Below are 1,153,433 nucleotides of genomic sequence, written 5' to 3' on the forward strand. Positions count from 1 at the left end.
TTAACATTACACTATCAATATACTTAAAGCTTCACTTGCTAAGTGATGTATACCATTGGAATACACTGCAATTCAGATGTGCTACATCAACTACCTAGCACAAGAGGTTAATGAAATAACTAAACGTCACTAGTAATAAGACAGTCCGTCCAAATTTCAGCATTTTTTCTATCTGAAGCCAAACTGGTAGACACTCTACCTTATATACACATAAAAATATATATATATATATATATATATATATATATATACATACATACATATACATACACACACACACATCTCTGATGCTGTGGGATGTAGAACGAGAGCACGCAAATTCATATTCAGGGCAACCCAGGCATAAATGGTCATTATACAGGAGATCCACAATAATATAGTATTAATAAGAAGTGTTTTGTTTGTTATTTTATTTTATTTCTTCATATCAAGAAAAACATTTGCATTGCAGTATCCACATTCATAAATGAATGCCAATTACAAAATATTTGATCAAACTTTTTTCCCCCTCTAAATATACAAAAGCAGCCCCTCCCTAATTACACAACTAGAAGACTACGAACATATTCCAGCTCAAAGTGTATTTGAGGAGAGTGATTCTTAATAAAAGTTCTAAATCAGAACAAAATTAATCTGCCCAACGGCTCTTCAAAGCAGTGACATCACCTGCCTTCCCCAATAAAGGCACATACAGGGCTTAGGGGGCTAGTCAGGGTTGGTTGCTAGATTTTGCTCTCGTAACAAAATCTGTGACCATATACTCACATGATGAGGACCGCCCCGGAACAATGCAAGGCCGCCCAGCATGTGTGGCACCACCCTGCAATGCAGTCGCAATTTAATTGCAAATGCATCGAATAGAGGGCGACCCCTGCCTAGGCAGGGGCACAGCCGCCATGTTTCCATATGCAGGAAATGCAGGCAACGTCATAGGCCTACATTTTTATATCCCCCCCCCCATAATGCCACGTCGCCGCCCCCAGAAGCCCATCACCTGTCAATCACCGTACGATTACATCCTTCCGAGATGCACTTGCACGGTGTAGGGTTGCGCACACGTACTATGGCCGCTGCACCTGTGCAGACCCTATGGACGTGGCCACTGCATGCGAACGCAGCAGCTGCGTCCATCTCTAAATAAGGCCCTTAGGTCTTTATTCTCCTTCAAAAGTAATTTCAATTGTATTAGAATGTAAAAAAATATATCACTATAACTAAAAGTTTCTTCTTACTTTAGCAAATAAATATTTAACGTATACTTCAATCATAAATATTGCCAATAGCTGCGCAACTTGACACATTTATTTTTAATATTTTTGCTGTATACATTCAGGGGTTATAGAAGCATACTGCTAGTAGATCTAGCATGTTATTACAACCAAATGGTGACTTATTTTAATCACCAGTAATTCAATAGCAATGATATCATGCTAAACCTTAGTACCAGTTAGCTAATACAAACCTTAACTTCATATGTTTTTAAAGATGCATTTAAAGAAACATCTGTTTTTTGTTGATTTTACATAAAGTTCTCTCTTCACAGAGAAATGTGCTTTCAACAGACAAATACAATTAACCGTTCACCACATCCTGTGAATCTAACCATTTGTCCTGGAAACAGACACTATTAAATGTATCTTTGTACGGATCAACAAAAATGAAATTGTGTCCCGTGACACCATGTGAGCCAATCCAAATATTGAATTGCAATAAGCCACCATGACACATTGCAAGGTGTCATTTTCCAGTGAGATTTGACATAAAGTAAAATGGTATGATGGTATGTGGGATTGTACTCTGGTTACACTGTAAATACAAACTAAAGCCTTCATTGTCTCTCATCATTTGTGTGAGATGATGGGCTCTCCTGAAAGAACTTGGAGCTTTCTGGTAGAGTGGCACGGACTTTCCTTTTCTCCTTAAAACGTCCAGAACGAGATATCTTGAGGTTCCGTCTTCCAGTATTTGCTCCATTTGACTTATCTGACTTGGCATCACTATTATATTCAGTGACTCCACTAGGCATTGAATTAGGGGGTTGGTTTTCTCTATGCTCAGCCGAAGAACTTAAAGATCCACTAGTAACTGCCCAAGATCTGTCCTCAGAACCTTCAGAAGCATGATAGACAGAAACCTCCTTAGGCTTTTTGCGAACAGTCAGTGATTTCCACCAGTTGTTGCTGCTATTCTTTCCTGTAGCACTCTCTGCCATGATGGAGTTTCCACAAGTGAGTATGAAGAGGCCCAGTTGCTTTTCTTTTGCCTGCTGCAAAGCCCTGTAATGATGGCAAAGAATATATATTTAAATATATACAAAGATATAAAATTATATTATCTATGGAATAGTTTGAGCAGTGTATTGTTTTTATTCTAATTGTAATGCTATGCAGTCATACTTGGATTCAAATGCATATTAAAGGCACTGACAAATTAGCCAAAAAGTATTCCATGGTGGACCATTATGCAATAGGTAGCATCTATCCTTGTGTATCTATGCCTATTTCCCTACAGATAGTAAGCTTGCGAGCAGGGCCTTCCTACCTCTATGTCTGTCTGTTTTTACCAGTTTTGTTCTATTACTGTTGTTCTAATTGTAAAGCGCAATGGAATATGCTGTGCTATATAAGAAACGTAATAATAATAAATAAATAATAATGCCACATATACTGTAAGCAATTAGTTACGCATGTGTCTAAAAGAGAAGACTTGATAATACACTGATCCCCCACCGGCCCCACACATTCTGACTCTGACTACCAGATTCTCTCAATGATCCCCAAGAACTACTTCTTATAATGGGGGAGACGTATTTAGCATATAGGGGTCTATTCATGAAGCAGTAAAAAGAATGGAGAAGTGAGCCAGTGGAGAAGTTGCCCATGGCAACCAATCAATGTTCAGGTAACATTTATAAAGTGCATTCTATTAAATTATAGGTAGCAGCAGATTGGTTACCATGTGCAACTTCTCCACTGGCTCACTTCTCCACTCTTCATGAACAGACCCCAAAGTACAAGTCAATCAGCTCCTCACTTACATGTTACAGGCTGTGTTTGAAAAATGACAGGAGTGGATTGGTTGGTAGTCTCTCTCTACTTTATCACTTTCCAAGGCCCCAATAAGAGATGCGTGTGACAATGGCCCTCATTTAACATCAGTTGCAGTTTTGCTAAAAACGCAAAACTGCAACAAACTAGAATCGCATGCTGGGGGCTGCCCAGCAAGCAATATGGCCGTCCGCATGTGAAGGGTCATCCTGAGTTGCAATTGCATTTAAAAAATGCAATCACAATGCAGGTATCGGGCTTACCAGTAGCCCCTCTGCATACGCAGCATGGCTGGGTATGCAGTAGCACCGGCACCATGTTTCCCCTCGAAGCGGCCGCTCTCCGTTAAAACAGTCCGGATACTTTTGCGTTGTCCGGACCACTCCCCTCTAGCACTGCGTCATTACCCTCTACTGTCAATCACATAGCAATTGGATCCTTCCAGGAGGCAATCGCTATTGAATGGGCGCGCACGTGTGCTACGTGAAATGCGCAGACGTCCGAAAAACTGCCATCTGCGTTTTTCTATATTTTACAACCAGTGCTGAATCAGGGCCAATGTTTATTAAGTCACAGCATAGGGTTTGAAGTTACATTTCTGAAAAGGTTTACTGAAATGTTCCAGTACTTAAGGGTGGTTGATGTTGCAAAATATCAGTAAAAAATAGGATTGCTAGGAAGTTTTAACCTCAACCACAAAATCCAACACAAAAATTGTTATGCAGGATCATCTTTCATTTTAACAAGAAAAAACAAAACAGAATAATAGACGTAAATATTAATAAAATTCCATACAAATAGCAGTACTCTTTACAGCAGTAATAAAATAAGGCTGTGATTCAACACATATACATAAAGTAAGCAGACTGTATATGAGCTGTACTAGACCATAGGTTCTCAAATTCAGTCCTCATGACTCCAAACAGTTCATTTTCCTGGTCTCCTCACAGAATCACAAGTGAAAATTAATTAGCTCCACGTGTGACACTTAAAATATGTCAGTGACTAATGAATACACCTGAGCACCTGCTAGGTGACCTGGAAGACTTAAACATGTGGATTCCTCAGGTCAGTGTTTGAGAACCACTGCATTAAACAGAAGCCATTGAGGTAGTATAGGCATACCTCCCAACATGACCCTCTCTAGGGGGGACACAATGCTCTGCTCCTGGACTTTCCTCTTAATGTATGATTGACATCACATGTGTTGAACAGGTTAATGGATAAGAAAAATGTTTCACCACAGGTGATGGCAATCATATATTAAAAGGAAAGTCCTGGAGTAGAGCAACCTGTCCCTCCTGGAGAGGGTCATGTTAGGAGGTATGGTATAGGTAGTTTATATATACCTTACAAGTAGGGTTGAGCCACACCGGGCCCTGGTAATGAACGCGGGACATATCCTAAAAAGGTGCATGTCCACGCTCCCTAAAAATAATACAATGTAAAAGAAATAGTAATTGTACATCATTAAATGCGGTGGGGGGGGGGGGGGGGGTATCATGAGTTAATTCAGCACAGGTAACTGCTCTAGTACATCTGCTGGGAAATATGGGAGGCACAGTGCTTGATTGGAGGGCCAAAAGTATGGCGCCAAACGTATTATATGGTGCAAAATGCTACCTATAAAAACACAACTCTTGCCCATTAACATGGCAGACAAATATAAAATCTGATTTCAGTTTAAGCAGCCCTGCCCCATGGTCACGCACGGTCTGCGTGTTAGGTGGAAACATGTGCCTTTGGCATGTATAATCGGAGAGCACAGCTGCTGTAGGGTGTAGTGTAAATTCCCTGAAGGCATACATAGATACAGAGATGGACAGATACATGCACACAAGTTTGGTTTCGGCTATATGCTTGGTTTACTTAGTAACACAATGCTGACGGAGCAACACCCAGCCATGCAAAACAACTGAGCTGTCACCTGAAACAAGGGTTCATTTTTTCTTCTTAAATCAAGCACTGAGATATACAGCAGAGAGCCCTGGACGGTAAGCTCGTTACGTTTTCTGAATAGGACATGCACCGTAATGCCATTCTTCTCAATTATGGACATTCATGAAAAGTTTTTTTTTTGGCCAAGCACTTTACAATTCCTGATGAACATTACTACAAATGTATCAAATGGTAAAAGGCACTGTTGTCAGAGCTGTACCAATGGAAGTGGTACAATAGCTGATGGCAGCAAATCATTGTCGCTCAGCTCCAAAAAAGCCAAGATAAAATTGGGTACATTTCAGCATCCCTTAGAGGTCTATGGTGCTGGAGGTATCCATTATTATTAACCATGTAGCCACTGGAAAAAACCCAGCATCAGGGGTTTAATAAATAACACAGGGCCCCATTTAATGAACAGTCATAATACCAGAGGCATAATGTGTATAGGTTCAGTGATACGAACGAATATGCAGTTGGTAGACAGACTTACTTACCTGGCTGGCGAGGTCCAGAGACATTCTCCTCCTCTGCAGCTAGCCGTTTAATGCTGCCCGTTACGGGCTGCTGAGATGCGCATCCAGTCTGCGCATGTGTATCACAGTTTCACCCTGCGGGGACCTAGCAGTGCCAGGAAAGCTGAGCTGAAGCTGGAAAGGCTGCACTGGGTCCCCTGGGGATTGAATCGCTCTCGCCATCTATTGATGGCGAAAGCGATACAGGGGTAAATAGCTGAATTCTTAGTTTACTGCTGTTTTTTTTAATGCTGAAAAGAGGACATAACTCTATTGGTGATATGCCACGTTCTTAAATGGGGCCCTTCAGATATTAAAATTGGTCTTCAACGATGAATATTGATGTTTTTCACAGAAGTTAAGGTTTGACAAGGAAGTCTCTTATTTTAATATTTAAGATGCATTAAATGTTTGAATAAGAGAAATAGGATTTCCAAAATGAGGATATCAAGTTTCAAAAAGCCTGCACTGTCCTGAGAACAAAGAAGAAAAGAGCCCTAAATATTGTGTACCATAGCAACAGCACTGCTGACCTGCCCACACGGCCTACGGCATGGTCACAATGTCATTGTACTGCATTCTAAGTAACCACATGGAAGACAGATAAACTAGCACCTTGCATAATATCATATCAAACACAGAAAATAATCTGATGCAATGACTTCCACACTTCCGGAACAACAGGCTATATAATGCACCTTAAATCATTATGATTTAGTTAAGACATTTCCCTTTACACAAGGTCATTACATCTAGTGATGTGATAAGGAATATCAGGTAATGGGGCAGATGTATTAACCTGGAGAAGGCATAAGGAAGTGATAAACCAGTGATAAGTGCAAGTTGATAAACACACCGGCCAATCAGATCCAATATGCAAATTGACAGTTAGGAGCTGACTGGCTGGAGTGTTTGTCACCTTGCACTTATCACTTGTTTATCACTTCCTTATGCCTTCACCAGGTTAATACATCTGCCTCAATATTTCTGACTATGTGGTGACATGTTTGGCTTTGCCATTACCTTAGAATTCTGTCTATACTATTTGTTACTTTCGCAGCCTGTATTTAATTTTAAATAAATACAAATGTATATATGCCTAATAAGTATTGTATATGAACTTTGTACAGGTTGAGTATCCCTTATCCAAAATCACACATTTTTGGTTCCCCTACTGAGATAATGACACAAATATATGTATATTATATTAAATATCTATATAATATATCTAGAAAGGAAGGTAGAGGCACTCTCCAGATTTTGTAAATATGCAAAAGGTAATTTATTATAATATACGTTACATAGTCCACTTAAATAGTGTCCTTAATGAATCCTCAAGCGCTTTCGGCCCATGGAGGGCCTTCCTCAGGAGGCTGTGTACAATAAATCCATCAGATCATAAGACCCAACAATAGGTCTACCCAGATATCCAGACCTATTGTTGGGTCTTATGATCTGATGGATTTATTGTACACAGCCTCCTGAGGAAGGCCCTCCATGGGCCGAAAGCGCTTGAGGATTCATTAAGGACACTATTTAAGTGGACTATGTAACGTATATTATAATAAATTACCTTTTGCATATTTACAAAATCTGGAGAGTGCCTCTACCTTCCTTTCTATAATCAGAATGCTTTGCATTTGGAGTGATCACCCCAGTCGTTGTTTCTTCTGAAGATGTGAGTGCGACCATCACTGGAAATATATAATATATCTATATATACACACATAATATATAATATATATGTCATTATCTCAGTAGGGGACCCAAAAATGTGGGATTTTGAATTTTGGATAAGGGGTACTCAACCCTGTATTATATAGGGCAGTACAGATGGTGTAATGGTTAGCATTACTGCCTTACAGCATTGAGGTCATGGGGTTGATTCCCACCATGGCCCTAACTGTGTGGAGTTTGTATATTCTCCCTGTACTTGCGTGGGTTTCCTCCAGCTGCTCCGGTTTCCTCCCACAATCCAAAAATATACTGTTAGGGTACATTAACCCTATATTAACCCTAGTGCAAGTGTGTGCATGTACATGTGGTAGGGAACAGAGTGTAAGCGCCACTGGAGCAGGGACTGATGCGGATGTGAATGGCCAAATATTCTCTGGAAAGCGCAGCGGAATATGTGTGCGCTATACAGTGTCGGACCAGGGCATGAAGGGCCCACCAGGGAAATGCAATCAAAGGGGCCCACTAAGGGGCGTTGCAATCTGCTGGAAGGGGTGTGGCCAAGTGACCAGAGAGGAGTGGCCAGTCATTATAGGCGCCATCTAGCATAGTATATAAAGAAAAAGAGCTCTACCTCGTTGCCCACTTCAAGCTGTTGTGTATGTGCCTGGGTTACACTGGGAGAGAGCAGTAGTATGCGCGCCTGGAATATACCGGGAGAGAGCAGTAGTATATGCGCCTGGAATACACCGGGAGAGAGCAGTAGTACACGCGCCTGGAATACACCGGGAGAGAGCAGTAGTACACGCGCCTGGAATACACCGGGAGAGAGCAGTAGTATACGCGCCTGGAATACACCGGGAGAGAGCAGTAGTATAAGCGCCTGGAATACACCGGGAGAGAGCAGTAGTATACGCGCCTGGAATACACCGGGAGAGACCAGTAGTATACGCGCCTGGGTTACACCGGGAGAGAGCAGTAGTATACGCGCCTGGAATACACCGGGAGAGAGCAGTAGTATACGCGCCTGGGTTACACCGGGAGAGAGCAGTAGTATACGCGCCTGGAATACACTGGGAGAGAGAAGTGGTATATGCACCCCCACAGTGCATTACCTTACACTTGTCTGTGTTGAATTTCATTCTCCATTTTGCCGCCCATGCTTCCAGTTTAGTTAAGTCGTCCTGAAGAGACTCAGCATCCCCCTCCGTATTTATAACCTTACACAATTTGGTGTCGTCTGCGAAAATTGACACCATGCTCTCTAGACCTACTGTTAGGTCATTGATGAAAATGTTGAACAAAAGTGGTCCAAGTACAGACCATTGTGGCACACCACTTAGTACTTTAGTCCAATTTGAAAATGATCCATTGACCACAACATGCTGCTCCCTATTATCTAACCAATTACTAACCCAAGTGCATATTGTGCTCCCTAGCCCTATTTCTTGTAGCTTATAGATAAGACCCATGTGTGGTACAGTATCGAAAGCTTCGGCAAAGTCTAAAAAGATTACATCCACCTCCTTACCCTGATGATCAAGGTTCGCACTTACTGTTTCATAAAAGCCAAGTAAGTTGGTTTGACATGATCTGTCCTTCACAAATCCATGTTGGTTCCTTTTAATGACCTATTTGTTTCAAGGAACTTTTGAATATTGTCCCTTGAAATACCTTCCAATACTTTCCCCACTATAGATGGTCTAACTGGTCTAGAATTACCTGGTCTAGCTTTGCTCCCCTTTTTGAATATCGACACTACCTCCGCTATACGCCAGTCTCTGGGAACCATGGGGGTAATTCCAAGTTGATCGCAGCAGAAATTCTGTTAGCAATTGGGCAAAACCATGTGCACTGCAGGGGAGGCAGATATAACATGTGCAGAGAGAGTTAGATTTGGGTGTGGTGTGTTCAATCTGCAATCTAATTTGCAGTGTAAAAATAAAGCAGCCAGTATTTACCCTGCACAGAAATAAAATAACCCACCCAAATCTAACTCTCTCTGCAAATGTTATATCTGCCTCCCCTGCAGTGCACATGGTTTTGCCCAATTGCTATCAAAAATCCTGCTGCGATCAACTTGGAATTACCCCCCATACCCGATTTAACCGAATCCATGAAGATCAAAAATATATATATATATATATATATATATATACACATATATATATACACACACACATAAATCTATAAAAATAATACACACACATTTATAAAGAAAGAAAATGGATTTGTACACAATTCCTCTTTATACCACATTCATGTACTTAACTTGAGAGCTTGTTGTTATTCAGTTACAATACCCTTTATTAAATAACACATGTTAATATAATGCCATACCCAGGATTCAAACCTATAACCTTACCTGTTGAATTCTAATCAAACACCCTATTCATTAAGCTAATTGTTCCTGCATAAAAACTATGAACACTATATGAAGCTACTGGTACATTGTTTTTTTTTTTTCTTACAATGTACCAGCATTGCAATTGAGCAGATCTATGTAGTGTGCAGCCACACATCCAATCTCTTGCAGCCACACATTACATAGATCTGCTCAGCCGCAATGCTGATCACCCCTTCAAAGTACAAAATAACCTCCAAATAGTTAAAAATTCTCTAGGTTGGAATTATCCAGCTTTCTATGTAAGGGCAGATAGCTCAATGAATAGATTGTCTGACTGCAATGCCACAGGCAATGGGTTCGAATCCCATGTGACTGAATAACAAAGACATCTCAAGATTAGTTCATGAATATTGTGTAGGTATTAGCGACAGAAGGGGTCAGGGTAGGAGACAGGGGCGGTCAGGAGAAGCTGCAAGTGAATGTAATTAAAACAGATAATTGACAAGTGCCACCAACAGCGCCCCCTACCCTGCAGCGCTATGTGCGGTGCCCCCTCCGGACACACCTAGTTACGACCCTGGTGGGGTGTGTTCAAACTGAAATCTAAATTGTAGTGTAAAAATAAAGCAGCCAGTATTTACCATGCACAGAAACAAAAATATCCCACCCAAAACTAACTCTGTCTGAAAATGTTATATCTGCCACACCTGCATACCTCCCAACATGACCCGCTCCAGGAGGGACAGAATGCTCTGCTCCTGGAATTTCCTCTTACTTTAAGATTGCCATCACCTGTGGTGAAACACCTTTCTTATCCATTAACCAGGTGCTGGCAATCATAAATTAAGAGAAAAGTCCAGAAGCAGAGCATTCTGTCCCTCCTGGAGAGGGTCATGTTGGGAGGTATGCACCTGCAGTGCACATGGTTTTGCCCAACTGCTAACAAATTTGCTGCTGCAATCAACTCTGAATTACCCCTCATGTACTAACATTTACATGAATACACAAAATACATATTTTTAATTAAGAATTAGGACTATTCATTACTCAAGCATTATAATATTACAGTTTTAATTTCCAACAACATTTATAGTTTGCAATATGATGTCTTTTAAATGTTAGTTTTGCAAAAGAAGTAATTAGAACTACAGCGTATTTCCCTCGTAGGAGGCCTGGAGCTGTTACCCACCACAGACACAATGGCCCTCATTCTGAGTTGTTCGCTCGCTAGCTGCTTTTAGCAGCATTGCACACGCTAGGCCGCCGCCCTCTGGGAGTGTATCTTAGCTTAGCAGAGTAGTGAACGAAAGATTAGCAGAACTGCTACTAAATAATTCTTTGCAGTTTCTGAGTAGCTCCAGACCTACTCACAGATTGCGATCAGCTCAGTCCGTTCAGTTCCTCGTTTGACGTCACAAACACGCCCTGCGTTCGGCCAGCCACTCCCCCGTTTCTCCAGACACTCACGAGTTTTTCCCTGATACGCCTGCGTTTTTTAGCACACTCCCGGAAAACGCTCAGTTACCTCCCAGAAACGCCCCTTTCCTGTCAATCATTTACCGATCAGCAGTGCGTCTGAAAAGCGTCGTACGAACACCAGCAAAACTGCTAAGTTTTTAAATAACTTAGCACATGCGCGCTGCGTACCATGCGCATTTAGTAGCGAATCGCAGCATAGCGAAAATCGCCCACGAGCGAACAACTCGGAATAACCACCAATATACAAACAAAGCGGTTGTAGCTGCTGGAGTTCCAACACTGTAAGACGCCTGTTTAAAAGCAACACAGCACTAAAATATCTCGTCTGCTTTGCACCAACTTCAGACATCACGTTCCCCACACTCTTATGAGCTCAGTTCACGGACAATTTCAATGCTCAACATGCGCCTATATCGAGTATCCACAGTGCGTGCACTGCAGGGGCCTGAATTTGAAAAAAGGATCTCAAACTGTAACAGGTTTCAGGCCTTCTTGGATGAAAACAATGGCAACCTGGACACCACATGTTTCTCAGACAAAGCATGGTTTCACCTGTCAGGGTACATCAATGTTCTGAATACATACTTCTGAGCCACTGTGGATCTACATGCGATTCATAACATCCGCTGCATATCCTGAAGATTGGAGTGTGTTGCGCATTGCTAGGCACATGCATTATAGGGTGCATCTACATTATCAACGGAGAATACAGATGTACTCGTATTGTGAATTCATCAATGCATTCTGTAATAAGTTGGACTACACTGAGTTACAACTTGGCTACTTCCAGCAATTCAGGGCGACCGGTCATACATGAAGGAGCTCTATGGATGTTGTAACCAGCTTCTTTGAAGATCACATAACCTCCAAAGGATGATGGGCACCAAGGCCTACAGACCTAAGCCCTCCAAAGTTCTTCATAGTGAAGTGAAAGGTCTATGCCATAAACAATGCACAATCCAAGAACTGAAAGAGATCACCTCTGACATAATCAGTCACGCTGAGCTACACGTTTGCAAAGATGGAGCGCCAGGTTGCCATGTGCCTGCAGGAAGGAGGAGGCCACGTTCAGCAGTTGTTGCGATGCTATACGTTGGACATCTCTCAATGTATGTACAGTACTGCCACAATTATGTATGCTTAACCTGCGTACTGTGCCTGAGGTGGACAATTGCCCAAGGCCTACTATGCATGAAACATGGCACCCCTGCATTACTAATGTTTTCCCAAAGCACACAATGTAAAAAAGAGTTTGTGGGACACATTTATATTGTAGGTAGTAGTAGGCCATGACGCATTTAGATAAGGCATTACATTCATCAAATCCCCAATATGACCTGCCTGGATTAATGTGCTGTCTTGTTTGTAATTCATCCTTGCTCTGAGATAGTTCTTTTTATCTATCTGCTCCATACCCCACAAGTCCCACATAATAAATTGAATAATACGTTTGAGAGCCGCTGTTCAAATCGGTTCTTTGCTCTACTGTTGTATTGTACATGAGTAGAGCTGAGATTTTCTGTGCCCATTCCACATGCATACAGTATGGCTTGTGTAAGCAAGCTTCCATTCCATTAAAAAAAAAAAAAAGGAAGAAAAACATATTCAGGCTATGTTCAGATGAGACATTCATTTTACTCCACCACTACATTTGACTATGGCCAGACCTTACATTGGGTGAGATTGGAGTCTCGCTACGCAGCATAAAATTCTAGCCAAATGCAGGTACAGCGACTAGGCCCCGCCCACTTTTATCTATAGCTGATACTAAGGGGTCTATTCATGAAGCAGTGAAAAGTGTGGAGAAGTGAGCCAGTGGAGAAGTTGCCCATGGCAACCAATCAACTGCTCTGTATAATTTTATAGTATGCAAATTATAAATGTTACATCAATGCTGATTGGTTGCCATGGGCAACTTCTCCACTGGCTCACTTCTCCACACTTTTCACTGTTTCCTGAATAGACCCCTAAGCCACATCCTCTCTCACCGTCAGACAGGGACCTGTCCTATATTAACCACTTCTTGCTCTCTGGTGAAAGAGTGCCGAGCTACTATAAAATGTTATTCCAATCACTGTTAAGAACAAAACAGACAACCACTAGAAAGAGGGGCAGGTGTGTTTTGGGATTACCCACTTTGATTGTCAGGTGGGAGAATATTAGTTTCAATAGAAATTAAGCCTTATTTGCATATATTTTCTCAAATATTCTAATTTGGAGCAAAGCCTCAATTTTTTATATAAATTTCTGTAAACTGGTGACTAATACAACAATGATTAAAGTTTACAGTACTTTATAGACGAATGATAAATAGTTGCTAAAGTGTAGCACTAATCATAGAGATTATCTTCCACTGTTGCAAGCAGCCAGTGGAAATCACCTTTGTGAAGGTGCATTCTGTCAAGCTGCCAGCTAACAAATGGCCTGCAATTAAAACATTGCAAACTATTTATTCTTCTCAACAGTCAGATGCAGAGAAACCATAGCATTTTGTATGCAGTTAAATGTAATATTAGAAGTGCAATAAATATATTGTTGTTTTAGGCCATAATATGCCTTCTGCAGCTGTTGCATTTAATGTATGCAGTGCTTGATATCTATTGCAGTAAAATCATACCTAAAGCATTCACAAGGGTATTTATTAAAGTATGAAGAGAGATAACGGAGAGAGAGATAAACTACCAATCAGTTCCTAACTGTCATTTTTCAACAACAGCCTGTAAAAGGACAGTTGGGATCTGATTGGTTGGTAGTTTATCTCTCTCCACTTTATCTTCTTTCTCCATGCTTTGATAAATATTCCAAGATATATTTGATTGTACAGCATACAAATATTTACAATGACTAAAAATACCCCACCAAAAACGTATTTACTATTCTTCTATATATAACTTGTTGATCCCAGTAAAAATAGTAAAAGCAAATGTTTTCCTCAGGTTGGGTACGATATACCAGCAGGTGGGATCCTGAAAATCAGAAGACAGACAGCGGGATCCTCATGGCCAGAATCTTGACACATCCCATTACGTATTTATGCCATACCCCTAATCCCTACCCTAAGTAACCCACTATTCCCGCAGCCTAACCCTAACCTCCCCTACCCCCGCAGCCTAACCCTAACTCCTGTACTTACCTCCAGGATGTGTCGGGATTCTGGCATTCAGCATCTCAGTGTCAGTCTCCTGACAGGCAGGATACCTACTGCTGATATTTTGATGGAATCCCATTTTCCTCCACCCCTTTAAGTAGTTACTACATATAAACATCTAATAGGCCCGATTTAACACATTTTGTATTTGTTATACTTAATTTATAATTATTTTTTCAGTAATATGAGAGACACCTTGAAGCGCGTGTCACTGTTTTATGCTGTGCAATACGCTTGCCAATTCTGCATATGGTAAATAGAAACATATGACTGCTCTACTGTTATACTGCATTGCACATTCGCTTGTGGTTTTTCTATTTGTCTGGCAGAAAAAAACCCCCTCAAATGTCAGTCATTTAGCAATATTAGTGTACATACTTGATTATCCATTTTGCCACGTAACAGGTAGGAAGTTTGTTAATAAAGCACAAAATCAAATCTATCTGTATATAAAATTATCAATATGACAACATAAAAGCCCAGGAGGTATATTAAAGGAATATTTCAACGTACTAAAAGAACTCAAAACAATAAATCTACTAGTATAGAATAAAACAATATAGAAACCTAACCAGGAGGGCCATTTTATATATGTAAATGCATATGGAATGGCTTGATATAAATACTCGGATTAGATGTTACTGTATAAATGTATACATATTAGAGTGCACATAGAATATTTACATATACATTAGGGGCTTCATGTTAAAAAGTTTGGGAAACCCTGCTCTAGAGAAATGTAGAATGTGTAATTTAAATAATCACGTTGAGAAATATTCTAGAATACAGTATTTTTACGAATGAGATGATTTCTAGAAAAAGAGACCAGATTGTAGGCAACATAAGAAAGCCCTTTTATGCAGATCCCTTGACTAATCTCCCAGAAGTTGTGGTATGGACTCATACAGACCGCAATTATTAATCCGTATTGCAACAGATTTGCAATCTGCAGCGCTAATTAGCTTTCTTCATGAGATTTCTGTAAAATCTCCTGCAATAGGCTGCTGCTAGCACATAGCAACAATTCATATTGCTGTTTCTACATAATTTATGAGGACAAAATGCTGGATACAAAGACCCCTTAGAATGTTGGTAGTAGTGGTTATAGTGGTAGTGATGGAGTCAATATTAGTGGTAGTGGTGGTGGATTGGTAATAGTGGTAGTGGTGATAGTACTGTAGAAGAGGTAATGGTGATGGTGGTGGAGTTGGTAGCAGTTATAGTAGTATTGGTGGTGGTGGTAGTAGTAGTGGTGATGGTGGGAGTGGTGATGGAGTTGGTATTAGTTGTAACAGTGATGGTGGAGATGGTAATGGTGATAGTAGTGTTGGTGATAGTGGTGGTGGGTTTGTTAGTAGTGGTAGAGGTGATAGTTGTGGTGCTGGTGGTGGAGTTGGTAGTGGTGATAGTAGTAGTGGTTGGTAGTGGTCATAGTGGTGGTGGAGTTGGCGGTAGTGGTGATAGTAGTGGTAGTATTAGTGGTGTTAGTAGTGATAGTGATGGTGGGGTTGGCAGTGGTGATAGTAGTGGTACTGGTGGTTGAGTTCGTAGTGGTGATAGTGACGGTGGAGTTGGCAGTAGTGGTGATGGAGCTGGTAGTAGTGGTAGTATTAGTGGTGTTAGTGTTGGTAGTGATGATAGTAGTAGTGGTAGCATTAGTGGTGGATTTGATAGTAATTATAGTGGTGGTGTCTGATTTGGTTCCTGCAGAATCCTGGTAGTGAACAAATTCTGCAAATAACCCCAGCATGGAAATAGTCCCACCATATCAATTACCGCAGGAGGCTGATGCTCACCTGTGTGTCAGCAGCACCTCTGCTATTAACTTGTATTTCTCACGGGAGGGAAAGAACACAACAAGAAGTTACAGCCAAAGCACAGCTCAGTCTCCGGTGCAGGCAGCCAGGTGTGTGTCAGGTGTGTACCCGAGTCATAGTCCTCGCTGAGAGGGATGCAGGCGGCGAGGTGTGCCAGGCAGGCAGCAAGCAGGTAGTGTGCAGGAGGCTGGGGGCTGCACAGGTAGCAGCAGCACAGGGGAGGTGGGATCACACGTCACCGGCGAGAGAACCCTGGACCTGCCACCCTCACTTTCTCCAAACTTCTCTCATTGGCCGGAGGCAGCTGCTGGAACGGTTCCCCTGACAGCACAGGAGCCGGGCACTCGGTGATACAGCTGCTGCGTGTACTAGCCGCTGCCACTCTCTCCCTGCCCGTCCGCAGCACCGCCCAGCGCTGTACCCAGGTGAGCTACAGGTGTACTGGCAGAGAGGCGGCGGCACCTGCTGAGCTGTGACTGGCCGCACCAGGTGCCTCCTCCTGGGTGATTGGCTGCAGCCGATGTCAGTCAGGCAGGTAGGTGAGGTAATCTGGCAGCGAGGTTACAAAATGCACAACTCAGCCAGCGGGTCACTCAGATTTCATATTAGTAATTCCTACAAGGCCGGGACACTACAGACAATGCTGCATTCCTGGGGAGAGACAGCTGGCGGGAAAGTGGCACAGTTTACTTTACATTCCCAGCACTGTAACCAATGGGCATGTACATAGTTGCCAGTGATCCAGTCTTTCCAAACCATAAGGAAAACTCTTTACCTTCATGACTTTATTTTCAAAATAGTTTTTAGTCACACTGTTAGATTACAGCCTTACTCCTGGTTATAATAAGACTGCAGGCTATTAAATGATAGTATAGTTTTTGCCCGATGACAACTATCTATCTGCTTATTATAATTGTATTAATACTATTTATTATGTTTTGCATGTGTAGTCCCAAATTGTCATTCATTTACGACTTTGGGGGTCAATTCAATTAGCTGCGGAGTGCAAAGTGCCGCTGCAATGGCGTTTAAATTGGACACGGCACCCAAGCTCGCGCCCTTCACGGGCTCGAATCAGGCCCAATTTGCATAAAATAGTTCGGACCTCTGTGGGGTGGCCAGCAGTTTTGAGCAAATTCGGCCCGCCGTAAAGTGCAGTCCCAGCTGCAATGATTCGCACCTGCGATAATGTCGCAGCTAATTGGATTGACCCCCAATTGCAATACAAGGATAAATGTGTAATACGCAGCAGAACACTGAAGGTAGTCCTGTGCAGCAGCAGCATTACTGGGAATAAGAGGCCTTGGCTCCAACTACATTCCACCTTTCCACACATAGGGGGTAATTCAGAGTTGATCGCAGCAGGAACTTTGTTAGCAGTTGGGCAAAACCATGTGCACTGCAGGGGAGGCAGATATAACATTTGCAAAGAAAGTTATAGGCCCTACACACTGGCCGATTTTTTTGAAAGATATGAACGATCTCGTTCATAAATGAACGAGAACTCGTTCATATCTTTCAGTGTGGAGACTCCAGCGATGAACGATGCGCGGCCCCGCGCTCGTTCATCGCTGGTCTCCCGTCGGCTGTGCATGCAGGCCAATATGGACGATCTCGTCCATATTTGCCTGCACTTCAATGCAGCCGCGTGACGGGGGGAGTGAAGAAACTTCACTCCCCCCGTCACTGCCCCCCCGCCGCCGGGTCGCTCGTCGGCCGTATCCGCCGTCGGGCAGCTCGGCGGCGGGTCGGCCAGTGAGTAGGGCCCCTTAGATTTGGGTGAGTTATTTTGTTTCTGTGCAGGGTAAATACTGGCTGCTTTATTTTTACACTGCAATTTAGATTTCAGTTTGAACACACCCCACCCAAATCTGACTCTCTCTGCACATGTTATATCTGCCCCCCATGCAGTGCACATGGGCCCTCATTCCGAGATGATCGTAGCTGTGCTAAATTTAGCACAGCTACGATCATTCACACTGACATGCGGAAGGACGCCCAACACAGGGCTAGTCCGCCCCGCATGTCAGTGCCGCCCCCCCTCCCCCCCCCCTCGCAGAAGTGCAAAGGCATCGCACAGCGGTGATGCCTTTGCACTTCCAGAGTAGCTCCCAACCAGGGCAGCTTTACCGTGCTCCCCGGCCCGCAGCGGCTGCGTATGATGTTACGCAGCCACTGCGGGCCACTCCCCGCACGGTCCGACCACGCCTGCGTTGGCCGGACCGCGCCCACGAAACGGCGGCCCCCTCCCGATTCCGCCCCCTCCCGCCCAGCGACCGACTCTGCCTGTCAATCAGGCAGAGGCAAATGCAGCCCCGCTATGGCCTTCGGCTGTCTGGCATACGCCGGTGCACTACGGTGCCGGCTCATGCTCAGTGGGTACCCGTTCGCTCGGCTGCGATAAAAAGCAGCGAGCAAATGGGTCAATGTGACCACCATGGTTTTGCCCAGCTGCTAACAAATTTGCTGCTGCGATCAACTCTAAATTAGGCCCATAGTGGCCTGTGTTACAGCACATACAGCAGCATAAAGTCTACAGTCATGACCAGAACACTGATCCAACCTGGAATACTGGTGGTCATCCCGAGTTGATTGCGTGCTGCTGATTTTGCAGCGCAGCGATCAGGTAAAAATACCCTGAAAAACTGCGCATGCGTATGTGCCGCAATGCGCACGTGCGTCGTACAGGTACAAAGAGCATCGTTGCTGTGCAATGGTTCTAGCGAAGAATCCATTCGCACAGGCGATCGCAAGGAGATTGACAGGAAGAGGGCGTTTATGGGTGACAACTGACCGTTTTCTAGGAGTGGTTGGGAAACCGCAGGTGTGTCCAGGTGTTTGCAGGGTTAGTGTCTGACGTCATTTCCGGGACCTCCATCGATGGATTCATCGCACAGGATAAGTAACTACAGGGCTAGTCTTGTTTTGCACAAAATGTTTTTGTACCGCTCGACTGCAAAGGCGTTCGCACACTTGCAAAACGAAAATACACTCCCCCGTGGCCGGCGACAATGCGTTTGCACGGCTGCTAAAAGTAGCTAGCGAGCGATCAACTCGGAATGAGGGCCATTGTTTGTACTGGTCACTGATTACAGCAGCACATAATTTCACATGGGGGAGGTGTGTGCTGGAGGAGGGGGGGGCAACTCATTTCACCCAGCGGTTTAATTAGTGATCTAACTAGATTAGAGTCAGTGATAGCAACACGCGGGGCTGCACATTGCTATCACCATGGGCATACACACGGAGAGATCCGTGCTTAATTTCTAAGTAGTCTAGTCAGATTGCTTAGAATTTAAGCACGGATCTCTCCGTGTGTACCCCCCTTTACTGTCTGTGTCAGGAATAGGGAACACAGCACTAGTGCTGACCTGCTGTGTGCTGGACAGATGCTAAGCTTATACACATACAGTACAGTAAGTGCTCTTGTAGAATCAGCATGTGCTGGCATGTGGGTTCTACAAAAACATCTTCCTGTGTTAGTTTAGGAAATTAAGCATTTGTCAGTGGAATATTGTTGTGTAGCTGGACCTATGACAACATACTGTAGAGGGTATAATTATTAATAGGGTGGTATTTATCAAGGGTATGGATTAGCAGATCTACATGGAAAAGGCCTACAGTGATTAGGTCGACCACTAATGGTCGACAGGGTCAAAAGGGTGACACATGAAAAGGTCAACCTGACAAAAGACACAACACAGCATTTTCAAGTTTTCTTGGACGTCAAAGCATGTGGATCCCCAATTAGGGTACTGCATTCATTTTGCATGGCTCGCTCGCCACACGGTACTATTCCCAATCGTAGTCCTCGTGGATGGTAAAGTATGCAAAAGTGTATTATAATGCTAACCCACCCCCCCCAAAAAAAAGCTGTGTTGACCATATGTGTGTCGACCATTTGAACCTGTCGACCTTTTATACCTGTCGACCATAAGGAGCACTACTGTGGGCATTATATGTAAAGTTGGCAATTGTGTGTGTAGAGGGGGGTGATAATACGGTATATATATTTATTTAGAATTTGATAAAATAATATACAGCTGCGAGGCCATGCCCACTTTTCCAGGAGTGCACGCCCATTGAGAGGGGGGGGGGGCTCAAAAATTCTCGCTTAGGGTGCTAGTAGACCTAGATCCGGCCCTGCATGTGGGCATTATACACAGGTGCAGTCTGTTTATATACACAGAGATGTGTGGAAAAGATAGACGGGGAAGGCACTGCCTCACCTGCCACAGACTTTTCCTCCAGAGTTTTTTTTTTTTAACATCAATAATTTTTATTGAGAAAAAGATAACAGTTTTATGGGGTACAAAAAGAAAAAAGGGGGATAAGCAGTACATCATACAGTATATCAAAGAGGTAAAAAAAAAAGAAGGGTGAGGGAGGGGGGGGGGGGGGGGGGGAGCATCCAGTTAATTCAAAATGCATATACGTCCATAATCTAGATATGAGTCAAGAGAAACATCCAAAGGGAAAGGGGACATGGTACACCCAGCAAGTTTACATGCAGTAGCAGAAATCGTAATAGTTTGGGGCGAGGAGCACAGAGATGTAACAGTAATAACACATAGGGAAACATATATTACAGCACAATAAGGAGGGGCTGTTAAAGAGGAAAAGAGAGGAGACAGGTACGTGTATAAAGCCTAGTGAACACCTGGGTTGAGAAGGGAGTGGTACAGATCTATAGTAATTTTGGGAAAGGATTTCAGGAAACAGACATACCGACTCGTTACTCACTGTCCGGTTGTTCGATTAAACTACAGTGAGAATGATCGCTTGAAGATGGGTTGTGAAAGTGATGGGATCCCTCGCCAACAGTGACAAACTGCTGCCACAGGGACCAATTCCTCCCGGGGGAAGCGATGTTGTTGGGGGGAAGGGGGGGGGGGGGGGGGATATATTCAGTCTCCATAAGGTAGTGGTGATTTGTTTTGTGGATAACTGGTAGTAAAGTGGGGGGCGTGGGTTGTTTCCAGAGCTGGGCCACGTTAGTGCGAGCAGCGATTAAAATGTGGCCGAAGACGTAGAAGAGGGAACAATATGAAATAACGCCAAGGTAGGGTCCGGGGTAAGGTGAGTGTTAAGGACCTTATTGATCAAGCCAAAGACTTCAGACCAATATTTAGTAATACGTGGGCAGGACCAAAATATGTGGAAAATGTGTCCTACAGAGACGCAGAGTCTCCAACATTTATTGCTACAGGAGGGTCAAAATCTGTGTAGTCGGTCGGGGGTCAGATATAATCTGTGGATTATTTTTATGTGCATCTCGGTGTGGTTCAAGCATTGGGACATGGAGTGGGAAGCTAAGAAAATATTTTGCCATTCAGTTGGAGACAGCGCTCTGCCTAAATCTGATTCCCATTTCAATTGTGCGTTAGACTTGGACGGGGAAACAGGAGTAACCAATAGTTTATACCAGAACGTGATGTCACCTCTGTATTTATGTAAGGAAAGACAAGAGAAAAACAGTTGTGAGGTCCTGTCTGCGGACAGCAGGGTATTGGGAACCGATCTCCACCAGTGTGCTACTTGCAAATAGTGGAAGTGTTCGGAAGTGGGCAGGGAGAACTTTAGTTGGAGAGTAGTGAAGGGCAGCAGAAAGAGTCCATCAAGTGTATCACCTAGGCATGATATACCTGCTTGTTTCCATTTAGAAAGGTTCAGGTCGGGTATCATCTTTGTGAGTGTAGTGATGGAGATCTGAGTGATGCAAAAGGATGGGGACTTAAGAGTGGAAGATAAGTTGTCCCAGGTTTTTAGCGTAGCTTGTGTAGATGGGAGCAGGCATGGGAGGGCAGGTCGGAGCATCTTGGGGATACGGAACAGATCTGCAAGATGGAGTGAGTGAGCTCGAGTTTGTTCAAGTTCTACCAAGCCTATCTGGGTATTGACATTAAAGTAGTGTTTAAGGGAGGCTAGAAGAGAGGCTTCCTGATATAGGGAGATGTCAGGTAGACATAAACCTCCTAAAGCTCTTGGTAGAACCATCTTGGAATGTGCTAACGAGGGTGGTTTTGAAGACCAGACATATCAAGACATTATAGAGGAACAGGTCCGGAGGGCCTTCTTAGGAAAATTATATGGTATCGGAACCGGTACATTAATTTGGGTAAGAGAGACATGTTAAATGCGGCCATACTGCCAAGCCAGGAGACCTCGTACGACACCCAGGAGTTCGTTAGGGCTTCTAGAGTCTCTATTAGAGAGGAGAGATTGGAGGCGAAGACATCAGGAGTGTGAGTTGGGATGTTAATACCCAGGTATTTTATTACATGTTTCTGCCAATTATATGGGTAAGAAGATTGGAGGGCTGGCAAGGAGTGGGATAGGTTGATGGGCAAGGCATCTGTCTTCGTGGTGTTGAGCTTGTAGTAGGAAGCGAAGCCATATGCAACTAGAGTAGAATGTAGGAGAGGAAGGGTATGAATTGGATCAGAAATAAAGAGGAGAACATCGTCCGCGAATAGGCTCAATTTGTGTCGGGAGGAACCAAGCTGCATTGCTGGAAATCGGGGATTGTCCCGGATTGAAATGGCTAAGGGTTCAATTGATAAGACAAATATGAGGGGGGAAAGGGGGCAACCCTGTCTGGTACCATTTGTGATTAAAAAGGAGTCATAAAGGAATCCATTGCTGAACACCCGGGCCGTGGGGGAACTATACAGCGCTAAGAGATCAAGATACGATCTTTAAAGTCAAAGCGAAGAAGAACTTCACGCATGTAGTCCCAATTTAGCCTATTGAAGGCCTTCTCAGCATCCAGGGATAGCAAGAGAAGGCCCTGATCATTCGAGAGTGAGTCGATTAAGTTAAAGACTCTGCACGTATTATCAGACGCCTGTCTTCCCGGCACAAAGCCAGTTTGGTGTATCAGAAAATGGAAGAATTTGGTTGATACGTGTTGCAATCAGTTTGGCGTAGAGTTTGACATCACAATTAAGCAATGCTATAGGGCGATAGTTATGAACGAAAGCTGGGTCTTTGCCGGGTTTGGAAGTGACTATACGTGCTTCCAATAGTTCTGATGGGAGGTTGCCTAGACTCGAGAATGTATTGAACAGGGCAGTCAAATGGGGGGAAAGAATGTCATGAAATGTAGTATAAAAATCAGTGATAAACCCATCTGGGCCAGGGGCCTTGTTACGAGTGGATGACTTAATGGCCGCGGAGATTTCGGCAGTAGACCGTGGGGCATTAAGAGTGGATAGTTGTTCTTGGGTGAGAGTGGGAAAAGAAAGGTTATTTAGAAAAGAAGAAATAGAGAGCGGAGTAGGTTGAGGGGTTGAAGGGTCAGTCCGCAAGTTGTAAAGTTTGGCATAATATTGTGCAAATTGGTTTGTTATGTCCTTGGGATTTAAGACCTTTTGCTTTGAAGGAGAGTAGAGAAATTTGATTTTATTTCTAGCCTGTTGGACTCGTAATTTACGGGCCAACATTCTACCAGATTTATTGCCTAATAGATAGAACTTCTGCCTCATCCTATTCAATGCCGCTTGAGTACGAGCAAGAAGTAGTTTTTGGAGGTGACTACGGACAATAGAAATTTCTTTTTTAAGAGTTCTAGAGGGATTGGCTATATTTCTTGATTCGAGATCGGACAATTCATCCTCTAGTTTTGACTGCAATTGAAGGGCTTGTTTTTTGAGGGTGGCGCCAGCTTGGATGGCTGCACCGCGGGTGACCGTTTTAAAGGCACACCAGTGGTTTATAGTGGAGGTGTCCAGGGGGGAATTTGTAACAAGATAAAAGTTGATAGAGTCAAGGATAAGTTTCTTGGACAAGGGGTTATTCAAGAGATGGGGATAGAGGCGCCACTGTCTCAAAGGGTATCGGGTGTCGTGGAGATTCCATTTCCAGAGAACGGGTGCGTGGTCAGACCAATTGATCGGAAGGATCTCAACATCCCTAGTTCTCTGAAGAGACCATTTATTACACAGAATTAGATCTATCCTGGAATAGGAGTTGTGAACTGGGGAGTGGAACATGTATTCCCGACCCGAGGGGTTTCGGGTTCTCCAGATATCGTATAGATCAAATTCTGTGAGCAAATTGCGGAAGGCTAGGGAGGGGCCGGATTGAGCGGACGGGATGGGGTGGGAGGGATGACGGGATTTGTCTAGTTTCGGGTCTAAAACTAATTGTAATCTCCCAGAATAACCAGAGAGCCCTTAAGTGATTTACGTATTGTGAGAAACAATTTACGTAAAAATGGTAGGGAGAAAAAACGGAAAGCGCTGAGTTCCAGGAAATATATGAGACGATGAGAGCCAACAATTCAAAATTAATACAGATTTATTAATATTGTAAATAAAATAAAAATAAAATATGAAAATAAAAACTGCATATAAAACCTATAAACGTATATTATAAATCACCTCTATATACTCCGTATCTTGGCATAAAAATGAGCATAAGTTCATATCATTAGTGAATGAAGAAAAAGTCCATGATTGATATAACCGATAAATGCTTTGCAAATAGCCGGCAAAGAAAGATGTGAAGGTAGTCCCGGATTGTAGCTGACTAGGTATGAACACAGAGCCGCTGGCAATTATATGAGGGACTGTAATCCCAGAGTAGTGTTTGTTTCAAAACACCTGGTTCAAGGTGATTATTTTACCTCTCCTGTGGGTTGGCGATGGGCCGAGCGTCCTCGGCCTGATGTCCTGCAATGCCCACTTGCGCTATGCAGCGTGATGGAGGTTCAGATGATATCCCGGGTGTAGAGGATAAAGCCAGCGTTGTGTTATAGAGCCGCATTCAGCGGTGGTGGGAAGCTTGGAAGCGCTCGTACCGGAGCAAGGCAAATGGTGTATCAGTGGTAACACCGGAGTAGATAGTACCTGAGGTACTATCATTAAGAGAAAAGTCCAGAAGCAGAGTATTGTGTCCCCCCTGGAGAGGGTCATGTTGGGAGACAGCTGTTAGAACCTCTGAACTGGCTTTAAATATCGGCCAGTCATTGGCAGGAGTATACCTTTGACAAAGTCACGTGGAGCGTGACGAAACGCGTTAGGACTCCGCCTCCAGCTCACCTCTACTCCGGTGTTACCACTGATACACCATTTGCCTTGCTCCGGTACGAGCGCTTCCAAGCTTCCCACCACCGCTAAATGCGGCTCTATAACACAACGCTGGCTTTATCCTCTACACCCGGGATATCATCTGAACCTCCATCACGCTGCATAGCGCAAGTGGGCATTGCAGGACATCAGGCCGAGGACGCTCGGCCCATCGCCAACCCACAGGAGAGGTAAAATAATCACCTTGAACCAGGTGTTTTGAAACAAACACTACTCTGGGATTACAGTCCCTCATATAATTGCCAGCGGCTCTGTGTTCATACCTAGTCAGCTACAATCCGGGACTACCTTCACATCTTTCTTTGCCGGCTATTTGCAAAGCATTTATCGGTTATATCAATCATGGACTTTTTCTTCATTCACTAATGATATGAACTTATGCTCATTTTTATGCCAAGATACGGAGTATATAGAGGTGATTTATAATATACGTTTATAGGTTTTATATGCAGTTTTTATTTTCATATTTTATTTTTATTTTATTTACAATATTAATAAATCTGTATTAATTTTGAATTGTTGGCTCTCATCGTCTCATATATTTCCTGGAACTCAGCGCTTTCCGTTTTTTCTCCCTTTCTTTTTTTAAATCATCACTACCACACATAGTGTTTACGGATGCGCAGTCTTCCAGGATAACTTTATATTCACGATTAATAATATTTGTGAATTCACACAAACAAAAATTGTGGGGCGCTTCTTAACAGGGAGTTGTTGCTTTTTACGTAAAAATGGTACCTGATTAGAGTTGGGGGCATATAGGCAAACTAGCGTAGAGGGTTTATCGTCAAGCAGGCCTGTAAGAATCAGGTATCGGCCACTTTTGTCCGAGGTCTGCGAATGAGGGACAAAAGAGACGTGTTTGCTAAATAGGATAGCCACCCCATTGCGTTTAAATGGGCCATTTGCATAGTTTCCTACGGGGAAGTTACTGTTTTTAAAAAGGGGAGGATTAGCAGAGGCAAAATGGTTTCTTGCAGTGCAACAACATCAGCTCTTTGTTGGAGAAAAAAAGAGAGGGCCAATCTACGTTTGTTGGGCGAGTTCAGTCCCTTAACATTAAGAGAAAGAAGGTTCAACATTGGAGGTATATATCAAATATGAGATGAAGGAATCTATGCAGAACACAGTATGAACAAAGTATGAACATGCCAAAAATCAGAATACCACAATAAATGAAGGGTGGATAAGCATCTGGAGCTCGGAGGGGAAAGGGACAAATGGGGGACTGGTGACGAGGGTCTAAATCGGGGGTTGAGGGTACAAAAAAAAAAAAAAGTCCGGTACATTGGACCTGCATGACTACTGCAGGGGAGGGAAAACAAGAATATGGGAAAACAAGAATATGGGAACTTGCAGTAGTATAGAAAAAGATAGGGGGCGGGCTGACGGAACAGACACTGCCACTTCAGTATAGCGTCGAAACAAAATCAAACATGTAGTGTAAGTCCTATAGAAAAATGTAAGTGAGAACATAGGGGACGGATGCACAGGTTTCATCTGGAGATATCACCAAGTTGTAACAGCACCCCTGAACATTAAGACAAACTGGACAGCAGCAAGTAACAGTATAAGACAACAACCATAGAATAACAAGTGAAAGAGTAAACCTGTAACACATAAACCTGGATAGGAACCAAGAAGTTGAATGAACAGCAATAACAGTGTGGGCTTCCTATCGTATTAGAGGGGAAGAGGTCTATAGCCTCGGAGGGCTAGAGAAAATCTGAAAAGACCCAGCACTGCAGCCGCAAGGCTCAGGGATTTCACCAGTCCTGGCTAATGTTAGTAGCGCGGGTTGGTGCAGACGGCTTCCGAACAGAGATGTCCCAGTCCGATAATAATTTGACCCCCGCATCGAGGGAGGAGATGATGTAAGTAGATTCCTCGTAGGTAATTATCAATTTAACAGGGAATCCCCAGCGGTACACGATGTCATGGGACCTGAGGGCGAGGGTAATAGGAGCAAAGGCGCGCCTCTTTGCGATGGTGGCAGCAGAGAAGTCTTGGAATATCTGAAGACCCCCCAGGGTGTCCGAATTTTTGGATTCTCTTGCAGCTCTCATGATGCGTTCCTTAACGGGGAAGAAATGCACACGGAGGAGGGTATCCTTGGGCAGGTCAGAAGAAACGGAACGTGGTCTAGGTGGATGCGGTCTATCAGGAGCCCTGCAGAGTCCGCAGCGGGGAGGAGTTTCTTGAATAGGGCAGTGGCATAAGACTCTAGTTCAGAGATGGTAACCGAATCAGGAATGCCTCTGATCTTGATGTTATTTCGTCGCGATCTGTCCTCCATATCCACCAGCTTAGACTTAAATTGGTCCAGCTCCTGTTGCTGGAGATCATGGGAGGAGATCAGTTCGTTATGGGATGCGACGAGCTCTTCCACTTTCTGTTCCAAGTGGTCAGTCCTGTTCCCTATTGCCACTAACTCGGTCTTGACAAGATCTGGCAGAGGGTTCTCATGGTCAGAGGCGCATCAGATTCACAATCAACTCCAGAGACCAGAGACTGTGAGAGCGGGGGACAGGACACTCGACATCACAGGATCTGCCATAACGGGTGGAGAAGAGACGCCCTGTAGAGGGGAGATTTGGAGGGGTTTCTGGGGGGGGGGGGAGAGGAGATTTTGGGAGGCACTGGATCTTTGTTCTTTTTGGGAGGCATTTCTCGTCAATAGAAACGTAGCTAGATATCAGAGAAGAGATGTACCGACAGAGCCAGGACCAATCAGAGGGTATAAGTGAAACAGGAGAACTCTATCACATTGGCAGTTGGTACATGTTGTTTAATCAAACAAAAGGGGCGGTGGAGGGAGTGAGCAGCACTCACATTGTGGAGATTACCGCTTCAGGGGCCGATATGGCCGTAGGGTGTTTAGCTTGAAAGTGTGGCCAGAGATGGTGGAGAGGTAAATCAGAATATAAAGCAGCACCACAGCAGGGGTGAAGACATCCACCTTGAGGGTAAGGGAGTAAGAGTGGTCAGCACTCTCCGTCTTCCGGGCCTCCGTTAATATATGGGAGATGAAATCAGTATGAGCGGCCGCCGACCCACCCCGAATTCTCCAGAGGGTGGTAGTAAATATGCAGTCTCTGGCAAGGGCAGAGGGACCGCGAGTAGTGGGTCAGAATAGCAGGCACTTGTAACACAAAGGTGGAGGGGGAATTCAGCGGGCACACACCACCACTAGTTTCAGCGGCAGCAGAGTTTGAGGGGAGCAGGCCAGCCCACCACACCAACTATGCGTCCCCAGCTGGTAGGTGTTGTAGCTAAAGTTTGCTGTACTGGAGCTGAGGGAGGCCGCAGGTCAGCCGAGTAGCAAATTGTGCATGCAGCTATGGGGGGCCACAGGAGGGTGAGCGCTCAGGTACACTGGCGGGTTGAGAGGCAGGTGGAAACACTGGGGAACGAAGGCCACAGAGCAAGCCCTGGTGCAGGGCACTTCCAGCTACTCCCAGTTCGGGTGTGCTAAGATGGCCGCCGCTGGGAGCAGAGGCAGTGGACTTCACAGAATAGTTGTAGCTGCAGGAGGCAGAGAAGGCGCCTTCCTTCTCCTGCTGGTGCCCGAGGGTCAGATACAGGTAGGAGATGGCCTGTGAGGGAGTTCAGGTGGCAAGGGAGGCAGCTACGAGTCCCGTTCCGGCCGCGGCCCGGTCCCGGAGCCCGACCCCGGGCAGGCGCCAAACTCGAGGCCCCGGCTTCAGAGCCGGACGAAGGCCTCATGCAGAACTTGGCTGAGAGGGATGCCCGGCAGTATCACAAAGCGGAGGTCTCTGCCCACAGCTGTTGGTAAAGCTGGTAGAGATGGGAAAGCCACAGGAATTAACAGCAGTGACTGGGATTAATCCTATTTTGGCTGGAGCTCTGGTGCTACACATCCGCTCAGAGCAGCGTCCAGGCCACGCCCCCCCTTTCCTCCAGAGTTTTTTATATAAAAATTATTAGAATATAACAAAGAAGATATTTATATTTTTGCCATTTTTCATATACTTTATATAGTCAAAACTCTGGTATATATGTTAGTATGACAGGAAAGGCTCTGCCTCACACCACCACACATCACTGCAGCAAGTGTCATCCCTAGGCACGTCCCTCATGTGCCTAGTGGGAAATTCACCACTGGTCCCTGCCCAAGTGGAGCTTACAATTTATGTTCCCTACCACATGTACACATACATACACACTAGGGTTCATATTTTATTGGAGCCAATTAACCTATCAGTATTATTTTTTGAGTGTAGGAGAGAGATGGTGTTCTTTCCCGCAGGCAAACTCTGAAAACTTCACATTTGCGGAGGTTGCTGAATACTAGGCGGCCCTAATAATGAATAGGCCTCTTAATACATGTGGTGCTGTGCCACAAAGTTGTGCAGTACCGAGCAGTAATACAGAAGGGATAAACATACATTAGTAACAAGCGTGTGGCATTGCCAGGATATATATACATTATTTTCTGCAGCAGGGTCCATTGTGTTTCACAGAGAAACATCAGGGTGTAGAGTGAATCTTGATCCAGAGGCCCCAACAGGCTAAACCTTTAGGCTGTCCCAGGATGCATTGGGGCCTCCTCTATAAACCCCGCCTCCAGGCACTGGAGCTCAGTTTCGAGTTGGTGCCTGCTGCACTGGACAGCCCTGAAAAGCTTTCTAAGAAGACTCTAAGGGCCGCAGCACTGATATGTCCGTGTGACATTCTGTGCTGTGTCTCCATCACCTCCCAAGCGGCGTCGCATACTCCTGCGGCCAGTTCCTGGTTACTTGCGGCAGAGACGCTCCGGCTTTAGGCACACGGATGCAGATGCTCTCCTGGTTCGCGTGGCTACTATGGGGAGGAGGTAAGAGGGTCCCCCAGGCGGGACCCGACATTAAATCGCGTTCCTGTCGCAGTCTAGGAAGATGGACCGCAACGCTGGTGTGGACACTGTCACCGAGCTGGGACCCCACTAGACCGCCAGGGCATAGGAGTACAGGTCGGGTGTACTAACGCCCTTTTCTCTGACGTCCTAGTGGATGCTGGGGACTCCGTAAGGACCATGGGGAATAGCGGCTCCGCAGGAGACTGGGCACAAATAGAAAGCTTTAGTACTACCTGGTGTGCACTGGCTCCTCCCCCTATGACCCTCCTCCAAGCCTCAGTTAGATTTTTGTGCCCGAACGAGAAGGGTGCACACTAGGGGCTCTCCTGAGCTTCTTAGTGAAAGTTTTAGTTTAGGTTTTTTATTTTCAGTGAGACCTGCTGGCAACAGGCTCACTGCATCGAGGGACTAAGGGGAGAAGAAGCGAACTCACCTGCGTGCAGAGTGGATTGGGCTTCTTGGCTACTGGACACCATTAGCTCCAGAGGGACAGCTCACAGGCTCAGTCTTGGAGCTCGGTCCTGGAGCCGCGCCGCCGGCCCCCTTACAGAGCCAGAAGCAAGAAGAGTCCGGCAAATCGGCGGCAGAAGACATCCTGTCTTCCACAAGGTAGCGCACAGCACTGCAGCTGTGCGCCATTGCTTCTCAGCACACTTCACACTCCGGTCACTGAGGGTGCAGGGCGCTAGGGGGGGGCGCCCTGAGCAGCAATAAAAACACCTTGGCTGGCTAAAAATACATCACATATAGCTCCTGGGCTATATGGATGAATTTTAACCCCTGCCAGAATACACAGAAAAACGGGAGATAAGGCCGCCGAGAAGGGGGCGGAGCCTATCTCCTCAGCACACTGGCGCCATTTTCCCTCACAGCTCCGTTGGAGGGAAGCTCCCTGGCTCTCCCCTGCAGTCACTACACTACAGAAAGGGTTAAAAAAGAGAGGGGGGCACTAATTAGGCGCAGTATTAAAAATACAGCAGCTATAAGGGGAAAAACACTTATATAAGGTTATCCCTGTATATATATAGCGCTCTGGTGTGTGCTGGCAAACTCTCCCTCTGTCTCCCCAAAGGGCTAGTGGGGTCCTGTCCTCTATCAGAGCATTCCCTGTGTGTGTGCTGTGTGTCGGTACGTTTGTGTCGACATGTATGAGGAGGAAAATGATGTGGAGACGGAGCAAATTGCCTGTAATAGTGATGTCACCCCCTAGGGGGTCGACACCTGAGTGGATGAACTGTTGGAAGGAATTACGTGACCGTGTCAGCTCTGTATAAAAGACAGTGGTTGACATGAGACAGCCGGCTACTCAGCTTGTGCCTGTCCAGACGTCTCATAGGCCGTCAGGGGCTCTAAAGCGCCCGTTACCTCAGATGGCAGATACAGACGCCGACACGGATACTGACTCCAGTGTCGACGGTGAAGAGACAAATGTGACTTCCAGTAGGGCCACACGTTACATGATTGAGGCAATGAAAAATGCTTTACACATTTCTGATAATACGAGTACCACCAAAAAGGGGTATTATGTTCGGTGAGGAAAAACTGCCTGTAGTTTTCCTGAATCTGAGAAATTAAATGAGGTGTGATGATGCGTGGGTTTCCCCCGATAACAACTGATAATTTCTAAAATGTTATTGGCATTATATCCTTTCCCGCCAGAGGTTAGGGTGCGTTGGGAAACACCCCCTAGGGTGGGTAAAGCGCTCACACACTTGTAAGAACAAGGGCTCTACCCTCTCCTGAGATGGCCGCCCTTAAGGATCCTGCTGATAGAAAGCAGGAGGGTATCCTAAAATGTATTTACACACATACTGGTGTTATACTGCGACCAGCAATCGCCTCAGCCTGGATGTGCAGTGCTGGGTTGGCGTGGTCGGATTCCCTGACTGAAAATATTGATACCCTAGATAGGGACAGTATATTATTGCCTATAGAGCATTTAAAAGATGCATTTCTATATATGCGTGATGCACAGCGGAATATTTGCCGACTGGCATCAAGTGTAAGTTCGTTGTCCATTTCTGCCAGAAGAGGGTTATGGACACGACAGTGGTCAGGTGATGCGGATTCCAAACGGCATTTGGAAGTATTGCCTTATAAAGGGGAGGAGTTATTTGGGGTCGGTCTTTCAGACCTGGTGGCCACGGCAACAGCTGGGAAATCCACGTTTGTACCCCAGGTCGCCTCTCAACATAAGAAGACGCCGTATTATCAGGCGCAGTCCTTTCGTTCCCAGAAGGGCAAGCGGGCAAAAGGTTCCTCATTTCTGCCCGTGACAGTGGGAGAGGAAAAAGGCTGCAGAAATCAGCCAGTTCCCAGGAACAGAAGCCCTCTCCCGCCTCTGCCAAACCCTCAGCATGACGCTGGGGCTTTACAAGCAGACTCAGGCACGGTGGGGGCCCGTCTCAATGAATTTCAGCGCGCAGTGGGCTCACTCGCAAGTAGACCCTTGGATCCTTCAGGTGATATCTCAGGGGTACAAATTGGAATTCGAGACGTCTCCCCCTCGCCGTTTTCCTAAAGTCGGCTTTACCGACGTCTCCCTCTGACTGGGAGGCAGTTTTGGAAGCCATTCACAAGCTGTATTCCCAGCAGGTGATAATCAAGGTACCCCTCCTGCAACAGGGAACGGGGTATTATTCCACACTGTTGTGGTACCGAAGCCGGACGGCTCGGTGAGACCGATTCTAAATCTAAAATCTTTGAACACTTACATACGGAGGTTCAAATTCAAGATGGAGTCACTCAGAGCAGTGATTGCGAACCTGGAAGAAGGGGACTACATGATGTCTCGGGACATCAAGGATGCTTACCTTCATGTCCCAATTTACCCTTCTCACCAAGGGTACCTCAGGTTTGTGGTACAGAACTGTCACTATCCGTTTCAGACGCTGCCGTTTGGATGGTCCACGGCACCCCGGGTCTTTACCAAGGTAACGGCCGAAATGATGATACTCCTTCGAAGGAAGGGAGTTTTAGTTATCCCTTATTTGGACGATCTCCTGATAAGGGTAAGATCCAGAGAACAGTTGGAGGTCGGTGTAGCACTATCTCAGGTAGTGTTGCGGCAGCATGGTTGGATTCTCAATATTCCAAAATCGCAGCTGGTTCCGACGACTCGTCTTCTGTTCCTAGGGATGATCCTGGACACAGTCCAGAAAAAGGTGTTTCTCCCGGAGGAGAAAGCCAGGGAGTTATCCGAACTAGTCAGGAACCTCCTAAAACCGAGCCAAGTCTCAGTGCGTCAATGCACAAGGGTTCTGGAAAAAATGGTGGCTTCCTACGAAGCAATCCCATTCGGCAGATTCCACGCAAGAACTTTCCAGTGGGACCTGCTGGACAAATGGTCCGGGTCGCATCTTCAGATGCATCAGCGGATAACCCTGTCACCAAGGACAAGGGTGTCCCTCCTGTGGTGGTTGCAGAGTGCTCATCTTCTAGAGGGCCGCAGATTCGGCATTCAGGACTGGGTCCTGGTGACCACGGATGCCAGCCTGCGAGGCTGGGGAGCAGTCACACAGGGAAGGAATTTCCAGGGCTTATGGTCAAGCCTGGAGACATCACTTCACATAAATATCCTGAAGCTAAGGGCCATTTACAATGCTCTAAGCTTAGCAAGACCTCTGCTTCAAGGTCAGCCGGTGTTGATCCAGTCGGACAACATCACGGCAGTCACCCACGTAAACAGACAGGGTGGCACAAGAAGCAGGAGGGCAATGGCAGAAGCTGCAAGGATTCTTCGCTGGGCGGAAAATCATGTGATAGCACTGTCAGCAGTGTTCATTCCGGGAATGGACAACTGGGAAGCAGACTTCCTCAGCAGACGCTCTGGTAACACCGTGGGTGTACCGGTCAGTGTATGTGTTCCATCCTCTGCCTCTCATACACAAGGTACTGAGAATTATAAGATGGAGAGGAGTAGGGGCGGAGCTTGGTGCAGCATGGAGTAGGAGCATAGCTTGTAAGCTCCCGCACAAAATCCGTTTTTTACATCCGTTTCTTGCCTGATGCTGCCCACTTAAAAGCAACCCTATTCAAGCCCTATCCGTTGGTGTGTCTCTGGGTTCACTGACACCTGCCCGCAGACCCGTGCTGCCACTGTGGAGAAGTGGACTGCTGCCTGCTGTGCCCCGGCGCTGATCTCAGCGGCCGTCTTACCCGTGTGGAGCGGGACGTCTGCCTGCCTGCCCTACACTCTCTGGCGGCTTACGTCCGACTCACGGCTGCGGTGCCTGGACGTCCTCCCGCTGCCTCCTCCTTCCTTCCTTGTTGCTGGAGCCCCGCTGAGTCCCTGTTCGGTGCGCCTCTGGGGTAGGCGCCGACCTCTGACCTCCCGCCGCGTGGTGCAGCCGGAGAAACATCCTCACCGCTGCTGGGGGACCCATCGCTGCCTGTACTCATCAGCCTGCTCCTTCTCCGTTCTGCCACTGTGGGGGAGTGCTTCCGGACCCGCTGGCCGTGCTTGGCTGCTGTGGCTTAGTGTGACTGTGGTGCATCTGCCTGCTGTGGCTGTGGCTCCGTGCTCCAAGGTAATCTGCTGCATTGTTCCACTGTGCTAATCTGCATGTTACACCTCAGCTGTTAGGATTTGTGCACCTGCCGTAGTTACTGGCAGCATTGGACATAAGCTTATACTATTATCCTGCCTGACCACCCTGCTCAATAATTGCAGAGACTGCATCGGTTTGCCTCACTGCACTGACGCTGGGTCTGTTCACCTCCGCAGACAAGTGTTATAACTGCTGCTCCTCCGTACCTCCCCCCCCCCCCTTTTTATTTATTTTTTATTTTATTTTATTTTATTAATTTATTTTATTTTACCTGGATCCCATTGTACCCTGCACTAGTCCTGTGCCCCGTATTGGCCACCACAATGGGGAAAACAGGAGCGGCTGCTAAACTGCAGAAATATGCAAGGGAATCCTCTTCCTCCCAATCTACTCCCTTGACTGCTCGCAACCCTCCTTCACCGCATTCTGAGTGTGATGATTTGACCCAGTCTGACTCGATGCATTCCACGCAGAAAATAATACAGGCCATTGCTGCCTCTGAACAGCGTGTTTCCGACAAAATTGAGCGTGTTCAGATAGACGTCTCCCTCCTTCGCCAAGATCTCCAAAAGATCCGTGAACGAGTGAGTGAGACAGAACATCGCATCTCAGACTTGGAGGATACTACCTCTCCGCTTAAAAGCAGGGTGGACGACCTATCCACGCAATTGTCATCAGCACATGCTAAATTGTCAGATATAGAAGGCAGGCTTCGGCGGAATAATGTTCGCCTGGTCGGGCTGCCTGAGAGGGCGGAGGGAACGTCACCGGAGAAATTCTTTGAGGACTGGCTGATTAAGGTATTCACACGTGAAGTCTTCAGCCCGCAATTCGCAGTAGAAAGGGCACATCGTCTTCCATCACGTCCTCCTCCACCTGGCGCTCCTGCTCGGACATTTATTGCCCGTCTTCTTCATTTTAAAGATAGGGACACTATACTCCGTCTGGCTCGACTCCAAGGCCCATTACTATTTGACAACCACACGATCTCAGTCTTTCCGGACTTTGCCCTCGAGGTTCAGAAGTCTCGTGCCCAGTTTTCTCTTGTCAAGCGTAAACTCCGGGACCGGAATATCCAGTACTCAATGTTGTTTCCAGCTCGTCTGAGGGTTATATTCAACGATACCACGCATTTCTTCTCCAGTCCGAAAGATGTGGAGGCTTGGCTGGAGCGGAGACCTCCGGCTCCCGAATGAACTTGTATTGGCTCAGGCGATGTTGATTAGTGTTCACTTAAATGTCTTTACTTTTAGGGCAAATATGTGATAATTATCTGTGTGCTGTGTTTTTTGTTTTTTTTTCCTCTCTATTCAGCATCAGGCTGCTACTCTCGCTCTGTTCGATGTGCGGGAGCTCCTTGCTGTAGATAGCTTAGGGATTTAGTCCCATAGTTTTCTAATTGGTTCAGTTCGATCCAATTTAGTTTAGTTTCAGTTTTCGTTAGGGAACAGGTATGCCACTAGGTTGTTTGCTGGCTATACAGGGTGGGTGTGGGATGGGATGTTTAATTGTTGTTGTTGTTTTTTTTTACAACTGGTCATTCTGTCAAGCTGCTGTGGTATTGCTTGTTTTTTCAGGTGTCACATTTGAGGAGTGTTCGGCCTCGGCTCCCCGATGCTGGTCGGGTTTTCTATGTAAGAGGGTGTTGTATTGTGATCTGGTTTGCTATGCTTCATATTTCTCACACACTTTTTTTATGCTTTTTGTTTTTCTCCTTGTACCCATGCCATGTGGTCCACGATATGGGTTCTAGCGCTGAAGTTACGGAGAGAGATGTGATTAGGCTGGTGGGCTGGAATGTCCGAGGTTTAAACGACAAAATTAAGCGCTCACTTGTTTTAAAACAGCTTCAAAAATATCAAGCTGACGTAATATGTCTATCTGAAACTCACTTATGGGGAAGCAAGGTTATGGCCCTTAAGAGACCCTGGGTGGGATGGGCTTATCATTCAACTTTTTCATCCAGCGCCAGAGGGGTCTCGGTTTTGATTAAGAAGTCGGTACATTTTCACTTGGAGGATAGTAGGGTGGACCCTCATGGTCGCTATGTTTTTTTACGGGCTGTTGTACATCACACACTGTATCATATTTTGGCTATATACATCCCCCCTCCTTATAACAGTGAAGTCCTGCGTAAGGCAGCTGACTTTGTTGCTCAATCCCCCGACACACCAGTTATTAGTATGGGTGACTTCAACAATGTCATGGACCTGTCTATAGACCGCTGGAGGGAATCCCGAGACTCTATGTCTCTCCCCTCTGCACCAACCCCCTTTGCGAAGCTTGTCACTGAACTTGGCTGGATGGACATCTGGAGGCTGCGAAATCCGACCATGGCTCATTATTCTTGTCAGTCCGCTGCTCACCACACACTGTCTCGGATAGATTTATGCCTTATTTCCCCGAGTTTGTCGCCCAGCATATCCGACCTAGTATATTTGTCCAGAGGTATATCAGATCACTCTCCAATCTTATTAAAATTATCCACGACACACGATAGGGGCAATAGTCCGTGGAAATTGCATCCATTTTGGTTGAATTTAATGGGAGTAGGGTCTGACCTTATTTCGGAATGGAATGACTTCCTTGGTCACAACCCCCCTGATTCCTGCCCTGTTGTCCGACATGACGCTTTCAAAGCATATATCAGAGGCACCCTTATTAAAAGGATTGCTGGCATTAAGTTGTTTAATAGGAGAGAGGAGGCGAGGCTTGAACAGGCCTGCCGTCATTTGGAGTCTGTATATATAGAGTCACACTCCCAATCGGATCGTGCAGCATGGCTTGATGCACAGAGAGAATGGGCCACCTGTCTCTTTGATAAGTCCAAACGCAGGCTGCTGTTTTCCACTCACGGGCAGTATTTTCAGGCGGAGCTGGGGGGCAGTTACCTGGCCTTTTTGGCCAGGGACGAGTCCCACTCCCGTACTGTTCAATGCATCGTTGGTGGGGATGGCAGTCTCTGTTACTCGGGAAAGGATATAGCTGGGGTTTTTCAAAAATTTTATTCCGAGTTGTATTCTTCTGGGGTCTCCCACTCCGATGACAGGATACAGTCCTACCTCTCGCAGGTGGGCCTGCCTAGTTTGTCACGGGAGGCGCTTGAAATACTCGAGGCTCCTTTCACCCTGGAGGAGGTTGGGCGCGCTGTGTTGTCACTCCCCTCATCTAAGGCACCCGGTGGGGATGGTCTCCCAGTGGAGATATATAAAAAATTTAACTCCCTCTTCTGTCCATATTTACTAGATTTATTTAATACTCTGTCTGAGGCTGGTGAACTTCCACCATCCATGTCTGAGGCCACTATTATAGTATTGCCCAAGCCAGGGAAGAATCCCATGTTTCCCGAATCTTACCGCCCCATCTCATTGCTATCCTCTGACGTTAAAATCCTGGCTAAGATGCTTGCCATTCGTCTAAACTCTGTTATTGGTTCTGTTATTCATCTGGACCAAACGGGATTCATGCCGGGGAGGTCCACTATGCAGAACCTACGTAAATTATTTTACCATTTGCAGGGGGTTGGCTTGCTGGGTTCGGAGGCGGTGGTGGTGTCTCTCGACGCCGCTAAGGCCTTCGACTCGGTCGAATGGTCCTACCTGTGGCAGGTACTTCGCGGGTTTGGCTTTGGCCCCACGTTCATCAAATGGGTTCAGCTGTTGTATTCCTCTCCAGTGGCTCGTGTCTCTGTTAATGGATACACTTCAGCCTCGTTCTCTCTGGCCAGGGGCACGCGCCAAGGCTGTCCGCTGTCCCCAGCCCTGTTTGCGTTGGCCATAGAGCCGTTGGCTTGTATGATACGGGATAATCATAATATTCACGGACTTGTGGCCGGCTCTGCAATAGATAAGGTGGCTCTATACGCCGACGATATGTTACTGTTTCTGAAAGACTCTGATGTCTCTCTCCAGTCTATGCTCCACACAGTTAATGAATTTGGGGAATACTCTGGTTTGCGTATAAACTGGGACAAATCCTCTATTTTTCCCATTTCAGGTCAGATTCCGGAGACAGTGTGTGTGACGCATTCCTTACAATGGACCTTGAAATTTAAATACTTGGGTGTTTGGATCACTGGGCCAGCATCAGAATACGTCAGGTGGAACCTTGATCCTATCACAGCTTTTTTTAAACAAAAAATTCATACATGGAAAGCGCTACCGCTGACGGTACTGGGGCGCATTAACCTCTTCAAGATGTCTATCCAGCCTAAGTACCTGTACGTTTTGCAACACTCCCCCATTTATATACCTAAAAAAATATTTGCCAGTCTTGATAGCTTAATCTCTTCCTTTATCTGGGGTCATAAACCAGCGAGGATAGCCATAAAAACACTTTGTAAATCTAAATCCGCTGGAGGGGCGGGCTTGCCCAACCTTAGGTTGTACTATCTAGCTGCCCAGTTAGCTCACCTCTCTGAGTGGGTCATGGGAACGGGTGGTCCGACCCTACAGGGATACTTGACTGAGTGGGTGGGTCCCCTCTTCACTCCCCTCCTTTTCTTGCTTTCTGGCTCGTCTGTTTCAGGTCTTCCTCCTGTTTTGCGACAAGCTCTTTTAGTCTGGAGACAGGTGCACAGTCTCTATGACTGGTCGGATTTGGAAGTAGACTCACCTTTATGGTTCAATAGCTCCTATGTGGAACTCCAAAAGCTGTCCACAGATAATATATGGGTAAAGAGTGGGGTGGTATCCCTGGGACAATTGTATGTAGATGGCCACCTTAAATCGTTCACGCAACTACAGGCTGATTTTGGGCTCTCGAGAACAACTTTATTCCGATATTTCCAATTGAGGCATGCAATACAGACCCAATTTAAAACTGCCCCTTCCATTTCACCTTCACCGGTTAAACTTATGTTACAACGTTTGCCCTCTACGGGCAAAGTCTCATCACTATACGCATCATTAAATAATAGAGTCCTACCTGCATCTTTAGATCCGCTTAAACTAAGTTGGGAGAATGATGTGGGCCCTTTATCGGAAGAGCAATGGTTACAAATTTTGAGCTCCGCCAGGTCAACCACTCCTTGTGTCAGATATCAACAGGTGCATTTTTTTATCCTACATAGGGTTTACCGTACCCCTCAGTTCCTCCAACGAGCTGGCTTGAGGCCTGATGCTCTATGCCCTAAATGCCGGATGGCAGATACTGGGTTTTGGCATCTGTTATGGGAATGTCCGACAGTCTACAGCTTTTGGACTCGGATGTGGTCTAATATATTGACTACTGACCCATCTCTTCCTCAACTTAACCCCAGGACCTGTCTTTTTGGCTTGGACTTAGAGGAAACCCACTCTCTACTCACATATCAGTATGTCCTATGCCTATCCACGCTTGCCAAAGTTGTTATTGCACGATCTTGGTTTGCGGTGGCCTCTCCCAAGTTGTTGGAATGGAGGGCTCTGGTGGCCTTAGTCATAAAACATGAAAAACATATGTATTTATCCCGTAACTTACTGTCTAAATTTCATTGCAAGTGGGATAGGTGGACTCGGGTATACTCAGATGGAGAACTGATGGAGTCCATTGGCATGCAGAGTGTATAGTTTTTTTTTTGTTTTGTTTTTTGGCCGAGGCCGACGCCTTCTGAAACCTCCCGACACACTCCTATCCCTTAGGGTAATATTTTTTTTTTATACACGTTCCTGCATTTTTATATGTGACCTCTCTCTTGCTCATATCTAATACTGAATTGATGGTGCTATTGTTGGGATGATCCTACCAGGCATTATGATACTTTTTTCTCCTCTCTCACGAATGCTGTAAACTGATATTTGGACGTGTAATCTCGTATAATAACGAGTTGACCAGTATATTGTACTGTTTTGTACGTTGATTGTTCTTTGTATGTTTCTTTTTCTTTTTTTCTTTCACTTCTGTACTTAAATATAATCTTAATAAAAAAAAAACTACATGATTAAAAGATGGAGAGGAGTAAGCACTATATTCGTGGCTCCGGATTGGCCAAGAAGGACTTGGTAACCGGAACTTCAAGAGATGCTCACGGAGGATCCGTGGCCTCTACCTCTAAGAAGGGACCTGCTCCAGCAAGGACCCTGTCTGTTCCAAGACTTACCGCGGCTGCGTTTGACGGCATGGCGGTTGAACGCCGGATCCTGAAGGAAAAAGGCATTCCGGATGAAGTCATCCTTATCCTGATCAAAGCCAGGAAGGATGTAACCGCAAAACATTATCACCGCATTTGGCGAGAATATGTTGCGTGGTGCGATGCCAGTAAGGCCCGACGGAGGAGTTTCAACTGGGTCGATTCCTACATTTCTTGCAAACAGGAGTGTCTATGGGCCTGAAATTGGGGTCCATTAAGGTTCAAATTTCGGCCCTGTCAATTTTCTTCCAAAAAGAACTAGCTTCAGTCCCTGAAGTTCAGACGTTTGTAAAAGGGGTACTGTATATACAGCCTCCTTTTGTGCCTCCAGTGGCACCTTGGGATCTCAATGTAGTTTTTGGGTTCCAAAAGTCACATTGGGTTGAACCACTTAAATCTGTGGAGTTAAAATATCTCACATGGAAGGTGGTCATGCTGTTGGCCCTGGCCTGGGCCAGGCGCGAGTCAGAATTGGCGGCTTTATCCTGTAAAAGCCCTTATCTGATTTTCCACTCGGACAGGGCGGAATTGAGGACTCGTCCTCAGTTTCTCCCTAAGGTGGTTTCAGCGTTTCACCTGAACCAACCTATGGTGGTGCCTGCGGCTACTAGGGACTTGGAGGACTCCAAGTTGCTAGACGTTGTCAGGGCCCTGAAAATTTATGTTTCCAGGACGGCTGGAGTCAGAAAATCTGACTCGCTGTTTATCCTGTATGCACCCAACAAGCTGGGTGCTCCTGCTTCTAAGCAGACTATTGCTCGTTGGATTTGTAGTACAATTCAGCTTGCACATTCTGTGGCAGGCCTGCCACAGCCAAAAATCTGTAAATGCCCACTCCACAAGGGAGGTGGGCTCATCTTGGGAGGCTGCCCGAGGGGTCTCGGCTTTACAACTTTGCCGAGCAGCTACTTGGTCAGGAGCAAATACGTTTGTAAAATTCTACAAATTTGATACCCTGGCTGAGGAGGACCTGGAGTTCTCTCAATTGGTGCTGCAGAGTCATCCGCACTCTCCCGCCCGTTTGGGAGCTTTGGTATAATCCCCATGGTCCTTACGGAGTCCCCAGCATCCACTAGGACGTCAGAGAAAATAAGAATTTACTTACCGATAATTCTATTTCTCGTAGTCCGTAGTGGATGCTGGGCGCCCATCCCAAGTGCGGATTGTCTGCAATACTGGTACATAGTTATTGTTACCAAAAAAAAAATCGGGTTATTGCTGTAGTGAGCCATCTTTTCTAGAGGCTCCTCTGTTATCATGCTGTTAACTGGGTTTAGATCACAAGTTATACGGTGTGATTGGTGTGGCTGGTATGAGTCTTACCCGGGATTCAAAATCCTTCCTTATTGTGTACGCTCGTCCGGGTACAGTATCCTAACTGAGGCTTGGAGGAGGGTCATAGGGGGAGGAGCCAGTGCACACCAGGTAGTACTAAAGCTTTCTATTTGTGCCCAGTCTCCTGCGGAGCCGCTATTCCCCATGGTCCTTACGGAGTCCCCAGCATCCACTACGGACTACGAGAAATAGAATTATCGGTAAGTAAATTCTTATTTTTAATAAGACATCGTAGTCTGCGGTGAGGACCAGCATAGGGGAGCCGGCGCTTGACCTATAGCCCCTCCCCCGGCCCGGGGCGCCATCTACTACAGATTTTCCCACCCTGGAGCTGCCTCACATCTTCTAAGCATAGTTGCAGCTGGTCTCCGGGACTGCAGGGCAAGGGGTCTCCCTTGTAAAGCTGCCTCTATACAGCGCTGTGACTTTACAAACACTTGAGTATTCTACATGTCTTTATACAGACAGCGTTAGTTAAGAAAGAGTGTACCTATTACAGGATCTATTGTACGAGTATTCTGATATATACAGTACCTCCGGTCTAGGACCGAGATGTGTTATATATATATCTGTACATATACTAGTCCAGTGCAGTTTTATTGTCATAATAATTATCTGCATTGCCACAGTGGCATACATAAACCACATCAAGGCGGCACTCAAAGCCGCATGGCTATGATGGAAGTGTCAAAAATCCTTCATTGGTCAGAACGCCATCTGTCAGCAATATCGGCAGTGTTCATTCCGGGCATCCGAAACTGGGAAGCGGACTTCCTCAGTCGCCAGAACCTGCATGCCGGAGAGTGGAGTTTTCATCCGAAAGTCTTTCAACTCCTAGTGGACAAGAGGGGCCTACCAGGTGTAGACCTCATGGCATCTCGACACAATCACAGGGTTCCGGTCTTCGCATCAAGGACCAGGGATCCTCAAGCAGCGTTCGTTGACGCCCTAGCAATTCCATGGAACTTTCGGCTGCCCTACGTGTTCCCTCCAGTGTCACTCCTGCCCAGGGTTCTGCGGAAGTTCAAACAAGAAGGCGGAATACTACTGCTAGACGCTCCAGCGTGGCTCAGACGGCATTGGTTCTCAGACTTGCAGGGTCTATTGACAGAGCGTCCCCTTCACTTCCTTAGCACCCAGACCTCCTCGTACAGGACCCTTGTCTTTATCCGGATCTGGCCAAAGGATTCTCTGAGGCGGTCATCCTGGATTTAGGCCTTCGTCTGGCCTCCATCAAGGTTCACATATTTGCCTTGTCGGTTTGGTTTCAGAGAAAGATTGCGTGTATACCTGACGTTCATACATTCACTCAGGGTGTCTTACGGATTCAGCCTCCCTATGTCCCTCCTGTGGCTCCATGGGAGCTGTCATCCTGAATGCCCTGCAAGAGTCTCCATTTGAACCTCTTGAGTCGGTGGACCTTATATGGCTCACAGCCAAGGTCTTGTTTTTACTGGCTATTGTCTCTGCTAGAAGGGTGTTGGATTTAGGCGCTTCGTCCTATCATCCACCCTTTCTATATTTCATCGTGACCGGGCAGTTCTTAGAACTTGCCCAGGTTATTTACCTAAAGTGTGTCATCTATTCACCTTAACCAAGAGATTGTGGTTCCGGCCTTTATCTCTTCTGATTTGTCCTCCAAAGAGCGGTCTTTGGATGTGGTAAGGGCTCTCCGTATATATGTGGAGAGGACTGCCTCTATCAGGAGGTCAGATTCCCTTTTTGTCTTGTTTGGTTTTCACAAACGTGGCTGTCCTGCGAATAAGCAAACCCTGGCCAGATGGATTAGAATTGTGATTGCACAAGCTTATGTGCAGGCTGCACTCCCAGCTCCCTGTGGAACACAATGTACCCTGCTGCAGAAAAGGAGAGTTATGGTAGACTAACCATGGTTAACTATCTTTCTGCTAGGTACATTGGGTTCCACAAGACGCCCACCCTGACGTACCTAGCTTCTATGGATTTGTATGGCATTAGCAGCTGGTCCCTTCTCCTGTCGTGAGAATGTGGTTCTATGTGACTAACACCTGCCTTCTCGCTTGCCTGCTCCTGCATTTGACTGGTTAACGAAACTAAGCTAAAGGTCCTGGAGGCGGGGTTTATAGAGGAGGCCCCAATGCATCCTGGGACAGCCTAAAGCTTTAGCCTGTTGGTGCCTCTGGATCAAGATCCACTCTACACCCCAATGTTTCCCTGTGGAACCCAATGTACCTCGCAGAAAGAGAGTTAACCATGGTAAGTCTACAATAACTCTCCTTATATGTATATACATATTGTCATAGATAATTGAAGTAAAATGATAGACATTGTTTCATGTTTAAAAAATCTAACTATTTTAGAAAAGGACGGTATCCGGTCCCTAGGTCGACTACACTTAGGTTGACATGCATTAAGTCGACCACTATTGGTCGACATGCATTAGGTCGACGTGTTCTAGGTCGACATGACGAAAGGTCAACATGAGTTTTTCACAATTTTTTTTCATTTTTTAAACATTTTTCATACTTTACGATCCACGTGGACTACAATTGGGAACGGTAACCTGTGCCGAGCGAACCTTGCCCGAAGCTGCGAGAGGACACGGTGCACTAATTGGGGTTCCCGGTCACTCTACGAAGAAAACAACACAATGTAAAAAAAAAACTCATGTCGACCTTACTCATGTCGACCCAATGCTTATGTTGACCTATTTTAGGTGTTCACTTAGTTACTGTCGACCAGTAGTGGTTGACCTAGAAACTGTCAACCTAAGTGTGGTCGACCTTATGAACCACACCTGAAAAGGAGTGTGGAAGTATCAAAACTGATGTGATCTAGGAGTGTGAGAGCAGTGCCGTCGCTCATTGCCAGATTAAGGTCCACATGAGCTGGAGTTGAAATTTATGAAGGGTCTATTGTGTGCCTTGGCAGCAGATGTGGATTTAAACCTCCTGGGGCGGCCCCCTTCCTCAAACAACCCTCAGTGTGCCCCCCACCAATTGTAGCAGACAGGTCCTGCTGCCCCCCAGTCAGTGTATGCTCCCCAATCTACCCATAGCCAATTATAGCAGGTGGATGGTAGTTGTACTAGTGTATTGATTATTATTTATTACCAGTTATTTATTTAGCGCACACATATTCCGCAACGCTTTACAGAGAACATTTGGCCATTCACATCAGTCCCTTCCTCAGTGGAGCTTACAATCTATATTCCCTACCACATATACACATTCACGCGGACGTTAATTTTGTTGGGAGCCAATTAACCTATCAGTATATTTTTGGATTGTGGGAGGAAACCGGAGTACCCGGAGGAAACTCAGGCAAGCATGGGGAGATGTACAATCTCCATACAGTTAGGGCCATGATGGGAATTGAACCCAGGACCTGAGTGTTATGAGGCAGTAATGACTCCTCTCTCTAATGGTGTGTACACACGGTGAGATATTTTCTTACGATTTTGACTATATATTCAAAATCGTAAGAAACGTTAGTGCAGATCGCAAGGTGAAAGTCACCTTGCGATCCCGATTTGATGCCGATGCACGGTCGGCATTGCAAGCCTAGATAGACTGTGCAGGCAAGTCAATTTTGACTATCTCTCTAGAAGAGATAGTCAAAATTGACACTTAGCCAAAATCGCACACATAGTCAGTATCGCAAGCACACTCATTATGTGCTTGCGATGCTGACCTAGCCCCTGTGCATAGTGAGAATCTCACCCTGTGTATGGGCCTTAAGCATCTGACGTCATACACACGTGCGTCATGACTGGTCACACGCACAGTACTGCAGTTGTGGGTACTGACAGCCTGCTGGGAGTATTCAGCCAGCTCAGCTCTCGGACAATTTTGGTGAAGCTTTTGGTCTGCCAGAAATGCCCTTTACACAGCCTTCTCAGCGGCCCCCCTGAGACCAACAGGGCACTAAGCAGCTGCTTTGGTTGCCTTGTGGTAAATCCTCCTCTGCTTGGCAGGATGCGTGACAAGTACTGTGGTGGGGGTGGTCTAAATAGGGGGTGTGGCCTGTTCCATTGGTGTGGCTATCTCCATGGAGGTCATAGTTAGTGCCTACCTTCAACCACTTAATAGAGGAGCAGAGCAACAGATCCATATACACACACATACATACAGTGGATGTCGAGGTGGAAATTTTGAATTGGGAGTATTGGAAATGAAACAGGAGCACTGTTGCGAACACCAAGAAAGGGGGCATGGTCAGTGAAAAAGAGTGTGTCCTTAAAAGTATATGCTTTAGTGTGCCCCCTCCCCTCCTGGTCTGTATGTGCATCATTGTTTCCCCTCCTCTCCTAGCCTGTATATACATTAGTGTGGGTAGAATCTACAGTATATCACCATCGCCTTAAGGACCCGGATGTGACAGGTGAGGGCGGAGGTTGTCTTATGCCATTACAGCATTTTTATTTTTGCTCCAATCTAGGTTTGTTGTAACTTATTTTCAGTTTTTGTGGCTCAATTCTACCTTTGCAGGCTCGCTTCGCTTGCCACTCTTCTAGCGTGGAGCCTCACTTTGATCGCCACAGATTACTATTCCCAATAGATAGTGACGTTGACCCAGTGATTTATGGGAAAGGTCCTCTCGGCAAAGGGGATTTAGGCACTACCCATTAGTGTGCCCCCCCCTCCGCTCTTAGGGTGTGTATGTATTAGTGTGCCCCCTCCCCTATTAATCTATATACGTCAGTGTGCCTCCCCTAGTTTGTGTATGCAGTAGTGTGCTCCCCTCCTAGTCTGTACTGTATGTGCATTATTGTGCTCCCCTCCTCTTATACCCCTTTCAGACTAGCAAACATTTCCCGGGTTATTGCACGTGAACGCACATCAACCCAGGATTTTGCTTAGTCTGAATGGGTCCTAAAGCAATATCCCGGGTCGAGCGTCCTGCTCTCTTCATAGGAGGAGGCAGCGCTTGGAGATGATCATCTCCAAGCGCCGCCTCCGGTAGCGTCAGCGGTGATGTCACCAACCCGGAAATATGCACACATGCACACATTCCCGGGTGCGACCCGGCTATGTAAGTCTGGAAAGGGTTATTAGTCTTTATGTACATTATTGTGTCTTGACTTTAACTATAATTTGTAGTCTGGTCCCTAGGTGTTTACCTGCTCTCATCACTTGGTCCTTTCGGCAGCTCAGCTCCTCCTCCAGTCTCACCCTCTGGCGTCTGGGAATGCAGTGTAATTGGATGCGGAGGTGATCTCTTCGGGCAGCCAAAAATAGCTGCTATAATATGTGGCAGTTGCGGTGCCCATGCAGTGCTTCGAGCACCAGCAGGAAAGGGGAGGAGCTGTGAGAGCGGCACTTCCTCCCCCCTACGGCCGGGCGTCCTCATCATTAGCACTAGGTCTGGGGGGGGAGGAGCTGAGAGTAGAGGGGAGAACTGCTCCTCCCCCTCATGTCACTCAGCACATCAGCACCACTAATAGGCCTTGGGAGGTGTCGCTCGAGAGGAGAGAGTGGTCCCTCCTCCCACTCCGGTCAGGGCTTGAATGTACAGACTAACTGGGGCACTGTGTGGCGATGGGCACAGTGCTGGTGGTGGCATACAAATAGTGTGACTCATTGTAATCCCAGCGTTTATGGGCCCCTAACTGCGGCGGGCTTGTTGCCTATTTTCAATGGGGGGCCTGGAGCTGCAGCTCCATCTGCCTGATTGTTAATCTAGCCCTGCCGTCGCTCAAGTCCTAGGGACGACACCATCTCTTATCTCTGCTTGCAGCCAGTAGCGCTACTGCAGAGCCACTTGAAGATCCTTCAGGCGGGAATCCTGCAGCCTGCGGAGCTGCCTGGAGCGTCCTTAGGAAGTTCCCGGACAAAACTCTACTTCTCTATGCATGACGTTATTACAGCACGGGTGTAGGATTCAGGGCCAGCCCTGTTATTGCGCTGATGTGATCATTATATAATTCAAATAATGTAAATCAACTAAATGAACCTGTTTGTGCACCTTGATGATGCCTTTCCCAATCCTGCTACTGATAAAATCTCATGCACGGGGGCGCCCAGCATAAGGCAAGGCTGTCCAGCATGTGTAGCGATGCCCAGTGATACGATCACATTGCAGAAAGTGGTAAATAGAGGTCAACCCCTGTACACGCAGCTAGGCTGCCACCCATATATCTCCCCTCCCTATGCTGCGTTGCTGCCCACGACCGACCGCGCCTGTCAATCACCTTTCCAGGATGTGATTACATAGTAAAAGACTGAGCATGTGATATGCGAGCGCTGCGCATGCGCAGATGGCTGAAACATGTCCGTTTGTATTTTTTGCTAAATAGTGTCCACCATTGAATAGCCCTCTATGTCCAGATTTTCTTGAACTCCCCATCACTCATTGTCTGCCTAATACTGTATCTTGTTCCCTGTTACCACCTCTATCCTACCTCCCTAGTCGCCTACACCTGCTCCTCTCTCCCCTCCACCCCTCTGCTTCCCCTACCCTCCTCTCCTGTTACCCCACTTTCATTTTACGCTGCCCCACCATGGTCCTACTACGACACCACTCAGCTGAGCCGGCCATAGGCATAGGCAAACTAGGCAATTGCCAAGGGCATTTGATATGCCTAGGGGCATCAGCAGCTTCTGCTGATTAAAATGATATGCAGCATGCCTATATTCTGTATGTAGCATTTCATATGCAGATACAGCCACAGTCTCACACAGTATATAGGCATGCTGCATTTCAGTTTAATCAGCAGAAGCTGCTTGTGCATCCTAGCAGGGCCGAAACTAGGATTTTTGTCACCCGGGGCAAGGTAGTCATTTGACACCCCCCCCCGCAACAAAAAAAAAAAATTTTTTTTACAATAAATAAAAATAATAAAATAAAATAGAAAAAATAAAAAATAAATGAATAAAAATATTATATATATATATATATATATATATATATATCTCTTTCAGAACTTTTTTACCTGAGAAACTGCCTTTTCTAACATATATTTCATATCCAGGAAAAAGTGTCCCCATTTTACACAGTACGACAGGCAAGTGTCCCCATTCCCCATTTTACACATTGCGGCAGACAGGTGTCCCCATTTTACACATTGCGGCAGGAAAAAGTGTCCCCATTTTACACATTGCGGCAGGAAAAAGTGTCCCCATTTTACACATTGCGGCAGGCACAGGTCCCCATTTTACACAGTACGCTGGCAAGTGTCCCCATTTTACACATAGCGGCAGGCACAGGTCCCCATTTTACACAGTACGCTGGCAAGTGTCCCCATTTTACACATTGCGGCAGGCACAGGTCCCCATTTTACACATTGCGGCAGGCACAGGTCCCCATTTTACACAGTACGCTGGCAAGTGTCCCCATTTTACACATAGCGGCAGGCACAGGTCCCCATTTTACACAGTACGCTGGCAAGTGTCCCCATTTTACACATTGCGGCAGACAGGTGTCCCCATTTTACACATTGCGGCAGGAAAAAGTGTCCCCATTTTACACATTGCGGCAGGAAAAAGTGTCCCCATTTTACACATTGCGGCAGGCACAGGTCCCCATTTTACACAGTACACTGGCAAGTGTCCCCATTTTACACATAGCGGCAGGCACAGGTCCCCATTTTACACAGTACGCTGGCAAGTGTCCCTATTTTACACATTGCGGCAGGCACAGGTCCCCATTTTACACAGTACGCTGGCAAGTGTCCCCATTTTACACATTGCGGCAGGCACAGGTCCCCATTTTACACAGTACGCTGGCAAGTGTCCCCATTTTACACATAGCGGCAGGCACAGGTCCCCATTTTACACAGTACGCTGGCAAGTGTCCCCATTTTACACATTGCGGCAGGCACAGGTCCCCATTTTACACAGTACGCTGGCAAGTGTCCCCATTTTACACATAGCGGCAGGCACAGGTCCCCATTTTACACATAGCGGCAGGCACAGGTCCCCATTTTACACAGTACGCTGGCAAGTGTCCCCATTTTACACATTGCGGCAGGCACAGGTCCCCATTTTACACAGTACGCTGGCAAGTGTCCCCATTTTACACATAGCGGCAGGCACAGGTCCCCATTTTACACAGTACGCTGGCAAGTGTCCCCATTTTACACATAGCGGCAGGCACAGGTCCCCATTTTACACATAGCGGCAGGCACAGGTCCCCATTTTACACATAGCGGCAGGCACAGGTCCCCATTTTACACATTGCGGCAGGTGGTGGAGGGAGAGAGAGAGAGAGGAAGGGAGAGGGGCTGACTTACATTTGAAGCGGTTCTCGCCGCTCTTCAGCCGCCTCTCCCTCCTCGTCTGCGCGGCTCCGGGCTCCCCCTTCTCCCTCCTCCGGCGGGGTTTCGTGGAATGACGCGTTTGCGCCGTGACGTCACGACGCAATCGCGTCATTCCGCGAAACCCCGCCCCCCGAGCTGGGCACTCGGGAGAAGGGGTTTTTTAAAAGTAAGTTCCGCGGCGGGTGTTAGGGGGTCTCGGCGCCCCCTCCAATCTGGCGCCCAGGTCGCCTGCCCCCCTAGCCCCCCCCCGAGTTTCGGCCCTGATCCTAGCCACATAGCAATGCAAATAAGATGCATTTCCATTAAAAAAAAAGGTGCCCGACGTTAACATTGATGCAAGATTTGTGAGGACACATCTGTATCCAAGCAGAGGCAGAGGTCACAGTGTTAGTGGAAGTGTGAGTGCTGTGTGCATGTGAGTGGGTTGGTTGTGCAGTAGTGTTCGGAATATGTGTAAGGAGCATTATGTGTGTCATGTAAAAATGCATTAATAATGTGCAACATATGTGTAAAGGGCTACTATGTGTGTCATTATATGTATAAGGGCATTAATAATGTGCGGCATATGTGTAACGGTACTACTGTATGTGTGTCATTATGTATATAGGGGCACTAATAATGTGCTGCAAATGTGTAGGGGGCACTATGTGTGTCATTATGTGTATAAGGGCATTAATAATGTGCGACATATGTGTAAGAGACATTATGTGTAAAAGGGCATTAATAAAGGTTGTGATAATGTATAAGGCGCATTATGTTTATAAGGACATTAATATTTTCTCATATGTGTCGAGGGGCATTACTGTGTGCAATTGTGTATAAATGCATTACTAATGTGTGGCATTATGTGTATTAGGTGCTCTACTATGTGGCGTTGCATATAGAAAGGGCACTACTGTGTCGTCTAATGTTAATAAAGAGCAATAAGGTGTGGTGTAATATGAATAAGGAGCAATTCAGTGTGATGTAATGTGAATAAGGGGATCTACTGAGAGGAGTAACGTTTATAAGTTAAAGTGATTCTACTGTGGGATGTAATATGAATTATGGACACTATCGCAAGATAAAATGTGAATAAAGTTGCAGTACTGTGTGGCGTAATTAGAATTGGGGTTACTATTGTGTGGCCATGCCCCTTCCCAGCAAGAAGATGCCCCTTTTTGGGCTGTGTGTCAAATGTGCGAACTGTTCCTATTTAAAATATAGGGGGTACAAGGACTGCTATGGGTGAGGGGTGATGGTGCTGGGAAAGAGGTGCAAGGTCAGAGGCAGAACCAGCGGTGGTGCTAGGGGGCACCAGCCAAAATCTTGCCTAGGGCATCATATTGGTTAGGGCCGGCTCTGCCACTCAGCCTTGCTCCCTCACTCCTCTCCCTGTCATCTCACCTCACCTCCATCTGCATCACATTGAACTCCCTCCCTGCCCACCTCCTGCAATTTCCCTTCCTAGCTGAGGTAACCACACCATCACTACTCTCTCATTATCCCTGTCCTCCAAGTTAATCTCACCCAGAGGCGTCACCGGGTGTGGTGACACCCGGTGCACACCCCTGATCTCCTGCTACGATAGCAAAAGGGGGCGTGGTCTTACACTTTGGGTGCATGGCTTCACGGGATTCCGGAATCGTCACTCTGGGTTTCCCCCAGAGACAGCCTCCGTGCGCTGTCGGCTCCTCTTCTATGACAGGAGCCGGGTGCTGTAGGAGACTTTCTCACTGCAGCACCTGGCTCCTGTCACTGCGGAGGAGCTGACATTTGGTGTCACCCCACTCCAGGTGTCACACCCGGGTGCGGGCCGCACCCGCCTTGTGACGCCGCTGATCTCACCTCAACACTATAGCAGCCCTGCTAAACTCTCTCCCACAAACTCTCTCGTGCCCTCTGCAGTGTTCGCAAATACGCGTATTTTACCCAGTTCTGTGGTCCGGGGACTCACTTTTCTAAACTGTGTTGGTCCCCGGGGACACGCTCCGCTGAAGCTGGCTGTCTTGTTTAAGCTTCCTGTAATAGAGGACAGAGGCGGAGCCTTACCAGTACGCCATCAAGAGTGCAGAGGGTACCCTAACCTCCCACCCCTAACCCTCCATTTCCCGCAGCCTAAACCTAACCCTCCCCCTTAGTGCCTAACACTTATCCCCCCTCTCTGCAGCCTAACCCCAACCTCCCCAACACCATATCCTACCCCCCCCCCCCCCCCCCCCCGCACGCTAAACCAGTGGCGGCAGTGCATACTTACTTTCAGGATCCTGACAGTATATCGTTGCCGGGATCCTGATCTCCTCGAGATGCCAGCGTTGGTATTCTGGCGGCTGTCAGGATTCCGGCGCCAGTATTACGGCTGCTGGGATCCCGACAGCTGGGATCCTGAACGCATACTTCCGATATGATAACAGCCCAGCAGCATTGTCACCCTCTCACCCCTCCCTCCCCCACAACACTTTTGTAGTGTCTAAATCCAGTCTGGGGCTCCTATTATAGCGGCACCATAAACCCATTACATATATAAAATGTATTATTTAATAATGTTGTCCTGTTTTTTAATCATATAATTGTTAGGTGCTCTACCTGGCGCAATGTGCATAATGTGCTCTGCCTGGCGCAATGTGTATAACGTGCTGTACCTGGTGCAATTTGTGGCGCAATGTGTATAACGTGCTCTGCCTGGTGCAATGTGTATAACGTGCTCTCCTTGGCTCAATGTGTATAGGAGGTTCTACCTGGTGCAATGTGTATAAGCGGCACTACTGTGTGGAGTAATGTGAATTGGTACTATTATGTGACCACACCCCTTCCCCACGAAGCCACGCCCCTAAAAAAATTGCGCACTGTCGCATTTTTCAGTGTGGGTGGGGGAGCACCAATTCTCTTTCTGCCACAAGGGCACCAAAATGTCTAGTTACATCTATAGTGCGGGGTGTCCTGTGTGCTACACAGCCCAGCAGCATCGTCACCCCATCCTCCCCCATGCACAACTTTTGTAGTGTCCAAATCAAGTTTGTGTTTTTATATTTGAATCATTAATAAGACTAATTAATACCTTCATTCCGATGGGACCCAGAAAAGGACAGGTAGGACCCCAATTTTTAAAAGTGAGGGGTCCCTGGGACCCACTTTTTTTTGGTCTCAGCACGATCACTGCCTCTGGAATGCCATATCTGTCTGTAACAAACTGGTCCCCACCCATGACCTATTCACCTCCAACTCCCTGAATCTCTTAGCCATTACAGAAACTTGGGTTCTCCACTTTTACACCACTTCCCCACTGCTCTCTTTGCTGGGAGCCTCACACACACACACACACACACACACACACACACTCACACACTCACACACTCACACACACACATACACACACACACACACACACACACACACACACACACACACACACACCCTGGCAGTCGAATTGGTGGTGGTGTTGAGGTCCTTCTATTCTCCTGATACTCCTATCAGCACATACCTCCAGAACCTTCCCTTACATTCTCTACATTTAAGGTCCATTCTATACCAACCGCCAACCTGTTCACCTTTGAGTAGAGTAGCTGTCATTTACCATCCCCCTGGCAATCTCATCCAGTGCCTCATTTACTTCGCTTCCTGCCTCACTCATTTCCTCCCTTCGCACATTTCCTCCATTATCTTAGGTGATTTGAACATCCCAATTGAGATCCCCACAGAATCCTCTGCCTCTAAACGCCTTAACCTCACATTATAGATTGGTCTCTCCAAGTAGACCTCCTCACCCTACCATATACATGGGCACTCTTGATCTGGTTTTCACTCACATTGTGATATTTCTGACCATCACCTCCTCGCTTTTTTAGCTTATCCCTCTCTGCTTTTCCACCTCTTATTCCTAAGGCTACCATCCACTCCCGCCTCCTCTGCTACTGCTCTCCTTTTGCCTGTTCCCATCTTGCCCACCTCCTCAATATCTCCCTTTCATCAGGCACTGTCCCCTCTGCCTTGATTTTAACACTCCCTCCAACTACCGACCCATCTCTCTCCTCCCTTTTGCCTCCAAACTCCTTACACATATTGCAAACCAAAAAAGTTAGCAGTTGGGCAAAACCATTTTGCACTGCAGGTGGGGTAGATATAACAGAGAGAGTTAGATTTGGGTGGGGTGTGTTCTAACTGAAATCTAAATTGCAGAGTAGAAATTAAGCATCCATTATTTACAATGCACAGAAACAACATAACTCACCTAAATCTAAATCTTTCCTCCCACTCCATGCTTGATATATTTTAGTCTGGTTTCTGTCCTCTCAACTCCACTGAAACTGCCCTCACAAAAGTCTGCAATGATCTCCATGCTGCCAAATCCAAGGCCACTACTCTGCTATTTTCCATGACCTCTCTGCTGTTTTTAACAACGTGGACAACCCTCTCCTCCTGCAAATCCTTCACTCCATTGGTCTACGTGATACTGCCTCTTCCTAGTTGTCCTCCTACCTCTCTGACTGCTTCTCATATGTCTCCTTTCATGACTCCACCTCTCTCCCTAACAGTTGGTGTCCCCCAAAATTCTGTCCTTGGACCTTTTCTTTTCTTTCTCTAAACGTCCTCTTTAGGTTAGCTCATTCGCTCTTTCAACTTCCAATATCATCTCTATACTGATGATATTCAACTCTACCTTTCCTCCCCTGACCTCTCCCCCTCTCTCCTTACTCATATTTGGATATCTCAGTGCTTTCTTAAACTTAATATGTCTAAGACTGAGCTGATCTTCTTCCCACCCTCCCACATAACCTCACCTCCCACAATTTCACTATCTATTGATGGTGCAACTATCTCTTCTAGCCCACAAATACACCGTCTTGGGGTTATCCTTGATTCCTCCCTCTCCTTCAAACCACACATTCCCTAACAAACGTCCCTCTCCACTACAGTCTATTCTCAATGCTGCTGCCCAGCTCATCTTCCTTTCCAAATGTACTACGTCCTCCTTCGTTATCTTACAAGCCCTTCACTGGCTCCCCTTCCGAATCCAATTCAAGCTTCTCACACTCACAAAGCCCTCACCCATTACTCTCCCATTATATTTACATATCTGACCTTATCTCCTTTTACACTCCCACCACCCGCCCTGTTCTCTCCACAAATACATTCTGGCTCTCCTGCCAACTGATTACTTCCTCCCATTCATGCCCTTAAAATTTTTGCGGTGGTGCTCTCTATCTCTGGAATTCTACACCTATCTGTATTAAACTCTCCACTTCTATAAAAAAAACTTTAAATGAGCTCTCAAGACCCACTTTTTCAGAAAATACAGCCATCTCTCATCCTAACCGTCTGTTACATGCTCACTTCTACCCTATCTCTCATCCTAACCCTGTTACATGCTCACTTCTACCCCATCTCTGTTACGCATGTCTGTCTGCCCCTTTGCTTCAGAATGTAAGCTCTCATGAGCAGGACCCTCTCCCCTCATGTGTTTTCCCTCTTTTAGACCATTTTAAACTCCATACTCCCTTCAATGGCACATAGCCCTCGATTTCTGTCACCCTGATGATTATTTCGGTCTCCTGTCCCCTGATGCAGAAATGTTTATATACCATGTTCTTTTCCTACTTTGCCTTGTACTGTAAGTCATTGTTTTTTTTAATCTTGCTTATTGATTATGTACTTTATTAGGCCCTGTGGACACTTGTGCCGCCATATAAATAAAAGATAATAATAATAATGATGATTCGGCGCTTTCTCACCCTGGGAAACACTACAATGTGTGAGGAAATTGGACTGGTGATGTACTGAGGAGCACTGAGGATAAGCGCTTAGTAGATGAGAGTGAGAAGTTTGAATTTCATTCTGAATTGTATAGGACGCAAGTGGAGTGACTGACAGAGAGGGGCAGCAAAGGTAGAGTAAGGAGAGAAGACAATGAGACAGGCATGGGATAGACTGGAGAGATTCAAAGTGGGAGGTAGGAAGGCTAGAAAGAAGAGGATTGTACTATAGTTATCAAGGCAAGTACATGAGAGCATGAATGAGAGTTTAAGTAGTCTCCACGGTGAGGAATGGCCTGATTCTGGAAATATTGTGGAGGTGGAAATGGAAGGACTGTATGTGAGGGTAAAAGGAAAGAACAGAATCAAGGAGGACACCTAGACATTTGACTTGGGAAACAGAGGAGAGTGAGATGTCTACATAGTGAGACAGGGTGGTAACAGAGAGGCCTTGGTGTCCACTGTATCCACAATGAGGCCAAGGAGTATAAGATTTGAGAATTGGCCTTTGTATATAGCCTAGATGAGGTCCTTGATGACTTTGGTAGTTTCAGTGGAATGAAGAGACCTAGGGCCTGATGTAGGTATACATGTGTTGATGCTGCGATGGTTACTGCTCTGAGATGCAAATTGGTATTGCACACAGAGAGATGGAAATTTTGGTGGGAGTTTCAGGGAGGTGAAAGGGGGTAGCTACCCTGACGCAGGCATTTCCCAGCCAGTGACTGCATCTAAGGATGCAGTACTGCTGACACCAGAGGGTATGTTCAGATGGAGAATGTGCGCTTCCATTGAGCTGGTGCAATTGTCAATGGTATGCCCAATGGTACATCTAATACGCACAGCGGCAGATTAACCCCCGAAGCCAGTAGGCATCTCAGTAGGAAAACCATCAGCCACAGCATTAGCATAAAGTCACAGATGTGGCTATATCAATAGATGCAGCCATGACCACTTCTGTATCCACCTTTGAAGCAGGCCCCTAAAATCAGATTGAAGTGGGTCTAGGATTGGGTGGAAAGTAAATGGCAAAGCAGTTGTACCCCACCTACTCAAGAAGCTTGGAGCATAGGGGAAGAGAGATAAGATGGTAGTTAGCAAGGGAAGGGCTAACAAGTGAGGCTTTCTTAAGAATAGGGAGGCCAGGGCTTCCTTGAGGCATGAGGAGAAAGCCCCAGGAGAGAGCTGTTGACCAGGTAGGCAATGTAGGAGTATTCGCTAGAGCAGGGGTGGGGAACCTTTTTTTCTGCCAAAGACCATTTGGATTTATTCAACATCATCTGCGGGCCATTTTTGAAGTGACCTCCTCCCCACTCCCCATTTGCACGCTCTCCTAGGAAAGTAGGCATGCAAATTCTGGCAAATTCTGCTGTTTAGCAGAATTTACAATCCTTTCTGAATCAGGTCCCAAGTTGTGAACGACTCAGAATAAGATTGAGATATACCCCCAAAAAAGGGAAATATGCATCTTCGCTTGTGCTGTAGGCAACACCTCGACCCTCGAAAAGTTTAGAGGTATCCGGTATGTTTTACCGGCAGATAGGATGCCGGCTGTCAGTATACTGACATCTGCATCCCATTTGCTGGAACCCCAGCAGCAAGTCCCCTCGCTGCGCTCACCACACATCAGGACTGGTGCCTCGCTTTGCTCGTCACAGGTTATATTCCCACTTGGTTGGTGGCATGGACCCACCAACCAGGTGGGAATTGGCCGCGGTTGTCAGGATTCTGGGTGTCCGACAACCGGAATATTAATGGCATCCCATTTAAAATTATTGTCCTTAATATCAAAATTGGTGTATATACCAGAGCAGTATCTTGGCATTTCTGGAACTAGGCTGCACACCAGCATGCTGATGGCAGTCTTTTGAAACCTCAGCCCTCAGCCTCCGAGCACTTTGAAAAGAGCCCTGAGCCCAAATCACTAGGCAATTGATAACATGATAGACAAGATCACTCTTTCACTGATACATCTCCCAGCAGCCCTTGCGTCTCCCAGCACTCCCAGAGCCCCCCAGCAGCCCGCTCCCCAGTCGGAAGATGTAGGGGAGACCACTGGGAGCCGTGGAGACCTCCAGACAGGTGAGTATAATTTTTTTTTCAGTTATATTTTTACGCGTCGCAGGGTTTTCAGCGCTGAAAACCCTGTAACCTTTTTTTATTGGATACCACGGCTATCGGGAGCGTGCATACCCGTGGTAATCCAAAACTGAATGCAAGGTTTTTTTTCCTCCCTGAACCTCCCAATTGAATCTGCCCATATCTGTACTTTTTACATCTGCTCCAACTGCACTGCAACATGGCTTTGTCAAGGTGCACAGTTAATTGCCCTTATGTGCTTTACTCCCACCTCAGAATCAGGCCTCTTGCACCTGTTGTTTGTCACTTAACATCCCACCCCCATCTATAAGTTCTCTAAGCCATGTCTCCTGTCACTCTACCTTATAAGCCCTGTTATTGCTGACCTGTGATCTTGTGACTTACTGTATGTATGTGTAGGTGTTAGAATGGTCCCCTATTTATCATAGGCACACAATGCAAACCTAAAAATGGGAGGCAATTAATCCACGTACTGTGAATACATTGTGAACTTTCATTCCCACAGTAAATAGTCATTTATTACATCTATACAAAGGAAACAGTCATCTTCAGCATTATAAACATCGTCAGGGAACTTTGAGCTTAATAGAGCTTAGATATTTATAGTTTACAAGCAGGCATTCTTTTATGTGCAGATTCATGCAAAATGAATTTGCGTAACAAAACTGGAAAATCCAGAACAACAAAGTATCTGTTAAATTAAGTGTTAATGCTTTCGAGTACTTAGGTGCTTATTCTTACTTAAGGTTAAAAACTATTCTTTAAAGCTAGCATAAATCTAGTTATCACAGTTTTATTTTGTAATGGTGCAGCTTTACATCATGGGCATTTGTAAATCTGTATATGAAGGACTATTATCAGTACCTAGAATCTCACTAAATCCATTTGGGGATCAAGCTTTTAGCTTTGCGGCTCTGAACTCTCTGCCATGTACAGTTCGAGAAGCCTCCACTCTAGAATCCTTCAAAAATAGACTCAAGATTTTCCTGTTTGCTCACGCGTTTCATTAATGTCCCTTCTCAAGCTTGTTTTGTATTGTAAAGGCAAATGTAAAGCACTTTGAGTCCTATTTGGAGGAAAGTGCTATATAAATAACATTATTATTATTATTATTATTATTATTATTAATAATAATAATGTATTTATTGTATTGGTATTTACTGTATGATTAGTGATGGAAGGTACTACAGACAAAATATTATATATGCTGCTTGAGGTTTATAGACATGTTAGTAGCAGGGCTCTGTCACAGAGAAGAATGAGGACTGACCAAGTTAAAGCAAGAAGTGACACATGATTTGCACTATGCCTTACAAATTCTTTTCAGCAGCAGGAATTTTTACCCTTTGCTCAAAGGTTGCTTTGATTTGAGTAGAAACAATTGTACCGAAAGGCTGTACCTGAAAGCTATTGTTTGGTAAAGTCAAGCAAAAATGTGATTAATTTAATAGGAATTTGAATAATGAATAACAATGTTAAAAAGCTACCTATAAATTTGAATCCAGTTTTCCTCAACAAAGCAATTAAGATGACAAGCTTGTGTTTGGAGCAAGTATTCAGTAAAGTGGGGGCTCAGTAGACTATTTCAGACAAAGAGGGTAACTAGCCTTTGCATCACAAGTGGTGAACTCCAATCAGAATCCAAAGAATACAGGCAATTGTATAGTTTGTCATAATAAAGGGTAATAGGTGTGTGGATGGCACGCAGAAGCATGTTGAAATGTAGCAGTGGCCCCAGGCTGGGGAGCTAACGGTGAAAGATTAATCAAATCTAGCAAAGTCTGTTCCTGAATACATCATGAAGTACACAGGGATTTTGGACTAAGGTAGTGGTTCCCAAACTTTTTTTGTTCAGGGCACCCTATAGTGTCTCAGACTTTTTTGTGGCACCCCTAGGTAAAGGTGGGGCCAAACTTTGAGAAGGGATGATGACATGGTGACACACATACTACGTCCTGGAGGTGGGGATAGTGACACACTTACATTGTGTCCTGGAAATGGACAGACATGGTGACACATACACACACACACACAAGGTGTGAAGGAGGGGGGAACATAATGACACACTGGTGCCTGTAGTGGGGGACATAGTGACACACACACACACACACACACACACACACACACACACACACACACACACACTGAGCCTGGGGGGAGGGGCATGATGACATACATACATACATACTTTAGCCTGGGAGAGAGTAGGGAGCTGTGTAGTTATTTAACATAAGAAGATGGACTTCCGGTTCTGGCTTCATGGAGTGAGGCAGCTCCAGCTTAAGCTCCTCATCTGCACACCGGAATAAACCTTTTAAAGGCTCCCCACAGCCTCCATTCACCCCATGCACACAATCCCACAATACTATAGTACTAACATGGACCGCTTTGTCACCCCTGCCCAGCAGCCAGGCGCACAGCCTCCACGCCAGGAGAAGCACCACACGGCTGGACACATGGCGTCGGATGCGGGCCCCAATGCTGTCTCTCCAACTTCTAAGAAGTCTGTGGCTGAGGTATCTACAGCCCCCTAGCCGCTGTAACTTATTCTGCTGACTCTCCGGTCACTTATGGGGTAGTTGTGGAAGCGATCAAAACCACTATGACACTGTTATTGTCCCAGGCTGTGAAAGACATCACGCTGCAGCAGCTCACACAGAGAGTCACACAGACTGAAAACCAAATTGGGGTAGCTGTGCATTATATTGAGTAGCTGCAACAATCTGTTCCGAAACTCACATATGAAAACTACCATTTTTGTAACAAGTTAGACGATACTGAAAATCGCTTGCGCAGAAATAATATCAGATCGTTAGGACTGCCTGAGTCACTGAAAGGGGCATCCCTCGCGCACTTTGTTCGTAACACTTTACCAGGCTTGTTAGGAATCGAATAGGACTGCCAGGACTTAATGATAGAAATGTTTCACAGGGATGGCCCACCCCCAGTCCCATACTATACATATTTCAAGATTATTCTGTGGAATTTACCAGGGCTCGTAAGGCGTTCTCACCTCTATGCTCACAAATGGTGTCAGAGGGCCGCAAATTTGGATTATTGTACCTTGCTCGCCTCTGAATCTATGATGGCTCTTCCCATAAAGATATCCAGAATCCTGCTGATGTCAGTGCCTATTTGAAACACCTATCCATGTACACCAATGCTGATATTAGTAATCCCTCCTGAACCTTGTCATACATATAGGTTTACTTTCACTGACACGGCTGCTCAGCATTTTTATTTCTTGCATTATATCCTATCCAGCCCCCTGATGTACATGTATGATGTCTCCCATGTTATTAGGTTTACTATACCTTGTGTGCTGATTCTTAATGTGTTTGAGATGTATCGGTGCTCCCCCAGGAGCTCATGTTTTCCGGTTGTTAATTTATTCTAGTTCACTCTCATACAGTCACTTCTTAGATTTATTATACTAATTACTATATTTGACTTTTCTTCCCTGGAAGTGCAATTATGGGGGGGGGGGGTATTCAGACTTGCAAATTTGCAAGGTGGCCGATTATCAATCAACTGCACATGCGTATGGATAGTGCGCACGCGCGAGGCCAAACTGTGAAAAATCCTTTTTTATCACGAAGGCATACGCAAGTTGATTGACATGAAGCGGACGTTTGTGGGTAGTAACTGGATGTTTTCTGGGAGTGTCAGTAAAAATGCAGGCGTTCCCAAGCGATTTCAGGGAGGGTGTGTGACGTCAGCTCCGGCCCTGAACAGCCTGTTTCTGTCGCACTGTAGGAGTAGCACAGACTGGAAAAAACATTTCATGGTGAGTGAGTTGCAAACGGATTTGCAGCTGACCGTCGTTTGCAAAGCTTTTCGCACAGCGTACGCAGACTTGCACAGGGCGGGTATTCACTCTGTATGGGCGGTAATTATCTGGTCGCAAACCTCTGCAAATTCACAGAGGAGTGTTCAGGTCTGAATTAGGTCCATCATACCATATTTTGTAATAATCATTGCAATAGCACCTCTGCATATTTAACTACTGCTCCATGACGCACCCCTTTTGTCTTGTCTTCCTCCTTGTTGTCCCTCTCCTCCCCCCCCCCTCTTCCCTGCCCCCTATCTTATCCTTGTTATCGTTTTACTTATGTTGTTATGGATGTATTGCTGATGTCTGCATACATGTACATGATTATCCCATATGATGACTGACATACATATTGGCTCTCTGAATGTAGGGGACTGTTCAACATATTTATCAATGACCTAGAAATAGGCCTGGAAAGCACAGTGTCAATCTTTGCAGATGAGACTAAATTGTGTAAGGTAATTAATTTAGAATTGGATGTGGAGTCCTTGCAGAATGATCTATCTAAACTTGAACTCTGGGCGTCTAAATGGAGAATGAGGTTCAATACAGACAAATGCAAGGTTATGCATTTTGGGACTAAAAACAAACTTACATCCTACATATTAAATGGGGAACGCCTAGGGGAAACAGAGTTGGAAAAAGATTTGGGGGTATTCATTGATAATAGGCTTAATAACCATACACAATGTCAAAACGCAGTAAAGAAGGCAAGTAAGGTGCTAGCGTGCATAAAAAGGGGAATTGAGACAAGGGACTCGGATGTAATCATGCCGCTGTATAAGGCATTGGTACATCTGCACCTGAAATATTGTGTTCAGTTTTGGGCACCATTGTATAAAAAAGACATCAGTGAACTCGAAAGTGTTCAAAGGCGAGCTACTAAATTGATTAAAGGCCTGGAGGGACTGGATTATAAGGAAAGACTTACTAGGCTGAATATGTATATACTAGAAAAGAGACGCCTAAGAGGAGATATTATTAATATCTTCAAATATGTAAAGGGACATCACAAAGAGTTATCAGAGGAATTATTTATTAAAAGAACACAGTTTAGGACACGTGGGCACTCGCTGCGACTGGAGGAGAGAAAGTTCCGAACGCAACGGAGGAAAGGGTTCTTCACTGTTAGGGCAATCAGGATGTGGAATTCCCTACCAGGGAAGGTGGTAATGGCGGACTCTGTAATTGGATTTAAAAAAGGATTGGATAAATTTCTGAATGAAAAAGCTATACAAGGTTATAATACTTAAAATATCAACGTGGTTAATCCGGGGGTAACATGAGTTATAGTAGCTAACTAGCCATAAAACATTATTTAGCAAGTATGTAGAATCATCACAACTTAAAACAGGTTGAACACGATGGGCAATTTGCCTCTATTCATCCTCAAATACTATGTAATTCTCCAGCCAAAAGGAGAAAAATTCTCCTTTATTTAAATAAACAACATGTAGATTTGGCCTTTCTCCAGGAGACCCATCTCACCCCTGAGGAAACCCTGAAGCTGGGCATGCTGGGCTGGGTGGTGTTGGCCTCCAGCTCCTACAACTCTAAATCACGGGGTGTACTAACGTACTAACCCCTTAGAGATTTTGAATACCTGTGTAGATCCTGAAGGTAGATATGTAATTGCCTCCGTAAATATCAAGGGCCGCTTCTTTCTTCTTGCGAACATTTATGCCCCAAACGTTTATTCAAATAAATTTTTTTGGTCCTTATTGGCTCTTCTCACACCTCATTTATCGCTTCCCCTAATTCTTTGCGAAGATTTTAACCGTATATCATCAGTGCTTCTTGAAAAAAACCACAGGGCAAATTCACTATCTAACTTGGGCGTCCCTTCCATTGCTGAACACTTGCAGGCTGTCGATGTTTGGAGAGCGCTACACTCGATAGATCAGGAATACACTTGCCTTTCAGAGGCTCCCCACACCCTATCCAGAATTGATTACATCCTAGTTTCTCTTACGTCCTAGAGGATGCTGGGGTCCATTTTAGTACCATGGGGTATAGACTGTTCCGCAGGAGCCTTCGGAACTTTAAGACTTTTCAACAGTGTGAATTGGCTCCTCCCTCTATGCCCCTCCTCCAGACCTCAGTTTAGAAAATGTGCCCAGGAGCCTGGATGCACACTAGTGGAGCTCTACTGAGCTTTGCTGGAAAAAGACTTTCTTAGGCTTTTTATTTTACAGGAAGCTGCTGGCAACAGCTTCCCTGTTTCGTGGGACTTAGGGGAGGGAAGTAGTAACCAACTTCTCAATTAGTTAATGGTTCTGCTTCCGCTGACAGGACACCATTAGCACCTGAAGGGTACTGAACACAGCCCAAGCCTGGCCAGCGTTCACTACCACAGCACTGCCGCCACCCCCTAACAGAGCCAGAAGTCAGAAGGCTGGTGAGTCCTGCAGAGAGGGGATCCTCCGGTCATCGTTGGCGGCATACAGGTACACGCGCAGCGCGCGCCATGTCTCTCTGCACAAGGGTGCAGAGCGAAGGGGGGGGGGGCGCGCTCTGAGGCATGTTTTAAAACCTTACTCTCACTGGCAAAAAGGGTACATACATGTACAGCCGCTGATGTGCCATCCACAGCCAGTATAAATATTACATTGCTGAGGCTGAAGGGTGGGGCTTCTCCTCAGACTTGCCAGAACACTCACTGGGTGCCATTTTCTCCTGCAGAAACTCCAGTGTGAAGCTCCTGAATGCTGTTTCTCCTCATGACAACGATGATATAAGTACAGTGTGTTATAGAAGGGGCAGAGAGTGTTCATTATAATTAGGTCTGTGTGCCTATTATTGGTATATGCGCTGTAAGTGGGTAATATTTCCACAATTCACAATAAGGCGCAGTGTGTGGACTTGCAAAATCACTCTGTGTCTCTCTGACAGACCTTAGTGTGGGTCTGTCCCCAATAGCTCCCCTGTGTGATAGGGGTGTGTGTGTGTGTGTGTGTGTGTGTGTGTGTGTGTGTGTGTGTGTGTGTGTGTGTGTGTGTTGTATTGTGGTGGCCCTTCCCTCTCAGAAGGAGCCGGAGTGGGTGAGAATGTTGCAAAAGAATATGTCAATGCTTGCAAAGAAATTCTCTGAGTCTGAACAACAGACTAAATATTGGAGGCAGTCTGTGGAGGATGCACTGTTTACTGACCCCTCCATATCATCCACTCGGGTCTCATCCAGTTCCCAGAAAAGGTCTCTGGCCCAGATAATGCAAGGGGACACAGACACAGTTTCCGACTCTGATGTCGACACTGGGGATTTGAGAGGGGTAGACCCCAAATTAGCCAAAAGCATACAATGTATGATAGTTGCTATAAAGGAAGTGTTGGAGTTTCCTGAAACAACACTGGTCCCAGAGGAAAAGGATTATTTTAGATTAAATAAAAAGCAGATTGTGACTTTTCCTCCTTCAAAGGATTTGAATGCGTTCTTTGAAGAATCCTGGGCTAACCCTGAGAAGAAATGTACCCTTCCCAGAAGGATACGTGTAGCGTACCCTTTCCCTGAGGGAAGACAGGCACAAATGGAAGACACCCCCAATGATAGACACCTCAGTTTCTCGGCTGTCTAAGAAAATAGTTTTGCCTGCCCCTGGTTCAGCCTCTCTAAAAGATCCAGCTGACCGTAAATTAGAAACAACCCTAAAATCCATATATACGGCTAACGGAACGGTGCTCAGGCCCACCATTGCTTGTGCGTGGGTAGGTAACACTGTGGAAAAATGGTCTGACAACTTGCTTGTTAACATAGACACAGTTGACAGGGATGAAATAGTCCTAACTCTCGACCATATCAAAGATGCTGCAGGTTACTTAGTTGAAGCTATGAAGGATATTGGGTTGCTGAGTTCAAGATCCTCCGCTATGGCGATTTCAGCCCGCAGGGCGCTGTGGATCCGCCAATGGAATGCTGATGCGGCATAAAAAAAGAATATTGAGGCGCTTCCTTACAATGGAGACAAGCCCTCTTTGGAGACAAGCTGGATGCCATGATTTCAACAACTACATAAGACAAGTCAGCATTTCTGCCTTCCGCAGCTGCTGCACCTAGGAAAGGATTTCATTCTCATACGATGCAATCCTTTCGGCCCAACAAGTCCAAAAAGGCAAAGGGTACCCCCTTCTTCGCAGGAAGAGGTCGAGGAAGAGGTAAAAAAAAAAAAAAAAAAAAGCTACAACACCATCAGGCTCGCAGGAGCAGAAGTGTAGAAGTCAACAGCTACTTCTGCTAAAACAGCATGACGCTGGGGCTCCCCTGCGGGAGTACGATCGGGTGGGGGCACGTCTACTGTCTTAAAGCCAGGTCTGGGTACACTCAGATCTGGATCCTTGGGTATTGCAGATGGGATCCGTTCTCTAAGTCGACAGCAACTAGGTCGACAATGTCTAGGTCGACCACTATTGGTCGACAGTAACTAGGTCAACAGGGTGTCTAGGTCGACAGGGTCTTTAGGTCGACATGTTCTAGGTCAAAAGGTCGACATGAGTTTTTCACAATTTTTTTCTTTTTTTGAACCTTTTCATACTTAATGATCCACGTGGACTACGATTTGAACGGTAATCTGTGCCGAGCGAAGCGAGGCACCTTGCCAGAAGCATGGTGAGCGAAACGAGCCATGCGAGGGGACACGGTGCACTAATTGGGGTTCCCGGTCACTCTACGAAGAAAACGACACCAAGAAAACATTAAAAACTCATGTCGACCTTTTGACCTGTCGACCTAGAACATGTCGACCTAAAGACCCTGTCGACCTAGACACCCTGTCGACCTAGTTACTGTCGACCAATAGTGGTTGACCTAGACATTGTCGACCTAGTTACTGTCGACCTTCCTTAACACACCCATTGCAGATAGTATCCCAAGGGTACAAATTGGAATTTCAGGACCTTCCCCCATGCCGATTTTTCAAATCAGCCTTACAAGCTTCTGTTCAGGACAGAGCAAAAGTGCTGAACGCAATACAGAAATGAAGTCAAGACAACGTAATTTCCTTAGTTCCTGTGTCACAACAGGAAAAACGGTTTTATTCAAGCCTGTTTGTAGTGCCAAAATCGGATGGCTCGATCAGACCGATTTTAAACCTAAAGACTCTGAACCTTTATTTGAAAAGGTTCCAATTCAAGATGGAATCCCTGAGAGCGGTGATCTCCAGCTTGGAGGAAAAGGAATTTTCTGGTATCGATGGACATCAAAGATGCTTATTTACATGTTCCCATCTACCCGCCGCATCAGGCATACCTGAGGTTTGCGGTGCAGGACTGCCACTACCAGTTCCAAACATTGCCTTTCGGGCTCTCCATGGCTCCGAGAATATTCACCAAGGTGATGGCGGAGATGATGGTTCTTCTTCGCAAGAAAGGAGTCAAAGTCATCCCATACTTGGACGATCTCCTTCATAAAAGCGAGATCCAGGGAGAAACTAGTGCAGAACATTGCACTTTCCCTGACGGTGCTTCAACAGCACGGTTGGATCATAAACCTTCCAAAATCACAGTTGGAACCTACAATGAGGTTATAATTTCTGGGAATGATATTGGACACGGAAGCACAGAAAGTATTCCTACCGGTGGAAAAGGCTCTGGAGATCCAGAGGATAGTCCAACAAGTTTTAAAACCAGCACGCGTATCAATTCATCAGTGCATCCGCCTGCTGGGGAAGATGGTAGCGCCTGCGAGGCTCTACAATTTGTCCGATTCCAAGCCAGGGTGTTCCAATGGGACCTACTGGACAAGTGGTCCAGATCGCACCTACACATGCACCGGAGGATAATCCTGTCAACAAAAGCTAGTATTTCACTCTTGTGGTGGCTTCAGAGTTCTCACCTCCTGGAGGGACGCAGGTTCGGGATTCAGACTTGGATCCTGGTGACCACAGATGCAAGCCTCCGAGGTTGGGGAGCAGTCACGCAAGGGGAAAGCTTCCAAGGACGATGGTCAAGTCAAGAAGTACTCCTTCACATAAACATTCTGGAATTGAGAGCTGTGTACAACAGCCTTCATCAAGCGTCACCCCTTCTTCAAGGTCATCCCATACAGATCCAGTCAGACAATGTAACGGCAGTAGCTTACATAAACCGCCAGGGTGGAACAAAAAAACAGAGCGGCAATGGCAGAGGTGACAAAGATACTCCTCTGGGCAGAAAAACATGCAAAAGCTCTGTCGGCAATTTTCATTCCGGGAGTGGACAACTGGGAAGCAGACTTCCTCAGCAGACACGATCTCCATCCAGGAGAATGGGGCCTCCACCCAGAAGTCTTTGCAGAGGTAGCAGATCGTTGGGGCGTTCCTCAAGTAGATATGATGGCATCACGTCTCAACAAGAAGTTTCAGAAATATTGTTCCAGGTCGAGAGACCCACAAGCAATAGCAATGGATGCACTGGTGACCCAGTGGGTGTTTCAGTTGGTGTATCTGTTCCCTCCACTTCCACTAATACCAAAAGTTCTGAAGATCATCAGAAGAACAAGGGTTCGAGCAATTCTCATTACTCCAGACTAGCCAAGGAGGGCTTGGTATCCAGATCTTCAGGAGTTATTACTGAAAGATCCTCAGCCTCTTCCTCTTCGCGAGGACCTGCTTCAGCAGGGGCCGTTTGTTTATCAAGACTTACCGCGGCTGCGTTTGACAGCATGGCTGTTAAGCGCCAGATCCTAGCCCGTAAGGGTATTCCCAATGAAGTCATTCCCACACTTATTCTGGCCAGAAAAGGGGTGACGTCCAAATATTACCATCGTATTTGGAGAAAATATGCATCTTGGTGTGAATCCAAGAAGTCTCCTGCGGTGGAGTTTAAATTAGGACGTCATCTCCTATTTCTACAGGCGGGTGTGGATGCTACCTTGAAATTAGGGTGTATCAAGGTCCAAATTTCGGCCTTGTCCATTTTCTTTCAGAAACAGTCTTCCCTTCCTGAGGTCCAGACGTTCGTGAAGGGGGTTCTGCGCATCCAACCTCCCTTTGTGCCTCCTGCGGCGCCATGGGATCTTAATGTGGTGTTGCAGTTCCTTAAATCGGACTGTTTTGAGCCTCTACAAGAGGTAGAGTTGAAGTTTCTCACTTGGAAAGTGGTCATGCTGTTGGCCTTGGCCTCAGGCATATGAGTGTTTGAATTAGGGGCTCTGTCACACAAGAGTCCTTATTTGATTTTTCATGAAGGTAGAGCTGAACTGCGGACGCGTCAGCATTTTCTTCCAAAGGTTGTGTCTTATTTCCATATCAACCAGCCTGTGGTGGTGCCAGTGGCTTCTGACACCTCAGCCGTTTCAAAGTCCTTGGATGTCGTCAGAGCGTTGAGGACTTATGTTGCAAGAACGGCTCGGATAAGGAAAACAGAATCTTTTGTTTGTCCTCTATGACCCCAACAAGATTGCGGGTCATGCTTCTAAGCAGACTATTGCGCGCTGGATCAGAGGTACCATTCAGCACGCTTAATCCACGGCAGGATTGCCATTACCGAGTTCGGTAAAGGCCCACTCTACAAGGAAAGTGGGTTCTTCCTGGGCGGCTGCCCAGGGTGTCTCGGCGTTACAAATTTGCCAAGCAGCTACTTGGTCAGGGGCAAACACGTTTGCTAAGTTTTACAGGTTTGACACCTTGGCTGCTGACGACCTTCAGTTTGGTCAGTCAGTTCTGCAGGAACATTAGCACTTTCCCGCCCATACTGGGAGCTTTGGTACATCCCCATGGTACTAAAATGGACCCCAGCATCCTCTAGGACGTAAGAGAAAATAGGATTTTAATTACCTACCGGTAAATCCTTTTCTCGTAGTCCGTAGAGGATGCTGGGCGCCCGCCCAGTGCTCATTTTTCCTGCAAATTACGTTTTGTCTTTTTACACAGGTTCTCATGTGTTAAGATGTTTTACAGCAGTTGCTGTTACGTTATGCATGCACGTTAGCATGGGTTATGTTAAAGGCCATGGCCCTCATTCCGAGTTGTTCGCTCGGTATTTTTCATCGCATCGCAATGAAAATCCGCTTAGTACGCATGCGCAATGTTCGCACTGCGACTGCGCCAAGTAACTTTGCTATGTAGAAAGTAATTTTACTCACGGCTTTTTCATCGCTCCGGCGATCGTAATGTGATTGACAGGAAATGGGTGTTACTGGGCGGAAACACGGCGTTTCAGGGGCGTGTGGCTGAAAACGCTACCGTTTCCGGAAAAAACGCAGGAGTGGCCGGAGAAACGGTGGGAGTGCCTGGGCGAACGCTGGGTGTGTTTGTGACGTCAACCAGGAACGACAAGCACTGAACTGATCGCACAGGCAGAGTAAGTCTGAAGCTACTCCAAAACTGCTACGAGGTTTGTGATCGCAATTTTGCGATTACTTCGGTCGCACTTTTAAGAAGCTAAGATACACTCCCAGTAGGCGGCGGCTTAGCGTGTGTAACTCTGCTAAATTCGCATTGCGACCGATCAACTCGGAATGAGGGCCCATGTTAGGTGACATGTTTTTGGTATGGTGTGAGCTGGTGTGAATCTCGCCACTAGCTTAATGTAAATTCTTCTCTCGAAGTTGTCCGTCTCCTCGGGCACAGTTCCTATACTGAGGTCTGGAGGAGGGGCATAGAGGGAGGAGCCAGTTAACACTGTTGAAAAGTCTTAAAGTGCCGAAGGCTCCTGCGAAACCGTCTATACCCCATGGTACTAAAATGGACCCCATCCTCTACGGACTACGAGAAAATGATTTACCGGTAGGTAATTAAAATCCTACCATAACGAGGCAATCTCTATTTCAGACCACGCCTTAATTACTGCTATTCTACACATTGCTGATGGAGCTAATTTAGTGAAACTGTGGATATTCCCCTCATACTTACTGATAACCAACCAAATTTAGAAACAGATTGGAGGCATCCTGGGATGATTCTATGAATAATAATTCTGCACATATGCAGTCTGATCCTCTCCTATTCTTGTTGACAGCCAAACCTGTTCTTAGAGGAGACATTATTTCCTATGTCTCCGCTAACAACAAGAAATATGTGAAACAATAGCTGGAATTACAGTGATCTCCGATGGCGGCCTTTCAGAGCTACAAATCCTCCACTTTCCATGCTAAACATCTCTACCTTACTGATAAGGCACATTTTGATGAGCTTGTGGATAAAATGGGTGAAAAGTACCTATTTTCGGTCAATTATCATTTCCATGAATACGGAAACAAAACGTGTAAACTCCTCACTAACCTTCTTAATGGTACCCGCACTCCTATGATGGTTCACCCTTTGCAAACACCACATGGCTCTCTAACAGCTTCAAACACAGAAATAGCTAAGGTGATGCGCCTGTTCTATACTGAACTCTACTCTTCGCCTGTTGCATGCCCCTCTACCCTCCCTAATGATGGCATGTCAGCTATTTTTTGGGATAAACCTTCCTTGTCCTCGAATCTCTTTGGGACTGGCCTCTTCACTTACTGCGCAATTACTATTGAGGAAGTCAGATGTGTAGTAGGACTTCTTAAAGGAGACAAGATCCCAGGGCCTGAGGGCTTTGGTGGCGAGTTTTTAAAAATTATCTTACCACGCATAGATGATTCTTTGGTTTCAGCTCTTAATGCCCTGCTACTTCTAGACTCCCCCCTCCCCCACACTCCCACTTCAACTCTGCCATTTTGAAAGTACTCCTTAAACCCATGATGAGATCTATCTCTCCCAGATTCTATCTCCCCATATCTTTATTAAATCTACAATACAAATTATTGACAACATTTTAGTTGACCGGGTCAAACTTGCCCTCCCTCATGTCATACACTCAGACCAAACGGTATTCATCTTGGATCGCCATTCAGAAGTAAGTGTGAGAAGGGTTATCGATTCATGCGTCTTCACACTGTGCTAGATCTCAAACACATGTAATTTTATCTTTAGACGCTGAGAAAGTTTTTGATCTAGTGGAGTGGAACATTTATTTCAGACCCTCCTCAGGTTTGGCTTCCCTTCCTCATTTATGTCTATCTTGAAATGCCTTTATTTTCCACCCAAATATTTTGTAATGGTGTCTTATCTGCTTCCAGCACCATTGGTAGATGAACAAGACAGGGGTGCCCCCTCTCTCTTTTCTTGTTTGCAATAGCACTTGACCCCTTATATAGAGCTGTTGGGTTGGTACAAAGTGCAACAGTAAATAGGATCTCGTTTCGGGTGCTGCTGGTACCTATAGAGTTGTCCACACTCTTGTTGGCAAATGGTAAATAGGGTTTTTTGGTACCTGCACTCACCAATGCATGTTGTCAAATTTATCAAAAATGTATAATCAGTGTATAATAAACAATTTTACAAGCTAGATTCTTACATATCATATGTTAATTTTAAGTATGGGCTCAGAATGTCCGTATTCCGTGGTGCACAAAGTTTATATCTAGTGCAGTTAATTGGTTTAATACAGTTTGCAGTCTCTTAGGGGTGCAATGTTGACCCTTTGGTCTGGGAATCCCCACTTGATGATGGAATACGGACATTCTGACCCCATACTTAAAATTAACATATGATGTGTAAGAACCTAGCTTGCAATATTGGCCCTCATTCCGAGTTGTTCGCTCGCAAGCTGCTTTTAGCAGCTTTGCACACGCTACGCCGCCGCCTACTGGGAGTGAATCTTAGCATAGTAAAATTGCGAACGAAAGATTCTCAAAATTGTGATTACACACCTCTTAGCAGTTTCTGAGTAGCTTCAAACTTACTCGGCATCTGCGATCAGTTCAGTGCTTGTCGTTCCTGGTTTGACGTCACAAACACACCCAGCGTTCGCCCAGACACTCCTCCGTTTCTTCAGCCACTCCCGCGTTTTTCCCAGAAACGGTAGCGTTTTTTCGCACACACCCATAAAACGCCCAGTTTCCGCCCAGAAACACCCACTTCCTGTCAATCACATTACGATCACCAGAACGAAGAAAAAACCGTGAGTAAAATTCCTAACTGCATAGCAAATTTACTTGGTGCAGTCGCACTGCGGACATTGCGCATGCGCATTCGCGACTAATCGCTCCGTTGCGAAAAAAAAATAACGAGCGAACAACTCTGAATGATCCCCATTGTTCTTTTCATTTGATGTTTATATGTGTTTATAGCATTTTTCTGACCGATACTCAGCATTATGACATTAAAAAAAGTATTAGCAGATGACACAGACACCTGTTTATTATACACTGATTATACATTTTTTATACATTTGACAACATGCATTTGGTGAGTGCAGGTACCAAAAAACCCTATTTACTTGAACCTTTAGCTATAGACTTACGTGCATCAGAGATTTATCGAGGTATTCGGGTAGGTGATGTTGATCTGAAGGTATCCTTATTTGCAAATAACATGCTGATTTTCATTTCGGAACCAGCATCCTCTATTCCTGAAATTATTAAATTAATTTCTTCTTTTGGCACAATAGCTGGCTATCGTATTAACATCTCCCAATCTTAGCTTTCATACCTCTCTGATTCACGCTCAACCTCCCCCTCTCTGACCCCTCTTTTCGCATTGCAGCTGATAAAATCGCCTACTTAAGAGTCCAGCTTACTTCAAATCTTTCTAAACTATGGACCCTATTCAGTAATTTGCAATCCTTTTGATCGCATGCTGGGGGCTGCCCATCGCAGGGCAAGGCCGCCCAGCATGCTACCTGCTGCCTCCAACTGTGACCACACTGAAATTGCGGTCGCACCGCAATTGCAGCGTGATCAAAAAAAGTAGGGTAGCCTACATCTTTCTGATTGGAGCGGCTGCGTGTGACATTACGCAGAATTCCCAATCACTCTCACGCCATGCCCCCCGTTCGGCTGCTGCCGCCCCCATTTCCATGACGACGCCCCTCGCAATGCTCCGGCTTTGCCTAGGAAATGGAGCGTCGCTGCCCCTCAAGTGCCTCTTCCTGACTGAAAGGCAGAGGCGTTCACATTTACTGCGGGTCGCCCTCAAGGAATGCAGGCGCCTGCGCAGGATGGGCCCTGCACATGTGTCCGCATCATCTTAGTAATTTTTGTGGTTGGATCGCTAGTTGCGATCCAACCTGAATGAGGGCCTATATGAGGCTAATTTTTCCCCCATGATCAACAGGATCCGGTCCCTACTAGATAATTGGAAATTCCTCCCCTTATCTATATTGGGTAGAGTCACAGTTACCAAAAATATTATATTCCCCAAATTATTTTATTTAATGCGTATGCTTCCAATAGCTCTTTCCCGAAAAGACATTTTACAGTTACGATCAGCTGTGTCAAGTTTCATCTAACGTTCCCAAAAACCTAAAATAGCCTTGACCAAACTTATGGCCACAAGGGAGTTAGGAGGAGTGGGGTTTCAGGATTTTGCTCTCTATTTACTTTCCATATTTTTTAGATATTGTCTTAATTGGTTGCTGAACAGAGAGCCTATACTGATACCAGGTTAGACAGGACTATTTTATATCCATTTTCACCGGGTGCTCTCTTACACTCTAAGGGGGTCATTCAGATCTGATTGCTGGGCTGCATTTTTAGCTGTCCTGCATTCAGATAGTCGCCGCCTACAAGGGAAGGGTATTTTTGCTGTGCAAGTGTGTGATCGCATGTCTAGCAGAGCTGCTAAAAATCAGTTTGTGCAGTCTCTGCGCAGCCCAGGACTTACTCTTCCAGTGTGATTGATTCCTGCTGATCGGGGCCGGAGCTGACATCTGACACCCGCCCTCAAAATGCTTGAGTCCACCTGCGTTTTTCCGGACACTCGCTGTAATCGGTCAGTTACCACCCACAAACGACCTCTTCCTGTCAATCACCTTGCGAATGCCTGTGCGATTTGCTTTTTCACACCATCCCGTCGCTGGCCAGCAATGCCTGTTGCTGTTGTCTGACGCGCCTGCGCATTGCGGTGCATACGCATGCGCACTTAGGATCTGGTCGCCCACTGTGCGAAAACGCACAGCAACGATCAGATCTGAATGACACCGTAAAATCCTCAGACATCCCTTCTCATGTCATGCAGAATCCACTTTTTCGTGACATCTACAGATCCTGGCTCTCATTAAACAGGAAATTCAAAATATATCCTAACTTCACATATTCCATTATGGGGTAACCTCGCCTTTCCATCTACCCTTGACAATAGGAATTTCCTTACATAAAGAAAGAATGGTTTATCTGGTTCTTCCAAAGTTTTTTTTTAACCTAGGGAGAATATTTACAAATTTTCTGATTTGAGGGTGACATATACTGTAACCTACCCCATACTCACTTCTACATGTATTTGCAGATGAAGCGCTGCTTATCTTCCTTGCATTCGTCATTCCTTGCATTCGTCTTCATCATGTCCGCCCACTGATTATGGGGGTCATTCCGAGTTGATCGTAGCTGTGCTAAATTTAGCACAGCTACGATCAGGCACTCAGACATGCGGGGGAACGCCCAGCACAGGGCTAGTCCGCCCCGCATGTCAGTGGCGCCCCCCCCCCCCCCACCCGCAGAAATGCAAAAGGCGATGCTTTTGCATTGCAGGAGTAACTCCCAGCCAGCGCAGCGCCTGCGGCTGGGCGGCAGAACCCCCTCACTGCCCGGGTCGCAGCGACTGCGTGTTACATCACGCAGCCACCGCGCCCCCCCCCCAACGGTCTGTCCACGCCTGCGTTGGCCGGACCGCGCCGCCGTCCACCGCCCTCCCACCTAGCGACCGCCTCTGCCTGTCAATCAGGCAGAGGCAATCGCTACAATACAACGACCTTCAGCCATCCAGCATGCACCGGCGCATGCGCAGATCCAACCCGATCGCTGCGCTGCGATAAACTGCAGCGAGCGATCGGGTCGGAATGACCCCCATGGTACAATCTGTAATTACACGATGCACTAAGGTACCATACCGAATTAACTATATATATATATATACTTACTCCTCATTGAAGCCCTTACAATGCCTGGCGATGTAAAGTTAGTTCAGCAATGGAAGGTTGACCTGCCGGATATCTCAGATCCATTGACATGGCTTCGGCATTATGATTCCACTATGAAAATCCTCAACTCCTCATGGCTTCAGGAGGTGTAATTCCGCACCCTACAGTGGGAATACATCACCCCTGCTCAGAACACACGCTTCAACCCGTTCAACGCACGCTCCAACCTTCAATATGTTTCTGGAGAATGTCCTAAATGTCACCGACCCTCAGCCTCCTTTTTCCATTGCATTTGGCAGTGTAGAAAAATTAAGCATTTTTGGAATAAGGTGGTGGCATACATTAATACTCTTTTCTCGATTAGGTTGCCCCACACCATCTTGCTTGGCTGGGTGCTAATTTTGAGCCTTGGGATTTACAACCCACTCATAGTTCTATTATTCTGATCCTTACTATGGACCAAATTCAGCATGGAATGCTGCTGTGGCAGCGTTCGCATGCTGAAACCCTGTTAAGTGTGCGCACACGCAATGAAAGCATTTCACTTGTGCGAACGCCTCTGTCTGATTGACAGGCAAAGGCGTTTGCGGGGCGGGAGGGGACGTCGCAGCGGCATTAAAGGGGTTTTGACTCGGCGTTGGGGGGGCATGGTCAGGTCAATGCAGGTGGACAACGCTATGACCCAAAACATGGAGGGTAGCCGCCTTCCTCCGCAGCTAGGTTGCATAGGCAGAGGGCTACCCTAAACATGCAAAAGCTCTTTCTCATATTTGCGGGTTGGCTGGATCCGGCATGCAGGGCGTCCCCCCGCATGTTAGGGTAATGGATCATAGATGTGCGTTTTTTCGCACATCTACGATCCATGCTGAATTAGGCCCTATGTTAGTCACAGTCTCCAAAACGATTATCTGAACCCACTGGATATCAAGGTCCTCTCCCTCTCTAGCAGAGGTTCACAGAAAAATGCTCAAATTTTGATAGGAGATCCACACAACCTAACCTAGAAAGGGTTATATAAATATATAGATATATTTAATAAAATATAATAATTAAATATAATTAAAATATAATTTATAAATATATAGAAAGGTTATAGAAATCCTTTTATAGGAAATGGGGTTTATACCTGGAAAGTTTGGATCATGTATCAAAAACACACGTGTTCAAATTGTTTGACAGTACAGAATGGTTTCTACACAGTCGTTATTGGATTGTTGAAACTATACCTACTTGGCTTAGGGCCTAATTCAGACCTGATTGTAGTAACAAATTTGTTAGCAGATGGGCAAAACCATGTGCACTGCAGGGGGGGCAGATATAACATGTGCAGAGAGAGTTAGATTTGCGTGGGGTATATTGTTTCTGTGCAGGGTAAATACTGGCTGCTTTATTTTTACACTGCAATTTAGTTTTCAGTTTTAACACACCCCACCCAAATCTAACTCTCTCTGCACATGTTATATCTGCCCCCCCCTGCAGTGCACATGGTTTTGTCCATCTGCGCTAACAAATTTACTGCTACAATCAGGTCTGAATTAGGCCCTTAGATCATTAGGTATTTAATTCGCAATCTCATCGTTTATGTTAATACTTAAGCAAAACAAATTTGTGCTTTCCCTCTGTCCCTTCTTCCTCTTGTGCTACCCCCCCCCCGTCTTTGTATACTTATTGCATAACATATTAGTTCACTCTTTATCCTGCTTCTTTTGACTCGTAATAATTGTGCAACACACTTCATATAATAGATATATTGCTCAGTACATCTATATCACCATTCGAACCATTTCAGATTTACCTTGTGTAATTTCATTGTGTTATCTATTGGAATTTTTACTTTTTGAAAATCTTTTATAGTATAATTCCATATCTTTATGCAACTTATGCATTGTTTACATATTCCTCCATCTAAATTGTGATATAGTTGCTTACATATGTGATATATTGTCCATCGCTATTATATGACTCTGTTTACCTTTGCTTAAATATCAAATAAATAGATTTATAAAAACATTTTAAAAAAAGAAGAATATGGGGCTGTACAGGACTTCAGAGACTGTAACACCACGGGAGAAGGATCACATCACAGGGAGTGCAGCATGTACACAGGAGGTGCTGCGAGCCGGCCTTCCCATGGAAACAGAGATCAGAGTGATTATAGTGCAGAATGCTGCTGGCTATGGGTCCTGAGTGGTGGTTCTTCCAATTGCTTCTCCTGTCATTTTTTCATTGCTCTGCAACTGCACTGGGGAGAAAGATGAGGTACGGAAGGGCAATATAGCATCGCTGAGCACAGTCAGAGCCCACCCCCAATCTCCATTTGGTACTCGGACCTTCAGCTCCACCCACAATATGCCTCCACATGCAGGCACTGATCACCAATGCAGTTCATTGGGTGATCAGTGCATCTCCCCCCTTCCTCCTCACATGGATCACACTGACCTCCTGGATGTGCCCACCCTTGTAAATGCGCTGTGGTAACTTAGGGTACCGCGGCACACAGATTGAGAAGTAAGTTAAAGCATGGAAGAAGTGTTGTAAACCCACTATGGGAACAGTTTTATCGGATAGTCAATCCATCAAGCACTAAGGTTAGTGCTGCCCTTGAGAGTTAGTGCTGCCCTCTATGTCATCTACAGTGTTTATAAGGGGGACCAAGAGACTCTGGGGGTCATTCCGACCCGATCCCATGCTGCGCTTCTTCGCAGCGGTGCGATTGGGTCAGAACTGCGCATGCGCAGCAGCTGCATTGCGCAGGTGCGCCTCCAATGAAGAAAGCGGTCGCAGCGGCAACCGCAAGAAGATTGACAGGAGGAAGGCGGATCCAGGCGTCAACTCACCGTTTTCGGAGCGTGGAGATCCGGACGCAGCCACGTCGAGGCGTTTGGAGGGCGGATATCTGACGTCAACTCCGGGACCTGCAACGCTGAAGTGATCGCACAGAGTAAGTAAGTCTTAGCTTAGTCTAGTTCTGCACAAAACTTTTTTGGCATAGCAGGGCTGCACAAGCGATCGCAGCCTTGCTATGCAAAAATACACTCCCCCATAGGCGGCATCTAGTTGATCGCACGGGCTGCAAAAAGTGGCAGCGTGTGATCAATTCGGAATGAGGGCCTCTATACAGACAGCATTTTGAAAAAGGATTAAACCTTCTACTGGCTGAGGGGTTTCACTCCCTCATGACAATGAACAATTCTAAACAACTTAACAATAGAATAACGACACGGACACATGTATTTTGGCAGAAAGTTGTTAGCTATTTATTATTAATCTAAATAACTAGAGAAAACCTGTAATAAAATGAAATTAATATGAATATTAATAAAAAGAGTATGGTGGCCAGAAAAAAGAACGGCTGAAATCCAAACACAAAAAACCCCAAGCTAATTAAATCTAAACCACTCCAAATCTCAAAACATAGGTATCCACTCAACCTTCATCTTGACTACCCACCCTGAAGGGTGATGACGCTGCCCCCTGAAGGGTGGTCCAGCAGATATAACAGTCAACGAAGGACAGTGCACCTAAACAGCACCAAACCGACTAAAAAACTGTGACTAACAACTCCAATACGAGAACCTGCCACTCTTTTCCGCCAACAAATAGCTAACGAGAACATCAACCGCCAACAACCTTAAGCCAAAACAACCAAACCATAGTAAAACTAAAAAAGGGGTGGGAGGGTGGGAAGGAAAATTGAAAGAGACAAGGTACCACACAGAACCAGCCCAATACAACCACTGACACCACCTCTCACTTTCCCTGATTGGCTGTAGACAATCATACCATCCTGATCCACCCCCAGCCCAGGAGGTTTAACTCTCCATTCCAACATTGTCATTCTGTTCTCCTAAACCTCCTACTGGCTGAGGGGTTTCACTCCCTCATGACAATGAACAATTCTAAACAACTTAACAATAGAATAACGACACGGACACATGTATTTTGGCAGAAAGTTGTTAGCTATTTATTATTAATCTAAATAACTAGAGAAAACCTGTAATAAAATGAAATTAATATGAATATTAATAAAAAGAGTATGGTGGCCAGAAAAAAGAATGGCTGAAATCCAAACACAAAAAACCCCAAGCTAATTAAATCTAAACCACTCCAAATCCCAAAACATAGGTATCCACTCAACCTTCATCTTGACTACCCACCCTGAAGGGTGATGACGCTGCCCCCTGAAAGGTGGTCCAGCAGATATAACAGTCAACGAAGGAGAGTGCACCTAAACAGCACCAAAGCGACTAAAAAACTGTGACTAACAACTCCAACACGAGAACCTGCCGCTCTTTTCCGCCAACAGCGAAAGGCTCTTCTTAAAGAGGCTTCGCACCGCCACCATACCCACAACCCAAATGATCCAAAACAGAAAACAGATCCTCCAGGAAAAACACCAATCCTTCCTGCGACAAGTGCACACCATCGGCCCGAAAAAGGTAATCATAACGATACCTGATCCTATCATGGCGCACCACCGTGAGCCAGAACCCACTTCGCCACTGCCGAATTCACCTTTTTTCTGGCCTCATCAATAGGGCGACCATCCGGCACTCCCCGCCAACACAATCTTGGAACTATGAAAGAAAAAACCAATGTACATTGAGGCCAGGCCACGGCAATACTAGCCAAATCCTTTATCATAGAACATCTCAAATCTAGTGATGTCCTCTTACCCAAATCATTACCACCTAGGTGCACCAACAAAACTCCAGGGACACCATGCACCCGAGCCTGACCCAATAGCCTACTTTTAAGGTCCTGCCACAACATTCCGCGCCAGCCAAGCCAACGAATACCACGAGCCCGTGGAAAAAACTGCGCCCCCTTAGATGCCAAAAACCTGGCCGCCCAGTACACGTAGGAGTGACCAACTACCCACACTGTAAAACCATCCTCCTCCCAACCTAAAATGAAGGAAATGAAATAAAAGTAAGTTAGTAAATTAGGCCAAAATGAATGCAAACTTGTAATAAACCTGAAGGATCTGGCAAAAAGAAAAATGTATTTTTGAATACCACGGCCTGGCCGTGCAAACAAGCTTCAAGCCAATCGAAGCGAACATAAAGACACAATGGGAAAGGAATAAAATTAAATGAAAAAGAAAAAAGGCGGAAACCTTAAAGCTCCAAAAGGAAATGGGGAGGGGGGGGGGGAGGGAGGGGGGGTGGGGGGGAACACAGAGAAAACTCAGCTAGAGGTGAAACTTAAAAAGCCTGCAGAGGGACTTTCAATTGGAGTCCAATTAGCCAAATTAGAATAGAATAAACCGAATTCAGTCCGTCAGGTCAGGCAAAAAAGTGAAAAATAACTGCAGACCCCCACTGCCTGCAGCGGCGAGTAGCTAATCCCTGAGTAGGATGAACAAGGGATAACACACGAACATACTGGACGTTAACGTACTTAACAATTAAACAATCAAATCGCAAACAGTTGCAATACCAAAAAACCTATAACACCGGGCGAATATAACGCTTGTAGCTGGAAGACTTCCAACGGCCCAACGATTGGATCTCCCTGACAGAAAAACCGGCCAACCCGGCCGACGTAGCCGATCCGAAACGAATGCGTACCGAAAGCTGCGGGTGAAAGGCCGATGCCGGACAGACAGCGACTCAACATCCACCGAAACTGGTATCTCATCAAAGGCAACCCGTCATAATGCAGCAACCAGGACCCCTTCAATGAGGGCCGAACTGACGCATAGCGGGCCGCCAGAAACACCGGGCAAATGCGATCATCCAAAGACGAGACCAAAGTAAACCATCGCCCTCTACCTAATTGATCCGTCTTAGAGCGACGCAGTCTACACAGCAAGGACATCTCAACCACATCCTCCCGAAGCATGGTCGAATCTTTCCACATCGACGGCGCCACCAACTCTGAAATGCGAAAAGCCCCATGATACGCCATGGACAAAGCTAATTCGAATAACAAAGCCTCAAAACTTGAAGAAGCAACGTCGGCAACCGCTCCAATAACCGCTGGCAAAAGGGCTGCATCAATCGGGCGTCTCCTATCAGGCGGCGGCGCCAACCGCGCCCAACCTTTCAAAGCCTTCGCAAGGAGGAAACTCTTGGTAACATCAGGGAGACCCTTGAGCTTAGCGAAAAATGAAATCCCCGCCAGGTACCGTGACACGACCGCTCTAGACCTACCAGTGACGAAGAGTTGCCAAATAAAAGAAAGCATCAGCCGATGCCCACTCTTACCTTCATGCCCACGTCCGCGAGCAAACTCTTCCCATTCACTCCAAGCCTGACTGTAAGCCTTGAGCGTACTCTGTGCTAATGACCGCATCGCTAATCCCTCCAGGCCGGACCGATCACCTGCTAAACATAATCGGGACAGCGTATCCCAAGAGCATCAGCCTCAGGTGCCAAAACTCGAAATCTCTCCCACTGCCCCCGTGACAAAGCGTCGGCAATTCCATTATCTTCCCCGGGAACATGCAGCGCGCGAAACCAAACATTCCAACGCAAACAAGCCAACACAAGCTGCGCAAGTACCCTCAATACCACGACCGACTTCGCCCTCTGATTGTTAATCGCATGCACCACGCCCAGATTATCGCATCTGAACAAAATGCTGCGATCAGCCAGACGCTCTCCCCACACCTCCAAAGCCACCATAATTGGGAAAAGCTCGAGCAGCAACAGATCCTTAGTGAGACCCTTACTGCTCCATTCTTCAGGCCAAGAAGCCATGCACCAAGACCCGTCGAGGTAGCACCCAAACCCAGAGGAACCTGCCGCGTCGGTAAAAAGCTGTACATCAGCATTGCGAACAACCGGGGTCAACCATATCCGCACCCCATTGAAATCCTCCAAGAAAGCGGCCCAAACAGCCAAATCTCTTTTAATCTCAGAAGACAATCGAATGAAATGATGCGGCCTGGAACACCCCGCCGTTGCCCTTTCCAACTTTTGGCAAAAAACCCTACCCATCGGGATGACCCGACAAGCAAAGTTCTAAAGGCCCAACAAAGATTGAGCCTGCCGAAGCGTGACCTTTCGCAATGCCAAGAACTGCCCGATAACTTCCCGCAGCTTGGCCACCTTGGCCTGAGGAAGGCGACACGAACCTGCCCCCGTATCAATTTCAATACCCAAAAATGATAAGCAAGAAACGGGATCTTCAGTCTTATCTTCAACCACTGGCACTCCGAAATGATAAAAAAGCGATTTGATGCTAAATAACAGCTCACTGCAACGATCGGACTCCGCAGGCCCTACACACAAGAAGTCATCAAGGTAGTGCGCCACCCCGTGACCCCCTGTGGAAGACTCCACGCACCAATGCAAAAAGGTGGAGAACTTTTCGAAATATGAGCAAGAGACGAACATCCCATTGGCAAACACTTGTCAATAAAATACTCCGACCCGATACGAAAACCCATAAAACGAAATGAGTCAGGATGTAAAGGAAGCAACCTAAAAGCCGACTCCACATCAATCTTAGCCATCAGGGCACCCGAACCGTAAGCCCGCACAATACCAAGAGCCTCATCGAACGACTGGTAAACCACCGAACATTGCTCAGGAGGTATCCCATCGTTGACGGATGACCCCGAAGGGTAAGACAGATGCTGAATGAGCCTAAAGGAACCCGGAGTCTTCTTAGGTACCACCCCCACTGGAGAAATAACCAGATCCTCCAGGGGGGACAGCGCAAACGGACCCGCCATTCTGCCCAGACGAACCTCTTTTTCAACTTTCTCACGTAAAACTAACGGAAAAGCGCGAGCTGACTGAAGATTCCTTGAGGCCCGTACTCGCACCTCGCCCGCAACCGGCAAGCGGAAACCAAACTGAAAACCTTTAAACAAAAACTCTGCGGCCTCCTGATCTGGATACCATCTAAGCCACTTGGCCATAGTATCCAACCTGACTGGCGTCGGAGCCCTACTGAGCACCCCCACCGCCGGCGGATTTTCCTGCTCCTGCCTTTCCTGACCTTGGTGCCTGTCGATTCCCTCGAAAACAGTTCGAGGCTGGATGAAATCCACTGCAACGCAAGCGTAAGTGTCGAAAACTACACTTGCGGCCTAACGAGCATGCCGAATTATTATACGCAAAGCATTTCCCTCTCGCTTGCGACTGGCCAAAACCTCGACCTGCCGCCCCCGACTTCCGCCCAGCCGCAGCCTCCGAACCGGCCCCCTGTGCAGAAGGGCCAGCCTGCTGAACATCATCCCCTGTACCCCGGGGCTCCTTCGAATCTTGCGTAGCCCGAGTGACGTCCAGCCACACTTCAACGTCCTTACACCCGAAATCAATTATCTGCAAACAGTCCTGTTTGCGCCGAAACTTCTCATCATATATACGCCATTCCGATCTCTTGGACGTTCGCTGCATGTCGTGAATAAGGTATATGTACCGAATGATGTTCATATGCTCATCCGGTCTATCCTCTAAATAACAGGCGGCAAACACGCAAAAACCAGCCAGACAGTTATCATATGACCGAAATGCGTCGGTCCCAACTCCTCCCTTAGCTCTAGCCGCCTTAAATTCCTTTTTTGCATCCTCCGTCAGCACAAAAACATCTACATACTCACCCTTACTGATCTTCCTTCGGCAGCTATCACGCAGGCCCCTCAACACCGCCGTATAATCGCAGCGCACTACTCCTGGCAGGTTGCGCCGCTTCTTAGCCCTGCGCTCGCTCTCACTCAGCCGCTTGCGCCTCTTCCGACGCTTGCGCTGTACGGCCGCTCTTTTCGCGTACTTAACTGCGCGCTTTTTTGCTCTCGTCGCGCTACTGGTGTCTGACGCGCTTGAAGACAAGGATGAAGAAACGGAAGTACTGCAAGAAACAGTATAGCAGGAGGAGGCCGAGGATAAAGGGATCCGGTCTGAAGATCGACAGTGACTAGGTCGACAATGTTTAGGTCGACCACTTTAGGTCGACAGTCACTAGGTCGACATGGATGGAAGGTCGACAGGGTTTCTAGGTCGACATGTGCTAGGTCGACAGGTCTAAAGGTCGACATGAGTTTTTCAAAAAATTTTTTGGGGGGGGGTTTCATACTTAACGATCCACGTGGACTACAATTGGAACGGTAAAATGTGCCGAGCGAAGCGGTAGCGGAGCGAAGGCACCATGCCCGAAGCATGGCGAGCGAACGCGGTGCACTAATTTGGGATCCCGGTCACTCTACGAAGAAAACAACACAAAAAAAAATTCCTCATGTCGACCTTTAGACATGTCGACCTAGCACATGTCGACCTAGAAACCCTGTCGACCTTCCATCCATGTCGACCTAGTGACTGTCGACCTATAGTGGTCGACCTAAACATTGTCGACCTAGACACGGTCGATAAAACGAACCACACCCGAGGATAAATCCTCCCCCTCGCCAATAGAAGGAATCGACACCTCACCTGACGCCTCAGAATGCGCCGACTCATCCGCCTCTGCTGCGAAAACGTCAAAGTCCTCCTCGTCTTCACCATCCGCGTCACCGTGTCCATCTGAAAAAGAAGACACCACACGGGCCGAAGCCGAGGCCCCAGAAGCAAGCGACCTGGCAGGATCAACGGCATCCCGCATCACACGCCTGCGCGAAACCCCCGCTTGCTGACCGCCCCTTACTGCACCGCGGCCTCCCCAAAATCCTGACAGGCACGCACAATCCGCCCCGCCGATGAACCCGACGGAACGGCCGAAGCCGCGCCGCGCGGTGGAACTCCCGGCAACATCAGGGGACACAGCCGCCACCAGCGGAGCTAAAGCAGCCGCCACTGATGACAGTGCAGATGCTACGTCAACAGCGCCTCCTTGATCCTCCAAAAGATTCCGGCCCCTGCCCGAACAAGCCCTACACTCAGCATACTGCTCACCCTGCCTCCCACCCTGCTGCCTGAGGGGCAGCGCAGAGGACCCCCCATCAATAACATTAGGGACCCGCGCAGGGGGCCTGCGGCCCCTTTCCCTAATCCTAGCTCCGCCCACTGAACACTCCAATCCCCCTGCAGCATGACCACCGCCGCTCGAATGACCCCACCCCCCGCTAAGGCTCCTGGAAGGGGGGGAGGAGAATTGATGGCGGGAGCTTCCAGGTGTCTGCTCCCTGAAGCTCCCCCCAGCAGGAGGTAAAAATTGCCTATTGTGCAGGGAACTCGCGTCCCCGCGCGCCCCTGCACTCAGCGCCGCCCCCCCCCCCCTTCCCCCCGTTCCCGGCCGTGAACAGTCTACGGCTCAGTGGGAAGCGGCAGGGGAGAGTTACAGACTGCAGGCGCTGCTGCGCGCTCCCGTGCGCCTGCAGACACTACCCCCAGGTGGCGCGCACCAGCCTGCGCACTCGCGCACCATGGACAACGGGGGAGGAAGCTGCAGCTCGAGGCTCGGCCGCAGTACCTCCCCGCCCGCTGGCTGCCCGCCCCGCCGCCCACACCTGGCAACCAACTCCGGCACCGGCCGCGGCGGCAGGGCAGAAACAGCATCATCGCCCGTCGCCGCGCGCACACGCCTGCCTAAACAGCCCGCGAGCGGGCAGCAGCGACTTCGGGCTCCATGGAAACCCCGCCGCTGCCGTCCTCTGAACGGTAACGGGCGGGGGAACGGTGGGGACGAGAGGCGGTGGCCATCATAGGACTAATAAATGAAAGCAACTAAAGTAATAACAAGTTGGGAGGGGAGAGGGGTAGTAAGCAGGATGCTATAACCCACAACTAAAAGATGTAAACAGACAACTACACTGCCTGGGAGCACACTAATCTCTTCAACACCACAAAGACACTCACCGGCCTGAAGGCAAATTGTATGCCACATAATAGTGCCCTAGTTCATTTTCTGAACTATAGTAGAGCCTTATTTAATGTTATGCCCCATAGTAGTGCCCTAGTTTCTTTTATGAATCGCAGTAGTGCTTACATTCACCCTATGTCACATTTCAGAGTTGCCAGTACACTTTATGCCGCACAGTACCCCCAATTCACATTATATATAGTGCTCCCCGTTCATATTGTGCCTCATTACAGTGACCCAGTTCATATTACATAACATTAAAATGCAACCCAGTTAATTTTTTACTAAACTACCCTAAGTAGGCCAAGGGGCATACCTAGATATATTGCAGGCCCCAAGAAAAAAGTTTGAAAGGACCCCTACATTCCACCCAGTGGCGAAAAAATGTATGTAACACATGTAACTTTGACAGGAAAGGTGGGCCCCTCTCAGCTCTGGGCCCCATAGCCGCTGCACTGCCTGCACCGAAGGTAGCTATGCCCTTGTATATAACACATGTAACTTTTTTCAGGAAAGGTGGCCCCTCTCAGCTCTGGACCCCATAGCCGCTGCACTGCCTGCAGCTATGGTAGCTACGCCCCTGTATATAACACATGTAACTGTGACAGAGAAGGGGGCCCCTCCCAGCTCTGAGCCCCATAGCAGTTGCACTCCCTGCATCTATGGTAGCTACGCCCCTGTATATAACACATGTTACTGTGACAGGAAAGGTGTCCCCTCTCAGCTCTGGGGCCCATAGCAGCTGCACTCCTTGCACCTATGGTAGCTACGCCCCTGTATATAACACAAGTAACTGTGACAGGGAAGGTGGCCCCTCTCAGCTCTGGGCCCCATAGCAGCTGGGGATGCATTTGATATGCCGGCTGTCGGGATACCGGCGCTCACCATACCGACGCCGGAATCCCGACAGCTGGCATACCGACAACTATTCTCCCTCTTGGGGTATCCATGACACCCCTGGAGGGAGAATAAATAGTGTGGCATGCGTAGCGCACCACCATGCCCGCAGTGCCTGCATGCCGGTGGTCGGGATCCCTGCGCCGGTATGCTGGATGCTGGTATCCCAAGCGCCAGTATAACATACTACACCCAGCAGCTGCACTCCCTGCACCTATGGTAGCTGCACCCTTGTATATAACACATGTAACTGTAACAGGAAAGGTGGCCCCTCTCAGCTCTGGGCCCCATTGCAGCTGCACCTCCTGCACCTATAGTAGCTATGCTCTTGGCAGTTGGGATTGAAGCAATGACATAAAACAAAACAACCTGTTGGGTTTTGGAATTTTATATTTACTTATCATTGCCTGCAGTAAATGTTGGTGGGACAGTGGAAACCATTTGGATGAATTACCCAATCCATATCCCATGGCACTCAAGGTGAGGACGTTCTTAGGTACAAACTACCCCGTGGTAAATATACCCATTAATGTTATTGTGCCTCAGACTGTAAAGGGTGGCAGCAATTTCCTTGTGTAAGCAGATCTGGGGATGACTCACTGCCTGTGCATTCACTTCCAAACAGATTTATGACAGCGTTTCTTGCATGGGAGAGCTAAATCTTGATTTAATAAAATTCCTAAGTGAATTGTCGGCAGCATCCCTTTCATGTCGCCTGCTTCTTCAGACTTCATGCCTCAATACGAGACTGCCAAACCAAGAGGTGTGTTTGTTTTCTATTCAAACATGATCTAGAATCGTAGATGTATAGTAAATATTTCCAGAAACTTTCAGAACTTTATTTAAGGGGATTTATTGAATATCTGAGACCCTCCAGCTTGTTTATGTGGGTTTATTTATTCACTGACCAAACAGTACCCCTTTCTCCTTCCCCACCACCCCTCCTATATAAGAGGTAGTCCTACACTCATCACCTGCATGATCTCCCCCTTCCTCAGATTAAGGGGCTAATTCAGACCTGAATGCTGCTGTGCGTTTTCGCACAGCGGGCGATCATGTCTGAACTACGCATGCGTCGCAGTGCGCATGTGCATGCTAGAGATGCTATCGGCATCTCAGCCCAGCGATCGCCTCTGCCTGATTGACAGGCAGAGGCGTTCGCTGGGTAGGAGGGGGCGGGCTGGCGGCGTTTGGCCGCCATTTTGGGGCCACGCTCCGGGCAACACAAGCGTGCAGGGGACTGGCTGCGGCGGCTGCGCGACATCACACACAGCCGATGCGACAAGTAGGTCCCTGCCAGCGTGCAGGAGCAGCACAGGCAGGGAGTTACAGTACTTGTCAAGTACAAAAGCATTACCGCCATGCGATGCTTTTGTACTTGTGCGGGGGAGGGGGGGAAGGGTCAGGGCCTGACATGCGGGGCGGACTAGCCCCGTGCTGGGCGTCACCCCGCGTGTCAGAGTAAATGACACCTGAGTATTTGGTTTAGGAAGGAGATTGTTGCTTGTAATTGGTTGGGGATTTCCTATTATGTAAATGAGGGTGAGGTCCTGTGTGACCAGACCCATAACTGACAGCTCTGACCTGCCTCAACAGGAGAGGGGAAAAGCATACATTCCTGAAAGTGGAAGGAATGGACACGTATTACCTAAACACAATACTCCATGGAAAACATATATTTCCTGGAGGTCAGGACGCTGGCAGTCACATGATCGACCGCAGCATCCCGGCGTTAAAGATCCCGACATCGGAGGGGGTAAGTATTTCTAAACACCCCCTTATCCCCTAACCCTACCCTACCCTAACCCTCCTGGGGTGTTGGCTTTGGCTAACCCCCCCACGCACACTTCCTAACCTGACCTAGTGCCTAACCTCCCTAGTTACTAACTGTACCTCCCTGGGTCCTAACTGCCACCCCAATACTAACCTGACTGTTGGCAATCCGGTGCCGGTCTCCTGAGGAGTGCTGTCAGGATTCCGGCATCAGTCACATGGATTCCAGCGTCAGTCACATCCCGACAGCCGGATGCTGGATGCATCCCTACTCGATGGTGTTGGAAATACTCATTACAATTTAATCAATTGTGCCAAACATTACAATAGTTGCATTACCCTTTTGTATGACATGAAACAATACATTGGTTCTCATTTACAAATCACACAATGGTCAAGGTGCTCCGCAAAATCCTTTTTGATTGTGTGTGAGCTTTAACTTGTACATGTTTGAATGGAGTGATGGTGCTTCTTTCTAATTACATAATAATAATAATGCACCTTATTTTGCAAAACAGGAAATAGCCTTTTATTTGCAGATTATTATTATTATTATTATTATCATCAATAATACAATTAGCCATATGATTATTATTATTATTATTATTATTATTAATAGAACAAAGCTGTGGCAGCATAGGAGATGCACATTTCCCCTAACTCCCTACCATATAGTCATTATAATCATTTGCCTCAGCATTTCATGTCTGACGGCCTAGTGCTAGCAGATACTGTTTTGCACAGTCCCTAATACACATAGATAGAAATGGGAGATATATAATTGTGGTAGGGATGCTGAAAAATAATCTCAGGCCAACTTTATCATTACTTTTTCTCTATCGTCCTAAGTGGATGCTGGGGTTCCTGAAAGGACCATGGGGAATAGCGGCTCCGCAGGAGACAGGGCACAAAAAAGTAAAGCTTTACTAGGTCAGGTGGTGTGCACTGGCTCCTCCCCCTATGACCCTCCTCCAGACTCCAGTTAGATTTTGTGCCCGAACGAGAAGGGTGCAATCTAGGTGGCTCTCCTAAAGAGCTGCTTAGAGAAAGTTTAGTTTAGGTTTTTTTCTTTACAGTGAGTCCTGCTGGCAACAGGATCACTGCAACGTGGGACTTAGGGGGAAAGTAGTAAACTCACCTGCATGCAGAGTGGATTTGCTGCTTGGCTACTGGACACCATTAGCTCCAGAGGGATCGAACACAGGCCCAGCCGTGGAGTCCGGTCCCGGAGCCGCGCCGCCGACCCCCTTGCAGATGCTGAAGCGTGAAGAGGTCCGGAAACCGGCGGCTGAAGACTCCTCAGTCTTCATAAGGTAGCGCACAGCACTGCAGCTGTGCGCCATTTTCCTCTCAGCACACTTCACTGGGCAGTCACTGAGGGTGCAGAGCGCTGGGGGGGGGCGCTCTGAGAGGCAAATATAAACCTTATACAAGGCTAAAAATACCTCACATATAGCCCATAGGGGCTATATGGAGATATTTAACCCCTGCCTGACTGGAAAAATAGCGGGAGAAGAACCCGCCGAAAAAGGGGCGGGGCCTATCTCCTCAGCACACGGCGCCATTTTCTGTCACAGCTCCGCTGGTCAGAACGGCTCCCAGGTCTCTCCCCTGCACTGCACTACAGAAACAGGGTAAAACAGAGAGGGGGGGCACATTAATGGCTATATATATATATATATATTAAAGCAGCTATAAGGGAGCACTTAATATAAGGATATCCCTTGTATATATAGCGCTTTGTGGTGTGTGCTGGCAGACTCTCCCTCTGTCTCCCCAAAAGGGCTAGTGGGTCCTGTCTTCATTAGAGCATTCCCTGTGAGTTTGCGGTGTGTGTCGGTACGTGGTGTCGACATGTATGAGGACGATATTGGTGTGGAGGCGGAGCAATTGCCAAATATGCAGATGTCACCCCCCAGGGGGTCGACACCAGAATGGATGCCTTTATTTGTGGAATTACGTGATGGTTTATCTTCCCTTAAACAGTCAGTTGAGGACATGAGGCGGCCGGACAATCAATTAATGCCTGTCCAGGCGCCTCAAACACCGTCAGGGGCTGTAAAACGCTCTTTGCCTCAGTCGGTCGACACAGACCCAGACACGGGCACTGATTCCAGTGACGACGGTAGAAATTCAAACGTATTTTCCAGTAGGGCCACACGTTATATGATTTTGGCAATGAAGGAGACGTTACATTTAGCTGATACTACAGATACCGTAAAACAGGGTATTATGTATGGTGTGAAAAAACTACAAACAGTTTTTCCTGAATCAGAAGAATTAAATGACGTGTGTGAGGAAGCGTGGGTTGCTCCTGATAAAAAGTTGATAATTTCAAAAAAGTTATTGGCATTATACCCTTTCCCGCCAGAGGTTAGGGCGCGCTGGGAAACACCCCCTAAGGTGGACAAGGCGCTCACACGCTTATCCAAACAAGTGGCGTTACCCTCTCCTGAGACGGCCGCACTTAAGGATCCATCAGATAGAAAGATGGAAGTTATTCAAAAGAATATATACACACATGCAGGTGTTATACTACGACCAGCTATAGCAACTGCCTGGATGTGCAGTGCTGGAGTAGTTTGGTCAGAATCCCTGATTGAAAATATTGATACCCTAGATAGGGACAATGTTTTACTGTCGTTAGAACAAATAAAGGATGCATTTATCTATATGCGTGATGCACAGAGGGATATTTGCACACTGGCATCTCGGGTGAGTGCTATGTCCATTTCAGCCAGAAGAGCCTTATGGACACGACAGTGGACAGGCGATGCGGATTCAAAACGTCACATGGAGGTTTTGCCGTATAAAGGGGAGGAGTTATTTGGAGTTGGTCTATCAGACTTGGTGGCCACGGCTACTGCCGGGAAATCCATTTTTTTACCTCAAGTCACTCCCCAACAGAGAAAGGCACCGACCTTTCAACCGCAGCCTTTTCGCTCCTACAAAAATAAGAGAGCAAAGGGCTTGTCGTACCTGCCACGAGGCAGAGGAAGAGGGAAGAGACACCAACAGGCAGCTCCTTCCCAGGAACAGAAGCCCTCCCCGGCTCCTGCAAAAACCTCAGCATGACACTGGGGCCTCTCAAGCGGACTCGGGGACAGTGGGGGGCCGTCTCAAAAATTACAGCGCGCAGTGGGCTCACTCGCAGGTAGACCCCTGGATCCTGCAGATAATATCTCAGGGGTACAGGTTGGAATTAGAGACGGATCCTCCTCATCGTTTCCTGAAGTCTGCCTTACCAACCGTCTCTTCCGAAAGGGAGAGGGTGTTGGAAGCCATTCACAAGCTGTACGCTCAGCAGGTGATAGTCAAAGTACCCCTATTACAACAAGGAAAGGGGTATTATTCCACTCTATTTGTGGTACCGAAGCCGGATGGCTCGGTAAGGCCTATTCTAAATCTGAAGTCCTTGAACCTCTACATAAAAAAGTTCAAGTTCAAGATGGAGTCACTCAGAGCAGTGATAGCGAACCTGGAAGAAGGGGACTTTATGGTATCCTTGGACATCAAGGATGCGTATCTACACGTTCCGATTTACCCCGCACACCAGGGGTACCTCAGGTTCATTTTTCAAAACTGTCACTATCAGTTTCAGACGCTGCCGTTCGGATTGTCCACGGCGCCTCGGGTCTTTACCAAGGTAATGGCCGAGATGATGATTCTTCTTCGAAGAAAAGGCGTATTAGTTATCCCATACTTGGACGATCTCCTAATAAGGGCAAGGTCCAGAGAACAGCTGGAGACAGCTTTAGCACTATCTCAAGAGGTGCTAAGACAACACGGGTGGATTCTGAATATTCCAAAATCCCATTTAATCCCGACAACTCGTCTGCTGTTCCTAGGAATGATTCTGGACACGGTTCAGAAAAAGGTTTTCCTTCCAGAGGAAAAAGCCAAGGAGTTATCCGATCTGGTCAGGAACCTCCTAAAACCAGGAAAAGTGTCAGTACATCAATGCACAAGAGTCCTGGGAAAAATGGTGGCTTCTTACGAAGCAATTCCATTCGGCAGATTCCATGCAAGAATATTCCAAAGGGATCTGTTGGACAAATGGTCAGGGTCGCATCTGCAGATGCACCTGCGAATAACCCTGTCACCAAAGACAAGGGTGTCACTTCTGTGGTGGTTGCAGAAGGCTCACCTATTAGAAGGCCGCAGATTCGGCATTCAGGATTGGATCCTGGTGACCACGGACGCCAGCCTGAGAGGCTGGGGAGCAGTCACACAAGGAAGAAACTTCCAGGGAGTATGGACGAGTCTGGAAAAGTCTCTTCACATAAACATTCTGGAACTAAGAGCAATCTACAATGCTCTAAGCCAGGCGGAACTTCTCCTGCAAGGAAAGCCGGTGTTGATTCAGTCGGACAACATCACGGCGGTCGCCCATGTAAACAGGCAGGGCGGCACAAGAAGCAGGAGTGCAATGGCAGAAGCTGCCAAGATTCTTCGCTGGGCGGAGAATCACGTGATAGCACTGTCAGCAGTGTTCATCCCGGGCGTGGACAACTGGGAAGCAGACTTCCTCAGCAGACACGATCTTCATCCGGGAGAGTGGGGTCTACATCCAGAAGTCTTCAACATGTTAATAGACCGTTGGGAAAGACCAATTGTAGACATGATGGCGTCTCGCCTCAACAAGAAACTGGACAAATATTGCGCCAGGTCAAGAGATCCACAGGCAATAGCTGTGGACGCACTGGTAACTCCTTGGGTGTACCAGTCAGTGTATGTGTTTCCTCCTCTGCCGCTCATACCAAAGGTATTGAAGATCATACGGCAAAGAAGAGTAAGAACAATACTAGTGGTTCCGGATTGGCCGAGAAGGACTTGGTATCCGGAACTTCAAGAGATGCTCACGGACGAACCGTGGCCTCTACCTCTGAGAAGGGACCTGCTACAGCAGGGTCCCTGTCTTTTTCAAGACTTACCGCGGCTGCGTTTGACGGCATGGCGGTTGAACGCCAGATCCTAAAAGGGAAAGGCATTCCAGAAGAAGTCATTCCTACCTTGATTAAGGCACGGAAGGAAGTCACCGTGAAACATTATCACCGCATTTGGCGAAAATATGTAGCGTGGTGCGAGGATCGGAGGGTTCCGACGGAGGAATTCCAACTGGGTCGTTTCCTACATTTCCTGCAATCAGGATTATCTATGGGTCTCAAATTGGGATCCATTAAGGTTCAAATTTCGGCCCTGTCAATATTCTTCCAAAAAGAATTGGCCTCTGTCCCTGAGGTCCAGACTTTTGTCAAGGGAGTACTGCATATACAGCCTCCTGTGGTGCCTCCGGTGGCACCGTGGGATCTAAATGTAGTTTTAGATTTCCTCAAATCCCATTGGTTTGAACCATTGAAAAAGGTGGATTTGAAATATCTCACATTGAAAGTGACTATGTTACTAGCCCTGGCCTCTGCCAGGAGAGTATCTGAATTGGCGGCTTTATCTTATAAAAGTCCTTATCTAATCTTCCATTCGGATAGGGCAGAACTGCGGACTCGTCCGCATTTTCTCCCTAAAGTGGTATCAGCATTTCATCTGAACCAACCTATTGTGGTGCCTGCGGCCACTAGCGACTTGGAGGACTCCAAGTTGTTGGACGTTGTCAGAGCCTTAAAAATATACATTGCAAGGACGGCTGGAGTCAGAAAATCTGACTCGCTGTTTATATTGTATGCACCCAACAAGTTGGGCGCACCTGCTTCTAAGCAGTCGATTGCTCGTTGGATTTGTAACACAATTCAACTTGCACATTCTGTGGCAGGCCTGCCACAGCCTAAAACTGTAAAAGCCCACTCCACAAGGAAGGTGGGCTCATCTTGGGCGGCTGCCCGAGGGGTCTCGGCATTACAACTCTGCCGAGCAGCTACGTGGTCGGGGGAGAACACGTTTGTAAAATTTTACAAATTTGATACCCTGGCAAAGGAGGACCTGGAGTTCTCTCATTCGGTGCTGCAGAGTCATCCGCACTCTCCCGCCCGTTTGGGAGCTTTGGTATAATCCCCATGGTCCTTTCAGGAACCCCAGCATCCACTTAGGACGATAGAGAAAATAAGAATTTACTTACCGATAATTCTATTTCTCGGAGTCCGTAGTGGATGCTGGGCGCCCATCCCAAGTGCGGATTATCTGCAATACTTGTACATAGTTATTGTTAACTAATTCGGGTTATTGTTAAGGAGCCATCTTAAGAGGCCCTTTCTGTTGTCATACTGTTAACTGGGTTTAGATCACAAGTTGTACGGTGTGATTGGTGTGGCTGGTATGAGTCTTACCCGGGATTCAAAATGCCTCCCTTATTGTGTATGCTCGTCCGGGCACAGTACCTAACTGGAGTCTGGAGGAGGGTCATAGGGGGAGGAGCCAGTGCACACCACCTGACCTAGTAAAGCTTTACTTTTTTGTGCCCTGTCTCCTGCGGAGCCGCTATTCCCCATGGTCCTTTCAGGAACCCCAGCATCCACTACGGACTCCGAGAAATAGAATTATCGGTAAGTAAATTCTTATTTTTTTTTTTAATTCAATAAATTTTTATTGGATTTTTACCTTTTTGTACAGTTAAACAGTTATATAAAAACAAAAAAAAATAAAAAAAAATAAACAGAGAACAACAACTTTATCATTACTATTACAGGTTGAGTCTCCCTTATCCAAAATGCTTGGGACCAGAGGTATTTTGGATATGGGATTTTTCCGTATTTTGGAATAATTGCATACCATAATGAGATATCATGGTGATGGGACCTAAATATAAGCACAGAATGCATTTATGTTACATATACACCTTATACACACAGCCTGATGGTCATTTTAGCCAATATTTTTTATAACTTTGTGCATTAAACAAAGTGTGTGTACGTTCACACAATTCATTAATGTTTCATATACACCTTATACACACAGCCTGATGGTCATTTAATACAATATTTTTAATAACTTTGTGTATTAAACAAAGTTTGTGTACATTGAGCCATCAAAAAACAAAGGTTTCACTATCTCACTCTCACTCGAAAAAGTCCGTATTTCGGAATATTCCGTATTTCGGAATATTTGGATATGGGATACTTAACCTGTACTATTTTTAGCTAGCTCTTTTAGGGGTTTATTCATGAAGCTGTGAAAAGTGTGGAGAAGTGAGTCAGTAGAGAAGTTGCCCATGGCAACCAATCAGCATTGAAGTAACATTTATAATTTGCATACTATACAATTGTACGGAGCAGCTGATTGGTTGCCATGGGCAACTTCTCTACAGGCTCACTTCTCCACTCTTTTCACTGCTTCATCAATAGACCCCCTAGACATTTCAAAATGTAGAGGCGGGGTTTCTCACATTTCTAAAATCAAAATATTACTCTTAACATGGTCAGATCATGACATTTCCTAATTATTTGGAATGAGTTTCTTCATTTTATCTCTGTGTCATGGATCTTTGAATCTATCTTATCTGAAGCTGAATTTACCCTCAAATCCTCTCAATGAGTCTGATTCTGAGTCAGACAAGAATGAGTACTATAGATGGATCCTTGGGCCTGATACTGAGTTTAACGTACACCTATATGAAGAGTGCATCTTGAGTATCATCTCGCTGCTTGTGCAGTGGTTCAAGTACCCATAAGTATGGGTGATACAGAGTGGGAAGCTCTCCACTCATAGCTATTGTCACTGACCTAGATTGAGGGTGTTGTGAACTCGGGGATTCTTCCGATGGTTGGGAAGAGGAACCACGACTGGGCCGGAACAGGGGTGACCTGATATAGGATTTCCTCATACAGGACTCTGACAGTAGGGTTTGGTGAAATATTGAAGAGCTTTATTGCAGGAAAAGAACAACTCAAAGTCATATAGCATAAAGGGAACTTATGAGAGAATGTCCAGGCCCATTGAAGGGTTAGTGAGCAATGTTAAAGATACTGGTGACTGAAGAAATTGTGAGCGATGTTTAAAAGACACTGATGATTTGAAGAAATTGTAAACGGTGGTTAAAGACACAGATGACTTTAAAGAACTTGTGAATGGAGATTAGGACGCTGGTGATTTGAAGAACTAAGTGCAGTGGTTTAGGACGCTGATGATTTGTAGAACTTGAGAACGGTGACTGAGACGCTGATGATTTGAAGAGCTTAAGTGCAGTGGTTTAAGACGCTGATGATTTGCAGAACTTGAGAACGGTGACTGATACGCTGATGATTTGTAGAACTTGTGAACGGTGACTGAGACGCTGATGATTTGTAGAACTTGAGAACGGTGACTGAGACGCTGATGATTTGAAGAGCTTAAGTGCTGTGGTTTAAGACGCTGATGATTTGTAGAACTTGTGAACGGTGACTGATACGCTGATGATTTGTAGAACTTGTGAACGGTGACTGAGACGCTGATGATTTGAAGAACTTGTGAACGGTGACTGAGACGCTGATGATTTGAAGAACTTAAGTGCAGTGGTTTAAGACGCTGATGATTCGTAGAACTTGAGAACGGTGATTAGGGCCCGCAGCCCACGCTGATTCCTAGGAGCACTGGTGACTGGATCGTAGAGAGACACACCAGCCACTGGGAACGCTGGAACCTGTGCAGCGAACTGGCACCTGGAAGTGCCGGAGACACTGGAGTACAGCTTCAGAGATTCTCGCCGGGAACAAGAGCACTGGCATCCACTTCAGGGGAAAGACGATACTCAGGTGCTGAGGCTCTGTCCAGCGTCTGACTTTGAATCTCCCGCCACCGCTGGATTGGCGGAACAGTCTGATGACGTCTCCTGCCCCCCCGCCCACATGATGCCGGGTGTCATGGCGGCGCCCCTGCCCTGGAGAACCGCCGGGAGCCGCGCCAGCCAGACGCCGGAGCTCGTGGCCCACCGAAGGTGGAGGCCGCAACACAGACCAGCAGGCACGCAGGGGTAAGCGCGGTGAACGCCGCCTCTGGCGTGTGACAGCTATGTTGAAGCTGGAAAGCGCTGCTGTGCATACTCAATACTTTCTGCTATAGGGTGGCTTCAGTCCCCATCCAAAATGGCCACTGTCTGTACTTTTGTGCATGCGCAGTACCAAATTGTCACTGTGATAGAGCGCCATAGTGGGATATGGATACATACAATCACCGAATGGCAGTGACGGATAACCAAATAGGCAGAGTAGACATCGACCTATGGGCCCCGCGCCTATTAAGGGCCCCATGAAAATGAATAAAAATAATATTGATTTGATCTTTTAAGAAAATTACAATCAAGCATTCTTAAATTGCTTCCTAAACATAGAAAAAAAATTCATCAACTTAAGCGAAAACTTTACATTAAAGACTCTAGAGAGAAAATACTGTATTGATGTAATGTACCCATTAACGGGATGTAGTTGGGATCCCGGCGTTCAGGATCCTGCCACTCAGAAAACCGGTGCCGGAATCCTGACAACTGTCAGAATGTCGACGACGGAAACCTGAACTTACCTTCCCCCCAGTCGCCCCGTAAGCCCAACCCTCCCTTCCCGCAGACTAAACATAACCCTCCGCAGCCTAACCCTAACCCTCCCCAGTAACATAGTAATTGAGGTTGAATAGAGGCAATTTGCCCATCGTGTTCAACCCGTATTAAGTTGTGATGATTCTAACATACCGCTACAGTTATGTTTTATGACTAGTTAACTACTATAACTCATATTACCCCCGGATTAACCACGTTAATATTTTAAATATTACAACCTTTGATATCATTTTCATTCAGAAATTTATCCATTCCTTTTTTAAATCCATTTACAGTTTCCACTATTACCACCTTCCCTGGCAGGGAATTCCAAATCCTTATTGCCCTAACAGTGAAGAACCCTTTCCTCCGTTGCGTTCGGAACTTTCTCTCTGAGTGTCGACGTGTCCTAAACTGTGTTCTTTTAATAAATAATTCTTCTGATGTGATACTCTATGTGATGTTCCTTTACATATTTGAAGATATTAATATCTCTTCTTAGGCGCCTCTTTTCTAGTGTATACATATTCAACCTAGTAAGCCTTTCCTCGTAATCCAGTCCCTCTAGGCCTTTAATCAATTTAGTAGCTCACCTTTGAACCCTTTCGAGTTCACCGATGTCTTTTTTTATACAGTGGTGCTCAAAACTGAACACAGTATTCCAGGTGCGGACGTACCAATGCTTTATACAGCGGCAGGATTACATCCGAGTCCCTTGTCTCAATTCCCCGTTTTATGTACGCTTGCACCTTACTTGCCTTTACTGCGCTTTGACATTGTGTATGTTATTAAGTCTATTATCAATGAGTACCCCCAAATCTTTTTCCAACTCTGTTTCCCTAAACCTAACCCCTCTTCCCACAGCCTAAAACACCCCCTCCCCCCCCACCCACCCATGCGCAACCTAAACCTCTCTTACCCCAGCTTAGCCCTCCCTCCACAGCATTGACCTAAACACACACCCTCACGGCTTATCTCTCTGGCAGTCCGGCAGTGTCTCGTTCGGGAACCGGGTGTCGAGATGCCGGTTCCAGGATTGTGATCCCAGTCGGGATTCCAGCGTTGGTATTTCGATGATCCCATTTCACATTATGCCATACACCGTAATGCCCATTGCACATTATGCCACACTGTAATGCCTGTTACACAGTGACACACACCATAATGCCCATTACACAATGACACAAATCATAATGCCCATTTCAGATTATGCCACAAACCATAATGCACATTACACAATATGCCACACCCGTAATGTCCATTACACAAAGACACACACCGTAATGCCCATTACAAACTATGCCCCTACAGTAAGGCTTCTAATTACTTTTATTATTACCTGCTCATTGTCAGAGGCTTCATGCTCATTGCTAAGGGTTCCATGCTCGTTGCCAGGGGTTTCATGCTCTGGGTTCCATGCTTGCTGTCAGCGGTTTCCTGCTCTTTGCTAGGGGTCTCCTGAATGTTGCCTGGGGTCTCCTGCTCGTTGCCAAGGGTTTCATACTCGTCAGGGGTTTCATGGGAGAAGATGCATTTCTGCATCTTCTCCCTGCACCAACGTTCCATGCTCTTCCACGTCAATGACAGATGCTAGATGTCAATATTTTGGAGAACCTTTTTACACAGGGGGCAGGTGGGTGCCACGGCTGCCCCAGCACTCCATAAACACTGCAAGGTAAGTGGGGGCTAGAAACACACTCTGTTCACCCTCACCCCCTAACAACAAAAAATTGATGGCGCAGGTGGGAGGTTCTGGAATGCTGTTCCCAATGACGGCATTTTTTAAAAGAGCCTTTGGAACAGAGTTCCGGACCATTCCATCACAAAAACAGCACTGCAAACCTCCACTGTCTCCGTCTCCAGGGGTGGTTTGTTACTTATGCAGCCACTTGGTCCCAGAGCTAAGCAGTTGCATTTTGTCCCATTTGGCCTCCCGCTTACAAGGCAAAATCAGAAACTATTCCTGCTGCATGGGTCGCACAACAGTAGCCCAGCTTATTTGTGTGGCCAGGACTAGTCTGAAATTAGATGCTAATGAAGAGAAACAAACACTAAGTACAGGTATGGGATGTGTTATATGGAATTCCTGGGACTTACGGTTTGCAGAGTAAAGTATTTTTTTCTTAAAATTTGAAGCACCTGTTCTAAAATCTACTAACGCTGAAACAGAAAATTATCCCCATCTTTCACTACCTCTGGCATTACCCTATGAATGAACTGTTTAACGGCGCTCCTCATAGTACCTGTAGGAAAAATATTTGCAGATCATACAAAGGGCTTAATTCAGTAAGGATCACTTTTGTGATCCTTACTGCATTTTGCCAATGTTCGGGGTCTGTGCATGCGCAGAACTCGATCTGCACATGTGCATAACGGTTCTTGCGATCTATTCTCTAAAATGTGAATGCCTGCGAGTGATTCATTGGGTACGAGAAAATGGGGGCGTGTCGCCCCCGTTTCCCGGGAGTCGTGAGCCCAAGGACTGCGTCGCAAAATTCAATTTGCTTGGACCCGCATGCCTCACTGCGACGGAAAAGCCTGCTGTCGCAGATGAACATCGCGACCGATGATCGCGATGTTCAACTGAGATGCATCGCAAATGCAGGGAGGACGAGGTATGCACATCCTCCTGCATTTTCCATTACATTTTGCAATATAATTTGTATTTGCACATACAGTAGCTATGTCTTTTGTTTGTAATTTATTTATCTTGAGTCTGGAGTTCACACATGTGCACAAAGAAGTCTGCGTCCAGCAGAGTGATCCAAACAGGGGAGGAAGGATCGGAAAGGATCGTGGGGTCATTCAGATGTGATCGCTGTTGTGCGTTTTTGCACAGCGGGCGATCAGGTACTAGCAATGCGTACACGTGTCAGACGGCAACGAAGGGCATCGCTGGTCAGCGACGGGCTGGTGCGAAAAATCTGTTCGCATGGGTGTTCGCAAGGTGATTGACAGGAGGAGGAGGAGGCCGTTTGTGGGTGGTAACTGACCGTTTACTGGGAGTGTACTGAAAAACGCAAGCGTTCCCAAGCGTTTTCAGGGAGTGTGTCTGACGTCAGCTCTGGCTCAGCCTGATGTGATCGCACTGTAGGAGTAAGTCCTGGGCTGCGCATAGACTGCACAAAGTGGATTTTAGCAGCTCGGGGTACACATAGGATCGCACACTTACACGGTGAATATACACTCCCCCATGGAGGCGGTGACTATCTGAACGCAGCCCAGCGATCAGCTCTGAATGACACCCCCCCCCCCCCTTTTTTTTTCTTTAACCCAGACCTCATTCCTGTAGGAAGATCTGTTTTTAAAGGTAAGGAGGAGATACCTCCTGCGTAATCTTTTTAATGAATGGCTGCAATAATTTCTATAAAAGTATGTGAAAATTTAATTGTTCCCCTACTTTGTGGAAATTAAGGGATATAGGGGGTAATTCCAAGTTGATCGCAGCAGGAATTTTTTAGCAGTTGGGCAAAACCATGTGCACTGCAGGGGAGGCAGATATAACATGTGCAGAGAGAGTTAGATTTGGGTGTAGTGTGTTCAATCTGCAATCTAAATTGCAGTGTAAAAATAAAGCAGCCAGTATTTACCCTGCACAGAAACAATATAACCCACCCAAATCTAACTCTCTCTGCACGTGTTATATCTGCCCTACCCTGCAGTGCACATGGGGGGTCATTCCGAGTTGTTCGCTCGGTAAAAATCTTCGCATCGCAGCGATTTTCCGCTTAATGCGCATGCGCAATGTCCGCACTGCGACTGCGCCAAGTAAATTTGCTATGCAGTTAGGATTTTTACTCACGGCTTTTTCATCGTTCTGGCGATCGTAATGTGATTGACAGGAAATGGGTGTTACTGGGCGGAAACAGGCCGTTTTATGGGCGTGTGGGAAAAAACGCTACCGTTTCCGGAAAAAACGCAGGAGTGGCCGGAGAAACGGGGGAGTGTCTGGGCGAACGCTGGGTGTGTTTGTGACGTCAAACCAGGAACGACAAGCACTGAAATGATCGCAGATGCCGAGTAAGTCTGAAGCTACTCAGAAACTGCTACGAGGTGTGTAATCGCAATATTGCGAGTACATCGTTCGCAATTTTAAGATGCTAAGATTCACTCCCAGTAGGCGGCGGCTTAGCATGAGCAAATCTGCTAAAATCCGCTTGCGAGCGAACAACTCGGAATGACCCCCATGGTTTTGCCCAATTGCTAACAAACTTGCTGCTGCGATCAACTCAGAATTACCCCCATAGACCCCACACTGTGGTATAACAATATGTAACATAATGCAATTTTTACTGGATGTTATATTTCTTTCAAGTCATTTAAATATTGAATAGCAAATAATGGAAAAGTATCCAACTTCATCTCTGCGGTCGCTGCTTTCTGTTTACAGAATGTAATGCAAAACTAGAGGAAGTCAGGCACACACTTGTGTGTACTATGCATGTAAATGACAGGTGTATGTACAGGGCTGGTGCAAGGTCTCTGCACCCTTGGTAAAGCTTGGCTGGGGTGAATTGCATCGTTATACACATAGGCCCTCATTCCGAGTTGTTCGCTCGCTAGCTGCTTTTAGCAGCATTGCACACACTAGGCCGCCGCCCTCTGGGAGTGTATCTTAGCTTAGCAGAATTGCGAACGAAAGATTAGCAGAATTGCGAATAGAAATTTCTTAGCAGTTTCTGAGTAGCTCGAGACTTACTCAGCCATTGCGATCAGTTCAGTCAGTTTCGTTCCTGGTTTGGCGTCACAAACACACCCAGCGTTCGCCCAGACACTCCCCCGTTTCTTCAGACACTCCCGCGTTTTTCCCAGAAACGGCAGCGTTTTTTCGCACACGCCCAGAAAACGGCAAGTTTCCGCCCAGAAACACCCACTTCCTGTCAATCACAGTACGATCACCAGAACGCTGAAAAAACCTTGTTATGCCGTGAGTAAAATACCTAACTTTTGTGTAAAATAACTAAGCGCATGCGCTCTGCGAACCTTGCGCATGCGCAGTAAGTGACTAATCGCAATATAGCGAAAATCGTCAACGAGCGAACAACTCGGAATGACCCCCTGTGTTGGACACTGAGGCCGATTTCACGTTTTTGCTAAGTGCCGGCATATGAGTTCTGGTGGGGATATTTAAATAGGCTATGGGTGATTAGGTAGACAACACTTAGGTCGACAGTCATTAGGTCGACCACTATTGGTCGACATGCAGTAGGTCAACATGGTCAATAGGTCGACATGTACTAGGTCGGCATGAGGTTTTTTACTGTTTTTGGGGTTGTTTTCTTCGTAAAAAGTGACGGGGAACCCCAATTAGTGCACCGTGTTCGCTCGCCATGCTTCGGGCAAGGTACCTTGCTCCGCTACCGCAGCACACGGCACAGGTTACCGTTCCCAATTGTAGTCCACATGGATCGTAAAGTATGAAAAAGTTCAAAAAATTTAAATGTGAAAAACTCATGACCTAGTACATGTCGACCTATTGTCCATGTCGACCTAACGCATGTCGACCAATAGTGGTCAACCTAATGGCTGTCGACCTAAGTGCTGTCGATCTAATGACCGTATTCCATTTAATTGCATGTATACACGTACATATATACACACATACGTATATTTGTATGCGCCTTATAGTGTTCCATCCAGCCATCTGTAAGTTTATTACGGACCTCCCTCCTCCATATGTACTGTTTCGCCCCAGTGCCTGTGTTTTCCCTATTATACCCCTTTCACATCGCAAAAATAACCTGGTATCGACCTGGCATATTGCTTGGTTGACACAGGTCAGTGGGCAATGTGAAAGGGCCCCATGAGAATTCCCGGGTCGCCTGACCCGGTAATTCAACTCAGGTAATAAGAAGGGTTATTCCCGTGTTGAATACCGGGTCAGTGGCAGCGAAAACGGATTCCTGGGTCGATGCGACCCGGGACCCGTTTACTACATAGGGAGAGGCGGCACGGAGATAAGCTCATCTCCCAGCGCCGCCTCCTTCCCCGCCCCTGCTGCCAGCTCCGCCCTCCCCACCGCTATGGCAATCGATTTGGCATATTGCCGGGTCGGAAAGCTAGGGCAGAGGCTCCAACGCCAGATCCCACCCAGGAAGGACCATTTCCAATTCCCTGGTGCGATCCGGCATTGGAGATCTGAAAGGGGTATTATGTTGTTTACAAGTGCAAACCACCCATCATGCTGTAAGAGCTGTACTGTTGGTGGTCCCGCAGAAACCCGAATTGGTTACTTACCTAAAAGTTGTTTCCTTGTTTTCCCTCGTAATTGGCATGGTTCTGACCATGGGGGCGCTCCTAGGGAGCCATAATTACATCCGCCTCCTATGTGCCTTCACTTGAGTTGATGTTACATTTATCAGCATGAAGGAAGCGCTGAGGCACTATGTGATATAGCCTGATAACTGCGGCTGCACCTGATTAGACCCGCGGCTGCCAAAGTAGAAGGCCGCATACCGAGAAACATCCTTCAGTTTTTTGCTAGATGAATTCAGTGGCACTTAAGTTGCCGGCCCTGTGTGTGTATGAAGATGTGTTTTACTGAGGTTAGGATTTGTTCTGTGAGAATAAAGTTCAGTACTCTAAGAAGAGAAGTGATCAATTCAGTGTGTGTGTGTGTGTGTGTGTGTGTGTGTGTGTGTGTGTGTGTGTGTGTGTGTGTATGTTCTTATGTTTATTATGCATATAAATGACAAGTGTTTTAAGACATGAGTGCTATATACTGTATATAAAACACACAAAGACATTACACAGAGATATGTACACGTTTACTGTGTGCAGGGGCATCAGAACATTTATAGGTTGGGGGGTCAAGATAGATCCTCATTTGGCGCCCCTGGGGACGGAGCCAAAGTGGAGGACGAGGTGGTAGAGGAGAGAGAGTGAGAGAGGAGCAAGAGGCAAGAGAGTGTTAGGGTAAAAGAGTGGGATAGGGAGAGAGGGAGTGGAGCAAGCGGGAGAGACACTACTGTACCTGATTACACAGCAGCACAGCCATAGGTATTTCATGGAGACGGGTACTCCCCTGCATTAGGCCACCCCCCCAAACACCCGCTGGGAGTTGGGGGCGGGGGAGTGTTGGCTGGTACCTGCGCTGCATAGAGGTTGTGATGTGCGGTCTTTTAACTGACCGCACATCGCTCCTCCTGTGTACATTGGCCGGCACACAGGATTCAAACATATAACCTGTTGGATTCTAATCAGACACCTTACTCACTGAGCTATTTTATCCTGCATAAAAACTATGAACACTATATGAAGCTACTGGTACTTTGTAAAAAATAATAATCTGCATTGCAGTTGACCAGATCTATGTAGTTTGCAGCCACACATCTAATCTCTTACAGCCACACATTACATAGATCTGCTCAGCTGCAATGCTGATAATTTTTTCACAAAGTACAGGGTAGGCTTCAAATAGTTAGAATTCTCTATCTTAGAATTATCTACCTTTCTATGCAATGGCAGATACTGTGGCTCAATGAATATATTGTCTGACTGCAATGTCACAGGCAATGGGTTCGATTCCTGTATATGTCAGCATCTTGAAATGTAAAAAAGGACAGTAAGAAATCTCAAGTTGAGTTCATGAATGTTATATAGAAATTAGCGACAGAAGGACACCCACAAGTGGGAATAGTCCCTGTTAGTCGGCATGATGACTATCGGTATTGTGAGGGGGCGGGATCCTGGCGTCTATATTGTGAGACCGCCGGTCACATAACTACATCCTATATAAACTTATGTGATACTGTCAACACAGATTTGCTATTACTGAGAGTTTGATTCATATTATCAGTTCTGTTGTAAGGCAGCAACACTAACCACTACAAAACTATGTCGTACTGATGAAAGTAGACAGATGGCTTTTCTACCAGGAAGCTGTATTTCCTTGCCTTTACAATTATTCACATAAAATTATACAATTCTGCCATTGGGGTGAGAGTAGAAGCCAGTTCAGTTTGCTCCTTCAGCATTCAAGTGATGTGGAACATTTTATATACCGGTTTTGCAATGTTTTTAATAACCCTTTAATGCTTATTACTAAGGACAAGTGTGACTAATACTAAGCAGCACATTCCAGACATATTTTAGTAAATATGATCCAATATTGGCAGGAAGGCATGTCTATATATATATTTTATGTGCTGCAGAAGTAATGTTTATAAAACAATGTATGGCTAATAAATTGTCATCTAACTGGTACTGTTTCATCATCATCACCCGGCAGCAAAGTGAACCGCTTATACTGTATTGTTACACTTGCTGATTTGGTTTGCAGATGAGGTTGATACATTAATGGACTAGAACAAGTGTCCAAAATGTATTTGCAGACAGCTAATAATAACTTATTAACCAATTTTAGAATACTTTCAGCTGTCTAACGTGTTTGACAGCTCAGATGTGTCAGCAGCCATTTACTTTTTCTTGTGAAGATTTATATTCTAACCTGTTGGTAATTCTCCAACAACTGATCCTCTATAGATAGGTGACCGGGCCTGTTCAGTTACAATTGTCCCGTCTGTGACGCCACCACACGCTCACGTCCCCACCCATGCAGCACTGGAATGTGGGCAGGGAGTGTTGCTACTGTGCGGAGAATAAAAGGCGAGTCAGTGCACCAGCAGCAGAAATGAGAAATACCATGTCCTTAAGGGCGTAGCATAAGAAACAAGAAATACAAACACTGACGCTGATACCACTTAACCTCTGGAGTCTCGGCTATTTATCCAGTGTGTGATGTAGAAGTACTCTGTACATAACAATCCTGCAATAGTTTCAGCTCTGTAATAGCAAATACATATCTTATATCTATTCAGTGTCATATTGATATTGCTTTAGATTATTTTCTATTATATCAAGGGTAATCTAGAAAATAAGACTGTTTGCCCGTTTCCGCTGTGCAGGACACTCACAGTCCCCAACTCATGGTCCAGCGATCTCTAAGCTGTTTTCTACTTGGATGTTAAAATAAACCCTGCAATACAAAATCTCTCTGCCTGTGAAATGAAGTGTTATGCCATACTTGTATGTGTAGAAAGTGAGACCTGACAAAATGTATAATCAATTATAGCAGGTGTATGGTGATGTGCAACGTGGGGTGGAAACTGTGGAATGTTCAATAATGAATGAACAAATGTGCATGGAAGGCTTTCGAGCATCCACCCTATAGTCCGGACTTTGCTACAAGTGATTTTCACTAAGTTCAAAGAGTTCCTGGGGCTGAAAAGTTTTGGAAATGATGAACCTTGCAGTCAGCAACTGGTTCAATGGACTGGTGGCAGCTGGGTACAAAAGCAGGCGCGCACCTCAGGGGGAGTTTCAGAGTACCTAGACCCCCCCCACCCTCCCAAGCCGCCGATCTATCGAACAGCTGTTTGACAATTTTTTTATTTATTTTTTATACATCGTGGCTGTCACCCCTGGGAGGACGGTGCCGAGCAGGAGATAATGGGGCCGGCATACTGCACTCTCACTTTGGTCTAATGGTTGCTGCGGTTACCGCTCTCCCTTTAAACGTTCCCACCGCCCACTGCGCCCAGCCAGCCAATCCGGGAGGGTTTCCTATGGCACGCTCGGGGTTGCCGGGACAACGAAAAGTCCAGAGAGCCAGTGCGCTGACCAATGGGAGGCGGCGGCTCTGGTCCCGTGGTGCCCCCGGAAGAGTGGCAGAGATGCTTCTGCTGCTGCTGTTCGGGCTGAAAGTGCAGCCGCCTGGCTGGGACTGGTAGGTAGTAGAAGCTTGTGCCTGATATAGGTATAATGCTATATATCTTTATTTGGGGGGCACGCAGAGTCATTACAGGTATATGCAGGTGGGGTTGACTGGAGGAATTCATTAGTTCTATGGGGAGGGGAACTGTCAATAACAAACCTGTATTGGGGTGCACAGAAAGCAATACAGGGGCATGCGACCAATAAAGCTGAAGGGGGGGTGCACACAGAATCAATGGTGTAATCAATTGTTATTTATGTAGCACACACATATTCCGCAGCGCTGTACAGAGAATATTTGGCCATTCACATCAGTCCCTGCCTCAGTTGAGCTTACATTCGCTATCACATGTACACGCACACACATTCAGGCTAGGGAGAGTTTTGTTGGAAGTCAATTAACCTACCAGTATATTTTTGGATTGTGGGAGGAAACCGGAGTACCCAGAGGAAACCCACGCAAGCACGGGGAAAACATACAAACTCCACACAGAGCCAGAGGGCCTTATTCAGGTCGTATCAACCGCATTCTCCCGTGGACGCCGTAGGCAAACGCAGGGGGGAAGTTTTCCAGTTGTCTGTAAACCCCCCCTCCTCTTGGCAAGTAGTTCAAATTATGACAACAACTGCAGTGGTATATAATACGATTAATAGAGCTGCTGCCACATCATGCAGTTTTCATACCCAGTGGTGGCAGCTTCTTCTACCAAGTTTGCTGTGTGTGTGGATCTGATTGATCCTCAATCAGTTCACTGGACCAGAGAGTAGCTACCAGTAAGTAGAGACAGGAGTCTTACAATGACGTGGGAGAATGTGTGATTAGAAAGTGCAGTACTGGGGTTCTATTATGTTTGTGTATTTATTTATTTATTATGGAATGTTTAACATTTTCCTGACCATTTCTTTATATTATTTAAATGTTTGATGCAGCCTATACTAGAGACAATCTATAGTGTTAAATATTAATACTGTTTTCCATACAGTATCCAGTGTATAAAAAGACCAATTTTTACATTAGTGTCCAGGGATGTTAATAGATTCTTCTACTGCTCCCCAGACTCCCACAGTTGCTCCTATGTTCCGTAGAAATGGAGATTGTAGACTTCATTTGGAAACCCCCCTCTAGAAATCCTGCGTTTGCCACTGAAAAGGGGATTCTAAAGCTCATGAAACGTTCTCCCATTAGCTCCAGAATGGGCAGTGCAGAGTGTTCTTAGCACGGACATTAGAATGTCCCTTGGTAGCCAGAAATTCTTAACCCTTGTTTCAACTGTAACTTGCAAATGTATCTTACAACAATGGTTATCTCCTCTTAAGCCTTCTATCGCTTATTTTAGGGAAAAGCTCCTTTTTGTATTCAATATGGACTGGATGGAGGCCTCTCTACACACAGAGGTGCAGGTTGAAAAATGTTTCACCATTTGGGAAAGCTACATAGACTCTCTACCTGCTGCCACTAAGTTCAAACCTGCTTTCGAAGCTGAATGTTATTGTGTAATCCCCAGTACAGATTTGACAGCTTTTGACTTTGCTGTCTCCGTGTGAGTATAATTTCCAGACACTGAGGATATGATCTCTTCCCCTGTCATATTAGTCACTATCTGATTGGTCCTCCGATATGGTTTTAAATCTCCTTGGCTCACTCTCTTTCTTTCTTTCTTTTTTTCTTTCTTTCTTCATTCTAAGCTATTTAAGGTTGTGAGGCCTGACCGTTGTGTCCAGTGTTCAATCGATATGGAACAACAAAAAGGAAGAAGAATGAAAATTGGATGGTGGCTCTGCTCTGTTTTCTCTTGCTATTGGAGGATCCTGTAGTTTCCCTAATGAACATTGAACTCTTCGATTTCCTGTGATGTTTATGACATATTCTCCTATAAATGTACTTTGCAATGATTACCATGCTTGACTTATCTGTTATCTATTCTACTACCATATAATTCTTGTATTTTACCTAATGTTTGTATTAGCATCGTCAATTACTTCAATAAACACAATTTTGACAAAAAATAAATAAAAACAGATTAAAAAATAGTTTGGAGTTCTCTCTATTCAGAGGCATAACTTATTAACTTCAAGGAGCAAGTGCATGATGATGATGGTGACTTGTAGCAAACTAGGCACATACTGTATGTAGAGACAAAAAAAAGCATATAATTAAGAAAAGTAACATAGAAGGCAGTGTGCAGCAGGAAGGAAAAAGCCAATTTGAGATATAAATAAGTAAAAAAGTTCTGTGCTCCTAACCTACTTGTGTAGTACAATTTAAACAGATTCGTAGGGGTAAATTTAGTCTACTTAGTGCCTATTTTAAAATAGCCTCAAATCAACTTAAATAGACCAATTTTGACTCCTGTGTTGTTTTTTTTAAATTCAATAATTATTTATTGGAATTTTAAAATTTTACATTAATAACTTACACAACAACAAAAATCAACAAAAACCGACATAAAGATCAACACACAGACAGCTGCACGTATATATAGAAAATAAAAAATTAAAGTAAAAAAAAAAAAGGCACATAATACAACAGATGGATGAGGATCCGGATAAAGCTATATAACTGCAGAGCACTGGTGACCTGTCCTAATATACCACTTCCATTGTAAGCACATGCACAGCAGATGTAGCACAATATATCGTAAGATAACAGAATACGGCCGGCCGCGGGCTAACCACCTCTAAAATATCCCAAATAGGAGAAATAAATACAGATCTGAGCCCTATTTATCCTTGAAATATAAAGAGCCCATCCACTTTCCCCAAACTGTATGCAATTTTTTTTCCGCTTTCCTAGCCAGAAACACAAATTTTTCATGTGCAATAGTTTCATTGACCAAAGAGATCCATGCCTTAGGTATCGGGGCTTCCCCAGCCAACCACAGCCGAGCTATTCAAACCCTAGCCAGAGCACATAGATTAATGACATAACGCCTCCTGGGCGGATCTAAAGCCTCCTCGTCTATAACCAACAATGCACACGTTACAGGTGTAAGTATGGGAGAGGGGATACCCGTATCAATTATAACCCGTATAACTTCTTTCTAGAACAGCGTCATCCTAGGGCACGACCAAAGCAGATGCCAAAAGTCAGCTCCCAGGCTTCCACACTTAGGGCACCTAGAACTATGAGATACCCAGATATGCGCCAGTCTCACTGGGGTCATGTACACCCTATGCAGTATATACAATTGTACTTGCTGGTATCTAACGGAGGAAGTAGAGATCCGATGGGACCCCAAAGCATTCCTCCATATATCGTCCGACAATGGACCTACATCTGACTCCCATTTACCCCGAAGGGAAGCTAGAGGGTCAGTATGGTGCATCTGGAGTATACGACCATATATCCTAGAAACCAGATGCCCTGATTCCAGTGTCTGCAACATTAATTTGACCGGGGAATCAGTGAGGATTGGAGGGCCATCAGGAAATTGGGCAGCCAAAGCATGTCGCAGTTGAAGGAACCGAAAAAAAACCCTGGGGGAACATTATACTCTGGTTGAAGTTGCTGAAATGATTTAAGCGCCCCATCACTATATAAATGGACCAAAGAGTACACTCCCCATTTTCCCCAGACCTCCCGGACTTGAAGCTGACATAGTTCCGGCAGCCCATAGGCGTTATCTAGTTGGGTATCAGGATCGATACCGTGACCATGCATCACCGAGTGCACCAACTTCCAAATCAAAATGGATTGTTTTATAAGCGGCAGCGTGGACATTTTGACGCTGCCGCAGAGAAGTAGCTGCAGTGGGGAACCACCAGGGTAATCATGGTTCAACATCAGCGAATGCAAAGCCAAGGCATCGAGATCATTAACCCATTCCCAAATATGCGCAATTGCACCGCATAATAATAAAAACGGAAGTCGGGAAGAGCCAAACCCCCCAGTTCCCGTGTCCTGGTGAGGGCATCCAGTCTCAAACGTGCTCGCTTACTAGCCCATATCAGAGAGGAAAGCAACCCATCTATTTGTTTGAAGGTCTTCTGAGGAATATAAACCGGAGACTGCCGTAAAATATATAGAAGTTTGGGCTGGAAAACCATTTTTACCATATTAACTCTCCCTGTGACCGTCAAAGGCAGCTTCCCCCAGGCCTTCACCTTACCGCGAAGGTACGTTATTTGTGGTATAATATTAAGGGAGGAAAAGTTCTGAGGATCATTAGACACCCAAATGCCCAGATATTTGAAGGAGTCAACCCACCGTAATGGGAGAGCAAGCAATGGGGAAGTAGGAATCCCACCCCGGAGTGGGATAATAAAGGATTTCTCCCAATTAATCAGAAGCCCAGAGTATCGCCCGAACTCGTTAATAATTTTCAAAATCCTAGGCATAGGCTCAGCATAGCGATCCACAAACAACAGAACGTCATCGGCATATAACGCCACCCTATCCTTCCGAGTACCCACTTTAAAGCCAGAGATCCCCACGTCCGCCCTCAGGAGGCATGCAAGGGGTTCTATAGCCATAGCAAACAAGGTAGGGGACAATGGGCATCCCTGTCGCGTACCTCTAGATAAAGGAAAGGAGTGAGATACAAAACCATTTACCGCCACTCTGGCTAAAGGAGAGGAGTACATTAATCGAACATATTTAATAAAATTTGGGCCTATACCAAATCTACGCATGATTTCCCACAGGTAATCCCACTCTACAGAGTCATAAGCCTTAGCGGCATCCAATGAGACAACTATAGAGGAGGAGGAGTCTGCGCGGGGAATCTGCAAGTGAGTAAACAGACGTCTAAGATTAATGGAAGTCGATTTATTGGGCATAAATCCAGTCTGATCCGGGTGTATTATATGGGAGATAACTGTATTCAATCTACCCGCCAGTACCTTGGCCAAAATTTTAACGTCAGTGGGCAAAAGGGATATAGGGCGATAGGACTCAACTTTCTTAAGATCCTTGTCAGGCTTAGGAAGGACCACAATTATTGCCTCTGCCATAGATGGAGGAAGAGACTCCTGTGAAAAGATTTGGCTATTGTTACGCACACCAGTGCTAACAGGAGTATACCGGTGTATGAACAGAGAGGGAAGCGAAGCAAACAAACTCACAGACAGTATAACATAACATACACAGGAGGTGATGGAATAACTAATAAACACAAAGTGAACGGAGAAGCCCAAAGGCTCAGGAATTGGGTGTCTCCCTAGTGTCAGGAATGCTCAGATGGAATAGAGCGGACAATGAAGCGAGGTGTAGTGATTTAACATGTGGAGCACCTGAAATGATGTTGCTAAGAGCAACAGAAAAAACCCCAAAGGGTTACCAACGGGTGTGGGAATAAACTCCTTGGTCAGAGATAGAAATATAGACACAAGGAGAGTATCCACAATCCTAACCCCCACTTGCAGGGCACAGGTTCAGCTTACTGCCACTAAACTGACACCTGGACGCCCTGCACAGTGAGGGAGGATTAAGCAAGCAGGTCTGAGAGTACAGCCGCAAACCTGCTGGGTTCACAGAATATCAAAAGAACCCCAGCAGGTCAAACAACTGACTCCAGTCTTACTGCTAGGTCTGGATTGGCAGAATGAAGTACCGAATCCCAAGGCCTATTCGCAGTAAGCAACAAGTAAATACAAAGTCACACAGTACTAGCTAACTCTCTGGAACTGACTAACAAACAAAGATTCAGCAGCATTTGCCTAGCCTGAGAGGATGGTTTATATAGCAGGTGCTGTCCACGCCCCACTCAGACCTCACAGACTGTGAGCACAAAACCAGCGCCGGATTCCCTGCCGTGCACAGAGCCTGTAACCACTACACAGTAAAAACCTGGACCGGAGTATCAGCTGCGCTCAGGTTACTTCGCTAACACTTGCCTCCCGGTTGCCATGGCGACGTAGCAGCACAGAGCAGGAGATCCTAACAGTACCCCCCCTCTGACGAGGGGTCAAAGAACCCCTACCACCGGGTTTATCGGGGAACTGCGAGAAGAAAGAGCGTATCAGTCTGGGGGCATGAAGATCACAACTGCGCACCCACGACCGCTCCTCCGGGCCATACCCCTTCCAGTGCACCAAAAATGACAGCCGACCCCGAACCACCTTGGAGTCAAGAACCCTTTCACCCACAAACTCCCTCTGACCCCATATCAGAAGAGGAGAAGGTCTTCCACTGGAAGAAGGATTACTAACCGCCAGTTTTAAAAGGAAACAATGAAATGTTTTATTGATACCCAATGAACGGGGCAGATCTAACTGAAATGCCACCGGATTGATAACCCTGGTGATCTTATAAGGGCCGATGAACCGGGGGCCTAACTTATGAGATGGCTGTCTCAACTTCAAATTCTTGGTGGACAACCAGACGAAGTCTCCTAATTTGAAGCTGCAGGGTCTTCTCCGCTTATCAAAAACCCTTTTGGTCACTAATGACACAGACACAAGGGCTTTCTTCACTTTCCTCCAAATACCCCTAAGGACCGAAACAACAGAGGAACCACCAGGCGTGGAATCCAGGGGGTCAAAAGAATTGGCCTTAGGATGATGCCCATACACACAAAGGAAGGGAGAGATCCCTGTAGCAGAGTGAGCCGCGTTGTTATAGGCAAACTCCGCCATGGACAGATGAGCAACCCAGTCAGTATGACACTTGGAGACATAACACCTGAGGAACTGCTCCAAGGACTGGTTCACCCTCTCAGTCTGCCCATTAGACTGCGGATGGTAGCCTGACGACAAGCTCACAGAAATCTGGAGATCAGAACAAAATGCCCTCCAGAATTTGGCCACAAACTGGGATCCACGGTCAGAGACCACATCAAGTGGCAACCCGTGGAGGTGCACAACATGCTGCATAAATAACTCAGACAGGCGTCTCGCCGATGGCAACCCAACCAGTGGAACGAAATGCGCCATCTTCGAAAACCTGTCAACGACAACCCAAATGGCTGTCATCCCCGAGGATTTGGGCAAGTCCACCACAAAATCCATGGAAATGTGGGTCCATGGCTTAGACGGAATAGAGAGTGGATGTAATGGGCCGACAGGAACCCCTCTAGGAGTTTTATTTCGGGCACAAACGTCACATGCCCGAACCCACTGATCCACATCCCTAGCCACTGAGGGCCACCACACCGCCCTAGACAGCAACTCCCGAGTTCTGGCAATACCCGGATGCCCTGCCGACCTCTTGGCATGGAATTCCAGGAACACTCGCTGTCTTAACCTAGGAGGCACAAACAAGAGACCTACCGGAAGGTCTGGAGGAGCCTGCTCCTGTGCTCTAAGGACTACTGACAAGAGGTCCTGGGTAATGCCCACTTTAATACATGATGGGGACACAATGGGCAATGGCTCCTCGGTGGTCTCATGAACTGGAGCAAAACTCAGCGAGAGCGCATCAGCCTTGATGTTTTTTGACCCAGGGCGATATGTTATCAAAAAATTAAAGCGAGCAAAAAACAAAGCCCATCGTGCCTGCCTGGCATTGAGCCGCTTCGCTGACTCTAAATATGCCAGATTCTTATGGTCGGTGAGAATTGAGACCACAAACTTAGCCCCCTCAAGCCAGTGTCTCCACTCCCCGAGTGCATCCTTTATAGCCAACAATTCCCGGTTACCCACATCATAATTCATCTCGGCAGACGAAAATTTACGGGAAAAGTAAGCACAGGGATGAAGGCGATTATCAGACACCCCCATCTGAGAGAGCACTGCCCCAATACCTATCTCAGAGGCATCCACTTCTACCACAAAAGGACGCTCTGGATCTGGGTGTCGCAGCACCTTGGCTGAGACAAATGCCCTTTTGAGACTGGCAAAGGCCGCTTTGGCCTCACAAGACCAGTGAGCAACATCCGCCCCTTTCTTAGTGAGTGCCACCAAGGGGGCCACTATAGACGAAAATCCAGCGATAAACCGTCTATAAAAATTCGCAAAGCCCAGAAAACGCTGAAGCGCCTTCAAACTAGTGGGCTGCACCCAATCCAGGACTGCCTGTACCTTAGAACCCTCCATTTGGAAACCTTCTGAGGAGATAATATACCCTAGAAATGCGATTTGCTGGACTTCAAACTCGCACTTCTCCAGCTTCGCCCCAAAGCTGGTGGTCTCTGAGTTTCTGGAGGACTAAGCGTACATGCTTCTGATGTTCCTCCAGGGAATGAGAGAAGATTAGGATGTCATCTAGATAAACAACTAAGAATCTATCCAAATATTCCCTGAGCACATCGTTCATGAATTCCTGGAAGACTGCCGGGGCATTAGAGAGCCCAAAAGGCATCACCAAATATTCATAATGCCCTGAGTGGGTATTAAAGGCAGTCTTCCATTCATCCCCCTCTCTTATTCGGATTAGATTGTAAGCACCGCGTAGGTCAATCTTAGAAAAAATGGTGGCAGTACGAAGCTGGTCAAACAAAACCGAAATGAGGCAGTGGGTACGAGTTTTTAATCGTGATACGGTTCAATTCCCTGAAGTCGATGCAGGGTCGCAACGAACCGTCCTTTTTACCCACGAAGAAGAACCCCGACCCAACTAAGGGATGTGAGGGTCTGATAAATCCCTTAGCCAAGTTCTCCTGAATGTACTCTGCCATAGCCTGAGTCTCGGGACGTGACAGGGAGTACAACCTGCTCTTGGGAAGCTTAGCATCCGGCAACATATCAATGGCACAGTCATAGTGGCGATGGGGAGGTAGTACCTCCGCAACTTTTTTGGAGAACACATCCGCAAAATCTGCATAACATCCTGGCAATCCTGGCAAACTTAGCTGCGAGAGCCTGACCGGAAGGCTCAAGCAACTCCTGAAACAATCACTACCCCAACTAAGAATCTCCCCAGAGACCAAGTCAAATTGAGGGTTATGGGCCCTTAACCAGGGTAACCCCAAAACCAATGGGGCAAAAGAACAGACAGTCACATAAAAAGACAAATTTTTCTGAGTGTGTGGCTCCAATAAACAAAGGAATTTGGCTGGTGCAGGAGGTAATTTTACCCTGGGACAATGGTTCCCCGTTTAACCCACAGATCTCAATCTCTGATGCCAAAGGTTGAGGGAACAGAGTGTTCCAAGGCGAATTGACGGTCCATGAAAACCCCATCGGCCCCACTGTCAACAAAGGACTCAGTCTTGACAGTTTGACCGAGGATCTCCAAAGTCACCGGAATGAGAAAAGTCTTTTTGGGAAATTCTGACTTCTGGCCTGACAGGATATTTCCCATCACCCTCAGGCCCTGAAGTTTTCCGGTTTTTCTGGGCATGATACTACAACATGACCTTTATTCCCACAGTACAAACACAAACCCTGCTGTCTCCTCCACGTCTTCTCACGCGAGGAGAGGCGGGTAGCCCCAATCTGCATAGGCTCCTCTGAATATTCCTCAGAGTCTGAGGTTCCCTTGGGAAAAAAGGAAACTGCGGTCTCCCTTTCAAGCCTACGCTCTCTCAGCCGTCTATCCACCCGGATGGATAACTGCATGAGCTGATCTAAGCTATCAGGCGAGGGATATTGTACCAGTTGGTCCTTTATCTGGTCAGAAAGGCCCCTTCGGTACTAGTTTCTCAGGGCTGGGTCATTCCACTGGGTATCATGAGCCAACCTCCGAAACTCCGTACTATAAACCTCAGCTGGCCGTCGCCCTTGCTTAAGAACCGTAATCTGAGCCTCGGCTGAAGCCATCTTGTCAGGGTCATCATACAAAATGCCCAGTGCCGTAAAAAAAGCATCAACACTTTTAAGCGACGGACAGTCAGGCTGTAACCCATATGCCCAGACCTGTGGGTCTCCTTGTAGCAAGGAAATCACCATGCCCACCCGCTGAATCTCCGACCCAGAAGACTGGAGCCTAAGCCTGAAATATAGCTTACAGCTCTCCTTGAAACAAAAGAACTGCGAGCGATCTCCAGAAAAACGATCCGGGAGATTTACTTTCGGCTCCTTAACCCCTGAACTTGCCGCTGCTGCTGCGGGAGCTCCGCTAGCGGCCTGCGGGGTGTTCATTTTAATGGACATCTCATTAAATTGTCGAGTCAGGACCTGCACCTGATCGACCACCTGTTGCAAAGTATTTTGAGGGGTATGCTCCATATTCCCACAAAATTTCAACAGGAGTATGGCTGCTGAATATGTTACGCACACCAATGCTAACAGGAGTATACCGGTGTATGAACAGAGAGGGAAGCGAAGCAAACGAACTCACAGACAGTATAACATAACATACACAGGAGGTGATGGAATAACTAATAAACACAAAGTGAACGGAGAAGCCCAAAGGCTCAGGAATTGGGTGTCTCCCTAGTGTCAGGAATGCTCAGATGGAATAGAGCGGACAATGAAGCGAGGTGTAGTGATTTAACATGTGGAGCACCTGAAATGATGTTGCTAAGAGCAACAGAAAAAACCCCAAAGGGTTACCAACGGGTGTGGGAATAAACTCCTTGGTCAGAGATAGAAATATAGACACAAGGAGAGTATCCACAATCCTAACCCCCACTTGCAGGGCACAGGTTCAGCTTACTGCCACTAAACTGACACCTGGACGCCCTGCACAGTGAGGGAGGATTAAGCAAGCAGGTCTGAGAGTACAGCCGCAAACCTGCTGGGTTTACAGAATATCAAAAGAACCCCAGCAGGTCAAACAACTGACTCCAGTCTTACTGCTAGGTCCGGATTGGCAGAATGAAGTACCGAATCCCAAGGCCTATTCGCAGTAAGCAACAAGTAAATACAAAGTCACACAGTACTAGCTAACTCTCTGGAACTGACTAACAAACAAAGATAAAGCAGCATTTGCCTAGCCTGAGAGGATGGTTTATATAGCAGGTGCTGTCCACGCCCCACTCAGACCTCACAGACTGTGAGCACAAAACCAGCGCCGGATTCCCTGCCGTGCACAGAGCCTGTAACCACTACACAGTAAAAACCCGGACCGGAGTATCAGCTGCGCTCAGGTTACTTCGCTAACACTTGCCTCCCGGTTGCCATGGCGACGTGGCAGCACAGAGCAGGAGATCCTAACAGCTATATAACTCAAATAAGTGAGGGACGAAGAAATCCAAATGTTGCTTATATACCTCAGAAGGTATGCCATCCGAACCCGAGGCTTTACCACTAGGGGAGGCCTTAACAGCAGCCATAATTTCTTCAGGTGAGATGGGCGCCTCCAACAGGTCGTAAGCTTCACAGGACAAGGTGGGGAAACTAATGGTGTCTAAATATTCGTCCAATTGCGATGAAGTACAGTCCAGTTTGGAACCATACAAACATCTATAATAAGACACAAATTCTGACGCAATCTGTGGAGTCTGTGTCAGAGAAACACCATCCGAGGTTACAATCTCAATCACAACATTAGCTGTTCTATCACCCCGTGCGAGGGAAGCCAGATACGACCCAGGCCTATCACCAGTAGCATAAAAGGCATGGGAAGAGAAGAGGAGTCTATGCTGAGTCTTTTCCATTAAGTAATCCTTCCATGCCCTCTGAGCCGATAGCCAGGCCAGTGTAGAACTGTCCAAAAAATCCCGCAAATACTGTAATTCTGCAGCGACACTCTGGGCCTCCAGCTCAGCCTCCCCACGCCTATAAAAGGACTTCAAATTAGACACCCGTTTAATCAGACTGCCCCTCAGAAACGCCTTGAATGTGTCCCATAGGTTAGAAATAGCTTTTTCGGCATCATTCATTTCAAAGAACTCCTGCCAAGCGGCCACCAGTTCAGAGCCATCCCCCATATGTAGGAGCCAAAACGGATTACATTTCCATACGGCCTGGCCCCTAGAACAGTGGAAATCCAAGGTGAAGGTCAAGGGGGAGTGATTCGATATACCCCTAGTCTCATATCTAATACCACTAACCCGGGGAACCATGTCGCATGAGAGGAGGGCCAGGTCAATCCTAGAGAACGAAGAATGAGAATGAGAGAAACAGGAGTACTGCTTAAGAAACGGGTGCCTCAATCTCCAGGGATCGACCAGGCCCAACCCCGACACCACATCAGCAAAGGTGGATTTCCCAGGATACACAGTAGGTGGAGATACCGAGAACCTGTCCAGCGCCACATCCAACACATTGTTGAAATCCCCCAGGCAAATAACAGATATCCTGGGAAACGAGGCCATAAACCCAGCAGCCTTCTTAAGGACATCAGGAGAGTAAGGGGGAGGCACATATACAGCTAGAAGGAGTACAGGAGCATAAAATAATCTACATTTCAAAAATACATATCTCCCCCAGGGATCCGTTTGTAAAGATTCCAACACAAAGGGGATGGTCCTCCTAATAAGAACCGAAACTCCACGAGAGGCAGAAGTGTGCATGGAATGGTACGCCCATCCCACCCAGGGTCTCTTCAATGAAAGAGTCTTACCACCCACTAAATGAGTTTCCATAAAACAGACAATATCAGCGGCATAATTCCTAATCTGTCGAAGTACCAGGGACCTCTTATTTTATCATTGAGCCCTCTCACATTCCACGACATTACTTTAAGCCCAGCCATAAGACATTGCAGAACGTAATAAGGACCTCACCCCGCAGCCAGCCAATTCTGCCATGCAAGTGTGCAATTATCGGAAACCAGTGCCTAAAAAATACAGCAGCAATCCACATACAGTTAAAACGAAAACTGCCATACATGAAACAATCACAGCCCAGAACATCCCTCTTCCCCCCACCCTGTATACCACCCCCAACATGTAGCATACTTGGATCCCAAAACAAAATGCAAAGTCCTAGAAAATAAAACAAACAAAAATTTGTCGCACCATTAACTAGTGCAGATACACCCTAATCGGGGCCAAGAATATAATGGCTCTTGGGAAAAAAGAGGTAGCTTCCAGCCACCAACCACAACACCCTTGAAAAATGAAGGGTGAACCATAAAGATCCACCCCCCTAGACCTGTACAATACCCAAAATATAACACATATGAATGTTGTAGAACCATAAATCTCAAACCATATATAACCCTCTCCCCCAAAATATAAAAGAGGTGTCAGAGCAGTTGAACAATTAGACAAAGAACATATCTAAACAGATGAGGCAGAGCAGCAGCCCACACGGCCAGACGGAGCGGCAGGCACAGACACCCGCCCGTACAAGCCGCGGCCGGCTGCAGCGGGCGGCGGGGAGAAGCCGAACTTCCGGTTCAAGTGAGAGCGCGAGCCCGCGGCTGCACGCGCGGGCCCAGCGCACAGCAGGGCACCCGCACAAAACGGCTCCGGATCTCACAGGGGACAGTAGCCACCAGTCCAATCCTTCTCCAGGGTGGGGCACCAGGCAATCAGTCAGCCACGGTCCAAACAGCAGACCTAGGGGGGAGATACAGGATGTTTGCAGGATATCTTGGCTGGAGAGCTGCACAATGTAAGTGCTACTCCATGCCCATCCAGGCCACGCCCCGACTCCTGTGTTTTTAACCAAAATAATGTAGTTTATAATAATCGATTTTTAGTTCTATTAGTAAATTGCTGTGATGTGAGGGCAAATTTACTAAGAGTCGATTTTGATTTTCTGGTCAAATCAGGTATTTACAAAGTCAAAATTGACTGAAAATTGACTCAAAAGCAACTGAAAACAGACTTTAGACTACAATAGACCATCAAATAGAGTATTGTTACTTTTCCATAGACTTCTATGCAAATCTCTCATTTAACAGTCGGCTTGAAAATCGACTCAAAATCATTCAGATTAATAGACACATCTGAAACAGGTCCATTTAACTTCTAAAAAATGTGAAATTGTCTGAAACATCATGATGTCTATAAAAGTAGAGATGACAGATGATATGCTAATGTTTTTGCAACTAAGTGATTATTGGTAAATTGCACATGCATATGATTTGTGCTGCGCATGCGCCAAAGTGTATTAACGATGCCGCTTACAGCCTTTACATTCACGCAGACTGATTGACAGTCAATTGTGAGCATTGACGGAGGGGTTGATGGCAAAAAATGCACGCCTGTCGCGGCTGTGTTTGGGACATGTTGCTGGCTGCGCCTGAAAATCTATACTCAAACAGCTCCGGTGTCTCTGTCCAGGCTGCCATGCTGCGTGGCCGTTGATTTACTCAAGCTGATGATTATTGAAGAATATGCGTGTGCTGCAAATATGTACGCAGTTGCTGTGCCTTGCAATGGCTCTGGTGGTTGTCCCTGATCAAAAATCAATCTTTAGTAAATTTACCCATTGATTTCTATTCTAAATGTGGTCAATTCACACTCAAATAGATGTTTAAATCAACTCAAAATCCACTCAAGATCGACTTCATTATACAAATGCTTCTGTGGGGGTGGGTATGGGTGACCGGTTCTTAGGATCCCGCTGGTCATCATACCGACGCCGGGATCCCGGGGATTATAATGCCAGCAGGGGAGATGAGTGCAACGAAGCCGCTTGCGGGTTCAGTGGCGAGCTGCGCTCGCCACAGGTTCTGTTCCCACTCTATGTGGACACACATGAGTGGGAATAATCCCTGTTAGTCTGCATGCCGACTGTCAGGATATTGAAGGGGCAGGATGTAGGCATCGGTATTGTGACCGGCGGTCTCCTGACCGCCGGTCACATAACTACTGTACATGTCCTTCTGTGGTACCTTGGAAAATTGTGTGAGCCCGTTTAAAAATCAAAAGAACAGTGTTTGCAACCTGGAAAGTGTTTTCACGTGTCCTGTACTGGTGAGGTGACAAGAGCTGATTGGACAGAGAGCAAGAGCAAGCAGAGCCTTTTGGGAAGAAGAGAGAGGAGTTGAAGAGAAGCCTTTGAATGAGCTGGACGTGTTAGGAGGAGCAAACCGGGTGGTCACACAGGGTGGTGAAGAGCAGCAGTTGATAGCTAGAGCAGCTTCCTTAAGTGCAAAGAACCAGGAGAGCGGGCATGAGATGTTGTAGCTGGGGACTGGACACTGCCAGGCCTATGCAGAGGCCTATCTTGAGAAGCTGGAAATTGCTGAGACAGGTCCAGAAAGAGCGGATTAACCTGAGAGGTTCAGAGTGAGTAACCAAAGACTTTGTGGTGCAGACTGCAAACAGGTGAGAACTAGACCCATCTGTCTATATGTCACACACTTACTGCTCATGACCGCATGCAGAGAAGGCCTTTAATAGCAAATCCCACACAGTAGCCCAAGCTTGAACACATTTACCAGGACAGCGGTGGTCATTCCGAGTTGTCGCTTGCTAGCAGTTTTTAGCAGCCGTGCAAACGCTATGCCGCCTCCCACTGGGAGTGTATTTTAGCTTAGCAGAAGTGCAAACGAAAAGATCGCAGAGCGGCGGCAAATTTTTTTTGTGCAGTTTTAGAATAGCTCAATACCTACTCAGCGCTTGCGATTACTTCAGACTGTTCAGTTCCTGCTTTGACGTCACAAACGCCCTGCGTTCGCCCAGCCACGCCTGCGTTTTTCCTGGCACGCCTGAGTTTTTTCTAACACTCCCTGAAAACGGTCAGTTGACACCCAGAAACGCCCACTTCATGTCAATCACTCTGCGGCCAGCAGTGCGACTGAAAAGCTTCGCTAGACCCTGTGTAAAACAACATTGTTCGTTGTAATAGTACGTCGCGCGTGCGCATTGCACCACATATGCATGCGCAGAAGTGCCATTTTTTAGCCTCATCGCTGCACAGCGAACGAATGCAGCTAGCGATCAACTTGGAATGACCACCAGAGACATTACTATGAGAGGAACTTGAGAGAAAGACATTGATTTGCTTTAACAAGTAAAGACTGAGTTGTTTCTTCAAGGAATAATTACTACATAGAAAGTTGCATTGTTAGAGATCCTGAGATGCCTTCACTAATTATATTCTTTTTGCAATACTAAAGAACAGGGACATTTCTGCTAATAAAACCCAGGATTAATATTGCTTTACAAGTGCCATTATCCTCATTGCAACACTGTGGCACTGTAGGATCCCCATCACTTGTGCAATAAGAACATTTACACTACAGCCCCATTGCAATACTGTGGCACTGTCAGATTTGAGAGCTTAAACGTGAAATTGTGGTGAAGATTTGGACATTCTTATTAGGGATAGTTAAAAAAGTAGTAATTGCTATTGAAATTATTCTTAATACATTTCTTCATTATCCTCATTATTGTTTTCTTTTCTTGGAATATACATGTAACTGTGATTTGATTGATTGATTGATTGATTGATTGATTGATTGATTGAACCGTTGAAATATTGAATGTTCCAGTGTATTGTAAGCTGTAGTCAAATGTGATTTTCTTGACAGAAAAATGTGAATTTGTGAACCCCTGTAAATGGCGCCCTGGAAGCTGCCCGTACTGTGATTCACCACAATTGAATCTCACCAAAAATTCAAAAATTATACAGATTTGACTCAAAGAATGTGTGGGACTCAAACAATTACAGGCGCTATAATATTAGCAAGATTTATACTTCACAATATGTTCCTCAAATGCATTCCTTTCTACTGGGTCGATAGAGTTCTGCTTTTCTTCAGCAAGGCCTTCCTTCCACTCGTGTAGATGTTACCATGAAAAGAAAGGATTGTATAAATGTGTAATAAAGTTTTTAACAGTACATAAGTTTCTCTTGTTGCTAAACACTTTCAAACAGTGAAGAAGGTGATTGTTTCACCGAAGAGGCGTACCCCAACTCACTTTTCCAAAGAAAAGGTTAAACTCATAAAGGTATCTTTTATCTACCACTATGTTGGACAAACTCACTCTCGTGGTGAACCCTTTTAACCAAGAAAGATGGGCATACCTCACTCACAATAAAAGGAGGCTGCCTCAAACGTATCAAGGTTTCTTTCGCTGATGGTGCCTTCTTCTAACCAAAATGTATTTTCCTCTCATGTAGGTGTCACCATGAAAGAAAAAAAAAGAAAAAAAAAAATATATATATATATGTGTGATATCGTTTTCAACTGCGTATCACTCTTCTTAATTACTATGGACATTCACACATACATCTCCTTCCCTGGGAAAGCGTACCCTGACTCACTTTTCACATAAAAGGTATAAACCTATAAAGGTATCTTTTGTCCACCACTGTATCCAACCAAACAATCTGATGAACTCTTTTCAGTAAAGAAGCATATGCATACCTCACTTACAAAAAAGGAGGCGGGTTCAAACATATAACGGTTTCTTTTCAGGAATATTCTTCTACTTCCTTCAATCAGGGTGCTTTTTTTCTCTCGTGTAGGTATCACCATGGGGAAAAAAATATATATATATGTGTGTGTAGTACTGTTTCTTTTTAACTACACCATATTCTCTCTCATTACTGCATACATTCGTACATAGGGGGATAATAATCACTCTCCAGAGGGGGTGTACCTTGACTCACTATTTATATAGAGGGGAAGCACCTGTAAAGGTATCTTTTTGATCCACCACTGTGTTTAAACAATGCCAAAAGAAAGATAGGCGTACCTCACTCACACAAGACAATGCTGATGAAAGCACATAGAGGTTTCTTTTTATATTTGGTGGATGAATATCAGGCGTACCCTACTCACAGAAGAGGTAGTTATGTGCAAGCTCATCTGGGTTTCTTTAGGAGACTGACCAAGGTAAAAAAAGAGAGAGTTCCTGTCTCCGTATGTGATGTCTCCACCGTGATAGCGGGTTGCTCAGAAAAAAATATTTTCCAATCACAATGGATCCACATGCAAAAAACACGATTTTTATTATTAAAAAAATGCCCCACACAATTGGGGAAATATATACAGCTGCCAGAAACAATTCTTTAAAAACAGAGTCTGAAAAGGATTATAGCAGAGCAAGACTCAAAAACATAAAATGAATCCCCAAAAAAAAAACATACAATAAAATCCGTATACTCAGAAAAAAATTCCTTGAAAGAGTACTTAGTTCATACCTATGTAGTATATTCAAATAGATCCACACTCTCAGCTGGTCAACATGTTTCGGCCTGTAGTAGGCCTTTATCAAGACATGCTGAGAGAGTGAAATGACCTGATATTTATGTGTGGACCCTCCAATCAGCAACTATCAATTGCTGACATCATCATTAGGTGACAGTTTTTTAATTAACAGAACTATTAAACAATATACAAAACTTCAACCACGTATGGCCTTTCTAACGTATTAACAGAGTTGTAAAATATATAACATGAACAATGAGTTGTTTCAAACATTTATATATGAGGCAGGGACGTGCAGTCAGGGGAGGCAGTGCCTCCCCTGTCATTAATGATTAAGTTAATACAAAGAAGATGCATATGACACATATTCTGTGTCATATGTATCTTCTTAATATTATTCTTTACATTGCTCCCCTCTGTATGTGTTTGGGAGGCACCGATCGTGGTGCCTCCCGTTGTCACTGGGGAAAATATGGGGAGCGGGGGGCGGGCACGGGCGGGGACTAGCCATGGGCTGTGAAAGCCCATTGAAAATATATGGGAAAGCGGCACCATTAGAGGTGCCGCTTTCCTACAGGGACGTGCTTTCAACCTATGAAAGCACGTCCCTGTCAGTGAGGCCACAGTGATTGGCCAGCGGATCCGTCACTGGATCCGCTGTCAATCACTGTGTCGGCGACGCTGGCGGAGGAGGTGCGGGCGGCTGGATGCAGCGATGGTGCGGGCAGCGGGATGCGGCGGTGGTGCGGGTGGCGGGTTGCGGCGGCGGTGCGGCGGCGGAAATGTACCTTTATCTGCAGAGTTTGGCAGCGGAGCGGTTCCAGTTTCAAAAATGGCGCCTCAGCGTCATTTTTGAAATTCAAGATGGCCGCCGCGAGCCAATCACGGCTCGCCGCGTCATCGCCCCGCCCCCTCCAGCTGACTTATATAAGTCAGCGCGAGGCGGAGGAGAGTCAGTCCGACGGCGGAGGAGGAGCAGTGAAGAGCTCCTGAAGAAAGAAGACGCTGGAAGTCCTGGCTGGGCGGCGGCTATGCAAAAGAGCTTAGCAGCCGCCGCCCACCAGGTGAAGACGCTGGAAGCCCTGGGGGGGGTGGCGCCCCCCAGGTGAAGACGCCGGAAGCCCTGGGAAGGCGGCGGCTACGCAAAAGAGCTTAAAGGCCGCCGCCCCCAGGTGAAGACCCAGTTTAATAAAGCTTATTTTTGTGTGGTGTTTTATTTTAATATTTTCTTTACAGGTGGACTATAGGTGCCAGCGGGCCCTTTATGTCCGGGCATGCTGGCACTTGTGGTTCTCCAAGTGCCAGCATGCTGGGGCAGGCTTGCTGGGACCTGTAGGCTACCTGTAAAGAACAATATTACTATTCTTTGCAGGTGGACTACAGGTGCCAGCAGGCCCTTTATGTCCGGGCATGCTGGCACTTGTGGTTCTCCAAGTGCCAGCATGCTGGGGCAGGCTTGCTGGGACCTGTAGGCCACCTGTAAAGAACAATATTAACACACAATGAACCCCGCACCCACCGCCACCAGGGGTGCGGGGCATAGCACTGGGCTATCAGCCCAGTGCTGGTTATTGCTCGGGAGGGGGGACCCCATTTTTATTTTTTGGGGTTCCCACTTTCCGAGGAATTCCAACCCTGGGCTGACTGGCTGGGGGGGCAGATTAATGTTATGGCAGGGGGACACCACACTGAGTGTCTCCCCTGCTATGGCATTACTCCCCCTGGCTGGTTCTGCCTAGTGCTGGTTTTACTGATGTGTTGGGGGACCACACTTTTTTTTTTTTTCGGGGGGGGGGGGGGGGGGGGAGGGCTTGTTAGCTGCCAGTGCCTCCCCAACCAGTGACCTCACCGCACGTCACTGATATGAGGTCTCCATGGCAACTGTGGCTCACAAACACCAGTGAATTTCTACTACTTGTGATCCGGATGTATACAGCTGACGACTCCCAGGTTAAAGTGAAGTGGGTGATTAACTTTCCCTGATGTAGCTCATTAGTAAATCTTTTACCCCCAATCCTACATGGAGAGTAGTTCATTAGAGCAAAGAAAGACGGGCCGCGCCGTTGTCATGAGTTGTCATGTTGTTTGAGGTTTCAGCCAATTGCACATGGTTTAGAAAATCTGTTTCAGATGGGTATAGTGTTGTTAGGGCCTAATTCAGATCTGATCGCAGCAGCAAATTTGTTAGCTAATAGGCAAATCCATGGGGTAATTCAGACTGGGATCGCAGTCTGAATTACTATGCGCGGGGTGCACTGCGTATGTGCAGCCAGTGAAATGCAAAAGCATCTCACTGGTGCGATTGCCTCTGCCTGATTGGCAGGCAGAGATGGTCGCGGGGAAGGAGGTGGCGTGCCAGCAGCATTAGAATACCATTGGCGGGGCGCTGTCCAGACAACGGAGTTGTTTCCGGACCATTTGGGGGAGGGCCGCGGCGGCTGGGTGCAGGAGCTGCGCTGGCAGGGAGCTACTGTGCGATGCTTTTGTACCTGTGCGGAGGGGGGGGGGGGGGGGAGGCCTGACATGCGGGGCGGACAAGCCCTGTGCTGGGCGTCCCCCCGCATCTCAGAGTAAATTATCATAGATGTGCTAAATTTAATACATCTACGATCAACTCTGATTACCCCCCCCCCCCCCCCCCCCCACCATGTGCAGTGCAGGTGGGGCTGATGTAACATGTGCAGAGAGAGCTAGATTTGGGTGGTTCAAACTGAAATCTAAATTGCAGTGTAAAAATAAGGCAGCCAGTATTTACCCTGCACAAAAACAAAATAACCCACCCAAATCTAACTCTCTCTGCACATGTTACAATATATCTGCCGCCCCTGCAGTGCACATGGATTTGCCCTTTAGCTAGCAAATTTGCTGCTGCAATCAGGTCTGAATTAGGCCCTTAGTGATTTGTGGTCGATTTTCAAGCTAACTGATAGTAAATAAGCATTTTGAAAAGAAGTCTATTTAAAAGTTCCAATGGTTTGGGCGATGGTCTATTTAAGTCTAAGTCTGTTTAAAGTTGATTTTTAGTAGATTTTCTGTCTAATTTTGCCTTTAGTAAATACCCAAGTTTCAAAATGGACAGAAAAATAGGACCGAAAATTACTTGACAATCAAAATCACCTTTTAGTAAATGTACCCATTAGCAGTGTTGGACTGGCCCACAGGGAAACCCCCGGTGGGCCCCACTGCCTGGGTCCCCACCTGTTCTACTAGGAATCAAGTTCCAGACAGTGCTCTTTAATTATACATATGTTACATTATACTGTATACAGGACTGTGGTGTATTTTCTACAATACATTTATGTTATTAACGTACATTATCATGCATAGGCATGTGCAGCACATTTTAATAGGTGGTGCACCGTCGGAGGGGTGTGTCTAGCACTGCCTTTTGGGCGTGTCTAGCACCATCTATTGATGGTCAACGCAATATAAAATATCCACCCTTGTACCAATCCTAATAAAGCAGATACATTGTCAGATGTTGTGGTGTGCACCAAACAAACACCCCTGATGGCACTCACTGCAATTACACTGCTCCTCAGCCTGGTCTGGCTCCCCCGCTCTTTCCCCAGCAAGCTGCAGCAGCTTACTTACAAGTCACTCACTGACACTGACAGTCGCAGACTAGTACTGCTGCTGCTGGAAAATCGAGTGACGTGTCAATGCTGCTGCGGACTGCCTGCCAGTATTGAATTTGTCTTCCTAAGAGGAACGCTGGCTGCATGGTGCTCCTCATCAGTGGCTGGCATTGGTATAGCATAGAAGGAGAGAGGTGGGCATGTGGCGGGTGTGATGGGTGGGCAGTGGCACCCTTGATTAACCCAGGCGTCTGGTTAGTAATGCAGTCCTGACAGGGTGCAGCGCAGAGGGGACAGTAATCAGCTTGCTTGGCGATCGCTGCATCAGGCATGTGAGATCGGGGTGCCAGACATTAGGGGGTGCCTGTGCGCACCAGGCACCCCCCCTGCGCACACCTATGTTATCATGCATGCACAAGCAGTATTCACTATATATATTTATCAAGGTGCCCAGCCCATGCACTCTCTAATAGATAAAAAAAAAATCCAGTGTGGTGACTGACCACACCCCCTCTGGTTACACCCCTAAACATGGGCCTCCACCACTGTGCCTCCTCGGTGGGCCCTTCATGCCCCAGTCCAACACTGCCCCTTAGTAACTTTGCCTAGCTAGCACTAAGTCCACCACCAGTGATGAAGTAATCTCTGTTAGGGGGAGACCTAACACTGACCTATAATCATGTTCTCATACATAGAGTGTAACTAGGGCTACTCGTCACACCTGTACCTGCCTTACCTAATTAACAGACAAATATTTTTTTATAAGAATGTGTCCAAAATGTTAATTTTTTGTTAATTAGGAAACAAAAATAACAAAAAAGTATTTTACACAATTTAAAAAAGAAAAAACGCTTAGTCTGTGCATGTCTGTTTGTGTGTGTGTAGATAGATAGATAGATAGATAGATAGATAGATAGATAGATAGATAGATAGATAGATAGATAGATAGAGGGTAATTCAGACCTGAAACCAATGTGCATTGCTGGTGCAGCAGATACTGTATAACATTTGCAGAGAAAGTTAGATTTGGTGAGTAATCTCTCTCTGCACATGTTATATCTGCCCCCCATCCCCCCCCCGCAGTGCACATGGTTTTGCCAAACTGCTAACAAATTTGCTGCTATGATCAGGTCTGTATTACCCAGATGGATAAATAGATAGATAGATAGATAGATAGATAGATAGATAGATAGATAGGTAATAGCATGAATGTTTGTTTGTTTTTTAAACTGTTTAAAGCTCCAGTCTTGCAAGAAGATCAGTCACCAGCAGTGGGCGGATGCTCCTGAGGATTCTCCAACTTAGCTGTTGCTGTGTTGTCTGGGGGAGGATGGAAAAGTGGCGACTGAGCAGACTTTAGGACCACAATCTGGGTGACTGCAACTTCCCTGGAGCTCAGGCTGCATGTAGATTGTCTTCTGTAACCTGGCTGGCATGAGGAGTTTAGGGTATGTTTGCCTCAACAATCGGTTCAGCCGGGTGATCCGAGCTTGATGGCTTGAAGCAGCTACTGGCAGGCTCCTCTTACAGTACATGGTCACATCAGATGGTTAATGGTAGCAGTAGGCCTGGGGATGGGGTGGAGTGGGGATGACGACACTGAAGCACTTATCCTCCCATGTGGTGTCTGCTATCCAGGGCCGGCTCCAGGCATGTTCCTTAGCAGCGGTGGCAGAGGGTGCTGAGCTCCTAAGGATGGCTGTCAGCCATCAGGCATCTCAAATATGGCGCTGAATCCTCAGCCCATCACAGCTCGTGGACCGGCAGTGGTGGCTCTTGATTGGCTGCCAGACCGTGAGCTTTGATTGGCTCATGAACCAGCGCCATTATTTGAGATGCCCGCTGCCGCATCCAGCACCCATCCCCCTCCATCCATGTCCGGACACTCGGACAGCATTCTTGCCACTGCTCAGGGGCTCCTCCCTAATGCTGCTCCCATGCCTCTGTGTGCTCTCCTCTTTCTGGCTTCCCTTATAGCGCTCCTGCACTAGCAGATCTCCTGCAGGAGCACCTCAGCCGGCACAGATCTATTACAAGACAGCTATGTGGAGAAATCACATGATCTCTGACATGTCCAGTGTCCACCATTGAGCTAGTTAAAAAACAAAAAGATGAGATGGAGGAGGACAGCTGTGAAAGTTTACAGACGCTCTTACCTCAATGCTCAGGGCTCATTGTCTCTTAGGGATTCAGTTGCATACTGAGAGATGAGACCTGAAACTCCATTGTGAAGTCCCTCACATCAGCATCATCTTAGTACTTTGTAAGTGTTAGGATGCATTTTTTTTTCCTTTTTCTGTTTGAGATTTATATGTACTGTATTTCTGTCCATAATTGTAATAATTTTGTATACTCATACCTTGGATGATTTTGTTTGTATTAAAATATAATTAATTCTAACGTATTCTCCGTGTCTCTTGGTGAATCTGCGAGCCTGTGTGACCCAAGCTACGTACTGTAGTTTAAGTGAGTTCGCAATTAACAAATCTGGATGCAGATAGCTGCAGAGGACTGTCTCGTGTTTTCATTAATGTTCTGGGGTTCCTCTGCTGGTAGCAGTAACTGGGTTTTCATTAACCACACATGCTGAGGTAACAATAAGTCACTGGTGGCGATTGTCAGAATGAGGTATCTCGAGAATTGGCTGGCCGGTCGTAACAGTCAGCCTCAATGACTTTACAAATATCAGCTAGCTAGATTTTAGTTCAGTATAATATACAGTAAAGTTAATATTATGGATCTGAAATATATAAAAACATATATGACAGGCTCTCTTCTGTTAAGAACAGGCTATTTTAATCCTGCAGGAGAAACACATATTAGTATATATATATATATATATATATATATATAACACTAACACATACATATACTTCTATGCATGTTATCACATACATAAACACTAGAACAGTATACATACATACTTTTCATGCAGTAGCAGGCTGTTTATGGGGGTGGGCTAAATACATCATCGGGCCCTGTCCCATCTGGTGAAATACTGTGATTCACGTACCATGGGGGAGTGGCTTGTTGTATTGACCACACCCACTCACTACAGCTAGTGTAGGGGGAAATCAGTCAATTTGGGGTTCTGGGTAGTCACAATCCCTGTGTGCGCCAGTGAGTAACATACAGAACATTTTTGCATATTTCTGATGTGAAGAACAGAGGCAGCATTACCTTCAATCCATACCTCACAGCATGACCCATTCCAGGAGGGACACAATGCTCTGTTCCTGGACTGTCCTCTTCATTTATGATTTCCGTCACCTGTGGTGAAACACCTTTCTTATCAAGTAACTAGTTCAACACAGGTGATGGCAACCATACATTAAGAGGAACTGTATTGTGAAGTGAGAAGATAATGACAAGTAATATATTTATAGGGTACAAAGTCATTGATACATTTTAATATGTTTGCTGTTACAATAAGTGTGAGACCTGGGGGAGATAGGTAGGAAGGCATAGGGAAACTAAAGCCTGGCAGCACCAGTCACAACAAGTACAGGTACCTATGCTTCCAGTGTGTTATGCATTTTGGATGCTTGCGGCCTGGTGAATGACAGAGTACTAGTAAGAAAAATATGAGCATGAGAATTTATTCTAAATAGATTATCTTTTATTTGCAGGTATTGCCTCCAGCTAGGTATAGAAGAATGGAATCAGCAGATGCTGTGACCTTGCAGTCAGGTGATGCTCCCACTCACGCGCCTCTCACGCATAACTGTTTGTTTGAAATACCAATGATTGCTTATGTCAAAACCAAAATAAAGGAGCTGTATTTGTTCATGTTTCTGGCATGAGAAAGGCTAATGACATTATGATTACACAATAACTTAGTATATTATTAGTTGTCTACCCTTACTAGCTTTCTGTGGCTATTTCCAGCATTCATCCATCACAGGCCAGCATGCAGCAGGCTTATGTCTGCTTGCTCAGAAGTGCTTGTGGCTGCCCAGCAGGCAGATTGAGTGCCCATAGATCAGGCATTCCCAACCACGGTCCTCAAGGCACACCAACAGTGCAGGTTTTAGTGATATCCAGGCTTCAGCACAGATGGTTAAATCAAAATAACTGTGCTACTAATTAAGTCACCTGTGCTGAAGCCTGGATATCACTAAAACCTAAACTGTTGGTGTGCCTTGAGGACCGTGGTTGGGAATGCCTGCCATAGATAGTAACCCTCTGGTTCCCATGTGAAGAAATGTGCCACAACCTTGGATGAGACGTTATTTTTTTCCCATGGTCTTACACGTTTGTTGCAGGCATCAAGCTGTTTTATATAATCACGAGGCCGGGTACGCCCATGTTTTTGCTCTCTCCCCATCCCCGGGTCCCCGGCAGGTACAGGCCAGTCACTTGAGAGTCTGCCTGACCTATATATCTTGTTTTCTCTGGGAGCCTCTGAAGAAATTGTTCCTCCCTGGGCAGATGGTGACTTCAGTCATTAGTTAACAATCCACGCAGTAGATCATATGGTCCAGAGGACGGATGTTCCCATCATATAGCAGAGGTTCAACCCAACAAATTACAGTAGCAGAAGATTTGGTGCAGGGCAAAATGATAGCTGCCCTGATCAAGCAATTGTACTTTATTAAATTGTATTTGCTATTTGGCTACCATTTGTATGAGTAATGCGTCTTGTGATGCCCTAATGAAGATTATTGTCCCAAACCTTTTCCTTGTCATTTCTCCACACCCCCAGTATCTCTCCAGCCCCCCCTCCCCCCAGTGTCTCTCAAGCTCCAGCCAATTCCCTTCTGCCTCTCCAGTCCAGTCCCCTAGTGTTTCTTGAGTTCCAGCCCCCGTCTCCCTCCTGCTACATCCCTAGATGCACCTCTTCACACCACGGCACTTCTGCCTTTCAGCAATGTGGCATGGAATGTCACAATAAACTAGAAAAAACATTACTGCACTAGCAGCCTGTGGTGCTGGAATATCAAGTGACAGCTACTCCCCGGACCCCACAGATAAATACATCTAGAAACGCTGCCTGCACCACTGCAGTGATCAGCTTTTCACAAAGCTCCTGGCCGGAAAACACTTTGGAAGTGATGGGTTGAAGGTTGCAGCCAAAAACTGGTTCAATGGACTGGAGGAAGCAGAGGGCAATAAGGGGATACTAAAGCTTGTGGACAGATATGATACATGCTTTAATGAAGACGGTGATTGTGTGGAAGAATAGACAAAGGAACTTTTTTCTTTTTTTGTTAACAGACAAACGGTCTTTACTTTCCGGATTCCCCTCGTACTTTTTGTGTCATCTGTAAGCGATTGAAAACCTTACATTTAGAAACACATTCTCCATGAAACTAGGCTCACTGCCCGGAGTTCATTGCAGAGATTCCTTAGTTCTTTCGGCCATGTGAGAATTAGATGTAGTCAAGATTTATTCCTCTTTGGTCACTCTAGTGTACAATGCACACAGTGAAACTATATTTATCATTAAATCAAACCAGATTCATCTCAATCCACTAAATGTTTCACAATTGAAAAGAAACAGGATTACATACACAGACCTCGACATGCAACTTCATTTTCAAATTATTTTATTGTTTTTACAAGGGAATACCTTATGTTCATCTGAGTCAGCACTAGAATGACAGTCATCTCTGCCTCTTATTTACTTACAAGCTTATTAAATTCTGACATATAAAATCAATTCTAGAGGTTAAAGAAGGATTCCCTCTGCACATATGATATAATTCTTTACCCCATAAGCAGCAAAGCAACGGGGAATCAGGGTCCAGGTTTTTACTTAATTTGTGATCACATTCATCCCAAATTCTTATTTATTATCAAATCTAGCAGTAGCGCACCCCTAGTACATTGCCTCATATAAATCGCTAATTACCATCTCTAGAGACGTGGCTCATTTCTTCTTATTTCTGGTCCAATTAAACAGATCAAGTATTGCCACTTTGTTATATCTCTGTTTTATATTGAAAATGTAAAATGATTTATTACAAAATAATCTTTTTGTTTTATTTATACTGCCATTATTGTATTAGATTGTGTTGATTTTATTAAAATGCACCTATTTAATCTTTGTCAAGTAATGGCTTGTGAGTCAGTTATCTTGGTGACTGAATCGTCCTCTTCTTAGAGATGGAAAATATAACAAATTTCACCTTCCCACTGGATTCATTACACTGGGTTATTTTTAGGGATCAGGTCATTCCAATAAGGTGTAAGCCCTTTTCACACCAAATTCGCACCCTGAATTGCAGTTGCAAAGCAATTGCAAACTCATATTCCATTCTGCCTGTAAAATCACATTTTTTTTCTGGAGAAAAGGTAGGGGAAACGTTTATTTTCATTTAAATGCATTGGGACACCACACAGAACCTCTTCAACACCTCTCCTAAGGAGTAATCCTGCACTTGTTTAAATAGCATAATTTGGCCAAATAGCATCACATGTCAGCTTTCAGGTGAAATTCTCTAAAACGGTCAATAATGGGTTTTTAAACACCTCCAGCGCTTTCCTTATGGCTACTAACAGACTTTTCTATGTCACTTTTTTGGGGTCTGGATGATTCCCCACTTTTTCATGCACTTCACTTTTTGTACAAGTACAGTGAATTGGAATTTCTAATTGGATCTCACGTTTCTCAGGGGCAAGCATTCACGCAATGTATGCAAGTTTAATGATTTCAGTATGCGTCTGCAAATTCGCTCCTAATTGGATTGAGCTCTAATGGGCCCTACACACTGGGCGAGAATACTGAAAGATATGAACGATCTCGTTGATTAATGAACAAGATACCATTCATATCTTTCAGTGTGGAGGCACCAGCGATGAACGATGCGTGGCACCGCGCTCGTTCACCACTGGTGCCCCGTCGCTTGTGTATGCAGGCCAATATGGACGATCTCGTCCATATTTGCCTGCACTGCTATGGAGCTGGGTGACGGAGGGAGTGAAGAAACTTCACTCCCCTCGTCACTGCCCCCCCGCCGCCGGGGCACCCGTCGGCCGTATCCACCGTCGGGCAGCTCGGCTGCGGATTGACAAATGTGTAGGGCCCATTAGAATGTATTTCACTATTGTATCTTTATTTTCTGTTACATGTATCAACTGACAAACCATTTTTGTGAATGTTATAGGAACACATTACAGCACTGAGAATTAGTATCTGCAATTTTTAATCTAATCACAAGATGTATTAAATGTTTTCTATTAGTTTTCACTTAGCTGCAATATCCAGGTTGTTTTTCTATTTCTTTTTGTTCTAATCCACATTTTTTCATTGTTTGTACTCATTTAGGTTTAAACATTGTTTAGTATTAGACAGAATATACAATTACAACTAATAACGTATTTACATAGTGTCAACATCACCATTTACCGTCACAATATGAAGAAACACTGGGGAGCCTGTGCCACAGCATTCCTGACACTATTGGATAGGGACATTGTGGGAGGAAGGATCTTAAGACTTTCGGAAATTATTTGTATTGGTCTTGATGACTACCTCTTCCTGACACTTTCATAAAAAGCTCTACTAGAACATTCAAAATAAACACCAATAAATATTACATTCTTAACATTTAAAATTCTAAATAATATTACATTTATCAACATTATTAAGAAAGTCAGCCATGTATGTGGGGGTATGGACACATAATTGGTGCGTCTCAGGCCACCAAGAAGATGCTATGCTGCCACAAGTGTAGTGTGGCTGCAGGAGCATGACCACAAAATATTGGAAGCAGCTATGTCTCCTTGACTGTCCCTAACATTCAGACAAGCTTGGGTGTTTTGTACTAGCCCCTCTAGAATACCACTGTGCTTTGTACCATCTCCTCTCTCAGCCTCCCCCAACCTGTAGCATACCATTGTGCCTTGTACCAACCTCCCTCTCTCTGTGCCCTTACCCATTGTTTGGATGAATAGTACCAATCTCTTTTCCAAGATGACAGGTATGGGTCAGGTTTCAGTTTAGCACAGAGATTACATTGTCCTTTGATGCTGACACATAGATCAGTAAGAAGCCACAAAGTGGAAAATGGACAAACCTATAGGGAAGGAGGGGATTGGAGGCTAGACTAGCACCTGTAAATTATTGGGCATGCCTACCGTATGATGACCTCGCTGCCGCCAAGATGCACTGGTATTGTGAATTGTTTCAAGTTTCAGGTCTGATATTCTGTTATTACGCCCAGAAATACTTCAGTATTAAAGGAATCGGAAATACTGATGTACAATTTATTCATTGTGGCTGGGAAAATGACAGCAGTGTGACACCCCTGACTAAAGAGAATGTGTCACATGATCAGCACACATCCTACCTTGGGGCAATATCTTCTGCCAGGTGCTTCATATTCTCTAGTATCCCTGAGTGCATGGCAACACTAAAAGTGGCTTTGCTGCTGAGTTTACTACCTCATAGTTTCCATCCTCAGCAGTTTATATAACTGATAATCTCCCCCAACACTTAGCAAACATACTATAAATGTCCCTCTATTATTTCAGGTGTGGATAACCAGCTACTGTACAATTGAGAGTACAACTGTATTGCAGAAATTCTTGAGAAGAAGACACGTTACATACTCAAGTAGCTGTAGCATCAGTGTACAGGGTTTCTGCATTATGTCAAATTATCCAGGGGAGCACACGCAAATAATGGACAGGAAAATGACTTTCAGGCCTGAGAACACTGATAGTTTGTGTTCTTGTTGGTTGTTATTGCCAGATATACATTAGCTAAAACAAATCTTTATTGTATAATTAACTTTGTATCTGTAACTTTACCTCATGTTTCCTTGTTGGACTCTTTAATGTCTTAGGGTTGAAATAATAAAAATTGTTCCAGTTCCTCTTAGTTCATATAGACAATCTATAGGGGTCATCTTAAAGGACATTTCAGGAATTGACCAATATCCACAATCTAATGTGTATAACAACGGCATTTTCTGCTCCAAGCATGAATTCTTTCCATTCCCTGATAAGCTATGACCTAGTACAGCATAGGTCACTTACTCTTTTTGTATCACTTTCACTGGCTAAGGATTGCAAGCAGACACAAGACATGATCTTGTCCCCAGTGCATTGGATGGACCATAGAATTTTAGGCCTTTTTGAAAATATGCTGTTTATATTTTCAAAAGATCTTGGGGCCAAATAATCATGGATAGCTGCTCCCAGGTTGTAACCCATCAAATGGACAGGTCTGCCTTACTGCTTAATTTCCATTTAAATGTATCATGCCAGGGGGTCCAATGACTGTGACACAGGATAGCCCCCACCAGGAATATTCTGGATTCCAATGCTCCCTATACGGAACATCAAGCTTTTTCGTGCACCAATTAATTAACCAGTCAGTGCTCTCACAACATGAAAACTCTAATGTGCAGGAGGATTGGAATGCGACATTCTAGCCTTTACTGACAAAACTATAATACAATTAGGTCTACAGAGAATTAAAAGTTAATTTTTAATATAGAATACATAAGACTGCCCAGACAAGGTTAAAGATATTATTTATCTTCGGTATTCTATAAGATGTTATACAATCAGTATATTTGTTTATGATATACCGGTTTCAATTAATATAATTTCCTAGTGAAAACTAGTGCACCTACCTCTCAGAATTTCTTACATTTATTCTACAGCCAGAACACAAGGTATCAGAAAATGAGTGCTATTTAGTTTCTGTACCGCACAGGTCCAGTAGGTTTACATAAAAATGAAATCTGTCTTTTAAATGACTAATAGTTTAATGTATCTTACTAATAAGTACTGATTCCTAATGCATGAATACTGTTAAATATATTCTATATCTTATAAGTCAGACAATTACATGCATCAGATGTAAACTTCAAAAGTCTACTCCAAATCTAGACTGCATTCTGTGCCCATTATAATAATGTTCTACCCCATAATAAATCTACGTATGTGCTCAGAGGTTGTTGGAAATAGATTTTTGGCCAGCCCCCGCCTTACCCAAGTGCATTAGAACCTATGCCTCCTCCTCTCAGTTACTACTGTTGTTTGATCACACCATCAGCAGCAGGAGAACCAGAGCACTTGGGAGCTTGTAACACATGTCATACGCATGGCATACTGTCTATGGATGTGGTGTGTGATGAATGCTACATCTATATGAGCTTGCCCTTGTCCGATCAATAACACATCTCCAACCTGGGCTGGTCTAGCCTCCATCATAAAAGTTCTCTGTTCCTACTCCCAGTATCAGCAGTTTTAATAATGTGACAACGGGGGTCCTACAGTGAGAGGGGAACCCTTATTGAAGCATTATATGGGGGTGTAATGAAAAGAGAACCCTCTAAATATACACAATTTACTGCAGTGGTTATAAAACCATTGTTTAGATTAGATATACTTATTCATATATGAAAAACACTACTGTTCAAAGCAGTAATTTGAGAAGTAATTTGCAGCTGTTCTCCAAAGTAAGAGGGGGCAATTACAAAATAAACCATGTATTCTAGTAAAAATAGTTCTCTGTGTTTCTCAACATTACTCCGCAGGACCCCTAACAGGTCCCATTTTCAGATCACCTGGAAGGTGCATAATTGTATGACTAATTGTCACATTTTAAAGATAAAAAGGAGACCTGGAAGACTCCTTCTACCTTGACTAGCACCCCATCCACCTGTACAATTCCGTCTTTCTGTTCTGATGAACCCAATTCATGTACCTTACTATGCACTATTCATACATCACAATCAATCACACTGATAAAAACGGAGACTTTAAATATCTGCACATTTATTGAATCATTCAATGGCTTTACCCATCATAAATTACAAGTATTTTAAATCATTTCACAAAACAAACCATCTTCAAAAGCACATTCATACACATGATTTAAAACAAAGAATATAATAAAAAAGAAAACACATAAAACTGTACATTTAGCAGTAAAATTGGTTACAATAAAATCAATTTCAAATTAGTCAACCTCTGCTACTAAAGCCAGAGTATTTAAGGAACTACTTGCCATGATTTTTAAGTATTACATTTTTTTTTATTTCCTAATCAGCAATTTAAAGTTAACGTATGGTTGGGTTGGCTTGTTTAATAAAATAAATATACGGGTTAGAAAAAAAAGCAGAAAGCAGAAAAAATCCTGATCCACATTTAACAAATAACTACCCATCTCCCCACAATTGTGCAACCATGAGGGTACCATGCCCAGGACTTGCAAGGTTCAGAAGTTACATGCCGGATGCCTGTGACAGCAATTTCTTCCAGGCTAACATTCTGGAGAAATCTGAAAGTAAATGTAGGGTGTATTAATTGACTGTGGAGTGGATTGGACAGTGGCACTTGTATTAATGGGGAAGAGTATATTATTTTAAAAATGTATCTCTAAGATTAAGTTCCCCCTTAACCATATAAATGTTTTTGGAAAATATTAAACACAATTGCCCTCATTCCGTGTTGTTCGCTCGCTAGCTGCTTTTAGCAGCATTGCACACGCTAAGCCGCCACCCTCTGGGAGTGTATCTTAGCATAGCAGAATTGCGAACGAAAGATTAGCAGAATTGCGATTAGAAAATTCTTAGCAGTTTCTGAGTAGCTCGAGACTTACTCAGCCATTGCGATCAGTTCAGTCAGTTTCATTCCTGGTTTGACGTCACAAACACACCCAGCGTTCGCCCAGACACTCCCCCGTTTCTCCAGCCACTCCCGCGTTTTTCCCTGAAACGCCTGCGTTTTTCCGCAGACTCCCAGAAAACGGTCAGTTTCCGCCCAGAAACACCCACTTCCTGTCAATCACTCACCGATCAGCAGAACGATGAAAAAACTTTGTTACGCCGTGAGTAAAATACCTAACTTTTGTGTAAAAGAACTAAGCGCATGCGCTATGCGAACCTTGCGCATGCGCAGTAAGCGACTAATCGCAGTATAGCGAAAATCGGCAACGAGCGAACAACTCGGAATGACCCCCAATGTTTTACTATGTAACAAAACACTATGCTAAAATATTATTTAGATTGATTCAACATCATGGAATAAGGAAATGGTAGAGCTTATTTTTGCTTAAACATTTTGGAAGACGGGCTCACTTATGAAAAATATGTACATTTGAGCACCATTAATCTGTACATTATAAATAAACTGCTACTTTTTTTGTTTTGTTTTATTACTAATACTACATTTAAGGTCATCTTCCTACAAAGTAAAATTATGAGTGTATGTTTATTTTTTCTTGAGTTGTGCTCCAAAGTCTATGCAAGTTTAAAAAGAAATCTGTTGAAATAATGCAGGACAGCGATCCTTTGACCCCCATACATCTACAGGCTGATTCACTGTTCTGTCGATCATCGGCGGATTCTGATGATCGACGATTTGTTGGGGAATCTGCAAAATCCTACACTTCCCTGGCTCACCAATTGTGATCATTTTTGGGTCAGAGTCTGCAGATTGAGGACTCCCAACAGGTTGGATTTTCAGATGATCCAACCTAGGCATCGGCAAAATGGGAACTTGCCCAAATACTACCCTGATGTATGTGCCCCATTAGTCGCATGTAAAACAGGTGTGTGGATGAACTTTAGAGTTTCCCTTTAAAGCTTGCTGACCATTAATCAATTCTACTTGTACAGCTCACTTTTTTTTTTTTTCAACATTCCACAGAATTTAAGGAAAATGAATGGACAGAGGGTAGCTGAAGAGACTAATTACATTTAATATGGTAGTACTGGCTGAAACTATTCACAAAATAACAAATCAGTGTTTTATCCACAGATATTTTATTTCTGCGTTATTGACAAGCCCTATAGGGTTTGGCGACGGTCTCCTGAGTGATGTCAGGATTCTGGCGTCGGGCACATGACTGCCGACATCCCAACTGCCGGTATGCGTAAAAAAACACTAATTTTAATATGGAAAAGGTCGCTCCAAGATCACTATAAAGACTGCATATAATACAAGAATGCTGCATCTCTTTAGTATAAGAGATACCACACATATAAAGACATATTTTTGGCCAAGACATATAACAAAGATACCATTTAGTTGTCTGTCATAAAAGGAGGTCATTTGAAGTTCTCCACTTTTGGTATAAATATAAATGTTGTATTGTATTCCTGGAAGAGGTGGATTTCAGATAATGAACTAAAAATAATTTTAAAAGCCTGCACCCGTTGGAATTGCACTTTTAAAGGCAAACAAAAATACCAGTTTATTGGCGCAATTTGGTAAAAACAAACACAAAAAAACACATTTAAAGAAAAACACATTAACAATGTAATATAACAGGCAATATTTGATCCTCAAATTAAATCCCAATATCAATTTAAAACACACACACCCTGCTTACATGGACAATAAAAATGAATAAAAATATTCATGTAATCCTGTCAATCATTTTAAATAAGAAAGTTATCTCGACCTACATGTAGAAGCCTAATTGCGCACAGCACAATAGAAAATGTCAGACTTTTTTTTTATGCATTAAAACTGGATTTCAACTTGTTCTCAGAATATGTGCTTTCTGTAACGAACTGAATATTACTAGTGACATATGTAACTACGGGGGTAATTCAGACCTGAACGCTGGGCAGCGATTTTTGCAGCCTTGCGATCAGATAGTCGTTGCCTACGGGGGGAGTGTATTTTTGCTGTGCAAGTGTGCGATCGCATGTGTAGCAGAGCTGCAAAAACTGATTTTGTGCAGTCTCTGCGCAGCTCAGGACTTAGCCGCTGCGATCACATCAGCCTGTTCAGGACCGGATTTGACGTCAGACACCCTCCCTTCAAACGCTTGGACACGCCTGCGTTTTTACAAACACTCCCTGAAAATGGTCAATTGCCACCCACAAAAGCCCTCTTCCTGTCAATCTCCTTGTGTACACCCGTGCGAATGGGTCTTTCGCACAAACCCGTCGCTGACCGGCGATCTGCTTTGCAGCTGTCCTTCGTGCCTGCACATTGAAATGCATTCGCATGCGCAGTTTGGAACTAATCGCCCGCTGTGCAAAAACGCACAGCAGCGATCAGGTCTGAATGACCCCCTTAAATGGGACCTGCATGTAAATGTTATATATACAAAATAATCAAAATATATAAATAAATGATAATAATCCCTCTATTCTGTGGAACCGTGGAGGTCGTATGCCCCCAGCTCCCGCGGTTCGATATATTCACACCACAATGGTGCTAAAGTCTGTCCTCCCAGACTAACAATGGAAAGAATGTTAAAGTGAACTCAGGGTACTGAATTGCTGTTCCTGGAGAGAACCAGCTACAGCTACAGCACAAGTAGCACAGTTAACAATTATTCAATGTCATTCCTTTTCTTTCACATTTCTTCTGGATTAAAGTCTCCGAGTTCTTTTTTTTTTTTTTTGAGGGGGGGGGGGGGGGGGGGGGGGGCTCAAATGGGAAGCTGGTTTATTGTGCAAATATTAAGTTAACTTTGTTTTCCCCTTTACTAGTCAAGTTATTATTACAAGGCAGTGTCGGGTATTCCATAAGGGTCAGGGAAGTAACAAAACCCCAATTACTCTACAGATCCTTATTTTTCCCTCCAAGAAAATGGCTAACTGCAACAAGACACACATACTTATAAATGTATATTATATACAAACCGTTGCACACATCAACAAAAACAATATCAAATGCATTTTCTTTTAAACTGTAAGAGAAAGTGCTAATGTTTCAGTATTTGTTTAGCAGGGAAGATATATCCGATATATCCAGCAACATGTGTCTCCTTACATTGTACTCAGCAAGCTAACAATGGTTCATTTGAACAATCTTTAAAACTAAGAAAAATATATATAAATGTAAATTAAAAAACCAAGGATTCTATAATTTCTTTAATATCTAAAATTCCTCTACTATCCGAGTGGGTTCGGTTTTACATGGCTCTTTTTGCCAAACTTGTGCAAGTTCGGATTTATACGGAATTATCTTATTGGCTATCCAAAACACGGGAGTGCAGACAGCCAATAAGATGCAGTCTTGAAAGCCGAACATAAACGAGGGAGGGATCTATTTACTAAGCCTTGGACGGAGATAAAGTGGATGGAGATAAAGTACCAGTTAATCAGCTCCTAAATGCCATTTTTCACAGCCTGTAATATGGCAGATAGCAGCTGATTGGCTGGGACTTTAACTACGTCCACTTTATCTCCGTCCAAGGCTTAAATAGACCCCTGAATCTGAGTAAATCCGAACTGCTCATCTGCACTTGATAGCCAGTTTTGTTGATAAAAAAGTAATCATTGGAACAATTACAAATGCCAAGTGTAAATCTGTCAATTATTGCACCAAGGCATTTGGTAAACATGGCTGAAAGCTTGCTGGGACCGGCTGCCTGTGTATGTTATGGCATCTTCAAACCACAATAACAGACTTCAGTGATTTGGCCACTTGGTCCAAGCTCCAAACAGCCACTTGCTTGGCTCTCAATGAAGCTTATTTATAAAACAACAATCTTCCAGAAGAATGTCTATAGCAGCATTTCAGGCTTCACCTGTCATAACAGAACAATAATGTGGTTACCATGCAAGAGTTCCTCCATAGCAACTGAACACAAATTAGAATTTGCCGTCAGGATCATGTAGGACTCTCTGTGCAGCTGTGAGGTCTTGTATTTGATTTGTAATCTTTTTTTCTTAATTTCACACAATCCATGGCAGAAAGCATCTGAAAGCTGCTCTAGACAAACATCTAGAATAAAAATGGCCAACTAGATCCTAAGAGACCCCTAGCAGCTCAGGTTTACCAGATCTCTTACCTGGTGCACAGGTGTATTCATTAGTAAATGACACTTTCAAAGTTCCACAGATGTGTTGGAAAACAACAGCGCCTAGGGTCATTGAAAGGATGGGATAGACATGCAACTTAGGGCCTGATTCAGAGATGTATGCTAATGCCGCCGCAGCTGCTAATGTATGCGCAGTGACTGTATGAAAATATGCAAATTCCCTGCATTTGTAATGAGACGCCCATCTGCGGCTTATACTGTAAATCCCAGCGGCTGGGTACAAATACTCAGCATCAGTCCCAGATCAGTCAATTATCGACGTTCTGAATAGCCCTATAGTCATACAGAATGAGCAAAGGACGCTGTGCGGCATCACAGCCGCGGGCAGAGACATGCCTGAAAACGGTCCCGACACACCTGCGGTTTTGCCACTACTCCCAGTAACCATTCCCAAATCACTGGCTGTAAATCTCTTTGGGAATAAATCTTCGCTGTGACTGCAAGACCTTTGCGGCACATGCACAGTGCGACTTAGATGACTGTCTTGGCCGATGATCGGTTATCTAAATAAAAATTGGATTTGCCTTCTCTGATTCAGGCCCTTAGTCTTACAGAGTTCTCGGAACATAACCATGGAGAGGCCCTGAGTAACTTAATATCGAATTAGACAATAAAAAAAGTCACCATTGTCACAGGCTTATGTTGTCTAACAAAAATATACCAGGAGTACTTTTTATAAGGTATAAACAATAAATATACCAGGAGTACTTTTTATACGGTATAAACAATACTAATCAACTTCAATATTTCTTTAAAGGTGGAAAAAAGGAACTTGGGCTAGTTTTAGAAAAACGAATAATAATTCCAGACACTCTGTAGGATCTACAACCTGAACGTCAGACGTAGAAACTCCAGGGTTCTGCAAACTTTAAATATGGGAAAAATAAATTTAGTAAAATGCACACAGCTCCTGGAATGGATATTTCACACTGTATTTAAAAACGCTATTGTAAATTGCAACAAACTCCTTAAGAATGAAAAGCATAACTGCCCATACCCTCTAGGGTTAGATGCCTGGGACATAATTGTCATGAATATTCAAAAGTTCCAAGGTACTAGGTGTGTTTTGCTGCAGGCAAGCGTCCCAAATGAATCTGGCTGATCAGTTTGTTTGCCTGTAACTGATCCCTTGCAGGCTGGCATTGTGCTGACAGAATTCCACAGCAGAATGCGTAAGATAATGATTTAAGGCAAAACACTGATTTACTAAAGCACATAGCACTCCAGATCCATGTCCCCTACAGTGCAGTCAATTAGGTTACAGTAACTGGGAAAAATACATTTAATCACCAGTTTTATTTTTTCATTTCCTTTAACCCGAGTAAGCACATGGAGGTAGACATAACTACAGCAAGATACATGCTTTAGTAAATCAATCACTCAAGATATGATGCTCTTAATACTGTACCTCACATTTATGGTAAATATTATTTTAAGGCTGCTTACATTACATTTTTGTGCAGTTTTCATGTTTTATTTTTGTTTTATATTTTTATTTTATGGAATGAGGACATTTAGTGTAAACCACTAAATCTAACGGGCAATTATTTTGATATTTTTAAGAAAAAAATGAGGAATTCATTTTTCAATTGAAATTTCTATAAGTTGTTCATTGATGTGGCTCAATTACCCTAATTAGTAAATAAAGACAATGTTTCATATCCATTAATATACACAAGTACATTGTATACAGTCTGCAGTGTATGCAATACTTTCAAAATAGAGATGTGTAACACTATTGTATTTTGCTTTAGTTTGAAACTTTGAATACAAAATATGTTCTCTTTTTTATAGGTTATGATTTTTTTGTTTTTTAAAATATATTGTTAAAGACAAAAAAATGCAAAGAAACAACTTGGCTGGATTATCTTTCTAAATGGCTCTTCTTTTCTAAAGCAGATCGTGTCATATGTCTATGAGACATATGCTACAGCAAACAATTTGGCATGTATAGTCTCTGCAACACAACAGATACTAAAGTCCAGCTCGTGACCTTATTATAAAGATTTCTGTTGCTTTTAGCTGGTTGTCCGAAGCGCTGGATGCAAACCATAATACTTTATTTGATCAGAATAAGACATCTTCATTTTGTATTAAAATCTGCACGATTTGTTTCTGGTGGCGCATGTCATTTAAAGATGTGAGGGCGTTCTCCTCTGGAGGTCGCATCAGTGTTGGTCCAAAGACAATACCAAGGTTCTCTGCGCTCATCAGATTCTCCTTCTCATTCTGTGTAACCCTGGAATAAGCACACAAGTAACTTGAAGGGGGATCTTACCATAAAAAAGTTTAGATTTTTTTTCTAATTATTATATTTGAAACAACATTTTAAAACATTTTGAATGTAGTATTAAACTGTGCCAACTTAATCTACATGATGATTACATCCCAGTCCAGGGCGATACTACAAAATGTTTCTTAGGGTGGTCTTCAGGTTGCCAGAGGATGCCTCCCAGTGACCACCATACCAGCGCCGGAATCCCGACCGCCGGCATGTTTTCTCCCTCTTGGGGGTCCACGACCCCCCCCTGGAGGGAGAATAGATAGCGTAGCGCGCCACCGTGCCCGCAGCGTGGCGAGCACAGAGAGCCTGCAAGGGGCTCATTTGCACTCACACAGCAGTCGGTATGCCGGCGGTCGGGATTCCGGCGCCGGTATGCTGGTTGCCGGGATCCCGACCGCCGACAAACCATACTACACCCGTTTCTTACACAGTCTTATAACAAATATTGTACTGTTATTTTTATGTATGATTTTAGCTCCGCTTTAATAATACGGTGGGGAGTTAATTCTGCTTCCCTAAAGTCAACTGCAAAACGTACAGAAAACATTCATGTAGAATCAGGCACTAGAATTGGAAGAGAAAACTAAATTGCAGCCACCAGCTTCTTTTCTATAGGCAAATTATTGCTGTGATGTAGACTAGTGCGGAACACTGACCACTGTCATTAATCACATGCCTATTTCCCGACAAGTAACAGTATTCCGCAGCCAGACATAATGAAGTATATCTCAGAGCTGCATTCTCACCTAGCAAGAGGTCTATGCATTGCTCAGTGAATAGCTGCTCCTAAATGGTGGCACAGACTTACTTTTTTAGGTGGATCATTAGGAATCGAAGTGTCTCATAATGTGCTGGTGGCAGGAGCATCAGTGATTCATGTACAGCTTCTAATCTCTCATCTGGATTGGATATTTCTGAAATATAAAATGTTTATATTTTATTATTATAGCAGTCATTAATTAGTAGATATTATTTTATCCTACTATAGCAACTAAATTAGTAATTTAGTAGATATTTATTTGTAAAAAAAAAAAAAAGGTCTATAAGCTACTGTACAATGGCTAACGCTTATATGCAATACTGCATCCCCCAATGAAAAGAGTGGGGACTGCAACATCCTGAGATGACCTTGATATCTCCTATTTTTTAGCATTTAGTAAATTGAAAGACATACATGAATCATGTATGAAATGCTTTTTCCACATGCTTTAAAGGTCAATGCAGCTCGATAAATAGACCTCTTGAGGTGGCTGTCATCTGATATTTAAATGCCATCATTTAAACAGACTAACAGAGTCTACTGCCATATATAGCTCCATCCATGAAACGTTAGTAGACTTATTTGCAGTCAGGCTTAATGCAAGGAGTTTGGATAAAAGAGGAATGTTCAACAAAAGGGGTTCACTACGATATGCCGGCGACCAGCATACTGGCGCCGGGAATCCGACCGCCGGCTTACCGACAGTGTGGCGAGCGCAAATGAGCCCCTTGCGGGCTCGCTGCGCTCTCCACGCTACGGGCACGGTGGCGCGCTACGCGCACCACACTATTTTATTCTCCCTCCAGGGGGGTCATGGACCCCCACGAGGGAGAATAAGTGTCGGTATGCCGGCTGTCGGTATCCCGGCGCCGGTATACTGTGCGCCGGGATCCCGTCAGTCGGCATACAGAAGACCACCCATCAAAAGGCTTCACTATTCATGGTCTCCACCGATGGTGGGATTAGTGCTTTACTTTGAAGGCATGAAAACATTGACATAAGACCATCAGATGCCCAGAATCTCTAGTAGGACACAACGGATCAATCAGGGAAGGGGATGGGGCTAAGTAGCGCAATTGGGAGGTGGAGCCAAGAAACAGGCCAATCAGGGAAGAAGTGTGGCTAACTGAGGCAGAGCTAAACATTGTGCCCCCACACCGGCAAATAAAAACCCATATTCGTTCTTTGGGCCTAAATTATGCTTGTACAAAAAAGCCAATGCTCATGCGAGGGAGCAATTATCAGCAAACTGCACATGTGCTGTGATTGCAATGTGCATGCGTCAAGGTGCCGCTGCGATTTCAGTCACAATGAGGATTTCAAGGAGAAGTGTTTGATAGGAAGTGACCGTCTGTATGTGTTAATGGTTGAAAAATGCAAGCATCTGATGCCCCTTTTCAAGGCATGTATCTGCAAGCTCATACATGCAAAAATACGGTGCCTGCGTCGCTACTGCAGTGTCCAGCCTGCATATCCATAGGGCTGTAACACACGTGTCGGTTTCTCCCGGATGGCAAAAAGTTTGCCATCCGGGAGAAACCGGCAGGGTCTTTCACACACAACGGCTTTGAGCCGTGTGTGATGCTGTGCGCATGCGCATCATTACACAGGCTTGGAAAAAAAACGTTGTGTGTGAAAGCTCCCCTTCACACACACGGTTCACTGGCTGCAAAGACGGCACGGCCCCGGCCCGGCAGCCGGACCTTCCAGTGGATAGTTCCGGCTGCAACCCGGCAGCCGGGCCGGGGCCGTGCAGTGTGAAAGGACACTACCCCTCACACTGTTCATTACAATGCCGGCAAGGGAAAAAGCCATCCGGCTTTTTCCCGGCCGGCAAAAGCCGGCTCGTGTGTTTTAGCCCATAAACCAACCCTTAACCTCAATGCTCCATGTTTTTGTGTATAGGCTGTGAATATGTATGCAATTGCGGATGAGTTTGCGATGAGTCCGATGGGTGTCTCTTTTCATTTCTGGGTTGCAGCTTCACTTGCTAACATTAGCAGTTCCACAGCCTAGAGAACCGCACAAACATGAATTAGGCCCTTTGTCCGATGATGCAACTTTTTGCAGTTTTTGTTGCAATTTTTTAGAAAACTGCTAATCTAAGACATATTGTATATTAGTAGCCATCTGCTTACATACAAACTGATGCAACGTATTTACTGTGAAATGCTCTACAAGAAACAAATGCTTACATTTGTCTGATACTTAACATGGAAGGTATCATTACTATGGATGCAAACAAACATGGAGAAATGAAGGGTTTATGTACTAAACCTCGGAGAGAGACAAAGTGGACGGAGATAAAGTGGACCAGTCAATCAGTTTCTAATTGCCATGTTACAGGCTGTGTTTGAAAAATGACAGTTAGGAGCTGATTGGCTGGTACTTTATCTCCGTCCACTTTATCTCTCGGAGGCTTAGTACATAGACCCCTCTGTCCTAGGTGTAGGTTTCAGACAATCTGTTAGTGGTGCACCCATGAGTCAGTAATATACAATCATACTCAAAAAGAGAAAATAAAGAAGACTTTTTGGGGGGCACTTCTTATCGAAAAAAAAATAAAAAATGAAATGGAACTTTTATTCTTATTTGTTAAAATCTTTGGTAAACTGCATGATTGTATAGCTATCTGTAAATATCAAGAAGTATTTGTAAGGTTAAAGACTTTAATAGATATTAATAAAAGTTACATTTTATTTTATTTTTACATATTTCGATAAGTACCACCCAAAAAAGAGTCTTCCTTCTTTTCTTTTGTGTACGAAGGTATCATTCCTAGGCATTGCAAGGCAGAACTCTGCAGATGAACAGATAGAAAACACGGAAGCACTTATCTCTGAGTGATATGTTTGTATGGGGCATGTGAAATGCTGAAATGAAGCTCTGATAAACACAATTTACAGAAGTGGCTAAATGTATAATATCAGAATATGAACTTATTGTATGAGTTTAAACTTTGCATATCATTAATATAACAGATTACGGACTGAGAAATCAGATCACCCGCAACTCATGATATAATTGTCAGGCAGAAAGATAATTGTACTCTTATCTGTGCACGGAACTTTGAGAGAACAATTACTTGACAAGGTCACACATACTGTAGTGTGGAGCAACACAATTAAACTGTAATAATGAACTTAACCTACTTTTACGCTCAGAAGGTGTACACCAGTATGGTCAATTTAAACCACTTTGGTCCTAAAGATGACATTGACCATTACAGTGTGTGGCTGACCTGACCTACCGCACTAATGGAATGGGAGTGCACTGTACATACAATAACATGTGGTTACTAAACAGTGCCACACACGTCACAGACTCATGTTTAAAAAAAAACACAGACTGACCACATTTGTAAATGCATCTAAACACATAACTGCATACAAAAATATAACGTGGTTCATAAACGATCTGGGGATTTTGGATGCAGAGTCAACACCTTGAACTCTTTTTCATGTTCCTCAAACTATTCCTAGACAGAGGCCACTGCCATCAGGGATCACTGATGCATGAAGGGGTGTACTTAGTCTGCAGCAATGCTTAGGTACAGTAGGTATGTGTCAAAGTAACATCTGCATCAGGGGCAAATGCAGAATTCCTAGTGTGGAAGGGTTTCCTTCTATGTGTGCACCTGTGTGTATACAGATATACAGAAAATATATACAGTGTATATATATATATAAATATATATATATATATATATAGAGAGAGAGAGAGAGAGAGAGACACGACAATGTGCAAAAGTTTTAGTCTGGCACTTCTCTGGCAAACAGGATAATACTCAGGTGCCCTCTGTAGATATTTGCAGGCGCCCTCTGTAGATATATGAAAAAAGCACCAGCACTCGGAAAAATTTTCAATAAACTATTGTGATGCAATGTCACAACATACCAATGTTTCGGGGTCCGTGGCCCCGTTACATCTTGACATAGCGTTGGTATGTTGTGACACTGCATTACAACAGCTTATTGAAAAGTTGCTGCTGCTTTTTTATTGTGTGTATATAGCATCAGCCCGATGCATACGCGTGGTACATGGCCGTGTTAAGCGGCAGAATCAGGAGGGCGCTGCTCAGTGAGTGACGTCACTCACTCTCTACACTGCTGCGGCTACCCGTCCGCCCGACACAGGCTGCTCTCCGCAGGGGGCCCCATTACAGGGTAGTTTAACGTGTGAACAGGCGCCACTGCAGACTGTGAGCACATTGGACAGCTGCCGGGTGCCGCAGCTCCAGCGCATTCACCTACGTCTCCTCTCCTGCACCATCAGTCACTGTGGTGTGCTGGGAGAGGAGCCGAATGGGAATAAGGCAGGGTGGAGGCACGGACATTTAAATGTGAACGAGGTAGAGATTGCAGGTACCGGCATCGCAGTGGGGTGATCAAAACGGTGCGACTCCAGAGCAGAGCTGAAAAGCTTACCCCTGCTGATGGACGAAAAAAGATAAGAGAGTATCATTTCTTTCATCCAGCAGCAGGGGTAAGCTATTCAGCTCTGCCCCGGAGATGCACAGTTGTGATTACCCCACTGCGATGACGGCACCTGCAGTCTCTACCTCAGTCACAGATGTGACTGGATGTAGGGGAGCAACTAAGCTGCGTTGTGGGAGGTACTATGCAGGCAATGCTGCAGGGGGCGGGGTGGTATCGGTCCCTGCAGGCACTACTGGCATTAGGCAACCAAAGTGCCTGGTAGGTCACTGGGGGGCCTGCAGCAGAACTGTAGTGATAGTGACACATTGGGCCACCAGGAGATCAGGGCACAGATTCTGTGTCTGTATTGGGAACTGGCCAGAGTTCAACTTCTCCCTGAGCATCAGTGACCCTGATCTTCCTGCCTGGTGGCTGACTGGTTCCTCCTCTGAGACCACCAGCCACTGTACAATATTCAGCCGCGGATCGTCCCTTTGGACTTCCTCCCTCCCCAGATGCCAGCTACCTCCCAGGGTGAGTACATCCTAGTTTTCATTCTAACTCTAAAAATACACAGTTTATCAAATATAGGTCTCATTCAGATTTGTCCCCCCCACCCACCCTTTCCCTCTCCACCCTTCCCTCTCTCTCCCCCCCCTCTTGCTCCCCCCATTTCCCTCTGCACCCTTCCGCCTCTCTCTTTCTCTCCCTCTCCCCCCCTTTCCCTCCACTTTTACCTCTCTTCATCCCACCCTCTCTCTCTTTCTCCTCCCCTTTCCCTCTTCACCCTTCCTCTCTCTCTCTGTCGCCCTCTCCCTGTCCCCCTCTGCCTCTCCCTGTCAGACTTTCCCTGTTACCCTCTCCTTGTCACCCACTGCTTCTCCATCACCCCCTGCTTCTCACCCTCTCTCTCTCTCCCTGTCACCCTCTCTCTCTCCCAATCACCCACAGTCTACTACGAAAATTGTGTGCAAGTTGCATTTATGGCCCACACATCTCACATCCTGTGAGGCCACGCTCCTTGTAGTGGGACCACACCCCCTTTCCGTGAGCGCACGCCTTCGGCACGCACAAATGTACCTCTCACTGTTACTCAACCCTTTCCACTATCAGAATGCCCTCCTGTCATTTTCTTCTGAATCCGTCCTTGAATGTGTGTCAGTGTTATTATCAATAGTTACTGTATGCCATTTATAATAAGAATTTACTCACCGGTAATTCTATTTCTCGTAGTCCGTAGTGGATGCTGGGTACTCCGTAAGGACCATGGGGGTATAGACGGGCTCCGCAGGAGACTGGGCACTCTTAAAAGAAAGATTAGGTACTATATATGGTGTGCACTGGCTCCTCCCTCTATGCCCCTCCTCCAGACCTCAGTTAGGGAAACTGTGCCCGGAAGAGCTGACATTGCTAGGAAAGGATTTGGAATCCAGGGTAAGACTCATACCAGCCACACCAATCACACTGTACAACTCGTGATAACTATACCCAGTTAACAGTATGAACAATAACTGAGCCTCTCTCAACAGATGGCTCATACAATAACCCTTTAGTTAAGCAATAACTATATACATGTATTGCAGAGAGTCCGCACTTGGGACGGGCTCCCAGCATCCACTACGGACTACGAGAAATAGAATTACCGGTGAGTAAATTCTTATTTTCTCTGACGTCCTAGTGGATGCTGGGTACTCCGTAAGGACCATGGGGATTATACCAAAGCTCCCAAACGGGCGGGAGAGTGCGGATGACTCTGCAGCACCGAATGAGCAAACTCAAGGTCCTCCTCAGCCAGGGTATCAAACTTGTAGAATTTTGCAAAAGTGTTTGAACCCGACCAAGTAGCAGCTCGGCAAAGTTGTAAAGCCGAGACCCCTCGGGCAGCCGCCCAAGAAGAGCCCACCTTCCTCGTGGAATGGGCTTTTACTGATTTTGGATGCGGCAGTCCAGCCGCAGAATGTGCAAGCTGAATGGTGCTACAGATCCAGCGAGCAATAGTCTGCTTTGAAGCAGGAGCACCCAGCTTGTTGGGTGCATGCAGGATAAATAGCGAGTCAGTTTTTCTGACTCTAGCCGTCCTGGAAACATAAAGTTTCAGGACCCGGACTACGTCCAGCAACTTGGAATCCTCCAAGTCCCTAGTAGCCGCAGGCACCACAATAGGTTGGTTCAAATGAAACGATGATACCACCTTAGGGAGAAATTGGGGACGAGTCCTCCATTCTGCCCTTTCCATATGGAAGATCAGATATGGGCTTTTACATGACAAAGCCGCCAATTCTGACACACGCCTAGTCCAAGCTAAGGCCAAAAGCATGACCACTTTCCACGTGAGATATTTTAGCTCCACGGTCTTAAGTGGCTCAAACCAGTGGGATGTTAGGAATCCAACACACGTTAAGATCCCAAGGTGCCACTGGAGGCACAAAAGGGGCTGAATATGCGTAACAACGTCCGAACTTCAGGCAGTGAAGCCAGTTCTTTTTGAGAGAAAAAGGGATAGGGCCGAAATCTTGGCCTTTATGGATCCTAATTTTAGGCCCATAGTCACTCCTGACTGTAGGAAGTGCAGGAATCGACCCCCCTGGAATTCCTCTGTAGGGCCTTCCCGGCTACACACCAAGCAACCTATTTTCGCCATATACAGTGAAAAAGTCTTGCTGTCACGTCTTTCCTAGCCTTTATCAGCGTAGGAATAACTGCATCCGGAATGCCCTTTTCCGCTAGGATCCGGCGTTCAACCGCCATGCCGTCCAACGCAGCCGCGGTAAGTCTTGGATCAGACAGGGTCCCTGTTGCAACATGTCCTGACTGAGAGGCAGAGGCCATGGGTCCTCTGAGAGCATTTCTTGCAGTTCCGGGTACCGAGTCCTTCTTGGCCAATCCGGAGCAAAGAATATTGTTCACACTCCTCCGTTTATTACAATTCTCAGCCCTTGGGTCTGAGAGAAAGAGGAGGGAATATATAGACCGACTGGAACACCCACGGTGTTACTAGTGCGACCACAGCTATCGCCTGAGAGTCCCTTGACCCAGCGTAAAACCTTTTTTATCTTTTTATTGAGGTGGGACGCCATGTAGTCCACCTGAGGCAGTTTCCATCAATTTGCAAAACTGCGTGAAGACTTCCTGATGAAGTCACCACTTTCCCGGGTGGAGGTCGTGTCCACTCCCGGAATGAACACTGCTGACAGTGCGCTTACTTGATTCTCCGCCCAGCGAAGAATTCTGGTGGCTTCTACCCTCGCCACCCTGCTCCTTGTGCCGCCCTGGCTGTTTACATGAGCCCCTGCGGTCTGACTGGATCAGAACCGGTTGGTCGCGAAGCAGGAACTCCGCTTGACTTAGGGCGTTGTATATGGCCCTTAGTTCCAGGATATTGATGTGAAGGCAAGTCTGTTGGCTTGACCACAAACCTTGGAATTTTCTTCCCTGTGTAACTGCCCCCCACCCTCGGAGGCTTGCATCCGTGGTCACCAGGACCCAGTCCTGAATGCCGAATCTGCGGCCCTCGAGAAGGTGAGCACTCCGCAGCCACCACAGGAGAGACACCCTGGCCCTGGGGGATAGGGTGATTAACCGATGCATCTGAAGATGTGATCCGGACCACTTGTCCAGTAAGTTCCATTGTCCTTGCATGGAACCAGCCGAAGGGGATGGCCTCGTATGATGCCATCATCCTTCCCAGGACTCGAGTGCAGTGATGCACTGACACCTGTTTTGGTTTTCAATGGATTCCTGACCAGTGTCATGAGCTCCTGAGCTCTCTCTATCGGGAGATAAACCCTCTTCTGGTCTGTGTCTAGGATCATGCCTAGGCGAGGCAGATGAGCTGTAGGAACCAACTGCGACTTTGGAATATATAGAATCCAGTCGTGTTGCCGTTTCACTTCCAGAGAAGGTGATACGCTGTCCAGCAACTGCTCTCTTGATCTCGCTTTTATGAGGAGATCATCCAAGTATGTGATAATAGTGACACCTTGCTTCCGCAGGAGCACCATCATATCCGCCATGGATGGGATAAAAAATACATGGACCTGATGGTTTTACTGGAACCCTACTCTGAACCTAAGGACTCTGCAATCTCCCCGTTTTGTGTTCTCTTCTGGGGGTGGACTATTCCATTCTGGGTAATCCTACGCAGAGCGCCTAAGATGGCTGCCGCACCTGGTACCTTGTGAGGGTGGAATACACAACCCCTGGAGGTTATTACCCAAAATGCTTACACCAACCCTGCATTATGCTTTCTGTCTTTATTGTCTGTGTGGTTTATCTTTTGATGTAATACTTAAATCTTCTGTATTATGTGCATTGTTTGAGTTCTAGTTGGCGCCGCGGATGGCTGCCTCGGTGCTGCTCTGCCAAGCAGCCTTTGTGTTTAGTCCTACGTGTATAATATGTCTAATATGTTGAGTCTATTGTACAGTTGCAATGTGCAGTATCAACTCATACGTGTAATGTGTGTAATGTATGCTATGTTCTTCCCCCTTCGTATGCTATGTATTTCCCCTTCATGTTGCTGCTTGGCGATGCATTGTACCACAAAGAATTCCTAGTGTACGTGAGTACACCTGGCCAATAAAGCTGATTCTGATTACCTTGGTAAAATTGGTAATGACAATCCCGTACCGCAATTCTGAGGTACGCCTGATGAGGTGGATAACTGGGGACACGAATGTATGCATCCCTTATGTCCCGATTAATTTCAGGCATGCAATGACCGCTCTTAGCGATTCCATCTTGAACATGAACCTTTTCAGGTATATGTTCAGGGATTTTAATTCAATATGGGTCTAACCGAACCGTCTGGTTTCGGGATTATAACATGGTCGAATAATAACACCCTCTTGTTGAAGGAGGGGACCCTTGACCACCACCTGTTGAAGATACAATTTACGAATTGCAGTTAACACTGGCTCCCTCTCTTGGGGGGAAGCCCGCCGGGTCCTCGGTGAGGGGGCATCTTCTCACAGTCCAGCCTGTATCCCTGCGATACAATTTCTATTGCCCAGGGATCTAACAGGGAGTGAACCCACTTGTGGCTGAACTTACGAAGGCGTGTCCCCACCGGGCCTAGCTCCGCCTGTGGAGCTCCAGCAACATGCGATGGATTTTTGTAGAGGCCGGGGAGGACTTCTGTTCCTGGGGACTAGCTGTGTTGTACAGCTTCTTTCCTCTGCCCCCGGCTCTGACAAGAAAGGATGCACCTCAGACTTTCTTGTTTCTTTATTCGAAAAGCTGCATTTAATAATGTCGTGCTTTTCTAGGCGGTGCAGGAATATAAGGCAAAATATCAGAATTACCAGCTATAACTGTGGAGACCAGGCCCGAGAACCTTTCTCCACACAATCCTCAGCCTTCCATATGCCTCTTAAGTCGGCATCATCTGTCCAATGTATATTCTACAGGACACGTCAAGCAGAAATCGACATAGCTTTTGTCTCTAGGACCCAGTATACTCATGTCCCTTTGGGCATGCTTTATAATTATATAACTATCACTTAAGACAGCATCTTAAAATATTTATATGCATACTAGGGTCTCAATCTCTGCTGATAAGGTACCTGTCCACGCTGCCACAGCGCTATAAACCCATGCTGACACAATCGCCGGTCTGGGTAGTATACTAGGATGTGCACGCTATCTGCAGGATCCCTGAGAATAGCTAGTGCAAACAGGACACCCAAGGGGAAGATTGTCAACACATCCTGGCCCTAGTGGGGAAAGGATACAGCCTGAGAAATCTCTTGTGGGAAGCTGACGTCTCTTGTCTGGAGATTCCCGCTCTTTTTGCTCATGAGAGGAGGGAAATTTACCTCAGCATTCTTCCCCTTAACATGTGTACTCTCGTGTCAGGGACAGATGAGTCATCAGTGATATGCAAATCATCTTTTATTCCAATAATCATATATTGAATATCTTTTAGCCCTCTTGGCTGTAACTTTGCATTATCGTAGTCGACAGTGGAGTTAAACTCTGTGTCGATACTTTGTTATTTTGGATAGTGAACATAGAGAGACTCTGAAGGACTCTGTGACATAGGGACAGACCAAGGTAGATTTCCTTTCTGTTCCCTAACCTTTTGTGCAATAATTTTACCTCAGCACTTACACATATCCAAACAGGTGTCGGCGTTGTTGACGGAGACACCCTCCCACACACTTATCCGCTCTATCACCTCCTTAGAGGAGCCTTTTACCTCAGACATGTCGACACACGCGTACCGACACACCACACACACAGGGGATGCTCTATTTGAAGACAGTTCCCCCACCAGGCCCTTTGGAGAGACAGAGAGAGAGAGTATGCCAGCACACACCACAGCGCTATATAATACAGGGATGTACACTATACTGAGTGATTTTTCCCCTATAGCAGCTTATATACACAGTTTTGCGCCTAAATTTATGTGCCCCCCCCCTCTCTTTTTTACCCTTTGTGTACCAGGATACTGCAGGGGAGAGCCTGGGGAGCTTCCTTCCAGCTGAGCTGTGAAGAGAAAATGGCGCCGGTGTGCTGAGGAAGAAGGCCCGGCCCCCTCAGCGGCGGGCTTCTGTCCTTTTATGTACTTTAATGGCGGGGGTTAATGCACATATACAGTTTATCAGACTGTATTATGTGCTTTTCGCCAAGTAAGGTAATCTAAATGCTGGCCAGGGCGCCCCCCCCCCCAGCGCCCTGCACCCATCAGTGACCGGAGTGTGTGGTGTTCTAAGGGAGCAATGGCGCACAGCTGTAGTGCTGTGCGCTACCTTAATGAAGACCGGGGTCTTCAGCCGCCGATTTTCAACTTCTCTTCGTTCTTCTGGCTCTGCAAGGGGGACGGCGGCGCGGCTCCGGGACCGGACGACCGAGGACTGGGCCTGTGTTCGATCCCTCTGGAGCTAATGGTGTCCAGTAGCCTTAGAAGCCCAAGCTAGCTGCAAGCAGGTAGGTTCGCTTCTCTCCCCTCAGTCCCACGTAGCAGTGAGTCTGTTGCCAGCAGATCTCACTGAAAATAAAAAATCTAACAAATACTTTCTTTTCTAGGAAGCTCAGGAGAGCCCCTAGGGTGCATCCAGCTCTGGCCGGGCACAGATACTAACTAACTAACTAACTAACTGACTAACTAACTAACTAACTAACTAACTGAGGTCTGGAGGAGGGGCATAGAGGGAGGAGCCAGTGCAAACCAGATATAGTACCTAATCTTTCTTTTAAGAGTGCCCAGTCTCCTGCGGAGCCCGTCTATACCCCCATGGTCCTTACGGAGTACCCAGCATCCACTAGGACGTCAGAGAAAAATTAGTCTAGTTTATAGAGAGCCCTGTCTGAATAATATGTAACCAGCTGTTAAGCATTCTTATTACATTCCAGTCAGTGGCGGTTCTAAGGGTTGGCAACATGTAATGTGTATAAGGGGCTCTACCATGGAATAATGTGTAAAAGGTGCTCTACTGTAGCTTAACATATATAAGGGGTACCACTGTGGTGTAACATGTAACATCTAACAGACACTACTGTGCGGTGTAATGTGAATTGGTACTATTCTGTGGCCATGACCCTTCCCCATGAAACCACGCCTCCATATATTTCACAGAGGGGTGCCAAAATACCAGAAAACTTAGGCTTGGGCCAGCCCTGTATATATATATATATATATATATATATATACCCTGTGTATGTATGTATATATATATATATATATATATATATTTATATTTATACACCATATACGATATATATATATATATATATACACACACACACATACATACACACTCACGTTACATAGAACAATTACATACAAATGCACACATACAGATACATATATACACACACGTACAAACACACACACTCACACAGAGAACATGTACACATACATATAATAACATAGAACATATACACCCACGTAGAACACACACAGACGCACACACAAACACACACTCTGGGGTATATTTACTAACATTCGTAATTCTCCCGATTTGGTGGGAGAATAATCACGAATGACATCGAAAGTGTAAAACTGCAACTTTTTGAATTTGTTACGACGGATTTACTAAGCTGTCGTATTCGGGTTTTTCTTTTGTTCCGATGTCGATGTCATTCGTGGTTTTTTTTTTTTTTTACGGCAGTGATTAGCAAAACACTGCCGACTTTTTAAAAATGAATCTCGGCCGGATCTGTGTGATCCGTGCTGGGGTTCATTTTTTTTTTTAAATTAAACAGTGTAAAATAAAAAAAAAAAATTGCGTGGGGTCCCCCCTCCTAAGCATAACCAGCCTCGGGATCTTTGAGCCGATCCTGGTTGCAGAAATATGGGGAAAAAATTGACAGGGGTTCCCCCATATTTAAGCAACCAGCATCGGGCTCTGCGCCTGGTCCTGGTTCCAAAAATACGGGGGACAAAAAGAGTAGGGGTCCCCCGTATTTTTAAAACCAGCACCGGGCTCCACTAGCTGGACAGATAATGCCACAGCCGGGGGTCACTTTTATATAGTGCCCTGCGGCCGTGGCATCAAAAATCCAACTAGTCACCCCTGGCCGGGGTACCCTGGGGGAGTGGGGACCCCTTCAATCAAGGGGTCCCCCCCCCCCAGCCACCCAAGGGCCAGGGGTGAAGCCCGAGGCTGTCGCCCCCCATCCAATGGGCTGCGGATGGGGGGGCTGATAGCCTTTTGTGATAATGAAAAGATATTGTTTTTAGTAGCAGTACTACAAGGCCCAGCAAGCCTCCCCCGCATGCTGGTACTTGGAGAACCACAAGTACCAGCATGCGGCGGAAAAACGGGCCCGCTGGTACCTGTAGTACTATTACTAAAAAAATACCCAAAAAAAGACAAGACACACACACCGTGAAAGTAAAGATTTATTACATACATGCACACAAACATACATACATACTTACCTTATGTTCACACGCAGGTCGGTCCTCTTCTCCAGTAGAATCCAAGGGGTACCTGTTGAATAAATTCTACTCACCAGATCCAGGGTCCCAGGGTCCTCGGGGCAACCATTTGCAATCCACGTACTTGAATAAAATAACAAAACGGATACCCGAGCCACGAACTGAAAGGGGCCCCATGTTTTCACATGGGACTCCTTTCCCCGAATGCCAGAAACCCACTCTGACTTCTGTCTAAGTGGGTTTCTTCAGCCAATCAGGGAGCGCCACGTTGTAGCACTCTCCTGATCGGCTGTGTGCTCCTGTACTGAGTGACAGGCGGCACACGGCAGTGTTACAATGTAGCGCCTATGCGCGCCATTGTAACCAATGGTGGGAACTTTCTGCTCAGCGGTGACGTCACTTTAGGTCAACCGCAGGGCAGAAAGTTCCCAAGACTAAATTGGTTAGACATTATACCCATTTGAATTGCCTTCACTCCTGAGTCTCTGAGTGTCAGGTTCAAGCTGCTGACCGACGAGGTTCCTTATGCTTGCGAACCAGTTAGATTCTATACACATATGAATCTTCCCCATATTCGAATATCTGAATGTCAGACTCAAGCTGATGATATATGAGGTATGGTCCTCGCTGTATCAATCAAGTCCCATTGAAATATTGAAACGTTGTTCATACATCTTTGAATGACCTTTTATGTGCTGACAATATGTTCTGAAATGAAGAGATTTTACCCCTGATGAAGTCTTGGAACAAGACGAAACGCGTTGGGTTATTTATCTATCTATTATCTGATGTTACCTCCGAATCTACAATAAGGAGAAGGAGGAAATCGTAGTGATATATCTACGCTTTTTCCTCATCACTACAAACTGATTGTTCAAATTGTGCGACAAATGTAAATGTATCAACTCTGTATACTTATGAACATTTGTGTCGGGTTTATATGTTGTTTTAATACATTTTTATGTTAGTATTTGTTATCTGACGTAATTTATCCGGAGAGTACTGTAAGGGTCCGTTTTTAGGTAGGGCGTTGATATAACTCCCTTGGCGCCATCTCCTCTATTTCGTTTCATATTTTCACACATTTAGTTCCTCCTAACAGGGAACTTAGAGGATACAGGCAGCCATATAATTAATTAATTTTAGTGTTTTATTTGAAATAGCGCAGTGGGAGAGTAATTCTTGTCATATATCTATATATATATATATTTTTTATTTTATTTTTTTATTACAGAGAAGGACGGCACTCACAGGAAATAACAGTCACATAAACGCTTTACTCCTGCTTGGTCAATGTTTCAGAAGACCTACCATTCTCCTTCATCAGGACATGATGGTAGGTCCTCTGAAACGTTGACCAACAAGGATTAAAGCATTTGTGTGATTGTTATTTCCTGTGAGTGCCGTCCTTCTCTGTATTTTGTATATTCCCACTGTTCCGGCACCGGGATCAGCTGATGCATGGAGGTGAGAGTGCCGGGCTTACAGACATTATACATATATATATATATATATATATATATATATATATTTATTTATTATGTGCAATTGGACCGGAACTCTTCTCAAACTTGAGCACTCTGAGACTTCTTCAAAAGCAATAAAAAAGTGTATTCACATCACACTGCAACCCAACGTTTTGGGGCTCACTTGCCCCTTTGTCAAGGTGTGTAACGTTCCACACCTTGACAAAGGGGCAGGTGAACCCCGAAACGTTGTGTTGCAGCGTGATGTGAATACACTTTTATTGCTTTGTAGAAGTCTCCGAGTGCCGCTGTTTGTTTCTATTGGGAAGTATATATATATACAATAACTTTGGTCTGTGTCAAGGGGGTTTCTGGGCACTCATCCCCCCACCCCCCTCAGCATGGGCTAGTGTGCATGAATACCAGGACCCAAAGTTTCCTAGCAGCGCATTGTCCACAGCAACACACTGTCTCTCGGCTTGCCTTCCTCCCATAGGCATCCTCGTGCCACCTATTCCCTAAATAAGCAATGCACGCACCCAGCCGTCCACATGACGTAAAAAGAATTGTGATTCATCAGATCAGGCATACCTCTTCCATTGCTCGATATTCCAGTTCTGCTGGTCATGTGCCCGCTGTTGGCACATTCGGCAGTGGACAGGGATCAGCGGCATGGGCACTCTGACTGGTCTGCAGCATGCAGCAAGCTGCGACCTTCTGACCCCTTCCTTTCATAGTCAGCATTACCTTATTTACCAACCTGTGCTACAGTGGCTGTTCTGTAGGATAGCACCAGACTGACTAGATTACGCTACCCACGTGCATCCATGAGCCTTAGACGCCCACGACCCTGTCGCAAGTTCACTGGTTGTCCTTCCTTGGGCCACTTTTGATAGGTACTATCCACTGCATACCTGGAACACCACACAAGACCTGCTATTTTGGAGATGCTCTGACCCTAGCCATCATAATGTGGCCCTTGTCAAAACTTACGCTTGCTCACTTTTCCTGCCTCACTTCACCTGGATGTCAGTGGTTTTAATGTTAGCTAGTATACAGTATATAAGGGCAGATAAGAAACATAATTTGACTGCAGATAAGAGCCACCTGGCCCATCTAGTCTGCCCTTTGTTATCCTTTAGGTAATCTCACCCTTAGATCTTTGTAAGTAGTACAAGACCAAATGTCACGAGGTTTATACCAGACTGTCTGCCAATGTGTTACATCATTTACCAGTGGAAATACTTACTCTTTAATAAATGGATTGTAAATATCACATTAAATGCATGTATACTTACTTGCTGCTTCAATAAATTTAGAATATGAATCATAAGTGATGACTGGAATTGGTAAGTCCCTGAAATACAGCTTCAGTGCCCCAGCAATGATATTTATATCTTGATAGGTTGTACATGAGATGTCAGCCTTGTCACCATCTGCAAAACCAAAAGAGAATTCACAATCAGAAATGATGTCCGTCATCAAAGAATTGTCACCACTGTATGATAGGAACAATAAACATGTCACTTACAGAAATATATCAGATGTGGATAAATAATACCAGAAACTGCAGACAATGTTTGTATTATATTATTGTATTTCATTTTATTAGCACTACAGTACTTCACTAATGGTGGCTCACTGTGAGGGCACATCCACACATACATTAAAGAATAAGGGCCTAATTCAGAGATGGAGGCAGCCACGTGGTCGCTTGCAGCAGCAGCGTCCAACTGGTCTGTGCATTCGCAGATTGGGAACCACTGCGCTAACAAATAGAAATGTCTTTTACTTTTAGGTGCATTTATATGCTCAATTATAGGTTCCGGAGTTGTTTTGTAGTATATTTCATATTTGCAAAGTAAATTATCTGTAGTGCTTAATTATGCAACCTTAGCACTTATAGGAAAACATTTAAGCAGATAAAACAGCTCTAGATGATAATTAAATACACATACAACAGCTTATTGAAAAGTTGCTGCTGCTTTTTTATTGTGTGTATATAGCATCAGCCCGATGCATACGCGTGATACATGGCCGTGTTAAGCGGCAGACTCAGGAGGGCGCTGCTCAGTGAGTGACGTCACTCACTCTCTACACTGCTGCGGCTACCCGTCCGCCCGACACAGGCTGATTAAACAGTACTTCAGTACATTTTAGTATCCTTTTATTAAGTAGGAATTTGAGACTCTAATTACTAGAAAACCAGGGGAATGTAAGGAAAATAATGAGAGCATTTTATTTCTGAAACATACTATCAGGACCACTGCTCCTAGGTGTTTGTTCTTTGGCTCTATGCTAGTGTTGATGCCCTGTGCTACAAACCTGGTGGATTCGAATGGGTGTTAGAGCTGCAATGTCACTAATGCATTGTTTCCCAGGAGCCACAATAATCATGTGTCGGACTATTTGCAATGCTTTCATCTACACTCCCAATAAACAATTAAAATCATTTTTGGAACAAAAGACAGCAGCTGCACCCATCAGGACATTAAACTGCTCTTTTGTTCTGTGAATGCCATTTTTCAATGAATTGGTTCTGTCAACAGGGGATCAGTGAAAACCATTCACACAAGTAGGGTCTGATACAAAACATTCTGCACCTGTTTCTCCTGTGTTGACCATGTGACAACCAAGCTCCTGGTTCACTGTATAACCCAGTCACTGCCAAATGGAAAAGACAAATCCAACCAACATACAACAAGGGTCTAAGCCGATTTCCAAACTTTTTTGAATCACGGCGCCCTAGAATATCAGAATTTTTTTCACGGCACCCCTAGGGCAAAAATGTCTTATTGAGAAATGTAGAAATAAATATTACATTAAGTAGATTGCGTTTATATGTCATCCTTAGGGTCAGTTATGTGGTGAGGGACAAGATTTCCTTCTGTTTGGCCACATATTTTATGACTGGCAGCCACCAGCACTGGTTTTGCCTATTATATTGACCATGAATAATTTGAATTGGTCCTGGACCACCACCCAGGGCACCCCTGCAAGTGTCCCGAGGCACCCCAGGGAGCCACGGCACACAGTTTGGGAACCTCTGGCTCTAAGCAGTGGCGGAACTACCGCCAGTGCAAGCAGTGCCTTGCACTGGGGCCCACCGCTGTCAAGGGGCCCAAAGCATAGGCGCCGATTCCAGCCGCCGCAGCCTCCACAGTGAGTGAATTGAGACGCACTGGGGGCTGCGTCAGCGCTTCCGTACTTTGCAATGTAAAAAACCCCACCAAAAATGGCCACTGCCAAGGCGGAGACAGACGCTAGAAGTCACATTTGACCTCCCCGGCGGCGGACATTTTAAGGTTTTTTTTTCACACTAATGTACGGAAGCGCTGCCGCAGCACCCAGCGCGTCTCAATCCACTGGGGGGGGGGGGGGGGGGGCTGCGGGGGCTAGAATTATACAGCCTGCCCACACAAACCCTCCCGTACTGGAACAGCGGCAAGGAGACCCCTGGCAACTCACAGGGGACCCCCCTGGCAACACACAGGAAACCCCTGGCAACGCACCGGAAACCCTTGGCAACGCGGAGGAGACCCCTGGCAATGCACAGGAAACCCATAGCAAGATGCTGGAGACCCCTGGCAACGCGCATGAAACCCCTGGCAACGCGCATGAAACCCATAGCAACCCGCTGGAGAACCCTTGGCAACACGCATGAAACCAATAGCAACGTGCTGGAGACCCCTGGCAACGCGCATGAAACCCCTGGCAACGCGCATGAAACCCATAGCAACATGCTGGAGACCCCTGGCAACGCGCATGAAACCCCTGGCAATGCGCATGAAACCCATAGCAACGCGCTGGAGAACCCTTGGCAACACGCATGAAACCAATAGCAACGTGCTGGAGTCCCCTGGAAATGCGCATGAAACTCCTGGCAACGCGCAGGTAAAAAATATCTAAACTGGCACTGTGGGGGCATATCTAGCACTGTGGGGGCATATCTGGCACTATGACGGCATATCTGGCACTGCGGGGGCATGTGTATCTGGCAATGTGGGGGCATATCTGACAACGTGGGGGAATATGTGTATCTGGCACTGTGGGGGCAAATCTAGCACTGTGGGGGCATGTGTATTTGGCAATGTGGGGGCATATCTGGCACTGCAGGGGCATATGTGTATCTGGCACTGTGGGGGCATATCTAGCACCGTGGGGGCATATCTGGCACTGTGGGGGCATATGTGTATCTGACACTGTGGGGGCAAATCTAGCACTGTGGGGGCATATCTGCAACATGGCAGAATATGTGTATCTGGCACAGTGGGGGCATATCTAGCACTGTGGGGCATGTGTATTTGGCAATGTGTGGGGCATATCTGACAACGTGGCGGAATATGTGTATCTGCTCTGGCACAGTGGGGGCATATCTAGCACTGTGGGGGCATGTGTATTTGGCAATGTGGGGGCATATCTGGCACTGCAGGGGCATATGTGTATCTGGCACTGTGGGGGCATATCTAGCACCATGGGGGCATATCTGGCACTGTGTGGGCATATGTGTATCTGGCACTGTGGGGGCATATCTAGCACCGTGGGGGCATATCTGGCACTGTGGGGGCATATGTGTATCTGACACTGTGGGGGCAAATCTAGCACTGTGGGGGCATATCTGCAACATGGCAGAATATGTGTATCTGGCACAGTGGGGGCATATCTAGCACTGTGGGGCATGTGTATTTGGCAATGTGTGGGGCATATCTGACAACGTGGCGGAATATGTGTATCTGCTCTGGCACAGTGGGGGCATATCTAGCACTGTGGGGGCATGTGTATTTGGCAATGTGGGGGCATATCTGGCACTGCAGGGGCATATGTGTATCTGGCACTGTGGGGGCATATCTAGCACCATGGGGGCATATCTGGCACTGCACTATTTGGGTCATATGTGCATTACGCCCCCATTTTCAATGGCCACGCCCCATGTGGCCACACCCATTTTTTGCCTTCGGCGCGCGCACACAGCACAACTAACATTTTTTTTCAACTTGCACCACTGTGTGTGTGTGTGTATATATATATATATATATATATATAATGCGGGAGCATGCAACAAATCTCTAATTTGGATTTGGGGGGTGGGGGGTGTACTTGGACGGGATGAGAGGGGGGCCCAAAGCATTTTGTTGCACCTGGGCCCACCGCTTGCTAGTTCTGCCACTGGGTCTAAGGGAACAGAATTATACCCCTTTCACACAGAAAGGCAAATTCCCGGGTGAAAAAGTTCTACTCGGTAATTTGCCGAAAAACACAGGTCCTATTTCTGTGTGAAAGGGTCAACCCGGGTTGAAATTCACAGGACATCGAGCCAGGAATTTACCAGGGTTGGAGACCTGGGAATTTTGACCTGATTTGATCCTTTCACACAGACAAAATACCCGTGTTGATCTGCAAATTACCTAGTAGAAATTCTTGACCCGGTAATTTGCTTGTCTGTGTGAAAGGGGGGTCAGGCAGGGACCGGCAAAACTACCTGGCATTGAAATGCCGGGTAATTGCCGGGACTATCAGACATATCTGTCTGAAAAGGGTATTAGTTGACTATTAGAAGAGTGGTCATAATAGGGCTGACCTAGCATCACATACAGTATATGCAACTTATAGCATGATTTTTGCAGAACACATTTTACGTGTACATTTTAGACACAAATCTGTCCAACTATTGATGACCTCTATCCCCAGTAGGCGGGGTTATCACTGCCATCCATTCCCCTAGTAGGCGGAGTTATCATTGTGCTTAACTGTAATTAGAGCTTACTGGACAGGGGCAAATGCAGACAGGATTTACTGGGAAGGGGGGGGGAGGGGTTCCATACACACACACACACACACACACACACACACACACACACACACACACACACACACACACACACACACACACACGTGTATATATGTGTATATGTATATCCAACAAAAAACAGCACTCAGAGATATTCAGTGTACGAAAGCTGTATCAGGATCAAACGTTTTTGGGGCTACAACTCCTTCATCAGGACCACATTCAGAGTACAGCTTTTCCAAGTTGCATTATTATAGAGTGCCGACAGCCCTTGGAGGAGGGGAGTGCGAACACGAAAGCTGCCGTCTGTAGCCTGCACATGCGCAGATTAACACCCCGGATGCCAGAAGTGGGACGGAAGGGACTTCCTCCGTATCCTGAACAGGAAGTCCGAAATAACAAGGACTTTTTGGACTTTCTCATTTCTTACAGAGACTATTAACAATGCATTCAAGCGTCTTGAATATGCGCCCTTTATCTGCCTAACATTGCCTCACACACATGGTAAACCATGTGTCCCTGATACATCACTTCCTGTTGGTAAACCATGTGTAATTAATCCCTTGCCAATGAGCTAGGTATAAGAAGGAGCCCTGTCCCACTCCTGTACTACCCCGTGATGAAGTCCACAGGACAAAACCCGTTGGGCACTCTCTGAGTTTTCCATTCTCTGAACGATAAGCTATACGTTAGTATTTTCATGTATTTTACATAAATACCCTTGTGCTTTTACTCTGTGACCTTAAGTGGCCTGTTTTTTTTTTTATAAATAAATTACCATAATTATGTATTTCTGCAGCATAGTCTCTGTATACATCTTTGACACCAGTGGTCGCTCTAATTATCCCTTCCTGGCTACTATTTTTGATGTATTTAGGATATCACCCCTGCTTCATATATTTTGGACTGAGAAGATGCCCTATATACATTATCTAGGGAGTGTTATATGAGACATAGGGGCCTATTTACTATACCTTGGATGGAGATAAAGTGGCTGGAGATAAAGTACCAGCCGATTGGCTCCTAACTGTCATTTTTCAAACCCAGCCTGTGATATGGCAGTTAGGAGCTGATTGGCTGGTACTTTACCTCCGTCCACTTTATCTTCATCCAAGGCTTAGTGATTTGTGATAATCGAAATACTGCACCTCTATATCTATCTATCTATCTATCTATCTATCTATCTATCTATCTATCTATCTATCTATCTATCTATCTATCTATCTATCTAATTTATTTCATACCAGACCCATACATACACACACTCCTATATAAATAAAAGTATATAGCACAAGTGTCCTTCATATGGGAGGGCAAAATACGTACATATGGTACAGTCCATAGGAAACAGGTAAGAAATACATGGCATTTGCAAAGTTAATGTCAAGGTATCTGAGAAGACCCATTGGGAAAGAATTATTTTCTTTCCCACTGCGATTGTAGCTAATAAAATATGTTGTTCCAAAAAAGGCTTGGGCTGTTGGAAGGTTGAATATACAAAGAGGGTCCATTCAGGAGAAATATTACTGGATACACCCAAAAAATCTTTAATATATGAATGAATAATGGACAAAAATTGTTTAACCTCTGGGCAGCTCCACATACAGTGGTAGAGATCCGCCTCATAGGGGTCATTCCCAGTTGTTCGCTCGTTATTTTTTTCTCGCAACGGAGCGATTAGTCGCTAATGCGCATGCGCAATGTCCGCAGTGCGACTGCGCCAAGTAAATTTGCTATGCAGTTAGGAATTTTACTCACGGCATTACGAGGTTTTTTCTTCGTTCTGGTGATCGTAATGTGATTGACAGGAAGTGGGTGTTTCTGGGCGGAAACAGGCCGTTTTATGGGTGTGTGTGAAGAAACGCTACCGTTTCTGGGAAAAACGCGGGAGTGGCTGGAGAAACGGAGGAGTGTCTGGGCGAACGCTGGGTGTGTTTGTGACGTCAAACCAGGAACGACAAGCACTGAACTGATCGCACTGGCAGAGTAAGTCTCGAGCTACTCAGAAACTGCACAGAGAAGTCTTTTCGCAATATTGCGAATCTTTCGTTCGCAATTTTACTATGCTAAGATTCACTCCCAGTAGGCGGCGGCTTAGCGTGTGCAAAGCTGCTAAAAGCAGCTTGCGAGCGAACAACTCGGAATGACCCCCCATGTGCGTAACAGGTGGGGAAGATGTAACATGTGCAGAGAGCTTTCGATTTGGGACAATGTGAAAAGGAGGTCCCTCTAATATGGCACAGTATGAACAGGGGGCACTGTAATGTGATATAATATGAAATGGGTACACTGTATTTTATAATGTAAATTGGGGATACTGTGTGGCATAATGTGTACTGACAGCTGTACAATGTGACATAATGTGAACTAGAGCAATACTATGTGGCATAATATTAACTAGAACACTACTATGGTTCAGAAAATTAACTAGGGCACGATTATGAGGAATAAAATTGTATAATAATAATAATAATAATGATAATAATAATAAAAACTGCTGGAGAGGTATCTCTCAAGAATCATTGGGACAGAAACCCTTCAATATGTTGCTACGGGTCCCACAATGTTCTAATTACGACCCTGAGAGTAAGTAATACCCCTTTTCCACTAGCTCTAAAAACACGGGTAAATGCGCAGGGGAGCGCATTTACCAGTGTTTTTTCTAGTGGAAACGGCCCTCCCTGCAAATTCCCGGATCAAGTGATCCGAGAATCCTACCCGGGTAGCTTGCCGGGTTGAACACGTGTTCAACCCGGTAAGCTGTGTAGTGTAAACGGAAGCCGTGTTGATGCGACACAGCTCCCGTTCACAGTGTATGGAAGGGCGGCACTGGGAGATCATGTGATCTCCCAGCGTCGCCCCTGACGCGTCAGCAGCAGCATCACCAACCTGGCAATATGCCGGCAAGTTAAGCTCAGTGTAGAAGGAGGCTCTAGCACGGGTCGCAGCCATGTCAGGCTCCCGGCTGCGACCCGTGCTAGCAAGTGGAAAAGGGGTATAACTGAACACCTAGGCAAACAATGTTGTAATGGTAGGGGTGCAAATACATACACGTTGTTGAATGCAGGGTAAATACTGGCTGATTACGCATGTTTCTATCAAATGCTGGTCAGCTTTATATTTACACTGCAATTTAGATTTGAGTTTGGACACGCTCCTCTCACATCTAAATCTTTCTGCATATTTTACATCTTCCCCACCTGCAGTGCACAGATACTCTTTCCTACTTTAATCCCAAATAAGAATCACACCCTTTATGGCACAGGACATTACCACTCCAAACACCTCTATCATACAAAGCTGTAAGGATCAGCTACAGTATTTAGGTCAGTTTTACAGTGTAACGTAGCATTTCGTATGCAGATACAGGTACGGTCACACACAGAATATAGGCATGCCGCATATTTTAATCAGCAAAAGCTTCTTGTGGGTCCTATTCACATAGCAATGCAAATAAAAAACATTTTTGGCAAAAAAAGACTCCTGACACTAGCGGAGTTGCACAGGGCCTGTCAGCCCACACAAGCCAGGCATCTCCCGCTGTGTGCCGTATTGAGGCAAGATGTATGAGGACACGTCTGTAAGTGCACTTTGCCCAATGTATTGAAAATGCTTCTAAGATGCTTCATATATGACCTCAAGAGACTTTTCCACTTTACTTCTTTCCTTTTCTGGCTAGGTTGGTAACATGATTAGGATGTACTTCTAAAAAGGAAGATCTCCTAGGGAAACCTGAAACGCTTTCCAAACAAGCATCTACATAAATATTTCAGGAAGACATCTTATTGCTACTACAATTGGGATTGATTACAATATCAAAGAGACAATTCAAAGCTTTCAGCTCTAGTGACCAGAGTGCAATACACTCTGTGGAGACGAAACACTATACAGACCTCCCGTCCCCAAACTAGTATTAAAAATTGGGTGTAGTACGGGTGACCGGCGGTCTCCTGACCGCCGGTCACCTTACCGACGCCGGGATCCCGGCAGCATACCGACGCCGGGATCCCGGCGGGGAGGGGCGAGTGCAGCAAGCCCCTTGCGGGCTCGCTGCGCTCGCCACGCTGCAGGCTCGGTGGCGACCTGCGGTCGCCACGGGTTCTATTCCCACTCTATGGGTGTCGTGGACACCCACGAGTGGAAATAGTCCCTGTTGGTCGGCATGCCGACCATCGGGATAGTGAGCCGTCGGGCTCACGGAGGAGGTCATGTGACTGTCGGTCAGCCGACCGGCGGTCACATGACTACCACCCTTAAAAATTATTGCTTAATGTGTAAAAAAAAAAAAAAATCTAATCATAAGGATTGTATGTAGCAACGCAAGACATAATCCCCAAACCGTCCTCTGCTTTATAATATATAAATATCTTTCTGTGTAACGATTTACTTCCATGGACATGACCACTGTGAAACATAGCTGCCAATATAATATGGTACTTGTGTGACGTAGATAAGAACTTCATTCTAATACCACACCAGCAACAGTAGCTCTGTACTGGCACAACTAGCTGATGGAACCAGGCAACTGGCAGCATGGTGTTCCTGCCCCAGGGGAGAGACAGACATGGTGCAGCTATCAATGGATGCAGTGCATGATGGGAGTTGTAGTTTATTGACACGTGTATGGCAAACAGTGATGTCTCTACGGGAACTCTTCACCTACTCAGACTTTGTATTTTGTACTCAGACAGTAACATTTCTTGTACAACAACTAGCTGATATTTTTCTTTAAGAGCCCTTAAACCTTTTAAATGCTCCATAAAGCTGCATGGTGGGGCTGATCCTGAGACGCGTGCAAAGTAGCTGCAGTTGCGGTCAGCCTGATTTACTGCCTCATGCTAATGTTAGATTCCATAGGGATAATGCGATGATCCGTGCGTCTGTAAGCGGTAACCCATGCCATCCATTGATTTTGCTCTGGCCATAGCAACTACCATTAGTAAGTGCACACACACCAGCCCTATGCTATGTGCAAGAGATACGCCAGAGACAGGCTTCCCTTTCCCTGTGCACGGCTCAGAATCGCACAGAGCTTTTGACACACATCTACGAGTTTCCGAACGAATCAGAATAGGACAATCACACACAAAAATGTGTAAATTTGTAACTGCACATGTGCACAGAGTTATATCAATGATTTATGTTAATAGTCTTAAAATGCTAATTGTTTATTGAACACTCTTACTCCCCTGAAAACATAATTTGGTTTGCAAATCCATGTGCTTGCCCTTAACACTGGGAATACAACGGGACTGGGATGGCATGATACATGCACAGCTCTCACACCTTCCAGAGGTATGTGCTAGGTTATGGCACCATATATATGTATGTATTTTGAGAGTCCTTTCCGTGCTATAACTTTAATTTATCACTAATCCCTGCCTTGAAAACGGTGCTTGCGGCACCGAAACATTGGCCGTTATAGGCATATTTTCTATGGATGTAATTTAGTAAAAAATTGCTCTTACTACATCTGCGAGTGCCACAGTCTTTTGTACCTGCTATCAATATAATTACTGAAGGCACCCATCAAAGCATCTCCAGCACCGAGTGACGGTTCTACTCTGCATATATATATATATATATATATACACACACACACACACACACACACACACACACACACACACACACACACACACACACACACACACACACACACACACACACACACACACACACACACACATATACTATATCCTTGAACTGCTGTATGGCCCCATGTGAATTTTTATTCCTTTATGCTACAATACATCCAAGCTAACAGAGCACAGAAAGCTTTCCCCTGGGCCCTCAAACGCTGTTGTTACAGCAGCAGATTTTGGAACAGTTCATACTAATGTATTCTAAATCCATGTGATGCAGACAGTGCACTTGGTAAAGTGCAGAAAAGGATTTGAAAACCTTTAAAACAGAAGAATTTTATAAGATGTTACATAAAAGCAGGTATGTTAAAAATAGGATTTTGGTACTTACCGATAAATCCTTTTCTCCTAGTCCGTAGAGGATGCTGGGGACTCCAAAAGGACCATGGGGTATAGACGGGATCCGCAGGAGCTTGGGCACACTAAAAAGACTTAATCTGGGTGTGAACTGGCTCCTCCCTCTATGCCCCTCCTCCAGACCCCAGTTATAAGAACTGTGCCCAGTAGAGACGGACATTTCAAGGAAAGATTTTTGTTTAAACTAAGGGCTACAAAACTACCAGCCCACACCACAAACATACCGTACAACCGGAGTAACTTTAAACCAGATAACAATATGCATTAACACCAGCAACAAGCTGCAATAAACAATACACAACCTGTGTATAAACCAATTTAACCAGCAAGAAAAACACTGCAAGTAATAGTCCGCACCGGGACGGGCGCACAGCATCCTCTACGGACTAGGAGAAAAGGATTTATCGGTAATTACCAAAATCCTATTTTCTCTTACGTCCTAGAGGATGCTGGGGACTCCAAAAGGACCATGGGGATTATACCAAAGCTCCAGAACGGGTGGGAGAGTGCGGACGACTCTGCAGCACCGACTGAGCAAACGCCAGGTCCTCATCGGCCAGGGTATCAAACTTATAGAACTTAGCAAATGTGTTAGACCCCGACCAAGTAGCCGCTCGGCAAAGTTGTAACGCCAAAACGCCTCGGGCAGCCGCCCAAGATGAGCCCACCTTCCTGGTAGAATGGGCTTTTACTGACTTCGGCACCGGTAGTCCGACCGAAGAGTGAGCCTGCTGGATCGTACTACAAATCCAGCGTGCAATAGTCTGTTTTGAAGCGGGATGACCAATCTTGTTGGCAGCATACAAGACAAACAACGCCTCAGTCTTCCAAGCAACAGCTGTCCTAGAAACGTAGATCTTCAACGCTCTTACAACATCCAGAGATTTTGGAATCGCCACCGCTTCCGTAGCCACCGCAACCACAATAGGTTGGTTAATGTGAAATGAAGAAACCACCTTCGGTAGAAATTGTTGACGAGTCCTCAATTCCGCCCTATCCGAATGAAAAATTAAGTACGGGCTCTTATGAGATAAAGCCGCCAACTCTGACACCCGCCTGGCAGATGCCAGTGCCAAAAGCATAACCACCTTCCAAGTGAGAAACTTCATCTCAACCTTACGCAAAGGTTCAAACCAGGAAGACATGAAAAACCGTAAGACCACATCAAGGTCCCATGGAGCTACAGGAGGTACAAACGGAGGATTGATATGCATTACTCCTTTCATAAAGGTCTGAACCTCTGGGAGGGCAGCTAATTCTTTTTGGAAAAAAATAGACAAAGCCGAAATCTGTACTTTGATGGAACCCAATTTCAGGCCTGCATCTACGCCCGCCTGTAAAAAGTGGAGAAAGCGACCCAAGTGAAAGGCTTCCGCAGGAGCCATTTTAGACTCACACCAGGAAACATACTTCCTCCAAATACGGTGATAATGTTTCGCCGTAACCTCCTTCCTAGCCTTAATGAGAGTTGGAATGACCCTCCCTGGGAATACCCTTACGAGCTAAGATCTGGCGCTCAACCTCCATGCCGTCAAACGCAGCCGCGGTAAGTCAGGAAACACGCATGGACCCTGCAACAACAGATCCTCTCTTAGAGGAAGCGGCCAAGGATCTTCCACCAGTAAGTCCTGAAGATCCGGGTACCAGGCCCTTCTTGGCCAGTCTGGGACGACGAGAATCGCCTAAACCCTTGCACGGCGAATGATCCCCAGTACCTTTGGAATGAGAGGAAGTGGAGGGAACACATACACCGACTGGAACACCCACGGAGACACCAGGGCGTCCACTGCACTGGCTTGGGGGTCCCTTGACCTGGAACAATACCTCGGGAGCTTCTTGTTGAGATGAGACGTCATCATGACGATCAACGGAATTCCCCAGCGTTCTGTCACCTCTGCAAATACCTCTTGGTGAAGAGCCCACTCTCCCGGATGGAGATCGTGTCTGCTGAGGAAATCTGCTTACCAGTTGTCCACCCCCGGTAGGAAGACCGCTGACAGTGCGCTCACGTGTTGTTCCGCCCAGCGAAGGATTTTTGTGGCCTCCGCCATTGCCGCTCTGCTCCTTGTTCCGCCTTGACGGTTTATATGTGCCACCGCTGTGATGTTCTCTGACTGTACAAGGACAGGACGACCCTGAAGAAGGCTTCTTGCTTGTAGCAGGCCATTGTAAATGGCTCTTAACTCGAGAATATTTATGTGGAGACAAGCTTCCTGGAGCGACCATTTTCCCTGGAAGTTTCTTCCTTGGGTGACTGCGCCCCAGCCTCGGAGACTTGCATCTGTTGTCAGAAGTACCCAATCCTGGATACCGAATCGGCGTCCCCCTAGGAGGTGATGACCTTGTAGCCACCACAGGAGAGAAATTCTGGCTCTGGGAGATAAACTTATCTTCCGGTGAATGTGCAGGTGAGACCCGGACCATTTGCTCAGCAAGTCCCACTGACACACCCGGGCGTGAAACCTGCCAACTGGTATGGCTTCGTACGCCGCAACCATCTTCCCCAGAACCCGAGTACAATGATGGATCGACACACTCGTCCACCTCAGAAGTTCCCTAACCATCGTCTGCCGTTCCAGAGCCTTTTCTTCTGGAAGAAATACCTTCTGTAAATCCGTGTCCAGAATCATGCCCAGAAAAGGAAGCAGGGTAGTCAGAATCAACTGGGATTTTGGCAAATTGAGCACCCAACCGTGCTGTCGCAGAACCGACAGTGACAACTCTACACTTCTAAGCAACCGTTCCTTGGACCTCGCCTTTATCAGGAGATCATCCAAGTACGGGATAATTAAAACCCCTTGTTTGCGAAGAAGAACCATCATTTCCGCCATGACTTTGGTGAAAATCCTCGGAGCCGTGGAAAGCCCAAACAGCAACATCTGAAATTGGTAATGAGAATCCTGTATCGCAAACCTGAGAAAAGCATGATGATATATCGGCACATGTAAGTAGGCATCCTTTATGTCGACTGACGTCATAAAATCCCCCCCACTCCAGGCTGGCAATCACCGCTCGAAGGGATTCCATCTTGAACTTGAACACTTTCAAGTATGGATTGAGGGATTTTAGATTTAGAATTGGTCTGACCGAACCATCCGGTTTCGGCACCACAAAGAGGCTCGAGTAGAACCCCTCCCCCCGCTGGGACGAGGGAAAGGGAATAATGACCCTCTGTAGACACAATTTTTGAATTGCTGCTAGCACCACCTCCCTGTCCGGAAGAACTACTGGTAATGCCGAAATGAAGAACCGGTGAGGGGGCATCTCCTGAAACTCCAGTTTGTATCCTTGAGACACGATCTCTAACACCCAAGGATCCAGGTCTGATTGAATCCAGACCTGACTGAATATCCGAAGACGGCCCCCCACCGGTCCGGACTCCCCCAGGGAAGCCCCAGCGTCATGCAGTGGACTTGGTAGCAGCAGGGGAGGACTTTTGGTCCTGTGCGCCTGAGCCTGCAGGTGGTTTCCTTCCCCTTCCTCTACCCTTTGAAGTGCGGAAGGACAAACCTTTTCCACGCCTGTATTTATTGTGACGAAAGGACTGGATTTGCTGATGTGGTGCCTTTTTCTGTTGTGTGGGCACATAAGGAAGAAAAGAGGACTTACCCGCAGTCGCGGTCGAGACCAGGTCCGCCAAGCCGTCCCCAAACAAGACAGTACCTTTGAAGGGTAGTGCTTCCATAGACCTCTTGGAGTCGACATCAGTGTTCCTTTGATGGATCCACAGGGCCCTCCTGGCAGATATCGACATGGCATTGGTTCTTGAACCCAAGAGACAGACATCCCTCGCCGCGTCCTTTAGGTAATCTGCAGCGTCCTTAATATAATGAGAGTTAAAAGGACATTATCTTTGTCAAGGGTATCCATATCACTAGCTAAATTTTCAGCCCATTTAGCAATAGCACTACTCACCCATACCGACGCCACAACGGGTCTGAGCAAAGCCCCCGAATTACCGAAAATGGACTTCAGACACGTCTCCAACTTGCGATCCGCTGGATCTTTGAGAGCTGCCGTGTCAGGAAACGGAAGTGCCACCTTCTTAGACAAACGGGATAGAGCTTTACCAACATTTGGAGATGTCTCCCATTTTTCCCTGTCATCAGAGGGGAACGGATACGCCATGTAAATCCTCTTGGGAATCTGCCATTTCTTATCCGGCGACTCCCAAGCCTTTTCACAAAGAGTATTCATTTCATGAGAGGGGGGAAACTTCACCTCAGGTTTTTTCTCCTTGAAAAAGCAAATCCTTGTTTCCTGTACTGCAGTTTCATCAGAAATGTGTAAAACATCTTTCATAGCCACAATCATGTACTGAATACTCTTAACTAACCGTGGATGTAAAACTGCCTCAGTGAAATCGACCTCGGAATCAGAGTCCGTGTCGGTATCAGTATCTACCACTTGAGTAAATGGCCTCTTATGGGACCCGGATGGGGTCTGCACCTGAGACAAAGCCTCTTCCATGGACTTTTTCCACACCTGCGTCTGTGACTCAGACTTATCTAACCTCTTTGATAAGGAAGCTACATTGGAATTTATCGTATTGAGCAGTGCTAGCAAATCAGGTGTCGGCTGCGTCGACAGTCCCAATTCTAGCCTCGCATCCACACCCTCAATAACCTCCTCTGGTGAATAACATTCAGCCTCAGACATGCCGACACGTAGTACCGACCAGAGGCGGAACTACCGGCAGTGCAGGCAGTTCCCCTGCACTGGGGCCCGCCTCTGTCCAGGGGCCCAAGCATGTAATGAGTCAAACTGACTCATTACATGCCGCTGTGCGCTGCGGGCAACCGCTGCCCGCAGCGCACAGCCGCCCGCAGATGAGAGGAGAGGACCAGCGGCACGGACGTCGGACGGGGAAGGAGGAGGAGGGAGGCGGAGAAGGGAGCCGCAGCAGCGCTTTGATACTGGTGGAGGCGCTGCTGCTGCTGCCCCTCTGCTTCCCTATAGGCTGTCTTCCGAGAACAGCCTATAGGGAAGCAGAGGGGCAGCAGCAGCAGCGCCTCCACCAGTAACAAAGCGCTGCTGCGGCTCTCTCCTTCACCTCCGTCCACCACCTCCTCTGCTGCCCGGGAATCGACGGTCTCTGACGCTGCACCGAGGAACCTGAGGCGGAGAGGGTAAGTATAATTCTTCTTTTCTTTTCTTTCTTTCTTTCTTTCTTTCTTTCTTTCTTTCTTGCTTGTGCCTGCCTGCCGCAATGTGTAAAAAGGGGGGACTACCTGCCGCAATGTGTAAAAAGGGGGGACTACCTGCCGCAATGTGTAAAAAGGGGGGACTGCCTGCCGCAATGTGTAAAAAGGGGGGACTGCCTGCCGCAATGTGTAAAAAGGGGGGACTGCCTGCCGCAATGTGTAAAAAGGGGGGACTGCCTGCCACTATGTGTAAAAAGGGGGAATCAGCCTGCCGCAATGTGTAAAAATGGGGGACTGCCTGCCGCTATGTGTAAAAAGGGGTAATCTGCCCGACGCAATGTGTAAAAATGGGGGACTGCCTGCCGCTATGTGTAAAAAGGGGAATCTGCCTGCCGTAATGTGTAAAAAAGGGGGACTGCCTGCTGCTATGTGTAAAAAGGAGGAATCTGCCTGCCGTAATGTGTAAATATGGGGACGCTGTCTGCCGTAATGTGTAACAAGGGCACGCTGTCTGCCGTAATGTGTAACAAGGGCACGCTGTCTGCCGTAATGTGTAAAAAGGGCACGCTGTCTGCCGTAATGTGTAACAAGGGCACGCGGTCTGCCGTTATGTGTAAAAAGGGTAATCTGCCCGACGCTATGTGTAAAAATGGGGAATCTGCCTGCTGTAATGTGTAAAAAAGGGGGACTGCCTGACGCTATGTGTAAAAATGGGGAATCTGCCTGCTGCTATGTGTAAAAAGGAGGAATCTGCCTGCCGTAATGTGTAAAAATGGGCACGCTGTCTGCCGTAATGTGTAAAAAGGGCACGCTGTCTGCCGTAATGTGTAACAAGGGCACGCGGTCTGCCGTTATGTGTAAAAAGGGCACGCTGTCTGCCGTTATGTGTAAAAAGGACACGCTGTCTGCTGTAATGTGTAAAAAGAGGAATCTGTTCGCTGTAAGGTGTAAAAGGGTCTCTACCTGGTGTAGTGGTGCTACTGTGCGGCGTAATTTGAATAATGGAGACTACTGTGTTGGTATTATTTTGTGGCCACACCCCTTCCCCACGAAGCCACGCCACTATGTATTTTTGCGCGCGCCTACGGCGCGCACTGCCCCTGGGGTGGACTTGGATGGGGGGCCCAAAGCATTTTGTCGCACCTGGGCCCACCGCTTGCTTGTTCCGCCACTGGTACCGACACACCCCAACACACAGAACGTCCCAGCTAGGTGACAGGCCCACAATGAAGCCCAGAGAGAGAACACGGAGGGAGTATGCCAGCTCACACCCCAGCGCCCATATATCGACACAAACGATATATGTACCCAGCGCTGCCTTTGTTAAATTCAAGCACCACACTGCGGCCCCCCTTTGGAAATGCCCCCCGTTACTTTGTAGAGAAGCGTGGAGGTCCCGGCAGCGTCTATCCCTCAGCCGCGTGTAGGGAGAAAATGGCGCCTGTGAGCTGCGGGACGAAGCGGGCTTCGGCCCGCCAATTTCAAAATTGAAAGAAAATGCCGGCGGGGGTCTGTAAAAGGTGCCGAGGCACCTACAATCTCTTTATGCCGCCCTCAACTCCAGTAACATGCCGCCCAGGGCGCCCCCCCCAGCGCCCTGCACCCAGTGAAATACCGTTGGTGATGTGTGTGGGAGCATGGATCACAGCGTTGCCGCTGTGCTGTATCTTTACTGAAGTCTTCTGCCGTCCTGAAGTCTTCTGTTCTTCTCATACTCACCCGACTTCTGACTTCTGGCTTCTGTGAGGGGGCGACGGCGTGGCTCCGGGAACAAGCAGCTAGGCGCACCAAGTGATCGTACCCTCTGGAGCTAATGGTGTCCAGTAGCCTAAGAAGCAGAGCCCTTAACTCAGCAGAAGTAGGTCTGACTTCTCTCCCCTCACTCCCACGCTGCAGGGAGCCTGTAGCCAGCAGGTCTCCCTGAAAATAAAAAACTAACAAAAGTCTTTTTCTAGAGAAACTCAGTAGAGCTCCCCTAGTGTGTATCCAGTCACTCCTGGGCACAAAGTCTAACTGGGGTCTGGAGGAGGGGCATAGAGGGAGGAACCAGTTCACACCCAGATTAAGTCTTTTTAGTGTGCCCAAGCTCCTGCGGATCCCGTCTATACCCCATGGTCCTTTTGGAGTCCCCAGCATCCTCTAGGACGTAAGAGAAATATGTATAACAACAACTATATAAATCACACTACACGGGGTAATGCAGTATTAACAAAACTATTTGTGATTGGAAATATTCACATCATTATATATTACATTAATGTCTCATGCACAGGAGCAGAACAGTCATGTTGTGTTTGCGAGTATACTGCTCGGTAATTCCACTGCCAAGACAATGAAATACATGGCAGGAAACTATATAAGCGACAATGCTACGGACACTGACTGATGTGATTATTTCACTTATGCAGCCGGTTACTAAATTGGTTTCAGTGGTCCTAACAGAACGGTCAAACAGTAGCGAGTCTAATGGCATTGTGGGAATAACTTGTTATGTGACTCTGTACCGATAACTCACCTCGGTCAAAGGACATTTTCACATCTTCAATGTGCTCAGTAAAACCCGAGACTCGGTACAGACCTTCTGACGTTAAGCCTAAGAGAAGAAAATGGAAATCATTTGAACTTACAATGTTGTCCAAGTCAATAACTATCCAAACCTTTCTGTGCAGCAGGATGAGGAGCGTGGTCCCTTCCCTGAGACTGTAACAGTCCTCTTATACAAACCCTGGGCCAGAATACAGGATTCAGAAATGAAAGATTGGGAGTGCACCAGTTACTAAACGTCTATGGAAGGGAGGTGTGGAGTGACGGCAGCATCTGACGGGATGGCACCTGTAGTGCTGTTCACTTTAGGATTAGCAATCTTTAAATAACAGTATTCAGAATGTAACTTGTTAGTAAACAGCTCACACGCTGTAAATCTAATCATTCAGAGTGGAGTCCTCAATGAACTAACCTTTTAAAACTTCAATTTACAGGCTGCTCAGCTTAGAGGGAAGACTGCACTGCACCTGTCCAATCAGGTGACACTTTCTCATATATAGCAATTTGTCTTTGCCACCTATCCAGTACTAATGAATCCCACACTGGTTAGCACCAGGAAGGACATGACCACTGTGCTGTACATTAAATTCTAGGGATACTAAAGTCACTGTTGTGTTCCCTTACCAAATAAAGGCCCCAGACAAATGGTGGGGGGCCATGAGAAACAAGTTGCCTTTTAAAAACATTCTATCTCACATGTAATCTGAATACGAGGGGTGTGCAATAAGGTTCCAGATGTGCAGTATATAGGTAGAATAGACACAATCTGGTTGTGAACTGTAATCTCTGACGAAAATGTCAAGGTATAGAATCGTACATAAGCAGCACTGTACACCGAACAGGTCAGCATGTTCACTTACTTCACAAACTCATTATGGCGCTAAATAGAGGTCAAGGAGCTCCTAGGACGCAGTAACGGACCTCTGATTTACCATTGTGTGGCTTACAGCCGCTCATCACAGAGGCCAGAAAATCTCTGTCCTACGATGAGATTCCCAACCTCTTCCCACTTCCTGAGTGGCAGCAACACGCCTCCATTTTCACAAACAGAGCCTGACACCACCTCCTCCCTGCTACTCAAACGGCATCAGACTGTCAATCACTGGCAGTCTGATGCCGTCCCTTCATCCTGTGCTGCAGGATCTGTTCGCTCATGCGCGGAACGGGTCCTGCGCATGCTACCGATAATTGGTACTTTGCGGCACAGGGTGCAGCTCCAATCACATCTGAATTAGGCCCAGAGTTGTCTCTACACGCAAAGAAAAAACATTACATTTGCACGCCCTGTGTTGTAACATGTTTATTAAGGACAACCATGCCCTTAATCCAATAATCCCATTACTTTTTATGTGTAATGACGGTCATGTTTACCCTGTCCTGCTATAGAGTCAGATGTAGCTGGTGGGGAAATACCACTATGATTTGTTTTAATGTTAACAGTAATGTGGTAGGAGTACAGAATTATAATATTAACACTTTACTTGGACAATCAGTTACTGTGGACCGGTGGATACAGTAAGTCTAATGTACCATATACAGATGTGTCCACATACGATGTGTCCACATACATCTTTGCTCTATCTCGCCATGTATGGCACGGTTTTGCATGCCATAGACTCAGAGATTTAGCCATGCCTTGTGATTTTTCTCAATTTGCTTCTTTAATATGTTACTTTATACATATTCTATTATGGCAAACAAAAATACAAAAATCCATCCACTAGCTACTCGTGAAAACAGCGTAGCCATGTTTTGCATGTTGTGCCAAATTGAGCAAAATAGCAACGATGTAAGTGGACACATCTGTACTAAAGCTGTCAGATATACATACAATTAAGCCAAGTCGGGGACTTGAAATGAAATAAGTTATCAGCGATACATCAATATTTTATTTAGTGTAAAAAAAAGCCGAAATGACTTAAAGTATATAAAGTAGATTTTTGGGATGTCTATTAGAAGAAATGTTAGTTAGTTAGTTAGTTAGTTAGTTAGTTAGTTAATTTAGTTACATAAAAATGAAAAAAAAAAAGCCAGCATTAGCCATGATTAGCACTGATATCTTTAAACTTCTTTATTAAAAACAACATGCAACATGTATACCATGACTATCAGCAAGCACAGAGCTATAACATACAGTAAGAGCATATACAAATCCAGAAGTGCTTGAAATCCGGATCTAATTAAACTATACTATACATCACTGTGATAAGAGGCTGCGTTGTCCAACACTGAAAGGAAAACAGAGGAGCCCAGAAAAATAAGAGCACCAATAACAGTCACAAGTTACACTGTGACTTATGCTGTATATTTACTTCACCCAGCTGTAATTATGGACTTCTCTTGCTATACAGTTTTAAGACTGTTACTAGAGACTATGATAAGCAACTGGTGGAACATATTAATTAATGTCACCGTGATTTACATTATGACCTAATTCTCAGGACTCAAACATGAAGTCATATGGAAACCATTTGTGAAATTAACACTTGTGTGAAGTCTGTGATAAGTGGGAGAGGCTTCAGTTATATAAGTGTTGGGTTAATAAATTAAAGGACCATTTATGTGGAAGTCAAAATTTCTCTTTATTTGCTCCAGTACTACAGATTGGGATGGAAGAGCTTTCCCAGGACCACTGGGGGTGAGGCAGCAGTAGCCACAAAGGCAAACACAGGGGGGGTTTCCGGGCGCCCGGAAGCTCTAGTAATCATATAATACACCAATTACAGTCACTTATAGTCACAGAAAATAAGAATTTACTTACCGATAATTCTATTTCTCATAGTCCGTAGTGGATGCTGGGGACTCCGAAAGGACCATGGGGAATAGCGGCTCCGCAGGAGACTGGGCACAAAGTAAAAGCTTTAGGACTAGCTGGTGTGCACTGGCTCCTCCCCCTATGACCCTCCTCCAAGCCTCAGTTAGGATACTGTGCCCGGACGAGCGTACACAATAAGGAAGGATTTTGAATCCCGGGTAAGACTCATACCAGCCACACCAATCACACCGTACAACTTGTGATCTGAACCCAGTTAACAGCATGATAACAGAAGGAGCCTCTGAAAAGATGGCTCACAACAACAATAACCCGATTTTTGTAACAATAACTATGTACAAGTAATGCAGACAATCCGCACTTGGGATGGGCGCCCAGCATCCACTACGGACTATGAGAAATAGAATTATCGGTAAGTAAATTCTTATTTTCTCTAACGTCCTAGTGGATGCTGGGGACTCCGAAAGGACCATGGGGATTATACCAAAGCTCCCAAACGGGCGGGAGAGTGCGGATGACTCTGCAGCACCGAATGAGAGAACTCCAGGTCCTCCTCAGCAAGGGTATCAAATTTGTAGAATTTAGCAAACGTGTTTGCCCCTGACCAAGTAGCTGCTCGGCAAAGTTGTAAAGCCGAGACCCCTCGGGCAGCCGCCCAAGATGAGCCCACTTTCCGTGTGGAATGGGCTTTTACAGATTTTGGCTGTGGCAGGCCTGCCACAGAATGTGCAAGCTGAATTGTACTACAAATCCAACGAGCAATCGTCTGCTTAGAAGCAGGAGCACCCAGCTTGTTGGGTGCATACAGGATAAACAGCGAGTCAGATTTTCTGACTCCAGCCGTCCTGGAAACATATATTTTCAGGGCCCTGACTACGTCCAGCAACTTGGAATCCTCCAAGTCCCTAGTAGCCGCAGGCACCACAATAGGTTGGTTTAAGTGAAATGCTGAAACCACCTTAGGGAGAAATTGAGGACGAGTCCTCAATTCTGCCCTGTCCGTATGAAAAATTAGGTAAGGGCTTTTATAGGATAAAGCCGCCAATTCTGATACACGCCTGGCTGAAGCCAGGGCTAACAGCATTACCACTTTCCATGTGAGATATTTCAAGTCCACAGTGGTGAGTGGTTCAAACCAATGTGATTTTAGGAATCCCAACACTACATTGAGATCCCAAGGTGCCACTGGAGGCACAAAAGGAGGCTGTATATGCAGTACTCCCTTGACAAACGTCTGAACTTCAGGAACAGAAGCTAGTTCTTTTTGGAAGAATATCGACAGGGCCGAAATTTGAACCTTAATGGACCCTAATTTGAGGCCCATAGACAGTCCTGTTTGCAGGAAATGCAGGAATCGACCCAGTTGAAATTCCTCCGTAGGGGCCTTCCTGGCCTCGCACCACGCAACATATTTACGCCAAATACGGTGATAATGTTGTACGGTTACATCCTTCCTGGCTTTGATCAGGGTAGGGATGACTTCATCCGGAATGCCTTTTTCCTTCAGGATCCGGCGTTCAACCGCCATGCCGTCAAACGCAGCCGCGGTAAGTCTTGGAACAGACATGGTCCCTGCTGGAGCAGGTCCTGTCTTAGAGGTAGAGGCCACGGGTCTTCCGTGAGCATCTCTTGAATTTCCGGGTACCAAGTCCTTCTTGGCCAATCCGGAGCCACGAGTATAGTCTTTACTCCTCTCCTTCTTATGATTCTCAGTACTTTTGGTATGAGAGGAAGAGGAGGGAACACATACACTGACCGGTACACCCACGGTGTTACCAGAGCGTCCACAGCTATTGCCTGAGGGTCCCTTGACCTGGAGCAATATCTGTCCAGTTTTTTGTTGAGGCGAGACGCCATCAAGTCCACCTTTGGTTTTTCCCAACGGTTTACAATCATGTGGAAGACTTCTGGGTGAAGTCCCCACTCCCCCGGGTGAAGATCGTGTCTGCTTCCCAGTTGTCCACTCCCGGAATGAACACTGCTGACAGTGCTATCACATGATTTTCCGCCCAGTTCCGTCATTGCCACTTCCGTCATTGCCACTTCCGTCATTGCCCTCCTGCTTCTTGTGCCGCCCTGTCTGTTTACGTGGGCGACTGCCGTGCTGTTGTCCGACTGGATCAATACTGGCTGACCCTGAAGCAGAGGCCTTGCCTGACTTAGGGCATTGTAAATGGCCCTTAGTTCCAGGATATTTATGTGAAGTGACGTTTCCATGCTTGACCACAAGCCCTGGAAATTTTTTCCCTGTGTGACTGCTCCCCAGCCTCTCAGGCTGGCATCCGTGGTCACCAGGACCCAATCCTGAATGCCGAATCTGCGGCCCTCTAGGAGATGAGCACTCTGTAACCACCACAGGAGAGACACCCTTGTCCTTGGAGACAGGGTTATCCGCTGATGAATTTGAAGATGCGATCCGGACCATTTGTCTAGCAGATCCAACTGAAAAGTTCTTGCGTGGAATCTGCCGAATGGAATCGCTTCGTAAGAAGCCACCATCTTTCCCAGGACCCTTGTGCACTGATGCACTGACACCTGGCCTGGTCTTAGGAGTTTCCTGACTAGGTCGGATAACTCCCTGGCTTTCTCTTCTGGGAGAAACACCTTTTTCTGTACTGTGTCCAGAATCATCCCTAGGAACAGCAGACGTGTCGTCGGAATCAGCTGCGATTTTGGAATATTTAGAATCCATCCGTGCTGTCGTAGTACTATTTGAGATAGTGCTACTCCGACCTCTAACTGTTCTCTGGACCGTGCCCTTATCAGGAGATCGTCCAAGTAAGGGATAATTAAGACACCTTTTCTTCGAAGAAGAATCATCATTTCGGCCATTACCTTGGTAAAGACCCGGGGTGCCGTGGACAATCCAAACGGCAGCGTCTGAAACTGATAGTGACAGTTCTGTACCACAAACCTGAGGTACCCTTGGTGAGAAGGGCAAATTGGGACATGGAGGTAAGCATCCTTGATGTCCAGAGACACCATGTAGTCCCCTTCTTCCAGGTTCGCTATCACTGCTCTGAGTGACTCCATCTTGAACTTGAACCTTTTTATGTAAGTGTTCAAGGCTTTCAGATTTAAAATGGGTCTCACCGAGCCGTCCGGCTTCGGTACCACAAACAGCGTGGAGTAATACCCCTTTCCCTGTTGTAGGAGGGGTACCTTGATTATCACTTGCTGGGAATACAGCTTGTGAATGGCTTCCAATACCGCCTCCCTGTCGGGGTTAGACTTTGGTAAAGCAGACTTCAGGAACCGGCGAGGGGGAGACGTCTCGAATTCCAATTTGTACCACTGAGATACTACCTGCAGGATCCAGGGGTCCACTTGCGAGTGAGCCCACTGCGCGCTGAAATTCTTGAGACGGGCCCCCACCGTGCCTGAGTCCGCTTGTAAGGCCCCAGCGTCATGCTGAGGACTTGGCAGAAGCGGGGGAGGGCTTCTGTTCGTGGGAAGAAGCTGTCTGTTGCAGTCTTTTTCCCCTTCCTCTGCCCCGGGGCAGATATGAGTGGCCTTTTGCCCGCTTGCCCTTATGGGGACGAAAGGACTGAGCCTGAAAAGACGGTATCTTTTTCTGCTGCGAGGTGACTTGGGGTAAAAAGGTGGATTTCCCAGCCGTTGCCGTGGCCACCAGGTCCGATAGACCGCCCCCAAATAACTCCTCCCCTTTATACGGCAATACTTCCATATGCCGTTTGGAATCCGCATCCCCTGACCACTGTCGCGTCCATAATCCTCTTCTGGCAGAAATGGACATCGCACTTACTCTTGATGCCAAAGTGCAAATGTCTCTCTGTGCATCTCGCATATATAGGAATGCATCCTTTAAATACTCTATAGTCAATAATATATTGTCCCTGTCCAGGGTATCAATATTTTCAGTCAGGGAATCCGACCAAGCCACCCCAGCACTGCACATCCAGGCTGAGGCGATTGCTGGTCGCAGTATAACACCAGTATGAGTGTATATACTTTTAAGGATATTTTCCAGCCTCCTATCTGCTGGCTCCTTAAGGGCGGCCGTTTCTGGAGACGGTAACGCCACTTGTTTTGATAAGCGTGTGAGCGCCTTATCCACCCTAGGGGGTGTTTCCCAACGAGCCCTAACCTCTGGTGGGAAGGGATATAGTGCCAATAATTTTTTAGAAATTAGCAGTTTTTTGTCGGGGGTAACCCACGCTTCATCACACACTTCATTCAATTCATCTGATTCAGGAAAAACTACGGGTAGTTTTTTCACACCCCACATAATAGCCCTTTTTGTGGTACTTGCAGTATCAGAGATGTGCAAAACCTCCTTCATTGCCGTGATCATGTAACGTGTGGCCCTACTGGAAAATACGTTTGTTTCTTCACCGTCGACACTGGAGTCAGTGTCTGTGTCTGGGTCCGTGTCGACCCACTGAGGTAACGGGCGTTTAATAGCCCCTGACGGTGTTTGAGACGCCTGGACAGGCACTAACTGAGCTGCCGGCTGTCTCATGTCGTCAACAGTTTTCTGTAACGTGCCGACACTGTCACGTAATTCCTTAATTATGGCCATCCATTCAGGTGTCGACTCCCTAGGGGGTGACATCACCATTATAGGCAATTGCTCCGCCTCCACATCATTTTCCTCCTCATACATGTCGACACACACGTACCGACACCCAGCACACACACAGGGAATGCTCTGATAGAGGACAGGACCCACTTAGCCCCTTGGGGAGACAGAGGGAGAGTTTGCCAGCACACACCAGAGCGCTATATATGTATAGGGACAACCTTACAATAAGTGTCTATCCCTTATAGCTGCTTATATCTGTTATTTTGCCAAATAAGTGCCCCCCTCTCTTTTTTACCCTGTTTCTGTAGTTGCAGGATGCAGGGGAGATTCTGGGAGCCTTCCTACCAGCGGAGCTGTGTGGGAAAAATGGCGCTGTGTGCTGAGGAGATAGGCCCCGCCCCCTTCACGGCGGGCTCTTCTCCCGCTTTTTTCTGGAAAACTGGCAGGGGTTAAATACATCCATATAGCCCAGGAGCTATATGTGATGTATTTTTTGCCAAATAAGGTAAATTCATTGCTTCCCAGGGCGCCCCCCCCCAGCGCCCTGCACCCTCAGTGACCGAAGTGTGAAGTGTGCTGAGAGCAATGGCGCACAGCTGCAGTGCTGTGCGCTACCTTATGAAGACAGGAAAGTCTTCTGCCGCCGATTTATGGACCTCTTCTTGCTTCAGCATCTGTAAGGGGGCCGGCGGCACGGCTCCGGGACCCATCCATGGCTGGGCCTGTGATCGTCCCTCTGGAGCTAATGTCCAGTAGCCTAAGAAGCCCAATCCACTCTGCACGCAGGTGAGTTCGCTTCTTCTCCCCTTAGTCCCTCGATGCAGTGAGCCTGTTGCCAGCAGGTCTCACTGAAAATAAAAAACCTATTTAAACTTTTACTCTAAGCAGCTCAGGAGAGCCACCTAGATTGCACCCTTCTCGTTCGGGCACAAAATCTTAACTGAGGCTTGGAGGAGGGTCATAGGGGGAGGAGCCAGTGCACACCAGCTAGTCCTAAAGCTTTTACTTTGTGCCCAGTCTCCTGCGGAGCCGCTATTCCCCATGGTCCTTTCGGAGTCCCCAGCATCCACTAGGACGTTAGAGAAAATAAGAATTTACTTACCGATAATTCTATTTCTCATAGTCCGTAGTGGATGCTGGGGACTCCGAAAGGACCATGGGGAATAGCGGCTCCGCAGGAGACTGGGCACAAAGTAAAAGCTTTAGGACTAGCTGGTGTGCACTGGCTCCTCCCCCTATGACCCTCCTCCAAGCCTCAGTTAGGATACTGTGCCCGGACGAGCGTACACAATAAGGAAGGATTTTGAATCCCGGGTAAGACTCATACCAGCCACACCAATCACACCGTACAACTTGTGATCTGAACCCAGTTAACAGCATGATAACAGAAGGAGCCTCTGAAAAGATGGCTCACAACAACAATAACCCGATTTTTGTAACAATAACTATGTACAAGTAATGCAGACAATCCGCACTTGGGATGGGCGCCCAGCATCCACTACGGACTATGAGAAATAGAATTATCGGTAAGTAAATTCTTATTTTCTCTAACGTCCTAGTGGATGCTGGGGACTCCGAAAGGACCATGGGGATTATACCAAAGCTCCCAAACGGGCGGGAGAGTGCGGATGACTCTGCAGCACCGAATGAGAGAACTCCAGGTCCTCCTCAGCAAGGGTATCAAATTTGTAGAATTTAGCAAACGTGTTTGCCCCTGACCAAGTAGCTGCTCGGCAAAGTTGTAAAGCCGAGACCCCTCGGGCAGCCGCCCAAGATGAGCCCACTTTCCGTGTGGAATGGGCTTTTACAGATTTTGGCTGTGGCAGGCCTGCCACAGAATGTGCAAGCTGAATTGTACTACAAATCCAACGAGCAATCGTCTGCTTAGAAGCAGGAGCACCCAGCTTGTTGGGTGCATACAGGATAAACAGCGAGTCAGATTTTCTGACTCCAGCCGTCCTGGAAACATATATTTTCAGGGCCCTGACTACGTCCAGCAACTTGGAATCCTCCAAGTCCCTAGTAGCCGCAGGCACCACAATAGGTTGGTTTAAGTGAAATGCTGAAACCACCTTAGGGAGAAATTGAGGACGAGTCCTCAATTCTGCCCTGTCCGTATGAAAAATTAGGTAAGGGCTTTTATAGGATAAAGCCGCCAATTCTGATACACGCCTGGCTGAAGCCAGGGCTAACAGCATTACCACTTTCCATGTGAGATATTTCAAGTCCACAGTGGTGAGTGGTTCAAACCAATGTGATTTTAGGAATCCCAACACTACATTGAGATCCCAAGGTGCCACTGGAGGCACAAAAGGAGGCTGTATATGCAGTACTCCCTTGACAAACGTCTGAACTTCAGGAACAGAAGCTAGTTCTTTTTGGAAGAATATCGACAGGGCCGAAATTTGAACCTTAATGGACCCTAATTTGAGGCCCATAGACAGTCCTGTTTGCAGGAAATGCAGGAATCGACCCAGTTGAAATTCCTCCGTAGGGGCCTTCCTGGCCTCGCACCACGCAACATATTTACGCCAAATACGGTGATAATGTTGTACGGTTACATCCTTCCTGGCTTTGATCAGGGTAGGGATGACTTCATCCGGAATGCCTTTTTCCTTCAGGATCCGGCGTTCAACCGCCATGCCGTCAAACGCAGCCGCGGTAAGTCTTGGAACAGACATGGTCCCTGCTGGAGCAGGTCCTGTCTTAGAGGTAGAGGCCACGGGTCTTCCGTGAGCATCTCTTGAATTTCCGGGTACCAAGTCCTTCTTGGCCAATCCGGAGCCACGAGTATAGTCTTTACTCCTCTCCTTCTTATGATTCTCAGTACTTTTGGTATGAGAGGAAGAGGAGGGAACACATACACTGACCGGTACACCCACGGTGTTACCAGAGCGTCCACAGCTATTGCCTGAGGGTCCCTTGACCTGGAGCAATATCTGTCCAGTTTTTTGTTGAGGCGAGACGCCATCAAGTCCACCTTTGGTTTTTCCCAACGGTTTACAATCATGTGGAAGACTTCTGGGTGAAGTCCCCACTCCCCCGGGTGAAGATCGTGTCTGCTTCCCAGTTGTCCACTCCCGGAATGAACACTGCTGACAGTGCTATCACATGATTTTCCGCCCAGTTCCGTCATTGCCACTTCCGTCATTGCCACTTCCGTCATTGCCCTCCTGCTTCTTGTGCCGCCCTGTCTGTTTACGTGGGCGACTGCCGTGCTGTTGTCCGACTGGATCAATACTGGCTGACCCTGAAGCAGAGGCCTTGCCTGACTTAGGGCATTGTAAATGGCCCTTAGTTCCAGGATATTTATGTGAAGTGACGTTTCCATGCTTGACCACAAGCCCTGGAAATTTTTTCCCTGTGTGACTGCTCCCCAGCCTCTCAGGCTGGCATCCGTGGTCACCAGGACCCAATCCTGAATGCCGAATCTGCGGCCCTCTAGGAGATGAGCACTCTGTAACCACCACAGGAGAGACACCCTTGTCCTTGGAGACAGGGTTATCCGCTGATGAATTTGAAGATGCGATCCGGACCATTTGTCTAGCAGATCCAACTGAAAAGTTCTTGCGTGGAATCTGCCGAATGGAATCGCTTCGTAAGAAGCCACCATCTTTCCCAGGACCCTTGTGCACTGATGCACTGACACCTGGCCTGGTCTTAGGAGTTTCCTGACTAGGTCGGATAACTCCCTGGCTTTCTCTTCTGGGAGAAACACCTTTTTCTGTACTGTGTCCAGAATCATCCCTAGGAACAGCAGACGTGTCGTCGGAATCAGCTGCGATTTTGGAATATTTAGAATCCATCCGTGCTGTCGTAGTACTATTTGAGATAGTGCTACTCCGACCTCTAACTGTTCTCTGGACCGTGCCCTTATCAGGAGATCGTCCAAGTAAGGGATAATTAAGACACCTTTTCTTCGAAGAAGAATCATCATTTCGGCCATTACCTTGGTAAAGACCCGGGGTGCCGTGGACAATCCAAACGGCAGCGTCTGAAACTGATAGTGACAGTTCTGTACCACAAACCTGAGGTACCCTTGGTGAGAAGGGCAAATTGGGACATGGAGGTAAGCATCCTTGATGTCCAGAGACACCATGTAGTCCCCTTCTTCCAGGTTCGCTATCACTGCTCTGAGTGACTCCATCTTGAACTTGAACCTTTTTATGTAAGTGTTCAAGGCTTTCAGATTTAAAATGGGTCTCACCGAGCCGTCCGGCTTCGGTACCACAAACAGCGTGGAGTAATACCCCTTTCCCTGTTGTAGGAGGGGTACCTTGATTATCACTTGCTGGGAATACAGCTTGTGAATGGCTTCCAATACCGCCTCCCTGTCGGGGTTAGACTTTGGTAAAGCAGACTTCAGGAACCGGCGAGGGGGAGACGTCTCGAATTCCAATTTGTACCACTGAGATACTACCTGCAGGATCCAGGGGTCCACTTGCGAGTGAGCCCACTGCGCGCTGAAATTCTTGAGACGGGCCCCCACCGTGCCTGAGTCCGCTTGTAAGGCCCCAGCGTCATGCTGAGGACTTGGCAGAAGCGGGGGAGGGCTTCTGTTCGTGGGAAGAAGCTGTCTGTTGCAGTCTTTTTCCCCTTCCTCTGCCCCGGGGCAGATATGAGTGGCCTTTTGCCCGCTTGCCCTTATGGGGACGAAAGGACTGAGCCTGAAAAGACGGTATCTTTTTCTGCTGCGAGGTGACTTGGGGTAAAAAGGTGGATTTCCCAGCCGTTGCCGTGGCCACCAGGTCCGATAGACCGCCCCCAAATAACTCCTCCCCTTTATACGGCAATACTTCCATATGCCGTTTGGAATCCGCATCCCCTGACCACTGTCGCGTCCATAATCCTCTTCTGGCAGAAATGGACATCGCACTTACTCTTGATGCCAAAGTGCAAATGTCTCTCTGTGCATCTCGCATATATAGGAATGCATCCTTTAAATACTCTATAGTCAATAATATATTGTCCCTGTCCAGGGTATCAATATTTTCAGTCAGGGAATCCGACCAAGCCACCCCAGCACTGCACATCCAGGCTGAGGCGATTGCTGGTCGCAGTATAACACCAGTATGAGTGTATATACTTTTAAGGATATTTTCCAGCCTCCTATCTGCTGGCTCCTTAAGGGCGGCCGTTTCTGGAGACGGTAACGCCACTTGTTTTGATAAGCGTGTGAGCGCCTTATCCACCCTAGGGGGTGTTTCCCAACGAGCCCTAACCTCTGGTGGGAAGGGATATAGTGCCAATAATTTTTTAGAAATTAGCAGTTTTTTGTCGGGGGTAACCCACGCTTCATCACACACTTCATTCAATTCATCTGATTCAGGAAAAACTACGGGTAGTTTTTTCACACCCCACATAATAGCCCTTTTTGTGGTACTTGCAGTATCAGAGATGTGCAAAACCTCCTTCATTGCCGTGATCATGTAACGTGTGGCCCTACTGGAAAATACGTTTGTTTCTTCACCGTCGACACTGGAGTCAGTGTCTGTGTCTGGGTCCGTGTCGACCCACTGAGGTAACGGGCGTTTAATAGCCCCTGACGGTGTTTGAGACGCCTGGACAGGCACTAACTGAGCTGCCGGCTGTCTCATGTCGTCAACAGTTTTCTGTAACGTGCCGACACTGTCACGTAATTCCTTAATTATGGCCATCCATTCAGGTGTCGACTCCCTAGGGGGTGACATCACCATTATAGGCAATTGCTCCGCCTCCACATCATTTTCCTCCTCATACATGTCGACACACACGTACCGACACCCAGCACACACACAGGGAATGCTCTGATAGAGGACAGGACCCACTTAGCCCCTTGGGGAGACAGAGGGAGAGTTTGCCAGCACACACCAGAGCGCTATATATGTATAGGGACAACCTTACAATAAGTGTCTATCCCTTATAGCTGCTTATATCTGTTATTTTGCCAAATAAGTGCCCCCCTCTCTTTTTTACCCTGTTTCTGTAGTTGCAGGATGCAGGGGAGATTCTGGGAGCCTTCCTACCAGCGGAGCTGTGTGGGAAAAATGGCGCTGTGTGCTGAGGAGATAGGCCCCGCCCCCTTCACGGCGGGCTCTTCTCCCGCTTTTTTCTGGAAAACTGGCAGGGGTTAAATACATCCATATAGCCCAGGAGCTATATGTGATGTATTTTTTGCCAAATAAGGTAAATTCATTGCTTCCCAGGGCGCCCCCCCCCAGCGCCCTGCACCCTCAGTGACCGAAGTGTGAAGTGTGCTGAGAGCAATGGCGCACAGCTGCAGTGCTGTGCGCTACCTTATGAAGACAGGAAAGTCTTCTGCCGCCGATTTATGGACCTCTTCTTGCTTCAGCATCTGTAAGGGGGCCGGCGGCACGGCTCCGGGACCCATCCATGGCTGGGCCTGTGATCGTCCCTCTGGAGCTAATGTCCAGTAGCCTAAGAAGCCCAATCCACTCTGCACGCAGGTGAGTTCGCTTCTTCTCCCCTTAGTCCCTCGATGCAGTGAGCCTGTTGCCAGCAGGTCTCACTGAAAATAAAAAACCTATTTAAACTTTTACTCTAAGCAGCTCAGGAGAGCCACCTAGATTGCACCCTTCTCGTTCGGGCACAAAATCTTAACTGAGGCTTGGAGGAGGGTCATAGGGGGAGGAGCCAGTGCACACCAGCTAGTCCTAAAGCTTTTACTTTGTGCCCAGTCTCCTGCGGAGCCGCTATTCCCCATGGTCCTTTCGGAGTCCCCAGCATCCACTAGGACGTTAGAGAAAATAAGAATTTACTTACCGATAATTCTATTTCTCATAGTCCGTAGTGGATGCTGGGGACTCCGAAAGGACCATGGGGAATAGCGGCTCCGCAGGAGACTGGGCACAAAGTAAAAGCTTTAGGACTAGCTGGTGTGCACTGGCTCCTCCCCCTATGACCCTCCTCCAAGCCTCAGTTAGGATACTGTGCCCGGACGAGCGTACACAATAAGGAAGGATTTTGAATCCCGGGTAAGACTCATACCAGCCACACCAATCACACCGTACAACTTGTGATCTGAACCCAGTTAACAGCATGATAACAGAAGGAGCCTCTGAAAAGATGGCTCACAACAACAATAACCCGATTTTTGTAACAATAACTATGTACAAGTAATGCAGACAATCCGCACTTGGGATGGGCGCCCAGCATCCACTACGGACTATGAGAAATAGAATTATCGGTAAGTAAATTCTTATTTTCTCTAACGTCCTAGTGGATGCTGGGGACTCCGAAAGGACCATGGGGATTATACCAAAGCTCCCAAACGGGCGGGAGAGTGCGGATGACTCTGCAGCACCGAATGAGAGAACTCCAGGTCCTCCTCAGCAAGGGTATCAAATTTGTAGAATTTAGCAAACGTGTTTGCCCCTGACCAAGTAGCTGCTCGGCAAAGTTGTAAAGCCGAGACCCCTCGGGCAGCCGCCCAAGATGAGCCCACTTTCCGTGTGGAATGGGCTTTTACAGATTTTGGCTGTGGCAGGCCTGCCACAGAATGTGCAAGCTGAATTGTACTACAAATCCAACGAGCAATCGTCTGCTTAGAAGCAGGAGCACCCAGCTTGTTGGGTGCATACAGGATAAACAGCGAGTCAGATTTTCTGACTCCAGCCGTCCTGGAAACATATATTTTCAGGGCCCTGACTACGTCCAGCAACTTGGAATCCTCCAAGTCCCTAGTAGCCGCAGGCACCACAATAGGTTGGTTTAAGTGAAATGCTGAAACCACCTTAGGGAGAAATTGAGGACGAGTCCTCAATTCTGCCCTGTCCGTATGAAAAATTAGGTAAGGGCTTTTATAGGATAAAGCCGCCAATTCTGATACACGCCTGGCTGAAGCCAGGGCTAACAGCATTACCACTTTCCATGTGAGATATTTCAAGTCCACAGTGGTGAGTGGTTCAAACCAATGTGATTTTAGGAATCCCAACACTACATTGAGATCCCAAGGTGCCACTGGAGGCACAAAAGGAGGCTGTATATGCAGTACTCCCTTGACAAACGTCTGAACTTCAGGAACAGAAGCTAGTTCTTTTTGGAAGAATATCGACAGGGCCGAAATTTGAACCTTAATGGACCCTAATTTGAGGCCCATAGACAGTCCTGTTTGCAGGAAATGCAGGAATCGACCCAGTTGAAATTCCTCCGTAGGGGCCTTCCTGGCCTCGCACCACGCAACATATTTACGCCAAATACGGTGATAATGTTGTACGGTTACATCCTTCCTGGCTTTGATCAGGGTAGGGATGACTTCATCCGGAATGCCTTTTTCCTTCAGGATCCGGCGTTCAACCGCCATGCCGTCAAACGCAGCCGCGGTAAGTCTTGGAACAGACATGGTCCCTGCTGGAGCAGGTCCTGTCTTAGAGGTAGAGGCCACGGGTCTTCCGTGAGCATCTCTTGAATTTCCGGGTACCAAGTCCTTCTTGGCCAATCCGGAGCCACGAGTATAGTCTTTACTCCTCTCCTTCTTATGATTCTCAGTACTTTTGGTATGAGAGGAAGAGGAGGGAACACATACACTGACCGGTACACCCACGGTGTTACCAGAGCGTCCACAGCTATTGCCTGAGGGTCCCTTGACCTGGAGCAATATCTGTCCAGTTTTTTGTTGAGGCGAGACGCCATCAAGTCCACCTTTGGTTTTTCCCAACGGTTTACAATCATGTGGAAGACTTCTGGGTGAAGTCCCCACTCCCCCGGGTGAAGATCGTGTCTGCTTCCCAGTTGTCCACTCCCGGAATGAACACTGCTGACAGTGCTATCACATGATTTTCCGCCCAGTTCCGTCATTGCCACTTCCGTCATTGCCACTTCCGTCATTGCCCTCCTGCTTCTTGTGCCGCCCTGTCTGTTTACGTGGGCGACTGCCGTGCTGTTGTCCGACTGGATCAATACTGGCTGACCCTGAAGCAGAGGCCTTGCCTGACTTAGGGCATTGTAAATGGCCCTTAGTTCCAGGATATTTATGTGAAGTGACGTTTCCATGCTTGACCACAAGCCCTGGAAATTTTTTCCCTGTGTGACTGCTCCCCAGCCTCTCAGGCTGGCATCCGTGGTCACCAGGACCCAATCCTGAATGCCGAATCTGCGGCCCTCTAGGAGATGAGCACTCTGTAACCACCACAGGAGAGACACCCTTGTCCTTGGAGACAGGGTTATCCGCTGATGAATTTGAAGATGCGATCCGGACCATTTGTCTAGCAGATCCAACTGAAAAGTTCTTGCGTGGAATCTGCCGAATGGAATCGCTTCGTAAGAAGCCACCATCTTTCCCAGGACCCTTGTGCACTGATGCACTGACACCTGGCCTGGTCTTAGGAGTTTCCTGACTAGGTCGGATAACTCCCTGGCTTTCTCTTCTGGGAGAAACACCTTTTTCTGTACTGTGTCCAGAATCATCCCTAGGAACAGCAGACGTGTCGTCGGAATCAGCTGCGATTTTGGAATATTTAGAATCCATCCGTGCTGTCGTAGTACTATTTGAGATAGTGCTACTCCGACCTCTAACTGTTCTCTGGACCGTGCCCTTATCAGGAGATCGTCCAAGTAAGGGATAATTAAGACACCTTTTCTTCGAAGAAGAATCATCATTTCGGCCATTACCTTGGTAAAGACCCGGGGTGCCGTGGACAATCCAAACGGCAGCGTCTGAAACTGATAGTGACAGTTCTGTACCACAAACCTGAGGTACCCTTGGTGAGAAGGGCAAATTGGGACATGGAGGTAAGCATCCTTGATGTCCAGAGACACCATGTAGTCCCCTTCTTCCAGGTTCGCTATCACTGCTCTGAGTGACTCCATCTTGAACTTGAACCTTTTTATGTAAGTGTTCAAGGCTTTCAGATTTAAAATGGGTCTCACCGAGCCGTCCGGCTTCGGTACCACAAACAGCGTGGAGTAATACCCCTTTCCCTGTTGTAGGAGGGGTACCTTGATTATCACTTGCTGGGAATACAGCTTGTGAATGGCTTCCAATACCGCCTCCCTGTCGGGGTTAGACTTTGGTAAAGCAGACTTCAGGAACCGGCGAGGGGGAGACGTCTCGAATTCCAATTTGTACCACTGAGATACTACCTGCAGGATCCAGGGGTCCACTTGCGAGTGAGCCCACTGCGCGCTGAAATTCTTGAGACGGGCCCCCACCGTGCCTGAGTCCGCTTGTAAGGCCCCAGCGTCATGCTGAGGACTTGGCAGAAGCGGGGGAGGGCTTCTGTTCGTGGGAAGAAGCTGTCTGTTGCAGTCTTTTTCCCCTTCCTCTGCCCCGGGGCAGATATGAGTGGCCTTTTGCCCGCTTGCCCTTATGGGGACGAAAGGACTGAGCCTGAAAAGACGGTATCTTTTTCTGCTGCGAGGTGACTTGGGGTAAAAAGGTGGATTTCCCAGCCGTTGCCGTGGCCACCAGGTCCGATAGACCGCCCCCAAATAACTCCTCCCCTTTATACGGCAATACTTCCATATGCCGTTTGGAATCCGCATCCCCTGACCACTGTCGCGTCCATAATCCTCTTCTGGCAGAAATGGACATCGCACTTACTCTTGATGCCAAAGTGCAAATGTCTCTCTGTGCATCTCGCATATATAGGAATGCATCCTTTAAATACTCTATAGTCAATAATATATTGTCCCTGTCCAGGGTATCAATATTTTCAGTCAGGGAATCCGACCAAGCCACCCCAGCACTGCACATCCAGGCTGAGGCGATTGCTGGTCGCAGTATAACACCAGTATGAGTGTATATACTTTTAAGGATATTTTCCAGCCTCCTATCTGCTGGCTCCTTAAGGGCGGCCGTTTCTGGAGACGGTAACGCCACTTGTTTTGATAAGCGTGTGAGCGCCTTATCCACCCTAGGGGGTGTTTCCCAACGAGCCCTAACCTCTGGTGGGAAGGGATATAGTGCCAATAATTTTTTAGAAATTAGCAGTTTTTTGTCGGGGGTAACCCACGCTTCATCACACACTTCATTCAATTCATCTGATTCAGGAAAAACTACGGGTAGTTTTTTCACACCCCACATAATAGCCCTTTTTGTGGTACTTGCAGTATCAGAGATGTGCAAAACCTCCTTCATTGCCGTGATCATGTAACGTGTGGCCCTACTGGAAAATACGTTTGTTTCTTCACCGTCGACACTGGAGTCAGTGTCTGTGTCTGGGTCCGTGTCGACCCACTGAGGTAACGGGCGTTTAATAGCCCCTGACGGTGTTTGAGACGCCTGGACAGGCACTAACTGAGCTGCCGGCTGTCTCATGTCGTCAACAGTTTTCTGTAACGTGCCGACACTGTCACGTAATTCCTTAATTATGGCCATCCATTCAGGTGTCGACTCCCTAGGGGGTGACATCACCATTATAGGCAATTGCTCCGCCTCCACATCATTTTCCTCCTCATACATGTCGACACACACGTACCGACACCCAGCACACACACAGGGAATGCTCTGATAGAGGACAGGACCCACTTAGCCCCTTGGGGAGACAGAGGGAGAGTTTGCCAGCACACACCAGAGCGCTATATATGTATAGGGACAACCTTACAATAAGTGTCTATCCCTTATAGCTGCTTATATCTGTTATTTTGCCAAATAAGTGCCCCCCTCTCTTTTTTACCCTGTTTCTGTAGTTGCAGGATGCAGGGGAGATTCTGGGAGCCTTCCTACCAGCGGAGCTGTGTGGGAAAAATGGCGCTGTGTGCTGAGGAGATAGGCCCCGCCCCCTTCACGGCGGGCTCTTCTCCCGCTTTTTTCTGGAAAACTGGCAGGGGTTAAATACATCCATATAGCCCAGGAGCTATATGTGATGTATTTTTTGCCAAATAAGGTAAATTCATTGCTTCCCAGGGCGCCCCCCCCCAGCGCCCTGCACCCTCAGTGACCGAAGTGTGAAGTGTGCTGAGAGCAATGGCGCACAGCTGCAGTGCTGTGCGCTACCTTATGAAGACAGGAAAGTCTTCTGCCGCCGATTTATGGACCTCTTCTTGCTTCAGCATCTGTAAGGGGGCCGGCGGCACGGCTCCGGGACCCATCCATGGCTGGGCCTGTGATCGTCCCTCTGGAGCTAATGTCCAGTAGCCTAAGAAGCCCAATCCACTCTGCACGCAGGTGAGTTCGCTTCTTCTCCCCTTAGTCCCTCGATGCAGTGAGCCTGTTGCCAGCAGGTCTCACTGAAAATAAAAAACCTATTTAAACTTTTACTCTAAGCAGCTCAGGAGAGCCACCTAGATTGCACCCTTCTCGTTCGGGCACAAAATCTTAACTGAGGCTTGGAGGAGGGTCATAGGGGGAGGAGCCAGTGCACACCAGCTAGTCCTAAAGCTTTTACTTTGTGCCCAGTCTCCTGCGGAGCCGCTATTCCCCATGGTCCTTTCGGAGTCCCCAGCATCCACTAGGACGTTAGAGAAAATAAGAATTTACTTACCGATAATTCTATTTCTCATAGTCCGTAGTGGATGCTGGGGACTCCGAAAGGACCATGGGGAATAGCGGCTCCGCAGGAGACTGGGCACAAAGTAAAAGCTTTAGGACTAGCTGGTGTGCACTGGCTCCTCCCCCTATGACCCTCCTCCAAGCCTCAGTTAGGATACTGTGCCCGGACGAGCGTACACAATAAGGAAGGATTTTGAATCCCGGGTAAGACTCATACCAGCCACACCAATCACACCGTACAACTTGTGATCTGAACCCAGTTAACAGCATGATAACAGAAGGAGCCTCTGAAAAGATGGCTCACAACAACAATAACCCGATTTTTGTAACAATAACTATGTACAAGTAATGCAGACAATCCGCACTTGGGATGGGCGCCCAGCATCCACTACGGACTATGAGAAATAGAATTATCGGTAAGTAAATTCTTATTTTCTCTAACGTCCTAGTGGATGCTGGGGACTCCGAAAGGACCATGGGGATTATACCAAAGCTCCCAAACGGGCGGGAGAGTGCGGATGACTCTGCAGCACCGAATGAGAGAACTCCAGGTCCTCCTCAGCCAGGGTATCAAATTTGTAGAATTTAGCAAACGTGTTTGCCCCTGACCAAGTAGCTGCTCGGCAAAGTTGTAAAGCCGAGACCCCTCGGGCAGCCGCCCAAGATGAGCCCACTTTCCGTGTGGAATGGGCTTTTACAGATTTTGGCTGTGGCAGGCCTGCCACAGAATGTGCAAGCTGAATTGTACTACAAATCCAACGAGCAATCGTCTGCTTAGAAGCAGGAGCACCCAGCTTGTTGGGTGCATACAGGATAAACAGCGAGTCAGATTTTCTGACTCCAGCCGTCCTGGAAACATATATTTTCAGGGCCCTGACTACGTCCAGCAACTTGGAATCCTCCAAGTCCCTAGTAGCCGCAGGCACCACAATAGGTTGGTTTAAGTGAAATGCTGAAACCACCTTAGGGAGAAATTGAGGACGAGTCCTCAATTCTGCCCTGTCCGTATGAAAAATTAGGTAAGGGCTTTTATAGGATAAAGCCGCCAATTCTGATACACGCCTGGCTGAAGCCAGGGCTAACAGCATTACCACTTTCCATGTGAGATATTTCAAGTCCACAGTGGTGAGTGGTTCAAACCAATGTGATTTTAGGAATCCCAACACTACATTGAGATCCCAAGGTGCCACTGGAGGCACAAAAGGAGGCTGTATATGCAGTACTCCCTTGACAAACGTCTGAACTTCAGGAACAGAAGCTAGTTCTTTTTGGAAGAATATCGACAGGGCCGAAATTTGAACCTTAATGGACCCTAATTTGAGGCCCATAGACAGTCCTGTTTGCAGGAAATGCAGGAATCGACCCAGTTGAAATTCCTCCGTAGGGGCCTTCCTGGCCTCGCACCACGCAACATATTTACGCCAAATACGGTGATAATGTTGTACGGTTACATCCTTCCTGGCTTTGATCAGCGTAGGGATGACTTCATCCGGAATGCCTTTTTCCTTCAGGATCCGGCGTTCAACCGCCATGCCGTCAAACGCAGCCGCGGTAAGTCTTGGAACAGACATGGTCCCTGCTGGAGCAGGTCCTGTCTTAGAGGTAGAGGCCACGGGTCTTCCGTGAGCATCTCTTGAATTTCCGGGTACCAAGTCCTTCTTGGCCAATCCGGAGCCACGAGTATAGTCTTTACTCCTCTCCTTCTTATGATTCTCAGTACTTTTGGTATGAGAGGAAGAGGAGGGAACACATACACTGACCGGTACACCCACGGTGTTACCAGAGCGTCCACAGCTATTGCCTGAGGGTCCCTTGACCTGGAGCAATATCTGTCCAGTTTTTTGTTGAGGCGAGACGCCATCATGTCCACCTTTGGTTTTTCCCAACGGTTTACAATCATGTGGAAGACTTCTGGGTGAAGTCCCCACTCCCCCGGGTGAAGATCGTGTCTGCTGAGGAAGTCTGCTTCCCAGTTGTCCACTCCCGGAATGAACACTGCTGACAGTGCTATCACATGATTTTCCGCCCAGCGAAGAATCCTTGCCACTTCCGTCATTGCCCTCCTGCTTCTTGTGCCGCCCTGTCTGTTTACGTGGGCGACTGCCGTGATGTTGTCCGACTGGATCAATACTGGCTGACCCTGAAGCAGAGGCCTTGCCTGACTTAGGGCATTGTAAATGGCCCTTAGTTCCAGGATATTTATGTGAAGTGACGTTTCCATGCTTGACCACAAGCCCTGGAAATTTTTTCCCTGTGTGACTGCTCCCCAGCCTCTCAGGCTGGCATCCGTGGTCACCAGGACCCAATCCTGAATGCCGAATCTGCGGCCCTCTAGGAGATGAGCACTCTGTAACCACCACAGGAGAGACACCCTTGTCCTTGGAGACAGGGTTATCCGCTGATGCATTTGAAGATGCGATCCGGACCATTTGTCTAGCAGATCCAACTGAAAAGTTCTTGCGTGGAATCTGCCGAATGGAATCGCTTCGTAAGAAGCCACCATCTTTCCCAGGACCCTTGTGCACTGATGCACTGACACCTGGCCTGGTCTTAGGAGTTTCCTGACTAGGTCAGATAACTCCCTGGCTTTCTCTTCCGGGAGAAACACCTTTTTCTGTACTGTGTCCAGAATCATCCCTAGGAACAGCAGACGTGTCGTCGGAATCAGCTGCGATTTTGGAATATTTAGAATCCATCCGTGCTGTCGTAGTACTATTTGAGATAGTGCTACTCCGACCTCTAACTGTTCTCTGGACCGTGCCCTTATCAGGAGATCGTCCAAGTAAGGGATAATTAAGACGCCTTTTCTTCGAAGAAGAATCATCATTTCGGCCATTACCTTGGTAAAGACCCGGGGTGCCGTGGACAATCCAAACGGCAGCGTCTGAAACTGATAGTGACAGTTCTGTACCACAAACCTGAGGTACCCTTGGTGAGAAGGGCAAATTGGGACATGGAGGTAAGCATCCTTGATGTCCAGAGACACCATGTAGTCCCCTTCTTCCAGGTTCGCTATCACTGCTCTGAGTGACTCAATCTTGAACTTGAACCTTTTTATGTAAGTGTTCAAGGCTTTCAGATTTAAAATGGGTCTCACCGAGTCGTCCGGCTTCGGTACCACAAACAGCGTGGAGTAATACCCCTTTCCCTGTTGTAGGAGGGGTACCTTGATTATCACTTGCTGGGAATACAGCTTGTGAATGGCTTCCAATACCGCCTCCCTGTCGGGGGTAGACGTTGGTAAAGCAGACTTCAGGAACCGGCGAGGGGGAGACGTCTCGAATTCCAATTTGTACCCCTGAGATACTACCTGCAGGATCCAGGGGTCCACTTGCGAGTGAGCCCACTGCGCGCTGAAATTCTTGAGATGGGCCCCCACCGTGCCTGAGTCCGCTTGTAAGGCCCCAGCGTCATGCTGAGGACTTGGCAGAAGCGGGGGAGGGCTTCTGTTCGTGGGAAGAAGCTGTCTGTTGCAGTCTTTTTCCCCTTCCTCTGCCCCGGGGCAGATATGAGTGGCCTTTTGCCCGCTTGCCCTTATGGGGACGAAAGGACTGAGCCTGAAAAGACGGTATCTTTTTCTGCTGCGAGGTGACTTGGGGTAAAAAGGTGGATTTCCCAGCCGTTGCCGTGGCCACCAGGTCCGATAGACCGCCCCCAAATAACTCCTCCCCTTTATACGGCAATACTTCCATATGCCGTTTGGAATCCGCATCCCCTGACCACTGTCGCGTCCATAATCCTCTTCTGGCAGAAATGGACATCGCACTTACTCTTGATGCCAGAGTGCAAATGTCTCTCTGTGCATCTCGCATATATAGGAATGCATCCTTTAAATGCTCTATAGTCAATAATATATTGTCCCTGTCCAGGGTATCAATATTTTCAGTCAGGGAATCCGACCAAGCCACCCCAGCACTGCACATCCAGGCTGAGGCGATTGCTGGTCGCAGTATAACACCAGTATGAGTGTATATACTTTTAAGGATATTTTCCAGCCTCCTATCTGCTGGCTCCTTAAGGGCGGCCGTTTCTGGAGACGGTAACGCCACTTGTTTTGATAAGCGTGTGAGCGCCTTATCCACCCTAGGGGGTGTTTCCCAACGAGCCCTAACCTCTGGTGGGAAGGGATATAGTGCCAATAATTTTTTAGAAATTAGCAGTTTTTTGTCGGGGGTAACCCACGCTTCATCACACACTTCATTCAATTCATCTGATTCAGGAAAAACTACGGGTAGTTTTTTCACACCCCACATAATAGCCCTTTTTGTGGTACTTGCAGTATCAGAGATGTGCAAAACCTCCTTCATTGCCGTGATCATGTAACGTGTGGCCCTACTGGAAAATACGTTTGTTTCTTCACCGTCGACACTGGAGTCAGTGTCTGTGTCTGGGTCCGTGTCGACCCACTGAGGTAACGGGCGTTTAATAGCCCCTGACGGTGTTTGAGACGCCTGGACAGGCACTAACTGAGCTGCCGGCTGTCTCATGTCGTCAACAGTTTTCTGTAACGTGCCGACACTGTCACGTAATTCCTTAATTACGGCCATCCATTCAGGTGTCGACTCCCTAGGGGGTGACATCACCATTATAGGCAATTGCTCCGCCTCCACATCATTTTCCTCCTCATACATGTCGACACACACGTACCGACACCCAGCACACACACAGGGAATGCTCTGATAGAGGACAGGACCCACTTAGCCCCTTGGGGAGACAGAGGGAGAGTTTGCCAGCACACACCAGAGCGCTATATATGTATAGGGACAACCTTACAATAAGTGTCTATCCCTTATAGCTGCTTATATCTGTTATTTTGCCAAATAAGTGCCCCCCTCTCTTTTTTACCCTGTTTCTGTAGTTGCAGGATGCAGGGGAGATTCTGGGAGCCTTCCTACCAGCGGAGCTGTGTGGGAAAAATGGCGCTGTGTGCTGAGGAGATAGGCCCCGCCCCCTTCACGGCGGGCTCTTCTCCCGCTTTTTTCTGGAAAACTGGCAGGGGTTAAATACATCCATATAGCCCAGGAGCTATATGTGATGTATTTTTTGCCAAATAAGGTAAATTCATTGCTTCCCAGGGCGCCCCCCCCCCCAGCGCCCTGCACCCTCAGTGACCGAAGTGTGAAGTGTGCTGAGAGCAATGGCGCACAGCTGCAGTGCTGTGCGCTACCTTATGAAGACAGGAAAGTCTTCTGCCGCCGATTTATGGACCTCTTCTTGCTTCAGCATCTGTAAGGGGGCCGGCGGCGCGGCTCCGGGACCCATCCATGGCTGGGCCTGTGATCGTCCCTCTGGAGCTAATGTCCAGTAGCCTAAGAAGCCCAATCCACTCTGCACGCAGGTGAGTTCGCTTCTTCTCCCCTTAGTCCCTCGATGCAGTGAGCCTGTTGCCAGCAGGTCTCACTGAAAATAAAAAACCTATTTAAACTTTTACTCTAAGCAGCTCAGGAGAGCCACCTAGATTGCACCCTTCTCGTTCGGGCACAAAATCTTAACTGAGGCTTGGAGGAGGGTCATAGGGGGAGGAGCCAGTGCACACCAGCTAGTCCTAAAGCTTTTACTTTGTGCCCAGTCTCCTGCGGAGCCGCTATTCCCCATGGTCCCTTCGGAGTCCCCAGCATCCACTAGGACGTTAGAGAAAGAAGCATGGGTGGTACTGATAGCTCACAGTCAGTACTGCCATTTAGATATCTGCTGTCACAGGGACTGGACCAAATTAATGTCAAATGAAAGTAACATGACGAGCAAGGGAAGAGTAACGTATTGTGTTTGTCTCTGCTCAGTCTTTGCCCCCACCACCTCCCCATTTCCTGTACAGTAGAAATAAAGAGAAGGTAACACTTTACAGCATAACATTTAAAAAAAAACCAACAACATTAGAAAAGCTAAATACATTTCCCAAACCTCTACTTTCAATCTCCTGGATACACATGTCCACAACCATTGGCCTTGGGGTATTGTGCGCTTTCACCAGGGTGGTAAGGTCACAGCTGTAAACTTTCTTGATGCGTTTGAGATCTGGCTGGCAGTCACTGGGCACATACTTGGAACACTGTTTATGTACATTCAGCCCACAGTCTGCAAATTAACAGGACACTTCAATTAGCAAAACAGTAAGCCTGGATTCTAATACAATTGAAGAAAAGAAACCACAAATGTAATAAATGCATTAAATCTAAAGTGAAAACAAGGCTCGCTAGTTCCATCAGTTTTCATTTGTCATTCAAGATTTTTATTGTCAACATTGTACTTCCCTGATATAATTAACAGGATACATGCTCGCAGTCAGAAAACATAATAATGTAGACTACTTTAGGAAGAACAAACACAAAACATTAGTATTGATGCCATGACTACACAGTTATCCTGCACTACTATTGGAGGGTCCAGAAACTCCCACAGAAGCCGCTGCAGGGGTCAGTGACAGCTAGGAATAATAAGATGTGAGTAGAAACAATATTAGTTAATGCCAACAGACCATGACACTAGTTCCAGTTAGTCATTTCATTTTATTTATAGCACTGGCGCGGTCTAGCCATGGTTGCCAAATGTTATAATCTACTGTATTCTGTGCAGCCTTGATGAATGTAGATTAGCTTTTGGCACCTATTGGAGATTGTCACTGACTCATTCCCACTGCTTGCCAACACAGCGCCACCGCCCACCGAAGTCAACCAAGTGAGATTTGTGTGTAGTTAGAAAAGCCATATTCTTCCACAAGAGCAATGACACATACCTTAGCACCGTGGATCCCAAACAAGGGTGCCACGGGTCAGCAGTCCAGACCCAAGTTCAATTATTTGGGCTGGCATCATGTTATGCTGGGCCGCACTCGCATGTTGCATTAGAGAGGGAACACACAGCCATTTACAAAGGTTGCATTGCTTAGTGCGTACCTGCAAACCCCACCATATCCTGCAGTTCCCCACCAATCTACTCCATCACGTGGTTTTCTACACACAACATTGTGGCAGATCTCAATGTAGGTAGGGTCCCCTCTACTAACCTGTGTGCCCCCATCCCCTGACTCTATTCCTCCTCCACTCCCACAATCACGTAGCCTCCAACATTTTTACACATGAAAACAGGTACAAATTAGGAAAGGGACGTTGCCATGGGTAAAAGGGGGCGTGGTCAACTATGTCTACCACCACTTATATGGACAATGGGCCTGATTCTGAATCTTTTGCCAGTTGCACATCTGAGACTATGCTATTGCCGCTACAAAGTCCTTCCAAGGTGTACATGTAATGACGAGACGCCCACTTTCAGCATCTGTAATACCGATTGGTGCGGACACACCATAAAAACCCATAAAAACTTACACCTGCCTTATGAGAGGTAAAGACTCTGTCTGATTATACAGTAGCCTCCTATGTGAATGTTTCTGCATCATGCCCATAACACAGACCATCTCCGTGCATCTGGTGAGCCCCATCCTTGTCACTGCCCAGGAACACCCAATACATCAAAACATTTCTGAGTCCGCGTGTTTAAATCTCAACTCTGACTCTGTGCGCTCCCTATCAGGACACGTGCTGTGGAAGAAACCTATCCACTGGTTTGGACTCAGAATCAGGCCCAATGACCGGTAAACAGAAATTTCCTAGTTGAATAATTTTTGCTGATTATTCCAATAGGAAATCTTTGGCTTTGGGGTTCTGTGAAAAAAAGAGACTCTAGAGCAGGGGTAGCCAACCCTGGTCCTCAAGAGCTACCAACAGTTAATATTTTCAAGGTCTCCTCACAGAATAGCAAGTTAGGTAATTAGCTCCATCTGTGAATCTTTTAATATGTGTCAGTGAGTAATGACTGCACCTGTTGGGTGAGCTGGAAAATATGAACTGTTGGTAGCTCTTGAGGACCAGGGTTAGCTACCACTGCTCTAGAGCACTGTGATTTGAGAAAGTTTAGTAAGCCCTGCCTTAGTGAGTAGAGGAGCCTCTGTAAGGAAGACACATGTCTGATGCATCTAATTCTAATAAGTATTTAAATGGTTTCTTATTTAGATTTCTGTACGGTCCTCAGGTATAAAGTGTGATGCAGCACATTAAAGTCTGGTTATTGGTTCAAAAGGGCATGATGGAGTTGTACATCCAACAGCCCGAGTGAATCCCTAGTTAGTTATTAGTAATTACTTGTAACTGGCTAAAGTACCACACTTCCACTGGAGACGCTTTACCACGCCCCTGTGATGAGGTTTAGCCAAGTCTCCACCTTTAAAGAGTGAAAATATGCCCCCACCGTTTACAATCTAGTTATACCAGCTTCTAATGCCCAATGTGGATGATGCACCATGCAAGTTTACTGAATTCCAATTTCCCCTTGCTGGTTACACTGGGTTCTACTGTTCATACTGGTTATACAGAACTTTAGTGCCCAGTCCTAGGGCTCAATATAAGCTGGCCATTGCACAGAAAGGCCAGGACTCATCAAGGATTTTCTACCAGCCTCCATACTGAATTACCCCGTGTGTTATCATTGTGAAAGACAACACATAAGTATGACAGCATCAGATGTGCTAATCTGGCATTCATCTGACTTCAATTGCTGGACACACCCAAGGTGGCACTAGATAAGCTTCATGGTGGGGCCACACATCCACTTGGTGGCATTTTACAGTAATCTCCCAGAAATCATCTTTCAAAGTAGCCAAGTACAGCATGGCCTTCCTTAACCCAGTCCGGAATGACAGATTAGCTAAGAAATACTAACTTTCTGCAAAAATTTCCTGGAAAAAGGATCATTTAAAGAAAACAGATTGAAGAAATGCACAATAATGTATAGCTGGCAAGCCTGGCACTGCAGCATGAAGCTAACCTGAGCTGACATCCCATTAGAGCTAGTGATCACATCCTATTCAATTGTTTTATGTTGCTTTTCAGCCAAATAAAATGTGTTTCTTTTTACTTTCCCAATACATCTGCAAGTTGATTCAGAATTTGGCTAGAACATGTAAGCTGTCTGTGCTATTTCTGTAAAGTTGTAAGAGGATTTTATAGACAAACCAAAGAGAAACTAAAAAGTTTCACTCCAAGTGGAAATTCCCATGAATCTGTCCAAGTATAAATGGTTAGGCTGGAACAATAAATATTTATTACCTCTCATGGTAGCAACCTAGTGTTGCTGGCTTTATTTCATATGCCTTTAAACATGCAGCATTCTTTTGTAGCAACTGTATTTTTCAGGAGACATGACAAAATGTGCTCAACAAGCCGCAATCGAGGGGAGGCGCAAAACAGGAAAATGTGTCTGTGGTATCAAAAAGCAACGTAATTGGCCATTGGGGTGTTGTTGCTTTTCACTTATGCTTTACGCTCATATGACTCTGCTGCCTGATGCCTCTCTTGCCCCTAGTTTTTCCTCTCCTTCATTTTTTTTTTTTAAAATGTATTATGTAGATGTTTTCTTGTGTCGAACAAATAATAATAAATTGGTGGTGTGACGACATGTAAAACGTTCATTTAAATACCGCATTTTGTAGCTCCACATATTCTCTGTTGTTATTATTATACAGTATGTGCTATAGCTCTATTGTTAACTGTGTTGTCTTATATCTGTAATTTTGTACAGCTATGTACCATTTGTTACTGTACTATGGGGGTCATTCTGAGTTGATCACACGCTAGCTGTTTTTAGCAGCCGTGCAAACGCATAGTCGCCGCCCTTGGGGGAGTGTATTTTCGCTTTGTAAGTGTGCGAACACCTGTGCAGCCGAGCTCTGCAAAAACATGTTGTGCAGTTTCAGAGTAGGTCTGAACTTACTCAGCCCTTGCGATCACTTCAGTCTTTTTGGTGCCGGAATTGACGTCACACACCCGCCCTCCAAACGCCCGGACACGCCTGCGTTTTCCCTACCACTCCCAGAAAACGGTCAGTTGACACCCATAAACGCCCTCTTTCTGTCAATCTTCTTGCGATTGGCTGAGCGTATGGATTCTTCGTTAAATAGCTCCATAGCTCAGCAACGATCCGTACTGTACCCGTACGACGCACATGCGCATTGTGGTGCATACGCATGTGCAGTAGAGACCTGATCGCAGCGCAGCGAAAATCGGCAGCGTGCGATCAACTCGGAATGACCCCTTATATCCTTTGGATGTTTGATTATTTTATTTTTTTGTCACCTACCTTTACAAATAAAGAGATTAAAACAAAGCAGCGTGATTGCTGCCATTGTTATCACCAACTGGCTGGAGTCAGGGGCAGACGCAGTGTCAGCGTTCACTAAAAGATCCGTTCCAAGAATCAGTTTTGTGCCTTTGGTTATCAGCTGCCTGGAGCCAGGAACTAGCACAGTGCCTGTAATCATCAACTGTCCAGATCCAGGGGATGTGATACGTTATATCAGCGTATGGGATGCCGGCTGTCAATATCCCGACAGCGGCATTCCACCCGCCAGAATGCCGGCAGCGGGGCTAGCGCTAAGAGTCCCCATGCAGGCTCGCTGCGCTCATCACACTGCGCTCGCCACAGTATCTAGTCCCACTCTATGGGTGTTGTAAACACCCACGATTGGGAAAAGCCCTGTTGCGCTGGGATTCCGGCTGCCGGCATTGTCGGCTGGTGGGATTCCGGCATCAGTATACTGAACGCTGGGATCTAGACAGCCGGCATTTTAACTACATCCCGATCCTGGAACTAGCACAGTGCCTGTAATCACCAACTGCTCAGAACCAAGAACTAGCACAGTGCCTGTAATCACCAACTGCTCAGAGCCAAGAACTAGCACAGTGCCTGTAATTACCAACTGCTCAGAGCCAGGAACTAGCACAGTTCCTGTAATCACCAACTGCTCAGAGCCAGGAACTAGAACAGTGCCTGTAATCACCAACTGCTCAGAGCCAGGAACTAGCACAGCGCCTGTAATCACCAACTGCTCAGAGCCAGGAACTAGAACAGTGCCTGTAATCACCAACTGCTCAGAGCCAGGAACTAGAACAGTGCATACAGTTTAAAAATGATCCCTCTTAAGACGGCCGCCGCGTCAGAGGAGACTGTTATTAAAGATACTTGAGAAGGCTCTAGTATCTTTAATAACTGTCTCCTCTGACGCGGTGGCTATTTTGGGAGGGACGTTTTCAATAGTTTTTTTTGCTTGAAGTTGTGGAACCGTGGAACAGTCTGCTGCGTCGGCGATGGCTGCGGCAGCTGTAGTGGTGGTGGGGGGGATCCCCCAGGAAACGAGCAGAACCCCTGACAATGAGCAGAACCCATGACAACAAGCAAGTACTGCATTTAATGGTGACAAGGGCATTAATGTGGGGGCATAATATGTTATCAGGACATTACTGTGTGTGGCAGAATGTGGTGATAGGGGCATAACTGTGGGGTCATAGGAATTATATTTTATTTCAGTGCCTGTAATCACCAAGTACCAAGAGCCATGATCAAGCACAGTGCCTGTAATCACCAACTACCAAGAGCCAGGAACTAGCACAGTGCATGTAATCACCAACCACCCAATGCCAGGAACTAGTACAGTGCCTGTAATCAGCAACTGCTCGCCATGAACTAGTACAGTGCCTGTAATCAGCAACTGCTCGGAGCCATGAACTAGCACAGTGCCTGTAATCACCAACTGCCAAGAGCCAGGAACTAGTGCAGTGTCTGTAATCACCAACCACCCTAGAGCCAGGAACTAGCACAGTGCATGTAATCACCAAACACTCAATGTCAGGAAGGAACTAGCACAGTGCCTGTAATCACCAACTACCTAGAGCCAGGAACTAGCACAGTGTCTGTAATCACCAACTGCTCAGAGCCAGGAACTAGCACAGTGCATGTAATCACCAAACACCCAATGTCAGGAAGGAACTAGCACAGTGCCTGTAATCACCAACTACCTAGAGCCAGGAACTAGCACAGTGTCTGTAATCACCAACTGCTCAGAACCAGGAACTAGCACAGTGCATGTAGTTTAAAATTATCCCTCTTAAGATGGCCGCAGCGTCAGAGGAGACAGTTATTAAAGATACTACAGAAGGCTCTAGTATCTTTAATAACTGTCTCCTCTGACACAGTGGCCATTTTGGGAGGGACATTTTCAACAGTTGTTTTTTTGCTTGAAGTTGTGGAACCACGGAACAGTCTGCTGCGTCGGAGATAGCTGCGGCAGCTGTGGTGGCAGGGGGGGGGGGAGGGTACCCCGGCAATGAGCAGAACCCATGACAACAAGCAGGTACTGCATTCAATGGTGACAAGGACATTAATGTGGAGGCATAATATGTTATCAGCGCATTACTGTGTGTGGCAGAATAAGGTGATAGGGGGATAACTGTCGGGGCATAGGAATTGTATTTTATTTCAGTGCCTGTAGTCACCAAGTGCCAAGAGCCATGATCTAGCACAGTGCCTGTAATCACCAACTGCTCAGAACCAGGAACTAGCACAGTGCATGTAGTTTAAAAATGATCCCTCTTAAGATGGCCGCCGCGTCAGAGGAGACAGTTATTAAAGATACTACAGAAGGCTCTAGTATCTTTAATAACTGTCTCCTCTGACATGGTGGCCATTTTGGGAGGGACATTTTCAATAGTTTTTTTTTGCTTGAAGTTGTGGAACCACGGAACAGTCTACTGCGTCGGCGATAGCTGCGGCAGCTGTGGTGGCGGGGGGGGGGGGGGGGGGGGGGGGAGGGAATACCCCGGCAATGAGCAGAACCCATGACAACGAGCAGGCACTGCATTCAATGGTGACAAGGACATTAATGTGGGGGCATAATATGTTATCAGTGCATTACTGTGTGTGGCAGAATATGGTGATAGGGGCATTACTGTTGGGGCATAGGAATTTAATTTTATTTCAGTGCCTGTAATCACCAAGTGCCAAGAGCCATGATCTAGCACAGTGCCTGTAATCACCAACTACCAAGAGCCAGGAACTAGCACAGTGCATGTAAATCACCAGCCACCCAATGCCAGGAACTAGCACAGTGCCTGTAATTACCAACCACCCAGAGCCATGAACTAGCACAATGCCTGTAATCACCAACTGATCAGAGCCAGGAACTAGCACAGTGCCTATAATTACCGACCACCGAGAGCCATGAACTAGCACATTGCATGCAATCTCCAACCACCCAATGCCAGGAAGGAACTAGCTCAGTGCCTGTAATCACCAACCACCTAGAGCCAGGAACTAGCACAGTGCATGTAATCACTCACTGCTCACAGCCAGGAACTAGCACAGTGCATGTAGTTTAAAATTATCCCTCTTAAGATGGCCGCCATGTCAGAGGAGACAGTTATTAAAGATACTAGAGAAGGCTCTAGTATCTTTAATAACTGTCTCCTCTGATGCGGCGGTCATTTTGGGAGGGACATTTTCAATAGTTGTTTTTTTTTTTGCTTGAAGTTGTGGAACCACAGAACAGTCTGCTGCGTCAGCAATAGCTGCGGCAGCAGGGAGAGGGGGATCCCCCGGCAACGAGAAGAACCCATGACAATGAGCAAGTACTGCATTCAATGGAGACAAGGACATTAATGTGGGGCATAATATGTTATCAGGGCATTATGGTGTATGGCAGAATAAGGTGATAGGGGCATAACTGTCGGGGCATAGGAATTGTATTTTATTTCAGTGCCTGTAATCAGTGTCAGGAAGGAACTAGCACAGTGCCTGTAATCACGTGTGTGTGTGTGTGTGTGTGTGTGTGTGTGTGTGTGTGTGTGTGTGTGTGTGTAATATAAGTGTGACTGTGCATGTGTGTAATGTATGTACAGTGTGTGTGTGTGTGTGTGTGTGTGTGTGTGTGTGTGTGTGTGTATCTGTGTGTATCTGTGTGTGTGTGACTGAGCATACTGGGGGTCATTCCGACCAGATCGCACGCTGCACTTCTTCGAAGCCGTGCGATCGGGTTGGAACTGCGCATGCGCCGGCGCATGGCAGTCATCGCTGCTTAGCGATCGCCTCTACCACCCAATGCCAACCACCCAATGCCAAGAAGGAACTAGCACAGTGCCTGTAATAACCAACCACTCAGAGCCAGGAACTAGAACAGTGCATACATGCCAACATTTTGGCTGCAGCTTAGCAGGGTGGCAGGGGAGTGCTGTGACGTGAGGAAGGGGAGGACCGGAGGCGGGATGGTGGCGGGGCGGAGGCAGGACGGGGTAACCGCGGGACCTCCTTTAAGCCACGCCCCCACTCTGTAATGCCGCGATCACCAGCATTATGCTGCAGGAGGTGTGTCATCGAATGTCCGGACCGCCCACTTTACACACTAAGTGTGCGGACGGGCAGGGGCAACCTTAAGAATCGTGAGACTTGCCTGCTCTTCCGGGGGGCTGGGAGGGCCACCCAATTTTCGGGAGCCTCCCGGCCATTCCGGGAGAGTAGGCAAGTATGGCACAGTGCCTGTAATCACCAACTGCTCAGAGCCAGGAACTAGAACAAAGCTTGTACTCACAATCCACCCAATGCCAGTAGTTCTATATAGTGGAAAATAACAAATAGCACAGATATATTGGTGTGCTATATACACCTATACATCTGGTATGCTGCTCTGCTTCTGGGTTTTTGAAACTTATGTTTGTGAATAAACAATGTTTCACTACTGAGATTTCCTGTCTGCCTTTTCATATATCCTGGTGGATGAGAAATCATTACGGGGGAGACTGAGATTATCAGAAGTACACCGTGCCTGGATATATATCTAAGGAGGAAGAATTTGTGAAGTTATCTGGGCTATATCTGCGTTTTTCCAAACACTCCCTGAAAACGGTCAGTTGACACCCAGAAACGCCCCCTTCCTGTCAATCTTCTTGCGGCCGTCAGTGCGAAGAAAAGCTTTGCTAAAACCTGAGCACAACCACAAAGGGCTTTGTACTCGTACGTCGCGCGTGCGCATTGCGGGGCATACGCATGTGCCGAAATGCCATTTTTTCACCTGATCGCTGCGCTGCGATTATCGGCAGCGAGCGATCAACTCGGAATGACCCCCATTGTTTAAAAAACAACAACAACAGTGAAACCTAATGAGGAAAATGAAAACTTTCTTGCACAGTCTGTGCAAACAGAAACATGAGATAGTAATCTGTGCCAAGTTTCATGGAACTTTCAAGAGGCCTTCACAGGTTTGTGAAACTATTCACATAATTTACTACACTATAACTATGGTGCTGTTACCATCAATAATCATTGTTTTTGGAATTGTGACTTGGAGATCAGTAATATAAAAAGTATAGACATAAAAAATATTTGATATATTATAAACATATGGTAAACTTGAGTATCAAGTTGAGTTTCCCACTTCTTTGTTTTAGCAACCATAAAGTAGTTAACCATCAACACATACAGCCACACCACCCACAGTGCTGGAATTTGGAAATGCAATAGTGAAGGCTTATGGTTGCATGAGTGCTAGATTCTGTGTAATGCTGGGTACCAGGGCCGGTTCTAGCCCTTGTGGCGCCCTGGGCGAAAATAGGGGTGTGTCTTCATAAAGGGGTGTGGTCAATGTGCCCCCAGTAGTATTGCCCCCGTTTGTGCACCCAGTAGTATTGCCGCTTTAAAAAAAAAAAAGAATCCTTACCATCACCGCTCCTGATTCCCGACCGCTGCTGCCCTCCGTCTCTGCCCGCTGGCGCCGCTCCTCTGATCTATGGGAGAGACGTCATGACGTCTCTCCCATAGAACCTCATAGACACTAGAGGTCAATCATGACCCCTAGTGTCTAAGTGCTGCTCCCACAGTGTAGTGCGGTGCGCAATGACTGACTTCATCGCGCACCGCACAGCAGTACCGGCATCGGGGGGGGGCACCACCAATAGCGGATCTTGCCACGGCGGCGGCGCCCTCCGGAAGGCGGCGCCCCGGGCAAAAGTACCATGTGCCCGTAGCAAGATCCGCTACTGCTGGGTACACACTATCCAATTATTGAGCAGATCAGCTGAAAATTAGATAGCGTACAGTATATGCACGAGCGTTGGTCAGATCTGTTGTCTAGACCAAATTTACAAGCTCTGAAAAGAAGAGATTTCTCTTTAGTGACCTAAAGTCAGGAACACTGCAAGGATTGAAGCTGCAGTGTAAACTTTCTCCAGTGCAATCTACGGTGAATGCACTGGTGTTAGCAATCACTGGGACAGCGGCTTATGCAGTGATCAGGAATTTTCGAAGCCCCACTGCCACCAATAATGAGCCCACAAGACTGATACATTGGTTATTCATATATCTGCCTCCCAGGGGTGATTATGATCCACAGAATATGGTGAGAGATAAAGTGGGCAGAGATAAAGTACCAGTCAATCAGCTCCTGTCATGTTACAGGCTGTTTGAAAAATGACAGTTAAGATCAAATTGACTGGTATTTTATCTCTGTCCACTTTATCTTTCTCCAAGGCTTAGTACCTAGCCACCTTAGGGGGAGATTTACTAAGCAGTAATAAAAGTGGATTAGTGAGCCAGTGGAGAAGTAGCCCATGGCAACCAATCAGCATTGACGTAACATCTGTAATTTGCTTACTATAAAAGTATACAGAGCAGCTGATTGGTTGCCATGGGCAACTACTCCACTGGCTCACTTCTCCACTTTTATCACTGCTTAGTACATCTCCCCCTCAGTCTGTAAGCTCCAATGGAACAAGCACTGATGGGACTGATTAAATATTCTCTGTACATTGCAACATAATATGGTGCTGCTATATAAATGCTAAAAATAGGACTTTTTTCTTTGTGGTACTTGGAGTGAGGGGTTCCCTATATGTAGGGACGGATTAAGCCAAGGGATGGCCGGGGCACTTAAGACAGGGGGGCCTGGCGGAAGGGGGTAGTATATTTGTGCCTCCCAACATGACCCATTGCAGGAGGGCCAAAATGCTCTCTACCTGGACTGCACCCATTATAGAAATGCCTATGGCTCTCTCCAGGGCCGGTGCTAGGGTGTTCGGCGCCCCCCTGCAAACTATAAAGTTGTGCCCTCCCTCCCATACTTTACAAAGGGACCCCGCAAAGAAGAGGTGTGGTCTCACAATGAAGGGGCATGGCTACACAATAGTGCTCCTAATTCAAATCATGCCACAGTATCTTATTCACATTAAACCGCACATAGTGCCCCTGATTCATATTACACCGCATAGTCGTGTGCATTAATCATGTTACGCTACACAGTAGTACCCTTTATATACTTTACGCCACACAATAGTGCCCTTTATACACATACCACTACACTGTAGTGCGGCGTGCCCCTTATACACATTACGCTACACAGTAGTACCCCTTATACACATTCCCTCTACAGTAGTATCCTTTATACACAATGCCCACAGTAGCAATGCCACTTATACGCATAATGCCCACAGTAGTTGTGCTCCTTACACAAAACGCCCCCAGTAGTTGCGCCCCTTACACCTAATGTTCAAAGTAGTAGTGCTGCTTAGACATATTGCCCACAGTAGCGCTCCTTATACATAACGTTTACAGTAGTAGCGTCACTTATACTTAGAGTGCCCACAATAGTAGCACCGCTTACACACATAATGCCCACAGTAATGCTCCTTATACATAATGCTCACAGTAGTAGTGCAGCTTATACACATAATGCACACAGTAGTAGGGCCCCATATACACATAATGCCCACAGTAATGCTGCTTACACATAAAGCCTACAGTAATGTTGCGTACACATTATGCCACAAAAACACAGCAAGGGCAGATTTAGAAGAAAATTATAGGGAAAATGGGGAGTTTAGTGGTACTAGATACCAGAAAAAGAACATGGTTACAGGGTGCAGGTGGGCATGTTACACTGAGTAGGGGGAAGTTACAGGATGTAGGGGAGGGGTTAGTTACAGGATGTGGGGGTGCAGTTGCAGGTGGGTGCCTTTACAGCATGTGGGGGTGTAGTTGTATGGGGTGCAGGAGTATCACTTCCATGGGTGTCAGTTATAAGGTGCCGCAGTGGGCGTTACAGGATGCAGGGGTAGGACAACCCTCAGCCCAGCACTAACCTCCTCCACCCCCTCCTCTATACTGTAAATTAGTATTTGGTGACTAGTGGTAAGGGGGATTATGTTGCTTACTACTGCGCTGATCAGGAGAGCCAGAGCCAGAGATGCAGTCAGTCACCCGAGTGTGACCTGCGGAGCTTTGTCTTGTGAGAATGAAGCTCAGAGCTCCTCCACTCTACAGGTTGCAGTAAGATAACATGGAGAGTGACTGCGGGCGGGGCTACATACAGCAATTGGGCCAGCTAACTTTATTGCCCAATCTGACAGCATCTCTGGGTCCCCTCCGGCTGAGCTGCGTGCCTGCGACCCCCCACCCACCCACACACCTTAGATCGGCCTGTGCCTGAAGAGTAGAGCCGCGGTTAATACTGATGGTGCCGCTGCCTGTCACACAGCGGTGACCGCAGCAACACTGGACAGAGAAAAGCATGGTAGCAGAGCAGGGAGAGCGCCTCTTCTGGCCGGCGCCTCCCTGCTGTGCATACACTGGCTGAGCGGCTAGCTCGGGGGCTGGCTCTCTCCCCCCTTTTATCTCACCTCTGGTCTGGAATCGGTAGCTCATGAAACCTGTTACTCCTGTGTGTCTCAGCCTACACTGCATATTGTCTTGCTCGCACTCGCCCTCCCCCCCCTTCCCCCTTTCCTTAATCTGACTGTACCTCTAGTGTATGGTTTCTAGGATATTTCTAGATGAGTGCAGCTTTAGACGCTTTAACTTTAGTTCTCCTTCAAAATAGCTTGAGTTGTATTATCCCACTGTATGCATGGCAGAAGATGCTCTCATAATAACCAAGTATAAAAGGAGATTTATGGTAAGAACTACTTTTGTTAAATCTCTTTCTGCGCGGTACACTGGGTTCCTCAGGGATAACATCGGGGTGTAGAGTTGGATCTTGATCCGAGCCACCAACAGGCTAAAAGCTTTGACTGCTCCAGAATGCTTAGCGCCGGCTCCTCTATATCCCCGCCTCCAGGCACTGGAACTCAGTTTTGTTAACCAGTCCAATGCCGTAGCAGGTAAAAGAGACGACAACAGTCAGTAGCCACATACACCACATTCTCACGACAGGAGAAGGTACCAGCGACTAATGCCACACCAACCCAAAGAAGCTAATTGCGTCAGGGTGGGCACTCTGTGGAACCCGGTGTACCTCGCAGAAAGAGATTTAACAAAGGTAAGTTCTTACCATAAATCTCCTTTTCTGCAGAGGGGTACACTGGTATTCCACAGGGAATAACATCGGGGAATTCCTAAAGCAATTCCTCATGGGAGGGGACGCACTGTAGCGGGCACAAGAACCCGGCATCCAAATGAGGCATCCTGGGAGGCGGAAGTATCGAAGGCAGAGAACCTTAAGAACGTGTTCACTGAGGACCACGTAGCTGCCTTGCACAATTGTTCAAGGGTCGCACCACGGTGGGCCGCCCAAGAAGGTCCAACAGACCGAGTCGAATGGGCTTTGATGGTAGCAGGAGCTGGAAGGCCATCCTGTACATAAGCATGCGCAATCACCATTCTAATCCATCTGGCCAAGGTCTGCTTATTAGCAGGGTCGCAATTTTTCTCTGAAACCATATCGACAAGGCAGAAATATGAACCTTGAGGCCAGACGAAGGCCTAAGTCCAGGCCCTGTTGCAGGAAAGCCAAAAGTTTGGCAGTACATAACTTATATGCGTCATAATGGTTAGTCGTACACCAGGCAAAGTAAGAATTCCAGACCCTATGATAAATCCAAGCAGACGCCGGTTTACAGGCCTTTAACATAGTTTGAATGACCGCCTCAGAAAATCCTTTGGCCTTCAGTACGGAAGCTTCAAGAGCCACGCCGTCAAAGCCAGCCGGGCCAAATCCTTGTAGACACAAGGGCCCTGAACGAGGACGTCTGGGCGTTGCGGAAGTGGAAGAGCACGCTCTATCGAGAGACCCTGCAGGTCTGAGAACCAATGCTGTCTGGGCCACGCTGGAGCGATTAGAAGTAGTATTCCTCCTTCTTGCTTGAACTTCCTTATCACCGGGCAGAAGTGACACCGGAGGGAACACATACGGCAGCAGAAAGTTCCATGGAATTGCCAGGGCGTCCACGAACACTGCTTGAGGATTCCTTGTCCTTGCTCCGAAGACTGGAATCTTGTGATTGTGTTGAGAAGCCGTCAGGTCTTCATTTGGTAGGCCCCACTTGTCCACTAGGAGTTGAAAGACTTCCAGATGAAGACTCCACTCTCCGGCGTGTACGTCCCGACGACTGAGGAAGTCCACTTCCCAGTTGAGGACTCCCGGAATGAAAACTGCTGATATGGCTGGCAGATCTCGTTCCGCCCAATGAAGGATTTTTGATACCTCCATCATTGCCATGTGACTTCGATTGCCGCCTTGATGATTTATGTATGCCAGCGTGGTGGCATTGTCTGACTGTACTTGAACAGGCCTGTTCTGTACTAGAGGTAGGGCTAGAGTCAATGCATTGAACACTGCCCGCAATTCTAGAATGTTTATCGGTCCACCAACCCTGAAGAGAGTGTTACTCGAACACGGCGCCCCAGCCCTGCAGACTGGCATCAGTCGTCAGAAGGTAAAAAACTAACCAAACAATAAGACAGCGCTTCTCACTTTGTATAAAGGTATTTTTTACTTCATATATATAATTATCACAATTAAGCACCGGCCAGTGCTAAAATACTAAAACATACAAGATAAAAAATGTGTTTTAACACATATGGTACTATATTCCACACAAAGATAAAGTACAATGAATACTGCAATTCCCATATGACTTTAATTAAAAAGGCTCATGGGAATATAAGGTGCATGCAAGTTTTAGACTACTGGCACATAGTAAACTTATACCAGCCGATCTCAGTTAACTAATGAACCCAAAAAGTGCAGTGCAAGGTGTTAATTCAGCAAGCAGCATGTAATTAGTAAGTCAGTCCACATGCAGATATATCACGATGTTAATCAAGCAGATGTCACTGATTAAAGTCCATCCATATTAGTGCTTATAACGTTGTTAATGTAGCTGATAAATTGCTAGTATAAAAGCATATATGTGGGAAAGGCAGTAATTAAACACTGCAGTCCAAAGTCCACCTACGGTACATATGCTATGTACCTAAGATTGATACCTCTCCTTAGTTGATGTAAGGCATGGCAGCCTGATTCATGGAGACTGGTGGACAATTGAAGACCTGCGCAGTGTTCCCTTTTGGGAAAAAGCCTCTCTCCAGTGTAGCAGCAGCGGCCAAATTAGCTGTGAGTAGCAGAGTGTAGTATTCCAACGGCCAATGAGTCAACAAACGCGTTTCTCCGCCTACCCTCCGGCTTCAGCGGCTTCTTCAGTGTGTAAAGTAAGTCTCCTCCATTGATAGAGCCTTATATACCGGCTTACCGGTTCGCGCATGCGCAATGCGCTCGCGTTCCAAGCCTCGTTTTCAGGGCTTCTTGTTTTAACCAACACATTGCTTGTTTCTTTAATCAGATCTTTTTGTTAAACAGTCGTCAGAAGGGCCCAGTTGGAGATCCAGAAGGGACGACCCCTGCTCAATTGCTGGTCCTGTAGCCACCAGCTCAGTGACAGGCGGACCGCCGGAGTCAAGGAGACCATGTGAGTCCTGATCCGGTGAGGCAGGCCGTCCCACTCGGAAAGTATCAACTTCTGCAGAGGGCGGGAATGAAATTGAGCATACTCCACCATGTCGAAAGCTGACACCATGAGGCCTAGTACTTGCATCGCCAAGTGTATCGACACACGTGGGCGAGAGAGGAAGCATCTTATCTTGTCCTGAAGTTTCAGGACCTTTTCCGGAGACAAAAACAACTGCTGATTGTAGGTGTCCAATAGTGCTCCAAGGTGCACCATACTCTGAGCAGGGACCAGGGAAGATTTCTTCCAGTTGATGAGCCACCCGTGGGCTTGCAGGAATTGGACCAGGATCAACAAGTCGTCCAGATACGGCAGGATCCTGATACCCTGACGGCGGAGTAGAGCTGTCATGACTGCCATGACCTTGGTGAAAATTCTTGGAGCCGTGGGCAGACCAAAAGGTAAGGCCTGGAATTGAAAATGGAGATTGCCAATAGCAAACCGCAGGTATTGCTGATGCGACACTGCAATAGGTATATGCAGGTAAGCATCATGTATGTCCAGGGATACCATATAGTCCTTGTGCACCAAAGCCAGAACAATAGAGCAAAAAGTTTCCATACGGAATTTGGAAACTTTCACAAACTTGTTCAAAGACTTGAGGTTGAGAATGGGCCAGGAAGAACCATTCGGTTTCGGAACTAGGAACAGCGTTGAATAGTACCCCCTGCCTCTCTGAGCCAGAGGCACTGGCACTATCACTCCCGTGTCCAGGAGAGATTGCACCACCAGATGGAGAGTTTTTGCTTTCGCCGGATCCGTAGGGACGTTTGTCAAGCAAAACTGGCGAGGGGGACATTTCTTGAAAGAGATGGTGTATCCGTGAGCGACGACTTCCCTTACCCAGGCATCCGAAGTGGTCTGTGATCATACCGGAGCAAACCGTAGAAGTCGGCCTCCCACCCTGGGATCCCCCAGAGGGAGGCCCGCCCCGTCATGTGGCAGGCTTGTCTGTTTTGGAAGCAAAAGAAAAAGTAAGCTGAGCGCTCAGTGAATGGTGGTGTATAAATGATTGTCAGCAGCGACTTGGGAAGGGAATGCCAATCCCCTAAAACAAACCTAGGTAAGAAAATATATGTACCAAGTTGCGCTCAACAATCAAATGTAAAAAACATTTATTTTGATACATAAAATGTAATAATAATTACAACATTTCTCCCGGGAGTATAGTTCACAATTCAACATAAGAATACCTTGTCTTTACGTCTAGATAATTAATACTGTTCTTATGGCTAGAATAAATATTCCTATTATTTCATAACATATAACCCCGGAGGTGTCGTTTTATATATAACAGCAACCGTGATTAGTGCCTGTTAAAAATTAATTAATAGTCTGTGTTTGCATACATGTAACTCACATGTTCCATAAGAGTCCCGAACAGTCCTGAGAGTGTGTGACTGAGTATTAATTCCAATGGTCCTGGAGTGAAAAGGACCTTTGCAGCAATGAATTGACGCTCAAATGAATGATGATATGAGCCAATACACTGTATCGGAAACCACGAGCCGCTATATTGGTGACGGGAGGGAGAGCCCGGAGCGATGTTGCTGAGGTCAGCCGCTAACCCTTGCACGGGGGATGGAGAGCAGTGCCTGATGTAACCGCCGGGCTGGATGGATTACGGCTATGCAGAGCTGACAAGCGGCTGCAATGTCCAAACGGCTGGATGTTACCTTGCGTGGCGCGGTATGGACGGGCTCTCAACTGAAGGCGGCTGACTTGTGCTCCCACGGGCAGCTCCGATTGAGCCTCCCTGCAGTCACTGGTGTATATGGAGGACAAATCGACACTCTGGCGGCGGCTGGTCAGTGGTATGCCGTGGTGGCGACAATTATGAAAAGACTGGTTTCCTACACAGGCTCAGTTTGAATCAGACTCCAAGTAGTGTTAACAATAATGAACACCTGTATCTGTTTTGGAAGCAGGCTGACGGGCAGCCCAGGCACGTTTAGGTTTGGGCTTAGTGGGTTTGGAAGTGCGAGCCTGTTTCGGGTACGCCTGACCCTTTGCTTTACCTGGAGGTCGAAAGGAATGGAAGGAAGTACTCTTAGCCTTCGGGGCCGAAAGTGTAGTACTAGGTAGACATGCAGTCTTAGCCGATGCTAAGTCAGCAACAATCTTATTGAGGTCTTCCCCAAAAAGTATGTTTTCCTTAAAAGGGATCACCTCCAAGGTCTTTTTAGAGTCTAGATCTACAGACCAGGACCGCAACCAGAGGATCCGGCGAGCCAGAATAATCGTAGTAGACGCTTTGGCCGCCAAGATACCTGCATCAGATGCCGCCTCCTGAATATAATGAGAGGCTGTAATAATGTATGAAAGACACTGTCTAGCATTATCAGGAAAATTAGATGGTAGTTCCGCTTCAACTTCCTGAACCCAGGCCTCAATAGCTTTAGCAGCCCAAGAGGCCGCAATAGTAGGCCTGTGCACAGCTCCAGCAAGAGTGTAAATAGACTTCAAGTAACCCTCCACACGCTTATCCGTCGGTTCCTTCAGAGAGGTGATGGTAGTGACAGGCAGAGCAGAGGACACCACCAGACTCGCGACTTGTGTTTCCCAATTTTTACTTAACTCTGCAGCGAGGGGATAACGAGCTAGCATCTTTTTAGATAGGGAGAATTTCTTTCCTGGAGACTCAAAGGATTCCTGACGTATGTCAACTAAGTGGTCAGAGTGGGGCAAAACTAATTTATTAACCTTCTGACGCTTGAACTTATCTGGTTTCTTAGAGGTAGCTGGAGGTTCTTCGTCATCATCAATTTGAAGAATCAGCCCGATAACCTCTAAGAGGTCAGGAACATCCACTTGTGTCATAGATTCCCCATCAGAAGCATCTGCATCAGTGTCTGATATGCGCCATCTTTATCAGATGAAGTATCTGAAACATGTGTGGCTTGTGAGGAAGTAATAGCCCGCTTAGATGACCCCTTGGTCTTAGGCGGGCGAGGGTTAGGATTTTGCTTAGCCAAAGATTGATTTAATTGTTGTAACTGAGAGGACAGAGTAGCTGCCCATGGCGGATTAACTGCAGGGACAATATGTGGCTGTAATGGCACAGGAGGTCCCATAGGGGGAGCAAGTCTAGTTACCAGCGTAGTCAGTAAATTCGAAAATGTAGCCAGGCCACGGCGGGTCATGATTCGCCCCCGTTGCTGTAGACTGACTGAGGGGTATAAAACCCCCAGTACCTGAACCCTCAGCTGCAATATTCTCCTCAGAGACATCCATGGCAGTAGCACTGCATGTTGCCGGATCAGCCATAGAATTATCACCCTGTTTAGCTGACATTATATGAAGGCGTAACCGCAGGGCAAAATAGTACAATATAAGCAGACAAAGTACCTGGCAGAAATCCCCCTGTATAGTGTGACTGCAAGCAGAGCACACACAGAGGATTTAAGAGGTATATGGTGACTGTAATACACAGAGAAAAATACCACAAGAGTATATCCTGTGAAACACTATATTATATGAGAACCCTGATGCATTTAGCCCCCTTCAGGATACAGAATATAGGGTTAGCGGTATATGTGAGATACACGGAATGGAAATCACACAGCAGCTACTGGCACACACACGGTGACATGTACAATGCAGAATTTATCACAAACAACAATAAAACTGCACTGGACTAGCAATACTAAGTAACTGCACTACAAAGTAAAGCTATATATGTATATAGATATAACAATGCACAGTAAAAACTGGATGTATATCCCAGGGGACTTGTATTAAATAGCCCTGAATGTATGCACTTGTTCTTAACTAACACTGTCTAAAAGACATGTAGAATACTTAAGTGTCCTGTAAATGCTCAGCACTGATGATGCAGGCGGCTTTACAGAGGAGACAGTGCCCAGCAGTCCCAAAGTCAGCTCAGCATGTGTGTAATGGCGTCCAAACGCTGATAGGGAGGGTGGCAGAGAGATGCTCTGGGGCGGGAACATTAGCGGTAAATGGCGCCTGGGGCAGGGGGAGGGGCAACAGGTCAGAGCCTTATCCCCTTGCTGGACTTCACCACCGGGTACTGCGGGCCTTAGCACAACGGATTATGAGGTAATCCCACCTGTGCCCTTGCCCTGGTGGTCTAGTGGGGTCCCTGTACGGCCACAGTGTCCACGCCAGCATGCGCGGTCCGTCTCCCAGAGACCATGCCAGATCGCGATTTGCAATGGGTCCCGCATGGGGGACCGTCTTACCTCCTCCCTTGATGCGGCCATGCGATCCTGGAGAGCAGTGGCAAGTCCGTGTGCCCTAATGGAAACCGGAGCCCTCTGCTGTAAGTACCCGGCAACCAGGGCGTGGGAGTATACAGCGCTGCCGGGGGAGGTGAGGGAGCCGCAGCATGATATGTCAAAATGACATATAGCACTTGTAAATGCCTATGTTGCGGCCCTTGAAGTCTTCTGTCTTCTGAAAAGCTCTTTCCAGGGCTGCCCAGCGCAGCCCTCCCTGTTAGCTGCCTGCACCAACTTACAACTGAGCTCCAGTGCCTGGAGGCGGAGATATTGAGGAGGCGGCACTAAGCATCCTGGGAACAGTCAAAGCTTTTAGCCTGTTGGTGCCTCGGATCAAGATCCAACTCTACACCCCGATGTTATCCCTGTGGAACCCCAGTGTACCCCGCTGCAGAAATACACAATTACAAAAAATAAAAAAATGGAAATTGTACACAGCAATAAGACAACTGGCCAAATGTAACAGCCTGCAATATATCAGCCATTTAGCTGCTAGATTTAAAGCAGCAATTGTTTTAAAGGCAAGACCAACCCTTTTGCTCTTTAAACAATTGCCACTTTTATTCTAGCAGCTAAATCGCCAAGCTCTTGCAGCTGCCTGGAAAACACAGCAAGGAGATTTGCCCCATGAGGTGTAAGTCGTAATTACCGACTTCCTGGCTGCCCCCTCCGGTAGTCACGTTGGCACAGCAAGGGGCGGTGCGGGGGATGAAGTGCTTGCAAACAGACCCTTAATCTCTCATAATGATAATTCAGTGTCTATAGCCGCATATAGTGGGTGTCTCAGTCCTTCCACATTCGGACGCACAGATGTAGACCAGGGAACTGCTGTTGCATTTGCATAAAGTCACAGGAATGCGTCCAAATGATGCAGACAAGGACACGGATGCCCACTGTCTACAAGAACAAGCTAGATTACTGTATCATTAAGCACATTTGACGGTAAGAATTACTCCACCAATAATAAGACACTGACACAATACTGACACACGAAAGCAAATATTCAATACTAAAGAAAATTCACACAAATACTGTACACTAATTGGGACATATTCTGAAAATATAGAAGATAAACCTTTTCCAGGGAGGGTGCTAATTATTCACAAGTAAAGAGTTTAACACAGTTTGTTTGAAGCACAAAACCAAGAACTGAAAAATATAAGATAGTGTTTGGGGTTTTATAACAGAAAAAGCTAACTGCAGGCTATAAAATAATGATGAACTTGTACCCTTTCATCATATTATACATCAATGAATTGCATGGATAGCCTCAGGGCGTCTTTAAATTAGGAACAAAATATTTGCCAAGATAGCCCATATTAAATGAAGCATAATTTGTCCTAAGGACAGTGAGTTCTGTCCTGTTACCGGAGGCCATACATCTATTAAATGTTTAAATAGCATCTCAAATGAGTCCCAGCCATCAACACGACTTATGTCAACGACCTGTCAGCTGCTGCAAAAGTCACTTGTAACGTGGTGGTCATAATAGTTGTCTAGAAATGTATATGGAAGATATCCATACACACATAAGCTGCTCACAGGCCAAGCCTGTGATGGCAGGGGTTCTGCAGTAGAGCAACAGAATTGTCGATGGTCACTGACTAATGATATCTGATGGTGTAATTAGTCTGATGAATACATGGGAACATTTCCAAATATTTTTGCAGTCATTTGTTACCATTTATTTGTCTGCTCATGATAAACAGTGGGTTTTGGGCCACAAAGCTCTACAATGAAGGGCAGTGGATAAAACAAATGTGTATGCGGTCAGCATGTCGGCAGTAACTAGGTCTACAGTGACTATGGCCACATGACAATGGCGGTAATGCTTCTTACTGCATTTTCCCTGTGCAGGTTTACAGCTTTAAATATGCTGCTTACTGGCTTGCTGAGACCTATAAGAACTGCACATTCAAAATGCTCTAAGTAGCATTAGACCCGTGTCGGGATCCTGTGTCGGCATTGTCATGTCTGCACAATCACTGTGGACAGCCTTGGGGCTACTAGCAAGATATTTTCACCAAACATGTTGCCCCCACTAGCTGCACTCGCTTGGGTAAATTTACTAAGGTGGGAGGTTTTTTAGAACTGGTGATGTTGCCCATAGCAACCAATCAGATTCCATATATTATTTTCTAGAAGCAGCTAGATAAATGTTAAGCAGAATCTGATTGGTTGCTATGGGCAACATCACCAGTTCTAAAAAAAACCTCCCACCTTAGTAAATTTACCCCACTGACTGCTATGCACTCCTATCAGATATTCGGCACTATCCAATGCTGCAGCTGCATACATCTCCCACCAACATCATTCTCCCATGTCCTTATATGTTATACCCACGCCAGGTGACAGGTAACAGCTGCACTTTCCTCTTAGCATATCCCGGCCTGGACAACATGTAGCGATCCAGCTGTTGTGAAATTATAAGTCCCATCATTACCTGACAGCTATCAGCTATCTGGAAGAGCATTCTGCTGCATGTAGCTTCACAACACCCAGAGCGCTACAGGTGGTCCAGACCTGCCATAGTAAAGCAGCTGCATTTATCTTCCGATGGCCTGATTTACTAAAATACAGAAAAGTAAAAGTTGGGGCTTTCCACAACATCCAATAAGATTCTAATATTTACCTAGATTCAATTGTACTAGAATAGATGACTGAGAGTTAGAATCTAATTGGCTGCTATAGGCAACTCTTGTCCATTTAGGAGCTGCAGTAAATCTAGCGCTATATTAATTTCTCAACCAATCCACTCCATACTGTTCCCCCTGAAACATCTGACCAAGGAAGAGGCCTCTAAAAGCAGCGATTGTGTCATCAGTCTCTGTGGGAACAGCCTTGGTGTAATATGTGATTATATAGGGGATTCCGATTTATTGTCCGGTCTTTTGATCTTGGCAACTAAGCACAATAAATACAATAGAGTGCATGATATATGGTTACTTTACCTGAGCACCTGACTCCCTGAGCAATGAGACCCCACATGAAGTTAGCACAGTATTCGCACCAGTGTGGCCCCCGAAATGTATGCACCTGGAAAGAGAGACAAGACATAGTTACAAGACTGCACCACTAGCTCTTACTATGTCACTACTTTACTGTATGATGAACAATTGCTCATTATTGGTGCTACATCATACATACTATATCTTGTAAATCTGTAAGATTTTGACTATATAGTCAAAATCGGAAGGAAAGTTAATGCAAATCGGAAGGTGTTATGTTTCTTGCGATACCGATTCGATCCCGATTCGTGGTCCCATTAGATAGGCTGTGCAGGCAAGTCAATCTCGACTATCTAGTGTACTATCTGATACAAAGTATAGTCAAAAATAAGAATTTACTCACCGGTAATTCTATTTCTCGTAGTCCGTAGTGGATGCTGGGAACTCCGTAAGGACCATGGGGAATAGCGGGCTCCGCAGGAGACTGGGCACTCTAAAGAAAGATTAGGTACTATCTGGTGTGCACTGGCTCCTCCCTCTATGCCCCTCCTCCAGACCTCAGTTAGGGAAACTGTGCCCGGAAGAGCTGACAATACAAGGAAAGGATTTTTGGAATCCAGGGTAAGACTCATACCAGCCACACCAATCACACCGTACAACTTGTGATAACCTTACCCAGTTAACAGTATGAACAACAACTGAGCCTCACTCAACGGATGGCTCATAACAATAACCCTTATTAAGCAATAACTATATACGCGTATTGCAGAAAGTCCGCACTTGGGACGGGCGCCCAGCATCCACTACGGACTACGAGAAATAGAATTACCGGTGAGTAAATTCTTATTTTCTCTGATGTCCTAGTGGATGCTGGGAACTCCGTAAGGACCATGGGGATTATACCAAAGCTCCCAAACGGGCGGGAGAGTGCGGATGACTCTGCAGCACCGAATGAGCAAACACAAGGTCCTCCTCAGCCAGGTTATCAAACTTGTAGAACTTTGCAAAGGTGTTTGAACCCGACCAAGTAGCCGCTCGGCAAAACTGTAAAGCCGAGACCCCTCGGGCAGCTGCCCAAGAAAAGCCCACCTTCCTTGTGGAATGGGCTTTTACCGATTTTGGATGCGGCAGTCCAGCCGCATAATGCGCCTGCTGAATCGTGCTACAGATCCAGCGAGCAATAGATTGCTTTGAAGCAGGAGCACCCAGCTTGTTGGGTGCATGCAGGATAAACAGCGAGTCAGTTTTTCTGACTCCAGCCGTCCAGGCTACATAGATTTTCAAAGCCCTGACTACATCAAGTAACTTGGAGTCCTCCAAGTCCCGAGTAGTCGCAGGCACCACAATAGGTTGGTTCAAATGAAACGATGATACCACCTTTGGGAGAAATTGGGGACGAGTCCTCAATTCTGCCCTGTCCATATGGAAGATCAGATATGGGCTTTTACATGACAAAGCCGCCAATTCTGACACACGCCTAGCCGATGCTAAGGCCAACAACATGACCACCGTCCACGTGAGATACTTTAGTTTCACGGTCTTAAGTGGCTCAAACCAGTGGGATTTCAGGAAATCCAACACAACGTTAAGATCCCAAGGTGCCACTGGTGGCACAAAAGGAGGCTGAATATGCAGCACTCCGTTAACAAACGTCTGAACTTCAGGCAGTGAAGCCAGTTCCTTTTGAAAGAAAATGGATAGGGCCGAAATCTTGACCTTTATGGATCCTAATTTTAGGCCCATAGTCACTCCTGACTGTAGGAAGTGCAGGAATCGACCCAGCTGGAATTCCTCTGTAGGGGCCTTCCTGGCCTCACACCAAGGAACCTATTTTCGCCATATACAGTGATAATGTTTTGCTGTCACGTCTTTCCTAGCCTTTATCAGCGTAGGAATAACTTCATCCGGAATGCCCTTTTCAGCTAGGATCCGGCGTTCAACCGCCATGCCGTCAAATGCAGCCGCGGTAAGTCTTGGAACAGACAGGGCCCCTGTTGCAACAGGTCCTGTCTGAGAGGCAGAGGCCATGGGTCCTCTGAGAGCATTTCTTGCAGTTCCGGGTACCGAGTCCTTCTTGGCCAATCCGAAGCAATGAATATTGTACTCACTCCTCTTTTTCTTACAATTCTCAGCACCTTGGGTAGGAGAGGAAGAGGAGGACATACAAAGACCGACTGGAACACCCACGGTGTTACCAGTGCGTCCACAGCTATCGCCTGAGGTTCCCTTGACATGGCGTAAAACCTTTTTAGCTTTTTGTTGAGGTGGGACGCCATCATGTCCACCTGTGGCAGTTCCCATCAATTTGCAATCTGCGTGAAGACTTCCTGATGAAGTCCACACTCTCCCGGGTGAAGGTCGTGCCTGCTGAGGAGGTCTGCTTCCCAGTTGTCCACTCCCGGAATGAACACTGCTGACAGTGCGCTTACTTGATTCTCCGCCCAGCGAAGAATTCTGGTGGCTTCCACCATCGCCACCCTGCTCCTTGTGCCGCCTTGGCGGTTTACATGAGCCACTGCGGTCTGACTGGATCAGAACCGGTTGGTCGCGAAGCAGGATCTCTGCTTGACTTAGGGCGTTGTATATGGCCCTTAGTTCCAGGATATTGATGTGAAGGAAAGTCTCCTGACTTGACCACAGACCTTGGAAATTTCTTTCCTGTGTGACTGCCCCCCACCCTCGGAGGCTTGCATCCGTGGTCACCTGGACCCAGTCCTGAATGCCGAATCTGCAGCCCTCGAGAAGGTGAGCACTCTGCAGCCACCACAGGACAGACACCCTGGCCCTGGGGGATAGGGTGATTAACCGATGCATCTGAAGATGTGATCTGGACCACTTGTCCAGTAAGTCCCATTGGAAGGTCCTCGCATGGAACCTGCCTCAGGGAATGGCCTCGTATGATGCCACCATCCTTCCCAGGACTAGAGTGCAGTGATGCACTGACACCTGTTTTGGTTTTAATAGATTCCTGACCAGTGTCACGAGCTCCTGAGCTCTCTCTATCGGGAGATAAACCCTTTTCTGATCTGTGTCTAGGATCATGCCTAGGAGAGGGAGATGAGCTGTAAGAACCGACTGCGACTTTGGAATACATAGAATCCAGCCGTGTTGCCGTTTCACTTCCAGAGAAAGTGATACGCTGTTCAGCAGCTGCTCTCGTGATCTCGTTTTTATGAGGAGATCGTCCGTGATAATAGTGACACCCTGCATCCGCAGGAGTACCATCATTTCCGCCATTACCGTGGTGATATTCTCAAGGCCGTGGAGAGACCAAACGGCAACGTCTGAAATTGGTAATGACAATCCCGTATCTCAATTCTGAGGTACGCCTGATGAGGTGGATAAATGGGGACCTGAAGGTATGCATCCCTTATGTCCCGATTCACGATAAAGTCTCCCCGTTTCAGGCTTGCAATGACCGCTCTTAGCGATTCCATCTTGAACTTGAACCTTTTCAGGTATATGTTCAGGGATTTTAATTCAATATGGGTCTGACCGAACCGTCTGGTTTCGGGACTACAACATGGTCGAATAATAACCCCCTCATGTTGAAGGAGGGGAACCTTGACCACCACCTGTTGAAGATACAATTTGTGAATTGCAGTTAACACTGGTTCCCTCTCTTGGGGGGAAGCCGGCAGGGCCGTCGGTGAGGGGGCATCTTCTCACAGTCCAGCTTGTATCCCTGAGACACAATATCTATTGCCCAGGGATCTAACAGGGAGTGAACCCACTTGTGGCTGAACTTACGAAGGCGTGTCCCCACCGGGCCTAGCTCCGCCTGTGGAGCCCCAGCGACATGCGGTGGATTTTTGTAGAGGCCGAGGAGGACTTCTGTTCCTGGGAACTAGCTGTGTTGTGCAGCTTCTTTCCTCTGCCCCCGCCTCTGACAAGAAAGTACGCACCTCAGACTTTCTTGTTTCTCTATTCGAAAGGCTGCATTTGATAATGTTGTGCTTTCCTAGGCTGTGCAGGAATATAAGGCAAAATATCAGAAATACCAGCTATAGTGTGGAGACCAGGCCCGAGAACCCTTCTCCACACAATCCTCAGCCTTCCATATGCCTCTTAAGTCGGCATCATCTGTCCATTGCATATTACTACAGGACACGTCAAGCAGAAATCGACATAGCTTTGACTCTAGGACCCAGTATACTCATGTCTCTTTGGGCATGTTCTATAATTATATATCTATCACTTAAGACAGCATCTTTAATATATATATATATATATCTATACATACACATATATATATATATATATATATATATATATAAATATCTATATGCATACTAGGGTCTAGAGATGAGCGGGTTCGGTTTCTCTGAATCCGAACCCGCACGAACTTCATGTTTTTTTTCACGGGTCCGAGCGACTCGGATCTTCCCGCCTTGCTCGGTTAACCCGAGCGCGCCCGAACGTCATCATGACGCTGTCGGATTCTCGCGAGACTCGGATTCTATATAAGGAGCCGCGCGTCGCCGCCATTTTCACACGTGCATTGAGATTGATAGGGAGAGGACGTGGCTGGCGTCCTCTCCATTTAGATTAGGAGAGAGAGAGAGAGATTGACCTGAGGCTGATACTGTAGAAGAGAGTGCAGAGTTTAGTGACTGACCACAGTGACCACCAGCAGTGCAGTTGTTTTATTTAATATATCCGTTCTCTGCCTGAAAAAAACGGTACACACAGTGACTCAGTCACATACCATATCTGTGTGCACTGCTCAGCCCAGTGTGCTGCATGCCTGCATCATCTATGTATATATTATATATCTGACTGTGCTCAGCTCACACAGCTTATAATTGTGGGGGAGACTGGGGAGCACTGCAGTGCCAGTTATAGGTTATAGCAGGAGCCAGGAGTACAAGACAGTCACATACCATATCTGTGTGCACTGCTCAGCCCAGTGTGCTGCATCATCTATGTATATATTATATATCTGACTGTGCTCAGCTCACACAGCTTATAATTGTGGGGGAGACTGGGGAGCACTGCAGTGCCAGTTATAGGTTATAGCAGGAGCCAGGAGTACATATTATATTAAAATTAAACAGTGCACACTTTTGCTGCAGGAGTGCCACTGCCAGTGTGACTGACCAGTGACCTGACCACACTGACCACCAGTATAGTTAGTAGTATACTATATTGTGATTGCCTGAAAAAGTTAAACACTCGTCGTGTGACTTCACTTGTGTGGTGTTTTTTTTTTTATTCTATAAAAAACTCATTCTGCTGACAGACAGTGTCCAGCAGGTCCGTCATTATATAATATATATACCTGTCCGGCTGCAGTAGTGATATATATATATTTTTTATATCATTATTTATCATCCAGTCGCAGCAGACACAGTACGGTAGTTCACGGCTGTAACTACCTCTGTGTCGGCACTCGGCAGTCCATCCATAATTGTATACCACCTACCCGTGGTTTTTTTTTCTTTCTTCTTTATACATACATACTACTACATCTCTTTATCAACCAGTCTATATTAGCAGCAGACACAGTACAGTACGGTAGTTCACGGCTGTGGCTACCTCTGTGTCGGCACTCGGCAGTCCGTCCATAATTGTATACCACCTAACCGTGGTTTTTTTTTCTTTCTTCTTTATACATACATACTACGACATCTCTTTATCAACCAGTCTATATTAGCAGCAGACACAGTACAGTACGGTAGTTCACGGCTGTGGCTACCTCTGTGTCGGCACTCGGCAGTCCGTCCATAATTGTATACCACCTAACCGTGGTTTTTTTTTCTTTCTTCTTCATACATACATACTACGACATCTCTTTATCAACCAGTCTATATTAGCAGCAGACACAGTACAGTACGGTAGTTCACGGCTGTGGCTACCTCTGTGTCGGCACTCGGCAGTCCGTCCATAATTGTATACCACCTACCCGTGGTTTTTTTTTCTTTCTTCTTTATACATACATACTACTACATCTCTTTATCAACCAGTCTATATTAGCAGCAGACACAGTACAGTACGGTAGTTCACGGCTGTGGCTACCTCTGTGTCGGCACTCGGCAGTCCGTCCATAATTGTATACCACCTACCCGTGGTTTTTTTTTCTTTCTTCTTCATACATACATACTACGACATCTCTTTATCAACCAGTCTATATTAGCAGCAGACACAGTACAGTACGGTAGTTCACGGCTGTGGCTACCTCTGTGTCGGCACTCGGCAGTCCGTCCATAATTGTATACCACCTAACCGTGGTTTTTTTTTCTTTCTTCTTCATACATACATACTACGACATCTCTTTATCAACCAGTCTATATTAGCAGCAGACACAGTACGGTAGTTCACGGCTGTAGCTACCTCTGTGTCGGCACTCGGCAGTCCGTCCATAATTGTATACTAGTATCCATCCATCTCCATTGTTTACCTGAGGTGCCTTTTAGTTGTGCCTATTAAAATATGGAGAACAAAAATGTTGAGGTTCCAAAATTAGGGAAAGATCAAGATCCACTTCCACCTCGTGCTGAAGCTGCTGCCACTAGTCATGGCCGAGACGATGAAATGCCAGCAACGTCGTCTGCCAAGGCCGATGCCCAATGTCATAGTACAGAGCATGTCAAATCCAAAACACCAAATATCAGTAAAAAAAGGACTCCAAAACCTAAAATAAAATTGTCGGAGGAGAAGCGTAAACTTGCCAATATGCCATTTACCACACGGAGTGGCAAGGAACGGCTGAGGCCCTGGCCTATGTTCATGGCTAGTGGTTCAGCTTCACATGAGGATGGAGGCACTCAGCCTCTCGCTAGAAAAATGAAAAGACTCAAGCTGGCAAAAGCAGTAGCACCGCAAAGAACTGTGCGTTCTTCGAAATCCCAAATCCACAAGGAGAGTCCAATTGTGTCGGTTGCGATGCCTGACCTTCCCAACACTGGACGTGAAGAGCATGCGCCTTCCACCATTTGCACGCCCCCTGCAAGTGCTGGAAGGAGCACCCGCAGTCCAGTTCCTGATAGTCAGATTGAAGATGTCAGTGTTGAAGTACACCAGGATGAGGAGGATATGGGTGTTGCTGGCGCTGGGGAGGAAATTGACCAGGAGGATTCTGATGGTGAGGTGGTTTGTTTAAGTCAGGCACCCGGGGAGACACCTGTTGTCCGTGGGAGGAATATGGCCGTTGACATGCCTGGTGAAAATACCAAAAAAATCAGCTCTTCGGTGTGGAACTATTTCAACAGAAATGCGGACAACAGGTGTCAAGCCGTGTGTTCCCTTTGTCAAGCTGTAATAAGTAGGGGTAAGGACGTTAACCACCTCGGAACATCCTCCCTTATACGTCACCTGCAGCGCATTCATAATAAGTCAGTGACAAGTTCAAAAACTTTGGGTGACAGCGGAAGCAGTCCACTGACCAGTAAATCCCTTCCTCTTGTAACCAAGCTCACGCAAACCACCCCACCAACTCCCTCAGTGTCAATTTCCTCCTTCCCCAGGAATGCCAATAGTCCTGCAGGCAATGTCACTGGCAATTCTGACGAGTCCTCTCCTGCCTGGGATTCCTCCGATGCATCCTTGCGTGTAACGCCTACTGCTGCTGGCGCTGCTGTTGTTGCTGCTGGGAGTCGATGGTCATCCCAGAGGGGAAGTCGTAAGCCCACTTGTACTACTTCCAGTAAGCAATTGACTGTTCAACAGTCCTTTGCGAGGAAGATGAAATATCACAGCAGTCATCCTGCTGCAAAGCGGATAACTGAGGCCTTGACAACTATGTTGGTGTTAGACGTGCGTCCGGTATCCGCCGTTAGTTCACAGGGAACTAGACAATTTATTGAGGCAGTGTGCCCCCGGTACCAAATACCATCTAGGTTCCACTTCTCTAGGCAGGCGATACCGAGAATGTACACGGACGTCAGAAAAAGACTCACCAGTGTCCTAAAAAATGCAGTTGTACCCAATGTCCACTTAACCACGGACATGTGGACAAGTGGAGCAGGGCAGGGTCAGGACTATATGACTGTGACAGCCCACTGGGTAGATGTATGGACTCCCGCCGCAAGAACAGCAGCGGCGGCACCAGTAGCAGCATCTCGCAAACGCCAACTCTTTCCTAGGCAGGCTACGCTTTGTATCACCGGTTTCCAGAATACGCACACAGCTGAAAACCTCTTACGGCAACTGAGGAAGATCATCGCGGAATGGCTTACCCCAATTGGACTCTCCTGTGGATTTGTGGCATCGGACAACGCCAGCAATATTGTGTGTGCATTAAATATGGGCAAATTCCAGCACGTCCCATGTTTTGCACATACCTTGAATTTGGTGGTGCAGAATTATTTAAAAAACGACAGGGGCGTGCAAGAGATGCTGTCGGTGGCCAGAAAAATTGCGGGACACTTTCGGCGTACAGGCACCACGTACAGAAGACTGGAGCACCACCAAAAACTACTGAACCTGCCCTGCCATCATCTGAAGCAAGAAGTGGTAACGAGGTGGAATTCAACCCTCTATATGCTTCAGAGGTTGGAGGAGCAGCAAAAGGCCATTCAAGCCTATACAATTGAGCACGATATAGGAGGTGGAATGCACCTGTCTCAAGCGCAGTGGAGAATGATTTCAACGTTGTGCAAGGTTCTGATGCCCTTTGAACTTGCCACACGTGAAGTCAGTTCAGACACTGCCAGCCTGAGTCAGGTCATTCCCCTCATCAGGCTTTTGCAGAAGAAGCTGGAGACATTGAAGGAGGAGCTAACACGGAGCGATTCCGCTAGGCATGTGGGACTTGTGGATGGAGCCCTTAATTCGCTTAACAAGGATTCACGGGTGGTCAATCTGTTGAAATCAGAGCACTACATTTTGGCCACCGTGCTCGATCCTAGATTTAAAGCCTACCTTGGATCTCTCTTTCCGGCAGACACAAGTCTGCTGGGGTTGAAAGACCTGCTGGTGAGAAAATTGTCAAGTCAAGCGGAACGCGACCAGTCAACATCTCCTCCTTCACATTCTCCCGCAACTGGGGGTGCGAGGAAAAGGCTCAGAATTCCGAGCCCACCCGCTGGCGGTGATGCAGGGCAGTCTGGAGCGACTGCTGATGCTGACATCTGGTCCGGACTGAAGGACCTGACAACGATTACGGACATGTCGTCTACTGTCACTGCATATGATTCTCTCACCATTGAAAGAATGGTGGAGGATTATATGAGTGACCGCATCCAAGTAGGCACGTCACACAGTCCATACTTATACTGGCAGGAAAAAGAGGCAATTTGGAGGCCATTGCACAAACTGGCTTTATTCTACCTAAGTTGCCCTCCCACAAGTGTGTACTCCGAAAGAGTGTTTAGTGCCGCCGCTCACCTTGTCAGCAATCGGCGTACGAGGTTACATCCAGAAAATGTGGAGAAGATGATGTTCATTAAAATGAATTATAATCAATTCCTCCGCGGAGACATTGACCAGCAGCAATTGCCTCCACAAAGTACACAGGGAGCTGAGATGGTGGATTCCAGTGGGGACGAATTGATAATCTGTGAGGAGGGGGATGTACACGGTGATATATCGGAGGGTGATGATGAGGTGGACATCTTGCCTCTGTAGAGCCAGTTTGTGCAAGGAGAGATTAATTGCTTCTTTTTTTGGGGGGGTCCAAACCAACCCGTCATATCAGTCACAGTCGTGTGGCAGACCCTGTCACTGAAATGATGGGTTGGTTAAAGTGTGCATGTCCTGTTTTGTTTATACAACATAAGGGTGGGTGGGAGGGCCCAAGGACAATTCCATCTTGCACCTCTTTTTTCTTTTATTTTTCTTTGCGTCATGTGCTGATTGGGGAGGGTTTTTTGGAAGGGACATCCTGCGTGACACTGCAGTGCCACTCCTAAATGGGCCCGGTGTTTGTGTCGGCCACTAGGGTCGCTTATCTTACTCACACAGTCAGCTACCTCATTGCGCCTCTTTTTTTCTTTGCGTCATGTGCTGATTGGGGAGGGTTTTTTGGAAGGGACATCCTGCGTGACACTGCAGTGCCACTCCTAAATGGGCCCGGTGTTTGTGTCGGCCACTAGGGTCGCTAATGTTACTCACACAGTCAGCTACCTCATTGCGCCTCTTTTTTTCTTTGCGTCATGTGCTGATTGGGGAGGGTTTTTTGGAAGGGACATCCTGCGTGACACTGCAGTGCCACTCCTAAATGGAACCAAACAAGAAAGATGTAGAATCCGTCTAGAGTGCGCAAACAGAAGCAGCTTGATAAGAATAGACACCTAGAGGTATCTCTCTAAAATACCTCTCACCTAAAAATTAGGAGTAAGTGCAAGAAGAGAAGTGGTGTCTATACATACAACCAAGCGCATGTTAAAGGAACCAATGTTGTCTGTAGTCCTATTTCCTGCAGATCTCCAGGGTAATGTTGTTAACCCCAGTAGGAAAAAGCAGATATAAAGTGCATATAGTGAAGCACTGTTTGGAAAATAAAGTGCAAGTGCTGGCACAATATCAAACAACAATTTAATAATTCATCAAAGTAACATATAAAATCTTGTAGCAGCATGTAAGAATATATCTCAAATAGCAGCACATAAAATCCTATAGCAGCATCACAACGTCCTTATGGAAGGTCCTATAAAGTGCAATTACCAGAAGCCAGTAGGTATGAGTGTATCTCAATCAGTCTCCCATAGGCACCTCCTGCTCTGCAACTGCTGGACCTCCGCAATGGATCTCCCAGTCCGGTCTCAGTGCTGGATAAGTCAAGGCTTCTACTGGCTTCTGGTAATTGCACTTTATAGGACCTTCCATAAGGACGTTGTGATGCTGCTATAGGATTTTATGTGCTGCTATTTGAGATATATTCTTACATGCTGCTACAAGATTTTATATGTTACTTTGATGAATTATTAAATTGTTGTTTGATATTGTGCCAGCACTTGCACTTTATTTTCCAAACAGTGCTTCACTATATGCACTTTATATCTGCTTTTTCCTACTGGGGTTAACAACATTACCCTGGAGATCTGCAGGAAATAGGACTACAGACAACATTGGTTCCTTTAACATGCGCTTGGTTGTATGTATAGACACCACTTCTCTTCTTCCACTCCTAAATGGGCCCGGTGTTTGTGTCGGCCACTAGGGTCGCTAATCTTACTCACACAGTCAGCTACCTCATTGCGCCTCTTTTTTTCTTTGCGTCATGTGCTGATTGGGGAGGGTTTTTTGGAAGGGACATCCTGCGTGACACTGCAGTGCCACTCCTAAATGGGCCCGGTGTTTGTGTCGGCCACTAGGGTCGCTAATCTTACTCACACAGTCAGCTACCTCATTGCGCCTCTTTTTTTCTTTGCGTCATGTGCTGATTGGGGAGGGTTTTTTGGAAGGGACATCCTGCGTGACACTGCAGTGCCACTCCTAAATGGGCCCGGTGTTTGTGTCGGCCACTAGGGTCGCTTATCTTACTCACACAGTCAGCTACCTCATTGCGCCTCTTTTTTTCTTTGCGTCATGTGCTGATTGGGGAGGGTTTTTTGGAAGGGACATCCTGCGTGACACTGCAGTGCCACTCCTAGATGGGCCAGGTGTTTGTGTCGGCCACTAGTGTCGCTTAGCTTAGTCATCCAGCGACCTTGGTGCAAATTTTAGGACTAAAAATAATATTGTGAGGTGTGAGGTATTCAGAATAGACTGAAAATGAGTGGAAATTATGGTTTTTGAGGTTAATAATAATATGGGATCAAAATGACCCCCAAATTCTATGATTTAAGCTGTTTTTTAGTGTTTTTTTTTTAAAAACACCCGAATCCAAAACACACCCGAATCCGACAAAAAAAATTCGGTGAGGTTTTGCCAAAACGCGGTCGAACCCAAAACACGGCCGCGGAACCGAACCCAAAACCAAAACACAAAACCCGAAAAATTTCAGGCGCTCATCTCTACTAGGGTCTCAATCTCTGCTGATAAGGTACCTGTCCACGCTGCCACAGCGCTATAAACCCATGCCGACACAATCGCCGGTCTGGGTAGTATACTAGAACGTGCACGCTATCTGCAGGATCCCTGAGAATAGCTAGTGCTACCGTCTGTGCAAACAGGACACCCTAGGGGAAGATTCTCAACACATCCTGGCCCTAGTGGGGAAAGGATACAGCCTGAGAATTTTTTTGTGGGAAGCTGCAGTCTCTTGTCTGGAGATTCCTGCTCTTTTTCCTCATGAGAGGAGGGGAATTTACCTCAGCTTTCTTCCCCTTAACATGTGTACCCTTGTGTCAGGGACAAATGAGTCATCAGTGATATGCAAATCATCTTTTATTACAATAATCATATATTGAATACCTTTCAGCCATCTTGGCTGTAACTTTGCATTATCGTAGTCGACACTTGAGTTAAACTCTGTGTCGATACCAGTGTTTATTATTTTGGATAGTGAGCATTGAGAGACTCTGAAGGTCTCTGTGACATAGGGACAGACATGGGTAGATTTCCTGTCTGTTCCCTAACCTTTTGTGCAATAAATTCACCTTAGCACTTACACATATCCAAACAGGTGTCGGCGTTGTCGACGGAGACACCCTCTCACACACATATACGCTCTATCACCTCCTTAGAGGAGCCTTTTACCTCAGTCATGTCGACACACGCGTACCGACACACCACCCACACAGGGGATGCTCTATTTGAAGACAGTTCCCCCACAAGGCCCTTTGGAGAGACAGAGATAGAGTATGCCAGCACACACCCCAGCGCTATATAACCCAGGGATTACACTACAACTCAGTGTTTACCCAGTAGCTGCTGTATATACAAATTTTGCGCCTAAATTTATGTGCCCCCCCCCCCCCTCTTTCCACCCTTTGTGTAGCAGGATACTGCAGGGGAGAGACTGGGGAGCTTCCTTCCAGCGGAGCTGTGAAGAGAAAATGGCGCTGGTGTGCTGAGGAAGAAGGCCCCGCCCCCTCAGCGGCGGGCTTCTGTCCCGCTTTCTGTGTAAAAAATTGTGTTTTTTTTTTACATATATACAGTGCCTGACTGTATATATGTATTTTTATGCCAAAAGGTACTTCAATTGCTGCCCAGGGCGCCCCCCCCCCCAGCGCCCTGCACCCTACAGTGACCGGAGTGTGTAAGTGTGCTGGGAGCAATGGCGCACAGCTGCGGTGCTGTGCGCTACCTTAAATGAAGACAGGAGTCTTCTGCCGCCGATTTCGCCGTCTTCAAGCTTCTGTTCTTCTGGCTCTGCGAGGGGGACGGCGGCGCGGCTCCGGGAACGGACGATCGAGGACAGGTGCCTGTGTTCGAACCCTCTGGAGCTAATGGTGTCCAGTAGCCTAAGAAGCGCAACTTAGCTGCAGGCAGGTAGGTTTGCTTCTCTCCCCTCAGTCCAACGTAGCAGTGAGTCTGTTGCCAGCAGAAGCTCACTGAAAATAAAAAACCTAACAAATACTTTCTTTTACTAGCAGGCTCAGGAGAACCCTCTAGGAGCATCCAGCTCTGGCCGGGCACAGATTCTAACTGAGGTCTGGAGGAGGGGCATAGAGGGAGGAGCCAGTGCACACCAGATAGTACCTAATCTTTCTTTAGAGTGCCCAGTCTCCTGCGGAGCCCGCTATTCCCCATGGTCCTTACGGAGTTCCCAGCATCCACTAGGACGTCAGAGAAATTGGCACTTTGTCAAAATCGTACCTAGTCAAAATCGAAAGTACAGATAGTGAAAATATGTGCTTCTGGGCTCTGGGGGAGTTCAAGGGAAATCGCATAGTCAAAATCGGGTATAGCAAGGATCTCACCGTATGTGGAGAGAGAAAATATAACAATCCCTGATCTCACTGATGTGATGACTGCAAGTTGGCTTGTTTGCCTTATAGCTGGGTCACTTGGCTTGTTTTTGAGAATATGTTTGTTACAAAAATATATTATCAGAATTTCTTCCTACAGTAACTCATTTTGTAGATTTATTTGTTGGGAAGTTGGATGACCACCAAATGACAGCATTTGCATTGAGACAAAAGGCAGCCACTTCCATCCCCTGCATCACAGCACGGTTTGTCAAGGTGCACATTTGCTCACTATAGCTGGATTCGATCCGAATGCTAAATGAGGCCAAAAATATCCTTCAGAATGCGTAAAAGCTGAAAACTGCTTTGTAACCACATCATTTTCTAAGTTATATTTTAGCTACATCTGTGCGTCATGTGGAAATCAGTGCCCAGCTAATCATGACTTTGAAAACCAAATCTCGGCACAAAGATGAATAAAATGAAATGGCTAAATGTGTATTTGTGTATCTTTAACGTCTCAGCATCCCAGTTGGAAAATGCTAAACATACACTTATGTGGTCAGCAGCAGAGATAATTGGACTTCTACAGCTGAAATGCTACAGAATATGATTACGGGGTTTATTTCTGATGCACAAACTCTGCTTCCACAGAATTGTTTAATGAAACAAACGTGATCAGTACTTATGCTAGAAAAAGGCAGTTATAGAATAGATGTGTGAGAGCATGAAAGTTCTAGAACTAGTCATGCGATATTGTGTTTACATCAAAGACTGAGGGAATTCCTTCAAACAGGCATGACAAGTTACCTAGATTACACAAGTGCATTTGAAGAATTCAACAAATATTGCATAATTACACTTGTCAGTTAAAAAAAAAAATCAGAGGTGCATTACTTTCTCTAAGGTTGGGTTGTGGCGTCCCTAAACCTTTCTAGGCCTCAGTGAAAATATTTTATCAGGGCTTCCCTCAGCTCCTGCATGGTGTCATAGAGCCTTATGTAGGTTAACATATGAAAGACTATCATAGGTTGCTTGGTATAGGAATGAAGGGCGACACAGCTATGTCCAAGAATTACATGGACCCAGCATTATAGTACAGGCATATCTTGCACTTTTGGTGATGGAATTGGGTAGGGATGAGTGAAGATACTAGATGGTGACGCTGAATGGAGGGCTGAACATAATTTAGGTGTTGAAACTGGGAAGTTAATGGGTGAGGAGAAGATAGGTGGCGAAGCTGGGAAGCGTGGAGGATTCAAGTAATGCTATTAAGTAAGGGTGGAGATAATAGTTAATCTTGGTAAGTGTGAGCAGGGCCGCCATCGGGTCGGGGGGGTGGGGGGGGGGGGGGGCTACAGTACCAGGCCTAGACAGAGAGGTGGTTTCTCTGTAGCTGCGAACGAGTATCTGCTTAAAAATGCCCTAAATAAAATGGCCGCAACCATGGTGGAGACAACAAATAAAAGATGTGATAGAACAAGGGAGGTGGATGGGGCAGGCCTGGGGTATTTGTATGAGAGGAAGTTGGCTGGATATATGTGTGTGAGAGGTGGTTGGGGTATGTGTGTGTGAGGTGGAGCTGCCATGAGGGTATTTATGTATCATACTGAGGTGGCTGAGGAGGAGCTAGGGTATCGTACAGTACCAGTCAAAAGTTTGGACACACTTTCTCATTCAAATGAATGAGAAAGTGTGTCCAAACTTTTGACTGGTACTGTATAATTTATATGATAGACTGACCTGTAATAACACCCACATAGCACAAACTTTGACTTAAAAAAATAAATAAATGGTTTACGCACCAATTGATACCCCACTCCCACTATAGCTCCACACACATTATCCACAGCTCCACCCCCAGGGGGGCCTGCCTATTTTGTCAGTCCCAGGCCCCAAAATTTCTGATGGATTTCTCATTGAAACTAGAGAGTGGTGAGTAGTAGATGTTGAAATTGTAATGAGGTGGTGAGCATAACTTATGCAGACAAATGATAAGATCTTATGTATAAAGTAGAAGAAGTGGAAATAGGTCGTGAGTGGGATTTAGGTTGTGAAAATGAGTTGAGTTGGTGTGGAATGGAGAAATTAAAACATAAAGGAAATTCCTGAAATGGGACATGTTTACCCCTATGTTCTGAATTCTACTTTATAAGTTATAACAGTATAGCGGGCTCAGTTATGTTTCAGAGTTAAAACCCCAATCCACACTACAGGACTCACAAGTATGTTGCCCAAGCAGTGGTTCTGCTGCCTTTGTACGTTCTCCAGATAAAGGTTTCTGGAGAATAGGAAATTACAGATGGAGTAAGATACAATGCTTTGTGGGGGAATCAAAGCAACAAATAGGAATAAAAATGTCCAATGGTTCTAAACATGTCACTTAAAACTGCAGTCTTTTCAAATAAAAGCAGCATTCTAGAGCTGAATCTAAATATTGGAAACCTGGTGCTCGAATGCATGTTTTGCCTTCTTGAGCAAAAGAGTAACAACTTGTACAGTATCATACAGTGATCGGTACAATAGCACACAGGGTTAAAGTACTATCATTATTAAATCTCAATAGCATTTGAACAAATGTGTTATTTGATGCCAGCGTTCCGAAACTGGGTAATGGTGAGCGCACCTTTGTTCACAGACTTTCAGTGGGATTCTTTCAAGTACCCAGGAAAAAAACTTGTTTTCATTCTGGCTGAGAAAGGCAATTTGCATTTGCAGAGTTAAAAACTGCATATTTTCCCAGGATCTCACACACATACTTTTACAGACTTCCGACCTCTTTTCCCAGAAGAACCACATGAGTCAAAGGATTTTTGTAAATTCTGATTTACCAAGTTTGGCCTCATACAATAACATCTATTCAGCATTTGGACAGATGGGATGTTTTACTGTAACAGTTTGCAGCCACAAGGGATCTTCATACGTGGATGGTAAATAGCAGCAGTTATAAAACATGATGTTACTTAAGAGCTACTCTTATTTAATGCTTTGATTTACAAAACCACCTCTTAATACTGTGAGTTGTTAAATCGGCACATAATTCGTTTACAGTGTGATGGAGTCAAACGGTAGATCATCATTTTAAGCTTTTGTGCCAATTGTCCTTGTAGGCCAGACGATACACTATGGCCCTCATTCCGAGTTGATCGCTCGCAAGGCGATTTTAGCAGAGTTACACACGCTAAGCCGCCGCCTACTGGGAGTGAATCTTAGCTTCTTAAAATTGCGACCGATGTATTCGCAATATTGCGATTACAAACTACTTAGCAGTTTCAGAGTAGCTTCAGACTTACTCGGCATCTGCGATCAGTTCAGTGCTTGTCGTTCCTGGTTTGACGTCATAAACACACCCAGCGTTCGCCCAGACACTCCTCCGTTTCTCCGGCCACTCCTGCGTTTTTTCCGGAAACGGTAGCGTTTTTAACCACACGCCCCTGAAACGCCGTGTTTCCGCCCAGTAACACCCATTTCCTGTCAATCACATTACGATCGCCGGAGCGAAGAAAAAGCCGTGAGTAAAAATACTATCTTCATTGTTAAATTACTTGGCGCAGTCGCAGTGCGAATATTGCGCATGCGTACTAAGCGGAATTTTACTGCGATGCGATGAAATATACCGAGCGAACGACTCGGAATGAGGGCCTATATTTTGTGACCAGAAAGGCTTACTTATGTTTAAAGTGTTACTGGAAGAGATTAATTTCATAGCACACATTTTTCATTTTTAATCTAAATCAGCCTAAATCATAATCCCGAGCAATATGGATCAGAAAAAGTTCACTAAAATTGTACATGATTGTTTTGAACATATTTAGAACAAGAAGTGTTAATCAAGATGGCAAGTTGTTGATTCTAGTCAAAAGACATGTTGGCTAGAACCCCCCCCCCCCCCGCATTTGTCAGTCACAGTCCTACAATGTAACACAGTACAAGACTTATATAAACTGATTGTGGTATCACCATGCAGCAAAGGTCGCATTCCTTTATCCCCAACCGTCTAGTGATTGTCTCACATTTCTTAACTTACAGCAACCACCACATACTTGACTCTCTCTATACTAGTATAAGACAGCACATGTTGTCCCAAGACGCATGCATAGACTCCCTAAAAGAAAATATTTAAATCCACCATATAAATCAAGAGGATGCCTCATAAAGGCAATAGAGATAGGCCCATAACAACTTGATCTCTTTTGATATATAGTATATACTGGATCGTACAGAGTAATGCTAGTCATTATGCGACATACTTTCCTTGCTCTTTTTACAGATGGAGCAGGTTTTATTTAGAGATGTGTGGGTTCAGATTTACCTGGCTCTCAAAACAGCATCTTATTGGCTCCCGGATGTGTTTTGGATAGCCAATAAGGAAAATCCGGATAAATCCAAACTTGCGTTAATTTTGGCACTAGGAACCGAGTAAATCCGAACCCGAACATCTCTAGTTTCATTTGAATATGTAAGTGCCGCCTGGTGTCCACTGAAAGACAGATTGCTTCAGCACTGACCACTGCAACAGACAGCATGGCAGGGCTATAGCTGGGTGGTACGATCAACATGCTAATTGATGGACACCTGATCATGTTGCTCTTCTTAAATAATTATGCTTCATCTGTATAAATGATATACTATATTAATATAACCTCACAGAGGCAGGCTGAGGTTTTGTCCATCTTGGCTGCTTCTGCAGTGTCGGCCAATCCCTTTCCCACCCATTGCCACAGAACTCCATCTCCAGCGATGTCTCATCCATATAAACTAAATAAATGTATACTACCAGTAATAAATATTCATCTATGTATAAATGCTCTAATGTACCCATCCTCTAACCCACAACAGTAGAAATACAATAAAATAAGGTGTATATACAGTATACAGGTTGAGTATCCCTTATCCAAAATGCTTGAGACCAGAAGTATTTTGGATATCGGATTTTACCGTATTTTGGAATAATTGCATACCATAATGAGATATCTTGGTGATGGGACCTAATTCTAAGCACAGAATGCGTTTATGTTACATATACACCTTATACACACAGCCTGAAGGTCATTTAATACAATAGTTTTAATAACTTTGTGTATTAAACAAAGTTTGTGTACATTGAGCCATCAAAAAACAAAGGTTTCACTATTTCACTCGCACTCAAAAAATTCTGTATTTCGGAATATTTGGAAAAGGGATACTCAACCTGTATTGTCACTGCAAGTCTGCCAGCTTAGGCCTGCGAGGGTAGAATTTCCCTAGATCTATGTCTTCACTACAAAATGTAAACACTATTAAAAATAACAGACTAAATTAATTCCACTGAAAAGGAAAACACAATACGTACCGTAAAACCTCTGCAATTTTTGTTTTTGCACATACCATTCTGAAATTCTGCTGTCTCAAACAGAAACATGGAACGATTTCAAATGTACACAATAAGACACACATTGTAATTGGTAATATAGCATGGCCATATACAATTGTGATAAACAAGAAGTGTTGGCTCTCCAGCCACAGTAGATTGCTGGTAGCTGACTTATACATATGTAAAAACATGTTAAGGATTTTATGGGGGCCAATTACCATCTACTTACTGCGCTGTGTGGGGAAATGCTATTCAATTAAATAGGAGATTTGGAAACTCACTGATTGCGCGTACACTGCTTAATTAATGGGGTTTCCCCACCCCCTGATGGTGCCTTGTTTTTAACCCCCGATGGTGCTTTTTTTCCTTTCTTACACAGGGATTAATGCACAAATCAAGCTCCGCTGATTGAATCAGTCCATGTCAGTAATTAGCCGCAGGATTAAATATGCCCCTATATGCTGACTCATAGGGCCTAATTAAGTGTTACGCAGAATATCCCTAAGTGAGGAAGGCAACAGCAGCCAGATTTATAACCTTATCCTAATGCGCATATTTTCATACAGCTTCAAGCATGAAGCCGCAGTGCCCACTAATTTTCAGTCCACAAACGCAACCGTCCTCAATAGTATTGTCACGCTCAGAGTAGCACAGTACTCAAGCTACAGGCCCATAATACTCACACGAGACGGATCTAGTGTGTCCGCTACATTGCTATCCACTAAAAGAGAGATCCCAAAACCTGTATGATTCATAATCTCCAGGAGATGTGCAAAGAGGCCCACATTTAGTACTGTGCATGCACAGTCTGCTGAAACCCGCTATTTTGTATCCATATACGGAGCTGCATGCGACTCAGGATCAGGCACAGTCTTTGACAAAAAGCCTTAACATCACCCCTTAAGTATGCTATTCCCAACATGTGGAAAATGACATACACAAATCATCCATCTTCTCATCCTCATTAAACTGCTTAGCAGTGCTCCCCACAGTGACTGCAAGAGGAAGCTCTGGGTGATTACGTTGTTGTGTATTAGTGAAAAGTTACAAACACTCTACTTCTGGGGTTACTGGATACTAGTAGGCCTGATTATGATGTGGGAGTAAAGCAAAATATACAGTGTATCCGGAAAGTATTCACATTTCTTCACTTTCTCCACATTTTGTCATGTTACAGCCTTATTCCAAAATGGAATAAATTAATTTTTCCCTCCAAATTCTACACACAGTACCCCATAATGACAACGTGAAAAAAGTAGGTTTTTTTGCAAATTTATTCAAATTAAAAAACTAAGAAAATCACTTGTACATAAGTATTCACAGCGTTTGCCATGAAGCTCAAAATTGAGCTCAGGTGCATCCTGTTTCCACTGATCATCCTTGAGATGTTCCTACAGCTTAATTTGAGTCTACCTTTGGTAAAGTCAGTTGATTGGACATGATTTGGAAAGGCACACACCTGTCTATATAAGGTCCCACACTTGACAGTGCATGTCTGAGCACAAACCAAGCATGAAGTCAAAGGAATTGTCTGTAGACCTCCGAGACAGGATTGTCCTGAGGCACAAATCTGGGGAAGGGTACAGAAAAATATCTGCTGCTTTGAAGATCCCAATGAGCACAGTGGCCCCCATCATCCGTAAATGGAAGATGTTCGGAACCACCAGAACTCTTCCTACAGCTGGCCGGCCATCTAAACTAATCGATCGGGGAAGAAGGGCCCTAGTAAGGGAGGTGACCAAGAACCCGATGGTCACTCTGTCAGAGCTGCAGCATTCCTCTTTGGAGAACCTTCCAGAAGGACAATCATCTCTGCAGCAATCCACCAATCATGCCTGCATGGTAGAGTGGCCAGATGGAAGCCACTCCTTAGTAAAATGCACACGGCAGCCCGCCAGGAGTTTGACAAAACGCACCTCAAGGACTCTCAGACCATGAGAAACAAAATTCTTTGGTCTGATGAGACAAAGATTGAACTCTTTGGCATGAATGCCAGGTGTCATGTTTGGAGGAAACCAGGCACCGCTCATCACCAGGCCAATACCATCCCTACAGTGAAGCATGGAGGTTGCAGCATCATACTGTGGGGATGTTTTTCAGCGGCAGAAACTGAGAGACTAGTCAGGATAGAGGGAAAGATGAATGAAGTAATGTACAGAGACATCCTGGACGAACACCTGCTCTACAGCGCTCTTGACCTCAGACTGGGGTGACGGTCCATCTTTCAGCAGGACAACGACCCTAAGCACACAGCCAAGATATCAAAGGAGTGGCTTCAGGACAACTCTGTGAATGTTCTTGAGTGGCCCAGCCAGAGCCCAGACTTGAATCCGATTAAACATCTCTGGAGAGATATGAAAATGGCTGTTCACCGACGATTCCCATCCAACCTGATGGAGCTTGAGAGGTGCCGCAAAGAGGAATGGGCGAAACTGCCCAAAGATAGGTGTGCCAAGGTTGTGGCATCATATTCAAAAAGACTTGAGGCTGTAACTGCTGCCAAAGGTGCGTCAACAAAGTATTGAGCAAAGGCTGTGAATACTTATGTACTTGTGATTTCTTAGTTTATTATTTTTAATCAATTTGCAACAATCTCAAAAACACTTTTTTCACGTTGTCATTATGGGGTATTGTGTGTACAATTTTGAGAGAAAAAATTAATTTATTCCAGTTTGGAATAAGGATGTAACATAACAAAATGTGGAAAAAGTGAAGCACTGTGAATACTTTCTGGATGCACTGTTTCAAATAACTATGTATGTGAACATACCATGTTGCAATGCAAGGGCTGCACATACATGTCAACTGTTTTCTTGGTCATTGCCATTTACTGCAAATTCAGAAATGTACACAGTAGTAACTATTCACTATATTTATCAAGCCCTGGAGAGTGATAAATTGCACGGTGATAAAGTACCAGCCAATCAGCTCCTAAATGCCAAATGAGAGTTAGGAGCTGGTTGGCTGATGCTTTATCACCGTGCAATTTATCACTCATCAAAGCTTGATAAATCTGTACATATGTATGTAAATGTCTTGTTGGAATTCCAATTGGATTTTGGTAGTAACCTACTGTCAGAACCTAACCAGAGACTGATGGATTTACAGATCCCCAGTAGGACACAGGGGCACCCCATTTTCAAGCCAAGTGTGGTTGGATTTATACCATCATGACCCTTTCTGTAATGAAGACCGCTGATCTACGCAACGCGTCAATAGATTTAATAGCTGAAACTCACTTGTCTAAACCAAACAATTATACAGAATTATTTCATAATTGAGACAATGTGGGCTATTCTACCATATATGCTTTTAATTGTCTACTAATATAATGAACTATTGAAACCAATCGTTGCTATACTAGACTGTATTATTGAGTACCTCATGTTCAATGGAGAACTTCGTTATTGGAGGCCATATTACTCATTTCAATCTCACCTTAACAGTGAGTATAGTTTTAACTTACTGTAAAATAGGATTTTAATACCTACCGGTAAATCCTTTTCTCTTAGTCCGTAGAGGATGCTGGGGACTCCAAAAGGACCATGGGGTATAGACGGGATCCGCAGGAGACATGGGCACTTTAAGACTTTAAATGGGTGTTAACTGGCTCCTTCCTCTATGCCCCTCCTCCAGACCTCAGTTATAGGAACTGTGCCTAGGGAGACGGACATTTCGAGGAAAAGGATTTTTGTTAATCAAGGGTGAGATGCATACCAGCTCACACCACAACACACCGTACAACATGGCATTAACTAAAACCTTTAACAGCATGAACCAAAAAATCAGCAACAGGCTGATCGAAACCAAAAACACAACCTTTGTGTAACAAAAGCAATAACTATGAACAAGTACTGCAGATAGAGTCTGCACAGGGACGGGCGCCCAGCATCCTCTACGGACTAAGAGAAAAGGATTTACCGGTAGGTATTAAAATCCTATTTTCTCCTTCGTCCTAGAGGATGCTGGGGACTCCAAAAGAACCATGGGGTTTATACCAAAGCTCCAGACCGGGCGGGAGAATGCGGACGACTCTGCAGCACCGATTGAGCAAACATGAGGTCCTCATCAGCCAGGGTATCAAACTTGTAGAATTTAGCAAAAGTGTTTGAACCCGACCAAGTAGCTGCTCTGCAAAGTTGTAGCGCCGAGACTCCCCGGGCAGCCGCCCAAGATGAGCCCACCTTCCTGGTAGAATGGACCTTCACTGAATTCGGTAACGGCAATCCAGCCGTAGAATGAGCATGCTGAATCGCATTACAGATCCAGCGTGCAATAGTCTGCTTAGAAGCAGGAGCCCCAATCTTGTTGGGAGCATACAGGACAAACAGAGCATCCGTTTTCCTAATACGAGCCGTTCTGGCTACATAAATTTTCAAAGCTCTGACCACATCGAGAGACTTTGAAACAGCCAAGGCTTCAGTAGCCACAGGCACCACAATAGGTTGGTTTATGTGAAACGAAGAAACCACCTTCGGCAGAAATTGTTGGCGAGTTCTCAATTCCGCTCTATCCTCATGGAAGACCAAATAGGAGCTCTTGTGAGACAAAGCCGCTAATTCGGACACCCGCCTTGTGGACGCCAAGGCCAAAAGCATGACCGCTTTCCAAGTGAGAAACTTCAACTCAACCTTTCGTAAAGGTTCAATCCAGTGTGACATGAGAAACTGCAACACCACATTAGGGTCCCATGGTGCCACCGGCGGCACAAATGGAGGTTGGATGTGCAGCTTCCCTTCACGAAAGTCTGAACCTCTGGAAGGGCGTCCAATTCTTTTTGAAAGAAAATCTATAAGGCCGAAATCTGCACTTTAATGGAGCCTAATTTTAGGGCCGCATCCACACCTGCTTGCAAAAAATGGAGAAAACGACCCAGCTGAAATTCATCCATAGGAGCCTTCTTGGATTCACACCAAGACACATTTTTTCTCCAAATACGGTGATAATGCTTCGCCGTTACTTCCTTTCTAGCTTTAAGTAGAGTGGGGATGACTTCATCGGGAATACCCTTCCGAGCTAGGAATTGGCGTTCAACCGCCACGCCGTCAAACGCAACCACGGTAAGTCTTGGAACACGCATGGCCCTTGCTGTAATAGGTCCTCCGTGGCCAATCTGGAACAATGAGTATCGCCTGAACCCTTGTTCTTCTCATGATCCTTATCACCTTTGGAATGAGTGGAAGTGGAGTGAACACATATACCAACTTAAACACCCATGGTGTCACCAGGGCGTCCACAGCACTGGCTTGAGGGTCCCTTGACCTGGAACAATATCTCGGAAGCTTCTTGTTGAGGCGAGTTGCCATCATGTCTATTTGAGGAATTCCCCAATGACTTGTCACTTCTGCAAAGACCTCTTGATGCAGACCCCATTCTCCTGGATGAAGATCGTGTCTGCTGAGGAAGTCTGCTTCCCAGTTGTCCACGCCCGGAATGAAGACCGCTGACAGAGCGCCTGTATGTTTTTCCGCCCAGCGGAGAACTTTTGTGGCCTCCGCCATCGCCGCTCTGCTCTTTGTTCCACCCTGGCGGTTTATGTAGGCCACTGCTGTAATGTTATCCGACTGAATCAGGACGGGCAGACCGCGAAGAAGATGTTACGCTTGTAGAAGGCCGTTGTAGATGGCTCTTAATTCCAGAATGTTTGCGTGCAGACAAGCTTCCTGGCTTGACCATTTTCCCTGGAAATTTTCCCCCTGTGTGACTGCTCCCCAGCCTCAGAGACTTGCATCCGTAGTCACCAGGACCCAGTCCTGGATCCCAAACCTGCGTCCCTCCAGGCGGTGCGAACTGTTGAGCCACCACAGGAGAGATACTCTGGTCCTGGTGGATAGGCTTATTTTCCAGTGCATGTGCAGGTGAGACCTGGACCACTTGTCCAACAGGTCCGACTGAAACACCCTGGCATGGAACCTGCCAAACAGAATGGCTTCGTATGCTGCCACCATCTTCCCCAGCACCCGCGTGCATTGATGAATCGATACTCTTGTCGGTTTCAGAATCTCCTTGACCATGTACTGGATTTCCAGAGCTTTTTCTACTGGGAGAAAGACTCTCTTCAGTTCCATGTCTAGGATCATGCCCAAGAATGACAGCCGTGTTGTCAGAACCAACTGTGACTTTGGCAAATTTAGGAGCCAACCATGTTGTTGCAGGACTGTCAGGGAGAGCGCAACGTTTTTTAGTAACTGCTCCTTTGATCTCGCCTTTATCAAGAGATCGTCCAAATATGGGATAATTGTGACACCCTGCTTGCGCAGGAGCACCATCATTTCTGCCATTACTTTGGTGAAAATCCTCGGAGCCGTGGAAAGACCAAACGGCAACGTCTGAAATTGGTAATGACAATCCTGAACAGCAAACCTCAGGTAAGCTTGATGTGGAGGAAATATTGGGACATGTAAGTAGGCATCTTTTATGTCGACTGACGCCATAAAATCCCCCCCCTTCCAGACTGGAGATCACTGCTCGAAGAGATTCCATCTTGAATTTGAATTGTTTTAGAAAGAAATTTAGGGTCTGACCGAGCCATCCGGCTTCGGGACCACGAACAGGCTTCAATAAAAACCTTCTCCCCGTTGTTACAAGGGGACCGTGACAATAACTTTCTGCAGACACCGCTTTTGTATCGCAGCGCATACTACTTCCCTTTCCGGAAGAGAAGCTGGCAAGGCCGATTTGAAAAATCTGTGAGGGGGCACGTCTTGAAACTCCAGTTTGTACCCTTGGACCACTATTTCTAGCCCCAAAGATCCAGGGCCGAACGAGCCCAGACCTGATTGAAGAGTTGAAGATGTGCCCCCACCGGTGCGGACTCCAGCAGCGGTGCCCCAGCGTCATGTGGATTTGGCAGCGGCCGGGGAGGACTACTGCTCTTGGGAGCTTGCCCCAGCCGGCGACATTTTACCCCTTCCCCTACCTCTAGCAGCAAGGAAGGAGGACCCTCGTCCTTTTTTTAATTTATTAGACCGAAAGGACTGCATCTGATAAGGAGGCGTCTTATTTTGTTGTGCAGGGACATACGGTAGAAAAGATGACTTACCCGCGGTAGCTGTAGATACCAGGTCCGCGAGGCCCTCACCAAACAAAACACCACCTTTATACGGCAGAGCCTCCATAGCCATCTTAGAGTCAGCATCACCATTCCATTGATGAGTCCATAATGCTCTCCTAGCCGAGATTGCCATGGTATTGGCCCTTGATCCCAAGACGCCAATATCTCTCGCAGCCTCCCTTAGATAGACTGCAGCGTCCCTGATATGACCCAGCGTCAAAAGAACGCTATCCATATCCAGGGTGTCCAAGTCACATGATAAGTTATCTGACCACTTTTCAATTGCACTACTCACCCATGTTGATGCCACTGCAGGTCTGAGCAGTGTACCCGTAGTGACATTAACAGATTTCAAGGTAGTTTCCTGCTTACGATCTGCAGGATCCTTTAGGGCCGCCGTGTCAGGGGACGGGAGCGCCACCTTCTTGGACAGCCGTGCTAGAGCCTTGTCCACATTGGGGGTTGACTCTAGAGATGAGCGGGTTCGGTTCCTCGGAATCCGAACCCCCCCGAACTTCAGCCTTTTTACACGGGTCCGAGGCAGACTCGGATCTTCCCGCCTTGCTCGGTTAACCCGAGCGCGCCCGAACGTCATCATCCCGCTGTCGGAATCTCGCGAGGCTCGTATTCTATCGCGAGACTCGGATTCTATATAAGGAGCCGCGCGTCGCCGCCATTTTCACACGTGCATTGAGATTGATAGGGAGAGGACGTGGCTGGCGTCCTCTCCGTTAGAATAGATAGAGACACTTGAGTTGATTTACTACTAACGTAGTAATTTTGGGGAGCATTAGAAGTACTCAGAGTGCAGAGTTTTGCTGATAGTTACTAGTGACCACTACCAGTTTTATTTATTATTTAATATAATCCGTTCTCTGCCTGAAAAAAAACGATACACAGTCACATACCATATCTGTGCTCAGCCTCAGTGTGCTGCATGATAATATCATCTTGTATATCTGACTGTGCTGAGTGCTCACTGCTCACACAGCTGAATTGTGGGGGAGACTGGGGTGCAGTTATAGCAGGAGTGCAGTGCACACTTTTGCTGCCAGTGTGACTGACCAGTGACCACCAGTATATTGTCTGCCTGAAAAAGTTAAACACTCCTGTGGTGTTTTTTTATTTTATTCTATAAACGCATTCTGCTGACAGTGTCCAGCAGGTCCGTCATTCATTATATTATATAAATATTTACCTGCAGTAGTGTTATATTTTTTTTGTTCATCTCTATCATCTTTATCATCTCTATATTAGCAGACGCAGTACGGTAGTCCACGGCTGTAGCTACCTCTGTGTCGTCAGTGCTCGTCCATAATTGTATACCTACCTGTGGTGGGGTTTTTTTTTCTATCTTCTTCATACTAGTAGTTTAGGAGTCTGCTGACAGTGTCCAGCAGGTCCGTCATTATATTATGCAGTAGTGATATATATATATTTTTTATATCATTATCATCTCTATACTAGCAGACGCAGTACGGTAGTCCACGGCTGTAGCTACCTCTGTGTCGTCAGTGCTCGTCCATAATTGTATACCTACCTGTGGTGGGTTTTTTTTTCTATCTTCTTCATACTAGTAGTTTAGGAGTCTGCTGACAGTGTCCAGCAGGTCCGTCATTATATTATATATACCTGCAGTAGTGATATATATATATTTTTTATATCATTATCATCTCTATACTAGCAGACGCAGTACGGTAGTCCACGGCTGTAGCTACCTCTGTGTCATCAGTGCTCGTCCATAATTGTATACCTACCTGTGGTGGGGTTTTTTTTTCTATCTTCTTCATACTAGTAGTTTAGGAGTCTGCTGACAGTGTCCAGCAGGTCCGTCATTATATTATATATACCTGCAGTAGTGATATATATATATTTTTTATATCATTATCATCTCAATACTAGCAGACGCAGTACGGTAGTCCACGGCTGTAGCTACCTCTGTGTCGTCAGTGCTCGTCCATAATTGTATACCTACCTGTGGTGGTTTTTTTTTTTCTATCTTCTTCATACTAGTAGTTTAGGAGTCTGCTGACAGTGTCCAGCAGGTCCGTCATTATATTATATATACCTGCAGTAGTGATATATATATATTTTTTATATCATTATCATCTCTATACTAGCAGACGCAGTACGGTAGTCCACGGCTGTAGCTACCTCTGTGTCATCAGTGCTCGTCCATAATTGTATACCTACCTGTGGTGGGGGTTTTTTTTCTATCTTCTTCATACTAGTAGTTTAGGAGTCTGCTGACAGTGTCCAGCAGTTCCGTCATTATATTATATATACCTGCAGTAGTGATATATATATATTTTTTATATCATTATCATCTCTATACTAGCAGACGCAGTACGGTAGTCCACGGCTGTAGCTACCTCTGTGTCGTCAGTGCTCGTCCATAATTGTATACCTACCTGTGGTGGGGTTTTTTTTTCTATCTTCTTCATACTAGTAGTTTAGGAGTCTGCTGACAGTGTCCAGCAGGTCCGTCATTATATTATATATACCTGCAGTAGTGATATATATATATTTTTTATATCATTATCATCTCTATACTAGCAGACGCAGTACGGTAGTCCACGGCTGTAGCTACCTCTGTGTCGTCAGTGCTCATCCATAATTGTATACCTACCTGTGGTGGGTTTTTTTTTTCTATCTTCTTCATACTAGTAGTAGGAGTCTGCTGACAGTGTCCAGCAGGTCCGTCATTATATTATATATACCTGCAGTAGTGATATATATATATTTTTTATATCATTATCATCTCTATACTAGCAGACGCAGTACGGTAGTCCACGGCTGTAGCTACCTCTGTGTCGTCAGTCACTCGTCATCCATAAGTATACTAGTATCCATCCATCTCCATTGTTTACCTGAGGTGCCTTTTAGTTGTGCCTATTAAAATATGGAGAACAAAAATGTTGAGGTTCCAAAAATAGGGAAAGATCAAGATCCACTTCCACCTCGTGCTGAAGCTGCTGCCACTAGTCATGGCCGAGACGATGAAATTCCATCAACGTCGTCTGCCAAGGCCGATGCCCAATGTCATAGTACAGAGCATGTAAAATCCAAAACACAAAATATCAGTAAAAAAAGGACTCAAAAATCTAAAATAAAATCGTCGGAGGAGAAGCGTAAACTTGCCAATATGCCATTTACCACACGGAGTGGCAAGGAACGGCTGAGGCCCTGGCCTATGTTCATGGCTAGTGGTTCAGCTTCACATGAGGATGGAAGCACTCAGCCTCTCGCTAGAAAAATGAAAAGACTTAAGCTGGCAAAAGCACAGCAAAGAACTGTGCGTTCTTCGAAATCACAAATCCACAAGGAGAGTCCAATTGTGTCGGTTGCGATGCCTGACCTTCCCAACACTGGACGTGAAGAGCATGCGCCTTCCACCATTTGCACGCCCCCTGCAAGTGCTGGAAGGAGCACCCGCAGTCCAGTTCCTGATAGTCAGATTGAAGATGTCAGTGTTGAAGTACACCAGGATGAGGAGGATATGGGTGTTGCTGGCGCTGGGGAGGAAATTGACAAGGAGGATTCTGATGGTGAGGTGGTTTGTTTAAGTCAGGCACCCGGGGAGACACCTGTTGTCCGTGGGAGGAATATGGCCATTGACATGCCTGGTGAAAATACCAAAAAAATCAGCTCTTCGGTGTAGAAGTATTTCAACAGAAATGCGGACAACAGGTGTCAAGCCGTGTGTTGCCTTTGTCAAGCTGTAATAAGTAGGGGTAAGGACGTTAACCACCTCGGAACATCCTCCCTTATACGTCACCTGCAGCGCATTCATCATAAGTCAGTGACAAGTTCAAAAACTTTGGGCGACAGCGGAAGCAGTCCACTGACCAGTAAATCCCTTCCTCTTGTAACCAAGCTCACGCAAACCACCCCACCAACTCCCTCAGTGTCAATTTCCTCCTTCCCCAGGAATGCCAATAGTCCTGCAGGCCATGTCACTGGCAATTCTGACGAGTCCTCTCCTGCCTGGGATTCCTCCGATGCATCCTTGCGTGTAACGCCTACTGCTGCTGGCGCTGCTGTTGTTGCTGCTGGGAGTCGATGGTCATCCCAGAGGGGAAGTCGTAAGACGACTTTTACTACTTCCACCAAGCAATTGACTGTCCAACAGTCCTTTGCGAGGAAGATGAAATATCACAGCAGTCATCCTGCTGCAAAGCGGATAACTGAGGCCTTGGCATCCTGGGCGGTGAGAAACGTGGTTCCGGTATCCATCATTACAGCAGAGCCAACTATACACTTGTTTGAGGTACTGTGTCCCCGGTACCAAATACCATCTAGGTTCCATTTCTCTAGGCAGGCGATACCGAAAATGTACACAGACCTCAGAAAAAGACTCACCAGTGTCCTAAAAAATGCAGTTGTACCCAATGTCCACTTAACCACGGACATGTGGACAAGTGGAGCAGGGCAGACTCAGGACTATATGACTGTGACAGCCCACTGGGTAGATGTATTGACTCACGCCGCAAGAACAGCAGCGGCGGCACCAGTAGCAGCATCTCGCAAACGCCAACTCTTTCCTAGGCAGGCTACGCTTTGTATCACCGCTTTCCAGAATACGCACACAGCTGAAAACCTCTTACGGCAACTGAGGAAGATCATCGCAGAATGGCTTACCCCAATTGGACTCTCCTGTGGATTTGTGGCATCGGACAACGCCAGCAATATTGTGTGTGCATTAAATCTGGGCAAATTCCAGCACGTCCCATGTTTTGCACATACCTTGAATTTGGTGGTGCAGAATTATTTAAAAAACGACAGGGGCGTGCAAGAGATGCTGTCGGTGGCCAGAAAAATTGCGGGACACTTTCGGCGTACAGGCACCACGTACAGAAGACTGGAGCAACACCAAAAACGCCTGAACCTGCCCTGCCATCATCTGAAGCAAGAAGTGGTAACGAGGTGGAATTCAACCCTCTATATGCTTCAGAGGTTGGAGGAGCAGCAAAAGGCCATTCAAGCCTATACAACTGACCACGATATAGGAGGTGGAATGCACCTGTCTCAAGCGCAGTGGAGAATGATTTCAACGTTGTGCAAGGTTCTGCAACCTTTTGAACTTGCCACACGTGAAGTCAGTTCAGACACTGCCAGCCTGAGTCAGGTCATTCCCCTCATCAGGCTTTTGCAGAAGAAGCTGGAGACATTGAAAGAATGGTGGAGGATTATATGAGTGACCGCATCCAAGTAGGCACGTCAGACAGTCCGTACGTATACTGGCAGGAAAAAGAGGCAATTTGGAGGCCCTTGCACAAACTGGCTTTATTCTACCTAAGTTGCCATCCCACAAGTGTGTACTCCGAAAGAGTGTTTAGTGCCGCCGCTCACCTTGTCAGCAATCGGCGTACGAGGTTACTTCCAGAAAATGTGGAGAAGATGATGTTCATTAAAATGAATTATAATCAATTCCTCCGTGGAGACATTCACCAGCAGCAATTGCCTCCACAAAGTACACAGGGAGCTGTGATGGTGGATTCCAGTGGGGACGAATTGATAATCTGTGAGGAGGGGGATGTACACGGTGATGAATCGGAGGATGATGATGAGGTGGACATCTTGCCTCTGTAGAGCCAGTTTGTGCAAGGAGAGATTAATTGCTTCTTTTTTGGTGGGGGTCCAAACCAACCCGTCATTTCAGTCACAGTCGTGTGGCAGACCCTGTCACTGAAATGATGGGTTGGTTAAAGTGTGCATGTCCTGTTTATACAACATAAGGGTGGGTGGAAGGGCCCAAGGACAATTCCATCTTGCACCTCTTTTTTCTTTCATTTTTCTTTGCGTCATGTGCTGTTTGGGGAGTGTTTTTTGGAAGGGCCATCCTGCGTGACACTGCAGTGCCACTCCTAGATGGGCCAGGTGTTTGTGTCGGCCACTTGGGTCGCTGAGCTTAGTCATCCAGCGACCTCGGTGCAAATTTTAGGACTAAAAATAATATTGTGAGGTGTGAGGTGTTCAGAATAGACTGAAAATGAGTGGAAATTATGGTTATTGAGGTTAATAATACTTTGGGATCAAAATGACCCCCAAATTCTATGATTTAAGCTGTTTTTTAGGGTTTTTTGAAAAAAAACACCCGAATCCAAAACACACCCGAATCCGACAAAAAAAATTCGGTGAGGTTTTGCCAAAACGCGTTCGAACCCAAAACACAGCCACGGAACCAAACCCAAAACCAAAACACAAAACCCGAAAAATTTCCGGTGCACATCTCTAGTTGACTCCCACTTTTTCCTATCCTCAGAGGGAAACGGGTATGCCATAATAATTCTCTTGGGAATCAGCAACTTTTTGTCAGGAATTTCCCAAGCCTTTTCAAAAAGAGTATTCAGTTCATGAGAGGGAGGAAACGTTACCGGAGGTTTCTTTCCTTTAAACATACAGACCCTTGTCTCAGGAACAGCAGGGTCTTCCATTATATGTAACACTTCTTTTATTGCCACAATCATGTACTGAATGCTCGTAGCCAGTTTAGGATTCAACCTGGCATCACCATAGTCGACACTGGAGTCCGAATCCATGTCGGTATCTGTGTCTGCTATCTGGGTAAACGAACGTTTCTGTGACCCTGAGGGGGTCTGAGTTTATGACAAAACATCTTCCATGGATTGTCTCCATGCTTGGTTCTGAGACTCAGATTTGTCTAATCTCGTATGCAACGAAGCCACACTTGCATTTAAGACACTCCACATATCTACCCAATCAGCAGTCGGCGGCGCCGACAGAGTCACTCCCACATTCTGTTCTGCCCCCACACCAGCCTCCTCCTGGGAAGAGCATTCAGACTCAGACATATCGACACACGCGTACCGACACTATCACACTGGGCTATAGGGAACAGACCCACAGTAAGGCCCTTTAGAGAGACAGAGAGGGAGTTTGCCAGCTCACACCCAGCGCCTCACCCGGTCTGAAGGAATATACAATGCCCCAGACCTTGCAGCGCTTATATATATATATATTCAACACTAAATATGCTGTGCCCCCCCCCCCCTGTTTTTGCACCCTGATACTTGTGACAGAAGTGAAGGGACAGGACCAGCGTCTCTGCAGCTTGCTGTGAAGAGAAAAGATGGCGCTGATAAGAGCTGGAAGGACGGAGCCCCGCCCCCTAAATGGCGCACTTGTGTCCCGCTTATTTTTATACTGGCGGGGGTCTGTATACACAGTGGCGGTTCTTGCCACGGGCAAGCGGTACTTTTGCCCGGGGCGCCGCCTTCCGGAGGGCGCCGGCGCCATCCGGAGGGCGCCGCACCAGGGCAAGATCCGCCACTGTGCCCTGCTGTGCCTCCCCGCTTTGAAGGGAACCAGACGCGTAGCGTCTAGTTTCCCTTCATTGAGAGGACCTTAGTTGTGCGGTGCGCGATGATGTCATCGCGCACCGCACAGCAAAGGTCCTCTCCATAAAGGGAAACTAGACGCTACGGTCTAGTTTCCCTTCGTGTAGAGGACCTTTGCTGTGCGATGCGCGATGACGTCATCGCGCACCGCACAGCATAGTGGCACAGACACTAGGGGTCATAATTGACCTCTAGTGTCTTTGCTGTTCTATGGGAGAGACGTAATAACGTCTCTCCCATAGATCGAAGAGAAGAGAGAGGGGAGAAGAGCGGTGCCGCCGGCGGAGGGGGTCTGGATCAGGAACGGGGATGGTAAGTATTCTTTTTATTTATTTATTTATTTTCTTGCAGCGTCGTGACCACGCCCCCAATTGAAGCCACGCCCCCATGTTTTGCCCGGGGCGCCACAAGTCTTAGAACCGGCCCTGTGTATACAGTGCCTGCGCACTGTATACCTCTGTGCCAGATCTTAAAAGAGGTTTTATTGCTGCCCAGGGCGGGGCGCACCGTGTAGTGCCGTTTGTGAGCGGGAGCAATGGCGCGCAGCACGACCGCTGGGCGCTACCTCTGAGACTGATGTCTTCTGCCGCCTTCACTGAAGTCTTTGCTTCAGTTACTAACCCGGCTTCTCTCTTCTGGCTCTGTGAGGGGGACGGCGGCGCGGCTCCAGGAACGAGCAGCTAGGCTATACCAAGTGATCAGACCCTCTGGAGCTAATGGTGTCCAGTAGCCTAAGAAGCAGAGCCTTTAACTCACAGAAGTAGGTCTGCTTCTCTCCCCTCAGTCCCACGAAGCAGGGAGCCTGTTGCCAGCAGTGCTCCCTGAAAACAATAAACCTAACAGAAAGTCTTTTCTAGAGAAACTCTGTAGAGCTCCCCTAGTGTGTGTCCAGTCTCTCTGGGCACAGAATCTAACTGAGGTCTGGAGGAGGGGCATAGAGGGAGGAGCCAGTTCACACCCATTTAAAGTCTTAAAGTGCGCATGTCTCCGGATCCCGTCTATACCCCATGGTCCTTTTGGAGTCCCCAGCATCCTCTAGGACGAAGGAGAAATTATCAATATACATTTTTGTTCCAGGTATGCCTGTGCCCAAGAGAAGCTCCTTCTTCAGAAACACAAGTGCCATATTGAAGCACTTGGGCAGAGAAGATGCACTGATATTGCCAGGCATCAGACCAACACGCAGTCGCCATGTAGCAGTCAAAGAATGAGCACGGTTGCCTTCATATTTACCACTGCAGGAATCCGAGTGCAAAGCTATTTCAATAAAGACATGTTTTAATGTGTGGTGCTTTGCTTCTCAATATTTGTGCTGTCTACACACTTTTGTTAGTAACTAGGAAGAAAAATCATCATTATCCTCTAAATTTATGGTTACAAGGCACTCAGTATCATCTATATAACAGAGATAAATAGCACACATTAAACATAATTTGGAATAAGATATTAAATGGCTCATTCATCTTCTCTGCAGTGGGCACTAAATAAGTTACCATTACTCAGACAGGAACTGACACTGGAAGGTAAAACAGGCCATTTAAAATGGAGAAAGACATGCTCCTTTGTAGTACTACCTACCTATAAGTATGTTCCATCAAATAATTACAATATGGGTCGAATGTAATGACGCTCGAGATCATCGGAGGTACGAGATGCCAGCCAATCTCGGACTTATTTTTACAGGGACAATTGCTTACGAGGCAAAACCATCCCTTGTAAGTGATTGCTCCTTTAAAAAAACGTCAGAGATCGGCCGGCATCTCGCACCTCTGGCGATCTCGGGTGTCATTACATCCGACCCATGGTGTTGGCCTTTTAAAAGAACACTGATAGGACAATAACAGCTATTCTGCTACATCATATAACACATATGACAGTCTCATAAATACACACATGTTGTGAAGGAAAAAAGAGATTTTGGCCAGGAAGTTATGGGAGCCGATAATGCCGGCCCTGGAAATTATCGCACCACATCGGACATTACAGATGTGCCGCTTTACATCTTTGACCACAATGCGTTCGCATCGCGGTAAAAAGAAATGCCATGGCCTGGTGTTTGCGTTTGCTTCATGCTCGCGGAAGCTTAACAGTGGCAGTGGCCCGGCAGCGGGAATAAGAGACACTGTAGGGTCAGGCAGCGAGAGGATATGCTCCCACTACCTGTAGTTATAAAGCCGGATCTGTGTGCGTTTGCAGTGTGTGCGAACATTTGCAATTCAAAGCAGCCATGGCACTGCGGAAACGCCACACCATGACTGTGAAATTGACAAAGATGTGTGATAACACATCTGTACAAATGTGCGTCTATATTTCCCGGAACTCTATCAATGTAATTACGTGCGTCTATTTTCTGGCTTCTGTGTATTGGATCTGAGGTGTTGCGGTATTTAGACTAGAAAACGTCCAATATTTTTGAACCAACTGGAATGTGTCTTTTAGTATAGGAGGACCACAGTGTCAGAGAAAGTCACCCATTGTCCCTCAAAAGTCCCATGATTAAAGCAACATACATACTAAATAAACTTCCAGGATGCACAAGCAGCTTATGCTGATTTAAATGATATGCAGCATGGCTATATTCAGTGTGTAATTGCGACTGTATCAGAATACCTAATTATGTTACAGTGTTAAACTGGAATACACTGTAGCATAACATTTTGTATGTAGATACAGTTGCTATTACACACATAATAGACATGCTGCATATCCTATGTGAATAGGACGTACAAGCAGCTCCTGCTGTTTCAAATGATATGCAGCATGCCTATATTCTGTGTGTAATAGCACTACACAGACAATTTTTACAGAAGTTTTTTTTTTGTCTTTTTTTGTGTCAAAATATATTGAAAAGTGTTTATTTACTGCAAATGTGGTTGAAAAGTGTACTTATAATTGATTTCCAACATGTACATAACCAGTAGCGGATCTTGCCACGGGCAAGCAGGACTTTTGCCCGGGGCGCCGCCTTTTGGAGGGCGCAGGGCGCCATCCGGAGGGCGCCGCACCAGGGCAAGATCCGCTGCTGCTGTGCCCCCCGCTGCCCCCCGCTGCCGCTGTGAAGGGAAACTAGACGCGTACGCGTCTAGTTTCCCTTCGTGGAGAGGTCCTTTACTGTGCGGTGCGCGATGACGTCATCGCGCACCGCACAGCAAAGGTCCTCTCCACGAAGGGAAACTAGACGCTGCGTCTAGTTTCCCTTCGTGGAGAGGACCTTTGCTGTGCGGTGCGCGATGACGTCATCGCGCACCGCACATCATTTCAGTCTGTACAGGGGGCGTAAATGACCACGCCCCCTGTACAAAGCCACACCCCCTAATGCCGCCCGGGGCGCACAGAGCCCCAGAACCGGCCCTGTACATAACCAACTTGGCCAGAGTTTTACAGCTGTTTTGTGTCCGACTTGCAATGTCAGACTCTATTACATCGCCGAGTTGTATACTTAACATGGGCAAAACATCCGGCTCTCTACTTTAGAGCTGAAAGCGTCCGAAAAATCCGTTTTGAAGCCGCTAATACATTTGCAGACTTTGCTAAATGCTCAATGTTTGCTGCTATAGCCACAAACATTGGACATTTTGCCGTTATCAGCTCCCATTACATCCTGGCCTTTGAATCTGTATTTTCAGTTAGTTACTGGATTATGCACAATGCTACAAAACACAAATTTGAAGACCACAAGTTCAGTTAAACACTGGTTGGCTTCTGTGTAGTACTGTGTAGTACTGTGAAGAGCAACCAGTAATTACGGAAATGTATTGGGATCAGTCTTATGAAGCCACAAGACTTGTCCACATGGGAACTAAAATAACTGAAACATTGATCCCATTTTGATAGGACAGCTTTGTTTATTCAGCAACATTTTCTAAAATCTAGAAATAACTTTAAATGCATTTATAACAACCTCCAGCCCTTCATTCTTAGTGAATGACTCATTATGCAGCGACAAGTTGGTAAACGTATTTTGAAGGACAGCTCATTATATGAACATAATGTATACATATTAATCTGGCTGTGATATCATACCCTAGCACCAAGCATAACAATGCCATTGAGGAGCATCAGCAGCCAACAGGGCACAATGTGCATAGAGGGTAGGGAGACTAGTCAATCTGATCCTATTCAATTCGGCATGATATTAGCATTCTATTCTGGTCTATTGAACAGTACTGGACCTGTGCTGTAAATTGCAGAGATTGCTAATACATAGTGACTTACAGTGGAGTTTGGAGCTGTAAGGGGCATGACAGTGCAGGTCACCCCTCCAGGGAAGTGCAGCTGTCTCTTTTCAGCTTGCGCAGTGAAGGCCCAGTCAGCCTCACTTGGTGCTTTCTCGGCCCACCCACCAGTCAAGCGCAAGCTCAAAATGTCATTGTAGTCACATTCTGCAAAATGAAGGGTGTTACACAGCGTTTATATCTGTGGCTCTCAAACTGTGTGCCGTGGTATCCTGGGGTGCCTCGGGACACTTGCAGGGGTGCCTTAAGTTGGTGGTCCAGGACCAATTCGAATTATTTATGGTCAATGTAATAGGCAAAACCAATACTGGTGGCTTTCAATCATAATATATGTGGACAACCAGAAGCAAATCTTGTCCCTCACCACACAATTGACCCTGAAGATGACATATAAACACAATTTACTTAGTTTATATTTGGTTTAAAAATTTCTCAATAAGAAACTTGGCCTAGAGGAGCCATGGAAAAAATTCTGATTGTCTGCGGTGCCGTGATTAAAAAAAGTTTGGGAACCACTGGTTTATACAATGTAACTAGGATAATTGGTGAGCAGAGCCCATGTATGGTGTCTACATTTTTATTTCCATCTCTCATCTGTTCCAGCTTGAGACAGAAGAACAGAAGAGAGGCTCACTTGCATAGGGCAGTATTCAATAGAAGTCGCAACTGCCGTCTAGTCGGGAAGACGGCAGTTTCCGACTTTTTTAGGTCGAATCATGATTCGACTCATTCAACGGAGCTGCCGTTTTCTCAACTTGTCGGAAAACACGTGGATCGGCGGATTAGCCGCGGATCCACATGTTTTGTTGGATTTGCGGCCAAATCCGATAGGTTTTAGTCCCGTTTTCAACAATGTCAATCCGACTTTAAAAAAAGTTGGATTGACATTGTAGAAAATGGGCGCCTCAAATTGAATACTGAACTGTTGGATCCTTTCCGTCGGAAAGGATCCGACATTAATTCAATACTGCCGATAGAGAGTATTGCATGCTATGTACTAAACACGCATTCGGGCATCTTAGTGAAAGTCGGAGAAGGGACAGGGAAAGTACATGTTCTGATTTCCTATATTAAGTGCCAGAGGGATAGTAACTCAATTACCACATACAATTCAATCATCTCCGTAGGAGCCTGATCATCTCCCCTTTATATTCCAACCATGTACCCATGACCAGCCATGATCACATGATCTTCAATGCTCATGTGCCTGCAGCCTTGCATTAAATAGCAGAATTGAATTAAGAACAACTATAGCCTATAAATATAGTATACACAGATGATGGACGCCAGCACTAGCCAGCTGCTTCGGATTGCTGACTGGCGCTTTTTTCTGTAATTTTTCATATTATATGATTTTTGTGGCTGTATTTAAAAATTAGTTCTTCTGCTATTTTAGTTTGTGTGAAATAAAGAATATTATATCTTCTGTATTATATTTATTATATAAATCAAATGTAATAACAAATGCGTTTTTAGCAGCAAAACTTATGTTCTTGGTGTGTATATAATGGTGTATCCGGGTGTAGGTACCTGTGACGTAAACCTGTCGCAGATGATACTAATGTAGAGAAATATGTAATTATTATGTGAGACTTGATAGAATTTAATGTTTGGACTCATATGGCTACCTCAGCCCAAAGGTATTTATTTAGACTTTTCTTAGACAGCTTTACGTAAGAGCTGACAGAGATACAATCTTTATTTTCTTATATTAACTGTACATATAGTGCTACCATCAGCACAACATGACATGGGAAGATCTGGTGAAGGTGAGCCATCAGGTAGACTACAAGCACGGAAGGATTTTTGGAATAAGATTGAAAAGAGTTTGACCCACAACAAACTTTCATCAGGTTATTAAATGCAGTCATACTACAAACAAGAATATACAATACCATAATAAGGTATCTACAAAAGAATTTAAAAGAGAATATATAAAAACTTTGACAAAATAGAAACCTTTAAGACGGTGGTTCCCAAACTTTTTTTAATCACGGCGCCTAGAGTATCAGATTTTTTTTCACGGGACCCCTAGGTCAAAAGTTTCCTGTAGTCAAATTTAGAAAGAAATATTAAATTAAGTAAATTGTGTTTATATGTCATATTAGGTTCAGTTGTGTGGTGAGGGACAAGATTTGCTTCTGTTTGTCCACATATTTTAGGATTGGCAGCCACCAGCACTGGTTTTGCCTATTATATTGACCATACATAATTTGAATTGGTCCTGGACCACCAAACCAAACGTCAGGACACTTGCTGGGATGCAAAAGTCCTGAGGCACCCCAGGGTGCCACAGCACACAGTTTGAGAGCAACTGTTCTAAGGTATTAACCATAGAGTCACTATTGTTCAAGAATGAGCAGAACCCATGGACTTGGAGGGTATAGATAGTGTCTCATTTGGATATAGGTTATCCCTCATGGATGGGTAATGGAAATAGGCAGACAGTATTCAGAATGCTTGGTCCTTTCTTTGTAAGCTGAGTAATTGGTCAGCTAACAGCTGATAGCTTGATAATGTTATAATCCTGGGAGCGAAAATTTCTGAGTATAATGTCCCTTTCAGCTGCTGAGTTGTTAAAGCTTCAGACGCAGCACCATTGTAGAGAGCAGTGGGCAAATGAGATCAGTGAGGTAATTAAAAAGTACTGTATGTCAACTCAACTGGTAATCCACGAGTGCTGTGGAGGTAATAGAGGCTTTAGAATTAAAAAAATCAAGTAACAGAGTTCACGACGCGTTTCACTGTGTTCAATACAATTTTGTCAGTACATGTGTTCTCTCCAGTACTTTCTACTTTAGAGAACTGCAGGTTTCCCTTAGGATAAAGCAGCAGATTGATTAGCATCATTCTGGCTTTTAGCACCACTGCAGACAGTACATTTATATACAATTTTCTCGCCACTTGTGCAGAAAGAGTTCAAATTAAACACTGGGGGAAGGAAGAGGAGGACAGAGAAAGCCAATTTGGCTGCAGTTTCATCCCATGTTTTCTTTTTAAGTAGTTAAAAATAATTTATAGGGTTCAGGATCATATCTATGGAAGGGACCAGCCAAGGACACCTTACTGACCGACTATCACCCTGAGATTAGGCATTGGTTGTCATCAAATTCGTGGCCCTGGTATTTTGAGGTTGTAATGATATCGCTTGTGCCACAACTCGTACATGTTTTTGTTTTTAAAATACCTATATTCAAAGGTATTTTTTTTTTAACTAAGTGGAAATAAAAGATAAAATTTGGCCTTTCAGTTACACTGTGCAAAGTGTGCCTGCAGACAAGCCAGCTCACACATACACAGTGCGACAGAATGTGTGACTGGTGAAGTGGAAAGTTAACAGTTGTTATTCAAGGTAAAAATTAGCTGCACTCAAGATAATTTCTTGATAAATGACAGCTACCGGCTTACCACCCAACAGTTCTGCTGTGAGTGGAACGGTCACGAGTGTGGAGGTCTGTCCTGCCATCCCTCGATCAGGACTTTTGTCACAGCTCCTAGTGTGCTACATCCATGCCCCTGAACCCACATTGGACACCTCCAATGTTAGGAGGAATGCGGTAAGTTATTTTTTTAATAACCCCTTCACCCCCCCCCCCCCCAAAAAAAAAAAAGTACTAGTTAAATTTACTATATAAATAAATGTTACTAAGAATTAAGAAAATAATATTTCACATAACAAAAATGTAAAGGATGATTTGTCTGGCTTAATAAAAGTGCCATGCAAAGTATTTTCTATAAAAATAAATAGATAACTAATGTAAAAAATAGATGGAAGTCTTACTGTGGGATTATTCCACACCAGACACCCCTAGCTGTATCTACTGGTCCTATCTCCTAAGTAGGATCAATGTCCAGCCGACTGTCTCAACTTCTGACCATCTGCAATGTCTGGAATGTATGAGCTAAATATAACACTGCATTTAACAGCTTGTATGTTATTTTTATGTTCAGAAAGACTAACAAGCGCCTTGTGGATACATCTTTGCCTCACGCTGTGTGAATAGCTTTTCAAATTCTTACTGAAGCAGCAAACAAATCTCAGCTCGTTATTTATATGCCTGCACAATAGACAGTAACGTCTGAGACATCGCTGCGTGCTCTGACACAGAATGATCACTGAAAACACAGGACATTCATCAGAATATCTGACTTTATATTGCACAAGCACTGTATGCACATGAACTGTGTCTATGTATGGTCAGTGGCATCTCTGTCTCATTGCTAAATTTGTTTCATGCATTACAGCTACAACACTGAGCTCTGGCAAACGGTTGCGCTGTTACTCCATTATCTAAATCCCCCAGCTTTCATTCTACTACAGGAGCCACTGCTCATATCCTGCCGTTCTTCACATTTCTCTCTGTATGGGGCCTATTTGGCAAGTAATGTTTGCGAGTTATCCCATGAGCACACACATTTTCAGGGGGTACCCAGAAATATTAACTAGAGATGAGCGGGTTCGGTTTCTCTGAATCCGAACCCGCCCGAACTTCATGTTTTTTTTCACGGGTCCGAGCGACTCGGATCTTCCCGCCTTGCTCGGTTAACCCGAGTGCGCCCGAACGTCATCATGACGCTGTCGGATTCTCGCGAGGCTCGGATTCTATCGCAAGACTCGGATTCTATATAAGGAGCCGCGCGTCGCCGCCATTTTCACACGTGCATTGAGATTGATAGGGAGAGGACGTGGCTGGCGTCCTCTCCATTTAGATTAGGGTTGAGAGAGAGAGAGAGAGATTGACCTGAGGCTGTGATACTGTAGAAGAGAGTGCAGAGTTTAGTGACTGACGACCACAGTGACCACCAGACAGTGCAGTTGTTTGTTTTATTTAATATATCCGTTCTCTGCCTGAAAAAAACGATACACACAGTGACTCAGTCACATACCATATCTGTGTGCACTGCTCAGCCCAGTGTGCTGCATCAATGTATATATATATCTGACTGTGCTCAGCTCACACAGCTTATAATTGTGGGGGAGACTGGGGAGCACTGCAGTGCCAGTTATAGGTTATAGCAGGAGCCAGGAGTACATAATATTATATTAAAATTAAACAGTGCACACTTTTGCTGCAGGAGTGCCACTGCCAGTTTGACTAGTGACCAGTGACCTGACCACCAGTATATATAATATTAGTAGTATACTATCTCTTTATCAACCAGTCTATATTAGCAGCAGACACAGTACAGTGCGGTAGTTCACGGCTGTGGCTACCTCTGTGTCGGCACTCGGCAGCCCGTCCATAATTGTATATACCACCTAACCGTGGTTTTTTTTTCTTTCTTTATAGTCATACTAGTTACGAGTATACTATCTCTTTATCAACCAGTCTATATTAGCAGCAGACACAGTACAGTGCGGTAGTTCACGGCTGTGGCTACCTCTGTGTCGGCACTCGGCAGCCCGTCCATAATTGTATATACCACCTAACCGTGGGTTTTTTTTCTTTCTTTATACATACATACTAGTTACGAGTATACTATCTCTTTATCAACCAGTCTATATTAGCAGCAGACACAGTACAGTGCGGTAGTTCACGGCTGTGGCTACCTCTGTGTCGGCACTCGGCAGCCCGTCCATAATTGTATATACCACCTAACCGTGGTTTTTTTTTCTTTCTTTATACATACATACTAGTTACGAGTATACTATCTCTTTATCAACCAGTCTATATATTAGCAGCAGACACAGTACAGTGCGGTAGTTCACGGCTGTGGCTACCTCTGTGTCGGCACTCGGCAGCCCGTCCATAATTGTATATACCACCTAACCGTGGTTTTTTTTTCTTTCTTTATAGTCATACTAGTTACGAGTATACTATCTCTTTATCAACCAGTCTATATTAGCAGCAGACACAGTACAGTGCGGTAGTTCACGGCTGTGGCTACCTCTGTGTCGGCACTCGGCAGCCCGTCCATAATTGTATATACCACCTAACCGTGGTTTTTTTTTCTTTCTTTATACATACATACTAGTTACGAGTATACTATCTCTTTATCAACCAGTCTATATTAGCAGCAGACACAGTACAGTGCGGTAGTTCACGGCTGTGGCTACCTCTGTGTCGGCACTCGGCAGCCCGTCCATAATTGTATATACCACCTAACCGTGTTTTTTTTTTCTTTCTTTATACATACATACTAGTTACGAGTATACTATCTCTTTATCAACCAGTCTATATATTAGCAGCAGACACAGTACAGTACGGTAGTTCACGGCTGTGGCTACCTCTGTGTCTGCACTCGGCAGGCAGTCCGTCCATAATTGTATACCACCTAACCGTGGTTTTTTTTTCTTTCTTCTTTATACAAACATAGTTACATAGACATCTCTTTATCAACCAGTCTATATTAGCAGCAGACACAGTACAGTACGGTAGTTCACGGCTGTGGCTACCTCTGTGTCTGCACTCGGCAGGCAGTCCGTCCATAATTGTATACCACCTAACCGTGGTTTTTTTTTCTTTCTTCTTTATACATACATAGTTACATAGACATCTCTTTATCAACCAGTCTATATTAGCAGCAGACACAGTACAGTACGGTAGTTCACGGCTGTGGCTACCTCTGTGTCTGCACTCGGCAGGCAGTCCGTCCATAATTGTATACCACCTAACCGTGGTTTTTTTTTCTTTCTTCTTTATACATACATAGTTACATAGACATCTCTTTATCAACCAGTCTATATTAGCAGCAGACACAGTACAGTACGGTAGTTCACGGCTGTGGCTACCTCTGTGTCTGCACTCGGCAGGCAGTCCATAATTGTATACTAGTATCCATCTCCATTGTTTACCTGAGGTGCCTTTTAGTTGTGCCTATTAAAATATGGAGAACAAAAATGTTGAGGTTCCAAAATTAGGGAAAGATCAAGATCCACTTCCACCTCGTGCTGAAGCTGCTGCCACTAGTCATGGCCGAGACGATGAAATGCCAGCAACGTCGTCTGCCAAGGCCGATGCCCAATGTCATAGTACAGAGCATGTCAAATCCAAAACACCAAATATCAGAAAAAAAAGGACTCCAAAACCTAAAATAAAATTGTCGGAGGAGAAGCGTAAACTTGCCAATATGCCATTTACGACACGGAGTGGCAAGGAACGGCTGAGGCCCTGGCCTATGTTCATGGCTAGTGGTTCAGCTTCACATGAGGATGGAAGCACTCAGCCTCTCGCTAGAAAAATGAAAAGACTCAAGCTGGCAAAAGCAGCACAGCAAAGAACTGTGCATTCTTCGAAATCCCAAATCCACAAGGAGAGTCCAATTGTGTCGGTTGCGATGCCTGACCTTCCCAACACTGGACGTGAAGAGCATGCGCCTTCCACCATTTGCACGCCCCCTGCAAGTGCTGGAAGGAGCACCCGCAGTCCAGTTCCTGATAGTCAGATTGAAGATGTCAGTGTTGAAGTACACCAGGATGAGGAGGATATGGGTGTTGCTGGCGCTGGGGAGGAAATTTACCAGGAGGATTCTGATGGTGAGGTGGTTTGTTTAAGTCAGGCACCCGGGGAGACACCTGTTGTCCGTGGGAGGAATATGGCCGTTGACATGCCAGGTGAAAATACCAAAAAAATCAGCTCTTCGGTGTGGAGGTATTTCACCAGAAATGCGGACAACAGGTGTCAAGCCGTGTGTTCCCTTTGTCAAGCTGTAATAAGTAGGGGTAAGGACGTTAACCACCTCGGAACATCCTCCCTTATACGTCACCTGCAGCGCATTCATAATAAGTCAGTGACAAGTTCAAAAACTTTGGGTGACAGCGGAAGCAGTCCACTGACCAGTAAATCCCTTCCTCTTGTAACCAAGCTCACGCAAACCACCCCACCAACTCCCTCAGTGTCAATTTCCTCCTTCCCCAGGAATGCCAATAGTCCTGCAGGCCATGTCACTGGCAATTCTGACGATTCCTCTCCTGCCTGGGATTCCTCCGATGCATCCTTGCGTGTAACGCCTACTGCTGCTGGCGCTGCTGTTGTTGCTGCTGGGAGTCGATGGTCATCCCAGAGGGGAAGTCGTAAGCCCACTTGTACTACTTCCAGTAAGCAATTGACTGTTCAACAGTCCTTTGCGAGGAAGATGAAATATCACAGCAGTCATCCTGCTGCAAAGCGGATAACTGAGGCCTTGACAACTATGTTGGTGTTAGACGTGCGTCCGGTATCCGCCGTTAGTTCACAGGGAACTAGACAATTTATTGAGGCAGTGTGCCCCCGTTACCAAATACCATCTAGGTTCCACTTCTCTAGGCAGGCGATACCGAGAATGTACACGGACGTCAGAAAAAGACTCACCAGTGTCCTAAAAAATGCAGTTGTACCCAATGTCCACTTAACCACGGACATGTGGACAAGTGGAGCAGGGCAGGGTCAGGACTATATGACTGTGACAGCCCACTGGGTAGATGTATGGACTCCCGCCGCAAGAACAGCAGCGGCGGCACCAGTAGCAGCATCTCGCAAACGCCAACTCTTTCCTAGGCAGGCTACGCTTTGTATCACCGCTTTCCAGAATACGCACACAGCTGAAAACCTCTTACGGCAACTGAGGAAGATCATCGCGGAATGGCTTACCCCAATTGGACTCTCCTGTGGATTTGTGGCATCGGACAACGCCAGCAATATTGTGTGTGCATTAAATATGGGCAAATTCCAGCACGTCCCATGTTTTGCACATACCTTGAATTTGGTGGTGCAGAATTTTTTAAAAAACGACAGGGGCGTGCAAGAGATGCTGTCGGTGGCCAGAAGAATTGCGGGACACTTTCGGCGTACAGGCACCACGTACAGAAGACTGGAGCACCACCAAAAACTACTGAACCTGCCCTGCCATCATCTGAAGCAAGAAGTGGTAACGAGGTGGAATTCAACCCTCTATATGCTTCAGAGGTTGGAGGAGCAGCAAAAGGCCATTCAAGCCTATACAATTGAGCACGATATAGTAGGTGGAATGCACCTGTCTCAGGCGCAGTGGAGAATGATTTCAACGTTGTGCAAGGTTCTGATGCCCTTTGAACTTGCCACACGTGAAGTCAGTTCATACACTGCCAGCCTGAGTCAGGTCATTCCCCTCATCAGGCTTTTGCAGAAGAAGCTGGAGACATTGAAGGAGGAGCTAACACGGAGCGATTCCGCTAGGCATGTGGGACTTGTGGATGGAGCCCTTAATTCGCTTAACAAGGATTCACGGGTGGTCAATCTGTTGAAATCAGAGCACTACATTTTGGCCACCGTGCTCGATCCTAGATTTAAAGCCTACCTTGGATCTCTCTTTCCGGCAGACACAAGTCTGCTGGGGTTGAAAGACCTGCTGGTGACAAAATTGTCAAGTCAAGCGGAACGCGACCTGTCAACATCTCCTCCTTCACATTCTCCCGCAACTGGGGGTGCGAGGAAAAGGCTCAGAATTCCGAGCCCACCCGCTGGCGGTGATGCAGGGCAGTCTGGAGCGACTGCTGATGCTGACATCTGGTCCGGACTGAAGGACCTGACAACGATTACGGACATGTCGTCTACTGTCACTGCATATGATTCTCTCAACATTGATAGAATGGTGGAGGATTATATGAGTGACCGCATCCAAGTAGGCACGTCACACAGTCCGTACTTATACTGGCAGGAAAAAGAGGCAATTTGGAGGCCCTTGCACAAACTGGCTTTATTCTACCTAAGTTGCCCTCCCACAAGTGTGTACTCCGAAAGAGTGTTTAGTGCCGCCGCTCACCTTGTCAGCAATCGGCGTACGAGGTTACATCCAGAAAATGTGGAGAAGATGATGTTCATTAAAATGAATTATAATCAATTCCTCCGCGGAGACATTGACCAGCAGCAATTGCCTCCACAAAGTACACAGGGAGCTGAGATGGTGGATTCCAGTGGGGACGAATTGATAATCTGTGAGGAGGGGGATGTACACGGTGATATATCGGAGGGTGATGATGAGGTGGACATCTTGCCTCTGTAGAGCCAGTTTGTGCAAGGAGAGATTAATTGCTTCTTTTTTGGGGGGGGTCCAAACCAACCCGTCATATCAGTCACAGTCGTGTGGCAGACCCTGTCACTGAAATGATGGGTTGGTTAAAGTGTGCATGTCCTGTTTTGTTTATACAACATAAGGGTGGGTGGGAGGGCCCAAGGACAATTCCATCTTGCACCTCTTTTTTCTTTTCTTTTTCTTTGCATCATGTGCTGATTGGGGAGGGTTTTTTGGAAGGGACATCCTGCGTGACACTGCAGTGCCACTCCTAAATGGGCCCGGTGTTTGTGTCGGCCACTAGGGTCGCTAATCTTACTCACACAGTCAGCTACCTCATTGCGCCTCTTTTTTTCTTTGCGTCATGTGCTGTTTGGGGAGGGTTTTTTGGAAGGGACATCCTGCGTGACACTGCAGTGCCACTCCTAGATGGGCCCGGTGTTTGTGTCGGCCACTAGGGTCGCTAATCTTACTCACACAGCTACCTCATTGCGCCTCTTTTTTTCTTTGCGTCATGTGCTGTTTGGGGAGGGTTTTTTGGAAGGGACATCCTGCGTGACACTGCAGTGCCACTCCTAGATGGGCCCGGTGTTTGTGTCGGCCACTAGGGTCGCTAATCTTACTCACACAGCTACCTCATTGCGCCTCTTTTTTTCTTTGCGTCATGTGCTGTTTGGGGAGGGTTTTTTGGAAGGGCCATCCTGCGTGACACTGCAGTGCCACTCCTAGATGGGCCCGGTGTTTGTGTCGGCCACTAGGGTCGCTAATCTTACTCACACAGCTACCTCATTGCGCCTCTTTTTTTCTTTGCGTCATGTGCTGTTTGGGGAGGGTTTTTTGGAAGGGCCATCCTGCGTGACACTGCAGTGCCACTCCTAGATGGGCCCGGTGTTTGTGTCGGCCACTAGGGTCGCTTATCTTACTCACACAGCGACCTCGGTGCAAATTTTAGGACTAAAAATAATATTGTGAGGTGTGAGGTATTCAGAATAGACTGAAAATGAGTGTAAATTATGGTTTTTGAGGTTAATAATACTTTGGGATCAAAATGACCCCCAAATTCTATGATTTAAGCTGTTTTTTAGTGTTTTTTGAAAAAAACACCCGAATCCAAAACACACCCGAATCCGACAAAAAAAATTCGGTGAGGTTTTGCCAAAACGCGTTCGAACCCAAAACACGGCCGCGGAACCGAACCCAAAACCAAAACCCGAAAAATTTCAGGCGCTCATCTCTAATATTAACCCCACAAATATTAAATATCCCACAAATGTAACTACAGGGGATCACAGAAGATATTGGAGATATTTTCTATTGCAAAAGCAGCCCCCATAGAAACTCATGAGAGCTGCATTCCTGCCAAAGTTACCATGCTAGCCAATGCCATCTGAAGATAGCATTAGCCACTGTAGTCTATAGCAGGGGCGCAGGAATGTTTTGTGGTTGGTGGGGCACAGTAAAATATACATTTCGGGGCTCTACCCCCTTCCCCACCGATTCACCCCTCCCCCGTGCGCTTACCTCTGGTTCCCCGTGGAGACTCCTAATGTAAAAAGGCTGCCGCCGGCGCACATCCTGCTGCCACACAGAGCCTTAACTAGACTTTTTGGTCCTTACTTTTACACATCATATGGACAGGCTCCTGTACCTATATGTGTTTTTTATTACATTCTGGTGATAGATAACTTCCTATTGCTATGAATAGCAGCAATAAAAAATTATAATTATTGGGTCAAAACCCCGATAATTATAAAAATTAGTCCTTATGGGTCCATTATTAAAGGCTAGATTCCAGCCCATGAAAATGATGGAACAACGTAACAGTAATGTCAGTGCTGGTAATTGTGCATGCCTGAATGCAGCAACACTTGAATTTCTCCGTCAGGGCACATCTAGTGGCCACCGGAACGCGAAACACTTGACATCCCTGATAGAGGTGAGGAGCATGTTAGCCTTTTATTATCTAGGATGCTATATTATCTAGGATACTTTTGCACACCACAGCATTATTTTGCTGGGGCTGCAGCATTATATGGCTACATTCCACTGTATATTTGCCAGGTTAATGGTGTAAAAACACAATATATGTCTGCCACAATGTGTGACACCACTGGCCAATAGAAAGCATTTGCACAATTTTAGTTGTTTTACAATACATTTGTAGTATTTGTAAATGTAGCCCTTAATTTATTGGAGTGTTAATGATTCCACTCTTTGTTTCTCTGGAATAATGCTGTTGAGAATGTGAAAACTTTATTAAGAAGTCTCATAGTATGTTAAATTGTATTTTGAGATATGAGGAGGACATATATGCATGTCTAAATGCAGGCAGGCAGATAGACACACACACACACACACACACACACACACACACACACACACACACACACACACACACACACACACACACGTGAACCTTTATTAAAAAAAGGACATGTATTAAAATGTTAGAAAAAGTTACATCTATTTCTGCTACATTATCTCTATAGTAAGTCATTGGGGTATATGCAATTGCGGTCGAATTCCGGATGGAATTCGACCGTTTTTAAATTCGACACAATTCGACAGTCACATACCCTCCCGCCGGGACCCGAATTCGACATATTCAATAAAAAACGGATTCGACAGTCCCGCTGTCGAAAAACGGACCAATTGACGGATATGTGCGTCCTGGATTCAACTTTTTGGACGGCACAAAAATGATTAAAAAACCCAGAAAAAAATTGCGTGGGGTCCCCCCTCCTAAGCATAACCAGCCTCGGGCTCTTTGAGCCGGTCCTGGTTGTAAAAATACGGGGGGGGGGGGGGGGAATTGACAGGGGGTCCCCCGTATTTTCACAATCAGCACCGGGCTCTGTGTCCGGTCCTGGTGCCAAAAATACAGGGGACAAAAAGCGTAGAGGTCCCCCGTATTTTTAACACCAGCACCGGGCTCCACTAGTCAGAGAGATAATGCCACAGCCGTGGGACACTTTTATATCGGTCCCTGCGGCGTTGCATTAAATCACTAATTAGTCACCCCTGGCCGGGGTACCCTGGGGGAATGGGGACCCCTTAAATCAAGGGGTCCCCCCCTCCAGCCACCCAAGGGCCAGGGGTGAAGCCCGAGGCTGTCCCCCCATCCAAGGGCTGCGGATGGGGGGCTGATAGCCAAGTGACAAAATAAAGAGTATTGGGGGTCATTCCGAGTTGTTCGCTCGGTAAAAATCTTCGCATCGCAGCTATTTTCCGCTTAATGCGCATGCGCAATGTCCGCACTGCGACTGCGCCAAGTAAATTTGCTATGCACTTAGGAATTTTACTCACGGCATTTTCATCGTTCTGGCGATCGTAATGTGATTGACAGGAAATGGGTGTTACTGGGCGGAAACAGGCCGTTTTATGGGCGTGTGGGAAAAAACGCTACCGTTTCCGGAAAAAACGCAGGAGTGGCTGGAGAAACGGGGGAGTGTCTGGGCGAACGCTGGGTGTGTTTGTGACGTCAAACCAGGAACGACAAGCAGTGAAATGATCGCAGATGCCGAGTAAGTCTGAAGCTACTCAGAAACTGCTACGAGGTGTGTAATCGCAATATTGCGAATACATCGTTCGCAATTTTAAGATGCTAAGATTCACTCCCAGTAGGCGGCGGCTTAGCATGAGCAATTCTGCTAAAATTCACTTGCGAGCGAACAACTCGGAATGACCCCCCATTGTTTTTTGTAGCAGAACTACAAGTCCCAGCAAGCCTTCCCCGCAAGCTGGTACTTGGAGAACCACAAGTACCAGCATGCGGGGGGGGGGGGGGGGGGAACGGGCCCGCTGGTACCTGTAGTTCTACTACAAAAAAAATACCCAAATAAAAACAGAACACAGACACCGTGAAAGTAAAACTTTATTACATACATGCCGACACACACATACTTACCTATGTTGACACGAGGTTCGGTCCACTTCCCCAAGTAGAATCCACGGTGTACCTGAAAATAAAATTATACTCCCCAAAATCCAGTGTAGCTGTGTCCTGTTCTTTTTGTAATCCACGTACTTGGCAAAAAAAGAAAACGCATTACCCGGACCACAGACTTAAAGGGGTCCCATGTTTACACATGGGACCCCTTTCCCCGAATGCTGAGACCCCCCGTGACTCCTGTCACAGAGGGTCCCTTCAGCCAATCAGGGAGCGCCGCGTCGTGGCACTCTCCTGATTGGCTTTGCGCGTATGAGCTGTCAGACGCGCATAGCACATACCGCTCCATTATGTTCAATGGTGGGAACTTTGCGGTCAGCGGTGAGGTTACTCGCGGTCAGCCGCTGACCGCGAGTGACCTCACCGCTGACCGCAAAGTTCCCACCATTGAAGATAATGGAGCGGCTGTGCGATGTGCCGTCTGACAGCTCAGACGCGCACAGCCAATCAGGAGAGTGCCACGACGTGGCGCTCCCTGATTGGCTGAAGGGACCCTCTGTGACAGGAGTCACGGGGGGTCTCAGCATTCGGGGAAAGGGGTCCCATGTGTATTTTGGTGAGTATAATTTTATTTTCAGGTACACCGTGGATTCTACTTGGAGAAGTGGACAGAGGTCGGCGTGTGAACATAGGTAAGTATGTGTGTGTCGGCATGTATGTAATAAAGTTTTACTATCACGGTGTGCGTGTACTGTTTTTATTTGGGTATTTTTTTGTAGTAGAACTACCAGCGGGCCCGTTTTTCCCCCGCATGCTGGTACTTGTGGTTTTCCAAGTACCAGCTTGCGGGGGAGGCTTGCTGGGACTTGTAGTTCTGCAGCAAAAAACAATATTCTTTTATTTGACACAAGGCTATCAGCCCCCCATCCGCAGCCCTTGGATGGGGGGGACAGCCTCGGGCTTCACTCCTGGCCCTTGGGTGGCTGGAGGGGGGGGACCCCTTGATTTAAGGGGTCCACACTCCTACAGGGTACCCCGGCCAGGGGTGACTAGTGGGGGATTTAATGCCACGGCCGCAGGGACCGATATAAAAGTGTCCCCCGGCTGTGGCATTATCTCTCCAGCTAGTGGAGCCCGGTGCTGGTGTTAAAAATACGGGGGACCCCTACGTCTTTTGTCCCCCGTATTTTTTGCACCAGGACCGGAAGCAGAGCCCGGTGCTGGTTCTAAAAATACGGGGGATCCCCTGTCAATTTCCCCCCCGTATTTTTACAACCAGGACCGGCTCAAAGAGCCCAAGGCTGGTTATGCTTAGGAGGGGGGACCCCACGCATTTTTTTTTCTTGATTTTAACCCATTCCCACCCCTTCCCACTGAAAACCATGCTCTCTCTATTTTAGTCAGTTAAAAAATATATATTTAAAAAATATATATAAATAATACTTGTGTCTCCTAACAGACAAACCAAGTACATAATCCCTTCTAATAGATATGCTATTATCAATAAAAAAACACACAAAAAAACATGTTTTTAAAATTTTTTATTAGATTCCGCCAGCAAAGTGAGGCGGAATGAAATTGACGAAATTACTGTCGAAAAGCACTGTTGTCGAATCGACATTCTTCAATTGAATATACTTTTGTCGAAAAGCCGCATTTTTACCATTGCAGACATGTCGTATTTGACAACTGTCGAATTTTACAAAGTCGAATCTGAAACGTCTGTTTTTTTGTCGAAAAGTACTGTATTGCATTGTCGAATATTTTTTTTTGTGTCGAAAATGCCCCGTTTTTCAACATTTGCGGCAATTCGACCGCAATTGCATATACCCCATTGTTCCTTAAGTCATAAAGAATGGACAGGAACAGTTTATGTAAGAATTTATTTACCTGCACAGTGATCTCATAAATAAGAACACGGGTCTAGTTACGAACCATGTCAGGAGCTCATTGGCTGGTACTTTATCTCCGTCCACTTTATCTCCATCCAAGGCTTAGTAAATAGACCCCACAGTTTGCTATTTATTTAACTAGTAAATATTGTACAGATTTAGCTGTACGCATGGCATTTTTCCGATGGCACTCAATTAGCATCTTAATACATGTCCAGAGTATCTACAGTAAATGCTGTCACTTTAGAGGAATACCAGTATTTTGTTCCTAGAAACCAGGATAATATTTCATAGAACAAAAGCACTGGCTGCATGTGTAGCTTTGCAGTTGTAGATGTACATCTGAGTTTCACAGGTTAAGTCATATATTTATATTTCTTAGGGAATTAGAAGGATTCTGTAAGAAAACAATGGGACAAATGCCCAGCTGCACACATACAGCTTCAGCCAGTTATCGTAGTGCAAGGGAAAACTCGGGATTCCGGAGGATGTAATGTGCCATCCTTCACGCAGAACTGAATTCCTCTTAGTGTACTTGTCACTCTACGCAAATCTCTCGAGTACCAAATTCTAGACAAGGTTTTCCAGATACTCTGCACTTGTGAAAATAAGAATTTACTTACCGATAATTCTATTTCTCGTAGTCCGTAGTGGATGCTGGGGACTCCGTCAGGACCATGGGGAATAGCGGGCTCCGCAGGAGACAGGGCACATCTAAAAAGCTTTTTAGGTCACATGGTGTGTACTGGCTCCTCCCCCTATGACCCTCCTCCAAGCCTCAGTTAGGTACTGTGCCCGGACGAGCGTACACAATAAGGAAGGATCTTGAATCCCGGGTAAGACTCATACCAGCCACACCAATCACACCGTACAACTTGTGATCTGAACCCAGTTAACAGTATGATAACAAAACGAAGTAGCCTCCGAAAAGATGGCTCACAACAATAGTAATAACCCGATTTTTGTAACAATAACTATGTACAAGCATTGCAGACAATCCGCACTTGGGATGGGCGCCCAGCATCCACTACGGACTACGAGAAATAGAATTATCGGTAAGTAAATTCTTATTTTCTCTAACGTCCTAGTGGATGCTGGGGACTCCGTCAGGACCATGGGGATTATACCAAAGCTCCCAAACGGGCGGGAGAGTGCGGATGACTCTGCAGCACCGAATGAGAGAACTCCAGGTCCTCCTTAGCCAGAGTATCAAAATTTGTAAAATTTTACAAACGTGTTCTCCCCTGACCACGTAGCTGCTCGGCAAAGTTGTAATGCCGAGACTCCTCGGGCAGCCGCCCAGGATGAGCCCACCTTCCTTGTGGAATGGGCATCTACATATTTCGTCTGTGGCAGGCCTGCCACAGAATGTGCAAGCTGAATTGTACTACAAATCCAGCGTGCAATAGACTGCTTAGAAGCATGAGCACCCAGCTTGTTGGGTGTATACAGTATAAACAGCAAGTCAGACTTTCTGACTCCAGCCGTCCTAACTATATATATATATATATATATATATATATATATTTTTAGGGCCCTGACCACGTCTAGTAACTTGGAGTCCTCCAAGTCCCTAGTAGCCGCAGGCACCACAAGAGGTTGTTTCAGGTGAAAACGCTGACACCCCTTCATGAAGAAACTGGAGACGAGTCCCAGTTCTGTCCTGTTCAAATGGAAAATTTTAATATGGGCTTTTGTAAGACAAAGCCGCCCATTCTGACAATCGCCTGGCCGAGGCCAGGGCTAACAACATGGTCACTTCCCATGTGAGATATTTGTCAACAGCATGGTCACTTTCCATGTGAGATATTTCAAATCCACAGATTTGAGCGGTTCAAACCAATATGATTTTAAGAAATCCCAACACTATGTTGAGATCTCACGGTGCCCCTAGGGGCACAAAAAAGCTGTATATGCAATACATCCTTTACAATCTGGACTTCAGGAACTGAAGTCAATTCTTTCTGGAAGAAAATCTACAGGGCCGAAATTTAAATGTTAATGAACCCCAATTTGAGGTCCAAAACACTCCTGTTTTCAGGAAGTGTAGAAATCTACCTAGTTGAATTTCCGTCGTGGAGCCTTCCTGGCCTCACCCACGCAACATATTTTCACCACATGTGGTGATGACGTTGTGCGGTCACCTCCTTCCTGGCTTTGACCAGGGTAGGTATGACCTCTTATGGAATGCCTTTTCCCCTCAGGATCCGGCATTCAACCGCCATGCCGTCAAACGCAGCCGCGGTAAGTCTTGGAATAGACATGGTACTTGCTGAATCAAGTCCCTTCTTAGCTCCCCAGGCCCTTAGTCCTCTGTGAGCATTTCTTGAAGTTCCGGGTACCAAGTCCCTCTTGGCCAATCCGGAGCCACTAGTATAGTTCATACTCCTCTATGTCTTATAATTCTCAATACCCTGGTTATGAGAAACAGAGGAGGGAACACATACACAGACTGGTACACCCACGGTGTTACCAGAACATCCACAGCTATCGCCTGAAGGTCTCATGACCTGGCGGAATACCTGTCCCGTTTTTGTTCGGGCGGGACGCCATCATGTCCACCTTTGGTCTTTGCCAACGGTCCACAATCATGTTGAAAAACTTCCCTATGAAGTTTCCACTCTCCCGGGTGGAGGTCATGCCTGCTGAGGAAGTCTGCTTCCCAGTCGTCCACTCCCGGAAAGAACACTGCTGACAGTGCTATCACATGATTTTCCGCCTAGCGAAAAATCCTTGCAGTTTTCACTGCCCTCCTGCTTCTTGTGCCGCCCTTCTGTTTACGTGGGCGACTGCCGTGATGTTATCCCACTGGATCAATACCGGCTGACCTTGAAGCAGAGGTCTAGCTAAGTTTAGAGCATTATAAATTTGCTCTAAGCTTATTTATGCGGAGAGAATTCTCCAGACTTAATCACACTTCCCTGGAAATTTTTTCCCTGTGTGACTGTTCCCCAGCCTCTCAGGCTGGCCTCCGTGGTCACCGGCATCCAATCCTGAATGCCGAATCTGCGGCCCTCTAGAAGATGAGCACTCTGTAATCACCACAGGAGAGACACCCTTTTCCTTGGATATAGGGTTATCCGCTGATGCATCTGAGGATGCGATCCGGACCATTTGTCCAGCAGATCCCACTGAAGAGTTCTTGCGGGAAATCTGCCGAATGGAATTGCTTCGTAATAAGCCACCATTTTTACCAGGACTCTTGTGCAATGATGCACTGACACTTTTCCTGGTTTTAGGAGGATCCCGATTAGCTCGGATAACTCCCTGGTTTTCTCCACTGGGAGAAACACGTTTTTCTGGACTGTGTCCAGAATCTTCCCTAGGAACAGTAGACGTGTCGTCGGAAAAAGCTGCGATTTTGGAATATTTAGAATCCACTCGTGCTGTCGTAGAACTACTTAAGATAGTGCTACTCCGACCTCCAACTGTTCTCTGGACCTTGCCCTTATCAGGAAAGCGTCCATGTTTCTTTTAAGAAAAATCATCATTCCGGCCATTACCTTGGTAAAGACCCGGGGCGCCGTGGACCATCCAAACGGCAGCGTCTGAACTGATAGTGACAGTTCTGTACCAGGAACCTGAAGTACCCTTGGTGAGAAGGGCAAATTTGGACCTGTAGGTAAACGTCCCTGATATCCAGTGACATCATATCGTCCCCTTCTTCCTGGTTCGCTATCACTGCTCCGAGTGACTCCATCTTGATTTGAACGCTTGTATGTAAGTGTTCAAATATTTCAGATCTCACCGAGCCGGTTGGCTTCAGTACCACAATATAGTGTGGAATACTACCCCCTTCCTTGTTGTAAGAAGGGTACTTTGATTATCACCTGCTGGGAATACAGCCTGTGAATTGTGTGAGGGGGAGACGTCTCGAATTTCCAATGTACACCTGGGATATTACATGTAGGATCCCGGAGTTCCCTTGCGAGTGTTGCTGAAACTCTTGAGATGACCCCCTACCGCACCTGAGTCCGCTTGTACGGCCCCAGCGTTATGCTGCGGACTTGGCAGAAGCCGTGAGGAGCTTCTGTTCCTGGGAATGAGCTGCTTGCTGCAGTCTTCTTCCCTTTCCTCTCCCCCTGGGCAGATATGACTGGCCTTCGCCCGCCTGCCCGTATGGGGACGAAAGGACTGAGACTGAAAAGACTGTGTCCTTTTCTGCCAATATGTGACTCGGGGTAACAAAAGGTGGATTTTTCAGCTGTTGCCATGGCCACCAGGTCCAATGGACCGCCCCTTTATACGGCAATACTTCCATATGCCGTCTGGAATCTGCCTCACCTGACCACTGTCGTGTCTTCGTCTGGCAGATATGTACATCACATTTACTCTTGATGCCAGAATGCAAATATGCCTCTGCGCATCACACATATATAGAAATGCATCCTTAAAATGCTCTATAGACAATAAAATCCTGTCCTTGTCAAGGGTATCAAAATTTTCAGTCAGGAAATCCGACCAAGCCCCCTCAGCGCTGCACATCCAGGCTGAGGCGATTGCTGGTCGTAGTATAACACCAGTATGTGTGTATATACTGTTATGATATTTTCCAGCTTCCTATCAGCTGGCTCCTTGAGGGCGGCCGTATCTGGAAACGGTAACGCCATGTTTTTTATAAGCGTGTGAGCGCCTTGTCCACCCTAAGGTGTGTTTTCCAACTCGCCCTTACTACTGGCGGGAAAAAGGGTATACCGCCCATAACTTTCTGTCGGAGGAACCCCACGTATCATCACACACTTCATTTAATTTATCTGATTTAGGCAAAACTACAAGTAGTTTTTTCCCACCCTACAAAATACCCTTATTTGTGGTACTTGTGGTATCAGAAATACGTAACACCTCCTTCATTGCCCTTAACATGTAACTTGTGGCCCTAAAGGAAAAATACGTTTGTTTCTTCACCGTCGACACTGGGGTCAGTGTCCGTGTCAGTGTCTGTCGACCGACTGAGGTAAATGGGCGTTTTTACAAGCCCCTGACGGTGTCTGAGACGCCTGGACCGATACTAATTTGTCCGCCGGCTGTCTCATGTCGTCAACCGGCTTGCAGCGTGTTGACATTATCACGTAATTCCATAAGTAAGCCATCCATTCTGGTGTCGACTCCCTAGAGAGTGACATCACCATTACAGGCAATTTTCTCCGTCTCCTCACCAACATTTTCCTCATACATGTCGACACACACGTACCGACCTACAGCACACACATACAGGGAATGCTCTGATAGAGGACAGGACCCACTAGCCCTTTGGGGAGACAGAGGGAGAGTTTGCCAGCACACACCAAAAGCGCCATAATGTATATAACAACCCTAGAAGGTGTTGTTTCTATATATGGGCTCTTAATATATAATTATATCGCCAATTTATGCCCCCCTTCTCTTTAACCCTGTTTCTGTAGTGCAGGGGAGAGTGGGAGCCTTCCTCACCAGCGGAGCTGGTCAGGAAAATGGCGCTGAGTGCTGAGGAGAATAAGCTCCGCCCCTTTCACGGCGGGCTTTTCTCCCGGTTATTAGGAAAACTGGCCTGGGTTAAATACATACATATAGCCTTAATGGCTATATGTGATGTATTTATTTGCCAAATAGGTATTTATATTGCTGCCCAGGGCGCCCCCAGCAGCGCCCTGCACCCTCCGTGACCGTGTCAGTGAGCCGTGTAGCAACAATGGCGCACAGCTGCAGTGCTGTGCGCTACCTCTCTGAAGACTGTGAAGTCTTCTGCCGCCTGTTTCCGGACCTCCGTTCCGCCGTCTTTCTTCAGCGTCTGTAAGGGGGATCGGCGGCGCGGCTCCGGGACGAACCCCAGGCTGACCTGTGTTCCGACTCCCTCTGGAGCTCAGTGTCCAGTAGCCTAAAACTTCAATCCTCCTGCACGCAGGTGAGTTGCAAGTCTCTCCCCTAAGTCCCTCGTTGCAGTGATCCTGTCGCCAGCAGGAATCACTGATTAGAAACCTAAAAAAAACTTTACTAAACAGCTCCTTAAGAGAGCCATCCAGTTTGCACCCTTCTCGGACGGGCACAAAAACCTAACTGAGGCTTGGAGGAGGGTCATAGGGGGAGGAGCCAGTACACACCATGTGACCTAAAAAGCTTTTTAGATGTGCCCTGTCTCCTGCGGAGCCCGCTATTCCCCATGGTCCTGACGGAGTCCCCAGCATCCACTAGGACGTTAGAGAAATAATTATTACTCATTTCATAAGCTGTTGATATAGTTGTAACATGGCCAGGGCTGGTTCTAGACCAAGTGAAGCCCAGGTTGAAAATTTCCTTTGGTGCCATACCATACAGAAAATGAACATATCTTGGTTTAAGCATAACAACGCTCATTTTGTCCCAATCCTGCATGTCTCAATGTTGGGAACTAAGGGGGTGATTCCAAGTTGATCGCAGCAGGAATTCTGTTAGCAATTGGGCAAAACCGTGTGCACTGCAGGGGAGGCAGATATAACATGTGCAGAGAGAGTTAGATTTGGGTGTGGTGTGTTCAATCTGCAATCTAATTTGCAGTGTAAAAATAAAGCAGCCAGTATTTACCCTGCACAGAAATAAAATAACCCACAAAATCTAACTCTCTCTGCAAATGTTATATCTGCCACACCTGCAGTGCACATGGTTTTGGCCAAACTGCTAAAAAATTTCCTGCTGCGATCAACTTGGAATAAACCCCTAAGCTAATTACAGTAAGCTATGTTATAGTTCCAACAACGAGACATACAGAATTGGGACAGAATGAGTCAGACCCTTATTCATCCAGATCATGGACAGATATTTCCCAAATTAGTATAGCAGCTCCAGGCTACTATACTAGTAGCCTGGAGAAACTGGTCACTGGACTGTAACATACTGTGGGCTAGATGCATCATTGCTTGGAAAGTGATAAAATGGAGAGTTAAACGTACCAGCCAATCATGTCCTAACTACCATGTCACATGCTGTATTTGAAAAATGGCAGTTAGGAGCTGATAGGCTGGTACTTTTTCACTCTCCATTTTATCACTTTCCAAGCAATGATGCATCTGGTCCAGCATCCTATAAACAGTTTTCAAGATGACTTGATGATATAAGTCATCGACATATCATATTCCAAATGTGACAGAAGATTTGCTCTCATCTCTGTTGGTCTAATTAGGGAATGCTTATCATCTCTGGAATACCATCCTCTCGCTATACATCAGTCTGGCAGAAGATGGACATATGCCTTCTTCTAATGCTCGCTTATAAAACCTAGTGCAATTACAGCCACCACAGTGTCAAATCTTCTGACTGAATAGTACACAAAGATTGGTTAAGAAATGTCACATGATACATAACATACAGTAGTACTCAAACACTGTATAATATAAATGAGAGGAATAAATTCATTACGATATGTAAATGTAAGATTGCCACTGAGCGGGTGGTACATTCCATGCTGACATACATTACTATAATATGACCACAATGGGTATGATCCTAATGCAATGACACTCATTTTAAACAGATAACTCATAGTGAAAATTGCATCTAATAATAACAGGGAAGTTGTACTATGGCGAGACAATCTTAAGGATAAACATTTATTTTTAGCTGGGAACCTCTGTACAACTGACTAATACACTTAATTGGTGGTTTATACTGTAGCTAACACTGTAATTCTACTGGTAAATGACAGATCCAGTAGAGATGTAGTATTACCAATACCTCTACAGGTCACAAATGCCATAAACTTAGCTAAATAATATAATCACTAAAATATGAACAAAAGCATATGTAAGCATTTTATTTATTGTCTAATTATGTTGTAGCATGTTTGTACACCATAAATATTGGTGTGGGATCATTACTGTCAGTGACACTGTAATCACTGGAACAAAGAAAAGCCAGCATATTGTATTCCAGTTCAATACCAGTTCCTCACATCCTGCTAAAATCAATTGCTCTTTGGAAACAATTAGTATTTAGTGGCCTTCTTCTCACAGGACGAAAAACCTTATGGCCACTAAAAACGGATGTTTTGTCCATACATTCAGGGGTACATAATGGGAAAGCTTATTTAAGAAGCATTGCGGTGGTAAATAAATCACTACAATATTTGCTCTGTTACCATCTCATAATGTCGAATACTCGTTAACTTTATAATTTTTTTATACTTTTAATCTACAGTCATGTATTTTCCACACATACGTGATTCAGCTATCCAGGTCATGTATGTGTTCCTGAGACTGGTCTTGCAAAGCAAAAAGTTACCCCTATCATTTGTTTTTGTTTTTAAACCAGCTTTAAAGACACATAGTAACTATAACAGGCGAAGTATTTAGTTTCAATTATTTATGTAAAGAGAAAAAGATGTTGGGATTGTCCAACTGACTTGCCCAATGTTTTCCCCATTCCAAAAATATCTGCAGGACTTTTCATTGATCACAATAGGGCCGCGATATTACTATTTGGCTGTTGTGCATAATATCAGTAAGGGCCTATTTAATTGTAGTTTGTATGAATCTGGTGCTAAACGCCAACTCATGATTGTACGAGTATCTTATATATAAAATAACTTATTAATTATTATCACAACAGGTTTTTATTTTTCAGTATTAAATCTTTGTACTCTGCACCTGGTGCAAATGGTTTTGCATCAGCTATGTACAAGTATTATGTATAAAGGCAAAGATTACATATCAATAAAACAATTAGCCTGCTATTTTCACTGGACTATGTCACTGCATGATACAAACACTTTGCCTGGTATTTCTATGGTAACAAATGGTGCTCTTTAAACATAATTAAGTGGTACTAATTATTTCACCTGAAAATACAGTGCTTACAGCATCCATATTATTACATTTACAAATATATCATTTGTTCGGGGGTTGGTCACCTAATTTTATTCAGACAAAGGTGTGCAGGACTCGGCAGAGATTCATATAACCCAGTGACTATGGGCCCGGTTCAGAGGGATGAACGGAATATCGTCTGGAGCACTGATTTGCTACGGTCCAAAGCCATAATGTGCACGCGCATCGTGGATCAGCGACGGCGCATGCATAGAGGATTGATTCACAAAGTGAGTGACAGGTGGTCAGCGTATAAGGAAAGTAACAGGGGGTGTCTAGAAAAACGCATGTCGGGATAGTTATCTGGGTTTGCGAATTTCTACGCAACCTGAGAGGCCTCGGCATCTTAGGTGAGACGTTCATTCTGAGACAGCATAAGGTTGTTCAGGGGTTTGATGGTGCAACCGATGTTTCCACGTTTGTACGTAAGCGGTGGATGTGAGACACCAGCAGTGGGCTCCTCTATGTCCAAAATATAGATAAAGCGCAAAACTCCTATGGAGTCTGTGGGTCAGAGTCCATGAAATGATAGTCCCATTAATAATGAGTGTATAGTTACAACACAGGTCCGGTAGTCATCAAACGGTCCGTAAATGTCTTTACTCTTAAACTCCATTCCCACAAGGCAGCAGCAGCAGAGAGCAGCCATTGCTGTGTCTGGCAGCAGGACTCTGAGAGGGGGGATTCCTGTTTCCGGGAAGCACCAGAAAGAACCCTAAAACCACTTGTGAGAATTGGTGTGCATTATACACCATTTCCTGAGGTATGCTGCTAAGGTTATATTTTTTATCTTTTCCAATAGATATGGTATTATTTCCAATAAATGGTATTACACCATCCCTGTCTCCTCTGTTTTCCCTCCTGAGATACCTATTCCCCGAGTGGAACAGAGGGAAGAGAAGTTGTACAGCTAATGGTGTTTGGAAGATATAGAAGAATTTCTTTTGGGCTGGAGTTTGAGTAAAGACATTTATGGACCGTGTGATGACTACCAGACCTGTGTTGTACCTATACACTCATTATTAATGGGACTATTATTTCATGGACTCTGACCCGCTGATTCCATAGGAGTTTCGCACTTTATCTATATTTTGTTTATTTACCTATGCACTTTGGCCCTGCAGGTGGGCTTTAAGATAGAGCTGCACTCCGCCTTGAAGCACCAAACTTCCCCTATTTTGTATGTTCCTCTATGCCCAAGATGGCCTCTGAGTCATTAGCATATTGTTGCAAGTCCACTGTGTACAAATTCACAGCTGCGCATTGCACTGTGTGCACCTCCGGATCAGGCCCCAGGCCTCAGTCCCCAGACAGGAGACCAGAAACACATAAGATTCACAAACATGATTTCTGTTCTCTTTTGTACATCACATAACATGCGTCATCATAATCACATTGTCTGGTCTAAAATCAATCAATCAATCAATCGATATATTATGCCGTTAGCTGTCATGTAAGTGTGGGCTCTATGCCAGAATTAGGAAAAGATACAACTGCACGGCTGACATTGGATGCCATCATTTGTAGCAGTCATTCAGTGAAAGGTACAAAAGTAACGATCTGACAGTGTGTAACACATTGCAGAAGTGAAACTGGTCTCCATGGGAAGTGATTTCTTACAATGTTGCACTCTGACCACTAACAACAGATAAAAGTGCATTGTACGGGTATACTGTATCAGTGCTGACAATACAGTATGGCCATGGCTGTTTTTGTGAAAGCATAGAATGAAGTATATATAAAAGTGATCACAACATTTAAGGGTTCATTTATACAAAGGCTCTGGGAAAATAGGTAACATCGTATAGGAGTGAACATGTACCTAAAATACTAACATATTGATTGTGTATACCACAAAGACTAAGACAAATACAATTGTAACCGCACACAGTCATAGTCACTATTGTCACAATGTTGCAGCATCCAGCATGTAGCTCCTCTGCTTTCCAAGTTGCCATTGTCGCTAAGGGGTTAATATCATAGCTAATGTAGTTGCCTCGCTAGCTGCCAATAGCTCCTTCCTGCGAGATGCATTAACAAGGAAGAAAGTTGGCCACTGTGGTTAAACAACAAATTCCAGACAAAGGGGATGATCGGCCTATTGCCTGAGCTTGTTTAAATAAGTGTAAAGAAGCAAAATTGTGTTCTTACAAGGAAATGTTCACTTGTAGCCAGCAAGAGTCAGCACATTAGCCAGCTGTTCATGCTGCAGCCAAAGGGTTAATAACTTCTAGAGTATAATATATAGAAGACAATGGGAGAAGGTAGAAATGGGCACTTACCTTGAAGTTATGTGCTTTCTCATAGTTGCAGTGGTTGTCATTTTGTGTCAGGGCCGCTCTTCTGACCAGCGAGGTGATCTGCGAATAGGCAAAGAGTTTCAGAGGTTGCCACAATAATGCGCTCCTGCCCCCCACTTTCACCCCCAGTGCCAGCGCTAGGAGCTCCTGGTGCTTCCTGCCTTTTCTAGATTTATGGACAGTAGCATAGGTCTTCTCATTCTCCAACCATAGCTCCTCAGACAGCATAGTGTCAGAATCCCAGATCCTTTCAGTTTCCTCCTCTGAGCCTTGTAGGCTTACAGGCACTAGGTTGGTCCAGCTGCTTTTGATGCTACAGAGCAGATTGGAAGCAGCTGCAGCCCATTCTGCAGGGACCTCCGACATGTGACTTGAATGGGCTGTCTTGTGGGATGGAAGGAGCTTCTGCATTTCAATAACTAGTGGACTTGCCTTGTTTTACTTCTTAAGACAGACGTGTGCCTGAAACAACTGCAGCCCTCAGTCGGGAAACTGACAGCAACTAAAACAAAAACCCTCCTCAGCAACAGCATCCAACCAAAAGTTAACGGAGGACAGAAGGGAGGAAGATTTACAATCCCGTGCCACAACCCCAATCAGTGCAAGGGAGCATCACTTCTGCACTCTGAGCAAATCTCTCTGATGCTCCCTCCAGCAAGAGGCTGGATCATGCCTAAAAAAAGACTTGGGTTTCATTCTGGTCTGGAAACCAATAGATTAAACCATGCTAAATCCCACTGATGGATTAATCTTGAATTGATAAAATCTCTCTTTTTATATCCTGTGTGAGTGTAAATCCTGCAGGAGTCTGAGGAGGAGGATTAGCTGAGGGCTCTCTTGCACGTCATCTTTAATCTATTGCTCTCAGACTCTCTTAATAGCTCTCTGGGCTCCCAAATAAGTGATTTACCAAATCTTATTAACCCATTGAGAGAGCAGGTATATATTCAGCGTGGCATCCAAAAGACACATCTGTGCTACTTTTAGAGCAGTGCCACAGCAAGACAGATCTACTTACTACCTATATAACCTCAAATGGCCTTATTAAAGTGAGCAGTTTGGTTCTTCTGAAGCCACTACAGTGGGCATTGGGAATGGGTGTGATTTAATTCACTACCATTAACAGTACATACTATAAAACAAGAGAACCGGGGCTCTCAGTGCTTGAACAGCATACACTAATCTGCAAAATATAGTTGCCCTACATTTCTATTGTGCAAATTGACCTTACTGCCAGCTTCACGCATAACAACATGGCCACAAACACTTCACAAACGCTTTCATTGTGAGGTTTTGGTACTACCCCCATAGAAAATGTCCTGTCTGATAACGTCACCAAGTTCCAGCATACTATCCATTTTAGGACCACTCTGCATTAATTTCAGCTTCAGTCTTATCCCTACAATACTGCTTCCTTTGGCCTCATTTATTTCTTAAATTAGTTATAAGGGTACATTGGGACTGCCTTTAGTACATACATCAATATTGATACAATATGTTTAAAACATATGAGCTAAGTGCATCTAGAAAAGTGCTTTTCCTTTATAAAGTGTGTTTAGAAGGTTTCAGGCTGTATGTATAAACTGAGGCCTAGGTTACATCACACACTAGAAGATAAAACTACTATTATTGCACAGAGAAAAATGCTTTTACTATCCTAACACTGATGAAACCAATGCCCTTATTTATCAATAAATACATTTCACTGTGAGTGATAAATTTCACCAGCCAATCCGCTCCTGTTATTTTTCAAACCCAGCCTGTGACATGGAGGTTAGAAGCTGATTGGCTGGTGCAATTTATCACTCACAGTGAAATTTAACACTCATTGATAAATAAGGGCATAAATCTTAAGGCTGGGTACACACCTGTCATGCTGACAGAGTGGACGATCCAGGTGAGCATATACACTAACCGATTGGCCACTTGATGTGTCAGTCTCACATCACAGCCAGACAGGCATTTGAATTTACCGGCCCAGCTGTGACATCTGCCCCCACAATAAGCGTACGGGTGGTAGGTGGACCACCTGTACACAAAGCCAGACGTGCAACATATAGATATGTTCTTAAGTGGTCAAGAACATGACAACTACAGCTTAATGCTAAAAAATACAAAACCATGCACTTGGGTCTCAAAAACCCAAAGGCTAAATATAGTATCAAGGGTAATATAATGGAAACTACTGAGGAGGATAGGGATTTAGGAGTCACTATTTTAGGTGACTTAAAGGTAGTAAAGCAATGTAACAAAGCAATGAGGAAGGCTGGTCAGATGCTTGGTTGGTGCATAAGGAGAGGAATCAGTAGCAGGAAGAAAGAAGTAATAATGCAACTGTATAGATCATTGGAACGGCCTCATCTAGAATACTGTGTTCAATTCTGGAAGCTGTATCTTCAGAAGGATAGTAATACATTAGAGACTGTACAAAGAAAGGCAACTAAAATGGTGTTTGGCCTACATCACAGAACTTATCTGGAAAGACTAAAAATGTCAATATGTATAGTTTGGAGCAGAGAAGGGAAAGGGGGGACATGATAGAAACTTTCATATATATCAAGGGGTTTAACAAGGTAAAAGAGGGAGGCATTCTACACAGGAAGAGAAGTATTAGAACATGAAGACATGTGCTGCTGGAGGGAGGTAGGTTTATGGGAAATTTAAGGAAAAATTACTTCACAGATAGGGTAATGGATAAGTGGAATAGCCTCCCATCAGAGGTGGTAGAGGCTAAGGTGGTCACTCCGAGTTGTTTGCTTCCTGTTTTCGGTCACTGCGCAGCGTTTAGGCAAAAAAGTAGCATTTCTGCGCATGCGTATGCGCTGCAATTCGCACGCGCAACGTACTTTCACAACAGCCGTAGTAGTTTCACACAGGGTCTAGCGATGCTTTTCAGTCGCACTGCTGACCGCAGAGTGACTGACATGAAGTGGGTGTTTCTGGGAGGTAACTGACCATTTTCGGGGAGTGTGTGGAAAAACGCAGGCGTGTCAGATACAAACGCAGGCGTGCCGGGGGAAACGCAGCCGTGGCTGGCTGAACGCAGGGCGTGTTCGTGACGTCAAAACAGCAACTAAATAGTCTGAAGTGATCGCAAGCTAGGAGTAGGTCTGGAGCTGCTCAGAAGCTGCACAATCTTTTGTAGCCGCGCTGCGATCCTTTCGTTCAAAATTCTGCTAAGCTAAGATACACTCCCAGAGGGCGGCGGCCTAGCGTTTGCACGGCTGCTAAAAGCAGCTAGCGAGCGAACAACTTGGAATGAGGGCCAAAGACTGTAGAGCAATTTAAATTTAAGAATATACTTACAAAGAATTAAGGATACAATAGGGTTGAGCTTCCCTAAAGGATAGAAAAAGGGGTAGAATAAATGGGGCAAGTGGTTCTTATCTGCCATTACATTCTCTGTTTCTATGTAAGTTCTATTTGTGGCAAACGTGACTCGTTTGCTGGCAATAGTGTGTCCACAACTGTGCGCAGGCACATGATTGCGTACCCGTTTCCATAAGAATGAATGGTGCGTACGCACGCCGTGGTTATTTGCAGCAATGTGCGTATGGTTACTCCTACGATGCATACGCACGTGGTGGGTGAAAACATTTAAGATCAGAAAGGACACATCTGTATCTGAAGTTATATCGCCAATCGGCTGTGCTGCACAGCCGATTGTCGATATATATGTGAGTTTGCCTGCACCCGCCAACCCTCAATCGATATATCGGTCAGTCGCTTGAACAACAATATATCGCCTAGTGTGTACCCAGCATAGCCCTGATGAAGCAGTGACCAGCCCATCCTCATTCCTGGAAAACAGAGGCTCTATTTTGCATATGGGTGCTCAGCTACAGTACGTGCATTTATATGGCAGCACACTTTCATCAAGGAATAATCTTATCAACACTGTTCCAGCAACTGGAAGCTTTGAGCCACCACCAATGCTACCATTTTGAACAACTTCCTCATAAAACATTAGAATAAAAATGGGGAACGTGATTTGACGGCAGAAAACAACATCTGTGATGCGGGCCCGCAGTTTTTAAATGACCTTTAATGACTATCGAGTACAGCTCAAATTATCATATAGAGTAGTGTAGAATACCTCTCACAGCAAGTACAAATATTTTAACTCAATTAGCCATGGGCTTTACCGTGTGTCTTCAGCTCCCAGTCACAGTGCCTGGAGCTATTCAATTAGTAATTCCCCTTAGGTGTTTGTTCCAGATAAAATTGATTATATTAGGGAATTTGTCTGTTTATGTTAACCTTTATTTACCCAATCAGGTTACAGGAAAAAAAAGTTTTACGTGCCAATCACACTCATTCTAAATTAAGCATATTTCTCACTAAAAATGAAACTGGATTTTGATTGAACAACACAGTTGAGCTTCATTTATCACTTTTATAGCTCCTCTTTTTTTTTTTTTTTTTTTTTTATAGTGTGGGGATAAAAGCGCCCCCCTGCTGGTCACTCCTGTATAACTGCACTTCCGTGATGCTTTTTATTTACACTTCTGGGTTTGTGTCATTGTCACCAAAGAAGTCTCAATAAAAAACAAACAAAATTATGTAGATGGTCTTGTGGATCTGACAAGCTTCCAAAATCAGGGGAAGATTTACTAAAGTTTCTAAAAATTAAAAAGTGGTCTAGTAGGGAAGATGGAGACCTGTGGAGGAGACGGAGTGAAGTGAAAGAACCATGGAGCAGAATGGAAAGGTGAGGAATGTGAAAGAACTGGGGATGTGGGTAGCGAGTTAACCATGGAGAGGTGGAATGAAGGAAAACTGTAGAATTGGGGAGTTGGAGAATTATGGAGGGGGAAATGAGAGAACCACGGAGCAGAACTGAGAGAGAACCTGTTGTGTATGTGCAGTATGATAGGGAGACGACAGGGGAGGGTGGTCATAGCTATAGACCTATGTTTACAAAGCATTAGCAGCAACTTTTCCAAGCTGCTGCTTCTCTGCGGGTTGAAGCTGAAAATATAAAGTGGCCCTAACAGTCAGTATAAAGACCAAGGTACTTTACAAGAATGGTAGTGCCGCTGTAAGTCTTCAGCTGCAAACCGCTGAGAAACATTGATTTGCAAATACAGCCCATAATGTTGAAGGGGACATTTTGATAGGAGGTGTATGAGAAGAGAAGGATGACGAGTGGATAGGATGGAAAAGGACACAGAGTGTGCAAAAGGGCTACTGAGGAATGGGAGTGAAAGGCAGCATAGAGAATATACTTTGTGGGGGTGATACATGAATGAGATATAAGAGGTTTACATTGAAGGTGACAGAGAAGGGTTTTCATAACGATTACCTGAAATGTAAAGTCTGTAATAGGCATGACCAATGTATAAAGGGTGGGAGCTATACATACAGTCTGTTTCCCAGAGCACCATGTAATGATGTTTTCAAATTTGTGCAGACAGTTGTGAAACTAATACTGCATGTATAAATGTGACCCACTTATTACTTTGCAATACCTTTATTCACTTTTTGTACATATAATATTGGCGTCCAACAATCTAGAGGCAAGCTTATTAATATATAGAGCAAAAATAAAAAGTACTTTTGCTGGTAAAAACACCCATTTTCTCCAACAAAAGGGCTTTTTATCCCCTGTAATATATCAGCCCCTCTGTTCTATATGTGACCAGTATTTTAAGGACAGGCCACTCCTCATGGACAGGTGGTGTGTGCTTATCCCAGCAAAGGGCATAGCTACAGTCTGACCTCCTGTACCTAGTTGTGTCATTTGAGCAGTCATGTGTAGAGATGAGCAGGTTCGGTTTCTCGGAAACCGAACCCCCCCGAACTTCACCCTTTTTACACGGGTCCGAGGCAGGTTCGAACCTTCCCGCCTTGCTCGGCTAACCCGAGCGCGCCCGAACGTCATCATCCCGCTGTCAGATTCTCGCGAGATTCGGATTCTATATAAGCAGCCGCGCGTCGCCGCCATTTTCACTCGTGCATTGGAGATGATAGGGAGAGGACGTGGCTGGCGTCCTCTCCGTTTATTGTTGAAGTTGATTGCTTTATTGCTTAATTGTGGGGAGGACTGGGGAGCAGCTGTTAGGAGGAGTACAGTGCAGAGTTTTGCTGATAAGTGACCACCAGTTTTTATCCGTTCTCTGCCTGAAAAAAACGCTCCATACCATATCTGTGCTCAGTGTGCTGCATAATATATCTGTGCTGAGTGCTCACACTGCTTAATTGTGGGGACTGGGGAGCAGCTGTATTATATAGCAGGAGTACAGTGCAGAGTTTTGCTGACAGTGACCACCAGTATACGTTGTCTGCCTGAAAAACACTCCATATCTGTGCTCAGTGTGCTGCTTTATTGTGGGGACTGGGGACCACCAGTATAATTAATATTATATAGGAGGAGTACAGTGCAGAGTGCACTGCTGTACCTACCTCTGTGTCGTCATCCATTAAGTATACTATCCATCTACATTCTATACCTGTGGTGCATTTTAGTTTTGCAGTTTGCTGACCCAGTGACCACCAGTATACTATATATAGCAGTACGGTAGGCAACTGCTGTACCTACCTCTGTGTCGTCATCCATTAAGTATACTATCCATCTACATTCTATACCTGTGGTGCATTTTAGTTTTGCAGTTTGCTGACACAGTGACCACCAGTATACTATATATAGCAGTACGGTAGGCCACTGCTGTACCTACCTCTGTGTCGTCATCCATTAAGTATACTATCCATCTACATTCTATACCTGTGGTGCATTTTAGTTTTGCAGTTTGCTGACACAGTGACCACCAGTATACTATATATAGCAGTACGGTAGGCCACTGCTGTACCTACCTCTGTGTCGTCATCCATTAAGTATACTATCCATCTACATTCTATACCTGTGGTGCATTTTAGTTTTGCAGTTTGCTGACACAGTGACCACCAGTATACTATAAATAGCAGTACGGTAGGCCACTGCTGTACCTACCTCTGTGTCGTCATCCATTAAGTATACTATACATCTACATTCTATACCTGTGGTGCATTTTAGTTTTGCAGTTTGCTGACACAGTGACCACCAGTATACTATATATAGTAGTACGGTAGGCCACTGCTGTACCTACCTCTGTGTCGTCATCCATTAAGTATACTATCCATCTACATTCTATACCTGTGGTGCATTTTAGTTTTGCAGTTTGCTGACACAGTGACCACCAGTATACTATATATAGCAGTACGGTAGGCCACTGCTGTACCTACCTCTGTGTCGTCATCCATTAAGTATACTATCCATCTACATTCTATACCTGTGGTGCATTTTAGTTTTGCAGTTTGCTGACACAGTGACCACCAGTATACTATATATAGCAGTACGGTAGGCCACTGCTGTACCTACCTCTGTGTCGTCATCCATTAAGTATACTATCCATCTACATTCTATACCTGTGGTGCATTTTAGTTTTGCAGTTTGCTGACACAGTGACCACCAGTATACTATATATAGCAGTACGGTAGGCCACTGCTGTACCTACCTCTGTGTCGTCATCCATTAAGTATACTCTCCATCTACATTCTATACCTGTGGTGCATTTTAGTTTTGCAGTTTGCTGACACAGTGACCACCAGTATACTATATATAGCAGTACGGTAGGCCACTGCTGTACCTACCTCTGTGTCGTCATCCATTAAGTATACTATCCATCTACATTCTATACCTGTGGTGCATTTTAGTTTTGCAGTTTGCTGACACAGTGACCACCAGTATACTATATATAGCAGTACGGTAGGCCACTGCTGTACCTACCTCTGTGTCGTCATCCATTAAGTATACTATCCATCTACATTCTATACCTGTGGTGCGTTTTAGTTTTGCAGTTTGCTGACACAGTGACCTCCAGTATACTATATATAGCAGTACGGTAGGCCACTGCTGTACCTACCTCTGTGTCGTCATCCATTAAGTATACTATCCATCTACATTCTATACCTGTGGTGCATTTTAGTTTTGCAGTTTGCTGACACAGTGACCACCAGTATACTATATATAGCAGTACGGTAGGCCACTGCTGTACCTACCTCTGTGTCGTCATCCATTAAGTATACTATCCATCTACATTCTATACCTGTGGTGCATTTTAGTTTTGCAGTTTGCTGACACAGTGACCACCAGTATACTATAAATAGCAGTACGGTAGGCCACTGCTGTACCTACCTCTGTGTCGTCATCCATTAAGTATACTATCCATCTACATTCTATACCTGTGGTGCATTTTAGTTTTGCAGTTTGCTGACACAGTGACCACCAGTATACTATATATAGCAGTACGGTAGGCCACTGCTGTACCTACCTCTGTGTCGTCATCCATTAAGTATACTATCCATCTACATTCTATACCTGTGGTGCATTTTAGTTTTGCAGTTTGCTGACACAGTGACCACCAGTATACTATATATAGCAGTACGGTAGGCCACTGCTGTACCTACCTCTGTGTCGTCATCCATTAAGTATACTCTCCATCTACATTCTATACCTGTGGTGCATTTTAGTTTTGCAGTTTGCTGACACAGTGACCACCAGTATACTATATATAGCAGTACGGTAGGCCACTGCTGTACCTACCTCTGTGTCGTCATCCATTAAGTATACTATCCATCTACATTCTATACCTGTGGTGCATTTTAGTTTTGCAGTTTGCTGACACAGTGACCACCAGTATACTATATATAGCAGTACGGTAGGCCACTGCTGTACCTACCTCTGTGTCGTCATCCATTAAGTATACTATCCATCTACATTCTATACCTGTGGTGCATTTTAGTTTTGCAGTTTGCTGACACAGTGACCACCAGTATACTATATATAGCAGTACGGTAGGCCACTGCTGTACCTACCTCTGTGTCGTCATCCATTAAGTATACTATCCATCTACATTCTATACCTGTGGTGCATTTTAATTTTGCAGTTTGCTGACACAGTGACCACCAGTATACTATATATAGCAGTACGGTAGGCCACTGCTGTACCTACCTCTGTGTCGTCATCCATTAAGTATACTATCCATCTACATTCTATACCTGTGGTGCATTTTAGTTTTGCAGTTTGCTGACACAGTGACCACCAGTATACTATATATAGCAGTACGGTAGGCCACTGCTGTACCTACCTCTGTGTCGTCATCCATTAAGTATACTATCCATCTACATTCTATACCTGTGGTGCATTTTAGTTTTGCAGTTTGCTGACACAGTGACCACCAGTATACTATATATAGCAGTACGGTAGGCCACTGCTGTACCTACCTCTGTGTCGTCATCCATTAAGTATACTATCCATCTACATTCTATACCAGTGGTGCATTTTAGTTTTGCAGTTTGCTGACACAGTGACCACCAGTATACTATATATAGCAGTACGGTAGGCCACTGCTGTACCTACCTCTGTGTCGTCAAGTATACTATCCATCCATACCTGTGGTGCATTTCAGTTGTGCGCAGTAAATATAGTAGTAGGCCATTGCTATTGATACTGGCATATAATTCCACACATTAAAAAATGGAGAACAAAAATGTGGAGGTTAAAATAGGGAAAGATCAAGATCCACTTCCACCTCGTGCTGAAGCTGCTGCCACTAGTCATGGCCGAGACGATGAAATGCCATCAACGTCGTCTGCCAAGGCCGATGCCCAATGTCATAGTACAGAGCATGTAAAATCCAAAAAACAAAAGTTCAGTAAAATGACCCAAAAATCAAAATTAAAATCGTCTGAGGAGAAGCGTAAACTTGCCAATATGCCATTTACGACACGGAGTGGCAAGGAACGGCTGAGGCCCTGGCCTATGTTCATGGCTAGTGGTTCAGCTTCACATGAGGATGGAAGCACTCATCCTCTCGCTAGAAAAAAGAAAAGACTTAAGCTGGCAAAAGCACAGCAAAGAACTGTGCGTTCTTCTAAATCACAAATCCCCAAGGAGAGTCCAATTGTGTCGGTTGCGATGCCTGACCTTCCCAACACTGGACGGGAAGAGCTTGCGCCTTCCACCATTTGCACGCCCCCTGCAAGTGCTGGAAGGAGCACCCGCAGTCCAGTTCCTGATAGTCAAATTGAAGATGTCACTGTTGAAGTACACCAGGATGAGGATATGGGTGTTGCTGGCGCTGGGGAGGAAATTGACAAGGAGGATTCTGATGGTGAGGTGGTTTGTTTAAGTCAGGCACCCGGGGAGACACCTGTTGTCCGTGGGACGAATATGGCCATTGACATGCCTGGTCAAAATACAAAAAAAATCAGCTCTTCGGTGTGGAATTATTTCAACACAAATGCGGACAACAGGTGTCAAGCCGTGTGTTGCCTTTGTCAAGCTGTAATAAGTAGGGGTAAGGACGTTAACCACCTCGGAACATCCTCCCTTATATGTCACCTGCAGTGCATTCATCATAAGTCAGTGACAAGTTCAAAAACTTTGGGTGACAGCGGAAGCAGTCCACTGACCACTAAATCCCTTCCTCTTGTAACCAAGCTCCTGCAAACCACACCACCAACTCCCTCAGTGTCAATTTCCTCCTTACCCAGGAAAGCCAATAGTCCTGCAGGCCATGTCACTGGCAAGTCTGACGAATCCTCTCCTGCCTGGGATTCCTCCGATGCATCCTTGAGTGTAACGCCTACTGCTGCTGGCGCTGCTGTTGTTGCTGCTGGGAGTCGATCGTCATCCCAGAGGGGAAGTCGGAAGACCACTTGTACTACTTCCAGTAAGCAATTGACTGTCCAACAGTCCTTTGCGAGGAAGATGAAACATCACAGCAGTCATCCTGCTCAGGCCTTGGCAGCCTGGGCGGTGAGAAAAGTGGTTCCGGTATCCATCGTTAATTCAGAGGCAATTATAGACTTGATTGAGGTACTGTGTCCCCGGTACCAAATACCATCTAGGTTCCATTTCTCTAGGCAGGCGATACCGAAAATGTACACAGACCTCAGAAAAAGACTCACCAGTGTCCTAAAAAATGCAGTTGTACCCAATGTCCACTTAACCACGGACATGTGGACAAGTGGAGCAGGGCAGACTCAGGACTATATGACTGTGACAGCCCACTGGGTAGATGTATTGCCTCCCGCAGCAAGAACAGCAGCGGCGGCACCAGTAGCAGCATCTCGCAAACGCCAAGTCGTTCCTAGGCAGGCTACGCTTTGTATCACCGCTTTCCATAAGAGGCACACAGCTGACAACCTCTTACGGGAACTGAGGAAGATCATCGCAGAATGGCTTACCCCAATTGGACTCTCCTGGGGATTTGTGACATCGGACAACGCCAGCAATATTGTGCGTGCATTACATCTTGGCAAATTCCAGCACGTCCCATGTTTTGCACATACATTGAATTTGGTGGTGCAGAATTATTTAAGAAACGACAGGGGCGTGCAAGAGATGCTGTCGGTGGCCCGAAGAATTGCGGGCCACTTTCGGCATTCAGGCACCGCGTACAGAAGACTGGAGCACCACCAAACATTCCTGAACCTGCCCTGCCATCATCTGAAGCAAGAGGTGGTAACGAGGTGGAATTCAACCCTCTATATGCTTCAGAGGATGGAGGAGCAGCAAAAGGCCATTCAAGCCTATACATCTGCCCACGATATAGGCAAAGGAGGGGGAATGCACCTGACTCAAGCACAGTGGAGAATGATTTCAACGTTGTGCAAGGTTCTGCAACCCTTTGAACTTGCCACACGTGAAGTCAGTTCAGACACTGCCAGCCTGAGTCAGGTCATTCCCCTCATCAGGCTTTTGCAGAAGAAGCTGGAGACATTGAAGGAGGAGCTAAAACAGGGCGATTCCGCTAGGCATGTGGGACTTGTGGATGGAGCCCTTAATTCGCTTAACCAGGATTCACGGGTGGTCAATCTGTTGAAATCAGAGCACTACATTTTGGCCACCGTGCTCGATCCTAGATTTAAAACCTACGTTGTATCTCTCTTTCCGGCAGACACAAGTCTGCAGAGGTTCAAAGACCTGCTGGTGAGAAAATTGTCAAGTCAAGCGGAACGTGACCCGTCAACATCTCCTCCTTCACATTCTCCTGCAACTGGGGGTGCGAGGAAAAGGCTCAGAATTCCGAGCCCACCCGCTGGCGGTGATGCAGGGCAGTCTGGAGCGAGTGCTGACATCTGGCCCGGACTGAAGGACCTGCCAATGATTACTGACATGTCGTCTACTGTCACTGCATATGATTCTCTCACCATGGAAAGAATGGTGGAGGATTATATGAGTGACCGCATCCAAGTAGGCACGTCAGACAGTCCGTACGTATACTGGCAGGAAAAAGAGGCAATTTGGAGGCCCTTGCACAAACTGGCTTTATTCTACCTAAGTTGCCCTCCCTCCAGTGTGTACTCCGAAAGAGTGTTTAGTGCAGCCGCTCACCTTGTCAGCAATCGGCGTACGAGGTTACTTCCAGAAAATGTGGAGAAGATGATGTTCATCAAAATGAATTATAATCAATTCCTCCGTGGAGACATTCACCAGCAGCAATTGCCTCCAGAAAGTACACGGGGACCTGAGATGGTGGATTCCAGTGAGGACGAATTAATGATCTGTGAGGAGGGGGATGTACACAGTGAAAGGGGTGAGGAATCGGAGGATGATGATGAGGTGGACATCTTGCCTCTGTAGAGCCAGTTTGTGCAAAGAGAGATTGATTGCTTCTTTTTTGGTGGGGGCCCAAACCAACGAGTCATTTCAGTCACAGTCGTGTGGCAGACCCTGTCGCTGAAATGATGGGTTCGTTAAAGTGTGCATGTCCTGTTTATACAACATAAGGGTGGGTGGGAGGGCCCAAGGACAATTCCATCTTGCACCTCTTTTTTCTTTCATTTTTCTTTGCATCATGTGCTGTTTGGGGACAATTTTTTTGAAGCGCCATCCTGCCTGACACTGCAGTGCCACTCCTAGATGGGCCAGGTGTTTGTGTCGGCCACTTGTGTCGCTTAGCTTAGCCACACAGCGACCTTGGTGCGCCTCTTTTTTTCTTTGCATCATGTGCTGTTTGGGGACAATTTTTTGGAAGTGCCATCCTGCCTGACACTGCAGTGCCACTCCTAGATGGGCCAGGTGTTTGTGTCGGCCACTTGTGTCGCTTAGCTTAGTCAAACAGCCACCTTGGTGCGCCTCTTTTTTTCTTTGCATCATGTGCTGTTTGGGGACAATTTTTTGGAAGTGCCATCCTGTCTTGATTGACACTGCAGTGCCACTCCTAGATGGGCCAGGTGTTTGTGTTGGCCACTTGTGTCGCATAGCTTAGTCAAACAGCCACCTTGGTGCGCCTCTTTTTTTCTTTGCATCATGTGCTGTTTGGGGACAATTTTTTGGAAGTGCCATCCTGTCTTGATTAACACTGCAGTGCCACTCCTAGATGGGCCAGGTGTTTGTGTCGGCCACTTGTGTCGCTTAGCTTAGTCAAACAGCCACCTTGGTGCGCCTCTTTTTTTCTTTGGATCATGTGCTGTTTGGGGACTATTTTTTTGAAGTGCCATCCTGTCTTAATTGACACTGCAGTGCCACTCCTAGATGGGCCAGGTGTTTGTGTCGGCCACTTGTGTCGCTTAGCTTAGCCATCCAGCGACCTCGGTGCAAATTGTAGGACTAAAAATAATATTGTGGGGTGTGAGGTGTTCAGAATAGACTGGAAATGAGTGGAAATTATGGTAATTGAGGTTAATAATACTATGGGATCAAAATGACCCCCAAATTCTATGATTTAAGCTGTTTTTTAGGGTTTTTTGAAAAAAACACCCGAATCCAAAACACACCCGAATCCGACAAAAAATTTTCGATGAGGTTTTGCCAAAACGCGTCCGAATCCAAAACAAGGCTGCGGAACCGAATCCAAAACCAAAACACAAAACCCGAAAAATGTCCGGTGCACATCACTAGTCATGTGGGGAGGCCTATTTCAGCAATTTTTTGGGGGGAGGGTTGGGGGGTAGGGAAGGCCTATTTCAGCAGGTTTTTTTGGGGAGGGTGCATATGAACCTAGAAGGTGGGGGGGTAGGGGAGGCCTATTTCAGCAGGTTTTTTGGGGCAGAGACCAGGAGTGGAGCATTTCAGCAGTCTGCATGATGGGGGACTATTTGAGCAGTCCTCAGGGGGATGCACACACTGGTCACTATCCTGCAAAATGTTGCAATGTGTAGCTCATAGGCTACAATGGCTAACACCATCTAAAGATGACATTAGCTATCAGAGCCAAGTTCCGAAATGCTGTACATTCTGGAGTTCAGTAAAGTTGTCAATTTAGCAGTCCACACAGAAACATAGGGGGGCTGTTTTTGCGATCGAAAATAAGGGGACCACGGCAAATATCTGCTCCTGCCCCTCCTTCCTAAATCTCAGTGAAATTGTTTTTGGTGTAGTCATTTTGGGGGGATTTCCCACAAAATGTATTTAATAAATATGCCCAAAGTTCATTTAAAATTCTGTAATGTATCAGGAAATGTTCAGGAGCAAATAATAACATGAGTAACATTTACTACTACCAGGTGGCAGACTAGCTACATATTTGACAGAATTACTGATTTGATACAAGAAGTGTGCAAGGGTGATGTCTGCTGTCTTGTATTCAATAGAGATCTGTGATTGATTATTCATCAGCCAGCACCTGTGTCTGAGTTAATTAAGCCAGTGCTTTTAAGCTGAATTAAGTGGTTTTATAAGATATTCAGCAAAAATTTGCCCAACATGATGACTCTGGCATTCCTTCCTTCCCGAGGGAGACAACTCTACAGCATGCCACTTCTCGTGATGCATTTTCCATCTAACCTCAGCCAGAGAACGCCCACTTCAAATGTAGGTCAACAAAAGACATGTAATAATGCCGCTGCAGACTTGTTTCTGTGGGGAGATGTTTGAAGTGTTAAGCCTGTGAAAGTATCATTTTGTCTTTGGCTGAAGCACAGTGAGTGTCTACAAGAACAGGTTTGGTTCTCATCATTATGACAATGTGACCTGGAAATATTTTTTTTTAATAAAAGTTAATCTCTTCATACATTCTCTGTACCTCAGTAGATGCCTCCCAGGTAAATATTTTAGATCAGACCATTTCAATACATATTTGTTGCATCACCCTGCCCAGCTTCTACAAAGGCAGCAGTAACTGTACAACAAAACAAAGCTCTGAATGTATTATATTAATCACTGTTCTAATCTGCTTCATCATTTCTTACAAAGGCTTTCCATCAGTTCTGCTAATCATTAATAATTATTGTATGATGATCCTCTCACATTAGTGTAATGGTTTTATAGGAATAGGTGGAGATTATGTCATGGGGGTCTGGCTTGGATTAACATCAGTGGGCTCATGGCAGAGCAGGGTCTGAAAATATGATAGACAAGGTAAAGGGAAGGCAGCCTAGATGGGTTTTACTTATGACCTGATGCACCCAGGCATATGATGTCATTGCCTTCAGTGCTTTGCTCTGACCTTTTGGTATCTGCTCCTTACTGAGCTCCCATTTGGAATGGGAGAATGTAGTACTAACCATACATGTAAAATATTGTAATTACAGACTATTATTATATCACTCAAAATACCAACAGTTGGGATCACAACAGTCAGAAGATTGACAGTGAGATACCGACGGTCAGAATTCACACAGATAGCAGAGGTAAGTACAGTGGTTGGAGTTAGGCACCCGGGGGGAGGGTTACGGTTAGGCTGCGGGGGTGGATGAGGTTAGGGTTAGGCTACAGTAGGGGACAGTTAGGCTTAGGCTGAACGAGGGGGAGATTAGGGTTTGGCTGCGGGAGGGGTGGGTTAGAATTAGGGGTAGACTGAAATACTTACCCCAAAGCCAGCGGGGTTCTGGCAGTCGGGATCACGCTGCCAGTTTTCTGACTGTCGGGATCCAGACTGCCGGGATTTCGTACAAGGGCTGTAAATGTAATGTAGTTTGTGTGATTTGCTATATAAACGCTGATGGCCTTATTAAGAATCTGGATTAAGAGGGACATTTACTAAACAGTGATAAGAGCGGAGAAGTGAGTCAGTGGAGAAGTTGCCCCATCAACCAATCAGCAGCTCTGTATAATTTTATTGTATGCAAATTATAGATGTTACTTCAGTGCTGATTGGTTGTCATGGACAACTTCTCCACTGGCTCTCTTCTCCGCTCTTATCACTGCTTAATAAATGTCCCCCTAAAGCCCAGTACCCACGGGCCGATTCGGTGAGAGATGTATGCTGAGCGGTTCGCTCAGCACACATCTCTCCCGCCGCTCAGCACAGCGCGATCTGTGCTGAGCGTGCGGGGGGAGACGGGGGGCCGCTCATTTCACCCAGCGGGTGAAGTGAGCGACCCGCTAGATTGGCCTGCATGCAGGCCAATCTAGCAGCAGCGATAGCGATGCACGGGGCTGCGCATCGCTATCGCTGTATGGGGTACACACGGAGTGATCCTGCTTAAATTCTAAGCAATCTAGTCAGATTGCTTAGAATATCGCTCCGTGAGTACCCCCCTTAAGACCAAACAAAAGGAGCAATTTGTACCTTAGTAAAGCCATGTTGCACTGCAGGTGGGGTAGTTTTAACATGTGTTGCAGCAAAGAGAAAGTGGGAAGGGGTATGTCCTAGCTTAATGTCAATGTAAAAGCAAAGCTGGACATTAGCAGTTTTTCCCGTGCATGCAACTAACTAAATAAATAAATAAATGCATTTGCTCCTCTTGAAGTGCGACAATGTTTACTCCAGGAGCAAATTGCTCTATATTTTTTGCACTTTCTCCTACGTTCAAAAAGGCCTTGAGTGTCAACATGTATTGTGTATCACCAAATGACTGGCACATCTGTTTCACTTTTTCTATTTATCCTTTAATATATTTCTATATCTAAAACATGTGTTTGCTTTGTTATGTATCCATAGTTGTGACCTGTTCTTTTATTTTGTGTTAAGGGGGAGATATTATTACTACATTTTATTGTGTGTTTTGCAGCGCCGTACATACAGCAGACATTAGAACAGTACAGGGTACACAGAACTTAACATTACAGCGACAGTAAAATTAAAACACAGCGTATGTAACAATAAGCAGCACAATTCTCAGTACACAATACAGCTGAGATGTAAGGAAGCAATGGAGTAATCGGCATATTACTATGGACAGGCAGCCACTGGAAGAGATAAACAGTAACAGGAGAGAGGAGATGCGGGTATAGACATTTGCTACATAGTAGAGAGCTGTAACTGAAGTGTGAGAGAACAGGGTTGTGAGAACAGGAGGGAAGAGGGTCCTGCTCCAAGGAGCTCACAATCTAGCGAGGAGAGAGTTGTAAACCCTTAATTGTGCTCTTGTACAGACCATTCCTATAGAATAATGTCTGCTATGTGAACTTTAACCGTGTACTGCCGGTGGAGAGCACATTCTGCAATAGTAGCACTTAATCCTGATGCCTTGCATCATTCACACTGTTCTAAAAGCAGTATACAGAGAGGACTGCAGGTTGCAGCTTCCACAAAGCAAGTTGTACTGAATAAATAGCTACAGGAATTCACTAATATCCCTTTTCCATCAAAAACACGGTGTTATGATTCCAGCACTCTGGTCTGAGGAGATCTTTTTGCGAGGACCGGAGCACTGGAACGAAATGCTGGGGAAGGGAGCGGGAATGGAAAATAGCCCCTGGCGCCCTAACTCCGTTGTCTCACCCGTGCTGTTGGAAATCCCCTGCGAGACTATGGTTGCTTGAGCCCATGGCAGCCGCGTTTGAAGGGCGGATTATGTCTGCCCAACTCCGATGCCCCCCCAGGTCTTAATGAGAGACAAAGGGAAATCCGAGACAGGGTGATAACAAGGGGCCCTCTGACTAAACAACCAGGCCAGGGGCTACAAGCTAACTTAAAACTAGAATATGTGCAGAAACACCGCCAGGGAAAAGGACAACCAAAATATCCACTTGTCCACTTCTCCTACCCAGCACCGCCGAGTTCCAGAGAGGACTTGTGGAAGCGGAACCCTCCGCAAATGCTCCAAAAACAGAATATATAAAGATAGAGCGGCTGAGCCGCAACACACGGCAGAGCCGCAACTCACGGAACACCACTCGATATACAAAGGTGATCAGTCAGGACAACTGGGGACCAAACGACTTCCTGGGATGAGATGACAACTCCCGAATACAGGACTTCTGAGGACAGGAATGACCGGATACAGCAGGACTGGAACAGACTCTCAGCAAACCAAAGCAGCATGCAGGAAGCTATTACCGGCGTCTGTGAGAAGTACTGGGAAGGTATTTAACAGGGAGTCCTCCAATCAGCTGCTTAGAGCCTGATTGGGAATAAATGCTGTGCAGCTACCTTGCTGCACGGCCAGAGGACAAGTGTGTGTGCTTGTTAATTAGGCCCTGCAACGGGGAACGCGGTCCGCCCGTGGCGTCCCCGTTGCTAGGGTCCGTGCGGCTCAGCGCGCCCGGCGTCTAGCGTTGCTAGGGAGCCGGCGGCTGAACGCGCACGGCGTCCCTAGTTGCTAGGCGCCGGGCCACGCGGACATGCGGGCCCTGGCGCCTAACAGTACCCCCCCCTTGAGGAGGGGTCAAGGAACCCCTAAAGCCAGGCTTCTGAGGTAATTCCCGAAAAAAAGGCCCTCTTGAGCCTAGGGGCATGAAGATCCTTATCTATGACCCAAGACCTTTCCTCCGGACCATAGCCTTTCCAGTGAACTAAAAAATAAAGCCGACCCCGGGACAATTTGGAATCAAGAACTTTCTCTACCAAGAACTCCTGTTGTCCCTGTACATCCACTGGAGATCTACCCTGAGAGATCCTCCGAGGAAATCTACTGGAAGAAACGTATTGTTTCAACAGGGAACAATGAAACGTATTTCCAATCTTGAGAGATCTTGGTAAACGTAGCCGAAAGGCAACTGGGTTGACTCTTTTAATAATAAGAAATGGTCCAATAAATTTGGGTCCCAGTCTAGCCGAGGATTGTCGAAGCCTGATGTTGCGAGTTGACAACCACACCTTGTCTCCCACCTTAAAAGTGCAAGGACGTCGGAGCCTGTCAGAAAATTTCTTTTCTCGAAAGGCCGCTTTCCTGAGAGCAAGGTTCACTTTTTTCCAAATTGCTCTGAGATAGGAGGTCAATGCCAGCGAGGAGACTGGAAAATGATGAAAAAAAGAATTAGCTCTGGGGTGAAAACCAAAAACTGAAAAGAATGGAGACTCTTTAGTGGAGGAATGACAGGAATTATTGTAAGCAAATTCAGCCAAAGGAAGAAACTCGGACCAATCATTCTGGAGTTTGGCTGAATACAAGCGCAGATATTGTTTTAATGACTGGTTAACTCGTTCGGTTTGCCCGTTGGATTGTGGGTGATAACCGGATGTTAATGACAGTTTCATCTTTAATGAAGCACAAAAACATCTCCAGAATTGTGCGATGAATTGTGGACCCCGATCAGAAACAATATCAGTGGGTAACCCATGAAGCCTAAACACATGGCGGAGGAACAAAACTGCCAACCCTTGAGCAGAAGGCAATCGGGGAAGAGCAATAAAATGAGCCATTTTACTAAAACGGTCCACTACCACCCATATGACTCGGAATCCGGCTGAAAGGGGAAGGTCAACCACAAAATCCATGGAAATATGAGACCATGGCCTGAGAGGGACACTTAAGGGCATAAGTTGCCCGATAGGCAAGGAACGGGGAACCTTATGCTGTGCACAAACCTGACATGAAAAAACAAATTCCCTAACGTCTTTAGACATACTAGGCCACCATACTGAGCGAGAGACTAACTCCAATGTCTTAGTGATTCCCGGATGCCCTGAAACCTTGTTGTCATGGAATTCAGTTAAAACAGTAGCTCTCAAAAATTCAGGAACGTAAAGACGACCAGCAGGAGTAAATCTAGGAGCTTGGTGTTGAAGCTGGTTTAACTGGGTAAATAAATCCTGTGTGAGGCCTGCCCGGATGACCGAAGATGGAAATATTGGGGTAACAACAGGATTGTTATTGTGAACCGGAAGTAAACTACGTGACAGGGCATCAGCTTTAGTATTCTTGGAACCAGGCCTGAAAGTGATTATAAATTTGAAACGAGTAAAAAATAATGCCCAACGTGCCTGCCGGGCATTAAGCCGTTTAGCTGATTCAATGTATTGCAGGTTCTTATGGTCAGTCAATACCGAAATAGTATGCTTTGCTCCTTCCAGCCAATGCCTCCACTCCTCAAAAGCCCACTTTACCGCCAGTAACTCCCGATTACCAACGTCATAATTGGATTCAGTGGAGGAGAACTTCCTGGACATAAAGGCACAAGGATGTAAGTCCAAAGACACCGGATCCTTTTGAGAAAGGACAGCCCCCACTCCAACCTCTGAGGCATCAACCTCCACAACAAAGGGCAATTCCGGATTAGGATGTCTGAGGACTGGAGCTGAGACAAAGGCTTGTTTCAGGGCCCGGAAGGACAACTTAGCTTCATGCGACCAGTTGGTAGGATCCACTCCTTTCTTTGTCAGAGCCACAATGGGAGCAACCAGGTCAGAAAAAGAATGAATGAACCTCCTATAATAATTTGCAAATCCTAAAAAGCGCTGAATTGCTTTTAAATTGGTGGGTTGCGCCCAATTAAGGATGGCCTGAAGCTTCTTAGGTTCCATGGAAAATCCCTGAGGGGAAATTATATACCCTAAAAAAGATACTTTCGTGACGTGAAATTCACACTTCTCCAGCTTGGCATATAAATGATTCTCACGTAACTTTTGAAGAACCAGACGCACCTGGGTGATATGTTGTTCCATCGATTCAGAAAAAAATCAAGATGTCGTCTAAATAAACGACCACGAATTTCCCTAGGAAGTCACGGAGCACATCGTTAATGAGGTCTTGAAAAACTGCTGGAGCATTAGACAGGCCGAACGGCATCCCCAGGAATTCATAGTGACCCGACTGAGTACTGAAAGCCATCTTCCACTCATCTCCAGATTTAATTCGGATGAGGTTGTAAGCTCCTCTCAGGTCAATTTTAGAAAAAATCACAGCAGAACGTAACTGATCAAAGAGTACAGAAATCAACGGCAAAGGATAGGTGTTTTTGACTGAGATTTTATTCAAGGCTCTAAAATCTATGCATGGTCTAAGCGAGCCATCCTTTTTCTCCACACAGAAAAAAACAGCACTTAAAGGGGATTTTGATGGTCTAATAAAACCTTTCTGTAAGCTCTCCTGAACATAGTCATTCATAGCCGAAGTTTCTGGCCCGGACAATGCATATAATCTCCCCTTTGGCAATGCGGCACCAGGGATTAGCTCAATAGCACAATCATAAGGCCGATGGGGAGGCAGAATGTCCGCATTGCCTTTGGAGAATACATCGGCAAACTCCTGGTATTCCACAGGAATGAGTTCTGGAATGATAGCTGCTACTCTAACTGGAAACTAAATACATTCCTTAGCACAAAAAGTACCCCATTGTGAAATCTCCCCGGACCGCCAATCAATGGTGGGATTATGAAAGGCCAGCCAAGGGTGACCCAGAACAACTGGAACTGCTGGGCAATGTGTTAGATAGAACTCAATCTTTTCGGAATGTAAAGCTCCTACTGTAAGTACTACGGGACGTGTACGGTGAGTAATAACCCCGTTGGAAAGCGGACTCCCATCTAAGCCATGCATGGTGACACACCTACCCAATGGTAACTGAGGAATGCCTAAGGCCTTAGCCCAAGTTAAATCCATAAAGTTTCCTGCAGCTCCACTTTCAACAAAAGCCGACACCAAAGAACTGAGGCTGCCAAAGGAAACCTTAACTGGGACTAAAAGAGAGTTATTCGAGGAGATAAGCTGCAGACCTAGGTGAACCCCCTCACAATTCACCTGGTCAAAGCGTTTCCCGACTTGTTCGGACAGTTACGAGCAAAATGTCCCTTACCACCACAGTACAAACAAAGACCGGAATTTTGCCTTCTGGCCCTTTCCTCAGGAGACAGCCGGGAGAGACCCATCTGCATGGGCTCCTCTACGTCTTCTGGAATGGAATAAACACAAGGACTTGACCTTACAGGTGTTCCTCTTTCAGCCCTCCGCTCTCTGAGACGGCGATCAATCTTAATAGAAAGCACCATGAGTTTATCGAGAGTCTCAGGAGCGGGGTACTGGAGGAGACTGTCTTTAATAGACTCTGATAAGCCGAGGCGAAACTGACTGCGCAGGGCTGGGTCATTCCAGCCACAGTCGTTCGACCAACGGCGAAACTCAGTACAATAAACCTCTGCAGGATTTCTTCCTTGTTTGAGAGCGCCCAGCTGACTTTCAGCGGACGCCTCTCTATCTGGGTCATCATACAAAAGCCCTAAAGACTTAAAGAAAGCGTCTACTGACAACAACGCAGGATCCTCTGCCCTTAAACCGAACACCAAGGTCTGAGGATCCCCCTGGAGTAAAGAAATAATAATCCCAACCCGCTGAGATTCAGAACCAGAGGAAGTAGGTCTTAAACGAAAATAAAGTTTACAGGATTCTTTAAAACTAAAAAATTATTTTCTATCGCCAGAAAAACGGTCAGGCAAATGCATCTTTGGTTCAGGGACTACCTTTGGGGAGGCTCGCAAAAGATCTTCCTGCGACCTCACCCGAAGAGAAAGATCCTGAACCATCTGAGTAAGTTCTTGAATCTGATTGACTAAGAGCTGGCCAGGGTTTGGCCCTAAACCTGTCGGATTCATGAGGCCAAAAATTTTAACAAAAACTGAATGAGAGGAAAAAATTAAAGCCCTGTTTAATTTTAATTTTTTGGTATGGCCGGTAATAATGTTATGATTCCAGCACTCTGGTCTGAGGAGATCTTTTTGCGAGGACCGGAGCACTGGAACGAAATGCTGGGGAAGGGAGCGGGAATGGAAAATAGCCCCTGGCGCCCTAACTCCGTTGTCTCACCCGTGCTGTCGGAAATCCCCTGCGAGACTATGGTTGCTTGAGCCCATGGCAGCCGCGTTTGAAGGGCGGATTATGTCTGCCCAACTCCGATGCCCCCCCAGGTTTTAATGAGAGACAAAGGGAAATCCGAGACAGGGTGATAACAAGGGGCCCTCTGACTAAACAATCAGGCCAGGGGCTACAAGCTAACTTAAAACTAGAATATGTGCGGAAACACCGCCAGGGAAAAGGACAACCAAAATATCCACTTGTCCACTTCTCCTACCCAGCACCGCCGAGTTCCAGAGAGGACTTGTGGAAGCGGAACCCTCCGCAAATGCTCCAAAAACAGAATATATAAAGATAAAGCGGCTGAGCCGCAACACACGGCAGAGCCGCAACTCACGGAACACCACTCGATATACAAAGGTGATCAGTCAGGACAACTGGGGACCAAACGACTTCCTGGGATGAGATGACAACTCCCGAATACAGGACTTCTGAGGACAGGAATGACCGGATACAGCAGGACTGGAACAGACTCTCAGCAAACCAAAGCAGCATGCAGGAAGCTATTACCGGCGTCTGTGAGAAGTACTGGGAAGGTATTTAACAGGGAGTCCTCCAATCAGCTGCTTAGAGCCTGATTGGGAATAAATGCCGTGCAGCTGCCTTGCTGCACGGCCATAGGACAAGTGTGTGTGCTTGTTAATTAGGCCCTGCAACGGGGAACGCGGTCCGCCCGTGGCGTCCCCGTTGCTAGGGTCCATGCAGCTCAGCGCGCCCGGCGTCTAGTGTTGCTAGGGAGCCAGCGGCTGAACGCGCACGGCGTCCCTAGTTGCTAGGCGCCGGGCCGCGCGGACATGCGGACCCCGGCGCCTAACACACGGGTCCGTAATTGGACACAGTTTCAAGTCATGTCACAGCGGCTTGAAACCCCTGTTCACACAGAGGGCTGGAACTGGGTTAGTGGTGGGTCTTCCTTCTGCCGGCGCTTGGGAGATGACATAGGAGGGTCATTCAGATATTATCGCTGCTGTGCGTTTTGGCACAGTGTGCGTTCAGATCCAAACTGCACATTCGTATGCACCGCAATGCGCAGGTGCCATGGACGGCTGCAACGGGGATTGCCGATCAGCGACGGGATTAGGATCCATTCGCACAAGCGTTCGCAAAGAGATTGACAGGAAGAGGCCGTTTGTGGGTGGCAACTGACCGTTTTCACGGAGTGTACGGACAAACGCAGACGGTATCAAACGTTTTCAGGGAGGGTGTCTGACATCAAATCCGGTCCCGAACAGCCTGATGTGATCGCAGCGGCTGAGTATGTCCTGAGCTGAGCAGAGACTGCACAAAATCAGTTTGTTCAGCTCTGCTACACATTCGAACAGCGAAAATATACTCCCCCTGTAGGTGGCGAAAGTAGCTGCCTAGCGATCAGATCTGAATGACTCCCATAATCTCCAAGCACCGGTGATCTGGCTCTCCTTAGGCTTCTAGCATGACCCAGGTCACCTGTTTAGACTGCAGGCTACCTGAGTCCTTCCCGGGTAACTGGACCCAGGTTATTTTTCAGAGACCCTTTTACACAAAGCTGCGACCCAGTAGACCTGGCAATAATTCTGATTATTGTGGCAGTGGAAAAGGGATATAAGTGTAAGTGTTTCACTGGGTTGTAAAGGACAGCTTTTGTGAATCCTGCTATTTTACTATGTGTTACTCACAGCCAGTACCTAATTCATTATGTTTTTATGTGGCAAACCATTTAAGCAAAAAAATAAATAATAATAATAGCAGGGCTAAAGGTCCATACACACTTAACGATAAAATGAGCAACGTCGCTCATTTTCCCCCTCCTTGAGCGACGTCGCTCATTTTATCGTCAAGTGTGTATGCCGCCAGCGACGACCGATGCGCGGCCCCGCGGGTCGGCAACGATCGTCGCTGTCGGTAGGGCATGCATGAAGGATGTGGACTGTCGTCCACGACCTTCATGCAGGGCTGGCGGGGGCGTGACGTCACTGAGCGATATGAGCGGTCATATCGCTCAGTGCGTACAGGCGGCCGCCGACCGGCCGGCCCGGGAGGGGGAAACGTTAGACGATGTCGCTCACAGAGCGACATCGTCTAATGTGTATGGGCCTTTAGAATTCAATATAGGTAGATCAAAGTGCAGTAAAAAAATAAATAAATAAAAACTAGCACAATGACCAACAATGCTCCCAATCAAAATCAGTTGCATCAGCCATACTGAAATGTGTTCAGAGCAAGCAACATATTGAAGACCTGTAGAAGAGTGGGAGGGGTGCCAAAAAACTGCTCCTACAGTATGTGAATGGGTAACACGTACTAAATTGCACCTCTTCCACCAATTCAATGTTTGCTATGATCTCTGTTCATTTGCAAAGAGAAGCAATGGTGTACAGTATCTCAGGGTTGTGCTAGACCTCAAAGATTTTTTTTTGGCAGGGGGAGATAATTAATTACATTTCAATTTAAAGTTGAAAACACCAATTACATTATGTATATTAGATGCATGTTCTTTTCAGCACTGCTATGAGATCCAGGGCCAAAGTGGTAGGGGAGGGCATAATGGCCAGCTGTGTGGGGGCATGCTCCTGGCCTGCTGTGAATACTAGGCCACTCTGCACCACTGAGGAGGGTTTAGCCATGCCAACTTGGCAGGCCCATATACAGTGGCGTAAGTTCGTCACAGTCGCCCGGAGGCAAGATAAATATTCGTGCCCCCCTATTTCCTATATTAAGATAAATATATGTATGTTTGTGTGCGCGTGTGTGTGTGTGTGTGTGTGTGTGTGTGTGTGTATATGCAGTGTTCTGAAAAAAAATTATATACTGTATTTATACATTTAATTGTATTTTATTTTAAATCACAAATTTCTTAGCAGTCATACCCAAGATTAGAACCCATGACCTGTTACACTAACTGCAGACACTTTACTGATGGAGTTATTTGCTCCTGTAGAGGAAGCATGAGAATTCTAACTATATGAAGTTAAGTGTAATTGTCAGAGAAGTATCTTATTATAGTTAAAATTCTCATATTTCCTATACAACAGCTTCATCAGTAAGGTGTCTGCTTCCAGTGTAATAGGGTGTGGTTTCTAATCCTGGGTGTGATACTTAAAATGTGTATATTCAGTATAATAAAGAGGGTGTGATTTGTAAGGTGCAGGGACCAGTGAGGAAGTCGGCCAGTGAAAAGACAGCGACAGCTATCAATTAACTTAATTCAATGGTGTCACAGAATGGGAGGAGAGGTGCCCCCCTTCAGAGCAGGAGCCCGGCGGCAGATGACTCCGTTGCCTCCCAGAGTTCTGCCTCTGCCCATATACTCTTTACTCAGGGTTGGACTGGCCCACAGGGGAACAGGGGAAACCCCCAGTGGGCCCCACTGCCTGTTTTTATTTATTTATTTGTGTGGGGGGACTGCTCATTTGTACTGTATATTACAAGTTACCTTATACTGCACAGGACAATCATATATTTTATACAGTGCATTGCTGTTAATAATCTGGTACAGTATCATGCATGCACTAGAAGTATTTACTCTATATAATTATCAAGGGCTCAGACCACTCTCTAATGGTCAGCCTAGCCTCTGTGGCAGCTGGCCACACCCCCTCAGGAGACTAGCCACACCCTTAAACATGGGTCTCTACCACTGCATTCCCCCAGTGGGCCCATCATATCCGACACTGGGGGTAATTACAAGTTGATCGCAGCAGGATTTTTGATAGCAATTGGGCAAAACCATGTGCACAGCAGGTGAGGCAGATATAACATGTGCAGAGAGAGTTAGATTTGGGTGGGTTATTTTATTTCTGTGCAGGGTAAATACTGGCTGCTTTATTTTTACACTGCAAATTAGATTGCAGATTGAACACACCCCACCCAAATCTAACTCTCTCTGCACATGTTATATCTGCCTCCCCTCCCTGCAGTGCACATGGTTTTGCCCAATTACTAACAAAAATCCTGCTGCGATCAACTTGGAATTACCCCCACTGTCTTTACCTGTACCCTCTCAGCATTCCTGGTTCTGATACAGTGGAATCTGAATAAACGACCATCCAAGCTTCCAATGTAAATTTAAATATGTTATTTTTTCACAGCCTGATTAGGCGAAAGGTTACTATTACAGTGTACCAGTCACCTACACACAGATGCATGGGCTGGGGTAGCTGGGGCATATGTGCCATGCGTTCCCAACATGGCATCTGGACTTTGTAATTCTTAGCAAGTCTGATCTGTTGCCAGTTCATGCACTGCAAAGAGTTACTGAGGGTGCAACTCCTGCAACATACATATAATTATTATTATTATTATTATTATTATTATTATTATTAAGGGAAGCAACACATAATTATTATTTCTCTTACGTCCTGGAGGATGCTGGGGTCCATTTTAGTACAATGGGGTATAGACGGTTCCACAAGGGCCTTCGGCACTTTAAGACTATTCAACAGTGTGAACTGGCTCCTCCCTCTATGCCCCTCCTCCTTCCAGACCTCAGTTTAGAAAATGTGCCCGGGAGACTGGCTGCACATCAGTGAAGCTCTACTGAGTTTTGCTGAAAAAGACTTTGTTAGGTTTTTTATTTTACAGGGAGACTGCTGGCAACAGTTTCCCTGGTTCGTGGGACTTAGGGGGGGAAGTAGGAACCAACTTCTCAGTAAGTTTAATGGCTCTGCTTCCCCTGACAGGACACCATTAGCTCCTGAAGGGTACTGAACACAGCCCTTGCCTGGCGTGGCGCTCCCTGATTGGCTGAAGGGACCCTCTTTGACAGGAGTCAGGGGGGGTCCTGGCAGTCGGGGAAAGGGGTCTCATGTGTAAACATGGGGCCCCTTTCAGTGCGTGGTCGGGTTTCCGTTTTTTTGTTTTGCCAAGTACGTGGATTATACAAAGAATACAAGATTCCCTGGATTACGTGAGTATAATTTTTTCAACAGGTACCCCTAGGATTCTACATGGAGAAGAGGACCGAGCCTCGTGTGAACATAGGTAAGTATGTATGTTTGGAGGTGTGCATGTATGTAATAAATTTATACTGTCACGGTGTGTGTGTCCTGTTTTTTTGGGGGTATTTTTTTAGTAGTAGTACTACAGGTACCAGCGGGCCCGGTTTCCGCCGCATGCTGGTACTTGTGGTTCTCCAAGTACCAGCTTGCGGGGGAGACTTGCTGGGACTTGTAGTACTGCTACTAAAAACAATATTCACATTTTTATCAAAAGGCTATCAGCCCCCCATCCGCCGCCCTTGGATGGGGGGGGACAGCCTCGGGCTTCACCCCTGGTCCTTGGGTGGCTGGAAGGGGGGGACCCCTTGATTTAAGGGGTTCCCACTCCTCCAGGGTACCCCGGCCAGGGGTGACTAGTTGGGTATGTAATGCCAGGGCCGCCGGGACCAGTATAAAAGTATCCCCCGGCTGTGGCATTATGTACCCGGCTAGTGGAGCCCGGTGCTGGTTTCAAAAATACGGGGGACCCCTACGCTTTTTGTCCCCCGTATTTTTGGAACCAGGACCAGGCGCAGAGCCCGGTGCTGGTTTATGAAATATGGGGGAACTCCTGTCATTTTTCCCCCCATATTTTGTCAACCAGGACCGTCTCAAAGAGCCCGAGGCTGGTTTTGCTTAGGAGGGGGGACCCCACGCATTTTTTTTTTTAAATTAACACTTTCCCACGCCTTCCCACTGATAAACATGCACGGATCTCACGGATCTGTGCATGCCTATCAGAACACAGTAAAAAAAAGCAGGTCTATTTTAAAACTGCTTTTTTTTACGATTTGTATTTATTCACGGCAGTGTTTGGCTATTGCCGGCAGTGTTTGTGAAATACAAATTTTAGTAAATTACCGAGTTCTATCAAATTACAGGCGTATTTGACCGATGGTGTATTCATTCGTATTTTTTTTCTTGGACTACAAAAAAAATACGAATGCCCTCATCACTGCCGAGATTTGTGCTTAGTAAATTCCCGAGATGACACTTTGAAGAAAAAACACCAAATCGGTCAAAATCGGGAGCTTAGTAAATATACCCCCAGGTCTGGCTTCACTCAGACATGGATCCTTGGATATTACAGATAGTATCCCAAGGTTACAGGTTGGAATTTCAAGACCTTCCTACATGCCGATTTTTCAAATCAGCCTTGCCAGTTCGGCTCAGGACGGCACAAATGTCCTGAACGCAATACACAAATTATGTCAAGACAAAATAATTGCCTTGGTTCCTGCCGAACAAAGAAACCAAGGTTTTTATTCAAGCCTGTTTGTGGTGCCGAAGCCGGATGGCTCGGTCAGACCGATTTTAAATCTAAAATCTCTGAATCTTTAATTAAAAAGGTTCATATTCAAGATGGAATCCTTGAGAGCGGTGATTTCCGGCTTGGAAGAAAAGGAACTTCTGGTGTCAGTGGACATCAAAGATGCTTACTTGCATGTCCCCATTTACCCGCCACATCAAGCATACTGAGGGTTGCGGTTCAGGATTGCCACTACCAATTCCAGACATTACCGTTCGGGCTCTCCACGGCTCTGAGAATATTCACCAAGGTGATGACAGAGATGATGGTTCTCCTTTGCAAACAAGGAGACAACATAATTCCATACTTGGACGATCTCCTCATAAGCGAGATCCAGGGACAAGCTACTCCAGAACATAGCATTGTCCCCGAAGGTGCTTCAACAGCACGGTTGGATCATCAACTTTCCAAAATCGCAGTTGGAACCGACAATGAGATTATCATTTTTGGGAATGATACTGGACACCGAGATACAGAGAGTATTTCTAACGGTGGAAAAGGCTCAGGAGATCCAGAGCATGGTCAAACAATGTTTGAGACCAAGAAGAGTATCAATTCATCAGTGCATTCGCCTGTTGGGGAAAATGGTAGCGGCTTACGAGGCGCTACAATATGGCCGATTCCATGCCAGGGTCTTCCAGTGGGACCTACTGGACAAGTGATCCAGGTCGCATCTCCACATGCCATAATTTCGCTCCTGTGGTGGCTACAAATTTCTCACCTCTTGGAGGGATGCAAGTCTCCGAGAATGGGGAGCAGTCACGCAAGGCGAAAGCTTCCAAGGAAGATGGTCAAGTTAAGAAACTCGCCTTCACATAAACATTCTGTAATTGAGAGCTGTGTACAACAGTCTTCATCCAGCGGCACACCTTCTTCAAGGTCGTCCCATACAGATCCAGTCAGACAATGTAACGGCAGTAGCTTACATAAACCGTCGAGGCGGAACAAAAAGCAGAGAAACAATGGCAGAGGTGACGAAGATATTCCTCTGGGCAGAAAGACATGCAAAAGCTCTGTCTGCAAATTTCATTCCGGGAATGGACAACTGGGAAGCAGACTTCCTCAGGAGACATGATCTCCATCCAGGAGAATGGGGCCTCCACCCAGAGGTCTTTGCGGAGGTGGCAAGTTGTTGGGGTGTTCCTCAAGTGGATATGATGACATCACGCCTCAACAAGAAGCTTCAGAAATATTGTTACAGGTCAAGAGACCCACAAGCAATAGCGATAGATGCACTGGTGACCCAGTAGGTCCAAAAGTTCTCAAGATCATCAGAAGTACAGGAGTTCGAGCAATACTCATTGCTCCGGACTGGCCAAGGAGGGTTTGGTATCCATATCTTCAAGATTTTTAATGGAAGATCCTCGGCCTCTTCCTCTTCGCGAGGACCTGTTTCAGCAGGGGCCGTTAGTTTATCAGGACTTACCGCGGTTGCGTTTGACGGCATGGCTGTTGAGCGCCAGATCCTAGCCCGTAAGGGTATTCCCAATTAAGTCATTCCCACACTTATTCTGGCCAGGAAAGGGGTAACGTCCAAACATTAAAAGCCCACTCTACAAGGAAAGTGGATTCGTCCTGGGCGGCTGCCCGGGGTGTCTCGGCTTTACAAATCTGCCGAGCTGCTACTTGGTCAGGTGCAAACACGTTTGCTAAGTTTTATAAGTTTGACACCTTGACTGCTGACGACCTAAGATTTGGTCAGTCAGTTCTGCAGGAACATTAGCACTTTCCCGCCCGTACTGGGAGCTTTGGTATATCCCCATGGTACTAAAATGGACCCCAGCATCCTCTAGGATGTAAGAGAAAATAGGATTTTAATTACCTGCCAGTAAATCCTTTTCTCGTAGTCCGTAGAGGATGCTGGGCGCCCGCCCAGTGCTCATTTTTCCTGCTAATTACGTTTATCTTTTTGCACATTTTTCATGTGTTCATATGTTAACAGCTGTTGCTGTTGCGTTATGCATGCTGGTTGGCATGACTTATGTTAAAGGCCATGTTAGCCGACATGTTTTTTTGTATATGGTGTGAGCTGGTGTGAATCTTGCCACAAGTTTATTAGTAATTCCTCTCTCAAGAATGTCCGTCTCCTCTGGCACAGTTCCTATACTGAGGTCTGGAGGAGGGGCATAGAGGGAGGAGCCAGTTCACACTGCTGAATAGTCTTAAAGTGCCGAAGGCTCCTGCGGAACCGTCTATACCCCATGGTACTAAAATGGACCCCAGCATCCTCTACGGACTACGAGAAAAGGATTTACCGGCAGGTAATTAAAATCCAATTTGCCAATAATGTTGGGCCTGTGGGCGGGTTGACCTGTAAATCCGCCTCTGGCACCAGCGTGTTCTCCCGGGTCCTGGCGGTGCTGTGACAGTGACCTCTCTACTCTCTAACCCTCCCCCTGGTGCCTAACCCTGACCTACCCCTACAGCCTAACCCTCATGGCAGTGTTGACAATGCTGACATTGTGAATCTGTCAACAGTTTGAAGATGTTAATCTAGTGTCCGTCGACAGTTTGTACCATTTCACCATTCTGATGTCTACATTGTAGTGTCGACATTACGAATGTCAACAAGGCTACTGTCGACCTTCTGACCGGATGCCAAATTGAAACCACCTTTGTTCCACCACTATTAACGGACTATATAGTATGTGAAATGCAAGCTTACATACACGGTGTGAAAAAACATTGCCAAAGCGGAACTCAAAGACTGTGGAATAGATGCATCTATCCTATGAAGAGTGATAAAATGGAGAGAGAAAAAGTACCAGCGAATCAGCTCCTAACTGTCATCTTACAGGCTGGGTTTGAAAAATGACTGTTAGGAGCTGGTTGGTTAGTACTTTATCTCTCTCCATTTTATCACTCTCCAAGCGATGACGCATCTAGCCCTGTATCGCAAGAACTTTGCACCTCTGCGAAACGTAAAATTCCATTGCAACTCATACTCGCCTAATATCCTGTAATGTCCAGGAGGCTCAAGGAAATTGTGTGGCCCTCCCGGCCCCCGGGTAGAACAGGCAAGTGACCTGTTTTCAGAGGTACCCCCCAGCCTGGCCACCCACTTAGCGAGTAAAGTGGGCAGTTCTGAGAGCCGATGACATGATTCTCGCTGAATCCCAGCATCATAGCCATGCCCCCTGCTCTATAATGCTATTAATCTGGGCACCCCCCCAACTGAGCCGACATGGCTGCTCTCTCCAGCCCAGAAGACAGCAACTATGCCGCAACTTCTCCAATCTTTCTGTTTCAAGTCTTTTTTTGCAAATCAAATATGCACATTATCATATAGTTTGAGGAAAATATGGAGTTCTATTAATGTAGATACCTGATAATAATGCACCTGTAGGCATTAGCATGAAGCCTCCGGTCCTATTTCACCTTTGAACTTTTTTACACGCAGGAAATCCTTATCTGTGTTTTAAAAAAAGCATATTTTGCATTCTTAGAGGGCAGAACTAAGTGGGCAGTTTCATGAAACCAATTTGCTGTGTACAAGCATAGTGCTTCATTTTCTGACCTCCGATACGTCAGACTGTATCTAATTAGTGAAATGTGTACTGCTTAAAAATACTGACACTTAATCATCCTGCATCTTTTAATTATTTCAATATAAACTTTTGACCTAAACAGGTGGCCACTGCGGGGAGGGAGCAGGTCAAAACACATTATTATGGCCCTGCTTCCCAAAACGTAATGTCACGAACAGTGAAGGTTACACTGGATGTCACAACCGAAAATCTATTGTGACCAGCCAGTATAAACATTAGTTATTCTCATTCTTTGGGCTCCCAAATGCAGCAAGGTATAAGAGGAGAATGTGATCTATGTTAGAACAAGGAGAGGTCAAGATTAGGAGACAGATTTGACGACACTAAATAAATAAGTTCACATTCTATAATAATGGATATGGCAGGTATATTTCTGCTTGTAGCAGCTCCTTTAACATACCTAAAGGTCTATTTACTAAACCTTGGATGGAGATAAACTGGACAGAGATAAAATATCAACCAATCAGCTCCTGTCATTTTTCAAACACAGGCTGTGACGTGACAGTTAGGAGCTGATTGGCTGGTACTTTACCTCCGTCCCCTTTATCTCTATCCAAAACTTAGTACATCTGCCCCCTAGTAACATAGGTATCTGCCACAAAAATCAAATCAAAACATTTAAAATGTTCTTAGGAAGCTGATAAATCTGAGACGTATTTTAATATAATATCAGTTTCCATAATTCATTATTTCATTCAGCAAAATAATTATGGAGCAAATAAAAATAATTATTGTAGGAGCATTTTAAAACCTCTTAATCCCACTAAAACAAAGAAACAATTCCTCTGCAGTTTCCCAGCATTCACACACACTGTAAATAAATGTTGACTGATTTCCGCGAGTAAATGACTTAAGCCAATCTCTCCACCTGAATCTAGGTCACACATTCTGCCACAGAGCAGAGATAACTGCTCCACCTCATCACCGTCCATTTGGAGCCTTGTTTTATGCTGAATGAAATATGCATTATTATACAAGTTAGGAAATTATAGAGGCAAAATCAAAGCCACAGAAATGAATCCTGAGGCAAAGTCTTTAATTGTTCTGTTCCCCTATTGCACTCTGGTGATGAGAGAGGATTAACGTTTCAGAGAAATTGAATATTAGAATCAGTCAAATGCGTGGACTCACAGAGTGGCTGAGGGCACAGCTTACGCTTAACTAGGCAGAAAATATATTTTCAAAGCATTCTGATGTCTTAATGGCTTTCATAAGGTTAACTTACTATATCCTCAGAACAAAAAGTATGAAGAAATTAAAATAGACTTGAATATTATGGAAAAACGATATAATTTTTAAATTCCAGTAAATGCAATTCAGTATTTATATGAATTATTATAAGGGACAAGTAAAAGTGACCATGTGTACAATTGTGTAAGTCATAAAAGTGTACACAGTCACACACCTGGCTCATTGCCTATCACACTGCTCACACCCCCACTGAAAGCTGCTTTGCCCATTGGAACAGAGAAAGAGCTCCTAGCCTAGATCTGGGGGCCACTAACTTCAGGGAAGGAAGGGAGATAGGTACAAATTATACCCAGCCCCATGGTACAGTGAGGGGGAACAATGGTCCCTAAATTGAGAATCTGTGATACGGTTTAATCAGGGAAAGCTTATACTAGCCCTGGAGGTGGTGCCTTATGTAACATCTATCTTTCATTCTATGCTTCATTCATGATTTCAGTAGCAGTCACTTAAGAGCTTGAAGAAAACAGTACCATATAAAGCACTTGGAGTTTGCATGCAAACCATACTTGCCGACATTCTGGCTGCTCTCTGCGGGAGAGAGCAGCCAGGTCAGCTCAGCAAGGGGGCAGGGGAGGTGGGGAGGAGGTGGACCAGAGGCGGGACGGGGGTGGAGCAGGGGCGGGACGGGGGCATAGTTCCGACGGCACATCCTTTAAGCCACGCCCCCACTCTGTAATGCCGCGATCCCTGGCATTACACTGCAGGGGGCGTGGCTATGACGCGATTCAGCAAGAATCGCATCATCAACTGCCCGGACTGCCCACTTTACACACTAAGTGGGCGGACGGGCAGGGGGACCCCTGATTCCGGGAGACTTGCCTGCTCTTCCGGGGGGCCGGGGGGGTCACCCGATTTTCGGGAGCCTCCCGGCCATTCCGGGAGAGTAGGCAAGTATGATGCAAACAAATGCTCCCTTTAAAGGCGATATGCATATTCAGTAAACTGACCTTGTGGAGCTGTAAGCATAGCTTACGTAACAGCAGATCGAACTGATCCTTATCACAGTGGTTCCCAAAGTGGATGCTGTGGCAACCTTGGGTGCCGTGGGCCACATGCAGGGGTTCCGCGGTGCATATGCAGGGGTGCCACGGGTTGGTGGTTCAGTACCAAATCAAAATATTTATGGTCAACCAATGCTGGTGGATGCCAAATATGTAGACAACTGATGCGCCATCCTGTCCATCACCACATAAATGAGCCTAATGATGAGCATATGGGCTGCAGCTGATGCAGTCCATAGAAGCTGGGGTTTTGTGCATGTGCAGTACAATCACCACTACTATGCATGCTCTGGTCCCGGACCTGTCAGCTACATTGGCTGGCGGCGTGGACAAGGTGGCAGGGACTAGGCAGCAGGGTCAGCAGCAGCTCCCCTCCTCCATCCAGTTAGAAGCCGCTGCTGCTAATGTCCCTTTAGTTCCTAAAGAAAATACAAACCAAATGCTTAGTTCTATTTTTTTGTTAAGCTTTTTTTGTATTATAAATGCAAATACAAAGCACTTTAGAATTTGACGGCAGATAAAAACCACTAGGTTCATCTATTCTGCATTAAACACATGTACATGTACACGCTTACACAAAGGGTTAATATTTTGTTGGCAGCCAAGTAACCTACTAGTGTATTTTTGGATTGTGAGAAGAAACCGTAGTACTTGGAGGAAGCCCATGCAAGGAAAGGGGAGAATATATAAACTCTACACTTAGGCCCATGGTGGAAAATAAACCCATGACCTCAGTGATGAGGCAGTAATGCTAACCATTACACCATGCGTACTGTCAACTTTGAGTCCAATTGGGAGAAAAGTGTTATATAAATAACTATTTTTTTTATATACTTCTTCTCATTCTCCTTCTTCTAAACAAGTACTGGTAACATGTCAGATTACATGCCCGAACACTCACACTGTAGTGGGCAAAATAGACACGTGATGGTAACATGGAAATGGAAATGGGTAATGAAGACACGTGATGGTAAAATGCAATTGGAAATGGGTAATTAGTAATTACACATTTATTCATGGGAGCTAAATCACATCACTGACTTTCCTGCTGCTGTGTGACTGAATTGAGAATATAACATTACCATAGTACACACACTTTATATATATTACAATAAAGACAGCAAGAAGTGAAAATTGAATTTACAGGCAACCTCCTGTCAGTTAAGGTAAAGATCACTTTCCCAATAACATCCATTTAACATCCATTTTGGTTTTGGTCAGTGTCAAACAACCAGCCATAACTAGTCAACTGCGTTGCTTGAAATCAAACAAAAAAATATTTATTGTGTGTACTACGATGCGTTCCTCTAAAGTTTACTGTATCCCAAAATGTTACTGTATGCCGAAATTTATCTGTATCCCGAAAGTTTACTGTATACCAAAAGGGTATACTTTCGGGATACAGTATTTAAAAAGAATTCATTAAAACAACTGAATTTGGGGCAGAAAAAAATTGGCAAGGGCTTCTCTGCAATTTACACCCAAAGGGAAAAAGTGAGCACCCATCACTGAATGCTTTTTCTATAGGGAAAAATCATAACTTTGACGTATTATTCTTCAACAACCTGACCACTTATCACAATTCTGCATTCTTGATTAAAGTAAATTTTATTAGGAAGATGAGATACAATACAGAGAATGTCAGTAACAGTGTGCAACAGGATTTATGAAAAATTATCGAATCACAGAGAATACCCTAATAGGGAAAACCAGTGTCCAACATGGGTAGATTCCTGTAAATATATACGATTAGAAACCATTAATCAGTCTCATCAATTTTTATTTAATATAGTAGTAAACAGTATAGAAATGGGGAGATGTGAGGGGAAGGAGAGAAGAAAAAGGAAGGATAAGGATAGAGTCTAAAAGGAAAGGGGGAGAAGAAGATAGGAAAAATATAGGATGGAAACATGGAGGGATACCTTCGACTGGTCCTGTTTTCTGGGAAATAAAGTGAAAAAACATTGTACTATAATGTGAGCAGTTTATGTGGCATGGGAGAGCGAAGGCTAGTCAATGAAAGGGTGGTGGGGTCTTAAAAAAAGTCCAGGGTTCCCATACTTTAAGAAAGGTCCCAGAAGAACCCTTTAAAATGCTAGTAATGTGTTCCATAGTATAGATGTGCCATATTTTCCCTACAATTTCTCCTAGAGTGGGAACCTCTGAGGATTTCCAGGTTGAGGCTATGGCACATCTAGTCGCTAGGACTATATGGGTGAATAGTTTAGTCTGATAATGAGAAGCTTCAGGTAAAGACACGGCGAGAAGGAAATGTTTGGGGCACAAGGGTATCTGAATATCTAGGATTGAGTCAATTAGAGACCCTATTTCCTTCCAGACGGGGAATAATTTAAGGCATTCCCACCAAATATGCAGGAACGTTCCATCCAAAGACTTACATCTCCAGCATAAAGGAGAGAGCTCCGGGTACATTTTAGCAAGTCGAGTGGGGACATAATACCATCTATAAAAAAGCTTATATGTATTTTCCTTTGCTCGTACACAGATGGAGCTGGACGCTAGGACCGAATAAATATCAGACCATTCATCATTATTTAGCGTTTCCCCTAGGTCTAATTCCCATGCTCTTTCATGAGGCTCTCTATCCACCCATGAGGGGAGCAGAAAAGATCTATAAATAGTGGAAATAAGTCCTTTGGTAGAGTCCTTATGCATTGCAAGATCTTCTAAAGTGGTCAGAGATCTATGATTAAGTTGTGTAAGGAGCGAGGAGTGGAAGTGTCGAATCTGCAAATATTGGAAGAAAAATGTATGGGGGATGGCGAATTTGGATTGGAGATCAGGGAAGGAAGGAAACAGGGAATCTGTTGTTAGGTCATTCAGCAGTCTTATACCTCCCTCCCGCCAATGTAAGAGGTCATTAAGTTGACTGCCTGGTTGAAATACAGGGTTATCGAACAGTGGAATCAGAGGGCTAGGGTATGGAGCCGTTTGATATTTGCGATTAGCCGAGTCCCAAATGTCTAAGGAATGGGAAATTACCGGATGGGATTTAGCCGAGCGAGGTCACGCTAAACAAGGAAGCCACAATAAAGAGGATATATAATGCAAGTTGAGAGAGTCAGTTTCTATCGAGACCCAAACCCTCTCATTTTTGGGAACAATTCTGCATTCTTATTACACATGTACATCGCACACCCTGACAAATGACACCTGACCCATCAAAATCGGTGTATTAATTGCACAGTAGTTGTCTCACAAAAAATTACTTAGCCGATTAAATATATAGATGTGCTATTTATTTTAATAGATTTTGTAACTGTTTGTATACCACATTAGCCAGTATACAATGTTATCAGTAAAATTACTATAACATTATTGTGGCGTGGCTACTGCTGATTACTAATACAGGCAGGGGCATAGTGTGGGCGGTTCCAGTGGAGCGCGATCTCCAGGCGTCGAAAACTTCGGAGGGCGCCGTGCGGCTGCTGCCAGGAACCTTAACACGGCGCAGCTCCCTTGTAGCCTTGCCCGGCCAGAGCTGGACTCTTTCCAGACGTGAGTCCCACAAGTGTCAGTGGCTTTCTCCCCCTCCCACCTCACTGCAGCTTGCTCTCAGGTGTAGTGCTGCACTCAGTAAGTGAGCCCGCCCAGGTTGCGCTGCCCATACCCGCTGCTCAATCCGCATCCCAGCCCAAGAAAGCACTGGGTCCTGACTCCTGGAAGGAGGGAGGAGGGGGGAGAGGAAGGTGGGCTGAAGGACTGTCTGCCGACTCACTCTGCTACACTGTGCAGTCCTTGCCCATCTCAGGTGAGGAGGATCTGTGCTACACTTGCATCCCTGTAAACCTGGGATCACTAGCAGTAGAGTGGGAGAATGCCAGTTTAATATTGTGTGGCTGAGGAAGGTGATGTGGCTGAGGAAGGTGATGTGGCTGGAGGCTGAAGATTGTGATGGGGGTTTGGCTGAGAAAGGTGAGGTGCTGGGGGCTGATGATGGGGCTGAGGAAAGTGATGGGGCTGGGGGCTGAGGAAGGTGATGGGGGCTGTGGCTCAGGAAGGTAAAGGTGCTGTGGCTGAGGAAGGTGATGGGTCTGTGGATGAAGGTGATGGGCTGGGGGCTAAGGATGGTGATGTGGCTGGGGGCTGAGTATGGTGATGGAGCTGTGGCTGAGAAAGGTGAGGTGGTAAGGATGGTGATGGGGCTGAGGAAGACTGAGGAAGGTGATGGGGGCTGTGGCTGAGAAAGGTCATGGGGCTGTGACTGAGGAAGGTGATGGGATCTGTGGCTAGGGAAAGTGATGTGGCTGAGGAAGGTGATGCGGGCTGTGACTGAGGAAGGTGATGCGGGCTGTGACTGAGGGAGGTGATGCGGGCTGTGACTGAGGGAGGTGATGCGGGCTGTGACTGAGGAAGGTGATGCGGGCTGTGACTGAGTAAAGGTGATGCGTGCTGTGACTGAGGGAGGTGATGCGGGCTGTGACTGAGGAAGGTGATGCGGGCTGTAACTGAGGAAGGTGATGGGGGCTGTGGCTGAGGAAGATGATGGGGCTGTGGCTGAGGATAGAGATGTGGTACTGAGGATGGTGATGATGGGCTGGGGAATGTGATGAGGGACTGAGGGGGGTGTTGAGGGGCAGAGGAAGGTCATGAGATGCTGAGGTGACGAGGGCCGAGGATGGTGATGAAATGCTGAGGGCCCGGGAGATGTAGGGTGTTGGATAAAGTTTCAACCCACTGTCCTGGTCTGGACTCTCTATGTGTGACAGCCCAGCAGGTGAGGTCAGTCTTCTGTAGGGGCCTGGGGTAATCAATGTTTGTTTTATTTTATTTTTTCCTGGCTGCTGGCTGTAGGAGCAATGAATCAATGTGTTATTTTTTTTTCCTGTGGGAGCAATCAGTGAATCTATGTGTCTCATCTTTTGTGTAGGCCAATGTGTGTGATTTTCTTTCCCTCATGGGAGCTAATGTGTGTGTGTTTTTTCCCCTGGGGGGGGGGGGGCGCTGTTGTGGAATGCTGAAATGTTAGGAGACAAGAGATATTGGAAAGTTCCAAAAGCCATTTGATTCTTATCAGTGAGTGGGGGAGTTTATGGCCCCCAAACCAGTATAACCAGTGACTTGCAGATCTTGCCACATGTAGAGGGTTAGGACAGGAAGTGTGTGGGGTTTTTAGTAGAAGGAACAAAGCAGAGGCTAGAATTCAGTGTAAGCTGAGAACAGAGATGGAGGGCACAGGCTAGTGTCCAGGAGAAACGCAGTCTGGGGACTGTGGAACCAGCATGGTACTCCACAGTCCCTGGCATTATGGAACAGCATGTAGGTGCTGCTAGGAAGAGCAAAATATATCCAGATTTGCAGTGTGAGAGCAGCAACAGCATGAGCAATCAGTGGAAGAAACAAAGGGGATCTCCACCTTCAGGGGTACCCTAGAAGCAGGACGGGAGGTGTGAGTCTTCGGGAGAGGACTATCTGGGTGAGTGGTAGGAAACCACGTGTGGCAGAAGGCCCCCAGTGATGAGTCCATGAGAAATCCCATTTATATAGACTGCAGATATCCCCAAGCGAATTGGGGGAAAACGCACCGAAATGAATCTCAGTTTGCGGACGCCGCACTACTGACTCCCAGAGACTGCGCTGGTATGTACTGTACTGTAATGCTGTCCATCATTGTTAATGCTGTTATTGCCAGTGAAGCGAATGGAAGGAAATGCTAACCTGATGTAACCCATATGAATATTGTGCTGGAGAGAGAACAAGAAGTTAAATGTTATTGTCGTGATAACCCTGTCTGAACTTTAAATAAACTACTTGCTTATGTGATGAGACGGTCTGGCGTGCAATGCTTTAAAATGACTACTGGACCCGGTGCTGCCCGGCTATCACACTGTGACATGAGCTTGCTCTGGGTGCCATGGCTCCACGCTATGCCTCATAATACAGGACCTTTGTGGCAAGCTCTCTTTTTGCTAAGCACTATACAAACCCAGCAGTTCATCCATAAGAGTGACAGCTAGGAAGCACACTCACTAGGCTAAGTTAGGCTGACCATATTATCCCTTTTACCTGGCACGCTCATGGATTACACAGGTTCTGTGACTGATTAAAACCAGCTGAAATGTAGGCTTGAAGTCAGCCAGCCACGGCACCTATGTAATCCATGAGCGTCCCAGGTAAAAGGGATAATATGGTCAGCCTAGCTAAGTGCATTGAGAGCAGTGATATGCTCCCCTCACCAACAGCTCCTCCACACCATTAATTACTACTAGTGCGCTGCCATGGAGCAGGTGGCAGCTGTGGTTAGCATCTTGGCTGGGATGTTTATCACGCTAGCAGGGTCTTCACCTAAGCCTGGGCAAATCAGGGAGTTACAGGACTTTTTATCCTGCTATAACATTTTAATAGCCTGTATTTAACAAAAGAGCACATACTGGACATTCAGCCTTGGGAAACAAACTATTACAAATGCTAATCAGACTGTTTATATGGTTTGAGCTAGGGCTAGCACTAACCTAGGACTACCTAATTAAGATACAAATACTTAGAACTGAAAACAGTATCTAAAATGGTTCCCATAGAGCTCTTACAAACTAAGCTTTTTTTTAGAGCTTATACAGGAACCTATTTATCGAACGGAATGCCCCGATTTTAATCAACAACAGTTTCTGCATGAACAAAACATTTCTAAGGAAGTACTGTATTTATTAACCTCAAAGTTTGCATTCATCACATTCCAACATCAATGCCATCATTTAGTTTTGTACAGTACCCACAAATATTATACCCTGGATTTTACTGTCCAGAAGACATTGAATATTCATAAGAAATCATTAGTCTTTTTGCTCTTTAGAACGTGTCAAACAATATTTAACCACAGTGGCCAGAAACTAGTTTTTTTCCTGAAAAAATGAAGAAAGGAACTAAAAGAAAATGTGATTTATTTATTTTTTTACACTTTTTTTTTGGTTCTCAACGTCAATACAACTTCCCAAAATGGCAAAAAGCAGGATTCTTCATGTAGATTTTCACAACAATATGTAAATGGTACTGTAATGTATTTTTATTTTCCCTCCACATTTTCTTTGTCTCAATTTAAAAGCATACTACTGTATATGTAAGAATAATATGGCAGTACAAGAAAAGCTACAGTGCTAAGTCAGGGGACCCCTTTTTTTATATGACACAATATGCAGATCATTCAGAACATTAGCTCCAGTGAATCTAAAAATACTTTTTGTGAACTGATTCAGCCATTGTCTGGTAATGTACTACACTATAGGCGCATTATTTATAGGCAACGCTTTCAAAAACATCCCCCCACGTGTGTGCAGGCCAGCATGGGTGAAATAGCGCCCCCACCATCTATGGAAAACTTTTTTCTATGGATCCCATGGTGATCACCAGAAAATACAGTGGCTACTATATGGCTGCATCATTGGAAAGAGGGGTCTTCCTTCTTTCTAATGTGGTACACCAATATGCCCTAATTAGGGTGATAGGGAACATGTGGTATCCTCCCCCGTCTATGGAAACCATTTTCCATAATCCCGGGTAATATTGTCTTGTGATCACAATAACAACTGCGGACAATACTGTAAGTGGGACACCTGAACCATGAACACAACACATGTGACCCACGAACCAGACGATCTTAGTTATTTCTCATGTCCCTGTTCCAGCTTTGGCAATGTGGTGGATGAATGTAAGATGTCGTGGTACTCCGTAGGCTATACTGTACACTTGATGTTTTCCTCCGGCTGGCACAGTAGATGTCTAGAACAGCTGGAGGCACACAGTGTCTACCACTAAACTGTGAATAAATACATATTTCCTTGTGATTATTATTATTCAATTATTTTGATATGATTTCTATGTTACTGACAGCTAGAGGAAACATTCAGCAAGGGCAGCATGTAAATGGGTTAATTCAGTGTGATGCTCTCCTATTATTCCATGTAATCTGTTACAAGCAAATGGTAGCAGAAAATTCAATTTCTCTGATTTGTCATTGCATAAAAGTACAAAACTATATTAAATTACATTGATGGTTATAGACTGGGACTTCCTGTGTCATCAATTACATTACCAAATTATCTAGCTGGTGCACTTCCATAGTGTCCTTTAAAAAAAAAAAATCCTTAGCAACTTCCTTAATCTATTGATCGAGGTCTGTGCTGTCTTCAACACTGACACATAAGTTATTTGTCCTCAATCTGCTAAGCAGTGCTAAGCCATAAGGCCCTTATGGTAAAGCTTAGTGTGACAGGGTGGCTGTGTCCCTTGAACCCAATTATCAGTTGTCCTTATACAAGAGCTTTAATTGCAGTATAATTAGTGTGTAGTAGGTTTTTTTGTTACAAAAAAAATCTGAACATCTAGAAATGTAGTAATCAATCTGGTACTGACTTAAAGGGTATTGTAAAAATGTATAAGGCTACGGCAATAATAGCAATAGCACTTTACAGGGAGACATGATTGGGAATAAGACCGTTTGGGATTTCTGTTCCTGAACCATTGTCAGCGTCCGGAGTCTTACCGGTACGCTGGGGCCGCGGGCCTGGCTTCCTTGGCGTTGTGCGGGCAGCGGCGGAGGTGGGCTGCTGCGCCGGATCCGTGGGCAGCAGTAGCGGAGGTGAGGGGGTCCGCTCGTGGCGGCGGGATGCCGCTACAGCGGGTCGCTCTTGCTGAACCGTTGCTTGGAGACCAGGGGCAGTGAGCAATGTGGCTTTGCAAAAAGGTCTGCATTACTGGGCGCCGCCATGTTGGAGACCAAGTTTTAAGCATAGTTCCTGTTTCCTGTTTCTTCCAGCCAATCCAGGGGAAGCTCTCCCTATAAAAGGGGGCTGGTTTAGGACAGGGATGCCAGTGCTTCAAGTTACAACCCTGTTGTAGGTGCTTTAGCCTGTGCTCCCAGGATTACTGCTGTATCTTGGTTCCTCCTGATCCTGCTTGGTCGATTCTCTGTTGCTGCTGCAGCCCTGCCGTTTCTTGCCTGTTACTGCCTGTGGAAGCGCTCCTGGAAAACCCGGTCCAGTAAGACTCTTTGGGCACAGTCGGCCCCGGGTCTTCTGCCTCGTCTTTCAAGCCACACTCCACAGATCTCCTTCACCAGCCACGCCTTTGTACCACTGACCACAGCCTGCAGATTATTATCTTCAAGCCTCGTTTACCAAACCACAGTCCACAGTCCTTGTCTCCAGCCACGTTTTCAACTACCATCCACAGTTCCACAGTTCATCATCTACAGTCTCGTCTTTCAAATCACAGTCCACAGTTCTTCACCTCCAGCCACGTCTTTAACCATTGTGCTTCAGCCTCAGTTCCCTACCTCAGCCCTGTACATAATAAATACTTTCCATTGACTCTCAAACCCCGCCTACGTTCTTCATTGCTCCGTGTCCCATGCGAAGGAACTATATCCAGCCCCCTCATCTGGTTCATTCACAGCCTGCTACCTCCTCGGGCAAATCTCAGCTGCCGGATCCTCAAATCCTGCCAGACGTGACAGTAAGCACTGGCCCAGTGGATTCGACGGGTGATCAGGCCTCAGGAGGGGATTCAACTGCAGATATCTGGTCTCGCTTAAGTAAGCAGGAGGCCACACAATCTCAAATCGTGCAGTTCATGCAGAGTATGTCCGAACGTCTCGATTCTCTCTGTGTTGCCATGACGGCACCTCAAGTATCTACAGCTGCTCCCACATTGGCACCTCCGGTCCTGCTTCCTCCTGTACCAGTACCACTTCCACGTTTGCATTTGCCACCTCCCAGTAAATTTGATGGGAATCCAAAACAATGCCGCGGGTTTCTTAACCAGTGCGAAATCCAGTTCGAACTACAGTCGGCCAACTTCCCATCAGCACGAACCAAAGTAGCCTATATAATTTCTTTACTTACCGGGCAAGCGTTGGAATGGGCTTCACCTTTGTGGGAGAGGATGGATCCCATCTTATCTAACTATCCAGAATTCATGGCCACCTTTCGAAGAATCTTCGACGAACCGGGCAGGACTTCTGCCACCTCATTGGAGATCATGCGCCTGCGTCAGGGCACGCGTACGGTCAGTCAGTACGTGATCCAGTTTCGCACCCTTTCCTCAGAACTGAACTGGAACGAGGAGGCTCTCATTGCAGCTTTCTGGAGCGGTCTCTCCGAAAAGATCAAAGATGACCTCGCAACTCAGGATGTACCTGATAAGTTGGATAAACTAATTTCTTTATGCAATAAGTTAGATCTGAGGTACAGAAAACGCTGTATGGAGAGGTTGCGGTCAGATCGCCCTAAGCCTAGAGTTGTTCTTCCACCAACACCATCATCACCAACTGTGGAAGAACCCATGCAGATTAATCGCACCCACCTCTCAAATGAAGAACGTCAGAGATGGCGACAAGGGAACCTCTGCCTGTATTGTGGTGCATCTGATCACTTTGTTAAAACTTGCAGTCTACGTCCGGGAAACGCCCGCTCCTAGTTTGTGCTGGAGAGGTCAAGCTAGGAGAATTCTCAGAATTACATACCAAGAAAGAGTCTGTCCTGTTAACCCAATTGGAGCTCCCTTCTTCTTCTCTTCTCATCCCTGCACTACTCGACTCCGGAGCCGCCGAAAGCTTCATTACGTCAGCTCTGGTCAAACGATCTGGAATACAAATGGTTCCTTTGGATCGTACCATTTCTGTTACCGCAGTGGATAGAAGTTATATCCCAGAGGGTATTATATCCTTTCGTACTATTCCTCTCAAGCTGAAGGTCGAAGTTCTCCATTCAGAAAAAATCTCTTTCCTTGTAATTCCTAAAGCCTCTCATGAACTAATCCTAGGGTTTCCATGGTTAATCAGACACAATCCCCACATAGATTGGCAAACTATGGATGTTCTCTCTTGGGGACAAGACTGCTTTCAGAACTGTTTACCTTCAGTAAGACCTCTCTGTTCTTCCAACCCTTCCAGCCTTCCTGTGGAGTACCAATCTTTTCAAGATGTTTTCAGTAAGCATGGGGCGGACACCTTGCCCCCGCATCGTACTTGGGATTGTCCCATTGAGCTAGTACCCGGTAAGACTCCTCCCCGAGGTCAAATTTACTCTCTCTCACTTCCCGAGACACAGGCCATGTCGGAGTATATACGGGAGAACTTGGAGAAAGGGTTCATCAGGTCTTCTACATCTCCGGCCGGAGCAGGGTTTTTCTTCGTCAAAAAGAAGGATGGGGGGTTGCGGCCCTGTATTGACTATAGAGGTCTCAATGACATAACAATTAAGAACAGATATCCATTACCTCTGATTCCAGAACTGTTCGACCGTGTTAAAGGAGCTACTGTATTTACTAAGTTGGACTTACGGGGGGCCTACAATCTTATACGTATTCGCCCAGGGGACGAATGGAAGACGGCATTTAATACCCGCGACGGCCATTACGAATACCTGGTAATGCCTTTTGGCCTATGCAATGCCCCAGCTGTCTTTCAAGAGTTCGTTAACGAAATCTGTAGAGATCTCCTCTATGACTGCTTAGTAGTGTATCTGGATGACATCCTCATTTTTTCTAGGGATCTGAAGACCCACCGGGAACAAGTCAAAGAAGTGTTAACTCGTTTACGAAGGAATCAGTTATTCTGTAAGTTAGAGAAGTGCACCTTTGAAGTACCCACGATTCCATTCCTCGGTTACACTCTTTCAGGGCAGAGGTTACAGATGGACCCCGCTAAAGTCCAGGCGATTCAGGATTGGGCACTTCCAGCTACCCTTAAAGGAATTCAACGTTTCCTGGGGTTTGCTAACTTCTACCGAAGATTCATTCAAAATTATTCTTCTGTCATAGCTCCTATAACCGCATTAACTAGGAAGGGAGCTGATCCTGCCAAGTGGTCTCCGGAGGCTTTGGAAGCTTTTTCATCTTTAAAGGAGGCCTTCACGACTGCTCCAGTTCTTCGACAACCCGATCTCAGCCGTCCGTTCTTGGTGGAGGTTGATGCCTCTACTGTAGGAGTAGGAGCAGTATTATCCCAGCTTTTCGAGGACAAGAAGGTCCATCCTTGTGCATTCATCTTGCAAAGATTCTCCCCCGCTGAACAGAATTACGCTATTGGGGAACAGGAATTACTGGCAATTAAGTTGGCCTTTGAGGAGTGGAGGTATTTGTTGGAGGGAGCTCAGCATCCAATTTCGGTGACCACGGATCACAAGAACCTCCTGTATCTACAGTCAGCCCGATGTCTGAACCCACGCCAAGCAAGATGGGCACTCTTCTTTACCCGTTTTAATTTTAAACTCAGTTACAGACCAGGTTCCCTCAACAAAAAGGCAGATGCATTATCTCGCTCCCTAAGTTCAGAAGAACCCTCTGACCATTCAAAAGAGCAATTTATCCTGGAATCCACCTCTTTTTCTGCAACTAATACCTCTCCACTTCCTCCTCCAGGGAAGATCTTCGTTGCACCAAATCTTCGCAAAAAAACTTCTTACATGGGCTCACTCCTCCTCCTTCATGGGCCATGCGGGCGGCCATAAGACACTTAAATTCATTCAACGCTCCTACTGGTGGCCTCATCTCAGGACTGACGTTCAGGAATTCGTAGCTGCCTGTCCAAAATGTGCCCAGCATAAAAGTCCCAAAGGTCCACCAGCCGGGTTACTCCATCCTTTGCCGGTACCACTAAGACCATGGACGCATATTTCTATGGACTTTATTACAGATTTACCTATGTCTGGTGGGCGGAACACCGTATGGGTCATAGTTGACCGATTCTCTAAAATGGCACACGTTGTTCCTCTGGCTAATCTTCCATCTGCATCTCAGTTGGCAAAATTGTTTATAGCAGAGATCTTTCGACTCCATGGTCTACCCCAGGAGATCATGTCTGATAGAGGTCCTCAATTTGTGGCCAGGTTTTGTAGATCCCTATGTTCTGCTCTTGGCGTGAAATTAAACTTCTCCTCAGGATATCATCCTCAAACGGATGGTCAAACAGAGAGAGTGAACCAGGATCTGGAGACTTTTCTGCGTTTATTCATGTCCTCCTCACAGGACGACTGGCTGGACTTCCTTCAGTTCGCAGAATTTGCCCATAACAATCTTTATCACTCTGCCACAAAATCTTCTCCATTCTTCATTAATTATGGTTACCATCCAAGAGTTCCTGACTTCCAACTTCTGCCTACGCTCGAGGTTCCGGCCGCAGAGTCAACACTTCGTCAATTTACTGAAGCCTGGAAACAAGTTCACAAGACTTTGCTCAAGACATCCAAGAGATATAAGACCTATGCAGATCTGAAACGAAAAGCTGTACCAAGCCTTAAGGTAGGAGATCGGGTTTGGGTTTCCACACGTAACCTAAGATTAAAGGTTCCTACAAAAAAGTTTGCTCCCAGATTTATTGGGCCTTACCCAATCGAAAGAGTGTTGAATCCTGTGGCTTATAAAGTGAAATTACCTCCGCAGTTAAGAATTCCTAATGCATTTCATATTTCTCTCTTAAAACCACTGGTACTTAATCGGTTCAGAGCCGCTCTGCCTAAATCACCCAAGATCCAATCAGCACATGGAGATGAATTTGAGATTCACAAGATCCTCGATTCTCGCAGACGTTATGGTCGCATCCAGTACCTTGTTGATTGGAAAGGGTATGGGCCAGATGAGAGATCTTGGGTAGATGCAGAGGATGTCCATGCTCCAAGACTTCTTCGGACATTTCATGCCAAGTTTCCAACTAAACCACATAGGTGTCCGGAGGGGCTGGCTTCCTTGGCGTTGTGCGGGCAGCGGCGGAGGTGGGCTGCTGCGCCGGATCCGTGGGCAGCAGTAGCGGAGGTGAGGGGGTCCGCTCGTGGCGTCGGGACGCCGCTACAGCGGGTCGCTCTTGCTGACCCGTTGCTTGGAGACCAGGGGCAGTGAGCAATGTGGCTTTGCAAAAAGGTCTGCATTACTGGGCGCCGCCATGTTGGAGACCAAGTTTTAAGCATAGTTCCTGTTTCCTGTTTCTTCCAGCCAATCCAGGGGAAGCTCTCCCTATAAAAGGGGGCTGGTTTAGGACAGGGATGCCAGTGCTTCAAGTTACAACCCTGTTGTAGGTGCTTTAGCCTGTGCTCCCAGGATTCCTGCTGTATCTTGGTTCCTCCTGATCCTACTTGGTCGATTCTCTGTTGCTGCTGCAGCCCTGCCGTTTCTTGCCTGTTACTGCCTGTGGAAGCGCTCCTGGAAAACCCGGTCCAGTAAGACTCTTTGGGCACAGTCGGCCCCGGGTCTTCTGCCTCGTCTTTCAAGCCACACTCCACAGATCTCCTTCACCAGCCACACCTTTGTACCACTGACCACAGCCTGCAGATTATTATCTTCAAGCCTCGTTTTCCAAACCACAGTCCACAGTCCTTGTCTCCAGCCACGTTTTCAACTACCATCCACAGTTCCACAGTTCATCATCTACAGTCTCGTCTTTCAAATCACAGTCCGCAGTTCTTCACCTCCAGCCACGTATTTAACCATTGTGCTTCAGCCTCAGTTCCCTACCTCAGCCGTGTACATAATAAATACTTTCCATTGACTCTCAAACCCCGCCTACGTTCTTCATTGCTCCGTGTCCCATGCGAAGGAACTATATCCAGCCCCCTCATCTGGTTCATTCACAGCCTGCTACCTCCTCGGGCAAATCTCAGCTGCCGGATCCTCAAACCCTGCCAGACGTGACAACCATACTGTACTTGCCAACTCTCCTTTGAGACGCTCTGAAATAGTAGCAATTTCCCTGACTCCCTAAAGAGTGTAGCAATCTCTCTGATTGCACATTACCCCCATTTATACTTACTTCTCTGCAAGTACTTTAACAACCACTATTTGCCACCATAATAAACACTCACAAACATCCACCAATATTTATCTCACTCTTCTGCTTTTATTAACTGGTGACATATCACCAAATCTAAGGGGAACGGGAGACATGTGATATTTATGAGGTTAGATGGATTTCTATGTTGTTTTGAGACAGTTGAGTGTGAATGGGACAGGTGGTTACCTGTCCCATTCACACTCAACTGTCTCAAAACAACATAGAAATCCATCTAACCTCATAAATATCACATGTCTCCCGTTCCCCTTATGTCACTAAAATGTGCCTTATTGAATGCACGCTCTGTTTGTAACAAATTAACATCCATCCATGACCTCTTTATCTCTCACAACTTTAATCTGCTGGCTATAACAGAAACATGGCTCACACAATCAGACACAGCCTCCCCTGCAGCACTGTCACACGGTGGTTTCCACTTCACACACACAAATCCAGGCCTGGTAATAGTAAAGGTGGTAGGGTTGGAATATTATTGTCCCAATTTTTCACATACACAGTTCTGCCTCAGGTTCAATCACTAGCATTCACATAATTTGAAGTTCACTCTATCAGGATTTTCACCCCCTTCTCTCTGCATGTTGCAGCCATCTATCACCCTCCTGGGCAACCCAAACAACAATTTCTAGAAAATGTTTCTGCCTGGTTCCCACACTTCTTATCCTCTGACATCTCCACCATCATTATGGGCGATTTCAATATAGCTCTTGACAGTCCACAATCTGTTCCTGCCTCCAAACTCTTCTCTCTAACCTCCTCTCTTGGCCTCACCCAATGGTCTGACTCCTATACTCACCAGGAGGGCCACTGCCTTGATCTTGTGTTCACCAGTCTCTGCTCAGTTTCTGAATTCATTAACACTCCTTTCCCTCTCTCTGATCACAACCTGATCACCTTCTCAATCTCTTAATCTAAACTCTATGACACTAAAAACAAGAAAGCCTTCTCTAACCCACAGAAATACTAACACTATAAATTTTCAACAACTTTACACTTCTCTGGAACAACTGCTCTCACCAATTTCTACATTTACCACACCTGAGACTGCTGTGTCCCACCTGCACCAGACTCTAGAGCGTGACCTTGATGAAGTGGCTCCAGCTACCCATCACACTCCACGTAGGCTTAGATGCCAACCGTGGTACTCTAAATCAACAAGACACCTACAAAAACTGTCACGTAAAGTAGAACGTCAATGGCGTAAATCTCAGAATCCAAGTGACTTTCTCACATATAAGACCACCTACCACTCCTATCGTCAGGCCCTGGACACTGCCAAACAAACAAATTTCCAATCTGTCATCTCTTCTCATGCCACCAACCCCAAGTGACTTTTTAATACATTTAAATCACTTCTTAACCCTCCCTCACCTCCCCCACTAGCTACTATACGTACACAAGAACTTGCTTCCTACTTCAAGGATAAGTTTGATAAAATCCAAGATTAAATGGTACACTCTAACTCAGCAAGTGACCTGTTCAATTCCCTACCTGAACCCTCTGGCACTTCCTCTACATTTGATCCCACAAGTGAAGATGAAGTATCAACACTCTTTTCATCCTCTTACTCCACTACCTCTCCTCTTGATCCTATACCCTCACAAGTCAGTAAAACTTCGTTTCCTGTGCTTATCCCAACCTTACCTAAAATCTGTAACCTCTCTCTCTCTCTCTCTCTCTCTTTCTCTCTCTACTGGTACCTTTCCTTCTCTATTTAAGCATGCAGTGATTACTCCCATTCTGAAAAAAACACAATTCTGACCCAAACACTCTATCTACTGTCCCATTTCTCAGCTCCCATGTCTCTCCAAGCTACACTACAATCCCTAGGTCTTCAGGACACAGCCCTTACTTGGTTCTCATCCTACCTATCTAATCGCTCTTTCAGTGTTCACTTCTCTGATTCTACCACTTCTTCTCTACCTCTTATCAGTTGGAGAACCGCAAGGGTCAGTCTTAGGTCCTCTGCTTTTCTCAATCTTTACCTCATCTCTTGGTAAACTAATCAGCTCCTTCGAATTTCAGTATCATTTGTACGCTGTTGGTACTCAAATCTACCTATTCTCCCCATATTTATCATCATCTGTATTGGTTCGTGTCACTGAACGCCTGTCTGCCAATTCATCTTGGATGTCATCTCGCCACCTCAAACTCAATATTTCCAAAACAGAATTAATTATTTTCCCACCAGCCAAGAGTAGTTACCAACCTGAGATCTCCATAACTGTTGACAATGCGACTATCCACCCTACCCAACAAGCTTGCTGCCTAGGTGTCATCTTTGACTCTGAACTGTCCCTTGTTCCACACATTCAGTCTCTAAATCATGTTACATGCACCTAAAAAAATATCCAAAATACGTCCTTATCTTACACCAGACACTACAAAAACTAATCCATGCACTCATCATCTCCAGCATTAATTATTCTAATAGTCTCCTTACTGGTCTTCCCAAACATAGGCTCTCACCAATACAATCCATTTTAAATGCCGCTGCGAGGCTACTCTTCCTCACTAGGTGTTCTTTGTCTGCTGATCCGCTCTGTCAGCCCCTCCATTGGTTACCAGTATTCTACCTTGTTAAATATAAAATACTTTTACTTACATAGAAGGCTATTAACCAAACTGCACCATCTTACATCTCTTCACTCATCTCAAAATGTCTCCCTACCAGACCTCTCCGCTCTGCACAAGATCTGCGTCTCTCATCCATATGTATTACTTGTTCCCACTCAAAATTACAGGACTTTATCCGGGCTTCACCCATTCTGTGGAATGCCCTCCCACGCACAATAAGACTCATCACTAGTCTCCAAACCTTTAAACCCTGAAAACTCACCTCTTCAGACAAGCCTATCAAATTCCAGACCCACCAGCATAATCTTCAATGCTTCCCTATCCAGTTACATCCTCTCTGTACAGTCCACATAACCTCACATATTTTGTATTCCAACATTACTGGGTGATCATATCATACAACCCATTAAGAACCTAGCAATCCGGTGGACCATTATGCAATAGGTAGCATCTATCCTTGTGTATCAATGCCTATTTCCCTATAGATTGTAAGCTTGCGAGCAGGGCCTTCCTATCTCTATGTTTGTCTGTTTTTGCCCAGTTGTGTTCTATAACTGTTGTTCTAATTGTAAAGTGCAATGGAATATACTGCGCTATATAAGAAATTGCTAAAAAATAATAATAATAATTATGTAGCTGTTATGTTCTTGGGGGAAAAAAATAAAACAAAGATATATAGATTCAAACGGGATTATCAGTGCCATTTCCACGCATTGTTTATATGGCATAATGCATTTTTAAATATGGTTTCTCTTGGTCACTTATATGGAACCACTTACAAAACAGGTATACGTTCAAGATCCTGGCTGTTAGGATCCTGGTAGTCGAAATACCAATGCCGGAATCCTGACACTCATCAGAATCCTGACCAGGTCTGCATCTGGCGCCAGAATACAGACAGCCAGGATCCCGAAGGTACTGTAAGTATAGCTGGGAGGTTAGGGTTTGGCTGCGGGGGGGGCTTAGGTGCCACCCGGGGGGCTGTGTGAGGGGGAGAGGTTAGGGTTAGGCTGTGAGGAGGGGTGCTAGGGTTAGGCACTAAGGGGAGGGTTAGGGTTACGCTGCGGAAAGGGGGGGTTAGTCACTAAGGGGGGAGGATAGAGTTAGACATTAAAGGGGAAGGTTAGGGTTAGGCTGCGGTAAGGGAGGGTTAGGGAGGTAGGGGGGTAGAATACTTAACTCACCCCTGTCTGGATCGTGACCATTGGAATGCCGACATTGGTATTATGACCACCGTTATCCCATTCGCCGGGATTGCATACAAATCCGATAAAACACAATGCACGAGCAAGATTGAATCTTACTAACTGCTTTGGGGTTCATTTACATTTGCATGTAAGTCATTTGCATGACCCCCTCTGAGATGTAGCGTGCAAGTCCACTCTAACACCGTGTTTATAGGTGTTGCTTTCTCAGTCTCCATGAAATGCTTGTTGAAAAGTAGGCAAGTGTGTCCCAAACATGTCTGTTGGTTTAACCTTTCCTGCACCTGTATGTAATCTCTCCACCTCAGATTCAGCCCCCACTCCCTGACTTCTAACCATAAGGCAGGGTTGATGAGGGGGTGGGGGTGGTGTCATCTTCTCCTTGTCCTTCAGCTTGGCAGTATGTAAAGTAGCACACTCACTTCACAGTTAAGAGGCCATAGGCTGCTGTCCCTCCATGGTAGCGGCTCAGTGTCCGGGTACCATAGAGAAAATAAAGCACTGAATGAATTACATTATGTCATTTCCCCCGTCACTCTTATCGATTTCAGTGGAACAGCCCTGGTTTGAAGATTTTGCAGTTAGGAAGGCAATTTAGAGTTGCCTGTATTCAGAGGCGTAACTAGGGTTTTCGGAGCCCAGGGCAAGATGAAGAGTGGCGCCCCCCCAAAAAAAACAAAAAAACAAACCCAACCAAAAGAAGTATATGCGGGTGCCGAAGGCGCGCGCAGTGAAAAAATGGGCGTGGCCACACACCAGAAGGGGTGTGGCCACTGAAAATGCCCCACAGTGCCAGTTACATTGCCCCACAGTGCCAGTTACAATGCCCCACAGTGCCAGTTACAATGCCCCACAGTGCCAGTTACAATGCCCCACAGTGCCAGTTACATTGCCCCACAGTGCCAGTTACATTGCCCCACAGTGCCAGTTACATTGCCCCACAGTGCCAGTTACATTGCCCCACAGTGCCAGATACATGCCCCACAGTGCCAGTTACATGCCCCCCCTCCCCGCTCATTTACCGCTTCTTCCCGTTCCCGTGGCTGTGCTATGTGAGGGTAGGAGAGCGCAGCGCCTCTCCTGCCCCTCACCGCTCCAGGTCTCCGGCGGCGGCTATGTGGCGCTGGTTCGCTAGCCAGTCAGAGCTTGCGGACCGGCAGCCAATCAGGAGCCGGTCCGCAAGCTCTGATTGGCTAACGCCGCTAGAGACTGGACACACGCAGCGCTGCTGGCAGCGGCGGTGAGGGGAGGGAGAGACGCTGCGCTCTCCTCCCCTCACATTGCGGCGTGACGGGGGCGAGTGGGGCATGATGCCCTGGACGCCGGCGGCGCCACCCTCTGCTGGGCCTGCCAAGGCTCCCAGGGCACGTGCCCCACTCGCCCTACCCTAGTTACGCCTCTGCCTGTATTGACCCTAACTGTGCGGAGTTTGTATATTCTCCCCGTACTTGCGTGGGTTTCCTCCAGGTACTCCGGTTTCCTCCCACAAACCAAAAATATACTGGTAGGTTAACTGGCTCCCAACAAAAATTAACCCCAGTGTGAATGTGTCTGTGTGTACATGTGATAAGAATATAGATTGTAAGCTCCACTGGGTCAGGGACTGATGTGAATAGGCAAATTTTCTCTACAGCGCTGCGGAATATGTGTGCGCCACATAAATAACTGGTAATAAATAATAAATACATAAATAATTATGACATCCCGATTCTGGGATTCCTGATGTTGGGAAGTGTGACATACTTATGTCATGTTTGTTATTTTTAGAGTACTGTAATGTGGGCCGGATTCAGAGTTGTACATAAACCTAATGGTCTGCGTACAACTCTGATGTTGAGAGATCTGCACATGTGCAGATCCCTGGGGGCAGGATGGTGGCGGCAAAAGGGACCATTTGTGGATGGGAACAGTTGTACAAAATGGGAGCATGTCACCCCTAATTTTAGAGGCGTGCCGAGGCCAGGCTCTAAGTCTTCCAATGCTGATTTCCTGGCCCCGGCCGAGGAGTTCCAACGGTAATTCTGAGTAATCTTAGTCTTACTCAGCTGGCTGATGGCTGCGTCTTCGGATCCCTACTGTGGCATTAGCATATTTTCACACTGATGCAAATAACACCCACTTCCGAATCAGGCTCCATGTCTGTACTGTGCCTAATAAAGAATCCAGTGGCCAGCTTATCGTAGGAAAGTCATGCTTGACAATATATTACTAAGGCCCCTAAACCCGCAGGGCAGGTGTAGAGGAGAGGGAGGTGGTGCAAGCACATCAGAATCTGCATAGTGTAATACAACTATTTAGGAACTGATTACACAGGCTGCTATATAACAGGCTTGTTCCTAAATTCGCCTTAAACCCAGCTAAAAACGTCTGCATTATAGGTAAGGCATTACAATGTATTATACTAAGACCTAAATGAGAACTAGAGGCCCCCAGTGCTGCCATGAAGTGGAATCTTTTACAGCTACAGGCATCTCGGCTCATTTGCTACAGTTGCGGCACAAAGGACACAACCAGAATAACCACTCCACCCTCCGCCTGTGAATCTCTGCTCTTATTACGGCCCTCATTCCGAGTTGTTCGCTCGCAAGCGGATTTTAGCAGATTTGCTTATGCTAAGCCGCCGCCTACTGGGAGTGAATCTTAGCATCTTAAAATTGCGAACGATGTATTCGCAATATTGCGATTACACACCTCGTAGCAGTTTCTGAGTAGCTCCAGACTTACTCGGCATCTGCGATCATTTCACTGCTTGTCGTTCCTGGTTTGACGTCACAAACACACCCAGCGTTCGCCCAGACACTCCCCCGTTTCTCCGGCCACTCCCGCGTTTTTGATGAAAAAGCCGTGAGTAAAAATCCTAACTGCATAGCAAATTTACTTGGCGCAGTCGCAGTGCGGACATTGCGCATGCGCATTAAGCGGAAAATCGCTGCGATGCGAAGATTTTTACCGAGCGAACAACTCGGAATGACCCCCTACAGGCACAATGTAGGGGTTTTCAAAAGTTTTTTTTCTTTCCGACATTTCATTGTGCACAATAGCAAAGTTTCTTACTGATTATTAACCACGAATAATACCAGTGTTTGTAAGTTGAAAATAAATACTCATGTCAGCATTCAAGTGCGTGTGAACTGTACAATCAGTAGCCATAAAAATAAACAAGGGAATTCCACAGGAAGGAACAAATCATGCAGTTGTACAGTTAGGCTGTTACAGAAACACATCCACATCTGTCATGAAATAACCACTATCAGGTAACTTCAGACATCGGTATAAATGACGCAAGATCTGGTTTTGAAAGTGTTTCTTTTTTTTTTTCTTTTCTGAAAATTAACAATTGTCAGATATTTTGTCTGTATATAAAAGTGGGAAGAGATGCTTAAGTCAGTGGTTCCCAAACTGGGTGCCACAGGTTGCTGGTCCAGAACTAAATATAATTATTTATGGCCAGTGCTGGAGTCTGCCAATCCTATATATCAAAAGGCTAACACTGCTCCTCACCTCTATGGGAGGAATTTAAGTGTTTTGCATGTTGGCGGCCACTAGATGACGCCTGACGGAGCAATTCATGTGTAAAAGTGACATTACGGTCATGTTGTTCCGTCATTTTGATGGGCTGGTAACTGGACATAAAATATGTGGATAAACAAAAAGTGCAACCCTGTCCCCCACCACATAACTGAGCCGAAGGATGACACATAAGTTGTGATTCAAGAAAGTCTGGGAACTACTGCCTTAAATGACACTCACTGCTATACAAATCTGTTATGGCTTTACAGAAAGTGCTGAAACGCCATACAGATAAAACTTTCCAAATTGTGTACTAGAGTAATATGGACATATATGTTAAAATTGATAAAAGAGAGATGATAAAAAGAGAGAAAATAACAAATATAAAGGAAGAGAATAAATGGTAATATGGAGATTTTGTTGCTCTTGATATTTTGTTTATTGCTTGTCCCCATTTATAGTGGTGCTACACTGTTTTATACTGGCAACCCCAGGAATTGGCTGGGGTGGTGAATATATATATATATATATACGGAAACCCCCTCCTAAAAATCCTACATTTGTCCTTCAGGAAAGATGTATGAGGACACATCTGTACTACCAGGATGGTGAATAGGTGGCCAGTTGATTAGTCACAGTAAACATGACCCTTGTTTTTTTTTTTTTTTTTTGGGGGGGGGGGGGGGGGGGCGGATTATGTGGCATAGTCTACTTGGCCCATGTCTCACACTGCTTGGGACTTGGGTGGTCATTCCGAGTTGATCGCTCGCTAGCTGTTTTTAGCAGCCGTGCATACGCTATGCCACCTCCCACTGGGAGTGTATTTTAGCTTAGCAGAAGTGCGAACGAAAGGATCGCAGAGCGGCTACAACGTTTTTTTGTGCAGTTTTAGAGTAGCTCAAAACCTACTCAGCGCTTGCGATCACTTCAGACTGTTCAGTTCCTGTTTTGACGTCACAAACACGCCCTGCGTTCGCCCAGCCACGCCTCCATTTTTCCTGGCACGCCTGCGTTTTTTCGAACACTCCCTGAAAAAGGTCAGTTGACACCCAGAAACGCCCACTTCATGTCAATCACTGTGCACCCAGCAGTGCGACTGAAAAGCTTTGCTAGACCTTGTGTGAAACTACATTGTTTGTTGTAATAGTATGTCGCGCATACGCATGCGTAGAAGTGGCTTTTTTTTGCCTCATCGCTGCACAGTGAACGAATGCAGCTAGCGATCAACTCGGAAATGACCACCTTGGTCTGCTCTTACTTAGTCTGGTGCCACTTGCCCCCTTGATGTCAGACTACTCCCTCCTCTTGGTCGCACACCTTCCAGAGCGTGGTATCTCACCGCTCTCCTCCATAATGGTGAACAGATAGCATCTCAGAGGCATATTCCTTGTGGTTTTATGAATCCTATATTCATAATAAAATCGTGACACCGTTGTGGCGTGCGGCTACCCGTACATCCCTCCTCTTTAAAGTGTAAAATGAAAAATTCTAAATAAAAAGGACATGGCCGTACTGACTGGTTATTTTCTTATCATGGGACAGAGGCGCAGATAGAGTCCCTGCCTAGGGTCATGCCCATAAATAAAAATAATTCTATTTTATTTCTGCAGATAAGAAACTGTCAAGAAACAGAAACAATAAATATAGAAGAGCAAGGGATAAAAATATTAAATTAGAAGGCAGACATGGAAGGAGGAAAAACATTCAATAATAAAGTGGTTAAATACTGTACAATAGGTACAAATTGATAATGACATATACAGAACCAAAACCAGGCATAACAGCACATGTACGTGAGAAATCTGAAGGCAGAAGAGATAAAGAAGGAAGTGACCATATGAAACATTGCTTTTCCTGTCTGTTGTGGTACAGAATGATGTCATGTGACTCAGATCGCTTGTATGTGCATCCCTGATGCTCTATGTTTGTTTAAAGTGTGCACTCTTGTCATTGATTACAATACACAGACAGCTGCTGCTCTGTTAGTCTGGGGAAGGACAGATGGCTGCGTTTAATGTGCTTTTATATTCTTCTCGGGGGACATGCTGTATACAGCAATAAAGACAATGGATTCATTCCACAGCATCAACCTGCAAATCTTGGCTGGCTTGCTCATCTTTGTATGTCTGCATTCCCCCAAACGTTTTAAATGGTCAATAAATGTAAAGATTTGCTACATCAAGATGCACTTTTTATTGCCCTCAACATAGCACAATGGAAATCCTATGTACACCAAAAAGTGACAACGCTACTGGAGTGCAGTTTACCTGTTATCATCCATTTTTATTCTTAATGGGGGTCATTCCGAGTTGTTCGCTCGTTATTTTTTTCTCGCAACGGAGCGATTAGTCGCTAATGCGCATGCGCAATGTCCGCAGTGCGACTGCGCCAAGTAAATTTGCTATGCAGTTAGGTATTTTACTCACGGCATTACGAGGTTTTTTCTTCGTTCTGGTGATCGTAATGTGATTGACAGGAAGTGGGTGTTTCTGGGCGGAAATTGGCCGTTTTATGGGAGTGTGTGAAAAAACGCTACCGTTTCTGGGAAAAACGCGGGAGTGGCTGGAGAAACGGAGGAGTGTCTGGGCGAACGCTGGGTGTGTTTGTGACGTCAAATCAGGAACGACAAGCACTGAACTGATCGCACTGGCAGAGTAAGTCTCGAGCTACTCAGAAACTGCACAGAGAAGTCTTTTCGCAATATTGCGAATCTTTCGTTCGCAATTTTACTATGCTAAGATTCACTCCCAGTAGGCGGCGGCTTAGCGTGTGCAAAGCTGCTAAAAGCAGCTTGCGAGCGAACAACTCGGAATGACCCCCAATATACATTAATGCTATATCATTTCTTTGATCATCAGAGCATATACATGATATAACACATGGTAGGACAAAGATCAAAAGTGTAATAAGTATGTAAATACTTTCAGGGTCAGCAACAAGTCAAAAAAGAAGCCACAGAAACCATTTGAGAAATAATAATGTGTATTTGTTATAAATGAGTACAAGGTGTGCAGATCTCCCACCTAGGTATGGTCGGCAGTCTGCCCCCCAGCCCCGGATCCATTCCCCAAGTGCAGATCGTATTTTAGCGTATGGGTGTCAAAGAAATCGAGGGGGGAGGGGCAATGTGGGGGGGGGGCTTAGTGTCCGCCAACAAAATACATGTCTCGTTATGGTTAAGGAATCTATAAAGCCCTCCCACAGCTAAAAGAAGGAAGCCATTTTGGATTCTTTATGCATAGTAGTTTCAAGCCAATCCATGTGAAAGACATAGGGTGGAATTCAATTCTTTTCACCCCCTTCCACACTCATTCTGTTTCTGCTGATGGGTGTGGTATAATCATTTCAGCTTGCACCCAACCCTTTTACACACCTGAACCTGATTACTATGGGTGCGATATGTGCGATAACGGGGATCATTTTAGAAAAGAGTTTGGGCGTGATATATCATTTGAATCCCACCCATAGTATAACTTATTACTAAATAAAGAGAGAGATGGAGGTTGTGCATTGGAGCACATTTGTAGTATGCATTTGCGTGCTACCGCTGAGATTACCAGCAATAGTTTTTTACTGCCCTGTGCTGGGATAGTTGGAGGCATAACACCCATTATACTGCAGCCCATTCCGCTGATAGTGGGAGGTAACTCACTAGATAAGTAGAAGCAAATCGGCTAACCAATGTCCAAAATTGCCATATCAAGGGACAATCCCACATACAACAGACAAAAGTGGCATTGGACGCGCCACATTTAGGGCAGCTATCATTGTCAGACAATCCCATTATGAACCTGCAGTGGGGGTAAAGATACCCATGATGGTAAATATTATAGAACATTTCCTGATACATACTCGCGGAAAGCACACGTTGAGAATAACACAGTGACCGCAACAATTTATCCATAGTAATGTGAGGAAGAAGAGAGTCCTGTAGTAATAATTTCATGGTCTAACTGAGAATGGAGAATCTTATAGTGTACGGAAATAGTCCTTCCCCCTCCATAGGTCTAGCTAGCAATAAATCTAGAGATTGACCAGTTATTTGGAGAGAGAACTTGGGTCATGAAGCTTCTATAATGTTGTGCTTGATGTATTGCTCAGAGGTGAGATTGAGGCAGTTTATATGCAGCCAAAATGTTGTCAATTTATAAAGGTCTAGGTTCCTCACTGCTAACCAATGCGCGAACATAAGGAATCCCTGTTTCCATCCATAATGTAAAGGCAACAGAGGCACTACCATCCTGAAATTCTTAATTTAGGATAAACTGAAGGAAGAAGGGATGATGACAATTTAGGCTGCGTTGCTTCCGCGTATGGTGCTAGACCCTTCATGTAACCATAAGCAAGGTGTATTGAATAATGTAATCCACCAATTCCTCCTTATGTGAGTGAAGAAAAGCTATTTTATATTTTTAATATACAATACCACATCATGCCACACAACTGTACTGCGTTTCGGTGCAACCACACTAGCATCTTAATGGGAGTAACTGGATGGTGATGGGGCTTTCCCACACAGGTACAGTTCAGAGAGGGTGTGTCATTGTGCGCACACATCTAATCCTGTTTTTTTTTTTTTTAAACAGATGGACAGGGCTTTTGCAAGTGTGCACAGATAAGGGGAACAGAAGGTATTTTATGTGCCTTTCATGTATTACACACCTAGTATGGGTATGTCTAGATTTGGTTTAGCAGGGGTTAATGTATTGTTGTGTTTGTGCTGTGTTACAGTCAGTTTGACATTAGCCAATAAACTGTGTTACGCTGTATACACATTGAGCAGTATGTTGTCTAATCTGGCGTATCGGATCAACATATTGTTCACATCAGCACGTAGTGGGCAGTGTGTATGCCTGATATATGGGTGCCTGTGGTCGCTAGTGTTCTGCACATCAAGCCTGACAATGTCGCTGGTGACAACATACATGCTAATGTGAAGGTCGGAACAGTAATTGTTCTGCCCTTCATTAACATCGCTCAATGTGTACCCAGGTTCTGACAGGTCGGCCCATCAGGCCAACATATCACTCCAGTGTTTACCCATCTTAAGGGTGTGCTTATGGGTTTAGTTAGTAGAGTTACTCTGATTGTTTCAGGTTAGAGATGGTCTTGTTTACCGGACATTACCTCCCTCCATCCTTTTTTTGTCTTGGTTGTCTGCTTTATTGCGGAAAAGAGTGGTGGCACTGGCTGTCTTGCTAGTAGATCTTGAGATGCTCTCCCACCAATACACGAATCAGGCTGATTCTACCCTACTCGGTTTAGTGTCACTACAGATATAACATGCGCAGAGAGAGTTAGATTTGGGTGGGCTTTTTTGTTTCTGTGCAGGGTAATTACTGGCTGCTTTATTTTTACACTGCAATTTAGATTCCAGTTTGAACAGACCCCACCCAGATCTAACTCTCTCTGCACATGTTATATCTGCCCCACCTGCAGTGCACATGGTTTTGCCCATTAGAGGAGAATGTTGTTTTGCAATCAACCTTGAATTAGGCCCCATGTTCCAACCCATCTTAGTAAAATGTTTCCAGTCACTTCGAATAGATGTTGTAGAGGCTATGCCTCTGAAGGTACGTTCCCCCATATTTGGTGGTCGTGCCCAAAAGTCTCAAACCTCTGGCAGGAAGTTAGTAATTTCATATCCCATATTCTCCAAATTCCCATCACATGTGAAGTTTTTCCTCCTTCCTCAAGATCTCCTAGCAAGCATCAAAATAAACTAATAAGTCATATGTTTCTGCTAGAATTTGTCAGATAGCCGCTGAATGGAAATAACCTGCTCCGCCTTGGTTATCTTCAATTATATCTAGAATTTGGTGTACGCAGCTTATGGAGTATATAACCTGTATTCCTAAGAGTTCCTCCAAATCCTTTAATAAGGTTTGGGACCCCTGGTTTGCTTCACAAAACACTCCATCCCCATTTAAGTTAGGATGATATTTGTCATCCTTTAGATTGGTATCTATCCATCACGAACTGTGACCAGATGCACCTCATTGCCCACACCAAGTGATCACAGATTAGTTTTGGGTCTCATAGGAATTGGCCAATAGGGGTTTCCCTCTTACCTTCAGTAACTGCGTGTTACTGACTCCAACCACTGTACAGTGGGTAGGTATGTTGCTGCCACCACCACCAGGCTCCTACCCCGGGAACTTGGACCGCTTACTGCTGTGTATGCGTTAACACACTGCTAACACACATCCTGGCTGGCATCAGTTGACCCCCACTGGTCACTGACCTATACCAGGCCCTGCATGGTAGCTTGCAGAGGGCAGAACTTTGAGACACTGGGCTCAACCCAGAACAGGTGGAGAACGGAACTGTGAGTGTCGCATTCCTGTTGGTCATAAGATGAAAGGCAGTTGACTTAAAGGCAAGATGTTTATTGCTCAAAAAGGCCTTCCTCTTTACAAGCATTGCTCAGTGGGCACAGCATACAAGATGTTTACAGCAGCATACTCTCTTCTAAGTCCGAAAAGATCTTTTTCTCTCTAACTCATGGCTTACAGCCCTCTTTATATAGTCAGAAGACACAATAGCATGGTGAAATCCTCACCCATATACCTTTTAGGATTCATACATCAATCAGACCAGCTATCTCACAACACATAAACACAAATTACATTTCAAAAGGGGAAAATCAATCCAATGTCTTTTCTCCCCTCATACAGTATATCTGTCACAAATGTACAGTAAAACATTAATTCCAAATCTACGTGACAGTTTACATAAAGAAACACAGAAGTCTTTCATTAACACATCTCAAGTGGATACTGCCAAGATCCAGGACGTTGGTTAGAGTGCACTGACCAACATCAAAACGTCTTGTTGTCACACTAGGACGTTAATTAGCATATGACTTCCTAAGTGAGAATGTCCCATGAACTGTTTCCAAATGTCAGTGCATTTTAAAACCAAAATACCTTATACATTCTACATAAGTGCTTCGTCCATGCATTTTAAATGTGCAATTCTACAACCATGCATATAGTACTACATATAACATGTTAAATTCTCCACTGGTATATCTTGGAGCTCTTCTATCTTTATTTCTCTACAACAGCTGTGCTGTAAGGCTTCTTTCTTTTCTTCTTTTCTCTTTCTTCCCACTGTCTTCTCTCTTCTTGTTTTTTCTTCTTTTCTTTTTTTATGTTCTTTTCTTCTTAATCTGTTTCTTACACTACTATACGTGCTGAGTTCTGAAACAGTGCTTATTTTTTTATACTAGAGGAAGGCACAGTTAGTTTGTACAAAACACTGTGTTTGTATATGATATATTAATGTATTGCTGCAGATTTTACATGTTATTTTCTCTGTGTTCTGCGCCCTTTTTTTCGATATGTTTACTGTAGTTTGTACTACTGATATTAAAAATAATTAGCAAAAAAAATGTTAAAACACACTATTAAACATACATGTACAGCATGTAGCGCCTAGTGCTGAATTGTCCATTTAGAAAATGGTGAACGCGCCACGAGTTTATCATGTGGGATAGGTCTCCGGCCACAGGAACTCTTTATTCTATCTTCTCTTGTTCCTTTGTCTGTCTCTTTCCCCTTCCTTCCTACAGTCAGCCTCACCATTCCTTTTTTGCAGTTCTCCCCCCCCCCCCCCTTACTATAAAGCTGGTCACTATGATGTACAGTAATTTATTTGTTATTGTGTTGCATCCATGTTTATTATATAGGTTGAGTATCCCTTATCCAAAATGCTTGGGACCAGAGGTATTTTGGATATGGGATTTTTCTGTATTTTGGAATAATTGCATACCATAATGAGATATCATGGTGATGGGACCTAAATCTAAGCACAGAATGCATTTATGTTTCATATACACCTTATACACACAGCCTGAAGGTAATTTTAGCCAATATTTTTTAGAACTTTGTGCATTAAACAAAGTGTATCTACATTAACACAATTCATTTATGTTTCATATACACCTTATACACACAGCCTGAAGGTCATTTAATACAATATTTTTAATAACTGTGTGTATTAAACAAAGTGTGTGTACATTGAGCCATCAAAAAACAAAAGTTTCACTATCTCACTCTCTCTCAAAAAGTCCGTATTTCAGAATATTCCGTATTTCGGATATTTGGATATGGGATACTCAACCTGTATACTCTTTTATAGGCCAATGTGATTATATATATTTTATGACCTTTCAATAAACATTTTTATTAAAAAAAAAAAAAAAGTAACTGTATTTTCAGAAATAATATTAAGTAACATGGTATGGTCAATTTCTGCTCCCCCTTGCAAGGGGACTGGTGGTGCTGTGATAGGAAAGGCTGCAGGATTTGGGACCGGGAACAAATACTAATACAACATTACCAATAGTAAGAAGTTTATTAAGATTCAGGCAGGGGAACGTACGAGGCTTTTTTAGAAAGATATCAAATGACACTAGATAACTAGAACTGACTCATAATTGTTTTGCATATCTTCTCTTTGCTACATATTAGTTTGTATACCTGGATCCAAGGTCCAAATGATTAATGACACTGAATGTGATTGTGCATGAATTATGTTGTGCTTTCTGTCTGCATGTGGCAGGAATGAAGCCGACGTGGCATGGTACTCTATATGGTTAAAGAGTATTACATCATTTTACTTGCACATTTAGTGCTTCTATTCTGTTTATACATTACATAATTTTGTTTGTGGGGTGGCCTGCCGGTTCTGACAGATATATTTATATATTGGGCTCCCAAAATATTGTTTTTGTCTTTCAAAACGTAAACTTATTTTTTTAGTGAAGTGTAATTCCTTTATCAGTATAGATGAATATGTATATCATGCCAACTCTAGACATTAACTATAACATATTGATTTACAGTACTGTACCCAAGGGCGCAGCTACCATAGGTGCAAGGAGTACAGCTGCTATGCTGAGGGGCCTACCTTCATTGTCAAAGTTACATATGTTCTACACATATTTTACCAATGGGTGGTAAATAGGGGCCTTTACAAACTTATGCCTTGGGGCCTACAATATATATAGTTACGCCCCTGGATCTGCTCATTGTAATGTGGCATAAAATTAACTGGAGGGCATTATAATGTTACACAATATGACCTTGGGACACTGTAAGTCTTCATGTGAATTGGGGATACTGTGTGGAATAATGGGCACTGGTAGGACTACATACTGTGAAAAAGGGCACTACTATGGTTCATAATATAAACTAGGGCACTACGCCCCTGAATGTTCTTCAGCGGTTCCCAAACTCGGTCCTCAAGGCACCCTAAAAGTTTGGGTTTTAAAGATATCCATGGCTCAGCACAGATGGTTAAATCAAATTGACTGACGTCACCTGTGGCCAAGCATAGATATACCTAAAACCTGGACCGTTAGGGTGCATTGAGGATGCGTTTGGGAACCTCTGCCGTAACTACTTTTTCCACCGACACCCACCCCTGTAATTCATTTCCACCAGCAACTGTACACCCTGCACTGTTATTTCAATAACCCTAGCATGAAATTTAATACGTCCGTACCACCATGTAATTACTTTTTTCCTCCCCTGTAATTCATCTACCCTTTAAGTCATTCACCATACTCCCCTTTAATTGAATAACTATCCAGTAAGTCATTCATCCATCCCCTATAATTTATTTCTCCCAAACCTTGTAATTTGCAATGAGTTGTGAAAGCGCTGATATGGACCCCACAGTGCCCTGATCTCAACATCATTGAGTCTGTCTGGTTTTACATGAAGAGACTACATCCACAGAAGTTCTGTGGTTTGTTCTCCAAGATGTCAGGAACAACCTCCCTTGCACTGTGTGTAAGTGTACCTAGAATGGATGCTGTTGGGGCAGATGTAACATGTGCAGAGAGATTCAGATTTGGGTTGGGTGTGTTAAAACTGAAATCTAAATTGCAGTGTAAAAATAAAGCAGTCAGTATTTACCCTGCACATAAACAATATAACCCACCAAAATCTAAATCTCTCTGCACATGTTACATCTGCCCCACCTGCAGTACAACATGGTTTTGCCCAGTTTCTTGCTTTGTTTTGTTTTCAAACCTGAATAACCCCTTTAGTGAACAGTAGTTGGCAGCAATTCTTGGCTTAAATCAGAGGGTTGTTTGAGTATGGAAAGAATACATGTGAATTTTGTTTGAACTGTGTAGCAGTAATTAGGAAAGCTTAGGGAGGTTAAGCGGGTGGTTGTTGAATTTGACAGGCTTGTCTGAAGTGGTGTGTTTCCAGGGAATGCTTGAACGTTTGGCAATAATAACAACAGGATTTATAATATATCACTAGACAATAATGGGGTTTATTTACTAAGCCATGGATGGAGATAAAGTCCCAGCCAATTGGCTCCTAACTGCCATGTCACAGGATGGGTTTGAAAAATGACAGGAGTTGATTGGCTGGTACTTTATCTCCGTCCAAGGCTTAGTAAATATCCCCCAATATCACTAGTTGATATTCATATATATCAAAGGCTGATTATTACTTTGCTGAATAATATATTATTATTAACAGTTTCTTATATTGCACAGTAAATTCCGTTGCGCTTTACAATTGGAAATAACAATGATATAACAAAACTGGGTAATAACAAACAGTCATAGAGGTAGGAAGGCCCTGCTCGCAAGCTTACAATCTCTAATAATATACTGTGCCTTCATTAACGAAACAGCTTATTTTAAGATGTTCGCCATGCACTGTGTCACAACTGCTAATGTAATAGGCAAGTGCTTTTATATCAGGACAGACAGTGAAGAATTTCTACCAAGTAAGTGCTCAGGCATGACTGTGCTGGTGGAGAATTCACCCTGAGCCAGGGCAGAGCCGGCCTTAGGCATAGGCAAACTAGGCAAATGCCTAGGGCATTTGTTATGCTTAGGGGCACCAGCAGCTTCTGCTGATTAAAATGATATGCGGCATGCCTATATTCTGTGTGTGACTGCGGCTGTATCTGCATACGAAATGCTACGTTGCAGTGTATTCCTGAAAATCACAGAATATAGGCATGCTGCATATCAATTTAATCAGCAGAAGCTGCTGGTGCATCCTAGCCACATAGTAATGCAAATAAGATGCATTTTCATAAACAAAAGGTGCCCGACGTTAGCAGAGCTGCCAGCTGACTCATGCCAGGCATCTCCTGCAGAACTAGCGGCGGTGCTAGGGGGCACCAGCCAAAATCTTGCCTAGGGCATCATATTGGTTAGGGCCGGCTCTGAGCCAGGGCCAATGACCTCACAGCAGAGACTGTCTCTAAGGTTTTTCAGCTTTATCAGATCCCGCTCTGAGATGTTCAGCTCACTTAATAAAATGGAGAGGTAATACTTTACTTTTGAAAAGTTGGTTTCTTTGCTGCTTGGCACAAGTATCAAAAGACAATTAGGGGGGAATTCAAATGTTTGAAAAGTCAGTTTGGTTTCTGTTTTTTCCTATCCAATAGACAGGAAAACACAGAAAACCCAACCGACTTTTAAAACAATTGAATTCCCCCCATAGACTCCAGTGAAGTCCCAAACGAGTGTGGTCGAAGATCAGTGGAGCCTAGTGGTGCTGTAGGGAAAATAATGGCACATACAGTCAGCTAGGGACCATTAATGTCTATCTTCCACCCTCATTTAAGAGCATGTGCATCATGTTCCCATTGAATTTGATTGGATCCCATCAAAATGAATGGGATCATTATTGACATGTTTAGAAGTGTGGCTGAAAGTTTCAGGGTCCTACAGTACATACTGCAGTATAGGACCACTTGGCAGACAGCATGTGTCCCAAGCAAAATATAGCAACAGTGGCCTGCCAGGACAGCACTCAACACTATCGGCAGGATGAAATGGCGTCCGAGTTTGCCGGAGGTGCGGGATGCTGGCTAATGTCTGATGTTTTTTTTTTAAAGGGGCAATCACTTACAAGGCAAAACCATGTGATTGCACCTTTAAAAAAAAGTCTGAGATCGGCCGGCATTCCGCACCTCCGGCGATCTCAGACGCCATTACGCCCCGCCCTATGTTTTCCTTTCAAGGCGTTTTATTAGATGGTACAATGCTGACAATATCACATCTTATTTTTCACTGTGCAGCAAGTGTGGCAGGAAGCTCCTATATATCATGGAAGATGTACAAAAACGACCAACAATCCTGCAGATTTGGATAACAGGATTAGCGTTCATTAGCATATTTTCTGGTCCATCTCCCCTGTGGCAGACACCACTGAGTAATTGCTTTTAATGAATGATAATCCTTCTGCCATTCCTCCTGAACACTTCATTATATGGCGCACCTCCCTGTCTACGCAGGTGCTGTGTATATAATCTATCTGATTGGTGAATCAACTGTGTTAAATGCTGCAATGAAAAATGTTTCATGTATACGGTCACCTTCACTGCCTCTAGCTGGCATGAAGCACTAACCTGCCTGTCTACCGTATGCCTACACGTACAAACACTGACTCATTACCAAATATTATATTACAATAACAATGTATCTTAACCACAAAAATGACATTGCCAGCTAAGCTGTTGTTATTGCATACATTTAAAAAAAGTGTCTCACTACTTTGAGCACATGAAAATCTTAAACGAAGGGATAGGGGATTGCACATATACATAAAATACACTATACTGTATGTGATCCGTAAAGATCTGGTCACATACTGTACACTACAAAATCTCAGCAGATATCGGGGAATAGACTGTCTACTGCAGAATGTAAATGGAAAGCAGCCTGTGTATGTTCATCTCCTAGCTACATTAATGTTCAGTATTAGAAATAAGCAGAACTCCCTGATTTGGCTACTTGCCAAACTGTGACCACATGGAATGATGATCTTGCTAATAGATCCAGTAGGATCAGCCTCTGTATTGGTGCCTTTGGGCTACATCCAGACTGTTTTATTTTTCATCATACCATTTTTCCAGCAACAAAGACACTGCAGGCATATCCACATAGGGTGGAGACTTCTTACAAGAAACCATTCTCATACACATTAATGACGGATTCTGTTTGTATTCATTACAATTTATCTACCAAGATTTCACATTGGAAAAATAGGACTAAATAGGTCAGAGGTTCTCAAACACATTCCTCAAGGCACCCCAATGGTCCAGAATGTAGATATATATTATATATATAGGGTTCAGCACAGATGGTTAAATCAAATTGACTGAGGGGCTAATTAAGTCACTAGTGTCCAAGCATGGATAAACTTAAAACCTGGACCCAACATTGGGGTGCCTTTAGGAACGCGTTTGAGAACATCTGAAATCAGTTATACATCAATTTACCTCAAATCATATCCTGTCCCCCATTTAATACCCATATATTATGATGCCACTACCGAATTCTAGCATATTATGCCGGTCTGTACCATGGGAATTTGCAATAAAATATCAATACTACTGATCCATATGTATTTATGGAAATTAATGAATAACTTGATATCATGATTTTAAAAGCATAATGCCCAGATTTATCAAGCCTTGGAGAGTGTTTGAAAAATGACAGTTAGGAGCTGATTGGTTGGTACTTTATCACCGTGCAATTTTTCACTCACCAAGGCTTGATAAATCTGGGCCAAAGTCTTCAATCTGGAGGAAGTTGCAGAATAACTGTAGGTTATAGGTCTGTGGTTGCCCTAACTATGCGAAAATAGCAAAGACCAGCAGAATTAAGCTTATGTGCAATTTTTAGTTGTTGGGAGCAATTTCTCTGTAACGTGAAAAAAAAATCTGCAGTTTAGTTTAATAAATTCTGAAGCAGTATTTGTATACAATACATACATGGAACTACTAAGATATAAAGAAATGTAAACACAAATATACAGTATGTCTTCTTCCGCTCCACATAATAACACCCATAATAACACCCAAAAGGTCTCCATACGGTAAGTGTAAATTCATCTGTCAGACAGAATATCAATGTGAATGTATTCTTGAGAACATGGTCTGGATATAAAGCATCTATTTAGATGAGTGGTTCATAAACCTTTCCTTTACCTGTATGGGAGGTACAGTGGCATCTAGAACCAGAGGTTTGCATGCAGCACTTTATGTGGAAATGCACCTATATGGGCACTGTGCAGAGAAAAAGACACATGCACCCATACTGCTTTAGGTAAGTGCCTCTGCCAGTCATAAGGACTGTACAGTATGTGCTCCATACGTGACTACTCTCCTGGAATGTCTGTGATAATCTCATGAATTTCAGGGAGTTCTCCCGGACTCCCGGGAGATGGTGCATCCTTCCTGATCATGTCCACTCTCCTACTGAATGTGAATCCCAGCACTGTGCAGCTGGAGGGCTGGGGGGCACGATGATGCAAATCATGTCGATATGCTCATGCAGTTGCCACTCGGACATCTTCTATGACATTGCCCAAATGGGAGGCGCCAAAAGAAGGCACTTATGATGTGCGGTTAGAAGAAAATGTCTTGTTAAAGTCCAGCTTTTGGATCAACCTTTTAATTACAGCTTTCCAAATTGTCTCCTAAAATACACTCACTGGAGGCTTCCTGCCCTTATAATAGCCTTGAGAGGAAAGGGTAGTTTCTGGCTGATTTTATTTCAGATGTTACATTTGCAGTTTAGATTGTGGGTACATACACGGTGTGGTATGCTAAGTAGACAGTTCTCCTTCTCTCACTGTGTGGAGTTTGTATATTCTCCCCGTGCTTGCGTGGGTTTCCTCCGGGTACTTCGGTTTCCTTCCACAATCCAAAAATATACTGGTAGGTTAATTGGCTCCCTACAAATTAACCTTAGCGGGAATGTATGTGTGTACATGTGATAGGGAATATAGATTGTAAGCTCCACTGGGGCAGGGACTGATGTGAATGGGCAAAATATTCTCTGTAAAGCACTACGGAATATGTGCGCTATATACAGTAAATAACTGGTAATAAATAAATAACTTCCAGAGGATACATCTAATGAGCGGCAGCTCTAGTAAGTATTTCTCACCTATCCCTACCCCTCTGCATAGTGCATAATCCTCCCCCTAGTACCTAACCATAACATATGCCCCAGACTAACCCTCCCGGCTGTGCCCAGCCCTAACCTTTGGCACAGAATGTTGGCATTTCAGATGTCGACATTGTGAATATATTGACATTCTGAGGATGTGGACATGGTGCCTGTTGACATGTTGAACCATGTAGACATTCTAGTGTCCACTTTATGAAAGTTGTCATGGTATCTGTCAAACATGTGACTAGATCCCACATACACTGTATGCTGTATACTCTTGTAGATACAAAATGCATGTCATGGAAAGTAATGGATGAAATCCAGTCATAGGGGTATATGCAATTCCGGGCGAATTGCGGTACTTTTTCGCCCGTTTTTAAATTCGACACAATTCGACCGTCGAATTCCGGCAGGTGGGTGCCGGAATTCGACATATTCAATAAAAAACGAATTCGACAGTCCCGCTGTCGAAAAACGGACGATTTGACGGATTTTGATTAGATTTTTAAAAATGTTTAAAAAACGGTAAAAAACACGAAAAAAAATTGCGTGGGGTCCCCCCTCCTAAGCATAACCAGCCTCGGCTCTTTGAGCCGGTCCTGGTTGCCAAAATACGGGGGGAAAAATGACAGGGGATCCCCCGTATTTTAACAACCAGCACCGGGCTCTGCGCCTGGTCCTGGTGCAAAAAATACGGGGGACAAAAAGAGTAGGGGTCCCCCGTATTTTTTGTACCAGCACCGGGCTCTACTAGCTGGACAGATAATGCCAGATAATGAAGGGGGCTGTGCGATGCGCGTCTGACAGCTCCGACGCGCATACAGCCAATCAGGAGAGTGCCACGAAGTGGCGCTTCCTGATTGGCTGAAGGGACCCTCTGTGACAGTACTCACAGGGGGTCTCTGCATTCGGGGAAAGGGGTCCCATGTGTAAACATGGGACCCCTTTCAGTCCGTCTGGTTCGGGTAAATGCGTTTTTTTGTTTTGCCAAGTACGTGGATTATAATAAAAGAACTGGACACTGGATCAGGTGAGTATAATTTTATTTTCAGGTACCCCGGACGTCGACATTGGAGACGAGGCCAGAGTTGGCGTGTCAACATAGGTAAGTATGTGTCGGCATGTATGTAATAAAGTTATACTTTCACGGTGTCTGTGTCCTGTTTTTATTTGGGTATTTTTTTTGCAGTAGAACTACAGGTACCAGCGGGCCCGTTTCCCCCCCGCATGCTGGTACTTCTGGTTCTCCAAGTACTGGCTTGCGGGGGAGGCTTGCTGGGACTTGTAGTTCTTCTGCAAAACACAATGGGGGTAATTCCAAGTTGATCGCAGCAGGAAATTTTTTAGCAGTTGGGCAAAATCATGTGCACTGCAGGGGAGGCAGATATAACATTTGCAGAGAGAGTTAGATTTGGGTGGGTTATTTTATTTCTGTGCAGGGTAAATACTGGCTGCTTTATTTTTACTCTGCAATGTAGATTTCAGTTTGATTACACCCCACCCAAAATATAACTCTCTCTGCACATGTTATATCTGCCTCACCTGCACTGCACATGGTTTTGCCCAATTGCTAACAGAATTCCTGCTGCGATCAACTTGGAATTACCCCCAATATTCTTACATTTTTACACATGGCTATCAGCCCCCCATCCACAGCCCTTGGATGGTGGGGACAGCCTCGGGCTTCACCCCTGGCCCTTGGATGGCTGGGGAAGGGGGACCCCTTGATTGAAGGGGTCCCCACTCCTCCAGGGTACCCCGGCCAGGGGTGATTAGTTGGGTATTTAATGCCACGGCCGCAGGGCGCTGTATAAAAGTGACCCCGGCTGTGGCATTATCTGTCCAGCTAGTAGAGCCCGGTGCTGGTACAAAAAATACGAGGGACCCCTAATCTTTTTGTCCCCCATATTTTTTGCACCAGGACCAGGCGCAGAGCCCGGTGCTGGTTGTTAAAATACGGGGGATCCCCTGTCATTTTTCCCCACGTATTTTGGCAACCAGGACCGGCTCAAAGAGCCCGAGGCTGGTTATGCTTAGGAGGGGGGACCCCACGCATTTTTTTTCCTGATTTTTACACCATTCCATTAAAAAATAAATACAAAAATAATAATATTTTTAAAAATATATAAATAATACTTGTGCCTCCTAAATAGACAAACCAAGTACCTAATCCCTTCTAATATAAATAGATATGCTATTACCAATAAAAAAAACACACAAAAAACATGTTTTTAAATTTGTTTATTAGATTCCGCCAGCAAAGTGTGGCGGATTGAAAATTACGAATTTACTGTCTAAAAGCACTGTTGTCGAATTTACAATCTTCAATTGAATATACTTTTGTCGAAATGCCGCATTTGTACCATTGCAGAAATGTCGAATTTGACAAATGTCGAATTTCAAAAAGTCGAATTTGGAATGGCCATTATTTTGGCGAAAAGTACTGTATTGCATTGTCGATTTTTTTTTTGAGGGGCGAAAATGTCCCGTTTTTCGACATTTTCGGGAAAGCGACCGCAATTGCATATACCCCATAGGCTCCTCAAAGAATGTGTAAAAATCAAGTAATTATACAGAGCTAAAAATGCTCTGCAGCCATCTGTAAAACTGAGACTGTTCCTTCCTACCCTCTGCTATGTTCACCCCAACAAGAAATCCATTAAAATAGTGGTGGCAGTACCTGGCAAACACTGCAGCCAACCTGCATTCAGCAAAGCATGCCTCAGTGTGCTCCGTTCCTGTCATCTGAAGGACCAAACTATACACACCCTACATTCACCATCTTGACGTGCCAAGTACCAGTAAAAGTGGCACAATCGTAAGTCTGTAATGAAATAACTGGTTTTTGTATATACTACAATCTCGTTGATCTATTTGCTGTCAGTGTCCAATCACTTTTGTCGACATAGTCTATTTAGTCAGAACATCTAAACAAGTTACAATTTGTAACTGCAAGAGTTAATTAAGATAAAAGTAAAAATCTACCAAGAAAAGGCAAATAGCTGGCAGCTCTTCCAGGAAAAGAATGTTTTTTTCTTCCTCCTTTGCACAGCTAAAATTCCGCCTGACACATGTTTTCACTTATGGTGGCATAACAGATAGGACTCTAACATTTTCTGTCCATCCGAAACATGCAATTTACTGTATGTGACGTTCAACACATCGTCAGATGGTTTCTAAAAAGGCAAAATTGGGTGTACTTTGCAAGTTTTTAATTTCTTAACATGCCTTTTTCCAGCTACAGAGCAAGTCTGAGATTTATAAGATGGTATCAAGGAAAATCCTAGTAAAAACATTGTTATTTGAATACTAAGGGAGGTCATTCAGACTCTGCGCTGATGCGGACCGCAGCTTCACGGACATACACATGGCGGCCGCATCCCTGAAGGATGCAGTCGCAATGTGATTAACATCGGCGGTTGTTGGAGATACCGCATTGCTGGGGAGGAAACAGGAAAACTGGGGCAGGTCAGCTGTGTTTTCCCGGCGGTTGTGTGATGTCACACGCAGCCGCTCCGATAAAAAAATGGGCGCTGACTGTCTGAAAGTGGGGTCAACCTTAGTTCTGAGGTGTCCGCAATATAATTGCGGACGCATCAGGAGGTGGCCTCACACATGCTGGACGGCCTTCCCCTGTGCTGGGAAGCCCCCAACATATGCGGAGATGAACGCAGATCTGACTGCGTATGCAGTAATCTGCGTTCATTTCTCAAAAACCTCCTAAAACCACTATTGTACCAATCTAATTTTTTTTATCTTCTCTCTCACAATTCCATTGAAAGTTTGAGAATCCTATTTAATAATAGTAGTGAAATATTGCTGAATTGAGCTCTGTGCATATTCATACAGTTGGTTAGTAAAGTACTTAGAGGAGTAATTTTGTAAAGTAGATCAAGGGGCCTATTTATCAAATATTTGGTGGAGAGCCCACGAAAACACCTGTTTTCTGGGAGTATCTGTAAATATTAAGGATCCACCAAATGTAACATGGAGGATCCATGTTACATAACATACTGTCCCTCCTTTTCCGACAGCAGAGGCAGCTACCATAGGGTTCTCTGGGGGCTGCTAGGCTGTTGGATTTACCAAGCTTGGGAATGCGACACTCTCCTCACATAGCATTAGCTGCTATAGCCTATGGGCTACAGAATGATGAAATGACAGGGAGAAGGTTCCCTCACTGGTAATAGCCGCCACACACACACGTGGTCAGCAGACCGCACATGCGCAACAGCGCTGTAGGATCCCGAAAGATAAGTGATCGCATTAGCGTTAATTTCCTACACATTGCAGGGACACATTACACAGCCTCTGGGGGTTATTCAGAGATGATTGCAGTTTTTGCTAAATTAGCAAAAAGTGTGATTGTTCTACTTACTTGCTGGGAGCGGCCCAGCACAGGGAAAGGCCGCTCAGCATGTGTGGCACTGCCCCGTGATGCGATTGCAATTCAATTGCAATCACAGGAAATAGAGGTTGGCCTGCGAAACTTCTCATAAACAGTGAAAAAGTAACTTGCGCCCTAGCTGCAGCTTAGTACCAACTCTCAAGAGCACCAATTCTTAAGCAATGTGTAAGACCAAAAGGGAGTAGTCCACAAGTGCTGATAGTATTGCTTAATAGTCCCTCTTATCAGTCCAATTTGGCTTTTCATCTTTTGATAAATAGGCCCCTAAATCTGTAAGAAAATAGGATTTTAATACCTACCGGAAAATCCTTTTCTCTTAGTCCGTAGAGGATGCTGGGGACTCCAAAAGGACCATGGGGTATAGACGGGCTCCGCAGGAGACATGGGCACTTTAAGACTTTAATGGGTGTGAACTGGCTCCTCCCTCTATGCCCCTCCTCCAGACCTCAGTTATAGGAACTGTGCCCAGAGGAGACGGACATTTCGAGGAAAAGCATTTTGTTAAACTAAGGGTGAGATACATACCAGCTCACACCACAACACACCGTACAACATGATATACAACTAAAACCAGTTAACAGCGTGAACCAAAGAGATCAGCAACAGGCTGACCTTTAGCAAAACACAACCTTTGTGCAACATAAGCAATAACTATTTACAATTACTGCAGATAGAGTCCGCACTGGGACGGGCGCCCAGCATCCTCTACGGACTAAGAGAAAAGGATTTACCGGTAGGTTTAAAATCCTATTTTCTCCTTCGTCCTAGAGGATGCTGGGGACTCCAAAAGGACCATGGGGTTTATACCAAAGCTCCAGACCGGGCGGGAGAGTGCGGATGACTCTGCAGCACCGATTGAGCAAACATGAGGTCCTCATCAGCCAGCGTATCAAACTTGTAGAATTTTGCAAAAGTGTTTGAACCCAATCAAGTAGCTGCTCGGCAAAGCTGTAATGCCGAGACGCCTCGGGCAGGCGCCCAAGATGAGCCCACCTTCCTAGTGGAATGGGCTTTCACCGAATTCGGTAACGGCAATCCAGTCGTAGAATGAGCCTGCTGAATCGTATTACAGATCCAGCGGGCAATAGTCTGCTTAGAAGCAGGAGCGCCAACCTTGTTGGCCGCATACAGGACAAACCGCGCCTCTGTTTTCCTAACATGAGCCGTTCTGGCTACATAAATTTTCAAAGCTCTGACCACATCAAGAGACTTGGAATCCACCAAGTCTTCAGTAGCCACAGGCACCACAATAGGTTGGTTCATGTGAAACGATGAAACCACCTTAGGCAGAAATTGTTGACGAGTTCTCAATTCCGCTCTATCCACATGGAAATTCAGGTAGGGGCTTTTGTGAGACAAAGCCGCCAATTCGGACACCCGCCTTGCGGACGCCAAGGCCAATAGCATGACTACTTTCCAAGTGAGAAATTTCAACTCAACCTTTTGTAACGGTTCAAACCAATGTGACGTAAGGAACTGCAACACCCCGTTAAGGTTTCACGGTGCCACTGGGGGCACAAAGGGAGGTTGGATGTGCAGCACACCCTTCACAAAAGTCTGTACTTCTGGAAGTGAGGCCAATTCCCTTTGTAAGAAAATTGATAAGGCCGAAACCTGCACTTTAATGGAGCCTAACTTCAGGCCCGCATCCACACCTGCTTGCAAAAAGTGGAGAAAACGATCCAGCTGAAATTCTTCCGTAGGAGCCTTCTTGGATTCACACCAAGACACATATTTTCTCCAAATACGGTGATAATGCTTCTCCGTTACCTCCTTTCTAGCTTTAAGTAGAGTGGGGATGACTTCCCCGGGAATACCCTTTCTAGCTAGGATTTGGCGTTCAACCGCCATCCCATCAAACGCAACCGTGGTAAGTCCTGGAACACGCACGGCCCCTGCTGTAACAGGTCCTCTCTTAGAGGAAGAGGCCAGGGATCTCCTGTGAGTAATTCCTGAAGATCCGGATACCAGGCCCTCCGTGGCCAATCTGGAACAACGAGTATCGCCTGAACCCTTGTTCTTCTTATGATCCTTATCACCTTTGGGATGAGTGGAAGTGGAGGGAACACATAGACCGACTGAAACACCCACGGTGTCACCAGTGCATCCACTGCTATTGCTTGAGGGTCCCTCGACCTGGAACAATATGTCTGAAGCTTCTTGTTGAGTCGAGACTCCATCATGTCTATTTGAGGAAGTCCCCAACGACTTGTCACTTCTGCAAAGACCTCTTGATGAAGACCCCACTCTCCTGGATGGAGATCGTGTCTGCTGAGGAAGTCTGCTTCCCAGTTGTCCACTCCTGGTATGAAGGTCGCTGACAGAGCGCTTGCATGTTTTTCCGCCCAGCGAAGAATCTTGGTGGCCTCCGCCATCGCCGCTCTGCTCTTTGTTCCGCCCTGCCGGTTTATGTGCACCACGGCTGTAATGTTGTCCGACTGAATCAGGACGGCCAGGTCGCGAAGAAGATGTTCCGCTTGCCGAAGGCCATTGTATATGGCCCTTAACTCCAGCACGTTTATGTGCAGACAAGCTTCCTGGCTTGACCATTTTCCCTGGAAATGTTATCTCTGTGTGACTGCTCCGCAACCTCGGAGACTCGCGTCCGTGGTCACCAGAACCCAATCCTGGATCCCGAACCTGCAACCCTCTAGAAGGTGAAAACTTTGGAGCAACCACAGGAGAGAAACCCTGGCCCTGGGTGACAGGCTTATCTTCCGGTGCATGTGCAGATGGGACCCGGACCACTTGTCCAGCAGGTCCCACTGAAAAGTTCTTGCATGGATTCTGCCAAACGGAATGGCCTCGTAGGCCGCCACCATTTCCCCAGCACTTGAGTGCAGTGATGAATCGACACTCTTGGCGGTTTCAGAAGTTCCTTGACCATGTTCTGGAGTTCCTGAGCCTTTTCCAATGGGAGAAAGATCCTCTGCAGTTCCGTGTCCAGAATCATGCCCAAAAACGACAGCCGAGTTGTCAAAATCAACTGCGACTTTGGCAAATTTAGGAGCCAGCCATGTTGTTGCAGCACCCTCAGGGAGAGCGCAACGCTTTTTAGTAACTGCTCCCTTGATCTCGCCTTTATCAGGAGATCGTCCAAGTATGGGATAATTGTGACCCCTTGCTTGCGCAAGAGCACCATCATTTCCGCCATTTGGTGAAAATCCTTGGGGCCGTGGAAAGACCAAACGGCAACGTCTGAAATTGGTAGTGACAATCCTGAACAGCGAACCTCAGGAACGCCTGATGAGGAGGATATAAATGGGGACAGGTAGGTATGCAGCCTTTATGTCGACTGACACCATAAAATCCCCCCCCCCCCCCTCCAGACTGGAGATCACAGCTCACAGAGATTCCATCTTGAATTTGAATCTTTTTAAATACAGGTTGAGGGATTTTAAGTTCAGAATCGGTCTGACCGAGCCATCCGGCTTCGGGACCACGAGCAGGGTTGAATAAAACCCTTTCCTCTGTTGTAACGGGGGAACCGTGACAATGACTTGCTGTTGACACAGCTTTTGTATCGCAGCACACACTACCTCTCTCTCTGGGTGAGAAACTGGTAAGGCCGATTTGAAAAATTGGTGTGGAACTCCAGTTTGTATCCTTGGGTCACAATTTCCAGCACCCAAGGATCCAGGCCCGAGAGAACCCAGACTTAACCGAAGAGCTGAAGATGTGCCCCCACCGGTGCGGACTCCCACAGAGGAGCCCCAGCGTCATGCGGTGGATTTGGTAGAAGCCGGGGAGGACTTCTGCTCCTGGGAGCTTGCCACAGCCGGCGATCTTTTTCCTCTTCCCTTACCTCTGGCCGCGAGGAAGGAAGAGCCACGTCCTTTTCTGAATTTATGCGACCGAAAGGACTGCATCTGGTATTGAGGCGTTTTCTTTTGTTGTGGAGGGACAAAAGGCAAAAAAGAAGAGTTACCCGCGGTAGCTGTAGAAACCAGGTCCGCGAGGCCCTCACCAAACAAAACTTCACCTTTGAAGGGCAGGGCCTCAATAGCCTTTTTGGAGTCAGCATCACCATTCCACTGATGAGTCCACAACGCCCTCCTAGCCGAGACTGCCATGGCATTGGCCCTTGATCCCAAGAGGCCAATATCTCTCGCCGCTTCCCTTAGATATATTGCTGCGTCCCTGATATGACCCAGCGTCAAAAGCACGTTATCCTTATCCAGGGTGTCTATGTCAGATGACAAGTTATCTGCCCACCTTTCAATAGCGCTACTCACCCATGCCGACGCCACAGCCGGCCTGAGCAGTGTACCCGTAGTAACATAAATAGATTTTAAGGTAGTTTCCTGCTTATGATTCGCAGGATCCTTTAGGGCCGCCGTGTCAGGGGACGGTAGCGCCACCTTTTTAGACAAACGCGCCAGAGCTTTGTCCACCGTGGGTGAGGATTCCCACCGTAACCTATCCTGCGAGGGAAAAGGATACGCCGTAGCAATCCTCCTGGGAATCTGCAGTCTCTTGTCAGGGGATTCCCAAGCTTTTTCAAAAAGAGCGTTCAGTTCATGAGAGGGAGGAAACATTACCTCAGGTTTCTTTCCCTTAAACATACAGACCCTTGTGTCAGGGACAGTGGGGTCTTCTGTGATATGTAACACCTCTTTAATTGCCACAATCATGTCCTGAATACTCTTGGCCACCTTATGATGTAAATTGGCATCATCATAATCGACACTGGAGTCGGAATCCGTGTCGGTATCAGTGTTTGATATCTGGGTAAATGAACGTTTCTACGACTCCGAGGGGGCCAGCGATTGTGACAAACCATCTCCCATGGATTGTCTCCATGCTTGGTTCTGAGACTCAGATTTGTCTAACCTCTTATGCAATAAAGCCACACTTGCATTTAAAACACTCCACATATCTACCCAATCAGCAGTCGGCGGTGCCGACTGAGTCACTCCCACATTCTGTTCAGTCTCCACACCAGCCTCCTCCTGGGAAGAGCCTTCAACCTCAGACATGTCGACACACGCGCACCGACACCCCCAAACACACTGGGCTATAGGGGACAGACCCACAGTAAGGTCTTTTAGAGACCCTACCCGGCGCGCTTCGTTCCTGCTTTTATTTATACTGGCGGGGGTCTGTATACATTGCCTATGAAAATGTATACCTTCATGCCAGTCTCAAATGAGGATACATTGCTGCCCAGGGCGCCCCCCCCCCTACGCCCTGCACCCATATAGAGCCGCTTGTATGAGGGAGCAATGGCGCGCAGCGCGACCACTGCACGGTACCTCAGGAAGATCTGAAGTCTTCTGCCGCCTTTGAAGTCTTCTTGCTTCTACTACTCACCCGGCTTCTCTCTTCAGGCTCTGTGAGGGGGACGGCGGTGCGGCTCCGGGAACGAGCAGCTAGGCGCACCAAGTGATCAGACCCTCTGGAGCTAATGGTGTCCAGTAGCCTAAGAAGCAGAGCCTTTGAACTCACAGAAGTAGGTCTGCTTCTTTCCCCCAGTCCCATGAAGCAGGGAGCCTGTTGCCAGCAGTGCTCCCTGAAAATAATAAACCTAACAAAAGTATTTTTTAGAGAAACTCAGTAGAGCTCCCCTAGTGTGCACCTAGTCTCCTCTGGGCACAGAATCTAACTGAAGTCTGGAGGAGGGGCATAGAGGGAGGAGCCAGTTCACGCCCATTAAAGTCTTAAAGTGCCCATGTCTCCTGCGGAGCCCGTCTATACCCCATGGTCCTTTTGGAGTCCCCAACATCCTCTAGGACGAAGGAGAAAACCAATTTATTTGTTATTATAAATCGGTACTTTGTAAACAGGCGAGCCACATACTTAACTTCATTTACAGAATATGGGGTCTATTCATGAAGCAGTGAAAAGTGTTTAGAAGTGAGCCAGTGGAGAAGTTGCCCATGGCAACCAATCAGCATTGAAGTAACATTTATCATTTGCGTACTATACAATTGTTCGAAGCAGCTGGTTGGTTGCCATGGGCAACCTCTCCACAAGCTCACTTCACTTTTTTCACTGCTTCATGAATAGACCCCTATATACATAATATAGAATCATCCTTGGATACAGTTCTACTTCTTATTAGACTGTTAAGGGTCCTACACACTATGCGATCCGCCGCCGAGCTGGCCGGCGGCAGATACGACCGACGGGCGATCTGGCGGCGGGGGGGGTTGCGGTCAGTGACGGTGGGAGTGAAGTTTCTTCACTCACCCCGTCACCCGGCTCCATAGCAGTGCAGGCGAATATGGACGAGATCGTCCATATTGGCCTGCATGCACAAGCGACGGGGCACCAATGATGAACGAGCGCTGGGCCGCGCATCGTTCATGGTTGCTGCCTCCACACTGAAAGATATGAACGGTATCTTGTTCAATAATGAACAAGATCGTTCATATCTTCCAGTGTGTAGGGCCTATAACTTAGCTAAATTTAGTATCTGCTAAACTTGCAGTAACACTTCAAGCAACATATTAAAGATTATACCTACAGGGGTTAGCAGTTTACGTTTTCTATATACTGTACATCACAGTGAGAAACTTTCTAAATATTTGATGTCAGTTTGCTATTAGTTAACTCCTGTAAGTGGTAAGAGAATGTATAGTATACAGACAAAGGAGGACACTCAGAAATATCCCCAGGCAAATGTCCTTATCAAGTCCTCTTTGTGTCATGGGATCAAACTATTAACTGCTGATGCTAATAACATCAAACATACATAAACAGACATATGTCCTGAGCTTTGTTTCTATATATATATATATATATATATATATATAAAAGTATATATATATATATATATATATACACACACACACACTTTATGTATATACACACACTGTATGCGCGTGTGTGTGTGTGTGTGTGTGTGTGTGTGTGTGTGTGTGTGTGTGTGTTTATATATATATATATATATATATATATACAGTATATATACACACACACATTTATTTATTATTATTTATTAAGTTCCTTATATTGCGCAGCATTTTCCGTTGCGCTTTACAATTAGAACAACAGTAATAGAACAAACTGGGCAAAAACAGACAGACATAGAGGTATGAGGGCCCTGCTCGCAAGCTTACAATCTATAGGGAAATAAGCATTGATACACAAGGATAGAGGTTCTTAATGGGTTGTATGATATGATCACCCCGCAATGTTGGCCAAGGGTCAGGAGGGTGTGAGAGCAAAGAAAGACAAAATATGTGAGGTTACGTGTACAATACAGAGAGGATGTAATTAGATAGGGAAGCATTGAAGGTTATGTGGGTGGGTCTGGAATTTGATAGGCCTGTCTGAAGAGGTGAGTTTTCAGGGAATGTTTAAAGGTTTGGAGACTAGGGGAGTCTTATTGTGCGTGGGAGGGCATTCCACAGAGTGGGTGAAGCCCAGATAAAGTCCTGTAGTTTTGAGTGGGAACAAGTAATACGTGTGGATGAGAGACGCAGATCTTGGACAGAGTGGAGAGGTCAGGTATACATACTGTATATAGCAACTAAATAATTTAGCAAGATACTATACATTTTTTTAGACTGTAACTTCATATGGACAAGCTTTCTGCCCTGCTATGTACTGTTGTCTCCACATCACGGACCATTACATTCTTGAAATATGTCTTCTACATGTTCTGTACCTTGGTAATTACATCTTACTTATTAAGCTTAGGGCTTTATTTATGAGGGCTCAAAGGTCTAACTACTGCATAAAAAGGATGTTTTTGCAGGATTTAGGGCATTTGACTATTTATCAAAGCCCACCGCCAAGTGAAGGCTATCGCGAGCTGATGTGCATTAAACTGGCCTGAAAAGCAGTAACACTAATAACCATGTCACCGTGTAGTCTAACTCCCCCTCTTGATCCCTCCTGTTGTCCCACTCATGCTTCCTGCCCTTAATGCCCCTTACACTGGCTCACTACTTATGTCTTCTGTTTGTCTCCCTCTTCCCCTTTAGAGTTTAGACTGTAAGCTCCATGAGCCGGGCACTCCTCCATTCTGTTCTCATCACCTACTTCTCATGCACACCAACTACACTCTACACCTCCTCCTTGGGCCTTCTGCGCCCGGAATCCACTCCTTCCTTGTTCATTTCTTCCGAAGACCTACACCCACTATCTGTGCCCACGCTAATAGGTACAGTTTTTAGCTCACAGTAACACTGAATCTTTCATGGCACCCCTTGCATCAATATGGCACCCCTTGCATCAATGGCTGTGTATAGAGTTGTAGTACTATTTGTTACTTCTGTACTGTATTGTACTGTACTGTTTTACCCTGTACTGTCTTATTGTTTTGCCCTCTGTACGGCGTTACAGACCACTTATGACACCATATAAATAAAGTTTAATAATAATAATAATAATAATACTAAAAATAATACATGGTCAAGTCACATTATTATCACCACCTCCTACATTTGACGTTGGCAGCGCGTTACCGATGAAGTACGTCACATGTTGTATGCTGGCTTGGTGGGTGTGTGATAGGCTGTCTGCACACATATCATTCGTTGCTGTCATGGGTAAAAGGGGTGATTTATCCGAGTTGCAAAATGGAATGATTATCGGCTTTCAGGCCAAGGGTGGCAGTATTTCTGAAACAGCGCAGTTTGTGATCTGTGGTGAAAGTATATCGTGACTGGACAAATGGCACCATTGCAAAAAACTGCGGACCACCATGTGCCATTGATGTGAAAGGTGAATGTCACTACGAAGGTGCGCGAGAGCCGACCGACACTCTACAGTGGAGCAGCTCACGGACAAAATAAACCTGGGGGCTAACAGACGTGTGTCTGAAACGACACTTCAGCCCGTCTAGCTGCTGTCCGTGCTGCACATGGCGGTTACTCTGGCTATCAGCTGGTGGTCATAATAATGTGACTCGATAATGTAATACTACTCTTAACGCTGCCTACCATTGTCCCTGAGAGTCACTTTTGTGTTTTTGTTTCTTTTATAAAATGCTGTATAGTAGATTTTCTTTTGTTGTGATGAGAAGCAATAGGAAATCTTCTTTTTCAATGGGGTCTTCATAAATAGACCCATTAATCTCTTGGTATAATAGCATATAAGATTATTGACTGCATTGTATTTTGCCTCAACTTGTTCTTTATTACGGCTGTTTGCGCAGTACAATTTTGTGACGCCATATAAATAAATGATGGTAATAATTTCAGAGATAACCACTGTGCTTCTGGCATTAATGCAGAACAACACAATGCAGCTAGGTGCAGATCTGCGTGTGTGAAGAATAGGGTAAAGTCTTAAAGTTCATGCTCGGGTAATGCAATTAACTCATTCCTTTGATGAAGGCAAGTGCCACACAAACAAAGGCTTATACAGTAATGAAAAGATAACACTGCCATTATGCTGATGTAGTCTCTTCTAGCACATAATCTGCAACCACTGCTGAAACGTATCACATATTCCAATGGAATTCGTACAGAACAATAACTGATCATACCAATTTATTATGTGTGCGTATATATATTATTATTTTTGTGTTCAATCCGATCTGCATCTGCCCTGTGCCCGTCCTCCCCTGCCTCCTAGTGCTCTCTCCCTGGTGCAGTTTGCCTTACCAAACCACATTGTTTTTACCAAAAGTTGCTCAAAGAGCTGTAAACATACTAAACAAACGTATTATTTTTTATTTTTATTGTATTGTTATTTATAATTTTTCTTTACTTCATTTGTTCATTTCTCAAACACATAGAACATTAATTTACTAGCGCTTGCTAACAGAATAGAAAGCATTAGGATGTATTCTAAGTGAGCTCCTTTACACTATAGCGCTTGATGTCAATTTCTATTCTAATAAGAATGTCTATTTGGTATTGCTGGACATTACTGCCTCTACATTCCGCATACTGTCCTTGTGGGAAATCTATCATTGAAACCAAAAACATGACTCTATGATTCATTGTGAATACATGGAATTACCAGTAAAAACTCATTTTATAGAGAAGAGGCGTCCTGTGTCTCAAATTAAATGTTAAACTTGGCCCTGCACATGACATATTATTACAGATACACTATTTATATAACCCTGATTATAATGTTCGTTGCATTAATTAAAATAATATTTACTGTAATACAGTAGATGTTTTTGGACTTTGTATATGCATCCAATCCTGGTAAAGGAAAACTGCATTGTACAAACATTGGGGGAGATTCAAATGTTTGAAAAGTCAGTTGGGTGTCTGTTTTTTCCTATCTAATAGACAAGAAAAAACAGACACCCAACTGACTTTTCAAACATATGAATCTCCCCCACTGTATTGTTTCATATTGTAGTGATATGTGTAACATTTAATAGATACATACAGTATTTGTTTTTGATCTTATCTGAACTTGTGTCAGATGTTTGTATTGGCTGAGTGCTGTTACCAAGGATATAGTATTTTGTAGAAACTAGGTTGTTTTTATTGCAGCAAGCTTCCATGTCTAGTCAGTGGTTTCTTTTCTGTGAAATTATTTAATCAAAGTAAAAATTCATTATAATAATCTTAGTTTCTGTGTAGATCACTGAGGGTGATAATATTTACAGCTATATTGGTGCTTACAATGCTGTATTCACTTGATTTTTTTAATTAGTCCATTTGATATGAAGGTTGGTGGCTATTTTTGAAGTAACTAATTTGCACAGTGAAGAATTAACGTATTTCATTGCAATCATCATAATTAATTACCTTCTTGCTCTTTTTAATTGGTGAAATTAGTTTGTGTGGCATGCATGGGAACTAATGTGATGTGACATTTTCAGAATAAATTTTGGTCATTCCTGCCCTATATTAGACTGCTCTTTTATATAATCATACTTTCTTACTTTTGTACAAGCATTTCAGGGAGATTGTGAAAGCCACAGAAGTTCCATAAAATTTGTCCCATTTTTGTAATCCTGGGATACGGGATTAAAAAAACTCAATCCCAGGATTCCCACAATTGAATTGTACTGTGTGCCACCTGATATTCTGATAATGAACTGGGTTAAGGCTGTGTAGATGGCGCTTCCCCAGACTCTCCTCCAGCACCTCCACGATCAGAGTCGCGTACGAGTAGCGCAGCTTCTCCTCCTCCAGAGCTGCCTGCCCCTGTTCCATAAATGGCTGCTACTACTGCTATCCCCTGCTGCTACTCCATGCTGTGTTGGGGAAGCTGTTCCATCAAGATGGCCAGTAGAAGATCTGGACAACCGGGGTTTGGCCAATCTCAATCACTGATTGGCTGGGAGCACACCGCACAGTGATGATGTCACCACACAATGTGCTCCCAGACTATCAGTTACTGAGAGCAAATGCATCATGGGAATCCATCTCGTTGTGAGAGCTGGATAATGTGACCAGAACTGAGAAGGTAAGTATTAACTCACTGCCCCCGACCCAATCCACAGTGTGTTTGGAATCCCATACTATTACCCGGGATTTAATTATTGTAATCCGGATTATTTATGGGACTCCAAAACTTCTGGGATTTGGGATCCTGGAATTGGCTTCCCAACTTGCGTGCTGCTCTTTCTTAGAGACATGACATAAAATTGATCCCTAAAGCAGTTACATAGTTCGACCCATTTTAAAAATGTACATAGACAGCTCTGACCAACACTGTCCAGGAGAAAGGCAACCATTTTATTGTAGCACACATCCTTCTTATTCCTTTTCGCAGTGTTTGCTCCATGATGGGCGGAGAGTGATGGTGTCATCCCTGTGTTGTACCCACCTGGCCCAGAGTCCAAACGATTGCAAAATGAGTCAGGGAATCTCCCTGACATTCAAGGATAATTGGGAAGTGTGTATATAATATAACGTATATTTGGAGAGTAGTGAGGTCACTTGTGTCACATGACTAATTTACAGTGGATTCCATAATACAATGCATAACCATCACTGCAGATTAAACAGACACATGGCTATTAGCTCATACAAACCAACTTGCCTTGTTTCAAATAATAATAATAGTAGTGATAATAATAATTTTATTTATATAGCGCTCTTTCTCCAAAACGACATAAGACTCGTGATAGAAGAACCATAATACAGTACAGAAACAATGAAGTACACAAAAGCTTTTCTTTATAAAATACAGAGAGCATGGAGATATTAAAGGGACATTATGGAAATGCTTGAGTAAACAGGAAAGTATTGAGTCTGTTTTCGAGGGATTCTAGAGTGGAGGCCTCTCAAAATGTGAGTTCCATAGAGTCTGAGCCACATGGCTAATAGCTCGACCCCCAGATGAATTACAGGAGGTACTGCTAAAAGTCCTTCATCAACAGATCGCAGTAATCGAGTGGGGCAGTATGGAATCAGAAACTGCTTCAGGTACCTTGGGCCCTGGTAATGTAGGGGTTTGAAAGTCAGTAAGCCAATCTTGAAGATGAATCGCCATCTTACAGGCAACCAGTGGAGGGATAGAGAATGGATGTCATGTGGATGGAACGGGGCTGGTTGGGCAACAGCCTTGCAGCTGCGTTTTGTACCAGCTGTAAGCGGTGCCATTCTTTTGCTGGGAGACCAAGGTACAGGTGATTGCAGCAGTCTAGGCATGATGAGACAAATGCATGTATGACTTTTGGCAGATCTTCAGAGGGAATTAAGTGCTTAATTCTGGATATGTTCCACAGAAGAAAGAATGAGGATTTGATTGTAGATGATACTTGATGTTTAAGTGTCAAGTCGGACAGTAGAGTGCCTGGCTGGACCCAGGTACTTTTCAGGGTGTGTGGCCTAATCACATGAGGCGTGGGCATGCACCCTTAGAAAAAAAAAAAACAGTACTTTAAGCGCCTCTCTTGCCACACTGCATCCAGCCCATAGCAGTGTGTACTGGGCTGAGGAGAAGAGCTACAGCTGCTGCTGCTAGGTAAGGGGTGGGGACCTGGATAATTAGTACCACCAACCCTACCCCCCTCGGCTCCAGTGGTGTCAAGCCACCATCCAGGATAACGACAAAATTACGTACATGTTCAGTGTAAGTACAGTTGATTGCTGCAGTCTTGTCCTTTGATGTTGAGGTCCTATCATAACCTCTGGTTTATCAGGATTCAGTTGCAGCCAACTGGCACTCATCCACTCCTGGAGCTTAGCTAGACAGCCATTTAGGGTTGTTATTGGGTTCTCAGTACCCAGAGCAGAGGACAGGTACAGTTGTGTATCATCTGCTTAGCAGTGGTAGACCAGGCCAAGGCGCCTGATTATTTCACCCAGTGGTAGCATGTATACTGCAAAAAGCATGGGAGATAGTAAAGAACCTTGTGGAACACCACCTGGCAGTGGCACTGGGGACGATGAGTGTAGCCCAGACGAAACTCTGTAACCTGCCTGTGAGAAATGATTTTAATCAGCTAATGACTGTGCCATCCAGTCCACAGATATTTTTCAGGCGCTCATATATGCATTACAAGAATAGAAAGAAGTAATTTACCTCTTTAATATACAATACATAAAATAAAATCAGTGACCTACAGTATGTAAAAGTGCTATGCCAGCAACCTTGTGCTTTTAAGTCACTGCAGAATTTCACTGTTACTTCTAATATCCTTATACATTATACAAATATTCTCCCTATCTAGTTAATGGTAGTGATGTGCACCGGACATTTTTCGGGTTTTGTGTTTTGGTTTTGGATTCGGTTCCGCGGCCGTATTTTGGATTCGGACGCGTTTTGGCAAAACCTCCCTTAAATTTTTTTGTCGGATTCGGGTGTGTTTTGGATTCGGGTGTTTTTTTACAAAAAACCCTCAAAAACAGCTTAAATCATAGAATTTGGGGGTCATTTTGATCCCATAGTATTATTAACCTCAATAACCATAATTTACACTCATTTTCAGTCTATTCTGAACACCTCACAATATTATTTTTAGTCCTAAAATTTGCACCAAGGTCGCTGGATGGCTAAGCTAAGCGACACAAGTGGCCGACACAAACACCTGGCACATCTAGGAGTGGCACTGCAGTGTCAGGCAGGATGGCACTTCAAAAAAATAGTCCCCAAACAGCACATGATGCAAAGAAAAAAAGAGGCGCACCAATGTCGCTGTGTGACTAAACTAAGCGACCCAAGTGGCCGACACAAACACCTGGCCCATCTAGGAGTGGCACTGCAGTGTCAGGCAGGATGGCACTTCAAAAAAATAGTCCCCAAACAGCACATGATGCAAAGAAAAAAAGAGGCTTGACGACACAGAGGTAGGTACAGCAGTGGCCTACTGTACCGTAATGCTATATATTATATACTGGTGGTCAGCAAACTGTGCAAAACTGAAATGCACCACAGGTATGGATGGATAGTATACTTGACGACACAGAGGTAGGTACAGCAGTGGCCTACTGTACCGTACTGCTATATATTATATACTGGTGGTCAGCAAACTGTGCAAAACTGAAATGCACCACAGGTATGGATGGATAGTATACTTGACGACACAGAGGTAGGTACAGCAGTGGCCTACTGTACCATAATGCTATATATTATATACTGGTGGTCAGCAAACTGTGCAAAACTGAAATGCACCACAGGTATGGATGGATAGTATACTTGACGACACAGAGGTAGGTACAGCAGTGGCCTTCTGTACCGTACTCCTATATATTATATACTGGTGGTCAGCAAAATTATGCACTGTACTCCTACTATATACTGCCTACAATGCAGCACAGATATGGAGTGTTTTTCAGGCAGACAACGTATACTGGTGGTCACTGGTCAGCAAAACTCTGCACTGTACTCCTCCTATATAATATTATACTGGTGGTCCCCAGTCCCCATAATAAAGCAGCACACTGAGCACAGATATGGAGTGTTTTTCAGGCAGACAACGTATACTGGTGGTCACTGTCAGCAAAACTCTGCACTGTACTCCTGCTATATAATACAGCTGCTCCCCAGTCCCCACAATTAAGCAGTGTGAGCACAGATATATGCAGCACACTGAGCACAGATAAGGAGCGTTTTTTTCAGGCAGAGAACGGATAAAACTGGTGGTCACTGATCAGCAAAACTCTGCACTGTACTCCTCCTATATTAATATACAGCTGCTCCCCAGTCCCCACAATTAAGATATAAGCAAGCACAAATATTTGCATCAACAATGAATAAACGGAGAGGACGCCAGCCACGTCCTCTCCCTAACATTTCCAATGCACAAGTGAAAATGGCGGCGACGCGCGGCTGCTTATATATAATCCGACTCTCGCAAGAATCCGACAGCGGGATGATGACGTTCGGGCGCGCTCGGGTTAACCGAGCCATATGGGAGAATCCGAGTATGCCTCGGACCCGTGTAAAATGAGTGAAGTTCGGGGGGGTTCGGTTTCCGAGGAACCGAACCCGCTCATCACTAGTTAATGGATAGCTATAGTATGTTGCTTTCTATAATTTGATATTTGGTTGGTTATCTGGATGCAAAGTAGATTTGAGAGGAAAACATAGCAAGCTGAATACTGCACTCTCATGTTTTCCATTGTAAATGTAACCGCAACCAAGATGGCTCTCTCCCAGGTCGTGTTACCTCCTACTCAGCAGAGAGCTGATTACTTAATGTCATGCAAACAGAAATATGAAGTGCAAACAAAGGAACAAAAACTCCTTGTTATTTAAAGACTTTTACCCGCTGTGGAAAAATACTTCAAAGGCACAAAAATCAATTTTTTACAGCAAGGACCAACACACTAACAAGCCTCTACTTTTGTAATTCAATATGTCGTTTAATATTTATATGACATTTTCCGATAATTTAATTCTGTAATATCCCAATGTTCTCAAGTCACTATACAAACAGATAAAAAGGTTACTTAAAAAATAAAAAGATAAGTTATAGCTTAGTCCCATAGCAATGTAAGCTCAGCAGCCGATATGTTCAGATTTAATCAGTGTTTGCTTTGCAATGAAGGACCTCTTGTGGCGGAAACAGGAATGTGCTGTGTCCATGATCCATATATTATTAGTTACACAGTTATGGATCACTGTGTCGTCATGGATTAGGTCGACAGTCAATAGGTCGACCACTGACATTGTCGACATGGGAAAAGGTCGACAGATTAAAATGGTCGACATTGGGACAGGCTGACACATAAAAATGTTGACATGACATTTGTGAGCTTTTTTGCCTAACATGACCAGGAACCCCAGTTAGGGGTGGTATTGATGTGACCGGCGGTCTGCTGACCGACAGTCACATGACCTCCTCCATCGTCCCGGAGGCTCGCTATCCCGATGGTCGGCATGCCGACCAACAGGGACTATTTCCACTTGTGGGTATCCACGACACCCATAGAGTGGGAATAGAACCCGTGGCGACCGCAGGTCGCCACCGAACCCGCAGCGTGGCGAGCGCAGCGAGCCCGCAAGGGGCTTGCTGCACTCGCCCCTCCCCGCCGGGATCCCGGCGTCGGTATGCTGCCGGGATCCCGGCGTCGGTAAGCTGACCGGCGGTCAGGAGACCGCCGGTCAGCCATACTACACCCCCAGTTAGCGCACCGCGTCCCCTTGCATGGCTTGCTGCGCTCACTATGCTGCGGCAAGGTGCGCTCAGCACAGGTTACTATTCCAAATTGTAGTCCACAGGGACGGTAAAGGGCCTGATGTACTAAGGGGGGTATCCAATTAGAGGTGAAACAACATTGAGTAAAGTACCAACCAATCAGCTCCTAACTGTCATTTTTCAAACCCAGCCTGTAACATGGCAGTTAGGAGTTGATTGGCTGGTGTGTTATCACCATTCAATTTATCACTATGCAAGGCTTAGAACAAAATTCATGTCGACCTTGCATGTATCGACCTGTCACACGTCGACAATTTTACTGTATTTTACCCTATAGATTGTAAGCATGCGAGCAGGGCCTTCCTACCTCTGTCTGTCTGTTTTTACCCAGTTTTGTTCTATTACTGTTGTTCTAATTGTAAAGCGCAACGGAATATGTTGCGCAATATAAGAAACAGTTAATAAATAAAATAAATAATAAATAAATCACTAAGGAGCGTTCCCTGCTGTCCATAAGGCGGCAATAGAAGTGCTGCTTGGTTTTGAGCAGCATTCCACCCAAAGTTTTTAAGGGATTAAAGCAGGAGGTAGAACAAAATGCCCCAATATCAGGGTGATAATGTATACTTCTATAGACAAAGGTGACCTATTATTTTAAAAAGAGTCCAACCATACCTGTAGCCAAACACTAGGAACAAGGAAAGAATAATGGGTGCCAATCCTGCTTGAGTTACTTATGCCCACCCTCCTTGTTGCAAGCCACAGCACCATGGGAATCTGAGCGGCCATAACAGAGACGCCACTTGAATAGTACTTTGTCCCTTTCTGTGCATGCCAAAAGCAGGTTGACATTGGCCTTGGCCACTGCTATGCCTACAAAGGAGTGAAATAACAGTTGAAATACTTTTTGTGTATCAATGCCTGTTCCCCTATAGACTGTAAGGAAGGAAAACTACTCTGGATGGATGGATATCTTAATTAGGAAAATAAACAGGAATGGAATTTGATACTGACGTGTTTAAACAGTTTTTCTCATTAGTCCTCATGGAACCCTAACAGTGTGTGTTTTCAAGGAATCCTTGAGAACAATTAGTACCACCTCTAACTATTGAGTTAGTCAAATAAAGATGATCTGGAAAACATGCACAGTTACACTGTTAGAGCTCAATGAGGACTGGGTTTGAGCAACACTGCCTTTGAAGGCCTATAGCTCGCTTCATTGGAGTTTCTTACTACTAGGACTTGGGTCAACATTGGGTTTTGTTCTCTTTTCTTCCCAAACACAAATATAATGTGCAGTAATTGGCTGACTGTACTACCATGTAGAAATATTTTACAGCTGTATACGGTTTGTTCATCATTGTAAATGATTTGCCCCCGTTATTTCAACTTTAATAATGTACTTCTGTAGAAACAAATGTAATGCAAAATAATTTAACAGCATCTGCAATAGTTAGATAACCTTACATATATAATACTAATGGGACTACTATTCAGTCTCGACAGCTGTTTCTCCACAGCAATTCCAGGCAAAGTGTTAGTATTCACATCTCACATGATTCCTGTGCAATAACCCTGAATAACTGAAACATTCTATTAATACGGGATACTGTCAATATACCGGCTGTCGGGATCCCGGTGTTCAGGAGACCAATGCTGGAATCCCGACAGCCGGTGAAATACGACAGCCGGAATTCAGACCACCGCTGGGTATTTCCACTTGGTTGGTGGGTCCACGCCACCAACCGAGTGGGAATAGAACCTGTGGTGAGCGAAGCTGCTTCTACGCCGGGATTCCTGCAGACGGATTACCGCTGTCGGTATAGTGACAGCTGGCATCCCGTTTACCGGGATATCATATGTATCTCATTAGTACTTAGTGATTGGCAGTAACTACTCATGTTACTTACCAGCTATTATGTTTATATATAACAGGCTAAGGGAAATGCATAAACACATTATTATATATCATAGAATTGCAGCACTAACGCTTATGTTTTATATAATTTCTTTTTCCCTAATTTATCCCCATTTGGTAATTGTTGTCTGGTGGATATTTTATAACATTGCCATTCATTGTGTGATAAGATATAATAATGTAAGATAAATGGTTGATGTGTACACAGTACTGTCACATGTTACCAAATTAGAGAGTGGCTTATCACAGCAGCTATTTACTGACAGCCAGTAGGTTAGTGCTTGAGCTCAGTAGTGTTTCTCACAAGCTAGGTAATGCTCATAGGCAGTGCTAGATTAAGGTCCTCATGGGAGTGGGGCTGAAATTTCTGAAGTGCCTATTGCGAGCCACCACACGAATTGTGACCAACACTGCGGGTGTGTGGGCTACTGATACGGGGGTGTAACCAGTGCTGTATATATATTTATATATGCGTGTGTAGACAGGTGTTTTAAAAATAGAAAAATCTCAGCACTTAAATGCCCAATTATATCTCCAACAAATCAATTATTGAAACAAAAACATACACAGAACATATAAAAACTGCAAAAATGAAAATCCGATAAAACAAATGTGAGCACATTCCAGTCTTCAGTAAGGGTGGCCATCATCCTCAGTAGCCCAGGATCAAAATCTATGTGAATGATGAAGTGTCTGTGTATGCAATCACTGTAGCGACATACCTGCAACACTCCCATAACACGCTGATGAGACAGACCATCTCTGTGCGCATTAATAGCCACCTCCCAATCATTATACAGGAACACCCTCACTGTTCCAAGACATCTCTGATGCAAGCATCTCAACCGCAGCAGCGTCTTTGTGTAGGGTTTATCTAAGCGGGCCGTTTCCTCCTCACAATCCACTAATATTTCAGATATTTCTTCTGTTGAGGATGGGGAATATACTGATTCGTCAGACACTGATACAGTCGCTTCTGACGAGGAATCTACAACCCAGGTGGTTGATGTTCCTGACCTAGTGGAGGCTATTAAGCTGATTCTACAAATTGATAATGAGGTAGAGCCCACTACTATGTCTAAGAAACCTGATAAATTCAAACGTCAGAAGGTTCCTAAAGTAGTTTTACCACATTGTGACCATTTAATTGACATTCGTCAGGAATCCTGGTCGTCTCCAGGAAAGAAATTCTCCCTGTCTAAAAAGATGCTAGCTTGTTATCCTATCCCTGCGGAGTTGTGTACCAAGTGGGAAACCCCACCGCCGGTGGACTCTCATGTCGTCCGTCTTGTGGTGTCATCTACTCTGACTGTCACCACCGTCACCTCCCTGAAGGAACTGACGGATAAGCGTGTGGAGGGATGCCTGAAGTCTATTTACTCACTCACAGGTGCTGTACATAGACCCACTATGGCGACCTCCTGGGCCCCAAAAGGAATTGAAGCATGGGTTCAGGCATTGGAAGCTTCCTCTGGATATTTCTGACACTGCCAGACAATATCTATCTCACATTACCACAGCCTCCCACTATATTCAGGAGGCGGCCTCTGAGGCAGGTGTAATGGCGGTCAAGGCGTCTACTACGTCTATTCTGGCTCGCCGAATTCTGTGGTTAAGGTCCTGGAAAGTGGACATAAACTTGGAGGTGCTCCCTTTTAAGGGAGACATCCTATTTGGAGAAGATCTTAATAAAATTGTGACTGACTTGCCGTCTGCTAAGACTGCATTCCTCCCAAGTACTAATCCTTCTGCTCCGAAGGCAAAGAGTACTACTTTTCGTTCCTTTCGAACTCCAGGAAAAACAAAGGGTCAGGCGTACCCGAGACAGGCTCGTGCTTCCAAAACCTCTAAGCCCAAAACAAAACAGGCGTTGGGCCACCTGTCAGCCTGCTTCCAAACAAGGTAAGCCTGCTGCATGAAGGAGCGGGCCTCCACCTGGGGTACCCCAGAGTTTGAGGCCGACTTCTGTAGTTCGCCCAGGCCTGGTTAAAGACCACTTCGCCTGGGTGCGGGAAGTCATCTCTCACGGGTACGCAGTTTCTTTCAAGAGACGTCCCCCTCGCCAGTTCTGCGCGGCGGTTATTCCTTCGGATCCATTGAAAGCGCAAGCTCTACACCTGGTTGTGCGATCTCTCCTGGGCACAGGAGTGGTAGTGCCGGTACCTCTGTCCCAGAGAGGCAGGGGATACTATTCGACCCTGTTTCTAGTACCGAAACCAAATGGGTCTTTCCGGCCTATACTCAACCTCAAATCATTGAACAAATTTGTGAAAGTGTCCAAATTCCGTATGGAAACTCTGTGCTCTATTGTACTGGCCATGGAACCTGAAGACTACATGGTATCCCTGGACATACAGGATGCTTACCTGCATATTCCTATTGCCATGTCACATCAGCAGTATCTGCGGTTTGCTATTGGCAACCTACATTATAAATTCCAGGCCCTGCCATTTGGATTGACCACGGCCCCTCGGATCTTCACCAAGGTAATGGCCATGATGACGGCTCATCTCCGTCGTCAGGGAATCAGGATCCTGTCATATCTGGACGACTTGCTGATCCTGGCGAACTCCCAAGATGTTCTCCTCAGTCATCTGGAACTGACGGCCCAATTCCTACAAGCCCATGGGTGGCTCATCAACTGGAAAAAGTACTCCCTGGTCCCTTCTCGGAGCATGGTGCACCTGGGGGCACTGCTGGACCCACACAGCCAAAGACTGTTCTTGTCTTCGGAGAAAGTCCTGAAACTTCAGGAATGGATCAGATACTTCCTCTCTCGCCCAAGAGTGTTGAAGTACTAGGCCTCATGGTGTCGGCTTTCAACATGGTGGAGAATGCTCAATTTCATTCCCGCCCTCTGCAGAGCTTAATCCTTTCCATGTGGGACAGCCTTCCCCATCGGATCAGGTCTCAAATGATCTCCTTGACTCCGGAGGTTTGTCTGTCACTGAGCTGGTGGCTGCAGGACCAACAGTTGAGCAGGGGCCGTTCCTTCTGGATCCCCAACTGATTTCTACTGACTACAGACGCCAGTCTGCGGGGATGGGGCGCGGTGCTAGAGCAACACTCTCTCCAGGGTCGGTGGGCCAAGGAGGAATCTCTCCTCCCGATAAACATTCTGGAATTGTGGGCAGTGTTCAATGCCTTAACTCTTGCCCTGCCTCTGATACAGAACAGGCCTGTTCAAGTACAATCAGACAACGCCACCACAGTGGCATATATAAATCATCAAGGCAGCATTTGAAGCTGCACGGCAATGATGGAAGTGTAAAAAATCCTTAGTTGGGTGGAACACCTTCTGCCGGCAATTTCGGCAGTGTTCATTCCGGGAGTCCTCAACTGGGAATCGGATTTCCACAGTCGTCAGGACATGCATGCTGGAGAGTGGACTCTTCATCTGGAAGTCTTTCAACTCCTAGTTGGCAAGTGGGGTCTACCAGATGTAGACCTGATGGCGTCTTGACACAATCACAAAGTTCTTGTCTTCGGATCAAGCAGCGTTCGTGGACGCACTGGCAATGTCATGGAGCTTTCGGCTGCTCTACGTGTTCCCTCCAGTGCCAATCCTGCCCAGGGTTCTGTGGAAGTACAAGCAAGAAGGAGGAATACTACTTCTAGTTGCTCCAGCGTAGCCCAGACGGCATTGGTTCTCAGACTTACAGGGTCTGTTGATAGAGTGTCCTCTTCTACTTCCTCAACGCCCGAACCTCCTCGTTCAGGGCCCTTGTGTCTACCTGGACCTGGCCAGACTGGCTTTGATGGCGTGGCTCTTGAAGCTTCACTCCTGAGATCCAAATGATTTTCCGAGGTGGTTATCCAAACTATGCTGGACTTAGGACTTCTTCTGGCCTCCCTCAAGGTTCATATATCTGCCTTGTCGGTGTGGTTTAAACGGAACATTGCATCTATTCCTGACATTCATACATTCACTCAGGGCATATTGCGAATTCAACCTCCCTATGTCCCTTCTGTGGCTCCATGGGATTTGTCTGTTGTCCTGAATGCCCTGCAAGATTCTCCATTTGAACCTCTTGAGACGGTGGACCTTAAGTGGCTCACTGCCAAGGTCCTCTTTTTGCTGGTTATTGCCTCTGCTAGAAGGGTTTCAGACTTTGGCGCATTGTCTTGCCATCCACCCTTTCTGATATTTCACCGTGACTGGGCGGTTCTTAGAACTCGCTCTGGTTATTTGCCTAAGGTGGTGTCATCTTTTTACCTTAACCAAGAGATTGTGGTTCCTGCCTTTATCTCTTCTGACTTGCCCTCCAAAGAGCGGTCTTTGAATGTGGTACGGGCTCTTCGTATATACGTGGAAAGGACTGCCTCTATCTGATTCCCTTTTTGAACTTTTTGGTTTTCACAAACGTGGCTGGCCTGTGAACAAGCAAACCTTGGCCAGATGGATTAGAATGGTGATTGCACAAACTTATGCACAGGCCGGGCTACCGGCTCCTGCTGCTATTCAGGCCCATTCTACTCTGTCTGTTGGACCTTCTTGGTCGGTCCACCATGGCACGTCCACAGAACAATTGTGCAAGGCGGCTATGTGGTGCCTTTGATACTTCCGCCTCCCAGGATGCTTCCTTAGTACGCCGGGGTCTCATATCCGCTAAGGTGCGTCCACTGGATACAAGAAAACACATTTGTATATCAGAGAAAACTATTATAACCGGTCTGTTCATTTAAGCCCCGTGGACCTAATGTATCTAGTCGAAAAATCCACCTGATTCACATTGCAGCAACAATTTAGTTACAAAATTATATATTTCGACACGCAAGATAGTCTGTGTCTAATCTTGAAAGTTTTACCAGTATAAGGGTTTTTGATTGTGTCACCGGTCAGCATGTAACCGCACGTGACACAACCAATGCACTTGAAACAACCGTTTTTGGGCACTCCCAGAAAGGTTATAGGCACCTTCTTATCAAAATTAGTGATATCATTATGCACGACGTAGTCGCGTATATATTTCTACCTCTGGAGTAGCTACACATTGTTTGTTTTGTATACTGGGCAAATCTTTATCAGTTGCTACAATAGGCCAATGCGAGCGGACTGCTTTTCTCACTTTGTTACTTGCAACATTATAGCGATTCGGCCATATGATTTTATTAACTGTAGATTTCTTAGACTTAGGTTTTAACGTGTTTTCCCTGGGAATGGACATAACTTTTTGTTTCAATTCTAGCAATGATTGTTTGGCGTATCCCCGAGCCATGAATTTATCAATCATAAGATCTAACTGCGGAGATACGTCATTTTCATCAGTACAAATGCGTCAAATGCGCAGAAATTGGGAAAAGGGTAATCCTTTCTGGATGGTGACAGGATGGTGACTAGACACACTCAATAGTGTATCGCGGTCTGTTGGTTTAACAAATAGCGAGGTTTTAAGCCCACTACCAGCCCGATCAATTCTCACATCCAAAAAGTCAAATGGAACATTTGTCCATTTTATAGGTCAATTTAACAGGGGCTATCGCTGAGGTTATGTTTTTTTATGAGCTGATCTAAGGATTCACTGTCCCCTTTCCATAGAAGCAGCATGTCGTTTATAAAATGAGTATAATAGACGACATTCTGCTGAATGACTGGATCTGAAAAAAAAAGATTTCTTTCTCCACTGATATCATGTATGCTTTAGCATAAGACGGGGCGACCGACGCTCCCATGGCACACCCTGATACTTGGTGGTAATACCTCCCGTCAAAATAAAAGTAGTTCTTATTCAATACCATCTCTAACAGGGCACAAAAGAAATTAACATTGGGTCCCTTATACCAGACATTATTCGTAATCAGCCTTCTGGTGGCAGCAATGCCCTCACCATACAAGTATATAATGAACTAACATCTATACTGCATAAAATACACTCAGGTGGGATGTTAGTTAAATTATCCAACTGTAACAAAAGATCAGTCGTGTCCTTCAGGACATATGCTGACTTCTGAACACAAGGCTGGAGATAGGTGTCTAAGTATATGGATACAGGCTGGAAAATAGACCCCCTAGCCGAGATGATCGGTCTCCCGGGGGGATGTAATAAATCCTTGTGCACCTTGGGAAGTGTGTAGAGCAATGGTTTTATGGGGAACTCCGTTTTTAATAAACAAGCAACATCATTAGATACAACCCCCATACAGATAGCATCCTGTAATAATTGATCAAGAGATTTTATGTATTCAACCGTCGGATCACTGGATAAAAGGCGATACACCGTGTGATCAGACAGTTGACATACAATTTCTTCCCAATAATCTGATAAATTCTGGACCACAACTGATCCACCGTTATCCGCTGCGCGGATCACAATATCTTTCCTAGCACTAAGTGTTTTAAGAGCTTTGAATTCGGCAATGGTTAAATTAGAATGTCCTTTATTGGATCTAGTTTCAACGGTATCAACAGTAGTATCAAACATCCTAATAAATTATTTAATTGATGCATTGTTCGAATTAGGCTCAAAGTTCGATCTCGGTGCCAGTTTCCTTAATTCATTGGGTATTGGATCCTCTCCACCCGTAGACGGTCGTGATCCAAAGAATTCCTGTAGCTTTAATTGTCGATTTAATCTGAAAATTTCAGTTTTCCACAAAAAAGGGTCAAAGGCAGTGGTGGGTACAAAACTCAGTCCTTTCTTCAATACATTGGTTTCTTCAACAGTGAGTGGGACTGCAGACAGGTTGAAAATTAATTCTTGGTTGGTAGAGGTGGTTTTCTGCGTGCATCATTTCCACTGACCTCCTCGTCGGTTATATTGGCGTTTGCTGCGTGATGTTTGGCACGCGTTTTCATCCCTAAAGGGAGGGATCTGAACCGCTTTCCTCTCCTGGGTCCTTGATCACTGTCACTAGCAGATGTGACAGAGTCATGGGCAGACTTATAATTAGGATTTCTGCCAAAGCGTCGACCTCCCCTTTGTTGCTGCTGGGACGACTGGGAATATATATATATATACCAAAAATATATATATATATATATATATATATATAGTAATTTTTAAAATTGCTATAGTATATATAAATTGTGTACTGTAAATGTATTATTTACTACTACTGATGTAAAAGCACATTTGCTGTCACACTGGCTTAATTACCATGGTTCTCTTCTGGCACAGAACTGGCATATATGCTAAAGATGGGTACACAGTTAGCGATAAATTAAACGATGTTACTAATTTTGACGCTTCCTGAGCGAAGTTGTTTACTTTATCACAGTGTGTATGCCGTCGTGCGATACGCGGCCCCGCTGGGCGTCAACGACTCTCGCTGACGGCCATGTATGCAGCTCAATTTGGACTGTCAACCAAAAACTGCATACATAGCCCGGCCGCGGCATGACGTCACTGAGCGATATGGTTTGCATATCGCTCAGTGTACACGCACTGCCGCCAACCGCCCCCGGCCCGGGAGGGGAAACACTAGGTGACGTCACTCATCATAGAGCACATCACCTAGTGTGTACCCACCTTTACACTACAGAGCTGAATGCTGCTCTGTAATCTAAGCAAAGGGCACTGTTATTCTGAAGCATAATACACGCGTGTCAAATCTGGACAAAATATAACTTGCCCAAATGGGGTGTTAGAATGTCAACACAGTGTTGATGTGGTCATTATAAGTACACCACCATTACCTTCGGGTAAGTATTGTCTAAAAATGTCAGCTCTTTAAGAGAGGGCAATATCCTCTGGGGCCTCTAATTTCACAGTTGCAATAAATGTAATTGCAGTACCCAGTCATTGATAATTATGCCCATTTAATTGTTCTACCTGGCCTATGCCACTAACAAAAGTCACAAAACAAATTTTTGTAGGTGGCTTCCAAAGAGGAAACTTGAAGCTCCTGGGTTGTCATGGGATGCACAGTGGGGCTCTTTGTCCTTGTGCCAAAGCTCTGACATCCCTCATAATACTGTACATATGTCTTCTGCTTGATGAGCCAGCCACTACCCTGCATCTTGCAGCTGGTTTACCTGTTACAGTGCATGAGACCGCTGCTAGTTGGTAGTCCGCGGTTTAGATAATCTGCTTATTTCTGTTTTGCCTTCTAAAATCAATGCTGTAGTAGTGATTTTACACGTTGAGATTACTAATGATATATACAAATGCTACAACTCTATGCTTTGGCCTCCAAAATCAATGAACGTGGAATGTGTCCTCAGGGCTCTCAAGGAATTCTTATTAACCAGTTTCCATAGTTACCCAGCCCCCACTGCTGAATGCGTTAGCACAAAGAACAGTCTCAAACTTTAATATTCCTGATATAATATTTTAGAAAATGCAGTCAGTCAGGTGAAGCAGACGTTAGTACTGATAAATAATTGAGTTGTAGTTAAGTAGAATAAAATGAACAGATTTTGTACTGATTATCTTTGCTGTTGTAAGTAATATGTTTGAACAATGGGCTATATCTGTTAGACCTGTACTAGCTCAACAACTATAGATACAGTCAGTAGTAAAAGAACAAGTCAGTACTGTAGTCCAAAACATATTGAAATGTCTTCAGTTGATATTCTTTTAGTTGCTAATTAAAAAGGCCAGATGCATTATTATTAGGCTTGCCAATATCCCTTTAATCCAAGACGGTATGCGATCAATTTGCCGCCTGTTGGGAAACCGGCAGTCAGGATACCGATGCCGCAATCCCGACACCCGGTGAAATACCAGCGATCAAAATCACGTCCGCCACCGGAATGCTCACTTGCGTGGTGGTCCACGCCACCACCCGAGGGGGAATAGATTGGTTTGGCGACAGGCCCAATGCGTGGCGAGCACTGTGTCTGATTAAAACTAGGTGAAATGCAGGCTTGAATTTAGCCGGCCACAGAACCTGTGCAAATCATAGGTGTCCCGGATAAAATGGATATTATGGCAAGTCTACTTAATACAGTCATAAGACCTATTACCACTACATCCCATGTAATAATTCCTCCTATATGATGGACTACCAACAACAAATGATTCTATAATAAAAAATCTGGTTGCAGCTTATGTGGGAGAATTCTCTCTGACCAACTACCCAATGGGGGGTCATTCCGAGTTGTTCGCTCGCTAGCAGTTTTTAGCAGCCGTGCAAACGTTATGCCGCCGCCCGCTGGGAGTGTATTTTAGCTTAGCAGAAGTGCGAACTAAAGGATCGCAGAGCGGCTACAATTTTTTTTTGTGCAGTTTCAGGGTAGCTCAAAACCTACTCAGCGCTTGCGATGACTTCAGACTATTCAGTTCCTGTTTTGACGTCACAAACACGCCCTGCGTTCGCCCAGCCATGCCTGCGTTTTTTCTGGCATGCTTGCGTTTTTCAGAACACTCCCTGAAAACGGTCAGTTGCCACCCAGAAACGCCCACTTCATGTCAATCACTCTGCGGCTAGCAGTGCGACTGAAAAGCTTCGCTAGACCCTGTGTGAAACTACATCATTTGTTGTAATAGTACGTCGCGCGTGCGCATTGCGCTGCATGCGCAAAGTGCCGTTTTTTTTGCCTCATCGTTGCACAGCGAACGAATGCAGATAGCGATCAACTCGGAATTACCCCCAATGTCTCTGGTGACCTCTTGATATTATAAATCATGATTTTTATCTAACAGGCTTAATGTACATCTTACAGATGTGCATTGGAGAGCTGCAGGGACCCCCTCTCTGCACAGGTCTAGCTGCATGCTAGACACAGCCACAGTCACACCTCTCCCCCGAGCAAAACCTGTATGCATGCACAGGACTGGATAAGGGAAATGCTGGAGAGACATTGGCTGTGTGATGATGGGGAGAAACAGCGGTGGCATCAGGCTGAAGCCACAGGGGTAAATGAGGTTGTAAAGACATGGGGGGAATGAAGCTGGGGAGACACTGGGGGTGACGTCAGGCTGGAGAGATACAGGAAGGTCATGAGGCTGTAGAGACACGGGAGAAGAGGCTAGAGAGACACAGTGATGTCATGAGACACACTGGGGGGATGAGGCTGTAGAGACACGGGAGAAGAGGCTAGAGAGACACAGTGATGTCATGAGACACACTGGGGGGATGAGGCTGGAGAGACACAAGGGGGCATCAGGCTAAAGAAAACATTGAGGGATGATGCTTTACAGCGGCCACAAGAGCTAGCCACATGGCAAATGATGTGTCAAAAATACTAGTACATTTTATGCTTGTAGACTGTTATAACTACAGGTTGAGTATCCCATATCCAAATATTCCGAAATACGGAATATTCCGAAATACGGACTTTTTTGAGTGAGAGTGAGATAGTGAAACCTTTGTTTTTTGATGGCTCAATGTACACAAACTTTGTTTAATACACAAAGTTATTAAAAATATTGTATTAAATGACCTTCAGGCTATGTGTATAAGGTGTATATGAAACATAAATGAATTGTGTGAATGTAGACACACTTTGTTTAATGCACAAAGTTATAAAAAATATTGGCTAAAATGAGCTCCAGGCTGTGTGTATAAGGGGGGTCATTCCGAGTTGTTCGCTCGGTAAATTTCATCGCATCGCAGCGATTTTCCGCTTAGTGCGCATGCGCAATGTTCGCACTGCGACTGCGCCAAGTAAATTTGCTATGAAGTTAGGTATTTTACTCACGGCTTTTTCTTCGTTCAGGCGATCGTAATGTGATTGACAGGAAGTGGGTGTTTCTGGGCGGAAACTGGCCGTTTTATGGGCGTGTGGGAAAAAACGCTACCGTTTCTGGGAAAAACGTGGGAGTGGCTGAAGAAACGGAGAAGTGGCTGGGCGAACGCTGGGTGTGTTTGTGACGTCAAACCAGGAACGACAAGTACTGAACTGATCGCAGATGCCGAGTAAGTCTCGAGCTACTCAGAAACTGCACAGAGATGTCTTTTCGCAATATTGCGAATCTTTCGTTCGCAATTTTACTATGCTTAGATTCACTCCCAGTAGGCGTAGGCTTAGCGTGTGCAAAGCTGCTAAAAACGGCTTGCGAGCGAACAACTCGGAATGACCCCCATGGTGTATATGTAACATAAATGCATTCTGTGCTTAGATTTAGGTCCATTCACCATTATATCTCATTATGGTATGCAATTATTCCAAAATACGGAAAAATCCCATATCCAAAATACCTCTGGTCCCAAGCATTTTGGATAAGGGAGACTCAACCTGTACTTGCATTAAAATCAACATGCAGATGCTAGAACTAAAACCTCATACAATATATTGAAAGTGCATGTAAAAAAGACATGGGGGTAAATTTACTAAGATGGGAGTTCTATTTAAGATGGGGTGTTGCCCATAGTAACCAATCAGATTCTACTTCTCATTTATCTAGCACCTTTTAGAAGATAATAAATGGAATCTGATTGGTTGCTATGGGCAACATCCCATCTTAAATAGAACTCCCATCTTAGTAAATTTACCCCCTGGAAAGAACTGAACGTTTAAATAAAAAGTTCACGGAGTTTATAGCAGGCACACACCTATTTGTATCACAGGTACAGTACTGCACCTCCCTCTAGTCACTCTCTGTAAATGTTACAAAGCCTTGATTCTGCAACACCTGTGTAAAGTGTATGAATGACAGAATTTCCTTTGTGCTCCACTTCAGGAATTTCTGGACTAAGTTCACAATCCCACGCTTCACTTAGTATACTGAAATAAAGCTTATACTGTGTATCTTGCTGTTTATCTCACATTACATAGCCAGTTCTATAGATCGCATAATGTTTTGACATGTTACAGTTAATTATATCTTTATTCCTTAAACCTATCCTGCTTGGCAGAAGTGCTCATTGACACTGCAATTTAAAACACTAAGAAAACCATTCAGGTTACTGCTAAACATAGAAGAGGTTGGAACTGATTCAGAAAGTCTTCAAAATGTCAGAGATTCCTTGTAGGCGAAGGCATCCAGAAATTGGCATCCAGGAATTGAATATGGAGGGTCATTAAGGTGCGGTTGGAGTTGCTATCACTGCTGCTTCCTCCTGCTGTATGTACATGCAGAAGGAGGCATCTATTACACGCAGGCGCCTCCTGCTGCAGTAGTGATCCAAGCTGCGTCATAGGGCATAGGATCTCTCTTCCACCATTGGGCGGCCTGTGGTACAGTGCAAGCTGCCCATCACACAGGACAGGAAATCTCTATCCTATGATGGAGATCCCTGGCCTCATCCCACCCCCTCAATGGCGGTGACATGCCTCTATTTTTCCAAATGGAGCACGTCGCCGCCCCCTCCCTGCCCCCGACATGGCATCAGACTATCAATCAATGACAATCTGGTGCTGCCTGCATCCTAAGCTGCAGGACACATTCGTGCAGACGTAGAACGCACAAAGTACCGAATATCACTACTTTGCATTGATGGGCGCACCTGAATGAACCCCTGCATACAAAAAAAAAAACGGGGGACAACTACAAATTCGTACCATGTTGCAATGGAAGGTGTGCAAATACATGTATTTTTGATTTTGCACATCAAGTTAAACACTGGCAGCTTCTTCACGTAGCCCACACATGCTCTCACAGGTAAATCTCTTTGTTAGATCAGCACCATCTGCAGTGCTACATGGTTTTACCAAGGGGCAAAGGTGGTCATTCCGAGTTGATCGCACGTAGCAACTTTTTGCTGCTTGTGCGATCAACTTGACGCGGCCTATGGGGGAGTGTATTTTAGCATAGCAGGGAGGGCTGCGATCGCTTGTGCATCCCTGCTATGCTAAAAAAGTTTCCTGTAAAACCAGACCATGGTCAGATCTACTTACCCTGTGCGACGGATCCAGCGACGAAGGTCCCAGGATTAACGTCAGACATCCGCCCTCCAAACGCCTGGACACGCCTGTGTTCGGATCTCCACGCCCGGAAAACAGTGAGTAGACACCCCGGAACGCCTCCTCGCTGTCAATCTTCTTGTGATCGCGCTAGCGATCACTTTCTTCTTTGTTCTAGCTGCTGCCCGGCGACAGCTGTCATTGGGCAATGGCGCACGTGCGCATTGCGCCTGCTGCGCATGTGCAGTTCTGACCCGTTCGCACCGCAGCGAAGAACCGCTGCGTGCGACGGGGCGGAATGACCCCCAAAGTCACTGCACTTTTTTGCTCTATTCCTAACTCAGAATCAGGCACATTATGATAATAGTTAATGCTTCTATTAATACTGTGCTAACATTTAAAAACTCAAAGCTACAATATTTAATTTACTTATATAAATCAGTTAATTGCTACTGTTAACTGCTGCCAGGGGCATAGGGAGGGTGGTTCCAGTGGAGCTCGAGCTACAGGCGCCCAAGACAGTACAGGGCGCTGCAGCTCGACTCCGCCGTAACCTCTACCTGGCCGCAAGCAGCTCGCAGCCGCAGCTGTCAGTCACTGACAGCTGGAAGCCCGAGCTGCTTCAAATCTCTCCCTCCCCTCCCCTCCCATCCCTCCTCTCCGCTCCCCTCCCGTCCCTCCTCTCCGCTCCCCTCCCTCCTCCCCTCCGGTCCGTGACTTACGTGTGACGTCACATGTCACACGCACGGACGGCAGAGACATGACCAGCAGCAGTTGGGAAGCAAAAGCGGGCAGGTGAGTATTTTTTGTTTTGTTTTTTAATTTATTTTGTCTTTTCGGCGCTACCAGGGGGCACAGCTACAGGTGGCACACCTACTGGAGGCACAGCTACAGGGGGCACACCTACTGGAGGCACAGCTTTAGGGGGCACACCTACTGGAGCCACAGCTACAGGGGGCACACCTACTGGGGGCACAGCTACAGGGGCACACCTACTGGAGCCACAGCTACAGGGGGCACACCTACTGGGGGCACAGCTACAGGGGCACAGCTACAGGGGCCACAGCTACAGGGGGCATGCCTACTGGAGGCACAGCTACAGGGGGCACACCTACTGGGGGCACACCTACTGGGGCCACAGCTACAGGGGGCACACCTACTGGAGGCACAGCTACAGGGGGCACACCTACTGGGGGCACAGCTACAGGGGGCACACCTACTGGGTGCACAGCTACAGGGGGCACACCTACTGGGGCACAGCTACAGGGGGTACAACTACTCCAAGCACAACTACAGGGGGCACATCTACTGGGGGCACAGCTACAGGGGGCACAGCTACAGGGGGCACATCTACTGGGGGTAAATCTACAGGGGGCACAGCTACAGGGGGCATAAACCAGGGTGCACAATTACTCTGGGCACACCTACAGGAGGCACACCTACTGGGGGCACAGCTACAGGGGGCACAACTACTCCGGGCACATCTACTGGGGGCAAAGCTACTGGGGGCACAACTACTGGGGGCAAATCTACAGGGGGCACAGCTACAGGGGACACAACTACTGGGTCCATAACTAAAGGGGGCATAACTGTGGCCACGCCCCTTACCTATGAAGCCACGCTCCTATTTTTTTGACACGCGCCTTTGGCGCACACTATGCTTAGCCTGTGGGTGTGTGTGTGGGGGGCCAAAGGAAACTTTCGCCCTGGATGTCAAAAGGTCTAGAACCGTCCCTGGTGGCCATGCCCCCAATTCAGTACAGGGGAGGGGGGCACCGAAACATGAAAAGACTTTACAAAATGATTAAAAACAGGCGCTCTCTAAAGTATTAAAACTTTAAAAGATAATGCAAATCCACTCCAATCATTGTGGCTTCCTCCAGATCAGTGCACAGGTGTTAACGCGGGGTTGAAAAGACACTTACATAGCGGTTCAACCTCGCGTTCCTTTAAAGGTATCTTTGAACAGGTCTGGATGAAATCGATCCTATCACAGATAGTGGTCACACAGAATGACACTTAGATTTAAATTCAGTCTCGAATGCACTGAAAGGTATCTTTCAAACGACCCCCATACGTAGTGGACAGGAAGCAGCCAAACCGACGTGCATAAAAACATACACTGGTTTTATTCGTAAAATGGAACAAACATAAAAACTGCAGCAACAACGTCCCGTGGAAGGTAGGTGTTCGTCACAGCATGGATAACTTCAACGCGTTTCAGGGATTCTTTCCCCTTTGTCAAGAAGTGCTGTGAGGGTCCTGGCACCGAAACATACCTTGCTCCAGGCACCATGACACCTTGCTACACCTCTGACTGCTGCACACAGTTGGAAAACAATTGGCAGGAAATCCTGCGACACAAAGTGGGCAGTAGCTTTTCGGTCAATGAGTGATACTGCTGGTATCAAGTAGAAGGGTTGAAATACGTTACAGATTTTGTGGGGTAAATTTACTAAGAATCGTATTTGACTACTAATTAAACATCCTGGACATCGCCAAAATGATTTAGAATTAACGATTCAGTGTATTTGACTATTTAGACTCAATGGTGATACTGCTTGGGTTCTATTGTGTGGCCGAGTTCAGCTGGATTGGCCTCTTCTCATTAGTCTCAGCTGAGCTCTGTACTAATCAGTCAGATCTATGCAGGTGTGCTACAGGGACTGGGGTCAGGTAACCGACGGTCAGGATACCGGCGGTCAGCATACAGATGCCGGGATCCCGGGCACCAGGATGCCGGCAGAGGGGCAAGCGCAACAAAGCCCCTTACAGACTCGCTGTGCTTTGGGCTCGGTGGATACCCACCAGTGGGAATAGCCCTTGGTCCCCTGCTGGCATCCTGGTGACCGGGATCCCGGCATCGGTATGCTGACCACCAGGATCCTGACCGCTGGTCACCTGACTACATCCAGTGCTACAGTAATGACAGCAATTTTGCCGTGCTTCGGAACAACACACCGCTCACAGGCAGAATTACCGATTTTCTCTATTGTTCTGTGATTTGGTCCAATTTTGATTGATTCGTCAGAGACAATTGTTAGTAAATCCGTGATCTGCAGTTGTGCCCAAGTTAAGGGTACAATGTTTGGTCCAATGGTGCATTGTGTGGAATTTGGTGTGTTTAGTGGTGTTTGAGGTGCAATGAGGCCTTTAGTAAAATTATAAAAATCGCAGAATAACAACAAATCGGCAGAAATCAATGTTGGATAGATTTACCCCAGGCCTCAACTTTGAGAAACAGAGCAAATATACAGTAATTATTTAAAGCTGATGAAATTCTTTCCCTGCTACTATATGTATTACATAGTTACTGCAGGAGACAGTGGCGGATCCAGGGGTGGGGGGGGGCACTGGGGCCATGCCCCCCCTGACATTTGTGGCCCCATCCGTCCCCGTCCGCTTGTGTCACTGAGACACGCTGCCGCTAAGTCCGGCGGCAGCGTGTCTCAGCTGTCAGGAGGAGAGCGCGGCTATCTGGCGGCGTGTAGCGGACTTCAAACCGGCCGCCAGTTCGTGAGTAAATCAGAGCTCGCGGACCGGCAGCCAATCAGGAGCCGCCGGTCCGCGAGCTCTGATTGGCTCACGAACCGGCGGCTAGTTTGAAGTCCTAAACGGCGCCACCACCGGCGCCAGACATAGCCGCGCTCTCCTCTTGACACCCTCAGGGCCGGGCAGAGAAGCAGCAGCAGCGGTAAGCAGCTGCAGCACTGCTGTGGGGGCATTTGTATACCTGCTGTGGGGGCATTTGTATACCTGCTGTGGGGGCATTTGTATACCTGGCACTGTGAGGGCAATTGTATACCTGGCACTGTGGGGGCAATTGTTTATCTGGCACTGTGGGGGCAATTGTTTACCTGGCACTGTGGGGGAAATTGTTTAACTGGCACTGTGGGGGCAACTGTTTAACTGGCACTGTGGGGGCATTTGTATACCTGACACTGTGGGGGCATTTTTGGATCTGGCACTGTAGGGGCATTTTTGGATCTGGCACTGTAGGGGCATTTTTGGATCTGGCACTGTGGGGGCATCTTTTGGATCTGGCACTGTGGGTGCAATTGTGGATTTGGCACTGCACTATTGGGGGCATATGTCTATGTATCACGTCTCATTTTAATTGGCCACACTCACTAAATGACTGCGGGCATTACTACAGGCAACATTACTACTGGGAGCAATACGGGCATTGCATAAGGAGCACCACTACTATGGGGTCTATATAAGGGGCACTATTAGTACAGTGGACATTGCATAATGAGCGCTACAACGGTGGGCATTGTATAAGAAGCGCCACCTCACATGCACCGAAGCCGCACGCATATGTACTTGCCCCTTCCATGGTGCCCCCCCCTATCATTTTCTTCTGGATCCGCCCCTGGCAGGAGACTTTTTGTTAACGCGACCGTAACATTAACAGGAGTTAAAAAGGGAGAGAATAACCCTAGTGAATTCATCAGATATTCTCATGAAACTGCCTCTGTCCACACAAGAGATGCCTATGAAGTGCGAAGGGAACTAATGCAATTTCAATTTTACATGTAGCCTTGATGCAGCATAATAATAGGGGTGATTCAGACCTGATCGCTGGGCTTCTAAACTTGTAGTCCTGCGATCAGATAGTCGACGCCCAAGGGTAGTGTATATTCGCAGTACAAGTGTACGATCGCATGTGTATGAGGAGCTGCTAAAAAACCCTCAGTCAGCGGACAGCGGCATATCCGTTCGCAGCTCACTCACCATTGAATGATTTGCCCTGTGTGTGCAGTCTCTGCGCAGCCCAGGGCTTACTCCTACAGTGCGATGAGAACAGGCTGATCGGGGCTGGAGCTGACGTCATATACCTCCCTGAAAACGCTTGGGAACACATGGTTTCCCTGACACTCCCAGAAAATGGTCAGTTACCACCCACAAACGGCTTCTTCCTGTCAATCAGCATGCCAATGGCTGTGCGATTAGAATTTTCGCACCAGCCTGTTGCTGACCGGTGATGCCTGTTGTTGTTTGTCGACACGCGTGCATATGCATGCGCTGTTATTAGCTGATGGCTGCTCTGCTTTTTCGCACAGTGAGCAATCAGGTCTGAATCGGGCCCATAGAGCGGAGATTTCTACAAAATTAGGCAATAGTCCCCTAAAAAATGCTAGTTTGCCATAAATTGTCTTAACATACTATAACATGACCACTAGAGGTCAGGGCTGTGTTGTTTTTCTTGTAAAAGCCTAAAGTCTTGCTTCCAGAATTACAATACAAGGAATATATATCTACAAATATATTTCACACTAAGCAGCATTTTTCAAAGTTTTCACAACACTTTTCAAAGCAAATTTTAAAAAGGCAATAATATTAAATAAATAAAAAAATCGGGATTGTTTTTTTATTTTTTTTATTATTGTTGCTTTAAATCTAGTGGCAGAAACCACTGATGATATAGCGGCTTTACAAAAGTACCGCTTAGAAAATTTACCTCAATGTGTTTTCTATGGCCAAAGATTCAAACTCGGTCCAGGGGGCTGCGTCAGTACTAATGGTTCAAATTAATAAGTCTCTGGTTTTAAACTTAATTGCATATACTATCTTTATAAAATTTGTATCTGTGAGGGTGTTAGATGTATACAAAATATTAAACCAGGCACAAATCTTAATTAATTAGACTCAATTAGGTCCATTAATTAGACCATGACTCAAGGTTCCAACCCTATTGGTTTGCCTGAGTAAATGGCGAATAATCAGTAGGAATATCTGCAGTGTGTATATTGGTCAGAATCCCGGTGGTCAGCATCCCAAAGCCACAGACCGTAGCAAGCCCATTGCGGCCTTGATGCGCTCGTCACGCAGCGGGCTCGGTCCCAACCCTATGGGTGTCGTGGACATCCACGAGTGAGAATAGAACGTGCTGATCGGCATGCCGACCGTCGGGATTCTCAGTGGGCGGAATGTAGGGGGAAGTATTGTGACCACCGGTCACATAACTACATCCCATTTCTTTGTACATTGTGGTACACTATGGGCAGTCTTTTCTAAAATGTGTAGTTAGTATATTTTTAAGGTGCTGCGATATCTGTGACCAGCTGTTATACATAAAGTGCTCTAAGTTTTATGCAGAACCCTATTATGTGCTTTGTGGTCAGGATGACAACAGCCATACGTTTTCAGGGTGTCAAAACATTATGGTTGGTATTCAAATGATATATCACGCCTAATCTCCTTTCTAAAGTGATCCCCGTTATTGCGCATATCGTGCTCATAGCAATCAGGTTTAGCTGCGTAAAGGGTTGGGTGCCCTCGCTATCCCGGGGGGAGCGAGCTGAAATTATTATACCACACCCGTCAGCAGAAACAGAACTAGTGTGGAAGGGGGTGAAAAGAATTGAATACCACCCTAAGTTTGAATTTATGAAGTTTTAATTTTAACTTATTCTGTATTTTTTTTGTGTACGCAAAAAATCAGCAACTGAACTCAATATTATGTCAGGAAAAAGTAACTGCTTTGTGGACTTTATTATTTAAATAAAATGTATAACTGTAGATATATTAATTAACAAAGTGCATCCTACCTATTAATTCACTACCAATGTCTGAACCCGTTGCCAAGTGCCATTTTATTATTATTATTATTATTATTATTATTATTATTATCATCATCCCTTATTTATATGGTGCCACAAGTGGTCCATGGTGTCTTATAATGTACATAAACAGGAATAGTATGAACATTAAAAAAAAAAACACTTGACTTACAACATAAAACATTGCAGAACAAGGACAAGGTTTATACATATTTCTGTTGTATCAGCAGTCATAAGACCCAAATCAGCAGCGGTTTGGCCGAATCCAAAGGATCAATGAGGAGATGACAGTAAAAGTGAGGGAAGGAAAAGATCAAGAGGGACGGGGGCTCTGCTCATGAGAGATTATAATCTAACTAGTTACCAGCCTGTCAAAATGATGGAATAACATAACAGTGATGTCAGCGCCAGTGGCTGTGCACGCCCGAACACAGCAATACTTGAATTGCTCCGTCGGATGCCATCTAGTCGCTGCCGATGCGTAAAACACTTGAATTTCCCTACAGAGGCGAGAAGCAGCACTATCCTTTTATTACATAGGATGGGGAGCTATATTACACAGCCCAGTTATAAGTCACAATGCCAGACTTTTTTGTACCGATAAACAATGCACTGGCTCCTATTTTTGATATATTTTTAACCAGTGGCTGCAGGGAATGCAGCGTCTATGGGGCCCAGACTGCCTCCAAGGTCTGTGTGTTTGACACCCTGTACATCCCCTCCCACATGAATGACACACTATTCACCCCCTACTGTGTGTGTGTGTTTTGTGTGTGTGTGACACCCTGTATCCTTCTACCCTCCCATGTGTGACACCCTGTACCCCTCTACCCGTGTGTGTGTGTGTGTGTGTGTGTGTGTGTGTGTGTGTGTGTGTGTGTGTGTGTGTGTGTGACACCCTGTACCCCCTAACCCTGTGTGTGAACCCTTCTACCCCCCTACTAGTGTGTGTGTGTGTGTGTGTGTGTGTGTGTGTGTGTGTGTGTGTAACACCTTGCAACCCACGCCACGTATTTGACACCCTGTATGCCCCTACCTATGTATATGACACCCTGTACCCACCTACCAATGTGTGTATGACACTCTGTACCCCCCCCTAAGCCCCCATGTGTGACACACTGTACTTCCCCTGCTGGTGTGTGTGTGTGTGTGTGTGTGTGTGTGTGTGTGTGTGTGTGTGTGTGAGACACCTTGTACCACCCCGTGTATGAAACAGTGTATACCCCCTACCTCTGTGTGTTTGAGGCTCCCTGTAAGTCCCCACCACCATCCGCCGGGTGTGACAACCTGCACCCCCCTACCACTGTGTGTGTGTGCGACACCCTGTACCCCGTACTCGTGTGTGTGTGTGTGTGTGTGTGTGTGAGACGCCTTGTACCCCCACTCTACCTTTGTGTGTCACCCTGTACCTCCCCGCTCTGTGGAAACAAACCCACAACTCGCACCTAATTGGATTGACCCCATACTTTGATGTCTCCATTAGACTCTATCTATCTATCTATCTATCTATCTATCTATCTATCTATCTATCTATCTATCTATCTATCTATGAACCCTCCACCACCAATACTGCTGCCTGTCTATCAGATATGGACTGCGGCTTTAAAATACCCCATGACAAGCTGGTGTGGTCACACCTCATGGGGGCATGCCATGAGTCACGGAGACCTGGCCTCGCAACACATCCCACATCTCTCTATATGTCGGGCAGACGAGCAGAGCTGCTCAGGGCTAGCCCCTATCTGTCTTGGTGCCATACAGACGAGCAGAGCTGCTCGGCAAGGCTTTTAAGCCAGACTTCCCCCTCAGGCTATTGACCCTTCTGTCATTTGCCATAAGTCGCAGCGAGTGTGTTAATCAATATATCCAGGCACGCAACCCAGAATCTATGGATTAACGTGCATTAGCCATGGGTTTGCCGTGGGAGGAAATGGACTTACAATTTAATAGCTCCGGCCGTTACAGCTCGAGGCTATACTCCCATGGTAAAACCTGCAGATAATTGAATATGACCCATACTGTATCAGGCCACAACGTGTTTCCCTCAGGAAACATCTAATATGTGCGACAATTCAGATTTTTCCTTTACAGCAGCCCCATTCCTCTGGGACAGTGGTTTCCAAACTTTTTTGAATCACGGCGCCCTAGAATAGCATTATTTTTTGCATGACCCCCCCATGCCAACAGTTTCTAATTGAGAAATTCAGAAAAAAAATATTAAATTGAGAAAATTGTGATTATATTTCATCCTTAGGTTCAATTGTGTGGTGAGGAAAAGGATTCCCTTCTGCTTGTCCACATATTTTATGATTGGCAGCAACCAGCATTGGTTTTGTCTATTACATTGACGTAAATAATTTGAATTGGTTCTGGGGGCCAGCCATCTAAGGCACCCCTGCAAGTATCCCAAGGTACCCCAGGGTGCCACGGCACACAATTCGAGAACCACTACTCTAGGCCATGCTTCTCTCAGTACTTTAAAACTAGGACTGTTCCATGGATGTTGTGTTCCAATATATACTGCTCTGTGAAGTACTATATAAGTGGCTTATTGTAATATTTATATGGTAGTTCTATTCACAACCTTATTTACTTTAAAAACATTGCTATATCCCGTTAACCCTATCAGAAATGTGACCCGGCTAGTGGCGTTCACACAGCACATATCTACTGCAAAAACTCCTACAGAAGAGACATGTTACACAGACTCATCCTGCAGGCCTAAGAGTCTTTATATTCACATCTCATGTGCTTTCACTCATAATTACCTCAATGACATCAGTGACATAAACCTGCCCAAAGGGAGGAGAGAATCTCCAGTGACTGAAGTACTCGCTAATTTATTTGCCAATAAAGGTCGGCGAAGTATGAACTGAAATTGCCTGTGAAATCTGTGAACTGTGCTACTTCCTTCAGTCAAGTTTAACTAAATCACATCAACAACTCCAAGCAGTGAGGGAGAACATACTAAAGGCTGCTAGCACTTGTAATAAAGGTAATGGTTACTTGATTTGAGCTGAAGAGTGTGCAGCATTTCTCTGGGCATGGTCTGCTTATGAAATTACAAATATTTCTGAATTTCTTCACGCATTTTACATCAGTCTGCTAATAAGTAATAGCTGAACCACTAAATATACATACATACATACATACATACATACATACATACATATATATATATCTATATCTATCTATCTATATTTATATATCTATATATTTTTATATATATATATATATATATATATATATATGTATATATATATATATATATATATAGTACTTCAAAAAGAAAACTGCACTGGACGCAATGAATACAGGAATGAAGTGTATTGTTACAATACACTTCATTCCTGTATTCATTGCGTCCAGTGCCGTTTTCTTTTTGGAGTACTGCATTTGACATCTCTAACGCTGCACGGAGGCTAGTTGTGATTATTTAACCCATTGAGTGCCGACAGAATTGCAAGTGTATATATATATATATATATATATATATATATATATAAAACACTCACTTCTCCAGCGATGCAGAAAAAGTAGACAAGCCAGCACTCACGTGTAGATGAAAGAAAAGCAGGATTTATTCCTTAACCAAACGGCATGGTGAAGTACAGCAAATACAGCAAACACAGCCCTATGTATATAAAGCAAAAAATGGTGGTGCAAGGCATTGAGTGCTGTCGTGATTTCCTATATATCAGGGACGTGCAGTCAGGGGAGGCAGTGCCTCCCCGTCATTCCTGATTAAAAGAATACAAAGAAGATAGTTATGACACATATTGTGTGTCATAAGTATCTCTTTTATATAATTTTAATGTTTTCACATGTAAAATTGCTTTTGTGCGGCACCGAGAACGGTGCCTCCCGCTGTGCGTTGTAAGCGGGCGGAAGCAGGGGGCGGGCAGGGGGTGGGGCCAAGCAAAGGGCTGTAAAAGCCCATTGAAAAAAGTAATACAAGCGGCACCTGTGTAAGTGCCGCAGAACAGTAGGGGCACTGTGATTGGCTGTCACTGCCAGCGCTGTACGGGGGAACATCTAAACGACGTGCACAGAAGTACTCACTGGGACCCGGCGCCTCCTCCTTGTGCTTGATGTCGCTGCCACTGGCGCGCCCAGATCCCGGTCTCCACACAGGCCCAGCTTCAGTTTGAATGATAGTAGATCGCGCCGGCTGGTGCAATAGCAAGCATCTGCTGGCTATGCGCGTGCACGGCGGCAGCGCTCCGCGTCATCCTCACTGTCCGTCTCCGCTTCATGGCAGTAGGGCGGACAGTGCACTTTATAACCGCAGTGGCACATGCAGCCACCGAAGAGGAGCAGGAAGAGGTGACCCGGGCGGGAGCAAGCACACAGCACGGGCTGCGGCTCAACAGCAAGCACCACCATCCACAGCAGTGCAGACAGCCTCAGCATGTACAGCAGCTCCGCAGACATAGACTTCCGTACAAGTATGCACTGACTAGTGGTAGTGCGGTACGTGTATTTTTATTTTGTTCAATTGCCATTTCAAACCTGGTCTCTCCTCTCTCTTCTCCTCCCTCTATCACCCTCTCCCAATTCTTCTGCCCCTCTCCCCATCTCTTTTCTCCCTCCCCTCTCTTCTCCTCCCTCTGTCTCTCTTACCCCCCTCTCTCTCCAGAGCCGTCTTAACAGCAGTGTAGGCCCCTGGGCACAGCAATGCACTGGGGCCTCTACCCACCCATCAGCGGTAGGTGCTATCAGCGGCAGCTTTGATGTCCCGCGTGGGGTAGGGGGGTTCTATCTTTCGCTCAGCATGTAGGACCTGGAGAAATAATTTCTGCTAATTACTCCTTTACTGCACAAATGGGGTGGGAAGAGAATGCTAAACTGTAGAAGGGAACATTATGCCGAATGAAGGGGCCCTGGTACATGACTTCCAGAGTGGTAGGGGGTGTTTAATACACAGGGGAGGGGTGGATAGTGGAGTTGGCTTAATATTCATTATTTTCCGGGGGTCAGGGCAGCTTGCTTTACTGCAGATATCTCCAGTTCCTGGAAATAGATTTCTTAGCTTTAATGGGTAAAAAAAAAAAAAAAAAAAACTAGAGTCCCACCTTTCAGGAGGTACTGGGGACTTGGGGATCAGAGTTCAGGAGCCAGAGCAATTCACCAACAAATATATGAAATTGCATATTAGGCGTGTGGAGCTGTAGCAGGGACCAGCTGCTTGAAGGCTGATATCTCTGGTTCTGGGCATAATAGAGACAAGCTGCCAGTGTCCACTGAAAGGGGAGAGTCCCATCTTTTGGAGTATACCCTCAGAAAAGTCAGACAGAACTCGAGATATCTGGCTGGGAATAACAATTAACAGGCTTGGATGGGGACCACTGCTTTGAAGTCGGATATCTCCGGTTCCCTAGGGCCGATTTTCAAAAATCTGGTACCCCTGGAAATAGGGGACCCTCAGATTTCAGCCTAGGGCCCTTTTAATCCTGGGGCCCTTGGGCAAGAGCCCATTTAGCCCATACGAAAAGACGGCCCTGTCTCTCTCTCTCTCCTCTCTCCTCTCCCTCTCTCTCTACTCTCCTCCACACCCCCTTCTCTCCCTGCACTCCCTCTTTCTCTCTGCATACTCCTCTCCCACCCATCTCTCTCTCTCATCTTTCCCCACTCCCTCCCCTCTCTCTCTGTATCCAGTAGGCAGAGAAGGCTGCTGGTTAATATTCCGTCGTACAGCCCTAGGAATATGTTAAGCAGAGAGGCAGATTCTATTAGCCACAGAACTGCCATGAGCTATATTCAATTACAGGAGCTACCCCATGCAGTAAGCCCCAGACGCAGAGTAGTTCCATAGCTCTTGGCACTTAACCCAGGAGCTATGACTTAACAACAATACATGTGTTTGCTGTGGGCTTACAGCGTGTTGAAATTGGCAAGTAATTGAATAGCCTCGGGCCTTAAACAGGAAGCTGAAGCTGCGCTACACCCATGGCTAATTGAATCTTCCCCAAAGCATAAGTGAATGTCTGATGGCTCGTGAATTTGCCCCTTATTTGTCCTACTCCTACTCAGTCTGTGCTGTATTATTATTATTTGGTACTTCGGTATTACAGGTATTGGAACACGCAGGCGAGGTATGTGTGGGTACGGGGGTCGAGGGTATTGGTGTTCAGGGTGGTGTTGGGGGGGGCAGTAGCAGGCATTGGCTCAGCGGCGGTAGGGGTCATCGGCAGGATTTGGTGGACATTATGGCTGTAGTGCCTCACCCTGCCACTGACCTCACCGCACGCCACTGCTATATATATATATATATATATACAGAATTAGCTCATATTCTGCAGGTGCAACTTTCACCCATCTGTGACAATTAACTTTGGGGGTCATTCAGATCTGATCGATGCTGTGCGTTTTCGCACAGCGGGCGATCAGATCCGACCTACACATGCGTATGCACCGCACTGTGCCGGCGAATCGCACATCTGCAACGGGGATCGTTGGTCAGCAACGGGATTGTACGAAGGATCCATTCGCACAGGTTTTCGCAAGGAGATTGACTGGAAGAGGCCGTTTGTGGGTGGCAACTGACCATTTTCAGGGAGTGTCCTGGAAAACGCAGGCGGGACCATGTGTTTTCAGGAAAGGTTGTCTGACGTCAAATCCGGTCCCGAACAGGCTGATGTGATCGCAGTGGCTAAGTAAGTCATGGGCTGCGCAGAGACTGCACAAAATCAGTTTGTGCAGCCCTGCTACACGTGCGTTCACACACTTGCACAGCGAAAATATACACCCTCTGTGGGCGGCAACTATCTGATCGCAGGACAGCAAAAATCGTTGTCTAGTGATCAGATCTGAATGACCTCCTTTATTATGCTCTCCTCAAAGTCCTCCACTTTTAGGTACATGATGTACCCATCATTTGGCCCCGTCTCCTCATCATAGAGTCACTGCATTTTGCCATGAGGGGCTGGTGCCTAATGATGCGTATGGGCCATCCACTTCCACATTAGCTGTCACCTCTGTCTCCTGGAGAGGAATTTATTAAAGAAGGAAAGTATGCTCTGCTTTCAGATTAATTTCATGTACTGGCTTGTATATGCCTTACTGCAAGATTTACCAAATAAAATATTTATTTTTCAGTTAAATCTTTACATATGTCATTCTAATGCTAGAAAATTGGGGATTCTTCAATGTTACCAACAACCGGCGCTCTGTTCAACAGAGACTGCAAGTGATATGCAGGTTGCAGAACCCTTACCCAAGTTCCCTGCATGTCAGGCATATAAGACAAAAGACAAAAGGGAATATCAGAGAATCCAGGTTCTGATACAGTCAGGAAGATAAAGTTCTAAATCAATAGACAGGAAAATGGTCAGGGTAAGCCAAGGTGACTTATAAGCAAAGATCCAGGAAAGAAAGTCAAGCCAACGTTCAGGTAAACAGGAATTCTGAACATTAAATAAGTACAAAGAAGCTGAAATAAAGGACATCTAATATTCTGGCTCCATAATGTTCTCAGAGCTGGTATATACAGCTGAGGCTTGTTGAATTAGGAGGGAAAAGTGAGATCAGCAGTCACATGACTGCAGCTTCAAAAGAGCTCAGCGATGGGTTTGTGCGACGGATCAGTTCGCACGGGTGATCGCAAGATTGACAGAAAGAAGGCTTTGTGGGTGTTGTCGAAGTCGGAAAATATTGCAATACACACACCACATGCAAACACCACACAGATGGCATCCATATATGTACCTAGTCTGGCGTGCGTGCAGCATACTCGCAAATTGCGTACAATCGCCTCCCACGGGAGTGCGCGTACGGGCGTGGTATGAGCAATTACAGAAAGATTCTTACTATTAATGCAGAGACATGCCACAGTGCCCAGCCTGTGTTGAGTCACTGTTCACGCACACACTAATCTAACCAAACATGCACATCCTTCCAACACAATGTCTTGGTATTCCAATGTTTGAACAGACCCCCTGGTCTGTGAAGAAGGATACACACAAACCAAACTGTCATTGTTTAATGGAAACCAGGACAATAGGAGACAAATATACTATACAAAGAGCACAGGCCTTGCTGATACAGATCACTAGCAGCTGACAACTTACATGGATCAGAGGTGTAACATTTATAGTCAAAACTCTTGGAATTATATATATATATATATATATTTGTGTGTATCTTGAGAATGGTTGGTCATTTCATGTGTAGGATCATGTTGCTTTGAGAGATCGCATGACAGGGTAACCTAATGAACATGGAAATATCTGTCACACATTGCATGTTTCCCAAACTTGGTGCACACATTGCACATAGACTCCCCTTTCCCCTCATGCAACTTTTACTTATTTGCAAGGCACAACAAGGGAATTATACACCTTTACAGTATGCGAGGGGACAGTAACTGATCAGAGCATCATGCATGGTATCTACGTGTTCGGATAATTATGAGTAATAATCCGGTGTTGGTTTGGAGAAGATCGCATGTCGTTGCGAATAGTTATTCGCAAAGGCAGATTAAAGGTATATTTGTGTTTATTATGTACTTGGTATGCGGCTGGAATCCAGAGCTACACACCCCTGGATCAAGGCATCGCCCATCTCTTCAAACCGACCAATGATCTCTCCTGTACTGTAAACGACCATCCCTCCAACCAATCAGTGGAGAGCATACAACCCCATTGTATTGTATTTTGGGCCGGTCACTCTCTCTCTGCTTTTTAAAAGACTCATAGGTCGTCTTGCCAGACGGCTGGGGACCGGATCCGGGTGGCGCAAGCGACAAAGCGTACGTATCATTGGGTGTGACTCTCTCTCTGTGATTGAATTGTATTGTGTTGTACCATTATATTTTAACTTATTGTAACCCCCTTTTACAAATATATTATTACTTGTTGCTGCTTTGGACCACAACATACAATCAAATACTGGTGTCGCAATCAGTTTCTGTTGAGCGTTTGTATAGTATAATTGCCACACCTAGAGCTGCCTCGTGCTCTCAGCGTGTCGGTCTGTGTGTATGCACTGAGTGTAAGCTGCACGGCTATTCCGGCGTGTGTACGCTAACTGGGGACAGAGTATTTATTACAGCAGCCGCAGCGGCTTCAGTTACAGTGTGCAATAGGGGTTAGTGGCTGTTTTCCAAGAAGTCTATCGAACTTCTCAGTGTCATATGACCGTTTTCGGGGAGTGTCTGGAAAAATGCGGTTGTAGGGAGGGTTCCTGACGTCAATTCCGGTTCCGGACAGGCTGATGTGATCGCAGCGGCTGAGTCAGGGGCGTAGCTAGAACTTTGTGGGCCCCATAGTAACATTTTGAAGGGGCCCCTGTCCCAATGCTTCTAGAGAGACACTCTTTTGCAGCAGTTGTTAATTTTATGCCCTATAATAGAGCCCTAGTTCATTTTCAGAACCGTAATAGAGCCTTATTTAATGTTATGCCCCGAAGTAGTGCCCTGGTTTCTTTTATGAATCATAGTAGTGCTTAAGTTCACCCTATGTCACATTTCAGAGCTGCCAGTACACATTATGCCGCACAGTACCCCCAATTCACATTATGATATATAGAGCTCCCATTCATATTGTGCCTCATTACAGTGCCCGGTTCATATTATATAACATTAGAGTGCCCTCCAGTTCATTTTATACCATTTTATACCATTTTATACCTCACTACAATGAGCAGGTCTAGGGGCACACCTAGATATACTGCAGGCCCCAAGGAAAAAGTTTGAAAGGACCCCTACGTACCACCCAATGATAAAAAATTTATATAACACATGTAACTTTGACAAGGAAGATGGCCCCCTCTCAGTTCTGGGCCCCATAGCAGCTACACTGCCTGCACCTATGGTAGCTACGCCCTTGGGCTGAGTAAGTCCTGGGCTGCGCAGAGACTGAACAAAATCTGTTTGTATAGGTCTGCTACACACGCGTTCGCACACTTGCACAGCTAAAATACACTCCCCCTGTAGGTAGTGACTATCTGATCGCAGCAGTGCAAAAATAGCTTGCTAGCGATCAGGTCTGAATTACCCCCTGAATCCGGTGCCTAGCCACCTGAGGACACCAGGACCCCACTTAGAGAAACGGGCAGTACCCCGGACCTGCCAAGTGAGAAGCAGGATCCTGGGTGGCATGCAACTGTGACAATATCATTAGACATGGATGGCTGTTTATTATTGTTGCTCTATTCTCTCATTCCCAGTGCAAGCTGTACAGCAACATTGTGTTGTCTCCAAGGGCAATGTAAATAAAACAACCCTGCCTGATGATAGAAATGCATCACACTTGTCTCATTTCAATGAAACTGTTATATCAGCAGCTGTGTGCACTGGAGCCTTTGCTGTCCAGCACCTGCAGATGTCATCGCTCATAGCTCAGCACGTACAAGTATTTCAGTAAGTGAAGCTTTCCACATGCTTGTTTTTGCAAAAGGTTTGCAGAAAGTACACGGCTGAAAAGTATATAGGGAAGTCACAAGGATAAAGCAATATTAAGGCATGTACTAGCCTTTACAGGAATACAAATTTGGAAAGGGTTTCTGTATTAATTTCAGTATCTTGAGGGGAACATGAAACAAACAAATGACAATCTGTGACAAGAAACAGAAGTCAAATGTTTATACCCAAATGACATTACAATGTAATGTAAGAGGTATGTGTAGCAGTTGATAAGGTGGTGGAATAACAATTGCAGATGGCAGTGAACGCTTCTGCACTCAATGATTTGGCCAAAGTGTGACATTTCAAGGAAACTCCTCAGACTTTCATGTAATCCTGCAACTCTTGAGATTTGTAACTTAGTATTGTCTCCAAATTCAGGACAATTGGAAGGTATGCTGGTATATTAATCTGGCATAACTTGTTGGCAGATGGAGGCTATGGAGACTACCAGTGGAGGAAGTGATAGTAAATGTTCAAAATTTTAAAGAGAAAAAGTGCAGAAGTTGCCCAAAGCAACCAATCACCCTATAGCTATCATTGATCTAGCACAGTCTATAAAATGACAGTGAATCTGATTGGTTACCATGGGCTACTTACCCACTTTTTCTCTTTAGAAAGGTTGATACGTTTCCTCCTAGGTCCCAAAGAACTCCATTACACTAGGCCACAATAATGCTTTGGAACACTTGAACATTAAAACTGATGTGAAACAAACCAACACGTCTATTTACTAAGCTTTGGAGAGCGATAAAGTGGAGAGAGGTACCAGCCATCATCTCCTAACTTCCATGTTACAGGTTGTGTTTGAAAAATGACAGGAGCTGGTTGGTTGGTACTTTATCTCTCTCCAATGCTTAGTAAATAGATCCCCATGTGCTTGTTGGAAGTTGCATGTGTGTTTACAGCTTCATTCACTTATTTTTGGACTTTGTCTTTGAATGAATAGGCTTTCTGAATGAATAAAAGAACAAAAAAAACAACAACCAAACATTATGGGGGGGGGATTAAATTGTTTGAAAAGTCGGTTGGGTGTCTGTTTTTTCCCCTGTCTATTAGATAGGAAAAAAACAACAGGAAAAAACAGACACCCAACTAACTTTTCACACAATTGAATATCCCCCTATGAATGAAGCCCAACAATCTTTTCAGTAATTACAAGCATGTATTAACTACAAAGTGACCCGGTTACAGTGACTTACAGCAAGGAGTTCCCCTGCAGATTCTTCTGATTACTGAAAGCGAGAACGTCACCACTCACCTTTTCCACAGAGGTATTCCCTTCCATAGACACGGGAGCTTTCTTTGATTCATTCTTTGATCTGCTCAGCCTTCGGCTAACTTTCTCTTTCAGTAAGGATGTGTATCCCACATGTTCATAAATGGGGTTGGTTGTCATTTTTGCAATATACTCTGCAGCTTTAGTCTCTATGTACAAGGTGATAAGGCCATCAGTTACCAAGTCATGTATTGACTCAAATCTCTTCTCCCCCACAAAGTGCTTCCCATCATAGAAAAGTCTGTAGTTCAACGTCTGGTGACCAAACCTGGACAGACGGCAGAGATGTCAGAAAAACTGATACACAACATAAAATGCAGGTTCATATTTATATGAATATCTGTCAATTAGAATCAGATGTTAATCATTTGCCCGTTTTTTCTCTTATTATAAATAAATAAATAAAGTGTGGAAATATTCGATGTACAATATATTATAAACCAGACACACTCACAGGGGGGGGGATCCTATTAGCACACAATAACGCACAAATTATAGCTGGTAAACTTTTCACACCTATCGCATAAGAGTTGTCGCAAAAACAGCTTATCGTAGATTGCGCACTCTCGTTTTTCACAACTATCCTATTCCAAAATGGGATTTGCATGATAATTCTAGTTGGCAAAACCAGAGATACATATAGAAGAACATGAGGATATGTGCCTACAGTATAAGTCTGTTAGTGGGCATGATAAAACTATTTGGTGTACTCAAATTGGGATAAATGGCTGTTATATGCATTTTTTTATGTGAAGAAATTATTGAAAGCTGTTTTTTGAAGCAAAATAAGTGCTGTCATTAAATTAGGGGTACATAAAAATTGGTATAAGTATATATTTGAGTCATATATAGGCACTTTGAAAAAAAGTAGAAAAAAAATGACTACATACAAGCATAAAAACACTTGTCTCACTCATAAAGCACCCCAAAATACCAGTACTCCAGTTTCCATCACTTTGCATTTCTTGATCCCAAAAATGACATGTCATTATTGGCCAATTAAAAATAATTTAACACTTCTAAATGCCTAATTAGTCAAGCAGGGGGGAGTCCCAGGATACCCAAATTATTACCTTAAAATAGAGATTTTGCACTACTTATCACCTGCTCAGAGATGACGAAAGCAAATTTGCAATAAAACTCATGGATACATTTCACCAATAAATTTTCGCAGCTAATTGGATACAGTTTTCACAATTGTGATAAAAATAAGTTTTTATCGCAAAACAACATTTTCACGACTAATAGGATTTCCCCCACAGAGAACTAACTCACTATAAAACAAACACAGATCAGTAATCCAATTCCTGCAACATGGTCCAAGCTATACACAACAAGATTTAATGCTGTGCTTCCATGTCATCTGATTTAATCTAGGCTTCATTCAATCAGAGCATACAAAAATAAATTCAGAGTATGTCAGATGAACATTGTAAAACACAGCAATTTCCGGACCGAGAACAGTGGCGTTCTAAAGTGGGAATACACTCAGCCAGGATATCATGAAAGTTCCTTTGTCACTCCATAAGGTTCCCAATGTCCTGTATTTCCTAGTTAGAAAACAGCTGTGTTCTAAAATGTCCCTTTGACATTGCTCTTAGCCATTATCAGCCAGGTAAAGACAATTTGGAAATTCTCAGCCAGACAATTGGGAGCACAACCCTGTACATCTGTAACACCCAGAATTACTAGACCTATATGACATTCAGCTTCTTTATGTAGAATGTTATGTTTATATTCATTTCAATAGTAACAAGGTAAATTCTGTTAGCTGCCATGCACCATGTATATATGTATATATATATACCTTAAGGCCAGAGTGTAGCAGCCAGGTTGCCTCTGACTTTCCCTAATAATGTACGATCCTTCTGCAGAGCACAGCAATGCGTCTGCCTGTTCTCGAGAAATGATGCCATGAAACCTGAGGGATGACACATGCAATGACTCTTATCAAACACCAATAATATTAACTGTGTATGAAATACAGGACAAAGAGCTCAATGCTGAAAAACTCAGTCTGAAGTGCTGGGGCCCCAGGTTAGACAATTGAGATGGAAAACAGAGGAATGACATATATGGCATAGCTACATGACAGGTGCACACTGCACTTCTGCAATTGCTGCAGTGTGCACATGTGTATGCAGTAATCACAATACAGCCATCAGCATACAGTGCATTACAATCCGACTGTAAAAGGACATTTTTAATGCGAATGGAGATTCGCCCTATGCAATAGCAGGGTCGGATTTTCGCCTAGGCGAAAAATGTGGCAGGGGCGGAAAACACGTGGCTCTGCGAATCCACTTGTTTTCATTCGAAAATGTGGCCCATTTTCACCAATTTTGAGGGATTTTTCGCCAACGCCTTTTCATTTACTAAAAAAGGTAAAAAGGAAATGGGCGAAAATGCCTTCAAAACGGCCGAAAATGGCCCTAATTGAATACTCATGTGGGGTGAATTCATTAGCTCCAAAATGATCGGAAGTAATTGCATACCCCCCTAAGTCTGTTGTGGCTCTGAAGTTGCTGGGATTGTTTGGTTCATTTACACCCATGTTGGTAAAGTATGCTGAGATCTGTAGTTCAACAACAGCTAAATTCACAGTGTACTGTACGTTGATCGCATATAAACAAGGTGGATAACTGTGTTGGAATTCTCCCAAGGGTTGTAGCACTTTGCTATTGTGGTACACCCCACTGCAATTCTTGTACATTAATGGGCCAGGAAGTGTAATGCTCTAATAAATCTATACTGAGAAGCAATGAGAACAAAGCAGGGGGATGTTTTGCACATATGGAACAAACATTCAGCAATTTCTTCTTTTCGAGCAGTGAATGGTGAACACAAGTTACAATGTTTCCTCTGTAGCTTTCTTCCTGTTTTCTATCTTTATGGAGGTAGCACAATAGCAGAACGTTAGGTGCCAAGGTGCCAAACATGACTGCATAATTACTAAGTTTGACAAATAACCTACCAAAAATAATAATATCTCCTACTGAGAGTGCATAGGATTGAAAATAGAACATAATGAACTTTATGTCACCGTATGACTGAGAGAACCAGAGACGGAAAAGAAGAGAATGCGGTTTATATGATTGTTATTTTTTTTAAGAATGAGATTGTAAACAGTCTCTCCTGGAGGTTAAAGCTGGTTACACTCTGGTATGATCAAGAGACGCTACATGTAAAATACAATTCTGGTTGCCATCAAGTGGTAGTCAGTGCTTCTAGTATTTGTGGATTGGGGTTTAGGTAGATGTAAATCAGAAGTCCCGCAGCCTATGTGCAGTGACCATTCCCATAGACAGAGAAATGCTTATAGTAGTGTCACAAGACAAGACAGGCAGCAATTCCCACTAACCATGCTAAGTAGCACTTACTATAAAACATGCTAAGCAGCAACTAGTACAAGCATTTGTAATAATTGTTTACTAAGAATAAATTAAGATTTTTTTTTATTATTACATACTAAGATGTACCAATAATACAGTATAAGGTCAGTTTTTTATTATTATATACAAAGATGCTCCTATTACATAATGTAATTTTTTCCCAGAACATTGTTTTGCTGCTGCGCTGAATGTGACCTGCATTTATGGTGATGCTACATTATTATTATTATTATTATCATTATCTACAAGCAGGGGTGTAGCCAGAACTTTGTGGGCCCCATAGCAACCCCGTCCCAATGCTTCTAGAGAAGACACTTCTCTGCAGTAGTTGTTAATTGTATGCCCTATTATAGTGTGTCCTAGTTCATTTTCTGAACCATAGAAGAGCCTTATTTAATGTTATGCCCCATAGTAGTGCCCTAGTATCTTTTATGAATCGCAGTAGTGCTTAAGTTCACCCTATGTCACATTTCAGAGCTGCCAGTACACATTATGCCGCACAGTACCCCCAATTCACGTTATGACGTATAGTGCTCCCCGTTCATATTGTGCCTCATTGCAGTGCCCCGGTTCATGTTATATAATATTAAAAAATGCCCTCCAGTTCATTTTATACCTCACTACAATGAACAAGTCCAGGGGCATACCTAGATATATTGCAGTTCCCAAAGAAAAAGTTTGAAAGGACCCCTACGTACCACCCAATGACAAAAATGTATATAACACATATAATTTTGACAGGGAAGGTGGGCCCCCCTCAGCTCCGGGCCCCATAGCAGCTGCACCGCCTGCACCTATGGCAGCTACGCCCTTGTCTACAAGCAAGCAAATTGGTCAGTACCCAAGTATGGACCGGAATGCCATTACTTGTCTGCAACTTTTTATTTAATAATTTTAAGCTATCAGCAATGTATGTTATGCGGTCGGGATGCTTGTGGTCATGTGACCAACAGACGACATTATGAAGAAAAGTATTGGGGGTTCCTGTTAGAGTTAGGGCTGGGGGGTTGGTGGGGTTAGGGTTAGGCACTTGGGCGGTCAGCTGTAGCTGACACACCCGGGGGGGGGGGGTGGTTCATAGGGTCAACAGTGTCTAGGTCGACCACGTTCGGGTCGACCACTATTGGTCGACAGTAACTAGGTCAACCACTATTGGTTGACAGTAACTAGGTCGACAGGGATGCTAGGTCGACATGGGCTAAGTTGACAGGTATCCCTCGCATGGCTCACTTTGCACGCCATGCTTCGGGCAAGGTGCCTCGCTCCACTCAGCACAAGTTACTATTCCCAATTGTAGTCCGCGTGGATCGTTAAGTATGAAATAGTTCAAAAAAAGAAAATAAGTGAAAAACTCATGTCGACCTTTTGACCTGTCGACCTAGAACATGTCGACCTAGAGAACCTGTCATCCTTGAAATCCTGTCGACCTAGCTACCGTCGACCAATAGTGGTCGACCAAAACATTGTCGACCTAGTTACTGTCGACCTAGAGACCGGAGGGTTAGCTCTAGCCGACACCCCCGGAGGGTTAGCCCTAGCTCACATCGCTAGAGAGTTATGGTAGGTGAGGGTTAAAAAAAAAAAATGTCCGATGTCGTGACGCCGCTGTCACATGACCGCTGTCATCCCGACTGTCGGGATTACATACTGAACCCTGTTATGCAGATAATTCTAATTCAGAGATTGCCCTCAGAATGTATAACTATAGGATTTATTTATTTTTTTAAATCTAATAATTTATTATTTTATTTGTAAAACAAATATCTTTATCATTTCATAATCCATGAAAAAATAGAAATAATAATATTTAATAAAAAATTGTGGATATGAGAACGGTGGAGCATAAATTCTATAAAAGATTTGTGTACTTGTAAGCTGGCTGAAGGTGTACCGCTGTGCAGAGTCCCATAAATCATTTATATAGATGTAACACATCATTTAAAGCCAAAAACAACACAAATTGAACCTAATGATGCTATAAACAAAGAATCAAACCAGCTATCTCAAGTAAACCCGTCTGGTTTATACAATATTTAACAAGACAACACTATCGGCAGGGCCGGATCTAGACCTTGTGGCGCCCAGGGCGAAAAAATAGGGGCGTGGCTTCATGGAGAAGGGATGTGGTCAGTTATGCCCCCTGTAGCTGTGCCCTCAGTAGTTGTGCCCCCTGTAGCTATACCCACTGTAGTATTGGCCCCAGTACTGTGCCCCTGTAGAGTTGTGCCAACAGTAGTATTGCCCCCAGTACTGTGCCCCCTGTACAGTTGTGTCCCCAGTAGTATTGCCCCCAGTACTGTGCCCCCTAGTTGCGCCACTTACAAAAAATAAAAAATAAAAATAAATGAATACTCACAACCCCGCTCCTGTTTCCCGAGCGCTGCTGCCCTCCGTCTCCGGCCTGGCGCCACTCCACGGATCTATGGGGTCAAATATGATCTCTAGCGCCTATGTGCAGCACCCACAATGCAGCACCGGGCGGCACCAATAGCGGATCTTGCCACGGTCGCGGCACCCTCCAGACGGCGGCGGCGCCCCCCGGAAGGTGGCGCCCCGGGCGAAAATCCTGCTTGCCCATAGCAAGATCCGCTACTGACTATCGGAGATACTTACTGTAGTTGCACATTTTGTTAGCAAAAACTAGTTAGATAGTTAAAATGTCATTAATGTAATGTATGTCAGTAATAAAATATGAACTGGCATATAAGGGTTTGGGCTGGGAAACCGGCGCTGGGGATCCCGGCGGTCAGCATAACGCCCCCGGCAGCAGAATGGAAGTGACGAGGGGGAAACAAACGCAACGGAGCCCCTTGCGTTTGTCCCCCCCTCAGGTGGGAATAGTCCCTGTCAGTCGGCATGCCGACTGTCAGGCTGGTAAGCAGGCGGGATCCCGGCGTCGGCATGGTGACCGCCGGGATCCCGAGCACCGGATCCCATATATAACACAGCCTCTCCACTAAATATCCATAGCTATCCGTGTATATTGGTCATTAATGGTCTAAATATTATGATTTCAGCTCAATGAGGCCCTCTTGTGGTGATAGAAAATAAGACAGGTGGTCGGGTAAGTTTTTCACTTGAATAGGTTGTGAAAAGACTTTTCTGATATGCTAGCCTTTTAGTTTTGGAGCTCTTGAAATGTGAGGAAGAATATTAGAATAAAGTTCGCAGATGGTAAGTCAGCAGGTTTGGAGGGGATTAGATTGGAGCCTCTGATCCCCTCTTTGGAAAATGGTCTCAGAGCCCTATATATAGAAATTTGTTTCTGGTACAATAAATTAAACGCAGATGTTAGTATATTGGGGGTCATTCCGAGTTGATCACACGTAGCAACTTTTTGCTGCTCGTGCAATCAACCTAATGCCGCCTATGGGGGAGTGTATTTTAGCATAGCAGGGCTGCGACAATGCTAAAAAAGTTTAAAGTAAATCAAGACTAGCACTGCAGCTAATTACCCAGTGTGACGGATCCAGCGATGAAGGTCCCGGCTGTGACGTCAGACATCCGCCCTCCAAACGCCTGGATCCACCTGCGTTGGACTCACCACGCCTGGAAAACGGTGAGTGTCCACCCCGGAACGCCTCCCGCCTGTCCGTCTTCTTGCGATCGTCGCTGTGATCACTTTTCTCGCTGGCAGCGTCGCGACGCGCATGCGCATTTCTAACCCGTTCGCACCACAGCGAAGAAGCGCTGCGTGCGAACGGGTTGGAATGACCCCCATTGGGGGTGATTCAGAGTTGATTATAGCTGTGCTAAATTTAGCACCGCTATGATCAGGCACACTGACATGCGGGGGGGGGGCCAGCATGTCAGGCCCTACCCCGTTGCAAAAGTACAAAAGCATTGCTTTTTGTAGTGTAGGAGTTACTCGTTGGTGTGAGGGCTACAGCGGCTGCGTGTGACGTCACTCAGCTGCCGTGGCCTGCTCCACCAACGGTCCCGGCATGCCTGCATTGCCCCAACCGCGCTCCCTAAACGGCGGCCAAACGTCATCAGCCCGCCCCCTCCCGCCCAGCGACCACCTCTGCCTGTCAATCAGGCAGAGCCGATCGCACGGCTAAGACAGCCGTCGGCTGTCTGTCATGCGCCGGTGCACGCGCACTTCAGACCTGATCGCTACTGTGCGAACACGCAAAGCAGCGATCAGGTCTGAATTAGCCCCATTGTCACTTGGGTGATATCACCATTTATTAGGACAAATTACACTTAGAATGATTATACAGAATAATTTCCCCCTGGAGAGATCATTCCTTTTTGTAAACAGTGGCCCTCATTCCGCATCAGTTGCAAATACGAATAATCGCTCAATGGGCGATTAAAAGCACACTGCGCAGATGTACACAACCAAATAGAAGACAATGCACACGTGTCAAGTCTGGTTTTCGTGATAGTACCTAGGTATCTGCGAACACAGTAGTATTTGCATTTAGCAATGATAAAAAGAAGTGGTGGAGGAGTGAGACGGGTCCACAATTCTGCAATGAGGGGCGTGTAGTGGGTGTGTTGTTGGTGTTGCATTCGCAATATATACAAAACAGATTGCAGAAATTGCAAACAGTTCAACAGCACAGGTTGAGTAGCTAGAGAGTTACGCAGACTGTGGCTGTACTGACGGCAGCAGCAAAGGTTCCAATGATCAAGCGAATAAGTGTAAAATCACAGGCAGCTGATGGGTATAGTGATGCACAGAACGCTATTTAGTGTGCTGCATGCCTAATTAAATAAATTAGTTTTATTTTTAAATCTACAAAATTATACTTTTCTTTAGGTATGTATGTTGTCATGTGCAGGGGTTAAAGTGAGCCGTAACGGGGCGGAACTGCGTTCTGTCAGTTCCACTTGGAGACGGTACGCAGTTCCGCCTCCTCCGGCTCACCTAACCCGATGTGTGCCCGGCGCTGCAGGGAGATGCCGGGCGCACGATGAGGTTGTGTTACCAGCGGCCGCCCGGCTCTCTCTCCACAGCGGAAGTTGGCGGCAGGAGCTCACTACAAGGGGGCATTACTACTGGGGGGGGGGGGGCGCATTGCTACTGGGGGCAAATTACAGGGGGACATTACTACTGGGGGGCATACTGGAGGCAAACTAGAGGAGGGCAAACTGCAAGGGGACATTACTACTGGGGGGCAGCATTACTACTGGGGGGCAGCATTACTACTCGGGGCATTACTACTGGGGGCAAACTACTGGGTGGCATTACTACTGGGGGCTAACAACTACTGGGGGGCATTACTACAGGGGGCAAACTACATGGGGATAAACTACGGGGTCTAATCTACTGTGGGCATTACTACTGGGGGGGCTAAACTACATGAGGGCTAAACTACAGGGAGGCTAAACTACTGGGGGCATAGCTGCTGGGGCTATAACTACAGAGGCTAAACTACAGGAGATAAACTACAGGGGCTAAACTACAGGGGGCATTACCACTGGGGGCTAAACTACACGGGCTAAACTACAGGGAGGCTAAACTACTGGGGGCATAACTACCAGGGGCATAACTACAGGGGCATAACTACACAGGGCTAAACGACTGTGTTCATTATTATTAAGAGCATTACTACGGGGGGCACTACTAATGAGGGCATTGTAAAGGGGGCACCACTCCTAGGGACATAAGGGGCACTACTACTGGGGGCATTGCATAAGGGGCACCACTACTGTGGGCTCTATATAAGGGGCACTACCACTGTGGGCACTACCAGTACAGTGGACATTGCATAAGGGGCACTACAACTGTGGGCATTGTATAAGGGGTGCTACTACTGTGGGCATTATGTGTATTACGGGGTGCTACTACTATGGGCATTATGTGTATTAGGGGTGCTACTATTGTAGGCTTTGTGTATAAGGGACACTAATGTGTGTCATAGCATGAATAAGGGACACTTCTATGTGGTGTAATGTGAATAAGATTGTGTTACTGTGTGGCATAATTTTAATTGGGGATACTATTGTGTGACCACGCCTCTTTTGTTTTGAGACCACGCCCCTTTTTGGGGCACGTGCCAGGGGGAGGGGGGGGGGAGTTCCACCACCTCTCTAGGACCACTTTAAGCACTGATCATGTGTATGCTCATTGTATGTATTGTGTTTACACCATGACCCTTGACTCTTCAGTGTTTTTTGTTTTTTTTAAATACTCACCTCCCATGGTTTGCGGGTTTAAAATCAGGTAGAGCTGGGGTTAAAGTGCAGGGGGAGAGTGCAGGAGGGCGATCGTCCGCGGGGGAACACCTGCGGGCCTCGCCAGCATCATAAACAATTTACTTTATATACGTAAACCCCTACTATATTTATAAAATACACACCTCCCATGGTGTGTTTTTAAATACATGGAAGTGTAGATGTTAAAGTGCAAGGGTGGGTGAGTATGGGGGGGATAAAAGTGCAAGGGGGGGCGAGCAGAGAGGGTGAGCAGGCGGGGATTGCCCGCGTCAGCGCTGATTCTCGGCCGCATAGCTGCGTCCGGGAATCAGCATAAGCCATTACACCGTTAAGCACGCCCCCTGGCCAATAGGAGTCCGGAGGGTGGGCTTAACTCATAACAGCTTATGCTAATTCCCAGGCGCCATCACGGTGCACGGCTGTCCCCAGGGAATCAGTCAGTGGCATGCCCGGAAATCTTCTGGTAGCAGCCCTGGCTACCTGGAAGATTTCCGGGCATACCACTGAAAAGGTTAATGCCTGTCTAACATTATTCTGACAGAACAGAACAAGAAACAAACCATCCATCCCAGTTTTGTGCTGACATCGATGTATAAGAGCTGCATTTTTCTCATCATTTTGAGAGAATGCATGCAATATTGCGTTTGTAGTTATGCGTGCAATGGGAGTGGGCTAGATTTACGATGGATGTGTATAATCTCAGATGAGATCGTGGGTTTGGCTAGAGGTCTTCGCAGATTTGTGCGTGCAATCGCAATTGCAATCCGTGCTAAATGAAGCCCAGTGTCTTCAGACTTCTAATTTACGCCTATTGTGGATTAGGTCATCTGGCCAGAAGGTCTCCTTGGATGAGGTCAGAAGAAGAGCAGTGACTGATTTGTGTCCTCCTGTGTTGCTTGTCATGTATCTGCACTTAGGAGAAATACTGGGTGCATGAAGATAACCATCAGGTCAAGAGCTGTTCTGGCTGCCGTAAGTGTCACCTTGTGTGGCGCTACCCTTGACAGGTAAAATAATGTTTGGCTCAGTTTGTAGTTCAAAGAGAACTGCTAATGGAGGTTGCTGCTTCAGGTCCAAAGAAAGCAGCAGGCAGGGGTGTAGCCAGAACTTTGTGGGCCCCATAGCAACATTTTGAAGGGGTCCCCATCCCAATGCTTTTAGAGAGACACTTCTCTGCAGTAGTTGTTCATTTTATGCCCTATAATAGTGCCCTAGTTCATTTTCTGAACCATAGAAGAGCCTTATTTAATGTTATGCCCCATAGTAGTGCCCAAGTTTCTTTTATGAATCGCAGTAGTGCTTAAGTTCACCCTATGTCACATTTCAGAGCTGCCAGTACACATTATGCCGCACAGGGTTCCGGTATGAATGGTCGACAATGTTAATGTCGACACTCATTAGGTCGACCACTATTGGTCGACACTGACATGGTCGACATGGACAAATGGTCGACACGTGGAAATGGTCGACACATGAAAAGGTTGACATGAGTTTTTTATTTCTTTTGGGTGATGTTTTCTGCGTAAAGTGACGGGGAACCCCAATTAGTGCACTGCGTCCCCTCGCACAAGGTTACCATTCCCAATCGTAGTCCACGTGGATCGTAAAGTATGAAAAAGTTCCAAAAAAGAAAAGTGAAAAACTCGTGTCGACCTTTTCATGTGTCGACCTTTCACATGTCGACCATTTCATGTGTCGACCATTTGTCCATGTCGACCATGTCAATGTCTACCAATAGTGGTCAACCTAATGAGTGTTGACCTTAACATTGTCGACCATCTGAACGGATACCGTCGCACAGTACCCCCAATTCACATTATGATATATAGTGCTCCCTGTTCATGTTGTGCCTCATTACAGTGCCCCAGCTCATATTATATTATAATGCCCTCCAGTTCATTTTATACCACACTATAATGAGCAGGTCTAGGGGCATACCTAGCTATATTGTAGGCCCCATGGAAAAAGTTTGAAAGGACGCCCAATGGCGAAAAATGTATATAACACATGTAACTTTAACAGGGCAGGTGGGCCCGTCTCAGCTCTGGGCCCCATAGCAGCTGCACTGCCTGCACCTATGGTAGCTACGTTCTTGGCAGCAGGGCACTCAGTGTATTCAGTTGGCACAAATTCGCTATGAAATGGCTCTGTTTTCATATATTAAAATTATATCAGTGAAAAATAGGTTTTAATGGTAGTACATACACTGTATAGTGCTCTTGTTAAACAAAATAAGTGTACATCCTTGTGATTCATTCTTCCTAAGCTGCCCCTTTAACATTTTAATGGGTGTATCTTTTCACCAGACAGTGACCTCAGCTGAAGTTACTATAATAACTAAATGGTAAAACTATCTTGCACTGATATCATCACATTAAGGGCTGAGTATTTTGGAAATAAAATAAAAATAAATGTTGAAGACCGGGGAGGCAAGAATAATAACCAACAACCGGCAGATTTGTGCAGTATTCTCAAAAGAGATTGTTATGTTACAAACAGTACTCTGACTATTGTTATATTGTAGTACTTTAATAAAACACAAAAATAAAGGAAACACATACTCAAAGCTTAAATGGAAGGGTGAGACAAGGCTGCAGTGGGGTCAGGGGAGAGATTGTACACTTTGTACCCGACAGACACAACAGACATGAGTAGCTGAACATGCATACACTGGGGCAATAATATTTTATGGTTCTGTACATTAAATATAGGTCCTAGAACAGCTGCATAATAAATGTAGGCAGAAGTGTAAAGACCAAATTCATACATACAGGTTGTAATTAGGGAAAAAGGTATTATTTTTGTTGCTTACTTACTCCCTTCCATAATGCTTTGGTCTATTCTCCACCTGTAATAAACATGCGAACAAAAAATAAATCAATGAAACGAAGCACACAAGAACAGAAACAATAGTCTATGGGCTGGAGGATATAAAAACAGCTGTGCAGTGTGTATGTTCAATGAATTCCTATAATAAAGTAACATTTCAGGGGCCAATGCGGAATTGAAAACACAGCAGCACTGTATTGTAGACGCACCTTGCATGTTTTCATGCTACGCATGTTTCGGAGCTGAGCATATGCTACTACAAGTTGTTCAGAGTCATGTGCAACTCAGTGGCAGCTCCACTTGCAGCTGTAGAGGCATTACTAGGTATAATGGGGCCTAAATGTGTAGTGAGGGCTGTGTTGATGTAACTGCAGGCTCCGCAAAGTAGTGCATGCATGTAATAATGCCTGTTTTCAGAAGGAGCTTTTGAACCTATTATAAGGCTGATGCAAGTGCATGATGAGAATGATGACAGCCCAGTGTACGGATAGGGGTGGCCCAGCCGCCAGAGATGTGTACAACTGCATGGGATCCGGTCTGAAGATCGACAGTGTCTAGGTCGACAATGTTTAGGTCGACCACTATAGGTTGACATTCACTAGGTTGACAGGGTTGGAAGGTCGACAGGGTTTCTAGGTCGACATGTACTAGGTCGACAGGTCAAAAGGTCGACATGATTTTTTTTTTTAAATAATCTTTTTTTGAACTTTTTCATACTTAACGATCCATGTGGACTACGATTGGAACGGTAATCTGTGCCTAGCGAAGCGGGGGGACACGGTGCACTAATTCGGCTTCCCGGTCACTGTACGCAGAAAATGATACAAAAACAACTACAAAAACTCACGTCGACCTTTTGACCTGTCGACTTGGCACATGTCGACCCAGAAACCCTGTCGACCTTCCAACCCTGTCGACCTAGTGACTGTCGACCTATAGTGGTTGACCTAAACATTGTCGACCTAGACACTGTCGATCTAATGATCCACACCCAAACTGCACATGGGCGAATATACGCATTTAGTTCGATACACGCAGTGTGGACACTATTACAGCTGATTTGTGCTCAATGCTGGATTAGACCCTCAGACTTTAACATGAGTGGTGAATGATCCAGAAATATAGATATGTATAGGCCCAGACAAGATACAGGAAAGGATATGGCCACAATACGATTCAGTATTAATGGGCACGTTGGATGGAAGCAGATGGATAAAAAGCATATTGTAACAAAAGGCCTGATACATTTCTTTTCATCTGGAGTTCTCCAATTGATGCATCACTATTTATCTTTGTGATCCAAATCAAATGGTACTGTAATACTTTACTAGATCCCAAGGCTGTCCTACTGTACCAAGCAACAGTGGTATCTTTTATAAATGCCTACATGGATTTGGAACATTTGTGTTATCTATTGTCGTCTCTCATATTGCTTATTTTGTTTCTACCTTAATGTATGCAATATTGTGTCATTTCCCTGTTTTTTCCCTTCCCTCCCTTTTGTTTTTCCTCTCCCCTAAATACCCTGTTTAAAAAAAACTTTCTATAAAAATGTTATGCAGATGGTAGCAATGTCTACGTATTTTGGCTACAATATACACTGGATTTCCCAACTCCTGATGGACATATGGTGGGAGTGTGCAAGATTACCATTTTGGTAAGGGGTGATCTCCACATACAGAGAGATCCTTGGGGGAAGTATATTGATAATCCAGACTTTTGGCTTTTAAATCTGACCAGCATTCCACTTAACCCTGAAACACCTTAATAACATAGCGAGTAACTGCCAGACCCTACTCTCCTTCAAATTTGAAAGATTGGTTTGCCAGATGAATATGGAAGATATAATGTTATCTACTGCATATAGACAGGGGACCTTTGTGCAACATGAAGTACATGAGTGAAATGTAAAGATTTGGATAAATACAATAATATAAGACATACAGGCTTTGGAATAGGTTTTGTCTCTCGTTGAACAGTCATTAGAATTGGACCCTGGCATTGTGTTGTCCCACCATTGAGATCCCTTCCCTCTTGTCCCAGATTACCGCTAAATGTACAGTAAATCCTTAGCAACTGCGTACATATATGCCGCATCAACGCACTAACAAGAAATATCGACTCCGAGAGTGATTCTATGAACACACAGACTGGCTGCAGCAGTAGCAACGCTGTGCTATGTTTCTCTGCATACATGATCACAGCTGAAGACAGATCCATGCCCCGAAAATTGCATTTCCCCATTACCTCCTCGAAATGGTCCCTTCCTGTTAATCACTCTGCATTTCAAATTTTCACTGCGATCGCGGCGCATACGTAGTCTATAGATAATCGCTCAGTTGCGTGAACATCGGCATTATGGAAAAAACATGAATTAGGTCCATAGTCCATAGTTCCTAGATCCCATTCGCTGATAGTACAGTATCTCTTTCCATGACAAGCCCTTAAATATTGTGACCAAATTAAAAGGGCCTTAAAACAAATTGCCACTTACTGTAGCATTTGACCTTTTATTTTTAGCCAAACTTGCGAAAGGCCATTTATTAGCTATAGCAGGAAAGCAGCTGAGTGTGACCTTCATGCATTAATGTCAGCATGCAGTTGAAAATGTCCACTTTTTTCTTATTTCATCAAATCGGTTTCCTACTGCTAATTCTTCTAGACTGGTGTAATCTTCATAATGCTCACTCTCTCCTTGCATGCACTCTTGCTATACCTACAGCTGGAGTTAGCATGCCTATTGTTAATATCTGTAACTACAAATACATAAAACTTTGGTTCCCTATGATCTGCTCCCACTAAGCAGTTGCCTAGGACACCAGGGTCTAGATAGCTAAAGCACTGGATGAGTGCATTAAGTGTTACCGCACTCCTGTAAATAGAAGATGCAGGCCCATACCCATTCTGCATTAAGTAAGAGGGAGTGTAAAGGTGCATACACACTTGCCGAGAAAGTAAACAATGTCACTCATTTTCACACTTCCTAAACAAGTTAGTTTATTTTCTCGGCAAGTGTCTATGCCGGCAACGACGAGTGATGTGAGGCCCTGCGGGTCGTTAACGACCCTCGCTGTCGGCCGTGCATGCAGCTCAATTTGGACTGTCGTCCAAGAGCTGCATGCACGACTCGGCAGCGGGATGACGTCACTGAGCGATTTGGTTGTCATATCAGTGTGTATGCCCTGCTACCAACCACCCGGCACAGGAGGGGGAAACACTAGGCGACGTCGCTCAAAGAGCATGTTGCCTAGTGTGTACCCACCATAAGGGTGAGTGGGTTCAGGCTTCTCTAAAGGCACCACTAACATGAGCCAAAGTTACTTAATAGCTATGAAACGTTGCAGAGATAAGTGGGCCAGAGTGGCGTAACTAGGGGCCTGCAGCCACTGCGATCGCTTGGAGGCGCAGGGCTGCAGGAGCGCTGCCACTGATTTGCTGCTGTTTTGGGAAGGACACAGAGGGCACAGTGCGCGCCTCTCCTGTGTGTCCCTCCTGGGTCTCCGGCGGGAGCGGTGTGTCTGTTAAATGAAGTGACGGATCGTGAGCTCTGATTGGCTCACGAACCTGCAGTTCATTTGACAGTCACGCCGCTGCCGCTGGAGACAAAGGAGGGATATACAGGAGAGGCGCGCACTGTGCCCTCCGTGTCCTTCCAAAACCTCACAGCAGCGGGGGAGCCCGGGGACTCGGGAGGGTGTGTACCTGGCACTGGGGGGGCATATTTGGCACTGGGGGGTATAAGTGCACCTGGCACTGGGGGGCATATTTGGCACTGGGTGGGTATATGTGTACCTGGCACTGGGGGTATATGTGTACCTGGCACTGGGGGGGGGGGCATATTTGGCACTGGGGGAATATGTGTAGCTGGCACTGGGGGGGCATATTTGGCACTGGGGGTATATGTGTAGCTGGCACTGTGGGGCATATTTGGCACTGGGGGTATATGTGTAGCTGGCACTGGGGGGGCATATTTGGCACTGGGGGTATATGTGTACCTGGCACTGGGGGGCATATTTGGCACTGGGGGTATGTGTGTAGCTGGCACTGGGGTGGTATATGGGGCACTGGGGGCATATGTGTATCTGGCACCGTGGAGGAATATCTGGCACTGGGGGCATATGTGGCACTGGGAGTACAGCCCTAGCAACAAGCATTACCCCCTGGTTACAAGCACAACACCCAGCTCATGAAATCCCTGGCAACAAGCATTACCCCCCTAGCAATGAGCATGACACCCAGTGCATGAAACCCCTGGCAATGAATATTACCCCTTTGCAACAAGCTTGAAACCCAGCACATGAAACCCCTGGCAACGAGCATGACACCCTGAGCATGAAAACCCCTGGCACCGTGCATGGAAACAAGAGCATGAAACCCCTGGCAACGAGCAGTTAATTTAAAAGTAATTAGAAGCCTTACCGTAGGACTTAATGTGTAATGGGCATTGCAGTGTGTGGCATAATGTATCACGGACATTGCGGTGTGTGCTATAATGTGTCACAGGCATTACGGTGTGTGGCATACTATATCACGGGCATTGTGGTATGTGGTATAATGTCTCAGGGGCATTGCAGTGTGCAGCATAATGTATAACGGGCATTGCGGTGTGTGGCATAATGTATCACGGACATTGCGGTATGTGTCACAGGCATTACGGTGTGTGGTATACTATATCACGGGCATTGTGGTATGTGGTATAATGTCTCAGGGTCATTGCAGTGTGTGGCATAATGTATCACGGACATTGCAGTGTGTGGCATAATGTATCACGGACATTGCAGTGTGTGGCATAATGTATCACGGACATTGCGGTGTGTCATAATGTGTCACAGGCATTGTATGTGCTATAATGTATCAGGGGCATTGCAGTGTGTAACATAATGTACAACTGGCATTGCAATGCGTGTCATAATGTGTCATAGGCATTACGGTGCATTACAGTGCGTGGCATAATGTGTCGGGGGCATTATGGTGTGTGGCATATTGTGTCATGGGTATTATTGTGTGTGACATAATGTCTAAGGGCCATTGCAGTATGTGGCATAATGTGAGGGGCATGAATCAGCTTGCAAAACTGGAGTATAAGGTAGTCTTTTCCTGCAACGCCACGCCCTTTAATGCAAAGCCATGCCCATTTCAGCAAGGCCACACCCTTTTTTGCGGCACGCGCAGTTTCATCACTTTACTGGTGGCAATTATGGGGGGGGGGGGGGGGGGCGCCAGAGAATGGTTTGGCTTTGGGGATATAAAATATCTAGTTTGGGCCAATGCTATTGGAACAACCCCCTTATGACATTTATTTAAAAAAAAAAAAAATGTGATTAGTTAAATGATGCCATAAACTTAATAAGCATGTCTGAGAAAACAAACCGTTGTATTGCTCTAAGCGTGTATTGGCAGGGACAGTTCTAAACGAGCACCCTAAGCTCTCCTTCTGATACTTTATACCCCACTTCTCTCTCCAAATAAAAATATTTAGGTGCCTAATACCCACCAGTCCTACAACTCCTGTAACCACTGCCACCATCTAACGTCCTCTGTGACTACCCCCACCACCCTCTTCTATTGTAGGCAACAGTCATTACTTCCTCACCTGCTTAAAAGCTAAACTCTACAACATCCATCATAAAATCTCTTGATCAGCCCCCAACTGCTCTCACATTCACCTACTCAAACAGTTCTTTCTCCTGTTGCTAAAAAGCTCTTCTGTTATCTCCTTAATGTGTCCCCTTGATCCTGTTACCGCCTACCCCCTCACAACACAGCCTGCACTGTGCTTCCCATTTCAGCCTGTCCCCCTTCGCTGACACGTGAGTCTAAATCTTCAATCATGTGCTCTTTTCTCATTTTGGCGCATTATAAATACACAGTGGTGACTATACTGAGAATTTCTAGCCTGCATGGCATTTTGTTTTGTTTTTCATATGGATACTGCACAGCACCAGTCCTCCTTATGTAAATGTCAGTAGCTGTTATGCATGGACACATGTATTTTCTTTTCTTATGTATATTCTGTGTGTGCGTTTTATAGAAAGAGTTGTAGCACAGAGGGGACTATATTCTTGAATTTTAACATAGCCCCATTTAGAGCAAAAGTGGCTCCGGTTCCACCACTTGATTTAGGTACTGCTGCTTGTTTCATGCTCATATAGGGCCTGGTTCAGATGTGGTTGGAGTTGCTATCACTGCTGCTTACATAGAAGCAGCAGCGATTGCACTAATATGGTGATGCAGCAGGAGGGTACATTACTGACCCGAACTGCGTCCAAGGGCACAGTATCGGACGTTCCCCAGCACCACTGGGCAGCTTGTTGCACCCATGGAGATACGCATGCTGCCCGCCCCTAAACGGAGTTGACGCCTCCATTTTCACAAATGGAGACCGTCGCTGCCCCCTCACTGACAGTCTGATGCCATCCCTGCGTCCAGTGTTGCAGGATCCGTTTGTGCACGCACAGAACGTGTCCTGCGCATGCGCAAAGTACCTAAAATCGGTACTTTGTGCATCAAGGTGCACTTCCAACCACATCTGAATCAGGCCCATCGTGTTTCCCACTACATCCCAGCTTTCACACTGCAGTAACAGACAGTGGTCATATGGCTTCCTGGTAAACAGGGTTGGAAGGAAGCCACATGACAAACATACCGGTCACATGTTTTTCCTCTCAAGTAGATTCATGTGGGTATATTCAACTGAAGTCGGATCCATTCCAACATTCATTTGTCGGAATGGATCCGACCTGGGCTATTCAATGACATCTCAATTCGACTTTTAAAAAAGTCGGGGAGGGAGAGCCGCGGGCAGACGGGGGAGACCAGCGCTGCTCTCCCCCGTCTGCCTGCGGGTCTCCCCCGTCTCCCCCCCGTCTCTCTGCCTCTCCCGTCCCTCATCTCCCAGTCCCTGCATCACAGCCGCCGCTGACGGCAGCGTCCACCCGGCTCCAGCAAGCGAGGTCTTTTTCAACGCTCGAGTGATCGTAGTGTGATTGACAGGAAGTGGGTGTTTCTGGGCGAGGTCTCGCTTGCTGGAGCCGGGTGGACGCTGCTGTGAGCGGCGCTGTGACATCCTCCAGCGCTGCTCACCCCGTCCCCGCCTCGGCTCTCCCCGTCCCCGCCTCGGCTCTCCAGTCTCTGGCGCTGCTCTCCACATCTCAGTTCGACTTTTTTTAAAGTCGAAGTGAGATGGTCGAAAAGGGGGCCAAAACCTGTCGGTTTTGGCCCTGTTTTCGACACAAGCACGTGGATCGGCAGCTATTCCGCTGATCCAAGTGCTTTTCGACAAGTCGAGTTCCTCGACTTGTCGAAAAATTTGGGGTTTGATTGAATAGGTCGGAACCCCTTCCGACCTAAAAAAGTTGAAAAGTATTTTTTCGACAGACTGCAGCTTTCTACTTCAATTGAATATACCCCATGGTGTGGCAGGCACAAACGCCCCTCGGTAGTTCTGCTTTGCTTTGGTCTGACATTGGTGGTCATTCCGAGTTGTTCGCTCGCTGCCGATTTTCGCAGTGCAGCGATCAAGTGAAAAAACGGCAAAAATGCGCATGGTACGCAGCGCGCATGCGCTAAGTACTTTCACACAAAATTTTGTAGATATACACAAGCTCGAGCAACGTTTTTTCAACGCTCGAGTGATCGTAGTGTGATTGACAGGAAGTGGGTGTTTCTGGGCGGAAACTGGCCATTTTCAGGGAGTGTGCTAAAAAACGCAGGCGTGCCAGGTAAAAACGCAGGAGTGGCTGGAGAAACAGGGGAGTGGCTGGCCGAACGCAGGGCGTGTTTGTGACGTCAAACCAGGAACTAAACGGACTGAGGTGATCGTAGTCTAGGAGTAGGTCTGGAGCTACTCAGAAACTGCAGCAAATTATTTAGTAGCAGTTTCGTTCGCTATTCTGCTAAGCTAAGATACACTCCCAGAAAGCGGCGGCCTAGCGTGTGCAATGCTGCTAAAAGCAGCTAGTGAGCGAACAACTCGGAATGAGGGCCCTTAAGCATTTGAAAACCACACTCTAGAGAGCCTACATTTGCTACAGGAAAAGTAACATGTCTGCACTCACACAGTGTAAAGCTCTGACTGAATTATTTCTGCTTATAGAGGATTTATGGACCTACCACCCTCCTCACCTTTACAAATCAAGTATCTTAAGCTGGGTACACAATTGTCGCTCGAACGGCCCATACATCGCTAGCAGGTTGGTGGGTATATGTAAAAGGCCATACAAGGTGTTTTATTACATAATTAACTATGGACCTCATTCAGGACAGAACGTAGAAGTGCTATATAGCGATTTTCATACTGCTGCGCATGCGCAGCGGCCACAACGGGTAGGCGTGATCTTTCCAAATGCCATCACATATTTGTGACACTGCAAATAGACTAATAAAGATGGTGCAGAAATGAGGGCAAACGTGCCTTTTATATGTCCGTGGAAGACGATGGATGATGGCCCCTTCTGTCAGTGCTGAATCTATGTGTTATTTCTAGCCAGTGGAAAACGTATTGACTGATAAGGGGATGCAGTCAATATACAGGTTGTTGGGATCCTGGCAATCAGGAGACAGACGCCGGAATCCCGACAGACGGTGAAATGCCAACACTCGGAATCCTGACAATCACTTGGTATTCCCACTTGGTTGGTGGGTCCATGCCACCATGCAAGTGGGAATAGAACCTGCGGCAATCGAAGCGAGCCTGATGTGTGGCGAGCGCAGCAAGCCCGTGAGTGGACTCACTGCTGGAATCGGTATAGTGACAGCCGAGATCCCGTCTGCCGGGATATCATATGTATACCCTAATATATTGTGTTGTGTCCTGCAGATGGTTCTAGACTGGCACAGGCACCTATTCTGCTACCAAGCTGGTATCTGTCTCCCAATACCATGAAATGTAAAGAGAAAATCAGAGATTTCACAGAAATTCTCTATATAATAAGTAAAACCTTGGACAGAGCTACAGTTGCAATGAATATAAAAGAAATGATGCTGTTGAAATTTTTTTTTTTACTTTTCTCTTATTTTAATTATATATTTCTTCCAGTTTATATAAATCAAATTCATTTTAAAATAAAGATGTACTTGTATATTATTATTATTATTATTATTATTATTATGTACTTGTTGGAGATATATTTACATGTTGTTTTATATATAACTTATATATATAATTTATGATTTATATTGTCTAAGACAATTGTCTGAGGAGATAGAACTTCAAGTGAAAGGACAACGATATACATTCTATAGATCTACAATAAAAAGGTCGTCACTAGGTCGACCACTAATGGTGTACATGCATTAGGTTGACAGGGTCAAAAGGCAGACAGGGTCAAAACATCAACATATAAAAGTGTCAAAGTCAGAAAAATATCACGCTGCACGTTGCCATATATGCACTTCATGTGTGTGTGCACGCTGCATATTTAATCAAAATAATGTATTTTATAAGTTAATATTCCCCTGAGTTCAGCAAAGTATGGTATATTAAAGATGGCTCTTTGACCTTAGAGATTCCCCAAACAATAGTTTGCATGTTAAAAGGGCTTCACATGTTCTTATGCATAGTTAAGGACAGGAATAGTAATTGAAGATTAATTGTATTCCGAATAAATTACACCTAAGAATAGTCAGTTTCTGTCCCGCAGACGGAGTACAATAGCCTTTAATTACACTAAGCTTTGAGATTCAATAGAGGGCCAACACCTGGGTTCTAGGATTCTCTCCAGAAGAATGATTGCTGAGATGTCATTGTCTCAACTGAAAGTGGACATTGAGAATACCTAACAAAACCCAGAGACAGGGTTGTTTTGTATTCACCAAACAATAGCTTTCCACAAGACAGGAATGTGTTAGTCATCACCCAACGTTTTGCATAACCAAGGCCACTGATACAGCTAGCTCACATGCTGTGAAACTCACACACTTCCTGTGGTTGACACACCCCCACAGCTGGAATGCAGGTATGATTATATCCACTGGAAATCACAGGGCACAGACACTCACTCAGAACTAAGCTAGCACCCAGCAGCATGGCTGGTTCATCCCCAGGACTGACCTCCAAGCGAAAGGCTAAGTATTGAATTCACATGGCTAGATAAGGAAATATAGACAGATGGCTTTAAGGTCAATGGTGCTGGTTTAATTAGGATATTGTAACTTGTTTGGGAATCTGTGATGGTAGCTGGGACATTAGACAACCTGTAGCATAGCATTTGTGGTATTTGTTTGCCTATGGTGATTTAAAATAGATTGTGCTGGTTTGTTATAATATATCTTGTCAATCATGAATACCGCCATGCAGTTACTTGTGAATATGGGTTTTGTAGCAATGGCATGCTGGGATGTGTGGTTACATTGTGATCTGGTGATTCATATAACATGGACTGTAGGCAATAAACGAAGTTTGTTTGGAATGTGAAATTGAATAAGATGGTTCTAGGAAGTTTGTTTGGAATGTGAAATTGAATAAGATGGTTCTAGGAAGTTGGTTTGGAATGTGAAATATAATTAGTTGGATTGGAATGTGGAATATAATTAGTTGGTTTGTAGAAGATGGCTGCTGCTGGGTGTTTTTCTCCTCCCCCTTTGAACCATGTGTTGCAGTCTTTGGAATCATGGGAGTTTTCCCAAAATGGAGTCTAGCTTCTGTCCCATGCGGTATTGTAGGGACAATTTGTGTTGTTGCTGGGTGTTGTGTATATAGGGACAGCCAGTCTGGGTAAACACAAGTATTCTCTCCACAAAGATTCTCAGCATTGACTAACTGCGCAGCGATTGTTTCTCACATGTGTAAGTTTCTCTGCAACCATATTGTCTTTATTGTTATTGCAAGCCATTCTCTCTCTCTCTCTCTCTCTCTCCCTCTCCTTCCCCTTAAAAGTACTTGTGTTTTTATTGTATTTTATGTGTAGTAACTTGGTTAGGAATTCTATGTTATGATGGTAGTGTATAACTTGTAATGTATATTCTTTTGCAATAGAACGTTCATTTAAGGTGTTAGAACCTGAGACCAGTATCTGTGTGTGTTCATTATATTGATAAAGGGTTCTCAGAGCATCACAGCCGCTCATACAGCTTTTAAGCTAACAAGGTTACACTGCATTACATCTACACATTATCACTGCACAAAGGTTTACATTATAAGTACATTCCTTAAGGTATAGTTATTCTAGTTTAAATCTGTAAGTATCTGCAACGCCTGTGTTCACACCCTGTGCACAGCGTCTGCTACGCTAAGGGCGTACCCTTGCGGTACTTTTTGCGCCAATTGCGTACTGTGTCTCTTAACCTTTTAAAGTGATTTAAAGTACGACAAAATAGGCATTGTCAAAAGGAAGACAGTTCAAAATGTTAGCAGGTTCAAATGGTCGACAGGGTCAAAAGGTCGACATGGCAATGGTCGACACAAGTTTTTTTTGGGGGGTTCAGCTTTTTCATACTTTAGCAACCATGTGGACTATGACTGGGAGTAGTAACTTGTGCTGAGTGCAGTGGAGCGAGGCACCTTGTCTGAAGCATGGCGATCGAAGCGGTACACTAATGGGGCTTGTTTGTGGTAGAAAAATTCCACCCCCCCCCCCCAAAAAAAAATGATGTCTACCTTTTTTGCGGCAATCATTTCCATGTCGACCTTTTGACCCTACCTAATGCATGTAAATCATTAGTGGTCGACCTACTGACTGTAGACCTTTTCAGTGTAGATCTAATAATCCACACCCAAGGACAACCGTCAGTAGAAGTCTAAACTCCAGGTTGTGATATTCATGCATTTGAGACACAAGTCAATACATATAATTGTTATGATTCCAGTACTTCTGACCAGAGGAGATCTTATGACAGAGGCCAGAGTACTGGAAGGAAATGCTGGTTACGGGAGCCGGAAAGCCTAGTAACCCCTGGCGCCCTAACTCCGTTGTCTCGCCCGTGTAATCAGAAATCCCCTGCGAGACTATGGTTGCTTGAGCCCATGGCAGCCGCGTTTGAAGGGCGGATTATGTCTGCCCAACTCCGATGCCCCCTCAGGTCTTAATGGGAGACAAAGGGAAATCCGAGACAGGGTGATAACAAGGGGCCCTCTGACTAAGCAACCAGGCCAGGGGCTACAAGCTAACTAACTTAAACCAGAAGTATGTGCGGACAAACCGCCAGGGAAAAGGACAACCAAAAATCCACTAATCCGTTACTCCTATCCAGCACCGCTGGATACCAGAGTGGATTTGTGGGAGCGGAATCCTCCGCAAAAAGCTCCGAAACACAATATAACCAAATAATAAATAGTAAGCGGTCAAGCCGCAACACACGGCTACGCCGCGACTCACGAACACCACAGGATGTTAAAGGTGCTCGGTCTGGACTCCAGGAAAAGATGACAACTTCCGAGTACTGGACCACTGAGGACAGGAACGACCGGATAGAACAGGACTGGAAAACTCTCTGCAACTGACACAGCAAACAGGAAGCTATTACCGGCGTCTGTGAGAAGTCCTGAGAGTGCCTTTAAATGGGAGCCCTCCAATCAGGAGCCAGACAGGGCTAATTACAACATGCCGTGCAGCTGCATGCTGCACGGCCAGGAACCAGTGAGGTGATTAACTTAGACCCAGCAACGGGGAACGCGGTCCGACAGTGGCGTCCCCGTTGCTAGGGTCTGTGCGGCTCCGTGCGCCCGGCGTCTAGCGTTGCTAGGGAGCCGGCGGCTGTCCGCATGCGGCGTCCCTAGTTGCTAGGCGCCGGGCCGCACTGACGAGCGGACCCTCGGCGCCTAACAATAATAAGTACAGATCAGTTAACTGCAAAATCTAACTTGTAGCATAAGCAGCAAGTTTCATCAAAAATGTTTGAAGAGACGTTCACAGTACAGGCTATCCTAGTCGGGATGCAGAGCATAAAGAGCATATCATACCTGGAAATACATATTTATAAGGTCAGTGGTGTAAAGAACATAAGGCCTGATCAGTGGTGCAAACAAAAAAATGTCTTATAGGTACTGTGTGAGCGCGCGCCAAAAAATGGCCAAATGCCACATGAGGCGTGGCCAATGAAAATGGGGGTGTGGTCAATGAAAATGGGGGCGTGATACACATATGGGGGGAGGGACAGATACCCATTTGACCCCAATAGTGCCAGATACACGTTGCCCCACAGTGCCAGATATACATTTCCCCACAGTGCCAGATATACATTGCCCCACAGTGCCAGATACACATTGCCCCACAGTGCCATACACACATTGCCCCACAGTGCCAGATACACATTTGCCCACAGTGCCAGATACACAAATGCCCTCAGAGTGCCAGATATACATTGCCTCACAGTGCCAGATACACATTGCCCCACAATGCCAGATACACAAATCCCCCCAGAGTGCCAGATATACATTGCCTCACAGTGCCAGATACACATTGCCCCATAGTGCCAGATACACATTGCCCCACAGTGCCAGATACACAAATGCCCCCAGAGTGCCAGATATACATTGCCTCACAGTGCCAGATACACATTGCCCCACAGTGCCAGATACACAAATGCCCCCAGAGTGCCAGATATACATTGCCTCACAGTGCCAGATACACAAATGCCCCCACTGTGTCAGATATACATTGCCCGCCAGTGCCAGATGCAGAAATGCCCCCCCCCCCAGTGCCAGATATGCCCCCAGTGCCAGATACAGAAATGTCCCCAGTGCCAGATATGGCCACAGTGCCAGATACACATGTCCCCCCCCAGTGCCAGATATGCCCCCAGTGCCAGATACACGTCCCCCCAGTGCCAGATATGCCCTCAGTGTCAGATATGCCCTCAGAGCCAGATACACATGTCCCACGCAGTGCCAGATATGCCCACAGTGCCAGATACACATGTCCCCCCAGTGCCAGATATGTCCTCAGTGTCAGATATGCCCCCAGTGCCAGATACACATGTCCCCCGCAGTGCCAGATATACATGTTCTCCCATTGCCAGATACACATGTCCCCCCAGTGCCAGATACACATGCCCCCCCAGTGCCAGATATACCCCCAGTGCCAGATACAGATATGCCCCCAGTGCCAGATATGCCCCCAGTGCCAGATACACATATCCCCCGCAGTGCCAGATTTGCCCACAGTGCCAGATACACATGTCCCCCCAGTGCCAGGTACACATGTCCCCCCAGTGCCAGATATGCCCTCAGTGCCAGATATGCCCCCAGTGCCAGGTATACATGCCCCCCTTCCCCTGCTGCTGTCTTGATTGTGTGTGTGTGTGTGTGTGTGTGTGTGTGTGTGTGTGTGTGTGTCTGTGTGTGTGTGTAGGAAAGCGCAGCCTGCGCCTCTCCTGCCCCTCAGTCGGTGCGGGTGTCACTGTTTTCCTTCAATACAGCGCCATCCGTGAGCCAATCAAAGCTCGCGGTCTAGCAGCCTTGGCTGCCGGTCCGCGAGCTCTGATTGGCTCATGGGCCGGCGCTGACTTGAAGGAAGACACTGAGGGGCAGGAGAGCGAACGCTGCGCTCTCCTCTCCTCAAGCAGCTGCGCCGGTGAGCAGCGGAGGGAGGGAAGGGAGAGGCGGCCCGTCGGCGTGTACCCACGGCTAAATTCTTAAGGGTACGCTGTACCCACTTGCTGGGCCTGATTCATTATGGATTGCTATTGAGGCTGAGATAGCGATGTTCACAAATCTGCTATTGCTTTTCGCATGTTAAGAGCTGCCTAGAAAGGATAAAAGATGCCCACAGAGGCAGTCGCAAATCTGCGTGGGTATTACCAGATTCGCAATGCATACGCAAAAAAAAGACACCATTGACATTTGCGGCTGAACCCAGCATACTCAAATCAATGAGTATGCAGTTGCATCGGGCACCATGTTTCTGAACGCAGCGTTCGCAGATAATGTCAGATGCATGCCCCAAAAACGCCCATAACATGCCTGGATTTTCCCAACCACTCCCCAAAAACCCAATGTTACCACCCACAAAGGTCACTTCCTGTAAATGCATTAGCAGCGAGGGCGCAGTTTGCCGATAATAGCTCACTGTATGCAATCTCACATTTGCAAGTGGTAATGAATCAGGCCTATAGCAGCTAAGCAATGCAATAAGGCAGGGGTTCTCAAACTCGGTCCTCAGGACCCCACACAGTGCATGTTTTGCAGGTAACCCAGCAAATGCACAGGTGTATTAATTACTCACTGACACATTTTAAAAGGTCCACAGGTGGAGCTAATTATTTCACTTGTTATTTTGTGAGGAGACCTGCAAAACATGCACTGTGTGGGGTCCTGAGGACCGAGTTTGAGAACCTGTGCAATAAGGGTATCAGTCATTGGACCAGTGCAGGTGTGGTGTCAGCCTAAGGAACTCTACAACCGTGAATACATGCTTCCAACAATTAAGGATTCAGATAGTGGCCCTCATTCCGAGTTGTTCGCTCGGTATTTTTCATCGCATCGCAGTGAAAATCCGCTTAGTACGCATGCGCAATGTTCGCACTGCGACTGCGCCAAGTAACTTTACTATGAAGAAAGTAATTTTACTCACGGCTTTTTCTTCGCTCCGGCGATCGTAATGTGATTGACAGGAAATGGGTGTTACTGGGCGGAAACACGGCGTTTCAGGGGCGTGTGGCTGAAAACGCTACCGTTTCCGGAAAAAACGCAGGAGTGGCCGGGGAAACGGTGGGAGTGCCTGGGCGAACGCTGGGTGTGTTTGTGACGTCAACCAGGAACGACAAGCACTGAACTGATCGCACAGGCAGAGTAAGTCTGGAGCTACTCTGAAACTGCTAAGTAGTTAGTAATCGCAATATTGCGAATACATCGGTCGCAATTTTAAGAAGCTAAGATTCACTCCCAGTAGGCGGCGGCTTAGCGTGTGTAACTCTGCTAAATTCGCCTTGCGACCGATCAACTCGGAATGAGGGCCAGTATTGTAATGTTATGTGGTATATTTGCCTGACATTATTTGGGAGCAGTCATTAGAAGGCAAGAAGAATGCTAATTACTAATGACAAAGGGATATAATGCACCAGTACGGGTCACCCAATGGTGTGATTAGCATAACACATATGTAATTCCAATGCCATGGCCTTCTCAGTCACTAGATCTGAATTCCATTGAGTAATTATAAATTATTAAGGAATGATACCTGTGGCAGTGTTTTCCTCACCATATCCTAAGTGCCAGCTGAGTTACTTTTGGACATGGAATACTGGTGTAGCATTCTTCTTGCACAATTCCACACCCAATGCCTAGTTACTTATGGGCCATACTGGCTGCACGTGTTAGCCTATGACCAATTGATTAACATTATATTGGCATTTATATGTTTGGGTACTACTTATTTATTGAGCTTTCTTGGCCAAATGGGATTTGTTGGCTACCTGGAAGCAGATATATGCATGTTTATTTACTGTGTAGTTGGAAGTATACTGGTTTTATGGTGATATAGGAGTCTTCAGAGGCATGCTTTTTATACGGCCTATTGGCTATTATTATTATAATTATTATTATTATTATTATTATTATTATTGTTATATTAATATTATTATTATTATTATTATTATTATTATTATTATTAACAGTTACTTATTTAGCCCCCACATATTCCATTGTGCTTTACAATTGGGAACAAAATAGCACTAAAACAAGACTGGGTAATAATAATAGACATATAAAGCGGTAAGAGGGCCCTGCTCGCAAGTTTACAATCAATAGGGAAATAAGCACTGATACACAAGAATAAGTGCTACATATTGCTTATTGGTCCAGCCAGATAGCATATATTCTTGGTGGGGTGATCTATAATCCAATCACACAGGAATGTTGGCATGGGGTCAGCGGGAAGAAAGAAAATATGTAAAGCTATGTGTGGACTGTAGATAGGGGGATGTACTTGGGTATGATAGCTTATGGGAGTTATGGGACTGGTTCTGAAATTTTTTATGTTTGAAGAGGTGAGTTTTCAAGAAACTCTTGAAGGTTTGGAGTCCAGAGGAAAGTCTTGTTGTGTGTGGGAGGGCATTCCAAAGAATAGGAGCAGTCCGAAAAAACAAATGCCCTGTAACTGTGAATGTAAGCAGGTATAAGTGTGGATGAGACACACAGATCTTGTGCTGACTGGAGAGGATGAGCTGGGAGATATTTTGAGTTTAGTCAAGAGATATATGTTGGTGTAGTTTGATAATAGCTCCATGTTTAAGTAGAAGTATTTTATATTGAAATTGGTAACCAATGGAGGGACTGACAGAGTGGAGCAGCAGATGATGAACATTTAGGAAGATCAGCCTTGCACATGCATTTAAAATGGATTGTAGTGGAGAAAGAGCAACAATTTAGCAGCAAAGCAGTCATTTTTACAAGCTCACACAAAGGGACTGCCAAGTACTAAAGAACATAAAGATATGTCCTTTCTCATCTACATGTTATCTGCAGCGGTGCGTACGTATCTTGAAGCGACTAGTCGCAATACGTACACACCATGAATTCCAATGTGCACACATTAGTCACGGCAAGAGTGTCACGTTTGCTGTAAATAGGACTTAAGATGAGGAAGGCCACAACAGTAGCATATATCAATTGTTCTTAGTTGCAACACTCACTGTCAAGTGTTATGCACACCAGTGCCAGCAGGAATGTACTGGTGTCTGAACGGTGAGGGATGCAAAACAAATGAACTCACAGACAGACTGGGGAATATGACATTACATACACAGAAGGTGATAGGGTAACAAAATAAACACAAAGTGAACAGAGAAGCCCAACGGCTAAGAAACTGGGTGTCTCCCTAATATTAGGAATGCTCAGATGGAAAAAAGCAAGATGTAGTGATTTAATACGTAGAGAACCCGAAATGCTGTTGCTAAGGGCAACAGCAAAAACCCTAAAGGGTTACCAACGGGTGTGGCAGTAAACTCCTTGGTCAGAGATGGAATAATAGACACAAGAAGAGTCTCCACAATCCTAGTCCTCACTTGCAGTGCACTGGTTCAGCTTACTGCCACTAAACTGACACCTGAACACCTTGCACAGTGAGAAAGGATTTTGGCAGGCAAGTCTGAGAATACAGCCGCAAACTTGCTAGGTTCACAGAGTAGCAAAAGAACCCCAGCAGGTTAAACGACTGACTCCAGTCTTACTGCTAGGTCTGGATTGGCAGAGTGTAATACCAAATCCCAAGGCCTATTTGCAGTAAGCAACAAACAAATACAAAGTTTACACAGTACTAGCTAGCTTTCAGGAACTGACTAACCAACAAAGATTCAGCAGCATCTGCCTAACCTGAGAAGAGGGTTTATATAGCAGGTGCTGTCCACGCCCCACTCAGACCTCACAGACTGTGAGCACAAAAACCAGCACCGGATCCCCTGCCGTGCACAGAGCCTGTAACCACTGCACAGCAAAAGACCCGAACCGGAGTATCAGCTACGCTCAGGTTACTCCGCTAGCACTTGTCTCCCGGTTGCCATGACGACGTGGCAGCACAGAGCAGGAGACCCTAACATCAAGTTCCAAACTGCATATGGAAGCAACGTAAGCAGAAGAACCTTTTGTTAAGAGCTTCATGGATTGGTGTCCATGGCTAAGCAGTCGCACCCAAGCCTCATCTTACAACGCACAATGCCAGAATAATATGAAGCACATAAATTTTTCTGAATGATACAGATTGGTCCATGTTTATCTTGACCTTTAATAGGATTAATTGAGACTGGGCAGTCGGACTTAATCCCCTGCTGTAATGACATAATCCCCTGCTGTATTGTTCTCTGTATTGTATTGCAGCTGAGAACAATAGATGAAGGGTTTATGTTAATAAACCATGTTGTGCCTAGGCGCAGCAAACTAGCCAAGATAACCGTGGACCCATCTGTATATCACGCTTAACCACCTAACAGTCTGATGGATGATTCTCAGTTTAGTGGATGCCAAGAGAATCTTCTTGGCCAAATTAATTTTGGTGATGGAGAATTATAATGCTCTGGGGCTGTTTTTCATGGCTTAGTTCCAGTGAAGGGAAATCTTAATGTTACAGCATACAATGAAATTCCACAGAATTGTGTAAAGTTGTGGCAGCTCTTTTAGCCACGCTTGGTGTGTAAGAAACCTGACTAGCCTGCACAGGGCCCTGAGTTTATCTCCATCAAACACCTTCAGGATGGAAACACCAACCCGAGATTTTTGGATTAAACCCATAGACACATGTAATTATCTGCATCTGTATCTGCTTATTCTTCTTTTCTGTAGCACACACGCGTTCCAGGCTCTGACCTATAATGGAAAGTGATGCTTATTTTTCCTGTGGGGGCCATGAGGCTTGGCTTTCCGAATTAATGCACATGGATTTGGAATGAGAGGCTCAACAAGCACATATGGGTGCGAAATTCTGGTGTCCACTAATTTTTGGCCATGTAGTGTATTTTGGCTGTGTTGTGGATATTACCTATCTAGTGTTATGAAGCTACATGGATGAACAGATGTTTCCTCATGCACTGCTGCTCAAGTCACGCAAATAGCCCGTCTGAGTGTGCCAGATCCTGGTGATTAAAACTACTGGAAGTGACGAAACTGCTTTGCTAGTGTACACAGTTTACTGTGATTTGCAACATTTGTACATATATGTGCAACTGAGTTGGAATTTCTGCAAAAAGGGCTCTGATGCTTTCCTCACACTGAGTTCCCATGTGCTGCTCCGATACAAATAGCCGCAGCTTTCCTCACGTTCCATTGTACGGCTGCAGTGTGAGTAACCACAGCTTTCTTCACACCGAGTTCCCTTGTGCAGCTCCAATGTGCGTAGCCGCAGCTTTCCTCACACTGAGGGGCTAATTCAGTATGGATGGCTTATGCTATCCTTACTGCATTTGCTCGATGTCGGGAACGGGTCCTGTGATCGCATTGTAGGGATGTGAACTCCTCTGCCTGATTGACAAGTGGAGGTATTTGAAGGGAGGGATGACCTTGCCAGAAATGGGGGCATGTCACCCCCATTGTCCGGGAGTGCCAAGGCCAAGGATTGCGTCACGAGACGCAGTTTCCTTCGCCTTGCAAGCCACACTGCGACGGCAAGCCTGAGTAAGCTCAGGCTTACTCAGCCTGCCGCCGCAGATGAACATCACGACCGATGTTCACGATGTTCATCTCAGATGCGATCATATCGCAAATGCAAGAGGAGGTGCTATTGCTAAGGATTGCAATTGCAAAGCGGCAACTGGAATCCTTACTGAATTAGGCCCTGAGTTTCCTTGTGTGGCTCTGATATAAATAGCCACAGCTTTCCTCACAGTGAGTTCCCTTGTGCGGCTCTGATGCAAACAGCCACAGCTTTGCTCACACTGAGTTCCCTTGTGCGCCTCCAATGTGAGTAGCCGCAGCTTTTCTTACGCTGAGTTCCCTTGTGTGACTCTGATGTGAGTAGCCACAGCTTTCCTCATAATGAGTTCCTTTGTGCGGCTCCTATGTAAATAGCTACAGCTTTCCTCACACCGAGATCCCTTGTGTGGCTCCCATGTGAGTAGCCGCAGCTTTCCTCACGCTGAGCTCCCTTGTGCAGCTCTTATATGAATAGCCGCAGCTTTCCTCACACTGAGTCCCCTTGTGTAGCTCTGATCCTCATGCCAGGTTTTGTTATGCTTAATCTGCGACTTTTTGTATGAAAGCAATTTCTTCCTGGTTAAAGTCACAGCATCTCTCGTACACTGGGGGTCATTCTGACCCGATCGCACGGTTCAGTTTTTTGCAAAACGGCACAGTTTGGTCGCCGTTTCGTGGGCGCGGTCCGGCCAACGCAGACGTGGCCGGACCGTGCGGGGAGTGGCCCGCAGCGGCTGCATGACGTCACACGCAGCCACTGCGGGCCGGGGAGCGATGAGTAGCTCCCGGACAGCACGCTAAAGCTGCGCTGGCCGAGAGCTACTCTTGAAGTGCAAAGGCATCGCCGCTGTGCGATGTCTTTGCACTTCTGCGGAAGGGGGGGGGGGGGGGGCGGCACACTGACATGCAGGGCGGACTATCCCTGACCTGGGCGTCCCCCCGCATGTCTGGGTTCATGATCGTAGCTGTGCTAAATTTAGCACAGCTACGATCAACTCAGAATGACCCCCACTGTGTGCAGCTTTTTGCTGATTCCACAAATATAGAGGATGCTACTTCTCTCGGGGCATCTTAGCCGCGTCGGACGTTTTGTGCAATATGGCGTATAAATGCTGGGTATAAGAGGATGCATCTGTATACTGTCTATGTATTGGAAAATGAGGGTATATATACAGTATGGATATATAGATCTGACATGCTTGATTTGTTTTTTTATTATGCCATGAGCAATATACATTTATATACACATACATAACAAAAATTGTCTTTTTTTTACCAACCAAACTGACTCCTTCAATTGGCTGCGGGCTGCAATTGATATTATATCCTATTGAATGGCCCTCAAGTGGGCAATTCTCCCTTCTCCCTGTACGGGACAGCTACACCAATTCAAACTACATACTTCTCCAAAATATTAAGATTTTAGTGGGTCTTAAGCTATACGGTATGGCATTGCTACTAAGCAATTAAGTTTTCATATAACAACAATTTCTTAACAGACCAGTTTAAAAGGCACTTTATGTTCACTTCTGGAGAATCACCCATATGTATTATAATTATACTCTGAAAAATAAAATAATCTGGAACGTCTGATTTAAGTAAGGAATACAGAGAAGCACATTCAGATTTAATTATTTTAAAATGAGCAACTTTTTGGACATCTTTCCTTTTAAATAGTTCTCTCTAATATGATTAGAGGTTATGTAAAGAGCCCCTAGTAATGAGATTCCCAGATAATGGACTTCATATGATTACAATTAAAAATCTGGCTTCTTCAATTAAAATCATGAGAAACATACATTCTGTGAATAATCTTCAAATAATAGTTTATGCAAACTCTGCACCGTGAAATAAGTTCTCCAACCCTAAGATGACTCCAAGTCTATGGAGTAATTAACAGCAAATATACTTTCCCAGATCTTCAAAACAAGACCTAACCTTTCAACATCTAACATAGTTGTTGGAACGGGATGCGGGGGTGTTGTAGGGGGACCCACTACATTGAGAGGCGCCAGTTAATTTTGTGGGTGGCAAGGCGCAGTGTGGCTGCCATCTGCAGGGCAGTAGAAAGCCTTGATGGGACTAGGTACTATTCAGGGGGCGTGACCTAATCACAGTAGGCGTGACCATGCACTCCTAGAATAAAATAATAGTACTTTAACCACTTGCCTGGCATGGTCACATCAGATGCGACCACACCAACAAGTGCTTTATCTGACCTGGTCGCACAGGATGCAATCAATCAGATAGACAGCGTGTGCGGCTACAGGGAAGAGAAACTTCCCTCTGCTGCCACTCTCAGAGGGACCTGAAGGTCACTCTGCCTTCACGCACCCTCCCCCAGTGTTTGCCATGCTGCCGATCACATAGCAGCAGCCGGGGAAGTGTAAAGTGACCCCCCCTAATCGCCTCTGTACCTGATGGCTGTCCCGGCTGCCAAAATGAAAGTTGTGATGGTCACAATGTTTCCGATGTTTCTGCCCAATGTTTCGATGTTTGGGGGAAGAACAATATTTTTTTTTTTACAAATATAAAAAATATACATATATATATATATATCTATAAATCTATATATATATATATATATATATACACAGGTTGAGTATCCCTTATCCAAAATGCTTGGGACCAGAGGTATTTTGGATATCGGATTTTTCCGTATTTTGGAATAATTGCATACCATAATGAGATATCATGGTGATGGGACCTAAATCTAAGCACAGAATGCATTTATGTTACATATACACCTTATACACACAGCCTGAAGGTCATTTTAGCCAATATTTTTTATAACTTTGTGCATTAAACAAAGTGTGTCTACATTCACATAATTTATTTATGTTTCATATACACCTTATACACACAGCCTGAAGGTCATTTAATACAATATTTTTAATAACTTTGTGTATCAAACAAAGTTTGTGTACATTGAGCCATCAGAAAACAAAGGTTTCGCTATCTCACTCTCACTCAAAAAAGTCCGTATTTCGGAATATTCCGTATTTCGGAATATTTGGATATGGGATACTCAACCTGTATATATATATATTTTATTTAAATCATTTTGGATAAGGTTTAATACACGTTTTACACCTAATTCACTCATTTAAAAAAAACGACAATTTCTGAGCTTTTTTTTTTAAAGAAAAAAAATCGTCAGTTAAGTGGTTAAACTCCTACATGGCCACGCTGCAGCCCAGTACATAGAATCTGGTGATGGGCTGAGGAGAAGAGCTGCAGCTGCTGCTTCCAGGTAAGGGGTGGACGGGGATCTGGGTCTCCACTGGATTCCTCCATCATACCTGGGCCCGGGTAATAACAGAGTGGGAGATGAGACTACAGCTCCAGGACTCAGCACAAAATAGGGTATAGAAGAGATGACGGGTTACAAGTTATTTAATACTTGTTTCTCTGATGTCCTAGTGGATGCTGGGACTCCGTCAGGACCATGGGGAATAGCGGCTCCGCAGGAGACAGGGCACAAAATTTAAAAGTTTGACCACTAGGTGGTGTGTACTGGCTCCTCCCCCTATGACCCTCCTCCAAGCCCCAGTTAGGTTTTTGTGCCCGTCCGAGCAGGGTGCAATCTAGGTGGCTCTCCTAAAGAGCTGCTTAGAAAAAGTTTGTTAGGTTTTTTATTTTCAGTGAGTCCTGCTGGCAACAGGCTCACTGCAACGAGGGACTTAGGGGAGAAGAAGTGAACTCACCTGCGTGCAGGATGGATTTGCTTCTTAGGCTACTGGACACTAGCTCCAGAGGGACGATCACAGGTACAGCCTGGATGGGTCACCGGAGCCGCGCCGCCGACCCCCTTGCAGATGCCGAATAGAGAAGGTCCAGAAACCGGCGGTAGAAGACGTCTCAGTCTTCATGAGGTAGCGCACAGCACTGCAGCTGTGCGCCATTGCTCTCCGCACACTTCACACCAGCGGTCACTGAGGGTGCAGGGCGCTGGGGGGGGCGCCCTGGGCAGCAATGTAATATACCTATTCTGGCTAAAATATATCACATATAGCCCCTGGGGCTATATGGATGTATTTAACCCCTGCCAGGTTCCAAAAAAACCGGGAGAAGAAGCCCGCCGAAAAGGGGGCGGGGCCTATTCTCCTCAGCACACAGCGCCATTTTCCTGCCCAGCTCCGCTGCGAGGAAGGCTCCCAGGACTCTCCCCTGCACTGCACTACAGAAACAGGGTAAAAACAGAGAGGGGGGGGCACTTATTGGCGATATTTATAATATTTGAGCTGCTATAAAGGGAACACACTTATTAAGGTTGTCCCTATATATATTTATAGCGCTTGGGTGTGTGCTGGCAAACTCTCCCTCTGTCTCCCCAAAGGGCTAGTGGGGTCCTGTCTTCTATCAGAGCATTCCCTGTGTGTCTGCTGTGTGTCGGTACGTGTGTGTCGACATGTATGAGGACGATGTTGGCGTGGAGGCGGAGCAATTGCCTGTAATGGTGATGTCACCCCCTAGGGAGTCGACACCAGAATGGATGGCTTTGTTTATGGAATTACGGGATAGTGTCAGCACGCTACAAAAGTCGGTTGACGACATGAGACAGCCGGCAAACCAGTTAGTACCTGTCCAGGCGTCTCAGACACCGTCAGGGGCTGTAAAACGCCCTTTACCTCAGTCGGTCGACACAGACCCAGACACTGACACTGAATCCAGTGTCGACGGTGAAGAAACAAACGTATTTTCCAGTAGGGCCACACGTTATATGATCACGGCAATGAAGGAGGCTTTGCATATCTCTGATACTGCAAGTACCACAAAAAGGGGTATTATGTGGGGTGTGAAAAAACTACCGATAGTTTTTCCTGAATCAGAGGAACTGAATGAAGTGTGTGATGAAGCGTGGGTTACCCCAGATAGAAAACTGCTAATTTCAAAGAAGTTATTGGCATTATACCCTTTCCCGCCAGAGGTTAGGGCGCGCTGGGAAACACCTCCTAGGGTGGATAAGGCGCTCACACGCTTATCAAAGCAAGTGGCGTTACCGTCTCCTGATACGGCCGCCCTCAAGGATCCAGCTGATAGGAGGCTGGAGAATACAATAAAAAGTATATACACACATACGGGTGTTATACTGAGACCAGCAATCGCCTCAGCCTGGATGTGCAGTGCTGGCGTGGCTTGGTCGGAGTCACTGTCTGAAAATATTGATACCCTGGATAGGGACAGTATTTTACTGACTATAGAGCAGTTAAAGGATGCATTTCTTTATATGCGAGATGCACAGAGAGATATTTGCACTCTGGCATCAAGAGTAAGTGCGATGTCCATATCTGCTAGAAGAAGTTTATGGACGCGCCAGTGGTCAGGTGATGCGGATTCCAAACGACATATGGAAGTATTGCCGTATAACTGGGAGGAATTATTTGGGGTCGGTCTATCGGATCTGGTGGCCACGGCAACGGCCGGAAAATCCACCTTTTTACCCCAGGTCACCTCCCAGCAGAAAAAGCCGCAGGCTTTTCAGCCGCAGTCCTTTCGTTCCTATAAGAACAAACGAGCAAAAGGACATTCCTATTTGCCCCGAGGCAAAGGAAAGGGTAAGAGACTGCAACAAGCAGCTCCTTCCCAGGAGCAGAAGCCCTCCCCGGCTTCTACAAAGGCGTCAGCATGACGCTGGGACCTTACAAGCAGACTCAGGGGCGGTGGGGGGTCGCCTCAAACATTTCAGCGCACAGTGGGCTCACTCGCAGGTGGACCCCTGGATCCTGCAGGTAGTATCTCAGGGTTACAGGTTGGAATTCGAGAAGTCCCCTCCTCGCCGTTTCCTAAAGTCTGCTTTGCCAACGTCTCCCTCCGACAGGGCGACGGTATTGGAGGCCATTCACAAGCTGTATTCTCAGCAGGTGATAGTCAAGGTACCCCTCCTACAACAGGGACAGGGGTATTACTCCACGCTATTTGTGGTACCGAAGCCGGACGGCTCGGTAAGACCGATTCTAAATCTAAAATCTCTGAACCTGTACATACAAAAATTCAAGTTCAAGATGGAGTCACTCAGAGCAGTGATAGCGAATCTGGAAGAAGGGGATTTTATGGTGTCCTTGGACATCAAGGATGCTTACCTTCATGTTCCAATTTGTCCTTCACACCAAGGGTACCTCAGGTTCGTGGTCCAAAACTGTCAGTTTCAGACGCTGCCGTTTGGATTGTCCACGGCACCTCGGGTCTTTACCAAGGTAATGGCCGAAATGATGTTTCTTCTGCGAAGAAAAGGCGTATTAATTATCCCTTACTTGGACGATCTCCTGATAAGGGCAAGGTCCAGAGAACAGCTGGAGGACGTAGTAGCACTAACCCAAGTAGTGCTCCAACAACACGGGTGGATTCTGAATTTTCCAAAATCCCAACTGATCCCGACGACACGTCTGTTGTTCCTAGGGATGATTCTGGACACTGTTCAGAAAAAGGTATTTCTTCCGGAGGAGAAAGCCAGGGAGTTATCCGATCTAGTCAGGAACCTCCTAAAACCAGGAAAAGTATCTGTGCATCAATGCACAAGAGTCCTGGGAAAAATGGTAGCTTCTTACGAAGCGATTCCATTCGGCAGATTCCATGCACGAATACTGGAGCTAAGAGCAATCTACAATGCTCTAAGCCTGGCAAAACCTCTGCTTCAGGGTCAGCCGGTGTTGATTCAGTCGGACAACATCACGGCAGTCGCCCACGTAAACAGACAGGGCGGCACAAGAAGCAGGAGGGCAATGGCAGAAGCTGCAAGGATTCTCCGCTGGGCAGAAAATCATGTGTTAGCACTGTCAGCTGTGTTCATCCCGGGAGTGGACAACTGGGAAGCAGACTTCCTCAGCAGACACGATCTGCACCCGGGAGAGTGGGGACTTCATCCAGAAGTCTTCCACATGATTGTGGTCCATTGGGAAAGACCAATGGTGGACATGATGGCGTCCCGCCTCAACAAAAAACTGGACAGGTATTGCGCCAGGTCAAGAGACCCTCAGGCAATAGCTGTAGACGCTCTGGTAACACCATGGGTGTACCAGTCAGTGTATGTGTTTCCTCCTCTGCCTCTCATACCAAAAGTACTGAGAATTATACGGCAAAGGGGAGTAAGAACGATACTCGTGGCTCCGGATTGGCCAAGAAGAACTTGGTACCTGGAACTTCAGGAGATGCTCACGGAAGATCCGTGGCCTCTACCTCTAAGACGGGACCTGCTTCAGCAGGGACCGTGTCTATTCCAAGACTTACCGCGGCTGCGTTTGACGGCATGGCGGTTGAACGCCGAATCCTAAGGGAAAAAGGCATTCCGGAAGAGGTCATCCCTACCCTGGTAAAAGCCAGGAAGGAGGTGACTGCACAACATTATCACCGCATTTGGAGAAAATATGTTGCGTGGTGTGAGGCCAGGAAGGCCCCGACGGAGGAATTTCAACTGGGTCGATTCCTACATTTCCTGCAAACAGGATTGTCTATGGGCCTCAAATTAGGGTCCATTAAGGTTCAAATTTCGGCCCTGTCGATTTTCTTCCAGAAAGAATTGGCTTCAGTTCCTGAAGTCCAGACTTTTGTAAAAGGAGTACTACATATACAGCCCCCGGTTGTGCCTCCAGTGGCACCGTGGGATCTTAATGTAGTTTTGGATTTTCTCAAATCCCATTGGTTTGAGCCACTGAAATCGGTGGATTTGAAATATCTTACATGGAAAGTAACCATGCTACTGGCCCTGGCTTCAGCCAGGAGAGTGTCAGAATTGGTGGCTTTATCGTATAAAAGCCCATATCTGATTTTCCATTCGGACAGGGCAGAACTGCGGACGCGTCCTCACTTTCTGCCTAAGGTGGTTTCAGCGTTTCACCTGAACCAGCCTATTGTGGTGCCTGCGGCTACTAGCGATTTGGAGGATTCCAAGTTGCTGGACGTTGTCAGAGCATTGAAAATATATATTTCAAGGACGGCTGGAGTCAGAAAATCTGACTCGCTGTTTATACTGTATGCACCCAACAAGCTGGGTGCTCCTGCTTCTAAGCAGACGATTGCTCGTTGGATTTGTAGCACAATTCAACTTGCATATTCTGTGGCAGGCCTGCCACAGCCTAAATCTGTCAAGGCCCATTCCACAAGGAAGGTGGGCTCATCTTGGGCGGCTGCCCGAGGGGTCTCGGCATTACAACTCTGCCGAGCAGCTACGTGGTCAGGGGAGAACACGTTTGTAAAATTCTACAAATTTGATACCCTGGCTAAGGAGGACCTGGAGTTCTCTCATTCGGTGCTGCAGAGTCATCCGCACTCTCCCGCCCGTTTGGGAGCTTTGGTATAATCCCCATGGTCCTGACGGAGTCCCAGCATCCACTAGGACGTCAGAGAAAATAAGATTTTACTTACCGATAAATCTATTTCTCGTAGTCCGTAGTGGATGCTGGGCGCCCATCCCAAGTGCGGATTGTCTGCAATACTTGTACATAGTTATTGTTACAAAAAAATCGGGTTGTTATTGTTGTGAGCCATCTGTTCAGAGGCTCCTACGTTTGTCATACTGTTAACTGGGTTCAGATCACAAGTTGTACGGTGTGATTGGTGTGGCTGGTATGAGTCTTACCCGGGATTCAAAATCCTTCCTTATTGTGTACGCTCGTCCGGGCACAGTATCCTAACTGAGGCTTGGAGGAGGGTCATAGGGGGAGGAGCCAGTACACACCACCTAGTGGTCAAACTTTTAAATTTTGTGCCCTGTCTCCTGCGGAGCCGCTATTCCCCATGGTCCTGACGGAGTCCCAGCATCCACTACGGACTACGAGAAATAGATTTATCGGTAAGTAAAATCTTATTGTTTCCCATACTGTAAATAGCAGCACCTGGCATTAAGCTAAACACATGGTGAACACAAACTAATACTGGGACATATATGCTTTCTTATCTGTGAAGTAAAGCCAGTCTTAACTCTTAACCAGTTCTGAAGGGTTGGCCAGAAGCAGAGAAGGAGGCAGAGCCAGATGAAATAGGGGGTGGAGCAAGTGGTGCAGAGGTGGGGGCAAACAACTAGTCTTTTTTTTTTTTTTATTGTTTATTTAATTTTCAAGTTATACAAGGTTACATTAGCCCCCCACAACAGGTGGGGAGGGTATATCCGTAAAACACCATTATTTTTGTAGCAGAGATATAATCTAAAAACAGAGATCATGGGGTTCCCATATTGAAAAAAAAAAAACATCATGTTGATAATAAAGGAAATAGAGATAAAGTATACATCAAAAGCGACCAAAGCACTTTGATTAATTAGGAACCAAAAAAAGAAAAACAATCTCGTGGCTGTATCAGTAGGGAGAAGAAGAATAAAGAGAAAGCGAGAAAAGAAGAGAAAGGAAAGACGAGGACAGTATAGAGTAGGAAGAAAAGAGACAGAGTCGGAGGGACCGCCAGCGCGTCTCTATATACAGCAAATACCGCTCGGAGCGCCAGTGTAAAATAAGAGGCAATGTTTAAGGTACACGAAAAGGTGGTATTAAGGACGGTCACACACCTACTCTATGGGAGGCGAGGCTACTAAGATCACAGTAGAAGTGCCGCGGAGCCCCCGGGGGCGCGCGTTCTACGTGCTGGAGCTTGAGAGTTAAACCATAATTCCCAAACCACAAGAAACTGGAAAGATCTGTTATGGAGGTATGCAGTGATTTTTTTCCATGCTTGCGAAGTACCATACTTTATCAATGACCATCTTAATAGGGGGGGCCTCCTTCTTTTTCCAATGGAGAGCAATTGAGCAGCGAGCAGCATTTAAAATCTGTGTCGGTAATTTACCGGTATTTGGAGGTGTGTTAATAACGGGAAGGCCCAGCAGAAAAGATAGATATCTGGGATTGGAGCACTGTACTTATCAAGTGTGCGACTGAGTCCCAAAATAACATGATATTGGGGCACGTCCACCAGATGTGGAGGAAGGAGCCATGACCGTCGCAACCCCTCCAGCACGTGGGCGAAGAAGAATGAAACATCTTGTGGAGTCTAGAGGGGACAAAGTACCACCTATATAATATTTTGTAAGCATTTTCATTCACTAGCGTTGAGATGGAGGATTGTGCGGCAGCAGTGAAGACATCCGACCAATCATGGTCAGCAGGCGGCGGACCAAGATCCCGTTCCCACTGGAGAACAAAAGCTGGGGTCGTCGGCTGCCCTCCAATCTGGAGAAGGGAGTATAGTAGGGAGATGATTCCTCGAGCAAGCGGTTTATGATAGCTATATGACTCCAGAGTGAATAAAGGTTGGAACGGGGAAGAATTCGATATAGAAGAGACATAGTGTCTTATCTGGAAATAGGTAAAAGGATTCGCTTCCGGGAAATTATATTTTGTTATGATGTCCGATAGGGGCGCGCATGTACCCCCAGCTAGAACATCTTGTACAAAGCGGATGTTCTTTTCCGACCATGGGCGAGATCGAGTCAGAGATTGACCCGGGGTGAAAGAAGGGTTATCCCATAAAGGGGTAAGCGGAGAGGGAGATGACAGGAGGTGAAAGCGCCGAGTACAGTAGTCCCAGATCTGGCAGGAGAATTCCAGCACAGGGTGCAGTTGCAAATGGGGGGATCTAGCTTTGGGGGAGGATAAGAGTAAAGACGACAAAGACGTAATATGGCCCAGTGCAGATTCCAGCTGAAGCCATCGAATGTTCTGAGCAGGGGCGAACCAAGCGACAGCTTGGCTAAGATGAGTGGCCAGATAGTAAAGGCGGATATCTGTGAAGCCTCTTCCGCCCTCCTGTACAGGTTTACGTAAGGTGGAGAAACCTATCCTAGGGACCTTATTTTTCCAAACAAAGCGGAGAAACCAAGAGTGAGCTTGCGCCAGGACAGAGTCCGGGACTTTCACAGGCAGCGTCTGAAACAGATAAAGTAGACGGGGGATTATATTCATTTTCAGAGCTATGATTCGTCCCAACCAGGATATAATCAGAGACTGCCATTTATGGAGATCGGCTTTAATGTTGACAAGTAAGGGGGCGAAGTTTGCCTTATAAAGGTCACCATAGCGGGGCGTGATATAGTTACCCAGGTAACGAATTTTAGAAACACACCAAGAAAATTTAAAGTTGGATTGCATGCGAGCTAGGTGGGCAGAAGAGATATGGAGGGGGAGAGCTTCCGTTTTGGACCAATTGACCTTATATCCCGATACATGCCCGTACTCCGATAGAAGATGGAGAAGGTTCGGCAATGAGGTGTGCGGTGAGGAGAGCGAAAGGAGGACATCATCCGCAAACAGGGAAATCTTGTAGACTGAGCTCCCCACCTCTAACCCCCCAATGTCGGTCGAAGTCCGGATGCGTGCAGCCAACGGTTCTATTACTAGAGCAAATATCAGGGGTGAGAGTGGGCAGCCCTGTCTGGTGCCGTTGGAGATACCCAAAGGGTCCGACAACACTCCATTCACGGAAACCCGTGCAGACGGAACCGAGTACAGAGCCTGGATCCCCTTGAGAAATTCCCCCTGAAAGCCAAAGTGAGCAAGAGTTTCGAACATAAAGGGCCATCCTATCCTGTCAAATGCTTTCTCCGCGTCCAGAGAAAGCAAAAGAGCAGGGGTACGGGTTAGGTTGATATGGTGAGCAAGGCTGATGACCCGTCTCGTATTGTCGCGGGCTTGACGACCAGGGATGAATCCCACCTGGTCATTATGGACAAGGTGGGGCAATACGCTGTTCAATCGGAGGGCCAAGATTTTCGCATATATCTTAATATCAGAGTTAAGCAGCGATATAGGTCTATAGTTAGCGCAGTTGGATGCATCTTTGCCTTCCTTGGGAATAACTATAATCTTGGCCTCCAGAGCCGAATTAGAAAAAGAGGCACCCTGCAGGACAGCATTAAATAGGGTTGAAAGGTGGGGCATGAGCTGGGGCAGAAAAGTCTTATAGTAGACGGCTGAGAAGTCATCTGGGCCAGGAGCCTTGTTAGGTTTTAAACCTTTAACGACGATGGCGATTTCTTCATCGGAGATCCTAGCGTTTAGTTCCGCGGAGACCGTTGGGGACAGGCAAGGCAGATGGCACTGGGACAGAAAGGCACGCACTTCCGCAAGAAAATCCGGGATAGAATGTGGGTGAGGGCGCCAGTACACTGATGAGGTGAGAGGCAGGCTGGTGGAGATATTGGGGAGCAAGGGCCACAGAGCAAAGGTCTGATGCAGGGCAGGCCCTGCTACTTACAGTTCAGGTGTCCCAAGATGGCTGCCAACTGGAGCAAACGCAGGGGGATTCCACGAAGTGTAGATGCTGTGGAGGGAGGCAGAGAAGAAGCCCCCCTTCTCCTATTGATGTCCGAGGGTCACAGACAGGTAGGAGCTGGCCAGAGAGGGAGTTCAGGTGGCGGGGGAGACATCTACCAGTCCCATTCCGGCCGCGACTTGGCTCCGGATCCCGTTTGCGGGGAGGCGCCAAACCCGAGGTCCCGGCTTCAGTGCTGGATGTAGGCCTCGGATGGGAAATCACCTCCAAACTTCAGCCCCAGGATCCCGAGCGGGGCGGACGGGGCCGCAGCAGCCCGGCGCTGGAGGGAGCCACACGATCTCCCCGTACTGCCCAGCGAGTCGTCTACAGCTGCAGACGGATTCCCGCAGGGACGGGGGCGCCTCAGTACCGGACCTCCGGGCGCTCAGGGAGAGCCTGCGGGAGGTAAGCTTGTCGGCCGCTCGGGGCCGCCGCCGGGCACGTCTTCTGCACGCTGCCGCCGCCGGCTCACTTGGGGGACAGCCCCGGGCACTGTTGCTGCTCCCGATGCGGGGGAAGGCGACCCAGATGTCCGCTGGCGGAAGGGGCTTTTCGGCGTCCGTTCTGGGGGGGGAGATTCACCACAGTCCCCGGCTTCACTATGCGAGGAAGGCCACAACCCGCAGGGACCCTTAAAAGAGTCCCCCGGCTCAGTAGCCTCGGCCCCACACTCAAGAACGTGGAGGGGTGACAGCTGGAGATAGTGGGGGGTAATAGGAGTCCCCAAAAGTGTAGAAAATAAGCCTATATTATATGGCTGGCAGGAGCTTCTAGAGAACACTTTCTCTCAGCTTGCTGTCTAGGCCACGCCCCCACAACTAGTCTTTTATATTGCATTCAGTAAAATCCAGTGACTAAACAAATTAGAGAGAAAGCCTTGTTAATGAAAGTACATGAAGGATGGAATTATACTAGTCAATGCAGGAGATGAGTGCATGGATTACAGAGTGTACTGTGTCTGGTAGATGGGTATTATGTAAATATTACTTAGATGTATATAAAAGGATTAGGACACGTATTGGATGAAAGCAACAAAGGCCACTTCAGAGTCAAGGTTGGTTCCAGGCAACGAGCTTGAGGAGAAGGGTTTGGTGCCATCAGAAAAACAGGTAGGTAGCTTCTGTTCGCTTGGTGGGATATTTATAAGCTAAAAATTTGGAAGGTTGTAGAGAGAACATCCATGACTAGATGGTATAAAGACATTCATTTTCAGTTGCAAGGAGATTCAGAAAGGATACATACATTTGTGTTTCATCTGCATAGATATAATACCTAAATCCATGGGTGATTTTCTAAGAGAAGTGGTAGGGACAGAGAAGCACAGAGAACCTAATACTAAGCCTTGTACTGAGTAATGGACTTTACATTTTGAAAGGAACAATAACTGACCACCTTATTCACTGCTGTCTCTATATTGGCAACAAAAGCCTAATCGAAGAGTGTCAAATAGGTTCTGTGAGGAAAGAAAGTATGTGAGGCAAGTGTAGGTAAGTCCCTCAATAAGTTTGGAGTAACATAGTAATTGAGAGAGGTAGGAGTGCCAAAAGTGGGAGAGGTATGGATACTAATTCCCTTGTCCTCACATTATCTGAGGTCTGGGGAGCTGTGGAGGAGTAGAACTGTCCCTCTTTGCAACATGGATATTTTTCTTTTTTAATCACAAGGGTCAAAGCCACACCTTATGGAATTTGGCCATGCTCCTGTCTTCTGGGTCCGCAGTTTGTCTCGGCGGCCCTCCTGGATAGAGGATGGTAACTTGAAAAAAAGTTATTGTCAGATGAGTTTTTCATAACAAGAGTAATCATCGAATGCTTGAATAATGATGGAATGAGACAAAGCAAGACATATTATAGGTGTTAACTAAGGCTGGAATAATCATAGAAGACAAGGTTTGTCTGATCCATGAGGGTATGGTGTACAAATGGTAAATATAAAAAGTAGTAGAAGAAAGCAGATATTTAATCTTCAAAGGGGGATGAGGCTGAAGAGAAGTGGGGGCCTTCAAATGTTAGATGAAGCACCAGAAGATTCAGGCAAAGCAGTAAGTAGGTTTTTTTGGTCATGCAAGTGAATCTAATTTCAAATTAGGTTTTATCAATCTTGTTCTTGAAATAGGAGGCATAACATTTCATTGATGGTAGCTGGAAGAGTTGGCTGGAAGAGTTTAGAAAAGATTTCAATATAATAAAATGGCACTGAGCATATATGAAAGATTGGAAGTATGTTTTCTAGTGTACCGAGGAAGTGGTAGTTAGAAGAATATCTGAAGAAGTCATTAGCAGTGCAATACTTTTGCCATTGCAGTCTCATATGAGTTGGCTGATGCAACGTTTGTAATGTTGCTCAACAAAACAATACATTAAAGATCAGGAGTTCAAAGCACATACCTTCCACAACTCCCCCTTTGCGAAACAGGACATTAACCAAAAATAGGAGCATGGTTGTGTCCAAATGTCCACGTTACATTGGTAGCATCTTGCCACGTCTCCAAAGGGTTATCCTAGTGCTTTAAAAGAACTGAATCATCCTTAGCTCCCCTTTCCTCCCCTGAAAACGCCTCTGCTCATGATTTCCTGTGCAGTGCAGCACAGTAGAGTGGCAGTGAGCAGTACGTACAGTACTGTTCAATAGTTTTAGGCAGGTGCGGAAAAAATGCTGCACATTAAGAATGCTTTCAAAAATAGAAGTGTTTATAGTTTATTTTTATCAATTAACAAATGCAAGGTGAATGAACAGAAATCAAAATCAAAATTTGGAGTGACCACCCTTTGCCTTCAAAACAGCATCAATTTTTCTAGGTACACTTGCACAGTTTTTTTTAAAGGAACTGGACAGAGGGAGGTTATAGATACAGAGCCGGGCCTAACCAATTTGATGCCCTAGGCAAGATATTGGATGGTGCCCCCTAGCACTTGCGCTAGTTTAGCATCTGACCCAGCACCCTCCCTTCTCCCAGCACAGCTCCCATCACCCCTCACCCACAGCAATCCTCATTTTGGTACCCTTGCCAACAAGACCAGTGGCACCCCCACCCCTCTAATTGGAAGCAAGGACAGTGCGCGGTCCAAAAGAGGTCATGTTTCGTGCTAGTAAGACACGTGGCCACAGAATAGTACCCCCAATTAAAATTATGCAACACACTAGTGCAACGTTATTCACATTATATCACACAATAGTGTCCGTTATTATGCCTTATGGTAGTGCCCCTTATTCACATTACACTGCACTGTGTCACTCCTTGTTGATATTACACCATATCCTTCCTTATACACATTACACCGCACTGTATCCCTCCTTATACACAATACACCACACCATATCCCTCTTTATTCACATTACACCACACTGTATCCCTCCTTATACACAATACACCACACCGTATCCCTCTTTATTCACATTACATCACACCGTATCCATCCTTATACACAATACACCACACCGTATCCCTCCTTAACAACATTACACCACGCCGTATCCCTACTTATATACAATACACCACATCGTATCACTCCTTACCCACATTACACCATGCCGTATCCCTCCTTATATACAATACACCACGCTGTATCTCTCTTTATACACATTATACAGCACTGCATTGCTCCATATACACATTACACTGCACCGTATTGCTCCTTATTCACAATATACCGAACCATAATGCTCCTTATACACATTACACCGCAACATATTGCTCCTTATCCACATTATACCACTCTGTATTGCTGCTGTTTTGCAGTGTCCGTGAGGTGGCTGAATGTATTTACCGCTGCATCGATTCTTTGTTGGTATTGTGAGTCCATGCAGCAGCAAGTGTAGTAGATGCAACTCTAGCTCCGGCTTTAATGTGTAGTTTAAAAGTCAGTTGCTGGTAGCTGTGATAATAGGCTTCAACACGCTTCATCTATTAAAAAACTTCTTGAAAAAGAGCTGGAGTCGCATCTACTACACTTGGTGCCGCACGGATCCAGCACCTCACACAGCTTACAATACCTACGCAGAATCGAAGCAGCAGTAATTACATTCTGCTGCTGCACAGATACTGCAAAACACAAAGTGCATTGCAAAGCATGAAAGCCAGAGCCACATCATGTCCCGTCATGCCACACCTGCCGTCAGATGGACCTTCTATGTGTTTAATCAGCATGCAAGACTACAGCATCTGGACATCAATGGAGGATGCTGGAGAATAGCGGACCAGGGTGAGTTACGGAAAGATAATCTTATCCCTGGAATGAAGGAGCAGATAATATTCTTACCAACAAAAGAGCCACTGAAACATATTTTTACATTTATACATTTTTACTTTTATGTTTTTCATTAGTTAACATTAACTACTTCTTTATAGTGCTTCCACAGATACTATATAAACACATTTTATATATCTGCATTGCACCCAGTGGCAAGGGGGTTGAGAATGGTGATCATCCAGTGGCGGTAGCTGGCAGGCTGGGAGGGGAATGGTGAGAACCAAGAGTGTGTGTGTGTGTGCGTGTGTGTGTGTGTGTGTGTGTGTGTGTGTGTGTGTGTGTGTGTGTGTGTGTGTGTGTGTGTGTGCGTGTGTGTGTGTGTATATATATATTTTAGATGACACATAAATACATAGTTTTACTTAATGCTGCAGCTGATGCGCCTGCAGGCTACTGATATGGGCAGGCACCATGCGTACTTAGGCCCACCCCTTGTGCCTTAATGCCGCAATTTGCGGGGATACAGGAAAGGGGTGGGGCTTGTCATTGGCCCCGCCTCTGATGACAAGCAATGTGTTGAGGGGAATTGGTGGCCAGGAGGGGGCCCTGCAGCATGAGTGAGTTGTTAGCTGGAAAGTACATGTGGCTGTGCGTCAATGATAAGACCTCAGCACATGTAGCTTGGGAACAGGAACTCCAGGGGTGGGGAAAGTTAGACTGGACTTAATGATGATCCTCTTCCTTTATACAAACATCATAAATGTGTGAGGTCCAGCCATCAGAAAGCATACCCGAGTGGGTTGGGCGTAGACAGCAGCAGAGCAGGCTAGTTGTTGCCACACCAAGGCAAGGGATCTGATTCTGAGATTTCTCACCCACCCCCAAGTTGGTTGTGCTCATGACACGACTCCCCCACCCCCTCCTTAGTGCTGCAGCCACAGCCAGCAATCTACAGTATGCCCAGGGCTGGCCCTATCTGCATATGTATACTGCATACTGCTCCAGACAGCTGGCGGCCGCCCAAAGCTTTAATCATACCTGGCTGCCCTAGCCTGTCCGTGGTTGCCGGCTCCACTCTGCTTCTGCCAGTGGTCAGATTGTGTTTGCGGGGGGGATGGAGGAGCAGTGGGGTTGGGGCTTGTGCATGATGTCAGGGCTCGGGGTCCTCTCGTGCAGGTCCCACTATCATTGCATTCTCGACAGTGCAGGGGCAGGAATCCGGGGTTTTCTAGGTAAAAACCGGGGTAGTATGAGACTCCACTGTAAATCGGGAGTCTCCCACAGGATGCGGGAGGGTAGGCAACTAATATAACACATGTAACTTTGGTAGGGAATGTTGACCCCTCTCATCTCTGGGCCTCATAGCAGCTGTACTGTCTGCACCTATGGTAGCTACGCCCTTGATGGCACTACGATAGGCTGATTGATGTGGTACGCCAACACCACCATTGGAAGGAAAGAGGCATGCTTCCGTAGTTCAGCTCTATCATCATGAAAAATTAGGTATGGGAGTATGTATGAAAGCGCCCCCAATTTAGAGACACAGCGAGCTGAAGCCAGTGCCAAAACAAGAACTGTCTTCCAAGAGAGATACTTTAGATCCCCTTCTTCCAGTGGTTCAAATACTTAAGATTGTAGGAAGTCGAGTACCAGATTAAGATCCCACGGAGCAGTAGGTGGGACAAAAGGTGGTTGTTTACCTGAGCAACTCCCTGAAAGAATGTCTGTACTTCTGGTAGGAGTGCTTGTCTACAGTAAAAGAATATGGACAGGGTAGAGACCTGCACCTTCAAGGACCCCAGCCAGAGACCTGCATCCAGTACGTCTTCAAGGAAGAGCAACAGTCGATTAAGACAAAATGTTTTGAATGGAAAATCTTCTCTCACACCATGAGATATAAGAACGCCAGATGCGGTGATAATGCACAGCCGTGACAGGCTTCTTGGCGCGTAGTATAGTAGGAATGACTGCCTCTGGAATTCCCTGCATCTTAAAATAGCGGCCTTAATAGCCATGCAGGTAACTGGAGCCACATTAAATTGGGATGCATGGAAAGGCCCTGCTGCAGAAGATCCTGCATTTTATGCGTTTCAGTACTCGAGGAAAAAGTGAGATGGGTGGAAAAATAAGAATTTACTTACCGATAATTCTATTTCTCGTAGTCCGTAGTGGATGCTGGGAACTCCGTAAGGACCATGGGGAATAGCGGCTCCGCAGGAGACTGGGCACATCTAAAGAAAGCTTTAGGACTATCTGGTGTGCACTGGCTCCTCCCCCTATGACCCTCCTCCAAGCCTCAGTTAGGATACTGTGCCCAGACGAGCGTACACAATAAGGAAGGATTTTGAATCCCGGGTAAGACTCATACCAGCCACACCAATCACACCGTACAACTTGTGATATGAAACCCAGTTAACAGCATGATAACAGAGGAGCCTCTGAATAGATGGCTCACAACAAGAACCCGATTAGTTAACAATAACTATATACAAGTATTGCAGACAATCCGCACTTGGGATGGGCGCCCAGCATCCACTACGGACTACGAGAAATAGAATTATCGGTAAGTAAATTCTTATTTTCTCTGACGTCCTAGGGGATGCTGGGAACTCCGTAAGGACCATGGGGATTATACCAAAGCTCCCAAACGGGCGGGAGAGTGCGGATGACTCTGCAGCACCGAATGAGAGAACTCCAGGTCCTCCTCAGCCAGGGTATCAAATTCGTAGAATTTTGCAAACGTGTTTGCCCCTGACCAAGTAGCTGCTCTGCAAAATTGTAAAGCCGAGACCGCTCGGGCAGCCGCCCAAGATGAGCCCACCGTCCTTGTGGAATGGGCTTTTATTGATTTAGGCTGCGGTAATCCTACCGCAGAATGCGCCAGCTGAATAGTGCTACAAATCCAGCGCGCAATAGACTGCTTAGAAGCAGGAGCACCCAGCTTGTTGGGTGCCATCAGGATAAACAGCGAGTCAGTTTTCCTGACTCCAGCCGTCCTGGAAAAATAAAATTTTCAGGGCCCTGACTACGTCCAGCAAACTTGGAATCCTCCAAGTCCCCAGTAGCCGCAGGCACCACAATAGGTTGGTTCAAGTGAAAACCTGAGACCACCTTCGGGAGAAACTGAGGACGAGTCCTCAACTCTGCCCTATCAATACAGAAAATCAGATAAGGCCTTTTACATGACAAAGCCGCCAATTCTGACACACGCCTGGCCAAGGCCAAGGCCAACAGCATGACCACTTTCCACGCGAGATACTTTAGCTCCATGGTTTTAAGTGGCTCAACCAATGCGACATTAGGAAATCCAACACCACGTTGAGATCCAAAAAGTGCCACAGGAGGCACAAAAGGAGGCTGAATATGTAGTACTCCTTTAACCAAAGTCTGAACTTCAGGCAGTGAAGCCAGTTCTTTCTGGAAGAAAATCGACAGAGCCGAAATCTGGACCTTGATGGACCCCAATTTGAGGCCCAAACGTCACCCCTGCTTGCAGGAAGTGCAGGAATCGACATAGTTGAAATTCCTCCGTCGGGGCCTTCATGGCCTCCCACCAAGCAACAAATTTTCGCCAAACGCGGCGATAATGTCTTGCGGTGACATCCTTCCTGGCTATGATCAGGGTAGGGATGACTTCCTTCGGAATACCCTTTTCCTTTAGGATCCGGTGTTCTACCGCCATGCCGTCAAACGCAGCCGCGGTAAGTCTTGGAACAGACAGGGTCCCTGCTGCAGCAGGTCTTGTCTGAGCGGCAGAGGCCAAGGGTCCTCTGCCAGCATCTCTTGAAGTTCCGGGTACCAAGCTCTTCATGGCCAATCCGGAACCCCGAGTATGGTTTTCACTCCTCGCCTTCTTATTATTCTCAGTACCTTGGGTATGAGAGATAGAGGAGGAGACACATAAACCGACTGGTACACCCACGGTGTCACTAGAGCGTCCCCAGCGATCGCCTGAGGGTCCCTTGACCTGGCGCAATATCTTTTCAACTTCTTGTTGAGGCGGGACGCCATCATGTCCACCCGTGGTCATTCCCAACGGTTTACCCGCATTTGGAAAACTTCTGGATGAAGTCCCCATTCTCCTGGGTGTAGATCGCCCATCGGAGAATCCTTGTGGCTTCTGCCATCGCCATCCTGCTTCTTGTGCCGCCCTGTCTGTTTACATGGGCGACCGCCGTGATGTCGTCTGATTGGATCAGTACCGGCTGGTTCTGAAGCAGGGGCCTTGCTTGTCTTAGGGCATTGTAAATGGCCCTTAGCTGCAGAATATTTATGTGAAGCGAAATCTCCTTGGAAATTTCTTCCCTGTGTGACTGCACCCCAGCCCCGAAGGCTGGCATCCGTGGTCACCAGGACCCAGTCCTGTATTCCGAATCTGCGGCCCACTAGTAGATGAGCCCTCTGCAGCCACCACAGCAGCGACACCCTGTTTCTTGCTGACAGGGTTATCCGCTGTTGTATCTGTACATGGGACCCGGACCATTAGTCCCACAGGTCCCACTGGAACGTCCTTGCGTGGAGTCTTCCGAATGGAATTATGCTTCGTACGAAGCTACCATTTTCCCCAGGACTCGTGTGCATTGATGTACCGACACCTGTCCTGGTTTTAGGATGTCTCTGACTAGAGATGACAACTCCTCGGCTTTTTCCACTGGAAGAAACACTCTTTTCTGGTCTGCGTTCAGAAACATTCCCAGGAACAGAAGACGTGTCGTCGGGACCAGCTGTGACTTTGGAATATTGAGAATCCAGTCGTGCTGTTGTAGCACTTCCCGAGAGAGTGCTACCCCCACTACCAACTGTTCTTTGGACCTCGCCTTTATCAGGAGATCGTCCAAGTACGGGATAATAAAAACTTCCTTCTTGCGAAGGAGTATCATCACTTCGGCCATTATCTAGGTAAAGACCTTCGGTGCCGTGGACAACTCCAACGGCCGCGTCTGGAACTGATAGTGACAGTCCTGTACCACATATCTGAGGTACTCCTGGTGAGGGGGGGGAATGGGGACATGCAGGTACGCATCCTTGATGTCCAGGGAGACCCTGTAATCCCCCTCGTCCAGGCTCGCAATAAGCGCCCTGAGCGATTCCATCTTGAACTTGAATCTTCTGATATAAAAGTTCAAGTATTTTAATTTCAAGATGGGTCTCACCGAACCGTTGCGGTACCACAACCACTGTGGAATAGTAACCCCTTCCTTGCTGAAGGAGGGGCACCTTGACAATCACCTGTTGTGATTATAGTGTTGAATATCCACCAACACCGTCTCCCTGGCAGAGGGAGGTGCCGGTAAGGCAGATTTTAGGAAACGGCGGGGGGAAGAACGTCTCGAACTCCAGCCTGTACCCCTGAGATACTACTTGAAGGACCCAGGGATCCATGTGAGAGAGCCCACTGTCCGCTGAAATATCTGAGACGGGCCCCCGCCGTACCCGGGTCCGCCTGAGCAGCCCCAGCACCATGCTGTGGACCTACCGGACGCAGGGAGGACTTCTGCTCTTGGGAACTAGCTGTGTGTTGCAGCTTTTTTCCTCTACCTTTGCCTCTCGGCAGAAAGGATGAGCCTCTAGCCCACTTGTTTTTCTGGGGCCGAAAGGACTGTACTTGATGATACGGTGCTTTCTTTTGTTGTGGGGCAGCCTGTGGCAAAAAAATTAATTTCCCAGCAGTAGCTGTGGAAACGAGGTCTGAAAAACTATCCCCAAACAGTTTTACCCTCTTATAGGGCAACTTCCATGTGCCGATTCGAGTCGGCATCGCCTGACCATTGCCAAGTCCATAACCCCCGTCTGGCGGCAATGGACCTAGCGCTTATTTTTGATGCCAGCCGGCAAATATCCCTCTGTGCATCACGCATGTATAAGACCACGTCTTTTATATGCTCTATTTTCAGCAAAATATTGTCCCTATCCATAGTTATTTTCCGACAGGGAATCTGACCACGCAGCGGGAGCACTGCACATCCATGCCGAAGCAACGGCTGGTCGCAATATAATGCCCTAGTGTGTGACCATATCTTATAGGGTAACCTCCTGCTTTCTATCAGCAGGTTCCTTCAGGGCGGCCGTACCCGAAGACGGTAGTGCCACCTTTTCTGATAAGCGTGTAAGCGCTGTATCTACCCTATGGAGTGTTTCCCCGCGTGACCTATCCTCTGGCGGGAAAGGGTACGCTGCCAATAACCGTTGTAGAAATTATCAATTTCTTACCGGGGGAAGACCACTCTTCCTCACACACCTCATTTAATTTCTCAGATGCAGGAAAAACTACTAATAGTTTTCTCTCACCAAACACAATACCCTTTTATGTGGTACCTGGGGTATAATCATAAATGTGTAATACATTTTTCATTGTCTCAATCCTGTAACGGGTGGACCTATTTGGAGGGTACACCAGTCTCATCGATGTCGACACTGGAGTCAGTATCCGTGTCGACATCTGTGTCTGTTATCTGAGGTAGCGGGCGATTTTAGAGCCCCCCATGACATTTGAGACGCTGGAACAGGCACAAGCTGAGTAGCCGGCTGTTCCGTGTCGTCGACCTTTTATGTAAGGAGTTGACACTTTCACGTAATCCTTCCATAAGTTCAACCACACCGGTGTCGACCCCGCAGGGGGTGACAACATATTTACAGGCATTCGCTCCGCCTCCACCTCATTATCCTCCACATACCTGTCGACACAGCCGTACCGACACACAGCACACACACAGGGAATGCTCTGATAGAGGACAGGACCCCACAAAGCCCTTTGGGGAGACAGAGGGAGAGTATGCCAGCACACACCAGGGCGCTATATATCACAGGGATAGCACCTATAAAAAAGTGTTTTCCCTTATAGCTGCATATATGTTGTATACTGCGCCTAAATTGTGCCCCCCCCCCTCTCTTTTTAACCCTTTCTGTAGTGTATTAACTGCAGGGGAGAGCCAGGGAGCTTCCCTCCAACGGAGCTGTGAGGGAAAAATGGCGCAGTGTGCTGAGGAGATAGGCTCCGCCCCTTTTTCGCGGACTTTTCTCCCGCATTTTTATGGAATCTGGCAGGGGTTAATATACATCCATATAGCCCTGGGGGTTATATGTGATGTATTTTTGCCAGCCAAGGTGTTTATATTGCTGCTCAGGGTGCCCCCCCCCAGCGCCCTGCACCCTCAGTGACCGGAGTGTGTGGTGTGCATGAGGAGCAATGGCGCACAGCTGCAGTGCTGTGCGCTACCTTGGTGAAGACTGATGTCTTCTGCCGCCGATTTTCCGGACCTCTTCTTGCTTCTGGCTCTGTAAGGGGGCCGGCGGCGCGGCTCTGGGACCGGACTCCGAGGCTGGGCCTGTGTTCGGTCCCTCTGGAGCTAATGGTGTCCAGTAGCCTAAGAAGCCCAAGCTGGCTGCAAGCAGGCAGGTTCGCTTCTTCTCCCCTTAGTCCCTCGATGCAGTGAGCCTGTTGCCAGCAGGTCTCACTGAAAATAAAAAACCTAAAACTAACTTTTTCTAAGAAGCTCAGGAGAGCCTCCTAGATTGCACCCTGCTCGGTCGGGCACAAAAATCTAACTGAGGCTTGGAGGAGGGTCATAGGGGGAGGAGCCAGTGCACACCAGATAGTCCTAAAGCTTTCTTTAGATGTGCCCAGTCTCCTGCGGAGCCGCTATTCCCCATGGTCCTTACGGAGTTCCCAGCATCCACTAGGACGTCAGAGAAAAGACAGACTCATCTTGCAGGCGGAGCTGCTGATGGTAAAAATGTGGACTTACCACCTGTGGCCTGGGAGATCAATTTATCCAGTTCCGGACCAAATAGAAATTCAACAATGAAAGGGAGAGCCTCCACAGCTTTTAGATTACGCATCCAATTGCCTGGAGCGTAGCCAGAGAGCTCTATGAGGCAGAAATTCTGGAGCTACGCTGACTGATATCCTTGGCGGCATCTCCGAAATAAGTTGCAGACTACCGAATATGTTCTGCCAGTACTCTGAGTTCTTCTTTTGAAGTACCAGAGTCTAATCCATCTACCAACGGTTTTGCCCATGTTTCCACTGCTTTGTTCCCCCAAGCACTCACAAGTTCTGGTTGAGCAGTATAAATTTCTTTTAACGTTGCTTCCAGTCCCGTTCTGAAGGGTATTTAAGCGAAGTTGCACCCGGAACAGGTAGAGTCATCTTTTGGAAACTGACGCATCAACAGGAGGGGGAGTTTCCTACTTTTCTGTCATGAAGACTGAAAAGGGTAGTGGGGAATGAATCGTTTGGGAACTGCAAATGCTTGTCCGGCTGTTTCCATGCTAACACCAACTGGTCGTGTAGCTGTAAAGAAAAAGGAAAGACAGCAATAGTTCTTTGTTGCTTACCAAATAAGTGAAATTCCTCAGTCTCAGGTACCGGTTCTTCTGGGAAATTAAGTACCTGTCTCACCGCAGTAATCAGTGGTTCAAATAAATGAGTACTGGTTCCAGTCACTTGTGCAGGATCTTCCAAAATTTCCTCCTATTCACCTTCCTCTGCCACCTCTTGTGGAAGACGTTCCTCATCCAACTCATCTGACTGAAGAACATCAGGTAATAGTCGCTTTTGACTAAGTGAAGGTGCTGGGGGGATCTATTGGAAGACCCCATAAATTTCACAAGTCCCTCCATAGACTTTTCCAAACCCGTCACCCAGGCTGGCTCTGTCCTGCGGGACTCAGCTAATTCTCAAGATAAATTAGCCATAGCTCCGACCAGCAAAGAAGCCCAAGACGGAGTCAGGGAGAAATCCACATTATTATCCGTGTCTGCAATATTGCAAGACTCACAAAAAATGGACTACCCATCAGGATTAGATTGAGTATATTTGTTACTGCATTTTTTGCAGACTTCAACCTTCTGAGAAGCTTTGGTGTTTGCCTTGCCAGTCATTGTCACATCCCCACTCACACAGGTAATAACAATACAGTGAAAAGTGAGGAACAGAGAGAGACCAGAGGCTGATGTAAAGGAGAGAAATCACACAGCCCCCAATCAATAAAGGATCCCCTGTCTCCTGCAACACCACAGTGTACTCACAGTCCCTTCAAGGATTGTAGCTGGGATGTTCAATTCTTGTGGCAGCAGAATCCTTTTAAACTGCTGCCTTGTGATGGCAGCAGTGCTGGTCTCTGACTAAGATGGTGCCTGTGCTCTGCCTGCAGTTAGTAGAGGAACAGAATATGTGAGGGAGAACCACTCCAGCAGACTTGAGAAAGCCCGCCCTGTGTGCAAAGCCCGTGCAGCGACCTGCCATTCTAAGCTCTGCCCCCTTATTCCTAATATGCCAGTGCCTAGTATGTACATGGTATGCTATATGTAAAGCCATGACATGAGCCCTCAAGCAGCCTCCGTCTGTGCAGACCTGATGTCAGCACTGAGCAGCTGTAGGAATGCTGAAACGAGTAGGTGCCGTACCGGCTTGTAATATGTGAGCCACCGCTACTACTGAATGCGGCGGTGTATATTAGAGAAAGCAGGAGATACTGCTAAACTGCAATAGGCTTGCAGCAGATCGCGGCGGCGGAGTGGAGAGAAAGAAGGGGGAATGAGTGGGTAGTCGTAACGCAGCTCTACTTACATATTGGCTCCTTCTCCCTTCCTATGTGGGGCTGTCAGCTCCTTTAGGGGGTCTATTCATGAAACAGTGAAAAGAGTGGAGAAGTGAGCCAGTGGAGCAGTTGCCCATGGCAACCAATCAGCTGCTCTGTATGATTTTATAGTATGCAAAGTATAAATGTTACTTCAATGCTGAGTGGTTCTTCTCCACTGGCTCACTTCTCCACAGTTTTCACTGCTTTATGAGTAGACCCCTTAGTGAGATGCTGCAGATTTCTCCAAGAGGTATAGTAGGGGCTTTTTGAGAAGCCCTGACAAGCATCCCGACAATGTGTCAGGGCGCCTAGTCCCCGGACCCCTACTTCTTAGATAAGTGTGGAAGGGTATTGAATAGAAACCTTCAGAAAAAAAATAAAATAATAATAATAATAATCTAACATTGTTGGAGCATAATCCAGTATGACCAGTTCCCAAGGCACATTTTTCTACCTGGGGGCTGATGAGTAGTAGAGAGGGAGGAGCTTCACACTACTAAATTATTAAAGTGCCAGCTCCCACTAACCATGCCTCTATACCCCAGTGTAATAGTCTTTCAGTGTCCCCTAGTGGATGATAGAGAAATGATGATCATTATTTGCAATCATTGGTTAAGCATACACATGGGCCTAATTCAGACCTGATCGCAGCAGCAAATTTGTTAGCTAATGGGAAAAACCATGTGCACTGCAGGTGGGGCAGATATAACATGTGCAGAGAGAGTTCAGTATCTCTGCAATTGGAACAATTTGGAGACAGAAGTGTAATGTCTACCATCAAAGTTGAAAAATTAGATCTCTTATCATTTTATCTGCTGTACCAACTTCTTGTAGCACATATTTCAACAAAAACAGGTCTAGATTTTCTATTGACTTTATTATATGTCATTTGTGATTTTTAAGATACTGGTGTTTTCATGAATACTGTCAACCTTTATTGTCATTTTATTTATGGTTTCTAGAATGCCTTTAAGCAAATATCCAGTAAAGATTAACTGGTTTTCTAATAGGCCCTACACACTTGGCGATATTCTGAAAGATATGAACGATCTCGTTCATAAATGAACGAGAACTCGTTCATATCTTTCAGTGTGGAGACTTAAGCGATGAACGATGCGCGGCCCCGCGCTCGTTCATCGCTGGTCTCCCGTCGGCTGTGCATGCAGGCCAATATGGACGATCTCGTCCATATTTGCCTGCACTTCAATGCAGCCGGGTGACGGGGGGAGTGAAGAAACTTCACTCCCCCCGTCACTGCCCCCCCGCCGCCGGGTCGCTCGTCGGCCGTATCGGCCGTCGGGCACCTCGGCGGCACATCGTCAAGTGAGTAGGGCCCATAAGCATGCATTTATTGTTCCTTTGGAAATCTAAAACACTAGATGTGAAATTGAATAAATATTAAAACAATAGATTAACCCTTATGGAGAGCTTCACATAACAACTGCTCGGTAACAGAAATGTAATATACTGTATAAATACATATAACTTTCCGAATTTACTGTTTCTCTGGGACACTGGATGAATCCAGCTAAAGTAGCATATTAAAATGTAGAAGACAACTTTGTTTTAAAAAAATTCTGGATTTAGCAACCTCAAAGCACTTTTCTGATAAATGAAAAGTTGTCTGAAATTCTACATCTTTGATGTGCAATCCTCAAGATACTTTATAATTATGAAATGCAAATACAGCTCCTTAGGATATAAAACAGGAACTCATCAAAGTGCTACAAAAAGGTCGGCAGCTGTTCCCAACTGGTTTTCAAAGTATTGGTGAAAGTGATTGATTCATTAACCCTCAAAATTATACACCAGCTGGAACTATGACTAGGAATGAATCCAGAACGCCTCAATGTGCATTCCCAAATCAATGCAATCAGCTTCCACATGTATATAGAGAAAGATAATGATTTGCCTAAAAAAAACTGATGGCTACAGCATACTGAGAAACATACTGCATTGACTGTACTATATTATGCAGTCTGAATTCCATTGGGCTGCCTATGACTTGCACCAAGGCAAGTCACGGAAGTGTGAGCTAGAACAAGTAAAGTTTTCTGAGCCATTATACCAAGAAATGCATGCAGGGGGGCCTGGAGCTTGATTGAATATGCCCCCTAATGTGCAAATAAAATATATTTCTATATGCAGATTAGTATATATGTCAATGAATATTGGCATTTCTACACATACAGTAGCTCAGTGAATATATTGTTTTCTTAGAAAGGAGAGGCTTGGTTCTTGTTGGAAATATAGTGGGTTATTCAGATTTGTTAGTAAACCAAAAAAGTCACCAATTGGGAAAACCATGGGCCTAATTCAGACCTGATCGCAGCTAATGGGCAAAACCATGTGCACTGCAGGGGGGGGATTTCAGTTTGAACACACCCCACCCAAATCTAAAACTCTCTGCACATGTTATATCTGCCCCCCCCCCCCTGCCCCCCTACAGTGTAACATGTGCACAGAGAATTAGATTGGGGTGGGGGGTGTTCAAGCTGAAATCTAAATTGCAGCGTGAAAATTAAGGTGCCGGTACTTGCCATGAACGGAAACAATATAACCCACCCAAATCTAACTCTCTCTGTACATGTTACATCTGCCCCAACTGTAGTGCAAAGTGGTTTTGCCCAACTGCTAACCTTTTTGTTTGCTAACCTCCACAGTATATAAGGGCAGAACAAAAATAAAAAATAAAAACAGAACAAAACATGATAATCAGTTCTCTTAACCTCGCATATGACATGAATAAGCTATAGATATGCTCAGTGGGGTTCAGTATAATTTACCGATAGTGGGGATGCTGACCGTCACATACCTCCCAACATGACCCTCTCCAGGAGGGACAAAATGCTCTGTTCCTGGACTTTTCTCTTAATTTATGATTGCTGGCACTCCCTTTGCTGTGAATGGGTACCGGGTTGCATCGACCTGGCAGCCCATTCATACTGCGCCTGACCCGGTATTCAACCTGGGAATAACCCTTCTTATTACCCGGGGTTGAATTACCAAGTCAGGCGACCCGGGAATTCAGACATGGCCCTTTCACACCGCACACTTACCCGTGTCGACCCGGCAATATGCCGGGTCGATACTGGGTTATTTGTGCAATGTGAAAGGAGTATTACTTGTCCCTCACTTGCAGCCGCGGGAACGAAAGGAGCAAGCAGTGGCAGAACCAGAGCCAGCAGTAGTAAGAGCCAAAGTCCTATTCCCTGGACATTCCCTCTGTCTTGACAGCGGCTTTGTGGGAAAGACTACCAAAAGACACTGCGACCGTACGGCGCACAGGAGAAATCCAGGTGGGGTAGAGCATTTGGATGGTTAGCTGCAGCGCTGTCCGGCTATCTCTATTAAACACTGCACAAGAACTAGCCACTGCAGCTACCTAGCGGCAGGTGGTGGCGGACTCCTAGTTGCTGCTCTGGGCTCAGTGCTCAAAGTGGTAGTATGTCATACCGCTGTATACCGCCCCACTTCGAGCACTGTATATATGTATATATATATATATATATATATATATATATATATATGTACCGTTTGTAAATAGACGATAGCTTCTCACAGCCAGAGTTATTACACAGCACATGCAAAGATAATTTAAACATGGTATAGACAGTGGAACACCGATAAGAAAGTAATGTAAATTGCTTAGAAGTCTCCTAATGTAAAAAAGCCAGGGTGTACCAAAAAATTATTAAAATATTTCTAAAGGTATGAATAAAACTAAAAGTGGACCTTATAAAAACTCAATAAATATATTTAAAAACAAACAAAAAAAAAACTAAAAGTGGGGTGCAGGGTATAGCCGGACACAATTGTCAAAGAAGAGCTCCAGCCAAGGTCCACAAATTTTTAGTGACTACGCTGTATCCACCTATGAAATAGCATCTAGCTGCGTTTCAGCCACACTATTTATTTAGGCTTAAGCTTCATCTGCGCATAATCAGAGACCTGTCCCTGGCTTTATATGGGTGGTCTTCAGTATGCCGACTGACGGGATCCCGGCGCACAGTATACCGGCGCCGGGATCCCGACAGCCGGCATACCGACACTTATTCTCCCTCGTGGGGGTCCACGACCCCCCTGGAGGGAGAATAAAATAGTGTGGTGCGCGTAGCGCGCCACCTGCCCGTAGCGTGGTGAGCGCAGCAAGCCCGCAAGGGGCTCATTTACGCTCGCCACACTGTCGGTAAGCCGGCGGTCGGGCTCCCGGCGCCGGTATGCTGGTCGCCGGGAGCCCGACCGCCGGCATATCGTAGTGAACCCGCTTTATATACCACATGACTCTTCAGCTCTGAGAAGCAGGGAAGGAGAACAGTACAAACACATATTTCCCATTCCATATAAAACACATTATACTCCCACTGTCTATCCCTGACCACCATAAGCATTATTAGATAAATTGGGCATATAATGCGCCAAATGTACTTTAAAAGCTCGCCACCTAAACTCTTTTTAAATCAAAACCACTGCCTACAATTTCTTAATATTGCAATATTATCATAGCCTCTTCCCCCCTTTTATCTCCCTGCCCCCTTATCTTTACTGCCTATTTCTCATAATTACAATACAAAACGGGAATCAAAATATTTTGTTCCTCTTTGATTATTGTACATTTACATCTATTTGCAAACACTGCAGTGTGGCAAACACCTTTATAGATGAAGCTGATGCAAATGTTTAAACAGAAAAACAAAAAATAGTAAAGAAAGTAGACATATGTATGGTGTGTTGTGTACACATGTTGCGATGCACCGTCAGCCTGACATTGACTATTCGACGGACACCCATGAGTGGGAATAGACCTGTAGCGCTGGTATGCTGGCTGGCAGTATTGGCGGCTGTCGGGATTCCGGCGTTGGTATCCTAGCCACCGGGATCCCGACAGCCAGCAAATTAAATGGATCCCGTAATGTATGGGGTTCACAGATCTCAGATTTCGCCCACAAATCGAATGGGATTGTTAAAGCAGGTTTTCCAACATGTTTAATTTCACAGATAAATTGGTCTGTAGATTGCTAGTATATGGGCAACAATCGTCTATTTAACTTAATTACTGTGTTACAGAAGTCAGTTAGGAAAAGAGAAAACGAACCTCCCGTGGGCATACGATTCTCCTGGGCCGCGGAGCTTCTTGCTGCAACTGATACACTGTGAGTAGAATATATAACAGTTAATAGAAGAATACAAAACATACAGTATGGCACAACAGTGAAATAGGACAGTGACAATGCAGGAATCATTCCATCAGCTAGCTGACCCTAACTTCCAGGTTTTACGGATTATTCCCTGTAAAATGTCCATGTTTTTCAATACTGACCAACTACAGCACACAGTATAATTCCTCCTATTTCTTGCATAACGTGCAATTATCACAATCTTTTCTAATTCACTTATGTTAATTAACATAATTACGAGGCGGTCAGCAGGTGTGCACACCCAATATGTCTGAGAGCGTCAGTCACAGACATATCACGTTGGCTCTGCAGCACAGCCAGATGTACCAATATATCCACCACACACTTGCTGCAGGGACTGACGTCAAACTGCAAATTCAAATGCCCGTCTAGCTGTGACACATTGGGATGGCGGTCATTAGGTCGACATGAGTTAGGTCGACATACATTGGGTTGACCACGTTTGGTCGACATGATCACTAGGTCGACATGATTACTAGGTTGTCATGGTCATTAGGTCGACATGGAAAAAGGTTAACTGATTTTTTCACAATTTTATTTTCATTTTTTGAGCTTTTTCATACTTAACGATCCATGTGGACTACTTTCGGGAATGGTAACCTCTGCCGAGCGCAGCGGTAGCGGAGCGAGGTACCTTGCCTGAAGAATGGCAAGCGAAGCGAGCCATGCGAGGGGTTACGGTGCACCAATTGGGGTTCCTTGTCACTTTTCAAAGAAAACGACACCAAACAAAGTAAAAAAACCAACCTCATGTCGACCTTTTTCCATGTCAACCTAGCACATGTCAACGTAATGACCATGTCGACGAAGTGATCATGTCGACCTAATGCATGTCGACCAAACGTGGTCGACCCAATGTATATCGACCTAACTCATGTCAACATAATGAACCACACCCAACACATTGACTGGTGGATCTGTGTGTATACTTACCTGAATAGGCCGCATGGTTGGTGCAGGGGCTGGTCCGCCGTTCAGTAGTCCTAATATGTACCCAGCTTAAATGTCAGATTTGTTTTTATAACTTGTATCATTTATGCATAAAGCCTGATGAAACATTGTTACAGATGGGTGGTTTTCTTTGATTAAACTAGTTGTTTTAAATGACAGATTAGGAATAATGTGATCTGTTTGGGAGGTTAGAAGGCCTCCCACGCAGCCCTTGAAGTTTAGCAGTTTGCACCTGACTGGCAGTTACCGCAATGGGAGCAAACGCTGCATCGCTGTACTGTAGGTGACCCCTTTACGGATAGGGTGAAACACCCGTTTTTAGAAATAAGGCTTATTACCCTTTACTAAATCGAAACCTATATTTGTCCAGATTTGATTTTACTGCTCTCACTGTAACAAAAGATGACAAGTTTAAAAGGCTAAAGGTGCATCTAAGCATATACACTAATTGCTTTTTGTAGAGCTAATTAATAAAGCTTGGAGAGAAAAGTTCTTATCATGATGGGAGATAACACAGCAGCAAATTCCATTAAAATGTTGAGCTTGTAAGTGCTAAGCAGCAGGTCTGCACCCTCTACGGCAACCTCCTGTGTCCTTGTTATGTGTCTGTATGTATTAGTTGTTTTTTGCATGATTTTGTTGTACAGACTGCAGAGTTTTGCGGGCATGAAAAATATGATGATGATGATGATGATGATGATGATGATGATTAGATGCCAGTATTGTCAGGCTCAGTCTGCTTTGCTCACCCACTGGCTGATAACATGCAGTACAACTACTTTGTATCAAATGTAGCAATGGTAAAAATCTCAAATTCAGTCACGGTACATGTGTACTTTTTACTTTTTACATATATTTCTTTATGGGAATGTATATTGTAAATACAGTAGCCACTTATTATGTTAACCACATACATTCAATATGCTCCATATTTGAATTGAGCTTGGGGGCATTACCCTATAGAAGCCTATAGGCTTCTTTTCACAGTCTTCCAGAGCATGAACCGATACGGATCCCTCCCAGCATACCCGATAGAAGCCTATGGGCTTCTTCTTGAGATGGATCCAATTGGATCCCTCCCAAAACCCCCGCGGCTGCTGCGTCCTTTTGCACATACGCAGAGGGCCTCCCGGGGACAAAACACGGAAGTCCCGGCTTTGCAAAGGACAACTTTAATCAGGAGAGCTTTCCTTTGCAATACTAATTGCATATGCTAGTACATATGTGATTAGTATCATTGAGATGTTTGGCGAAATATAGTCCGCAGCCTTAGTACATCCGACCCACAGATAGTGGATAGTGGGTAATAGTGGGTCACAGTGATAGTGGACAATAGTAATACTGTAGATAGTAAGTGATACTGTTAGATAACTGGTAACAGTGATAGATAGTGGGTGATATTGGATAATAGTAATAGAATAAGTGATACTGTTAGATAGTGTAATTGGCAATAGATAGTGGGTGATAGTGGGTCACAGTGATAGTGGATAATAGTAATAGTAAAGGGGGGTACTGACGGGGGAGATGTGTGCTGAGCGATCTTAGCACAGACCGCTCGGCACACATCTCTCCCCCCCCGCTCAGCACAGCGCGATGTGCTGAGCGAGGGGATGGACAGACGGGGGGACGCTCACTTCACACAACAGTGAAGTGAGCGACCCGCTAGATTGAGCCTGCATGCAGGCTCAATCTAGCACTGGCGATAGCGATGCGCGGCTATCGCTAAGGGGCATACACACGGCAGATCCGTGCTCAAAATCTAAGCAATCTATTGCTTAGATTTTAAACACGGATCTCTCCGTGTGTACCCCCCTTAAGTGATACTGTTAGATAACTGGTAATAGTGATAGATAGTGGGTGATACTAGATAATAGTAATGGAATAAGTGATATTGTTAGATAATTAGTAATAGATAGTGGGTGATAGGGGTGGTCATCAGGTTGCCGGCGGCTGACCACCATATCGGCGCCGGAATCCCGACTGCCGGCATACCAACATCTTTTCTCCCTCTTGGGGGTCCTCGACCCCCCTGGAGGGAGAATTGATAGCGTGGCGTGCATAGCGCGCCACCGTGCCCGCAGCGTGGCGAGCGCAGCGAGCCCGCAAGGGACTCTTTTGCGCTCGCCCAGCTGTCGGTATGCCGGCGGTCGGGATTGCAGCGCCGGTATGCTGGTCGCCGGGACCCTGACCGCCGGCAAACCATACTACACCCGGTGATAGTGATAGGCTGTGGGTAACACTGATAGATTTGCATTTTTATGAGCACATTTGCTTTGCACACATGCAAGGTAATATAAAGTACATAGATGTGTCCCGAGTTAGTCAGTTGTCAGTCATTATTATCAATTTATTATTTGCGTATAGATGTAACTGGTTATCAATATTGACTTCTTTCACTCACCAAGTTATATGACACAAGGTAGAAGGTGATGATGAAGCTGATGACTGGTATATGCTGCATTTATTAAAATATAAATTTGCTGTAATCTACGAACTGCAAACTTTCATTACTCTAGGGAAACAGGATTGCCACCTAGAGACAGCCATCAAGCCTACCAAAACACACCCTAAGCAGGATAGACAGTTATAAAACCCTTTCATTGCCCCTTGTTGCACATTTCTCCCTTCCAATACAACAACTGATCCCCTAATAGTGGAGGGCCTCTCTGGCGGGAGACACCAGGAGACTTATCCTGTCTGTATCACAGGGACGGCATAATCCTTAAGGCTTGAATGTAGGTGATGCAACCCTATCTAATACTTATTAGCTGAGAAGGTTACATGCAAGAAGGACGGGATGTGAAGAGATCTCGGCCAAGGACTCCGAAGGTTAAATTCTGTAAAAGTCTCTGGGGGTGATGCTTACACTAACGGGTAAATTTACTATAGGCTGATGTTAATTTTAAATCGATCTAAGTTAATTTTGTGTATTAGGGACTTACTGACACAATTACTATCATTTTAGTAAATTTACTCCAAAATCTCTTAGAACCCAATAATGCTGTAATCCACATGCAGTGGGGTACGGTGGTCTGGAGCTAATCAAACTTCTGCACGTGAGAGTTCAAGGAGGCTCACTCAGGTGCGGTTGTTCTTGCTGTTGCGATTGCTATCTTTTGCCGTACGTAATTCAACCTGGGAATAAAGCAGTGTTATTCCTGGGTTGAATACCGGGTTAGTGGCAGCGTAAATGGGCTCCCGTGTCAATGCGACCCGGAACCCGTTCACTACAACAGGGAGAGGCGGCATGGAGATGATCTCATCTCCCAGCACCGTCTCCACCCCCGCTGCCGGCTCCGCCTCCCCGTCACTATGGCAACCCGACCGGCATATTGCCGGGTCGGAGAAGCCAGCAGTAGCATCCAATGCCGGATCCCACCCGGGAAGGATCCGTTTCTAATTCCCGAGTGGGATCTGGCATTGGTGATGTGAAAGGGGTATAAGTCAGTTACACACAAAGTAAGATACCTGGCACTGGCAAGTCTAGATTCCAGGTATGGGCAGTCGCAGGGGAAGGTTTGCAAGAAAATGTGTATACTTGTCTTTGTAAACCCCATCATCTAGGCATTGTGATTGCATGCTCCTGAAACATTTCTCCAATTTGGCGATCCGACCAAAAAATTATCAGGATTGGTAAATCGGGAATTTTTTTAATATGCTAAATTTGACCATTAATGTCTGTTGATTGTCATTTTTGAATCGGCCCACTGATGTATGGCCCACTTTATAGGCCCCATATATCATCAATGGATTGGGCAAATCCCTATACACCAACACTAAGGAATCGGGGAAATTCAACATGTTGCAAAATGGGTATTTTTTATTATTTTATTATTTCCCTGACGAATCGACGATCTTCAATGCACGCCAATCAACGTTTCTGATCAGTGAATCAGCCGCTACCAATAGCTTAGCCGACACATTTTTTTAATTACTGATGACGGGAAACGAGAAGGCTTGTGTGATGGAGTCAGTGCTAAAAGTGCCAGTCAGCCTGTCAAAATGTAGCAACTGGAGTAAACAGTGTTTAGAAAGGTCTCATGTCCCGTATAGGCCTTGCTGTCTGAACCCACAAAACTGTCCTAGCAGAGGAGGTCAGATAGTGTCACAGGATGGGCTGCTACTTTATTCTAAATTATTAATATCAATAATCTACATGAAATGACAGACTACACTCAAAAAACAAGTAGTCCCCAGGCAACATTAGGTACAGCTATTGTCACTTGCAAATTACATTTCTGTAGCTGGCCACTTAGGTATCCACAAGACCAGCACCAAATTATAGCACAGCTTTTTCTGGCTTTGTGTCACCCAGGATATAAAATGATACAGTACCTCTTCTGATTTGATCAGAACCCCAGGGATAACCCATGCAGGAATCCCCTGCAGCATATGTCCATTATCAGAGAACCATTTCAGAGGGTAGCCAAAAGCTATAGTAGTGCTCTTTGCTAAGCCCAGAACCATAGGTACAGTATTTGCTGGCGTATAAGACTACTTTTTTGCCCTGAAAAACATGCCTCCAAGTGGGGGGGTCGTCTTATACGCCGGGTGCACTTCAGATGGGATAGACATAGCTGCCATAGTGGCCTTCCGATACTCGCCCGGTGCCCATAGTGGCCTCCCGATGCCAGCCCACCTCATTCTACTCAGCATCCAGTATCGCGCGATATCCAGTGCGGCCGCGGCGGGTCACTAGTGCCAATTACAGGGAGATGCAGGGACTGGCCGGAGGCGCTGCAGTCGCGTTGTGGCCGTACAATGGTGACAATGACAGGTACTGTAATGGCACTAATACTAATGGCACTCATGTGAAACCGGTAACACTAAATGCACACAGGGGTATACTTTTATACATTTTACAACTTTCTCCTCGCCCCCTCCCCCCTTCTTATGCATACCTTGATAAATACTCCCTATCCAAATCTCTTATCAGGTCATAATATACAGTATGTCACAAATCTGATGTTCTTTTACGTTTTATTTGGTGTGTGGAAGGGGGTAGTCTTATACGGCGAGTATATAACAAACTCTATATTTTAAGTGGAAATGTTGGGGGTCGTCTTATACGCCCAGTCGTCTTATACGCCGGCAAATACGAGTAAATGTTTTATACTAATCCTGATAGGTTTCCCCAACCCGCAAAACAGTGGTGCGGCATCCCTAGATGCCACCTATGTAGAACAGGCATTATTGTATATTTTTTAAATAGCACGGCTTTCCCACAGAAGTTGTCAGTGGTAATAGGTCCTAATTTCAGGGGAACTAATGCTGAACCTGTGAGAGAAATCTGTGATTAGAATGAATTATGAAAACAAATAGACATCATCTCTAGACGGACTATGCAAGAGAGGGAGACAGGATGAGATTCCTACAGCAGCTTTTGTTTACTCTGTACATGAGAGTTGGGTAGATGATTCGGATCCCAACAGCCAGTATATCAAGTGTCATCCGATGATTCAGGGTATACATCACGGAGTACGTAGAACAGTTATAGAAGCCACATAAAATCTGTATGAAGCTCAGCAGCTCCAGTATCCAAATAGAGCAAGACTGTATATTTTATAGCTTTTCAGAGGCAAGAGAATTGGCAAAAGTGCTAGTCCTGGCCTGGAAAAACAAGTTACAGGCCTAGGCATAATGAATCACATTAACCAGGATAATGCCTAGAGGATGAGCTAGAGATGATAGCAGTTCTCTGCGAACAAAAGATCCTGGAAAATACCCCTTGCCAACAGCCAAGCAAGATGATGTAGGGATAAAAGGTGGTTCCAACAGGGTTGCAGATGTCCACTTACCAGACTAGGCAGATAGGGGAGAAGTTTAGAGGAACATTGGATACAATTCACCAGCCAACATGACTACACCGGTAGTCCGAAGAGCTCTGTATAATAATGAAGAAGGTCAAGCAAATGCTTGCATTGGGGTGTGATTATGTCTTCACACAACTCCTGGATGGCAAGTATGGTGTAGATCCTAAGAAGGACTGGCTGACACAATTCTGCATTGGCTATTGCTGGCTACATCATGATATCACTGGGATCGATGCACGCTTCATGACCCGCATAAACTGGTAACAGTGTAATTGCAGATAACACTTACTAGAGAGACATAGTAAAATTATATCACTAAACTAATTGAGCATCCACCACTATATTTGCTTGTTGTGAGAGGCAGAGGAGCTTGCATTAGGAGGAGAAGCAGGTCCTGACATGCCATATGGAGCATTATGGGGTTGCTCCAAGGTGGGTAGCTCTTAGCTTAGATATATAGTAGCAGGGAGCCATTATTATGTGGCTCCTTGCTGGTTAAACATAGACCCAAATTAGGGTTGTGGAGGTGTGGTGAATTGGTAGAGCTGGATGGCTTTAGTGTGGCATACCCTTATATTAACACTTATCACATACTAATTTCTTTAGCACTATTTCTTATTTTAATTACATCTGATTTTTGTATCACTTTCTCTATAGCTTCAGCTTCTTAAACACTAATCTATCAACATTATAGTTTTTTCACTGGTAAGCTGCCCTGGGCTATCTGGCTTATGCTGATTTTTTTTGGGTGCCACGCCTTGCACCTAGATATAGCACTAGGGACCCCCAATATATATACAGAGAGGCCTTGACGTGGCTTGGGGGCTTACACATACATTTGCGCAGATATATGTAACCGAGATCTCTGAATTCTAAGATATTGTATGGGATTTAAATCTGGTTACTGCTATCATTCAGGGTGCTGGGGGAAACAAAATGTGTTTTTTTCTTGCTCAGAAATACCCCTCCCTTTGAAGCACCTGAATGATATCACTAAGCTAATTGAGCATCCACCACTATATTTGCTAGAGAGACATAGTAGTAGTCTGCTTTTACCACCCCATCTGGGAAATTTGAATTTACTGTCTTGGCCTTGAGGATACAAATGCCCAAGCCACCTTCTAGAGGACAGATTTATACTTTTATTATAGCTCTATAAAAGGGCAGAGGTTATGGATTTGATGATATGCTATCCCGTCAGAATGAAACTGACCCTCATTCACAGATATCACCTGGCTTAGTCAGTATCATTTGTGTGACATCCGCACTCTGCCCTGATTTAAGGAGGAGGACGGTGTCAAGCTAACAAAAAGGAATATTTAAACCTGTTGGCTTTAGCATGAGCTAACTGAGAATAAGGGTCAAGCCCAATTGTCAGCAGTATATTATATGGCACTACTAATTTTAATAAATGTTTTTACTTTATATCATTCCAACTCTTCTTTAATGTGGCCAAGTGGGCTTTACTAGGTACTGCTATAAAGTTCACCATATCAACTAATAGAGCTGCTGTCACTTGGGTTCACTTGTGTCCCCACGCTACAGGAGGCTCATTCAGGCGTGGTTGTTCTTGCTGCTGTTGTAGCTAGCTTTTGCCGTATGCAATTGTGATTTTACGCTAATATGGGCAGAAGCTAACCTGAGCACAGAGACGCCCATTGCTATTGCATCATTTCCATCCAACGGCATATAACTGCTGATACATCGGTACCATCGTTGCAAATATGGTCATGTCGCTGATGCTGAGTGCCTCTGAAGGCGCGCAGGCTGAGCTGCTCTTCTGGGATACAGCAAGCTCTCCAGTAGGATGTAAGATCACAACTGCTAATTTATGCGCACAGAAAACGCTGTCTGAACGGCCATGACATGCCTGTGTTACACGACCACTCCCTATTACCTCCCCCAAACGCTGAGTTCTTGTCACTCAGTCTGTGACTAACTCCTAGTTGCAACTGCTATAGCAAATCAATTACTACACTGCGCACTGCGGCTCATATGCATGCGCAGTAAGAAACCACTGACCATTCTGCATACAATAGCCGCTTTGTGCCTGCACCTGAATGAGCCTCCTGGTGCCACAGAGACAGGATAGATGGGATCCCACTGTTTAATATCTCAGCTAATCCAACTTGAATAAGTCCCACATTGCAGGGGTGTTGCTAACTATTCTCGGGGATGAGGGGGACGAGTGCAATCGGTGCGGGGTGGGGGAATGGAATTATGCTATGGAGTCCGAAATGGCATAGCTACGCCCCTGAGACACCCCCTCACTGAGCACTGCCTACTGAACATACTGTTACAGCCCAGAATGAAATGCATAGAACTCTGCATCACCTAGAAACACCTAAGATACACTCCGCACAGGGGCACACACTCAACCATGCATCAGCCTCCAAGTATTCAATACTGAGCTTGACAAGAGGCATGACACATTGAATGCACTTAGCAGTGTACCACCATAGCCACATATTGCCTGATTCTGAGTTGGATGCAAAATAGGCACAAATAGCGAGGTGTTGCATACAGCACCAGCACAAATGGAAATATATGCATTTTTGCATGTGCCCATCCTATTCTGAGTGGGGTGCACCTTGGCCAGATCTGTCTTTTTGTGAAATAGGGCATTTCAGGGAGAGAATTGTGAGGTGACAATAGCTTTGTGCTATTCTGAGGCATGCAAACAGGGTAGAGACGCCTGGTTTCCATTTGCAGACACATGTACAGCATTACGCCTAAGGAATCTCTTATTACGCATATGGTAGTAAATCAGGCTTACGCGGCTGCTGGTAACTACAGCCACTTTGCTGAAACTCATACCCAAGGTGTCTATATAACTTCCAATATATTATTTCCTGAAAAAGGCCTTGAGTATAGTTCAACTTGCTGCTTTATTGTATTTTCTTCTCAGATTGTGTATTTTGTTTGCTCGTCTAGTGTAATGTTAAACTAGACATTACTACTCTGCTGAACTCTGGTTTTTCCTTTATACTCTCATCTCTGTCTGGTTCTCTGTCTTCCATAATTGCAATCCATTCTGTCTCATGAACAGTACTTTGGGCCATCCGATTATTGGCGAGTGCTACTGGGATTATGGGAAAAGATGGTGGCCATAAACACACCATCCTGGTCACTATAGTTTGGATTATAGTTTGGATTGTGAGACAAGATGCAACCGAGAATTAGACCCTCTTTCAGGTGTGGGAAAAGTAGCGGCTCATGCAGCACCGATGTTTAGTACTTTGCACATGCGCCGGACCCGTATTGCATATGTGTAGTACAGGTCTGCAACGTTGGTCCCACTAAGGCATCAGACTGTCAGTGATTGACGCCTCCTGCTGCATTACCATATTAGAGCTATCGCTGTTGCTTCTATGTAAGCAGCAGCGATAGTTACTCCAGCCACATGCATAAATGAATTGTGTATTGTAGGTTGAGGATTCATAAACAGCGGCAAGGCCAGTGGTGTCTCGTTAGCTTAAATTACTTTATTAGCAGTTTAAAAATAAGATTTTACTTACCGATAAATCTATTTCTCGTAGTCCGTAGTGGATGCTGGGACTCCGTCAGGACCATGGGGATTAGCGGCTCCGCAGGAGACAGGGCACAAAAATAAAAGCTTTAGGACTAGGTGGTGTGCACTGGCTCCTCCCCCTATGACCCTCCTCCAAGCCTCAGTTAGGATACTGTGCCCGGACGAGCGTACACAATAAGGAAGGATTTTGAATCCCGGGTAAGACTCATACCAGCCACACCAATCACACCGTACAACCTGTGATCTGAACTCAGTTAACAGTATGACAAACGTAGGAGCCTCTGAACAGACGGCTCACAACAATAACAACCCGATTTTTTTGTAACAATAACTATGTACAAGTATTGCAGACAATCCGCACTTGGGATGGGCGCCCAGCATACACTACGGACTACGAGAAATAGATTTATCGGTAAGTAAAATCTTATTTTCTCTGACGTCCTAGTGGATGCTGGGACTCCATCAGGACCATGGGGATTATACCAAAGCTCCCAAACGGGCGGGAGAGTGCGGATGACTCTGCAGCACCGAATGAGAGAACTCCAGGTCCTCTTTAGCCAGGGTATCAAATTTGTAGAATTTTACAAACGTGTTCTCCCCCGACCACGTAGCTGCTCGGCAGAGTTGTAATGCCGAGACCCCTCGGGCAGCCGCCCAAGATGAGCCCACCTTCCTTGTGGAATGGGCCTTGATAGATTTAGGCTGTGGCAGGCCTGCCACAGAATGTGCAAGTTGAATTGTGCTACAAATCCAACGAGCAATCGTCTGCTTAGAAGCAGGAGCACCCAGCTTGTTGGGTGCATACAGTATAAACAGCGAGTCAGATTTTCTGACTCCAGCCGTCCTTGAAATATATATTTTCAATGCCCTGACAACGTCCAGCAACTTGGAATCCTCCAAATCGCTAGTAGCCGCAGGCACCACAATAGGCTGGTTCAGGTGAAACGCTGAAACCACCTTAGGCAGAAACTGAGGACGCGTCCGCAGTTCTGCCCTGTCCGAATGGAAAATCAGATATGGGCTTTTATACGATAAAGCCGCCAATTCTGACACTCTCCTGGCTGAAGCCAGGGCCAGTAGCATGGTTACTTTCCATGTAAGATATTTCAAATCCACCGATTTGAGTGGCTCAAACCAATGGGATTTGAGAAAATCCAAAACTACATTAAGATCCCACGGAGCCACTGGGGGCACAACCGGGGGCTGTATATGTAGTACTCCTTTTACAAAAGTCTGGACTTCAGGAACTGAAGCCAATTCTTTCTGGAAGAAAATCGACAGGGCCGAAATTTGAACCTTAATGGACCCTAATTTGAGGCCCATAGACAATCCTGTTTGCAGGAAATGTAGGAATCGACCCAGTTGAAATTCCTCCGTCGGGGCCTTCCTGGCCTCACACCACGCAACATATTTTCTCCAAATGCGGTGATAATGTTGTGCAGTCACCTCCTTCCTGGCTTTTACCAGGGTAGGGATGACCTCTTCCGGAATGCCTTTTTCCCTTAGAATTCGGCGTTCAACCGCCATGCCGTCAAACGCAGTCGCGGTAAGTCTTGGAATAGACACGGTCCCTGCTGAAGCAGGTCCCGTCTTAGAGGTAGAGGCCACGGATCTTCCGTGAGCATCTCCTGAAGTTCCGGGTACCAAGTTCTTCTTGGCCAATCCGGAGCCACGAGTATCGTTCTTACTCCCCTTTGCCGTATAATTCTCAGTACTTTTGGTATGAGAGGCAGAGGAGGAAACACATACACTGACTGGAACACCCACGGTGTTACCAGAGCGTCCACAGCTATTGCCTGAGGGTCTCTTGACCTGGCGCAATACCTGTCCAGTTTTTTGTTGAGGCGGGACGCCATCATATCCACCTTTGGTTTTTCCCAACGGTTCACAATCATGTGGAAGACTTCTGGATGAAGTCCCCACTCTCCCGGGTGTAGATCGTGTCTGCTGAGGAAGTCCGCTTCCCAGTTGTCCACTCCCGGAATGAACACTGCTGACAGTGCTATCACATGATCTTCCGCCCAGCGAAGAATCCTTGCAGCTTCTGCCATTGCCCTCCTGCTTCTTGTGCCGCCCTGTCTGTTTACGTGGGCGACTGCCGTGATGTTGTCCGACTGGATCAACACCGGCTGACCCTGAAGCAGGGGTTTTGCCAGGCTTAGAGCATTGTAAATCGCTCTTAGCTCCAGTATATTTATGTGAAGAGACATCTCCAGGCTTGACCACACTCCCTGGAAGTTTCTTCCCTGTGTGACCGCTCCCCAGCCTCTCAGACTGGCATCCGTGGTCACCAGGACCCAGTCCTGTATGCCGAATCTGCGGCCCTCTAACAGATGAGCACTCTGCAACCACCACAGAAGAGACACCCTTGTCCGTGGAGACAAAGTTATCCGCTGATGCATCTGCAGATGCGATCCGGACCATTTGTCCAGCAGATCCCACTGAAAAGTTCGTGCGTGGAATCTGCCGAATGGAATCGCTTCGTAAGAAGCCACCATTTTTCCCAGGACTCTTGTGCATTGATGCACAGACACTTTTCCTGGTTTTAGGAGGTTCCTGACAAGTTCGAATAACTCCCTGGCTTTCTCCTCCGGAAGAAACACCTTTTTCTGAACCGTGTCCAGAATCATTCCCAGGAACAGCAGACGTGTCGTCGGGGTCAATTGAGATTTTGGAAAATTCAGAATCCACCCGTGCTGTTGCAGCACTACTTGGGTTAGTGCTACTACGTCCTCCAGCTGTTCTCTGGACCTTGCCCTTATCAGGAGATCGTCCAAGTAAGGGATAATTAATACGCCTTTTCTTCGCAGAAGAAACATCATTTCGGCCATTACCTTGGTAAAGACCCGAGGTGCCGTGGACAATCCAAACGGCAGCGTCTGAAACTGATAATGACAGTTTTGCACCACGAACCTGAGGTACCCTTGATGTGAAGGGCAAATTGGGACATGCAGGTAAGCATCCTTGATGTCCAGGGACACCATAAAGTCCCCTTCTTCCAGACTCGCTATCACTGCTCTGAGTGACTCCATCTTGAACTTGAATTTTTGTATGTACAGGTTCAAAGATTTCAGATTTAGAATAGGTCTTACCGAGCCGTCCGGCTTCGGTACCACAAATAGTGTGGAATAATACCCCTTTCCCTGTTGTAGGAGGGGTACCTTGACTATCACCTGCTGAGAATACAGCTTGTGAATGGCTTCCAATACCGTCGCCCTGTCTGAGGGAGACGTTGGCAGAGCAGACTTTAGGAACCGGCGAGGGGGAGACTTCTCGAATTCCAACTTGTAACCCTGAGATACTACCTGCAGGATCCAGGGGTCCACCTGTGAGTGAGCCCACTGTGCGCTGAAATTCTTGAGTCGACCCCCCACCGCCCCTGAGTCCGCTTGTAAAGCCCCAACGTCATGCTGAGGGCTTTGCAGAAGCCGGGGAGGGCTTCTGATCCTGGGAGGGAGCTGCTTGGTGCACTCTCTTACCCTTTCCTTTGCCTCGGGGCAGATATGACTGTCCTTTTGCCCGCTTGTTCTTATAGGAACGAAAGGACTGCGGCTGAAAAGATGGTGTCTTTTTCTGTTGGGAGGGGACCTGAGGTAAAAAGGTGGATTTCCCGGCTGTTGCCGTGGCCACCAAATCCGATAGACCAACCCCAAATAATTCCTCCCCTTTATACGACAATACTTCCATATGCCGTTTGGAATCCGCATCACCTGACCACTGTCGCGTCCATAAACTTCTTCTGGCAGATATTGACATCGCACTTACTCTCGATGCCAGAGTGCAAATATCCCTCTGAGCATCTCGCATATAAAGAAAAGCATCCTTTAATTGCTCTATAGTCAATAAAATACTGTCCCTATCCAGGGTATCAATATTTTCAGTCAGGGAATCCGACCAAACCACCCCAGCACTGCACATCCATGCTGAGGCGATGGCTGGTCGCAGTATAACACCAGTATGAGTGTATATACTTTTCAGGGTAGTTTCCAGCCTCCTATCAGCTGGATCCTTGAGGGCGGCCGTATCAGGAGACGGTAACGCCACTTGTTTTGATAAGCGTGTGAGTGCCTTATCCACCCTAGGGGGTGTTTCCCAGCGCGCCCTAACCTCTGGCGGGAAAGGATATAATGCCAATAACTTCTTTGAAATTAGCAGTTTTCTATCGGGGTTAACCCACGCTTCATCACACACTTCATTCAATTCCTCTGATTCAGGAAAAACTACAGGTAGTTTTTTCAGACCCCACATAATACCCCTTTTTGTGGTACTTGCAGTATCAGAGATATGCAAAGCCTCCTTCATTGCCGTGATCATATAACGTGTGGCCCTACTGGAAAATACGTTTGTTTCTTCACCGTCTACACTAGATTCGGTGTCCGTGTCTGGGTCTGTGTCGACCGACTGAGGTAAAGGGCGTTTTACAGCCCCTGACGGTGTCTGAGACGCCTGGACAGGTACTAACTGGTTTGCCGGCCGTCTCATGTCGTCAACTGATTTTTGTAATGTGCTGACATTATCACGTAATTCCATAAACAAAGCCATCCATTCCGGTGTCGACTCCCTAGGGGGTGACATCACCATTACCGGCAATTGCTCCGCCTCCACACAAACATCGTCCTCATACATGTCGACACACACGTACCGACACACAGCAGACACACAGGGAATGCTCTTATCGAAGACAGGACCCCACTAGCCCTTTGGGGAGACAGAGGGAGAGTTTGCCAGCACACACCCAAGCGCTATAAATATATAGGAACAACCCTACAGAATTGTTGTTTCCTTTATAGCAGCTTAATATATCAATATCGCCAAAAAAGTGCCCCCCCTCTCTGTTTTTTTACCCTGTTTCTGTAGTGCAGTGCAGGGGAGAGTCCTGGGAGCCTTCCTCGCAGCGGAGCTGTGCAGGAAAATGGCGCTGTGTGCTGAGGAGATAGGCCCCGCCCCCTATTTCGGCGGGCTCTTCTCCCGGTGTTTGGTAGACCTGGCAGGGGTTAAATACATCCATATAGCCCCAGGGGCTATATGTGATGTATTTTTAGCCAGAACAAGGTATTATCATTGCTGCCCAGGGCGCCCCCCCCCAGCGCCCTGCACCCTCAGTGACCGCTGGTGTGAAGTGTGCTGACAACAATGGCGCACAGCTGCAGTGCTGTGCGCTACCTCATGAAGACTGAAAAGTCTTCTGCCGCCGGTTTCTGGACCTCTTCACTTTTCGGCATCTGCAAGGGGGTCGGCGGCGCGGCTCCGGGACCGGACTCCATGGCTGGGCCTGTGTTCGATCCCTCTGGAGCTAATGGTGTCCAGTAGCCTAAGAAGCCAATCCATCCTGCACGCAGGTGAGTTCACTTCTTCTCCCCTAAGTCCCTCGTTGCAGTGAGCCTGTTGCCAGCAGGACTCACTGAAAATAAAAAACCTAATAACTTTTTCTAAGCAGCTCTTTAGGAGAGCCACCTAGATTGCACCCTGCTCGGACGGGCACAAAAACCTAACAGAGGCTTGGAGGAGGGTCATAGGGGGAGGAGCCAGTGCACACCACCTAGTCCTAAAGCTTTTATTTTTGTGCCCTGTCTCCTGCGGAGCCGCTAATCCCCATGGTCCTGACGGAGTCCCAGCATCCACTAGGACGTCAGAGAAATAACTGTGATCTCAGTCTAAACCTGTGGGAGTAGATGAGTTTTCAGCTGAGGAGTAAAAAGGCAATAATTTATAGCTTAGCACTAAACATTGTATTTTACCATCATAGTTCACATCTGAAAACTAAAAGTTTTGGTTAAAGTGTTCCCTTAAAATGTAATTGTGGCCAGCTGATTGTGACCCTAGTTTACTATCCTAATGCTGTTGGTGTACTGCAGAGTAGACTGATGTGGAATATAACACATATTAGCCTTTCTGGGAAGGCACGCACAGTAAGTAATGGCAACACTTGGCAACTTCACAGGGTAAAGATATGGGCTTGAAGGACAGTCTGAAAAGTGGAATTCCCAGGCTTCTATGGCTGAGCAGATCAAGTGCAACGCACCATTAGCTCCAGAGCCCGCCCTAACCAATATGATGCCCTAGGCAAGATTTTGGCTGATGCCCCCTTGCACAGACGCTAGTTCCGCCTCTGATCTTGTACCCCTTTCCCAGCACCATCACCACCTCACCCATAGCAGTCCTCATTTTGGTGCTCCTACCCCCTACATTTTAAATAGGATCAGTGTGCACATTCGGTGTGGAGCCCAACACGGGGCATGTTCTTCCTGGGAAGGAGCATGGCCACACAATAATACCCCTGGTTGAAGTTACGCCACACAGTACTGAAACATTATTCACATTATATCATGCAATAGTGTCTTATTCACGTTACATCACACAGTAGTACCAAGTTACTCCTCACAGTAGTGCCTTATTCACATCACAACACACCATATTGCTCTTTATTCGCATTAGACCACACAGTAGTGCCCTTTCTATACGTTACGCCACAAAGTACTGTAGTACACCTTATACACATAATGCCGCACATTAGTAATGCATTTTGTATGCAGATAGAGCCGCAGTCACACATAGACTATAGGCATGCTGCATATCACTTTAATCAGCAGAAGCTGCTTATGCCCCTGGGCATTCCAAATGCCCCAGGCATTTGCCTAGTTTGCCTATGCCTAGGACCGGATCTGATTAGCTCAGTCAAAGTTATCCTGTGCAGGGGCCTGAAATAGCCCTATACGTATAGCTGATACAAGGGTAGACAAAGGGAGGGACAAGGAAAGAGATGGTGCATGGGACAACATTATACCATAATCAAGACATATTGATAAGCTAACCTTTGCTCAAGAAACTCAAATCCATCTTCTGAGCAACAAAATATTCAGGAACTTATACAGTGTAATGCAAACACATCCCCAATTCACAGGGACCCTATATCACCACTGCAAATGTTCTCAATAATGCACATTTTTTATGCATTATTCTGTTTATGGTTTAAAGTCACTTGGATGGTCATAATCAACCATGTAGCAAATAATATCATGAGTTAAAGTCATTAGGTGAATATTCTCTTTAATGTCTGTAGGTTCTCCAGTGATGTTTGAGATAGAAGTCATTCCTAGCAGCAATCTGTTCCAAAGGACAGGATGACAGTGTCAAAGTCAAAAATATTACATAGAGAGAACATACAAACCACACACACATTTAAGTCGATATACTTGCAAATATGCGCAGCGAGCACAGCAATATATGGAAACACACGCATTTGCTCGGACATGGCACGGAGATGGATTCGGCGCTTGTTTCATACAGTACATGGTTATAATAATGTCAAGCACCAGACATCATGGAGATTTAGAATTGGCTGATGAATTGATGTCATGAATATGTATTATCTGAACAGAACCAGATGCGCCCATCATGTTTGGTATTGAAGCAAGCAGAATGATGTGTGGGTTAGTTTGATGCTGGTTGTGAAGTTGTGGGACATTGCAGCGGATAGATATGATTATATGTATAAAAGCTGAGATCACTTTGTTGAGAACAATGGATGATCAAGCCAACCTTTTACTAAGATTTTCAGGGCTGAACCTGATTAACATATACAAAGGAGAGAGAGAGACCCCTCCCCTAGGAACAGACACACAGGAGGATAGTTCCTGTCTGGGGGGGTTGGGGGTCAGTTTTTTGCAGGTGGCCTCAGAGAACAGATGTAATGAAGCTACACTCAGAACAAAGCTCCCAGAAGCATGGCTGGATCATCACCAGGCACCAAAGGCTAAGTATTGAATTCACATGGCTAGATAAGGAAATATAGACAGATTGCTTTCTGGTTTAAATAGGATATTGTAACTTGGTTGTGTGATTGTTGGGTGTTTGTGTGATAGATCTGGGAATCTGTGATGGTAGCTGGGACATTAGACAACCTGTAGCATAGCATTTGTGGTATTTGTTTGCCTATGGTGATTTAAAATAGATTGTGCTGGTTAGTAATAATATATCTTGTTAATCATAAATACCACCATGCAGTTACGTTTGAACATGTGCTGGTAGCAATGGCAGGCTGAGATGTGTGGTTACATTGTGATCTGGTCTTGTGATGAATATGCTCTGGTTATTGAGATACTGAAGTTGTTTGGAATGTGAAAGTGAATAAGATGGTTCTAAGAAGTTGGATTGAAATTGTGAAAGGTGATTTAGATGGTTTGGAATTGTAAAATCAGAACATATGCATTGTTCTGAGGCTTGGACAGTTTGGAATAAAATGGAGTCTTGTGTCTTCTGCTATGTGATTGTGGGGTAGCAGAGAGTGCCATGTGTTTGGACCTGCAAATCTAAAATGGCTGCTGCCGGGTATTTTCCCCTCCCCCTTTCAACCATGTGGTGCAGTCTTTGGAATCATGGGAGCTTTAATAAAATGGAGTCTAGCTTCTGTCCCATGCGGTATTGTAGGGTTGTGTATATAGGGACTGCCAGTATGGGTAAGGTCAAGTATTTTCTCCACAAAGATTCTCAGCATTGAATAACTGCGCAGCGATTGTTCCTCACATGTGTAAGCTTCGCTGCAACCATATTGATCTTCTTGTTATTGTGAGCCAATCTCTCTCTCTCTCTCTCTTCTCCTCTTTCTCTCTTATTTTCTCTTAAATAGTAATTGTATTATATTTCCTGTGTAGTTATCTGGTTAGGTAGTCTATGTTATATTGTAGTGTATGATTTGTATTTGTATTAATTCTTTTGCAAGTATATCATTCATAATATATATATTAGGCGTTGGACCCTGAGCACGGTATCTGTGTATTTCTTATAGTGTTAAGTATTCTCAGAGCGTCGGTGACGCTAGAACAGCTTTAAAGGTAATAAGGTTATACTGTGTTGCATTTACACTCTACCACTACACAGAGGTTTACAGTATAAGTACATTCCTTAAGGTATAGTTAAGGGAGTACCCTTGCGGTACTTTTTGCGCCAATTGCGTACTGTGTTCTTTAACCTTTAACGTGTTTTTAATAAGATAAATATTTAGCTTTGTTAGATGGGGGCTCTGGTCCGGGATATCACGATCTTAATGATGCACTGTACATTACAAACGCGGCTGTAATTGACCGGCTAATGATGGACATCTCGCAAAATGCTGAAAAAAAAAAAAAAAAACATCCACGTTAATGTATTGTGGTATCAGTAAGACGCTGATAGGAAATTTTAAGGGACAAGGCGTTTCTCATAATATTTAAGATGCTAAAATGTATTTTTATTGTCGCAAAACCAGGTTCAAATGGATCATATCGTGTTTGATTAAGATTAGATTGTTTATCTGCTTAAGTAGGTTTAAAAGTACATTTAAAAGTTACTTTGGGAGCTAGCATGGTGATTTTCTTTATGGCAGGAGAGGCCGCATGGTCTGTCCACCATTTTGTGTGACCCTCATGGAGGTGGAAGGGGGAGGAGCAGCGGCCATTTTGGGAAGGTCAAATTTTTTTTATTTTTTTTTTGAACGGCTGATTTTCAGTTGACTCAGGAAATAATCAGCCATCCATTGTCAAAAAGAAATCATCATTTAATGAGTTTTTTAATGCATTTATTTAATCTATATCATAGTCAATCATAAGTAATAGTGATTGGTACTTATATGTAAAATCTATATGCGTGTGCTTACATCAATGTATGTTATTAGATTAAATTTAGAATTGCATTTTCATCTGTGTACTTTCACATATCTCACCTTCCTGTTTGCCATTTGAATTGATAAACGTGCTAAGAGAGATTTGTCGCTATTTAAATAGTTAAAGTGTAAAAGTAATACATTAAGGGGTAAATTGTAAGACACACGCACAGCTTTACCTGAGATACAAGGAAAGACCTGTGTGGTGCTTGGTAGATGATTACAGTTAAAGATCATCTACATTGATAAACGTGCTAATTGTATTTTTGTGGCCAGCGTACACGTGTCTCTAACAAAAGACTGAGACTCGCGAACGCAACACAAAGGCCGACGCACGCAGCGTATATTATGCAACGGAGCGTACGGGTACGCCCACGTAACTCAAATCACAAGTGTTAATTTTTTTCAACGCGATAAATAGCGCAACGCGGTAAATAACGCAAGGCGATAAATCGCGCAAATCTATTCTAACATTCGAAATTTAAATTAACAGATCCTTCTCCTAATTGGTAACACATCTGGTCTAAAGAGAAATTTCTGCGCAGAAATAGAAATAGAAACAAAAGTGTATATGTGGTGAGTGAGTGTTTGTTTTTACAATTTTTGAGGTTGAACCACAAGAAAAGTCGAGTTCTCGTGAGGTACATGCGTGTAAGTGACGTACATGGTGGCTAGGGAGGCATCCCTGGTTAAAACATACAATTTGAGCATTAGAGTGTAGCAGACCAGGAGGTCATACTGTAACAGACCAGGAGGTCATAGCAGACCAGCAGGTTTAGGTACAGCAGACAAGGAAGTCCGCTATACAGTCCACAGGCACAACACCAAGAAAGGGTTGGTGCAGCACCCATATAGGCCATACAAGCTCTGGCTGAAGGAATTCGCAGCCGTAATTTTCGATTCCACTGGTCGCTCCGTACATAAGATTAGTTGCTTATGTGCTGAACGATTGGACCGCACGTAATTGTGTACATTAGTAAACCTGACCGGTACTATTTGTGTACGAAGGTCATAAACGCTATTTGTACATTCTAACGTGATTTGTGTAATTTTTTTTATTTTAAGGGAGGTTCGCTGCTCACTCAGGAACTATCCAACAACCAATAGTTACTGGAAAGAGTAAGTGTTCTTCGGATCACCCTCACAGGTTCCAGTAAATAGAGGTTCAGGTCGCAGGGGCCCTGGGTCGAGTACGCCAGCACCATATCGGTGTGATCAGGTCGTATTGGTCGGCGTGGGCGAGTGAGTGGGGTACTCGATAAACCGCCACCGTCAGCCTATTTTGAACATTTTGGTTTGCGTAAGGGTTGGCTGAATAAAGCAACACCTTCGAACTATGGGGGCCACTTGTTCAGGTAGGGGGCGATCAACCTCGGTTCGGGTTGATTCAGTGAACCGACCAGTCGGGTCGGCAAGGCACGTGATGTGTGAAAAATACGGTTCACACACAGAGGTTTTATGTGATGAATGGGAGAGAATGACGGTACATGACGGGGAAAAATTCCCAAGAGTAGGTAGCTTCAGCACAGAAGTGTTAACGAATTTAAGGAGAAGGATATGTCTCATTAAATCAGCAAAGAGACGGAGCAAACATTATGATTGTTTAAACCTGTGGCAACAGGAAAGTGAATTTCAAAGAGAGGTAACTGACATATCTGACTTTCATCTTGGGAGGAGAGACATGGCAATGGAGAGAATTGTGGTTGCGGAGAAAGGCACAAGGTTGTACGATAAAAACGCACTTAGTAACTGTCTTAAGAATGAAAGTGTAAAATGTAACAATGTTTATGAAAATGAAAGTGTAAAAAATTACAAATGTTAACCTGTGCAAGTCGCACCCCATGTTAAACTTCCCTCAGGAATACGAACAAGAAAGTGAGCCCAGCACAATGTCGGCACCTCTCCCAGCAACCATCACACAAGACATCCAGGTGGACGCGACCAAATCGGTAAAGGCAATAATCAAACCCCTAACGGAGGGTCAGGTGAGGTCGTGTCCACAGGTACGTACAAAGTTTTATATCACGCACAAACAAATGTACCCCATATTGTAAGACCAAAACAAGGTGATGTAATTGAGTGTAGTCCTGTCAGGGTGAATCACAGTCCCCAATGGGAAGACTGACGATCAGGGAATCATTCCCGTCAAGGACAGTGCAATGCGCCATCCCTGGTCCCGGACAGAATTGAGATCAATCATGTCTGATTTCCCAGATCCTAGGAAAGATCTAAGTGTATGATCAAAGATTCACAGAAGGTATATCAACGCCCTAGACAACGACATAATCATGGTATCCAAGGAATCAGGGAGGTACAGGGAAAGCGGTTGATGGTGATGAGCATCCGAGCGTTTGAGGAGGCATCAAATCAACCAAAACCTCAGGTCACTGACACTTGGAAGAAGCCCCGGGTTTGTTATCTTTGTAAAAGAGAAGGGCATTATGCCAGCAACTGTAATAGCACACATAAAGTCAGACCCCCTAGACAGAGAAATGAGCAAAATTAAAACACACACAATTATAAACAGGGACCATATAGGAAGAATTTTGAGCCACACCCATAATGTGCAATCAGGAAAGGTGATCATTAGGACTGATGGTAAGCCTGAGGTAATAGTTAATGAATTGGGAGGTCATTCCCTGAAGACACAGGAATGACCGGGTGAAACGTTGTAAATGTATCTGTGAAATTTTTCTTTTTCTCTCTCCCCATCTCTGACGAATATTGGTAGGATTCAAACATTGCATATATACTTGGTCTTTGCAGAAGTCTACCAAACCCCAGCATGACCAATCCGCATCAATGTATTCTGGCCAGATACAGACAATGGAATATGGAAGTGCTGGGAGGGAGGGACTGCGCAAGGAAACCATTAGACATGTAGATATGACAGCCTGATGATCTGACAATGTTTTAAAATGTTTGAAAAATGTTTTTTTTCTCTTTTCCTATTGATGGCTATTGTTGATTTAAGTAATATACACATGCATATAAATTGTTCTCTCTCTTTTGTTTTTTTTTGCTGTTGTTGTTTTCTCTCTCTTCTCACTCATGCTTTCATGTTTTAAAGATGGTATGTCACCCATCAGTTAGACAAATGGTAATGCAAGATTTTTGCTCCTTACAGAAAGATCGCTGGTTTGGAGGGAATATTGCATCACCAGGATGTTCGTTTGGAAGACTGAGAGACAGCACCTTTGAGAAGACAGCAGAACAAGAAGAACAACAAGACGAGAGAACTAATTATCGTAACAAGTTTCTCTCCCCCTCAAACTGATTTTCTGTACCCCATTACAAATTTCTTCTTTTCTCCTCCTGTAAGATGGACTTGCCCCGAGAGACTGTGATATGGATTTTCCTGTTGACCATGACGTTGACCCGAGCAGTCTGTTTCGGTGAGAGTACCAGTGAGGTCGAGAAAGGATCCAGAAAGGTTCCAATGACTAAGACGGAGGTGTAAATTTCCAATAGCAACACAAGCACCGAGCAAAGGCGAGTACCGGAAACGATCTAACAGCCATGTTATTTGTAAACATTGTTAGCTGAAAAGAAAACTGTATCTGTAGGCTCTGTAACAATGTAGTTGAGGATGGGTGCATTAAGAAATGCCAATCCAGTTTTAATATCCACATGGACCGGCATCCATTGAGTGACTATCACTCCTTAGTGGGTAGTGTGTTAAATAAGACAGATTGTTGGGTATGCTCTCAAGTACCTCAAGGTCATAGCAAATCAGGGCTAGTACCATTTCCTTTAACGGTAGGGGAGGTACTTGAGCTAAAGGGTGGGAGACCGGTGGACAGGAGGTTTAATATCTCTAGTCCTCCTAGTTTGAAGCTCCACCAATATCATGTGGATAGGTCCCTATTATGTTTTAACATCTCCAATCCCCGAAAGCCGGGAAATTGGGAAGTGTCATGGAGTAACCAAACCATGACCTTTTCATATAGAGCAGATAGAATGCCGACAGATACAGAGCTTGTACGCCACATAGCCAGTAGAGGAAAATCTTTCCGGTATAGGTATACCTTAGGAAATAGGATTACGAGAGTTGGAGAGGTATCACCAGGATACTGTGCACATATCGTACAACCTGATACGTGTACTAAGCAGATGGAAGAATTAGGGTTAGGAGATTTCACATGGAAGGTGTGTAATATGGTTATGTCCTACTCCGTCCCATATGTTCTCCCCGATGATGCATATTTCATATGCGGGAGAAAGGTGTATGAGCGGCTTGCCCCAAACTCTGAAGGATTGTGTTATATTGGAAAAGTACTACCTGAGGTAATGAGTCTAAGGAGTGAGGAAACTGTAATTCCAATGGACTTGATTTATGACCCAACGGTAGAAACAATGATGTGATGAAAATGCGATTTCTACGGTCCGTTTCTTTCACCTGTTTTTCCGTTTTCTCCAAGGTAAAAAGACCCACTTGGACGAGGAGTTTGATGAGCCGATATACAGACAACAGATGGATTAAAGAAGAAGTTTTGACAACCTGATACACAGATTTTTGATGAACTATGCCATGGATCCCCAGTTTCCCTAGAAATTTTAAAATTACGCTAGCCCAACACTTTTGTAAATCTATGGACATTGACAGCTTTTGCTCGCACCTTATGGGCAAAAGCACAAAGAAGAAGAAATGTTCAGCGCTCTCCCTTTCCCCCTTCCTGAGATATACAATGTATTAAATAATTTACACAATCAAGAATGGAGTATAAAAAATATATATTTTTATTTAAAGTATATGTATAAAAACGATAAATGTAAATTCTTCTCAAATAATTGATCCAGCCATCCTGACGAAGCCTGTACCTAGGCGAAACGCGTCGATTGCGGAACAATCGATCCCTGCACGGAGTCCGGAGTTAGAGAGACACGGAGCAGCGGGTGTCTGCCGGCAGACCACGAGAACCTCACCACTCCACCAACGGATTAAGGTACAAACAAAGACTTATTCCAAGCAAGGAATTTAGTACCTTCCTGGAACATCTCCACTTTCAAAGACCAAAGTGAATTTTATCACGTTATTTCTACAGACTGCCCATAGATTACTGCACCTTATAGAGACTTTACCTGCACCTAACGGGGTAAAACGCTAATAAGTGTACCCACAGGTGAAAATACTGCAGCATCCACTTGTGTCCACATCTGTGTTGCATGTCTGTTTTTGTATACCGGTATTAGGTGTGTAACATATTCATTCAGGTCGTTTAAACTTAGTCATTATTTTAATTGGTTCATTTTATCTTTATCTGATATCAACTGGGTATTAGTATAGGTATAGTGCATTTTATTACCTTATAAGTCCTCTTCATCTATTTTTATTGCATCTTAATTAATTAATTGATCAATTATTTGAGAAGAATTTACATTTATCGTTTTTATACATATACTTTAAATAAAAATATATATTTTTTATACTCCATTCTTGATTGTGTAAATTATTTAATACATTGTATATCTCAGGAAGGGGGAAAGGGAGAGCGCTGAACATTTCTTCTTCACACCTATATATCTCTAGGGGGTGTGTATAGTACACTCTCCATCTGTTCTATAGCTGCTACCCAGACCCTACAGCCGCATCTAGGAGTGGCGCAGTTCCTCACACAACCTTTCTTTAAAAGCACAAAGAAGACTGCATTCAACAGACACCAAACAAGACCTCAATCGACGAATGTTCATTTACCTGACATAGAATACCACCGCATTTACCGTAATTATGTCTTTTCTTCATTTCTACAACCCTCAGGTAATGACACACATAGTCGATAGGGAATACAGGCACAGATATCAGCAATCACATATCACCCCCATTCATGTATCATCAACTAAAATGTGCTCCCCCATTTTGTTACAACCAAAGCCGAAAAGAGCTCGGTAAAGTTTGACAGCCCATCCACAGACCCGTACCACGGGATAAGAAGGAATTCAAATGTATACTTCGCAATACCTCGAAGCTTGATTTAAAACACGTACGGCACGATGATACATGACCCCCAAGCACGGATTCATACACACATGCTTCTGCTATCTCACTAGGTCATACCCTTTTTCTACCTTCTCCTCTCCTCCCCTACCCAACCATGTAAATGTATTAACCCCTGACATATATTTTTCTCTTTTTGAAATGTTTTTGGAAGTGGCAGTTATTGGTGACTGCCAAAGGGTGGACTGTCAAAGTCAAAAATATTACATAGAGAGAACATACAAACCACACACACATTTAAGTCGATATACTTGCAAATATGCGCAGCGAGCACAGCAATATATGGAAACACACGCATTTGCTCGGACATGGCACGGAGATGGATTCGGCGCTTGTTTCATACAGTACATGGTTATAATAATGTCAAGCACCAGACATCATGGAGATTTAGAATTGGCTGATGAATTGATGTCATGAATATGTATTATCTGAACAGAACCAGATGCGCCCATCATGTTTGGTATTGAAGCAAGCAGAATGATGTGTGGGTTAGTTTGATGCTGGTTGTGAAGTTGTGGGACATTGCAGCGGATAGATATGATTATATGTATAAAAGCTGAGATCACTTTGTTGAGAACAATGGATGATCAAGCCAACCTTTTACTAAGATTTTCAGGGCTGAACCTGATTAACATATACAAAGGAGAGAGAGAGACCCCTCCCCTAGGAACAGACACACAGGAGGATAGTTCCTGTCTGGGGGGGTTGGGGGTCAGTTTTTTGCAGGTGGCCTCAGAGAACAGATGTAATGAAGCTACACTCAGAACAAAGCTCCCAGAAGCATGGCTGGATCATCACCAGGCACCAAAGGCTAAGTATTGAATTCACATGGCTAGATAAGGAAATATAGACAGATTGCTTTCTGGTTTAAATAGGATATTGTAACTTGGTTGTGTGATTGTTGGGTGTTTGTGTGATAGATCTGGGAATCTGTGATGGTAGCTGGGACATTAGACAACCTGTAGCATAGCATTTGTGGTATTTGTTTGCCTATGGTGATTTAAAATAGATTGTGCTGGTTAGTAATAATATATCTTGTTAATCATAAATACCACCATGCAGTTACGTTTGAACATGTGCTGGTAGCAATGGCAGGCTGAGATGTGTGGTTACATTGTGATCTGGTCTTGTGATGAATATGCTCTGGTTATTGAGATACTGAAGTTGTTTGGAATGTGAAAGTGAATAAGATGGTTCTAGGAAGTTGGATTGAAATTGTGAAAGGTGATTTAGATGGTTTGGAATTGTAAAATCAGAACATATGCATTGTTCTGAGGCTTGGACAGTTTGGAATAAAATGGAGTCTTGTGTCTTCTGCTATGTGATTGTGGGGTAGCAGAGAGTGCCATGTGTTTGGACCTGCAAATCTAAAATGGCTGCTGCCGGGTATTTTCCCCTCCCCCTTTCAACCATGTGGTGCAGTCTTTGGAATCATGGGAGCTTTAATAAAATGGAGTCTAGCTTCTGTCCCATGCGGTATTGTAGGGTTGTGTATATAGGGACTGCCAGTATGGGTAAGGTCAAGTATTTTCTCCACAAAGATTCTCAGCATTGAATAACTGCGCAGCGATTGTTCCTCACATGTGTAAGCTTCGCTGCAACCATATTGATCTTCTTGTTATTGTGAGCCAATCTCTCTCTCTCTCTCTCTTCTCCTCTTTCTCTCTTATTTTCTCTTAAATAGTAATTGTATTATATTTCCTGTGTAGTTATCTGGTTAGGTAGTCTATGTTATATTGTAGTGTATGATTTGTATTTGTATTAATTCTTTTGCAAGTATATCATTCATAATATATATATTAGGCGTTGGACCCTGAGCACGGTATCTGTGTATTTCTTATAGTGTTAAGTATTCTCAGAGCGTCGGTGACGCTAGAACAGCTTTAAAGGTAATAAGGTTATACTGTGTTGCATTTACACTCTACCACTACACAGAGGTTTACAGTATAAGTACATTCCTTAAGGTATAGTTAAGGGAGTACCCTTGCGGTACTTTTTGCGCCAATTGCGTACTGTGTTCTTTAACCTTTAACGTGTTTTTAATAAGATAAATATTTAGCTTTGTTACAGGATTCACTGTGAAAGTGTTAACGCCAAGGACAAAAGGAAGATAAAGTATGACTGTTACATCTCCATGGTAACAAAGAGTCAAGGTAACTCTTCTCAGGAGTACATCAAGGTATGTGCTGTGGCTCATTGTGATTCTCTATTTAGTATCTGGCAAATAAATAATTGTATTCATTCTTCCAACATAGAGCCTGACAGTGATTGGTCAGAATATAGTGGCTGGGCAAGATCAGGTATCTGGTGTTGGTAGTTATTTTAAAGGGCTTGTCCATTGGGAAAATAGCAAATAGGCTCCCGCCAGGACCCTCACCTGACTCTCTCGGCAGTGGGTTAAAAACATTCAAAGACTTAGGGGCTGGTGCAGAGTTCAGCATAGTCCTGTTTGTAGAACGTGTCCTGCAAGTTTTTGGACTCTGCATGCTTTGGGCGATGTGAGATGTACTCATTTCAATCACATCTACACTTATGACGGAAGAGAAATAACTCAGCTGTGATTGGGAGTTCTTACTCAGGCAAAGTTCAGGGAAGGAGAATATCCAAAGGATAGATGTGGGCGCTGTTTAGTTGAGAGAAAGTGTTGTTAAAAAAGAAAAAACAATATTGTTTTTATATGTAAAATATATTATAATTTGTATGGTTTTTCCAAAAAGTACCAATCACCCTTCTGGCTGCCCACAATGGTGGACCTGGGTACCCACCGTAAATGCAACAGAAAAAAGAAAATATGTGGGCGCTCGGAGGGGATGATAATACAACGGCTGCTGGTTTTGTAAATATACAAATTAGTTTATTGGTAAAATAATAGTTTTAAAAGATAAATAAACACTGGAAGGCTGAGTGCCTTTACATTGCATATACACAGTTAAAAATAAAAAAATAAATAAACATATATGTAGTATTCAAGACTGTGTCCTAGGCCTCAGGACTTGCTGGTAATTAGACACAACTTAATGTGTTGTTTTCCTTGCATGCAAAAATCAACTGTTAGATGGCTGTAAAAAGTTAGTGCATATTGAGCACAAAGTGCAAAGTTAAAAGAAAAGCTGGTTAGAATTGTAAAGCTTATTGATACTTCACCAATGTTGAACTGGTATAAGGAGAGTTCGAAAACAAACTTATGATAATGCTGGCTGAGCTGGGTCCACCTGTCTCACGTCCGTAGGCCTTGTTTGATTCACTGACCAATTGCGTAGCCAACCGCTCTGCGGCGGTTCCCTGGGGCAAGTCCTGCCGTTGGTGGTGCAGTGTACTGGCGGCTGACACTAGGCCAGGATGGGACGGAGAGCAGAGAGTCCCACGTGCAAGTCCTGGGTAGCAGTGGACGCTGTGGTTCTGCGTTCCGCGACTTCCGGGTTCGGGGCTTCCGGCTTCTGGTTACGTTCCACCTGCGTTTACAGTCGAATGAGTCACCTGACGCGTTTCTCCGCCTCCAAAGTGGGCGGTTTCATCAGAGGTACTGTTAGTGCAACTGCAGCTATGCACAGTTGGATGTAAACATGCCTGTCTCAACGTTTGCAGCAAGTATAGGATAGGTGCAAGTGCACACTGATGCTGATCACTGACAGTAAGCCAGGCCTCGGTCTTATTGAAAGATGCATACAACTCTACATATGGGCATAGATATATGCCTATTTAACAAGCATTAATGCAGTTCTGGTAAAAACATTCTCAGATGGTGTTGTCAGAACAGATGCAATTACAAAAAAGGCTTTATAAAAAAATAAAAAACTTATGTATGTGTTACTGTTTAAATTCTTATTATTGATTTATAAAAATACAAATGTATTTGTTAGGTATACATTTGCAGCTGCAGCTCACCACTGCCATACAGTTTTTCCACTTAACCGCTGTTCTCAAAAGGCGAACTGCCTGCCTCAAGTCACTGAATAAGGCATCCCACAGGACAGCATTGGAAGATTTGAAAACAGCAGTTAAAAAAAAACCTAAAAAAGACTAAAAGAAAACAAACTTTATTAATTGAAAGAAATTTAATTTAATACTCTGGGGGGTATCTAATTAACTCCTATCCATTTTTGGCTGGTGAAAACAGACAGATATTGTGATTAATCACCGATAGTCATTATTGCTGTATCCAAATATGGCCCGTTTTCATTGGCGAAAACATATGGGATTGGGAAGTGTTATTGCACCTCCGGCAGCCGCTTATCACGGATTATGCTTCGGCGGATTATGCATCCAAGAAAAGTGCAGACATCTTATAATAATAAAAAAATAGGATTTTAATTACCAACCGCTAAATCCTTTTCTTGTACTCCATAGGGGATACTGGGATTCCATTTTGTACCATGGGGTATAGACGGGTCCACTAGGAGCCTTGGGCACTTTAAGAATTTGATAGTGTGCGCTGGCTCCTCCCTCTATGCCCTTCCCATCAGACTCAGTCTAGGAAACTGTGCCCGAGGAGACGGACATACTTTGAGAGAAGGATAGATAAGGAAAGTGGTGAGATTACGAACCAGCCCACGCAGAACATTAAGAAAACCATGCTAACCAAACTAGAAAACAGGAACAGCAACAGCTGAACCAAACAACATTACTGAACCAAGTAACCGTGCAGGGAGAACGAAGCACCGGGCAGGTGCCCAGTATCCCCTACGGACTAAGAGAAAAGGATGTACCGGTAGGTAATTAAAATCCCATTTTCTCTTACGTCCTAGGGGATACTGGAATTCCATTTAGTACCATGGAGAAGTACCAAAGTTCCCGGGAGGGAGAGTGCTGAGGTTCCTGCATAGCTGATTGACCAAACTGAAGGTCTGAAAGTATCGAACTTGTAAAACTTAGCAAACATGTTCGAACAAGACCAAGTAGCTGCTCGGCAGAGCTGTAAAGCCTAGACACCTCGGGCAGCCGCCCAATAAGAACCCACCGACCTAGTAGAGTGGGCCTGTATAGATTTGGGAACCGGCAAGCCTGCCATTGAATAAGTATGCTGGATAGTAAGCCTGATCCAGCGTGCAATGGACTGCTTTGAAGCAGGACACACAATTTTATTGGGATCATACAGAACGAACAGCGAATCCGATTTCCTGTGACGAGCTGTTCTCTTTACATACACCTTCAAAGCCATCATAACATCCAAAGACTTTGAAGTAGCAGATGTGTCCATAACAGCTGGAACCACAATAGGTTGGTTGATGTGAAACGCGGACACCAACTTAGGAAGAAATTGCTGACGAGTTCTGAGTTCTGCTTTGTCCTCATGGAAAATTAAGTAGGGGCTCTTGTGAGACAAAACCCCTAGCTCCGACACACGTCTTGCTGAAGCCAAGGCCAACAGTGTGACGGTCTTCCACGTAAGGTACTTTACGTCAACCTCCTGTAACGGTTCAAATCAGTCCGATTGAAGGAACTGCAGCACCAAATTGAGATCCCAAAGTGCCGTGAGAGGAACAAAGGGAGGTTGGATGCGCAGAACACCTTTCAAGAATGTCTGGACCTCAGAGAGAGAATCCAATTGTTTCTGAAAGAAAATAAACAAGGCTGAAATCTGGACTTTTATGGAGCCTAGACGTAGGCCCACATCCACTCCCGACTGCAGGAAAAGTAGGAGACGTTCCAGATGTAATTCCACCGCAGAAAATTGTCTCCTCTCACTCCAAGAAACATACTTCTTCCATATACGGTGGTAAGGTTTAGACGTTACACCCTTCCTGGCTTGGATCATAGTCGGGATGACATTGTCAGGAATCCCTCACCTGGCTAGAATCAGCCGTTCAATTTCCATGCCGTTAAACGTAGCCGCGGTAAGTCTTAATAGACGAACAGGCCCTGTTGCAGAAGATCCTCACGAAGAAGTAGAGGCCACGGATCTTCGATCAGCCCTTCAAAATGTTATGATTCCAGCACTCTGGTCTGAGGAGATCTTATTGCGAGGACCGGAGCACTGGAACGTAATGCTGGGGAAGGGAGCGGGAATGGAAAATAGCCCCTGGCGCCCTAACTCCGTTGTCTCGCCCGTGCTGTCAGAAATCCCCTGCGAGACTATGGTTGCTTGAGCCCATGGCAGCCGCGTTTGAAGGGCGGATTACGTCTGCCCAACTCCGATGCCCCCCCAGGTCTTAATGAGAGACAAAGGGAAATCCGAGACAGGGTGATAACAATTGGCCCTCTGACTAAACAACCAGGCCAGGGGCTACAAGCTAATAAAAACTAGAATATGTGCGGAAAAACCGCCAGGGAAAAGGACAACCAAAATATCCACTTGTCCACTTCTCCTACCCGGCACCGCCGAGTTCCAGAGAGGACTTGTGGAAGCGGAACCCTCCGCAAATGCTCCAAAGACAAAATATGTAAAGATAAAGCAGCTGAGCCGCAACACACGGCAGAGCCGCAACTCACGAAACACCACTCGATATTCAAAGGTGATCAGTCAGGACTACTGGGGACCCAACGACTTCCTGGGATGAGATGACAACTCCCGGATACAGGACTTCTGAGGACAGGAATGACCGGATACAGCAGGACTGGAACAGACTCTCAGCAAACCAAAGCAGCATGCAGGAAGCTATTACCGGCGTCTGTGAGAAGCACTGAGAAGGTATTTAGCAGGGAGTCCTCCAATCAGCTGTTCAGAGCCTGATTGGTATTAATGCCGTGCAGCTGCCTTGCTGCACGGCCAGAAGACAAGTGTGTGTGCGTGTGTAACTAGACCCTGCAACGGGGAACGCGGTCCGCCCGTGGCGTCCCCGTTGCTAGGGTCCGTGCGGCTCAGCACGCCCGGCGTCTAGCGTTGCTAGGAAGCCGGCGGCTGAACGCGCACGGCGTCCCCAGTTGCTAGGCGCCGGGCCGCGCGGACATTGCGGACCCCGGCGCCTAACAGTACCCCCCCCTTGAGGAGGGGTCAAGGAACCCCTAAAGCCAGGTTTCTGAGGAAATTCCCCAAAAAATGCCCTCTAGGGGCATGAAGATCCTTATCTAGGACCCAAGACCTTTCCTCCGGACCATAGCCTTTCCAGTGAACTAAAAAATAAAGCTGACCCCGGGACAATTTGGAATCAAGAACTTTCTCTACCAAGAACTCCTGTCGTCCCTGTACATCCACTGGAGATCTACCCTGAGAGATCCTCCGAGGAAATCTACTGGAAGAAACGTATTGTTTCAACAGGGAACAGTGAAACGTATTTCCAATCTTGAGAGATCTTGGTAAACGTAGCCGAAAGGCAACTGGGTTGACTCTTTTAATAATAAGAAATGGTCCAATAAATTTGGGTCCCAGTCTAGCCGAGGATTGTCGAAGCCTGATGTTGCGAGTTGACAACCACACCTTATCTCCCACCTTAAAAGTGCAAGGACGTCGGAGCCTGTCAGAAAATTTCTTCTCTCGAAAGGCCGCTTTTCTGAGAGCAAGGTGCACTTTTTTCCAAATTGCTCTGAGATGGGAGGTCAATGCCAGCGAGAAGACTGGAGAATGATGAAAAAAAGAATTAGCTCTGGGGTGAAAACCAAAAACTGAAAAGAATGGAGACTCTTTAGTGGAGGAATGACAAGAATTATTGTAAGCAAATTCAGCCAAAGGAAGAAACTCGGACCAATCATTCTGGAGTTTGGCTGAATACAAGCGCAGATATTGTTTCAATGACTGGTTAACTCGTTCGGTTTGCCCGTTGGATTGTGGGTGGTAACCGGATGTTAACGACAGTTTCATCTTTAATGAAGCACAAAAACATTTCCAGAATTGTGCGACGAATTGTGGACCCCGATCAGAAACAATATCAGTGGGCAACCCATGAAGCCTGAACACATGGCGGAGGAACAAAACTGCCAACCCTTGAGCTGAAGGCAATCGGGGAAGAGCAATAAAATGAGCCATTTTACTAAAACGGTCCACTACCACCCATATGACTCGGAATCCAGCTGAAAGGGGAAGGTCAACCACAAAATCCATGGAAATATGAGACCATGGCCTGAGAGGGACACTTAAGGGCATAAGTTGCCCTATAGGCAAGGAACGGGGAACCTTATGCTGTGCACAAACCTGACATGAATAAACAAATTCCCTAACGTCTTTAGAAATACTAGGCCACCTTACTGAGCGAGAGACTAACTCCAATGTTTTAGTGATTCCCGGATGCCCTGAAACTTTGTTGTCATGGAATTCAGTTAAAACAGTAGCTCTCAAAAATTCAGGAATGTAAAGACGACCAGCAGGAGTAAATCTAGGAGCTTGATGTTGAAGCTGGTTTAACTGGGTAAATAAATCCTGTGTGAGGCCTGCCCGGATGACCGAAGATGGAAGTATTGGGGTAACAACAGGATTGTTATTGTGAACCGGAAGAAAGCTACGTGACAGGGCATCAGCTTTAGTATTCTTGGAACCAGGCCTGAAAGTGATTATAAATTTGAAACGAGTAAAAAATAATGCCCAACGTGCCTGCCGGGCATTAAGCCGTTTAGCTGATTCAATGTATTGCAGGTTCTTATGGTCAGTCAAAACCGAAATAGTATGCTTTGGTCCTTCCAGCCAATGCCTCCACTCCTCAAAAGCCCATTTTACCGCCAGTAACTCCCGATAACCAACGTCATAATTGGATTCAGCGGAGGAGAATTTCCTGGACATAAAGGCACAAGGATGTAACTCCAGAGACTCCGGATCCTTTTGAGAAAGGACGGCCCCCACTCCAACTTCTGAGGCATCAACCTCCACAACAAAGGGCAATTCCGGATTAGGATGTCTTAGGACTGGAGCTGAGACAAAGGCTTGTTTCAGGGCCCGGAAGGATAACTCAGCTTCATGCGACCAGTTGGTAGGATCCGCTCCTTTCTTTGTCAGAGCTACAATGGGAGCAACCAGGTCAGAAAAAGAATGAATGAACCTCCTATAATAATTCGCAAACCCTAAAAAGCGCTGAATTGCTTTTAAATTGGTGGGTTGCGCCCAATTAAGGATCGCCTGGAGCTTCTTAGGTTCCATCGAAAATCCCTGAGGGAAAATTATGTACCCTAAAAAAGATACTTCCGTGACGTGAAATTCACACTTCTCCAGCTTGGCATATAAATGATTCTCACGTAACTTTTGAAGAACCAGACGCACCTGGGTGATATGTTGTTCCATCGATTCAGAATAAATCAAGATGTCGTCTAAATAAACGACCACGAATTTCCCTAGGAAGTCACGGAGCACATCATTTATGAGGTCTTGAAAAACTGCTGGAGCATTAGACAGGCCGAACGGCATCACCAGGTATTCGTAGTGACCCGACTGAGTACTGATAGCCGTCTTCCACTCATCTCCAGATTTAATTCGGATGAGGTTGTAAGCTCCTCTCAGGTCAATTTTAGAAAAAATCACAGCAGAACGTAACTGATCAAAGAGTACAGAAATCAACGGCAAAGGATAGGTGTTTTTAACTGAGATCTTATTCAGGGCTCTAAAATCTATGCATGGTCTAAGCGAGCCATCCTTCTTCTCCACAAAGAAAAAACCAGCACTTAAAGGGGATTTTGATGGCCTAATAAATCCTTTCTGTAAGCTCTCCTGAACATAGTCATTCATAGCCGAAGTTTCTGGCCCGGACAATGCATATAATCTCCCCTTTGGCAATGCGGCACCAGGAACTAGCTCAATAGCACAATCATAAGGCCGATGGGGAGGCAGAATGTCCGCATTGCCTTTGGAGAATACATCGGCAAACTCCTGGTATTCCCCAGGAATGAGTTCTGAAATGATAGCTGCGACTCTGACTGGAAACGAAATACACTCCTTAGCAAGAAATGTACCCCATTGGGAAATCTCCCCGGACCGCCAATCAATGGTGGGATTATGAAAGGCCAGCCAAGGGTGACCCAGAACAACTGGAACTGCTGGGCAATGTGTTAGATAGAATTCAATATTTTCGGAATGTAAGGCTCCTACTGTAAGTACTACGGGAGGTGTACGGTGGGTAATAACCCCATTGGAAAGCGGACTCCCATCTAAGCCATGCATGGTGACACACCTATCCAATGGTAACTGTGGAATGCCTAAGGCCTTAGCCCAAGTTAAATCCATAAAGTTTCCTGCAGCTCCACTGTCAACAAAAGCCGACACCAAAGAACTGAGGCTGTCAAAGGAAACCTTAACTGGGACTAAAAGAGAGTTATTCGAGGAGATAAGCTGCAGACCTAGGTGAACCCCCTCACAATTCACCTGGTCAAAGCGTTTCCCGACTTGTTCGGACAGTTACGAGCAAAATGTCCCTTACCACCACAGTACAAACAAAGACCGGAATTTTGCCTTCTGGTCCTTTCCTCAGGAGACAGCCGGGAGAGACCCATCTGCATGGGCTCCTCGACGTCTTCTGGAATGGAATAAACACAAGGACTTGACCTTACAGATGTTCCTCTTTCAGCTCTCCGCTCTCTGAGACGACGATCAATCTTAATAGAAAGCTCCATGAGTTTATCGAGAGTCTCAGGAGCGGGGTACTGGAGGAGACTGTCTTTAATAGACTCTGATAAGCCGAGGCAAAACTGACTGTGCAGGGCTGGGTCATTCCAGCCACAGTCGTTCGACCAACGGCGAAACTCAGTACAATAAACCTCTGCAGGATTTCTACCTTGTTTGAGAGCGCGCAGCTGACTTTCAGCGGACGCCTCTCTATCTGGGTCATCATACAAAAGCCCTATAGATTTAAAGAAAGCGTCTACTGACAACAACGCAGGATCCTCTGCTCTTAAACCGAATGCCCAGGTCTGAGGATCCCCCTGGAGTAAAGAAATAATAATCCCAACCCGCTGAGATTCAGTACCAGAGGAAGTAGGTCTTAAACGAAAATAAAGTTTACAGGATTCTTTAAAATTAAAAAATTATTTTCTATCACCAGAAAAACGGTCAGGCAAATGCATCTTTGGTTCAGGGACTCCCCTTGGGGAGGCTCGCAAAAGATCTTCCTGCGACCTCACCCGAAGAGAAAGATCCTGAACCATCTGAGTAAGTTCTTGAATCTGATTGACTAAGAGCTGGCCAGGGTTTGGCCCTAAACCTGTCGGATTCATGAGGCCAAACATTTTTAACAAAACTGAATGAGAGGAAAAAATTAAAGCCCTGTTTAATTTTAATTTTTGGTAGGGCCGGTAATAATGTTATGATTCCAGCACTCTGGTCTGAGGAGATCTTATTGCGAGGACCGGAGCACTGGAACGTAATGCTGGGGAAGGGAGCGGGAATGGAAAATAGCCCCTGGCGCCCTAACTCCGTTGTCTCGCCCGTGCTGTCAGAAATCCCCTGCGAGACTATGGTTGCTTGAGCCCATGGCAGCCGCGTTTGAAGGGCGGATTACGTCTGCCCAACTCCGATGCCCCCCCAGGTCTTAATGAGAGACAACGGGAAATCCGAGACAGGGTGATAACAAGGGGCCCTCTGACTAAACAACCAGGCCAGGGGCTACAAGCTAATAAAAACTAGAATATGTGCGGAAAAACCGCCAGGGAAAAGGACAACCAAAATATCCACTTGTCCACTTCTCCTACCCAGCACCACCGAGTTCCAGAGAGGACTTGTGGAAGCGGAACCCTCCGCAAATGCTCCAAAGACAAAATATGTAAAGATAAAGCGGCTGAGCCACAACACACGGCAGAGCCGCAACTCACGAAACACCACTCGATATTCAAAGGTGATCAGTCAGGACTACTGGGGACCCAACGACTTCCTGGGATGAGATGACAACTCCCGGACACAGGACTTCTGAGGACAGGAATGACCGGATACAGCAGGACTGGAACAGACTCTCAGCAAACCAAAGCAGCATGCAGGAAGCTATTACCGGCGTCTGTGAGAAGCACTGAGAAGGTATTTAGCAGGGAGTCCTCCAATCAGCTGTTCAGAGCCTGATTGGTATTAATGCCGTGCAGCTGCCTTGCTGCACGGCCAGAAGACAAGTGTGTGTGCGTGTGTAACTAGACCCTGCAACGGGGAACGCGGTCCGCCCGTGGCGTCCCCGTTGCTAGGGTCCGTGCGGCTCAGCACACCCGGCGTCTAGCTTTGCTAGGAAGCCGGCGGCTGAACACGCACGGCGTCCTTAGTTGCTAGGCGCCGGGCCGCGCGGACATTGCGGACCCCTGCGCCTAACACAAGGCCTGTCCGGAGCAATGAGGATTGCTTGAACCTTTTCCCTTTTTATTCTCTTTAGAATTCTTGGGATCAGAGGAAGTGGTGGAAACATGTACACCAGCTGGTAGACCCACAGAGTTGTCTACCGCCACTGCTTGTGGGTCTCTTGACCTGGAACAATACCGCTTGAGCTTCTTGTTGAGACGAGTGGCCATCATGTCGATCTGTGGCTATCCCCACTGACGTGTATACCACTGGAACACCTCCGGGAAAAAGCCCCGCTCCCCCGGGTGCAGGTCGTGTCTGCTGAGGAAGTCTGCTTCCCAGTTGTCTGCTCCCGGAATAAAGACCACCATCACATTGTCCGACTGGACCTGAATGGCCTGATTCCGAAGTAGAGATGAGGCCTGCAGAAGGGCGTTGTAGATAGCCCTGAGTTCCAGGATGTTTATTGTAAGGATGACTTCCTGACTTGACCATCTTCCTTGAAACTGCACCCCATGGGTGACTGCTCCCCAACCTCTGACTTGCGTCTGTGGTTAGCAGAATCCATTTCTGAATCCCGAACCTCCGACCCTTGACGAGGTGAGAAGTCTGTAGCCACCACAGAAGGGAGATCCTGGCTTTTGGTGACAGACGGATCCTCTGGTGCATGTGAGATGCGATCCAGATTTGTCCAACAGATCTAACTGGAAGGGCCTCGCATGAAATCTTCTGTACTGAAGGCCACCATTTTCCCCAGAAGGCAAATGCACAGATGCACCGAGATCTGGGTTGGCTTCAGGACAGCCCGAACCATTGACTGGATTACCATTGCCTTTTCCAAGGGAAGGAACACTCTCTGAGACTCTGTGTCCAGTATCATTCCCAGGAAAGGAAGCCTCTGCATCGATTCCAAGTGAGATTTTGATAAGTTCAGAATCCACTCGTGATCCAGGAGTAGTCTGGTTGAGAGGCCAAGGCAACCGCTCCCTGAATGGTGCCTTTATCAAAGATCGTCCAGGTACGGAATTATGTTCACTCCCTGTTTGCAGAGTAGAAACATCATCTCTGCCATCACTTTGGTGAATACCCTCGGTGCCGTGGAGAGACCAAATTGCAGGGCCTGGAACTGGTAGTGACAGTCCTGCAGTGCAATCCATAGAGGGAGAATTTGCTGATCATTCTACAAATTTCTACAACTGATGGTGATCTGGTCCATAAGCTGGGAACCAAGGACGGCCAAACGTGACTCCTTAAATCAGAAACTGCCGGTTGGGTCTTCTGCAACGAGGACGCGGCCAACCAGCTGACGGGGAGAGTCAGATCTGCACAGCCGTCCGTATACAAGCGGCTCCAGCTTCCCGTGCTCTGCTGAGCGGACGTAGACGGGTGAGAGACAGCACCACATACCGCTGAGTGCAGCGCAAGATGCCGCAAAAAAGCCAGTTGGGCTGCTGTGGTAAGCTGCCATACACAGCACATAAGCAGCAATCACATTACGGGACAAGTGCTCTCAGGATCGTTTGCACATAACGTGGGACACCATACTTAGTGCCACTGCTTGTATATACAAGAGACTGCACCTTAAAACTGAAAAGCATACGAGTGTGCAAAAGTTTTCATACCATTTTAAGAAATATATATATCATGGAACAATAAGTTGTGTGCATACAGCATATGAGTGGTAACCACAGTTTGGGACAGCATCTTTAAAAGCAGATGTTTCTACAATATCTATATGGATAACATTTTAAAGTTAAATTGCACTTTTTTATGAAAGATGTATACTTAAGATTGGATACTATCTAGAGTGTGCATAAGTATTCATACTACATGTGGTAATATATATCAGGTGTTTTCCATTGTTATAGCAATTAGGAAAAGCATTTGATGACCTGTACACATGAATTCTATATAGTAAAAGCAGAACGTTACCCAATCTTTTTTTATATATATTTTTTATTGAATAAATGAATCAGATGGTTATATATTATACAGGGGTTTTCATTCATTTAGTATTTTAGCGCAAAACAGTCTTTTTGGTTCTTCAATCCATAGATAAGCCTAATGAGGCGGCCAGATCGCAATGTGAAGGTACGCATCCTTGATATCCAGAGACACTAGGAATTCCCCCTCCTCCAGACCTGAGATCACCGCTCTCAGAGACTCCATCTTGAATCTGAACACTCGTAAGTACGGGTTCAACGACTTGAGGTTCAAAATCTGTCTTACCAAATCGTCCGGTTTCGGTACTACAAACAAGCTGCAATAATACCCCTTGCAGATGAGGTGGAACTGGAACAATAATCCTAGCCTGTACCAGTTTTTGAATGGCGTCCTGTAAAGTTATACTTGCCTCTTGTGAAACTGGTAAGCCTGATTTGAAGAATATGTGAGGTGGGAACTCCTGGAACTCCAGTCTGTAGCCCTGGGAAATAAGATCTATGATCCAGGGATCCTGGCATGAACTTGTCTAGATGTGACTGAAGAATTTTAGTCGGGCTCCCACCTGCCAGTCTTCCAGGCATCACGGTCCACCGTTATGCTGAAAGTTTTGAGGAAGCAGAGCTTGAGCTCTGTTCTGAGAACCGGCAGTTGCTGGTTTGCGTGGTTGCACCTCTGGAGGCCGTAGAAGCACCTCTGGATTTTCCCTTAAACTGTAAATTTGAAGCTGAATAAGCTTTCCTGGCTGGGAGAGCTGTGGAAGGAAAATACGTAGACTTACCGCAGTAGCTTTGGAGATCTATTTGTCTAGTTCATCCCCAAATAAGGCCTCTCCTGTGAATGGTAGGCCTTCCACGCCTTTCCTGGAGTCTGCATCAGCAGTCCACTGGCGTAGCATAAGCCCCTGCGTGCTGACACTGCCATAGCAGCGGTGCGTGCATTAAGCAAGCCTATTTCTTTTATGACTTCCACCATAAAGTTTGCAAAGTCCTGTATATGTTGCAGGAGTAAAATAATCTCCCCTTGAGGCAAGGTATCTAACCCCTCAATTAGGTTACCAGATCATTTGGCAATGGCTTTAGTAATCCACCCACATGCTATAGTGGGTCTTTGGGTCACCCCAGCAGCTGTATACAAAATTTGAGTGTGGTCTCAATTTTGCAATCAGCAGTGTCTTTCAGGGAGGCTGCACCCAGGACAGGCTATATAATTTTCCGTGACAGCCTGGACACTGATGCATCCACTATACTGTAGGTGGATTTTCCCATTTTTTCCTATCCTCGGTAGGAAAAGGAAAAGTTGATAGCAACCTTTTAGGGATTTGAAATTTCCTATCAGGATTAACCCATGGTTCTTCAAACAGGGTATTTAGTACCTTGGAACACAGGAAAAGTGGCTGAGGATTTCTTTTTTATATTAAAATAAGATTCCTCACTCTGTCACCTTATCAGGGATATGCAGAACTTCTCTGATAGCCTCTATGAGAGCCTCTATTCCCTGTGACAGAGTAGCCGCCCCCACCTCTGAATCCACCTCCCCCTCCTCCACGTCTGACCCTTCATCAGCAGAGTCAGACTGCAGGATATGGGCCAAAGTACGTTTTTGCAAACAAATGGCAGAGGAATGAGACGCTGGTTTGGGTACTGAGTCTCTATTCATAAACTGAGTCATAGATTGTCTTAAGTATTGCATCTCTTTCTCAATGCGGGACAATTTAGTAGAAATATTGGAAATCATTCCCCTAATGGAGTACAGCTATGCTGGCTCTGCCCCGCTAGCCTGTGAAAGTACACTACACTGAGTACACATTAGTGAACCCCCTGGAGAAGAGGTACACTGTGCCTTACATAAAACACATTATTTGCCTAACATACTGTAACAGTGACTGCACACACACACACACACACACACACACACACACACACACACACACACACACAGGAAAAGGTTAAATGCACAATTAACCCACAAAGAGCCCTTCCAGGGAGACACAGAGAAAGTATGGAGCCAGCACACAGTGCCCTTGAGGCTAATGCCAAGCTTAGCCGGGTTGCAGACTAAGTACGTAGATTAGGGAATTAGTACACTAATAACCGCTCCCCCCTTCCCCCCTGCTGTGACCCCCTGGTACCACTGAGGTAAACTGGAGCCTCTCCGGAGGAGCTGCGCATCCCTGTCAGTCAGCGTCTGTGTCAGCTGCAGAGGGAAAATGGCGCTGGTGAGCTTCTGGTTCTGCTCATAGTGAAGCCCCGCCCCTTCAATGGCGCACGGGCTTCCCGCTCTTTTTTATACTGGCTGAGGTAATTTAGTGCCTAAAATGGAGTCAGCCCCCTTTTAAGTCTGTAATGCCAGTCTGGGTACTGTGTACACATATAGTGTACTGAGACTCAGTTCGCCCCCTCAGAAGCTGTGCGTCTGTACTGTGTACTGAGTCTGCAAACCCAGCCGCCCCACGTAAAAGCCGTGCGTCTCCGTACCCTCATGCCATAATGGCCGGCGACCCGCTAACTGGGATGCCGGCTTAGTACTCACCACTCTTCTTTCTTATGGCTCTGTTAGGGGTGGTGGCATGCTGCGGGAATGTACGCTCGCTGTGGCTTGTGAATAGTTCCTTCAGGAGCTAGTGTCCTGTCAGCAGGGAACGGGACCATTAACCCTTCAAGAGTTTGGCCCGTTCCCACCCCCCTTCCCAAGTCCCATGAAGCAGGCAGGCTGGTGCCATCAATTCCTGCCTGAAAATAACAAACATATAAAACAAATGCAGGAGCTTCCAGAGACGTAACCGGCTCCTCCGGGCACATTTTCTAAACTAAGTCTAGTGGGAGGGGCATAGAGGGAGAAGCCAGCGCACACTATCAAATTCTTAAAGTGCCCAAGGCTCCTAGTGGACCCGTCTATACCCCATGGTACTAAATGGAATCCCAGTATCCCCTAGGACGTAAGAGAAATATATATTGCTGTACACTTAAAATGCATTGCTGTACTTTCTTATATATAAATGCTCTGTACTCTAGATTAATGTTTTAGAACAAGGACACCCCTTCATGGCAACAGTTTTCCCTGATGGCAGTGGCCTCTTTCAGCAGGATAATGCGCCCTGCCACACTACATAAATTGATCAGGAATGGTTTGAGTACAAAGAGTTCAAGGTGTTGACTTGGCCTCCAAATGCACCAGATCTCAATCCAATTGAACATCTGTGGGATATGCTGGTAAAATAAGTCTGAACAATGGAGGCCCCACCTCACAATTTCCAATTCTTAAAAAAAGCTGCTACCAACATCTTGGTGCCAGAAACCACAGGACATCTTTAGAGATCTTCTTAAGTCCAAGTCTAAACAGGTTAGAGCTGTTTTGGCAGCATGAAGGGGACCTACACAATAATAGTCTGGTGGTTTTAATGTTATGGCTGATCGTATATACTGTACACATATATCTAGCCTCCTGGTACGTTAAACAGCCCCATAACTTTGTTGCACCAAGCATCTTTTCATGCATCTAATTCCATTAAAATGTGTGTGTGTGGGGGGGGGGGAGTTTGCATCTGTGAATAGGACACACAAACAGCTTATGCTGATTAAAATAATATGCTGCATGCCTATATTCCTAGTAAACACTGTAGCATACCATTTCGGGATTCCTCTCCCAAAGCAGCCAAGCATCTGACTAGCCTTCCTCATTGCTTACATTGCTTACCTGCCTTTAAGTCACCTGAAATAGTGACTCCTAGATCCCTTTCCTCCTCAGTAGTTTCCAGTATAGTGCCAAGCCTTTGAATTTTTGAGACCAAAGTACATGATTTTGCATTTTTTTTTGGCATTAAACTGTAATTGCCACACTCTTGACCATTCCTCCAGTCTGCCTAGATCCCCAATCATTTATTTACCCCTCCTGGTGTGTCTACCCTGTTACATACCTTTGTGTCATCTGCAAAAAGGCATACTTTCCATTTAATGCCATTTGCAATGTCACCAATAAAGATATTAAAAAGCACTGGTCCAAGTACAGATCCCTGGGGTACTCCACTGGTAACATTTGAATGCACTTCATTTACCACACCTCTCTTTTATATCCTGCAACCAAGATCTTATCCATTCAATAATCCTGGTATCTAAGCTTCCAAGTTTATTTAGCAGTCTGCAATGTGGAACAGTGTCAAAAGCCTTACTAAAGTCTAGATAAGTTATATACACGGCTCCACCTTTGTCCATCACTTTAGTAACACAGTCAAAAAAGTCAGTAAGATTTGTTTGACATGATCTTCCCCCAGTGAATCCATGGTGTTTGGGATCCTGTAAATTGCTGGATTTGAGATAATCTACAACTTTTTCTTTTAAGAGTGTTTCCATCAACTTCTCTACTACTGATGTAAGACTCACTGGTCTGTAGTTGTTTGCCTTTTCCTTGCTTCCACTTTTGTGCAGTGGGACTACGTTCACTCTTTTCCAGTCCTCTGTAATTACTCCTGTAGCTAATGACTGGTTGAATAATTCTGTCAATGGTGCTACCAGCACCTCTTTAAGTTCTTTTAGTATCCTTGGCTGTATCCTATCTGGCCTCATACATTTGTCCACTCTCAGCTTTAAGATTACTGTTAGGACCTTCTCCTCTGTAAATGTACTTGTTTCATTTTCCTGAATATCCCTGCAACTTAACTGTGGCCCCTTCCCCAATAATTATTAAGATGATCTGCTATTACATTGTCTCCCTTAACAAGACTCCCAGTCTCTGTCATTAGTTTTATTATTCCTCCTTTTGTTTTGCTCCTTTCGCTTATATACCTAAAAAAAGTTTTGCCTCCTTTAACCACTGACTGGGCCATTTTCTCCTCAGCTTGTGCCTTTGCACATCTGATTACCTTCTTAGTCTCCTTCTGTCTAACAAGATATATCGCTTTGTCTTCATTATTTTTTGTCTGCTTATATAAAAGCCATCTTTCTCTTACATCCTAGAGGATGCTGGGGTCCATTTTAGTACCATGGGGTATAGACGGTTCCGCAGGAGCCTTCGGCACTTTAAGACTTTTTAACAGTGTGAACTGGCTCCTCCCTCTATGCCCCTCCTCCAGACCTCAGTTTAGAAAATGTGCCCGGGAGACTGGATGCACACCAGTGGAGCTCTACAGAGTTCTGCTGGAAAATACTTTGTTAGGTTTTTTATTTTACAGAGAAGCTGCTGGCAACAGCTCCCCTGCTTCATGGGACTTAGGGGGGGAAGTAGGAAGCAACTTCTCCATTAGTTCAATGGCTCTGCTTCCGCTGACAGGACACCATTAGCTACTGAAGGGTACTGAACACAGCCCTTGCCTGGCTGCTGCTCACTCCCACAGCACTGCCGCCACCCTCTAACAGAACCAGAAGTCAGAAGGCTGGTGAGTATATATCGGAGACCTGCAGAGAGGGGATCCTCCGGTCATCATGGTGGCATAAAGGTACCAGCGCAGTGCGGGACGCTGCGCACAAACATGTCTCTCAGCACAGGGTGCAGAGCGCGTGGGGGCGCGCTCTGGGGGACATGGCGAAATCCTTACTCTCACTGGCATAACAGTACACACATGGGAGCTGGTGTACATACCCCTGCCAGTATAAATATTGTATTTACTGAGGCTGAACCGCGCCATTACAGTTGCCGGGGCTTCTCTTCAGACTTGCTAGTAACACTCAATTGGCGCCATTTTCTCCTCAAAGAGATGCCGGAGCGCTGATCCTGAATGCTGTTTCTCCTCACACATCGCTGATACAAGTACCAGGGTGTTACAGAAGGGAAGGGGAGCACATAGTGTGTTGAGGTCTGCGGACTTCATATTGGATAAAAGCGCTGTGATTGTATATATAAATGTATATATATATATATATATATATATATTTCTTGTATGCAATACATTTAGGGCGCGTGGTGTGGACTGGCAATTCCCTCTGGGTCCTCAATAGAGTGGCGTAACTAGGGGTCCGCAGCCACTGCGCTCACTTGGGGGAGCGCAGGGCTGCGGGGCGCCCTAGCCGCCACTGATCTCTGCTGTGAAGGAGAATGAAGTGCCCATTCGTGAGCTCTGATTGGCTCACGAACCGGCACTGCATTTAACAGACACGCCGGAGACGCAGGAGGGACACAGGAGAGGCGCGCACTGTGCCCTCCGTGTCCCTCCTTCACAAAACAGAGGGGGAGCGGGGGGGAGTTGTACCTGGCACTGGGGGAGCATATTTGGCACTGGGGGAGAGGGAGCATATTTGGCACTTGGGGGGCGGGGGGCGCATATGTGGCACTGGGGGAGGATTTTTGGCACTGGGAAGGGGGCATATTTGGCATTGGGGGCATGTGTGTACCTGGCACTGTGTGGGAATATCTGGCACTGGGGGCATATGTGGCACTGGGAGCACAGCCCTAGCAACAAGCATTACCCCCTAGCAACGAGCATGACACCCAGTGCATGAAACCCCTGGCAACGAGCATGACACCCAGTGCATGAAACTCCTGGCAACGAGCATAACACCCTGAGCATGAAAACCCCTGGCACCGTGCATGGAAACAAGAGCATGAAACCCCTGGCAACGAGCAGGTAATTTAAAAGTAATTAGAAGCCTTACTGTAGGACTTAATGTGTAATGGGCATTGCGGTGTGTGGCATAATGTATAACGGACATTGCGGGGTGTGTCATAATGTGTCACAGGCATTACGGTGTGTGGCATACTATATCACGGGCATTGTGGTATGTGGTATAATGTCTCAGGGGCATTGCAGAGTGGCATAATGTATAGCGGGCATTGCAGTGTGTGGCATAGGGTATAACGGGCATTGCGGTATGTGTCACAGGCATTACGGCAGAGCTGGCCAAACCAGTCCTCGAGATCTACCAACAGTTCACATTTTCCAGACCACCTAGCTGGTGCACAGGTGTAGTCATTACTAATTAAGATGTGCTGCATTCATTCCTAACTGACAATTCTACAGATCTCCAGGAGGCCTGGAAAACATGAACTGTTGGTAGATCTTGAGGACCGGTTTGGCCAGCCCTGCATTACGGTGTGTGGCATACTATATCACGGGCATTGTGGTACGTGGTATAATGTCTCAGGGGCATTGCAGTGTGGCATAATGTATAACGGGCATTGCGGTGTGTGGCATAGGGTATAACGGGCATTGCGGTATGTGTCACAGGCATTACGGTGTGTGGCATACTATATCACGGGCATTGTGGTATGTGGTATAATGTCTCAGGGGCATTGCAGTGTGGCATAATGTATAACGGGCATTGTGGTGTGTGGCATAGGGTATAACGGGCATTGCGGTACGTGTCACAGGCATTACGGTGTGTAGCATACTATATCACGGGCATTGTGGTATGTGGTATAATGTCTCAGGGGCATTGCAGTGTGGCATAATGTATAACGGGTATTGCGGTATGTGGCATAGGGTCTAGCGGGCATTGCGGTATGTGTCACAGGCATTACGGTGTGTGGCATACTATATCACGGGCATTTTGGTATGTGGTATAATGTCTCAGAGTCATTGCGGTGTGTGTCATAATGTGTCACAGGCATTGTATGTGCTATAATGTATCACAAACATTGCAGTGTGTGGCATAATGTATCAAGGACATTGCAGTGTGTGTCATAATGTGTCACAGGCATTGTATGTGCTATAATGTATCAGGGGCATTGCAGTGTGTAGCATAATGTATAACGGGCATTGCGATTCCTGTCATAATGTGTCACAAGCATTATGGTGTGTGGCATAATGTGTCGGGGGCATTATGGTGTGTGCATATTGTGTCATGTGCATTATTGTGTGTGGCATAATGTCTAAGGGCCATTGCAGTATGTGGCATAATATATACTGGGCATTACTATAAGGAGGAAAAATGACAAATAATGTAAGATGCATGAATCAGGATTTTTCTTTCCTGTGGTGGCCAACGTCTAAGCGTGCAGGTCGCAAAACTGGGGTATAAGGTAGTCTTTTCATGCAATGCCACGCCCCTTTATGCAAAGCCACGCCCATTTCAACAAAGCCATGCGCGCAGATTCATCGCTTTCCTAGTGCCAATTATGGGGGGATGGGGGGCACCAGATAATTTTTTGGCTTGGGGGAGAAAAATTTCTAGTTACGTCACTGCCCCAATATCTCCCCTCTGTGTGAGTGATGTGACCGTACAGGTGTGTACCATGTCTAGAGAAAGTTCTTCCTCAGAGGAACCCATTTTGGAGGCACAAGAGTGTTCTGAGTATGTGTGGGTGAGAAAGCTGCACAGTAATATGTCTAAGCTGGCAAAGAAATTCTCTGAGTCTGAACAACAGACAAAGTATTGGAGACAATCTGTGGAGGATGCACTGTTTGCTGATTCCTCCACGTCATCCACTCGGGACCCCTTCAGTTCCCAGAAAAGGTCTCTGGCCCAAATTATGCAAAGGGACACTGACACAAATTCCGACACTGAGGTCGACACTGGGGATTTGAGGGGGGTAGACCCCAAACTGGCTAAGAGCATTCAATGTATATTAGTCGCTATAAAAGAGGTGTTAGAATTTACTGACACAACACCTGCACCTGAGGAAAAATATTATTTTAAATTAAATAAAAAACAAATAGTGACCTTTCCTCCGTCTAAGGACTTAAATGCATTCTTTGAGGAATCCTGGGCTAACCCGGAAAAGAAGTTTGCTATTCCTAGAAGGTTGCGGGTAGCGTACCCTTTCCCTGAAGATGGCAGGCGTAAGTGGGAATCGCCCCCAATGGTAGACACCTCAGTCTCTAGGTTGTTGAAGACAATCATTTTACCTGCCCCAGGGTCAGCTTCATTAAAAGAACCTGCTGGCCGCAAATTAGAGATGACTTTAAAGTCCATCTATATTGCTACGGGTACGTTACTCAGGCCCACAATTGCTTCTGCGTGGGTAGGTAACGCAGTAGAAAAGTGGGCAGAAAACTTGATTGTTAATATTGACATGGTCGATAAAGATGATATGCTTTTAATTTTAGGTCATATCAAAGATTCTGCAGGTTACTTAGTTGAGGCTATGAAGGACGTTGGCTTACTGGGCTCAAGGGCCTCTGCTATGGCGATTTCAGCCCGCAGGGCACTCTGGATCCGCCAGTAGAATGCTGACGCAGAATCCAAAAGAAATATTGAGGCGCTTCCCTACAATGGTGAGGCCCTCTTCGGTGAGAAGCTGGATGCCAAGATATCAACTACTACATCTGTCAAATCAGCATTTCTGCCGTCGGCAGCTGCACCAGCTAAAAAAAAAAAAAAAAAGTATATCATTCTCATACTATACAGTCCTTTTGGCCCAACAAGTACAAAAAGGCTAAGAGTACCCCTTTTTCACAGGAAAAGGGAGAGGAAGAGGTAGAAAACCTACAACACCATCAGGTTCCCAGGAGCAGAAGTCAGCAACTACTTCTGCAAAAGCCACAGCATGACGCTGGGGCTCCCCTGCGGGAGTGCGATCGGGTGGGGGCACGTCTACTATTTTTCAGCCAGGTCTGGGTTCACTCAGATCTGGATCCTTGGATATTACAGATAGTATTACATGGTTACAGGTTGGAATTTCAAGACCTTCCCCATGCCGATTTTTCAAATCAGCCTTGCCAGTTTCTGCTCAGGACAGCACAAATGTCCTGAACGCAATACACAAATTATGTCAAGACAAAGTAATTTCCTTGGTTCCTGTCGAACAAAAGAACCAAGGCTTTTATTCAAGCCTGTTTGTGGTACCGAAGCCGGATGGCTCGGTCAGACTGATTTTAAACCTAAAATCTCTGAATCTTTTTTTGAAAAGGTTCAAATTCAAGATGGAGTCCTTGAGGGCGGTGATTTCCAGCTTGGAGGAAAAGGAATTTCTGGTGTCAGTGGACATTAAGGATGCTTACTTGCATGTCCCCATTTACCCGCCACATCAAGCATACCAGAGGATTGCGGTTCAAGATTGTCACTACCAATTCCAAACATTACCGTTCGGGCTCTCCACGGCTCTGAGACTATTCACCAAGGTGATGGCGGAGATGATGGTTCTCTTTCACAAGCAAGGAGTCAACATAATTCCATACTTGGACGATCTCCTCATAAAAGCGAGATCCAGGGACAAGCTACTCCAGAACATAGTATTATCCCTGAAGGTACTTCAACAGCATGCTTGGATCATCAACTTTCCAAAATCTCAGTTGGAACCGATGATGAGGTTATCATTTCTGGGAATGATACTGGACACCGAGGTACAGAGAGTATTTCTACTGGTGGAAAAGGCTCAGGAGATCCAGAGCATGGTCAAACAAATTTTGAGACCACGAAGAGTATCAATTCATCAGTGCATTCGCCTGTTGGGGAAAATGGTAGCAGCTTACGAGGCGCTACAATATGGCCGATTCCATGCCAGAGTCTTCCAGTGGGACCTACTGGACAAGTGGTCCGGATCGCATCTCCACATGCATCAAAGAATAATCTTGTCAGCGAAAGCCAGAATTTTGCTACTGTGGTGGCTACAAATTTCTCACCTCCTGGAGGGACGCAGGTTCGGGATTCAGGCCTGGATACTGGTAACCACAGATGCAAGTCTCCGAGGATGGGGAGCAGTCACGCAAGGCGAAAGCTTCCAAGGAAGATGGTCAAGTCAAGAAACTCTTCTTCACATAAACATTCTGGAATTGAGAGCTGTGTACAACAGTCTTCATTAAGCGGCACACCTTCTTCAAGGTAGTCCCATACAGATCCAGTCAAACAATGTAACGGCAGTAAGCTTACATAAACCGTCAAGGCGGAACAAAAAGCAGAGCGTCAATGGCAGAGGTGACAAAGATACTCCTCTGGGCAGAAAGGCATGCAAAAGCTCTGTCGGCGATTTTCATTCCGGGAGTGGACAACTGGGAAGCAGACTTCCTCAGCAGACATGATCTCCATCCAGGAGAATGGGGCCTCCACCCAGAAGTCTTTGCGGAGGTAGCAAGTCGTTGGGGTGTTCCTCAAGTGGATATGATGGCATCACACCTCAACAAAAGGCTTCAGAAATATTGTTCCAGGTCGAGAGACCCACAAGCAATAGCAGTGGATGCACTGGTGACCCAGTGGGTGTTTCAGTCGGTGTATCTATTCCCTCCACTTCCACTAATTCCAAAAGTTCTCAAGATCATCAGAAGAACAAAGGTTTGAGCAATCCTCATTGCTCCAGACTGGCCAAGGAGGGCTTGGTATCCAGAACTTCAAGAGTTATTACTGGAAGATCCTCAGCCTCTTCCTCTTCGCGAGGACCTGCTTCAGCAGGGGCCGTTAGTTTATCAGGACTTACCGCGGTTGCGTTTGACGGCATGGCTGTTGAGCGCCAGATCCTAGCCAGTAAAGGTATTCCAAATGAAGTCATTCCCACACTTATTCTGGCCAGGAAAGGGGTAACGTCCAAACAGTACCATCGTATTTGGAGAAAATATGTAACTTGGTGTGAATCCAAGAAGTCTCCTGCGGTTGAGTTTCAATTAGGACGACTTTTCCTATTTCTACAGGCGGGTGTGGATGCTGGATTGAGATTAGGATCTATCAAGGTCCAAATTTCGGCTTTGTCTGTTTTCTTTCAGAAAGTTGGCTTCCCTTCCTGAGGTCCAGACGTTCGTGAAGAGGGTTCTGCGCATCCAACCTCCCTTTGTGCCTCCTGCGGCGCCATGGGATCTTAACGTGGTGCTGCAGTTCCTTAAATCGGACTGGTTTGAGTCTCTGCAAGAGGTGGTGTTGAAGTTTCTCACTTGGAAAGTGGTCATGCTGTTGGCCTTGGCCTCAGGCATACGAGTGTCTGAGTTAGGTGCTCTGTCACACAAGAGTCCTTATTTAATATTTCATGAAGATAGGGCTGAACTGAGAACACGTCAGCACTTTCTTCCGAAAGTTGGGTCTTTTTTCCCATATTAACCAACCTGTGGTGGTGCCATTGGCTTCTGACACCTCAGCCGTTTCAAAGTCCTTGGATGTCATCAGAGCGTTGAGGACTTATGTTTCAAGAATGGCTCGGATAAGGAAAACAGAATCTTTGTTTGTCCTTTATGATCCCAACAAGATTGGGTGTCCTGCTTCTAAGCAGACTATGGTGCGCTGGATCAGGGGTACCATTCAGCATGCTCATTCCACGGCAGGATTGCCGTTACCGACTTAGGTAAAGGCCCACTCTACAAGGAAAGTGGGTTCGTCCTGGGCGGCTGCCCGGGGTGTCTCGGCATTGCAGATCTGCCGAGCTGCTACTTGGTCAGGTGCAAACATGTTTGCTAAGTTTTATAAGTTTGACACCTTGGCTACTGACGACCTTAAATTTGGTCAGTCAGTTCTGCAGGAACATTAGCACTTTCCCGCCCGTACTGGCAGCTTTGGTACATCCCCATGGTACTAAAATGGACCCCAGCATCCTCTAGGACGTAAGAGAAAATAGGATTTTAATTACCTGCCGGTAAATCCTTTTCTCGTAGTCCGTAGAGGATGCTGGGCGCCTGCCCAGTGCTAATTTTCCTGCAGGATTGCGTTTATCTTTTTACACAATTTCTCATGTGTTAAGACGTTTTACAGCGGTTGCTGTAGCTTTATGCATGCACGTTTGCATGGGTTATGTTAAAGGCCATGTTAGGCGGCATGTTTTGTTGTATGGTGTGAGCTGGTGTGAATCTCACCACTAGTTTAATATTAATTCTTCTCTCGAAGTTGTCTGTCTCCTCGGGCACAGTTCCTATACTGAGGTCTGGAGGAGGGGCATAGAGGGAGGAGCCAGTTCACACTGTTAAAAGTCTTAAAGTGCCGAAGGCTCCTGCGGAACCGTCTATACCCCATGGTACAAACATGGACCCCAGCATCCTCTACGGACTACGAGAAAAGGATTTACCGGCAGGTAATTAAAATCCTATTTTTTCGCTTTCACAATATTTGCTACTTCTTTCACAAACCACACTGGCTTCCTTTTCCTTGTGGTTTTCCTAACACTTTTGATACAAAGGTGTGTTGCATTTAATATTGCACTTTTTAATGTTTCCCACCTCTCCAGCACTGCTTCCAAATTCCTCCACTCTGCCAAAGAATTGCTTACACATTTTCCTATCCCTACAAAATCAGCCTTCCTAAAATCCAACACCTTTGTTTTTGTATGGGATGAGTCTTGTGAGAACTAACCACAGATGATGTGGAGATCAGGGCTCTGTGGGGGCCATAACATCGCTTCCAGGAATCCTTGTTCTTCTTTACGCTGACGATATTTCTTAATGACATTGGCTGTATGTTTGAAGTCGTCCTGCTGCAGAATAAATTTGGAGCCAATCAGCAGCCCCAAACTTGCAATGAATCTCCACCATGCTTCACTGTTGCCTGCAGACACTTATTATTGTACCCAGTGTCGGACTGGGGCATGAAGGGCCCGCCGGGGAAATGCAGTGGTAGGGGCCCATGTTTAAGGATGTGGCCAGTCTCCAGTGGGGGTGTGGCCAGCCACCACAGAGGTTTGGTGAACTATTAAAAATTGCATGGTCCGTGCCCTTTTATAAATATATATACATTATATACAGAAGCAGATCTTGCTACGGGCACGCAAGATTTTTGCCCGGGGCGCCGCCTTCTGGAGGATGCCGCCGCCGTCTGGAGGGTGCCGCCGCCGTGGTAAGATCCACTACTGGTGCGAACGCTTGTGCAGCCGTGCTATGCATAAAAAGTTTTGTGCAGAAGTAGACTAGGGTAAGAGTTACTCACCCTGTGCGATCACTTCAGCGTTGCAGGTCCTGGAATTGACGTCAGACATCCGCCCTCCAAATGCCTCGACACGCCTGCGTTTGGATCTCCACGCCCCAAACACGGTGAGTTGGTGCTCGGATCCGCCTTCCTCTTGTCAATTTTCTTGCGGTCGCTGCTGTGACCGCTTTCTTCATTAGAGGCGTCGCTGTCCGGCAACGCAACGGCACACCTGTGCAATGCGGCCGCCGTGCATGCGCAGTTCCAACCTGATCGCATGGCTGCAAAGAAGCGCAGCGTGCGATCGGGTCGGAATGACCCCCTTAGTGTCCTCTTCTTTGGGCCTCCCCAGCACCGAGCACTTCAGGGATTTTTTTTTACGTTTTTACTCACAGATTGCAGAGCAGGTAAAAATAAAAAAGAATAATAATAATAATTCAAGGAAAGTAACATTTAGGGTATAATATGGTAGATATTTTGATCAAATAGTCAATTTTTTTTTTCACAGTTGATGTAAAATGTCCACTGCAGTGGATGTCATGCAATATAAGGACAATACTGAGTGCAAGGCTTATCATGACATGTATGCCTAACCTAAATATTTTCCTCATACAGTATAATAGCCATATATGCCAGTTTTGACAGCTGATAGCCTTATACAGTATGTATCATTACTGCATATATAATTTTTTAAAATTGTAATTGATTCTCAAATTATTATCATTAACAGCAGCTGTAGTAGTAGTGGCGGATGCTATATTAGTATTAATATTGTTTTTGTTGTCTCCAGACATCAAAAGCATCTAACAATAGGGTTGGGTACAGGGCAGTATAACATGCACATGGTGGGGAGTGGATCTCATGTGTGTGGCCATGTACCCTCCTTTGACACAAAAACACGAGATGGTATATTCGGGTGTTCATTCACTTTCTTGACATGACTTGGCTGCTGTATTGATTTGCTGTGGCTGTAACATTGAATGTCTGGATTCAATGACAGGTATCAGTTGGATTTCAATGCATCCATTGCTTGAGCATTGATCAATGGAGCAATGTTGAAGAGGAAGACCAAGCGAGACACCACCTCCGTTAAATCGCAAAGTCATGTCAATGGCATCCCCTAAAATCAGGTTCAGTGTGGGAAATCACTGGGCAAAGTTTATGGATGCAAAACATGCTAACAGGTGCCACAATGCATTTTGCACAGATACAACTAAGTACATCTGCATGTATAAAAATTTATTAGTTTCACCTTAAGAGGATTTTTTTGTTTCTAAAGAAAACTATAGAAAGCATTTTTTCATTTTACATTACTTTTTTGCAAGAAAAAATGAAAAACTAAACTTTCTTGGCTATAATACTGTTATGATAATGATAATAGGGCATTTTTTTATATATCACAGGTGGATGATGTCCACTTAAGTGGACACATGTATAACTTCTCTATTTTTATAAAGATTCATTTTGTGGATTTTTATAAGCCCTGAAATCTTGCATTAGGCTATCATAATTCATGCATGGAAGGGATAAATATACCAAACCTGTATTTTTAATTGTCTAGGCATTATTTAAATACACATGAAAAAAATTATTAATTTTACTCTATTTGCTCTCATTCAACTCAGAAGAAATGATTATAGATAATACAATGTAATTAATCAGACTCTGTTGTTTCATTTAAATATATTTAGTAGTCTTTTTACATACTGTAGGGTCTATGTACTAAACTTTGGAGCGAGATAAAGTGGATGGACATAAAGTGCCAACCAACCAGCTCCTAACTGTCATTTTTCAAACACAGCCTGTAACAGGGCAGTTAGGAGCTGATTGGCTGGTTCATTATCTCCGTCCAATTTACTACTCTCCAAGGCTTAGTACATAGACTACTTTAAATGTTACTGCCATGGTAATACTTTACTTCAGTAATCCAGTTGTTACCATCATGGGGTATATGTATGAAGTACTGATAAGAGTGGAGAAGCAAGCCAGTGGAGAAGTGTGCCATGGCAACCAATCAGCTAGTACGTATAATGTTATAGAATTAACTTTATAAATGGTAACTTCAAAGCTGATTGGATATAATGGCACACTTCTCCACTGGCTCATTCTCCACTCTAATTACTGCTTCATACATCTAGCCCATTTATTTTAGCATAGTTAAGGTTAAAATGTGACACGATCAGCTGAGAGAACTATGGAATTAAATGAGGAGGAAATCATATTACATTTTTTCCTGTAAGGCAAATATTAATTTGAAACCTGTAATGATTGATTTGTTCTAACGGTTGCTTAGATGTACAGTGTGTCTAGACAAGGAAGGGAAAATACAGATAATACTCACAGTATGATTTCCAAACTGGAGGCTGGTATTCCTCTGCATCTAGAACACAAAAGAATCAATCCATTACTTGACTGTGTCGGGAATTGAGCGGATTATCAAAATCATGGTTTTCGTGTGGGAATTGCTTCTAGGAGTACAGACATTTTTATAAGACAAACATTGCTATCACCAGATGGAAAACCAGAAAGCATAAAAAATCAAATAAAGCAATGACATTGTGGCCCCTCTCTGTAAAACCTCTATTCTGTGAGAAACTCAGTTTCTCACGGCCACAATAACAAAACAAAACCACTGTTACAAATTTGCAGTTTACTATTTCAGCCATGTAGTCTTTTTTTGGGGGGGGATAGTACACAACCCCCCCAAATTTTAAATATCCAATGCTAACGCATCACATATAATTTAAGTTCCTCTCTTAGCATACCCTCACTGGGCCAGTACCATTCTCAAACAGATCACTGGAAAGACAACACCGCCAGAAGCAAGAATGGTGTGGCAAGACTGCCTCAGAGAAACCAGAGAATATCTCTTGGGTACAGGGTTTAAGGCACTAGGCCGCCTGAACCCCGAGCATCACTCACCCTGTACCCATTATATATACACACCCTAAACCACACCATGATTGATATGCTGCGGCAGTGTGTAGGCAGGGGCCGTAACAGTAAACGTTTTACAAAAGGGGGAGTATATCGGCCATGTTTTGCAGGCGTGCCGTATCCTAAACCGATTTTGTGGCATCTGCTGCGTGATTGCACAGGAAATCCTGAGTAACCCAAGGGTTACTCAGATGTCCAATGTTCTTGCAGACGATCCAATGAGGCGTCTTTGGGCGCAGCAGCGCATTACAGAATCTGTCAGAAAGCGTATATTTGCACAAGATGCAGCTTTTATGTAAACTGCGTCCACCTCTGAATTAGCCAATATGTTATTGAGAAATGCGTAGATCAGGCTGAGAGTTAAGGGGGGTACACACAGAGCGATGTTCAGCTAATTTCTAAGCAACCTGACTAGATTGCCTAGAAATTAGCTGAACAACGCTACGTGTATAGGGGTGCCGGCGACAATCTAGCAGGTCACTCATTTCACCGCTGGGTAAAATGGGCAGCCCCCGTGTCCCCCCTCGCTCAGCACACTGCGCTGTGCTGAGTGGGGGGAGAGATGTGTGCTGAGCGGTCAGTGCTAGACCGCTCAGCACACATCTCAGGGGAAATCTCCCCGTCAGTACGGCCCTTTACAGAGCAGAGGAAGAAGGTCCCCCAGTAGCACAGTAGTAGTGATGTGTGTATGGTATAGAAACCTATTAAGGGTAAAAGATGGTAGACTTAGGCCACTCATCACAAAAATATTCACTGCAACATTATAACTCAGGTTTAGTAGAAAATAAATTGTGAAATGACCGAACACTTTTGATTTTATATATTAATACTGGTTTAAATAAATAATATCCCTGGTTCTCAAATGATAATATTACCAGTTCTCATGCAAAAAGATGTTTTATAAGGATTTCTCCCCACACAACAACTTCTGTCTGTCACTTATATAATGTGAGGCAGTTGCCTCAGTAGCTTTTCCCTATGACCTGTAGCTCCTGTGCATTACTGTACCCAGGCACATTGCTCATAAAAATGGATGTACGGTAATTATTTATGATCTCACAAAGGCTCACACTGTAACTACTTGCGGATATGTGACAAAGATTAGATGGATGGAGCTTGCTGGCCACTGCAGGCTGTGCACAAAGCTGCAGATTAAATCCATATGTCACTGTAGTTTTTATATTAGATTTTACTCACAGAAGAAAACAAGAAAGTATCACCACAGTGGTAATGGTTTCTCAATGCTGCCCCAACAGAAAATGACTTTGCACTAAGCGCACATCCAATCACAGTTGTCTTCAATATGTTCAAAGCAACTGGATGTCAAAGACTTGTCTCAGGTAGCTTTTGTCCATGACAGCATCCTTGTTAATATCTCTTATACTGTACATGTCAATATTCACAGAGCTTATTTGCTAAGCTTTCCAGCATGTTTAAGCCCCGATCTTAAAAGGGAAATATTTTTAAAAGCAAAACACAGTGGGGCAGATGTATTAACCTGGAGAAGGCATAAGGAAGTGATAAACCAGTGTTAAATGCAAGGTGATACACGCACCAGCCAATCAGCTCCCATATGTAAATTAACAGTTAGGAGCTGATTGGCTGGTACATTATCACCTTGCACTTAATACTGCTTTATCACTGGTTTATCACTTCCTTATGCCTTCTCCAGGTTAATACATCTGCCCCAGGGTTATTAAAAGCATTGCCCTTTAAAATTTTGGGCCTAGACACATGTTGGGGTTTCGGGGGTAATTCAGACTGCATTGCTGCAGTGCCAGCGATCGCAGTCTGAATTAATTTGTGGAGTGCGCACGCGCAGTGGCCGCACTGCGCGTGCGCACCCTGGGAGCCCAGTAAGATGCTATCAGCATGTCAGGGCTGCGATCACCTCTGCCTGACTTAGGTTAATCGCAGGGAGGGAGGGGGCAGGTTGTGGTCCGGACAACGGTGGAGTGTCCGGACCATTGGGGGAAGGGGGGGGGGGGGGGGGGGGGGGGCGGCCCGCGGCGGCTGCATGACATCACACGCAGCCGCTGCGACACGGGAAGCGGCGAGTAGCGGCCTGCCAGCGTGCAGGTGCTGCGCTGGCAGGGAGCTACTCGGCAGGTACAAAAGCATTGCCGCCGTGCGATGCTTCTGTACCTCTGCAGGGGGGTAGGGCCAGACATGCGGGGCGGACTGGCCCTGTGCTGGGCGTCGAAGCTGATCTTAATGTGCTAAATTTAGCACATCTACGATCAGATCTGAATTAGAGGGATATGTACTAAGCAGTGAAAAGACTGGAGAAGTGAGCCAGTGGAGAAGTTGCCCATAGCAACCAATCAGCTGCTTTGTATCATTTTATAGTATGCAAATTATAAATGTTACTTCAATGCTGATTGGTTGCCATGGGCTACTTCTCCACTGGCTCACTTCTCCACTCTTTTCACTGCTTAGTAAATTTCCCACTTAAGCCCTTAGTGCTATATAACAGCAGAAAAACATCATACTGTGAAACATACCTAACTTTGAAAAAGCATTTCATATTTACTGACCTCAACTGCGTACCTGAGACCATCCTGAGAAATCTGAAGGTTACTCAGATGACCGATGATCATGCAGTGTAATCCAATGGTGCATCTTGAGACATACCAGCGGACCACGGAAGCAGTTGGGTCTATTTACACCAGACACCTCCTACTGCATTTGCATATTAGCTGTACCGTACTGCACAGCCGCTTCCTTGTGGCTGTGCAATATCTTACAACTGTGAATCAGGCCCAGTGTTAAGTATTAGCGTAATTGCCAAAAATCTGGTTACACTTAGACCATAATTGGCAATCTCCCTGACTCCCTGAAGAGTGTAGCAATCTCCCTCATTGCATTTATGTAGTTGTTATATACTCAGTGAAAAAAAAATAATCAGATACATAAACAATTAACTTTTAATTTCCCTGTATTGGTTATAGGGCACAATGATCCTTATATCTAAATGCAGTGGTGCCGAGGGGGGTGTTTGCAGGCAGGGCTGCCACCAGAAATTGTGGGGCCCGGGACTGCAAAAACAGGCAGGGCCCCCAGGGCCCCCCTCCCCCCCTCATGGGGGTAATAGCCACGTTAGTAAAGCAGTCCCCGCATCACAACCTACCAGCAGCAGCAGCAGCAGCGGTGGAGGGCGGTCTCTTACACTCAGTCAGTGCTGCAGCTGCTCGGACGGCACGGCCAGCGGAAGTACAGTTGTGGACCCAGCGCCACTGGCGGTGGCTTCAATTCTCAAATCCGCCACTGACTAGCAGCAGGTCAGCCGCGGTCAGTGTCACCGACGGCCAGTGGTGCAAGTAGAAAAAATGTCTTACAGGTACTGTGTGCTCGCGCCGGAGGCGCGCGCGCCAAAAATTGGGTGTGGCCAAATGCCACATGGGGTGTGGCCAATGAAAATGGGGCGTGATACACATATGGGGGGAGGGGCAGATACACATATGACCCCAATAGTGCCAGATACACTTTGCCCCCACAGTGCCAGATATACATTGCCCCACAGTGCCATATATACATTGCCCCACAGTGCCAGATACACATTGCCTCAGTGTGCCAGATACACAAATGCTCCCAGAGTGCCAGATATACATTGCCTCACAGTGCCAGATACACAAATGCCTCCACAGTGCCAGATATGCCCCCAGTGCCAGGTACACATGTCCCCCCAATGCCAGATATGCTCCCACTGCCAGGTATACATGCCCCCCCAGTGCCAGATATGCTGCCACTGCCAGGTATATATGCCCCCCCAGTGCCAGATATGCCCCTAGTCCCAGATATGCCCCCATTGCCAGGTATACATGCCCCCCCCCCAGTGCCAGATATGCCCCCAGTGCCAGATATGCTCCCACTGCCAGGTATACATGCCCCCCCCAGTGCCAGATATGCCCCCAGTGCCAGATATACAGGAGCCCCCCCCCCCTCCCCTGCTGCTCACCTGTGTCTGTGTGAGGGGAGGAGAGCGCAGCCTGCGCCTCTCCTTCCCCTAAATCTCCGGCGGGTGCGGTGTCTCCGTTCAATTCAGCGCCGATCCGTGAGCCAATCAAAGGTCACGGTCCGCGAGCTCTGATTGGCTCACAGGCGGCGCTGAATTGAAGACACAGAGGGGCAGGAGAGGCGCAGGGCTGCGCTCTCCTCCCCTCACATCAGCGGGAGCGGCGGTGAGCAGCAGAGGGAGGGGGGAAGGACGGGGAGCGGCGGCCCGTGGGTACGGCGGCGACAGATGCTGCCGGGTATATCCACGGGTGGCTGTGTGTGCAGCCCGGGCCCTCCACTCTGTCAGAGTGGCCGGGCCCGGGACAACTGTACACAGGGCACCCCCTTGATGGCGGCCCTGTTTGCAGGTACTATTTCCCTGGGCCCTGGCCTTACAGAGGGAGCCCAAGTCAACTCCCCCCTCCCCCCCCCCACCTCTTACCTGGCAGCGTCACTTGCAGATTTTTCTGCTGCTGGGTGCTGAGCTGCAGTGTGGTAAGGGACAGGGCTGGCATCAGAAATTGTGGGGCCTTGGACTGACAAAATTGGCAGCTACCCCACCCCCCCAAAAATAATAATAATAATACAATTATAATATATATATATATATATATATATATATTAAAAAAATATATATATTTTAAAGAAATAAAATAGAAATAATGCATGCTTCAAGTGAAAAACGATTGAAAATGTCCTTCCCACAATGGCTCCACATCAGAGGAGGCAGTTATTAAAGATACTAGAGCCTCCTCTAGAATCTTTAATAACTGTCTCCTCTAAGGCGGTGGCCATTTTGAGAGGGGCATTTTCAATAGAGCCTGTGGGCAAACGGTAGCGGTGAACGGAGACAGGCGGTGGCGGGCAGATGAAGGCATAAGCGGTATAGGGCCTGCCCTCTCTGTTACAGAGGGGGGCCTGGGACAGCTGTGCCTGCAGAACCCCCTGATGGTGGGCCTGGTCAGGAAGGCACTTAGAGTACTATTTTTTTCTAAGTGTGCAGGGACACGCCTCCCATAATTAGGCCATGCCCCCTGAGTGCAACAAAGCCAGGTTCTATTTCCACTCTATGTGTGTCGTAGACACCCCCCCCCCCCCCCCCCCCCCTCTTACCTGGCAGCATCACTTGCAGATTTTTCTGCTGCTGGGTGCTGGGCTGCAGTGTGGTAAGGGACAGGGCTAGCATCAGAAATTGTGGGGCCTTGGACTGACACAATTGGCAGCTACCCCCCCCCAAAAAATAATAATAATAATAATACAATTATAATATATATATATATATTAAAAAATATATATATTTTAAAGAAATAAAATAGAAATAATGCATGCTTCAAGTGAAAAACGATTGAAAATGTCCCTCCCACAATGGCTCCACATCAGAGGAGGCAGTTATTAAAGATACTAGAGCCTCCTCTAGAATCTTTAATAACTGTCTCCTCTAAGGCGGTGGCCATTTTGAGAGGGGCATTTTCAATAGAGCTTGTGGGCAAACGGTAGCGGTGAACGGAGACAGGCGGTGGCGGGCAGATGAAGGCATAAGCGGTATAGGGCCTGCCCTCTCTGTTACAGTGGGGGGCCTGGGACAGCTGTGCCTGCAGAACCCCCCTGATGGTGGGCCTGGTCAGGAAGGCACTTAGAGTACTATTTTTTTCTAAGTGTGCAGGGACACGCCTCCCATAATTAGGCCATGACCCCTGAGTGCAACAAAGCCAGGTTCTATTTCCACTCTATGCGTGTCGTAGACACCCAGGAGTGGGTATTGTCCCTGTTGGTCGGCATGCCGACTGGCGGGCTAGCCATTGTTCGGGATGCCGGCGTCTGTATTGTGACTTGCGGTCACATAACTGCATCCCGTCTAGACTACTGCAATGCCCTCTACCTGGGTCTCCCAGCAAACAAAATAAACCACTTACAGCTTGTACAAAATGCAGCTGCCAGGCTGTTAACCAACCAGCCCCGTTCCAACCACATAACACCCATTTTCTACTCCCTTCACTGGCTGCCTGTAAGATGGTGAATCTATTTCAAGATTGGTTTACAGACTTTCAAAGCGCTACATGACCTAGGCCCACGGTACAAGAAGCAGCTTGAGTATTGCAATCTGTAGAAAGACTATTAGCAGTACCTGGACTCTGTGGAACTCGCTGCCCTGCACAATGAGAGAGGCCCCCACTCGACGCCCCCACTCTAAAATCCTTCAAAAACACAAGTTTCCTGTTCCTTCATTTCCTAAAAAAAAATACAATTCAATGCTGAAAATAATGACCTGTCTACATAAAAACCTAGCTAACTCACCCAAAAATGACTCTTATAAAATGTACACAACACTAATTACAGTACACGTGTTTGTGGGATGCAGTTAAAATGTCGGCTGTCAGGATCCTGGTGTTCAGGAAACTGACACCAGAAACACAACAACCGGCATTTTACCAAAGGAAAGAAGCCCGACCCCTGCCCGGTATTCCCACTCAGCTGGTGGGTCCACGCCATCGAGTGTGAATAGAACCCATGGCGAGCCAAGCGAGCTCTCGTAGGGACTCGCTGCCTCGCTCACAGGATTCTGGAAGACGGGATGCCGCTGTCAGTATACTGATAGCCGACATCCCCTCTGCCGGAATATCATACCGGATACGTGTTTGGTCACTATCAGTGCGATCACATGGAGGAGGAGGAGGATTGTTGCAGCGGACAATATATTATTTAGAAAGACTATAACTACAGGTTGAGTCTCCCTTATCCAAAATGCTTGGTACCAGAAGTATTTTGGATATCGGATTTTTCCGTATTTTGGAATATTTGCATACCATAATGAGATATCATGGCGATGGGACACAATTCTAAGCACAGAATACATTTCTGATTCATATACACCTTATACACACAGCCTGAAGGTAATTTTAGCCAACATTTTTAATAACTTTGTGCATTAAATAAAGTGTGTGTACATTACCACAATTCATTTATGTTTTATATACACCTTATACACACAGCCTGAAGGTCATTTAATACAATATTTTTAATAACTTTGTGCATTAAATAAAGTGTGTGTACATTCACACAATTCATTTATGTTTCATATACACCTTATACACACAGCCTGAAGGTCATTTAATACAATATTTTTAATAACTTTGTGTATTAAACAAAGTTTGTGTACATTGAGCCATCAGAAAACAAAGGTTTCACTATCTCACTGTCGCTCAAAAAATTCCGTATTTCGGAATATTCCATATTTCGGAATATTTGGATATAGGATACTCAACCTGTATATGTTTGAATTCCATGTTTACAGTACCTTAAATATTCCTGCAACGTTTCCAGGATATAATGAAGACTGCCTAATAACGCCTTGCCCTCTGCAAGAAGAGAACTGCTGCAATCTGATGTTACTGCATTTGTATTGTTTTCTTGATCTTAAATTAGCAGAATACTTTAAAGTTTCAAGTACATTTGCCAATATAAACAATGCGTAAAAAAACAACCTCTCACAATCTTATTATGTGAAAGAATCACAACTGCTATCTTACAGGTATAAAGTTCAATGTATGCAAATATTTTTTTGTCCATTATAAATGCAACATCCATGGTAAACAATAAAATATGTACATGAATATTTGATCATATTTTGCAATTGCAGAATGTATTTAAGGAGTCCATCATTGAAAAAAGTTTTAGCCAGTGCTTTCCATCTGCCTGATTTTATATTCCCAGTCAAACACTCAGCAGCAATCTTTCTGACATGTTTCCCTTCGCTTTCGAGAATACACAAGACAACTGATAAATAGAGCACAGGTAATAATTTTACCTTTCTCAATCTATGAATCCAATTACATTCTACCAGTCTTGTCAATCTTTTAGTAGAAGAGAAAAGCTGCTAAAAATACTAAATTGTCTTCACCTGCCAAGTGCTTTAGCCTGAGCATAATGTTATTCCGCAACAGAATGTTAAATCAATTATAGACCTGCACTGAATGCGAATGGATTGGTCTTGAAGTTCTATTAACCTTCTCAGTCATTAAACAACATGGGTTTTCACACGTGACCTCGTTACTTCCTGCTTTATTGCTCCATGTTTGTTATAATCTGTAACACTTGTTTAAAATGCCAGCTGATGTTATTACTGATAGATGAATCTTTGTTTAAATATATTGCTTTAACTTAATGAGGTTAAGGGTAATGTGTAGGCCTTTTGAAGTGTATCAATTTGAATATTACCAGTGGCAGATTTTACCTATGGGCTGAAGCACTGCATCTCCCCCTGGTAAAGTCCGCCACCCAGCTCAGTATCAGTGAAGCCAGCTGCAGTCCGTGACTGCACTGGCTTCACTGCGACTGACAATGACTTCCTATTGGAAATCCTACCTGTCAGTCACAGATATACAAGGCAGTCCCATTGGGAAGGTGTTTCCTCCCTCCAGGACTGCATGATCGGGCAGCGATAAGCAGAGAGCTGGCTTCCTGTAGGAAGCCACTCTCTGCCTTTCATGCAGCCCAATCCATCTTCTATGGGCTGCAGTCGGTGCAGTCCATAGAAGCTGGGGTTTAGCGGAGCCTGCACATGTGCCGGTTCTGGCACCTGCCAGAGTCATTGCGCAGACTGACTGTATCCGCTAAGGGCACGGAGGTAGTGGCAGCCCCCCTAGAAAACATAAGTAGGAGCTGCCGCTGGTTATTACTAGGCTCTCAAGGCTAGCAAAGCATGCTGTGATTTGTAGTTACACAAAAGCTGAAGAACATCCCATTGCTTTAGCATACTTTTTTTTGACCCGTCATTCATTGGGTCGCTAGCTAATGTGACCGCCATATAGACTCATCCCTTCCTGTGTATCACCAACCCCCAGGGCCATCTTTTTGAATGGGCTCAATGTGCAGTTGCCCAAGGGCCCCAGGAGTATAGGGGCTCTAGGCTGTTAGCTGAGGGTCCCCTTTTTCCATGGGGACCAGATTTTTGAAAATCTGCCCTTGGGAACCTAAGATATCCGACGTCAAAGCAGTTGCCCCATGCAAGCCTGTTAATTGCTTTTCCCATTCAGATATTGTCTGACTTACAGTTTTTCTGAGGGTATATTCCAAAAGCTGGGACTCTCCCCTTTTGGTGGACACTGGCAGCTTTTCACTACTGTGCCCAAAAAAAGAGATATCAGTCTTCCAGCAGCTGGTCCCTGCACCAGCTCCACACGTCTTGTATGCAGTTTTATATTTTCGTTGGTGGATTGCTCTGGCTTCTGAACTCTGATCCATAATTCCGCAGTACCACCTGAAAGGCGGGGCTCTCAAGTTTTTTATTCCATCTATTTCCAGGAACTGGAGATATCTGCAGTCAAACAAGCTGCTCTCCCACCAGAAAATGATGAATATTAAGCTCACGTCATTATGCACCCTTTTCCTGCGTATTAAACACCACTACCACCCTGGAAGTCATGTACTGGGACCCCTTCATTCAGCCCAATGTCCCCTTCTACAGTTTAGTGTTCTCTTTCCCGCCCCATCTCCCACCATCTGTGCAGTAAAGAAGTAATTATCAGAAATGACTGTTCCAGGTACTACATGCTGAGTGCTGAGCGGAAGATAGACCACCCCCTACTCCCATGGGACATCAAAGTTGACACTGATAGCACTCTCCAGCCCTCCCGCTGGAGGATGGGTAGGGGCCCCAGAGCATTACCAGACCCATCCCTAAATGTTCTCTCCAGCCTCATCCCCCATCCTCATGCCTCCCTGTATCTCGCCATTCTGTTTCTAAAGTCTCATTCTCTCCTTCCAGTGTCTCTCCAGCCTTACTGTATGTTCCACAGTTCCTGTGTTTGTTTTTCTTTCATCTCTATTGCCTCCTTTCTTTCATTTTCCCTTTCCAATCTCTCTCTTTCTTCTCTGTCCCTCCTCTCTTTTATATATATATTCCACTTTCCATCTTTCATCTCTGTCCTTTTAACCTCTCTGTCACCTCTGTTCCCCTCTGGGAGGATCATGAGGAGTGGACACATGGGCCTGAGAGTGGTGGGAGGTGATTGGTGGTGCACACAGTGGTGGTGGTAGTGGGGGGGAGGAGGTAGTAGTGTCTAGAAGGCAGCCAGTGAGAGCTGTGAGGAGGAGGGAGGAGGCCTCCAGTCACCTCTAAACTGAGACTGCTCTAGTATGATAATATCACCAGATATCTGACAGTTGATGAATAAAATAAAATGTATCTAGTACTAGCACTTACAAAATACTGCTGCTATGATTAACCACAGATGTATACCACACCGATCAAACAAACATATATACCAACAGATGGTGGTAATCTCAGTGCTGGATTTTATAATGTTAATTGTAGTAACAACTGTAGGTCACAAAGCCGGGGGTTAAACACTGCAATAGATCGATCCCAACAAATTCTAAAAGGTTGCTATTACTTTATACAAAACTCAACAGCACGTCCCTTGGTTATTATAACCTTTTCATCAAAAAGTCTTTATTGAGCCCATATTGTCACGATCCAGGTACTGAGACACCATTTTCCCTTCTGGATGCACGTCCTAGGCCCGGTTCCCAGCTATGTTGCTAGCATTCATATGTCATGTCTCACCTTTGCTGATCCGTGGATGTTGTCCTTCCATGCCCGGGTGACTGGCATGGTGTCACCTGTCGGCGGGGCCTCAGGCATCGTCTCCTGTTCTCTAGGCACTACAGGGTATGTGGCACTCTTCACCTTCTGCGGCCGCGGCCATCCATGCTGGAAGGTTGAGACGCAAGTCGGCGTTCTCTATGTTCACCGCCGCCATTACTGAGGAATCTCCATGTGGTGAATACAAACAGCTTTCCCTCCACAGGCCGGTATGGGCGCAGCCATCTTAGTTCCAGTCACATGATCTTGACCTCCAATCCATAGGCCTGCTGAAGTCTGCATAATTAAGTCATCCAATCCCTATACACCTAAGGGTATAAAGGGACTGAGCCTGCACTAGGAAATCGTCAGTGCTTTCATTGTCATCTGTGATTCCAGCCTACAAGCTTCACTACAGACTTTCTCCTGCAAATCCATTCTGCAGTTCAGCCTGACTTCCCTGGTGATTACACTCTGCAGTGTAACCCGACTCTCCAGTGATTAACCCTCTACAGTCTACTTGTGATTCCTGTGTTTGAACTTTTGCTTTTCAGTAACCATCCTTCATTCCTCAGTTACCAGCGCACTCCAGCTTCTTTCCTCAATTACCTACGAACCCCAGCTTCATTACTCATCTTCCAGCGAACCCCAGCTTCATTTATTGTTTACAGAACTTTCCTCCATATTCCAGGTTACTGGTCTTTACCAATTGTGCACCTAATTATCACTTGTGACTTTCTATTATTCTTTTGCACGTTATTTGACTTTTTATTTAATAAAAGCACTTAAGGCATTTCCAGTTGTCGTGGTCGCGCCCTCGGGCATTCATTGCTGCTGTCATTACGCATGTCCAGGAGTAACATAGCTCCTCCTAAGTTCAAGTACCCGTCAGCCCCTACAACTGAGGCTCCCAGTCACGGTCTCCAGCCCTCAGTTGTGACACATATGGTATGAGGGTTCTGAGTTCCGGGAGGGAGCAGTGAGAAAGATACCTTTTCATGCAGGAACCAAGGGGGCCATATTGTAAGTGTTATACCGTACTACATTACAAGCTATACTGCTGAATGAGTCTTAAACATACTTGCCTACCTGACCCTCTCCATGAGGGAGAAAAGGCTCTGTTCCTGGACTTTCCTGGTAATGTATGATTGCCATCACCTGTGGTGAAACACCTTTCTTATAAATTAACTAGCTCACCACAGGTGATGGCAATCATACATTACCAGGAAAGTCCAGGAACAGAGCATTTTCTCCCTCGTGGAGAGGGTCAGGTAGGCAAGTATGGTCTTAAAGGACCTTAGTTTTAGAATTTGTTTGGATCGATCTATTGCGGCGTTTAACCCTCAAGGTGTGACCTACAGTTGTTACTACAATTAACATTATAAAATCCAGTGCTGAGATTACCACGGTCTAATGGTATATATGGATATTTGACAGTTGTTTGGACAGCTCAAAATTAAAATGAAATAATCTACAATACATTCTGAAAATAAACAATCATTAATGTAATAGAAGTCAAATTAATATAGATGGATGATGTTCAAGGGACACTGTAAATTATATCCTGTCACATGATCTGACCAACAAATTACATGCCGCATAAAGATTTTAGCCCTATGCTTGCATATTTCTAATACAGTATCCAGCCTTGTGTATAAAAAAAATCACAACAACACTGTGATGGAAGTAAAGTGCCTGTGATTGATTAAAAAGATGTCTCGTTGCTATAGCAGCATTCTGTGAATTCTGTCAGGTTGAGTCATGATGCATTTGGGCACTATGTACAACATGTAGTCTTGCTAAAGCACAGCTCTTAGAAAACAGAATATTTTAAAGCAGATGTTTTTTTTTTTTTTAATCTTTGCAGAGCACTCTTGGAGTTTTTTCTTCATAATTTGTTCCAAAAGAAAATTACTGTAAAAAAATAACCAGCAATTTATGAACGTGATCATGTAGCAATGACCACAGTACTTCTATCTAGAAACTAGCAACATCTGCAAAACTTTTCTATAGAATATTATATTTGCTTCCATCCATATGGCCATGGAATTTTGCAGGTTTCACCAAAGATCTGTTCCTAAGGGCTCCATTTAGGAATGAATCCTAACTCCTTTAGCACTTGTATCAAATTTTGATGCTAACAGAGGTTATGACATAGGTTCAGTATTTAGCAAACAGTGCACAGCTTGGTTTAATGTGTTTATGAGGAAACCCTACAGTCCCTATTTCAGGCAACAGGGAACCAATTTTTCCAGCTTCAGTGAAGCCTTCTGGGCTATGCTCGGGATTCAATGGACGCTGCTAAGAAGGGAGACACCACTGAACCTTACAAGAGAGGTAAGTCATGTTGAGATGCAGTGATACTAAAGGATAGGGTATAGTTCGTTGGGTCAACCCAACTTAGGTCGACCCTCATTAGGTAAACCACTGAAGGTCGACATTGCCGTTAGGTCGACCTGGGCGTTAGGTTGACAGGTCAAAAGGTCAACATGAGGTTTTGACTGTTTTTGGAGTCGTTTTCTCTGTAAAGTGATAAGGAACCCAAATTAGTGCAAAAACAGTCAATAAATAAGTGATTTAAAAAAGGTACAGGAAAAGCATCAGCCAGCTTCTGTATCTACGGGATGCAATTAATTTGCCAGCTGTCGAAATACTATTGGTCAGAATACTGACGCCGAATCCAGACAGCCGACAATGCCGCCAGCCGGAATCATGGCGCACCAGGGCTATTTTCACTCGTGGGTGTCCACGACACCCATAGACTGGGAATAGATCCTGTGGCGAGCGCAGCAAGCCACCAAGCCTGCAGTGTGGAAAGCGCAGCAAGTACGCAAGGGGACTCTTAGCGCTCGCCTCACTGCTGGCATTCTGGCAGGTGGGATGCCGCTGTCAGGATATTGACAGCCGGCATCCCGTCCGCCCGTAAAACATACTGAATCCGTATCTACAGCTTGGGCTACTTTACCCTATAACAGCTGCTTACCTCCCAATATGCTCACATTCACCAAGAACACAGCTTAATGCGCACTCCATGCTAAGAAGGGTCTGACCACATACCAATACAATTACACTGGTGGTGTTATTCAAAATGATAACATATATATTCTCCCAGCATCAGGAATGTGTTAAACCTACTTCAGTGCCCCCAGCTCAGATTATGCCAGTGTCTCACATACTGGTGATTGTAGCTTTGTGTAGGGGCTCCTGGGCGACCACCCTGGTTGCCCTTTTGTTAATCCGGCGCTGCATGGAGGTGTGACTCAATGTGTGTGTCTATGTTGTCGAGAATTTAAATGGTAAGCTTCAATGAGCGAGTGACTGATATGAAACATGAAATATCCTTTGTACAGCACTGTATAACATGGTGGTCCTATAGGAATAAATTATAATTGAATAAATCTGTTAATATATTGTTGGCACGGACGCAATGACCCTTAAATTGGGACATGATCCTACTTTTCAAATATATTGAATATAACAACGAATTTCTAATATGATTTCATGTTTTTCAAGTAGCTAGTTTAATAAAAAAATAAAAACAATAAAGAGAACAGTAAGACAGCAAAAAGTTTAAGAAAATTATTCATTAAGAACTGACTGAGGGTCAAGTAGATGATCCAGCAACATAATCTGCAGCCCTGCTGACAAGGCCTTTCAACTCCTGGATTACAGAGAAGGCTAAAAAAGCGTAAATAAATTTTGCTTTTATGTTATGTGCCGCCAGTAAATCAGACATGAACAGGAAGTTTTACTGTTCATTACCAATGAAGCTTTATTTATGTGCAAAATGATACTCAATGCAGTCTCACTGGGAGCTAGTAGCAATGAGAATGGATTGACGTAGTAGCATAATTAGCTGTATGTGTTAATTCATCGGATAATGATTGATATTGATTTTTGCATTTCTTACTATTGTTCCTTTCTACAGGCGCCAAGTGTGTGGAATTAGAGAACAGATTTCACACAGCGTTCATTCGGCACAAGTCTTCCAGGACAAAAGAGTAAGTAATTGAGAGAACTGCTGTTACACAGAGCTCCTGCTGACCTGAATTAGCACTGACGCTGTCATGACACTATAGGGAAAGCCTGTTTCATATTCAGGTCATGCTGCAAACATCTATTACAGTGGTTCTCAAACTCGGTCCTCAGGACCCCACACAGTGCATGTTTTGCAGGTAACCGAGCAAGTGCACAGGTGTATTAATTACTCACTGACACATTTTAAAAGGTCCGCAGGTGGAGATAATTATTTCACTTGTGATTCTGTGAGGAGACCTGCAAAACATGTACTGTGTGGGGTCCTGAGGACCGAGTTTGAGAACCTGTGATCTATTAGATTGTAACACTATGGATTACTATATGGCATCATATGTCTGATGGAATGGAGCAGTAGCGTGAGCATGTGCATGCTAGTCAGTAGTGTGGAATAGAACGTGCAGTTTGACTAATAGGGAAAACATCTGCTGCCTCATTAGCTGAAGATAAAATGTGTCTGTAATGCCTCCAAGTGTTTTTTTGGATATTACTGCAGATTGTCAGCCTAATTCTCAATAGAGGGAGACCACACGTCTGTATTATCCTTATACACTCAATGAATTATGCAACTCTGCAGCAAAGTCTGATCTACAGATAACTTCTAAAGGAAATGAGCACTATAGCGAAACTCATGAATTATTAGTATGATCTATGCTGGAAAACATAGTGCACTGTCTGTTATGAATTCTGCCACAATTCTCTGTTTAAATGACTGAATAACTGTGTGCACGGCCATTGTGTGTCTACTTGTGAGGAGCTCTGGCTCCAGGCGCTTATGTAACCACCAAGCCTAGGCTGCTTAGCTTGCAGAAAGTACACTGCACAGTATTCCTGTCTGGGAAATTAAAACAATTTAGGCCATGCCCTATACACCAATGCCACCCCCTTTTGGAAATGGAACTACTATCCTATACAAAATGTGAGTGCTGTCTATGAAGCTGATATAAGCCCGTTCTCTGGCATTCTCAGAGGAGAAAGGGCTTATCTCAAAATGTACCAAGAGGTAAACTGTGGAGAAACCACTGAGGTGCCTCTTGTTCCCGCTGCTTACCTGCAATATGCAGCGATAAGTGGACAGAAAGTACCAACCAATCATTCGTGTTGTTTTTGTAGCAGTCTGTAAAATAACAGAAGCTGATCGGTTGCTACTTTTTCTCTTTCCACCTTTATCTCTCTCCAAGATTTCATAAGTCCCCCCCCATAATGATTGTCACTACCGGATCTTGGTAAATAACCTCCTCTATAAACTAATAGTTCATTAGTGATAATACAAAATAATTAAGAAATTTATTTAGTGAGCTATTGAATGAAGTTTCACGCTACTGTCACTGCAATACTTAATGCCATATACCTGCTGGGACAGAACTTGCCAAACCACACAGTATTTCCCGGCGAAGCGTAAAATCCTATGTGCTGTACTCCACAAGACGTCTTTAGCCGTCAGCATATCTCTGTAGCCCAGTGGTCATGTGGCTACCCGCATGCATGCCACACACGTTTTACCAAATTATTTTTTACATTTATAATGCCAATAAAAAGTGACTATACATATATTTGTCAGCACACAAGAATTATATACTGTACTACACATAACGAGAATTTTTACATATATAAAACTGCAAATTACCATTGTTTGCCCCAAGTATATGAAATATATATGTGCAATTCATATTTGTAGGCTAATTGATATGGCTTGTGAGCTGTTACATCATGTATATGATGCTGAGGTTTCTGCGTAATATAATGTGAACTGGGGACGCTAGTGTGTTTAGCCCATTTGTGGTGCACACATTACACTTTCTAATAAAATCGTCAGTATAGCATTTTGACGATTTTATTGGTAGGGGCCATCACAATTTAGTTGTGGGTCCCCCACAAAGTCTAATCAGGACCCTGTACTATGGATGGACATCGGTTGTTGATGGTTTAGCACCATTAATGTTTTATTTTTATGGTACTGTTTTTACCTTTCGATGGTGGCTTTCTGAAAGTAGCCTCCACTAAATGGCATGGAAGTGATGACCATGGGTGAACTATCGGAAATGTTTTTTTTCATCAAATTCTTTTGATGCAAAGGTTAATTACTATTGTATCAAAAGTTTTGATAGCCGAACACCAGCCATCATTTGATGGTGGGCTACCGATGTCCATCCTTATCCTGTACAAGATTAGGCTGCCTGGAGGAGTGAAGAGGAGAGGAGACGATTGGGCTACTGTATGGGAGAAAGCAGGAAGATGAGTCTCATCACTGCTTTTCTCCAGTTGCACAGCCCTCACTGCAAGCTATGGGGGATACAGATAAACGGAAAGCCCAACAAAAAAGGCAAACAAATCTGTGATTTATTTTTCAGATGGTATATACGAAAGAAACTAAATGTTGTGCCTTTTCCATCCAAGCTGGGATTCGTGTTATGTTTATTTTAGAAAAAGACTCCTACAAGTGTTAAACCGAATGACTATGCCCCATTGTGCACAACCTTAGAGCGGTGTCCGCATGCCACGCTTCTCGTCACACTATTAAATTCCCCCTCAGGTGGCGTGGACCACCACCTGAGTGAGAACTCAGACTTTGCTTGGGATTCCGACTGGCGGCATTTCGTCGTCTGTCAGGATTCCGGCGCCGGTCTCCCTACCACCGGGATCCTGAGAGATGGTAAATTAACTGCATAACTCCCGTTATGCCTCTCCTTCACTCCTGGCTGGGGCCCCAAAGTTACATGGATTGCAGTACTTTGTACCCACCCCACCCCTCTCTTGGCATTGGCGTCCATGATAGTAGAAAGAACTACAGCGCTAAATACCAACAAAGCAAAATCTGACCCTTTTTGCTCAGCCTTTTACAAATAGCTTTATGCTTCTATAGGAAATGCTTAAAATCATATTAATATTTCTATAATATTTTACCTTTAATCATTTGATTGTGTATAGTGAAGCATTGCAGAATAACTATTTAAAAATGCATTAAATTAAGCCTATATGTCCTAATAAGAGACATTTATTTATTCATTTTTAATAACCTATAAATGAGAAGTCACAGTTTCTTTCTCAATACTTACACAAGTAATCTATACTAGCAATATTGAATAGCGATCAGTTCGCTTGTGTTTGGTTTGTACGGAGCTCAGTGCTCAGAAACAGGTAAATGCCATAAAACAAATTACTGTATGGTTTATTATATTCAGCACATTGCTGATGGGAGAACTAAGCATAAACATCCAGTACCTTTACGGTATGATTATTACTACAAAGTTGAGTCTCCCATATCCGGAAATCTGCTATCAAAAATATTCCAACATCCAACAATTTTTTAGGGAGACTGAAATCGTGACACCATTGATTTCTGATTATTCAGTGTACACAAGCTGAGTTTAATGCACAAAATTATTAAAAATATTGTATAAAATGACCTTCAGGCTATGGGGGGACATTCAATTAGTGCCGAATTTTCAAACAGTCAGAAAATCTGCACTTTTCGCCCGTTTTTAGGGCAAATTGCATTCACCCTATTCAATGACCGTGACTATTTTTCGACAAATCCGGCACTGTCGAAAACCACGCATTGGCGAAAGATGCCTCAAAATTGGTGAAACCGGCCTGCGTTTTTGCCGGCGCAGGTGAGAAGACCGATCCACATGTTTTTCGCTCCTGCTGAATTTTTCACCTAGACAAAAATAACGTCCCTACTGATGAATAGGACGAATCCTCATTCACCCTAAAAATAGAGAAAAGTAAAGTTTTTTTCGCCTAGGCGATTTTGAGGCATTTTTCACCAATGCCTTTTCACACAAAAAAAAAGGTGACAAGGCATTGGTGAAAATTTTCCTAAAACATGGGTGAAAACGGACATCAATTGAATAGGCAGGGGGGCGAAATCAATAACTCCGAGATTACTGGAGAAAACTGCACACCCCCTAAGTTTCTTTTCTGATTGTTAATTTCAACCTCATTGATGTCAGAGACAGGAGATGGAGTGGTAGGACTGGAGCTTGGTATACGCTGAAGGCTTCATGTAATATTGTCCTTCCCTGCAGAGAGTAGTCTTCAGCTGCAGTGAATGTCAGATACAGTCTATCAGAGGGTATATCTAGCATGCCTCAACACAATTTACACTATAAAGAATAAAAACCTGATGGCGCAATCAATATTAAAAGATTGATATTGTATAAAATCTGTCACCTTGTGATCATAAATAAATGGTTCTATTTCGTCAGACCTCAGAAGCCTGTCTCTAATGGCTTCAATATAGCATATACAATTGAAATAAGAAAGAGGTCGCGCTATAGAGCCAATTAATTGTTCCACACCATTCTCAATTGTAAATATTTATTTAAAATATATAACCATATAAAAACATATATATATTTTATTTTTGTGATATTAAGATCTGGTGTGGTCACAACACCCTCAACTACATAACAATTATAAAAAGATGGTTCTCATTCATAAAAATAAGTGTGCTGAATAGTAAAAGGTACCGCCTATGGAAGAAGTAACTGGATGTTACGAAACGCGTCTAGGACTCCCTGATTAAGTGATTGCTGAATAGTTCAGACCTTCGCCCCCGGCATCTCCAGAACACTCGGCACCTGTGATAAAGCTAAATATTTATCGTATATAAAACCCTTTATGAGGTCTAAGAACACTGTACGCTATTTATGTATGGAGTACCGTAAGGGTACGCACTTTGCGTAACAATCGCTTAGCCGTAGTCGAGACGCTCAAGCGTCACGTTCGCTCACGGCCAAGAGATTACAGGCAGGCACGCTATTGGCTGCCGACTAACGTAATGATTCGCTATAGCGTAGCGGACGCTCGGGACCACGAGGAGATCACCAGCGGCGCTGACGCTCACAATGTTAAACCTTTATATCTAAACCATAAACGGTGTATTATGCAGTAAAACCTTAGTGTAATGATAGAGTGTAAATGCAACACAGTGTAACCTTATTAACTTCAAAGCTGTTTGAGCGTCACCGACGCTCTGAGAGTACTTAACACTATAAGAAATACACAGATACCTGGGCTTAGGGTCTAACGCCTTATATATATATTATGGATGGTATGCTTGCAAAAGAATAATACAATACAATTATACACTACCAATATAACATAGACTAACTAACCAGATAACTGCACAGGAAATACAATACAATACAATACAATACAATTACGTTTAAGGGAAAATAAGAGAGAAAGAGGAGAAGAGAGAGAGAGAAATGGCTCACCATAACAATACAGACAATATGATTGCAGCGAAGCTTACACATGTGAGGAACAATCGCTGCGCAGTTATTCAATGCTGAGAATCTTTGTGGAGAAAATACTTGACCTTACCCATACTGGCAGTCCCTATATACACAACCCTACAATACCGCATGGGACAGAAGCTAGACTCCATTTTATTAAAGCTCCCATGATTCCAAAGACTGCACCACATGGTTGAAAGGGGGAGGGGAAAATACCCGGCAGCAGCCATTTTAGATTTGCAGGTCCAAACACATGGCACTCTCTGCTACACCACAATCACATAGCAGAAGACACAAGACTCCATTTTATTCCAAAATGTCCAAGCCTCAGAACAATGCATATGTTCTGATTTTACAATTCCAAACCATCTAAATCACCTTTCACAATTTCAATCCAACTTCCTAGAACCATCTTATTCACTTTCACATTCCAAACAACTTCCTAGAACCATCTTATTCACTTTCACATTCCAAACAACTTCAGTATCTCAATAACCAGAGCATATTCATCACAAGACCAGATCACAATGTAACCACACATCTCAGCCTGCCATTGCTACCAGCACATGTTCAAACGTAACTGCATGGTGGTATTTATGATTAACAAGATATATTATAACTAACCAGCACAATCTATTTTAAATCACCATAGGCAAACAAATACCACAAGTACTATGCTACAGATTGTCTACTGTTCCAATTCATCACAGACTTCACAGAGTGTCAACACAAACACCCAACAATCACACAACCAAGTTACAATATCCTATTTAATCCAGCACCATTGACCTTAAAGCAATCTGTCTATATTTCCTTATCTAGCCATGTGAATTCAATACTTAGCCTTTAGTTTGTAGGTCAGTCCTGGGGATGTAGCCGCCATGGTGCTGGGTGCCAGGTAGCTGTGTGAGTGAGTGAGTGAGTGAGTGAGCCCTGTGATCTCCAGTGGGTATATCATACCCTCATTCCAGCTGTGGGGGTGTGTCAACAACAAGATGTGTGTGTGTCCCTCACAGCATGTGAGCCAGCTGCATCAGTGGCCTTGGTTATGCAAAACAATGGGTGATGACCAACACATTCCTGTCTTGTGGGAAGCTATTGTTTGGCGAATACTATCTCACTGTCCACTCTCAGTTGAGACAATGACATCTCAGCAATCATTCTTCTGGAGACAAATCCGGCCCCATTGGTAAACACAGGTGTTGGCCCTCCTCATTGAGTCTCAAAGCTCAGTGTAATTAGAGGCTATTGTACTCCGTCTGCAGGAAAGATACTGATTTGGAATACAATTAATCTTCAATTACTATTCCTGTGCTTACCTATGCATAACACCATGTGAAGCCCTCCCAACATGAAACTATTGTTTGGGGGATCTCTAAGGTCAAAGAGCCATTTGAGACCCACTGATACCTGCTGGACTCAGGGGAATATTAACTTATAAAATACATTATTTTGATTAAATTATGTAACGATTGAGTCGCACGCTACGAACACATAAACTCTACCGTAAATGCGCACACCGTGCGCCTGCGGGTGCACGCGACTGTGAGTATGCGCACGTACGGGAGAGCGTACGCATGCGCAGCACGGACCTGTGTGAGGTGCAAATATGGTAGTGTGCATAGAGATATTTTTCTGACTTTGACACCTGTTACCAGCAAACCGTGGAAGTTACCATCACTCAGTGCCGGAGAGAACAGTGATTTCTGGAAGCCGGAGCGGCTGTGCGGCTGACCGCTCGAACGGGCTTTAGCAACAGTGTTAGCCCGCTCGTTGGAACTGTCGGGCTGCCCGTACGGAAACCTCCCATCAGTGTGATTCATCCTGCCATACGGACAGAAGCCGCCAATTCATTTGCACCACACCGCTACAATCCACCCACACAGCACTGGCCACACCTCCTCCGCTTCTCACAATAGTCACTGGATCATTTTCAGCCCCAGTTCCATGTATCCCTTAATCTGGCCCTGTATTTACAAAGCTTGGAACAAATTGTGTGATTCGTGAGTGCCTCAGCAATACTTTCACTCATTACATTAGTATCAATATACAGTAAAAAGTTTAGATGCCATAAACAAACTAAATAATTTGTTTATAACATCTGAGAATTTTTTTCCAGTCAAGGTTTGACCTTGAATCCTAAATATTAACAAAATCAGTATTAATAAATGCAGAAGCCTTACAAGATGTAGTCTTTCAGCTCCAGCACATAATTATTCATATATATAGAGCAAACACGTTTTTGCACAGAACGGTGTAACAAGATATTATAAATATGAAATGCGACAGAGAGCAGAGGAACCTGAGCAGCCTACAGTATGGGATACATCTAGGAATTCTAACATCTAGCTTTTCAAAGTATGTAGAATAAACAACTGTTACATACAGTGGCGTCACTAAACGGCATTTGCAAGGTGCTAACTTACAAGACAAATGCTCTTCCATGATGTGTAAGCATGCGGTAATGTGGCCATCTGCAGAATTAAAGAAGTTTATACTGGCCAAAGGCAGCACTTATGCAGATAGAGGGCTTAGATCAGTGTTTCCCAACCTTGGTCCTCAAGGCACATTTACAGTCCAGGCTTGAGCACAGATGGTTAAATCAAAATAACTCAGGTACTAATTAAGTCACCTGTGCTCAAGTATGGTTATCCTTAAAACCTGGACTGTTCGTGTGCCTTGAGCACCGTGGTTGGGAAATACTGACTTGCATCCTGCTTTTAATGGGACACACATTGCATTTGCCATTTGCACATGAAATGCCATTTCTAGACACACACTTGGTTAATGCATACCTCCTAACATGACCCTCTCCAGGAGGGACAAATTGCTCTGCTCCTGGGATTTCCTCTTAATGTATTATTGCTGGAACCTGTGTTGAACAGGTTACTGGATAAGAAAGGTGTTTCACGCAAGTGCTGGCAATCATAAATTAAGAGGGAAGCCCAGGAGCAGAGCATTCTGTCCCTCCTTGAGAGGGTTATGTTGGGAGGTATGTTAATGTAGTAAAAATCATCAGACATAGAGAAGTTCCCAGTGGCAAAAAATCAGATTCTAGCTATAATTTTTATAGGATGTACCTGATACATGATAGCACTCAGTAAATCAGCTATTAGCTATGGGCAACTCTCCACTAGTCCTCTTTAGAAGGTTAGATACATTTCCGCAAAATGTAGAGGATAATTAAGACCCCATATGGCCCTAGGTAAGATATTGGTTTTGGCTCCCTTCCCATAAAATAAAAATAGTTACTGTACCCTCGGTGCTGTCTGTGCCCTTGGCAGGAGCCTATGTTGCTTATTGGATTATCCTATTTTGGATATAAAGTATGCAATAAAGACAGTCCTGGTAACATCCATCTGAAGACTCTAAAGTGGAAGAAGGGCTTGGCACAGACAACAGCAATAAGCAGGGAGGTGATGATGATCCATTACTAGCCGTGTTATCTCATCAGCAATATGACACCATCATTGGTATACTGTAAGTAGTTCTATAATAAGAATTTACTTACCGATAATTCTATTTCTCGGAGTCCGTAGTGGATGCTGGGGTTCCTGAAAGGACCATGGGGAATAGCGGCTCCGCAGGAGACAGGGCACAAAAAGTAAAGCTTTAGGATCAGGTGGTGTGCACTGGCTCCTCCCCCTATGACCCTCCTCCAAGCCAGTTAGGTACTGTGCCCGGACGAGCGTACACAATAAGGGAGGAATTTTGAATCCCGGGTAAGACTCATACCAGCCACACCAATCACACCGTACAACTTGTGATCTAAACCCAGTTAACAGTATGATAACAGCGGAGCCTCTGAAAAGATGGCTCACAACAATAATAACCCGATTTTTGTAACTATGTACAAGTATTGCAGATAATCCGCACTTGGGATGGGCGCCCAGCATCCACTACGGACTCCGAGAAATAGAATTATCGGTAAGTAAATTCTTATTTTCTCTATCGTCCTAGTGGATGCTGGGGTTCCTGAAAGGACCATGGGGATTATACCAAAGCTCCCAAACGGGCGGGAGAGTGCGGATGACTCTGCAGCACCGAATGAGAGAACTCCAGGTCCTCTTTTGCCAGGATATCAAATTTGTAGAATTTTACAAACGTGTTCTCCCCTGACCACGTAGCTGCTCGGCAGAGTTGTAATGCCGAGACCTCTCGGGCAGCCGCCCAAGATGAGCCCACCTTCCTTGTGGAATGGGCCTTAACCGATTTAGACTGTGGCAGGCCTGCCTCAGAATGTGCAAGTTGAATTGTGTTACAAATCCAACGAGCAATCGCCTGCTTAGAAGCAGGCGCACCCAACTTGTTGGGTGCATACAGTATAAACAGCGAGTCAGATTTTCTGACTCCAGCTGTCCTGGAACATATTTTCAGGGCCCTGACAAATCCTAACAACTTGGAGTCCTCCAAGTCCCTAGTAGGTGCAAGGCACCACAATAAGCTGGTTCAGGTGAAACACTGACACCACCTTAGGGAGAGAACTGGGGACGAGTCCGCAGCTCTGCCCTGTCCGAATGGACAAACAGATATGGGCTTTTTTGAGAAAAAACCACCAATTTGACACTCGCCTGGTCCAGGCCAGGGCCAAGAGCATGGTCACTTTTTATGTGAGATGCTTCAAATCCACATATTTGACTGGTTTTAAACCAATGTGATTTGAGGAATCCCAGAACTACGTTGAGATCCCACAGTGCCACTGGAGGCACAAAAAAGGGGTTTGTATATACAATACTCCCTTGACAAACTTCTGGACTTCAGGAACTGAAGCCAATTCTTTCTGGAAGAAAATTTACAGGGCCGAATTTGAACCTTAATGGACCCCAATTTGAGGCCCATAGACACTCCTGTTTTCAGGAAATGCAGGAAACGACCGAGTTGAAATTTCTTTGTGGGCCTTCCTGGCCTCACACCACGCAACATATCTTCGCCACACGTGGTGATAATGTTGTGCGGTCACCTCCTTTCTGGCTTTGACCAGGGTAGGAATGACCTCTTCCGGAATGCCTTTTTTCCCTTAGGATCCGGCTTTCCATCGCCATGCCGACAAACGCAGCTGCGGTAAGTCTTGGAACAGACATGGTACTTGCTGAAGCAAGTCCCTTCTTAGCGGCAGAGGCCATAAGACCTCTGTAAGCATCTCTTGAAGTTCCGGGTACCAAGTCCTTCTTGGCCAATCCGGAGCCATGAGTATAGTTCTTACTCCTCTACGTCTTATAATTCTCAGCACCTTAGGTATGAGAAGCAGAGGAGGGAACACATACACCGACTGGTACACCCACGGTGTTACCAGAACGTCCACATCTATTGCCTGAGGGTCTCTTGACCTGGCGCAATACCTGTCCCGTTTTTTGTTCAGACGGGACGCCATCATGTCCACCTTTGGTATTTCCCAACGGTTTACAATCATGTGGAAAAAACTTCTCAATGAAGTTTCCACTCTCCCGGGTGGAGGTCGTGCTGAGGAAGTCTGCTTCCCAGTTTCCATTCCCGGGATGAAAAACTGCTGACAGTGTTATCACATGATTTTCCGCCCAGCGAAAAGTCCTTGCAGTTTCTGCCATTGCCCTCCTGCTTCTTGTGTAGCCCTGTCTGTTTACGTGGGCGACTGCCGTGATGTTTTTCCCACTGGATCAATACCGGCTGACCTTGAAGCAGAGGTCTTGCTAAGCTTAGAGCATTATAAATTTACCCTTAGCTCCAGTATATTTATGTGGAGAAAAGTCTCCATACTTGATCACACTCCCTGGAAATTTTTTCCTTGTGTGACTGCTCCCCAGCCTCTCAGGCTGGGCTCCGTGGTTACCAGCATCCAATCCTGAATGCCGAATCTGCTGCCCTCTAGAAGATGAGCACTCTATAACCACCACAGGAGAGACACCCTTGTCCTTGGATATTGGGTTATCCGCTGATGCATCTGAAGATGCGATCCGGACCATTTGTCCAGCAGATCCCACTGAAAAGTTCTTACGTGAAATCTGCCGAATGGAATTGCTTCGTAGGAAGCCACCATTTTTACCAGGACCCTTGTGCAATGATGCACTGTTTTTAGGAGGTTCCTGACTTGCTCGGATAACTCCCTGGCTTTCTCTTCCGGGAGAAACACCTTTTTCTGGACTGTGTCCAGAATCATCCCTAGGCACAGCAGACGTGTCGTCGGGATCAGCTGCGATTTTGGAATATTTAGAATCCACCCGTGCTGATTGTAGCAGTATCCGAGATAGTGCTACTCCGACCTCCAACTGTTCCCTGGACTATGCCCCTATCAGGAGATCGTCCAAGTAAGGGATAATTAAGACGCCTTTTCTTCGAAGAAGAATCATCAATTCGGCCATTACCTTGGTAAAGACCCCAGGGTGCCGTGGACAATCCAAACGGCAGCGTCTGAAACTGATAGTGACAGTTCTGCACCACGAACCTGAGGTACCCTTAGTGAGAAGGGCAAATTTGGGACATAGAGGTAAGCATCCCTGATGTCCCGGGACACTATATAGTCCCCTTCTTCCTGGTTCGTTATCACTGCTCTGAGTGACTTCATCTTAATTTGAACCTTTGTAAGTGTTCAAAAAAAAATTTTTAGAATAAGTCTCACCTAGCCTTCTGGCTTCAGTACCACAATATAGTGTGGAATAATACCCCTTTTCTGTAGTAGGAGGGGTAATTTAATTATCACCTGCTGAGAATACAGCTTGTGAATTTTTTCCCATACTACCTCCTTGTCGGAGGGAGACTTGGTAAAGCAGACTTCAGGAGCCTGCGAAGGGGAAACGTCTCGACATTCCCATCTGTACCCCCGGGATACTACTTGTAGGATCCAGGGGTCCTGTACGGTCTCAGCGCCATACTGAGAACTTGTCAGACGCGGTGGAACGCTTCTGTTCCTGGGAATGGGCTGCCTGCTGCAGTCTTCTTCCCTTTCCTCTATCCCTGGGCAGATATGATCTTATAGGGACGAGAGGACTGAGGCTGAAAAGACGGTGTCTTTTTCTGCAGAGATGTGACTTAGGGTAAAAAACGGTGGATTTTCCAGCAGTTGCCGTGACCACCAGGTCCGATGGACCGACCCCAAACAAGTCCTCTTCCTGTATACGGCCATACTGTGCCGTTTGGAATCTGCATCACCTGACCACTGTCGTGTCCATAACATCTTCTGGCAGTTATGGACATCGCGTTTATTCATGATGCCAGAGTGCAAATATCCCTCTGTGCATCTCGCATATATAGAAATGCTCTATAGTCAATAAAATACTGTCCCTGTCAAGGGTATCAATATTTTTAGTCAGGGAATCCGACCAAGCCACCCTAGCTCTGCACATCCAGGCTGAGGCGATCGCTGGCCGCAGTATAACACCAGTATGTGTGTATATACTTTTTATTATATTTTCCAGCCTTGTCAGCTGGTCCTTGAGGACGGCCCTATCTATAGACGGTACCGCCACTTGTTTTGATAAGCGTGTGAGCGCCTTATCCACCTTAAAGGGTGTTTCCCAACGCGCCCTAACTTCTGGCGGGAAAGGGTATACCGCCCATAATTTTCTATCGGGGGGAACCCACGCATCATCACACACTTTATTTAATTTATCTGATTCAGGAAAAACTATGGTAGTTTTTTCACATCCCACATAATACCCTCTTTTGTGGTACTTGTAGTATCAGAAATACGTAACACCTCCTTCATTGCCTTTAACGTGTGGCCCTAATAAGGAATACGTTTGTTTATTCACCGTCGACACTGGATTCAGTGTCCCTGTCTGTGTCTGTGTCGACCGACTAAAGTAAACGGGCGTTTTAAAACCCTTGACGGTGTTTTTGAGACGTCTGGACCGTACTAATTGTTTGTCGGCCGTCTCATGTCGTCAACCGACCTTGCAGCGTGTTGACATTATCACGTAATTTCCTAAATAAGCCATCCATTCCGGTGTCGACTCCCTAGAGAGTGACATCACCATTACAGGCAATTGCTCCGCCTCCTCACCAACATCGTCCTCCTACCTGTCGACACACACGTACCGACACACAGCACACACACAGGGAATGCTCTGATAGAGGACAGGACCCACTAGCCCTTTGGAGAGACAGAGGGAGAGTTTGCCAGCACACACCAAAACGCTATAATTATATAGGGACAACCTTATATAAGTGTTTTCCCTTATAGCATCTTAATATATATATAAGCATATCGCCAAATTAGTGCCCCCCCTCTCTGTTTTAACCCTGTTTCTGTAGTGCAGTGCAGGGGAGAGCCTGGGAGCCTTCCCTCCAGCCTTTCTGTGAGGGAAAATGGCGCTGTGTGCTGAGGAGATAGGCCCCGCCCCTTTTTCGGCGGCCTCGTCTCCCGCTCTTAACGGATTCTGGCAGGGGTTAAATATCTCCATATAGCCTCCGGAGGCTATATGTGAGGTATTTTTAGCCAAATTAGGTAGTCATTTGCCTCCCAGGGCGCCCCCCTCCCAGCGCCCTGCACCCTCAGTGACTGCCGTGTGAAGTGTGCTGAGAGGAAAATGGCGCACAGCTGCAGTGCTGTGCGCTACCTTTAGAAGACTGAGGAGTCTTCTGCCGCCGATTCTGGACCTCTTCTTACTTCAGCATCTGCAAGGGGGCCGGCGGCAAGGCTCCGGTGACCATCCAGGCTGTACCTGTGATCGTCCCTCTGGAGCTGATGTCCAGTAGCCAAGAAGCCAATCCATCCTGCACGCAGGTGAGTTCACTTCTTCTCCCCTAAGTCCCTCGTTGCAGTGATCCTGTTGCCAGCAGGACTCACTGTAAAATAAAAAACCTAAGCTAAACTTTCCTAAGCAGCTCTTTAGGAGAGCCACCTAGATTGCACCCTTCTCGGCCGGGCACAAAAATCTAACTGGCTTGGAGGAGGGTCATAGGGGGAGGAGCCAGTGCACACCACCTGATCCTAAAGCTTTACTTTTTGTGCCCTGTCTCCTGCGGAGCCGCTATTCCCCATGGTCCTTTCAGGAACCCCAGCATCCACTAGGACGATAGAGAAAAGTAGATTTGAACAACTTTATATTGGTATATTAAATCAGTGGCTCTCAAACTGTGTGCCTAGGCACCCTGGGGTGCCTGGGGACACTGACAGGGGTGCCTTGGATTGGTGGTCCGGTACCAATTAAAATTATTTATGGTCATTGTAATAGGCAAAACCAGTGCAGGTGGCTGCCAATCATAAAATATGTAGACAAACAGAAGCAAATGTTGACCCTCATCACACAACTGACCGTAAGGATGACATTTAAACACAATTTACTTAATTTAATATTCTTTCCAAATTTCTCAATAAGAAACTGTAGGCCCAGGGGTACCGTGAAAAAGCTTCTGATATTCTAGGGCGCCGTGATTCAAAAAAGTTTGGTAAACACTGGATTAAATCCATATACACGGCTTGGTGAATTGTTATAAGAAGAAAAACAAAAACAGCTGACTGGTTCACTTTCTAAGCAAACGTTTCTGTGTGAAGTCAATATACATGGCACATTTTGAAGGTCATTAAAACATTAAATGACTACAGAATTGCTTACTTGTCTTCCTTCTGTTGAGTATGTGTCACTTGTACGTAAAATGAGACTGTAGTTATGGATGTGCTGCTAGCAAAGGTAATATACTCAGTGTAACAGATAAACAGGTAAGTAATGCCAAGAGATCAGCATAAGGTTATCACGAAATGTCATTGTTGTCCCTCAGATGGTTCCTGCACTTTCAAACATTCATTCATTTTCATCTAATTGACATTCAATCTGTAAGAATTTTGCATACAGTATGTTCTTTACCAAGAAAAACTGTAGCAGAATTGGATGTATGATTAGAGTGTACAATAAATACATAACCCTACAAGAAAATGGTCATTCCATAGAAACAGATGACTATGGTGGTCATTCCGAGTTGATCGCTCGCTGCATTCGTTCGCTGTGCAGCGATGAGGCAAAAAAAGGCACTTCTGCGCATGTGTATGCAGCGCAATGCGCACGTGCGACGTACTATTACAACGAACTATGGGGGTAATTCCAAGTTGATCGCAGCAGGAAATTTTTTAGCAGTTGGGCAAAACCATGTGCACTGCAGGAGAGGCAGATATAACATTTGCAGAGAGAGTTAGATTTGGGTGGGTTATTTTATTTCTGTGCAGGGTAAATACTGGCTGCTTTATGTTTACACTGCAATTTAGATTGCAGATTGAACACACCCCACCCAAATCTAACTCTCTCTGCACATGTTATATCTGCCCCCCCTGCAGTGCACATGGTTTTGCCCAGTTGCTAACAGAATTCCTGCTGCGATCAACTTGGAATTACCCCCTATGTAGTTTCACACAGGGTCTTGCAAAGCTTTTCAGTCGCACTGCTGGCCGCAGAGTGATTGACATGAAGTGGGCATTTCTGGGTGTCAACTGACCATTTTCAGGAATTGTTCGGAAAAACGCAGGCGTGCCAGCAAAAACGCAGGCGTGGCTGGGCAAACACAGGGTGTGTTTGTGACGTCAAAACGGGAACTGAACAGTCTGAAGTAATCACAAGCACTGAGTAGGTCTGAAGCTACTCTGAAACTGCACAAAATTATTTTTTAGCCGCTCTGCGATCCTTTGGTTCGCACTTCTGCTAAGCTAAAATACACTCGCAGTGGGCGGCGACATAGCGTTTGCATGACTGCTAAAAACTGCTAGCGAGCGATCAACTCAGAATGACGACCTATGGGGGTAATTCAGAGTTGACCGCAGCAGCAAATTTGTTAGATGTTGGGCAGAACCATGTGCACACCGACAGATATAAAATTTGCAGAAAGAGTTAGATTTGGGTGGGTTATTTTGTTTCTGTGCAGGGTAATAACTGGCTGCTTTATTTTTACACTGCAATTTAGATTGCAGATTGAACTCACCCTACCCAAATCTAATCACCCCCCCATATGTGCCTAAACCTAACCCCCTGTCCCTACTGCCTAAAACTAACCCTCCCCGCACCCCCGCAGCCTAACCCTCACACTCAGAGGGGGGTGCTTACCCCAAACCCCCCTCCCCGCTACCTTACCCTAACCTTCCCTCCCCGCTGCCTAAGCCCCAACCCCCTGGGAGGCAGCCCAACCCTTTCCCCCTGCAGCCTAAACCTAACCTAGCACCACCCCCCCCCCCCCCCCCCCCCCGCGCTGCTTATCGGGCTTGCGGCACAGTCTGTTCTCATTCGGGATCCCGGCTGTCAGTATTCCGGCACCGGGTTGGTGTACCGATTCTGGATGCCGGTGTCGGCATTCAGAATAGGGACGGTATTCTGGCGTCTGTGTTCTGACTGCCGGGATACCAACAGCCGGGATTCTGACTGCTTCCCATTTTAAGTACATGATTATCTTCGTTTATTTACCATTAGCAAAGAATTAATTTTGTTCTTTTGACACGAATCTAACTTGAATCTGATCACGATCCAGAAGACTGTATGGGGTCATTCATAGGTCAGATTACCAGGACAAAATGATGGCAAAAGTGTTTGCACGCTCTGGGGTAAATGTAATAGGGTGCGAGAAGCCGGAGGTGCGGAAGTTTGTGCGAGAACGGCCATTTTCTTAATGCAGCAATCCTTTGCCTTGTAAATGATTGGCGCTTTGAAAATACAGGCATGCTCGTACAAACTCCCGCACCTTGGTCCGAGTACCATTTATCCCTTGGTTCGAGTACCTACTGTGGCCAAATGCAACAGAGAGTCTGTCGCTGAGAAGCCGCAATAACTGGCAGAATCAGCCGGAGTGTGGCCAAGATTTATACCCCTTTTCCATTACGATGCGGGTCGCAGCCGGGAGCCTGACACGGGTGCTACCCGGCTGTGACCCACATCGATGGCCCCTTTCCCATCAGCAGTCACCATCCCGGCTAGTGACGCGGCAGGGGCGGCGCTGGGAGATGACATGATCTCCCAGCGCCGCCCTTCCATAAAGTGTAAACGGGAGCTGTGTCGCATCGACACGGCTTCCGTATACACTACAACCCTACCCAGATCATTCCCGTGTCCTACCCAGGTAGCTACCCGGGTAGGATTCACAGGTCATTTGATCCAGTTTTTGAGGAGGGACCCTTTTCCACTAGCATAAAACACGGGTACATGCGCGCCCCTGTGCATTTACCTGTGTTTTTTGAGCTAGTGGAAAAGGGGTATGAGATACGGTTTCATAAGCAACATATATTTTTCTTAATTGATGTTGTTTCTCATGTACATATTTTAAAGAACATACTAGTAATGCCAGTGATATAAATGTGCCTTAAATATCAATTATATCTGTAATAAGCTGAAAGCCCCACAAGGTTGTGCTTTTCTAGATACATTGGTTTTGTTAATGCTATTTCCCAGTATCTGCTGCACTTATCTGTGCCTGTCAGCAATTTGTTCAGAACTGAAACAGCGGATAATACCTCGTGCTCAGGATCCATGCAGAGAATTTTATTCCATGTCAGTATCTGTGTTACACTGTACCAGGTTCTAAACTGTAGCAATGGTGTACGTATGTTAGCTCGAAATCCATCAACCGTGGTAGCAATATTCTTATGAATAAAGAGTGTATGTGACTCATCTCTAACATTCGGTGCAAGTAGTCGGCAGCGGCTCTGCTCTGTATGGTTAATCACTTCAGTCAGATAAGTACAGTGCAAGAATTTCATTTAATTTATATCAGTACCGCTTGGTTGTCTGAGATAGAGAAACAGATAGAGAAACATGTGCTGCTAACGATAAGATATCTGTATTCTGCTGTCAATAAAGATTGTGGCCCGAGTTCTAGATTTTTAACTAGGTGCCAAATTGAAAAGTACTGGCCTATATAAGATAGCAATTACATTAGAGACAGCTGAAAAGAGACAGTAGGATTCACTTTAGTAGGTCTAGTACTACATTGGCCAGAAACCAATAAACAAAGATACACAAAGCATCTATCCTGTTACATATCAATTTACTTATAACTACAGTATAACATATTTAAAGCTGCACTACCATATAACATCTGGGCAGGACATTTGTGAGGGTGACTACATAAGACACTAATGTAAACGTCAACGCTTTTAATGATCACTTGAAATACTCAGAGTCACAGTATCTGGTCAAATGGTCGACAGAAATCATGTTGACATTCAAATACACCAGAATGTCAACGTGGATCAAACTGTAGACATGCTCCAGCTTTACAGAATCAAACTGTGGCCAAGTTTCACAATGTTGATATCTGAAATGTCGCCATTCTGAAGATAACCTGACAGTTAAGGTTAGTCAGCACTGGGAGGGCTGGGCTGTGGGTGGAGACCAGAGGCGTAGCTAGGGTTTTCGGAGCCCAGGGCAAGATGGAAAATGCTCCCCCCCCCCAAAAAAAAAAAAACACACACACAAAAAGAAGCATGTGCGCGCGCCGAAAAATGGGCGTGGCCACACTCCAGAAGGGGTGTGGCCACACTCCAGAAGGGGTGTGGCCACGCTCCAGAAGGAGTGTGGCCACTGAAAATGGCCCACAGTGCCAGTTACATTGCCCCACAGTGCCAGATACAATGCCCAACAGTGCCGGATACATGCCCCACAGTGCCAGTTACATTGCCCCACAGTGCCGGATACATGCCCCCCAGTGCCGGATACATTGCCCCACAGTGCCGGATACATTGCCCCACAGTGCCGGATACATTGCCCCACAGTGCCGGATACATTGCCCCACAGTGCCGGATACATTGCCCCACAGTGCCAGTTACATTGCCCCACAGTGCCAGTTACATTGCCCCACAGTGCCGGATACAGGCCCCACAGTGCCAGTTACATTGCCCCACAGTGCCGGATACATGCCCCACAGTGCCGGATACATTGCCCCACAGTGCCGGATACATTGCCCCACAGTGCCGGATACATTGCCCCACAGTGCCAGATACAATGCCCCACAGTGCCAGATACAATGCCCCACAATGCCGGATATATGCCCCACAGTGCCAGTTACATTGCCCCACAGTGCCGGATGCATGCCCCACAGTGCCGGATACATGCCCCACAGTGCCGGATACATTGCCCCACAGTGCCGGATTCATTGCCCCACAGTACCGGATACATTGCCCCACAGTGCCAGTTACATTGCCCCACAGTGCCAGTTACATTGTCCCACAGTGCCAGATACATGCCACACAGTGCCAGTTACATTGCCCCACAGTGCCAGATACATGCCCACAGTGCCAGTTACATTGCCCCACAGTGCCAGTTACATGCCCCACAGTGCCAGATACATGCCCCACAGTGCCAGTTACATGCCCCACAGTGCCAGGCCCCACTCAGTGCCGGTTACATGCCCCATTTGGTGCCAGTTACATGCCCCACAGTGCCGCCGTCGCCCCCCCCCCCCTGGACACTCACCGACCGCTTGTTGTTATGTGAGGAGAGGAGAGCGCAGCGCCTCTCCTTCCCCTCACCGCTCCAGGTCTCCGGCGGCTGTCTGGCGCCGGTTCGCTAGCCAATCAGAGCTCGCGGACCGCCAGCCAATCAGGAGCCGGTCCGCAAGCTCTGATTGGCTAACGCCGGAGACCGGACACAGCAGCGCTGCTGGCAGCGCTGCTAGTGCTGGCAGCGGCGGTGAGGGGAGGGAGAGATGCTGCGCTCTCCTCCCCTCACATTTCGGGTTGACGGGGGCGAGTGGGGCATGATGCCCTAGCCGCCGGCGGCGCCCCCCTCTCCTGGGCCTGCCAAGGCGCCCAGGGCACGTGCCCCACTCGCCCTACCCTAGATACGCCTCTGGTGGAGACGTTAGGGTTAGGCACCCGGGGAGTGAAGGTGGCGTGTTAGGGGTTAGGGAAAGGGCTTGAAATACTCACTGGAAAGCAGGAGCACCACAGGCCTGCACCAGAAGTCACTGTCACAGTTCCACTGGAACCCGGAAGAAGACGCTGGAGTCACCGCTGCTGCCAGGAGAAGGTGAGAAGCCACTAGACCACCAGGGACTGTTTGGTGACAGTTCACCCTGTCGACATATCATCCATAGACATGATGGATGTTGACATAGTCACTGTTGACTTGTGAGCACATCAAAATGCTGCATCTCAATAGTTCCACTATGTTGACATTCTCATCTCGACCTGATGAATGTCGACAAGTCATATCACATTCAGGATTTCATGTAACGTTAGAGGCATTTTACACAAAACACAAACTGCGTCTAGAAATACATATGAACACATCTCAAAATGGGGTGGTCTTCAGTTTGTCGGCTGTCGGGGTCCCGGCGCACAGTATACCGGTGCCGGAATCCCGACAGTTGGCATACCGACACCGTTTCTCCCTCTTGGGGTCCAAGACCCCCCTAGAGGGAGAATAGATAGCGCGCCACCGTGCCCGCAAGGGGCTTATTTGCGCTCGCCACGCTGTCGGTATGCTAGCGGTCGGGATTCCGACGCCAGTATGCTGTGCGCCGGGACCCTGACAGCCGGCATACCATACTACACCCATCAAAATGCATTCAGTGCTGCACCAGTCACATACTGTATACCTTAAGTAACCGTCAGTTGTACATTATTATGTCCACCTCTGCATATGCAACCATTAGCTGCATTACTCAATGAGGATAGCCCAGAGAAGCAAGCTTACAGATGATACATTATTGTCCTTTAAGTATTAGACCTTTACATGAGCAGGATACTGATATGTCTTAAATGTGTTTCATTACTACTATGAGAGCCAATATTTCCAAAAAAATTGTGTGTGCTTCTAGTGTAAGAAAATACATCAGTTGCAAGTTTCATTTTGTCATTAATTACAATCACATCTGTCACCTTACCGCGCTCATGACTGCAATCAGAATCTTCTGCTTCTTTAGCACAACAGCTGTAAAGCTTAAATGTAATGTAATGTAGCCCATACCAGGTACAATCCTTCGATTTCGACCGCATCTGTGAGATAAATCGAAGGATTGTATGCACATTTTAGGTACATGCGACACGATGCGTGGACACGCCGGTCGAATCTCGCGTCTCAAGATAGTATGTGCTGCACTTAATATTTATTGAATCGCAGTGCGATCGCATGTTGTTTTTTACAACTTTCGATTTATCACACTGTGATTTGCGATCTGTGAAGATAGGAGTCGACTTCCTGGTCACTCTTCTTCTGCGCACATGACTGGAGAGGAGGCTGGAAGCACGCTGCTGAGCTCCCAAACAGCGGACAAGGTAGGCAGGCTACACCACTGGCCACCAATGATTATTATGCTTTTTTACCAACACTGCCCACCATGATGTTGCTTTACCCATCATTATACTGGCCCACTACCCAAAATGCTGCCCCACTGCAAGCCACTGGCCGCACCCTAAACGCCATTATGCTTCCCCACTGCAAGCCACTGCCCACCATTATGCTGCCACACTGCAAGTCACTACCCACCATTATGTTGCTGCACACACCATTATACTGGCTCACTGCCCAAAATGCTACACCACTGCAATGCCCTGGCCGCCATTATGCTGCCCCACTGCAATCCACTGCCCACCATTATGCTGCTGCACCTACCATTATACTGGCCCACTTGCCAAAATGCTGCACCACTGCAAGCTCCTGTCCGCGCCCTGTCCGCCATTATGCTACCCCACTGCCCACCATTATGCTGCTGCACCCTGCACACCAATGCAGGGACGTGCGGTGAGCTAAATTGCTCGGGAATCACTGGCTAGTACCAGAATCAGATTTACACACAATATATGAGCCAAAGGGTACATCTGGGCATTATACACAGGTGCAGCAGTATAAACTCCTGTAAATTTGGTGAATTTTGAACAGAGATGTGCGGAAAAGATAGTCAGGTGAGGCACTGCCTCACCTGCCATAGACTTTTTACTCCAGAGTTTTGGCTATAAAAATTGTTAGAAAAATGCTAAGAAGATATTTCAAATATATTCTTTGTATTTTTAATATACTTTATAAAGTCAAACCTCTGGCACAAACGTATGACAGGAAAGGCTCTGCCTCACCCGCCTCACCCCACCGCACGTCACTTCACCAATGTATTATCACAACATATTTCAGATAACTCACAGCAGTAACTAGAAAACAAACTTTATTTAACCAGAATAATACTAGAAAACAAACTTTATTTAACCAGAATAATTCTAGAAAACAAACGTTATTTAACCAGCATAATGGAACTTTTTTCATGTTTATTCATTATCCTTTGTTTGCATTCTGCAGATGTCCTATGAGAGCAGCGATTTCCTATTGGGCTTTATCAGCCTGTACCGTGAGGAGGAGTGTCTGTGGCTGACGTCCTCACCAGAATACAGCAACAAACAGAAGAGGGAGGCTGCTTATAACCGCCTGGTGGAGTACTCCAAGCCCACCTTCTATGCGGCCTCGCTGGCTTTGGTCCAGAAGAAAATTGCCAATATACGGACAGTCTTTGTAAAAGAGAACCGCAAGGTGGAGGAGTCCAAGAGGTCAGGTCCGATGCAGACAAGGTCTATGTGCCGCAGCTGTGGTACTACTAAGAACTAAACTTCCTCCTGGAGAAACGGTCAGCTAAGTAGTCCCTAGTGGTGATGGCAGAGTCCGAGGAGGGAAGTCTGGATGTGGAGGAGGCCGAAGGGGAAAGTTGCTTTTAAATTGTTCTTAGCGAATATATTCCTCCTGCCATGCTACAGTTCCTTCCCCACTGAAAAAGCCATTATATTTTTCACGGACCTCTTTTGCCCTTGCAGTGCCGAGTAAGGTTACTGCAGGTGGTCCCACAGAGGAAATCGGCACTTTCACCAATGGCTGGTTGGGGTCTTTGGTCCTGCTGGGAGCAAAGGCATTTGCCTCGTGGCCTTGCGTCGGAGCATGTTGTGCAGTATACAGCATGCTGTTACTACACAGTCAATTTTGTCCAGCCTCATGTTGATGGGTCGGTGGAAGATCCTGAATTGGTTGCTGAGAATGCCAAATGCATTCTCAACAACCCGACGGGCCCTAGAAAGGCGGTAGTTGAAAATGCGCCTATCGTGGTTTTGCGGGTAGGGCTTCATTATGTGTTCGTGCTGTGCGAAGGCCTCATCTGCCATGAACACAAATCCCAGGCAATTCTTTGTTTGCTCAACAGGCGGCAGATGAATGGAGTTGGTGGTGAGCCTATCATAGAAGCGCGTATTTTTCAAGGATCCACCATCTGAGCAACGACCATTTTTCCCAACATCCAAGAAAATAAATTCATAGTCTGCATTGACCACCGCCATGAGAACAATGCTAAAGTAGCCTTTATAATTGAAGTAGTCCGACCCACTGTTGGTGGGTTTGGTGATGCGCACGTTTCCCGTCTATCGCACCACAACAGTTTGGGAAATTCCAGCGCCTGTCAAAGTCCTCTGCAATAGCTTGCCATTCTTCCACGCTTGCAGGGAACTGTAAAAGAAAAATGTTTGAATATTTACTAAATATGTTTTTTTTACCCTACAGACACCTGAAGACCTCAGCAGTACCCCTGACCTCAACAACACATCACCAGAGGAACCAAAATCTCCACAGCTACAGGGTCCCAGGAGGAAGCCAGGAAAACCAAATTTGTTGAAGACCCGCTACTATTGGAGGCCCATTCACAGCTGCTCTGGAAACCTGATGAATTTGATGACTTTGTGTCATATGTTAGCAAAACCATGCATAAGGTTTCCGAGCAGCAGCAAGTAGAGTGCCAGCGCCTGGTGTCACAGGTTTTGTACAAAACACTCACAGGACAACTGACACCAGAGTGGAACGTTCATGGGCCAGAACCTCAAGCACCTGCTCCTCATCTCCCATTGACCTTCAGTTCACCACCCACCTACTCTTCCTCCAGGACCCATCCTCCTCCGCATCCCAGCTACCATTCTGGTTATCCGCAACCGCAGACCCCATCCACCTACCCTTCCTCCACTTTCCATCCTCCTCAAGCCCCTCCTCCTCAAACCAGCCACCCTTCCCGTAATCGTCAACCCTCACCCCCATCCACCCACCCTTCCCCCATTATCTAATCTCCTCCTCAACCCAGCTACTCTTCCCAAGCCAGCCACACATCCACTGTCCCCTCCGCAATTTTGACCTCATTGATGTCACAGGGGGGACAAGAGGAGGTGGAGGAGACAAGTCTCTTTCAAATGTAGGGTGATTCTCATTTACTGCTGCCCTTGTTATACATACCAACAGATGTGGTGCATTCTGATACTACGGTGAGTGTCAACGCTTTCAGGCGGACGATGCACACATGCTGCTAGGGACGGGTTGATGGTACCGGGGACCCATCTTCCTGCCCCTAGCTGCATGTGTGCATTGCGCCCCTGGCACCAGTGACACTCAACACCGTAGTATCAGAATGCACCACATCTGTTGGTATATATAAAATTCCTGCTGCCCTGGTATATATTGCAATAGATCTGGTGCACTATGATATACGGCGTTTTAGTGGAGCCGCTTTCAGGTGGACAATGCACACATGCAGCTTGGGTTAGGTTGATGGTGCCGGGGAGCCTGAAGCCGGGCCTACCTGCATGTGTGCATTGTGCTCCTGCCACTCAAAAAACACTGTATATCATACTGCACCATATTTATATTCAAAATTAAAATTTGAAGAAACATTAATATAAAGTTCTAGTGATTGAAAAAGTTCAGCCATGTTGGCCGCATATTACTAAAATACTTATGTTTATATAAAAATATATATACAATTATTTTTTTGGTTCACAAATGTATTCATGCACTTATATATTGCACACATGCAACTTGGTGCAGGTTGATGGAACCGGGGACCCATCTTCCTACCCCAAGCTGCATGTGTGCATTGTGCCCCTGGCTGCAGTGCCACTCAACGCCGTAGTATCAGAATGCACCACATCTGCTGCAATATCTAGCAATTTATTTTCATTTCATAAATGTAATGCTGCAGATGTGCTGCATCATGAAAACCATGGTTAGGAGTGGCACCGCTTTCAGGCGCACAATACAAACATGCTGCTAGGGGCAGGTTGTTGGTGCCGGGGAACCTCAATTTTTCCAGACCCAGGCCACAGTGTCCGCTAAGAAGGTGGGCTTTGACTACTCCACCAGGCGGTTATAGGCAGTCTCTCTCTTCTGTTTGTTTAGTCACCCACAGGCACTCTTCCTCACGGTAGAGTCTGAAATCATGTGCCACTACTACCATATCTCATACTGAACCAGATGCTACTATAAACATACTGTTTGAAAAAGTTCAGTCATGTTGGCTGCATATTTATAAAAATAGTTATATAGCATTTTTTTTACGTTTCACAAATGTAATGCTGCCCTTGTTATATATAGCAACAGATGTGGTGCATTCTGATAACTGCGGCACTGAGTGGCACCGCTGCCAGGGGCACAATGCACACATGCAACTTGGTGCAGATTGATGGTACCAGGGACCCATCTTCCTACCCCAAGTTGCATGTGTGCATTGTGCCCCTGGCTGCGGTGCCACTAAATGGCGTAGTATCAGAATGCACCACATTTGTCGCTATATATAGCTTCTTCTTTTTTTCATTTCATAAATGTAATGATGCAGATGTGCTGCATCATGAAAACTTATACTGTTTGCTAAAGTTCAGCCATGTTGGCCACATATTTAATAAAGTTATGTCTTGAAATAAAAAGCACATATTTTTTCTACCAAATTCAGTTTGCAAAAAAAAAACATTTTGTTACATGACAAGCAATGTGTGGTGTCATTTTCTTACCTTGCAGTACTTGTACTGAAGCACCTTGATAATAGCCTTGCAGGTTTCCTGTATGATGTGTCCCAAAGCCTGCGCAGAGATACGGGTCCCAAACTTCAGCTCCTCAAACGACTGTCATGTAGCAAGGAACCGCAGGGTAGCCACAAGCCTTTCCTCAGCAGGGATAGGAACCCGCCATTTGGTATCCCGCTTCTGTATGAGGGGGGTCACCAGACGCAGCAACTCCTGGAAGGTGTCATCATCCATGCGCAGGAAGTTGTGGTAGTCATCCGGGTTGTTGTCCCTGATCTCATCCAGGAGGGGCATGTAGGAACGAGTAGGCCGCTTAAGCAGCCACTCCTTCGTCCAGAAAGATCTCTCTCTCTGCCTTTGCTGGGCTCTCTCCCTGTCTCCCCTCATCTTCAGCACAGAGTAGCACGAGAGCCTGATAGCGAGCAGAGTCCATCTCTACACACAGCAGTACAGAAACAAACTTGTAATGCAAGCAGAACAAAGCAGTGCACAGTAGCTAGCAATGTGGAATGAGCAGCAGGTATAAACCAAACTTCTCTACTCACAAAGCAAACAGAAGTGCACAGAATTAAAATGGCTGCCTGTTTATATATCCCCCAGATAGCCTAGCCCTCTATTTAAATTGTTAAAGATCTTGCAGATAAATCTGGTGTGCTTTGGTCAGCATGCGAAGCGCTCGCATTCGATCATCCGATGCCACCCGATTTCTTGTCGTAAGGGGCATGCGATAAATCGCAGGATTGTATGCGCATCGAACGCACAAAAAAAGCACTTTCGATGCGATTTATCTCAAGGTGAGCTTCAAGGGAAATCGGGCCCGATATTGCTCGAATGCAATCACACAAGTGTATGGGCGCCATAAGAAATACAATCAGGCAAACTACACAGCCACAACACAAACGTGTGAAGCACAATTTGCTTGATAAGGAACCCTCTGTTAGGCAATACCCAAGGCAATAATAACTTCTTTGTGAGGTATTCAGCTACAGCAATCCACTTTTCCTGTACAGTGTTATATGCTCATAGACACTGAAATACCCCCAAATCTTCGGATTCAAGTAATAAAGAGTTATTGGGCCAGATGCATCATCGCTTGGAAAGTGATAAAATGGACAGTGAAAAAGTACCAGCCAATCACTTCCTAACTGTCCTTTTTCAAACACAGCCTTTGACATGGTAGTTAGGCCCTGATTGGCTGGCACTTTTTCTTTCTCCATTTTATCACTCTCCAAGCGATGATGCATCTAGCCCATTATCTTTTGTGAATTGTGGAGTAGGTGAAGTGGTTTGAACAGAGATGGAGGCAGATATATGCAGGGACGGTTAAAAGAGGGATGAAAGGGGCGGTGCCCCAGGGCCCCCACATGGACCTTTGAACTCCACATTCAGAGGCAGATCTATCAGCAGGGCAGCCAGTGCATTGCGCCAGGGCCCGCAGTCAGTGGCATTAACAGCAGTACTAATAATGAGTTAAACTGAAAACTGGAAGAGAGGAGGAGGCCCTTCCCCATCCCACCCAGCTTCACTCTCCCCGCCCGCCTCACTCTCTCCACATTTTACTTTCAGCTCCTCCTCTCTGCTGTTGCCGCCATGGGTTGTCTCGCAATCGTGACATCAGATTCCCCCATCGAGTAGCCCCAGCCACCCAGTGCCCTGACCCTGCCAAACCTGAGCCAACCCAGCCACCCAGGTAGGCACCACACGGATGGAGGAGCCCAGCAGGAGACTGGTAGAGAGAGGACTTTGGGCAGGGAGAAAGAGGACTGATAAATACTATAACATAGTATTTGATAGGGCTCCCATATGTTTGTTGGCCTGAAGCCCCCACAGATCTTCATCCGGCCATGGATATCTGGCAAGGTGCTAACTGGGGGCTGACTGAGATGTTCCAGGGACTAGATGCAGACCTGCAGTGTATGGGTGCTAGAAGTGATGCAGAACAAATTCAGTAAATCATTTGGTCAGTAAAGGTAACGGGTAAGGCAATGTGGCTGCATCTGCATACGAAATGCTACATTACAATGATTTCCAAAAAACGCCCGGCATTAGTAAACGCGCTCACAACTAGGCGCGACTAGAAGGGTGTTTAACAAGACTGCAGCAATGGTGAAAGAGGACACATCTGTACAGTATGTATATATATTTTATCATGAGATGATACTCCATAAACACAGAAAAGTATATCTTAGAAATGTATCTGTGCGTAATTTCCATTAATAACAATTTTTTGTTTTCTTTATGACCTGTTATTTGCTTCCTGTACCACCTCATATTTGGACACCTTGTCCATCCCAATTTGACCTCTGTAAAAAGTCTGTCAAGCAAAGATTAGACAGAACAGAAGCCAGAGAAAGCCAGTGATTCATATAATCAGTGAACAATAAGATGATTTGCTAATCAGCACATTTCTGCTCTCTCAAGCCTTGTACACATGGCTGCTAATGTTAAGTGTTTTGTGTGTGTTTATTAAATGCATAAAGAAGACGAAGAAGAAGATGAAGCAGAATAAGAAAGGAAGCGATTGAGCGTAACAGTTTGCAGCACCAAGTAAAAATTACCAAAGCAATGGACCACATTAATGAGGAATTACTAAGTAAGGAGGTAGAGTAGCATGAAGATTTGTATGGTGCCTGCACACCTTGGTATATGACTGCTACAAGAAGAAGACGGGGTAGATCTTGTGAAAAGGGTTACGCAAGAACAGGGGGTACCGTCCAGAAATTATAATAATATATGTCTTTATTGTTATTTGTGTTTCTATTGTTGTCATTGCACAGTGTCAAATAAAATTCCAGTCATAATACTAATACATCTCTAAGGAATCACCAGTGGTTAGCAGTTGTTAAATAGCCAACCCATGTGAGACATTAGCATTTTAAATGCATTATACATTGGATCTATTACAGCAATAAAATAAGGGCAGGTGATTTTAGTCTGTGATGACGCTCAAAAGTCTCTTCTGGCTTCAAAAAATTACTAAAAACCCCTAAAATAATTATTAAAAACTGATGAAAAGCAGAAGACTGGTACCCTTGTCCTCGCACCAGACTGTGGGGGTAATTCAGATCTGATCGCTGCTGTGCGTTTTCGCACAGCGGCGATCAGATCTGAACTGCGCATGCGTCTGAGCGACAGACGGCTGCTACTGGGATCGGCGTCCTGTGACGTGATTGTGCAAAGGATCCATTCGCACGGGCATTCGCAAGGAGATTGACAGGAAGAGGCCGTTTGTGGGTAGCAACTGACCGTTTTCCGGGAGTGTCCAGAAAAATGCAGGTGGGCTCAGGCATTTTGAGGGAGTGTCCAGAAAAACGCAGACGGGCTTAGGTGTTTTGAGGTGTCTGACGTCAGCTCTGGCCCTGATCAGCAGGATTCCATCGCACAGGAAGAGACAGTCCTGGGCAGAGCAGAGACTGCACAAACTGATTTTTGTGCAGCTCTGCAACAGAAGCAATCGCACACTTGCACAGCACTTTTCCCCTCCCCCTTTAGGCGGCGACTATCTGATCGCAGGGCAGCAAAAAATGCAGCCCAGCGATCAGATTTGAATTAGGCCCTCTGATAACATGTGCAGAGAAAGGAGTAACAGCAAGGTAATATACTTTTTTACTAATATTTGCAGGTTCTTTGTTTTTTTTATAATTACTAATGAAAGCCCAGAAAGCTGTCTAGATAATTATGTTAGCTAAAAAAACATTACAGAAAACTTAAAAAAAAAAAAAATATTAAATTTGCTGGAGTTGAATGGGAAATAAAACTTAAAAACATGGTAAAAGCATGAAAATGGTCCGGGTCATAAAAATGTTTGCTACCTAATTTAAATCCTAACAAATCTATAGAAATTCTGCCATATATTATATGTCACCTGATTAAAATAGCAGATAACCAACAGCAACGCTTTAACGCTGTTACATGCTATGCCTGCATATCAGAGCTGGATTAAGGCTTTGGGGGGCCCGGGGTCCTTAAGACAGGGGGGGCCCTAACGTCTAAAATTATATATATATATATATATATATATATATAAAAGAATATGTATATATACTGTATATATATATATATATATGTGTACATATTGTACACACTGGCATCAGAAGGGGGGTGCAGCCCGCACCTGGGTGTCACCCGCCGAGGGGTGACACCAAAGTGACGGCTCCTGCTCAGTGACAGGAGCCAGGTGCTGCACTGCAACATTACAGTGCAGCAACCCAGCTCCTGTAACTGAGCAGGAGCCGGCACTGCAGAAAGAGCTCTCCCCAGGGCAGCCCGCTCCTCCTGGATCCCCGGCGTGATGAAAACGGGGGTTGGGATGGCTAGCCACGCCCCCGTCCCACGAAGCCCCACCCCGCCCTATGAAGCCATGCCCCTTTTTAACACGTCGCACCAGGTGTAAAGAGGCAGAGCGACACCTCTGACTGTACATACATATATATGTACATACTGTGAACAGTATATACATATATGCACATACACACACATCACACACGCCAGGAACTATTTACCAATCCACGGGAGTGCCAAATATCACTACATTACACACACATATATATATATATATATATATATATACACATTATACACACACATTACACATCAGATATGACCCATAGAATAACATTACAATACAGCTAGCCTTACTTCTTATTCTATGCTTGTAGATAAGCTACTGTGACACAGAACCTGTTCAATAGGAGACTGAGAGCTCGCTCCCCTCTGATTCATCTAAGGAAGCGGCAGCAGCACACAACCTCCGGAGCTCCCGACGCCTCCAGGGTTCTCTCCTCCTCCTTCACTGCATCCTGCGTGCATGACCAGGCTGCTAACACACAGTACTGGACAGCTGAGCCGTCGCTCAGCTGCCTTGCCTGTACTGCTGTGCGGCGCTGGCGTTCACCAGGGCAGTGGGGAGCCGGGAGTGTAGCAGCGCAGATCGGATCGAGTTCCGATCTGCTGCGGGTGGCGGGGGGCCCTTTTAGAAAGGGGGGCCTGGGGTGCTAACCCCCAGGGACCCCCCCTTAATCCGGCTCTGCTGCATATACAGTCAGGTCCATAAATATTGGGACATCGACACAATTCTCATATTTTGGGCTCTATGCACCACCACAATGGATTTGAAATTAAACAAACAAGATGTGCTTTAACTGCAGACATTCCGCTTTAATTTGAGGGTATTTACATCCAAATCAGGTGAACGGTGTAGGAATTACAACGGTTTCTATATGTGCCTCCCACTTTTTAAGGGACCAAAAGTAATGGGACAAACTAAACAATTCTAAATCAAACTTTCACTTTTTAATACTTTGTTGCAAATCCTTTGCAGTCAATTACAGCCACGCTATTTTATTCTCCCTCTAGGGGGGTCGTGGACCCCCACGAGGGAGAATAGCTGTCGGTATGCCGGTTGTCGGGATCCCGGCGCCGGTATACTGTGCGCCGGGATCCCGACATTCGGCATACTGAAGACCACCCAACTAGTTCTTATCTAGCGTTGTTTTTAATGCATCACTACAAGCCCTCTTGGTTGAGAGCTGAAATTTAAATGTATCATTTTACTGGTAACCACAAATAACAAAGTATCAGAAGCCACCCACACTCACAGCCAGGGGTGTTCTAGTGAGTGAGAACAAACATTTCTAACACAACATTACTAAGTGTTGTTTCCACATAGATGGCAGCAAAGTAACAATGACTTCCAAATCCTTGTCTTATCAGTTGGGAAGACGAATGAAAAAATGTCAGCATTTCTTTTCAAACTGTAAGCTTGAGACTACAGAGTTCTCAATGTACGTAAAAGGAATACAAACATAAGCTTTGAGGGGCAGCGTCTTCATTTTATAACTACAAAAAGATATAAACTTTGACCTTAGAGTATGACTAATATAAGAACAAAATACAATACAGAATTTCAAGGCTAAGGCGCCAACACAGAGGACTTTACACTTGTTGTTTCATAGCAACATTATACATTGGTTGCTGCAATCTATTCATTTATATTTTCTTTTTACATTAACAAAAACAATTTCACTTACTATTGCAGAGCCATCTGGGACAGGCTATTGTCCACAAGGCCTCCAAGTGTTTTAAAATTGTTTGTTTTTTTCCAGCACAAGTGAAGGCGAGAAGGTAACAACCAAAACCTCAGCTGTTTGTTGCTGTTCTTAGAAAACTCCCCAGGCAAAATAAAGGGAATATGGGGCAGATGTACTAAGCCTTGGAGAGTAATAAAGTGGAGAGAGATAAAGTACCAACCAATCAGCTCCTGTCATTTTTCAAACACAGCCTGTAACATGGTAGTTGGGAGCTGATTGGCTGGTACATTATCTCTCTCCACTGTATCACTCCTCAAAGCTTAGTACATCTGCCCATACACGAGTAAATGAGGGATTAAAATATCTAAAACTAGGCGCCTCCTAATATAGTAAAAACTCCATCATGCAAATATTTATTTAATAAAACAAGCTGGGTAGACACAGTTGCTAAATAATGAGGCTATGGGCCTATTTCAGGTTTGATCGCATCAGCGATCCAACCCGCAGTTTCCCGATAATCAGGAAACTGCACGGGAGCAGGGCTCGTTTTGCACATATGCAGAACCGGCTTGTGATCGCATTGTTGGGAGGCATCAGATTGGATCCCTTTCAGGAGGTATTGCGAAGAAAAGCCCATAGACTTCTAATGGGTAATGCCACCAAAAGATGGCGTTACCCATCGGCTCCAAGCTCTGGAATTCATCGCATTCTGGAGCTTTAGTACATCCCTGCCTGGTTCTGATGACGTAATAAGTGAGGATGTTCATAATGGGGAATTGTGATACGAACATGTATGGTAAGAAAAGGGGCATTTCAAAATGGACTCAGTCACTCAAATGTCCAGTAACTGTGGTCGCCATGGTAATCAAATGACACCTGCCAAGCTGTAAATCATTAATACAGATGTGTCTCATTCACTTCTCGGTGCACCAGGTCCCGTGAGAGGGTTTTTTAGTGTCTTTTTCACTCATATGTGTGTCTTCATTGCAATGTACCAAAAGAGCGCTCTCTTAGTACCAAGTTCCAAAAGAGTGTGTGGGAAACAGATTGTGGTATGTCACCAGCAAAAATACAATATCAATAATCACTGTATTAGTAATGGAGGTGATTCGACCTTGAATAAATCCAGGACATATAGTCTGTCACCATCCAGAGGTCTTTCAGTAATATAACGAATATTGGTTAAAACCACTTTGGTTCAGGAAGATATGTAGAGAGACAAAACATAGGGCCTAATTCAGACCTGACTGCTTTTGTGCAAAATCACACAGTGGCCGATTATCAAATGACTGCGCATGCGTATGCACCGAAATGCGCACACACGAGCCCAAACAGCTATAGAATGGTGTGAAAATTTCGATCGCTAGGCATATACTCAAGGTGATTGACAGGAAGCGGACGTTTGTGGGTGGTAACTGCCCGTTATCTGGGAGTGTCAGGAAAAACGCAGGCGTTCCCAAGTGCTTTCTGTGAGGGTGTTTGACGTCAGCTCCGTCCCCGATCAGCCTGTTTGTATCGCACTGTAGGAGTAAGTCCTGGGCTACGCACAGACTGGAAAAATCGTTCGATGGTGAGTTGGAATGGATTTGCAGATGTCCGATGTCTGGGGAAGTTTTCGCACAGCGTACGCATGCATTCGTGCATTCGTACACTTGCACAGGACGGGTTTTCACTCTCTATGGCCAGCGGCTATCTGATCGCAGAGGAGCGATCAGGTCTGAATTAGGCTCATAGTGCAGATTATCCTTATATAGAAGGATTTCCCCAAAAATTCTTAATGACAGAAACATAACTGTTCCATTTAGAAGATTCAACAGGATTCATAGATTTTATAAAATTAGAATCATTCACAAGTTTTCAAATTTGTGGACCATTAAAGACACGAGCTTTTATTTTTTCAATGCTTAATCCTGGAAATGACCTGCAAATATACTTGAAGCAATCACCATCTCTGTTCAGGGCCTTAACAAATTGCTTCATTAATCCCAACTTTATATGGTGAGGTGGAAGAATGATCTTTTCTCAATCAATCAATGCTCGTTAATGATGTTTTTGAACAAAGAAACAAGTAACTAAAAGTATCAGATGCAGTAAGTACACAATGAAGATCAAACCACAACTAAGACAAGCAGGTCTAAAGCGCTTATGGGAAAAATGCAATTTCATGGTACTGTATATGCAATATCTCAAAAAATAGAGCCAATCTGGGAAAACTAATTGCATATTTGGAATCAGCACCCTCAAATTACCCTAAATTCATTCAAATACCCTTGACTATAGAAATAAATAAAAAAATTGTTGAGCGGTGTATTGTATGTTTTCTGGTGATAAACCACGATCTGTTTCCCACACACTCTTCTGGAACTGGGGGGGATTCAGAGTTGATCGTAGCAAAAAATTTGTTAGCAATTGGGCAAAACCATGGGGGTAATTCTGAGTTGATCGCAGCAGTAATTTTGTTAGCAGTTGGGCAAAACCATGGCCCTCATTCCGAGTTGTTCGCTCGTTATTTTTCTTCGCATCGGTGCGATTAGTCGCAAACTGCGCATGCGCAACATTCGCAGTGCGCCTGCGCCAAGTAAATTTGATAAAAAGTTTGGTATCTGGTGATCGGAGTGTGATTGACAGGAAGTGGGTGTTTCTGGGCAGAAACTAGCCGTTTTATGGGTGTGTGCGAAAAAACGCAGCCGTTTCTGGGAAAAACGCGGGAGTGTCTGAAGAAACGGGGAGTGTCTTAGCAAACGCTGGGTGTGTTTGTGACGTCAAACCAGGAACGAAACTGACTGAACTGATCGCAGTGGCAGAGTAACTCTCGAGCTACTCAGAAACTGCTAAGAAATTTCTATTCGCAATTCTGCTAATCTTTCGTTCGCAATTCTGCTATGCTAAAATACACTCCCAGTAGGCGGCGGCTTAGCGTGTGCAAAGCTGCTAAAAGCAGCTAGCGAGCGAACAACTCGGAATGAGGGCCCATGTGCACTGCAGGGGGGCAGATATAACATGTGCAGAGAGAGTTAGATTTGGGTGGGTTATTTTGTTTCTGTGCAGGGTAAATACTGGCTGCTTTATTTTTACACTGCAATTTAGATTGCAGATTGAACACACCCCACCCAAATCTAACTCTCTCTGCACATGTTATATCTGCCTCCCCTGCAGTGCACATGGTTTTGCCCAACTGCTAACAAAATTCCTGCTGCGATCAACTCAGAATTACCCCCCATGTGCACTGCAGGTGTGGCAGATATAACATTTGCAGAGAGAGTAATGGGCCCTACTCACTTGGCGATGTGCCGCCGAGGTGCCCGACGGCCGATACGGCCGACGAGCGACCCGGCGGCGGGGGGGGGGCAGTGACGGGGGGAGTGAAGTTTCTTCACTCCCCCCGTCACGCGGCTGCATTGAAGTGCAGGCAAATATGGACGAGATCGTCCATATTGGCCTGCATGCACAGCCGACGGGAGACCAGCGATGAACGAGCGCGGGGACGCGCATCGTTCATCGCTTAAGTCTCCACACTGAAAGATATGAACGAGTTCTCGTTCATTTATGAACGAGATCGTTCATATCTTTCAGAATATCGCCAAGTGTGTAGGGCCTATTAGATTTGGGTGGGTTATTTTGTTTCTGTGCAGGGTAAATACTGGATGCTTTATTTTTACACTGCAATTTAGATTTCAGTTTGAACACACCCCATCCACATGTATCTCTCTTTGCACGTTATATCTACCCCCCCTGCAGTGCACATGGGTGGTCATTCCGAGTTGATCGCTCGCTAGCTGTTTTTAGCAGCCGTGCAAACGCTATGCCGCCTCCCACTGGGAGTGTATTTTAGCTTAGCAGAAGTGCAAACGAAAGGATCGCAGAGCGGCTACAAAGTTTTTTTGTGCAGTTTTAGGGTAGCTCAATACCTACTCAGCGCTTGCGATGACTTCAGACTCTTCAGTTCCTGTTTTGACGTCACAAACACGCCCTGCGTTCACCCAGCCATGTCTGCGTTTTTCCTGGCACGCCTGCATTTTTTCGAACACTCCCTGAAAACGGTCAGTTGACACCCAGAAACGCCCACTTCATGTCAATCACTCTGCGGCCAGCAGTGCGAATGAAAAGGATCACTAGACCCTGTGGGAAACTACATAGTTCGTTGTAATAGTACGTCGCGCGTGCGCATTGCGCTGCATACGCATGCGCAGAAGTGCCGTTTTTTTGCCTCATCGCTGCACAGCGAACGAATGCAGCTAGTGAACAACTCGGAATGACCACCATGGTTCTGCCCAACTGCTAACAAATTTGCTGCTGTAATCAACTCTGAATTACCCCCTTGGAACTAAGAGAGCGCCCTTTTGGTGTGTATTTTATGTGTTTTAAATTTTGTATGAGTACATTCTGGATGTGTACTTTTATGCACAGTGTGGCTGCACTTGAAGTTTTATTTGCGCACAGTGTCCTAATTTATTAACTCTTATTGACTAATATGATAATCAGGACTTGTACATCTGTATGCGACTGAGTCTGAATCTGTATACTAAATGCTCCAATACATCGGCAGTACCTTTTTTCATGCTCAGTTCTGCTGTGCTTCATTTGTGAATTTGCACATATTTAAAACGAATTCCTGTGCAGCCCTGAATTGTGTTTTGCTGCATCTGTGGTGCGAATAAGATGCAAATTTAAAGAAAAAGTCACTACGCTACACCACTAGGGGCCTGAGTCATGTTTGTAAGTAAAGAAAAAAGTAAGCAACTTGGCAAAACCATGCTGCACTGCAGGTGGGGCTGATGTAATATGTGCAGAGAGATTTAGATTTGCAGTGTAAAAATAACGCTGTCTAACATTTGAGGGCAACATGCAAAAGCAGCCAGTATTTACCCTGCACAGACAAAATATAACACACCCATATCTAAATCTCTCTGCACATGTTACATCTGCCCCGCCTGCAGTGCAAAATGAATTTGCTCAGTTGCTTGCTTTCTTGCTTTACTTACAAACATAAATAAGGCCCTAGGTGTAGCTTACTCGCGCCAGGGGTCTCGTGCTGCATGGTGTATTGAGGCTAGGCGTAGCAAGACACATCTGTAGCAACATCAAGAAATAGAGTTAAGGAAATAGAACAAAACTTTGGTCCTGATTCAGAGATGTACACTATTCAATGGTGCTATTTATGCAAATGAGCGATTATCAGCCGACTGCGCATGCGCCACAATTTCACTGCTCACGCACCATGGTAACGTAACGCTTCCGCTCACAGTGACGATTTATTCACAAAGTGATTAACAGTCAGTGACTGTTTAGGGGAGAGGATGGGGAGTGGCAGCGAAAATGCAGGTGTGTGATAACCATTTTAGGGGCGTGTCTCAGCTTACTTCTGCCATCCTATAGCACCAGCTTTTTAGTTCCCACAGCCACACTGTGCGACCACAAGATAACTCAGATGGTCAGTTTTAGGAGTATCTGCGACCACCACTGCCTGTCTGTATACAGCTGCCTGGATCCGCGAGGCCGCAGGTGGGCGTTTCAATACATTTCCAGGTGGCTCCATGTCAGCATATTTTTGCACATCCACTGCGTACGGGATCGCAGCTGCGAATGAATCAGAGTACATCTCTGAATCAGGCCATATATGCGTCTTCTTAAATGGAATAAGAATTATTTATGTTAAAAATAAACAGGATTTTTCCATTCAATTACAGCAATAAGATAAATATTTAAAATGAAATAGTTTTGGAAGATGTCTGGCAATAAATACAATGAAGAATGTGCGCGGCACAGTATAATTTTCATGAATAAACCTCTGTGCTATCCAATGAAAATCAGTGAAGAAAACTTTAAGAGAAGAATAAAAGTAAATGGAGATACTTATGGAGCGCGCAGATTGGATTTGGGCAATGTGCGCAGTCTTCCAGTAAGCCAGCAACAGACACAGACTAAAGGCTGTAATTACACTGTTATGAAATTGACATATTGCTTATATAGCTTAGTAAGACACACTCTTCACTGTTATCTGCAGGCACCATTATTTATTGCCGAATACACGCAATGTAATGAACTCCAGAATAAAGCACTTGACTTGATTTTCATCTGGAGACTAGCTTAGTGCCTCAGCGCCTACAAGCTAAATAAAGAATATGCAAGATAAGTGATACATACCCTAGCGATAAAATAAACAAGCCATGGAACAATTTCTTTATGTACAGAATGCAATAAAATACATTCTGGTGGCAGAAGCAATACAAAGTTCTAAAATGCGACCGAACTCTACTCAAACATCACTGTCCCTATAAACAAAATTAATCTCAGTGTAGAATCTCAACCCCATTGTTATAATGGCTCCCAAACTGGTACATGTTTGAGCAACATCCCTTGCTTTGGCAAGAGCTCATTTTTTTCTGTTCCACCAACCAAGTTAATGTTTTGTTTCTGTTGTCAGGAACAGGGGTTAAAGTGGGGAGGGGAACGAGGTGGAACTGAGTTCCACCACCTATAATTGTAGATGGAACTAGTTCCACCTCCTGCACGGCCTTGCACAGTAATCCCATAATGTGTATAAGTGGTACCACTGTGTAGCATAATGTGAATAAAGGGCACTACTGAGTGATGTAATGTGAATAAGGGGCACTGCTGTGTGCCGTAACGTGAATAAGGGACACTACTATGTATTGTAATATAAATCAGAGGCACTACAATGGTGTAATGTGTGGTGCAATTTGAATTGGGGCACTATTGTGTAACCATGCCCCTTCCATGTTTAAAAAGGAGGGGAGTTAATGCACAAATTTATAGTGATGCCGAACACCCTTACACTGTCCCTGGGTCCGCCTAATGGGAGGGGGGGTCAGGTAGCGGAGTAAATGAGTTCCACCACTTCTCCAGGGCCACTTTAAGACCTGGTCAGGGATCATCTTTTAGTTATTCAATCATCTAAAATATTCCAAGAGACAAATTCAATTACCCGCAAGCTGCTGCCATATCAGCTTTCGGAAGCATTGCGGGATGTTTCAATCAGCTCGCAGCCTATGGAAATGCAGGCAGAATTTCAGCTATTGTAATTGAGATTATGGCTGGGATACAATGAAGTCCAAGTTCAGCGGCCATGCGTGATGCCCACCGAATGCAGACTTTTTTTTTTAAAGGGGCAATCATTTACAAGGCTAAACCATGCCTTGTAAATGATTGCCACTTTAAAAAAAAAAGGTCCAGGTTCAGCCGGCATCCCATATGGCCACTGAACATGAACATCATTACATCCCGACCCATGTGTGTAATTAAATCAGCACCCACATGTCTTTTGTCACAGCATAGATGACACACCATTGCACACCTCAGGGTGCATTTAAGGTGGTTCCACTTGCCCAGAAACTCCTCTAGTGCAGTAATTGTTACCACCTGATGTTGGCCAGCCTATGGATCTTGTACTGCCTATTGTCATAGAGAAGGCAGCATGCAGATAAATAGTGTGAATAGCGCAACCCCCTACTCTAGCACTGCCGGCGTGAGCAGCATATTCACTTTAATACATTGAACTGTTTCCTGGTCACTTCATCGTTTCATATTGAGAATTTTATTGGTCTAACCTGCAAAAACAATAAATTCACCCAACTTGTCCGAACTCGGGCGTCATTACAACCGGCCCAAAGTTGCATCTGCTTGCTTGATTCAATGGCTGTGTTTCATTTGGTCTCACATCTGGCTGACCTAACTGTGGGATAAGCCACCAATTTTACTAAGTGGTGGTCAGCCAGTCATTGAGATCGTGGTGGCCAGAAGATCAAATTGGTGGGTTCGGTATGCTTTGTCACCAATCACAATATCAACAGTCATTATATAAAACACCATAATGTCAACAGGGACATGTTCACAGTAAAAAAGTCATCATGTTCAAAATGTCAACATCTAACATGTTAACAGGTACAACGGGGTATATGTACTAAAGTTCAGGTTTTAGAAGTGAAAATGTTGCCCATAGAAACCAATTAGATTGTACTTATCGGTTATCTAGCACCTTCTAGAACAAAATAGCTAGAACCTGCTATGGGCAACACCTCCACTTCTTAAAACCCGCACTTTAGTAAATATACCCCCTAATGTCAGCACTCATGATCGCTCGCTAGCAGTTTTTAGCAGCCATGCTATGCCGCCGCCCACTGGGAGTGTATTTTAGCTTAGCAGAAATGCGAACTAATGTATCGCAGAGCGGCTACAAAGTTGTTTTGTGCAGTTTTAGAGTAGCTAAAAACCTGCTCAGCGCTTGTGATCACTTCAGACTGTTTAGTTCCTGTTTTGACGTCACAAACCCGCCCAGCGTTCGCCCAGCCACGCCTGCGTTTTTCCTGGCACGCCTGCGTTTTTCCGAACACTCCCTGAAAACGGTCAGTTGCCACCCAGAAACGCCCACTTCATGTCAATCACTCTGCGGCCACCAGTGCAACTGAAAAGCTTCGCTAGACCATGTGCAAAACTACATTGTTTGTTGTGCCCGTACGACGCGCGTGCGCATTGCGCTACATACGCATGCGCAGAACTGCAGTTTTTTAGCCTGATCGCTGCGCTGTGAACAAATGCAGATAGCGATCAACTCGGAATGACCACCAATATACCAAGACCCTGTAGTAATATACTGCAGCAATACATAATGATGCACTGCTGCAATGTGCAGAGACCTGCAAGCACCTAGCTCCTCAGCAAGCGTTATCTCCTGGTAACTGTCCTCCTAATGCTGCCAGCAAAGAGTCCCAGTAGTATGTACATGTGTGGCTAATTGCCGTTTATGTGCATAGTGATAAAGACCATGGATGGCAGTAAGTGTAAGTATGTCCATTAGCAGGATAACCATTGACAGTCGTTACTGATGTTGTCATCTCTGCTTAACATCAATGATCAATGGTGTGAAGCCATGGAAGGTGTACCATCAATGGTTTGCACCAATTAACTTCCCTGCAGTGAGGAATGGCAGGTGGTGGTCCCATCACTGTAAGGGTGGAATTTAGTGGCTGGGAAACAGGAGGAGGGAAAAACATTAATAGCACCCTGTCTTCCATTGATGGCGGGGAGAAACCATCAGTTGTTCTGTATGCCATCGATGGAAAACCAATGGCAAACCCATCAACCATTGGTGGCTGTTAACCATTGATGGTTGATGACCATACCTACGTACTAGATAATGGTCTTACCTAGTGCTTTTATTGTAATGTGTTGTCACAGCTTATCAAGGCTTTTCATTGATCAGAGAGTGGTGACCTGCATCAGCATTAGATCATGGTGAATTAAATCCTATCATGGCAAAAACATTTTAATAACTTTTTTTTTTAATACTGAATTCAATATATTGGATATAGAATTATTCTAGTGGAAATTTGTATCTATATTCCACAATAGTTATATGTCCAGACTTATACACAAATTAAAAAAAAAACTTAAATAATGTTGTTTAACTGTTATGGGGTCTATTTTTAAAAAAGTCGGGAAAAACGTCACTGTCCGACATTTTTAGGTCGAATTTGGATTCTACCTATTCAATTATAGTGCCGTTTTTCCGTCTTTTTAAAAAATCTGATTGGTCGGAAAACACGTGGATCAGCAATATAGCCGCGGATCCACGTGTTTTGTCGGATTTGCGGGCGATTCCGACAGTTTTTTGGCCCGTTTTTGACAATGATAATTCGACTTTAAAAAAAGTCGGATTGAACCTGTGTGAATTGCTTGCAAATTGAATACTGAATTGCCGGCTCTCTCCGTCGGAGAGGCATTGAATAGACCCTTATATCTAAAACTAACTGTACTGTATTTGTAAAACCACTTCCAAAGTTAATTTTATTCGCACTAGTCTGGCACAGCTCCACTGGCATACCATCTTTAGTGGCACAGACTATTACAGCTGAAGGCCTCATAGCAAGATATGCCTGTTAATGATTCTAAAATGCAATGACGGTTTTACTACAATTGTACATTCTAAATTTGTAAGACATTTTGGAGGATTAAGCTCTAGTTAAACTATTAGGGGTCCATTCAATTGTGGGCAATGCCCACAATGTAATGTGCGCATATGACGCACTTACAGTAGCCCCTATAGGGGGCTATGTGCGATTTCAGAGTGAAGTCCAGGGGAAATAGTAGGAATTTGGTGGTTGTTGCAACAGCACATCGCAAGCATTGACCACAAATGAATTGACTGTTTAAAGTGAGCCTGTCAGATTGGAATAAAATCAGTCTTTATGCACTGTCGTGCTTTGTGCTCTATTTGTACTCACCTGGGAGGAAATAACAGGATTTTTTATACCTACCGGTAAATCCTTTTCTCCTAGTCCGTAGAGGATGGGTCCATATAAATACCATGGGGTATAGACGGGTCCTGTGGAGCCTTTGGCACTATAAAATCTTAATAGTGTGGGCTGGCTTCTCCCTCTATGCCCCTCCTCCAGACCTCAGTTTAAGAACTGTGCCGAGGAGACAGACAACCTTGAGAGAAGTAAACTACATATATGTGGCGAGATTCACCCCAACTCACACTGCATTTATAACCATGCAACCAGCATATAACCAAACGAAACGTGCCAATATGCATGAACAAAAGGTGGCAGCAACAGCTGCCATTACTTAACAAGTAGTAACCGTGCAGGAAACAGAAGCACTGGGCGGGCGCCCAACATCCTCTACGGACTAGGAGAAAAGGATTTACCGATAGGTATATAAAACCCTGTTTTCTCTTATGTCCTAGACGATGTTGGGGTCCATGGGGATGATACCAAAGCTCCCACTAGGGGAGGGAAAGTGCAGATGTTCCCTGCAAAACTGAATGACCAAATTGAAGGTCTTCAGAGGCCAAAGTATCAAACTTGTAGAACTTAGCAAACGTGTTTGACCCTGACCAAGTAGCTGCTCTGCAAAGTTGAACAGCCGAGACACCCCGGGCAGCCGCACAGGAAGAACCCACTTTTCGAGTAGAGTGAGCTTTAACCGATTTTGGTTCTGGCAAACCTGCCTTAGAAAAAGCATGCTGGATCATACATCTGATCCAGTGAGATATGGTCTGCTTTGAAGCAGGACACCCAATCTTCTTGGGATCATAAAGCACGAACAGTGCTTCTGTCTTTCGAAGAGGAGCAGTCCTCTTAACATAAATCTGCAGCGCCCAGACCACGTCCAAGGACTTTGCTGAAATAGACGTGTCAGTAGCCAGTGGCACTACAATAGGTAGGTTGATATGAAATGCAGATACAACCTTAGGAAGAAATTGCTGACGCATGCGTAGCTCAGCTCTATCCTCATGAAAAATTAAGTAGGGGCTCTTATGAGACAAGGCCCCCAATTCTGACACTCGCCTTGCTGACAGAGTGACCACCTTCCATGTAAGAAACTTTAAATCTACCTCCCTTAAAGGTTCAAACCAGTCCGATTGCAGGAATCGTAATACCACATCAAGATCCCAAGGCTCCGTAGGAGGCACAAAAGGAGGTTGGATGTGCAGAACTCATTGTAAGAAAGTCTGTACCTCAGGGAGTGCAGCCAATTGTTTCTGGAAGAAGATAGACAAGGCCGAAATCTGGACCCTGAGCGAGCCTAATTTTAGGCCCACATCCACACCTGACTGTAGAAAAAGGAGTAAGCGACCTAATTGGAACTTCTCCGTAGGAAGCTTCTTGGATTCACACCAAGACACATATTTTCTCCAAATACGATGGTAATGTTTTGACATTACCACTTTTCTAGCCAGAATAAGCGTAGGAATGACTTTGTCCGGAATTCCCTTCCGAGCCAAGATCTGGCATTCGACCTCCATCCCATCAAACTTAGTTGCTGTTAGCTTGGGCAAAGAACTGGTTCCTGCCGTCTCTAGTCGACTTGACGAGGAAGAATTCTAAGAACTCTTTGAATTAAACCGAGATTTCAATAGTAAACTCTCCCCAGCCCTCTTGGGGCCACGATCAGAGTTTGTGATCTTACTAGTGGAACCGGAGGGAATACTTCCCTTAACTAACACGCCCTTGGAACCCACCTGGGCTTTATTGCCACTGTGTGTGGCCTTGTCCACTTGGAACAATGTGTCTATAACCTCTTTATGAGGTAACGCGGTCTTATGACCCTTTGAGGGACGTTTCAAAGGTCTTGTTTCCTTTGCGGGAACCTTCCAAAGAAACTTTAGTTGATGTAGACCTGGACTTTGTCTGTTTATCCTTTTTTTCTGAATGTTTGTGTAAAGAAGCGCTCTTGGCTTTGATACACTTCCTTGGAAGATCTTTCTTCAATTTTTCTATTGACCGAGGCGGATCCAGGTCTAATTCCTGAACCTACGTCCCACACGTAGAAGGGACTTGTTCCCTCTCTATGTAGATGATTTCCAAGCGTATGGACAACGGCGTACCCCCTGCATCATCCAAAGATGTGCACTGAACGTCAAGTTGTAGAGACTTCTCAGGAAGAATTAGTGGTGGAATACTGAATTCCCCTACAGCTGAGCTGCAAGACGACACCTTGTCAATGGAGATGACCACATCTGGACATGAAACCTCTGTATCAGGAAGAGGTCCAATGACCTCTGGAAGTACATTTAATAATTCTTCATTGCCAATCATGTTTGGGCTAGGAACAAAGGACAAACGGAGTGTAGGCAGAGTCCTGCTAGTCTTAGAGACTCTCTTTTGAATTTTAGTTAGAGATTCAATAACATTTCCCAATGTTTTCTGAAAAGTCTGCCAGGTGGGAGCTTTTAAGGCGATGTGGCAATCCCTATCTTTAGTGGATTGTGGTCTCCCTCCTGACTGAATTCTCGTCTGGAAGCCCCAGCGTCATGTTGACGTGGATGGTGGAACAGCTGCAGTTTTCTGTTCCTGAGTAACACCCATTGCAGGTTTCCCTCCTCGCCCCCAACCCCTTCCTCTACCAAAGAAGGGGGTGGAGCCTCTGGCCCTCTCTGCTTTCCCGCCTTGAAAGGAATTTTGTTGCGGGCCAAAAAATGGTTTCTTTGCAGGAGGCGCTGCGGAAGGAAGAAAAGACGACTTAACCGATGTTGTCTTAGATATCCACTTATCTAATGAGTCCCCAAAGAAGGCTTCCCCTTCATAAGGGAGGGATTCCACATTTTTCTTAAGATTCTGCGTCTGCTGCCCACTGGTTTAACCAGAGGCCTCTGCGCGCCGACACCGCCATGGATGACGACCGTGCAGCCATTAATCCAATGTCCTTGATGGCCCCAACCATGAATCCCGCAGAATCCTTTATATGACCTATGGTTGTGATAAGTTCATCCTTGTCAATTGTGTCTATATTCTCTAATAGATTCTCTGCGTATTTTTCAATAGCATTTGAAACCCATGCAGCCGCAATAGTGGGTCTGATAATAGTACCGCTAGCTGTATAAATAGATTTAAGCATAGTCTCAAGCTTGCGGTCAGCCGGTTCTTTTAACGAAGCCGTGCCTGGGACGGGTAAGGTAATCTTTTTCGATAATCTGGACACGGATGCGTCCACCAAGGGAGAATTTTCCCACTTCGCTCTATCATCCTCTGGAAAGGGATAGGCTATTAAGATTCTTTTAGGAACCTGAAATTTCTTGTCTGGGCATTTCCAGGCAGTTTCAAACATAGCATTCAATTCCTCTGAAACAGGGAAAGTTATCACAGGTTTCTTATTTTTATTAAAATAGGCCTTTTTCACCTCCGCTGGAGGGGCATCTGTGATTTCTAACACCTCTCTGATGTTTGTAATCATGGACTGAATGCTTTTCGAAAGGGTAGCATCCACTCCCCTCATGTCATCAACGTCCCCCGTGTCGTCATCAGTGTCTGTGTCGACATTCATTATGCGTGCAAGGGAACGCTTTGAAATGGCTGAGGGGGGTTGATGTGAGGCAGGAGATGAGCCCGTGTATAAAGCATCTTCCACGGATCTCCTCCAACCTTTAAATTAATTTTCAGTTTGAGTAAATCTCTCATTCAACTGTGCAATCATCAATTTAATGCCGCCCAAACCTTCAGTGTCAATTTCAGTGGGATTGGACACCCTCTCATCATCCTGTTGTAGGAAAACATCACCAGACGACAAACTGTCTGCACTGTCTGAATCATTCTCATTTGACATGTTACTGTGCTTACACACACACAATTACACTCAGGGTATTTATAATAAACAATTCCCTCACTGAGACTTTCAGAGTAACACGGAAGAGCCAGCCTCACCCAGCATTTTTAGAAGTGTTCAAAATAAACCTTCTACGCCAATTTTGTAACCCAATAGGTTATTCTAACACATATATAACAATATAGATATATCACATAAGCACCAGCAGTACTCCCCCCCCCCCCCCTCGCCTTTCTATAACACCCTGGTACCACAGTGAGTTATGAGGGAGGACAGCTTCCAGGCAGTCTGTTCACAGCGGTGACTGCATCTTAAAATGGCGCTGGTGTGAAGCTGGATCTGAAATTAAAAGAGGCCCCGCCCCCAACATGGCGCGGCTCTCCCGCGTTTTTAATCTTTATACCACCGTTTACTTTAGTGACCAGTGTGGGGATTTTAACCAGCTCAGAGCGCCCCTCCTGCGCTCTGCACCCGTGTGCTGTGTAATGTGAACTGGCGGAGCACAGCCTGTTGCTATGCTCCGTTCCCCTCAGCCGCCATTAACACCAGCTTTCCGTTCTAACGGATCGCTGGTGTGTAATACCACCTTGTCCTCTTCTGGCAGCTGCAGGGGGTGGCAGCTGGTGCTGCGGGAGTGAGCATTCGCCATCGGGGGCTATGCGACCATCACCCTCAGGAGCTAATGGTGTCCTGTCAGCCGGAGCAGGAGCCATTAACTCTTCAGGAAGTTGGTTCCTGCTCCTTCCCCCTGCTTCACACGCAACCGCTGTGACCCGGACAGCGACGGCTGAGGTCTGGAGGAGGGGCATAGAGGGAGAAGCCAGCCCACACTATTAAGATTTTATAGTGCCAAAGGCTCCACAGGAACCGTCTATACCCCATGGTATTTATATGGACCCCAACATCCTCTAGGACGTAGGAGAGATAGGGGCTAATTCAGACCTGATTGCTGCTGTGTTTTTGCACAGCGGGCGATCAGGTCTGAACTGCGCATCTCAGCCCAGCGATCTCCTCTGCCTGCGTTCGCTGGGCGGGAGGGAGCGGGCCGGCAGCGTTGGGCCGCCATTTTGGGGGCGCGGTACGGGCAAAGCAGGCGTGCCCGGACTGAGCGTGGGGCGGGCTGAGGCGGCAACCGCTGCGACCCGGACAGCGATGGCTAGCTCCCTGCCAATGCGCAGAAGCTGCGCTGGTAGGGAGCTACCCTTCAGGTACAAAAGCATAGCCGCTGTGCGATGCTTTTGTACCTGTGCGGGGCTGGGGGGGGGGGGGGGGCAACCAGACATGCGTGGCAGGCTAGCCCTGTGCTGGGCATCCCCCCGCATGTCTGTGAAAGTGATCGTAGATGTGCTAAATTTAGCACATCTACGATCAAGTCTGAATTACCCCTACAGAACATAAAAAACAGCATGTGCTGTGGGCAATGTGCTTGACGTCGTTTCAGAACAGTATCAGATCTATGCTCTTTCCTAGGAGGCTTCTTTTTAAGTTCCCCATATGTACTCACAACATAGAGGAGTGGCGTAGGATGCATACCTCCCAACTGTCCCAATGCATGGACCTCCAGAGAGTTTTATTCAAAAGTGGCTGTTCATGGAAAGATCCGGGTATAGATTGGCTATCTCAGGATGTAGATGGGGCTTACGAGGGTAATAGGGTGTGAGATTTAGGATTTGAGAGATTTTGTGAGAGTTCTGCTGTTTTTAAAGTGGCAATCATTCACATGGCAAAACCAGGAAAACTTTCATAAAATCTCTCACACTCTATTACATATCCCCATACTTGCCGACATTCTGGCTGCTCTCTGCGGGAGAGAGCAGCCAGGTCGGCTCAGCAGGGGGGCAGGGGAGGGCTGTGACGTGGGGAGGAGGTGGACTGGAGGCGGGACAGGGGTGGGACAGGGGCAGATGAGGGAGGAGTTACCATGGCACAACCTTTAAGCCACGCCCCGCTCTGTAATGCCGCGATCACCGGCATTACACTGCAGGGGGCGTGGCTATGATGACGCGATTCAGCAAGAATCGCGTCATCAACTGCCCGGACCGCCCACTTTACACACTAAGTGGGCAGACAGGCAGGGGGACCCCAGATTCCAGGAGACTTGCCTGCTCTTCCGGGGGGCCATTCCGGGAGAGTAGGCAAGTATGCATATCCCCCCCCTATATTTTTAGAGTTCACGTTTAGTGTTGGCAGGTATAGGATGAAAACCCCCGAGATAGCATAGGGATTCGGATTTGTAAGCAAGCCCGATGGTTAACATACAAGCCCGATGGTTTGGGATGGCTTGCAGTCCCTCCTTAGCTGCAGCATACTGACATTTGATTTAATCTGAGTAAGCTATTTCATATGCATTTTATTTGTACAGTATTGCACAGCTGCTTCCCTGCAGATGTGCAATACCGTACAAATATGAATCAGGCCCAACTTTCCAGGCCCTCTGCATACAGTGTGTGCTGTTTTTGCATGCGCTCTCCTGGGAAAAGAGGTGCATAGCAGAGCTGTGTTTGTGTGCGTTAACTTGGTAACGGAGCCAGATAGAAGGTTTAACAGACTGCATCACATCTGTGAATTACATTGTATAAAGAATTATAGCTACAAATGTTCATTTGGAACTGTTGTAAGATTCAACTGATTGCCTTCAATGACATAAGGTGAAAATAATATGGAAGCCGTCAGAAAGTGTCTCATGCTCTAACAGTGTCTGTTTAGGCACAATGGGGGTCATTCCGACCCGTTCGCACGCAGCGTTTTTTTGCTGCGGTGCAAACGGGTGCGGAATGCGCAAGCGTGGCAGCCGCAGTGCGCGTGCACGACATTGCCCGGCGACCGTTACGTCACGGCTACCGTTGGAGGTGGTCGCAGAGGCGACCGCTAAGAGGTTTGAAAGGAGGAGGCGTGGCAGGGCGGATCCGAACCGTTTGGACCAGTTTTCGGGGAGTGGTGAGTAAAACGCAGACGTGTCCAGGACAACGGAGGGCGGAGGTGTGACGTCAAAGCCGGGCCCATCATCGCTGCATCCATCGCACAGGGTAAGTAGGTATAGGCCTAGTCTACTTCTGCTTAAAAATTTTTTAGCTTAGCAGGGCTGCACAAGCGATCGCAACCCTGCTAAGCTAGAATACACTCCCCCATAGGCGTGTTCTAGTTGATCGCAGCAGCAGCAAAAAGTAGCTGGCTGCGATCAACTCGGAATGACCACCAATGAACTCAGTAAAACACGATAATCTTAGCATTGCAGTAATAATAAATAGTAAGGTGCATAGTATATATAAAAGACTAATCCAGTTTACAAACAGCGTGATAAATCATAAGAGAATTGTATAGTACTCTACATGGCTAATCAGAAATAAGGAGCCCATTTTGCACATTGAGCAGACAGAAAAGAATCCATTAGGAACACATTCATACTGTATGTACTGTGCGTAGGAAATTAGAATTTGGAACACCTGTTTTTGCCATGTCATTCTAACACTCTTCATTTCCTTAACAGAACGGTGATGAGTTATTCTGTCACTTCTTTGCACTATTTACTATTTCCTTTTCTATTTAATGTAGGCCAGTGACTTTTAAAGGTAATCCCATCTTTAAATGATATCTGTATTAAAGCTGATATTTGGCCATGGGATATTATTGTAACTGTGTTTTTGTTTTATGATTACGACCCCATAAAAATTATAATCATTTATTTGTACAGAGAATATTTGTCATTCACAGTCCCTGCCGCATTGAAGTTTATACTAAGGGCCTGATTCATGTTTGTACGCAATGGGCGATTATAACGCGCAGGAGCGATTATCAGCAAACTGCACATGTGCATGCATGAAGGCAAAACTGTCTTCCTGCTCGCACTGAGAACTTAGGGCCTAATTCAGATCTGATCGCAGCAGCAAATTTGTTAGCTAATGGGCAAAACCATATGCACTGCAGGTGGGGCAGATGTAACATGTGCAGAGAGAGTTAGGTTTGGGTGGGGTGTGTTCAAACTGAAATCTAAATTGCAGTGTAAAAATAAAGCAGTCAGTTTATACAATATAACCCACCCAAATCTAACTCTCTCAGACCTGTTATATCTGCCCCACCTGCAGTGCACATGGTTTTGCCCATTAGCTAACAAATTAGCTGCTGCGATCAGATTTGAATTAGGCCCTTTGTCGCGGAGTGATTGACAGGAAGTGGCTGTTTGGAGATGTTAACGGGGAGTTTAAGGGAAGTGGTTGGGAAAACGCAGGCGTGTCATGACCGTTTTCGGGCCTTGTATCTTCTGATGGCTGTGTGATCATACATGTAAATACATAGCGTCTGTCCGCAACTCCTATGACCAGTATGTGTAGCCATAGACCAACCTTTAGCTTCGATGTTCTCCGTAGTTGCATATAGTTTGCTAATGTGTGCGCAATTGCATACCTCCCAACTGTCCTGATTTTCGCGGGACAGTCCCATTTTTTGGGGGACTGTCCCGCTGTCCCACCCGCGGGCCGCAGTGTCCCGCGGTGGGGGCAGTTGGGAGGCTCCTGCACTCACTGCTCTGCTTAGCAGAGCAGCGGTGAAGAGATGCCGTCAGTGCAGACAGGAGGAAAGGGATGCATGCCTACAGCTCACAGAGTGCTGCGCCTGCCACCTCAGTGACGGAAACGGGGCATGGCTCGCAACTGCGGGCCCTCCTGTGAAGCCACGCCCCCTTTCCCATAGGCCATACCCCCTTTTGGGGGGATGCGCAGATGTCGCTCCTTTTCAAGCACAGTTATGCAATTGTGATTGAGTTTGTGATGGCTCCTGTGGGCGTCTATTTTCATTTCTGGGCAGCAGCTTCACTGGCTAACATTAGCAGCTCCATAGCCTAGAGAATCACAATTGCATTTTTGCTTACAAACATCCACTAACACACAAAACTTGTGGTACACTTTTATTTAGCAGCCAATAACCTACTGTTATTTCTCTGGCCACAGCGGCTTAGGGGGCACTGCGTGCAAAATAACTCAGGACCCATTCTGCACATACACAGAACGGGTCCTGCACATGAAAAGTCCTTCTGCCCCTTGGAGTTGCACGCAAACCTTCAGGTTTCTGTATAACAATGAATCAGGCTATCTTGTACATCTTGGTTTGTGCAGTACTGTGGTTCACTAGTGGGAGCTGCCACCTGGTCTCAGCTCTCTTATTATGGACTGATGGTGATCTTACCTGCAAGGAGTTAACTTTAGCCTCATCAGCTGCACCTGTTCATCAGGTCATTGAGGTTTCCCTGGGGTAAATTTATTAAGGTGGGAGTTTTTTTTTTAGAAATGGCGATGTTGCCCAATCAGATTCTATCTATTATTATTATATATAATAAAACGAAATTATGGCTTTCTCCACCTAAAATGATGGAGAAAAGTCAATTTTTTGTTTATTAAATAGACCCCCTAATCTGGAATCAAACTCATATTCTCGTGCTTTGAGACAGCAATGCTAACCACTTTGCCATTTGTAGTAAAATATAGGAGCACGAGCAGCAGTTTTCTACCATTCTATCTTTTCAAAATGCAGAGCAGTGAGGTTGCAGCACTAAATGCAATGACTGTGGCAGTAACTCACATATGGCCTAATGCAGAGCTGGTGAGGGGAGGTGCATCATGCAGTGAGGTTGCAGCGCTAAATGCAATGACTGTGGCAGTAACTCATATATGGCCTCATGCAGAGCTGATGAGTGGAGGTGCAGCTTGCAGTGATGTTGCAGCGCTAAATGCAATGACTGCCGCAGTAATTCACATATGGCCTAATGCAGTACTGGTGGGAGAGGTTCAGCATGCAGTGAGTTTTCAGCGCTAAATGCAATGACTGTGGCAGTAACTCACATATGGCCTAATACAGAGCTGGTGAGGGGAGTTGCAGTGTGCAGTGAGGCCGCAGTGCTAAATGTATTGACTGTAGCTGTAACTCACATATGGCCTAATGCAGAGCTGGTGGGTGAGGGGAGTTGCAGCATGCAGTGAGGTTGCAGCACTAAATGTAATGACTGCAGCTGTAACTCACATATGGCCTAATGCAGAGCTGGTGGGAGAGATGCAGCGTGCAGTGAGGTTGCAGTGCTAAATTCAATGACTACGGCAGTAACTCACATATGGCCTAATGCAGAGCTGGTGAGGGGAGGTGCAGTTAGGTTGCATTACTTAATGCAATGACAGCGGCAGTAACTCACATATGGCCTAATGCAGAGCTGGTGAGGGGAGGTGCAGTGAGGTTGCAGCACTAAATGTAATGACTGCAGCTGTAACTCCCATATGGCCTAAAGCAGAGCTGGTGGGAGAGGTGCAACGTGCAGTGAGGTTGCATCACTTAATGCAATGACAGCGGCAGTAACTCACATATGGCCTAATGCAGAGCTGCTCACAATTATGCCCCGAATTGGGTATTAGTAAAATGTGTTTACTAAAAAAATCTACAAGTGTGTTATGAACAGCAGGAACAACTCTCCATCTTATGTATGGAAGGTAATTAAAACACGCAAACCAAAACAATAAATGCACAAGCAACAAAAAAGCACATAGCGTCAGTGGTGCATTCACAATCAGCCAATCACAGTGAACAGAAGACACAGTATAGAAGAGATCCATGTAGAGATGGAAGAGGTGACCATGGGATAAGAGCAGACTTGACACAAGTACAGCATGCAGTTTATAAGAGAATGTCAAAAGTAACATAGTTTGTCATAAAGCATTTGTGAGACCCACATACCAAGAAAATTTCCTGGGGCCACCACTAAATATTACGTGACATATCTAGCGCACGCATAATCCAGTACATGTACCGAGACAAGGTACAGACAAACCTGGGAGGAAAATCTGCTGCAGTCATCAAGATACATTTTACTTGCAAGAACATTTAGATTAAGTCAAAAAAAATCACTGAAAGTATATAAAGCATTAATATATTATGCATATCTATATAAAAAATATCATTTTATTTAAAAAACGGCAGTGTAAGCATGTACAAAGCTGATAGACACTCATCCAAACACATGCTTAGATGAGCCTCTATCTAAAATGAAATTAATAAAAAGCTTTGGAATAACAACAAAACAAAACATAAAATATAACAACCACACGGGATAGTTTTAGCTGTTAAGGTGCATACACACTAGGTGATACGCTCCATTAGCGGTATCGACTAATGTCTTCCCTACCCTGCCGGGCGTCCGATATAGTGCGTACACATTGAACAACAGCGATATCGTTCAGTGACATCACGCTGCGGCCGGCCTGTACATACAGCTTTGGATGATAAGTCCAAACTGAGCTGCATGCACAGCCGACACATGGGTACGATAACGATACGTGGGAGTGCGCATCGTTCATCGTTTGCAGCATACAAACTGGACGATATTGTACACAATTACGCTCAGGATGGTAAAAATGAGCGCTATTGTTGACAATATCGTCTAGTGTGTACGCACCTTTAGTCTACTGAATGTAAATATATCTAAGAACGGGATGGGATTGAAATGCCGGCGGTCAGAATACCGACCGTGGCATCCCGATGTTGAGACTACCGACAGGGGGAAGGTAAGTATACTTACCTCCACCCAATGGCCCCCTAACCCTCCCTTCCAGCAGCCTAAACCTCCCTCCCACCCCACAGCCTACTCCTAGCCCTCCCCAGTGTTGCCCAAACCTACCCCCCCCTCCCACAGCTTATTCCTTGCCCTCCCCAGTGTTGCCTAAACCTACCCCCCCCCCCTTCCCCGCAGCCAGGGGGTGCCTAACCCTAACCCTCCCTCCATGCAGCTTAAACCTAACCTCCCGCCACCTGCGGCTTACCTCTCAGACGGGCGCCACACACTTGATCGTGATCCTCGCGGTCGGGATTCTGTGCTGGGCCTGTGACCCTATTCAGGATGCCAGTGTCAGCATTCCGAGTAGTGTCAGGATTCTGGTGTCGATATTTCGACTGCCGAGATCACAACCAGATCCCCTAAGAACATCTGAGAGACTTTGAGCCTTATTCAGGTTTGTTAGCAAACCGAAAAAGCACACTAATGGGCAAAACCACGTTGCACTGCAGGTGGGGCAGATGTTACAGAGAGTTAGATTTGGGTGGGGTGTGTTCAAACTGAAAGCTAAATTTCAGTGTAAAAATAAAGCAGTCAGTATTTACCCTGCACAGAAACAATATAACCCACCCAAATCTAAATCTCTCTGCACATGTTATATCTGCCCCACCTGCAGTGCACATGGTTTTGTCCATTAGTGTGCTTTTTTTTGGTTTGCTAATGTGGAGGGCCCATCACCACAACAGTGTGCAGGGGATCTGTGTCCCCTGCAGAGCGCGAGGGTGGACAGCGCTGGGGCAGCGCTGGGGCAGCATTAGGCCCGTGGGCACAGTCAGGCCCTTCCGGCCTGTGGGCAGTTAGTCGGGCCCTCCCGGCCCGTGGGTACGTTTGATCGGGCCCTCCGGGTCCATGGGCATGTGAAGTCGGGGTTCCCCCCGGCCCGTGGCCCTGATAGGAGGTTGGGCCCACCATTTGATTTGGTGGTTTGGGCATTAGGCCCAAGCCACCTCGACGGCACCGTAGGCGGGCATTAGGCCCGAGTGGCACATCGGGCACTCGGCCTGTGGGGGCATTAGAGAGCATTAGGCCCTAGTGCATTTTGGGCAGTAGGTACATATAAGGTGACCCTGGGCACTAGGCCCAGGTCACCCAACGGGCAACGAGTTAGGCGGGCGCTAGGCCCGTGGGTGAAGTCAGGCCTCCGGCCTGGGTGCAATCAGGGGGCGCTAGGCCCAGTGAATAAGTGCCCCCGAGGTGAATAGAGGTGGCACTGGGCACTAGGCCCAGGCCACCCTGAGGTGTTTAGGTAGGCAGGTCCGCTTGACCTGAGCCCCATAGAAGGAAGTGTACAGGAGGTGGGCAGGCTGTGTGGCGCCCACCCCCACAGCACCGTGGGATCTTGTAATCCGATATTGTGATGTATGTTGTTACCGTGCAGGGCAAAGTGTCTGTTTGTTTTAAGTTTGTGCATAGTTGTGTTGCACCACCCACACGAGCTAGTTTGAGGGCTCTGTTTATGTAGCTAGTGTAGCGGACGCACACTAGGGTAGTTCTTGGCCCTGCACGGCTGTTTTCTCTTAACCTCCTTACAGGGACCTGTAAGTGGAGAAGATCGGAGTGCAAGACTTGTAACGGTGAGTAGCATCTGTGTACGTTTGTCCCTTGTCTGTCCCCGAGCGCCGGAATAGGGATTGCTCACGGACGTGAGAATCCCCTTCATCACACTACGCGCGAGAGTGCGAGTGTGTGAAATCTGGGTGGCTGAGGCTTTGTGCCAGTGATGACCTTTCACCCAACCGGTGAAGGTCGCCGTCACCCCTGGGGTATCCCCTCTTCCGGTGGAAGAAGGGTTGACACCCCCCTTAAGGTAGACTATTTTCTCCTCAGCTCGTTCGTCTGTCAGCTCCGAGAGGGAATCGCCGTGTCCGGATCCGACTGAAGATTGCCAGGTCCGTTGAAGGTTCCGGTACCTGAAGGTGAAAGAGAGCGGCGCCTGGTGAGTACCGAAACTACACCTGCATGGCAGCAGGCACCACCACACGCACCGCCCCCTCCTCTTACACTAACAAATCTGAATTGTTCTTATTATTCTTATTATTAACAGTTTCTTATATAGCGCAGCATATTCCGTTGCGCTTTACAATTAAAACAACAGTAATAGAACAAAACTGGGGAACAACAGTAATAGAACAAAACTGGGGAACAACAGTAATAGAACAAAACTGGGTAAAAAAAGACAGACATAGAGGTAGGAAGGCCCTGCTCGCAAGCTTACAATAACCCCCTTTATCATGATGTGTCTACAGATGAGGATGTCTATGTACAATTAAGAATCTTAATTATTGGCATAATTTTAGGGAATTGGTCTTAAAAAGTGGTTTTACTTTGCATGGCACTGGAAAAAAAAACTATTGGCATTTGTAAACTGAAAATAATAACGTAAATAGGTTGTAAATACTTTTATTTCTTGTCCTTTGTTTTGGATTAGAGATACGGACATCCAAGTATTAATAGGGATGAGCGGGTTCGGTTTTACTCGGATTTACCCGAATCTCCTTATTCGCTATCAGACGTCACGTGTTTTGGTTAGCCAATGAGAAAAATCCAGAAAAAACGAAATGTTGATAATTCTGGCGTAAAGAACCGAGTAAATCCGAACCCGCTAATCTCTAATTATTAATGGAAGAATATTGTAGAAATAATCTGTCCTCGTACACCTCAATATACAGCACCATATGGTGCATGGCACAACTGAGCCGCTCGGAGAGGTGCAGCATACAGTCTTATCTTTACATTTTGTCTCATTTGCATCACAGATGCCAAGAAACACCGCACATTGGGCCTAATTCAGCATGTTTAGGGTTGCCATTTTGCATGTCATTTTTGCAGCGGCTGCAGCACCTGATACGGGACTTCAGAAAGGTAAGTATTAAAAAGTGGGTGCAGTAAGTACAGTGTGGACCCGCACCTGGACCCAGAGGCCCATGTGCACCGCATCTATTTTCACCCATTATAGAAAGGCCAATGGCTCTTACTGAAAGATCAGGTAACCCTCTCTTCAGGAACAATCTGTCTGTGTTGGAGTGTCCATACTGTATTTCCCAGCAGACACCACAGTTTCCCATACTATGTTATATGAGGGCAGCATAGTAAAATGGCATCAGGTTCATGTTGCAAGCCTGGCGGCGATTAGACAAAAAAAAACACACACACACACATACGCTGGACAGTGGCGGATCCAGCAGGGGGCGATGAGGGCAATCGCCCCCCGTAACTCAGCGACCCAGACCCGCCCACTTGTTCCTGCGGGCAGTAGAGGTGGGGGAAGTTGAGTGCGACGGCTGGGATCTGGCCGCATTGACAGGGCAACTGAGACAGCGCTGGGCGGGACCACCCAGTGTGCCCCAGCTACCAGCGGCAGCAGCAGCATAACTCCCCACACCGCAGCCTAGTTCGCTCCTTCAGCTGCGGAGGAGCTGCCGCCGCCTTGTCTGGCAGATCAGGAACCGCAAGGACGCACAACAGGTGAGGGGCGGGGAGAGGAGGGGGAGGCGATTGGATGGTGTCAGAGAGCGGTCGGAGTTCTGTCCTGTGGAGAGACAGGGCAGGAGAGACAGGGGGCCTGTCCCGGCAGATGGAGGAGGAGGAGCGCTGGGTGGACGGGACTCTACTGTATCCTATTGTGTCTGTGTATGTACCGTACATCACTAGTGTCTATGTGCATGGAGTGTTACTAGGGGTTGTGTATGCCGTGTATCACTAGTGTGTGTGTGTGTGTGTGTGTGTGTGTGTGTGTGTGTGTGTGTGTGTTAGTAGTGTATGTATGGTGTGTCACTAGTGTCTGTGTGTGTTAGTTAGTAGTGTATGTATGGTGTATCACTAGTGTGTGTGTGTGTGCGCGCGCGCGCGCGCGCGCGCGTGTGTGTGTGTGTGTGTGTGTGTGTGTGATGGTGTCTGTATGTGCATGGAGTGTTACTAGGGGTTGTGTGTGCTGTGTATCACTACTGTGTGTGTTTATTAGTAGTGTATGTATTGTGTATCACTAGTGTGTGTGTGTGTGTCAGTAGTGTATGAGTGGTGTATCACTAGTGTTTGTGTGTGTTAGTAGTGTATGTATAGTGTATCACTAGTTGTGTGTGTGTGTGTGTGTGTGTGTGTGTGTGTGTGTGTGTGTGTGTGTGTTAGTAGTGTATGTATTGTGTATCACTACGGCCTAGCGGACTGGACTGGAAGGGGGAGGAGTCCAGATTAATTTTAAAACCGCCCCCCCTATAGGAGAAGTCTAGATCCGCCCCTGACGCTGGACACGATCACATGGGAGCTGGAAAGTGAGAGCAAAATATTTGAAGAGCTTGGACAGAGAATTAACACATAAATTCTGGCAGCCAAAAGAGGCTTGTCCACAGTGGGTGTGGATTGGGAAGATTAGGACATTGTTTTGGTAGATGAGTGTGGTTTGGTTAGATAGGAAACATGGCATAAATTCTCCCAATTTAGCATGAATGTTGGCAGATATACCATGCATGAACTTCATCTCTGGCTGGCAGACTGTACTCTGATGTGACATTAATAAATGTCACCTGAACTGAAGTAGTTTACTGACAGAGCGGAGCAGCAGTAGAATGGTTTGTAATCAAAGTTACAGTAGTCTAGCTGCTGCATTCAACACAGAAGGTGGGGGTGTGAGGCTGGTGGGGGGAGACCAGAGAGAAAGGAATTGCAATAGTCAATGTTGGAGATAATGAAAAAATTAATGTAATAAAACGGAGCTGCTACTGACCTTACATGCTTTTTTATACAGTTATTAAGATCAATTTGATCTTTTATCTATAAAAAATATACGTATGTATAGATGTACTTTTATATTCATTCCCACTCCTAACCAGGGTTAGGTATTATTTATTTGTTATATACTGCTAATGAATAAATATTTCATATTGTATCACATTTCAAGTGTCTTCATTGTTCTTTCTGCCATGTCAAGACCTAATTAAGGGGGTTATTCAGGTTGTATTGCAGATTCTGCTAAAAAGCTGAATCTGCAATCCTTTTTTCCCCGCATGCTGGGGACCGCGCAGCGCAGGGCAATGCCGCCCAGCATGATGACGTGCTGTCCAGTGGCTGCGACAACATTTTAACTGCAGTTGCAGCAACTGTGGACGACCCCCTGCCTCCGCAGCCCGGGTGCGAAAGCAGGCAGTGTGCCACCATTTTTTTCATTGGAGTGGCTATATTTGACGTCTGGCAGCCACCTTGAAAATGCAGACGGCCTGCCTCCGTTTTCCCCGCACTGCCCCCACAACGTCCGTCGCTGTCCCCGTCCGTTCCGCGAACGCCTCTATTTGTCAATCAGGTAACGGCGTTCACAGCAAAGAAATCATGTTACAGTGGATTTACCTGCAACATAAAAGCGACATATTTTGGTGATAATAAAATACATCTTATTGTCATCAGTTCTCTGAAAACCTTAAAAAATGCAAAATTCAATCAGAATTCACAACTCTGGCAGTGATCCCTGATAGAAAGTTTCTTTGTAGAACAATAAAATCTACGGATTGAAAACAATGGTCTCAATAAGCCTGTAAAAATACACAAAGTTTTTTCCACCCACACATAATGTATAATTTAGACCAACAAACTTCAGAACAGAAATGGAAAAAGGAAGTAGTGTAATAGTAATACTGTTCTGCACAGCATGGTTCCACTAACAACTTTGGTTTCCTGTTCATTCCTCATGTAAAGTTGATATATTTTACACTTCTCTTGTTTTGTTATACAGTGCATATGTATGGTACATATGGTTACTTTGGTGTGACCTTTAAGCATCAAGACACGTCTTCATAGAGAAAATGTCTGTTTGAATCCAATATAAAAGGGACAAAATACTGCCAAAATAAATGTAATACATACACAACAAATTACACACACTATCGCAGTGGTTCTCAAACTGTGTGCCTAGGCACCCTGGGGTGCCCCGGGACACTTGCAGGGGTGCCCTAGGTTGGTGATCCAGGACCAATTAAAATGATTTATGGTCAATGTAATAGGCAAAACCAGCGCTGGTGGCTGTCAATCAAAAAATATGTGGACAAAATCTTACCACATAATTAAACCTAAGGATGACATATAAACACAATTACTTAATTTAATATTTCTTTCTAAATTTCTCAATAAAAAAATTTTTTGGCCCAGGGGCGCCGTGATAAAAATTCTGATACTCTAGAGCGCTGTGATTCAAAAAAGTTTGAGAACCACTGACAAGATATTATCTAACAATGTAAGCGATTACATGAATTATATTTTATTCAAGACTTTATTCTTGGAAGTCTTATCACCTGTATCCTTTCAATTTTAGTATGTAAATTAATAGTGAGGTAAAAATAGTGTTTAAATGTGCAAGTAACAAAATAGCGGCTTTTGCACATGAACACAGTGTATCGTGGGGTTCCACATCTGGGACGCCTGACGTTACCCCAATATTTTGAACAAGCCTCTTGGGATGTACAAGTGTGGAACCCAATATCATAGGGCAAATTGTGAAGTCCAAAGTGTAGGACATCATTGTACTAGTTTGGAGGCATTCAAATCTAATTCTTAGAGGCATATCTTAGCTATGTGAAGATAGATAATAGAGAAATAATTATTTAAAAAAAAATCACATTTATCTGCCACAAGCAGTTGCTAAAACAATACTGATATTCATATTCAACAGCTTTTCTTTAATTATTCTCTTCCCACTCATTTACATACATGACCACATCATCAGAAAGGTGATACCAAGAATAGAGACAATCAACACAAAGAGAGAATCTAAACGGTAATTGAAAAGGACAATAGTGACACACTGATACACACTGAACTATGAAGATAATTTATGATTAGGACATTATAACACATTTTGGTTATTTTTATGACCAAAGAGGAAATATATCACTGGCTGCAATACAAAATTACAAACACTTTTTTTTTACAGCAATTATAATTTACAGCTGTTACTTAATATTCATTTGGGATTCCATAATAGTCTAATATTATTGCACCTTTCCTATTATTTAAATACATAAAAAGGAAAGAGTCTGTGAAATGGAAGTTTCACACCTTGACTAGTACCTGTATATTCCAGTTCCCAACGCGCAACAAAACCAACACAGTCACTGTTTTATCACTTCTCCGGGCTTAATACATCTGCCCCACTAAATATCAATGCTCAGCATTGCTCAAAGCAAATACTATTGAAATCACCACAAGCAGTCTCATATAGGAATACCCAGAGTTGATCACTTAAGTTTCTGGCCAGATTAGCACTGGCTGCAATATATAGTAATAGCATTCAGCAACACTAAGGGATCCGTGTATTATCAAAAATAATTACTGGCGGCAAATTGCGTTTAGTATCACAGTGATACTTCCAAACATACCACCTGTATTTACCATTACTTACCTGTCTGGTGAGGTCCAGTGGCGTCTTCTGCCCTGCTCCCAGCAGCCTACACCACACAGGGACTCAACGAAGCCTGGAAAGCTTTTGCTAGGTCACCACTGGTACTGCTAACGATCAAGATCCCGCCGGACGGAATCCCGGCGGTCGAAATACCGACGCCGGAATCCCGACCAGCACAATCCCGACATATTCTCCCTCCGTGGGTGTCCACGACACCCATAGAGGGAGAATATAATAGTGTGCCGAGCATAGCGAGCAAAGCGAGCCCGCAAGGGTCTGCGTTCCGCTCGCCACCCCTGTCGGTATTCCGGCGTCGGTATTTCGACCGCCGGGATCCCGTCCAGCGGGATTTAGTACTGATCCCAACGTCATCTATGGATAAGCTAAGCTTATCGCTGTTTGCTAAATACAGAATAGAGGACATGACCCCTGTAGCGAGTGCTAATGTGGTGAGGTCTCGTTCTTAAATGAAGCTGTAACTGCTGAGTGTAAATTCTAAATGCTGACACCAATTGTAATGGTTCCTGATGGGTTACTAGAGATGGGTCAGGACCAATTTACCAGAACAGTAGAAGTGAACACAAAAAAGGGGGATTTCCTTTGTCAATTTGGCATGCGAGATATGTCCCGCCTGATATATCTCTGTCTGTATTCAATATAAAAGAGTATGAATGAAACCAATGTGTACATATAATAGATATCTTTCTATTTAACTATATTTTCATTACTAACATTTTTAGAATTGAAATGGTTGTATACTAACCATCAATTTCTATCATTCAAAAATGACATCCTTTGTTGAAATGTAACAAAAAGTTTAATTGACACGTTATATTATGGGCTCGTTCTTATTATTTAATTTTCTACTACTTTTATGTCTGGAATTACCCTTGGGACCTTTTGACTTTTCTTTAAGCCGAATATAAATTGTGCATGTCAAGCACTGTCTCCTGTCAGTCAGCTCCTGACCCAGTGCCAGGTGAAATGTTTCTAGTAGGGTGATCAGACATTACCCTGAGGAACAGTCAGTCTTTTACAATAACTACTTAATGACTAATATAACAAAGAAAGAAAAAAGCCATCTCTAAAATGACAGTGGGAATGACCTTGGATGAAAGCCAAGCAGACAGCGGAGATTTTGTTTCTAAAACACTGGGCAGTTATGTAACCGCAAGAAAGGTCTCCTGAATTTCCAAGCCTAGTGATCCATGGCAAGCAATGCCTCCAGGCTGATGAACAATATTTAATCAGATCACTTATTAATATTCAGCCAACTCGTTTCAGATGGAAATTAACCTTACGAAAATAATCGCAGTGATCAGGTCACCGAGAAGTTAGTGACATGCCTGGTAAGGCAGACAGAGAGAAAGGAGGATGGCAGTCTAACTCTCCCTTTAAAGGTCACTCAGGTAAATTGACACTTATTTAATTAACATAGTACTGACATATGTCAGTATCACTTTGTCAGGATTGGTGAGGAGAAGATAATTTTGTCTTAATATTTTTTTTTATTTTTTTTTACACCAAACACTGTGGTGGACGAGTGGGGCTTGTTCTTAAAGTTGGTAGCACACAGCTGGTTTGTAAAAAAAGGATCATGATAATCTGACCTAAACAAACTGCCTATCGGGTGCTTTGAGGCAAGCCCCATAAATTGGGACTCCAGAATACAGCAAACGCATACAACACATGCATCCCCACATACAGCATCTAAGCAAAACCTACGGGGAATTATTACACTAGGCGCTACATAATTTAATAAACTTCCTATCACTCATAGAAAGTTTAATGTCAATTTGTAAGCTACTTTCTGGAAAAAAAATTTATTTCAGGAAATCTTCATTAGTCTAAAATAGAACCTCAGTTTATACTTCCCATTAGATAAGATTCCAACTGCACCTTTGTCCCATAAATTGGAAAGTTGGGAGATATGATCATTTCTCTAACGTCCTAGTGGATGCTGGGGACTCCGAAAGGACCATGGGGAATAGCGGCTCCGCAGGAGACTGGGCACAAAAGTAAAAAGCTTTAGGACTACCTGGTGTGCACTGGCTCCTCCCCCCATGACCCTCCTCCAAGCCTCAGTTAGATTTTTGTGCCCGAACGAGACGGGTGCAGGCTAAGGGGCTCTCCTGAGCTGCTTAGTGTAAAAGTTTCAAGTAGGTTTTTAATTTTCAGTGAGACCTGCTGGCAACAGGCTCACTGCACCGAGGGACTAAGGGGAGAAGAAGCGAACTCACCTGCGTGCAGAGTGGATTGGGCTTCTTAGGCTACTGGACATTAGCTCCAGAGGGACGATCACAGGCCCAGCCATGGATGGGTCCCAGAGCCGCGCCGCCGGCCCCCTTACAGAGCCAGAAGACTGAAGAGGTCCGGAAAATCGGCGGCAGAAGACGTCCTGTCTTCAATAAGGTAGCGCACAGCACCGCAGCTGTGCGCCATTGCTCTCAGCACACTTCACACTCCGGTCACTGAGGGTGCAGGGCGCTGGGGGGGGCGCCCTGAGACGCAATAAAACACCTTTTTTTGGCAAAAAAATACATCACATATAGCTCCTGGGCTATATGGATGCATTTAACCCCTGCCAATTTTTCCATAAAAAAGCGGGAGAAAGGCAGCCGAGAAGGGGGCGGAGCCTATCTCCTCAGCACACTGGCGCCATTTTTTCCTCACAGCTCCGTTGGAGGAAGGCTCCCTGACTCTCCCCTGCAGTCCTGCACTACAGAAACAGGGTAAAACAAGAGAGGGGGGGCACTAAATTGGCATATAAATATATACAGCAGCTATATTAGGGAAAAACACTTATATAAGGTTATCCCTGTATATATATAGCGCTCTGGTGTGTGCTGGCAAGCTCTCCCTCTGTCTCCCCAAAGGGCTAGTGGGGTCCTGTCCTCTATCAGAGCATTCCCTGTGTGTGTGCTGTGTGTCGGTACGTTGTGTCGACATGTATGAGGAGGAAAATGGTGTGGAGGCGGAGCAATTGCCTGTGTTAGTGATGTCACCCCCTAGGGAGTCGACACCTGACTGGATGGTCTTATGGAAAGAATTACGTGATAGTGTCGGCACTTTACAAAAGACTGTGGACGACATGAGACAGCCGGCAAATCAGTTAATACCTGTACAGGCGTCTCAAACACCGTCAGGGCCTATAAAACGCCCGTTACCTCAGGTCGATACAGACACTGACACGGACACTGACTCCAGTGTCGACGGTGAGGAAACAAACGTATTTTCCAGTAGGGCCACACGTTACATGATCACGGCAATGAAGGAGGTTTTGAACATTTCTGATGCTACAAGTACCACAAAAAAGGGTATTATGTGGGGTGTGAAAAAACTACCCGTAGTTTTTCCTGAATCAGATGAATTAAATGAGGTGTGTGATGAAGCGTGGGTTTCCCCCGATAAAAAACTGCTAATTTCTAAAAAATTATTGGCATTATACCCTTTCCCGCCAGAGGTTAGGGCGCGTTGGGAAACACCCCCTAGAGTGGATAAGGCGCTTACACGCTTATCAAAACAAGTGGCGTTACCGTCTCCTGATACGGCCGCCCTCAAGGAACCAGCTGATAGGAAGCTGGAAAATATCCTAAAAAGTATATAAACACATACTGGTATTATACTGCGACCAGCAATCGCCTCAGCCTGGATGTGCAGTGCTGGGGTGGCTTGGTCGGATTCCCTGACTGAAAATATTGATACCCTGGACAGGGACAATATATTATTGACTATAGAGCATTTAAAGGATGCATTTCTATATATGCGTGATGCACAGAGGGATATTTGCACTCTGGCATCAAGAGTAAGTGCGATGTCCATTTCTGCCAGAAGAGGGTTATGGACGCGACAGTGGTCAGGTGATGCGGATTCCAAACGGCATATGGAAGTATTGCCGTATAAAGGGGAGGAGTTATTTGGGGTCGGTGTATCGGACCTGGTGGCCACGGCAACGGCTGGGAAATCCACCTTTTTACCCCAAGTCACCTCGCAGCAGAAAAAGATACCGTCTTTTCAGGCTCAGTCCTTTCGTCCCCATAAGGGCAAGCGGGCAAAAGGCCACTCATATCTGCCCCGGGGCAGAGGAAGGGGAAAAAGACTGCAGCAGACAGCCTCTTCCCACGAACAGAAGCCCTCCCCCGCTTCTGCCAAGTCCTCAGCATGACGCTGGGGCCTTACAAGCGGACTCAGGCACGGTGGGGGCCCGTCTCAAGAATTTCAGCGCGCAGTGGGCTCACTCGCAAGTGGACCCCTGGATCCTGCAGGTAGTATCTCAGGGGTACAAATTGGAATTCGAGACGTCTCCCCCTCGCCGGTTCCTGAAGTCTGCTTTACCAACGTCTCCCCCCGACAGGGAGGCGGTATTGGAAGCCATTCACAAGCTATATTCCCAGCAAGTGATAATCAAGGTACCCCTCCTACAACAGGGAAAGGGGTATTATTCCACGCTGTTTGTGGTACCGAAGCCGGACGGCTCGGTGAGACCCATTTTAAATCTGAAATCCTTGAACACTTACATAAAAAGGTTCAAGTTCAAGATGGAGTCACTCAGAGCAGTGATAGCGAACCTGGAAGTAGGGGACTATATGGTGTCTCTGGACATCAAGGATGCTTACCTCCATGTCCCAATTTGCCCTTCTCACCAAGGGAACCTCAGGTTTGTGGTACAGAACTGTCACTATCAGTTTCAGACGCTGCCGTTTGGATTGTCCACGGCACCCCGGGTCTTTACCAAGGTAATGGCCGAAATGATGATTCTTCTTCGAAGAAAAGGCGTCTTAATTATCCCTTACTTGGACGATCTCCTGATAAGGGCAAGGTCCAGAGAACAGTTAGAGGTCGGAGTAGCACTATCTCAAGTAGTACTACGACAGCACGGATGGATTCTAAATATTCCAAAATCACAGCTGATTCCGACGACACATCTGCTGTTCCTAGGAATGATTCTGGACACAGTACAGAAAAAGGTGTTTCTCCCGGAAGAGAAAGCCAGGGAGTTATCCGACCTAGTCAGGAACCTCCTAAGACCAGGCCAAGTGTCAGTACATCAATGCACAAGGGTCCTGGGAAAGATGGTGGCTTCTTACGAAGCGATTCCATTCGGCAGATTCCACGCAAGAACTTTTCAGTGGGATCTGCTGGACAAATGGTCCGGATCGCATCTTCAAATGCATCAGCGGATAACCCTGTCTCCAAGGACAAGGGTGTCTCTCCTGTGGTGGTTACAGAGTGCTCATCTCCTAGAGGGCCGCAGATTCGGCATTCAGGATTGGGTCCTGGTGACCACGGATGCCAGCCTGAGAGGCTGGGGAGCAGTCACACAGGGAAGAAATTTCCAGGGCTTGTGGTCAAGCATGGAAACGTCACTTCACATAAATATCCTGGAACTAAGGGCCATTTACAATGCCCTAAGTCAGGCAAGACCGCTGCTTCAGGGTCAGCCGGTGTTGATCCAGTCGGACGACATCACGGCAGTCACCCACGTAAACAGACAGGGCGGCACAAGAAGCAGGAGGGCAATGACGGAAGTGGCAAGGATTCTTCGCTGGGCGGAAAATCATGTGATAGCACTGTCAGCAGTGTTCATTCCGGGAGTGGACAACTGGGAAGCAGACTTCCTCAGCAGACACGATCTTCACCCGGGGGAGTGGGGACTTCACCCAGAAGTCTTCCACATGATTGTGAACCGTTGGGAAAAACCAAAGGTGGACATGATGGCGTCCCGCCTCAACAAAAAACTGGACAGATATTGCGCCAGGTCAAGGGACCCTCAGGCAATAGCTGTGGACGCTCTGGTAACACCGTGGGTGTACCAGTCAGTGTATGTGTTCCCTCCTCTTCCTCTCATACCAAAAGTACTGAGAATCATAAGAAGGAGAGGAGTAAAGACTATACTCGTGGCTCCGGATTGGCCAAGAAGGACTTGGTACCCGGAAATTCAAGAGATGCTCACGGAAGACCCGTGGCCTCTACCTCTAAGAAAGGACCTGCTCCAGCAGGGACCATGTCTGTTCCAAGACTTACCGCGGCTGCGTTTGACGGCATGGCGGTTGAACGCCGGATCCTGAAGGAAAAAGGCATTCCGGATGAAGTCATCCCTACCCTGATCAAAGCCAGGAAGGATGTAACCGTACAACATTATCACCGTATTTGGCGTAAATATGTTGCGTGGTGCGAGGCCAGGAAGGCCCCTACAGAGGAATTTCAACTGGGTCGATTCCTGCATTTCCTGCAAACAGGACTGTCTATGGGCCTCAAATTAGGGTCCATTAAGGTTCAAATTTCGGCCCTGTCAATATTCTTCCAAAAAGAACTAGCTTCTGTTCCTGAAGTTCAGACGTTTGTCAAGGGAGTACTGCATATACAGCCTCCTTTTGTGCCTCCAGTGGCACCTTGGGATCTCAATGTAGTTTTGGGATTCCTAAAATCTCATTGGTTTGAACCACTCACCACTGTGGACTTAAAATATCTCACATGGAAAGTGGTAATGCTGTTAGCCCTGGCTTCAGCCAGGCGTGTCTCAGAATTGGCGGCTTTATCCTATAAAAGCCCTTACCTAATTTTTCATACGGACAGGGCAGAATTGAGGACTCGTCCTCAATTTCTCCCTAAGGTGGTTTCAGCATTTCACTTAAACCAGCCTATTGTGGTGCCTGCGGCTACTAGGGACTTGGAGGATTCCAAGTTGCTGGACGTAGTCAGGGCCCTGAAAATATAGGTTTCCAGGACGGCTGGAGTCAGAAAATCTGACTCGCTGTTTATCCTGTATGCACCCAACAAGCTGGGTGCTCCTGCTTCTAAGCAGACGATTGCTCGTTGGATTTGTAGTACAATTCAGCTTGCACATTCTGTGGCAGGCCTGCCACAGCCAAAATCTGTAAAAGCCCATTCCACACGGAAAGTGGGCTCATCTTGGGCGGCTGCCCGAGGGGTCTCGGCTTTACAACTTTGCCGAGCAGCTACTTGGTCAGGGGCAAACACGTTTGCTAAATTCTACAAATTTGATACCCTGGCTGAGGAGGACCTGGAGTTTTCTCATTCGGTGCTGCAGAGTCATCCGCACTCTCCCGCCCGTTTGGGAGCTTTGGTATAATCCCCATGGTCCTTTCGGAGTCCCCAGCATCCACTAGGACGTTAGAGAAAATAAGAATTTACTTACCGATAATTCTATTTCTCATAGTCCGTAGTGGATGCTGGGCGCCCATCCCAAGTGCGGATTGTCTGCATTACTTGTACATAGTTATTGTTACAAAAATCGGGTTATTGTTGTTGTGAGCCATCTTTTAAGAGGCTCCTTCTGTTATCATGCTGTTAACTGGGTTCAGATCACAAGTTGTACGGTGTGATTGGTGTGGCTGGTATGAGTCTTACCCGGGATTCAAAACCCTTCCTTATTGTGTACGCTCGTCCGGGCACAGTATCCTAACTGAGGCTTGGAGGAGGGTCCTGGGGGGAGGAGCCAGTGCACACCAGGTAGTCCTAAAGCTTTTTACTTTTGTGCCCAGTCTCCTGCGGAGCCGCTATTCCCCATGGTCCTTTCGGAGTCCCCAGCATCCACTACGGACTATGAGAAATAGAATTATCGGTAAGTAAATTCTTATTTTAACAGCTATTCTGTGTAGCAGGGAATGTCATGGTGCATGAGTATTTGGAGGGAAGGGGGGGAGGAGGTAATTTGGTGTGCCGAATTCATGAGAATGCAGCCTATTCATCCATTCGGAACTACTGAGATCACTGAAGAATAAGGTGTGGGGGAACAACCTGGATGGTTTTTCCATTACTGTATCTGTTTCTAGGTGAAGTATGTTATGGAGTGTCACTTTTGGCCTTCCCATGATGCTGTGAACTACTAAGGAAGAATGCTGAATGTACGCCCATTTCCAAAGTGTATCTTGTGTATATTTGCTCTGCTCAGATAATGGGCGCAAGTGCAGTTATGCAGAGTGAAACGCATTTTGATGTCGTTCATATTTGCATGTAGTGGAAAGGGAATGTGATAGGTCATTCCCATGTAAAAGTACAGGAGGGGTGTGTTCCAGCACCGGTGTCTTATTCAGCCCTGGATGTAAGCGAATCTATGCCTGTCACAGGAGTATCATTTGTGCACCTAGTATACTGCAGGTACTTCCTGATGAAAATGATGACGACTTGTAGGAAATTGGGTGCACACAGCCCTCAGCGCTGCATACAGTATGTGTGGATATGCAAAAAATTTTAACTGTTGTTTTTATTCATTCGGAAGTGAAAATTATACAGCAAATGACACGATATCAAAAGGGACAAAAGTACAGGCGAAGGATTGGATGCAGATGAAAGACAGTAGAACAGCGTATGAGCAGCAAGCAGGTAGATACATAAAGGTGAAAACAGAGAACTACAGAATTCCCTTTTTCAACCAATGAAACTAACAAAGTGCACCAAGGAACATTGGGCCTGATTCGGATGTGGACGCAGTGCCGATGTTTGTGTAATTTAGTGATTTTTTGCATGCTCTGCAATTTATTAGTGATGGCGGACACAGTTAGGATTTATTTGCAATGTGAGTGACGGGAAGTGAGCATTTGTTGGAGGTAACTGGGGGGTGGCTTCAAAGATGTAATCCATATGCAGTTGTAAAGGTTCCAGCGGAATAGCTGCAACGGACATAGGGTTGCTCGCAGTATGATGGTGTGAACGATGTATGATCGATGGTACGCCTTTGTACGCAAGCGGCAGATCAGAGATGCCATCAGTGAGCGTCTCTGTATGAATACCGGCTGCAGAATCATCAGCATCATTTCGCAGACCCGCTGCATCCGCTTCTACAACTGCATCCACCTCTGTACCAGGCCCATAATGGCTGCATGACAACATACAGTAGGGAGAGAACAGGCGAGCAATAGCAACACACAGGGGGAAAATGATCAAATCCTGGAGAGAGATAAAGTAGAGTGAGATAACGTGCCAACCAATCAGCTCCTAACTGTCATTTTAAAGACTGCTAGGAAAATTATCGTTGGAAGCTAATTGATTGCTATGAGCAACTTCACTTTTTCTTTGCTTTCCCAGATTTGATAAATCTCCGCCATAAGCAAAAAAATAGGATTTCAATACCTACTGGTAAATCCTTTTCTCGTAGTCCATAAGGGACAATGGGGATAATTCCAAGTTGATCGCAGCAGGAATTTTTTTTAGCAGTTGGGCAAAACCATGTGCACTGCAGGGGGGGCAGATATAACATGTGCAGAAAGAGTTAGATGTGGGTGGGTTATTTTATTTCTGTGCAGGGTAAATACTGGCTGCTTTATTTTTACACTGCAAATTAGATTGCAGATTGAACACACCACACCCAAATCTAACTCTCTCTGCACATGTTATATCTGCCTCCCCTGCAGGGCACATGGTTTTGCCCAATTGCTAACAAACTTGAGGCTGCAATCAACTCAGAATTACCCCCATTGGGGACACATTAGTACAATGGGGTATAGACGGGGTCCAAAGGAGCCAGTACACTTTAAATTTCTTCAACTGGGTGTGCTGGCCCCTCCCCTCTATGCCCCCTCCCACAGGCAGTTATAGGTAAAACAGTGGAGAAAGGACATACTTGAGAGAAGGAACTAAACAACAAATAGTGGTGAGATTTATACTCCAGCACACCACAACAAAACTTGGCCAGCAACGTCTGGCAACAAACAGTAACAGCTGAACAGGTAATCATATAAGATAACCTGCAGAAAGTCACCGCACAGAAGCGAGCGCCCAATATTCCTTATGTACTACGAGAAAAGGATTTACAGGTAGGTATTAAAATCCTATTTTCTCTAGCATCCATAAGGAATATTGGGGACACATTAGTACGATGGGGTTGTCCCAAAGCTTCCAGAACGGGCAGGAAAGTGCGGAGACATCTGCAGCACCGCCTGCCCAAACTGGGTATCCTCTTTGGCCAGGGTATCAAACTTGTAGAACTTCACAAAAGTGTTCTTCCCCGACCAGGTAGCCGCTCGGCACAGTTGCAGGGCTGAGACTCCACGAGCAGCCGCCCAGGAAGACCCCACTGATCTTGTAGAGTGAATAGTGAGCCTAAGCCAACGAGCAATGGACTGCTTTGAAGCAGGGCAACCCTTTTTCTGTGCATCATATAGCACAAACTGTCACAACTGAGGGCCTGAGCTGACGGGAGGCAGCCTCAGTTGTAGGGGCTGAGATGTACCGGAACCTGGGAGGTTGTATCAGACCCCTGGACATGTAAGTAACATGAATAATAACTGCCCGAAGGCGTGACCACGACAACTTGGATAAAAGTCAATGATGTTTATTATGACAACTCCGCAACACAGCAGCAGTAAAAGAAAACGTAAAAGTCAGCAAAGAATAAATACAGTTCCTGGGTACTACAGGATGGCAGGAGCCACAGGGCACTGGTAGTGTGAGATAGTTCTTATGATCTTCTAGATGGAAAGTCCTTACCAGGCCCGACTGTAGCAATGGAGATAACCCAGGATTGTGCCAGCTGGTGTTCCAGGAAAAGCTGGGTTGCTGAAGGTAAAACAGCTGCTGTGGATACTGGCTGGAACCAGACTGTTGTTAGCACGGAGTGGATACTGGCTGGAACCAGTTAAATAATAAATGAACTTGGGAGCGATGAAATATGAACTGAAATGTAGAACTTGAGAGCGGAGAAATAATAATACCGGTGGAGAGTGGTAAAGTGTAGAAAGGACACCGGCCCTTTAAGGGAAGCTGTACTCTGCTGGAAGCTGAGCTGGAAGCAGGTAATGTTGTAGCTGGAAACAGATGAATCCACAATGGATTGGAGAGTCAGGCTACACCGCAGGTGGAATGCTGGTGCGGGTCTCTATGGTGGAAGTCTTAAGACAGGAGCTGGAACCTGGAAGACAATCACAGGAGAGAGACAAACAGGAACTAGGTTTGACAACCAAAGCACTGACGCCTTCCTTGCTCAGGCACAGTGTATTTATACCTGCAGCAAGGAAGGGATTGGCTAGGCAATTATGCAGATTAACAATACTGACAACAGATTGGAGGAAATGATCAGCTGACAGAATCCAAGATGGCTGCGCCCATGCAGACACTTGGAGGGAAGTTTGGTTTGTAATCCATGTGGTAATGAAAACAGTAATGGCGGCGCCGGCCACTGGAGACAGGAGACGCCAGGCTGACAAGTGCACATCCAACCACGCGGACACAGCGGAGGCCGCGGCTGACGTAATCGCCACTCTGACACTCTGCATGCAGAAGCTCAGGGACGGCGGCGGAGGCCGCGGGAGACGCCATGCCAGATGTAATAAGGCGTTACTGTGACAGCGTCTCAGAGAGACAGGAGAGGATGCAGGAATGTGAACATTAGGATAACAGATGGGATCCGGTCCTGGAGCGCTGAGCCAGCCTTAGGAGGCATCTGATGGGTAAGAAATGGCGTCCAGATACCCGGATCGTGACAGCACCCCCCCCTTTAGGAGTGGCCCCAGGACACTTCTTTGGCTTTTGAGGAAACTTGGAATGGAATCTCCGGACCAAGGCAGGAGCATGGACATCAGAAGCATTGGTCCATGAACGTTCCTCAGGACCATAACCCTTCCAGTCAATAAGATATTGTAGTTGACCGTAACGGTGACGTGAGTCCAGGATCTTGGCCACTTCATACTCAACGCCTCGTTGAGTTTGGACTTTCGGAGTTGGAGGAAGTGAGGAATGAAACCGATTCAAGATCAGCGGTTTCAACAGGGAAACATGGAATGTCCTGGGTATTTTTAAGAAGGGAGGCAACTGGAGTCTGTAAGCAACAGGATTGATGACTTGTTCAATCTTGAAAGGACCGATATAGCGAGGTGCAAACTTCATACTGGGAACTCTTAACCTCAAATTCTTCGTGGATAACCATACCCGATCACCCACCTTGAGAGCAGGAACTGCTCGACGCTTCTTATCCGCAAACTTCTTGTACCTGAACGATGCCTTGAGCAGAGCTGATCGTACGCTCTTCCAGATATTGGCAAACTGATGCAAGGTGATATCCACTGCGGGAACAGAAGTTGCTGGAAGCGGTTGGAACTCAGGAACTTTAGGGTGGAATCCAAAGTTAGTGAAGAATGGTGTTGAAGCAGATGAAGAATGATACTGGTTGTTATGACAGAACTCGGCCCAGGGAAGTAATTGAACCCAGTCATCTTGAGAGGAGGACACATAGATGCGGAGGAAGGCCTCCAAGTCCTGATTCACCCTCTCGGTTTGACCATTGGTCTGAGGATGGTAAGCCGTGGAAAACTTTAGCTTGACTTGGAGGACTTGACATAAACTTCGCCAGAATTTGGCTGTGAATTGAACTCCTCGATCTGAGATAAGTTCTTCAGGAAGACCGTGGAGTCGGAAGATCTCTTGTATGAATACTTGAGCCAACTTGGAAGCTGACGGAAGACCGGTGAGAGGAATGAAGTGTGCCATCTTGGTGAACCGGTCAACTACCACCCAGATGGTATTGAACTTGTTGCACATGGGTAAGTCTGTAATGAAATCCATCGACAAGTGGGTCCATGGTCGACGGGGAACGGATAGTGGAACCAGTTGCCCCGCAGGCGACTGGCGGGATACTTTATGTTGGGCACACTTTGGGCAAGATGCAATAAACTCCAAGACGTCCTTTTTCAGAGTTGGCCACCAATAGGACCTAGAGATAAACTCCAGGGTTTTTTGGATACCTGTATGTCCGGCAAAACGGGAAGCATGGGCCCAATGCATGAGCTTCTTCCTTAGCATCGGCTTCACAAAACTTTTCCCTGATGGGGGCGTAGAGTCCATCCCTACCGTGGAGAATGCCAACGGATTTATAATAGGATGCTTGTCTGAAGACTCTGACTCATTTTCTTGCTCCCATGAGCGGGAAAGGGCATCGGCCTTGCGATTCTGAGAGCCCGGACAGAACTGGAGTTTAAAGTCGAACCTGGAAAAGAAAAGTGCCCATCTGGCCTGACGAGGGTTGAGACATTGTGCGCCCTTCAGGTATAAAAGGTTCTTGTGGTCTGTAAGTATGGTGATTAAATGAGAAGCTCCCTCCAACAGATACCTCCACTCTTCTAGAGCGAGCTTGATGGCTAGCAACTCCTGGTCGCCAATGGCATAGTTGCGCTCAGCTGGGGAGAACTTCCGGGAGAAGAAACTGCAAGGATGTAAATGGCCATCTTTAGCCCTCTGAGATAACACCGCTCCTACTCCAACGGAGGAGGCATCCACCTCTAGGATGAAAGGAGAGTCGATGTCAGGCTGTTTCAGGACAGGCGCAGAGATGAACCTCTGTTTTAAAAGATGAAAAGCTTGCATGGCTTCTTCAGACCACTTGGACGGGTTAGCACCCTTCTTGGTGAAAGCAGTAATAGGCGCCACAATGGTGGAAAAGTCTCGTATAAACTTTCGGTAATAATTGGCGAACCCTAAGAACCTCTGGACCCCTTTGAGGGTTAAGGGTACCGGCCAATTCTGAATTGCTTGTAGTTTCTCAGGATCCATCTCTAGTCCGGAACCGGACACAATGTACCCTAGAAACGGAATGGACTTGACTTCAAAGACGCATTTTTCTAATTTGCAATAGAGATGATTGACACGGAGACGGGACAGAACCTCTTTAACCCAAAAACGATGTTCCTCTAAATCGTTGGCAAAAATGAGGATATCGTCTAGATAGACCACGACATGACGGTATAGAATGTCTCTGAAAATCTCATTGACAAAATGCTGGAAGACAGCTGGAGCATTGCTCAATCCGAAGGGCATGACGAGGTACTCATAATGTCCGTCACGGGTGTTAAAGGCGGTCTTCCACTCGTCACCCTCACGGATCCGGATGAGATTGTATGCACCTCGCAAGTCCAGCTTTGTAAAGATGGTAGCTCCGCTAACTCTGTCAAAGAGCTCAGTAATCAGGGGTAAAGGATAACGGTTCTTGATGGTAATGTCGTTCAAACCTCTGTAGTCGATGCACGGCCGCAGACCACCATCTTTCTTTTTTACAAAAAAGAAGCCTGCGCCGGCTGGGGAAGAAGAAGGTCGAATGAACCCCTTTGCTAGGTTCTCTTTAATGTATTCCTCCATAGAATGCGTCTCAGGCAGAGACAACGGATAAGTTCGGCCTCGAGGTGGAACCTTCCCTGGAACGAGATCAATCGGGCAGTCCCATTCTCTATGAGGAGGAAGGATATCAGCAGAAGCTTTACTGAACACATCCGTGAAATCTTGATATGGAGGAGGTGGAACATCAGACGACCTGGGGGAGGAAGAACAGACAGGCAATACTTTAAACAAACATGTCTCTGCACAGGAGGAACCCCATGCCAGGATTTGCGTAGTCGTCCAATCAATTGTAGGATTGTGAAGACGGAGCCATGGAAGGCCCAGGACCACAGGATGTGTGGCTCTTGGAATCACTAAAAGTGAAATAAGTTTGGAATGAAGAACTCCCACTCTCAGACGAACTGGTAGAGTCCTTAGAGCAATAACAGTATCAAAAATTTTACTGCCATCCACGGCAGTTAAGGAAAAGGAGGAAGGAAGTCTCTCGGTGGGTAGGGACCACCGTTTAACATAGGCTTCAGTAATAAAGTTCCCAGCTGCTCCGGAATCAAGGAGAGCAATGACGTTCCGATAACGTTGAGCAACTTGAAGCGAGACTGGGAGATTTACAATCATGAGGAGATGGAGAGGAGATCATTACTCCTAGCCGGCCCTCTCCTGGGCGAGCTAGGGTTTGGAGTTTTCCCGGACGTTCGGGACAGGCATTGATGGTGTGAGACGGAGCTGCACAGTAAAGACAAAGAGACTCAGAGAGACGTCTTCGGCGCTCAGCAGGAGTTAAACGGGAACGGCCAATTTGCATGGGCTCATCTTTAGATGGTGACAGTTGACGAGGAGGAGGAGCAGAAGATTTTGGAGCAGATGATCTTCCACGCTCAGTTGCTCTCTCTCTGAAACGTAAATCAACTTTCGTGCAGAGTGAGATTAGCTCATCCAACTTAGAAGGTAAGTCTCTGGTAGCTAACTCATCTTTAATAAGCTCAGATAAGCCATGCCAGAATGCAGCATACAGGGCCTCGTCGTTCCATGCCAGTTCGGATGCCAGGATCTGGAACTGTATCAGATATTGTCCTACAGTACGTGACCCCTGGTGTAAACGGAGAATCTCGGATGAAGCTGAGGTTACCCGGCCTGGCTCGTCGAAGATGCGCCTGAATGTTGACACGAATGCAGTGTAAGAAGATAGCAGGGTGTCGGACCTCTCCCATAACGGTGATGCCCAGTCAAGGGCGGAGCCACTGAGAAGAGAGATGATGTAGGCAATTTTTGTACGGTCACTGGGAAAATTGCCAGGTTGTAGCTCAAACTGAATCTCACACTGGTTGAGAAATCCCCTGCAGAATCTTGGAGATCCGTCAAATTTTGCTGGCGTTGGAAGATGAAGACGTGGAGCAGAAATGGGTAAGGTGGGTGGGGTTATAGCTGGAGTCACTGTGGTTGACGCACCAGATGCGCCTGATCCACGGAGAGTTGTCTGAATCCCATCCAGCCGAGTAGAGAGATCCTGGAGACAGCGGATGATGTGGCCCTGTGCAGCCTCCTGATGTTCTAGTCGGGCTGCCAGTTCTTGCATCGGCCTGGCCGCTTGATCCTGGTCTCCGGCTGGATTCATTAGGTCAGTGCTTACTGTCACAACTGAGGGCCTGAGCTGACGGGAGGCAGCCTCAGTTGTAGGGGCTGAGATGTACCGGAACCTGGGAGGTTGTATCAGACCCCTGGACATGTAAGTAACATGAATAATAACTGCCCGAAGGCGTGACCACGACAACTTGGATATAAGTCAATGATGTTTATTATGACAACTCCACAACACAGCAGCAGTAAAAGAAAACGTAAAAGTCAGCAAATAATAAATACAGTTCCTGGGTACTACAGGATGGCAGGAGCCACAGGGCACTGGTAGTGTGAGATAGTTCTTATGATCTTCTAGATGGAAAGTCCTTACCAGGCCCGACTGTAGCAATGGAGATAACCCAGGATTGTGCCAGCTGGTGTTCCAGGAAAAGCTGGGTTGCTGAAGGTAAAACAGCTGCTGTGGATACTGGCTGGAACCAGACTGTTGTTAGCACGGAGTGGATACTGGCTGGAACCAGTTAAATAATAAATGAACTTGGGAGCGATGAAATATGAACTGAAATGTAGAACTTGAGAGCGGAGAAATAATAATACCGGTGGAGAGTGGTAAAGTGTAGAAAGGACACCGGCCCTTTAAGGGAAGCTGTACTCTGCTGGAAGCTGAGCTGGAAGCAGGTAATGTTGTAGCTGGAAACAGATGAATCCACAATGGATTGGAGAGTCAGGCTACACCGCAGGTGGAATGCTGGTGCGGGTCTCTATGGTGGAAGTCTTAAGACAGGAGCTGGAACCTGGAAGACAATCACAGGAGAGAGACAAACAGGAACTAGGTTTGACAACCAAAGCACTGACGCCTTCCTTGCTCAGGCACAGTGTATTTATACCTGCAGCAAGGAAGGGATTGGCTAGGCAATTATGCAGATTAACAATACTGACAACAGATTGGAGGAAATGATCAGCTGACAGAATCCAAGATGGCTGCGCCCATGCAGACACTTGGAGGGAAGTTTGGTTTGTAATCCATGTGGTAATGAAAACAGTAATGGCGGCGCCGGCCACTGGAGACAGGAGACGCCAGGCTGACAAGTGCACATCCAACCACGCGGACACAGCGGAGGCCGCGGCTGACGTAATCGCCACTCTGACACTCTGCATGCAGAAGCTCAGGGACGGCGGCAGAGGCCGCGGGAGACGCCATGCCAGATGTAATAAGGCGTTACTGTGACAGCGTCTCAGAGAGACAGGAGAGGATGCAGGAATGTGAACATTAGGATAACAGATGGGATCCGGTCCTGGAGCGCTGAGCCAGCCTTAGGAGGCATCTGATGGGTAAGAAATGGCGTCCAGATACCCGGATCGTGACACAAACAAGGAATCCATCTTTCTGATCCGAGCCATCCTCTTGACATAGATCTTCAAGGCTTGCACAGCATCCAATGCCTCCGGAGGGGCAGAAGCGCCAGAACTTGTCAGGATCACAATAGGTTGATTCAAGTGGAATGCAAAGACCACCTTTGGCAGGAACTTCTGCCTAGTCCTGAGCTCCGCTCTGTCCTCGTAAAAGAACCAAGTAGGGACTTTTACACGATAAGGCCCCCAATTCTGAGACACGTCTTGTGACTTGTTTTCTACCATCATCAGAGGATCAAACCAGGAGAACTGTAGAAATGTCAACACCACATCCAAATCCCAAGGTGCCGTGGGCGGCACAAACAGAGATTGTATGTGAAGCAACCCATGCAAGAAGGTCTGAACTTCAGGCAACACAGCCAACTTCTTTTGGAAGAAGATTGAAAGAGCTGAAATCTGGACTTTTAGGGAACCCAGCCTTAAGCCTTTATCCACACCAGCCCCCAGGAAATGGAGGAATCTCCCCAAGTGGAACTCTGCAGGCTGATATGTGCGCTCCTCACACCAGGAGACATATCTCCTCCAGATATGATGATAGTGTCTTGACGATACAGGCTTTCTGGCTTGCACCATGGTGACAATGACCTTCTTGGAAAGTCCCTTGTGAGCTAGGATGTTCCGCGCAACTTCCATGCTGTCAAACGAAGCCACCGTAAGTCCGGGTAGACGAACGGTCCTTGCTGAAGAAGATCCCTTCTTATTGGCAGAGGCCAATGGTCTTCTATGGACATGCCCAGAAGATCCGCGTACCAAGGTCTCTGGGGCCAATCCGCGGCAATCAGGATTATCTGCACTCCTTGATGTCTGATCCTCTTGAGCACCCTTGGGATCAACGGAATTGGAGGAAATAGATAGACCAGTCGGTAAGGCCAAGGCGACGTCAGGGCATCCACTGCGCTCGCCTGAGGGTCTCTGGTTCCCGAGCAATAACAGCAAAGTTTCTTGTTAAGGCAAGAAGCCATCATGTCGATCTGTGGGCATCCCCACTTGTCGATGATCTGTTGAAACAACTGAAGGTGTAGTACCCACTCTCCTGGGTGAAGATTGTGACGACTCAGGAAATCCGCTTCCCAGTTGTCCACACCCGGAATGAAGATTGTGGCGTTGTCCAACCGTACCTGGATCGCATGATCCCTGAGCAGAGGGGAGGCCTGAATCAGAGCACTGTAAATATCCCGAAGTTCCAGAATGTTGATCGGAAGTAGGGCCTCTTGGGCAGACTACCAGCCCTGGAACTGCGCCCCTTGAGTGACAGCTCCCCATTCTATCAGACTTGCATCCGTCGTGAAGAAGATCCAATCCTGAATCCTGTAGCGTCGACTTTCCAGGAGATTGGAAGACTGTAGCCACCACAGGAGTGAAATCCTGGCCTGGGGTAACAGTTGTATCATCCAGTGCATCAGAAGATGTGAACCGGACCACTTGTTCAGGATATCCAATTGAAAAGGTCTGGCATGGAACCTTCCATAGTGGATCCCCTCATACGAGGGGTAATCATTCATCTTTGCATAAAATTGTTGGGGAAGATGGTAAATCTTCCCCAACAATTTTATGCAAAGATGAATGGATACTCAAGCAGGTCGGAGAACCATGCGAACCATTTCCTGGACTGTTCTCACTTTGTCCTGTGGGAGGAACACTTCAGTAGCATTCCCAGAAACAGGAGCCACTGAGATGGCTCCAGGTGGGACTTCTGTAGTGTCATGGCGTGACAGAAGTTGGATAGTGCAATCTATATGGAGCAATAGAAGCTCCCTGGAACTCGCTTTTATCAGGAGATTGTCCAGGTAAGGGACAACATTGACCCCCTGGACCCGGTGCTGGAACATCATTTCCGCCATCACCTTTGTGAACACCCTTGGAGCCGTAGTCAGGCCAAAGGGTAACGCCCGGAACTGGTATTTATCGTTCATCAGGGCAAACCTCAGATAGGCCTGATGAGGAGGCCAAATCGGGATATGGAGATAGGCGTCCTTGATATCCAGGGATATCAGGAATTCCTGTTCTTCCAGGTCTGCAATCACTGCTCTCAAAGATTCCATCTTGAACTTGAAAACTTCAGGTAAGGGTTCAAGGACTTCAGGTTCAAAATGGGTCTTACTGACCGGTCCGGTTTTGGCACACTATGAGCAGATTGGAGTAGTAACCCTGTCCTTGTTGTTGCAGTGGTACTGGAACAATGACCCGGGACTGAACCAGCTTGTTGATGGCCAGAAGCAGCATAACACGCATATCCTCCAAAGCTGGTAAGCTTGATTAGAAAAATCGTCGCAGAGCAGCACCGTCGAACTTCAGCTTGTATCCTTGAGAGATGAGGTCCCTTACCCAGGCATCCTGGCCGGAACTTTCCCAGATGTGGCTGAAGTGACGCAACCGAGCTCCCACCTCGAGATCACCTTGGGGTGGGCAGGCACCGTCATGCTGAGGCTTTAGTGGAAGCTGAACTGGTGCTCTGTTCCTGAGAGCCAGCAATGGCTGGTTTCTTAGGCTTACCTCTGGTGCCTCTAGCTAAGTTAGAGGCCCCTCTGGCCCTAGATCGAAATCTGGAGGACCGAAAGGCTGAGTAGACGGTCCCGGATAGGTATGTCTAGCTGGCGGGGCCCCAAAGGGAAGAAATGTAGCTTTTCCAGCAGTAACCTTAGAGATCCACGCGACCAATTCGCCCCCGAAGAGCCATTCCCATGCAAAGAGAAGGGATTCCACATTGCGTGTGGATTCTGCATCCGCAATCCCCTGACGCAACCACAAGGCCCTGCGTGCTGACACTGCCATAGCAGTAGTCCTAGCAATAATAGTGCCAATCTCTTTGAGCAAGTCACAGAGGATGCGTGCCGCGTCCTGAATGTGTTTTCGGAGAGTCACTGTAGTAACCAGGGTCATATCCTCAGAAAGGCCTTCCTGAATTTGAGTAGCCCACGTATGAATAGCATGTGTAATCCAGCAACCTGCTATGACTGGTCTTTGAGATATACCTGCAGCTGTGTAGATAGATTTCAGAGTGGTCTCAATTTTCCTATCCCCGGGGTCCTTCATGGTAAAGGAGCCCGGAGCAGGGAGTACCGCCTTCTTAGAGAGGCGAGAGACAGAGACGTCTACAGCCGGGGATTCTTCCCAAAATTTTCTGCCTTCAGGGGCAAAAGAGAAAGTATGCAAAAAACATTTTGACACCTGATATTTCAAATCTGGATTTTTCAAGGCTAACTTAGTCATCTAATTCTTTAGAATCAGGGAAGGTGAGACTCAGTTTGTTTTGTGTGAGGAAAAACGACTGCTTTGTTGCAGTGTCCCCTAGAGGGAGTTTTAACACTCTTTAGGTCGACATGGACAAAAGGCCGACAGGAACAAGGTCGACATGAGTTTTTCACGATTTTTTTCTTTTTTGGAACCTTTTCATACTTAATGATCCACGTGGACTACGATTGGAACGGTAATCTGTGCCAAGCGAAGCGAAGGCACCATGCCCGAAGCATGGCGAGCGAAGCGAGCCATGCGAGGGGACGCGGTGCACTAATTGGGGTTCCCGGTCACTCTACGAAGAAAACGACAACAAAAAAACATAAAAAACTCATGTCGACCTTTCTCCATGTCGACCTTGCTCCTGTCGACCTTTTGTCCATGCCGACCTTTTGTCCATGTCGACATAAGGTGTGTTGACCAATTGGCGTCGACCTAAGGTGTGTGTCGACCTTTTTGTTGTCGACCTGGAGTCCCAGACCCATCGTCCCCATCCTCCTGTATATCCTCATCAGAGTCTGATAGTAACGCAGGTAATGCAAGTTTTTGTGGAACTGCAGCAGAGAGGGGGGAATGGGGAACATCAGCCTTAAATTTGCAACAGCCTGCTGCAATTCTTGAGTTTTATGGGAATTTGCAGTCAGCTGAGATGATATATCAGACATTATAGTTTTGATGGCACCGAGCCAGGGAGGATCTTGACCCTCCCCCCACAGTCTCCTCAATGTTTTGTGAGGACTGACTACATTGTTCACAAGAAATGGAGCCAGAAGAAAGTGGGGAGAATCTGGTGTTACACACACTGCATAACTTGTGTTTTAGCATGATGACAGTAATACACCAACATATACATACAATACAGGCAATATAATGCAAGCCTGCTTCACTGTTTGTGAGAGGAGACAGAGAAGGCTCCAGCACACCCAAGCTACTGTATATAGCCTCAGTGAGGCTGCTAGCTGTAACACAGTGAAACACTGTATTTACATATCTATCTTCCCTAATGGGATGTAGGAATGTGCACAATAGTGGCTCCCCCCCCCCCCCCCCCCCCCTGAGTTACACCCTGTACCAGTGATCCAGCGTGTCCCAGCGTCTGGAGGAGCGGTGTGAGGCTGCTGCTGTGCAGAGGAAGGCGCCAACATGCCGCTGAGCCCGCTCTGAGGTAGCCCCCCCCCCCCCCACACAATGGTGCCGGAGCTACTGATATCTTTATACTGGCAAAGTCTCCCAAAAGTGCTTAAAACGTCACACAAGTGTTAAGTTGAGCCACCGCTAGCCAGTTTACATAGGGGGCTATAGCGGGTCCCCCCAGGAGGGCCCCCGTATGCCTCCACTGCGTGTCAGTCGCACAATGAACCGGGGGACCCCCTTGGCGGGGCCCCCGGTCTGTACTCACCACTGTTGTCACCTTCAGGCTTAGGTTAGGGGTGTGCATCATGCTGCGATTGCAACAGCTAAGGCACAGTGCCCCGCTGAACAAACAACCTCTCAGGACAGTGGTCCTGCAGCAGGGAAGCGGCTCTGACACCTCGCGAGGCTGGCGACTGTCCACCCCATCCCCCCCAACTCCAACGGCGCAAGAATGCTGTTGCCCAAACAGCATACCGAAAATAATACAATTTTAAAATAAAACTGAAGAAAACTCTGGAGCTTGCAGAGTGTGCATCCTCTCCTGAGGGCACTTTTTTCTAAACTGCCTGTGGGAGTGGGCATAGAGGGGAGGAGCCAGCACACCCAGTTGAAGAAATTTAAAGTGCACTGGCTCCTTTGGACCCTGTCTATACCCCATCGTACTAATGTGTCCCCAATATCCCTTATAGATGCTAGAGAAAAATGCACTAGGAGGGACAAATGAATCAAATAAAAGGTGAGAGTGTGTGTTACCCACAGACCACAAGTGCAGTAGCTTCTATAACTAAGTGAGGGTATTGAAATATTCTATGAAAAATAATGAAGTATGGAATAAGAAGGTTAGAATATATGCGCAGAGTATGTCTGATATACGTTCTTCTGCATCAACCTCTAACAGACTAGTTTGCCTACAGATGAAAAGCCCTTTTGTCAGTTAAAATTGGTGTTTCTATGCTGGCAGCACAGCTTTCACTCGCTTCGCCCTGTACAGGAAAAGGTTACTGTCGGCAATCTATTTTTTACTAATTTACTGTATGTTATATTAGTGGAATTGAAAGCCATAACAGGGTTTTCAGTTTCACTGTGCATGCAGGGACTGGCCCGGCCAAGCTGCAAGTCAACCTTTACGGCTACAGATCAGTATTGCCTTGATATTTGTTTGATAAATGGCACTAGTAAGTGATTTTTGTTTGGCGTTAAAAAAACAAATTTATTGCTAAAGAAAGGGATTGCTACAACAGAGCAAATTCATGGAATGGAGGACAAAAGCTATACAGGACACTGCTGTAAAGATGGACAGGGAGCAACACTCCCTGCCCCTCTCACTTCCCAGGACCTCCTAGATCATTCCTCCCAACTGTCCCGATTTTCGCGGGACAGTCCCGTTTTTTTGGGACTGTCCGGCTGTCCCACACGTGGGCTGCAGTGTCCGCGGTGGGGGGTGGGGCAGTTGGGAGTCTCCTGTAGTCACAGAGCAGCGCTGAATAGACGCTGTGCGCATGCGCACAGTGTCTATTCACAGGACACAGAGGGAGAGGGGGCATGTCAGCAGCTCACAAAGCGCTGGCAATGCCCCCTCAGTGACAGAAACCGGGGGCGTGGCATGCGGTTGCGGCATTCCTGCGAAGCCATGCCCCTTTTTGCCAAGGCCACGCCCCTCTTCATCTTGATTAAAAGTTGGGAGGTATGTCTTAGATAGATCCTCTTGAATGCTAAGTAAGCAACATACTTACATACCCTCCTGGTAGTTGTGGGAGGCAAACAATTTTTCAGCACCCCTGAAGAGTGGATGGATCCCCTGCCTCCCGCCCACTATATACTGAAGTGAGCAGGATGGGGAAATAAAATTTATTTATTTATTAACAGTTTCTTATATAGCGCAGCAAATTCCATTGCGCTTTACAACTGGACACAATTAGAAGACAAAACCGGGTAAAAACAAACAGTCATAGAGGTAGGAAGGCCCTGTTCACAAGCTTACAATCTATGGGGAAATAGGCATTGATACACGAGGATAGGTGCTCTCTATTGCATACAGTAGTTGTCCACCAGAAAATAGTTGCTTGTCGCTCTCTGTGGAGGGGGAGTGGCTAAAATCATGTGAACTGTGTCATTTTAGACCCTCACTGAGCTCTGATCCACGGTTCACGGCACCTTGCTACGGCAGGGGCGGGGCCTAATTATGTAAAATCTTTGCCTCTGGTCCAAAGTGACCACCTGTATCTCCTCTCTGGGCATCTCCAGGAGAGGAGCAACAAAATGTAGGCAAGAACGGTATGCAGTAAGGCATGGTTGCGTAATTGTAAATAGGTGCAGACCGGCACATACTGTATATACCAAAAGCCGTGCCATTTACGAGTGTCTGGTACAAATACACATCCACGATAATCACAATAGTTTCCGACAGTACCTAATCACTCTGCTGATTGTGAATTCATGTCTGAAGTTGATAGGTGCTCTCTTTGTAGCTCATGCATCTATTCCTTCCTTTTCCGAGTTAGGAGCAAATCAAAAGTAAGTAGCAACAAGGAGCAATCTGCCCCCAAACAAAGCATACAAGTGGTACTGCATGTAGAGGGAACACTTGCTGCTTTTGCATGTACCAAAGAAATACTGGGCAGCTTTGCTGCCACACAGAAATGTAGAATTAAGCTAGGACACGCCCCTTCCCAACTATAAATCTGAACCACGCTGACTTTTGAGCATCATATGCAAATTTACTAATTAGCTGAATGGGAAAAAATTTCAAACTCCCCAAACTCAACAAATGGCACATGAAATTAAGTCATGTTCCCGACTCTCCCAAGTTCTGTAATACTTCAGGAGCAAGCATAGGATTGTGCTAAATTTGCCCCAATAGTTGTGCCCCCTGTAGATGTGCCCCTGTAGTTATTCTCGCAGTAGTTGTGCCCCCTGTTACTGTACTTGTGCCCCCAGTAGATTTGCCCCAGTAGTTGTGCCCCCTGTAGACGTGCCCCCTGTAGTTATGCCCCCTAGTAGCACCGCTTACAAACACAAAAAGAAACCAATACTCACCAGCCCTGCTCCTGCTTCCCGACCGCTGCTGCTGCAGTTGCTGCTCTGTCTCTGACCGCTCGCTCTTCTCTATGGAAGAGACGTCATGACATCTCTCCCATAGCGCCGCACAGACACTAGAGGTCAGTTATGACCTCTTGCGTCTGACAATGGTGTCAGCTGCAGCGGGTGCCCACACAGCCTACGGGGTGACTGCAGCCGCGCCCGGCTTGCCCGCTCCTGTAAATATATATATATATATATATATATATATATATATATCGCATATACTTGAGTATATGCCGAGTTTTTCAGCACATTTTTTTGTGCTGAAAAAGCCCCCCCTCGGCTTATACTCGAGTGATGCTCCAGGACCACAATGAAAAGTACCTGCTTGAGGTGACCGGCGGCAGCTGTGCGAGATATCCCTGGGGTACGCTGCCCTGTCTGATTCCACTGCGCTGGTGATCTGCTCTGCTCTGTATGCTTCCGGGTGAGCAGCGCCCGCAAAAACCCTTGCACTCCCCTGTGGAGCCATTTGCTCTGTCTGCTTCCGGGTGAGCTAGGTGAGCGGCGCCCGCAAAGACCCCTCCCCCCCGTGGACCGTGCGCCAGAGCAGTTAGCGGCGAGGGGTGCTGATGAGAAGCCGAGATGCCCTCACTAGTTGCAATGCGCACATCCTGATAGTGGGGTCACTGTTATCCAGAGCAGCATAACTGCTGGGTGTCGCTGCTTCTAATGAATGTGCTTCCACTGTAGTGGAAGCCTGGGGTCTCAGCTGAATGTATAAAAGTAAAGTAAAAAAAAAAAGGATTATAACTCTTGTGTTTTAGCTTGGTTGCTGATTGAGCTAAGGTTTTTGTACTTTTAAAGTTATTGTTGATACCATATTGGTTTTGTTGACTCTCTTTTCCACTTACAGAGCTAGTTTACTGTTTTCCTTTGAAATAAATATTCAAAAACATTTAACCTACTAATGCCTCAATTAATGTAATTTTATTGGTATCTATTTTTATTTTTGAAATTTACCAGTAGCTGCTGCATTTCCCACCCTAGGCTTATACTCGAGTCAATAAGTTTTCCCAGTTTTTTGTGGTAAAATTAGATGCCTCGGCTTATATTCGGGTCGACTTATACTCGAGTATATACGGGTATATATATTTATTGTATGTTTCCATATAAAACAAATACACTTGCTTATTATAACCAAGCAATTAAGTGACATGGGTTATTATAAAGATGTAATTAGATAATACTACACTGCTATGCATATGTTGGCACTTTTCTCATTGACACCCAGTCACATTGCTATACATCAGCCAGAAGACTGAGTCACAGGAAAGCTACAGAATAAGTCAGCGTGGCAAATTACCAGTTATGCTGCTGCACCCTTCCTGCACTCTATGTAGGATTTATTTAAGTATTTTCACAAGTATTCTATTTATAGTGTTACCTGAGCTGCTGCTGTATTTAATTATAATTTAGGCGTTTATAAAATAAGTTTTATTTACTACAGTGTAATATGTCACACCAATGTTTTTCTGATAGCTCTAAAAATTGTACGGTACTTGTTTTTGTGTATAATGTGCTCTGCCTGGCGCAAAGTGTATAATGTGCTTTACCTGGTGCAATGTGTATAATGTGCTCTGCCTGGCGCAAAGTGTATACCGTGCTCTACCTAGCGCAAAGTGTAGACGTGCTCTATCTGGCGCAATATGTATAACATGCTCTACCTGGCACAGTGTGTATAGGAGGTTCTACCTGGTGCAATGTGTATAAGCGGCACTACTGTGTGGTGTGGTGTGGTGTAATGTGAATTGGCACTATTATGTGGCCACGCCCCTTCCCCACGAAGCCACACCCCTAAAAATTTGCTGCGTACCTTCGGTGCGCACTTTACATCCCTACATTTAATCAGGCCTTCTGAGCAGTAAACCCGCCCACTTGACAGACTCCACCCCCTCAACAGACCGCACCCCTATTAGGGCTGCTTCCATAAATTTCTCCGCCCCTGATTGCCCTCATTATAAGTGATTCCTCTCCTTCTGATAGAACAGAAACCTCACACAGCATAGTGTGGACTCAGGGGCGCATCTAGGGAGGTGGAGGCCCGTGTGTAGACTCCGTCTGAGCCCCCTCCTCTCTAGTTGGCTGCACTGTAGACTCTGGGCACTAGGGTCACTAGAGGACCCTAGCGCTGTCCCAGAGTCTAGTATGCATGCGCAGATCTCCGGGAAAATGGCGCAGCTGCTATTTTCCCTGAGATAACCTTACTGCGCATGCGCAAATCTCCGGAAAAATACTCTGGAGTGGGGAATGTTTAAATAATGGGTACAGGGTTTGCAGTGTGGGCCCCCCTGGATCCCGGGGCTTTCCGTGTGCACCGCACACACTGCACCCACTGTAAATACGGCAGCCTCTCAACCGTTCCGTAAGAGAAGGCAAGTATGTTCTAAACCTGCCCCTTAGTAATTCTGGTGTTTCTGTGATTGTAATGGCAAAAACAATGATGGTCATTCAATATATATTTTTCTGTTCAAAAGTGTGGTTTCTCAGTGGTTTCACGTTGGTTTGAGTTTAATAAATCTGTGAGATGCAATACCGCCAATACACTGTAGCAAAACCACTGAGATTTCATACCCACGACTTAGTACATTTTTTCCTCAAATGTTCAGAAAAGATTATATAGTCTACTCCCGGAAATACAAAGAGGAATTATATTAATGTACTGCGGTGACACTACAGAATCTGTACAGTCCACACAATGGGCCTAATTCAGAGTTGATCGCAGCAGCAAATTTGTTAGCAGTTGGGCAAAACCATGGGGGTCATTCCAAGTTGATTGCATGGTAGCAGTTTTTTGCAGCCATGCGATCAGATAGTCGCCGCCTATGGGGGAGTGTATTTTAGCATAGCAAGTGTGCGATCGCTTGTGCAGGGGAGCTGTGCAAAAAGTTTTTGTGCAGTTTCTGAGTAGCTCTGAACTTACTCAGCCACTGCGATCACTTCAGCTTGTCAGGTCCCGGAATTGACGTCAGACACCCGCCTTGCAAACGCCTGCGTTTTCCACGGCACTCCCAGAAAACGGTCAGTTGCCACCCAGGAATGCCTTCTTCCTGTCAATCTCCTTGCAATTGGCTGTGCAAATGGATTCTTCGTTAAATCCATCGAACAGCAACGATCCGTTTTGTACCCGTACGACGCGCCTGCACATTGCGGTGCATACGCATGCACAGTAGTGACCTGATCGATGCGCTGCAAAAAACCGCAGCATGGGATCAGGTCGGAATGACCCCCCCATGTGCATTGCAGGGGAGGCAGATATAACATGTGCAGAGAGAGTTAGATTTGGGTGGGGTGTGTTCAAACTGAAATCTAAATTGCAGTGTAAAAATTAAGCAGCCAGTATTTACCCTGCACAGAAACAAAATAATCCACCCAAATCTAACTCTCTCTGCAAGTGTTATATCTGCCCCCCCCCCCCCCCCCCTGCAGTGCACATGGTTTTGCCCAACTGCTAACAAATTTGCTTCTACGATCAGCTCTGGAGTACGCTAACGCTGGAGATGCGGCATGCCGGCCAATCTCGGACATTTTTTTTAATGGGGCAATCAATCACAAGGCAAAACTATGCCAGAATTTAACACATTATTCTACATGAGCCTGTAACAATGACCTATACAGCATACCCCCCAACTGTCCCGATTTTCGCGGGACAGTCCCGTTTTTTGGGGACTGTCCCGCTGTCCCACCCGCGGGCCGCAGTGTCCCGCAGTGGGGGGGCAGTTGGTAAGCTCTGTCTCTCGCTGCCCTGCTTAGCAGAGCAGCGGTGAATAGACGCTGTGCGCATGCGCACAGCGTCTATTCACTGGAGTCAGAGGGAGAGGGGGCATGCCAGCGGCTCACAGAGCGCTGGGCATGACCCCTCAGTGACTAACACGGGGCGTGGCTCGCAATCGCGGGTCCTCCACATAGCCACGCCCATTTTCTTAGGCCACACCCCTTTTCTGGAGCGCGCACGGCTTCGCCACGTGTGTCCCTCCTTGGCAGAATGAAAAGTTGTGAGGTATGTATACAGTGGCATTATTACTTCTTTCTGCTGCTGAGTCCTCTCCCTATGCAACCAAGCATCTGACTAGCCTTCCTCATTGCTTTGTTACATTGCTTACCTCCCTTTAAGTCACCTGAAATAGTGACTTTACTCCTCTGTAGTTTTCCAGTATTGTGCCATTAATACTATATTAACTTTTGGATTTTTGAGACCCAAGTGCTTGATTTTGCATTTTTTGGGCATTAAACTGTAATTGCCAGACTCTTGACCATTCCTCTAGTCTACCTAGATCCTCAATCATTTGTTTTACCCCTCCTGGTGTGTCTACCCTGTTGCATACATTTGTGTTATCTGCAAAACGGAATACTTTCTCTTTAATGCCATTTGCAATGTCACCAATAAAGATATTAAAAAGCCAGTGTCCAAGTACAGATCCCTGGGGTACTCCACTTGTAACACGTCCCTCCTGTGAATGCACTCCAATTACGACAACTCTCTGTTTTCTATCCTGCAACCAAGATCTTATCCATTCAACCATCTTAGGAGTACATTTACTAAGATGGGAGTTCTATTTAAGATGGGATGTTGCCCATAGCAACCAATCAGATTCCAGGTAGTATAGAAGGTGCTAGATAAATATAAAGTAGAACCTGATTGGTTGCTATGGGCAACATCCCATCATAAATATAACTCCCATCTTAGTAAATGTACCCCTTAGTATCCAGTCCCAAGTTTTTAAGTTTATTTAGCAGTCTCTTTAAGTAAACTCTTAAGCAGTATTTATCTAGTATTGCCTGTAATGTAAAGAGTCTTCACTCGCCTAAGGCTGGACAATGGGCCTTATTCAGGTTTGTTCACAAACCAAAAAAGTAAGTAATTGGGCAAAACCATGTTGCACTGCAGGTGGGGCAGATGTAACATGTGCAGAGAGAGTTAGATTTGGGTGTGTTATATTGTTTCTGTGCAGGGCAAACGCTGGCTGCTTAATTTCTACACTGCAATTTAGATTTCAGTTTGAACACACCCCACCGAATTCTAACTCTCTGCACATGTTACATCTGCCCCACCTGCAATGCAATATGGTTTAGCCCAATTGCTTACTTTTTTGGTTTGCTGACAAACCTGAATAAGGCCCTATATATGCATTTCACATACATGCCCATTCCCACCTCCATGTCATCTATATAATGCCAGCAGGATTGGAATCTACAATACGAATGGGAATACAGTCACACATCAATATTTTTGAAAAAAATAATCTAAATATACAACTTTTGAACTTCAAACTATCCACAAAATATATATAATAGTTTAGTACAAAGTATAATAAGCATTTGTATAAATTCACAAATGAAAATCGCCAAGTTTTATTTTGTTTATTTTTTTACAAATATAATACAAAGTATAAACACCTAAAATACAACTGTACCATGTATATTCCTCTTGCCCTGAAATATACCACAACTTACTCCAAGTGCCTGCAGGAGCTTTTCTAAAGGGCCCTACATACTGGCAGATCTCACTGCACGATATGAATGTTTTCATTCATTAATGAACGAGAAACTTCACTCCCCCCCCCCTGCTGCTGGGTCACCCGTCTGCCATATCGGCAGTCAGGCAGCTCGGCGGCGGGTTGCCCAGTCTGTAGGGCCGTTAAGTATAGAAGAATGGTTTGGCCCTCTTAAGTCATTCTGAGAATATTGCATTTGTTTGGTTTATTATTTTTGGTAAACCTACAACATTCCAACCAGTGTTTTTTACACATTGCAGCTCCTTGTATAGTTTTGTTACAGAATTAAAAGAAAAAGATAAACTAATCGATATAATGTATGTCAGCTGTAAAACTTACATCATCAAGGTTTCTTTGACAGAAAAAAAAGTCAGTCATATTGTTAAAACCTGTGTCAATTTGCAGTCTCTGCTAAAGTTCAATGCATTTGATTCCAGACACAAGTCACACCTTTGGAAAGGCCATGAAGGAGGAAGAGAAAGGACACTGAAATTCCGAGCGCACAAAAAAGGCCAAAAAAGATGAACGAGGAAATGATAGAAACAAAAACGTAAGTTCATAAAAAGCTGATCTGAAACCTTTGGCTGAAACTTCAGAAGGGAAGAAAGGAAGTGGAATATTTTTGCAATACTGTAGCTCCTCAAAAGTAGTAAGGGAATATTATGAATAACATAATACTGTGCGCAAGGTACAATAGAGCATAAGGCAAATAACTAGAGTACTTTATTTAATAATCCACTTCGGGCCCGATTCAGCTTCAGTTGTAGTTTTGCTAAAAATCGCAAAACTAAAACTCCTTTCTCTAGCATGTGGGGGGCCTCAGCATTAACCCACTGGCTACCCGGGCAGGGCTGCGCGCCTCGGCCGCAGGAGGGACCAGACACCTCCCCACAGCAGCCTACCTACAGCGGTGCGAGCACCGTCTGAGGCTGCCCTATACCACCAACTTACCAGCGCAAGGCAGGCAGCTACGGAGAACGCAGAGCTGCAGTTGTAATATTCTTTCTATTCTTTCTATTCTATTCTTTCTATTGGCCAAATGGAGCCCACGTACCGGCAGCCAATCAGGATCTGGCAGCTCCTGACTGGTTGCGGGTCCGTGAGCTCCGATTGGCTCACGGCCGCCTCAATAGAAAGAATACACACTGCTGCTCTGTGTGCCTCCATCGCTGCCTTCCCTGCCGGTGCGCATGCACTGTCCGGGCGCTATGTGCAGGCACCGGATCCCCCCAACACCGGCGGCGGGGCCAGCAGCAGTAGCAGGCGGCTGGAGTCTGAGGACAAGGTGGACACCCTGCGGATCAACCAGGAGTAGCTGGAGAGCGTCATCAACCGGCACATACAGGGTAACCCACCTTCCCCCTATCTTATACTGTATATATACTACTGTATACTGCCTCTGTATTACATATATACTATACCTATCACCACCCCACCCGCAGCACCCCCAGCACCACCCACAGGGCCTCCAGAACCCCTCCCACATCCGAGCACCTGCCCCTCCCCAACCCGCTGCACCCCCACCCCTCCCCCCACCCACGTCGCCTCCCAACCTCCTACACCACTCGTGGCATAACCGCACTGGCACCTTCCCTACCCGCAGCGCCTCAAGAACCCCTCCTCCATCCGCGACACCCTTGCACCTGCCCCTACCCCACCCGCGGCACCCCAACAGCTCCCCCACCCGCAGCGCCTCCGGACCCCCTCCCCCATCCACGGCCCCCACTCCCCTGCCCCCCCCCCCACAGCACCTGGACTGTATAAATGCGTACCCAGCTTAACTACACCATTGTGTATATTTTTCCTTCCCACAAAGTGATAGAGACCATTACTTTGTGGGAAGGAAAACATTTTTTTTAAGCGCAATGTAGGTAACGTTGCAGCACAAAATCACCTCTGGACACGAGATATGCTACCAGTTGTGTAAGAAGATGTGCTAAGGATATATTATTACTATTATCATCTTCATCATCATCATTATATCATAATTAAAGTAAACCTCACTATTTCACTATCCAGCCACACAAATAATGTACACAACAATGTTTTCAGTCCATTTAAAATGCACTGGATTAAAATTATTATCTAGCTTTGAAGCAGATATTTGGTATTTAGCCAAATGCTTTAAAAACATTTATATGTCCCTGTCCTTTAAGAGTTATTTATCTGTAGTACATTCTGTTTGAATGCTTGTCACATGTGGAGAGATATTGATGCCAATATTAGCAAACTGGCATGATAACACAAAGAAAGATTGGCAGGCTCCGGAACAACTTCATTAAAAGTTAAATTACAGACATACAGTACTGAAAGTCCAGTTACCAGAACAATGCTGCCTATCTCTGTGCAATCATCGTCCAGCAGTACTAGCCATGGGCCTTGGCTTATGTGCCAGTCAGACCTGTCTAATCTGGCTGCTGGGAAAAATTGATACATTTATTGACACTAATCATCCAGTGATAATCTATTTAAGCTGTCATCAAATGATGTTAATAGTTTACAATTAAGACACATTTAGGCAAATCTATAACAAGACTTCACAACACGAAACAGACATATGGGAGACATTTATAAATATATAGATATTGGGTAATCTCCAATTCGCCATGCACAGTATTTTTTAGTGAGTTTTTTTAGAAAATGCTATCCTGTCAGGTCTATATACAACATTCCTAGGAACATTACGTAGGTATTATATTGGGCACCAGATGTTTATTTGGAATTTGCTTAAGTATGAGGTGGGGCTTAAAAATGTTGTGAGTCATAAGACTAATTTATTTATAAAATAATGTAATATTAATAGCTGGGTGTTGTTCTTGCAGCTGTGCCCATCAAACTTACAATTTAAAAGTGTCATGTAACTTCTCAGAAAGTCCCAGATTTATACTAGAATTCTCCTTTATGGAAAAAAGGTAGTACTCCCACACATGAGAACCTATTACTTTTGGAAGGGTTCATATGAATTCACTGTTACATTAATACTGAGATTTGCCATCCGCTGTCATTATTTCAATAATTAAAAAAAAACTACAAGCAGGGCCAAAACTAGCATTTTTTTCACCGGGGCAGGGCATTAATTTGGCCACTCCAAAACTTTTTGACCTGTTGACATTTTAAATATTGGTATTTTGACCTTGTCGGTGTTTTGACTTCGGGTAAATTTACTAAGATAGGAGTTCTATTTAAGATGGGATGTTGCCCATAGCAACAAATCAGATTCTACTTCTCATTTATCTAGCACCTTCTAGAAGATAATACCTGGAATCTGATTGGTTGTTATGGGAAACACCCCACATTAAACAGAACTCCCATCTTGTCTGGATTTTGACCTTGTCGGTCAATGGTTGTCGGGCTTTTGACCATTGGGATTTTGATTGTAGGTATTTCATACTAAGCCCATATAATGAAATGCAGCCCTATGAGAGAACCAACAATACCTCCTGCTACCATGGAGCTTAGTCATCCTTACCAGTCACCACTTTCAAGAACTCTTTAGTGAAGAAGGGATACTGAGTAAAAGTACCTCAATATTCAGTTGCACAGTAATAAATAAAATCGGTTAATAGCAACTCTATGCAGTCACTGTAGGGACCAAGTATTTACACAATCCTAAAACGTACTTTTATGTGACTTGGAAGCACTGTCCGTGAGACTGACCAGGTACTGCCCTGGCTCCTGACCTTGCTGCTTACTGCATGGCTCTTGCTTCTCCTGCCCTCACTATTTACTACAGACCTCATTGATGTTCCATCTACGTATTATCATCTTTGTGACATTGTATGGATAAGGAACATTTGCCTGGTATCTGCCTGTATGTAGACACTTCCTCAGACACTGTGATAGGCAGAGATAAGCTGTCTGATGTGTGAATGAGAGGACTGTCGAGCCAATTGGCACACAGCTGTTCCTGATAAGCTCAGCCATGGAAATGCCACTCTTACACTGTACTGGCTGTCTCGTGTACTTGAGACTCTAAAGCCCAGTACCCACGGGCCGATGTGTGAGAGATGTGTGCTGAGCGAACCGCTCAGCACACATCTCTCCCGCCGCTCAGCACAGCGTGATGTGTGCTGAGCGTGCGGGGGGAGACGGGGGGGGCGCTCATTTCACCCAGCGGGTGAAATGAGCGACCCGCTAGATTGGCCTGCACGGCAGGCCAATCTAGCACCAGCGATAGCAATGTGCGGGGCTGCGCATCGCTATCGCTGTATGGGGTACACACGGAGCGATCCTGCTTAAATTCTAAGCAATCTAGTCAGATTGCTTAGAATATCGCTTCGAATATCGCTCCGTGAGTACCCCCCTTAAGATGCCCATTAAGAAAATAATGTTTTGCTTTCCGTTTATTATCAGCAGAAGAAATAATCCAGCAATTGTAAGGCATGACATTTGCTTTGCTCGCACACAGCAGTTTCTGTGAACCATGTGTCTAAGGTTATATGCACACTGGCATTTACAATACTGTTTTGATTGTATGTTATACAACAAGCAAAAGCACAAAGAACTACATTTAGTTATGCATTTTGTATGCGCTCGACATGCCTTAACAAATGCGCTCAAATGTTGTTTTCAAACATGTATTAATGTCAAAAGTGAAAGTTATCATCTTCAAGCCAGAATTCATATACGTTACATTCTTTTTAACTGCATCATTGTATTTCCAATGCAATCCAATTACAAATAATGAACGTTTTTAACATGTGAAGACTTTGCTGAGAAGGAATAAGAAGCACTTAAAAATTAATTTCAAACAGTTCACCGCACGCTAAACACTTAATCTAATTTAAAATCTATTTACACGTGCTGAACCTGCTATACATTGCACCTTACAAACTGGATTTTAATATCTTGCAATTAAACTGATGATAGCTAATACACAATACTGTTGTAGAATTTGGAGCAAGGCATTCCTGGTTCACTGTTGAAATAATCTGTCCTTTGCTCACATACAGGCACAGCAACAGGGGTATACAAGGGGGGCACTAGCCCATTAGGACCCCAAGCCCCAATACGAATCTCTGAAGTCCAGGCCATCTGCCTCCCAGACCAGTCTGGCTGCTGGCAGCCCAGTGGCCGGTGCAATAAAGTTTTGTTTTTCCTATTGCTCCCAAACACATTACATGTGACATCATGACATTGCGCAGCTGGATAGCAGAGGAGCCGCAAAGAGGAGCAGACAGCAGAAGTTACTAAAAGTGTGGGCTGGCCACTAATAGAATGTAGGATAGGGAATGGAGATTTGCGGGTAGGGGTGCAGGAGTCACAGTGAGGGGGGCTATGTTGAAGGCCCGCAAACCTGCTTCTGCTCAGATTTATTACAGGTTCTGGAACTCTTACTTCACCTGGTGTGCTGCTAAGAATTATGATGCCTATTCATTCAGAACGTCCAGGCTTTTGGCTTTTCTGCAACAAGGCTTAGATTTAGGCCTTCGTCTGGCCTCCCTCAAGGTTCACATCTCTGCCTTGTTGGTGTGGTTTCAGAGAAAGATTGCGTCTCTTCCTGACGTTCATACTTTCACTCAGGGTGTTTTACAGATTCAGCCTCCCTATGTCCCTCCTGTGGCTCCGTGGGATCTGTCTGTTGTCTTAAATGCCCTACAAGAGTCTCCATTTGAACCTCTTGAGTCTGTGGACCTTAAATGCCTTACGCTTAAGGTCGTGTTTCTGCTGGCTATTGCCTCTGCTAGGAGGGTGTCGGGCTTAGGCGCTTTGTCCTGTCGTCCTCCCTTTCTGATTTTTCACCGTGACCGAGCTGTTCTTCGAACTCCCCCTGGTTATCTACCTAAGGTGGTGTCATCTTTCCACCTTAACAAAGAGATTGTGGTTCCGGCCTTTTTCTCTCCTGGTTTGTCCTCCAAAGAGCGGTCTTTGGATGTGGTACGGGCACTTCGTATATATGTGGAGAGGACTGCCTCCATTAGGAAGACAGACTCGCTTTTTGTCCTTTTTGGTTTTCACAAACGTATAGATGGATTAGAATGGTGATTGCACAAGTTTATGCGCAGGCTGGTCTCCCAGCTCCTGCTGCTATCAAGGCCCATTCTACTCGGTCTGTTGGACCTTCTTGGATGGCCTGCCGTGGTGCGTCTGCTGAACAGTTGTGCAAGGCGGCTGCGTGGTCCTCAGTGAACTTGTTCATCAGGTTCTATGCCTTTGATACTTCCGCCTTTCAGGATGCTTTGGACGCCGGGTTCTTGTGCCCTCTACAGTGCGTCCCCTCCCATGAGGAACTGCTTTAGGACATCCCCGATGTTATTCCCTGTGGAATACCAGTGTAACCCACTGCAGAAAAGGAGATTTATGGTAAGACTTACCATTGTTAAATCTCTTTTCGCGAGGTACACTGGACTCCACAGGGCACCCACCCTGACGCACTTAGCTTCTTTGGGTTTGTATGGCATTAGCCGCTGGTGCCTTCTCCCTTCGTGAGAATGTGGTTCTATGTGGCTAACATCTACCGTCTCTATTTTACCTGCTACTGCATTGGACTGGTTAACGAAACTGAGCTCCAGTGCCTCGAGGCAGGGCTATAGAGGAAACACGAGACGGCCACACACTCCTCCATAACGGCAGGCGCCTAACACCGGGTACGTGATCAATCCTCTCATCTGTGCAGTACAGTGGGCAACGCAGGACTCATTAGCCGGCTAATACCAGCCCATTCTGGAGAGGTATTACATGCATCATCATTTATCCGGTGAATGATAGAGCGTATTATCTGGAACTGTGCTTATCCGTTTTTACATCTTTCCTCTTTGCACTACTAAACAGGACTTAATTCATCACCTGAGACAGATATAGGTGTGCATTTAATTTTATTAATTGATTGCCTTTTATGATATTAAATATTTAAATCTTTCATACACGTTGTGCTCTCTGTTATTACAAAACTTCTGACACACAGGGCACAGACAATGAGCTTGATCCCAACAATAACACTGAGATCACAGCCTGGGACCACCATGTCAGTGTGGGAAAGAGACCTAGGTTGGTCAGCGCAGGACTGGAGCTTCTGTTGGGGGGGGCCACACAAAATACAGTGGGGAGGCATGATATGCCGGCTGTCTGGATCCCGGCATTCACCATACCGACGCCGGACTCCAGACAGCAGGCATACCGACAACTATTCTCCCTCTTGGGGTGTCCACGACACCCCTGGAGGGAGAATAAATAGTGTGCCACCGTGCCCGCAGCGTGTCGAGCACAGAAAGCCCGCAAGGGGCTCTTTTGCACTCACCCCACTGCCTACATGCCGGCATTCGGGAATTCGGGATCCTGGCGCCGGTATGCTGGGTGCCGGGATCCCAAGCGCCGGCATAACAAACTACACCCAATACAGTGTATCCTGCCCCAGGAGCCCAGATGCCCTGAGCTGAAAACAGTTGGGCTGTTTCCACCCTCCTTGGGCTGTAGGGACTGGAGTAATGAGAAATACTGGGACTGTAACAAACCTAGTAGTTATAGTAAAAGGTACACAAAAGCTGGTTCCATTATGTTACTGTAGTAAAACAAAAGCAAATAAAACACAGTTGGGCTTGATTCTGAGTTGCAGGCAATTCCAATGTTCACAGGGTTCAGTGACTTTTTGCTACTGCACACACTAAAATCTCTAAAAACCCATACGCTGCATGCGTTATAGTATGAGTATGCAGGGGCGTGGCCTGACCTTGCTGAGGAAAAGACGTGTCCCTCTGGAGCTCCTGCTTTCACCCGCACTCCCAGGGAGCTGTACTGTTCAGGGGACGCCCTGCTCTCCTCCCTCACCCCTCAGGCAGCGCTGCATGCGTTAAAGTATGTGTATGCACATAGGCCCTCATTCCGAGTTGATCCACATAGAAACTTTTTGCTGCTCGTGCGATCAACTAGATGCCGCCTATGGGGGAGTGTATTTTCGCATAGCAGGGCTGCGATCGCTTGTGCAGCCCTGCTATGCAATAAAAGTTTCCTGCAAAACAAGACCAGGGTAAGAGTTACTTACCCTGTGCGACGGATTCAGCGACGAAGGTCCTGGGATTGACATCAGACATCCGCCCTCCAAACATCTGGATCCGCCCTTGTTCGCCTCACCACGCCTGTCAGTCTTCATGCGATCGTCGCTGAGATCACTTTCTGCGCTGGCGGCGTCGCTGCCCGGCGACGACCGTCGCCAGGCAACGACGCGCGTGCGCATTGCGGGTGCCGTGCAGCAGCATTCCCGAACCACTGCGTGCAAACGGGTCGGAATGACCCCCATAGTCGAAGTATCGATTGAGGCGCACGGTATGTGAAAAGTATTGGCAATATATTAGGCATCCCAGGGTGGAGACTGGGAGGAAGCTATTCAGACGATCGAAGAGGTATTGCTTTATGGGCATATTATGGGAGTGTTGCGGACGTGTCGCTGAACTGGTTGCAAACTCAAACGCTTATGATGGAGAGTCTGATGGAGATTCTGATGGAGATTCTGTACTCCGCATAGGGCTGTTGTAAGTTTCACTGGGGCAAAATACTGTTGCGTTTAAAGACGCACCAAGCAGGATTGCAGCATCTACAGCTGCTAAACGTGGCCATCCCGCTCCATCCACATTCGGATGCACACTTGTATACCAAGAGTAGGCCTGATAATAGCATTAATATAATGTTGTAGAAGCGACTACGGCAAAAGACGCTAGAGCCAGTACAACAGCGTGCCTCTCCGAATCATACCCCAATCAACTTTTATTGTGACAGAATATTCCTAAACCCTTGTTTCCCAATTTATTAATTATTTATAATCCAAAAGGCCCTTCTTCTAATTCAGTAATCAAGTATTAGTGTTCACTCTAGGATTTTTTTAGGGCAGGGTGCTGAGCATTGAAGAGGGCACATTTTTTTATTTTGAAGGGCACATTTTTGATGTGACGCTTTGCGCACAAAGCATAGCGCATATGTTTATAGTTTTTGTACATACATTTTGCCCTTAGTAAATCATATACCCATGAATACATATAAGACACCTAACATCTGTACTGAGAAACATACTGTATATGTCCAGTCTTCTTGAAAGATCGGCTGTAGCATATACATATATACATAAGTAGATAATTATAAATGTCTTTTCCAGTGCTGAAGTAGTTATAATCCGTATGTGTTATAAAACAGAAAAGTTAAACAATGGTTTAAAATATATAGGAAAAAAATAAGTCTGTTCTACTAGGGAAATACTGTAAGCAGTACATGCTCACTGCTTACCCTGTTCTTTCCCTCTTTATCAGAGTGCTGTGTTATCTACAGTGCCTCCTCTGCCATCCAGTTGGCTAAGGATAGAAATTGTGTTCCAATTTCAGAGGTGGGCAAGGAGTACACGACAACATTGTAACATGCACTCAGACTGTTGCATTCTGTATACAAGGGGGGATTTATGGTCCTACAGGGTGCACTGAAAAAGGGCAGGGTGCTTTTTCACATTTCAAAAATGGGCAGGGTGCAGCACCCTGCTGAAACAGCCTAGAAGGAACACTAAAGTACAGTGCTCCTCTGATTCACAGGGATATTGGTAATCTATGGGAAATATTGTTTATTAGTAATCTAATGGGAAATGCTTTTCACTTGTAACCCAATAAAATCTTCTTGCAAAAATAGCCTGACAGGAAGGGACAGTGGTACAAAGCAAGTATTTCACTGGTATAGTGTTGCGATTGGAGAAAAGCCATCTTGTGGGAGTCAATGACACAAAAGTTTTTCTAAACTTGACGAAGTGATGTTTTAGTAGAGACTTCTACCGGCACCTTAATTGTGCAACTGCCAAGCTCAGCCCACAGAGTAAAGGGGTAGGAAGCCTGGCAGTCTTGACATGATAGTTTGCCCAGTTGTCTCAGGTGTAAAGCGATACAGGGGTGTAATTTAGCCCTGTGGTGTATTAGGTGTCAAAGTTTACAGAGAACCATTAAAAGGGGATTGAAGTACAACTACAATATCATGTGCATGGAGTAAAGTTAGAAAAAGATATATCTGGGAGAAAGACTCGGCCCATCACATCAACTGTCATGTCACCAACCCAATCCCACTTTAGGGGTATTAATACTTCCACCAACGTAATATTTTTGAAGGCGAATAAGTCTTATATTGGGTTTCTTCCCATTCCACATAAATGTATGCATCATAAATCGGTGTAATCTGCCCCTGTTATGAGCATAGGGGAAGAGCAGGAAAATCCAATTCTTTAATGCTGTGCAGTAAAATGTATGACAATGGCCCATTCATTTCAATATAATTTGTATTTGTAGTACCTTCATTGAAATGAGTGATAAATTGGAAATAATGGACCAATTGTGTGAATAGAAAATATACAACAAAATGCTAGTGTAGCCACTCTCCTTATCCCCTACTGGATATGCACACAGTGAGGTCCCTTAAGAGTTGAATGGACTTTAACATGTGTGGTGACATACATTAAATACACCAAAATGGATCAAGCAGTGTCCAAAAAGAGAAACGATCAGCAATACAGAAGCATACAGATACATGTATGACCACAAACTGATATGACACATAGGGAGCAATTCACTTAGTAACAATGACCACAACGTGCCGGACAAAATTCTCAGAATGACAGTACCTTGTGGCCGCCAAAAACCAAATGAGGTGTACACTGCAGAGAACTGAATTGCCCCATAGAATAGAATGAGCTTCCTACCTTGCACCTGCATTAAACTCAAAGTAAAGGCAACATTTAAATACAAGTGGGTCCCAAATATCTGATTGCAAAGAAAACACAAAATACATGAAACATCTATTGCTGACAGGCGTTTAATAGCAAGCACTGATTTCTAATAAATGCCACTATTTTTAAATTCTTTGTAGCCATAGCTACAAATGAAAACTGTCAGGCTGAAGTGAATAGGAACATCTATACGTATTAATGTATCTGTGGGAATGACAGACTCGGTAGTGCTTAGGAATAAATAGATGCAGGAACAGATATAACAATTCACTCAACCTGTCACTGTACTGAAATTAATTGCTGAACTTTTCACACACCAAAAAGAAAAAATACTGCAGCGCACGCAGGAAATGGAAGGGTATCATATCTAATCAGCCCAAATTTATTCCTCTATACTGATAATCACTATCATCTTACACAGGTATTTTATCAAATTGTGGCAGGTTTTTATTTTTAATTACTAAAAGTATGAACAGTTCTCAGAACATGGTATTCAAGTCAAATCCTTGTCTTCTAGGCAAAAGATAGAACATTAAAAATTTAGTTTGTGATTTATCACGAATTGTCCTTTGAACTGGTCTTTGTACAGGCTCACAATGCAGGCATCCATATTGCTCAATTCATTATCATGAAAATGCGGTTTCATTGGTGTCACAAGTTTCCAATGAATTTCTAAGCTACAAACTCATTAATCTTGGTCTAACCGATAAAATGGCGGCTGCTATTATGTGTAGCTAATGGGTATGCTTTAAAGCAGTTCTGCATGGGGATTCTATTATCAGGAAGACAGACAGACAGGGCAATCTGCTACCGGGACCATGATCGCCGTACAGTCTGTTGTCTCCCAGGTGCTCAGGTACGTCACATTGCGGACCAGGTAGAAAGATTGTTGGGAGGGGCCGGGAACAACCCGGCGGTCTTGGTACAAAGTTAGTGGTAGGTGGGATGTCCTTATAAAAGATTATAGGGACCTAGGCCAGAAACTAAAGGCAAGGACATCTAGGGTAATATTCTCCGAAATATTACCGGTGCCACGCGCTAGTCCAGGGAGGCAGAGGGAGATTAGGGAGGTAAATGTGTGGCTTAAAGACTGGTGTAGGAAAAAGGGGTTTGTGTTCTTGGAACACTGGGCAGACTTCTCAGTCAGGTTGGAGGAGATTTTAAGATAGGTTCCTGTGGGGAAGGATTAGAAAGAGTTAGTGGGACAACTAGAGAGAGAAGAAAAAAGGGATGTATAAAGTATAAAGGGGGTGGAGAGGGGGGAGGGGAAAAATAGTCAGCGATGCTAAATTAAGGAAGAATCAAGTTCCTAAGGAAACATTATCTGCAACAAAACTTGTAGATCAGGGAATTACTAAACTTAAGTGTATGCTTGCAAATGCAAGAAGCCTAACAAGTAAAATGGGGGAATCAGAAACGATTGCACTTAATGACCAACATGATATCATAGGCATTACAGAGACATGGTGGGACGATTCTCATGACTGGGCAGCAAGCATGGAGTGGTACACACTCTTCAGAAGAGATAGGACTAATAAAAAGGCAGGGGTGTTTGTTTCAATGTTAAGCCATTCTTAAAACCGTATTTATAGGAGGTCATTTACGAGGAGACTGGAGATAACGTGGAGTCATTATGGGTTGAGATTTTTGAGTGGGGGTAAAGATACAAAAAAGCTTTTAATAGGGACATGCTACAAACCGACAGATATAAGTGTGTCTGATGAATTACAACTCTTGCAGAAAAATCGAAAAAGCTGCAGGAATGGGGGAGGTCATTATCATTGGGGACTTTAATTACCCAGACTTAAATTAGAACACCGAAACAGTAAATACAGCTAGGGGTAACAGGTTCTTAAGCATGCTAAAAGATCAATACTCCCAGGTAATCGAGGAACCAACTAGGCAAAGGACTATACTGGACCTAGTACTAACTAATAATGAGGAGATAATATCAAATACTAAAGTAGGGACCTTGGGAAATAGTGATCATAATATGATCAAATTCGATATCAGCTTCCAAAAACAACACTATAAGGGTCTAACTTGGACTTTTAACTTTAGAAAAGCTCATTTCAACTTGCTGAAACAAGCAATGAAGGACATCAATTGGAAAATTGTATTTAATGGTAAGAATACGGCTGAAATGTGGGATGTTTTTACAACTGCACTCAATAAGTACACTCATTTGTTCATTCCCAAAGTAAACAAAAAAAGGAGTAGTAAATTAAATCGATGTGGCTAAATAAGAAGGTCAAGGAACAAATGGATAAAAAGAGGCATGCTTTCAAAGCATTTAAGTCTGACGGGAAGGAGGAATCGTTCTACAAGGAATGTAACTAAAAATGCAAAAAAGAAATCAGAGCAGCTAAAAAAGAAAATGGAAAACAAATCACAAAGGAGAATAAAACAAACCCCAAAAAGTTCTTAAAGTATATAAACGGTAAAAGGTTAAAAAAAGGGAATTTTGGACCTTTAAATGGCGAGTTGGATGTCTTGATTAATGATGATAGGGAAAAAGCAGATTTATTGAATAAATTCATCAGTATTCACGAGAGATGACCGGTTGACGAGACTAGTGCATAACATAAGCTATAATAACGACCCATTGCTAAGTACTTGGTTAAACGAGGAAGTAATCCAGGAGAGACTAAGTAAAATTAAGGTAAACAAATCTCCTAGGCCGGATGGAGTTCACCCAAGGGTTCTTAAGGAACTTAACTCAGAGATATTGAGTCCCCTATATTTGATCTTCAGTGAGTCAATTACATAATCAGTGATACCGAAGGACTGGTGTATAGCAGAGGTAGTCCCAATATTTAAAAAGGAAATTAAAACTCATCCCGGAAACTATAGACCGGTAAGTTTGACATCTATAGTGGGAAAAATACTGGAAGGTATAATAAGGGATAGCATACTAGAGTACTTGGATACCTCCAAGGTTATTAATAGGAATCAGTATGGTTTTGTGAAGGACAGGTCATGTCAAACTAACTTAATAAGCTTCTACGAGAAAGTGAGCGATAATATTGATCAGGGTAAAGCAGTGGATGTGGTATTTTTGGACTTTGCTAAGGCCTTTGACAAAGTCCCACATAAGAGACTAATTTTCAAATTAAGAGAGCTTGGGGTAGGAAACACAATTTGTACTTGGGTGAGTAATTGGCTGTACAACAGGGAACAGTGAGTGGTGACTAGGCTGGAGGTCTGGGCAGACAAATGGAGAATGAGGTTCAATATAGACAAATGTAAAGTTATGGACTTTGGGACTAAGGGGGTGATTCAGAGTTGATTGTAGCTATGCAAAATTTAGCACAGCTATGATCAGGCACACTGACATGCGGGGGGACGCCCATCACAGGGCTAGCCCGCCCCGCATGTCAGTCCCTGCCCCGTCGCAGAAGTATAAAAGCATCGAACAGCAGCGATGCTTTTATACTTCAGGAGTAGCTCCCGGCCAGCGCAGCCACTGGAGGGGGAATAGTAACCTGTGCCGAGCGCATCGCCATGTGAGGGGACACGGTGCACTAATTGGGGTTCCCGATCACTTTACGAAGAAAACGACACCCAAAAAACAAAAACAAAAAAACTCATGCCAGCCTTTTTCCATGTCGACTTGATAACCATGTCGAACTATTTCAGGTGTCAACCTAGTCACTGTCGACCAAAGGTGGCCGACCTAATGACTATCGACCTAGTTAGGATCGACCCAATGAACCAAACCCATCAGAAGACTGGACTATAACAGTATGATCATAAATTAGGGCAACAAGCAGTTAATAGATTACAAGAACAGTTATATCTAATCAAAGCATCCAAATGAACAGAGAGTCACTAATTACTAATCAGATTTTGAATTATTATTATTATTATTATTATTATACAATGTAGCCTACATAATAGACAATAACGCTACAGACCAAAACACTGCACTAGTATACAGCATTCCTGCTAATATGTAACATTCTATAACAGGATGTGGCCACATCTATGACGGAAGTGCTGCATAGGCATGTCCATGGCTGAATGCACTCCATAATAAGCAATGACTTTTCAGTTACGTCTGTCTAATATAATGTGTGCACTTGTGTGATAACTAGGTGCCCTGTAGGGATCGGTATGGTATCCCGCCGCGCGGGATGCTGAAGGTCAGTATACCAACATCGGCATCCTGAGCAGTGGAATGCCGGCAAGAAGGCGAGCGCAACGAAGCCTCATGCGGGCGCCACTCTGCGGGCTCGGTGGAGAGCTATGCACGCCATAGGTTCTATTCTCCCTCTATGGGTGTCGTGGATACCTATAGTGGGGGAATCACCTACCTTGCTGGTATACCGGCAGCGGTATGGTGCCCCAGTTGGGATCCCGGCGGCGGTATTGTGACAGTCAGGATCCTGACAAGCATACTGCATACCACTCTTTTGGGGTCATGCGCATGCATGACAGCCAGCCTGCACATGCGTTACAATTTCACTCAGCAGGGACTTGGCAATACCTGGACAGCAATGTGGACTGCCTCGCCATTGCCATCCATAGATGGTGTAAGCGGTACAGTGACAACTGCAGTAAGCTAAGCTTACTGCTGTTTGTTAAATACTGAAAGAAGGGAATAACACCTCATTGTTAAAAGGGGACCTATATGTTCAACTCCCCGCAGTTTCCACCATTTTAGCCAGCAAATCTACATGTTTCCTTGAGTAAATGGGTTAATTTGTGCAAAAATAGTTTCAAGCTTCAAATTCAGTGAGGGAGGTGCAGTGACTCTACAAGTAAATGACACCTGAGAACAGGTCTACTGCACATGCGCAGGTCTCCGGGAATATGGTGCCGTGCCTTGTTCCCGGAGACATCACCAGTGCGCATGTGCGGCCAGTGCCGTAACTAGACATTTTAGCGCTGTGTGCAAGAAACAGCATCGGCGCCCCCCCCCCCATGCAAAACAGGGGCAGTGCGCGCCGTAGGCGTGCGCAAAAAATATACAGGCGTGGCTTCATGGGGAAGGGGTATGGATACAAAATAATACCAATTCATATAACGGTGCACCGTAGTCTCCATTATTCAAATTACGCCGCACAGTAGCGCCACTACACCAGGTAGAGACCCTTTTACACATTATGGCGGACAAATTCCCCTTTTTTACACATTACGGCAGACAGCGTCCCCTTTTTACACATTACGGCAGGCAGCGTCCCCTTTTTCACACATTACGGCAGACAGAGTCCCCTTTTTTACACATAACGGCAGACAGAGTCCCCTTTTTTACACATTACGGCACAACGCATCTCCTACTTTACACATTACGGCAGACAGCGTCCCCTTTTTTACACATTACGACAGACAGCGTTCCTTTTTTTACAAATTACGGCAGACAGCGTCCCCTTATTAGACATTACGGCAGACAGCATCCCCTTATTACACATTACGGCAGACAGCGTCCCCTTCTTACACATTACGGCAGACAGCGTCCCCTTCTTACACATTACGGCAGACAGCGTCCCCTTATTACACGTTACGGCAGACAGCGTCCCCTTCTTACACGTTACGGCAGACAGCGTCCCCTTATTACACATTACGGCAGACAGCGTCCCCTTATTACACATTACGGCAGACAGCGTCCCCTTATTACACTTTACGGCAGACAGCATCCCCTTTTTACACATTACGGCAGACAGCGTCCCCTTATTACACATTACGGCAGACAGCGTCCCCTTATTATACATTACGGCAGACAGCATCCCCTTCTTACACATTACGGCAGACAGCGTCCCCTTATTATACATTACGGCAGACAACGTCCCCTTATTATACATTACGGCAGACAGCATCCCCTTCTTACACATTACGGCAGACAGCGTCCCCTTATTATACATTACGGCAGACAACGTCCCCTTATTATACATTACGGCAGACAGCGTCACCTTCTTACACATTACAGCAGACAGCATCCCCTTATTACACATTACGGCAGACAGCGTCCCCTTCTTACACATTACGGCAGACAGCGTCCCCTTCTTACACATTACGGCAGACAGCGTCCCCTTATTACACGTTACGGCAGACAGCGTCCCCTTCTTACACGTTACGGCAGACAGCGTCCCCTTATTACACATTACGGCAGACAGCGTCCCCTTATTACACATTACGGCAGACAGCGTCCCCTTATTACACATTACGGCAGACAGCATCCCCTTTTTACACATTACGGCAGACAGCGTCCCCTTATTACACATTACGGCAGACAGCGTCCCCTTATTATACATTACGGCAGACAACGTACCCTTATTATACATTACGGCAGACAGCGTCCCCTTCTTACACATTACAGCAGACAGCGTCCCCTTATTACACATTATGGCAGACAGCCACCACTTTTTATTTTCAACCACATCTGTAAGCTAGGGTAGGACATAACTCTGCCCGCTAGCAGTGGCTGAGCTCTCTCACCCGGTGCAAGTGGCTCTCCCCCCGCAGCAGCGACTCCCTCCCGGCGGCAGCAGCTCTTCCCCCGCAGCAGCGCTTCTCTCCTGGTGGCAGTGGATCTTCCCCCAGAGGCAGCGGCTCTCCCCCCAGCGGAATCGGCTTACCTGGAGGCAGCGGATCTTCCCCGGCAGCAGCGGATAACGGAGGCAGCAGCTCTCTCCAGGTGGCAGTGACTCCCCCCCCCCCCCCCGGCGGAAGCAGCCCCCCCCCCCCCGGCGGTAGCGGCTCTTCCCCGGCAGCAGCGGATAACGGAGGCAGCGTCTCTCTCCAGGTGGCAGTGACTACCCCCCCTCCCTCCTACATGGCGGAAGCAGTGGCTCTCCTCCCCGGCGGAAGCGGCTCTTCTCCGGCAGCAGCGGATAACCCGGAGGCAGCGGCTTCAGAGCGGGTCACTCCCCCCCCCCCCCTCTTTAAAAAAGAAAGTGCTCTCAGATGGTATGCAAGGACTAGAGCCTGCAGTGAATTGGCTGCAGGTGCCCCTTCAGGGCTTGGAGCCCGGAGGCAGGCATCTCCATTGCCTCTAGTTATGCCCAGGTCCGACCCGAGTCTGCTACACGGGTTGCGACCAGGTTTATTACCAGGTCTGACCCAGGTCGGCTGCAGTGTAAAAGGCAGATCCCTGTTATTGGTGACCCAGGTCATGCCTAAAAGGCTGCCGATCGGCTGACTCAGGACTACTTGGGTCCCAGCAGCAGTGTGAAAGGGGTAAGTAAATTTGAAGCCACGGTTCCAACCTGTGCTCAGTATACCGGGTTGGATAGTATTCGTGCTAGGTTGTTTTAGCAGGGCGCCGCGCCCTGCCCGATTTTTTAGGGGCAAAACCCGCCCTGCCCTTTCTGCGGCGCCCTGCTAAAACAGCCGCCCGCTTTCTGCCCTCTCAGCGTTTAAGCAGAGCTTGGGGGAGGCCCCCAACAGTGACGCCGCCGACCGCCCATGCCCCCGTCTGTGGACTGAACCGCCCACTTGTATTACGTGCAAGTGGCCAAGCCCCCTATTTGCATGGTCACGCCCCTTTTTGGCATGCGCGTGCTTGTGCCCCTCACGGACCCGCGCCCTGCCCTGCCCGTCCCCTAGAGTGAACACTAGTTGGACATGGGTCAGAGCCGAAGCTTCAGTGTGAAAGGGATATAAGCAATTTTAGACTGTGAACACGCAAACAGATAAAGCTGTGCAATAGGGAACATCATTTACAGATTCATCTGAAGTAGAGACAAGATGCCTGTGGCCCTCTAGGTATGCATAACATCATCCTGAGATGGTGTTAGAATGTTTAACAAAAAAGGGCCTGCTTCATAAATGTACTGACTTTTGGCCTTATTCAGACCTGATCGCTGTTGTGCGAATTCGCAAGGTGGACGATTATCGATCGACTGCGCATGGGTACGGATCGTAGTGCGCATATGCAAAACCAAACTGCAAAAAAATCCAGCGACTTTTTTGATCGCTAGGCATATGCCAGTTGATTGACAGGAAGCGGGCGTTTGGGGGTGGTAACTGGACGTTTTCTGAGAGTGTCAGTAAAAACGCAGGCGTATCCAAGCATTTTCAGGGAGGGTGTGTGACGTCAGCTCCGGCCTCGATGACCCTGCCTCTATCGCACTGTAGTGTAGGAGTAGGTTCTGGGCTACACACAGACTGCACAGACTGTAAAAATCATTTGATGGTGCGTGAGTTGCGAACGGATTTGCAGCTGGCCGGCGTTTGCATCAATTTTGGTAAAGGCGCACTCAGACTGCACGGGGCAGTTATTCACTCTGTCTGTGCGGCAACTATCCGATCACAAACCTCTGCAATTTTGTAGAGGTGTGATCAGGTCTGAATTAGGCTCTAAGTTTTCCCCAAAGTGGGCTATGGGGACAACATTAAACAGCCCAAAAAAAGAGGTAACACTGGAGAAATCAGTAATTTCTGTGCTGTTTACCTGTTGGTAAGTCACAAGTCAGAAGGCAGGACAAAGGGGTTATCACGGCTTGTTAAATATACCTTTGTGCAGGGAGATAGAAAAATGATTAGGAACGTTTTACTGGTCTTCTAAAGACGGTGGACGCAGGTCGCATAACTTTGAATCAGGACCATTGTCTTAAAGTGTACATGATTAAAGATAGTTTGCAAGGCATTGTGTAGTATAAATTATTTATAAAAATATAATTAACTGCTATAAATAACTATGTTAATTATTAGAATATATATATATATATATATATATATATATATATATATATATTACATATGAAATTATTGATTTTTTTTACAGTTTCTTATATAGCGCAGCACATTATGTATCTGCTGATATACTCTGTGCTGCTGAAGGACCATGCTATTTCCACTATATAACTCTCAGTGTGTGGGTTTGTGCTACCTGCATTCCCCTCCTCACATCATGTCACTGGCCCTGTCACATGGAGCCCTGTCATCACTGACATATCACACATGTCCTGATATAGTCTGTGCTGGTGGCCCACCCCTGGGGGTGCTAGTGGTGTGTTACCCCCACAGTGTTTGTTCCCAGAGTGTAAGTAATATGTGTAGCAAGTATGGTGTAAATTGCTTCAGGCATTCCAGAGTTATGCTGTCTGCTGAAAAACTCTGTGCTGCTGCCTCACCCCTAGGGGTGCTAGGGGTGTCTTACCCCCACAGTGTTTGTTCCCAGCTTGTAAGTCATATGTGTACCAAGTTTGTTGTAAATTGGGCCAGGCATTCGGGAGTTATGCTGTCTCCTGAAATACTCTGCGCTGCTGCCCCACCCCTAGGGGTGTCTAACCCCCACAGAGTTTGTTCCCAGATTGTAAGTCAGATGTGTATCAAGTTTGGTGTAGATTGCTGCAGGCATTCCAGAGTTATGCTATCTGCTGAAATACTCAGTGCTGCTGCCTCACCCCTAGGGGTGCTAGGGGTGTCTTACCCCCACAGTGTTTGTTGCCAGATTGTAAGGCATATGTGTACCAAGTTTTGAGTACATTGCTCCAGCAATTCCGGAGTTATGCTGTCTCCTGATATACTCTGTACTGCTGTCTGCTTTCCTAGGGGTGCTAGGGATTTCTAATTGTTTTAGTTGCCTCCGCCGTGTTTTAATACGCTCGTATGTAAAATTCCACGATCTTCGCTTGTAAACTGTGGATTTGTATAGAAAGAAGGAAGGACAGAAGGATACATTTTTATATATTAGATACTGTATATACTGGTTTTGTGATTTGAAAGTTGGAACTCTTGTTTCCAGAACTGACGCTGTCTGAGCCAAGTGGGAAACATTTATGAAAATTGATGTACAGGAACAAATAAATGTTATTTTCTAGTGCTAATTAGAGAGCATATGGAATTAAAGATCCCATCTTACGGAGGGTAACAGCACATTTTGGATATGTTCAGCTTTCACAAATACACCAGACTATATTTTCCTGAGTTCGGCACCCAGGTTTGAATAAGCAGTGCAGGAAGTACAGTTATGTTACGATCCCATATGTCAAGTCCCTCATTAGTTCTGTTTAATATATTTCCAATGCTTAGATACACACTTTATATTCCCTTTAATGCGATCTAACCTTTCAGTAAATGACTTTTACATATAGTAAACAATATATGTCAACATGTTTACACAGTATTCATCTTCAGGGAACTAAAGATACATACAATTAACAAGCCATGATTACTTACACATTTTTCTATAAATGTATTTGTATTATACTTGTTTATGTTTGTGTTATGTTTAAAAATATACCCAAAAAGTATGCATTGTTTTTCTTACGCACTGTAGGCTACAACAGAAACAAAACAAATGATTTAGAAAGTAACACGTTTGTTTTATTTTTGTTTTTTTAGAAACCTTTCGGTAAAACATACAGAAATGAAATGACACAGACTACTTATTCTCTATACATGTACACTAATTAGAATAAGCAGCAATGCTGATTGCTTAAATGTATCGAACAGAACTGAGCAGCCACATTTTCATGGAAAATTACAAAAACTAAGAAATATTTGAAGAAACTTCATTTAACATTCTTGTTTGTTTGTTTGCTTGTCTGATCAGTAAATGAAGATCTACAGATCTGCAATGTAGAGTACAACAAATGCATAGGGGGGTATTCAATTAGTGCCTTTTTTTCTTAGGTCGAATTGACTTTTGAACTATTCTATGCCCATGCCGGTTTTTTTGCCTGGTCGAAAAATTGGCGCACGGGCGCAATCCATGTGGATCGGCGAATTCGCTGCCGATCCACGTGTTTTGTCGAATTTGCAGGCGTTTTCGACAGTTTTTGGGTTCGTTTTCGCCCATGCCGATTCAACAAAAAGAAACAACGAAAAGGCATGGCCGAAAATGGATTTAAACATGGCCGCTATTGAATACACCCAAGTCGATTTAGTGCCGACATTCTGTCAGAAAACTCAGCACTAATTGAATATACCCCATAATCTGATTCCGTACTTGAACAAATGCAAGTGAACTGATGAAAGTCGATGTGACCCCCATATATCTACTGCCTATCACTAAATTCAACTTAGAGCTCTGAGTGTTATACCTGTGCTACAAACCCATGCTGAATACAGAGATTTGAGGACCATATTTCATAGATAGATGCGTGTGGCCATTGTGCACAATCCACTGTTTGGAAGTCTGCTGATGATGCTGAGACTGCGCAGTTGATCATTGGCGACGAAGGGATGCAGCCATCAGGTACTTGTTCCCAGAACTGTAATAAAACTGATTCCATACTCGGTGAGGGTGAGGGTGTAAATGGAGTGTGATAAAAGAAGGTGGTGTTGATACAAACGTTGGAAGAAAGGTAGTGTGTGTGAAGAAGGAAGGTGGTGAAGATTGGGGAAAGTAGTGGAAGAGGATTACATACGTCAGTACGATAATCATTATGTCGTCACTACCTATGTCGGAGCCCCATTTTTCGGCACCAGTTTGCAGGCAACGTTAAAATGCTTCTGAAAGCAACATATTTACATTTATACTAGCTACAGCGTTAAAATACTTTGGTGCCAGCAATGAGGCCCCAACATAGGCAGTGTTGACATAATGACTGTCCATATCCCAACTGAATACCGCTTGTGAGAAGAGGATGTGATACAGGTGGAGTAGTAATAGGTGTGACAGAGCAAGGTGGTGCAGGTGAAGGAAAGGTAGTTGAAGGTGCTGGATAAAAAGTGTGTGTCAATGAGGAAGATGGGGTTGCAGCAGGTGGTGGAGGAAAAGGGTGTTTAAAAAGCACCCCAAAACAATCCTGCCAAGGGAAAAAAATAGATCTAAAGTACATGTACAAAAGATACTGTAAAAATGGGAGTGTTGAGATCCACAATCCCTGAGGAAGCCTGGTTATCCAGTAGAAACAAGTTGGAGAGGATAGTCAAACAAGGTACATCAGACCGCACACAGGGCGTTTTTCTGGGTTATGGAACTCCTGGTCATCGCAAGTGAAGTTGTTGCCCAGGAAAGAAGATAGACACTCACTGGAGCCATTGCAAAGTCCTCCACAATTGCGTACACATATGCAGCACCGACGCAATAATAAGGAACATCAACTCCTGGGGTTGACCTATGGCTACGCAAAATGGCTGTGGCAGTAGTGATGCTGGTTCCATGTTTCTCTGCGTACATAATCACAGCAGAAGGTAGACACACCTGAGTGTTTGCCATCACTCCCCCACATGTTAACTCCCCCAAACGGTGCTTTCTTGCCAATCACTCTGCGTATAAAATGTCACTGCGACCCAGTGTTAATTTTGACAAAGTTTTTCAATTTAGTTTTAGTCGCTTACTTAAAATTGTAGTTGGTTTATACTCATATTTTAGTATTTTTCTTTGTTTACTGTAGTCAAGATTTAGGCAGTGGATATCCGTTTTCATTTTAGTCTAACTTAAGTCAATGTTTTAGTTCTAACTTTATATAACAGTTTAATGATACTGTAATGGATTTTGCTGAAGAACATTTCTCTAAAATTCCCTTGAGAAGTTGCATTCCTTTAACTACGTGTTTAGTAATCTAGGCTCAGCAGGCTGAAAGTGTGTTACATACTGAGTGTGACTTACTGTAGTGCTCATATATATCATGTACAAATGAATGAAATGTTAGAACAAACAAGTGCAATACACAATCTTACTTCCTTCACAGCAGGTCATAATTATTTTCTGCAAATATGTAGAATTGTTCTTTAAAAATGTAAAACCCTACTTCCAGTGTTAATTTTGACAAAGATTTTATTAAATTTAGTTTTAGTCTTGGTCGCCTTTTTCTTTTTTTGCTTTGTTTTAGTTAAGATTTAGTCAGTGAATCTCAATTTTCATTTTAGTCTAATTTTAGTCCTGAAATAAACTGTAGTCAACTAATACTTTTAGTGCAAATTTTTGTTGAGAAAATTAACACTGGTGCGAGCGAGCATGATCACAAATGTACCTTGGTGTGTGCGCAATGCGATCGCAGCACATTCTCAGTCTGTTGATAATCGTTCTTTTGCGAAAACATTGGCCTTGTGTACAAACATGAATTTGGACCACAGCTCCACCAAGCCACAGCCACACAGGCCCACTTATCCACTCTTTTCACTGCTTGATACATCAACTCCTAAGTCTCTGCTTCCACACTCCCCAACCTGCACCTACCCTTCAGTATCTTAAGGAGAACATTTTTAAAATGTTGGTAACTATAACACAGTCCTACAGCAGCTATCTTCTTATCTCATACTGCACTGCGTTGTGAGGACTCATAAGAGAGGCAATCTGAATGTAGGCAAGCACCCACGACTGAGTATGAAGCAGTATGCTAGCAGACTCCAATGTGCATGCATCTGCATTTACAGCATGTTACTTTTCTATGCTCTCTCCTGAGTGGCTCTGGCAGTATGCAATAAGTGTATTAACATACTGTAGAAGTGAGGGTCATCATTAGAAAACAATATTTTATTACTGATTTTATATCGTCAACTTTTACAATGCATGTTATCTTATCTGCGCAACACAATTATATGCAGCACACTACAACAATCCTCCATATCTTCTACCTCTCCGTTTTCATCATCCCTTAGGGTTTGATTCAGAGCGGAACATAAAAATGTGGTTATACACTTACATTTTCAGGACTTGTGTTTTGAGATTTTATATTATATATATCTTAAGATAAGTGCAATTTGACAACATCCATCACTAAGAAACCATGGTCATTACCATCAACAGGGAGAGCAACTCCGCCTGTGACTGCAGAATCCCCTGTGACCCTTACAATTGCATTTAGAGGCACATCTATGACTACCTATTGATTCAGATAAGTATAGGATGATGTTGCCGAATAGAACTCTTTGGGCTTCTTTCCGCATAATTCCTCAGCAGGGATCCAATAGGATAATAATAAACTCAGAAGTCCTCTAATCACAAAGGACAGCTCTTGTTGGAGGAGCTGTCCTTTGAGATTCTTATTGTATATGCATAAGGCGTCACTGAGTGCTGCTATGCATGTGATGAATATATTGAATTGAAAACGCGATGCGTAATGCATCCCATGCGGTATATTTTTTATCTATCTATCCCAGGGTGAGAAGAGAGGGCCCCTGTGCAAGTTCCGTGAGGGCTCCCTCCTCTCTGGCAGCGTTGTAGACTCTGGCATGGTCTCCGGAAATATGGATCCCGTGACTGGGGACATCTCTTCTGCATGCTGAAATTACAGGGGAAAAATGGCTGCCGCGCCATTTTCAAAGTGATTTCTGTCTGCAGCACCGGCCTTCGCGTGACTCTGGAGGGATAAGTATAATTTTATGGGTGCAGGGTGTGCCCCGCCCTCCTCCCTCAGCCCCCCTTCCCCCGGCATGCATTGGGACAGTCTTTCCCTACCAGGGCTCTGTATTGGACAGATACGCACATATATATTTTTATTTTTATTCTTGTACGTTTGCTACAGCACCTACCATTGTCTCCTGTATTTATTTTTACTTTTGTATTAATACTGAAACCTAAAAAAAATAAGGTATGTGCACTGGGTGTTGACATTGGGACCTACAGTATTTAAACCCAAGGTATATTCATTCGCCTTTTATACGGTAGAACTTACTTATGATTTATGTATGGGTTTTACGCAATACACACTATGTTATATTTGTTCTATTTCATATTGGATTCGTGAGAACGATTTCTATGAATACCCTAAAAATCACTGTGAGATACAGGGAATAGAGGCAAATCTATCACAGTTTGGGCACTGTTTCTCCCGTCACTGTTAAGCACCATTAGGTGCACTGCTCCCTCTTCTAGATTATTTTTCTTACAATTTTGGCTCACTACCCACATCACTGGTTACAAGCAGCCGCCCACTGAGTTAGGGGAGTGCTATTTTGGGATATAACACATATATTTAACATTATTATATTTCACATTTATAACTTGGGTAGTGTGCATATATATATATATATATATATATATATATATATCACACATATATATATATATACATATACATTCCAAGCTTTCTATAAACAGTTACATCATTGCAGTCCTGAAACAAGAAGAAATGGCAAATGCAATACTGAGCTTTGTAACTAATGGAGTAATATCTTTTATCAGATCTACATATAACAGCAACAATTTGAAAGAATAAAAGGACAGAAGGTTCCTCTCCGACTAAACGAGTGACCCTGTGAAAAAGGGACAATTGGGAGGAATATGTAAAATAAGAATTTACTTACCGATAATTCTATTTCTCATAGTCCGTAGTGGATGCTGGGAACTCCGTAAGGACCATGGGGAATAGCGGCTCCGCAGGAGACTGGGCACAAAAGTAAAAGCTTTAGGACTACCTGGTGTGCACTGGCTCCTCCCCCTATGACCCTCCTCCAAGCCTCAGTTAGGATACTGTGCCCGGACGAGCGTACACAATAAGGAAGGATATTGAATCCCGGGTAAGACTCATACCAGCCACACCAATCACACCGTACAACCTGTGATCTGAACCCAGTTAACAGCATGATAACAGAGGAGCCTCTGAAAAGATGGCTCACAACAATAATAACCCGATTTTTGTAACAATAACTATGTACAAGTATTGCAGACAATCCGCACTTGGGATGGGCGCCCAGCATCCACTACGGACTATGAGAAATAGAATTATCGGTAAGTAAATTCTTATTTTCTCTGACGTCCTAGTGGATGCTGGGAACTCCGTAAGGACCATGGGGATTATACCAAAGCTCCCAAACGGGCGGGAGAGTGCGGATGACTCTGCAGCACCGAATGAGAGAACTCCAGGTCCTCCTCAGCCAGGGTATCAAATTTGTAGAATTTAGCAAACGTGTTTGCCCCTGACCAAGTAGCTGCTCGGCAAAGTTGTAAAGCCGAGACCCCTCGGGCAGCCGCCCAAGATGAGCCCACTTTCCTTGTGGAATGGGCTTTTACAGATTTTGGCTGTGGCAGGCCTGCCACAGAATGTGCAAGCTGAATTGTACTACAAATCCAACGAGCAATAGTCTGCTTAGAAGCAGGAGCACCCAGCTTGTTGGGTGCATACAGGATAAACAGCGAGTCAGATTTTCTGACTCCAGCCGTCCTGGAAACATATATTTTCAGGGCCCTGACTACGTCCAGCAACTTGGAGTCCTCCAAGTCCCTAGTAGCCGCAGGCACCACAATAGGCTGGTTCAAGTGAAATGCTGAAACCACCTTAGGGAGAAATTGAGGACGAGTCCTCAATTCTGCCCTGTCCGTATGAAAAATTAGGTAAGGGCTTTTATAGGATAAAGCCGCCAATTCTGAGACACGCCTGGCTGAAGCCAGGGCTAACAGCATTACCACCTTCCATGTGAGATATTTTAAGTCCACAGTGGAAAGTGGTTCAAACCAATGTGATTTTAGGAATCCCAAAACTACATTGAGATCCCAAGGTGCCACTGGAGGCACAAAAGGAGGTTGTATATGCAGTACCCCCTTGACAAACGTCTGTACTTCAGGAACTGAAGCCAGTTCTTTTTGGAAGAAAATCGACAGGGCCGAAATTTGAACCTTAATGGACCCTAATTTTAGGCCCATAGACAGTCCTGTTTGCAGGAAATGCAGGAAACGACCCAGTTGAAATTCCTCTGTAGGGGCCTTCCTGGCCTCGCACCACGCAACATATTTACGCCAAATACGGTGATAATGTTGTACGGTTACATCCTTCCTGGCTTTGATCAGGGTAGGGATGACTTCATCCGGAATGCCTTTTTCCTTCAGGATCCGGCGTTCAACCGCCATGCCGTCAAACGCAGCCGCGGTAAGTCTTGGAACAGACATGGTCCCTGCTGGAGCAGGTCCTTTCTTAGAGGTAGAGGCCACGGGTCCTCTGTGAGCATCTCTTGAAGTTCCGGGTACCAAGTCCTTCTTGGCCAATCCGGAGCCACGAGTATAGTCCTTACTCCTCTCCTTCTTATGATCCTCAGTACCTTGGGTATGAGAGGCAGAGGAGGGAACACATACACTGACTGGTACACCCATGGTGTTACCAGAGCGTCCACAGCTATTGCCTGAGGGTCCCTCGACCTGGCGCAATACCTGTCTAGTTTTTTGTTGAGGCGGGACGCCATCATGTCCACCTTTGGTTTTTCCCAACGGTTCACAATCATGTGGAAGACTTCTGGGTGAAGTCCCCACTCCCCCGGGTGGAGGTCGTGTCTGCTGAGGAAGTCTGCTTCCCAGTTGTCCACTCCCGGAATGAACACTGCTGACAGTGCTATCACATGATTTTCTGCCCAGCGAAGAATCCTTGCAACTTCTGTCATTGCCCTCCTGCTTCTTGTGCCGCCCTGTCTGTTTACGTGGGCGACTGCCGTGATGTTGTCCGACTGGATCAGCACCGGCTGACCTAGAAGCAGAGGTCTTGCTAGGCTCAGAGCATTGTAGATGGCTCTTAGCTCCAGGATATTTATGTGAAGTGATGTCTCCAGGCTTGACCACAAGCCCTGGAAATTTCTTCCCTGTGTGACTGCTCCCCAGCCTCTCAGGCTGGCATCTGTGGTCACCAGGACCCAGTCCTGAATGCCGAATCTGCGGCCCTCTAGAAGATGAGCACTCTGCAACCACCACAGGAGAGACACTCTTGTCCTTGGAGACAAGATTATCCGCTGATGCATCTGAAGATGCGACCCGGACCATTTGTCTAAGAGATCCCACTGGAAGGTTCTTGCGTGGAATCTGCCGAATGGGATTGCTTCGTAAGAAGCCACCATTTTTCCCAGAACCCTTGTGCATTGATGCACTGAGACTTGGCCTGGTTTTAGGAGCTTTCTGACTAGTTCGGATAACTCCCTGTCTTTCTCCCTAGGGAGAAACACCTTTTTCTGGACTGTGTCCAGGATCATCCCTAGGAATAGAAGTCGTGTCGTCGGGATCAGCTGCGATTTTGGAATATTGAGAATCCAACCGTGCTGGCGCAGCACTATCTGAGATAGTGCTACCCCGACTTCCAACTGTTCCCTGGATCTTGCCCTTATCAGGAGATCGTCCAAGTAAGGGATAATTAAAACTCCCTTCCTTCGAAGGAGTATCATCATTTCGGCCATTACCTTGGTAAAGACCCGGGGTGCCGTGGACAATCCAAACGGCAGCGTCTGAAACTGATAGTGACAGTTCTGTACCACAAACCTGAGGTACCCTTGGTGAGAAGGGTAAATTGGGACATGTAGGTAAGCATCTTTGATGTCCAGAGATACCATATAGTCCCCTTCTTCCAGGTTTGCAATCACTGCTCTGAGTGACTCCATCTTGAATTTGAACCTTTGTATGTAAGTGTTCAAGGATTTCAGGTTTAAAATTGGTCTCACCGAGCCGTCCGGCTTCGGTACCACAAATAGTGTGGAATAGTACCCCTTTCCCTGTTGTAGGAGGGGTACCTTGATTATCACCTGCTGTGAATACAGCTTGTGAATGGCTTCCAATACTGCCTCCCTGTCTGAGAGAGTCGTCGGTAAAGCAGACTTTAGAAAACGGCGAGGGGGAGACGTCTCGAATTCCAATTTGTACCCCTGAGATACCACATGAAGGATCCAGGGGTCCACTTGCGAGTGGGCCCACTGCGCACTGAACTTCTTGAGACGGGCCCCCACCGTGCCTGAGTCCGCTTGTAAAGCCCCAGCGTCATGCTGAGGACTTTGCGGAGGCGGGAGAGGGCTTTTGTTCCTGGGAACTGGCTGTTTGTTGCAGCCTTTTTCCTCTCCCTCTGCCACGGGGCAGAAATGAGGCGCCTTTTGCCCGCTTGCCCTTATGGGGCCGAAAGGACTGCGCCTGATAATATGGCGTCTTCTTAGGTTGAGAAGCTACCTGGGGTAAAAATGTGGATTTTCCAGCAGTTGCCGTGGCTACCAGGTCTGATAGACCTACCCCAAATAACTCCTCCCCCTTATAAGGCAATACTTCCATGTGCCTTTTAGAATCCGCATCACCTGACCACTGCCGCGTCCATAAACCTCTTCTTGCAGAAATGGACAGCGCGCTAACTCTTGATGCCAGTCGGCAAATATCCCTCTGTGCATCACGCATATATAGAAATGCATCCTTCAAATGCTCTATAGTCAATAATATACTTTCCCTATCAAGGGTATCAATATTTTCAGTCAGGGAATCCGACCACGCCAGGCCCGCACTGCACATCCAGGCTGAGGCTATTGCTGGTCGCAGTATAACACCCGTGTGAGAGTATATACATTTTAGGATATTCTCCAGCTTTCTATCGGCAGGTTCCTTTAGGGCGGCCGTATCAGGAGAGGGTAGTGCTACCTGTTTAGACAAGCGTGTGAGCGCTTTATCCACCCTAGGGGGTGTTTCCCAACGTGTCCTATCCTCTGGCGGGAAAGGGTACGATGCCAATAACCTTTTAGGAATTATCAGTTTTTTATCGGGGGAAACCCACGCCTCATCACACACTTCATTTAATTCCTCGGATACAGGAAAAACTACAGGCAGTTTTTTCTCACCAAACATAATACCCTTCTTAGTGGTACTTGTATTATCAGATATATGCAATACATTTTTCATTGCTTCAATCATGTAACGTGTGGCCCTACTGGAAGTCACGTTTGTCTCCTCATCATCGACACTGGAGTCAGTATCCGTGTCCGTGTCTGCCATTTGAGGTAACGGGCGTTTTAAAGCCCCAGATGGCGTTTGAGACCCCTGGACAGGCACAAGCTGATTAGCCGGCTGTCTCATGTCGTCAACTGTCTGTCGTAAGGAGCTGACACTGTCACGCAATTCCTTCCACAAGCTCATCCACTCAGGTGTCGACTCCCTAGGGGGTGACAACTGTATAATAGGCAATTGCTCCGCTTCCATCTCATTTTCCTCCTCAAACATGTCGACACAATCGTACCGACACACAGCACACACACAGGGAATGCTCTGATAGAGGACAGGACCCCACTAGCCCTTTGGGGAGACAGAGGGAGAGTATGCCAGCACACACCAGAGCGCTATATATATACAGGAATACCACTATCAAGTGTGTTTTTCCTTTATAGCTGCTTATAATATAAAACTGCGCCAAATTAGTGCCCCCCTCTCTTTTTTACCCTTTTCTGTAGTGCAGGACTGCAGGGGAGAGTCAGGGAGACGTCCTTCCAGCGGAGCTGTGATGGAAAATGGCGCCCGTGTGCTGAGGAGATAGGCTCCGCCCCCTTCTCGGCGGCCTTTTCTCCCGCTTTTTTGGTAATTCTGGCAGGGGTTAAAATACACCCATATAGCCCTGGGGGTTATATGTGGTGTATTTATGCCAGCCAAGGTGTTTTACATTGCTGCTCAGGGCGCCCCCCCCTAGCGCCCTGCACCCTCAGTGACCGGAGTGTGAAGTGTGCCTGAGTAACAATGGCGCACAGCTGCAGTGCTGTGCGCTACCTTGTTGAAGACTGATGTCTTCTGCCGCCAATTTTTCCGGACCTTTTCTTGCTTCTGGCTCTGTAAGGGGGCCGGCGGCGCGGCTCCGGGACCGAGCTCCGAGGCTGGGCCTGTGTTCGGTCCCTCTGGAGCTAATGGTGTCCAGTAGCCTAAGAAGCCCAATCCACTCTGCACGCAGGTGAGTTCGCTTCTTCTCCCCTTAGTCCCTCGATGCAGTGAGCCTGTTGCCAGCAGGTCTCACTGAAAATAAAAAACCTAAAACTAAACTTTTCACTAAGAAGCTCAGGAGAGCCCCTAGTGTGCACCCTTCTCGGCCGGGCACAAAAATCTAACTGAGGCTTGGAGGAGGGTCATAGGGGGAGGAGCCAGTGCACACCAGGTTGTCCTAAAGCTTTTACTTTTGTGCCCAGTCTCCTGTGGAGCCGCTATTCCCCATGGTCCTTACGGAGTTCCCAGCATCCACTAGGACGTCAGAGAAAAATAGAAATATTCACACACATACAGCAGTAATGACTCATTGAACTTGCAGAGATTTTAGCAAATTGACAGGATGACAAATCTGTATTTTATTTATTAATAGTAATGCCCCTTATCAGGCTGCAGGTTTATTGACAGCTGCGTTACTACAGTTCCATCTTGGCATCATCCCACACTAGTGTGCCGTATTGACTTCCACAGCAAAACACATCCCAGGTTCTGGAGCATTACATACTGTACCAAGCAGACTGAAAGGAAAAAAATGACACATACTATGGGTACACGGGCTGAATATTTCAGATTTGTGGATTCGCTTAATACCTTATTATTGCTAAGATTCTGTGAACGTTTATGAAAACCACATCACTCTGAGAAATGAATGGGATGAAGGAGGACATACTGCATTTTCCTATGTATTACTGTTAAATAAATTCAAAAGCTGAAGCTGATATTTTTTTCTGTTTGATAAACTACTGTATGTGTTCGACACTTGCACTTTCTACACACAGGGCGAGCTTTATCAAACCTCTAATGTATGAATGCTGTGTATACTGATCACAGGGCAGTGGCAAATTTCCCGTTAGGCACATGACGCATGTGCCTAGAGGCGGCACTTGTCAGGGGCGTCACTTGGATGCTTGTGTTGGTACTGTCAGCCCAAAATGTACCAGTAACTGCAAAATATATCCACTCTACTGTACAATATGCCATCTTGAATGAAGTGTAAACGGTTAGGACATGAGCATACTACCCCTGTAAGCTGTCCTTAGTAAATATATGTATACATAATTAAAAATCAAAAAATATCATAGTTAGGGGCATTTTTATTATTCTATTAAATTGACTATCATCAAATGAGGGCTTATAACCAATCAATAAAAATAATAAAAATTAGGCAAACAGGGGGCAGCCATTACTGTTGTGACTAGGGGTGCCCTCACCTCTAAATCCACCCCTGCACAGGGCCCGAACCAAACCGCAGTGTACCTGACACTACAATGGACTCTCGGGTTGTCAACAACAACCAGGACCCTGTGGCTGCTGCTTAACCACTTGCCTGGCATGGTGGCATCACATGCGACCATACCAGCAAGTGCTTTATCTGACCTGGTCGCACAGGATGCGACCAGTCAGATAAACAGTGTTAGCAGCTGCAGGGAAGAGAAACTTCCCTCCGCTGCTTCTCTCAGAGGGAAGTTGAGGCAGCTGTCCAGGCTGTAAAAAGTAAAGCCGCGATAGTCACGATGTTACCGATGTTGCCGACCAATGTTCCGATGTTTGCGGGGGAAATTATATTTTTTTAAATAATGGAAACAATTTTTTAACTAACGTAATTTTGGGTAAGGTTAATTTCATGTTCGTCGCCTAATTCACTCATAAAATAATTTTTTTGGGGAAAAAATTGTCAGTTAAGTGGTTAATGGCATAACTTAGGCACTTGCGCTAATGTCAGTATAAAACAAAATAAATGGCAACCCATACTTTGCTATTTGAGCATAGGACATCGTGCCCCATATACTTACAGTGGTGCTTGCAAGTTCAGAATTTTTTATATTTAATTCTGCTGAAATCTGGCCTAAAACTACCTCAGACTTTCACACTAGTCCTAAAAGTAAAGAGAACAAAATCAAACAAATGAGACAAAAAAAATCAGACATGCAAATTTTTTTATTCAGGAAAATTATGCAATATCACATATCTGTGAGGGGCATAAGTATGTGACCCTTTGCTTTCAGTATCTGGTAGGACCCCGTTGTGCAGCAATAACTGTATGTAAACGTTTCCGGTAGTTGTTGATTAATCCTGAACGTCGGCTTGGAGGAATTTTACCTTATTCGTCCATACAATACAGCTTCAACTCTGTTATGTTGGTGGGTCTCCTCCCATGAACTACTGTACTCGCTTCAGGTCCTTTTATAACATGTCAATTGGATTAAGGTCAGGATTTTGACTTGGACATTCCAAAACTTTAAATTTATTCTTCTTTAACCATTCTTTGGTCAAATGATTTAGGATTATTGTTTTGCTGGACACACATCCTGACATTTTACTTTAGAATATTCTGGTCTAATTCAGAATTCATTGTCCCATCAAAGATAGGCCCAAACCATGATACCACCACTGTGTTTCACAGATGATATGAGGTTTTTATGCTGGAATGCAGTGTTCCTATCTCCAAATATAACGCTTCTCATTTAATCCAAAAAGCTCCATTTTTGCACTCATCTGCCCACAAAACTTTGGGGCAGATGTATTAAGACTGGATAAGTGATAAAGCAGTGATAAGTGCAAGGTGATAACGCACCAGCCAGTCAGCTCCTGTCCATTTGCATATTGGAGTAGATTGGCTGGTGCATTATCACCTTGCACTTATCACTGCTTTATCACTTCTCCAGGCTTAATATATCTACCTCATTGTTCCAATAGCCTTCTGACTTGTTCAGGTGATCATTCACAAACTGCAGTCAGGCAGCAATGTTCTCTTTGGAGAGCAGAAGCTTTCTCCTTGCAATCCTGCCATGCACACCATTGTTGTTCAGTGTTCTCCTGATGGTGGACTCATGGACATTAACATTAGCTAATGTGAGAAAGGCCTTCAGTTGCTTAAGCTGGCCATACACCTACAGATTTATTGTCAGATCTGGCTGGTTGGAATGAAAATCTGGTAATGGATGAGAGCAAATGACATTTGACCATTTGCTCCCAAAAACTGGAAAACAGACAAAAATGGTCTATCAGACAAATTGGTTAAATCCACATCCGTTTTTGTCAGTTTTACGGCATGTAGGAGCAAATAGCCAACTGTAATTTGCGCTCATCCATTACCAGGTTTTCATTCCAACCGTCCACATCTGACAATAAATCTATAGGTGTATGGGCCGCATCAGAGGTTACCTTGGGTTCCTTTGTGACATTATAAAACAATTAGATGCCTTGCTCTTGGTGTGATCTTTGTTGTTCGACCACTCCTGGGGAGGGTAATAAATGTCTGGAATTTCCTCCATTGGTACACAATCTGTCTGACTGTTGATTGGTGGAGTCTAAACTCTTTAGAGATGGTTTTGTAACCTTTTCCAGCCTGATGAGCATCAACAACTATTCTTCGGAAGTTCTCAGAAATCTCCTTTGTTCGTGGCATGATACACTTCCACAAACATGTTGTGAACAGATCCCTGTTCTTTTAGAAAGTCAGGTTGTCCACTGACACCTGGTTATCAGCTCATAGATTGAAAATACCTGACTGAAACTTTCAAGCACCACCATAGTTGCTATGCACCACTAAGGGGAAATTCAATTGGCAGTGGGACTTACCTCATGGCTGCAGCTCACTGGTTTAACACTTGGAGCTAGTCAATTAGGCCTGCTTTCTCATGCAGTAAACCATAAATTCTGGGTTAAAGTGTCCAAAGCGATGGGATAACCGATTATAGGAGGTCGCGGAAAGCCTCAAAAAAAAAAAAAAAAGGTGAGGAAAGCCTCACTACTTACCGCGGATTTCTGCTTGCACCTCAGGAGGGTTAAGTGCAGCCTGCAGGGTTACCACGTGCTGCAATTGAATAGCTCCGGACACTTAACCCAGGAGCTACAAGCTCGTAGTAAATGTTGCTTGTAATTGAATTCAGCCCTCAATGTCTTGATAATGCACCTCTTCACCTAAATATTGCAACCAACACACACCAGGATACACTCCTTCACTCCTCTCTTAGAAGAAGCCTCTGCGAAACTAAATGTGTGCCTGTATGTGCAGAGGAATACATTACAGTCATCGCTTTCATGAAATAAACTTTAACTGGAACTTGAGGCTCAGTTTTTTTACCACCCATTTAATTTGTCTGCATTTGCCTCAAAAATACTAAGCAGAGAGCAACAAAATAACACAGAGCTCCAAAGCCAGTCAGTCCATCAGAAGCCATCAGGAACTTTCACAGAGCCAGAAAAGCTGAGTATTCATTAACAAATTTTAATTTACACAAAAACGTGTGGTACCAGCAGTCATATTTTTTAGGTGCACTGGCTCATGGTATCCATCCTGTTCTTATATAAAAGTGTCTCAAACACTACATACCCTGATCTTGGACCAGGGAGTAAAGAAGGGTTATTCTCGGGTTATTAACGGGTCAGGTGCAGTGTGAACGGGTTGCCGGGTCGATGAGACCTGGAACCCGTTCACAGTATAGGCAGAGGACAGTGGCGTGCGGTGAGGTCACTGACAGGGGGGGCACTGAGAATATATTATATATATATATATATATATATATAGTTGAGAGGCGTGCAGCACTTTGAAATCACTGTGTGTTGCTTACCTGCTCCAGTAGTGCAGCAGCGGGGTGGCCTATTCAGGGTCTCCTCCTCCACACTGACACCGTGGGCTGGGGCTGGATTTCATGCACTGGCGGCACCGCGGGACCCTTCCCAGACGACAGGGGGGAGGGCAATCCGCCACTGCCTTCCCAAGTTCCCTGGCATGCGGGAGGGCGGGAGTCGGAGGACACACATCAGCATCCAGGCACATCGGGCGGCTGCGGCGATGTAGGCACTGACGGTCCACAGCAGCGCCCTCCTCGGTCTGGTGCGCTACGCGGCCGGGCCTGGCTTCAACATTACTGACGCCAGGTCCCGCTGCCTCTTCACCCCTCCGTGCTACTGTAACTGTAGTGACAGCTCCACATTAGCGCCGGGTCCCGCTGCCTCTTCACCCCGCCGCGTATGGCTGATTAGACGAGCGGATCCAGCACTGGATCCGCTGTCCAATCACATCTGCCTCGCTGACAGGGGCGGGTTTCCCCTGTCAACGAGGCACTTGTATAAGTGCCACTTTCCGCACTGGTTTTTAATTGGCTTTGACAGCCCAGTGCTTGGCCCTGCCCCTCCCACTTTAACCTGTTCCTATTGTTAACGGGAGGCACTGTTATCTCTGCCTCCCAAACTACTTTTCAGGATTAAAATGGTTAGGATAAGATAAAGAAATTACTTATGACACAGAATATGTGTCATAAGTATATTCTTTATATTATTTTAAATAAGATTTTACTCACCGGTAAATCTATTTCTCGTAGTCCGTAGTGGATGCTGGGAACTCCGTAAGGACCATGGGGAATAGACGGGCTCCGCAGGAGACTGGGCACTCTAAAAGAAAGATTAGGTACTATCTGGTGTGCACTGGCTCCTCCCTCTATGCCCCTCCTCCAGACCTCAGTTAGGATACTGTGCCCGGAAGAGCTGACACAATAAGGAAGGATTTTGAATCCCGGGTAAGACTCATACCAGCCACACCAATCACACCGTATAACTCGTGATACTATACCCAGTTAACAGTATGAAATATAACTGAGCCTCTCAACAGATGGCTCAACAATAACCCTTTAGTTAGGCAATAACTATAAACAAGTATTGCAGACAATCCGCACTTGGGATGGGCGCCCAGCATCCACTACGGACTACGAGAAATAGATTTACCGGTGAGTAAAATCTTATTTTCTTTGACGTCCTAGTGGATGCTGGGAACTCCGTAAGGACCATGGGGATTATACCAAAGCTCCCAAACGGGCGGGAGAGTGCGGATGACTCTGCAGCACCGAATGAGAGAACTCCAGGTCCTCCTCAGCCAGGGTATCAAATTTGTAGAATTTAGCAAACGTGTTTGCCCCTGACCAAGTTGCAGCTTGGCAAAGTTGTAAAGCCGAGACCCCTCGGGCAGCCGCCCAAGATGAGCCCACTTTCCTCGTGGAATGGGCTGTTACTGATTTAGGATGCGGCAATCCAGCCGCAGAATGCTCCAGCTGAATTGTGCTACAAATTCAGCGAGCAATAGTCTGCTTAGAAGCAGGAGCACCTATTTTGTTGGGTGCCTACAGGATAAAAAACGAGTCAGTTTACCTGACTCCAGCCGTCCTGGAAATATAAATTTTTAAGGCCCTAACTACGTCCAGTAACTTGGAATCTTCCAAGTCCCTAGTAGCCGCAGGCACTACAATAGGTTGGTTCAAGTGAAAAGCTGATACCACCTTAGGGAGAAACTAGGGACGAGTCCTCAATTCTGCCCTATCCATATGGAAAATCAGATAAGGGCTTTTACATGACAAAGCCGCCAATTCTGACACACGCCTGGCCGAAGCCAAGGCCAATAACATGACCACTTTCTACGTGAGATATTTCAAATCCACAGTTTTAAGTGGCTCAAACCAATGTGATTTTAAGAAACTCAACACCACGTTGAGATCCCAAGGTGCCACATAAGGCACAAAAAAAGGGTCTGAATATGTAGCACTCCCTTTACAAATGTCTGAACTCCAGGCAGTGAAGCCAGTTCTTTCTGGAAGAAAATCGACAGAGCCGAAATCTGGACCTTAATGGAACCCAATTTTAGGCCCATAGTCACTCCTGACTGTAGGAAGTGCAGAAAACGACCCAGCTGAAATTCCTCTGTTGGGGCCTTCCTGGTCTCACACCACGCAACATATTTTCGCCAAATACGGTGATAATGGTTTGCGGTTACTTCTTTCCTGGCTTTTATCAGCGTAGGAATGACTTCCTCCGGAATGCCCTTTTGCTTTAGGATCCGGAATTCAACCGCCATGCCGTCCAACGCAGCCGCGGTAAGTCTTGGAACAGACAGGGCCCCTGCTGTAGCAGATCCTGTCTGAGCGGTAGAGGCCATGGGTCCTCTGATATTATTTCTTGAAGTTCTGGGTACCAAGCTCTTCTTGGCCCATCCGGAACCACGAGTATCGTTCTTACTCCTCGTATTCTTATTATTCTCAGTACCTTTGGTATGAGAGGCAGAGGAGGGAATACATAAACCGACTGGTACACCCACAGTGTCACTAGAGCGTCCACAGCTATTGCCTGAGGGTCCCTTGACCTGGCGCAATATCTAGTTTTTTGTTTAGGCGGGACGCCATCATGTCCACCTGTGGCCTTTCCCAACTGTTTACCAACAGTTGGAAGACTTCTGGATGAAGTCCCCACTCTCCCGGGTGTCGGTCGTGTCTGCTGAGGAAGTCTGCTTCCCAGTTGTCCACTCCCGGAATGAACACTGCTGACAGTGCTAAGACGTGATTTTCCACCCATCGGAGAATCCTTGTGGCTTCTGCCATCGCCATCCTGCTTCTTGTGCCGCCCTGTCGGTTTACATGGGCGACTGCCGTGATGTTGTCTGATTGGATCAGTACCGGCTGGTTTTGAAGCAGAGGCCTTGTCAGACTTAGGGCATTGTAAATGGCCCTCAGTTCCAGAATATTTAAGTGTAGGGACGACTCCTGACTTGACCAAAGTCCTTGGAAATTTCTTCCCTGTGTGACTGCCCCCCAGCCTCGAAGGCTGGCATCCGTGGTTACCAGGACCCAGTCCTGTATGCCGAATCTGCGGCCCTCTTGAAGATGAGCACTCTGCAGCCACCACAGTACAGATACCCTGGTCCTTGGAGACAGGGTTATCAGCCGATGCATCTGAAGATGCGATTCCGACCACTTGTCCAAGAGGTCCCACTGAAAGGTTCTTGTATGGAACCTGCCGAATGGAATTTTGCTTCGTAAGAAGCTACCATTTTTCCCAGGACTCGTGTGCAGTGATGCACCGATACCTGTTTTTGTTTCAGGAGGTCTCTGACTAGAGATGACCGCTCCTTGGCTTTCTCCTGCGGGAGAAACACTTTTTTTTCTGTTCTGTGTCCTGAACCATCCCCAGGAACAGCAGGCGTGTGATAGGAACCAGCTGTGACTTTGGAATGTATAGAATCCAACCGTGCTGTTGTAGCACTTCCCGAGATAGTGCTACTCCGACCAACAACTGCTCCATGGACCTCGCCTTTATAAGGAGATCGTCCAAGTACGGGATAATTAAAAACTCCCTTTTTTCGAAGGAGTATCATCATTTCTGCCATTACCTTGGTAAAGACCCTCGGTGCCGTGGACAGTCCAAACGGCAGTGTTTGGAATTGGTAATGGCAATCCTGTACCACAAATCTGAGGTACTCCTGGTGAGGATGGTAAATGGGGACATGTAGGTAAGCATCCTTGATGTCCAGGGATACCATGTAATCCCCCTCCTCCAGGCTTGCAATAACCGCCCTGAGCGATTCCATATTGAACTTGAATTTTTTTATGTATGTGTTCAAGGACTTCAAATTTAAAATGGGTCTCACCGAACCGTCCGGTTTCGGTACCACAAACAGTGTGGTATAGTAACCCCGTCCTTGTTGAAGTAGGGGCACCTTGACTATCACCTGCTGGGAATACAGCTTGTGAATTGCCTCTAGCACAGCCTCCCTGCCTGAGGGAGTTGTCGGCAAGGCAGATTTGAGGACACGGCGGGGGGGAGACGCCTCGAATTCCAGCCTGTACCCCTGAGATACTACTTGAAGGATCCAGGGATCCACCTGTGAGCGAGCCCACTGATCGCTGAAATTTTTGCGGCGGCCCCCCACCGTACCTGGCTACGCCTGTGGAGCCCCCGCGTCATGCGGTGGACTCAGAGGAAGCGGGGGAAGAATTTTGATTCTGGGAACTGGCTGACTGGTGCAGCTTTTTCCCTCTTCCCTCGTCTCTGTGCAGAAAGGAAGCGCCTTTGACCCGCTTGCTTTTCTGAAGCCGAAAGGACTGTACCTGATAATACAGTGCTTTCTTAGGCTGTGAGGAAACCTGAGGTAAAATTTTTTCTTCCCAGCTGTTGCTGTGGATACGAGGTCCCAGAGACCATCCCCAAACAATTCCTCACCCTTATAAGGCTCTATGTGCCTTTTAAAGTCAGCATCACCTGTCCAGTGTCGGGTCTCTAATACCCTCCAGACAGAATGGCCATTGCATTAATTCTGGATGCCAGCCGGCAAAATATCCCTCTGTGCATCCCTCATATATAAGACGACGACTTATGTTCGCAAAATAGTATCCCTGTTTGACAGGGTTACAGACCACGCTGCAGCAGCACTATCTGCAGGTCTCAGTCTAGTACCTGAGTGTGTAAATACAGACTTCAGGATAGCCTCCTGCTTTTTATCAGCAGGTACCTTCAAAGTGGCCGTATCCTAAGACGGCAGTGCCACCTTTTTTGACAAACGTGTGAGCGCCTTATCCACCCTAGGGGATATCTCCCAGCGTAACTTATCCTCTGGCGGGAAAAGGTACGCCATCAGTAACTTTTTAGAGATTACCAGTTTCTTATCGGGGGAACCCACGCTTTTTCACACTTCATTCACTCATTTGATGGGGGAACAAAACACTGCCTGCTTTTTCTCCCCAAACATAAAACCCTTTTTTTTTTAGTGGTACTTGGGTTAATGTCAGAAATGTGTAACACATTTTTTATTGCCGGGATCATGTAACGGATGTTCCTAGTGGATTGTGTATATGTCTCAACCTCGTCGACACTGGAGTCAGACTCCGTGTCGACATCTGTGTCTGCCATCTGAGGGAGCGGGCGTTTTTGAGCCCCTGATGGCCTTTGAGACGCCTGGGCAGGCGCGGGCTGAGAAGCCGGCTGTCCCATAGCTGTTACGTCATCCAGCCTTTTATGTAAGGAGTTGACACTGTCGGTTTATACCTTCCACCTATCCATCCACTCTGGTGTCGGCCCCACAGGGGGCGACATCACATTTATCGGCATCTGCTCTGCCATCACATAAGCCTCCTCATCAAACGTGTCGACACAGCCGTACCGACACACCGCACACACACAGGGAATGCTCTGACTGAGGACAGGACCCCACACAGCCCTTTGGGGAGACAGAGAGAGAGTATGCCAGCACACACCAGAGCGCTATATAATGTAGGGATAAACACTATCACTGAGTGAATTTTCCCCAATAGCTGCTTGTATAAACAATATTGCGCCTAAATTTAGTGCCCCCCCTCTCTTTTTAACCCTTTGAGCGTGAAAACTACAGGGGAGAGCCTGGGGAGCTGTCTTCCAGCTACACTGTGAAGAGAAAATGGCGCCAGTGTGCCGAGGGAGATAGCTCCGCCCCTTTTTCGCGGACTTTTCTCCCGCTTTTTTATGGATTCTGGCAGGGGTAATTATCACATATATAGCCTCTGGGGCTATATATTGTGATTATTTTGCCAGCCAAGGTGTTTTTATTGCTGCTCAGGGCGCCCCCCCCCCAGCGCCCTGCACCCTCAGTGACCGGAGTGTGAAGTGTGTATGAGGAGCAATGGCGCACAGCTGCAGTGCTGTGCGCTACCTTGGTGAAGACTGAAGTCTTCTGCCGCCGATTTTCCGGACCATCTTCATGCTTCTGGCTCTGTAAGGGGGACGGCGGCGCGGCTCCGGGAACGAACACCAAGGACGGGTCCTGCGGTCGATCCCTCTGGAGCTAATGGTGTCCAGTAGCCTAAGAAGCCCAAGCTAGCTGCAAGCAGGTAGGTTCGCTTCTTCTCCCCTTAGTCCCTCGTTGCAGTGAGCCTGTTGCCAGCAGGTCTCACTGTAAAATAAAAAACCTAACATATACTTTCTTTCTAGGAGCTCAGGAGAGCCCCTAGTGTGCATCCAGCTCGGCCGGGCACAGAAATCTAACTGAGGTCTGGAGGAGGGGCATAGAGGGAGGAGCCAGTGCACACCAGATAGTACCTAATCTTTCTTTTAGAGTGCCCAGTCTCCTGCGGAGCCCGTCTATTCCCCATGGTCCTTACGGAGTTCCCAGCATCCACTAGGACGTCAGAGAAATTATTAATGGCAGGGGAGGCAGCCTCCCCTGACTGCACGTCCCTGGCAGAGGGATCTCATCTCCCAGTGCCGCCTCCACACCCTCCCCCGATGCCGCCGCGGTTCCCGCCCCCGATGGCAATCCGACCTGGCATATTGCTGAGTCAGAAAGCCAGTGTGTAAGGGTCCAATGCCGGGTCGCACCCGGGAAGGACCCGTTTCTAATTCCCAGGTGCGACCTGGCATTGCAATGTGAAAAGGGTATAAGTTGTTCTGGCAAAGAGCAATGGTCATAGAAATGTTTAAGTAAGGTGCTCTGGGTGCTGATAGGTTGCTGACTGGTGCAGGATCCGCTTGTGGAACTGGACAGTTCATGGTGGCAGCATGGTGTGAGACACCTCTAGACAGCCTAGGAAGCAGATGCAAGGGGTATGTGCTGGAGTGAAATGAACACAGATGGGGAGATAATACATGGAATCGTGGGTCCAGTAAGAATCACGTAATTTTAGCACTGCCCTACCTCACAAACCCAACAATTTGCGGCACTATGCTGCAACAGGGGCTGGGCCTAAAAATACAAAGAGCCTGTCCCTTCCTCCAGAGTGATTACCTGCCTATTTTCTCTACCAGAGAGGAGGAGGAAAAATAGGTAAGTATGATTTTGCCTATATCCATCAGTAGAAAATAATACTTTTGTGATCCACAGTGGAAGATAAAGACATAACTTGTAACTACAAGATACTGAAATTAAACTTGAATGAAGAATTTGTTTATTCACAGTAAGTAAACCTAGTGGCGCACTTATGTTGAAAACACACACACACACACACACACACACACACACACACACACACACACACACACACACACACACACACACACACACACACACACACACAGTGGCTTGGAAAAGTATTCAACACCTTAAAAGGTCAACTGATTTGACTTTATTACAAATGACACAGTTTGTTCAAGATAGTATTTGTATAGTGAACTAGTACACTATTAAAGTAAGTTTTCATACTTGTAATACATTCTTTGTCTACAGGTTTATTTATAAAAAATAAAAAAAACACTGGACAGTGATGTTTGCATAAGTATTCAACCCTGATGCTGTGGAAGCTTACACAAATGAAAGATATCGCCCTAACAATTACCCTCTACCCGTTAATATTTAAAAAAGGTCAGCTTTGTGGATAAAAAAACCCCTAACTCAAATTATACTGTGAGTGAAGGAAACGTGGGAAAATGAAGACCAAAGACAATTGTAAGAAAATGAAAGAAAAAGTTACGGACATGGACAAGACAGGAAAAGGCTACAAAACAATATCCAAGTGATCGCTGTCAATTGTTAGGAAACGGAAGCAGAATCAGTATGATTTACCAGCGGGCGGGATGCCGCCTGTCCATATCCCAACAGCGGCATCCCACCGGTCAGACTGCCGGAAGCAGGGCAAGCAGAAAGAGTCCCTTTGCGGGCTCGCTGCATTCGTCACAGGACCTATTCCCGCTCTATGGGTGTCGTGGGTACCCACAACTAGGAATAGTCCTGTTTTACTGGGATTTCGGCTGGCGGCATTGTCGGCTGGTGAGATTCTGGCGTCAGTATTCTGACTGCCGGGATCCCAACAGCCGGCAAATTGAACGGATCCCATGGAAGCTGCATTATACCACCCATGTACTGCCTAAACAAGTCTATCCTTCAGATCTCAGTGTCAGAGCAAGGAGACTCATGAGTGAAGCCACAAAGCCAACTATCACTATGAACAAGCCGCTGTACACAGTTCAGAGGCTGAGGGGGATATCCTATTAGGTAAAACATCGGGTGCGAAAAACGTATGTTTTCCGCAATTTTTTCCGATGTTTCACCAAAATTTTTTTACAGGCTATCCAGATTGATCACCTGTAAAAATAAAATGCCCTTTCTCCCAAAAACCTGTGAAACCTGTGTGTTTTCGGTAGAAACAGCCCCGTTTTCGCACAGAAATGGGGCTGTTTCTGGGGATTGGTTTTGCCTGCCTGAGGCAAGCGAAACAAAATCCCCGATGAGCGGGACAACCTGCAGCGTCCCATGCCTGCTGCAGCAGCAGTAGGCTGGAACTGCAGGCATCCGGAAGCCGCCCTCGGCGCGGTAACCCCCGGCGGAGAAGCCGGGGCAGCACCGTGACCGCATCCCCCCTCTCCTCCGCCCCCGGCAGCGGTCACATGACGGGGAGTGGCATGTGACCTTGGGAGCCAGAGGAGCAGCACTGCACCGGGCGCTGTCAGGAGCCGGCACATGGTGCAGCTTCAGGTAACCCCCGATAAGCCACCGCTCGTGCTGGCTTATCGGGAGTAATAGGATAGCCCCCGGGGCTAATTGGATATCCCCCTGGGACTGGCTTGAAGATGCACTAAACCAACTGGTCTGTATGAGAGTGTGACTAGAAAGAAGCCATATCAAAGCACGTTTGCCAGAAAACATCAGGGTGATGTGGGATAAAGTTTTGTGGTCAAATAAGATAAAAATAGGGCTTTTTGGCCCCAACTGAAAATGCTACGCTCGGCTACCCATTCCTCATCATATCCCATCCGGTCAGTGGAGGTAGCAGCATAACGTTACTGGGTATGTTTTTCCTCAGCTGGACTGGGCATCTTATTAAAATTAAAAGATCGATGGATGGTGCAAAATACATGCGATAATACAAGACAACCTGCATCAGTCTGCTAGATAACTAAAATATTGGAGAAAGATCACCTTTCAGCAGGACAATGATCCCAAGCACAAGGCCAAAGCAACACTGGCATGGCTGTACAAGGAGAACGTTCTGTAATTGCCAAGTCAAAGCCGAGGGGCTAAGTGCAATAGGGTCAGAGTTGCCAGACGTACAGGATTTCGTCCAAGAATGGCCGCATTTTTTAAATTGTCAATAATTTACAACTTGCCTTGTAACTGATAACCACTTTAATAATAGGGCCATTCTCAGATGAAATTCCGGACCTCTGGCAGCTTGGGCCCTATTAAAATTTCCCCCAGGTCTCAATCCAACTGAGAATCAACGTTTTGAAAACTGAAGTCCACAACAATCTTGGAGCAAATCTGCAAGGAAGATTGGGTAAAACATACTCCCAGACATTGTGCAAACCTGGCAGGGACTTACCCCAACAATGTTGTGCAACAAAAGGTGGTTCTACCAAGCAACAGCCTGCAGGGCTTGAGTGAGTACATAAGCATCATTTGCTAGTTTTTATTAAAAAAAATAATCTGCAAACAAATAATAAATTCTGAGTTTGAAAACTGACTAAACAATCTGTATAAAGCTGGGTACACACTATACAATTATCAGGCAGATCAGCTCCTATACTTATATAGTGTATGTGTAGGAGCGTTACAGGAGTATTAGCCAATAAACCCCAGCAAGTGCTCCTGCAACGGTTGATTTGGGAGGGCGGGATTTTATTCCATGCTTAAAAAATCGGATCCCTGATGTCCCAATCCCATTGAAGTAAGCACATAGGGTCTAATTCATGTGTGCATCCAAATGCAACCGCAATTGCGATTTTCTAGGCTACGTTATGGCTGTCGCCCAGAAATTAAAAGAGACGCCCACCGGAGCTCACCGATTTGCAACTGCGTACACATTCGCAGCATACACAAAAAAAGAAGTGCATCGAGGTTATGGGTAGACCAATGGCTACACAAACTGGACAGAGCAGAAGCAACGCAGGCACCGTGATTTAGTACGTACAAACTCGTAGCTGACAGCAGATAAACCCCACGAAAGCAGCTATAACAGAACTGCGTTTTTCCAATCATTCCCTGTTAACACCTCCAAACAGTCCCTTCCTGTCAATCACTTCTCCATGAAATCCTGATTGCGAGTGAGATTGCAGTGGCATCTTCACGCTTGCGCATTGCGCGATCACAGCACAGGCACAGTCTACTGATAATCGCTCCATTGTGTGAACATCTGCTATTGCGTACAAGCATGAATTAGACCCATACTAAGCTAAAAATAGCTCAGATTGTACAGGGTACAGACTGATCATATAATTGCTGGGAGGGCTTGAGCTTTTATCTGATCTGCTGAGTTGATATGGAAGTGTGTACCCAGCTTAAAGCCCCGTACACACGGGGGAGATGTGTGCTGAGCTATCTAGCACAGACCGCACAGCACACATCTCTCCCCCCACTCAACACTCATGTCAAATCTAGAGCCGGCGATAGCGACGCGTGGGACCACGCATCACTGTCGCCGGCACCCCTACACACAGAGAGATCCGTGCTTAATTTCTAAATTTCCTGGAATTTCTAAATTTTCTGGAACTCTACCACAATTTCAACAACAGATCCTTGTGCTTACCAAGCATAATACAAGCAACTGAAACAAACATCTTTATCTTTTCAGTTATTTCACCGAAAGCACTGAAAACATCACTATTTATGTCATGTGAATGATGTTATTGGTTTTCTGAATACATAATGGTCATAATGGAGAACAGATAAATGTTAACTACTATGTTAAATGATATTTCTGTAACCCTTTCCGTATATTAGAAAATAGATTATATCAACCCTTAGGGGTATATGCAATTGCGGTCGAATTGCCGCAAATGTCAAAAAACGGGGCATTTTCGACACAATTTTTTTCCCCGACAATGCAATACAGTACTTTTCGACAAAAAAACGAACTTTTCAGATTCGACTTTTGGAAATTCGACAGTCTGCAATGGTAAAAATGCGGCTTTTCGACAAAAGTATATTCAATTGAAGAATGTCGATTAGACAACAGTGCTTTTCGACGGTAATTTCGTCAATTCCATTCCGCCTCACTTTGCTGGCGGAATCTAATAAAAAAATGTAAAAACATGTTTTTTTTTTTTGTTTTTTTTTATTGCTAATAGCATATCTATTTATATTAGAAGGGATTATCTACTTGGTTTGTCTATTAGGAGACACAAGTATTATTTATATATTTTTTAAAAGAATATTAATTTTTTTTAACTGACTAAAATAATATGGAGAGATCAGAGCATGGTTTTCAGTGGGAAGGGGTGGGAATGGTTTAAAATTAAGAAAAAAAATGTGTGGGGTCCCCCCTCCTAAGCATAACCAGCCTCGGGCTCTTTGAGCTGGTCCTGGTTGTAAAAATACGGGGGGGGGGGGAAATGACAGGGGATCCCCCGTATTTTCACAACCAGCACCGGGCTCTGCATCCGGTCCTGGTGCCAAAAATACGGGGGACAAAAAGCGTAGGGGTCCCCCGTATTTTTAACACCAGCACCGGGCTCCACTAGTCAGAGAGATAATGCCACAGCCGGGGGACACTTTTATATCGGTCCCTGCAGCCCTGGCATTAAATCACTAACTAGTCACCCCTGGCCGGGGTACCCTGGAGGAGTGGGGACCCCTTAAATCAAGGGGCCCCCCCTCCAGCCACCCAAGGGCCAGGGGTGAAGCCCGAGACTGTCCCCCCCATCCATGGGCTGCGGATGGGAGGCTGATAGCCAAGTGACACAAAGAAAGAATATTGTTTTTTTGTAGCAGAACTACAAGTCCCAGCAAGCCTCCCCCGCAAGCTGGTACTTGGAGAACCACAAGTACCAGCATGCGGGGGGGGAACGGGCCCGCTGGTACCTGTAGTTCTACTACAAAAAAAAATACCCAAATAAAAACAGTACACGCACACCGTGAAAGTAAAACTTTATTACATACATGCCGACACACACATACTTACCTATGTTGACACGAGGTTCGGTCCACTTCTCCAAGTAGAATCCACGGTGTACCTGAAAATAAAATTATACTCACCAAAATCCAGTGTAGATCTGTCCTCTTCTGTTTTGTAATCCAAGTACTTGGCAAAAAAACAAACCGCATTAACCGATCCACGCACTGAAAGGGGTCCGTGACTCCTGTCACAGAGAGTCCCTTCAGCCAATCAGGGAGCGCCACGTCGTGGCACTCTCCTGATTGGCTGTGCGCGTCTGAGCTGTCAGACGGCACATCGCACAGCCGCTGCATTATCTTCAATGGTGGGAACTTTGCGGTCAGCGGTGAGGTTACTCGCGGTCAGCGGCTGACCGCGAGTAACCTCACCGCTGACCGCAAAATTCCCACCATTGAAGATAATGCAGCGGTATTGTTGAATATGCAGCGTTTTTTTATTGAATATGTCAAATTCGGGTCCCGGCGGGGGGGTATGTGACTGTCGAATTGTGTCGAATTTAAAAACGGTCGAATTCCAGCCGGAATTCGACCGCAATTGCATATACCCCTAAGTCTCTCTATTACAACTACCCTGCACGTAGCCCTGTAAAACCTCAGAGAGTCTTGATAAAGTTGAAGGAATAGCTATATTACAGTGCAGTGGGTGATATTAGGAACGGTGATAGCATGGGAGAAGATGTCCACAGCTTCTGTACTAGGCACCAGCTGACTTTTACTGATGAAAGCAAGTTATGTGCTGTGAGCCACTGCACTAATTAACTTATTAGTAAGCAACCAAAACAACAACAAAAAAATGCCAGAGCAAAAAAAAAAAAAAAATCTGCTATCGCCACAACTTATCAAGAGAATCTCCCAGAGGCAACACAACAACGTACAGCTGCCTCATGCTGGTCCAGGGCAGTAATGGTTAATTGAATACTCATCATGCCAGTGTTTGTGACTTTCAATCCCACTAGTAAAAAAGAAAATTCAAGTATAATTTTTTTTTTTTTACAAATTATTGTTCTTTGAAAACAACAACCAAAAAAACATGTTTTATTCAAATAATAAATATTTTTTTCATTCAATGTCTTCTGTTATCACCGTCTAGCAGGAAGAAGCAAACAATATATTTAGTAAAAACTTCAAGAGGACATGCACAAGCCAATATAAATACTCCCCGGGCTAAGCAACATCTAATTTACGTAACTTAGCACAAACAGCCTATTATTATATATCTCTTCCAATAAGATTATTTTTGTTGACTGCACAACTGAAACATCTGCTGGTGATAAATGTGATGATATACTATAGCATTTACACAAGAGTAATGCTTGTTTAAATAATACTGTTTATTTTCAAATACTATTAAACTTCCTAAAGCATGTACCGCACCTAGAGTTATTTGTTCTCCCAATCCGGATGGTATGGATATTAGTGACTTATGCAATGTTCTGCTTATGTAAAGCCTTGTGGAACATAAACTTTAAGTATGTCAGAGATGATCAGTAATCTAAAATCCTATATTAAAGGAGAATCCCCTGTAGAATACAACATGAACTGTAAATAAAACATCTACAGTAAATAATGAAACATTATTTAGAACATAACAAAACTGTACTCTGGGATCTCCACTACACTATTATGACTTTTGTATATTATTTTTTTAATTAAATGCAAGAAACATCAATTTTGCTTATATAATTCATCTGTGTATTTGCAAAAATGCAGAGCGCATTTGTATTATGCTGTGAAAAGCTCTGTATGTTGGCCCTCATTCCGAGTTGTTCGCTCGCAAGGCGATTTTAGCAGTATTGCACACGCTAAGCCGCCGCCTACTGGGAGTGAATCTTAGCTTCTTAAAATTGCGAACGAAAGATTCGCAATATTGCGATTACACATCTCGTAGCAGTTTCAGAGTAGCTTCAGACTTACTCGGCATCTGCGATCAGTTCAGTGCTTGTCGTTCCTGGTTTGACGTCACAAACACACCCAGACTTCGCTCAGACACTCCTCCGTTTCTCCAGCCACTCCCGCGTTTTTTCCGGAAACGGTAGCGTTTTTTCCCACACGCCCATAAAACGGCCTGTTTCCGCCCAGTAACACCCATTTCCTGTCAATCACACTACGATCGCCTGAGCGAAGAAAAAGCCGTGAGTAAAAATCCAAACTTCATAGCAAATTTACTTGGCGCAGTCGCAGTGCGGACATTGCGCATGCGCACTAAGCGGAAAAACGCTGCGATGCGAAGAAATTTTCCGAGCGAACGACTCGGAATGACCTCCATTAGGTCCATATTGGAGAAAGATACACTATTCAGGTAAAGGATATTAGTAACCAATCGTTAAAAGAAAAAATAAGATTTTACTTACCGGTAAATCTATTTCTCGTAGTCCGTAGTGGATGCTGGGGACTCCGTAAGGACCATGGGGATAGACGGGCTCCGCAGGAGACATGGGCACTTTAAGAAAGAATTTAGGTTCTGGTGTGCACTGGCTCCTCCCTCTATGCCCCTCCTCCAGACCTCAGTTAGATAAACTGTGCCCAGAAGAACTGACAGTACAAGGAAAGGATTTTGGTAATCCAGGGCAAGATTCATACCAGCCACACCAATCACACCGGTTAACATGTGATAACAACCAGTTAACAGTATGACAAATAACAGAGCATCAGGTCAAACCCTGATGCAACCATAAATTAACTCTTATTGAAGCAATAACTATATACAAGTATTGCAGAAGAAGTCCGCACTTGGGACGGGCGCCCAGCATCCACTACGGACTACGAGAAATAGATTTACCGGTAAGTAAAATCTTATTTTCTCTAACGTCCTAGTGGATGCTGGGGACTCCGTAAGGACCATGGGGATTATACCAAAGCTCCCAAACGGGCGGGAGAGTGCGGATGACTCTGCAGCACCGATTGAGCAAACACAAGGTCCTCCTCAGCCAGGGTATCAAACTTGTAGAACTTTGCAAAAGTGCTTGAACCTGACCAAGTAGCCGCTCGGCAATGCCGAGACCCCTCGGGCAGCCGCCCAAGAAGAGCCCACCTTCCTAGTGGAATGGGCCTTAACTGATTTTGGTAGCGGCAATCCAGCCGCAGAATGAGCCTGCTGAATCGAGTTACAGATCCAGCGAGCAATAGTTTGATTTGAAGCAGGAGCACCAAGCTTGTTGGAAGCATACAGGATAAACAAAGACTCTGTTTTCCTGACCCTAGCCGTTCTGGCTACATAAACCTTCAAAGCCCTGACCACATCAAGTAACTCGGAATCTTCCAAGTCAGTAGTAGCCACAGGCACCACAATAGGTTGGTTTATATGAAAGGATGAAACCACTTTCGGCAGAAATTGTGGACGGGTCCGCAATTCTGCTCTATCCGCATGGAAAACCAGATAGGGGCTTTTATATGACAAAGCCGCCAACTCTGACACACGCCTAGCCGAAGCCAAGGCTAATAGCATGACCACCTTCCACGTGAGATATTTAAACTCCACCGTTTTGAGTGGTTCAAACCAGTGGGATTTCAGGAAACTCAACACCACGTTAAGATCCCAACGTGCCACTGGAGGCACAAAAGGGGGCTGAATATGCAGCACTCCCTTTACAAACGTCTGAACTTCAGGTAGAGAAGCCAACTCCTTTTGAAAGAAAATGGATAGGGCCGAAATCTGGACCTTAATGGAACCCAATTTTAGGCCGAAATTCACTCCGGACTGTAGGAAGTGAAGGAAACGGCCCAGCTGGAATTCCTCCGTAGGAGCATTCCTGGCCTCACACCAAGCAACATATTTTCGCCATATACGGTGATAATGTTGAGCTGTCACGTCCTTCCTAGCCTTTATCAGCGTAGGAATGACCTCATCCGGAATGCCTTTCTCTGCTAGGATCCGGCGTTCAACCGCCATGCCGTCAAACGCAGCCGCGGTAAGTCTTGGAACAGACAGGGCCCCTGTTGCAACAAGTCCTGTCTTAGAGGAAGAGGCCACGGGTCCTCTGTGAGCATTTCTTGCAGATCTGGATACCAAGTCATTCTTGGCCAATCTGGAACAATGAGTATTGTTCTCACTCCTCTTTTTCTTCTTATCCTCAGCACCTTGGGTATGAGAGGAAGAGGAGGGAATACATAGACCGACTGGAACACCCACGGTGTCACCAGGGCGTCTACAGCTATCGCCTGAGGGTCTCTTGACCTGGCGCAATACCTCTGTAGCTTTTTGTTGAGGCGGGATGCCATCATGTCCACCTGTGGCAGTTCCCACCGACTTGTAATCTGTGCGAAGACTTCCTGATGAAGTCCCCACTCTCCCGGGTGGAGGTCGTGTCTGCTGAGGAAGTCTGCTTCCCAGTTGTCCACTCCCGGGATGAACACTGCTGACAGTGCGCTTACGTGATTCTCCGCCCAGCGAAGAATTCTGGTGGCTTCCGCCATCGCCACTCTGCTCCTTGTGCCGCCTTGGCGGTTTACATGAGCCACTGCGGTGATGTTGTCTGACTGAATCAGAACCGGTTGGTCGCGAAGCAGGGTCTCCGCTTGACGTAGGGCGTTGTATATGGCCCTTAGTTCCAGGATGTTGATGTGAAGGCAAGTCTCTTCACTTGACCACAGACCTTGGAAATTTCTTCCATGTGTGACTGCACCCCAACCTCGGAGGCTTGCGTCCGTGGTCACCAGGACCCAGTCCTGAATGCCGAATCTGCGGCCCTCGAGAAGGTGAGCGCTCTGCAGCCACCACAGGAGTGACACCCTGGCTCTGGGGGATAGGGTGATTAACCGATGCATCTGAAGATGTGATCCGGACCACTTGTCCAGTAAGTCCCATTGAAAAGTCCTCGCATGGAACTTGCCGAAGGGAATGGCCTCGTATGATGCCACCATCTTTCCCAGGACACGAGTGCAGTGATGCACTGACACCTGTTTTGGTTTTAATAGGTTCCTGACCAGTGTCATGAGTTCCTGAGCTTTCTCCATCGGGAGATAAACCCTTTTCTGGTCTGTGTCTAGAATCATGCCCAGGAAAGGCAGACGAGTCGTAGGAACCAACTGCGACTTTGAAATATTTAGAATCCAGCCGTGTTGCCGTAACACTTCCAGAGAAAGTGCTACGCTGATTAGCAACTGCTCTCTTGATCTCGCTTTTATGAGGAGATCGTCCAAGTATGGGATAATTGTGACTCCTTGCTTCCGCAGGAGTACCATCATTTCCGCCATTACCTTGGTAAATATTCTCGGTGCCGTGGAGAGACCAAACGGCAACGTCTGAAATTGGTAATGACAATCCTGTACCACAAATCTGAGGTACGCCTGATGAGGTGGATAAATGGGGACATGAAGGTATGCATCCTTTATGTCCAGAGACACCATAAAATCCCCCCCTTCCAGGCTTGCAATGACCGCTCTCAGCGATTCCATCTTGAACTTGAACCTTTTCAGGTATATGTTCAGGGATTTTAAATTCAATATGGGTCTGACCGAACCGTCCGGTTTCAGGACTACAAACATGGTCGAATAATAACCCCTTGTTGAAGGAGGGGAACCTTGACCACCACCTGTTGAAGATACAATTTGTGAATTGCATTTAACCCTATTTCCCTCTCGTGGGGGGAAGCTGGCAGGGCCGATTTGAGGTATCGGTGAGGGGGCATCTCCTCGAATTCCAGCTTGTATCCCTGAGACACAATATCTATTGCCCAGGGATCCAACAGGGAGTTAACCCACTTGTGGCTGAAATTTCGAAGACGTGCCCCCACCGGGCCTAGCTCCGCCTGTGGAGCCCCAGCGTCATGCGGTGGAGGCCGGGGAGGACTTCTGTTCCTGGGAACTAGCTGTGTTGTGCAGCTTCTTTCCTCTGCCCCTGCCTCTGGCAAGAAAGGACGCACCTCGGACTTTCTTGTTTTTCTATGATCGAAAGGACTGCATTTGATAATACTGTGCTCTCTTAGGCTGTGAGGAAACATATGGCAAAAAATTTGACTTTCCAGCAGTAGCTGTGGAGACCAGGTCCGAGAGACCCTCCCCAAACAATTCCTCACCCTTGTAAGGTAAAACCTCCATATGCCTTCTTGAGTCGGCATCACCTGTCCATTGCCGAGTCCACAGGACCCTTCTGGCAGAAATTGACATAGCATTTATTCTAAAACCCAGTAGACTAATGTCTCTTTGAGCATCTCTCATATATAGGACAGCGTCTTTAATATGCCCCAAGGTCAACAATATAGTATCCTTGTCTAAGGTATCAATTTCCTCAGACACAGTATCCGTCCATGCTGCTACAGCACTACACACCCAGGCCGACGCGATCGCCGGCCTCAGTAAGGTACCTGAATGTGTATAAATGGACTTCAGGGTAACCCCCTGTTTGCGATCCGCAGCATCTTTGAGGGTAGCCGTATCCTGTGACGGCAGGGCTACCTTCTTGGATAAGCGTGTTAAAGCTTTGTCCACCTTAGGGGAGGATTCCCAGCGTAACCTGTCCGTTGGCAGGGAAAGGATACACCATAAGAATCCTTTTGGAAATCTGCAGTTTTTTATCTGGAGATTCCCAAGCCTTTTCACATAACTCATTTAGCTCGTGTGAGGGGGGAAAGGTTACCTCCGGCTTCTTTTCCCCATACATATGTACCCTCTTGTCAGGGACTGGGATTTCCTCTGTGATGTGCAACACATCCTTAATTGCTATAATCATATAACGGATGAATTTTGCCAATTTTGGCTGTAACTTTGCATCATCGTAATCGACACTGGAGTCAGAATCCATGTCGGTATCTGTGTCAACAATTTGGGATAGTGGACGCTTCTGAGACCCTGACGGCCTCTGCGACATAGGATCAGGCACGGGTTGGGACCCTGACTGTCCTGAGGCTTCAGCTTTTTCTAACCTTTTATGCAAGGAATTAACATTATCATTTAAAACCTTCCACATATCCATCCAATCAGGTGTCTGCGCCGTCGGCGGAGACACCACATTCATTTGCTCCCGCTCTGCTTCCACATAGCCTTCCTCATCAGACATGTCGACACAAGCGTACCGACACACCACACACACAGGGAATGCCCTTTTTGAAGACAGTTCCCCCACAAGGCCCTTAGGAGAGACAGAGAGAGAGTATGCCAGCACACACCCCAGCGCTATAAACCCAGGAATAACACAGTAACTTAATGTTAACCCAGTAGCTGCTGTTTATATATCGTTTTTTGCGCCTAATTATGTGCCCCCCCCCTCTCTCTCTTTTTACCCTCTTCTACCGTGTATCTGCAGGGGAGAGCCTGGGGAGCTTCCTCTCAGCGGAGCTGTGGAGAAAAAATGGCGCTGGTGAGTGCTGAGGAAGAAGCTCCGCCCCCTCGGCGGCGGGCTTCTGTCCCGCTTCAATATGCAATTTTTGGCGGGGGCTCATACATATATACAGTGCCCAGCTGTATATATGTTTAACTTTTGCCAAAAGAGGTCCCAAATGCTGCCCAGGGCGCCCCCCTCCCCCTGCGCCCTTACAGTGACCGGAGTATGTGAGGTGTGTGGGACAATGGCGCACAGCTGCAGTGCTGTGCGTTACCTCAGTGAAGAACGGAGTCTTCTGCCGCCTGTGAAGTCTTCTTTGCTTCTCATACTCACCCGGCTTCTGTCTTCCGGCTCTGCGAGGGGGGACGGCGGCGCGGCTCTGGGATCGGACGGCGAGGGTGGGATCCTGTGTACGATCCCTCTGGAGCTCATGGTGTCCAGTAGCCTAAGAAGCAGGACCTAGCTTCAGAGAGTAGGGCTGCTTCTCTCCACTCAGTCCCACGATGCAGGGAGTCTGTTGCCAGCAGAGCTCCCTGAAAATAAAAAACCTAACAAAATACTTTCTCTCAGCAAACTCAGGAGAGCTCACTGAAAAGCACCCAGCACAGTATCAAACTGAGGTCTGGAGGAGGGGCATAGAGGGAGGAGCCAGTGCACACCAGAACCTAAATTCTTTCTTAAAGTGCCCATGTCTCCTGCGGAGCCCGTCTATCCCCATGGTCCTTACGGAGTCCCCAGCATCCACTAGGACGTTAGAGAAACGTATAATGTTGAATTGTCTACTAATACCCCATTCAGACCGCATAGCTGGCTCGCAACCGGGATTTGTACTTTTGGAACCCGGTTGAGAACCCTTTTAGACGGGTGGCCCAACCCGACTTATGATCTCTAAGCGCCACCTTTTCCTATTCATTGAGCGGGTGCCGGGTCACATCGACCCAGCTTAACCGTTCACACTGCACCGCGAGCCGGGTTAAACGCGTTGTCAACCCTGCTCTCTATCCGAGTTGACATTTCCGGGTCAGGTTATTTCAACTGGCCCCTTCCAGACTGTGGCGCAAGCCGGGTTGCTGCGTGTCCACGTGCAATAACCCAGGTTACTGCTGGTGGACTGAAAGCGGTAAAAGTAGGAGCCAGGGGATATATTTTCAACTATATGTTATATAGGGAGGACAATACAAGGTAAATATATCACGCTGTCACTTCAGAATTCTGCAGTAAAAAGCATGAATTTAAAAATATATATATATTTTGGGTTACGTAGTAGCCCCTCAATCAATGTCAAGCTCAATAATTTTGCCATTAAAAAAAATCTGTGTATTGTAAGCAGTTCTCACTCTGAGCTGAAGGACTGTATGGTATATTGCAGTGTCTTCAACATAATCTGCATAGACTGCGCATTGTGTGAGGTGTTTACATTCACCTGCCTGCTGCAAAGTTTCCATGATTATAGCTTACAGCAAAGGACATTGATTAAGGGAAGACAGAAAACAATAATATACAGTACAGTGTGTGTGAACAGTGAAGGCCTCCGGGAACACACATGCTCACATTATGACAAGCGTACAGCATGAGCTGGAATACATTGATTGATTATTAACTATTAAGTACTAGGAAGTTGCACGCCCCAGTCAGACAGATGTAAGAAAGACATTGAAAAGACTGTTCCAATGACTGGCCATTTACTAATAGAGAAACAGAAGCATTGTGGTAACTCAACTGGACGGCCTCAGATTAAATTCCAAAGTACATTAAAGTTTAAAGTCACTAATACAATTGCCACTGAGTTAAATAAAAACAAATCAATAATTATGGGTTTCCCTTCTACTGACGAACCTCACAAAACAATGCTGTTTCAAATTGCTGAGACTGTAAAAACTGCTTGGCGTAATAAACAGAATTCAATAAAGCACTTTAGAACTCATTAGACCAATTCAAAGCAACGTTATTAACTATAAAAACTTGGGTATTATTATTATGCATGGTAGACTGTTAAATCATTGACATGCAGAGAACAACTTTGTTAAAGTCTACGGCAAATTTAGTTTAGTGTAATATTAATTTTATGAGCATATACAATGTTCACCTTAAGAATCCACTGAGAACAAGAGGCATCCCTAGGGGGATGTAGCTGGCATCCTGATATATGGTAAGTATGCTGGGGAGGGTTAGGGTTAACTGGGGTACACATTATTTTATCGATGTGCCCAATTCCGACGAATCGGGACTTTAAAGTAATTTTCATCGACCAGTGCGTACGCACAATTGCGATATCCTGTGAGTCGTTCATCGCATCTTCAGTTTGATTGTGCATGCAGGTCAATCTGATGATATCGCTAAGGCTTTTGAGCAAATCGTTCAGTGTGTACGCACTACCCGATATATATTGTTAAAGACCAAACAACCTAATGATGCACAATATATTATTAGGTTGTTTTGTTTGTAAGATTGCACAGTGTGTATGCACTATGGGGGTAATTCCAAGTTGATCGCAGCAGGATTTTTGTTAGCAATTGGGCAAAACCATGTGCACTGCAGGGGAGGCAGATATAACATGTGCAGAGAGAGTTAGATTTGGGTGGGGTGTGTTCAATCTGCAATCTAATTTGCAGTGTAAAAATAAAGCAGCCAATATTTACCCTGCACAGAAATAAAATAACCCACCCAAATCTAACTCTTTCTGCACATGTTATATCTGCCTCCCCTGCAGTGCACATGGTTTTTCCCAATTGCTATCAAAAATCCTGCTGCGATCAACTTGGAATTACCTCCTATATCGATTGTATGGAGGTTCAGGGGAAATTGTTGACAACATCATGTAGTTTGTACATCGTTTGATGTGTACCCAGCTTTAGGCTAGAGCCACACATAGCGGCCAAGCGGGTCTCATTCGGGCACCCACACATGTGCAGCAGTACGGCCGCCGCCGGATCCATCCGCAGCATGCTTAGGGTTAGGCTGCGGAGGGAGGGTTAGGGTTAGGCTGTGGGAAGGGACGGTTAGGGTTAGGCTGTGGTAAGGGAGGGTTAGAGTTAGGCTGTGGGAAGGGAGGGTTAGGGTTAGGCTGTGGGAAGGGAGGGTTAAGGTTAGGCTGTGGGAAGGCAGGGTTAGGGTTAGGCTGCGGAGGGAGGGTTAGGGTTAGGCTGTGGGAAGGGAGGGTTAGGGTTAGGCTGTGGGAAGGGAGGGTTAGGGTTAGGCTGTGGGAAGAGAAGGGTTAGGGTTAGGCTGTAGGAAGGGAGGGTTAGGGTTAGGCTGTGGGAAGGGAGGGTTAGGCTGTGGAGGGAGGGTTAGGGTTAGGCTGTGGGAAGGGAGGGTTAGGGTTAGGCTGCGGAGGGAGGGTTAGGGTTAGGCTGTGGGAAGGGAGGGTTAGGGTTAGGCTGTGGGAAGAGAAGGGTTAGGGTTAGGCTGTAGGAAGGGAGGGTTAGGGTTAGGCTGTGGGAAGGGAGGGTTAAGCTGTGGAGGGAGGGTTAGGGTTAGGCTGTGGAAAGGGAGGGTTAGGGTTAGGCTGTGGGAAGGGAGGGTTAGGGTTAGGCTGTGGGAAGGGAGGGTTAGGGTTAGCTTAATTTGTCGCCCTTGTCGGGATTATGGCTGTCGGGATGCAGGGTAGGTATTCTGACCTCGGTCAACCTAACTACTTGTCTCTCATACCCAACCCCACTATGGTAATTTATGAAAGCACAAATACATAGTTATGCTGTTTTTTTAAGTGTTCCATCTACTTTTGCATATATGCACCCGTTTAATGGGATAGACCAGTGGTTTTGGCCCAAAATGAGAACGTGGGCTATCCACTGTCACATACAGGACATTTGCACAGGTTGTAAGACAAGGAAGTTATTTTTAAAAAAGATGGATGTAATTTCAAAGTGCCTAACTAGGCTTAAGTTTTAGGTAGAAAATAAAGAATTCTCCTTTATATCCAATACAATATCACAAAATTTAGTTGTCACGTACGTGACAAGCCAAGTCCACCACTGTATGAGAGAGCGCTAATTTAACCTGTCAATCTATGTTGAAAATGTAAAAGATACACAGCTACAGAATGGCCCGAGTGTATGCAGGGGAGCAAACCAAGCCAGCCCTTTGTAAAGGCCATATAAGCGAATGCCTAGGCCACCATTGCTCCAGGTAGCATCCAACAGGAAACACAATGCTTGGTGGTGGGTTGGCTGCAATTTGAGTGGCATCAGCTAAATTCTTGTCTAGGGCACCAAATTGGTCTAGGCTGGCGCTGAGTGCCAAGGTTGGTGGCATCTGAAAGGAATAGTTCGGGACTCTAGGCATGCCGTACTGAAAGTTAATTTTGTGGGAGGTTGGCTCTGAATGAACTGGCAGGTTGCAAAAAAAAAAAAAAAAAAAAGGACTTTATGGAAGTACTGTCAGGGAATACAATCACCATCCATAATTTTAAAGGGACACCTTAGCAGTAGCAGTTTTGAAATAAGAAGAAGAATTTCAGGTATTTAATTTAGGACACAGTGGGGAAGATTCATTTAGCTGCAGGGTTCACTAGTAGCCTCGCAGGTTAGGTATCTGCATGATATTTTGGTTAATGATCTTTGTTGATCGATGTTTTCATTACCATAATTGCAGTTTTGTGCGCATAAACTCAATGCGCAAAGCTACTACGGAACCTTCCTAATAAATGAATCACCCCATTGAGGCTAATGCGACTAAACAAATGAAGCGGATGTAAGATGGAATAATTTGTGACTTTTTACTCTTTTTTTGATGCGTTGTCTATAGCATTCTGCAGCATTCTATACGGTTGAGACTAGATCCTCTTTAGAGAAGTGTGGGAAATACCATCTGACCCACAACAAGAGGGTGGAGGAGAGCAAGTTTCCGAACATGGGACCCAGAGTGTACCCTCGCAGGCTCGCTCCGCTTGCCACCAGGTTACTAAAGGAAATAGATGGTGACGTGAATAGTGAAACTGCTCTTCCCCCTGTGAGATGGTATATTTTACCTTCTCTGAATAGGATCTAGCCACTACCAATTCTCTACCCCCCTTATACAGAGGTGGTTTCAAATAACGGGAAGTGGGCATGTACCTTGGAATGCACTAGGTGGACAAGTAGGAACTGGGGCACAAAAAAAACCCTGAATATAAACCAGTATTATGCAGCATCGTTATGCCTCATGCCTCATTCAGCGCGCCACGCTATTTATTCTTCCTCCAGGGGGGTCGTGGACCCCCAAGAGGGAGAAAAGGTGTCGGTATGCCAGCTGTCGGGATTCCAGCGCCGGTATACTGTGCGCCGGGATCCCGACAGCCGGCAAACTGAAGACCACTCGTTTTGTATGGCATGATCATATAAAAATATGTTTTGCACTAATTATTTTGGTACGTTAACCTGAATATTCAAGTCTGTTCTCATCTTGCACACCATGAAAGTGTAAAGTCTCCACAATAACATATCGGCCCATTAGTGAAGCGTTACAGGCATCCCTAATAATAATCACTCACAGTATTTGTCTGTGCAATATATGACCGCAGTATAAACTTACCAATGGTAAATAATGGGTTAAATAGAAGCCACCTAACCTGAGGCTGTCCGACTCAGCCACAGGCAGAGAAGCCGCTCTCCTCCAGGACTGGTTACAGTTAGCTACAGGCAGCCCTGGGCAATCATGTGTCAGGCAGAGCCCAGAGAAGTGCAGCCTTTGGCTACTGCAGATCTTAGGGAAAAACAGAGCTGCCAATCAGGACAGCGAAGGGACACATTTATTATAGTACAGGACATAATACCAGGGAGTGTATGCATGTGCCATGTCATACATTATCACCCATATAACTAAAGCTATGATACAGTGCATACAAATAGAAACAAACCAAAAATGTAGACTGAACCGACCCTGGGTTCCAGTGAAAACTGCCAGCAAAACAGCAATTTCCATCAGAAAGCCGCCACAGTGGAGATTTTCAGTATCATATATACTGATATTAAAATGTATTGGCAGATACTAATGCATGTTGTTATTTGTCACTGTTTTCATGCTCAATCCTCATATTATATATATTACACAAATGAGGTGCTATAAATAAACACACACGCGTAGGCTCTACAGGTACCTGTTAAAAATAAATGAGCAGAGACATATTAGAGCTGACAGCAACACATGTCCCAGGGTGAGGAAATAAACACATGCACAAGTGCTGAATCCCCCCCATACAGCCAGGACCCTGCTGTCAGGTAAACTGTAATTACTCCATGTGTAATTTAATTCCAAACTTGTATGAGATGCCAGCAGCAGCACAGCCTGCACAGGGTACATGTACTGCATGCATACATCAGATCACTCACCACCTACCTGAGGACACTGAGGAGCCCGAGAGACTGGAGTTGCTGGATGCTGCCATGCTGGGTGACAGGTGTAGTATGAGATGCAGCAGCAGGCAGGGGACCTCCTCTAGCCCATGGTAGTAACACAGTGGAAGACAGACCGAGAGAGCGGCTCCCAAGCCTCCCTGCCCTGTAGCCGGCACTTCCTGCTCTGTCAGATGACGCCGTGCATGCTGGCTGATGTGCTCTGCTCCCTGTCTCTCCAGGTGTCAGTGTCAGAGCCTCCACAGTCCGGGCTGTCACAGCAATGTCCCGGCCGTGGCTGGCAAGTCTGCTCCTCAGATAAGCAGTGACAGCAGCCTGGCAGAGAGAGGGGCGAGCCGGAGCTCCCTCCCACTCCCATAGCCGAGGATTACACCCAGGCTGGGCTGCTCCTGTGTGCCTGCCCTCTCTGTGCCAGGGTGCGGGGTGAACTTGTGGATGGCATCCAAATAGTGATATCTGCAAACATTGCACAACCAGCCTGGCTGGGACAGGGGGAGATGGTTATTGTGCAGGGATCAGATTTCATGGAACTAGTGTTATTAAAATACTACAGTGCATTCAGTAAAAGTAGTACAGTGTACGTAGTGCAAGTGCATAGTGTATAGTACATGGGTCTTCAACCTGTGGCCCTCCAGCTGCTTATGGAACTACACATCCCAGCATGCCTTGCACAGTTTTGCTATTAAGGCATGCTAAAATTGAGGCAGGGCATGCTGTGATGTGTAGTTCTACAGCAGCTGGAGGGCCACAGGTTGAAGACCCATGGCACTGTATACAGTACACAGGGGACGAACAATGTCTGAATAAGCCACCTGAGGAATAAATGAGTCTCATGCGGCCAATGCAGCTGTACAGTATGAGTCTAATTCAGACCTGATCGCACCTCTGTGAATTTGCAGAGGTTTGCGATCAGATTGTCGCCGCACATTCAGAGAAAAATACTGCACCGTGCAAGTCTGCGTAGTGCATACGCCATGCAAAAAGCTTTTCAAACGCCAGTTAGGTTTAGGCTGCAGGAAGGGGGGGGGGGGGTTTTAGCTTTAGGCGCCTCTTTGGAGAGGGAGTGTTAGACTGGAGGGGGGGGGGGGGGGCTGGAGTTAGGGGGGCCATTGGTCGGGATTCGGACCACCAGCTTATCAATCCCAACCCCTTATAATACCCATTATTGTACCCTCCAGTCAGTGACTGTATTGATTACATAGCGGTACCTTTAGTGTGACTCCTATATCAATGCCTCCACATCCTTGCTGATTGTAGCAGGCACTACTATCAGTGGGGCAAGGGTTACTGATATATTATCAATACAGTCACTGACTGAGGTGTGTAACAATGGCTATTATCAGGGCTTAAAGTGGTCCTAGAAAGGTGGGGGAACTCATCTCCCCCACGACCCTTCCCACTTAGCGTGCGCCGAAAAAGGAGTGTGGCCTCACAAGGGAGGGGCGTGGCCACACAAAAGTTCCCCCAATTCAAATAATGTCTCACAGTAGCACAATCTTATTCACATTGCCCGCCCACATACTAGTGCCCTTTACACACACAATGCCCACAATAGTAGAGCCACTTACACACAGTATGCCCAAAGCAGTGCCCCCCCCCCCTCCTAATTTTAGATTCAATTCACAATATTGCAGTATATGTTGAACAACCTTTTCTCACCTCTCTTATGTCTTCTATGTGTCCCTTCTGCTTTCTTGTTTCCTTTGTCTGTGGCTCTCCTCATGTGTCCATATCTTCATCCTAGGTATCCATTATTCCCTATATACTCTCCTTTGTGTCTGATCATCTGAATCTTTCTCTCCCCTTTCTCTACACCTCTCACTGCCTGTGCCTCACTCCCCCATCTCACCCCCTGCACCTCTCACTCCCTCCCCATCTCATCCCCTGTTCCTCTCACTTCCTCCCTCCCCATCTCCCCCCCTGCACCTATCACTCCCCCACCCCTGTACCTCTCACTCACCCATCTCACCCCCTACACCTCTCACTCCTCCATCTCACCCCCTGCTTCTCTCACTCCCCCAACTCACCCCCTGCACCTCTCACTCCCTCCCAGCCAAACTTTGAAACTGGTGCCAACTGCGCACAAATCACGGTTTGCGAGCCGCCAACCAATGATAAGCTGGCAGCTTCTCATTGGCTGGTGGTCCGAGATCTGTGATTGGCTCACGTCACATTTTAAAATAGCCACCCCTTCTTTTCGTTGACAATGCAGCCGGTCCGCGAGCCGGGATTAGCTGGCGGCCGCTGCCAACTTTAGATGGCTGCTGGGACCTGAAGCTTAGTGAGCCGGGAGGAGGCGGAACTGGTTCCGCCTGCAATTAGAGGTGACGGAACGCAGTTCCGCCCCGTTCCGGCCCACTTTAACCACTGGCTCTTATAAAATGTTGTTATGTGTGGCCATTGGGAAATAATGCACGGTCATGTGAACTAATGTGTCCAATCATGTAGGTGAAATCTGCATACCTCCCAACAGTCCTGATTTTCACGGGACAGTCCCGTGTTTTTGGGACTGTCCTGCTGTCCCACCCGCGGGCCACAGTGTCCTGTGTTGGGGGCAGTTGGGGGGCTCCCCATAACTCGCAGCTCTGCTGTGAATAGATGCTGTGTGCATGCAGTCCTAGAGGGCCTGCTTCTATGGGCTGCAGTTAATGCAGTCCATAGAAGTTGGGGATTTGCCATGCGCAGCCGCACCACGGCTTCTGTGCATGTGCCAGTCCTGGCCTGTCTGAGCCATTGCGCAGGTACCGGGATCAAGGGCTGACTGTCTCCTCTCCGGGGGTAGCGGCAGCCCCCGCCTAAAAGTAAGTAGTAGCCTCCGCAGACTATATATATTCCAATTCCTCAAAATTCTAATTAGCGCTGCTGTTCTCAGACCTTGTTATTATTTTCACTAGTTCCGGAAACTGAAACTGTATGCATGCATAGTGTCACTTTCTCAGCAACCACTGTCCCTAGTTACATTTAGTACATAGCGGGAATAAATTAAATGTAAATTAAAGTCTGTTGCGATGCAGACTGTTAATAATTGCCACGATTATACATAGACTCCCTATGGTGTGTGTACGCTTATAGGCCCTACACACATGCCGATATTCTGAAAGATATGAACGATCTCGTTCATAAATGAACGAGAACTCGTTCATATCTTTCAGTGTGGAGACTCCAGCGATGAACGATGCGCGGCCCCGCGCTCGTTCATCGCTGATCTCCCGTCGGCTGTGCATGCAGGCCAATATGGACGATCTCGTCCATATTTGCCTGCACTTCAATGCAGCCGGGTGACGGGGGGAGTGAAGAAACTTCACTCCCCCCGTCACTGCCCCCCCGCCGCCGGGTTGCTCGTCGGCCGTATCGGCCGTCGGGCACCTCGGCGGCGCATCGCCGAGTGTGTAGGGCCCTTTACACTATGAACTTCTGAAAATCAGATGTACTATTCTCAAAGTATCTCCTCATTGAGCTATGTGTATATGATATATGAAGCATGAATAGAAGATAGATTGCTTGAACCTGGTCACAAGTGACTGAAAAGCTGGACATCATCCAATTTAGGGCTATCCATGTGTGAGCAGTTTGTGTCAGGCTGAAGTGATAAAAGTGTTTTCAATTGTTTGAAAAACATTTTAAAACGTGAATGCTTTTATTTCTGTATGTTACATTTAGCAATGATTGTACAATATTATCAAACACCATATTTTTGTACGTTGAAGATACCTTTGGCTGTCAGAGCAGCTCTTAGTAATCAGGACAAGGCAGTAAGAATGGGGCAGTACGGATGGTGTAATGGTTAGCATTGCTGCCTCACAGCACTGAGGTCATGGGTTCGATTCCCACCATGGCCCTAACTGTGTGGAGTTTGTATATTCTCCCCATACTTGCGTGGGTTTCCTCCCACAATCCAAAAATATAATGGTAGGTTAACTGGCTCCCAACACAAATTAACCCTAGCGTGAATGTGTCTGTGTGTACAGTACATGTGATAGGGAATATAGGTTGTAAGCTCCACTGGGGCAGGGACTGATGTGAATGGGCAAATATTCTCTGTAAAGCGCTGTGGAATATGTGTGTGCTATATAAATAACTGGTAATAAGTATAGGAATTTTCATGTTCTTTGTAAATATAACAATTATGGACTTCAAATGATAATCAAACATTTCCTGTCCTGAAAGTCTATAAATCACACTAGGTGAAAAGGCTTCTGTATATTTAGAAATAGTATGGGAGAGGAGGCAGCACAAGCACAAACAACCACAATTTGATACTTACAAGGAGCCCCTATGAAAGTAAATAACCAGCGGCGGCTCCTACCTTTGTGGAGGAGGTAGGCTGCTGCTGACCGTGCTGCCTGGTCCTGGCAGGGAGGAGAGGAGAGAGCATCAGCCGCCGGCCGGGATCCGGCACCTGCAAAATGGAGCTGACAGGCACCAGGACCAGCGCACAGATGGCAGCTTAACTGCGCATGCGCAAACCCCCAGCTTCAATGGACTGCATCTGCTGCAGCCTATAAAAGTTGGCTAGGGCTTACAAATCGGGCAGGGAGTGGTTTCCTACAGGATTACAGCTCTCTGCTAATCGCAGCGTGAGTAAACACCCCCCAATGGGACTGCCTGTCCTGTGAATGACTGGCAGGTGGGACTTCCAATAGGAAGTCACTGCCAGTCACAGTGAAGCCAGTTCTGTCACAGACTGCAGTGGTGGATTTTGCTGGTGGGGGCTGCAGTCCTGCAGCCCATAAGTAAAGTCCGCCACTGAAAATAACGTAGAGAATAAAAATCACTTTTCTCTACGGTATCAGCCAACATCTAACGATTTTGCCATCACCATACTATTGTATGGTGATGGAAAATCATCCAAATGTATTAAAAAATTATAAAAGCACATTTGCTGCTTATAATTTTTTCACATATTGGCAGGTATTACCTTCCGGGATGTGTACTAACCTGCACCAGCTTCAGTGGGGGTCTGGGCTGCTCACAGGAGATCTTGCGATAGTGGCAAAATCTTGCACAAATCCAGTGGAGCTGGCTGGGAGGAAAGACACAGCGCATCAGCAGTAGGCTGATTCGATGTGGGTCTGGCAGGTGTCGCCGGAGGGGAGAGATAACACATCTCGTTGGTAATGCTTCTTGCTTCACCTTGATAAAGAGGCGAAGCAGGAAGAGCTAGCGATAGCAACATGATCTGTGCCGCTATCATACATCTCCCCCAGTGGTTGGTGGTTTTAACCATCAGGGGAAACCATTGATGTCACTGGTTGTGCGTTGGGGGGATCAGTGCTAAATAGTCAGTATAAGGTTATGCCAGGCTGAGTCATTCACAGTATAACATGGACAGTATAACATGGACACCTGTAGTGTGATGTCCCCCATCCTATACCAAACGCTTAAGGGAAAACAAGAACTATGCTTATTAACAAAGGGCCTTATCCCAAGAGTGTGATACAGAAGATATACATTAAAAAGATAGACAGTCATTAAGTCGACAGTAAAAGGTCGGCATGGCCAAAAGGTCGAAGTCAACAAGTCGACATGGTCAAACGGTCGATAGGGTCAAAAGGTCGACACTCAACATGGTCAAAAGGTCGATAGGGTCAAAAGGTCGACGCTGAAAAAAATGTGGTTGATGTTTTGTGTTTTTAAAAATTTTTTTACCCCAATTTGTTGAAATGCGTCCCCTCGCGGGCTCGCTTCTGTCACCACGCTTCAGACGCGGTGGCTTGCTCTGCTCCGCTTGACTCGCCACAAGGTTACTAATGGTGATAGTTTGTGACATGGATAGTCACTTTCATGAAATGCATCCCCTTGCGGACTCACTTTGCTCGCCATGCTTCGGGCTCGAAGGTTATTAAGGGACATGGATAGTAAATGCAGCAAAAGTTGTAAAAATGTAACAAAAAACTAAAAAACATGTGTTGACCATATGTCGACCTTTTGATCCTGTCGACCTAATGCATGTCAAACATTAATAGTCGACCTATTGACTGTAGACCTTTTTAGTGTAGATCTATTGACCAGATACCTTATCCCAACACCCCAGGCTGGTGTCATTTATGGTTGTGGGGTATATTCAATTAGTGTCGTATCCCCTCTGACGGAGAGGATCCGACACTTCACTATTCAAGTTGCGGGCATTTCCGACAGGTTTCTGTCCATTTCCGACAATGCCGATCCGACTTTTTTTTAAGTCGAATCGGCATCGTCGGAAACACCCGCAAATCCGACAAAATTTGTGGATCCGCTGATCCACGTGTTTTTCGACGAGTTGGAATTTCTGACAAATCGGAAAAACAGACTTGAATAGGTCGAATCCAGATTCAACCTAAAAAAGTCGGAAAATGGCGGATTAATTGAATACACCCCTATGTGTCAAAGTTAGTAAAACATTAGTTTACTGTCAGGGAATACTTCTAGAACGACAAGGTCCTGCATAACATGGCAGTTACGACACACTGCGCATTAAAGGCGAAAATGCAGTCAAATCACCAAAAATGCAGGATATCTGTCACAAATAACAGGCTGGGTGGTCTGTCACTATTAAAACCAATAAAGCACAGCTTAGAGCTGTGTCTATTGGATGCATTGCAAGATGTATGCATCTGACATTACTGTAGCATATGCTTTATTGCCGCCACATAAATTATTACACCTGTGCTTCTGACGCACGTGTACCCAACACTAAATAAGCCGCTGTAATATACATTCCACTGTGCTACTAATTAAAAGAAAAAAAATCACAGTCCTTTTAAATACAACCTGCGCAGCAACAGAAAACATGACTCATTACTGATGTATACAGTAGCTCTTCCCCCTCTATGCACGTAGTACCTCATCTTGCAGCTCAGAGTCTATCAGAAAAAAATTCAATGATTTTTATTATGTATCAAGATTTATTCAGGTCAAAGAATCTTGTACAATCTTTCTGTACAGTGTATAGCAAGTTAACAAACATTTTATTCTCTACAGTAACATTATTATTAAAGATTACTTGTCGACACAGTGACCTTTTTTTATTTTGCTGCATTGAAATAGTACATGCTAGTGAGTATTAGGGGGAAATTTACTAACAATCATGTTGGGCTGTGATACATTAACTCACCTTATTGCCGGAACGTTTTGTACTGCAAGTTGCACATTTACAAAGAATCCTGTTTGCTTGTATATTGTCACTCAATGGCGTTACTAGTCGTGTTACGGTGTGGGCGAAATAAGTAATTTCGGGTGTTTTTGTCAACTGAATTTGCAAATTGTGGATACAACGGAAATTGCAGAGTAAATCGCGAAACCCAAACACTCCTTAATTCGGAATGAAAATCAGAATAAATCAGTTAAAATTACAAACATATTCCATATATTGATGGTGTTTGTGTTGGCAGGAATGTGCACAGCGGTTTGAGAGGAGAGTTTTCTTGGAGATTTTGCGATTGTTGCTTGGTTCTGTAAGTTGTCTTGTCTTCTGTTGCCTTGTTGAGTTTTAGTGTCTCTCTTTTTTTGTCCTGTGTCAATTTTATTGTTGTCTTGTCATTATTTGTGAGTACCTGTGGAGTGCATGTGTGTGTGAGGTGGTGTTGGAGGGGTTTGTTTTATTTCTTTTATTTGTCAGTATTTTGTGTTGTTGTGGTGTGTATGTTGTAAGTTTGTCCTAATTAACATGGTTTTCCCATGTAAACATGATTTTTAAAACAAGTGCATCAATTTTGTGCATTGTATTCCGATTTTGGTGTGCGTACAATCGATTTTGCAAACATGATTATTAGTAAATTCATGATTTGCATTGGTAACAATGTTATTTTGACTATGTTTGGTTCGATGGTGAGTTGCTGCGATTTGGTCTGTGAAGTCATGTTTGATATGCGATAGCCATACATATTGCCCATTTGGAAATTCCCAAATTGCTATATTGTGGCTTTATCACTGAAAAATGCTAAATCCACCAAACATGATCCGTAGTAAATCTCCTCCATAGTCTCTTCCTGGTAAAGCTTTGTATCTCCAGCAATTAGGTGCGAGTTGCCTTGTGCAAGCTGTTTTCACAGCAAATTTGCACTGAAAATTGTATTTGCCATCCAAAGTATTCCAAACTTACATTGCTATTTCAGCATGTATGCTTTTTTGACACCTCCCCCCCCCTCCCCCCTTCTTAGGGTGTGAAAAGGCAGGGAAATCTTTATATTAATGTAAACATATCCGAACTTGCTTCAGAACCCATTGGACACCCCCCTAATAACTAATTAAGCGTTTGGAAGTTTTCAAATAGTTTAATTGGGCTAATAATTACATGTCCTTTTGGGGGTTAAAATAAAATGGCTTCAAATTACACCAACATCAACTTTTCCGTTAGATTATGTACCCAAAATGTAATCAAAGTATTTATTTAAACAAACAATAACTGCTTTTGATAATTTTACCAGGGGCAGATTTAGTGGTCTTGGCACCCCTAGACAAAACAGTAATGGCTGCCCCATCTGCCTAATTTTATTATTTTCATTGATTGGTTCTCAGCCCTGATTTGATGATTGACAATTTAATATAATAATAAAAACGCCCTGAACAATTAAATTTTGTTTTATTTTTAGTTGTGTATGCATATTTACTAAGTAGGACTTCTTACGGGGGCAATCCTACCCATTTACACTCCACTCAAGATGCCGTATGGTACATTAGAGTGGAAATATTTTGCAGTTACTTGTAAATTTTGGGCTAACAGTACTAGAACAAGCATCCAAGTGTTGCTCCCTAACAAGTGCCAGCCCTAGGCAAGTCCCTCACGTGCCTAATGGGAAATTCACCACTGAATTTTGCTGCATTATTTTTAAATGTAGTTACCTCAGATTACACCCAAAGCACCTTTTTTTTTTACTTATTTTTTTATTTTTTTATCTAATTCCTTTCTAATTAAATGAAATTCGTAAGCTTTTTTTCTTTGTTTTACTTTTTTTTAATGCACAAATCAGCCATTTGACAAGTTTAAAAAACAATAAATAGTTTCTTTCTGCACAGTAACAGCCTTCCATATAATTCTTCTAACGAAGTTATCACTTTTGTGGGTTCCAGGTGGGTCTCCCCACTTTTTCACGCACTTTACTCAGGTTGTGTTTTGTTGAAAATTCGTATCCCCTCACCGCGAGTACTGCGAATATGCATTTCTAGTTGGACCTCGCATTTCTTGGGTGAGCGCATTCATACGAAGTCTGCAAGTTTCATGAAACAAACTCACATTCATAGATTCGTACCTAATTGGATTCCCCCCATAGATACAACTCTCAGTCAGATGATAGGTCCTATTTAAATTTGAAGATATTCTAAAAGTAATATAGGTATCTGATTACACTACAGCAAAAGGAGTGAGAATAATTAGAGGAGATGTGTTGGCGTTTTGATCCTCCATCTATACAGAACTCTGTAAGTAGAATGTGTCTATCTGTTGTTTTAGGGGAATACTGTTTTAAAACATTCCTTCCCTCAAGCGCACTATCATTGTCAGTCGGAGCAGTGTAGACCTAAAAGTAGTACTCCCTCTGGGAGAATTACATTTAGTTCAATCGAACTCAGTGGATTTCCCAGTGGACAAAGTACGAGTAGGCAGATATCTGAAATTCACACAGATTCAGTGACTTGTTATAGCTAGTGCTCAACTTTATAGTTAGTTACTGTTTCGTTGTTGTTTTTTTTATATCACGGGACATCACAAGTAAAACATGATAGTACAGTATGTTTTTACTTTCTAGGAAACTTGAAGATAATTCTAAAGAACCCCATATTCACTTGTCATGCAGGGTACTCTTTTAAAGCTCCTGTTCTTGTCTTTATTACATACAGTATGAGCAAACATCTATTGTAAACACAATATATATGAACAGGGTCAGATTAAGGTGCGCACACCATACTAACACACACACAGACAGCGCACCAGAGCACACTCACATACACACCACCCACCTACCCACCTCTGGACGCCCATAGCGGAACAGAGCTGCAGCAGCATGACGGAGCGCCGGAGCACACAGACTGTCTCGCGGGGTTACCCATCACAATACCGCAAGACTAACTGAGCACTGAGGAGCTCCCCGGTGGCCGCTGTTAATGAACAGCTGGGCCACCAGATTCAACAACAGAATGTGTGGGGCCCCGGGACGGCTGCCCCTGATGCCCCTCACTTAATCCGACTCTATATATGAATCAGTGGTTAGAACATACACAAAAAAAGGTTTGCTCTTGCACATCTCAATGAACCCATTTTTTTTTAAAGAATAACTGTTTACTTTGACCTAATTATTGGTATGGTAATCATAGTTTCTACTATCAATTTCATAACAGTTGTTTTTATTATTCATATATTCATTTCCTCTCCTGTTGGTGGTACTTGAAGACTGGAGTTGAGAACCACTGTCTTGTACAATCTTCCACCCACAGGTGTACAGCGGAAATTCCCAGTAGGTCTCACTGCCTAAGCGCCCCACCTCCAACTCTGGGGTCAGCTTCCAGACTGTGCACTTCAATTATACATTGCTATTCTGCGGGAGAGTCAGTAATGTGGTACAGCAGGACTGTGGTTGAACTTGGGTGCTTGGTTTATTCCTATGGAAATATTAGCCCTCCTGCCAATCAAAATGGGTGGTGATAACATACATCTGTCCCCTCCTTTATAAAGAGACCCTGTTTTTTCCAGGCTGACTCTTATTCAGAGTTGTTAGCAAATTAATAAAGTTAGCAGCTGGGCAAAACCATGCAGCACTGCAGGTGTGGAGCAGATGTAACATCGCCAGAGAAATTTAGATTTGGGTGGGTTATATTGTTTCTGTGCATGGTAAAATAAGATTTTACTCACCAGTAAATCTATTTCTCGTAGTCCGTAGTGGATGCTGGGAACTCCGTAAGGACCATGGGGAATAGACGGGCTCCGCAGGAGACTGGGCACTCTAAAAGAAAGATTAGGTACTATCTGGTGTGCACTGGCTCCTCCCTCTATGCCCCTCCTCCAGACCTCAGTTAGGATACCGTGCCCGGAAGAGCTGACACAATAAGGAAGGATTTTGAATCCCGGGTAAGACTCATACCAGCCACACCAATCACACCGTATAACTCGTGATACTATACCCAGTTAACAGTATGAAATATAACTGAGCCTCTCAACAGATGGCTCAACAATAACCCTTTAGTTAGGCAATAACTATATACAAGTATTGCAGACAATCCGCACTTGGGATGGGCGCTGTCACGATCCGGGTATCTGGACGCCATTTCTTACCCATCAGATGCCTCCTAAGGCTGGCTCAGCGCTCCAGGACCGGATCCCATCTGTTATCCTGATGTGTACATTCCTGTATCCTCTCCTGTCACTCTGGGACGCTGTCACAGTAAACGCCATATTACACCTGGCATGGCGTCTCCCGCGGCCTCCGCCGCCGTCCCTGAACTTCTGCATGCAGAGTGTCTGAGTGGCGATTACGTCAGCCGCGGCCTCCGCTGTGTCCGCGTGGTTGGATGTGCATCTGTCAGCCTGGCGCCTCCTGTCTCCGGTGGCCGGCGCCGCCATTACTGTTTTCATTACCACATGGATTACAAACCAAACTTCCCTCCAAGTGTCTGCATGGGCGCAGCCATCTTGGATTCTGTCAGCTGATCATTTCCACCAATCTGTTCTCAGTATTGATAATCTGCATAATTGCCTAGCCAATCCCTTCCTTGCTGCAGGTATAAATACACTGTGCCTGAGCAAGGAAGGCGTCAGTGCTTTGGTTGTCAAACCTAGTTCCTGTTTGTCTCTCTCCTGTGATTGTCTTCCAGGTTCCAGCTCCTGTCTCAAGACTTCCCCCATAGAGACCCGCACCAGCATTCCACCTGCGGTGTAGCCTGACTCTCCAATCCATTGTGGATTCATCTGTTTCCAGCTACAACATTACCTGCTTCCAGCTCAGCTTCCAGCAGAGTACAGCTTCCCTTAAAGGGCCGGTGTCCTTTCTACACTTTACCACTCTCCACCGGTATTATTATTTCATCGCTCCCAAGTTCATTTATTATTTAACTGGTTCCAGCCAGTATCCACTCCGTGCTAACAACAGTCTGGTTCCAGCCAGTATCCACAGCAGCTGTTTTATCTTCAGCAACCCAGCTTTTCCTGGAACACCAGCTGGCACAATCCTGGGTTATCTCCATTGCTACAGTCGGGCCTGGTAAGGACTTTCCATCTAGAAGATCATAAGAACTATCGCACACTACCAGTGCCCTGTGGCTCCTGCCATCCTGTAGTACCCAGGAACTGTATTTATTCTTTGCTGACTTTTACGTTTTCTTTTACTGCTGCTGTGTTGCGGAGTTGTCATAATAAACATCATTGACTTTTATCCAAGTTGTCGTGGTCACGCCTTCGGGCAGTTATTATTCATGTTACTTACATGTCCAGGGGTCTGATACAACCTCCCAGGTTCCGGTACATCTCAGCCCCTACAACTGAGGCTGCCTCCCGTCAGCTCAGGCCCTCAGTTGTGACAGTAAGCACTGACCTAATGAATCCAGCCGGAGACCAGGATCAAGCGGCCAGGCCGATGCAAGAACTGGCAGCCCGACTAGAACATCAGGAGGCTGCACAGGGCCACATCATCCGCTGTCTCCAGGATCTCTCTACTCGGCTGGATGGGATTCAGACAACTCTCCGTGGATCAGGCGCGTCTGGTGCGTCAACCACAGTGACTCCAGCTATAACCCCACCCACCTTACCCATTTCTGCTCCACGTCTTCATCTTCCAACGCCAGCAAAATTTGACGGATCTCCAAGATTCTGCAGGGGATTTCTCAACCAGTGTGAGATTCAGTTTGAGCTACAACCTGGCAATTTTCCCAGTGACCGTACAAAAATTGCCTACATTATTTCTCTTCTCAGTGGCTCAGCCCTTGATTGGGCATCACCGTTATGGGAGAGGTCCGACACCCTGCTATCTTCCTACACTGCCTTCGTGTCAACATTCAGGCGCATCTTCGACGAGCCAGGCCGGGTAACCTCAGCTTCATCCGAGATTCTCCGTTTACGCCAGGGGTCACGTACTGTAGGACAATATCTGATACAGTTCCAGATCCTGGCATCCGAACTGGCATGGAATGACGAGGCCCTGTATGCTGCATTCTGGCATGGCTTATCTGAGCGTATTAAAGATGAGTTAGCTACCAGAGACTTACCTTCTAAGTTAGATGAGCTGGTCTCACTCTGCACGAGAGTTGATTTGCGTTTCAGAGAGAGAGCAACTGAGCGTGGAGGATCATCTGCTCCAAGGTCTTCTGCTCCTCCTCCTCGTCAACTGTCACCATCTAAAGATGAGCCCATGCAACTTGGCCGTTCCCGTTTAACTCCTGCTGAGCGCCGAAGACGTCTCTCCGAGTTTCTCTGTCTCTATTGTGCAGCTCCGTCTCACACCATTAATGCCTGTCCCAAACGTCCGGGAAACTCCAAATCCTAGCTCGCCAAGGAGAGGGCCGGCTAGGAGTAATGATCTCCTCTCCATCTCCTCAAGATTGTAATCTCCCAGTCTCGCTTCAAGTTGCTCAACGTTATCGGAACGTCATTGCCCTCCTTGATTCCGGAGCAGCTGGGAACTTTATTACCGAAGCCTATGTTAAACGGTGGTCCCTACCCACCGAGAGACTTCCTTCGTCCATTTCTTTAACTGCCGTGGATGGCAGCAAAATTTTTGATGCAGTTATTTCTTTAAGGACTCTACCAGTTCGTCTGAGAGTGGGAGTTCTTCATTCCGAACTGATTTCTTTTTTAGTGATTCCAAGAGCCACACATCCTGTGGTCCTGGGCCTTCCATGGCTCCGTCTTCACAATACTACAATTGATTGGACGACTACGCAAATCCTGGCATGGGGTTCCTCCTGTGCTGAGACATGTTTGTTTAAAGTATTGCCTGTCTGTTCTTCCTCCCCCAGGTCGTCTGATGTTCCACCTCCTCCATATCAAGATTTCACGGATGTGTTCAGTAAAGCTTCTGCTGATATCCTTCCTCCTCATAGAGAATGGGACTGTCCGATTGATCTCGTTCCAGGGAAGGTTCCACCTCGAGGCCGAACTTATCCGTTGTCTCTGCCTGAGACGCATTCTATGGAGGAATATATTAAAGAGAACCTAGCAAAGGGGTTCATTCGACCTTCTTCTTCTCCAGCCGGCGCAGGCTTCTTTTTTGTAAAAAAGAAAGATGGTGGTCTGCGGCCGTGCATCGACTACAGAGGTTTGAACGACATTACCATCAAGAACCGTTATCCTTTACCCCTGATTACTGAGCTCTTTGACAGAGTTAGCGGAGCTACCATCTTTACAAAGCTGGACTTGCGAGGTGCATACAATCTCATCCGGATCCGTGAGGGTGACGAGTGGAAGACCGCCTTTAACACCTGTGACGGACATTATGAGTACCTCGTCATGCCCTTCGGATTGAGCAATGCTCCAGCTGTCTTCCAGCATTTTGTCAATGAGATCTTCAGAGACATTCTATACCGTCATGTCGTGGTCTATCTAGACGATATCCTCATTTTTGCCAACGATTTAGAGGAACATCGTTTTTGGGTTAAAGAGGTTCTGTCCCGTCTCCGTGTCAATCATCTCTATTGCAAATTAGAAAAATGCGTCTTTGAAGTCAAGTCCATTCCGTTTCTAGGGTACATTGTGTCCGGTTCCGGACTAGAGATGGATCCTGAGAAACTACAAGCAATCCAAAATTGGCCGGTACCCTTAACCCTCAAAGGGGTCCAGAGGTTCTTAGGGTTCGCCAACTATTACCGAAAGTTTATACGAGACTTTTCCACCATTGTGGCGCCTATTACTGCTTTCACTAAGAAGGGTGCTAACCCGTCCAAGTGGTCTGAAGAAGCCATGCAAGCATTTCATCTTTTAAAACAAAGGTTCATCTCTGCGCCTGTTCTGAAACAGCCTGACATCGACTCTCCTTTCATCTTAGAGGTGGATGCCTCCTCCGTTGGAGTAGGAGCGGTGTTATCTCAGAGGGCTAAAGATGGCCATTTACACCCTTGCAGTTTCTTCTCCCGGAAGTTCTCCCCAGCTGAGCGCAACTATGCCATTGGCGACCAGGAGTTGCTAGCCATCAAGCTCGCTCTAGAAGAGTGGAGGTATCTGTTGGAGGGAGCTTCTCATTCAATCACCATACTTACAGACCACAAGAACCTTTTATACCTGAAGGGCGCACAATGTCTCAACCCTCGTCAGGCCAGATGGGCACTTTTCTTTTCCAGGTTCGACTTTAAACTCCAGTTCTGTCCGGGCTCTCAGAATCGCAAGGCCGATGCCCTTTCCCGCTCATGGGAGCAAGAAAATGAGTCAGAGTCTTCAGACAAGCATCCTATTATAAATCCGTTGGCATTCTCCACGGTAGGGATGGACTCTACGCCCCCATCAGGGAAAAGTTTTGTGAAGCCGATGCTAAGGAAGAAGCTCATGCATTGGGCCCATGCTTCCCGTTTTGCCGGACATACAGGTATCCAAAAAACCCTGGAGTTTATCTCTAGGTCCTATTGGTGGCCAACTCTGAAAAAGGACGTCTTGGAGTTTATTGCATCTTGCCCAAAGTGTGCCCAACATAAAGTATCCCGCCAGTCGCCTGCGGGGCAACTGGTTCCACTATCCGTTCCCCGTCGACCATGGACCCACTTGTCGATGGATTTCATTACAGACTTACCCATGTGCAACAAGTTCAATACCATCTGGGTGGTAGTTGACCGGTTCACCAAGATGGCACACTTCATTCCTCTCACCGGTCTTCCGTCAGCTTCCAAGTTGGCTCAAGTATTCATACAAGAGATCTTCCGACTCCACGGTCTTCCTGAAGAAATTATCTCAGATCGAGGAGTTCAATTCACAGCCAAATTCTGGCGAAGTTTATGTCAAGTCCTCCAAGTCAAGCTAAAGTTTTCCACGGCTTACCATCCTCAGACCAATGGTCAAACCGAGAGGGTGAATCAGGACTTGGAGGCCTTCCTCCGCATCTATGTGTCCTCCTCTCAAGATGACTGGGTTCAATTACTTCCCTGGGCCGAGTTCTGTCATAACAACCAGTATCATTCTTCATCTGCTTCAACACCATTCTTCACTAACTTTGGATTCCACCCTAAAGTCCCTGAGTTCCAACCGCTTCCAGCAACTTCTGTTCCCGCAGTGGATATCACCTTGCATCAGTTTGCCAATATCTGGAAGAGCGTACGATCAGCTCTGCTCAAGGCATCGTTCAGGTACAAGAAGTTTGCGGATAAGAAGCGTCGAGCAGTTCCTGCTCTCAAGGTGGGTGATCGGGTATGGTTATCCACGAAGAATTTGAGGTTAAGAGTTCCCAGTATGAAGTTTGCACCTCGCTATATCGGTCCTTTCAAGATTGAACAAGTCATCAATCCTGTTGCTTACAGACTCCAGTTGCCTCCCTTCTTAAAAATACCCAGGACATTCCATGTTTCCCTGTTGAAACCGCTGATCTTGAATCGGTTTCATTCCTCACTTCCTCCAACTCCGAAAGTCCAAACTCAACGAGGCGTTGAGTATGAAGTGGCCAAGATCCTGGACTCACGTCACCGTTACGGTCAACTACAATATCTTATTGACTGGAAGGGTTATGGTCCTGAGGAACGTTCATGGACCAATGCTTCTGATGTCCATGCTCCTGCCTTGGTCCGGAGATTCCATTCCAAGTTTCCTCAAAAGCCAAAGAAGTGTCCTGGGGCCACTCCTAAAGGGGGGGGGTGCTGTCACGATCCGGGTATCTGGACGCCATTTCTTACCCATCAGATGCCTCCTAAGGCTGGCTCAGCGCTCCAGGACCGGATCCCATCTGTTATCCTGATGTGTACATTCCTGTATCCTCTCCTGTCACTCTGGGACGCTGTCACAGTAAACGCCATATTACACCTGGCATGGCGTCTCCCGCGGCCTCCGCCGCCGTCCCTGAACTTCTGCATGCAGAGTGTCTGAGTGGCGATTACGTCAGCCGCGGCCTCCGCTGTGTCCGCGTGGTTGGATGTGCATCTGTCAGCCTGGCGCCTCCTGTCTCCGGTGGCCGGCGCCGCCATTACTGTTTTCATTACCACATGGATTACAAACCAAACTTCCCTCCAAGTGTCTGCATGGGCGCAGCCATCTTGGATTCTGTCAGCTGATCATTTCCACCAATCTGTTCTCAGTATTGATAATCTGCATAATTGCCTAGCCAATCCCTTCCTTGCTGCAGGTATAAATACACTGTGCCTGAGCAAGGAAGGCGTCAGTGCTTTGGTTGTCAAACCTAGTTCCTGTTTGTCTCTCTCCTGTGATTGTCTTCCAGGTTCCAGCTCCTGTCTCAAGACTTCCCCCATAGAGACCCGCACCAGCATTCCACCTGCGGTGTAGCCTGACTCTCCAATCCATTGTGGATTCATCTGTTTCCAGCTACAACATTACCTGCTTCCAGCTCAGCTTCCAGCAGAGTACAGCTTCCCTTAAAGGGCCGGTGTCCTTTCTACACTTTACCACTCTCCACCGGTATTATTATTTCATCGCTCCCAAGTTCATTTATTATTTAACTGGTTCCAGCCAGTATCCACTCCGTGCTAACAACAGTCTGGTTCCAGCCAGTATCCACAGCAGCTGTTTTATCTTCAGCAACCCAGCTTTTCCTGGAACACCAGCTGGCACAATCCTGGGTTATCTCCATTGCTACAGTCGGGCCTGGTAAGGACTTTCCATCTAGAAGATCATAAGAACTATCGCACACTACCAGTGCCCTGTGGCTCCTGCCATCCTGTAGTACCCAGGAACTGTATTTATTCTTTGCTGACTTTTACGTTTTCTTTTACTGCTGCTGTGTTGCGGAGTTGTCATAATAAACATCATTGACTTTTATCCAAGTTGTCGTGGTCACGCCTTCGGGCAGTTATTATTCATGTTACTTACATGTCCAGGGGTCTGATACAACCTCCCAGGTTCCGGTACATCTCAGCCCCTACAACTGAGGCTGCCTCCCGTCAGCTCAGGCCCTCAGTTGTGACAGTAAGCACTGACCTAATGAATCCAGCCGGAGACCAGGATCAAGCGGCCAGGCCGATGCAAGAACTGGCAGCCCGACTAGAACATCAGGAGGCTGCACAGGGCCACATCATCCGCTGTCTCCAGGATCTCTCTACTCGGCTGGATGGGATTCAGACAACTCTCCGTGGATCAGGCGCGTCTGGTGCGTCAACCACAGTGACTCCAGCTATAACCCCACCCACCTTACCCATTTCTGCTCCACGTCTTCATCTTCCAACGCCAGCAAAATTTGACGGATCTCCAAGATTCTGCAGGGGATTTCTCAACCAGTGTGAGATTCAGTTTGAGCTACAACCTGGCAATTTTCCCAGTGACCGTACAAAAATTGCCTACATTATTTCTCTTCTCAGTGGCTCAGCCCTTGATTGGGCATCACCGTTATGGGAGAGGTCCGACACCCTGCTATCTTCCTACACTGCCTTCGTGTCAACATTCAGGCGCATCTTCGACGAGCCAGGCCGGGTAACCTCAGCTTCATCCGAGATTCTCCGTTTACGCCAGGGGTCACGTACTGTAGGACAATATCTGATACAGTTCCAGATCCTGGCATCCGAACTGGCATGGAACGACGAGGCCCTGTATGCTGCATTCTGGCATGGCTTATCTGAGCGTATTAAAGATGAGTTAGCTACCAGAGACTTACCTTCTAAGTTAGATGAGCTGGTCTCACTCTGCACGAGAGTTGATTTGCGTTTCAGAGAGAGAGCAACTGAGCGTGGAGGATCATCTGCTCCAAGGTCTTCTGCTCCTCCTCCTCGTCAACTGTCACCATCTAAAGATGAGCCCATGCAACTTGGCCGTTCCCGTTTAACTCCTGCTGAGCGCCGAAGACGTCTCTCCGAGTTTCTCTGTCTCTATTGTGCAGCTCCGTCTCACACCATTAATGCCTGTCCCAAACGTCCGGGAAACTCCAAATCCTAGCTCGCCAAGGAGAGGGCCGGCTAGGAGTAATGATCTCCTCTCCATCTCCTCAAGATTGTAATCTCCCAGTCTCGCTTCAAGTTGCTCAACGTTATCGGAACGTCATTGCCCTCCTTGATTCCGGAGCAGCTGGGAACTTTATTACCGAAGCCTATGTTAAACGGTGGTCCCTACCCACCGAGAGACTTCCTTCGTCCATTTCTTTAACTGCCGTGGATGGCAGCAAAATTTTTGATGCAGTTATTTCTTTAAGGACTCTACCAGTTCGTCTGAGAGTGGGAGTTCTTCATTCCGAACTGATTTCTTTTTTAGTGATTCCAAGAGCCACACATCCTGTGGTCCTGGGCCTTCCATGGCTCCGTCTTCACAATACTACAATTGATTGGACGACTACGCAAATCCTGGCATGGGGTTCCTCCTGTGCTGAGACATGTTTGTTTAAAGTATTGCCTGTCTGTTCTTCCTCCCCCAGGTCGTCTGATGTTCCACCTCCTCCATATCAAGATTTCACGGATGTGTTCAGTAAAGCTTCTGCTGATATCCTTCCTCCTCATAGAGAATGGGACTGTCCGATTGATCTCGTTCCAGGGAAGGTTCCACCTCGAGGCCGAACTTATCCGTTGTCTCTGCCTGAGACGCATTCTATGGAGGAATATATTAAAGAGAACCTAGCAAAGGGGTTCATTCGACCTTCTTCTTCTCCAGCCGGCGCAGGCTTCTTTTTTGTAAAAAAGAAAGATGGTGGTCTGCGGCCGTGCATCGACTACAGAGGTTTGAACGACATTACCATCAAGAACCGTTATCCTTTACCCCTGATTACTGAGCTCTTTGACAGAGTTAGCGGAGCTACCATCTTTACAAAGCTGGACTTGCGAGGTGCATACAATCTCATCCGGATCCGTGAGGGTGACGAGTGGAAGACCGCCTTTAACACCCGTGACGGACATTATGAGTACCTCGTCATGCCCTTCGGATTGAGCAATGCTCCAGCTGTCTTCCAGCATTTTGTCAATGAGATCTTCAGAGACATTCTATACCGTCATGTCGTGGTCTATCTAGATGATATCCTCATTTTTGCCAACGATTTAGAGGAACATCGTTTTTGGGTTAAAGAGGTTCTGTCCCGTCTCCGTGTCAATCATCTCTATTGCAAATTAGAAAAATGCGTCTTTGAAGTCAAGTCCATTCCGTTTCTAGGGTACATTGTGTCCGGTTCCGGACTAGAGATGGATCCTGAGAAACTACAAGCAATCCAAAATTGGCCGGTACCCTTAACCCTCAAAGGGGTCCAGAGGTTCTTAGGGTTCGCCAACTATTACCGAAAGTTTATACGAGACTTTTCCACCATTGTGGCGCCTATTACTGCTTTCACTAAGAAGGGTGCTAACCCGTCCAAGTGGTCTGAAGAAGCCATGCAAGCATTTCATCTTTTAAAACAAAGGTTCATCTCTGCGCCTGTTCTGAAACAGCCTGACATCGACTCTCCTTTCATCTTAGAGGTGGATGCCTCCTCCGTTGGAGTAGGAGCGGTGTTATCTCAGAGGGCTAAAGATGGCCATTTACACCCTTGCAGTTTCTTCTCCCGGAAGTTCTCCCCAGCTGAGCGCAACTATGCCATTGGCGACCAGGAGTTGCTAGCCATCAAGCTCGCTCTAGAAGAGTGGAGGTATCTGTTGGAGGGAGCTTCTCATTCAATCACCATACTTACAGACCACAAGAACCTTTTATACCTGAAGGGCGCACAATGTCTCAACCCTCGTCAGGCCAGATGGGCACTTTTCTTTTCCAGGTTCGACTTTAAACTCCAGTTCTGTCCGGGCTCTCAGAATCGCAAGGCCGATGCCCTTTCCCGCTCATGGGAGCAAGAAAATGAGTCAGAGTCTTCAGACAAGCATCCTATTATAAATCCGTTGGCATTCTCCACGGTAGGGATGGACTCTACGCCCCCATCAGGGAAAAGTTTTGTGAAGCCGATGCTAAGGAAGAAGCTCATGCATTGGGCCCATGCTTCCCGTTTTGCCGGACATACAGGTATCCAAAAAACCCTGGAGTTTATCTCTAGGTCCTATTGGTGGCCAACTCTGAAAAAGGACGTCTTGGAGTTTATTGCATCTTGCCCAAAGTGTGCCCAACATAAAGTATCCCGCCAGTCGCCTGCGGGGCAACTGGTTCCACTATCCGTTCCCCGTCGACCATGGACCCACTTGTCGATGGATTTCATTACAGACTTACCCATGTGCAACAAGTTCAATACCATCTGGGTGGTAGTTGACCGGTTCACCAAGATGGCACACTTCATTCCTCTCACCGGTCTTCCGTCAGCTTCCAAGTTGGCTCAAGTATTCATACAAGAGATCTTCCGACTCCACGGTCTTCCTGAAGAAATTATCTCAGATCGAGGAGTTCAATTCACAGCCAAATTCTGGCGAAGTTTATGTCAAGTCCTCCAAGTCAAGCTAAAGTTTTCCACGGCTTACCATCCTCAGACCAATGGTCAAACCGAGAGGGTGAATCAGGACTTGGAGGCCTTCCTCCGCATCTATGTGTCCTCCTCTCAAGATGACTGGGTTCAATTACTTCCCTGGGCCGAGTTCTGTCATAACAACCAGTATCATTCTTCATCTGCTTCAACACCATTCTTCACTAACTTTGGATTCCACCCTAAAGTCCCTGAGTTCCAACCGCTTCCAGCAACTTCTGTTCCCGCAGTGGATATCACCTTGCATCAGTTTGCCAATATCTGGAAGAGCGTACGATCAGCTCTGCTCAAGGCATCGTTCAGGTACAAGAAGTTTGCGGATAAGAAGCGTCGAGCAGTTCCTGCTCTCAAGGTGGGTGATCGGGTATGGTTATCCACGAAGAATTTGAGGTTAAGAGTTCCCAGTATGAAGTTTGCACCTCGCTATATCGGTCCTTTCAAGATTGAACAAGTCATCAATCCTGTTGCTTACAGACTCCAGTTGCCTCCCTTCTTAAAAATACCCAGGACATTCCATGTTTCCCTGTTGAAACCGCTGATCTTGAATCGGTTTCATTCCTCACTTCCTCCAACTCCGAAAGTCCAAACTCAACGAGGCGTTGAGTATGAAGTGGCCAAGATCCTGGACTCACGTCACCGTTACGGTCAACTACAATATCTTATTGACTGGAAGGGTTATGGTCCTGAGGAACGTTCATGGACCAATGCTTCTGATGTCCATGCTCCTGCCTTGGTCCGGAGATTCCATTCCAAGTTTCCTCAAAAGCCAAAGAAGTGTCCTGGGGCCACTCCTAAAGGGGGGGGTGCTGTCACGATCCGGGTATCTGGACGCCATTTCTTACCCATCAGATGCCTCCTAAGGCTGGCTCAGCGCTCCAGGACCGGATCCCATCTGTTATCCTGATGTGTACATTCCTGTATCCTCTCCTGTCACTCTGGGACGCTGTCACAGTAAACGCCATATTACACCTGGCATGGCGTCTCCCGCGGCCTCCGCCGCCGTCCCTGAACTTCTGCATGCAGAGTGTCTGAGTGGCGATTACGTCAGCCGCGGCCTCCGCTGTGTCCGCGTGGTTGGATGTGCATCTGTCAGCCTGGCGCCTCCTGTCTCCGGTGGCCGGCGCCGCCATTACTGTTTTCATTACCACATGGATTACAAACCAAACTTCCCTCCAAGTGTCTGCATGGGCGCAGCCATCTTGGATTCTGTCAGCTGATCATTTCCACCAATCTGTTCTCAGTATTGATAATCTGCATAATTGCCTAGCCAATCCCTTCCTTGCTGCAGGTATAAATACACTGTGCCTGAGCAAGGAAGGCGTCAGTGCTTTGGTTGTCAAACCTAGTTCCTGTTTGTCTCTCTCCTGTGATTGTCTTCCAGGTTCCAGCTCCTGTCTCAAGACTTCCCCCATAGAGACCCGCACCAGCATTCCACCTGCGGTGTAGCCTGACTCTCCAATCCATTGTGGATTCATCTGTTTCCAGCTACAACATTACCTGCTTCCAGCTCAGCTTCCAGCAGAGTACAGCTTCCCTTAAAGGGCCGGTGTCCTTTCTACACTTTACCACTCTCCACCGGTATTATTATTTCATCGCTCCCAAGTTCATTTATTATTTAACTGGTTCCAGCCAGTATCCACTCCGTGCTAACAACAGTCTGGTTCCAGCCAGTATCCACAGCAGCTGTTTTATCTTCAGCAACCCAGCTTTTCCTGGAACATCAGCTGGCACAATCCTGGGTTATCTCCATTGCTACAGTCGGGCCTGGTAAGGACTTTCCATCTAGAAGATCATAAGAACTATCGCACACTACCAGTGCCCTGTGGCTCCTGCCATCCTGTAGTACCCAGGAACTGTATTTATTCTTTGCTGACTTTTACGTTTTCTTTTACTGCTGCTGTGTTGCGGAGTTGTCATAATAAACATCATTGACTTTTATCCAAGTTGTCGTGGTCACGCCTTCGGGCAGTTATTATTCATGTTACTTACATGTCCAGGGGTCTGATACAACCTCCCAGGTTCCGGTACATCTCAGCCCCTACAACTGAGGCTGCCTCCCGTCAGCTCATGCTTCAGTTGTGACAGGCGCCCAGCATCCACTACGGACTACGAGAAATAGATTTACCGGTGAGTAAAATCTTATTTTCTCTGACGTCCTAGTGGATGCTGGGAACTCCGTAAGGACCATGGGGATTATACTGTAAGGATGTGCCCTGTGGGCACATCCATGTTGTGGTCCCTAGCTGGGGACAGCGCTGGGGCAGCTTGTCTGTCCCCAGCGCGGAGTGTGCGGCGGCGGGTGCCTGGTGCAGGGATCGGATGTTTCCCTGCACCAGGCTGTCGGCGGCGGAGAGCGGCGCGGCGGCGCTTTAAACTTGGCGCCGCTGGGGCCGCCAATGAGAAGCGCCGCCCGCGGCTTTTTGAATCCGGCGCTGTCCGCAAGCCAATCACGGCTCGCGGGGCGCCGGCCAATCAGGAACAGGCGCGGCGAGCCAATCGGCGCTCGCCGCGTCATAGGCCCCGCCCCCGGTGTCTGACGTCAGACGCCGGGCGGGAGCCTGAAGGGGAGGCCGCGCCGAAGAGCGGCAGAAGACACGGGCGGGAGTGGACGAGAGTGGGCGCGCAGAAGAGCGCGAAGAAAGAAGATGTCCAGCGGCGGCTGGACGCGGCGCGACGACGACGGCGGCGCCGCTGGCCAGGACGGGCCAGCGGCCGAAGATTGAAGAAGAGCAGCGCCGGAGGGGTCACCAGGGGTGGGAAGCAAAGGGCTGCCGAAGCTCCCCCCTGGTGCCTCTCCCAGCGGGTCAGGTAGGCCCTTATCAGGCGCCCCTGTACCCGCCCCTCCCTAGACCACCGGGTGTTCGGGCAATAGGCCCGTGGGCACAGTCAGGCCCTCCCGGCCTGTGGGCATGTAGTCGGGCCCTCCCGGCCCGTGGGCATTTGGTCGGGCCTCTCGGCCCGTGGGGGCACATAGGCAGGCACTAGGCCTGGGCGCAGGTTGGGCACTAGGCCCATAAGTATAGTCAGGCCACCGGCCTGTGGGCGCAGTTAGGCGGGCATTAGGCCCGAAGGGCACGGTCAGGCACTAGGCCTGTGGGAGCATTAGAGGGCATTAGGCCCTAGTGGATTTTGGCCAAATAGGTACGATAAGGTGACCTTGGGCACAAGGCCCAGGTCACCCAATGGGCAGCAAGGTAGGCGGGCGCTAGGCCCGTGGGTAAAGTCAGGCCTCCGGCCTGTGGACAGTTAGGGGGCGCTAGGCCCATCGAAGCAGTGTTTTCCCCGAGGTGAGTAAAGGTGACACTGGGCGTTAGGCTCAGGCCACCCTGAGAGTACGGTAGGTGGGTGAGCTGTGCGGTCCCCACTGCTGGGTGTTCTGAGTCGGGTAGATAAAGGGACAGCACCGTTTTATGTTGTAACTCCGATAGTGTGATATATGTTGTTACCGTGCAGGGCAAAGTGTATGTGTTGTGTAAGTTGTGCATAGTTGTGTTGCACCACACCCACAGAGCTAGTTTGAGGGCTCTGCTGTTGTAGATAGTATAGGGTGTGACACTAGGTCAGAGTTAGGCCCTGCACGGCTGTTTCTCTTTGCCTCCTTACAGGGACCTGTAAGTGGAGAAGATCGGAGTGCAAGACTTGTGACGGTGAGTAGCATCCGTGTACGTCTGTCCCTTGTTTGTCCCCGAGCGCCGGAGTTAGGATTGCTCACGGACGTGAGAATCCCTTTCATCACACTACGTGCGAAAGCGCGAGTGTGTGAAAGCTGGGTAGCTGAGGCTTTGTGCCGGTGATGACCATTCACCCAGCCGGTGAAGGTCGCAGCCACCCCTGGGGTATCCCCTGTTCCACCGGAAGCAGGGTCGATACCCCCTTTAATGTAGACCATTCTCTCCTCAGCTCGGTCGACGGTCAGCTCCAAGAGGGAATCGCCGTGTCCGGATCCGACTGAAGAATTCCAGGTCCGTTGAAGGTTCCGGTACCTGAAGGTGAGAGAGAGCGGCGCCTGGTGAGTACCGAGTCTACACCTGCACGGCAGCAGGCACCACCACACGCACTCGCAGGCCCCCTACCACCTCTCACATTTGGCGTAGTCGGCAGGATCAAAGAGACCGGATCACGGACACGATGTGGAACGCCACCAAGAAGACCTCCCTGCGGACGGCTCCGGAGAAGACTCACCCCCGGACGTGTGCGGACCAGAGTGACTGGGTGACGGTGTCTGGGGAAGACATCCTGAAGATGGTGCAGCGGTCGGTCCAGCGTGGAAAAGAAGAGCGCCGGGAGAAGGGGCGCAAGAAGGCCGCTGTGACGCCCTGCAAGAAATGTCGGCAAACAGGTCACTTTGCCGACGAGTGTACTTGGCGAGAGACGTCCCCAAAGAAGGTGGTCCAGGAAGCGGACCGAAGACGTCAGAAGGGCCAAGCGAAAGAGTCCTGGTGTTTGCTCTGCGGAAACTACGGGCATGAGCACAACAGTTGTCCCTGGGACGAAGAGTTGAGCGAAGACGAGGTTGATTCCCGGTGTGAAGGCTGTGGAGATCCCCGACATCGGCTCCTGGAATGTCCATGGACGGAAGACAGGACGGACTACGAGGCCACGGTGAAGCAGCTGACAGAGTCTCGTCAGCAGCTTTGGGACCGGGTGGCTGCAGAGCCTGTGTGTGCGCTCTGCGAGGCGAGAGGACATGCGCTTCCCGATTGTCCGTGGAATGAAGACCGGATGATTGCGGATGGTCGCGCCCAGAGATGGGAGGAGGAAACCAGGGAAATGGAGCGGAAGGCCTTGCTTGAAGTTAGTTCGCAGGTGCCCATTTCCTCTGAGCCGGAACCAACGGGTGAAGATTCCCCAGTGAAGGAGGTGGACCAGGAACCCGTCTTGGAGAAGGTGGCAGTGGCCCTCCCTTGTTGGAAGTGTCGACGACCAGGACATGCGGCCAGTGAGTGCCCCTGGGAAGATGCCGCGGACCTACTCTGTCCCAAGAAAGTGACCCCAGTAAGGCAGAATCCTTTCCCGCATGAGGCGGAGGTGGACGACTGGGAGGTGAAGAGGCCACGCTGCGAAGAAAAGCGTGAAGACCCAGTGACTGAGACGTCCGGAATCTCCCCGCGATGGAACCGTCCACGACCAGGACGTGCGGAACAGGAGTGTCCTGGGTACCAAGAGATGCCAGCGGAAGCAAAGGAGTACGCTGAGGAAGTAACGATGCCAGCGGAAGCGAAGGAGTACGCTGAGGAAGTAACGATGCCAGCGGAAGCGCAAGAGTACGCTGAGGAGGAAAGTAATACCCCAGTCCAGATATCGGAGGAGGACTCGGACTACGGTGAGCTGTCCGCCGACGAATCCCTCCCAGAACAGATGGAGGACGACTCTGGCATCGGAAGCGCCGACGAGAGTGACTGGCAGGATCGGGTGGAGTCATGCTCCCAGTTGAATGCCCTCCGTGAAGAGGAGGAGATAGTCCTGGAGCAAGAGTACCTGCCGGGAGTGCCGAGATGGACCGACGTACGGGGACAGGACTGTGATGCCGTGGGAGGACCCGTTCCAGAGGAAGAGACAGGACCTTTGGAGATGCCCCACGAGGAAATTCGACATGTGGTGGCTGTTGCCCGGGAGGAAACGGATGCCCCGGAGGATTCCGCTGTTGGGTGGTGGTCGATACCACACCCGGAAGACAGGGACGAAGCCACAGACGATATCGGAGGCCAAGAGTGGGTGACTGTTGTCCCCGTGGAGGAAGATTCCCCTTGGTGGCCAGCGTCAAGCGACCGTGAGGAGATGCCCCTTCCCCAGAGGATCCACCGATGGAGGTCAGGAGGAACGAAGAAGAGGAACCCGGAGCTGGAGGTGGAAGGATGTGGGGTCACAGCCTGTCCGGGCTGGACCCTTGAACACAACCTCGCCGGAAGGACCTCGGAATTCCCTGACCCGCGGACAATGGAAGTCGTGAGGAACTTTGTAGGGACTACAAAGGAAAAAGGGGGGGGAAATGTAAGGATGTGCCCTGTGGGCACATCCATGTTGTGGTCCCTAGCTGGGGACAGCGCTGGGGCAGCTTGTCTGTCCCCAGCGCGGAGTGTGCGGCGGCGGGTGCCTGGTGCAGGGATCGGATGTTTCCCTGCACCAGGCTGTCGGCGGCGGAGAGCGGCGCGGCGGCGCTTTAAACTTGGCGCCGCTGGGGCCGCCAATGAGAAGCGCCGCCCGCGGCTTTTTGAATCCGGCGCCGTCCGCGAGCCAATCACGGCTCGCGGGGCGCCGGCCAATCAGGAACAGGCGCGGCGAGCCAATCGGCGCTCGCCGCGTCATAGGCCCCGCCCCCGGCGTCTGACGTCAGACGCCGGGCGGGAGCCTGAAGGGGAGGCCGCGCCGAAGAGCGGCAGAAGACACGGGCGGGAGTGGACGAGAGCGGGCGCGCAGAAGAGCGCGAAGAAAGAAGATGTCCAGCGGCGGCTGGACGCGGCGCGACGACGACGGCGGCGCCGCTGGCCAGGACGGGCCAGCGGCCGAAGATTGAAGAAGAGCAGCGCCGGAGGGGTCACCAGGGGTGGGAAGCAAAGGGCTGCCGAAGCTCCCCCCTGGTGCCTCTCCCAGCGGGTCAGGTAGGCCCTTATCAGGCGCCCCTGTACCCGCCCCTCCCTAGACCACCGGGTGTTCGGGCAATAGGCCCGTGGGCACAGTCAGGCCCTCCCGGCCTGTGGGCATGTAGTTGGGCCCTCCCGGCCCGTGGGCATTTGGTCGGGCCTCTCGGCCCGTGGGGGCACATAGGCAGGCACTAGGCCTGGGCGCAGGTTGGGCACTAGGCCCATAAGTATAGTCAGGCCACCGGCCTGTGGGCGCAGTTAGGCGGGCATTAGGCCCGAAGGGCACGGTCAGGCACTAGGCCTGTGGGAGCATTAGAGGGCATTAGGCCCTAGTGGATTTTGGCCAAATAGGTACGATAAGGTGACCTTGGGCACAAGGCCCAGGTCACCCAACGGGCAGCAAGGTAGGCGGGCGCTAGGCCCGTGGGTAAAGTCAGGCCTCCGGCCTGTGGACAGTTAGGGGGCGCTAGGCCCATCGAAGCAGTGTTTTCCCCGAGGTGAGTAAAGGTGACACTGGGCGTTAGGCTCAGGCCACCCTGAGAGTACGGTAGGTGGGTGAGCTGTGCGGTCCCCACTGCTGGGTGTTCTGAGTCGGGTAGATAAAGGGACAGCACCGTTTTATGTTGTAACTCCGATAGTGTGATATATGTTGTTACCGTGCAGGGCAAAGTGTATGTGTTGTGTAAGTTGTGCATAGTTGTGTTGCACCACACCCACAGAGCTAGTTTGAGGGCTCTGCTGTTGTAGATAGTATAGGGTGTGACACTAGGTCAGAGTTAGGCCCTGCACGGCTGTTTCTCTTTGCCTCCTTACAGGGACCTGTAAGTGGAGAAGATCGGAGTGCAAGACTTGTGACGGTGAGTAGCATCCGTGTACGTCTGTCCCTTGTTTGTCCCCGAGCGCCGGAGTTAGGATTCCTCACGGACGTGAGAATCCCTTTCATCACACTACGTGCGAAAGCGCGAGTGTGTGAAAGCTGGGTAGCTGAGGCTTTGTGCCGGTGATGACCATTCACCCAGCCGGTGAAGGTCGCAGCCACCCCTGGGGTATCCCCTGTTCCACCGGAAGCAGGGTCGATACCCCCTTTAATGTAGACCATTCTCTCCTCAGCTCGGTCGACGGTCAGCTCCAAGAGGGAATCGCCGTGTCCGGATCCGACTGAAGAATTCCAGGTCCGTTGAAGGTTCCGGTACCTGAAGGTGAGAGAGAGCGGCGCCTGGTGAGTACCGAGTCTACACCTGCACGGCAGCAGGCACCACCACACGCACTCGCAGGCCCCCCACCACCTCTCACAATACCAAAGCTCCCAAACGGGCGGGAGAGTGCGGATGACTCTGCAGCACCGAATGAGAGAACTCAAGGTCCTCCTCAGCCAGGGTATCAAATTTGTAGAAGTTAGCAAACGTGTTTGCCCCTGACCAAGTTGCAGCTCGGCAAAGTTGTAAAGCCGAGATCCCTCGGGCAGCCGCCCAAGATGAGCCCACTTTCCTCGTGGAATGGGCTGTTACTGATTTAGGATGCGGCAATCCAGCCGCAGAATGCTCCAGCTGAATTGTGCTACAAATTCAGCGAGCAATAGTCTGCTTAGAAGCAGGAGCACCTATTTTGTTGGGTGCCTACAGGATAAAAAACGAGTCAGTTTTCCTGACTCCAGCCGTCCTGGAAATATAAATTTTTAAGGCCCTGACTACGTCCAGTAACTTGGAATCTTCCAAGTCCCTAGTAGCCGCAGGCACTACAATAGGTTGGTTCAAGTGAAAAGCTGATACCACCTTAGGGAGAAACTGGGGACGAGTCCTCAATTCTGCCCTATCCATATGGAAAATCAGATAAGTGCTTTTACATGACAAAGCCGCCAATTCTGACACACGCCTGGCCGAAGCCAAGGCCAATAACATGACCACTTTCCACGTGAGATATTTCAAATCCACAGTTTTAAGTGGCTCAAACCAATGTGATTTTAAGAAACTCAACACCACGTTGAGATCCCAAGGTGCCACAGAAGGCACAAAAAAGGGGCTGAATATGTAGCACTCCCTTTACAAATGTCTGAACTCCAGGCAGTGAAGCCAGTTCTTTCTGGAAGAAAATCGACAGAGCCGAAATCTGGACCTTAATGGAACCCAAATTTAGGCCCATAGTCACTCCTGACTGTAGGAAGTGCAGAAAACGACCCAGCTGAAATTCCTCTGTTGGGGCCTTCCTGGCCTCACACCACGCAACATATTTTCGCCAAATACGGTGATAATGGTTTGCGGTTACTTCTTTCCTGGCTTTTATCAGCGTAGGAATGACTTCCTCCGGAATGCCCTTTTGCTTTAGGATCCGGAATTCAACCGCCATGCCGTCCAACGCAGCCGTGGTAAGTCTTGGAACAGACAGGGCCCCTGCTGTAGCAGATCCTGTCTGAGCGGTAGAGGCCATGGGTCCTCTGATATTATTTCTTGAAGTTCTGGGTACCAAGCTCTTCTTGGCCCATCCGGAACCACGAGTATCGTTCTTACTCCTCGTTTTCTTATTATTCTCAGTACCTTTGGTATGAGAGGCAGAGGAGGGAATACATAAACCGACTGGTACACCCACGGTGTCACTAGAGCGTCCACAGCTATTGCCTGAGGGTCCCTTGACCTGGCGCAATATCTAGTTTTTTGTTTAGGTGGGACGCCATCATGTCCACCTGTGGCCTTTCCCAACGGTTTACCAACAGTTGGAAGACTTCTGGATGAAGTCCCCACTCTCCCGGGTGTCGGTCGTGTCTGCTGAGGAAGTCTGCTTCCCAGTTGTCCACTCCCGGAATGAACACTGCTGACAGTGCTAAGACGTGATTTTCCGCCCATCGGAGAATCCTTGTGGCTTCTACCATCGCCATCCTGCTTTTTGTGCCGCCCTGTCGGTTTACATGGGCGACTGCCGTGATGTTGTCTGATTGGATCAGTACCGGCTGGTTTTGAAGCAGAGGCCTTGCCAGACCTAGGGCATTGTAAATGGCCCTCAGTTCCAGAATATTTATGTGTAGGGACGACTCCTGACTTGACCAAAGTCCTTGGAAATTTCTTCCCTGTGTGACTGCCCCCCAGCCTCGAAGGCTGGCATCCGTGGTTACCAGGACCCAGTCCTGTATGCCGAGTCTGCGGCCCTCTTGAAGATGAGCACTCTGCAGCCACCACAGTAGAGATACCCTGGTCCTTGGAGACAGGGTTATCAGCCGATGCATCTGAAGATGCGATTCCGACCACTTGTCCAAGAGGTCCCACTGAAAGGTTCTTGCATGGAACCTGCCGAATGGAATTTTGCTTCGTAAGAAGCTACCATTTTCCCCAGGACTCGTGTGCAGTGATGCACCGATACCTGTTTTGGTTTCAGGAGGTCTCTGACTAGAGATGACAGCTCCTTGGCTTTCTCCTGCGTGAGAAACACTTTTTTCTGTTCTGTGTCCAGAACCATCCCCAGGAACAGCAGGCGTGTGGTAGGAACCAGCTGTGACTTTGGAATGTATAGAATCCATCCGTGCTGTTGTAGCACTTCCCGAGATAGTGCTACTCCGACCAACAACTGCTCCATGGACCTCGCCTTTATAAGGAGATCGTCCAGTACGGGATAATTAAAAACTCCCTTTTTTCGAAGGAGTATCATCATTCTGCCATTACCTTGGTAAAGACCCTCGGTGCCGTGGACAGTCCAAACGTCAGAGTTTGGAATTGGTAATGGCAATCCTGTACCACAAATCTGAGGTACTCCTGGTGAGGATGGTAAATGGGGACATGTAGGTAAGCATCCTTGATGTCCAGGGATACCATGTAATCCCCCTCCTCCAGGCTTGCAATAACCGCCCTGAGCGATTCCATCTTGAACTTGAATTTTTTTATGTATGTGTTCAAGGACTTCAAATTTAAAATGGGTCTCACCGAACCATCCGGTTTCGGTACCACAAACAGTGTGGAATAGTAACCCCGTCCTTGTTGAAGTAGGGGCACCTTGACTATCACCTGCTGGGAATACAGCTTGTGAATTGCCTCTAGCACAGCCTCCCTGCCTGAGGGAGTTGTCGGCAAGGCAGATTTGAGGAAACGGCGGGGGGGAGACGCCTCGAATTCCAGCCTGTACCCCTAAAATACTACTTGAAGGATCCAGGGATCCACCTGTGAGCGAGCCCACTGATCGCTGAAATTTTTGAGGCGGCCCCCCACCGTACCTGGCTACGCCTGTGGAGCCCCCGCGTCATGCGGTGGACTCAGAGGAAGCAGGGGAAGAATTTTGATTCTGGGAACTGGCTGACTGGTGCAACTTTTTCCCTCTTCCCTCGTCTCTGTGTAGAAAGGAAGCGCCTTTGACCCGCTTGCTTTTCTGAAGCCGAAAGGACTGTACCTGATAATACAGTGCTTTCTTAGGCTGTGAGGAAACCTGAGGTAAAAAATTTTCTTCCCAGCTGTTGCTGTGGATACGAGGTCCCAGAGACCATCCCCAAACAATTCCTCACCCTTATAAGGCTCTATGTGCCTTTTAAAGTCAGCATCACCTGTCCAGTGTCGGGTCTCTAATACCCTCCTGACAGAATGGACATTGCATTAATTCTGGATGCCAGCCGGCAAAATATCCCTCTGTGCATCCCTCATATAGAAGACGACGTCTTATGTTCGCAAAATAGTATCCCTGTTTGACAGGGTTACAGACCACGCTGCAGCAGCACTATCTGCAGGTCTCAGTCTAGTACCTGAGTGTGTAAATACAGACTTCAGGATAGCCTCCTGCTTTTTATCAGCAGGTACCTTCAAAGTGGCCGTATCCTAAGACGGCAGTGCCACCTTTTTTGACAACGTGTGAGCGCCTTATCCACCCTAGGGGATATCTCCCAGCGTAACTTATCCTCTGGCGGGAAAAGGTACGCCATCAGTAACTTTTTAGAAATTACAAGTTTCTTATCGGGGGAACCCACGCTTTTTCACACTTCATTCACTCATTTGATGGGGGAACAAAACACTGCCTGCTTTTTCTCCCCAAACATAAAACCCTTTTTTAGTGGTACTTGGGTTAATGTCAGAAATGTGTAACACATTTTTTATTGCCGGGATCATGTAACAGATGTTCCTAGTGGATTGTGTATATGTCTCAACCTCGTCGACACTGGAGTCAGACTCCGTGTCGACATCTGTGTCTGCCATCTGAGGGAGCGGGCGTTTTTGAGCCCCTGATGGCCTTTGAGACGCCTGGGCAGGCGCGGGCTGAGAAGCCGGCTGTCCCATAGCTGTTAAGTCATCCAGCCTTTTATGTAAGGAGTTGACACTGTCGGTTAATACCTTCCACCTATCCATCCACTCTGGTGTCGGCCCACAGGGGGCGACATCCCATTTATCGGCATCTGCTCCGCCTCCACATAAGCCTCCTCATCAAACATGTCGACACAGCCGTACCGACACACCGCACACACACAGGGAATGCTCTGACTGAGGACAGGACCCCACACAGCCCTTTGGGGAGACAGAGAGAGAGTATGCCAGCACACACCAGAGCGCTATATAATGTAGGGATAAACACTATCACTGAGTGAATTTTCCCCAATAGCTGCTTGTATAAACAATATTGCGCCTAAATTTAGTGCCCCCCCTCTCTTTTTAACCCTTTGAGCCTGAAAACTACAGGGGAGAGCCTGGGGAGCTGTCTTCCAGCTACACTGTGAAGAGAAAATGGCGCCAGTGTGCCGAGAGGGAGATAGCTCCGCCCCTTTTTCCGCTGACTTTTCTCCCGCTTTTTTATGGATTCTGGCAGGGGTAATTATCACATATATAGCCTCTGGGGCTATATATTGTGATTATTTTGCCAGCCAAGGTGTTTTTATTGCTGCTCAGGGCGCCCCCCCCCAAGCGCCCTGCACCCTCAGTGACCGGAGTGTGAAGTGTGTATGAGGAGCAATGGCGCACAGCTGCAGTGCTGTGCGCTACCTTGGTGAAGACTTAAGTCTTCTGCCGCCGATTTTCCGGACTATCTTCATGCTTCTGGCTCTGTAAGGGGGACGGCGGCGCGGCTCCGGGAACGAACACCAAGGACGGGTCCTGCGGTCGATCCCTCTGGAGCTAATGGTGTCCAGTAGCCTAAGAAGCCCAAGCTAGCTGCAAGCAGGTAGGTTCGCTTCTTCTCCCCTTAGTCCCTCGTTGCAGTGAGTCTGTTGCCAGCAGGTCTCACTGTAAAATAAAAAACCTAACATATACTTTCTTTCTAGGAGCTCAGGAGAGCCCCTAGTGTGCATCCAGCTCGGCCGGGCACAGAAATCTAACTGAGGTCTGGAGGAGGGGCATAGAGGGAGGAGCCAGTGCACACCAGATAGTACCTAATCTTTCTTTTAGAGTGCCCAGTCTCCTGCGGAGCCCGTCTATTCCCCATGGTCCTTACGGAGTTCCCAGCATCCACTAGGACGTCAGAGAAATACTGGCTGCTTTATTTTTACACTGCAATTTAGATTTCAGTCTGAACACATCCCACCCAAATCTGTCTGCACATGTTACATCTGGTCAACCTGCAGTGCAGCATGGTTTCGCGCAACTGCTAGCTTTTTTAGTTTGCAAACAATTCTAAATAACCCCCATGTCCTCTCTAATGTTTGGTAAAGTTCTTCTGTCATGGCTGGCCACAACCCATCTGGTAGCTGGTTAGTTACACCATTTAAGCTTAAGGCCCTATTGCTGCATTAAACAGTGGGATCTTCATGGCCCAGTCCAACACTGATGAGGAACTTAGTTTACCTGGTACCAAAAATGGCACCATTGGGCCTATAAAAAACTTTTGCTCCCGGTGGTCGGATGAATACATTTGTCGCCTATCAAGATTTAACACAGTTGTGGCATTTGAAGGCACCCTTTCGTAATTTCAGCCAGTTAGAACTCAAGCTGTTTGTTGGACTCACATCGGCGTAATTCAATCTTTCTTTCAAGTTACGGCTGTGTATGTAACAAAAGAGGGACTTGCCTTGGCAAAGTGGCCCTAGTACCGGATCCGTTTTTTATTATATACCAGTATTTTAGAATGGCTTTACTCATCACATCAGAGTAGATGGAATATGTACTGGAAAATGCAATCCATTCTGTGTCCTCTGCAGTTTTTGGAACAGGTCTTCTCTTAATCGCAAACATCTCTGTATAGCATTTTGTACTTTTTTGGGATCATATCTCCTATCGGTGAAGCTTTGCCCTATTTTGGTAAGGGCACCTGGCAAATCATCTTTATCTGAGGTGATTCTTACAACAAGCTGAGAGAATGGCACGTCTTGTTTTAATGGTAGCGGGTGAAAGCTGGAAGCCAGCAATAATATATTTTTGTTTGTGGGCTTTTTGAAGAAACAGGGGGAACAGTGTCCATTATTTAGTCTAATGGTAACATTAATATTGGAAAGGCTGCTGTTACCAAGTAAATCTAGTGGAACATGGAATCAAGTTTAGGAACTCGACAAATACATATATTTATATAACAGGTATACTTTCATAACACTCCAAGAAAATGGAATCCTTTTATAGCACATTATAGCACATTCATGCACTTAACTTGAGAGCTCTTTGTCATTCAGTTACATTATCCTTTATTTTTAAATCACACATTTCTCTTACATTGACAGGCAAGTACAGGAGCATATGCACAGCTTCAATTACAAGCTCCTTTATTGAACATACACATTTCAAAATACTGGAGAATGTGACTGGAGGGACAGAAGTGGAGGGGGAGTCAGTCAGGGAGGAGATAGGGGTGGCCAGGGGTCAAAGATGAGGAAACTACTGTACAAGTAAAATAAGAATTTACTTACCGATAATTCTATTTCTCATAGTCCGTAGTGGATGCTGGGGACTCCGTAAGGACCATGGGGAATAGCGGCTCCGCAGGAGACTGGGCACATCTAAAGAAAGCTTTAGGACTAACTGGTGTGCACTGGCTCCTCCCCCTATGACCCTCCTCCAAGCCTCAGTTAGGATACTGTGCCCGGACGAGCGTACACAATAAGGAAGGATTTTGAATCCCGGGTAAGACTCATACCAGCCACACCAATCACACCGTATAACTTGTGATCTGAACCCAGTTAACAGTATGATAACAGAGGAGCCTCTGAAAAGATGGCTCCCAACAATAATAACCCGATTTTTGTAACAATAACTATGTACAAGTATTGCAGACAATCCGCACTTGGGATGGGCGCCCAGCATCCACTACGGACTATGAGAAATAGAATTATTGGTAAGTAAATTCTTATTTTCTCTAACGTCCTAAGTGGATGCTGGGGACTCCGTAAGGACCATGGGGATTATACCAAAGCTCCCAAACGGGCGGGAGAGTGCGGATGACTCTGCAGCACCGAATGAGAGAACTCCAGGTCCTCCTCAGCCAGGGTATCAAATTTGTAGAATTTAGCAAACGTGTTTGCCCCTGACCAAGTAGCTGCTCGGCAAAGTTGTAAAGCCGAGACCCCTCGGGCAGCCGCCCAAGATGAGCCCACTTTCCTTGTGGAACGGGCTTTTACAGATTTTAGCTGTGGCAGGCCTGCCACAGAATGTGCAAGCTGAATTGTACTACAAATCCAACGAGCAATAGTCTGCTTAGAAGCAGGAGCACCCAGCTTGTTGGGTGCATACAGGATAAACAGCGAGTCAGATTTCCTGACTCCAGCCGTCCTGGAAATATTTTCAGGGCCCTGACAACATCCAGCAACTTGGATTCCTCCAAGTCCCTAGTAGCCGCAGGCACCACAATAGGTTGGTTCAGGTGAAAACGCTGGAACCACCTTAGGGAGAAACTGAGGACGAGTCCTCAATTCCGCCCTGTCCGAATGGAAAATCAGATAAGGGCTTTTACAGGATAAAGTCGCCAATTCTGACACGCGCCTGGCCCAGGCCAGGGCCAACAGCATGACCACTTTCCATGTGAGATATTTTAACTCCACAGATTTAAGTGGTTCAAACCAATGTGACTTTTGGAACCCAAACTACATTGAGATCCCAAATTGCCACTGGAGGCACAAAAGGAGGCTGTATATGCAGTACCCCTTTTACAAACGTCTAAACTTCAGGGACTGAAGCTAGTTCTTTTTTGGAAGAAAATTGACAGGGCCGAAATCTGAACCTTAATGGACCCCAATTTCAGGCCCATAGACACTCCTGTTTGCAGGAAATGTAGGAATCGACCCAGTTGAATTTCCTCCGTCGGGCCTTACTGGCCTCGCACTACGCAACATATTTTCGCCAATTGCGGTGATAATGTTTTTGCGGTTACATCCTTCCTGGCTTTAGATCAGGATATGGATGACTTCATCCGGAATGCCTTTTTTCCTTCAGGATCCGGTGTTCAACCGGCATGCCGTCAAACGCAGCCGCGGTAAGTCTTGGAACAGACAGGGTCCTTGCTGGAGCAGGTCCCTTCTTAGAGGTAGAGGCCACGGATCCTCCGTGAGCATCTCTTGAAGTTCCGGTTACCAAGTCCTTCTTGGCCAATCCGGAGCCACGAATATAGTGCTTTCTCCTCTCCATCTTATCAATCTCAGTACCTTGGGTATGAGAGGCAGAGGAGGGAACACATACACTGACTGGTACACCCACGGTGTTACCAGAGCGTCTACAACTATTGCCTGAGGGTCTCTTGACCTGGCGCAATACCTGTCGAGTTTTTTAATCATGTGGACGACTTCTGGGTGAAGTCCCCACTCTCCCGGGTGGAGGTCGTGCTGAGGAAGTCTGCTTCCCAGTTGTCCACTCCCGGAATGAATACTGTTGACAGTGCTATCACATTGTTATGCACACCAGTGCCTGCAGGAAAGTACTGGTGTCAGGACTGTTATGCACTCCAGTGCCTGCAGGAATGTACTGGTGTTTGAACTGTTATGCAAAACAAATGGACTCACAGACAGACTAGGGAATATGACATAACGTACACAGAAGGTGGTAGGGTAACAAAATACACACAACGTGAACAGAGAAGCCCAGAGGCTAAGGAACTGGGTATCTCCCTTGTATTAGAACTGCTCTGATGTGAAAAGCAAGATGTTGTGTTTTAATACATAGAAAACCCGAAATGCTGTTGCTAAGGGCAACAGCAAAACCCTAAAGGGTTACCAACGGGTGTGGCAGTAAAACTCCTTGGTCAGAGATGGAATGATAGACACAAGGAGATTCTCCACAATCCTAATTCTCACTTGCAGTGCACAGGTTCGGTTTACTGCCACTAAACTGACCCCTGACACCTAGCACAGTGAGACAGGATTAGACAGGCAAGTCTTAGAATACAGCCGCAAACTTGCTAAGTTCACAGAGTAGTAACAGAACCCCAGCAAGCTAAACGACTGACTCCAGTCTTACTGCTAGGTCTGGATTGGCAGAGTGTAATACCAAATCCCCAGGCCTATTTGCAGTAAGCAACAAACAAATACAAAGCTACACAGTACTGGCTAACTTTCAGAAACTGACTAACCAACAAAGATTCAGCAGCATCTGCTTACCCTGAAAAGAGGCCTTATAAAGCAGGTGCTGTCCACGCCCCACTCAGACCTCACAGACTGTGAGCACAAAAACCAGCACCGGATCCCCTGCCATGCACAGAGCCTATAACCACTGCACAGCAAAAGACCCGAACCGGAGTATCAGCTGCGCTCAGGTTACTCCGCTAGCACTTGTCTCCCGGTTGCCATGACGACGTGGCAGCACAGGGCAGGAGACCCTAACAGTACCCCCCCTCTGACGAGGGGTCAAAGAACCCCTACCACCGGGTTTATCGGGGAACTGCGAGAAGAAAGAGCGTATCAGTCTGGGGGCATGAAGATCACAACTGCGCACCCACGACCGCTCCTCCGGGCCATACCCCTTCCAGTGCACCAAAAATGACAGCCGACCCCGAACCACCTTGGAGTCAAGAATCCTTTCAACAACAAACTCCCTCTGGCCACGTATCAGAAGAGGGGAAGGTCTTCCACTGGGAGAAGGATTACTAATCGCCCGTTTTAAAAGGGAACAATGAAATGTTTTATTGATACCCAAAGAACGGGGCAGATCTAACTGAAATGCCACCGGATTGATAACCCTGGTGATCTTATAAGGGCCGATGAACCGGGGGCCTAACTTATGAGATGGCTGTCTCAACTTCAAATTCTTGGTAGACAACCAGACGAAGTCTCCTAATTTGAAGCTGCAGGGTCTTTTCCGCTTATCAAAAACCCTTTTGGTCACTAATGACACAGACACAAGGGCTTTCTTCACTTTCCGCCAAATACCTCTAAGGACCGAAACCACAGAGGAACCACCAGGCGTGGAGTCCAGGGGGTCAAAAGAATTGGCCTTAGGATGATGCCCATACACACAAAGGAAGGGAGAGATCCCTGTAGCAGAGTGAGCCGCGTTGTTATAGGCAAACTCCGCCATGGACAGATGAGCAACCCAGTCAGTCTGACACTTGGAGACATAACACCTGAGGAACTGCTCCAAGGACTGGTTCACCCTTTCAGTCTGCCCATTAGACTGCGGATGGTAGCCCGATGACAAGCTGACAGAAATCTGGAGATCGGAACAAAATGCCCTCCAGAATTTGGCCACAAACTGGGATCCGCGGTCAGAGACCACATCAAGTGGCAACCCGTGGAGACGCACAACATGCAGCATAAATAATTCAGACAGACGTCTGGCCGATGGCAGCCCAACCAGTGGAACGAAGTGCGCCATCTTCGAAAACCTGTCAACGACAACCCAGATGGCTGTCATCCCCGAGGATTTGGGCAAGTCCACCACAAAATCCATTGAAATGTGGGTCCATGGCTTAGATGGGATAGAGAGTGGATGTAGTGGGCCAACAGGAACCCCTCTAGGAGTCTTATTTCGGGCACAGATGTCACATGCCCGAACCCACTGATCCACATCCTTAGCCACCGAGGGCCACCACACCGCCCTAGATAGCAACTCCCGAGTTCTGGCAATACCCGGGTGACCTGCAGACTTCTTGGCATGGAATTCCAGGAACACTCGCTGTCTTAACCTAGGAGGCACAAACAAAAGACCTACCGGAAGGTCTGGAGGAGCCTGCTCCTGTGCTCTAAGGACTAATGATAAGAGGTCCTGGGTAATGCCCACTTTAATACATGATGGGGAAACAATGGGCAACGGCTCCTCGGTGGTCTCCTGGATTGGAGCAAAACTCCGCGAGAGCGCATCAGCCTTGATGTTTTTTGACCCAGGGCGATATGTTATCAAAAAATTAAAGCGAGCAAAAAACAAAGCCCATCGTGCCTGCCTGGCATTGAGACGCTTCGCTGACTCTAAATATGCCAGATTCTTATGGTCAGTGAGAATTGAGACCACAAACTTAGCCCCCTCAAGCCAGTGTCTCCACTCCTCGAGTGCATCCTTAATAGCCAACAATTCCCGGTTACCCATGTCATAATTCATCTCGGCAGGCGAAAATTTACGGGAAAAGTAAGCACAGGGATGAAGGCGATTATCTGACACTCCCATCTGAGAAAGCACTGCCCCAATACCCATCTCAGAGGCATCCACCTCCACCACAAAAGGACGCTCTGGATCTGGGTGTCGCAGCACCTTGGCCGAAACAAATGCCCTTTTGAGACGGGCAAAAGCCGCTTCAGCCTCACAAGACCAATGAGCAACATCCGCCCCTTTCTTAGTGAGTGCCACCAAGGGCGCCACTATAGACGAAAATCCAGCGATAAATCGTCTATAAAAATTCGCAAAGCCCAGGAAACGCTGAAGCGCCTTCAAACTAGTGGGCTGCACCCAATCCAGGACTGCCTGTACCTTGGAACCCTCCATTTGGAAACCTTCTGGGGAGATAATATATCCTAGAAATGCGATTTGCTGAACTTCAAATTCGCACTTCTCCAGCTTCGCCCCAAGCCGGTGGTCTCTGAGTTTCTGGAGGACTAAGCGTACATGCTTCCGATGTTCCTCCAGGGAATGGGAGAAGATTAGGATGTCATCTAAGTATACAACTAAGAATCTATCCAAATATTCCCTGAGCACATCATTCATGAAATCCTGGAAGACTGCCGGGGCATTACAGAGCCCAAAAGGCATCACCAAATATTCATAATGCCCCGAGTGGGTATTAAAGGCAGTCTTCCATTCATCCCCCTCTCTTATTCGGATTAAATTGTACGCACCGCGTAGGTCAATCTTAGAAAAAATGGTGGCAGTACGAAGCTGGTCAAACAAGACCGAAATGAGAGGCAGTGGGTATGAGTTTTTAATCGTGATACGGTTCAATTCCCTGAAGTCGATGCAGGGTCGCAACGAACCGTCCTTTTTACCCACGAAGAAGAACCCCGACCCAACTGGAGACTGTGAAGGTCTGATAAATCCCTTAGCCAAGTTCTCCTGAATGTACTCTGCCATAGCCTGAGTCTCAGGACGTGACAGGGAGTACAACCTGCTCTTGGGAAGCTTAGCATTTGGCAACAAATCAATGGCACAGTCATAGGAGCGATGGGGAGGTAGTACCTCTGCAACTTTTTTGGAGCACACGTCCGCAAAATCTGCATAACACCCTGGCAATCCTGGCAAACTTAGCTGCGAGAACCTGACTGGAAGGCTCAAGCAACTCCTGAAACAATCAGTACTCCAACTAAGAATCTCCCCAGAGACCCAGTCAAATTGAGGATTGTGGGCCCTTAACCAGGGTAACCCCAACACCAATGGGGCAAAAGTACAGACAGTCACATAAAAGGACAATTTTTCAGAGTGTGTGGCTCCAATAAACAAAGAAATCTGGCTAGTGCAAGAGGTAATTTTACCTTGGGATAATGGTTCCCCGTTTAACCCACAAATCTCAATTTCCGATGCCAAGGGTACTAAGGGAACAGAGTGTTTCAGGGCGAATTGGCGGTCCATAAAAACCCCGTCGGCCCCACTGTCCACAAAGGCCTCAGTCTTGACAGTTTGACCGAGGATCTTCAAGGTCACCGGAATGATAAAAGTCTTCTTGGGAAATTCTGACTTCTGGCCTGACAGGATATTTCCCATCACCCTCAGGCCCTGAAGTTTTCCGGCTTTTCTGGGCATGATACTACCACATGACCTTTATTCCCACAGTACAAACACAACCCCTGCTGTCTCCTCCGCATCTTCTCACGCGAGGAGAGGCGGGTAGCCCCAATCTGCATAGGCTCCTCGGAAAATTCCTCAGAGTCTGAGATTCCCTTGGGAAGGAAGGAAATCTCAGTCTCCCTTTCAAGCCTACGCTCTCTCAGCCGTCTATCCACCCGGATGGATAACTGCATGAGCTGATCCAAGCTATCAGGCAAGGGATGTTGTACCAGTTGGTCCTTTATCTGGTTAGAAAGACCTCTTCGGTACTGGTGTCTCAGGGCTGGGTCATTCCACTGGGTATCATGGGCCAACCTCCGAAACTCCGTACAGTAAACCTCAACTGGCCTTCGCCCTTGCTTAAGGATCGAAATCTGAGCCTCGGCTGAGGCCGTCTTGTCAGGGTCATCATACAACATGCCCAGTGCCGTAAAAAAAGCATCAACACTTTTAAGCGACGGACAGTCAGGCTGCAACCCATATGCCCAGACCTGTGGGTCTCCTTGTAGCAAGGAAATCACTATGCCCACCCGCTGAATCTCCGACCCAGAAGACTGAGGCCTAAGCCGGAAGTATAGCTTGCAGCTCTCCTTGAAACAAAAGAACTGCGAGCGATCTCCAGAAAAACGATCCGGGAGATTTACTTTCGGCTCCTTAACCCCTGCAGGTGCTGCTGCTGCGGAAGCTCCGCCAGCAGCCTGGGAGGTGTGCATTTTAATGGACAAATCATTAAATTTTTGAGTCAGGACCTGCACCTGATCAACCACCTGTTGCAACGTATTTTGAGGGGTATGCTCCATATTCCCACAAAATTTCAACAGGAGTATTGGGCTGCTGAATATGTTATGCACACCAGTGCCTGCAGGAAAGTACTGGTGTCAGGACTGTTATGCACTCCAGTGCCTGCAGGAATGTACTGGTGTTTGAACTGTTATGCAAAACAAATGGACTCACAGACAGACTAGGGAATATGACATAACGTACACAGAAGGTGGTAGGGTAACAAAATACACACAACGTGAACAGAGAAGCCCAGAGGCTAAGGAACTGGGTATCTCCCTTGTATTAGAACTGCTCAGATGTGAAAAGCAAGATGTTGTGTTTTAATACATAGAAAACCCGAAATGCTGTTGCTAAGGGCAACAGCAAAACCCTAAAGGGTTACCAACGGGTGTGGCAGTAAAACTCCTTGGTCAGAGATGGAATGATAGACACAAGGAGATTCTCCACAATCCTAATTCTCACTTGCAGTGCACAGGTTCGGTTTACTGCCACTAAACTGACCCCTGACACCTAGCACAGTGAGACAGGATTAGACAGGCAAGTCTTAGAATACAGCCGCAAACTTGCTAAGTTCACAGAGTAGTAACAGAACCCCAGCAAGCTAAACGACTGACTCCAGTCTTACTGCTAGGTCTGGATTGGCAGAGTGTAATACCAAATCCCCAGGCCTATTTGCAGTAAGCAACAAACAAATACAAAGCTACACAGTACTGGCTAACTTTCAGAAACTGACTAACCAACAAAGATTCAGCAGCATCTGCTTACCCTGAAAAGAGGCCTTATAAAGCAGGTGCTGTCCACGCCCCACTCAGACCTCACAGACTGTGAGCACAAAAACCAGCACCGGATCCCCTGCCATGCACAGAGCCTATAACCACTGCACAGCAAAAGACCCGAACCGGAGTATCAGCTGCGCTCAGGTTACTCCGCTAGCACTTGTCTCCCGGTTGCCATGACGACGTGGCAGCACAGGGCAGGAGACCCTAACACACATGATTTTCCGCCCAGCGAAGAATCCCTGCAGCTTCTGCCATTGCCCTCCTGCTTCTTGTGCCACCCTGTCTGTTTACGTGGGTGACTGCCATGATGTTGTCCGACTGGATCAACACCGGCTGACCTTGAAGCAGAGGTCTTGCTAAGCTTAGAGCATTGTAAATGGCCCTTAGCTTCAGGATATTTATGTGAAGTGATGTATCCAGGCTTGACCCTAAGCCCTGGATATTCCTTCCCTGTGTGACTGCTCCCCAGCCTCGCAGGCTGGCATCCGTGGTCACCAGGACCCAGTCCTGAATGCCGAATCTGCGGCCCTCTAGAAGATGAGCACTCTGCAACCACCACAGGATGGATACCCTTGTCCTTGGTGACAGGGTTATCCGCTGATGCATCTGAAAATGCGACCCGGACCATTTGTCCAGTAGGTTCCACTGGAAAGTTCTTGCGTGGAATCTAACGAATGGGATTGCTTCGTAGGAAGCCACCATTTTTACCCAGAACCCTTGTGCATTGATGCACTGAGACTTGGTTCGGTTTTAGGAGGTTCCTGACTAGCTCGGATAACTCCCTGGCTTTCTCTTCCGGGAGAAACACCTTTTTTCTGGACTGTGTCCAGGAACATCCCTAGGAAACAGAAGACAAGTCGTCGGAACCAGCTGCGATTTTGGAATATTGAGAATCCAATCGTGCTGCCGCAACACTACCTGAGATAGTGCTACACCGACTTCCAACTGTTCCCTGGATCTTACCCTTATCAGGGAATCGTCCAAGTAAGGGATAACTAAAATTTCCTTCCTTCGAAGGGATATCATTTCGGCCATTACCTTGGTAAAGACCCGGGGTGCCGTGGACCATCCCTACGGCAGCGTCTGAACTGATAGTGACAGTTCTGTACCATAACCTGAGGTACCCTTGGTGAGAAGGGTAAATTTTGACATGAAGGTAAGCATCCTTGATGTCCCGAGACATCATGTAGTCCCCTTCTTCCAGGTTCGCAATCACTGCTCTGAGTGACTCAATCTTGAATTTGAACCTCTGTATGTAAGTGTTCAAAGATTTTAGATTTTAGATTTAGATTTAGAATCGGTCTCACCGAGCCGTCTGGCTTCGGTACCACAATAGTGTGGAATAATACCCCGTTCCCTGTTGCAGGAGGGGTACCTTGATTATCACCTGCTGGGAATACAGCTTGTGAATGGCTTCCAAAACTGCCTCCCTGTCAGAGGGAGACGTCGGTAAAGCCGACTTTTGGAAACGGCGAGGGGGAGACGTCTCGAATTCCAATATGTACCCTTGAGATATTACCTGAAGGATCCAGGGGTCTACTTGCGAGTGAGCCCACTGCGCACTGAAATTAATTGAGAACGGGCCCCCACCGTGCCTGAGCTTGTAAGGCCCTAGCGTCATACTGAGGGCTTGGCAGAGGCGGGAAAGGGTTTCTGTTCCTGGGAACTGGCTAATCTCTTCAGCCTTTTTCCTCTCCCTCTGTCACGAGCAGAAAAGAGGAACCTTTTGTCCGCTTGCCAACAAAGGACTGCGCCTGATAATACGGCGTCTTATTTTGAGAGGCGACCTGGGGTACAAACGTGGATTTCCCAGTTGTTGCCGTGGCCACCAGGTCTAAAAGACCGACCCCAAATGTCCCTTTTCAAAGGCAATACTTCCAAATGCCGTTTGGAATCCGCATCACCTGACCATTTTACCGGTAGAATTGGACAACGCACTTATACTTGATGCCAGTCGGCAAATATTCCGCTGTGCATCATGCATATATAGAAATGCATCTTTTAAATGCTCTATAGGCAATAATATACTATCCTTATCTAGGATATCAATATTTCCAGTCAGGGAATCCGACCATGCCAACCCAGCACTGCACCTCCAGGCTGAGGCGATTGCTGGTCGCAGTATAACACCAGTATGTGTGTGAATACATTTTTGGATACCCTCCTGCTTTCTATCAGCAGGATCCTTAAGGGCGGCCATCTCATGAGAGGGTAGAGCCCTTGTTCTTACAAGCGTGTGAGCGCCTTATCCCCCCTAGGGGGTGTTTCCCAACGCACCCTAACCTCTGGCGGGAAAGGGTATACACCAATACTTTTTAAGAAATTATCAATTGTTATCGGGGGGAAACCCACGCATCATCACACACCTCATTTTATTTCTCAGATTCAGGAAAACTACAGGTAGTTTTTCCCTCACCGAACATAATACCCCTTTTTGGTGGTACTCGTATTATCAGAAATGTATAAAACATTTTCCATTGTCTCAATCATGTAACGTGTGGCCCTACTGGAAATCACGGTTGTCTCTTCACCGTCGACACAGGAGTCAGTATCCGTGTCGGCGTCTGTATCTGCCATCTGAGGTAACGGGCGCTTTAGAGCCCCTGACGGCCTATGAGACGTCTGGACAGGCACAAGCTGAGTAGCCGGCTGTCTCATGTCAACCACTGTTTTTTTTATACAGAGCTGACACTGTCACGTAATTTTCAACAGTACATCCACTCAGGTGTCGACCCCCTAGGTGGTGACATCACTGTTACAGACACTCTGCTCCGTCTCCACATCATTTTTCTCCTCATACATGTCGACACAAACGTACCGACACACAGCACACACACAGGGAATGCTCTGATAGAGGACAGGACCCCACTAGCCCTTTGGGGAGACAGAGGGAGAGTATGCCAGCACACACCAGAGCGCTATATATATATACAGGGATAACCTTATATAAGTGTTTTTCCCCTTATAGCTGCTGTATGTTTTAATACTGCGCCTAATTAGTGCCCCCCTCTCTTTTTTTAACCCTTTCTGTAGTGTAGTGCAGGGAAGAGCCAGGGAGCTTCCCTCCAACTGAGCTGTGAGGGAAAATGGCGCCAGTGTGCTGAGGAGATAGGCTCCGCCCCCTTTTCGGTGGCCTTATCACCCGTTTTTCTGTATATTCTGGCAGGGGTTAAATGCATCCATATAGCCCAGGAGCTATATGTGATGTATTTTTTGCCATGTAAGGTATTTTTATCATGTTTTATTGCGTCTCAGGGCGCCCCCCCCAGCGCCCTGCACCCTCAGTGACCGGAGTATGAAGTGTGCTGAGAGCAATGGCGCACAGCTGCAGTGCTGTGCGCTACCTTATTGAAGACAGGAACGTCTTCTGCCGCCGATTTTTCCGGACCTCTTCGCTCTTCTGGCTCTGTAAGGGGGCCGGCGGCGCGGCTCCGGGACCCATCCAGGCTGGGCCTGTGATCGTCCCTCTGGAGCTAATGTCCAGTAGCCAAGAAGCCCAATCCACTCTGCACTCAGGTGAGTTCGCTTCTTCTCCCCTTAGTCCCTCGATGCAGTGAGCCTGTTGCCAGCAGGTCTCACTGAAAATAACAAACCTAAACTAAAACTTTCACTAAGAAGCTCAGGAGAGCCCCTAGTGTGCACCCTTCTCGTCGGGCACAGAAATCTAACTGAGGCTTGGAGGAGGGTCATAGGGGGAGGAGCCAGTGCACACCAGTTAGTCCTAAAGCTTTCTTTAGATGTGCCCAGTCTCCTGCGGAGCCGCTATTCCCCATGGTCCTTACGGAGTCCCCAGCATCCACTTAGGACGTTAGAGAAAAGTAATTAAAACAAAAAATGTACAGGTGCCGCCGAACAGCGCCCCCTGCCTAGCAGTGCTTGAGGCAGTGGCACATGTTGCACCACCCTAGTTAAGGTCCTGCTGTCTACCATTTTAATTCAGGGGTCCTTCTCTCTCCCAGATTCCTTCTAGTCCCTCTGAATATTCCCTCTAATATTGAATAAGCATTAAAACAAACTTATTTGCCATGTTCTCTCAACAATCACATGTCAGATTGCTGCTGACTGGCGCCAACATTTAAACAATGTCTGTCATGTATACCAAATCTTTACTAGTCTCATATATAATTCCTAGGTAACCTTTAACAATGATTGGAAACTCAGGATTTTATATTTCCAAACTCATACACCATTCTCTCTGCCTCAGTATTATAGTGTAATGGGCAGTTCATCTTGTGGTCTCCTTCTCCCTACGTACTTTTCTCTTTTCTCCACTTTCCTCTTCTACATGCATCAACTCTTTCAACTCAAGCTACTTCTAGCTTGTTAATTTCCTTATCCTAAAAGGTTAGGCTTAATTTTTAGAGTCGTACCGTTTGAACTCGTCAAGCTGTTGCAAATATGACCAGGGGTGCCGAGGGGAAGGGGAGGGGGTACTAATGTTGGAGGGTCCACAGCCCCCTTCCCTTCATACCTGTCAGCAGCAGCAGCCCCGCTCCCTAGCCCAGCACACACTACTGCAAGGATTCGGTGGGTCCTAGAAGCCTGCTGCCTCCAACATGTGTGGTGTGGTGTGGTGTGGTGTGGTGTGGTGTGGTGTGGTGGGGAGCAATCATGTATATTCCGCTACCCAAACCCTGGATCTGCTCCTGGCTGAGCGACACATTGCACCCTCCTGTGCAGCTCAAAGTGAAGCCAAGCATCCTTTTTCTCTGACGTCCTAGTGGATGCTGGGAACTCCGTAAGGACCATGGGGAATAGCGGCTCCGCAGGAGACAGGGCACATCTAAAGAAAGCTTTAGGATCACCTGGTGTGCACTGGCTCCTCCCCCTATGACCCTCCTCCAAGCCTCAGTTAGATTTCTGTGCCCGACGAGAAGGGTGCACACTAGGGGCTCTCCTGAGCTCTTTGTGAAAGTTTTAGTTTAGGTTTATTATTTTCAGTGAGACCTGCTGGCAACAGGCTCACTGCATCGAGGGACTAAGGGGAGAAGAAGCGAACTCACCTGCGTGCAGAGTGGATTGGGCTTCTTAGGCTACTGGACATTAGCTCCAGAGGGACGATCACAGGTTCAGCCTGGATGGGTCACCGGAGCCGCGCCGCCGGCCCCCTTACAGAGCCAGAAGAGCGAAGAGGTCCGGAAAAATCGGCGGCAGAAGACTTTCCTGTCTTCAGATAAAGGTAGGCGCACAGCACCGCAGCTGTGCGCCATTGCTCTCAGCACACTTCACACTCCGGTCACTGAGGGTGCAGGGCGCTGGGGGGGCAGCGCCCTGAGACGCAATAAATCGTTAGAAAACCTTTTATGGCTAAAATAAATGCATCACATATAACTCCTGGGCTATATGGATGCATTTAACCCCTGCCAAAACATACAAGAAAACGGATGATAAGGACGCCGAGAAAGGGGCGGAGCCTATCTCCTCAGCACACTGGCGCCATTTTCCCTCACAGCTCAGTTGGAGGGAAGCTCCCTGGCTCTCCCCTGCAGTCACTACACTACAGAAAGGGGTTAAAAAAGAGAGGGGGGCACAAATTAGGCGCAGTATAAACAATACAGCAGCTATAAAGGGAAAAACACTTATATAAGGTTATCCCTGTATATATATAGCGCTCTGGTGTGTGCTGGCAAACTCTCCCTCTGTCTCCCCAAAGGGCTAGTGGGGTCCTGTCCTCTATCAGAGCATTCCCTGTGTGTGTGCTGTGTGTCGGTACGTTTGTGTCGACATGTATGAGGAGAAAAATGATGAGGAGACGGAGTAGAGTGTCTGTAATAGTGTTGTCACCCCCTGGGGGGTCGACACCTGAGTGGATGTACTGTGGAAATTGCGTGACAGTGTCAGCTTTGTATAAAAGACAGTGGTTGACATGAGACAGCCGGCTACTCAGCTTGTGCATGTCCAGACGTCTCATATAGGGGCTCTAAAGCGCCCGTTACCTCAGATACAGACGCCGACACGGATACTGACTCCTGTGTCGACGGTGAAGAGACAACCGTGATTTCCAAATAGGGCCACACATTGCATGATTGAGGCAATGAAAAAAGTTTACACTTTTCTGATAATATGAATACCAGCAAAAAAAAAGGGGTATTATGTTGGTGAGGAAACACTTCCTGTAGTTTTCCTGAATCTGAGAAATAAAATGCGTGGGTTTCCCCCCGATAACAATTGATAATTTCTAAAAAGTTATTGGCAGTATACCTTTTCCCGCCAGAGGTTAGGGTGCGTTGGGAAACACCCCCTAGGGGGGATAAGGCGCTCACACGCTTGTAAGAACAAGGGCTCTACCCTCTCTTGAGATGGCCGCCCTTAAGGATCCTGCTGATAGAAAGCAGGAGGGTATCCTAAAATGTATTTACACACATACTGGTGTTATACTGCGACCAGCAATCGCCTCAGCCTGGATGTGCAGTGCTGGGTTGGCGTGGTCGGATTCCCTGACTGGAAATATGATATCCTAGATAAGGACAGTATATTATTGCCTATAGAGCAATTAAAAGATGCATTTCTATATATGCATGATGCACAGCGGAATATTTGCCGACTGGCATCAAGTATAAGTGCGTTGTCCAATTATACCAGTAAAGTGGTCAGGTGATGCGGATTCCAAACGGCATTTGGAAGTATTGCCTTAAAAGAGGGGATGTACCCCAGGTCGCCTCTCAAAATAAGACGCCGTATTATCAGGCGCAGGCCTGGTTGGCAAGCGGACAAAAGGGTTCCTCTTTTCTGCTCGTGACAGAGGGAGAGGAAAAAGGCTGCAGAGATCAGCCAGTTCCAAGGAACAGAAACTCTTTTCCGCCTCTGCCAAGCCCTCAGTATGACGCTAGGGCTTTACAAGTTCAGGCACGGTGGGGTCCCGTTCTCAATGAATTTCAGTGCGCAGTGGGCTCACTCGCAAGTAGACCCCTGGATCCTTCTGGTAATATTTCAGGGGTACAAATTGGAATTCGAGACGTATCCCCCTCGCCGTTTCCAAAGGTCTGTTTTACCGACGTCTCCCGCTGACAGGGAGGCAGTTTTGGAAACCATTCACAAGCTGTATTCCCAGCAGGTGATAATCAAGGTACCCCTCCTGCAACAGGGAACGGGGTATTATTCCACACTATTGTGGTACCGAAGCCAGACAGCTCGGTGAGACCGATTTTAAAATCTAAAATCTAAAATCTTTGAACACTTGCATACAGAGGTTCAAATTCAAAATTGAGTCACTCAGAGCAGTGATTGCAAACCTGGAAGAAGGGGACTACATGATGTCTCGGGACATCAAGGATGCTTACCTTCATGTCAAAATTTACCCTTCTCACCAAGGGTATTTCAGGTTATGGTACAGAACTGTCACTATCAGTTCGGACGCTGCCGTAGGGATGGTCCACGGCACCCCGGGTCTTTACTGAAGTAATGACCGTAATGATGATATTCCTTCGAAGGAAGGGAATTTTAGTTATCCGTTACTTGGACGATTCCCTGATAAGGGTAAGATCCAGGGAACAGTTGGAGATCGGTGTAGCACTATATCAGGTAGTGTTGCGGCAGCACGATTGGATTCTCAATATTCCAAAATCGCAGCTGGTTCCGACGACTTGTCTTCTGTTCCTAGGGATGATCCTGGACACAGTCCAGAAAGAAGGTGTTTCTCCCGGAGGAGAAAGCCAGGGAGTTATCCGAGCTAGTCAGGAACCTCCTAAAACCGAACCAAGTCTCAGTGCATCAATGCACAAGGGTTCTGGGTAAAAATGGTGGCTTCCTACGAAGCAATCCCATTCGGCAGATTCCACGCAAGACTTTCCAGTGGAAACTACTGGACAAATGGTCCGGGTCGCATCTTCAGATGCTTCAGCGGATAACCCTGTCACCGGGGACAAGGGTATCCCTCCTGTGGTGGTTGCAGAGTGCTCATCTTCTAGAGGGCCGCAGATTCGGCATTCGGGACTGGGTCCTGGTGGCCACGGATGCCAGCCTGCGAGGCTGGGGAGCTGTCACACAGGGAAGGAATTTCCAGGGCTTATGGTCAAGCCTGGAGACATCTCTTCATATAAACATTCTGGAACTAAGGGCCATTTACAATGCCCTAAGTCAAGTGAAACCCCTGCTTCAGGGTCAGGCGGTATTGATCCAATCGGACAACATCACGTCAGTCGCCCACATAAACAGACAGGGCGGCACGGGAAGCAGGGGGGCAATGGCAGAAGCTGCAAGGATTCTTCGCTGGGCGGAAAATCATGTGATAGCACTGTCAGCAGTGTTCATTCCGGGAGTGGACAACTGGGAAGCAGACTTCCTCAGCAGACACGACCTTCACCCGGGAGAGTGGGGACTTCACCCAGAAGTCTTCCACCTGATTGTAAACCGTTGGGAAAAACCAAAGGTGGACATAATGGCGTCCCGTCTAAACAAAAAACTAGACAGATATTGCGCCAGGTCAGGGGACCCTCAGGCAATAGCGGTGGACGCTCTGGTAACACCGTGGGTGTACCAGTCAGTGTATGTGTTCCCTCCTCTGCCTCTCATACCAAAAGTACTGAGAATCATAAGAAGGAGAGGAGTAAGAACTATACTCTTGGTTCCGGATTGGCCAAGAAGGACTTGGTATCCGGAACTTCAAGAGATGCTCACGGACGAACCGTGGCCTCTACCTCTAAGAAAGGACCTACTCCAGCAGGGGCCTTGTCTGTTCCAAGACTTACCGCGGCTGCGTTTGACGGCTTGGCGGTTGAACGCCGGATCCTGAAGGAAAAAGGCATTCCAGATGAAGTCATCCCTACCCTGGTCAAGGCCAGGAAGGACGTAACCGCAAAACATTATCACCGCATTTGGCGAAAATATGTTGCGTGGTGGGAGGCCAAGAAGGCCCCTACAGAGTAATTTCAACTGGGTCGTTTCCTCCATTTCCTGCAAACAGGACTGTCTATGGGCCTAAAATTAGGGTCCATTAAGGTTCAAATTTCGGCCCTGTCGATTTTCTTCCAAAAGGAACTGGCTTCAGTGCCTGAAGTTCAGACATTTGTAAAAGGGGTACTGCATATACAGCCTCCTTTTGTGCCTCCAGTGGCACCTTGGGATCTCAATGTTGTGTTGAGTTTCCTAAAGTCACATTGGTTTGAACCACTCACCACTGTGGACTTAAAATATCTCACATGGAAGGTGACGATGCTGTTAGCCCTGGCTTCAGCCAGGCGTGTGTCAGAATTGGCGGCTTTATCATATAAAAGCCCTTATTTAATATTTCATTCTGACAGGGCAGAATTGAGGACTTGTCCTCAATTTCTACCTAAGGTGGTTTCTGCATTTCACATGAAGCAACCTATTGTGGTACCTGCGGCTACTAAGGACTTGGAGGATTCCAAGTTGCTTGACGTGGTCAGGGCCCTGAAAATATATGTTTCCAGGACGGCTGGAGTCAGAAAATCTGACTCGCTGTTTATCCTGTATGCACCCAAAAAACTGGGTGCTCCTGCTTCTAAGCAGACGATTGCTCGTTGGATTTGTAGTACAATTCAGCTTGCACATTCTGTGGCAGGCCTGCCACAGCCAAAAATCTTAAAATGCCCACTCCACAAGGAAGGTGGGCTCATCTTGGGCAGCTGCCCGAGGGGTCTCGGCTTTACAACTTTGCCGAGCAGTTACTTGGTCAGGAGCAAATACGTTTGTAAACTTCTACAAATTTGATACCCTGGCTGAGGAGGACCTGGAGTTCTCTCATTCGGTGCTGCAGAGTCATCCGCACTCTCCCGCCCATTTGGGAGCTTTGGTATAATCCCCATGGTCCTTACGGAGTTCCCAGCATCCACTAGGACGTCAGAGAAAATAAGAATTTACTTACCGATAATTCTATTTCTCGTAGTCCGTAGTGGATGCTGGGCGCCCATCCCAAGTGCGGATTGTCTGCAATACTGGTACATAATTATTGTTACCAAAAAAATTCGGGTTATTGTTGTAGTGAGCCATCTTTTATAGAGGCTTCTCTATTATCATGCTGTTAACTGGGTTCAGATCACAAGTTGTACAGTGTGATTGGTGTGGCTGGTATGAGTCTTACCCGGGATTCAAAATCCTTCCTTATTGTGTACGCTCGTCCGGGCACAGTATCCTAACTGAGGCTTGGAGGAGGGTCATAGGGGGAGGAGCCAGTGCACACCAGGTGATCCTAAAGCTTTCTTTAGATGTGCCCTGTCTCCTGCGGAGCCGCTATTCCCCATGGTCCTTACGGAGTTCCCAGCATCCACTACGGACTACGAGAAATAGAATTATCGGTAAGTAAATTCTTATTTTTTTTTCAATGTGTGGCAAGTTCTGATAATATAGGATAAAAGAGGTCATTCAGATCTGATCGTAGATGTGCTAAATTTAGCACATCTATGATCAGTTTCTCAGACATGTGGGGGGACTCCCAGTACAGGGCTAGTCCATCCCGCATGTCTGGTTCTGCCCCCCCCCCCCCCCCGCTCGGGTGCAAGAACATCGCATGGCGGCGATGCTTTTGCACCCGGCGAGTAGCTCCCTGCCTGCACAGTTCTGCGCACTGGTAGGGGGCTCTCTGCCGTGTCCTGGGATGCAGAGGCTGCATGTGACATCATGCAGCCGCTTCGGCCTGCCCCCGCAACGGTCCGGACACGCCTGCATTGTCCAGACCGCGCCAGGCCCCCTCCCGCCCTGCAACTGCCTCTGCCTGTCAACCAGGCAGAGGCGATCGCAGCCCAGAGATGCTGTTAGCATCTTACTGGGCTCCTGAGGTGCGAATGCGCAGTGCACCCGCTGCGCGAGTGCAGTCCACAAAGAGATTCAGACTGCAGCAGCGATCCAGTCTGAATTACCCCCAAAGTCAGAGCAAAATACAGGACTCTAGCAAAGTCCCTCTCCGGTAAAATATTGATAATAAGCAATTTTATACTGTATATACAGTACTAGGTGATTCATCGCGCCCTACGGGCGCTCTTCACACCGTCGTAAGGGGCTACGCCCCTTTAACCCTTGCACACCCTTATGGTGTGCAATATTTGTATTATATGGAGTATTACCTCCAATCATAATTCTCTGAGTGGTTAAATATTGCACGGACAAAGGGCGTGCGATGGTTAAGGGGTTGTAGCCCCTTGCAATGGCTTGAACAGCGTACGTAGGGCCTGATGAATCACCTAGTAGGTGCTGTGATTGGGGGAGTGGCGGGTGCAGTGCAGACACGGATGGGGGAGGGGTGGTTGAGCAGGTGCCGCGAGTGGGGGTGGGGCAGGTGCGTGGGTGCTATGGGTGGGGGAGGGGTGGTTGTGGCGGGTGGGGGTTCATGTGGGTGGGGGAGGGGGTCCAGAGCCATCGTGGGTGGTGGAGGGGTGTGTGTGGGGGTGCCACGGATGGGGCCCAGAGGTACTGCGAGTGGGGGACGGGAGGGTAAAGATTCTCCTGCTTCTCCTCCTGGAAGCAGCTAAGCTGCTGTCCTCCTTTGGCAGTGGTTCTCCCGGAGACTCGCACAGCAGCCAAGCAGCCAGTCACTAGTTAGCACCGGTATCCCTACGCGTCGAATTACAGGGAAGAAGATGCACTCAAGAAACTACAGCTCCCAGTAGGCCTTAGCCTACTGTAGTTTATTTAGTGCCTCTACTTCGCTGTAATGTGACGCGTTGGGACACCGACGCTAACAATAGTGACTGGCTGGCAGAACTGACTAACTCGCTGAATCAATATAAAAGGTGAGAGTGCTGTGCAGTGTCAGTGACAGTGCACACCCACTGTACTACACAGCACTGTCACCTTTTACATTGATTTAGCGTCCAGACATTACCCTCTGCGATATCACCCACTCTATCCATTACATTAACTATCTCGGGGCTTCCAGGCCGGCAGCCCAGGTACTGTGTTGCAGAGTCAGGGCCTCTGGGAATCTGGGCGCAGCTGTGGCGGGGAGGCACTTCTGTGACATCACGCACAGAGGAGGCTCTGGGGTTCAGAGAGAATGCGACACAGGGAGGGCTATGAAAGCCTTCCGCTGCACCGCTTTCATACACGTGTGCCGGCGGCCGCAGCAGCATAGGCGTGCGCAGGGGGGGGGTGCCTGGTGCGCACAGGCACCCCCTAATGTCCGACAATCCGATCTCACATGCCTGATGCAGCGATTGCCGAGCAGGCTGATTACTGTCCCCTCCACGCTGCACCCTGTCAGGACTGCATTACTGACTGGACGCCTGGGTTAATCAAGGGTGCCACTGCCACCGGCTTTCAAACTCCCGGCTCCACCTCCATGTACAAAAACTGTGTGATGTGACGTGATGATATCCTGCTGCTCACACGCCCACCCGTCACACGCCAACCTCTCTCCTTCTATTCTAGCCAACGCCAGCCACTGATGAGGAGCAGCATGCAGCCAGTATTCCTCTTAGGAAGACAAATGCAATACTGGCAGGCGGTCGGCAGCAGCATTGACACGTAACACATTTTTCCAGCAGCAGCAGTAACTAGTCTGCGACTATGAGTGTCAGTGAGTGACTGCAGCTTGCAGGGAAAGAGAGGGGGAGCCAGACCAGGCTGAGGAGGAGCAGTGTAGTTGCAGTGAGTGCCATCAGGAGTGTTTGTTTGGTGCACACCACAACATCTGACAATGTATCTGCATTATTAGGATTGGTACAAGGGTGGATATTTTAAATAACGCTGACCGTCAATAGATGGTGCTAGACACGCCCAAAAGGCAGTGGCACGCCTATGTGCAGCAGCTTTCATTCCACCTGCGCCCCGGCTAGGGAGTGGGGATTGTTGATGCCAGAGGGGGCAGGCGGATTGGCAGCAGGACATAGGATGCTGCAGTAAAAGGATTTTTTCCCCCCTATCTACAGCGCAGAGACTTGCTGCAGATGCAGTGGCATACCATCCAACTGTACCTTTTTGGTAGGTACAGTATCTTTTTTTTTTTTGGTCTGTACCGATTTTTGGCTCTCAAAACTTCAATTGAAAGTATAGGAAAGGGGCGTGTCCACAGCAATGTACCCGTGACCACGCCCCCTTTTCAAATTTGTACTGATTTTTATGTGTAAATTGTTGGAGGGTATGTTGCTGCAGATGCAGTGAGCCTATTTTGGGGTGTGGACCTGGAGCTGCAGCTCTATCAGCCCCATTGTTAATCCTGCTCTGGGAACACACAGCAGCCAAAGGGCAGAGCCTCCCATTGGATGTAACCTGTGTGGGAGGGCGTTTCTCACCCAATCAGCTGTGGACTGGGTGTGATAGACCTGCTGCTAACCCAATGAGAGCTCCCAGCCACGCCCAGCGTTATCCACACAGTCATAGAGTGACAGTTCTGGGCTATTGGGCTATTATATAGGATATATATATCTGTGTGTGTATTAGGTCGTGCAGTGCCGTAAGGTCGTCCCAGATATCCGGTTTCAAGATAAATATTGGTGCCCAGCAACATACCCTCAAACAATTTACACATAAAAATCGGTCCAAATTCGAAAGGGGAGCATGGCCATGGATAGAGTGGGTGATTTCACGGAGGGTAATATCTGGACGCTGAATCAATGTAAAAGGTGACAGTGTTAGCGCCGTTGTCCCAACGCACCGCATTACAGGGAAGTAGACGCACTAAATAAACTACACCTCCCAGCAGCCCTAAGTGCCAAAGCATTCCGGCGCTAAGGCCTACTGGGAGCTGTAGTTTATTGAGTGCATCTTCTTCCCAGTAATGCGATGCGTTGGGATACCGGCGCTAACAATAGTGACTGGCTGCTTGGCTGCTGTGCGAGTCTCCGGGAGAGCCACTGCCAAAGGGAGGACAGCAGCAGGAGAAGCATTACCCGCCACTCCCAGTACCTCGGTGCCCCATCCGCGGCACCCCCACACCCCCTCCTCCACCACCCGTGGTGGCTCCGGACCACCTCCTCAACCCACATGAACCCCCGCAACAACCCCTCCCCCACCCGCCGCACCACCGTACCTGCTTCTCCCCCCACCCGCGGTGGCACCGGTCCCCCATCCACAGCACCCACGCACTTGCCCCTCCCCCACCAGCGGCACCCCCCGCAACCACCCCACCCGACCCCTCCCCCATCCGCGTCTACCCCGCACCCTCCACTCCCCCAACCACAGCACCTACTAGGTGATTCATCATGCCCTGCGTATGCTGTTCACGCCGTTGCAAGGGGCTACAACCCCTTAACCATCACACGCCTTTGTCCGTGCAATGTTTAACCACTCACACAAATATGACTGGAGGTAATACTCCATATAATACAAATATTGCACACCACAAGGGCGTGCAAGCGTTAAGGGGGTGTAGCCCCTTACAACGGTGTGAAGAGCACCCATAGGGCGTAATGAATCACCTAGTATTTAATAATTCTATGCATGAAAGAAAGTTTGTGTACATTAAACCATCAGAAAGCAAAGGTGTCACTATGTCAGTCATGCTTCATAAATGAAATACATATATACAAGTAGACTGGAAAATATTGTGTTCAGCGCATCCCTAGCTTATACAGTAATTTGTAATTGCTATGAGTAATATTGGTGCATATAAATATGTTATGAAAGTTATTGCAATAATCTGTGCATATTAAATTTAAAATATTTTTAATATGCATAGATTATTGCAATAACTTTCATAACATATTTAAATGCATCAATATTCATATTTTCCAATCTACTTGGCTATCCTAGAGTGGGGTTCTGTAGTACGCCCACCATCTGTTCATTGGCAGCAACCTGCTTATAGAGCTGTAAATAGAAGTAGCGTAGTTCTTTTTCTTTTTTTGTAGCACAGTTCTTTTCCTTTAGTGTTTATTTTTTATACTACCTGTTTGACGAATGTTACTGGATACAGATCATATCAAGCGATAAAGATACCTTGATGTGCGGGCATTAAAGATCAAAGAAGTAAGATTTCATGTGTGCACCTGTTTTAAAGATACCTTTATATGTACCTTCTCGTCACTTTTATGTAAGTAAAAAAGTGAGCAGTGTTTATTTGGATAGGATCACTTGCAGTGACCCTTTAAAGCAGGGGTGGGGAACCTCCGGCCCGCGGGCCGTATAAGGCCCGCAAAGCCGTTTGTTCCTGCCCGCTGCTGTGTGTCAGCGAGACACGCCACCCCTCAGTCCGCCGGCGGCGTGTCTCAGCTGTCAGGGCAGGGAGAAGAGCGTAGCTACTATGTCCGGCGGCAGCGGCGGGTAGGATCTCAAACCAGCTGCCAGTTCGTGAGCCAATCAGAGCTCGCGGACCGGCAGCCAATCAGGAGCCGCCGCTGCCAGTCTGCCAGCTCTGATTGGCTTACGAACCGGTGGCTGGTTTGAGGTCCTACACTCCGCCGCCGTTGCTCGACATAGCTGTGCTCTCCTCCCTGCCTGGTCCCTGACATGACACACGCCGCCGGACTGAGCACTAAGGGGCAGGAGAGGCGTACGCTGCGCTCTCCTCCCATGACACACAGTAGCAATGGTGAGCAGCACAGTGGGGTGGCGGCATGTGTGGGGCAATGTGTATCTGGCACTGTGGGGCATTTGCGTATCTGGCACTGTGGGGCATTTGCGTATCTGGCACTGTGGGGCATTTTTGTGTCTGGCACTGTGGGGTATTTGTATGTCTGGTACTGCACTGGCATATGTGTATCTGGCACTGCACTATTGGGGGCATATGTGTATCACGTCCAATTTTAATTGCCCACACCCAGTTTTTTGGCGCGGGCACTCAGTACCACTAAGGGGCATAACTACTGGGGAGCAGGGTAATTTTTAAGTTGATCATTTTTGTATGGCCTCCGAAGGATTTTTATAAATATCCAAATGGCCCTTGGTAGAAAAAGGTCCCCCCCCCTGCTTTAAAGAATACGTCAGGAATCACTACCCCTCAAGGATACTGATTTATGATAAAGGAGGAACCCATGTGTTAAGAGAAATAATTGAAAGGATTTACACTATGTATGATTTTTATCTCTCCACCTATGGTTCTTTGAGAAAAAAGTCCGTTTTGGATTGAAGTTGTATGTTGTGATATGATTGAAAGATGAATTGATATCGTTCATGACAGAAGTTTGAGAATTCCAGAACTCGTCCGAATAGGGGAGTATTGTTTTATGATTTTTAGATTGTGAACCATTAATTATACCCTGCATTGTTGACCCATCTGTATTTTTTTCTCCTACCATTTGTTATTTATCAGGTAGTGATAGCCAGGGTCGGACTGGCCCACAGGGGAACAGGGGAAACCACCGGTGGGCCCTACTGCCTGTGTGCCCTCCTCCTCCTCTAGGGATCAAGTTCCAGACTATCCTAGTGCACTGGATTTATGCATTATACATATGTTACATTATATTTCACAATACTTTGGTTTATTATATATTTACCAAGGTGCACAGAACATGTAATGGTTAGCCAAACCTCTGTGGTGGCTGGCCACGCCCCTCCTGGAACCTGGCTACACCTATAAGCATGGGTCCCTACAGCAGCATTCCCCAGTGGGCCCTTCATGCTCCAGTCCGACACTGGTGATAGCACCTGACAATATTTCATAGCTGCTCCTCCCCTGCACAACAGAGGTTTATTTCTTTCTCCATTATCCTAGGCACATCAGGTTGTACACAGCCAGGCTGCTGTGGCTTTTACTTACTTAGTTATCAGAGGAATTGCTTGACTGCGGCGGCTGGAGGGAGACTGGGGCAGGCTGGAGGAAGACTCAGGGCTGGAGGTGGAGCTGTCAGTGGTGACTGATGGCCCAGACCTACAAAGGGTTATGGGGGGGCTGCTGCGGCTGCACATGCGCAGCAGCTCTGCCAGCAGCCATCTTTTATTTAGCTTTACGTTAATGCAGCCGTGATCGGAGCTAAGCTCTGATCGCGGCAACAAGCCAGCATGTGGGATGACGGCGGCCACGGAGGGGACGTCCGGACCAGCCAAATGGAATCTGGTCCGGTGTCCCGGCGTGCCAATCCGCCACTGGTGAAGTCTCACATTAAATCAAGACAGTTGTCTATGTTAATACCAAGAGGTAGTTTCAAACACATTTAGGATCTGAGATTGTGTAGGGGAGTCGAGCAATTCAATATACAGTATGCGCCCCACTTCAGGTAGAAGGATGCAACTCCAGCCTCTAATGCTGGAAAAACTGCTTGCCTGTCATAATACAAAGTCTGAAGCATAATGGATTTAACTGCACCCAGAAAAGGGGGCAAGAAGGAGATCCAATTGTATAAAATAACTTTCTTGGCTACAGTGACAATAATAATCAGCAAGAGGATTATGCAATTTTTTTCAGGGTCTAATTTCCAATTAGTAAAGTTAGAACATAATAAGGCCAATGGGTCACTATAAAGATGTAGCTGAAAACTGGAATTAATAAAGTGCACGACTGCCCGAAAGTTTCCAATATTGGGGCAGGCAAAAAAATTATTAAAAAAAATGTGACATTTGAGCGCTTACGCTTCAAGCAATCGCTGACTCCTCTTATACCATCAATCTTTTACGGGCTTGGGATATGTAGACTCTATTAATAGTTTTAATGTGGACCTCTTGTAGCCAGGAGCACCATAAAAGGCCCTACACACTTGAAGATTACAATTATATATATGAACGATATCGTTCAAAAATGCGTTCAGTGTGTATGCATCAATGATGAACGATTCGCAGCCCCACAGTTGTTCATCGTTGATCTATCCCCGTTTATACATGCAAGTCAATTTGGACGATATAGATGTATGACAGTCATATCATCCAAATCGGCCATCGATATCTCCAGTGTGTAGGCAAAAATCGTGGATGAAAAAAAATCGACCAACGATAATGTCGTTGGTCGTTAAAATTGCTAACATTGCCCAGTGTGTAGGGCCCTTAAGAATCTAAGGGGCCCTACACACTGGACGACATTTTAGAAAGATATAGTTAAAAAATGAATGATATAGCGTTCAGTGTGGAGGCACCGACGATGAACGATGTGCGTCCTCGCAGTCATTCATCGTTGATCTATCATCATTTATCATTGCAAGCCAATTTGGATGATATAGATGTTTGCAGTGTTTGAAATCGTTCATACAAATCGTTCAGTGTGTATGCAAAAAATGTTTACTGAAAAATCATTCATTGTTCATATTGTTCATCACCCAAATTGTCCAGTGTGTAGGGCCCTTAAGAGTACAGTCTGCTTTTTTTTTTCCTTCATGATTCGGCACTGTCAAAAATACACCTGCACCAACATACATCTCTTCACTCATCTCAAAATATCTCCCTACCAGACCTCTCCGCTCGGCACAAGATCTGCATCTCGCATCCACATGTATTACTTGTTCACACTCAAAATTACAGGACTTTATCCGGGCTTCACTCACTCTGTGCCCTCCCACACACAATAAGACTCTCCTCTAGTCTCCAAACCTTTAAACGTTCCCTGAAAACTCATCTCTTCAGACAAGCCTACCAAATTCCAGACCCACCCACATAACCTTCAATGTTTCCCTATCCAGTTACATCCTCTCTGTACAGTCCACATATCCTCACATATTTTGTCTTCCAACATGTCATACAACCCATTAAGAACCTAGCAATTTGGTGGACCAATATGCGACAGGTAGCATCTATCCTTGTGTATCAATGCCTATTTCCCTATAGATTGTAAGCTTGCGAGCAGGGACTTCCTACCTCTATGTCTGTCTGTCTTTGCCCAGTTTTGTTCTATAACTGTTGTTCTAATTGTAAAGCACGAGGGAATATGCTGCGCTATATAAGAAACTGCTAATAAAATAATAAAATAAAAAAACAGTTAAGCCATGCTACATACAGAAAAAGGCTAATAGAGCAAATGTCAAAAGTCACAGCGTGATCCGGTCCCATGTGGAAACAGGAAGTAAAGGGAACAAGGTTAAATATTCTTAGACTTGGACAGAATAGGTGACCACATTTTAGTGCGTATAAGAGAGTTTTTGGGGAATGAAGAATGAAAGTAGGAAGTGGGAAGGGGAGAGAAAAAGAAAGGGTGACCACAGCATAAGACTGCGTGAGGAACCAAAGACCAGTTTGATGGGAGATTAGTGGTATTGGTAAAAGTATTGCAAGATGAAGGAGGCAGCGTACACCGCCCATGGGTCCCCGCAGGTGTTCAGTGCTCGGGGGTAGAAAGGGACAGGAGTCTTCCTTCAGCAGAGAACCAGGGAGCCCAAATTTGAGTGAAGATGTGGCCCCTGTCATGAAGATGATAGGTTATCTCCCCTATAGCAGCCATACGCCAAATCTGGAGTTTAAGCAAAGAAAGAGATAGGGGAAAGTAGTTTTCCAGTTGAGGGCCACCAGGGACGTGATGGCCGACATGTGTGAGTTTCCTCAAGAATTTATCAAGATTCCTTACAAAAAATTAATGTTCAAAAAGGGTTGAGATTACCTAAAGGATAAAAAAGGGGCAGACTAGATGGGCCAAGTGGTTCTTATCAGCCGTCAAACTCTATGTTTCTATGTTTCTATGTAAGATCTGCGGGAGGGTAGCACAACAAGAAGATCGAGGAATTTTTTGTTACTAGATATTCCAAAAGAGAGTTCAAGAGAGTAGTCACCAAATCCCAAAAGGGCACAATTTTTGGCATGTTCACCAGATATATAGCATAGTGCCCCTGTGGCCACAGCCCTGATTATAATCTGGCGATGTGAAGTTTCACATGGATGTAGTGCCAACGGTAATACATTTTATATGAGGTTTCTTTGATTTTAATAGAAATGGAGCATTTAGCTCCATTTGTCACGTTTTCTCATCCAGAAGGGATATAAGATCTTTTTCCCATTCAGCCTCATGAAATCTCGGGGAGGGCCATATCAAGGAAGATAGAATAAAGTTGGGAGATCAGGCCTTAAGTTAAGGGTTAATGTTTACAGAGGTATTCAAAGTGTGTAAGGTCCCAGAGTATGGAGGTAGGGGGCAATCAGTGTAGGAAATTATGAATTTGGAAAAATAAAAAAAACAGGGACTCCTGTTGGAGTTCTGCCAAGGACATCCATTGACCATGTCTGGAAAAATCTACAGGAAATGTAAGGCCTATCTTGGACCACATATATATTCTCATGGCGGAAGACCCAAGAGGACTTCGGGGTTAAACTAAAAAACAAATGGGGTCAGAGGGGAAATAGGGGAGGTAAGGTCCAATGTAAGTGAGTGCCAATACCAGAGAGAAATGTTGAATGAGAGAGTAGGAAGCAGTTTAAAGGGGATAGGTCCTTTGGTGGAGGAAGCACCATAAGGGGGTCATATCGGGAAGGTTAGCATAGGCAGAGGTGAGTAAGAGTTAACAATTTGAAGTCGGAGGCTAGGTAATAAAGTTTAATGTCTGGGAGACACCTACCCCTGTGGTGGCTATACAGCACGATAGGAATGTGCTGAATTTGCTGTCCGGACGGAAGGAGACTGTACCCCAAGGCACTTACGCTACAAGACACCAGTGTTGGTTAGTCGGTTTATGCCACAACTTGGGTGATCCACTAACTATCGGTTCCTGGCTTGCCTTCCACAGTTAGGAAAGTCATCAGAAGTGTTTCTCTACCCGATGATGCAGTGGTCTCATCAGGAGGTTTGTAAAGTTTTTCCAAATTAGGGTGAATTCAATTACACGCGGGGCTATTCAATTAACCCTGATAAGCAAGCTCAAGCTGAATTTTATCGAGGATTATGTTTCTCCTGTCTCAGGCAGAAGAAACAAATCTCTGAAAACAGCCTCCCTTTCGAAAATGTGGCTATTTTCCTGAAAACACACAGGTCTCACTGAAGCTTTTTTTTCGGGCAGGCCAAATTGGAGTGCCTGAAAAAAAATACAGGCTAAACATCGGTAAACATTGTGAAAAACATCAGTTTTTCACTCCCAATGTTTATTTTCATCTTATTAAATTCCCCCCTTCGGCTAGTAGACTACAGATTAGATGAATATTTTTATTTTACTTATACCTAGGTGATTTTAGGATCCCCTTAGTCAAACAACTTTCTTGAAAGAGGAAATTGTTCTTTTAAAATCAGTAGTACATGATCTTTAGAAATAAGCTCTTTCAGGGAATCTCCTTTCCAGGATACAGGAGCTGGATGTACTGTATAGTCATGGACTTTCAGTTTTGGTGGACCCCTTTGGCAAACAATTTTTAATGCTCTTTATGAAAACGGAACTGCTTGGTGAAGTGAGATTTAATTCTTATATGATCCAACTTATTTGAAACTGCTTTAGCAAATATGGCACTCTTAGATTACAAGTTCCCTTGAGATGCATATTCCTTCTTAATGTGTTATCAGTTTGTCATTTGTATTTATGCAAATTACCCAGTTATGTTGCTCAACACAGCAAAATATACTGACATTTTAAATACTACTGATGATAACAATAATAAGGTAGGTTCCACTGCTATGTAATAAGCACTATTGCTTAAAATTGCATTAATACATCTATCCCTTGAAACAGTAGCAATAATTAAGTTAACAATTCCTGGGCTCCACTGCAATACCGCTATCTCTAATTGTTCAACTTATATGCCCCCTGAAATCTTTTTTTAATTAATCCTTTTTCTCTGACGTCCTAGTGGATGCTGGGGACTCCGTCAGGACCATGGGGATTAGCGGCTCCGCAGGAGACAGGGCACAAAAATAAAGCTTTAGGATCAGGTGGTGTGCACTGGCTCCTCCCCCTATGACCCTCCTCCAAGCCTCAGTTAGGTTTTTGTGCCCGTCCGAGCAGGGTGCAATCTAGGTGGCTCTCCTAAAGAGCTGCTTAGAAAAAGTTTTTAGGTTTTTTATTTTACAGTGAGTCCTGCTGGCAACAGGCTCACTGCAACGAGGGACTTAGGGGAGAAGAAGTGAACTCACCTGCGTGCAGGATGGATTGGCTTCTTAGGCTACTGGACACCATTAGCTCCAGAGGGATCGAACACAGGCCCAGCCATGGAGTCCGGTCCCGGAGCCGCGCCGCCGACCCCCTTGCAGATGCCGAAAAGTGAAGAGGTTCAGAAACCGGCGGCAGAAGACTTTTCAGTCTTCATGAGGTAGCGCACAGCACTGCAGCTGTGCGCCATTGTTGTCACACACTTCACACCAGCGGTCACTGAGGGTGCAGGGCGCTGTGGGGGGCGCCCTGGGCAGCAATGAAATACCTATACTGGCTAAAAGATACATCACATATAGCCCCTGGGGCTATATGGATGTATTTAACCCCTGCCAGGTCTCAGAAAAACGGGAGAAGAAGCCCGCCGAAAAGGGGGCGGGGCCTATTCTCCTCAGCACACAGCGCCATTTTCCCTCACAGAAATGCTGGTGGGAAGGCTCCCAGGCTCTCCCCTGCACTGCACTACAGAAACAGGGTTAAAACAGAGAGGGGGGGCACTTATTTGGCGATATGATTATATATATTAAGATGCTATAAGGGAAAAACACTTATATAAAGGTTGTCCCTGTATAATTATAGCGTTTTGGTGTGTGCTGGCAAACTCTCCCTCTGTCTCTCCAAAGGGCTAGTGGGGTCCTGTCCTCTATCAGAGCATTCCCTGTGTGTGTGCTGTGTGTCGGTACGTGTGTGTCGACATGTATGAGGACGATGTTGGTAAGGAGGCGGAGCAATTGCCTGTAATGGTGATGTCACTCTCTAGGGAGTCGACACCGGAATGGATGGCTTATTTAAGGAATTACGTGATAATGTCAACACGCTGCAAGGTCGGTTGACGACATGAGACGGCCGGCAAACCAATTAGTACCTGTCCAGGCGTCTCAAACACCGTCAGGGGCGTTAAAACGTCTTTTTACCTCAGTCGGTCGACACAGACACAGACACGGACACTGACTCCAGTGTCGACGGTGAAGAAACAAACGTATTTTTCTTTTAGGGCCACACGTTACTTGTTAAGGGCAATGAAGGAGGTGTTACATATTTCTGATACTACAAGTACCACAAAAAAAGGGTATTTTGTGGAGTGTGAAAAAACTACCTGTAGTTTTTCCTGAATCAGATAAATTAAATGAAGTGTGTGATGATGTGTGGGTTTCCCCCGATAGAAAATTATTGGCGGTATACCCTTTCCCGCCAGAAGTTAGGGCGCGTTGGGAAACACCCCTTAGGGTGGATAAGGCGCTCACACGCTTATCAAAACAAGTGGCGGTACCGTCTCCAGATAGGGCCGCCCTCAAGGAGCCAGCTGATAGGAGGCTGGAAAATATCCTAAAAAGTATATACACACATACTGGTGTTATACTGCGACCAGCGATCGCCTCAGCCTGGATGTGCAGCGCTGGGGTGGCTTGGTCGGATTCCCTGACTGAAAATATTGATACCCTTGACAGGGACAGTATTTTACTGACTATAGAGCATTTAAAGGATGCATTTCTATATATGCGAGATGCACAGAGGGATATTTGCACTCTGGCATCAAGAGTAAGTGCGATGTCCATATCTGCCAGAAGTTGTTTATAGACACGACAGTGGTCAGGTGATGCAGATTCTAGAGATGAGCGCCGGAAATTTTTCGGGTTTTGTGTTTTGGTTTTGGGTTCGGTTCCGCGGCCGTGTTTTGGGTTCGACCGCGTTTTGGCAAAACCTCACCGAATTTTTTTTGTCGGATTCGGGTGTGTTTTGGATTCGGGTGTTTTTTTCAAAAAACCCTAAAAAACAGCTTAAATCATAGAATTTGGGGGTCATTTTGATCCCAAAGTATTATTAACCTCAAAAACCATAATTTACACTCATTTTCAGTCTATTCTGAATACCTCACACCTCACAATATTATTTTTAGTCCTAAAATTTGCACCGAGGTCGCTGTGTGAGTAAGATAAGCGACCCTAGTGGCCGACACAAACACCGGGCCCATCTAGGAGTGGCACTGCAGTGTCACGCAGGATGTCCCTTCCAAAAAACCCTCCCCAAACAGCACATGACGCAAAGAAAAAAAGAGGCGCAATGAGGTAGCTGTGTGAGTAAGATAAGCGACCCTAGTGGCCGACACAAACACCGGGCCCATCTAGGAGTGGCACTGCAGTGTCACGCAGGATGTCCCTTCCAAAAAACCCTCCCCAAACAGCACATGACGCAAAGAAAAAAAGAGGCGCAATGAGGTAGCTGACTGTGTGAGTAAGATAAGCGACCCTAGTGGCCGACACAAACACCGGGCCCATCTAGGAGTGGCACTGCAGTGTCACGCAGGATGGCCCTTCCAAAAAACCCTCCCCAAACAGCACATGACGCAAAGAAAAAAAGAGGCGCAATGAGGTAGCTGACTGTGTGAGTAAGATAAGCGACCCTAGTGGCCGACACAAACACCGGGCCCATCTAGGAGTGGCACTGCAGTGTCACGCAGGATGGCCCTTCCAAAAAACCCTCCCCAAACAGCACATGACGCAAAGAAAAAAAGAGGCGCAATGAGGTAGCTGACTGTGTGAGTAAGATAAGCGACCCTAGTGGCCGACACAAACACTGGGCCCATCTAGGAGTGGCACTGCAGTGTCACGCAGGATGGCCCTTCCAAAAAACCCTCCCCAAACAGCACATGACGCAAAGAAAAAAAGAGGCGCAATGAGGTAGCTGACTGTGTGAGTAAGATAAGCGACCCTAGTGGCCGACACAAACACCGGGCCCATCTAGAAGTGGCACTGCAGTGTCACGCAGGATGGCCCTTCCAAAAAACCCTCCCCAAACAGCACATGACGCAAAGAAAAATAAAAGAAAAAAGAGGTGCAAGATGGAATTGTCCTTGGGCCCTCCCACCCACCCTTATGTTGTATAAACAGGACATGCACACTTTAACCAACCCATCATTTCAGTGACAGGGTCTGCCACACGACTGTGACTGATATGACGGGTTGGTTTGGACCCCCCCCAAAAAAGAAGCAATTAATCTCTCCTTGCACAAACTGGCTCTACAGAGGCAAGATGTCCACCTCATCATCATCCTCCGATATATCACCGTGTACATCCCCCTCCTCACAGATTATCAATTCGTCCCCACTGGAATCCACCATCTCAGCTCCCTGTGTACTTTGTGGAGGCAATTGCTGCTGGTCAATGTCTCCGCGGAGGAATTGATTATAATTCATTTTAATGAACATCATCTTCTCCACATTTTCTGGATGTAACCTCGTACGCCGATTGCTGACAAGGTGAGCGGCGGCACTAAACACTCTTTCGGAGTACACACTTGTGGGAGGGCAACTTAGGTAGAATAAAGCCAGTTTGTGCAAGGGCCTCCAAATTGCCTCTTTTTCCTGCCAGTATAAGTACGGACTGTGTGACGTGCCTACTTGGATGCGGTCACTCATATAATCCTCCACCATTCTTTCAATGTTGAGAGAATCATATGCAGTGACAGTAGACGACATGTCCGTAATCGTTGTCAGGTCCTTCAGTCCGGACCAGATGTCAGCATCAGCAGTCGCTCCAGACTGCCCTGCATCACCGCCAGCGGGTGGGCTCGGAATTCTGAGCCTTTTCCTCGCACCCCCAGTTGCGGGAGAATGTGAAGGAGGAGATGTTGACAGGTCGCGTTCCGCTTGACTTGACAATTTTCTCACCAGCAGGTCTTTCAACCCCAGCAGACTTGTGTCTGCCGGAAAGAGAGATCCAAGGTAGGTTTTAAATCTAGGATCGAGCACGGTGGCCAAAATGTAGTGCTCTGATTTCAACAGATTGACCACCCGTGAATCCTTGTTAAGCGAATTAAGGGCTCCATCCACAAGTCCCACATGCCTAGCGGAATCGCTCCGTGTTAGCTCCTCCTTCAATGTCTCCAGCTTCTTCTGCAAAAGCCTGATGAGGGGAATGACCTGACTCAGGCTGGCAGTGTCTGAACTGACTTCACGTGTGGCAAGTTCAAAGGGCATCAGAACCTTGCACAACGTTGAAATCATTCTCCACTGCACTTGAGACAGGTGCATTCCACCTCCTATATCGTGCTCAATTGTATAGGCTTGAATGGCCTTTTGCTGCTCCTCCAACCTCTGAAGCATATAGAGGGTTGAATTCCACCTCGTTACCACTTCTTGCTTCAGATGATGGCAGGGCAGGTTCAGTAGTTTTTGGTGGTGCTCCAGTCTTCTGTACGTGGTGCCTGTACGCCGAAAGTGTCCCGCAATTCTTCTGGCCACCGACAGCATCTCTTGCACGCCCCTGTCGTTTTTAAAAAAATTCTGCACCACCAAATTCAAGGTATGTGCAAAACATGGGACGTGCTGGAATTTGCCCATATTTAATGCACACACAATATTGCTGGCGTTGTCCGATGCCACAAATCCACAGGAGAGTCCAATTGGGGTAAGCCATTCTGCGATGATCTTCCTCAGTTGCCGTAAGAGGTTTTTAGCTGTGTGCGTATTCTGGAAAGCGGTGATACAAAGCGTAGCCTGCCTAGGAAAGAGTTGGCGTTTGCGAGATGCTGCTACTGGTGCCGCCGCTGCTGTTCTTGCGGCGGGAGTCCATACATCTACCCAGTGGGCTGTCACAGTCATATAGTCCTGACCCTGCCCTGCTCCACTTGTCCACATGTCCGTGGTTAAGTGGACATTGGGTACAACTGCATTTTTTAGGACACTGGTGAGTCTTTTTCTGACGTCCGTGTACATTCTCGGTATCGCCTGCCTACAGAAGTGGAACCTAGATGGTATTTGGTAACGGGGGCACACTGCCTCAATAAATTGTCTAGTTCCCTGTGAACTAACGGCGGATACCGGACGCACGTCTAACACCAACATAGTTGTCAAGGCCTCAGTTATCCGCTTTGCAGCAGGATGACTGCTGTGATATTTCATCTTCCTCGCAAAGGACTGTTGGACAGTCAATTGCTTACTGGAAGTAGTACAAGTGGGCTTACGACTTCCCCTCTGGGATGACCATCGACTCCCAGCAGCAACAACAGCAGCGCCAGCAGCAGTAGGCGTTACACGCAAGGATGCATCGGAGGAATCCCAGGCAGGAGAGGACTCGTCAGAATTGCCAGTGACATGGCCTGCAGGACTATTGGCATTCCTGGGGAAGGAGGAAATTGACACTGAGGGAGTTGGTGGGGTGGTTTGCGTGAGCTTGGTTACAAGAGGAAGGGATTTACTGGTCAGTGGACTGCTTCCGCTGTCGCCCAAAGTTTTTGAACTTGTCACTGACTTATTATGAATGCGCTGCAGGTGACGTATAAGGGAGGATGTTCCGAGGTGGTTAACGTCCTTACCCCTACTTATTACAGCTTGACAAAGGGAACACATGGCTTGACAAATGTTGTCCGCATTTCTGGTGAAATACTTCCACACCGAAGAGCTGATTTTTTTGGTATTTTCACCAGGCATGTCAACGGCCATATTCCTCCCACGGACAACAGGTGTCTCCCCGGGTGCCTGACTTAAACAAACCACCTCACCATCAGAATCCTCCTGGTCAATTTCCTCCCCAGCGCCAGCAACACCCATATCCTCCTCATCCTGGTGTACTTCAACACTGACATCTTCAATCTGACTATCAGGAACTGGACTGCGGGTGCTCCTTCCAGCACTTGCAGGGGGCGTGCAAATGGTGGAAGGCGCATGCTCTTCACGTCCAGTGTTGGGAAGGTCAGGCATCGCAACCGACACAATTGGACTCTCCTTGTGGATTTGGGATTTCGAAGAACGCACAGTTCTTTGCGGTGCTTTTGCCAGCTTGAGTCTTTTCAGTTTTCTAGCGAGAGGCTGAGTGCTTCCATCCTCATGTGAAGCTGAACCACTAGCCATGAACATAGGCCAGGGCCTCAGCCGTTCCTTGCCACTCCGTGTGGTAAATGGCATATTGGCAAGTTTACGCTTCTCCTCCGACAATTTTATTTTAGGTTTTGGAGTCCTTTTTTTACTGATATTTGGTGTTTTGGATTTGACATGCTCTGTACTATGACATTGGGCATCGGCCTTGGCAGACGACGTTGCTGGCATTTCATCGTCTCGGCCATGACTAGTGGCAGCAGCTTCAGCACGAGGTGGAAGTGGATCTTGATCTTTCCCTAATTTTGGAACCTCAACATTTTTGTTCTCCATATTTTAATAGGCACAACTAAAAGGCACCTCAGGTAAACAATGGAGATGGATGGATACTAGTATACAATTATGGATGGACTGCCGAGTGCCGACACAGAGGTAGCTACAGCCGTGGACTATTGTACTGTACTGTGTCTGCTGCTAATATAGACTGAATGATAATGAGATGTAGTATGTATGTATAAAGAAGAAAGAAAGAAAAACCACGGGTAGGTGGTATACAATTATGGATGGACTGCCGAGTGCCGACACAGAGGTAGCTACAGCCGTGGACTACTGTACTGTGTCTGCTGCTAATATAGACTGGTTGATAAAGAGATGTAGTATGTATGTATAAAGAAGAAAGAAAAAAAAACCACGGGTAGGTGGTATACAATTATGGATGGACTGCCGAGTGCCGACACAGAGGTAGCTACAGCCGTGAACTACCGTACTGTGTCTGCTGCGACTGGATGATAAATAATGATATAAAAAATATATATATATCACTACTGCAGCCGGACAGGTATATATTATATAATGACGGACCTGCTGGACACTGTCTGTCAGCAGAATGAGTTTTTTATAGAATAAAAAAAAAAACACCACACAAGTCACACGACGAGTGTTTAACTTTTTCAGGCAATCACAATATAGTATACTACTAACTATACTGGTGGTCAGTGTGGTCAGGTCACTGGTCAGTCACACTGGCAGTGGCACTCCTGCAGCAAAAGTGTGCACTGTTTAATTTTAATAATATGTACTCCTGGCTCCTGCTATAACCTATAACTGGCACTGCTCCCCAGTCTCCCCCACAATTATAAGCTGTGTGAGCACAGTCAGATATATACATAGATGATGCAGCACACTGGGCTGAGCAGTGCACACAGATATGGTATGTGACTGAGTCACTGTGTATCGTTTTTTTCAGGCAGAGAACGGATTATATTAAATAAAACTGCACTGTCTGGTGGTCACTGTGGTCAGTCACTACTAAACTCTGCACTCTCTACAGTACTCCTAAGCTCCAGTAAATCAAGTGTCTCTGTCTCAAATCAATCTCACTCTCTCTCTTCTAATCTAAATGGAGAGGACGCCAGCCACGTCCTCTCCCTATCAATCTCAATGCACGTGTGAAAATGGCGGCGACGCGCGGCTCCTTATATAGAATCCGAGTCTCGCGAGAATCCGACAGCGTCATGATGACGTTCGGGCGCGCTCGGGTTAACCGAGCAAGGCGGGAAGATCCGAGTCGCTCGGACCCGTGAAAAAAAACATGAAGTTCGGGCGGGTTCGGATTCCGAGGAACCGAACCCGCTCATCTCTAGCAGATTTCAAACGGCACATGGAAGTATTGCCGTATAAAGGAGAAAAAGACAACGTCTTTTCAGCCTCAGTCCTTTCGTCCCCATAAGGGCAAGCGGTCAAAAGGCCAGTCATATCTGCCATGGGATAGAGGAAAGGGAAGAAGACTGCAGCAGGCAGCCCATTCCCAGGAACAGAAGCCCTCCACCACTTCTGCCAAGTCCTCAGCATGACGCTGGGGCCGTACAAGCGGACTCAGGTGCGGTGGGGGGTCGTCTCAAGAGTTTCAGCACGCAGTGGGCTCACTCGCAAGTGGACCCCTGGATCCTACAAGTAGTATCCCAGGGGTACAGATTGGAAGTTCGAGACGTCTCCCCCTCGCAGGTTCCTGAAGTCTGCTTTACCAACGTCTCCCTCCGACAGGGAGGCAGTAGTGGAAACAATTCACAAGCTGTATTCCCAGCAGGTGATAATCAAAGTACCCCTCCTACAACAAGGAAAGGGGTATTATTCCACACTATATTGTGGTACTGAAGCCAGACGGCTCGGTGAGACCTATTCTAAATCTGAAATATTTGAACACTTACATAAAAAGGTTCAAATCAAGATGGAGTCACTCAGAGCAGTGATAGCGAACCAGGAAAAAGGGGACTATATGGTGTCCCGGGACAGATGCTTACCTCCATGTCCCAATTTGCCCTTCTCACCAAGGGTACCTCAGGTTCGTGGTACAGAACTGTCACTATCAGTTTCAGACGCTGCCGGTTGGATTGTCCACGGCACCCCGGGTCCTTACCAAGGTAATGGCCGAAATGATGATTCTTCTTCAAAGAAAATGGACGATCTCCTGATAAGGGCAAGGTCCAGAGAACAGTTGGAGGTCGGAGTAGCACTATCTCAAGTAGTTCTACGACAGCACGGGTGGATTCTAAATATTCCAAAACCGCAGCTGTTTCCGACGACACGTCTGCTATTCCTAGGGATGATTCTGGACACAGTCCAGAAAAAAGGTGTTTCTCCCGGAGAAGAAAGCCAGGGAGTTATCCGAGCTAGTCAGGAACCTCCTAAAACCAGGAAAAGGGTCAGTGCATCATTGCACAAGGGTCCTGGGAAAAATGGTGGCTTCTTACGAAGCGATTCCATTCGGCAGATTTCACGCAAGAACTTTTCAGTGGGATCTGCTGGACAAATGGTCCGGATCGCATCTGCAGATGCATCAGCGGATAACCTTATCGCCACGGACAAGGGTGTCTCTTCTGTGGTGGTTGCAGAGTGCTCATCTGTTAGAGGGCCGCAGATTCGGCATACAGGACTGGGTCCTGGTGACCACGGATGCCAGTCTGAGAGGCTGGGGAGCGGTCACACAGGGAAGAAACTTCCAGGGAGTATGGTCAAGCCTGGAGATGTCTCTTCACATAAATATACTGGAGCTAAGAGCGATTTACAATGCTCTAAGCCTGGCAAAACCCCTGCTTCAGGGTCAGCCGGTGTTGATCCAGTCGGACAACATCACGGCAGTCGCCCACGTAAACAGACAGGGCGGCACAAGAAGCAGGAGAGCAATGGCAGAAGCTGCAAGGATTCTTCGCTGGGCGGAAGATCATGTGATAGCACTGTCAGCAGTGTTCATTCCGGGAGTGGACAACTGGGAAGCAGACTTCCTCAGCAGACACGATCTACACCCGGGAGAGTGGGGACTTCATCCAGAAGTCTTCCACATGATTGTGAACCGTTTGGAAAAACCAAAGGTGGATATGATGGCGTCTCGCCTCAACAAAAAACTGGACAGGTATTGCGCCAGATCAAGAGACCCTCAGGCAATAGCTGTGGACGCTCTGGTAACACCGTGGGTGTTCCAGTCAGTGTATGTGTTTCCTTCTCTGCCTCTCATACCAAAAGTACTGAGAATTATACGGCAAAGGGGAGTAAGAACGATACTCGTGGCTCCGGATTGGCCAAGAAGAACTTGGTACCCGGAACTTCAGGAGATGCTCACGGAAGATCCGTAGCCTCTACCTCTAAGACGGGACCTGCTTCAGCAGGGACCGTGTCTATTCCAAGACTTACCGCGGCTGCGTTTGACGGCATGGCGGTTGAACGCCGAATTCTAAGGGAAAAAGGCATTCCGGAAGAGGTCATTCCTACACTGGTAAAAGCCAGGAAGGAGGTGACTGCACAACATTATCACCGCATTTGGAGAAAATATGTTGCGTGGTGTGAGGCCAGGAAGGCCCCCACGGAGGAATTTCAATTGGGTCGATTCCTACATTTCCTGCAAACAGGATTGTCTATGGGCCTCAAATTGGGGTCCATTAAGGTTCAAATTTCGGCCCTGTCGATTTTCTTCCAGAAAGGATTGGCTTCAGTTCCTGAAGTCCAGACTTTTGTAAAAGGAGTACTACATATACAGCCCCCGGTTGTGCCCCCAGTGGCTCCGTGGGACCTTAATGTAGTTTTGGATTTTCTCAAATCCCATTGGTTTGAGCCACTCAAATCGGTGGATTTGAAATATCTTACATGGAAAGTAACCATGCTACTGGCCCTGGCTTCAGCCAGGAGAGTGTCAGAATTGGCGGCTTTATCGTATAAAAGCCCATATCTGATTTTCCATTCGGACAGGGCAGAACTGCGGAAGCGTCCTCAGTTTCTGCCTAAGGTGGTGTCGGCGTTTCACCTGAACCAGCCTATTGTGGTGCCTGCGGCTACTAGCGATTTGGAGGATTCCAAGTTGCTGGACGTTGTCAGGGCATTGAAAATATATATTTCAAGGACGGCTGGAGTCAGAAAATCTGACTCGCTGTTTATACTGTATGCACCCAACAAGCTGGGTGCTCCTGCTTCTAAGCAGACGATTGCTCGTTGGATTTGTAGCACAATTCAACTTGCACATTCTGTGGCAGGCCTGCCACAGCCTAAATCTGTCAAGGCCCATTCCACAAGGAAGGTGGGCTCGTCCTGGGCGGCTGCCCGAGGGGTCTCGGCATTACAACTCTGCCGAGCAGCTACGTGGTCGGGGGAGAACACGTTTGTAAAATTCTACAAATTTGATACCCTGGCTAAAGAGGACCTGGAGTTCTCTCATTCGGTGCTGCAGAGTCATCCGCACTCTCCCGCCCGTTTGGGAGCTTTGGTATAATCCCCATGGTCCTGACGGAGTCCCCAGCATCCAATAGGACGTCAGAGAAAATAAGATTTTACTTACCGATAAATCTATTTCTCGTAGTCCGTAGTGGATGCTGGGCGCCCATCCCAAGTGCGGATTGTCTGCAATACTTGTACATAGTTATTGTTACAAAAAAATCGGGTTGTTATTGTTGTGAGCCGTCTGTTCAGAGGCTCCTACGTTTGTCATACTGTTAACTGGGTTCAGATCACAAGTTGTACGGTGTGATTGGTGTGGCTGGTATGAGTCTTACCCGGGATTCAAAATCCTTCCTTATTGTGTACGCTCGTCCGGGCACAGTATCCTAACTGAGGCTTGGAGGAGGGTCATAGGGGGAGGAGCCAGTGCACACCACCTGATCCTAAAGCTTTATTTTTGTGCCCTGTCTCCTGCGGAGCCGCTAATCCCCATGGTCCTGACAGAGTCCCCAGCATCCACTACGGACTACGAGAAATAGATTTATCGGTAAGTAAAATCTTATTTTCTCATTCTTGAGCAGAACGCATGCTGTAATTCTATCAAGTGAGGTTCCCTTTCTTCACTTTTAATTACTGTTATCAACCACATTGTGATTACAGCTTGTGCCTCTGTTTGCTGTAAGTTCATTTCCAGTCATTTTTTATTTTTTTTTATATTGGAGCTCTTAATGAAGCGGTCTACAGAGGGACATACAGATAAAGACTGTAATTGGTGATTAGGAGAAAGAGTATGGCGGTTAGAGATGCAGGTGAATACAGGGACTCTGTGTTTTGAGAACAGTTTTCGGAGCTGTGCGGCTGCAAATCACTCTTCTCTTGTGGGTCAAGGATTAACTGGTAGCAATTTGAGCAAATGCCCTATCTGGGTGCTCCGATGGGAACTGTCTTCATTCTGAGCCTCTGGAAAGGAAAGCATTTATCATAGACAGTTCTTTCTTCCATTATAGTATATCAAGAGCAGTCAATGGTATAATTTAAAATGAATGTCAGCTGCTGGTAGACATCAGCCAGACCTCAGGATAAACGCATTCAGCATGACAAATGTTGCTCGTAACAAGAGCAGTGTTTATGTGTTGCAAGACATTGGTGCACTATGTAGGGAAAATGGGATATTTATATATATATATATATATATATATATATATACATATATATATATATATATATATATATATCAAATACCACTGACTTATCACAAAATCCCCTGAACCATAAGTGCTAGGAACTTGACATTTGGACAGTAGTTTTCTTTTGTGACGTATGCATCCACTAAGAAAGTATTGTTCAAAATTCTACCCACAAAGAGGTTAAAAGGGGTAAGCTGATTATTGGGAATTCCCCCCTCACAGAGGAGAGTTAAGACAGCCCACCCAACCGGGGCTATAAAGAATGCATGATGCCGGCGATACCAAGTCACGATGGGGGGAGGACACAATGCCCTGTTTTTGGTCTTTCTTGCCAGTACCAATTGCAGAGCACTCCATTATTCAAATAGGGGAGCCACATCAACTGTCATCCCTTAGCACTGTCAAACATTGCTGGGTGTGCCTCTTCTATTTGAATAATGGACTGCTCTGCAACTGCCACTGTCAAGGCAGTCCAGCTTTATGGTTCAGGAGATTTTGTAATGAGCCAGAGGTATTTGCCTTATAAATATATATATATATATATATATATTTATTTATTTCAGATATAAGTACTTAACCAAACCATTTCCAGTAAGGAGAGGATAGTGTCTCAATTATCAGAGGTTAACCTTTCACTTGAACTAAACATTGGTGAACCTCTTAGAGAGCAATAGGAGGAAAGGAGAGATAGATATTTTAACTCTTAAATGCATTACAGGAAAGGAAAGCTTGATAGTAAATAACTGCTTATCTGCTGTGTAAAGGGTACCATCAGCTCTCCCAATGACCTTAAGTGTTGTGCGAAAATCTTTACCTTTTTACTTCAAAGGGGAAGCCCTAAGGAGAACAAGAAGCTAAGCAAGGAGACCTGGTGCCCTTTGGAATAGAGTCAGCCTATCCCTGCAAATCTAACACACTGCGGGCAGCCTGTCATCCCAGCATTTACAGCACTGAGCAGGGCAGCATCAGAGGCAGGGCGGGCAGAGAAGGAGGTGGATTAATCTCCTCAGCGCCAGCCTTTTGACAGCATTAATCCGGGGAAGGCTTGCCTGGAGGTGCGGCCTGACAAAGATTGGCAGCGGCAGACAGAGCATGTCCTGTTGTAAGTCTAATTGCTGATTTTCTGTGATAAACTAACCAGTTAACTTTAGGTACAGTATATCCCGTTGTCCAGAAAATAAGACACAGAGACTACAGATTCCCGTACAATTAAATCTATGTGATTATACTTGAAATTCTGTAGTGAAGCACGGGTATTCAGCTAGTCATGTCATATTCTTTATTTACGCTGTCACTGATTTTATGAGAAATAATCCAGCAGTATCCGTATTTCTGTCTACAGCTGATGCGGCAAATAGAATGTCATCTGCATTAGTCCACTGTTGAGAGGCATATTTATCAATATATGGCAGCCCCCGATAACAAGGATAACTTATTGCTGCAATTCACAGCAATAAGGAATCCTTATTTTCCTAAGGGGGACATGTACTAAGCAGTGAAAAGTGTGGAGAAGTGAGCCAGTGGAGAAGTTGCCCATGGTAACCAATCAGCATTGAAGTAACATTTATAATTGGCATACTATAAGTTATACAGAGCAGCTGATTGGTTGCCATGGCAACTTCTCCATTGGTTCAATTCTCCACTATTTCTTTTACATCCTAGAGGATGCTGGGGTCCACATTAGTACCATGGGGTATAGACGGGTCCAGTAGGTGCCACTGGCACTTTAAGAGTTTGAGAGTGTGGGCTGGCTCCTCCCTCTATGCCCCTCCTACCAGACTCAGTTTAGAAAATGTGCCCGGAGGAGCCGGTCACGGCTAGGGGAGCTCTCCAGAGTTTCTCTAGTAAAAGTTTTCTTAGAGTTTATTATTTTACATGGAGGCTGCTGGCAACAGCCTCCCTGCTTCGTGGGACTAAGGAGGGAGTAGTGCTTGCCCTGCGGGGTCTGAGCCACTATCTCCGCTGACAGGACACTCAGCTCCTAAGGGTGCTGATTGTCAGCCGCTCCAGGCGACTGCTCACTCCCGCAGCATGCCGTCACCCCCTTACAGAGCCAGAAGACTTCGGTGGCGAGTGAGTCACCGGCCCCCCTGGCAAGCGGGGAGCCGCTGTGAAGATGGCGGCAACAGGGTAGGGAGCGCAGTACTAACTGCGCTCCGGGGCTCAGCGGTACATAGTGCGGCGCTGTGAGGGGTGCCCTGAGCCAGCGCCTATACCCTACACTGGTCAGCAAGCCAGTCAGGGTCCCCGGATCGCTGCCAGCAAAAATCCTCAGGTTAATATAATATAATGAAGAGTGGGAAGCAGCGCCATGTTCGGGGGGCGGAGCTTCTCCTCAGAATGGACCCAGCAGTGTTCAGCGCCATTTTCCTGCCTGCAGTTCCTGTACAACAGACGCTGACAGGGAGAGCTGTCCCTCCAAGCAACTCCAGCTACCCTGTGTGGTACCAGGGGGTTGTAGAAGGGGTAGGAGGCTGTGTAAAGTCTGTGTAGTCTATTAAGGTACACAGACAGCGCTGGTAGTTTCATTAGTTCTACCTCAAAAAGCACTGTGTGTGGCTTGGCTCCAACATCTGTGTCTCTCTGTGGCATACTTGGGGGGAAACTGTGTCTGACATTGCCGTGTGTGTGTGTGTGTGTGTGTGTGTGTGTGTGTGTGTGTGTGTGTGTGTGTTTAATATCTCACATAGCCATATGCTGCAGAAGATGTTTCCTCTCAGGAGGGATCCATTCCATGTACACAGGATTGTAATGCTTTGTCTCAGATCCCTATTGTTGAGCTTGAGTGGTTAACCTCTATCAAAGGAATTATCTCTCAGATTCTCTACTAGGGTAGCTAATACTGAGACTGAAACTGAAACTCAGGTGTTGAAGAGGTCTATGGCAGTTTGGTCAAGCTCTGTCCCTATTCCTGCAAAATCCCCTAGCATGTTCCCACAGAAATGTGCACTTGCCCAAATTATGCAAAATGACATGGATACCGATTCTGATACTACAGACGGTGATGGGGAGGTGCTGAGGGGGGTGGCATCCCTTGCTAAGGGGGTGCAGCTTATGATTGAGGCCATTAGAGATGTGTTAAACATTAATGACACCACATGCAGGTTGAGGAGGCTTGCTTCACTGACAATAAGAAAGCCTCGCTAACCTTCCCTGCGTCTAAAGAATTAAACGCTCTATTTGAAAAATCCTGGGAAAACCGGGAGAAAAAATTCCAGATCCCAAAAAGGGTTCCGGTTGCTTTTCCTTTCCCTGCGGAAGATAGGAAAAAATGGGAAAACCCACCCATTGTGGACGCATCTGTCTCCAGACTGTCTAAAAAGGTGGTTTTACCTATCCCTGGATCTACCGCGTTAAAAGAACCGGCTGATCGTAAGATTGACACTACACTCAAATCCATTTACACTGCTCAGGAGTGGCGTTAAGGCCCACTATTGCCTGTACATGGATTTCTAAAGCCATAGTAATGTGGTCAGGCACATTACTAGAAGATTTAGATACAATGGATAGAAGTGACATTGAATTGTTTTTACGTAACATACAGTATTCTGCGGGGTTCATGGTGGAATCCATGAAGGACCTGGGTACGCTGACTGCACGGATATCTTCCATGTTGGTTTCAGCCCGCAGGGGACTCTGGCTACGCCAATGGTCTGCAGACGCGGAATCCAGGAGAAGTGTGGAGAACCTAACCTACACAGGTCAGGCTCTATTTGTGGAAGCGTTGGATGCATGGATTTCCACGGCAACCGCGGGTAAGTCACCTTTCCTTCCCTCTGCTACACCTTCTACGAAGAAATAATTTTCTTCAGTTGTGCCGCAGTCCTTTCGGACCGCTACGGCAAAAAAGTCCAAGCCTCTTACCACTTTCTTTAGAGGTGGTCGAGCAAAATCCAAAAAGCCTGCACCCGCAGGCTCCCAGAACCAGAGACCTGCTTCTGGTTCCTCAAAATCCTCAGCATGACGGTGGACCTCGAAGCCTGGAGGACGGGCTGGTGGGTGTGAGACTCAGACGTTTCAGACATGTCTGGGTGTCGTCCGGCCTGGATCCCTGGGAACAGGATATTGTGTCCCATGGGTACAGACTGGAGTTTCTTCAAATCAGGCTTGCCAGCTTTGCTGACAGGCAGGGCTATCCTACAGGAAGCCATCCTAAAATTGTAAAAGTCACAGGTCATTGTCCCAGTTCCACCTCATATGCAAAACAAGGGTTATTATTCAAACCTTTTCATGGTACCGAAACCGGATGGCTCGGTCAGACCAATTTTGAACTTGAAATCGTTGAACCCTTACCTGAGGGTGTTCAAATTCAAAATGGTGTCTCTCAGAGCAGTGATTTCAGGTCTGGAGGAGGGAGAGTTTCTGGTATCCCTGGATATCAAGGATGCGTACCTCCACATTCCGATTTGGCTGACGCACTAGGCTTATCTCAGATTTGCCTAGTGCGTCAGGCACTGCCATTCGGCCGCTCCACAGCACCGAGGGTGTTCACCAAGGTGATGGCAGAGAAACATGGTTCTCCTCTGCAGACAGGGGGTGAACATAACCCCATATCTGGACGATTTGCTGATAAAGGCATCATCCAGGGAGAAGTTGTTGCGGTCCATTGTTCTCACGACTCATCTGCTCAGGGAACATGGTTGGATCCTGAATCTTCCAAAATCACATTTGGAGTCGACCAGGAGGTTATCTTTTCTGGGAATGATCCTCGACACGGAAGTGCAGATGGTGTTTCTCCCGGAGGAGAAAGCGTTGGTGATACAAACAATGGTCCGGGATGTCCTGAAGCCGGCCCGGGTGTCGGTTCATCAGTGCTTTCGCCTTCTGGGGAAGATGGTGGCCTCTTACGATGCTCTACAGTACGAAAGGTTTCATGCTCGGCCCTTCCAACTGGATCTCCTGGACAAGTGGTCGGGATCTCATCTACACATGCACCAGAGAATAAGTCTGTCTCCGAAAGCCAGGATTTCACTCCTCTGGTGGCTGCAACTATCTCTCCTTCTGGAGGGCCGCAGGTTCGGGATTCAGGACTGGGTCCTTCTAACCACGGATGCAAGTCTCCGGGGCTGGGGCGCAGTCACTCAGGGGGAAACCTTCCAAGGACGGTGGTCAAGCCTGGAATCCAGCCTTCCAATAAACATTCTGTAACTAAGAGCCGTCTGCAACGGTCTTTTCCAAGCGGCCCATCTTCTGCGAGATCGAGCCATTCAAGTGCAGTCGGACAATGTAACGATGGTGGCTTACATAAACCGACAGGGCAGAACGAAGAGCAGAGCTGCAATGTCAGAGGTAACAAGAATCATCCCCTGGGTGGAAAAACATGCGTTGGCGCTGTCGTCAATCTTCATTCCGGGAGTAGACAACTGGGAAGCAGACTTCCTCAGCAGACATGATCTCCATCCAAGAGAGTGGGGCCTCCATCCGGAGGTGTTCACGGAGGTGACAAATCTTTGGGGTGTACCTCAAATTGACATGATGGCCTCTCGTCTCAACAAGAAGCTTCGGCGGTATTGTTCCAGGTCGAGGGACCCGCAAGCCGTGGCGGTGGACGCCCTAGTGACTCCGTGGGTGTTTCAGTCGGTATATGTGTTTCCACCACTTCCACTCATTCCAAGGGTTCTAAAACTCATAAGGAGAACAAGAGTTCAGGCAATCCTCATTGCTCCGGACTGGCCAAAAAGGGCTTGGTACGCGGATCTTTTAGATCTACTGCTAGAAGAGCTGAGGCCTCTTCCTCTTCGGGAGGACCTGCTACAGCAGGGGCCATTCGCTTATCAAGACTTACCACGGCCACGTTTGGCGGCATGGAGGTTGAATGCCAGATTTTATCTTGGAAGGGCATTCCGAACAAGGTTATTCCTACCCTGGTACAGGCTAGGAAAGGAGTAACTTCAAAGCATTACCATCGCATTTGGAAAAAGTATGTGTCTTGGTGTGAATCCAAGAAGTTTCCTACGGTGGAGTTTAAACTTGGACGATTTTTCCTCTTCCTCCAAGCAGGTGTGGATATGGGCCTGAGATTAGGTTCCGTAAAGGTCCAGATTTCGGCCCTATCCATTTTCTTCCAGAAACAGTTCGCTGCCCTCCCTGAGGTTCAGACCTTTTTGAAGGGAGTTCTACACATCCAGCCTCCCTTTGTGCCACCTACGGCGCCCTGGGATCTTAACATGGTGTTGCAATTCCTCCAGTCGAACTGGTTTGAGCCTCTACAGGAGCCTCTACAGGAGGTTGAAGTCAAGTTTCTCACGTGGAAGTTTGTCACTTCGTGTGTCGGAGTTTGGGGCTTTGTCCTGTAGAAGCCCTATCTTCCATGAAGATAGGGCTGAGCTTCGGACATGTCAGCAGTTTCTTCCGAAGGTTGTGTCGGCATTCAATATCAACCAACCTATTGTGGTGCCAGTTTCTACTGACTCCTCAAAATCGGACTCTGTTTGTCCTGTATGATCCCAAGAAACTTGGGTGTCCTGCTTCTAAGCAGACAATCTCTCGCTGGATCAGGTTCACTCGCCAGCATGCGTATACTACGGCAGGATTGCCGTATCCTACGTCTGTTAAAGCCCACTCTACTCGTAAGGTGGGTTCTTCCTGGGCGGCTGCCCGGGGTGTCTCGGCTTTACAGCTTTGCCGAGCTGCTACATGGTAGGGGTCGAACACGTTTGCAAAGTTCTACAAGTTTGATACTTTGGCCCCTATAGGCCCTAAAGTTTGGTCAATCAGTTCTGCAGGAGCCTCCGCGCTCTCCCTCCTGTTCTGGGAGCTTTGGTACATCCCCATGGTACTAATGTGTACCCCAGCATCCTCTATGACGTCAGAGAAAATAGGTTTTTAATTACCTACCAGTAAATCCTTTTATCGTAGTCCGTAGAGGATGCTGGGCGCCTGCCTAGCGCTTTGTGATCCTGCAGTGGTTACTTAGGTCAGTACTGCTTAGTTCTTGTTAAGTACTGTTTTGTTACTTGGTAGGTAATATTGTTCAGCCGTTGCTGATGTTTCAAGCTAGTTAGCTTGGTTTGCCTTGTGTGTGAGCTGGTGTGAATCACGCCACTATCTGTGTAAATTCCTTCTCTCGAAGTTGTCCGTCTCCTTGGGCACAGTTTCTAGACTGAGTCTGGTAGGAGGGGCATAGAGGGAGGAGCCAGCCCACACTCTCAAACTCTTAAAGTGCCAATGGCTCCTAGTGGACCCGTCTTTACCCCCTTATGGTACTAATGTGGACCTCAGCATCCTCTACGGACTATGAGAAAAAATGCCCCTCCTACTAGACTCAGTTTAGAAAATGTGACCGGAGGAGCCAGCTAGGGGAGCTCTACAGAGCTTCTCTGGTAAAAGTTTATTTTTAGAGTTTATTATTTTGCAGGTAGGCTGCTGGCAACAGCCTCCCTGCTTCGTGGGACTAAGGAGGGGAGTAGTGTCCGCCCTGCGGTGTCACGCTAGGCTGGATTTGAGGATACGGCAGCTGAGACTTGCCCGAGGAAGTAGTTGTCTGCGGATGAAGAAGACGTGGGGGCTGAATATAGTTCCTTCTCATGGAACAGGAATCAATGGAGAACATAGACGGAGCCAGAGCCGGCCTTAGGCTTAGGCAAACTAGGCAAATGCCTAGGGCATTTAGTATGCTTAGGGGCACCAGCAGCTTCTGCTGATTAAAATGATATGCGGCATGCCTATATTCTGTGTGTGACTGCAGCTGTATCTGCATACAAAATGCTACGTTGCAGTGTAGTCCTGGAAATCACTGTAATGTAGCATTTCATATGCACATATAACCGCAGTCGCACACAGAATATAGGCATGCTGCATATCATTTTAATCAGCAGAAGTTGCTTGTACATCCTAGCCACATAGTAATGCAAATAAGATGCATTTTCATAAACAAAAGGTGCCCGATGTTAGCAGAGCTGCCAGCTGACTCATGCCAGGCATCTCCTGCAGAACTAGCGGCGGTGCTAGGGGGCACCAGCCAAAATCTTGCCTAGGGCATCATATTTGTTAGGGCCGGCTCTGGACGGAGCTATGAGTCAGTGAGTAGTAGTTCTTGAGAACAAGACTGAGGGAAAAGAACTGTGGCTTGTGAATGATTACTTAAAGACGAGGTTTGAGACAAAGAACTGCGGACTGTGGCTTGAAAGACGAGGCTGTAGATAAAGAACTGCGGACTGTGAATGGTGGTTTAAAGACGTGGCTGGAGACAAAGAACTGCGGATTGTGGCTTGAAAGACGAGGCTGTAGATAATGATCTGTGGACTGTGGATAGTGGTTTTGAAGACGTGGCTGAAGATAAAGAACTGCGGGCTGTGGCTTGAAAAACGAGACTGTAGATAATGAAGTGCGGACTGTGGATGGTGGTTTTGAGGACGTGGCTGAAGAAAATGAACTGCTGGCTGTGGCTTGAAAGGCGAGGCAGAAAGCCCGGGACCGTCCGTGCCCTAAGGCTCTTACTGGGTCGGGGTTTCCAGGAGCGCTTCCACAGGCGGCAGTAGGCTAGGAACGGCAGGTCTGCAGCAGCAACTGAGAAACGGCTAAGCAGAGTTAGGAGTAACCAGAACACGGCAAGAATCCTGGGAGCACAGGGCTAAAGCACCTACAACAGGGTTGTAACTTGAAGCACTGGCGTCCCTGTCATAAACCAGCCCCCTTTTAAAAGGAGAACTCTCCCTGGATTGGCTGGAAGAAACAGGCAGCCTGCACTATGCTTCAGAGATTGGTCTCCAACATGGCGGCTCCCAGTATGACAGACCTTCCTGCTTAACCACACAGCTCCCTGCCCCTGGTCTCCTAGCAACCGCCTAAGTGAGTGAGACCCGCTGCAGCGGCGTCCCGCCGCCACGAGCGGACCCCCCACTGCCGCCTACCGATGCACACAGACCTGGCGCGGCAGCCCTCCGCCGCTGACCACAAGCCGCCTGCACAGCAAATCCCGCGGCCCCGGCATGCCGGTAAGACCCTGGACGCTGACATGCGGGGTTTGAGGACACTGAGCTCCTGAGGGGATTGAACGTTCCCCGCCACAGGGGATCGCTCACCACGGCAGCATGCCGCCACCACCTTACAGAGCCAGAAGATCAGTGGCGAGTCAGTCACCAGCTCCCCTGGAGCCGGTGTGAAGATGGCAGGAACAGGGTATGGAGTGCAGTACTAACTGCGCTCCGGGGCTCAGTGGTACATAGTGCGGCACTATGAGGGGCGCCGTGAGCCAGCGCCTACACCCTACACTGACCTCTAAGCCTGTCAGGGTCCCAGGATTGCTGCCAGCATGAGTCCTCAGGCCAGTATAATCTCCAGAAGAGCGGGAAAACAGCGCCATTAAGGGGGCAGAGTTTCTCCTCAGAGCGGACCCAGCAGTGTTCAGCGCCATTTTATTGCCTGCATAAACGCTGTCAGTGAGAGCAGTCCCTCTGTATCAACTCCAGCTATATCTTACGTTACCAGGGGGTTGTAGAAGGGGAAGAGGCTGTGTACAGACTGTGTATCCTATTTAGGTGCACAGTCAGCGCTGGTTGTGGTCTCCCTATACCTTGAAAGCGCTGTGTGTGGTGTCAAAGTCAGAAAAATATCTCTATGCACACTGCCATATTTGCACCTCACACAGGTCTGCGTTGCGCATGCGTGCGCTCTCCCGTGCGTGCGCATACTCGCTGTGCGGGCACCCGCGGGCGCGCGGTATGTGCATTTACGGTAGAGTTCATGTGTTCGTAGCGTGCGACTCAATCGTTACATATTTCCACTATATAATGTATTTTGTAGATCATGGTCCCTTTGATAGATTCTGAAAGTTTGGTTAATATAGAATGTTCATGAACAGAGAAATCCCCCTTTGTTTGATACGAAGGGTCAGACAGGAGTAATACAGTGGTGTTTAGTACCCATCGGAAGAGTATTTAATTAGCAATATTCCGGTGTTGGTTTGAAGCGGATTAATCGCTCGTGCGAATAGTTATGGACATAAGAAGTTTATGAACATTTACTGTATTTGCACTTACTTATCCATGCGGCGGGAAACCCAGTTTCCCTCCCACCTGAGCTGTTGGAAATAGTCACAGCCCACCTGTATGAATCAACCTATGACCTTTTGTTATAATGCGAGGAGGAATTCCTGTGTCCAATGAACAATGAGATTGTAGGGACCATTGAATCGCATTGTGTGTGGGGCATAAATAGACAAGCCGATCACATCCAGCTCTCACTCTTCAACGGTTATCATTGCTGAAAATCGGGAGCTGGATGTCCAGAGGCGCATGCGATCGTTTCCTTTGTGCGTAAGTTTTCTCCGCAATCATATTGTCTTTCTTGTTGTTATGGGCCATTTCTCTCTCTCTCTCTTCTCTTCTTTCTCTCGTACTCTCCTAAACGTAATAGTATTGTATTGTATTTCCTGTGTAGTTATCTGGTTAGGTAGTCTATGTTATATTGTAGTGTATGACTTGTATTGTATTAATTCTTTTGCAAGTATAACATCCATAATATATATATTAGGCGTTGGACCCTAAGCACGGTATCTGTGTATTTCTTATAGTGTTAAGTATTCACAGAGCGTCGGTGACGCTCAACCAGCTTTTAAGTTAATAAGGTTACACTGTGTTGCATCTACACCCTATCTCTACACTAAGGTTTTACAGCATATTACATTGTTTTTGGTTTAGATTTAAAGGTTTAACATTGTGAGCGTCAGCGCCGCTGGTGATCTCCTCGTGGTCCCGAGCGTCCGCTACGCTATAGCGAATCATTACGTTAGCCGGCAGCCAATAGCGTGCCTGCCTGTGATCTCTCGGCCGTGAGCGAACGTGACGCTTGAGCGTCTCGACCACGGCTAAGCGATCGTTACGCAACGCGCGTACCCTTACGGTACTCCATACGTAAATAGCGTACAGTGTTCTTAGACCTCATAAAGGGTTTTATATAAGATAAATATTTAGCTTTATCAATTGGCGGCTCGTCCTGTCCTTCACATATCTCTGCTAGGTAAATTCAGCAGACATTATCCAGCAGCAAAGGGCGGGAGGTCATATTCCTCGTAGTGCTGTTTGGATAAGCGTCTGCTTCGCTTAGTAAAGGGTGCTGAAGGAATCCGGAACCGGAGGTAAGAACAACACGCTAGTGTCTTTTAAAACTGTTTATTTCTGTCTTGCGTACACACGCACATATCTGCATTTCTTTTTCATTCGTGTATTTTCATATATCACTCTCCTGTTTGCCATTTTATAATTGATAAAACGTGCTAAGAGAGATTTGTCGCTATTTCATAGTTAAAGTGTAAAACCCACATGCAACTCTACCCAAGGTAAAAGGAGAGATTGATGTGTTGCGCGGTAGACGATCGAGGATCATCTACATTGATAAAAAGTGTTAGTTGTGTTGCGGTGGACATTGGTTTTGTGTACACGTGTCTCTAACAAAGGGCTGAGACTCGCGTACGCCAAGGCCGACGCACGCAGCGTAAATTACGCAACGGAGCGTCTGGGTACGCCCACGTAACTCAAGTCACACGACAGTGTTGATTTTTAAGTAGCGCAACAGGCGATAAGTAGCGCATCAGGCGATAAATAGCGCAAATCTATTTTAAATCCGAAATTTAGATTAACAGATCCTTCTCCAAATTCACAACACATCTGGTCTAAAGAAAATTTCTGCGCAGAAATAGAAATAGAAGCAAAAGTGTACGTGTGGTGAGTGAGTGTTTTGTATATATAAGTTTATACAATTTTACAGGTTGAACCACAAGAAGTCGAGTTTTCGCAGAGGTACATACATGTAAGTGACGTGCATGGTGGCTAGGGAGGCATCTCTGGTTAAACATAAAATTTGAGCAGTAGAGAATAGTAGACCAGGAGGTCATACTACAGACCGGGAGGTCCAGGTACAGCAGACTAAGAAGTCTGCCATAAAAGAGAAAAGGGCACAACCCAGGGGGTTGGTGCAAAACCCATATAGGCCAATAAAGCTCTGGCTGAAGGAATTCGCAGCCGAAATTTTCGATTCCACTGGTCGCTCAGTACATAAGATTAGTTGCTTATGTGCTGAACGATTGTACCGCACGTAATTGTGTACATTAGTTAATCTGACCAGTACCATTTGTGTACAAACCCGGTCGTAAAACTATTTGTACACTCTGATGTGATTTGTGTAATTTTTTATTTTCTGAAGGGAAGTTCGCTGGTCACTCAGGAATTGTCCAACAACCAATAGTTACTGGAAAGAGTAAGTGTTCTGCGGATATCCCTCGCATGTTCCAGTAAATAGAGGTTCATAGGGGCCCTGGGTCGAGTACGCCAGCACTAAGGCAGTGTGTGGGTCATATTGGTCGGCGTGGGCGAGTGAGTGGGGTACTCGGTAAACCGCCACCGTCAGCCTATCGTGAACATTTTGGTTTTTGTAAGGGTTCGCTGAAGACCCTGAAATAAGGTCAGAGGTGGTGAAAGCAACGCCTGCAAGTTATGGGGGCCAATTGTTCAGGAAGGGGGCGATCAACCTCGGTTCGGGTTGATTCAGTAAACCGACCAGTCGGGTCGGCAAGGTACGTAATGTGTGAAAAATATGGCTCACATACAGAGGTTTTATGTGATGAATGGGAGAGAATGACAGTGCATGACGGGGAGAAATTCCCAAGAGTAGGTAGCTTTAGATCAGAAGTGTTGCAAAATTTAAGGAGGAGGATATGTCTCATTAAATCAACAAAGAGACGAATCCAACATTATGATTATTTGCAGTTATGGCAACAGGAGGGTGAAATACAGAGAGGATTGGCTCTGGCGGCGGGATCTAATCCTATCAAGAAATTGATAGCGACAGCCCCGCCGCCACCATACATATCAGGAGAGAAATTGGTTGCGGAGAATGACGCATTAGGGTGTAACAAACAAACACTTAGCAACTGTGTAAATGTTAATAAGTTAACTAATGCAAGTATTAACCCGTGCAAGTTGTACCCTGTTTTGAACTTTCCCCAGGAGTGTGATCAAGAGGACGAATCGGCAACAATATCGGCGCTCTCTCTAGCAGCCACCATAGCAGAGACAACAGTAGGCACGGCTCCACCCACGAGATTAGTAACAAAAGCCCCTAGCGGAGGGATAGGTGAGGTCGTATCTACAGGTAAGTACGGCACCATACACTATGCTGAAACCATTTCACCACAGGCTGTAGAACCTACACAGAGTGATGTTAGTAAACTTAATCCTGTTAGGGTAATAGCAGTGCCAAATGGGAAAACTGACACGACAGGAATCACACCTGTTAGGAACATTGCCATGTACAGCCCATTTTCCCGAATGGAATTAAGAACCATAGTGTCTGAATTCCCTGATCCTAGAAAAGATTTAGTTGCTAGCCATAAATACATCAGAGACCTAGGGAACACTTTAGAGCCCAATAACAAAGACTGGCAGGTATTGCTGAGGGCATGTTTACCCTCAAATGTCGACGCAGCTCAATTTTTGGCTGACTGTGGATTAGATCAGGATGTACCTCTTACAGATGTGTACAACAAAGATAACGTAAAAAGAATAAGTTTACAGTTAAAAGAGTATTTCCCAGCGGTAGTTAAGTGGAACAAGATTTTCTCCATTAGACAGAAAGAGTCAGAAACTGCTGCAGAATATTTTCACAGGGCATTACTAGAAATGGCAAAGTACACAGGTATAGAGGACATTAAAGCAAACATAAACCATCGAGAAGTAGCAGTATCTGTACTAATGGATGGGTTAAAAGAGACATTAAAGACAAGAGTACAGACCACGCAACCATGTTGGCGAGGTCTGTCGGTGGCTACTTTGAGAGAGGCTGCTATTGATCACGACCGGAATATCACCCGACACAGGGAGTCCCAAGGTGATAAGTTAATGGCCGTAAGTATACAGGCCCTGACCACAAGGCACCAAACCCTGTGGGTAAGTCAAATGTGGTAACTTGTTTTTCATGTCATAGACAGGGACACATGGCACGAGACTGTAGAGTGAAAAATTCACAAAACTCATATCAACCCCCTAGACAACGACACGACACACGACATTGGGAGCAAGGTCCGCAGAGACGGAGTTATGAGCCACATACAGGGGAAACAAAAAGATACCCCCCGAACAGAGACTGGCAAGCCACTGGTAGTTCCCATTGCACCCCTTCACAAGTAGTTGCTGCCAGCGGGATTCAGGGAGGTCACCATACCCAATAGGGGTGTGGCCATACCTGTAATCTGCAGCCAGTAAAATTGATTGCAAGTCTTGGGAGTGAACCAGAAATTGCAATCAATGTAGCTGGTAAATCGTTAAACTTTCTTGTAGACACAGGGGCGGCCAAATCAGTGATAAATTCGACAGTGGGCACTGGTAAGACAATTCCAGCCATAGGGGTAACGGGAGTAGTCCAGCACTACCCTGTTAGCAAACCAGCCGAGATTACAGTAGGGCCGTTACATACCAAGCATTCCTTTTTGCTAGCTGCATCGGCACCGACTAATCTCCTGGGAAGAGACTTATTGTGCAAAATGGGGTGCGTCATTTATTGTACTCCTGAAGGTGTATTCTTGGACATACCTGAGAATCACGCTCAGGAAGTGCGAGACATGTTAGACTCCCCGTCAAAATTAATGTCACATACCATTATGACAAATAGGACTCCATCCCAAGTAGAAGAAATGACATCCCAGATACCAGAGTCACTTTGGACTAAAGATGGACAGGACACTGGATTAATGGCAAACGTAGCTCCGGTAGTTGTACAAGTAAAAGATGGTAGGATAGCTCCAAAAATCCCACAGTACCCTCTGAAGCCAGAGGTGGAGTTAGGAGTTTATCCCGTAATAGAGCGCTTGCTACAACAGGGCATTCTGGTAAGAACGTCCAGCACTGCCAATAGTCCCATCTTCCCTGTTAAAAAGAGTGGGGGGAGGGGTTACCGGCTAGTGCAGGATCTAAGGGGGATTAACAAAATAGTTGAGAGTCAGTTCCCCGTAGTGCCAAATCCAGCTGTCATCCTTATGCAAATCCCTCCCACTGCGAAATTTTTCACTGTTATTGACCTCTGCTCCGCTTTCTTTTCGGTACCTCTGCACCCTGACAGCCAATACTTGTTTGCATTCACATACAGAGGAGTCCAATACACATGGACTCGATTACCACAAGGTTTCATAGACAGTCCAAGTATCTTTTCCCAGGCTTTGCATGATTGTTTACAGTCTTTCCAACCAGAGAGTGGATCAGTATTAATACAGTACGTGGATGATTTACTACTGTGTTCTGATTCATTGGAAGCATCCCTGAAGGATACGAAACAGCTCCTGTTTCATCTTTCAGACACAGGACACAAGGTTTCCAAAGACAAGTTGCAATTATGCCAAACTAAGGTAAAATATTTGGGACACTGTCTAACACAAGGACTGAGACACCTGACCGCTGATAGAATTCAAGCAATTAGAGACATGACTCTGCCACAAACCCAGCAACAGATAAGAACATTTTTAGGAATGTGTGGGTATTGCCGTAACTGGATCCCAGGATTTTCCATTCTGGCGTTACCTTTGCAGGAGATGGTCTCCTCAAACAAACCTGATCGGATTTCGCATACAGACGAGTCCGAGATGGCATTTGAGAGACTTAAACAGTGCCTAACGCAGGCACCAGCATTAGGTATGCCAGACTATGGGAAACCCTTTGAGCTGTACGGAACAGAAAGTGCTGGTTGCGCGGCAGGCGTCTTAACCCAAAAGCACGGTGATGCCAGCAGGCCGGTAGCATACTACAGCGCTCAGCTAGACACGGTAGCGCGATCCCTCCCCACATGCTTGCGAAGCGTTGCTGCGATAGCATTGCTAGTAACGAAAAGCGAAGATGTAGTGCTAGGTCACAACCTCACAATTCATACACCACATGCAGTGTCAGCCTTGCTAAATTCTGCCCAAACCAGGCACGTCTCATCAGCGCGGTTTACAAGATGGGAATTGGCACTAATGGCCCCCGTAAACATCACCATAAGGAAATGCAGTGCATTAAATTCTGCAACATATCTCCCGGGTGTGCCTGGACAGGCACAAAGGGTGGAGGATGAGAGTGGCGGGGAAGGAGAATTTAACACAAAGGAAGACACACATGATTGTATGGAATATTTGACCCAAAATTTTACCGCAAGGCCTGACATCAGTGACAATCCACTGGAAGATGTAGATCTAACTTTCTACATGGATGGTAGTTGTCACAGACAGTCAGACTCGGGAGACTTGTGTACTGGATACGCAGTCGTAGATGACCAAGGCACCATAGAAGCGGAACCACTAGGCCCACCTCACTCAGCCCAGGTTGCTGAACTGGTCGCCCTAACCAGAGCATGTGAATTGGCTAAGGGCAAATCAGCCAATATCTACACCGACTCTAGATACGCATTCGGGGTAGTCCATGATTTCGGAGCCCTATGTCGCCTCAGAAATTTCATGACGGCAGCTGGTACACCGGTAGCGCATGCAGCCCACATCAAAAGGCTTCTAACAGCGATACAGGAACCCGACAGAGTGGCTGTTATCAAGTGTAAAGCACACACATATAGCCAGGACCCAGTATCACTTGGTAACAGCCGAGCAGATGAAGCAGCTAAGTTAGCAGCTGGTACCCCCAGACAGACAGACACCACACAACTGATGGTATTTAATACCATCAACACACAGAAGTTGTGTGAGATGCAAAATTTGTGTTCCACACAGGAAAAGGCAGTCTGGAAGGCAAAGGGATATGGCCAGGAGTCCTCAGGACTCTGGACGGATGGACAAGGTAAACCGGTGGCCCCCAGAGCATATCTCCCATGTTTAGCTGAGGCAGCTCACGGGCTGACTCATCTGGGCAAGGAGGGAATGTGCAAGTTGGTAAGAGCATATTGGTGCGCCCCAGGATTTTCATCTCATGCAGGTAAGAGAGCAATGTCATGCCTTACCTGTTTGAGAAAGAACATCGGAAAAGCAATACCAACAGAACCATCTCATATCCCACCTGCAGGCGGCCCTTTCCAGGTAATACAGATTGACTTCATTCAATTACCCCCTTGTCGAAATTTGAAATATGTACTTGTTTGTATAGATGTTTTCTCAAATTGGGTCGAAGCATTTCCTGCGGCCACAAATACCGCTATGTTTACTGCTAAGAAAATTGTGCAGGAATTTGTATGTAGATATGGTATCCCTAGAATAATTGAAAGTGATAGGGGTACCCATTTTACAGGTGATGTCTTTCAAGGAATGTGTAAGTTGATGGGAATTGATAGCAAGCTGCACACTCCATACCGTCCACAGGCGAGTGCGAAGGTAGAAAGAGTGAACAGCACTATTAAAAATAAACTGAGCAAAGTTATGGCAGAGACAGGATTGACATGGCCAGAAGCTCTACCCATTGTACTGTACAGCATCAGAACCACTCCCAGGTCCCCTCTTAATCTGTCCCCTTTTGAAATCTTGTTTGGTCGACAACCGCATGTTATGATTAACCCTCAGGATGATTTGAAGTGTAACAATGAAGTGACTGTAAAGTACCTGGTTAATATGAGTAAACAGCTAAGGAATCAAAATGATAATTTGAAGTTAGTGATTCCTGATTTACCAGATAGTAATTGTCATGACATTGAACCTGGGGATTATGTAATGATACGGAATTTTCTACGCTCAGGTTGCCTTATTGACAGATGGGAAGGACCATGCCAAGTCTTATTGACTAGCACTACAGCATTGAAAGTTGCCGAGAGAGAGACTTGGGTTCATTCGTCCCATTGTAAGAAGGTTGCTGATCCAGAGAGGTCCCGTGATAAGGAACAGACGGTAGAGGAAGTTGTATCACTGGAGTGTCTGTTCCAGGAGGACTGAGGCGGCACCTGAGCATTGAGAATCACAAGATCAAAAGCAGTTGTCGATTCCCTGTTCCCTTTTATTGTTTTTCTCCACTTCCCATCCCCCCTCCCTCAAATTATTTTTCCCCCTTCTCATTCTTCTTCGTTTCCTCCTATAAGATGGACTTGCCCCAAGAGACTGTGATCCGGATTTTCCTGTTGACCATGATGTTGACCAGAGCAGTCTGTTCCGGCGAGAATACCATGGAGGTCGAGAGAGGTTCTGGAATGGGTTCTGATGACAGAGATGGAGGCGTAGTTTTCCGAGAACAACATAATCAACAAGCAAAGGCGAGTATCAGAAAACGATCCGATAGCATTGACCATAGAAGGAATTGTGAAGGATTGTTAGCTGAAGAAAACTGCATCTGTAGACTCTGTGACAACGTAGTTGAGGATGGGTGCATCAAGAAATGCCAATCCAGTTTTAATATCCACATGGACCGGCATCCCTTGAGTGACTATCACTCCTTAGTGGGTAGTGTGCTAAATCAAACAGATTGTTGGGTATGCTCTCAAGTACCTCAAGGTCATAGCAAATCAGGACTAGTACCATTTCCTTTAACGATAGGGGAGGTACTTGAGCTAAGTGGTGGGAGGCCGGTGGACAGGAGGTTTAATATCTCCAGTCCTCCTAGTTTGAAGCTCCACCAATATCATGTGGATAGATCCCTCATATGTTTTAACATTTCCAATCCCCGAAAGCCGGGAAATTGGGAAGTGTCATGGAGTAACCAAAGCATGACCTTTTCATATAGAGCAGATAGAATGCCGACAGATACAGAGCTTGTACGCCACATAGCCAGTAGAGGAAAATCTTTCCGATATAGGTATACCCTAGGAAATAGGATTACGAGAGTTGGAGAGGTATCACCAGGATACTGTGCACATATCGTACAAACTGATACGTGTACTAGACAGATGGGAGAATTAGGGTTAGGAAATTTCACATGGAAGATGTGTAATATGGTTATGTCCTACTCCGTCCCATATGTTCTCCCCGATGATGCATATTTCATATGCGGGAGGAAGGCGTATAAGTGGCTTGCCCCAAACTCTGAAGGATTGTGTTATATTGGAAAAGTACTGCCTGAAGTAATGACTGTATCACATGCCAAAATGAAGGATATACACCGTGTTGCCCAAGCTCCTTATACTCACACCCATTACGAGCACGTAGTTAAACGGCACCTGATAGAAAGAACAGAGCATCCGGCCTCTGACATGATCCATGAATCCACCGGGATTCAGGTTCTAATCGCGTTAGATTTCACTCGCACCGCCAGAGGAGTGTTGAATTATAAATACATATCTGCGCTCGCAAATTTGTTAGACAATATCACAGAAATGTATGATGACACGTTTAGGTATACTGGAAGAGAACTTCAAGCTTATAAAACAGAACTAGTTCAGCATAGAATGATTCTCAATTATCTCACGGCAGTAACAGGTGGATATTGTGTCACACTGGCAACGCAGTACGGCGTGAAATGTTGCACATATATTACAAATAGTACCGAGGACCCGGTCGAGGTCATAGACCAAAAGATGGACGATATTCTCCAACTGAAGTGGGAATTTCGCAGGAGACACAATCTCACCCTTGCTGCTGTGAGTAATGAGCTGACTGGTTGGGTGTCATGGTTGAACCCGCGAAATTAGTTCTCTGGTTTAGGAGAATGGGCTCAAGGAGTCATAATGGATGTTGGGAAGTTTCTCCTATGTATCTTAGGTGTTATCATAACGATTGGCTTGATATTTAGATGCGGTCAGGCTTTAATGAAGTGCAAACGAAGTACCAGGGTGATGAGTTTAAGGAGTGAGGAAATTGTAATTCCAATGGATTTGATTTATGACCCAAATGTAGAAACAATGATGTGATGAAAATGCGATTTCTACGGTCCGTTTCTTTCACCTGTTTTTCCGTTTTCTCCAAGGTAAAAAGACCCACTTGGACGAGGAATTTGATGAGCCGATATACAGACAACAGATGGATTAAAGAAGAAGTTTTGACAACCTGATACGCAGATTTTTGATGAACTTTGCCATAGATCCCCAGTTTCCCTAGAAATTTTAAAATTACGCTAGCCCAACACTTTTGTTAATCTATGGACATTGACAAAGCTTTTGCTCGCACCTTATGGGCAAAAGCACAAAGAAGACTGCATTCAACAGACACCGAACAAGACTTCAACCGACAAATGTTTATTTACCTGACATAGAATACCACTGCATTTACCGTAATTATGTCTTTTCTTCATCTCTACAACCTTCAGGTAATTACACACATAGTATAGGGAATACAGGCACAGATATCAGCAATCACATATTCCCCCATTCATGTATCATCAACTAAAATGTGCTCCCCATTTTGTTCAAAATCCGAAAAGAGCTCGGTAAAGTTTGACAGCCCATCCACAGACCCGTACCACGGGATAAGAAGGAATTCAAATGTATACTTCGCAATGCCTCGAAGCTTGATTTAAAACACGTACGGCACGATGATACATGACCCCCAAGCACGGATTCATACACACATGCTTCTGCTATCACACTAGGTCATACCCTTTTCCTACCTTCTCCTCTCCTCCCCTACCCAACCATGTAAATGTATTAACCCCTGACATATATTTTTCTCTTTTTGAAATGTTTTAGGAAGTGGCAGTTATTGTTGACTGCCAAAGGGTGGACTGTCAAAGTCAGAAAAATATCTCTATGCACACTGCCATATTTGCACCTCACACAGGTCTGCGTTGCGCATGCGTGCGCTCTCCCGTGCGTGCGCATACTCGCTGTGCGGGCACCCGCGGGCGCGCGGTATGTGCATTTACGGTAGAGTTCATGTGTTCGTAGCGTGCGACTCAATCGTTACATATTTCCACTATATAATGTATTTTGTAGATCATGGTCCCTTTGATAGATTCTGAAAGTTTGGTTAATATAGAATGTTCATGAACAGAGAAATCCCCCTTTGTTTGATACGAAGGGTCAGACAGGAGTAATACAGTGGTGTTTAGTACCCATCGGAAGAGTATTTAATTAGCAATATTCCGGTGTTGGTTTGAAGCGGATTAATCGCTCGTGCGAATAGTTATGGACATAAGAAGTTTATGAACATTTACTGTATTTGCACTTACTTATCCATGCGGCGGGAAACCCAGTTTCCCTCCCACCTGAGCTGTTGGAAATAGTCACAGCCCACCTGTATGAATCAACCTATGACCTTTTGTTATAATGCGAGGAGGAATTCCTGTGTCCAATGAACAATGAGATTGTAGGGACCATTGAATCGCATTGTGTGTGGGGCATAAATAGACAAGCCGATCACATCCAGCTCTCACTCTTCAACGGTTATCATTGCTGAAAATCGGGAGCTGGATGTCCAGAGGCGCATGCGATCGTTTCCTTTGTGCGTAAGTTTTCTCCGCAATCTTATTGTCTTTCTTGTTGTTATGGGCCATTTCTCTCTCTCTCTCTCTTCTCTTCTTTCTCTCGTACTCTCCTAAACGTAATAGTATTGTATTGTATTTCCTGTGTAGTTATCTGGTTAGGTAGTCTATGTTATATTGTAGTGTATGACTTGTATTGTATTAATTCTTTTGCAAGTATAACATCCATAATATATATATTAGGCGTTGGACCCTAAGCACGGTATCTGTGTATTTCTTATAGTGTTAAGTATTCACAGAGCGTCGGTGACGCTCAAACAGCTTTTAAGTTAATAAGGTTACACTGTGTTGCATCTACACCCTATCTCTACACTAAGGTTTTACAGCATATTACATTGTTTTTGGTTTAGATTTAAAGGTTTAACATTGTGAGCGTCAGCGCCGCTGGTGATCTCCTCGTGGTCCCGAGCGTCCGCTACGCTATAGCGAATCATTACGTTAGCCGGCAGCCAATAGCGTGCCTGCCTGTGATCTCTCGGCCGTGAGCGAACGTGACGCTTGAGCGTCTCGACCACGGCTAAGCGATCGTTACGCAACGCGCGTACCCTTACGGTACTCCATACGTAAATAGCGTACAGTGTTCTTAGACCTCATAAAGGGTTTTATATAAGATAAATATTTAGCTTTATCAGTGGGTTAGCTCCAATCTCTGTTTCTCTCTTGCCATTCTTGGGGGTGACACTCTGTCTATCCTCCCCTGTGTGTGAGTGGAGTGTCTGGGGTCTCCATTTAGCTATGTCCAGGGACTCTGTCATATGCTGCAGAGGATATGTCCTCTCAGGATGATCTCATTCCATGTAATCAGAATTGCACTGTTTTAGCGCAGATACCAGCAAGGGAGCCTGAATGGTTATCCTCTATCAAATCTATGATTTCTCAGATTTCTACGAGGGTTGCACAGAATGAATCTGCAACTCAGGTTTTACAAAACTCTATGGCAGTTTGGTCCAGTTCTGTTACCTCAGGGCCACCCTCTGTAGGTTCCCACAAACATGCTCTTGCCCAGATTACGCAAGATGACACAGATACCGATTCTGACACGGCAGACGATGATGGGGATGTGCTCAGGAGGGCCACATCTCTTGCTAAACGGGTGTAGTTGATGATAGATGCTATTAGGGATGTGTTGAATATTGCTGAAACAACACCTGAGCAGGTTGAGGAGGCTTACGTCACTGACAATAAGAAAGCCTCGCTAACCTTCCCTGCGTCCAAAGAATTAAATGCTATTTTTGAGAAAGCATGGGAAAACCCAGATAAAAAATTCCAGATCCCTAGAAGGGTTCTGGTTGCTTTCCCCGTCCCTGAGGAGGATAGGAAAAAATGGATAAAAAAACACCCATAGTAGACGCATCTGTATCCAGACTCTCGAAAAAGGTGGTTTTACCTGTTCCAGGATCTACCGCCTTAAAGGAGTCGGTTGATTGCAAAATTGATACTGCGCTCAAATCCATATACGCGGCTTCAGGGGCGATTCTACATCCCACTATTGCCTGTGCATGGATTTCCAAAGCTATAGTAAAGTGGTCAGGCACGTTGCTTGAGGATTTGGATACAATGGATAAAAGTGATGTTGAATTGTTTTTACGTAACATTCAGGATTCTGCAGGATCTATGGTGGAATCCATGAAAGACCTGGGTTCCATGGCTGCAGGGATATCTTCCATGTCTGTCTCAGCTCGTATGGGACTTTGGCTGCGCCAGTGGTCTGCTGACGTGGAATCCAGGAGAGGTGTGGAGACCATACCCTACACAGGTCAGGCTCTCTTTGGGGAAGCGTTGGATGCGTGGATCTCCACGGCTACAGCGGGTAAGTCACCTTTTCTTCCCTCAGCTGCATCTGTTACGAAGAAACCTTTTTCTTCAGCTGCATCACAGTCCTTTCGGGTTGCTAAAACAAGAAAGGCCAAACCGTCCAACACCTTCTTTAGAGGAGGTCGACCAAAATCCAAGAAATTCCAGATCCCTAGAAGGGTTCTGGTTGCTTTCCCCTTCCCTGAGGAGGATAGGAAAAAATGGGAAAACCCACCCATAGTGGACGCATCTGTATCCAGACTCTCGAAAAAGGTGGTTTTGCCTGTGCCAGGCAAGACTCAGACATTTCAGTCACGTTTAGGTGTCGTCCGGCCTGGATCCCTGGGTACAAGATATTGTGTCCCAGGGGTACCGGCTGTAATTTCAAGCTCTTCCTCCTCACCGGTTCTTCAAATCAGGCTTGCCAGCTTTGCCGGCAGACAGGGCTATCCTACAGGGAGCCTTCCAGAAGTTGGTGGAGGCACAGGTTATTGTACCAGTTCCTCCCTAGTGTCACGCTCGGCGTAAGTTGGGGTTCCGACAACCGAGTTTTGGCTGAAGGGACAGCTACCTGTGAGGAGAGTAAACGAGGTGGGTGAATGTAATTCCTCCTCATGGGGTGGAAGCCAAACTAAGTGTTAACGTTGGCTGGAGGGCGTAAAGAAAAGGAGGACTTCGTAGGAAGATAACTGTAGTTTTAATGAATAATTAGGCTGTACACGAATATTGGAGAAATAGAAGAAACTGGAAGATTTAGAGTCTATGGTTAAATTACTTGAAGAGTGAAGCTGAAGAACTCCGGTAAAGAAGAACTGAAGACTGTGTTTTATGATGAAAAGACGAGGCTGAAGTATTTGGACTTTGAAGAAATGAAGACGTGATTTGTGATTGAAATACGAGGCTGAAGAACTTTGACTTTGAAGAAAAGAAGACTGTAGTTTGTGATTGAAAGACTAGGCTGAAGAACTTGGACTTTGAAGAAATGAAGACGTGGTTTGTGATTGAAAGACGAGGCTGAAGAACTTGGACTTTGAAGAAATGAAGACGTCTGCGGGGACGGCTGTTAGCACCTGGAGCTCCTCTATGACCTGAGACCCCGTGAGCGCTTCCACGAGTGGCAATGGACTTAAACAGCAGGACTGCAGCAGCGTTTAGGTAACCGATGGATGAGAGCAACCAGGACCAGGGAACCAGAAGTAACCTTGGAGCACAAAGCTGGAGAACCTTTCACAAGGAGGTAACTTGAGGCACTGGCACTCTCCCTCTGAGCCAGCCCCCTTTTGTAAGGAGAGAACACGCAGGATTGGCTGGACACAGATTGGGAACTTCATTGATAATACTTTGGTCTCCAACATGGCTGCCCCCAGGACAGGAGACATACTTAGCTGTTAGCACACAGCTTTAGCCAGCTTCTGTCTCTGACACACTATACTGTGTCACCACTAAAGGACCTTACCGCAGCGATCTCCGCCGCAGTGCCCGGCTCTCCAGACCCGCGGCCCACGGCCCTTGGCAGCCGCACATCCGTCAGCAGCTTCCTGCCACTGCAGCTGCGCCAACCAGCGGGACGGTAACCCGCCGGAGGTAAGGCTCCGGAGCCTGACACCCAGATGCAAAACAAGGGTTACTATTCGAACCTTTTCGTAGTACCGAAACCGGATGGTTCGGTCAGATCAATTTTGAACTTGAAATCGTTGAACCCTTACCTGAGGGTGTTCACGTTCAAAATGGAGTCTCTCAGAGCAGTGATTTCAGGTCTGGAGGAGGGAGAGTTTCTGATATCCTTGGATATCAAAGATGCGTACCTCGACATTCCGATTTGGCCACCGCATCAAGCTTATCGATTCGCACTGTTGGACTTTCATTTTCAATTCCAGGCCCTGCCATTCTGCCTCTCCACAGCACAGAGGGTATTCACCAAGGTGATGGCGGCAATGATGGTTCTCCCCTGGAGACAGGAGGTGAACATAATTCCATATCTCATGACCCAGCTTCTCAGGGAACATGGTTGGATCCTGAATCTTCCAAAATCACATTTGGAACCAACCAGGAGGTTGTAATTTCTGGGAATGATCACTCTTGTGGGTGACCCCAATTAACTTTGCAGTTTCCCCATTCGAGGAATGGGGTTCCATGTGTAAACATGGAATCCCTTTAGTGGCGTGGATCGGGTTTCTGATTTGTTATTTTATTCAAGTCCCTGGATTACATCGGCTAAGAAGAGGACAGATCTACACTGGATTGGTTGTAAGTATAATTTTTATTTGACAGGTACCCCGTGTATTCTACTTGACAAGGGAACCGAGGGACTACGTGGGACACTAGGTAAGTATGAGAGTGTGTAAGTGAGCATGTATGTAAATGAAAGTTTTACTTACATGGTCTGTGTGTTTTGTTTTTATTTGGGTATTTTTTTGTTGTTGTAGAACTATAGGTACCAGCGGGTCCGTTATTTCCCCGCATGCTGGTTGTTCTCCAAGTACCAGCTTGGGGAGAAGGCTTGCTGGGACTTGTAGTTCTACAAAAAAAAAACATTATTCTTTTTTTACACAAAGGCTATCAGACCCCCATCCACCACCCAGGGATGGGGGGGACAGCCTCGGGCTTCATTCCTGGCCCTTGGGTGCCTAGAGGGGGGACCCCTTGATTTAAGGGTCCCCACTCCTCCAGTGAACCCTGGCCAGGGGTGACTAGTTGGGGGGGTAATGCCACAGCCGCAGGGACCTATATAAAAGTGTCCCCCGGCTGTGGCATTATCTCTCTGGCTAGTGGAGCCTGGTGCTGGTTTTCAAAATACGGGGGACCCCCACATCTTTTGTCCCCTGTATTTTTTGAACCAGGACCAGATGCAGAGCCTGGTGCTGGTTGTATAAATATGGGGGGACCCTATGCATTTCCCCCCCTGTATTTTTACAACCAGGACTGGCTCAAAGAGCCCGAGGCTGGTTATACATAGGAGGGGGACCCTGCGCAATTTTTTTTTTACATTTAACACTTTACTGATCACAATGAAGCCCTGCACGGATCTCACTGATCCGGCCGGGCTTCATTGTGTTATGTCCGGCAGTGTTTTACTAATCACTCCCGTAAAACACTGCCCGACAATACGAAGGACATCAGCATCGGTGAGAAAAACTCAGCAGCTTAGTAAATTACTGTAGATGGATTCAAAAAGTTGCAGTAAAATACGTCCGATAAAATTCAAGATCAAACTCCCTCCCAATCGGCACAAACACGAGTATTAGTATATATACCCCCAAGAGGGGATATACAAAGCAGGACTTAAAGAAGAAATTGAAGGTGGTAGAGAAGGAAGAAAAAAAAAGATAGAAAGATAAAAGCAAAACACACAGTATTCAAAGGAAAGCACAAAACTGTACTTCCCTGTCCAATGATCTCGGAAGCAAGAGACCTAAAAGAGATTTACCTGTCTCATCCCTTGTTCTCGCCAGTCATATTGTTTTATATACTGCCTTGGCCTGTAGATTAGTAGTTGTTGGGATTGTTGGTTTCACAGAGACTGGCAGAATGTGTTGAAGTCAAAGCACAGTGCGCGGCACAAGGGGCAAACTATGTTAATCTGAAGCCATTGAGCCAAGCATGGTGCATGGAAAACATGGAGGCAGGATGGCACTGCTACTTTCTCTCCAATCTCAAACAGTGAGAAACAGATGGTACAGGTCTCTCCGGCTTCTTCTTCTCCAGCAGTGCAACAGTTCAGCAATCCAAAAGAGGCTGGTCTTCCTGATTGTGCCCTTTCTGCTGGTGCCCTTTCTGAGGTTGGTCTTGATGAAGTTGGTTTTTCTGAGGCTAGCCTTGCTGAGGTGGGTCTTCGTGAGGTTGCCCTTGTTGTTGGTCTAAGACGTCCTGTATTGGACCCGGTCCAATCAGCTGTGCTAATTCCCTCCAGCTCATTGCAGCTGCTGATGTAGTTCACAGTAAAAAGTAGGTGCGCAAAAGTAAAAAAAAAAAAAAAAAACAATTCACACACACAGCACAGATCTGATTGTGCGCTCTGATCCGGTAACTTGCGGGAAGTATTTACTAGGTACAGAGTACAGACTAGTTTGCTCTTCCTGAGGCATTTCTCATGTGTCAGCAACAGCTTCAACTGAGTAAATGCCAGTGATGTTGCCGTGCGCTGGGGTTTTATATCTGGAGAATTCAAATGTGGCATGCGGGCGGCAGTTGGTGATGGCTGTCCATCATCTCTCTGCCCTATACCCCACACCATCATCTCCCCACTGATATTACACAGTGACACATGTCCGAAATCAGTGGGAAAAATTACATGTTAGTGCTGAGGAGTCATTACACCAAGTGGTTTTGGGCATTTACTGCAACCATCTCGGTTCTGCTGCTGACCCAGTGAGCTCAACTGTCATTGCTGCTGCCATCAATAGGTGATCTCTGTGGTGACAGCTGCCACACATTATAACATCATATGAAATATCTATCTATCTATCTATCTATCTATCTATCTATCTATCTATCTGTCTGTCTGTCTGTCTGTCTGTCTGTCTGTCTGTCTGTCTGTCTGTCTGTCTGTCTACAGGGTATACACATAATATAGGGCAGGTGTTGCATACTCCCAAATGCTGGTTCTGTGACAACATCTATCTATCTATCTATCTATCTATCTATCTATCTATCTATCTATCTATCTATCCATCCATATATATATATATAGTACAGTATGAATGACTTGTTGTGGTGAGAGGCAATTCACTGCTCACGTGAAACAAATACAGGCGGCACTCCACGGTCTTCAAGAATCAAATGTGTTTATAGGTGAAAAACCAACATCTGAGTCCAGCGTTTCAACACCGCGCAGGGTGTTTTTGTCAAGGACAAGTGGTGAAGCAAACAGAGTGTGGTGAAAACTTACCTTAAATACTTTACACACGCCAGGTACGCTAAGAGTGCGCTGCGGGCGGGAAGCCTCCGGCTGCACCGACATCCGGCAGCAGAAAATGACGTCACCGTTGCCAGGCAGCACTCAGTATGTCATTTATGTGATAACTTGCCCATGCGGGTTGCTGTACGTCGGTCAAACCATCAGGACTTTTAAAGAGTGCATGGCCCTTCACAGATTGGCCATAAAAGCCACCATAGAAGGAAAAGAGAACGATCAGCCAGTGGCACGTCACTTTAAATTGTGCCGACATACACTATCCAGTTTAAAATACCAAATCGTGGATCACATTCCCGTCCTTACCAGAGGCGGTGACAGACAGAAATTATTGGCACAACATGAAACAAGATGGATTGTTTTGTTGAACATCTTAGCCTAGGGGTGGGCAACGTGCGGCCCGCGAACCGATCCTGTCCGGCCCCGCTGTCCCACACCAGTGTGCAATGACAAGCAGCCCGACTGGCTGAGCAGCTCGTCATTGCGCTACCTAGCTCCCAGAAGCGGCGCCGCAGAGGAAATCCCGGTCACGTCACTGGGTCTGCTGACCGGGATTTCCACTGTGAGGTCAGGCGCTGGGCGGCAAGGGGAGCGGGGCCACGGCAGGAGCGGGCAGCAGCAGCAGCGACTCCGTGCGGCACAGCGGGCAGCGGGGATGAGGCAGCGGGCAGCGGATCTGCCACTGTGAAAAAGGGTAAAGGGATCTATGCTTAACTTTAAAAGCTGCTATATAGGTTCAGGGGAGGGGAGGGTTGGTTAGGAGGGGAGGGGCTGCTATATGGGTTTAGGGGAGGATAGAGACTGCTATATAGGTCCAGCGGGGAGGGGGGTAGAGACTGCTATATGGGTCCAGGGGAGGATGGGGGGGGGGAAGCTAGTAACTGTGCCCAGGGAGAGACAGGAGCTGTGAATACCTGCATTACACAGAATGCTGTTTGTTTTCAGCACTGTTTTGTTTTTATTTATTTATTTTTTATTACTGGATTACTTTTTTTAGACATTTTGTATTTTGCCCGTAAAAAAATCCGTATTTAATGTATATTGTGGTGTATGTTTTTATAGTGTGTTTTATATATATATATATATATATATATATATATATATATATTTACCGTATATACTCGAGTATAAGCCGACTTTTTCAGCACGTTTTTTTGTGCTGAAAAAGCCCCCTCGGCTTATACCCGAGTCAGTGGAAGGAGGGACACGGAGGGCACAGCGCGCGGCTCTCCTGTGTCCCTCCTGCGTCTCCGTCTCCGTCGGCGTGTGTGTGTGTGTTAAATGAACTGCCCGTTCGTGAGCTCTGATTGGCTCATGAACCGGCACTTCATTTAACACATACACGCCGCCGGAGCCGGAGACGCAGGAGGGACACAGGAGAGCCGTGCGCTGTGCCCTCCGTGTCCCTCCTTCAGAAGACATTGCGGGAGCGATGGAGGGTAAGTACCCTTCCTGGCACTGTGGGGCATATCTGGCAGCATGAGGGCACATCTGGCACTGTGGGGCATATCTGGCAGCATGAGGGCACATCTGGCACTGTGGGGCATATATGACATATCTGGCAGCATGAGGGCACATCTGGCACTGTGGGGCATATCTGGCATATCTGGCAGCATGAGGGCACATCTGGCACTGTGGGGCATATATGGCATATCTGGCAGCATGAGGGCACATCTGGCACTGTGGGGCATATCTGTCATATCTGGCAGCATGAGGGCATATCTGGCACTGGGGGGCATATCTGGCACTGTGGGGCATATCTGGCAGCATGAGGGCATATCTGGCACTGTGGGACATATCTGGCAGTATGAGGGCATATCTGGCAGTATGAGGGCTGTGTACGGCTAGAGCTGCATTTCCCACCCTAGGCTTATACTCGACTCAATGAGTTTTCCTAGGTTTTTGTGGTAAAATTAGGTGTCTCGGCTTATACTCGAGTATATACGGTATATATATTTCTCTAACGTCCTAAGTGGATGCTGGGGACTCCGTCAGGACCATGGGGATTAGCGGCTCCGCAGGAGACAGGGCACAAAAATAAAGCTTTAGGATCAGGTGGTGTGCACTGGCTCCTCCCCCTATGACCCTCCTCCAAGCCTCAGTTAGGTTTTTGTGCCCGTCCGAGCAGGGTGCAATCTAGGTGGCTCTCCTAAAGAGCTGCTTAGAAAAAGTTTTTTAGGTTTTTTATTTTCAGTGAGTCCTGCTGGCAACAGGCTCACTGCATCGAGGGACTTAGGGGAGAGAATTTCAACTCACCTGCGTGCAGGATGGATTGGATTCTTAGGCTACTGGACACCATTAGCTCCAGAGGGAGTCGGAACACAGGTCTCACCCTGGGGTTCGTCCCGGAGCCGCGCCGCCGACCCCCCTTGCAGATGCCGAAGTTGAAGAGGTCCAGAGGTCCAGAAACAGGCGGCAGAAGACTTTCAGTCTTCATAAGGTAGCGCACAGCACTGCAGCTGTGCGCCATTGTTGTCAGCACACTTCATACCAGCGGTCACTGAGGGTGCAGGGCGCTGGGGGGGGCGCTCTGGGCAGCAATGTATTATACCTTTTTTATGGCTAAAATACATCACATATAGCCCTTGAGGCTATATGGATGTATTTAACCCCTGCCAGATCTCACAAACTCCGGGAGAAGAGCCCGCCGTTTTAGGGGGCGGGGCCTATTCTCCTCAGCACACGGCGCCATTTTCCTGCTCAGCTCTGCTGAGAGGAAGGCTCCCAGGCTCTCCCCTGCACTGCACTACAGAAACAGGGTTAAAACAGAGAGGGGGGGCACTTATTTGGCGATATGATTACATATGTGAAAATGCTATAAGGGAAAACACTTGTATAAGGGGTTGTCCCTGTATAATTATAGCGTTTTTGGTGTGTGCTGGCAAACTCTCCCTCTGTCTCCCCAAAGGGCTAGTGGGGTCCTGTCCTCTATCAGAGCATTCCCTGTGTGTGTGCTGTGTGTCGGTACGTGTGTGTCGACATGTAGGAGGACGATGTTGGTGAGGAGGCGGAGAAAATTGCCTGTATGGGTGATGTCACTCTCTAGGGAGTCGACACCGGAATGGATGGCTTATTTAGGAATTACGTGATAATGTCAACACGATGCAAGGTCGGTTGACGACATGAGACGGCCGGCAAACAAATTAGTACCTGTCCAGGCGTCTCAGACACCGTCAGGGGCTTGTAAAAACGCCCATTTACCTCAGTTGGTCGACACAGACACAGACACGGACACTGACTTCAGTGTCGACGGTGAAGAAACAAACGTATTTTCCTTTAGGGCCACACGTTACATGTTAAGGGCAATGAAGGAGGTGTTACATATTTCTGATACTACAAGTACCACAAATAAGGGTATTATGTAGGGTGGGAATAATCTACTTGTAGTTTTTCCTGAATCAGATAAATGAAAGTGTGTGATGATACGTGGGTTTCCTCCGATGGAAAATTATTGGAGGTATACCTTTTCCCGCCAGAAGTGAGGGCGAGTTGGGAAACACACCTTAGGGTGGATAAGGCGCTCACACGCTTATAAAAACAAGTGGCGTTACCGTCTCCAGATACGGCCGCCCTCAAGGAGCCAGCTGATAGGAAGCTGAAAAATATCCTAAGAAGTATATACACACATACTGGTGTTATACTACGACCAGCAATCGCCTCAGCCTGGATGTGCAGCGCTGGGGGGGCTTGGTCGGATTTCCTGACTGAAAATATTGATACCCTTGACAGGAACAATATTTTATTGACTATAGAGCATTTTAAGGATGCATTTCTATATATGCGAGATGCGCAGAGGGATATTTGCATTCTGGCATCAAGAGTAGATGTGATGTCCATATCTGCCAGACGATGTTTATAGACACGACAGTGGTCAGGTGATGCAGATTCCAGACGGCACATGGAAGTATTGCCGTATAAAGGGGCGGTCCATCGGACCTGGTGGCCATGGCAACAGCTGGAAAATCCACTTTTGTTACCCCAAGTCACATCTCAGCAGAAAAGGACACAGTCTTTTCAGTCTCAGTCCTTTCGTACCCATAAAGGCAGGCGGGCAAAAGGCCAGTCATATCTGCCCAGGGTTAGAGGAAAGGGAAGAAGACTGCAGCAGGCAGCCCATTCCCAGGAACAGAAGTCCTCCACAGCTTCTGCCAAGTCCGCAGCATGACGCTAGGGCCATACAAGCGGACTCAGGTGCGGTGGGGGGTCATCTCAAGAGTTTCAGCACGCAGTGGGCTCACTCGCAAGTGGACTCCTGGATCCTACACGTAGTATCCCAGGTGTACATTGGAAATTCGAGACGTCTTCCCCTCACAAGTTCCTGAAGTCTGCTTTACCAACGTCTCCCTCCGACAGGGAGGCAGTATTGGAAAAAAATTCACAGGCTGTATTCCCAGCACGTGATAATCAAAGTACCCCTCCTACAACAAGGGAAGGGGTATTATTCCACACTATATTGTGGTACTGAAGCCAAACGGCTCGGTGAGATCTAAAAGATTTGAACAATTACATACAAGGGTTCAAATCAAGATGGAGTCACTCAGAGCAGTGATAGCGAACCAGGACGATATGGTGTCACTGGATATCAGGGACACTTACCTACAAGTCCAAATTTTGCCTTTCTCACCAAGGGTATCTCAGGTTCGTGGTACAGAACTGTCACTATCAGTTCAGACGCTGCCGTTTGGATTGTCCACGGCACCCCGGGTCTTTACCAAGGTAATGGCCGAAATGATGATTCTTCCTAAAAGAAATATGGACGCTTTCCTGATAAGGGCAAGGTCCAGAGAACAGTTGGCGGTCGGAGTAGCACTATCTCAAGTAGTTCTACGACAGCACGAGTGGATTCTAAATATTCCAAAATCGCAGCTTTTTCCGACGACACGTCTAATGTTCCTAGGGATGATTCTGGACACAGTCCAGAAAAGGATGTTTTCTCCCGGAGAAGAAAGCCAGGGAGTTATCCGAGCTAGTCAGGAACCTCCTAAAACCAGGAAAAGTATCAGTGCATCATTGCACAAAGGGTCCTGTGAAAAATGGTGGTTTCTTACAAAGCGATCCCGTTCGGTAGATTTCACGCAAGAACTTTTCAGTGGGATCTGCTGGGAAAATGGTCCGGATCGCATCTTCAGATGCATCAGCGGATAACCCTGTCTCCAAGGACAAGGGTGTTTCTTCTGCGGTGGCTGCAGAGTGCTCATCTATGAAAGGGCCGCAGATTCGGCATTCAGGACTGGGTCCTGGTGACCACGGATGCCAGCCTGAGTGGCTGGGGAGCAGTCACACAAGGAAAAAATTTCCAGGGAGTGTGATCAAGTCTGGAGACTTCTCTCCACATAAATAAACTGGAGCTAAGGCCAATTTACAAGGCTCTAAGCTTAGCAAGACCTCTGCTTCAAGGTCAGCCGGTATTGATCCAGTGGGACAACATCACGGCAGTCGCCCACGAAAACAGGGCGGCACAAGAAGCAGGAGGGAAATGGCAGAAACTGCAAGGATTCTTCGCTGGGCGAAAAATCATGTGATAACACTCTCAGCAGTGTTAATTCCGGGAGTGGAAAACTGGGAAGCAGACTTCCTCAGCATAACCTCCACCCGGGAGAGTGGGGACTTCAGCGGGAAGTCTTCCACATGATTGTAAACCGTTGGGAAAAACCAAAGGTGGACATGATGGCGTCCCGCCTGAACAAAAAACTAGACAGATATTGCGCCAGGTCAAGGGACCCTCAGGCAATAGCGGTGGACGCTCTGGTAACACTGTGGGTGTACCAGTCATGGTATGTGTTCCCTCCTATGCATCTCATACCAAAAGTACTGAGAATCAAGGAGATGAGTAAGAACGATACTCGTGGTTCCGGATGGGTCAAGAAGGACTTGGTACCCGGAATTTCAAGAGATTCTCACGGAAGAACCGTGGCCTCTACCTTTAAGAAAGGACCTGCTCCAGCAGGGGCCTTGTCTGTTCCAAGACTTACCGCGGCTGCGTTTGACGGCATAGCAGTTGAACGCCGGATCCTGAAAGGGCATTCCAGATGAAGTCATCCCTACCCTGGTCGAAGCCAGGAAGGATGTAACCGCAAAACATTTTCACCGCAATTGGCGAAAATATGTTGCGTGGTGTGAGGCCAAGAAGGTCCCTACAGAGGAATTCCAACTGGGTCGTTTCCTACATTTCCTGAAAACAGGACTGTCTATGGGCCTAAAATTAGGGTCCATTAAGGTTCAAATTTCGACCCTGTCAAATTTATTCCAGAAAGAACTGGCTTCAGTGCCTGAAGTTCAGACGTTTGTAAAAGGGGTACCAGGGGCGGAACTGTGGGAGGCAGTGGAGTCGGCTGCCGCCGGGCTCCTGGCCACAAGGGGGCGCATCTCCTCCACTGTCTCCCGCAGCCTGAGGACTGCGCTGCTATTGCAGATGGAGGAGCTGTGTCAATGACACGGAAGCTGCCTCCTGTAGAGAGAGATGGCACTGGCTGCCTCTAGGGGGAGCTCCAGAGCACAGCTCCTCCCGGGCCCTTAGTAAGCCAGCCGAGGGAAGCTCAGAACTCTCTGCTCCTCCATGCTCTGGATGATAGCCAAAGGTAGGCACTGTGTGGGGGGTGGGGGAGAGGTGTATTTGGGGGGAAGTACTGTGTTTTGTGTGTGCTTGTTTTTAAGTGAGGTGTGTGTGTTTTTAAGGAAAGTTGTACATTCAAGTAAAAGAGGCATGTGTGTGTGTGATGTGTGTGAGAGTGGCATGTGTGTGAGAGGCATGTATGTGTATGTAAGTGGGAGGCATGTGTATGTAAGTGAGAGGCGTGTGTGTGTGTGTGTGTGTGTGTGTGTGTGTGTGTGTGTGTGTGTGTGAGAGGCATGTGTATGTAAGTGGGAGGCATGTGTATGTAAGTGAGAGGCATGTGTGTGTGTGTGAGAGGCATGTGTATGTAAGGGGCCCTACACACTCGGCGATGCGCCGCCGAGGTGCCCGACGGCCGACGAGCGACCCAGCGGCGGGGGGGCAGTGACGGGGGGAGTGAAGTTTCTTCACTCCCCCCCGTCACCCGGCTCCGTAGACTTGCAGGCAAATATGGACGATCTCGTCCATATTGGCCGGCATGCACAGCCGACATGGCCCCAGCGATGAACGAGCGCGGGGTCGCGCATCGTTCATCGCTGGGGACTCCACACTGCACGATATGAACGATATCTCGTTCATTAATGAACAAGATCGTTCATATCGTGCAGTGAAATCGCTATGTGTGTAGGGCCTATAAGTGAGAGGCATGTGTATGTAAGTGAGAGGCATGTGTATGTGAGAGGCATATGTATGTGAGAGGCATGTGTATGTGAGAGGTGTGTGTAAGTGAGAGGCACGTGTGTGAGAGGAGTGTGTAAGTGAGAGGTGTATGTAAGTGAGAGGCGTGTGTGTTTAAGTGAGACGTGTGTTTAAGTGAATGAGGCGTTTGTCTTTTTTTTAATATATATCTAGTGTTCACGCTAGGTGTCTGCCCCTTTTTTAGACAGCTGAATCCCGCCCTGCCCGTTTTTGTGCGCCCTGCCGCCCCGCCGTTTGCTGCCTGCCGGACCCCGCCACGTCGCCGGATCCAGCCGTGCGCCGCCGGACCCGGTACGTACATGAGAGTCCCCCTGGGCTAAATTAACCTTGTAAGTATTTTGCAGCTGTAAACATTAATCTCAGTGCTTTCTACCTGGTGCAGTGTGCCTCAGTGCTCTCTACCTGGTGCAGTGTGCCTCAGTGCTCTACCTGGTGCAGTGTGCCTCAGTGCTCCCTACCTGGTGCAGTGTGCCATTAGTGCTCCCTACCTGGTGCAGTGTGCCTGAGTGCTCCCTACCTGGTGCAGTGTGCCTGAGTGCTCCCTACCTGGTGCAGTGTGCCTGAGTGCTCCCTACCTGGTGCAGTGTGCCTCAGTGCTCCCTACCTGGTGCAGTGTGCCTCAGTGCTCTCTACCTGGTGCAGTGTGCCTCAGTGCTCTCTACCTGGTGCAGTGTGCCTCAGTGCTCTCTACCTGGTGCAGTGTGCCTCAGTGCTCTCTACCTGGTGCAGTGTGCCTCAGTGCTCTCTACCTGGTGCAGTGTGCCTCAGTGCTCTCTACCTGGTGCAGTGTGCCTCAGTGCTCTCTACCTGGTGCAGTGTTCCTCAGTGCTCTCTACCTGGTGCAATGTGCCTCAGTGCTCCCTACCTGACGCAATGTGTATAATGTGCTCTATCTGGCGCAATGTGTATAATGTGCTCTATCTGGCGCAATGTGTATAATGTGCTCTATCTGGCGCAATGTGTATAATGTGCTCTATCTGGCGCAATATGTATAACGTGCTCTAGCCTCTACCTGGCGCAGTGTGTATAGGAGGTTCTAACTGGTGCAATGTGTATTAGGGGCACTACCGTGTGGTGTAATGTGAATTGACACTATTATGTGGCCACGCCCCTTCCCCACGAAACAACGCCCCTAGATTTTTGCTGCGCACCTTCGGTGCGCACTGTCCATGTTTTGCCCATAGGAATGGGAGCACCAAGCATTATAGTATGTACCTAAGTTTGCCCATTTAACTTAAAAATTTACCCTCACGAATGAAAAATGTGCCCTCCCCGTGATCAGCACCCTGCCCTAAAAAAAAAATACTACAGTGAACACTAATTATATTGGCACACCGCTGCGCCAAAGCATCTCCATGGAGACCTGGTGGGTGAGGGAGCACTGTAGGTGTACTATAATGGTATGCTGGTGTCTGTTTTATTGTAATGACTGACTTGGAATGCGTCCACTTTCTATGTGTATCTATATTACTATTGGGAAAGGTACCTGAGCACCCTTCTACTGTTCACCCTGGGTGCGGGATAGCTACATATGGTATGTGTGTGTATGTGTAGGGGGGCACCAAAATGTATCATGCCTCCGGGCGACTGGGACGAACTTACGCCACTGAGGGGTACTGCATATACAGCCTCCTTTTGTGCCCCCAGTGGCACCTTGGGATCTCAATGTTGTTTTGAGTTTCCTAAAGTCACATTGGTTTGATCCACTCACCACTGTGGACTTAAAATATTTCACATGGAAGGTGAAGATTCTATTAGCCCTGGCTTCAGCCAGGCGTGTGTCAGAATGGGCGGCTTTATCATATAAAAGCCCTTACTTAATTTTTCATTCTGACAGGGCAGAATTGAGGACTCGTCCTCAATTTCTCCTTAAGGTGTTTTCTGTTTTTCACATAAACCAACCTATTGTGGTACCTGCGGCTACTAGGGACTTGGAGGACTCCAAGTTACTTGACGTTGTCAGGGCCCTGAAAATATATGTTTCCAGGACGACTGGAGTCAGAAAATCTGACTCGCTGTTTAGCCTGTATGCACCCAACAAGATGGGTGCTCCTGCTTCTAAACAGACGATTGCTCGCTGGATTTGTAGTACAATTCAGCTAGCTCATTTCTGTGGCAGGCTTGCCACAGACAAAATCAGAAAAAGCCCATTCCACAAGGAAGTGGGCTCATCTTGGGCGACTGCCTGAGGGGTCTCGGCTTTACAACTTTGCTGAGCATTTACTTGGTCAGGGGCAAACACGTTTGCTAAATTCTACAAATTTGATACCCTGGCTGAGGAGGACATGGAGTCTCTCATTCGGTGCTGCAGGGTCATCCGCACTCTCCCGCCCGTTTGGGAGCTTTGGTATAATCCCCATGGTCCTGACGGAGTCCCCAGCATCCACTTAGGACGTTAGAGAAAATAAGAATTTACTTACCGATAATTCTATTTCTCGTAGTCCGTAGTGGATGCTGGGCGCCCATCCCAAGTGCGGATTGTCTGCAATACTTGTACATAGTTATGGTTACAAAAAAATCGGGTTGTTATTGTTGTGAGCCGTCTGTTCAGAGGCTCCTACGTTTTGTCATACTGTTAACTGGGTTCAGATCACAAGTTGTACGGTGTGATTGGTGTGGCTGGTATGAGTCTTACCCGGGATTCAAGATCCTTCCTTATTGTGTACGCTCGTCCGGGCACAGTATCCTAACTGAGGCTTGGAGGAGGGTCATAGGGGGAGGAGCCAGTGCACACCACCTGATCCTAAAGCTTTATTTTTGTGCCCTGTCTCCTGCGGAGCCGCTAATCCCCATGGTCCTGACGGAGTCCCCAGCATCCACTACGGACTACGAGAAATAGAATTATCGGTAAGTAAATTCTTATTATATATATACACACACACTATATTTTTATTGTTATATACATAACTATGGGCCTAATTCAGACCTGATCGCTAGCAGGCGATTTTTGCACTGCTGCGATCAGGTAGTCGCCGCCTACAGGGGAGGGGGTAATCGCTGTGCAGGGGTGTGATCGCATCTACAGAGAGCTGCACAAACAAAAGTTTGTGCAGTCTCTGCACAGCCCAGGACTTACTCTTCCAGTACGATGATCGAGACCGGAGCGGACGTCAGAAACCTTCCCTTCAAATGCCAGGTCCCGCCTGCGTTTTTACGGACACTCCTCTAAAATGGTCAATTGCCACCCACAAACGTCCTCTTCCTCTCAATCACCTTGCGATCACCCGTGCGATCGCTTTGTTCGTACCATCCCGTCGCTGCGGACCGACGCGCCTACACATTGCGGTGCAGTTCAGTCCCGATTTACAAGATATTTTGTGTGTGGCCCTCGACTATTCACTGGAAGTGTTAAGCGGCCAGCCAGCTGAAATAATTGCCCACCCCTGCCTTAGCCCCACATGGACGCAATGAAAAACTGACATGGAGCACATGTTTATAATCTTGCACACCTTGCTACTCAGGAAATATTCCTTTGTCTTTTGCTTCTGCTGTTGTCATAAATTCTTCTGAGCATACACAGGGCGGTGGATGACATGTTATACATTGTTTTCATTATGAAAATATCATTAGATACTACAAATAATTTGGTGTTTTTATCAGAAGTTATCATCAAGGCAGTTGAACATTTAAATCGACACCCAAAAAAATATATATTCCGGGGGGTAAATTTACTAAGATGGGAGTTCTATTTGAGATGGGATGTTGCCCATAGCAACCAATCAGATTCCAGGTATTGTCTTCTAGAAGGTGCTAGATAAATGAGAAGTAGAATCTGATTGGTTGCTATGGGCAACATCCCATCTTAAATAGAACTCCCATCTTAGTAAATTTACACCCCGGTGTTTTAATACACAGTTACTTTTAACACACGTTTTCTCATTCAACACATTTGGAAACTGTACATGTTTGTTTCCTCTTATGATTTATCTGTCACTGTGTATCACTTGTTTATTGTTATGTTTACATTCCAGCGCATTGATGGGACGCGCCGGGCGGTTTGTTGTATGGTTGCCTGGCAACGGTGATGTCATATTCTGCTGCCGGATGTCTGTGCCGCTGGAGGCTTCCCGCCCACCGCGCCCTCTCAGCGTACCTGGCGTGTGTAAAGTATTTAAGTTTTTACCACACTCTGCTTCACCACTTGTCATACTTGCCTACCTGACCCTCTCCATGAGGGAGAAAATGCTCTGTTCCTGGACTTTCCTGGTAATGTAAGATTGCCATCATCAGATTTCACCACAGGTGATGGCAATCATACATTACCAGGAAAGTCCAGGAACAGAGCATTTTCTCCCTCATGGAGAGGGTCAGGTAGGCAAGTATGCCACTTGTCCTTGACAAAAACACCCTGCGCGGTGTTGAAACACTGGACTCAGATGTTGGTTTTTCACCTATAAACACCATTTGATTCTTGAAGACTGTGGAGTGCCGCCTGTATTTGTTTCACGTGAGCATTGAATTGCCTCTCACCACAACAAGTCGTTCATACTTTACATGCATTGAAAGAGGGCACCCCGGCTATATTGGTTTTACACGAGTGCCAATTGCACCGCACGTATATATATATATATATATATATATATATATATATATATACACAGATAAATATATATATGTACGGATATACAGATATATATGTACAGATGTGTCCTCATACATCTTGCCTCTATACGCATACCTCCCAACTATCCCAATTTTCGCGTGACAGTTACGTTTTTTGGGCACTGTCCCCATCAGTGCTGAAAATGTGAGGCGTGGCTTGCGATCACGACATTCCCACAAAGCCATTCCCCACTTTACCGATTACTAGAGCGCAGTGTCGGACTAGGGCATGAAGGGCCCACCGGGGTAATGCAGTTATAATGGCCCATACTTAAGGGTGTGGCCAGCCTACAAAGGGGGTGTGGCCAGCCTCCACAGAGGCTTGAAATACACAACAGTTTAGTGCAGTGTATTGCAACATATCTACCATGTATAATACAAGTGCACAGTCTTTAACCTGATGCCTAGAGGAAGGAGTGGGCCCTCAGGCAGTAGGGCCTACCGGTGGTTTCCCTGGTACCCCTGTGGGCCAGTCCGACCCTGCTAGAGCTGCGCATGCCTAGTGGTAGCAGCTTCTTCTACCAAGTTTGCAGTGTATGTAGATCTGATTGCTCAATCAGTGCACTGGACTATAGACTAGCTGTCTGCCAGGAAGTAGAGACAGGAGCCTTACCATGAGGTGGGAGAATGTGTGCTTAGATAGTGCAGTACTGGTTCTAGCATGTTTGTGTATATATTTATTATGGGATGTTTAACCTTTTACGAGCCACCTATGTTATTTATATTAGTTAAATATGTTTAATACAGCCTATACTATACAACAGGATCTCAAACTCGGTCCTCAGGGCCCCACACAGTGCATGTTTTGCAGGTAACCCAGCAGGTGCACAGGTGTATTAATTATTCACTGACACATTGTAAAAGGTCCACAGGTGGAGCTAATTATTTAACTTGCGATTCTGTGAGGAGACCTGCAAAACATGCACTGTGTGTGGTCCTGAGGAACGAGTTTGAGAACCTATGCTATAGACCACAGGTTCTCAAACTCGGTCCTCAGGACCCCACACAGTGCATGTTTTGCAGATCTCCTCACAGAATCACAAGTGAAATAATTAGCTCCACCTGTGGACCTTTTAAAATGTGTCAGTGAGTAATTTATACACCTGTGCAGCTGCTGGGTTACCTGCAAAACATGCACTGTGTGGGGTCCTGAGGACCGAGTTTGAGAACCTATGCTATAGACCCAGTGGCGGAACTACTGCCAATGCAAGCGGTGCCTTGCACTGGGGCCCGCCACTGTCAAGGGGCCCAAAGCCAGCGCGACATGTAATAAGTCAAACGGACTCATTACATGCCACTCTGTGCTACGGGCCACCGCCGCAAGCCGAGGAGAGGAGCAGCAGGGACGCAGTGGTCACGGGGGGATGGGGGGAAGGAGGAGGAGGGAGGTGGAGGAGGAGGGAGCCGCAGCAGCGCAGTGTAATTGGTGGAGGCGCTGCTGCAGCTGTCCCTCTCCTTCCACATAGGTTGTCCTCCGCCGCTGTGAACGCTGGGATGCGCTTCCCTCATCACAGCGGCAGCAGGCAGCCTATGTGAAAGGAGAGGGACAGCTGCAGTGGCACCTACACTAATTACATTGCGCTGCTGCAGCTCCCTCCTCCCCCTCCCTCCTTCTTCCTCTCCCCTGCCCGGGATCTGCGGCTGACTGACACAGAGGATACTTACTGCCAGCGGAGACAGTAAGTATAATCTATTCTTTCTTTCTATCTATCTATCTATCTATTCTGTCTGTCTGCCTTAATGTGTAAAAAGGGGACGCTGTCTGCCATAATGTGTAAAAAAGGGGACGCTGTCTGCCGTAATGTGTAAAAAGGGGACGCAGTCTGTCATTATGTGTAAAAAGGGGACGCTGTCTGCTGTAATGTGTAAAAAAGGGGACGGTGTCTGCTGTAATTTGTAAAAACGGGACGCTGTCTGCTGTAATGTGTAAAAGGTGGACTCTGTCTGCCATAATGTGTAAAAAGGGGACTCTGTCTGCCGTAATGTGTAAAAAGGGGACGCTGTCTGCCGTAATGTGTAAAAAGGGGAATCTGTCTGCCGTAATGTGTAAAAGGGGCTCTACCTGGTGTAGTGATGCTACTGTGCAGTGTAATTTGAATAATGGAGACTACTGTGCACCGTTATATGACTTGGTATTATTTTGTGGCCACACCCCTTCCCCATGAAGCCACGCCCCTATGTTTTTTGCGTGCGCCTAAGGCGCGCACTGCTCCTATTTTACATAGAGGGGGGGCTCCGATGCCATTTCTTGCACACAGCGCTAAAATGTCTAGTTACGGCACTGTTGCTAGGTATCCATTTACCTAGCCCTGAGCAGGTCCCCTTCACCAGATCCTCTCCAGGGGTGAGGGGGTGGACTTGGATGGGATGAGGGGGGGCCCAAAGCAGTTTATCGCACCTGGGCCCACCGCTCGCTAGTTCCGCCACTGTATAGACCATCTATAGTGTAACTATTAATACTGTATTGCATACACTATCTGGTGCTTAAAAAGACTAATGGGCACATATATGTTCCAGGGTTGGAACTAGTTTCTTCTACCGCTCCCCTTAACTCCCGCACTTGCTCCAATGTTCTGTAGTGAGAAACAATGGATTGCAATTGGAAACACCCCTCCAGAAATCCTGCGTTTGCCCCTCAGCCGCACCACCGAAGCTGTAATTGAAAAAGAGGTGACATGAGTTTCACTCTGATAAGCAGTGATATGAAATAATTTCTATTGTCACTTTTGTTACATAGACCACTAAGTGTCTGCCTGTATTAATTCTATGTTTGTATCATACTGTAGGCGGGTGCATGTTCTCTCTGCACCCTAAGCAAAGCTTCATTCTTGTGCCCCCTAACCTGAAAACTCCTCCCCTCCCACCTACCGTAGGGGAGATGCAGGTGGCCACTAGGTGGGCTGGGGTGAATTGCATCATTGTACATAATGGGGGTAATTCTGAGTTGATCGCAGATATAACATGTGCAGGGAGAGTTAGATTTGGGTGGGGTGTGTTCAATCTGCAATCTAAATTGCAGTGTAAAGATAAAGCAGCCAGTATTTACCCTGCACAGAAACAAAATAACCCACCCAAATTTAACTCTCTCTGCACATGTTATATCTGCCTCTCCTGCAGTGCACATGGTTTTGCCTAACTGCTAACGAAGTTCCTGCTGCGATCAACTCAGAATTACCCCCATATAGAGAAAGGGGACAACACTCAAAGACTAAATTTAGACACTTAATTTTGTGACTTTGCTCACAAAGGGGGTAATTCCAAGTTGATCGCAGCAGGAAATATTTTAGCAGTTGGGCAAAACCATGTGCACTGCAGGGGAGCAGGGGCAAACGCAGGATTTAGTCAGGGGGGTTTCCGTAGGGGTGTGTGTGGTTATGTATATATATTATATACCTATATATATATATATACAGTGCCGTAACTAGGCATTTTAGCGCTGTGTGCAAGAAACGATAGTGGCGCCCCCCCCCCCTCCCAATGTAAGATATGGGCAGTGCGCGCCGTAGGCGCGCCAAAAAATTATAGGGGCGTGGCTTAATGGGGAAGGGGCATGGCCAAAAAATAATAGCAATTCATACTACGGTGCACAGTAGTCTACATTATTCAAATTACGCTGCACAGTAGCGCCCCTTTTATACATTACAATAGACAGCGTCCCCCTTTTTACACATTACAGCAGCCAGTCCCCCTTTTTACACATTGCGGCAGCTAGTCCCCCTTTTTACACATTGCGGCAGCCAGGCCCCCTTTTTACACATTGCGGCAGCCAGGACCCCTTTTTACACATTACAGCAACCAGTCCCCCTTTTTACACATTGCGGCAGCTAGTCCCCCTTTTTACACATTGCGGCAGCCAGGCCCCCTTTTTACACATTGCGGCATCCAGGCCCCCTTTTTACACATTACGGCAGCCAGTCCCCCTTTTTACACATTGCGGCAGCTAGTCCCCCTTTTTACACATTGCGGCAGCCAGGCCCCCTTTTTACACATTACGGCAGCCAGTCCACCTTTTTACACATTGCGGCAGCCAGTCCCCTTTTTTACACATTGCGGCAGACGGGACCCCATTTTACACATTGCGGCATCCAGGCCCCCTTTTTACACATTACGGCAGCCAGTCCCCATTTTTACACATTGCGGCAGCCAGTCCCCCTTTTTACACATTGCGGCATCCAGTCCCCCTTTTTACACATTGCGGCAGCCAGTCCCCATTTTTACACATTGCGGCATCCAGGACCCCTTTTTACACATTGCGGCAGACGGGACCCCATTTTACACATTGCGGCAGCCGGGACCCCATTTTACACATTGCGGCAGCCGGGACCCCTTTTTACACATTGCGGCAGCCGGGACCCCATTTTACACATTGCGGCAGCCGGGACCCCATTTTACACATTGCGGCAGACGAGACCCCATTTTACACATTGCGGCAGCCGGGACCCCATTTTACACATTGCGGCAGACGAGACCCCATTTTACACATTGCGGCAGACGAGACCCCATTTTACACATTGCGGCAGACGGTGTCCCAGAGAGAGAGAGAGAGGAAGAGAGAGAGAGAGAGAGAGAGAGAGAGAGGGGGGGGGGGGGATATACTTACCTTCTCCCCGCTGGCAGGCTCCTCGTGCAGCTTCCTCTCGGTGCAGGCTGTGTGAGGTGAGAAGGAGGAGGAGGGAGGGGGAGCAGGGAGCAGCAGCAGCGCTATTTGATTGGTAGTAAGCGCCGCTGCAGCATCCCCCTCTCCTCCTGTATTGGTTGCCTGGAGCTGCTGTGGATGCTGGGGAACCGCATCCCAGCATCCTTAGCAGCGCCGGGCAGCCAATACAGGAGGAGAGGGGGATGCTGCAGCGGCGCTTACTACCAATCAAATAGCGCTGCTGCTGCTCCCTGCTCCCCCTCCCTCCTCCTCCTTCTCTCCGCTGCGCTGGTCTCTTCCCCTCCACAGCGCGGCGGCGCACACAGAGGCGGCATGTAATGAGTCAATTTGACTCATTACATGCCGCTGGCCATTGCGCCCTCAGGGCAACTGCGCTGTGTGCCAAGCCCCCTTGGCACACACGTAGTTACGGCCCTGTATATATATATATATATATATACACACACACACACACACACACACACACACACACACACACACACGTATATAGTGAAAAAAGAAAACAGCCGCACACACATAATGTCCTCTCCAGAGAGTGCTCAACACATAATGTCAATTTTTATAGGTAAAAGAATACGCACATCCAATTTTTATGCAAAAAACCCCCCATAAAGTGCAGTTTCAGCCAAAAGAGATCGCAGCTGTGGGCATATTCATCTAATCAAGCAAGTACTTCGTCATAATATACTCCTTAAATGCAGCCTCATGATCCACTGTACATCAGCCTCCATAAACATATATAAAAACATAAACATATGTATATACATGTATAGCACTCACATTCGTATATTCATAACACACATGCATACATACACACACAAGCACACACACACATACTAACATACATACATACATAACTACAAATACATACATATACAAAAACCTCACATACAGTATACATACTGTATATTTTATGCGTACCACAAGCCTTGGAACTGGGAGGCGGGAGCAGCCTGTCATGACTGTGAGGACGGAGGGAGCTGCTGTGGCTGAGCATGCGCAGCCAGCAGCTCCCTCCGGACATTCTTTATGCAGAAAGCTACACATAGCTAGCTCTCTGCTGCCTGCTCTAGCAGTTCCGCGGTCGCGATCGCGATCGCGGCTTTTAGAGACGGATACACTGCTGTCTCTGTCTCAACAATAAAACAATTTGGCTCATTAAGGGGGGTTTCCAGGTACTCGGAAACCCCCCCTGCGTGCGCCACTGGGGAGGCAGATATAACATTTGCAGAAAGAGTTAGATTTGGGTGGGTTATTTTATTTCTGTGCAGGGTAAATACTGGCTGCTTTATTTTTACACTGCAAATTAGATTGCAGATTGAACACACCACTGTCTAGCGTTTAAACATGGGGTGGCTAGTATTAGAGCCATCCTGATCGATCAAGTCCCTAAATCACTAAGAGGGGGTGATAGGGACCGTACCCTCTTACAACGGGAATCCAGGTGGATCCATAAGTTGGGTACATTATCCCCCCGTGGCTTGAATGAAAACCTCGGTTTACAATGCTTTTTATGATATGCTTGTTTATTCAATCTGATTAATACAGGTATGAGTTATCCAGTGCTTAGTGTTCTCAGCTAGCGTTAGTTGTTTTTCAATTAACTTTGCTTTAATGATCGATTCATGTATAACAATCTATTAGCCCTATAGGCTCTGATCTGTCTACTTTGTGCAATGAGATGCAAAATGTTATTTGTTTTGATGTATCACGTTTTGTTTGTTTCTTTTCCTGTCACTTTGTTTTGCAGGTTGCTTAGTTACTGCCCTGCGACGTGGCGCCGTATGACATCACGGGCCGGCAGCGTGAGACCCGTGGTACAGCCTGCAATGACGAATGAGCGAGGCCTGTGAGTTGCTAAGGTGACGGACTCCAGGCGCCGCTTGATGACGTCACTGAGGGGCGACGAGGGAGCGCTGCTGAGCGTCCGGACGAACAGGATGGCGCCATGGAGCAGGTGAGTCACATTAGGGCTTTTTGATTGTTTGTCATTTGGTTATGTATTTATGTCTCACTTGTGGTTCAGCTAGGGTTGTTTGAGGCCCTGAGGAAGGGGTATAGCCCCGAAACATGTCGGTTCAATAAAGCTGACCTTTTTTCATACTGCCTAAGAAGTCTGCTGAGTGCCGCCTTTATTCTGCTGTCTATATATATATATATATATATATATAAATAAATCCACAAAAGCAGCCGCTTCTCACTTACAATTAAACAGAACGCTAGTGCACGGTTGGTATAATCATGTAGAAAAAATCCAAGAATAACCACAAAAGCGATCAAACCCAGAAGAACCAGCACACAGCTTAGATGCAAAAAGAAGTTTTACTTGTCCAAAAAATTCATTAAAAGAGGCAACAAGCATATAGCACACATGATGGTAGCAGCATGAATATATCAATGAGTACTTATCATTCCATTCCGACAGCTGTTTCGATTATCTTCTTCATGGGAATAGATAAAGTGACATGGTGCTGTACACTGCCAACCGCAGTGTCTATTTCCAAAGTGACATGTGCCTTGAGTGCTTGGCCCATGAGTGCCTTATATAGTGTGTGGAGTACTTACCTGTGAGCTGTCTCACCTGTTCCCCGTCACATGTGGAAGTCAGTTACGTCACCTCCAAGCAGCACGGCGAGCCGTGAACCGGAAGTGACGTACAGGGGAAGGTTTTGTCCGCTACACATCGTCTGCAGCCACACGATGGAGCCGGACCCTATCCTTCCTGCACGGAGAAACACGTCTCCGTAACTGTGTCCCAGTGCTGTGGGTCGCCCTCGGGCTGCGCGTCACCACTAACGCGTCACCCGTGGCAACCAGCAGGCTGCGCTCAAGACAGTCCGGGCAAATGAACACACCCGGAACTGAAGAGCCACCTAGCCTGTTTCCGGGGACAAGGGGAGAGGCGCACAGGCATCGAATAACAACAAATACTATACAGTACAAAATGACATAAAACAAATAATATAAAAAGATGAATCATATGATTAATGCACAAATATAGTATGATAATAAAGCATGTATATGGCCAGTAATGAGTTATTTGACAATAAGTTGATATGGATTAATGTATGTCACTGGCTACATTACTAATTACTATGCGTTAATTATATCCTATAGATCGTGCTTTATAAGAAAGCCAAAACATGCAGGCCTTTTAGTAAGTAGGTATATGAATCATCAACTGAAATATACATATAAATACAAAAAATTTTTTTTAAAAGAACAAATAATAACTAGATTAGACAATGGATCCGGATGCAAAGTCATCAGGCCCACATGTGCTCAGATACAAAAAATGAAAAAATATAAAAAAGGAAACAAAAGAAAAAAAAGAAAAAGAGAAAAAAGAAAAAATGAATTATTTATAAAAAAGGTACCAACGAAAATTCCTCATTAAGTCCCAATGGTGAAAGGGAAAACAGCCGTCGGATCCAGCGGCATTCCTGTTGTAGTAGCAGCTTGTGACGGTCACCACCCCTCTTCAATGGTGGTATATGGTCGATGGGCATAAATAATAGATCTTTAATATGATGACCTTGATGAACAAAGTGTTTAGCAACTGGCGGAGTAGAGTTCTCAATTTTAATGAACGCTTTCTTAATCGATGACCGATGCAGGGCCATTCGTTCTTTGAGCATTCTGATGGTCTTTCCGGCATACAGTTTCTTGCAGGGGCATTGGATCACGTAAACGACATATTTAGTCTCACATGTCATTCGATGTTTCAATCGAAAAATATCTCCCCTGGTTGGATGGACAAACGTGCTGCCTGTGTGCATATGCTTGCAATTAACACAGGAGCCACATTTGTGTGCTCCTGGTCTCAATTGTAGCCAGCCAGTGCCTTGTTGTGACATTGGTGCTATATCAGAGTAGGTGATCTGATCTTTGAGATTTGGACTACGTTTGTAGCTGAATAATGGTAAGCTGTCACAGAATTTTCCCATAGTTGGATCTGCCTGTAGAATGTGCCAATGCTTGGAGATCGCACGTCTCATGGCACCAGAGGCAACGGAATATGTGCTGGAAAAGACCAATCGTCCAATCTCTGGATCGTTATTCTTAGATCTTGATACATTTGAGCGTTCCATCTGGAGGCATCTCGTGATAGCCCCTTGTATCTCTGTCGAATCATAGCCCCTCTCAATAAATTTCTTGCCCATCTCGGTCAAAGCAGCTGGTATTGATAATTCATCAGAGGTTATTCGCATCACACGTAAAAGTTGAGAAAAAGGTAGTCCCTTCTTTAATGGCTGCGGATGGAAACTTGTAGCCAATAAGAGAGAATTTTTGTCTGTAGGCTTCCTATACACCTGAGTGGTGATAGACCCATTGTTTAATTTAATCGTAGCATCCAAAAAATTAATAGAAAAAAAGTCGTGAACACATGTGAGCCTGATAGACCCTGGAATTTGATTTAATCTGGTAATAAATTGTTGAAGCTTAGTCTCACCCCCAGTCCACAGCATGAACAGGTCGTCAATATATCGCACATAGAACAAAATATAAGATGAAAATTCCTGATCTGCCATGATATATTGTTGTTCATACTGAAACATAAACAAATTAGCATACGATGGGGCCACATTGGACCCCATCGCTGTGCCCTGTAATTGTAAGTAAAATGAATTTTCAAACAAAAAATAATTTTTATGTAAAATAAAGTCTAACAAAAGTAACAAAAATTCACTTGGTGGACCCTCATACTGTGGACTGGAGGCGATGGCCTTCCTAGTTGCCTCAATGCCCTCAAGATGATTAATACAAGTGTATAAACTGGTGACATCAAGTGTCACCAGTATACAATCATTGGGAACAGAACCAACCGCCTTTAATTTTGATAGAAAATCTGAAGTGTCTTTGATGAAATATGGCATTGATTGCACAACCGGCTGTAAAAAGAAGTCTACAAATTGGGATAATGTCTGGCACAAAGAGCCCCTGGAGGATATGATAGGTCTTCCAGGGGGTTTGTCCAGACATTTGTGGACTTTGGGCAAAACATAAATCAAAGGAATACGGGATTTTCCCCGTATTCCTTTGATTTATGTTTTGCCCAAAGTCCACAAATGTCTGGACAAACCCCCTGGAAGACCTATCATATCCTCCAGGGGCTCTTTGTGCCAGACATTATCCCAATTTGTAGACTTCTTTTTACAGCCGGTTGTGCAATCAATGCCATATTTCATCAAAGACACTTCAGATTTTCTATCAAAATTAAAGGCGGTTGGTTCTGTTCCCAATGATTGTATACTGGTGACACTTGATGTCACCAGTTTATACACTTGTATTAATCATCTTGAGGGCATTGAGGCAACTAGGAAGGCCATCGCCTCCAGTCCACAGTATGAGGGTCCACCAAGTGAATTTTTGTTACTTTTGTTAGACTTTATTTTACATAAAAATTATTTTTTGTTTGAAAATTCATTTTACTTACAATTACAGGGCACAGCGATGGGGTCCAATGTGGCCCCATCGTATGCTAATTTGTTTATGTTTCAGTATGAACAACAATATATCATGGCAGATCAGGAATTTTCATCTTATATTTTGTTCTATGTGCGATATATTGACGACCTGTTCATGCTGTGGACTGGGGGTGAGACTAAGCTTCAACAATTTATTACCAGATTAAATGAAATTCCAGGGTCTATCAGGCTCACATGTGTTCACGACTTTTTTTCTATTAATTTTTTGGATGTTACGATTAAATTAAACAATGGGTCTATCACCACTCAGGTGTATAGGAAGCCTACAGACAAAAATTCTCTCTTATTGGCTACAAGTTTCCATCCGCAGCCATTAAAGAAGGGACTACCTTTTTCTCAACTTTTACGTGTGATGCGAATAACCTCTGATGAATTATCAATACCAGCTGCTTTGACCGAGATGGGCAAGAAATTTATTGAGAGGGGCTATGATTCGACAGAGATACAAGGGGCTATCACGAGATGCCTCCAGATGGAACGCTCAAATGTATCAAGATCTAAGAATAACGATCCAGAGATTGGACGATTGGTCTTTTCCAGCACATATTCCGTTGCCTCTGGTGCCATGAGACGTGCGATCTCCAAGCATTGGCACATTCTACAGGCAGATCCAACTATGGGAAAATTCTGTGACAGCTTACCATTATTCAGCTACAAACGTAGTCCAAATCTCAAAGATCAGATCACCTACTCTGATATAGCACCAATGTCACAACAAGGCACTGGCTGGCTACAATTGAGACCAGGAGCACACAAATGTGGCTCCTGTGTTAATTGCAAGCATATGCACACAGGCAGCACGTTTGTCCATCCAACCAGGGGAGATATTTTTCGATTGAAACATCGAATGACATGTGAGACTAAATATGTCGTTTACGTGATCCAATGCCCCTGCAAGAAACTGTATGTCGGAAAGACCATCAGAATGCTCAAAGAACGAATGGCCCTGCATCGGTCATCGATTAAGAAAGCGTTCATTAAAATTGAGAACTCTACTCCGCCAGTTGCTAAACACTTTGTTCATCAAGGTCATCATATTAAAGATCTATTATTTATGCCCATCGACCATATACCACCATTGAAGAGGGGTGGTGACCGTCACAAGCTGCTACTACAACAGGAATGCCGCTGGATCCGACGGCTGTTTTCCCTTTCACCATTGGGACTTAATGAGGAATTTTCGTTGGTACCTTTTTTATAAATAATTCATTTTTTCTTTTTTCTCTTTTTCTTTTTTTTCTTTTGTTTCCTTTTTTATATTTTTTCATTTTTTGTATCTGAGCACATGTGGGCCTGATGACTTTGCATCCGGATCCATTGTCTAATCTAGTTATTATTTGTTCTTTTAAAAAAATTTTTTTGTATTTATATGTATATTTCAGTTGATGATTCATATACCTACTTACTAAAAGGCCTGCATGTTTTGGCTTTCTTATAAAGCACGATCTATAGGATATAATTAACGCATAGTAATTAGTAATGTAGCCAGTGACATACATTAATCCATATCAACTTATTGTCAAATAACTCATTACTGGCCATATACATGCTTTATTATCATACTATATTTGTGCATTAATCATATGATTCATCTTTTTATATTATTTGTTTTATGTCATTTTGTACTGTATAGTATTTGTTGTTATTCGATGCCTGTGCGCCTCTCCCCTTGTCCCCGGAAACAGGCTAGGTGGCTCTTCAGTTCCGGGTGTGTTCATTTGCCCGGACTGTCTTGAGCGCAGCCTGCTGGTTGCCACGGGTGACGCGTTAGTGGTGACGCGCAGCCCGAGGGCGACCCACAGCACTGGGACACAGTTACGGAGACGTGTTTCTCCGTGCAGGAAGGATAGGGTCCGGCTCCATCGTGTGGCTGCAGACGATGTGTAGCGGACAAAACCTTCCCCTGTACGTCACTTCCGGTTCACGGCTCGCCGTGCTGCTTGGAGGTGACGTAACTGACTTCCACATGTGACGGGGAACAGGTGAGACAGCTCACAGGTAAGTACTCCACACACTATATAAGGCACTCATGGGCCAAGCACTCAAGGCACATGTCACTTTGGAAATAGACACTGCGGTTGGCAGTGTACAGCACCATGTCACTTTATCTATTCCCATGAAGAAGATAATCGAAACAGCTGTCGGAATGGAATGATAAGTACTCATTGATATATTCATGCTGCTACCATCATGTGTGCTATATGCTTGTTGCCTCTTTTAATGAATTTTTTGGACAAGTAAAACTTCTTTTTGCATCTAAGCTGTGTGCTGGTTCTTCTGGGTTTGATCGCTTTTGTGGTTATTCTTGGATTTTTTCTATATATATATATATATATATATATATATAAAACGTGGAAGAAAGGCGGCACTCAAGCAGTCTTCATAAACAGAATAAATAGGTCAGCTTTAATAGACCGACATGTTTCGTGGCTCTACCCCTTCCTCAGGGCCTCAACAACCCTAGCTGAACCACAGATGATACATTTATACACCAACATTAACAAACAATCAAAAACCCTAATGTGACTCACCTGCTCATCGGCGCCGTTCTGACCGTCCGGACGCTCGGCAGCGCTCCCGCGTCGCCCTTCCGTGACGTCATCAAGCTGTGCCAGAAGTCCATCACCATGACAACTCCAAGGCACACTCATTCGTCGCTGGGGGCTCTACTCCAGGTCTCACGCTGCCGGCCCGTGACGTCATCCGGCGGCGCGTCGCAGGACGGTAACTAAGCAACCAAAGGTAAAAGAAATCAACATGAAAATACATGAAAATACAAAACAATATGTACAAAACATTAAAGAAACATTAAAGAACAAAAGAATAACTATTACACCACCATGCTTAGAGTAGATCAATCCCAGCCATATTAAAATGACAATATTCAAGCATAGGACCACAGGCAAAATAAACAAAGAAAAAATAATAAATAAATAAAGAAAGAAACATCACTAAATATAACAACAGTGACTCAAACTCCTACTGGTCATGGTTGATGGGATATCAATTACACCTGATAATGGTCTATGCTGAGTGAAGCTAGCTGACTAACCCTGAGAGGGCTAAATTTAGAGAAAACACTGTAAACCAAGGTTCTCATTCAGCCCCCGGGGTGATAACGTGCCCAGCTTATAAATCCACCTGGATTCGCGCTGCAAGAGGGCTCAGTCCCTATCTCCCCCTCTCATCGTTTTAGGAACGTGATCAATAAGGATGGCTCGAATACTGGCCACCCCATGTTTAAACACCAGGCAGTGGCGAGCAAAAGGTTGATCACTACTACCTTTCTCAAATGCTTTTTTTATGGCGCTTCTATGTAGCGCCATGCGTTCCCAAAACTGGCGTACGGTCTTGCCAACGTAGGCAAGACCGCATGGACAGGTCAATAGATACACTACATGGGTAGAGGTACATGTGAGGCGATACTTAATGGCTAAGACCTTGGTGGACCCCCCTGGCAGGCCTATTGTGTCAGCCAGGGGTTCATTATATCACCCGGTATCCGTGTATCTAGATGCTTATCTAAATCCGTGTATACAATCTCTATTGTCTTATCTGAAGGACACAACGTCCCTACTGCAGCAGCTACAATCCTTGGGCCAATTGCCTGAGGGGTTGTTGCTGTGCAGTTCGGACGTTATAAGTTTATACACATGCATCCCCCATGAGGCAGGGATTGAATCTGTGAGACTACTCATCCAGGATAGTGAAGTTTATTCCGGTCCTGAAATATCCTTCTTTTTGTCTCTCCTTGATAAAGTTCTCAAACGTAATTACTTTGTGTTCAATGGCAGATTTATGCTCCAGTTAGCGGGGTGTGCGATGGGGTCCGCAGTGGCCCCTTCGTACGCCAACGCGTTCATGTATCAGGTGGAAAAAAGAATGTTCTACCTTGATCCAGTTATTAAGTCCCAGGTGTTATACTTTAAAAGGTACATTGATGACCTGATTGTACTTTGGCAGGGGTCCAAGGAGGACTTAATTTCACTGTGGGACGAGCATAATCTGACGCAACATCCAGTACAATTCACTTATGTTATTGACGACTCTAGCATCAACTATCTTGACGTGACTATTACAGTCAGGGATGGCAATTTGTCGACCACCCTATTTACTAAGAAGACGGATAGGAACATGCTACTTGACTACCGCAGTTTCCACCCCGACACATTGCGTAGAGGTTTACCTTATTCTCAGTTCATGCGCGTACGACGCATTACCTCAGACCCAGAGGAGACAATGATAGCTCTGGATAGAATGCAAGTTAAGTTCGCAGAGCGAGGTTACCCCTTAGGTGAACTGCAACAAGCGAAAGCCAGAGCTCTTAAAGTTTCACGTACACAGGCCTTAAATCCCTCTGACAGACAACAGAGGGCGACTAGTCCCAAACTCCCTTGGGTTAATAGATTTTCTGTAGCCACCAATAAGAGGGTACGCAGGGCAAAATCGCTGTGGCCCATTATTCAAACAGAGGGAGCTCTATCGTCCCTAGCTAACACTTCGCTTTTACCCAGTTACACCAGGGTGTCACGATCCGGGTATCTGGACGCCATTACTTACCCTTCAGATGCCTCCTAAGGCTGGCTCAGCGTTCCAGGACCGGATCCCGCTGTTCCTGAGTTTCCACATGCAGAATGTCAGATTGGTGATTTCATCAGCCGCGGCCTCCGCTGTGCCTGCGTGGTTAAATGTGCGCTTGTCAGTCTGGCGTCTCCTGTCTCCTGTGGCCGGCGTCGCCATTACTGTTTCAATTCTCACATGGATTACAAACCAAACTTCCCTCCAAGTGTCTGCATGGGCGCAGCCATCTTGGATTTTGTCATCTGATCATTTCCACCAATCTGCTGTCTGTATTGTTGATTTGCATAATTGCCTAGCCAACCCCTTCCTTGCTGCAGGTATAAGTAAGCTGTGCCTGAGCAAGGAAGGCGTCAGTGCTTTGGTTGTCTAACCTAGTTCCAGTTTGTCTCTCTCCTGTGGTTGTCTTCCAGGTTCCAGCTCCTGTCTCCAGACTTCTGCTATAGAGACCCGCACCAGCATTCCATCTGCGGTGTAGCCTGACTCTCCGATCCATTCTGGACTCACCTGTTTCCAGCTACAACAATCACCTGCTTCCAGCCCAGCTTCCAGCAGTGTATAGCTTCTCTTAAAGGGCCGGTGTCCTTTTCTGCAGTTTACCACTCTCCACCGGTATTATTATTTCACCGCTCTCAAACAATCACCTGCTTCCAGCCCAGCTTCCAGCAGTGTATAGCTTCTCTTAAAGGGCCGGTGTCCTTTTCTGCAGTTTACCACTCTCCACCGGTATTATTATTTCACCGCTCTCAAACTCCAAACTTCATTATTATTTCATCGCTCTCAAGTTCGTTTATTATTTAACTGGTTCCAGCCAGTATCCACTCCGTACCAACAACAGTCTGGTTCCAGCCAGTATCCACAGCAGCCGTTTTACCTTCAGCAGCCCAGCCTTTCCTGGAACATCAGCTGGTACGATCCTGGGTTTTCTCCATTGCTACAGTCAGGCCTGGTAAGGACTTTCCAACTAAAAGATTATAAGAACTGTCTCACACTACCAGTGCCTGTGGCCCTTGCCACCCTGTAGTACCCAGGAATTGTATTTATCCTCTGTTGACTTTTATGTTTCCTTTTACTGCTGCTGTGTTACGGAGTTTGTCATAATAAACATCATTGACTTTTATCCTGGTTGTCGTGGTCACGCCTTCGGGCAGTTATTCTACATGTTACTTACATGTCTAGGGGTCTGATACAACCTCCCAGGTTCCGTTACATCTCAGCCCCTACAACTGAGGCTGCCTCCCGTCAGCTCAGGCCCTCAGTTGTGACAGTAAGCACTGACCTAATGAATCCAGCCGGAGACCAGGATCAAGCGGCCAGGCCGATGCAAGAACTGGCAGCCCGACTTGAACATCAGGAGGCTGCACAGGGCCACATCATCCGCTGTCTCCAGGATCTCTCTACACGGCTGGATGGGATTCAAACGACCCTCCGTGGACCTGGCACGTCTGGTGCGTCCACTACAGTGACACCAGCTGTAACCCCACCCACCTTACCCATTTCCAGTCCACATCTTCATCTTCCAACGCCAGCAAAATTTGATGGATCTCCAAGGTTCTGCAGGGGATTTCTCAATCAATGTGAAATCCACTTTGAGCTTCTACCTGGCAATTTCTTCAGTGACCGTACCAAAATTGCCTATATCATCTCCCTTCTCAGTGGCTCAGCCCTTGACTGGGCATCACCTTTATGGGAGAAGTCTGATCCCCTGCTATCCTCCTATACTGACTTTGTAGCTACATTCAGGCGCATCTTCGACGAGCCAGGCCGGATAACATCTGCTTCATCTGAGATTCTCCGTTTACGCCAGGGAACACGTACTGTGGGACAGTATCTTATACAGTTTAAAATCCTGGCATCCGAACTGGCATGGAACGACGAGGCCCTGTATGCTGCATTCTGGCATGGCTTATCAGAACGCATCAAGGATGAGTTAGCTACCAGAGACTTGCCCTCTAAGTTGGATGAGCTAATTTCTCTTTGCACGAAGGTTGATCTACGTTTCAGAGAGAGAGCAACTGAGCGAGGAAGATCATCTACTCCTAAATCTTCTGCTCCTCCTCCTCGTCAACCATCTCCATCCAAGGATGAGCCTATGCAAATTAGTCGTTCCCGTCTATCTCCCGCTGAGCGCCGAAGACGTCTCTCTGAGTCTCTCTGTCTCTACTGTGCAGCTCCGTCGCACACTATCAATGCCTGTCCCAAGCGTCCGGGAAACTCCAGATCCTAGCTCGCCAAGGAGAGGGCCGGCTAGGAGTAATGATCTCCTCTCCATCTCCTCATGACTGTAACCTCCCAGTGTCGCTCCAAATTGCTCAACGTTACAGGAACGTCATTGCCCTCCTTGATTCCGGAGCAGCTGGGAATTTCATAACCGAAGCTTATGTTAAACGGTGGTCCCTACCCACCGAGAGACTGTCCTCGTCCATCTCTTTGACTGCCGTGGATGGCAGCAAGATTTTTGACGCAGTCATTTCCTTAAGGACTCTTCCAGTTCGTCTGAGAGTGGGAGTTCTTCATTCTGAGTATATTTCTTTTTTAGTGATTCCAAGAGCCACACATCCAGTGGTTTTAGGCCTTCCATGGCTCCGTCTCCACAACCCATCAATTGACTGGACAACTACGCAAATACTGGCATGGGGTCCCTCCTGTGCTGAGACTTGTTTAGCCAAAGTTCTTCCTGTTTGTTCTTCCTTCCCCAGGTCATCTGATGTTCCGCCTCCTCCATATCAAGACTTCACGGACGTGTTCAGTAAAGCCTCTGCTGATATCCTTCCTCCTCATAGAGAATGGGACTGCCCAATCGACCTCATTCCAGGGAAGGTTCCACCGCGAGGCCGAACTTATCCGTTGTCTCTCCCTGAGACACACTCCATGGAAGAGTACATCAAAGAGAACCTGGCGAAGGGTTTCATCCGACCATCTTCTTCTCCAGCCGGCGCAGGCTTCTTCTTCGTTAAGAAGAAAGACGGTGGTCTGCGTCCGTGCATCGACTACAGAGGTCTGAACGATATTACCGTCAAGAACCGATACCCTTTACCCCTGATTACCGAGCTCTTTGAAAGAGTTAGTGGTGCAACTATTTTCACAAAGCTGGACTTGAGGGGTGCCTACAATCTCATCCGAATCCGTGAGGGTGACGAGTGGAAGACCGCCTTTAACACCCGTGACGGACATTATGAGTACCTCGTCATGCCCTTCGGATTGAGCAACGCTCCAGCAGTCTTCCAGCACTTTGTGAATGAGATTTTCAGGGACATCTTGTACCGCCATGTCGTGGTTTATCTAGACGACATCCTCATCTTTGCTAATAATCTCGAAGATCATCGTTTCTGGGTAAAAGAGGTTCTTTCCCGTCTCCGTGTCAATCACCTCTATTGTAAATTGGAGAAGTGTGTGTTTGAAGTTAAAACCATTCCGTTTCTAGGTTACATTGTGTCCGGTTCCGGACTAGAGATGGATCCTGAGAAACTCCAAGCAATCCAGAATTGGCCTATACCCTTAAGCCTCAATGGGGTCCAGAGGTTCTTAGGGTTCGCCAATTATTATAGAAAATTTATACGAGACTTTTCCACCATTGTGGCGCCTATCACTGCATTAACCAAGAAAGGTGCTAATCCGTCCAAGTGGTCCGAGGAAGCTACACAGGCCTTTCACCTTCTGAAGCAACGGTTTTATCTCTGCACCAGTTCTGAAACAGCCCGACACTGACTCTCCTTTTATCTTAGAGGTAGATGCCTCCTCCGTTGGAGTAGGAGCAGTGTTATCCCAGAGGGCCAAAGATGGACATCTACATCCTTGCAGTTTCTTCTCCCGGAAGTTCTCCCCAGCTGAGCGCAACTATGCCATTGGCGATCAGGAGTTGCTAGCCATCAAGCTCGCTCTGGAGGAGTGGAGATACCTGTTGGAGGGAGCTTCCCACTCAATCACCATACTTACCGACCACAAAAATCTTTTATATCTCAAAGGCGCACAATGTCTGAATCCTCGTCAGGCCAGATGGGCACTTTTCTTCTCTAGGTTTGACTTTAAACTCCAGTTCTGTCCGGGTTCTCAGAATCGTAAGGCCGATGCCCTTTCCCGCTCATGGGAGCAAGAAAATGAGTCCGAGTCTGCAGACAAGCATCCTATTATTAATCCGTTGGCATTCTCCACGGTAGGGATGGACTCTACGCCTCCACCAGGGAAAAGTTTTGTTAAGCCAGTTCTAAGGAAGAAGCTCATGCATTGGGCCCATGCTTCCCGTTTTGCTGGACATACAGGCATTCAGAAAACCCTTGAATTTATTTCTAGGTCCTACTGGTGGCCAACTCTGAAGAAGGACGTTATTGAATTTATTGCCTCCTGCCCAAAGTGTGCCCAACACAAAGTCTCCCGCCAGTCGCCTGCGGGGCAACTGGTTCCATTATCTGTACCCCGTCGACCTTGGACCCATTTGTCGATGGACTTTGTTTCCGATCTACCTATCTGCAACAAGTTTAATACCATCTGGGTGGTAGTTGACCGGTTCACCAAGATGGCACATTTTATCCCTCTCACCGGTCTTCCGTCAGCTTCCAAGTTGGCTCAAGTGTTTATACAAGAGATCTTCCGACTTCACGGTCTTCCTGAAGAGATCATCTCGGATCGTGGAGTACAATTTGTAGCCAAATTTTGGCGAAGTTTGTGTCAAGCCCTCCAAGTCAAGTTAAAGTTTTCCACGGCTTACCATCCTCAGACCAATGGTCAAACCGAGAGGGTGAATCAGGACTTGGAGGCCTTCCTCCGTATATATGTGTCTTCCTCTCAAGATGACTGGGTTCAACTCCTTCCTTGGGCCGAGTTCAGCCACAACAATCAATACCATTCCTCATCTTCTTCTACACCATTCTTCATTAATTATGGATTCCACCCTAAAGTCCCAGAATTCCAACCGCTTCCCGCAACTTCTGTTCCAGCAGTGGATGTCACCTTGCGTCAGTTTTCAAATAACTGGAGGAACGTCCGCGCAGCCCTGCTTAAAGCCTCATTCAGGTATAAGAAGTTTGCCGATAGAAAGCGTAGAGCGGTTCCTGCTCTCAAGGTGGGTGATCGTGTGTGGCTGTCCACGAAGAATTTGAGGTTGAGAGTTCCCAGCATGAAATTTGCACCTCGCTACATCGGACCCTTCAAGATTGAACAAGTCATCAATCCTGTTGCCTACAGGTTACAGTTACCATCCTTCTTGAAAATACCCAGGACATTTCATGTTTCTTTGTTGAAACCGCTGATCCTGAATCGGTTTCATTCCGCACTTCCTCCAGCTCCCAAAGTTCAGACTCAACGGGGAGTCGAGTACGAGGTGGCCAAGAGTTTGGACTCACGTTTCCGTTACGGTCAGTTACAATACCTCATTGACTGGAAGGGCTATGGTCCTGAAGAACGCTCTTGGACCAATGCCTCAGACGTCCATGCTCCTGCCTTGGTCCGAAATTTCCACGCAAAGTTTCCTTTAAAGCCTAAGAAGTGTCCTGGGGCCACTCCTAAAGGGGGGGGTGCTGTCACGATCCGGGTATCTGGACGCCATTACTTACCCTTCAGATGCCTCCTAAGGCTGGCTCAGCGTTCCAGGACCGGATCCCGCTGTTCCTGAGTTTCCACATGCAGAATGTCAGATTGGTGATTTCATCAGCCGCGGCCTCCGCTGTGCCCGCGTGGTTAAATGTGCGCTTGTCAGTCTGGCGTCTCCTGTCTCCTGTGGCCGGCGTCGCCATTACTGTTTCAATTCTCACATGGATTACAAACCAAACTTCCCTCCAAGTGTCTGCATGGGTGCAGCCATCTTGGATTTTGTCATCTGATCATTTCCACCAATCTGCTGTCTGTATTGTTGATTTGCATAATTGCCTAGCCAACCCCTTCCTTGCTGCAGGTATAAGTAAGCTGTGCCTGAGCAAGGAAGGCGTCAGTGCTTTGGTTGTCTAACCTAGTTCCAGTTTGTCTCTCTCCTGTGGTTGTCTTCCAGGTTCCAGCTCCTGTCTCCAGACTTCTGCTATAGAGACCCGCACCAGCATTCCATCTGCGGTGTAGCCTGACTCTCCGATCCATTCTGGACTCACCTGTTTCCAGCTACAACAATCACCTGCTTCCAGCCCAGCTTCCAGCAGTGTATAGCTTCTCTTAAAGGGCCGGTGTCCTTTTCTGCAGTTTACCACTCTCCACCGGTATTATTATTTCACCGCTCTCAAACAATCACCTGCTTCCAGCCCAGCTTCCAGCAGTGTATAGCTTCTCTTAAAGGGCCGGTGTCCTTTTCTGCAGTTTACCACTCTCCACCGGTATTATTATTTCACCGCTCTCAAACTCCAAACTTCATTATTATTTCATCGCTCTCAAGTTCGTTTATTATTTAACTGGTTCCAGCCAGTATCCACTCCGTACCAACAACAGTCTGGTTCCAGCCAGTATCCACAGCAGCCGTTTTACCTTCAGCAGCCCAGCCTTTCCTGGAACATCAGCTGGTACGATCCTGGGTTTTCTCCATTGCTACAGTCAGGCCTGGTAAGGACTTTCCAACTAAAAGATTATAAGAACTGTCTCACACTACCAGTGCCTGTGGCCCTTGCCACCCTGTAGTACCCAGGAATTGTATTTATCCTCTGTTGACTTTTATGTTTCCTTTTACTGCTGCTGTGTTACGGAGTTTGTCATAATAAACATCATTGACTTTTATCCTGGTTGTCGTGGTCACGCCTTCGGGCAGTTATTCTACATGTTACTTACATGTCTAGGGGTCTGATACAACCTCCCAGGTTCCGTTACATCTCAGCCCCTACAACTGAGGCTGCCTCCCGTCAGCTCAGGCCCTCAGTTGTGACACAGGGGTAGGAACATTGGTGATCACATAGTCAAACTGGATGTAACACGTATGACTGGCGTACAGGACGCTCATTTTCTAAGAACTAAGTTGGGCTGCTTCAGATGCCTTGGATGTGCCACCTGTAACACGCTTATGACAGGTGGCTCTTTCAATCATCCCCTCACTGGGAAGAAGCTAGCCATTAAGTATCGCCTCACATGTACCTCTACCCATGTAGTGTATCTATTGACCTGTCCATGCGGTCTTGCCTACGTCGGCAAGACCGTACGCCAGTTTCGGGAACGCATGGCGCTACATAGAAGCGCCATAAAAAAAGCATTTGAGAAAGGTAGTAGTGATCAACCTTTTGCTCACCACTGCCTGGCGTTTAAACATGGGGTGGCCAGTATTCAAGCCATCCTTATTGATCACGTTCCTAAAACGATGAGAGGGGGAGATAGGGACCGAGCCCTCTTGCAGCGCGAATCCAGGTGGATTTATAAGCTCGTTATCACCCCGGGGGCTGAATGAGAACCTTGGTTTACAGTGTTTTCTCTAAATTTAGCCCTCTCAGGGTTAGTCAGCTAGCTTCACTCAGCATAGACCATTATCAGGTGTAATTGATATCCCATCAACCATGACCAGTAGGAGTTTGAGTCACTGTTGTTATATTTAGTGATGTTTCTTTCTTTCTTTCTTTATTATTTTTTCTTTATTTATTTTGCCTGTGGTCCTATGCTTGAATATGGTCATTTTAATATGGCTGGGATATATCTACTCTAAGCATGGTGGTGTAATAGTTATTCTTTTGTTCTTTAATGTTTTGTACATATTGTTTTGTATTTTCATGTATTTTCATGTTGATTTCTTTTACCTTTGGTTGCTTAGTTACCGTCCTGCGACGCGCCGCCGGATGACGTCACGGGCCGGCAGCGTGAGACCTGGAGTAGAGCCCCCAGCGACGAATGAGTGTGCCTTGGAGTTGTCATGGTGACGGACTTCTGGCACAGCTTGATGACGTCACGGAAGGGCGACGCGGGAGCGCTGCCGAGCGTCCGGACGGTCAGAACGGCGCCGATGAGCAGGTGAGTCACATTAGGGTTTTTGATTGTTTGTTAATGTTGGTGTATAAATGTATCATCTGTGGTTCAGCTAGGGTTGTTGAGGCCCTGAGGAAGGGGTAGAGCCCCGAAACATGTTGGTCTATTAAAGCTGACCTATTTATTCTGTTTATGAAGACTGCTTGAGTGCCGCCTTTCTTCCACGTTATGCTATAGAGGATGTGTTCCCCTGGGAAGGCACCGCAGCATGCACACAGTATAAGAGGAGTGCCGGGACTTTTGCACGCATATATATATATATATATATATATATATAAACACACTGGAAGGCGGCACTCACAAGACTTGAAATAGACGAATGATGAGACGGACATAGTCAATAGTTCAACGTTTCAGTCTTAATGGACTTTTTTCTTTTTTCAAGAACAAATACAAACGTGAACAATCTTACCTTGAATAGTGAACTCCGTCCAGGCCGCCTAGCCCACCTTCCGGTCGCCTCGAGTCCCCGTCCGATGATGTCACAGCGCCGGCCATTTTTACTCGCCGCAGCCTTCAGTCAGGTCACCTGAACTGCTCCCTCACTGTGACCGCATCTGGCGTTGGCTGTATGGAACGCAGCACGTGACCAACCATCCGGAAGGGTAGAGGAAGCCGGGTGGTTACTATGGTGACCTGTGAACGGAAAAAATAACAACACAATCTAAAACGCTTATAAAGCCACCACAAATATATCAAGTGCTGCTAAAATTTCCTTATAAACTAAATATGAATAAATATACTACGATAAAAAAACACAGTGTTGTGTATAGTGTGTACTCAACCGAGCAATGTAAGATACATTATATTAACGCGAGTGCGATGAAAGGTCGGCACTCGCGTTAATGTCCCTTTAAAATGCTCGGGTGCCCTCCTTAAGTCAATATATACTCAGGGCCGGCCCGTGCCTATTTTTTTGGCAAGCAAAAATATTTTATATATATATAGCGTGGTTTCATGGGGATGAGGTCTGGCCACAGAATAGTACCAATTCACATTACACCTCACAGTAGCGTCAGAAATAGCGGGGGGCCAAATGTAAAGTTTGAGAGGGACACTGGCTGCCCATCAGCTTTAGCTGGTGCTTAATTTAAACTGGCAAACTATGGTTCACCCAGCTGCACACTAGTAATATGTGACAGCATTTCCTGAGTACAGAGCCTAGCTGGGAACAATGATGTGTGTTATGTGGACAATGTATGCAAAACAGTGCCATCAACGCATTTCTCTCCATGCATCATTTACATTATCTTTATAGTATGTGGCACATAGACATACCAAAACATAGTGTGTCACACACTCAGTGTAGGACAAACAGATACACAGCAAAACAGAGCAGTGGGGACCAAATGAACACCATGACTCAGAGCAAGTAGGCCACTCAGACACAATGTGACACACAGATAAAACGTGACACACACAATGCAAGAGGCACACAGTCACAATGTGACACACAGTGCAGGAGGCACACATATACAATGTACACACTACAGGAGGCACACAGCTATAATGTAACATACACAGTGCAAGAGGCACACAGATACAATGTAGTACAGTGCCGGAGACACATAGATACAATGTGACACATGATAGTGCAGTAAATAAGAGACTGCCCCGGCCTGGGGTCAGTGTATACCAGTGACGTGCTGTGAGGTCAGTGGCTGGGGAGGCACTTGCTGCTACCCAACCGCCCCCCCCCCCCCTTAAAAAAAACAAAAAACGTAGAGTCCCCCTTGCATCACTAAAACAAGCACCAGGCTGGACCAGCCAGGGGGGATAATGCCATAGCAGGGGAGACACTCTGTATAGGGTCCCCCTGCCATAACATTATCACCCTCCCAAACCAGTAAGCGCAGGGTTGGCATTCCTCAGAAAGTGGGGACCCCAAAAATTTAAGAGGGGTCCCCCCCTCCTGAGCAACAACCAGCTGATAGCCCAGTGCTATGACCCGCACCCCTGGTGGCGGTGGATGTGGGGTTCATGCTATAATATTGTTCTTTACAGGCGGCCTACAGGTCCCAGCATGCCGGCACTTGGAGAACCACAAGTGCCAGCATGCCTGGACATTAAGGGGCCCGCTGGCACCCGTAGTCCACCTGTAAAGAACAGTAATATTGCTCTTTACAGGCGGCCTACAGGTCCCAGTGAACCTGCCCCAGCATGCTGGCACTTGGAGAACCACAAGTGCCAGCATACCCAGACATTAAGCGGCCTGCTGGCACCTGTAGTCCACCTGTAAAGAAAATATTAAAATAAATACAAGACACGGTTTTTAAATAAAATTTATTATTCTTCACCTGGGAGGCAGCGGCCTTTAAGCTCTTTGCATGGCCGCCGCCTGCTCGGGGCTTCCGACGTCTTCCTCTGGCGTCTTCGCCTGGGAGGCGGTGGCCTGTAAGCTCTTTTGCATGGCCGCCACCTGCCCAGGGCTTCCAGCGTCTTCACCTGGTGGGTGGCGGCCTTTAAGCTCTTTTGCATGGCCACCGCCCATCCAGGACTTCCACGGCGTCTTCAATCTTCAGGAGCTCTTCACTGCTCCTCCTCCGCTGTCGGACTGACAGCCGCTGCCTCGCGCTGACTTATATAATCCAGTGACGGATCCGCTGGCCAATCACATCTGGCATCACTGACAGGGGCGTGCTTTTATGGATTGAAAGCACGTCCCTGTATGAAAGCGGCACTTTAGTAGGTGCCGCTTTTCATTATATTTTCAATGGGCTTTTACAGCCCAAGGCTTGGCCCGCCCCCCGTTCCCATTCACAACTAGAGGCACCACAATCGGTGCCTCCCAAACCCATTTAAACAGTAGTAATGATTAGTTTAATATAAAAGAGATACTTATAACACAGGGGTGGTCTTCAGTATGCCGACTGTCGGGATCCCGGCGCACAGTATACCGGCACCGGAATCCCGACAGCCAACATACCAACACTTTTTCTCCCTCATGGGGGTCCACGACCCCCCTGGAGGGAGAATAAAATAGCGTGGTGCGCGTCGCACGCCACCGTGCCGAGCGCAGCGAGCCCGCAAGGGGCTCATTTGCGCTCGCCACGCTGTCAGTATGCAGGCGGTCGGCCTCCCGGCGCCGGTATGCTGGTCGCCAGGAGCCCGGCCGCCGGCATACCATACTACACCCATGACACAGAATATGTGTCATAAGTATCTTCTTTGTATTAAACTAATCATTAATTACAGGGGAGGCACTGCCTCCCCTGGCTGCACGTCCCTGGTGTTTACAGGGGAAGAGGTAGTGCTGTGAGGGGATGGGTATAGCACTGGGGGTCCCTGGCATGTGGGGGAGCTCAGTTACAGCACACCTGCACCCAGCACCCGCCCACATAGCCCAGCAGCTGGTAGAGGAGCCACATGTCCTGGAGCGCTGACCCGGCCTGGCGGCTGCTAGGTTGCACAGGCCCCGGCCGCTCCCTCCCCAGTGTGATCCGGGTGGCCCGGTAGAGAGGGCATGGTGGGAGCCCGTCACACAGCTGTGCATTTCTGAGTGAGCATCCTGTATGGAAGGTGGGCATCCATGGCGCTGTACAGTGAGTGACGGTGACTCACTCACTGTCAGCAGCGGTGCCCTCCACTGTCCGGTGCTCTACGCGGTTGCATATGCTTCAGGCAGTCCCTGTATATACTATATATGGGTCTGGTGGGGGTATTTAGGGTTGGGTATGGAATGCCGGTGGTCAGAATACCAACAGCGGCATCTCAACCACCATATTCCCGATATTTTTAATAAAATTAATTAACCCTACTCCGCTCTGTCAACCCCAGAGGCTCTGACATCTCGGCAGCAGCGGCTCTCACTTCCCCGACGACGAACCTGACATTCCCGGCGGCTGCAGCTCTGACATCCACAGCGCCAGCGGATCGGACTTCCCTGGCAGCAGCAGCTCTCTCACCCATGACGGCAGCGGCTTCCCTCACAGGTGCAGGTCACTGAAGCCTTCCCGCCAAAACACTGCGGATCTGTGGAATTGGGCTAGGACTGGGAGAGATGCTGAGGGAGACGGGACGGGGTGGAGCACATGGACGGGCAGCTGCAAAAGCGCTGCCCACTGCTTTAATGTATTTAGAGGTGTGAATGCCACAGGGCATATGTCATACTTGCCTACCCTCCTGAATGGCTGGGAGGCTCCCCTGGCCCCCTGAAAAGGTGGACAAGTCTCCCGCTTTCCCTGCCGGCCCATCAGCACCCCACCCCTCGGCCGCACACAGCAGAGAACAAGTGGTCGGTCCGAGGGGATCCGATTTGGGCTGAATCGTGCCATCGTAGCTCTGCCCCCCGCTATACAGTGCCTATTTTCTCGGCATTGTGTAGCGGGGGTGGACGTACGGTGGCGCAATCGTGTTGCGCCCCGGACTGCCCACTTCCCCGCAGCCCACGCCCCCGGACAGCCCACCGTGCCTCCTGGCCATGCCCCTGGACAGCCCATCTTGCCATTGGCCACGCCCCCATGTGCCTACAACGATGCCTCCTCCCGCAGGAGGGGGCAGCAAATTAGGCAAGTATGGCATATGAGCTGCATATGTGCAGTGTAAATAAATAATAACTAAATATGTGCAGTGTGCAGAGCAGACTCGGCACACCCCTAGTTACGGTCCTGGTTACATGTGTTGGCAGCGCTGAGTCACTATTACCCCTTACACATCGCAAATGCCGGGTCCCACCCGGTAATTGGAAACGGGTCCTTACCGGGTGGGACCCGGCATTTGACCCTACACGCTGCCTTCGCATATTGCCGGGTCAGGTTGCTATACAGGGGCGGGGACTGCGGTGTCATTGGGGGCGGGGATGGAGATTAGCTCATCTCCGCGCCGCCTCTCCTTGTGTAGTGAACAGGTCCCAGGTTGCATCGACACTGCCACTGACCTGGTATTCAATCCGGGAATAACACTGTTTTATTCCCAGGTTGAATCAGGCGACCCGGGAACCTGCCATGGGCCCTTTCACACCGCACAGCAACCCGTGTCGACCTGGAAATATGCTGGGTTGATAACGGGTTATTTGTGCAGGTTGAAAGGGGTATATGTGGTACAGCCTGACAGTGGCGGCTGCACCTGATTAGACCCATAGCAGGGGCCAGCGCAGTGTAATAGGAAGAAGTTGCATAGAGACATCCTTCAGTTTTTTGCTAGATGAAATCAATGGTGCCCTCCAGAGGCCGACACCCCTAGGCAGCCACCTAAAGCTGCCTAATGGTAAAGCTGGCCCTGCCCAAGTAGTAACAGCCAGAGGCAGAACTCTGGGAGGCAACGGAGTCATCTGCCGCCGAGCTCCTGCTCTGAACCTCTCCTCCCATTCTGTGACACCATTGAATTAATTGATAGCTGTCGCTGTCTTTTCAGTGGCCGACTTCCTCACTGGTCCCTGCACCTTACAAGTCACACCCTTTTTATTATACTGTAGATAATGTGTGTGTGTGATTTAATTGTCTTATATTTTAAATCACAAATTTCTTAGCAGTCATACCCAGGATTAGAACCCATGACCTGTTACACTAACAGCAGACACTTTACTGATGGAGTTATTTGCTCCTGTAGAGGAAGCATGAGAATTCTAACTATATGAAGTTACGTGTAATTGTCAGAGAAGTATCTTCATATAGTTAAAATTCTCATATTTCCTATACAGGAGCAAACAGCTTCATCAGTAAGGTGTCTGCTTCCAGTGTAATAGGTTGTGGTTTCTAATCCTGGATGTGATACTTGTAAAATGTGTTATATTAATATAGGAAATAGGGGGGCACCAATATATATCTTGCCTCTGGGCGACGGTGACGAACTTACGCCACTGGTAACAGCTGATTGATTTCCGACAACTTACAATAGTGCGGTGATGGCAAAATCATTAGATGTTTACAGCTACACTTTCGATGTAAGCATCAAGCAGCACGAGTTATAGGCTATAACTTATAGCACATTTGACACTTCTCTCCCCTTTGTACATATCCCCCTTGGTTCTATCATTGAGCAGCCCCTATCAGCACCTCACACACCAGTCAGCAAGCCACAGTCCACAGACACTCTCTTGAAGAAGCTTCAGGTGTTGAGCTGAGCAGACATTGATCTGCAGCACCACCTAGCGGAAATGTGGATAATTGCGCTAAATCCCACTGATTGGCAGCACCCAAGTCATGAGACGGCCAGGGCCCTGGTGTTAGTCACGGCCTGCAGCCGGTAGTTAGGGAAGTGACCTGTCTCCCATACGCTGTGTGGTCTGTCCATGGCCGGCTGTGTCTAGTGTCTGTGCAAGTACGTCGGTAAGTGATCGGTTCTGTAACATGGCTGCCCGTGTGCTGCTGGGGTCTGCCGAGACGCCTCTCCTTGGCTGTCTGTCCCCTTAGGGCGATGAAGCTGCTGCTGTGTGTTACTTCCTAGTCACTGATTTCCACTTATAAATGCTATTGCCAGTTACTGTGGTTCTCCGCTTATAGCATTAATATACATGATATTGTCTTTGTATTGTGTACACTGTACAGTCCCTGTTTTCTAGGGACAATCAGGTTTTCAGCTAGATCTGTGACTGTTCATGTATAACATGATATAGTGTACATTAAGTAATGTCATATTTACTGCTGTTATTTTGTGACTTATAAATTATAGTGTATTAAAAGGGAACATTTTTAAGATAAACTTCAGAGAAGTTTGAGCTGTACCCATCGTACTTCAGCTGTGGTGCATCTATGTAATAACCCTTTAATCAGGGACACATGAATTACACAGGTTCTGTGGCAGATGAGAACCAGGTCTAATGCAGACTTGAATTCTACCAGCCTCAGAACATGTGTAATTCATGTGTCCTCAATAAAAGGGATTTTCTAGCAACTCAAATATTTGAGATTATGGGGCCTCCTTACTATCTGGGATTATTGGCCGCTGGTAAGTATCCAACTCGCTGTGAGATGCTGCCGTGGATTCTTAACTACCAGAGCAATTCAGCATTGCTTCAGAATGGGGATGCCAGTTCTGAAAAGCAGCTGTTCCCTGTGTCCACAAATCCTGCTGCTGAAGTAGTGTAATACCACTGCTGTGTCTGTCCGGTGCACATGCGTGACCTGAGTTTGCTTGCGGAGGGATCCTGGATCCTAGGCGTCTGTCATGGGTGCAATGTGTGCGGTGTACATGGGCCCCTGGATCCAGGGGGGGCCACACTGCGCACATTGCACCCATATTGTTTTAATACTCACCTTTCTGGAGTCCCACGACGGGCGTTGCAGCTGCACGAGCAGTGGTAAAAAAATTGCTTCCAAAATGGCCACTGCGCATGTGCAGTAGAAAATATGTCAATCGACCATTTGCTGCTAAACACTGGAAAATGGACAAAACCTGTCCGTGATTTAACCAATTTGTGTAAAAACCCACCTATTCATCAAAGCGTACCCCTCCAATGCATAACCTAGTCCTTAGGCTGCTCCCCCCTCCCCCTCCCCCATGCCTTGGACATCTCTGCTTTGCTTGCATACCACCATCAGGCTTCTACCTGCTTGCATCTCATGTCATCTGTCTGTTGCCCCTCCCCACTAGATTGTTAGCTCTTCAGAGCAGGGCCCTCTTTCCTCTTGTCTAAACCCTCTTCTTGACACATTTCACTCAGCGACCATCTTTACCTGCTTTCTCTCCTGCTGGTAAAGGCTCATCTCTATCTATGGCCCCCAGCCCCAAGTAGTACAATGATTACTTCTTCGCTACTTACATCTAAGCTGTATTATGTTTTGAGAATCGTGTTGCTCTTTGTTACCTGCACTCCATTTTTGTTATTTATTTACTGTTATGCTAAGTTTTGTCTCCCTGTACTGTCCTTTGTACGGCGCTGCGAAACACTTGTGGCGCCCTATAAATAAAATGTAATAATAATAATAAACGACAAGTTTTGTCCAATTTCCAGTGTTTGTATAGTGTATGCCCACCTTTGGGTGGTCCCATCGGGCCCGTTATTAAAAGTACCCTCTAACACTAGTGTTTCGGCATGTGTAACAGGGCCCTTAGTGACAATAAATATGTACTATAAACAAAAATCCCTGAAAAAAATGCTGTAATCTGGTTTGGAAAGTATGTAAAGGTGCTTACACACGGTGTGATTTTCTGTGCGATATGGACTATATAGTCCATATCGCACGGAAACATAGTGTATATCACACCGTGTGTATAAATATAGTGGGTGCAGGCAGGGTAGATACTGACTACATGCCTCTGAGCACAATATAGTCAGTATCGGCTGCGACACCCCGTCGTACCTTAAAGCAGAATGGGAAGAAAATACATATACTTTTATGTCATTGGGAGGTCTCCAAAGAGCCAATTGACTTAAATAATTTGTTGACCATAATATATACTTTAAAAGGTACATATGAGCAGACAGAGGCGTCACCGGGTGTGGTGACACCCGGTGCGCGGACATTCGGTGCGCGCTTGTGGCAAAAGGTGGCGTGTCCATAAAAAGGGGGCATGTCCTCACGTAATCTTCACTGTGGGGACGGGCTTGCAGCAAAAGGGGGCGTGCCTGTACATAAAGGGGACGTGGCCTAGTGGGATCGTCACTCTGGAGGTGTGCCCAGCATCTCCAGGGAGGCCGGGCTGTACTGGGCTGCCCCCGGAGACTGCCTGCCAGCGCTGTCGGCTCCTCTTCTATGACAGGAGCCAGGTGCTGTAGCAGACTTTCACACTGCAGCAACTGGCTCCTGTCACTGCGGAGGAGCCGACATTTTGGTGCAACACCTGGGTGTGGGCCGCACCCGCATTGTGACGCCACTGTGGGCAAAGCACTTTCTGTTAATTAGCAATTGCCTTTAACAGTGTTTTTAGTTCCAGATTGTGCGATGCTGTACAATCGGCAATACAGTAAACGCTAAATTTAACATGGAAGCGTACCAGTTACATCACACAAATATATAGAAGCAATAACCAGCTCTGTGTAAAGCCCATAGCAGAGAAAAGCCCTGTTTTCCGCAAAGGGCTTTTCTCTGCTTGATAAATAGACTCTTTTGTGTTGTTCACATAGACAGGAATAGGTGTATTTCTGCACTCCCTCTATTGTGCGTGTAGTTGTTTCTGTACCAAGTGGTTACGCTGAGCTCTGAGTGGATTGTAAATTGGCTTGGTGCATCTTTGGGTGCAGTCTGAGTGAGGTTGGTCTTGTTTTAGATGCGATGTCTGTGGAAAACTTTGGTTTCCTAATTTGGCAACTGATCATCTGAAGCCGAGGTCCCTCTTGTCCTGATAGTTTGCTGTTTCCACTTCTGCTCATCCATCCTCCTTTCTCTCCTGCTCTCCTTTCCCTGTCACTTTTAGAACGCCCCCCCACTCCAAATAAATAAAAATATATATACAGGTTGAGTATCGCTTATCCAAAATGCTTGGGACCAGGGGTATTTTGGATATCGGATTTTTCCGTATTTTGGAATATTTGCATACCATAATGATATATCATGGCGATGGGACCTAAATCTAAGCACAGAATGCATTTGTTACATATACACCTTATACACACAGCCTGAAGGTAATTTTAGCCAATATTTTTTATAACTTTGTGTATTAAACAGTGTGTGTACATTGAGCCATCAAAAAACAAAGGTTTCACTATCTCATTCTCACTCAAAAAGTCTGTATTTCGGAATATTCCGTATTTGGATATGGGATACTCAACCTGTAATATAAAAAATCTACTTTTACAAATAAAATGTGCCCTTTAGATTACTGTAGATCGGGTATCTAACATGTGGCCCTGCAGCTGCTGTGGAACTACACATCCCACCATGCTCTGCCACCATTTTAGCATGCCCTAATAGCAAAATGGTGTAAAGTCATGCTGGGATGAGCAGTTCCATAGCAGCTCGAGGGCCACTTATTGAAGGACAGTGCTGTAGGTGCCGTTATGCTCTTCCCTGGCCAAGTCTGCTTTAAGGGCCTGATTCAGAGAAGTATGCAAAACCGATGTTCCACAGAACTGAGGGATTATCGTTGGACTCCGCATTTGCTGAGTTTACGTTTGCATTGCGCATGCATCAAGGTGCCAATGAAAACCTGCACGCTATGAGGATTCCTTTGCAAAGTGCTTGACAGGAAGTGACCGTTTGAGGGTGTTAATGGGCAGTGGTTGTTAAAACGCATTGCCGTTTACTGGGCATGTATCTATCGTCTGCTTTGACCTCTAATGTACAAAAACATGGCACCTGGGTGACTACTGCCGGGTCCCATCTGCGCAGCCATAGGGCTACCCTTCAGCATGATGTTCCCTGCTCTTGCGTATAGGCTGCCTATGTGTGCGCAATTGCAAATGAGTTGCGATGGCTCTGGTGGTTGTCTCTTTGCCGGCAGCTTGTTGATATCAGCAGTTGTGCTGTCAAGAAAATAGCAGTTGCATAGCGTACTTCTCTCTATCACGCCCTAAAGCCCTTGACTACTTTGTTAATTTACAATATACCAGTTTATCCTTTTTAATCTCCCCGCTGTAGAATATTTCTTTATGGTAATCTGTTTCAATTGTCTCTTCTAAACCATCTCTCTCTTGTTGGGATTAATATAACTATTAGACTGTTTGCTATTTCACTTTCACTACTGTTTCTCTACATTTGCTCTGTATCTGCTTCCTCTGTTACACCGATTCCTTCCCCTTTTTAAATGGTTTTCTTTCTCTCTCTACGCCCACTGACTGTCTTCCCTCTCGCCTCTTTTCTTGACACTTGCCGCTTCCCTTGTTGTCTGGGACTTGGCTGCACCTCGAACTATCTGCTTCTTTTTGAAGTTATCATACACGCTATTCATACTTTTATAACTTTGTTTTCTCTGACGTCCTAGTGGATGCTGGGTACTCCGTAAGGACCATGGGGAATAGACGGGCTCCGCAGGAGACTGGGCACTCTAAAGAAAAGATTAGGTACTACATCTGGTGTGCACTGGCTCCTCCCTCTATGCCCCTCCTCCAGACCTCAGTTAGAATCTGTGCCCGGCCAGAGCTGGTTGCACACTAGGGGCTCTCCTGAGCTTCCTAGAAAGAAAAGTATTTAGGTTTTTTTATTTTCAGTGAGATCTGCTGGCAACAGACTCACTGCTACGTGGGACTTAGGGGAGAGAAGCAAACCTACCTGCTTGCAGCTAGCTTGTGCTTCTAGGCTACTGGACACCATTAGCTCCAGAGGGATCGAACACAGGGCCCGACCTCGATCGTCCGTTCCCGGAGCCGCGCCGCCGTCCCCCTTGCAGAGCCAGAAGACGGAAGAAACCGGAGGAAATCGGCGGCTGAAGACTTCGGTCTTCATTAAGGTAGCGCACAGCACTGCAGCTGTGCGCCATTGCTCCCTATGCACACCACACACTCCGGTCACTGATGGGTGCAGGGCGCTGGGGGGGAGGGGGGGCGCCCTGGGCAGCAATTAGAGTACCTTACATGGCAAAAAGCACATAATACAGTCTAATTAATAAACTGTATATGTGCATAATCCCCCGCCATAAAAGTATATAAAAAAGCGGGAGAAGTCCGTCGAGAAGGGGGCGGGGCTATCTCCCTCAGCACACTGGCGCCATTTTCTCTTCACAGCTCCGCTGGAAGACAGCTCCCCAGGCTCTCCCCTGCAGTTTCCAGGCTCAAAGGGTAAAAAAGAGAGGGGGGGGGGCACTAAATTTAGGCGCAAACTGAGTATATTAAGCAGCTATAGGGAAAAATCACTTTGTTAATGTAAATCCCTGTTTATATAGCGCTGTGGTGTGTGCTGGCATACTCTCTCTCTGTCTCCCCAAAGGACTTTGTGGGGTCCTGTCCTCAGTCAGAGCATTCCCTGTGTGTGTGCGGTGTGTCGGTACGGCTGTGTCGACATGTTTGATGAGGAGGGTTACGTGGAGGCGGAGCAGGAGCCGATAAGTGTGATGTCACCCCCTGCGGGGCCGACACCGGAGTGGATGGATATGTGGAAGGTTTTAACCGACAGTGTGAACTCCTTACATAAAAGGTTTGCCTACGTGACAGCCATGGGACAGTCGGCATCTCAGCCCGCGCCTGCCCAGGCGTCTCAGAGGCCATCAGGGGCTCAAAAACGCCCGCTAGCTCAGATGGCAGACACAGATGTCGACACGGAGTCTGACTCCAGTGTCGACGAAGATGAGACAAATGTACAGTCCACAAGGGCCATCCGATGTATGATTACGGCTATGAAAGATTTTTTACACATTTCTGACATAAACCCGGTTACCACAAAAAAGGGTATTATGTTTGGGGAGAAAAAGCAGCCTGTGACTTTTCCCCCATCTGATGAGTTAAATGAATTGTGTGAGGAAGCATGGTGTTCCCCTGATAAGAAACTAGTAATTTCTAAGAGGTTACTGATGGCGTACCCTTTCCCGCCAACGGATAGGTTACGATGGGAAACATCCCCTAGGGTGGATAAGGCGCTCACACGCTTATCTAAAAGGGTGGCACTGCCGTCTCAGGATACGGCCGCCTTAAAGGAGCCTGCAGATAGAAAGCAGGAGGCTATCCTGAAGTCTGTATATACACACTCCGGTACTATACTAAGACCTGCAATTGCTTCGGCATGGATGTGTAGTGCTGCAGCAGCATGGTCTGATACCCTGTCAGACAACATTGATACCCTCGACAGGGACACTATTTTGCTAACTATAGAGCATATAAAGGACGTAGTCTTATATATAAGGGATGCACAGAGGGACATTTGCCGGCTGGCATCCAGAATTAATGCGATGTCCATTTCTGCCAGGAGAGTATTATGGACTCTGCAGTGGACAGGTGATGCCGATTCTAAAAGGCACATGGAGGTTTTGCCTTATAAGGGTGAGGAATTGTTTGGGGACGGTCTCTCGGACCATGTATCCACAGCGACAGCTGGGAAGTTGACTTTTTTACCTCACGTTCCCTCACAGCCTAAGAAAGCACCGTATTACCAAGTACAGTCCTTTCGGCCTCAGAAAGGCAAGCGTGTCAGAGGCGCATCCTTTCTGCCCAGAGGCAGGGGAAGAGGAAAGAAGCTGCATCAGACAGCCAGTTCCCAGGAACAAAAATCCTCCCCTGCTTCCACAAAATCCACCGCATGACGCTGGGGCTCCACAGGTGGAGCCAGGTGCGGTGGGGGCGCGTCTCCGGAACTTCAGCGACCAGTGGGTTTGCTCACAGGTGGATCTCTGGGTCCTACAAGTGGTATCTCAGGGATACAAGCTGGAGTTCGAGGCGACTCCCCCTCGCCGTTACCTCAAATCAGCCTTGCCAGCCACTCCCAAGGAAAGGGAGGTAGTACTGGCGGCAATTCACAAGCTGTACCTCCAGCAGGTGATAATCAAAGTTCCCCTCCTTCAACAGGGACGGGGTTACTATTCCACAATGTTTGTGGTACCGAAACCAGACGGTTCGGTGAGACCCATTCTAAATTTGAAATCCTTGAACACTTATATAAGGAAGTTCAAGTTCAAAATGGAATCGCTCAGGGCGGTTATTGCAAGCCTGGAAGAGGGGGATTACATGGTATCACTGGACATCAAGGATGCTTACCTACATGTCCCCATTTACTCACCTCACCAGGTGTACCTCCGATTTGTGGTACAGGACTGCCATTACCAATTCCAGATGTTGCCGTTGGTCTGTCCAAGGCACCGAGGGTATTTACCAAGGTAATGGCCGAAATGATGATACTCCTTCGAAAGAAAGGAGTTCTAATTATCCCGTACCTGGACGATCTCCTTATAAAGGCGAGGTCCAGGGAGCAGTTGTTGGTCGGAGTAGCACTATCTCAGGAAGTACTACAACAGCACGGCTGGATTCTGAATATCCCGAAGTCGCAGCTGGTTCCTACGACGCGTCTGCTTTTCCTGGGTATGACTCTGGACACAGAACAGAAGAAGGTGTTTCTCCCGGAGGAGAAGGCCAAGGAGTTGTCATCTCTGGTCAGAGACCTCCTAAAACCAAAACAGGTGTCGGTGCATCACTGCACGCGAGTCCTGGGAAAGATGGTAGCTTCTTACGAGGCAATTCCATTCTGCAGGTTCCATGCAAGGATCTTTCAGTGGGATCTGTTAGACAAGTTGTCCGGATCGCATCTTCAAATGCATCGGTTGATCACCCTGTCCCCGAGGGCCAGGCTGTCTCTGCTGTGGTGGCTGCAGAGTGCTCATCTACTCGAGGGCCGCAGATTCGTCATACAGGACTGGGTCCTGGTGACCACGGATGCAAGCCTCCGAGGTTGGGGGGCAGTCACGCAGGGAAGAAACTTCCAAGGACAATGGTCGAGTCAGGAAGCTTCCCTACACGTAAACATTCTGGAACTAAGGGCCATTTACAATGCCCTAAGTCAGGCAAAACCCCTGCTTCAAAACCAACCGGTGCTGATTCAGTCAGACAACATCACGGCGGTCGCCCATGTAAACCGACAGGGCGGCACAAGAAGCAGGATGGCGATGGCAGAAGCCACAAAAATTCTTTGATGGGCGGAAAATCACGTGATAGCACTGTCAGCAGTGTTCATTCCGGGAGTGGACAACTGGGAAGCAGACTACCTCAGCAGGCACGACCTCCACCCGGGAGAGTGGGGACTTCATCCAGAAGTCTTAAAGCTGATTGTAAATCGTTGGGAAAGGCCACAGGTGGACATGATGGCGTCCCGCCTCAACAAAAAGCTAAAAAGATATTGCGCCAGGTCAAGGGACCCTCAGGCGATGGCTGTGGACGCTCTAGTGACACCGTGGGTGTACCAGTCGGTTTATGTGTTCCCTCCTCTTCCTCTCATACCAAAGGTACTGAGGATAATAAGAAAGAGAGGAGTAAGAACTATACTCATCGTTCCGGATTGGCCAAGAAGAACTTGGTACCCGGAACTACAAGAAATGATCTCAGAGGACCCTTGGCCTCTGCCTCTCAGACAGGACCTGCTACAGCAGGGGCCCTGTCGGTTCCAGGACTTACCGCGGCTGCGTTTGACGGCATGGCGGTTGAACGCCGGATCCTGATGGAAAAGGGCATTCCGGTTGAAGTCATTCCTACGCTGATAAAAGCTAGGAAGGATGTGACAGCGAAACATTATCACCGCATATGGCGAAAATATGTGGCTTGGTGTGAGGCTATGAAGGCCCCCACAGAAGAATTTCAGCTGGGTCGATTTCTGCACTTCCTACAGTCAGGAGTGACTATGGGCCTAAAATTGGGTTCCATTAAAGTCCAGATTTCAGCCCTGTCTATTTTCTTTCAAAAAGAACTGGCTTCACTGTCTGAAGTTCAGACGTTTGTTAAGGGAGTGCTGCATATTCAGCCCCCTTTTGTGCCCCCAGTGGCACCTTGGGATCTCAACGTTGTGTTGGATTTCCTAAAATCACATTGGTTTGAGCCACTTCAGACCGTGGAGTTGAAATATCTCACGTGGAAAGTGGTCATGCTTTTGGCCTTGGCTAGGCGTGTGTCAGAGTTGGCGGCTTTGTCATGCAAAAGCCCTTATCTGATCTTCCATATGGACAGGGCAGAATGGAGGACTCGGACTCGTCCCCAATTTCTCCCTAAGGTGGTATCAGCGTTTCATTTGAACCAACCTATTGTGGTGCCTGCGGCTACTCAGGACTTGGAGGCTTCCAAGTTGCTGGATGTAGTCCGGGCCCTGAAAATCTATGTTTCCAGGACGGCTAGAGTCAGAAAAACTGACTCGCTGTTTATCCTGGCTGGGTGCTCCTGCTTCAAAGCAGACTATTGCTCGCTGGATCTGTTGCACGATTCAACTTGCACATTCTGCGGCTGGACTGCCGCATCCTAAATCAGTCAAAGCCCATTCCACGAGGAAGGTGGGCTCTTCTTGGGCGGCTGCCCGAGGGGTCTCGGCTTTACAACTTTGCCGAGCTGCTACCTGGTCGGGATCAAACACGTTTGCAAAATTCTACAAGTTTGATACCCTGGCTGAGGAGGACCTTGAGTTTGCTCATTCTGTGCTGCAGAGTCATCCGCACTCTCCCGCTCGTTTGGGAGCTTTGGTATAATCCCCATGGTCCTTACGGAGTACCCAGCATCCACTAGGACGTCAGAGAAAATAAGATTTTACTCACCGGTAAATCTATTTCTCGTAGTACGTAGTGGATGCTGGGAGCCCGTCCCAAGTGCGGAATTCTGCAATACTTGTATATAGTTATTGCTTAACTATAGGGTTTTTTGTTCTGAGCCATCAGTTTAATGAGGCTCAGTTGTTGTTCATACTGTTAACTGGGTATAATTATCACAAGTTGTACGGTGTGATTGGTGTGGCTGGTATGAGTCTTACCCTAGATTCCAAATCCTTTCCTAGTAATGTCAGCTCTTCCGGGCACAGTTTCCCTAACTGAGGTCTGGAGGAGGGGCATAGAGGGAGGAGCCAGTGCACACCAGATAGTACCTAATCTTTTCTTTAGAGTGCCCTGTCTCCTGCGGAGCCCGTCTATTCCCCATGGTCCTTACGGAGTACCCAGCATCCACTACGGACTACGAGAAATAGATTTACCGGTGAGTAAAATCTTATTTTATTGACCATGGTTACAATTATTTACACTTTCCCCACTTTCTGCTAATAAAAGGAGGTTTCTTAAGTGGGGGCCTGATGTTTACTAATAACCCATTTTATAGGCCCTGCATTACTGTATGTCTGCTGCAGCTCAATCTTCTTAGGTATCGCAGGTAAGAGAGCCAGCAACAGGAAGGCAGTGCACTGTTAGTAGCCCATATAGATGTACACAGGCAGATGGGTACTTATTCCCGGCGTGTACTGTAGTTGAGTAGTAACCTGAGGCATGAGTGTACACTGCAGCTTGTATGCCCCATGGAATGGAGTATACCGGTTTCTGGCATTGTGCAGGAGATCTTCATTACCATTACTGTGTGAAGATGCCTATACGCCCAGAAGCAATGCAGGCACAGAGTTAAGGCTAGTGTACAGATGCCTGAGTGTTGTAAGGAATTGCTTCTGCGCGTATAGGCATCTTCACACAGTACACTTGAATGTGGACAAAAAGAAGAGTGTATATGTTACGTACGTGTGGGGACTACTATTTAGCTTCCGCATCAACCATACAATATGGATAGCGGTGTTTATTCTTCAAAGGATTTTAAAGTGATCATTAATAGAAACTTATTGTGCTTTATTGTATGTATTACCGTAGGAGCTGGATGGTTCTAAAAATAGGAACATCATCTTTCTGTAATTTGCTGAATTTAGCTTTTTAGACACCTGTAAAGTGCTCCCTCACTTGTGTGCTTACTAGGCACAATCTACATGCTGGATTTCCTGTGGTTAATGTGTAGACACGGCATAACTTCTTTTACTGGTGGTTAGCCATCAGGGGTATGGTTCGGTTATCTGTAATAATCTTGTATAATGCCTCATATGTTTTTACGTGACCTGACCTTATGCTCTATATCTGGCATATTAATAATATGTGACATACCTGTCACTATTATTTGCTAATTGAAATATTGGCAGATAAACCGTATCCGTCCTACCTAGTAGTCTCTGGGTGTGATACAGAATGTAGACATTAAAAAAGGTCAACGTGAAGGTCGACACAAAAAAAGTCAATTGATTATCGCATCCGAACTCCCATCTAAAGTGACGGGAGATCGTGGGGGCGATATCCAATTGTATGTAGTTTTTTTTTTTTCGTGCTAAGCGGGTTTAGCCAGGTAAAGCAGCTAAACCCGGGCAAAGTGAGGCCACGATCGCGAAAAGTGCCGTTTGGGTGCCCAAATGGATCACTTTTTTTTACTCATTTCAGCTTACCACCCCTGGGGTATGTGAGGTGAAATGCAGATGCGGGAAACCATTGCACCCAAACATAGCTACAATTGAAGAGTGGCGCCATCTACTGTCTGCTGGTGGAAAAACAATTGAATTATGCCCATAAGATTATAATTTATTAGACAAACCTTCACCTCGGGGGGAAGGGGGGGGGGTCGGGGGGAGGGTGTGAGCGGTGACTTTTAAACTCTAGATCTTCTGATGTCTTCAGGGGCTCTTGCTTGCTCCTCTGCCATCGGACTGACAGACGCTGCCTTGCTCTGGCTAATAACTGGCACGAGGGGCGGGGAAATGATAAGATTCGATGTGATTGATCACCTTGGCCATCTTCAACTTTAAAAATGGTGCAACTAGAGAGCCGGCACCATTTCTGAACTGGAAATCACCATTGGCCTCGCAGAGCAGCGGTGGACAGCCACTGTCGAACTCTTCAGTAATGGCTGACGGGGCCTGGATCCCTCCAGATCCAGCTATGCTGCCACATTGATGGTGTGCTGAGCTGCTGGGACTGGAGATTGGTTGCCAGCTCTAGTGTCAGCAGCCTACACACTACAGCATTGGTCGGCAGACAGGTCTCCTGGCTTATAAACATGTTTAAAAACCAGGAGACCTGACAGGCTGCCAGGATTGGTTGGTTGAGGGTACATAGTCACAATTGTCCAATGTCTGAATAACTGGTCAGCGGAGAGCCGGATCTCCAGAGTATTGGACAAGTGTGTACCCAGCTTAAGATAGGCCTCTTTTAACATCAACAGTAACTATGGCGTCAACAGCGCTGTTGCCTATTTCAGCTGGCTTTAGTAGTAGGTGAAAACTTATTTTGATAAATACCACAGAGATGTGAGGTGTGTGGTGGTTGTTGTTTTTTTTTCTCTCTTACGTCCTAGAGGATGCTGGGGACTCCCTAAGGACCATGGGGTATAGACGGGCTCCGCAGGAGGGGTGTGGTTCATCAAATCGACAGTGTCTAGGTCGACAATGTTTAGGTCGACCACTATAGGTCAACAGTCACTAGGTCGACATGGATGGAAGGTCGACAGGATTTCTAGGTCGACAGGTCGACATGAGGATTTTTTTTTTGTCGTTTTCTTCGTAGAGTGACCGGGATCCCAAATTACTGCACCGCGTCCCCTCGCATGGCTCGCTTCGCTCGCCATGCTTCGGGCATGGTGCCTTCGCTCCGCTACCGCTTCGCTCGGCACACTTTACCGTTCCAATCGTAGTCCACGTGGATCGTTAAGTATGAAAAAATTCAAAAAAAGAAAAAAAATGTGAAAAACTCATGTCGACCTTTAGACCTGTCGACCTAGCACATGTCGACCTAGAAACCCTGTCGACCTTCCATCCATGTCGACCTAGTGACTGTCGACCTATAGTGGTCGACCTAAACATTGTCGACCTAGACACTGTCGATCTTCAGACCGGATCCCCCGCAGGAGACATGGGCACTCTAAAGACTTTAGAATAGAATGGGTGTGCACTGGCTCCTCCCTTTATGCCCCTCCTCGAGACCTCAGTTAGATCCTGTGCCCAGAGGCGACTGGATACACTGCAGGGGAGCTCTCCTGAGTTTCTCTGAAAAAGACTTTTGTTAGGTTTTCAGGGAGCACTGCTGGCAACAGGCTCCCTGCATCGTGGGACTGAGGGGAGAGAAGCAGACCTACTTAAATGATAGGCTCTGCTTCTTAGGCTACTGGACACCGTTAGCTCCAGAGAGAGTCGGAACGCAGGTCTCGCCGTTCGTCCCGGAGCCGCGCCGCCGTCCTCCTCACAGAGCCGGAAGATAGAAGCCGGGTGAGTATGAGAAGAAAGAAGACTTCAAAGGCGGCAGAAGACTTCATGATCTTCACTGAGGTAACGCGCAGCTCCCACACAGATCACACAAAACAGGCACTGTACGGGGGGGAAGGGGGGGCGCCCTGGGCAGCATTATTAACCTCAAGGGACACTGGCATATAAAATAGATACTGCAGAGGCAGTATATTAATAAACCCCCGCCAGTATAAATAATTTGAGCGGGACCGAAGCCCGCCGGTGAGGGGGCGGGGCTTGATCCTTCCAGCACTAACCAGCGCCATTTTCTCCACAGCACACTGCAGAAGCTGGCTCCCCGGACTCTCCCCTGCTGAACACGGTTACAGAGGGCATAAAAGAGGGGGGGGGGCACATGTAATTGGCGCAGTGAAGTGTGTGTGTGTGTATATATATATATATATATATATATATATTACAATAAAAGCCCTGTACTACTGGGATTTTATTCCAGTCCGGTGGCTCTGGGTGTGTGCTGGCATACTCTCTGTCTCTCCAAAGGGGCTTATTGGGGGAACTGTCTCCATATAGATATATCCCTGAGTGTGTGGGGGTGTCGGTACGTGTGTGTCGGCATGTCTGAAGCGGAAGGCTCATCTAAGGAGGAGGTGGAGCAGATGATTGTGGTGTCTCCGTCGGCAACGCCGACACCTGATTGGTTGGACATGTGGAATGTTTTCAATGCAAATGTGACTTTATTACATAAAAGATTGGACAAAGCAGAGTCCAGGGAAAAAGCAGGGAGTCAATCCATGGCTTTAACTGTGTCACAGGGCCCTTCAGGGTCTCAAAAACGTCCCCTATCCCAAATAGCAGACACTGATACCGACACGGATTCTGACTCCAGTGTCGACTACGATGATGCAAGGTTACACCCAAGGGTGGCCTAAAGTATTCATTATATGATTATTGCAATAAAAGATGTTTTGCATATCACAGATGACCCCTCTGTCCCTGACACGAGGGTACACCTGTTTAAGGAAAAGAAACCTGAGGTAACATTTCCCCCACCTCATGAGCTGAACGCATTATTTAAAAAAGCTTGGGAAACTCCAGACAAAGGACTGCAGATTCCCAAAAGAATTCTTATGGCATATCCTTTCCCTGCACAGGACAGGGTACGGTGGGAATCCTCGCCCAGGGTGGACAAGGCTTTAACGCGCATATCCAAGAAGGTGGTTCTACCGTCTCCAATACACATACGGGTGCTTTGCTCAGACCGGCAATAGCATCAGCTTGGGTTTGTAGCGCGGTAGCAGCTTGGACAGATACCTTGTCAGCTGATATTGATACCCTAGCAGTGATCGCGCTGAGCCAAAAAAAAAGTGGGTCCCAGGGACCCTTCACTTTTAAAAATTGGGGTCCTACCGGTCTTTTTATGGGTCCCATCGGAATGAAGGTTCTTATTAATTTTAATCTTGTTTGGACACTACAAAAGTGTTGCAAGATGGGGGGATGGGGGTGACAGTGCTGCTGGGCTGTGTAGCATGCAGGACACCCTGCACCAGAGTTGTAACTAGACATTTTGGTGCCCTTAGGCAGAAAGTGAATTGGTGTTCCACCACTCAGACCCTAAAGCATAGGTAGTGCGCGCCGTAGGCGCGCTGCAAAATTTAGGGTGTGGCTTCATAGGGAAGGGGCGTGACCACATAATAGTGTCAATTCACATTACACCACACAGTAGTGCCGCTTATACACATTGCACCAGGTAGAACCTCCTATGCACACTGCGCCAGGTAGAGCACGTCATACACTTTGCACCAGGAACAGCACGTCATACACTTTGCACCACGTACAGCACGTCATACACTTTGCACCAGGAACAGCACGTCATACACTTTGCACCAGGAACAGCACGTCATACACTTTGCACCAGGAACAGCACGTCATACACTTTGCACCAGGTAGAGCACGTTATACACATTGGCCGGGTACAGCACGTTATACACATTGCGCCGGGTACAGCACGTTATACACACTGCGCCGGGTACAGCACGTTATACACATTGCGCCGGGTACAGCACGTTATACACATTGCGCCGGGTACAGCACGTTATACACTTTGCACCGGGTACAGCACGTTATACACTTTGCACCGGGTACAGCACGTTATACACTTTGCACCAGGTACAGCACGTTATACACTTTGCACCGGGTACAGCACGTTATACACTTTGCACCGGGTACAGCACTTACAAGTTGCAGCCATCACCTCAGACCCTCAGTCGTCGTCCCCCCCTTCCACAGCAAGCCCAGCCACCACCTGCTTGACTCACTGGCCACGGACTGCATTCAAAACATACTGATCTGCAGTAATCACCTCTTTTTTTGGACGAAAATGCAGTCAAGAGTTAACAAAAGATAAACATTGCCTTTAAACCTTATACAATACACTATATACTAGCTTGAATGACACGATGATCTACAACCGCTGACACATGAGACCCGCTGCCTGGCCTCCTCCACACTGCCCCCATGTACTGTAATGCATGTACTGTCAGGGGAATGGCTGTTACCGGCCGGCACACACAAGGGAGACGCCACTGCCAGCACTGCCCTGACCATCCCGCCAAGCTGCTGACAAGGAGCGATCATCCCCTCACGCATCACTTTTCTATCACACAAGAGCACACACCCTCAGCCACCTGCTGTCCCGCCACCTACCGCTGCATCTTCCCCCGTCTTGATCCCAGCAAATGGCTTCCTCCGCTGGCTCCTGCGGATAACCGATGTGGCAGAGCTTCATGCCCGGCCGGAGTGGACAGCCCCCTGCCACATACGGCGGACTGGATGTTACGGGTCCCGTGCAGAGCAGAGAGGGGAAGGCGGGAGATCACACGCTCCATGGTCTCCTCCCCTTCCTCTGCCATTGGAGAGTTAAAGTGACTGACAGCACAGGACAGCGCTGCTGATTGGTCAGAGCGCGTCCTGTGGGACCCTGCGGTTTTTTTTTTTGAGTCACCACTGTCAATTGTCGGGTAAAATACGCGCTATAGCGCGTATTTGCGAACACTGCCCTAGAGAGGGTTACTAATTTGTTGACCTTAGGTCACATCAAAGACGCAGTCTTATATATGAGAGATGCTCAGAGAGACGTCGGGCTACTAGGTTCAAGGGCCTACGCTATGGCGATCTCGGCTAGGCGAGCACTGTGGACCCGCCAATGTATGGGTGATGCCGACTCAAAGGGGCATATGGAAGTTTTACCTTACAAGGGTGAGGTTGTATTTGGGGAAGGTCTCGCGGACCTGGTTTCCACAGCTACCGCGGGTAAAATAACTTTTTTTGCCTTATGTTCCCCCACAGCAAAAGAAAACGCCACAGTATCAGATGCAGTCCTTTCGGTCGCATAAGTCCAGAAGAGGTCGGGGCTCTTCCTTCCTCGCCAGAGGTAAGGGTAGAGGGAAAAGAATGCCTGCTACGGCCAGTTCCCAGGAGCAGAAGTCCTCCCCGGCTTCTACTAAATCCACTGCATGATGCTGGGGCTCCGCTGAAGGAGTCCGCACCGGTGGGGGCACGTCTTCGATTCTTCAGCCACGTCTGGGGTCAGTCGGACGTGGATCCTTGGGCGATGGTAATAGTATCCCAAGGCTACAAGCTGGAATTCGAAGACGTGCCTCCTCGCCGATTCTTCAAATCGGCTTTACCAGCTTCTCCCCCAGAGAGGGAGATAGTTTTAGCTGCAATTCAAAAGCTGTGTCAACAGCAAATGATTATCAAGGTTCCCCTAATACATCAGGGAAAAGGGTACTATTCAACCCTATTTGTGGTCATGAAACCGGATGGCTCGGTCAGACCTATTCTAAATTTAAAATCCCTGAACCTGTACTTAAAAAGGTTCAAGTTCAAGATGGAATCGCTCAGGGTAGTTATCTACAGCCTGGAAGGGGGGGATTTTATGGTGTCACTAGACATAAAGGATGCATACCTTCACGTACCCATATATCCTCCTCATCAGGCATACCTGAGATTCGCTGTACAGGATACCTGTTTCAGACGTTGCCGTTTTGGGCTTTCCACGGCCCCGAGGGTGTTCACCAAGGTAATGGCGGAAATGATGGTGCTCCTGCGCAGGCGAGGAATCACAATTATCCTGTACTAGGACGATCTCCTGATAAAAGCGAGATCAAAGGAACAGTTGCAGAGAAGCGTGTCGCTCTCCCTGAGAGTACTACAGCAACATGGCTGGATTCTAAATCTACCAAAGTCACAGTTGGTTCCAACGACTCGGCTGTCTTTCTTAGGCATGATTCTGGACACAGAACAAAAGAGGGTTTTTCTCCCGATGAAAAAAGCCCAGGAACCCCAGAACATGGTCAGAGACCTGTTAAAACCGAAAAGAGTGTCAGTCCATCAATGCACTCGAGTACTGGGGAAAATGGTGGCGACCTACAAGGCCGTCCCCTTCGGCAGGTTTCATGCGAGGACTTTTCAGTGGAACCTTCTGTGGTCCGGGTCCCACCTTCAAATTCATCAGAAAATAACCCTGTTCCCCAGGGCCAGGGTGTCTCTCCTGTGGTGTCTGCAGGATGCTCACCTTCTAGAGGGTCGCAGGTTCGGCATTCAGGACTGGGTTCTGGTGACCACGGACGTGAGCCTCCGAGGATGGGGAGCAGTCACACAAGGAAGGAATTTTCAGGGACTGTGGTCAAGCCAGAATGCTTGTCTACACATCAACATACTGGAATTGAGGGCCATTTACAACGGCCTACGACAAGCGGAGAATATTCTTCGACCTACCGGTTCTGATTCAATCAGACAACGTCACAGCCGTGGCTCATGTAAACCGCCGAGGCGGGACAAGGAGCAGAGTGGCAATGGCGGAAGCCACCGGGATTTTGCGCTGGGCGGAAAATCACGTATGCACTCTGTCAGCAGTCTTCATTCCGGGAGTGGACAACTGGGAAGCAGACTTCCTCAGCAGACACGATCTCCATCCAGGAGGTGGGGACTTCATCAAGAAGTTTTTGCAGAAATAAGTCTTTGGGGACTTCCTCAAATAGACATGATGGCGTCACGCCTCAACAAGAAGCTTCGGAGGTATTGTGCCAGGTCAAGGGACCCTCAGGCAGTAGCGGTGGACGCCCTGGTGACACCATGGCTGTTTCAGTAGGTCTATGTGTTCCCTCCTCTTCCTCTCATCTCAAAAATATTGAGAATCATAAGACGAAAAAGAGTGCAGACAATACTCATTGTTCCAGATTGGCCTCGAAGGGCCTGGTATTCAGATCTTCAGGAACTGCTCACAGAAGATCCTTGGCCTCTTCCTCTCGGGGAGGACCTGTTACAGCAGGGGCCCTGCGTATTCCAAGACTTACCGCGGTTACGTTTGACGGCATGGCGGTTGAACACCGAATCCTAGCTGGGAAGGGTATTCCGGAAGAAGTCATCCCTACTCTGATAAAGGCTAGGGAGGAGGTGACGGAGAAACATTATCACCGTATCTGGAGGAAGTATGTATCTTGGTGTGAAGCCAAGAATGCTCCTACAGAAGATTTCCATTTGGGCCGGTTTCTCCACTTTCTACAAACAGGAGTGGATATGGGCCTAAAGTTAGGCTCCATTAAGGTACAGATTTCGTCCCTATCTATATTCTTCCAGAAAGAATTGGCTTCTCTCCCAGAAGTCCAGACTTTTGCAAAGGGAGGGCTACACATCCAGCCCCCTTTTGTACCCTTAACGGGGTGTTACAGTTCCTAAAATCTCACTGGTTTCAGCCTCTTCAAACGGTTGAGTTAAAGTTTCTCACTTGGAGGGTGGTCATGTTGTTGGCCTTGGCATCTGCAAGGCGTGTGTCCGAATTGGCGGCCTTGTCTCATAAGAGCCCCTATCTCATTTTCGATGTGGATAGAGCAGAGTTGAGGACTCGTCCTCAATTTTTACCTAAGGTGGTGTCATGGTTTCATATGAACCAACCTATTGTGGTGCCTATGGCTACGGGAGACTTGGAGGATTCCAAATCCCTTGAGGTAGTCGGGGCCTTAAAAATTTACGTAGCCAGGACGGCTCGGATTAGGAAAACAGAAGCTCTGTTTATACTGTATGCGGCCAACAAGGTTGGCGCTCCTGCTTCTAAGCAGACTATTGCTCGCTGGATCTGTAACACGATTCAGCAGGCTCATTCTACGGCTGGATTGCCGGTACAAATTCGGTAAAGGCCCATTCCACTAGGAAGGTGGGCTCTTCTTGGGCGGCTGCCCAAGGCGTCTCTGCTTTACAGCTTTTACTGAGCGGCTACTTGGTCGGGTTCAAACACTTTTGCAAAATTCTACAAGTTTGATACCCTGGCTGATAAGGACCTCATGTTTGCTCAATCGGTGCTGCAGACTCATCCGCACTCTCCCGCTCGTTTTGGAGCTTTGGTATAATCCCCATGGTCCTTACGGAGTCCCCAGCATCCTCTAGGACGTAAGAGAAAATAAGATTTTAAACCTACCGGTAAATCTTTTTCTCCTAGTCCGTAGAGGATGCTGGGCGCCCGTCCCAGTGCGGACACAATTCTGCAAGACTTGTATATAGTTGTTGCTAACATAAGGGTTATGTTACAGTTAAGATCAGTCGTTGGCTGATACTGTTTTGTTCATACTGTTAACTGGTTACTTATATTCCAGGTTATACGGTGTGGTTGGTGTGGGCTGGTATGAATCTTGCCCTTAGATTAACAAAAATCCTTTCCTCGTACTGTCCGTCTCCTCTGGGCACAGTTTCTCTAACTGAGGTCTGGAGGAGGGGCATAGAGGGAGGAGCCAGTGCACACCCATTCTATTCTAAAGTCTTTAGAGTGCCCATGTCTCCTGCGGAGCCCGTCTATAGCCCATGGTCCTTACGGAGTCCCCAGCATCCTCTACGGACTAGGAGAAAAAGATTTACCGGTAGGTTTAAAATCTTATTTTTTTTTTTGTCCACCCCTCTTAAATTTTGGATAGAATAATTTCTCGGTTTATACAGCATTCAGATAACAAGCCATGGTAGAAAGGTACTCCTACAATACTTCAACACTTTATTAATGTATTTATAGAATTTTGTGTTACATATGGTGTCCCCTATTTACACATTAGAGTGCCTATTCATAACTCTGGTTTTCTTTATTTCCCCATTAAAATCCTTTGCCAATTGCCTGCTTAGCAGAAACAAATGAATTATTTGTATTTTCCTGTAAGTGTCAGTTTTTAGGATTTATTTAGAGCTGCGGGTAGAGAAGCGTTCTGATCTCTTTTTTGACACCTAAAAGAAACAAACCACCTGATGTCGCCAGGATGTGTGTGTTTGTATGTTACCCAGGGAAACAAAGATCCAATGCTGACACAGTTTCACCTTTTTAGTCTGCAAAAGAAAATAGTCATACACACACGTTGGGTTACCATGTGGTACAAAATGAAGTTTTTAACCCTTTTTCATTGTAAACTTCTAGGATCTTGCTATGGAAATGGTGATACTGATAGGCGGATAGCTGACCATGCTTCTACCATCGCTGTACTTTTTAAATAAACTTTTGCATGGGCAAACTGTAGATATAGACAGCGAAAGCCTTCCACTACTTACCAATTGGATATCTGCTTTTAGTGATTTGCTATTAACTAGGGGTGTTTAACAGACGGTTGGTATGCCGGCCGTCCGTATACCTACAATGGCATCCCGGCCGTCAGTATGCCAGCAGCGGGGCGAGCGCAAAGAGTCGCACGAGTGGGAATAGCCCCTTTGAGCCGGGATTCCGGCTGTCTGTATTGTCAGCAGACAGGATTCCGGCATTGGTATCCTGACTGCTGGGATTTAGACTGCGGCAAATTAACTGCATCCCCTACAGCAGCGGTGCCCAACCCGCGGCTCTCGAGCCGCATGTGGCTCTTTCATCCTCCGCATGCGGCTCGATCCGCTCCCAGCCACCGCTGCCTGACACAGCGCACTCACAGCAGGTCTCCAGCGGCGGTGTCTATCTAAAATTCAGCGCCGGCCCGTGAGCCAATCAGAGCTCGCGGACCAGCAGCTGAGGCTCCTGATTAGCTGCCGAACCGCGAGCTCTGATTGGCTCACGGGTCGGCGCCGAATTGAAGATAGACACCGCCACCGGAGACTGAGGTGTAGGAGAGGCGCACGATGCGCTCTCCTTCCCCTCACAGCAGCAGCACTTTTTTTTTTTTGGGGGGGGGGGGGGGGGGGGGAGAATTAAGGCACTGTGAGGGCATGTGTATCAGCACTGGGGGCATATCTGGCACTGTTGTAGGCATTGTGGTGGCATGTGTATTAGCACTGGGGGCATATCTGGCACTGTGGGGGCATGTGTATCTGCACTGGAGGCATATGAGGCACTGTGGGGGCATGTGTATCTGCACTGGAGGCATATGAGGCACTGTGGGGGCATGTGTATCTGCACTGGAGGCATATGAGGCACTGTGGGGGCATGTGTATCTGCACTGGAGGCATATGAGGCACTGTGGGGGCATGTGTATCTGCACTGGAGGCATATGAGGCACTGTGGGGGCATGTGTATCTGCACTGGAGGCATATGAGGCACTGTGGGGGCATGTGTATCTGCACTGGAGGCATATGAGGCACTGTGGGGGCATGTGTATCTGCACTGGAGGCATATGAGGCACTGTGGGGGCATGTGTATCTGCACTGGAGGCATATGAGGCACTGTGGGGGCATGTGTATCTGCACTGGAGGCATATGAGGCACTGTGGGGGCATGTGTATCTGCACTGGAGGCATATGAGGCACTGTGGGGGCATGTGTATCTGCACTGGAGGCATATGAGGCACTGTGGGGGCATGTGTATCTGCACTGGAGGCATATGAGGCACTGTGGGGGCATGTGTATCTGCACTGGAGGCATATGAGGCACTGTGTGGGGACATGTGTATCTGGCACTGTGTGGGCATATGAGGCACTGTGGGGGCATGTGTATCTGCACTGGGGCATATCTGGCACTGTGTGGGGACATGTGTATCTGGCACTGTGTGGGGGCATGTGTATCTGGCACTGTGGGGGCATGTGTATCTGCCCCGGGGGCATATCTGGCACTGTGGGGGCCTATGTGTATCTTGCACTGTGGGGGCCTAGCCTATGGATCTTTTCTGACTCTGCATCTGACTGGTTGGCCACCCCTGCCCGACAGCCTTAGCTTTTAAATTGGCTGTAGTGCTTGAAATCCTGAAGAGTGCCGCCATTCCAATTTTTTTTTTAGTCCATTAACCTTCAGATGTTTTTGAACTGTGGGAGGTAACCCACGCAAATACAGGGAGAACATTAAAATCAATGCAGATAGGGCTCTGGTTGGAACTGAACCCATGATCTGAGCGTGGTCAGGCAGGAACAACCTTTAGACGAGAAATCGGCACAAAATAAGCCCTACCTACCTTGGAGGGAAAGTCCAACAACGTTTTCATAAACCCTGGGGCAGATGTATTAACCTGGAGATGGCATAAGGAAGTGATAAACCAGTGATAAAGCACAAGGTGATAACGCATCAGCCAATCAGCTCCAATATGTAAATTACCAGTTAGGAGCTAATTGGCTGGTGTGTTTATCACCTTGCACATATCACTGGTTTATCACTTCCTTATGCCTTCTCCAGGTTAATACATCTGCCCCCTGTCCCTTATGAGCTCTGTGGCTCTGGAGGTATGAGGCAGCAGTACTCACAGCTTGGCACTGTGCTTTGTTACTATTGGTATAGTGTGTGTGTGTGTATAAATATATTTATGTGTGTGTGAATCCTCAGCTAAGCTACTTTTATCCATCTCCATTAATTTTAACTTTATTCTATTTTTTATGTATCCATCATCAATTCCATATGTATTTATATTTTTTAACATATGAATTGTATTTTTAATAACCCCATGCTTTCCAATTTTTTCTTAAACTTTTTATGTGCTCTGTACGTGTTTTAAATTGTGTTCTTGCTAGAATACTTTTTTTATTTTCATTTATATATGCCTAGGGTTCCATCGTGCTAATATATAGCCCCTGTGGATGCTGTAACCCCGACTGGCTAGGTGTATGTTTTTAAGTTTTTGTTCTATAATAAACCCCCTTTTTTGAAGAAAATAAGCAGTCCATAGAATTTGCTGCCACCATTGGTCGCTCAGATCTTATTCATTCTATTCAACTTTTAATCTCCACCCTGCACTCGTACTAGTGCAGGACCTATTTAAGAGGTAGCGGACGCCCTTTATGTATTAGGGAGTGGCATATAATGACTGTACACTTGGGGGTCCTTTAAGCTGACATACTGTGAAAAACTTTTGCCTACTGCATATTTTTGGCGCTGTTTGCTCACTATATATATATATATATATATATATATATATATATATATATATATATATATATATATATATATATATATATATATATATATATATACAATTTTCAGTTTGTTCAGCCTGAAGCAGTTTATTAAATAGACTTTCGAGTACTATGAGAACACGCTGCCTGTCTGCATTTCTTTATTAGGCAGGGAAATGTTACTGCGGCCAGTTAGGGAACATGGATGTAGTAAATATACAACCTATGAGTACACTTGACAAGGAAGTGTATATCCCCCCTCACTTCCCCAGGTGATACTAGATCCAGCACGAGCAAAAAAGCCAAGTCTTGCGCTATGGAAGCTAAGCTGCACCTCTAGAAGAACCCTCTGTTAGTACGGGTTCAATAAATAAGATAGAGCAAATGGGGAACTGAGGGTGCTAAGCTGATACCAGTAATGTGTACAGTAATACCACCATAAGTGTTAGAAATTCAAAGGCATTTAACATAAAACACCTTTTAATTTGTTACAATGTCCATTAAAACATTCCAAGCTGAGTGCAGATACATCAAAAAACAGCCATATATTGTACAGATGTAAGAGACATCCGATGATCACTGTGTAATCAAATATTCATGGAGAAATCAGGAATTTGCACTCTGTCATTGGCTCATGTAGATACAGATGAAATTCATTGAAAATTCAACGAGTTTCGTCAAAATGACTTCTCAGGGGTAAATCTAGGTGGTAAAACATGACACTCACTAACACATATTAATGCATATGACGGTAAAATAACAAGATAAAAAATGGTATAGATATAACACACCAGTGTATTGAAGGAGAAACTGAGAGTGATACAAAGACCTTCGAGTACTAAAGAAAAGGTGAGTAATGGCAATAAAAGGACGAACAGGTGAAGATAATGGCAATACATACTCCAAGCTGTAATGGAGTAAGTAGAGGTATGAGTGATATGAGGTAGATACCTCTTCCTGTAAGGATGAACCTATTTCTGAGGTTCGTTCTAGAAGCATTTGGCTGAAAATGTCCCAATTGGGGACCGGATGGAAACTATCCTAAAAAGAGATTAATGGAAATATGCTTAGGGGGGAACATGATCCTAGTTCCAGCACTTCATTTGTGTGTGTGTGTGTGTGTGTGTGTGTGTGTGTGTGTGTGTGTGTACATGTGTAAAAGAGATGTTGCTCTTCAAACCTTCTCTTGTTTTGTAGGAAGTCTGCTCTCAGAATGGAGAACTGTAGAGGGATGCTCTTGCTGCTTCTGCTGGGAAACCTCGGACAATGTTACGCTGTTAGTCCTTTCAGTCAAATGTTTAATGGGATAAAAGTACCCCCAACAATAGGAGGAGATCCTGGGAAGCCACTATTTCTAACACCGTACTTGGAAAGTGGAAGGATTGATGAAGGTGAAATATTGTAACTCTTACTGATCATTCTGTCATATGTATTGGATTTGTGCATTAAGCCTCCCTCCCCACAACTTGCAGAACTGCCAAATCCATACCTAATTAAGTCATGATTTCTGAGGTTGACCCTTATTACTTAGAGGTGGAGTACTGTAACTCTGTAGTATTGTGTGGGTGCATTGTCGGTCTTGGATTCAATGTCCTTATTTCCAAATCTGAAGTTGACCAGTATAGTATAATCAGAGCCTGGGGCCTCAGTGTAAGCTTTTCCCATCTGTTGGTTGTCAAAGCTGGTGGCGATTGTCTCTTCCACAGCTGCTGACTGCTGGAATTTTACGCCCAAGCTGCAGACTGTAGGCCCTGGTGCATTATGAAACTACAGCCAGTGTCAGGAGTGTGTTTCTTACACACCCCAGGGGGGGCCAAAGCATGAGACTCTTGTGGTTCTGTTAGCTGTAGGGAAGAGGTGATTTATTGGTTTGTTAGTTTTTTGATGTTCCAATAGTTTGAAAAAAATTTCTGCTGAGCACAGGAGAGCTGTAGAAAACAGGTCATCCTATTTATGAGTTTATATACAAAAGAAAAAAATCTCCTTTAGAAAGCATAGGAGGAGATATGTCTGTGAGAAGACTGGGGGAGGTTTTTTTCTGGTTAGGAACAGATCAGGGTACAATTATTTGTTCCGGTTTATAGTTTGCGTTGTTCAGCAAGTTCTGAAGTCCGCTTTAGAGAGGGTCTAACACTACAACAGACGTCAGATTGATAGTGACGTTGTACCCAATCTATTTGGTAAAAAGTGTTTTAGTCTTCATTCGTCCCTGTACATGGATGTATAAAGATGTTACAGTATTTGTATTTTATGTTTGTACAGTTTTCACTAGTTGCCACATGTTTATCCACGTTTACTATACTGTTCTATTTCAGCACGTGAGTTAAGCCTCGTAGGAGAACTCCCTGGGTCAAATGTGAAGAGTTACTCGGGATACCTCACTGTGAACAAAACCTGTGATAGCAATCTCTTCTTCTGGTTTTTCCCTGCTCAGGTATGGCCACAAAATGAGTACTTGTAGTTGTTATATATGTGTTGACCTGTGGTTGCGGAAAACAATATGTAGGACGCACCACAAGGTCATTACATATAAGGTTTATGGAACATAAACGTAATATCAATAATAAGGTAAAATCACATTGTTTATCAAACCATATATCTAACTGTCCAGATGGTACACGTGATAAAATTAAAATTAAAGGTATTGAACAGATTAGTGGTACACAGAGAGGTGGTGATCGCTTCAATAGGTTATGTAGGCGTGAAGCCTTCTGGATCTTTAGACTATGCACATTGAAACCACAGGGACTGAATGATACAGTTGAGTTGAATAATATATGATAGTAGGTAAATATTAAATTTCGTATTCATTATTATATTTCTCTATCGTCCTAGTGGATGCTGGGGTTCCTGAAAGGACCATGGGGAATAGCGGCTCCGCAGGAGACAGGGCACAAAAAGTAAAGCTTTAGGATCAGGTGGTGTGCACTGGCTCCTCCCCCTATGACCCTCCTCCAAGCCTCAGTTAGATTTTTGTGCCCGGCCGAGAAGGGTGCAATCTAGGTGGCTCTCCTAAAGAGCTGCTTAGAAAAGTTTAGCTTAGGTTTTTTATTTTACAGTGAGTCCTGCTGGCAACAGGATCACTGCAACGAGGGACTTAGGGGAGAAGAAGTGAACTCACCTGCGTGCAGGATGGATTGGCTTCTTGGCTACTGGACATTAGCTCCAGAGGGACGATCACAGGTACAGCCTGGATGGTCACCGGAGCCTCGCCGCCGGCCCCCTTGCAGATGCTGAAACGAGAAGAGGTCCAGAATCGGCGGCAGAAGACTCCTCAGTCTTCTTAAGGTAGCGCACAGCACTGCAGCTGTGCGCCATTTTCCTCTCAGCACACTTCACACGGCAGTCACTGAGGGTGCAGGGCGCTGGGAGGGGGGCGCCCTGGGAGGCAAATGAAAACCTTTTTTGGCTAAAAATACCTCGCATATAGCCTCCGGGGGCTATATGGAGATATTTAACCCCTGCCAGAATCCGTTAAGAGCGGGAGACGAGGCCGCCGAAAAAGGGGCGGGGCCTATCTCCTCAGCACACAGCGCCATTTTCCCTCACAGAAAGGCTGGAGGGAAGGCTCCCAGGCTCTCCCCTGCACTGCACTACAGAAACAGGGTTAAAACAGAGAGGGGGGGCACTAATTTGGCGTTAGAAATATATAAAAAAGATGCTATAAGGGAAAACACTTATATAAGGTTGTCCCTATATAATTATAGCGTTTTTGGTGTGTGCTGGCAAACTCTCCCTCTGTCTCTCCAAAGGGCTAGTAGGTCCTGTCCTCTATCAGAGCATTCCCTGTGTGTGTGCTGTGTGTCGGTACGTGTGTGTCGACATGTATGAGGACGATGTTGGTGAGGAGGCGGAGCAATTGCCTGTAATGGTGATGTCACTCTCTAGGGAGTCGACACCGGAATGGATGGCTTATTTAGGGAATTACGTGATAATGTCAACACGCGCCAAGGTCGGTTGACGACATGAGACGGCCGACAAACAATTAGTACCGGTCCAGACGTCTCAAAAACACCGTCAGGGGTTTTAAAACGCCCGTTTACTTTAGTCGGTCGACACAGACACAGACAGGGACACTGAATCCAGTGTCGACGGTGAATAAACAAACGTATTCCTTATTAGGGCCACACGTTAAGGGCAATGAAGGAGGTGTTACATATTTCTGATACTACAAGTACCACAAAAGAGGGTATTATGTGGGATGTGAAAAAACTACCGTAGTTTTTCCTGAATCAGATAAATTAAATGAAGTGTGTGATGATGCGTGGGTTCCCCCCGATAGAAAATATGGGCGGTATACCCTTTCCCGCCAGAAGTTAGGGCGCGTTGGGAAACACCCCTTAGGGTGGATAAGGCGCTCACACGCTTATCAGAACAAGTGGCGGTACCGTCTATAGATGGGGCCGTCCTCAAGGAGCCAGCTGACAGGAGGCTGGAAAAATATCATAAAAAGTATATACACACATACTGGTGTTATACTGCGACCAGCGATCGCCTCAGCCTGGATGTGCAGAGCTGGGGTGGCTTGGTCGGATTCCCTGACTAAAAATATTGATACCCTTGACAGGGACAGTATTTTATTGACTATAGAGCATTTAAAGGATGTATTTCTATATATGCGAGATGCACAGAGGGATATTTGCACTCTGGCATCAAGAGTAAGTGCGATGTCCATATCTGCCAGAAGATGTTTATGGACACGACAGTGGTCAGGTGATGCAGATTCCAAATGGCACAAAGGTGTATTGCCGTATAAAGGAAGAGGAGTTATTTGGGGTCGGTCCATCGGACCTGGTGGCCACGGCAACTGCTGGAAAATCCACCGTTTTTACCCTAAGTCACATCTCTGCAGAAAAAGACACCGTCTTTTCAGCTTCAGTCCTTTCGTCCCTATAAGAGTCATATCTGCCCAGGGATAGAGGAAAGGGAAGAAGACTGCAGCAGGCAGCCCATTCCCAGGAACAGAAGCGTTCCACCGCTTCTGACAAGCTCTCAGCATGACGCTGAGACCGTACAGGACCCCTGGATCCTACAAGTAGTATCCCAGGGGTACAGTTTGGAATGTCGAGACGTTTCCCCTGCGCAGGCTCCTGAAGTCTGCTTTACCAAGGTCTCCCTCCGACAAGGAGGCAGTATGGGAAAAAATTCACGAGCTGTATTCCCAGCAGGTGATAATTAAATTACCCCTCCTACAACAAGAAAAGGGGTATTATTCCACACTATATTGTGGTACTGAAGCCAGAAGGCTAGGTGAGACCTATTCTAAATCTAAAAAAATTTGAACACTTACAAAGGTTCAAATCAAGATGGAGTCACTCAGAGCAGTGATAACGAACCGGGAAGAAGGGGACTATCTGGTGTCCCGAGACATCAGGGATGCTTACCTCCATGTCCCAAATTTGCCCTTATCACTAAGGGTACCTCAGGTTCGTGGTACAGAACTGTCACTATCAGTTTCAGACGCTGCCGTTTGGATTGTCTACGGCACCCCGGGTCTTTACCAAGGTAATGGCCGAAATGATGGTTCTTCTTCGAAGAAAAGGCGTCTTAATTATCCCTTACTTGGACGATCTCCTGATAAGGGCAAAGTCCAGGGAACAGTTGGAGGTCGGAGTAGCACTATCTCGGATACTGTTACAACAGCAGGGGTGGATTCTAAATATTCCAAAATCGCAGCTGATCCCGACAACAAGTCTCCTGTGCTTAGGGATGATTCTGGACACAGTCCAGAAAAAGGTGTTTCTCCCGGAAGAGAAAGCCAGGGAGTTATCCGAGCTAGTCAGGAACCTCCTAAAATCAGTGCATCATTGCACAAGGGCCATGGTAAAAAAATGGTGACTTCCTTCGAAGCAATTCCAGTCGGCAGATTTCATGCAAGAACTTTTCAGTGGGATCTGCTGGACAAATGGTCCGGATCGCATCTTCAGATGCATCAGCGGATAACCCTATATCCAAGGACAAGGGTGTCTCTCCTGTGGTGCTTACAGAGTGCTCATCTTCTAGAGGGCCGCAGATTCGGCATTCAGTTTTGGATGTTGGTGACCACGGAGGCCAGCCCGAGAGGCTGGGGAGCAGTCACACAAGGAAAAAATTTCCAGGGAGTGTGATCAAGTCTGGAGATTTTTCTCCACATAAATATAGCTAAGGGTAAATTTATAATGCTCTAAGCTTAGCAAGACCTCTGCTTCAAGGTCAGCCGGTATTGATCCAGTGGGATAAAACATCACGGCAGTCGCCCACGTAAATAGACAGGGCGGCACAAGAAGCAGGAGGGCAGTGGCAAAAACTGCAAGGACTTTTCGCTGGGCGGAAAATCATGTGATAGCACTGTCAGCAGTGTTTCATTCCGGGAATGGAAACTGGGAAGCAGACTTCCTCAGTAGGCACGACCTCCACCCGGCAGAGTGGGAACTTCATGGGGAAGTTTTCCACATAATTGTAAACCGTTGGGAATTACCAAAGGTGGACATGATGGCGTCCCGTCTGAACAAAAAACGGGACAGGTATTGCGCCAGGTTAAGAGACCCTCAGGCAATAGCTGTGGACGTTCTGGTAACACCGTGGGTGTACCAGTCGGTGTATGTGTTCCATCCTCTGCTTTTCATACCTAAGGTACTGAGAATTATAAGACGTAGAGGAGTAAGAACTATACTCATGGCTCCGGATTGGCCAAGAAGGACTTGGTACCCGGAACTTCAAGAGATGCTCACAGAGGACTTATGGCCTCTGCCGCTAAGAAGGGACTTGTTTCAGCAAGTACCATGTCTGTTCCAAGACTTACCGCAGCTGCGTTTGACGGCATGGCGGTGGAACGCCGGATCCTAAGGGAAAAGGCATTCAGGAAGAGGTCATTCCTACCCTGGTCAAAGCCAGAAAGGAGGTGACCGCACAACATTATCACCACATGTGGCGAAAATATGTTGCGTGGTGTGAGGCCAGGAAGGCCCCACGAAGAAATTTCAACTCGGTCGATTCCTGCATTTCTTGCAAACAGGAGTGTCTATGGGCCTCAAATTGGGGTCCATTAAGGTTCAAATTTCGGCCCTGTCGATTTTTCTTCCAGAAAGAATTGGCTTCAGTTCCTGAAGTCCAGAAGTTTGTCAAGGGAGTATTGCATATACAACCCCCTTTTGTGCCTCCAGTGGCACTGTGGGATCTCAACGTAGTTCTGGGATTCCTCAAAACACATTGGTTTAAAACCAGTCAAATCTGTGGATTTGAAGCATCTCACATGAAAAGTGAACATGCTCTTGGACCTGGCCTGGACCAGGCGAGTGTCAAATTGGTGGTTTTTTTCTCAAAAAAGCCCATATCTGTTTGTCCATTCGGACAGGGCAGAGCTGCGGACTCGTCCCCAGTTCTCTCCCTAAGGTGGTGTCAGTGTTTCACCTGAACCAGCTTATTGTGGTGTCTTGCGCCTACTAGGGACTTGGAGGACTCCAAGTTGCTAGATGTGGTCAGGGCCCTGAAAATATAGGTTCCAGGACGGCTGGAGTCAGGAAAACTGACTTGCTGTTATCCTGTATGCACCCAACAAACTGGGTGCTCTTGCTTTTAAGCAGACTTTTGCTAGTTGGATGTGTAATACAATTCAGCTTGCACATTCTGTGGCAGGCCTGCCACAGCCAAAATATGTAAATGCCCATTCCACAAGGAAGGTGGGCTCATCTTGGGCGGCTGCCCGAGGGGTCTCGGCTTTACAACTTTGCCGAGCGGCTATTTAGTCAGGGGCAAACACGTTTGTAAAATCCTACAAATTTGATACCCTGGCTAAGGAGGACCTGGAGTTCTCTCATTCGGTGCTGCAGAGTCATCCGCACTCTCCCGCCCGTTTGGGAGCTTTGGTATAATCCCCATGGTCCTTTCAGGAACCCCAGCATCCACTAGGACGATAGAGAAAATAAGAATTTACTTACCGATAATTCTATTTCTCGGAGTCCGTAGTGGATGCTGGGCGCCCATCCCAAGTGCGGATTATCTGCATTACTTGTACATAGTTACAAAAATCGGGTTATTATTGTTGTGAGCCATCCTTTCAGAGGCTCCGCTGTTATCATACTGTTAACTGGGTTCAGATCACAGGTTGTACAGTGTGATTGGTGTGGCTGGTATGAGTCTTACCCGGGATTCATAAATCCTTCCTTATTGTGTACGCTCGTCCGGGCACAGTACCTAACTGAGGCTTGGAGGAGGGTCATAGGGGGAGGAGCCAGTGCACACCACCTGATCCTAAAGCTTTACTTTTTGTGCCCTGTCTCCTGCGGAGCCGCTATTCCCCATGGTCCTTTCAGGAACCCCAGCATCCACTACGGACTCCGAGAAATAGAATTATCGGTAAGTAAATTCTTATTTTAATCATCATTGGGATATCTGAATTGTATGTGTATATATTATAGTTGCATAAATTCAGGTTGATATGCACGTCTATATGTGCACACTTAATAGGTTATCAATTAGTGGATATCAGCGGTATAGAAAAAAGTTTTGTGATATATATAATATATGTTAAGTTTTAAATAATTAATTATATTGTGTTTAAATAAGTACATGAACACTATTTTGATTAATGATGAAAGGTACAGTTAAAAGTCGGATATCTATATGCTTCAGTAATACTATCAGGAAGCATTCTAACAACGATATAAAGTGGAACGCATGAATGGAACGCATACAGTGCGCTTGCGCTAGTGTGACTAATCACCTGATAACGATTAAGATTGAAGAGATGGAACGCATGAGTGGAACAAACGTTGTGCGCATGTGCGCACTACGGAACCAGGAAGTAGTAACATCACCGGATTCCGTATAAATAGCTGTCTCATATTAATGTACCCTCATTCATTGATTCTTTGGAAGAAGCCGCCGATCTGTACACAGGCGGAGAAACGCGTAAGAGGAGTGCTAACCACGGCGGAGACTTGTCTTATCGAACACCTGCACGTGAGGACCGGAGTGGTAATTATTAAGAGTGAGACGTCACCCTACAAATTGGATTCCTGGTCTGAAGACACGTTGTGTTGGTTTTAAATATAAGCGTGGCCACGCTGGACTGTTGAGTATAAATATTTTCTCTGGAAAGAGATTGCTCAGAGACCATCATTAATTATCTTTTCCACTAACAATCTGCATGCATGCTTTGAATCTTTACCATCTTTAAGCTTATTTCCTCATCTGGCAAATGCTATGAGCTAACAGCTGAATAGTGCTATATGACATTGAGCTTTTTAACATCTTTGAGCCCGTTTCCATCAGGCAAATGTTATGAACTGGCAGCTAAACATTGCTTTATGATCATATTGGAGCTTCTAACATCTTTAAGCTTTTTTTCTGTCTTTATCCGGCAAATGCAAATGTGAGGAACTGTGTTGATTAATACTGCAGTGATTAAGTTGATTAATTGAGAAGTGGCCACGGGGATAAATATAATTTTAAAGTTATAATTTTAAAGGTATTTTTTAATACACTGGCCGTGTGATTAATGTTTTGTGTGTAATGTTTCATGTTTTAAATGTGTACTGATCTGGACAGCGCTTCATTTTTCTCTTTGTTGTTCTGTATATTTGGAGGTAACAGTGACCTCTTAGGTGAAGCAGCAGTCCTTGATCAGGTCATTAGATTTTTAATATCCCAGAACTTTTTATTGTCTGCGCCCAGGTGCTTCCTTATTTCCTGGTATTAAATCAATGATTTTTCTATTCATGTCTAGTGTGTGTGCATTTGTTGGTGCAACAATGACTCGTTTTGCAAGGGAATCCTCTGACATGTCATGTACATTAGTAAAAATAGTTTCAATAAGATCGTCGTGGGTGATCATATGTGGTGGGATTTGAATGGTGGTATTGTCATTGAAATGCGGGTTTGGTGGCAGGCTTCCCATTCCAACGTGTAGAAGCCATGTATTGTGTGCCTCCTCTCCCTCTGTGCGCATGTTGGTTGTAAGAGTGAGATGAGTGAAAAGTTTCCATAGGTGGCTTGCTTTAATGCAGCATTCAAGAATATCAGTTTGGGTGCCTCTTGGAACAACTGGAAGTGTTTGTCGGAAATCTCCTCCTAAGACGATAACTTTGTTTCCAAATGGTGTGTTTATGTTCATGATGTCACGTAAGAGTGTGTCAATACAGCGTAGTCCATGTTTTGGAAGCATAGTAATTTCATCAATAATGATGAGGTTAGCTTGACGTAAGAGATCTGCTTCAGGTGAAGTTCGGCGGAGGGAAGAAACGGAGGTATCAAGTAGTGGTACAGGAAGTTTGAATCCACTGTGAACAGTGCGTCCTCCTTTGAGTAAGGTAGCGGCAATTCCAGTGGTTGCAAATGGCAATACAGTGTTACCCTTTCCTCGTATGTATGCTATGAGTGTGGTGTAGTGGAAGGTTTTGCCCGAGCCACCGGGTCCATCCAGATAAAATGCATGGTTGGTAACTTGCCTGTTCTCCACAGCCATGATAATTGTGTTGAAAGCATGTAACTGCTGTGGGTTGAGCATTGCAAGGCGTGTCATAGCTTCCTGAGCCTCTTCTATGAGATTATACAGGTGTTCTGGTGGTGGGTGACCCAGTGGATTAGTTAAACCAAGTAGTGTACAGGAAAGTCCATGTTGTTTTAAGACTGTGTTAATTGCGTGTAGCGCTTTTTGTGCAATGTTTGGAGAATTGTGTTGCAGAAAGTCAAGAGTTAGATCCAGTAGGTGATCTTCCCACAATTGTAGTGGGTGAGTAGGCAGCAGATGTATGAGAACATTTCGCGTAACTGTTTTGGCATAAGGTAGGTGGCTCCGTCTGTTAAGCAGTGATGCCATTCTTCATCAGATGCAAGAAGTCCACGTGCAAAAGCAGTGGCTTTAAAGGTTTCATAGTGTACATTATTGACTGTGCGCAATGATTGAAAACTGGTTGCACCGGGCACATGCAGAAGTAACATGCGTAAGTAGAAGCGTTCTTCATTTTTGAGACTGACCGTATACATTCTTGCCACAATTTTATCACCTCCTCGTTTTCTTTTTTGCCAAAGTCCATGCGTATAAACGTAGTATTGTGGAATGTCAGTGTAGAGCCATTGTTGTGCATGTAGGTCATGTGTGTTGAGTTCAAACCAAGATTCAAGTTTTGTTTTTCCAGTTTTGGCAGCAAGGAGGGCTTCTTCCTCATGTCCGTGTTCAAAGATGAGTGTTTGTTGGTGAGGTAGATGTACTGGAATTCGTATGACAGCGTGGGATCTTTTGTGCATGACATATTCTCATAGTCGCCAAATAGCTTCTGGTGGGCTTACATAGCGACAGTCGATAAAATTTTGGATTTCATTGTACTGTTGCTCTGCCTGACCATCTGGTTTGATAACCACATTAGCACAATCGAATCCCTTAAAAATGTACTTGTAGATGTACTTAATAGCGTAAAGGGATGTGCAAACTTCCACATTTATGTGTGCATTGTACTTTAGGGCCAAGTATGGATTGTATGGTACCACATTTTGGTTGGACATAAGTACGCCTCGAACTTCAACGGTTTCTTGAGGTCGACGTTGGTAGACAGGATAAGTATGACGATGTATAATGGTGGTGTCATTAAACAGTTTTGGAAAATTTTTGGAACATTTTCCATCTTTCATGCAGGGTGCTCGTGGATTAGTGGTGCCGCATGGACCATGTAGCATGCAGCGGAGAATGATTTGGCGTAAAATGGGTGTTTCTACATGTGGTATTTCTGCGGATACAAACTTATTGATTTGTTCAACAGTGTTAAATTTATCCTCCGCTCTTAGTGCAAGCAGTATGTGAGCGTGAGGAAGTCCTCTTTTTTGAAATTCGATAGTATAGACAAAGGATTTTGTCTGTCCGAAAAGGCAATGCTTGGTTAGGTCATCCATAAGTGCATCAAGTTTGATTTTGAAGACGCGTGGCACTAAATCAAGTATATCAGAAGTGTGTTCACCTGGGCGTAAATTGGTGAGTATTTCCGGCCATGTGGGATTAGCAGTGAAAGTAATGAAAACATCTGGTGCTCCCCACTTACAGAAAATAGACATAGCGTCACAGCAACGTTCACGCATATGTCTTGGGGATCCTTCAAAGGAAGATGGTAGAATAATGGGAACGCCAGCTGGTATGTTATTGTAGTCTGCCATGTTTGCAACGTGGTCAGCTAGTCCCTGATACTGTTCTGCTCGTAATCTGCTTTGATTGTGGCGAATGTAGTTTAATCGGTTTGCCTCAACCTGAAGATAGGAATCAACTAACCACTGTTGTGTTAATTTGCCTGCGGACATAATGGGACTGAAATCATCGCGAATAGCTGTTAAAGCGGCTTTGTATTGCAACATAGTAACATAGTTGCGAACTTGATTGAGTTGTGCTCCACTGTAAGAATGACATTGCCAATTTGGTTGCCAGCCAGGTTCCCCATAAGGGAAAAACAGAGCATATGTCATAGGATCCATGTTTGGGCTTAGAATGTTCAGGTTAATGAATGGTTGGTTTGGATTTTCAGGATTCTTAGGATAGATTCGTATGTCTCGTTGGAAAGGTGGTTCTCCATCTTCGTTAACAAAGATCATGGCAACTTCATTGGATGTGGGGTTGTTGTATCGTCGGTAATCAGAGTGGCGATCACGTCTTAGGGCCATACTAACGACTGGAACTTGTTCTCCTGTTTGAGCGGCAAGTTGCACGGGGTGTTTATGAATGTTAGTAATGAGCTAGTAGCTATGTGCAAGGCGATTGTGTTTGCAAAAGAAGCAATCAATTTGGTCCATAATTTCTGGTCGACAATCATCATTTGCGGCATGTTGTTCACGAAAGGTGGCTGCTTGTGTGCTGTCCATAACGTATAGCTGTGCAAACTGTGGACCTTGGTTGTTGACCGGCTGTAGGTGTGAAGTGCGATGATATGTCTGTCCGTGTACTTTGAATACGTAAGGGCCTTTTCCAGGTAAAGTCACAATTGTAGCTCCCATTGAAGCAAAGGAAACCGCACTGTTGTAAGAGCGGATGTTTTCTCGAAAATGAATGCGGTTGGGGTTAGCTGTGTCAGAGAGTAATTTTTGTAGAAAATCAGGATACAGTAAATTGACGGAATTGATGTCTTGTGGCTTTGGCAGCTTAACTTTGCCTTTTTGGCAACAGCTTGTAAATTTGCCATCAGATGGTCGTTCTGGTAGAAAATGTCGTGCTCCACAAAATTGGCACATGACGTTAAAAGGTCCGCAAGTGTGTGGGGTGACATGATGGTGTTGTAACGTAATATCATTAAAATGTATAAAGTGAGTGTGTAAGTCCTGAGCGTCTAAATGGGGTTCTGAATGTGGCAAAGGTGTTGGTGTAGTTGTGTCAGTAGTTTGACGAATGCGGCTACGCTGCTGAGAGTGAGCATGTGCAGTGCGGCGTACAGTGCCTTCTTCTAAAGTTTCTTGTTGGAGTCTTATTTTGTGTTGTAGTGCATCTTTAGTGCGACGTGACTGAGCTTGTTGTGTAGTTTGTTTGTGACGTTGAAGGCGTTGAGAGTTTGTATGTTGAGATCTGCGGACTGTGCTGGTCTTCAATGTTTGGCTTAGTAGTCTGGCTCGTTCATATGCAGCTTTGTTTTGTCGGCGTGTTGTGGTTTGTTGCATGGTTTGGAGATTATGGTTTTTTTTTTTGAGTGATCCTGTTTTACAGGCCACAATGGCACTGCGCGAGGCTTGGCTTTGTTTAGCTAGCCATCTGGCCTGGCGTTCTTTGTTTTTGCGTTTTTTTTCGTACTAAGGGATCCTCATGTAAATCCATAGTAATCTACTGTTGAGTACATAAAAGTATTAGTGGAGACGGTGCTTTTGGCTGGTTTACATGTGTGTAAAGGTGAGGGTTTGTGGAAGTAATAGCTGTGTATGATCCTCTTGCTTATGTGGAGAAGAAGGGGAAATGTAGGTAATAGAGGGAGACATAAAAATAACTGGCTAGTAAATAGTATAACAGAGTGAAGACGTTATGAAGGTGCAGAGGCACGGTATGTAGAAATGACAGAGATGAAAGGTGATAGGCAGGTGAATGGTACTGTAATGGTAAAAAAAGTCACATACACGACTTGGGAGGAAGGAAGCTGGGTTACAGAGGGTGAAATGGATAGTATTCGAATAAGGATGAAAATGAAGGAGTGGATAGTTACATTGGGGTGTGTTACATAGGAAATGGTGTTGGTTAGTGATGGAATGTGGAGTTAGAAAGGGGCAATAATCCCGATGTGTTATAAATGCAGGATGTTATTTAGGGCATAGTCCTGTGTAGTTTGGAAGTGGAAATGTGCTGATAGGTGATGTTAGGTACATGTATTGTTGAAAGTTCTATTGTAAGGTTTGATTAATGTAGTGGTAATAGGTAATTGGTTGGGTTGTATAACTGTGTGTATTGTTGTGGTTTTTTTGGTGTGGGGATAAAAATGCAGTGAATGATAAATTGTGAATTAGTGACCAATTAGAGCGAGGACAGTAGGTAATGTAGTAGTAAAGGTAGGTGATTAAACCGGGAAGCAAAACCGTGTGAGTAAGGGGCATTGTAAGAAGTGGTGTGGGGTGCAATTGGAATGCGTTGCAATTCTAAGTATGTGTTAATGGGTAAAGATAGGTAAAGGGGGGCATTATGTGTGTAAGTGTCAATGGTACAGGGGGGTGTTACGTGTGTAAGTGGCACTGATGCAGGGGGTGTTACGTGTGTAAGCGTCACTGGTACAGGGAGCGTTACGTGTGTAAGCTTCACCGGTATAGGAGACGTTACGTGTGTAAGCGTCACTGCTACATGGGGTGTGTGTGTTATGTTTAGTGAGCTGTGTGTAGGGTATTGTGGTGTGTATGTGTGGAAGGTTGAGTGACTGGGGGGCCGAAAGAGAAATTTCCATGTTATTGCTTGTGTAAGCGTCACTTCTACAGAGGGCGTTACGTGTGCAAGCGCCACTGGTACAGGGGGCGTTGCGTGTGTAAGCCTCACTGTTACAGGGGGCGTTACGTGTCTAAGCGGCACTGGTACAGTGGGCGTTTCGTGTGTAAGTGTCACTGCTACAGGGGGCATTACGTGTGTAAGCGGCACTGGTACAGGGGTCGTTACGTGTGTAAGCGGCACTGGTGCAGGGGGGGGCGTTACGTGTGTAAGCGGCACTGGTGCAGGGGGGGCGTTACGTGTGTAAGCGGCACTGGTACAGAGGGCGTTACGTGTTTAAGCGGCACTGGTACAGGGGCGTTACGTGTGTAAGCGTCACTGGTAAAGGGGGGCATTATGTGTGTAAGTGTCAATGGTACAGGGGGGTGTTACGTGTGTAAGTGGCACTGATGCAGGGGGTGTTACGTGTGTAAGCTTCACCGGTACAGGAGAGGTTACATGTGTAAGCGTCACTGCTACATGGGCTGTGTGTGTTATGTTTAGTGAGCTGTGTGTAGGGTATTGTGGTGTGTATGTGTGGAAGGTTGAGTGACTGCGGGGCCGAAAGAGAAATTTCCATGTTATCGCTTGTGTAAGCGTCACTTCTACAGAGGGCATTACGTGTGTAAGCGTCACTGGTACAGGGGGCGTTACGTGTGTAAGCGTCACTGTTACAGGGGGCGTTACGTGTCTAAGCGGCACTGCTACAGGGGGCATTACGTGTGTATGCGGCACTGGTACAGGGCGGCACTGGTACAGGGGTCGTTACGTGTGTAAGCGCCACTGGTACAGGGGGGGCGTTACGTGTGTAAGCGGCACTGGTACAGAGGGCGTTACGTGTTGAAGCGGCACTGCTACAGGGGCGTTACGTGTGTAAGCGTCACTGGTAAAGGGGGGCATTATGTGTGTAAGTGTCAATGGTACAGGGGGGTGTTACGTGTGTAAGTGGCACTGATGCAGGGGGTGTTACGTGTGTAAGCGTCAGTGGTACAGGGAGCGTTACGTGTGTAAGCGTCACTGCTACATGGGGTGTTACTTGTGTAAGTGTCTCTACTACATGGGGTATTATGTGCGCTGTTCGTTTGTAAAGTATGCAAGGGTGCAAATTTATAGTTTGTAGGGGGGCGGCAAACACTGTAGCACCGGCCCTGATTGCACAGCTACTGCACTGCGCAGCACTGTCACCTTTTACATTGATTCAGCGTCCAGACATTACCCTCCGTGATATCACCCACTCTATCGGTTACATTAGCCATCTCGGGGCTTCCAGGCCGGCAGCACAGGTGCTGTGTTGCGAAGTCAGGGCCTGTGGGGATCTGGGCGCGCCTGTGGCGGGGAGGCACTTCTGTGACACCACGCACAGAGGAGGCTCCGGGGCGCAGAGAGTATGCGGTGCAGGGAGGGCTTTCATACCTCCCAACTGTCCCGTTTTTTGCGGGACAGTCCCGTTTTTTGGGGACTGTCCCGCTGTCAATATCACCACCATCAGACACACAACAGTATATCTGCTCTATATAGGAGCCAGCACCGCCCCCCCCACCAATATCAGCCTTACTGGCAAGGTGGGGAAGGGAGTAGGGGGGGGGGAGGGGGGGTGCTGGCTCCTATATAGAGCAGACATACTGTTGTGTGTCTGATGGTGGTGGGGGCGGGGGGTGAAAGCATTCCACTTTCCCCCCCCCCCCCCCCCCCCCCTTGCAGCACAATAACAGGCATGACGTTATATTCCCCCCCCCCCCCAACAATATCAGCCTGACTGGCAAGGTGGGGAAGGGGATGGGGGGGGGGTGCTGGCAGATATACTGCTGTGTGGCTGATGGTGGTGGGGGCGGGGGGTGCATGGGGAGCGTATACTGTTGTGTGTCTGATGGGGGCGGGGGGTGGATGGGGAGGGTGGATTGTGGTGGGTGAAAGCATTTAACTTGCCCCCCTTTCCTGCACATTAACAGGCATGGCGTTATATTCCCCCCCCCCCCCACACACACACACAATATCAGGCTTACTCCGAAGGTGGGTGGAGGGGGTGTGCTACAGGTGGGTGGGGGTGCAGGGGCGGATGAGTGCTGGGTGATGGTGAAGGGGGGGGGGGGGGTGCTGGCAGATATACTGCTGTGTGGCTGATGGTGGGAGCGGGGGGTGCATGGGGAGCGTGGAATGTGGTGGGTGAAAGCATTTCACTTCCCCCCCCCCCTTTCCTGCACATTAACAGGCATGACGTTATATTCTCCCCCCCCCCCCCCCCAACAATATCAGGCTTACTCCGAAGGTGGGGGGAGGGGGTGTGCTACAGGTGGTTGGGGGTGCAGGGGTGGATGAGTGCTGGGTGATGGTGGAGTGGCAGATGTCGGCCGCAGGCAGAGCTGGGCGGGAGGCGCAGGTAGCCGGGAGATCGCTGCGGGTGACGGAGGTGCCGCCTGCTTGGTAGTGAGGGAGGCTTGCGCTGCGGTGTGTGGCGCCTCCGTGAGACAGGGTGAGCGCTCTGTGCAGTCCTGTACGGGCCCTCCGTGAGCGCTCTGTGCGGCTCGGTGACGGGGCTGCTGAAGGGCGGTGGAAGTGAGGGAGCCTGCTGTGCGGTGGTGCTCCGTAAGTGCAGTGCGGCCGTGATGTATTTCTACGGCGCGGCTCCTGTACGGCACCTCCGTGAGCTATGGGTGACGGGGCTGCTGAAGGGCGGTGGAAGTGAAGGAGGCTGCTGTGCAGTGTGGTCGGTGTCCGTATGTGCGGAGTGATGTGATGTATTTTGACGGCGCGGCTGCATAACAGATGGTAGGGGGGGGGCTAGCGCCTGGCTTGGTAGCGGGTGTGTGTGGCGCCGTGGTGGGTAAGGTGGGTGTAGTAGGTGGGTGGTGAGGGTGTGTGGGTGTCTCTTTGCTTACCTGCCAGTGTGGGCCGTCAGTGAGAATGGTGTGTCTCCTGGTGGTCCCTTCTGCTATGGTGTGTCATGTGGTGTGCTGACACAGATAGGGCAGGGTCTGTGACTCCACCCAGCGTTAGAAATGCAGCCACAGAGTCACAGGGCTAATATATAGGAGATATCTCAAAAAAATAAAGGGAATACTAAAATAACACATCCTAGATCTGAATGAATGAAATATTCTTATTAAATACTTTGTTCTTCACATAGTTGAATGTGCTGACAACTAAATCACACAAAAATTATCAATGGAAATCAAATTTATTAACCCATGGAGGTCTGGATTTGGAGTCGCACTCAAAATTAAAGTGGAAAAACACACTACAGGCTGATCCAACTTTGATGTAATGTCCTCAAAACAAGTCCAAAATGAGGCTCAGTAGTGTGTGTGGCCTCCACGTGCCTGTATGACCTCCCTACAATGCCTGGGCATGCTCCTGATGAGGTGGCGGATGGTCTCCTGAGGGATCTCCTCCCAGACCTGGACTAAAGCATCCGCAAACTCCTGGACAGTCTGTGGTGCAATGTAGCGTTGGTGGATGTAGCGAGACATGATGTCCCAGATGTGCTCAATTGGATTCAGGTCTGGGGAACGGGCGGGCCAGTCCATAGCATCTTGCAGGAACTGCTGACACACTCCAGCCACATGAGGTCTAGCATTGTCTTGCATTAGGAGGAACCCAGGGCCAACCGCACCAGCATATGGTCTCACAAGGGGTCTGAGGATCTCATCTCCGTACCTAATGGCAGTCAGGCTACCTCTGGCGAGCACATGGAGGGCTGTGCGGCCCCCCAAAGAAATGCCACCCCACACCATTACTGACTCACTGCCAAACCGGTCATGCTGGAGGATGTTGCAGGCAGCAGAACGTTCTCCTTGGCGTCTCCAGACTCTGTCACATGTGCTCAGTGAGAACCTGCTTTCATCTGTGAAGAGCACAGGGCGCCAGTGGTGAATTTGCCAATCTTGGTGTTCTCTGGCAAATGCCAAACGTCCTGCACGGTGTTGGGCTGTAAGCACAACCCCCACCTGTGGACGTCGGGCCCTCATACCACCCTCATGGATCCTGTTTCTGATCGTTTGAGTAGACACATGCACATATGTGGCTTGCTGGAGGTCATTTTGCAGGGCTCTGGCAGTGCTCCTCCTGTTCCTCCTTGCACAAAGACGGAGGTAGCGGTCCTGCTGCTGGGTTGTTGCCCTCCTACAGCCTCCTCCACGTCTCCTGATGTACTGGCCTGTCTCCTGGTAGCGCCTCCATGCTCTGGACACTACGCTGACAGACACAGCAAACCTTCTTGCCACAGCTCACATTGATGTGCCATCCTGGATGAGCTGCACTACCTGAGCCACTTGTGTGGGTTGTAGACTCCGTCTCATGCTACCACTAGAGTGAAAGCACTGCCAGCTTTCAAAAGTGACCAAAACATCAGCCAGAAAGCATAGGAGCTGAGAAGTGGTCTGTGGTCACCAGCTGCAGAACAACTCCTTTATTGGGGGTGTCTTGCTAATTGCCTATAATTTCCACCTGTTGTCTATTCCATTTGCACAACAGCATGTGAAATTGATTGTCAATCAGTGTTGCTTCCTAAGTGGACAGTTTGATTTCACAGAAGTGTGATTGACTTGGAGTTACATTGTGTTGTTTAAGTGTTCCCTTTATTTTTTTTGAGCACTGTATATATGTATATGTATGTGTGTGTGTGTGTGTGTGTATATATATGTGTGTGTATATGTGTATATATATATATATATATATATATATATATATATATATATGTATATATATATATATATATATATATATATATATATATATATATATATATATATATATATATATATATATATATATATATATATATATATTTCTCTATCGTCCTAGTGGATGCTGGGGTTCCTGAAAGGACCATGGGGAATAGCGGCTCCGCAGGAGACAGGGCACAAAAAGTAAAGCTTTTTCCGATCAGGTGGTGTGCACTGGCTCCTCCCCCTATGACCCTCCTCCAGACTCAAGTTAGATTTTTGTGCCCGGCCGAGAAGGGTGCAATCTAGGTGGCTCTCCTAAAGAGCTGCTTAGAAAAAGTTTAGCTAGGTTTTTTATTTTACAGTGATTCCTGCTGGCAACAGGATCACTGCAGCGAGGGACTGAGGGGAGAAGGAGTCAACTCACCTGCGTGCAGGATGGATTGGCTTCTTGGCTACTGGACATCAAGCTCCAGAGGGACGATCACGGGTACAGCCTGGATGGTCACCGGAGCCACGCCGCCGGCCCCCTTGCAGATGCTGAAGACAGAAGAGGTCCAGAATCGGCGTCTGAAGACTCCTGCAGTCTTCAAAAGGTAGCGCACAGCACTGCAGCTGTGCGCCATTTTCCTCTCAGCACACTTCACACGGCAGTCACTGAGGGTGCAGGGCGCTGGGAGGGGGGCGCCCTGGGAGGCAAAATGATTACCTATAAAGGCTAAAAATACCTCACATATAGCCCTAGAGGCTATATGGAGATATTTAACCCCTGCCTAATTTTTCTAAATAGCGGGAGACGAGCCCGCCAGAAAAGGGGCGGGGCCTATCTCCTCAGCACACGGCGCCATTTCCTCTCACAGCTCCGCTGGTCAGGACGGCTCCCAAGTCTCTCCCCTGCACTGCACTACAGAAACAGGGTAAAACAGAGAGGGGGGGGCACATTTATGGCGAAAATTTGATATAACAAAGCAGCTATAAGGGAGCACTTATTATAAGGCTATCCCTGATATATATATATAGCGCTTTTGGTGTGTGCTGGCAAACTCTCCCTCTGTCTCCCCAAAGGGCTAGTGGGTCCTGTCTTCGTTAGGAGCATTCCCTGTGTGTCTGCTGTGTGTCGGTACGTGTGTGTCGACATGTATGAGGACGATATTGGTGTGGAGGCGGAGCAATTGCCAAATATGAGGATGTCACCCCCTAGGGAGTCGACACCGGAATGGATGCCTTTATTTATGGAACTACGGGATAGTGTCAACACGCTAAAGCAGTCGTTTGACGACATGAGGCGGCCGGACAATCAATTAGTGCCTGTCCAGGCGACTCAAACACCGTCAGGGGCTGTGAAACGCCCTTTGCCTCAGTCGGTCGACACAGACCCAGACACAGGCGATGACTCCAGTGGTGACGGTGACGAATCAACCGTATTTTCCAGTAGGGCCACACGTTATATGATTTTGGCAATGAAGGAGGCGTTACATTTAGCTGATACTACAGGTACCACTAAACAGGGTATTATGTGGGGTATGAAAAAACTACCTATAGTTTTTCCTGAATCAGAAGAATTAAATGACGTGTGTAATGAAGCGTGGGTTGCCCCGGATAAAAAGCTGATAATTTCAAAGAAATTATTGGCATTATACCCTTTCCCACCAGAGGTTAGGGAGCGCTGGGAAACACCTCCTAGGGTGGACAAGGCGCTAACACGCTTATCTAAACAAGTGGCGTTACCCTCTCCTGAGACGGCCGCACTTAAAGATCCATCAGATAGGAGGATGGAAAATATCCAAAAAAGTATATACACACATGCAGGTGTTATACTACGACCAGCTGTAGCGACTGCCTGGATGGGCAGTGCTGGGGTAGTTTGGTCAGAGTCCCTGATTGAAAATATTGATACCCTGGACAGGGACAATATTTTACTGTCGTTAGAACAAATAAAGGATGCATTTCTTTATATGCGTGATGCACAGAGGGATATCTGCACACTGGCATCACGGGTAAGTGCTATGTCCATTTCGGCCAGAAGAGCTTTATGGACGCGACAGTGGACAGGCGATGCGGATTCAAAACGGCATATGGAAGTTTTGCCGTATAAAGGGGAGGAGTTATTTGGAGTCGGTCTATCAGATTTGGTGGCCACGGCTACAGCCGGGAAATCCACCTTTCTACCGCAAGTCACTCCCCCACAGAAAAAGGCACCGACTTTTCAACCGCAGCCCTTTCGTTCCTTTAAAAATAAGAGAGCAAAGGGCTATTCATATCTGCCACGAGGCAAAGGTCGAGGGAAGAGACCGCAACACGCAGCTCCTTCCCAGGAACAGAAGCCCTCCCCGGCTTCTACAAAAGCCTCAGCATGACGCTGGGGCTTCTCAAGCGGACTCGGGGAAGGTGGGCGGTCGTCTCAAAAATTACAGCGCGCAGTGGGTTCACTCGCAGGTAGATCCCTGGATCCTGCAGATAATATCTCAAGGGTACAGGTTGGAATTAGAGACGGATCCACCTCGCCGTTTCCTGAAGTCTGCTTTACCAACGTCCCCCTCCGAAAGGGAGACGGTTTTGGAAGCCATTCACAAGCTGTACTCTCAGCAGGTGATAGTCAAGGTACCTCTTCTACAACAAGGGAAGGGGTATTATTCCACTCTTTTTGTGGTACCGAAGCCGGATGGCTCGGTAAGGCCTATTCTAAATCTGAAGTCCTTGAACCTGTACATAAAGAAGTTCAAGTTCAAAATGGAGTCACTCAGAGCAGTGATAGCGAACCTGGAAGAGGGGGACTTTATGGTATCCTTGGACATCAAGGATGCGTATCTCCACGTTCCAATTTACCCCTCACACCAGGGGTACCTCAGGTTCGTTGTACAAAACTGTCACTATCAGTTTCAGACGCTGCCGTTCGGATTGTCCACGGCACCTCGGATCTTTACAAAGGTAATGGCCGAGATGATGATTCTTCTTCGAAGAAAAGGCGTATTAATTATCCCATACTTGGACGATCTCCTAATAAGGGCGAGGTCCAGAGAACAGCTAGAGATGGGATTAGCACTGTCTCAAGAAGTGCTAAAACAGCACGGGTGGATTCTGAATATTCCAAAATCCCAGTTAATGCCGACAACTCGTCTGCTGTTCCTAGGGATGATTCTGGACACTGTTCAGAAAAAGGTTTTTCTCCCGGAGGAAAAAGCCAAGGAGTTATCCGAGCTTGTCAGGAACCTCCTAAAACCAGGAAAAGTGTCTGTACATCAATGCACAAGAGTCCTGGGAAAAATGGTGGCTTCTTACGAAGCAATTCCATTCGGCAGATTCCACGCAAGAATTTTCCAAAGGGATCTGTTGGACAAATGGTCAGGGTCGCATCTTCAGATGCACCTACGGATAACCCTGTCTCCAAGGACAAGGGTGTCTCTTCTGTGGTGGTTGCAGAGTCATGAGGACTATTGGAGGGCCGCAGATTCGGCATACAGGATTGGATCCTGGTGACCACGGACGCCAGCCTGAGAGGCTGGGGAGCAGTCACACAAGGAAGAAACTTCCAGGGAGTATGGACGAGCCTGGAAACGTCTCTTCACATAAACATTCTGGAACTAAGAGCAATATACAATGCTCTAAGCCAGGCAGAACCTCTGCTTCAGGGAAAACCGGTGTTGATCCAGTCGGACAACATCACGGCAGTCGCCCATGTGAACAGACAGGGCGGCACAAGAAGCAGGAGTGCAATGGCAGAAGCTGCAAGGATTCTTCGCTGGGCAGAGAATCATGTGATAGCGCTGTCAGCAGTGTTCATCCCGGGAGTGGACAACTGGGAAGCAGACTTCCTCAGCAGACACGATCTTCACCCGGGAGAGTGGGGACTTCATCCAGAAGTCTTCCACATGCTGGTAACCCGTTGGGAAAGACCAATGGTGGACATGATGGCGTCTCGCCTCAACAAAAAACTGGACAGGTATTGCGCCAGGTCAAGAGATCGTACCAGTCGGTGTATGTGTTTCCTCCTCTGCCTCTCATACCAAAAGTATTGAGAATTATACGGCAAAGAGGCGTAAGAACGATACTAGTGGTTCCGGATTGGCCAAGAAGGACTTGGTACCCGGAACTTCAAGAGATGATCACGGAAGATCCGTGGCCTCTACCTCTAAGGAGGGACTTGCTTCAGCAGGGTCCCTGTCTGTTTCAAGACTTACCGCGGCTGCGTTTGACGGCATGGCGGTTGAACGCCGGATCCTAATGGAAAAAGGCATGCCGGAAGAAGTCATTCCTACTTTGATTAAAGCAAGGAAAGAAGTAACCGTGCAACATTATCACCGAATTTGGCGAAAATATGTTGCGTGGTGCGAAGATCGGAGTGCTCCGACGGAGGAATTTCAACTGGGTCGATTCCTACATTTCCTGCAATCAGGATTGTCTATGGGTCTCAAATTGGGATCTATTAAGGTTCAAATTTCGGCCCTGTCGATTTTCTTCCAAAAAGAATTGGCTTCAGTCCCTGAAGTCCAGACCTTTGTTAAGGGAGTGCTGCATATACAGCCTCCTGTGGTGCCTCCAGTGGCACCGTGGGATCTCAATGTAGTTTTGGATTTTCTAAAATCTCATTGGTTTGAACCACTAAATAAGGTGGATTTGAAATATCTCACTTGGAAAGTGACCATGCTTCTAGCCCTGGCTTCTGCCAGGAGAGTGTCAGAATTGGCAGCTTTATCTTACAAAAGCCCATATCTGATTTTCCATTCGGACAGGGCAGAACTGCGGACTCGTCCGCATTTTCTCCCTCAGGTGGTGTCAGCATTTCATCTGAACCAGCCTATTGTAGTGCCTGCGGCTACAAGTGACTTGGAGGACTCCAAGTTACTGGACGTTGTCAGAGCATTAAAAATATATATTGCAAGAACAGCTGGAGTCAGAAAATCTGACTCGTTGTTTATATTGTATGCACCCAACAAGATGGGTGCTCCTGCGTCTAAGCAGACGATTGCTCGTTGGATCTGTAGCACAATCCAACTGGCACATTCTGTGGCAGGCCTGCCACAGCCTAAATCTGTAAAGGCCCACTCCACAAGGAAGGTGGGCTCATCTTGGGCGGCTGCCCGAGGGGTCTCGGCATTACAACTTTGCCGAGCAGCTACGTGGTCAGGGGAGAACACGTTTGTAAAATTTTACAAATTTGATACTCTGGCTAAGGAGGATCTGGAGTTCTTTCATTCGGTGCTGCAGAGTCATCCGCACTCTCCCGCCCGTTTGGGAGCTTTGGTATAATCCCCATGGTCCTTTCAGGAACCCCAGCATCCACTAGGACGATAGAGAAAATAAGATTTTACTTACCGATAAATCTATTTCTCGGAGTCCGTAGTGGATGCTGGGCGCCCATCCCAAGTGCGGATTATCTGCATAAATTGTACATAGTTATTGTTAACTTATTCGGGTTATTGTTGTAGGAAGCCATCTTTCAGAGGCTCCGCTGTTATCATACTGTTAACTGGGTTTAGATCACAAGTTGTACGGTGTGATTGGTGTGGCTGGTATGAGTCTTACCCGGGATTCAAAATCCTCCCTTATTGTGTACGCTCGTCCGGGCACAGTACCTAACTGGAGTCTGGAGGAGGGTCATAGGGGGAGGAGCCAGTGCACACCACCTGATCGGAAAAAGCTTTACTTTTTGTGCCCTGTCTCCTGCGGAGCCGCTATTCCCCATGGTCCTTTCAGGAACCCCAGCATCCACTACGGACTCCGAGAAATAGATTTATCGGTAAGTAAAATCTTATTATATATATATATATATATATATGTATATGTGTGTGTGTGTATATACAAAAATGGGTCGGGACTCACGTTACTGTCCCACAGAAATGCTCCAGTGCCCTCCTTAAGTCAAATAGACTCCAACATAACACCCACGAAGGCGGCACTCGCAAGACTTCCAATGGAGGAATAATGAGACGGACAGCGTCTATAGTTCAACGTTTCAGTCTAATGGACTTTTTTCAAGAACAAAAAACAACATGTGCAATCTTACCTTAAATAGTGAATACCGTCCAGGCCGCCATGCCCGCCTTCCGGTCACCTCGGGTCCCCGTCCGATGATGTCACCCTGCATGCGAGAGATGTCAGGGATATTCCTCTGGGCAGAAAGAAATACAAGAGCAATGTCTGCCATCTTCATTCCGGGGGTGGACAACTGGGAGGCTGATCCTTGTGAGCAATGATCCTTGTGAGCGGAACATCCTAGCTCACAAGGATCTTTCGAAAAGGGTTATTGCAACTATGGTTCAGGCCAGAAAGCCTGTGATGTTAAAACACTATCATCATATCTGGAAACGATATGTCTCTTGGTGCGAGGAGCGCACATATACTTCTGCAGAATTCAGTCTGGGACGTTTCTTACGTTTCCTGCACACTGTTGTGGATATGGGTTTACGTCTGGGCTCCCTTTAGGTCCAGATTTCAGCCCTCTCTGTTTTCTTCCAGAGGAAGTTGGCTATGTTGCCAGAGGTTCGGACGTTCTTGCAAGGAGTGCTTCACATACAGCCTCCCTTTGTGCCACCAACGGCACCCTGGGATTTTAATGTGGTTTTGGATTTTTTTACAATCCCCCTGGTTTGAACCGCGGATGAAAGTAGAAGTCAAATACCTTACGTGGAAGACAGTAATTTTTTTGGCCCTGGCTTCTGCTAGACATGTCTCTGAATTGGGGGCCTTATCGTGTAAAAGTCCTTACTTGGTCTTTTATGAGGACAGAGCAGAGCTCAGGACTCGGCAGCAGTTCCTGCCAAAAGTTGTCTCTGCATTCGATTTAAACCAACCTATTGTGGTTCCGTCTAGTTCTGGCTCTTCTGCTCCTCCGGAGGCTTTGGATGCAGTGCAAGCCTTTAAGATCTCTGTCAAGAGGACGGCTCGACTCAGAAAGACGGATTCCCTGTTTGTGGTATATGATGCGCAAAAAAAAGGGTTGCCCTGCTTCTAAGCAGTCCATTGCTCGTTGGCTTAGGCTTACTATCCAACAGGCCTATGTGTCGGCAGCCTTACCTGTTCCACAGTCTCTGAAGGCCCACTCTACAAGATCGGTGGGGTCTTCCTGGGCGGCTGCCTGTGGAGTCTCGGCCTTGCAACTATGCCGAGCTGCTACCTGGTCGGGGAAGAACAACCTATGTGACGTTCTACAGGTTTGATACCCAGTTTGGGCAGGTGGTCTCTGCACATTTCCGCCTGTTCTGGAAGCTTTGGGACGTCCCCATCGTACTAAGTGAACCCTGGTATCCCTTATGGATGCTCGAGAAAATAGGATTTTAAATACCGTATTTGCCGGCGTATAAGTCGACCCCCAACATTTCCACTCAAAATATAGAGTTTGTTATATACTCGCCGTATAAGACTACCCCCTTCCACACACCAAATAAAACGTAAAAGAACATCAGATTTGTGACATACTGTATATTATGACCTGATAAGAGATTTGGATAGGGAGTATTTATCAAGGTATGCATAAGAAGGGGGGAGGGGGCGAGGAGAAAGTTGTAAAATGTATAAAAGTATACCCCTGTGTGCATTTAGTGTTACCGGTTTCACATGAGTGCCATTAGTATTAGTGCCATTACAGTACCTGTCATTGTCACCATTGTACGGCCACAACGCGACTGCAGCGCCTCCGGCCAGTCCCTGCATCTCCCTGTAATTGGCACTAGTGACCCGCCGCGGCCGCACTGGATATCGCGCGATACTGGATGGTGAGTAGAATGAGGTGGGCTGGCATCGGGAGGCCACTATGGGCACCGGGCGAGTATCGGAAGGCCACTATGGCAGCTATGTCTATCCCAACTGAAGTGCACCCGGCGTATAAGACGACCCCCCCGCTTGGAGGCATGTTTTTCAGGGCAAAAAAGTAGTCTTATACGCCAGCAAATACTGTACCTACTGGTAAATCCTTTTCTCGTAGTCCATAAGGGATAATGGGTGCCCGCCTCAGTGCGTTAACTTTTCTGCAGGTTGCTTCTTCTATATAAGTTTCCATGTTCAGCTGTTGCTGCTTGGTTGCCAGCCGTTGCTGGTCAGTTTATGTTGTGGTGTGCTGGGGTGTGAATCTCACCACTCGTTATGTTCCTTCTCTCAAGTATGTCCATTCTTCTTCGGGCACTATTTTTTACCTATAACTGCCTGTGGGAGGGGGCATAGAGGAGAGGAGCCAGCACACGCAGTTGAAAAAATTTAAAGTGCACCGGCTCCTTTGGACCCCATCTATACCCCATTGTACTAAGTGAACCCCAGTATCCCTTATGGACTACGAGAAAATAATTTATCGGTAGGTATTTTAAAATCCTATTTTTTTTTTTTTTTTAAATAAATGTATCCAAGTGAAGCTGAAACAATACACTAATGGAGATTCTCATTTTTATCTCCCCAGTAGCAATAGTAAAATTAGTAGTTTTGGACCAGTTTTAAAACAGACCCACCCGCATCCCTCTATCTAATGAATTGGCCTGGGCTACTGTCGGCGGTCATTTTGTGCTGATAGCAGTGGGTGTTGTATGGGAAGGGGGCACGTACTCTCCTCCACTGCACTTGACAAAGATGTGATGGCCATCCTTGATTGTATACTGTACTTGTGCTTTGCATGAGGTATTTCAAAGGGGGTGGGGGTTGTGCGCTTAAATAAAATGTTAACACCTGTGTGAAATCTTTCTGATTGGAGTAGATTTAGAGCTTGCATATATAGGTATTAATGTGTTTATCCATCCGTGAACGGAGCACTGTGAATCCTAATGCAAGACCACAGTTATGTTAAAAGAAACCAATCAAGGGTGATTATTGCAGTCGCTGTTGTGTTAATGGCTCATTATACATTTCTTATACACTCTGTTTTCTTGGTGGTCATTGTGTCCCATTGTTGTTACCGTTGTTCAGAGTATTGAATGGAGAGCATAAAAGTATCCTGTAAGCTGTGGCAAAAGCTGGGACAGAATCTTTCATAAAGGATGAGGTGCTGTGCAGACAATGACTGGATCTGAGATGGATAGATATGTGCCATGTGCTCCATTTCTGTCAAATATTGATGATCATTTTTATGTAGTTTTTTTTTTATTTCTCCTTCATTTACTAGGGGTCACTAGAGGCTTATGACTGTTGGTATAGACGGGTGGTTAAGTGGAGCCGACACTTTAAATTTATAAGTATGACTGGCTCCTCCCCCAGTTTAGAAATGTGCCCGAGGGAGACGGTCACTCTATGGGCTTTCTCGTTTTTTTTTAATTAAATCATTTTAGGCGCCAAGACAAGCTTTGAGAACAGACAGACAGCACTGCCCCTGTCTGCCTATAATATAGGAGCTTCCGGGGGGACCATTAGCTGCCTCTTGAGGCTGATGCCTGTGTCCCCGCTGCAGAGACACCAGTCTCTGGGATAGACTAAATGCAGCTGTTTGCGTACAAGTCGCCACCGGCCAGCACGGCAGCGCTGTGAGTATTACCCGGCTCTCTGACTAGCAGAAGATATGGCGGTGATTAGAGTCCGCATACAGCCCTCTTTACGCACTTAATTGGCTTAAGGGTTAATGTATTTAAACCCCCTATATACAGTCAAACTGCAGCGTTCGCTTTATGGAGCACTAAACCGTTTTTAAAAAAGGCACCATGGAGAGGGTGGAGCTTACTCCGGCCGGACTTCAATACCCAAGCTCCCCAGCACTTCCTCTGCAGCCTCCTGCACATGGTTTCGGCCATTTTGGAAGCAGACATCGTTGTTCCCTGCTGCTGCTGACCCCGCTGTTCTCTGCAAACAACGCTGAAACTCCCTGCGCCCAGCTCTCCTGGCATTTGTTGTGACTGCATCTGTTTGTACAGATTATTTTACGAATTTTCCTATTCTGTGTCATATGTTTCACCTCCTTCTCTAAAGTTCTGTACTCTCCGTTTCTCCTCTGGCTCAGTTTCTCAAACTGGTTTGGAGGGGGGCATACAGGGGGGGAGGAGCCAGTCACACTTTTATAAATCTAAAGTGCCAGCTCCACTTATCCAACCGTCTATACCTACTGTCATTAGTCTCCAGTGTCCTCTTCTGAATCTGAGCGATGGGTTTACCGGTAAGTACCAAAATCCTGTTTGTTTGTTTTTGTTTGTTTTTTAAGAATGTGGTTATATTTTTCTATTTCCACTAGACAATTAATAGTAGAGACACCTGTGTGGTTTAGAGAGAAACACTATTGTGTGATTTCTAGGACTCCTATGGAACCAAAGGTTCTAGAGCACAGTTAACTCGTGCCTGTGACTGCTTTTTTTTTTTTTCAGGAATATCTTCTGTGGGAACATGTTGGTTGGCACAGTCCATTCCAAAAAAATTGGTATTGTAGTACCCCCAATCCATCAATAAACATCAGGGATGCTGCTTGTCCTGTGTGATGTGGTGGTTACGGGCACTTATGGGTTGCAATGAGCACACTGAATGGTGCCTGCTCCATTTTAAAAAGGGCACTGCAATTCTAACACGCCTGACTGCACATGCAAATGCGGGTGGGTATGGGGTCATTGATCCAACTGTTGAATATACATGCTTTTATTACATTAACAAACTGTAGTAAAGCATATACAGGTTGGGTCTTCTATATCCAAAGTTCTTGGAACCAAAAGTATTTTGGATATTGGATTTTTCCATATCTTGGAATATTTGCATACCATAATGAGAGATCTTAGGGATAGAACCCAAGCCTAAACACAAAATGCATTTGTTACATATACACCTTAAACACACAACCTGATGATACTCTTATATAAAATTTTTAATACTTTTCTGCATTAAACAAAGTTTGTGTACACTGAACCAGCAGAAAGCAAAGGAAACAAATTCTGTGTTTTGCAATTTTGGATATGGGAGACTCCAGCCTGTATTTTAAATCGTTTAAAAGAAGAAAAAAATAATACATTTAAATTTTTTTTTAGTATACGACTGTATTCCAAATATATGCAGCAGGGGGCACTGCTTATCTACTGTACACCATAAAGAGACTGAGAATGTTTATAAGGATGAAAACTTTACAAATAATTGTGTTCTATGTAGTATATGTTAACTGTACAATGCTCTATAAACTAACAAATGGACTTAACATAAGCTAATGCACTCCGCTTTAGAAAATATTTATAGATTTTCTGTTCAAAGAGGGTTTTGTGTTCATCGTATCCAATCCCATGTGCTAAGGCAAAAGATCTTATCAGTGACCATCTTTCCTTCTTAAAGTTCACACTAAACCGCACACATTTATTTGAAACCCGATACATATCAATAGAGGAGACAATCCAGGTGGGACTATGCAGTCAAGGGCTGGTTGATGCCTGTGTATCTAGTCCAAGTGGGATTATGTGTTCTTCCCTGGTGAGACAGAGTCCAGATGGAAGTGGTCAGAGTGAAACAGGCCAGGTGGTCAGGATTCTCCCTGCAACGAAGCAGTACTGAGCTATGTGTTGCTGAGAAGAAGCCCGGCCGGATAACTTGAGTGTAAGCAGGCCTCGGAGCCTGAATGTCAGTAAGCCAGAGCCCATGTTACTCTGGAGGAGCAGGGCTTATTAGACTTTGTGACGGGCCCTACACACTTGGCGATATTCTGAAAGATATGAACGATCTCGTTCATAAATGAACGAGAACTCGTTCATATCTTTCAGTGTGGAGACTTAAGCGATGAACGATGCGCGTCCCCGCGCTCGTTCATCGCTGGTCTCCCGTCGGCTATGCATGCAGGCCAATATGGACGATCTCGTCCATATTTGCCTGCACTTCAATGCAGCCGGGTGACGGAGGGAGTGAAGAAACTTCACTCCCCCCGTCACTGCCCCCCCGCCGCCGGGTCGCTCGTCGGCCGTATCGGCCGTCGGGCACCTCGGCGGCGCATCGCCAAGTGAGTAGGGCCCATAATATTAGACTTTGTGTGTCAAGTCAGAGGCCAGGCTAATTATATTTGCAAGATTTTGAGAGATTTTGTTTGCAGATTAGCTGCCCAAGGTTAGTCTGGGGCGAAGAAATGAGTTGGTTCCTTGCATGGGGACTAGGCGTTTGTTATTTTCTGTTCACTTGTGTTGTACCATTTTATGCTGAAAGTAATGCATCATTGCATTTATTTTCCTGAAAAGCTGTGTTGGTTCCTATTTGAATACAGAGTCCTAGATACTGCACAAATTGACCCCTCTACCGAGCTATTTACCCCATGTCAGCAATGTCTGTATGTACAGTATGTATATCCCTTAGACATAGATAGGGACTCTGTTGTTTGTAAATGACTGCATGACTATTTCCTAAATCTAATATAGAAAGAAGGCAGCCGGTTTGGTCGTGTTGCTGGGTGCTATGGGCTGGTATAAAATGGTTTCATAAGGGTGGTTTACTGTAACTTGGGAAAGGAAGATGAGGGGAAACTTGTTTTTCTCAAGATGCATTTCATTCTTACTTTTGTTGTTTTTTTACTCTCGCATAGAACAAAATGCTAAGGCTGTGCCGTCAGTCATCTAAAATAAGATGCTCGGGTGTAGTCTAATTGAAGTTGCCGCTATTTTGGGGAAAAAAATGTAGGCAGTGCTGATAATTGAAAGAACATTTATAAAAAGAAATAAAAGGAATTGTCAATTTTGATTGTGAAACCTCATATGCAAGGCGTAACAATATGCCTGTGCATTATTACATTAGTAACTCATCCTTACAGCGAAGGTGATCTGTCCCCATAACAGCACTGAATGAGGATTTGCTCACACGTATATTCCCGTCATTACCACAAAAAGCACTATAGGGTGTGTTCTTACTGCGCAGTGCTGTCCTGTGGCTAGATTTACTAATCAGCCACCAATTTTGGGTGGCTTTTCCAGGAGTCTTGTAAAACCCCAGACTTACTAAAGATTAAAACGCCAGCAAACTATCAGTATTCAATTTGCTGTCCCAGTTTTCACAATGTAGAAATTTTAAAAGCGGCAGTTTAAAAAATTATTGTAAGAACAATGTGGCTGTGACAGGAGGGAGAGGTCAGACTGCTTCCAGACATAGCCTCACAGTACCTCTCAGATCACCCTCTGATAGAGGTCAGACTGCTTCCAGACACAACCTCACAGTAGTTCTCAGATCACCCTCCGATAGGTCAGACTGTTTCCAGACACAGCCTCACAGTACCTCTCAGATCACCCTCCAAATTGCTGATTCATAAAAAGGAACTGGTTGAGAATTCCGGTGGTCGAAATCCCGATCAGGTCCTGAACCCACACTCTGGGGGAGGGGGAGGCACGCCCACCCCCACCCCCGAGGAGGGAATAAATTAGTGTGGTGAGCGGATACGCTGCACTCGCCGTCTGGATCCTAGCATCTGTATTATGACCGCCGGGTTCCCTACCGTTGGGATCCCATACTGATCTCTTATTGAATTGACCCCATAGAATACTAAGGGATTTCTCAGATGGCAGGTGATTTTCTACAGTGACTTTGCATTGGGGTGGTTAGGATTTAATCATACATAGCGGCTCTTCTAGGGTTTGACTTAGTTTTTGCCCCGTTGTTTGCCACCTATACACTTTACAGAAGCGCTGTGCACTGCATAACCGAGTACTATAGTTTCTCGGTATAGTGTGCTGCTATCTCATTGTGCCGATCTGTCAGACCAGGGTGGTGATCATTGTGGACTCTCCAGGTAGTTTGGGAGATCCCCGCTATTTTAATGAGTATCCCTGGCATTCAGGTAAAGTCAGCAAGTATTACTCTCTATTTTGCATGGCTTACATTTTAGCTATGATGAAGAATATCTACTAGATAGGTTTGGGTGTGTGTGATCTATAATATGTACTGTGATATGATATGCTATGTGATTAATGGTTCTCTTTTCTAAAGAATGCCCTTTTTAAATGTCCTGTTGTCTTCTGTGATTTGTATAGCTCAGGCCAGAGACCGCCCCAGTATTACTATGGCTACAGGGAGGACCAGGAGGGACGTCCATGTTCGGCCTCTTTGTGGAGCACGGGCCTTACATAGTTCAGAAGAACCTGACATGTAAGGAATGACTGTTGCCCATCTATTCTGCAGTATGTACAGTGCACTAGATACAGACTGTGCTCATATAGAGTGCTTATTACATGTGTGGGTGTGCTGCAAAAGAGAACTAGCTATTTCATACTTGCATAATTAAAGGGCTTATGCCAGAGGGTGTGATGACACTATTTGCATGATAATGCCCCCCGTCCCCCAATACTCCTCCAGGAGAACTCCCTGAAATTCATAGTGATATTAGCAATCTGTTTCAGAAACCTAAACCTGGTAACTTACAAACACAAGATGTAACTTCTTATAGCCATGACCAGGGGCTCCGAGAGCGAGGGGGTGAATACTAATTTCCCAGAAAGGGCTCTTATCAGCTAATGAGGGGGACAAATTTCCCCTATTGCAACTCACCCTCACTGTACCAGGCCTTGTGGATGTATCAATGGCCCTGGCCATAATCAAAGAGCAGTGCAGAGCCTGCAAGGGATGTAAAGTATAGGCTCCCTTACCTCAGCATGTGGCTTTATGCTGCACTTGCGGTAGCTCTGGACTTGCTGATATTAGTGCGTCTTGGGCGAGATGAGGCAGCTAGTGATGTGAGATGAGGTGCTTGTTGCTGGCACTTCCATGACATTGCAATGGCAACTTTCCACCCCAGGTAATTTGAATTAAACCCTTGAAATGATAAAGTTCAGTAATGATCTCTTTAGTAGCACTCCTAATAAAGAAAGGTTTAAATGCAAATCATGCAGAGGTCATGTCATCTCTGGCTGTTCCAAGTGTGTGTGACTATGCACAGCACTAGCTGTATGAGTAATGGTGGGAGTGCACCACTTTATCCAAACAATGCAGAATGTTTGTACAGCAACAACATCTGTCTAGAAGTTCTAGTTTGTATTTTTGTTTATTAATGAGCAGCTGTTGTATCCATCTTTTTTATTTGATTTTTTTGTTAATAGTGGTTCAACGGGAATTCTCTTGGACAAACAAGTATTCCATGTTATACATTGATAATCCGGTAAGTATTTTATTATTGTTGTGTGCTAAAAGGGGGGAGGCATTTGATATGCCGGCTGTCGGGATCCCGGCGCTCACCATACCGACGCTGTAATCCCGACAACTATTCTCCCTCTTGGGATGTCCACAACACCCCTGTAGGGAGAATAAATAGCGCGCCACTGTGCCCACAGCGAGCCCGCAAGGGGCTCTTTTGCACTCACCCTGCTGCCTGCATGCAGGCGGTCAGGATCCCAAGCGCCGGCTTAACATACTACACCCCTACAAGGGAACTGCATTGCCGTACAAAGGGTATACAAAACTACAATACAAACTATAAGAGCACATAATATATACTTAACCTGTTAATGAAAGCAGCACACTGGCAGTAGCTGTGTCTCTTCCAGTAGAATAGAGAGCCTTATTCTTATTTGGAAGGAAAGCAAAAAACAAACCAAAAACAAGTAACTCTTGTGGGTCATATATATTAACCTGGAGCATGCACAAGGAAGTGATAAACCAGTGATAAGTGCAAGGTGATAAACGCACCAGCCAGTCAGCTCCTGTCAATTTACATATTGGAGCTGATTGGCTGGTGCATTTTATCACCTTGCAATTATCACTTCCTTATTCCTTCTCCAGGATGATACATCTGCCCCTGTGTATCTAAAACCATATTGCAATGCGAAGGGAGCAAATATGTTTATATTGTTTCTGTGCAGGATAAATACTGGCTGCTTTGGCATATACCCAACAAATGATAGAAAGCTTTATTTTTACACTGCATTTTAGATTTCAGTTTGGACACACCCCACCCAAATCTAAATATCTCTGCACATGTTAATACTGCCCCACCCGCAGTGCAACATGGTTTTGGCCACGGGCAGTTACTAATTTTATTTTTATTTTGTTCCCTTTACTTACAAATCAGAATTAGTGCTAGGGAGAAGTGTAATTGATATTACATAGGGTCCTGCATTTGTAAAGCCCAGCAACAACTAATGTAGTCTTACTTTATTATACCTGTTAAACTGCAAGGCGGCTGCATAGGAATGACAAGAGAGTGCAGAGACTCCACTTGTTCCACCTATGTTATGTAACACCATACTTACCAACTTTCTGCCTGGGATAGCCAAGTTAGTGCAAGAAAGGGCGTGGCATCATCCAAGGTGTGTGATGCTGGGCGTAAATGTTCGATCGCATCATTGTGGCCCCGCTCTACAATACCCAGAGTACCAGCACTTTAAAGGGGTAGGCGGCGGGGGAGCAGGAATACGATGACACCGATCACATCATCAACCCAGTTTCCCCGCCGGACCGCTCACTCAAAGGTGGAGGGAGGAAGCGTCTGGTGGAGACAGGATCTGGGAGGCTTGCCCACTTTGCTAGATGGCAGCAGCACCACCTGATGTTTTGGGAGCTGCTGACCTGGCCATTCCGGGAGAGCAGGCATGTATGGGCTACACACAAGTTTGATATTTCTCTTACGTCCTAGAGGATGCTGGGGTCCACATTAGTACCATGGGGTGTAGACGGGTCCACCAGGAGCCATTGGCACTTTAAGAGTTTGAGTGTGTGGGCTGGCTCTTCCCTCTATGCCCCTCCTACCAGACTCAGTTTAGAAAATGTCCCAGGAGGAGTCTGTCACAGCTAGGGGAGCTCTCCATCCTTAGTAAAAGTTATTTTTTAGAGTTTATTGTTTTACAGGGAGGCTGCTGGCAACAGCCTCCCTGCAGCGAGGGTCAGAGCTACTGTTTCCGCTGACTGGACACTGAGCTCCAGAGGGGATAGATCGTTCCCCTCACAGGGGACTGCTCGCCCCAGCAGCATGCCACCACCCCCTTGCAGAGCTGAAGATTGTGGCGAGTGAGAAACCGACCCCCTAGCAAGCGGGGGGGGGGGGGGGGGGGCGGTGTGAAGATGGCGGCATCAGGGTAGGAGTGCAGTATTAACTGCGCTCCGGAGGCTCAGCGGTACATAGTGCGCCGCTGTGAGGGGTGCCCTGAGCTAGCGCCTACACTGGTCACACAGCCTGTCGGGGTCCCCGGATCTCAGCCAGCATCAATCTTCAGGCCAGTATAATCCTATGAAGAGCGGAAAGACAGCGCCATTTTGCGGGCGGAGCGTCTCAGAGCGGACCCAGGAGCGTTCAGCGCCATTTTCCTGCCTGCATAGCGCTGTCCAGGAAAGAAGCAAGTCCCTCCACAGCAATCTCCAGCTGTCTCACGGTACCAGGGGGTTGTGGGAGGGGAAGGCTGCAAAACGGCTGTGTAACCTATTAAGGTACACAGTCAGCACTCATAAGGGGTCTCCCTTTTATGTATAAAAGCGCTGTGTGTGGGTTGGCTCCAATCTCTGTGTCTCTCTTGTCATTCTTGGGGAGAAACTCTGTCTGTATCCCCTGTGTGTATGGAGTATTTGTGGTCACCAATAGCAATGTCCAGGGACTCTGTGTCATATGCTGCAGAGGATTTGGCCTCTCAAGATGATCCCATTCCATGTAATCAGGATTGCACTGATTTAGCACAGATTCCAGCAAGGGAGCCGGAATGGTTATCCTCTATCAAAAATATGATTTCTCAGATTTCACAGAGGGTTGCACAAAATGAATCTGCTACCCAGGTGCTGCAGACTATGGCATTCTTGCCCAGTTCTGGTACCTCAGATCCCCCTGCTATGTACTCCCATAAGCGTCCTTTAGCACAAATTATGCAGAATGACACCGATACAGATTCTGACGGTGATGATGGGGGACAGCATCTCTTGCAAAATGGGTGCAGTTGATGATAGAGGCCATTAGGGATGTGTTGAATATTAATGATACACCACCTGAGCGGGTTGAGGAGGCTTACTTCACTGAGAATAAGAAAGCCTCGCTAACCTTCCCTGCGTCAAAATAATTAAATGCTATTTCTCATACGTCCTAGAAGATGCTGGGGTCACATCAAGAACCATGGTGTATAGACGGGATCCGCAGGAGACATGGGCACTTTAAAACTTTCAAAGGTTTGAACTGGCTCCCCCCTCTATGCCCCTCCTCCAGACTCCAGTTTTAGACTTGTGCCCAGGCAGACTGGATGCACTCTGAGGAGCTCTACTGAGTTTCTCTGAAAATACTTTGTTAGGTTTTTTATTTTCAGGGAGAACTGCTGGCAACAGTCTCCCTGCTTCGTGGGACTTAGGGGAGAGAAGTCAGACCTACTTCTGTGAGTTTAAAGGCTCTGCTTCTTTGGCTACAGGACACCATTAGTCTGATCGCTAGGTACGCCTAGATGCTCGTATCCAGAGCTGGCCGTCACCCCCTTTACAGAGCCAGAAGTCAGAAGACAGGTGAGTAGAAGACAGGAGACTTCAGTGATGGCTTCAGAGGTACCGCACACAGCGGGAGTGCTGCGCGCCATGCTCCCACACTCAGCGGCACTACAGTGTGGAGGGGGTGGGGGTGGGGGCGCCCTGGGCAGCATATACACCTCTAAAAAAGTGACTGGCAAAAAGGGACATGGTGCCAAGCCACTATCCAAACCCCCGCCAGTATAAAGATTTTGAAAAATAGCGGGGCTGAAGCGCGCCATTATGGGGGCGGGGCTTAGTCCTCACAGCTCACATCAGCGCCATTTTCTCTTCACAGAAGCTGCAGAGTCGCTGGTCCTTCCTCACACTGCTGTACAAGTAACGGTGCAAAACGGGGGGCAGGGGGGGGGGCACAGTGATTTTTGGTGCAATATAAGTTATTATTAAAGCGCTGCAGGTCTGGGACATTCTGTAACTGTTTCAGAACCGGGTTTAAGCGCTGGGTTGTGAGCTGGCGAACTTCCTCTGTGTCTCTCTGACAGGCTTTATTGTGGGTCTGTCCCCTATAGGCCCAGTGTGTCTGTGTGTGTTGGGTGCACGTGTGTCGGCATGTCTGAGGCTGAAGGCTCTTCCCATGAGGAGACTATGTTAGGGACACAAATGGCTGGGGGAGTGACCCTGTCGTCACCGCTGACACCTGATTGAATGCTAATGTGGCTCTGATAAATAAGAGATTGGATAAATCTGAGTCTCAGAACCAGGCATGGAAGAAATCCATAGAGGATGTGTTGTTACAAGTCCAGAACCCCTCGGGGTCACAAAAAATGTACATTTGCCCAGCTGGCAGACACGGATACCGACACGGACACTGACTCAAGTGTCGACTATAGTGATGCCAGATTAGATCCAAAACTGGCAAAGAGCATTCACTACATGATTGTGGCAATAAAAGACGTATTACATATCACTGAGGACCCTACTTTTCCTGATACTAGGGTCTGTATGTATAAAGGAAAGAAACCTGAGGTAACGTTTCCTCCCTCTCATGAACTGAACACGCTTTGTGAAAAGGTTTGTGAAAATCCTGACAAAGTTTCAGATTCGCAAAAGGATTCCAGTGGCGTATCCGTTTCCCTCTGGGGATAGGGAAAAATGGGAGTCACCCCCCATTGTGGACAAAGCTCTATCACGGCTGTCCAAAAAGATGGCTCTTCTGTCCCCTGACACGGCAGCCCTAAAGGATCCTGCGGATCGTAGGCAGGAAAATACATTGAAATCCATTTATGTCACCACGGGTACGCTACTAAGACCAGCCATTGCATCTGCGTGGGTGAGTAGCGCTATCGAAAAATGGCCAGATAACTTGTCATCTGAAATAGATACCCTGGATAGGGATAGCATTCTTTTGACACTAGGTTATATCAGGGACGCTGCAGTCTACCTAAAGGAAGCTGCGAGGGATATTGGCCTCTTGGGATCAAAGGCCAATGACATGGCAGTCTCAGCTAGGAGAGCATTGTGGATTCATTAATGGAATGCTGATGCTGACTGTAAGAAAGCTATGGAGTCTCTACCGTATAAAGGGGGTGTATTGTTTGGTGAGGGCCTCGCTGATTTGGTTTCTACGGCTACCGCGGGTAAGTCATCATTTTTACCTAATGTGCCTGCACCACAAAAGAAAGCACACCACTATCCGATGCAGTCCTTTCGGCCCAATAAATACAGAAAAGGCAGAGGGTCTTCCTTCCTTGCTACTAGAGGAAAGGGAAAAGGTAAACTATCACCGGCCATGGTCGGTTCCCAGGAGCAGAAATCCTCCCCGGCTTCTGCCAAATCCACCGCATGACGCTGGGGCTCCTCTGCGGGAGTCCGCACCGGTGGGGGCACGTCTAAAGCTCTTCAGTCAGTTCTGGGCTCGTTCGGCCCTGGACCCATGGGTTTTACAAATAGTGTCCCAGGGGTCCCTTGGAGTTTCAAGACGTTTCCCCTCACCGATTTTTCAAATCGGCCTTACCAGCTTCTCTTCCGGACAGGGAGGTGGTATGCACTGCAATACAAAAATTGTGTCCCAATCAAGTCATTGTCAGGGTTCCCCCGTCGCAACAGGGAGAAGGCATTTATTCGAGGCTGTTCGTGGTCCCGAAGCGAGACGGCTCAGTAAGACCAATCCTGAACCTCAAATCCCTAAATTTCTACCTAAGAAAATTCAAGATGGAATCTCTCCGGGCAGTGATCTCCAGTCTGGAGGAGGGGGATTTTATGGTGTCGGTAGACATAAAGGATGCCTACTTACATGTTCCCATTTATCCTCCACATCAGGCTTACCTGAGGTTTGCAGTTCAGGATTGTCATTACCAATTTCAGACGTTGCCGTTTGGTCTGTCCACGGCTCCAAGGATTTTCACCAAAGTAATGGCCGAAATGATGGTTTTCCTGCGCAAGCAAGGAGTCACAATTATCCCGTACTTGGACGATCTCCTGATAAAGGCGAGATCCAGGGACCAATTACTGCAGAACATTACGCTCTCCCTGACAGTTCTGCAGCAACTTGGTTGGCTCCTAAACTTGCCAAAATCACAGTTGGTTCCGACGAGACGGCTGTCGCTTTTGGGAATGATTCTGGACACAGAATTACAGAGAGTTTTTTTTCTTCCAGTGGAAAAGACTCTGGAAATTCATAACCTGGTCAAACAAATTCTGAAACCAGCAAAAGTATCGATCCATCAATGCACTCGGTTGCTGGGGAAGATGGTGGCGGCCTACGAGGCCATTCAGTTTGGCAGATTCCATGCCAGAGTGTTTCAGTGGGAACTGTTGGACAAGTGGTCCGGGTCCCATCTGCACATGCACCGAAGGATAATCCTGTCTTCCAAGACCAGAATCCTACTCCTGTGGTGGCTGCACAGCTCTCACCTCCTAGAGGGACGCAGGTTCGGGATCCAGGACTGGATCTTGGTGACCACGGATAAGAGTCTCCGAGGCTGGGGGGCAGTCACACAGGGTGAAAGCTTCCAGGGAAGATGGTCAAGCCAGGAAATTTGTCTACACATAAACGTTCTGGAGTTAAGGGCCATTTACAACGGCCTTTTGCAAGCGGAACATCTTCTTTGCAATCGGCCCGTCTTGATTCAGTTGGACAACATAACAGCAGTAGCGTACATACACCGCCAGGGCGGAACAAAGAGCAGAGCGGCAATGGCAGAGGCCACAAAGGTTCTCCCCTGGGCGGAAAGGCATACAAGCGCTCTGTCAGCGATCTTCATTCCAGGAGTGGACAACTGGGAAGCAGACTTCCTCAGCAGACACGATCGCCATCCAGGAGAGTGGGGTCTTCATCAAGAGGTCTTTGCAGAAGTGACAAGTCTTTAGGGAATTCCTCAAATAGACATGATAGCGTCTCGCCTCAACAAGAAACTTCAGAGATATTGTTCCAGGTCGAGAGACCCTCAAGCAATAGCAGTGGACGCCCTAGTGATACCGTGTGTGTTTCAGTCGGTATATGTGTTTCCTCCGCTTCCACTCGTTCCAAAAGTAATAAAGATCATAAGAAGAACAAAGGTTCAAGTGATCCTCATTGTTCCAGACTGGCCAAGGAGGGCTTGGTATACAGATCTTCAGGAATTACTTATAGGAGATCCCTGACCTCTTCCTCTGAGGGATGATCTGTTACAGCAGGGGCCGTGCGTGTTCCAAGACTTAACGCAACTTCGTTTGATGGATTGGCGGTTGAACGCCGTCCTAGCCCGAAAGGGTATTCCCAAGGAAGTCATCCCCACTCTTATGCAGGCCAGGAAAGGATTAACGTCTAAACATTACCACTGTATTTGGAGAAAATACGTGTCTTGGTGTGAATCCAGGAGGCTCCTACGGTGTGGATGCGGGCCTAAAGTTGGGCTTAAAGTACTAATTTCAGCCTTATCGGTTTTCTTCCAAAAACAATTGGCCTCCCTTCCAGAAGTTCAGACTTTTGTGAAAGGCGTGTTGCACATCCAACCTCCCTTTGAGCTCCCAGTGGCACCGTGGGATCTTAACGTGGTGTTGCAATTCCTTCAATCTCATTGGTGTGAACCTTTACAGAAGGTAGAGTTGAAATTCCTCACTTGGAAAGTGGTCATGCTGTTGGCCTTGGCATCCGCAAGGCGGGTGTCTGAATTAGCGGCCTTGTCTCACAAGAGCCCTTATTTGATCTTCCATGAAGATACAGCAGAGTTGAGGACTCGTCAGCAATTTCTGCCGAAAGTGGTTTCGTCGTTCCACTAGAACTAACCTATTGTGGTGCCAGTGGCTACTGACGCCTTGCTGGAATCGAAGTTTCTCGATGAAGTCAGAGCTTTGAAAATTTATGTCGCCAGAACGGCTCGGTTTAGGAAAACGGAGGCTCTGTTTGTCCTGTATGCTCACAACAAGATTGGATCTCCTGCTTCCAAGCAGACTATTGCGCGCTGAATCTGTCATACGATTCAGCATGCTCATTCTACGGCTGGATTGCCGTTACCGAAATCGGTGAAGGCCCATTTTACCAGAAAGGTGGGCTTGTCCTGGGCGGCTGCCCGGGGGGTCTCGGCATTACAACTTTGCCGGGCGGCTACTTGGTCGGGTTCAAACACCTTTGCGAATTTCTACAAGTTTGATACCCTGGCTGATGAGGACCTCATGTTTGGTCAATCGGTGCTGCAGAGTCATCCGCACTCTCCCGCCCGTTCTAGAGCTTTGGTATAACCCCATGGTTCTTGATGTGACCCCAGCATCCTCTAGGACGTATGAGAAAATAGGATTTTAATACCTACCGATAAATCCTTTTCTCTTAGTCCGTAGAGGATGCTGGGCGCCATTCCCAGTGCGTACTGTATCTGCAATTTTTTGTTACGTTTCAACACATGTTGTGTTACGTTTTTAGGCAGCCTGTTGCTGACGACGTTCATGCCGTTGACTTGCATTATGTTGAATGCCATGTTGTACGGCGTGCTTGAGGTGTGAGCTGGTATGTATCTCACCTAAGTTTAACAATAAATCCTTTTCCTCTAAGTGTCTGTCTCCCTGGGCACAGTTCCTATAACTGGAGTCTGGTGGAGGGGCATAGAGGGAGGAGCCAGTTCATACCCTTTGAAAGTTTTAAAGTGCCCATGTCTCCTGCGGATCCCGTCTATACTCCATGTTTCCTGATGTGATCCCAGCATCCTCTACAGACTAAGAGAAAAGGATTTACCGGTAGGTATTAAAATCCTATTTTTTGAAAAGTCTTGGGAAAACCCTGAGAAAAAATTCCAGATCCCTAAGAGGGTTCAGGTGGCATTTCTTTTTCCTGTTGAGGATAGGAAAAAATGGGAAAAGCCACCTATTGTTGACGCGTCAGTATCCAGACTTTCAAAAAAAGGTGGTGTTGCCTGTTCCGGGATCTACTGCCTTGAAAGAGCCGGCTGATCATAAGATTGATAATACGCTCAAATCCATGTACACGGCTCCAGGGGCTATACTGCGTCCCACTATTGCCAGTGCTTGGATTTCCAAAGCTATAGTAAAGTGGTCTGGCACCCTACTTGAAGATTTGGACACTATGGATAAGGATGATGTTGGCTTATTTTTGCGCAACATTCAGGATTCAGCGGGATTTCTGGTGAAATCCATGAAAGATCTGGGTTCCATGGCTGCAGGAATTTCTTCCATGTCGGTCTCAGCGTGGCAAGGACTGTGGCTACGTCAATGGTCTGCCGACACAGAATCCAGGAAAAGTGTGGAGTCCCTACCGTATACAGGTCAGGCTTTCTTTGGGGAAGCGCTAGATGCATGGATTTCCACGGCTACAGCGGGTAAGTCTCCCTTTCTTCCCTCAGCTGCTCCTGCTCCGAAGAAACCGTTTTCTTCACCTTCATCACAGCCCTTTCGGACTACGAAGCCCAGAAAGGCCTGGCCGTCCAACACCACTTTTCGGGGAGGTAGGCCCAAGTCCAAGAGACCCGCTACGGCAGGTTCCCAGGAACAGAAACCTATTTCAGGTACACCAAAGTCCTCCGCATGACGGTGGACTGCTGGTCCTGGAGGTGGGGCCGGAGGGAGCGAGACTCAGGCAATTCAGTGTAGTCTGGGTGTCGTCTGGCCTGGATCCCTGGGTGCAAGATATTGTGTCCCAGGGGTACAGGCTGGAGTTTCAACATCTCCCCCCTCACCGATTTTTCAAATCAGGTTTACCAGCTCTGCTGTCAGACAGGACGGTCCTACAAGCCGCCGTCCAGAAGTTGGTGGAGTCACAAGTCATTGTGCCCATACCACTTCATATGCACAACAAGGGTTACTATTCGAACCTTTTCGTGGTACCGAAACTGGATGGTTCGGGCAGGCCCATTCTGAACCCAAAGTCACTAAACCTCTTTCTGAAGGAGTTCAAGTTCAAAATGAAGTCTCTAAGAGCGGTGATATCAAGTCTGGAAGAGGGGGAATTCCTGGTATCCCTGGACATCAAGGATGCGTACCTCCACATTCCGATCTGGCTGCCACATCAGGCGTATCTCTGCTTTGCCTTGTTGCACTGTAATTTCCAGTTCCAAGCCCTGCCATTTGGCCTCTCAACGGCACTGAGGGTATTCACCAAGGTGATGGCAGAGATGATGGTTCTCCTTCGCAGACAGGGGGTGAACATCATTCCATATCTGGACGATCTGCTGATAAAGGCATCGTCCAGGGAGAAACTATTGTGGTCCATTGCTCTCACGACCGATCTTCTTCTCAGTGTCCATGGTTGGATTCTGAACCTTCCAAAATCACACTTGGAACCTAGCAGGAGTTTGTCCTTTTTGGGGATGATCCTCGGTACGGAAGTACAGAGGGTATTTCTTCTTCCACTGGAAAAAGCGTTTTTTGATACAAACAATGGTCCGGGATGTCCTGAAGCCAGTCCGGGTGTTGGTTCATCAATGCATTCGCCTTCTGGGAAAGATGGTGGCCTCTTACGAGGCTCTCGAATACGGAAGGTTTCATGCTCGGTCCTTCCAGCTGGATCTCCTGGACAAGTGGTCAGGATCTCATCTGCACATGCACCTGAGAATTAGTCTGTCGCCAAAGGCCAGGATTTCGCTCCTCTGGTGGCTCCAACTACCTCACCTTCTGGAGTGCCGCGGGTTTGGGATTCAGGACTGGATCCTTCTAACCACGGATGCAAGCCTCCGGGGCTGGGGCGCAGTCACTCAAGGGGAGACCCTCCAAGGAAGGTGGTCAATTCTGGAAGTCTGCCTTCCGATCAACATTCTGGAACTAAGAGCCGTATACAACGGTCTACTTCAGGCGGCCCATCTTCTAAGAAATCGGGCCATTCAAGTGCATTCGGACAAAGTAACAATAGTGGCTTACATAAACCGACAGGGCGGAATGAAGAGCAGAGCTGCCATGGCGGAGGTAACCAGAATCCTCCTTTTGGGCAGAAAAACACGCGTTGGCGCTGTCGGCAATCTTCATTCTGGGAGTAGACAACTGGGAAGCAGACTTCCTCAGCAGACATGAACTCCATCCGGGGGAGTGGGGTGTCTATCCGGAGTTGTTCAAAGACATAACAGACCTTCGGGGATTACCCCAAATAGACATGATGGCATCTCGTCTCAACAAGAAGCTTCGGCGTTATTGTTCCAGGTCGAGGGACCCACAGGCAGTGGCAGTGGACGCCCTGGTGTTTCCATAGGTGTTCCAGTCGGTGTACGTGTTTCCACCACTCCCACTCATCCCAAGAATCCTAAAGCTCATAAGGAGAACGGGTTCAAGCGATCCTCATTGCTCCAGACTGGCCGAGAAGGGCTTGGTACGCAGACCTTCTGGATCTACTACAAGAAGAGCTGAGGCCCCTTCCTCTTCGAGAGGACCTACTGCAGCAGGGGCCGTTCACCTATCAGGACTTACCATGGCTACGTTTGACGGCATGGAGGTTGAACGCCTGATACTAGCTCGGAAGGGCATTCCAAACAAAATTATTCCTACCCTGATACAGGCTAGGAAAGGAGTAACGTCTAAACATTACCATCGTATTTGGAAAAAATATGTGTCTTGGTGCGAGTCCAAGAGGTTTCCTACGGTGGAGTTTCAACTGGGACGTTTCTTTTCTTCCTGCAAGCAGGTGTGGTTATAGGCCTGAGGTTGGGATCTGTGAAGGTCCAGATTTCGGCCCTATCCATTTTCTTCCAGAAACAATTGGCTGCCCTCCCTGAGGTTCAGACCTTTTTGGAGGGAGTTCTGCACATCCAGCTTCCCTTTGTACCGCCTACGGCGCCATGGGATCTTAACGTGTTGTTGCAGTTTCTCCAGTCTGACTGGTTTGAGCCTTTGCAAGAGGTGGAGGTCAAGTTTCTTACGTGGAAGGCTGTCACTTTGTTGGCCTTAGCTTCTGCTAGATGTGTGTCGGAGTTGGGGGCTTTGTCTTGTAAGATCCCCTACTTGATCTTCCAGGAAGATAGAGCTGAGCTCCGGACACGTCAGCAGTTTCTTTCGAAGGTTGTGTTGGCATTTCAACCAACCTATTATGGTGCCAGTTGCTACTGACTCCTCAATTTCGTCTAAGTCCTTAGATGTGGTAAGGGCTCTGAAGATCTATGTGAAGAGGACTGCTCGTCACAGAAAATCGGCCTCTCCTTTTGTCCTATATGATCCCAAGAAAATTGGGTGTCCTGCTTCTAAGCAGACTATCTCTCGCTGGATCAGGTTCACTATTCAGCATGCGTATTCTACGGCGGGATTGTCATGTCCTAAGTCTGTTAAGGCCCACTCGACTCGTAAGGTGGGGTCTTCCTGGGCGGCTGCTCTGGGTGTCTCGGCATTACAGTTTTGCCGATCAGCAACTTGGTCTGGGTCGAACATGTTTGCAAAGTTCTACAAGTTCGATACTTTCGCCTCTGATTGAACTTCAGATCATCAATCAGTTTTGCAGGAGCCTTCGTGCTCTCCCTCCCGTTCTGGGAGCTTTGATACATCTCCATGGTACTAATGTGGACCCAGCATCCTCTAGGACGTAAGAGAAAATAGGATTTTAATTACCTACCGGTAAATCCTTTTCTCGTAGTCAGTAGAGGATGCTGGGCGCCCGCCCAACGCTTCGTTTTCCTGCAGTTGTTATCTGGTTCAGTACAACTTTGTTGTTATGTACTGCATTATTACTAGGTAAGTAATGTTTCAGCTGTGGCTGAAGGTTTTTCAAGCTCGTTAGCTTGATGTGCCTTGTATGTGTGAGCTGGTGTGAATCTCGCCACTATATGTGTATAATCCTTCTCTCAAAGATGTCCGTCTCCTCGGGCACATTTTCGAAACTGAGTCTGGTAGGAGGGGCATAGAGGAAGGAGCCAGCCCACACTCTCAAACTCTTAAAGTGCCAATGGCTCCTGGTGGACCCATCTATACCCCATCGTACTAATGTGGACCCCAGCATCCTCTACGGAGTACGAGAAAAGGATTTACCGGAAGGTAATTTAAAATCCTATTTTTTCATAGTTCAGTAAATGGCCATGAGGAATTATGATTTTAGGATTATTATTTGTTAAAAATTAGTATGCCGTTTCCTTTTTTTTTTACTAGTATTTGCATGCAGACCTTCCCTCTCACTCTCTCTGTGTTTGGTCCTCCGACCCTGTGCTGTACATGACTACAATGCACTTGATACAAAATTCTGAGTTAGTCAGCTCCTGGCCAGTGTACAAGGCCTAATTGATGGGCAGAGGCAGTCGCGGGGCAGGAGGGGGCGTGCCAGCAGCTTTAGAACGCCGTTGGTAGGTGGTCCGGACAACGCAGGCGTGTCCGGACCGTTGCTGGGGTGTGCCGCTGCGGCTTGGTGATGGCACACACAGCCACTGTGACCCAAAACATGGCAGGTAGCCGCCTGCCACCGCAGCAGGCAGCTACTCGTCGGGTGCGAAAACACTGGGTTACCGCCATTATATTTTCTTTAACATCCATAAGAGATATTGGGGTTCACTTAATACGATGGGTATATAAGGGGTCCAAAAGAGCTGGTGCACTTTAAATTTCTGCAACTGGGTGTGCTGGCTCCTTCCTTCTATACCCCCTCCTATAACCAGTTTAGAAAAATGTGCCCTTACGAGAGGATGCACACTCTGGAGCTCCCAGAGGATTTCTTCTTCATTTTATTTTAACTTTATTATTCTCGGTATACTGTCTGGGCAACAGTATACCTGCACCGTGGGAGTTAAGGGGGGGGGGGGGGGGGGTGTCACCGGCCTCCGGCCTCGCGAGGTCTCAGAGCCGCTTCCCCACTGTGGTCCTGGGAGGTTGTTGTTCCGCGGGGCACTGCGCCTTGGCGGTCTCAATCGCAGCGCGCCGCACACCCTTAAACTATAGCCTGAAGATGGAAGGGTGGTGAGTACAAACCAGGGGCCCCGCTAGGGGGGTACCCTGGTTCTCTGGGCGGCGTGATCGTGGGGGGTGGCATACGGGACCCTCCTGGGGGGGACCCGCTATTTTCCCCCCCCGCGCGCACACTGGCAGCGGAGTGTGAAACTAGCAGTCTACTGTTTTAGTTTACACTAAGGAGACTTTGGCCAGTGTAAATATCAGTTTAAGCTCTGACGCCATTGTGGGGGCGGAGAGTCAGGAGCCAGCCTGGCTGGGCGCCATGAAATCTATGATGGCAGACATGGCTTCTCAGCTCTCTGCCACAAAACAGACAACACAACAAATATAACAAACTCTTGCAGACCTATCTGCCAAAGTAGATGATAAACAGGCCCCCCCCCCCCCTCCCCCCTCCCCCTTACTGCGTCAGGGACACTTAAACGTGGGCTAGCTTATTTACTCTCAGACTCTGATGAGGAAGTTCAGGAAGAGGGGGAGGAATTAGAGCCTAATGCAGAGGATTCCAATCCTGCACAAGATATTGAGCCTCTCATCCTTGCTATCAGGGATGTACTAAAAATCCCTCCGCAGCCGTTCTTCCTAGCTCCGAAAAAGCTCAATGTCTCTTTCCCTCACTCCCCGGAATTAGATGACGTATTTAAGCAAGCCTGGAAAAATCCTGATAAAAAAAATTTCTGGTTACTAAAAAGTTTCTACACACTTTCCCATTTCCACCTGATTGTAGGAAATGCTGGGAAGGGCTCCCGGCAGTGGACGTTTCAGTTTCCCGCCTTTCAAAGAATGCGGTGATGCCAGCTCCTGGCTACTTTCAGTTAAAGGACCCTGGGGATAGGAAGATAGAAACTACACTGAAATCTATTTACATAGCGGCTGGCGTATCACAGAGACCTCTGATAGCGGGTTGCTGGATGACACATGCCATCCATACCTGGGCTACTCAGATTCAAGCAGGCCTTGCTGGGGACATGCCCCTGGTCACTACGGTGGCCTTCCTTAAACACATTAAGGACACTGCACGCGTCCTGTGTGATTTCCTCAAGGAAATCTGCACTATCAATGCTAGGACTACTACCATGGCAGTGTCAGCATGCAGGGTATTGTGGCTGCGTCAGTGGATTGCGGACGCTGATTCCAAGCGCAATGTGGAGGCTATTCTCTTCTTAGGAGAGTGGTTATTTGTGGTTGAACTAGATGTGTGGATTTCTAAAGTCACTGCAGGAAATTCCACATTTCTCCCCTCTGGGGCCCTGCCGACTTAGCGTTTCTACCCGGGGCCGTCTACCCAGTCCTTTCGGACTTACAGGTTCAGACCAAGAGCCAGAGGTGCCTCCAATGTGGCTCGGGGCACAAGAGATAAGACAAGAAAACCAGCTGCCGCCGGTTCTCGGGAACCAAGCACCAGTTCAGCTTCCACAAAAGCCTCAGCATGACTGTGCCCACCCACCCCGAGGGGATCTCGAGGTGGGCGTTTGACTGCGTCACTTCAGCCGCATCTGGGGATGCTCCTGCCAGGATACCTGGGTAAAGGATCTCATCTCTCAGGGCTACAAGCTGGAGTTCGACAGCGCTCCTCCCCAATGATTTTTCCAATCAGGCTTACCAGTTTTGGAGGATACGTGAGCTATGCTGCAACAGGCCATTCAAAAGCTGGCCCGGTCTCAAGTCATTGTTCCAGTGCCACTACAACAACAAGGAAAGGGTTATTACTCCAATCTATTTGTAGTACCGAAACCAGACTGTTCGGTAAGGCCTATTCTGAATCTAAAATCTCTGAACCCCTACCTAAAGTTGTTCAAGTTCAAGATGGAATCCCTGAGAGCAGTGATTGCAGGTCTGGAAGAAAGAGAGTTCATGGTCTCATTGGATATAGAGGATGCTTATCTTCATATCCCAATTTGGCCGCCTCATCAGTCTTACCTGAGGTTTGCTCTGATGGACGATCACTACCGGTTCCAGGCGCTACCTTTTCGGCCTCTCCACAGTCCTGAGGGTCTTCACGAAGTGGATGGCGGAGATGATGTTCCAGCTCAGAGTCCAGGGGGTCAATGTTGTCCCTTACCTGGACGATCTCTTGATTAAGGTTAGATCCAGGGACCTCCTCCTGATGAATATAGACAGCACGGTTCAACTGCTGTCACACCATGGGTGGATCCTCCATTTACAGAAGTTCCACCTGGAGCCTACTCAACGGCTCCTGTTTCTGGGTATGTTGCTGGATACTGTGGCTCAGAAAGTGTTCCTCCCAGAGGCCAAGGCAAGGACACTCCAGGAGATGGTCCGACTGGTCCTACGGCCGGCTAGAATATCAATCCATCTCTGCATAACATTGTTGGGAAAAATGGTGGCCACATACAAGGCCATCCATTACGGAAGGTTACATGCCATAACGTTCTAATTGGATCTCCTGAGCAACTGGTCTGGATCACATCTGCAGATGCACCGGATAATACGTCTGTCCCCTCAGGCCAGAATCTCCCTCCTGTCGTGGCTACAATCCTAAAACCTGATGGAGGGTTGCAGTTTTGGGATTCAGGATTGAATCCTGCTCACAACGGATGCGAGTCTGAGAGGTTGGGGAGCTGTCACCCAAGGGTCTCAGTTCCGGGGCAGGTGGTCTGCCCACGAAGCCCTTCTTCCGATCAACATTCTGGAACTTCAGGCGATCCACAATGCTCTGCTTCTGGCCCCTCCTATACTCGGGGATCGGGCGTTCCAGGTCCAGTCTGACAACGCCACTGCCGTGGCCTACATAAATCGACAAGGGGGGACAAAAAGCAGAGTCTGCATGCAAGAGTTATCAAAACTTCTCCTGTGGGTGAAAAGAAACACAAGAGCAATGTCGGCTTTCTTCATTCCGGGAGTGGACAGCTGTGAAGCGGACTTCCTGAGTCATCACGATCTCCACCCGTGAGAGATGGGTTTCCACCAACAGGTGTTTCAACAGATCATCGACCTGTGGGGCTGGCCGCAGATAGACATGATGGCTACTTGTCTCAACAAGAAGCTATGCTTGTATTGCTCCAGGGACCCTCAGGCGAGGGCTGTGGACGCGCTGACGTCTTCTTGGCCTTACCGGTTGGTCTACCTGTTTCCTCCGATTCCACTGCTCTCACAGGTGCTCAAGCGAATCAGGAATCGGGGGAGGGGGGGGGGGGTACAGGCAATTCTGATTGCCCCGGATTGGCCTCTGAGAGTGTGGTACGCGGATCTTCTAGACATGTCCGTCACGGACCCTTGGCCTCTGCCAGTGAGAGGATCTTCTACAACAAGGACCGTTCGTCTACCTGGACTTACGCCAACTTTGTTTGACGGCTTGGAAGTTGAGCGGAACATCCTTGCTCACAAGGGCCTTTCCAAAAAGGTTATCACAACCATGGTTCAGGCCAGGAAGCCTGTGACGTCAAAACACTATTACCATATCTGGAGGAAATATGTTTCCTGGTGCGAGGAATGCACCTGCGGAATTCCACCTGGGATGTTTCTTATGGTTCTTTCAGGCTGTTGTATGGATAAGGGCTTACGTCTGGGTTCCGTTAAGGTCCAGATCTCAGCCCTCTCAATTTTCTTTTAGAGCTAACTCTCAACATTGCCAGAAGTCCAGACTTTCTTGCAAGGAGTACTTCCCTTTCAACCTCCGTTTGTGCCGCCTACAGCGCCTTGGGATTTGAATGTAGTGTTGGAATTTCTTCAGTCTTCCTGGTTTGAGCCTCTGTCAGTGGAAGACCAGTTCCTCACGTGGAAAACGGTGATGTTGCTGGCCCTGGCTTCTGCTAGATGTGTCTCGGAATTGCTGGCCCTGTTATGTAAAAGCCCCTATTTGTTTTTTCACGAGGACCGAGCTGAGCTCAGAACTAGGCAGCAGTTCCTGCCAAAGGTTGTATCTGCATTCCGTTTGAATCAACCGATTGTGGTTCAGTCAAGTTCTGGCGCCTCTGCTCCTCCAAGGTCGTTGGATGCTGTGCGAGCCTTGATGATCTACATCAAGAGGAGGGCTCGGATAAGGAAGACTGATTCTCTTTTTGTGCTATATGATGCACAGTTAAAGGGTTGCCCTGCTTCTAAGCAGTCCATTGCTCGTTGCCTTAGGATGACTATTTAACAGGCCTACGTGTCGGCAGCCTTACCTGTTCCACAGTCTCTGAAGGCCCACTCTACAAGATCGGTGGGGTCTTCCTGAGCGGCTGCCCGTGGAGTCTTGGCCTTGCAACTATGCCGAGCTGCTACCTGGTCGGGGAAGAACACCTATGTGAAGTTCTACAAATTTGATACCCTGGCCCATGACGATACCCAGTTTGGGTAGGCGGTGCTGCAAACTTCTACTCACATTCCCGCCTGTTCTGGAAGCTTTGGGACGTCCCCATCGTATTAAGTGAACCCCAGTATCCCTTATGGATGTTAGAGAAAATGTGATTTTAATACCTACCGGTAAATCCCTTTCTCGTAGTCCGTAAGGGATACTGGGCACCTGCCTCAGTGCGTTGACTTTTCTGCAGGTTCTTGTTAAGGTTTCCTGTTCAGCTTTGCTGTTTTGTTACCAGCCATTGCTGGTTGATTCTGTTACGGTGTGCTGGTGTATGAATTTCACCACTCGTTGTTATGTTCCTTCTCTCAAGTACAGTATGTCCGTTCTCCTTCCGGCACAGTTTTTACCTATACTGGCTGTGGGAGGGGGCATAGAAGGGAGGAGCCAGCACACCCAGTTGAAGAAATTTAAAGTGCATCGGCTCCTTTTGGACCCCTTCTATACCGCATCATATTAAGTGAACCCCAGTATCCCTTATGGACTACGAGAAAGGGATTTACCGGTAGGTATTAAAATCCCGTTTTCTGAAACAAACTGCTGGTGTGTCTACCCTGCGTAATGGCACACAGATCCTTTTTAATAACCTGAACCTCCTAAACAGGGTCATATTTTTGTTCTAGGTAGGAACAGGGTTCAGCTTTACAAGAGATGCCAAAGGCTATGCAGTAAATCAAGATGATGTAGGAAGAGATCTGTACAGGTAAATACTTTTTTTTAGAAGGATGGTGTGCACAACAATGATGACTCGCCATAGAGATATATAGCCTTTATATGAGAGATCGTCTGTCCTCTGCTTGGCTGTCTTAACACATAACTGAAAACGAACATTCCATTTTTCTCTTGCGTCCAAGAGGATACTGGGGTCCATTTAGTACCATGGGGTATAGACTGGTCCACTAGGAGCCATGGGCACTTTAAGAATTTGATAGTGAGGGCTGGCCCCTCCCTATATGCCCCACCCTCTATGCCCCTCCTACCAGACTCGGTTTAGAAAATGTGCCCGGGGAAGCCGGTCACGTGAAGGAAGCTCGTGAAGAGTTTTCTGCATTTATTTTCTGTTTGTTATTTTCAGGCAGGGCTTGTTTGCTCCAGCCTACCTGCTTCGTGGGACTTAGGGAGGGGGGGGGGGGGGGGGGGGGGGAACGAACGGCCCAACCTGTTGAAGGGTTAATGGTTCCGTTCCTCGCTGACAGGGCACTGAGCTCCTGAGGGTACTATTCGCAAGCCCCAAAATGGCGAGCGTACATTCCCGCAGCACGCCGCTACCCCTAACAGAGCCAGAAGAATGAAGAGTGAGTACTGAGCCGGCGTCCCGGCTAGTGGGGCACCGGCCATTATGGCGGCATGAGGGTACGAAGACACACGACTCCTACATGGGGTGGAATGCGTCTCCGGACACAGTACACAACTGCGTCCCTGTACACTGTACACAGTACCCATACTGGCACAATAGCCTTAAAATGGTTTTCTCCATTTTAAGCACCAGATTCCTCGGCCATTATAAAAAAAAAAAAAAGCGAGAAGACCGCGCGCCATTGAAGGGGCGGGGCTTCACTGGGAGGATCCAGCAGCTAACCAGCGCCATTTTCCCTCTGCAGTGGACACAGGCGCTGACAGGACAGGGACGCGCAGCTCCTCCAGTGTGACTCCATATTACCTCAGCGGTACCAGGGGGTCATAGCAGGGGGGGAGCGACTATTAGTGTACTAAGTCCCCTATCAGGGTACTTAGTCTGTGACCCGGATAAGCCTGGCATTAGCGATAAGGGCGCAGTGGGGGCTGGCTGCAAACAACTCTTGTCTCCCTGAAGGGCTCTTTGTGGGTTAATTGTGCTTAACCTTTCCTGTGTGTGTATGTGTCTGCCGTCACATTTACATTATGTCAGACAAAGAGTCTGTCTCTCTTGTACTGCAGAGTGTTCCTCTTCACCTGGGGGCTCACTACTGGATACACAGGGTTCACAGACTAGCGGGGCTGAACCGGAATGGGTTAATTCTCTAAAGGGAATGATCTCAACTCTTTCTACAAATTTGTTCCGCAATGCGAAAGAGGCGCAATACTTAAAACAAACTGTGGATGAGTTTATGAACAGAGACTCAATCCCCAAAACAGCTTCTCAATCCCCTTCCATTTGTCCACAAAAGCGATATCTGGCCCATATCCTGCAGTCTGACTCTGATGCTGACAGGTCAGACATGGGGAGGGGGGGGGGATACAGCTCTGTCACAGGGAATAGAGGCTCTTATAGAGGCCATCAGAGATGTTCTGCATATTCCTGATAAGGTGTCAGAGGAGTGTGAGGATTCTTATTTTAATGTAAAAAGGAAGTCCTCGGTTACTTTTCCTGTGTCAAAGGAATTGAATACCCTGTTTGAAGAACCATGGGTTAATCCTGATAAGAAGTTTCAGATCCCTAAAAGGTTACTCTTATCTTTATCTTTTGCTCTGGAGGATAGGAAGAAATGGGGAAATCCACCGATAGTGGACACATCAGTATTTCCTGTTCCTGGTGCAGCCTCCCTGAAAGACATGGCTGATCGTAAAATTGAGACTACACTCAGATCATTGTACACAGCTGCTGGGGTGGCCCAAAGACCCATTACTGCATGTGTTTGGATCACTAAAGCCTTTGCTAAAATGTCAGGTAACCTAATTGAGGGGTTAGATTCCTTATTCTTGGGGGTATGTTGTCTTACTCCTGCAGCATATACAGGACTCTGTGATCTTTATGGTGGAAGCCATAAAGTAAATAGGCGTGCTTAACGCACGCACGCACCACCGCTATGGCAGTGTCGGCATGCAGGGGCTTGTGGCTATGCCAGTGGACTGCTGACGCGGACTCCAGGAAAGGCGTGGAAGGCCTACCATTCACAGGAGAGGCCTTGTTTGGAGATGAATTAGACAAATGGATCTCCACAGCTACTGCAGGGAAGTCTACGTATCTTCCTTCTGCAGCCCCCCCACCAAGAAGACTTATTCAGCTTCTAAGTTACAGTCCTTTCGGACGGCCAAGTTCAAGGGCAAATCAAGAGGTGCTTCTACGTCCTCCAGCAGCGCAAGAGGTAAACCACGCAAACCAGCAACAGCAGGTGCTCAGGAACAGAGCTCAGTCTCTGCTTCCTCAAAAACTTCAGCATGACGGTGGATTGCAATGGCTGGAAGGCGGGAGCTCGACTAAAATTCTTCAGTCAGATCTGTTCAGATTCGTGCCAGGATCCCTAGGTCATAGATCTTATTTCCCAGGGCTACAGACTGGAGTTCCATAAGCTCCCACCACACAGATTCTTCAAATCAGGCTTGCCAGTTTCACAAGAGATTGAAACTAAGAGGATCGCACAGACATACAGTATAATCAATTATATTGTGTATTGTTGTCTTTTCCCCATTTAGAAAATAATTCATCGAAAAGAAAATAAGATATCAATATATCTATTGTGGGGTGCTCCAGGAATAAAAATTGAACATTTGAAATTAATCAAAACAGAGAAGAGAAGTATTCCTCTAATAGGGCACACAAAGACTAATACACCTTAAATTTACTATGTCATTGTCCCTTAGGTAGTTTATTGTCTCACTTGTACATGTGACAAAAAATATGTCTGAATGACATCTAGACCATTAAAACAGAGAGTTCTTGAACACGTAGGCACAATTAGAAATAGCAAAAGAGATCATAGCAGATTTAAACAACTTACATCTGTAGCTAAACATTTTTATGAAAAACATGACGGAAGAACCACAGACTTAAAGGCATTTGGAATAGAACAGGTCCACATGGGAATTAGGGATGGTAATTTGATGCAAGAACTGCTGAAGAAGGAAAGCCGATGGACTTTCCTTCTGAATGGATTACACCCCTATGAACTGAATGAACATATTAATTTTGGTGCCTTTTTATAATACATGATGGATGATGGTATGCTCCGTCGGGATAACTCTAGTGGACAGGGGTACATATAGATATTAAGAAGCAAAAGAGGATAGTATGGGTATGGTGACATACGTTGAAAATTTGAGAAATAATAACTATAACAAATGAAATGATACATTTGGTGCACAATTACACTATCATCATTGATTAAACACGTATATTATGTTCACACATAGTTTGTCAGTCACTTTATTTTGGTTGTTAATTTTATCACATTTTCATTAGTTAGTACACATTTGCTCTATTTCACAATAATATACAGTTGGATGATCATGACTGTCTATTTACACATTTTCGGTCACTTGTAATACACTAGTCATGGTTAATGAATATCACTCAATCATATTTATTATTGATCGTAGATTTAACTCACGATTATATCACTTTATTTATATTTTTTCACACTTACCATGATGGTCACACATTTACTAATATTTTCACAAACTTATGTATACACTTTTTGCATAATAAGGATACTACATCAATCCACTATAAGCTGTAGAGGGAATGCATATCATAATGTAGAGATTTCATTTATACATCTGATAGACATCGATGATACGACATCCAACCCAATATAAGATGTAGAAAGGAATGGATATCTCAACATAGAGAGATGGTATATATCCTATGAGATAATGTAGATTCTTATAAATAAGGTTTAGGGTTGTATGTGGTAGACGACGATGCCGTTATACAATATAAGTTTTCAAATTAATATAATGAATTCAAAATATGTTCATGGCGATACTACACATTTCTGGCATATACTGTATGTCAAGAAATGAAATTAGTGCCATCATTTGTTTATTAAATAATCATCTATTATGTATTTCAATTCTTTTATTCAACTTATGTCATCATAACTTACATCATATATTCAAATATTCCCTATATATATTATATTCCTCTTTCAGGACATGAATGCTGTTAATAGTTATTAACAACGTATATTCATAGAGAGATCCCATGTCCATTGGAGTCACCAATAGGTGATAATTTACCTTTAAAAAAGACGTGTGTATTTAAAAGGACCTATATCTATTGATATATGAACAATAAAATATGGTTTGGACAAATTCTGACATTTTAAAATACACTGCTCAAAAAAATAAAGGGAACACTAAAATAACACATCCTAGATCTGAATGAATGAAATATTCTTATTACATACTTTGTTCTTTACATAGTTGAATGTACTGACAACAAAATCACACAAAAATTATCAATGGAAATCAAATTTATTAACCCATGGAGGTCTGGATTTGGAGTCACCCTCAAAATTAAAGTGGAAAAACACACTACAGGCTGATCCAACTTTGATGTAATGTCCTTAAAACAAGTCAAAATGAGGCTCAGTAGTGTGTGTGGTCTCCACGTGCCTGAATGACCTCCCTACAATGCCTGGGCATGCTCCTGATGAGGTGGCGGATGGTCTCCTGAGGGATCTCCTCCCAGACCTGGACTAAAGCATCCGCCAACTCCTGTACAGTCTGTGGTGCAACGTAGCGTTGGTGGATGGAGCGAGACATGATGTCCCAGATGTGCTCATTTGGATTCAGGTCTGGGGAACGGGCGGGCCAGTCCATAGCATCAATGCCTTCGTCTTGCATGAACTGCTGACACACTCCAGCCACATGAGGTCTAGCATTGTCTTGCATTAGGTGGAACCCAGGGCCAACCGCACCAGCGTATGGTCTCACAAGGGGTCTGAAGATCTCATCTCGGTACCTAATGGCAGTCAGGCTACCTCTGGCGAGCACATGGAGAGCTGTGCAGCCCCCCAAAGAAATGCCACCCCACACCATTACTGACCCACTGTCAAACTGGTCATGCTGGAGGAAGTTGCAGGAAGCAGAACGTTCTCCTTGGCGTCTCCAGACTCTGTCACGTCTCACATGTGCTCAGTGAGAACCTGCTTTCATCTGTGAAGAGCACAGGGCGCCAGTGGCGAATTTGGCAATCTTGGTGTTCTCTGGCAAATGCCAAACGTCCTGCACGGTGTTGGGCTGTAAGCACAACCCCCACCTGTGGGCGTCGGGCCCTCATACCACCCTCATGGAGTCTATTTCTGATCATTTGACTAGACACATACACATTTGTGGCTTGCTGGAGGTAATTTTGCAGGGCTCTGACAGTGCTCCTCCTGTTCCTCCTTGCACAAAGGCGGAGGTAGCGGTCCTGCTGCTGGGTTGTTGCCCTCCTACGGCCTCCTCCACGTCTCCTGATGTACTGGCCTGTCTCCTGGTAGCGCCTTCATGCTCTGGACACTACGCTGACAGACACAGCAAACCTTCTTGCCACAGCTCGCATTGATGTGCCATGCTGGATGAGCTGCACTACCTGAGCCACTTGTGTGGGTTGTAGGGAGGTCATACAGGCACGTGGAGGCCACACACACTACTGAGCCTCATTTTGACTTGTTTTAAGGACATTACATCAAAGTTGGATCAGCCTGTAGTGTGTTTTTCCACTTTAATTTTGAGGGTGACTCCAAATCCAGACCTCCATGGGTTAATAAATTTGATTTCCATTGATAATTTTTGTGTGATTTTGTTGTCAGCACATTCAACTATGTAAAGAACAAAGTATTTAATAAGAATATTTCATTCATTCAGATCTAGGATGTGTTATTTTAGTGTTCCCTTTATTTTTTTGAGCAGTGTATATCATAATGTTATTTCTTATTTTACTCTCTCTCTGTCTCCTTCTAAAATTCATGAATATGTCGTACAGATGGTATTCATGCAGGATATGTCTATGCTTCTATAAGGTGAATCGGATTGGGGCTATATGAACAAAGCCAATTAGTGGGAAAAAATGTCAATCAATAAGTATAGCCAATTGAGAATGAGATGGGTGTATATAGCTCCCCCTCGCCCCATACTCTGGTTCCTATGGTTAAGCAGTAAATGCAAAACGATCGTTAGGCTTAGCGGTACACGTGCAAACGTGTCCGTTTTTATTTTAGCTAAATCCAAAGCCCTATGAATATTTAGTATATGCTTGGTGCTACGTATATTTTGCTGACATAGTGAATGATTATATAAATATGGGTATATAAGGCTATTAACAGCGGAACGTGTGCCTTCTAATTTAGTAATACAAAAAAGCTGACACATTCAGCCGCTGAAGGGGAATACTAGAGCCTTTATCATTTACCACACAAAGCTGTGGGCAGTGATAAGTGCATTATTATACCAGATGAACTGGTTGAGATAAATGTTAATTGTAATCCGTTGCATAAGGAATCGATACGCGGCAACAGTGATACGGATCAGTATCTATCACCTATATGTGAACTTTAAAATATCGAATGCATGCTTTATGCAGTTTGTGTTTTATTTAAATAATTTATTGTATACGTATTGCTGTTAGATTACTAACAGCGGCTTAGATCTATCCTAATTAAGACTATCAATTGTGGGCATTAATAAGGTGTTTTAGTTTCAGCCGCTGACAGCGGGATTACTGAGCCGCAATCGACAGTACAATGAGGCAGTCTGTAGCTGCAAATTAGGCTACAGACCATTGAAAGCAATTTGTGTCTTCTTTAACTAAGATCATAGACATTAAGTTTGAATAATGAATCATTAGATTTGAAGCGACACGTAAGGCTGCTGATAACGGGACATTGGAATATGAGCTGTAAGCTAACATCCTATGTATGTCCGGTCTCATGAATACTTTACCTTAAGGATTAATTATTACACATGCATACTTATTAGTTCTATCAGTGGGCTATGTCTGTCCGGAATTAGGACTGCAGACAATCTGTCAAAGCCATTAACCCAGGCAGGCAATAGCAGTCCCATCCGAATATTAACCCAATAATAGTGTGTATAGGCTGATTATGCATAACTGCTGAACGCGGTATTTTCAATTATTAGGCACTGTATTCACAATCACGGCAATGGAACACATTAAACTTATGAACACATATGAGTTGTGACATTCAATCGTTACTTATGATATATACGTGTCCGAATCAACATTAGAGTTATTATACACCCTCAGCCGTTTTTTCAATGCACGTGCATGTACTAACTATTGGCCCATGTAATTGTTTATGATATGATCAATGTATGGAGAAATGTGTATGTGAAGATAATACTAGCAATAGCAGAACTTAGTTGAAAGACACTGTTTGGCATATTTGTCCAAGATCAATTTATGACAGTTACTGTCTACCATACTGAATAGGAGCTGTGATTAATTGGTGATGCGCACACCAGTAATAGGAAGTCTTTAATAAATTAAAGTACAGCAACAGATCTTGGACTACACTTTGACTGACACAGAGTCTCATTTTTCTCCTAAAAGTGTTACATTGGTGGTAATACACTATTTCAGCAAATCAGGAATTTATCCTAATTAGCAATAATGAATCAAGCATACACACCCAGTGGTTTAGCTTTTTAATATCACTCTAATTTATTCACAATAAAAATTCTTTCACCTTCACATATTTCGCTAGCTATTAACGTCAAATAATAAAAGTTTTCTCTATCGTCCTAGTGGATGCTGGGGTTCCTGAAAGGACCATGGGGAATAGCGGCTCCGCAGGAGACAGGGCACAAAAAGTAAAGCTTTTTCAGATCAGGTGGTGTGCACTGGCTCCTCCCCCTATGACCCTCCTCCAGACTCCAGTTAGATTTTTGTGCCCGGCCGAGAAGGGTGCAATCTAGGTGGCTCTCCTAAAGAGCTGCTTAGAAAAAGTTTAGCTAGGTTTTTTATTTTACAGTGATTCCTGCTGGCAACAGGATCACTGCAGCGAGGGACTGAGGGGAGAAGGAGTCAACTCACCTGCGTGCAGGATGGATTGGCTTCTTGGCTACTGGACATCAAGCTCCAGAGGGACGATCACAGGTACAGCCTGGATGGTCACCGGAGCCGCGCCGCCGGCCCCCTTGCAGATGCTGAAGTCAGAAGAGGTCCAGAATCGGCGGCTGAAGACTCCTGCAGTCTTCTAAAGGTAGCGCACAGCACTGCAGCTGTGCGCCATTTTCCTCTCAGCACACTTCACACGGCAGTCACTGAGGGTGCAGGGCGCTGGGAGGGGGGCGCCCTGGGAGGCAAATGAATACCTATAAAGGCTAAAAATACCTCACATATAGCCCCTAGAGGCTATATGGAGATATTTAACCCCTGCCTGATTTTTCTAAATAGCGGGAGACGAGCCCGCCAGAAAAGGGGCGGGGCCTATCTCCTCAGCACACGGCGCCATTTCCTCTCACAGCTCCGCTGGTCAGGACGGCTCCCAAGTCTCTCCCCTGCACTGCACTACAGAAACAGGGTAAAACAGAGAGGGGGGGGCAAATTTATGGCGATATTTTGATATAACAAAGCAGCTGTAAGGGAGCACTTATTATAAGGCTATCCCTGATATATATATATAGCGCTTTTGGTGTGTGCTGGCAAACTCTCCCTCTGTCTCCCCAAAGGGCTAGTGGGTCCTGTCTTCGTTAGGAGCATTCCCTGTGTGTCTGCTGGGTGTCGGTACGTGTGTGTCGACATGTATGAGGACGATATTGGTGTGGAGGCGGAGCAATTGCCAAATATGAGGATGTCACCCCCTAGGGAGTCGACACCAGAATGGATGCCTTTATTTATGGAACTACGGGATAGTGTCAACACGCTAAAGCAGTCGTTTGACGACATGAGGCGGCCGGACAATCAATTAGTGCCTGTCCAGGCGACTCAAACACCGTCAGGGGCTGTGAAACGCCCTTTGCCTCAGTCGGTCGACACAGACCCAGACGCAGGCACTGACTCCAGTGGTGACGGTGACGATTCAACCGTATTTTCCAGTAGGGCCACACGTTATATGATTTTGGCAATGAAGGAGGCGTTACATTTAGCTGATACTACAGGTACCACTAAACAGGGTATTATGTGGGGTATGAAAAAACTACCTATAGTTTTTCCTGAATCAGAAGAATTAAATGACGTGTGTAATGAAGCGTGGGTTGCCCCTGATAAAAAGCTGATAATTTCAAAGAAATTATTGGCATTATACCCTTTCCCGCCAGAGGTTAGGGAGCGCTGGGAAACACCACCTAGGGTGGACAAGGCGCTAACACGCTTATCTAAACAAGTGGCGTTACCCTCTCCTGAGACGGCCGCACTTAAAGATCCATCAGATAGGAGGATGGAAAATATCCAAAAAAGTATATACACACATGCAGGTGTTATACTACGACCAGCTGTAGCGACTGCCTGGATGGGCAGTGCTGGGGTAGTTTGGTCAGAGTCCCTGATTGAAAATATTGATACCCTGGACAGGGACAATATTTTACTGTCGTTAGAACAAATAAAGGATGCATTTCTTTATATGCGTGATGCACAGAGGGATATCTGCACACTGGCATCACGGGTAAGTGCTATGTCCATTTCGGCCAGAAGAGCTTTATGGACGCGACAGTGGACAGGCGATGCGGATTCAAAACGGCATATGGAAGTTTTGCCGTATAAAGGGGAGGAGTTATTTGGAGTCGGTCTATCAGATTTGGTGGCCACGGCTACAGCCGGGAAATCCACCTTTCTACCTCAAGTCACTCCCCAACAGAAAAAGGCACCGACTTTTCAACCGCAGCCCTTTCGTTCCTTTAAAAATAAGAGAGCAAAGGGCTATTCATATCTGCCACGAGGCAGAGGTCGAGGGAAGAGACAGCAACACGCAGCTCCTTCCCAGGAACAGAAGCCCTCCCCGGCTTCTACAAAAGCCTCAGCATGACGCTGGGGCTTCTCAAGCGGACTCGGGGACGGTGGGCGGTCGTCTCAAAAATTACAGCGCGCAGTGGGCTCACTCGCAGGTAGATCCCTGGATCCTGCAGATAATATCTCAAGGGTACAGGTTGGAATTAGAGACAGATCCACCTCGCCGTTTCCTGAAGTCTGCTTTACCAACGTCCCTCTCCGAAAGGGAGACGGTTTTGGAAGCCATTCACAAGCTGTACTCTCAGCAGGTGATAGTCAAGGTACCTCTTCTACAACAAGGGAAGGGGTATTATTCCACTCTTTTTGTGGTACCGAAGCCGGATGGCTCGGTAAGGCCTATTCTAAATCTGAAGTCCTTGAACCTGTACATAAAGAAGTTCAAGTTCAAGATGGAGTCACTCAGAGCAGTGATAGCGAACCTGGAAGAGGGGGACTTTATGGTATCCTTGGACATCAAGGATGCGTATCTCCACGTTCCAATTTACCCCTCACACCAGGGGTACCTCAGGTTCGTTGTACAAAACTGTCACTATCAGTTTCAGACGCTGCCGTTCGGATTGTCCACGGCACCTCGGATCTTTACAAAGGTAATGGCCGAGATGATGATTCTTCTTCGAAGAAAAGGCATATTAATTATCCCATACTTGGACGATCTCCTAATAAGGGCGAGGTCCAGAGAACAGCTAGAGATGGGATTAGCACTGTCTCAAGAAGTGCTAAAACAGCACGGGTGGATTCTGAATATTCCAAAATCCCAGTTAATGCCGACAACTCGTCTGCTGTTCCTAGGGATGATTCTGGACACGGTTCAGAAAAAGGTTTTTCTCCCGGAGGAAAAAGCCAAGGAGTTATCCGAGCTTGTCAGGAACCTCCTAAAACCAGGAAAGGTGTCTGTACATCAATGCACAAGAGTCCTGGGAAAAATGGTGGCTTCTTACGAAGCAATTCCATTCGGCAGATTCCACGCAAGAATTTTCCAAAGGGATCTGTTGGACAAATGGTCAGGGTCGCATCTTCAGATGCACCTACGGATAACCCTGTCTCCAAGGACAAGGGTGTCTCTTCTGTGGTGGTTGCAGAGTCCTCATCTATTGGAGGGCCGCAGATTCGGCATACAGGATTGGATCCTGGTGACCACGGACGCCAGCCTGAGAGGCTGGGGAGCAGTCACACAAGGAAGAAACTACCAGGGAGTATGGACGAGCCTGGAAACGTCTCTTCACATAAACATTCTGGAACTAAGAGCAATATACAATGCTCTAAGCCAGGCAGAACCTCTGCTTCAGGGAAAACCGGTGTTGATCCAGTCGGACAACATCACGGCAGTCGCCCATGTGAACAGACAGGGCGGCACAAGAAGCAGGAGTGCAATGGCAGAAGCTGCAAGGATTCTTCGCTGGGCAGAGAATCATTTGATAGCACTGTCAGCAGTGTTCATCCCGGGAGTGGACAACTGGGAAGCAGACTTCCTCAGCAGACACGATCTTCACCCGGGAGAGTGGGGACTTCATCCAGAAGTCTTCCACATGCTGGTAACCCGTTGGGAAAGACCAATGGTGGACATGATGGCGTCTCGCCTCAACAAAAAACTGGACAGGTATTGCGCCAGGTCAAGAGATCCGCAGGCAATAGCTGTGGACGCGCTGGTAACGCCTTGGGTGTACCAGTCGGTTTATGTGTTTCCTCCTCTGCCTCTCATACCAAAAGTATTGAGAATTATACGGCAAAGAGGCGTAAGAACGATACTAGTGGTTCCGGATTGGCCAAGAAGGACTTGGTACCCGGAACTTCAAGAGATGATCACGGAAGATCCGTGGCCTCTACCTCTAAGGAGGGACTTGCTTCAGCAGGGTCCCTGTCTGTTTCAAGACTTACCGCGGCTGCGTTTGACGGCATGGCGGTTGAACGCCGGATCCTAAAGGAAAAAGGCATGCCGGAAGAAGTCATTCCTACTTTGATTAAAGCAAGGAAGGAAGTAACCGTGCAACATTATCACCGAATTTGGCGAAAATATGTTGCGTGGTGCGAAGATCGGAGTGCTCCGACGGAGGAATTTCAACTGGGTCGATTCCTACATTTCCTGCAATCAGGATTGTCTATGGGTCTCAAATTGGGATCTATTAAGGTTCAAATTTCGGCCCTGTCGATTTTCTTTCAAAAAGAATTGGCTTCAGTCCCTGAAGTCCAGACCTTTGTTAAGGGAGTGCTGCATATACAGCCTCCTGTGGTGCCTCCAGTGGCACCGTGGGATCTCAATGTGGTTTTGGACTTTCTAAAATCTCATTGGTTTGAACCACTAAATAAGGTGGATTTGAAATATCTCACTTGGAAAGTGACCATGCTTCTAGCCCTGGCTTCTGCCAGGAGAGTATCAGGATTGGCAGCTTTATCTTACAAAAGCCCATATCTGATTTTCCATTCGGACAGGGCAGAACTGCGGACTCGTCCGCATTTTCTCCCTAAGGTGGTGTCAGCATTTCATCTGAACCAGCCTATTGTAGTGCCTGCGGCTACAAGTGACTTGGAGGACTCCAAGTTACTGGACGTTGTCAGAGCATTAAAAATATATATTGCAAGGACAGCTGGAGTCAGAAAATCTGACTCGTTGTTTATATTGTATGCACCCAACAAGATGGGTGCTCCTGCGTCTAAGCAGACGATTGCTCGTTGGATCTGTAGCACAATCCAACTTGCACATTCTGTGGCAGGCCTGCCACAGCCTAAATCTGTAAAGGCCCACTCCACAAGGAAGGTGGGCTCATCTTGGGCGGCTGCCCGAGGGGTCTCGGCATTACAACTTTGCCGAGCAGCTACGTGGTCAGGGGAGAACACGTTTGTAAAATTTTACAAATTTGATACTCTGGCTAAGGAGGACCTGGAGTTCTCTCATTCGGTGCTGCAGAGTCATCCGCACTCTCCCGCCCGTTTGGGAGCTTTGGTATAATCCCCATGGTCCTTTCAGGAACCCCAGCATCCACTAGGACGATAGAGAAAATAAGATTTTACTTACCGATAAATCTATTTCTCGGAGTCCGTAGTGGATGCTGGGCGCCCATCCCAAGTGCGGATTATCTGCATAAATTGTACATAGTTATTGTTAACTAATTCGGGTTATTGTTGAAGGAAGCCATCTTTCAGAGGCTCCGCTGTTATCATACTGTTAACTGGGTTTAGATCACAGGTTGTACGGTGTGATTGGTGTGGCTGGTATGAGTCTTACCCGGGATTCAAAATCCTCCCTTATTGTGTACGCTCGTCCGGGCACAGTACCTAACTGGAGTCTGGAGGAGGGTCATAGGGGGAGGAGCCAGTGCACACCACCTGATCTGAAAAAGCTTTACTTTTTGTGCCCTGTCTCCTGCGGAGCCGCTATTCCCCATGGTCCTTTCAGGAACCCCAGCATCCACTACGGACTCCGAGAAATAGATTTATCGGTAAGTAAAATCTTATTATTTCTCTATCGTCCTAGTGGATGCTGGGGTTCCTGAAAGGACCATGGGGAATAGCGGCTCCGCAGGAGACAGGGCACAAAAGTAAAGCTTTCCGATCAGGTGGTGTGCACTGGCTCCTCCCCCTATGACCCTCCTCCAAGCCAGTTAGATTTTTGTGCCCGGCCGAGAAGGGTGCAATCTAGGTGGCTCTCCTAAAGAGCTGCTTAGAGAAAGTTTAGCTTAGGTTTTTTATTTTACAGTGAGTCCTGCTGGCAACAGGATCACTGCAACGAGGGACTTAGGGGAGAAGAAGTGAACTCACCTGCGTGCAGGATGGATTGGCTTCTTGGCTACTGGACATCAGCTCCAGAGGGACGATCACAGGTACAGCCTGGATGGTCACCGGAGCCTCGCCGCCGGCCCCCTTGCAGATGCTGAAACATGAAGAGGTCCAGAATCGGCGGCAGAAGACTCCTCAGTCTTCTAAAGGTAGCGCACAGCACTGCAGCTGTGCGCCATTTTCCTCTCAGCACACTTCACACCGCAGTCACTGAGGGTGCAGGGCGCTGGGAGGGGAGCGCCCTGGGAGGCAAATGAAAACCTATTTGGCTAAAAAATACCTCACATATAGCCTCCGGGGCTATATGGAGATATTTAACCCCTGCCAGAATACACTAAAGAGCGGGAGACGAGCCCGCCGGAAAAGGGGCGGGGCCTATCTCCTCAGCACACAGCGCCATTTTCCTTACACAGCTCCGCTGGTCAGGACGGCTCCCAGGTCTCTCCCCTGCACTGCACTACAGAAACAGGGTAAAACAAGAGAGGGGGGGCAAAATAGTGGCAAAAATTATATTATAAAAGCAGCTATACAGGGAGCACTTATTATAAGGCTATCCCTGTCATATATAGCGCTTTTGGTGTGTGCTGGCAAACTCTCCCTCTGTCTCCCCAAAGGGCTAGTGGGGTCCTGTCTTCGTTAAGAGCATTCCCTGTGTGTCTGCTGTGTGTCGGTACGTGTGTGTCGACATGTATGAGGACGATATTGGTGTGGAGGCGGAGCAATTGCCTGTAATGGTGATGTCACTCTCTAGGGAGTCGACACCGGAATGGATGGCTTATTTAGGAAATTACGTGATAATGTCAACACGCTGCAAGGTCGGTTGACGACATGAGACGGCCGACAAACAATTAGTACCGGTCCAGACGTCTCAAAAACACCGTCAGGGGTTTTTAAAACGCCCGTTTACTTTAGTCGGTCGACACAGACAGGGACACTGAATCCAGTGTCGACGGTGAATAAACAAACGTATTCCTTATTAGGGCCACACGTTAAAGGCAATGAAGGAGGTGTTACATATTTCTGATACTACAAGTACCACAAAAGAGGGTATTATGTGGGATGTGAAAAAACTACCGTAGTTTTTCCTGAATCAGATAAATTAAATAAAGTGTGTGATGATGCGTGGGTTCCCCCCGATAGAAAATTATGGGCGGTATACCCTTTCCCGCCAGAAGTTAGGGCGCGTTGGGAAACACCCCTTAGGGTGGATAAGGCGCTCACACGCTTATCAAAACAAGTGGCGGTACCGTCTATAGATAGGGCCGTCCTCAAGGACCAGCTGACAGGAGGCTGGAAAATATCATAAAAAGTATATACACACATACTGGTGTTATACTGCGACCAGCGATCGCCTCAGCCTGGATGTGCAGAGCTGGGTGGCTTGGTCGGATTCCCTGACTAAAAATATTGATACCCTTGACAGGGACAGTATTTTATTGACTATAGAGCATTTAAAGGATGCATTTCTATATATGCGAGATGCACAGAGGGATATTTGCACTCTGGCATCAAGAGTAAATGCGATGTCCATATCTGCCAGAAGATGTTATGGACACGACAGTGGTCAGGTGATGCAGATTCCAAACGGCACAAAGGTGTATTGCCGTATAAAGGAAGAGGAGTTATTTGGGGTCGGTCCATCGGACCTGGTGGCCACGGCAACTGCTGGAAAATCCGCCGTTTTTACCCTAAGTCACATCTCTGCAGAAAAAGACACCGTCTTTTCAGCCTCAGTCCTTTCGTCCCTATAAGATCATATCTGCCCAGGGATAGAGGAAAGGGAAGAAGACTGCAGCAGGCAGCCCATTCCCAGGAACAGAAGCGTTCCACCGCTTCTGACAAGTTCTCAGCATGGCGCTGAGACCGTACAGGACCCCTGGATCCTACAAGTAGTATCCCAGGGGTACAGATTGGAATGTCGAGACGTTTCCCCTTCGCAGGCTCCTGAAGTCTGCTTTACCAAGGTCTCCCTCCGACAAGGAGGCAGTATGGGAAAAAATTCACAAGCTGTATTCCAGCAGGTGATAATTAAATTACCCCTCCTACTACAAGAAAAGGGGTATTATTCCACACTATATTGTGGTACTGAAGCCAGAAGGCTAGGTGAGACTTATTCTAAAAAATTTTTTTTGAACACTTACAAAGGTTCAAATCAAGATGGAGTCACTCAGAGCAGTGATAACGAACCAGGAAGAAGGGGACTATATAGTGTCCCGGGACATCAGGGATGCTTACCTCTATGTCCCAAATTTGCCCTTCTCACTAAGGGTACCTCAGGTTCGTGGTGCAGAACTGTCACTATCAGTTTCAGACGCTGCCGTTTGGATTGTCCACGGCACCCCGTGTCTTTACCAAGGTAATGGCCGAAATAATGATTCTTCTTCGAAGAAAAGGCGTCTTAATTATCCCTTACTTGGACGATCTCCTGATAAGGGCATAGTCCAGGGAACAGTTGGAGGTCGGAGTAGCACTATCTCGGATACTGCTACAACAGCACGGGTGGATTCTAAATATTCCAAAATCGCAGCTGATCCCGACGACACGTCTGCTGTGCCTAGGGATGATTCTGGACACAGTCCAGAAAAAGGTGTTTCTCCCGGAAGAGAAAGCCAGGGAGTTATCCGAGCTAGTCAGGAACCTCCTAAAAACAGTGCATCATTGCACAAGGATCCTGGTAAAAATGGTGGCTTCCTACGAAGCAATTCCATTCGGCAGATTTCACGCAAGAACTTTTCAGTGGGATCTGCTGGACAAATGGTCCGGATCGCATCTTCAGATGCATCAGCGGATAACCCTATATCCAAGGACAAGGGTGTCTCTCCTGTGGTGGTTATAGAGTGCTCATCTTCTAGAGGGCCGCAGATTCGGCATTCAGGATTGGATGCTGGTGACCACGGAGCCCAGCCCGAGAGACTGGGGAGCAGTCACACAAGGAAAAAATTTCCAGGGAGTGTGATCAAGTCTGGAGACTTTTCTCCACATAAATATACTGGAGCTAAGGGTAAATTTATAATGCTCTAAGCTTTGCAAGACCTCTGCTTCAAGGTCAGCCGGTATTGATCCAGTGGGAAAAACATCACGGCAGTCGCCCACGTAAACAGACAGGGCGACACAAGAAGCAGGAGGGCAATGGCAAAAACTGCAAGGACTTTTCGCTGGGCGGAAAATCATGTGATAGCACTGTCAGCAGTGTTTCATCCCGGGAATGGAAACTGGGAAGCAGACTTCCTCAGCAGGCACGACCTCCACCCGGGAGAGTGGAAACTTCATCGGGAAGTTTTTTCCACATGATTGTAAACCGTTGGGAAATACCAAAGGTGGACATGATGGCGTCCCGTCTGAACAAAAAACGGGACAGGTATTGCGCCAGGTCAAGAGACCCTCAGGCAATAGCTGTGGACGTTCTGGTAACACCGTGGGTGTACCAGTCGGTGTATGTGTTCCCTCCTCTGCTTCTCATACCTAAGGTGCTGAGAATTATAAGACGTAGAGGAGTAAGAACTATACTCATGGCTCCGGATTGGCCAAGAAGGACTTGGTACCCGGAACTTCAAGAGATGCTTACAGAGGTCTTATGGCCTCTGCCGCTAAGAAGGGACTTGCTTCAGCAAGTACCATGTCTGTTCCAAGACTTACCGCAGCTGCGTTTGTCGGCATGGCGGTGGAAAGCCGGATCCTAAGGGAAAAAGGCATTCCGGAAGAGGTCATTCCTACCCTGGTCAAAGCCAGAAAGGAGGTGACCGCACAACATTATCACCACATGTGGCGAAAATATGTTGCGTGGTGTGAGGCCAGGAAGGCCCCACAAAGAAAGTTCAACTCGGTCGTTTCCTGCATTTCCTGCAAACAGGAGTGTCTATGGGCCTCAAATTGGGGTCCATTAAGGTTCAAATTTCGGCCCTGACGATTTTCTTCCAGAAAGAATTGGCTTCAGTTCCTGAAGTCCAGAAGTTTGTCAAGGGAGTATTGCATATACAACCCCCTTTTGTGCCTCCAGTGGCACTGTGGGATCTCAACGTAGTTCTGGGATTCCTCAAATCACATTGGTTTAAAACCAGTCAAATCTGTGGATTTGAAGCATCTCACATGAAAAGTGACCATGCTCTTGGCCCTGGCCTGGACCAGGCGAGTGTCAAATTGGTGTTTTTTTTCTCAAAAAAGCCCATATCTGTTTGTCCATTCGGACAGGGCAGAGCTGCGGACTCGTCCCCAGTTCTCTCCCTAAGGTGGTGTCAGTGTTTCACCTGAACCAGCTTATTGTGGTGCCTTGCACCTACTAGGGACTTGGAGGACTCCAAGTTGCTAGATGTTGTCAGGGCCCTGAAAATATGTTCCAGGACGGCTGGAGTCAGGAAAACTGACTTGCTGTTATCCTGTATGCACCCAACAAACTGGGTGCTCTTGCTTCTAAGCAGACTATTGCTAGTTGGATGTGTAATACAATTCAGCTTGCACATTCTGTGGCAGGCCTGCCACAGCCAAAATATGTAAATGCCCATTCCACAAGGAAGGTGGGCTCATCTTGGGCGGCTGCCCGAGGGGTCTCGGCTTTACAACTTTGCCGAGCAGCTACTTGGTCAGGGGCAAACACGTTTGCTAAATTCTACAAATTTGATACCCTGGCTAAGGAGGACCTGGAGTTCTCTCATTCGGTGCTGCAGAGTCATCCGCACTCTCCCGCCCGTTTGGGAGCTTTGGTATAATCCCCATGGTCCTTTCAGGAACCCCAGCATCCACTAGGACGATAGAGAAAATAAGAATTTACTTACCGATAATTCTATTTCTCGGAGTCCGTAGTGGATGCTGGGCGCCCATCCCAAGTGCGGATTATCTGCAATACTTGTACATAGTTACAAAAATCGGGTTATTATTGTTGTGAGCCATCTTTTCAGAGGCTCCGCTGTTATCATACTGTTAACTGGGTTTAGATCACAAGTTGTACGGTGTGATTGGTGTGGCTGGTATGAGTCTTACCCGGGATTCAAAATTCCTCCCTTATTGTGTACGCTCGTCCGGGCACAGTACCTAACTGGCTTGGAGGAGGGTCATAGGGGGAGGAGCCAGTGCACACCACCTGATCGGAAAGCTTTACTTTTGTGCCCTGTCTCCTGCGGAGCCGCTATTCCCCATGGTCCTTTCAGGAACCCCAGCATCCACTACGGACTCCGAGAAATAGAATTATCGGTAAGTAAATTCTTATTATTTTAATATTAGTGGTCATTCTCCTAAGGGACAATGACTTATAGTAAATTTAAGGTGTATTAGTCTTTGTGTGCCCTATTAGAGGAATACTTCTCTTCTCGGTCTTGATTAATTTCAGTTTCACAAGAGGCAAGTATGACTTTACAGCATGCCATCCAAAAACTGCTACAGACTCAAGTCATTGTTCCAGTTCCACCTCATCTACTAATCAAGGGGTACTATTCCAACTTGTTCGTAGTACCGAAGCCGGACGGTTCGGTAAGACCAATTCTGAACCTCAAGTCTTTGAACCCGTACTTACGAGTGTTCAAATTCAAGATGGAGTCTCTGAGAGCGGTGATCTCAGGTCTAGAGGAGGGGGAATTCCTAGTGTCTCTGGATATCAAGGATGCGTACCTTCATATTCCGATCTGGCCGCCTCATCAGGCTTGTCTCAAGTTTGCACTGCAGGACTGTCCCTACCAGTTCCAGGCCCTGCCATTTGTTCTCTCCACGTCACCGAGGGTGTTAACCAAGGTGATGGCAGAGATGATGTTTCTACTCCGCAAGCAGGGAGTGAACAGAATTCCGTACCTGGATGATCTCCTGATAAAAGCGCCGTCCAGGGAGAGGTTGCTGGACAGCATTGCTCTCTCAACCAAACTCCTCCAGGATCACGGGTGGATTCTGAACCTTCCGAAATCTCACCTAGAGCCAACACGGAGGCTCCCATTCCTGGGAATGATACTGGACACGGAGTCACAAAAGGTGTTCCTTCCGTTGGAAAAGGCATTGGTATTCCAATCGAGGGTTTGGTATCAACTGAAGCCAACCCGGGTTTCAGTGCATTTGCCTTGTGGGGAAAATGGTGGCCTCTCTTACGAGGCACTTCAATACAGTAGGTTTCATGCAAGACTTTTCCAGCTCGATCTGTTGGACAAATGGTCCGGATTGCATCTCCACATGCACCAAAGGATCAGTCTGTCGCCAAAGGCCAGGATCTCCCTTCTGTGGTGGCTACAGTCTTCTTACCTCGTTGCAGGACGGAGGTTCAGAATTTAGAACTGGATTCTGTTAACCACAGGCGCAAGCCTCAGATGTTGGGGAGCAGTCACTCAGGGGGTGCAGTTTCAGGGAAGATAAACAATGCCCTTCTGCAGGCCTCACATCTTCAAGATCGGGCAATTTAGGTCCAGTCGGACAATGTGACTGCAGTAACGTACATAAACCGACAGGGCGGAACGAAAAGCAGAGCAGCAATGTCAGAGGTGTCAAGAATTCTCCTCTGGGCAGAAAGAAACGCTGGGGCGTTGTCAGCGGTCTTCATTCCGGGAGTAGACAACTGGGAAGCAGACTTTCTCAGCAGACACGACCTGCACCCGGGGGAGTGGGGCCTTCACCCGGAAGTGTTCAGGTGCTTGACAAGTCGATGGGGATACCCACAGATCGACATGATGGCCTCTCGTCTCAACAAGAAGCTCAGACGGTATTGTTCCAGGTCGAGACACCCACAGGCAGTGGCGATAGATGCCCTGACAACTCCATGGGTCTATCAGATGGTGTACGTGTTTCCACCACTTCCTCTGATCCCAAGAATTCTAAAACGAATAAAAAGGGAAAAGGTTCAAGCAATAGTCATTGCTCCGGACTGGCCAAGAAGGGCCTGGTACGCTGACCTTCTGGAGATGCTCCTCGAAGATCCGTGGCCTCTACCTCTTTGCGAGGATCTTCTGCAACAGGGCCCGTTCGTCTATCATGACTTACCGCGGCTACGTTTGACGGCATGGAAGTTGAACAGCTGATTCTAGCCAGGAGAGGAATCACGAACAAGGTTATCCAGACTATGATCCAAGCCAGGAAGGGGGTAACGTCTAAGCATTACCATCGTATTTGGAAGAAATACGTCTCTTGGTGTGAGAGCAAAAATTATTCTGCGGTGGATTTTCACCTGGGACGTTTCCTGCTTTTTCTGCAGGCAGGCATGGATGTGGGCCTGTGTCTGGGCTCCATAAAAGTCCAGATTTCGGCCTTGTCCATTTTCTTTCAGTAACAATTGGCTTCTCTCCCTAAGGTCCAGATGTTCTTGAAAGGTGTTCTGCACATCCAACCTCCCTTTGTGCTTCCTACGGCACTTTGGGATCTCAATTTGGTCCTGCAGTTCCTCCAATCGGACTGGTTTGAGCCTTTACAGGAGGTGGACGTAAAATATCAACCGTCACACTGTTGGCCTTGGCTTCAGCAAGATGTGTGTCGGAGCTGGGAGCTTTGTCTCCCAAAAGTCCCTATTTAATTTTCCATGAGGACAGAGCAGAACTCGTCAGCAATTTCTTCCTAAAGTGGTGTACGCATTTCACATCAACCAACCTATTGTGGTTCCGGTTGTCACAGACACCTGCTACTTCAAAGTCTTTGGATGTTGCGAGGGCTTTGAAGGTGTATGTGAACAGAGCAGCTCGTCACAGAAAGATGGACTCAATGTTTGTTCTTTATGATCCCAATAAGATTGGGTGTCCTGCTTCAAAGCAGACCATTGCACGCTGGATCAGACTTACTATCCAGCATGCTTATTCCACAAAATCTGTACAGGCCCACTCTACTAGGTCGGTGGGTTCTTCTTGGGCGGCTGCCTGGGGTGTCTCTGTTTTACAGCTCTGCCGGGCAGCTGCTTGGTCAGGTTCGAACACGTTTGCTAAGTTCTACATGTTCGATACTTTGACCACACTGAAGGTCCTCAGAGGCCAATCAGTTCTGCAGGAACCTCGGCACACTCCCACCCGGTTTGGGAGCTTTGGTACATTCCCATGGTATTAAATGGACCCCAGTATCCTCCAGGATGTAAGAGAAATCAGGATTTTAATTACCGTATATACTCGAGTATAAGTTGACCCGAATATAAGCCGAGGCACCTAATTTTACCACAAAAACCTGGGAAAACTTATTGACTCGAGTATAAGCCTAGGGTGGGAAATGCAGCTCTAGCCGTACACAGCCCTCAGTGCCAGATATGCCCTCATACTGCCAGATATGCCCCCACAGTGCCAGATATGCCCTCATACTGCCAGATATGCCCCCACAGTGCCAGATATGCCCTCATACCTGCCAGATATGCCCCACAGTGCCTGATGTGCCAGATATGCCCTCATGCTGCCAAATATGCCCCACAGTGCCAGATGTGTAAGATATGCCCTCATGCTGCCAGATATGCCCCTCATGCTGCTGCCAGATATGCCCCTCATGCTGCTGCCAGATATGCCCCGTCCCCAAGTGCCAAATATGCTCCCCCAGTGCTGTTACTTACCCCTCCGTCGATCCCGCGCTGTCTTCTGAAGGAGGGACACGGAGCGCACAACGCGCGCCTCTCCTGTGTCCCTCCTGCATCTCCGACGGCCGCGGCGGGTCTATTAAAGGAAATGCTGGTTCGTGATCAGAGGTCACGAACGGGTACTTCCTTTAATAGACCCGCCGGAGATGCAGCAGGGACACAGGAGAGCCGTGCGCTGTGCCCTCCGTGTCCCTCCTTCACACTGCACTCCCTGTCAGTGCACTGACTCGAGTATAAGCCGAGCTGGCTTTTTCAGCACAAAAAAAAAGTGCTGAAAAAGTCGACTTATACTCGAGTATATACGGTACCTACCGGTAAATCCTTTTCTCGTAGTCCGTAGAGGAAACTGGGCGCCCGCCCAGTGCTTCGTTCTTCCTGCACTGTTAATTGGTTAAGTAATGTTGGTTCAGCCGTTGCTGTTCCTGATTCAAGTTTTGTTAGCTTGTCTATTCTCTAGTTGCGTGTGCTGGTTAGGAATCTCACCACTATCCTTATCTATCCTTCTCTCAAAGTATGTCCGTCTCCTCTGGCACCGTTTCCTAGACTGAGTCTGGTATGAGGGGCATAGGGGGAGGAGCCAGCCCACACTATCAAAATCTTGAAGTGCCCATGGCTCCATGTGGACCCCTCTATACCCATGGTACTAAATGGACCCCAGTATCCTCTATGGACAACGAGAAAAGTATTTACCGGTAGGTAATTAAAATCCTATTTTCTTTGTTAATTCCATTTCCAATGCCCGTTCAGTCCCATATTCTTCAGTTCCTTATCAAAAAATAACATCCATATTTTGCTAAATTTTTATATGCACAATAAAAAAAATATTCTGAATGATTAGACTCTATAAACGTATAAAGCAAATTGACTTTGATGTTCACTGTGTATTGTTTTTAATTTTCCTTCCTTCCACCGGAAGGCCCATGCTGCTGTTAGTATGAGGCAGCTGTGTCCCTGTACTCTGTAGCCAAACAACTGCAATTGAGCTACAGGGCTGCAAATACTGGCTTCCTTGTAGAGTTGACAGCCACCTCCTGATGAGTGCCTCAGCCATCTAATTAGCTGGCTGTCATTTCTAGCAATGCATCAGGCCTTGCAAGCAGTATTTCTATTGGGTACCCAGTGTAAGCGAGTATGATGAAGAGCTGCATTACACAAATGGCCAGTATCCCAGGGTGTGCTGCTCCATAACGGTGACTAGTTAGGGTGTGTATATAATAAACCTGTGTTTTATTTCTTTATCTCATTGCAGCGCACTCACACAGTTTTATCAGATATTCCCTGAATATCAGCAGAATGATTTTTATGCTACTGGAGAAGTAAGTACTGTATAACCTCTATTACTGAACAGAAAAAAAGTGACATATTAAATATCTAAACTGTAAGCTATCTCTGTATCTAGTTGCATGTTTATTATTTAGGTCACAATAATTATTTCTTGTCTCTCTGCGCGGCAATAAGAAATTTAATGTTTGTCCAAATGTATTTAAAATGCGCCCACATGTGCAGGGGCGCGGAATGTTTCCTCTATAGAAGTCCCGGCATGCTGCAATCTCTTAGAAGCAGAGCTATAAACGCACTAACTGGTTCATTGGCCAGTTACTGTATGTTAGCGGTAATACTGTATGTTCATTACATGTGATGCAGAGTTGTGTTTCAGTAGCCTCTTGAGAGTAGGGGATACTGGGCTGCCAGAGGTTCACTGAGAGCATGCCGCCACTACTGCAAGCTACTGTGTGGTATAAGTAGGTGAGCAGAAGTGTAAATACGCATGTTTCCGTGTGCATACTTTGCAACAAGTATATAGTTGGTATAACTGCATCTGGATAATGATGACTGTGAAACTCTATGTACATATAGGGGACAGTCAGGTGGCAAAGATGCATCTACGGTGTCTAATGGCGTTTATATATGTAATGATGAATCCTCTGCTGCAAAGATGCGTTTCACTCTAAATAAGGTTTTTGGAGTCCTATTACGCTGTGCATCGCTCTGTTCATCTTTTAATGCTAAACTCCAGCTCCTTTTTGTCTGTCTATACCAGGGGCGTTTCTAGAGAGGAGGAGGCCCGTGTGCAGTCCCCGTCACGGCCCCCTTCTCTCTAGTCTTCTCTCTTGGCACTAGGGTCCCTCGGGGACCCATGTGCAGATCTCTAGGGGGAAATGGTGCAGCGGCCATTTTCCCAGTGATTTCTACAGCACTGCTCCTGCGTTGCATGACTCCGGAGGGTAAGTTTTAAAAATAATGGGTGCAGGGTGTGTGGTGTGGGCCCCCCTGGACCTCGGGGGCCCATGTGCACCGCACACACTGTACCCATTATAAATACGCCAGTGGTCTACACACACATTTTTGTGCTTGATACTATTTATACTACTTGTATGCAGTCAGTAGCCACTTTTTCTCTGACGTCCTAGTGGATGCTGGGAACTCCGTAAGGACCATGGGGAATAGCGGCTCCGCAGGAGACTGGGCACAACTAAGAAAGATTTAGTACTACCTGGTGTGCACTGGCTCCTCCCTCTATGCCCCTCCTCCAGACCTCAGTTAGAATTTTGTGCCCGGCCGAGCTGGATGCACACTAGGGGCTCTCCTGAGCTCCTAGAAAAGAAAGTATATTTTAGGTTTTTTATTTTCAGTGAGATCTGCTGGCAACAGACTCACTGCTATGTGGTACTAAGGGGAGAGAAGCGAACCTACCTGCTTGCAGCTAGCTTGGGCTTCTAAGGCTACTGGACACCATTAGCTCCAGAGGGATCGAACACAGGCCCAGCCTCGGTCGTCTGGTCCCGGAGCCGCGCCGCCGTCCCCCTTACAGAGCCAGAAGCAAGAAGACGTTCCTGGAAATCGGCAGCAGAAGACTTCGGTCTTCATTAAGGTAGCGCACAGCACTGCAGCTGTGCGCCATTACTCCCCATGCACACCACATACTCCGGTCACTGATGGGTGCAGGGCGCTGGGGGGGGGGCGCCCTGGGCTGCAATATGAGTACCTTGCTGGCAAATGCCACATAATATAGTCATAAAGACTATATATGTGCAAAATACCCCTGCCAAATATACATTTAAAAAGCGGGAGAAGTCCGCCGGAACAGGGACGGGGCTATCTCCCTCAGCACACTGGCGCCATTTCCCCTCACAGCTCCGCTGGAAGGACGCTCCCAAAGCTCTCCCCTGTAGTTTCCAGACTACATAGGGTAAAAAAGAGAGGGGGGGCACTAAATTTAGGCGCATATAATATATATATATATATATATATAACTGCAGGGGGTACCTTCAATTGTTGTCCATAAAGAAGGAAACCAGGCGGCACTCCAAGGATTTGTTGCAGGCAAAATACTTTATATTAAAGTGACAGTGCAAAATAAGTTAGTACAGCATAGTGCGAGCCACCGACGTTTCAACGCCCCTCCGGCGTTTTCTTCAAGGTGCTATGCTTACAAAGTGCAGCGTGATAAACAGCAATAACAAACATACCTGATTAAACTTTCCATAGGGGTATAAATACCTGAATACTTGTGAGGTCCTCCCCGTGCGCTCCCGCCAGCCGGCGTCCCGAGGCCGGAAGCCGCGGCTGCTCTGAGTTCCGGTCACGTGGGCCACAGCTGTGACGTGAGCTCGAGCCCCTTGCATCGTTGCCTAGTAACCACGGAGACTCCGTAACCAAGGAGACCGGACCTGCCGGACGGAGCCAACACAGGGGTGACTTCTGTGCAAAACATAGCTGCAAAACATACAGTGCAGAATATAAAGTGCATAAAGTGACAAAGGGTTGCTCCTAGTGTGCGCAAACATTAATGATTGCAAACAACATTAAAATTTAAAAAGATAGAAGAATCTAAGAATTAAAATACTGAGACAACTACTGTGCTATCATAGCTTTGTGACTTACAGTTTTATACATATTATATTAGGGATGGAGCACGATTACATACTCACAGAAGCACAGGCTTAATGTGCTGTATATTAGAGAATGGACTTACTATTATAGATAGATAGCTGCTACAAGACGGTTACCTAGTACAGGGCTATAAAAGGACTAACTAAATATTAGGAGAAGAACAAAGTAAAGATCTTGATCACAAGAAGGCATTCCACATTGCTTGTTCATTTAGTCCACCAGGGGCCAAGGAGTCCAACATATGGATCCACTTGGCTTCCTTCTGTGACAACATCCTAGCTCTGTTGCCACCCCTGACCGGTTTCGGCACATGATCCAGTATCATATGTTTCAACTGTGATAGCGTATGATTCGCTGCTTTAAAATGCCGTGCTACCGGTTGGTCATTGCCTCTTCCCTCCAGTGCTGCTCTAATAGCGGACCTATGTAGCGCCATGCGCTCTCGGAATGTCCTTATGGTTTGGCCCACATAGATATTTCCACAAGGGCATACAATTGCATAAATGACAAACTGGGATGTGCAGGAGAGATGGTGTCTAATATCATATTCCTTATTGGTTTTAGGATGTCTGAAGTTACTCCCGGTTAGCATGTAATTGCACGTCTCACATTTTGGGCACTTGAAACAGCCTCTGCGGCTCGGGCCCATGGCTCTCTTAGTGACATCTAATTTCACCACTCTGTCCTTCAGGTTGCGGCCCCTCTTGTAGCTAGGCATGATAGTGCTACCCTTAAAACATGGTACTGCTGGGTCGGAAGACACCAGGGGCCACAGAGCCCTCGTTGCCCTGGGGAGTACTGAACTGGCCGTTGTGAATTCCGTTATAAGTGGAATCCTCTTCTCCTCATTCTTTCTAGGTGTCGGCCTGAGTAACTTCTCTCTAGGCATGTTCAATACCTCTTCTTTCAAGGACAGGAGCGGGCCCTTGTGATAACCTCTGGCTTGGAACTTATTAACTACGGCGTCCAACGCTGGTTCAAGTTTGTGTCTTTCACTCGTTATTCTAGCCGCCCTCATGAGTTGCGACTTAGGTAGTCCATTCTTAAGGGCCGGTGGATGGAAGCTACTGTGCAAAAGCAGGGTATTCCGGTCCGTAGGTTTATTAAAGACCTCTGTGGTTATTGTACCCCCCGAGACACTGATACTAACGTCCAGAAAGTTAATGGCCTGGCTGCTACAGGTCAGGGACAATTTGACTGGTGAGTCACTCTTATTGTTACCCTCCACCAACTCGTCCAAGGTTGCTTGTTCCCCTCGCCAGAGTAATAAAAGATCATCTATGTAGCGCTTGTACAGCAGGATATTACTGCTAATAGATGTATGGGACAGAAACAGGTCTCTTTCTATATCGAACATGTACACGTTGGCATACATTGGCGCTACATTAGATCCTATAGCGCAACCGGTCAGCTGGAGATAATACCCTCCGTTGTGGATAAAGTAGTTATGTGTGAGGGTAAAGTGCAGCAACTGTAGAAACAGCTGTATATCCAAGGAATCAAATTTATTCTGGACCAAGAATCTCTCCATAGCCTCCATCCCCCTGGCATGCGGGATGATAGTGTAGAGGCTTTTGACATCCAGTGTGGCCAAAATTATATCAGGAGGTAGATGCCCCAGATCTTTCAAGTTGTTTAGTAGATGTGTCGTATCCTTGAGGTACGTGGGCTGGGTTGTTACCAAAGGTTGTAGGAGCGCGTCCAGGTATTGCGATACTGGTTGAGTTAGGGAGCCTCTTGCGGAGATTATTGGCCTACCCGGTGGGTTTTCTTTATCTTTATGGACCTTGGGGACCGTATAGAATATCGGAGTAATCGGGAAAGGTTGTGTAAGAGCCTTCACCGCTTTCTGGTCTAAGAGGTTCTTCATGGCTGCTTCCTTCAAGAGGGCATCTAATTTCTTTTTGTAGACGTTAGTCGGGTCTCCGGGCAATCTTTTATATGTACATTGGTCCTTTAATTGATTGTCTATCTCCTCTATATACTGGATCTTATCCAAGATCACTATAGCCCCGCCCTTATCTGCGGGGCGTATAACTATATCCGTATATGCTGACAGGTCTTTGATCGCTTTGTCCTCTTCCCTAGAAATGTTCCTATAGACTACAGGTTGAGCTTCTGCGTACTTCTTAATAGAACTATCTAGGAGACGTGAAAAGGTTTTTACTGAATCGGTGGAGGACGGAGGGTCAAATGAGGATGTGTTGTTGGCTCCTGAGGGGAGAAAGGGGTCTTTACTGGTAGATGGCTGTAAGTCACAAAGCTATGATAGCACAGTAGTTGTCTCAGTATTTTAATTCTTAGATTCTTCTATCTTTTTAAATTTTAATGTTGTTTGCAATCATTAATGTTTGCGCACACTAGGAGCAACCCTTTGTCACTTTATGCACTTTATATTCTGCACTGTATGTTTTGCAGCTATGTTTTGCACAGAAGTCACCCCTGTGTTGGCTCCGTCCGGCAGGTCCGGTCTCCTTGGTTACGGAGTCTCCGTGGTTACTAGGCAACGATGCAAGGGGCTCGAGCTCACGTCACAGCTGTGGCCCACGTGACCGGAACTCAGAGCAGCCGCGGCTTCCGGCCTCGGGACGCCGGCTGGCGGGAGCGCACGGGGAGGACCTCACAAGTATTCAGGTATTTATACCCCTATGGAAAGTTTAATCAGGTATGTTTGTTATTGCTGTTTATCACGCTGCACTTTGTAAGCATAGCACCTTGAAGAAAACGCCGGAGGGGCGTTGAAACGTCGGTGGCTCGCACTATGCTGTACTAACTTATTTTGCACTGTCACTTTAATATAAAGTATTTTGCCTGCAACAAATCCTTGGAGTGCCGCCTGGTTTCCTTCTTTATGGACAACAATTGAAGGTACCCCCTGCAGTTTTATATCATTTGGAGGAGGGCACCCAGGTGGATGACAGCATGATTGGGAGTGCCATAAAAATATAAGGATATATATATATATATATATATATATATAGTACTCCAAAAGAAACGGCACTGGAGGCAATAGATACAAAATGAAGGTGTATTGTAAAGCAGCAACAGCTGTTTCAGGGCAGCAGCCCTTTCCTCAAGCAAAGATACAACACCACCAAATGTTGGACAAGACAAACATACATAGAACACTTACCCCACCTAAATACCCGTCGAAGTGCTCCCCGCCATCATCTCTCCGCGCGTCCCTGCTTCCGGAATGAAGCCGCCGGGTCACTTCCGGTAAGCGCGTCACTGGTTGCCATGGTGAGCCGATGTTTGCGGCTCACCTCGTCACCGCTGCGTCTCACAGGTGGCCGGCTCAGCTTTCTCCGTAGCCTGGGAACCAACGGACAGAGGGGGAAAACATTAAACTTGTGCACCTCAGTCTGTGAATAATATAACAAATAACGGATGCTGTACATAGGAAACACAGGGCAGCAACTAAAAACACAGAGCAGAAAAATGAAAATAACATGAAATGCAACCATCTATGAATAAGGTCACAAGCAACCAATCAATAGGGATCCCTGCTCTAAACCCCGAAGGCAGGGGGGAACCAAGCTTCAAATAGATGAAAGATAGAAAAATCCCAATGTTAATGGACCTTATAATGATGGAGCTAAACTGTATAAATATAAATATAACTATAAAGGTTACATGGGTTCAAGCTCACCAATACTATCTTGGATATACATAGATATTGAATGACAGGCACGTAGTGCCTAGCCAAGTGCATTCCAATTAATCTAGTCGTTCAGGCCGCGAGGCCAAAACGTATCTAATTTTAAAATCCAGCGGGTCTCCTTCTCCAGTAGGATCCTCGCTCTATCCCCTCCCCTCATAGATAATGGTACGTGTTCAATACCAAAATATTTTAGGGAACTAAGAGAATGGCCCGCATTTTTAAAATGCCGGGCCACCGGCTGGTCAACAGGTTTGCCCTCCAGGATCAATTTGATGGCAGAGCGGTGTGCTGCCATCCGTTCACTAAATTTACGTGTAGTTTGCCCTATGTAGAATAGACCACATGGGCAAACAATAACATACACCACGAATGTGGTGCTACAAGTGATTACCTGTCTAATTGTAAATTTAAGATTCTTATGGGGGTGTTGAAATTCTTTACAAGCAACCATATGATTGCATGTTGCACACTTCGGGCAACGATAATACCCCGGAGCTTTTCTTTGAATATTAGCTACAGGTAAACCACCCATCCCAGTGATGTCAGTTTTAACAATTTTGTCACGTAAATTGGCTCCTCGCCTGAATGCAGCAATGGGTTTGATATTTTCAAAGGATGGTAATTCCGGGTCCGAAGCCACTATGGGCCACAAAGCTTTTGAAGCCCTGTGAATAATCGGACTAGCCGTTGAAAAATCTGTGGCCCAAGGGAGAATATTACTGGAATCTTTTTTTGTTGGGTGTAACAGCTGATCCCTAGACATCCGTAGCACTTGTTGTTTTTGGGACTGCAAAACTGAGTCCTCATATCCCCTCTGTAAAAATTTAAGAATCATATTATCAAGGAGGGCAGGGATCTGTTCACTGTCACTTGTGATGCGAGCTACCCGCATCATTTGGGACAGGGACACTCCCTTTTTCAACGGCTTGGGATGATGACTGGAGGCCATCAATAATGTATTTCTGTCAGTGGGTTTAGAGAAAATTTCAGTAGAAATACAACCCTCCAAGAGTACAATCTTAACGTCTAGAAAATTAGCTTCCCTCTCCTCACAGGTATACGTAAATTTGATAGGGGTTGGAAGAGCATTTATTTCTGACATTAATCCCTGGAAGGCCTCTTTCCCACCCCCCCATAACAGGAACACATCATCAATGTATCTAGTATATAAAATGATGTTTTCAGCCACAGCTGGATTGGTGAAAAACATCTTGTGTTCTTGAGCAAACATGTAGATGTTAGCATACGAGGGTGCTACCGATGATCCCATCGCGCACCCTCGCAGCTGCAAGTAGAACTCGCCATCAAACAGAAAGTAGTTTCTGCTTAAGGTGAGCTCTAACAAGGTCAAGAACAAACTGTGGTTGAATACTGATGGAAGTAAATTATCCTCCAAGAAATCCCTCATCGCACACATCCCCTCCTGATGTGGGATGGATGTGTATAAGCTGCAAACATCCAGGCAGCACATCAATGTGCCTGGAGGTACTGTCTCAAGCTCCTGCAATTTCAAAATGAATGAGTTAGTGTCCTTTAAGAATGTTCCTTGTTCTAATAATAACGGCTGTAAGATGCTGTCCAGAAGCCGAGACACAGGTTGAAATAGAGAGTCTCTGGCGGAGATGATCGGTCTCCCAGGCGGTTTAGATTGATGTTTATGAAGCTTCGGGATGGTATACAGTATAGGGCTCTTTGGGAACTGGACACATAACACTTTATGCACTTTATCGGGCAATAAGCCCTGTGTTTTAGCTTCATCCAGTATAGTAAACAGTTCCTGTTGGTATTCCAACGTAGGGTTCTTAGAGAGCTTACGATATACCTCCTGATCAGCTAACTGGCTCAGAGCTTCCTCCCTATAGTACTCAAGATCCATAATGACAATGGCCCCGCCCTTATCGGCGGGCCGGATCACAATGTCCTGGTACGTTTGGAGATTCTTTAAGGCTTCTCTCTCACTAGAAGACATATTTAATCTGATCTTGCCTGGAGCAGCCACAAATCTGCTGACCGAGTCTTCCATAAGCCTGCTGAAAGTTCTAATGGAGGAGTTGGAGGAAACTGGATCAAACTTGGATCTGGAGGCCCGTTGTAAAAATGTATCGAACACAGAAGGAGCCGCTGTTTGTTGGGGAGAATTTTGAAAGAATTCTTTAAGCCTAAGCTTTCTGGTAAATTGATGCAGGTCTCGCGACCAATTAAATGGATCGTGCGCATTAGTTGGTACAAAACTAAGTCCACGACTCAGGACTTGAGTTTCTGTAGGCGTGATAGTTCTATGAGACAAATTGAATATTAAGTGTAGTTCTTGTTCTGGGCGGCTTTTCGGACCCCTTTTGTTCTGGCCACCCCTGCGGGTGGGAGTGCGTCGGGCCTGCCAGTGCCTCCTTTCGTGGCTTGTCCTAAAGGGACACTGCCAGAGGCTTCCTCTGATTCTGAAAAGGCAAAATCGCTGTCGCTGCTAGACTTGGCACTCCTGGGACCTTGTTTCGTCCTCTGCCACGGTCTACGGCTCTGTGTTGCTCGCGGTTTATCCGAGCCATCAACGCCTGCCAGCCACCTGTAGACTTTGTTGTCGTCATAGTCCTGATCCACAGTCATCTTTTTGTTACGTTTGAACTTAAGGAGATCCCGTCTATATTGATCACACTGGGTCTCCAATTTGTGAACCCAATCTTGGGATTTGTCAGATTCAAACACCTTCATATTCTCCCTTTCAAAGGTAGCAATCTTCTGTCGTGTGAGCTGTAATTCCCTATTGGCCTACTCGATCACCAGGACCATTAGATCGAATGCACATCTATTGAGAATTCCGATACAAATTCTGGGTTGTGACGCCCAATAGTCGGCACATTGCGGATACGAAACCCTCTGGGAATTTTATGCTCTCTATAGTATTCGGTGAGGGATATGCCATGTAACAGAAAATCTATTTCCCTGCGTTTAAATTTCATTAGCTGGAACAGACAATCTTCAGCTTTCATCGCTGTATCCATGACAGGTAGAATTTCCTTGGACAAAATGTTCTCAATCTGTTCCTGAGTGAAACTGAACGTCTCACCAGGGGTCATTGTGCCCATGATATTACACCCTGGGACGTCCTGAGTCACAGTAACAATCTGCTCCATGGTCCTATGTACAAAAGCACACCTCAATGTAGTGCAGTGTAATGGTGAGTGTCCCACTGCACACAAAAACACAGTCCAAGCAGGTTTGGATAAAAGGTAGTAGGTGCCTTACAACTGGTGCCTGGAATGGCACAAAGAATGCTTGCAATGCAGTCGGCACTCTATTGGTTAAATGACCACAGCTAGCCTCCGTGCAGCGTTAACCATATCAAATGCCTATTGATTGGTTGCTTGTGACCTTATTCGCGCTTACCGGAAGTGACCCGGCGGCTTCATTCCGGAAGCAGGGACGCGCGGAGAGATGATGGCGGGGAGCACTTCGGCGGGTATTTAGGTGGGGTAAGTGTTCTATGTATGTTTGTCTTGTCCAACATTTGGTGGTGTTGTATCTTTGCTTGAGGAAAGGGCTGCTGCCCTGAAACAGCTGTTGCTGCTTTACAATACACCTTCATTTTGTATCTATTGCCTCCAGTGCCGTTTCTTTTGGAGTACTGCATTTGATATGGTTAACGCTGCACGGAGGCTAGCTGTGGTCATTTAACCAATAGAGTGCCGACTGCATTGCAAGCAGTATATATATATATATATATATATATATATATATATATATATATATATATATATATATATATATATATATATATATATATATAGAAAAAAGACAGTTTCCCAAAGGAGCTTGTAGTAATGCTTTGGTATGTATCAATATAAATAGTGTCCTTAATTTTTTATATATAAAAAAAGGATTTTATTTCCTTTAGAAGTACAATACATAAAAATTGTTCAATTACATTCAGTAACACTTTATACATGAGATGATTAAAATTCCATTCTTAGTCATATAGTGGTGACTCTTGAAGAACGCAATAGTTGTCTCAGAAACCCAACGCATTTCGTCCTTCGGACTTCATCAGGGGCTTTGCAATCTAAGCATTTAAAGAACATTTTGTGAACTTCCGACTCTCAAATGGAGTCACTATATCACCTCATAGATACAAGTATACATACCAAGAGACTTCAAAAACAGATAATCAGCATATAAATCTTCTATAAGTGGACAATTTACCAGAGCGGTATTGGATAATATTCACCTCATGGATTATCTGTAAAACCATTGTATACAACATCAATAAATATAAAGTATACAGTACATACATATATAAAAAATCAATCAATAAATAAAATAAAATAAAATATGGCCAAAATATATTGAAAAGGAGGAGGAATAGGAGATGAGAAAGTGATCTATGGATAAAAATCAAATTCTTTTAGAAGGTCAGACTCATTTGAGCTTGATATCATTTCAAAGGTATGACTTTTAATTTAGAAAAGTCATTTAGTATAAACGTAATACATAAGGTTGTCATAGGCTGCATATGAAATTACAGCTGATTTCAACTATTAAAGAATTACTCGTGGTGAATGTTAATATTTCCACATGTGCTGTTCTTTCATTTATATTAAGACATGTTCATACATACCACTTCGCTTATTCAAAGGTTTATAAGACAATTAATTCCCAGAATTGGGCCAGAATTGTTTTGACAAAGAGTCAATATAAATGACTGTCGCAATGCCTGTGACAGAAAAATACATACATGTAATCGTGATTAACCACCTTAGTCATACCGCCATGATATATATAGAAGTGTCAATGTGACATTACTCATGATAAAATTAGATCAATTATCAAAGTATGGAAGTCAGAAGTAATTCATAGCTAAAGAAGGCTATAATAGCAACATCCATAATTGAAAAAATTTCCAATATTTTTAAAAATAAATAATTGTTTCCTACATCAATATATTCATCAATCCATGATTGGAGAACATGAAAATAGATCAATTGTCAGAGTCAGAAATAATTCATAATAAAAGAAGGCTATAATAGCAACATCCATAATTGAAAAAGTGTCCAATCTCTTTAGAAATAGTTCCAACATTAATATATTAATCAATCAATGATAGGGGACCATGAAAGTAGGGTGCTCACCTCTCTGTAGTACACAATGTTCCAGTCCGCTGTATAAACTGGATCCAAACCCACTGGGTTTATATACCCCTGGGTGCCTGACCTCACTTCCTGTATGAAAATAACCTAAATTAATATTAATCCCTATTAAAGACTGATCTATTATATATCCTTTGTAGATAGACCAAACAGATTAGGGGAATTGTCAATATTTAAATAAAAATCAGTTGGACAAAATGTTAAATTGGAGGCAAAAAAGTCCTAATTAAAAATTGCGTTTCATTGGGCCGGCGCGGCGTGCGTTCCAAAGCGCTACTTCCGCTTCCTGTTTGATAATCTCCATGTGTGGCCACATTTTTTTCGAAGATGTAATGACGTACATCCACCCAATTCTCATAGGGGGGTGTGCGTCCATCTGGTTCACGGTGTGCGTTCCAACCCATCTCACTTCCGCCTGTTACTGCCGGAAGTGGGTGAATGACGCACTTCCGGTCCGGCGTGCGCTCCATTGACTAAACAGCGTTCCATTAGCTTGTGGATGTTTCCCGTTTCCAAGGGACACCCAGTACTACCTCCAGCACCAAACGATCCATTATTGGGGGAACATATAGATCGCTAATCAAGCCACTGGCTATAGAAGTAATACGTATATTTATGATAAAGTGACCATAAAGATATATATTTATAATGAAGATCTATATATTGTGAGTGACAGAATTCAGATCTAGTGCGCGCTAAATTAACTAAACAGCATTTAATTTGCTCATAGAAGCTCCCCGTTGCTAAGGGAAACACAGCGATTTCTTCCAACATCAATCATCCATTTCTGGGGGAACATATAAAATGCTAATAAGAGCCAGTGATTATAATTACCATCTATGTGTATTAAAGTGATAAACAAATAATAATCATGAATTATCATATATATTAGGTGCTCATGTCAATATGAGATCAGACCTGATCTATCCCTAGTGAATTATTATAAACAAGTGTTAAATGCTATAAAAATGATAATATTAATTAATAATATGAAAATATATATAAATTATACAAAAATATATATAAAAAATATATAAAAAATATATATATATGTGCCACATATTTTCATGGTCCCCCATGAGGCAATGAGGAATTTATATCCAACTGGAATGCCATATTGGATGGTTGCTCTGCTAAATTGATAGCCTTAATTATTCAAGAAAGAAAACGTGAACTCAATCATCTAGACGAAGAGATTAAGAAAATTGAGGCTCAAGCCAATAAATTCGAAGAAAGTGAAGAGTTTAAACGTGACGTCACTGATTTACAATCTAAATTGGACAATTTGGAAGACGAGATTATATCTCGTAAACAGAAGAAATATATACGTGATAAAAACGATTATATTTCAGGTCAGGTACATAATTTACCTATTCAAGAAGGTAAAAATGACAACAATAGGAAGACTCAGCCTTTTAGAACAAGATTTGTACAACAAGACAGAGGACGGCGCAATTATCATAATAATTATGATAATTATGGTGGTAGACAACAGAACTACGAACCGAGGAGACGTTTCTATTCGCCTTACCCAAATAGGAGAGAAGATCAGAGGACATATAGAAACAGAATCCCTTCCAATTATAGTGATCAAAGAAATCGGTTTAAATATCATAATGATTATGAACACCGAGGGACTTTCAGACATCAGGTAGATAGTGAAGAATCCCCGTCTTCAGGGAAATTTCAGTCTAAACGTTTTTTAGATGGGAGACAAAGATACAAGTTCCCACTTATCCAGCGAGAGGAAGAACTTTTCAGTCGGATAGACTCACCCCAAGGAACGAAAAGAGGGTACAATGGAGAAAACGAGGATCCAGAGGTGGTAGAAAAAAGCCCCAAGAAAAGAAAAGCACTATTCTATCAGGAGAAACCGAGACAGGGATTATTAACATCACAGAGAGACAACTGTCAACAGCGGAGAACTCACTTTTAACAAAGGGGCTCAAATTCGCACCAGACTCACATGTAAATAAATTTAATTTATTTATAGATCTCAACAAATTTATAAGAAAACTTACCATCCATAGGCATTTTTTAAAGAATCCTCCAGGCATAAAACCACCTCAAACAAAAGAACCCCTAGTCAGATTACAATCGAAATTCTATCCTGTTGAATCAAGAGGGAGCAATCTCGACATATTTTATGAATCCGTAAAGGAAGACTTCAAACAAATCAAGATACAGAACTCCAAATATTGCTCAAACCTCAATACACAGGAGAAAGGAGCACTAAAGACACTACGTGAAGATCAAAGCGTGGTGATCAAGAATGCTGATAAAGGAGGAGCTGTAGTTTTACAAACTAAAACAGCATACATGGATGAGGCTTCGAGAATCCTTTATGATGGATTGACATATGTAGAACTGCCTGATAATCCATCTGCACAGTATCAAGAAGAACTCAAGGATTTACTTCAAAATGCTTTGAAGGAAGATTTAATCTGTAAAGAAGAGTATGACTATTTACTAGTGAAGTTTCCTATCATTCCGACATTTTATCATATCCCGAAAGTACACAAAAGTAAAACATCACCTCCGGGTCGACCTATAGTGGCAGGGATTAATTCCCTAACATCGAACTTATCACACTATTTGGACCTTAAACTACAGCCTTACGTAGTGAAGCTTACATCCTATCTGAAAGATTCAACCAGTGTACTGAGGACATTAGATACTTTTGTCTGGTCTGAAGAATTCTGTTGGTTAACTATTGACGTCCAGGCTTTATATTCATGCATCCCTCATAATAAAGGCCTTGAAGCTGTTAAACAAGTATTATCTGCAGACCCAGGGAAATCGGACAAGGAAATAAAGTTCCTCCTTGATAGTATTTCATTCATACTGAATCATAACTACTTTGAATTCAATTTGAAATTCTACAGACAACAACAGGGCACAGCAATGGGGACAAAATTCGCCCCATCCTATGCCAATCTCCTCATGGGAGTATGGGAGGAATCATTTATATACAATTCAAGATTCAGTGAGAATATAATATTCTACAAGAGGTATATTGATGACCTCCTACTGATTTGGAAGGGTGATGGAACAGAGTTTACTAACTTCATGTCTTCTATACAAAACAATGATTATAATCTGAAATTCACCCACCGAATGGATTGTAGAAGCATTGACTATCTAGATCTAGTCTTAATTGGTACTCCGGGAGAAAGAATAAGCACTAAGACCCACTTTAAGGAAGTGGATGCTAACAGTTACATCCCGGAATCAAGTTGCCATCATCCAACATGGAAAAGAGGAGTTCCATTTGCACAGTTTGTAAGATTGAGACGCAACTGTAGCAATATCAATGATTATTGGGAGCAAGCCACCGTTCTACAAAAAAGGTTTATTGATAGGGGATATAAACACGATCTGATTAATGAAGCTAAAATCAGAGCATCCACGAAAGATAGAGAACAAATGTTACAACCTAAGATTACAAATCCTAAAAGTAAGAAACAGTCATTTAGACCTTTTGTAACTCAGTATAATCGTGAAAATTATGCTATTAGAAAGATCATGGACCGCCACTGGGGTATCCTTTTGAGAGACCCGATTTTGGGTCCAACTTTATCTAAAAAACCTGATATAGTCTTTCAAAGGGCTCCAAACCTGAAGAGCAAAGTAGCTCCAAGTAAGATATTCAAACACATGAAACCACAAATCAACGAAAAATCTTTAATTCCATCAAAAGGTTGTTTCCCATGCTCTAGGTGTATTTGCTGTCAATACATGGAACGGAAAACCTTCAGCCACAAGTTGGATACAGGCAAAGAGTATAAACTACATCATTTAGCCAACTGTAATACAGAATTTGTAGTTTACAGGATCACGTGTGGCTGCCATTCGTCCTACGTAGGGAAAACTAAGAGACCTATTAAGATCAGAATTCAAGAGCATATGAGGAATATAAAAAACAAACTAACAACTCATAGCTTACCGAGACATTATAGGGAGAAGCACAATTCCCTTATAAGTAAGGAAAATTTCTCTTTTACTGTTCTAGAATTTATACCTGTTGATCCCAGAGGGAGTAGTAGGGAACTAAATTTGGCCAAACGTGAAACATTTTGGATTTACACGTTGAACACTCAATCTCCTAATGGTCATAATGAGGGCATCGACATAGTTTCCTTTCTATAGAGTTTTTTAGATGCTCTATCAAATTATAAGGTCTTTAATGGTTAGTGTCAGATGAATTTTTTGTTATACAAGTATTTAATTCTGACTGTATAAGATTAGATTTTTTTACTGTAAATGGGGGACCATGAAAATATGTGGCACATATATATATATTTTTTATATATTTTTTATATATATTTTTGTATAATTTATATATATTTTCATATTATTAATTAATATTATCATTTTTATAGCATTTAACACTTGTTTATAATAATTCACTAGGGATAGATCAGGTCTGATCTCATATTGACATGAGCACCTAATATATATGATAATTCATGATTATTATTTGTTTATCACTTTAATACACATAGATGGTAATTATAATCACTGGCTCTTATTAGCATTTTATATGTTCCCCCAGAAATGGATGATTGATGTTGGAAGAAATCGCTGTGTTTCCCTTAGCAACGGGGAGCTTCTATGAGCAAATTAAATGCTGTTTAGTTAATTTAGCGCGCACTAGATCTGAATTCTGTCACTCACAATATATAGATCTTCATTATAAATATATATCTTTATGGTCACTTTATCATAAATATACGTATTACTTCTATAGCCAGTGGCTTGATTAGCGATCTATATGTTCCCCCAATAATGGATCGTTTGGTGCTGGAGGTAGTACTGGGTGTCCCTTGGAAACGGGAAACATCCACAAGCTAATGGAACGCTGTTTAGTCAATGGAGCGCACGCCGGACCGGAAGTGCGTCATTCACCCACTTCCGGCAGTAACAGGCGGAAGTGAGATGGGTTGGAACGCACACCGTGAACCAGATGGACGCACACCCCCCTATGAGAATTGGGTGGATGTACGTCATTACATCTTCGAAAAAAATGTGGCCACACATGGAGATTATCAAACAGGAAGCGGAAGTAGCGCTTTGGAACGCACGCCGCGCCGGCCCAATGAAACGCAATTTTTAATTAGGACTTTTTTGCCTCCAATTTAACATTTTGTCCAACTGATTTTTATTTAAATATTGACAATTCCCCTAATCTGTTTGGTCTATCTACAAAGGATATATAATAGATCAGTCTTTAATAGGGATTAATATTAATTTAGGTTATTTTCATACAGGAAGTGAGGTCAGGCACCCAGGGGTATATAAACCCAGTGGGTTTGGATCCAGTTTATACAGCTGACTGGAACATTGTGTACTACAGAGAGGTGAGCACCCTACTTTCATGGTCCCCTATCATTGATTGATTAATATATTAATGTTGGAACTATTTCTAAAGAGATTGGACACTTTTTCAATTATGGATGTTGCTATTATAGCCTTCTTTTATTATGAATTATTTCTGACTCTGACAATTGATCTATTTTCATGTTCTCCAATCATGGATTGATGAATATATTGATGTAGGAAACAATTATTTATTTTTAAAAATATTGGAAATTTTTTCAATTATGGATGTTGCTATTATAGCCTTCTTTAGCTATGAATTACTTCTGACTTCCATACTTTGATAATTGATCTAATTTTATCATGAGTAATGTCACATTGACACTTCTATATATATCATGGCGGTATGACTAAGGTGGTTAATCACGATTACATGTATGTATTTTTCTGTCACAGGCATTGCGACAGTCATTTATATTGACTCTTTGTCAAAACAATTCTGGCCCAATTCTGGGAATTAATTGTCTTATAAACCTTTGAATAAGCGAAGTGGTATGTATGAACATGTCTTAATATAAATGAAAGAACAGCACATGTGGAAATATTAACATTCACCACGAGTAATTCTTTAATAGTTGAAATCAGCTGTAATTTCATATGCAGCCTATGACAACCTTATGTATTACGTTTATACTAAATGACTTTTCTAAATTAAAAGTCATACCTTTGAAATGATATCAAGCTCAAATGAGTCTGACCTTCTAAAAGAATTTGATTTTTATCCATAGATCACTTTCTCATCTCCTATTCCTCCTCCTTTTCAATATATTTTGGCCATATTTTATTTTATTTTATTTATTGATTGATTTTTTATATATGTATGTACTGTATACTTTATATTTATTGATGTTGTATACAATGGTTTTACAGATAATCCATGAGGTGAATATTATCCAATACCGCTCTGGTAAATTGTCCACTTATAGAAGATTTATATGCTGATTATCTGTTTTTGAAGTCTCTTGGTATGTATACTTGTATCTATGAGGTGATATAGTGACTCCATTTGAGAGTCGGAAGTTCACAAAATGTTCTTTAAATGCTTAGATTGCAAAGCCCCTGATGAAGTCCGAAGGACGAAACGCGTTGGGTTTCTGAGACAACTATTGCGTTCTTCAAGAGTCACCACTATATGACTAAGAATGGAATTTTAATCATCTCATGTATAAAGTGTTACTGAATGTAATTGAACAATTTTTATGTATTGTACTTCTAAAGGAAATAAAATCCTTTTTTTATATATAAAAAATTAAGGACACTATTTATATTGATACATACCAAAGCATTACTACAAGCTCCTTTGGGAAACTGTCTTTTTTCTATTTCTATACTGTACCCCACCTAACAGGGGGTAATCCCAAAGTTGTAGCTTATCCCTACAGCGCGTTAACTGGGTCTTAACCCAATACTATATATATATATATATATATATATATATATATATATTTCCCTAATGTCCTAGTGGATGCTGGGGACTCCGAAAGGACCATGGGGAATAGCGGCTCCGCAGGAGACTGGGCACAAAGTAAAAGCTTTAGGACTGGCTGGTGTGCACTGGCTCCTCCCCCTATGACCCTCCTCCAAGCCTCAGTTAGATTTTGTGCCCGAACGAGAAGGGTGCAATCTAGGTGGGTCTCCTGAGCTGCTTAGAGTAAAAGTTTAAATAGGTTTTTTTATTTTCAGTGAGACCTGCTGGCAACAGGCTCACTGCATCGAGGGACTTAGGGGAGAGAAACGAACTCGCCTGCGTGCAGAGTGGATTGGGTTTCTTAGGCTACTGGACATTAGCTCCAGAGGGACGATCACAGGCCCAGCCATGGATGGGTCCCGGAGCTGCGCCGCCGGCCCCCTTACAGATGCTGAAGCAAGAAGAGGTCCATAAATCGGCGGCAGAAGACTTTCCTGTCTTCATAAGGTAGCGCACAGCACTGCAGCTGTGCGCCATTGCTCTCAGCACACTTCACACTCCGGTCACTGAGGGTGCAGGACGCTGGGGGGGGGCGTCCTGGGAAGCAATGAATTTACCTTAGTTGGCGAAAAATACATCACATATAGCTCCTGGGCTATATGGATGTATTTAACCCCTGCCAGTTTTCCAGAAAAAAGCGGGAGAAGAGCCCGCCGTGAAGGGGGCGGGGCCTATCTCCTCAGCACACAGCGCCATTTTTCCCACACAGCTCCGCTGGTAGGAAGGCTCCCAGAATCTCCCCTGCATCCTGCAACTACAGAAACAGGGTAAAAAAGAGAGGGGGGCACTTATTTGGCAAAATAACAGATATAAGCAGCTATAAGGGATAGACACTTATTGTAAGGTTGTCCCTATACATATATAGCGCTCTGGTGTGTGCTGGCAAACTCTCCCTCTGTCTCCCCAAAGGGCTAAGTGGGTCCTGTCCTCTATCAGAGCATTCCCTGTGTGTGTGCTGGGTGTCGGTACGTGTGTGTCGACATGTATGAGGAGGAAAATGATGTGGAGGCGGAGCAGAGTGTCTGTAACAGTGATGTCACCCCCTAGGGGGTCGACACCTGAGTGGATGTACTGTTGAAAATTACGTGACAGTGTCAGCTCTATATAAAAAAACAGTGGTTGACATGAGACAGCCGGCTACTCAGCTTGTGCCTGTCCAGACGTCTCATAGGCCGTCAGGCAGATGGCAGATATAGACGCCGACACGGATACTGACTCCTGTGTCGACGGTGAAGAGACAACCGTGATTTCCAGTAGGGCCACACGTTACATGATTGAGACAATGGAAAATGTTTTATACATTTCTGATAATACGAGTACCACCAAAAAAGGGGTATTATGTTCGGTGAGGGAAAAACTACCTGTAGTTTTCCTGAATCTGAGAAATAAAATGTGTGATGATGCGTGGGTTTCCCCCCGATAACAATTAATAATTTCTTAAAAAGTATTGGCTGCATACCCTTTCCCGCCAGAGGTTAGGATGCATTGGGAAACACCCCCTAGGGGGGGATAAGGCGCTCACACGCTTGTAAGAACAAGGGCTCTACCCTCTCATGAGATGGCCGCCCTTAAGGATCCTGCTGATAGAAAGCAGGAGGGTATCCAAAAAAAGGTATTTACACACATACTGGTGTTATAGTGCGACCAGCTATCTCCTCAGCCTGGAGGTGCAGTACTGGGTTGGCATGGTCGGATTCCCTGACTGGAAATATTGATATCCTAGATAAGGATAGTATATTATTGCCTATAGAGCATTTAAAAGATGCATTTCTATATATGCATGATGCACAGCGGAATAATTGCCGACTGGCATCAAGTATAAGTGCGTTGTCCAATTCTACCAGTAAAATGGTCAGGTGATGCGGATTCCAAACGTCATTTGGAAGTATTGCCTTTGAATGGGGACATTTGGGGTCGGTCTTTTAGACCTGGTGGCCACGGCAACAGCTGGGAAATCCACGTTTGTACCCCAGGTCGCCTCTCAAAATAAGACGCCGTATTATCAGGCGCAGTCCTTTGTTGGCAAGCGGACAAAAGGTTCCTCTTTTCTGCTCGTGACAGAGGGAGAGGAAAAAGGCTGCAGAGATCAGCCAGTTCCCAGGAACAGAAACCCTTTCCAGCCTCTGCCAAGCCCTCAGTATGACGCTAGGGCTTTATAAGCTCAGGCACGGTGGGGGCCCGTTCTCAATGAATTTCAGTGCGCAGTGGGCTCACTCGCAAGTAGACCCCTGGATCCTTCAGGTAATATCTCAGGGGTACATATTGGAATTCGAGACGTCTCCCCCTCGCCGTTTCCAAAAGTCGACTTTACCGACGTCTCCCTCGGACAGGGAGGCAGTTTTGGAAGCCATTCACAAGCTGTATTCCCAGCAGGTGATAATCAAGGTACCCCTCCTGCAACAGGGAACGGGGTATTATTCCACACTATTGTGGTACCGAAGCCAGACGGCTCGGTGAGACCGATTCTAAAATCTTTGAACACTTACATACAGAGGTTCAAATTCAAGATTGAGTCACTCAGAGCAGTGATTGCGAACCTGGAAGAAGGGGACTACATGATGTCTCGGGACATCAAGGATGCTTACCTTCATGTCAAAATTTACCCTTCTCACCAAGGGTACCTCAGGTTTATGGTACAGAACTGTCACTATCAGTTCAGACGCTGCCGTAGGGATGGTCCACGGCACCCCGGGTCTTTACCAAGGTAATGGCCGTAATGATGATGTTCCTTCGAAGGAAGGGAATTTTAGTTATCCCTTACTTGGACGATTCCCTGATAAGGGTAAGATCCAGGGAACAGTTGGAGGTCGGTGTAGCACTATCTCAGATAGTGTTGCGGCAGCACGATTGGATTCTCAATATTCCAAAATCGCAGCTGGTTCCGTCGACGTGTCTTCTGTTCCTAGGGATGATCCTGGACACAGTCCAGAAAAAGGTGTTTCTCCCGGAGGAGAAAGCCAGGGAGTTATCCGAGCTAGTCCGGAACCTCCTCAAACCGAGCCAAGTCTCAGTGCATCAATGCACAAGGGTTCTGGGTAAAATGGGGGCTTCCTACGAAGCAATCCCATTTGGCAGATTCCACGCAAGAACTTTCCAGTGGGACCTGCTGGACAAATGGTCCGGGTCGCATCTTCAGATGCATCAGCGGATAACCCTGTCACCAAGGACAAGGGTGTCCCTCCTGTGGTGGTTGCAGAGTGCTCATCTTCTAGAGGGCCGCAGATTCGGCATTCAGGACTGGGTCCTGGCAACCACGGATGCCAGCCTGCGAGGCTGGGGAGCAGTCGCACAGGGAAGGAATATCCAGGACTTATGGTCAAGCCTGGAGACATCACTTCACATAAATATCCTGAAGCTAAGGGACATTTACAATGCTCTAAGCTTAGCAAGACCTTTGCTTCAAGGACAGCCGGTGTTGATCCAGTCGGACAACATCACGGCAGTCACCCACGTAAACAGACAGGGTGGCACAAGAAGCAGAAGGGCAATGACAGAAGCTGCAAGGATTCTTCGCTGGGCGGAAAATCATGGGATAGCACTGTCAGCAGTATTCATTCCGGGAGTGGACAACTGGGAAGCAGACTTCCTCAGCACGACCTCCACCCGGGGAGAGTGGGGACTTCACCCAGAAGTCTTCCACAGGATTATAAACCGTTGGGAAAAACTCGACAGGTATTGCGCCAGGTCCAGGGACCCTCAGGCAATAGCTGTAGACGCTCTGGTAACACCGTGGGTGTACCAGTCAGGGTATGTGTTTCCTCCTCTGCCTCTCATACCCAAGGTACTGAGATTGATAAGATGGTGAGGAGTAAGCACTATATTCGTGGCTCCTGTTTGGCCAAGAAGGACTTGGTAACCGGAACTTCAAGAGATGCTCACGGAGGATCCGTGGCCTCTACCTCTAAGAAGGGACCTGCTCCAGCAAGGACCCTGTCTGTTCCAAGACTTACCGTGGCTGCGTTTGACGGCATGGCGGTTGAACGCCGGATCCTGAAGGAAAAAGGGCATTCCTGATGAAGTCATCCCTATCCTGATCAAAGCCAGGAAGGATGTAACCGCAAAAACATTATCACCGCAATTGGCGAAAATATGTTGCGTGGTGCGAGGCCAGTAAGGCCCGACGGTGGAAATTCGACTGGGTCGATTCCTACATTTCCTGCAAACAGGAGTGTCTATGGGCCTGAAATTGGGGTCCATTAAGGTTCAAATTTCGGCCCTGTCAATTTTCTTCCAAAAAGAACTAGCTTCAGTCCCTGAAGTTCAGACGTTTGTAAAAGGGGTACTGCATATACAGCCTCCTTTTTGTGCCTCCAGTGGCACTTGGGATCTCAATGTAGTTTTTTTTTTGGATTCCAAAAGTCACATTGGTTTGAACCACTTAAATCTGTGGAGTTAAAATATCTCACATGGAAAGTGGTCATGCTGTTGGCCCTGGCCTGGGCCAGGCGCGTGTCAGAATTGGCGGCTTTATCCTGTAAAAGCCCTTATCTGATTTTCCATTCGGACAGGGCGGAATTGAGGACTTGTCCTCAATTTCTCCCTAAGGTGTTTTCAGCATTTCACTTAAACCAACCTATTGTGGTGCCTGCGGCTACTAGGGACTTGGAGGATTCCAAGTTGCTGGACGTAGTCAGGGCCCTGAAAATATGTTTCCAGGACGGCTGGAGTCAGAAAATCTGACTCGCTGTTTATCCTGTATGCACCCAACAAGCTGGGTGCTCCTGCTTCTAAGCAGACGATTGCTCGTTGGATTTGCAGTACAATTCAGCTTGCACATTCTGTGGCAGGCCTGCCACAGCCAAAATCTGTAAAAGCCCATTCCACACGGAAAGTGGGCTCATCTTGGGCGGCTGCCCGAGGGGTCTCGGCTTTACAACTTTGCCGAGCAGCTACTTGGTCAGGGGCAAACACGTTTGCTAAATTCTACAAATTTGATACCCTGGCTGAGGAGGACCTGGAGTTCTCTCATTCGGTGCTGCAGAGTCATCCGCACTCTCCCGCCCGTTTGGGAGCTTTGGTATAATCCCCATGGTCCTTTCGGAGTCCCCAGCATCCACTAGGACGTTAGAGAAAATAAGAATTTACTTACCGATAATTCTATTTCTCATAGTCCGTAGTGGATGCTGGGCGCCCATCCCAAGTGCGGATTGTCTGCATTACTTGTACATAGTTATTGTTACAAAAATCGGGTTATTGTTGTTGTGAGCCATCTTTTCAGAGGCTCCTTCTATTATCATGCTGTTAACTGGGTTCAGATCACAAGTTGTACGGTGTGATTGGTGTGGCTGGTATGAGTCTTACCCGGGATTCAAAATCCTTCCTTATTGTGTACGCTCGTCCGGGCACAGTATCCTAACTGAGGCTTGGAGGAGGGTCATAGGGGGAGGAGCCAGTGCACACCAGCTAGTCCTAAAGCTTTTACTTTGTGCCCAGTCTCCTGCGGAGCCGCTATTCCCCATGGTCCTTTCGGAGTCCCCAGCATCCACTACGGACTATGAGAAATAGAATTATCGGTAAGTAAATTCTTATATTATATATATATATATATATATATATATATATATATATATATATATATATATATATATAGCTGCTATAGGGAAAAATCACTTGTGTAGCGTGTATCCCTGTATTATATAGCGCTCTGGTGTGTGCTGGCATACTCTCTCTCTGTCTCCCCAAAGGACTTTGTGGGGTCCTGTCCTCGTTCAGAGCATTCCCTGTGTGTGTGCGGTGTGTCGGTACGGCTGTGTCGACATGTTTGATGAGGAGGCTTATGTGGAGGCGGAGCAGGGGCCGATAGATGTGATGTCACCCCCTGCGGGGTCGACACCTGAATGGATGGACATGTGGAAGGAATTACGTGACCATGTCAACTCCTTACATAAAAGGTTTGACGACATAGCAGATGTGGGACAGCCGGCTTCTCAGCCTGTGCCTGCCCAGGCCTCTCAAAAGCCATCAGGGGCTCTAAAACGCCCGCTACCTCAGATGGCAGACACAGATGTCGACACGGATACTGACTCCAGTGTCGACGATGATGAGACTAGTGTACATTCCAATAGAGCCACCCGTTACATGATTACGGCAATGAAAAATGTGTTGCACATTTCTGATATTACCCCAGGTACCACAAAAAAGGGTATTATGTTTGGGGAGAAAAAACTACCAGTGGTTTTTCCCCCTTCTGATGAATTAAATGAAGTATGTGAAGAAGCGTGGGCTTCCCCCGATAAGAAACTGGTAATTTCTAAAAAGTTACTAATGGCGTACCCTTTCCCGCCAGAGGATAGGTCACGTTGGGAGACATCCCCTAGGGTGGATAAAGCGCTCACACGCCTGTCAAAGAAGGTGGCAATACCGTCTCCGAACACGGCCGCCCTATAGGAACCTGCTGATAGGAAGCAGGAGGCTATCCTGAAGTCTGTATATACACACTCAGGAATTATACTGAGACCGGCTATTGCTTCAGCATGGATGTGCAGTGCTGCAGCTGCGTGGTCAGATTCCCTGTCGGAAAACATTGATACCCTAGACAGGGACACTATATTGCTAACCGTAGAGCATATTAAATACGCTGTCTTATACATGAGAGATGCACAGAGGGATATTTGCCGGCTGGCATCTAAAATAAACGCAATGTCCATTTCTGCCAGGAGAGGATTGTGGACTCGGCAGTGGACAGGAGATGCAGATTGTAAAAGGCACATGGAAGTTTTGCCTTACAAGGGTGAGGAGGAGTTTGGGGATGGTCTCTCGGACCTCGTTTCCACAGCAACAGCTGGGAAGTCAGCATTTTTACCCCATGTTCCCTCACAGCCAAAGAAAGCACCGTATTATCAGGTACAGTCCTTTCGGCCCCAGAAAGGCAAGCGGGTTAGTGGCGCGTCCTTTCTGCCCAGAGGCAGAGGTAGAGGGAAAAAGCTGCAACATACAGCCAGTTCCCAGGAACAAAAGTCCTCCCCCGCTTCCTCTAAGTCCACCGCATGACGCTGGGGCTCCGCAGGCGGAGCCAGGTACGGTGGGGGCCCGTCTCAAGAACTTCAGCAACCAGTGGGCTCGTTCACGGGTGGATCCCTGGATTCTACAGGTAGTATCTCAGGGGTACAAGCTGGAATTCGAGACGTCTCCCCCTCGCCGTTTCCTCAAATCTGCCTTACCGACAGCTCCCCCGGACAGGGAGGCAGTGCTGGAGGCGATTCACAAGCTGTACTCTCAGCAGGTGATAATCAAGGTACCCCTCCTTCAACAAGGACGGGGTTACTATTCCACAATGTTTGTGGTACCGAAACCCATGGTGATACCCATTTTAAATTTAAAATCTTTGAACACTTATATAACAAGGTTCAAGTTCAAGATGGAATCGCTCAGAGCGGTGATTGCAAGCCTGGACGAGGGGGATTACATGGTGTCACTGGACATCAAGGATGCTTACCTGCATGTCCCCATTTACCCTCCTCACCAGGAGTACCTCAGATTTGTGGTACAGGACTGTCATTACCAATTCCAGACGTTGCCGTTTGGTCTGTCCACGGCTCCGAGGGTATTTACCAAGGTAATGGCCGAAATGATGATACTCCTTCGGAAAAAGGGAGTTTTAATTATCCCGTACTTGGACGATCTCCTTATAAAGGCGAGGTCCAGGGAACAGTTGTTGATCGGGGTAGCACTAGCTCGGGAAGTGCTACAACAGCACGGCTGGATCCTGAATATTCCAAAGTCGCAGCTGGTTCCTACAACGCGTCTACTGTTCCTGGGGATGGTTCTGGACACAGAACAGAAAAAAGTGTTTCTCCCGGAGGAGAAGGCCAAGGAGTTATCGTCTCTAGTCAGAGACCTCCTAAAACCAACACAGGTGTCGGTGCACCACTGCACGCGAGTCCTGGGAAAGATGGTGGCTTCTTACGAAGCAATTCCATTCGGAAGGTTTCATGCAAGGATCTTTCAGTGGGATCTGTTGGACAAGTGGTCCGGGTCGCATCTTCAGATGCATCGGCTGATAACCCTGTCTCCAAGGGCCAGGGTGTCGCTACTGTGGTGGCTGCAGAGTGCTCATCTTCTAGAGGGCCGCAGATTCGGCATACAGGACTGGATCCTGGTGACCACGGATGCCAGCCTTCGAGGTTGGGGGGCAGTCACACAGGGAAGAAACTTCCAAGGACTATGGACAAGTCAGGAGACTTCCCTACACATAAATATTCTGGAACTAAGGGCCATTTACAATGCCCTAAGTCAGGCAAGACCCCTGCTTCAACACCAGCCGGTGCTGATACAGTCAGACAACATCACGGCGGTCGCCCATGTAAATCGTCAGGGCGGCACAAGAAGCAGGATGGCGATGGCAGAAGCCACAAGGATTCTCCGATGGGCGGAAAATCATGTGTTAGCACTGTCAGCAGTGTTCATTCCGGGAGTGGACAACTGGGAAGCAGACTTCCTCAGCAGGCACGACCTCCACCCGGGAGAGTGGGGACTTCATCCAGAAGTCTTCCAAATGATTGTACACCATTGGGAAAGGCCACAGGTGGACATGATGGCGTCCCGCCTCAACAAAAAGCTAAAAAGATATTGCGCCAGGTCAAGGGACCCTCAGGCGATAGCTGTGGACGCTCTAGTGACACCGTGGGTGTACCAGTCGGTTTATGTGTTCCCTCCTCTGCCTCTCATACCCAAGGTACTGAGAATAATAAGGAGGAGAGGAGTAAGAACTATACTTGTGGTTCCGGATTGGCCAAGAAGAGCTTGGTACCCAGAACTTCAAGAAATGATCTCAGAGGACCCTTGGCCTCTGCCGCCCAGACAGGACCTGCTGCAGCTGGGACCCTGTCTGTTCCAAGACTTACCGCGACTGCGTTTGACGGCATGGCGGTTGAACACCGGATCCTGAAGGAAAAGGGCATACCGGAGGAAGTCATCCCTACGCTGATTAAAGCTAGGAAGGAGGTGACCGCAAACCATTATCACCGCATATGGCGAAAATATGTTGCGTGGTGTGAGGCCAGAAGGGCCCCAACGGAGGAATTTCAGCTGGGTCGATTTCTGCACTTCCTACAGTCAGGGGTGACTATGGGCCTCAAATTAGGTTCCATTAAGGTCCAGATTTCGGCTCTGTCGATTTTCTTCCAAAAAGAACTGGCTTCACTGCCTGAAGTTCAGACGTTTGTTAAAGGAGTGTTGCATATTCAGCCCCCTTTTGTGCCTCCAGTGGCACCTTGGGATCTCAACGTGGTGTTGGATTTCCTTAAGTCACATTGGTTTGAGCCACTTAAAACCGTGGAACTAAAATATCTCACGTGGAAAGTGGTCATGCTGTTGGCCTTGGCTTCGGCCAGGCGTGTGTCAGAATTGGCGGCTTTGTCATGTAAAAGCCCTTATCTGATTTTCCATATGGATAGGGCAGAATTGAGGACTCGTCCCCAATTTCTTCCTAAGGTGGTATCTGCTATTCATTTGAACCAACCTATTGTGGTGCCTGCGGCTACTAAGGACTTGGAGGATTCCAAGTTGCTAGACGTAGTCAGGGCCCTGAAAATCTATGTTTCCAGGACGGCTGGAGTCAGGAAAACTGACTCGCTATTTATCCTGTATGCGCCCAACAAGCTGGGTGCTCCTGCTTCAAAGCAGTCTATTGCTCGCTGGATCTGTAGTACGATTCAACTTGCACATTCTGCGGCTGGACTGCCGCATCCTAAATCTGTAAAAGCCCATTCCACGAGGAAAGTGGGCTCTTCTTGGGCGGCTGCCCGAGGGGTCTCTGCTTTACAGCTTTGCCGAGCTGCTACTTGGTCGGGTTCAAACACGTTTGCTAAGTTCTACAAGTTTGATACCCTGGCTGAGGAGGACCTTGCTTTTGCTCATTCGGTGCTGCAGAGTCATCCGCACTCTCCCGCCCGTTTGGGAGCTTTGGTATAATCCCCATGGTCCTTACGGAGTTCCCAGCATCCACTAGGACATCAGAGAAAATAAGAATTTACTCACCGGTAATTCTATTTCTCGTAGTCTGTAGTGGATGCTGGGCGCCCATCCCAAGTGCGGATTGTCTGCAATACTTGTATATAGTTATTGCCTAACTAAAGGGTTATTGTTTAGAGCCATCTGTTGAGAGGCTCAGTTATTTTTCATACTGTTAACTGGGTATAGTATCACGAGTTATACGGTGTGGCTGGTATGAGTCTTACCCGGGATTCCAAAATCCTTTCCTTATTGTGTCAGCTCTTCCGGGCACAGTATCCTAACTGAGGTCTGGAGGAGGGTCATAGAGGGAGGAGCCAGTGCACACCAGGTAGTCCTAAATCTTTCTTAGTTGTGCCCAGTCTCCTGCGGAGCCGCTATTCCCCATGGTCCTTACGGAGTTCCCAGCATCCACTACGGACTACGAGAAATAGAATTACCGGTGAGTAAATTCTTATTATTAGTGACACCTTCATGTTATTACAGTTACCTAATCAGCCAATCACATGGCAGAAACTAAGGCCCTCATTCCGAGTTGATCGGTCGCAAGGCGAATTTAGCAGAGTTACACACGCTAAGCCGCCGCCTACTGGGAGTGTATCTTAGCATCTTAAAATTGCGACCGATGTATTCGCAATATTGCGATTACAAACTACTTAGCAGTTTTAGAGTAGCTCCAGACTTACTCTGCCTGTGCGATCAGATCAGTGCTTGTCGTTCCTGGTTTGACGTCACAAACACACCCAGCGTTCGCCCAACCACTCCCCCGTTTCTCCGGCCACTCCTGCGTTTTTTCCGGAAACGGTAGCGTTTTCAGCCACACTCCCATAAAACGGCCTGTTTCCGCCCAGTAACACCCATTTCCTGTCAATCACATTACGATCGCCGGAGCGATGAAAAAGCCGTGAGTAAAAATACTATCTTCATAGCAAAGATACTTGGCGCAGTCGCAGTGCGAATATTGCGCATGCGCACTAAGCGGAATTTCACTGCGATGCGATGAAAAATACAGAGCGAACGACTCGGAATGAGGGCCTAAATGTAGAAAGAATACAGACATGGTAAAAAGGTTCAGTTACTGTTTAGACCCAGCACCAGAATGGGAATGATTGAGGTGTTCATACACCATTTGGGTTTGTCACAGTGGTTATTCTGGTGGTAAAATTCTTTAAATTTTATGTTTTGTGGGGGCTCAAAATCCTACTGCTGCAAACCTGATATTCCTGTGGGTGATGTGCCTGTGTTGTGGGGTTATTGTTTTGTTTTTTTATTTTATAACCTGTGGGTCAGGGCTGTCTTAATAGTGTTGTAGGCCCCGAGCATAGCAATGCACTGGGGCCCCTACACACCCATTCATGGGCACCAATTTAAAAAAAATCATAACCTGCCCCTCTTGCGGTCCTGCGCCATCTCTCCACATGCTACCATACAGTGAATGTCTGTCAGGACTCTGGCCATCCACCAATCAGCATGCTAAGAGCCGTTCATTGTCTAGCAGGTAGAGTATGCAGATTGTGATACCACCACCTGCCCCTGCTCGAAGGCCCCTAGAACTGAGGGGCCCTGGGCAGCTGCCCAGTGTGCCTATACATTAAGATGGCGCTGCTGTGAATAAGAGACCACAAAGACAAAGTAATTACAGTGACTTAAACATACGTTTCTGCAGATGGCATCATGCACATGGCATCCCTGCCCCAACCAATATTATCTGCACATTTGATTAAATTGCTATTCTACTAACTGTGACTACTGTTTCCATCTGTTTTATGTACAGTGGCATCTCTTTATACTACTGGATCTTATCTTCTTCTGACATTTTATCGCATATCTGGGGCTGCTTTTCACATGTGTCCCACATGTGTCCCACATGTGTCCAGTGACATCCAGCTTGAAAAATATGCTAAGCCTTGCCTGCCTGTGCTCTTACAAACTGAAATCCTGTTATTTCTCCAAGGCTGCTCGTATCTATTTCTGTCCAGTGCCATCTGCTGGCAGCAGAATACATTACACTACTGTCATGCTGCTGTAGATCAGCATCTATTTTATTTTTATTTTTTGATAAATTCTTATTGTAAGGCTGGGTACACACTGGCTGATATATCGGCTGTTCAATTGACTGGTTGATTTATTGCTGGTCCGTCGGCCAGCGTGCACCAGCGATATGTCTGTGAATGACTTTGCTCACAGTCCTATTGCGTCGGTTGTGCAGCACAGACGATAACCAGTATTTCTACAGATATTAGTCCATTGTGATGTGTGTTCGGGCTGTCGCGTCTCCCTGCCGAACATCACTGGTGACTGGTCTGTGGACACTTTGGCTGCCCCTGTGCTAAGATGTTTACAGGCCTGTTTATTACAGATATGTTGCATACTGTACATATTTTAAGCTTAAAATACAGATGTGTTCTCATGCACATAGCATCTATGCCCCATGCGGTGTAAGACGCCTGGCATTCTAGAGACCCTCTGATGTGTAGCTCAATGCCTTTTCTTGAGCTGTGTTCTTATTTGCTTCACAGATGCAGGGAAACACCACTTGCTGTTCTGAGACTTGAACTACACAGGAATTAGTTTTAAATACCTACAAAGTCACAGAACTTTGCGTGGAAAAAAAGTAGTGGGACGGCCGCACACAGATACAAAAATGTTGCATATCATCATATTAATCAGTGCAATCTAGCACAGTGATTTTGTCACTCCCAGTTTTATCTGTGCAAGTAAGACGTGCTGAGTCGATCGGGAATTCAATAGAATAGCTGGTGATTGAAAAGGCATTGCTAGGTCCCAGTGTAGTCATTCTGGATGGGGGAATTCAGCCAATCTTGACACTGCCTCCATCACTAACTCAGTTTGTCTGAAAATGTATATTGTAAGAATATTTTTTCATCCCAACATACCACCATATTTACTTTGTTAAACAAAAGTAAAATCAAAACATGCTTTATGTAGTGTAAGTACTTGCCAGAGCTTTTACATGCTCCGCTCTTCTTTCTATTGGATATATTTTCAGATACGATTTGGCCCTTTTTGCAGTCAATCTAGTTACGCAAAAAAGGTTGCGAGTTGCACCCCTCATGGCCCCCGTCTCAACCCGAATTGGCACATTTTGCTCGCACCCCTATGGGACTGTGAGCAGTTTTGTATGTTCAGGATGCCATAAAGTTCGGCTGTTGCTGTGCTAACTTGCACTCAAAGATATCTCTGATAATTGGATTGGCCAATTAGTATTCTGAACAAGTTGTCTTTTGTCGTAATATAATTTTTAATTATTATTTTGGGGGAGGGGACTTAAGCACCTGATTTTAGACAACTGAACCCATGATTGAACTACCAGACTTAGTGGAAGATGTGTCACCATGAAGGGCATGGCGTTTTGCACGCGCTACACATCTGTAGATTGCAGCTTCTCCATTCAGAAGGAACCATCGATATTACTGAGGCATGAAGACTAAAATAATGAAGAAAAAAAAAAAAAGTAGGCAAATTAGAATAAGGATTACATGACCCTTGAAGCATAACCAGTAACCTCTGCTTGTCACCCCCTACCTCATTCATTCATGCATGCATTCATTGATGCATTGTGGTACAATCCAAATTCCAGATTGGAGCCCTTGCATACATAAATAACTTCCTAACTTGTGGTGGGTAGGCTAGATGCGTTAAACCTAATATGAGGTCTTATTCTACCTGGGATGGTTAGAACTTGAGTAGATGGAGCTTCAGTGCTGTACGGATCCCAGTTATATATTCCAGTGCCAGACCATTTAATCACTAAACAGAATAACATCTGCGCTGAAGTAATCTGGTTATCTGCATCCTCCCCACACTACATTCCAGCAGCAGCGGTGATTTGCCATGTTAGCAGGATACGTAAAATGCCCCCTAGAAAGAGTTGTCAGCATTGCTACCTCACAGTAGTTCCGACTGTGGTACACCACACAATTCTCGCATAATCTTGTGTGACCCTGAATCCTGATATAGTCCTTAGTTTTTAAGACCAGATTTATTTAGATTTTTTTTTTTTTCATATTCTTGTTATTTAGAACATAATAAAGAATAGAATGCAGATCCCTCCAGCACAATACTGGCTCAAACAATTGGTTCTATACAAAACAGCTTGTGCGCTCTGTTTATCATGCCTGGAGATGAGTCTGCCAGACACATTTGACTCTGCTTACCAAAATTGAAAGCAGTCGTTGTGCTTTGTGGAAAGGAGGCAAGTCGAGGAAATTAATGTTTACCTCTCGCTGGCCAGAGCCCTTGTAAGAATGAACCGCTTGAATGGTGATCAGGTTTTCCATGCATGAAGTGAGCTGCTGCTTTAAACCCATGACTAAGTAACTAGTGTGTGTACGCGTGCTCTCTCCTTTCTTGACAAGCAGGTGGAGCAGTACCTTCATGCCTTATTTCACTGCTAGTTGCGTCACGTCCTCATGCAGGGATACACCCCCCAACTTGCGGCTTGGTCTTTCACTCCAGTCCAAAAACTAGGCAAGACATATAAGGGTCCAAATGTAACACAGGATATGTCCTCATACATCTTGCCTCAATACGCCACGTAGTGAGAAAAGCCTGGCGTGAGTGAGCTGACTGCTCCCGTGCAACTACGTTTGCATTGGTTGTCTTTTTTTTTTTTTTTCCCCCTGATGAAATAAGTCTTATTCACATCACTATGTGAATAGGACGCACAAGCAGACTCTGCTGATTAAAATGATATGCGCCATGCCTATATTCTCTGTGCCTCTGCGGCTGTAACTGCAAACGAAATGCTATTTGATTTCCATGAAATCCATGTACCGTACCATTTCATATGCAGATGCCGCATATCCTTTTAATCAGCATAAGCTGCTTGTGTGTCTTATTTGCATCATTTTGCGAATGAGACTCCTTTCATTGGAAAAAGTTGCATGTAAAGACTCTTGGCGCTACTGAGTCGCCCCACGGCATGGCGTGACTAGAGGGTCTGTTTAACGTGCAGGAAGGCTAGCTATAAATGGACACATCTGTAGGCTACGATTCGCTGGTCCTGGTGGGATTCCTGTGATATAGCTGCTAGAGTATAAGATTGCAGTTAATTTTAAGGCAAAAATAATAACCTGGTTTTGCCTTTAAACTAATTGTGGCTACAATGGAATCGTATGGGACCAGCAAATCAGAGCCTGTTACATTTTAGTGTGTGTATATGTCTTTGAAAACCTGAAGTTTACAAATCTAAGCAGCTATTTTAGGAAATAGACTCGCTTGAATGAATCGACTAGTGCTGACAGTGTTCTCATACTGTTTAAACTAGAGGAAAACCGAGAGGTCCTGCTCCCCTGGATAGCAGCTACTGTGTTTTCACCCCCCTGCTGCCTGCTGGATCCCACTATTGAGAGGTACCTGGTGGGAAGCATACTACAGCGCTGTTTCACAGCATTTAAAGCACAGCGCCGCTGGACCCGAGGTGTGTACCTGTCCGCTTACCCCTCTCTCCCAGCTGGGAACCTCTCATCTGGACCCCGCGGAATGGAGATGACCCTCTGCCAGGACAGATGTGATATCGATCTTCTGATGTAGCGCAGATCACCTACCCGCCACCACCCGTGTCTTTTTATGCTTACCTAAATCTCCGTCATTTATTCTGCGAGATCCTGAGCTTCTTTATTATTATCCTCATTCTGCCTGCAGAACCTCACTCCATTGAAATGCCTTCTAAAAAAGTCAAAGGGGTGCTGCCCCCTAGAGTATCTTTTCCGCCTCAGAAAAAGTCACAGGCCACCTCTTCTTTGCGGAAGTCCCCGGCCGCCGCTTCTCCGCAAAGTACCCCTAGCAGCCCTGCCTCCCTGCCGGGGTTTGACCCTGATTCTGACGCACCTCTCACGGTCAAAACTCTGTACCAAGCCCTCTCAGCATTCAAATCTGAGCTGACTCAGGACCTCATAGCGGCCCTCCGAGAGGTGAAGACGGAGCTGCACGCTATAGGCGACCGTACGGACCATCTGGAGAAGAAAGTAGAGGAATTGGTCTCGTCTCATAATGACCTCATAACGGCCCACGACCAGCAGCAAAGTGACCTGGAGGCGTTTAAACTCAAAATTGCAGATATAGAGGACAGATCTCGGCGGAATAATATTAAGATCCGTGGCATCCCCGACTCCGTGCAGAACTCCGAGTTGGAAAATTATGCTACTGCCTTGTTCCAGAAGCTTCTGCCTCAAACCGATGCTAGAGAGTTACTTATCGACAGAATTCACAGACTGCCTAAACCACGCTCAGTTGCCCCCTCGCTCCCGAGAGACACACTCCTGAGGGTGCATTTCTTCACAATCAAAGAACGCATCCTGAAAGCGGCCAAAGAAGCAGGCGACTCCGACTCAGATGTTCTTGGAGGTTTACAACTATTCCCGGACTTCTCCGCTCTCACCTTGGCCAAACGACGAGCATTCCTCCCCGTCACTTTGGCACTTCGCGACCAAGACATCACGTATAGATGGGGTTTTCCGGTGAAGCTCGTCATCTCGTATGAAAATAAGTCTTACACGGTGACTTCATTGGAGACTGGAGTCAAATTACTTGAGGAATGGGATATCTCTGTTACACTCCCTCCTGGATCCAAGAAACAGCCCACCATCCGCTCGGAATGGGTCACCGCCTGATGCTGTTACAACCAGCCTGGGATTTCAAATTGAACTGTCTCCGGTACCGTCATCGCAGAATGGACTTGACCATTGTCCCTGTTGGGGTCACGTGAGTTGCCCTGCGTCCTGTTGTGATGGCGGTGTACTAGCCTTTCATGTTATATCTGAGTTTATTTGTCTTTTTTATATTTTTTCTATTATTTTCATGTGTTCGCATGTATATTGTGGGTAAGCATATCTGTTTCTGCTTACGCTTACTTTTTCTGTTTAGTTCCATGGGTGGTGGCGCTAGGTCACATGTTCCCCCCTGGTAATATACTACTGCATTTTTTTACCTTCCTTGCAGTAGTTATGCCGACCCGATATACTGGGTCGTGTTGGTTTCCCCCCCCCCCCCCCCCCCCCCCCTCGCCCCCCTGTTCCCTTCCTTTCCTCCCCCACCCTCTGTTTTATGATGTAGGTACTTGCTACTCGAGACACTTCTATTTTTGTTTATGTCAAGGTCCTTCACCTCTAACAAAGTACTTTAACCTGCCCCGATGGTCCAGATATTATCTATGAATGTCAAGGGGCTGAATTCCCCTAATAAGCGTAGGCTGGCTTTGGGTTATTTTAATAGGAATAAAGCTGATATAGTTACCCTACAGGAGACACACTTTTCATCTGCAGCACCCCCTATTTTTAAAGATCGTAGATTCCCTCTAGGTTATTTTGCTAATGGGCCTTTTAAGAGGAACGGTGTGGCTATATTATTTAGGGACTCCGTCTCCTTCATTTTGCACTCTCAGTTAGCCGATAAAAATGGCCGGTACCTTATACTGAGCGGCCTTTTAAACGACAAGCCGGTCACCCTGGTCTCGGCATATGCACCAAACTCAAACCAAGTAGCTTTTATCCGAAAGTTATGTGTGGCTATTCAGAGGATTCGTACGGGCTCCCTTTTGCTCATGGGAGATTTTAATTTAGTTCTTGATCCTAAGTTGGACAGGTCTCCTAGGACCTCTCCCCCCGCCTACGCCTCCCCCAATGCCAACTCCTTAGCATTTCGTAACCTCTTGGCTGAATTTGATCTCTATGACATATGGCGAGTACAAAACCCCACAGGGCGGGAGTACACCTACTATTCCCCCGTCCACAACTCTTACTCCCGTATTGATTTTATATTTTCGGACAAATGGACCCTCCAGTTCGCCAGATCCTTAGATATTCTCCCTATAACTTGGTCAGACCACGCCCCGTTGATTCTTAAATGGAGTGTAGCTTGCCAGCACACTCCCCCCCCGCCCGTGGAAATTCTCTCCACATTTGCTGTCCAACCCAGTCTCAAAAAAAATTATAGTTGACAGTATTTCGTCCTATATGGAATTTAATTCCCCCTCAGACACGTCCACCCTGAACTTCTGGTGCGCACTTAAGGCTGTTATACGGGGAGCAGCGATTCAGGCGGGAGCACAGCTCAAGAAACTCAACCTACAACGCCAGGTTGATCTGGAGTTCAAACTGAAGGAATTAGAGGACAAAAACCAATCTAGACCTACAAAATCCTTACAGAAGCAGTTAGTCGATATTAGATCTCAACTCCAGACATTACTAATGGCGCGCACCCAGGCTTCCTTGAATAGGATACGCCAGAAGTTTTATCTAACGGGGAACAGGCCGGGGAAAATGCTGGCCCGGAAGCTTAGGGCTCAACAGGCTCGGAATAGAATCAAGCTCATTATATCCCCAACAGGCACCAAAATTTCTAACCCAAGAGAGATAGCGAATCAATTTGCCAAATTTTACTCCCAACTTTATAACCTCGCGTCAGACCCTGCCACCCCACAACCTACCCCCTCCTCTATCAATTCCTTCTTAGCGGATTTAAACCTTCCACATATTTCAGATGATCAACTAGCATTACTGAATGCCCCATGGTCCCTATCAGAAACCCTCCAGGTGATCAAGTCCCTCCCTCAAGGTAAGGCGCCTGGCCCTGATGGCTTTATTAATGACTTCAATGTTTCGTTCCAAGACCTTCTAGCTCCCTCTTTGGTGGCAGTCTACACCGACATTACCTCACAGGGCACCATTCCTCAGGAGATGCTCGAAGCACGTATTGTCACGATCCCTAAACCGGGCAAAGATGCGACCGTCTGTCAAAATTATCGCCCCATTGCGTTACTGAATGGGGATGTTAAAATATATGCTAAATTAATCGCCTCTCGACTGAACACCCTCCTCCCCTCCCTGATACATCCGGACCAGGTTGGCTTTATCCCGGGAAGACAGGTGTCCGACAATACACGCAGGGTATTCAACCTTGTCGATTCTCTAACCCCCAAGCAGGGTCTCCTACTGCTATCTTTGGACGCAGAGAAGGCCTTTGATCGCTTAAACTGGTCTTATATGCGAGAAGTCCTACTAAAATTTGGCCTACGTGACCATATCCTCTCGTCAATATTAGCTCTATATAGCTCCCCGACGGCCCGGGTATTCAGTAATGTTTTTTTGTCTAGTTCTTTTCCAATCTATAATGGTACCCGCCAGGGCTGCCCTCTCTCCCCTCTCATATTCGTTCTGGCCATAGAACCACTGGCGGCTAAGCTTCGTGCGGACCCGCAATTCCCTGGACTGAGGTTGGGCGTCACGTCGCACAAACTATGTCTGTTCGCAGATGATGTTCTTTTATTTGTAACAGATCCAGCCACAACACTCCCCCACTTAAACAATGTTTTAGATAGGTACTCTGCAGCATCGTATTATAAATTAAATGCCTCCAAGACAGATGCTTTGCCCATCAACATCTCTAACTCTTTGCCCCCACTACGTGCTAAGTATCCATATAATTGGCAAACATCCAAAGTTTTGTTGGCGCCTATGCGGAGAAGTAGGCCACCTCTTTCATATTTTTTGGTCATGCCCCCATGTCCAGGCATACTGGACAGAGATATTTGGCCTTATCAATAAAGTTTTGAATCTCGACTTGTCCCCATCCCCTCTTATAGCTTTACTGAATATATACCCGCGAGGCGTGGGTGTACATCTACACTATGTCTTAGGCCACATCTGTCTAGCCGCGCGGGCGGCTTTAGCCCAAAACTGGAAACAGACCACGCTACCTCCATTGTCGAAGGTAATACACAAAATACAGCTGCACTTCTTGATGGAGACTGAACACATCCCATACTCCTTCACTGCCAAATCTCCTTTTGTGCGCTGGATGCCTTGGCATCTGTTTACCACGGAAGGTGAAGGTGCTGCATTGATGTTACGCCCCCTCCCCCCTGGACAGCCACCTCCCAGCCCCATCGGCTGATGGGGCCTCCTTCCCCCCCTTCTAAGACCACAATGAACCCCTATTTGGGTTGTATTTATAGTGGGCCCATTGCCACCCTTTCATCTCTGTAAATGCCTTTCCTTTTCTCTTTTTTTTTTTTTTTGTTTTCCTTACGATGTACCTGTGTGATCGACTTTGAACTGTATGCACTTGTTTGCACATGTCTATTGTGACGTTCTCTTATATGTTTATGTACCTACACCCCCCCCCTTCCCTCTCTCTTCCTTTTGTACCCCTGTTTGCAATGGAAAAAAAAAAAATTCAATAAAAACTATTGATGAGAAAAAAAAAAAACTAGAGGAAAACCTATTTCTTTTCTGTCCGTAAATAGGTAAATGTTTAGGTACAGGCGTAAATGTTAGAGTACAGCTCTATAAAACAAATGACTGTTAAGGAAATCCATTGCACATTATTTTGTTTCCTGTTTGGAATAACGGCAAAACCTTCTTGCTTGCTGTGGTTTTTCCTGGATTAATTCCTGATTTTCACAGCCTAATGAATGTTCTCTCATGTACTGTAGATCACATTACGAAATTAATCTGAAGCATTCATTTAGCAACAAAGCCTCTTGCGGGCTCACTGCGCTTGCCACGCAACAGACTCACTGCGTTCGCCACAGGTTCTATTCCCGTTCTGTTCCCACACGAGTGGGAAAAGTCCCTGTTGGTCAGCATGCCAACCAGAGGGCTGTTAACTGTTTGGGATCCTAGTGTTGGTATAGTGACTGCACATGACCGCATCCAGTTTTCCCCCATACACTGTAATCTATAGAAAATGTAGTCATATTTTTTTATTTATTTTTTTATTTTTTTTTTTTTCGTTCTGTGAACATCATCTTAGAATTTGTGGCGTTTTCTATTCTAGAATTACTGTATTGTTTCTTTGCTTTTCATTGTTAATCTATTTGTTTTCATCAGTCTTACGCTGGGAAATATGTTCCTGCAATCGGCTATTACATCCATACACACAACCCAACCGCTAAGGTTAAAATCAACTTCAAGGGGATTGCCATTGGAGACGGGCTCTGTGATCCTGAAGTGGTAGGGCATTTTAATTCAATTTTCTATTCTTTTGATCTACAAAAGGAGGTGAAATTCCTTTCTCCTCTTGCACACTGTTTTGATAAAGTATGCATGCTCCCAACAGACGTTGTAATGCATTGTTAACAAATGTTTCAGATCATAAGTTAGAGCTGTATTAAGTTCAGGCTACAAAGGCTTTAACATTTCTGATTGCTTTAACTGATTAGGATTAAACACAAGCCACGCTTGTATACGGTGAGGGAAATGCGTTATGCTAATGATTGCTGTGTCTGTTTAACAGATGTTGGGTGGCTATGCTGACTTCCTGTACCAAACCGGCATGGTAGATGAGAATCAGAGGGACACTGTCCGGAGGCAGTCTGATCTGGCAATAAGCTATATCCAACAGCAGAAGTGGCTTGATGCTTTTGAAGTATGTGTTGGCGTTGTTTTTTGCAAAACCATTAAATATGCTGAATTTACAGATAACCACGTGCTTAGTTTAGAATCTTGCGTATAGTCCACATAGTTACACTTTTACTATTTGTTTTAGCATTAGAAATTACATTTGTTTCACCAAGATGTTTATGTAACTCACTCTCTTTCATAAACTATTTGAGTGTTGGCTGTGAGTAAATGTGGTGATCAAGAGATTAAAATATACATAGATTGTGTTGGGTTATGTATCACATCAAACTTTGCCTGGTGTCCTGCTGATTGCAGCCTATTACATGGATATATGAGGGTTTTGAACAATTGTGAATGCATTATCGTATGACATGTTATCATTCCTTGGTGTACTATGGTATGCCGGTGGCCGGGATCCCGGCGGCCAGCATACCGGCACCGGGATCCCGACCTCCGGCATACCGGCAGCTGGGCGAGTGCTTGCATTCTCGCTGAGCTCGCCACGCTGTGGGCATGCTATTTATTCTCCCTCCAGGGGGGTCGTGGACACCCAAGAGGGAGAATAGTTGTCGGTATAGCGGGTGTCGGGATTCCGGTGCCGGTATACTGAGCGCCGGGATCCCAACAGCCGGCATACTGAATACCACCCATCATTCCCCGTCCTTCTGGAATATGAAGGGTCCAACTAGGAAACCTCAGGAAAATAAAATCTAGCTGTATTGTAACTACTGCATACGCCGTACTGCATACAGATTATTAATAAATGGTTCTGGAATGGAGTCTGTTGGAATATCGAGATTTCTGGTAAGAATTTACCATTGTTAAATCTCTTTCTGCGAGGTACACTGGGTTCCACAAGGATTCACATCGGGGTGTAGAGTAGGATCTTGATCCGAGGCACAGACAGGCTCAAAGCTTTTGACTGTTCCCAAGATGCACAGCACCGCCTCCTCTATAATCCCGCCCTCATGCACAGGAGCTCAGTTTCGTTAACCAGCCCAATGCAGTAGCAGGTACCAGAGACGACAATCGCTTGTAGCCAATTACACCACACACTCACCGCAGGAGAGGGTGTCAGCGGCTATGCCAATACCAACTCAAAGAAGCTAAGTGTGTCAGAGTGGGCGCCTTGTGGAGCCCAGTGTACCTCGCAGAAAGAGTTTTAACAAAGGTAAGTTCTTACCATAAATCTCGTTTTCTGCTGCGGGGTACACTGGGCTCCACAAGGATTCACATCGGGGATGTCCTAAAGCAGTTCCTTATGGGAGGGGACGCACTGTAGCGGATACAAGAACCCGGCGTCCAAAGGAAGCATCCTGGGAAGCGGCGGTATCGAAGGCATAGAACCTTATGAACGTGTTCCCTGAAGACCACGTTGCCACCTTGCACAATTGTTCAAGGGTCGCACCACGGTGGGCCGCCCAAGAAGGTCCAACCGACTGAGTAGAATGGGCTTTAATGGTAGCAGGAACCGGACGACCAGCCTGTACATAAGCATGTGCAATCACCATTCTAATCCATCTGGCCAGTGTCTGCTTGGAAGCAGACCAGCCACGTTTGTGAAAACCAAACAATACAAAAAGAGAATCAGATTTCCTAGTGGAGGAAGTTCTCTTCGCGTAGATACTGAGAGCCCGTACCACATCGTTCCCCGCCACAGGAGTTCACTCACCCCGGCAGCATGCCGCCACCCCCTGTAAACGTCGGTTTACATACAGGACTAAAAGCAACACTTTAAAAAAGGCATTCAATACACTTTAAATGGAGCCTCTGCTGCCGCTGTGATCAATTCCTTAGCGTACGTACTTTTTACACCGTTAGCGTACAGAGCCCCGTATCGTGGACGTACTTTGCGTACAAACGCCGCGCTGGCCGTACAAAGTACACGCAGTGCGTACACACCCAAAGATACTCCCTGAGCACTTAGCAGCTACACGTGTGACTGAAATACACTTATAACCTTAGCAGGGAAAGGAGACACGACACCAGATTGTATTTAAAATGCTGGGTTCCGACACACCAACATATAATTACTGAAAGGGGGTTACAATAACAATACAATACAATAGAAAAATGGCTACAGTCAATGGTACATACGTTTTTGGTTTCGCCTGCGCTTCCCGGCCGGTCCTCAGTCATCAAGGGAGATGACCTTCAGAGTCTGTGATAGTGACCTGACCTGCAGCTGGCTTTTTATACATTTGTCCAAAACCTAACACAATGGAGACTGTAATCTTTGTCCCTTGGACACAGGGATGGTCATTTACAGTACAGGAGAGGTCACAGGTCAGTTTGAATAGGTGGGCGATGTCTGTTCCAGGTGCAGTTGCAGATGTTCTCCTCTGGGTTCCCGCCTCATATCAAGAGCACAGTACATAAGTTAATGTTTATATTCTGCTCCTGCGCATAACTATTCGCAGGAGCGTGCGATCTTCTGCAAACCAACACCGGAATATTGCCCTTAATATACCCTACAGCTGGATACCAAACACCACCATATAACCTAGTTCTGTCCCCTCCTATCCTGTAAAAGGTGAATCCCTTTGTTCTTATACCATTTAAACTAGTGTAACTTGCTGGTGTGGTGCAGGGAGACTGTGTACATTGTGCACTATTTGGATTTAATATGTAATGTGTTTTTATGGCTTTTCCATGCGACTACAAACACTACCGCGACCATACGCAAATTGTGAATATGTGCATGCACGGCAGAGCAAGTACGCGCACGGAGGCCATCTGTGTGTAGTTTGTACATGGTGTGTACTGCAATATTTTTCGACTTTGACAGTCCACCCTTTGGCAATCACCAATAACTGCCACTAACTAATCAATAAACAGAAAAATATGTATACATTATATACAAAAGCTTGGATCGGGGAGTGTTGTAGGTGGGAAATGTATAGCCTAGTGAGATAGTAAAAAGCATGTATGTATGAACCAATGTCTGAGGGGCATGTATCATCGTGCCGTATATGTTCTATATAAGCTTCAAGGTATTGCGAAGTATACTTTAAGTCCTTCTCATCCCGTATTAAGGGTCTGTAAATGGGCAAACGAACACTACCGAGCTCTTTTCGGCTTCTTATTCCAACAAGTGGGGTGCACATTTAGTTGATGATACATGGAGGGGGAACATATGTGAGTGCTAGTATATGTGGATATCACCTGTCGACTATGTGTGTCATTAACTGGAGGTTGCAGAGATGAAGATAAGACACATATATAAAAATACATTCACATAAACACTTTGGGTAGGGCTGACTCTTTTTTCCGGTTGGATGTATCTGGGCAGAGGGGGGGACAAAGAAAAACTGGTGAAAGAAACAGGCCATGAAATTCATTTGCAGTTCTTATCATAGCGCTGTCTCTATGGATGGATCATAAATCAAATCTGCTGCTGTAACAGCGCCCTCGCTCCTTAGACTCATCAAATTTGTGCCGTGCTTGCGCCGCGTTAGAATTTGAACACACCTAAATATCAAACTAATAATTATGATGACTCCCAGGATACAAAGGAGAAACTTCCCCACACTCATAATGACATTTTGAGCCCACTCTCCTAAACCTGGGTACAACCATGAGACCCAGCCGGTCAGTTCATTACTCCCAATCGCTAAGGTAAGGTTGTGCTTCCTCCTGAACTCCCACTTCAACTGCAAGATCTCGTCCATCTTCTGATCTATGATCTCCGTGGGGTCGTCAGTGCTGTTCGTAATATATGTACAGCACTTCATACCATATTAAGTTGCCAGAGTAACACAGTACCCCCCTGTCACGGCGGTAACATAATTAAGGACCATCCTGTGCTGGATCAGTTCCTTCTTGTAGGCTTTTTACTCCCTTCCCGTATACCAGAAGGTGTCATCATACATCTCGGTGATATTATCTATGAAGTTCGCTAGCGCATGGATATACCTATAATTTATAGTTCCTCTGGCAGTACGGGTGATGTCTAATGCGAGAAAGAACTGAATCCCGGTGGATTCGTGGATCAAATCAGAGGCTGCGTGATCTGTCCTGTCTATGAGGTGTCTCTTGATGATGTGTTCATAGTGAGTATGAGTATAAGGAGCCTGAGCACTGCGGTGAACATCTTTCATTTTGTCGTGTGTTATGGTCATGACCTCCGGTAGTACTCTCGCAATATAACACAATCCCTCAGAGCTCGGGGCAAGCCACTTGTACGCTTTCCTCCCACATATAAAATAGGCATCATCTGGGAGAACATAGGGGACAAAATGTAACATCACCATATTGCAAGCTTTCCATGTAAAGAAACCAATCCCTAGTCCTCTCATTTGCTCAGTACAAGTATCGGGCTGGATGATATGGGCACAATACCCTGACGATACTTTTCCAACCCATATGGTCTTGCTTCCATGTGTATACCTATACCGAAAATACCTCCCACTGTTGGCTATCTGGCGTACAAGTTCAGCGTCTATGGGTATCTTATCAGCTCTATGTGAAAAGGTCATTGTCTGGTTATTCCACGTCACTTCCCAATTTCCTGGTTTTCGGTAATTGGAAATATTAAAACACAATAAGGACCTGTCTACATGATACTGGTGGAGCTTCAAGCTAGGGTGCCTGGAGATATTGAATTTCTTGTCCACCGGTCTCCCACCCCTTAATTCGAGTACCTCATCTATTGCTAAAGGGTATGGTACTAATCCTGACTTACTCTGACCTTGAGGTACCTGTGAGCACACCCAGCATTCTGTCTAACTAATGAGTGGTAATCACTCAACGGATGGCGGTCCATGTCGATATTAAGGTTGGACTGACATCTCTGGATGCACCCATCCTCGACTATATTCTCACAATTCCTACAAATACAATATTCATCAGACAATAACCCTTCACAGTGCCTCCGAGCTCCATGACTACCAGAGCGCTTACTGATACCAGCCTTTACTCGAGTGATGTGCTGCTCCTGAGATCCTACAAATTCATACTCGCCATCAGAACCCATTCCAGATCCCTGCTCGACCTCTCTGGGACCCTCACCAAAACAAATTGTCCTGATCAAAACAGAATTACTAACAGAACCCGAAACGCAGTCTCTTGTGTTAGATCCATTTCGTTAGGGGAAAGAAGGAAAATAAGGAGGAGAAAAAGAAAGGAAAATGCAGGGGGGGTGAAAAGAAAGATCTTGTTGCTCTCCGTACTCAGGTGCCTGTCAACAGTCCTGCCTCTCAACTTTCCCGGAACAAACACTTTAGTGATACAAGGTTCTCTTTGCCTTTCTCTTTGAACACCGTTCACTTGAAACACACAGTTCACTTCGAACACACAGTTACCAAACTACTTTGTCACGAGTTCTCTCCGGGTCAGCGACCTGCTTGCAGTGGGACGAGTGGACCCAAGTCTCTCTTTCGGCGACCTTTAGTACTGGTTAACAAGACTTGGTATGGTCCTTCCCACCTGTCTGAGGCAACCTGAAACGGTCCGTCTGTCGGAGGGATATGGGATGGCTCTGTTGGTATTGTCTTACCAATATTCTTCCTCAAGCAAGTAAAACATGTCATTGCTCTCTTACCTGCATGAGAAGAGAATCCTGGTGCACACCAGTAGGCTCTTACCAGCTTGCACATAAACTCTTTGCCCAGATGAGTCAGACCGTATGCCGCCTCAGGTAGACTTGGAAGTTATGCTCTGGGGGCCACTGGCTTACCGTGTCCACCTGTCCAAAGTCCTGAGGACTCCTGGCCATACCCCTTTGACCTCCAGACTGCCTTTTCCTGTAGGGAACACAAATTTTGCATTTCAATTAATTGTCGTGTGTTATCAGTTGTGTGAAGTAAACCGTCTCTGGATGAGAGAAGAGAGGGGAAAAATAGTAAATAAAAAGAAAATGTCAGGTTTGGCATTCACCAACAGGCTGTCACACCATCATGCATATCGGTGTCTGTACACAGTCTCCTTTCACCAGTATTCTCATTCTCCACCCTTTGTATGTGACCAGGCACACTGCATTAATACTGGTGTCCTTGTTCTGGTGAGATATACTGGATTTGGGCAGAACTCTGACGGACCGAGTAGGCACGTGGCGTTTGACCTGTAATCGGGTCCATGTATTGTACCCTCCTGTCGGTGAACGTAGGAGATGAGGAGGAAACTTTGAAGAAAAATCACATAGAGGTTAGTAACAGATAAGTTTGTAGAGGCAAAGAGGATTTTATAATATTTGACAACTGGATTGGGCACTATGGGGAATGACTTTTCTACTAGGTCTACACCCCCCAAAAAAAAATCTGTGTGTCGTATCTCTACTGGGACTATCCCAGCCATCAATCCAGTGTCCTGTCCATCCTAAGTTCATAGGGAACCTGGTATCTGTGAGATAATTTCCTCTATCTGTGATGGACATGAATCTAGAACAGTGAAATACAACATTAGTCTTCGTGGGTGTCTAACATACTTTGTACTTCATGAGCGGGAGCACATTATATGTACACCATATCTAACAAAACTCTTGTTAAGTTAATCAGGGGCCATTTCTGCTAGAGAAAAAAGCAAAAGTTTAGAGGCCTCATCTTAACCCCAGCAAGTTTTGTCAAAAGGGTAAAATTGCATTTATTCCGTTCTTCCCATTATCCGAATCTGTGTTTTCTATATGGCTTGTGATTCCTTAATACAGTATATGTCCCTTGATCCCGTCTATGTGTTTAATAATGTGGCTTGTTTTCTCTGTCTAGGGGTCTATATTGACTATGTGTCCTACTACTCCTACAATTTCCAGCAAGATGTCCTTTATTTCTACAAATGTAACATATTCTCGGTATTTTCCTACTACCAGGGTTTTGGGGTTTAGGCTGATGAGGCTTTGCTGCAAGAGCCTGTAGACTTATTGTCATCGGCTTCCCCTCCTGTTGTTCTCTGCGCCTAGCAATATTCTTGTGGTGTTCAATTGCGCACTCTCTAAGACAAGCTACTGTGGACCCTTTACAATTAGGCAAAGATGTTTGTACCCTGCCCCTTACTGTCTTATTGAGCCTGTCCATTAGCACAGAGACAGCCACTTCCCTGTAATCCGCATTGTTCTCTATATCCGATATCCCAACGTATCTATCCATTATTTGCAGCGCACGTTGGAAATGTTCAGATGCCATTTCATTTTCCCTCTGATTTATGGAGAAAATTTTTCTCCACTTAACAGTAGTGGGGAAATACAACTCTAGTTGCCTGTTAATTCGTTCCACGTTCTCCTGATTGTTTCAGTCAGTCATAGGACTATCCGACTCTAATCTACAATCAGTGATAACGTTTTTGGGTGTCAATATTAGGGGGTAGGCACGCTTTCAAAAATATCCACCAATCTTTGTTAGCTGGTTCATGAGCATTACCCAGATCTCTGATAAACTTCTGTCATCTGGCTAAATGCTTCCGGGGATTGGGGAATTCTGAAATGATTGACCGCAGCTCAGCTCTCTGACCATGGGCAATATATTGCATTATTCCTGGTTAGGATTTCTCCCTGACTATCGGTTCCCCCATTGGGAGTTACTATTTCCAAGACAGGATGTAATCCTACCATTCCGTTCCTAATCTGTTTACTGTAAGGTGGTGTTGTCTCTGTGCAATGACCCGTCTCACACTTACAGATGTATCCTCATACAGCGTTGCTCATAGCGCACTATTTAGGGTCCTGTGTCGCGAGTTGGAAATAACGTTATGGCGTGCGTTATGTCCCGCACCATGTAATACACAGTTTAACCGCTGGGTGGCGAATGCTCCACGTTGAGACTACAGAGCTGAATACAATGCTGTGGCAGTAAGCAGTGATCTGTGAAAGGCTGGCCAATCACGTTCTTCCCTTTATAAAAAAAAATCCCTTTCCACAAATTACAGTGCCACCCTGCCGCCCGTTCAGTCAATTATTTTTTTCGTTACGTTGTGTACAAAATACCGGATAGCATTAATATGACTCCCAGATGGTCTACAGTCACACTGCCGCCCGATCACGCTAGATATGGATATTGTCATTATAGTATTAGCATAACAGCATTCATATTTCGGACTAGCTTCGGCAGAAATATTGAATGCAAAGTACATTGGGTCCCTACTGTACCTCATGATGGTATCCGTATTTTTTTAAAGCACTCAGATACAACACATCACCTTTCTGCCCATTTGAAACAACAGAGACACAAAGCTACTCTGAAATAGTATTGCTGCTTATGCTAATGTTATCCATCAGTTTGTACACAATGTAACGACTAGATGAATAGCGTGAACAGGGCTGCAGCGTGGCCTTGTATTTAGTAGAAGCAGACTTTTTTTATTTAACGAGAAGTAGAAACTTAAAACACAAATAACTTTATTGTATTAAAAAAGAATAAAAAAATAAAAATAAAATAATAAACGGGTGCCGAACTCTGTATCGAACCCGGGTCTTCAAGCATTGCAGGCGGCCGCTGTTCTAGTTAGGCCACAGCCGACAATGGTAGAGGTGGGCCCTCCGGGTTTATATGTCATGTGTTGTATCTTGGTGCTTTAAAAAAAAAAAAAAGGTAGATGCTTACGCTAATGCCATCCTGCTAATTGTACACAGAGTAACGACAATATCTATAGCTAGCGTGATCGGGCGGCAGTGTGCCTGTAGACCATCTGGTAGTCATACTGTGCATTCATGAGATACTGTAGGTACCCAGTTGCACTTTGTATTCAATATTTCTGCCCATTTGAAACAACAGAGACACAAAGCTACTCCGAAATAGGATTGCTGCCTATGCTAATATTACTGTAGGTACCCAGTTGCACTGGGTTGAAACAAAAGAAACACAAAGCTACAGTAGTCCGAAATACAGTAGGATTGCTGCTTATGCTAATATTATCCATCATTTTCTACACAACGTAATGACTAGATGAATTGAGTGAACAGGGCAGCAGCGTGGCCTTGTATTTAGTAGAAGCGGACTTTTTTTTTTATATAACGAGAAGTAGCAATATCCCAAAATACTTTATTGTATAAAAAAATATCTAAATACAAAAAAAAAAATGGTGAACGAATTGGCCACAACATTAACACTGTCCCTAACAGTGATCAAGCACAAATGGGTATCGAACCAACGAGTACAAGCATTGCAGGCGGACGCTGTTCTCGTTAGGCCACAGCCGACCACGTTACAGGCAGGCCCTCCGGGTGTATATGTGATGTGTTATACCTGAGTGCTTAAAAAAAATAAAAAAAGTCAGAAATAAGCTACCTGGCAAATGTACACACTGTAACGACAATATCCATAGCTAGCGTGATCGAGCGGCAGTGTGGCTGGAGACCATCTGGTAGTGACAAACACAAAGCTAGTCCGAAATAATTTCCATATAAAGGGAAGTGATTAATGGTTCGTCATTGTCACAATAAATGTCAGCCAATCAGCAGGCGGCGCTATGAAGGGTCCGTTGGCTATTTGAGGCATGCGCTGTAGAGTTTAGGAAAAGCGACATCTGGTGGACAGAAAGTAGAATGAACGTTACAATTATAACGTGACGTCACATTTACAACGCAACTTATAACGGGAGTTATAGCGCAAGGAGCTGGCGCGAGTTGCATGGCGCCCGCTATGCGGTACGCAGCAACGATATATCAGGACACATCTGTACCGGTAGCTGTGACCTCACCAGTTCTTTCAGTGGGGAATATTGTTACTGCTCTAACTGGATGGACAGGCCCCACCTGAGTTTCCTGCAAGGTGACTGAATGAGAGATGCGATTTGGTTGGGTCCTTCATCTTCCTATGACCTATAACCTTGGAGAGACTTCAAAACAGGATACAACTTTCAATAGTTAGGGTTAATATATTGCTCTTGTGTTCTACTATCATTTATAGATATACCATTGACTGTAGCCATCTCTTCCCTTTCGACCTGTGTCGATAATGGTGTGTTCTAGCCCTCATTCCTGCTAGGTTTGGAACTTGCTTTTTGCGAGTTTGTTACCTTTGCACCTCCCCCTCTTGTTGTCACAGGTTTAAACAATTGTGATGTCTGATCCTTTGTTTTCTGGATTTAATCAGACACATTTTACCACCTACATTCTGCAGTACCTCTGGTTCAAAGCTGTCCACCCTAGGTAATGATACCCTATCTTTGTCAGTCATACATAACCATTCATCACAATAAACTTCAGCGTGTGGACCATATTTCTCACACATTATAAACCTCGCGGACCCCTTGGGCCGCGACTTTTCTGCCTGAACCCTGGCTACCATACGTCTCTTAGTTGAGCAACTGGCTCCCATAATTGTGGGCCTTTTCCCACAAACACCAAAATACTCAATATAAGCCGACCAGTGGCGGAACTAGCGAGCAGTGGGCCCAGGTGCAACAAAATACTTTGTCCCCCCCCATCCCATCCAAGTCCACCCCTCACCCCTGGAGAAGATCTGGTGAGGGGGAAATGGATACCAAACAACAGTGCCGTAACTAGACATTTTAGCGCTGTGTGCAAGAAACGGCGTCAGAGTCCACCCCGCTATGTAAAACGGGCAGTGTGCGGCATAGGCGCGTGCAAAAAATATAGGGGCGTGGGTTTGTGAGGAGGGGGTGTGGCCACAGAATAATACCAATTCATATAACGGTGCACAGTAGTCTCAATTATTCAAATTACGCCGCACAGTAGCACCACTACACCAGGTAGAGCCCCTTTTACACCCTACGGCGGACAGATTCCCCTTTTTGCACATTACGGCAGACAGCATCCCCTTTTTTACACATTACTGCAGACAACGTCCCCTTTTTACACATTACGGCAGACAGCGTCCCCTTTTTGCACATTACGGCAGACAACGTCCCCTTTTTACACATTACGGCAGACGGCGTCCCCTTTTTACACATTACGGCAGACGGCGTCCCCTTTTTTTACACATTACGGCAGACGGCGTCCCCTTTTTTTACACAGTACGGCAGACGGCGTCCCTTTTTTTTACACATTACGGCAGACGGCGTCCCTTTTTTTACACATTACGGCAGACAGCGTCCCCTTTTTTTACACAGTACGGCAGACGGCGTCCCTTTTTTTTACACATTACGGCAGACGGCGTCCCTTTTTTTACACATTACGGCAGACAGCGTCCCCTTTTTACACACTACGGCAGACCGTCCCCTTTTTACACATAACGGCAGACAGCGTCCCCTTTTTACACATTACGGCAGATAACGTGTCCTCTTTACACATTACGGCAGACAGCGTCCCCCTTTTTACACACAACTGCAGACAGCGTCCCCTTTTTTACACATTACATTGCGCTGCTGCGGCTCCCTCCTCCACCTTACCACCCCCCCGTGGCCACTGCGCTCCTCTCCTCAGTTTGACTCATTACATGCCGCACTGCTTTGGGACCCTTGACAGTGGCGGACCCCAGTGCAAGGCACAGCTTGCACTGGCGGTAGTTCCGCCTCCTGAAGCCGACGGTGAAAGTTCTTAGAGCGCTTTCACCCACTCCCGCCCATGTTGGCCGGTACTGCGATACACTGTTGATAGCGGAAGGCAATGTACCCAACTTAGGGCCCCTAATTGACCTATATTTACTGGAAGTTTTTAGGAGTGACTTACCTTTTGCAGTAAATATCTGACGTTGGAGATTTTCCTGAGCGAGACCAGCGAAAACTTTCTTAATGCACTTGTACACAAATCACGCTTGCGTATGCTCTATACAGCGCTAATGATACCGCGATTTTACGCAAAAGCTCGTAAAAGGGTATCAAGTTGCGCTATGTATCGCACCCACAAACATGCGGTCCAATCGCACAGCGTATAGGTACTTGTTACCTATCCGCCCTACGACCACTGGAATCGAATCACAAGCTGCGAAACCTCAGCCGGAGCATATCAACAAAACTATATGGGTCACCAAGTTCACAATTCCCTACCGTGCTCCTGTGTAAGTCTCCTCACGACTTACGTATTCCAATCTATACTAACGTGAGTCAGCCGCCTCACGCCGCCAAGCTTCCACTCACTTGGTGTACCAAATGACGCGATCCCGAATTCCGGGGTTCAATACGTTCACTCCTACTTTCACTCACTCAAATATGCTTTGTTTTTCTGTACAGAAATTTTTTTCACTCGTTCTGATAGGCAGCTTTTCCCCCAGATGCAATAGAGTTTAAACAAAAGTCTTGTACTAATCTGCTTTTGAAACCGGATGGTTATGTGCTATTGTAGCATGGTTACTATCCCACGTTAATTGAACAACTATCGTGTGGTTTTATTATGCGCACAAAACCCTACGCAAGCTTGCCTAATTACGCAACCGTGCGTACCCCTATGCCACGTGTGCAGCCTTGCGCCACGTGCACTTTTTTGTACGCTGTCCTCAAGTTCCATACCGTACCAATGTGCGTACGCAATAAAACAAATCACACAACTTCAATAAATGTGAGCAATAAAAACTACTATTGCCCACTAGACACAGCCCACACTTGTTCTGTGTAACCCTTTATGACTGGGCCAGACCTGCGTTTTGTGTCTTTATAATTACTTACTTAAATACATTTACTTCAAATTTATTTAGATAGCAAACAAATGTATCCGATTTCACACAGATCTATAATGACTGCAATAATCTATAATTTAAATGATATGATTCAGATTGGATAGCTATCTTGCAGAACATACACTGATATAAAAATATACATAATTGTAATAATATATATATGTACCATTCACTGGCCTCCTATGAGACACCTTACCTCTAATTTGCATATCAAAGATATTTGCTTTTCACTGGTAAAAAAAAGTAGTTACACAGGTTAATTTGCATTTCAATGGCTATACTCCCTAGTAAGCAGACTCTACAAGTCTTGGAAGAAAAAGGAAAAAAAACAAAACTTTCTTTCCTTTTTCTATCTGTGTGCAACCCCCCACTTGATGTAAAGTAATTACGCACAGACAAGAAGGAAATAGAAAAAAAAACACCTCACCATTTACTCTCACTAGGCCGAATTGAAACTATTTGTAATTGACTATGGCATGGGTTAAATAAATGCATTGGTAACTCATAAATGGTGCTATGAATGTGACAAAAGGAAACTGATTGTTCTGAGCACACTGAAAATCAGGTATTTAGAAAGTGACCTTCCTAAAAGGGCCACTGCTCCTCCCCCTTCCACATCCATGAGGTTTACACAAGATGATGGACAAGCCATGTGGTTAGGCCAAAATGGAGGACAAACCATGCGGCTCCTTTGTCACAAAGAAATCACAAATTATACAAGCACCAGAAGTTACTTTAGGCCTGAGTTAAAAAAAAAAAAAAAAAAAAACTATATCAAGGCTATGCAGCAACTTTTAAATGTATTTTTAAATCTACTTAACAGATAAACAATCCAGACTGAATCACACACAATATGACTTATTTGAACTTTGTTTTGCAACAATATGTGAGAGGGTATGCAAAGTATCGGTGTCCTTTGTGTATGCTTTTGGCACCAAAGAAAATTACACAGATTTTTAAATAGCTTTTTTCCTGTTTACCTACGTGTTCTATCAGCACCTCTGCAGACCAGACAGAGCAGACGCAATCTAACAGCACACAAATAGGGTTTTTAGAACATCCACCAACCAGGAAAAGGTTACGTAAGATAACTTTCCACCCTTTGCTGATAGATTAAGTCTACTATGACCTGCTAGTCCGTGAGCTTGTGAAAAACCGGAGGAGCCCCCAATTGTAAACGTCGGTTTACATACAGGACTAAAAGCAACACTTTAAAAAAGACATTCAATATACTTAAAATGGAGCCTCTGCTGTCGCTGTGATCAATTCCTTAGCGTACGTACTTTTTACACCGTTAGCGTACAGAGCCCCGTTCCGTGTACGTACTTTGCGTACAAATGCCGCGCTGGCCGTACAAAGTACACGCAGTGCGTACACACCCAAAGATACTCCCTGAGCACTTAGCAGCTACACGTGTGACTGAAATACACTTATAACCTTAGCAGGGAAAGGAGACACGACACCAGATTGTATTTAAAATGCTGGGTTCCGACACACCAACATATAATTACTGAAAGGGGGTTACAATAACAATACAATACAATACAATAGAAAAATGGCTACAGTCAATGGTACATACGTTTTTGGTTTCGCCTGCGCTTCCCGGCCGGTCCTCAGTCATCAAGGGAGATGACCTTCAGAGTCTGTGATAGTGACCTGACCTGGCTTTTTATACATTTGTCCAAAACCTAACACAATGGAGACTGTAATCTTTGTCCCTTGGACATAGGGATGGTCATTTACAGTACAGGAGAGGTTATAGGTCAGTTTGAATAGGTGGGCGATGTCTGTTCCAGGTGCAGTTGCAGATGTTCTCCTCTGGGTTCCCGCCTCATATCAAGAGCACAGTACATACAGTTAATGTTTATATTCTGCTCCTGCGCATAACAATTCGCAGGAGCGTGCGATCTTCTGCAAACCAACACCAGAATATTGACCTTAATATACCCTACAGCTGGATACCAAACACCACCTTATAACCTAGTTCTGTCCCCTCCCATCCTGTAAAAGGTGAATCCCTTTGTTCTTATACCATGTAAACTAGTGTAACTTGCTGGTGTGGTGCAAGGAGACTATACGTTGTGCACAATTTGGATTTAATATGTAATCTGTTTTTATGGCTTTTCCATGCGACTACAAACACTACCGTAAATACTCGTACCACACGCTAATACGCAGGACCGCAGGAGCGACCATACGCAAATTGTGAATATGTGCACGCACGGCAGAGCAAGTACGCGCACGGAGGCCATCTGTGTGTAGTTTGTACGTGATGTGTGTACTGCAATATTTTTCGACTTCGACACCCCTTACAGAGCTGAAGATTTGTGGCGAGTGAGTCACCGACCCCCGTAGCAAGCGGGGGGCCGGTATGAAGATGGCGGCATAAGGGTAGGAGCGCAGTATCCACTGCGCTCCGGAGGCTCAGTGGTACATAGTGTGGTGCTGTGAGGGTCGCCCTGAGCCAGCGCCTACACCCTACACTGGTCACACAGCCTGTCGGGGTCCCCGGATCTCAGCCAGCACAAATCCTCAGGCCAGTATAATCCTATGAAGAGCGGGAAGACAGCGACGTTTTGGGGGCGGAACTTCTCCTCAGCGCGGACCCAGCAGCATTCAGCGCCATTTTCCTGCCTGCACAACGCTGTCAGTGAAGAGCAAGTCCCTCCACAGCAACTCCAGCTATCTATCACGGTACCAGGGGGTTGTAGAAGGTGGGGGAGGCTGCAAAACGACTGTGTAACCTATTAAGGTGCACAGTCAGCGCTGATAGGGGTCTTCCTTTATATTAAAAGCGCTGTGTGTGGGTTGGCTCCAATCTCTGTCTCTCTCTTGCCATTCTTGGGGGTGAAACTCTGTCTGTCCTCCCCTGTGTGTGTGTGTGGAGTGTCTGTGGTTTCCATTAAACAATGTCCAGGGACTCTGTGTCATATGCTGCATAGGATATGTCTTCTCAGGATGATCCCATTCCATGTAATCAGGATTGCACTGTTTCAGCACAAATTCCACGAGAGCACCCAGGTCAGACACCCATTTATTTCGCAATGGTCCTAAGCCACCGCGCCCAGAGGAGGAGAGCAATAGAAAGCCGACACAGTTCTACGTTCAGGCATGTTACGTATCGGCGCATGTGCGGGTGAGTCAGAGAATTGTGGAGGAGCATTACCCCACTGTGCAGATAAGGCATGTCTGAGCTGCAAGTAATGATAAAAGCAGTGGCTAGGAACAGCATATGGGGTCAAGAAGTATTCAAATGTATGAGGACACTGTCCTGGTACAGCTGACCCACAGCCGAAATACCAAAAGAGGAACCACCCCCTTCCTTCCTCGGGCCACTGTCCGGCAACTGAATCTCGGGAAAAGCCAAATTATTCCGCAAAGGAGAGCAAGGGTCAACAGTATTATCCCCCAGCAGTTTCTCCACTGCAAGCCAAACCCGTTGTGCTTGTTTCAATATGGGGGGAAGAGAAGCAATCGAAGAGTGAGCTAATAGAATTGCAGGGGAGAAAACGCTAGGCCAGCTTTATCTAGAAGGGCCATAGGGAGGTTACCATAATCCCCAGGAGAAACCCATTTCCCCAATTGAGCTACCTTAGTGGCCACATAAAGGTGTAAATCCGGCAGGGACAGTCCCCCCTCATGTTGAGACCTATACAATGTCTTGACAGCAATACGGGCCTGCTTCCAGCCCCAAATAAGAGGTAATGTGACGAGTAATCAGGGGAAAGTGGAATATAGAGTGGGGCATTGTGTAATATATAAAAACTTTGGCAGAAAAACCATTTTGACAAGGTTCACCCGACCCCGTAACAGATTGTGGGAGTTCCTGCCAAACACGTGATTTTTCTCGCAATCGCACAATTTGGGGAGTTAAGTTCAGTGCAATAAAATTAGCCTGAGAAGTCTGAATGCCTAAATACTTAAATTGTAGGAGCACCATTTCAAGGGAAAGTCCTACAGTAAATAGGGTGCTGCAGGGTAGATGGAAGAAATGGGAACACCACCGACTTATCCCTGTAAATGTGGATTCCTGAATAAAAGCCAAATTCTTCAACTGGCTCAAGGAGCGAGGCAAAGAATGAAACATGTTGGATAGGAAAAAAATCATGTCATCAGCGTAGAGACTAATTTTTTTAATCGCAAACTACAGCCTTGATACCCCTGATGGCAGAGGATACTCTAATTTTACATGCCAAGGGCTCTAGTGCCAACGCAAAGGGGACAAGGAGCATCCCTGGCGCGTTCCCCTCTCCAGGCGGAAGGAGTTGGTGGTAAGGCCATTTACCTTAGCAGCCAGGGAGGAGTATAAAAGTTTAACCCAAACTATAATATTCGGGCCCAGGCCAAACCTAGCCAATACATCCCATAAATACATCCATTCCACAGAGTCAAATGCGCTGGCAGCATCCAGGAAAACAATGACCGCATCGTCCGTCCCCTCACAGGTCAACTGCATATAAGTAAAAAGACGGCGTAAATTAAGAGCAGTGGATCTGCCTGGCATAAAACCTGTTTGGTCTCTATGCACAATTTCAGGTACCACAGTATTGAGACGTAGAGCCAGTAATTTCGCCAGTATCTTAATATCAGTGGAAAGTAAGGAGATAGGACGATACGAATCATGCAAACAAGAATCCTTTACTCGTCTTCGCAAGACCACTAATGCCTCTGCCATAGAGGGGGGAAAAGGACCAACAGCCATCAAAGAGTTAAAAATTTCCAGAAGCTTAGATGCAAAAAAAAAACTATATGGGTTTTATACAATGCGATGGGAGTGCTATCCACCCCAGGGGCCTTATTGTTAGGAAAGGACAGAATAGCAATCTCCACTTCCTCCAAAGTAAAAGAACTATCTAGAAATTGCTGAGAGTCAGAACAAAGCACTGGCAGTACCACCTCATCCAAATACGTAGACAGCTGTAAAGTAGAATAACGCACTTTAGATTTATATACTTCAACAAAATGAGCATAAAAGCTATCCGCAATAGGAGTATCAAGGCACATAGTACCATCCGCTCGCCTCAAACTATGCACAGTAGTAGTCGAAAACTCCTCTCTAGCTAAATAAGCCAAAAACTTTCCCGTCCTATCGCCCTGAACATAGAAATCATGCACCCGGAAAAGCAAACTTCGTTTACATTTATCCAGGAGCAGATCCGTCCACTGCTTATGGACGACCAGCCACTCCACTCGATCAGCCAGTAAACCACTACGCAAATAAACTTGCTCCAGCTCCAAACTCAGTCTCTCCAACTCCTCCTCAGACTTTCTATTAAATACTTTACTTTAATTTGGGTGACCCTAGAGATTAAAGAGCCCTGCAGAAAGGCCTTAAAAGCGTCCCATGTCAGAGGGGCATTGTCACACACTGGGTTATTCACAAAAAAATTCTTCCCTGAGCACCAGTAGCTCAGAGGCAGCCCCCAGCTGGGACAGCCAAAAGGGGTTAAATCTCCAGAAGGACGCTCCCCTAGGAATATGTGAGTCTAAAAAAAAGAAGTATTGGGGAGTGATTCGAAATCCCTCAAGCTAAATAGTCCACAAAGGAGACAGATGAAATGAGGGAGCAGGATAAAAGGGCCATGTCCATACGGGAGAACACGCCAAACGAGCTAGAAAAGCATGAGTAGCGTTTAACCGAGGGAGAACGTGAACGCCAAACATCTAGGAGACCCATTTCAGCAACCAAACGGGCATAAGCAGTAGTACGCCCCCGCACAGTCTGAGAACCAGGCCTCCATCTATCCATTTCTTCGTGCATAACAGCATTAAAGTCACCAATACAGATGACCGGTGTTGAGGGGAAATCCTGTATAAATGCACAGGCTTTGACTAAAATGGGTGTGGTTCATCAAATAGACAGTGTCTAGGTCGACCACTATAGGTCGACAGTCACTAGGTCGACATGGATGGAAGGTCGACAGGGTTTCTAGGTCGACATGTGCTAGGTCGACAAGTCTGAAGGTCGACATGAGGATTTTTTATTTCTTTTGGTGTCGTTTTCTTCGTAGAGTGACCGGGATCCCAAATTAGTGCACCGCGTCCCCTCGCATGGCTCGCTTCGCTCGCCATGCTTCGGGCATGGTGCCTTCGCTCTGCTAACGCTTCGCTCGGCACACTTTACCGTTCCAATCGTAGTCCACGTGGATCGTTAAGTATGAAAAAATAAAAAAAAATATTTTTTTTTTAAAAACTCATGTCGACCTTTAGACCTGTCTACCTAGCACATGTCGACCTAGAAACCCTGTCGACCTTCCATCCATGTTGACCTAGTGACTGTCGACCTATAGTGGTCGACCTAAACATTGTCGACCTAGACACTGTCGATCTTCAGACCGGATCCCGACTAAAATACCAGAGTTATAAGGAGGGGGAATGTATACCGCCAGAAGTATAAACGGGGCATTATGGATGGTGCCAGATAAAAACATAACAACCCAGCGGATCAATCTGCACCCTCTGACAAAGGAAACCCATATTTTTATGGATTAAAATGGACACCCCCCTTCAGTTAGAATGAAATGTAGAATGAAAAGTCCGGACCCCTCCACCCCGTGGTTTTTTAAAGAAAGCATTTTAAGGTCCTGGAGTGGCCTAGCCAGTCTCCAGACCTCAACCCAATAGAAAATCTGTGGAGGGAGTTAAAAGTCCGTGTTGCCCGGCGACAGCACCAAAACATGACAGATCTAGAGAAGATCTGCATGGAAGAGTGGGCCAAAATACCTGCTACAATGTGTGCAAACCTGGTCAAGAACTACAGGAAACGTTGACCTCTGTAATTGCCAACCAAGGTTATTAGTACAAAGTATTGAGTTAAGGTGGGTACACACTATTAGATATATCTGCAGATCAATTGATCTGCAGATATATCTATGTACGGATCGGGCAGTGTGCTGTGCATACATACAGCCCGATCCTTCGGGGGACTGACGTCATGAACTGGCGCCCGCCCAGTTCACCTGTCAATCACCGCCGGCCGCCGCAGCATGTGTACGGGCGGTTGGACGACCGCCCCGTACACACACAGCGACGCGCCAATATATCGTTAGATATATTGGCTGTCGGCTGTGCTGCGCGGCCGACGCAATACGTCTGTGAACGACGGAGTTCACAGACGTATCGCCCGTACACACTGGCCGACGGTCCCGCGATGTATCGGCCGTTCAAGAGAACGGCCGATACATCGACCAGTGTGTACGGGCCTTTAAACTTTGACTGTCCAAATATTTATTTTCCGCAAGAATATACAAATACATTTGTTTAAAAATCATACAATGTGATTTCCTAGTTTTTTTTTTCCCCATCTTTTTAAGTGGGTCAACTTGCACAATCGGTGGCTGTCCAAATACTTTTTTTTCCCCCCACTGTAGGTATACCTATTCCCGAAACCAAAATAACCAGACTCCAATAAAGAGTCTGGGAAGATTAAATTATACTAAACACGGGGCAGCTATTCCCATAACCTATGGGCATAAGGCCTCCAGCTTTCAACAAAATAGGCTGGTGAATAACGCTAACAGTCACCGAACCATCGTAAAGGCTCCAGGGGTGCAAGCAGCGCCCTTAGTAACCTAACCGAACATATTACCGATGCAGTAAATACCCAAGACAGAAGAAGTGGCACTGTAATAACTTTAATAATCCTTGCCAAATCTACCCAGCAGAGGAAAATGTGCACAGTGGTATGTAAACATAGCAATCTAGACAGATGTCCCGTCAAGGCGGAGCAGCCTGTGTGACCGGTTGCAGATCAATCCAGGCTGAGGTAGACTGAGAATCAAAAAAGTAGGTGCGATTACCAGCCACCACACGGAGACGGGCAGGAAATAACATTGAGTATTGTAATTGACGTTCGCGCAGCTTCTGTTTCATTAGAGTGTATTGTGAACGGGACTTCTGGACATCAGCAGAGAAATCCTGAAATGCAGCAACTCTGTTTCCCCCATGATCCAAAGGGCCCTGAAGCCTGGCAAGGTGTAGAACAGTGTCTCTGTCCTTGTAGTGCAGAAACTGAACAATAAAGGTGGGAGGTGGAGCACCAGGAGGGGGGAGGACGGGTGGGCCTTGTGGGCTCTCTCAACAGCGAATTGAGGCGTGAAGTATTCCTTTCCGAACTGGGAGAGCAGCCAGGACTCCAAAAATTGTTCAGAGAGCCCTCGGCTTTTTCAGGGAGACCCACAAAATGCACATTGTTCCTTCTCAGTTGACCCTCCATATCCGTGAGCTTCATTTTACAGACTGACATCTGTGATTCTAAGGAGGAAAGACGAGTCGGGAGAGGCGTATAGGAATCCTCCAGAGTCTAAATACTGTTTTCCATCTCACCGACTCTATCACAAAGCTTTTGCATATCCTGACGAATAAAGGAAATATCGATATGGACCTCCGCCACCCTGTCGACAAGGTGTTTCTCAGAGTCAGTGATAGCCTGCAAAAGCTGGGACATGGTAACCTCAGGCGATCCAGCCGTGACGGGGGATGGAGGGTGGGCCGGAATCAGTATGAGAAGGAGACGTCTGTGGTGAGGAGGCCGTGGTCTGATTGTCTCAGGGAAATCGTGTCAATCGGTCCACAGCAGACCGATGGTGCCGCCGGACCATCAGGGAACCACAGAGACAGCAGTCCAGTAATATAGTTCCACCGGAGAATAGGAAAAAGGCCGGACCAAAGAGGAGAAACAGCCACACAAGGGTCTCCAGTAATTATAATCCGCAGGCAGGGCAATATAAGACTTGTGAGCACTCCCAGGTATAGTACCTATCAGGCAGTGCAGGCACAGATAAACAGGAGAAAAGGGAGAGCTGCCAGCTATCTCCCTTCAGCACCCACCTTACAGCCAGCAAGGATCCAGGGAGCAGCAGCAACTTCCAAAATGGCAGAGGGTATCTCCCTCTCTGCAGGCACCACAGCCAGGGACAGCAGAGATCAGTGGGGAGGCTCCGCAATGGACGCTAGCCGCACAGCCTGTGCTGCATCCTCACAGTGCCAGCAGCGGTGTGCAGGGCCAGAGGGGAGTCCACAGCAGGAGTCCCGCCGCTTCCAGATCCCAGCGCCGGGACCACCACACAGGCGTGGAGTCCGGGGGACAGATCACATTGCAGGGGGATGAGCCGGCGGGCAGGTCACTCCGGAGTGCAGCCGCAGCAGGAGAATCAGCGACGCCCGGGTAGAACGCAGTCCGGCCAGTGGGGAAGCAGGAGAGCCAGCACAGGAAGCCGCACCTCCCTCTAAGATGGCCCCTGAGGCAGCTGAGGAGCACCAGGCCAGGAGACACCGCTGGGCTGGAGCACACTATCCGGAGGTAGAAGCACCTCTACACCCCACTCAGGTTAGGCAGGGGGCGTTCAAGAACCGATCAGGGACCTCAATCGAGTTCACCGGGGCACAGGATGGATATAGGAGTCAGGAGAATATAGCCGGGGACCACAGCAGATACACCACCTACTCCATGCCCCGCCAGGCCACGCCCCCATTTTATTAGCTTTTTAGCATATAGAATAAGAAAACAATTGGTGACCTTTAATACAAAATGTCACCGTAGTTACAGGTTTCACATTAAATCAAGAAATAAAGTACAATAACATGAATTTATTACACTAATCTCTCGCCAGATAATCTGTTAACATAATAATAGCAAGAATAAAATAATCAAACCTTTGGTTTTTCTCTTACATCCTAGTGGATGCTGGCGACTCCAAAAGGACCATGGGGTATAGATGGGATCCGCAGGAGCTTGGGCACACTAAAAAGACTTTGACTGGGTGTGAACTGGCTCCTCCCTCTATGCCCCTCCTCCAGACCTATGTTAGACTTTGTGCTCAGGAGTGACTGGACACACACTAGGGGAGCTCTACTGAGTTTCTCTAGAAAGACTTTTGTTAGGTTTGTTATTTTCAGGGAGACCTGCTGGCTACAGGCTCCCTGCATCGTGGGAATGAGGGGAGAGAAGTCAGACCTACTTCTGCTTAGTTAAGGGCTCTGCTGCTTAGGCTACTGGACACCATTAGCTCCAGAGGGTTCGATCACTTGGTTCGCCTAGCTGCTTTTTCCCGGAGCCGCACCGTCACCCCCTCACAGAAGACAGAAGCCGATTGAGTATTAGAAGATCCGAAGACTTCAGTGACGGCAGAAGACTACAGTAACGAGGTACAGCGCAGCGCCCCATGCTCCCACACATACCACTAACGGCACTCACAGGGTGCAGGGCGCTGGGGGGGTGCCCTGGGCAGCAGTTACTGAGGTGTTTTTGAACTGGTAAATGACATTCGGTGCCCGGGCACCGTATATCGGACCCCCACCAGTATAAAAAATTAAAATTCAGGCGGGACTGAAGCGCACCGGGAAGGGGCGGGGCTTAGCCGCACTGCTCACCAGCGCCATTTTCTTCTCTCCACAGACGCTGCAGAGAACGCTGGCTCGGACCTCCAAGCTCCCCACACGTAAAGGGAGCAAAACGGGGGGGAGGGCACAAATGTTTTGGTGCTTTTATTATTGTTAGTACAGCGCTGGACATATATTGTTGTGGTGTAATATATGGGCGCTGGGGTGTGAGCTGCCATACTTCCTCTGTGTTTCTCTCTCTGGGCTTCCCTGTAGGCTGTCCCCTTTATTGGCCAGTGTGTGTGTTGGGTGTCGGTACTTCGTGTCGGCATGTCTGAGGCTGAGTGTTCCTCCCCGGAGGAAGTTACTGGGGGCGCAGAAAAGGAGCTGGGAATGGCTCTGTCGACACAGTCGACTACTGATTGGGTTACTATGTTGAGTACACTTAATGCTAATGTTGCTTTGTTTCCAAGAGGTTGGATAAATCTGATTCTCAGACACAGACATGGAGAAAATCCATGGAGGATGCTTTGGCTCAAGTGCAGACCCCCTCAGGGTCACAAAAATGTTAATTTACCCAGATGGTAGATACAGATGCCGACACGGACTCTGATTCCGATGAGGCTACATTACTCCCTAGGGTAGTTAAGGGTAGTTAAGAGTATTCAGTACATGATTGTGGCTATTAAAGATGTTTTGCGTATCTCTGACGAACCTGCTGTTCTGGAAACAAGGATTTGCCTATTTAAAGGGAAAAAACCTGAGGTGAAGTTTCCCCCCTCTCATGAAATGAATGCTCTTTGTGAAAAAGCTTGGGAGTCGCCGGACAAGAGGTGGCAGATTCCCAAGAGAATTTTTATGGCGTATCCTTTCCCCTCTGATGACAGGAAAAATGGGAATCGTCTCCAAATGTCGACAAGGCTCTCTCCCGTTTGTCCAAGAAAGTGGTGCTTCCGTCCCCTGTCACAGCTGCTCTCAGGGATCCGGCGGATCGCAAGCTGGAGACGTCTTTGAAGGCCATTTTCGTTAATACTGGTGCATTGCTCAGACCTGCTGTGGCGTCGGTATGAGTGAGTAGTGCTATTGCTAAATGGGCTGATAATTTAGCTTCTGATATGGATACCCTTGATAAAGATAATATTCTTTTGACTCTTGGTTATATCAAGGACGCTGCTGATTACCTAAAGGATGCGGCGAGAGATGTTGGCCTCTTGGGATCAAGAGCCAATGCTGTGGCGGTCTCGGCCAGGAGGGCGCTGTGGATCCATCAATGGAATGCTGATGCCGACTCCAAGAAAAATATGGAAGCTCTCCCCTTCAAAGGTAGTGTCTTGTTTGGTGACGGCCTGGCTGACCTGGTGTCTATCGCTACTGCGGGTAAGTCATCTTTTCTTTCTTATGTTCCCACACAACAGAAAAAGGCACCCCATCAACAGATGCAGTCCTTTCAACCTAATAAATACAAAAGAGGTAAAGGCTCGTCCTTCCTCGCTTCCAAGGGTAGAGGAAGGGGAAAGAAGTCGCCTGCAGGATCAGGCACCCACGACCAAAAGTCCTCCCCCGCCTCTACCAAGTCCACCACATGATGCTGGGGCTCCCCTGCGGGAGTCCGTGCTGGTGGGGGGCTATCTCCGGATCTTCAGTCAGGTTCAATCAGCCCTGGATCCTTGGGTCGTAGACATAGTGTCCCAAGGGTACAAGCTGGAGTTTCAGGAGACGCTTTTTCATATCGGCCTTGCCAGTTTCTCTTACAGAAAGAGAAGTGCTAAATACTGCGATACAAAAGTTGTGTCAACAGAGGGCCATTGTTCCCGTCCCAACGGGCGGAAGGGTTCTATTCGAGCCTCTTTGTCGTACCGAAGCCGGACGGTTCGGTCAGACCGATTTTGAACCTAAAATCCCTCAATCCATACTTGAAAACTTTCAAGTTCAAGATGGAATCCAGCCTAGAAGGGGGGGATTTTATGGCGTCAGTCGACATAAAGGATGCCTACTTACACGTCCCAATTTATCCTCCGCATCAGGCCTTCCTGAGATTTGCGGTGCAGGATTGTCATTACCAATTTCAGACGTTGCCGTTTGGGCTTTCCACGGCCCCGAGGGTTTTCACTGAGGTTATGGCAGAAATTATGGTACTCCGCAAGCGAGGGGTCACAATTATCCCGTACTTGGACGATGATCTGATAAAGGCGAGGTCAAAGGAACAATTGTTAAAGAATGTGGAACTCTCCCTGACAGTTCTGCAACATCACGGTTGGATTTTAAATTTGCCAAAGTCTCAGTTACTTCCGACGACTCGACTGCCCTTCCTGGGCATGATCCTAGACACGAAGCTTCAGAGTGTTTCTTCCGGAGGACAAAGCTCTAGAAATTCAGACCATGGTCAAGGAGCTTTTGAGACCGACAAGAGTGTCGATTCATCAATGCACTCGAGTGCTAGGGAAGATGGTGGCGGCTTACGAGGCCATTCCGTTTGGCAGGTTTCATGCCAGGGTGTTTCAGTAGGACCTGCTGGACAAATGGTCCGGGTCTCACCTACACATGCACCGGAAAATAAGTATACCTTCCAGGGCCAGGATCTCTCTCCTTTGGTGGCTGCAAAGCTCTCGCCTCCTAGAGGGACGCCGTTTCGGAATCCAGGACTGGGTCCTGCAGACCACAGATGCAAGTCTCCGAGACTGGGGCGCAGTTGCGCAGGGAAGAAGTTTCCAGGGAAAATGGTCAAGCCAGGAATCTTCTCTCCACATAAATGTTCTCGAGTTAAGAGCCATTTACAACGGCCTCCTGCAAGCGAAGAACATTCTTCAGAGTCTCCCTGTCTTGATCCAGTCGGACAGCATCACAGCGTTGGTGTACGTAAACCACCAAGGCGGAACATTGAGCAGGGCGGCAATGGCGGAAGCCACAAGAATTCTCCGCTGGGTGGAACAGCATGTGAGCGCTCTGTCAGCAGTTTTCCTTCCGGGCGTGGACAACTGGGAAGCAGATTTCCTCAGCAGACACGATCTCCATCCAGGAGAGTGGGCTCTTCAAGAGGTATATGCAGAAGTGCAAGGCGTTGGGGAATTCTTCAGATAGACATGATGGCGTCTCTCCTCAACAAGAAGCTTCCGAGGTATTGTTCCAGGTCAAGGGACCCCCCCAAGCCTGTGCAGTGGACGCCCTGGTAACTCTGTGGGTGTTTGTCGGTATATGTGTTCCCTCCACTTCCTCTCATTCCAAAGGAGCTGAGGATCATAAGACGAACAAGGGTCCAGGCAATACTCGTCGTTCCAGATTGGCTGCGGAGGGCCTGGTATCCGGATCTTCAGGAATTACTAGTGGAAGATCCCTGGCCACTTCCTCTAAGAGAGGACCTGTTACTGCAGGGGCCCTGCCTCTTTCCGGACTTACCGCAACTGCGTTTGACGGCGTGGAAGTTGAACGCCAGATTTTAGCTCGGAAGGGTATTCCCGGGGAAGTCATCCCCACTCTCCTTAAGGCTAGGAAGGAGGTCACGGCGAAACATTATCACCGTATTTGGAGAAAATATGTGTCGTGGTGTGAAACCAAAGCAGCTCCTGCGGAGGAGTTTCACTTGGGTCGCTTCCTCCATTTTTTGCAGGCAGGCGTGGATACGGGCCTGAAATTGGGTTCCATCAAAGTGCAGATTTCGGCTTTATCTATTTTCTTTCAAAAGGAATTGGCCGTCCTTCCAGAGGTTCTGACTTTCGTGAAGGGAGTGCTGCATATCCATCCTTTATTTGTGCCACCCGTGGCGCCGTGGGATCTTGAAGTGGTGTTGCAGTTTCTTATGTCTCACTGGTTTGAGCCTTTGCGTAAGGTTGAGTTGAAGTTTCTCACTTGGAAAGTGGTCATGCTTTTGGCTCTGGCATCTTCCAGACGAGTGTCCGAGTTGGCGTCCTTGTCTCACAAGAGCCCATATTTGATCTTTAATTCGGATAGAGCGGAATTGAGTACTCGTCAACAATTTCTGCCGAAGGTGGTTTCTTCATTTCACATAAACCAGCCTATTGTGGTACCTGTGACTACAGATGCTGTAGCATTCCCAAAATCTCTTGACGACGTAAGAGCTTTGAAAATTTATGTCGCTAGAATGGCTCTTACTAGGAAGACAGAGGCTCTGTTTGTCCTGTATGCTCCCAACAAGATTGGAAATCCTGCTTCTAAGCCAACTATTGCACGCTGGATTTGTAATACGATTCAGCAAGCTCATTCTTCGTCTGGACTACCGGTACCGAAGTCAGTAAAGGCCCATTCTACCAGGAAGGTGGGCTCATCTTGGGCGACTGCCCGAGGGGTCTCGGCACTTCAACTTTGCAGAGCAGCTACATGGTCGGGTTCAAACACTTTTGCTAAGTTCTACAAGTTTGATACCCTGGCTGATGAGCTCATGTTTGCTCAATCGGTGCTGCAGAGTCGTCCGCACTCTTCGGCCCGGTCTGGAGCTTTGGTATAGACCCGATGGTCTTTTTGGAGTCCCCAGCATCCTCTAGGACGTAAGAGAATATAGGATTAGAATACCTACCGGTAAATCCTTTTCTCCTAGTCCATAGAGGATGCTGGGCGCCTGTCCCAGTGTGGACTGTTCCTTGCAGTTGTATTGATACTGGTTACTTAGGGTTACACGTGGTTTGTGTATCAGTTATGTTCAGCTTGTTGCTGTTGTTATTTCATACTGTTCTCTGGTTTCATGCTACTCCGGTTGTACGGTATGTTTGTGGTGTGGGCTGGTATGTTTATCGCCCTTAGTTAACAAAAATCTTTCCTCGAAATGTCCGTCTCTCCTGGGCACAGTTCCTATAACTGAGGTCTGGGGGAGGGGCATAGAGGGAGGAGCCAGTTCACACCCAGTCAAAGTATTTTTTGTGTGCCTAAGCTCCTGCGGATCCAGTCTATACCCCATGGTCCTTTTGGAGTCCCCAACATCCTCTACGGACTAGGAGAAAAGGATTTACCGGTAGGTATTAAAATCCTATTTTTTTTATATTTGTTATATTGTCAATGCAGACACCGACTAATGCAATGTACTAAATTAATGCATTCTGCGACTCTGAACTGGTCATACACTAGACCAGTGGTTCCCGAACTCTGTCCTCAAGGGTCCCCAACAGTTCAGGTTTTCCAGGTCTCCTCACAGAATCACAAGTTTATATCATTCGCTCCACCTGGTGATCTATAAAAATGTGTCAGTGAGTAATTAATACACCTGTGCACCTGCTAGGTTACCTGGAAAACCTGAACTGTTGGGGGTCCTTGAGGACAGAGTTTGGGAATCACTGCAGTAGACAATCGTTCATCCAGCCATACAACTAGTTGATTATTTAGAATGAAAATCTAGTAATGGATGGGAGCAAATGAAAATCAGCCATTGCACCCAAATCCCGGAAGACAAGAAATATGTCGTTCAGACAGGTTAAACTGATTTGATTTAAATCTGTATGACCTGATAAGTGATCCATCCCCCCCAAAACTGGAAGCCTGTTTATCATACCATTGTTGTAAACGGGTACTGGTGAATCTTTCCCACATTTCAGAAAGTCCTTAGCTAATGATGCTTCCGGCTAGTCCGTCCTGAAGATGTAAAGCCATTTGAATGGTAGTGTGTGTCCACACCTCTTAACTGCAGCACCCAAAGTGAAAAGGAATTTCCTAAAACCTCTAGACACTTAAGTATGCACAGCAGAACTGATGAACTGTACTGAACAGCAGAAAGATGACCTTCTTATGCTATGTATTCCCCCTTCATGTTGCTGCTTGGCGATGCATTGTACCACAAAGAATTCCTAGTGTACGTGAGTACACCTGGCCAATAAAGCTGATTCTGATTCCGATATTCACCATAATGTGCAACCCAGAGCCAGATGCTCTTAACTAAATGGTAGGTTCAAAGACCATTAAAATAAGTCAGCCTTATCCTCCTGACATTTATGAAATCTGTGGGACGAGGACAAGCCAATTATGTGCCCACAAAGTAGTCTTACATGTGTTTTCTGCTCTAGAATACATCTAAAAATAATAATTTTGTACATGTTGGCAGGTATGAGACTGCAGGATTCCAACAAAGCTACAACAACATGACTAAAGGCCTGTACACACTGGTCGATATATTGGCCGTTCTCTTGAACGGCCGATATATCGCGGGACCATCGGCCAGTGTGTACGGCCAATACGTCTGTGAACTCCGTCGTTCACAGACGTATCGCGTCGGCCGCACAGCACAGCCGACGGCCAATATATCTACCGATATATTGGCGCGCCGCTGTGTGTGTACGGGGCGGGTGGCCGACCGCCCGTACACATGCTGCGGCGGCTGGCGGTGATTGACAGCTGAACTGGGCGGGCGTGTACACGCCCGCCCAGTTCATGACGGCAGTCCCCGACGGATCGGGCAGTGTGTATGCTTAACTCACTGCCCGATCCGTCCATAGATATATCTGCAGATCAATTGATCTGCAGATATATCTATTAGTGTGTACCCACCTTAACTGTCATTATGAAAATGGTGTAACCACTGTGGCAGTCCCGTAGTTATCACACTGTAATCCATTTTGTGTCTCGTATAGATATAAGGCAGTATGGGCGGTGTAATGGTTAGCATTACTGCCTCACAGCACTGAGGTCATAGGTTAGATTCCCACCATGGCCCTAACTGTGTGGAGTACGTATATTCTCCCCGTACTTGCCTGGGTTTTCTCCGGGTGCTCTGGTTTCCTTCCACAATACAAAAATATACTGGTAGATTAATTGGCTCCTGACAAAAAATTAACCCTAACGTGTATGTGTGTGCATGTAAATGTGCTAGGGAATATAGATTGTAAGCTCCACTGGGACAGGGACTGATGTGAATGGCCAGGTATTCTCTGTAAAAGTGCTGCGGAATATGTGTGCGCTATATAAATAACTGGTAATGAATAAATATAATGGGTAAAAATTGCAAGGAAATCAGCAAGGATCCCTTTTGAGATAGAAAGGTGTGTAGTGGATAGCTCCAATCCTGGTCTGAAAAATGCCTCAAAACGTAACCAGTATAATGTTGTGCCTGATTATTAGTGAATGAGTAAAGCTAGATACGTACTACGTATAAGATTCTGTTCAATCTTTCTGGTTGGAGCGAAAATCTGATGTACAGTATGTGAGCAAACGACAAGCAACATTTGCTCCCAAGAGCCGGTAAATGGGCCAAAATGGTGGTACGTATAAACTGTTTAAATCCGATGGATTTAACTAATTTGTCTGAGGTCCATTTTGTTTGTTTTCCAGTATTGGGGAGCAAATGGTCAGTTGTCATTGGCTCCCATACATTACCAGATTTTCGTTCCAACTAGAAAGATTGGACAGTTAATCTTAGTGTGTATCCAGCAAGCTAAGAAAGTTTCCACTGCTTGTGGAAATGCAGGAGGTTTCAAAGTTATCTGTGTACTAAGCCACCAATGGTTCAAATACATCTTTTTCCATCTTGTGAATTATAAACTGTCTCGCTTCCAATGAAAATCAGGATTTATTAAAAAATTTGTGAAATACTATATTGTGTGTTCAGTTCAGCCTTATGTCTTGGTAAATGCCACACTCTGTGGATGTTCCAAAAGCATGGATTTGTTTTAGCTGTTGGGAGATCTCTTGATCATGGATGTATAAAACAAAGGCCCTGATTCCGAGTTGATCGCTAGCTGCTTTCGTTCGCAGCGCAGCGATCAGGCTAAAAATCGTCACTTCCGCGCATGCGTATGCGGTTAAATGCGCACGGCGACGTACTTTCACAAAAGCCGATGCAGTTTTACACAAGCTCTAGCGACGCTTTTCAGTCGCACTGCTGGTCGCAGAGTGATTGACAGAAAGTGGGTCTTTCTGGGTGGTAACTGACCCTTTTCGGGGAGTGTGTGTGAAAACGCAGGCGTGCCAGATAAAAACGCAGGAGTAGCTGGGGAAACGTAGGCGTGGCTGGCCGAACGCAGGGCGTGTTCGTGACGCCAAAACAGGAACTAAATAGTCTGAAGTGATTGCAAGCTTAGGAGTAGTTCTCGAGCTACTCAGAAACTGCACAATCTTTTTTTTCTAGCAGCGCTGCGATCCTTTCGTTCGCACTTCTGCTAAGATATACTCCCAGAGGGCGGCGGCTTAGCGTTTGCGCGGCTGCTAAAAGCAGATAGCGAGCGAATAACTCGGAATGAGGGCCAAAGTTTGTTTAAAAGGTAGCTTAGTATACAATACAGGAGACTTGGTAGACTGGATTGAGCTAGAATTGGTTGCATTATTGTATATATGTATGCTTTAAGTGATGGATTTCGGTACAGTTGGAGTTTGTACACATAGGTGTAGAGTGCTTCAGTGGTATATAGACCTTTTATATATGAATATATTTTCAATATAAATAAAAATACAATTATTACTTAAAAAATGAGAGTTGGAGTTTGGCATAGAAAGGTATATGTGCTCGGGGGAGGAATCAGTCAGGTGGTTTAGTAGTTTTCAATGAACAGAGTTTTTCCAGAGAGCATTTAAAGGAGGCTGTCAGAAAGTCTGTGATACGATGGGTATTCAGTCAGTAGGTGCTGGCATGGGCGAGTATGAGGGCTAGTATAGGGTTTTGTAAAGTGGGTAAGCAGAAGAGGGACGATAAGTTATGTAGGATAAGATTTAAGATGAATGTTAATGAGGACAGAATGTGGAGTAGAATGTTCCCTAAATGGGGGTTTCCAGTAGGAGATGAAGTGTCTGAGTTTAACATTTTGGTTGTATCGTGTAAGAAGGGGATATATTCTGCTAGTTTTATAGGTGTAGGTGGCAAGATTTTTAAGAACCAGATTGGCGGTCATGACTAGGGCTGACGTCTGGTGGAGTTTAGAAAGTGTGGTGGTTGTGCTGACATTTGGGGGTCCATATAGCAATAAATATTTGCAGCATATTCTGGTGGTAACTACAAATATTTAGTATTACTATGGGATGTATTACTGAGGAAGTCCAGCAGATTTCTCTGATATCTGCTATGATCCCTCCATTCCCGCTGGCAGCTGCAACCCCCGTAGGCTTCTGTGGCGGATACGATGTATCAAGCTCTAATGATGGCGTTAGCCCGCTGTAGCCTATGGACTACACATCGCATAATTAACCAGGAGAGGGTTTGATGGTTATTAGCAATGGTGCCATTTGTCCAGTCACAATACACCTTCACCACAGCAGCACGCAAACTGTTCACAAACTGCGCTGTTTCAGAAACGCTGCCTCCCTTGGCCCAAAGGCCTATAATCATCCTTTTTTGCAACTCCTGATAAATCACCCTTTTCTCTAACGTCCTAGTGGATGCTGGGGACTCCGTCAGGACCATGGGGAATAGCGGCTCCGCAGGAGACAGGGCACAAAAGTAAAAGCTTTAGGATCAGGTGGTGTGCACTGGCTCCTCCCCCTATGACCCTCCTCCAAGCCTCAGTTAGATTTTTGTGCCCGGCCGAGAAGGGTGCAATCTAGGTGGCTCTCCTAAAGAGCTGCTTAGAGTAAAAGTTTGTTAGGTTTTTTATTTTCAGTGAGTCCTGCTGGCAACAGGCTCACTGCTACGAGGGACTTAGGGGAGAGAAGTGAACTCACCTGCGTGCAGGATGGATTGGCTTCTTAGGCTACTGGACACCATTAGCTCCAGAGGGAGTCGGAACACAGGTCTCACCCTGGGGTTCGTCCCGGAGCCGCGCCGCCGACCCCCCTTGCAGATGCCGAAAAGTGAAGGTCCAGAAACGGCGGCAGAAGACTCTTCAGTCTTCATAAGGTAGCGCACAGCACTGCAGCTGTGCGCCATTGTTGTCAGCACACTTCATAGCAGCGGTCACTGAGGGTGCAGGGCGCTGGGGGGGGGGGCGCCCTGGGCAGCAATGATAGTACCTTATTCTGGCTAAAAATACATCACATATAGCCCCTGGGGGCTATATGGATGTATTTAACCCCTGCCAGGTCTCAGAAAAACGGGAGAAGAAGCCCGCCGAAAAGGGGGCGGGGCCTATTCTCAGCACACAGCGCCATTTTCCCTCACAGAAATGCTGGTGGGAAGGCTCCCAGGCTCTCCCCTGCACTGCACTACAGAAACAGGGTTAAAACAGAGAGGGGGGGCACTTATTTGGCGATATGTATATATATATATTAAAATGCTATAAGGGAAAAACACTTATATAAAGGTTGTCCCTGTATAATTATAGCGTTTTTGGTGTGTGCTGGCAAACTCTCCCTCTGTCTCCCCAAAGGGCTAGTGGGGTAGTGTCCTCTATCAGAGCATTCCCTGTGTGTGTGCTGTGTGTCGGTACGTGTGTGTCGACATGTATGAGGACGATGTTGGGAGGCGGAGCAAAATTGCCTGTAATGGTGATGTCACTCTCTAGGGAGTCGACACCAGAATAGATGGCTTATTTAAGGAATTACGTGATAATGTCAACACGCTGCAAGTCGGTTGACGACATGAGACGGCCGGCAAACATATTAGTATCTGTCCAGGCGTCTAAAACACCGTCAGGGACGTTATAATGCCCATTTTACCTCAGTCGGTCGACACAGACACAGACACGGACACTGACTCCAGTGTCGACGGTGAAGAAACAAACGTATTTTCCTTTAGGGCCACACGTTACTTGTTAAGGGCAATGAAGGAGGTGTTACATATTTCTGATACTACAAGTACCACAAAAAAGGGTATTATGTGGGGTGTGGAAAAACTACCTATAGTTTTTCCTGAATCAGATAAATTAAATGAAGTGTGTGATGAGGCGCGGGGTTCCCCCGATAGAAAATTATTGGCGGTATACCCTTTCCCGCCAGAAGTTAGGGCGCGTTGGGAAACACCCCTTAGGGTGGATAAGGCGCTCACACGCTTATCAAAACAAGTGGCGGTACCGTCTCCAGATACGGCCGCCCTCAAGGAGCCAGCTGATAGGAGGCTGGAAAATATCCTAAAAAGTATATACACACATACTGGTGTTATACTGCGACCAGCGATCGCCTCAGCCTGGATGTGCAGCGCGGGGGTGGCTTGGTCGGATTCCCTGACTGAAAATATTGATACCCTTGACAGGGACAGTATTTTATTTACTATAGAGCATTTAAAGAATGCATTTCTATATATGCGAGATGCACAGAGGGATATTTGCACTCTGGCATCAAGAGTAAGTGCGATGTCCATATCTGCCAAAAGATGTTTATGGACACGACAGTGGTCAGGTGATGCAGATTCCAAACGGCACAAAGATGTATTGCCGTATAAAGGGGAGGAGTTATTTGGGGTTGGTCCATCGGACCTGGTGGCCACGGCAACTGCTGGGAAATCCACCGTTTTTACCCTAAGTCACATCTATGCAGAAAAAGACACCGTCTTTTCAGCCTCAGTCCTTTCGTCCCCATAAGCATATCTGCCCAGGGATAGAGGAAAGGGAAGAAGACTGCAGCAGGCAGCCCATTCCCAGGAACAGAAGCCTTCCACCGCTTCTGCCAAGTTCTCAGCATGACGCTGGAGCCGTACAGGACCCCTGGATCCTACAAGTAGTATCCCAGGGGTAAAAATTGGAAAGTCGAGACGTTTCCCCTCGCAGGTTCCTGAAGTCTGCTTTACCAACGTCTCCCTCCGACAGGGAGGCAGTATTGGAAACAATTCACAAGCTGTATTCCCAGCAGGTGATAATCAAAGTATCCCTCCTACAACAAGGAAAGGGGTATTATTCCACACTATATTGTGGTACTGAAACCAGAAGGCTCGGTGAGACCTATTCTAAATCTGAAATATTTGAACACTTACAAAGGTTCAAATCAAGATGGAGTCACTCAGAGCAGTGATAGCGAACCAGGAAGAAGGGGACTATATGGTGTCCCGGGACATCAGGGATGCTTACCTCCATGTCCCAATTTGCCCTTCTCACCAAGGGTATCTCAGGTTCGTGGTACAGAACTGTCACTATCAGTTTCAGACGCTGCCGTTTGGATTGTCCACGGCACTCCGGGTCTTTACCAAGGTAATGCCCGAAATGATGATTCTTCTTCGAAGAAAATGGACGACCTCCTGATAAGAGCAAGGTCCAGAGAACAGTTGGAGGTCGGAGTAGCACTATCTCAAGTAGTTCTACGACAGCACGGGTGGATTCTAAATATTCCAAAACCGCAGTTGTTTCCGACGACACGTCTGCTGTTCCTAGGAATGATTCTGGACACAGTCCAGAAAAAGGTGTTTCTCCCGGAGGAGAAAGCCAGGGAGTTATCCGAGCTAGTCAGGAACCTCCTAAAACCAGAAAAAATGTCAGTGCATCATTGCACAAGGGTCCTGGGAAAAATGGTGGCTTCTTACGAAGCGATTCCATTCGGCAGATTCCACGCAAGAACTTTTTAGTGGGATCTGCTGGACAAATGGTCCGGATCGCATCTTCAGATGCATCAGCGGATAACCTTATCGCCACGGACAAGGGTGTCTCTCCTGTGGTGGTTACAGAGTGCTCATCTTCTAGAGGGCCGCAGATTCGGCATTCAGGATTGGATGCTGGTGACCACGGAGGCCAGCCTGAGAGGCTGGGGAGCAGTCACACAGGGAAAAAATTTCCAGGGAGTGTGATCAAGTCTGGAGACTTTTCTCCACATAAATATACTGGAGCTAAGGGCAATTTATAATGCTCTAAGCTTAGCAAGACCTCTGCTTCAAGGTCAGCCGGTATTGATCCAGTGGGACAACATCACGGCAGTCGCCCACGTAAACAGACAGGGCGGCACAAGAAGCAGGAGGGCAATGGCAAAAACGGCAAGGATTTTTCGCTGGGCGGAAAATCATGTGATAGCACTGTCAGCAGTGTTCATTCCGGGAGTGGACAACTGGGAAGCAGACTTCCTCAGCAGGCACGACCTCCACCCGGGAGAGTGGGGACTTCATCGGGAAGTTTTCCACATGATTGTGAACCTTTGGGAAAGACCAAAGGTGTACATGATGGCGTCCCGCCTGAACAAAAAACTGGACAGGTATTGCGCCAGGTGAAGAGACTTTCAGGCAATAGCTGTGGACGTTCTGGTAACACCGTGGGCGTACCAGTCGGTGTATGTGTTTCCTCCTCTGCTTCTCATACCCAAGATATTGAGAATTATAAGACGTAGAGGAGTAAGAACTATACTCGTGGCTCCGGATTGGCCAAGAAGGACTTGGTACCCGGAACTTCAAGAGATACTCACAGAGGACTCATGACCTCTGCCGCTAAGAAGGGACTTGCTTCAGCACGTACCATGTCTGTTCCAAGACTTACCGCGGCTGCGTTTGACGGCATGGCGGTTGAACGCCGGATCCTAAGGGAAAAAGGCATTCCGGAAGAGGTCATTCCTACCCTGGTCAAAGCCAGGAAGGACGTGACCGCACAACATTATCACCACATGTGGCGAAAATATGTTGCGTGGTGTGAGGCCAGGAAGGCTCCACGAAGAAATTTCAACTCGGTCGATTCCTGCATTTCCTGCAAACAGGAGTGTCTATGGGCCTCAGATGGGGGTCCATTAAGGTTCAAATTTCGGCCCTGTCAATTTTCTTCCAGAAAGAACTTCAGTTCCTGAAGTCCAGAAGTTTGTCAAGGGAGTACTGCATATACAACCCCCTTTTGTGCCTCCAGTGGCACTGTGGGATCTCAACGTAGTGCTGGGATTCCTCAAATCACATTGGTTTAAACCGCTCAAATCTGTGGATTTGAAATATCTCACATGGAAAGTGACCATGATGTTGGCCCTGGCCTCGGCCAGGCGAGTGTCAGAATTGGCGGCTTTGTCTCACAAAAGCCCATATCTGATTGTCCATTCGGACAGGGCAGAGCTGCGGACTCGTCCCCAGTTTCTCCCTAAGGTGGGTGTCAGCGTTTCACCTGAACCAGCTTATTGTGGTACCTGCGGCTACTAGGGACTTGGAGGACTCCAAGCTGCTATTTGTTGTCAGGGCCCTGAAAATATCGGTTTCCAGGACGGCTGGAGTCAGGAAAACTGACTTGCTGTTATCCTGTATGCACCCGACAAACTGGGTGCTCTTGCTTCTAAGCAGACGATTGCTAGTTGGATGTGTAGTACAATTCAGCTTGCACATTCTGTGGCAGGCCTGCCACAGCCAAAATATGTAAATGCCCATTCCACAAGGAAGGTGGGCTCATCCTGGGCGGCTGCCCGAGGGGTCTCGGCATTACAACTCTGCCGAGCAGCTACGTGGTCGGGGGGAGAACACGTTTGTAAAATTCTACAAATTTGATACCCTGGCTAAAGAGGACCTGGAGTTCTCTCATTCGGTGCTGCAGAGTCATCCGCACTCTCCCGCCCGTTTGGGAGCTTTGGTATAATCCCCATGGTCCTGACGGAGTCCCCAGCATCCACTAGGACGTTAGAGAAAATAAGATTTTACTTACCGATAAATCTATTTCTCGTAGTCCGTAGTGGATGCTGGGCGCCCATCCCAAGTGCGGATTGTCTGCAATACTTGTACATAGTTATTGGTACAAAAATCGGGTTATTATTGTTGTGAGCCATCTTTTCAGAGGCTCCGCTGTTATCATGCTGTTAACTGGGTTCAGATCACAGGTTGTACAGTGTGATTGGTGTGGCTGGTATGAGTCTTACCCGGGATTCAAAATCCTTCCTTATTGTGTACGCTCGTCCGGGCACAGTATCCTAACTGAGGCTTGGAGGAGGGTCATAGGGGGAGGAGCCAGTGCACACCACCTGATCCTAAAGCTTTTACTTTTGTGCCCTGTCTCCTGCCGAGCCGCTATTCCCCATGGTCCTGACGGAGTCCCCAGCATCCACTACGGACTACGAGAAATAGATTTATCGGTAAGTAAAATCTTATTTTTTCCCATGACTGCAATGAGTGAGTTGTGCAGACGGCCTATCGCTCACCTTACATACCCACCAAGCCAGTGCACAATATATGACTTACTTCATGGGCTATGCGCTGCCAACATCAAATGTAGGAGGTGGTCATAATAATGTGACTCATCGTGTATTATTTCTCAAACTACATGCTTATCTCAGAATATCTCCCAACCCAACCTCTTCGCTCTTTACAAGATCTACGTCTCTCATCCACACTCATTTATCGTTCCCATTTACGATTTGCAGGACTTTCTTCAGGCTGCACCCACTCTGGGGAATGCCCTCCCACACGCAATAAGTCTCTCTTCTAGTCTCCAAACCTTCAAGCATCCTCTTCAGGCAAGCTTATCAAATTCCGGAACCGCTCATATAACCTTCATAAGCTTTCCTGTCTAATAGATTTCCACCGTACAGTCCACACACATCCTCACACATTTTCTTTTGGCACTTTACATTCCTCGTGACCCTGGTTCATCATTGCTGTGTGGCCATATCATACAGCCCACCACAAACCTTTGCAATCTGGTGGACAATTATGCAATAGATGGCATCTATCCTTGTGTATCAATGCCTGTTTCCCTATAGATTGTTAGCTTGAGAGCAGGGCCCTGTCACTTGCTTTTCATGTGTCCCAGATGGCTAAATATACACTGCAGCTTTATTCTGTAAGGCTGTACACGCTTTTCAAAATCAGTGATTAATATAAAATGGTCACAGGGATGTGAGTTCTTGTTGAAGTAAAAAGTTGTATTACGTGATCTGTGCTTTAAGATACTTATATTAGCTCATCCCAGTGAGGTTGCCTGCCAAGTTTACATAATTTGTGCCACCTGAGTTTAAAGGGAGGAGCATACTTTTCATTTCTGCTCAGGAAACGGGTGTTTCGGCCCCAATGCATCTGCGATGTATTACTCTGTCACAGCTTTCGGTGGCGGTATATACTTTGCTATATATGACTTTTTTTTTTTTTTGTAGTTTTTTTTACAGATAGAAAATTATTATAATTTTTTTGTTGTTGACCACTGTGTCATTGTGTTGCCCATTTACCGGTATTGTATCACAGGTGTGTAGGTACCAAATACACAAGACCCGTGTTGGACTGGGGTATGAAGGGCCCACAGGGTAATGCAGTGGTAGGGGCCCATGTTTAGGGTGTGGCTAGCCTCCAGAGGGGGTGTGGCCAGCCACCACATAGATTTGGGTAACCATTAGAGAGTGCATGGACTTGGCCCCTTGTTAAATATTTAGTAAATACTGCGATTCCATGTATGATAATGAACCAGATAAATAACAGCAATGCTGATAATACACCATAGTCCTGTGTAGAATAATGTAAGATATGTATAAGTCTGGAACCTGATCCCTAGAAGAGGAGGTGAACCCTCAGGCAGTTGGGCCCAGCGGGTGTTTCCCCTGTACCCCTGTGGGCCAGTTCGACCCTGCACTAGACCTTTTCTTAAACAAAAGTTATTTTATGCTTATAAATTTGCCAGCATATTCCACAATACTGTGAAGTTGATGAATACCAGAATATTCCATGAAACAAGTGGTGTGTATTCCCTGCTGGCTACAGCTTGCAATCTAATGTAGTTGGGTAAGATTTATGAAATAGAGTAATGTAGCCATTGTTTTGAAAAGAAAGATTTGTGTACATTGCTTTAATTAAGACCACACATTGGATTATTTTCTGTTTTGCTGTTGTCATGAATGTGCTAGGAATCTAGAACTGCCAACATGACATAACTATGAGTTTATCATTTCAGTTGCTTTTGGTTAGTCTAATGTTCCATGGCCTATTTTACAGGCACAGTGATTCTACAAGTGATTACATTAATGAAGCTTTTACTGCTGAATTTTTGTTTCTCCTGGACCTAACAATTGAACATTCTCGCAAATGTTTTGGCGCAACACTAAAATGTTCCTTTCTCAAGTAGTAGTATTAATTACAACTTTAAACTTTCTTGCACTGGTAACACACTTCAACAAAAGCAGTACAGTATGTCATGTTATATTTATAAACTGTTAAATGTGGTAGTGGGAAAATCAAATAGGACTATTATTTGTTCTATTTTTATAGCTTGTTCACACCACCTCCCTTCTGTGAAGCTTTTCACACTTTAACTGCATTAAAGTGCAATACAGAGAGGTTAAGTAAGCCTCATAACTTCCTTTTGTTCTGAATCTTAATGCTGCGTTTTAGAGGTAAAAGAATTAGCACTAAGTTTTTGACTTACAGCTTGTTGCAACTACGTAGGTTCTGAAAATGCAGGACCTCCAAAGTCTATGTTGGTTCTCATGCATTTTTTTTTTCTTGCAAATTGGAGTAATAAAACTTTACGGTTAGAGAGGTAAAAGTAATTTTACTATAGAATATTGAAATATGGTAGCTTTAGTTTACATTTATTTTTACATTTTAAATCTTTTTTTTTTTCTTTCCGTTTATGCAGCTGCATGTGGAATCCTGTGAACCAATTTACAAGTTCGACTTTTTCTCCGTTTTTCCCATAGGTATTTGATTCATTGCTGAATGGTGACAGAACAGCATACCCTTCTTTCTTTCAAAATGTTACAGGTTGCAGCAATTACTTCAATTTTCTCCAATGCCAGGTAAATCTATTAGAGTACTTTAAAAGCTTAATATTTACTATTTGATTTGTACTTCTTGAAGAAATGGGGCAGCACAGATGGTGTAATGGTTAGCATTACTGCCTCACAGCCCTGAGGTCATGGGTTCGATTTCCACCAGTTTCTTCTGGGTACTCCAGTTTCCTCCCACAATCCAAAATATACTGGTAGGTTAATTAGCTCCAACAAAAAATTGCCCTAGTATGTGCGTGTACATGTGGTAGGGAAAATAGAGTAAGCTCCACTGGGGCAGGGACTGATGCGAATTGCTGAGCATTCTTTGTACAGTGCTGCAGAATATGTGCGTTATATAAATAACTGGTAATAGGATTTTAATACCTACTGGTAAATCCTTTTCTTTTAGTCCGTAGAGGATGCTGGGGTCCACTTCAGTACCATGGGGTATAGACGGTTCTGCAGGAGCCATGGGCACTTTAAGACTTTTCAAGGGTGTGAACTGGCTCCTCCCTCTATGCCCCTCCTCCAGACCTCAGTTATAGGAACTGTGCCCAGGGAGACGGACATTTCGAGGAAAGGATTTACTTTTATACTAATGGTAAGATTCATACCAGCTCACACCTCAACCAATGCCGCACAACATGGCATTTGACATGACACACGCCAACAGGCATGAACCATTTACAGCAACATGCTGAAAACAAATGAAACACAACTTGTGTAACTATAAAGAACAAACTGCAGGTAAAGTACGCACTGGGTCGGGTGCCCAGCATCCTCTATGGACTAGGAGAAAAGGATTTACCGGTAGGTATTAAAATCCTATTTTCTCATACGTCCTAGAGGATGCTGGGGTCCACTTCAGTACCATGGGGTTATACCAAAGCTCCAGTACGGGCGGGAGAGTGCGAATGACCCTGCAGTACAGATTGACTGAACTTGAGAACCTCATCGGCCAAGGTGTCAAACTTAAAACATAAAATTTAGCAAATGTGTTTGATCCTGACCAAGTAGCTGCTCGGCAAAGTTGTAAAGCCGAGACGCCCCGGGCAGCCGCCCAGGATGAGTCCTTTTTCCTAGTAGAATGGGCCTTCACCGACTTCGGTACTGGCAAGCCTGCCGTAGAATGAGCCTGCCGAATTGTCCCTCTGATCCAGCGCGCAATAGTCTGCTTAGAAGCAGGACACCCAATCTTGTTGGAGCATACAGGACAAACAGAGCCTCTGTTTTCCGTAATCGAGCTGTTCGTGCGACATAAATCTTCGAAGCTCTAACCACATCTAGAGACTGTGACTCAGTGAAAGTGTCAGTAGCTACTGGCACCACAATAGGTTGGTTTATGTGGAAGGACGAAACCACCTTTGGAAGAAATTGTTTATGAGTTCTTAACTCTGCCCTATCTTCATGGAAGATCAGGTAAGGGCTCTTGTGAAACAAGGCCCCCAACTCAGACACCCGCCTTGCGGATGCCAAGGCCAAAAGCATCACCACTTTCCAAGTGAGAAACTTCAATTCTATCTCCTGCAGAGGTTTAAACCAATCTGATTGAAGGAACTGCAACACCACATTAAGGTCCCATGGTGCCACTGGAGGCACAAATGGAGGCTGGATGTGCAGAACCCCTTTCACGAACGTCTGAACTTCTGGAAAGGAGGCCAATTGTTTTTGAAAGAAAACTGATCAGGCCAAAATCTGGACCTTGATTGATCCCAATCTAAGGCCCGCATCCACACCAGCCTGAAGAAAATGGAGAAAACGTCCCAACTCAGACTCTTCCGTAGGATCCTTCTTGGATTCACACCAAGACACACATTTTCTCCAAATACGGTGGTAATGTTTAAACGTTACTTTTTTCGTGGCCTGATTTAAGAGTGGGGATGACTTCCTTGGGAATACCCTTTCGGGCTAGGATCCGACGCTCAACAGCCATGCCGTCAAACGTAGTCGCGGTAAGTCTTGATACACACACGGCCCCTGCTGTAGTAGGTCCTCTCGAGGAGGAAGAGGCAGAGGATCTTCTATGAGCAACTCCTGAAGATCTGGATACCAAGCCCTCCTTGGCCAGTCTGGGGCAATGAAGATTGCTCAAGCTCTTGTTCTTCTTATTATTTTGAGAACTTTTGGAATCAGTGGAAGTGGAGGGAAAACATATACCGACCGAAACACCCACTGGGTCACCAGTGCATCCACTGCTATTGCTTGAGGGTCTATCGACCTGGAACAATATCTCTGAAGCTTCTTGTTTAGACGAGATGCCATCATGTTTACTTGAGGAAATCCCCAAAGACTTGTCACCTCTGCGAAGACTTCTTGGTGGAGGCCCCACTCTCCTGGACGGAGATCGTGTCTGCTGAGGAAGTCTGCTTACCAGTTGTCCACTCCCGGAATGAAAATTGCTGACAGCGCTCTAACATGTCTTTCTGCCCAGAGGAGAATCCTTGTCACTACTGCCATTGCCGCTCTGCTTTTCGTTCCGCCTTGCCTGTTTATGTACGTACGTACGTACGTACGTACGTACGTACGTACGTACGTACGTACGTGAAGGCCGTTGTAAATGGCTCTCAATTTCAGAACGTTTATGTGAAGGCAGGCTTCCTGACTTGACCATTTTCCTTGGAAGCTTTCCCCCTGTGTGACAGCTCCCCAGCCTCGGAGACTTGCATCCGTGGTTATTAGGACCCAGTTGTGAATCCCAAACCTGCGTCCCTCTAGTAGGTGAGAACTGTGTAGCCACCACAGGAGCGAAATCCTGGTGCTGGGGGACAGGATTATTTTCCGGTGCATGTGTAGGTGGGATCCAGACCACTTGTCCAACAGGTCCCACTGGAATACTTTGGCATGAAATCGGCCAAACTGTATGGCCTCGTAGGCCGCTACCATTTTCTCCAACAACCGAATGCATTGATGGATCGACACGCTTGTTGGTTTCAATATTTGTTTGACCATTTTCTGGATTTCCAGAGCCTTTTCCACTGGAAGAAATACTCTCTGTACTTCTGTGTCCAGAATCATTCCTAAAATGGACAATCTTGTCGTCGGTTCCAACTGCGACTTTGGAAAATTCATGATCCAACCGTGTTGTTGGAGTATTGACAGGGAGAGTGCGATGTTCTGCACCAACTGTTCCCTGGATCTCGCTTTTATCAGGTGATCGTCCAGATAAGGAATTATATTGACTCCTTTTTAACGGAGGACCATCATCTCCACCATCACCTTGGTGAATACTCTCGGTGCCGTGGAGAGTCCGAACGGCAACGTCTGAAACTGGTAATGGCAATCCTGTACTGCGAATCTCAGATAAGCTTGGTGAGGAGGATAAATGGGGACATGCAAGTAAGCATCTTTTATGTCTACTGAGACCATGAAGTCCCCCTCTTCCAGACTGGAAATCACTACCCTCAGGGATTCCATCTTGAACTTCAACCTTTTCAGGTAGAGATTCAGATTTTCTCTGGCTGGGTCCACAGGTTATCCACAGGATAACATTGGGATTTGCCGGAGCGACAGCGGAATTGGCACCAATCGGTCACGAGCTTTCTGGCCTCCCAGGATGCATCGGGGCTTTACCATATAAACCCGCCCGCTGACTCAGTCAAATCAGTTTTTTGTTAAGTGCGGCAAGGAGCCGGCCATGGTCACAGGGCTGCTGTTATAGCAGCCTGTAGCTTTTTATTATTTTATTTTTATAGTCTTACTATGGTTTTATTTTTCTTGAGTGACTTTTCTTAATAGCGTCTTAAACGCATACTAGAAAGAGTCGCTCCAACAACTCCCCACCAGGTCGCAGCAACGCTTACCTTCGCGGTACAAGCGCGGTCTCGACAGGCGTCTGTGTCGGATGATTCTAGCAGGTCCAGCAGACGTAACCAGACTGTGGCCGGAGCATGGGGAGAAGGTTAGGCATCGGTTTCCTCTTACTAGGGGTCCGGACACAGCTACACTGCATTTGGTGGAGACTACAAACAGTGTGTTGATGCGCTGAACACTCTCAGGTGCGACAGCGCTATGCTTTAGGGATCATAGGCGCCAGGACTAGGTTGAGGCCGCGATCCTTAAAGTTTAAGTCAGCGGGGGAATCAGATTCTCTCCTGGTCGCCCCTCCCCCAAGTTAATGACCAGTTTCTGCGCGTCTCCCGTCCATGAACTGAATGACCTCACTTCCGTCTCAGACGCTACCACGAGGGTACTCGGTCGCAGCTTAGACGCTGCGGTTGTGTACACTAGAGATCCCGCCTAGACCAAGTCGCAGACCTTAGCGTCTGCATACACGTGGCATTCACTGAGCGTCTGTGTCCGTTAGTGAGCGTCCGTGTCTTTCATCGGTTATCAGGAGCGGTAGTGTACATTAGTAGCATCTGAATCCACTCAGCGTCTTGCGAGCATATTTGTGGATATGGAAGTGTGGTGAGTCTCCCTGTATCCCGCTCTATGGAGGAAGGGTATACAGTACTAAAAATTCTCTCTACTTGATAGTATGAATTGTTACTTTTGGTACATAATGCATATGAGACCTGTATATTACTGTGTTCTGCATGTTATGTTTGAAAAAAACCCAGTTTAAAACAGAAATGCAATTATCCCACTTACTTGTAAGTTATTATGATGGTGATTGTATTCTCATATGACAATGTCTAATACTTTAACATGTGACTGACTGCTAGTATGTATGCTTACTTTTATAAGTGTTGTCAGTTCTGTTCTGAACCTCAAATCAGGTACAATGGATTGTGGTCAGATTGATATCACTTCTATATCTATATAAGTGATTTTCAGTCACAAAAGAATGTAGTATTTGTAAAAGTGGATTATTTACCTTGTCTGTGAGCGGCAAAAGTGACCCTACACCCTTAACATGCTTATCTGGTATGGTGATTTTGCATGGAATAGTTCAGTGTCTTACTTATGAGGGGCAATGCCCTGCTAGAGGGGTGTGGTCGCACAGGCCTTGTTTGCAATTGCTGGCAATGATTAGCACCTGCAGTTCTACCCAAAGCAGGGGAATAGGTTACACTATTAACCCATGCAGGCAGCTTTTACAAATAGCCAGGCTATTAAACAGCAGAACAGATGGGTAACCAGGGTAGATACATCCATGTTACAGACTACACAAGATGAATTCCAATACCCCATATGATGATCAGATATAGCTGACCTTATTGATGCCAAAGCAGTGTCAAAATCTGAGGCACCTGTATTTAAACAGTGCTCCAGCAATGCTAAAGGGTGCAAGTTCAAGCCTGGCCTGGAGCAGTTTTGTTAACTGTTTTAGGGATTCTTACTATCCCTTTCCAGCTGCGGACTGTTCAAAAAGAGAGAAGTTCCTCCTAGAGTAGATGCACATGTACTGCGACTTGTGCATAAATCTGCTTTGCCATTGTCATCTACCTCACTAAATGATGTCTCAAACAGAAGGGTAGATAGCTTCTTGAAAAATATATTTTCTCTATCATGAGCAGTGGTAAGGCCTGCTATGGCCTCGGCCTGGAGTGCAAGGGCAATGGTAGAATGGGGGAGGAACTAGAGAATGGCATCTCCCCTCCTACTAGGGAGCAGGAGTCTCATCTAGGTCGTATAAGACAAGCTGCCCAATATTTGGAAGAAGGAGCATTTGATGTGGGTACGATTGCTTCTAAAGCATCAGCCTTGACAGTAGCCGCTCGTAGAGCAGTTTGGCTACGCACTTGGAAAGCAGAGGCAGAATCCAAGAAAGAGTTGGAAGCATTGCCTTTTACTGGTAATATATTGTTTGGAAAACAATTGTCAGATATTCTAGAATCGGAAGCTGAATCCAAAAATGTCAGATTTCCGGCTAGTTAGAATCATAAGACTAGGGGATCAAAATTTCGGCCATTTCGATGGCAAGGCAAAGCTAAAGAGGAGACTAAGCAACCCCGGTTCAATAGATCAGCCAGGGGTAGGAAGCAATGGGCTAATAGAAAGCCAGCTTCCAAGCCTGAACAGACGCCATCAGCCTGAAGATACGGGCCTCCGCCTGGAGGATTCCAGGGTGGGGGGCCGACTCCTTCAGTTTGCATACATATGGCAACAGTCGTCGACAGATGCTTGGGTGCAGAAGGTGGTGTCTCTCGGTTATGGTTTCCCCTTCAGGAGGCAGCCTCCTCAAAAAGGGTTTTTTGTACCAGCCCGTCTCGAATAGAATCGAAAGCCAGGGCCTTGCAAGAAGCAGTTCAGAAATTGCTTCAGTCTGGTGTAATTATCCCAGTACCCCCGTTGCAACGGGGACAGGGTTTTTACTCCGATCTTTTCTTGATTCAGAAGCCGAATGGGTCGTTCCGACCAATCCTCAATCTCTAAAGGTTACGCAAATACATTTGGATTCTAAAATTCCACATGGAGACATTACGCTCCATAATTTTGGCCATGGAACTGGGAGATTACATGGTATCTCTGGATACAGGATGCTTACCTACATGTGCCTATAGCACGGTCTCATCAATGTTACCTCAGGTTTGCCATCCTCCAAGCAGTACAAATGGTGTAATGGTTAGCATTACTGGTTCACAGAACTGAGGTCATGGGTTCGGTTCCCACCACTGCCCTAACTGTGTGGAGTTTGTGTATTCTCCCTGTACTTGCGTGGGTTTCCTCCGGGTACTCCGGTTTCCTCCCACAATCCAAAAAAATATACTGATAGTTTATTCCAAGCTTTGCCCTTCGGGCTAGCAACAGCACCCAGGGTGTTTACCAAAGTTATGGTGGTTATGGCAGCTTATCTCCGCAAGCAGGGGATAAGAATATTTCCATACCTCGACGACTTGTTAATCCTAGCACATTCGCAGGAATGACTTTTGAGCCACCTTCAACGGACAGTAGTTTGTCTACAAAGACACGGGTGGCTCATAAACTGGGAAAAGTCGTCTCTAATTCCGTCACAACGAATGGTTCATTTGGGGGCATATTGGACTCCGGTCTACAGAGAATTTTCTTGCCAGAGAAAAAGATAGCCAAGGTGCAGGTCATGACTCAGGAGTCATTGCACACTCAGACAATGTCAGTCCATACAGCAATGCGACTGTTGGGTCTGATGGTGTCAACCTTCGACATGGTGGAATATGCACAATTCCACTCCAGACCTTTACAGCACCTTATTCTGACCATATGGAACTGAAATCATCAGACAATAAAAAAGCAGATGATAAAGTTTCCGGTAAACGTAAAAAGGTCTCTAGTGTGGTGGCTACAGACAGACCATTTAAACAAGGGGAGACCCTTTTGGATAAAAGAATGGCAAGTTCTGACAACAGATGCCAGTCTTCAAGGCTGGGGAGTGTTGTTTGAAAACCTTTGGTTCCAGGGAAAATGGACCATAAGGGAAAGTCGCCTGCTAATAAATCTGTTAGAAATAAGGGCCATATATATTGCTCTAGTTCAGGCAAAGGACAGTCTGCAAGGAAGACCAGTCCAGATCCGCTCAGACAATGCAACAGCTGTAGCGTACCTCAATCATCAGGGAGGAACTCACAGCAAGAGACTGATGGAGGAAGTGACTCACATACTGAAGTGGGCAGAGCTCCATCATCCAGCATTATCAGCAGTGTTTGTTCCAGGTGTACTGAACTGGGAAGCGGATTTCAGGAAACCGAATGGGCATTACACTCAGAAGTGTTTCAGACTCTAGTAAACAGATGGGGTCTGCCAGAGATAGATCTCATGGCGTCGCGTCTAAACAACAAGGTTCCAAGGTACAGATCAAGAACAAAGGTTCCAGGAGCATTCCTTGTAGACGCACTGTCAGTGAATTGGAAATTTCATCTGGCATATCTGTTCCCTCCAACATCCCTGTTACCCAGGGTAGTGAGAAAAATAAAGCAAGCAAAAGGAGCCATAATTCTAATAGCTCCAGCTTGGCCCAGAAGGCATTGGTACACAGATCTACTAAGGATGTCCATGGAAGCACCAATACTGCTCCCTCAACGTCCAGATCTGCTAATGCAGGGTCCTTGTTGTCACAGCCATCTGGATCATCTGTCTTTGATGGCGTGGCTGCTGAAAGCTCTATCTTAAGAAGCTAGAGAATCTTCAAAACAAGTAATTCAAACTATGCTTAGAGCAAGAAAAACCTTCTTAAGCTCGTATGTATTCATTAGTATAGTGAAAGAAGTTTGAATCCAAGATCTTTTTAAAGTATCCAGGATTTGGGATTTTTCTTCAAGCAGGATTGGATAAGGAGTTGGAAGTACCTTCCTTGAGAGTTCAAGTATCAGCATTAACTGTGTAGTTTCAGAGAAAAGATGCTGACTTACAGGTTGTGTGTACTTTCTTTCGGGGAATTGTACACATTCAACCTCCATTCATTCCTCCTGCAGTTCCCTGGGATTTGAATCTAGTTCTTAAAATCTTTCAGGGACCTCTGTTTAAACCACTTAAGAGAGCAGATCTTGAAGGTTTAACGGCTAAAGGGCTCTTTCTACTGGCAAGGGTGCCAGTTAGAAGAGTGTTAGATTTAGGTGCACGGTAGTGTAAGTCTCCTTTTCTAATATTATTTCCATATAAGGTAGTTCTTAGAACTAAATCTGGTTATCTTCCGAAGGTGGTTTTAAAGTTTTACCTTAACGAGGAGATTGTAGTACCAGCTTTTTCAGGTATCGGGACTTTCTGCAGGAGAAGCATCGCTGGACGTGGTCCGGGTAAGAATCTTCATAGTGTACTAGTGCCATCAGAAAAACAGATTCTCTCCCATCCTCTACAGATTTAGAAGAGGATGGCCTGCTAGTAAACAAACGCTGGCAAAAGGGCTCCGAATGGTAATTTCAGCATCTTATTCTCGTGCTCATCTCCCTACTCCGGCTAATGTCTCTGCATACTCTACACGTAAGGTAGGTCCTTCATGGGCAGCACAATAGGGTGCTTCAGCAGAACAGATTGGTAAGGCAGCCACATAGGTCTTCCATTAACACTTTCATTAGACATTATGCCATGGATACTTTTGCCTCTCATGATGCTGAATTCGGGCGAAAGATTCTCCTGTCTAATCAGGAGCGTCCCCACCACTAAACTGGCTTTGGGAATCCCAATGTTATCCTGTGGATAACCTGTGGGCCCGGCCAGAGAAATTTACCGTTATGGTAAGAACTTACCGTTGATAACGGGATTTCTCTTATGTCCACAGGTATCCACAGGGGTCCCACCCTGACGCACCTGATTTGAGGATCTTGACAATCACTAAACCTCTTCCCTCTTGCATGGAAGGGTGTGCATGTGTGTTCTTATCGCCTGAATAGGTTTCTACCTGATGCTCCTGCCTAATTGCTGTGGAAAGAACTGATTTGACTGAGTCAGTGGGCGGGATTATATGGTGAAGCCCCGATGCATCCTGGGAGGCCAGAAAGCTTGTGACCGATTGGTGCCAATTCCGCTGTCGCTCCGGCATATCCCAATGTTATCCTGTGGATACCTGTGGACATAAGAGAAATCCCGTTATCAACGGTAAGTTCTTACCATAACGGTAAATTTTCAGGTTTAAAATCGGTCTGACCGAGCCGTCCAGCTTCGGAACTACGAAGAGGCTTGAATAAAAAAACCTTCACCTTACTGTGCCAAGGGTACCAGGACAATGACCTGATCCTGACATCATTTTTGAATTGCCGTTGTTACTGCCTCTCTTCCCGCCTCTCTTCCCGGAAGAGAAGCTGGCATGGTCGATTTGAAAAATCGGCATGGGGTGACGTCTTGAAACTCTAGTTTGTACCCATGGGACACTATTTGTAAGACCCATTCATCCAGGCCAGATTGAATCCAGATTTGGCTGAAAAGTTTCAGACGTGCTCCCACCCGAGCGGACTCCCGCAAGGGAGCCCCAGCGTTATGCTGCAGATTTGGCAGAAGCAGGGGTGGACTTCTGCTCCTGCGATCCGGGAGACGCTGCAGATTTCTTTCCTTTTCCCCTTCCCCTACCTGCAAAAAAGGGGGAACCTTTGGCCCTTTTGTATTTGTTGGGTCGAAAGGACTGTATGTGAGAGTGATGTGTCTTTTTCGCTGGTGTAGGAGCATAAGGCAAGAATGTCGACTTACCTGCGGTAGTCGCCGAGACTAACGCGTCCAGCCCATCACCAAACAAGGCCTCACCTTTATACGGGAGAGCCTTCATATTTCTTTTGGAATCTGCATCAGCATTCTACTGGCGAATCCACAACGCCCTCCGAGCCGATACTGCCATGGTAGCGGTTCTTGATCCCAAGAAACCAATATATTTCATGGATTCTAGTACGTACGCAGCAGCGTCTTTGATATGACCTAACGTTAGGAGTGTATCGTCTCCATCTAGTGTGTCAATGTCTAATGACAAGTTTTCTGACCACTTTTCAATAGCCCTACTCACCCACTCACAGACAATGGTAGGCCTGTGTGGAGTCCCATTGGCCACATCAATAGATCACCTCACTCACTTGCGGTCTGTCGGCTCCTTAAGTGAAGCCATTCCAGGCGCAGGGAGAAACACCTTTTCTCTTTTATGACCGGGCCCTGTCTAAAATGCGGGGTGACTCCCACCTTTTGGAAAAGGTAAGCTGCCTTAATTCCTTTTGGTAATCTGAAATTTCTTTTCAGGTTAAATCAGACTCCCTCCAAGAGACTGTTCAACTCCTGAGGTGGAGGGAAAATTACATTACTTCTTTACTAAAGTAAACCCTCTCCTTGTGGTAAAAGAGGGGGCTTCGTAACTTCTAACACCTCCTTTATAGCTAAAACATGTTTTGAATGCTTTTTGCTAATTTAGGACCTATTCCCCTGGAATGACTAGTGTCGACACAGGAATCAGAGTCCGTGTCGGTATCATTTTGTACTACTTGTTTGTATGTGACCCAGAGGGGTCCCTGTGGATGAAAGGCAGAACTATTAAAAATCACATCTTCAACAGATTATATTCCGTTTTCTGTATGAGATTCAGTCCAACCTCTTACTGATATGATTCACACTATCGTGTAACCTTTCACCCAGTCATGCTCTTGGTGTCATATAACACCTCTGTGTCTCTAACATGTCTCCCACAGAGGAACAATTCCCTGCCACAGACATGTCACACACGTGCACAACCACACCACAGACACTCCGGGACTTATAGGGGACAGACCCACAGTAAAATCTGTCAGAGGGACCCAGATAGGATTTGCCAGTTCACAACCCAGCACCAGTAACACAATGTCTGTGAACACAAAATGCCCACTGACATGCAGCGCCTTTATAATGCTAATCACACAATTATATAGCACCAAATTCACTGTGGCCCCCCCTGTTTTGCACCCTGATACTTGTTCAGTAGTGGAGGAGGACCAGTGTTGTCTCTGCAGCCTGAGGAGAGAGAGAGAGAAAATGGCGCTGAGCAGTGTGCTGGCTGACTGAGGAGGAAGCTCCACTCTTCAATGGTGTGTTTCTCCTCAGCTTTTATGAAGTCATTTTTTATACTGGCGGGGGTAGGACTGTGCCTCAGCAACTTATGCCACTTATTTATGCCAGTTTCCATAGGTTTCATGCTGCCCAGGGCAGTTAGTGAAAGGATTCTTTGTAAGTTGTGTTGACTAGTAGCATTCTGTGCAGATAACATTCCAGTAATATAAGGTACACTTTAAAAACAATAAGTTCCATGAGTCTTAGTTGTGCTGTCCTGGTACTCGTGAGAGACTACAGGGTCACATTAAAACAACTGTAAGGTCCTACTCCAGGGGATCAGGCCAGGGTTCGTGCCTTTGGGCACTCCGGCTGACTACCATGAAAAGCTATGGGGTCCAAATAGTGTCAAATTTAGGTTATTTAACTTTGAGATAATGTGTTTTCCATACATGTGATGTGCTCCGGGCTCTTAATTCTAAAGCACATTGGCCCAGGTTATTTTTAACATTTGTATGTCACGCTTACCAAGTATAGCTATTAGAAGTTTAATGTTCTGCTTCTGTTTCACTTGTAACTTTACATCCTGTGCCTAGCAATGCCCCCTCACTTTTATATCACAGCAAACACTGCTGCGTGCAGTGATACGACTGCTCTGTGATAGCATTTTTCTATGGGCAATTTACTTTCAACCAATTAGTAGCAGACAGACTTGCTAGTTGCTAACCACTTCTTAAAATAACAGATGTAAAAAATATTTTTTTATGCTTGTTTATTGGATTACACTATAAGGTCTCACGAGCAGGGCCCTCTTCCCTCATTTGCTTTTCCTTCCCTCACTTACACCATCATCTCCTCCCCCACTTCTACAACGGCACCTCTCCCTTGGGTTCTACCACCCTGTGTTGATTTAAAGTATTAGGACTACTGTCGCAACAATGCTTATAAACCATGTGCATGGTCCTGCAATGTTCTGTACTGTAAGCCACTTTCTTCTTTTGCTCATTCTGTTTATGGACGTTGCAAGGCATTGCGGACCTATTGTGGTGCTGTAAAAATAAAGGATAATACAGTAATAATTAGATTGCTCTTATATTTGTTATAGGAACTTAGGCACATTTTATTGGGCTGGCCCTTACTCTAATGACAAAATGTTTTGTGCATTCGGATATGTGACATTTTATATTTTCTGTTAATATTAATATTTAGATAAATATTTAAAATAAACACTTTGTATGTCTGCATTAACATATTGGCCACACTTAAACTGAGTCCCACCCACTTTCCATAAGTAATCTCACTAATGTGTAGGTCTGCTCGCACCACGTGTCCACAATGTGCTTTGCTGCTGTATTAGCTCACCACCATGACTTGTATATTTCTGGCATTAGGGTTTTTTTTGGGATGGATTACATACATTTTTCTTCCTTTAAATGCTGGCTGCAAAGAAAGATGAAGCACTATTTAATACAGTTGCAACGTACCGTTGGTCATCTGTAATAATGTGCATTCACTAGAGTTAGTTCCGGCCCTTTGTCCTTGGCACATCAACAGACCCCCAGATCGACCTGAAAATCCAAATTCCATGTGCTCTGTCTGTATGAAGTGTCCGTTTCTACATAAAACCATTTGACACGCTTTTTAAATTTAATTGCATTCTGAAACATGAAAGTGGCTACAAATGAAGTATGTGCTTCCTATGTACTGTATAAAATGTGACCTTTTAGTTGAATGGAAGCAAAGCCACTTACTGGTTTTCACAGTCTGAGTTTCGACCATCTCATTTACTTTAATCTTTACATATTATGATCACGGGTCATGAGGCAAATAACCCAGCTGTAATTAAAACTGGTCTTTGTTGTTTTTGCTAGAGTCATTGCATAACCAGCCTAGTATATGTACGATCATTCCCGAAAGGTTGCGTCATGAATGCCTTTTGCTGTACAGATACACCTAGATATTAGCAATGCCTTGTGAACAAATTATGTCATTTACATGTCTGATTTTATGCAATGGCATAAACAAATTAATTCAATTGTAAATATCCTTAGTTGAACTCAAGTATTCTCATGTTTTGCTTTGGATTGTAAATGTATGATACTTTTTGGTAAGTGCAATTAATCTGAAAGTGTGCACCATGATGTTTCTCTGACTTCATTATATCCGGTGTGTTAATTACAGGAGCCTGCAGACCAGGAGTACTTTGGCTCTTTTTTGGGACTGTCAGAAGTAAGGAGATCAATCCATGTGGGTAACCTGACCTTTAATAATGGATCTGAAGTGGAAAAACATTTGCTTTTAGATGTGATGAAGACCATAAAGCCATGGTTAGCTGTGCTGATGGATAATTACAGGGTAAGTGTCCCACTGCTTCAAATCTCATTACCCACAGTAACCATCAAGAGAGGGGCGATGTTACGCTAAAGCTGAGGTGTTTAACGGCCATTAAATGAAGGCAAAATCTAATACGTCCTACCCCCCTCCATATATGCAGCAACAGGAAAAGGGTCCTTCACAAATTGGAGAGTCCCTGATTAAATAAATACTGAAATTTTGTTGGAAACCTTGGAAAGACGAAGTAGTAAATTACCTATGACTTGACTGCCATTGTTATCATTACTAATCAGGCTGGCATGAAATTACACTGCAAATGTAGTAGAACAACAGGTATCTGCATTCCCCACTATTCTTGAAGGTCCTCGAGCTAAAGAGGCACAGGCCTTCCAAGCATAGTGTGTATGAAGGTACATCCGTGCTAGTGGGATCAGTAAGTATTTACAGTATGATTAAAAAACATCAAGATATGACTTGTATAGAAAGCATTGCACAGTATGCTGGTGCTATATGAATAAATGGTTTATATTAATAGTAGTAGTTTGAGCTTTGTAGTTAAAGGACTCGGGGCACCTGGTATGCTGATAGTACACGTTTGCCAGGGGAGACTCCTGATTTTGGGAAAGTGTTCCAGGATACCTGAGAGAGTAACCAGCCTTCTAGATTTGCCCACAACTGGGGAAACCCCTGACTCATTTGTTGCACAAACCTACCCATTCCACCACCTTCATGGGTTTCTTCCCTCCGTTATCTCCCAGGGATCTATTTAAGGCAGCACAAATGTGTTCACAGGCTTTTTTTTTTGTACAGCTGTAGCCCCCCATATTCATACATACTTTTTCTCCTGCGGGGTCCACAGATTATCCACAGGATAAACATTGTGATATGAGGTAGCGTTAGCAGATTGGCACCAACGATCAAAAGGTTTCGGCCTCCCAGAATGCAACGGGCCAGTCCCCTATATCCCCGCCTCCTGGCTCAGGCAATTCAGTATTTTTGTTGGTGCGGCAGGATCCGGACCACGATCTTTGGGCTGCTGATTTTGGCAGCCATAAGCTAGTTATTTAATTTACTTTTATGGTCTTGTGTTTTTTGAGCGAGTTTTCTAAAAAGTGTCTTACACGCACCTTAGAAAGATGCTCAAACAACCGGGTCGCAACAACACTTACCCACGTGTACAGTTCTATTTCGGCGGGTGTCTGTGTAGCATGTACTAGCAAGTCCAGCTGACATTACCAGGCTGTGTTCGGAGCACGGGGAGAAGGTAAGGTGTCAGTTCCGCTTAGCGGGGGAGAAGCAAGACACAGCCACACTGTTTTCTTGAAGGAGACTATCGAACAGTTGCTGACGCGGCTGCCACCTCGGGTGCACCAGCGCTAGGCCTCGGGGATCATAGGCTCCAGGGATTAGTGTAAGGACGCGATCCCTGGGGTTGATGTCAGTAGTGGGGAGTAGACGCTGCCCTGGTCGCCCCTCCCCCCGATTAATGACCAGTTTCCTCCGAGTTTCACGCCATGAACTGATTTCCCGCTTCTGTATGGGACCTAGTCGCAGCATAGGCAGCTGTGTGACTGGCGCGTCGGTGTTCACTTAGGCTTCTGTGTTCACTGTAGGTTCACTGGACATTTGTGTACACTATTGGCGTCTGGATCCACTCAGCTTTCACTAACGTATTGATTGATCCTGTAAGCGGGTTGAAGTCTCCCTGTATCCCACTCTCCTGAGCCGGTTGATACAGCACTAAGGGGTATATGCAATTGCGGTCGAATTCCCGAAATTGTCGAATTTCGGGTCATTTTCGACCAAAAAAAAAATTCGCCTATGCAATTCAGTGCTTTCCGACCAAAAAACGGACTTTCAAAATTCGACTTTTTGAAATTCGAATTTTTGCAAATTCGACTTTTCTGCAATGATACAAGTGCTGCAATTCGACCAAAGCATATTCAATTCAAGTTTGGAAATTCGACAGCAGTGCTTTTAGACAGCAAATTCGTCATTTTCAATCCGCCACACTTTGGAGGGTGAAAACAATAAAAAAAAATTTAAACATGTTTTTTTTGGTGTTTTTTTTTTTAGGAATAGCATATCTATTTATATTAGAAGGGATTAGGTACTTTTTTTTTTTTTTGGGGAGGCACAAATATTATTTATATTTTAAAAAAAAATATTATTATTATTTATTTTTTTTATTGCTGGAACGGTAAAATCCTTAAAAAAAAATGTCGTGAGGTCCAGCCTCGGGCTCTTCGAGCTGGTCCTGGTTCTAAAAATGCGGGGGAAAAATTGACAGGGGATCCCCCGTATTTTTAAAACCAGCACCGGGCTCTGCGCCTGGTGCTGGTGCCAAAAATACGGGGGACAAAACGAGCAGGGGTCCCCCGTATTTTTAACACCAGCATCGGGCTCCACTAGCTGGACAGATAATGCCACAGCCGGAGGTCACTTTTATGCCGTGCCCTGCGGCCGTGGCATTAAATATCCAACTAGTCACCCCTGGCCGGGGTACCCTGGGGGAGTGGGGACCCCTTCAATCAAGGGGCCCTCCCCCCCCCAGCCACCCAAGGGCCAGGGGTGAAGCCCGAGGCTGTCCCCCCCCATCCAATGGGCTGCGGATGGGGGGCTGATAGCCTTTTGTGATAATAAAAAGATATTGTTTTTTCCAGTAGTACTACAAGTCCCAGCAAGCCTCCCCCGCAAGCTGGTACTTGGAGAACCACAAGTACCAGCATGCGGGAGAAAAACGGGCCCGCTGGTACCTGTAGTACTACTGGGAAAAAAATACCCAAATAAAAACAGGACACACACACCGTCGACAGTAAAACTTTATTTCATACGTCGACACACACATACTTACCTACGTTCGCACGCCGACATCGGTCCTCTTCTCCATGTAGAATCCACGGATACCTGAAAATAAAAGATCAATATACTCACCTCAGCCATGGTCCAGAGATACATCCACGTACTTGGCAAAAAAAGAAAACGAACACACGGGCCACCGGACTGAAAGGGGTCCCATGCTGACACATGAGACCCCTTTCCACGAATGAGACCTGTCAGTGACAGCTGTCACACAAAGGTCTCTAAAGCCAATCAGGAAGCTCACCTGATTGGCTGTGCGCTGTCTGAACTCAGACAGCGCATCGCACAGCCCCGTCCATTTTATTCAATGGTGGGAACTTAGCGGCTAGCGGTGAGGTCACCCGCCGGTCAGCGGCTGACCGCGGGTAACCCCACCGCTAGCCGCTAAGTTCCCACCATTGAAACTAATGGAGCGGCTTTGTGATGCGCTGTCACAGCACAGACAGCGCACAGCCAATCAGGTGAGCGCCACGGAAGTAGCGCTTCCTGATTGGCTGAAGGGACTTCAGTGACAGGAGTCACGTGATGTCCCGGCATTCGGGAGAAAGGGGTCTGATGTGAAAGCATGGGACCCCTTAGTCCGGTATGGAGCTGGTATTTGCGGTTTGTTTTTTTAACAAGTACGTGGATTATACTCTCGACGTGGATGTACCTCTGGACGCTGGAAGGTGAGTATAATTTTTTCACAGGTACCCTCGGATCGTCGGAGACCGTGGCAGTCGGCGTGTCAACATAGGTAAGTATGTGTGTGTCGGTAGTGTGTAATAAAGTTTTACTATCAAGGTGTCTGTGTACTGTTTTTATTTGGGTATTTTTTTTCCAGTAGTACTACAGGTACCAGCGGGCCCGTTTTTCTCCCGCATGCTGGTACTTGTGGTTCTCCAAGTACCAGCTTGCGGGGGAGGCTTGCTGGGACTTGTAGTACTGCTGGAAAAAACAATATTCTTTTCATTATCACAAAAGGCTATCAGCCCCCCCATCCGCAGCCCATTGGATGGGGGGGGGGGACAGCCTCGGGCTTCACCCCTGGCCCTTGGGTGGCTGGGGGGGGGGGGACCCCTTGATTGAAGGGGTCCCCACTCCCCCAGGGTACCCCGGCCAGGGGTGACTAGTTGGATATTTGATGCCACGGCCGCAGGGCACTGTATAAAAGTGACCCCCGGCTGTGGCATTATCTGTCCAGCTAGTGGAGCCCGATGCTGGTGTTAAAAATACGGGGGACCCCTACTCTTTTTGTCCCCCGTATTTTTGGCACCAGCACCAGGCGCAGAGCCCGGTGCTGGTTTTAAAAATACGGGGGATCCCTGCCCAATTTCCCCCCGCATTTTTAGAACCAGGACCAGCTCGAAGAGCCCGAGGCTGGTTATGCTTTGGAGGGGGGACCCCACGCCATTTTTTTTTCCGGGTTTTTTCCCGTTTTTTAAAATCGCGGCAAAATCCGCCAAATCGGCCGATTTTCGCCCGCGGTTCTGGCGAATCCGTTTTTCATTGAATATGGTGAATTCCGGCAGCCACCTTCCGGAATTCACCTGTCGAATTAAGTCGAATTAAAAAACGGCGAAAAATTGCCGCGATTCGCAGTGAATTGCATATACCCCCTAAGTCTCTACCTACCATTAAGTACGAGTAGTTGGATAAGTGCCTGATGCATATGAGTTGGTAAACTATTGCTGCTGTTTCTTTTGCTGTGCGACTAAATACGTTTAAAGTCCTATATAAAGTAATGCAGTAAAATGTTTCTCCTACATACTTGAAATGTATCTGTAGTTGAATATGTGCTCATATTTCTTATTATACTTATGTATAACCTGTGGCTGATTGCCAGTGTGATTGCTGACTTAACTTTTTCTGTCAGTTTCTGTGTATATACCGGGATCGGATTGTGTGTCACTTTAACAAGTTTTAAAGTGATTTCATTCACAAATTGTATAGTTAACACCGTACAGGTGTGTGATTTGTTTATCATGTCTAAGAGAGGCAAGGGGTGAGGAGGATACACTCTCCACAGCAGCACCAACACTAATTTCATGTTTGTCTTTCAAAGCTGGGTTAACCTCTCAGGATCTGGTTCAAAATTGATTATGTGCAAATTGTTTAGTTTTCACCAAAGCCTTCTTAATAATCCAAGGCAGGCACAGGTTCAAGTTGAACCCCCGTGGGCTTCCTTTACACAGACATTATCCAATATAGCTGAGCGGATAATGCCAGCTCCTGTACCGGGGATAGGTTACCCTGTTAACCCTTACATGCAACATTTGCCCTGGGTTTTATCACATCCAGTCCAGGAATCTGCAGCCTTTCAACAAAAACAGGCTGAAAGGCCTGTGGAAAGTAAATCACACAGACATGAAACAACATCTTCACAGTCTACACATGTTTCAGATGGGGACTCGTCGGAGGATGAGGATTCATCGCATTCCAGGTCTGCATACAGAGACGAGGATGAAGGTCTCAGCTCAGTGGATATACCTGAGCTAATTAGTGCTATGAAAGCCATTCTATCCTTAGAGGAGGCAGCAGAGCCTTTGTTAAAATCTAAGACACCTGTGTTTAAATGTCCCAAAACGGTCAATGCTTCATTTCCTGGGTCAGAACAGCTGATGGAGATAATGCAAGAGGCTTGGGTAACGCCCAGTAAGAAATTTAGAATTCCAAAGAAATTGAATTCCCATTATCCTCTTCCAGCTGGGGACTGTTTAAAAAGGGAGGTGGCTCCCAAAGTAGATAAGCATGTCATTCGATTGGTGCGAATATCTACATTGCCTCTGCCTTCAACATCATTAAATGATGTTACGGATTGGAAAATATGTTTTTTAAAAAAATATACATTTTCTCTTTGACTGGGGCAATTGTAAGACTAGCCATGGCTTCAGCCTGGATGGCAAAAGCAGTGGCACCCTGGGCTGATGCATTGGAGGATGATCTTTCATTGGTATCTAGAGCGCAAAAATCTCATATTGCACATATTAAACAGGTAGCTATTTTTATGGAAGAAGCAGCCTTGGATATGGGTACTATTGCTTCTCAGGCATCAGCCTCAGCATTAGTAGCACGCAGAGCTGTTTGGCTACGTACATGGAAGGCTGACTCAAAATCCAAAAAGGTTCTAGAGCCTTTGCCGTTTACTGTAAATATTCTTTTCGTTAAAGAATTATACAGTATTTTGGAGTCAGAAGCAGACTCCATGAAAGTGAAGTTTCCTTCCACACACACATCCAAACTTAGATTTCCAGCTTTTCGGCTCTTTCGAACCCAGGGAAAAGCTAAGAGAAAGGGTTATGGCAAACAGTCTCGATCTGACAAGTCTGGTAAGACTAAAATGCATTGGGCCTAATGGTGTGGGCTTCCACCTGGGAGATCCCAGGGTGGGAGGCCGACTACTTAATTTTGCATGGATCTGGCAGCAGTCCACCACAGATGCCTTGGTGCAAGAAGCGGCATCTCACGGTTATGTGTTTGTCTTGAAGAAACACCCTCCACATAGGGGTTTTTTTTTTGTACCAGCCCGTCTTCAGTGGAAACAAAGGCCAGGGCTTCTGCAGTTCAGAAGTTGTTTCAATCAGGAGTGATAATTCCAGTCTCTCCTGTGCAATGAGGACAAGGTTTTTAGTCCAACCTGTTTCTAGTCCAGATGCCAAATGGGTCGTTCCGGCCCATACTCAATCTCAAAGTACTGAACAAGTACATTTGGGTGCCTCGTTTTCATATGGAGACTTCACGTTCCATTATTTTGGCCATGGAGCTGGAGGATTTTATGGGATTCCATGGATATACAGGATGCTTACCTGCATGTTCCTATAGCACAGTCCCATCAATGCTATCTCAGGTTTGCTATCTTCCCAGCAACACTTTCAGTTCCAGGCCCTACCATTTGGACTGGCTACAGTCCCAAGAGTGTTCACCAAAATTATGGTGGTAATGGCGGCTTATCTCCGTCGACAGTGGATAAGGATTTTTCCATACCTCAACGATTTATTAATCCTGGCGCAATCTCAGGAATTGCTTCAGTGTCATCTGCAACAGACAATAACTTGTTTGCAGAGACACACTTGGATCATAAATTGGGCAAAGTCGTCCCTGGTTCCGTCACAATGGATGACACGCTTGGGGGCTGTATTGAATTCGGGTCTTCAGAGAGTAAATTTTCCTCTGAACAAAATATCCATAATTCAGTTGAGGATTCAGGAGCTGCTACGCAATCAAGGGGTTATCCATTCACTCAGTGATGCGTGTGATAGGATCTATGGTGTAGACATTTGACATGGTGGAGTATGCTCAATAGAAACTTAGACTATGAGCCTGGTGGCTACAGACATCCCATCTGGGCTAAGGGAGACCCTTTTGGATCTCAGATTGGGAGCTTTTGACAACGGATGCCAGTCTTCAGGGCTGGGGTGCAGTGTCAGAAAGAAGTAGTTTCCAAGGGCAGTGGACCAAGGAAGAAAGTCGCCTACCAAGAAATATATTGGAACTTCAGCCATATACATGGCATGGCACTCAATCATGTAAAGGACAGTCTTCAGGGGAAACCAGTTCAAATTTGCTCGGACAATGCGACGGCAGTAGCGTACCTCAATCATCAGGGAGGAACTTGCAGCCAAAAAGCAATGAAGGAGGTAAGCCGCATACTAAGGTGGGCAGAACTTCATTATCTGGCCTTGTCTGCAGTGTTCATTCCGGGAGTCCTAAACTGGGAAGCGGAGATAGATCTCATGGCTTCCCATCAGAACAACAAAGTTCCCGCATACGAGTCAAAAACAAAGGATCCCAGAGTGACTTTTTGTGGATGCCCTGGGATCCTTATGTGTTTTCACTGATCGCCCTGTTGCCCAGGGTGATGCGAAAGGTAAAACAAGGAAAGGGTGCCATGATACCCATACCTCCGGCTTGGCCCAGAAGACATTGGTACACAGATCTGCGGAGGCTGTCGGTGGATACTCCATTCCTACTCCCTCAAAGTACAGATCTACTGTCTCAGGGTCCTTGCTATCACAAGCACCTGGATCCGGCTGTCTTTGATGGTGTGGATCTCGAGACTTCCATCCTGAAGGCAAGAAGATTCTCATAACAGGTCATTTAAACAATGCTCAGAGCAAGGAAACCATCCTCAGCTCGCGTTTATTACCGAATATGGCAAGCCAATATTCATTGGTGCAGTGACAGGAAATTTGACCCTAGGTCTTTCAGAGTTTCCAGAGCCCTAGCATTCCTTCAAGCAGGAATGGACAAAGGTCTACGGGTGGCTTCATTGAGAGTTCAGGTGTCAGAATTGACTGTACGGTTTCAAAAGAAAATTGCTAACCTACAAGGTGTTCGCACTTTTTTCCAAGGAATGTTTCACATCCAACCTCCTTTTGTTCCTCCTACAGCTCCTTGGGATCTAAGTTTAGTCCTAAAGGCACTTCTGGTTGCCCCATTTGAACCCCTGAAGCTAGTGGATCTTAAATGGTTGACAGCTAAGGTTCTCTTTTTTCTGGCTATTGCTTCAGCTAGAAGAGTTTCAGACTTGGGGGCATTGTTATGTCACCCTCCTTTTTTGATTTTTTCATCCAGATAGAGCGGTTCTCAGAACCAAATCTGGTTATCTTCCTAAGGTGGTGTCTAAAGGCCCATACACACTGGGAGATTTTGAGCTGAAAGCAGCTCGCTTTTGGTGTTTTGTTTTGTATGCCCTGATGATGAGCGCTAATGTGTGCTCCCGCTTCATTGCCGGCGGCCACCGTTCATCTGCTGGTATTAAAGCATGGGGGATAGTATAGAACCTTGTGGGACACCACATGGCAATGGCACTGATGGTGATGAGTATACTCCAGACGATACTCTGTGACCTCGCTGTGAGAAATGATTTTAAACCAGCTTAGGACTGTGCCATCCAGTCCACAAAAATGTATCAGTCGCTCAATCAGCAGCCCATGGTCCACGGTATCAAATGCTGCAGAGAGATCCAGAAGGATTAATATATTGAACAGTCACCTCTGTCTCTTGCCATCAGATCATTATGTTGTTGATACCTTTGCCTCTCAGGACGCAGCATTTGGGCGAAGGATTCTCTTGTCCAATCAGGAGCATCCCCTCCACTAAATTTGCTTTTGGGACATCCCAATGTTTATCCTGTGGATAATTTGTGGACCCTGCAGGAGAAATACGTAGTTATGGTAGACTTACCATGGGTAACTCTATTTCTCCTAAGTCCACAGTATCCACAGGGATCCCACCCTGACGCACCTGATTTGAGGATCCTTTCACCTATTAACCTCTTCCTTCTTGTATGGAAGGGTGTGCATGTGTGTTCTTCTCGCCTAATTAGGGCTCTCTCTATGATGCTCCTACCTTGAGCTTTGGGAAACAACTGACTTGCCTGAGCCAGGAGGTGGGGATATAGGGGACTGGCCTGTTGCATTCTGGAAGGTCGAAAGCTTTTGATCGTTGGTGCCAATCCGCTGACGCTACCTCATATCCCAATGTTTATCTGGGGATACTGTGGACTTTAGGAGAAATAGTTATTGACGGTAAGTCTACCATAACTACGTATTTTTGTTTTTATCTGAAAGTTGGACATTTACATTCTGTGCTGCTGAAGTTAATATAAACTAGCTGAAATGCTAAATCAGCTCTAATAGGCCCTACACACTGGCCGATTTTCTGAAAGATATGAACGATCTCGTTCATAAATGAACGAGAACTCGTTCATATCTTTCAGTGTGGAGACTCCAGCGATGAACGATGCGCGGCCCCGCGCATCGTTTCATTGATAGATGAAAGATTTCCCATGAACGATTATGTGCATACACACTGAACAATGTCTGATGAAAGATTTGAAAGATCCAGCTTCATTTAAATACTGGGCATTTAGAAACATTCTGGGCTGGATTCATCGATTTTTGAGCCAATGAGTGCCATGACAGCAGGGATCACACCAATAGAGGCATCATGCATTCCAACAATTAGCCAGATACAGTGCAGCAAAAACTGTGGTGCCAACATAACTTGGGATGAAGTAGAAGTAAAAGAATTTGAGGACAGTATTTCAAAAGTGCACATGAAATAAAAGCATTCCCAACGTTCTATTACAGGGTCAAATGAAGTGTAGAAAACCAACATTATGGTACAATTGACTTCAAGAAAAAACATATTGGATGAAGAAGGTCAATACAAATCTGAAGACAGCAAACAAAAACGCAAATTCAAAAATTCAAAAACATTTTGATTAAAAATTTTGGTCGCCTTGGACAGTGGAGTGTGCACTCAACAGAGTGGTGAACACTCCACCTGAAGAGGTGCCAGGGAAGGGGGATTGTGGCATTTGGTAACCCGGAGCAGGATATGTGGGGTATTGTTGAGGAGGAATTACCGGCGCAGAATACATGGGAGGGTGAGTTGGGGGAGGGGCATAAGATGTACTAGGCACCTGTCTGGTATCTAACACAACGCCACTGTGGTTGGTCAATTCATCATCCTGGCCATGTGATATAATGGCATATACCAGACGCTGGGCGTATTTTTGCTGAGTGGGGTTTATCTCCCGCAACTCACAGGCTAAATGGTCTCCAATAGCTTCAAATCTATCCGGCCTGTTTTTTAGGACCTCCTCTGCCTGCCTCAGAATTGTATCTGATCTGCTGGACGAGACAGATCTTCCAGGGATAGCCGGCCGGCGTCTCTTTCTAGCCAGAGGCTGGGGCGTTCCCATCGCCGCCTCTCTCCTCCAGCTCCGGCATTACAGTGGCTTGGTCTGCCGGCTCATCCACTGCAGGTTCCACGTCCAGCTCCCTCGAAGACAGCTGAGTTATCCAAAAAAATTAAGAAAAATATGTGAAAATAATAAGGCAACAAATTAAACAAGAAACAGTGACATCTGTATTGTGCGGACACTTACCGGATCCACACTCTCCCCTTCCTCAGGCTCGAACATCTCGGGCGTGTTCGGCTCCTCCGTGCTCCGCGCTGTCCTCGAAGGCTCCTCATCCAATACGAACTTCATCAAGTCATAATACCATAATGTTGGCTTCTTGACTTGATCTGACCCCGCTCCTGAACATTGGGAATCTTTGTATTTCCTGTGCTCCTTAAGAAATACTGTCCTCAGATTCTGGATCTTCCTCTTCACCCACTTGATGTCGGCACCACTATCTTGGACAAGGCTGTACCTGGCCAATTGCTGGTATGCCAGATTTTTCATTCCTCTGTTGGCGTAATCCCTTGTTCCCACACGCCACAAGCACTCATTGGTCTGGTATAGATCGATGAATCCAGCCCAGAACTCACGGTTTGCATCCATGTCTCTGTGAAAGGTGAGATTTAATTTTAAAATATTAAAATCAGAACTTAACACAGTAATCAGATATAATAAGTTCAACTAATTATATATATATCGTGGTGAGAGAGCTTGTGTCTCACCACAAATGCCCACATTCTGGTGGAATCGGCTCTCTGAGGGAGAAGAAAACAAGTCCTGCACATTCTGCACAGCTGCAGCTGGAGAAACAGATGTCCGTGATTTCATGCTCACCCAGAGACAGCAGGAAGTCAGGAGCACGAAAGGGGTTTAAATATCCCTCTTACCCAAAATGCATTGTGCTGGTGCCTGTTAGATGCCAGTGAGCTGGGTTGAGTTTATAGCGCTGTGGACATTGGCCGTGCCAGGAGACCATGGTATGTGTAGCTGCAAGCCACTGCAGCAGAGTTACTTTTCAGTATGGGAATTGCTCTGACCTTTTATGTTTGTCTGTTTATTTTCTCTATGTACCTCTGTGACCAGGCCCAAGCCTGTGTATGCTGTGCTACAGTGTCTGATATCATTAAAGACACTGTGGTTATAACCTGAAAATCTGCCTACGAGTCCTTATTTACAATACCCATGTTACAAAATATAAATAAATATATATATATATATATATATATATATATGCACAAAATAACATAATAAAAATGTTTGTGTGTGTGTGTGTGTATATATATATATATATATATATATGTAGAGAAAACAAATGGAGGCTGCAGGCAATGAGTACACGACTTATAACTCTCTTAATATGAGTATATGTATACAGACATCTAGTTTGAGTATCATAGCACAGAGGACTATCACTGGCGCCTCCGGACAGCACACACAGAAAGCCGCTAGCCGCCGCTCATCAGATACTCCTGGTCTGAGACCGCACACCGTCGGGTCAGCCAAAAGGAGGTGTCACACCCCCTGACGAAGTCCTTGGGACGAAACATGTTGGCATGATAGTGGGACACTGGACGTACTACGTCTCTTTGGCTGACCTGACGGTGTGCGGTCTCAGACCAGGAGTATCTGACGAGCGGCGGCTAGCAGCTTTCTGTGTGTGCTGTTCGGAGGCACCAGTGATAGTCCTCTATGCTGTGTTACTCAAACTAGATGTATATATACACACATATACTCGTATTAAAAGAGTTGTTTTCTCTAAATGTGCATCATTGAGCTTGTGGTACGGCTCTATCGGGAGGACACTGCAGGGAAATCATTCAGTGGATGAAAATCAGAAGCCTGTTTAAAAATTGACAATACAGGATACGTGAATTTGCGTGATTTAGTTTTGACTTGTTATATATGTAATACAAAAACGTACCTTAATAAAGCAGATTAGCCCAGTGATGTGTATATAACTGTGATTTGATTTCTGCTTTCCTGGAGTGGCAGTCCTTTGCTCCTGTGTAAATATATATTTATATATGCTTCACTTTTTTTCAACATTTTGTTATATTACAACCTTATTCAAAAAAGGGAAAAAAAACACTTTTTCCCTCAAAATTCTATACACAATACCCCATAATGACAATATGTCAATAATTCAACATATTCAATAAAAAACGGATTCGACAGTCCCGCTGTCGAAAAACGGACCAATTGACGATAGTGTGCTTCCTGGATTCGACTTAATGGACGGCACAAAAGTGTTAAAAAATAAAAAACCTGAAAAAAATTGCGTGGGGTCCCCCCTCCTAAGCATAACCTGCCTCGGGCTCTTTGAGCTGGTCCTGGTTGTAAAAATTCGGGGGGAAAAATGACATGGGATCCCCCGTATTTTAACAACCAGCACCGGGCTCTGCGTCCGGTCCTGGTGCCAAAAATACGGGGGACAAAAAGCGTAGGGGTCCCCCATATTTTTAACACCAGCACCGGGCTCCACTAGTCAGAGAGATAATGCCACAGCCGGGGGACACTTTTATATCTATCCCTGCGGCCCGGGCATTAAATCACTAACTAGTCACCCCTGGCCGGGGTACCCTGGAGGAGTGGGGATCCCTTAAATCAAGGGGTCCCCCCCTCCAGCCACCCAAGAGCCAGGGGTGAAGCCCGAGGCTGTCCCCCCCCATCCATGGGCTGCGGATGGGGGGCTGATAGCCTTGTGTCAAATAAAAGAATATTGTTTTTTGCAGCAGAACTACAAGTCCCAGCAAGCCTCCCACGCAAGCTGGTACTTGGAGAACCACAAGTACCAGCATGCGGGGGGGAAACGGGCCCGCTGGTACCTGTAGTTCTACTACAAGAAAAATACCCAAATAAAAACAGTACACACACACCGTGACAGTACAACTTTATTACATACATGCACACTTACATTCATACATACTTACCTATGTTGACACGAGGCTCGGTCACCTTGTCCACGTAGAGTCCATGGGTGTGCTTCATGCACACTGCCGGGGGACAAACCGCTGCCCACCAATGTATATAATATATCCCCTGCCCACCAATGCATTATGTCCCCCGGCAGTGTGCATGCAGCATGTGTTCCTAGTGCACAGCATGCATATTGATATGCTGTGTACTGAGAACACATGCTGCATGCACACTGCCGGGGGACATAATGCATTGGCGGGCAGGGGATATATTATATACATTGGTGGGCAGCGGTTTGTGCCCCGGCAGTGTGCATGCAGCATGTGTTCTCAGTACACAGCATATCAATATGCATGCTGTGTACTAGGAACACATGCTGCATGCACACTGCCGGGGGACATAATGCGTTGGTGGACAGTGGATTTTATTAAATTCATTGGTGGCCAGTGTATCATTGGTGGCCAGTGTTTTATACATTGGTGGCCAGTGTTTTATACATTGGTGGCCAGTGGGAACACTGTGCTATACTTACCAAAGACACGCTGCTCCTCTTCCACGATGCTGCGGCTGGCTGTGCTGTGGCTGCGCTCCTCTTCAGTGACGGCCGGGAGTTCCTCTGATGACGGACGGACGGGCGTGGCGTGCAGGCGGCGGGGCGGAGGATCGTCGTTATCGTGAGTGTCGTTCATCGCTGATACATACACAATGAACGATACCGCACATTGTATATGTCGGTATCGTTCAGATTGCCTGGCATGTATCAGCGATGATAGACCAGCGGTGAACGAGCGCGGGGACGCGCATCGTTCATCGCTGGTATATACACACTGCACGATTTGAACGAGTTCTCGTTCATTAATGAACGAGATCGTTCAAATCGTGCAGTATTATCTACAAGTGTGTAGGGCCTATAACCCAAAACACTAAAACCAACCTTAAGTTTGTTTATTTATTGCCAGTTATTTATATAGCGCACAAATATTCTGCAGTGTTTTACAGAGAATATTTGGCCTTTCACACAAGTTCCAGCTCCAGTGGAGCTTACAGTCTATGTTCCCTACCACATGCACACGCTTACACACTAGGGTTCATTTTGTTGGGCGCCTGTTTGGATTGTGGGAGGAAACCGGAGTACCCGGAGGAAACCCACGCAAGTATGGGGAGAATATACAAACTCCACACAGTTGGGACCATGGTGGGAACTGAACTCATGACCTCAGGGTTGTGAGGCAGTAATGTTAACCATGACACCCTCTGTGCTGCCCAATCCCTAATACTCGAACCCTTAAGGACAGACTGGCTGGGCCATTTGGTTCTTCTCTGCCGTCAAATTCTATGTAAGTCGAACTCCAATCATCTATTAGTTTCTTGCACAGTTCTATACACATGTAATAAACATATATTGTTACGTAACTAATAATCATGAGCAATAGAAGTTCCCATCATTGTGTAATAGGGACATAGCTGAGGCATGAGCTACTTTGTGCCTCTGCTGTAATGAAGTTGCTAGTTGACTGTGAGGGTGAATATTGTTTAGCCCATAGAATCACCATAGCGATCTAGGTGACATGCAATATGTGCATAGAGTAGTTTCCTAGTCTACAGTGTGCACCAGGAGAAAATGGCATATAAAACGCAGCTCTGAATACAAATGCCTGGAGCTTACAAGGCCGCAGTATCTGTTCTTGCTCATTTCAATTGATATCGTTTTCAAAGCTTTGTTTTAGCTGCTGTAAACATATGGCCATCCCATTCCCGTTTCTGCAACTTCCAGTGTTTTCTGCTCTTTTAAAATGGTTTTCTTTTAATAATTATTTCAAAGACAGTAACTCTGCTTTTATTGTTTTATTTGATCCAAAAGTGATTTATGGTTGTGAATTTCCCAGCAGACGACCATTCAGCAACAACCAGCAGTAATTATATTTTACTTCCAGCTGTCAAAAGAAAGCCTTTTACGTTCTTCCAATGAAGTTGATGGCATTGCTAAATACAACTACATATAAAGTGACCAGGCTTCTTAAATGTCACAGATAATATAGTTTTAACGAAAACATCAAAGCACTGTTTACTATTAAAATGTATATTCCGTTGCGGTCTTTGAAAACATTTAGAGTTTCAGTCAGATGTGACTTGATAATTGCCTGCAATAAATATTTTGTTAAGTTGATTCTACTTCTAGGATATGAATTGGTTAGATAAGACCGATAATTGTAATGTACTGTACATTAGAGAGATGGTCCACTTCTGTACAGCACCTCTTTCAGCGGGATGTAGTTACTATCCCGGTGGTCAGAATACCGACCCTGGGATCACAACTGCTGCGCCAAGGCTATTCCCACTCGTGGGTGTCCACGACACCCATGGAGTGGGAACAGATGCGAGCCACCGAGCTCGCAGCGTGCTGCCGGCATTCTGCCACCAGCCTCGTGAGGTGCAGAGCCGCTTCCTGAGGGGCTGTTTGTTCAGCGGGGCACTGCGCCTTAGCTGTCGCAGCCGCAGCATGCTGCACACCCCTAACAAAGCCTAAAGGTGATCGTCGGTGGCGAGTACAAACCGGGAGCCCTGCTTGGGGGGTCCCCCGGTTCATTGTGCGGGTGAGGCGCACGGGTTCCTTCTGGGGAGGACCCGCTGGCGTTACAGTACCAAACATTTATGTGAGGCTACAAATGGTGTGGAAGACATGGCCAGTATAAACAGTAGTGGGGGTAATTCTGAGTTGAGTGAGGAGGCAGATATAACCTGTGCAAAGAGTTAGATTTGGGGGGGGGGGGGGGGGGTGTATTCAAACTGAAATCTAAATTGCAGTGTAAAAATAAAGCAGCCAGTATTTACCCTGCGCAGAAACAAAATAACCCACCCAAATCTAACTCTCTCTCTGCACATGTTATATCTGCTCCCCCTGCAGTGCACATGGTTTTGCCCAATTGCTAACAAACTTGCTGCTGCGATCAACTCAGAATTACCCCCATTAGTAGCTCCAGCGCCATTACAGGGGGAGGGGCTACGTCAGAGCGGGCTTAGCGGCATTTTGGTGCCTTCGCCTGCAGCAGCAGCCTCATACAGCTCCTCCACACGTTCACAGGATCACTGGTACCGGGTGTAGAGGGGGAGATAAAAATAAAACTAAAAAATAAAAAAATATATATACACTGCTCAAAAAAATAAAGGGAACACTTAAACAACACATCCTAGATCTGAATGAATGAAATATTCTTCTTAAATACTTTGTTCTTTACATAGTTGAATGTGCTGACAACAAAATCACACAAAAATTATCAATGGAAATCAAATTTATTAACCCATGGAGGCAGGGGTGTATCTAGCAGTCCGAGCACCCCTGGCAAAGTATAGGACTGGCGCCCCCCATATTTCAAATATGGAAGGCATGTGTGCCAACAAGGGGGAGTGGCCACAGAAAAGTACTCCAAATTCAAATGACACCACACAGTAGTGTCCCTTACTCACATTACACTGCACAGTAATGTTAATTTTTCAAGTTATGCTACACAGCTGTACCCATTACGCCACACACTAGAGCCACTTATTAACATTATGCTACACAGTAATGCCCCTTATTAACATTATGCTACACAGTAGTGCCCCTTACACACTGTGTGTGCCCTCCAGCTCCCGCTGGGATGTTGTCACCTCCCTGTTCTCACTTCCCATGCCACTATATATATATATATATATATATATATATATATATATATATATATATAATCTGTATACGTATTATCTCTCTCTCTCTCTCTCTCTCTCTCTCTCTCTCTCTCTCTCTCTCTCTCTCTCTCTCTCTCTCTCTCTCTCTATATATAGGTATCCCCTATTGAGGAATTTACGTGACATCTGGTCAATAGGGGATACCAATGGCATTACCTGAAGAAAGCGAAGGAGAGAGCACTGTTGCAGGACCGCAGGACTCTCTTAGAGACCACCATTAAAAGGCAGCCACAGGACCGAATTCCTTGGCCTCAAGACTTCTCTCCTTCCAGCAAAACAGCCATGAAAACAGCAAAACGTCTATGGCCCATCATTTCACATGATAAACAGCTGCCGAGACTGAGCAAGTCTAGGATTTTACCCTCATTCCGCAGAGGTAAAAACATTAAGGACATTGTGGTCCACAACGACATCTCAAAGATGAAATCTACAGTGCCGATGCATTTCCTTTCGCGTAAGGCAGGTAACTACAAGTGCTTAGGCTGCACTACGTGTAGCAGCCTGGAAACCGGCGACTCTTTTTTCCACCCTAGATCAGGCAAAAAATTTAACATCACTCAATCGTTTACCTGTTCCAGTCGGTACGTCATCTATTACATCAAATGCCCTTGTGGGTTGCTTTACATAGGCAAGACGATACGACAGTTTAAGGAGCGCATTGCGTTACACCGCTCCAGTATACGGGCCGCCCTGGAGGGACGTGGGTCTGACCAACCCGTTGCCCGTCATTTTAAAGATTTTCATCATAACCTTGCCTCCATCCGATATAAGATGATTGACGGAATCCCAGATAATGCCCGAGGGGGTAATCGTGGTCGCCTTCTGCTACAGAGAGAAGCCCGCTGGATCCATACTCTCCAAACAGTTAAACCGTTTGGCTTGAACGATATGCTGTCATACACTTGCTTTTTATAAATAAGTAATTTCTGCTTATAGCTCTTACTGCATAGCCTACTTTAATGATTATTCTCCTCATTTTTATTACTCTCTTATGCATATCCTTATTTGCTGACACATTTGTGTGTATATCCATACTATGCTGATTGTTCATCCTCAGTATCATAACTTCAACAATATTGTTACTATCCCTTATTTGCTGCACAGCAATGCTGCTTCCTTGTGCATTTCATTTTGCATGTTTATTCTTTATGTCCCTCTCCAGCGCCCCTACATTCGTTCCCATGGTGATGGGTTACACATTTTCCTTGCCACGCCCCCTGGAGACGCCGGGTCGCCGGCGCCAGCGCGCGCCCATGACGTCAGCGGGTCTCCCGGAGAGCGGCGGTCGTCTGCACACGAGGTGTTATCGGTAAAGTATAAATTTATTTTTATTATGTCTGTTTAGTTAGTCTTGATAAAAGGGCAAGGCCCTGAAACGTTGACCTTAAACTACAGCATCTGTGTCGTTTTTGCAAGTCTCTGAGAGTGCCAGCAATCTTCTGCATTTATACTTCTCAGCTCTGACTGACGCAGGGCACCGGAGCAATTTGTATATACGCTTACTGGGAGTGCCACACTGTACTTTGCAATATATATATATATATATATCTATATATATATATATAGCAAACAGGGACCTTATAAGGCAAGGATCAGTCGGCACTCCATGGTCTTTAGAAGCAGTGAAAGGATTTATTATATATCCTGACGAAAAGCCCAACTTGGTCTTGAGACGGTATGCGGGAGTAAACCCTTTCAGTGCTTGTAGAAACCATGGAGTGCCACCTGATCTATGCTGTATAAAGACTCTGTTTGCTGTGTATCTGAGGAGGAAGGCACCCTCCCATGCCAGGGCAATACTAATAAATATAAAGGTGGCACTCAGACTTGTATATAATATAGGGTCAAATGTCTTTATCCTGATGAAAATTGAATGAATCTAAATGTTGAAAAGCTGTATCTACCCTTGTTTGTATACAAGTTCGTGAGTGCCACCTTTTATATGTATTTGTATTGCCTTCTCGTGGGAGGGCACTTGGCAGCTTTGAACAGTCAATTTGTACCTGTGTCCCCCCGCAGTGACACCCGCCAGCGGCAGCTACAGTTACTGGCAGCGTGTCCGGCACTGCGCACCACATACGCTATAGAAACTGTAACTAAACTACAGCTCCCAACAGCCCTTGCTGCAAGCTGTAGTTTAGTTACAGTTTCTATAGCGTATGTGGTGCGCAGTGCTGGACACCGCTGCCAGTAACTGTAGCTGCCGCTGGCGGGTGTCACTGCGGGGGGACACAGGTACAAATTGACTGTTCAAAGCTGCCAGGTGCCCTCCCACGAGAAGGATGCTGTGCTTATTGCCGGGCGTCACTCTGCCCTCTGGCCACGGGTGGCACCGGCGGGTGGCGCCCCTCCTCGGCTGGCGCCCCTGGCGAGTGCCATCCTGTCCAATGGGTAGATACGCCCCTGCATGGAGGTCTGGATTTGGAGTCACACTCAAAATGAAAGTGGAAAAACACACTACAGGCTGATCCAACTTTGATGTAATGACCTTAAAACAAGTCAAAATGAGGCTCAGTAGTGTGTGTGGCCTCCGCGTGCCTGTATGACCTCCCTACAACGCCTGGGCATGCTCCTGATGAGGTGGCGGATGGTCTCCTGAGGGATCTCCTCCCAGACCTGGACTAATGCATCCACCAACTCCTGGACAGTCTGTGGTGCAACGTGGCGTTGGTGGATGGAGCGAGACATGATGTCCCAGATGTGCTCAATTGGATTCAGGTCTGGGGAACGGGCGGGCCAGTCCATAGCATCAATGCCTTCGTCTTGCAGGAACTGCTGACACACTCCAGCCACATGAGGTCTAGCATTGTCTTGCATTAGGAGGAACCCAGGGCAAACCGTACCAGCATATGGTCTCACAGGGGGTCTGAGGATCTCATCTCGGTACCTAATGGCAGTCAGGCTACCTCTGGCGAGCACATGGAGGGCTGTGTGGCCCCCCAAAGAAATGCCACCCCACACCATTACTGACCCAAACCGGTCATGCTGAAGGATGTTGCAGGCAGTAGAACTTTCTCCTTGGCGTCGCCAGACTCTGTCACGTCTGTCACATGTGCTCCGTGAGAACCTGCTTATATCTGTGAAGAGCACAGGGCGCCAGTGGCGAATTTGCCAATCTTGGTGTTCTCTGGCAAATTCCAAACGTCCTGCACGGTGTTGGGCTGTAAATACAACCCCCACCTGTGGACGTCAGGCCCTCATACCACCCTCATGGAGTCTGTTTCTGATTGTTTGAGTAGACACAGTGATCGCGCTGAGCCCAAAAAAAAGTGGGTCCCAGGGACCACTAACCTTTAAAAATTGGGGTCCTACCAGTCCTTTTCTGGGTCCCATCGGAATTAAGGTTCTGATTAATCTTAAACTTGTTGCAAGGTGGGTGGGGGGGGGGTATGGGGTGACCGTGCTGCTGGGCTGTGTAGCATGCAGGGCACCCTGCAGCAGAGCTGTAACTAGACATTTTGGTGCCCTTTGGTAGAAAGTGAATTGGTTCTCCACCTCCTAGAACCTAAAGTGTAGGCAGTGCGTGCGGCAAAATTAAGGGGCGTGGCTTAATGGAGAAGGGGCGTGGCCACATAATAGTACCAATTCACATTATACCACACAGTAGTGCCGCTTATACACATTGCACCAGGTAGAACCTCCTATACGCACTGTGCCAGGTGGAACACGTTATACACTTTGCTTCAGGTAGAGCATGTTATTAGCACCAGGCAGAACACGTTATACACTTAGCGCCAGGCAGAGTATATTATACATATTGCACCAGGTAGATGACAATATGCAGACTGCGCCAGGTAGAGCACATTATTCACACTGCGCCACGTAGAGCACGTTATACTTTGCGCCAGGTAGAGCACGTTACACACACTGCACCAGGTAGAGCACGTTATTCACACTGCACCAGGTAGAGCACATTATACACATTGCGCCAGGTAGAGCACGTTATACACATTGCGCCAGGTAGAGCACGTTATACACATTGCGCCAGGTAGAGCACGTTATACACATTGCGCCAGGTAGAGCACGTTATACACATTGCGCCAGGTAGAGCACGTTATTCACACTGCGCCAGGTAGAGCACGTTATACTTTGCGCCAGGTAGAGCACGTTATACACATTGCGCCACGTAGAGCACGCTATTCACACTGCGCCAGGTAGAGCACGTTACACACATTGCGCCAGGTAGAGCACGTTATTCACACTGCGCCAGGTAGAGCACGTTATTCACATTGCGCCAGGTAGAGCACGTTATTCACACTGCGCCGGGTAGAGCACGTTACACACATTGCGCCAGGTAGAGCACGTTACTCACACTGCGCCAGGTAGAGCACGTTACACACATTGCGCCAGGTAGAGCACGTTATTCACACTGCGCCAGGTAGAGCACGTTATACACATTGCGCCAGGTAGAGCACGTTATAGACACTGCGCCAGGTAGAGCACGTTATTCACACTGCGCCAGATAGAGCACGTTACACACATTGCGCCAGGTAGAGCACGTTATTCACACTGCGCCAGGTAGAGCACGTTACACACACTGCGCCAGGTAGAGCACGTTCTACACATTGCGCCAGGTAGAGCACGTTATTCACACTGCGCCAGGTAGAGCACGTTATTCACACTGCGGCAGATAGAGCACGTTACACACACTGCGCCAGGTAGAGCACGTTACTCACACTGCGCCAGGTAGAGCACGTTATTCACACTGCGCCAGATAGAGCACGTTACACACACTGCGCCAGGTAGAGCACGTTACACACACTGCGCCAGGTAGAGCACGTTACACACACTGCGCCAGGTAGAGCACGTTACACACACTGCGCCAGGTAGAGCACGTTACACACACTGCGCCAGGTAGAGCACGTTATACACATTGCGCCAGGTAGAGCACGTTATTCACACTGTGCCAGGTAGAGCACGTTATACACATTGCGCCAGGTAGAGCACGTTATTCACACTGCGCCAGGTAGAGCACGTTATTCACACTGCGCCAGATAGAGCACGTTACACACATTGCGACAGGTAGAGCACGTTATACACACTGCGCCAGGTAGAGCACGTTACACACATTGCGACAGGTAGAGCACGTTATACACACTGCGACAGGTAGAGCACGTTATACACACTGCGCCAGGTAGAGGGGCAGAGAGATAGGGGTGTGAGGAGGTTACACTGGGCTGAGTTGGGGAGGGGAATCAGTGTATCTGGACTGACAGGGTGGTTCTAGATGGGAGGGCAGTGAGATAACACAGTGGGCTGGTTGGGGAGGGAAGGTGGAAACACTGGGCTGGCAGGGTCAGTAATGGTGGGGGGACACTGGGCTGGCAGACACTGTTAAGGCATCATTGGCCTGCTGCTGTTCAGTTCCTGCCTGGCCCTGCACACTGGCTCAGCACAGTACTCACACCCATTCCCCAGTGTCCCTGCATCCTCAGACCCCAGCTAAATTACCTCTGCACTGCCAGCTCTGTGCAGAGATCTGTTCCCAGGTGGCGGGTCCGGCTTGCTTCATCACTCTGCCGGGTGATGTCATCTGGCGGCGGGTCCGGCACCTCCCGTATCATCCGTAATCTTGCGTCGCGGACTGACCCCATCTCTCCCGCCCGTGGACTAGTGCAGACAGGGAGAGGGTGACAAGTGTGGATCAAGCCCCGGAGCGCCGCGCTGCCGTTTTTCGTGGCTTGGCGATAACGGCTCAGTCCTCTCAGCGTGTTAACAACTCCCGGCACCGCCAGCATCTTCCCGCCCAGCAGCAGCTGCCGCCTGACACACTTCTGACCAATAACGTCAGAGAGCAATTCCAACGGAGCGCGTCTCCGGGGACCCGCCCATTCTTAAAAAGTGAGTCCCCAGTCTTCATTTTGGGGTAAAAAACGCGCTATAGCGCGTTTTTGCGATCACTGAGACACATGCACATTTGTGGCTTGCTGGAGGTCATTTTGCAGGGCTCTGGCAGTGCTCCTCCTGTTCCTCCTTGCACAAAGGCGGAGGTAGCGGTCCTGCTGCTGGGTTGTTGCCCTCCTACGGCCTCCTCCACGTCTCCTGATGTACTGACCTGTCTCCTGGTAGCGCCTCCATGCTCTGGACACTACGCTGACAGACACAGCAAACCTTCTTGCTACAGCTCGCATTGATGTGCCATCCTGGATGAGCTGCACTACCTGAGCCACTTGTGTGGGTTGTAGACTCCGTCTCATGCTACCACTAAAGTGAAAGCACCGCCAGCTTTCAAAAGTGACCAAAACATCAGCCAGAAAGCATAGGAGCTGAGAAGTGGTCTGTGGTCACCACCTGCAGAACAACTCCTTTATTGGGGGTGTCTTGCTAATTGCTTATAATTTCCACCTGTTGTCTATTCCATTTGCACAACAGCATGTGAAATTGATTGTCAATCAGTGTTGCTTCCTAAGTGGACAGTTTGATTTCACAGAAGTGTGATTGACTTGGAGTTGCATTGTGTTGTTTAAGTGTTCCCTTTATTTTTTTGAGCAGTGTGTATGTATGTATATATATATATATATATATATATATATATATAATATTTTACATCATACATACATACAACGCTGACAGCCTCACTGGAGCTGTACAGAGTTGGATGTGCTGGAGCCCTCTCTTCGGTGTCTCCTCTCATATGCATTAGGGCAGGCTTGTATTGTAATCAGTCTGTGTTGTATGTCTATTGTATCTGTATTTCATAATAGTGAAACAGAAGTTATGCAGTGTATGTAATGCCAGATTCTCACCTAGTTCATCTGGCTCCATATCATGTGAGTAGTGTAGTCAGTACTCACAAAATGCTGATAATGTGGGGGAGAGTCTAGAGCCTTCCTGGCTGGGGGCTATCAAAACTATGATGTCTGATGTGTCATCTCATCTCACTGCAAATGCCAGTAAAACACAAGAACTGCACCAAGCAGTAGCTAACCTAGCTGCCAAGGCTGATGATCCCCATCCCTCCCATGTCTACTACAGGTGCACAAAAACGTGCTTTACCTGCAATCCTGTCAGATACTGATGATGATGTACAGGATGATGTGGGTCCCATTAGTGGGGATTCCACCCCTACACAGCGTATTGAACCCCTGATATTGGCTATACGGGATGTGTTACAGCTCCCCATGGAGGACGCTACTAATCAGCAGTCGTTTTTCCTCCCACAAGACAAACTGACAGTCACATTTCCTGATACCAAGGAGTTGGATGATTTATTGAAATTAGCCTGGAAAAATCCAGATAAAAAAATATCAGGTGTCCAAAAGGTTTTTGCATACCTTCCCCTTTGCCCCTGAAGGCAGGAAATTCTGGGAAGAATCTCCAGCAGTAGACGTCTCAGTCTCTCGCCTCTCTAAGAAGGGGGTGCTCCCAGCTCCAGGCTCCTTTACGGTAAAGGACCCGGGGGATAGGAAAATTGAGACCACTCTGAAATCTATCTACACTGCTGCAGGTGTAGCTCAAAGACCGGTCATTGCTGGTTGCTGGATGACGCATGCAATTCATACGTGGGCTACTCAAATTCAGGAGGGTCTTTCGGGTGATATGACCTTAGTTACTACTGTAACTTTTCCTAAAACACATTCAGGACATGGCAAGAGTACTCTGTGACTCCCTTAAAGAGACTGGCAATATTAATGCTAGGACCACTGTTATGGCTGTGTCTACACACAGAGCCATATGGCGTCAGTGGATTGCGGACGCTGACTCCAAACATAATGTGGAATCTCCTCCCTTCACAGGGGAATGGCTATTCGGAGGTGAGTTGGACGCATGGCTCTCCAAAGCTACTGCTGGGAAATCCACGCTTCTCCCTTCAGGGGCACCGCCTGCTAGGCGTACCTACCCGGGACCATCTACTCAGTCCTTTCGGTCCTCCAGATTTTGATCTAGAGCCAGGGTTGCCTCCAATGCAGCTAGAGGCTCCAGAGGTAAGTCTAAGAAACCAGCCGTTGCCGGTTTTCAAGAACAGAGTACCAGTTCAGCTTCCACAAAGACTTCGGCATGACGGCGCCCACCCACCCCAAGGGGATCTCGTGGTGGGAGCTCGGGTACGTCACTACAGCCACATCTGAGACTGTTCCTGCCAAGATGCCTGGGTATAAGGGACCTTATATCTCAGGGTTACAAGCTGGAGTTCGACTGTGCTCCTCCCCAACGATTTTTCAAATCAAGCTCACCAGCTTTGGAAAATATGCGTGTTACGCTACTGCTGGCCATCGACAAGTTGGTCCAGTTCCAGTACCCCTGCTTACAGCAAGGACAAGGTTACTACTCCAGTCTGTTCGTAGTGCCAAAACCAGATGGGTCTGTGAGACCCATTTTGAATCTGAAGTCCTTGAATCCTTACCTGAAGGTTTTCAAATTCAAGATAGAATCTTTGAGAGCGTGATTGCATTCCTGAAACACCAAAAATTCCTAGTGTCCCTGGATATCAAGGACACTTACCTCCATATCCCAATTTGGCCTCCTCGTCAGGCTTGTCTGCGGTTTGCCCTACTGAGCGATCACTACCAGTTTCAGGCGTTAGCCTTTGGCCTGTCTACAGCTCCGAGGGTGTTCACAAAGGTGATGGCGGAAATGATGTTTCAACTCCAAGTCCAGGGGGGTCAACATTGTCCCTTACCTGGACGATCTCCTGATAAAAGCGAGTTCCAGGGAGCTTCTACTGCTCCATATAGATCGCACTATGCAACTTCTGTCTCACCACGGGTGGATTCTCAATTTACAGAAGTCCCATCTGGAGACATCTCAACGGCTCCTGTTTCTGTGCATGATACTGGATACTGTAGCTCAGAGAGTGTTGCCTCCCAGAGGACAAAGTGAGAACACTTCAAGAAATGGTTTGCATGGTTCTCCGACCTGCTCGAGTTTCTATTCATCTTTGCATAAAATTGTTGGGAAAGATGGTGGCCTCATACGAGGCGATACAGTTTGGAAGGTTCCATGCCAGACCCTTCCAATTGGACATCCTGAACAAGTGGTCCGGTTCCCATCTTCAGATACACCGGATGATTCGGCGGTCACCCCAGGCCAGGTTTTCACTCCTGTGGTGGCTACAGTCTTCCAACCTACTGGAGGGTTGATGCTTCGGGATTCAGGATTGGATACTCCTTACGATGGATGCGAGTCTGAGAGGATGGGGAGCTGTCACCCAGGGGGCGCAGTACCAGGGCAGGTGGTCTGCCCAAGAGGCCCTACTTCCGATCAACGTACTGGAACTTCGGCCTCTCTACAATGCTCTGATTCAGGCCTCCCGTCTACTCCGGGATCAGGCGATCCAAGTTCAACAACTCCACGGCAGTGGCGTACATCAGTCGACAAGGAGGGACAAAAAGCAAGGCCTGCATGAGAGAAGTGTCCAAAATACTTATCTGGGCAGAAAGAAATGCAAGAGCACTGTCCGCAATTTTCATTCCGGGAGTTGACAACTGGGAAGCGGACTTCCTGAGTCGCCACGATCTCCACCCGGGGGAGTGGGGATTACACCCTCAGGTGTTTCAACAGATCGTCGACAGGTGGGGGTGCCCACAGATCGACATGATATCTCGCCTCAACAAGAAGCTTCATTGCTACTGCTCGCGAACCAGAGACCCTCAGGCGAGCGCAGTGGATGCGCTGACATCGCCTTGACCTTACCAGCTGGTATACCAATTTCCTCCGATTCCGTTGATCCCAAGGGTGCTCAAGCGGATCAGACATCACGGAGTACAAGCAATCTTTATTGCACCGGATTGTCCCCGGAGAGCGTGGTACGCGGGTCTTCTGGACATGTCCATAGAAGACCCTTGGCTTCTGCCACTAAGAAGGGATCTTCTTCAGCAAGGACCCTTCGTCTACACGGACTTACGGTGGCTTTGTTTGACGGCATGGAAGTTAAGCGGAACATCCTAGCCAATAGCGGATTTTGCCACGGGCAAGCAGGACTTTTGCCCGGGGCGCCGCCTTCCGGAGGGCGCCACACCATGGCAAGATCCGCTACTGCTGTGCCCCCCGCTGCCCGCTGTGAAGGGAACTAGACGTGTAGCGTCTAGTTTCCCTTCGTGGAGAGGACCTTTACTGTGCGGTGCACGATGACGTCATCGCGCATCGCACAGCATTTCAGCGGCGCTACTACTGTACAGGGGGCGTAACTGACTACGCCCCCTGTATGAAGCCACACCCCTAATTCCCGCCCGGGTCGCAAAAAGCCCTAGAACCGGCCCTGATCCTAGCCCACAAAGGGCTTTCCAAAAAGGTAATTGCCACCATGGTGCAAGCCAGAAAACCTGTGACGTCAAGACATTATCATCATATCTGGCGGAGATATGTCTCTTTGTGCGGGGAACGCACATATCCATTTGCAGAATTCCACTTGAGAAGATTCCTTCGTTTCCTACAGTCTGGAGTGGATAAAGGCTTACGTCTTCTTACGATTTCAGCTCTTTCCGTCTTCTTCCAGAAGAAGTTGGCTATCCTGCCAGAAGTTCAGACCTTCTTGCAAGGGGTGTTTCACATACAACCTCCGTTTGTGCCGCCTACGGCGCCTTGGGATTTGGATGTGGTGTTACGCTTTCTACAGTCCTCCTGGTTTGAATCTCCGATGACCGTGGAAGACAAAATACCTCACGTGGAAGACGGTGATGTTACTGGCCCTGGCTTCTGCTAGACTTGTCTCAGAATTGGGGGCCTTATCGTGTAAAAGTCCATACTTAGTCTTTTATGAGGACAGAGCGGAGCTCAGAACTAGGCAGCAGTTCCTGCCGAGGTGGTCTCCGTGTTTCACTTGACTCAACATCTTGTGATTCTGTCCAGTTCTGGCTCTTCTGCCCCTCCGGAGGCATTGGATGCAGTGTGAGCCTTGAAGATCTATGTCAAGAGGACGGCTCGGATCAGAAAGACTGATTCCTTGTTCGTTCTGTATGATGCGCAGAAAAAGGGTTGCCCTGCTTCAAAGCAGTCCATTGCTCGTTGGATTCGGCTTACTATCCAACAGGCCTATGTGTCTGCAGCCTTGCCGGTTCCTAAGTCTCTAAAGGCACACTCTACTAGATTGGTGGGCTCCTCCTGGGTGGCTGCCCGGACAGTCTCGGCCTTGCAACTATGCCGAGCTGCTACCTGGTCGGGGAAGAAAATCTTTGTGAAGTTCTAGAAGTTTGATACCCTTGCCAAAGAGGATACCCAGTTTGGGCAGGCGGTGCTGCAGATGTCTCCACACATTCCTGCCCGTTCTGGAAGCTTTGGGACATCCCCATTGTACTAATCTGTCCCCCATATCCCTTATGGATGTTAGAGAAAATAGGATTTTAATACTTACAGGTAAATCCTTTTCTCGTAGTCCATAAGGGATATTGTGCACCTGCGTCTCTGCGGTGACTTTCTGCAGGTTCTCTGTTATGTGTTACCTGTTCAGCTGTTGCTGTTTCTGTTGCCAGCCGTTGCTGGCCCGGTTATGTTATGGTGTGCTGGTGTGTAAATCTCACCACACTTATTGTTATATTCCTTCTCTCAAGTATGTAATGTCTTCTTCGGGCACTGTTTACCTGTACTGCCTGTGGGAGGGGGCATAGAGGGGAGGAGCCAGCACACCCAGTTGAAGAAATTTAAAGTGCACTGGCTCGTTTGGACCTGTCTATACCCCATCGTACTAATGTGTCCCCAATATCACTTATGGAGTACGAGAAAAGGATTTACCGGTAGGTATTAAAATCCTATTTTAAAGGATACAGGTTTCCTATATAATTTAGGTTCTCATTATGCCACATAGTAAAGATTTTCTCTCTACATAAGACTATATATTTTTTTATTTAATATAATTTTAAATAAAATGATTGCTAACTTTTACAGCTAATGCTCACTGTCTAGCAGGGTGCTCTGGCACTAGGGTGTAGTAGGGTATGCCGGCGGCCGAGCTCCCGGTGGCCAACATACCGGCGCCGGAATCCCGACCACCAGCATACCGACAGCTGGGCGAGCGCATATGAGCCCCTTGCGGGCTCGCTACGCATGCCACGCTATCTATTCTCCCTCCAGGGGGTCATGAACCCCAAGAGGGAGCAATGGTGTCACTATGCCGGCTGTCGGGATTCCGGCGCCGGTATACTGTGCGCCGGGATCCCGACAGCCGGCAAACTGAAGACCACCCCTGGCGCTGAAAGGTACTGTAAGCACATTGCTTTAACATATAGATTATTTGTTCTAAAGAATAGGAGGGGGGTGTTGTGTGCTGCTCCATGATTTGCTGCACCAGGCTTTCGCTAACTTAGCTCAATGACGTACTACCAGTCTCATAGCGCCGCTGTATTTGCTGTTGTGAATGGATCATATAGCCAAGCTACACTACTCCCTCTTTCTTTCTTTCTTTCTCTCTCTCTCTCTCTCTCTCTCTCTCTCTTCAGTATGAGGAAAGAATTGAAGTTTTTGCCATCTCTGTTCTTAAAGTTACAGCATAGTACAGTTGTGTGTTTTACCACTCATCTTGGAGGTGTAAACTGGCCTAGTACTGTCTGGTTCTACCTTAAATAGCAGCTAAATCATAATGAAATGTTGACTCTCTAATAGGAGATTTGCATTATTGTGAAGTCTGTGTAGCTCTTGACCTTCAAAGATCAGTCAGTAGTGGGCTATTCAGAGATTACCTAGCCAGGAAATGATGGTCATAAAGCTGTATAAACTGTCATTTTCTCCTCTGCAGCTCGTTAAATCCCAGCTAATTGCATCCTTGTTCTGCTGTTTTAGTGGTTTTACATTTTTTGGCACTTTGTAAAACCTTTCTAAATCCTGAATCAAGAGGCATCATTCCAGTGCATGGATCTATATAACTTTTTACTTGGGGTAAAAACAGTGGCTGATGATATATGAATAGGCGTACTACACCTCACACAAACAGCACAAAAAGCCTCTCAGAAGTAACACCTAACTTCAAGCAAATATGGAAAAAACAAAATAGAGACTTCAATAGGCGTTATATGAGGTTACATATACACAAAAGGAAGTCAGTCAATTCCACCAAAGTGGATAAAATCTTCCCTCAGATGTCTCTTTGGGTAATACAGACAGTCCCCAGGATTCTTGATTCTTTTACTCCTTCCAGATAGATTCCCTTTGGCAGTTATTCGGAATATACCCAAAAAAGGAAAGAGACAATAATAGTGTAATCCTGTGGGGTTTGGTGATATGGGGATGGTTTAAAATTGCACTTACATTTCAAAAAATGAGTGAAGGTATGTATCTCACTCAATAGTGAGTAGTTTCCAAGATAAGGATAATTCTGTCCTTCTTCTGAAGATGGATCTCTATTGGATAATCCTCCAAAGCAGTACCACCAAATGAAAAAAACATATAATGGTGCAAATAACGTCTTTTTTTTTTAAAACAACAATATCTTTAATAAATAGCACTCACATTATAACAAACAAATACAGGCATATCTACCCAACATCTGGGTCCAGGAGTTAAAATTCAAGCAGCAGGTTATCCTCACAGATGGAAAAGTGCACGTGCAGTGCATCTTCTGAGGAAGAACCTTTTAGGGTTCGAAACGCGTTAAGCTGCTGTTTACATACTGTGGACCCGGGGTTGTCTTGAGGAGGCTGGTTCTCTATCACTGCACGTGCACTTTTCCATCTGTGAGGATAACCTGCTGCTTGAATTTAACTCCTGGACCCAGATGTTGGGTAGATATGCCTGTATTTGTTTGTTATAATGTGAGTGCTATTTATTAAAGATATTGTTGTTTTTTTAAAAAAAAGACGTTATTTGCACCATTATATGTTTCTCTGACGTCCTAGTGGATGCTGGGAACTCCGTAAGGACCATGGGGAATAGACGGCTCCGCAGGAGACTGGGCACATCTAAAGAAAGATTTAGGACTATCTGGTGTGCACTGGCTCCTCCCCCCATGACCCTCCTCCAAGCCTCAGTTAGATTTCTGTGCCCGGCCGAGCTGGATGCACACTAGGGGCTCTCCTGAGCTCCTAGAAAGAAAGTATAGTTTAGGTTTTTTATTTTACAGTGAGACCTGCTGGCAACAGGCTCACTGCACCGAGGGACTAAGGGGAGAAGAAGCGAACCTACCTAAGTGGTGGTAGCTTGGGCTTCTTAGGCTACTGGACACCATTAGCTCCAGAGGGATCGAACACAGGACCCGACCTCGTCGTCCGTTCCCGGAGCCGCGCCGCCGTCCCCCTTACAGAGCCAGAAGCAAGAAGGTCCGGAAAATCGGCGGCTGAAGACTTCTGTCTTCTCCAAGGTAGCGCACAGCACTGCAGCTGTGCGCCATTGCTCCTCATGCACACCACACACTGCGGTCACTGATGGGTGCAGGGCGCTGGGGGGGGCGCCCTGAGCAGCAATAAATAGCACCTTGGCTGGCAAACTGACACCATATATAGCCCCAGGGGCTATATAGGTGTATATTAACCCCTGCCAGAATTATTAAAATAGCGGGAGAAAGCCCACCGAAAAAGGGGCGGAGCCATCTCCCTCAGCACACTGGCGCCATTTTCCCTCACAGCTCAGCTGGAAGGATCGCTCCCTGGCTCTCCCCTGCAGTCCTGCACTACAGAAAGGGTTAAAAAGAGAGGGGGGCACAAAAATTAGGCGCAGTATATTATAATAATGCAGCTATAAGGGAAAACACTCTCTATAGGTGATATCCCTGTGATATATAGCGCTCTGGTGTGTGCTGGCATACTCTCCCTCTGTCTCCCCAAAGGGCTTTGTGGGGTCCTGTCCTCTGTCAGGGCATTCCCTGTGTGTGTGCTGTGTGTCGGTACTGCTGTGTCGACATGTATGATGAGGAAAATGATGTGGATGCGGAGCAAATGCCTGTGAATGTGATGTCACCCCCTGCTGGGTCGACACCTGTGTGGATGGACTTATGGAAGGTGTCAACTCCTTACACAAAAGGTTTGACGACAGGACAGCCGGCTACTCAGCTTGTGCCTGTTCCAGCGTCTCAAATGTCATCAGGGGCTTTAAAACGCCCGCTACCTCAGGTGACAGACACAGATGTCGACACGGATACCGACTCCAGTGTCGACGACGATGAGACTAGTGTACCTTCCAATAGGTCCACCCGTTACATGATTGAGGCAATGAAAAATGTATTACACATTTCTGATAATACCCCAGGTACCACAAAAAAAAAAGGGTATTATGTTTGGTGAGAAAAAACTACCTGTAGTTTTTCCTGCATCTGAGAAATTAATATGAGGTGTGTGAGGAAGCGTGGACTCCCCCCGATAAGAAATTGATAATTTCTAAGCAGCGTACCCTTTTCCGCCAGAGGATAGGTCACGTTGGGAAATACCCCCTAGGGTAGATAAAGCGCTGACACGCTTATTAAAAAAGGTGGCACTACCGTCTCCGGATACGGCCGCCCTAAAGGAACCTGCTGATAGAAAGCAGGAAACTACCCTTAAAGCTATATACACACACACGGGCATTATATTGAGACCAGCTATTGCCTCGGCATGGAGGTGCAGTGCGGCAGCTGCGTGGTCAGATTCCCTGTCGGATAATACTATGGATAGGGACAATATTTTGCTGACAATAGAGCATATAAAAGACGCTGTCTTATACATGCGTGATGCACAGAGGGATATTTGCCGGCTGGCATCACAAATAAGCGCTATGTAAAAGCGATGCCGATTCAAAACGGCACATGGAAGTTTTGCCCTATAAGGGGGTGGAACTGTTTGGGGATGGTCTTTCAGACCTCGTTTCCACTGCTGGGAAATCAAACTGGTTGCCACAAGCTACCCCACAGCAAAAGAAAGCACTGTATTATCAGGTACAGTCCTTTCGGCCCCAGAAAAGCAAGAGGGCTGGAGGCTCATCTTTTCTGCCAAGAGGAAAAGGTAGAGGGAAAAAGCTGCAGCACACAGCTAGTTCCCAAGAGCAGAAGTCCTCCCCTGCGTCCGGTAAGTCCACAGCATGACGCTGGGACTGCTCAGGCGGACCCGGGTACGGTGGGGGCCCGTCTCAAAAATTTCAGCGCACAGTGGGCTCTCTCACAGGCGGATCCCGGGGTTCTTCAAACAGTATCTCAGGGGTACAGGCTGGAATTCGAGACGTCTCCCCCCCGCCGTTTCCTAAAATCTGCCTTACCGGCAACTCCCTCTGCCAGGGAGGCAGTGTGGTGGTTATCTAAAAACTGTATTCACTGCAAGTGATTGTCAAGGTACCCCTCCTTCAACAAGGAAAGGGTTACTATTCCACAATGTTTGTGGTACCGAAACCGGAAGGTTCGGTGAGACCCATATTAAATTTAAAATCCTTGAACACATATATCAAAAGATTCAAGTTCAAGATGGAATCGCTCAGGGCGGTTATTGCGAGCCTGGACGAGCGGGATTACAGGGTCTCTCTGGACATCAAGGATGCTTACCTGCATGTCCCCATTTACCCTCCTCACCAGGAGTACCTCAGGTTTGTGGTACAGGACTGTCACTATCAGTTCCAGACGCTGCCGTTTGGGTTATCCACGGCACCGAGGGTCTTTACCAAGGTAATGGCCGACATGATGATACTCCTTCACAAGAAGGGAGTTTTTAATTATCCCGTACTTGGACGATCTCCTGATAAAGGCGAGGTCCAAGGAACAGTTGGTAGTGGGGGTAGCACTTTCTCGGGAAGTGCTGCAACAGCACGGCTGGATTCTCAATATTCCAAAGTCACAGCTGGTCCCGACGACACGTCTTCTGTTCCTGGGAATGATTCTGGACACAGACCAGAAAAAAGTGTTTCTTCCAGTGGAAAAAGCCGAGGAGTTGTCATCTCTAGTCAGAGACCTCCTAAAACCGGGACAGGTGTCGGTACATCAATGCACACGAGTCCTGGGAAAAATGGTAGCTCCGTACGAAGCAATTCCATTCGGAAGGTTCCACGCAAGGACTTTCCAGTGGGACTTGTTGGACAAATGGTCCGGGTCCCATCTCCAGATGCAACAGCGGATAACCCTGTCGGCAGGGACCAGGGTGTCGCTGCTGTGGTGGCTGCAGAGGGCTCATCTACTAGAGGGCCGCAGATTCGGAATACAGGACTGGGTCCTGGTGACCACGGATGCCAGCCTTTGGGGCTGGGGTGCAGTCACACAGGGAAGAAATTTCCAAGGACTGTGGTCAAATCAGGAGATTTCGCTTCACATAAGTATTCTGGAGCTAAGGGCCATTTACAATGCCCTAAGCCAAGCAAGGCCCCTGCTTCAGAACCAGCCGGTACTGATCCAATCAGACAACATCACGGCGGTCGCCCATGTAAACAGACAGGGCGGCACAAGAAGCAGGAGGGCATTGGCAGAAGCCACAAGGATTCTCCGATGGGCGGAAAATCATGTGTTAGCACTGACAGCAGTGTTCATTCCGGGAGTGGACAACTGGGAAGCAGACTTCCTCAGCAGGCACGACCTCCACCCGGGAGAATGGGGACTTCATCCAGAAGTCTTCCAAATGCTGGTAAACCGTTGGGAAAGACCACAGGTGGACATGATGGCGTCCCGCCTCAACAAAAAGCTAAAAAGATATTGCGCCAGGTCAAGGGACCCTCAGGCGATCGCTGTGGACGCTCTAGTAACACCGTGGGTGTACCAGTCGGTTTATGTGTTTCCTCCTCTGCCTCTCATTCCCAAGGTACTGAGAATAATACGAAGGCGAGGAGTGAAAACTATACTCGTGGTTCCGGATTGGCCAAGAAGAGCTTGGTACCCGGAACTTCAAGAGATGCTTTCAGAGGACCCTTGGCCTCTGCCGCTCAGACAGGACCTGCTGCAGCAGGGGCCCTGTCTGTTCCAAGACTTACCGCGTTGAACACCGGATCCTGAAGGAAAAGGGCATTCCGGAGGAAGTCATCCCTACCCTGATCAAAGCCAGGAAGGATGTCACCGCAAAACATTATCACCGCATTTGGCGGAAATATGTTGCTTGGTGTGAGGCCAGGAAGGCCCCAACGGAGGAATTTCAACTGGGTCGATTCCTGCATTTCCTGCAAGCAGGGGTGACGTTGGGCCTCAAATTGGGGTCCATTAAGGTCCAGATTTCGGCCCTGGCGATTTTCTTCCAGAAAGAACTGGCTTCACTGCCTGAAGTTCAGACTTTTGTCAAAGGAGTTAAGCATATTCAGCCTCCTTTTGTGCCCCCAGTGGCACCTTGGGATCTCAATGTGGTTTTGGAGTTCCTGAAATCACATTGGTTTGAACCACTTAAGACTGTGGATTTGAAATATCTCACGTGGAAAGTGGTCATGCTGTTGGCCCTGGCTTCGGCCAGGCGTGTGTCAGAATTGGCGGCTTTGTCCTATAAAAGCCCTTATCTGATTTTCCATATGGATAGGGCAGAGTTGAGGACTCGTCCTCAGTTTCTCCCGAAGGTGGTATCAGCGTTTCACTTGAACCAGCCTATTGTGGTGCCTGCGGCTACTAGGGACTTGGAGGATTCCAAGTTACTGGACGTAGACAGGGCCCTGAAAATTTATGTTTCCAGGACGGCTGGAGTCGGGAAAACTGACTCGCTGTTTATCCTGTATGCACCCAACAAACTGGGTGCTCCTGCTTCTAAGCAGACTATCGCGCGCTGGATTTGTAGCACTATTCAGCTGGCGCATTCTGCGGTGGGACTACCGCAGCCTAAATCTGTAAAAGCCCATTCCACAAGGAAGGTGGGCTCATCTTGGGCGGCTGCCCGAGGGGTCTCGGCTTTTCAACTTTGCCGAGCTGCTACTTGGTCAGGGGCAAACACGTTTGCAAAATTCTATAAATTTGATACCCTGGCTGAGGAGGACCTTGAGTTTGCTCATTCGGTGCTGCAGAGTCATCCGCACTCTCCCGCCCGTTTGGGAGCTTTATTATAATCCCCATGGTCCTTACGGAGTTCCCAGCATCCACTAGGACGTCAGAGAAAATAAGAATTTACTCACCGGTAATTCTATTTCTCGTAGTCCGTAGTGGATGCTGGGCGCCCATCCCAAGTGCGGATTGTCTGCAATACTTGTAAATAGTTATTGTTACACAAATCGGGTTGTTATTGCGAGCCATCTGTTCAGAGGCTCCTTTTGTTATCATACTGTTAACCGGGGTTCCTATCACGAGTTATACGGTGTGGCTGGTATGAGTCTTACCCGGGATTCAAAATCCTTCCTTATTGTGTCAGCTCTTCCGGGCACAGTGTCCTAACTGAGGCTTGGAGGAGGGTCATGGGGGGAGGAGCCAGTGCACACCAGATAGTCCTAAATCTTTCTTTAGATGTGCCCAGTCTCCTGCGGAGCCGTCTATTCCCCATGGTCCTTACGGAGTTCCCAGCATCCACTACGGACTACGAGAAATAGAATTACCGGTGAGTAAATTCTTATTTTTTTTCATTTGGTGGTACTGCTTTGGAGGATTATCCAATAGAGATCCATCTTCAGAAGAAGGACAGAATTATCCTTCTCTTGGAAACTACTCACTATTGAGCGAGATACATGCCTTCACTCATTTTTTGAAATGTAAGTGCAATTTTACACCATCCCCATATTACCAAACCCCACAGGATTACACTATTATTGTCTCTTTCCTTTTTTGGGTATATTCTGAATAACTGCCAAAGGGAATCTATCTGGAAGGAGTAAAAGAATCAAGAATCCTGGGGACTGTCTGTATTACCCAAAGAGACATCTGAGGGAAGATTTTATCCACTTTGGTGGAATTGACTGACTTCCTTTTTACTTGGGGTGTATTTGGGTTTTGTCACTATGGGGCAGAGTTCTGTTCTGTGATGACCTGCGTTAATTTGCCAGCCATATTACTTGATAGTTTCATCTTCAGGATTACTTTGGTTCACTTAGAAATGGCATTGTGCTGATGTCACACATTAATACCGCACAAATAACCCGGTATATTGTCTGGTTGCTGTGCGGTGTGAAAGGGGTCACTGACGAATTCCCGGGTAGCCTGACCCGGTAATTCAACCCAGGAATAAAGCAAGGTTATTACTGGGTCAGGTGCAGTGTGAATGGGTTGCCGGGACAATGTGACCTGGGACCATTCACAGCATAGGCAGAGGTGGCGTGGAGATGATCTCATCTCCCAGCGCCGCTTCTGCCCGTGATGGCAACCTGACCCGGCATATTGCCAGGTCGGGAAGCTAACATGAAACGGTCCAATGCCGGGTTGCACACGGGAAGGACCTGTTTCTAATTCCCGGGTGTGACCCGGCATTGCCATGTGAAAGCGGCATAACTCTGCAGTGTAAGGCCTTTGTGAAGTGCATGAAAATGTGGAGAAATCGTCCTGATGTAAAAATGATAGGCAGCAAGTGGCAAATAAGTGTCTACAGCATTTTGGTGTTCATTAAAGGATATCTATGGTGGGGTTTTATTTATTTAATTTTGTTAGTGTTTATTAATTACAAAGAACCTTGTATCTCCCATCTGCCACTCCCCCCAGTGCCTAACCCTAACCTCCCCTCTCGCAGCCTAATCCTAACCCTACATTTGGGTTGGTCTCCGTTAGGATTCTGGTGTTGGGATTCCAATGCCGGTCTTCTGACCGCCAGCATCCTGATTGTTGGGATGCCAACTACATTCCTCCCATTAAAATAAAGTTTTTTTTTCCCTCTAGTTTGCAGGTGCTAAATAAAAGCCATGTTCACTCCCTTTGAAACCTGTGTTAACTTATTGCGGGAGGCAATCACGAGACCTCCTGTCGGGATCCCGGCTGTCACAATACTGACGCCGGAATCCCAGCAGGCGATGAAATGCTGCAGCCAGAATACCGGTGCCACAGGCTTTTCTTAGTCTGTGGGTGTCCACGATGTGGCAAGCGCAGCGAGCCACCATGCCCGCAGCGCAGCGGGCCCTCAAAGTGCTTCCTAGAGCTATTAATTATGTACATAGGACCAATTATCCATGGTAGGCTTGTTTCTCACGTGTTAAGTACATGGTGCTATTTAATTGCAACCCACAGGCTACACTTACCATGGACTCCTGTTCGCATTCTCCTGAGGGTTCGGTGGCGACCTACGGTTGCCACAGATTCTATTCTCGCTCTATGGGTGTCGTGGACACCCACGAGTGTGAATAGTCCCTGTTGGTTGGCATGTCGACCATCGGAATTGTGAGGGGGCGGGATGTAGGTGGAGGTATTGTGAGACCGCCGGTCACATAAATACATCCCCTCCTGAGATGAAAGTAGAAATAAACAGCAAGTAGGGCCTTCTACCTCTACTGCGGCCACCACAAGCGTGTTAACCAATAGCTTTGTGCACTTAGGACCTAATTCAAGGTTGATTACAAAACAACATTTTCCTCTAATGGGCAAAACCTTGTGCACTGCGGGTGGGTCAGATATAACATGTGCAAAGAGAGTTAGATTTGGGTCGGTTATATTGTTTCTGTGCAGGGTAAATACTGGTTGCTTTATTTTTACACTGTAATTTAGATTTCAGTATGAACACACCCCACCCAAATCTAACTCTCTCTGCACATGTTATATCTGCCCCACCTGCAGTGCACATGGTTTTGCCCATTAGAGGAAAATGTTGTTTGCAATCAACCTTGAATTAGGCCCATAGCCTGGAGTTTATGGGTTAGTGCACGTTAGCAAATGGACTTGTAGTTAAATATCTCTGTGCAAGCCCACAGTAAGCACAGTGACTAATCGAATCTGGGCTATGGTTTGATTATGGAGCAAATTTTCGCAGAGGGTACGAGTAGATCTGGGGCTAGCTCTGACAAGCCCCAATCATCCCGGAAAAGTGTTCATGTTTTTTCAAACTGATCTGTTGGCCAGTCTCTCTTTTGGTTATGTTTACAAGATGTGTACAACCTTGACATGGAGGGATGCATTTTCTGTGGTGTATGTGAATATTCTCATTGTCCCACACACAAGGGTCGTCTTCATGTCTGGCTAACAGATGTGGACTAAGATTTGTAAAAGATAATTGAGGCCCTAACCCTCACCATTATAGAAAGAAACACATTTTCTTTGCTGAAATAGTTTTCTTGCAGTAGATATTAACTATTATAGATGTATTGCATATGTGTGAACCCATGCTTTTCAGTAATTTTAGGACTACACTGACTTGTACAGTTATCAAATTGATAACCTGGGGACACTGATAAAACACATACCACACTTTAGCTCTCCCAGGCATGTTTAATTGTAAATATTCCTAGATTCTATTTAAAGTGGCAATTGTTAATATATATTTTTTGACAGTGGTGGCCAACCTGTGGCTCTTTCTTTCTTCAAATGTGGCTCCTAACACACAGTCACATGACCACAACAGATCCGGTAACCACTGCTCTCCAGAAAAACACGCAGCAGCACTACGGGGACTTAGAACTGAGGGAGCCAGATACTAGAGATGAGACACCCACCAGCAAACAGAGTACACATAAGGGGCTGCTGCAATGGCATGAATTGGGGGAAGCTGAAGTGACACATAAGGGTGCTGGCTGAAGTGACAGGAGGGTGTTGGTTGGAGTGACACACGGGGGAGCTGAAGTGTATTATGTGAATCTGGATTTTTCAATATATTTTATGTGGATCTGGCTTTTACAATTATTTTATGTGGAAATGGCTTTTTCAATGTATTTTATGTTGGATCTGTCTTTTTCAATGTATTTTATACTAGGGGCGTGGCCTAGAAGGCACAAGGCCACACCCCATTTTTGCATGTGCGCCTTCGGCTCGATGTCGGCTCTTTGACGTACCCAACACATTTTTTTAGGCTCTTTGTCTCTGACTGGTTGGCCACCCCTGTTTTTTGAAGTCTTTAAACAGCAGGTACTTTTAAGAAAACATTGTTTGTTTAAAACTCATGATAAAACTGCCTATTGATAAACAAACCCTTAGTGGTCCATTTATCAACCAGTGATAAAACGCGTTGTGAATGATAGATGGTGCTCTAGGCAATCGGCTGTCATTTTTCAAACACATGTTAGTTGTTATTATTATCCTTTATGTGGTGCCACAAGGGGTCCGCAGCGCCCATTACACAGTACATAATCAAATGAGCAAACAAGAAGACAGCGCCTACAGTACAAGGACAGGTATAGAAAACCCCGGCGTTAGGTGTCATCAAAGGGAGTATGGAGTATAAGATAGTGTAAGTAAGAAAAGGAAAGGCACATGAGGAAAGAAGTCCCTGCTCTTGCGAGCTTACAATCTAAAAAAGGAGCAGACCACATGACAGGAGTTGATTGGCTGGAGCACCATTTATCATACGCAACAAGTTTGATCATTCACAAAGAGTTTTATCCTTAACTTGATAAATGATCCCCTAAATCATTTCTGCATATACTTGCGGAGTAGACAATGGGACTCTTGCAAAAAAAAAAAAGACACATGAAATGTGATTATTCGCCAGCTTGTAATAAATTTTTATTTAAATCTAGCCCCTGGATCCCCAGAGTTACGAATATGACATCACAGAAATTATATTAGAGATTTGATATGCTGTTTGGTGGGTGCAGCATCAGTCCAAACAGAACTTGTGTACCACGGAGAATAACAGCAGTGGCAGACAAACAAGCAAATTTATATTTACCTCTAGGAATGGCCATTGACGACTCCTTCGTCTTCCTGTCTTTGAGTGACTTCCTAAACTGTAGAACATACTAATGAAAATATTGAAGGGAATTATTGGGGTGGGGGCAGCAGATTCCGACCCCTTTCTCCAGACTATAGTATTACCCAACAACAAAGCAGGCCTAGCCCGTTTGTAGCTATTCCTACTTGGGCCATCCTTATGGCCACCACGACATCCTGCAGGCTTTTCAGATTATTTCTAAACCTGCGTCCTGTCTAATAGTAAACACAGCCTGTGAGGGACCATTCCTTGTCCCAGAGGGTAGTCTGGCTGGAAGCAACACTAGGATCATCCAGATCAGCTGTTCTAGGTAAGTTTGGAAAGGAAAACATTATTGCAACAAATTGACCCATTTGGTGCGCCACCAACTTTGTGACTCGCCCCGCCAGTGACTATTTCTCAAAATATGCATCTTAGTCATATCACTAGTGTGACACAAGAAGAATGCAAGGGTGCTCTAAATAATGACACTGGCATTTCATGCAGCTTCTGTCTTATGCCTTTTTACCCAGTTTAGCGATCCGGGGTCCAATAGGAGACCCACACTATACTTTATGCCACATATAGTTATATTTTATCAGCAGCTATGTACCAATTCCTTTGCGACAAAAATACTAATCCTAAGTACTTGGGATACTATAGAACTCTGTGCATTTGCATGCTGCTACGATGAGCATAAGTTGCAACATTTGGGGAAAAACGTGAATCATTACCTGTGGTGGAGCGTCCAAGTTGCGCCAAATGGCATATGGTGCAAAAACGCTATGTAAACAAGGACACAACTGTAATTTAGCTTCCACTACAACCTTCATGTAGGCATCACCCTAAAAATAAGAATTACCAAAGATAGAAAGATATGCAAGTGCGCAACCAACAGCAGCAGGTATGAGGAAGGTCAGATCATCAAATAAAAACTAGAGTATAAAAAAATGTATACCAGCGCTGGCTAACAAATTAATACAAAGATGGTTTGCTTCATGTATAAAATTATGAACAATTTATTATCATATCATATATAAAACAATAAAAAAAAGGAATATATCCCTAATACCACTGGATGGCAATGTAAATTCATTCGTCTTATCTGGATAGACTGATTGTACAATTTACCACTTTCCTATGTGACCAAAGTCAAATCCTTAGGGCTAGGACAGTCTCCCAAGATGCATGCACTGTATTTTGTAAATAATTACCGGATCCACAAATTATGCAACTAATGCTCCTGAGGAAGCTGGATTGTACTTGTGCCAGTGAAACGCGTTGAACTCATCCTACATCTATCTGGACTCCACTTTCTAAATAGACCTACAGGACTCCTGTCATCCCCTGGCAAAAATTGGACTCTTTCTCCCATCACTGGATAAATTACATTCAACCGGTTTGGCCGACACCTGCAGCTTTAAATGGACTTGTCCTAATGCTGATGCCCATCAATTTGTGGATCCGGTAATTATTTACAAAATACAGTGCATGCATCTTGGGAGACTGTCCTAGCCCTAAGGATTTGACTTTGGTCACATAGGAAAGTGGTAAATTGTACAATCAATAATCCAGATAAGACGAATGAATTTACATTGCCATCCAGTGGTATTAGGGATATATTCCATTTTTTAATTGTTTTATATATGATATGATAATAAATTGTTCATAATTTTATACATGAAGCAAACCATATTTGTATTAATTTGTTAGCCAGCGCTGGTATACATTTTTTTTATACCCTAAAAATAAGATTTGAAACCTACCGGTAAATCTTTTTCTCTAACGTCCTAAGTGGATGCTGGGGACTCCGTCAGGACCATGGGGAATAGCGGCTCCGCAGGAGACAGGGCACAAAAATAAAGCTTTAGGATTAGGTGGTGTGTACTGGCTCCTCCCCCTATGACCCTCCTCCAAGCCTCAGTTAGGTTTTTGTGCCCGTCCGAGCAGGGTGCAATCTAGGTGGCTCTCCTAAAGAGCTGCTTAGAAAAAGTTTTTAGGTTTTTTATTTTCAGTGAGTCCTGCTGGCAACAGGCTCACTGCATCGAAGGACTTAGGGGAGAGAATTTCAACTCACTTGCGTGCAGGATGGATTGGATTCTTAGGCTACTGGACACCATTAGCTCCAGAGGGAGTCGGAACACAGGTCTCACCCTGGGGTTCGTCCCGGAGCCGCGCCGCCGACCCCCCTTACAGATGCTGAAGATTGAAGGTCCGGAAACAGGCGGCAGAAGGCTCTTCAGTCTTCATGAAGGTAGCGCACAGCACTGCAGCTGTGCGCCATTGTTGTCACACACTTCACACCAAGCGGTCACGGAGGGTGCAGGGCGCTGCTGGGGGCGCCCTGGGCAGCAATATTTAATACCTTTATGGCAAAAGAATACATCACATATAGCCATTGAGGCTATATGTATGTATTTAACCCATGCCAGATATCTAAAACTCCGGGAGAAAAGCCCGCCGAAATAGGGGGCGGGGCTTATTCTCCTCAGCACACAGCGCCATTTTCCTGCTCAGCTCCGCTGTGAGGAAGGCTCCCAGGACTCTCCCCTGCACTGCACTACAGAAACAGGGTAAAACAGAGAGGGGGGGGCATTTTTTGGCGATATTTTGATATATTTAAGCTGCTATAAGGAACAACACTTATATAAGGTTGTTCCCATATATATTATAGCGCTTGGGTGTGTGCTGGCAAACTCTCCCTCTGTCTCCCCAAAGGGCTAGTGGGGTCCTGTCTTCGATAAGAGCATTCCCTGTGTGTCTGCTGTGTGTCGGTACGTGTGTGTCGACATGTATGAGGACGATGTTGGTGTGGAGGCAGAGCAATTGCCGATAATGGTGATGTCACCCCCCAGGGAGTCGACACCGGAATGGATGGCTTTGTTTATGGTATTACGTGATAATGTCAGCACATTACAAAAATCAGTTGACGACATGAGACGGCCGGCAAACCAGTTAGTACCTGCCCAGGCGTCTCAGACACCGTCAGGGGCTGTAAAGCGCCCTTTACCTCAGTCGGTCGACACAGACCCAGACACAGACACTGAATCTAGTGTCGACGGTGATGAAACAAACGTATTTTCAAGTAGGGCCACACGTTATATGATCACGGCAATGACGGAGGCTTTGCATATCTCTGATACTGCAAGTACCACAAAAAGGGGTATTATGTGGGGGGTGAAAAAACTACCTGTAGTTTTTCCTGAATCAGAGGAATTAAATGATGTATGTGATGAAGCGTGGGTTAACCCAGATAGAAAAGTGCTAATTTCAAAAAAGTTATTAGCATTATACCCTTTCCCGCCAGAGGTTAGGGCGCGCTGGGAAACACCCCCTAGGGTGGATAAGGCGCTCACACGCTTATCAAAACAAGTGGCGTTACCGTCTCCTGATACGGCCGCCCTCAGGGATCCAGCTGATAGGAGACTGGAAACTACCCTAAAAAGTATATACACACACACTGGTGTTATACTGCGACCAGCCATCGCCTCAGCCTGGATGTGCAGTGCTGGGGTCGTCTGGTTGGATTCCCTGACTGAAAATATTGATACCCTGGATAGGGACAGTATTTTATTGACTATAGAGCAATTAAAGGATGCTTTCCTTTATATGCGAGATGCTCAGAGAGATATTTGCACTCTGGCATCGAGAGTAAATGCGATGTCCATATCTGCCAGAAGGAGTTTATGGACGCGACAGTGGTCATGTGATGCGGATTCCAAACGACATATGGAAGTATTGCCGTATAAAGGGGAGGAATTATTTGGCGTCGGTCTATCGGATCTGGTGGCCACGGCAACTGCCGGAAAATCCACCTTTTTACCTCAGACCCCCTCCCAACAGAAAAAGACACCGTCTTTTCAGCCGCAGTCCTTTCGGTCCTATAAGAACAAGCGGACAAAAGGACAGTCATATCTGCCTCGGGGCAGAGGAAGGGGTAAGAGAGGGCAGCAAGCAGCCCCTGCCCAGGAACAGAAGCCCTATCAGGGTTCTGCAAAGCCCTCAGCATGACGCTGGGGCCTTACAAGCGGACTCAGGAGCGGTGGGGGGTCGACTCAAGAATTTCAGCGCACAGTGGGCTTGCTCACAGGTGGACCCCTGGATCCTGCAGGTAGTATCTCAGGGTTACAGGTTGGAATTCGAGAAGTCTCCCCCTCGCAGGTTCCTAAAGTCTGCTTTGCCAACGTCTCCCTCACACAGGGCGACGGTATTGGAAGCCATTCACAAGCTGTTTTCTCAGCAGGTGATAGTCAAGGTACCCCTCCTACAACAGGGAAAGGGGTATTACTCCACGCTATTTGTGGTACCGAAGCCGGACGGCTCGGTAAGACCTATTCTAAATCTGAAATCTTTGAACCTGTACATTCAAAAATTCAAGTTCAGGATGGAGTCACTCAGAGCAGTGATAGCGAATCTGGAAGAAGGGGACTTTATGGTGTCCCTGGACATAAAGGATGCTTACCTGCATGTCCCAATTTGCCCTTCACATCAAGGGTACCTCAGGTTCGTGGTGCAAAACTGTCATTATCAGTTTCAGACGCTGCCGTTTGGATTGTCCACGGCACCTCGGGTCTTTACCAAGGTAATGGCCGAAATGATGATTCTTCTGCGAAGAAGAGGCGTATTAATTATCCCTTACTTGGACGATCTCCTGATAAGGGCAAGGTCCAGAGAACAGCTGGAGGACGGAGTAGCACTAACCCGACTAGTGCTGCAACAACACGGGTGGATTCTGAATTTTCCAAAATCTCAGTTGACCCCGACGACACGTCTGCTGTTCCTGGGAATGATTCTGGACACGGTTCAGAAAAAGGTGTTTCTTCCGGAGGAGAAAGCCAGGGAGTTATCCGAACTTGTCAGGAACCTCCTAAAACCAGGGAAACTGTCTGTGCATCAATGCACAAGAGTCCTGGGAAAGATGGTGGCTTCTTACGAAGCGATTCCATTCGGCAGATTCCACGCACGAACTTTTCAGTGGGATCTGCTGGACAAATGGTCCGGATCACATCTGCAGATGCATCAGCGGATAACCTTATCGCCACGGACAAGGGTGTCTCTTCTGTGGTGGTTGCAGAGTGCTCATCTGTTAGAGGGCCGCAGATTCGGCATACAGGACTGGGTCCTGGTGACCACGGATGCCAGTCTGAGAGGCTGGGGAGCGGTCACACAGGGAAGAAACTTCCAGGGAGTATGGTCAAGCCTGGAGATGTCTCTTCACATAAATATACTGGAGCTAAGAGCGATTTACAATGCTCTAAGTCAGGCAAAACCCCTGCTTCAGGGTCAGCCGGTGTTGATCCAGTCGGACAACATCACGGCAGTCGCCCACGTAAACAGACAGGGCGGCACAAGAAGCAGGACAGCAATGGCAGAAGCTGCAAGGATTCTTCGCTGGGCGGAAGATCATGTGATAGCACTGTCAGCAGTATTCATTCCGGGAGTGGACAACTGGGAAGCAGACTTCCTCAGCAGACACGATCTACACCCGGGAGAGTGGGGACTTCATCCAGAAGTCTTCCACATGATTGTGAACCGTTGGGAAAAACCAATGGTGGATATGATGGCGTCCCGCCTCAACAAAAAACTGGACAGGTATTGCGCCAGGTCAAGAGACTCTCAGGCAATAGCTGTGGACGCTCTGGTAACACCGTGGGTGGTCCAGTCAGTGTATGTGTTCCCTCCTCTGCCTCTCATACCAAAAGTACTGAGAATTATACGGCAAAAGGGAGTAAGAACGATACTAGTGGCTCCGGATTGGCCAAGAAGAACTTGGTACCCGGAACTTCAAGAGATGCTCACGGAGGATCCGTGGCCTCTACCTCTAAGACGGGACCTGCTTCAGCAGGGACCGTGTCTATTCCAAGACTTACCGCGGCTGCGTTTGACGGCATGGCGGTTGAACGCCGAATTCTAAGGGAAAAAGGCATTCCGGAAGAGGTCATTCCTACACTGGTAAAAGCCAGGAAGGAGGTGACTGCACAACATTATCACCGCATTTGGAGAAAATATGTTGCGTGGTGCGAGGCCAGGAAGGCCCCCACGGAGGAATTTCAACTGGGTCGATTCCTACATTTCCTGCAAACAGGATTGTCTATGGGCCTCAAATTGGGGTCCATTAAGGTTCAAATTTCGGCCCTGTCGATTTTCTTCCAGAAAGAATTGGCTTCAGTTCCTGAAGTCCAGACTTTTGTAAAAGGAGTACTACATATACAGCCCCCGGTTGTGCCCCCAGTGGCACCGTGGGATCTTAATGTAGTCTTGGATTTTCTCAAATCCCATTGGTTTGAGCCGCTCAAATCGGTGGAGTTGAAGTATCTTACATGGAAAGTAACCATGCTACTGGCCCTGGCTTCAGCCAGGAGAGTATCAGAATTGGCGGCTTTATCATATAAGAGCCCATATCTGATTTTCCATACGGACAGGGCAGAACTGCGGACGCGTCCTCATTTTCTGCCTAAGGTGGTGTCAGCGTTTCACCTGAACCAGCCTATTGTGGTGCCTGCGGCTACTAACGATTTGGAGGATTCCAAGTTGTTGGACGTGGTCCGGGCATTGAAAATATATATTTCAAGAACGGCGGGAGTCAGAAAGTCTGACTCACTGTTTATATTGTATGCACCCAACAAGATGGGTGCTCCTGCTTCTAAGCAGACGATTGCTCGTTGGATTTGTAGCACAATTCAACTTGCACATTCTGTGGCAGGCTTGCCACAACCTAAATCTGTCAAGGCCCATTCCACAAGGAAAGTGGGCTCATCCTGGGCGGCTGCCCGGGGGGTCTCGGCATTACAACTCTGCCGAGCTGCTACTTGGTCAGGGGCAAACACGTTTGCAAAATTCTACAAATTTGATACCCTGGCTGAGGAGGACCTTGAGTTCTCTCATTCGGTGCTGCAGAGTCATCCGCACTCTCCCGCCCGTTTGGGAGCTTTGGTATAATCCCCATGGTCCTGACGGAGTCCCCAGCATCCACTTGGACGTTAGAGAAAATAAGAATTTACTTACCGATAATTCTATTTCTCGTAGTCCGTAGTGGATGCTGGGCGCCCATCCCAAGTGCGGATTGTCTGCAATACTTGTACATAGTTATTGTTACAAACAAATTCGGGTTGTTATTGTTGTGAGCCGTCTGTTCAGAGGCTCCTACGTTTGTCATACTGTTAACTGGGTTCAGATCACAAGTTATACGGTGTGATTGGTGTGGCTGGTATGAGTCTTACCCGGGATTCAAAATCCTTCCTTATTGTGTACGCTCGTCCGGGCACAGTATCCTGAGGCTTGGAGGAGGGTCATAGGGGGAGGAGCCAGTACACACCACCTAATCCTAAAGCTTTATTTTTGTGCCCTGTCTCCTGCGGAGCCGCTATTCCCCATGGTCCTGACGGAGTCCCCAGCATCCACTACGGACTACGAGAAATAGAATTATCGGTAAGTAAATTCTTATTTTCTCCTAGTCCGTAGAGGATGCTGGGGACTCCGTAAGGACCATGGGGTATAGACGGGCTCCGCAGGAGACATGGGCACTATAAAGAACTTTTAGTATGGGTGTGCTCCGGCTCCTCCCTCTATGCCCCTCCTCCAGACCTCAGTTAGAGAACTGTGCCCAGAGGAGATGGACAATACGAGGAAAGGATTTTGTTAATCTAAGGGCAAGATTCATACCAGCCCACACCAATCATACCATATAACCTGGAATATACGCAACCAGTTAACAGTATGAACAAAAAACAGTATCAGTCAAAGACCGATTCCAACTGTAACATAACCCTTATGTAAGCAACAACTATATACAAGTCTTGCAGATTTAGTCCGCACTTGGACGGGCGCCCAGCATCCTCTACGGACTAGGAGAAAAAGATTTACCGGTAGGTTTAAAATCTTATTTTCTCTTACGTCCTAGAGGATGCTGGGGACTCCGTAAGGACCATGGGGTTTATACTAAAGCTCCCAACCGGGCGGGAGAGTGCGGATGACTCTGCAGCACCGACTGAGCAAACGCAAGGTCCTCATCAGCCAGGGTATCAAACTTGTAGAATTTTACAAAAGTGTTTGAACCCGACCAAGTAGCTGCTCGGCAAAGCTGTAATGCCGAGACGCCTCGGGCAGCCACCCAAGAAGAGCCCACCTTCCTAGTGGAATGGGCCTTTACCGAATTTGGTAACGGCAATCCAGCCGTAGAATGAACCTGCTGAATCGAGTTACAGATCCAGCGAGCAATAGTCTGCTTAGAAGCAGGAGCGCCAACCTTGTTGGCTGCATACAGGACAAACAGAACCTCTGTTTTCCTAACCCTAGCCGTCCTGGCTACATAAATATTTAAGGCCCTGACTACATCCAGGGACTTGGGAGTCCTCCAAGTCCCCCGTAGCCACAGGCACCACAATAGGTTGGTTCATGTGAAAAGACGAAACCACCTTAGGCAGAAATTGAGGACGAGTCCTCCATTCCGCTCTATCCACCTGGAAAATCAGATGGGGGCTCTTGTGAGACAAAGCCGCCAATTCGGACACCCGCCTTGCAGATGCCAAGGCCAATAACATGACCACTTTCCAAGTGAGAAATTTCAATTCAAATGTTTGAAAAGGCTCAAACCAGTGCGATTTAAGGAACTGTAACACTACGTTAAGGTCCCATGGTGCCACCGGGGGCACAAAAGGAGGCTGGATGTGTAGCACTCCCCTTACAAAAGTTTGGACTTCTGGGAGAGAAGCCAATTCCTTCTGGAAGAATATAGACGGGGCCGAAATCTGTACCTTAATGGAGCCTAACTTTAGGCCCATATCCACTCCTGTCTGTAGAAAGTGGAGAAAACGGGCCAAGTGGAAACCTTCCGTAGGAGCATTCCTGGCTTCCCACCAAGATACAAACTTTCTCCAGATACGGTGATAATGTTTTGCCGTCACTTCCTTCCTAGCCTTTATCAAAGTAGGGATGACTTCTTCCGGAATACCCTTCTCCGCTAGGATTCGGTGTTCAACCGCCATGCCGTCAAGCGTAACCGCGGTAAGTCTTGGAACACGCAGGGCCCCTGCTGCAACAGGTCCTCTCTGAGAGGAAGGGGCCACGGATCTTCTGTGGGCATCCCCTGAAGATCTGAATACCGGGCCCTTCGAGGCCAATCTGGAACAATGAGTATTGTCTGCACTCTTGTTCGTCTTATGATTCTCAATATTTTTGAGATGAGAGGCAGAGGAGGGAACACATAGACCGACTGAAACACCCATGGTGTCACCAGGGCGTCCACCGCAACTGCCTGAGGGTCCCTTGACCTGGCGCAATACCTCCAAAGCTTCTTGTTGAGGCGTGATGCCATCATGTCTATTTGAGGAAGCTCCCAACGACTTGTTATCTCTGCAAAGACTTCTTGATGAAGTCCCCACTCTCCTGGATGGAGATCGTGTCTGCTGAGGAAGACTGCTTCTCAGTTGTCCACTCCCGGAATGAATATCGCTGACAGAACGCTTACGTGATTTTCTGGCCACTGCAGAATCCTGGTGGCTTCCAGCATTGCCACTGCTCTTTGTAAGGCCTTGGCGGTTTACATGAGCCACAGCTGTGACGTTGTCTGATTGAATCAGAACTGGTAGGTCGCGAAGAAGATTCTCCGCTTGTCGTAGGCCGTTGTAAACGACCCTTAATTCCAGTATGTAGATGTGTAGGCAAGCCTCCTGGCTTGACCACCGTCCCTGAAAATTCCATCCTTGTGTGACTGCTCCTCATCCTCGAAGGCTCGCGTCCTTGGTCACCAGGACCCAGTCCAGAATGCCGAACCTGCGACCTTCTAGAAGATGAGCACTCTGCAGCCATGACAGGAGAGTCACCCTGGCCCTGGGGGACAGGGTTATCTTCTGATGTATTGGAAGGTGAGACCCGGACCACTTGTACAGAAGGTCCCACTGAAAAGTCCTCGCCTGAAACCTGCCAAAGGGGATGACCTCGTAGGTCGCCACCATTTTCTCCAGTACTCGAGTGCATTGATGGACTGACACACTTTTTTTTTTTTTTTTTTTTTTTTTTAACAGGTCTCTGACCCAGTTCTGGAGTTCCTGGGCTTCTTCCATTGGGAGAAAAACCCTCTTCTGTTCTGTGTCCAGAATCATGCCTAAGAAAGACAGCCGAGTTGTTGAAACCAACTGTGACTTTGGTAGATTTAGAATCCAGCCATGTTGCTGCAGCACTCTCAGTGAGAACGACACGCTTTTCTGCAACTGTTCCTTTGATCTCGCTTTTATCAGGAGATCGTCCAAGTACAGGATAATTGTGACTCCTTGCCTGCGCAGGAGTACCATCACTTCCGCCATTACCTTGGTGAAAACCCTTGGGGCCGTGGAAAGCCCAAACGGCAACATCTGAAATTGGAAATGACAGGCCTGTACAGCGAATCTCAGGTACGCTTGATGCAGGGGATAAATGGGGACATGAAGGTATGCATCCTTTATTTCTCTAACGTCCTAAGTGGATGCTGGGGACTGGGGACTGGGGATTAGCGGCTCCGCAGGAGACTGGGCACAACTATAAAGAAAGCTTTTAGACTACTGGTGTGCACTGGCTCCTCCCACTAAGACCCTCCTCCAGACCTCAGTTAGATTCTTGTGCCCGGCCGAGCTGGATGCACACTAGGGGCTCTCCTGAGCACCTAGAAAGAAAGTATATTTAGGTTTTTTATTTTCAGTGAGATCTCCTGGCAACAGACTCACTGCAGCGAGGGACTGAGGGGAGAAGAAGCGAACCTACCTAACAGGTGGTAGTTTGGGCTTCTTAGGCTACTGGACACCATTAGCTCCAGAGGGATCGACCGCAGGACCCGACCTTGGTGTTCGTTCCCGGAGCCGCGCCGCCGTCCCCCTTACAGAGCCAGAAGCACGAAGAAGGTCCGGAAAATCGGCTGCAGAAGACTTCGGTCTTCACCAAGGTAGCGCACAGCACTGCTGCTGTGCGCCATTGCTCCTCATGTACACCTCACACTTCGGTCACTGATGGGTGCAGGGCGCTGGGGGGGGGGGGCCCTGAGGGCAATAAATAACACCTTGGCTGGCAAAATATACATCATATATAGTCCCAGAGGCTATATAGATGTAAAATTACCCCTGCCAGTATCACAGAAAAAGCGGGAGAAAGTCCGCCGAAAAGGGGGCGGGGCTTCTCCCTCAGCACACTGGCGCCATTTTTCCCTCACAGTTCCGCTGGAAGGAAGCTCCCTGGCTCTCCCCTGCAGTCTGAGTATACTACAGAAGGGTAAAAAAGAGAGGGGGGGGCACTAAATTTAGGCGCAGTATAGATATATATATATATATATAAAAAGCAGCTATAGGGAAAACACTCATTGATAGTGGGATCCCAGTGTTATATAGCGCTCTGGTGTGTGCTGGCATACTCTCTCTCTGTCTCCCCAAAGGGCTTTGTGGGGTCCTGTCCTCTGTTAGATCATTCCCTGTGTGTTTGCGGTGTGTCGGTACGGCTGTGTCGACATGTTTGATGAGGAGGCTTATGTGGAGGCGGAGCAGATGCCTGTAAATGTGATGTTACCCCCTGCGGGGTCGACACCTGAGTGGATGGTGCTGTGGAAGGAATTACGTGATAGTGTCGACTCCTTACATAAAAGGTTTGACGACATACCTAATGTGGGACAGCCGGCTTCTCAGCCTGTGCCTGCCCAGGCGTCTCAAAAACCATCAGGGGCTCTAAAACGCCCGCTACCTCAGATGGTTGACACAGATGTCGACACGGATACTGACTCCAGTGTCGATGACGAAGAGACTAATGTAACTTTCAGTAGGGCCACACGTTACATGATTGAGGCAATGAAAAATGTGTTGCACATTTCTGATGTTACCCCCGGTACCACAAAAAAGGGTATAATGTTTGGAGAGAAAAAACTACCAGTAGCTTTTCCTCCATCTGAAGAGTTAAATGAAGTGTGTGAAGAAGCGTGGGCTTCCCCTGATAAAAAGATGGTAATTTCTAAGAGGTTACTAATGGCGTACCCTTTCCCGCCAGAGGATAGGTCACGCTGGGAAACATCCCCTAGGGTGGATAAAGCGCTCACACGCTTGTCAAAGAAGGTGGCACTACCGTCTCCGGATACGGCCGCCCTGAAGGAATCTGCTGATAGAAAGCAGGAGGCTATCCTGAAATCTATATATACACACACGGGTGTGATACTGAGACCGGCTATAGCTTCAGCTTGGATGTGCAGCGCTGCTGCTGCGTGGTCAGATTCCCTGTCAGAAAATATAGATACCCTAGACAGGGACACTATTTTGCTAAACGTAGAGCATATAAAAGACGCACTTTTATACATGAGGAATGCACAGAGGGATATTTGCCGGCTGGCATCCAAAATTAGTGCAATGTCCATTTCTGCCAGGAGAGGGTTATGGACTCGGCAGTGGACAGGTGATGCAGATTCCAAACGACACATGAAAGTTCTGCCTTATAAGGGTGAGGAATTGTTCGGGGATGGTCTCTCGGACCTCGTTTCCACAGCAACAGCTGGAAAGTCTACATTTTTACCCCATGTTCCCTCACAACCAAAGAAAGCACCGTATTATCAGGTACAATCCTTTCGGCCCAATAGGGGCAAGCGGGTTAAAGGCGCGTCCTTTCTGCCCAGAGGTAGAGGGAAAAAGCTGCAGCATACAGCCAGTTCCCAGGAGCAAAAGTCCTCCCCCGCTTCCTCTAAGTCCACGGCATGACGCTGGGGCTCCACAGGCGGAGCCAGGTACGGTGGGGGCCCGTCTCAAAAATTTCAGCAATCAGTGGGCTCGCTCACGGGTGGATCCCTGGATCCTTCAAATAGTATCTCAGGGGTACAAATTGGAATTCGAGACGTCTCCCCCCCGCCGTTTCCTCAAATCTGCCTTGCCAACCACTCCCTCAGGCAGGGAGGCAGTGTTACAGGCAATTCAAAAGCTGTATTCACAACAAGTGATAGTAAAGGTGCCCCTACTTCAACAAGGAAGGGGTTACTATTCCACAATGTTTGTGGTACCGAAACCGGACGGTTCGGTGAGACCCATTTTAAATTTGAAATCCTTGAACACATATATAAAAAAATTCAAGTTCAAGATGGAATCGCTCAGGGCGGTTATTGCAAGCCTGGACGAGGGAGATTACATGGTATCGCTGGACATCAAGGATGCTTACCTACATGTCCCCATTTACCATCCTCACCAGGAGTACCTCAGGTTTGTGGTACAAGATTGTCATTACCAATTCCAGACGTTGCCGTTCGGTCTCTCCACGGCTCCGAGGGTCTTTACCAAGGTAATGGCGGAAATGATGATACTCCTTCGAAGAAAGGGAGTTTTAATTATCCCGTACTTGGACGATCTCCTGATAAAGGCGAGGTCCAGAGAGCAGTTGTTGGTGGGGTAGCACTATCTCGGGAAGTGCTACAACAGCACGGCTGGATTCTAAACATTCCAAAGTCACAGCTGGTCCCTACGACACGCCTGCTGTTCCTAGGGATGGTTCTGGACACAGAACAGAGAAAAGTGTTTCTCCCGGAGGAGAAGGCCAAGGAGCTGTCATCTCTAGTCAGAGGCCTCCTAAAACCAAAACAGGTGTCGGTGCATCACTGCACGCGGATCCTGGGAAAAATGGTAGCTTCCTACGAAGCGATTCCATAGGCAGGTTTCATGCAAGAACTTTTCAGTGGGACCTGTTGGACAAGTGGTCCGGATCGCATCTTCAGATGCATCGTCTGATAACCCTGTCTCCAAGGACAAGGGTGTCTCTGCTGTGGTGGCTGCAGAGTGCTCATCTTCAAGAAGGCCGCAGATTCGGCATACAGGACTGGGTCCTGGTGACCACGGATGCCAGCCTTCGAGGCTGGGGAGCAGTCACACAGGGATGAAACTTCCAAGGACTATTGTCAAGTCAGGAGACTTCCCTGCACATAAATATTCTGGAACTAAGGGCCATTTACAATGCCCTAAGTCAGGCAAAACCCCTGCTTCAAAACCAGCCGGTACTGATCCAGTCAGACAACATCACGGCGGTCGCCCATGTAAATCGACAGGGCGGCACGAGAAGCAGGACGGCGATGGCAGAAGCCACAAGGATTCTCCGATGGGCGGAAAATCACGTGTTAGCACTGTCAGCAGTGTTCATTCCGGGAGTGGACAACTGGGAAGCAGACTTCCTCAGCAGGCACGACCTCCACCCGGGAGAGTGGGGACTTCATCCAGAAGTCTTTCAAATGATTGTAAACCAGTGGGAAAAACCACAGGTGGACATGATGGCGTCCTGCCTAAACAAAAAGCTAGAAAAATATTGCGCCAGGTCAAGAGACCCGCAGGCGATAGCTGTGGACGCTCTGGTAACCCCGTGGGTGTACCGATCGGTTTATGTGTTCCCTCCTCTTCCTCTCATACCAAAGGTACTGAGGATAATAAGGAGAAGAGGAGTAAGAACTATACTCATTGTTCCGGATTGGCCAAGAAGAGCGTGGTATCCGGAACTTCAAGAAATGATGTCAGAGGACCCATGGCCTCTACCGCTCAGACAGGACCTGCTGCAGCAGGGGCCCTGTCTGTTCCAAGACTTACCGCGGCTGCGTTTGACGGCATGGCGGTTGAACACCGGATCCTGAAGGAAAAGGGCATTCCGAAGGAAGTCATTCCTACGCTGATAAAAGCTAGGAAAGAAGTAACCGCGAACCATTATCACCGCATATGGCGAAAATATGTTGCGTGGTGTGAGGCCAGGAAGGCCCCAACGGAAGAATTTCAGCTGGGCCGGTTCCTGCACTTCCTACAGTCAGGGGTGACTATGGGCCTTAAATTGGGTTCCATTAAGGTCCAGATTTCGGCTCTATCGATTTTCTTCCAGAGAGAATTGGCTTCACTACCTGAAGTTCAGACTTTTGTTAAGGGAGTGCTGCATATTCAGCCCCCTTTTGTGCCTCCAGTGGCACCTTGGGATCTCAACGTGGTGTTGGATTTCCTAAAGTCACATTGGTTTGAGCCACTGAAAACCGTGGATTTGAAATATCTCACGTGGAAAGTGGTCATGTTGTTGGCCTTGGCTTCGGCCAGGCGTGTTTCAGAATTGGCGGCTTTGTCATGTAAAAGCCCTTATCTGATTTTCCATATGGATAGGGCAGAATTGAGGACTCGTCCCCAGTTTCTCCCCAAAGTGGTATCAGCTTTTCATCTGAACCAACCTATCGTGGTGCCTGCGGCTACAAATGACTTGGAGGCTTCCAAGTTGTTGGATGTAGTCAGGGCCCTAAAAATTTATGTTTCCAGGACAGCTGGAGTCAGGAAGACTGACTCTCTCTTTATCCTGTATGCGCCCAACAAGTTGGGTGCACCTGCTTCTAAGCAGACTATTGCTCGCTGGATCTGTAGTACGATTCAGCTTGCACATTCTGCGGCTGGACTGCCGCATCCTAAATCAGTGAAAGCCCATTCCACGAGGAAAGTGGGCTCTTCTTGGGCGGCTGCCCGAGGGGTCTCTGCTCTTCAACTTTGCCGAGCTGCTACTTGGTCAGGGGCAAACACGTTTGCAAAATTCTACAAATTTGATACCCTGGCTGAGGAGGACCTTGAGTTCTCTCATTCGGTGCTGCAGAGTCATCCGCACTCTCCCGCCCGTTTGGGAGCTTTGGTATAATCCCCATGGTCCTTACGGAGTCCCCAGCATCCACTTAGGACGTTAGAGAAAATAAGAATTTACTCACCGGTAATTCTATTTCTCATAGTCCGTAGTGGATGCTGGGCGCCCATCCCAAGTGCGGATTGTCTGCAATACTTGTATATAGTTATTGCTTAACTAAAGGGTTATTGTTGAGCTATCTGTTGAGAGGCTCAGTTGTTATCATGCTGTTAACTGGGTATTGTATCACGAGTTATACGGTGTGATTGGTGTGGCTGGTATGAGTCTTACCCGGGATTCAAAATCCTTCCTAATTGTGTCAGCTCTTCCGGGCACAGTATCCTAACTGAGGTCTGGAGGAGGGTCTTAGTGGGAGGAGCCAATGCACACCAGTAGTCTAAAAGCTTTCTTTAGTTGTGCCCAGTCTCCTGCGGAGCCGCTAATCCCCATGGTCCTTACGGAGTCCCCAGCATCCACTACGGACTATGAGAAAATAAGAATTTACTTACCGATAATTCTATTTCTCGGAGTCCGTAGTGGATGCTGGGGTTCCTGAAAGGACCATGGGGAATAGCGGCTCCGCAGGAGACAGGGCACAAAAAGTAAAGCTTTTCCAGATCAGGTGGTGTGCACTGGCTCCTCCCCCTATGACCCTCCTCCAGACTCCAGTTAGGTACTGTGCCCGGACGAGCGTACACAATAAGGGAGGATTTTGAATCCCGGGTAAGACTCATACCAGCCACACCAATCACACCGTACAACTTGTGATCTAAACCCAGTTAACAGTATGATAACAGAAGAGCCTCTGAAAGATGGCTCCCTAAACAATAACCCGAATTAGTTAACAATAACTATGTACAAGTATTGCAGATAATCCGCACTTGGGATGGGCGCCCAGCATCCACTACGGACTCCGAGAAATAGAATTATCGGTAAGTAAATTCTTATTTTCTCTATCGTCCTAGTGGATGCTGGGGTTCCTGAAAGGACCATGGGGATTATACCAAAGCTCCCAAACGGGCGGGAGAGTGCGGATGACTCTGCAGCACCGAATGAGAGAACTCCAGGTCCTCCTTTTCCAGGGTATCAAATTTGTAGAATTTTACAAACGTGTTCTCCCCTGACCACGTAGCTGCTCGGCAGAGTTGTAATGCCGAGACCCCTCGGGCAGCCGCCCAAGATGAGCCCACCTTCCTTGTGGAATGGGCCTTAACAGATTTAGGCTGTGGCAGGCCTGCCACAGAATGTGCAAGTTGAATTGTGTTACAAATCCAACGAGCAATCGACTGCTTAGAAGCAGGCGCACCCAACTTGTTGGGTGCATACAGTATAAACAGCGAGTCAGATTTTCTGACTCCAGCCGTCCTTGAAATGTATATTTTTAAAGCTCTGACAACGTCCAACAACTTGGAGTCCTCCAAGTCGCTTGTAGCCGCAGGCACTACAATAGGCTGGTTCAGGTGAAACGCTGATACCACCTTAGGGAGAAAATGCGGACGCGTCCGCAGCTCTGCCCTATCCGAATGGAAAATTAAATAAGGGCTTTTATAAGATAAAGCCGCCAGTTCAGATACTCTCCTGGCGGACGCCAGGGCCAGTAACATAGTCACTTTTCATGTGAGATATTTCAAATCCACATTTTTTTAGTGGTTCAAACCAATGGGATTTGAGGAAATCTAAAACTACATTTAGATCCCACGGTGCCACCGGAGGCACCACAGGAGGCTGTATATGCAGTACTCCTTTGACAAAAGTCTGGACCTCAGGAACTGAGGCCAATTCTTTTTGGAAGAATATTGACAGGGCCGAAATTTGAACCTTAATAGATCCCAATTTGAGACCCATAGACAATCCTGATTGCAGGAAATGTAGGAAACGACCCAGTTGAAATTCCTCCGTCGGAGCACTCCGATCCTCGCACCACGCAACATATTTCCGCCAAATGCGGTGATAATGCTTCGCGGTGACTTCCTTTCTTGCCTTAATCAAGGTAGGAATGACTTCTTCTGGAATGCCTTTTCCTTTTAGGATCTGGCGTTCAACCGCCATGCCGTCAAACGCAGCCGCGGTAAGTCTTGGAATAGACACGGTCCCTGCTGAAGCAGGTCCTGTCTTAGAGGTAGAGGCCACGGATCGTCCGTGACCATCTCTTGAAGTTCCGGGTACCAAGACCTTCTTGGCCAATCCGGAGCCACTAGTATCGTTCTTACTCCGCTTTGCCGTATGATTCTCAATACCTTTGGTATGAGAGGCAGAGGAGGAAACACATACACCGACTGGTACACCCAAGGTGTTACCAGCGCGTCCACAGCTATTGCCTGCGGATCTCTTGACCTGGCGCAATACCTGTCCAGTTTTTTGTTGAGGCGAGACGCCATCATGTCCACCATTGGTCTTTCCCAACGGTTTATTAGCATGTGGAAAACTTCTGGATGAAGTCCCCACTCTCCCGGGTGAAGATCGTGTCTGCTGAGGAAGTCTGCTTCCCAGTTGTCCACTCCCGGGATGAACACTGCTGACAGTGCTATCACGTGATTCTCCGCCCAGCGAAGGATCCTGGCAGCTTCTGCCATTGCACTCCTGCTTCTTGTGCCGCCCTGTCTGTTTACATGGGCGACTGCCGTGATGTTGTCCGACTGGATCAACACCGGTCTTCCTTGAAGCAGAGGTTCCGCCTGGCTTAGAGCATTTTAGATTGCTCTTAGTTCCAGAATGTTTATGTGAAGAGACTTTTCCAGGCTCGACCACACTCCCTGGAAGTTTCTTCCTTGTGTGACTGCTCCCCAGCCTCTCAGGCTGGCGTCCGTGGTCACCAGGATCCAATCCTGTATGCCGAATCTGCGGCCCTCCAATAGATGAGCCCTCTGCAACCACCACAGAAGAGATACCCTTGTCCTTGGAGACAGGGTTATCCGCAGGTGCATCTGAAGATGCGTGCATTGATGTACAGACACCTTTCCTGGTTTTAGGAGATTCCTGACCAGGTCGGATAACTCTTTGGCTTTTTCCTTGGGAAGAAAAACCTTTTTCTGAACCGTGTCCAGAATCATCCCTAGGAACAGCAGACGAGTTGTCGGCATTAATTTGGATTTTGGAATATTCAGAATCCTTCCGTGCTGCTTTAGCACCTCTTGAGATATTGCTAATCCCATCTCTAGCTGTTCTCTGGACCTTGCCCTTATTAGGAGATCGTCCAAGTATGGGATAATTAATACGCCTTTTCTTCGAAGAAGAATCATCATCTCGGCCATTACCTTTGTAAAGACCCGAGGTGCCGTGGACAAACCAAACGGCAGCGTCTGAAACTGATAGTGACAGTTTTGTACAACGAACCTGAGGTACCCCTGGTGTGAGGGGTAAATTGGAACGTGGAGATACGCATCCTTGATGTCCAAGGATACCATAAAGTCCCCTTCTTCCAGGTTCGCTATCACTGCTCTGAGTGACTCCATCTTGAACTTGAACTTCTTTATGTACAGGTTCAAGGACTTCAGATTTAGAATAGGCCTTACCGAGCCATCCGGCTTCGGTACCACAAATAGAGTGGAATAATACCCCTTCCCTTGTTGTAGAAGAGGTACCTTGACTATCACCTGCTGAGAGTACAGCTTGTGAATGGCTTCCAAAACCGTCTCCCTTTCGGAAGGGGACGTTGGTAAAGCAGACTTCAGGAAACGGCGAGGTGGATCTGTCTCTAATTCCAACCTGTACCCCTGAGATATTATCTGCAGGATCCAGGGATCTACCTGCGAGTGAGCCCACTGCGCGCTGTAATTTTTGAGACGACCTCCCACCGTCCCCGAGTCCGCTTGAGAAGCCCCAGCGTCATGCTGAGGCTTTTGTAGAAGCCGGGGAGGGCTTCTGTTCCTGGGAAGGAGCTGCCTGTTGCTGTTTCTTCCCTCGACCTCTGCCTCGTGGCAGATATGAATAGCCCTTTGCTCTCTTATTTTTAAAGGAACGAAAGGGATGCGGTTGAAAAGTCGGTGCCTTTTTCTGTTGGGGAGTGACTTGAGGTAGAAAGGTGGATTTCCCGGCTGTAGCCGTGGCCACCAAATCTGATAGACCGACTCCAAATAACTCCTCCCCTTTATACGGCAAAACTTCCATATGCCGTTTTGAATCCGCATCGCCTGTCCACTGTCGCGTCCATAAAGCTCTTCTGGCCGAAATGGACATAGCACTTACCCGTGATGCCAGTGTGCAGATATCCCTCTGTGCATCACGCATATAAAGAAATGCATCCTTTATTTGTTCTAACGACAGTAAAATATTGTCCCTGTCCAGGGTATCAATATTTTCAATCAGGGACTCTGACCAAACTACCCCAGCACTGCACATCCAGGCAGTCGCTATAGCTGGTCGTAGTATAACACCTGCATGTGTGTATATACTTTTTTGGATATTTTCCATCCTCCTATCTGATGGATCTTTAAGTGCGGCCGTCTCAGGAGAAGGTAACGCCACTTGTTTTGATAAGCGTGTTAGCGCCTTGTCCACCCTAGGAGGTGTTTCCCAGCGCTCCCTAACCTCTGGCGGGAAAGGGTATAATGCCAATAATTTCTTTGAAATTATCAGCTTTTTATCAGGGGCAACCCACGCTTCATCACACACGTCATTTAATTCTTCTGATTCAGGAAAAACTATAGGTAGTTTTTTCACACCCCACATAATACCCTGTTTAGTGGTACCTGTAGTATCAGCTAAATGTAACGCCTCCTTCATTGCCAAAATCATATAACGTGTGGCCCTACTGGAAAATACGGTTGATTCGTCACCACTGGAATCAGTGCCTGTGTCTGGGTCTGTGTCGACCGACTGAGGCAAAGGGCGTTTTACAGCCCCTGACGGTGTTTGAGGCGCCTGGACAGGCACTAATTGATTGTCCGGCCGCCTCATGTCGTCAAACGACTGCTTTAGCGTGTTGACACTATCCCGTAATTCCATAAATAAAGGCATCCATTCTGGTGTCGACCCCCTAGGAGGTGACATCCCCATATTTGGCAATTGCTCCGCCTCCACACCAATATCGTCCTCATACATGTCGACACACACGTACCGACACACAGCAGACACACAGGGAATGCTCTAAACGAAGACAGGACCCACTAGCCCTTTGGGGAGACAGAGGGAGAGTCTGCCAGCACACACCAAAAAGCGCTATATATGACAGGGATAGCCTTATAATAAGTGCTCCCTTATAGCTGCTTTATATATATCAAGATATTGCCATTAAATTTGCCCCCCCTCTCTGTTTTACCCTGTTTCTGTAGTGCAGTGCAGGGGAGAGACCTGGGAGCCGTCCTGACCAGCGGAGCTGTGAGAGGAAATGGCGCCGTGTGCTGAGGAGATAGGCCCCGCCCCTTTTTCGGCGGGCTCGTCTCCCGCTATTTTGTGAATACAGGCAGGGGTTAAATATCTCCATATAGCCTCTGGGGGCTATATGTGAGGTATTTTTAGCCTTTATATAGGTTTACATTTGCCTCCCAGGGCGCCCCCCCCCAGCGCCCTGCACCCTCAGTGACTGCGTGTGAAGTGTGCTGAGAGGAAAATGGCGCACAGCTGCAGTGCTGTGCGCTACCTTTAGAAGACTGCAGGAGTCTTCAGCCGCCGATTCTGGACCTCTTCTTACTTCAGCATCTGCAAGGGGGCCGGCGGCGCGGCTCCGGTGACCATCCAGGCTGTACCTGTGATCGTCCCTCTGGAGCTGATGTCCAGTAGCCAAGAAGCCAATCCATCCTGCACGCAGGTGAGTTCACTTCTTCTCCCCTCTGTCCCTCGTTGCAGTGATCCTGTTGCCAGCAGGAATCACTGTAAAATAAAAAACCTAAGCTAAACTTTCTCTAAGCAGCTCTTTATGAGAGCCACCTAGAATTGCACCCTTCTCGGCCGGGCACAAAAATCTAACTGGAGTCTGGAGGAGGGTCATAGGGGGAGGAGCCAGTGCACACCACCTGATCTGGAAAAGCTTTACTTTTTGTGCCCTGTCTCCTGCGGAGCCGCTATTCCCCATGGCCCTTTCAGGAACCCCAGCATCCACTAGGACGATAGAGAAATAGAATTACCGGTGAGTAAATTCTTATTTTCTAGTGACACCATAAAATCACCCCCTTCCAGGCTGTAGATCACTGCCCTGAGCGATTCCATCTTGAACTTGAACCTTTTTAAGTACAGGTTCAGGGATTTTAAGTTAAGAATGGGTCTGACCGAGCCATCCGGTTTCTGTTGCCCCAGATAGGGTTGAATAGTACCCTTTTCCCTGTTGCATTACGGGAACCCTAATAATCACTTGCTGTAGACACAGCTTTCGAATTGCAGCCCACACTATCTCCCTCTCTGGGGGATACGCTGGTAAAGCCAATTTGAAGAATTGGCGGGGAGGCACGTCTTTGAATTCCAGCTTGTAACCTTGGGACACAATTACCATTGCCCAAGGATCCACATCCGACTGAACCCAGACGTGGCTGAAGAGTCGAAGACGTGCCCCCACCGGAGCGGACTCCCTCAGTGGAGCCTCCGCGTCATGCGGTGGATTTAGTAGAAGCCGGGGAGGACTACTGTTCCTGGGAACTGGCCGTAGCAGGCATTCTTTTTCCCTCTACCCTTACCTCTGGCGAGGAAGGAGGAGCCCTGACCTCTTCTGGACTTATGCGACCGAGAGGACTGCATCTGATACTGCGGCGTTTCCTTTCCTGTGGGGGAACATAAGGCAAAAAAAAGGTAGATTTACCCGCGGTAGCTGTTGAAACCAGGTTCGCGAGACCTTCCCCAATTAAAAGCTCACCCTTGTAAGGCAAAATTTCCATATGCCTCTTGGAGTCGGCATCACCCGTCCATTGGCGGGTCCACAGCATATATAAGACTGCGTCTTTGATGTGACCTAAGGTCAATAAAATGGTATCCCTATCTAGGGTATCAATATCAGCTGACAAGGTATCTGTCCAAGCTGCTACCGCGCTACAAACCCAAGCCGATGCTATTGCCAGTCTGAGCAAAGCCCCCGTATGTGTATAAATTGATTTTAAGGTAGTTTCATGCCTGCGATCCGCAGGACCTTTTAGTGTCGCCGTGTCCGGACACGGTAGGGCCACCTTTTTGGACAAGCGTGTTAAGGCCTTGTCGACCGTGGGTGATGATTCCCACCGTAACCTGTCCTTTGAGGGGAAAGGATACTCCATAATAATTCTTTTGGGAATCTGCAGTTTTTTGTCTGGAGTTTCCCAAGCTTTTTCAAATAATGCGTTCAGCTCATAAGATGGGGGAAACGTTACCTCAGGTTTCTTTACCTTAAACCTGTGTACCCTCGTGTCAGGGACAGAGGAGTCATCTGTGATATGCAAAACATCTTTAATTGCAATAATCAAATAATGAATACTTTTTGCCACCCTTGGGTGTAACCTTGCATCATCATAGTCGACACTGGAGTCAGAATCCGTGTCGGTATCAGTGTTTAGTATTTGGGACAGGGGACGTTTTTGAGACCCTGAAGGGCCCTGTGACACAGTCAAGTCCTTGGACTCTGCTTTGTCCAATCTCTTATGTAATAAATTTGCATTTGAAACATTCCACATGTCCAACCAATCAGGTGTCGGCGTTGCCGACGGAGACACCACCATCATCTGCTCCACCTCCTCCTTAGATGAGCCTTCCGCTTCAGACATGCCGACACACACGTACCGACACAACCCCACACACACAGGGATATTTATATGGAGACAGATCCCCAATAAGGCCCTTTGGAGAGACAGAGAGAGAGTATGCCAGCACACACCCAGCGCCACTGACACCGGAAATAGAATTCCCAGATAAAACAGCGCTTTTATATAATTATATATATAATCACATTATATATACACTCACTGCTGCTTAATAAGTGCCCCCTCTGTTTTGCCTTGTGTCTTTAGCAGGGGAGAGTTCGGGGAGCCAGCTCCATGCTGAGGGACCAGGCTCCGCCCCCTCACCGGCGGGCTTCGGTCCCGCTCATTTTTACAATACTGGCGGGGGTTATGATATATAGTGCCTCTGTAAGCCTATATATGTATGTTTGCCGGCCCTATTGGTTTATTGCTGCCCAGGGCCCTGCACCCATCAGTGCCTTGTGTGTTGTGTGTGGGAGCAATGGCGCGCAGCGCTTACCTCAGTGAAGATCTGAAGTCTTCTGCCGCCTTGAAGTCTTCTTTTCTTTTTATACTCACCCGGCTTCTATCTTCCGGCTCTGCGAGGAGGACGGCGGCGCGGCTCTGGGACGAACGGCAGGGTGAGACCTGCGTTCCGACTCCCTCTGGAGCTAATGGTGTCCAGTAGCCTAAGAAGCAGAGCCTATCACTTAAGTAGATCTGCTTCTCTCTCTCCTCAGTCCCACGATGCAGGGAGCCTGTTGCCAGCAGTGCTCCCTGAAAATAAAAAAACCTGACAAAATTATTTTTCAGAGAAACTCAGGAGAGCTCCCCTGTAATGCACCCTATCTCTTCTGGGCACAAGATCTAACTGAGGTTTGGAGGAGGGGCATAGAGGGAGGAGCCAGTGCACACCCATACTAAAAGTTCTTTATAGTGCCCATGTTTCCTGCGGAGCCCGTCTATACCCCATGGTCCTTACGGAGTCCCCAGCATCCTCTAGGACGTAAGAGAAAATCCACTTTTCCTCCCCTGACCTCTTTCCTTCTTCTATTCAGTGTCTCCACCTGGATGTCCTATTTGCTAAATAAAGCTTAACCTGTCTAAAACTGAGCTAATCATCACCTCTACTACCCACCACTGGTATCCCTCACTGTTGACATTACTGTCCGGTTCTGGCTTCCTTGGTGTCCTTCTTGACTCCTTCCTCCACTTCTCTCCAAACAAGTATCTAGCCAGCATATTTTCCTTTTTTAATCATGACTTTGGGCCTAATTTATGTTTGTACACAATAGCCGATGTTTACGCAATGGAGCGATTATCACCAGACTGTGCATGTGCCAAGGTGCCGCTGCAGTCTCGCTCGCACAAAGGATTTCATGGAGAACTTGTTGACAGGGGTGCTCATTCCGAGTTGTTCGCTCGCAAGCTGCTTTTAGCAGCTTTGCACACGCTAAGCCGCCGCCTACTGGGAGTGAATCTTAGCTTATCAAAATTGCGAACTAAAGATTAGCAGAATTGCGAAAAGACATCTCTGTGCAGTTTCTGAGTAGCTCGAGACTTACTCTGCCAGTGCGATCAGTTCAGTGCTTGTCGTTCCTGGTTTGACGGCACAAACACACCCAGCGTTCGCCCAGACACTCCTCCGTTTCTCCAGCCACTCACGCGTTTTTCCCAGAATCGGTAGCGTTTTTTCACACACTCCCATAAAACGGACAGTTTCCGCCCAGAAACACCCACTTCCTGTCAATCACATTACGATCACCAGAACGAAGAAAAAACCTCGTAATGCCGTGAGTAAAATACCTAACTGCATAGCAAATTTACTTGGCGCAGTCGCACTGCGGACTTTGCGCATGCGCATTAGCGACTAAACGCTCCGTTGCGGGAAAAAAAAAAACGAGCGAACAACTTGGAATGACCCCCAGGAAGTGACCATTTTGGAGGTGTTAATGGGGAGATGTTGGGAAAATGCAGGTGTGCCATGGAAATTTTCGGAGTGTGCATCTGCAGTCAGCTGCAAGCTCATACATGCAAAAACATGGCACCTGCGTCCAGTCTGCGCAGCCATAGACCAACCCTTAGACCCGATGTTCCTCATTTTTGAGTAAAGGCTGCGACGATTTTGCAATGGCTCCAGTGGGCATCTTTTTTTTTTTTTTTTAATTTCTGGGTGGCAGCTTCACTTGCTAACATTAGCAGCTATGTAGCCTTGAAAATTGCATTTGTGTACAAACCTGAATTACTGTAGCCCCATTGCCAAAATCCTTACCAATCTATCATTCTCCCACATTAACGTTGGAAACTCCATGGGACTGGTCTTCCTCTCCTCACCACTCTGCAAATTCCTACATCGGCTGCCTGTAATGTCCCTGAATCCATTTCAGACTTCACCTTGAAAGCATTCCCCAACCCCCCCCCCCCCCCACATCCCTGTCATCGTTATGAGATATTCGCCCTCATGCCCTTTTAAGACTTCTCCAAGTAAAACTTACTACAAAAGCAGTATGTAATTTCTAACCAGTATTTACAAACCATTCACTTGAAGAATTTTAAAATACCATCATTATTATAGTCTAATATAAAACCCCACATCCACGGAATACTAAGTAATACAACTCGTGTAGTTGAGCATTTCTGTAATGTCCACACTACAAAGCTACAGAACATGCCTTAGAGCAAGATGGAAGTAATTATTCTTTATTAGGCTGTATTGTTCCATCTACCGTCAATGTGAAAATATTTGTGGGGCTGGACTTAAATATAGTGTAGAAGCTTGTATGTAGAGGAGAAATGGGAGGAGGAACAGGGTAGTAAATATTAAATTGAGCATAGTAATGAAATGTAAAAAATAAGGAATGATCACTATTACGAACATTAGAAAATGGAGACTTGAATGGGGTAGAATCAATATTACATTACACTAACTGTAATAAATATTATGTTTTTGTCTCGACTGGAAGCTCTATTTTATACACCTACTGTAGCTGCATCAGTTTTTGGGTTTCTGAACTCTTATTTTTCTTATGTAACCTGTATACATTTCAAGCTTCAGCCAGTATAACATTGAATTGTGCACAAATCCGCTGTACTTGCTTCCGCATTCAGTTCTTGTACACGATTTATAGGCGCCCCAAGCAAAGCTTCAGCCTACCAACACTCTTGGTGAGGCTGCGGTTCCGTTGCACTGATGTTTGATGCAGAATGATGCCCAGGGGCAAACACACAATCTCAAGTGGCAAAGGGATTCCAAATGTTGCCTTTCTGAAAAACCAAAACAAAAACGTCATACAATCAACTGGCAAATACTTTGAGTCCCTTTTGACTATGTATTGAATTGCAGTTTCACCTTCTTGGGGAAAAAAAAGTTTAAGAACAGAAAATAATTATTAAATTAAAAAAAAATGCTCTTATCCCCATTAAGTTTTTTCGTGTAAATAAATAAAAGAAAATGAAACCACAAACAATTTTTATCCATTCATTGCCGTAAATTGTCAGCTGTGACCTTGATACAAGATGCCCTATTTTGGGCAAAAATAACTATATAAAAAGATCACTGAAAGTGTTTCCACAAGAAAGTTCATGCCAGGCCTGACCACTGCGTCTCTTCTGCTGTTATGAAACTACACAACCCAGCATGCCCTGCCACAGTTTTGGCACTCCTTAATAGCAAAACTGTGGCAGGGAATGCTGGAACTTTTAGTTTCACAACAGCTGGAGAGCCACAGGTTGGCCAGGCCTGGTTCATGCATTCAACAGCAATCTATTGAATTAAATGGAGTACTGCTGCCCAGATTCTGTGAACCATTTTTAGCAAGTTGGCTAGGAAGATCCCATAATTGTACTTAAAGTATTCATTTTATATGTTTTCAGGTTCTCCTGTACAGTGGCCAGCTGGACGTTATAGTGGCAGCTCCTCTTACTGAGCGATTTCTACAGACCGTACCTTGGTCCAGGCTAGAGGAATACAAGAAGGCTGAGAGAGGAGTCTGGAAGGTCAGGCAGACAGATACAGAAGTGGCTGGTTACGTTCGTGTGGCTGGAGAATTTGCTCAGGTAAAGGAGGATAATTCTGCTTCATATATTAGGGCTGGGTATCTTGTGGCCCCATAAGTGGGATAAGGCATCTTTCATAGTTATGGCAATGCTTTCCCACTTACACTTCTTATACCCATCGAGGAATGATGCTGTGGAAATGTCCTTACACATGGTACAAGCATGCATACAGAGAAGGGTATACAGCACATGCGTCTGTGTGGGTAATCGGCAAGGTGGGTAATTTGTGACAAAATTGGCCCTAGCATGTGGCTATGACTGTATACGGTAAGTGTCACTGGGGCAGGTAGTAAATATTTTCTATAAAGGGCTCCATAATATGTAGGCGCTTTGTCAATAAAGGTGAGCTATAATTAGGCACAGTGTACACCACCTAGCCTCTGTAACTTAGGGGGTAATTCAGACCTGATCGTAGCAGCAAATTTGTTAGCAGTTGGCCAAAACCATGTTGCACTGCAGGTGTGGCAGATGTAACGTGCAGAGAGAGTTAGATTTGGGTGGGTTATTTTGTTTCTGTGCAGGGTAAATACTGGCTTCTTTATTTTTACACTGCAATTTAGATTTCAGTTTGAATACACCCCACCCAAATCGAACTCTCTCTGCACATCTTATATCTGCCCCCCTGCAGTGCACATGGTTTTGCCCAACTGCTAACAAATTTGCTGCTGCGATCAGGTCTGAATTACCCCCTTAGTTTTTGATATGTTAAGTATGCCACAAAAGTTTCTTAAACAATAAAAATATTTATATTGAAAATACATAATTTGTCAATTTTTATGTCAAACACATACAGCGGAGTCTTAATAGATATTTAAGTGTTTCATTTCCTGGGTGTTCTCAATGCAGGACACTCTTGTCACTAAAGAGGATTTGTGTACCACTATACAGGGGTCCAGTAGCGGGCTGGGCCATTGGGAGCCTGGGTCACTTCCCGCTGGACCACCTCTCACCAGTGCCCTGGGCCCCATACTATTGACCAATAGGAGGTTGACAGTCGCAGACATGTTCAGGGCACTACTCAGCACGGGTGTAGTATGGCTGACCGGCGGTCTCCTGACCGCCGGTCAGCTTACCGACGCCGGGATCCCGGCAGCATACCGACGCCGGGATCCCGGCAGGGAGGGGCGAGTGCAGCAAGCCCCTTGCGGGCTCGCTGCGCTCGCCACGCTGCAAGCTCGGTGGCGACCTGCGGTCGCCACTGGTTCTATTCCCACTCTATGGGTGTCGTGGACACCCACGAGTGGAAATAGTCCCTGTTGGTCGGCATGCCGACCATCGGGAAAGTGAGCCGTCGGGCTCGTGGAGGAGGTCATGTGACTGTCGGTCAGCTGACCGGCGGTCACATGAATACCACCCCTCAGCACAGCCTATGAGAGCTTACAGTAGCCATTGAGGGGAGAGAGGAGACCACTATTACATGGCGTATCCTGATCTGTGGGGGCTGACTTTTGGGGACTAGAGGCTGACTTTTGGGTGGACGAGGCTGAGTGAGGGTGACTGTAAAACATATCCTTTACTGTATGTTGTGCTTTTGCGTGGGTTTCTCACTATTACACTTCATATTCTGTTGCTGTGTGGGCAGCAGTCTGTGTGTAGGAGGCAGTTGCTGCTTCTAAATCATGAAATACACACGTGTAGCAGTCTGTTTACACATTTGCCTGCATATTGTCAGCTGATGCTGCTCAACGCATTGTAGTGCATGTATATGTACTGTGCTTCATGTGTGTACTGTGTGGCATATACTGTATGTATGTACTATGTAGTTTATGTAATATGGAGACTGTGTACATAGAGTGCGTGTGTTTTACAAAGCATGTGTATGTACTGGGATGGATTGGCCCACTATCAGAACAGGGAACTTACCACTGGGAACAGACCCCCCCCCCCCCCCCCCCCTCTTATCAGTGTGTTGGGCCCACACAGTGACAGCCCCATGGCCTCAGTTAGGGCACGACTGCTCTCTGAGCTATGCCTGTGGCCAATCATCTCTGAAGTGACCAGGCAGTTTGTGCTGTACCGCAAACATACTGATGGGTACTAAACATACTGGCCACGCAGGTTGCAGGGGTGGGCATTGTGGCACGTGAGAAGGGGTGGTTTGCAATACTGCAGACCCATGCTCCATGTCCCGGCACCTTGGCGGGAGAAAACAAAAATCTGTTATGCTGTGCCATCGATGGAAGGAAGCAATCTGGTTCTCCCCCATCAATGGCAAAAGTATTCTACATCGGCCATAAACCATCGATGATTATGAATTGTCAATGGCCATCCCTAGTAAAGATGCATTTCCGATTCCAGTACAGAAATATATAGCGCGGCGTGACAATTATGCTATAGTTGTACACTATAGATTTGTGCACCCTACCAAGTATTTCTATGATATGTACTTATTGTTTGTGTACAGTATATATTGTCAGTGACAAACCCAAAGAGTTTTCCTGGCTAAGAGCTGACACCATGCACACAATGAAGGTGTGTTCACCAAAATTGGGGTGTGGCTTGTGCCGCTAGGCCATGCCTCTGGTATAAAATGCTTTGAAAAAGCCAGTTCAACATAAAATACATTTTAAAAGCTACATCCACATAAAATACATTGGGGGGAAAAAAGATTAACATAATACACTTCAGTTCTCCCATGTGCCATTGCAGCAGCCCCAGCTCCACACCCGGTCTGTGCCAAGGCACCTTCAGCCCCTCTGCTTTCTGGTGGGTGTCTCACCTAGTATCCAGCTCCTTCAGTCCCCAAAGTGCCGCTGGTGCTGTGTGCCCATCTAGAACGCAGCTGTTTCCGTATCCGTTGCGGTCACCTGACCTTGAGTGTCAGGAGCTGCATTTGAATAAAGAAAGAGCCGCATGTGGCTCGAGAACCACGGGTGGGCCATCGCTGCTATATATACTTTATAAGGGTTTAACAGCTGTTGCCTTTGCTGTTTGAGCAACACTATTGGATGCTCCTCCTACCGATTAAAGGCAGTACCTTTGGACCACCTGTCGTATAAGAGTGGGGTCATTCAGAATATATCTTGACAGAGGTCCGTGTGGGGGTCGAAACGTTGATCTGATGTAAAACACCCCTGTTTGAATAAACTAATTTGTCACAAAATGGAGGTATTCAGCACTCCCCAGCCGCACTTTCTCTTACCTGCGCTGCACTTTGAGGCACTGTCTGTCATCCGCTGGTTCATCTGCCGTCCTGCTCTGTCTGCCGCAGCGCTGTATCTCCATTACCGGTGCTCCCAGGCCTGGCAGCCATTGTCTGTCTCCACTGCCCACTCCACGCAGGCAGTTTCCTCCAAAACCAGTCATGGATGGAGCCATGACCGTTCTGAGTTCTGGTTAGCTGACCACCCCGAGTCCAATCAGGAACCATTTTACAGTCGTGATTATCACCACCAATCTCCAGCAAGCCAGTGGTGTAAATCTTGACTCCCAGCACAGGCAAATTGCCAGTGAGCTCCTGACTCTCCTGCTGGATTCTAGACAAGTGCAGTTTTCATCTCTATCACTCCCTGGCTTCCTGAGCTAACCTGAAGGGGCTGCTCAGCTCATCGCAGCGTATCCAGATTCACCGGTACAGTCAATCCCAGTGATCCTGAAGGGCTGCTCAGTTCATCATTGCAGCATTTTCCAATTCACTGGTACAGCCAATCCCAGCGTTCCTGGAGGGCTGCTTCTGCAATTCAATTGCAGCATTTCTCAATTCGCTGGTACAGCGAATCCCAGCGTTCCTGAAGGGCTGCTTCTGCAACTCCATTGCAGCATTTCTCAGTTCGCTGGTACAGCCAATCTTAGCGTTCGTGAAAAGCTGCTCCTGCAAATCTGTTGCAGCATTTCCAGATTCACTGGTTAACCTCATCCCAGTGATAGTGAACCCTCAGTGTTATGAACTTCCCAGCTATTCTACTTCAGTGGTAATCCAATACCCCGGTGTTCCAGTTCCCCTATATAGCTGGTACCACATCTTCAACTCTACTCACCCGAAACAGCATCCAGTCAAGATTTCCTGAATAGCCGAACTGCCATGTGTATAAATGAGTAGATCTTATATTAAGCCTGCCCAATTCCGTCCTAACATCTCAAGCCAAAACCCAGCAGCTCAACCTAGTCTGCATTCAGAAACAACCTTAGCTATGACAGTTCGCTTGTGTGTTCAAACCTGGTGAATGTGCCTTCCCTCTGTTGCATGTATATTTTTGTGTGTGTAAATTAAAAAACAAAAACATTTATTTACCGGTACAGCCAATCCCAGTGATCCTGAAGGGCTGCTCAGTTCATCATTGCAGCATTTCCCAATTTGCTGGTTTGGCTGTACACACTGCACCTCGACCCTCAAAATGTTGTGTAAGGACCTGAAGTGAGCAGTTCATGGGAGGAAACCCATCAACATAATAGAGTTGAAACTGTTTGTATGGAGGAATAGGGTATAATTACTCCAAACTGATGTTCAGGACTAATGAACAGCGGGGAGAGACGGGGAGTAAGGCTTAGTCAGCGGCGATGTGGACTAAGGCTATGTACACATCTTTGCGATGTCCACGCGATGCGACATCGCTTGCGACGGGACTCCGGAATCGGCAAGTGCATACAGACTTGCTGATGTCTGCTGCGATGAGCGGCAGCGGGGGGATGAGTGTGGCCATGGTGAATACGACACGCTGGAGCGCGCATCATACACTATATCTGTCGTACACACTATACAATATCGATAGGAACTGGGCGATTGCCGGATCCTATGCAATATTGCATAGTGTTTATGCGCACTTAGGGTTAGGCACTTCTGAAGGGGTGGTTAGGGTAAGGTACTAAGGGGGAAGGTTAGGGGGCAGTGATGTGACGTAAGGCAGAGCCTTTCCTGTCATACTAACGTATACGCCAGAGTTTTTACTATATAAAGTAAATCAAAAATACAAAGACTATATTAGAAATATCATCTTTGTGTGATTCTAATCCTATTTATAGTCAAAACTCTGGAGTAAAAAGTCTATGGCAGGTGAGGCAGTGCCAGCACCTGTGAATAATGCCCACATGAACCCATGGGCTTATATATAGTGTGTAAATCTGGCTCTGGTACTAGCCAGTGCTTCCTGAGCCATTTACCTCATCGCACGTCCCTGAGAGGGGAGAACACCCCACATTCACTCCTGTCAGTCTTTCCATCATCTGGATCCCGGCGTCAGTATTATGACCGCCGGGATCCTGTGCGCCGGCAATTCATACTAAACTCGTCTGAACTATGCCATTCAGACATATCTGGTGTATGCATTTAACAATATATTGTTCGTAAGCTGTACGAACAATATATCGCATAGTGTGTATCCAACCTAAGATATGCCATTTGCTGGAGCCCAGTTACGTTGTACAGATTTTTTGTTTCAAATAATGCTCACAAGAACATGTCGCGGAGGAGTCCCAGTCAGTAAGCTACAGGAGTTCTGTCCATACATTGGTGAGGTTGGAATCCACAAGCCTTGAGAAAAGGTGATCTCTTACCACACAATTTCTTCTAACATTATTGCACATAAGCTCACTGCTGGAATTTGGGAGCATTTGCTGCATGAAATACGAGATCACTGAATATATCTTCCTAGGTTTTTCAGGCATGTGAACATAGTTAATTTATAAGCATGAAAAGAAACTTTAGAAGTGCACAAAACAAAAATTACATTTACAGTTTCCATCTGCTGCACCGTTTAGATGCTGTTGCTGGCACTGCAGGGTGACATGGAGATCTTTTTGTTTGACTGTGATGAGAAGAACAAACACAAATAGCTGATTGCATCCACATACTGTCCACAGGCCTGTCTTTAGTGCTTGCAGTTAACACCAGGGATGGAAATAGCTTGTGTGGAAAAACGTAAAATATCCTAGATCTAATATCCCTTTTTGCACCTAATGCAAAATAACTTTCTTCAGAACTACTTACTGTACTTGCCTGTGCTGACATATATTTGATGTTTTTTAACAATTTGTTCAGCCGCAGTCAGAAAATGAGAAGTTTGGGTGCAGAGTATTTGAGTGGGAAGTGTATCACAGAGGCCTGTTTAAAATTCAATGAGGTCACTGACGGCAAGATACTAGTTTGGGCCTAATTCTAACCCATCTGTATGTCAAATCCACATAAAGGATACATTATTGATGGTGTAATGGTTAGCATTACTGCCTCACAGCAGTGAGGTCATGGGTTAGATTCCCATCACAGCCGTAACTGTGTGGAGTTTGTTTATCCTCCCTATACTTGCGTGGGTTTCCTCAGAGTACCCCGGTTTCCTCCCACAGTCCAAACATATATTGGTAGGCTAATTGGCTCCCTGACAAAAATTAACCGTAGTGCGTAAGTGGGTGTACATGGGCAGACTAGATGGGCCAGGTGGTTCTTATCTGCCGTCAAATTCTGTTTCTATGTAATCTGAAACACTCGGGTAAAAAAAAAAAAAAACCCCAAAACACACAGTGTCATCTGGGCCAGTCAGTGCCCACTCAGCCCAATGTGTGATTTGACTCTGGTGTTAGAGGGTTTGAAATCTGCATTCAAAAGGAAAAGTAATAGACTCTAATTATTTTTTTAAACTGCAATACAAGTCACAAATCACTGTATGTAATAGATACTAAAACGCATTTTCCCTGCAAGTCCCTGTATTACCAAAAATATTGGAGTCCAGAGATGGATGAAGATCTCCCCCAGGCTAGTTTCCAAAACTTAAGGTGTACCCACATTTGAAAGAGGCAGTCCATGTTCGATGGAAAAATTTTATTTACCATAGATGGGGAAAGGGTACTAAATGTGTTTGATCTACTCCATAGTGGCCTGAACACATGTGGGGGCTCCCTTGTTTGAAAGACCAGAGTCAGTGGGCCTGATTCAGGTCTGGTTGCTAATCTGGAAATTATGCAATGTACCTATGTTCGGTACATTGTGCATCCGCAGGACCCATACTGGCCATGTGCTGTATGGGTCCTGGGTCGCTGCTCGCAAGACGGCTGCAGATGTCATGTGATTGACCGTCTGCAGCCGTTTATAGGCATGGAGGCGGCAGCGATGGTTTCTGTTTCACAAAACTGAGGCATGTTGCCTCCATTTATTGGGAGTGCTGAGCCCGGGGGTTTCCGTCTGCCGACAGAGATTTCCTGGCCTTTGGGTTACTCAGCCTGCCAATGGTATCGCAGAGTGATCCAATGCTGCGTCCTCTGAAGTAGCAGTGGATCAAGCATGTAGGAGGCGTTTAGTTATGCCAGACTACTCCTGTGGAATTACGATATATAAGTATCCCTACTGCTTTCAGGGAAGCAGCAGCAATGCGTAATACAAGCACACCTGAATCGTGTTCAATGTGCCCATTTAGTAGTTGTTTAATAGTAATCATCAAACAAGGGGCCTATTCATGATCACTAATAGGTCTGTCATATATGCGGAAATGCTAGATTAAGGGGTACATTTACTAAGCAGTGATAAGAGCAGTGAAGTGAGCCAGTGGAGAAATTTCCCCATCAACCAATCAGCAGCTCTGTATCATTTTATAGTATGTATATTGTAGATATTACTTCAGTGATGATTGGTTGCCATGGGCACTTCTCCACTGGCTCACTTCTACGCTCTTATCACTGCTTAGTAAATGTACCCTTAAGTATGTTTTAAGTAACTGGCACACTCATTAGGGGCACAATGGGACCGCTTAGTGTTCAGCAAACTCAAAAAACCTTTGTGAGAATCACGCATTTCTGGAGCCCCGCTCGTTTCTATTGGAAGAGAGATCCAAACGGATCCCTCTGCAGCCTCTGCAAGGAACATGGTAACGCATGCGCAGAAGTCTGGCACGGGGTGGAAAGTATCACTGCTGTTTCTGTAGCTGTATTGCTGATCGCGACCACATTTGATTTTTGGTGCAGCTGCTGCATCAGAGCAATGCTGAATTGATCTGGTAATTAAATATCCAAACCGCAATTTGCGACGGGTTGGCTACTAAGAGCTTTACTTGGTAAAGCTCATTTCAGCTAGAGAAAGGACTTTTTTCTCTTCTCTCCCTATTTCTAAAATTAAAAAACTGCAGTCAACAATTTCACAGCGTTCTCTCTTTCAGTGATGCAGCCCCCATAGGTCTCAGTGGGAAGTGATTCATTATGCTCTTTATGGAGTAGACTTGACTCACCTCTCACATATACAGGCTGACGTGCAACAAAAGTCTAGTTTATAACCCACACCCAATGGGGTATATTTGCTGAATGGCGGCTTTTCAAAGTCACCAATTGTCTGCACTTAATACCCCATTAGCTTCTGAGATAAAAATTTGTAAAGTCCATTTTAATTTATAGCCAGTGATTGATGTATTTATTGAAGGTCGAAAATCTATTTTACTAAAAGGGCTTTTATTCGCTTTACTTTATCCAAAAATGTGTTACGATTAAAATAAGAATTTACTTACCGATAATTCTATTTCTCATAGTCCGTAGTGGATGCTGGGAACTCCGTAAGGACCATGGGGAATAGCGGCTCCGCAGGAGACTGGGCACAAAAAGTAAAAGCTTTAGACTAGCTGGTGTGCACTGGCTCCTCCCCCTATGACCCTCCTTCAAGCCTCAGTTAAGATACTGTGCCCGGACGAGCGTACATAATAAGGAAGGATCTTGAATCCCGGGTAAGACTCATACCAGCCACACCAATCACACCGTACAACTCGTGATCTGAACCCAGTTAACAGTATGATAACCGTAGGAGCCTCTGAAAAGATGGCTTCCAACAATAAACAACCCGATTTGTTTGTAACAATAACTATATACAAGTATTGCAGACAATCCGCACTTGGGATGGGCGCCCAGCATCCACTACGGACTATGAGAAATAGAATTATCGGTAAGTAAATTCTTATTTTCTCTGACGTCCTAGTGGATGCTGGGAACTCCGTAAGGACCATGGGGATTATACCAAAGCTCCCAAACGGGCGGGAGAGTGCGGATGACTCTGCAGCACCGAATGAGAGAACTCCAGGTCCTCCTCAGCCAGGGTATCAAATTTGTAGAATTTAGCAAACGTGTTTGCCCCTGACCAAGTAGCTGCTCGGCAAAGTTGTAAAGCCGAGACCCCTCGGGCAGCCGCCCAAGATGAGCCCACCTTCCGTGTGGAATGGGCTTTTACAGATTTTGGCTGTGGCAGGCCTGCCACAGAATGTGCAAGTTGAATTGTACTACAAATCCAACGAGCAATCGTCTGCTTAGAAGCAGGAGCACCCAGCTTATTGGGTGCATACAGTATAAACAGCGAGTCAGATTTTCTGACTCCAGCCGTCCTGGAAACATATATTTTCAGGGCCCTGACTACGTCCAGCAACTTGGAGTCCTCCAAGTCCCTAGTAGCCACAGGTACCACAATAGGTTGATTCATGTGAAACGCTGAAACCACCTTAGGGAGAAATTGAGGACGAGTCCTCAATTCCGCCCTATCCGAATGAAATATCAGGTAAGGGCTTTTATAGGATAAAGCCGCCAATTCTGATACGCGCCTGGCTGAAGCCAGGGCCAACAGCATTACCACTTTCCATGTGAGATATTTCAAATCCACTGTGGCAAGTGGTTCAAACCAATGTGATTTTAGGAACCCTAAAACTACATTGAGATCCCAAGGTGCCACTGGAGGCACAAAAGGAGGCTGTATATGCAGTACCCCTTTGACAAACGTCTGAACTTCAGGCACTGAAGCCAGTTCTTTCTGGAAGAAGATCGACAGGGCCGAAATTTGAACCTTAATGGATCCTAATTTTAGGCCCATAGACAATCCTGCTTGCAGGAAATGTAGGAAACGACCCAGTTGAAATTCCTCTGTAGGGGCCTTCTTGGCCTCACACCACGCAACATATTTTCGCCAAATGCGATGATAATGTTTTGCAGTTACATCCTTCCTGGCCTTGATCAGGGTAGGGATGACTTCATCTGGAATGCCTTTTTCCTTCAGGATCCGGCGTTCAACCGCCATGCCGTCAAACGCAGCCGCGGTAAGTCTTGGAACAGACAAGGTCCCTGCTGGAGCAGGTCCTTCCTTAGAGGTAGAGGCCACGGGTCCTCCGTGAGCATCTCTTGCAGCTCCGGGTACCAAGTTCTTCTTGGCCAATCCGGAGCCACGAGTATCGTTCTTACTCCTCTCCTTCTTATGATTCTCAGTACTTTTGGTATGAGAGGAAGAGGAGGGAACACATATACCGACTGGAACACCCACGGAGTTACCAGAGCGTCCACCGCTATTTGCCTGAGGGTCCCTTGACCTGGCGCAATATCTGTCCAGTTTCTTGTTGAGACGGGACGCCATCATGTCCACCTTTGGTTTTTCCCAACGGTTTACAATCACTTGGAAGACTTCTGGATGAAGTCCCCACTCCCCCGGGTGGAGGTCGTGTCTGCTGAGGAAGTCTGCTTCCCAGTTGTCCACTCCCGGAATGAACACTGCTGACAGTGCTATCACATGATTTTCCGCCCAGCGGAGAATCCTTGCAGCTTCTGCCATTGCCCTCCTGCTTCTTGTGCCGCCCTGTCTGTTTACGTGGGCGACAGCCGTGATGTTGTCCGACTGGATCAATACCGGTTGACCCTGAAGCAGAGGCCTTGCTTGACTTAGGGCATTGTAAATGGCCCTTAGCTCTAGAATATTTATGTGAAGAGACGTTTCCATGCTTGACCACAAGCCCTGGAAATTTCTTCCCTGTGTGACTGCTCCCCAGCCTCTCAGGCTGGCATCCGTGGTTACCAGCATCCAATCCTGAATGCCGAATCTGCGGCCCTCTAGAAGATGAGCCTTCTGTAACCACCACAGGAGAGATACCCTTGTCCTTGGAGATAGGGTTATCCGCTGATGCATCTGAAGATGCGATCCGGACCATTTGTCCAGCAGATCCCACTGAAAAGTTCTTGCATGGAATCTTCCGAATGGAATCGCTTCGTAAGAAGCCACCATTTTTCCCAGGACTCTCGTGCACTGATGCACTGACACTTGTCCTGGTTTTAGGAGGTTCCTGACTAGCTCGGATAACTCCCTGGCCTTCTCCTCCGGGAGAAACACCTTTTTCTGGACTGTGTCCAGAATCATCCCTAGGAACAGTAGACGTGTTGTTGGAATCAGCTGTGATTTTGGAATATTTAGAATCCACCCGTGCTGACGTAGCACTACCTGAGATAGTGCTACTCCGACCTCTAACTGTTCCCTGGACCTTGCCCTTATCAGGAGATCGTCCAAGTAAGGGATAATTAATACGCCTTTTCTTCGAAGAAGAATCATCATTTCGGCCATTACCTTGGTAAAGACCCGTGGTGCCGTGGACAATCCAAACGGCAGCGTCTGAAACTGATAATGACAGTTTTGTATCACAAACCTGAGGTACCCTTGGTGAGAAGGGTAGATTGGGACATGGAGATAAGCATCCTTGATGTCTAGAGATACCATATAGTCCCCTTCTTCCAGGTTCGCTATCACTGCTCTGAGTGACTCCATCTTGAATTTGAACCTTTTTATGTAAGTGTTCAAAGATTTTAGATTTAAAATTGGTCTCACCGAGCCATCCGGCTTCGGTACCACAAACAGCGTGGAATAATACCCCTTTCCCTGTTGTAGGAGGGGTACCTTGATTATCACCTGCTGGGAATACAGCTTGTGAATAGCTTCCAATACTGCCTCCCTGTCGGAGGGAGACGTTGGTAGAGCAGACTTCAGGAACCGGCGAGGGGGAGACGTCTCGAATTCCAATTTGTACCCCTGTGATACTACCTGCAGGATCCAGGGGTCCACTTGCGAGTGAGCCCACTGCGCGCTGAAATTCTTGAGATGGCCCCCCACCGTGCCCGAGTCTGCTTGCAGAGCCCCAGCGTCATGCTGAGGACTTGGCAGAAGCGGGGGAGGGCTTCTGCTCCTGGGAAGAGGCTGCATGGTGCAGTCTTTTTCCCCTTCCTCTGCCCCGGGGCAGGAACGAGCAGCCTTTTTCCCTCTTGCCCTTATAGGGACGAAAGGACTGGGTTTGAAAAGACGGTGTCTTTTTCTGCTGAGAGGTGACCTGGGGTAAAAAGGTGGATTTTCCAGCCGTTGCTGTGGCCACCAGGTCCGATAGACCGACCCCAAATAACTCCTCCCCTTTATACGGCAATACTTCCATATGTCGTTTGGAATCTGCATCACCTGACCACTGTCGCGTCCATAACATTCTTCTGGCAGAAATGGACATCGCACTTATCTACCCTAGGGGGTGTTTCCCAACGTGCCCTAACCTCTGGCGGGAAAGGGTATAGTGCCAATAATTTATTAGAAATCAGCAGTTTTTTATCGGGGGAAACCCACGCTTTATCACACACCTCATTTAATTCATCTGACTCAGGAAAAACCACTGGTAGTTTTTTCACACCCCACATAATACCCTTTTTTGTGGTACTTGTAGTGTCAGAAATGTGCAATGCCTCCTTCATTGCCGTGATCATGTAACGTGTGGCCCTACTGGACATTACGTTTGTCTCGTCACCGTTGACACTGGATTCAGTATCCCTGTCAGGGTCTGTGTCGACCATCTGAGGTAACGGGCGTTTTAGCGCCCCTGACGGTGTCTGAGACGCCTGAACAGGCACTAATTGATTTGTCGGCTGTCTCATGTCGTCAACAGTTTTTTGCAAAGTGCTGACATTGTCACGTAATTCTTTAATTACTACCATCCAGTCAGGTGTCGACTCCCTAGGGGGTGACATCACTAACACAGGCAATTGCTCTGCTTCCACATCATTTTCCTCCTCATACATGTCGACACAATCGTACCGACACCCAGCACACACACAGGGAATGCTCTGATAGAGGACAGGACCCCACTAGCCCTTTGGGGAGACAGAGGGAGAGTTTGCCAGCACACACCAGAGCGCTATATATATACAGGGATAACCTTATATAAGTGTTACTCCCTGTTATAGCTGCTGTATTTATATATTAGCTGCCAATAGTGCCCCCCTCTCTGTTTTACCCTGTTTCTGTAGTGCAGGACTGCAGGGGAGAGTCAGGGAGCCGTCCTTCCAGCGGAGCTGTGAAAGAAAATGGCGCTTGTGTGCTGAGGAGAAAGGCTCCGCCCCCTTCACGGCGGCCTTTTCTCCCGCTTTTTTCAGGAAACTGGCAGGGGATAAATGCATCCATATAGCCCAGGAGCTATATGTGATGCATTTTATTTAGCCATATAAGGTTTTTATATCATTTTTATTGCGTCTCAGGGCGCTCCCCCCCAGCGCCCTGCACCCTCAGTGACCGGAGTGTGAAGTGTGCTGAGAGCAATGGCGCACAGCTGCAGTGCTGTGCGCTACCTTATTTGAAGACCGGAACGTCTTCTGCCGCCGCTTTCTCCGGACCTCTTCGCTCTTCTGGCTCTGTAAGGGGGCCGGCGGCGCGGCTCCGGGACCCATCCAGGCTGAACCTGTGATCGTCCCTCTGGAGCTAATGTCCAGTAGCCAAGAAGCCCAATCCACTCTGCAGTCAGGTGAGTTCGCTTCTTCTCCCCTTAGTCCCACGATGCAGTGAGCCTGTTGCCAGCAGGACTCACTGAAAATAAAAAACCTATTTAAACTTTTACTTCTAAGCAGCTCAGGAGAGCCACCTAGCTTGCACCCTTCTCGTTCGGGCACAAAAATCTAACTGAGGCTTGGAGGAGGGTCATAGGGGGAGGAGCCAGTGCACACCAGCTAGTCTAAAGCTTTTACTTTTTGTGCCCAGTCTCCTGCGGAGCCGCTATTCCCCATGGTCCTTACGGAGTTCCCAGCATCCACTAGGACGTCAGAGAAAACCTCTTAGAAAAGTCCTGCAAGAATTTAATAGCCCTTAAAAATTAATCACATTAATATATCTTAATAGTGCCTCAAAAAAGTTCCAATTGCAGTCCACAGGTGCTGTGTGAATATCAAAGGCAATATGATCATTGTGGAACAAGTCCCCGGAATGTTTTTGTGGTTTGAGAATCAGCATAGGCCGGATATTACCGAGCAGTTACCAGCAGTGGTCTGGTAATAACCTGTGTCTCTCCTTAGATCAGTGGCTGTCGTGTAGTACAGCTGCCTATGGGTCAGTGAAATGCTCCTGGTGCGTCTACCGCTCTTATTCATTACAATGATGCGGCTGTCCCCTCTCCAGTGTATAAGGAGCAATTGGCGATTGTGCACGTATACAGCTCCACGTATGGCAAGCACAAGTACTCCAATCGGTCTTGCAGGCTGCAGAGGAAGTAATCACCAGTGTGAGAAGACTCTGGCATATTTCGCCACCCTTTTTGGAGGGATTTATCAAAGTGTCACATGAGTATCACTTGGCTGCTTCAGTTATATTTTGTGATAAATTGTGGCAGCAAGGTAATCACCACTGCTGTGATTTAGAAATAAAAAAGAGCCTTGTCGCTAAAGAAGGTACATTTTTTTTTTTGCAAAACTGAATTTTATTAAGTTTTTGAGTGTAAATGTAACAGTACAATCGACAATCAAAAATACAAGAGCATTGAGATAAGAACAACTAAACAGCATATTGTCTCAGGTTGTTGGATCTCTCCGATAAGTGGTGTTATGTAGTTGTATACATCTGTAAGTGTGATCCAGACAATTTAAGGCAAATAGTTAAGAAATAACATCGAAACTTAGAGAGTGAGTTTGGGTAAGGGGTTTAAAAGGGAAGGGAAGAGAAGAGCAGAATGGGAGGGGGGGTAGAGAGAGAGCAATAACAATTGGTTTATACATATTTGGGTAAGGTGTCTACCAGGCGTGGACCCGGGATGTTGTGTATGGGGGAGTTGTTACAATATTCATCATTGATGTTCATAGGGTGAAGGTCAACATATAGAGTTAGAGATATGTATAGAGAGTGTGAATATAAAGAAAAAGAAGATATGGGGGTAGGGATGGCATGGAAGATAGAGAGGCATTATACCAGGCATATAACCAAGAAGGAGGAAGAGGGTAAAGTTGTTATTCAGAGAAGAGGTATAGTACATTCCCATAATTACATTATCTAGACGTTCCTTTAGACATCTTCCACAGGGGATTTTCAAAAGCTGAGGTTATCTGTGCTTGGGTGTCCGGGTCAAGTGTGGACAAATAAGGACTCCATTTTTTGTGGAACCCCGCAAGGCTGGTATATCCCGTGAGAATAGTAGTTTTGCGGTCAAAATAAATATATTTCAGCATAACTTTTAAAACTTCAGATAGAGAGGGGATGGATCGAACAACCCAGCGCTTCAGGATCATTTTTTTTGCGATCGTAAATAGCATGGTAAACATAGGATATAGTGGCTTAACCCCAGGTATAGAGTTCCACGTGGAAAAATTCATGCAGAGGCATGCCCTCGGGTCAGGCCGTAAAAAGGTGTGGAATTTGGTATTAATGAATCCTAATACTTTGTTCCAAAAGCGCTGAATCCTAGTACAACTCCAGAGACAGTGGTAGAATGTGGCTTTAGCCCCTTTGCATTTAGGGCATTTATTAGAGTTGGAGGGGTTGTCGGCATCCTGGTTGTGGGGTGGTAAGTATGCCCTATGTATGGTTTTAAGATGTACCTCCTGGAGGTATGCAGAATTCAATATGGATAAGGTGCGCTGGTGGTGGCCTAACAATTGTTCGTAGGAGGTGATGTCTGAGACCTCTGATTGCCATGCAGCAACTAGTTTTGGGAGGTATGTTGTGGAGGGAATGTTCACTAGGTGAGTATATAGCTGTTTAATTTTGTAGGGTTTGGACTCCCATTGCTTCATAATTTTTGCTAGTGGGGATGGGTGGGTTGTATGAGAGGGATTAAGATTAAGTGATGCAAGGTAGTGTCTCATTTGAAGATACATGAAGAAGTGGGAGGAGGGTAGAGAATATCTGTCTCTCAGCGTTTCAAATTGCGTAATGTGTCCACCTGGATCGAAAACCTGTGAAGCGGAGCACAGCCCCCTCTCCCGCCATTGGAGGAATAGAGTGTTGTGAAGAGAAGGAGGGAAGGATGGGTTTCCCCAGAGAGGTATATATGTGGAAGTAGTATGGTCTAGTTTTAATTTCTTATGAATTTTCACCCAGCTGAAATAGGTGTCTCTGAATAGGGGGTGTTCCAAAATGGAGGGTGGGATCAGGGCCTTTTTTGTGTGTAGAAGAGCGCCAGGAGAGAATGGACTAAAGGCATTAGTGTCTAAGGCAAGGTCTGTATAAGTGCTCTTACCCAGTAGCCAGTCTGTGGCATATCGAAGGAAAATTGTAAGGGAATATGATAAAAAATCTGGGACTCCAAACCCTCCCTCTGACCTGTCCATCACCAGCTTCGCAAAAGCTATCTTAGGCTTTTTTCCTTGCCAGATAAAACGGGTCATAGCTCTGCGCAGCTTGATGTTGTCCAGGTCTCTGAGGCCAATTGGAAGAGATTGCATGATATAAAAGATTTTTGGGAAGATTACAGATTTAAGAACTGCAATCCGTCCCAACATAGATAGGGGAAGAGTAGCCCAGCCCTCTAGTTTGGTGAGGACAGCAGAGATAACCGTAGAAAAATTTAGCTCATAGGTACGTGCATTGTCTCGTGGGATATTTATTCCCAGATATTTAAAATGTGACTGAGTGATCGTGAAGGTAGTGGTTTGCGTGAGTGTGGTGAGCAAGGAGGGGGCAATATTTAAAGGGAGTAGTTCTGATTTTTCAACATTAATCTTATAACCCGCTGTTGCACCAAAATCTGAGATCAGGCGTAGAATTTCAGGAATAGACGAAAGTGGGTTAGATATAAATAAGAGCATGTCATCTGCAAATAAGGCGACCTTAAGTTCAGCTGTACCAACAAATATACCAGTGTAAGAGGTAGAGAGTCTGAGGGCGATGGCTAAGGGTTCTAAAGCAATGGCGAATAGGAGAGGGGATAGGGGGCAGCCCTGTCTTGTACCTTTTCCAATAGAGAAGGGGTTGGAGAGGAAGCCGTTGCAAGATATTTGGGTGGCTGGGGATGAATAAAGAGTACCTATAGCTTGGATAAAGGGATCCGGGTAGCCAAATCGGCGTAGGGTAGTATAAAGGTGTGGCCATTCGACTAGGTCGAAGGCTTTTTCCGCGTCTAGGGATAGGATGGCGGAGTCCATGTGGGATGAGTCGGGTTGGCAGGAGTGCAATGCTGCTATCACCTTTCTCACATTGACCACTGAATGTCTGCCGACTATGAAGCCGGTCTGATCCGGATGGATGGTGTGGGGGAGCGTGAGTTTTAGACGGTCAGCTAAAATTTTTGCAAATAGCTTGTAATCCAGGTTCAGCAAGGATATTGGGCGATAAGAGCCAGGGAGCGACAGGTCCCTTCCAGGTTTGGGGAGTAATTTAAGGATGGCTGAATTGAAATGCGGGGGGGGGGGGTCTTCCCTAGCAACAAGGAATTGAAAACCTCAACTAGGATATAATCAAATTTGTGTTGGAGGAGTTTATAAAATTCCCCAGTATAGCCATCCGGGCCTGGGGCCTTATGAGGTTTCAATTGCCCAATTGCCAGGCGGACTTCAGTTAGAGTAATTGGGGATAGAAGTTGAGAAGCCATTTCTTTCGAGAGGGCAGGGTAAGGGAGAGCCTCCCAAAAGGCGGAGGAGGGCTGGTGTGTCCCTGAAGGTGTTGGAGGGTGGGTGGGCTCCGGAGGGTGAGAGGGGGTGTTGGGCTGGGGTATTGTTGTTTGTGAAGACGCGTTTGGTCCATTGGACGTATAAAGCTGTGAGTAGAAGGTATGCATAATCTGAGCTATCTGTTTGTTCGTGGAGGTCAGGGTTCCTTGTGTAGTGCGAAGGGGGTGGACGATCGCTGGGGAATAAGTGCCCTTTAGTAAATTGGAGAGTAACCGTCCAGTTTTGTTGCCAAACTTGTGGAATTTGTGATGGACTGAGAACAGATACCTGTCACCCATTTCCGATAGGAATTCATCAAAATGAGTTTTGGATGTCAGGTATGCCTGTTTTGTGGTTGGAGAGGGGGATGATTTATATATCTGAAAAGATTGGGATAAGGCGTCTTGAAGTGTTAAGTATTGAGCCGAGTATTTCTTGTTGGAAGCTGCGGTAAAAGAAAAAATTGCACCTCTGAGTACTGCTTTTGCCGACATCCAGAACAAAAATGGATCGGAATTAATGTGTTCAGAGTTGTTGGTACAATAGTCTTCCCAAGTAGCTTCCAAGAAGGACTTGAAAGTTAGAGATTTGCAGAACCTGGAGGGGAATTTCCACAGTTTAGTGGTGTCCCTGTCATCAGGGAAATGGGCAGTAAAGGTAACCAGGGCATGATCAGAGAGGGAAATGGGGGCAATGGTGCATTGAGTGACTTGAGGAAAGAGAGTATGGGAGATAAAGAAGTAGTCAATGCGGGAGAGAGAGCCGTGCGCCGCTGAGAGACAGGTGTATTCCCTCTCCGTTGGATTTAGGGCTCGCCAGAGGTCTATAACCTGTAGAGTAGATGAAAAAAAGGGGATGCCTATTTTGGGGAGTGTGGAGTGAGGGATCTTACGTGTTGAGGATTTGTCTAGGAGTGGAGAAGAGATCAAATTAAAATCCCCTCCGATGATGAGGTTATCTCCCATGTAAGGAGTTAGAAGGGCAATTAGCTGTCGGAGGTAAGACTTGGAGCAAGGGGGGGGGGGGGGGGGGCGTATATGTTAGCCAGAATAAATTTTTTGCCCAACAAGTCTACAGAGACTACTACGAATCTACCTGAGTCGTCTGCAGTGGTATTGTGTATTTCGAATGGTAGAGATCGGCGCACCAGAATAGCTACACCACGGGCTCTGGAGTTGTAGGAGGAGTATGCCAATACAGACCAGCCCAGCATTCCCAGTTTTAAGGTTTCAGACGGGGTCAGGTGGGTTTCCTGCAGGAATGCCACATCAACGCCACTTTTTTGTAAATAAATCAGGAGTTTTCTCCTTTTCGCTGGGGAGTTTATACCTCCAACATTCCATGTAGCGTAGCGGAGATCAGGCATCCCTCCTGGAAACTGGGAGAAACAGGAAGAATGGTTTAAAACATAGAGGGTCAAGGGTAGCAGCCTTCAGCATGAGCATATTATGTGTTATTGCAACATCCAACCATTTCACAGAGCGTAGAGTAGTGCTTAAGAGAAAAGGGGGGTAGAAGGTGTCAGCAAGAATGAGGGGAGAGATAAAGGGAAAAGGGGGATGAACATACATGAGAGGGGGCAACCAGATGTTAGAGTCTGGTGCCGCACTTCCGTAATAGCTGAGTAATAACAGTGTGATAAACAAGAAACACATCCGGCGGGGAGGGGTAGGTCCGTCCCTGCTCCCCAGTGTGCAACTAAATATAAGGGTGACCAGGAGGTCTCCGCAGTACACCATATGGCATATAGATAAACATATCATAAAACTTAAAACTTAATCTGCAAATGCAATAAACAGACTGATAAAGTATAAGCTAATGTGGATGCTCTTAATTTGAAAGGCCATATCGTGGTATAACGAGGTTAAGGCCATGAAACGTCATTCTGTGGAATCTGTGATGTCGGCATCTTTCGCTTGGGACAGCTCCTGGAGATATGCCATTGCATCCGGGGGGTTGGAGAAGTCCTTGAACGAGGTCCCATCATAGATGCAAAGCCTAGCAGGATACAGCAAGCCGAATTTGCGTCCTTCTGCCACCAGTCTAGAGCATACAGGGGAAAAACCTTTTCTGGCGCGCGACAGCTCTGCAGAATAATCCTGGAATATATGCAGTTTATGTCCCTCCCACGACAGGGTTTTGGCCTTGCGAGAGGCCGACCAGATCTCCATCTTATGTAAATAGTTTAGGCAGCGGAACAGAGTAACGCGGGGTCTCGGTCTGTTAGGGGTCGGTGTCGGACCCACCCTGTGTACCCTCTCTATAACCATGTCCTGGCAAACTGACTCTATGCCTAGGAGCGAGGGGAGGGTGTTGCGGACAAAATGGGCCAATGCCGGTCCCTTGACAGATTCGGGCAGACCGACCAGCCTAATGTTATTACGACGCGATCTGTTCTCAATGTCGTCAATCTTGTTCCATAGCTGGTAATTATCATTAGTGAGGCGTTTTACTGTATGCTGCAAGCCCTCAACGTCATGGGAGACTACAGTGATTTGCTGTTCTGTTTTAGAGACTCTGTGTGTGAGGTGTTGAAGTTGGCTGGTGATGTCAGCTACAGCCTTGGAGAGAAGGGGTGTCATGGTGGCTGTTATGGCTGCCACTACATCTGTGTAAGTCACAGGGGTTTCATTGCCGGCACTTACTTGGCCCCCAGAAGCTGGTCCCTCGGCTGCAGTCTTTTTGTGGAGGGGGGAGCGCTATCAACAGCGGATTCCGCCGTCATCGTCCCTGCAGCACGCCGCTTCTCCTGGCGTGGAGGCTGCGGCTGCTGCTGTGGGTCCGGCTGAGGGTGCGCCGTCATCGGGGCCAGGAACTTGTCCATTTGCTGCTGGACAGGTAGCTGGGGCACTGCGGGAGACTCCGGGGTCGAAACGAGGCTTTAAAAGCCGTGAAAAACGTGTTTGTAGGGGAGCGGTGAACGGAGCTCAAAACGGAGCTCAGTACTCCATGAGGCCGGAACCGGAAGTCTTCAGAGGTTTTAGTTTTTAACCCGTATCGCCATACTGCCGGTTGGTCAGCGAGGCTGAAACAAGAAGGTACATTTTAATAAAAAAAGCCCTAGGTTACAAAACAAAAGCTACAGTACAATTACAGTTTTACTCAATTTTGCAGCCAAAGTAACTGTGCACAAATTGTTAAAGCACCTCCTATGGGATGTAGTTAGGATTTTGCCATGATGACGAAGGTAAGAAGGGTTCACTGTTAAGTTGAACACAGCATGCCTAAAATCTTATAATGTTTTTTAAAGGATTATACCTGTGTCTGCTTTTTAGACTTTGAAACGTTGTATTTACAGTCTTGTTTAAAGTTGTATAGCTAGTACGGTCCAAATGCTTGGAATCAAATTGCGAACATGTCCACATACCTTATATATGACATCAGTGTCCCCGTTCTCATTGTCTACATCATGAATATTTGAAATACATACTAATCCACCTCCTACAGTCTGTCATGTGGAATAATTCAGCTCTGAAAACACTGCAGGTATTGGTTGTTAAGGTGTGTGCACACGATGAGATAAATCTGTAAGAGTTTGACTATATAGTCAAAATCTTAGGGACGGTTAGTGCAAATCAGGCAGCTTGCGATACCGATTCGATCCCGATGCGCACTCCTGTGGGGTCGGTATCGTAAGGCTAGATAGACTGTGCAGGCAAGTCAATCTTGACTATCTAGTGTACAATCTAGTACAAAGTATGGTCAAAATTGTCACTTAGTCAAAATCATACATAGACAAAATCTCAAGCACAGATAGTGAAAATCTGTGCTATCTGGGCTCTGGGGGAGTTCAAAGGAAATCACGTAGCCAAAATCGGGCATAGCAAGGATCTCACCGTGTGTACACACCTTAAGGCTGTATTGTTCTGGTGAGTTCTTATGTGACAAATAAAGAGCATCTCTCCGTCATTATAGTCGATGCGGATTCACCACTAACTACCTATGTGAGCAATTTCGCCATTATGAATGCTAGCTGGAAATGTACATTAATTAAACTTCGTTACTCCACTAATCTTTATCATTTACAGATTCTAGATGTAAAGGAATTAAAAATGAGCATGCAGATTTATGAATTGCCAAATTAAAAATAGATTGTCCTAAGGAAACTGGGACCCTGGCTGGATTTGTTAATTTCAGCCCATGCAGGTGGTCCAAATAGGTATTGATCTAGCCAGTCCAACACTGCGATGATCACATGTGTCGTTGTGTGAAAAGTACTAGTACAATTCACTTGGGGACATTTATTAAAACTGTAATGTTGCCGGTAGCAACCTACCAGATGCTTAGGGATACATTTACTAAGATGGGAGTTCTATTTAAGATGTTCAGTTGCCCATAGAAACCAATCAGATTTCAGGTATTTTCTAGAAGGTGCTAGATAAATGTGAAGTAGAAGCTGATTGGTTGCCATGGGCAACATCCCATCTTAAATAGAACTCCCGTCTTAGTAAATTTACCCCTAACTGTCATTTTATACCTCTCATTGGTTGCTATAAGCAACAAAACCATTTTCTATACACTAGTTTTTATAAACTACATCAGTTTTGGGGTTCAGTCTGTTACTGAAAATTGTACAAATCCTCAAGGTGGCAGGTTTGTGTGAAAGGGTCCTTACATTTTTGTGTTTTTATTTCTGTTTTAGTTTACGAGACTAAAAGTAGTGATGAGCGGGTTCGGTTCCTCGGAATCCGAACCCCCCCCTCCCCGAGCTTCACCCATTTTGCACGGGTCCGAGGCATACTCGGATACTCCAGTATTGCTCGGTTAACCCGAGCGCGCCCGAACGTCATCATCCCGCTGTCGGATTCTTGCGAGATTCGGATTCTATATAAGGAGCCGCGCGTCGCCGCCATTTTTCACTCGTGCATTGGAAATTATAGTGAGAGGACGTGGCTGGCGTCCTCTCACTTTGTTTCAGAACTTTCAGGGGGCTGCAAATATCTTTATTCTGGGGACCAGCAGTATTATAGGAGGAGTACAGTGCAGAGTTTTGCTGTCCAGTGACCACCAGTATTATACGTTGTCTGCCTGAAAAACGCTCCATATCTGTGCTCAGTGTGCTGCATATATCTGTGCTCACACTGCTTTATTGTGGGGACTTGGGACCAGCAGTATTATATAGGAGGAGTACAGTGCAGGGTTTTGCTGACCAGTGACCACCAGTATTATACGTTCTCTGCCTGAAAAACGCTCCATATCTGTGCTGCATTGTAGTATATAGTAGGTGTACAGTGCATAATTTTGCTGACCACCAGTATATAATATATAGGAGTTCGGTACAGAAGGCCACTGCTCTACCTACCTCTGTGTCGTCAAGTATACTATCCACCAATACCTGTGGTGCATTTCAGTTTTGCACAGTTTGCTGACCACCAGTATATAATATATAGCAGTACGGTACAGTAGGCCACTGCTCTACCTACCTCTGTGTCGTCAAGTATACTATCCATCCATACCTGTGGTGCATTTCATTTTTGCACAGTTTGCTGACCACCAGTATATAATATATAGCAGTACGGTACAGTAGGCCACTGCTCTACCTACCTCTGTGTCGTCAAGTATACTATCCGTCCATACCTGTGGTGCATTTCATTTTTGCACAGTTTGCTGACCACCAGTATATAATCTATAGCAGTACGGTACAGTAGGCCACTGCTGTACCTACCTCTGTGTCGTCAAGTATACTATCCATCCATACCTGTGGTGCATTTCAGTTGTGCGCAGTATATATAGTAGTAGGCCATTGCTATTGATACTGGCATTTAATTCCACACATTAAAAAATGGAGAACAAAAATGTGGAGGGTAAAATAGGGAAAGATCAAGATCCACTTCCACCTCGTGCTGAAGCTGCTGCCACTAGTCATGGCCGAGACGATGAAATGCCATCAACGTCGTCTGCCAAGGCCGATGCCCAATGTCATAGTAGAGAGCATGTAAAATCCAAAACACAAAAGTTCAGTAAAATGACCCAAAAATCAAAATTAAAAGCGTCTGAGGAGAAGCGTAAACTTGCCAATATGCCATTTACGACACGGAGTGGCAAGGAACGGCTGAGGCCCTAGCCTATGTTCATGGCTAGTGGTTCAGATTCACATGAGGATGGAAGCACTCATCCTCTCGCTAGAAAAATGAAAAGACTTAAGCTGGGAAAAGCACAGCAAAGAACTGTGCGTTCTTCTAAATCACAAATCCCCAAGGAGAGTCCAATTGTGTCGGCTGCGATGCCTGACCTTCCCAACACTGGACGGGAAGAGGTGGCGCCTTCCACCATTTGTACGCCCCCTGCAAGTGCTGGACGGAGCACCCGCAGTCCAGTTCCTGATAGTCAAATTGAAGATGTCACTGTTGAAGTACACCAGGATGAGGATATGGGTGTTGCTGGCGCTGAGGAGGAAATTGACAAGGAGGATTCTGATGGTGAGGTGGTTTGTTTAAGTCAGGCACCCGGGAAGACACCTGTTGTCCGTGGGACGAATATGGCCATTGGCATGCCTGGTCAAATTACAAAAAAAATCACCTCTTCGGTGTGGAATTATTTTAACACAAATGCAGACAACAGGTGTCAAGCCGTGTGTTGCCTTTGTCAAGCTGTAATAAGTAGGGGTAAGGACGTTAACCACCTCGGAACATCCTCCCTTATACGTCACCTGCAGCGCATTCATCATAAGTCAGTGACAAGTTCAAAAACTTTGGATGACAGCGGAAGCAGTGCACTGACCACTAAATCCCTTCCTCTTGTAACCAAGCTCCTGCAAACCACACCACCAACTCCCTCAGTGTCAATTTCCTCCTTACACAGGAAAGCCAATAGTCCTGCAGGCCATGTCACTGTCAAGTCTGACGAGTCCTCTCCTGCCTGGGATTCCTCCGATGCATCCTTGAGTGTAACGCCTACTGCTGCTAGCGCTGCTGTTGTTGCTGCTGGGAGTCGATCGTCATCCCAGAGGGGAAGTCGGAAGACCACTTGTACTACTTCCAGTAAGCAATTGACTGTCCAACAGTCCTTTGCGAGGAAGATGAAATATCACAGCAGTCATCCTGCTGCAAAGCGGATAACTCAGGCCTTGGCAGCCTGGGCGGTGAGAAACGTGTTTCCGTTATCCACCGTTAATTTACAGGCAACTACAGACTTGATTGAGGTACTGTGTCCCCGGTACCAAATACCATCTAGGTTCCATTTCTCTAGGCAGGCGATACCGAAAATGTACACAGACCTCAGGAAAAGACTCACCAGTGTCCTAAAAAATGCAGTTGTACCCAATGTCCACTTAACCACGGACATGTGGACAAGTGGAGCAGGGCAGACTCAGGACTATATGAGGCAGGCTACGCTTTGTATCACCGCTTTCCAGAAGAGGCACACAGCTGACAACCTCTTACGGAAACTGAGGAACATCATCGCAGAATGGCTTACCCCAAATGGACTCTCCTGGGGATTTGTGACATTGTACAACGCCAGCAATATTGTGCGTGCATTACATCTGGGCAAATTCCAGCACGTCCCATGTTTTGCACATACATTGAATTTGGTGGTGCAGAATTATTTAAAAAACGACAGGGGCGTGCAAGAGATGCTGTCGGTGGCCCGAAGAATTGCGGGCCACTTTTGGCATTCAGCCACCGCATGCCGAAGATTGGAGCACTAGCAAACAGTCCTGAACCTACCCTGCCATCATCTGAAGCAAGAGGTGGTAACGAGGTGTAATTCATCCCTCTATATGCTTCAGAGGATGGAGGAGCAGCAAAAGGCCATTCAAGCCTATACATCTGCCTACGATATAGGCAAAGGAGGGGGAATGCACCTGACTCAAGCGCAGTGGAGAATGATTTCAACGTTGTGCAAGGTTCTGCAACCCTTTGAACTTGCCACACGTGAAGTCAGTTCAGACACTGCCAGCCTGAGTCAGGTCATTCCCCTCATCAGGCTTTTGCAGAAGAAGCTGGAGACATTGAAGGAGGAGCTAAAACAGAGCGATTCCGCTAGGCATGTGGGACTTGTGGATGGAGCCCTTAATTCGCTTAACCAGGATTCACAGGTGGTCAATCTGTTGAAATCAGAGCACTACATTTTGGCCACCGTGCTCGATCCTAGATTTAAAACCTACGTTGGATCTCTCTTTCCGGCAGACACAAGTCTGCAGAGGTTCAAAGACCTGCTGGTGAGAAAATTGTCAAGTCAAGCGGAACGTGACCCGTCAACAGCTCCTCCTTCACATTCTCCCGCAACTGGGGGTGCGAGGAAAAGGCTAAGAATTCCAAGCCCACCCGCTGGCGGTGATGCAGGGCAGTCTGGAGCGAGTGCTGACATCTGGTCCGGACTGAAGGACCTGCCAACGATTACTGACATGTCTTCTACTGTCACTGCATATGATTCTCTCACCATTGAAAGAATGGTGGAGGATTATATGAGTGACCGCATCCAAGTAGGCACGTCAGACAGTCCGTACGTATACTGGCAGGAAAAAGAGGCAATTTGGAGGCCCTTGCAGAAACTGGCTTTATTTTACCTAAGTTGCCCACCCTCCAGTGTGTACTCCGAAAGAGTGTTTAGTGCAGCCGCTCACCTTGTCAGCAATCGGCGTACGAGGTTACTTCCAGAAAATGTGGAGAAGATGATGTTCATCAAAATTAATTATAATCAATTCCTCCGTGGAGACATTCACCAGCAATGCCTCCAGAAAGTACACAGGGACCTGAGATGGTGGATTCCAGTGGGGACGAATTAATAATCTGTGAGGAGGGGGATGTACACAGTGAAAGGGGTGAGGAATCGGACGATGAGGAGGAGGTGGACATCTTGCCTCTGTAGAGCCAGTTTGTGCAAGGAGAGATTGATTGCTTCTTTTTTGGTGGGGGCCCAAACCAACCAGTCATTTCAGTCATAGTTGTGTGGCAGACCCTGTCGCTGAAATGATGGGTTTGTTAAAGTGTGCATGTCCTGTTTATACAACATAAGGGTGGGTGGGAGGGCCCAAGGACAATTCCATCTTGCACCTCTTTTTTCTTTCATTTTTCTTTGCATCATGTGCTGTTTGGGGACTATTTTTTTGAAGTGCCATCCTGCCTGACACTGCAGTGCCACTCCTAGATGGGCCAGGTGTTTGTGTCGGCCACTTGGGTCGCTTAGCTTAGTCATCCAGCGACCTCAGTGCAAGTTTTAGGACTAAAAATAATATTGTGAGGTGTTCAGAATAGACTGAAAATGAGTGGAAATTATGGTTATTGAGGTTAATAATACTATGGGATCAAAATGACCCCCAAATTCTATGATTTAAGCTGTTTTTGAGGGGTTTTTGTAAAAAAACACCCGAATCCAAAACACACCCGAATCCGACAAAAACATTTTCAGGGAGGTTTTGCCAAAACGTGTCCGAATCCAAAACACGGCCGCGGAACCGGATCCAAAACCAAAACACAAAACCCGAAAAATGTCCGGTGCACATCACTAACTAAAAGTGGGTATAATTTAATTTTGTTCAATAAGCAAATTGCGGTGGTGGATACTTGGAGCTATTTAGCAGGGAATACTGCACCGAAAATAAGCTGTCACTGTCAATAGTTCAGCAGTAACACTGCTACTTCTTGCTCATATACCCAGATCCTCATTCGGGTGGTCTTCTGTTTGCCGGCGGTCGGGCTCCCGGCGCTCAGTATACCGGCGCCGGGAGCCCGACAGCCGGCATAACGACAATTATTTTCCCTCGTGGGGGGTCCACGACCCCCATAGAGGGAGAATAAAATAGTGTGGCGCGCGTAGCGCGCCACCGTGCCCGTAGCGTGCGCAGCGAGCCCGCAAGGGGCTCATTTGCGCTCGCCAAGCTGTCGGTAAACCGGCGGTCGGGCTCCCGGCGCCGGGATGCTGGTCGCCGGGAGCCCGACCGCCGGCCAGCCGTAGTGAACCCTCCTCATTCATATAACACTTACCTTCTCCTGGCTGGTGAGGATGCAGTCTAAATACACGGATGTCTGATGCAAAACACTTCCCAGACTCCATTGTTACTGCAGGATTTCTTGTTTTTGGTGGGAAGAGGGAGGGTTGTTAATTTACTTTTCAGTAATTTAGCCAAACCACTGAAGACTAGTGACTTTGACCAATTGATTTAAAGTGACATAAATAAATGTTAATGCAAGATGTTTTAGCGATTTTGACACACCACGTGATACTGTAGTAAATATAGCATATCTAATTACCCGCGGTACGTTACGGTGGGTAATGATATCACCCGGGGCTATACTATTAGCCCCGAAAAGCCTGCACGAGCTGCGGCTTATTGGGGCTTTTCTGTACTGCACTGGGTGCCGGCTCCTGACATCCTCCAGGTGCAGCGCTCCACCTCCGGCTCCCCCAAGTCACATGACCGCTCCCCTGTCATGTGGTCGCTGCCGAGGGCGGGAAAGAAGGGGTATGTCGGTCAAGGCGCTGCCCCAGCTTTCTCGACGGGGATCCCAGCACTGAGGGGCAGATGTATTAACCTGGAGACGGCATAAGGAAGTGATAAAGCAGTGATATGTGCAAGGTGATAAACACATCAGCCAGTCAGCTTCTATCAGTTTACACATTGGAGCTGATTGGCTGGTGCATTATCACCTTGCACTTATCACTGGTTTATCACTTCCTTATGCCTTCTCCAGGGTAATACATCTGCCCCTGAGTGCTGGCTCCTGGGCTGCGGTGCCCTCCCTGTAGTATCAGCCTGCTGCTGCAGCAGGCATGGGACACTGCAGAACACCGTGGTTATCGGGGATTTCTCTGACGTCCTAGTGGATGCTGGGGACTCCGAAAGGACCATGGGGAATAGCGGCTCCGCAGGAGACTGGGCACAAAAGTAAAGCTTTAGAACTACCTGGTGTGCACTGGCTCCTCCCCCTATGACCCTCCTCCAAGCCTCAGTTAGATTTTTGTGCCCGAACGAGAAGGGTGCAGTCTAGGTGGCTCTCCTGAGCTGCTTAGAAAAAAGTTTAGTTTTAGGTTTTTTATTTTCAGTGAGACCTGCTGGCAACAGGCTCACTGCATCGAGGGACTAAGGGGAGAAGAAGCGAACTCACCTGCGTGCAGAGTGGATTGGGCTTCTTAGGCTACTGGACATTAGCTCCAGAGGGACGATCACAGGCCCAGCCATGGATGGGTCCCAGAGCCGCGCCGCCGTCCCCCTTACAGAGCCAGAAGAGCAGAAGAGGTCCGGAAAAATCGGCGGCAGAAGACGTCCTGTCTTCAATAAGGTAGCGCACAGCACCGCAGCTGTGCGCCATTGCTCTCAGCACACTTCACACTCCGGTCACTGAGGGTGCAGGGCGCTGGGTGGGGGCGCCCTGAGACGCAATATAAACACCTTAGGGGGCAAAAAATGCATCACATATAGCTCCTGGGCTATATGGATGCATTTAACTCATGCCTGTTTTTCCATAAAAAGCGGGAGAACGGCCGCCGAGAAGGGGGTGGAGCCTATCTCCTCAGCACACTGGCGCCATTTTTCCTCACAGCTCCGTTGGAGGGAAGCTCCCTGACTCTCCCCTGCAGTCCTGCACTACAGAAACAGGGTAACACAAGAGAGGGGGGGCACTAATTTGGCAGATAAATCTATACAGCAGCTATATAAGGGAAAAACACTTATATAAGGTTATCCCTGTATATATATATATATATAGCGCTCTGGTGTGTGCTGGCAAACTCTCCCTCTGTCTCCCCAAAGGGCTAGTGGGGTCCTGTCCTCTATCAGAGCATTCCCTGTGTGTGTGCTGTGTGTCGGTACGTTGTGTCGACATGTATGTGGAGGAAAATGGTATGGAGGCGGAGCAATTGCCTGTATTAGTGATGTCACCCCCTAGGGAGTCGACACCTGACTGGATGGTCTTATGGAAGGAATTACGTGATAGTGTCAGCACTTTACAAAAGACTGTTGACGACATGAGACAGCCGGCAAATCAGTTAATACCTGTACAGGCGTCTCAAACACCGTCAGGGGCTCTAAAGCGCCCGTTACCTCAGGTGGTCGACACAGACCCAGACACGGACACTGACTCCAGTGTCGACGGTGAGGAAACAAACGTATTTTCCAGTAGGGCCACACGTTACATGATCACGGCAATGAAGGAGGTTTTGAACATTTCTGATACTACAAGTACCACAAAAAAGGGTATTATGTGGGGTGTGAAAAAACTACCCGTAGTTTTTCCTGAATCAGATGAATTAAATGAGGTGTGTGATGAAGCGTGGGTTTCCCCCGATAAAAAACTGCTAATTTCTAAAAAATTATTGGCATTATACCCTTTCCCGCCAGAGGTTAGGGCGCGTTGGGAAACACCCCCTAGGGTAGATAAGGCGCTCACACGCTTATCAAAACAAGTGGCGTTACCGTCTCCTGATACGGCCGCCCTCAAGGAACCAGCTGATAGGAAGCTGGAAAATATCCTAAAAAGTATATACACACATACTGGTATTATACTGCGACCAGCAATCGCCTCAGCCTGGATGTGCAGTGCTGGGGTGGCTTGGTCGGATTCCCTGACTGAAAATATTGATACCCTGGACAGGGACAATATATTATTGACTATAGAGCATTTAAAGGATGCATTTCTATATATGAGAGATGCACAGAGGGATATTTGCACTCTGGCATCAAGAGTAAGTGCGCTGTCCATTTCTGCCAGAAGAGGGTTATGGACGCGACAGTGGTCAGGTGATGCGGATTCCAAACGGCATATGGAAGTATTGCCGTATAAAGGGGAGGAGTTATTTGGGGTCAGTCTATCGGACCTGGTGGCCACGGCAACGGCTGGGAAATCCACCTTTTTACCCCAGGTCACCTCTCAGCAGAAAAAGACACCGTCTTTTCAGGCTCAGTCCTTTCGTCCCCATAAGGGCAAGCGGGCAAAAGGCCACTCGTATCTGCCCCGGGGCAGAGGAAGGGGAAAAAGACTGCAGCAGACAGCCTCTTCCCAGGAACAGAAGCCCTCCCCCGCTTCTGCCAAGTCCTCAGCATGACGCTGGGGCCTTACAAGCGGACTCAGGCACGGTGGGGGCCCGTCTCAAGAATTTCAGCGCGCAGTGGGCTCACTCGCAAGTGGACCCCTGGATCCTGCAGGTAGTATCTCAGGGGTACAAATTGGAATTCGAGACGTCTCCCCCTCGCCGGTTCCTGAAGTCTGCTTTACCAACGTCTCCCCCCGACAGGGAGGCGGTATTGGAAGCCATTCACAAGCTGTATTCCCAGCAGGTGATAATCAAGGTACCCCTCCTACAACAGGGAAAGGGGTATTATTCCACGCTGTTTGTGGTACCGAAGCAGGACGGCTCGGTGAGACCTATTTTAAATCTGAAATCCTTGAACACTTACATACAAAGGTTCAAATTCAAGATGGAATCACTCAGAGCAGTGATAGCGAACCTGGAAGAAGGGGACTATATGGTGTCTCTGGACATCAAGGATGCTTACCTCCATGTCCCAATTTGCCCTTCTCACCAAGGGTACCTCAGGTTTGTGGTACAGAACTGTCACTATCAGTTTCAGACGCTGCCGTTTGGATTGTCCACGGCACCCCGGGTCTTTACCAAGGTAATGGCCGAAATGATGATTCTTCTTCGAAGAAAAGGCGTCTTAATTATCCCTTACTTGGACGATCTCCTGATAAGGGCAAGGTCCAGAGAACAGTTAGAGGTCGGAGTAGCACTATCTCAAGTAGTACTACGACAGCACGGATGGATTCTAAATATTCCAAAATCGCAGCTGATTCCGACGACACGTCTGCTGTTCCTAGGGATGATTCTGGACACAGTCCAGAAAAAGGTGTTTCTCCCGGAGGAGAAAGCCAGGGAGTTATCCGAGCTAGTCAGGAACCTCCTAAAACCAGGCCAAGTGTCAGTGCATCAATGCACAAGGGTCCTGGGAAAAATGGTGGCTTCTTACGAAGCGATTCCATTCGGCAGATTCCACGCAAGAACTTTTCAGTGGGATCTGCTGGACAAATGGTCCGGATCGCATCTTCAAATGCATCAGCGGATAACCCTGTCTCCAAGGACAAGGGTGTCTCTCCTGTGGTGGTTGCAGAGTGCTCATCTTCTAGAGGGCTGCAGATTCGGCATTCAGGACTGGGTCCTGGTGACCACGGATGCCAGCCTGAGAGGCTGGGGAGCAGTCACACAGGGAAGAAATTTCCAGGGCTTGTGGTCAAGCATGGAAACGTCACTTCACATAAATATCCTGGAACTAAGGGCCATTTACAATGCCCTAAGTCAGGCAAGGCCTCTGCTTCAGGGTCAGCCGGTGCTGATCCAGTCGGACAACATCACGGCAGTCGCCCACGTAAACAGACAGGGCGGCAGAAGAAGCAGGAGGGCAATGACGGAAGTTGCAAGGATTCTTCGCTGGGCGGAAAATCATGTGATAGCACTGTCAGCAGTGTTCATTCCGGGAGTGGACAACTGGGAAGCAGACTTCCTCAGCAGACACGATCTCCACCCGGGGGAGTGGGGACTTCACCCAGAAGTCTTCCACATGATTGTGAACCGTTGGGAAAAACCAAAGGTGGACATGATGGCGTCCCGCCTCAACAAAAAACTGGACAGATATTGCGCCAGGTCAAGGGACCCTCAGGCAATAGCTGTGGACGCTCTGGTAACACTGTGGGTGTACCAGTCAGTGTATGTGTTCCCTCCTCTGCCTCTCATACCCAAGGTACTGAGAATCATAAGAAGGAGAGGAGTAAGGACTATACTCGTGGCTCTGGATTGGCCAAGAAGGACTTGGTACCCGGAACTTCAAGAGATGCTCACGGAAGACCCGTGGCCTCTACCTCTAAGAAAGGACCTGCTCCAGCAGGGACCATGTCTGTTCCAAGACTTACCGCGGCTGCGTTTGACGGCATGGCGGTTGAACGCCGGATCCTGAAGGAAAAAGGCATTCCGGATGAAGTCATCCCTACCCTGATCAAAGCCAGGAAGGATGTAACTGTGCAACATTATCACCGTATTTGGCGTAAATATGTTGTGTGGTGTGAGGCCAGGAAGGCCCCTACAGAGGAATTTCAACTGGGTCGTTTCCTGCATTTCCTGCAAACAGGACTGTCTATGGGCCTAAAATTAGGGTCCATTAAGGTTCAAATTTCGGCCCTGTCAATATTCTTCCAAAAAGAACTAGCTTCAGTTCCTGAAGTTCAGACGTTTGTCAAGGGGGTACTGCATATACAGCCTCCTTTTGTGCCTCCAGTGGCACCTTGGGATCTCAATGTAGTTTTGGGGTTCCTAAAATCACATTGGTTTGAACCACTCACCACTGTGGACTTAAAATATCTCACATGGAAAGTGGTAATGCTGTTAGCCCTGGCCTCAGCCAGGCGTGTCTCAGAATTGGCGGCTTTATCCTATAAAAGCCCTTACCTAATTTTTCATACGGACAGGGCAGAATTGAGGACTCGTCCTCAATTTCTCCCTAAGGTGGTTTCAGCATTTCACTTAAACCAGCCTATTGTGGTGCCTGCGGCTACTAGGGACTTGGAGGATTCCAAGTTGCTGGACGTAGTCAGGGCCCTGAAAATATATGTTTCCAGGACGGCTGGAGTCAGAAAATCTGACTCGCTGTTTATCCTGTATGCACCCAACAAGCTGGGTGCTCCTGCTTCTAAGCAGACTATTGCTCGTTGGATTTGTAGTACAATTCAGCTTGCACATTCTGTGGCAGGCCTGCCACAGCCAAAATCTGTAAAAGCCCATTCCACACGGAAAGTGGGCTCATCTTGGGCGGCTGCCCGAGGGGTCTCGGCTTTACAACTTTGCCGAGCAGCTACTTGGTCAGGGGCAAACACGTTTGCTAAATTCTACAAATTTGATACCCTGGCTGAGGAGGACCTGGAGTTCTCTCATTCGGTGCTGCAGAGTCATCCGCACTCTCCCGCCCGTTTGGGAGCTTTGGTATAATCCCCATGGTCCTTTCGGAGTCCCCAGCATCCACTAGGACGTCAGAGAAAATAAGAATTTACTTACCGATAATTCTATTTCTCATAGTCCGTAGTGGATGCTGGGCGCCCATCCCAAGTGCGGATTGTCTGCAATACTTGTACATAGTTATTGTTACAAAAAATCGGGTTATTATTGTTGTGAGCCATCTTTTCAGAGGCTCCTCTGTTATCATGCTGTTAACTGGGTTCAGATCACAAGTTGTACGGTGTGATTGGTGTGGCTGGTATGAGTCTTACCCGGGATTCAAAATCCTTCCTTATTGTGTACGCTCGTCCGGGCACAGTATCCTAACTGAGGCTTGGAGGAGGGTCATAGGGGGAGGAGCCAGTGCACACCAGGTAGTTCTAAAGCTTGACTTTTGTGCCCAGTCTCCTGCGGAGCCGCTATTCCCCATGGTCCTTTGGGAGTCCCCAGCATCCACTACGGACTATGAGAAATAGAATTATCGGTAAGTAAATTCTTATTTTTGTTTCATTTGCCTTGGGCATGCGAAACCGAATCCTCTGAAACAGCCTCGTTTTCATACCTCAAGGAGGTTCTGGGGGAGTAAGTAAGTATTCTTAGAAGATCTTGTGCCCATCTCTTTCAGAGACATCCTGTTATTATTGTGCCAGCATCCTCAGTGGTGCCCCACAAAAGGACTTTATAGTGCTGAAACTGTGATCTCTTGTTTTGTATTCGGGTGCACTCTATACTCTTAAGCTGGGTACCCACTATACAATTATCTGTCCAATCTTGCTGGTTGGAATGAAAATCTGGTATGGTTTAGGAATAAGTGACAATCAACCATGTGCTCCCAAACACTAGAGAACGGACAAACAGTCATTTGATTTAACCAGTTTATCTGAACAAGCATTTTTGTTAATTTCCTAGTGTTTGGGAGCAAATGGTCACTTACCCCGAGCATGACCAAGGCTGCAGTAGCGCGAGAACTGGTTCTCTAGACCATTCCAATGACCAGTTAACATGTGAAATCATTCAGTGGATAGAGGTAAATTACAGCTAGAAATATGAGCTTGGTATGATTGGTAAATCCGTAAATGAGATTACCTGTGCACATTCCGACAACACATATTGTAGGCTTCCAGGTTTGTTGTTGTGCTTTGCAATTGTACAGCCAGTGGACTGAAATAAGTCTGATTAGTTAATCAAAAGTTGAGATAATTCTATAATTCCGTATGACTTTCTTTACAGATTAGGGTTACTCTTCATGTTTGCAAGGAGTATTTGGTGTGTATCTTCAGATATACTTATAGTGTTTTATTCCCTATTCTGTCTTCTTTCTGGTGACCCGGGAAACATAACCAGGATGGATAAACAATTTCTAGAAGAGTTTGTCTGTTTTCATGTTGCTGATATACATGATAGATAAATCAGAACAAGCAGATGACTGTGGCTAGGGTAACACATAAAGAAGTGGAAAATGCCTCAATTTGTTCCAATGTAGTGTAGCCCAGCTGTAGCATTCATTCAGCTTTGCACTGTTTATATCCATTCTGAGATTGTATTTCCTTAGCTTGAGAGTAGGCGTAATATAAACTGCAAGAGGTGCAGGGGGAAATACAAAGAGCCAAAACATTTTGGACAACTGCAATCCTAATTGACTGCAAACGAATATTTATTTATATTCATTTTACTTTGAGGAAAGCCTGGATGTAGGTTCTGGGAGAATAGATTAAGCTCTACCTTGCAAATAGAAAAGTCTGTCTGCGCCTTGAGTGTCATGGATGTGGTTTCTCCATCTGCAGTACAGTGTGAGCACACGCAGAGATGAGTTGCACGCCAACACCTACTGTAATTACAGAATGTGCATACTCCAACTTTCACCATCAGATATAATATCATTTAGTTTAGCCGAATTGCCCAGAAACTTGTATAATTATGCAAGCAATGAAAAACATGATTGCTGCATATTTAAAGCTGTTCTACCACCTAAGCTTCAACACAGTGTTTTAATAATTTTACCAAGTTTTGAAATGAAAGAATGACAATTGGGAATCAAAAATGCAGCAAAATATTATGGTACATTTTAAATGATTTGCTTACGGTTGTAGGAATAGTGCACTCTAATCCACTTGACAAAAGGATGCTGGAACCATTATTTATCAATCCATTAAGACCAAGCAAGTCCACCTTGGTTTTGCGTGTCCAGAGATTATTGGGCCTAATTCATACCTGATCGCTAGCAAGCAATGTTTGCACTGGTGCGATCTGATAGTCACCACCTACAGGGGGAGCGTATTTTAGCTGTGCAAGTGTGCGAACGCATGTGTAGCAGAGCTGTACAAACAGATTTTGTACAGTCTCTGCGCAGCCCAGGACTTACTCAGCCACTGCGATCACATCAGCCTCTCCGGGACCAGAATTGATGTCAGGAACCCTCCCTGCAAACGCATGGACACGCCTGCATTTTTCCAGACACTCCCTGAAAACGGTCAGTTGACACCCACAAACACCCTCTTCCTGTCTCATCTCCTTGCGATAGCCCATGCAAACGGATCCATCGCTGAGCGGCGATCCGCTTTGTAACCTGTGCAAAGCGCCTGCGGCACAGTTTGGACCTGACACACAGCAGCGATCAGGTCTGAATTACCCCCCTTGTCCCCAGACTTGTTGTGTTCTGCTCATATGTTCACCTAAGCCATATACTGCTTGTTTTGTGGAGAGAGTGGGTATTCTCTTGGCTGTATGCTCTGCCTTTTTCATATGGTAGGCTATGGAATGTGAATAACTTTTTCACTATAGAATGCTGACCCTCAAACTGAGAATGGTCTCATAACTATATCCATACTAAACAGCAACAATTCTTTCTGAGATCATGAGATCATGGCATGATAACACAATCCTGACTGCTCCGTGTCATACTGTTCTGTTGTATATAGAGGTGGTAGCGCTGGAATATTGACGTACAATTGATTTGTGTCATTTTGTTAGAATTACCACCTGCTATACTGATATGGAAGTAGCCTGGTGTACATTCACACATGACTTCTTCATGTTTGCTTTGTAGTTTTTTTTTAATTGAATAAATGACCAAATTCCATTATTTTTTACATGAGATTAAATTGATCACATTTGTATAATTTTAGTAAGGACTAGATGACTGCTAATTATGTTTTAATATGTAAGCACACGGAACTGAAATGGTGTGTACAGGTTGAGTATCCCTTATCCAAAATTCTAAATCACACATTTTTGGTTCACCTACTGAGATTAGGACATACTGTATATATTTATATTATATATATATATATATATATATATATATGTGTGTGTATATATATATATATATATATATATATATATATATATATATATATGTCATTAT

General features: G+C 46.3%; 3 protein-coding genes and 1 long non-coding RNA gene across 10 annotated transcripts in view; 2 read left to right on the forward strand and 2 right to left on the reverse strand.

The window, feature by feature from the left end:
• Window positions 1–395: 395 nt before the first annotated feature.
• On the reverse strand, window positions 396–16,034 carry PRR15 (proline rich 15). Its single transcript, XM_063921962.1, has 2 exons — window positions 15,945–16,034; window positions 396–2,276 (listed from the first exon to the last, which is right to left on the reverse strand). Exon 2 carries the CDS (start codon window positions 2,210–2,212, stop codon window positions 1,829–1,831), a length of 384 nt encoding a protein of 127 aa, XP_063778032.1. The 5' UTR covers window positions 2,213–2,276; window positions 15,945–16,034; the 3' UTR covers window positions 396–1,828.
• Window positions 16,035–16,301: 267 nt separating this feature from the next.
• LOC134927475 (uncharacterized) lies at window positions 16,302–110,255 on the forward strand. Of its 2 annotated transcripts, none has more exons than XR_010177650.1 (3): window positions 16,302–16,390; window positions 109,597–109,800; window positions 109,946–110,255. It is a non-coding gene; the product is annotated as an uncharacterized LOC134927475 (long non-coding RNA). The 2 variants fall into 2 exon arrangements; XR_010177651.1 differs by having other exon boundaries at window positions 16,390–16,500.
• A 30,140-nt stretch (window positions 110,256–140,395) lies between these two features.
• CHN2 (chimerin 2) lies at window positions 140,396–709,286 on the reverse strand. 3 transcript variants are annotated; one of them, XM_063921963.1, is made up of 13 exons: window positions 708,890–709,286; window positions 541,297–541,335; window positions 485,202–485,257; window positions 434,024–434,055; window positions 423,455–423,568; window positions 421,630–421,915; window positions 295,821–295,898; window positions 231,240–231,324; window positions 208,356–208,529; window positions 182,677–182,754; window positions 164,526–164,663; window positions 148,505–148,610; window positions 140,396–147,651 (listed from the first exon to the last, which is right to left on the reverse strand). In XM_063921963.1, the coding sequence occupies exons 1-13, from the start codon at window positions 708,936–708,938 to the stop codon at window positions 147,480–147,482; spliced, it is 1,407 nt and encodes a 468-aa protein (XP_063778033.1). In that variant the 5' UTR covers window positions 708,939–709,286; the 3' UTR covers window positions 140,396–147,479. The 3 variants fall into 3 exon arrangements, with proteins under 3 accessions (XP_063778033.1, XP_063778034.1, XP_063778035.1); XM_063921964.1 differs by having other exon boundaries at window positions 434,020–434,055; window positions 708,890–709,285; XM_063921965.1 differs by having other exon boundaries at window positions 434,020–434,055; window positions 708,883–709,285.
• Window positions 709,287–813,400: 104,114 nt separating this feature from the next.
• The window catches only part of CPVL (carboxypeptidase vitellogenic like), a 392,151-nt gene continuing 52,118 nt past the window's right edge, over window positions 813,401–1,153,433 (forward strand). The window contains exons 1-13 of one of the 4 annotated variants that reach the window (XM_063921970.1): window positions 813,401–813,552; window positions 879,652–879,845; window positions 880,770–880,888; window positions 911,868–911,982; window positions 912,930–912,988; window positions 931,519–931,598; window positions 955,073–955,139; window positions 994,171–994,293; window positions 994,577–994,708; window positions 1,034,853–1,034,951; window positions 1,048,452–1,048,625; window positions 1,066,943–1,067,089; window positions 1,116,392–1,116,574. In XM_063921970.1, the coding sequence (XP_063778040.1) occupies window positions 879,668–879,845; window positions 880,770–880,888; window positions 911,868–911,982; window positions 912,930–912,988; window positions 931,519–931,598; window positions 955,073–955,139; window positions 994,171–994,293; window positions 994,577–994,708; window positions 1,034,853–1,034,951; window positions 1,048,452–1,048,625; window positions 1,066,943–1,067,089; window positions 1,116,392–1,116,574 (1,476 nt within the window). In that variant the 5' untranslated portion in view covers window positions 813,401–813,552; window positions 879,652–879,667. Of the gene's footprint in view, window positions 813,553–832,557; window positions 832,590–854,715; window positions 854,880–879,651; window positions 879,846–880,769; window positions 880,889–911,867; window positions 911,983–912,929; window positions 912,989–931,518; window positions 931,599–955,072; window positions 955,140–994,170; window positions 994,294–994,576; window positions 994,709–1,034,852; window positions 1,034,952–1,048,451; window positions 1,048,626–1,066,942; window positions 1,067,090–1,116,391; window positions 1,116,575–1,153,433 lie in introns of those variants that run through there. The other 3 variants (XM_063921966.1, XM_063921968.1, XM_063921969.1) reach the window with 3 other exon arrangements.

The sequence above is a fragment of the Pseudophryne corroboree genome, chromosome 5 (genome assembly GCF_028390025.1).
Source record: "Pseudophryne corroboree isolate aPseCor3 chromosome 5, aPseCor3.hap2, whole genome shotgun sequence".
Taxonomy (NCBI): Eukaryota; Metazoa; Chordata; class Amphibia; order Anura; family Myobatrachidae; genus Pseudophryne; species Pseudophryne corroboree.

Bases quoted from the DNA above. Each gene is read 5' to 3' on its own strand.
- PRR15 (XM_063921962.1), bottom strand. From the start codon at position 2,212: ATGGCAGAGAGTGCTACAGGAAAGAATAGCAGCAACAACTGGTGGAAA.
- CHN2 (XM_063921963.1), bottom strand. From the start codon at position 708,938: ATGGCAGCATCCAGCAACTCCAGTCTCTCGGGCTCCTCAGTGTCCTCA. The intron at 423,569-434,023 runs GTAAGTAAGCAA...GTCATCCCTCAG, and splicing joins CCAAAGCATTATGGAAGGGA to GTTTCATGGCATCATTTCTC. The intron at 148,611-164,525 runs GTAAGTATACAT...TTTATATTTCAG, and splicing joins TAAATTTATTGAAGCAGCAA to AAATATCCAATCCAGATGAG.